A 913,639-nucleotide genomic window follows, 5' to 3' on the forward strand; every position below is an offset into this window, starting at 1 on the left:
TTTTCCCCCCCCCCCTACCCCCAGCAGTCCCCGGTCCTCCGAAACAAAAAAGGGATTAACTTGTACTTACTGAAATTGACCGCTCAGCTGAAAGTCCGCTCCGCACCCCCGTTCTATCAAGGCTGCTCCTCGCAAAAGACAAAGATTTTAAAACTGCCCAACTAAGATAGTTTTTCCCCTACCCAGCAGTCCCCGGTCCTCCGAAACAAAAAAGGGATTAACTTGTAACTTACTGAAATTGACCGCTCAGCTGAAAGTCCGCTCCGCACCCCGTTCTATCAAGGCTGCTCCTCGCAAAAGACAAAGATTTTAAAACTGCCCAACTAAATAGTTTTCCCCTACCCAGCAGTCCCCGGTCCTCCGAAACAAAAAAGGGATTAACTTGTAACTTACTGAAATTGACCGCTCAGCTGAAGTCCGCTCCGCACCCCGTTCTATCAAGGCTGCTCCTCGCAAAAGACAAAGATTTTAAACTGCCCAACTAAATAGTTTTCCCCTACCCAGCAGTCCCCGGTCCTCCGAAACAAAAAAGGGATTAACTTGTAACTTACTGAAATTGACCGCTCAGCTGAAAGTCCGCTCCGCACCCCGTTCTATCAAGGCTGCTCCTCGCAAAAGACAAAGATTTTAAAACTGCCCAACTAAATAGTTTTCCCCTACCCAGCAGTCCCCGGTCCTCCGAAACAAAAAAGGGATTAACTTGTAACTTACTGAAATTGACCGCTCAGCTGAAAGTCCGCTCCGCACCCCGTTCTATCAAGGCTGCTCCTCGCAAAAGACAAAGATTTTAAAACTGCCCAACTAAATAGTTTTCCCCTACCCAGCAGTCCCCGTCCTCCGAAACAAAAAAGGGATAACTTGTAACTTACTCGAAATTGGACCGCTCAGCTGAAAGTCCGCTCCGCACCCCGTTCTATCAAGGCTGCTCCTCGCAAAAGACAAAGATTTTAAAACTGCCCAACTAAATAGTTTTCCCCTACCCAGCAGTCCCCGGTCCTCCGAAACAAAAAAGGGATTAACTTGTAACTACTGAAATTGACCGCTCAGCTGAAAGTCCGCTCCGCACCCCGTTCTATCAAGGCTGCTCCTCGCAAAAAGACAAAGATTTTAAAACTGCCCAACTAAATAGTTTTCCCCCTACCCAGCAGTCACCCGGTCCTCCGAAACAAAAAAGGGATTAACTTGTAACTTACCTGAAATTGACCGCTCAGCTGAAAGTCCGCTCCGCACCCCGTTCTATCAAGGCTGCTCCTCGCAAAAGACAAAGATTTTAAAACTGCCCAACTAAATAGTTTTCCCCTACCCAGCAGTCCCCCGGTCCTCCGAAACAAAAAAGGGATTAACTTGTAACTTACTGAAATTGACCGCTCAGCTGAAAGTCCGCTCCGCACCCCGTTCTATCAAGGCTGCTCCTCGCAAAAGACAAAGATTTTAAAACTGCCCAACTAAATAGTTTTCCCCTACCCAGCAGTCCCCGGTCCTCCGAAACAAAAAAGGGATTAACTTGTAACTTACCGAAATTGACCGCTCAGCTGAAAGTCCGCTCCGCACCCCGTTCTATCAAGGCTGCTCCTCGCAAAAGACAAAGATTTTAAAACTGCCCAACTAAATAGTTTTCCCCTACCCAGCAGTCCCCGGTCCTCCGAAACAAAAAAGGGATTAACTTGTAACTTACTGAAATTGACCGCTCAGCTGAAAGTCCGCTCCGCACCCCCGTTCTATCAAAGGCTGCTCCTCGCAAAAGACAAAGATTTTAAAACTGCCCAACTAAATAGTTTTCCCCTACCCAGCAGTCCCCGGTCCTCCGAAACAAAAAAGGGATTAACTTGTAACTACTGAAATTGACCGCTCAGCTGAAAGTCCGCTCCGCACCCCGTTCTATCAAGGCTGCTCCTCGCAAAAGACAAAGATTTTAAAACTGCCCAACTAAATAGTTTTCCCCTACCCAGCAGTCCCCGGTCCTCCGAAACAAAAAAGGGATTAACTTGTAACTACTGAAATTGACCGCTCAGCTGAAAGTCCGCTCCGCACCCCCGTTCTATCAAGGCTGCTCCTCGCAAAAGACAAAGATTTTAAAACTGCCCAACTAAATAGTTTTCCCCCTACCAGCAGTCCCCCGGTCCTCCGAAACAAAAAAGGGATTAACTTGTAACTTACTGAAATTGACCGCTCAGCTGAAAGTCCGCTCCGCACCCCGTTCTATCAAGGCTGCTCCTCGCAAAAGACAAGATTTTAAAACTGCCCAACTAAATAGTTTTCCCCTACCCAGCAGTCCCGGTCCTCCGAAACAAAAAAGGGATTAACTTGTAACTTACCTGAAATTGACCGCTCAGCTGAAAGTCCGCTCCGCACCCCGTTCTATCAAGGCTGCTCCTCGCAAAAGACAAAGATTTTAAAAACTGCCCAACTAAATAGTTTTCCCCTACCCAGCAGTCCCCGGTCCTCCGAAACAAAAAAGGGATTAACTTGTAACTTACGAAATTGACCGCTCAGCTGAAAGTCCGCTCCGCACCCCGTTCTATCAAGGCTGCTCCTCGCAAAAGACAAAGATTTTAAAACTGCCCAACTAAATAGTTTTCCCCTACCCAGCAGTCCCCGGTCCTCCGAAACAAAAAAGGGATTAACTTGTAACTTACTGAAATTGACCGCTCAGCTGAAAGTCCGCTCCGCACCCCGTTCTATCAAGGCTGCTCCTCGCAAAAGACAAAGATTTTAAAACTGCCCAACTAAATAGTTTTCCCCTACCCAGCAGTCCCCGGTCCTCCGAAACAAAAAAGGGATTAACTTGTAACTTACTGAAATTGACCGCTCAGCTGAAAGTCCGCTCCGCACCCCGTTCTATCAAGGCTGCTCCTCGCAAAAGACAAAGATTTTAAAACTGCCCAACTAAATAGTTTTCCCCTACCCAGCAGTCCCCGGTCCTCCGAAACAAAAAAGGATTAACTTGTAACTTACTGAAATTGACCGCTCAGCTGAAAGTCCGCTCCGCACCCCGTTCTATCAAGGCTGCTCCTCGCAAAAGACAAAGATTTTAAAACTGCCCAACTAAATAGTTTTCCCCTACCCAGCAGTCCCCGGTCCTCCGAAACAAAAAAGGGATTAACTTGTAACTTACCTGAAATTGACCGCTCAGCTGAAAGTCCGCTCCGCACCCCGTTCTATCAAGGCTGCTCCTCGCAAAAGACAAAGATTTTAAAACTGCCCAACTAAATAGTTTTCCCCTACCCAGCAGTCCCCGGTCCTCCGAAACAAAAAAGGGATTAACTTGTAACTTACTGAAATTGACCGCTCAGCTGAAAGTCCGCTCCGCACCCCGTTCTATCAAGGCTGCTCCTCGCAAAAGACAAAGATTTTAAAACTGCCCAACTAAATAGTTTTCCCCTACCCAGCAGTCCCCGGTCCTCCGAAACAAAAAAGGGATTAAACTTGTAACTTACTGAAATTGACCGCTCAGCTGAAAGTCCGCTCCGCACCCCGTTCTATCAAGGCTGCTCCTCGCAAAGACAAAGATTTTAAAACTGCCCAACTAAATAGTTTTCCCCTACCCAGCAGTCCCCGGTCCTCCGAAACAAAAAAGGGATAACTTGTAACTTACCGAAATTGACCGCTCAGCTGAAAGTCCGCTCCGCACCCCGTTCTATCAAGGCTGCTCCTCGCAAAAGACAAAGATTTTAAAACTGCCCAACTAAATAGTTTTCCCCTACCCAGCAGTCCCCGGTCCTCCGAAACAAAAAAGGGATTAACTTGTAACTTACTGAAATGACCGCTCAGCTGAAAGTCCGCTCCGCACCCCGTTCTATCAAGGCTGCTCCTCGCAAAAGACAAAGATTTTAAAACTGCCCAACTAAATAGTTTTCCCCCTACCCCAGCAGTCCCCCGGTCCTCCGAAACAAAAAAGGGATTAACTTGTAACTTACTGAAATTGACCGCTCAGCTGAAAGTCCGCTCCGCACCCCGTTCTATCAAGGCTGCTCCTCGCAAAAGACAAAGATTTTAAAACTGCCCAACTAAATAGTTTTCCCCTACCCAGCAGTCCCGGTCCTCCGAAACAAAAAAGGGATTAACTTGTAACTTACTGAAATTGACCGCTCAGCTGAAAGTCCGCTCCGCACCCCGTTCTATCAAGGCTGCTCCTCGCAAAAGACAAAGATTTTAAAACTGCCCAACTAAATAGTTTTCCCCTACCCAGCAGTCCCCGGTCCTCCGAAACAAAAAAGGGATTAACTTGTAACTTACTGAAATTGACCGCTCAGCTGAAAGTCCGCTCCGCACCCCGTTCTATCAAGGCTGCTCCTCGCAAAAGACAAAGATTTTAAAACTGCCCAACTAAATAGTTTTCCCCTACCCAGCAGTCCCCGGTCCTCCGAAACAAAAAAGGGATTAACTTGTAACTTACTGAAATTGACCGCTCAGCTGAAAGTCCGCTCCGCACCCCGTTCTATCAAGGCTGCTCCTCGCAAAAGACAAAGATTTTAAAACTGCCCAACTAAATAGTTTTCCCCTACCCAGCAGTCCCCGGTCCTCCGAAACAAAAAAGGGATTAACTTGTAACTTACCGAAATTGACCGCTCAGCTGAAAGTCCGCTCCGCACCCCGTTCTATCAAGGCTGCTCCTCGCAAAAGACAAAGATTTTAAAACTGCCCAACTAAATAGTTTTCCCCTACCCAGCAGTCCCCGGTCCTCCGAAACAAAAAAGGGATTAACTTGTAACTTACTGAAATTGACCGCTCAGCTGAAAGTCCGCTCCGCACCCCGTTCTATCAAGGCTGCTCCTCGCAAAAGACAAAGATTTTAAAACTGCCCAACTAAATAGTTTTCCCCTACCCAGCAGTCCCCGGTCCTCCGAAACAAAAAAGGGATTAACTTGTAACTTACCGAAATTGACCGCTCAGCTGAAAGTCCGCTCCGCACCCCGTTCTATCAAGGCTGCTCCTCGCAAAAGACAAAGATTTTAAAACTGCCCAACTAAATAGTTTTCCCCTACCCAGCAGTCCCCGGTCCTCCGAAACAAAAAAGGGATTAACTTGTAACTTACTGAAATTGACCGCTCAGCTGAAAGTCCGCTCCGCACCCCGTTCTATCAAGGCTGCTCCTCGCAAAAGACAAAGATTTTAAAACTGCCCAACTAAATAGTTTTCCCCTACCCAGCAGTCCCCGGTCCTCCGAAACAAAAAAGGGATTAACTTGTAACTTACCGAAATTGACCGCTCAGCTGAAAGTCCGCTCCGCACCCCGTTCTATCAAGGCTGCTCCTCGCAAAAGACAAAGATTTTAAAACTGCCCAACTAAATAGTTTTCCCCTACCCAGCAGTCCCCGGTCCTCCGAAACAAAAAAGGGATTAACTTGTAACTTACTGAAATTGACCGCTCAGCTGAAAGTCCGCTCCGCACCCCGTTCTATCAAGGCTGCTCCTCGCAAAAGACAAAGATTTTAAAACTGCCCAACTAAATAGTTTTCCCCTACCCAGCAGTCCCCGGTCCTCCGAAACAAAAAAGGGATTAACTTGTAACTTACCGAAATTGACCGCTCAGCTGAAAGTCCGCTCCGCACCCCGTTCTATCAAGGCTGCTCCTCGCAAAAGACAAAGATTTTAAAACTGCCCAACTAAATAGTTTTCCCCTACCCAGCAGTCCCCGGTCCTCCGAAACAAAAAAGGGATTAACTTGTAACTTACTGAAATTGACCGCTCAGCTGAAAGTCCGCTCCGCACCCCGTTCTATCAAGGCTGCTCCTCGCAAAAGACAAAGATTTTAAAACTGCCCAACTAAATAGTTTTCCCCTACCCAGCAGTCCCCGGTCCTCCGAAACAAAAAAGGGATTAACTTGTAACTTACCGAAATTGACCGCTCAGCTGAAAGTCCGCTCCGCACCCCGTTCTATCAAGGCTGCTCCTCGCAAAAGACAAAGATTTTAAAACTGCCCAACTAAATAGTTTTCCCCTACCCAGCAGTCCCCGGTCCTCCGAAACAAAAAAGGGATTAACTTGTAACTTACTGAAATTGACCGCTCAGCTGAAAGTCCGCTCCGCACCCCGTTCTATCAAGGCTGCTCCTCGCAAAAGACAAAGATTTTAAAACTGCCCAACTAAATAGTTTTCCCCTACCCAGCAGTCCCCGGTCCTCCGAAACAAAAAAGGGATTAACTTGTAACTTACTGAAATTGACCGCTCAGCTGAAAGTCCGCTCCGCACCCCGTTCTATCAAGGCTGCTCCTCGCAAAAGACAAAGATTTTAAAACTGCCCAACTAAATAGTTTTCCCCTACCCAGCAGTCCCCGGTCCTCCGAAACAAAAAAGGGATTAACTTGTAACTTACTGAAATTGACCGCTCAGCTGAAAGTCCGCTCCGCACCCCGTTCTATCAAGGCTGCTCCTCGCAAAAGACAAAGATTTTAAAACTGCCCAACTAAATAGTTTTCCCCTACCCAGCAGTCCCCGGTCCTCCGAAACAAAAAAGGGATTAACTTGTAACTTACTGAAATTGACCGCTCAGCTGAAAGTCCGCTCCGCACCCCGTTCTATCAAGGCTGCTCCTCGCAAAAGACAAAGATTTTAAAACTGCCCAACTAAATAGTTTTCCCCTACCCAGCAGTCCCCGGTCCTCCGAAACAAAAAAGGGATTAACTTGTAACTTACCGAAATTGACCGCTCAGCTGAAAGTCCGCTCCGCACCCCGTTCTATCAAGGCTGCTCCTCGCAAAAGACAAAGATTTTAAAACTGCCCAACTAAATAGTTTTCCCCTACCCAGCAGTCCCCGGTCCTCCGAAACAAAAAAGGGATTAACTTGTAACTTACTGAAATTGACCGCTCAGCTGAAAGTCCGCTCCGCACCCCGTTCTATCAAGGCTGCTCCTCGCAAAAGACAAAGATTTTAAAACTGCCCAACTAAATAGTTTTCCCCTACCCAGCAGTCCCCGGTCCTCCGAAACAAAAAAGGGATTAACTTGTAACTTACCGAAATTGACCGCTCAGCTGAAAGTCCGCTCCGCACCCCGTTCTATCAAGGCTGCTCCTCGCAAAAGACAAAGATTTTAAAACTGCCCAACTAAATAGTTTTCCCCTACCCAGCAGTCCCCGGTCCTCCGAAACAAAAAAGGGATTAACTTGTAACTTACTGAAATTGACCGCTCAGCTGAAAGTCCGCTCCGCACCCCGTTCTATCAAGGCTGCTCCTCGCAAAAGACAAAGATTTTAAAACTGCCCAACTAAATAGTTTTCCCCTACCCAGCAGTCCCCGGTCCTCCGAAACAAAAAAGGGATTAACTTGTAATTTACCGAAATTGACCGCTCAGCTGAAAGTCCGCTCCGCACCCCGTTCTATCAAGGCTGCTCCTCGCAAAAGACAAAGATTTTAAAACTGCCCAACTAAATAGTTTTCCCCTACCCAGCAGTCCCCGGTCCTCCGAAACAAAAAAGGGATTAACTTGTAACTTACTGAAATTGACCGCTCAGCTGAAAGTCCGCTCCGCACCCCGTTCTATCAAGGCTGCTCCTCGCAAAAGACAAAGATTTTAAAACTGCCCAACTAAATAGTTTTCCCCTACCCAGCAGTCCCCGGTCCTCCGAAACAAAAAAGGGATTAACTTGTAACTTACCGAAATTGACCGCTCAGCTGAAAGTCCGCTCCGCACCCCGTTCTATCAAGGCTGCTCCTCGCAAAAGACAAAGATTTTAAAACTGCCCAACTAAATAGTTTTCCCCTACCCAGCAGTCCCCGGTCCTCCGAAACAAAAAAGGGATTAACTTGTAACTTACTGAAATTGACCGCTCAGCTGAAAGTCCGCTCCGCACCCCGTTCTATCAAGGCTGCTCCTTGCAAAAGACAAAGATTTTAAAACTGCCCAACTAAATAGTTTTCCCCTACCCAGCAGTCCCCGGTCCTCCGAAACAAAAAAGGGATTAACTTGTAACTTACTGAAATTGACCGCTCAGCTGAAAGTCCGCTCCGCACCCCGTTCTATCAAGGCTGCTCCTCGCAAAAGACAAAGATTTTAAAACTGCCCAACTAAATAGTTTTCCCCTACCCAGCAGTCCCCGGTCCTCCGAAACAAAAAAGGGATTAACTTGTAACTTACTGAAATTGACCGCTCAGCTGAAAGTCCGCTCCGCACCCCGTTCTATCAAGGCTGCTCCTCGCAAAAGACAAAGATTTTAAAACTGCCCAACTAAATAGTTTTCCCCTACCCAGCAGTCCCCGGTCCTCCGAAACAAAAAAGGGATTAACTTGTAACTTACTGAAATTGACCGCTCAGCTGAAAGTCCGCTCCGCACCCCGTTCTATCAAGGCTGCTCCTCGCAAAAGACAAAGATTTTAAAACTGCCCAACTAAATAGTTTTCCCCTACCCAGCAGTCCCCGGTCCTCCGAAACAAAAAAGGGATTAACTTGTAACTTACCGAAATTGACCGCTCAGCTGAAAGTCCGCTCCGCACCCCGTTCTATCAAGGCTGCTCCTCGCAAAAGACAAAGATTTTAAAACTGCCCAACTAAATAGTTTTCCCCTACCCAGCAGTCCCCGGTCCTCCGAAACAAAAAAGGGATTAACTTGTAACTTACTGAAATTGACCGCTCAGCTGAAAGTCCGCTCCGCACCCCGTTCTATCAAGGCTGCTCCTCGCAAAAGACAAAGATTTTAAAACTGCCCAACTAAATAGTTTTCCCCTACCCAGCAGTCCCCGGTCCTCCGAAACAAAAAAGGGATTAACTTGTAACTTACCGAAATTGACCGCTCAGCTGAAAGTCCGCTCCGCACCCCGTTCTATCAAGGCTGCTCCTCGCAAAAGACAAAGATTTTAAAACTGCCCAACTAAATAGTTTTCCCCTACCCAGCAGTCCCCGGTCCTCCGAAACAAAAAAGGGATTAACTTGTAACTTACTGAAATTGACCGCTCAGCTGAAAGTCCGCTCCGCACCCCGTTCTATCAAGGCTGCTCCTCGCAAAAGACAAAGATTTTAAAACTGCCCAACTAAATAGTTTTCCCCTACCCAGCAGTCCCCGGTCCTCCGAAACAAAAAAGGGATTAACTTGTAACTTACCGAAATTGACCGCTCAGCTGAAAGTCCGCTCCGCACCCCGTTCTATCAAGGCTGCTCCTCGCAAAAGACAAAGATTTTAAAACTGCCCAACTAAATAGTTTTCCCCTACCCAGCAGTCCCCGGTCCTCCGAAACAAAAAAGGGATTAACTTGTAACTTACTGAAATTGACCGCTCAGCTGAAAGTCCGCTCCGCACCCCGTTCTATCAAGGCTGCTCCTTGCAAAAGACAAAGATTTTAAAACTGCCCAACTAAATAGTTTTCCCCTACCCAGCAGTCCCCGGTCCTCCGAAACAAAAAAGGGATTAACTTGTAACTTACCGAAATTGACCGCTCAGCTGAAAGTCCGCTCCGCACCCCGTTCTATCAAGGCTGCTCCTCGCAAAAGACAAAGATTTTAAAACTGCCCAACTAAATAGTTTTCCCCTACCCAGCAGTCCCCGGTCCTCCGAAACAAAAAAGGGATTAACTTGTAACTTACTGAAATTGACCGCTCAGCTGAAAGTCCGCTCCGCACCCCGTTCTATCAAGGCTGCTCCTCGCAAAAGACAAAGATTTTAAAACTGCCCAACTAAATAGTTTTCCCCTACCCAGCAGTCCCCGGTCCTCCGAAACAAAAAAGGGATTAACTTGTAACTTACTGAAATTGACCGCTCAGCTGAAAGTCCGCTCCGCACCCCGTTCTATCAAGGCTGCTCCTCGCAAAAGACAAAGATTTTAAAACTGCCCAACTAAATAGTTTTCCCCTACCCAGCAGTCCCCGGTCCTCCGAAACAAAAAAGGGATTAACTTGTAACTTACCGAAATTGACCGCTCAGCTGAAAGTCCGCTCCGCACCCCGTTCTATCAAGGCTGCTCCTCGCAAAAGACAAAGATTTTAAAACTGCCCAACTAAATAGTTTTCCCCTACCCAGCAGTCCCCGGTCCTCCGAAACAAAAAAGGGATTAACTTGTAACTTACTGAAATTGACCGCTCAGCTGAAAGTCCGCTCCGCACCCCGTTCTATCAAGGCTGCTCCTCGCAAAAGACAAAGATTTTAAAACTGCCCAACTAAATAGTTTTCCCCTACCCAGCAGTCCCCGGTCCTCCGAAACAAAAAAGGGATTAACTTGTAACTTACCGAAATTGACCGCTCAGCTGAAAGTCCGCTCCGCACCCCGTTCTATCAAGGCTGCTCCTTCTGTCACCTGTCCTAGCATCTCCTCCCTTGGCTTAATGTCAATGTTTGTCTTATTACACTGCTGTGAAGCATCTTGGGATGTTTTCCTATATTAAGGGAGTTATTAGATATGTCTGTTTGTGTTGGTTGAAATCAGTGCTGATTTGAGTTTGTAAAGCAAATATGACCTTATATGCTATTTCAGTGGATGTACTGGATCTAAAGAGAATATAATAACTGAGACCATGTTTATCACCATTCTCCAGGTGAGCTGCCTTTGATTCATACATGCAAAAGTTATTTTGATATTTACTTCTGTCGAGCCAATGTTGGTCACAATGATCCTGCAATTTTGAGAACAGTGTGCCATCATGTGGTTAATGATTGGTATAGCAAACTGGATGTTAGAGACATTTAAGGGCACGAAATTTAATCGCCCCAAATTTTGGGCACATGGCTGGGAGACTTGCTTGTGCCCAAACCCATTGGAAATGGGATAGATAAGACATAAAACTTATCTCCCACCTCATTTCCATGATTGTGGGGTGGAAAGGTGCAGCCCCCATCTACACCTCAGTGCAGGGATCCTCTGCACACTCCAGGGGGCTGAGTATCGCTCTTCAGAAAAAATGTGTTCCAGGCAGCCTTTCCTTTTTAAAGGCACAGTCCATATCAAACAAATGTTGCAGCAATGCACTGCAGCCTGATGGGGAATAGCTTTTGGGTACTGACAAGAAACCACGTCACACCAAGGAAAGGAGAGGGCTCCCAGATTTTATGACACTGCCCTCACTCTGCCAAGAGATTGAAGCCAGGAAGCAAATATGTTATCGGCAGTGAGCAACATGCCCTCCAGAGTGACCTTGAGAAGGGAGTGACAGCATGTGGCAAGGGGAGTGAATGCCCACAGTGTGGCACCAGGAAACTGGCAGTAGTGCGAATAAAAGATTAATGACCTCACGCAGGTGGTCAAGGTGAATGAATGTATCTGCATATCAGTCTGCTGAATTTTCTGGGCCCCCGTAGGACAGGCTAGGAGGCGGTGGGGGGGAGGGGGGTGCCCATAAAATTGCAACAGGAGGCAGGGGACAGAGGGTCCATCGCCTTTCCGTCGCATCATGATTTAGTCGGGGGCAGGATAGGCCAAAGATGACCTTCCTACCCAGATGCCAATTGAAGCCCTTAAGAGACCTATTAACAGCCACTTAAGGGCCTCTTCCTGTTGCCGCTGGCATTAAGCCATCAGTGAGGCCTCCACCATGCAGGGAGGTTGCCCAGTAAAATGAAGCAACTTCCCTGTGGGCTTCGGTGGGGGGGGGTGGGGGGGGGGGTGCCTCCTCCGTGGTCAATCTGTGGCCCAAAGAGGCCCCCGCAAGCAAACAACCCATCTCCCAGGACCCCCTTTCCCCCATACTCAATGGCCACACTCCACCGCCCTCCCCCTCATCACTGGGGCCTGCTAGACTGGCCCTGGCAACCCCGCCTCACTCTCCTGTTGTCACGGTCTCCAGCGCTGGTCCTGGGTCCATTGCCAGGTGCAGTACCAGTTGTGGCCTCTGTTCCCGGTGGTGCTGCCGATACCAACTCTTGGAGGCAGGATCCCCGTCTTTAAAGGGACTGAGATCCCAGTGCCAGGCTGTTAATTTGCCTGGCGCCATAGAATCGCGTTGGAGGAGCTCCAAATGGCCGAGGTGGGAATCCCCCCATATTTTTATCCCCAGTGCCGGGAGCCCCGCTGGTACCACGAAATTCAGCTCCATATCTCACATCAACCACATCACCCACCTCTCACACTGCTCAATGCACCACGTACCCATCGCTCATCCAGGAGCACAGCTTGAGACTCAGGACTCATCCCTCACATCCTTACACTGCACCTCACCCTCACACACTTACATAGTATACCAGCTACTCGCACCTCTCCACATACCTCCACCTATTCAGCTATTACAAGCATCACCCAAACACACTGACACACAGTCACTAGCATTCTGCCCTCTCTCGCTTGCAGGACAAGGTGGTCACAACAGGCAGGAAAGACAGAGGACCAGAGGAGGAACAGGACAAATACATCCTCTCAGCACCCTCGAGGAGGTAGTCTTTTGGATCATGGGCAGCAGTGCTACAAAACTAGTGGCATCCGGTGCAGCGGAGACCATCCTGGATGATGGTAAGTTGTTGCCTTCCGCACCTTCACTCACTCCTCACCCTCATCCTAAAAGGTGCCATGAAATGGAAACTGCAGATGAAGTTTACCAGGGACCTTCTGCTTTCCTCCCCATCCCCCTTCCCTCACCCCAATCCTCCCCCTATACTTTAGTACTTTCAGATAGCCAAGAACTACCGACCGCTCAGCCCCTGCAGAAGCAAGTGGAATCCTAGAATTATTGTAGCACTTAAGGAGGCCACTTGGCCTGTTGAGTCCATGCCAGCTGTCTGTAAGAGCAACTTAGCTATCCCCACTCCCCTACCCTTTCCCTGTAGTTCTGGAAGGTTGAGAGGAGGAAGTTAGCTTTGAAGAAGAAGCACCATCATGCAACCTAACACTGGCAGCCACCCGCTCAGATATTGGCACTGCGCGAATGTTAGAGGCTAGTTTAGAGTCATGATCTGCATGTGGTGAATCACAAGGCATGAGTGGACTGCAGCCAGGGTAGAGAATAGGTCAGCTCAACTGTGCACTTCCCAGAGCATGAAGTCACACCAGTTCTGTTGCAGGGGACTCAGATCAGGACCTTGTTGGGGCGGACTACAGGAAACACTGATGACAATGCACAACAAGATGTTTGATGTATTAGCAGGCCTGCAAAATGCCTCCGGTCACAGGAGCATGGAGGTGTCTGGCTCCACCATGGCAGAGGGCATTGCGCAGAGCTTGGAGCACACCCTTTCTGCCATGGGAGTAATGGCAACCTCCATTGCAGCACTGCCAGATTGATCCATGATGGAGCATTTGCTGGCCACTGTCTCAGTTACTACTGCCGATGTATCAGTGCCACAGTGGAAGCTCAGACAGAGGTCATGAGGTCCCTGGCTGCTGGCATGCAAGCTCAGACTGCTGCCATCGTGGTTGTGGATCTCAGTGCTTGATGGGGCATACAGGATCTCATAGCAGTCCAGAAATATGTGCTCTAGCAGATAACAAGGATTGCTGAGCTGTCACCCAGTGAGAATGGCAGTGGCTCTGTGGAGCATGAACCTGCTGTCCTCTGTCAGGATGACAGCATTTGTGCTCCCATCACAGCCGCTTCACCATTATCCCTACTGTTGCCTCTAGCCAGCCAGACCAGACTGCTGACACCCATGCTGAGGTGGTGCAGTCCAAAGCCAGGCCCTCAAGGCTCAGAGTTGCTTTACAATGTCCTCCAAGGCCATCTGCAGTCTCCCCCAGTGAAATTCAGCAGGCTTTCACCAGCCATGCTGCAGCCATTGGGGTAACACTGTATAGGAACACTCGGATAGGTAAGGAGACCCACAGGTAAAGGCCAGCTACCGACCCGAACCCGACGGGACTCGACATGTGTCGGACTCGGGTCGGGTCAGGTCGGACACGCTCTATCACAGGTAAGTGGCTCCACTGTTAACTTAATTTTTGGACTAAAATGGTTGTTTTGTTACAGCTATTTTAAGCTTATGCAGATCAGCAACAAAGTGAAAAACGGAAGGTAAGTTAACTGATGGTTGGGTTGGGTTGGGTCGGGCACGGGAAAAAATGGAAGGACTCGGGCCGGGTCAGGCTTGGGTCGGATGTGGTTCTGTCGGGCTTGGGTTGGGTTTTTGTTTTTTGCAGACCCGAGCAGGCCTTTACCCTCAGGATAGTGTTATGGTCAAGTGAGGAGGGGTCACAAAGCTCCCCTCTTGTCCTTTCTCTTATTTGACTGCAACAGAGTTTATTCCTTTTTAAACAGTGGATGTGCTTACCACTTCAGTGAGTGTTTAACCTTTTACCTTTCTTGTGATCAGGAAAGAACCAACTGGACAGGTTTTCTTGGGGTTAAAAAAGAAAGTGGTGAGCTTATCATACTTAACAATCTAAACCCGATCTAAAAAAAATCATGCAACACATTCATGCTCACACTTACACAAGAATCACACACACCAATAGATTACAGAGTGATGAGGGGTAGATTTGTGGTTGGATTAGAGTCCAGAACAAATACAAACTGATACACAGTCAGTGGGGTTGGATGATTCCATTGTCTTCCAGCTGAGGTTGTGTTCTTGAAGTCCTTGGCTGGTAAATGTACAGTTTATGGCTGGCCTATCTAGTTCAGGCTTTTCTTATAGGTAGCTTTCTTCCCCTGGTGTCTTTGTCTTGGATCCAGCAACCAGCAGCTAGGCTTCGCATGAGGTTATTTGGAGAGAGAGAGAGAGAGAGAGAGAGAGCTCCTGGTTTCTGCACAGGAAGAGTCATTGGCTTGACTGTTTTTGTCCAAGGGAAATTCCCAGCTTTCACAGAGATGGACAGATTGTCACATGACTGCCTCAATGTATTCTCTGGAACATTCTAATGAGATTAAAGGTTAGGAGTTTCCATCTCCTCAGGCCTCAGGATGCCAATATTTACACTTGGAAGAATTTGCTCTTTCAAAGTCAATGTGTCAGGATGACCTTGAATGTTGTGCTAATGAAAGCCATCTTAGATAATTCAATCACTAGAGCAAGCCATTGTTTTGGGTACAGGCTCATCAGACATGTGCCTCCTGTCGAAAGCCTTGGAATGTGTAACGTGTTCAAATGCAAATTGTGGTTGTCAAATTGTGTTCAAATGCAAATTGTGGTTGTCATCTTGGCCACCGGCTTTTTTTTTAAAAGTTAACTGTAACATTTATTTCCATTAAAAGTTTAATAAAAGTTTCCAAACGCTGAATTAAAATTCCTTGTTTGGCATATCGTGTTTTCTTGACACCTCTGCTCCACACAGAGTAAAATGCGACGATAGGAACATTTCATTCCAGAATTGTGGAGAGAAAAAAAGACAAAGGAAATACACATTCATTCTCAACATTCACTTCTCAAATTCACACATGAATCTTAAAATTGCCCACAACAGCTATGCTGATTTAACTTTTTGGAATTTAGTCTGGGATGGTTCTGTGTTGGGTTAGTCCCTGGACATTGCATCAGCGACTGCATTGCTTTTCCCTGCAAATTGTGTAATAAATTGTTTTTTAGCCCCTCCGAGGTGTCTGAGATTTCCTCCGGCCCATGGTTCTTGCTGAGTTCTAAATTGAAACTGTTGGGTTTGATTAGCTTTGGATTTGGGACCTGATCATTGGGTTCTTCAGTGGGTAGATCCACCCTGACCTCACTTACAGTTTTCTGGTGAGTTTCACAAGTGCTGTTTACTTTAGGGCATTTTTCCTTCCCTTTTCCCTTTACAGTGGGGAGGGTCTTTCACCTAATCTTCCTAAATGTCCTCTGGGACATTACTGCTTGCAACTGTCTGTCCAGCTTTCACTGCATTCCCCTGTGGCACTTCAACTAGGTAAGGCATTTCCCTCGCTGTTGGCTTGCATTTTTGGGAACTTTCCTTGTCCCTGCAGATTTCTGTAAAGGTTGTTAGCAGTCTTGATAGGGCTTCTCTTTGTCCTGCCTTTAAATAGGGGAGTGTGGGGTCTAAGTTACCCAACACTTTGGTGTTGGCTAACTGGGTAGTAGAGGGTTCAATTTGGGAATCCCCCAGGCCTTCCTCTAATTTGTCCTCACTGTCTCTTTTGTCCCCTTCCTTCCTGACTGTCTGACTTGTCTGTCCCCTTCCCGGCTGTGATATTGATTTAATGTGTTAATGTGGCACAGACGTTTTTTTCCTTCAGTCTGGGGTGTCAATCAAATAATTTACCTGGCTAATCCTTTTTGCCACTTGGTATGGGCCATTGAACCAGGCTTTCAGGGGTTCATGCTGTATTGGGAGTAGTACCATACATGGTCTCCAAGCTGAAATGGTCTGGCCTTGGCATGTTTGTCTGCCTGCCTTTTCATAGCTGTCTGGGAGGTTTTTAGGTGCTCCTAAGTCACGTCTGCAAACGCGACATGAAATCGTGTGACATTGATCACAAGTCGTGGGAGTCAGTTGCCAGCATTCGCCAGAGCTGGCGGGCAGCCATAAAGACAGGGCTAAATTGTGGCGAGTCGAAGAGACTTAGTAGTTGGCAGGAAAAAAGACAGAGGCGCAAGGGGAGAGCCAACTGTGCAACAGCCCCAACAAACAAATTTCTCTGCAGCACCTGTGGAAGAGCCTGTCACTCCAGAATTGGCCTTTATAGCCACTCCAGGCGCTGCTTCACAAACCACTGACCACCTCCAGGCGCGTATCCATTGTCTCTCGAGATAAGGAGGCCCAAAAGAATAAGCCACTGCACAGGTTTTCGTGAGCCGCTCCCGGAACATGGAAATGTAGTCTAATATGGAAGACATATCCCTGGGTCCCAAACCTCTCCTTGCTTAGTTTAAGAGGACCTCTCACCTCGGGTCCATAAACTAATTCAAAGGGATTAAAGTCGGTGGACTCATTGGGTGAGGTCCTAGAGGCAAACAGGAAAAATCCCAGCCCTTTGTCCTAGTCATGGGGGTACTCATAGCAGTATGCCCTGATCATTGTCTTTACGGTTGGGTGGTACCAGTCCAAAGCCCCTTGTGACTGTGGGTGGTAGGCTGAGCACTTTAGCTGGGTTATGCCCAGATGACCCATGACTTTTTGAACAACTATAGAGAGCTCCATCTGGTGTATTGCATTCAGTTCTGGGCACCACACCTCAGGAAGGATGCATTAGCCTTGGAGGGGGTGCAGTGCAGATTCACCAGAATGATATCAGGGCTAAAAAGGGTTAATTTGTGAGGACAGATTGCATAGACTAGGCTTATATTCCCTTGATTATAGAAGATTGAGGGGTGATCTAGTTCAAGTGTTTACTATGGTTGAAAGATTTGATAGTTTCTCTCCATTTAGCCTATATCCTCTGGTCGGAGACTCCAAAACAAGGGGATATAATCTTAAATTTAGAGCTAAGCCATTCAGGAGTAATGTCAAACAGTACTTCTTCACACAAGGATAGTGGAAATATGGAACTTTGTCTCCCAAAATGCGAGATAAGACTAGATTAATTGAAGATTTCAAGACTGAGATTGGTAGATTCTTGTTAGATAAGGATATTATGGGTTATGAATCCAGGGCAGGAGTAAAGATACAGATCATCCATGATCTAAATGAATGGTGGAACAGGGTCGTGGGCTGAATGGCCTACTCCTGATTATACGTTTGTTCTCTCAAGATAACTCTACAGGCCAAGGCAGAATGAAAAGTCCTGTAATGCATTCTTAGAAAGTGGTTTGGAGACATTTAAGCAAAATGATGGACTTCTATCCAGGTCAGATGCCATGGTGACCAAAAAAAATTCCATTTAAATATAGAGAATCATGGTTGGAGAGGTTATCTCTATATGATAGCATCCCACAATAAGGACATATCATTGCTAACTCCGCAAAATATGTGCTGCCTGCTGTAAATGTAGAAACACAGAGACAAGCCACTGATGATATATTTTCTGTGAAATATAAACAGCTGCACAGATATTGAGACTGTTATCACATCTAGAATTCATAATTGTTATTTTTGAAACTAATTTGGCATTTGTTAAACTCGTGCTACTTCAAGCTGTTGAAATTTTGCATGAGTTCAGCTGCTGTGCTATTACTTCTAAAAATATACATTGCACATAAGATTTTGTAAAACGCGTTCTCTCCACTTTTAAGAAAACTGAAAAATCTATGGTGAAGAGGATTATGAAGTTATCTATCTCTTTCACACAGTCTATCTCATTGATTGTACGGTGTATTGGTTCACTGATATCATGTCGTTAGCACTGACCAATCAGATTTGCAACCATAAAAGACAAAGTGGCCACATTTGAAACTCCACCAGCCTCTCTGATCCAGTCTGACACCGTAACCATCCATCGCCATCCATTTGCAATCTGCTGCTGAAGGTATTCTCAACGGGCCGGATTTTGTTCTCCTCCTGACGTCGGGTTTTTTGGCAGGGAGGCTGGAGAATCAGAACGGCAGCAGCTGCCACAGAACTCAATGCCAGGATTGCCGGTTCTGATCTTCCCGGGGGCAGTAAGGATCCATGGTAAGCACCTCTTTGCATCCATTTGCATATAATTCTCCATGATCCTACCATCTGTTCCCAATCTTGAGCTTGACGTGAGGCACTCACACGCCTTCACTTTCCTGTCCATGAGAAGCTGGCAGCACTGAGGTAGGGAAGGAGTCAACTCTGCATTATTTAGTGTATGGGGAGGAGAAGGGGTTAACTCTACATTGTGTGTATGGATAAGAGGTGGGGGGGGGGGGAAGGGGGCAACTCTGTATTTGGATACACTGTTTGCAGGGCTGGCAGCCTTTTAAAGATTGCGGCAGCCCCTGCTCCTGCATCAGATAATGCCTGTTCATGGCATCACCAATGCCACCCTGCCACGTGATTTGGGGGGGGGGGGGGAGTGGGGGGATTTGCCATCATTATGGTAAGTGGCCACCTGCCGCATAATCACAGTGGCACGGCCACGTGGGTCACATGCAGGACGGCCACCATGTTCCGCGCCTGCCACTGCTCCTGGTGGCGGGACTACAAATTCCAGCCGATCATTTCCCATTTACACTTTTTGACCACCTGTAGCCTCACTTACCCTGACCCACCACTTCAAAGTATTCCACACCCATACCTAGTACAGGCCCCAACCTACCCTTCTAACCCAACTATACTCCATCTCAGCCTAAGGACAAATCTCAGCCTGACTTCTCCAGACCAATCCAAGATATCTTTCTATCCATCATACCAGATCACCAGGCAAACATCCTAGGCAGTTAGATCGTAATCTAGGATTGTCCTGAGTTTACCCAGCCTACCTCTCAAACCCCAACCTAAGGCATTTTTATTTACACTTAATTTATATTTAAGTCTTGTAAATACCACTTCTTTTGTGCATCACATTTCCAATGTCACACAGAAACATCACCCTGTGTAACTTATACAGATTTTTGTGTTCCATTTGCACTTGAATGGATGATATTTCGCAAACATCAACTCGCAGCATATCACAAATAGGCAGGTATTGAATGTACAACTAAGCAAGCAGGAGCAAAAACAGCAGATCAGTAATTTCAAAAAATGTATGTTGAAGAATCAGCAATCAACAAACAGCTACTCGAAATACACAGAAGTTAAAAATGGAAACAGGTTATTCGGTCCAACCATTCTGTGTCATTATTTATGATCCATGCAGCAAATACTGCTAATCACATTTACCTAACCTGTTTCTGTATCCCTTTATCCTCTTTTCCTCCATCCACCAATCTAATCTCCTTGCTCCTAATAGCAAGCATAAGATCTATGAAATCCCTCCAAACAGATGTAGAGAATTAGTGTAAGCTGAAAAGTGGTAGATTCAGGCAGGACATAACTATGAATCAGTGAAAGGATAAATGATTTTAACTATGGCTCACCAACGGCAGTTATGGGGTAGGTAGTGCAAATCTCTTTAAGTTACTATTAGATGAATATTGCATTGTAAAATACATAATTGGTTCCAAGCTCTAGGACAGGAGGAATATGACAGTGCCCAAAACTAAAAACACTCAATTGCTCACACCTTCAAATATCTAATTCCCCCTTAGGTTCTTTCCTTCCTGGCAGGCCATTCAACATGTTCTCTAACTTCTATGTAAACTAGTTAAATCTAATCTGTCTGTGCACCCTCCCTCTTCCAAGCTTAAGCCCATTTTCCTTGGTGCTAGAATTTGAGCCAATTTTGAACAAAGCTTATAGGCCTGATGCCTTAATCTGATATTGTTTGGTTGTCCATTTCTGCAATGCCTCTAATGCTTGGATATCTTTACAGTACTATAGTGAAATGTTCTCCAGTTCTGTCCATATCAGTGTTTTGTACAGACTTATTACCAGCTCCTAGGATTTGTGCTCTATCCATCTGGCTACACATCTCAAGATCTGGCTAACTTTCCTCCTGGTGCTGCACAATACACTTTTGGTTTCAGTGAGCTTTCCACTTTATTTCTCCATCCTTTTCTTGTGGTGTCCTTTGGCCTAGAGAAAAGGCCATTCAGCCCATCAAGCCTGCTTCATCCTGTGCTCACTTATCAAAGACTTCTCTCCCACATCATCTTTTGATCCCCGACTTTAGGGAACACCAAGTTATTAAATAACAGTGAGAAATAAGCAGTGTTAATAAATATTACTATAGCCTTCAATTCTGCATTTTGCCAGATATTGATTCAGCTCTGTTTCAGAGTTATCAATTGATCCCAAATCAAATTAGCTTTGCTGGTACATTGTTCCACATTCCCATTATTCTGTGGAAAAAAAAGTGTTTTCTAAATCTTGCTTGATGCTTGTGAATTTTGTTCTTGCCAGAGTCAGAAGATTATGATCTCAGATTCCACTACAGACTTGAGCACATATTCTAGGCCAACACTTCAATGCTGTATTGTCAGAGCTGCCAGCTTTTGGATAAGACATGGGTCAGATTCTCCTGTGAGCGGCGAATGAATGGCACCTGGGGTTGTCAGCTCTAGTTGGAGGCATTCCTGAAGGTTTGATCATGTGATATTCTAATCACATAACATTTGACCATTTGATGCTTGATCCTGTGACACCGGATCACGTGATCAAATGTTTATCGCATTCCCTTTGAAATTATGTTTTAGTCTTTACCTCAATAGCCACTTGTGGTGAAGTATCCCATAGTCTAATAGCTTTCAATTCAAGAACAGAAACCAGGGAATAGGGTGGGGGCCTGGAGCCTAGCATTTACCACATTTCCAGGAGAAGCAGCAGTAATGTGGTGAGTGGGAATGACAAAATCCTGGATCCTGGAACTCTCTCCCTAACAGACCTGTAGTTGTACCTACACCACATGGAGTGCAGCATCTTCTCAAGAGCAATTACGGATGGACAACAAATGCTGGTCTTGCCAGCAATGCTCATATCCCATGACTGAATTCTAAAAACTTCCCTCTCTCTTCCCCCTAGTTTCTTCTGGTGAGAATCCTTGGTTTCCATCCCATAATTCCTCATTTGTTTACCAGAAGAAACAATCTTTCGCTGTTTACCCATAGGGTTTCACTGACCTCTCTGCTAACTGTTCTTGTCTCAGTGATTCCCACGAACCACATTGCCACTGCTTCTCCTAGAACTGCGGTAAATGCTAGGCTCCACGCCCCAACCCCATTCCCCAGTTCCCGTCTCTCCCCAAGCCCTCATTTCCCACTTTCCAGCTCTCACCTAGATCCGCCATTCCCTTGAGACCCCATTTACTAGTCTCTCTCTCCATACTCTCGCGAGCCGCCCTAGATTCAGAAATTCCCTGACTTCAACGACCCCACCCCCGATTTCAGAGATCCATCCTGATTTCAGTGATTTTCCCGATTTTCATCTCCGCAATTTCAGAGACTCCCTCCTCAATTGCGCCAGCCAGTCATGGCTCTCTATGGGTGGCGGCACTGAACAGCAGCCAGTGCTGCACTTCATGGAAAAGGCTGAAAATTACTCTTCAAAATTAATGCAGTTTATCTTCCTCCTGCCTCCCCATGCCGGGCTAACTGATAGTAATTAGTTACAGTATCTCACATAAATGTCTTTTGTGCATGTGGATGCACTATAGGGCCAAATTTAAATTAATGATATTGCAGGCTGCTGGAGGCAGCACTAGGGATAGGAACACCAACTTCAGGAAAATCTGAGTCATTCCAGGGGGTTTGGGAAACCTAAAAGCACTAGCACTTGCCCAAAGACTTTCTCTGGAGCGTTGCACAGCAAGTTGCTGTCAGCAAGACCCTCTACCGGGCATCTGGAACTTATGTGAACAAGGCAGGTAACTGTGTATCTCCTTAACCAATCAGGATTGAAGAATTGTTAATGAGCAGCACAGAGTTTGAACAAGTAAGTGTCTGTCAAATGAGGTACAGAAAGCAAAATAAAGAGAGGGAACGAATAATTGGATAGAGAAAGAGATAAAAGACTTAGGAAAAAAATAATATATTAAAGGTATTTAATTTTTTATTTTTTAAATCTCAACAATAATTAAAATCTGAAGGAATGAGACTTTATATTTGTAAAGGTAAATTTTCAGTGTTAGAGAGGTTGGTTGGCAGTAATTAAGACAATTAAAAGGGGGCTTACACTGAAATGGACAAGCCCTAAATTTTTGTGGCTAGTTTAGTCTGAAGCTACGATGTCAGGGCAGCAACATCATGCTGTTCAATACATTTGAATGAGGAACCAGATGGCAAGATGCCATCTTTGCGCAGCTTATGGAGGCGTGCTGCATCTTGGACAGCAACTTCTGCATTAACTGCGTATGCGCTGGCGAGAAATTGCAGTCCAATTTACGCATAAATAATGATGAGCGCCATTAGCCTCACTGTTACATTCACAGAAAAATTTGGCCCATTAAAACCAAAGGCCCATGCCACTGTTTTGAAATAATGCAGGAGAAATGTTACTTCTGCAATTGACAAACATAAATGCTTTAAAATGGGAAAAGCCATTTTCCACAGTTTGTGGGTAGGCGATGGCGTAGTGATATTGTCACTGGACTAGTAACCCAGAGACCCAGGGTATTTCTCTGGTGGAATTTGAATTTAATTAATAAATATGGAATTAAAAAGGAATGATGGCCATGAAACCATTGTCGATTGTTGTAAAAATCCATCCGGTTCACCAATGTTCTTCAGGGAAGGAAATCTGCTGTCCTTACCTGGTCTGGCCTACATGTGACTCCAGGCCCACAGCAATGTGGTTAACTCTTACATGCCCTCTGAAATGGCCTAGCAAGCCACTCATTTGTACCTAACTGCTACCAAGTCAATAAAAAGGAATGAAACCGGATGGACCACCCAGCATCGACCTAGGCACCAGAAACGACAACTGCAAACCAAGCCCTGTCGACCCTGCAAAGTCCTCCTTACTAACATCTGGGGGCTTGTGCCAAAGTTGGGAGAGCTGTCCCACAGACTAGTCAAGCAACAGCCTGACATAGTCATACTCACGGAATCATATCTTACAGACAATGTCCCAGACACTGCCATCACCATCCCCGGGTATGTCCTGTCCCACCGGCAGGACAGACCCACAAGAGGTGGTGGCACAGTGGTATACAGTAGGGAGGGAGTTGCCCTAGAAGTCCTCAACATCGACTCAGGACCCCATGAAGTCTCATGGCATCAGGTCAAACATGGGCAAGGTAACCTCCTACTGTTTACCACCTACCGCCCTCCCTCAGCTGATGACTCAGTACTCTTCCATGTTGAACACCACTTGGAGGGAGCACTAAGGGTGGAAAGGGCACAAAATGTACTCTGGGTAGGGGACTTCAATGTCCATCACCAAGAGTGGCTCGGCAGCACAACTACTGACCGAGTTTGCCGCGTTAAAAGGACATAGCTGCTAGACTGGGTATGCAGCTGGTGGTGGGGGAAACAACACGAAGGGAATACATACTTGACCTCGTCCTCACCAATCTGCCTGCCACAGATGCTTCTGTCCATGACAGTATTGGTAGGAGTGACCACCGCACAGTCCTTGTGGAGACGAAGTCCCGTCTTCACATTGAGGATATCGTCCATCGTGTTGTGTGGCACTATCACCGTGTTAAATGGGATAGTTTTCGAACAGATCTAGCAATGCAAAACTGGGCATCCATGAGGCGATGTGGGCCATCAGCAGCAGCAGAATTGTACTCAACCACAATCTGTAACCTCATGGCCCAGCATATCTCCCACTCTACCATTACCATCAAGCCAAGAGACCAACCCTGGTTCAATGAAGAGTGCAGGAGGGCATGCCAGGAGCAGCACCAGGCATACCTCAAAATGAGGTGTCAACCTGGTGAAGCTACAATCCAGGACTACTTGCATGCCAAACCGCGTAAGCAGCATGTGATAGACAGAGCTAAGTGATCCCATAACCAACGGATCAGATCTGAGCTCTGCAGTCCTGCCACATCCAGCTGTGAATGGTGGTGGACAATTAAACAACTAAGTGGAGGAGGTGGCTCCACAAATATCCCCATCCTCAATGATGGAGGAGCCCAGCACATCAGTGCGAAAGATAAGGCTGAAGCATTTGCAACAATCTTCAGCCAGAAGTGCCGAGTTGATGATCCATCTCCTGAATTCCCCAGCATCATAGATGCCAGACTTCAGCCAATTCGATTCAATTTCTTGATATCAAGAAACGGCTGAAGGTACTGCAAAAGCTATGGGCCCTGACAATATTCCGGCAATAGTACTGAAGACCTGTGCTCCAGAACTTGCCGCGCCAAGGTGTTCCAGTACAGCTACAACACTGGCATCTACTCGGCAATGTGGAAAATTGCCCAGGTATGTCCTGTACACAAAAAGCAGGACAAGTCCAACCCAGCCAATTACCGCCCCATCAGCCTACTGTCAATCATCAGTAAAGTGATGGAAGGTGTCATCAACAGTGCCATCAAGCAGCACTTGCTTAGCAATAACCTGCTCAGTGACGCTCAGTTTGGGCCGCTCAGTTTGGGCCACTCAGCTCCTGACCTCATTACAGCCTTGGTTCAAACATGGACAAAAGAGCTGAACTCAAGAGGTGAGGTGAGAGTGACTGCCCTTGACATCAAGGCAGCATTTGACCGAGTATGACATCAAAGAGCCCGAGCAAAACTGAGGTCAATGGGAATCAAGGGGAAAACACTCCGCTGGCTGGAATCATATCTAGCTCAATGGAAGATGGTTGTGGTTGTTGGAGGTCAATCATCTGAGCTCCAGGCCATCACTGCAGGAGTTCCTCAGGGTAGTGCCCTTGGCCCAACCATCTTCAGCTGCTTCATCAATGACCTTCCTTCAATCATAAGGTCAGAAGTGGGGATGTTTGCTGATGATTACACAATGTTCAGCACTATTCGTGACTCCTCAGATATTGAAACAGTGCATGTAGAAATGCAGCTAGACTTGGACAATATCCAGACTTGGGCTGATACGTGGCAAGTAACATTCGTGCCACACAAGTGCCAGGCAATGACCATCTCCAACAAGAGAGATTCTAACCATCTCCCCTTGACATTCAATGGCATTACCATCGCTGAATCCCCCACTATCAACATCCATGGGGCTACCATTGACCAGAAACTGAACTGGAGTAGCCATATAAATACCGTGGCTACAAGAGCAGGTCAGAGGCTAGGAATCCTGTGGTGAGTAACTCACCTCCTGACTCCCCAAAGCCTGTCCACCATCTACAAGGCACAAGTCAGGAGTGTGATGGAATACTCTCCACTTGCCTGGATGGGTGCAGCTCCAACAACACTCAAGAAGCTCAACACCATCCAGGACAAAGCAGCCCGCTTGATTGGCACCCCATCTACAAACTTTCACTCCCTCCACCACTGACGTACAGTGGCAGCAGTGTGTACCATCTACAAGATGCACTGCAGCAATGCAAATACATGGGAACACCACCACCTGCAAGTTCCCCTCCAAGTCACACACCATCCTGACTTGGAACTATATCGCCGTTCCTTCACTGTCGCTGGGTCAAAATCCTGGAACTCCCTTCCTAACAGCACTGTGGGTGTACCTACCCCAAATGGACTGCAACGGTTTAAGAAGGCAGCTCACCACCACCTTCGTAAGGGCAATTAGGGATGGGCAATAAATGCTGGCCTGGCCAGTGACGCTCACATCCCATGAATGAATTAAAAAAAAGAGAAAAACAATGGAGAACAGGCAGTACAGGATGGCAAAAAGAATAGGAGTGACTGGCTGGTGGACAAAAGCTGTAATAGAGCCAGGCACAGATTTATTTATGTTATTGGAATGCATGAGTGACACACTGTTTAGGTAACTACAGCATACCCTGTTATTTATTTAACTGCAGAGAAAGACACAAATTCATTTATTTATATGCAATGAGTGATCAGCATAACATTTATTTATGTAATGATGCTGATCATTTATGGTAAGGTGTGTACATGTTGTTCTCTCTTTCACCTGTCTTCATGTTGCTGTTTATTTATTTCCCTTCTCCTACATTACAACAGTGACTACCCTGTTATGATCATCTAATTCATGGTTTGTATAAATATTTTAGAAGTCATTTTTAGTTTTGGGGAATTAAATGTGTAGCTGCAAGAATTTCAAAAGGTTGGAGACCACCCAAGATTTAAAGTTCAAAGATCTCTCCATGAGTTCTCACAGAGACAGAGTTAGAGAGGTGACTTGTTTAATTAGGAGTTGAAGCCAGAGAGTCAGAAATCAAAGAGATATTTAGAGTTGGAGGTAATTAGCTTATATTGCTATCTGGGTCATCCTACATGTACCACATTGCTTTGGAGATAGAAAATGCAGGGGTGCCTCTTGCTCAGGTGTTTCTTTTAATCTCTGTGCCTGCTGACACAAACAGTCAATTTTCTTTTGGAAAACAGTTGGCATTTGGAAAGCAGTTGGCTTTGAGAGCTGCTGGACTCAGGAGCAGAGTGACCATCAAGAACCAGGGATGTTTCGGTTTTGAGCAAGGTCCATGCTCAAGCTGGAAATCGAGATTTGTGAGGTGTTGAAAGAGAGTTGGAGGATTGCCTAGCTGGATGCTAGTGGGAGAATCCCCAGGAGATTTCATACTTCGAAAGACAGCTGAGAAATTAAGGAAAATCGAAGTGAATTCCTAAGAGCTGTGGTACACTTTGGATTGGTCCCAAGAGAAGCGAACAAACCATCAAGATCCAGTAAAGTATAGGGGAATTCTTGGGGTGGATGTAAAAGTCAAACAGGGATGCTCTGTTAAGATTTAGAGTTTAAAGTATATGTCTTCAAGTTTTGTTAAGATTTCAATTTTAAAGTATGTGATTTTAATTTGTAAGGTTAAGTTAGTGTTTTGCTTTGTTTAACCCTTGAGCAGTAAAGTTTTTTGATAAAACTTGAAATCTTGTGGCGTAATTCTTTCAGTAATAACTGGGAATTCGACCTATTTTTAAAAGTTAACAGTCGCTTACTGGGATCGTAACAACACTTCAAATGTACTTAATTGGCTGTAAAGCGTGTATGATGTAACTAGGCTGAGATCTGAATATAAACTAATCCGTTGCACATTGTAACTTCTGAGTTGAATGTCTTTTAATTAGAAATCACTTCACTCTGAAAATTGGTCAAAGCTTATTCATATCACTTTACTCCAAACTAATCAGGAGTACAGCTAATGCAAATACTGTTAAAACTTTTAAGTAAAGTTAAAGTAATATTAATATGAACAATCAGGGAAAGCTTACCCTATTTTAATGTAAATTGCCATAATGTAATCTGAGGGAGGGCGGGATTATTTAGATTTATTTTTAAAATCAGATTAATGTAGGTGATGCCACACCATTATTTATTCTGTTTGTTTTTCTAGATGAGTTCGCTTCCTTTCAAAGTGGGCAGAACAAATGCAATACACTGGGCTGGATTTGAAGGAACCCACGACATTGGGATCCGTGGCGGGAGGCCTGAAAATGGCCCCGGATGAGGCCTGCCACGGACCTCAACAGCAGTAGGGCCTGACCCGAGCCTCCTGGTGGTGGCGAGGCACTTTGGTGGCCTCCCACAGTGGGGCGACGGGACCACAATTTGAATATTTAAATCAATTAATTCGGGTCAAATTAATGTCATGGGTGTAGGGGATGGTGGGAAAGGTTGTAGTTTAAAGTTTGCGCAGTTTGGGGGGAAGGTCAGATGGTAAAGGTAAGTGTTTTGGGCGAGGGAAAGGGCAAATAATTAATTTTATTGTTGTGTGGGGTGAAAGAGGGGCAAAATAAATTTATTTATTTAATTTAATTCAATCTCTCTTTAAATATTTAAATAAGCTAGTAGGGCTAACAGCCCTTTAAAAATGGCGTCAGTGCCTGCAAACAGGTAGCTGACGCCATTGCCAGCGACGGACAGCCCGCCCCTCCATGTGATTGGGGGGGCGCGATGCAGCCCAACTATTTAAACGAGCCGCCGCGCTTGAGATCCCAACGGTGAGCTTATATTTTGCACTTATGGTTTTGCACCTGTATTGTTCAATATTCTGTGTAACTCATGTTGCATTATGTTAAACTTTCACTTTCTCACATGTGCATTCCAGGATTAGCGAGCTCCGGGATCAGGAAGTTCTTATCAGGTAGAGAGTGATCAATATTTATAATGGACTAATGGAAAAGTTCTGGAGGCAAAAATCTGGGAATCATGTAACAAAGAATTAGATACAGCAATAGGGCATTCTGGATTTATGAGTTAAGATGGGATGAATGGTCTTTCGCATCCCTAAGTATATAGTGATCACATTGTTGTGGGTTTCAGATTCTAACCATGAAGACAAGAAAACAGCATATTTGCTTCTAATGTTGAAGATACAAAGGTGAGTGAAAGACAAGCTGACAAATATCACTTGGATATATGTTTCTAAGCAATTAGAGAATCTTCCCGCGGCAGTTAACATCATTCAGATGAGTAGAATATAACAAAAACAAAACAATGTCTGTGTATGAAAGTTACTTAGGACTCAATGCACCATTTGTATTTAAATATTTCATTCATCTTCAGCCTTATAAAGTCAATAACATCATCAGACAGCGTCAAAACTCAAAAGGACAATCAGCTAATCAACTGCCCAATGCAGAGCAGCAGGAATGAGCTGGCCAATCAAAGTTTTCAGATCTCTTTTCCTGTTCTTTAATAACTTTGAAGAAAACAAAGGGAAACTTCTAAAATCAAATTACAATATTATTCCCAGTTTCCACAAATCACTACAGTCCTTGTGGTGGCCCCTAGTCACGGTAGGCCTCAAATGTATCAGCAGACACAAAATGCTCCCTCTCCAGGGTCACCCATGTGTGAACAAGACCACTGAAGAGAGACAGGCTGCCAGAGTGACCTTCCTGCTAGGCCGTGCCCATCCTGGACTGAATAATGGCCACTTTGACCAATTCTAGGAGCAGACCCACAAAAAGGTCCTCCAGCTTACCCAGACCCTTCCACACCAGGTAGCCAAAAATTCAGTATGAGACTGAAGTGTAGCTAGAAATTGAGGAGCAGCCCCCTTAAATGATGCCATTGTATTTATCTGCAACAAAATTGAGAGAATTTGAAAATAAAAGGGATTTGTTCACTTTAAAAAGGCATCTGGACTTGGGAACAGTCCTGACAAAGTTGATCTGAAGGACGATTGTAAGACATATATGACCTGGTGTCTTCAGTTATTTTAAAACCTGGCCTCAAAATAAATACATGAACAAATGTTTTTTTGATTTTACCTATTGAAATTTGTTGAGAAACCTGATATATATTTTTAAAAGTATCATCAGCAGAATAAGAAGTTCTTCAAATCTATGGAAACAGCTTGATTATAACTTTCCTTGTTGATTCATCACAGGATGTACAATGCAAATTGCATACTAAGCATAAAATGAAGTTCACAGAAAGAAAATATACCAGCCCATTCTCAAAACTGTGGAAGTCCTGACCTCCCTCTATCTTTCATTTTTGTTCTTGGTTTTCAGTAAGTCTTTTGATACCGTTCCTCCGAAAAAGCCTGTGCTGAAGATAAAGAAAGCAGGATACAGTGGAAATATTTTACAACAGATATATAATTGGCTGAGCAATAGAATGCAAAGGGTGGTTGTACAGGAATTATCATCAGTCTAGGAGAATGTTACTAGTGAAGTCCCAAAGGGGTCTGTTTTGAGTCCTCTTTTGTTTAATATCTTCATAAATAAGTTGAAGCTAGGAGTAACAAGCACAATGGTCAAATGATGAAAAGCGAATGAACGTGGTATATAAATTAAATAGATTTCTTTCAGAAGATAATACAGTAATTTGTAGCATGCTTGGGAGGACCAGATGACTTAAACTCATCTTTCTACCACTGAGGTTTCCTTATCTCATGTCTGGCTCTTTTGTAGGCTATTCAATAGTGATTGGTTGCCATGATTAGTCAGTAATTCCATTATTGTTGCATCATGTGACTACTGGGATGGTAGAAGGCAAACGTGATGGACTTCCTGTTTTTGAGACATTCCTAGGTTCTTCCTGCAGTTTTCAGGTATTTAGACTTGATATCATCTAATAATTACTTTCTGATTTAGCCTAACGTCTCTCCCGCTTCTTTCAAGCTCGTTGGTGTTCTGCACTATTTCCTTGGACCTTCTTATGGTTTATCTATAAAAATGACAGGTATTAAATGATAACAAAAGGTTGAAGCTGAACCAGCTGTGCAAAAGTAAGATTTCTCCAGATTGAATTTAAGTTAAATCTGTATGAATACATAATACGGATTCACAGTGAGCAGGCTGTAATCACTTGAATCAGACCCAAGAATTCAAATTTATTTCTTTCAGGTTCAGGTGAAACTAATGGTTTTCCTTAAAATGAGAAAATAGATGACAGCCCTAGGAATTGATTAATACTGTAATAGATAGCTGGAGCATATTTACATGGCCAACATTTTGCTGGTATAATAGTTGTCTTCACTTCCACCCTCTGGGGTCACAATTTTTCCAATATCACTTTCAATGTCCATCTTTCTTTGACTTTATCTCATTGCGGTGGCTTTGGAGTTTGCCAGTAGCATGAGCCAGTAACTATGAATTGACAGTACATTTCAAATCCCGTCTGATTTTCTTTCCCAATGGCTTCAACGAACACAAAAATTGGGACAGTCTAAACCAGAGCCGATTCAATACCACTTGTTTTGCATTACCATCAAATTTCACACCCATTATTTTTCTCCATGGAACATAACTCTCTGTCTAATTATGCCTTGCTGCACTTGTTAATATAATTAAATGTGGCCTATAATACTGTGATATTTCTGGTGTATATTTGTTCTTTTATTATTAATTTGTTTATTATTAATTATCCTGTAACCACAATTGTTTGTTTAATGGAGACCTTTCCCCTTAAAAGTCTATCAGAAAACAGCAGGAAGGTTTGTAAGTGGCAAACACCATCTCCCATAGGTACCATTTTATTTCCAACTCTCTGCTAATTATTAATTAAGATGGCTGGATAAGGACCATAGGCATCAGAACAAAAAATAATGAAGAGCAAATTTTATTTGATATCTATAGTGATGGTGATGACCATGAAAGCGTTGCGCTAAAATGGTCTGATGATTATGATTTCCATGCAATTGGTCAATATAGTCAATATGATGTGTTTGTTCTGTAGTGACTTCTGGAGTTATTAGTGAGGGTGCTGTCTGGGGTGCTAAAATGTTTAGGCGACTAAACTTGGTTGCCCCCAATAATGGGCATGGGGATCACAATGTAGTATTAACCTGCGCCCATTGCTTCTGATGCAGGCAGCACACCAACTTCGAACTACTAGCTAATTTTCATAATTGCTGCATGCAGCCAGTGCTCAATGCACTGTTGAGAGGTTGCATGCCTGAGCAGCCGGCCCAAGTTCGTGCAAGGCTAATACAAATAAAAACTAGCCTGCGCTACTTATTAGGGGAGGTGCACTCTGGCTGCAACAGGTGCTGAAACTGTTTGTGGATGAGAGTCTGAGCAGGAAAAAAAGTGAATTATGAACAATAAAAGAGTGAGAACATGCTGCAAGGTTCTCTGATACTGATCTGAACACTCTGGTGAAGGGGGTAGAGAGGAGTGAGGTCCTTTTGACACAGGAGACTCACCAGACATACTGTGCAAAGGATCAGGGGAGCAAATAGCCATGGCAGTCAGTGCTAGCAGTCAACTCAAGGACCTGGAAGCAGAGCTGCATAAAGTTCATGTGATTGGTCAAGGTCAGTGAATTCATCTTCAAATGCCATATCCCATGAACCGCACTGCTAGCCTCACATGCTGCTGAATGAATCACACCACTTACACACTGCTCAATGAGTCACACCGATTGTTGTGGAGAAAATAACCACTTTTGCATCTGCGAGATTAAATTAAATAAAGGTTTTATTCAAGCACGGTGCAAGGGAGAAATATCTGGAATTCATCCAAAGGCTTCTCAGTGATATAGAATTTGAAACACATTTATAGGATACAATCACCATTACTCATTTGTTCACACTAGCCCAACACATTCCAGGTCTACAGCTTGATCAATAAACTGGATTGTATTGCCCCACTAACATTCTCCTGCCGTCTCCACCCCAGCTTCCATGGTTTATAGCATCCTGTCCCATCGCAGTCGTACTCTTATCTCTTTGTTTAGTGAAGCAAGTACAGCATGTTTACACAAATGTGGACGCAATTAGGCTTGGGCTTTACAATTTTCCCAGAACCATGGCCACGTATCCCATCATGCCCTGGTTCCTCATAACTACAGTGTTTCCATATTCCCTCTAAGACTGTTAACATATCCTAATGCTAAACAATCTACTAATGTTGCCCTACTGGTCCCACTTCAGTCCCTCCTTTTGGACCTCTGTTCAGGCGCACCACCTGACCTAGGTGGGACATTCCCAACATCCTCCCTCACCAATGACTCGAGAGATCCTACTGGAGTTCAGTGGGCTTCGGATTTCTTAGTCTAACATTCTCTTATGGCTTCACCCAAGTCCTATTGACCTGGAACCTCCTTCCCATTATATAGTGTAATCTTCATAAATGTTCCCAAGTTTCATATTCCCTGGGAGAGGGGCTCAGACCACTGTGGATACTGGGGTGTACCCTTTGCTGGCCAACATTACCATCTGCACCGCTTGGGATACCATCAGCCTTTGGTGACAACAAATACAGAGACCAACTAACAGGACCGCAACAGCTGCAATGATTCTTCCTACTTCCTACCAGTTTTACTGCATTCTTGCCATCTTGGTTTGATTGCTGGCCAAGTCCTCCAATACTCTAGCCACTCCTTTGGCTAGGTTCACCTGCACCTCGTCCCTAGCGATTGCTTGACGGCTTTGCTCCATAAACCACCTAGTGGTGGCTAGGGCCCTTTGCACCACTTCCTGGGCTATTCTTTCCGGGACGTTGTCAACGCTTAGCGAACCATCCATCCATGGGCTGAATACATACATGCGAGGACCCTGCCCGCAAGGTGGAAATCCCACACTGTAAAGAAGTCAGTGATCTGTAAGCAGAAAGTGTGGTTATTATCACACTTCAATCCACTGTAAAAGAACCTTGTCCTGTCCGTCAAAAAGCACCACTGCATAAAGGAGGTTTGGACTGCCTTAAAGGCTTTTCAAGAGGGATGACCGATACCACTATGGCAGAGTCATTACTGATGGGTCTCAGAGTATTACAAGAGTAGATGATGTAATGCTGCAGTCAATACAACATTCTCATGCTGTCATCAAAAGGGTACCATTTAAACCTGGAGCTATATTCCCCCGGGATCCTACTTGATACACCATCCCTCACCACCCCAGGGATATGAATTTATAACCCCCTGAATAAGTACCATTTACATGTTCTTGAGGCATAATCATCAGGAACTTGATTGTGTTCACCACTCCCTCCGTTATAGGTCATTTAACTACAGTTCCTGTCTTTCTTCGTGCAAATAAATAATATCTAACCTTCTTACAGACTGATGTACATGCCGGGGCACCGTACCAAATCTTATATCTTCAAAATCTGAAACAATGTTGTCTACCAGGTCCTGAACCAACATGTCACAGGTCCTTCCCTTTGAGTTCTCAAACAAATGGAGGCAGATTAGTCCATCCCGCCGTGATGTCCACAAGGTGCTCCCTCCTTTCAGTAATTGCGCCTACTGTTCTGGCTGCAGCCATGTGTTTCTATTGATATTTAAAGTGGGCACCTCCCATGTTGCCGCGGTTACCAGGCGGGTGATTGGGCTGCCATTGCTCTAGTGGTTTACCTGAAACAAAATAATTAAGAGATCTGTTGCTCGCCCTCCTGTTGGCAGAAACAGAATGTGAGTCATGTAGTTTGACTAGAGGCCATTAGGCGTGGTGTCAACCATGCGGCATTCCTGGAAAGTAAAATAACAATCCCATCACTTTAAGATTTTTCCTTTTATAATCTAGCTGTGCAGGATATACCTCTACCAAACCGCTGAGCTGACACACAGTGATGTTGTTTTCATATTTAGTCCAATATTTACTGTTGTCCAAACAAAAACCACTGAGACAGTGTGTGTGGTTTTATTGTTTCCTAGAATCTCTTTAAATTTCAGGTTAGAATACCAACTCAAATTAATTTAATTTAATTCATCATCTTCAAATCATTGTAGATATCTGATCAAATTCCTGAAACTGTCAGCAATCTTGATGCAATAAATTTTGAAATATGTATGGTTAGCTTAACCTGCTAGTGGAAAGGGTTAACTTTCTGCTATTCTGAAAGGGGGTGGGGGCAAACGTTTTCAGATGGACTAGTGATGATCTCACCACCCCTTTTCCTATGAAGACAGAACAAACCACGAGCGATGGAATAGTCTAAACATATACTTTTCAAACAAATGAGAAATTTGTATTTCAGAACACTTTCTTCAGACAATGTTTCAAAATTCCAAGCTTTTTAGACCCCTTTGTCAAATGCTCTCCCTTTTAACAATTTGAAATAAAAACACATGGTCTGTTTCAGACCCAAACTATTTTCCAAGTTCCAATTAGCAGCATCCAACATTAAAAATTACCTTGTTCTCAAATGCGTAAATTTATATCTGGATTAAAATTCCCACCTTTATCAAAATGCAGTCGGGTTGTGATTCTTGGCCAGAAATCTCAATTTAAATCTTCTAACTAAAACATTTAGTTTGTTTACATCTTCCTTTTGCTCCAACTCATATTCCTCATTGTGCAATTCCTTTTTTAAAGGTGCTGACACCCATTTTGCGCAACTGTCCTTTAGGGAAGACGGCACATTAAAACTTATACACATACATTATCCACACAATTCTTGCAACACTCATTCAACTCAACAACTTAAGATGAAAGAAAGAAAGCAAAGGAAATAAAGTGCATCAGTGGTCTTGGTCCTTCATTTAAATCTGCCAAACTTCAAACAGCGGCTTCTCACAAGCATGGGGGGAAGGAAAGGGTGGTCTTGGAGTTTTCCATCCACAGGAACAATCGAATTGACAGTGCTGTGTATCATTACCTATCGTTCCCCCCTTCAAAGAACCCTTCTCTCTTTTCCCTTGCCAAAACAAACCGTATACTTTAACAGCTTCTCATTCATTTTATACAGCTATCAAAACTTCAAAACATCATGCAGGACCAGGCCACTAAAGGTTAATTAGTTCAGTGACACAGACAGACAAGGAAATCACAGTACACTAATATAATACACAAACAGAAACTTGTGCACACACAAGTTCTCTTCCTTTTTTTATCTTTTCCAACAGCATTTTAATTTATTGTCGTGCTTCCAACTTAAATCCTCCTAATCCTTCTCTGACTCCTGTCTATGTTTGTTCAGAACAGTTCCCTAAAATGATAAAACAACCCCAAATTATTTGCTGCCAACCTTCTTAGATCATTTATCTTTCCTCATGAGCTACACACCACGCACACACTCTCTTGGCCTTATGTGTCCATGACACAGAGCTATGCTTCCCTTTTCCTTTTTATTCTTCGTCTATTTGTTGTTCTTGATCTTCGATGAAATTTTAGTTTCTTAAAAGTAACTTGCTAAATTACACTGGACTTTTTGCATCTCAACGTTATCCCAATGTCAAATAACAGTGTTGCTGGGGTGACAGGTTTTGTTAATATTCCATTGATTTCTTCCCAAAAGAAACATTTCTCTATATTCATAGAAACCACCTAGAATGTTTGTTTTTTAGTTTGTCTAAATTTGGTTTTCCCCATAAACTTCAAAACATCTCCATCAGGCATTTTAGATTAAACTCCAGACTTTGTTTCCAAACTTTTAACATTTTGTAAGAGGTTCCTAACTCAAGGATTATTTTTTAATACAACAAAGATGATTCCAAATTCCAATTCACCTTTATTTAGTCAGTAAGATAAGTCTTTAATTTAAACTGCAAAAAAGCAATGGTAGATTTTAAACTTCAGCCCAATTAAAGCAAAGTGTTTAAAAACTTCAAACTGGATTTCTGCCAGGTATTTCCAAGCTTTCAAGGCCGAAGCATATCTCTTACAAAATTGTACATTGCCCTTTCAAAGTTTCAATACCAACTTCTAAAATAAAAATAAAACACTACACCACCATTTTTAATTTAAAATGTAATTTAGCTGTTATATCCCATTTCTGGGTGTACAATCTTCAATGGAAATGATCACATTCAGCAATCACATTCTTAATTTCAAACAACTTAGAAATATTGATTCCTGTAATGGGTTATGAATTCAAAGTACCAAAAATCTGCATTAAATTCCCAGTCCCAAGCCCAAAGAACACACACAGGTTCAACTAGTTCACACCCAAAACATGACTCAGGGTTCCCACAGAAATATACATGTGCAAGAATAGAACAAGTAACAGACTCACATGTTCAACATTAAAACCAGACAACAAAGGTTAATGACTGTTAGCTCTCCAGCACTCAAGCTATATAGACAAGGACATAAAGTCGCGCAAGCTTCCAACATTCATACAGACTCGAACAAAGACATAGTAACTTGTTTTTATTCACTTTTAAATTTCACTAAAGTATCTTGTTTAAATTGTCCCTCTTACCTCAACCTGATACCTCTCACTTTCCCACTCTGGCTCTCGGAGCTAATTCAGACTTTCCACACTTCAACATGGTAAGATAGCACTTGCATGATATAATTATTCCCTTTTGTCTGTTCTTTCCACCATTCTTTATACTTATCCGGGGTCCATGAGGGATACCAACCTTCCTGATCATTTCATCGAAAGTTCTTCTTGTTTTTGGCTGCCACAAATTTGGTGAGTGACCATTTGGGTCCTCACTCTTGACTATCATTACTATTTGTGTGGGTATGGACTTCTCCTTACCCTATGATCGTTCCTACGTGGGAAACGGACCTCTCGTTTCCTCCCCGATCATTCTTGCTTTGCATGGTGAACCCCGAGAACGATATTACCTCCTTGTTTATGCAAGGAACCGTGATCCTAACACTGCTCCGTCTTTAGTTATTTTTTAAAAATTAATTCGTGAGCTGTGGGCGTCGCTGGCCAGGCCAGCATTTATTGCCCATCCCTGATTGCCCTTGAGAAGGTGGTGGTGAGCTGCCTTCTTGAACCGCTGCAGTCCATGTGGGGTAGGTACACCAACGGTGCTGTTAGGAAGGGAGTTCCAGGACTTTGACCCAGCGACAGTGAAGGAACGGCGATATAGTTCCAAGTCAGGATGGTGTGTGACTTGGAGGAGAACTTGCAGGTGGTGGTGTTCCCATGTATTTGCTGCCCTTCTAGGTGGTAGAGGTCGTGGGTTTGGAAGGTGCTGTCTAAGGAGCCTTGGTGCATTGCTGCAGTGCACCTTGTAGATGGTACACACTGCTGCCACTGTGCGTCTGTGTTGAAGGGAGTGAATGCTGAAGGTGGTGCAGGGAGTGAATGTTTGTAGATGGGGTGCCAATCAAGTGGGCTGCTTTGTCCTGGATGGTGTTGAGCTTCTTGAGTGTTGTTGGAGCTGCACCCATCCAGGCAAGTGGAGAGTATTCCATCACACTCCGGACTTGTGCCTTGTAGATGGTGGACAGGCATTGGGGAGGCAGGAGGTGAGTTACTCGCCGCAGGATTCCGAGCCTCAGACCTGCTCTTGTAGCCATAGTATTTATATGGCTACTCCAGTTCAATTTCTGGTCAATGGTAGCCCCCAGGATGTTGATAGTGGGGGAATTCAGCAATGGTAATGCATTGAATGTCAAGGGGAGATGGTTAGATTCTCTCTTGTTGGAGATGGTCATTGCCTGGCACGAATGTTACTTGCCACTTATCAGCCCAAGCCTGGATATTGTCCAAGTCTTGCTGCATTTCTACATGGACTGCTTCAGTATCTGAGGAGTCATGAATGGTGCTGAACATTGTGCAATCATCAGCAAACATCCCCACTTCTGACCTTATGATTGAAGGAAGGTCATTGATGAAGCAGCTGAAGATGGTTGGGCCTAGGACACTACCCTGAGGAACTCCTGCAGTGACATCCTGGAGCTCAGATGACTGACCTCCAACAACCACAGCCATCTTCCTTTGCGCTAGGCATGACTCCAACCAGCGGAGGGTTTTCACCCTGATTCCCATTGATCTCAGTTTTGCTCGGGCTCCTTGATGCCATACTCGGTCAAATGCTGCCTTGATGTCAAGGGCAGTCACTCTCACCTCACCTCTTGAGTTCAGCTCTTTTGACCATGTTTGAACCAAGGCTGTAATGAGGTCAGGAGCTGAGTGGCCCTGGCAGAACACAAACTCAGAAGGTTATTTTATTTTACTTTTTAGGAGAGATACAGCACTGAAACAGGCCCTTTGGCCCACTGAGTCTGTGCTGACCAACAACTACCCATTTATATACTAATCCTACATTAATCCCATATTCCCTACCACATCCCCACCGTTCTCCTATCACCTAGCTACACTAGGGGCAATTTACAATGGCCAATTTACCTATCAACCTGCAAGTCTTTGGCTGTGGGAGGAAACCTGAGCACCCGGCAAAAACCCACACAGTCACAGGGAGAACTTGCAAACTCCGCACAAGCAGTACCCAGAACCAAACCCGGGTTGCTGGAGCTGTGAGGCTGCGGTGCTAACCACTGCGCCACTGTGCCACTTGATGGCACTGTTGATGACACCTTCCATCACTTTACTGATGATTGAGAGTAGGCTGATGGGGCGGTAATTGGCCGGGTTGGACATGTCCTGCTTTTTGTGTACAGGACATACCTGGGCAATTTTCCACATTGCAGAGTAGATGTCAGTGTTGTAGCTGTACTGGAACAGATGGCTACAGGCGCAGCAAGTTCTGGAGCACAGGTCTTCAGTACTATTGTCGTGATATTGTCACGGCCCATAGCCTTTGCAGTATCCAATGCCTTCAGTCGTTTCTTGATATCATGTGGAGTGAATCGAATTGGCTGAAGTCTGGCATCTGTGATCCTGGGGACTTCAGTAGGAGGCCGAGATGAATCATCAACTCGGCACTTCTGGCTGAAGATTGTTGCAAATGCATCAGCCTTTTCTTTCACACTGATGTGCTGGGCTCCCCCAGAATGGAGGATGGGGATATTTGTGGAGCCACCTCCTCCAGTTAGTTTTTTAATTGTCCACCACCATTCACGGCTGGATGTGGCAGGACTGCAGAGCTTAGAACTTATCCGTTGGTTATGGGATCGCTTAGCTCTGTCTATCGCATGCTGCTTACACAGTTTGGCATGATAGTCTTGTGTTATAGCTTCACCAGGTTGACACCTCATGTTGAGGTATGCCTGGTGCTGCTCCTGGCATGCCCTCCTGCACTCTTCATTGAACCATTTACTCCACCCATGGACCCATTCTTTGATTCGGATCCTCAAATTGGCCCACCAGCTTCTCATCCCGTACGCTGACCTCCCTATCTAATGGGTTGTAAAGTAAATGTAGTGACCTGCTCTCTGAGGCCAATGTTCGACTGGGCCCCGGCGACTGAGCCTTGAGGATCCTGCCAAAGACGCCAAACTGTTGTGGAGAAACTAACCACTGTCGAGTCCATGGGATTAAAGTAAATAAAGGTTTTATTCAAGCACAGTGCAAGGGAGAAATATCTGGAATTCATCCAGAGGCTTCTCAGTGAAATAGAATTTGAAACATACATTTACAGGATTCAATCACCATTACTCATTTGTTCACACTAGCCCAACACATTCCACGTCTACAGCTTGATCAATAAACTGGATTGTATTACCCCACTAACATTCTCCTGCCGTCTCCTCCCCAGCTTTGAAGCTGGCAGCTTCCATGGTTTATGACATCCTGTCCCATCTGCAGTCGTACCCTTATCTCTTTGATTAGTGAAGCAAGGACAGCATGTTTACACAGATGTGGAGGCAATTAGGCTCTGGGTTGTACAATTTTCTCAGAACCATGGCCACATATCCCGTCATGCTCTTGTTCCCCACAACTAGTTTTTCCATATTTCCTCTAAGACTGTTAATGTATCCTAATGTTAAATAATCTACTAATGTTGCCCTACTGTTCAATAACCTCATGTGATTGGTCAAGGTCAGTGAATTCATCTTCAAATGCCATATCCCATGAACTGCACTACTAGCCTCACACGCTGCTCAACAAATCACACCGATCAACAATCTCTATTAATTACAACTCAAACCTCACATTCAATAGCTTCACTTCACCTCACACACTTAGACCTGCTGCAAATCTCACATGCACATCTCACAGTTTGTACACATTGCCAGAAATTCAACCATGACAGACTCATTGCCCAAACAGTTTTACACAATACTCACTGACAGACTTCCTTCTCTCTTCAGTATAGAAATAGGAGGATAGAGCAAATGAATGTGTGGCTGGAGAGATGGTGCAGGATAGAGGGCTTTAGTTTCCTGGGGCATTGGCAGCCAATCTGCAGGAGATGGGATTAGAGTTAAGAAATAATAGAGGCCACCAACTAATGGGAAAGATATAGGGCTGGATTTTATGGGACCCCGAGGTGAGGTTGAAGGCGGGGTAGCCCATCGAATCGCGATGGGTGGCGGGGGGCAGAGGGCCTGTTGCTGCCCCGTCGCTAAGCAACCTCGCCGAGGGCAGAATAGGCCAATGATAGCCTTCCCAACCAGAGGCTAATTGGGGCACTGAGTGGCCGATTAATGGCCACTTAAGGGCCTGTTCCCGCCGCTGCTAGGATCGAACCAGTGGCGGACTGGTGGGGGATAAAACAGGGCGCCCTCCCTGCGGGCTTGGGGGGTGGGTGTCCTTTCTTGTGGGCAATTTGTGGCCCATGGAGGGCCCCAGCTGGGAAAAAATGCACCTCCCAGGACAACCCTCTTCCTGAGATTTATGACCATCCCCCCAACCCCTCCTTGCTGGGCCCTGGTGACCATGCCTCACTCACCTTGGGTCCAGGGTACCAGCGCTGTGTCTGGATCCAAGGCTCTGCAATACAGGCAGTGGCCATCACTCCTGGTGGCACTGCCGATACTGCTGAGCTGCTGGTTCTGTGATTGGCCGGCAGCTCTTGGAGACAGGATTCCTGTCTTTAAAAGGGACAGGGATCCCAGCGTGGGACACTTGGACAAAAAAAACGAGGATCGCTCCAGGGGGTGGAGGCATGAAAAGGCCAAGGCGGGGCTGCCCCCACCTTTTCGGCCCACACCAGGTGCCCTACCTCCTACAAAAAAATCCAGCCCATAGAGGAGCCAATTTGCAGGGAAATTACAGGGAGTGTTGCAAGAATTATTGAGTAGTGATAATGGGGGAGTTTAATTATCCTCATATAAATTGGGATAGCAATAGGGCAGAGAGGGGGAAGGGTTTCTGAAGTGGGTTCAGGAGAATTTTCTTGATCCGTGCTTTTCTGATCAAGAAGGAGGTATTGCTGAATCTGGTTCTGGGGAATAAGGAAGATCAAGTCGATCAAGTGTCAGTAGGGGAACATTTAGGGAAGAGTGGCCATAGTGTCATAAGGTTTAGATTAGCTATGGAAAAAGACAAGGAGCAATCTAGAGTAAAAATATTTAATTGGAGGAGGGCCAATTTCAGTGGGTTGAGAATGGACCCATCCCAGGTAAATTGGAATCAAAGATTGGCAGGCAAAGCTGTAACAGAACAATGGGCTGCCTTTTATGATGAGATGGTTGAGTACAATCAAGGTACATTCCCACAAAATGAAAAGGTCGGGCAACCAAAGCCAGAGCTCCCTATGTGGCAAAATAGATAAAGAGTAAGATGAAGCAGAAAAATGGAGTGTATGGCAGATGTCAGGTTGATAATACTGTTGAGTAATAGGCTGGCTATTGGAAGTTCAGTGGGGCAGTGAAAAAGGAAATAAGGGACGCAAAGATAGATTACGAGAAATGACTGGCAACTAACATAAAGGGGAATCCAAAAATCTTCTTTAGGCATATAAATAGTAAAAAAGTAGTAAGAAGAGTAGTAAGAAGAAGTAAGAAGTAGTAAGACTGATTAGGGGCCAAAAAAGTGATCTATGCCTGGAGGCAGAGGGCATGCTGCCAAAGTCATAGTGAAGGAGTAGGTAAATGAGATACTGGATGAGCTAAAAATTGATAAAGAGGAGGTAATAGAAAGGCTGGCTGTACTTAAAATTGATAGGTTACCAGGACCGAATTGGATGCCTCCAAGGATGCTGAGGGAATTAAGGGTGGAAATTGCTGAGAAACTGGCCATTATCTTCCAATCCTCCTTAGACTCAGGGATGGTATCAGAGGACTGGAGAATTGCAAGTGTTACACCTTTGTTCAAAAAAGACTGTGAGGATAAACCCAGCAGCTACAGGCCAATCAGTTTAACCTCAAGGTGGGAAAGTTTTTAGAAATAATAACCCGGGACAAAATTAACAGTCACTTGGACAAGGGTGGATTTATTAAGGAAAGCCAGCACCGATTTGTTAAAGGCAAATCATGTTCAACTAACTTTATTGAGTTTATTGATGAGGTAACAAACAGGGTTGATGAGGATAATGTGGTTTATGTGGTGTATATGGACTTCAAAAAGGCATCTGATAACATGCCACATAATAGGCTTGTCAGTAAAGTTGAGGACCATGGAATAAAAGGGAAAGTGTCAGCATGGATACAAAGTTGGCTGAGTGACAGGAAACAAAGAGTAGTGGTAAATGGTTGTTTTTCAGACTGGAGGAATGTATACAATGGTGTTCCCCAGGAATCAGTACTAGGACCACTGCTTTTCTTGGTATATATTAAAAGTATGGGTGTAAAGGGCACAATTTCAAAATTTGCAGAACACAAAACTTGGAAGTATTGTATACTGTGAGGAGGATAGTGATAGACTTCAAGAGGACATAGACAGGCTGGTGGAATGGGCGGACAAGTGTTAGATGAAATTTAATACAGAGAAGTGTGAAGTGATACATTTTGGTAGGAAGAATGAGGAGAGACAATAAAAAATAAAGGGTACAATTTGAAAAGGAGTGCAGGAAAACAGAGATCTGGGGGTATATGGGTACACATATGAGACCAGCAGCAGGGATAAAAGAGCAGCGGCAGAGAGTGAGAGCACAGCAAGACCAGCAGCAGTGATAAGAGAGCAACAGCAGAGGAGAGCACAGCAAAATGCGTGGCAGGGATTAGGGAACAGCGGCAGAGGGTGAGAGCAGAGAGAGACTGGCGGCAGGGATAAAAGAACAATGACAGAGAGTGAGTGCACAGCTAGACGGATGGCAGAGATAACAGAGCCGCGGCAGAGTGCAAGAGCCAGTGAGACCGGCGACAGGGGTAAAAGGACAGAGAGCGACAGCACAAGGAGACCAGCTGTAGGGATACAAGAGCAACGGCAGAGAGTAACAGCACAGCGAAACTGGCAGCAGTGATAAGAGAGCACAATGAGACTGGTGGCAGGGATAAAAGAGCAGCGGCAGAGAGCGAGAGTACAGCGAGAATGGCAGAAGGGATAAGACAGCAGCGGCAGAGAGCGAGAGCACAGCGAGATTGGCGGCAGGAATAAGAAAGCAGCAACAGAGAGCGAGAGCACAGCAAGACCAGTGGCAGGGAGGATAAGCGAGTAGCGACAGAGAGCGAGAGCATAGTAAGACCGGTGGCAAGGATAAGAGAACAGCAACAGAAATCGAGTGCACAGCGTGACTGGTGGCAGGGAGGATAAGAGAGCAGTGGCAGAGAGCGAGAGCACAATGAGACCAGTGGTAAGGATAAGAGAGCAGTGACACAGAGTGAGAGCACGACGAGACCAGCGGCAGGGAGAATAAGAGAGCAGCGACAGAGAGTGACAGCACAACTAGACCAGTGGCAGGGAGGATAAGAGAGCAGCAAAAGAGATTGAGAGCACAACTAGACTAGCGGCAGGGAGGATAAGAGAGCAGCAAAAGAGAGTGAGAGCACAATGAGACCAGCGGCAGAGAGGATAAGAGAGCTCTGCGGAGAGTTCAGAATGAACTGACTGAATTTGAAAAAAAAATCATAGTGTGACATCACAGGAAAGCAGGTCAGTGATTGGTTTGTGAGTATTTCTCTTTTTCTCCTGAAACTCGGGCATTCCTTCAAATTTTGAGCTGGAATTTAACAATTTCAATCGGGCTAAGTATAACAATAAGTGAATTATTAAGAGTATTAGCACAAAACAGGTTGAGAGGCATTAATTAAAATTAATAGTTTAAACAAGGTACTAACTAAATTGCAAAAGAGTGAATAAGGTTTTTTGGATCATGGATGGGCAGCAGCAACCTGACAGAATCAAACAGGGCCACGGTGAAAAATAGTGGGAATGGGATAAGTAATGTTAAAAAGACAAGCCTTAAGGCTTTGTGCCTTAACGTGTGGAGCATTCGTAATAAAGTGGATGAATTAATCGCGCAAATAGATGTAAACAGGTATGATATAGTCGAGATTACGGAGACATGGGTGCAAGGTGACCAGGGACAGGAAATGAACATCCAGGGGTATTCAGTGTTTAGGAAGGACAGACAAAAAGCAAAAGGCGGTGGAGTTGCATTGCTGGTTAAAGAGCAAATTAACGCAATAGTGCGGAAAGATATTAGCTCTGACGATGTGGAATCTTTGTGGGTAGAACTGAGAAACACTAAGGGGCAAAAAACGTTAGTGGGGATTGTATATAGATCCCCACACTGCAGTGGTGATGTTGGGAATGGCATTAAACAGGAAATTAGAGACGCATGCGATAAAGGAACATCTGTAATTATGGGTGACTTTAATCTGCATACAGATTGGGCAAATTAAATTAGTCACAATACCATAGAGGAGGAATTCTTGGAGTATATACGGGATGGTTTTCTGGACCAATACATTGAGGAACCAACTACAGAACAGGCCATCCTAGACTGGGTATTGTGTAATGAGAGAGGAATAATTGACAATCTAGTGGTGCGAGACCCCTTGGGGATGAGCGACCATAATATGATAGAATTCTTCATCAAGATGGAGAGTGATGTAGTTGATTCTGAGACTAGGGTCCTGAATCTTAGTAAAGCAAACTATGAAGGTATGAGGCGCAAGTTGGCTATGACGGTTTGGGAAACGTTACTTAAAAAGATGACGGTGGATAGGCAATGGCAAACATTTAAAGAGCGCATGGATGAACTGCAACAATTGTTTATCCCTGTCTGGCGCAAAAGTAAAATGGGAAAGGTACCCAAATCATGGCTGACAAGGGAAATTAAAGATAGTATTAGATTCAAGGAAGAGGCATATAAATTTGCCAGAAAAAACAACAGACCTGAGGATTGGGAGCAGTTTAGAATTCAGCAAAGGAGGACCAAGGGATTGATTAAGAAGGGGAAAGTAGAGTACGAGAGCAAGCTTGTGGGGAACATAAAAACTGACTGTAAAAGTTTCTATAGGTATGTGAAGAGAAAAAGATTGGTGAAGACAAATGTAGGTCCCTTACAGTCAGAAACAGGGGAATTTATTATGGGGACAAAGAATTGGCTGATCAACTAAATAGTTACTTTGGTAATGTCTTCACAAAGGAGGAGACGAATATCATTCCAGAAATGTTGGGGAACAGAGGGCTAGTGAGAGAGAGGAGCTGAAGGAAATCAGTATTAGTAGAGAAATGGTGTTGGGGAAATTGATGGTATTGAAGGCTGATAAATCCCCAGGGCCTGATGGTATGCATCCCAGAGTACTTAAGGAAGTGCCCCTAGAAATAGTGGATGGTCATCTTCAAAGATTCTATAGACTCTGGAACAGTTCCTACAGATTGGAGGGTAGCTAATGTAACCCCACTATTTAAAAAGGGAGGTAGAAAGAAAGCACGGAATTATAGACCAGTCAGCCTGACGTCGGTAGTGGAGAAAATTCTAGAGTCCATTATCTAAGATTTTATAACAGAGCACTTAGGCAACAGTGGTAGAATTGGGCAGAGTCAGCATGGATTTAGGAAAGGGAAATCATGCTTGACAAATCTACTAGAATTCTTCGAGAATGTAACTAGTAGAGTTGATGAGGGGGAGCCAGTGGATGTGGTTTATTTGGACTTTCAGAAGGCTTTCGACAAAGTCCCACATAACAGATTAGTGTGTAAAATTAAAGCGTATGGGATTGGGGGTAATGTATTGCGATGGATAGAAACGGGGTTGGCAGACATGAAACAAAGAGTAGGGATAAATGGGTCTTTTTCCGAATGGCAGGCAGTGACTAGTGGGGTAGCGCAGGGATCGGTGCTAGGACCCTAGCTATTCACAATATATATTAATGATTTAGATGAGGGAACTAAATGTAATATCTCCAAATTTGCAGATGACACAAAACTGGGTGGGAGGGTGAGTTGTGAGGAGGATGCAGAGAGGCTTCAGGGTGATTTGGACAAGTTGAGTGAGTGGGCTAATGCATGGCAGATGCAGTATAATGTGGATAAATGTGAGGTTATCCACTTTGGTAGCAAAAACAGGAAGGCAGATTATTATGTGAACGGCTATAAACTGAGAGGGGAATATGCAGCGAGACCTGGGTGTTCTCGTACACCAGTCGCTGAAGGTAAGCATGCAGGTGCAACAGGCGGTAAAAAAGGCAAATGGTATGTTGGCCTTCATAGCGAGAGGATTCGAGTACAGGAGCAGGGATGTCTTGCTGCAATTATACAGGGCATTGGTGAGGCCACACCTGGAATATTGTGTGCAGTTTCAGTCTCCTTATCTGAGGAAGGATGTACTTGCTATAGAGGGAGTGCAGCGACGGTTTACCAGACTGATTTTTGGGATGGTGGGACTGACATATGAGGAGGGATTGAGTCAGTTAGGATTATATTCAGTGGAGTTCAGTAGAGTGAGGGGGGATCTCATAGAAACCTATAAAATTCTAACAGGACTTGACAGGGTAGATGCAGGAAGGATGTTCCCGATGGTGGGGGAGTCCAGCACCTGGGGTCATAGTCTAAGGATATGGGGTAAACCTTTCAGGACTGAGATGAGGAGAAATTTCTTCACCCAGAGAGTGGTGAGCCTGTGGAATTCACTACCACAGAAAGCCAAAACATTGTATGTTTTCAAGAAGGAGTATAGCTCTTGGGTTAAAGGGATCAAAGGGTATGGGGCGAAAGCGGGAACAGGCTACTGAGTTGGATGATCAGCCATGATCATAATGAATGGCGGAGCAGGCTGGAAGGGCCAAATGGCCTACTCCTGCTCCTATTTTCTATGTTTCTATGTAACCTATTGCTTGTAATTCCTGTGCCATGTGGGAACTCCAGGGCTCTTCATGTGTGTTGGGCGACCACATGGTTAGGAAGTGCCTCCAGAAGCTTCAGCTTGAGCTCAGGATTTCTGAGTTGAGGGGAGCTGGAATCACTGTGGAGCATCAGAGAGCAGAAGAGTTTCCTGGATCGTATGTTCCAGGAGGTGCTCACCACACAGGCAGTAAGAGTTCAGGATCCTAGGTTGGTGGCCATCCGGAAGACTAGGAAGAGGCAGGAGGTGCAGGAGACTTCAGGGTGTGTGCCATTCTCAAACAGGTACTCAGCATTGGAGACTGCTGGGAGTGACGATACCCTGAAGGAGTGCAGACCAGACCATGAAACCAATGGGCAACGGGCTGTACAGGAGGGAGCAGCAAAGTGCAGAAATGAAGTTGTTATAGAAGATTCCATAGTCAGGGGGACAGACAGGCATTTCTGTAACTGTTATCGTGAGTCCAGTATGGTGTGTTGCCTCCCTGGTGCCAGGGTGAAGGACATCACGAAGAGGGTAAAGCATATTCTGCAGGGGGAAGGGAGTGAGTCAGAAGTTGTGGTACACGTTGGTAACAACAACATAGCAAGGGCAGGTACTGAGGCCCTACAATCAGATTTTCAGGAGCTAGGGAGGAAGTTAAAGAGTAGGACCTCAAAGGTAGTAATCGCTGGATTACTCCCAGTGTCACGCGCTAGCAAAAGCAGAAATAGGGAAGTTCAATGCGTGATTTGAAGCATGGTGTCGGAGGGAGGACTTCATATTCTTATAACATTAGGACCAATACTGGGGCAGAAGGCACCAATTCAAAAGGGACAGGTTGCACCTCAACGGGACTGGGACCAATGTCCTCACAGGGAGGTTCACTCATGTGGTTGGGGAGGGTTTAAACTAAATTGGCAGAGGGATGGGCACCAGCATATAGAAGTAAAAAAGAGGAATAAGGTGCCTAATGTGACAGTGCTGGTAAGTACTAGGGAAGGGATTAGTTCTATAGGGGCCATACCTCTAGCCAAGCTGTTCCAGTACAGCTACAACACTGACATCTCCCTGACAATGTGGAAAATTGCCCAGGTATGTCCTGTACACAAAAAGTAGGACAAATCCAATCCAGCCAATTACCGCCACATAAGTCTACTCTCGATCATCATCAAAGTGATGGAAGGTGTCGTCAACAGTGTTATCAAGTGGCACTTACTCAGCAATAGTCTGCTGACTGACACTCAGTTTGGGTTCCGCCAGGGCCACTCGGCTCCAGACCTCATTACAGCCTTGGTCCAAACATGGACAAAAGAACTGAACTCAAGAGGTTAGGTGAGAGTGACTGCCCTCGACATCAAGGCAGCAATAGACCGAGTGTGGCATCAAGGAGCCTGAGCAAAACTGGAGACAATGGGAATTGGCGGAAAACTCTCCACTGTAGGAGTCACGCCTAGCACAAAGGAAGATGGTTGTTGTTGTTGGAGGTCAATCATCTCAGTCCCAGGACATCACTGCAGGTGTTCCTCAAAGTTGTATCCCAGGCACAACTATCTTCAGCTGCGTCATCAATGACCTCCCTCCATCATAAGGTCAGCAGTGGGGATGTTCGTTGATGATTGCACACTGTTCAGCACCATTTGCGACTCTTCAAATATGGAAGCAATCCATGTCCATATGCAGCAAAACCTGGACAACATTCAGGCTTGAGCTGATAAGTGGGAAGTTACATTTGTGCCATACAAGTGCCAGGCAATGGCCATCTCCAACAACAGAGAATCCAACCATCTCCACTTGACATTCAGTGGTATTACCCTCGCTGACTCCCCCACTATCAACATCCTGGGGGTCACCATTGACCAGAAACTGAACTGTAATAGCCAAAAAAGTACTGTGGCTACAAGAACAGGTCAGAGGCTGAGAATTCTGTGGCGAGTAACTCACCTTCTTAGTCCCCAAAGCCTTTCCTCCATCCATAAGGCATAAGTCAGGGGTGTGATGGAATACCCTTCACTTGCCTGGATGAGTGCAGGTGGAACCACACTCAAGAAGCTCAACACTATCCAGGACAAAGCAACCTGCTTGATTGGCACCCCATCCACCACCTTCAACATTCACTCCCTCCACCACAAACCACAGTGGCAGCAGTGTACCATCTACAAGATGTACTGCAGCAACTCACCAAGCATCCTTCAACAGCACCTTCCAAACCTGCAACCTTTACCACCAAGAAGGACAAGGGCAGCAGATGCATGGGAACACCACCACCTGCAAGTTCCCCTCCAAGCCACACACCATCTTGACTTGGAACTATATCGCCATTCCTTCACTGTCACTGGGTCAAAATCCTGGCACTCCTCCATAACAGCACTGTGGGTATACCTACACCACATGGACTGCAGCAGTTCAAGAAGGCAGCTCACCACCACCTTTTCAAGGACAATTAGGGATAGGAAATAAATGCTGGCCTAGTCAGCGATGCCCACATCCTGTGAAAGAATAAAAAATGGAGCGGACTGAGAATGGCTATGATGAATGCAAAGACACAATTCTCTCTTTGGCCTCCTTGTCTCCAGAGACAATGGATAAGCACCTGAAGGTGGTCAATGGTTTGTGGAGCAGCGCCTGGAGTGGCTATAAAGGCCAATTCTAGAGTGACAGACTCTTCCACAGGTGCTGCAGATAAAATTGGTTGTCAGGGCTGTTACACAGTTGGCTCTCTCCTTGCACTTCTGTCTTTTTTCCTGCCAACTGCTAAGTCTCTTCGACTCGCCACGCTTTAGCCCCGCCTTTATGGTTGTCCACCAGCTCTGGCAATTGCTGGCTTCCCACGACTTGTGATCAATGTCACAGGACTTCATGTCGCGTTTGCAGACGTCTTTAAAGCGGAGACATGGACGGCCGGTGGGTCTGGTACCAGTGACGAGCTCGCTGTACAATGTGTCCTTGGGGATCCTGCCATCTTCCATGCGGCTCACATGGCCAAGCCATCTCAAGCGCCACTGGCTTAGTAGGGTGTATATGCTGGGGATGTTGGCCGCCTCGAGGACTTCTGTGTTGGAGATACGGTCATGCCATCTGATGCCAAGGATTCTCCGGAGGCAGCGAAGATGGAATGAATTGAGACGTCGCTCTTGGCTGACGTACGTTGTCCAGGCCTCGCTGCTGTAGAGCAAGGTACTGAGGACACAGGCTTGATACACTTAGAAGTTTGTGTTCTGTGTCAGTGCGCTATTTTCCCACACTCTCTTGGCCAGTCTGGACATAGCAGAGGAAGCCTTTCCCATGCGCTTGTTTAATTCTGCATCGAGAGACAGGTTACTGGTGATAGTTGAGCCTAGGTAGGTGAACTCTTAAACCACTTCCACAGTGTGATCGCCGCTATTGATAGATAGGGCATTTCTGACGTCCTGTCCCATGATGTTCGTTTTCTTGAGGCTGATGGTTAGGCCAAATTCATTGCAGGCAGCTGCAAACCTGTCGATGAGTCTCTGCAGACACTCTTCAGTGTGAGATGTTAATTACAATACATGTATGTCAAAACACAAACTGTGGTGAATAAGGTTGGTGAGCTACAAGCACAAATATCAGTATGGGAATATGATGTAGTGGCAATAATGGAATTGTGGCTTAAAAATGGTGAGGACTGGGTGCTCAATATACAAGGATATAAAGTGTTCAGAAAAGATAGGGAAGGATAAAGAGAGGTAGGGTGGCGGTACTGATTATGGAAGACATTGTGGTGTTGGAAAGTGGTGATGTCCTTGAGGGGGGCAAGGAGAAAATCCATTTGGTTAGAATTGAGAATTTAAAAGGTGTGATCACTCTTCTAGGGGTATTCTATAAGCCTGCAATAGTGAGAGAGCGATAGAGGAGCAAATCTCTAGGAAAATCACAGAATGTACAAGAACTATAGAGTGGTGATATGTGGGGACTTTAATTACCCAATATCGATTGGGATAATACTAGGGTAAAGGGTAAGGTGGGGGAGGAATTTCAGAAATGTGTTCAGGAGAACTTCCTTGTTCAGTATATTTTCAGCCCAACTAGAAAGGAGGCATTGCTGGATCTAGTGCTGGGAAATGAGGTGGGCCACGTGGACCAAGTTTCTGTGTGGGAGCACTTGGGTATAGGTGCATCACAAGGTTTAGACCAGGGTTGTCCAACCTTTTCGGGCGGAGGGCCACAATACAATTTTTGCTCGGCCTGGGGGGCCAGTGAACAAATTTCGAAAGGTAAAGGCATTAAAAAACAACAAATGTGTACTTTTGTGAAGAAGCTTTAAATGAGAAGACTAATTTATTGACTTACTTTCTCACCATTATGTTGAAAACTGATTTAGTGACATACCTGGCATTGTTTTTGCTTGCATAAGTACTCAATCTCTGCCTGCACACTGTATGCAGTGATGCAGAGTATTCTGGATAGATATTCATCTGTCAGAGGAGACCTTGATCTTTCTCCTCCCTCTCCCTGCACTCTTTGTGTGTGTCTCGTTCTCTCCTCCCCCACCCCCTCTAGGACAAGGGGTCACAAATTAAAATTTTGTGCAAAAGATGCAGCGGGAATATGAGAAAACACTTTTTTACATAGCGGTAATGACCTGGAACTTGCTGCCCACAAGGGTGCTGGAAGTGTAGATGATCAATGACTTTAAAAGGAAGTTGGATGGCCACCTGAGAGAAACAGACTTGCAAGGCTACGGGAATTGAGCCAGGGAGTGGGACTGACTGCATAGCTCCGTGGAGAGCTGGCATGGGCTCAATGGGCCGAATGGCCTCCTTCTGTGCTGTAAGTAAATTACCCTATGACTCTCTCTCCCCCCGTCTCTCTCTCTCTTCTCTCCCGTCTGTCTGTCCCTCTCTCCCCCCTCTCTCTGTCCCTGTCTCCCTGTCTTTCTCTGCCCTCCGTCTGTCTCCAACCCCCCCCCCCCCCATATCATCTGTGTTCCCTGATCCATGTTTCCCACTCCCCGCTCAGTGTTCCCCACTCCCCGTTCAGTGTTCCCCACTCAGTCTTCCCAGTTTCCTGCTCAGTGTTCCCCGCTCAGTGTCCCCCACTCAGTCTTCCCAGTTTCCTGCTCAGTGTTCCCGGTTCCCCACTCAGTGTTCCCCACTCAGTCTTCCCAGTTCCCCGCTCCCTGCTCAGTGTTCCCTGCTTGATGTTCCCTGCTCCGGGCTCAGTGTTCCCCACTCAGTCTTCCTGGTTCCCCACTCAGTGTTCCCTGCTGCAGCCATTCCCACAGCTGGGTACCTACCATGCCTGTTTTATTTAAGTTGGGGAGAGTAGAGGCAGGCACTTGCCCAGTGTGCAGGTTACAGGACATTTACTGAATCACACGAAAGCAACAGGGGAGGCCAATCCCAGGGTGCCTATGCTGCATTCCACCTATCAGCGCAAATGCTGACTGGGCAGCCTCTGTCAATCACAGGGAGTGACCAGTCACAGACAAGGGTCCCGCTGTCTGTCAGACACAGATCCTGCCTACTCCCTCCACCTGACATACATGGGAGTTGTCAATCAGAGCTGTGCCACAGGCAGATTGGCGGGCCAGAAGAAAACCTTTGGCCGGCTGTATTCTGGCCTACAGACCATATGTTGGACAACCCTGGTTAAGATTCATAATACAGAAAAGCAAGGAACAATAAGTCAATGCAATGAGAAGGGTTCGAACCAGAATAAAATGGAACCAAAGTCTGACAGGAAAGCTTGCAACAGAACAATCTTTAAGGAAGGGATGCTTCAGGTACTGGCTAGGTAGATTCCAACAAGGGCAAAAGGTAGGGGAACCAGTAACAGGGCACCTTGGATGACGAGGGAGATAAAGATTATGATGAAACAAAAAAATAGGGTGTATGATGCATGTCAGGGGAAGTGAGAACTAGGTTACATACACTAAGTTGTGGTGAAGAGGAAAATAGAAGAAAATAAAAGGAAGAAAAGAGGCAAGGAGAGTATATGAGATCGTAAAGAAGGAGTCAGTGATTCTGAGGATGCAAATGTGCACGGCAGTTGCTAACAGCTGGACACAATGGAAAGCCCAGGTAGCACTTTTGAAGCCAGTCTTGTAACCCATCAAGGAGGACTATGGGCTGAATTTTATGAGACCTCCAGCGTTGGGGGTCATGGCAGGGCCCGGAAAGTCTGGGAGGGTGAAACCCATTGTTCTTCAGGTGCTATACCCCTGCAGTCTCTGCTTTTCAAAAAAATAGTCTTTGAATTGTGTTCTTTGTTTTCCTGGTAACCAAGACATCTGTCCTGTCTTTCAGCAGAGTTGATGTGAGGTCATGTGACATCTCTGACTCCATCTTCCGGGAGTGGCCTGCCACGACCTTCGACAGCGAGAAGGCTCTGCTGAATTTTACTGGCGGTGGCGAGGCCTTGGTGTGGCCCCGCCCTCCCCCCCCCCACCGCCGCTTGGCAGCAGGGCTTTCATTTTAATATTATAATTAAGTTAAAATCATTCATATCAACATACCTTGTTCTGGCGGCTGTCCCATGCCAATAATACGGCCACCGGCCGCAACTCCCATGTCTTCGGAACTCCATTCAGATTTTGGAGGCGTAACACTGGTGGGGGGGGGGGGGTGGGAGAGGAGTGAAATCCTCAGGTCGGGAGCAGTGTGGGTGCGAGGAAAACTGCTCCAATTGGTTGTGGAGATGGTGGGAAGGAGTTGAGGGTCAAACGTTCTGAAGGTGGGGCGTTAAAGTACGTCATTTTAAAAATTGGTTTTCCGGGGCTATAGGTAATTTTATTTATTGAGAACTTATGAAGCGGGGACGGTGGGAGAGGGCATAAAAACTTTGAATATAATTTTATTTGTAATAATAGTGTGGCGGGACCCTTAAACATTTACATTTACCTGAAGGGCTTGAAGCCCTTTAGAAATGGCGCCGGTGCCTGCGCGGTGGCGCCGGACGCCGTTGCCGGGGATGGAGTGGCCGCCCCCTCTGCGTCATTGTGGGAAGCTGCTCTGCCACCTCCATTTAAATGAGACCCCACACAAAATATCCGTACCTAGAGACCGCCGAGATAACAGCGTGCCGCCGCAATTTGTGGCGCACTCATAAATGTCAGCCCTGTGTGACGTATAAGTGTGGTGTGAGGTTTTCAAGTGTTTTTTTGTCATTTGGGGTATCAGTTACTTACAAAGTATTATTAACATAATGGTGATTTCTTTTAGTTTAATTGTTACAGTGAAAGTTTTAAAACATGAAGCCTTGTCGTGTAATTCTTTAAATTGGTCTGGGGTTCATATCTCGTATTTTAACATTAATGGTCTTATTGAGGTCGTAAAACTGCACTAAACCTATACTGGAATCCACAGCATAATGTTAGGACCAGGTGAGGAAGGTCTAGGGCTCCCCTCTCAGCCTTTTCCTGCTTTGGCCATAACGGGGTTTAACTTTTAAAACAGTGTTTTTAGCTTCCCCTCAGTGAGTCCTTGCTCACTACTCTCTAATTGTAATTGCAAAGAAATCAACCAGACAGGTTTTCTCAGATTTAATCAAGAAAGGTATAAGTTTATTAACCTTAAAACTCTAAATCAGTTAAAACTACTAAAAATAGGCAACGCGACCATGCTGGCATGCATATGCAATAAACACGCAAATAGAGGCAGAGGAAGAGAAAGAATTAAAGGGGAAAGGTTTGAAATAATAGATGGAGTTCAGTTACTGGTTTTGGGTTGGATGTAAAGTCTTTGATTGAAGTTAAAGCTTTCAGTTCTTGTTGGGGCCCAGTGCACACTTTCAAACTGGTTTCGTTGGTCTTTTGTCTTGAGGCTTAAGTTACTTCCATGGGTCCCTGAAACCTTCTAACCTCAGTCATGGGCAAATTATTGGAATCTATTCTGAGAGACAAGATAAACTGTCACTTAGAAAGGTACAGATTTATCAAGGATAGGCAGCATGAATTTGTTAAGGGAAGATCTTGTTTGACCAACTTGATCGAATTTATTGAAGAAGTACCAAGGAAGATAGATGAGGATAGTGCAGTTGAGGTGGTCTACTTGGATTTTATCAACGCTTTTGACAAGGTCTCAGTTGGCAGACTGGTTAAAAAAATAAAATCCTATGGGATCCAGGGAAATGCAGCAAGGTGGGTACACAATTGGATCAGTGGCAGGAAACAAAGGGTAATTGTTGACGGGTGTTTTAGCAACTGGAGGGCTGTTTCCAATGGCGTTCCGCAGGGCTCAGTTCTGGGTGCCCTTTTTGTGCTATATATTAACGATCTGGACATAAATGTAGGGGGCATGATCAAGAAGTTTGCAGACGACACATGATTGGCCATGTGGTAGATAGCGAGGAGAATAGCTGCAGGAAGATATTGATCAGATGGGCAGAAAAGTGGCAAATGGAATTCAACCTGGAGAAGTGTGAGGCGATGCATTTGAGGAGGGTAAACAAGGCAAAGGAATACACGACTAATGGGAAAATACTGAGAAGTGTAGAGGAAGTGAATGTCCACAGATCCCTGAAGGTAGCAGGACAGGTTGATAAGATGGTTCAGAAGGCATATGGAATTCTTTCCTTTATTAGCCAAGGCATAGAATATAAAAGCAGGGAGGTTATGCTGGAACTGTATAACTCATTGGTTAGGCCACAACTTGAGTACTGTGTGCAGTTCTAGTCACCACATTACAGAAAGGATGTAATTGCACTAGAAAGGGTACAGAGGAGGTTTACGCAGATGTTGCCAGGACTGGAAAAATGCAGCTATGAGGAAAGATTGGATAGGCTGGGGTTGTTCTCCTTGGAACAGAGGAGGCTGAGGGGAGATCTGATTGAAATGTACAAAATTTTGAGGGGCCTGGATAGATTGGAGGTGAAGGGTCTATTCACCTGAGCAGAGATCAGTGATGAGGGGGCTTAGATTTAAAGTGATTGGCAGAAAAATTAGAGGGGAGATGAGGAAAAACCTTTTCACCCAGAGGGTGGTGGGGGTCTGGAACTCACTGCCTGAAAGGGTAGTTGAGGCAGAAAGCCTTTTGAGGCAAAAGGAGTCTGGATACGCACCTCAAGTGCCATAATCTGCAGGGCTATGGACCAAATGCTGGAAGGTGGGATTAGAATAGGTAGATCGTTTTTTGGCCGGCACAAACACAATGGGCTAAGTGGCCTCTTTCTGTGGCTTAAACTTTCTATAATTTCTATGAACTTTGTGTGTGAGAGAGAGAGAGAGGGAGACCTTCCTCCTTTAAGTTCAATTGCAGTCTCTTCCTTTCTATGTAGCACAATTCAAAAAACTCCAAGTTGGCCAGTGGGTTAGTCATGTGACTAGCTCCCCATTTGAAACAGCCTCTCCTGCGAAGTTTGTGCATTCCTCCAAGCTTACCAGATACTCTCAGTGGGGGGAGTGGGGAGGTGGTGCTGGCAGGGAATGCTGGCTCTTACACAGTCAATGACTCTCAATGTCTTTTGATCATCACTATTGACAAAACCCAACTGGCTAATTGGATAAGGGAGTACTCCCATTGTCTCTCCATGTAGCTGTCTTTTAGAATGCAGAAGTGCAGCCATGTTTTCAGACACTGTTCTGTGGTCTTTTTCAAACAAGTTATGTTCAATGTCCAGTAAGTGTTCAAATAATGTTCCTTATGAGGAAATTAATATATTTCCATCTGGTAGGTGTGGCTTTCGTCACAATAATATTAACATTCATCAAAGCACTCTGAAAATCTAGATTGTAGTATTGTGCTTAACAATAAAGTTACAGACATTACAAACATCTACTTCTACAGAAAGCACCAGAGGATAACATATTAATGAATATCAAAAGGAAGAAAAGATTGAGATGAGAAAAGCAACGCGAAAGTAACTGCTCAGCTCTAAGTAACCTTAGAATAAAACATCTTTCTGTTTACACAGGAGTGAAATAGATGGAAATACATTTGTGTCTTGAACACTTCAGCACAGTGTTTTGCATGCTAGGAGGGAAAAGTAGGCATGAACTACCAATGATTTGTTGCCCATTTCAGTAAAAGTAAAATTTTACCCCATAAAGAATAAAGTATGAAACCATTTGTTTCTATGTTTTTTGCTTTGATATAGATTGAAAAATATCCAGAAAACCAAAAAAAAAGGCATATGCAAACTTTGAATGGACAGCACATCTTGCAACAATGCATGTAGTTAATATTTGTGTACAGTGATTGTCATGATTTGATTTATATGAACTTACCAGAATCCAAAGGAGTCAACGAATGAAGTCTCTTGCTTTCTCGAGAAGATAAAAATTAGGCAAATCAAGCAACCCTCAGTACTTTGCTTTTGTTGTAGCCATTCTTCTGAGGTCTTTATCAGGTATCACCTTTAAATGTGATACCATTTCAAGGGTGTTGAGTTGTTTTTTGTATTCCTCTGTATCTCGAGTAATTCTGAAACTATGGGCGGGATTTCAATTCTCGGGTCGGAACCCTGATGTTGTGATAACTTCCAGGTCCCTACCCTGCACTGATGCGGAAACATGTGCATGCCACTATTTTGATTTCCAAATTATGCATTTGAGCAAAAGTCGTGTCCATCACCCAAAAGGCAGTTGAACTCTGAGGAAAATGAGAAGGCACGTGTGGTCGGTGGGTTACCACAGCTTGTGATGCTAATGCAATTTGAGGTGCAGGCCCTTGACGTGACCAGAGTGTCCAACCTCAGGAATGCTGGGGACAGTGAAGTGGGAGTCTGCTGCAGACATCCCAACATCTCCAGGTTCAGGGGATGCATGGTAATGCTCCCTGTGCAACCAGTTGTCAATGCATAAGCTATCATCTCAGTATTTTAAGCAGTAGAAGCATCTGTTGACTGTACTGATCTCTCATCACCATCATCTCTTATGTCTCCCACAGGGCCAGCTGTGGAGGGCAGGAGTTCATGCTCGAAGAACAAGGTCCTGAGGACTCAGAGGAGGAAGACACCTCAGAGCCAGCACCATTACGGATTACTAGCGCACCCTCCAACAGCGCAAACGCTCGCAACTTGATGGGTCCTTGCGCATTATTAGAGATAGTGACACGGGGTGACGCACATGTCACTTCAGAGCAGGAGAATACAAGGCAGGCAGAGTCAGCTGTGGCCTGCCCCCCTCGGAGGATGGAAGACAGGCGCAGCCCTGCTCATCAGAGTGGAGCTGCAGTGCCCCAGGAGCCACAATACAGGCAGCACTACCTGGAGAAATTGCGAGAGATGTGTACCTACATGCCAGTTACCTGTGGCAGTGGGGGTCATGGGATGAGAATGGAGGAGTCCATTCATCTCATGTGCTTCACAATAACTCAGTGCTTTGAGCGCATGAGCTCCTCCCTTGAGAGAGTGGCCAACCTCTTGGAGAGTCGTGTGTGGCATCACTCAGAGTGGGTGCAGGAACAGCACATTAACACGCAAAGGATGCATGTCAGAATCAGCAGCATTGACCAGTCAGTGGTACAAATAGCGCAGAGAGACGTGGAGTGGATGCTAGCTGCGGCCCAGCTTGTGGTTCTGTCCAGTGACGAAGGGTGCAATGAAAGGGTTGAGGAGCCGACAGATGGTGATGAGGGGGCCGCCTCTCATGGGGTTCCGTCATCATCATCCACTTCCAGGGCCCGTCTGATGGATGAAATAATTGTGCAGTCATGCCCTTGACTGAAAATGCCCCTGCAGCGTTGCCATTGCGGCAGCCTTTGGCGGTGCCCCGCTGGCACCTCCATGATGGGGATAGCCACCATGGGCACCTCCGGTCCAGACAGGCAGCCTGCCTTCAGCTCACCCTCAGCCATAGGGGGAACACCTAGTAGGAATGGCTGTCCAAAGAGGCCACCGTGTCAGTAATGTCACTTTGTGGGTCTCTTGAGTGTTTATGATGTAAAGAATAGTTATCTATTAAGCCATGAAGCTCTGGCAAAGTTGTTGCACTAAGGCGGAGTTCTATTTCATGTTGGCAAAACACGGGAAAATGGGAAGTGAGGCTTGGTGGAGTGATAGAGTGAGCTGGTGAAGATTGGGTTAGGTTCAGACTCTGAAGCCTTAGCTGCCCCTCGTTTGCCCTTCCTTCAGTGAACTGTGAAGTCTACCTGAACTTCACCTCCACCCACAAAAAAGCAAAGATATGCAGGATATTTCATATCCACAACTTCTTGTCTGTAAATGAGGGCCATCTCTCTTCATGGCTGTCTCTTGCCTCTGTCCTGTCATTGCAGATTGCTATCTGTTATGTCCCCGCCTCCTCCTCCATGTCATGTTTCTGATGATACGCCGAGCCTGACCCTTAAAACTAAAATCAGAGTCGGCCCCTTAAATGAGCTGACGAGCTTGTTAATGGCCTTAAGCGGCCATTAAAGCAGCTTGGCTTGGTTGCCTCTTCCAGCTCCCATTGGTGGCTTTCCAAACCTAAGCATGCCGATCTCACATGGGGAAAGCGGCACGGGGGACAGGTTTAAGCGACAGTCCACCCTCAAACCTGCCCTCTCAAACATCCAAAATCCCTCTCCATTTTGGGGAGACATGAGCATACTTTGAAATTGCAGTTCAATGCCCAACAGTTGCACTTATTTTGTTGGGAAACCCTATAATAACCTCTTTTAATTTTAGAGATTGATTTACCATTTTTTCTACCCTAAATAAAACTTTGAAATAAGCTTGAGTTTGCACTCCATTTCCTGTGTTTTTTTTCTGCCAGTGCAAAATGAGTTACATTTATTGATAAAGATCAGGTTATTAATTTGGGGAGTGGGGGGGTGGCATGGAGTGGTGTTAAGTAGGTTAACATACATAATTCCCTCAGACTCTTCTGGGGATGAATTACATTATCAGCAGTACCTTTCTGCAGAAGGTGGTAGTCTTACAGCTTTCTGTTAACCAAAGCTGTAGTAGGTGTCACTTGGTTCACGAATTCAAGGTGTGTATTCTTTAGGAAATTATAAATGTTAATATATGACATGTATCATTTTGAACTTACATCTACCTGGAAGAAATACATGAATTATATAAGGCCAATGTACTGAGCGGTTTGATGAAAGTTCAACCCCAGGAGCGATTGCACAGCGTGTTTTCCAGTCTTAGTTTGCCATCAGTGGTGCCAAGTATAGGCCGGAGGCTTCTCTATGGGAAAGGAGGATGAGTCACTGTGGGTCACTCAAACACCCACGGACAGCCGGTTTCAGTACTGTACTGGCAGAGAATTAGCAGCAGGTCTCCAGCCCACGCTCTCAGTGTGGAATGAAGACAACAAAAGGGAAGGAAGTGAAAAAAATTGAAATAACTTATAAAACAGCATAATTTACAAGAAGATCTGATTGAAAGAAAGTACAAGATAATTTATTTTAGTATCAGCATACTCATTCAAAGATTAAAAAGTATGTTAAATGTTAACAAAATAAAGTTGATTTACAAATTATAAACACTGTAAAGAAGCAATGCTGCAGTAGTGGTCAGTTTTCACAACAGTCTAAGCTCCGGGAACAGCCAGTTCTGAAAACACTGCAGCAAAAATCACTACATTGGTCAACAGCAAATGACTGTGTTGGACTAAATAGCACAGTGTCCAGCTCAATGGAGTACTGCTTGGACAGAGTACTTAACTAGGAATTTGTTGAGTGAGGGAACTGCGCATAGTAAGGGAGGAGATACTGTCCGGGTATTTTATAAAACAAGCGGCAGTCTGAGTGTTGGAGCAGGAGACCGCGAGATCTGGTGAGTGGCCGATAAGCATTTCTAGATAATAGTATTTTTATTCGTTCCTGGGATGAGGGCGTCACTGGCTACGCCAGCATTTATTGCCCATCCCTAATTGCCCTTGAGAAGGTGGTGGTGAGCTACCTTCAACCGCTGCAGTCCATGTGGCATATGTACACCCACAGTGCTGTTAGGAAGGGAGTTCCAGGATTTTGACCCAGTGTCATTGAAGGAACGATGATATAGTTCCAAGTCAGGATGGTGTGTGCCTTGCAGGTGGTGGTGTTCCCATGCATCTGCAGCCCTTGTACTTCTAGGTGGTAGAGGTCGCAAGTTTGGAAGGTGCTGTCTAAGGAGCCTTGGTGCGTTGCTGTAGTGCATCTTGTAGATGGTGCACACTGCTGCCACTGTGCGTCAGTGGTGGAGGGAGTGAATGTTTGTGGATGGGGTGCCAATCAAGTGGGCTGCTTTGTCCTGGATAGTGACGAGCTTCTTAAGTGTTGTTGGAATTGCACCCATCCAGGCAAGTGGAGAGTATTCCATCACACTCCTGATTTGTGCCTTGTAGATGGTGGACAGGCTTTAGGAGTCAGGAGGTGAGTTACGCTGCAGGATTCCTAGCCTCTGACCTTCTCTTGTAGCCATGGTATTTATATGGCTACTCCAGTTCAGTTTCTAGTTTGGAAAGTAAAGACATGGCAGGAAATCTCAGCCCTGTGGAATGCACATTCTCTGCCATTTGGGAAATCCTGGATGTTTCCCGTGGCCTGGATGACCACAGGTACAGGAAGTGTTGCCAGCTGGTTTCAGAGCTCAAGCGGTGCCTGGAGTCACTACAGAGCATCTGCGAGGCTGAGTGCTTCATGGATAGCACATTTCTGAAGGTGTTCACTCCACAGCTTAAAAATGTGTGGGCAGCAAGGGAATGGGTGACTGCCAGAAGAACAAGGAGGACCAAGCAGGCGGGGTAGGGATCCCATGAATTCATCTCGCTCTCCAACCAGTATTAGGTTCTGAATACTGGTGAGAGTGATGGTTCCCCTGGGGAGTGCAGGCAGAGCCAAGTCCACAGTACCACTGGTGGTTCAGCTGCACAGCGGGGGAGGAAGAAGACTGGAAGAGCAATAGTGCTAGGGAATTCGATAGTGAGTGGAACAGACAGGTGCTTCTGCGGCCACAGATGTGACTCCAGGATGGTATGTTCCCTCCCTGGTCCCAGGGCAAGGATGTCACTGAGCGACTGCAGGGCATTCTGAGAGGGAGGGTGAACAGCCAATGGTCATGTTCCATATTGGCACCAATGATATTGGCAGAAAGTGGCTGATGTCCTGAAGGCAAAGTATAGGGAACTAGGAAAAGGCCTCAAAGGTCTCTGATTACTCCCAATGCCCTGTGCTCGTGAGTACAGAAATAGGAAGATAGAACTGATGAACACATGGCTGGAGAGATGGAGCAGGACGGAGGACTTTAGATTCCTGAGGCATTGCGACTGCTTTTGGGGGAGGTGGGACTGTAGTCGGATGGGATGCACCACTACAGGACTTGGACCAACATCTTTGCAGGGGGGTTTGCTACTGCTGTTGGTGAGGCTTTAAACTAGCCTGGCAGGGGGATGGGAACCTGATAGTCAATTCAGAAGGGAGAGATGAAAAGTTGGAAATAGAAGGCAGAAGATTAGCAAGGATGTTTGGAAGGCAGAGGAAACAAGGGCTAGAAAATAGACAGCAGTGCTAAATGGTATTTACTTCAATGCAAGAAGTCTAGGGAATAGGGCAGATGAGATGAGAGCACAGACTCATACATGGGACTATGATATTATAGCTACTACTGAGACATGGCTGAAATAAGAACAAAAATGGCAGCTCAACATTTGTGGTTACAGGATTTTTAGACAAAATAGAGGGGGAATAAAAAAGGGGAGGTTGCAATATTGATCAAAGAAACATTTATAGCTGTGAGGAGGCATGATATGGTAGAAGGATCATCAAATGAGCCCAAATGGGTTGAAGTGAAGAACAAAAAAGGGTAATCACATTACTGGGAGTGTATTATAGACCCCAAAAGTCAGAGGGAGATAGATGAGCAAATATGTAGGCATATCTCTGAGAAGCACAAAAACAATAGGGCGATAATAGTGAGGGATTTCAACTACCCTAAGATTAACTGGGATAGAATTAATGTGAAAGGCTCAGAGGGAGCAGAATTCTTAAAATGCTTTCAGGAGAATTTTTTCAGCCAGTACATAGCAAGCCCAACAAGAGAGGGGGTGGTTCTTAGTTTTAGGGGATGAAGCTGGACTGGTGGAAGGGGTATCAGTTGGGAAGCACTTTGGTAGAAGTGATCATAATTCAGTTAGACTTAGGGTAGTTATGGAGAAGGACAAAGATAGACCAGGAATAAAAGTTATTAATTGGGGAACAGCTGACTTCACTAAACTGCAGTATGATTTAGCTAAAGTGAACTGGAAACAGGAACTAGGAGGTAAATCAGTGCCAGGTCAGTGGGAGGCAATCAAGGAAGAGATAGTGAGGGTTCAAAGTAAGTATGTTCCCTTAAAGAAAAAGGGTGGAACTAACAAATCCAGAGCCCCCTGGATGTCAAGGTGCTTCGAGGAGAGGATAAAAAAAAAAAAGGAAAGCTTATGACAGATACTGAGGTTTCAATACTGCAGAAAACCTAGAGGAATATAAAAAGTGTAGAAGTGAAATTAAAAAGGAAATTAGGAAAACAAAGAGAGGGCAGGAAAAATATTGTCAAGCAAAAATCAAGGAAAACACAAAGATTTTTTATAAACACAATTTTTTTTATAAATACATAAAGAGCACGAGGATAACTAAAAAAAATGTAGCCTATTAGCGACCATAAAGGTAACCTGTGTGGGGAGGCGGAGGACGTTGGCATGGTTCTTAACGAAGGGATGATACAGACATTGCAAATAGGGAAGAGGAGTGTGAAATATTAGATGAAATTAACAGAGAGAAGTATTAAGGGGTTTAACACCTCTGAAAGTGGATAAATCCCCAGGCCCTGATTAAATGTATCCTAGGCTATTAAGGGAAGCAAGAGAAGAAATAGCCAAGGTTCCGCACATCATTTTCCAATCCTCTCTGGGCTACAGGTGTCGTGCCAGAGGACTGGGGGACTGCTAATGTTGTACCATTATTTAGAAAGGGGAAAATGGATGGACCTAGTAATTACATGCCAGTCAGCTGAACCTTGGTGATGGGAAAATCATTGGAAAAAATTCTGAGGGACAGGATAAATCTTCATTTAGAAAGATTCAGGTTAATCAAAGACAGTAAGCTTGGATTTGTTAAGGGAAGGTCATGTCTGACTAACATGATTTAATTTTTTGAGGAGGTAACAAGGATGGTCAATGAGGGTAGTGCATTCGTTATAGTCTATATGGAGTTTAGCAACGTTTTTGATAAGGTCCCACATGGCAGACTGGTCATGAAAATAAAAACCCATGGGATCCAAGGCAAAGTGGCAAGTTGGATCCAACACTGGCTCAGAGACAGGAAGCACAGGGTAATGATCAAAAGGTGTTTTTGTGCCTGGAAGGCTGTTTCCAGTGGGGTTCTGAAATGCTCAGTACTGGGTCCCTTGCTTTTTGTGGTATACCTTTTTTGAATCTATCAATGATTTGAATTTTAATGTAGGGTGTATGATTAAGAAGTTTGTAGATGACACAAAAATTGGCCGTGTGGTTGATAAGGAAGAAAAAAGTTGTAGATTGCAGAAAGATATCAATTACTGACTAGTCAGGTGGCTGGAACAGTGGCAAATGGAGTTCAATCCAGAGACGTGTGAGGTAATGCATTTGGGGAAGGCTAACAAGGCAAGGGAATACACAATAAATGGTAGGATACTGGGAAGCGTAGAGGAACAGAGGGGCCTTGGAGTGCATGTTCATAGATCCCTGACAGTGGCTGGATTGGTAGATAGGTGGTCAAGAAGGAATACGAGATACTTGCCTTTATTAGCCGAAGCATAGAATATAAGAGCTGGGAGGTTATGCTGGAACTGCAGTTCTGGTCACTCTACTATAAGTAAGATGTGATTGCACTAGAGAAGGTACAGAGGAGATTTATGTGGATGTTGCCTGGATGGAGAATTCTAGTTCTGAGAAATGATTGGATAGGCTAGGGTTGTTTTCTTTGGGGCAACCTAATTGAAGTGTATAAAACTGAGGGGTCTGGATAGAGTGGATAGGAAGGCCCTAATCCCCTTAGTTGAGGGATTCATAACCAGGGAGCATAGATTTAGGGTAAGAGGTAGAAAGTTTAGAGGGGAGTTGTGGGGAATTTTTTTCACCTAGACAATGGTGGGGATCTGGAACACACTGCCTGAAAGAAACCTCTACCAAAAACAAAGTACAAATCTCATTTTGATTTTGCTGTCAAAACCTGATTGGAAATCTTCAATGTTCCGGCAGCTGCAAGATCATCTAATAATTCAAGAGCATCTTATTGTTTGGGAGAAAAAATAATCACAGACTTTTTTACATGTAACACTTGTACATTTTATTTTAATTAAATCAGCCATTTTACACATTGCAGTTGCTATGTATTTGTTAGTGTTTTAAGTTTGCTTCCATTTATCTTTATTCTAATACATGCCCTCATAGATATCATATACAATATTTGTTATCACCATGGGAACAAGATGCTGATTCATCAACTTAAAATGCACTCCTTCTCACAGTTCTGAAGTTCTTTGATTACACAGCAAAAAAGTAAAAGGTATAAATCAAAATGTAATTACAGAGACATTATCTGTGCTGCAAGTAACACCACATGGCATGGCCAAAACAATTACACACTCTCTCTGTAGGTTCTTGTAGTCAGTTAGTGCAGGCCTTGACACTGACAAAACAGGACTGACATTCTGCCTGCACTGATTTGAGGAAGTAAATAAAAGATTTACGTATTTAACTTTCTGAGCACTGAGTGAATATTGTCCTCATATTAACAAGTTTTCTGTACCATAATAACTTAAAAAAATCTACAATAAAATCTTTTGAATACATTAAAGGGTGAACTGAACAATTAAAAATACTATATATTTACCATAATTGATTCCTTTTTTTGTTTCTCTTTTTTGTTGAGGCAGCGAGCTGAAACATTTCCCCAGTGCAAAGATGGTTAAACAACCCTATAGATGATTACAACAGCTATAGATACTACATGCACTTACAAAAAGAAGCCAGTCTTGTTACGTTATGCTGAAATAACCAAAGGATTCTGTCTTTTTTCTTGTAAAGTTCAACCCAATTCCAGTTATCTACAGTGCAGGTGCCAGTAGAAAGTACCAGGCCACAGATACAAGACTATGTGGTTTGATGGAAGCAGTGAAGAAAGTTGCAAATTTCTGAAACATGTATGGCAGCATGAATTACACGACCAAATGTAGCCTGCCACACACCCACTGTTTAATTTCATACTAACGCAATTAATGGAGAAATGTCTGATACGTTAATTACAGGTGCTAGCATATTTATTAAGCTTTGAGAAGTTTTGAGGGACTGTAAGATTCTGAAGTGCTCCCTACTAGGCCTGCACACTCACAATCTGTTACTGTGGCGACATTTAGTCAGACCCAATTCGGCAATGAAGAAAGGATCTTGTGTTTGGTGGTGATTGGTGTAGTCAAGGTAGGCATTATCTTAGTTTCACAAGCCAAAACACTTCTGCTATTTACATATTTGTGTCGTAAAGTCTTTCTGCAACAGAAAATGAGAAGAGGCCTGTGGATGAAGTATTTTCTGAATTTCAGAATAGTTGTTGCAGTTTGGAGGCAGCAACGTTAGCGTGTTCCTAATACAGCCATATGAGGAAGCTCTAGTGTTCAAACAGTATAAGTCATCCAAGATATGGATGCCATCTTTGGTCACAAATTTACTTACGGTAAAGAGAAAAGTCTAATTCAAATCTACCTTTCCGCACAGGTACTCCAGCATCTTCAGATGGAAATAATATACAATTTCTTCATGTGAGCAAACTGTGCAGTAGTGACAGAATAGATATGTGTGATTTGAGCTGTTTATTTTTCCTCCTGTTTCCAGTCCTCACTGCAAAAACGACCAAGAAGTTGTTGTAGGTCGTGTTTCAGATCATCTTTTTGTAGCGCTTCAGGCACGTCCTCCAGCCGTTCCTCGTATATATGCTTCCCCTCCTGATCCTTCACCACAGTCCTCTTCTGTGTGCTAGCTTTACTCATGGTCGCCCTGGGAAAGGGAGAAAACAAGACAGCAGATAGAAAACAGAGAAAGAGGAGAAATCCAGTAAAGGAGGAGAAAGGGAGGAGCCAGGAAAACGAAGTTTAGTATAACATTTATGCATATGATCAATGTTTTCAAACAGCCACTTTGCCAATTATTTGAAAAGTAGTTAATTCCAGGAATACTCCAGCCAAGAACTTTTCCAGTTGTTCAGTGAATTAGTGCAATATTTACCCTCATGCTTTAGCACTTAAAAAAGGAAAACCATTGATAGAAATTGGAAAGAACATCTGGCTTAAATGTCAACGTGTAGACTGGGTTCTTAAATTGTAAATACTTTTTTACTATTCCTGTTGCTTCTACTCTGCTGTGGAAACAGCATGCCTGTGAAAACAGAATCTGTTTCCAGTGTAAAAGAAATAACTAAGGCTTGCACATGTGTCTCTGCCACATTCTGAAGCTGCATGTCTGTGTTTCACTTAGCTATTAGGCACAGCGGAATGCAGTGTGCAGTCCTGACTGGGAGGCAGGTATTTAAATTCTGGAAATCAGGTATTCCCATAGATAGGAGTAAGTATACTAAAAGGAAAAATCCTTATCATTGGATGCATGTTCAGGTGCTGGCTCAATTTTTGTGAGGGGGAGTGAATTTTGCAGATGAATCTGCATCAAGAAAGTCAGTGTGAAGGAATGAAGGGGTAGAAATTGGTATGTGCTGCATCTGTTTTTCTGCTGTGAAATAGTCACAAAGCATACCAGCTTAGCAGTGGAAAAGACTGCATCCAAGCTGAACAGGCATTGTTCTCACTGCTAAATTCACATAGCTTGTTTTTTTTAAAATGTCCCTAACAGATATCTATAACATGCATTGGCCCCTTAACCGTGTACAACCCCATCAAGTTGGAGATCAGCAAGGCAGGTGTTGTGGCATGCCTGGTCACATAACGTGTCCAGATCAAAATCTACCCCAAACTATTTTCCAATTTTTGCACCCAGTTATAGCACCAATCACTCACTGGAACCTTACACCCAGCTGAGAGTTGGGTTCAATCTGATCTGTAGTGTGTATAAGAGATTTGAAATTACACTGTATGGAAATGAAGACTAGGGTGTATCCATACAGCATGGTTAGGCACAGAGTATATCGCATCAATGATGTGCTTTAATCCCAACCTTGGAAAAACATCCCTTACTTTATCAATGTATTCTGTTTCCACACCAGGAGCAGAATATTTGTTCGGGGGGAGGTGGGGGAGGGTGTTAAAAAGGCTAGATGGAGTGCTGGCCCCCTGGTCGGCCACCAGGAGGCTGCCTCCATTCATCGGCTGGAATTCGGCCTCAGTGAGGGGCCCTACTGTCGACTGGAAAATTCCAGTCAGTGTCTGCACAGTGGCCTTAATAATCCCAATAAGGGGCATAATTGGCTACTTGCTGCTTGTGGGCAGGTAATTATTCACCCCCACCCCCACAACCAGCCTCTTTGAAAATGGCCCAGAGACGGGAACATGCCGGCAAACTGGCCAGTGGTGGGAAATTGCGGGCCCGTCCGCCTCCGGTCCCACCTCCACAGCCATTTGAAAATTCAGCCCAGCTGTTATTGTAGCTTTATTGAGTGCAACTATCAATTCAGTGACATCTGTGTTCCACTATGGACAGCTCTGTGCTATGAATTAATGGCACTCAGAACTAGGCAGGAACCTTACAACCAGCAGAAAACTGGATTCACTCAGATCAATAGCAGGTATAAGAGATTTGAGATCACACGGTGTGAAAATGAGGTTTAGAATCTATCGATTTAATTAAAACAATCAACCAGCACACTGAAGAAGTCTGAATTAGTTAACACTAGCGATTGCATCTACAGCTACAAAATAATCTCACTCCTTTCACTAAAGAAAGTGGTGGAAGCAGAAACAAAGATGGAATATTTCAACTGACCATCTAAAAAAAGTGACATGATTGGTTCTTACCAAATTTTACTCCAAAAACTCAACTTTTTTTAAATTGAGTATTGAGCCTGTTGAATAAACCTTTCCCTGTGTGAGACTTGCTATTCATGAATGGTGGATTTCAAAGGGCCACAACACTAAAGGGATCAACTGATTAAATCATTTACTGAGCTTTGGGATAGAGTAACAATAAAGAGAAATGTTTAACATAGTAAGACATTCCACAGTGCTTCATGGCAGCATTATCAAATAAAATTTGACAACGTGCCACATAAGGAGATATCAGAATAGGTAACCAAAAATGTGGTCAAAGAGTCTGGTTTTTAAGGACTGTCTTAAAGGAAAATAGAAATGTAGAGGGGTGGATGGACTTAGGGAGGGAATTCCAGATCTTAGGGCCTAGGCAGCTGAAGGCACATCAGTTGCAATATTGTGTTCAGTTTTGGGCAATCTTTTATTTCATTCATTCACATGATGTGGGTATCGCTCATGAGGCCACTATTTTTTGCTGATCCCTAATTTACCTTGAGTAGATGGTGGTGACTTTTTTGTCATGGTTTTGATACAATTGAGTGGCTTGCTGGGCCATTCCAGAGGGCAATTTCAGAGTCAAACCCATTGGAGTGGTTCTAGAGTCACTTATAGGCTAGACTGAGAAAGGACAGCAGATTTCCATCCCTTTTTTTCACAACAATCCGGTAGTTTCATGGTCACAATTGCTGGTACTAGCTTTTTATTCCAGATTTTATTTAATGAATTAAATTTAAATTCCCCAGCTACTGTGGTGGAATTTGAACTCATGTCTGTGGATCATTAGTGCGGGCCTCTGGGTTATTCAACCAGTAACACAACCACTAACGCTACCGTACCCACTTTTAGGAAGGATAGACTTTCCTTGAGAAAGCCCATTGGTAGTTCACCAGGATCATACCTGGATTGAGGGGGTTAGCTGTGATGAGAGACAAGGTAAACTTAGGTTATATTACCTGGAGATGAGGAACTTAAAGGGTGATCGGATTGAGATGTTTAAATTAATGAAGGAAAATGATGGGGAATCCTCCAGGAGATTCCCCATCATTTTCCTTCATTAATTGTATCCTGTAGTAGAGGATTCCAAAACAATTTGTTAAAATGCAAAATCCGCTGGTTAAAATAAAACTTCTTCGTAACAAAGGGTTGTGAGAATGTGGCATTGTCTCAGAAGGGCATGAATGTAAAATAAATTAAGGGGTTAAAAAGGTAGATCGGTACTACTTGAGAAGTTAGCAGCCATTGAATTTCACCCCATTATAAGTCACTGTCTTCAGGAAAGGAATGGAGAATATTGGACAAATGCCAACCCACTCCCCAAAAAAACAAAGAAAATATACCGTGGAGATTTTGAGGTCCCCCTGACTGTTGATGTAAATAGCAGACATGGTAAATCCCATTTTTGCATTCATACAGAAGAAGAAAGAGTTATGAGCTTGTAGTAAGGAAGTAGCCTATTGCTCTACATGTATGCTTATTACATAATGCTGCATATCAGTTTTCATTCTGACTGAATATTATTTATTGCAGTGTAAGACTGCAATTATTATTTGGTAATGTATCCTAATTACTCATTTAAAATTCACAGAACCGTTACAGTGCAGAAGGAGGCCATTTGGCCCATCGTGTCCGCACTGGCTCTCCGAAAGAGCAATTCCCTCAGTTCCATTCCCCTGCCTTCTCCCCATAATCCTGCACATTCTTTCTTTTCATATAACTGTCTAATTCCCTTTTGAATGCTTCAATTGAACCTGCCTCCACCACATTCTCAGGCAGCACATTCCAGACCCGAACCACTTGCTGCGTGAAATAGTTTTTCCTCGTGTCACTTTTGCTTCTCTTACCAAATACTTTAAATCTGTGCCCTCTCATTCTCGATCCTAGCACGAGTGGGAACAGTTTCTCTCTATCTACTCTGTCCAGACCCCTCATGATTTTGAATATCTCTACCAAATCACCTCTCAGCCTTCTCTTCTCCAAGGAAAACAGTCCTAACTTCTCCAATCTATCTTCATAACTGAAATTCTGCATCCCTGGATTCATTCTCGTGAATCTTTTCCGTACTCTCTCCAATGCCCTCACATTCTTCTAAAGTGCAGCACCCAGAACTGGACACAATACTCCAACTGAGGCCGAACTAGGATCTTATACAAGTTCAACATAACTTCCTTGCTCTTGTACTCTATGATCTTATTAATAAAGCCCAGGATACTGCATGCTTTATTAACAGCTCTCTCAACCTGTCCTCCACCTTCAATGACTTATGCACATATGCACCCAGGTCCCTCTGCTCCTCCACCCCCTTTAGAATTGTACCCTTTATTCTCTATTGTCTCTCCATGTTCTTCCTACCAAAATGAGTCACTTCACATTTCTCTGCATTGGAGCTTCATCTGCCACCTGTCTGCCCATTCGACCAACTTGTCTACGTCCTTTTAAAGTGCAACACTATCCTCCTCACAGTTCACAATGCTGCCATGTTTCATCTCATCAGCAAACTTTGAAATTGTGCCCTGTATGCCAAGGTCTAGGTCATTAATATATATCAGGAAAAGCAAGGGTCCCAACATTGATCCCTGGGGAACTCCACTACAAACCTCCCTCCAGCCCAAAAAACATCCATTAACCACTACCCTTTGTTTCCTGTCACTTAGCCAATTCTTTATCCATATAATAAAAGCAAAATACTGCAGATGCTGGAAATCTGAAATAAAAACAAGAAACGCTGGAAATACTCAGCAGTTCTGGCAGCATCTGTGGAAAGAGAAGCACACTTAACGTTTCAGGTCAGTGACCCTTCTTCAGAACTGGCAGATATAAGAAATGTAAAAGATTTTAAGCAAGTAAAGCGGGGGTGGGGCAAGATAACAAAAGGGAAGGTGTTAATAGGACAAGGTCACAGAATAGCTGATTTAAAGGTCATGGAGCAAAGGCAAACAATATGTTAATGGTGTGCTGAAAGACAAAGCATTAGTACAGATAGGGTGTTAATGGACTGAAAACTGAACAGCCATAAGCACAAACATGAAAAAAACAAACACAGTGGGTAGGCACAATAGAAACAAACTGAACAAACTAAAATAAAATAAGCACAAAAAAGAAAAAAAAGAAAAAAATAACTAAAAATAAAAGGAAAATGGGGGCCTGTCATGCTCTGAAATTATTGACTTCAATGTTCAATCCGGCAGGCTGTAGCTGTTCCTCGAGCTTGCGTGGATGTTCACTGGAACACTGCAGCAATCCCAGGACAGAGATGTGAGAATGAGAGCAGGGGGGAGTGTTGAAATGGCCAACAACCGGAAGCTCGGGATCATGTTTTCGGACTGAGTGGAGGTGTTCCGCAAAGCGGTCACCCAGTCTGCATTTGGTCTCCCCAATGTAGAGGAGACCACATTGTGAGCAGTGAATACAGTATACTACATTGAAAGAAGTACAAGTAAATCGCTGCTTCACCTGAAAGGAGTGTTTGGAACCTTGGATAGTGAGGAGAGAGGAGGTAAATGGGCAGGTATTACACCTCCTGTGAATGCAGGGAAAGGTGCCGTGGGAAGGGGACGAGGTGATGGGGGTAATGGAGGAGTGGGCAAGGGTGTCGCGGAGGGAACGATCCCTTCGGAATGCTGACAGGGAAAGGGAGGGGAAGATGCGTTTGGTAGTGGCATCACACTGGAGGTGGATATGGAGGCTGATGGGGTGCAAAGTGAGGACAAGGGGAACCCTGTCGCGGTTCTGGGAGGGAGGGGAAGGGGTGAGGGTAGAGGTGCGGGAAATGGGCCGGACATGATTGAGGGCCCTTTCAACCACAGTGGGGGGGAATCCTCAGTTGAGGAAAAAGGAAAACATATCAGAAGCGCTGTCATGGAAGGTAGCATCATCAGAGCAGATGCTTCGGAGACGGAGAAACTGGGAGAATGGAATGGAGTCTGGACAGGAATTCTTTATCCGTGTTGCTCCCGTCCCTTATATTCCATGAGCTACAAGTTTTGCACACAAGTCTGTTGTGTGGCACTGTATCAAATACCTTTTGAAAGTCCATGTACACCACATCAACAGCATTGCCCTCATCAACCCTCTCTGTTACCTCCTCAAAAAACTCCAGAAAGTTAGTGAAACATGATTTTCCCTTAAGAAATACATGCTGACTTTCCTTAATTAACTCGCATTTTTCCATGTGACTATTGATATTGTCCCGAATTATTTTTTTCTAGAAATTTTCCCACCACCGAAGATAAACTGACTGGTCTGTAGTTGCTGGGCTTATCCTTACAACCTTTTTTGAACAAGGGTGTAAGGTTTGCAATTCTCCAGTCCTCTGGCACAATTATTTATTTTGTTTTCCACATTTGGGATGTGGACCTTCCATGGTTCCCTACAAAGCTTAGAACCTGGGCAGAAGGAAAACAGTACAAATACATAAAACAGCCACACATATTGCTGCACTAACAATCTGTATAAACCTCTCAAAGAATAAGAAACAAAATTATTTACAACAAAGAGTTGTTTTCTAAACTGCTTGATTAAATGGCTTCTCAATGTACTTTTTAAACTAAACACATAAAATGAGTCTTACTGCAATAGTTTTATCTTATTTTGTGTCTTTTTTTCCTGCCAGAAACTATTGCAGCCAATACCAACTGCTACCACGCTTCATAGACGTTTATAGCTTGGAGCTGCTGTAAAATCACTTCAGAACAACAAAACAACTTCAACACACACCAGCAGGCTTCAGATAACTACATGCAATTCCTCTAGATTAATTGTTAGCATAAACTGATCACATTGTGTTAAATGACACCACTGTTAATACTTTCCAAACACTACCCGTTCACTAGTGGTAAGAGGTGCAGGCAAACCTCCACCATGCTTTAGCTGGTTAGTAATACTACCTACAGAAAAAAACAAAAACACTACAGGGTAACCCAAACCTTTTAACAACTGATCCATCCTCTTTTACAATCTCTCTTTGAGCTACATTTGGGATGTGGACCTTTCCATGGTTCCCTGCAAAGCTTAGAGCCTGGGCAGAAGGAAAACAATACAAATACATCAAACAGCTACACATATTGCTGCACTAACAATCTGTATAAACCTCTCAAAGAATAAGAAACAAAATAAAATGCCACAATGGTCATGCAGTTCCTGAGAAAGGAAAACTTACTGCAACTTCTGTGTCAAAATGACCCAGAAAAGTTCTCGGACTGCATGAGGTGCCTTATTGCTGCTCACTTAATCATTCACTTCATCATTCTCAGGGCTACTCTAAGAAGAATCTTATTACTCCAATATTTAAAACTCAGAATTAAATTTTTATTTGAAAAACATCAGTTTTCAAGGTACAATGAGGTTTACGTGCTGTCATATTGGGGAAATTTTTACTTGCCAATGTACTGAGAGTGTGGGGGTTCAGCAGCACAGGGGAAACCCAGAAGTCTAGATTTCCCCGCACGCTATGTAGTCTTAACTCCACAAGTTCCCAAAGGGGGATCCTCCACTGATCTCGAAGTGGTTGCAATCCCCATCCTGGAAAGGAGGGGATCTAATCTGGGAGATAGGGGTGAGGTGGAGTTTGTATGGCGAGGAGGTTCTGATGCTGGTGGAGCTTGCGGGTGGTGGGGGGTGGGGAGGTGCAGGAGGAAACACTCCTGCTCTTCCTGACCCACAAGGAATGCTGTGAAGGCACTTAGCTTCTCCACAAGGATCTCCTCACCTCATTGCAGGTGCCAGGTTTCCCACCCAGGAAACCCAGTCAACCACAGATAAATCTGCAAAGCAGGTTAAATGCAAGGCCTCCAGCCTCATTAACCAATTTAAATGCCGTCTCAACTCGCCTGAGCAGGCTGGCTGCCCGCCTCTTGTTCTGCCTCAGTAAAACCTGGAAGTCAATGCGTTTGAGCTGGTTTATTCACACATTTGGAATTTTTGCCATTGAACCACCCCAGTCACACCCAATCCTACCAGTTCACCCATCTTAAAATTCCTTCCATTGTATCAGGCTTGTAAATCAGGAAACATCCAGCAGACGATGCTGTACATCATATGAAATGATTCAGGATGAAGCCTGAATCCAGTACTTTCACTTGTTCCAGCATTCTGCATTCATCGTCTTTTTAAGCCATTTCCAGGATGTCATCAGTATTAACATTGCACATGACAAATGAAATCTGAATCTGTAACTGCATTGCCACTGAACAATCAATACAATGAACCCTGATATGTTCCTGGTACACATTTCTGGAAATACTCTGGTACACATTACAAAATACACTCAGCAGTTGCCCTTGCACTGAATTTGTTTTCAAGGGAGCTAAATCAATGTCTGTTATGAGTTATGTACATCAATTTTTTTAAGCAACTTGTATGTCAGCGGCCATTTTAGTGCATCAGAGTACTGTCCCATTAATTGTAGTATACATTGTTGACACATATAAGAGTACAAATTATGATTAAGTGTTTGGGAGCTGAGAGTAGGGCATAGTGTTGTAGCTTACTCTGCAGATCACATTCACCTGCTACTGACCCTGTCCTGCTCTCCTGCTAATTACAGCCTGTCCAACAACACTCACCTCTCTAAGGTTCTCAATGTTCTGTTCTCTTCAGTTGCTATTCCAGTCTCGCCCTCCCTGTCGGTGCACAGCAGTGGCAGCACATGGAATAGTCAATTGCATTAAAATCAGATTTCCTGCTCTCTGGGGAACCATGATGGCAGGGTTTGATGGATGGATCATAGGTTTTTAATCAGAGTTTTTAAAAGCAGAGGAGGCTACTTAACATACAACAGAAGTAGGCTACATGTAGTCACCTCGTACATGAGTACATATGGTAGAAGGGCATTTATTAACAGTTAAGATTCCCCATAAGAGGGAGGAATCAGAGAATCAGTCAATATGGGTTACTCTAACAAACTTCCGAATGGGTAACTTATTTGTCTGCCTGGATATTTTACAGAATTTTTATTCTGAATTATAGTTTGTGGAAAAGCAAAAAGGTTACGTTAACTGAAAAGACACTGGTAAGGATTTGAAAGTATCATACCATATTAAAATCATCTTTGGCTGTTGGAAGGTCAGAAGCTAACTTGGGGTCTCCAAGGTGTTTCTCCATTCTGTCTCCGTGGACAACAGTTGTCTTGATGACCTTACTGACTCTGCGACCCTCAACTTGCTCTGACTGGAATTCAGAGCCAGAGGCCACTTGTGGTTCTGAAAATGTCATCTGTGGGCAGATACAGAGGATTTTAAGTATTCTATACATCTATAAACAAAACAACATTTATGGTAAAGACCAGTGGATCACAAATAGTATGAAAGCAGAAAATGCTGGAAATATACAACATGCCAGTCGGTAAAGAGGTTATTATGAACCCTATTTTGATGGAGGACAGGAGCAGGGACAGTGCACTCAAGCACCAAACTGGGAGGCAAACTGAGATGTTTGGGGATACAGAAGCTGAGCTGTTAATCACCATAAATGTTCCCACCTACCTGCCCAAACCTTACCAGATCCACTGCCTCGCCGGTGGGCGGGTGCAGCAATTCAGCAGTAGGAACCCACAGCTGTGAACTCAAGTAAGTGGTGAGGGGGGGGGGCTCTGGATGTAATCATGGTGACCGGGGGGGGCCCAAGGCCCAAAGTGGATTGCTTATATGAAAGGTGCTAAGGTGTAAATATGTTGAATCAAGCCTGTTCCTATAAACTTCTGTGCAACTATCCCTTGCGGAAAAGTATACTAAATAGGCACATTGTGAGGTCAATTAGAAGCTCATTGCTGTTGCCCGGAAAAGTTTCTCTCTGTTCACAATTGCTCTCCTCGTATAGCTTTGCCTCCTTCCCTTGAAGAAAGGTCATCAAGCCCGGAAAGAAGCAGGAAACAACTGACTCTTTTTAAAAACTTTATTTGAAATTGTTCAATTGTGATTTGTTGCTGTAATATGCTTATGATATGTGAGGTAATTGGATGCAAGTATGGCACTTTCAAGTGCAACATTATGAGATGCAACAGACAAATGTTCAACGCTTTGACACGTGTATTAGCAAATCTGCTGCAGTGCAGCTTACTGTAAAACAAAGGATGCACTATAAGGGCAGCAATGTTATAACATTTAAATTGCAAGGTATTATCCTTCTGCTAAAGTGCAGATTTGTGTCCTGTTGAAGCTACAAAGTCTAACTGGTGTTAAGAAAAAAGAAGATACGTTCACAGAGCTGAATTAAGAGATTGAAGACATTCTGCCACTGATACTTTGTGTACCTGGAGAGCCCCTTCATTTAAACCTTTTTGGAGTGTGACACAGAAAATCTGAATGTGGATGTGACTGACAGAAAATGTGAATAGATGTATAATTTCTATACTATATAGATTAAAAGTGTTGCTTAAAAGCATGCACTAGCACACATTTCCTCTACCACTTTTGTGTATCACTTCCTGAAATCCTTCTCTGTAACATTTCACAGTAACACTTAGTCAAAGTTATTCTAATTTCCCACAAATTAATTTTAATCTAGGCAAGTTTCTTGGCTTACCTCTGATTGGATCTTTCTTGCCACATCACTAACTCCTATAGCTGGTTCCTTGGCGCCAACTCCCAGACTGGAATGGCATCAAAGTCAGCGACAATGCAGCTCTGCTGTTGTTGATGCATCATGAGAGATGCACCCTGAGCATCAGTAAATCATGCAGTATTTGGCAAAGTCGGACCACTGATAAGCAGGTGTACTTTGCACCTGTGTAGCCCATGGATTGCATTATCTTCCCCCATTCCCACAAGTAACCTGTTATCTTTCAGAAGCATCTGGAGTTTAGCAGGTATGTCCTAGTTCTGGTCTTGTCATTCCCTGACAATATTACCAATTCTCTTTTATTTATCTTTTTCTTGCCAAATTTCTGCATCTCCTTTGCTCAAGACATAATTTCCTCACTTTGGTACAGTTCCAGAGGTTGCAATTACTCTCCAGTAACTTTTCCAAGTAACCATTATTTGAGCGAATCAATGAATATCACCTTGGATCTAATGTCAAGCATTTTGTGTACAGTGCAGTGTGGCATTAGCTGCTGTCTTTGTGTCATAGTACAAATAGAGTTAAAAACAAGCCTTACTTGGAAAAAATGGTCCAAAATACAAATATTCGAGAATAGACATTGGCCTGGAAATTCTACGGGGGAGGTGTTCCAGGTCTCCCACCATTACTTTGGCGGAGGATATAGTGGAACCCCCAAAGAAGTGACAGTATTGCTAGCTTCCAGCTATTTATGAGATTTCTCTGGGGTTGTGCCAATCTTCAGCCAAAGTTAGAGAGCAAGAGAGACAGCAAAAGAGAGCAGCTGAACTTCCACATATCTTGGAATTTCCGAGCCATTGGGAAGGATTTTCCCATGGCTTCAGGACCCCAAGGTTGGGACCAAATGCAGGTCTAGGTTCCGCACTTTCCAGGAGCCAGACCGGGACAGACATTTTCCTGGATGTGGCCTTCTATTTTGCCACCTCTGAGCTCACCATCTGATTAAGAATGGCAAGTGTGCTCCTGATGCTGCTGGCCCAGTCACAGGTCGGCAGCTTGAGAGCCTTAGCAGCTCCACTGAGAAAGGTGGGTACTCCTGAGGCAGGTAGGAGATGAGGGCACCTCAAAATGGAGCTGCCCTCGGAGGGATGAAAATAATTTAAAACTTTTTTAGAGGCCCAAGCAGGCAGGCTCCTCCGATCAGAGGGGGAATCCCCTCCAGTGGCAGGATTTGGGCCGCAGGTGCAGTCTTTGCTGCTGGCAGCTCCCGCTTTGGGGGATGGAGCCTCCAGCTCCCATGAGCCCCCGGACTGCCACCTCCATGAATGTGGCAGGCTCTGCACGCCAGTGTGGGAATGGTCCACTCCGCCGCTGGCAAAATGCCAGCGTGCGCTCTAAATGGCCCCTAACTGGGGACTTAAATATGCAGATTGCCTGCCCGACACCTTGCAGTGGGCTGCCGATCCACATGCTGGCCTGCCCCCTGGATACATCCTCGTTGGTGGGAATGCATCGGGGAGCAATTCTGATGCGGCTTCCTGCTATTTTCCTGGTCCCCTGCCTCCATTCCCACCACGCAAGGGCTGAGAAACGTCTGCCCTTTGTGTCTGATCATTTACCTGAGCTATGTAATTCAAAAAGATCATTGTGTGGATTTTGCTTGATTTATCTATTTGCTGTTTAATAAATCTGTTTGGCAACCTGAGCCATCATCTACTTAAATATTTATGGGCTGCATTTTACATGTCCATCGCCAATGGTCTGCCCATGCGGACTGCACATCGCGGAGCCACCATGATATTAAACACGGCGGCTCATTTAAATGGCCAGGGCGGACCGACCCCTTGATGACGCGAAGGGGGCGGGCGTTCAGTCCCTAGCAATGGCGGCAGCAGCCTTTACACAGGCTTTGACGCCATTTTTAAAGGGCTTTGAGCCCTTCCATTTACTTTTAATATTTAAAGATATAATGAATTGAAATTGTTTTTAAAAAAGTTAAATAGATGTTTCTAGCCCCTCTCCCACCCGTCCAATAACCATAGAATTCATTCCTTTCCCTCTCCCCCCACCAAAATACTTTCCTTGTGCATCTGACCCTTCCCCCTCCCGTCCAAAGTTCATAAACTTTTAACTTCACCCCTTCCCACTATCCCCTAAACCAATCAGATTAATTTGACCCCACTCCACCACCTCTTGCACTGAAAACTTACCTGCTCCCTTCTCCCCACCAGTGTTCTGCCTTGGATCCCTGGATGGGGATCCATCGGCGCAGGAGTGCCAGACACCCGCACCAATATTGCACTTGGACAGACGTTGGGGGTCAGTAGGTAATCAATTCATTTATTGTAATAAATTAACTTATTTAAATTTGGTTCTCATTGCTGAGCGGCGGGGAAGGCTGCCATGAGGCCTCGCTGCCACCGGCAATATTGCGCCAGGGGTCGAGGCCCGTGGTAGTCCTCTCCTGGAGGCATTTTCCAGCCCCCCTGCCACAATCCCCGACATTGGGGGGGGTCTGTAAAATTCACCCCTATTTTATTGCACTTCTCAACAAAGTTGAGAAAAATCACCAGAGGGTAAGAGATAGAACCAGAAAACCAAAATACTGAGACTAGCACTTTCTGTTCAACATTAAGGCTGACTACAAATTAACTAGATATTGAGCAGATAAATGAACATACTGGATGATAGGGAGCAGGGGCTCATCTGCGGGAATGAACTGAGATATTGAAGCAGAGAAAAACAACCAAACTTGATCCTGTTGTGAATCAGTATCCACAAATGCATATTTCCAGTAGGAGTTACTTCACAATGAACAGGAGCAGAAAACCTGACCAATTTCCCTTTTCCTGCAGCCAACTACAGTATCAATGCTGCTGCCTCAGCTAAGATCAGCACAGATCAAGGATTACCTTCCAGCAATCTATCTCAGACAGTCCTATAAAGTGGGTCAGCTACATTAATTTTATCAGTTCTGATGAAGCATCGCCATCCAAAATGTTAATCCATTATTTTCCTTTCTTTGATATAAACAAAGTTAATTTAGGTTTCCAACATTTTCTGTTTTTATGCATTAACACTGGTATCTTAAGTTCTGGGAATTGTTGTTCTGGATGCAAGGAAGTATTTTTGGTTACACATTAGACAGTTGTTAGCGCAAAGTTGTTACAAACACCTTCTGACATCAGCTGCTTTCCTCAGTTGGATAAAAACAATATATGAACTATAGAATTGAGAATGATCATTGACCACCACATATCTGCCACATATCCTGGCTAATTTGAACTGAATCAAACTCAGCGTCTATTTTAACATTTGGGAAACGACAAACAATGCAAGAAAATAGAAGACATTTTGTCAGTCGGGAGAAGGGTGTTAAAGCAAACCTCAGTCTGTTCAGTATCACTTTTCAGCACAGTCCGCTTTAAAACTTTTGAATATCCGTCTCCCTCTTCAGTTGTAATTGGTTCTTGCTCTGTTCCTTGCATTATCACTTCCTCCTTTTCAGTGCCATCAGGTGAAACTAAGCGTCTGATAATCTTCCTGGTAACCTTAAGGAAGAAAAACAAAAGAGAAAATAAATGCTTAATAACTCACTCATACACTTCCAATTTATCATTTCTCTTCATTGTTCCTCTGTTAATTTTAGTAATTTAATAGGATGCAATGAAATAATTACTATTTGTCAATGTTCTTTAATCTATATGAGAAAAAGGGTACTCTACATCAAGATTAGTCATCTTTGCTATGGCATTACCTTTTTCACAATGGTATTTCCATGTTCATCTGTGTATTGTTCTTCTGTGACTGACTCTGGTAGAATATCAGGCATGTCATCAGCCTAGGAAATTAATAATGTTTATTAACACCAAATAATGGAGTAGAGTTTCTGCTTTGGGTGCAATCAACAATCCGGGTGCAAATTGAGCTCAAAATTGTGTTAGGCTTTGAAGGTGAATTGATTGTTCAAGTTTCTGTTCATTTGCATATCACTGAACATAACTGCCGGGGTTTTATCTGGGCGACTGGCAAAGGATTCGGCAAGAGCCCTGTGTCACCTCCTTTCGGAAAGGCCCGCCGGATCAAGTGCCAATTTAGCACTTAAGTGGAAAGCGGTGGGCCTTCCCCGGGTTCAAGGACCCCAGCAGTGGAAGTCCTGCCTGCTGAGACCTGCTGGTCAATCAGAGGCCAGCAGCTCTTTAACTGAGCAGCGCCACCGTGACCCACCCAGGGCTCAGGATCATCGAGGGACCCAAACCACAGGTGAGACAGGGCAGGAGCAGTTTCGTGGAGTGGGGGTCATGGGGGAGGGGGCTCAGCAGCAAGGACAAGAGGGTACCTCTCAGCGGCCAACTCGCTTCCCGATGCTGGGGCCCTCGTTCAGGCACTAAGTACCTTTGAACGAGGGACACCCCCCACCCCCACCGGAGTCAGCAAGCAGCCCACACAGCTTTGCATGGTGTACTCCCCGTGCGGCGACAGGCCCACCCGCCGCTTGGCTAATTCCGACAGTGGGATGAGGCCCTTAATTGGGCATTAATTGCCCACTTAAGGGCCTCAATTGGGAGCGGTTCACAGGCCTGCCTGACCCGGACTTAATTTGTGTGGAGTTGGGGGAGAGTATTAAATTCCCCCCCAAATCTTTCACAAGCCAGTCAGCATTTTAGAACACAGAAAGTGCCAGAAATACTCTGCAGAGTTCTTCCCCCCATGCCCCCTTTCACTTGCTCAAAGATTGTTACATTTCTAACCTTACCAGTTCTGATGAAGGGCCACGGACCTGAAACGTTAACTCTGTTTCTCTCTCTACACAGATGCTGCCAGACCTGCTGAGTATTTCCAGCATTTTCTGTTCTCATTTCAGATTTCCAGCATCTGCAGTATTTTGCTCTTATTTTAGCATTTTAGAGCACAATTGTTTTTTTTCTTGCATTCAAAAATATTGCTTGATATATTTAAGAGTGGTAACCTGCTGCAGTTTTATTATTACAGGTGAAAATGGGTTTAATGCAAAAATAAGCATATTTACGAAGAATGTCGATTGTAAGTAATTAAATAATTGAAAATGACTTTACAAAACCATTTACTAGTATCACTGCTGTATAGTAGTCAGTTTCTTAACCGAATTAAATATTTTTTAATATTTAAAAGCTTTTAAAAGGTGCTTACTAGTTGCCGTGCACCTAAAGAAAGCTTAATTAAAGAAGCCTCCTGAAAGACTGGCAAATTGGTGCAGTTAGCAGAAACTCGTCATGATGATTAATTCAATCTGGGGTGTAGCCAGTTTTGTGGGTGGGGCTGGCTTTTAGCGTAACGTTTTTTAAACTGGTGCAGAAGATCACTGAAACTTGATTTGCACTGAATGTAAATTGTGTTTGAAATTTCTCAATCTTTGTGTTGGTTTGGTTGATTTCTGGCAAATTGTGCTGGGTAAACAAGTGCAACCTTGCAGAACTTCGAGGACTTTAATACAATAGATCCTGTTATGATTTTGGGAGAAAATTCATTCGAGCCATTAAAACTTCATAATTCTTTTTGTCATCCAGTGCTCCATAAAACAATCTTCAATAGATGTAGGAATTTTCTAATGGTATTAATAACTCATGGGAATGTCTTCCTTTCTGTGAGAACAGAGTAAATATTCATCCTTTAATTTAACAATACAGTGAAGTAGAATAGTGAGCACCTTCAAATAATGCTTTTACTAAAAAAAAGTATTTCTTTCCCCATTTTTTTTTTAAGACCTTCGCTGCTGCCATTTCTGAAGAATTGGGAGGTAGATTCTACCATTGATATCATCAATGTCATCATTCGGACAACTGGTTTAAAATAAATCAAATTAATTTTTATTCCATGGAATTCTAAGATTTCTCCTGGTGTTTTGGGGATTGCATTCAGTGATTCTGTCTGTCTTTAACTAATTCCATTGGTCTACTGGTGACTGTGTAAGCTAACTTCTGTTTTTATTAAATGCGATTTTCTGGAATTTTACAAGTGTCTTGCAAAATATATTCTATGATTTTGTTCATTTATTCATTATAACTGTAATTCTTGACAATTATCAATGTCACTTTAACACTGCCCAATAGAAAACCAGTGGATTGCTTAGGGTGCAATTTTTAATTCCACATTAAATGGGGATTATCCAATATACTAGACGCACCATCTTGCAACCTACATAGAACTTGGCAAGCACACTCTGAGCATGGTGGAAGGGGTTAAATGTCACTGAGGACTAACTTTCAGACTAAAACTTACCTGTTAAGAGGTCAATTCCTTACCAATGCAGCCATTAGCGTACGTGTAACTTATATGCTAACAACTAATATTAATGTGGTAGAGAATTCCAAGATGCTTTTTGGGAGTGGATGGTAGTGGGGGGAGGGATGTTAGGGCACAATTTGCAGAGGTGGCCAAGGGCATGCTCGAAGAAAGAGGTTTTGAAGAAAATTTTGAAACGTGGGGAGAGATGGAGAAAAGTAGAAGGGGCCAGTAACAGAATTCCTGAATTAAGGAACGTGAAGAGTGAAGGCTCCATCATCATGGTGGAGAAGACAAAGGGTAAAGTATGGCAGACTATAACTATAGGAGTGTGGGATGTGGACTTGGATGTAGGGCTGGAAGACAGTTATAAATAGGATGAGATAAAACTATAGGGATTTGTAGATGAGGATGAGGATTTTAAATCAATGCACTGGGTGATGGAGAGCCAGTGGAGGCTGGCTAGAAGAATTAGCTGACAACGCTTGGAACTCAGTGCGTGATACAATATAAGCAGTGGAGGTTTGGGCAAGTTTGAGTTTGTGCAAGGAGGAGCTCGAGAAGTTGTTAACGAAAGCACTGGTAAAATCAAGCCTGGAGGTGGTGCAGACATGGAGTAAGAGTTTCAATGACAGTGAAGGTGAAATACAGACGATGGTGAGTGAAAGCAAAATAAGCTGCCTTGATTTTAGAGTGGATGCAGAATTGGATGCTCAAGTGATTTTCTTGCTGACTGATGTTTTTACTCCTCCATCCCTAAGCAAAAGGTTTGAAATGGTAGAAACCACAAAAACAAACAACAGAATGATATTCAATGGCATAAGGAATAGTAACAGCTTACAAGGTGACAGAATAAAAGATGTGAACGTAAAATGGTGCTCTGCACTTTATACACTCATATCTACATTTCTTGGTAAAAGTAGAAGAGGAAAATATATCTGGATGAAATTATCTGAAAGGGTTGATGTTATTTTTTTCTAGCTAATCTTTAAAAGGGCTGATTCTGCAGCCAAGCATTCCCAGCATGGATGGGACTCAGATGAAAGTCTTGGGCTCACAGTTTCCCACTTTGCTTTATATCGGGCCAGAATTTGAAGTAAAATAATGACATGTGAACAATGCACAAGCTTATTAATGTGAAAATCAGCCAGCAACTTGTGGTGAGGAAGAGATATGTCATGAATTACCAATTCCAAACAACTTGTGGAGTCTAATTCCTTCAGGTTGTGAATTGTTGTTAGAGATTTAAAAAATGTCAAACAAAAAAAATTACTTCACCCTTTTTCTTTCTCTCTTAATTCCAATCTTTCTTTCTCTCTCTTTGTTTCTCTTCCTGTACCTGATTTGACATTTATTTTATCCACTATAATTAACCCTCTTTCTCAGTCCTTTCTCTGTTTATTTATCAATCCTTTATCTCACTGATTAAGGATATACACTGTTCATTCCGTTGTTCACCAAGGCCTCAGAAGCCCACCGTGCCATTAGCAGCTCGCACTTCCAACAACTTACAGGGGAAAAAACTTTGAGCTGAAAGATGCAGGAACAAATCTAACACATGGGTACACAAATGCCCCGCTCCAGCAAAGTCTGTGCCATTAATTGATTTTGTTAACAAAAATAAAAAGTAGCACCATCAGTAAAGACATTTACCGTGTAAATATTCTAAAAATTGGTACTAGTCAACCTGAATTAAATTGGTGAATGGAGAAGGATCTTCCAACATGACCCTGCCCTCCAACCCTGTCATTCCCTACCATCCACTCCCAGCATGCCAATGAAATATAAGGTGAAATTTTATGATAAAAACGGACCATTACTAATTGGCACAATTAAGGGGAGCCGGTGGAAAAGTGGTAATGTCACTGAGCCCGTAATCCAGAGGCCCAGGCTAAAGCCTTCGGGTCGGGTTCAAATCCCACCACAGCATCTGGTGGGATTTAAATTCAATTAATTAACAAAAACATCTGGAACTGAAAGCTAGGCTCAGCAATGGTGCCATGAAACTATCATCAATAGTCATAAAAACCCAGCTGGTTCACTAATGTCCTTTAGGGAAGGAAATCTGCCGTCCTTACCCAGTCTGGCTTACATGTGTCTCGAGCCTCACAGCAACGTGGTTGACTCATAAGTGCTCTCTGAAAAGGCTAAGCAAGGGTAATTAGGGATGGGTAACAAATGCTGGCCTTGCCAGTGACGCTTTTGTTTAAATAACACAACTCTTGTAAAGCTGTTGATACATATTCAGATTTGATACCAATCCCTGAAAATGCATTGTTCTTCCTTTCTCCTGATCAGTTATGTTTGCAAGACTAACTGGAATCAGTCAATTATAAATCCACAAATAGATGTATTTTTATAGAAACTCATATGATCACAAACACAGCAAATTTCAAATGAAAATAAGAATATTAATAGCAATGAACAATTAAAAGATGCACCATTCAAACAACAGTGAAAAGAAAATACATTACAGGCAAGGCACAGTTCTCTTCCTCTGTCTTAAAAAAGGTAAACTTTATGTAAAAGTTCCATCAAATGCCAACAGCCATAGCTATTAACACCATGCCACGAATCCTAGCATGCATCGGTGCAGAAAAGGGATAACGCTAATTCCGTGCACACAAACAATTTGATCTAAATTGAGAACTAGCAGATTCTATACTTGATCAAAGAAGAGCATTCCAGTGTTGGGTACCTGAATGATCACCCGTCGGCGGATGACCCTGGTGGTTACTGTCTCCTCATCAGAACTGCTTTCCAGAGCCCCCAGTTCCTCTGCTATCTCCTGTTGAAGGCAGTCAAGACAGGATTGCAAAGCTGACAGACTGAAGTCCCACACTATTATTCACCATATAGGTTTATCCTTTTCAAGGCTGCCTTTGCTTTAATTTACTACCTTTTCATAAGGAATTATTTCATTCAATCTATGAGTTAACAACTTAAATATTGGATTCCTGGTTGTAGTATATTTGCTTTCCCTCACCTGACGCCTGTCAGATTATGTTATTGGCACTATGAAGTCCTCTGAGGATATGAAAGTCTTTTTGTAATGCAAGTCCTTTCTTAAGAGCATTATAAGGTTAAAAATTGTTCTTCGTATCTATGGAGTAAAATATGACCTTTTATAAAAACTGAAAAGCACTGTACTGGCTCAAGATTTCTTGCCTTAATAGTTTTTTAAAAATATTTTAAAATGTTTCTTCCCTTTCCAGATTTCCTGCACAACAAGTGTTTACAACAAATGACCAGCTCAAAGGCTTCCACCAATACTATTCTAAATAGGTTAGTCTGAGGTGGACAAGAGTGGAGAAGGGATGATATTTCCACTGATATTCCTTTCATCTATGTGAGTAGGTAGGCAATGTCTCATGTTTCCTCCACAATGATGCAGCTAAGAGAACTGCACAATGCCAGTCGTCACCAATATTTGTGACGCAAATCTACTGCATCAATAAACCACCCAATTTTCAATCATTTTTAATGGAGATTAAATTCAGATTAAACAGGAACCTTTAGGTCTCTGGTTAGTCCGGAGACAGCCTATTTTAAATGAAAATGATTTTGCAGCAGGAACCTCAAAAAGTGAATCTGACCTCAATAAAGGCAAGCTTACCAATTCTTACATTGTAGACTGGTCTGCTAACAGAACTGTTGAGAAAAGTACTTTGGAATAAAGTATCCTATGTCTGAGTCTATTCTGAGCGAATCTTATTACCATCCAAGAAAGCAATTTCTTTCCAGCAAAAACAACTTGCATTTATATAGTGTCCTTATCATAATAAAACATCTTGTGATGCTTCACAGAAGCATAATCAGACAAAAACTGACAATGAACCAAAGAAGCAGATTTTATGACAGGTGAGAAAAAGCTTGTTTGCAGTGGTATGTTTCAATAAGGGTCTTAAAGGAAAATAGAGAGGTGGAGAGGCAGAGAGATTTAGGGAGGGAATTCCAGAGCTTTGAGCTTAGACAGCTGAAGATAGCATCCTCAATGGTGGGGTGAAAGCAGAGGGGGATATAAAGAGGCCGGAGCTGGAGAAACGCAGTGGTTTTGGAGAGAGCCAATGCAAGTCAGTGAGCATAAGGGTGATGGGTGAAAAGGGCTTGGTATGAGTTAGGATTCGGGCAGCAGAGTTTTGGATGAACTCAAGTTTATAGAGGGTGGGAGATAGAAGACTAAACAGGAGAGCACTGGAAGATTTCCGTGAGGTGAAAATCAGAAAGCTAGCATAGTAATAACTACTAAATAAAGTGTAGTTACCAGCAGGTGAAAAATCAAGTTAGCAACAGCAATAAAACTTTGGTATTGCTGAGAGAAAAGTCATGAGCTATGTTTTTTTTTTACTAGAGACTCCTATACTTCTTGTTTGGTTCAGTTCAGATTCTGGATATCCATAGGTGGCTCCTTGTGTTTGTACTTTTGAATTTGTAAATCCTGTATTTCTTGGTTCTATGGCTCTAGGATCAGGGACTGGGATTAAATAGTGTAAATGCACAAAGCCTAGTCACAGACACTGATCTTCTAGAAACTGCAGTAAACAGGTGGCAATATAAAAATGAGTAGTTTCTCTATCATAGTCTTTTTATAAAAAAATTTGTTCAGTACATTAGAATCTCACTGTTACAATCTTACCTTTTTGAGTGATTCCTCCTCAAAGGCTTTTTTAATGTTCTCCGGCTGCTCCTTTGTTGTTTCTACGATAGTAGGGCCGGTTGTCTGGGGAGCTTGCAACCCTTCACAAACTTGAACTTCATCAGGCTCCTGTACAATGGGACTTTGCTCCTCGATCCTCAGCGTTATCATTTCTGCAGGCTGCTCAATTGCCTCTTTCCCCTGGACATCAGACTTTTCTAGTTCCTTGTATTTTCCTCTATCCAAATCAATGGGTTCCTCACCAGGTGCTGCAGTCTCTAGGTTCCTTACTCTGTCCACAAGAATTTTCATGTCATGGAGATATTACAAACATTTGGATATTATTAATTACAGCCAAAGATTAAGTTTGAAACTCTTTTCCTTCCGTCCCCAGTTTGAATTTCTGCAGAATAATTTTACCCAATAACAACAAAGACTGTAAATCTGCAATAATCAATATTCTAATGATCTACTGGTCAATGGTAGGCCCAATTCAAACTTTCAAAATCAACCATCACTGTGGACTCCACATGATTTCCAAAATGATCGTCTGTAAAAGTACAAATGCAATCAAAATCAAATCACTCGCAAACCACCAATTTTCAGTATAATCAGTTTATTTCAAATTTCAGCAACCAATGCTACAAAGAAAATCCTGAAGTCCAGCAACTGGAAGTTTCTTTGAATGGCACTCATTCTGGCATCCAACACATGGGATGAATTTTACCAGCCCTCCGACGGCGGGATGCACGGAATATTCTTCGATGATGTAGAGGAGACAGCCGCAAGAGGGGACAGCTGCTCCATCCCCCGGCAGGCGTCGGCACCATTTTTAAAGGGCTTCAAACCCTAACAGATGATTTAAATTTTTAAAAAGACCATCACATTTTATTTGACTAAAAAGTTACTACAACATCAAAGCCCCTCTTCCACCGTCCCTACCCCAATGATTGAACAATATATTTATTTCCCTCTCGCCCCCGTAAAAAAACATTTTGGTTAATCTTTGCCCTTCAACCCCTTCCCACCATTTCCTCAGCCAACTGAAACAGTTTTCACCGTTCCCTGGCAACTCCCGCCCTGAGCATTTCACTCCTCCCCCCTCCCCACCAGTGTCACGCCTCAGATGGCCGAACGGAGATCCGAAGGCGCAGTACGGGACAAGGTGAGTTTATTTGCATGTGTTTTAATTAATTTTAATATTAAAATGTAGGCTGTACCAAGGCCTCACCGCTGCCGGTAAAATGCGGCAGGGCCTTCTCGGCGTCAGGGGTCATGGCGGGCCTCTCCTGGAAGAATATTCCGGGCTCCCCCACCATGACACCCGATGTCGGAGGGTTGGTAAAATTCAGCCCTACGTGTTAACGTACCTGACATTCATCACAATAGCGTTATTTCACACTAGGGGCTGGATTTTAAGAGCCTCCAGCCACTCTCGGTGGTGGGCATATAAAATGGCAGCCTGTACCACAGAGCCGCTGCAATCTCCAGCACGGCAGCTCATTTAACTAGCCAGAGCATCCCACCCACCCCCATCACGTGGAGGGGTCCGAGCTGTCCAACGCTGGCAATGGTGTCAGCTGCCTGTGTGCAGACGCTGATGCCATTTTTAAAGGACAGCCAGCCCTGCCGGTCAATTTGATTTTTTGAAGTGGTATGCCCCCCAAAATCTACCCGATAAAATTGAAAAGGCTCTTCTCACCCTCCAATAACAATTACATTAACTATTTGCCCTTCCCCCTCCACTAAAATACTTACCTTTGAAATCTGACCTGCCCCCTCAGACTGTTCCAAGTTTGAAGTTCACCCCCTCCCACAATTTCCTCAGCCAACTGAAACAGTTTTCACCGCCCCCTGGCCCTCCCGGCAGGTTCTGCTGGAACGATCTTCCGGCACCCCCCCTCGCCACGGAGTCCAATGTCAGGGGCCTGGTAAAATCCAGCCCTAGACGGGAATGTTTTTGCTGAAGGTCACATTCACTGGAAATGATATTTCTTCCTTTCAGTCAAAGAAGAGGTCAGGCAGTCAAACTGATCCTGGCCACCACATACATCACACTACAATTAGTCAGGAGAAGACTGTTGGCAATACTGCCACAGTTGACCGGCTTGGCGTGTTCCCAGTGTTTCTTTCTCTTCACTAGACAGTCAGTTTGACTTAAAAGCAGAAAATGCTGGAAACACTCAGCAGGTCAGGCAGCATCTGTGAGAGAGAAATATTAACTCTTGCCAGACTTGCTATTTCCAGCATTTTCTGTTTTTATTTCAGTTTTCCAAATTCTGCAGTATTTTGCTTTTGTATTAAGCATTTGAATCCTCTGTTAACCTTTTCAGCTTAGATGAGGCAATGGGTGGAATTTTATGCTCTCCACCGCAGCGGGTTTGGAGGTGGGGAACCCTGCCTCTGCTGAAATTTAGTCCAGGGTGAGAAGGCCTGTGAACGGCCTTCCTGCCCTGCCACCAATTGAGGCCCTTAACCGGGTAATTAACTGCCAATCAAGGGCCTCTTTCCACCGCAGCTGCAATTTCCCATGTAGCAGGCAGCCCTGTGCCACACGGGAAGCACGGCATAAAAAACCGTGCGGACTGCTTACCGGCACCGGTGGGGAGGGAGGGCGCCATCTCTTGTTCAAAGGCATTTAGTGACTGATAGACGGACCCAGCATCAGAAAAGGGGGGGTGGCAGATGAAGGCCAAACTTCTGGCCTTGCTGCCCACCCACCCCTCTCCTCCGCAATCCTCACCCCACGACACCCTTCCCGACCTGACCTACCTGAGGTCTGGCTCTAGTGATGCTTCTCATCCTCCAGTAGGTGCAGCTACAGCAGCAGCCATTGCCTCCGCGGTGGTGCTGCAGCTGCCGGCCTCTTATTGGCTGGCAGCTCTGCAAGGCCGCAATTTCTGGTGATGGGGTCCAAAATCTTATCGAAGGCCCACCTCTGTCCAATTAAGTGCCTGATGGGCACTAAACTGGGCAGGCCTTTTGGAAAAAAGGTGATGCAGAGATCTCGGCATCGGTTTCCCCTGACATCGACACCGTGCTGCTAAGATAAAATTCGTCTACAGCTCCAATTCTAACCCTGTCTGCCCACTGGGCATGATGCAAGCTTGGGGTTAAAATGGAGGTCAGGTGCTACCCATTATGTTCCTGCAGCTTCAGAGGTTTTGAAGGCCAAAAGGCCCCCCACCGCATTGCCCAATAATGTAATTTGAACGCTGCCTCTATTTTAATTTTGAAATGCGTGAGGCACAAACTACCAACAAGAGCTGGCAGTGAGCAGAATCAGAGCCAGAGGATGCCCAGGTAAATTAATTTTTTAAAAGTTTTCTTATGGGCTAGCAGGATCAAGATAGCTCCTACTGGCTGCATAAGGAAATCGTAGGCTCCCTCTGCCCAGGCTTCCCTTTCTCCTCTGAGCTTGATCACTGGGAATCCACCTGCCCCTTTCTCATTTACATTGCCTGGGATGGTTTCCTTGAATCCATGGTAGCATCCCGCTCCCGGCCTCCACATTATCCCTGCCAGCTTCAGGTGGGAGTCAGCCTTGGGACATTTAACTGAGGGCAGGTGTTACCATCAGGTGAGGAGGGGGTCACAGGCACCCTCTTACCCTTCCTCTTATTTGACAGCAACAGGGTTTATTTCTTTTTAAACAGTGGTCGTGCTTACCGCCTCAGAGTGTTTTATCTTTTCCCTTTAATGTGATCGTGAAAGAACCAATCGGACAGATTTTCTTGAGTTTAAACAAGAAAGAGGTGAGTTTATTATACTTAACAATCTAAACCCGATGTAAAAAAAAGAAAAATATACACTATACATTCACGCACACAACCACACGAGAATCACACTCACACACAAGTAGATTACAGAGTCAAATGTAGATTTTGTGGTTGGATTGGAATCCAGAATAAATAAAAATTAAATACACAGTCTGTGAGGTTGGTTGGTGGTCTTCTGGATGAAGTTGTATTCTTGAAGTCTCTGGCTGGTCAAAATGCACTTTGTGGCTGGACTGCCTGACTCAAGGTTTTCTTGGAGGCAGATTTGTAGGTGGCTCTCTTCCCCTGGTCTCTGTCTGTAGCAATCTGTAGGCTTGGAGGGTCCACAGTCGCAACTGGTTTTCAAACTTGTGGTGTTATCTGGAGACAGAGGGAAGGAGGCACACAGCCTTTATGTTCCTCCCAGTCTGAGTTACTGCTTGTCTCTCTTTGTTCAAGGAAACTCCCAGCTTTCACAGAGATGGACAGATGATCACATAACTGCATCAGTGTATGCTCTGGAAGCTTCTAAAAAGATTCAAGGTTCAGAATTGGCTCCCCAGCTCCCAGGATGCCAATATTTACACTTGGAGGGGTTTTCTCTTTCAAAGTCAAGGTGTCAGGATTGCCTTGAATGTCATGCTAATGAAGCAATATTAGGTCATTCAATCACTTAGAGCAAGCCATTGTTCTGGGTCCATGCTCCTCAGACCTCTGCTTCCTGTTGGAGGCCTTGGTATGTAAAAAGGTGTTTCAGATGCAAATTGCAGCGACCATCTTGGGTGCCAGTTTTTTAAAAAGCTAACTGCAGGATTTCTTCCATTAAAAATTGAATGTAAATTTAGAACCAATGACTTAAAAGTCATCATTTTGCATATCGTTTTTCTTGACAGCACGGCATAAAAATTGCTCAGGCACCACGATAGTGTCATCATGGGCATTTCCTTCCCGCTGCAGCCCCCATAAACCACACTCCTGCCTCAGGTTAAAATTGGGGCTTGTGAGTTTGTTCCAAACCTATATCATTACAGCATGTGTTTACATCAATGGACTTCTGCTAAGTGTAAGGCTTTTTTATGCAGATCAGATCCTCTGTACTTTAGGTGTTTTATGAATTGTCAAAAAGAAACTCATGAAAAGACCTAAATGCAATAACTACAATGATAGATCACTTTAGTTTTTGTATTGTACAATTGAGGTTTAAAGAGACTTCCTATTATTACTGTGCATGATCCACTTTTTTTTAAAACAAAAGTTCTATAATGCACATCAAGCAGGCAGAAAAATAACTATTGGCTCAAACTTTCCTTACTGGCTTCAAGCCAACTATTTCTTAAGTGGTTCTGACACTGCCACAGAGAAACACATGATAACAATGTATAAGTAATGTTTCTTGCTGTCTTTTTGAAAATTTTGGACCAGTGAGAAAGAAATGCTGGGAGAAGCCCAATAGATGTCAACCACTCTTACCAAAATGTATGCCTTAAATAAAAAAATATTAAATATCTGAGTCCAGTTCTTACAATATTGTATCAAAATTGAAATATGATGCAGTATCAGCTGTACCCATCTTTAACTTGACTGTTTGTTGTTTTGTACTGAACGACAGGAGGTTAATATAGCACAGCTGAGGGGATATCCAGCTTACTCCCTCCACAATGTGGGCAGCTTCACGCACTGGAAAATACTTAGAAATTCCAAGTCACAACTACTAAAGGATAGAAATTACAATCATGTTGTTACATGAATGTTTAACATGTTCCTACAAATTTTTTCAATGTACTTTCAGCTATCTGATCTATTGGCAAAACAGCACTCATGTAGGCATCCAATGTATAATTGACATAATCTCACCTCATTGCACTAAGAATATTATAAACTCATTTAACAAATAATTTAGTCACATCAGCCTTTTAAGCTTAAGCCAAATGAAACCTTACATGGGTGTTTCCTTTTGAGTGTCACAAAGTGATTTCTGCTTTGCTTCAGCTTCTTTTTCCTTTTGAGCTTGTTTTAAGAGCTTGGAGATGGGCAATTCCTCCCCTGACTCCTCCAACTGATCCTGTAGCTTTGTTCTGCCCTGTGGGCTAGCTTCCTGAGGTTTACAGCAACTGATGGAACTATCTTCCTCTGAGACGAGTGGCGGTTGTGCTTGAAAGCATTCGCCATGGTGTTCATGGGCTACATGAGCTAGATCACCATACAGCTCTCTGGACGTTGGTTGTCCAAATCGCGTGGTCTTTGGACTGTACAGGTCATCTGAAAGTGCAGAGAAACCTGGAAGTAGAAAAAGCAAAGTGTTTACAGTGAGCTGCCACTAAGGACAGTGCTAGGAAATGTGTTCGGTGTGACTATTTACTCCATTTGGCTTTCATGACTACATGATTCAATAAATTTACATATAAAATATTAATAAATACTTCTTCCTCGCTCTTCATCTATGATAATTCTAAAAACTGACAAGTGCTAAGTATGATGAAAAACTATTAGGACCAGTAGTAGACGGTCCCTACATTGCACCTTTTATACACTCTTAATGTACTGCTTCAGGAGTGTTCTTTAAATGGGCACCATTGTGGTGCAGTGTTGAAGAACAAATATGTGATGTCGTGAAATGGGGGGAATCGGGTTCATTACACTATTACACAGGTTGGAGGAGGAAGTCATGGGATAGATTTTTAATTTGTTGTTGGGTGTAAAATTAGCCAATTAGAGAAACTGTCAGCTTCTCATTCCTATTGGAATGAATGGAAATGAAAATTGGGTGATTTCTGTAACACATTGTCAAGCCGCAAAGCTAATTTTACCCAACCTGGGTAACAGGTTGAAAATCTATCTTAAGGTTTCCTATTGGCTGAGGTGAGTCGGTGAGACTATCATCAATGGGAGGGAAACTAGTGGAAAAAATTTTGAGGGACAGGATTAATCTCCACTTGGAGAGGCAGGAATTAATCAGGGATAGTCAGCATGGCTTTGTCAGGGGGAGATCATGTCTAACTAACTTGATTCAATTTTTTGAGATGGTGACTAGATGTGTGGATGAGGGTAAAGCAGTTGATATAGTCTACATGGACTTCAGTAAGGCTTTTGATAAGGTCCCGCATGGGAGATTGGTTAAGAAGGTAAGAGCCCATGGGATCCGGGGCAATTTGGCAAATTGGATCCAATTGGATCGTTTTCCTCAGCTGAGCAGGACCATCATATACTTCATAGAGTCATAGAGTTTTACAGCACAGAAACGGGCCCTTCGGCCCATCGTGTCTGTGCCAGCCATCAAGCACCTAACTATTCTAATCCCGTTTTCCAGCACTTGGCCTGTAGCCTTGTATGCTATGGTGTTTCAAGTGCTCATCTAAATACATCTTAAATGTTGTGAGGGTTCCTGCCTCTACCACCTCTTCAGGCAGTGTGTTCCAGATTCCAACCACCCTCTGAGTAAAAACATTTTTTACTCATGGGATCCGGGGCAATTTGGCAAATTGGATCCAAAATTGGCTTAGTGACAGGAGGCAGAGGGCTATGGTCGAGGGTTGTTTTTACGAGTGTAAGCCCTGTGACCAGTGGTGTACCACAGGGACCCTTGCTGTTTGTAGTGTACATTAATGATTTAGACGTGAATATAGGAGGTATGATCAGTAGGTTCGGAGCTGACACGGAAATTGGTGGTGTCATAAATAGTGAGGGCATTTGAGGATTTGAGGAAAAATGTTTTTACTCAGAGGGTGGTTGGAATCTGGAACACACTGCCTGAAGAGGTGGTAGAGGCAGGAACCCTCACAACATTTAAGATGTATTTAGATGAGCACTTGAAACACCATAGCATACAAGGCTACAGGCCAAGTGCTGGAAAACGGGATTAGAATAGAACAAAAAAAGAACAAAGATAATTACAGCACAGGAACAGGCCCTTCAGCCCTCCAAGCCTGCGCCGATCCAGATCCTCTCTCTAAACATGTCGCCTATTTTCTAAGGTTCTGTATCTCTTTTCTTCCTGCCCATTCATGTATCTGTCTAGATACATCTTAAAAGACTCCATCGTGCCCGCATCTACCACCTCCGCTGGCAATGCGTTCCAGGTGCCCACCACCCTCTGCGTAAAGAACTTTCCACGCATATCCCCCCTAAACTTTTCCCCTTTCACTTTGAACTCGTGTCCTCTAGTAATTGAAACCCCCACTCTGGGAAAAAGCCTCTTGCTATCCACCCTGTCTATACCTCTCATGATTTTGTACACCTCAATCAGGTCCCCCCTCAACCTCCGTCTTTCTAATGAAAATAATCCTAATCTGCTCAACCTCTCTTCATAGCTAGCGCCCTCCATACCAGGCAACATCCTGGTGAACCTCCTCTGCACCCTCTCCAAAGCATCCACATCCTTTTGATAATGTGGCGACCAGAACTGTACGCAGTATTCCAAATGTGGCCGAACCAAAGTCCTATACAACTGTAACATGACCTGCCAACTCTTGTACTCAATGCCCCGTCCGATGAAGGAAAGCATGCCGTATGCCTTCTTGACCACTCTATTTACCTGCGTTGCCACCTTCAGGGAACAGTGGACCTGAACACCCAAATCTCTCTGGACATCAATTTTCCCCAGGACTTTTCCATTTACTGTATAGTTCACTCTTGAATTGGATCTTCCAAAATGCATCACCTCGCATTTGCCCTGATTGAACTCCATCTGCCATTTCTCTGCCCAACTCTCCAATCTATCTATATTCTGCTGTATTCTCTGACAGTCCCCTTCACTATCTGCTACTCCACCAATCTTAGTGTCGTCTGCAAATTTGCTAATCAGTCCACCTATACTTTCCTCCAAATCATTAATGTATATCACAAACAACAGTGGTCCCAGCACGGATCCCTGTGGAACACCACTGGTCACACGTCTCCATTTTGAGAAACTCCCTTCTACTGCTACTCTCTGTCTCCTGTTGCCCAGCCAGTTCTTTATCCATCTAGCTAGTACACCTTGGACCCCAAGCGCCTTCACTTTCTCCATCAGCCTGCTATGGGGAACCTTATCAAACGCCTTACTGAAGTCCATGTATATGACATCGACAGCCCTTCCCTCATCAATCAACTTTGTCACTTCCTCAAAGAATTCTATTAAGTTGGTAAGACATGACCTTCCCTGCACAAAACCATGTTGCCTATCACTGATGAGCCCATTTTCTTCCAAATGGGAATAGATCATATCCCTCAGTATCTTCTCCAGCAGCTTCCCTACCACTGACGTCAGGCTCACCGGTCTATAATTACCTGGATTATCCCTGCTACCCTTCTTAAACAAGGGGACAACATTAGCAATTCTCCAATCCTCCGGGACCTCACCCGTGTTTAAGGATGCTGCAAAGATATCTGTTAAGGCCCCAGCTATTTCCTCTCTCGCTTCCCTCAGTAACCTGGGATAGATCCTATCCGGACCTGGGGACTTGTCCACCTTAATGCCCTTTAGAATACCCAACACTTCCTCCCTCCTTATGCCGACTTGACCTAGAGTAATCAAACATCTGTTCCTAACCTCAACATCCGTCATGTCCCTCTCCTCGGTGAATACCGATGCAAAGTACTCGTTTAGAATCTCACCCATTTTCTCTGAGTCCAAGCATAACATTCCTCCTTTGTCCTTTAGTGGGCCAATCCTTTCTCTAGTTACCCTCTTTCTCCTTATATATGAATAAAAGGCTTTGGGATTTTCCTTAACCCTGTTTGCTAAAGATATTTCATGACCCCTTTTAGCCCTCTTAATTCCTCGTTTCAGATTGGTCCTACATTCCCGATATTCTTTCAAAGCTTCGTCTTTCATCAGCCGCCTAGACCTTATGTATGCTTCCTTTTTCCTCTTAGCTAGTCTCACAATTTCACCTGTCATCCATGGTTCCCTAATCTTGCCATTTCTATCCCTCATTTTCACAGGAACATGTCTCTCCTGCATGCTAATCAACCTCTCTTTAAAAGCCTCCCACATATCACATGTGGATTTACCTTCAAACAGCTGCTCCCAATCTACATTTCCCAGCTCCTGCCGAATTTTGGTATAGTTGGCCTTCCCCCAATTTAGCACTCTTCCTTTGGGACCACTCTCGTCTTTGTCCATGAGTATTTTAAAGCTTACGGAATTGTGATCACTATTCCCAAAGTAGTCCCCTACTGAAACTTCAACAACCTGGCCGGGCTCATTCCCCAACACCAGGTCCAGTATGGCCCCTTCCCGAGTTGGACTATTTACATACTGCTCTAGAAAACCCTCCTGGATGCTCCTTACAAATTCTGCTCCATCTGGACCTCTAACACTAAGCGAATCCCAGTCAATGTTGGGAAAATTAAAATCTCCTATCACCACCACCCTGTTGCTCCTACATCTTTCCATAATCTGTTTACATATTTGTACCTCTATCTCACGCTCGCTGTTGGGAGGCCTGTAGTACAGCCCCAACATTGTTACCGCACCCTTCCTATTTCTGAGTTCTGTCCATATTGCCTCACTGCTCGAGTCCTCCATAGTGCCCTCCTTCAGCACAGCTGTGATATCCTCTTTGACCAGTAATGCAACTCCTCCACCCCTTTTACCTCCCTCTCTATCCCGCCTGAAGCATCGATATCCTGGGATATTTAGTTGCCAATCATGCCCTTCCCTCAACCAAGTCTCAGTAATAGCTATAACATCATACTCCCAGGTACTAATCCAAGCCCTAAGTTCATCTGCCTTACCTACCACACTTCTTGCATTAAAATAAATGCACCTCAGACCACCAGTCCCTTTATATTCATCATCTGCTCCCTGCCTGCTCTTCCCCTTAGTCACACTGACTTCATTATCTAGTTCCTTACAGGCTTTTGTTACTACCTCCTTACTGTCAACTGACCTCAATTGGTTCCCATCCCCCTGCCACATTAGTTTAAACCCTCCCCAACAGCATTAGCAAAAGCACCTCCAAGGACATTGGTTCCAGTCCGGCCCAGGTGTAGACCGTCCAATTTGTAATAGTCCCACCTCCCCCAGAACCGGTCCCAATGTCCCAAAAATCTGAACCCCTCCTTCCTGCACCATCTCTCAAGCCACGCATTCATCCTGACTATTCTTTCATTTTTACTCTGACTATCACGTGGCACTGGTAGTAATCCTGAGATTACTACCTCTGAGGTCCTACTTTTTAACTTAGCTCCTAACTCCCTAAACTCTGCTTGTAGGACCTCATCCCGTTTTTTACCTATATCATTAGTGCCTATGTGCACAATGACAACTGGCTGTTCACCCTCCCCCTTTAGAATGTTCTGCAGCCGATCTGAGACATCCCTGACCCGTGCACCTGGGAGGCAACATACCATTCGGGAGCCTCGTTTTCGACCACAGAACCGCCTATCTACTCCCCTTACAATCGAATCCCCTACGACTATAGCCCTTCCACTCTTTTTCCCGCCCTTCTGAACAGCAGAGCCAGCCACGGTGCCATGGACCTGGCTACTGCTGCCTTCCCCTGGTGAGCCATCTCCCTCAACAGTATCCAAAACGGTATACTTGTTTTGGAGGGAGATGACCGCAGGGGACTCCTGCGCTGCCTTCCTGCTCTTTCTCTGCCTTTTGGTCACCCATTCCCTTTCTCCCTCAGCAATCCTAATCTGCGGTGTGACCAATTCACTAAACGTGTTCACTAAATAGTTAGGTGCTTGATGGCTGGCACAGACACGATGGGCCGAAGGGCCCGTTTCTGTGCTGTAAAACTCTGTGACTCTATGAAGTATATGATGGTCCTGCTCAGCTGAGGAAAACGAGTGGAGGATAGAAATTTTGAAATCTGGTTCAAACCATCCCATGCACACTTTTTTTTGGAATGAAAGATAACAGTGCTCATAAAATCACAGAATCTCTAAAAAGATACGGCTGAAAATCCATAACTCTTTTTATGCAGTCCCGCTGAAACTGGGCTGGAGTGTGTGGAAGGACCGCAGGTACACGGAGCTTCAGCCATCCCTTGGGGCTTCCTGCTCGGCCTTGTTGGTGGTAGTGCTTGTGCCTGCCCTAGACAAGGCCAGTGTCTTGTAACTTCAAGAAGCAAAAAAGTTCTTGAGTTCTCTTTTGGCCCACTTATAAAGGGAGCCAATGAGTGCAACCTTTCGTTGTTTCCAAATAAGACTTCCAGAGCCATTTCACTGTCGCAGTTTGCAACCTACTGCAGCAGAGGGGTGCCCTAGATGTACCCAGTGTACATGGGTGACGTCCGCCTGTATTTAAATTAATTGACCTTTATTTGACCCCAGCAGCTTGGGAAGGTGTATCCTGACATTTATGGCAGGATATGTGACATAGTTTTGGATTTGTACTGAACATAATCTTTGGAAACACACATAGGGAATGATTTGCATTTTCGGCAGTGGTGGAAAACTGGTGGTTGCAGATTGGTCACTCGTTATACACGAGTCAATGGATAGGAAAATTCAGCAGGGTATATAACGGATAGCTAATGTTAACAGCAATTTTCCGTCAATGCTAAAAGTTACCCCTAAGTTGGTTTTTATACAAGTTTCATTTAGTGCTATCTACTATTTTATATTTTGAGAAATGCATTTACCTTCACTATGATCCAGTGCTATTGTCTGTTCAATCTCTGCATAAGTGCGGGAAACATGCTCTCTGCTAGGTGATGTCTGTGTGGTTTCCAGTAAGCTGATAATATCCATTCGATTAATATTGGCCAAGGTCTGCATTAGTTTTTCATCTTGGAATGAAAAGAGCAAGAATGTTGATAGGTAAAATATTTAACAAATCACCAATTTACAGTTAACTGACAAAGACCTGAAAAAATTCTACAATTTGAGAGAATGCATTTCATTTTTCCAATCTAATGTTTCAATTTAATAAGGCTCGAAACAGCATGAAGTTGTTTTTTAAACATTCCCGTATCTCAGGAAGTACTGTGTGTTTTCACAGATATAGTCTCAACCAATCTAGCAGGAACAAAGTTGGCAAGGACAAAAAGCAAAAAAAAAAGGAATTAAAAATTTTGAATAAAATACTGCATATATTTCAGTGTTCAGACAAGTAGACAAAAGAGTTTTTTACGAATATTGTAAAGTGTTTGTGAAGACATTACCTAGTAGACAAACGTAGCTTTCGCAAGCCTGTGCAGTTAATCTTTTCATCATGGCTGAATATAAAAAGTATAGGGGATAACTGAGAAAGGAAATAAGAGGGGCAAAGAGAGTGTATGAAAATAGAAAAGGGGAACATGAAAGGAAACCCAATCTTTTATAAACATACAAATAGTAAAAGGGTAGTCAAAGTAACAGTGGGCCGATTAGGGACGAATAAAGGAGATCTTCCTGTGGAGGAAGAGGGCATAGCTGAGATATTAAGCAAGCACTTTGTATCTGTCTTCACGAAGAAGAGGATACTGCCAATGTCACAGTAAGTGAGGACGTAATAAAAATATTGGATAGAATAAAAATAGATAAAGTGGAGGTACTTAAAAGGTTCGCATGCTCAAAGCAGAAAAGTCCCCGGTCCAGATGAGATGCATCCTAGGTTACTAAACCAAGTAAGGTTGTAAATTGCAGAGACTCAGGGCCACAATCTTTCAATCCTCCTCAGATATGGGAGTTGTGCTAGAGGGCTGGAGGATTGGAAATATTACACCCCTTTACAAAAAGGGGGAGAGGGAAAAACCTAGCAATTGCAGGCGAGTCAGTTTAATGTCGGTGGTGGGGAAACATTTCGAGACATTAATCCAGAGGTAAATTAATTGGCACTTTGAAGAATGTGTTGATAAATGAAAACTGGCATAGATTTGTTAAAGGAAAATCATGTTTGATTAACTTGATCGAGTTCTTTGAAGAAGTAATGGGGCGGGTGGCAAGGGTATTCTAGCCGATGTTGTGTATATGGACTTTCAAAAGGCTTCTAATAAAGTACTACATTTTTCTAGCAAAACTGAAGCCCGTGGGATTAAAGGGCTATTCTGCATGCATAGGGAATCAGCTGAAGGACAGGAAAACCACTCAGAGTGTAGTGGTGAAATGTTGCTTTTCAGACTGGAGGGGAGTGTGCAGTGGTGTCTCTCAGGGGTCCATGTTGGGATCACTATTCTTTTGATATGTATTAATGGGTATACAGGGCATCATTTCAAAATATGTAGATGAAACAAAACTTGTAAATGTAGTCAACAGTGAGGAGGATAGTAACAGACTTCAGGAGGACAAAAAGACTAGTGAAATAGGCAGAGGAAATTTAGTGCAGAGAGGTGTGAACTGATTTAAACTAATTGGCACAATTTTAAAGGGTGTACAGGAACAGAGACACCAGAGATGTTTGTAAACCAGTCTTTGAAGGTGGCAGGACAAGTTAAAAAGTCTTTTAGAAATGCATTTATAAACAAAAGCATCGAGTACAAAAGCAAGCAAGTTATGCTAAGCCTTTGTAAAGCTTGGTTAGGCCTCAGCGGAGTATTGGGTCCAACTCTGCACACTACAGTTCAGGTAGCATGTCAAGGCCTAAATAGAGGGCAGAGGAAATTTACTAGAATAGTACGAGGGATAAGGGACTTCAATTACATGGAGAGACAAGAGAAACAGGGGCTATTCTCCTTACAGCAGAGAAGTTTAAGCAGGGATTTGATAAAGGTGTTCAAAATCATAAACAGCTTCCAGTGGTAGAAGGGTCAGTAACCAGAGGACTAAGATTTAAGGTAATTGGAAGAAGAACCAGAGGTGACATGGGGAAAAAATGCAGCAAGCTATGATGATCTTGAATGCACTGCTTGAAAGAGTGGTGAAAGCAGATTCAACAGTAACTTTCAAAAGGGAAATGGTTAACTATATGAAAAGGAAAAATCTGCTGGGTTATGAGGAAAGATCAGGGCAATGGGACTAATTAGATGGCTCTTTCAATGAGCCAGCACAGGTGCAATGCAACAAATGGCCTCCTTCTGTGCTGTAAGATTCTCTGATTGTGAAATAACTTACTGCTGTTTAACGAGTAATATTTTATTCAAGAAAAATGACAGGCAAACGTACATTGAAGATACACGGTAGAAACTCATGTAAATTTATTTTAAAAAATTTCTGGCATGCTTGTTTTCTTTAAAATGCACTAAAAATTTGTGAGTGTTGTAAACTGTGAGAAAGATAGTGTTACGACCAGGTGTGAAAGGAGTCTAGGGGTTCCCTCTCAGCCTTTGCCTGGTTTAACTGTAACAGGATTTAACTTTAAAAACACAGTGTTTTTAGCTCCCCCCTCAGTGAATCCTTGCTCACTGCTTTCCAATTGCAAGGCAAAGGAATAAAATCAGACAGGTTTTCTTAGATTTAAACAAGAAAAGTGGAAATTTATTAATCTTAAACTCTAATTCGGTTAACTCCTGGCTGGCTCTCTCGCGCTTTCTCACAAACCTCCGGACCCACTGAAGTCACTTAAACCTCGAGAGAAGACTCCTACGTCGAAACAAGTTAAAGCGTGCACTGGGCCCCAACGAACAGCAAGACTTACTGGCAACCAAAGACTCCACATTGAACTCAAAGGACTGTAAATACACCCAGCTATACACGACACGACCACACTAGCTTGCATACGTGATAAACACACATGCTGATAGAGACAGAAAAAGTAGAAAGAATAAAGGGGAAAAGTTTGAAATGGAATGTGAGCTTTCTACACCTTCAATGTCTGGTGATCAAAATCCATTTGGGTTAATTGGACCAGGGAGTAGTTGCTTTATCCCCACAAGCACCGTCTCTTAGTATGCAAATGTCCTCCAGCCAAATGTCTGGTGATCTCTTTAAACATGTCATTTCTTCACTCCAGCAAAAGTTTAAAACTAATGTTCATATGATGAAATGAATATGCTTCATTCTTGGCAGGTGGGGGTCTTCATGACAATAGTAATAAAACTTCAAGAGGACATTGACAGGCTGGTGGAATGGGTGCACACTTGACAGACGAGATTCAGTGCAGAAAAATCAGAGATGATACATTATGGTACGAAGAATGAGGAGAGACAATCCAAGTTAAATGGTACAATTTTCAATAAGGTATAAGAACAGAGAGACCCGGGGTGCTTGTGTAAGAATCTTTGAAGATGGTAGGGCAGGTTAATAAAACAGTTAATAAAACATATGGGATCCGGGGTTTTATAAACAGGGGCATGGGCTGAGATTTTACTGGCAGCAGCAAAGGCCTGATATTGGAAACTAAAGCAGGTGGCGTGGCTGTGTGGGTGGTGTAGGGTTTGGGGTAAAGGAGCGCGATATTGCCGGAGCCGTCCAATTAAAAGCTGGCAATGTGTAGGAGCTGGCCAGTTAGGAGGCGTGGGCAGACATACTGTGTCGGACAAGGCTGGCGCCATCTTTAAAAGGCATTCAGCAGTACTTTTAAAGGCAGCAGCCCCGGAGCAATCGGAGAAGGTGCACTAGTAACTGTAGAGATTGGAGGCAAAGCAAGGGTGGTGCCCAGGTTCTCTGATGTCTCCTTGGATATGCTTCTCCCGGCGGCACGGGCTCAGAGGGAAGTCTTTTGTCCTTGGGATGGGAGAAGGAGACCAGCTCGCCAGAAAAAAGGGCATGGATGGAGATAGCAGAGGAGGTGAGGTGTTAGGTGGGAGCTGCAGTGTCAAAAGAGGATCAATGACCTGATGTGTTCTGGCAAGGTGACTGCAGTGCATAATATTGAGCTTGCAGCCTAAACCTGACTAAAGATGAGTATGACTGTGATGAAAGGGATGCTCACTCAGTCAGTGGCATTGTCCAGGCAGCAGCATTGGCTGCCATATGCATCAGATCATCCCTTTGGAGGACACCAGTCAGTCAGAGTTAACCCCTGCACTGCCAATACTAAATGGCTGCATGTAGGAGGCATCCTTGTGGCACCATGATGGACAGTTAAGGTGCCACCAATGTGGGCATGGTGTACGTCTGTAATGGGAAAATGACAATGTTAATGTATATAGCAGAAGAGAGCTCACAATAACGAGAAAGGTCAAGAACTGGAGGCAGCGTCTCATATATGGTGATCCTCATGCCAATGGTGGAAGAGGCATTGGAGCTGGGAGGCATGGATACAGGGCGGGCTATTACTGATGGTGAGACAGGTGTGGAGCCCCGAGACAGTGAGTGGTCTAATGGATGGGCACAAGGGATTCTTTGGCAAGCACAAAGCAGTGCTCATGTGTCCTTCACTGGTCACACAGAGCTCCAGCTGATTAGGTGTCAGGAGGATGTGTTGGAAGGTGCATTGCCCTCTCATCGCTCTTCACTCTTTTCGCAGGTCATGGACAAGATCAGTCAGCTGCACAGCCTGCGGGACAGCCTTCCATCCCTGGGGAGGAGTAGGAGACCTCAGAGGGTACACAGTCAAATCATTCCCCTGACCCTCCACCTGCGCAGATACTTTCACGTTGGTGGGTAGTGGTACACGAGTAGCAAAAGGGTCACAATCTGGTGAGCACAGCACAGATGCCCCCGAGCAGCCAGAGGCAGAAACAATTGCAGCCACTCACATTCGGAGGACCGTGGATGGTAGGCGATGCTGACCTTCAGGCTGATGACATGCCTCCGGAGTAATCAATAAGGCAGCAGATGCTGGAACTGAAGCGTGAGGTATGTGAACATCTGGTGGAGCCTCCAAAGGTCATGCGGACAAATACGTGAATGATGGAGGAGCCTATCCAGGCCATGAGTGCAGCCATGTCTCTGGCATGTGTGTGCATGGTTTCCTCCGTAGACAGAGTGGCAACCCTCTTGGAGAGCCACATCCAGCATTCCACCCAATTGATGCCAGAGGTGTGCATGGACCTGCATGCCATTGCCTCCACCAAGAACTCTATGGAGCAATGGCTGGGCGAGAGGAGACGAGATGTCTGGAGTTATTGGCAGGTCCTCAAACCCCTCAGGTGAGCAGGGAGGGACAAGTGTGCCCTGAAAGGGTAGAGGTGCAGCTGCCTGAAGTACCTGGGGCCTTCTCTCAGCGCACTCCTGGCACAGATGGTGGGCCCTCTGACCCTCTGATGGTGACACCAAAACCTCATGAAGCCGCAGACAGGTGGCTCCTGCACCTATGCAGGAGGCCCTGAATATGCCTGGGCCCTTAAGGCCTCAGGCAACCAAAGGGTGACCGCCTTGGCCATCGAAAGCCATTGAGCAGAAAGGTCAGGAGCCTGCTTTCACTTCAGCTGATAGTGCAGGGGCAGAACCACATAGGAGCGTCCACAAGCACGAGAGAAAGTCCACCCAGCTGCACTTGGATTTCATGGGGTTGTATGGAGCTCCATGTCAGCTTGCTGTTCATTTGTCTTTAATTAATTTTGATTTTTTGCACCACAGAAGGAATCCTTTATTCATTAATTGCATTACTGGGCCATTAACAGTTCAAAGGCTCTTACAAAGGTGTGGTGGGAAGGACAACACTGCATGAGGTCAGTGCATTTCCTATGAATGGCCTGTTGTGATGATGGGTCCAATGAGATGGTAACAGCATTCAAGGAAAGGGCAACACGGCTACAGAAGGTGGAAGATTTATTTGCTTGAATGGGTATTTAAGGAAGGCTCATAAGAAATGTGTCTGTATTAGTGAGTCGCGAGCCTCCCTTGTGTGTATCCATTGTACCTTGCCTGCAGTCTCTTGGGGTCATCATCATATTGCACCTGGTCATCAGCTCCCTCCAAATCTTCATCCTCAGAGCAGCCATCGTGCTTCAGGATGTCCTCATTGTTCAAAGCTTCTCCCCTCCGTAGTGCTAGGTTGTGCAGAGCACAGCACACCACACCACAATGATGTGTGAGATGCTTGCGGGGGCATACTGAAGGGCTCCACGAAATCTAACTAGGTATCTGAACTGCATCTTCAGAAGCCCTATGGTCTGCTTGATGATTGCTTGGGTTGTCCTGTGGCAGATGTTGTATCTCTCCTCTGCATCTGTGCTGAGGTTCCGCACAGGCATAAGGAGCCATCTCTTCATTGAGAAGCCCTTGTCACCGAGTATCCATCTACGAAGGCCTGTGGGAAGCCTGAAAGATCGGGCACCTGGGACTATCTTAATATGTAGGTGTTGTGACAGCTTCCCGGGAACCGTGCACAGAAGGATCTGTTTGTGGTGATCGCAAACCAGTTCTACATTGAGCAAGTGATAGCCCTTCCTGTTGATGAAGGCTGCTGCCTGGTCTGTGAGAGCCTTGATAGCCACATGTGGGCACTCGATGACCACCTGAACCTGGGGAAATCCAGCGATGACCTGAAAACTACAATCCTCTTAGCCAGACAGACTGGATTGGCTGGCCCTCATGAACATGACATTGATGCAGTGATGAGCTGCAGACTGGGAGATCGCATAGATATCTCCAGAAGATCCCTGGAATGATCCTGAGGCACAGAAATTCAGCACCACAGTGACCTTCACCGCCAAAGGCAATGGGTGCCCATCACTTTCCATTGGGCTCAGCACCTCCTCCATCATGGCGCACAGCTCAGTGACTGCCACCCTGGAGAGGAGCAGTCTTCGGCGACACTGCTGCTCTGACATTTGCAGGAAGCAGAGCCTCTGACGGTAAACCCTATCTGGTGAGTAGCATCGTCTGCGCGCAAGAGGTTGGTTCCGTGCCCCCCTTTTCCCGCCTTGTCTGTGTCCTCTTCCAGCCTCATGTTCCTGGTGCCCCTCTGGGTGCTGCAGCCCTGCTCCCAATGGCTATAGTTCTCTCCCTCTCTGATACTCCTCCTCACTGGAAGTCTCAAAGCCTGAATGAATGAACCCCAGAGCAAATTGCTGCACTCACTTCTCAATGCTGCCCACCTTCCTTAGTCTGTACACACAAGTAGCAAGTCAGAGAGGACACTCAACTCTGCTTGGCCAGTTTCCAAATTACTACTGCTACTTTTTACTGATGATTACCCTCCCGACAATGCCACACTACCTCTCACAACGGCTGCCGACAGCAGCCAAGACCGATCTTCCACTGAGCTACTGCCTCCTTATAACTGGTGAGGCTCTGAAGCTCTGTTGTTCTCGTGGGCCTTTCGCAAAATTCTGGTAAAAGCTGGTAAAATTGCAATAATTGCCTGTTCAACAGTCTTAATTACCTTCCCACTGCCTTCAAGCATGGCCTCCAGCCGCCAGCCTAGCCGCCTCCGGAAATATCCAGTAGCAGCATAAACATGTCGAGCCGCCCTCCCAACACCTTCTACTGCCATTTTGCCACCCTTCCCGCCTCCTAGGCCACCGATAAAATTCTGCCCATGAAGTACAAAAGTCAGGAAGTTATAAAACACTAGTTTTCCCCCAGTTGGAATATTGTGTGCAATTCTGGGAACCACACTTTAGGAAGGATGTGTAGACATTAGAGAGGATACAGAAAATTACTAGAATGGTTCCAGGAATGAGGGATTACAGATATGTAGATGGACTAGAGAAGCTGGTGTTTATCTCCTTCGAGCAGAGACGGTTAAAAGGAAATTTGATAGAGGTATTTAAAATCATGAAGGTTTTAGATAGACTAAACAAACAGAAGGTTGAACTATTGGCTGAAGGGTCGAAAACCAAAGGGCAGAGATCTAAGGTGATTGGCAAAAGAACTAGAGGCAACATAAGGAAAAACTTTTTTTACGGAAGAAATGGTTAAAATTTGGAAGGCACTGCCTGATAGGGTGGTGGATACAGATTCAATGGTAGCCTTCAAAAGGGAATATTTGCATGAGAAAAAAAATTGCATGGATATGGGGAATGAACAGGGGAGTGGAACTAACTGAATTCTTGTCAAATAAGCCAGCTAGGATGTTGAGCTTGTGCACAGTTTGATTTATCCAGACAATGGGGAGGAAGAGGAGGAGGACGAGGGGAGAATTGGTGGCAAGGGTACAGAGTTTGTACCAACAATAAAAGACAATGACTTCAGTATTCCCAACGCTTAGCCAAAACTGGATTTCAGGCAGACGGGTTGATAGCACGAATAGCGGATGGGCTAGGAAAGGTAGTAGAAAGGTAAAGCATGGTGTCATTAGCATACATACAGAAACTGACCCCATGTCTGTGGGTGATGCTGTCAAGTATAGTATGTACATAAGGAAGAGGACATGGATGGATCCTTAAGGGACTCCAAAGATGATGGTATAGAATTGGGAAGATAAGCAATTGCTGTAGATGCTCTGGTTAGGGTTGGAATAGCTTGAGTGGAACCAAGTGGGTATTAGTCCCATTGAGTTGGACAACAGAAGAGTGGTGTTGGAGGAAAATGTTGTGATCAACTGTGTCAAAGGCTGCAAAGAGGTCGAGCAATATGAATTGGAACAATGTGGCAGTGTCACAGCCAGAAAGAATATTACTCTTCACTTTGGTTCGCGCCTATCAGTGCTGTGGCTGGGGCAGAAAACTGACTGAAGGGATGGAAGTAAGGGTCTAAAGGACATCTGGACATGGATCTGGTGCAGTGACAATCTATTTCAGAACCTGTGAGAGGAATAGAAGTAAGCAACAGAGGAGGATGAACAAATATCATTAATATTAATAACACCACAACCCGAGATGGGTGGGAGTAGGAGACGTGGAGTGGAATTAAACCGTCAAATGCCCAAAAGGTGACCATAAACGACTGCACATGTGCCCAATGTGATTTTTACGAGTTTCATGGCAACCGAGTGTCCTGCCATAGAGAGGGGGGACATTTCATTAAAATATTTAAATTAGTCTCCCACAGTGCAATTGAGAGCCTGACTTAAAATTCATTGCTGCTGCGCAGGTTTTCCAAGGCACAGGAAACCTGTAGTGAAAGGGAGTCTGAACTGCTGCTCCCCAAGATAAGTGTTTTATGTAGACTCCTAGTGGGCCAGGAGGGGCAGGAGTCCTCCTCTCAGCCCCTCAAGGAACCTTCAGCCTTACTCCATTCTGATCGCTGACCTTGCCCCCTGCTAACCCAATCTAGTGAACCCATCTGGTTCACTAATGTTCTTTAGGGAAGGAAATCTGCCATCCTTACCTGGTCTGGCTTACATGTGACTCCAGACCCACAGCAATGTGGTTGATTCTTAAATGCTCTTTGAAATGGCCGAGCAAGCCACTCAGTTAAGTGCAATTAGCGATGGGCAATAAATGCTGGCCTAGCCAGAGACACCCACATCCCATGAATGAATAAATAAAAAAAAGAAAAATGCCAGGGTCCATCCCAAAGAGTCCCTGTCTGCAGCCTCCTGCCACTGGTTTACCCTCCCAGTCACTGGCCAGGCAGTCAATTTGACCAGCTGCTGGACAGGAATGCATCAAAAACGATAATAGGGTTGTTAAATTCGGCATGACCTGCATTTCCTCAGCCTGTCTGGATTCTTTGGCTGTTTTTGGTCTCCCCACACCCTCCCTGTAAATAGCAGGGCCAAGGACTCAGTATCAGTGACAAAGAAATCCATAAGCTCCTAGCACTTGCTAGTGTTGATGGTGGGGTGGTGGGTGTTCACGATGAGGGGTTTAAAGGGGCAGTTGGTATTAGCATAAAGGGGTTTCGGGTTAGGGTTGCCATCTGGACTGATCTTAAATTAGTAGATGGTTTTGGTAGTTTCCTGGTGTTGTCAGCCAGACCTGGTGGTGGATGGCTAAGCCAGTTGCATGCCAGAAGTGCTTAAGTTTGCAACCCTTCCACTTGAGGAATTAAAAGGACTGTACCAGGGGAATGACTGGGATGGGAGACTGTTAAATGTGGGGAGAAAGGCTCCAAAGGTGGAGCTGATGGAGTGGTTGAGCAAATCAACAGCTATCATGAGATCAGAGGGCCAAAGATTAGGCAGTTAAAGAGGCCATGGGCGATAGTAAGGTCAAGGAAGTGGCTTTTTTTTTTATTCATTCGTGGGATGTGGGCATCGCTGGCTAGGCCAGCATTTATTGCTCATCCCTAATTGCCCTTGAGAAAGTGATGGTGAGCTGCCTTCTTGAACTGCTGCAGTCCTTGGGGTGTAGGTACACCAACATGCTCTTAGGAAGGGAGTTCCAGGATTTTAACCCAGCGACAGTGAAGGAACGGCAATATAGTTCCAAGTCAGAATGGTGTGCGGCTTGGAGGGGAACTTGCAGGTAATAGTGTTCCCGTGCATCTGCTGCCCTTGTCCTTCTAGTTGCTAGAGGTCGCGGGTTTGGAAGGTGCTGTCGAAGGAGTCTTGGTGAGTTGCTGCAGTGCATTTTGTAGATGGTACACACTACTCCGATCATGTGTCGGTGGTGGAGGGAGTGAATGATGAAGGCGTTGGATGGGGTGCCAATCAAGTGGGCTGCTTGGTTCTGGATGATGTCGAGCTTCTTGAGTGTTGTTGGAGCTGCACTCATCCAGGAAAGTGGAGAATATTCCATCACATTCCTGACTTGTGCCTTGCAGATGGTGGACAGGCTTTGGGGAGATAGGAGGTGAGTTACTCGCCACAGAATTCCCAGCCTCTGTCCTGTTCTTGTAGCCACAGCATTTATATGGTTACTCCAGTACAGTTTATGGTCGATGGTGACCCCCAGGATGCGGATAGTGGGGTATTCAGCAATGGTAATGCCACTGAACGTCAAGGGGAGATGGTTAGATTCTCTCTTGTTGGGATGGTCATTGCCTGGCACTTTGGTGGTGCAAATGTTACTTGCCACATATCGGTCCAAGCCTGGATGTTGTCCAAGTCTTGCTGCATCTGAACACAGGCTGCTTCAGTATCTGAGGAGTCTTGAATGGTGCGGAACATTGTGCAATCTTCAGCAAACACTTCTGACCTAATGATGGAGGGAAGGTCATTGATGAAGCAGCTGAAGATGATTGGGCCTAGGACACTACCCTGAGGAACTCCTGCAGTGATGTCCTGGGACTGAGATGATTGACCTTCAACAACCATAAACATCTTCCTTTGTGCTAGGTATGACTCCAACCAGCGGAGAGTTTTCCCTCTGATTCCCATTGACTCCAGTTTTGCTAGGGCTTCCTGATGCCATACTCAGTCAAATGCTGCATTGATGTCAAGGAAAGTCACTCTCACCTCACCTCTGGAGTTCAGCTCTTTTGACCAAGGCTGTAATGAGGTCAGGAGCTGAGTGGCCCTGGCGGAACACAAACTAAGTGTCAGTGAGCAGGTTATTGCTCAGCAACTGCCGCTTGATAGCACTGTTGACAACCCCTTCCATCACTTTGCTGATGATCGGGAGTAGACTGATGGGGCGGTAATTGGCCGGGTCAGATTTGTCCTGCTTTTTGTGTACAGGACATAACTGGGCAATTTTTCACATTGCAGGGTAGATGCCAGTGTTGTAGCTGTATTGGAACAGCTTGGCTAGTTCTGGAGCACAAGTCTTCAGTACTATTGGCAGAATGTTGTCAGGGCCCATAGCCTTTACCTTCAGCCGGTTCTTGATATCACAGTGAATCGGATTGGCTGAAGACTGGCATCTGTGATGCTGGGGACCTCAGCAGGAGGCCGAGATGGATCATCCACTCGGCACTTCTGGCTGAAAATGGATGCAAATGCTTCAGCCTTGTCTTTTGCACTGATGTGCTGGGCTCCCCCATCGTTGAGGATGGGGATGTTTGTGGAACTTACTCCTCCTGTCAGCTGTTTAATTGTCCACCACCATTTACGACTGGATGTGGCAGGACTGCAGAGCTTAGATCTGATCCGTTGGTTGAGGGATTGCTTAGCCCTGTCTATTGCACGCTGCTTCCGCTGTTTGGCATGCAAATATGGGTAGGAGAGTTTATATTGCCCTCCTGAAGGAGGGAAGTCAATTCATAGCAGTGCACAAGGGGATCTGAGATGGAAGTTTAAGTCACCAAGGATGAAGATCTGTGCAAAGGCTGAGACAAGAAAGAGAAGCTTTCTCAGGAAAAAACCCAGGGTAAAGGTTGGAAGTGGATACTAATGAGGATTTCAAAGGAGAAGTTAAAATGTGGAACATGGTTAGGTGCTTGAATGAAAAGGTGTCAGAGGAGTTTTGGGAAAGGCCAGGGTATGACTTGCTGTTGAGGGCTATTCTGCCATTGCAGCAGTTTCTGTGGTGTGAGTGATGGACAGTATAGCCAAGCTGGGAGGCTTCGGCAAGGAAGAATGAGCCAAGTTTAATCAAAGCTTGTCTGCCAATACGATCATCCACAATAAGGTTGAGGGTGGCATGGGCCTTGCTCATAGGTGGGCTGGCATTCTGGAAGAAAATGCAGAGTGGGGCAGTGATTATTGAGGGTGGTGGTAGGTGTGGCTGTTGGGACCAGAAGCAGGTTGCTGAGGTTAGCTCCCAATGGGTGCATAATGTGGGAAGGTTGGTGACAGAGAAGGATGTTACTACTCTTAACCCAGTGGTGCTTGCCACATTGGATCCATTGGAGGATGCCAGGAGAGGCACCCAGAGTAGCTGTGGGTTTGTTCAAGGGAGATTCAAGCCCTGGGATGATGGCAGAAGTGAATGAAGGCCGAGGAGTAATGAAGAATTGGAGTGGGAATTTGGTGATGAAGTACTTGATAGGGAAGAGATGAGAGGTGGTTTGGCTGGGTGTAAAGGAAAGGACAGCAAAGTGTAAGGTGTGCTGACACCTGAACAATTTACCAGTTTTCTCAGGTAAGCCCTGATAGATTTTTAAAACTATTTTAAATCTATGCTTTCAGGTACAGTGGATTGCAATGTTTTTAACTGACCAATATAGTTAACTAGAAACAGATAATGACACAACACTGCTAGTGGACTGCAGTGTTGCTGGAACTATTATTGACACTGGAGGTATCTTTTGCTGATACAAGATATAAATGAGATTCAAACCTATACATAAGCCAATGATGCAAGGAGTACACATAATTCAGATCTGCACTTTATATATAAATGCTAGTAAACGTGCTTAAATAGTCTTACCTGAAGCACACTTGCCATCTCTTTCCATCCAATATTTTAATAGTGCTTGGCTCTGGTCCACCAATGAATTTGGATTTTCAATTCTGATCTGATGGATCTGTTCCTCACTGAAGTCCAGTTCCCTAGCCAGCTCTGACAATAACAGCAAATGGGTTTACAAATAATATTCACATATTGTACTTTTGGGTTTCTTTTGACTGAATCACAACCAAAGTATTGCAGGCACACAAAAACAAAAAGTGCTGGAAAATCTCAGCAGGTCTGGCAGCATCTGTGGAGAGAGAAGCAAAGTTAACGTTTCAGGTCAGTGACCTTTCATCAAAACTGGCAAAGGTTAGAAAAGAATTAGGTTTTAAGCAAGTGAAGAGGAGGGGAGGGGAAGAGAACAAAGGGGAAAGTGTTTGATAGGGCAGAGGGTGATTAAATAACAAAACTGTCCTGGGACAAAGGCAAAGCGTGTGTTAATCCTTGTGGTGGCAGACAATGCATTAGTCCAGAGAGACTGAGAGACTGTTAATAGCAGAATAATGAGCAGCTACATGATGACATGAAAAGCAGGCACATGGTTAAAAAATAAAATATTAAAAAAAGGTCAGTCATGCTCTGAAGTTATTGAACTCAATGTTCAGTCCGCAATGCTGTAGAGTGCCTAATCAAAAGATCAGGTGCTGCTCCTTGAGCTTGATTTGATGTTCACTGGAACACTGGAGCAGGCCAAAGACACAAACGTTGGCATGGGAGCAGGGGGGAGTGTTGCTATCTCATGTTTTGACGAAAGGTCACTGACCTGAAACGTTAACTTTGCTTCTCTCTCCACAGATGCTGCTAGACCTGCTGAGTTTTTCCAGCACTTTTTGTTTTTGTTTCAGATTTCCAGCATCCGCAGTATTTTTGCTTTTATCAAAGTATTGCAGGAAATTCAGGCATGCCATGATTTCAGACAATGGAAATCCTATGAGGCCTGCTGATCTCCTTACCCATACTCCTGATCATGGACATAATTGTTCTCAATGATGCAAGATTATAACATAATTGTAAGTTTATCAAGATAATATTTCCTGTTGATTCCAGGGACATTCTCTGTCCAGTGCATATCATAAAGGCTCATAGGATATCTAACTTAATTTCTTATTTAGAGATAGTTTTTCAAAAAAAGGAGGAATACAGAGAAAAGGAATCTGCACAAGATAAGGAGGATTATGTACTGTCCTTAAAGAACATTTTGGGAAAATCCTGAGGTAGCATGTGGAACCTATGGTTAGTACAGTGCTAATCAATAAAAGCAGACATATTCAGGGGTTGCTCCAAATTTGACCAAGATTTCACCTCACATTTTCATTTATCACATGACATTTCCAACCTTTCACAACTGAGATATCTTGGATCTTCCTAGGCTGGCAGTGCCGCAGGTCTTATCCATTCTCCAGCACCTCAAGATAGATTTTCTACCCACTGCCAATAAATGGTTGTCAAGCATAGCCCCGTATTTCTAAAATGAATGCCCACAAGACAGCAAAGAAGAATTAATCCAAAGGTTGTCAATGAAAAGCTAACGGCAAGCCATAAAAATTAATGCTCCTGCTTCTAATGGACTAAATGATAAGTGAGAGAAAAACACAGAACAATAATCTGGAAAATGAATCAAATGGAAGCAGAGTTGGGGAATCTGATAAGAGTAACTGACGAATCAATAGCACTGATGATGCATTAAACAAAAAATTATTGGAGCTTGTAACAAAGGCATTGTAATAATTGTGGGGATTTTAATCTTCATATAGAGTGGACCAATCAAATTGACAAAGGTGGTCTGGAAGATGAGTTTGTAGAATGCTTTCATGATATTATGCTGGAACATTATGTTGTGGAACCAACTGGGGATAAAATGATTTTAGATCTAATATTGTGCAATGAGGCAGGGCAAATAGTGATCATAATAAAATTGAATTCCACATTAAGTTTGAAGACAACATACTTCAATCACAAGCAGGAATATTAAGCTTAAACAAAGCCAATTACTTAGGTATGAGGGGAGAGTTGGCTAAGGTTGATTGGGCCATCAGACTAAGAGGCATGGTGGTAAATAAACAGTGGGACACACTTAAAGAAAAAATTCAAAATGATCCAAAAAAAAATACTCCATTGAAAAGCTAAACCTCAGCGAAAAAGATCCATCCATGGCTTACTACGGAGGTTAAGGATAGTATTAGATTAAAAGAAGTGGCTTACAATGTTGCAAAGAATAGCAGTATGTCTGAGGATTGGGAATGTTATAAAAACCAGCAAAGAGTTGATAAAAAGAGAAAGAATAAAATATGAGAGTAAACTAGCCAGGAATTTAAAAAAAGATCGTAAAAACTTTTATAAGTATAGAAAAATGAAGAGAGTCGCTAAAGTAAACGTTGGTCCTTTCGAAGCAGAGACAGGAGAAATTACTGAAGGAAATGAGGAAATGGCAGAGACATTGAACAAATATTTTGTATCTGTCTTCACAGTAGAAGACACAAATTACATACCAGAAATACAGAGTAACCTAGGGACTTGTAAGAGTGAGGAAATTAAGGTAATTACTATCAGCAGGGAAAAAGCACTGGAGAAACTCAAGAAACTAAAATCTTACAAATCCCCTGGAGCTGATGGCCTACATTCTAGGGTTCTGAAAGAGGTAGCTGTCGAGATAGCGGATGCACTGGTTATTATTTTTCAAAATTCCCTAGGTTCTGGAATGGTTCCAGCAGCTTGGAAGTTAGCAAATATAACACTGCCATTCAAGAAAGGAGGGAAGGTGAAAACAGGGAACTATAGGCCAGTTAGCCTGACATCAGTCGCTGGGAATGTGCTAGAATCCATTATTAAGGAAGTCTTAACAACACACTTAGAAAAAACATAGTATGATTAGAACAAGTCAACATGGTTTTATGAAATCCTGTTTGACAAATTTATTCAAGTTTTTTGAGGATGTAACTAATAGTGTATATAAAGGGGAACCAGTAGATGCAGTATACTTGGATTACCAAAAGGCAATCAATAAGGTGTCACGCAAAAGGTTAATATGCAAGATAGTGTTCTAGGCCCAACCATCTTCAGCTGCTTCATCAATGACCTTCCCTCCATCGTAAGGTCAGAAGTGGGGATGTTCGCTGATGATTGCACAATGTTCAGCACCATTCACGACTCCTCAGATACTGAAGCAGTCTGTGTAGCAAGACCTGGACAAAATTCAGGCTTGGGCTGATAAGTGGCAGACAATGACTATCTCAAACAAGAGAGAATCTAATCATCTCCCCTTGACATTCAATGGCATTACGATCACTGAATCCACCACTATCAACATCCTGGGGGTCATCATTGACCAGAAACTGAAGTAACCATATAAATACTGTGGCTACAAGTGCAGGTCAGAGGCTAGGAATTCAGCAGCGAATAACTCGCCTCCTGATTCCCCAATGCCTGTCCACCATCTACAAGGCATAAGTCAGGAGTGTGATGGAACACTCTCCACTTGCCTGGATGGGTGCAGCTCCAACAACACTCAAGAAGCTCGACACCATCCAGGACAAAGAAGCGCACTTGATTGGCATCCCATCTACAAACATTCATTCTCTCTACCACTGACGCACAGTGGCAGCAGTGTGTACCATTTACAAGATGCACTGCAGCAACTCACCAAGGCTCCTTAGACAGCAGCTTCCAAACCCGCAACCTCTACCACACAGAGAGTGGTGGGTGCGTGGAATGCACTGCCAGTGGTGGTAGTAGAAGCAGATACATTAGGGACATTTAAGTGACTCTTGGATAGGTACATGGATGATAGTAGAATGAAGGGTATGTAGATAGTTTGATATTAGAGTAGGTTAAAGGGTCGGCACAACATCGTGGGCCGAAGGGCCTGTACTGTGCTGTACTGTTCTATGTTCTATGTTCTAGAAGGACAAGGGCATCAGATGCATGGGGACATCACCAGCTGCAAGTTCCCCTCCAAGCCACACACCATCCTGACTTGGAACTATATCGCCGTTCCTTCACTGTCGTTGGGTCAAAATCCTGGAACTCCCTTCCTAACAGTACCTACCCCACATGGACTGCAGAGGCTCAAGAAGGCAGCTCACCACCACCTTCTCAAGGGCAATTAGGGATGGGCAATAAAGGCTGTCCTAGCCAGCAATGCCCCCATCCCACAAACAAATATAAAAAAGAAGGATCATGGAGCTGGGGTGGTGTATTAGCAAGAATAGAGGATTGGTTATTGTACAGGCAGTAAAGAACAGTGATAAATGGGGCATTTTCAAGTTTGCAGGTTGTGACTAGTGGAGTTCTACAAAGATCAGTGCTGAAGCCTCAGCTATTTACAATCTATATTAATGACTTAGACGAAGAGTCAGTGAATAATGAATCTAGGTTTACTGACGATACAAAGCTAGGTGGATATGCAAGCTGTGAGGAGGACACAAAGAAGCTGCAAAGAACCATAGAAAAATTACAACACAGAAGGAGACTATTCAGCCCATCATGTCTGTGCCAGCTGAAAAAACTAGCTGCCCAATCTAATCCCACCTTCCAGCACTTGGTCCATAGCCTTGCAGGTTACAGCACTTCAGGTGCATGTTCAGGCACCTTTTGAAAGAATTGAGGGTTTCTGCCTCCACCACCGTTCCTGACAGTGAATTTTAGGCACCCACCACCCTCTGGTTGAAAATGTTTTTCCTCATGTCCCCTCTAACCCTTCTACCAGTCACCTTAAATCTGTGCCTCCTGGTAATTCACCTCTCCACTAGGGGAAACAGGTCCTTCCTGCCTACTCTATCTAGGCCCCTCATAACTTTGTATACCTCAGTTAAGTCACCCCTCACTCTCCTCTATTCTGAGGAAATCTACCCTAGCCTATCCAATCTTTCCTCATAGCTGCAACTTCCACACCCTGGCAACATTCTTGTAAATCTCCTCTGTACTCTCTCCAAAACAATTATGTCCTTCCTGTAATGTGGTAACCAGAACTGTACGCAATACTCCAGCTGTAGCCAAACCAGTGTTTACATTATATTACATCCCTGCTTTTATATTCTATACCTCGGCTATATGCCTTCTTCACCTCTCTATCTACCTGTCCTGCCACCTTCAGGGACCGGTGGACATGCACTCCAAGGTCTCTCACTTCTTCTACCCTTCTCAATATCCTCCCACTTATTGTGTATTCCCTCGCTTTATTCGCCCTCCCCAAATGCATTACCTTATAGTTTTCTGGATTGAATTCCATTTGCCACTTTTCTGCTCACTCAACCAAACCATTGATATAGTTCTGGAGTTTACAGCTATTCCCTTCACTATCAATTACACGGCCAATTTTTGTGTCATCAGCAAATTTCCCAATGACTCCCACATTTAAGTCCAAATCATTAAGTATACCACAAACAGCAAAGGGACCCATCACTGAGCCCTGTGGAACACCACTGGAAACCATTTTCCATTCGCAAAAACATCTGTCGACTACTACATTTTGCTTCCTGTTACAGAGCCAATTTTGGATCCAACCTGCCACATTCCCCTGTATCCCATGGGCTTTCATTTTACTGACCAGTCTGCCATGTGGGACCTTGTCAAATGCCTTACTAAAATCCATGTAGACCGCATCCAATACACTACCCTCATTAATCCTGCTTGCTACATCCTCAAAAAAACTCAACAAAGTTAGTAAGACATGACCTTCCCTTAACAAATCCATGCTGACTATCCTTGATTAATCCATGCCTTTCTAAGTGGCAGTTTATCCTGTCCCTCAGAATTGATTCTAATAATTTACCCACCACTGAGGTCAGACTGACCAGCCTATAATTATTTGGCCTATCCCTCGCACCCTTTTTAAACAATGGTACAATGTTCACAGACTTCCAATCATCTTTCTTATTTCTTATATTCTTATGTTCTTATGAATAATTTATTGTGGCCGGAATCGTAATTAAGCTGATTTTCTAGTATGTGTCGCATTTAATGATTATTTATTAGAGGAGTTAGTAATAAAAGGTAATAATCTGGGATTTCTGTTTAGGGTTCAATTGATTTCCAGCTGTAACTTTGGTAAGAGACCGGCAGAATTCCCAGAGAAATGGATTTAACCGTTGTTTAAACCATTTCACCAGACATTCTGTCAATTTCCCAGTAATTTACAATGTAAGATTGGAAAATTCAGGAACAAATGTTTTTTTTAAAAAAGGTACTCACTAAGAAATACCCTTGGACTAATAGCAGACTTTGGGTCAATTAAGTTGGAGCAACCAGTGGCAACTGGATTAATAAGAGGCATGCAACAAATCTTCAATAAATCTGCCACTGATAGATTTTCAACAATATATAAGTACTACCTTTTCTAATCCTGCCTTTCCTTTGTATGAATAATCCTGTCTTGAATGGGAAGTATTGAGGGCAATGGCATGAGCAATTAATTACTATTTGAAGAGACATAATTGATCAAGGAAATGTTAATGCTCATACCATTGCAACTATATATTTTATTAATTCTCCCACTATGATAGGCTTACTATTTTTTCTCAAGACAGTTCTCCTCCTTCTCCAAGATGTCAAAAGTATTCACTATTTAAATGGAATATTCCAAAATTAAATACTAAAACGGTACAGAGAACAAAGGAATGTGCATCAGAATTCTTTGTAATGGCTACATTGAAAAGGGGTACAGATTATGACGTGCTTTCTTTAAAGAGTTACAGTCTTTAACACAATCTCAGGGCACAAGCCATATACATGTGGTGTAATAGGTACATCAACCTTGCTGCACCCCATTCTCCCTGCTCCACACATCAAATGTATTTAATACCTGTCAAGACACTAGTAACATTCAGCATGAAAATAACGGCTATTGAGCACTGCAAATTTGATACATGTACAATAATTTAAAACCACAGAAGAAAAGTCATAAATTGTGATGTTTGTGTTTGTTTTTGGTAATGCAGTGTGTTGTTGCTCCACTGAACAGTGTCCTGAGTAATGTTGTATAGACTGATACAGTGAACTCTCAATCTCAGCTTTGTCAAAATGCAATGGCACACAGAGGAACCCAGGCTTCTTCACACTGACAAGGGGTAGAACAACCAGCCTAACACATTCTTCTGCATCTCCTAATGAGCATTTACAGAAGACATGGACAGAAGCTGAATATCAAATCAAACAGTCAGCTGCATAATGGTGCAGGATTTTCAAACCTTGCCGAGGAGGGGAATGGAGGTGGCCCAAAAATACAAGACTGGCTGGGTTGCTGGTTCCCTGACCTCATTCCCAATGCTGGCCATTTTTGCTGAGGCAGGTTCGGGGCCGGCACAACTACCCACCCCTACGAGACGGGCAGCCAATTAGGCTCATTAAGAGCCTTATTAAGGGCACTGAAAGGAGGCCAACTGGGATTTTCCATTTGGCCTCCAGTTTACTGGCGTGACGGGGAAAGTTTAACTGCCTGGAGGCAGGCACCTAGTGGCAGACCTGGGGACCAGCATTCCAGGCAGATCCACAGGCACTCCCTGCCTGCCCTGGGTGTGGGTGTGGCCAAAGGCCGCTCTGTAGAAGGAGCTTCACCCACCCGCCGCCTCCCCCCACTTTGAAAAAAGTCGAGGACAGCGCCTCCGTGTTGACACACCCTCTCAGTTACTTGCCCGCCAACGCAGCCTGCTGCTCCCCTCAAGCTGGAAGGCCTCTGATTGGCCCTTCAACTTCGAGAACCTGCCTGCTGCCCTTAATTGGACAGGCAATCTGTCTTCATGCCAATTAAGGGGCACCCTGGTCAAAATCCCAAAAAGGTGACTGCTTGCCCCCCCCCCCCCCCAGGTACTGGTTTGGGACCCAGAAACAGATCCGACTCCTGTTTCCCGCCCTGACGCAAAAATTTAGCCCATGGTGGGTGAAATGGAGAAACTAAAACAACATGAAAGGAAACAAAAATTATTCATCATTTGTTCTCACTTCAACTGCCAGACCAATCTTTTAAATAAAGATTTGGAAATTAAAGCTTAAAGATACTGAGTTATGAATTTTACCTGTCCAGCTGAATCCAAGGTGGTCAGCAATAAGGTAGAGCCTTTGTTCAGCTCTTTCAGAATCCTCCTGAGCATCCACAGCTTAAATTAAAAAAAGAAACAGCAACAGCTTGTGTATTATATTTGTGGCAATGCAGGTACTCTGGCAAAGAAGACAATCTATTAATATTGATAACAAGGTGCACTACCAAATGAAGTCTTTCCCTTTAATACAGTTGGAAACACTGACAAGCCAGTTTGGAGTGAAGGAATACAAAACTTACTCTTGACTGAAATGAAAAATTCAGAGCAACTTCCTTAATTTTGGAAAGTTTGGATGAGAGTTCAGATTAGGTTCCACAATTTGGATTGGAAAATTGCCCTACTCCTGAGACTGTGCCAATCCCACACTTTGGAAGAAATCTTCCAATTTCTAAAAAAAAGGTTTTAATATAACTGACCCTCCTCTTGAGTCTTGCTGTAATTCTGCTGCTCTGTCCTCAGTAGAAAACATATCAAATTCCAGGAGCCTTCAACTAATGTTGGAAACATAAGACGAGAATTTTTTGCTAAAGACATTCGAATTAAGCTTTACTTAAATTTTCTTGTTAAATTAGAAAGAATAGTGGCTCCCACAAAAATAATCTGATAAATTGGATGACAGCAGATACATAGCAGGAACAAAGCACCTAAGTATCATTATGTACACCACTGTATCACAAAGACATGATAAGGCCACCAAACATATGGGGAGAATTTTATTCTGGCGGCAGGGGTCTGGTAAAAGCGGCGCCGAGATCCTTGTGTCCCTCTTCACTGGAAAGCCCGCTGAGTTTAGTGTCAATCAGGCACTTAAGTGGACAGTGTCGGGCCTTCCACAGGATCAAGAATTCTGTCAAGGGAAGTCCACCCTTGGAGAGCTGCCAGCCAATCAGAGGCCAGCAGCTGAAGCATCAACGCAGAGGTGGTGGCAGTTGCTGGAGGTGCACGAATCAGAGGGCGAGGAGCATCCCTGGAACTAAGCCTCAGGTAGGTCAGGGTGAGAGGCATCTCACAGGGTGGGGATCGCGGAGGGGAGTGGGGTTGGCAGCAAAGGCAGGGGGTAGCCCTCAGCAGGCCCCCCTTCCCGGTGCTGGGTCCTTGGTTCAGGCACTAAGTGCCTTTTAATGAAGGACCCACCCCCATAGCAGCTTGGAAGCAGCCCACACGGCTGCATAGCTAATTGCAGCTGCAGCGGGAAGAGGCCCTTTATTGAGTGTTAATTGCCCAGTTAAGGGCCTCAATTGGTGGCAGGATGGGAAGGATATTCACAGAACTAAATTTTGGCTGAGGCGGGAAGGTGGCAGGAAACACCTGCAACCATCCCACCCGATTTTATGCTCTCCCCACCTCCAAACCCACCAAAGGGGACAGCATAAAATTCCTCCCCCGCCCCACTTTGTGTGCATAAAATTCTGATCTAACTATTTTGCTGTGAATTATGTATTAGTGTCTTTAGTAGAAATATTATTTTTCACATAACCTTTCAAAGAAAGGGAACCATTTTTAAATAGATTAAAGCTCCCACAATAAAACAATACATGAAAGATCCTGTAGCAGCAGAGGCAGTGCAGAGAAGAGCTACAAGGCTGATCTCCAGTGCTAAAGGCCTGAATTATGAGGAAAGATTGATGACAATTTAAAAAGAAGCCTCTGAGAAGTGACCTTATAGAGAATAATAATTTTAAAATATGGAAACGTAAATCTAGAAAATTAATTTAAATTCAGCTGTGGGAATAAGGAAAGCGGTAACCAGGTTGAATCTTGTCCAAGAGTCAAGTTCTGCCACTGGGACCCAAAGTATGAGCCGACCCCATTCCGGCGTGCGGCAGGACCCTGGGGCAACATTTTGCTCGTGGTGGCCAATTAACAAGTCATTGCGGGGCACGCTGTCCAACTGGGGATGGTGGTCAATGCCCCAGAGCTGTTGGCTCAATCAGAGGGCCAGCAGCTCAGCAGCGCCACAGTGGCCGGCCACTGCTGAGGCTGCATCACAAAGGAGAGGGCATAACGCTGAGGCACCCTCCAAGACCAGTGAGTTTTTCTTTGGGGATACCAGGCCAGGCAGGTTGGGTGTGTGTGTGTGTGTGTGTTCTGGCAGCAACGCCTTGGACACGGGGGTAGCCATGGTCACCGGGGTGGGGGGCTCTCTGTGGGCCGTGCAGCACTCATCAACAATGTCCCTCCCGGCTCCTCGCCCCAGGAGCTCACTGGGCGGCCACCAGGTTTTACCACATTACTGAAACAGCTCTGATCAAAGTCACAAATGACATCCTATGTGATTGTAACAAAGGTCAACTTACCCTTCTTGTCCTGCCTGACCTGTCTACAGTCTTTGACATGATTGGTCGTACCATCCTCCTACAATGCCTCTCCACTGTCATCCAGCTCGGTGGGACTCCTCTCACCTGGTTCCACTCTTATATATCTAATCATGGCCAGAGAATATCTTGCAATGGCTTCTGTTCCTGCTCCCACAATGTTATCAGTGGTGTCCCCCAAGGATCTATCCTTGGCCCCTTCCTATTTCTCGCCTACATGCTGCCCCTCGGTGACATCATCCAAAAACACAGTGTTAGTTTTCACATGTATGCTTATCATCCTGTTGGGTTTTTTCTGGGAAATATGTGGTGTCTTTAAGACAGCAAAGGATCAGTACTGCTTTAAGACAGCCAGCTTCAGAAGGTTGCCTTGGATACAACCATACAGAGAGGGAGAACAAACAAACTGCAGAAATTAGCAAGGAAAGTGCATCTTGGTTGCCCCGGATACAGCCAGAGACCAAGAACAGGATATACAACATTGCAACTGACTTTTGAAACTAGCTGAAGAACTGGCTTTTGCAGAGACAGTTGAGAAACAGCCACAAACACAGCTGGTCCAGCATGAAGTGAAAAGAGAGCTCTGTTAATTTAAACTGAAAGAAGTGAATTTAGATGATTACTTTTTTACCCCTCAAAATTCTAAAAGTTAAACCAGATTGATCCCTTTGAAAGTGTTTGTGAGTTGTTGATCTTGTCATGCTGGGCTCCCACCTGCCAAGAATGAGGCACATTAATTTTGTCATGAACACTGATTTTAAATTGTTACTGAAGGGAGAGAGTTGAAGCAGCTTGAGTTAACTAGGGGGCGACAGAGTAACCCCAGTGAAAGCATGGCCAATGTGGAGGAGCATAGTTCGGGCTGGGTACAAAATTCTTAAAACTAGCTCAACTAATACCAAAATTCAATGAGGAGGATGTAGAAATATTTGTGTCTCCTTTGAGAAACTGGCAAGGCAGATCCAACGGCCAACTGAGACCTGGTCTCTTTTACTGCAAAGCAAGCTGACTGGAAAAGCCCATGAGATTTATTCCCTGTTGCCAGATGAGAGTTAATCAAATCCTTAACTGACCAAAAATGCTATCCTTGGGGCATATGGATTAGTACCCGAAGCCTATCACCAAAATTTTAGAATCCTCAAGAAGCAAGCTAATCAAACTTATCTGGAGTTTGAAAGAAGTAAGCAGCTCGCTTTTGACCAGTGGCTGAGGGCTCTTAAAGTACAGCTCAACTATGAGAATCTGAGAAGTAATTCTGTTAGAGGAATTTAAACACTCTTTTCCACTCTCCATAAAGACCCATGTAGAGGAGCAGCGGGTCTTGAGAGCCCGACAAGCGGTCGTCCTGGCCAATGCGTTTGCTAATCACCCTCACAAATCCGAAAGAGACAAAGGGTGGGAAGGTGATAGGAGCCCAAGCAGTCCTGGGAGAGAAAGGAAAGCAGGAGACACAAGGGGCCCTCCTCTAGCCAAAATGGAAGGTGCTGTGAACAAGAGTGAGTCCCGGAGACCAGTGACTGTAGGGATTGTCCCTAGTTTGCCTGTGAATGGGGTTGACCTGCTCCTCGGTAATGATCTGGCGGGAATGAAGATGGTAGCCCCCCAGTAGTGAAAGAAAGACCACAGGAAGTCAGAGAGATAGGGCAGTGGCAGGAGACAGTCCCTGCAGTTTCCCTGATTGTGTAGTGGATCAGGCCATGATCAAACAAGCTGCCCCAGCGAAGATTGCATTAGCACTGCAGGCAGATGACCAGGTCTGCCCATCTGAGACTTAGTTTGGAAAGGTAGGAGACCCAGGGAATGCATTAAATGGATTTTCCCTAGGTGAGGCTCAGTGAGCCGACCCAGTATTGCGAGAGTTAGCACAAGCTGCCCAGTCTGAAAGTGAAGCAGAGGAAGTCCCTGATTGCTACTATCTAAAGAATGGGGTACTGATAGACCTGAAATGCTACTATTTAAAGAATGGGGTACTGACAGACCTGAAAGCAAGGAACAGGCAGTAGTTCACCAGTTAGTGGTGTCGCAAAGGTGCCGAAGAGAAATAATAAGGGCCCACGAGACTACAGTGGCTGTACATGTCGGTATAAGAAAGAGCAAAGCCCACAGCAGTTTGACTGGCCAAAACTCGATAAAGATGTGGTGGAGTACTACAGGAATTGCCACATGTGCCAGGTTGAGGGGAAACATCAACCTACAGTGAAACCTGCACCCCTAAGTCATGTACCAGTGTTAGCAGGATCCTCCAGCAGAGGGCTGGTGAACTGTAGGGGATCCCGCCGAGAACAAAAGGGAACAGGCAGGCACGAGGCTGGAAAATGTTTAGAAAGAGATGGGGAAAAAGTGACCAAGAGGGCAGGTTAAAGGAAGTCCTGGAGGAATCCCAGATGAAAACCCCTACTGTCCGGTCAGCCAACCCCAGAAAATGTGAAAAGCTACATCCCACATCCTCCTAGGTAAATTCAGACGCTAGAAGCACCCCACCAGAGTTGCTAACAGCATTTACAAGAACCTGCAGAGACAAAGAAAGACCTCTAGGGGGCACAGAAACCGTGAGGGTGATGAATCACCTAGTCCAAGTGACACAGGGGAGTGCAATAGAATCTGTACAAATACCTGCAGGCAAGAGTGTCCTCTGGGACAAAGGGGAGATTAGCAAAGAATCCTCCCCCACAGTCAGAAAAAGAGAACCACCCATCCCCCAAAGTCAAAAGCCTTTGCATGACTCAGCAAAGCACTGGAATAGAATTCAAGATAGCCCCGCCCACTACTGACTCTCCTGAAAAAAAAGTTACCTCAGACCCGAAGCAGCCATGGAAATGGGCAAACGGAAGAGAAACTTCCCCAAAAAAACCACAGAATCACATGTTTATTGGGATGCCAAAAAGTGGGCAATTAAAGCAGCACTGGCACCAAGAGAAGATGGGCTGTAATACGTTTTAGGATCTAGGAATGAATGGGAATGAATGAGAGAAATGCATGTTTATTTCTGTATCTTACATTTTTCTCAACCCTTTTAATGAAATGAACCTTTTCTCAAGTTGCATTTCATTGCGCTGGGTGTGGGGGTGTCATGCTAGGCCCCCACCTGCCAAGAATGAGGCACATTAATTTTGAAATGAACATTGATTTCAAACTGTTACTGGAGTGAGGGGAGGACTTATTGAACAGATCGGCCATGGCTGGAAGAGATGTTTGCATATTGACAGATGGTGTTTGGAACGAAGCAGCCATTCCCTGACATACACCCCACAATGGAATTTAGATCACCAGACGTTAAAGGTGGGGGAGCTCGCATTCCAGGTTGACTGCTAAGATGGTCGAGTACACAAACGGACATGGTCAAACCAGCTAGTCACATGACTAACCTGCTGGGCAACCTGAGTTTTTTGAATTTGTACAAAGAATTTGGGCAGAAAGCTGTTTGCTCCTGGACTGAGAAGATCTCTCTCCTGTCTACTCCCATCTCTTTCTCACAAGCCTCTGAATCCACTGAAGACACATGAACCCCAAGAGAGAAAAGTCTCCTACGGCGAACAAGGTTTAAGAAGAATACTGGGCCCCAATGAAAAGCAAGATAAATCTACAATCAAGGACTCTACATGAGCTCAAAGAACCGTAACAACAACTCTTCAGATATTGCTTCAAACATTTCCACTTTATTTTTCTTCTGCTCTTTTCTGTCTCTGTTTGCATGTGTGTATCGCGTATGTAAGCTCGCGTGGGCGTGTTGTGTAACCGTAGGCATCAACCGAATTAGAGTTTAAGTTTAAGTTTAATAAATTTCAAACTTTCCTTTATTAAACCTAAGAAAGCCTGTTCGTGCTGGTTTCTTTGCCTTATAATTGGAAAGCGGATTCACCAAGGGAGAGCTAAAAACAGTGTGTTTAAAATAAAAAACCCTGTTACAGTAAGACCAGGTGACGTCTGAAAGGGAACCCTCGACCTCTTTTTCACCTGGTCGTAACAATCTGCTATGGTCATCGTAGGAAAGAAGAGTTTGAAGCTTTGGGTGTTGGACTGGATTTCCTTACCTCATTGCACCCTGGAAGAGTGCAAGTGGACTTTGAATCAGAGGACTTCAAGCAACCTAGGACTGTTCCACATTGGAAGATTCCACTTCGCCAGGAGTTTAAATTTGCAAGGACTTTACTGCTGTGGTTCTATGGTTATTTCTATTTTAAGATATTGGTTTATCTTAGTAGTTATTAAGATTTTTTTTAAAAAATCTAATAAACAGCTAATTTGTTGATATCTAAAGATACCTGGTTTGGTTCGCCTCATTTGGGGATTAAGAGATTGTTCTATTCGGCTGTGCCTTTCTTTAATTTGGAATGTTTAAAGTGATATGTTATGCGATTTGTGAAGTGACGGGACTGAATTGACAGTGCATTGCTCCCACCACAATCAGAATCATATATTTTGTTTGTTGACTTTGTCTTGAGCGGTCGTATCATAACAACATATTAATTGGGGACTCGCTCACAGTTGAATCATATTTTAATTAAGTGGCTTGCGTCTGGGATCAGAATCAGACTAGTTTGGAGGGCTCACATTTGGAATCATATTAATTTCTCGTCTCTGGGATAACATATTTAAATTGGGGTCAATTAGAAACTCGATGGTTGAGATCTAAATCTAACATCAATTACAAAGAAATAAAAAGAACCAGGTTGCTAGTATAATAAGGTACATTCTATACCATAATAATGGCATTAGCCGTTGTAGCAGAGTTTTTGGGAAAGCAGAATGTTTCCCGGAGTGACTTGATAACTTTAACTAAGAATAAATTAAAAGAATTGGCAGCAAAATTGGGGTTAGGATTGAAATCAGGTGCCAAAAAAGCAAATATAATTGACGTAATACCCAAACATCTGGAATTAGTAGAAGAAGATGATGATAATGAAGGGGAATATGAGTAACAAGAAAGTAGTAGGTCAGAGAGTGATGCAGTGGTATTGCCTAGGATTCGGTTAGAAACGAAAAAACAAATTGGAGGAAAGGGAAAAAGAAAAGGCAATAGAATTAAGAAAACTTGAACTTCAAAGAGAAAGTGAAAGAGAAGACAGGGAATTTAAGTTAAAAGAGATGGAACTAAGACAAAGGGGTAGTCTTAAATCCAGGGAAAATTCGGGTCAGGAAGAATTTGAATTTAGATCAGGACCCAGTGAAAAGTTGTATAAATTTATACAGGCTCTTCCTATGTTCTAGGAAAGGGACTTGAGGCATTTTTCATATCTTTTGAAAAAATAGCCAAACAGATGAAATGGCTGAAAGAAAGCTGGACACTGCTTATGCAAAGCAGGTTGGTCAGCAGAGCTCATGAAGTTTATGCCATGCTTCTGTAGATTATGAGATGGCAAAAAAGGCTGTTCTCGCTACATGTGAGTTAGTCCCTGAAGCTTACCGTTAGAAGTTTAGGAACGTCTGGAGATTGGCTGGGCAGACATATTTAGAATTTGAGTGGGTGAAGCAAATTCATTTTGACCGTTGGATAGGGGCATTAAAGATAGGAACCACATATGAGAACCTACGAAAATTGATTCTCTTAGAAGAGTTTAAAAACTCCATTCCTTCAGTAGTGAGAACTCACATAAATAACCTGAAAGTTTTGCAAGTTAGGCAAGCAGCGGAAATTGATGATTTTGAGCTTGTGAATAAGCCAACCTCTTTTGGGCATCACCCGATAAACTCAAGAAGGATAGAAAGTGGGAGAGTGAAAGGAAGGCAAGTAGCCAGGGACAAGGAGGAACAGCTGGGAATGCCCTAGGATCACCTCCTCAGGTCAGAAAGGAAGGTGCTGAAGGTAGAAGTGAGGTTCGCAAGCCAAAATGTTATCATTGCCACAAAACGGGTCATCTTCGTTCAGAGTGCCGGAAATAGCAAGGTAAACCCATAGGACTTGTTGGGGTACGCAAAGCTAGAGCAGAGGAAAAGACTCTGACTGAGAGTATAGCAGACCAGGCTACAGCTTTAACGACAGCTGTGAAACCAGATTAAAACTAAAAGGAGTGTAGAGATTAAGAATAAAATACCCGAGAGTTATAATGAATTTTTGTCAAAGGGGAGAGTAACTCCATCTCCTGTAAGTAAGGCAGGAAAACCTATCATTATACTCAGGCAAATAGGAGAAACCCAAACACTCTTGCTGGAGACAGATATCAGGTTTCCAGCAGATAGCACCTTGAACAATAAAGGTTTAGTTAATGGAATAGGCAGGGAGTATATACCCGTACCTTTGCATAAAGTACTCCTAGAGAGTGACTTCATATGAGATAGTAACTGTAGGTGTTGTCCACAGTTTGTCAGTAAAGGGAATTGATCTACTCCTAGGCAATTATTTGGCTGCATCAAAAGTATCAGTTTCTCCTATAATTACAGAGGAACCAAGTGAAATTAAGGAAACTGAGCAATTACAGGAAAAAGTTCCAGGAATATTTCCTGCGTGTGTAGTTACCTGAGCAATTGCTAAACAGGATTCATTGTCGGAGGTAAAATGGGCACCACAAATAGATAGCCAAGTATCTAATTTAGATAATCCAAATGAGTTGTTTAACAAATCGTTTATCATTGCAGCACAGCAAGCTGATCCAGAGATATACCTAACAGCACAGATGTCTCTGTCAGAAGCTGAGGCGAAAGGAGTTCCAGAAGGCTATCATATGACAAATGGGGTTTTAAGGAGGAAATGGAGACCACCTCATAGACCTGCAGACAAAGACTGGACAGTTGTTGAACAGATAGTGGTGCCACTTAAATATTACCAAGGATTATTAAGGTTAGCACACAACATTCCTTTTGCATGACATAGGGGAATTCGGAAGACCAAATCATGCATAAGCCAACATTATTACTGGCCAGGTCTTACAAACGATGTGAAACAGTTTTGTAGGACATGTCATACCTGTCAAATGGTGGGAAAACCACAACCTATCATAAAACGAGGGAATGAAGTATTAGTGTTGTTACCACTACAGGGAGAACCATTAAAAGCACGGTTCAGTGGCCCATTTAGAGAGATTAAAAGAGTGGGTTCGGTAGATTACTTGATTGACACCCCTGAGCACCGGAAGAAGAACCGGCTATGTCACATCAAACTGCTAAAGCAATATTATCACAGGGACAGAGTGGGCAGCACCATGTGTCTTAAAGAAAGGGATACTGTCAAATTCCTTTGATACCCCAAGATAAGAAAAAGTCAGCTTCTGTTACACCGGACAGGGTTTTCCAGTATCAAGTGACACCACATTAGATAAGGGGTACTCGTGAAACTTCTCAGAGAATAGTGAACGCAGCAGTAGTGGTCAGTGGTCCTAGCTGTGCAGTTCACCTGGCTGAGGTGATGGACAATTGGGACACTTGGAAGGAAAACACGAAACAACTGGGAGGCGCTGTTTGGAAATTTGAAATGGGTTAACTGGAACAACCTTTGAAAATTTAAAGCTGAAATGTTCTGGTGGAACTTATTGCTATAGTCCTAACATTTTAGAAAAGTGTATATCTGTAAATGTGGGAAAAAATGTATTAGCGTTTTTTCAATTTGTATTTTTTACATTGTAATGAAACGCATTTCGGGAATGGCGTTTCATTCTGCAAGGGGTGGAGGTCTTATGATCCTGTTGTTTTTTTTCCGGGAAATATGTGGTGTGTCTTTAAGATAGCAAAGGATCAGTACTGCTTTAAGACAGCCAGCTTCAAAAGGTGCATCTTGGTTGCCTTGGATAAAACCATACAGAGAGGGAGAACAAGCCAGCCTCAGAAGTTAGCAAGGAAATTGCATCTTGGTTGACCCAGATACAGCCAGAGACCGAGAACAGGATATACAATGTTGCAACTGACTTTTGAAGCTAGCTGAAAAACTGGCTTTTGCAGAGACAGTTGAGAAGCAGCTACAAACACAGATGGTCCAGCATGAAGTGAAAAGAGATCTCTGTTAATTTAAATTGAAGGAAGTGAATTACTTTTTTACCCCTCAAAATTCTAAAAGTTAAGACAGATTGATTCCTTTGAAAGTGGTTGAGTTGTTGATCTGCTGTGGTCATCACTGGAAGGAAGAGGAATTTGAAGCATTGGATATTGGACTGGATTTCCTTACCTCATCAGACCCTGGAAGATTGCAAGTGGACCTTGAATCACAGGACTTCAAGCAACCTAGGACATCTCCACATTGGCAGATTATACTTCATCAGGAGTTTAAATCTGCAAGGACTGTACTGCTGTGGTTCTATAGTTATTTCTATTTTTAGATATTGGTTTATCTTAGTAGTTAAGATTTTTTTCAGTTTTTCTAATAAACAATTAATTTGTTGATATCTAAAGATACCTGGTTTGGTTCGCTTCATTGGGGGATTAATAGATTGTTCAATTTGGCTCTGGCTTTCTTTAATTTGGAAAGTTTAAAGTGGTATGTTATGCGATCTGTGGAGTGACGGGACTGAATTGACAGTGCGTTGCTCCCACCACAATCAGAATCATTTTTTTGGTTGGGAGCTTTGTCTTGAGCGGTCGTATCATAACAACATTTATGCTGACAATTCTCAGCTCTATCACATCACTACTTCTCTCAACTCCTCCACTATCAGACTCCTTATCCGACACCCAGTACTGGATAAGCAGAAATTTCCTCCAATTAAATACTGAGAAGACAGAAGCCATTGTTTTCAGTCCCTGCTCCAAACTCCATTCTCTAGCTACCGACTCTATTCCTCTCCCTGGCAACAGTCTGAGATTAAGTCAGTCTGTTCACAACCTTGGTGTCATATTTGACCCCGAGTTGAGCTTCCGACCTCACAGTCACCCCATCGCTAAGACCACCTGTTTCCACCTCTGTAACATCGTCCGACTTCACCCCTGCCTCAGCTCGTCTGCTGCCAAAGCCCTCATTCATACTTTGTTACCTCTACACTTGACTATACAAACCCACTCCTGGTCTCCCACATTCTGCTCTCCCTAAACATAAGATCATCCAAAATTCTGCTGCCCATGTCTTAACTCACACCAATTCCCATTCTCCCTATCATCCCTGTGCTCATCGGACGTACATTAGCTCCCAGTCAAGCAACATCGTGATTTTAAAATTCTCATCCTTGTATTCAAATACCTTCATGGCCCCGCCCCTCCCTATCTCTGTAATCTCCTCCAGCCCCACAGCTCTCTGAGATATCTGTGCACCTCTATATCTGGTCTCTTGTGCATCTCTGATTGAAATCGCTCCACCTTTAGTGGCTCCACCTTTAGTGGCTACACCTTTAGTAGCCTGGGTCCCATGCTTTGGGATACTCTGCCTACACCGTTCCACTTCTCCAATTCACTTTACTCCTTTAAGATACTCCTTAAAACCTACCTCTTTGACCAAGCTTTTGGTCATCTGACCTAATATCTCCTTTTGTTGCTTGGTGTCATACTTTGTTTGATAATGCTCCTGTAAAGCACTGTGGGATGTTTTATTATGTTAAAGATATGTTCTAACCAGGTGAGGGCTGAGAGGGACCCCTAGACACCTTTCTCACCTGGTCAGAGCATATCTTTAACATAATAAAACGTCCCACAGTGCGGTGAACAAGAATTCACCAAGGGGGAAGCGAAAAACAGTGTGTTTAAAATTAAACCCTGTTACGATAAGACCAGGTGAGGGCTGAGGGACCCCTAGACACCTTTCTCACCTGGTCTTATCGTAACAGGGTTTAATTTTAAACACACTGTTTTTAGCTCCCCCTTGGTGAATTCTTGTTCACCGCTTTCCAATTATAAGGCAAAGAAACCAGCACAAAGAGGCTTTCTTAGGTTTAAAGAAGAAAAGTTGAAATGTATTAAACTTAAACTCTAATTTGGTTAACACCTAAGGATAAATGAATCGCCCATGCTAGCATGCATACGCGATACACACATGCAAATAGAGATAGAAAAAAGAAGAAAAATAAAGTGGAAAAGTTTGAGGCAATATCTGAAGAATTGTTGTTACAGTTCTTTGAGCTCACTGTAGACTCCTTGATTGTAGATTTATCTTGCTTTTCGTTGGGGCCCAGTATTCATCTTAAACCTTGTTCACTGTAGGAGACTTTTCTCTCTTGGGGTTCATGTGTCTTCAGTGGACTCAGTGTGAAATTGTGAGTAAGTGATGGGAGCAGACAGGAGAGATTTTCTCAGTCCAGGAGCAAACAGGCTTTCTGCCCAAACTCTCTGTACAAATTCAAAAACTCAGGTTGCCCAGCAGGTTAGTCATATGACTAGCTGGTTTGACCATGTCCGTTTGTGTATTCGGCCATCTTCGCAGTCAACCTGGAATGCGAGCTCCCCTACCTTCAACTTCTAGTGATCAAAAGTTCATTGTGGGTTGAATGTGTCAGGGAATGGCTGCTTTGTCCATCCAAACACTGTCTGTTAATATGCAAATGTCTTTTCCAGCCACGGCTGATTTGCTTAACAAGTCCTTTCTTCACTCCAGTAACAGTTTAAGATCAATGTTCATGACAAAATTAATGTGCCTCATTCTTGGCAGGTGGCACCCAGCATGAGACACTATATAAATATAAGTTGTTGTTATTGCCTGGCAGTCTCACCACGTGGAAACAGCCCCTTCTCATGCCAGTAAAATGCCGGCGGTGGGTGGGAGGTGGCCCTTAATTGGGTAATTAATTGACTCAATTGGCCACCCAATGCGCGGCTGCACCACTGAGGTTCCCGCTGCTAGTAATATGCCGTGGCAGTGGGAAGACATCTGGCTCTCCTCCCGACACCTTCCCCCACCACATTCACAGCCCTCCCGCCTCCAAGCGGCTAGAAAGATTCAGGCCACTGTTATAAGAAAGGTTTTCACCTGAAATGCTAACTTGCCTTCTTTTTCAACAGATGCTGACCTGCTGCATGTTCCCAGCATTTGTTGTTTTTTTCTCAGGTTTCCAGCATCTGCAATATTTTGCTTTTTATTGTTTGCATCTTGCTTGCTTTATTAAGGCTGATGGAAGTTGATGTCATCCCTAAACTGACCAAAACCCAAGCTCTGTTTTTGTTCTGTAAGTCAGCAGACTTCTATCTGCCAACCCGGTGCTGGCAGAGATCAGGCTCATCTGTGGTAAACATTTCATACTAATTCAGGAACATATTAGCAGAATCAGTGGACATGTGAATCCCGTCCTAATTCGTTAGTTTCAGTCAATCCATTTAGAAAACGATATTGCTTGTGTATGCATATGTGTGCATGTAGAAATGAATACAATTAGATGAGATCCAGAAATATAAACAGTGCAGCTTCACTCAGCCCACCTCTGTGGATTTGAGTACACAAGGGGTGAGCCTCCACGAAAGAATTTCCACGCATCTGACATAATTTCTGTGGAAGAGTCACAGAAACCTCAGAACCACTATGTAAATGCCATTCATCCCGTTACTTTGGGATTTCCATGGCTCTCCTGCTGAAGTTACTGCAGATGGTAGGAGAATTCTCATGGCAATTTACCTCCTATGACTGGATTATAGCACTGAATCTCAGCATTAACATGCTAATCAGGTGCTCACAGTTACATGTGCGGCAGAGTTCTAGCTAGATGACTCAGAACACAATGTCAAATTAGAGAACAGGTTACTAAATGTGCTACTTTACTGTGAAATGGAAATTTAAAATATTATAAGCTATTTCATCACTGTGAACAATGGCATGATCTCAATATTTCATTCTTTAGAACATATCTCTCTATATACCCAGGTGCTACAGTTGTTAGTGTGATTAATTGTTTGACAAAAATGTCCATATATATTGCCAGCATAGTGGAAGATATTTTCCTCAGGAACACCTCAGAAAAACTAAAATATCTATATTAAACATCTTGCATTATTTTATACTTATTCATGGGATGTGGGCAACACTGGCAAGACAGTATTTACTGCCTCTCTCTAATTTCCCTGAGGGTATTAATGGTCAAACACATTGTGTGGGACTGGAGTCATGTGCAAAGCAGACTGAGTAGGGATGGCAGGTTCCCTTCCTAATGGACATTAGTGAACCACCTGGGTTTTTTGCAGAAATTCTACATCTTTCATGTTCATTTTCTGGCGCCGGTCCATGATTACTAGATTTATTGAATTCAATTCCACAACTTATCAAGGTGGGATTTGAACTCACAACCACCACGTTGCTAGTCCAATGCTGCACCCTTGTACATAACAGAAGTTACTTGAAAATGTCATACTTACTTCCTACAACAATTTCTCATTACACTTTGCTAATAACAAATCTATTGTTAGAAAATAGCACATCCTTCAACTCACCGTGAGTGATGTCATGGGAGATCTTCTGGTACTTAAATAAAATCATGTTAATTGTAAGGATTTTTGCAACAGGAAGAGAATTTTTGAAGGGAATACTGTTTGGAGTCATTTTACTTAAGCCATGGGAAAATGATCCTGTATCAATCTCAAACATATATCAAGTAAGGTTTATGATTTATCTTCCTCCAAATTCCATTGGCATGACCCTCCAAATCTCCCAGCGCATTTTGTGTTGTTGTAATTTCAATAAAGTTACTATTTTGCCACTGATAAGAAATAATAATCACCCTGGTCTGAGATGGACAATGCACTGAAATTACTATAAATGTTAGCACCTAGTAGTCTAGAAACTTTTCTTAGACAATGTTGAATAAAGAGCTTACTTTTCTATCTTACTCCAAACTGGTAATGTCAGTGTAATTAATGTCTCCCTATCATCGATGAATCTGGATTTGCAGTGGTCTCTCTTTTTGAATTTCAATTTTCCCAGTATAAACAAAGAAGCTTTATGAAGCTTGTTAAATGTTATATAAACAGAAGTTATTGCACTATTAGGTATACTGCAGTTGGATGTTTTGAAATGTGTTTTGCATAAATAAAATCAACCTTACAGTGACTTTTCAAAAATCTAGTATCCAATATTTAAATATTCTGATCAAGGTATATAGATAGACAGGAAAAAAATCCCATATGTTCTTTTATTAAATTAGCAGTCATTTCTTTCACAAACCTCTCGTAAAATCCAAATTTCCACATTTTAAATTTGACACCCTGGGCCCAATTTTACATTACTCAAAACACACACACACACACGCACACACACACAGTTAAAATAGGACTGCTTGATCATTAGTTGCATGGTTTTAGACTAGTTACTCAGTTTCATAATGTTTCTTGCAGAAAGTGGGAAAATCAAATTCAAAATTCAAAGGTTTCCTAATGCTAGTTCCCATTGATAAATTACCATTTTTTTTTCTATGATCTAAATCTGATAGACCCTCTTTCCCTTTCCAGCTTGCCAATCTTGAGATCAGTCTAGTAGTACATCACAAAACATGAAAATCACAAAGCCACAACACAGACTCTCACAGGACCACATGAACAATCACAAAAGCTTTAACTGAATGAACTGCAAAGCTAACTACAAATTCTGGTGTGCTATAGCACAAAGAACCCCAGTAGATGGCTGGTACCTTCAAAGTGATCACGGCCATTTTCTTCAGGAATTCTTTCAATCTGGGTTTCAACAGATTCATCCCAGATAGGCCTCACGTCAAAAAGGTCTTCAGGAAGAGGTTGTATTTCACTGGGCTGCTCAGTTTCAACAATAGAACTATCTACAGCACTGCTATCATCATCTGATAACACCTCACGTTCTCGTTCTTCCTCTGTCAAACGATCTACCAACTTTGAAGCCTCATCACTTATCTCTTCAAAAAATTCAATGGAATGTTTATAAAGTTCAAAAAACTTATCCTTGTTGCCTTTAATAGAACTAGATGCAGCCTGAGAACTTTGGCTCATTTTGGTCTTCACTGGAAGTCTCGATTGGAATATTTTTGGCTTAGTACTTTCAGATGTTTCTGATCCAGCAGTAAAATGGTCAATCGGCTCTTTTGTATCAGGCTCTGTATCAAGGCTCTTCCCTTTATTGGGAAGTTTACATTTCATCTCTGCAGAACTGACAGCATCAGACTCAGACTTGCTTCGTGGTTCCTGTCTTACTGGCAATCTAGATTTAATCTCATGGATTTTGATGGGCTCTGAAGTCTTTTTCGCTTCTGGTATCATAGGTGAAGAATGGTGGTCTATTCTGTGTGCAACAGCCTTAACAGGAATTCTAGATTTTGACTTTACTGAATCATCTGTAGATCCTTCTTGTACACTTGAAGGGGATGCACGAGAAGTTGAAGGAGTCTTGTCCTCAGGTGCAGTTGGTGCTCGAGGTATCGCCGTTACAACTGCAGTATGTCTGACGGGAAGTTTTGATTTTGCCTCTGTCTGATAGGTTTGTTGAACAATTGCAGTAGGAATTTCAATAACTGAACGCTGCTCTTCAGGTGATGAATCTGATGAATCATCATCACTCTTTCCAGCATGCTGTGAACAAATGGTCCTCGTCACTGTAGAAAAGTCTAACTGAACATGAGCCATAGATGACTCAGGAGAGGTAATAGCATCCACTTCATCATCAAAGTTGAAAGGTTTTACTTCCGCCACTTCAGGAACAGCAGAGTCTTTTTTTGAAGGTTTAGTTGATGCAGAAATGCCCATTTTGATTGGAATTCTTGATTTTTGCTCATTTTTTGTAGCTATTTGTTCATCTGTGCAATTTAACTCAATAGGGGATTGAATGCTTGATTCAATATTGGACACTGAATCTGGTGATGAACTGTACTGAAACTCAGCCTGAGACTGGGTCACAAATCTATCTGGCATACATTCGGTTTTAGGAGACTTCATCTCATCTTCAATTCCCTCCATTTTTGATGCTTTTGATAAAGCCTCAGTGGCCTGATTTTCTCCGATTTGGAAAAAATGGAAACTTTCATCACCATAGCTCCTTTTGCTCATATCAATAGCGCCACTTCTGGTCATTTCAAACAATTTTCCCTCTTGAAATAAGAATGGATTTTGTTCATTGGTTGGTGTACCATCCTCAGTGGGGGTTCTTACTGGTGTGGAATCAGGAGTTGCTCCCCGAGACTGTCTGTCAACCATTAGGCCAAATATTTTCTGTTCTTCCTCTTTAAGCCGGGCTGCAAATGCCTCATCATCTTCTCTAATTGTGTTCCATGAGTCAAGCTCAGCCTCTGTTTTAGTTATTATTATTTTGCTTAGCTGCTCTTCAGCTTCTTGCCTTGAGAATATGTCCGGCAATGTAGATTTATCTGTAAAAGCTGCTTCATATTCTTCACGGTCAATTGATGCTGTTGCTTCCACAGCTGCCTCTTGGCCCAGTTGCTTTTTGTCATCTGCTTTTACTTGACATTCTTCAGGTTTGCTATCCACCCACAATTCATCTCTCTTTTCTGCAGCTTGCTCAAGACGTTGAAGATCTTCCTCAGTTAGAAGATCATCCTCTTGTATTTCAGGCATGAAACTTGATGCCTCTGAAGAATTCATTTCTTCAACAGACTCACCAGTAGCTGTAAAAGAACAGACTGCAGAAAAATGATCAATTTCATTACCTCCACAAGTTACGATAACTTTAGGTACTGCTTCACAAAACTGTGAATCAGCTAGAACATTGCAATCTGTGTCCAACCTTCTGTTTTCTATTGTTAAGTCTATGCTAGTAACATCTTCTGCTACTTGTGTACTTGATTTCTTTTCATCATCTATTATCTTAAAAGTATATTTTTTGCCCATAATAGGGTGAAACTCTGCATCTTCAGGACTAGAACCATCAACTCCAAGGGGGAGTGGAGACGGAGGTTCAACTCGAATAACTGGCTCCAAAATCAGTCCACATTCAGCCTCTCTGCTTAGCTGAGTTAGTTCTGGCTCACTTTCTGAAGATGAGGAGCTCTTTCTATGTTCAGCATGAGATATGAATATTACCTCTGCTTCATCTACACTGGTTACAGCAGGAGTTGGAGACATTTCAGATCCTTTTTGTTCCTTTTTACCTTCACGTTTTAATCTAGCATCCTCTTCGAGCTCATCAAATGTTTTAATTTTGGCTGCCATTTTAAACATTTCCTCTTCTGGTGTAAATCTTTTCTTTGATTCACTCTCTGGGGAATCATCATCATCAATTTCCTCTTGGATTTCAGGGATCGCAATTGGCTTTTCAGCAACTGACAAGATGTGTGTGTCAGGTGTTTTGGGCGTAACTTCATAACTGATCTCCTCTGAGCTTGGGGTTTCAGGTGAAAGCGGGCTCTTTCCTGAACTTTCCATCTGTGATATTTGGTCCAAACTATCTTCCTCTGCACTTCCTTCAGGGGACATAAGTTTCCTAGTCTCTCTATTTATGGGTCCTTCTCCCCGCATGTCTCTGAAAACTCTACTCCTGGCAGGTGTAGCATCCAGAGAAATATCCATTCTTTCACTTTTTTTTTCAATTGGCTTCTCATTCTGTTGTGCAATGGAAATTGCTGCACTTAATTTCTGTTCCACTGGGCTACTTTCAAGAGAATCTGGGCATGGCGATTCTTTTATTGGACTTGGCTCAAGTGAATCTGGGGATTTATGTGAAGTTGTGTCAATATCATCCTGTGTGGGACTAGCCTCTAGTGAATCTTTATGACTGACTATGAGTTCATCTGTCATTGGACTGAGACTATCAGTATCAAGTGACACTCCAGTTAAGCATAATTCTAGCATTTGACTCCTTGCTGTGTACTCTGGTGAAATTGAAGGTGACACTACTTTTTGGTCCATTTCTTTCAAAGAAACATTTAGAGCTGCTTTCCCTTCTGGCATGGAAACAGGGAAGTTTGCATCTTTGTCTTCAAATCTACTCCCCAATGAAATATCACACACATCTAGAATGGGCAGAGATTCTGTTTCTTCCTGTAGAAAACCATCTTTTTCACTAGTATCATCTGCAGCTTTAAGGGCAGAGACTGATTCGCTAGTGGTCTGCTCATCCACTTCGTCTAAAAGAGAAGTGGCTTGAGTCACCTCTGTTGATTGCAATTCATCATACTCTACGCAGCCAGAATCTGCAGTTAGTTCAGCATCAGTACCATCAAAAGATTCTTTGGTTACTTTTACTTCAGAAACTGCTTCAGTTGAGACAATATTTTCACATGTATGCATTGTCTCTTGTGAAGAAATGTCATTTACTGCATGCTCCCTAATCATGACAGAAGACTTCATAACAGGATCAGCTTCCTTTTCTGTGGGAGCGGTATAACCAATAGATTCTGTAGAAGTTGTGTTTTTCTGAAAACTTTGGTCCTTACTGTCTACTTTGACAAGATCTCTAACATCGCCTTTCTCTAATGTTTTCTGTTCAGTTTTCTTTGGTGAAAGGGATAGACTTTCAGGGCTTGTTTCAGGAGTCTCAGCAAGACCTTCATGTTTGTAGCTTTCCTCTGAGCTAATCTGAGGTGTACCATCACCTAAGCTAAAACTAGGAGAATCAGCAATACCTTCATGCTTTAGGCTTTCTGAGCTGTCATCAAGGGCACCATTTTGTAATGCTATGTCTGGTGTAAATCCATCCTTCACATATTCTTGTGGGAAACTAATGTTCAGATCATGATGAATTGGACTAGTCACTACTTGTTCAAGGTAAATTTCTGCTTCTGGAGTATCTGAAGTTTTCCTAAATTGTTGATATTTGTCATTATCTTCCAACTCCTCTTTAATGACATCAGTGAAATCCGTGGATGTTTTTCTGTCCGGACTGATCTGTAAGTCAGTAGTCACAGTTATTCTGTTACTGTGCATTTCAGTCTGCTTTTCAAGATCTTCGGCAAAAACAGATTCATAGTTCTCCAATGTTGCAGAACTCACACCATTTCTTTCAACAGATATTGTGATCGCCTGCTTATCTTTGCTTGATGGTGTCCTCTTCTTTTCTGTAACTTCTGTTCTTACTTCTGCTCTGTCATGTGAAATTGGAATAATTGCAACTTTTCCATTGTAGCCTCTGTGTGACATATCCTGCGTGAGCACTTGTGACTGAAATTCTTTTGATGAAAGTTCTAACTCATTTGCTTTAGCTTTTTTACCAAATGTATGAGGGAGTAAATCTGGTTGACTTTCTTTTCTTTCACATACTTGAGAAGATTCTTCAGGATTCTTCAATTCGTTCAAAGTTTGCTTTTCTGGTTGCAAAGTATTAGCTGTGTGTTGGAAGAGTCGAGACATTTTCTTGGATGGATCTTGTCCTGATTGGAATGCTTTCATCAGTTCACGCACTGACATTGTTTCTTCAAGCCTTTCTGTAATAGTAGAAGAAACAGGGGCCTCTTTGTTTATTACTCGCTTAGTCGATGTTGTGGAAATCTCCTCCTTTACTGGAGCCTTAGTTTGTTTCCGTTGTCCTTCCTCTGCTTCCACACGCTTCTGAAGAGCTTTTACCTTCTCCTTTATTGAACCAATGGGCGTTTCTTCCACGATGGGCGAAATAGCATCCGCAACAGCTGGAGGCACTACTGTCATTTCTTCCTTCACTGCCTGAGTAAATCCAGATTCAGTGATAATATTCTGCTGCACTTTTCTAACCTCTGTTCCAGTATTGGTGGTTAGGCCTTGAAATTCAGGATCCTTCAAACACATTGTAGTATTTTCCTCCTTAAATCTCTGAAACACCGGTTTGGTCTTTCCAGGAACTAATTTAGTTTGGTCTAATACTTTGTGCGATCGTTCGTGTTCTTTTCCCCCGCCTGAACATAAAGATTCTGAAATGATCTGATATGTTCCTTTTTTAACATCTTTGGCAACAATAGTTGCATCACATCGTTCTTGAACAATATCTGTTTGGCAAACTGCTGAAGGTATTACTACTTCTTGTGTTAAATATGTACTTAGATCATTTTCTAAATAATCCAGCATTCCACTCATGTCTTTCTCAATCTTTTCTATGGTGCCTCTGTCAATTCTGGTCTCCACAAATGTAGGTTCACAGACTTCTGCTGGTATTTCTCGCTTGACCTCTTCAATTTCTTCATCACTGATAATAACCCAGTCTTCTTCCGTTTCTTCATCTCTTGCAACACTGATGGCTTCATGTATAGGTTCTTCGCCTGTGCATGTTCCACTTCTTAAAATCTCACTCACTTTTTCCAAGTCTTCTTTCACTTTCTCTACAATTTCAAATGGCTCACCTGGTTCTTCTTCAGCTTCTTTTGCTAATTCTTTCACCTCACTAGGACTTCCTTTACTTCCTGCTGTTGAGTCAGTTTTTAAAATTTTTGTCACCTTGATTAAATCTTGTTTCATGTCAGAAACATCTGAAAGCAAGTCTGGGCTTGCTAGTACGGGGACATCATGGACCAGATGTGATTTTATGGCTGAAGAAATCTCAGCAGATTCGGTCTCCTCCTCTTCATCTTCGTTTTTGACAGAAATGTTTCAAATTTTAAAAAAAATGGGATTCAAAAAACAGAGATTGGAAAATGTAAACGGGATGACACAATACAGAGTCTGAAGTGGTGGGTCAAAATAAAAAATGGATTTTTGATGGTAGGCAGGGATCCACAAGGTCTGAGGGTGGGTACAATTGCAAAGCAAAGCCAACTCAAAATTGGAAAGAAACAGGCAGGAAATAACTTGCTTTATTTTCACCAGAACACATCCACACCACGTACAACACGAAAGCAATAACGAATTGAGTTAACCAGGACACCAACAAATCAACAAACTGAAATAAATAGGAGCAGTGGATTTACACAGAGATAGGCATCTCAAGATTGTTTAGATGTAATAGATTCACGTCTAAAGGAAAAGATCAGAAACCACAGAAAGCTGATTTCCTCTTAAAGAAAGCCAGTACTAGCAAACTGTCAGAACAACATTTGTAGCCCTCTATTTCTAAAGATTTTTTTAAAAATAAAAGCTTTTTTTTTAAGGAACTAGAACTAAAAAAATAACTACAATGAATATCATATTATCTGAACCAGCTGCAAACCGGCATTTCAACAAGAAGAATCTCAAACCTTATTGCACATAGTAAAGAAAAAGCTATTTAAATGAAGTAAGATCCTTTCCTTGGAACATCCTAGTTGTTCTGACAACTAAACAAAAAACAAACAGTTTTGCAAATAATCAACCAAATTAATAAGAATGGCCAAACCAAAGAGGATCTACTAATAGAGATCAAAAATGTAACAAGTTGGTGAATTCAGAAAAAAAAAATACTGGATTTAGCAAAATGAAAATTTTGAAACACTCACACAAACACACAGAACGCTTAAGCCAAGTTATTTCCATGCAAAACTAAAGTTCTTACAGCACCAGGCATGCAGCCTTATGTAAGCATTGAATAACAAAGATATTTTTAATGTTAAGTGACATTGTGGTGAAGTACAGTGGTTACTGATGCCAGATGTTTAAAAGCAGGACAGACATTTCAGAGAAATGCATTTTGATTGAAACTTGAAAAAAAATCCAGCATAAAATTGTCTCCACTTTTAAGGCAAAGAAAATTTGAAAAATTGATCAGTTTAAAAGTTAAAATATGATATGTGAATAATCTTATTTTGTGTATATTATGTTTTGTGGAATAAGGCACTTTAGTAGTTCACTGAATTGTAATTCAATATAAACTGATAACTTTATCCTTCTATGGTCAAAATGACTGAGCTACATAGTTCCAAGATCTTACACTGCTTTTTATTTTATGGGCAGTGTATTTCTTTGTGTCAGTATTGCACCATACAAAAAATACCCACCAACACCCACAATATAGCACACTCCTCTGGCTGCATAACTAACCTCAATTTGTATAAATTAATTGTGATATGCACTAAAAGTGATGCTATACGTCTAAAAAAGAATTTTTTGAAAAATGATGTTTGTATACTTATACTATTGATACAATTCAGTGCAACAAAGGAACCTCCACAATAAACAATCAGTATCTCCTACATTGTTGCTGAAGCAAAATCATAAAACTCCCTCCCTTACAGCACTATGGCTGTATCTACACCACATGGACTATGGCGGTCGAAGAAGACGGCTCACCACCACCTTCTCAAGAGCAACTGGAATGGGCAATAAGTGCTGGCTTTGCCAGAAATGCACGCATCAAATGAATGAATTAAAAAAACCTCTTGTTTGTAGAAACGCCTATTTACATTGATATATTGTTTAGATTGGCACTTGCCATTTCTCCATTCAAGAGTCCTAATTAGGTTATCAATGATATCTGGGTCCATACCTTTGCTACATCTGTTGCTACCTACCCTGTCATCTTTTTAATAGCATTTTCCTTTTAATATGCTGGACTGGCATCGTAAAAAAGAACATGTTTAAGAGATCCTCTCTCAAGAGGACCAGTCTTCACCTAGTCACAAGCCACTTGCAACTGGGTTACATTGTGCACATTTTCAGGGATGGCTGGATTTTAACTTCTGGTGGCGGCAGAAAAAAGCCAATAGCAGATCAGCCATTTATAAACCCCACCAACTATCACTAGTTTTCCACCATCACCAAAAGTGAAAATCGGCCCCACTCCCTTTCAAATTTTCTTTTTTTTACACATTTGGGGTAATTTTTTTAAAACTTCAACCCAAAATGGGTGCAAAGTCAGTGGTGCATTCAGAGTATTTGCCCAAAGCAATGGTCAGGACACACAAACCAACTTCAGGCGCGGGCTTCAATTCAATGTAACTGGTGGGGGAAAGGGCTAAATGGGTGCTCCACTGAGCTCACTGGTTTTGAAAGGCCAAAAATCATGTGGCTTCTGCATGGCCATTTAGGTCTGTTGGGAAAGTGGGAACCTCCCTGGGCTGGGGAGGAGAACGAGCTAAAGTACCGGCTCAATACCTGGCACAACTGGGGCTAGCCTGCATGAAAGTGGCCGTCGGGATCCTAAACAGATGTTGGACCATAAATTGCACATTTAAATAGCCTGTTGCCTATTTTTTGCAAAAGAGGTAGGCAGCCATTTAATGCCTGCCTGAAAATTGAATCAAGCACATCTTGTTCGTGGAAGAGGTGTCCAACTGAGTTTCCTCTGCTGGTTGCCCACATTTTGCAGCAGAGAAATAGGTGGGTAACAGTTAAACTACTCACCCTTTATCTACCATGTTGTTCGCTATTAATGAAAGTCGTTAAATGTTGTTTACTTTTACAGTTGTTTACATTTTAGTTTTTTTTCTCCTTTTTAGGCTTTTGCTATCTTTTAGCTTTCTACTACCCCTCAAAGTTAAGATTAAATATGACTTCTGTCCACCTGCTCCAGCTGGGTCTCATAAAAACAAGCCTGTTCCGCCATTCAGTATGATCACGGCTGATCTTTGGCCTCAATTCCACTTACCCAACTGCTCCCCATATCCCTCGATTTCCTGAGAGCCCAAAATCTGTCTATCTCAGCCTTAAATATATTCAATGATGGAGCATCCACTAACCTCTGTGGTAGAGAATTCCAAAGTTTCACAACCCTTTGAGTGAAGAAATTTCTCCTCATCTCAGTCCTAAATGATCAGCCCCCTACCCTGAAACTGTGTCCCCTTGTTCTAGATTCCCCAGCAAGGGGAAACAACGTCTCAGTATCTAGCCTGTCAAGCTTCTTCATAACCTTGAATGTTTCAATGAGTTCACCTTTCGTTCTTCTAAGTTCTAGAGAATATAGGCCCAATTTACTCAGCTTCTCATCATAGGACAACCCTCTCATCCCAGGGACCAATCCAATGAACATTCACTATACCGCCTCCAATGTAAGTGTATCCTTCCTTAAATACGGAGACCAAATTGTACACAATATTCCAGGTGTGGTCTCACCAAAGCCCTGTACAATTGTAGCAAGACCTCTTTATTCTTGTACTCTAATTCCTTTGCAATAAAATCCAAAATGCCATTTTCCTTCCTAACTGCTTGCTGTACCTGCTTGCTAACTTTCTGTGTCCCTCTGAACATCAACATTTGCAAGTTTTACACCTTTGAAAATATATTCCGCTTTTCTTGCAACCAAAGTGAATAACCTCACCGTTCCCCACATCATACTCCATCTTCCATCTTGTTGCCCACTTGCTTAACCTGTCCATATCTCCTTGCAACCTCTTTGTATCCTCCATGCAGCTTACATGCCCATCTAGCTTTGTATCATCAGAAAACTTAGATACATTACTCTCTCTTCATCTAAGTCATAACTATTAGATGACTGAGTAAATAACTGCAGCCCCAGCACTGATCCTTGCTGCACTCCACTTGTTACAGCCTGCCAACTTGAAAATGCCCCATTTATCCCAACTCCTTGTTTCCTGTCTGTTAACCAATCCTCCGTCCATGGTAATATATTAACCCCAACTCCATGAGCCCTAATTTTGTGTATTAACCCTTTGTGTGGCACCTTATGAAATGCCTTTTGGAAATCCAAGTATACTACATCTACTGGTTCTCCTTTATCTACCCTACTAGATACATCCTCAAAAACTCTAATAAATTTATCGAACACAATTTTCCTTCTGTAAAACACTGATAACTTTGTCTGATCATACTATGATTTTCTAAGTGCATTGCTTAGACTTCCTTAAGAATAGATTCTAGCACTTTCCCGATGACTGATATCAGGCTAATTGGCCTGTCAGTTACCTGTTTTCTTTCTCTCTCCTTTCTTGAATAGTGGTGTTATATTTGCTAACTTTCTTTCCACTGGGACTGTTCTAGCATCTAGGGAATTTTGGAAAATCATAACCAACACATCCACTATCTCTGCAGCTACCTCTTTTAAAAGATAGGATGTAGGTCATAAGGTCCTAGAGATTTGTCGGATTTTAGTCCCTTAAGTTTCTCCAGTACTTTTTCCCTTCTGATATCAATTACCTTAATTCCTCACTCTTATGCACCCCTCGCTTCTATTTCTGGTACGTAATTTGTGTCTTCTACTGTGAAGACATAAACTAAACATCTGTTCAATGTCTCTGCCATTTCTTAATTTCCCATGATAATTTCTCCTGTCTCAACCTCTAAGGGACCAACGTTTACTTTAGCTACTCTCCTTTTATACTCGTAAAAACTCTTACGATCTGTTTTTATATTCCTGGCTAGTTTACTCTCATTCGATTTTATCCCTTATCATCAATTTTCTGGTCGCACTTTGCTGTTTTCTAAAACACTCCCAATCCTCAGGCTTACTACTGTTCTTTGCAACATTACAAGTCTTTTCTTTTAATCTATTATCCTTAACTTCCTTAGTAAGTCACGGATGGATCTATCTTGCCGAGTTTTTGTTTTTTTTAATGGAATGTACTTTTGATGAACATTTTGAATTGTTTTTTTAAATGTTTCCCACTCTTTATTTACCGCCATACCTTTTAGTCTATTTACCCAATCAACCTTAGCCAGCTCTCTCCTCATACCTAAATAATTGGCTTTGTTTAAGTTTTAAGATTTGCGTTTGGGACTGAAGTATGTTGCTTTCCAACTTAATACAGAAGTCATAATACAGAAGTATTATGATCACCTTTTTCCCAGCAGATCTTTTACTAAGAGATTACTAATTAACCCTGCCTCATTGCACAATACTAGATCTAAAATAGCTTTATTCCTAGTTGGTTCCACGATGTATTGTTCCAGGAAACTGTCATGAAAGCATTCTACAAACTCATCTTCCAGCCCACCTTTGCCAATTTGATTGGTCCAGTTTATGTGATGATTAAAATCCCCCACCATTATTACCTTGTTACAAGCTCCCGTTATTTCTTGCTTAATGGTCTGTACAACAGTGTAACTACTGTTATGAGACCAATAAACTACTCTTACAAGTGTTTCTGGCCCTTGTTATTCCTAATCTCCACCCAGACTGATTCTGCTTCCTGATCTTCTGAGCCAAGATCCTTTCTCACTATTGTCCTTATGTCATCCTTTACTATCAGGGCTACTCCTCCTCCTTTTCCATGCTATCTGACTTTTCGAAATGTTGTATACCCTGGAATATTTGTTTCCCAATCTTGGTCACCTTGTCACCATGTCTCTATAATCGTGATTAGATCAAAATTCATTTATCTCTATTTGAGCCACGAGTTTATCTTCCTTATTACAGATGCTTCACACATTCAGATAATGAGCCTTTAATTTTTTTTTTTACTACTATTCTTTGCATGGATCTTACTTGCTGATGCACTATTACCGTTAACCTCTGTCCCTTCCAGTCACATGCTGCTTGTCTTTACTCACATTCCTACACTGTCCTATTGCCTTGACCTTTCTCATTGGATTTCTGAATCTACGTTCACCTGAACCCTCTCCCCACTACCTGTGCTAGTTTAAAGCTCTAGCCACGGCCCTATCTATATGATTCACCAGAACACTGATCACAGCCCAATATAAGTGCAGCGCATCCCAACGGAACAGCTCTCTCTTTCCCGAATGCTGGTGCCAGTGCCCCATGAATCAAAACCCCTTCTTCCCACACCACTCTGAGCCATGCGTTTAATTCTATGATCTACTTGACCCTATGCCAATTGGCGCGTGTCTCAGGTAACAATCCAGAGATTATTACCTTTGAGGTTCTGTGTTTTAATTTGGACCCTAACTCCTCAAACTTTATCAGCAGAACATCATTCCTAGTTCTATCTATGTCTTTGGTTCCTATGTGGACTATGACAACTGGATCCTCCCCCACCCACTCCAAGTTTGTCGCCAGCGCGAGGAGATGTCCTTAACCCGGAGCTTCGGTGCTCCCTGTCGCGGCTGCAGAGAACAGTATCTAACCCCCTAACTATACTGTCTCCTATCACTTCCACATTCCTTTTCACTCCCCGCACTTGAATGCCTTCCTGCACTATAGTGCCATGGTCAGTTTGCTCATTCACCCTGCAGTCCTTGTTCTCAACTGCACAGATAGCAAGCACTTCATATCTGTTAGTCAAAGTCAAGGACTGAGGCTCCTCCATCACTACATGCTGGATCCCCATATCTGCCTGCCTCACAGTCACACCCTCCTGTCCCTGACCTGTGACCAACTCTAAAGGTCTACTTCACTGTAACTGTCTCCTGGAACAGTGTCCATGTAACTCTCCCCCTCCCTGATGCTCCTCAATGTCTGCAACTCAGACTCCAGCTCAACAACTCTGAGTCAAAGTTGCTCCAGCTGCAGACACTGACTGCAGCTATGGTTGTTTGGTACCACAATGCACTTGACAGATTCCCACATGTTGCAGACACGGCACATCACCAGCCCTGCCATGTCTGTCTAACATTATTTATTTATTTGATTAGTTAATTAGTTACTAATTTAGCTAGTTAAAGTAACAGCGAGTTACAGTCTCCTAGCTTGGAGACAAAGGAAGAACAATCACCAGCGACTGGAGGTGACATAAAAAGCAGCACCTCCTTCCCCCTTTGCATCAAATTCCCACTTACACCAAATTCCTGACTTTAGCACTCAGTCCACAAAGCCTTCTGTTCCCAGATAACTCTGTGCCATAGCAAACACTGTCTCCTTTTATAGAGAGCTTATGACTCACAACCAAAGTTACAAACTGCTAAGTCAGCTTCCTGCTACAGTAATTAACACTTATTCAGGCAACCACTTTTAGCTGATTGTCAGTTAACCACTACAGTCTCTAGGCACTGTTTCTCCAAAATGACTGCATGATATATATTTTTAAAATGCATTTTTGACAGGGTATCTTGTAACTATTAGCTCTGGCATGAGCCAACACTCCCTCCTGATTACCCCTAGGGGTTTTGCTTTGGATGACCTGCTGGATATTTTACCCCTATCCTTCACTCTCCTGATTCACTGACTAAGGTTAAGTGACCCCCAGCTCCTGCTTTGGTTGTCTTGTTCCATTTTCGCCTTTGTTCGGCTGTATCGTTACCTTGGTCAATATCTGGGCCCCCAACATTCCTTTGTACTGTTCAATGCAGCAGCCATGAACTCAACTCAAAAATTGACTGAGTGGGAGTTGTACTCAAACAAATAGATAAAGTAAATTATGGAAGAGAATAGCTTTTCATTCCATTTCAAGTCTAGACCTCTTCTATATTGTCATGAAGAGGTAATAAATGAGTAAGTGCAAGTTTCAATTATCAAAGTCAGTGGCTTGACTTTTATATTCATTGTAAAATTTGTATATTTAGTTTAATCAAATAGAGAATGCATTGTAATTGCAAACCAGGGTAATCATCACTGTTAATTACATTAGTTAGTTACAGAAACTCAGCTCACAGCCCCTTTACTTGGCTATACTTTGCCCAATCTAACACACCCGTACCAACATTGTGGCGGGATGGCCTTTATTACCAAATCACTCCTAAATCTCTCCCTTTCTCTTATGGTGCTTTCTGTTTCAAGCACCTCATCATGTTCAATCCCTTTTTCCTCTTCTTTAAAATCTTTCTTCTCTATCGGCCTCCAAACCCATTTTGATTTTCTTAATGAGATATCCTTCCTCCTTTCCTCCCTCAGCTTCTGCACTGGGCAAATCCTAATTTTCATTTCCATCTCCATCTCAATTTGCTTTGTCCTCCTATCCTTCAATTTCTCTGCCCTTCTATCCTTCCTAAACCTCTCCCTCCAATAAACTCTCTTACCGTATTCACAGACTAGGTGATCGCCGACCACTTCCCTGTATCCCTCAACACCCATATCTTCCTATCCTTCTCCATCCCCTTCTCATTCTGCATCTACCAGAATAAACTCCATCCCAAGTCACTTGCATCTGCACTCTCTAACTCCTAACTGCCTACCCATTTGCCATCCGTTATCCACGATATTTCTGCAGCTATTGATCTACTCAACCACTCCCTCTGCTCCCCTTTAATACCCTTGCCCACAGTAAAGCCTCCACTCTCTCACACCCTGATAGTTTCCCCTGGTGTGGTCCCCATATTCACTCCCTCAAATCCAAATGCACACTATAGTGTATTTGACATACAACTGGTTTAGCCACCCATCACCAAGTCTGTAGGATGACACTGGTGTTCACTATGCTCTGCCAAAACTGCTCACTACTCCAGGATCATCCTCAAAGGAAAACATAATCCCAGCTTCCTTACTCCACCAAGAAATATCTCCCTAAATGCTTCTCCTCTGCCTTTTACATATAAGAAAGGCTTGCATTTTCTAGTGCTTTTCATGACCGCCAGATGTTTCAACGTGCTTTACAGCTGATGAAGCACATTTTTTTTTTTTTGAAGTGCAGTCACTATAATAATGAAGGAAATGTAGCAGCTAATTCGCACACAACAAACTCCCACAAACAGCAATGCGATAATGACCAGATAATCTCTTTTTGTGATGTTGATTGAGGGATAACTATTGGCTTGGACAGGAGGGACAATTTTCCCCTGCACCTCTTTAAAATAGTGCAATGGGCCCTTTTACATCCACCTGAACAGGCAAATGCAGCCTCAGTTTAACATCTCATCTGAAAGACAGCACCTCCGACAGTGCAGCACTCCCTCAGTATTGCATGGCAGTGTCAGCCTTGATTTTTGTGCTCAATCCCTGGAATGGGACTTGAACCTGGAACCTTGTGTTTCAAAAGTGAGGGTGCTACCAACTGAGCCACAGCTGACACTTCCTCACCTTAGCGATTAAGAGGAACTCATAAACTTCTCTGTTCACCTGCCACTGCTGCTCCATCCTCTTCCCCACCAAGCCAACTTCGACTCAGGTTACACCCCTGCCGTAGCTCAAAAGCTGCATCTTGCTGGAGCTTCTCTCCAATCTCTGTTCATGCCCCTCAAAGGTTGTTTTTGGGCGCCACTTCCTACACCCTTGAGTTTATTCTGACTAAACTGCTGATCACCCAACTTTGCTTCCAGGTCCCTATGCTAGTTGAAATTATAAATGGTTCCCCTCAGAACCGCATTCCTTTAGCTCTGGCCTCTTCTGTATTCCTGCTTCCTTTGGTCCACCATTGACATGCAAGGCTTCTAGGCTCTGTGCTCTGGAATTCCTTCCTTAATCCTAATTACCTTACTGCCTAAGCTTCTACACCTCCCCTTTCTCCTTTGAAAATCAACCCTCTTGTCCAAACTTCTAACATATCTCCTTTTTGGCTTTGTTTTTATTTTTGTCTGATTTTGGCTCTGTGAAGCACCCCATGACATTTTGTTACTTCAAATGTGCTATATAAATGCAAGTTGTAGTTGTAGTTTAAGAAGGATTATTTTCCACAAAGTAATCAATTAGTTAAATTTTCAGTGTTTTGCTTCTTGGGAAACAGGGACAGCAACTTATACCTATATTAATTATAATTCCATGTATTCGTTTGGTGCAATGTCAATCGCCCAGAAAGTTAACTCTTTCACACCAAATTAAATAGTGAATCAATAAAAGTGCTGTCTGTACAAGGTGCCAATACCCACAGGATAACAGCAGGGAATTGGCGCAGGGGGGTGGGGGAAGCTTTGAGGTTTTTAATTTACAATATTTTTCTTAAAACAAATACCCAATGCTTTTATTTTGTTTAATCTTTTGGAACAAGGTGCAGTTCCTCTAACTTCCTGCCAGCACTCTGATGTGATCCACTAGTAGTAACATTAAATATATAAGAAAACTAATTCAGTCCACTGCAAGATTTACAATATTATTTAAACCATGTCATTGCCAAAATTTTTGTAAAAACAATTCTTTTAAATTCAATCTTCTGTTGTGTCTGCACTATTTATTATAGGAGCTGCTTTATAAGCAGCAACTGCGAACAGGATGATTTTGCTTCCAAGCAAGTTAACCCATTACTAAGGGCTTTAAAGGGTTAGATAATACCACTCAGTGAGGCTCGTTGGCGGCTCATCATAAAGTGCTGACTTAGAACAGATTATTGTTTCCAAAGATGAGAATGCGTCCAGGTACTAAGTCTGAGCACTGTCAACACACTATAAAGTTATACACTAAATTTATACTTCTGCAACAATGCTACTGCCAAAGGCATGTCTACCTCAAATGCTAGCTGAGCTTTTAAAATTATCATCCCTGTTTTCAAATCGCGCCATGGCCTCACCCCACATCTATGATGTCCTCCAACCCTCCCTGATTTTCATCGTCCCACCGTTGATGGCCATGCCTTTAGCTGCCTGGGCCCTAAGCTCTGGAAATACTTCCCTAAAACCTTTCTCCCCTCCTTAAAACTTACTTCTTTGACTAAGCTCTTGGTTACCTGTCCTAATATCTCCTTATTTGACTGTGTGTCAGATTTTGTTTGATAATCACACCTATGAAGTGCCTTCGGATGTTTTATTACATTTAAAGGTGTTACATTAACGTATGTTGTTGTGAGATGGTACTACTGTCTTTAGCAGTACAGATAGCTCATAAAATGGCTTTTCCCTACACTACCAAAAGTTTCTTTCTACGTGGCAAATATTAACAGCTGGTGAAGGCACAGGAGACTATTTTTGCAAGCCACAGGTGAGCTAGGCTTTCCAGCTAATGTTCTGTGGTTTTGACGTTGATAGTTTTTCCCTGGCAGTGGAGAGTTTTTACAACCAGAAACTACAATTATAGGTTTAAACAACTGCTTGTGGGCGATCTTACACATGATGATTATTTCATCATTGCTGCTGTTAGTGAAATGTATCCTACTGTGCGACCGGGGCAGGTTCCAGACTTTGGCAGCCTCAGAACATTGTGGAACCTCTTTGCTGGATGTGGCTCTCCATATAGTTGCACTGTTATATTAAAACTATGATCACTTAACTGAACAACCTTCTCTCAAAATGGGGAAAACAGTTTTTTAAAGAAATATTAGAAGTACTACAGCACATAAGTGTGTTAACCTGTACCCTCTCAAATGCCAATAATATATTTAAGTAAACTGAAATGTTACAAAACTAACTCTAGCAATGTCTCAAAGATATAATATTTCAAAAGATAGTGTTGGATATTGTTGTTGCACTTTTGTGTTCAGTTTTTAATATGGAAAACCAAAACTGTACTTCACCACAGCAGCTGCCATCCTGATGTTGGAACACTTACATAAATATAATGGAACTAAATGTCAAGTGAGACATGGAGCAGGCATGTCCCCTGCTCATCCAAGAGCATGAAAGTTAACAAGAGAAACATGAAAAAATGAAAGAATTTCATAATGAGCGCAACAAGCACAGCAGGACTATAAGGGATGTCAAAGGAAAGTGGATGCTTAGATGATACACTGATTAGTTATTAATGCTTTATATAAGAATAGTACAATACTAGTGTTTAATCAATTAAATAGTTGTTAAATAGAATTACTGTTATCTCTACAAGCATTAGTAACAGGTTGTTAAATTATTTTAAAGATTTCATTCTCTCATGCTGATTTTAATACTTTTATTTTCTAGATAGAAAATATCCTTACATTTATCTTGCATTCCAGTCACCTGTAAAACAATAAAGGTACAAAATAAGTACATGATATACTGCATCAATTAGAGCTGGTTAGAAAGTTTAATGGGTGGCTAGGATGACTTACTGGAAACAGTGGAGGACATGAATTCATGCGCACAATCCCCCATACTTTTCAGTTCTCTATTTCAGCCACACTGCTATGGGAAAGCATTGAATGGAGGTCAAATGCTTCCCCACAGGGAGGATCCAAAAATGTTGAGGGGGAGTCATCCTTGGAATAATTTCACATATCATCTAGTGACTCATGGCTACTATCATTGGCTCCCCCAAAAAAGTCACTCATATCACTATTCTTTTTCTATGAACCCGAATGTTTTTAACTGCAGATATTATACCTTAACCTGCACATGTAAAACAACAACTTTAAAATCTAATAGCAACAGCAGAATATAAACACATGTACCTTATTCACAACATGCTTAAAAGTCCAAGCAGCCGGAGACAGTACACAAATTATCATGAAAAGAATATGCAAAAGTCAAATGTTAATACAAGGCCGGGAAATGTATCATTTTGTGGTATCTTGTATCTCAATGTCTAGAAATTGCCTTATTTTATAGTTACTTTTGTGCATAATGAATGGGATTAAGAAGACAATGGGATATTGAAGTACATGGGAATTCTGAATGCAATGTTTGCTTTTGCTTTCTCCTGTTCTACCCCTTCTATCACTGAAACCCTTACCTATTCCTTATTTACCTTAAAGTAGTCCATGGAATCATTTCTGGGCTACTTTGTGCACTTCACCCAGTGGCTCACAGCTACTACTTCCCCAAGGCTCAATTACTCCAATGCAGTATTTGCCTGTATCGCCAGTTCCACCCTACACAAGTTCCAAATGATCTAGAAATCTATAGCTTATTCTTGCACCTTATCCCACACAGGGTCCTGATCACCATCATCCTCGACAACCTCCACTAGGAGTGAGGAATGTTGCCTGTTGAGGACCGACAGTCAGGGTTGAAAAATGGAGATGTGAGGTTTAATGGGTGAAGTAGGGTAAATAAACAGACTAGTTTTTGGAAAATTGTTACTTGCATCCCACTTTGAACTGAGACTCCTTCCAGACTCATGCAACTGGAATTTCTGTGGGGATTTTCCAGATCTCCTGCTGTAAATTCAGCAGAAGATTGGAAGAAATGCCATAAATGACCAACTGTTCAGTTTGTCTGGAGATTCCACCAAAGAAAATTGGAAACTCTCGTGGAAATCCAACCCTTTTATGTCAAGTTAGTCCAATTTGTTTTGAGAACAGTGGGAAGGCATAGCAGCAGGCTTGACTGGCCCCTCTTCTGGCCATCACTGGGAGGTCAACTGAAGAGGACTGTTGACATTAAGATTCAGGCCAATTCCCTTTAAGAAGAAAGTCAGCCCTGAGGAAGAAAAAAGACATTCCAAGAAATGTAGATGTTTTTAGCCCACTAGAAGGGTTAATGTGGTATAGTTTTATTGGGCACATGTTGGGTTGGCAACTGTACTGTGTGCCCCATGTATTCAGTGAGAGGTGCAAGCCATTTTGATAGTATGCACATGAGGCATGGCTTTCGGTGAGCTGAGAGTCCTAAGCTCTCCTTTGGAAGAGGGGAAGCAGGAGATCTGTAGAACCAAGCCCGAAGTTTAGAGTTAAATGGGAGTGAAGGACAAAAAACTGGGAGTGACACAGCTGGGCTACCAGTGGGTGGGAAGAGTTTTGTGAGACCAGCAGGAGCATCCAGGCTCCACTTGATCCCACAAAATCAGTGACACTGGCCTTCTCCTATGTTTTCTGAGGGACCTTCAGCGGTCTGATCAAAGACCCTTGATTAGGTTGCTTTGCAGGGGGGAGATGGTGGCGTAGTGGTAATGTCACTGAACTAGTAATCTAGAGACCGAAACCTCTGGTGGTGGAATTTAACTTCAATTAATTAATAAAAATCTGGAATTGAAAGCTAGTCTCAGTCATGGTGCCATGAAACTATCACCAATTGTCATAAAAACCCATCTGGTTCACTAATGTCCTTTAGGGATGGAAATCTGCCCTCCTTACCTGATCTGGCCTACATGTGACTCCAGACCTGCAGCAATGTGGTTGACTTTTAACTGCCCTCTGAAATGGCCTAGCAAACCACTCAGTTGTCAAGTGCATTTAGGGATGGACAACAAATGCTGGCCTTTCCAGTGACGCCCAAATCCCATGAAAAAATATTTTTAAAAATGACTTGAACATGTATGATGCATGCTCCACCCGTCATTATTTCAAAATTTCATCAGGAGTTTACAAATCGCATAGAACTCTGATTTGCATATTACAAATAGGCTCCCGCCTGAAACAGGTAGGTACTCTGGCCAACTATTTCCACAATGCGTCAGAAATGGCTGAGGTTGGATCAGGATTGGGGCAGTAAGTTCAGCACTACAATTACTGGAGTGCCAGTAAGGTGAAGCAATTTAAGCATTCTACATTTACCATTATAGTAAAAGATGCTTTGTAACTTTTGGATGTGTGTGATTCATTTAATCCATTTAACCTGAAACCCATATCATCATTCAAAGGGTACTGCAATGCAGTAACAAATCCTTTTCAAGTAACATGCTTAGAATTGTGCTCAAACCTGAGCTCAGCTTTCCTTCCCAGATCTGAGACCTGATAATTGACAATCCCTTTGCTGTAATGTTGCCATAATTCTGTTGTGAATGTAGAGCAAGGGTGGGAGATTTGGTTGGGACCTTGTCCCAGCCTCCACGGAGGTTAACTGAGATCTTATAAGGAGCAGAGGATTGTAAAAGAGGTTTGGGGTGAGGCAGGGATATGGGGAAACTCTTTTTAACCCTGTATAAAGGGGACCAAAGGACACTTCTGGCATCTACCTAAAGCAGAAACCACTCCCTTCCAGAACATACACTGTCTGCTATGTTTGCCAGCCTTCTGAAGCAGGTAGGTGCCTGAAATTCATCACTAGTGCTGTGAGCACCTCCCTGAGATATATAATATCCCCCAATCCAGCAGGATCAATGCCAGAAATCATGAGCAGGCTAGCATCAGGATGCTAGAACTATGGATATTTAGCCCCCTGATTAGCATCACTGCTGAAATATCGTCCATCTCTGCCTCTCCCCCTCAGCTGCCAAAATCATATCCATGCCTTTATTACTGCAAGGTTCGATTTCTCCGATGGTCTCCTTGCTGGCATCCCCACTTCCTAATACAAAAACGTATGCAGAATGCCACTGTCCATTTTCAGCCCTGCACCAAGGCTGACAGCACACATGCCCACGCCAAGTTACTAAGGTTCTCTATGCCCAAGAGAATTGACTTTAAGAGCCTCGTGCTCGCTTTCAAATTCTCTCAATGCCCTTGCCTCTAAGTGACTCACTGCTTTCACCAGCTGTACATCTTTGACTGCATCATCCACTCCCTCCACCTTCCTCAGACTCAACTTTCCTTGCTCATTTTTGACCATCAGTATGCATCCTGATCACTCGAACTCTCTCCTTCAATAACTCCACTTTTTCACCTAACTCTGCCTGTAAAAGCCTCTTAAAGACACTTCCCTTCTACAGTGCTTTCGATCCTCAATCCCTCCTTCCCACTTCCTGTCAGTGTCCAGACTTTGTTTATCACCTTGTATGTGAAGAATGCGACAGAACAGTAAGCTGTTGCAGTAAGTCCCCATCAGTGATAGCATATGCAGTGGACTTACTTGTTTCTTTAAGATTGAATGTGTGGGCCAGTCCGATTCTCAACATGTCAATCTAATGATTAGCTGAATTATACAGACTGGGAAAATCCCTGGGTTGGTTTCCACGGCTGTGCTCAGTTAGCTGATTCTAAGCCAAAGCAGCAGTTTGGGCACCATTATTGGCCTCAGTGTCCTTGGCTAGGCAGTAAAAATTTGGCAAGGCTTCCAGATCCTAGTTGCTAATTCAGTTACCCCTTTTGCAAAATCAAGTGTGGGCGACAGCCAAGGACAGGACTGGGGTTTGCTGTGATGTGGCTGAATAGCTTGCAAACAGTCATATGAAGGATTACAATTGAATAATGGCCACTCGATTGAAATATTGAAGGGTGACTGATGCCTGTAGAATTGCACCCCACCAGAAAGCCAATTATTTTAGGACAGATGGAGAGGAGAGAAAAGTGGTGAATAAATTGTTGAGAAAAATAAGACTGAGTAGGTGCTGTGGTGGGGTGAAATATTTACAGCTTCATTTTGCACAGTGTGCTGCTACAAACCCCATGGGAAACTAAATACATTATTTCTTTCTCACTTAAACTTCTTACATCAACTGCAAAAGAACTGATGCTGGAAATTAATGACAATTACCTGGAGATAACATTGCATAATTTTTGGAAACAGCATGGTTTCATTTTGGAATCAATTCCAGGCCTTGTTGGAATATTAGTGATGATATAGTTAGGCAGGAATGGATTACTAGTGTTAAAATTACCTCTTCCTCTTGCTCCTGATCTGAATCTGACTCCTTTCCATCCAAAGTTGATAACAGAAAAAAAAACAGGCAAAGCATGGAATAATCAGAAAAGGATGTGGTAAAACAGAAATAAAAAGAGCATCAAGGAGTCACAGCTCATCAGCATTACAAATTATTCCAGAGAAACCCTGTGCAATACAAAACCAGGCAAGCTTCAGTATAAAGTTCACAGAAAAAAGATAAAAGGATTGAATCCATCCTACATTGATGTTTGTTGTCAATCTATGGTGCAACAGAACATGCAAGGGTTTTAGTTTTAATGAGTTGTTTAGTAATAGCTTAGCTTGTTCTGAATAATGGAAAAACAAAAACAAAAATCAGATCTTCCCAATGAGCTGGCAAAAAGCCTCAGCAATAGTTTGTGGAAAAACACAGAATTTGAATCACTGATTAAGGTTAAATTGGACTTTCAGAATACCACAGAATCATTAGTAATTCCTTTATATGTGAGATGGCACCTTTAAATATTTTGCACATAATCAAGACACATTTCTGCCCTCAGATGAATACCATGGAGAAATAGCTTGGTGTCTGACAAAAGATGGTTAAATATTGCCACATTTAATCTGCCACCACCTACATGTTGTCAAAGATCCTATTTATTTATGCTAGATGCTGTAAGATGTTGGGATTGATGTTTAGCAAGTCATTCTATATCTATATTTCAGCCAGGCAGTTAGTTGTCATTTTCTGCTTCACTTGTTTGGGTAATTACCACCTGCACAGACCAACAATACTTTTTTTCTCTTTAGACTAAAATGCCATCATTATCTTCACCATCAGTGGGAAGTTCAATTTCCTGTGTTATCATGCTATCAGCTTGTCCTTCCTGCTGCACACATTTAAAAAGCTGAGCAGGTTATTGCAAAAGGGAGTGAAATGCAACTAAAGAGAAAAGGGGATTGTTGGGGCTCCGAAGAGCAGGAATGCCCCACCAGTCTCCACAAACCCAGCACAGGCTGTTGTCGCTCTTGCTCGAGCCTCATCCCTGCAGATTGACAGCCCCTGACCCACCACAAACCTTCCCAGGGGCCCATAATTTTCTGGCCCATAGGCCATCTATGCTGCTTGATATCGAGCCTAGGTTTCTGAGTATACCCCGCTGGCCCATATAAAACAGGCTTGGTCCTCAAAATGGGCCAGGTCTCTCAGCAGGATGAGCAATTTGTCGGCTGGCACATTCCGCTGACCAGCCACCCGCAATCTGCTCTGGGGGAAAATCCAACCCACAGTCTCATTCTGAGAAAAGAAAGAAAACTATTAGAAGCAAACAAGTCAGGTGTGATTGAGATTAGGCTACATTCAAAATGAAATAAACAGAAGCCCATCTAATTCTCCACTGCTGTAAGTAGAATCTTTTGCTTTCAACCAGACTTTTCAAACACATCTCGTTGATGCATGACAAACAGTCGACAATAATCTAGATTATGACATTTTTGTGAAATGTAGAACAGGAACAGCCATTCTTTACCTTGCTGTAAAGGGGTAGCATAATATTTAGGTTGCAGATAGCATGTTGTACAAGACCTCTTGTAGATTTTGGCTCTTTTATGAAGGATAATCGTCCGCAAGGTTCCTGAGTTGTATCTCGTACCTGTCATGACAGTCCAGAATTTGAGTTGGTTCATGCAACTAATGTTGAAATGCACCAAAATGTCTTTGGCAAGCCAACACACATCCTTTTAAGTGAATCTCATTGAAATGCATCAATGCATCATTTGTTCACAACTCATCATGCTAAAAAGGACACACAGCACTTTTTCTTCCCAAACAAATGGAAAAGATTTGTCAATCATTTTTTCATGAACACGGTGTCATGTTAAAATAGCAGCATGCAGCTGTAACCATAATAATATATTTAATACTCTTCAGTATTGACAATAATAAGCCAGCACTTTCTTACAACGTGAACAAATTAAAATTCAAAGTTTAGTATAAAAATCATTAATTATGTTTTAGTGCAAATATTTACACATAACACATAGGAATGACCTAATTGGTAAGATATGCATTCCAAGTTCATTAGGGCAGCAGGTTCAGATTTCACGTCTGACCATCTGAGGTATGAAAGCTCTAAAGTCAAGTTGGGTATGTTAAAACCACAGCACGTAAATCAAATTGGGAGATATATTTATTTATGTTCCTAGTCTGTATACAAAAACTCTTGCATATAGCAGGCACTTCCTGTATATTTCACACTTACTGCCTGTAACATTTACCCATCACATTGCTGATAGTACCCTGTCATTATGGGGAGATGGTGGTGTAGTGGTACTATCATTGGACTAGTAATCCAAAAGCCTAGGCTAATGCTCTGGGGACATGGGTTCAAATCCCACCGTGACAGCTGTTTGAATTTAAATTCAACTAATTGAAAGTTAATTTCTCTAATGGTGCCATGGATTTATCATCAATTGTCGTAAAATTCCATCTGGTTCACAAATGTCCTTTCGGGAAAGAAATCCTTACCTGGTCTGGTCTACATATGATTCCAGACCCACAGCAATGTGGTTGACTCTTAACCTCTGTTGCCAACCTCTGAAATGGCCTAATAAAGCCACTCAGTTCAAGGGCAATCAGGGATGGGCAACAAATGCTGGCCTACCAGTGATGCCCACATCCCATGAAAAAGAATTTTAAAAAATTGTGAAATAGTGCATTCCCCAATTCACCAAGAGCAATTATACAGAAGATTTGCTCATATAGATTAGAAGGAGTTTTCACCAGCTCAAAGAATCAGGGATAATAACCATTAACATTTGGACTTGAATGGATACAATACCACCATAAACATTCTACCAAATAATACCAGGAATTGATGAGATTTATCATCACTTCTTATGCTTCCTATTACGCCAACAGGAATTAGGTAGATACTTTGCAACCACTAGTACTTTCCTTGCCCATTATTATTACTAGACTACTAGGAGCGATGTCCAATTAAGGACCGTGGCCTGCCTCTTACCGATAGAGGTGGCCGCTACTAAGGCTGCGAACAGAACAAGAGGGCACGTCTGTGTTGCGGTGCCCTCAAAGGGATGGTAAGAAATTTCTTAATGTGCCGGTGCCAGGGAGGCAGGCAGGTCCTGGTGCCTGGAGGAGTGAACCCTCCAGCAGCAATGTCAGAGCTACAGGGATGGCCATTGCCACGGGGAACCCATCCATGGGACATGGAGCCTCTGGGAAGATCCCCCCACCTCTGACCACATACCCCCCCCCCCCTCACCCCAGAAAGCCCCTGGGAGGCCGCCTTGATGTAGTTGGTGGTCTCCCCATGCAACAGGATGGACGTTACTATTGGTCACCAGCTTCTGGTTGGCAGGCAACCGAGCTGCTGCTGTCACGCCACTGATAATATCCAGTGGTGGCGGAAATGTGTCGGGTTTCCCCCCTGATGGCTTCTACTGCCATTTTACCACCCCATCCACCTCCAGAGGGCTGGTAAAACTCAGCCCCATGGAATTAAAAACTGGTTGCTGCATATCAAGTAGTCAGTGAACCAGAATCAAAATCCTTATGCTGCTATGGATTTCACATGTAATATCAGTCAAGTTAATCAATTATTTTTATGTTTCATTTTCGTAATAGCTAAGTTTAGTTATTTGAAAAATGATAAGGTTATGTGTTAAATCACTGCACAATAAGTGGCAAAGTTTTACAGACTAAAAGGTTCCAGGAGTGATTCTTGGACTCTACAGAATTAGTTAATTTCAGTCAGGGCTGTAAACGTGTTACAATTGAATATTTTACCTCTGGGTTATAAAAGGGAAACCATCTGCCAAGGATCTTGCTTAGATAGGTGTCCAGTGACCTCTGCTACAAATGTATGGATGTTGGGTGAGCAGAGGATCCAGTGGTTAAATAGGCTGCTAACGCTCACTGTCAGGGCCTACACATATCAAATGGTAACTCTAGCAAGATACTGGAGGGCAAATGACTTCCAATCATACACTAACATGATTCAGAACTTTTAAGAAGTTTGGGGGTACTTTGCGGGGTAGGAAAGGAATGAAATGGATAAGCATGAAGTCTAAATATATCTTGACACATTAAAAGTGCCTTATACTTACTAGTACCAACAGTAACTTGATTTACTATACCTTAACAAACAGTGCAAGTCTATTTTCTTTGAAAGCATAGAAACTGAACAGATGATGCTGTCCACTCTTTGTAAGAGGCACAAGATTGCCAAAACAGTCAGCATAAATCGGCTTGCCCTCCAATACCTACAAAAACACAGACGATTTAGATGAAAATATTCACGCCTTCATAAGTAAAATGTTACTAATTCATCCATGCTCTACCCTCTACACTTTTATTACTCTGTTAGGAAGGAAGGGGAAGAGGGGAAGCATAAAAGAGGAAGGAAGGGGGAGGAGACAGAGGGCAAGTGCAAGAAATAATAGAATTGAATGTGTAATGTTAGTTGTGAGTTAAATTAAACAGGAGCTCTGTGTGAACTTAAGAAAAAGTATTTTTGGAGGGGAGTCAGACAGTCTTCATAAAGATATACTGTTACTTTCAACTAAATTTTTAACAACTGTCATGATTCATAATATAGTCAGAATAAATGTAGCATATTATGTATATGTATTGAATTAGAGAGAGTTAATGAAACTTTACAAAAATTGTTGAGCTCAAGCATGTCGGTAATTAAATATGTGCTAAAGTGGAGAAATGTCACAGGTTGTATTTCGTAAAGTGGAGCCTGGGGGGCAGGTCCTCCTGTTACTGTGCTTTGATGTATTCCATTGCCTGGACACAGAGGCCGGAATTTTACAGCCCCCAGACAAATGGGCTGGTGGAGGGGTAGAAAAATTGAGTGGGCGGTGGGGCCGTACCCAACCTCCTCCCACCACCGCTGCAATTTTACGCGGAGCGGAGAGAAACAGCCCACCTGCCCCAGGCTAATCAAGGCCCTTAAGTGGCCAATTAACTGCCATTTTAGGGCCTCCTCCCGCCATCGCGGGTATTTTACCTTCGGTGTCCGGACAGCAAAGGTCCCAAGAACCCCGCCTGACCTGCTTGCGGGCTGATGGGGCGGGGGGGTGGGTCAAACCCTCCTGAAGCACCCTGTGCACCACGTAAGGCTGCTCCAAAACCCCAATCGGCTCCAACACACAACCCTCCCCCCTGCCACGACCAATCCCCCTCGTCTCACTGGGGCCCGGCCGATAGTCCACGGCAAGGCTCCAAAAACCTAACCTGAGTTCCGGGGTGTCCTTCCTCTCGCCTCCAATGGCTGGGTGTAGTCCCGGTAGTGGCCACTGCTCCCACTGGCACTGCTGGAACGAAGAGCTGCTGGCCCGCTGACTGGTCGGCAGCTCCATTTGGTGGGATTTCCTGCCTCAAGGAGGTGGAAGTCCCATCCAAGACCAATTAAGGGCCTGGGGAGCTAAAAAATCCCATCCTGGTTTCCCATGTCCGGTGGAGGGGGGCTCATCACTGACTTTTCGGCCAGTGGGCAGAGCCCCCCCCGCCCAACATAAAATTCTGGCCAGTGAATTGGAAAAAATGCATGGACAGAACTACACATCCATAAGTGCTGACGCCCAATTTTCTCTATTCACTGCACCCAGAATTTTTTTTGAGGGAGAAAGGCACAGATCTGGCCTTCGTGCACTCCTCCAGTACTCTAGAGGACCGCTTAGCCATTTTACTCATTCACTATTTGTTCCAGTACCTCAACATCCCTGCTCCTTGCAACCTCTGTAAAATTTTCCTGCTGTTCCAATGTTTTGTCCACCTTGTCATCTGTCATACAAAAACATCTCAATCGTGCCTCGATTGGATCAAGTGATTTGGCAAATACTACAAATTTGGCCATGTACGGTACACAGATAATCTCTCTGTACACTTGTGTGGAAAAGTTGACAGATTCTTGGATCTGCCGGCAATCTATGAGCCAGAATCTGCAAACAAACAAAACAAGAAACATTTTATTCAGTCTCAGCCAGTCATCATCTATTCATTGGAGTAGAGTACCAAATTGGTTGGGATTGAATACAAGTGATGATTATTTTAAGTTGACTGTTCAGCCCTTCAACCCTGTTGCACCATTCAATTTGATCATGGATGAATTGTACCTCAACTCCATTACCTGCCTTTGTTCCATATCACTTAATACCCATACCTAACAAAAATCGATCTCTCAGTTTTGAATTTTTCAATTGACCTAGCCAATAACAGCTTTTTGAGAGAGTGTGGGGAGGAAAATTATGCTCTCCCCTGTGGTGGGTATGGAGGCGGGGAGAGCATAAAATTGAGTGGGATGGTGGCAGGAATCCCCCACCACATCCCGCCACCATCCCACCTCCACCAAAATTTAGTACAGGGTGGGAAGACTTGTGAATGGCCTTCTCGCCCCCACTGTCATTTGAGGCCCTTGACTGTGTAATTAACCCCCAGATAAGGGCCTCTTCCCGCCGCAGCCGCAAATAGACGTGCAGCGGGTGGCCCCGTCACCGCACAGGAAGCACGGCACAAAAAACCATGTGGGCTGCTTCCCGGCTCTGGGGGTCCCTCTTCAAAGGCACTTAGTACCTGAACAAGAGACCCAGCATCAGGAAGGGGAGCCCGGCTGAGGGCCACACCCCACCGCCCTTGCTGCCGGATCCCCTCCGCAAACTCCCCCAACCCCTGTGGCCCTCACCCCACAAGTCCCCTCCTGCCCTGGCCTACCCGAGGCCTGGCTCCAGCGACACTTCTCGGCCTCTAGGATGATCACCTCCAGCTGCAGCCACTGCCTCCGCTGATTGGCCAGTAGCTCTCCAAGGGCAGACGTCCAGCGATGGGGTCCTAGATCCTATGGAAGGTCTGCTACTGGCCATTTAAGTGCTTGATTGGCACTAAATTCAGCGGGCCTTCTGGAAAAGTAGCGATGCGGGATCTTTTTTTAAAATTCATTCATGGGATGTGGGCGTCACTGGCTATGCCAGCATTTATTGCCCATCCCTAATTGCCCTTGAGAAGGTGGTGGTGAGCTGCCTTCTTGAACCGCTGCAGTCCATGTGGGGTAGGTATACCCACAGTGCTGTTAGGAAGGGAGTTCCAGGATTTTGACCCAACGACAGTGAAGAAACAGCGATATAGTTCCAAGTCAGGATGGTGTGTGACTTGGAGGGGAACTTGCAGGTGGTGGTGTTCCCATGTATGTGCTGCCCTTGTCCTTCTAGTTGGTAGAGATCGCAGGTTTGGAAGGTGCTGTCTAAGGAGCCTTGGTGCATTGCTGCAGTGCATCCTGTAGATGGTACACACTGCAGCCACTGTGCGTCGGTGGTGGAGGGAGTGAATGTTTGTAGATGGGGTACCAATCAAGCGGGCTGCTTTGTCCTGGATGGTGTCGAGCTTCTTGAGTGTTGTTGTAGATGCACCCATCCAGGCAAGTGGAGAGTATTCTATCACACTCCTGACTTGTGCCTTGTAGATGGTGGACAGGCTTTGGGGAGTCAGGAGGTGAGTTACTCGCCTCAGGATTCCTAGCTTCTGACCTACTCTTGTAGCCATGGTATTTATATGGCTACTCCAGTTCAGCTTCTGGTCAATGGTAGCCCCTAGGATGTTGATAGCGGGTGATTCAGCGATAGTAATGCCGTTGAATGTCAAGGGGAGATGGTTAGATTCTCTCTTGTTGGAGATGGTCATTGCCTGGCACATGTGTGGCGCGAATATTACTTGCCACTTATCAGGCCAAGCCTGGATGTTGTCCAGGTCTTGCTGCATTTCTAGACGGACTGCTTCAGTATCTGAGGAGTCACGAATGGTGCTGAACATTGTGCAATCATCCGCGAACATCCCCACTTCTGACCTTATGATTGAAGGAAGGTCTGAAAGTGGAACATCTGTTTCTCCCAACGTCGAGATCCCCGCTGCCAGGATAAAATTCCCCCCCTTGCATTTACACTACCCACAGTTTGAAGGAATGCTTCCTGACATCACCATGAACGGCTCACCTCTAATTTTAAGGTTCGGCCCCCTTGTTCTGGGCTAACCACCAGAGGAAACAGTTTCTCTCTATCTTCAAATTATTTCATGATCATATACATCTCAATTATATCACCTTTTAATCTTTTATACTCAAGGGAAACAATCTTAGTCTATGCAATTTGTCTTGATCATTTGACCCTTTTAACCCCATTATTATTCTGTTAGATCTACACTGTACTCCCTCCAAGGCAAAGATATCCTTCCTGAGATGCGCTTCCCAGAACTGACTGCAGTACTGCAGATGCAGTTTAACCACAGTTTTAGAGAAGTATAGCATAAATATCACCCCTTTGTATTCCGGTTCCCTTGAGAGAAAGACTACCATTCCATTAGCCTTTTAAATTACTTTTTGTACCTCTGTCTCAGGTATACAAATAAGGCATATCAAAGCTATCCTGCAGGATAATGGTTACTCCGAGTAGATCATTGGTCGTTGTATATCGCGCTTCCTCACAAGGGCTGCCACTTTCAAACCTGAAAAGTGCCCCATCTACCTCAAATTACCCTGGAAGGGTAAGATATCTCAAAAATATGAGCAACAGGTGAAGCTAGCCATTTCACATTGCTACTATTGCAGTAGCAACACAAGCCAAAAAGACGTTCTGCCTACCACACAAATGAACAATGTGGTATATGAATTGCAGTGCTGGTGTGATGCCAGGTACGTCGGCCGTACATCCCAATGACTGGCGGATCATATCAAACATCATGTCCCTTCGGCTGTGCCCATTAGGCAGAATACTGATTCTACTCAACCAGCCCGTACTTGCAAAACTCAGAACACAATGTCTAACGTCAGATGTGATTCCACGACTGGACAACACTTACTGAACAATTCCAAGTGTGCTAAGAATTACACTAATAACCAATTTAAGATTATCAGTTGGGCTCGCAATGTGGCTCACTTAAGCTCACTAGAAGCTACATATATTCATACACAGGGACCTGTCCTCTGCAGGCAAAAGGAACATGTTCAGGCATTGCACCTAATTCTGAATTAAACTAAAGCGTGGGCGACAACAGTTCCCTCGTGCATTCTCTATGGCAACACCTTGACCAATCAGAGTTGACTTGCCAACCAATCAGCAACCTTTTCTCATGCAGGATAAATTGTTGCTCCCTTTGAAATTTGACATTTTTGCATCTGTCCTGATGAGTGCAAGATGAAAAGCTTTGACAGCATGTCTCTTTTTTTCAGCAATACTCAAATTATTTTTTTGTACACACCCACTAGCTTTTAATGATTTCTGTACATGGACGCCTAAATCTCTTTGCTCATCCACAATTTTTAACCATCTCACCATTTAGAAAATACTTGATCTTTCTGTCTGAAGTCTAACCTGGATGACCTCTCATTTCCCCAAATTGAACTGCATCTGTCACAATTTTGCCCACTCACTAAATCTATCAATTTCTCTTTGCAACTTTCTGCTCCCGTCCACACTATTTAGCGTGCCACCTATCTTCATGTTGTTGCAACTCCATGTTTGCAAACATTCTGCAATCCAATGTATTGTGGGAAATCACGGGTGTACAGATCCAAAACTCTCCAAAATCCTTACCTGGCTGACACATTTGTTGTGAAGGAAACACACTCATTGACAAATGATAATGGCGTAGTTCCGGTTATATCTTCCCACTGGGCTGGCGTTGTTCCACCTGGAAAGCAAGCCAAAGCCAGAAACTATTACTCCAAATATATAAAATGGGCCTTTCAGTCACAAGAGAACTAAATATATACAACGCAGATTTGCTACGCACTGTATTTACACGTTGTTAGAGTGAGGAAGGAGGATTCTCACAGAACAACACAACATGAAATATAAGTGCAGCCACGCTAAGGGTGGTATATGAAGTTCTCCCCTGTGGTGAGTGAGGAGGCAGGGAGGGCACTTATTTGGGTGGGATAGTGGTGGGTGGGGACTCTGCCACCTTTCTGCCTCCAACCCAATTAAGTCCGTGGTGCGAAGGCCCGTGGATGGCCTTACCGTCTCACCGCCAATTGAGGCCCTTAAGTGGGCGGTTAATGCCCAATTAAGGGCCTCTTTGTGCAGGGTTGCTTGTGGTCCCCCGGGCGGGGATGTGGTGGGGGGGGGACCCTCATTCCAAGGCACTCAGTGCCTGATTGAGGGACCCAGAATTGTGAAGGGGGTGGGCCCCCTGAGACCCACACCCCTACCCTTGCTGCTGACACCCCTACACCCCCCACCCCCATTACCCCTATCCCTCAAAACCCCTGCCTCCATCACTTACCTTTGGCCCGGATTGCTCTACGATCCTGGACCTCCAGTGGGTACCGTTCCAGCAGCAGCCACCACCTCTCCTGTGAGGCTGCCAAGCAAAAGAGCTGCCGGCCTCTGATTGGCTGGCAGCTCTTGGTAGATGGGACTTCCTGTCCCCAAGGTCCATATCCTGGGAAAGGCCTGCCGGAGGCCTCTCAAGTACCTGACTTGTTCGTGACACAGCGGGATTTCCCCAAAGGAGGCAACGAGAATCTCTCGATGGCTCTCCAGCCAACGGCTGATACCCCCAACGCCTCCATAAAATTCCCCCCTAAATGCTTGTAATGCCTTAAGCCAGAATGTAAATGGAATTTATGGAGTTTATAAAACTGCCAAACAACTTGAACTTTAATGTGAAAATAATTATATTTAATAGCACTTCTGTATTAAATATTTTCAAAAAATTGAGTATATATTTAACAAATGCATTAAACAAATTTTCTTACAATTAAATTAATATTGTTGCTATCAGCAATTAAACAAGTAGATTAAATGCTATTAAATAGTAAAACTATCCAATGAACATGTCTGCATTTTGTATCACAAGTCTCATTACAGACCCTTATGAGATTGGGACTGTGGTCACTCCGTGTCTATTTAGAACATGTGAATGCTAATCTGTCTTTTTGCTAACTTTAGCATCAGGGAGTAGCAGAGCAATTCATCCTCAGTCTGAAATTTTATCAATCTAGCTAAGACTCTTGCCCTCCACTGTTAACTTGTTTTCTCCATTTTATTTCAAGAAACCTAACTTTACAAGAAAACTGATTACACACTGAAACAGGAATTCTGGTAATTTTTGAAGAACTAACTCTCAATTTCTAAACAAAAATCAAAGAATAATCTACTGGATTGTACACCAATATACTATTGTACATATTCTCAACAAAAAAATTACAGTTAAATGGTTAATATTTGTACTATTCTTCTTTTTCTTCTTCTTTGGCCTCCTTGTTTCGAGAGACAATGGGTAAGTGCCTAGAGGTGGTCAGTGGTTTGTGGAGCAACACCTGGAGTGGCTATAAAGGCCAATTCTAGAGTGACAGACTCTTCCACAGGCGCTGCAGATAAAATTGGTTGTCGGGGCTGTTACACAGTTGGCTCTCTCTTTGCACTTCTGTCTTTTTTCCTGCCAACTGCTAAGTCTCTTCGACTCGCCACTCTTTAGCCCCACCTTTATGGCTGCCCGCCAGCTCTGGCGATCAGGGGCAACTGACTCCCACGACTTGTGGTCAATGTCACAGGACTTCATGTCGCGTTTGCAGACGTCTTTAAAGCGGAGACATGGACGGCCGGTGGGTCTGATACCAGTGACTAACTCGCTGTACAATGCATCCTTGGGGATCCTGCCATCTTCCATGCGGCTCACATGGCCAAGCCATCTCAAGCACCGCTGGCGCAGTAGGATGTATATGCTGGGGATGCTGGCCGCCTCGAGGACTTCTGTGTTGGAGATACGGTCCTGCCACCTGATGCCAAGGATTCTCCGGAGGCAGCGAAGATGGAATGAGTTGAGACGTCGCTCTTGGCTGACATACGTTGTCCAGGCCTCGCTGCCATACAGCAAGGTACTGAGGACACAGGCTTGAAACACTCGGACTTTTGTGTTCCGTGTCAGTGCGCCATTTTCCCACACCCTCTTGGCCAATCTGGACATAGCAGCGGACGCCTTTCCCATGCGCTTCTTGATTTCTGCATCGAGAGACAGATTACTGGTGATAGTTGAGCCTAGGTAGATGAACTCTTGAACCACATCCAGAGCGTGGTCGCTGATATTGATCGATGGAGCATTTCTGACATCCTGTCCCATGATGTTCATTTTCTTGAGGCTGATGGTTAGGCCAAATTCATTGCAGGCAGCCACAATCCTGTCGATGAGTCTCTGCAGACACTCTTCAGTGTGGGATGTTAATGCAGCATCGTCAGCAAAGAGGAGTTCCCTGATGAGGACTTTCCGTACTTTGGTCATCGCTCTAAGATGGGCAAGGTTGAACAACCTGCCATCTGATCTTGTGTGGAGGAAATTTCCTTCTTCTGAAGACTTGAACGTATGTGAGAGCAGCAGTGAGAAGAAGATCCCAAACAGTGTAGGTGCGAGAACACAGCCCTGTTTCACACAACTCAGGATAGGAAAGGGGTCTGATGAGGCGCCGCTCTGCTGAATTGTGCCTTTCATATTGTCATGGAATGAGGTGATGATACTTAGTAGCTTGGGTGGGCATCCGATTCTTTGCTAGTAGTCAGAAGAAACCACGTCTGCTGACAAGGTCAAAGGCTTTGGTGAGATCTATGAAAGCAACATAGAGCGGCATCTGTTGTTCGCAGCATTTCTCTGTAGCTGGTGAAGGGAGACCAGCATGTCATTGGTGGATCTCTCTGCTCGAAAGCCGCACTGTGCCTCAGGGTAGACACGCTCAGCCAGCTTCTGGAGTCTGTTTAAAACAACTCGAGCGAAAACTTTCCCCACTATGCTGAGCAGGGAGATTCCACGGTAGTTGTTGCAGTCACCACGGTCACCCTTATTCTTATAAAGGGTGATGATATTGGCATTGCGCATATCCTGTGGTACTGCTCCCTCGTCCCAGTACAGGCAAAGCAGTTCATGGAGTGCTGAGAGTATAGTAGGCTTGGCACTCTTGATTATTTCAGGCGTAATGCCATCCGTTCCAGGGGCTTTTCCACTGGCTAGAGAATCGATGGCATTACTGAGTTCCGATTTTGTTGGCTGTTCGTCCAGCTCATCCATGACTGGCAGAGACTGGGCCGCATTGAGGGAGGTATCAGTGAGAACATTTTCCCTGGAGTACAGTTCTAGGTAGTGCTCCACCCAGCGGTCCATTTGCTTGCGTTGGTCAGTGATTGTGTCCCCTGATTTAGATTTGAGGGGGGCGATCTTCTTGATGGTTGGCCCAAAAGCTCTCTTAATGCCATCGTACATTCCTCTGATGTTTCCGGTGTCGGAGGCCAGCTGAATACGACTGCGTAGGTGTTGCTAGTAGTCATTTGCACAGCGCCTGGCTGCTCTTTGTGCAGCGCTTCTGGCTACTTTAAATGCTACGGATGTTAACTCGCTGGGGGCTTTCTGTAGTTCAACAGTGCAGTGCGCTTAGCGGCTATGACAGGTTCCAGCTCTTCAAAGTGAGATTGAAACCAGTCAGCATTCTGCTTCTCATGTTTGCCAAAGGTGGTCACTGCTGACTCATAGATGGCGTCTCTGATGTGGGCCCACTTCGTCTCTGCATCACCTGCAGGAGTGTTTTGAAGGTCTTTTTCAAGTGAATTTAGAAACTTATTTAACAGCTGTGGATAAGAAATTCTGTTCATGTTGATGCGCGGGTGGCCCTTCTGCTTGCAGTGATGTAGCTTCTTTGGTTTGAGTCTATTTTGCTGCACACCAGGGAGTGGTCGGTTTCGCAGTCCACACTGTGGAAGCTGCGTGTGATTTGGACACTGTTTATAGAGGCTCGCCTTGTGACGCTGAGGTCCAGCTGATGCCAACGACGTGATCTTGGGTGTCTCCATGAAACCTGGTGACAGGGTTTAGTATGAAAGAACGAGTTGGTGATGCAGAGGTTGTGATAGGTACACAACTCCAGCAGTCTCTGTCCATTCTCATTCATCCTTCCAATGCCATAGCGCCCAAGGCAGGAGGGCCATGAGTCATGGTCAGCCCCAACCCTGGCATTTGTACTGTTACTACTACAATAATTTGCATTTATATAGCATCTTTAGTGTAGAAAAATAATCCCACATGCTTCACATAGGTGCGATGAAAAACATACATTCTGCCAAAGAAGGGGTGATTAGGAAGGGTGACCAAAAAGCTTGGTCAGAGATCAGAATTTTAATGAAGATCATAAAGGAGGAGAGGGATAGAAAACAGAGAAGTTTCAGAAAGGAATTCCAAAGAAGAGGAGCTAGGTGACAGAAGGCACAGCCACCTGTGATGGGGTGAAGAAGAGGGAAACATTATAGTGCAGAGGAATGGACCATTCGTAGAGAAGGCATGGGAGGTAAGGAGATATTGTAGAGCTGGAGGAGACTTTTATGATAGGGAGAGGTTAAGTACTTAAACCCAAAAATGAAAATTTTAAATGAGCCTTTAAGGGCCAGGAGCCAATTTAGGTCAAGGAAGATGGGGTGAACAGTGAGTAGGACTTGGCATGGTATCGGATATGGGCAGCAGAGTTTTTCCAGCTGAAGTTGATGGAGGGTGGAGAATTGGTGTATTTGAATCTTGAGGTGATAAAAGTATTATGTGGGTCTCAATGGCAGATGGGCAGAGGCAGGTTGTGTTAGGGAGATGGAAGTCAGTGGTGTTTGTGATGGAGAGGATATGGGGTTGGAAGCTCAGCTTGGGGTTGAAGATAGTTTGGTTCAGGCAGAACGGACTGGAGTCCGAGGTAAGGAGAATGAAGACAATTACCTCTATCTTCTTAATGTTTATCTGGGGGAAGTTACAGCCCATTTGGTGCCAATGATGGAGGGATTTTTTACAATTCATTTGTGAGATGTGGCCTTCACTGAGCTTGGCCAGCATTTATTGCCCATCCCTAACTGCCCTTGAACTGCCATTTCAGAGGGTATTTTAAGAGTCAACCACATTACTGTGGGTCTGGAATCACATGTCGGCCAGACCAGGTAAGGACAGCAGATTTCCTTCCCTAATGGATTTTAGTGATCCAGTTGGGTTTTTACAACAATTGACAATGATTTCATGGTCACCATTAGACTAGGTTTTAATTCCAAATTTATTAATTGAATTCAAATTTCACCATCCGCTGTGGTGGGATTCGAACCCATGTCCCCAGAGCATTATCCTGTGCTCTGGATTACTAGTCCAGTGACATTACCACTATGTCACTGCATCCCCTGTGGAGATGATAGTGTGGGGATGTGGAGAAATGATACAGCTAAATATACTGTGGCTTTGACTGGCTCGGTAGGAGAGTCTGGAGAGCCCAAGGTGAGAGTGCAGATCTGAAGGGGTTCAGGGGCGGAGCAGCAGTGCAGCCGAAGCCCAGAGGGAGCATGAGCAGCAGGGAGCAAGATAAACAAAACTAAAGCGACGTCAGCACAAGAGAAGGTGCTGATTGGTGAGCAACTGGTGTTTTTTTAAAGTTTAGTTAGTCCAATAAATAGAGGCATGGCAGGGCACCTCAGTTTCTTGCAATACACATCCGGTCCCATGTGAGAAATCCAGGAAACTTCTAGTCTCCTGAACAACCACATCTGCAGGAAATGTTGACAGGTCGAGGAGCTCGAGCTCCAGGTTTCGAAGTTTGAGCAGCAGCTGTTGTCACTGTGGTGCATCCATGAGGCTGAGAGAAACATGGATAGCAGATTTCTAGAGGCGGTCACGCTGCAGCTTAAGCATGTGCAGGCAGGGAGGAAGAAGGAAGGTCAGAAAAGCAATAATGATCAGAGATTCAATAGTTAGGGGAATCAGACAGACATTTATGTGGCCGCTGACATGATTCCAGGACCCTATGTTGACTCCCTCGTGCCAGTGTCAAGGATGCCGTAATCTGCAAGGCTACGGACCAAATGCTGGAAGGTGGGATTAGAATAGGTGGATCATTTTTCAGCCAGCACTGACACGATGGGCCAAGCGGCCTCTTTCTGTGCCTTAAACTTTCTATGATTCTATGATGTCACTGAGTGGCTGCAGGACATTGAGGGGGGAGGGTGAACAGCTAGAGGTCATGGCCCATATTAATACCAATGACAGTTAGAAAGAGGGATGAGGTCCTGCAGGCAAATCTAAGGACACTAGGAAAAAGTTAAAAAGTAGGACCTCAATGATAGTAATTTCTGGGTTACTCCCAGTGCCAAATGCTAGTGAGTACAGAAGTAGGAGGATAATGTAGCTGAATGTCTGGCTGGAGGGATGGTGCAGGAGGGAGGGCTTTAAATTCCTGGGGTAGTGGAACTAGTTTTGGGGGAGGTGGGACTTTTATAGGCCGGACAGGTTGCACCTCAACAGGGCTAGACCAATATCTTGCTGGGGAGGTTTGTTAGTGCTGTTGGGGAGAGGTTGAACTAGCTTGGCAGGGGGATGAGAACCTAAGAGTAGATTCAGAAGGAAGAGAAGCAAGGCTGGAAATAGAAAATTAGTAAGTGAGTATGGAAGATCAAGGAAACAAAGGGAGAAAGAAAATAGACAACTAAGGAGTTGTTCAGTGATTAGTGCTATATACTTCAATGCAAGGAGTTCAGTGATTAAAAAAGGCTTGTAATTATATCGCACCTTTCATGACTACTGAATGTTTTAAAGTGCTTTACAACCTTTTTAAATTATAGTCACTGTTGTAATGCAGGAAACACAGCAGCCAGCATGTGCACAGCAAACGTCCACAAACAGCAATGTGACAATGACCAGATAATCTGTTTTCGTGATGTTGACTGAGGGACAAATATTGAGCAGGAGATCGGGGACAACACCCCTACTCTTCTTAGAAATAGTGCTATGAGATATTTTACATCCACCCGAGCAAGCAGATGGGGCCTCGTTTTAACCTCTCATCCAAAAGACAGCATTGTCAACAGTGCAGCACTCTCTCAATACTGCACTGGAGTGTCAGCCTTGATTTGTGTGTTCAAGCCCTGGAGTGGGACTTGAACCTGGAATGCTATGATTCAGAGGCAAGAGTACTACCAACTGAGCCACAGCGATAGATATCTGAGGGCACAGATAGACATTTGAAAGTGTGATATTACAGCTATTACTGAAATGCGACTTAAAGAATGGCAGCTCAACATTTCCTGGTTACAGGGTTTTCAGGCGAGATAGAGAGGAGATAGAAAAGGAGTCGGGGGGGGGTGGGGGTCGCAATATTGGTCAAGTAAACAATCACAGAAGAGATGATATGCAAGAAGGAACATCAAATGAGGGCATACGCGTTGAACTGAGGAACAGATAAAGGCGATCACATTGCTGGGGGCGTACTATAGACACCCAAACAGTCAGAGAAAGAAAAATGATCATTTATGTAGTCAAACTGCTGAGAAGTGCAAAAACAATAGGGCAGAAACAGGGAATTTCAACTACCCTAATATTAACTGGGATAAATTCAGTGCAAAAGGTACAGAGGATGCAGAATTCTTAAAATGCATTCAAGAGAACTTTTTTTAGCCAGTACAAAGCAAGCCCAACAAGAAAGGACAGTTGTGGACTTAGTTTTAGGGAATGAAGCTGGGCAGGTGTAAGGGCATCAGTGGGAGGGCATTTTAGTGGTTGTGATCATAATTCAGTTAGATTTAGACTAGGTCTGGAAAAGGACAACGATAGACCAGGAATAAAAGTTTTCATTTGGGGAGAAGCTAATTTTACTAAGCTGAGATGTGATATCGCTAAAGTGGACTGGAAACAGCTATCTGAAGATAAATCAGTGCCAGATCAGTGGGAAGAATTCAAGGAACAGATAGTGAGGGCTCACAGCAAGTATGTTCCCTTAATGTAAAAGGGAGGGACTAACAAATCCAGAAACCTCTTGATGTCAAGCAGCTTAAAAGGAGATCATAAAGAAAAAAAGGGAAGCTTATGACTGATACCGAGGGCTCAATACTGCAGAAAACCTACAGGAGTATAAAAAGAGTAGGGGTGAAATTAAAAAGGAAATTGGGAAAGCAATGAGAGGTCATGAAAAAATATTGTCAAATAAAATAAAGGAAAACCCAAAGGTTTTTTAAATAAATCTAGACCACTCCCCACCACACCCCCCACCCCAGATGTCAAAGAGCATACAGGGAAGGATAAGGCAAAAAAAGAAAGCTTATGTCATATGCCAAAAGTTTGGAATTAAAAAGGAACGGCACATAAAATCAAGGAAAACCTAAAGATGTTTTATAATTACATAAAGAGCAAGAGGATAAACAAGGAAAGAATCAGGCCAATTAAAGACCAAAAGGAAAACTTGTGTATGGAGGCGGAAGACATGGGCATGGTTCTTAAATAATACTTTGCGTCTGTTTTCACAAGAGAGGGATAACACAGACATTGTAGTTAAGGAGGAGGAGTGTGAAATATTTGATAGGATAAACATAGTGAGGGAGGAAATATTAAAAGGTGTCAATCATCCTTGAAAGTGGATAAATCACCAGACCCAGATGAAATTTATCCCAGGCTGCTAAGGAAAGCAAGGGAAGAAATAGCGAAACCTCTGACCATACTTTTCCCATCCTCTCTAGCTACAGTGGTAGTGCCAGAGGACTGCTAATGATGTACTGTTTTTTAAAAAGGGAGGAAGGGATAGCCCGAGTAATTATAGGCCAGTCAACTTAACCTCAGTGATGGGCAAAGTAATGGAAACAATTCTGAGACAGTATAAATTGTCATTTAGAAAAGAACGGATTAAACAAAGACATTCTGCATGGATTTGTTAAAGGAAGGTCTAGTCTGACTAAATGATGGAATTTTTTGAGGGGATAACAAGTAGGGTCGATGAGGGTAGCACATTTGACGTAGTCTACATGAAATTTAGCAAGGCTTTTGATAAGGTTCCACTTGGAAGACTGGTCAGAAAAGTAAAAGCTCATGGGATCCAAGGGAAAGAGGCAAGTTGGATACAAAATGGATACAAATGGTTATGGTCAATGGGTGTTTGACTGGAAGGCTGTTTCCAGTAAGGTTCTGCAGGGCTCAGTACTGCGTACTTTGCTGTTTGTGGTATATATCAACGATTTAGAATTATATTTAGGGGCATGATTAAGTTTGCAGATGATGCGAAAATAAGCCATAGGGTTGACAGCAAGAAAGAAAGCTGTAGACTGCAGGAAGGTATCAATGGACTGGTCAGCTAAGCAGAAAAATAGCAAATGGAATTCAATCCAAAGAAGTGTGAGATAATGCATTTGGGGAGAACAAACAAGGCAAGGGAATATACAACAAATGATAGGATTCTGAGAAGTGTAGAGGAAGAGAAGGACCCTTGAATGCATGCCTACAGATCCCTGAAGGTAGGACAGGTAGATAAGATGGTCAAGAAAGCATACGGGATACATTCCTTTATTGACCGAGGCCTAGAGTACAAGGGCAGGGAGGTTATGCTAGAACAGTATAAAACACGAGTCAGACTGCAGCTAGAATACAGCGTACAGTTCTGATCACCAAATTACACATTAGAGAAGGTACAGAGGAGATTTATGAGGATGTTACCAGAAAGCTATGAGGAAAGAATGGATAGGCTAGGGTTGTTTTCTTTGGAACAGAGGAGGCTGAGGGGGGACTTAATTGAGGTATTTAAAATTATGAGGGGCCTAGATAGAGTGGAGAGGATGGACCTATTTCTATTAGCAGAGAGGTCAATAACCAGGGGGCTTGGATTTAATGTAATTGGTAGAATGATTAGGGGGGAGTTCCAGAATAATTTTTTCATCCAGAGGGTGGTAGGGGTCCAGCAGGAAGGGTCTCGAAGGCAAGGGAAACTGGCGCTGAGATCCCCGTGTCACCTCTTCCACGGAATTTACTGCCAACTGGGCACTCAACTGGACTGCCTGAAAGGGTGACAGAGGCAGAAACCGTCATTACATTTAAAAAAAAGTTTGATATGTACTTGAAATGTCATAACCTACAGGGCTATGGAACAAGAGCTGGAAGATGGGATCAGGCTGGATAGCTCTTTTTCAGCCGCACAGACACGTTGGCCTAAATGGCATCCTTCTGTGCCGTAATACTTTCTATGTATCTAAGAGTGGAACCAGGAATCAACAAAGCTGGACAACAGAAAAGAGGCACGTAAGAAGGATGCTGTGGTTGAATGAATGGAAGGCTGCAAAGATGTTAAGGAAAATGAGATGGATAATGCACCACAGTCATTGAGGGGAATTTTATGCTGGCGGCAAGGGTCTCGAAGGTGAGGGAAACTGGAGCTGAGATCCCTGTGTCACCTCTTCTACGGAATCTAGTGCCAATCGGGCACTCAACTGGACAACGATGGGCCTTCCATAGGATCTAGGACCTCGTCACCAGAAGTCCCAGCCTTGCAGAGTTGCCGGCCAATCAGAGGCTGGCAGCTGCAGTGCCACCATGAAGGCAGTGGCTGCTGATGTAGCTGCACCTACAGGAGGCTGAGGAGCATCGCTGGAGCCAGGCCTCAGGTAGGTCAGGGCGGGAAGGGTCTCGCGGGCTGGGAGTCATGGGGGAGGGGGATGAGGGGTGTTGGCATCAAGGACAGGGGATCACTTTCAACAGGACCGCACCCCCCACCATCCCTTCCCGATGCTGGGTCCCTTGTTCTGGTACTATATGCCTTTGAACGAGGGACACCTCCCACTACCCCACCACCCACCCACGCCCAGAGCCAGGAAGCAGCCAGAACAGTTTCTCGTGCCATGCTTCCAATGCGGCAACAGGGCCATCGGCCGCACGGGTTATTATGGCTGGGGTGGGAAGAGGTCCTCAGTTGAGGGTTAATTACCCAGTTAAGAACCTCAATTGACGGCAGTGTGCGGAGGCCTTTCACAGGCCTTCCCGCCCCGGACTAAATTTCGGCAGAGGCAGGATGGTGGTGGGGCTTTCCCCTCGCCACTATCCCACCTGATTTTATGCTCACTCCGTCTCCAAATCTGCCGTGAGGGTGAACATAAAATTCCACCCATTGTCATGATTATGATTTTTTAAATTCCCTACATTCTAGAATGGGCCCAGTGGATTGGCTATTCAAGAAAGCAGGGAGAGAGAAAACAGGGAACTAGAGGCCAGTTAACCATACATTAATTGTTGGGAAAATGCTGGAATCTACTCTTAAGGAAGTCTTAAATATGCATTTTGATAATCATAGTATGATCAAACAAAATGAACAAGGTTTTATGAAAGGGAAATGTTGCTTGACAAATTTTTCAGAGTTTTTTGAGGATGTACCTAGTAGGATAGATGAAGGGGAACCAGTAAATGTAGTATACTTGGATTTCCAAAAGGCATTCGGTAAGAAGCCACACTAAAGGCTAATATGCAAGATAAGGGTGCATGGAGTCGGGGGTAATATATTAGCATGGATAGAGGATTGGTTAATGGATAAGAAGCAGAGAGTCAGGATAAACGGTGCATTTTCAACTTGGCAGGCTGTAAATAGAGGAGTGCTACAAGGATCAATGCTGAGGCCTCAACTATTGAACATGCGCTTAGAGAGAGCATGAAAGGTGATAGGATAGTTGTAAGGGGAAAGGAATACTAGAGGGGAAGGTGACGGGGCTCTTTTGCTTAGCAGGGGAAGTGGAATGGGAATGAATGGATGGGTATTTATCTTGATTATGAGATCCTCACATTTGTTTAGGATAAAAGGGTGGAAAGGTTTAAGGAGACAATTGGTGATATAGAAAAGGACCCTGGCGTAACTTTTGCCGTCCAGGATTATCCTGGATTAGTGGGTAATTTTGGTAGAGGACATGTCCCTTTGAGCAGTCAAGCCAGTCGAGGAATTTAATACATTTCAAATAGGAGGTAGACACATGGTAAGGCAGCTCAGCGGGACCATTTTTAACATGTTTGATATTTAGGCTAGTGTGCAACATCAGATTACTCCTGTAGGCAAACCTTACATCTCCTCTAATCCAGAGTATGTCATTGTCTGCTAAATATTTCTGTAAATAATAGCAAGAGCCAGGAATCATACAGTTAATCATTGCCATTGTATGCTGACTTACTGGGGCATGTCATGTATGCCACGAGATTTCTTTGATAGTCAAATTGAATGTACACTCTATCAAGCTCTATTATCTAACAGATTAAGGGTAAGACTAGAAACAAATTGATGCGCCCCAATAATAACCAAGAGGCATAAAGGGAACCAGGAAAGGGGTGCGGTGGAATTTGAGGCCGGGAAACCCGAAAGTAATGATTCCCCTTTCAGTAACGGTCTGGATGGCTGTTGAGTGGGAAGGCAGCCAGGCAGCGGAGCAAAGGTAAGTCTGACATGTTGGGCTCGGGGTTTGGGGGGGATGGGGGGATGGTGGGAGGAATCGTCGGCCGATAGCAAGGTTCCAAGCACATAGTAGCAAGCTTGGCAAGCACCCCTGCTCCTCTTGGCCTACAAGCAGTATCGTAAAGCCACTTACCTGTTGGATCCAGCCCTTCACGCCTCCCTTCACTGCCAGGTTTCTCGAGGCCCTGGAAACCAAGCCTCCTGAGAGCAGTTTGAAACTGGAAATGGACAGGTTGGAGGCAGGCTGGGGTGCCCATTTTTAAATTTTTAACCCCTAACCCATCTCTCCGCCCTCCCCATCCTGGAGGTTAAATTTACTGATATGGTTTGCTTAACAAAGAACAGGTAAATAAATAGTACTCACTACAAAAAATTTACAGAAAAGAAAGAACATGCATTTATATAGCACCTTTCACAACTAAAGGAAATCCTAAAATGCTTTACAGCCAATGAAGTACTTCTGAAATGTAGTCAATCTCGTAATGTAGGGAAACAGGGCAGTCAAAATGCACACAGCTTGGTTCCACAAACTGCAATGAAATAAATGACTAGATAACCCGTTTTAGATGGTGTTGGACAAGGGATAAACATGACCAGGACATGGAGACAAAATCCCTTTCTCTTCTTTAAAAAAGTTTGAAAAGTGCCATGAAATCTTTTTACATCCATCTGAGGACAGACAGCACCACAGCCCCTGTGTATCTGTGACAACAATCTTTTAGCTCCACCAAAGAGAACAGACAGTGCCTTACTGTAACATCTAATCCAAAAGACCACACCTGCAACAGTACAGCACTCCTTCAGTAAGGCACTGAAGTACCAGCCTAAATTATCTGTTGAAGACCATGGGTTTGAATCCATTTCCTTTTGACTCAGAGACAAAGCTCAGATAAGTAGGATCCACAGCAAATAATATAAATAGAAGTTTATATTGGCCCAGAAATTGCTGGAAAAATAATGGCAAGTTCATGGCATCCGCTATTATTAGTGCATAAAAAACCTCAGCAACTTATGGTGAGGAAGAAAAACATCATGAGCTGCAATAAGCCTCACAGAAACAGGAGTTCACCATCACGCTCCCAAAGATACCGTTGAATCTTGCCATGGACAATTAGTGCTGGTAATTCATGTCATAAGGGCTCTGTTAACGATGTTACTTATAGTCTTGACATGAAACTACACCTTAGAGGCCCAAAAAGAGAACAATTGAAACTGTGGAGTCTCACACCTGCAGGTAGTAAATTGTTCCTGGAGTTATTTTTAAAAAAAATCTTAAATTGTTTATTTTTAAAAAACTTTTCCTTTGTCTTTTTTTCCTCTCTCTTAATCCAATCTTTCTTTCCTTTTTCTGTTTCTGTAGCTAATGTGACTCTAATTCAGCCTAATTTCCTTCTCCGTCATTTCTCTGTTGCCTCCTCTATTATTTTGTTTCTTGGTTAAGGAGATAGACGATTGGGCCCAATGTTCACAAGGCCCCAGATGCCCTGTTAATAAACTGAGGAGCCAAAATAATTGGGAGCTGAAGGGGGAGGGAAAAAATCCAGATTATGTCTCTCACTGCAAAGATGCACCACTCCAGCAATTTCTGGACCATTACAGTAAATACAAAAATAAAAGAATAATTAAGGATAGGGCAGGACTGCTTAAAGTTTAATTGTACAGGGTGAAAGCATGGCAGAGATATTAAATAAATATTTTACATTGATTTTACAAATAATAGTGGAAGCAAGAATGTACTGGAGGAGGATATGGAATTGATCCTAGAAAGAAAATGGAACTGATGGTGGCTAAGACACAGGGTGCTGATAACATGGACTCTAAGCTTAGAAGTCTTAGGAGTTAGCAAAGGCTCTGATCAAAATTTTTCAATCTTTTCAATGAATCATTGCATGGTAGGAATGAAGAATCGTTAAAGTAAAACCTATGTTCAAGATTGGAGAGGAGAGCAAATTTGGTAACTTCATCAAACATAAGCTGTGGGAAACTCTTAGAATCTATAATTCAAGATAAAATTAGTGAACATTTAAAAATGCATGGTTACCAGTTTGTTGCATATGACAAAATTTAAAAGAGGATTTTGAAAAAATGACTGGTTAAATAAAGGTAAGGTGGTATATATGAATTTTCTGAAGGTGTTCAATAAGGTGTCTCACAATAGATTTGAGAGAAAAATACAGGTATATGGTGCAAGAGAAAATCCAGTAACATGAAAAAAAAGTTGGATGATGGACAGGAAACAAAAAATTAGGATAAATATGTATTGTTCAGATTGGAGAAGGGTTGGAAGTGGTATATCCCTGTGTTCACATTTGTTCTCATTTCAATGGACTGAAAATCAAGCGGATTCTCCAACGGGCCAACAATATGCTCCACCAAATTACAACCCAGGTAGTGAAAACAAAAGTCTAGGCCATTTAAAACTAAGTACTGATATCTTACCTGTTATACTGCAAAGTAACCTGAGAGTTGGAGTGTCTCCACCATAACCATTCATTAGCCCTTCAGTGGAGTATTTAGGAATGGGAATCGTCATCGTAATAGGTTTATGAAATTTCCTTCTTCGAGGCTCCAGAGTGACTATTGGACTAAAGGTAGCTTTGTTGCCCAGAATTTTCTTGACTAGCTCAATGTGCATGGGCTGGGCCTGAACATTAATAAAGAAAAACAATGAATACTCTTTTTATGGCATTGTTTCTATAAAACACAGTGAATTAATATTTTCTATTTAAACACATTTAATAATTGGTACCAGGCATAGACTATTGTTTAAAACTCTGGAAGACCAGTTACCTGAAGGCCAACTCTAATCCTCTTGGTTAAAGCTCCTTCAGGGAAGACAGCCTGAACCTGTGGTACCACAGTACTGCTCAGCACACCCCCCTCTGGCCCAATCAAGTTACTGTCCTGTCTGACCCTGGACACAACTGCAAAGTACTGTGGGAAGTCCCTGGTGATGATGCGGCAAATACGTTTTCTGTCAAGTTCCTCTGGACTGTCAAGCACTGTAAAACAGTAAAGAAAACACCGTTATTGCAAATTTTCAATTTAAATTATGTACCTTAATCATAAATTTACATCCACAGAGCAGTGCGATTAGTTTGATCTTTTTTTTTTAAAAGAAAACAAATGACCAAAAGTCATAGACAGAAATCTGAACTTGAATCAATCATTAAATTGCTAAAATACATTATTTTCAGAACATATTTCTGAGGATTAATTTGGATCCATTAAATTGATGTAAAGTTGTGCTTGCTTAATGGCCTACTGTAGGCCTCTGCTTTTATTGGGAATAGCCAATGTAGTTTGTACATTTTAACAATGCCAATGTTGGTGGTGGAGTTAAAAGGTAAATATACTAGTTCTGAGGAGTAAATGTAATACATGAAAGTAGCTACAGTCTCCATACTTAAACATAGCAGAGTTGATACATTCATTGGAGACAAGGTTAGAGGAAGCATATGAAAAACATCCTGAAATATGCAGAGTTGTTAGCTAAATGCAGAGACACAGCAGCTGAATTTTCGCCACGGAGGTGGAGAACAGGAGCCAAGTTTGTTTTCAGTTCAGTGGTAAACTGATGAAAGTTAAGATTTTCACGTGGGTGAGCCCTTAATTGGTATGGAGACAGTTTTTCTGTCCACTTAGAGCCAGTGAGTGCGGGAACGGCGGTGGGTCCAAGGAAGTGTGGGACTCATTTAGTCACTCCATGGCAGCCATCACTGAGGCTTCTGGATGTTCTAAGGGAGAAATCTTCTGATTGTGCTAAAACCTTCCACAATACCAAAGGGAAGCCAGATGTCACGGGGAACTGAAGGCCTGGTACCCAGGGCAGCGCGGCCCTCTGCTTCACCAGTGCTGGCCTGGATCTAATTCTGGAGGCCATGAGGGAGAGGAGGGACATCTCGGAGGATGGCAGGAGGCCACCTCATCATGCAGCAGGGGCACCTCTCAGTTCAGCGTCATCTCCCTCCGCCTCCTCTTCCTCTCTCACCTCCTGCTCCTCCCCAATAAGCTGTCTCCTTCCAGGGTCTCACCATCCACACCTCTCTGGAGGGCCATGTTATGAAGAGTGCAGCAGACCTCCACAATGACCAAGACTCCTGCAAGAGGGTATTGTGGGTGCCACCCAACCGGCCCAGGCACCAGAATTGGATTTTCAGTAGCCTGATGGCCTGCTCAATGGTTGACCGACTGAGCAGGTGGCATTGGTTGTATTGCCTCTGTCTTTGTGTCTGGGGCTCCTGTTGAGGGGGTGAATAGCCATGTCTTCAAGGGATAATCTCTGTCCCCTAGGATCCATCCACACACTTTGGGGGTTGGAGTGAAGATCTGAGGCAACCTGGACTGGCAGAGGATGAAGCAGTCATGGCAGCTGCCAGGAAAGCGACCACAGACATGAAGGAAGCTCTTGGTGTGGTTGCAGATCAGTTGAATGTTGAAGGGGTGGAAGCCCTTCCTGTTGATAAATCTGAGTGGGCAGTCACTGGGTGCCTTGATGGCCATAAGGGTGTAATCGATGATGCCCTGCACCTGGGGGAATCAAACGATGGGGGCAAAACCCAATGCCCTCTGTCTCTGTGAGGCTGCATCTGTCCTGAAATGAATGTACTGTCCACGCCTGGCAAAGAGTGCATCAGTGATCTGTGAGATGCATTGATGTGCAGGCGCTTGTGAGATGCCACCAAGGTCTGCAGCTGGAATGAGCCAGAAGCGAAGAAGTTCTAGGCTACAGTGACTTTGACTTTTGTTTGTCTCATCCCCAGCTTTCCCTAGAATCACACCATTCATTGTCTCTCAAATCCTTGACAGCCAACCTCCACCACATGCAGCTTATACACTCTGGACTGAATTTTTGGGCCATCCCGAAGTCGGGAACAGAGGTGGTGTTGGAGTGGGGAGGGCCCTGAAAAAACTGACACCGGGCTGCCTGTCAGTTACAGGACTCTCCACCTATTGAGGCCAATTAAATTAGTGAAAAAGCTCATTAAGAGCTTGTTGGAAGGGGAGGGTGGAATATTTAAAGGGATCCACAGGTTTCAGGAGGTGTCAGTTTTTGATTAGCTGATGGGAAGCGGGTACAGAGTGGGGAGACTGTTAAGACTGCCTCAGGGTGCTATCCCAGCCTCATAAAATGATCAGCAGGGCCAAGGGAAACTCAGCACTTGGAAATGAGGTGCTCTTGGCACTGAGCAGGTGGCAGGGAGAGTGGGCACAAAGCCTAGGCAATGAATGAGGTCGGCATTTCAGGAGCAAAAGAGCAAGGGCAAGGTTGCCAATCATAATTGGGCGGCACGGTGGCTAGCACTGCAGCCTCACAGCTCCAGCGACCCGGGTTCAATTCTGGGTACTGCCTGTGTGGAGTTTGCAAGTTCTCCCTGTGTCTGCGTGGGTTTTCTCCGGGTGCTCCGGTTTCCTCCCACAAGCCAAAAGACTTGCAGGTTGGTAGGTAAATTGGCCATTATAAATTGCCACTAGTATAGGTAGGTGGTAGGGAAATATAGGGACAGGTGGGGATGTGGTAGGAATATGGGATTAGTGTAGCATTAGTATAAATGGGTGGTTGATGGTCGGCACAGACTCGGTGGGCCGAAGGGCCTGTTTCAGTGCTGTATCTCTAAACTAAACTAAACTAAACCACATGCCCAGAAGGAAGGCTGCAGCTGGCAATGGGGGCATGACTGTCACATTTTGGGCCCAGTAGCATTGACAGGCAACAGCCTCCGGAGGAAGGGCGGAACCCCAGGCGGCAGGAGGGGATGGCATGGGAGAGGAAAGAGGGGCAGGAAGGTAATGGAGGTCATACCCTCAATATAAAATTAAGGATTTACATGCCACTTTATGCAACTAGGGATTGTTGACTAAATTATGAAATCTCAATTGTATCATTCAAACAGTAGAATTACTACTTTTCCCACAATTCAGGTCATCAGGCATTGCCAGACATTATTGCAATATTAGCTTGCATAATTAGAATTAGAATTAGAATTAGAATATTACAGCGCAGTACAGGCCCTTCGGCCCTCGATGTTGCGCCGATCATCTGACCTACACTATTCCATTTACATCCATATGTCTATCCAATGACCACTTAAATGCCCTTAAAGTTGGCGAGTCTACTACTGTTGCAGGCAGGGCGTTCCACGCCCCTACTACTCTCTGCGTAAAGAAACTACCTCTGACATCTGTCCTATATCTTTCACCCCTCAACTTAAAGCTATGTCCCCTCGTGTTTGCCATCCTCATCCGAGGAAAAAGACTCTCACTATCCACCCTATCTAACCCTCTGATTATCTTGTATGTCTCTATTAAGTCACCTCTCCTCCTCCTTCTCTCTAACGAAAACAACCCCAAGTCCCTCAGCCTTTCCTCATAAGACCTTCCTTCCATACCAGGCAACATCCTAGTAAATCTCCTCTGCACCCTTTCCAAAGCTTCGACATCCTTCCTATAATGCGGTGACCAGAATTGCACGCAATACTCCAGGTGCGGCCTCACCAGAGTTTTGTACAGCTGCATCATGACCCCGTGGCTCCGAAACTCGATCCCCCTACTAATAAAGGCTAACACACCATATGCCTTCTTAACAGCCCTATTAACCTGGGTAGCAACTTTCAGGGATTTATGTACCTGGATACCAAGATCTCTCTGCTCATCTACACTACCAAGAATCTTCCCATTAGCCCAGTACTCTGCATTGCTGTTACTCCTTCCAAAGTGAATCACCTCACACTTCTCCGCATTAAACTCCATTTGCCATCTCTCAGCCCAGCTCTGCAGCCTATCTATGTCCCTCTGTACCCTACAACACCCTTCGACACTATCCACAACTCCACCGACCTTCGTGTCATCCGCAAATTTACTAACCCACCCTTCTACACCCTCATCCAGGTCGTTTATAAAAATGACAAACAGCAGTGGCCCCAAAACAGAACCTTGCGGTACACCACTAGTAACTAAACTCCAGGATGAACATTTGCCATCAACCACCACCCTCTGTCTTCTTTCAGCTAGCCAATTTCTGATCCAAAGCTCTAAATCACCTTCAACCCCATACTTCCGTATTTTCTGCAATAGCCTACCGTGGGGAACCTTATCAAACGCCTTACTGAAATCCATATACACCACATCCACGGCTTTACCCTCATCCACCTGTTTGGTCACCTTCTCGAAAAACTCAATAAGGTTTGTGAGGCACGACCTACCTTTCACAAAACCGTGCTGACTATCGCAAATGAACTTATTCTTTTCAAGATGATTATAAATCCTGTCTCTTATAACCTTTTCCAACATTTTACCCACAACCGAAGTAAGGCTCACAGGTCTATAATTACCAGGGCTGTCTCTACTCCCCTTCTTGAACAAGGGGACAACATTTGCTATCCTCCAGTCCTCCGGCACTACTCCTGTCGACAATGACGACTTAAAGATCAACAACAACGGCTTTGCAATCTCCTCCCTGGCTTCCCAGAGAATCCTAGGATAAATCCCATCTGGCCCAGGGGACTTATCTATTTTCACTCTTTCCAAAATTGCTAACACCTCCTCCTTGTGAATCTCAATCCCATCTAGCCTAGTAGGCTGTATCTCAGTAATCTCCTCGGCAACATTTTCTTTTTCTACTGTAAATACTGACGAAAAATATTCATTTAACGCTTCCCCTATCTCCTCTGATTCCGCACACAACTTCCCACTACTATCCTTGATTGGCCCTGTTCTAACTCTTATCATTCGTTTATTCCTGATATACCTATAGAAAGCCTTAGGGTTTTCTTTGATCCTATCCGCCAATGACTTCTCGTGTCCTCTCCTTGCTCTTCTTAGCCCTCCCTTTAGATCCTTCCTGGCTAGCTTGTAACTCTCAAGCGCCCTAACTGAGCCTTCACGTCTCATCCTAACATAAGCCGCCCTCTTCCTCTTGACAAGCGCTTCAACTTCTTGAGTAAACCACGGCTCCCTCGCTCGACAACTTCCTCCCTGCCTGACAGGTACATACTTATCAAGGACACGCATTAGCTGCTCCTTGAATAAGCTCCACATTTCGTTTGTGCCCATCCCCTGCAGTTTCCTTCCCCATCCTACACATCCTAAATCTTGCCTAATCGCGTCATAATTTCCTTTCCCCCAGCTATAATTCTTGCCCTGCGGTATATACCTGTCCCTGCCCATCGCTAAGGTAAACCTAACCAAATTGTGATCACTATCGCCAAAGTGCTCACCTACATCTAAATCGAACACCTGGCCGGGTTCATTACCCAGTACCAAATCCAATGTGGCATCGCCCCTGGTTGGCCTGTCCACATACTGTGTCAGAAAACCCTCCTGCACACACTGGACAAAAACAGACCCATCTAAAGTACTCGAACTATAGTATTTCCAGTCAATATTTGGAAAGTTAAAGTCCCCCATAACCACTACCCTGTTACTCTCGCTCCGGTCGAGAATCATCTTCGCTATCCTTTCCTCTACATCTCTGGAACTATTCGGAGGTCTATAGAAAACTCCCAACAGGGTGACCTCTCCTCTCCTGTTTCTAACCTCGGCCCATACTACCTCAGTAGACGAGTCCTCAAACGTCCTTTCTGCCGCTGTAATACTTTCCTTGATTAACAATGCCACACCCCCCCCTCTTTTACCCTCTTCTCTGTTCTTTCCGAAACATCTAAATCCCGGAACCTGCAACATCCATTCCTGCCCCTGCTCTACCCATGTCTCTGAAATGGCCACAACATCAGGATCCCAGGTACCAACCCATGCTGCAAGCTCACCCACCTTATTCCGGATGCTCCTGGCGTTGAAGTAGACACACTTTAAACCAAGTTCTTGCTTGCCAGTGCCCTCTTGCGTCCCTGTAACCTTATCCCCTACCTCACTACTCTCAACAGCCTGTACACTGGAACTACAATTTAGGTTCCCATTCCCCTGCTGATTTAGTTTAAACCCCCCCGAAGAGCACTAACAAATCTCCCCCCCAGGATATTGGTACCCCTCTGGTTCAGGTGAAGACCATCCTGTTTGTAGAGGTCCCACCTACCCCAGAAAGAGCCCCAATTATCCAGGAAACCAAAACCCTCCCTCCTACACCATCCCTGCAGCCACGTGTTCAACTCCTCTCTCTCCCTATTCCTCTCTTCGCTAGCACGTGGCACAGGCAACAACCCAGAGATAACAACTCTGGTTGTTCTCGCTCTAAGCTTCCACCCTAGCTCCCTGAATTTCTGCCTTAAATCCCCATCTCTCTTCCTACCTATGTCGTTGGTGCCTATGTGGACCACGACTTGGGGGTGCTCCCCCTCCCCCTTAAGGATCCCAAAAACACGATCGGAGACATCACGTACCCTGGCACCTGGGAGGCAACACACCAACCGTGAGTCTCTCTCGTTCCCACAGAACCTCCTATCTGTTCCCCTAACTATGGAGTCCCCAATGACTAATGCTCTGCTCCTCTTCCCTTTTCCCTTCTGAGCAACAGGGACAGACTCTGTGCCAGAGACCTGCACCCCATTGCTTACCCCTGGTAAGTCGTCCCCCCCAACAGTATCCAAAACGGTATACCTGTTGTTGAGGGAAACGGCCACAGGGGATCCCTGCACTGCCTGCTGGTTCCCTTTCCTTCCCCTGACGGTAACCCATCTACCTACTTCTTTTACCTGAGGTGTGACTGCCTCCCTATAACTCCTGTCAATAATCCCCTCCGCCTCCCGAATGATCCGAAGTTCATCCAGCTCCAGCTCCAGTTCCCTAACGCGGTCTGCGAGGAGCTGGAGTTGGGTGCACTTCCCGCAGATGCAGTCAGCAGGGACACTCTTGGCGACCCCTACCTCCCACATTCTGCAGGAGGAACATACAACTGCCTTTACCTCCATTCCCACTATTCTAGATTCCCAATAAATCTACTGAAAAACCAAATGAAAAAAAAAGTCAAAACTTGTTCGCTTAGCAATCCGACGGACTGAACTTTTTAAATAAAAAGCTTACCTTACCTTATAATACTACTGCTCAACCCAGGGGCCTGCTAGTGTTGATGTCTGTAGACATCTCCACCAACCCATGATCAGTCATTCCTATCCTGAGCTCTTTTTCAGGTAAAGGTTAGCAGACCGCTTGATGCCTTCTCTAAAGTTGCACTCTCAATCATCTTGATCATATCAGCTGCTTTGGTTCAGCCTTCTGTTTCAGCACTCACACTTGCATCAGAAAGTACAAACTACTTCAACTAGTCTCAGTAAAATCAAAGGGTGAGTCCTACACAAGCTCACTAAACAAAACTGACCTTAGATCAATTTAATGGATGCAAATGAATCTTCAAGGTAGGGTGAATGTTGGACCCATCTCTACCTGAATATGTCACGAGATAATTATAATGGCCCTTTATTGTTTCATTCATTGTCTCTTCCCCAACACTCCCCCTCCCCCCCACAACCCCAACAAAGTTTGTACCTTCATCCATTCCATTCAATATTTCATTCAACTCTTCCTCAGTATATTCACACTGATGTTCTTTCCAGGTCTCCCCAGTTTCACTGCGAAGTACCACCAGTTCTCGTTCCTTCCCACGCACAGCCGCAAAGTGTGGAATCTCCACTATTACAGGCCTGAAACACCAGATGTTAGAAATGAGTAAAATGTGGAAACAGACCTAATTCGAGCATGTCGCATGCCACTCTCTACCAATTTTATATAGTCAGTAACAAAGTGAGCTGGCATTCAATTTTCAACATGGATGCAAGATAATCAGTTGGGAACTACTGAATAGATAATACAGGGTTTGTCTCAGTGTCAAATTACTTTGATCTAGCTATATATGAAATCAGTTGTATCATTCAAAATGAAGCACCTAAAATGTATTTTGTTTTTAATTCTGATTTTCTCTCCTTTTTCTCACAGAAACTATCCTACTAGGAGGCAGTATTCATTCATTTTGAGAGTTCTGCCATGACTGCTTTGTGGTCAGGTAATAGAGGTCAGATTTAATGAGGAGACAGTGACCCCGCCCACTATTGGAAAGGTGGGATGAGCCTGCCTCCGCCAGTCCTGGGAGCCATGATGCTATTTTGCATGTTTCAGGCAATTAATTACCTGAGTTTGTAGCTTACGCCTCTCTGAAGTAGGATGTCCCACCTCCAAGAGCAGCCGGCCAAGTCAGAGGGCTGGTGGCTCTTCAGTCCCTGCAGCACCACAGGGAGCAGTGGCCACTGCTGGAACTGCAGCAGGCCCTGGATCCGGCCAAGTGGAGGCCAGAGAATAGGGTAATTGGAGCCGGGGCTTGCAAGAACAATCAGCCAGGCCCTGGTGGGGGAAGGGGGGGGGTCTTCCAGCAGGTGCAGCATGTGCTGCTGCGGGGGGAGGGAGGTGGAGGGGGGCCTCCATGGGGCACAGGGTGCCTGATCAGGAGGGACACCCCACCTAGTCTGCAAGGAAGCCACCAGATTTTAATGGGCGTCCTCCCTAGGTGGTGGTGTCCATCCGTCGCTGGTAAAATACTAGCGGCGATGGAAAGAGGCCTTTAAGTGGCCATCACTTGGCTACTTAAAGCCTCAATTGGCCTGAAGGCAGGCAGGTCACATGCCACCTCCCCTGCCGTGGTAAAATACCAGCAATGGTGAGTAGGCTATGGGCACAACATCCCGCCACCACCCCCCCCCCCCCCCTCCCCACTACCTCTCAACCTGCTCCTGGGGTTGGGGGGCATAAAATTCCAGCCACTGTTTCTCATTATTTAATTGCCTGAACGGGAATGAACTTCAATTGATCGTGCAACTAGTGAGGTGCCCAAAATGTTATAAGTGAGGGTGCTGAAGTTGAAACTCATGCTGGGAATCTGAACTGTTTTCCAACAAATTCAACATCTTACTATAAAAGCAAAATATTGCAGATGCTGGAAATCTGAAATATAAACAGAAAGTGCTGGAAATACTCAGCAGGTCTGGCAGTACCTGTGGAGAGAGAGAAGTAGAGTTAATAGGCTGACATTTACTTGTCTCCCAACATCAGGGGTTGTGGGGGGGGGCCCAGAAAATCCTTCCGGGAGAGGCCCGCCACGGGCCTCAACACCGGGAAGGCCCCGCTCCATTTCACCGGCAGGGACCTCATGGCGGCCTCCCCGCCGCACGGCGGAGATTTAAATGAATTGACTTACCTTGGAGCGACGGCCATCCCACGCTGATATTCCGGCCAGATGCTTTAAGTCCCGTGCCTTCAGATCTCTGTTCAGAAATCCGAGGCGTAACACTGGTGGTGGTGGGGATGGAGGAGTAAAATTTTCAGCTTGGAGGGTGGGGAAATGGCAAAAACTGACGTGATTGGTGGAGGGGATGCTGGGAAGGGGTTGAAGGGTAAAGTGGAGAAAGTTCGGGGTCAGAAAGTAATTTTTAAATTTTTTTGGCTGGATAGGGCTATTTGATATTGATTACTCATTGGGTGGGGGGGGGGTGGTTGGGAGAGGGGATTTAAACTGATAATAAAGTTTCAACTTAAATCTTTCCCACCTGTCACTTTATACATTTAAATTGAACTGCAGGTCTTGAAGCCTTTTGAAAATGGCGCTGGTGCCTGCGTGGTGGCGCCGGACGCTACGAACTTTTTGAAGCTCACCGCAGAGAACGTCGACGAGCTAATAAAATTCAGCCCAATGTTTTAGGTCTATGACAGACCTGAAACATTAACTCTGCTTCTCTCTCCACAGATGCTGCCTGACCTGGAGAGTATTTCCAGCACTTTCTGTGTTTAAATTCAACATCTTACTGCCGAGAAGTTATCTTTCGATACTCTTCAACCAATTCATGATTAACTCATATCCCAAAAGTTAGTAATATAGACTTACTGGTTTCACTCCACATTCCACAAGGATTTGAAGCAGTTCTGAATTTTGGTAAACTAACACAAATTTAAAACTTTCATGAATAAGATCATATCATATACAATATCAAAAATAAATCAATAAATGGATGAAAGTAAAGTGCAAAAATGCAGATTCAAGGTTGAAATACCACACAGTCTTCTTGAACTGAACTTAATTTTCTTATTGCTTTGCAACTCCCCCACCTACTCATTATTGTACATGACTAAACGCTTTATACAATGCAATTTGTTGAAATTTAAAAAAAATATGTAATGTTTTTTCCTGCAGGATGATAACCAACTTTTAAGAGACTTGATTGTTTTTTGTCTTTTGTATCATATTTTCGGAGACATTTTGTCTTAAGCAAGAATATAAATCCAGAATGATGTAACTGAATAAGGGTTGCTTCCGAATTAAGTAATAAAACTGCCAGAATTTATTTTTATTTTAAACAGTGTTGAAATACTAGAATACATTTACACAGTGAAACACCAAATGTAAATAAATCTTCAGTAAATAATTCTTAGAAACATCATTTACCTCTGATTGACACCTAGCTACGTGTACAGCTTGGTGGCCTTTTTTGTAGCAGTGACTGTGTTGTTGCTCGTTCTCTATTACTCCTGTCACTATACTTCCTAGTCAAGAATGTGTTATCCACCAAAGCAAAAGCAGATGAAAGGTCTGATCAGTAAATAATGGCGCAGGTAAAATTTTCCACTGTCTGCTAATCAGAGAGCTCCAACTCCCTCATTTTGTTATTTGCATGGAGACCAACCATATAGAAAGTGGCCTACCCGGCATCAGATGCGGAATGACAGTACAAAGGAACGGAACAGAGCTGAAAACTCAGACACTAAAGATAGTTGGAAAAAGTTAGAAATAAAACAGCAGCATGAGAACAAATGGATAAGAGAATGAGCAGCAACAATAATTAGGAAAACAATTGCAAAGGAAAATGTGACATTTTCCAAATGAATGCATGAATTAGCAACAAGAAAATATTGGGAGATACATCAGGAGATAAAAAAGTAAAAAATGAATAAGGAATAAATGGGCAAAACAATCAAATTGATTGTATTACTCTCAATGCATATATTATTTTATATTCTTCTCCTCCATCCCTACCCCAGCTGTCTCCTCTGAACTAATAATACATGATTTTGAATTCATGTACATAAATGAAGAAAAAGAAGGGAAAATCACAGGACAGAAATGAAGAAGAGCAAAATACAATTCAGACCACTTGATATATAAATAGGCAAGATGCTGAGTTGAACTTAATTTTTGGAATTTAAAAAGTTAGGTCCCATTGAGACCCAGGACTTAACTATTTTAAATTTTAGCAGGATCCTAGTCTATAAATAGGTAACAAGACACAAGAACTTCAACCCACTTGTATTACTTCTTTCTAATAAGAATTCTTTCATTTTCCAATTCACTTTGTTACAGACTACAATTTAATACACAGTTTCGCAAGGATAGGAAAATATGAGTGAACATTTGTAATGTCCACTAACACAACACATGAGGAAATAACAAAAGGAATGGAGGAGGAGGAGGATGACAACAGAGGGAGTTCCTTGTTGTGTTGAGCACATACATTCCCAGCTATGACAACATTCATGACGCAAAGCCACAGAACATCACAACAGTTACTTCTAGAAAATGTGATCTATATATGAAAAATAAATATTTACATACATAACAGACAAAGTTAGAGCGTTAAAAAATTAAAAGATAATGAATGTTGGAAAGGGTTGCAGGGAATATGCATGGAGGCATCCAATGAATTTTTCTCTGAACATTTTGTTTGTCTCTCCTACCCAAGGAATTTGGTTCCTGAAGGCCCAAGCTGCAGGATTCGGCTAACCAAGCTTTCTCCCTCATTTAGAGGGGGAGGAGAGTTAGGAAGATGCAGTTTACTGAGTAAATCCAAAGCAGCAGTGGAAAAGAGAAGATGAAAAGTATAAAACCAACAAACATTCAGATCTTTCCTGATTTTTTTGTTATTCAAGCCTATGTTGTTTGCCAATCTTGAAATCATCAACATGCAAACAATACTTTTTCTTTGAATAAGCCGGGATGCTTGACAAAATATTAAGAATTTTACAAGCATGCAATCAAAACTTTTATTGCTGATATTAATAACTGACCATCAGTTATTACTTATAATGTCTCAATCATTTAGATTTTATACTTTCGGAGTTAAAACAACTGATTGATATTCGATTCAATAATTGCCTGCTGGGCAATCAATGAAAACAATAGTTGTTCATGAAAGGTTTACAGTTCCTCTCTTGTTTTCCTCCCTTGTCTTCTACACCATCCTGAGCTTCTTACAGAACCCTCGGCTTCACTGCAGTAGATGCGGATTTTTCAATAATTACAAACATGACAGTTCAAAAGATATTTCATACTCAGCTATTAAAAGGTCAAACTGCCAAAGTGAAGCCAGAGAGTGGGCATAAAATTGATGGGCAGAAGAATGGGGTGGAGGGAGGAGGGGGGGGGGCAAAGGGGGGTGGAAGTAGCAAGAAGCACACATGTAAGTAATATGCAAATATATATACTGTTTTGTTCCCACCTGGATGCCAGTGCAGATATCTGTATCTGTACAGATCTGTACAAATACATATCTGTAGTGTTAACATTTAATAAGGTGTTGCAGTCATTATGGCCCCTGTATTGTTCCTTCAGCAAGGTATTTCCAATAATGAGTCTACACATTTGCTGACTGGTATTTGATTGACTTGATTGGCCAGAGCTAAATTGATTACTGATCTTGGGATATCAATTCATTAAGTGAAAGTCATAATTTGATCATGCAGATTAATATCAAAAATAAAGTCCACACAGGATATGATAAAAATTCATGTGCAATCCAATCCCATTCATTGCATTGGAGAGAGAAAGGATTAAAGGATATGGTGTGAAGATGGTGAGGTAGGGTTGATTAATCAAAATGAGAAAGGCTAGTGGATCATAATGGCCTCTTCCTGTTCCCTAAATTCTTATGTTCTTATACTGTACATACATAACATCAACTCAACCTTTACTTAAGAAAAGGTTTTAAATTATAATTTGTTGCTGGATAATTTAGCATTGTTCTCTATTTCTCATTCCACAATGGCTTGCTAATGATTAGTAATTATACTCTAATGATGAATGAAGAGAAAGTTTGCTGAGTATCTTTCTGCTGCATTTGATTACTTTGTATTATAAATACACATTTTGCCACACCTCAAGGCAAAATATTAGAAATACATAATTAACACTAAAATAAATCTTGCTTAAAATATTTCTTTGTAATTTATGGTTCGGCACCATCATCTATTACAGTACCACACTGCCCAGGTCTGTAGATTCACAAGTTCTTCAGTGATTGCAAAATAGCAGGCTGGGCTCTTATCTGAAGAAACATATATTGACAAAGTAATCTTTTTGCAAGAATTTACCTTTACGTTTATCAAAATTAGCAAGATGTAATGTTGCTTTTGGATTGAAAATGACAACATTTTAAATAAAGCAAAAGATAAATTTGGTGGTATATAGGATTTGCATATTTAGGAACTTACCCAAGGAACTGAGCACCTGATGGTCCAACTTCAATAAGCCTGCTGGCATGGCCCTCTCCTTCCACCATAGGGGGCATTGTGGCCAGTCTGTGACGTTTAACCAGGCGGCAAGTCACACGTGTTGGGGCTGTGCACTTCCGAGGGGGAATGATAATGCGAAGCCCATTATGACGGCAGCCCCGCATGGATCCACCACGAGCATCAACCATGAAACTAACCAGGAAACTGTAATTAAATACAAAGCTTTTATTATCCACTTCATTCTTGATACTGGAGCTTTTATTTATTTTGATAGTGTAGTGGTGGCTGCTCAATCACGTGAGGCAGGACATAGATGGTGAAAGGGAACAATCACTCAATCTGCGACCATATGGAACATGGGTAGGTTTAGTCTGGTGTAAAGCCTGAGGCTCCAGTGGATTCCTGGACTTCACCTGGATGGTATAGGCTCCTCTAGAGTTGATTTCACCTTTGGGCAGATCAGGTGACATTTCCACTTGTCATTCTTTCTCTGAGGTCTAAATAAGCAGAACTGCTTTTGATTTATGTGATAAACTGAATGAGAGTCTAGTGGTATCATCATTGTGTTAATGTTATTGTAATGATCCTGAGGCACTGGGCTGGGGAAAGAATGAGTTGTGGTTCCTCCCAATTCAGGAGAAAGGGAGGGAGAAGTTGAGTATAGAGTAATGGAGAGCAATTAACAGCCTTTTCCAATTAAATGCAGCTAGATTTGTACCAAATTCACACCCGCTCACCCCTTCTCCAGTGCAAAAACATGTCTTCAATACAAATTCACTTATCCGAATAAATTAAAGACAATTCACACTGTCAGATTTTTAATTCAACAAAGCTGCTTTGGGTACATGCACACCAAAGAGTAGATTTTGAGAGCAAGCAATCTAATCTTTGATCTCCAATGAGCAGCTCCAACAGGACATGTTATAACAAAGAACAAACAGCATCCAACCATGCTCTGGACAGAGACGACAGGAGTGGGTCTGGCGCATCTCATTGTGAGAGTCAACATTCTCAGCAATCACTCCGATGAAGTTGAAGTATCGCTCGTAACTGCTGAACAAAAACCTAAAAGTTGCAATTTGTCTGATAATTTCATGCCAGAAAGAGGAAGTATGTAAATTTTATAATGAATGGAGACAGATGATCATTACGTAAATATACACATTTAATGTACATTTACCTGTATTGTGTGTAATATGTTTTGACTGAAATTGCTACATGTGGCTAAAACGGTGTCACCATAGCCATGCCTGTGGCTAGTCAATGATTTCTATTGGACAACACCATCAAAATAAGGGAGGTATCATTTGTATGCTAGTAAACCAAAGCAAAACTCCATGCTGAAAGTCACTTACTATTTCATAGCCTGTTTCCAGAAGGATTTTATAAACTTAAAATGAAATCAGCAATGGAACAAAAAAGGTTCTTCTCCATTGATGGATATTATCCATTCATTTGAATGAAAGACTATCAGGTTCTTCTAAACTATGGGTTATTTATGCAGTGTTGTAGTGTTTTCAAATTGCAATTGCATTGTGCATTCTGTACACTGGGGGCTGCTGTAGAACACACACGTTAGCAAAGGGGAAGTGAAACTAAAACAGAATAAAGACAACTCCATTATGTTCAGCAGCCTACAGTCTTGCTCTCGCATATCTTGTAGCAAACCCAGCTAAGTCTCACTCCAGTCCCAAGAGACATCACAATTTACTTTACTGTAATAGCTTGTATATCATTTGCTAAATAAAACTATTTGCTGTATGCATAATTGGGTTTCTAATTTGCGTACTATTTAAGAAATGACTAAGGAAAAATAAGGAAAGAAATACAAAAAACAAAATGACGGAATTTTACGCCGCCGCAGGAGTGAGCTGAAGGCAGGGAGATGGGGAGGGGAGGTAAAATTGAGTGGGAGGCAGGGGTTGCCGTTCCTGTCACCTTCCCGCCCCTGCTGCAATTTAATGAGCGGCAGCGGAGGTGACAAGCAGTCCCCCAGCCCCAGGCCAACTAAGGCCAATTAATTGCCACTTAAGGGCCTCCTCCCGCTGCCGCTGGTATATTACCAGCAGCACGCGGGCGGTTCAGTAGCTCAGAAGGCTGCCCAGTAAAATCTGGCAGCCTCTTTGTGGCTGTGGTAGAGGGGGCTCCTGATCGGGCACCCTGTGTCCAATGGAGGATCCCCCCAACCCTGCAGCACAACCCATCCCCTCTTTCAAGCGATCCACCCCCACCTTGCCGGGGCCCAACCGATTGTCCCCAGCAAGGCCCCACACACTTACCTGTATTCCGGGGCCTCAACCACGTTGCCGGTCCTGGCTGGGTATATTCCCAGTAGTGGCCACTACTCCTGGTGGTACGGCAGGGACTTAAGAGCTGCTGGCCCGCTGATTGACCGGCAACTCTTGGAGGTGGGTCTTACTGCCTCAGAGGAGAGGAAGTCCCACCCGAGGCCAATTAAGGGCCTGGGCCACATAAAATCACAGCATGGCTTCCAAGCCCAGCGGAGGTGGGCTTCCCATCGACTTTTTCTGCCAGGGGCAGGGCTTCTGGCCCGACGTAAAATTCCGGCCGATGTCATCAAAGCTGTCATTTTCTCCTCTCCTTCCACCTGACTGCATCTTTTCATACTTTAAGTCTCATTGGGGTAGAAGTTTCTGCTAGGTTGCACTGTTTATTTTAATGCAAATTGCCTGAATTGGCATAACCCATGGAAAGGATTGGGAATTTCAAGCGCAAATTAAGTTTAGTGCAAATTGAGTTTCTGTGACCTTTTGCGCTAGTTTAAAAAGCATTGTGCTAGAAGCTGGCTGTGCCCATAAAACAGGCCATGCCCCAGATGAATTAATCACCATGACAAATGTCCGTTAATTGAGCTCATTTGCAGGTGTTTGAGGAGGCTCTAAAAATTAAGCTGGATCTTTTAGGCACAAGGATACTCATAGGCATGTATTAATAGTTTTTGAATTTTTTTTGCTTATTACAAAACTGACTACTGTACCCCCCTATAACTAGCAAATCGCTCTGTATATTGTTTAAAAGTCACTTTCAGTCATTTAAAATTGTGTCCCTCACAAGTGGTGGGTTAACACCATGGCCAGAATTTTACGTCCCCCAAATGAGCAAGCTGGTGGCAGAGCGGTGGTGGGCGGGGGGAAGCATGAAATTTAGTGGGAGGCGGGGGGAGGGGGGGTGCCATTCCCAATCCCTGCTGCAATTTTACGTGGGCCGGCGGCAGAAAGAAACAGCCTGCCCGCCCCTAGTCAATCAAGGCCCTTAAGTAGCCAACTGAATGGCACTTAAAGGCCTCCGCCCCCCACCCCTGGTCAAACCAGGCAGCCTTCCTGCGGGCTGGTGAGGGGCCCTCCTATCTGGCACCCTATGCATCAAGGAGGGCTGCCCCCGAAGCCCTAACCACCCCCACCATACAAGACTTCCGCAACCTCCCACCCACACCAGAACCAACCCCCCTTGCCTTGCTGGGGCCCGACCGATTGTCCCTGGCGCGGTTACAAAAACTTACCTTCTTTCAAGGGTCATCCTTCCTCTTCCTCCGATGGCGGGATGTAGTCCCAGCAGTGGCCACCGCTCCCGGTGGTGCTGCTGGGACTAACAGCTCTAAGAGCTGCCGCCCGCTGATTGGCCAGCAGCTCCATTAGGCAGGACTTCTTGCCTCAAGGAGGTGGAAGTCCAGCCCAAGACCAATGAAAGGCCTGGGGAGGGAAAAATCCCAGGCTGGCTCCCCAGGCCTGGCGGAGGTGAGCTTGCCACCGACTTTTCGGCTGGTGGATGGGGTCTCCCGCCCAACAAAAATTCCGGCTAATGATTAAAAATGGGCATTTTTTTGTGGAAAATCCATTTTCAGCTGTATTAATCAAATTGCACCAAGTTACCATTCTTAAATATATCAAGGAATCTTTTTCAAAGCAAACGCTATTTTCTTTTAAATTTCTTTCAAACCACTGCCTGATTGTGTTCTTTCAGGGCAAGTTTTGAATTCAACAATATGCAAATTAGTTTGAGCGGAAACTTGAGGAAACAAAAACACTTTTCAAAACATTCACAATTTTGGGTGCAATTTGTGCCTGGATTGCTCATTGTGCTCACAGGTGAAACTCTACCCCATTATGTCAGTCCCAAGCAGACAGGGTGTATATTTTTGCACGTTTTCCTCACAAACAAAAAAAAGTCAAACTTTACAATATAAAGCATTTTTCAGTAAGGTATTTGTTATGTTACTGTTAGTTGTCACACACCTATGGAAAAGTAAGACTCCAAAAGTAAACATGTTAATACAGTTGTTAAGAGGATATTAAAATAACACACAAGAGGGAACTATGAATAATCTTATTTCCTTAAGTAATAACTATAATTCCAATCAAAGAACTGTTCCTTATTATGAAGTTACTTTATACAAGAAGTGCAGAGATGATTCTCCTTCAAATAAAATTATTACTTTTTCCATTTTAATCAAATTGTTATAAATTCAATGTATAAAATAAGTGAGTCTTAGCGCTGGTCTGAATATTTCATTTTATGACTCACGACTAAGAGTTACTACTTTTAATATGCCAAAAACATTTCTGTGCCACTGTTTGGAAAGAATTCTAAATAATGTGATTCTAACCTCAAATTCTCTGCATAAAGCAGGTTTACAGCAGCAAAGGGAGAACTAGTGAAAAAATTCATATTGCACCAATGAGTAATATCAGTAATCCTCTTTTCATTCATCTCAACACCAGTTGAATAAAAAGAAAAACTACATCAGTGCTCTGCATAATTTATGCACTTAACCCTTATACCTGTGGAATAACATTGCCTTTTTAAACACAACAGCTGTGTAAAAAAGACAAATTTAGTACCTTCATACTGGAAAACAGATAACACATTTATTATGGAATTGTCATCTCTTCAGAATGGTCACTTAATAGACAGGCTTGTATTTCATGATTTGTTTTCCTGTTTCTTTCATTATACCATGATGTTTAAAGAGAGAATAAACATTTTGGTGCAAGTTTCCATTGGCCAATAAAAATGAATCCCAGTCTGGAAAACAAGATACGAGTTTAAAAACTGATACCTGCACCTATTTTTGGTGGCCAAGCTAACACGACTATGTAAGGCAAAGCACTGAGGCATTTTGATCCTAAGTTAAGGGGCTACAAAATGCAATAAAGCAAATGGAGCCACACAGAAAGCCAAGATGCAAATCTTCACCTTGATTCACTGTCAGAGACTGGAGAAGAATAGCTGAAACAGAATATGCATGGAAAGCAAGGCATTAGAAAGCTAGCAGAAGGTTAATTACTAGAGAAGTCACATGAGCACAATATCTCAAGATGCTGCCAAGCAATAGGCAGAAAGAAGGCAGACAGCAGCTGCTGCAAAGGAAGATTAGATTGCTCTTGGCCGCTCGCTGGCTTCTACAGAAGTGGCAAGGGCGGGGAGATTCAGAACGGCCCCACAGGAGAAAAGGGAAGAGGTCTAGGGCAGGGGAGGCTGTAAAATTTCCTGTAGATCCAGAGTACTACTGCACCACCTGTCTACAGAAAGGACATTTTCTGACACCTGGAATGCCTCTTCAACATTTCCACTGGCAACAGACCAGTTTAAGCCTAGCAGGAAAGCTGCAGCAACTTCCCCTCTCAGGCCCCAGTCAAAATGCCATCGCACTTGTATTAACATTATTTGCATCAATGCTTTGGGTGAGTGCCTCATCAGCCTGCAAAACTCTTCAGATTAATATTGAGGACAGCGGGATAGAGTCGAGTTCCATGCTGGTAGGTAAGCTTCCTATTGTTTAACTGCCCACCTGCCAGAGTTCTGCCGGGAAGGGAGGGTTAAAATTGATCCTGTTCATGTTCTCGTGACTGGTTGGAAGGCTTTCTATATTACCGATGTGGGGCGGGGTGGGGTTGGGGGGGGGGGGGGGGGGGTGGTGCAGTCAAAGTGCCTTAATCCAGTAAAATATTCTGCTCTTTCTTTCAGTGAAGTAGAAAATCCTCAAAAAAAAATAATCCACATGGACAACAGAACTGCTAATCGAGAAACGGATCATCAGACCAAAACCGAACTTGAACTTTGAATATATAATCCAAATTCTTTCCAGGTATCCATCAGTGGAAGATGATTCTACTTTTAATTAGCTCCAGAAAACAACATCACCAACCCAAACCTTGCCTATTTTTCTTAAATTGTTGTCTTTTCTGCTTTGTAGAGAGTTTGCTTATGGAAAACTCCATGTTCCACAAAAGGCCTTAAATAGATTGATAGGCAAGAGATTCCTCCCTGCAGTAAATATTTTGATCATTTTGAGGTGCCACTTGTAGTGGCAAGGAATCAAAATGGTTTTGCCACTGGGGTTAACATTGAGAAGACTGCCTTACTGTTGTGGGACTAACTGAGGTAAGTGGTGGCAGAGTTACTTACATGGAACTGCTAATTACAAATAGTTGTGATAATGAATGGGAGTATCAGAAAGTTATTTTAGTTCTTGTATTCAAGTCTCCATTTAACATATATGATTTACTTCAGCTACTGACACTAATGCAAAATGTCAAAAGTAATATCCAATCACACATGTTCATTTGAGATATTCAGCATCTTTTATCTACTTAGACAAAATGGCCTTTATCGAAATCATCAAAGATTAGGGTACTGTGTGATGCAGTGGGATAGACTCTAACCTTTTACCGCTAGGACCTGGGAGGAATTTTAACTGTTTTTTCAATGGGCAGCTGCTGGTTTCAGCTAGATTTCCACCTGCCTACAGCCATCTAAGGCCATGGCAACTTTATTTACTATATTACCATGTTGCTGGTCAACTTCCTGCCTAGAACTAGAAGGAAGTAGGTGGGCAGCAGCAGCCAGCATCCAAGGACTCAGTAAAGGGGTTTTTGGAATTGACTTGTGGCAGTGAAATGGAGGGACAGTTTATGGTAGGGGAAGACTAAACATTCCTTATGTATCCTGGAGAAACATTCATGCTTCTCTTGGCCCCACGAAGAAAAATTGGAGGGCCTCTTCAGCTCCCTGATCCTCTTCACCTGCTGGAAAAACCATGGTGGCTTCCCTACTCAGGCCAAGGTTAAAATTGCGATCGGAACCAAGGGCATCATTAGAACCCCATTGTTTTATGGAAATTAGGACCTTGCCAGCTTTCGATGGGTGTCCTAGCTGCCTCTCTAGAAGCATCTTTTACAATCTGGTGGGTAAGTAATCTGGAGCATTTTAACTGCCCACCTCCTTGGTAATCACTGGATGGGCAGGCTTAAAATCCCTTCCCACCCAATCTTGTGTTCAGATCCAATCCAGACAGATAGGATAAAAGTATTCTCACCCTGCTGGCTGTAAGGTTCCTATGTCTTGCACCATCTTGCTCCAGTAGCTGAAGGATAAGATACAAAGGTGGGAGGCAGCAATGGGGGAATTGAAAAAGATGAATAAATGGGGGAGGGGAACAATAAATATATGCTGAAAAATAAATGTAACTGCAGCAACCATGACAATTTCACAGATCATTACTGCATTCACTAAACACATCTAAAAATACAGTAAAAGCCATTTAATTGCCTCAGATACCTCAATGGAAACAAATTTATCTAGAAGAACCAATTGTCACTGACTGTTGTATTTGTGGATTCTCAATTCAGTGGTCTCCCCCAATTACTGCATCTTAGTTAGCCTTTAGATTCTGCTATTCTACTAGTATGCAGAGCAGATTCTTGACAAAACGTGACTTTTTCAGCTGTGCTTGTGAGTTGGTAGAACAACTGAGTTTCACAGCTAACTAATGCAAGTAGGGTGGGATCTAGATCACTGAGTCAGTGAGGCACATTAACAGATTAGTCAGCTATGAGGCTCTGCTCTGTTTGCGTAGCTGTAGAAAAGTTGATTCTCATAGCTAGATGCTCAGTTTGTGCACCTCCCCCACTCAGCAACGTACCCAGCCAATTGGCATTTCAATCAGAGGGTAGTCTCATCAGGTGAGAGATTCAGATGTTCTACTGGTGTGTTGTGTTGAGAACTTTACTTCAACTCAACAGGAATTGTCCTGCTAAAGTGGATGACCTGCTAAGCCAACAGGCCAAGCCATAGTAATGCATTAGGGCAATGAGATTTCTCTTAGTGGACTTCATGCTTAAATGGCTTCTACTTCATTAGATGTTTCAAGATTTATTTTGTATCCTTTTAGAATAAGGATTAAACAGTTTTATACAGATTCATGCAGTCATCAGCTTCTCTGCTGAAAATGCAATTGCTTTGAAGCCATGCTGAGGGATGGTTATAAAAAATCTTATTGAGTAGACATCTACTATTCATGTAAATATTAATAATTTAATGTTGGATTTTAAGCTTTTAGTTTGACTTCCTGAATTGATAACCTTGCTATTAATAATTGGTTTATTTACTGGAAGATTATCTTTGGGGCTGTTTGAACAATGTGGGCAGCTGGAATTTGGTGTATTGTTATTGGGTGCTCTATATCACTTGTTGAAATCTTGGGTAGGAATTCTAAAGCTATCCATTTCAAAGTTAAATCAAGGTATTTTTAATGATTAGCAGTAAAGTTTCAGTTTAAAATGTGTACTTTTTTGATTTCAATTATTAATTTGAGCATAACTTCAAAATATAAGTATATATTTTAGAGAAATGTCTGGTGTCTCAGGTCTTACCAACATCAGTCTTACCAACTTCAGTCTTACCAAACGCTTCCCAAAGAGAGAGAACTTCATTGGTTAAGGTAGTAAATGTTAGAGTACACTAAATGGGGTGGTATGTTGTGTATTAGTAGACAGAGTGAGCTGAACTGTACTGACCTCCTGAAGCACAAATGTGAGCCCAAAGTGGTGCTTTACATCTGCCTGCTCCATGCTAATGAGGAACCCTCCCATTCAGTCTGTCTGATTGTCAGCCCCAAAGTCTATACATCTCTCCCAATAACCTGCTTACCAATTATAGAACAAAATCATTATGAAAAATAATTAGGCATTGAAAATATGCAAAAATAAATGTATTTTAAGGATAAAACATATTTAAAAAGGTCACTTTCTAATTTGAATATGAGAATTGCAAATTAAAATAAATTTTAAAAATCCTTGGACAGAGTGATGTGAATGCAGAATATCGCATGCTATTTTCCCAGCTCCCCCACAAACACATGCGCTACACTTTCTTCTCTGTACTTGCCAGATGTGTTTATATGTCTTACCCTGAATGGATTGGACTGGAAGAAAGAGCCACATTGTCCAAGTTCTCTGCTTCCCAACTTAAGCGATATGAGGAGTCCCTGTCAGGGCCCTTGGCCAGAGCTACCTGTAATTTCAAAGGAACATTTATTTTTAGAGACAATGAAACATCTTCTATGTAACCACTGACTATCTAAATAAAGTTAGAACTGCTGCACATGCTTAAAAATAACAGCATTTAATAATGCAACTCAATTTCAAAAGCTATGAAAATTTAAACTGATGCATATAGTAAATTTTTCATTCTAAGTACATATAAGAATTCTTCCAATGAAAACCACTTAGTACTAAATTTGTGATGCATTTTACAGCAAAGCATAATGCACAAAATGGTACTTTATTCATTATCTTTTCAATTTTAATAGAGGAAAGTAGCAAATATACTGGGGGAAATTTTATGCTCTCCCCATGTCAGGTTTGGAGGTGGGGAGAACATTTAATTGGATGGGAAGGTGGCAGGGAGGGTCCTGGCCTGTGAACAGCCTTCCTGTCCTGCCATCAATTGAGGCCCTTAAGTGCACAATGATTGCCCAATTAAGGGCCTCATCTCACCGCCACCGCAATTAGCACAGTGGTGGGCGGGCCTGTCGCTGCATGGGGAGCACGGCAAGAAAAACCGTGCAGGTTGCTTGCCGGCTCCGGCAGTTGCAGTGGCGGTGGGTGGGTCCCCTCATTAAAAGGCATGAAGGACCCAATATTGGGAAGGGGAGGGGCCCACTGAGAGCCACCCCGTACACACCCCCCCATGACACCCACCCAGCAAGACCCCTCCCATCCTGACCTATCTGTGGACTGGGTCCAGCGCTGCTCGGGTGGGGGCTCCACCGGAAGCAGCCACCGCCTCTGTGGTGGCACTGCTCAGTTAAAGAGTTGCTGGCCTCTGATTGGCTGGCAGCTCTCAAAGGGCGGGACTTCCATCACTGGGGTCCTTGATCCTGTGGAAGTCCCGCCATTGTCCGCCTAAGTGCCGAATTGACACTTGATTCAGCTGGCCTCCCACAGAAGGGGTGGGCTGGAGTTCTCCCTGGTGCTTCTGTTGGATTTTGAGACCCCGTCGCCCGGATAAAATCACGGCCATTATCTAAAAACAATTTTTGACTAAACTGAAAAGGAATAACTCTCATCAGATGCAGAGCAAAGATAGACTTCTTTTTATTGGTGAAAATACTGCATGCAGTTTAGAATTGCCAGGGGCAATGCATTAAAAATTACAATTTTCAGACTGTATCAAAGACACCATGTTGCATACCTGGCTACTTGTAGCTGTGATTAATTCTTCAATCATGGCACTGTCCCTCTGGTATGGGCCATGGCTTGGTGTGTTGGACCTGTCTGAACTGAAGGATCGCAGGCTGATGGGTTGGCCGGTTGCCATGGAAATGCAGCAGCACAGTGATGATATGATGTGATGGGCAGGAGAGTGAAGAAAGCATGCTATTAGCATATTATGCAACTTCCAGGGGACTGGGATTTCACAAAAAGAAAATAAAGTAGGCCCACTGGCAGCATTCATTGTATTCAAGGGACAAGATATTCAATTCCGAACTACTGAGAGCAGCCAAAATAAAAACAGCTCCTACAAAGCAGTTTAATGATAATGGAACATTTAAACTGAGTGAATAATAAATTCTAACCTACTCTGCATTATATGCCATATATCAGAGATTCTTAACACAACTATGGTATGTTTTGCTTTTCTTTTGATCAAGGTAACAAATATATTCTAAAAGTGAGAGGGAAGATGATTGGAGGCCAGAATATTTTCTGTGCTGCATTATCTGACACAAGGAAATCACTGTGCATCAGATAAAAACTGAAGATAGCACCTCTTCTACTTGGAAAAGCTAATACTTTAGTTATTCAAGCTTTGACTGATCTTAGAGAATCAGAAGGCTTGAAAGGAGATATATTTTTAGAAAACAACATGCATTTAAAGAATTGAAAATCAACTCTAAAGAATCTCAATGTGGCATTGAGCAAACTCCCCTCTGGCTTTGTACAAAGCTGTTCAGCAAAGTAAACACTCATCTTTCTGTGGAAACCCCTGGAAGATACATTGAGGCAAGTGGTGGTCAGTCACACAAGTATTACAGTAATCATGTGACTATGCTGTGTTCCAAAAGGCCTGCAGAAGCTGGTGTTAATTATAAGCAGATTTTTATGGGTGCAGGTATAATCATCTTCAACCCTATAAGTTCACACAGGTCTACTTGAGTCACATCAGAAAGAGGTCAAGTAACATCAGCAGGGAACTGACAAAATTGATCAAGCTAAATTGCTCACAATGGCAAAGAGTTCCAATACCAGGTGATGCAAGCTAAAAAAAAAGAAACTCAGACTAAAAAGAGAAGTCAGGTGGGTCAGTTTCAAATAAAAGGTAAAAGGCTTGTGTAATAAGGTGCCAGAGAACACCCCTGAAGCTGGTACTGGGTTCAAGTAACAAATAGTTGTGTTTCTGGGGATAGAAGGAATTGAGTGCTATTGTGAGAAGGCAGGTAGCTGGCTTTGAGATTTACAAAAATGGGCAAACATGTTTGGCCCTAATAACCTTTTTCCCAGTTCTCAATTATTCTTTGTTTCCTATTTTATCCCCCAGTGCCTATGCTCCACTCTCTGAAACTATATCCCTCAGTATCTCTGCCTTGTATTCTCTTGCCTTCAAAAGCCCCTTTTCTTTGGCCATGTTTTGTGCTCTTTTTAATCCATCTCTTCCCTTTTACCTTTCTTCTGTTGCCCACTCTAAGACAGCGCTCTGTACATGAAAAGCCCTATAGCAACGCAAGTAGTTGCTGTTACTTAATCCAGTCAATGGTAACATGATTAGAGTTTTGGTAATAAATTTTACTTCTGCATAACATTACCATATATAAAAACCCCATATACTGAAGAGCCCAATTTATAACCTTTGGCACAAAAACAAGAAATGCTGGATTCACTCGGCAGGTCTGGCAGCATCTGTGGAAAGAGAAGCAGAGTTAACGTTTCGGGTCAGTGACCCTTCTTCGGAACTGCAGTTCCGAAGAAGGGTCACTGACCCGAAACGTTAACTCTGCTTCTCTTTCCACAGATGCTGCCAGACCTGCCGAGTGAATCCAGCATTTCTTGTTTTTGTTTCAGATTTCCAGCATCCGCAGTATTTTGCTTTTATTATAACCTTTGGCCTTGGTTGCATGATCACCTTGCTTTATTTCCTCACTCTGAACTGCTATAAATGTTCACAGTTCCCACTTTGAAGTGCATTTTCAAACACTGAATCACTTACTTTGCAACTATTGGCAAAAGTGTACCCTCTTGCTACATGTTTTTTTCTAATCCAATTTTCTGCCCTTTTTCCCCCCTCACCTTATCAGGGCACTTCATACTTGTTGGAACATGATTCTCTGGGCACTGGCAGACCTCCAGTTCCTCTCCAAGTCAGCATTTTTCATGTGTGAACTGCATGTAAGTGTCAGCAGGCCAATTCTGGAATGCACCATGGTTGAGCCTAGTCCTGTCAGGATATTCAACACATGGTACGGATACCACTGGACATTTAATAGTACAAGCAATAGCTGATCTTTTCCCCCTTCCTTATCCTGTGCACTGGGGCCAATTGAAATACAAGTGCTGCCCCTGATGAGATCACTTAACTCAGCACAGAGTGGAAATCCAACTGGGTCCTTATGTCTGTATGACTTAGTACTACCAGGAATGCTTTCAACCAATAGTACATGAGGGAACTGCGTTTATAAATTGTTCTAAGAAATATATTGAAAATTGCTTTGGAAGCTCTGACAGTTATTAACTGTTCCGTGACGATATTACAAATCAATATTTCAAAGAAGGACACAGAATTTCCGGCACAGAAGCAAACCATATAGCTTAACTGGTCTATGCTGTTTTTTATGCTCCACTTGAGCCACCACCACCCACCCTATTTCATCTAACTCTTATCGACATAACCTCTTATTCCTTTCTCCCTCATATACTTGTCCAGTTTCCCCTTAATTGCATTTTTGCTATTCACCTCAACTACTCCTTATGATAGCAAGTTCCACATTCTTACCACTATCTGACTAAAGCAGTTTCTTCTGAATTCGTACAGGTTTTATTAGTGACTACCTTACATTTATGACCCCTGGTTTTAGATTCCCTAAAGTGGAAATATTTTCCCCATGTCTAACTTATCAAACCCCTTCATAATTTTAAAAATCTCTATCAGGTTGCCCCTCATCCTTCTATTCTGCAGAGAAACGAGCTCCAGCCTATTCAGTCTTTTCTGACAATTATAATCTCTCAGTTCTGGTATTGTCTTTCTAATCTGTTTTGCATCTTATGCAATGCCTCTACATCCTTGTAATAATATTGTACTGTTCTCGAGTGATGCTATGTCTTGGGGGTAATTTTCTTCTTTACTGCCTGGGTAGTGGCTGAAATCAATGGATCGAAAAAGAGGGCACATTCTACAAAAGACGGGCAAATTACACTCCTTTTTTGGACTTATTTTCATTTCAATGGTATGGAGAAGTGTTGCATTTGGCCAGTGGTAATGTATCTGAGGGTTGACAATTTACAGTACTGTTTTAAGTCTTTGCAACAAATGATTCTTTTTTTAATTCGTTCAAGGGATGTGGGAGTCACTGGCTAGGCAAGAATTTATTGCCCATCCCCAAGTGCTCTTGAGAAGGTGGTGGTGAGCTGCCTTCTTGAACTGCTGCAGTCCTTGTGAGGTAGTTGCAGCAACAGTGCTGTAAGGAAGGGAGTTCCGGGATTTTGACCCAGCGACAGTGAAGGAATGGCGATATAGTTCCAAGTCAGGATGATGTGTGACTTGGAGGGGAGCTTGCAAGTGGTGGTGTTCTCAAGCATCTGCTGCCCTTGTCCTTCTTGGTGGTTGAGGTTGCAGGTTTGGAAGGTGCTGTCTAAGAAGCCTTAGTGCATTGCTGAAGTGCATCTTATAGATGGTAAACACTGCTGCCACTGTGTGTCAGTGGTGGAGGAAGTGAATGTTTGTGAATGGGGTGTCAATCAAGCATGCTGCTTTGTCCTGGATGGTGTCAAACTTCTTGAGTGTTGTTGGAGCTGCACCCATCCAGGCAAGGAAGAGTATTACATCACATTCCTGACTTGTGCTTTGTAGATGGTGAACAGGCTTTGGGGAATCAGGAGCTGAGTTACTCACTGCAGGATTCCTAGACTCTGACCTGCTCTTGTAGCCACAGTATTTATATGGCTACTCCAGTTCAGTTTCTGGTCAATGGTAACCCCCAGGATGTTGATAGTGGGGAATTCAGCGATCATAATGCCATGAAATGTCAAGGGGAGATGGTTAGATTTTCTCTTGTTGGAGATGGTCATTGCCTGGCACTTGTGTGGTGCAAATGTTACTTGTCACTTATCAGCCCAAGCCTGGATATTGTCCAGGTCTTGCTGCATTTCTACATGGACTGCTTCAGTATCTGAGGAGTCGCAAATGATGCTGAACATTGTGCAATCAGCAGTGAACATCCCCACTTCTGACTTTATGGTAGCGGGAAGTTCATTGATGAAACAGCTGAAGATGGTTGGGCCTTGGACACTACCCTGAGGAACTCCTGCAGTGATATCCTGGAGCTGAGATGATTGACCTCTGACAACCATCTTCCTTTGCTCGAGGTACAAAACACATTTTCATGATGATGCTAGGCTTTTTGATCAGCGTAGTTAGACTATTCTGGTTGGCAAACAATCAATTTTTGACAGCCATCAATCAGTGTCTGTTCTGGCATATTCAGCCACTTCATCTTGACAGGTTATGCTTCCGATTAATTCTAAGTTTTAATGCACTGGGGAAGAATGTTTTCTCTCCTAATAAACACAAAGAAACTTGACTGTATCTAATAATTTTGAGAATGGGGAAGTTTAAAGAGTATTTCTGATTCAAAGCATGCTTCAATTTGATAGAAACAAATATTAGCGTCAGGAGATTTATACATCGTAGTTTTTTCATAAAAACAAATTTTCTTACGGTCATGGAGACCCTCGAGTTGGATTTCCCTCCCTGCTAGGCTACTCCAGTGAGGGCATTCCCATTTGTCTCACAAGAGTAAACAGCAACTCAGAGTAGCTCCGGAGCCTCCCAACTGCAGGAAACCATACTAGCAATTGGGAATGCAGATTTCCCAGTCAACAGCATGGATTCCTGGGTTTGGGCAGCTGAGTAGCTCTCAAGCCAATTTGAAATCAAATTCCCTGTTGCTTGTTATGAAGCCAAGTTGCATCGGTAAGATCGCTATAACAGACTGTCAGTAAGAAAATTCTTTCAAAAAAACTTCCATCAAAATTCCAAAAAGCTAACAATTTCTTCTCTAAATTTGAGTGGGTTCCAAAAGGATGCTGAGGGCTGAGCCAAGGGAGGCCCAAGGATTCTCCTGCTCTGCCTAACTCCCAAGGAATCCTTGCCCTGCCCTTTTCTGGCCACTGTCCTGCATCCCACCATGTTTTTCTGGTGGGTTTGACACTGTGCTGGGCTCTCCTCAGTCTTTGTTAAAATCACATCGCGAAGCCAATGGCACCCTCCTCCTTACAATATGCATCTGTACCTTGCTACGAATTTTGAACCTAGTATTCAAGATATCAGCTTACACTAGATTCAATAGTCAAAATATACATCACAAGGCAATAGTCAAAAATGTATATAATAATCCAATAGCAATCAATAATTTGTGCCACTAAGCAGCAAGTTTTCCTTTCATTACTCTTTTTGATGCATTTTTTGTTGCTCAACATTCAGGTTGAGAGTCCCTGGGACATTTCCATTTTACATTTACCCTGCATGACTCAAGTACAAATGTGCTCTGAAAGGGTTAAGTGTATGCACCGCTCTTTTGAGTCTAAAGATAGCAAGCTCAGCAATGAAGATGTAAGGGAGAACTGAAGCTGTTCTCCCAGAGTTCTGTAATACCTTAGTTCTGTATTACTTTAATGTGGCAGCTAAGTAAGTCAGTGCAACAAAACCTACATGGTTGGATTCGGTACATGGTCTATGTGACATGACAAAAGGTCATTAAGGAATTCAAAAATCATGATGTAATCATTTTCAAAGGATGTTATTAAAGCCTTCATAAAAATTAAAACAGAAAGTGCCAATGTCTGTAAAATAACATTCATAATTGCTACTAATCACAATATAATGCTTTGTCTAATCCTTAACAGGCAAGCAGTACATCAGAGACAGCAGTAATACTAATCACAAACAGTAAAATAGGTGATCACAGCAAACAGTAAATAGATGTGACTGCTAGCAAAATCCAAAGAAAATCACATTTATAATTTTTACAACAAATACCTGCAAGAGGAAAACAAATTGTGTCTCTGCAGCAAGAATGTATTCCTAAAAATATACACCCAGCAACCCACTGGCTGAGGAAAAAAAATAATAATCAAGCTTCGACTTGCCTCCCCCCTCCCACCCCATTTAGTCAATCGGTGGTAGATTCCAGCTGAATAATCCGGGCTGCTGAATCTCAGGCCAGCAGTCACAAGAAAAAGGAAGGCAGTAATGGCAGCTGTTTCAGCATTATTGCAGTCTCGTAGACCCAGCCTGATGTGAGCAGTTTAGCAGTGAACATAGGAAAATACCAAAGGAAAGCGATGCAGCCATGAAAATAGCTCCAGTGCACAAGGTGAATGCCTCCAACCCCAAGCAGCATTACCATAACGGCAAAAGTGGATTGCAGACACAGCCACAGCACTGTGACATTACTCTTGTATCAAGGACTACCTACCTGTTTACACCACTGTGTGGAAGCATATGAAAAGGAGAGGGAAAACAGCAGCAATGAAGGGAGAATGGCAGAACAATGGTAAAACAATGCTCTCTTTCACTCACACACACACGCATGCACAGATGTACACAGAACAACAATGTTAACAGACAGACAAAAACATTGAATTTAACATCAAAGTTATGCCTTTTTCACAAATACCTAAACGATTAGAAGGACTGGATCTTTTTTAAATAAAGGTCACAGTATCATGCCAGAAAAGAACAATTTTACTGACATTTTGATATAATACATATACATTTAGAAAAGCAGCAACATTTCGGGGAAAATTAAAGACATAGTATTGAAATAATAACATTGTTGCCTCATAATTTTAAAACACAACTTGATTCATTGCCAAATACAAAGCTATGCACCTCCAACAGTCTGATTTAGCTATGTGTTCATTATTCCATTCCCAACAAAAGTTTTAGCAATTAATTATTTTGAGTTTTGTTAAGTATTTTCTGCATCTTGTTGAAAGGTCATGCAGTTGATCACCTCCTAGTACTTATCAACATCACTGTGTAAAATGGGCCAGAATGGCCAAGACTAGCTTTCTCCTCAATTTTTCTCATAGAGTCATAGAGGGATACAGCACTGAAACAGGCTCTTTGGCCCACCGAGTCTATGCCGATCGTCAATCACCCATTTGTACTAATCCTATATTAATCCCATATTCCCTACCACATCCCCACATTCCCTCAATTCTCCTACCACCTACCTACACTCGGGGCAATTTATAAAGGCCAATTTACCTATCAACCTGCAAGTCTTCCAGTGAGAAACGTTTTGACTTCCAATCTGCACTTATGCCCAACAACAGGAAAGGCCAGGATGTCCAAAGTGCTTTATAGTTATCAAATTACTTTTGAAATGTAGTCATTATTGTTTTGTAGATAAATGCAGTAGCCATGTGCACACAGGAAACTCCCACAAAGAACAATCAAATTAGTGAGCAGCTAAACTGTTTTTGGTGTTTGAGAGGTAAATATTGACCAGGACACCATGAGATCTCCCCTAATCTTCAAATCTGCCATGGCCACTTGAGCAGGTAGATTGGACCTCATCCAAAAACAGTACCTCCAACAACAACAACTTGTATTTATAAAACGTCCAAGGCGCTTCACAGGAACATTATAAAGCAAAATTTGACACAGCCGTATAAGGAGATATAAGGGCAGAGAGTCAAAAGCTTGGACAAAAAGGTAGGTTTTAAGGTGCTTCTTAAAAGAAGAAAGAGAGGCAGAGAAGTTTAGGAAGGGAATTCCAGAGTTTAGGGCTGAGGCAACTGAAGGCATGGCCACCAATGGTGGAGCAATTAAAATCAGGGATGCTCAAGAGATCAGAATTAGATGAGTGCAGGTATCTCAGAGAGTTGTGGGGTAGGAGGAGATTATAATGATAGGGAGGGATGGGGCCATAGAGGGATCTGAAAACACAAATGAGAATTTTAAAATCGAGGCTTTGCTTGACTGGGAGCCAATGTAGGTTAACGAGCACGGGGTGGGGGGGGGGGGGGGGGGGGCGGGTGATGAATGGGACTTGGTGCGAGTAAGGACACGAACAGGAGAGTTTGAATGACCTCAGTTTATGGAGGGTAGACATGGGAGGCCAGCCAGGAGTGCATTGGAATAGTCAAGTCTGGAGGTAACAAAGGCACGGTTGAGAGTTTTAGCAGCATATGACTTGGGGCAAGGCTGAGGTCAGATGGTGTTACACAGGTGGAAATAAGCAGTCTTAGTGATAGCATGGATATTTGGTTGGAAGCTCATCTCAAGAGTCAAATATGATCGCAAGGTTGCGAACAATCTGGTTCAGTCATCTGCTTATCCAGTGCTGGATGTCAGATAAACAGTCTGATAATTTAGAAACAGTGGAGGAGTCAAGCGAGATGGTGGTGAGGGAGAGCTGAGTGTCGTCAACATATGAGTGAAAACGAACGCTGTGCTTTCTGATGATGTACCAAGAGGCAGCATATAGATGAAGAATAAAAGGAGACCAAGGATAGATCCTTGGGGGACACCAGAGGTAATAGTGCAGGAGCAGGCAGAGAAGCCATTGCAAGTGATACTCTGGCTACAATTAGATCGATGAGAATGGAGCCAGGCAAAAGCGGTCCCATCCAGCTGGACGACTGTGGCGAGGCTTTGGAGAAGGCTGGTATTGTCAACTGTGTCAAAGGCTGCAGACAGGTTGAGAAGGATGAGGATGGATAATTTACCTTTGTCACAGTCATATAGGATATCATTTGAGTTTGATGAGTGCTGTTACACTTGCCACTTTCCCTTGGATCCAATGGGCTTTTACTTTTCTGACCAGTCTGACATGTGGGATCTTGTCAAAACTCTTGCTAAAATCCACATAGACTAATTAAAATGCATTACCCTCCTTGTTACCTCCTCAAAAAATTCAATCAAGTTAGTCAGACATGACCCTCCCTTAACAAATCCATATTGAATGTCCTTGATTAATCTGTGGCTTTTGAAATGACAATTAATACAGTTCCATAGAATTTTTGCCAATAACTTGCCCATCATCGAGGTTAGGCTGACTGGCCTGTAATTACTCGGTCTATCCTTTTCTCACTTTTTAAACAACACTACAACATTAGCAGTCCTCCGGCACCACACCTGCAGCTAGAAGGATTGGATAATGATGATCAGAGTCCCTGCTATTTCCTCCCTTGCTTCTCATAACAGACTGGGATACATTTCTTCCAGGCTTGGTGATTGATCACCTTTCAAAGATGCTAAACCCCTTAATAGTTTCTCTCTCACTATGCTTATCCCATCCAATATTTCACGCTCCTCCTCCTTAACTACAATGTCTGAATCACACCCACTCTTTTGTGAAGACAGACGCAAAGTATTCATTGAGGACGATACACATGTTTTCTGACTCCACACACAGATTACCTTTTTGGTCACAGGAAGATAAGAAATAGGAGCAGGAGTAGGCCATTCGGCCCATCAAGCCTGTTCCGTCATTCAAACAAATCATGGCTGATCATCTACCTCCACGCCATTTTTCCCCATTTTCCTCATTTCCCTTGATGCCATTAGTATCCAGAAATCTATCAATTTCTGTCTTGAACATTCTTAATGATTGAGCTTCCACAGCCCTCTGGGGTAGAGAGTTCCACAGATTCACCACCCTCTGAGTAAGGAAATTCCTCCTTACTTCAGTCTTAAATGGCCTGCCCTTTATTCTGAGACTGTGTCCCCTGTTTCTAGACTCCAAAGGAAACATCCTATCCACATCTACCCCGTCACACACTGTGAGAATTTTGTAGGTTTCGATGAGATTGCCTCTCATTCTTTGAAACTCTAGAGAATACAGGCCCAGTTTCTGCAATTGCTTCGCATAAGACAATCCCGCCCTCCCAGGGATTAGTCTGGTGAATCTCTGTTGCACTCCCTCTTTGGCAAGTTTGTTTTCCGTCGATAAGGATACACAATACTCCAGGTGTGATCTCACCAAGCTTTATACAATTGCAGCAATTCTTCTTTATTCCTGTACTCAAATCCCTTTGCAATGAAGGCCAACATACCATCTACCTTGTTAATTGCTTGCTGCACCTGCATACTAGCATTTAGTGACTCATGAACAAGGGTACCGAGGCCCCTTTGGACATCAACACTTCCCAACCTCTCACCATTTAAGACATACTCCGCCTTTCTATCTTTTCTACAAAAGTGGATCACTTTACACTTGTTCACATTATATTCCATCTTTCATGTTCTTGCCCATTCACTTAGCCTGTCCAAATCCCCTTGAAGCCTCCTTGCATCCTCCTCATAACTTACATTCCCTCCTAGTTTTGTGTCATCAGCAAATTTGGAAATATTACAATTGGTCCCCATATCGAAGTCATTTATATAGATTGTGCACAGCTATGGCCCAAGCACTGATGCTTGCAGTACCCCACTTGTAACAGCCTGCCATTCTGAGAATGACCCTTTTATTCTTACTCTCTGCTTTCTGTCTGTTAACCAATTCTCAATCCATTGCAGTATATTACCACCAATCCCATGTGCTCTAATTTTGTTTACTTATAGGCCCTACTCTTTCTTTCGGTATCCTCTGTATTTATAAAACATCTTTCCTTGGTTTTACTTTTCACTTTTTTTACGCCTTCTCTTTGCTTTCCTAATTTCCATTTTAATTTCATCCCTGCACTTTCAATACACCATTAGACTTTCTTCAGTTTTGAGCTCTTGGTATCTAATATAAGTCTTCCCTTTTTGCCTTAATCTACCCTGTATGCTTCTTGATATCCAAGGCGCCCTAGATTTGGGAGATCCCTCATTTCTCTTTCCGAGAACTTATTTGTTCTGTGCCCTCACTATCTACTCCTTGAATGCCTCCCACTGCTCTTACACTGGTTTACCTTCAAGCAGCCACTTCCAGTCCACCTTTGCTAAATCACATCTCAGCTTAGCAAGATTGGTCCTTCCCCAATTTAAAACTTTTACTCCTGGTCTATTTTTGTCCTTTTCCATTTCTATGCTAAATCTAACTGAATTATGATCACTACTGTGAAAATGCTCTTCCACTGATACCCCAACTTCATTCCCTAAAACTAAATCCAGAACTGCACCTTATTTTGTTGGGCTTGCAATGTACTGGGGAGGAGTGGAAGAAAGGAAGGGAGGCAAGAGGCAAGGAAGGGAGGAGGGAAGAAGGAAGGGAGGGAGAGGAAGGAAGATGGGAAGCAAGGAAGGGAGGGAAGGAATGAGGTACGGAAAGAAGGAAGAGAGGGAGGGAGGAAGGGAAGGAATAGAGGGAGGGAGGGAAGGAAGCGAGAGAATAAGGATGGAGGGAAGGAAGGAAGGGAGACAATAAGGAGGGAGAGAACAGAGGGAAGGAAGAGAGAGGGAGGGAGGGAAGGAAGAGAGAGAGAGACAAGAGGGAGGGAGGGGGAGAGAGAGAGAGACAGAGAAAGAGAGGGAGGGAGGGAAGGAAGAAAGAGAGGGAGGGAGGAAGGGAGAGGAAGAAGGAGAGGGAGGGAAGTAAGTGAGGGAGGGAGAATCAAGTGTAAGAAATAGAGAAACTAAAGCAGCATTTCTCCTAAGAAGTTTCTAGAAGACTTCCTCGACATCTCCTGAACCAACTACTTCTGAAAAGATTCCAGTCTGCGTGTACTCGGACACCAGACTGTATGCCATCTGGAACATAACATATCTTATCCTTTTTCTTCAAGAATTAACAAGTACGTTTGCCAAAGCATCTTTATTTTTCCTTTATGTATACATATATATGTGTGTGTGTGTTGGGTATTTAGAAGGGAATATATAGATTTGCTGTCATATTTCAAACTGTGTTAAAACTTTGCATCTTTACTGAATAAGTCTTGTTTTATAATAAATTAATAATTTTGTTGTTTATTAAAGAAACTTGGTTGGTGAATTTTATTCTGAAATAAAAATAGAGTATATAATTGGTCATATCAGTAAACCTGTGGAGAAGTGGAACTAGAGAAAGACAGTGCACTCCTCCCGCCTCGGTCGTAACAGCTTGCTGACTCAGTTTGGCTCCCAGTCTGGCAATGCCTTAATTTTAAAATTCTCATCCTTGTTTCCAAATCCTTCATGGCTTCTTTCTTCCCTATCTCTATAACTGCCTGGGGATCTACAACCCATCGAGATCTCTGTGCTCCTCCAAACCTGGCTTCTTGTGCATTCCCGCTTTTAAATACTCTACTATTGTCAGCTGTGCCTTCAGCTTCATAGGCCTAAGATCTAGAATTGCCTCCATAAATCTCTCCTCATTTAAGATGCACCTTAAAACCTACCTTTTTGACCAAGCTTTTGGTCACTGTTCTAATGTCTACTTATGTGATTCAGTGTCACATTTTGTTTACTAATGCTCCTATGAAGTGTCTTGGGACCTTTTACTGTGTTAAAGGTACTATATAAATTCACATTGTTGTTGTATCAGTCAGGATCTGAATGCTGGCTGTCTTTTCCTTTTCCTACCTCCAATGCTGAGGTCAATTGCAACACCAGAACTACTGCCCCAGCTGAGATTGGCCAGCACAGCACAGTCTGGGAATCAAATCTTAGATCTTCTTGGCTATGTGGTTGAGTACCCGCTCCCTGCATCCAGTGCACTTTCCAGTTAAGCCATTGTGGAAGGAAGCATTATAAGCTTATGTTTCTCTGTAAATTGATAAGCAGCATCCTTCTGCTTACAATGCTGAGCTGTTCAGCAAACAAAACTTAGATATGGGCTACATTGGGCTTTCACTTGTTTTAAATAAAATTTATGTAAAATGCAGAAGCAAAGATTATCATTAGATGGGGAAACTTTTAATGAACTGATGGTAGTCTTGATATTATAGCTTTTTGTTCGCAACTAGATATAATAAAAACAGAATAACACAGATACCATAGTAGTTATTCTTCCAGATAGCACAAAAAAATCAACGACTGGCATGAGAACATATGAAAAATATATCTTAAGAGTTTATTACTGTCACCATATTAATGGTCCCTCCTGAGATGCAGCTTTACACAGTTTGGACAGCCTGGCTACTTCTGAAACTTTGCTTGGAATCCTTTGAATCTTATGAGGGAACAGAGGCTTTGGTCCACACACAACTAACATGAACCATTAGCTTCCTGGCGAGCAAAGCACAGTGCACTCTACACATAATTTTTTGAGACTAGAATTTCTCAGCCAAAGAGAATACTGAATTTTAAATATCAGTTACAGCAGCATTTTGATCGAACTTACAAAAACAAAAACAAAGCTACCTGTCTGAGCGCTCTCCAAGGCGTCCTATTCCTCTATACATCATATTGTCCAGGTACCGACTGCTGGGCAAAGAGTCATCTCCAAGTTCTTTCAAATCCTCTGGTCTAAGGTACTCTCCTCCATCACCTGTCATTGTATCATCTCCTTGGAATCAAAAGATAGTTAGTCAGGAGAGGCGTTGAGGTTGCAACGTGATCCAGAATAAAAACGCAGAAGCTGGAAACTAAACACATACAGCCAAGCAGCACCGGAGCAGCAATTGCTTGTTACAAAAGGCTGAAAGAAAATGTACAGAAAGAACCTAGTGCAGTACATTACAACAGAATCGTGCACTGCAACTACAAAACCTTGGTAGAGGTTCTTTTATTATCAAATAGTAGGCTGAAATAAAAGTGACAGCTTGTGAAGGGAACACTGATTTTCTGGATTCGATCAAGCAAAAGCTGGAACCATTTCCTACCTAGGGCATAGATCACCTTGTACAAGAGATAGGTACTTTTGCAGCATTAATCATGACCCTGGGTGGTCCCCTGGAATAGTCTTGATCGACCAAAGGGGGGGGGGGGGTGGGGGGGGGTGAAGCGAACATTTACCAAATTTATTCATTTTAATTGGCCTAAGCTTTTATCTTTTTTTTGCCTCTCCCAGGAGGTTCCATGGCTGTAGGTTGGGAGGGAGTGTATGTATGAGCACTGAGCATGTACTGTTGCATACAAAATTGCAACTGAATGGAAGAGGTCAGATGGACCAGTGGGTCTTCTCCTGTCTGTCATTTTCTATATGTTCTTATATAGCAAGTGACATTCGCGCCAGACAAGTACCAGGCAATGGCCGTCTCCAAAGAGAGAATCTAACTACCACCCTTTGACAGTCAATGGCATTACCAGTGTCTAATCCCATGCCAACAACATTCTGGGAGGTCACCATTGACCAGAAACTTAACTGGACCAGTCACGTAAGTAGCGTGGCGACAAAAGCAGGTCTGAGTCTGGTTATTCTGTGGCGAATGATTCACCCCCTCACTCACCAAAGCCTTTCCACCATCTACAAAGCACAAGTCAGGAGTGTGATGGAATACTCTCCACTTGCCTGGATGAATGCAGCTCCAACAACACTCAAGAAGCTCAACACCATTGAAGACAAAGCAACCCATTTGATTGGCACCAGCAGTTTACACCTTCACTCCCTTCACCACCTGCACACTGTGGCTGCTGTGTGTATCATTTATAAGATGCAGCGCAGCAACTTGCCAAGGCTTTTTCAACAGCACCTGCCAAACCCGTGACTTCTACCACCTAGAAGGACAGGACAGCAGACACTTGGGAACACCATCACCACCAAGTTACACACCACATAGACTTGGAAATATATTGCCATTCCTTCATCATCACTGGGTCAAAATCCTGGAACTCCCTACATAACAGCTCTGTGTCTTCACCACACAGACTGCAGCAGTTTAAGGAGGCGACTCAATACCACTTTCTCAAGGACAATTAGGGATGGGGAATAAATGCTGGCATAGCCAACGATGCCCATATCCCATGAATGAATAAAAGAAAATCCACTCAGGTGGATGGCACAAAGATGTAGGAAAGTAAGCTGTCAAGAGGACATAAAGGGCTGGATTTTACTAGCGCGGCACGCTCTGAAGTCGGCGGTCCGCCTGCGTGCAGCGGCTACCGCTGAGCCCCCGTGATATTTTGCAGGAGGGGCGGAACGGCAGCCTGCAATGATGTAGAGGGAGCGGCCGCTCTGTCCCCAGCAACAGCATCTGGCGCCATTTTTAAAGGTCGACAAGCCCTGCAGTTCAATTTAAATTTTTAAAGGTCCCGCTGGACGAAAATAGTACATAGAATTTTATTGAAATTTTGAAACCCCTTTCACACACCCACACTAAGTTCACCACAAATAAAAAGACCTATCCCCCTGAAAACCACTATCTAGGTGGTAGGGAAATATAGGGACAGGTGGGGATGTGGTAGGAATATGGGATTAGTGTAGGATTAGTATAAAAAATGGGTGGTTGATGGTCGGCACAGACTCGGTGGGCTGAAGGGCCTGTTTCAGTGCTGTATCTCTAAACTAAACTAAACTAATATACCGAGCTTTCACCACCTCCCCCCCAACCTTCAGCACCTTTGACCCTCAATCCCTTCCAACCATCTCTACAACCAATTATAATAGTTCTCCTCTATTGCCCCTCCAGCCCTGAAATTTTCACTCATCCCCACTCACCAGAATTCCGAATGGTCAGCCGGAATATCGGTGTGGGACGGCCGTCGTTACCAGGTAGGTAATTATTCTTTCATTTTAATCTCATTTGCATATTAAAATGAAGGCCCCGCCGCCACCGGTAAAATACGGCAGGGCCTTCGTGGCATCGGAGGTCATGGTCAGCCTCACCCAGAAGAATTTTCCAGGCCTCCGCTGCCATGACCTCCACACACCGGAGGGCTCTTAAAATTCAGCCCAAAGAGTCTACAAAGGGATTCAGATACATTAAGTGAGTGGCCAAAAATTAGGCAAATGGAGTATAATGTGGGAAAATGTAAACTTGTCCACCTTGGCAGGAAGAATAGATAAACAGTATATTATTTGAATGGAGACAGACTGCAGAACTCTATGATCCAGAGGGATCTGGGGTCGTGGTACATGAATCACTAAACGTTGGTATGCAGATAAAGCAACTGGGGGAGGGAGGATACGAGGTTGGGCAGCCATCGCCTCTGGGGGGCTGTCTGGGGGCCCTGGATTGCCCTAAAAGGAGGGACACCCCAGACCCTGCTAGGAGACCGCCAGACTTCACCTGGCAGTGTCTCCCCGTCGCGGCGGACCCCTCCGCCTTCAATAACATTGAAGTGGAGGCAGGAACAGGCCCTTAAGTGGCCATTAATTGGCCACTTAAAGGTCTTAATTAATCAGGAGCAGGAAGGCGATCCTTAGTCTTCCCCGCTCTGGACAAAATGGCAAGGGGCCCAGGCAAGGTTGGGAACAGCACCTCCTGCCATTTTGTTTGCACCCTGCCTCCATTCCTGGCTCCAAGGGCAGAATAAAATCCTGTCCATAATTTCTGCCAGTTTATCAAGTAATAACTTGGTTAATATGTTTTCTATACCTGGCACAGTACATTTTAATAAATCTGACAAAGTATATTTGAGATTTTAAAAAGTCTCTCAAAGATTTTGCTTGGCAAAGAGCAGAACCCTCCTTCGGTGGGCAAATGAAGAGGGACTAAAAAAGTAACTATTATATAGTTACAGCCTTATCATTCAGATATACAGTCACTTGAAATTGAAACTAAATTTGTCCAAGAGTTACGTTATTACCTGTAAAATAAAGCTGCTTTTAAGTTACTCAACACATTGATTTATAGTGTTTGCTTACTGTAATCTGCATGCATTACTCATGTTCATTATACAACATTGCATTATCCTTTCGAATTTATTTGTGCAGATTTTTATCTTGTGGATTTATTCAAGCCACAAAATATCAATTTGTTTCCAAGGGGGAAAGAACCGCTCCTGTCGCACATTATGAAGTCGTAAACACATTCTTTTTGTACATGTTTACAATGTTGCAACACACATGAATCGGACCAATTATTCCTCTACAAGAGAAACTTGTCCTGAAGTATGTTCTCTTGATATTGTTTTTCAAAATATTTTCTATAATTTTACATAAAGTAAATTGAACTGAGAAGAAATTACAACTGTGCAGTGCTATAAAAAGTAGAAGAAATACTTTTGACAAAATTCAGGATACACGAATGAGGAAATGTCCCCCTTCTTTTCAGCTCTTTTAGCTGTCGAAGTACAAGTACTACCAGTAGAACAGCATCTTATCTTTCGATTAGGCACTTTATATCCTTCTGGACTCAACATTGAGTTCAACAATTTCAGACCGTAACCTCGGCCTCCATTTTGTTTCCATTTCTTGGCTGGTGTTGGTTTTACTCTCTCGTTTTCCTCTCTTTTTTGCTTTCGGACGGCAGCTGTTGATCATTCTGCCATTCACATCTCCTCTAAACACATTTGTTGTTTCTTTACTTGTCCCACTAGCATCTCTTTGGTTCTGCACCACCAATCCTTTTTTCATTTAATCTCTCCAGTCTTCCACCCTGTTAGACCTGCCCTTTTGTTCTTTTTCCCACCCTCCCCCTTTCACTTGCTTAAAATCTATTACATCTCTAACTTTTCCCAATTCTAGTGAAAGGTCATCAACCTGAAACATAAATTCTGTTTCTCTCTCCACAGATGCTGCCAAACCTGCTGAGTATTTTCAGCATTTTCTATTTTTATTTCAGATTTCCAGCATCTGCAGTATTTTGCTTTTGTATTAGTGTTTACAGTGTTCTCTGTTAAACTGAAACATTTATTTGTATTGCAGTTGTGCTGTCTGGATAACTTCCATCAGGTAGAATTTTGCTGGCACCAATTCGCCCTTTGAAGTCATTATGATACTTGAAATCACAGCAACTCAATCCACCTTCAACATATTTGAAACTTATTTTGATTTTTCAGCACAGCTTGATGTTTATTGCTCTGATCCAGATAGGAAATGTCCAGTCACCTGCTATGTGTACACTATGGCCAATGTGCTCTTGACATGTATTTTGTACATACTGTCGATACAAATGATGCACCAATGTTAATTAAAAAGAGGTTTTCCATTTGGCAATATATTGTATTAATGAGACTGATTAATTATCTGATTAATTCCCACTCAGATGTTTCATTACTATTTGGCAAATTTCAGTCAGCTGTTGAAATATTTTTGTTACCATTTTAAGGGTGACAAATTTAATGGGAAACAACATTATATATGTATATGATCATATGTCAACATGCTATATACATGCAACCAGCCATAAGGAGATACAATATTGTCAATACTGACCACAAGCAAGTCTTGATTGAACAGTATATTCTTACAACGAACTTCTAAACTTTATAAAATTAATTGAAAAGAAAGATATAAGATATAAAATGGAGGCATGTAACATTATATATTTTACTCTGTCAATTAACCCAACAGCTGGCCTCTGTTCACTGACAACTCATGAGATTGGTACCTCACCATGTGGAGACACTTTATATAAACAGTTTCTAGAAAGCGCACAAGAGTAAATCAGAAGTGTCTCTCTCCACAGATGCTGCCTGACCTGCTGAGTATTTCTAGCATTTTCTGTTTTTCTTTCAGATTTCCAGCATCAACAGTATTTTGCTTTTGTTTTTCCCAGTCTCCCAGTGGAGAAGTATTCAAACATCACTCCCCTCCCCCAGCAATCTGGGCAAAATTGGAAATTACATGTTCAAATCTGCCTTGCATCCCACTACAGCATCGCTGTTTCTATCAGTGTCATTTTTCTTCACCAGAGAGAACACTTTATTTTCACTTCTCTTAGTAACTACTAAGTTCAGGTGCATTTTGTTCAACATATGATGAAAAACTGTTTTGCCCCAAAATATAAATATATTTTTAAGGAACTTACATGTGCTTCCAGTTTGACACAGAATACAGGCTATATTATACAAAACTTGCAGTATATTTGTTAAGAGTCATATATAGTTATCAAGTCAGGAAGGCTGGGGACTCACTGGGGAAGGGGGCGTTAAGGGTATTATAAGACAGTGGGTTGAGGCAGTAATGAGTATGAGTAAGAGCTGGATGGGATGTTGGGTCCTGTCTCTCCAGCTGTTGGACGAGTTGGAGGCAGACCTGCAGGAAAGGGCCCAATTCCACTTGATGCTTTCTTTCCCAGCTCCATTCTCAAACCATGCACTACTTGCTCTGATTGGCAAACACCAACATGTGCTTTGTTCATGTGGTGTTGTCGGTAGTTTGGAGTTGCACCAGAGCAGCAGGATGCATCTTTTTGCTGCCAAGAATGAGAATTCTGTACAAACCTGTAAATGACTGTGGTTCCTCGCCCAGCTGCAGCAAACTGCGGATGCATAAAACTTGGGTCTGGTGAGATGAGGGAGGGGGTGGCAGGGAAATGAGTAAGTCCATCATTCCTTCATTAAGCTGCATGACATCAATTCAGAAGGCTTGAAGGCTAGGGCAGGACCAAAATGTGCAGAGCAGTGTTCAAGGGGCTCTCATCTGCCAGTGTGGATGGAGTTTTCTACATTTGTGCCAAGTGAGGTACATGCAGTAGAGTAGAGGGCAGGACCAAAATGTAGAGTATTTTGAGTTGACCATTCTCATTCTTCCTCAGATGGAGATCATGAGGGTTGGTGTCAGGGCTTCCTTCCAGTCATCCACTAAGATTGGGTGATCCAGATTTTATCTACTGGGCCATGGAAGTTTTCCATGCTACCTGGTGTTGAGCTGGACAATACTGAGTAGTGGACCGAGGTGTACCTGTGCAGCAGCTGTGCACTGCTGACAGACATTTCTAATGTGGTTGGAATACATTAGATTTTATGGATCAGAGCAAGGGAGGTGAGATTCCCTGTGACTTTACATGACATATTCTTAGAATTTATAAAGCTGATCAAACTTTCAATGGTGGCAGGGAAAGGATCGGCTGCCCATTATACATCCCACTCGATTATTGGAACTTGTATGTAACAGTTGGCTGATTCACTACCACCCATTTTCCACCACTGCTTTAAGTTAACATCAATCCTTATGTGTGACATCAGTGAAACTCAGTTCAGGGATTTAAAGTAATTTTTTGTGTCACAGATTAAAAGATCCTATTACTATTCATTAATGCTTAAGATGCTTTTGCAAGAAACCTGATCTCTGATATGATCGTTAGTTTGCAGGGACTTTGTCAATAGTCTCAGTCAATCACTATTAGGCCATCAGCACATCTTAATCTAATGAAAGAGAGGAGAGTAAATTAAAGTAGATTGCGCTGACAGCAGTGGTAAAGCATAGCATAACTAGTGTAACTATTGCTCAAACTATCAATAGACTCCAGATCTAAGAAAGTTATGAAGGGAGCAAATCAAGCAAAAAAAGAAAATCGCAACATACTGTAGAGGCGAATTAATTTCTGAAAAGGTTGTGAGTAAAAGTGTTCTCCTGTAATAGTTGGATAAGAGAAAAAAAAGAGGTTTAATCATGCAGAAACAAACAAAATCAGTTCTTGCAAATACTTTAAAGTGTACTAAAAACAAAGCACAGTGAGTTCAGTTTTATTCTCTAGTCAAATAAATGAAATTGCACCCTAATATATTCGTCCAGATATTTACAACAGTAACAGCAACAACAATTTGCATCTATGTGACACCTTCAACAGATAAAGAAATGTCCCAAAGTGCTTAAATGTGGTCAATGGCAAATGATTTTGCTTTGGTATCCATGAGATAAAACTAGTGCTACATGAATAGAAATGACAGACAGAATTACTAATCTGCCACTGATGTTAAAGGTTTTTTTAATATTATAATGATGAACAAATGGAAGCAGTTTTTATCACCACAGTGCCACTTCAAGCAGCCTCAGCTTACATGACAGTCACAACTGTATGCTTTGAAGAGAGGACTTTAAATTCTTTCATGAAATTTGAGCTAGGAGGAGCCAAATAGGCCTTCTCATCTGTACCTGCCCGGAGAACATGGCTGGAGTCAGCTCCTCTGAAACTAGATAGAAATCCTGCTGTGTACGTTTATGGCAATGAAGGGGAGCAAACCTTAATAGAAATGATTTTGATTTTTTGCATTCAACTTGCACTTAACTGCTAGGATAGACTTTCTCCCCCAACTGTAATTGTTCTCTTTTTCTCTACTGTTACCACTGGTGAAATGTTTAAACTAAGGGTTTAACACTGGTTTAAAAACTACCTTCTGTCACCGAAACAAAATTATTTCCTGGTCATACTATTTGAACATAGGAACAGTGCTTGAGACAGTTGTGCAGTATTTTAGACTTGTGTAGTGCCGATGTGGTTTATCTTGGAGGAGAGAATATCCATGCTGTATGTTGAGATGTCTGGGATACTATTAATTTCACAATCCTTCAATCTAAATAGTTAAGGAGATACACATATGCTTGTCCTGTTCTCTCAGATACCTGGTTTCCCTCATTGTGACTGTTTCAGCTTGCACTCTCAGCAACTTGCCATGCAAAAATTTTAAAAACCTGAACGGGCTAGGACAAGTCTAACTAACAGCAGATGGTGTTAGGTGCCCAGCAACAGCAAATTATGGCTCAATATAACAATGGTACTCAGCTACTTTAGCAACCAGAAACTCCATCTAATAGGACAGTGGAGGCATAATGTTTAATCATAATACATCCTAAAATAGTGACAGCTTTAGATTTACAAACATTCAATAACTGCACAAACTTCCACTTTATTTGTCTCTAGGTAGAAATGGGTTGAACTGGAATTAACAATGCCAGCTTTGACAAAGATATTATTGATAAAAGGCTGCCTATTCAACACATAAGCTTGCATAGCCACTGTTATGGTTACAGATTATATTTTACCTCTTAAGGACTATTGCCAGCTGACAAAGTGCCGAAGCTTTGTTGCAAACAATTGGAAGAAGCAGGGATAAGTAATGAATCATTTTCTAAAATAAATAGATTAATGTCACTGTATAGTCAGTGCAGATAGGGATGGCACACGAGTGCATTAAATATTTGGATATGAATTTTGCCAATCTGAATAGATTCTCAACCAGAATAGTGACAGTTAAGGCATTCAAATTAGATTAGAGCAGATCCCTGATTAAGCATAGAGTTGAATTTGGTTTGAAATATAAAACCTGGTTAGATGAGGTTCTCAGGATACAAAGCTGAATGATTGGAAAAGCAGGATGGGCTGAATGTAGATTTTTTAACAATCAGGAAGCTTATATTACTTCCCGAAGAAGGGTCACTGACCCGAAACGTTAACTCTGCTTCTCTTTTCACAGATGCTGCCAGACCTGCTGAGTGGTTCCAGCATTTCTTGTTTTTATTTCAGATTTCCAGCATCCGCAGTATTTTGCTTTTATATTACTTCCCCGTTCCCCAAAATATATTCTTTAAGTGGGCTAAATTTAGATCACCTGTTATGTGAATTTATTCAAATCCTCATCTGAATATCATCATAAAGGTTGATTCCAAAAAAGTATTGTGATAAAAAGTGGAATATATATACTGAAATTTCAAACACAAACAAATATGGAAGCTTCAATTTAGACAAATAAGAATACATTAGTTAGTTTTTCAACCTCATCTAGAGAAAGGGTAAAGTGAAAAGTTTCTTAATAGGAAGAAACTCATTCAAAAAGAATAAAATGATGTTAGTGTATCACAGCCAAAGCATAAACAGCATAAGATCAGACAAAAATAGAATTTAAAAAGCTGATACAATAAATTCATTATTTTTAAGTCTTATATCTGCTCTTCTATAAACCTTGTCTCATTGCATCTTAAAATGTCAAATGAGCACTTAATACTGATAATGCCTCAAGTTGCAAAAACAACAACTTGTATTTATATAGCAACTTTAATGCAATAAAATGTCCCAAGATGCTTCACAGGAGCATTATAAGGCAAAATCTTTACACTGAGCCACATAAGGAGGTGCAGATGACCAAAAATTGGTCAAAGACGTTATAAGTAGCATCATAAATAGAATCATAGGATAGTTGCAGCACAGAAAGAGGCCCTTTGGCCCATTGTGTCCATGCTGGCTCTCTGCAAGAGCAATTCACCTAGTCCCACTTCCCCACCTTTTCCCCATAGCCCTGCAACTTATTTTTCTTCAGATAATTATCCAATTCTCTTTTGAAGGCCCTGATTGACTCTGCCTCCACCACACACTCAGTCAGAGCATTCCACATTCTAACCACTCCCAGTGTAAACAACTTTTTCCTCATGTCACTGTTGCTTCTTTTGTCAATCACCTTAAATCAGTGTCCTCTGGTTCTGGATCCTTCCACCAATGGGAACAGTTTCTCCCGAACTACTCTGTCCAGACCCCTCATGATTCTGAACATCTCTATCAAATCTCCTCCTAATCTTCTCTTCTCTAACCTATCCAAGTAACTGAAGTTCCTCCTGGAACTATTCTCCTCAATCTTTTCTGCACCCTCTCTAATGCCTTCACATCCTCCCTAACGTGTGGTGCCCAGAACTGGACACAGTTGAGGCCGAACCAGTGTTTTATACAGGTTATAATAACTTTCTTGTTTTTGTACTCTGTGCCCCTATTTATGAAGTACAGGATTTGTATGTTTTATTAACTGCTTTCTCAACCTGCCCTGCAACCTTCAATGATTTGTGCACATGTACCCCCCTGGGTGCCTCTGCTCCTGCACCCCCTTTAGAATTGTACTATTTAATTTATATCACCTCTCCTTGTTCTTCCAACCAAAATGAATCACTTTTCACTTCTCTGCATTAAAATTCATCCACCAATTATCTTCCCATTCCACCAGCCTTTCTATGTCCTCTCGAAGTTTATCATTGTCCTCTTCACAGTTCTCATCTGCTACTTGTCTGCCCATTCCACCAGCCTGTCTATGTCCTGCTGAAATTTATCACTCTCCTCTTCACGGTTCACAATATTTCCAAGGCTTATGTTATCCACAAATGTTGAAATTAAAGGAAGAAAGAGAGGTAGAGAGGCAGAGAGGTTTAGGGAGGGGGTTCCAGAGCTTAGAGCCGAGGCATGGCCACCAATGGTGGTGTGATTAAAATCAGGAATTCTCAAAAGGCCAGAATCAGAGGAGTGAAGATATCTTGGAGGGTTGTAGGGCTGGAGGAGATTACAGAGATCAGGAGGGGCGAGGCCATGGAGAAAGTTGAAAACAAGGATGAGAATTTTAAAATCGAGGAGTTGCTTAACCAATGCCAATGTAGGTCACCGAGCAAAGGTGCTCAGGACTTGGTATGAGTTAGGTCACTTGCATCAATATTTTGGGTGACCTCAGAATTATGGAGGGTAAAACCAGAAAGTTGTGTGTGTAAAGATGTGAAACCAACAACAGTTGGATGTTAAAATTTGTCAGCAAAATATAGGTTGTGTCACATTGAAAAATTATGGGTCTTAGTCTATAAAATTAATTGACAAATATTACTTGTGGAAGGCAGCAGTCATTGCTTCCCTGGCTTCTATATGTTAATGGCCCAGAATTTGCTGTAGCTGGAAAATAAATGAAGCCTGCTGTTCATTAGACTTGCCCTTGTCCATTTAATTTTCATGAAACTTTGCACTGCAGCTTGCTGTTAGTGGGAAATTGAAATGGTGCGGCACCCTCCATAGAGCATCTGGGACCTGTATGAACAGGTTAAGCAATGGTGTGTCTCCTTAAACCAATCAGATTGAAGATTTGAGGATTGAACAGTGCAGAATTTGAACCAGAGAGTGTCAATTAAAACAGTGAACTCAATGTCAAGTCAGGTACAGAGAAATAATGCAATGAACTTTTACAACAGCTAAATCCCAAAAGCTGAATGATAATGAGGCTGAAAGCAGTCACCCACCCATTTTCAGTTAAAGCCAAAAGTGAGCAGGTTGGAGGTGGGTGTGAGTTGGGAATCAGATTTTTAAGACTTTAACCTTCACCAACCACCCCCCTTCACCTGACCTAACCTACCCTTTTTTGGTTAAAACTCCCCCCAAATGAAAAGGAAAAACAGATTTGATTAAGAGAGGGAAGAAAAGGCAGAGAAAAAAACTACACATTTTTAAAAATTCTTGTTTTTTAAATTTCCGATAATTCAAAGCTAAAGGAAAGAGACTCCATACTTGTAAAAGTTAATTTTTTTAATTCATTCTCAAGATGTGGGCGTCACTGACAAGGCATTCATTGCCCTGCCTTAACTTCCTTTGAGAAGATGGTGATGAATCGCTGCAGGTGTAGCAGTTGATACAGTGGTTTGAGTGACTTACAAAGCCATTTCAAGAGATAGTTAAGAGCCAACCAAATTGTGAGTCTGGAGTGACTTATAGGCCAGACAGGATGAGGACAGCAGATCTCCTTACTGAAAGGACGTTAGCGAACCAGATGGGTTTTTACCATAATCCGCTAGTTTCATGGTCACCATTACTGTTACTAGCATTTTTTAATGCCAGATTTATTTAATTAGCTAAATTCAAATTCCCCAGCTGCCATGAACTCATCTCAGTGGATGATTAGTCCAGCCTCTGGATTACCAGTCCAGTAACATCACCACAATGCTACTGTACCTGAATGGTTCCAGAGAGGTTGATAGGTCATAATTATGGCTTATCACGCCTTTAAAAAGGGCTACTTAGACTGAAACAGGGAAGTCCTAACTTTCTGTAGTGAGTTTAGTTCATTACTACTGTGTGTCTGGGAACTTTACACCAAAGCATCTGAATGAAGAGCCTGACAGAGAGATGTCATTTACGGGAAGCTAACAGCAGAGTGGCACAGCTTGGACAGCAATTTCTAAATTTTGTCTCGCCTGCAGTTGCTGTTCAATTTGTGCAGACGTAACGGTGAGCATCATTAGCCCACAATTATTCTGACAGGAAATGCTAGTCCATCATTTTGTAGCTTGTCAACAAGTTTTTATGGATTCAAATCTAGGTGATAAAATATCAGCTGTATTTAATAAGGAAAAGCCATTTCTATTTTATCAATTCAACCCAAGCTAGTTAACACTATAGTAATTGAGATTATCAATGGGCCTTTTTCAGCTAATAGTTTGAGCACTGGCCTAGAAAATACTTAGACAAGGCACATGTATGATTTGTGATTTTCAGATGTGTGCCCTCAGCACCCTAAAGACATAGGTGGTTCACAAAAAAAAATGGAAGTGGTATCGCAGTAATTAGCAGCTGATTTTCTGATCTATAGTGTACAGCACCAAAATGGACAATTAAACATGGCTCATTCAACATGATCCTTAGCCCTGCTCTGCAGTGTTAATTTGCAGGTATGTTCTTACAATTATTCAACTACAATCATCTGCAGTCTTGTCCTCAGTGGCTCAGGGTTCCAATCATACCAAGTAACACAAACCAAGAGTTCACTACTAACTCTATCTCCTCTAAGCAAACCGCTTCTGGACGATGCTTTGTCCCAAGGCAGGCCATCTCTCCATGAACAGGTGTAGGTATGTATTTTTCAGAATTTAAGTACCTAATTACCAAAATACTTACCTCCACCACATGAAAACAAGCTGGCATACAGATCATAGTTTATTTCCACATATAGTCTCATATCTGCCCTGCCAGATTTACAGGATGATTTTGCGATTCTGAGCTCCTGTCAGGGAGCAGATAGTAGGCATCCAGTCCGTGGTGTTCCAGTCATTTATTTTAATGGATAGAAAATCATGGGTTGGGTGCCAAAAATTCACAATCTTCTTGCAATTTGAGAGTGTTGGATCAAAGAATTATCCCTTTCACAAAATATTCCCAATGAAGTCAGTTTGGATTTCCCTGCACCATGATGACAAGGACTGTTCCCACTGGGCAAGAACTGATGGCAGTGAGTCGATGGCCCTTGCAGAGCCTGCCTGATTTATCTCCATTAATAACATAATTGGGTGGGTGTAAAATGGGTAACCGACCGCTTCCACCCGCAACCTGACCAGGCGGCACAATTAAGATTGGCCCTTACATATTCTGGAAAAATGCTGAGGCAGTTATAAAAAAATAAATTATACCAATGATGGAGATACCCTCCTCCCACCCCACTCCCTCCCAAATTATTTTGAGTGCAGCCAACACAGCTTTGGAGGTCCGGCTTTATTTTTATCCCAGGGACTTCTATCACCCATTCACCATTCAGATTCAGCCTACAAGTCTGTGCAGTTCCCGGCTCGGCCTTCTGAGTAAGTGAGTCGGTATTCTCCAATTCCCAGCTCAACCTTCCAACTCGGTGAGTCAGTATTCAGCAGCTCCCAGCTGGGACCTCTTCTTGCCAAGTTGGTCAAATCGTACATTCGATCTATATGCTGCTCAAAAACCTACCTCCACCACTGCTTGAAACCACATAAAATTTACTGCCCTGATCAAATGCAAGATTTACATTTTTAAAGAAACAGCTCATATGGAACTCTGACCAATCCTTTAGCATTTCTAGAGCTTTTACAATTAATCTTTTTTGGTATTTTCAAACAGCAAGCCTGATATTATAAACAGTTAACACCGTTGAATTTTATCTTCAGTACCCGAGTGGTAAACTGTCAGAGTGGAGTGCTCATTTTTATAAAACTTGGCTGATTTTCAATCCATTTAAATCAATGCAATAAAAGTCAGCTGGGTTCTATAACACATGTGTGATCGTTCTGCTAAATTACCATGCCAGTGGTGAAAGTGAACATCGATCCCTATCTCTCCTGTCATCTCATCAATAATAACAAAAGAGCCCAGCATTTCAATATGATTTCCTTTTTCCTGCATACCAGAAAAAAACTATCGAGATGAAATCCTGCTGTGCAACAGTAGCATACAGCGTCAATTCCATCCCAGACATGTGAAGGTAACATGCTGTTTGTTGATTTTGTCACCGTAAAATACTTATATGATTGGACAGAAGTGACAGACTGTCAATGGCTTCAGAGATCCATTTCAGAACTGAAAGAAAATATGTCAGGAGCAGAAATACTGCAAGTACCGTCTTCTTTTCATTCTATGGTTATTGCTTGGTCATTTTCAAACAAAGTGATGAACAGAGACATTATATGAAAAATTCCTTGATTGAAATCTCATTTTATATTTCAATTTGCTGTGATATACTTCTGTGTTTTTATGTTTTACCACAGTGTTTTATATCTCACTGTAGTGAGTTATCTCAGTGTTATGCGTTGGACTGTAGTAATTTACCTCTCTGTTGTGAATCCTCATTCAGTATTTCACTATGTTGATTTAAATCTGTGACTTAAAGATTATAGTAGAGCTGACAGTATTGACAACATTATGGTAACAAATGGAAAGTATCTCTGTTGCCAAGATATATGACATAAGTTCGCTTGAATAAAAAATCAGAATTGAAATGAGTTTGCTCTTCCCATTTATTTAGTGGTATATGTTGACATGGAGATTAAACTTTCTATGTATCACTGTTTATGTAAAGATCCAGGATGGTTCCTGGGTGGTCAGATCCCTAGGGAGCTCCTTCCTGTGCACCTCTACCCCTGGCTACCCGTTGCTATCCTTTGCCTTTTCTTATCCAATCTCTTCTCTTCCACTTTTTACATCCCACTGGCTATAACAGTGGGTGCAATTTAGCCTTAACTGCAAGTTAACTGCTAGGTTAAACCACCACATTAAACCATCCCCTGACATGGCCACCACTGTCCAATCCCTGACCATATCTGCTCTTTGTTTTCCTCAGTTAGCACTGAATCTATTCTCAAATTTGGTTTCCAAATTCCTGGACTTCTCTGGACATTAAGACTATGCATCTGCACTGGACCACAACGTAAGCCTCAGCTGCTGTGTCTCTGATCTGCTGCTCAGTTGCTTAAATTTTAAAGTAACTTTGATCGGCTTACATCGCTTCCTCCATTGCTGTCATTCCCTGCTGATTCTGTGACTGGCCTACTGATTTTTCAGCTTCAGCTACAGTCTGGTTCCTGGCAAGAGTTTCACAATGCTGGGCCAAAGTACATTTTTCCACCACTTCAGGATCTTATGGTGACCTCCAACTTTGCCGCAATTTTTTTTCTGCTCCGCAACCGCTTCTGCACACTTCCTTGATCTTCATTCCCACAGAAATGTCTTCACCAGAGCGTCCTACGATGTTCTACCCTTTAAATAATTTCTTGACTTCACTCGTCCACCTCACCTGTTTCCAAACTAGAACAGCTTGTCGATGCTCCTTGACGACCCCATCCCACATACATCAACATTATCCCTGACTTTAATTCTAGGCTCCCTCCTATAGTCTCCTCCCTATTTCCTACTTTCTACCAGGATATATGTATCCTAATAATTGCCATGTAACCAGGCCTATGTAACTTGAGTTTTTCCTGTGTCCATTCACATGCATGTTTTGGGTGCTGCTCCGCAACCAATCTCATCACTTCTATTTCCAGTTCCATCTCCACCTTATTTATTTCTTTTCTCTTTACCCCTCCCAGACCCTCTCTGCTGTCATCATGCCTCCCTTAATTTTTCCCCTCTTGGGTCCTCTGCCCTTCCAAATCCCTACCCTAACATTCAGTACTCCTTGATCTTCCTATTCTCCTGCCATTGTCAAAGCTTGATTCCCTCTTGGATAAGCCCGCAGCTTTCCCTGTACCTCTCTTGGCATCCTCTGAAGGGCACATCGAAGCACTCATCATTTCCTCCTTATGAGCAGCAACCCCAACTGCCCCATCCTACTCTCTCACAGACCTTCCTGCACAGTGTGCCCACTGGAGGATAATCTTGCCAATCTCTACCCTGTCCAACTCACCCCTCCCAGTGCTGACCCTGTGGACACTGTCAGCAGATTGGCTATTAGGGTTCCCCTCAACATCTCCCTCCAGAATGTCTGTTCACTTGTGAACAAGACCCTTGACATCCATGAGCTTATTGTGAACGACTGCATCAACATCGTGGCCTTGACAGAAACCTGGCTGATGGGTGATGACACCTTTCCTCTAAATGAAGTCTCCTAACCTGGGTATACTTTCCACCACCTGCCCCACCATGACCATCGCAATGGAGCTGTGGCTCTTATCACGAAATCACACATTAGGCTGTCTCCCTACTCTGCTCGCACGTTTCCCTCCTCTCACTTTCTTCCACCCTTCTCACCTGTCATTTAAAATCCTCTTTCTCTACTGCCCACCCAAGTACCAGAAAAATGTTCTCATTCAGATATCTTCACTGTTTTCCTCCCTCAACTTCTGCACCAAGTGAGTTCTCATCCTCAGTGATTTCAACCTCCATCTGAATTTATTATGCTTTGTCCTCTGAGGTCACTGGCCTCCTATCCTCCCTTAATCTATCCCTCCATATAAGCTCCCCAACCCATTTTCATGGCCACCCCCTTGACCTTGCTACTTCCAATGTGTCAATCACAGATAAGATCATCTCTGTTCACTTTTCTCTCCAGCCAACCCTACTTTCATCTGTATCCGCCCCTATAAAAAATTCTCTCCCACTTCACTTATGGAAGGGCAGAGGACCCAAGAGGGGAAAAATTAAAGGAGGCATGATGACAGCAGAGAGGGTCTGGGAGGAGTAAAGAGAAAAGAAATAAATAAGGGGGAGATGGAACTGGAAACAGAAGTGATGGGATTGGTTGCGGAGCAGCACCCAAAACATGCATGTGAATGGACACAGGAAAAACTCAAGTTACATAGGCCTGGTTACATGGCAATTATTAGGATACATATATCCTGGTAGAAAGTGTCACAAGTGTCGAGCCTTTTGCCCTCTATTCACCACGAGATTTCTGCAGCAACCAAAGCTCAAACACACTTTCATCTCCATCTTTCATGCCCTAGTCCCCATTAAAACCATTACTCTCTCTCACCCTGGCAATTCGCCCAGTACAGCCCTCATCTCCACTTCCTTAAGTCCAAGGGATGCAGAATTGAATGGAAATGGTGGACAACTAGTTTTAGCCATTCACTGCTTGATCTGGCTGGATCACATAAAGCACTTCTCTTCTCTGTCTAAACTGCTCACTATTCCATGATCATCCTGGAATGCAAAGATACCCTCGGCTTCTTTTCTCTACTGCAAACCTTCTTAAACCCCTCTTCCTTGTCTCCTTCATGTTCAACTCCAACAAGTGCGAGGAGTTAATTGACTCCTTTGTCACTAAGATTGAGACTATCCAATAGCTACCTCTGCTGCTTCCCTCCTTTTACCTTGCCCACCAGGCCAAGTTTCCTTTAAGGTTCCCCTGCCCTAGCCCTGAACTCGCAACTTTCTCTCTTATCTCATTTCATGCCCTCTCCGAGTTCATTTTGTCTATGAGATGCACCTCCTGCTCCCTCAATGCTATTTCCACAAAACTGCTCACCACCAAACTTTCCTTACTGGCCCCCATGTTAGCTGATATTGTTAACAGTTCTCTCTCCTTACGTACTATCACCTCTAATTTAAATCTGCTGCCATCACCCCCTCTTTAAAAAAAAAATCTACCCTTGACCACTTTGTCCATGCAACCTACCACACCATCTCCAACGTCCTTTTCCTCTCCAATGTCTTTGAACATGCTGGTTCCTACCAAATCAGTAACCAACTTTCGTGAACTCCATGATCGAATCCCTCCAATCTCGTTTCTACCCCTGTCACAAATGTCATCCTGTGTGACTGTGACAAAGGCAAACTACCCCTTTTTGACCTGTCTGCAGTCTTTGACACGGTTGGCCAAACCATCCTCCTCCAATGCCTCTCTATTGTCGTCTCCTCAACTTGCCTGGTACCATTCTTATCTAATTGCAGCCAGAAAATCGCTTGCAATGGCTTCTCTTGCTGCTCCCGAACCGTTGCCTCTGGTGTCCCCCAAGAATCTATCATTAACCCCCTCCTACTTAGCTACATGCTGTCCCTCAGCGACATCATCAGAAAACACAGCATCAGCTTGCAGATGTATGCTGATTACACACCTCTCTACCTCACCATCTCCACTGTCTCTAAATTGTTGGACTGATTGCCAGACATCCATTACCGGATAAGCAGAAACTTCCTCCAACTAAATATTGGGAAGACCAAAGCCATTGGCCGGAATTTTCCCAGAAAGAGTGAAGTCCCACTGCTGGGAGCAAAAGTGGGTGACGTGCCCATGAGGGTGGGCAGCAGGACCCTGGAGGCGATTTTAGCGGCCGCAGCCAATTAAGAGGCCGCCGCCGGAATCTCCATCAACTAAGGATGGCGGTCCACCTCTCAGAGATGCTGGCCCGCTCGGCTGCCTCGGCAGCGCCACCAATAGAGGTTGGCCCTGCTGGGGCTGGAGAAGGAAAGGGCACCTCCATGCTCAGCCACCCTTGAAGGGCGGGTAAAATCTTTTTTAATGTGCCGGGGTTGACTGGAGGGGTGAACCCTCCAGCGGCAGCATTGGAGCCATATGGTTAGCCACTGATGCAGGGGGGCCCTTCCATGGGCCACAGTGTGCCCAGAGAAGAAGACCCCCACCCCTGGAACCTGCTGGGAGGCCATTATGGTTTACCTGGCAGTCTCCTCATGTGGCGGGGGCCCATCCTGACACTGGTAAAATGCCAGCGGGGACGGAAAATGGCCATTAATTGGCAACTGAAATAATTGGCTGTCCACCTCTGCTTAGTGTGCAGCCACGTTGCTGCCGCTCCCACTTCTGGGACTATTCCATGGTGGAAGACAACGTCAGGCTTCCCTCCCACCGCCTTCTGCCTTCATTTTACGAGCCCTCCCACCTCCCAGTCCGTCTCTAGAAGTCTAGTAAAATTCAGCCCATTGCATTCGGTCTCTGCCACAAACTCCATCCCTCTTCCTGGCAGCTGTATGAGGCTAAATCAGATTGTTCACAAACTTGGTGTCATAGTTGACCTTGTGGTGAGCTCCCAATCACAGATCCATCACTAAGACTGCCTATTTCCACCTCCGCAACATTACCTGACTCTGCCCTTACCTCAGCTCACCAGTTGCTGAAACTCTCATTCATACCTTTGTTACCTCCAGACTAGGCGATTCCAGTGCATTCTTGGCTGGCCTCCCACATTCTGCCCTCCTTAAACTTTAGGTCATCCAAAACTCTGCTGCCTACATCGTGACTCGCACCAAGTCTCACTTACCCATCACACCTGTGCTCACTGACCTACGTTGGCTCCTGGTTAAGCAGTGCCTTGATTTGAAAATTCTCATCCTTGTTTTCAAATCCCTCCATGGTCTCACCCCTCCCTGGCTCTATAATCCCTCTAGTTCTACAATCCTCAAGATATCTGCTGTCATCTAATTCTGATCTCTTGAGCATCCCCGAGTTTAATCGCAGCGCCATTCGCACCATACCTCCAGCTGCCAAGGCACTCAAGCTCTAGCATTCCCTCCCTTAACCGCTCCACCTCTCTATCTTTCCTTCTTTAAGATGCTTCTTAAAGCCTATCTCTGTGACCAAACTTTTGGTCATCTGCCTTAATGTCTTCTTATGAGGGTCAGTGTTAAATTTTGTTTGTTAACGCTTCCATGAAGCACCTTGGGATGTTTTACTCTGTTAAAGGTCCTCTATAAGACAAGTTGTTGTTTCTGAATCCATAATCAATTTAACCTCTGACAACAAGCAGGCAGCACCAATAGCTACTGATTTACATTGCTTGCAATGTGCTTTCTCATTCTGATCACTAATTTTCATAAATGTTGTAATATACAGATCATTTGAGAACCAGATGTGTATGTTTCCAAGTAATTTTCCTTCCCAACTTTTTCCTTCTGCTACTCTCCTGAAGGAACTTACTAATGCTGGCATACTGTGTCAATGCCACCAACCACCCTCACATGCCTGCCCAAGTGATCATTCTTTATATGTAAGTCCACACAATGAGTAATGGTAGGATACTTCATATTGGGCAGCATCAGAGGTAAGCTCAAATCCGTCTTCATTTTATATACTTACATTTTGTAGCAGCAATGATCGGGAGATCAAGGTGCCACTGACAACTTAACTGTTGCATCGTAACTGCTGTCCCAGCTGAGATTAGCTAACTCAGTACAAACCAGAGATTGAACCTTGAATCTTATTTGGACCATGTGGCTCAGTACTTTGTTGGATAGTACATTTACCCAGAAGGGTACTTTAGCTCAATTTAGTATATAGTTATTATTCATCCATTTTAATATTTGGTAACAGGGTGATGTACGTATATGTCATAGAAGCCACATACTTTTAATTACATTACAATATCGTGCAAATGAACTTTCCACAAGTTTGTTAACCAATCATCCATCTGAGTAACTTATGCACATAGGTAGCCTGAACTTTACTTTTCCACCAGAATGAAATGTGACTCTGGGAAATTTCTAGTGTTACTACCAATTTATCCTCAGAAAGCTGTTCACTACTTACCACTAGACAATATGCAAGTTATATAGCCTTTAAAATTGACTGAAATGACAGGAGAACTGACTCAGCATGACTTTTTTAGCAAAACATGTTTCACCAAAAAAGCACCACAAGCAAAGATCAACAAAGGACACATTAGCTAGACCAATGAAAGAACTCTAATAATAATTTATACTTTCTCACTTTCACTCTAGAGTATAAAGTACAAAGCATTATAACATTTGTTTATGAACAATACTTTATATTATTTAAAATCCAAGTTGATTTTTTTAAGGGGTGTATTACATTTTAAAAATATAACCATCGAGGAATGAGAATGACAATCATAGTTTTAGTGTTGCAAAAATTCATACCATTGGTGATAGTATTGTATTAAGAAACACATTTCTCACCTTCTTCATCAGAGACATCCAGAATCTCAGTCATTGTCTCAGGTACATTCAGCTTGTGTTTTTCAGTTACAGTCTATAACAAGCAGGAACAGAAAGAAATACAGGAATATGTTAACTGTTTGCAGGAAGAACCACTAGATTTTTTTTTTTATTTCCAAAATATACTTTATTCATAAAAATCTGTAAAAATTACATTGCCAAACAGTTTCCAAACAGCACGAAAAAATACAAACATTGCAAAAGAGATCAGTTTCTTTCAATAATGTCATGAGTTTCTTCCCAACCCTTCCGTTTCACAATTGTCATGTCAATTACAGTTTTACATTTACAGCAATTGAGAATATTAACGATACAGTTCGAGGGGTTTCCCATGGTTCCAGCCCCTCAGTCCAGCTTGGTGGGGGAAACCACTAGATGGCAGCATACTGACCTGGCAGCCTCAGTTTCATTTCTGCTGTATCTCTTTTGAAAAGTTCAGCTGAAGTGCAGCCTGACACTTTTACATCAATCAGGCACTACAACTCAAAATTCAACAAATAATGCCCCCTATTATCAGTATATCCAGAGGATAACTGATTCTTTGTTTATTGACTTCCTTCACCTTTCAAATTTGGCTCAAAACTTGAACCAACCTTTTCCTAATTCCAATAACAATGAAAACCCGATTGCTATGGGGAGTATTAGGAACCCAGGAGAATTATCTCCCCTTGGCCCTGCCCCCACTGCTGTCACAAAACAAACTTAGGGTGGATGGAAGTTCAGCCCCAAACAGGCTCCAATAGAAACTCATGGCCTAGCTGAGAATTAGCCTGAGAAGGCCTGGTCAGTCATGCTGCAGTCTCAGCTGATTTATGCCAACTGACCTATCAGGGTCAGTATGTTTAGCATAACAAATATAATCTTAAAACTACAGTTACTCACTACTTATTCACCCTTTCACTGGGACAAAGCTACAATTAGATTTAAACAAATGTAATATGGATGACATTAACCTGTATCCCTGAGCAGATAATTTCATTATTTTTATTTAACTGAGTTTCACATAAATGTGACATTGTCTGAAAGACAGACAATTATGTGCTACCTAACATTAGAAGAAAAGCATGAAGTAATTATTAGGGAGATTCAACCTCCTTCTGGAATGTGTCTTTGCAAAGCAGGTGTAGAAAGAGATGTAGTGGTTTTTGTTGAGGTTCATCCCAAGCAGCTCTGTAACACAGGAGTCTGTGCTCTATGGGCTGTTCCCAGGGACGCACACCGAGATAAACATCAACTGCTGCTGGAGGACTATCAATTCAGTGAAAGACGCCCTTCGGTCTGCCCAAAACTTGCTGGTCTTCCAGCGCAAAGAGTTGTCCACGACTGAATGTTGCAGACTGGCACATTCCAAGGTCCAGGACTACGTGCTGAGGGACGCAATAAAGCTTGGGGCAGCCGTGGCAAAGGCTCAATGGGGAAAGACCACTGTGTAAGGTCCCGGCACCAAGCTGAACTGAGGGGTTGGATCCATGGAAAACCCCCTCGAACTGTATCTGGAAAATATTTGTTTGCTGTAAAATGTACATGGCTTGTAAAATGAAATGGAAGGGTTGTGAGGCAACTCACTCCTGTATTGAAGGAAACTGATCTCGTTTGCACTCTTTGTATTGTCTGACTTGGTGCTGTTTGGAACTGTTTTGTAATGTATTTTTTTACAGATTTTTATGAATAAAGTATATTTTGGAAATAAAAAAAGAAAAAGCAGCATTCAGTGATAATCTCACACCCACCAGAACATTGTGCCATAGAGACGTTCAGGCCAATATAAATTGAGAAGTAAAAAGGTTAGTGAAGGATTCAGATGAAACCTATTCTGCTCGCTTATTGTGAAGCTACTTATTGTTTATTCTTTTCAGAGAATGTTGTATTCAAAAGTTCCATATCTACTGACAGGTATTTAAGGTTATGCATCTTCAATTATTTACTGCAGTTAAGTGGTCCATCCAATTCTAAATCCATAATCCTTCCTCTTAATTACCATGGAATAAGATCAAATAGCAAGTGTATATCAGCTAGTGTAGAAGATTATAGCAGTCATGCCTCTCTGTGATTCCCTTCTCTCCGTAAGGTTTTGCTCACTATGATGATGTACCACACAGGACTGAAAATGTCATTTTGCAACATTGCTAGATTTCTTTATTTTATTCTTTCATGGGATGTGGGTGTCACCGGCAAGGCCAGCATTTGTTGCCCTTGACAACCGAATTGCTTATTAGGCCATTTTAGATGGTAGTTAAGAGTCAACCACATTGCTGTGGGTCTGGAGTCACATGTGGGCCAGAACAGATAAGGATGGCAGATTTCCTTCCCTAAAGGACATTAGCGAACCAGAGGGGTTTTTACAACCATCGATGATAGTTTCATGACACCATTGCTGAGACTAGCTTTCAATTCCAGATTTGTCTTCAATTAATTGAATTTAAATTCCACCAGCTGCTGTGGTGGGATTTGAACCCATGTCCCCAGGGCATTGGCCTGGGCCGCTGGATTACTAGTTCACTTACATTACCACCACGCCACTGTCTCCCCAGTGGCTAGGATGCAAATTTCTAAAACAGCTGTACTGAATATTGAAGGAGCTGATTATTTTACAGATTGTAGTTACTGATCCAAATCCTGAAATGGATTGCGACATGCACCTTCAATCTTATATTAATGTCAGGTCTGCTGTTCCCTTCTGAAAGCTAATAAAGTTCATTGTAAAAAGTTATATTTAAACTCGACATTATATTTTACATAATTCCAAACAATTATCTCTTAACAGTTGGATTTCATGAAGCTCAAGGTGTGGTCTGACCAGAGCACAATACAGCGTGATCATGATTTTCTCAAACTTGAATTCACTTGCTTTGGCTGCGTAGTTCAAGATTCTATTTGCTTGGTTGATTGGAGCTCTGCATTGCTTGGACATGTTGAGCATCAAGTTTACTAAATCTCTTGGGTCTTTATCAATTTCATCCTTAGTTATTTCAAGGAGCATCTGTGTCAACATTTTTCCTTCCTATATGCAGCACATTATACCCATCCACATAAATATAACCTGCAATTGTTCTGTTGACTTCTATATTTTGTCCAAAGTAATTTTTGCGTTGTCTCCTCCAAACCCACTGACCCTCCTAGTTCGTTATCATAAGCAAATTTGATCATTTTCAGTTTCTGAATCAAAGTCATTAATATAAGGTAGAAACAGTAGTGGCTCCATTACCAGTCCCTGGGACACCCTACCCAACTCAACAAAACTCTTCTAAGCAAGCACCCATTGCATTGTATGCTTCCTCTTTTGAATATATATAGTCATTTGGTAGTACAGAACTTGCGTATTGCTGAAAATAGAGACATGTTGTTGAAGTTTTTCATCTTGCACTCATCAGGACAATCTGCAAGAATACCAATGTAAGGGAAAACAATGACTTTGTACTGTATGAGAAGAGATGGATGATTGGTTGGCAAATGAACTCTGATTGGTAGAGGCATTGCCATGGAGAATGCACCAGTTTATGGTGACTGACAGTTAACTGCCAAGCTTTGTTTGAAATCTGAACCAGGCAGCTTGACTCTGGTCAAGGCATTGCTCTGGGGAATGAACCAGTGAATGGCTGTCACTTATTGTGTTTAGCTGGAACAGGCATAATGTTCTTTCTGTCTGAAAAAAACAGGGCTCTGTGTATTGATATATATGTTTGAGTCTCTTTTGAATATATGTTAACTGCTGTTTATTAGGCTACTGCTGTGCAGTATTTCTTCAAGTTCACATCTGAAAATAAATTCCATGATATTACATGGACTTGAAGTAAGATTAGTGAGTCTGTAGTTACCTGTATCTGCTTTATTTTCCTTTTTGAATAGGCATGTTAGTGTTTTTCCAATAAACTGGTACTTCCCCACTGTCCCGTGACTCCACAATGATTGTCGATGCTTCACAAATCTCCTCTCTAGTCTCTCTTGGTCCTGGGAAATACCATCTGTCCCTGGGAATTTGTTTATGAGCCTTTTTTAGTTTGTCTCAAGCTTCCATCTTACTTATATGGAAGTGATAGCTTTTATTTAGGTTATGTCTGTTTGGGGGGCGGGGGGGAGCATGTTTCTCATGCTTTCTCTTGTGAATACTTGGAGGAAGTAATCATTTACTGTCTTGTACTCATCCTCTGTTTCAAGTCTATTTGTAACTTTTATGGTTCTCACCACATACTGTACTAAAATAATATCTTACTATTATGTTTAATCATGTTTGATAAATTTATTAGAGTTCTTTGAGGAAGTAACAAGCAACGTGGATAAAGGGGAACCTGTGGTTGTGGTGAACTTGGACTTCCAGAAGGCATTTAACAACAAGCTACGTCAAAGGTTACTAAACAAAATCAGAGCTCATGGTGTAGGGGGTAACATATTAGCATGAACAGAGGATTGGTTAACCAACAGGAAACAGAGAGTAGGCATAAATGGGTTGTTTTCAGGTCTGCAAGCTGCAACTAGTGGAATGCCATAGGGATCAGTGCTGGGGCCTCAACTATTTATAATCTATATCAATGACTTGGTTGAAAGGACAGAATGTATGGTTGCTAAATTTGTTGATTACAAAGATAGGTAGGAGAGTAAGTTGTGAAGAGGACATAAGGAGTCAGCAAAGGGATATAGAAAGGTTAAGTGAGTGGGCAAAGATTTAGCAGATGCAGTATAATTTGGGAAAGTGTGAACTTGTCCACTTTGGCCAGAAGAATAGAAAAGCAACATATTATTTAAATGGCGAGAGGCTGCAGAACTCTGAGATGCAGAGGGATCTGGGTGTCCTAGTACACAAAACACAAAAAGTTAGTATGCAGGTACAGCAAGTGATTAAGAAGGCAAATGAAATGTTGTCGTTTATTGCAAGGTGAATAGAATATAAAAGTAGAGATGTTTTGCTACAGTTGTACAGGGCATTGGTGAGACCACATATAGAGTATTGTGTACAGTTTTGGTCTCCTTATTTAAGAAAGGATATAACTGAATTAGAAGCAGTTCAGAGAAGATTCACTTGACTGATTCCTGGGATGAGAGGGTTATCTTATGAGGAAAGGTTGGACAGGTTGGGTCTGTATTCATTGGAGTTTTTAAGGATGAGAGGTGATCTTGTTGAAGCATATAATATCCTGAGGGGACTTGACAGGGTGGATGTTGAAAAGATGTTTACCCTTGTGGAAGGGAGTAAAACTAGGGGGCACAGTTTAAAAATAAGGGGTCTCCGACGTAAGACTGAGATGAAGAGAATTTTTTTTCTCTGAGTGTCAAGAGTCTGTGGAACTCTTCCCCAGAGAGTCATGGAGGCAGGGTCATTGAATGCTTTTAAAGCAGAGGTAGAGAGATTCTTGACAAACAAGGGAGTCAAAGGGTATCAGGCAGGTTAGTGGAGTTGAGTCCACAAACAGATCAGCTATGATCGTATAGAATGACCAGCAGGCATGAGGGACTGAATAGCCTACTCCTGCTTCTAGTTCGTATGTATGTATGTTTTGCCTGTGTAGCCACACTTTTTCTAAGTTTCCCTCTGCCCTACAGATCACTCTATTAATACATTTCTGCATGCTTCTACACTCATCTCAGTGAACAGCATCCCCATTCTCACTGCAGGATTTGTAGAAGTAATTTTTTTCCCTTTTTACTTCACTTTTGATTTGTTTGTAAATCAATTTAGGGTCATGCTTATTTGGTCTGAGATTGTTTAAAATTGTGTATTTATTGTACATCTTCAGTTTATTCCTGTAGAAGTGTTTCACTTGTCTGCTACTGAGGTGTTGTTGAATGACCTCACTCAATCAATTTGTTTAAGTTCGTCCCTCATTCAGCCTGTTTAAAGTTATATATAAACCTGGCTCTCTGTCTTTGTATTCTGGATCCCAGCTCATATTGAACTCGGTCATTGAACTTCAATTTCCTTATGCTGTCAAGGTCATTTAAAAACTCCAGATTAAGATGACTGCTGTGTCTCAAGGGGTTCCTCATACATTGATTTATGATGTATTACATTAGCCAACTCTGACTCTAAACCATTTGGATTTTCACAATGTATGTATGTTTGGTTGCTTGGAGTCACTTATTAAAATAACTTCCATGCTCTCGCAAACCAATCTCTTCTTAGAGCAAACTATCTGCCTTTTACGCTCTCCTAGTGGTCTGTAGCATACCCCTTTATTTTTCAATTAGAGATGTCTATCCAGAGTAATTAATTGTGTAGCTTTCTGCAATGTGGCGGCTACTGTTATTGTTCCACTGCAACTTGTGATCTCTTCAGTGGGCACTCTCGATGTCTCTAGTGGGATGAGTGCCTGATATCAGCATGGAAGCGCCCCCCCCCCACCCCCCCACCCCACCCCCAACAGATTTTCTCCCCATGATCTTTAGTGCCAAGTTGAGTAAAAATTGTGCAATTTCAATACCAAATTGGGTCTGACTACCAATTGATATGTAAATTATTGGTTTTGCTTCAATAAACATGCTATAAATTAACATGATTTTGTATTTGCTCTTCTTTCTTTCCTCATTGCATCAACTTAAACCAAAGTTCTGCTGCACCAGACTGTAAAGCAGTCAGGATAATGTTTTGCTTCATTAATAATACATGCCTCGAACTATATATAAACTTCCATCAAATCAGCTCTGTAAGAGAATTCTAATTTTCTTCACATATGCAAGTTGAATCTCACCACAGATGTCTCATCAGCTATACCAAATATTTATATATCAAAAATAACAAACTTATGTCTCCAATCTAATGTCGCAACTTGTTAAATAATTTAATATTTAAACCTTGTGACAGAACAAAGGTTTATAATATTAGTTTACAACCAATATTGCAAAAAATGCTGCAACATAAAAATCAAATTTATTCTAAAAATGCAGAGAAAGAACAGTTCCTGAAACACTGATGAGCTGTTGTCTTCAGAGACATACTCACAGTTGTAGTGGTGGTGACCTCTTCCGTGACAACCTTCAAGGTATCGACCACAGAGATATATCCAAGACGTTTGGCAATTGCTAAGGCAGTGTTACCATTCTGCAAGGAAAAGAGTTGATTGAGTTTATTAGTTTCACCAGGACTCTGTGTGAGATGATGTCTTGCCAGCAGTGATCACTAAATCCTAAAGGGATGCTGTTTGAAACTTTCCATTCATTATATCTATTTGAATTGTGCAGGCTAGCCTCACTGCCAGCAGCAGACTGGCACTTGATACTTCTCAAAACTTCAGTTCACTTGGAAAGATGGTTATTAGTAACAGCTAAATAACAGTGAAATCATTTATGCACTCCTTTTATTAAAAGAGCTGACCTTATTAGCATGATTCAAAAAAAGATGATGTGAGATGTAATTTTTATAAACACAGCTTACTCAGAAAAGGATGCTGAATCAATAAATTGTGACCTTTTGGGATGACAGCAGCAATTAGCACTAGTATCAGTGATACTTATTGAGGCATGTGCCTTCTGCGCATACAGAATCTTCCAGTATCACTACCATGCAAAGAGATAGACTTACTGCAGTGATGGCATTGGCTCTGGCTCCATGCTGAAGAAGGACATTGATGATGTGGGTGTGACCCTGCTGTGCTGCCTGGTGCAAAGGTGTATATCCATTCTGAATATGCAGACAGGTTCATTCAGGAGCAGTTAGGATGAAAGGAAAGAAATGGCACAAATGAGAAATTCCATTGCCCAATAGTAGCATAGCACTGCAAGAGTGGATCAGGAAGTTCTCTCGATGTTGAGCGTGAACTCCTGAAACTCATTAAGATAAAATAGAACTCTTTTTGTTTAATTCATTCTCAGAACGTGGGTGTCACTAGCAAGGCCAGCATTTATTGCCTATCCATATTTGTCCTTGGAAGTGGTGGTGGACAACTTTCTTCTTGAATTGCAAGGTATTAGCCAATAGTTCTATAATGGATGAGGGACTTAAGGGTTAGAACTCTCAAATTGAAAGAACCATCCTCCAATTAACATTGGAGAATGAAGATGTCTAGAATAGTTTACAAAGAATTACACAGAGTGTGCAATACAGAAACAGGCCTATCGGCCTAACTAATCTGTGCTGGTATTCCTTAGTCACATAAATCTCCTCACATTCTATCTGTTTCATCTCGGTCTTTCAACTTGTCTTTCTATTCCCTTTTCTTCAGGTACTTGTCTAGTTTCCTTTTGAAAACATTTAAGTTATTTGCCTCAACCGCTTAAGCAAAGGAAACTTACCATGGATGTTGGAAATCTGAAATAAAAACAGAAAATTCTGAAAATACTCAGCAGGTTTGGCAGCATCTGTGGAGAGAGAAAGAGAGTTAATGTTTCAGGTTGATGACCCTCAGAACTCACATCATCAACCTGAAACATTAACTCTCTTTCTCTCTCCACAGACGCTGCCAAACATGCTGAGTATTTCCAGCATTTTCTGGTTTTATGCAACAACTTCCTGTGGTAGCAAGTTTCACACTCTAACCACTCTCTGATTAAAGGAATTTCTCTTGATTTCCCTACTGGATTTATAAGTAATTATCTTGTACTTAGAGACTGTGGTTTCGATTCTCCCACAAGTAGAATCATTCTTTCCATATTTACTTTGTAAAATCTATTCATGATTTTAACTCTATCAGGCCACCTCTAGGTCTTCTATAAAAGCCTCAACCTGTTCAATCTTCGTCGACAGCCGCAATCTCTCAGCTCTGGTACCATCTTTGTAAATCATTTTTCACCTTCTCCGGTGCTTCTATGTCCTTTTTATAGTATGGAAAACATTCAAATTGTAACGTTATTGAGTTTTTAAAAAAAAAATTAGATTTAGTCTTTTCCCATTTCTCAGCAGCAACTAGTTAAGCCAGACAGACCAGAAGGGTGCAAGGTTTGATCCCTCGAATGTACTGATTTAGTCCATCTCATCTGGGAAGACAGCAAGTCTGTTTCAAATAATCATTATGTCCTTGGGCTAGGGAGGGGCAAATCAGCCCGAGTTTGTAGTTGATCATTCTGTAACGGCCATGCTGGCATTGTGCAAATCAGGATGGGTTTGATCTCAGCTACAATGCCCCCACGATTGGAGACTGAAGAGTTAGCAAGACTCAACTGGAATTGCACCCAAGCAAAAAGTCAACATTTTCAGGAGAAAATGAGGAAAGGAAAGAAAACTGAAACAGAGGGTGGAAGGGGCAAGATCATACTCAGGAAGTGTGTGTGGGGTGGGGGGTGGCAGCATTAGACAATGTGACACATTGACACATGTCCCTTTACCTTTTGGACCACACTGATCGGTGATAGTTTCTTCTCTTTGCTGAATCTAAGCCTCCTATGTAAATGTTGAAGTTGCAATCCAGTTTCTATTGAGCATCTTTTTACATTGCAGAACTTCTTGATTTAGCAGTAACCAGCAGGAAAATTGTTTATCTCTTTTACTGTGTAAGAATTGTTAGCATGAAAATGTCCCACTGAAGTCATAGGGGCTAAATGCTCTACAAATGGTCTAATGGTACCCAATATGGAAGTTCCATTCCCAAGCACAAAAATCCTTTACCTTGAGGGTATCATAAACTATTCTTTCCATGCTTTCTATTTCTTCTGGACATCTTTCTCACACTTCCCTGCCCACTCAGCATGATATAATCTCACTCATTTTACTTTTAAGCGCTACAGACACAGAAGCTATATCTGTAGCTAGCCTATAAGAAATTCACTGCACTTCTAATAAAGAGCAGTTTACTGCTGCTGTACATATAGCAGCCTCCAGAAATCACACAATGGCTTGAAGCCTCCTACTCCCTTGTTCCCACTTTAGTCCTAAATTATGGTTTTCAATTACTTTTCTTGGTCTCTATTCTTGTTGACCTTGTGAACAGCTTTATTTGCTGAGGCAAATAATTGCTGTCATCACACCACCCCTGCTCAAAAGGTTTTCCTGTGACCCTTCTGTCATCTCCAACCATCACACCATTTCTAATCTCCCTCTGAACTTTGAAGTCCTTAAGTTCATTGTCATCTTTCATCTCCATGACCACCACTCCCTTCAGTCGAATTTCTGCTCTGGTCCTATCACTTAGACCTCCCTGCTCTAAGGTAGAATTATGTGCTCCAAGATTGAACCCATCGATGATTATAGCTTCTTGCTCTCCATGGCATTTAAAATGGTTGGCCATGCCATTCTCTGCTGCATCTGCTCCTTAGACTAGTTCTAGTGGGACTGCTTTTGCTTGGTTTCATTCCTTTCTGTCACAATACAGTCAGTGCATCACTGAAAAAGACTTCTCCTCCCACAGTAAAAAATAACTGAATTAAGGGCTCTGTATCTGAATGCCCACAGCATTTGCAATAAAACAGGTGAATGGTCAGCTCGAACAGAAATTCATATGTATGGCCTGATAGCCATTACAGAGATGTGGCTACAAGGAAACCAAAGCTGGAACCTGAATATCCAAGGGTACGTGACATTCAGGAAGGACAAGAAGCTGGGCAAAGGTGGTGGAGTAGCTCAGTTAATTAACAAGGGCATGAGTGAGAGATGACCTTAGTTCTAAAGATCAAGATGTAGAATTAGTTTGGATGGAACTAAGAAACAGCAAGGGGCAGAAAACATTGGTCCGAGTTGTTTATAGGCCACCAAACAGCAGTGGTAATGTAAATCACAGTATAAATCATGAAATTAAAGGTGCATATAACAAGGGTAATACAGTAACCATGGGGCATTTTAATCTCCATGTAGACTGGGTAAACCTAATTAGTACCAATGTTGTGCAGGATAAATTCTTGGAATGCATGCGAGTTGGTTTTCTAGAGCAGTACATTGAGGAAGCAACTAGGGAATGAGCTATTTTAGATCTAGTATCGTGCAATGTCAAAGGGCTAATTAATAATCTTGTTGTAAAGGCATCTTTAGGAAAGAGTGACCATAATATGATAGAATTTTACATTAAATTTGAAAGTGATGAAAACGAACATCATGGGGCAGGATGTCAGAAATGCTCCATCCATCAATATTGGCGACCACGCTCTGGAAGTGGTTCAAGAGTTCACCTACCTAGGCTCAACTATCACCAGTAACCTGTCTCTAGATGCAGAAATCAACAAGCGCATGGGTAAGGCTTCCACTGCTATGTTCAGACTGGCCAAGAGAGTGTGGGAAAATGGCGCACTGACACGGAACACAAAAGTCCGAGTGTATCAGGCCTGTGTCCTCAGTACCTTGCTCTACGGCAGCGAGGCCTGGACAACGTATGCCAGCCAAGAGCGACGTCTCAATTCATTCCATCTTCGCTGCCTTCGGAGAATACTTGGCATCAGGTGGCAGGACTATATCTCCAACACAGAAGTCCTTGAAGCGGCCAACATCCCCAGCTTATACACACTACTGAGTCAGCGGCGCTTGAGATGGCTTGGCCATGTGAGCCGCATGGAAGATGGCAGGATCCCCAAAGACACATTGTACAGCGAGCTCGCCACTGGTATCAGACCCACCGGCCGTCCATGTCTCCGTTATAAAGACGTCTGCAAACGCGACATGAAATCGTGTGACATTGATCACAAGTCGTGGGAGTCAGTTGCCAGCATTCGCCAGAGCTGGCGGGCAGCCATAAAGACAGGGCTAAATTGTGGCGAGTCGAAGAGACTTAGTAGTTGGCAGGAAAAAAGACAGAGGCGCAAGGGGAGAGCCAACTGTGCAACAGCCCCAACAAACAAATTTCTCTGCAGCACCTGTGGAAGAGCCTGTCACTCCAGAATTGGCCTTTATAGCCACTCCAGGCGCTGCTTCACAAACCACTGACCACCTCCAGGCGCGTATCCATTGTCTCTCGAGATAAGGAGGCCCAAAAGAAGAAAAAAAAAGAGGGTCTTAAATCTAAGCAAAGGAAACTATGAAGATATGAGGGGCAAATTGGCTATGGTGGATTGGGAAACTATGTTAAAAGGTATGACGGTAGACAGGCAATAGCTAACAATTAAAGAATCAATACATAGTTTACAACAAAAATACATTCCTTTATTGCACAAAAACCCAGCAAAGAAAGTGTTACAGCTGTGGCTAACGAATGAAATCAAGGATTGTATTAGATCAAAGGAATAGGCATATGAAGATGCACAAAAAATGGGAGGCCTGAGGATTGGCAGCATTTCAGAATTCTGCAAAGCAGGACCAAGAAAAAGATTAAGAACGGGAAAATAGAATGAGAGTAAACTAGCGAGAAACATAAAAACAGACTGTAAAAGCTTCTATAGGTATGTAAAAAAGAAAAGATTATCAAAAACAAATGTGGGTCCATTGCAAGCACAGTCAGGAGAATTTATAATGGGGAACAAGGAAATGGTAGGGAAACTAAACAAATACTTTGTGTCTGTCTTCACGGAGGAAAATACTAAAAACCTCCCAGAAATAATGGAGAATCAAGGAACTAATGTAAATTAAGGAACTGCAAGATAGTAATATTAGTAAAAAAATAGTACTAGAGAAATTAGAGTAGATAAATCTCCTGGACCTAATGATCTACATCCCAGAGTGTTGAAAGAGGTAGCTGTAGAGATAGTAGATGCATCAGTGGTCATCTTTCAAAATTCTATAGACTCTGGAATGGTTCCTGCAGATTGGAAGATCACAGTTGTAATCCAACTGTTTTAAGAAAGGAGGGAAGAGAGAAAACGGGGAACTACAGACCTGTTAGTCTAACATCAATCGCAGGGAAAATGCTAGAATATACAAAAAAGGGTGTGTTAACAGGACACTTAGAAAATAATGGCGGGATTGGGCTGAGTCAAATATGATTTCCCTTTCATAAATCCATGTTAACAAACCTGTTGGAGTTTTTGAGGATGTAACTAGCAGAATTGATAAGGGCGCACTGGTGGATGTGGTATATTTAGATTTTCAGAAAGCTTTTGATAAGGTCCCACACAAGAGGTTAGTAAACAAAACTGGAGCACATAGGATTGGGGGGAATATACTGGCAAGGATTGAGAATTGGTTAACAAACAGAAAACAGAGAGTAGAAATAAATCGGTCATTTTCAGGTTCAGTGGGATACTGCAAAGATCAGTGCTTGGGTCCCAGCTATTCACAATCTATGAATGTGGGGTTGAATGTAATATTTCCAAGTTTGCGGATGACACAAAACTAGGTGGAAGTGTGAGTTGTGAGGAGGAGGCAAAAACGCTTCAAGGGGATTTGGAGAGGCTAAGCGAGTAGTCAAAAATTTGGCAGATGGAATACAATGTAGAGAAATGTAAGATTATCCACTTTGGTAGGAAAAACAGAAAGACAGAGTATTTCTTAAATGGTGAGAGGCTGGAAAGTGTTGAACTTCAAAGGGACTTGGGTGTCCTTGTTCACGAGTCACTGAAAGCTAACTTGCAGGGACAGCAAGCAATTAAGAAGACAAATGGTATCTTGCCGTTTATTACAAGAGGTCTGTGAAGGCACAGTCAGTGAGTATGTTCAAGACTGAGATTGATGGATTTCTACATATTAAAAACATCAAGGGATATGGGGATAGTGCAGGAAAATGGTGTTGAAGTAGAAGATAAGCCATGATCTTATTGAATGGTGGATCGGGCTCCAAGGGCTGAATGGTCTATTCCTGCTCCTATTTCTTATGTTCACCCTAGAGTCACCTCCACATCTCATCAAGGATCGTTATTGGGCCTTTTCTTTCCCTTCGCTAATTGTTGGCCCTCCATGGCTTAATTCATAAACACAGGTACAAAATGTATCCTGATGAGACCTACCGTGGGTGCAGGAGCAGAGCGATGATATGTGCAGAAGGAGTGAAACTTTCTGCAGATTGGAGCCTAATCCCACGACCACCACTGTGTATTCTGATGGCCTTTCTGACCTAACATTGAGGGTAAGCCAGAATTTTCTACAGTTCAGCATTAGGAAGACCAAAGTAATTGACCGGAATTTTCCCAACCCTGTGGAGGCAGCTTTGGAGGCAGGGAGGAGTACACAATGTGCCTGGTGGCAGCAGGCAGATAGTTAAGCCATTTAGCGAGGTACTTAGCAGGCTGAGTGGACTGTAATCTTGCCAGTGTCACGGGGCCCCCCCGCTGTGTCCGCACCCTGGCAAGTAAGAGGTGGTGGCTGCACAGTGGGAAATGGGGGCTGAGTTACATATAATTGAGATTTAACTGCTACCAACAGAAAATGGCAAAGTGCTGACTTCCCATCTTACAGCTATGCCATCGAGTGTGAAATTTGTGGAGATAAACGTCTCTGATTGCCATGAGCCTCGTGATGTTTCAGCCATTCCCCTGATGCTGAGGTGCTTCCCTGCTTCTTGGGCTTCAGCAGTGCTCATACTGGTCATACAGTGGCGGCTGGTGGCCTCCCTTGCAGTGGGCTGCACTGTCCTGAGCTCCCTCCTCCGGAACCCACTTGATGTCCCTAATTGCACAGGGAACGCTGAAGCGGACGGCTAATTGGCTGCCTCCTGAAAAGTTAGGCTGGTAAACTGCTACTGAAACGGATGAGCTTGGGACTCGGAAATGGTCCCAACGTCAGGTTCCTGATGCTGATGGGAAATTTCAGCCCATTATTTCTAGGCTCCACCAAAAACTTCCTTGCCACTAACACCGTACCAACCCTGGCAACTTGCTCAAGATGAGACAATGTGTATGCAATCTCTCCACCCGTTCAATCCAGAGGCGAACTTCACATCCTATATGCTATCCATCTATAAAACCACTTAGTTTCTCCCCCACCTCATTCAAAGCCACTATTCCCTTTACCTTTTTTGTGGTTTGTGCAGGTGATTTGTTTAAGTGTGTGGCTTCTTTAAAATTTTTTGCGAGGCCATGCCCGCATGGTAATTTAAAGGTGAACATGTGCACAGCCTGCGCTGGGACTTTCAGGTTCCTGTGTGGCCACATGGTTGCGCAGCTTAGAGGGAACATTGATTGAAGCCCTTATCTGAGCCTTTAGACTCTATGGGCAGAATCTTCTGGACATTTCCAGGTCCCAACCCCAATTGTGGCAGAGTTCCAGCCACCTGTGTGATCATCCCAGAGGTGGCCAATTAGACAGTGGGCAGCTGCACAGGTGGGAGAGCCAATCGCAGCGCCCAATGCTATGGACAACCAGCAGCCCCAGCAGGGACGGTGGGCACTGCCGATACAGGTAGGAGAACGCGAGGGCCCCTCAAGATGAAGTTTCAAAAATTAAGTTTGGCTACAGCTGCCAGACTATCATTGTGCAAGGGGAGCCCCTCCACCGGATGGCCTGCGGCCGCAGCTACAACCCTCTGATCCCTGTGGCTCTGGGATGTGGGGGATTTAAAGGATGCACTGATGGCCCCCAAGCCTGTTGTCAGGAAGCCACCTCCAGGCATCTGGCAGGCTTCTGCCTCAGCAGGGGCCTATCCAATGCCAGGAAGATCCCAGCAGTGTTACCAATGCGCTTCCAACTTGGCACTTAATTGCTAATAATTGGCTACCCACCGCTGGAGGAGCTTGTGCAGGGGGTGGGGGGATGAGGGGGGAGGGAACATAGCCGGTCTGAACCCGCATCCAGCGGTGTTAGTGGCATGCTTGGAGGCAGGAATGCATCGGAGAGCTACCCCAATGCAAGATTCTCTAATTTTGTCCCAGTCCCGCCGCAAGACCCATCTCCATGGGACCGGGAAGATTCTGCTCTATGTTTCAGCTTTTTCTGTTCCTGTACTGGGTCATATTGCATCACCTGATATTGGCCGAATAAGGCCTAGCAAAAAGGAGGTCAGTGAGCGGTAGGGGAGACATACCTGACAAATGGGAAGATAGTTGTGGTTTTGGAAGCCAACCGGTGCAGCCTAATCATCTATTACTGTTGCAGTTCCTCAAGGTAGTATCCTTATGCTAAATATTTTAAACTGCTTAACCCTAAGGTCATGCCTGTCCAGCTTCATTCACAACTCCTCTGATTGTGAAGTAGCCCATGCCAGCCTACAAGAGAATCTGGTCCATGCTTGATTCAACATCTACCTCCCACCACCGCCCCCCCCCCCACACCCCGCTCCATCCCAACAACGGAGCACTGCGGCTCCTGTATGTTCTGTAGAGGATGCTCTGCAGTGACTCACCAGGTGTACTTCAACAGCACGTCCCAGCCCTGTAAGCTTGAATATCAAAAAAAGGAAAGAGCAACAAGATCATGGGAACAGCATCATGTCCAAGTCTGTCTCCAAGTCACACACCATCCTGACTTGTATCTATATTACTATTCCTTCACTGTGGCTGTATCAAAATACTGGAATTCCTGATCTAATACCATGATGAGAGGAGCATCATCACAAGAACTGCAGCAATCAAGCAGCAGGTTAACCATCACCTTCCCAGGACAACTAGGGATTGTCAATAAATGGTAATAAATAAATCGGACCTTGCCAGTGTCAACCACAGCTCAAAAACAGATGTCAAGAAAATTATATTCTGTGAACTAAAAATTACTCTTTTTTTTTTTACCTTGGTTTTGGCATTAACGTTGGAACCATGCTGCAGGAGGAAATTGACCATCTTAACGTTTCCATAGTGACAAGCCACAATCAGTGGAGTGTAGCCCACCTGAAAGAAATAAGCTTTGGTCAGAATCTATAAAGCCAATAATATGAATGCAGAAATCCTGAAAAATTATAAAAGTAACAAAAGATTAAAAGCAGAAAAAATGAATAACTTGCTGTCAAAATGCAAGTGATAAATCTTACCATTATTCCCATGTGATGCAATTCAGCCAATAGTCTAATCTATAGTCTAATTTCCAAAACATGCATGGATTTGTGGACATTGGACAAGAATTGGATGGAGCATGGTGATGATGCCCACGTGACACTCACTGCCAAGACTCACACAGGAAGAATGACCATTCAAATGAGCTGCCAGAGAGTGATAGATACAAATGGAACCTTGCCCCCGTATTTAGGGCAGAGAGAAATTGAGAACAAAACAGTCAAAAAATAGCTGTTTGCCTTTTGATATTAGTCTAAATAAAAACATGTTATAAAAGTTCACAAATTCACCATGCACTACAGAAATGTGTATTGTATCTCAGACTAACTTATGAATAGCTGTGATACTGAAAACATTACAAGGATAAAACAATAGTGTCAAGAAGAAAAAAATCAGTGCTGCATTACCTTAGTCTGTGCATCAAGATTTGCGCCTTGTTTTACCAGAATTTCTGCCACATTAACTTTGTCCTCCTGAGCTGCCAGATGCAGTGCTGACAATCCACTCTAAAGACAGATATAGGAGAGAGATGATACATGAACTGGTTATTTAATAAGCATGAAACCACTTATTAATCTCTGATTTTCTTGATTTCTTTTAAGTGTGGTATTTATTATTCCTTTTCTGATCCCTTCATTACATTTCTAAAGTGACAGATGCTATTTTGTTTGCTTTCTGAATATCAGTGTGATGCCTAAAGCTTTTATCATTGCTATATTAGTCAAAACCAATGTTATTCACACCATCTTCCAGTACTGCTGAAAATGTCTTCTTATACCTGCACTTACTGTAGGAATTTTGACCCTTCAAATCAACATACTGCATGCATTACTCTATTGGGAGTTCAGTATACACTAATGAACAGTGGATATGTGATAAAGGAAGAGATATGCAAACAAATTTGAAAAAATACATACCAGGGCCATACTAATGGTTCTGATTTTTACTGGGGTGAGATTGCCAAGCTGGGTGTGGAGTTTGGAGAGGTGGTGAGGAATCCTGATTGGGTCCCCAAATGCCATGGGGTTTTAACTCCGCAGTGTGCGTGTTTTGTTTTAAACAGGTTTCCTGTCGGGTAGGAAACATTGCAGAAGAGGCTGCAGCCCAGAAGTAGGTAAATTTAGTGCAACAGAGGCAGAGACCGCGAGGGGGAGGGTGGGTGCAGCATGGTTTCAAGTGTCGGGGGGGATCGAGGAGAGTTGAAGAGAGATCAAAGACAGAGATGGGGTGTTGGTTGGGAGGGCCAGATAATTTTCAGTTTGGGCCTCATTTAAATTTTACCGGCGTGCCAAACTGGTGCTCTGCTGCAGCTTTCTGTTTGGTGCGTCACACAATCTAACAGCTCTGTTGCCTATCACTCTTGTCCAAAGCCAGTAATTAGAGTCCATTATGTGGTGGGCGGGGAGGTAGCCAAATGCCAGGAGGAGATGACTGAGTCGATGCTACCTGGCCTCCAAAAAATTATAAAACGCAATAGCAGCACAAGCAGGTTTGGCAGGAACCATTGAGTGAACAATGTAAAAATTCTAGCAAAATGAGCTTATTTTTCACTATTGCAAAGTACAGTTGCTAATTTTCTGTTTGTTTTCTATCAGAGCAGGAAGTACCATAACACCAGATGGTTTAATGATCCATTTCTAGATATACTATTCTAATTAGACACATAATCCAGTCATTGTCTTAACTGTCAGACAAACCCCCCACCTGCCAAGACTGAGGCACACATTATTTTGCCACATGAACATTAAAACTTAAAATTGCAAGCCCCTGACTGGAAAGACATTTGCATAGTACCAGACAGTGTTGGAACAAAGGAACCAGTCCCTGCTCCAATACACAGAAGAGACCTGGTCAAACCAGTCGGTCACATGACCACCTGCTGGCCAATTAAGGGAGTTTTAAATTGGAGAAACAGAATTTGAACTTAGAAAGCCGTGTGCTCCCGTTTGGAACAGAACCTCCTCTCCAGTCCTGCCTGCCTCCATTCCTTTCCCATCGAACTGAATCTTGTGAAAACATGTGAACCTCAAAGAGAGAACAATCTCCTACTTGAACAAAGTTTAAGAATAACACTGAGCCCCGACAAACAGCAAGACTACCTACAATTAAGTGAGTTTGAAGCACAGTAAACAAGAAACTCTTCTGATATTTCCTCAAACCCCTCTCTACTATATTTTCCTCTCTTTTCTGTTCCTATTTGCATGTGTGTATCGCATGTGCATGCTAGCGTGGGCACATCATATATCCATAGGCTTTAACCATATTAGAGTTTAAGTTCAAGTTTTAATAAAATTTCACCTTTCTTCTTTAAACCTCAGAAAACCTGTGTGAATTGGTTTCTTTGTCTTATAATTGGACAAGGATTCACAAAGGGGGAGCTCAAAACACAGTGTGTTTAAAATTAAACCCTGTTACAATAAGAACAAGTGAAGACAGTAATAGACCCCTAGACACCTTTCTCACCGGGTCATAACAGACATTTGGATGCTAGTGTCCGGAATTTTACCCACAGATGAACGAGTGAAATTGGAACTGCAAAGCCAAATTGTTCCCAATCAAAAAGAGCAAGTTTACAATACAAGTTTTCTTATGGCTGTGTGTGATTGAATACTAATATGACTGCAACTGAAGCTAGTAGCCCTCAAAGCCAGGGTGAAGTAACTTGGGATAAGTTAAAAGCACTGTCTATGGAGGAGCTGAGAAAAATGGCTGAGCAGTGTGGGATCATTGTATATGGCAAGGCTAGGAAGTCTGAATTCTGAAGGCTAGTGGCCAACCATCTTTCCCTTGAATCTGAAGAGACAGAAACAGGGTGCGAAGCAGACACAGACAGGGTACTGCTAGCAAAGTTACAATTGGAACAAAGGAAACTTGAATTAGAGGAAAAAGAGAGAGAGAGGCAGGAGAGGGAGAGAGAGCCTTCCAAAAGGAATGTGAAGAGAATGAAAGGCAGGAGCGAGAAAGAAAGAATATTCTGGAAAGAATCTGAAGAGAGAGAGCTGAAGCAGCTTGAGTTAGCTAGGGGGTAACAGAGTAACTCTAGTGAAAGCACAGCCAATATGGAAAAGCACAATTCAGGGCTGGGTACAAGATTGCTAAAACTCGCTCAATTAATTCCAAAATTCAATGAAGAAGATGTGGAAGAATTTTTCGTGTCTTTTCAGAAACTGGCAAGGCAGCTAAAATGGCCAGCTGAGACCTGGTCCCGTTTAATACAAAGCAAACTAACAGGAATAGCCCATGAGGTTTATTCCTTGTTGCCAGATGAGAGTTCATCAAATTATGAACTGACCAAAACTGCTATCCTCGGGGCATATGAATTAGTACCCAAAGTCTATTGCCAAAAGTTTAGAACCCTCAAAAAGCAAGCCAGTCAAACTTATCTGGAGTTTGAAAGAAGTAAGCCGCTGGCTTTTAACCAGTGGCTGAGGGATTTAAAAATCCAACTCAGCTAGGAGACTCTCAGAGAAGTAATTCTGTTGGAGGAATTTAAAAACTCTCTCCCATTCTCAATAAAGACCCATGTAGAGGAGCAGTAGGTTCAGAGAGCTCGGCAAGCAGCCGTTCTGGCCGATGAGTTTGCTCTAATCTACAAGTCGGTTTTGCAGGGGAGAACCTTTCCTAATCACCCACACAAATCTGAAAAGGACAAAGGGTGGGAAGGTGATAGAAGCCCAGGCAGTCCTGGAAGAGAAAGGAAAGCAGGAAACACAGGGGACACTCCTTCAGCCAAAAAGGAAGGTGCTGTGAGCCAGAGTGAGACCTGGAGACATGTGTGCTGCAATTGTAATAAGGCAGGGCATTTAAAAGCTGACTGCTGGAAACTAAAGGGAAAACCGGTAAGTTAAACAGGCACACCCACTCAGTGAAGACGAGGCCCTGATGGAAAACACAGAACAAGCTGTGGCTTTAACTGCAGTAAGAGTGCAACCCAGGAAGCTTACTATGCCCAGTGCAGGAAAAGTTAATGTGATTCCTGAAGGTTATCAGGGTTTTGTGTTTGAAGGAAAAGAAACCCCATATCCCTTGAGTGGGGCAAGCAAGCCCATAGTGATTCTCAGGGACACAGGAGCCATTAAAACCTTTTTACTGGGAAAAGGCCTGACCTTTCCCCAAGAGAGTGCAGTGAACACCAAAATGGTGGTGAAAGGTATTGGTGGGCAGTGTATGCCTGTACCTGTACACTGGGTGCACCTGGCGTGCGACCTAGTTTCGCGACCGGACTGTCGGGATTGTCCCTAATTTGCCTGTGGATGGGGTTGACCTGCTCCTAGGTAACAATCTGGCAGGGGTGAAGGTGGTAGCCCCCCCCCCCCCCCCCAGTAGTGAAAGAAAGACCACAGGAGGACAGAGAGACAGGGCATTGGCAGGAGACGGTTCCCTGCAGTTTCCCTAAATGTGTAGTGGATCAGGCCATGATCAAACCAGCTCCCCCAGAGGAGACTAATTAGCACTGCAGGCAAATGATCATGAGGTCTGCCTGTCCGAGACTTTCTTTGGAAAGTTAGGAGACCCAGGGAATGAACTAAATGGCTCAATGAGCCAACCCAGTATTGCGAGAGTTAGCACAGGTTGCCCAGTCTGAAAGTGAAGCAGAGGGAGTCCCTGACTGCTACTATTTAAAGAATGAGGTACTGATGAGGAAATGGAGTCCTCCTCACAGACCTGAGGGCAAGGAGTGGACAGTAGTTCACCAGTTAGTGGTGCCACAGATGTACCGGAGAGAAATATTACGAAGGACCCACGAGACTACAGTGGCTGTACATGCTGGTATGTGAAAGAGCAAAGCCCGCATAAGGCAGCAGTTTGACTGGCCAAAACTCCACAAAGATGTGGTTGTGTACTGCAGGAGTTGCCACATGTGCCCGGTTGAGGAGAAACCCCAACCTACAGTGAAACCTACACCCCTAAGTCCTGTGTTAGGAGGACCCTCCAGCAGACGGCTGGTGAACTGTAAGGGACCCCCGCCGCGAACAAAAGGGGATAGGCAAGCACACGGCTAGCAAAAGTTTCAAAAGAGAAGGGGAAATAGTGACCAAGAGAGCAGGTTAAGGGAAGTGCGGGAGGAATCCCAGATTAAAACCCCTACTGTCTGGTCAACCAACCCTGAAAAATGTGAAAGGTTAGACCCCACATCCTCCTATGTGAATGCAGACTCCAGAAGCACCCCACCAGAGTTGCTAACAGCATTTACAGGAACCTGCAGAGACAAAGAGAGACCTTTAGGGGCACAGAAACTGTGAGGGGATGCCTCACCTAGTCGAAGTGCCACAGGAGAGTGCAGCCAAATCTGCACAAATACCTACAGGTAGGAGTGTCCCAGAGAACAAAGGGGAGAGTACCAAAGACTCCTTCCCCACACTCAGAGGAAAAGGGAACCACCCATCCCCTCTTATGTCATAAGTCTTTGCATGACTCAGAGTTCAGGATAGACCCCCCCCACCCCCCACACTAACTCTCCTGGGGGAAAAAAAAAGAGAAAATTAAAACAGCTCTTGCACCCAGAACAGACCATTTTTAATGAGCTTTAAGATTGGTGAATGAATGGAAATGAATGAGAGAAATGCATGTTTTTTCTTTCTGTATCTTCTATTTCCCTCAAACTCTGTAATGAAATGTGCTGCTTTTCTTCAAATTGCATTGCATTCCCTGGGTGTGGAGGTGTCAGGCAAACCCCCCTCCTACCAAGACTGAGGTACACATTATTTTGCCACATAAAGATTAAAACTTAAAACTGGTCAGACATTTGTATAGTACCAGACAGTGTTGGAACAAAGGAACCAGTCCCTGCCCCAATACACAGAAAAGACCTGATGAAACCAGTTGGACATGTGACCACCTACGAGCCAACTAGGGGAGTTTTAAATTGGAAAAAAACAGAATTTGAACTCAAAGCCATGTGCTCCCGTTTGGAACAGAACCTCCTCTCCAGTCCTGCCTGCCTCCATCTCTTTCCCACGGAACAGATTCTTGTGAAAGCACATGAAGCTCAAAGAGAGAAAGGTCTCCAATGTGAACAAGATTTAAGAAGAACACTAGGCCCTGACGAACAGCAAGACTACCTACAATCAAGTGAGCTCGAAGCACAGTAAACAAGAAACTCTTCTGATATTGTCTCAAACCCCACTCTTCAAGATTTTCCTCTCCTGTTTTCTGTCCCTATTTGCATGTGTGTATTGCATGTGCATGCTAGCATGGGCATGTCGTATATCCGTAGGCATTAACCGTAATAGAGTTTAAGTATTAATAACATTTCATCTTTCTTCTTTAAACTGCAGAAAACCTGTGTGAATTGGTTTCTTTGTCTTATAATTGGAAGGCTGCGTTTGCTGACAATGCCACCACTAGGTGGCGCTGCAATGGCACATGCACAAATGCAGCCTGTGCCACTAAAATGTCACAGTCTGCAACGTCAGGCAGCTGCCAGGATTAAAGATAGCGCTGCTCAAATAATCACACGATGGCAACCTAAACACATGGCAGCACACAATGGCCGGAGGGGAGGGAGGGAGCGGGCTGGGTGTGAGAGGGCCAGGGAGGGGAGGGAGCGCGTGGGCCGGGGAGGGGAGGGGAGGGGAGCAAGCGGGCCGTGGAGGGGAGGGAGGGAGCGAACGGGCGGGCAGGTGAGCCAGCGGTCGGGGGTGTGGCAAGTGGGCGGTGAGCAAGCGGGCCGGGGGCTGTGAGTGAGCAGGTGTGGGGGTGAGCGAGCAGGCGGGCGGCAGGGGGAAGGAGGAGAGCACACCCGCCACCAGCAAGGTCTTCAGCCGCGCTCTCCCCGCACCCCTCTCTACAGACCCCCTCTCCTCCACCCCTGCTCTCTCCAGCCTGGATCCCCCCACCATCTGCCTGCGTTACGCAATGACGTCATCTGCACATGTGCCAACCCCAACTGCCCGCATTACGCGATGACGTCACCTGCGCATGCGCCAACCAGTCCTGGCACAGAAGAACGCAGCACATGCGCAGAGGGTAGGGACCAATCTGCACATGTGCGCATTTTGGCGCAGTCGGATGACGTAAGCTGCCGGCTGCATTGTCAGTAATCACTTTGTAATTGGAAAGCTGTGAACAAGGATTCACAAAGGGGAAGCTCAAAACACAGTGTGTTTAAAATTAAACCCTGTTACAATAAGAACAAGTGAAGACAGTAATAGACCCCTAGACACCTTTCTCACCTGGTCGTAACATAACGTATGATCAGAAGGTTAATCTTCTGACCACAGTACTTCCATTAAGATTTACTAGACATGTCTCCTGAAGAATATGCACTTTGTACTGAATTTGCATTTTAATAAAGTTTTAAACTGACCAGGAAGAGCTGAAAGGTTTTGGTGTCAGAATGGAATCATTTAATCAAGTGCCCAGTGGAGAAAAATTGATTGATTTTATGATTACAACTAACCTTCTTTGCCGGTTATTCATATTCAAAAGCTTTTGAAGAGTGAATTTTAAAACTTAAAGAAGCTAAACATTAGCTTTCACTTCTGGTTTGAAAATCTGACTCTTAAGAGCTTCAAATTTCACTGGATTCTGCACACCAGAAATCTAAGGCAGCCCCCAAGTCAAACTGTTTCATTTATTTTGATTTCTTTCAAGTGAGAGAAATTATACCAATAAACTTGTCAGAAGGCATTCCATTAAATGCCAGCCGTACATCTTCTTAAGACGATTACAGTTTTCATAAATATGTATGATGAAGCAATGTTTTAATTTAAAAAGAACCCAGAGCTATAAATCTGGGATGTTGGAGTCTCAAATGTGAGACATAAGGCTGAATATCTTAGCACGTATTATCTCTTGGGCTTTACTTAATAGACTACTAGTTTCACCTGTTGTCAATGGCCTGGCGATAACAGGGAGAGAAAAATGGCCTTGGGGATGGTGGGAATTGGTCCTGCTCAATCACTTCATCTACAAGGTCAACCAAGGACTCGATGGTAACAGAAATAAGTATAAATATTTACATTTCACGCTATGACATATCTTAAAGTTATAACTCATTGCCACAGGGCTGTCTTTTTACCCTCTTTAGTTTCTGCATCATTCATTATTATGGGGCCAGAAATGCCATCAATGGCCCCGAATGTGCCCAGCTAAGCTAATACACAGTGATGTGAAATCGGCAAACAGGAATATTTCTGTGGCATGCACCATGTTTAATGCAATGGAGGCCAGGACCTAAATGTTGGGTGACAGATGGTGGGAGAATATTCTCCTCCAAAGTCCTTAAACGTGTTGTCACCTCACAAATCCGTGCCCACCTTGCCCAGAAGTCCATGTTTGAATCCTTCCAATCAGGATTCCACCCTTGCCACAGTACCACAGCTGTTCTCATCAAAGTCACAAGTGACATTCTATATGACTGTGACAAAGGAAAATGATCCCTCCTCATCCTTCTCAGCCTGTCTGCAGCCTTTGACATGGGTTGACCGCAGCATCCTCCTCCAACACCTCTTCACTGTTGTCTAGCTGGGTGTTACTGCACTCGTCTGATTCCATTCTCACCTATCCAGTCATAGCCAGAGAATCACCAGCAATGTCTTCTCTTCCCACTCCAGCACCATTAACTCTGATGTCCCCCAAGGATCTATCCTTAGCTCCATTCCATTTCTCACCTACATGCTGCCCCTCAGCAACATTACCCGAAAAAACAGCATCAGTTTCCACACGTAAACTGACAGCACTCACTCTACTTTTCTATCACTTCCCTTGACTCCTCCACAGTTGCGAAATTGTCAGATTGCTTGCCTGACATCCTGTACTGGATGACCAGAAATTTCCTTTAACTAAACAGTGGGAAGATCAAAGCTGTTGTTTACGATCCCTGCCGCAAATTCCATTCCCTAACCGCCAACTCCATATCTCTCTCAGGAAAATGACTGAGGCTGAACCAGTCTGATCGCACCCTTGGTGTCATATTTGACCCCAAGATGAACTTCTGACTACATATCCAAACCCGTCACTAAGACTGCCTATTTCCACCCCTGTAACATTTCCTGACACTGCCCCCGCCTCAGCTCATCTGCTGCTGAAACCCTCATCCATGCTTTTGTTACCTCCAGACTTGACTATTCCAATGCATGCCAGGTGAGCCTCCAAACTAGTAAGTTCCATAAACTTGAAGTCATCCAAAACTCTGCTGCCTGTATCTAAACTCACACCAAATCCCATTCACCTAACACCCCTTTGCTTGCTGACCTACATTTGGCTTCATGTCAAGCATGCCTTGATTTTAAAATTCTCATGCTTGTTTTCAAATCGTTCCATGGCCTTGCCCCTCCCTATCTGTAATCTCCAGCCTCACAAACTTTGAAGATATCTGCACTCATCTAATTCTGGCTTCCTGAGCATGCTTGATTTTAATTGCTCCACCATTGGTACTGTGCCTTCAGTTGTCTAGGTCTAAGCTCTGGAATTCCCTCCGTAAACCTCTCTGGCTCTACCTCTCTTTCTTCATTTAAGACACTCCTTAAAACCCACCTCTTTGACCAAGCTTTTGGTCATTTGCCCTAATATTGCTTTATGTGGCTTGGTGTCGAATTCTTCTTGGTAACACGCCTGTGAAGCACCTTGGGACGTTTTACTACAGTAAAGGTGCTATATAAATGTAAGGTTATGGTTGACAGAAACTGAAGAGTTTCCAACTGTCAGTTGTCATGCCAAAAGGTGATGCTTTCTGTGATTTTTACGTTGACAGGTTTTTTTGCAAGACACTTCATAAACATATTTAAATCTGGCTCTCACAGTGCAATTGCTAGCTGATTTAAAATTCTCTGCTGCCATGTGAATTTCCCAGGGCTCAGAAAACATAGTGGTGAAAAGGAGGTGGAATTTTCCAACTCCACAGGTTAAGTGCCTTTTAAAGCATTCCTTGTGTGCCAGGAGGAGCAGGAGTCCTCAGCCCAGCCTCTGAAGGAAGCCTTTGGCCTTGCCCTGTTGATTGTAATCTTGCTTTCTTTCTCTCCCCCGCACCCCCACCCCCATAAGCCCCAGAGGTCGCTATTAGCAACCTCTCCCCACCACCTATAAGCCCCAGTCTGCAGGCTGCCCACCTCCCGTTTGCTGAGCACCATCCTCAAGGGTGTCTTGCTGTAACCTCCTGCCAATGGTTTTCCTGTCTGGCAACTGGCCAGACTATCTATCTGGCAGGCTGCCAGGTGGGAAGTGGAAGAAAAAAATATATAGTGATGTCCTGTCACTAAATTCGGTAGGACCTCCTTGACCTTGGTCTTGCCAGGTTCTTTGGCTGCTTTTATCCTGTCCCGCTCCCTGCCTATAAATATCAGGGTCTATGGGCAGTATTTGCTTGCAGGCTTCTGACCCTACTGTCAGGCTCAAATGGGAGTCAGAAGCTCTCACTGTGTGGGAAAACAGTCACCCAGCTGTTAATTTCCACAGATCAGCCAATTAATGGCCAGTGGGTGGGCTCGCTGTCTAATTAAGGACGGCAGACAGGCTCTGAAAACTGGAGGTCCAATTAGAGGCCTTTCAGCTTGAAAGCAGCAGCAGGATGCCATAGTAGGTAAATGAGATGGCAGGGATGTGACTCGTGGTGTTCCGCAGGGATCTGTGCTGGGACCTTTGCTCTTTGTAGTATATATAAATGATTTGGAGGAAAATGTAGCTGGTCTGATTAGTAAGTTTGCGGACGACACAAAGTTTGGTGGAGTTGCGGATAGTGATGAGGATTGTCAGAGGATACAGCAGGATATAGATCGGTTGGAGACTTGGGCGGAGAAATGGCAGATGGAGTTTAATCCGGACAAATGTGAGGTAATGCATTTTGAGGATCTAATGCAGGTGGGAAGTATACAGTAAATGGCAGAACCCTTAGGAGTATTGACAGGCAGAGAGATCTGGGTGTACAGGTCCACAGGTCACTGAAAGTGGCAACGCAGGTGGATAAGGTAGTCAAGAAGGCATACGGCATGCTTGTCATCATCGGTCGGGGCATAGAGTATAAAAATTGGCAAGTCATGCTGCAGCTGTACAGAACTTTAGTTTGGCCACACTTAGAATATTGCGTGCAATTCTGGTCGCCACACTACCAGAAAGATGTGGAGGCTTTGGAGAGGGTACAGAAGAAGTTTACCAGGATGTTGCCTGGTCTGGAGGGCATTAGCTATGAGGAGAGGTTGGAGAAACTCGGATTGTTTTCACTGGAACGAAGAAGGTGGAGGGGCGACATGATAGAGGTTTACAAAGTTATAAGCGGCATGGACAGAGTGGATAGTCAGAAGCTTTTTCCCAGGGTGGAAGAGTCAGTTACTAGGGGACATAGGTTTAAGGTGAGAGGGGCAAAGTTTAATGGGGATGTGCGAGGCAAGTTCTTTACACAGAGGGTGGTGAGTGCCTGGAACTTGTTGCCGGGGGAGGTGGTGGAAGCAGGTACCATAGAGACGTTTAAGAGGCATCTTGACGAATACATGAATAGGATGGGAAGAGAGGGATACGGACCCCGGAAGTGCAGAAGGTTTTAGTTTAGGCAGGCACAAAGATCGGCGCAGGCTTGGAGGGCCGAATGGCCTGTTCCTGTGCTGTACTGTTCTTTGTTCTTGGTTTGTTCTTTGAGAGAGAGGGTGCCCTAAAATGAAGGCATTTTCTCTCCAACCTTTTCAAAGTTAAAGTAAAAATAGATTCAGCAGCCTGGCCGCCATTGTTGGGTGGAGCAGGGAGACATGGTGGGGTGTCTCTCCATTGGACGGCCTGCAGCTGCTGCTGCTGAACCCAGACAGGCAGGGATGGCCTCTAAGCCTGCCTGGAGCGCTGACCTCCTGGTCTGCCAATGGGAGGCCACCTCCAGGCAGCTAAACTGTCCCCCGTCGCCTGTGGAGACCTGGAGGTCAACTGCAAAATCCCCATCAGTCTCCAACAATTGGCCTCAAGTTGTCATTAATTGACTGAATTGGCTACTTGCCACTTGCAGGAATGTAGCCCTGCCGCACCTCCACTCCCTGCCATCCCAGCTTCAGGAAAATAGTCCGGGGCAGGATGGGGCCAGGGAACAGGCATGCCGGCTGGCGGCACTATTTTTAGTGCCCACCTGCATCCGTTCTCAGCCCCAGGCATGCCTTAAAATCATGCCCTGAGTGCCTGGACTCTTCAGCCTGCATTATGGGGACCTGCCATCTTTAACTGAAAGGTGAAGCCTTAGTGAGTCTTTTGCACAGCCAGTGTACAAAATTAGAGCAGATGCAACACTTTTTCCTGCATTTCCCTGTGTTCCATAGCTGATAATAGAGAGCAAGCACCTGATGTACATCAGATGTCCGGGCATCTGCCGTTGCATATTGGCCCCTATGAACATAGAACACTAATGTAGTATTACAATCTTCTCATTGCTTTGTCAAACTGTAGGGTGGACAAAAAAATAGGCTGAATTGAGGTGGCATTTCTATAATCAATTCTTGCACCAGATCAATAAACAAGAGGAAGAAATCAACTTGAACTCATTTGCCTCTCTCTGTTAATTAATACTGGACTCCTTACTTTAAATGTTTTAATGCTGTATCATAAAACTAAAACAAAAATGCACAAGTCGCACCAAACACAACAGGTAAATAGATACCCTAAAATTAAAGACACTGAGCATTAAGTAGCTCAGTTACACAACATTCAAACATTGCTTTATTCACAGTAATAAATGATAACACAATGCTAAAAGCCTCTGATGCAATAATGCTTTTCAATTACCTTTGTGGCCACATTAACATTGGCATTTTTATCCATCAGACGTGAAACCATATCCAAATGTCCCTCCTGTGAAGCCAGGTGGAGGGGGGTCACTCCCTGCTTTGTTAGTGCATTAGTCTCAGCTCCATATTCCAACAAGGTGGTAGCAATTTCCATTTGGTTCTTCTTGGCAGCAATGTGTAGAGGTGTATAGCCGTTCTGGAAAAGAATTTTAGACCAGAGACAGTTAGCCTCTACCAGTTTCTGGTCAATGCTCAAATTTACTTTGCAAAATATTAGTTACAGGTAAACCCACCTATTATCTGTTCCTTAACTTACTGATCAAGATTTAACTCAAAATTTATTTGGATTTTGATTTGGATATTAATCCAAACACAGCCCTTTTTTTTAAAACCAGATTTTCTAAGTTAAAATGCCTTGGCCAGCTCCATCTGCAAACATATTTCATTATCTTCATACCTAAAACTGGACAATAAGCAGACATCCAATTACATTACTAAAATATGAGAGTTTGGTGTAGCACCTTCCATGCCACTAATTAAGTCTAAAGTAGTAGTTAATTGTGCAACCGTCTATATCATTGCATTTCTTTGATCCTTTAGAAAGTCTCTTTTGTAGCTATCCATCTTCATTTCATTTGTTTTGCTGTTCAGTTTTATACTTGCTATGATTTGACTCAGTTGAAAATAAATGATCTCATTCTCATTACACCTAATAATCATCCTGGAACATTGTGCACAATTACAGCAGAGATCCATGGCAACGACAAAAAACAAAACATTTTAAAACAAGACTTCAAGTTAAGGCCATGAAAAAAACAGCTTCTGTGTAAATTTAAAAAAAAGAAATCTTATGTATTTTCGACTCTCCTGTTACTTATTCATTTCAGTGCATCAATGGGGCAAAGGGTGACGAGAGCTAAGGCTTAATATACATAAGAAATAGGAGCAGGGGTAGACCATATAGCCCCTCAATGCTGCTGCACCGTTCAATATGGTCATAGCTGATGTTCTGCCTCAACTCTACTTTCCCACCCACTCCCCTTATCCCTTGATTCCTTGAGACACCAAAAATCTGTATACCTCAGCCTTAAATATAATCAACAATAGAGAAGCCACAGCCCTCTGCGTTAGAGAATTCCAAAGATTCACAACCCTCTGAGTGAAAAAATTGTCCTCATCTCAGTCCTAAATGATCAAGCCCCTATCTTGAGGCTGGGCCCATGTCCTAGATTCCCCCAGCAGGGGAAACAACCTCTCATGTGTACCCAGGCCAACTCCTTCAGAATCTTGTATGTTTCAGTGAAATCACCTCTCATTCTTCTAAACTCCAGAGAGTATAGGCCCAATTTACTCAGCCTCTCATCATAGAACCACCCTCTTGTCCCAGGGACTAGTCTAGTGAACCTTCACTAACTGTCTCAAATACAAGTCCTTCCTTAAATATAGAGATCAAAACTGCGCACAGTACTCCAGGTCTGGTCTCACCAAAGCTCTGTACAATTGCAGCAAGACTTCCTACTCTTGTTCTCCAATCCAGTTATAATGAAGGCCAACATGCCATTTGCCTTCCTAATTACTTGCTGTACCTGAATGCTGACTTTCTGTGTTCCTTGTATGAGTACACATACACAAGTAGGAGAACATCAAGATTTAGAAGTTTCACACCTTTTAAAAAATATTCTGCTTTGCTATTCTTCTATCAAATAACTTCACATTTCCCCATATCATACTCCATCTGCCACCTTGTTGCCCACGCATTTAACCTGTCTATGTCTCTTTGCAGTCTTGTTGTGTCCTCCTCACAGCATACATTCCCACCTAACTTTGTTTCATCAGCAAACATAGATAAATTATTCCCAATCTCTGTGTCTAAGTCATTAATATACATTGTAAATAGTTGAGGCCCTAGCATGGTCTTTGCGGCACTCCATTAGCTACCGCCTGCCAACTTGAAAATGCCCTGTTTATCCCTAGTCTCTGCTTCCTGTCTTTTAACCAATCTTCCATTCATGCACATATATTACCCCCAACTCCATGAGCCCTGATCTTGCATATTGATCTTTTGTGTGGCACCTTACTGAATGCCTTTTGGAAAACCAAGTAAACTATATCTACCGAATCCCCTATGTCCACCCTACTAGCTACACCCTCAAAAAACTCTAATAAATTTGTCAAACATGATTTCCCTTTTGTAAAACCATATTGACCTTGTCTGATCATATTCTGATTTTCTAAGTGCACTGTTAAGACTTCCTTAATATTAGATTCCAGCATTTTTCCCAATGACTGATGTTAGGCTAACAGGTCTGTAGTTCTCTGTTTTCTTTTTCCCTTCTTTCTTGAATAGTGGTGTTACATTTACTAACTTCCAAACCACTGGGACCATTCTAGAATCTAGAGAATTTTGGAAAATCATAATCAGTGCATCCTCTATCTCTGCAGCCACCTCTTTTAGAGGCCTTGGAAGTAAGCCATTCAGGTCCTGGAGATTTGCTGGCTTTTAGTCCCTTACGTTAATCCAATACTTTTTCTGTTGCTGATATTAATGGCCTTAAGTTCCTCACTCTTATGTGCCCCTTGGTTACTTTCTATTCTGGTATGTAATTTGTGTCTTCTATTGTGAAGACAGACACAAAATATTTGTTCAACGTCTCTGCCATTTCCTTATTCCCCATAATAATCTCTCCTGTCTCTGCCTCTAAGGAACCAACGTTTACTTTGGTTACTCTCCTTTTTATATACTTGTAAAAGCTATTACAATATTTATTTATATTCCTGGCTAATTTATTCTCAAACAATTTCTTCCCATATCATCAACTTTTTGGTCACACTTTGCTGGTTTCTAAAACACTCTCAATCCTCAGGCTTACTACTATTCTTTGCAACATTATAAGCCTCTCCTTTTAATCTAATACTATCCTTAACCTCCTTAGGAATCCACAGATGTATCTTTCTTGCTGAGTTCTGGTCTTTAAATGGAATGTATTTTTGTTGAACATTGCGAATTGTTTCCTTGTTAAATGTTTCCCACTGTTTATTTATTGCCATTCCTTTTAGTCTGGTTACTCAATCAACCTTAGCCATCTGTCCCCTCATACCTATGTAAATGGCTTTGTTTAAGTTTCAGATTCCTGTCTGGGACTGGAGTATGTTGCTTTCAAACTTTATGTGGAATTCAATTGTGTTATCATCACTTTTTCTCCCAAAGAATCTTATTACTATGAGATGGCCAATTAACCCTGCCTCATTGCACAATACTAGATTGAAAATAGCTTTCTCCCTAGTTGGTTCCACAATGTACTGTTCCAGGAAACTGTCATGAAAGCATTCAAAAAACTCATCATCCAGACTACCTTTGCCAATTTGATTTGTCCAGTATGTGAGAGAGAGATAGAGGTGCAAACTGCAGGGAAATCACAGAGATTAGTTTTAGTTTTAGAGATACAGCACTGAACCAGGCCCTTCGGCCCACCGAGTCTGTGCCGACCATCAACCACCCATTTATACTAATCCTACATTAATCCCATATTCCTACCACATGCCCACCTGTCCCTATATTTCCCTACCACCTACCTATACTAGGGGCAATTTATAATGGCCAATTTACCTACCAACCTGCAAGTCTTTTGGCTGTGGGAGGAAACCGGAGCACCCGGAGAAAACCCACGCAGACACAGGGAGAACTTGCAAACTCCACACAGGCAGTACCCAGAATTGAACACGGGTCGCTGGAGCTGTGAGGCTGCGGTGCTAACCACTGCGCCGCCCACAAATGTGCAAGAACTATAGAGTGATGATGATATTGGGGGACTTTAATTACCTAAATATCGATTGGGATAATTTTATGAGTAAGGAGAGAAAAGAATTTCTGGATTGTGTTCAGGAGAACTTCCTTGATCAGTATGTTCTTGGTCCAACTAGAAAGGAGGCATTGCTGAATCTGCTGCTGGGGAAATGAGGTGGGCCAAGTGGACCAATGTCTGTAGGGGAACACTTGGGCAAGAGTGGTCATTGTATCATAAGGTTTAGACTCGTAATGCAGAAAAGCAAGGAATGATATAAGGTAGAACGGTACAGCGCCAATTTCAATGCCAGGATAAAATGGACCCAAAGGCTGTTGAGAAAAACTGTAACAGAACAATGGGTTATCGTTAAGGAAGAGATGCTTCAGGTACTGGCTAGGTACATTCCAATGAGGGCAAAAGAGAGGGGAACCAAAGTCAGAGCTCCTTGGATGACCAGGAAGATGGAGATGATGATGAAACTAAAAAAAGGGTGTATGGTGCATATCAGGTGAATTCTTCAAGCGAGAACCAGGCCAAATACAATAGTTGAAAGGGGAGTTGAAGAGGAAAAGAAGACTGGCAAAGAGAGAATATGAGAATAGAATGGTAGTAAACATAAAAAGGAACCCAAAAATCTTCTACCGGCATGTAAATAGCAAGCAGGTAGTAAGAGGAGGAGGGCCCACAGCCCTAATTATACGATTCACCAGGATATGATCCCAGCCCAAGTTAAGTGGAGCTCATCCTCATGCAACAGCTCCCTCCTTCCCCATTACTGGTGCCAGTGTCTCATGAATCAAAACCCCTTCTTCCCTCAGCACTCTGAACCATGCGTTTAATTTTCTAATCTGCTTGACCCTATGCCAATTGGCATGTGGCTCAGGTAACAATCCAGAGATTATTATCTTTGAGGTTCTGCATTTTCTAACCCCTCAAACTCTTGCAGTGGAACATCATTCCTAGTTCTACCTTTGCCGTTGGTACCTAGGTGGACCATGACAACTGGATCTTCCCCCTTCCACTTCAAGTACGTCTCCAACCACGACAAAAGGTCTTTATGGGGGCCTACTAGTGACAGAGGATAATATATGCCTAGAGGCACAGGGCAAGGCCATAATACTTAATGAGTACTTTGTATTGGTGTTTATTAAGGAAGGGGAATCTGACAAAATATCAGTAGAAGCTGAGAGAGTAGAGGCCATGGAGAGGGTAAAAATTGAGAGGGAGGAGGTACTGGCAAGGCTGGCGATGCTTAGGGTAGGTATAACACCTGGTCCAGATGGCTTGTATCCCAGGTTGTTAAAGGAAGTGGGATGGAGATAGTACAAAGGTTTGCCATAATCTTCCAATCTTCCTGAGATATGATCTTCCCAGAAGATTAAAGAGTGGTTCCAGGGATGGGGAATTTTAGTTAAAAGATTAGGTTGGAAAATCTGGGGAGCAAAGAAGATTGAGGGAAGATTTGATAGAGGTGTACAAGATAATGACAGGCTTAGATAAGTTAGACAAGGAAAAACTGTTCCCATTAACTGATGGTACTAGGACTAGGGGACACAGATTGAAGGTTTTGGGCAAGAGATGCAGGAGGGAACATGAGGAAGAACATTTTTATGCAGCGGGTGGTAATGACCTGGAACTTGCTGCCCACAAGGGTGGTGGAAGTGGGGACAACCAATGATTTCAAAAGGAAATTGGATAGCCACTTGAAGGAAATAAACTCGCAGGGCTACTGGGATCAAGCGGGGTGTGGGACTGACTGCACTGCTCCGCAGAGAGCCAGCGTGGACTCGATGGGCAGAATGGCCTCCTTCTATGCCATAAATGACTCTCTGACTCCATGTAAGAAGATTAATGTCCCCCACCATTATTACATTGCTGTTATTACAAGCTCCCATTATTTTTTGCTTAATGCTTTGTCCAATGATATAACTACTGTTCGGGAGTCAATAAACTACTCCCATCAGCGTTTTCTGGCCGTTGTTATCCCTAATCTCCACCCATACTGATTCTACTTCCTGATATTCTGAGCCCAGATCCTTTCTCACTACTGTCCTTATATCATCCTTTACTATCAGGGCTACTCCTCTTCCTTTTCTATTCCACCTGTCTTTTCGAAATGTTGTATACCTGTAATCATTATTTCCCGACCTTGGTCACCTTGTAACCATGTCTCTGTAGTGGCGATTAAATCTAAACCACTTATCTCTATTTGTGCCATTAGTTCATCTATCTTATTGCAAATGCTTCATGCATTCAGATGAAGAGCTTTTAATTTTTTTGGACAATATTCTTTGCATGGACCCTATTCACTGATGCAGTATTACTGTTAAACTCTCTGTCCCTTCCTGTCCCACTCTGTCTTTATCCAAATTACTACACTGCTCTAGTGCCTTGACTTTTCTCTTTAGATTCCTAAAATCTTTCTTTTCCTGATCCCTCCCCACACTTGTAGTTTAAAGTCCTTTCCACAGTCCTAGTTATACGATTCACCAGGATATGATCCCAACCCAGGTTAAGTGAAGCCCATCCTCAAGGAACAGCCCCCTCCTTCCCCAGTACTGGTGCCAGTGGCTCATGAATCAAAACCCTTTGTTCCCACAGCACTCTGAGCCATGTGTTTAATACTCTAATCTGCTTGACCTTATGCCAATTGGCATGTGGCTCAAGTAATTGGGGCGGCACAGTGGCGCAGTGGTTAGCACCGCAGCCTCACAGCTCCAGCGACCCAGGTTCAATTCTGGGTACTGCCTGTGTGGAGTTTGCAAGTTCTCCCTGTGTCTGCGTGGGTTTCCTCCGGGTGCTCCGGTTTCCTCCCACAGCCAAAAGACTTGCAGGTTGATAGGTAAATTGGCCATTATAAATTGCCCCCAGTATAGGTAGGTGGTAGGGGAATATAGGGACAGGTGAGGATGTGGTAGGAATAGGGGATTAGTGTAGGATTAGTATAAATGGGTGGTTAATGATCGGCACAGACTCGGTGGGCCGAAGGGCCTGTTTCAGTGCTGTATCTCTAAATCTAAAAAAAAATCTAAAAATATCTAAGAATCCAAAGATTATCTTTGAGGTTCTGCATTTTCGAATCCCTCAAACTCTCTCAGTGGATCATTCCTAGTTCTACCTTTGCCGTTGGTTCCTAGGTGGACCATGAGAACTGGATCTTCCCCCTCCCACTTCAAGTGCATCTCCAACCACGACGGAAGGTCTTTAACCTGGCACTGGGCAGGTAACACAACCTTCAGAAATCCCGGTCGTGGCTGCAAAGAACAGTATCTATCCCCCTGAATATACAGTCCCCTATCACTACCACATTCCTTTTCACTCCCCCCATTTGAATGGCTTCCTGCACCATGATGCGATGGTCAGTTTGCCCATCCACCCTGCAGTCCTTGTTCTCATAGATGTTGGTCAAAATCAAGTGTCGATTGGGCCCATGCAAAGAATATTGTCCAAAAAAATTAAAAGCTCTTTATCTGAATGCATGAAGCATTTGCAATAAGATAGATGAACTAATGGCACAAATAGAGATAAGTGGTTTAGATTTAATCGCCACTACAGAGACATGTCCTCCATCAATACATTCTGGATCCCCATTCCTGCCTGACATGTAGTCATACCCTCCTGTCTCTGCATGATCATTAACCAACTCTAAACTTCTACTTAACCTAAGGGGTGTGACTGCCTCCTGGAACAAAATGTCCAGGTAACTCTCCCCCTCCCTGATGTTCTGCAATGTCTGCATTGAACTCCAGCTCACAACTCTGTGCTGAAATTGTGCAAGCTGCGGACACTATATATATGGTTGTCCGGGATCTTTGCTTAGTTCTGATAACTGTTCCAAAAACCTACAGGTGAAATCTTACAGCTGTGCAAAGACAGTTTTGGAGGCAGGTGAGAGTGAAATTTTAGAAAGGAGCGCATCTGGAAGTCTACTTGAAGCGACCCCCCACCCCCGCCTTTCCCTCCCCTCTCCCCTCCTCCCTCCAAGCGATCTTCCAAAGGCGGGGTCAGACCAGCACTGGCTCCCCGGCCAGCAGTGACGGGTAGCCAATTAGTGGCAATTAAGTGGCCATTTGGTGACAACACCAGGATCTTCCTGACGGTAGACGCCCCTGCTGAGAACAAAACCTGGCAGATTGTTGGAGGTGGCCTCCCAGCACCAGGCCAAGGGGCTAGCGAAGTCGCCTTTAATAACCTCGCACCCCACCACCCCCCCCTCCCTCACCCCACCAACCCTGGAACCACTGGTGCGAGAGAGCCACAGCTATGGCAGCAGACCATCCTATGGAGAATTTCCCCCTCCAAAATGATGGCCCGGCAGCTGTGGCCACTCTTATTTCAACCTTTTCTTGAAATCCTCAGAGGGTGCTTTGCACCCTTACGGTCTCCCTCCTACCAGAAGCTCCCGGAGGCAGTCTGTTAATTGTCCGCCTCTGGGAGGATCGCTCAGCTGGGAGGGACTCTGAATCCATTGGGTTCAGGACCTGCATATGGTCCCAATGCCCAAAATTCTTCTAAGGTGATAAGATTTCGTCCAACGTGTTTCTGGACAGTACACAACAAAGCTGTGCTAACCACGTAGGGTTGAGGATGATGTGTGCAGCTGAGAGTATTCCTTTACAATTTAGGACTGCAATGTTGCAGCAGTGATCTTTATACCCGGCATGTTCCCTGACCTGTGTAGATTTGACTATGAACAGAGGTGGTCAGATGTCACTAAAAAAAAAGTAAAACAGGTATAAAGGAAAGATTCCTATTCTCACCAATGTTGAGATAAGTGAAACATTACACTAATAGTTTGATTTCTATCTGCAATTATATCAAACATTAAATATGCTACTGTAATTCAAGCGCTTAAAGGAACAATGATAGCGAAGTGGGGAAATTTTTCCAGAGGTCAATGGAATGTAGGCCTTCATCTCAAGGGGGCTGGAATACATAGGGGGAGAAGGTATACTTCAATTAAGGGGAGGCGGTGGCATAGTGGTATTGCCACAAGACTAGTCACCCAAAGATCCAGGGTACTCTCTGGGGACATGGGTTCGAATCCCACCACAGCAGAAGATGGAATTTGAATTCAATTAATAAATCTGGAATTAAAAGCTAGTCTAATGATGGCCATGAAACCATTGTCGATTGTTATAAAAACCCATCTGGTTCACTAATGTCCTTTAGGGAAGGAAATCTGCTGTCCTTACCTGGTCTGGCCTACATGTGACTCCAGAGCCACAGCAATGTGTTTGACTCTTACATGCCCTCTGAAATGGCTTAGCAAGCCACTCATTTGCACCTAACTGCTACCAAGTCAATAAAAAGGAATGAAAGCGGACGGACCACCAGGCATTGACCTAGACACCAGAAACGGCAACTGCAAACCCAGTCCTGTCGACTCTGAAAAGTCCTCCTTACTAACACTGGCGGTTTGCGCCAAAGGTGGGAGAGCTGCCCCACAGACTAGTCAAGCAACAGCCTGACATAGTCACACTTATGGAATCATAACTCACAGACAATGTCTCAGACACTGCCATCACTATCCCCAGGTATGTCCTGTCCCAGCAACAGGACAGACCCAGCAGAGGTGGCGGCACAGTGGTATACAGTAGGGAGGGAGTTGCCCTGGGAGTCCTCAACATCAACTCTGGACCCCATGAAGTCTCATGGCATCAGGTCAAAGATGGGCAAGGAAACCTCCTGCTGATTACTACCTACTGCCCTCCCTCAGCTGATGAGTCAGTACTCCTCCATGTTGAACACCACTTGGAGGAAGCACTGAGAGTTGCAAGAGTGCAGAATGTACTCTGGGTGGGGGACTTCAATGCATATCACCAAGAGTGGCTCAGTAGCACCACTACTGACCAAGTTGGCCGAGTCCAAAAGGACATAGCTGCTAGACTGGGTTTGCGGCAGGTGGTGAGGGAAAAACATACTTGACCTCATCCTCACCAATCTACCTGATGCAAATGCATCTGTCCATGACAGTATTGGTAGGAGTGACCGCCACACAGTCCTTGTGGAGACGAATGCCGCCTTCACACTGAGGATACAGTCTATCGTATTGTGTGGCACTATCACCGTGCTAAATGGGATAAATTTCGAACAGATCTAGCAATGCAAACCTGAGCATCCATGAGGTGCTGTGGGCCATCAGCAACATCAGAATTGTAGTCAACCATAATCTATAACCTCATGGCCTGGCATATCCCCCACTCTACCATTACCATCAAGCCAGGAGACCAACCCTGGTTCAATGATGAGTGCAGGAGGGCATGCCAGGAGCAGCACCAAGCATACCTCAAAATGAGGTGTCAACCTGGTGAAGCTACAACACAGGACTATCTGCGTGCCAAACAGCGAAAGCAGCATGCAATAGACAGAGGTAAGCGATCCCATAACCAATGGATCAGATCAAAGTTCTGCAGTCCTGCCACATCCAGCCATGAATGGTGGTGGACAATTAAACAACTAACTGGAGGAGGTGGCTCCACAAATATCCCCATCCTCAATGATGGGGGAGCCCAGCACATCAGTGCAAAAGATAAGGCTGAAGCATTTGCAACAATCTTCAGCCAGAAGTGCCGAGTTGATGATCCATCTCGGCATCCTCCTGAAGTCCCCAGCATCACAGATGCCAGACTTCAGCCAATTCGGTTCACTCCGTGTGATATCAAGAAATGACTGAGAGCACTGGATACTGCAAAGGCTATGGACCCTGACAATATTCCAGCAATTGTACTGAAGACCTGTGCTCCAGAACTTGCCGCGCCTCTAGCCAAACTGTTCCAATGCAGCTACAACACTGACACCTACCTGGCAATGTGGAAAATTGCCCAGGTATGTCCTGCACACAAAAAGCAGGTCAAGTCCAACCCGGCCAATTACCGCCCCATCAGTCTACTCTCAATCATCAGTAAAGTGATGGAAGGTGCCATCAAGCAGCACTTGCTTAGCAATAACCTGCTCAGGGATGCTTAGTTTGGGTTCTGCCAGGGCCACTCAGCTCCTGACCTCATTAGAGCCTTGGTTCAAACATGGACAAAAGAGCTGAACTGCAGAGGTGAGGTGAGAGCGACTGTCCTCGACATCAAGGCAGCATTTGACCGCGTAAGACATCAAGGAGCCTGAGCAAAACTGAAGTCAATGGGAAATGGGGAAAACTCTCTGCCGGTTAGAGTCGTAACTAACGCAAAGGAAGATGGTTGTAGTTGTTGGAGGTCAATCATCTGAGCTCCAGGACATCACTGCAGGAGTTCGCCAGGGTAATGTCCTAGGCTCAACCATCTTCAGCTACTTCATCTATGACCTTCCTTCAATCATAAGGTCAGAAATGGGGATGTTCGCTGATGATTGCACAATGTTCAGCACCATTCGCAACTCCTCAGATACTGAAGCAGTCCGTGTAGAAATGCAGAAAGACCTGGACAATATCCAGGTTTGGGCTGATAAGTGACAAGTAACATTTGTGCCACAGAAGTGCCAGGCAATGACCATCTCCAACAGGAGAGAATCTAACCATCACTATCAACATCCTAGGGGCTACCATTGAACAGAAACTGAACTGGAGGAGCCATATAAATACCATGGCTACAAGAGCAGGTCAGAGGCCAGGAATCTTACGGTGAGTAACTCATCTCTTGACTCCCCCAAACCCTATCCACCATGTACAAGGCACAAGTCAGGAGTGTGATGGAATACTCTCCACTTGCCTGGATGCTCCAACAACACTCAAGAAGCTTGACACCATGCAGGACAAAGCAGCCAGCTTGATTGGCACCCCATCCACAAACATTCACTCCCTCCACCACTGACGCACAGTGGCAGCAGTGTGTACCATCTACAAGATGCACTACAGCAATGCACCAAGGCTCCTTTGACCGCACCTTCCAAACCCGCGACCTCTACCAACTAGAAGGACAAGGGCAGCAAATACATGGTAACACCACCACCTGCAAGTTCCCCTCCAAGTCACACACCATCCTGACTTGGACCCCTATACTGCTGTTCCTTCACTGTCACTGGGTCAAAATCCTGGAACTCCCTTCCAAACAGCACTGTGGGTGTACCTACCTCACATAGACTGCAGCAGTTCAAGAAGGCAGCTCACCACCACCTTCTCAAGGGCACTTAGGGATGGGCAATAAATGCCCACATCCCATGAATGAATAAAAAACAATTATACAGAGCCTTGGTCAGACCCCATCTCGAGTACTGCTTTCAGTCTTCTGGGCACAGAACCTCAGTAAGGATATACTGGCCTTGAAGGGGGTGCAGTACAGGTTTACCAGAAATATACGTGACTTAAAGGGTTAAATTATGATCACAGATTACATAAACCTGGTTTGTATTCCCTGGAGTTTAGAAGATTGAAGGATGATCTACTCCAGGTGTTTAAAATGATGAAGGGATACAATAGGGTAGATACAGAGAATCAATTTCTCCTGGTGGGGAAATCTAGAACAAAGAGGCGCAATATAAAAATTAGAACAAAGTCATTCAGCAGTGTATACATACAAACATCCAAATTAGCAGCAGGAGTAGGCCACTCGGCCCCTCGAGCCTGATCCGCCATTCAACAAGATCATGACTGATCTGATTGTAACCTCAACTCCACATTCCCGCCTACTCCCAATAACCTTTCACTCCCTTGCTTATTAAGAATCTAACTACGTCTGCCTTAAAAATATTCAAAGACTCTGCTTCCGCTGTCTTTTGAGGAAAAGAGTTCCAAAGACTCACAACCCTCTGAGAGAAAAATTTTCTCATCATCTCTGTCTTAAATGGGCGATCCCTTATTTTTAAACAGTGAAATTGGGAGGCATTTTTTGTACACAAAAGGTAGAGGGAATCTAAAATGTTCTCTCACAAAAGGCTGTAGATGATGGGTCAACTGAAACCTTCAAGACTGAGATCTTTTATCTGGTAAGGACATCAGGGGATATGGATCAAAGGTGGGTAAACAGAGTTAAGGCACAGATCAGTGGAACAAGCTAGAGAGGCTGAATGGCCTACTCCTGTTCCGATGGTTTTATTCTTCAATCTTTGCATTTTAATTTAAATAAATTAATATCAAGCTGGTGGATTAATTAATTATTTACAGGCAGTCCATTTTCTGTGCGGCAGAGCTATGATTTTAGTGCAATTTTCCCAGTTTGTATCAATGCAGTAAAACTGGCAGCAAAACTTCAGATCAGAAACAACACAAAAATGTTTTTCCAAATCATATCAAAGTTCTACTGGGGGTTGTAGTATCAAATATTTTAAGGTAATACTTAGCATGTTGATACATAAAGTTGTAACATGGTTGCTCTTACGTTTTGGATTGCCATTCATTTCTACATTATAAGAGCTTACCTTTTGGAACTTACCATATTCCAGTCAAGCATAGTATATGATACTTTCGTTCAACACATGAAAACTTAACAATTGATTCAAGGAATAAAATATCAAGGTATTTATAAATGTATTTCAATAAGCAACTAACTGTGTTTTGTTTTGCAAATTGTTACAGTGAGTAAAATCACATGTTCAAATAAACATGAATTTCAGAACAGCAGTTGCGAAGGGACGCTATTACGGAGTAAAGGTACACTACACTGTTACTTAACAAATATACAGTTTGAATATACAATTCCTGCAAAGCACTTCACATCTTCCCTTATACATGACATCATGATGGTGAAAACGATGCACATCTTCAGTTTTCAAGGAACTTTTCATAAAAGCTTTAATTTGTATGCCAAAGGTTATCCATTCTACAGTATTAGTAAGGGGCTCTGCATTAAAATATAATTGTCAGTTACATTATTGTTAAACATAAAACATCAAACCATCTACAGCATTTTGTGGTTATTGACAGAATTATTATCTTGTAGTAATTAATACCTTGGCAGTGGCATGGGGAGAGGCGCCTTTCTCCAGCAACAACAGCGCCGCCTTCTGGTTGTCATAGTGAGCAGCAACATGGAGTGGGGTTAGGCCGTTCTGTAAGAATTTGTCTTTGTTAATAAGTGCTAGTAAAGAAAGGTATGTTAGCAAACCACAAATACAGAAAATAGCTGCTGTGAACAGTTCTTATCTTTACAAAGACATCAAACATAGAAAGATAGGTGTCAAAGAAAGGAACTAAAGCAGATCAGCCCATGGTTTACTTTCTGAAATAGATTTTGAAATAGATATGATAAAAATTTTCTGTACACAACGACGAACTGCTGAGCTTCCATTGTATTCCGTAAGTCAGGAAATTTTCATAATTTGAATAATGATGCAATAAATTGTAAAAGTATTTTTTACAATCGAGATAAAGCAAGATCAAAATCTTATTGCATAAATTATTGCTAACCCAGATGCTGCCACTAGTGTAGAAACAAAAAATGAGAAAATGTTATTCAGTGATGGAACCTATAACACCAGTTGAATACTTTTGAGGTGCTAATACTAAGCTAGAATGACCATACATGGCACCAAGTACCCATTTCCTAGGCAAGAAAAGGCATCAATGCTGTTCAGGTCCACTTCCTTTCCTCCTCCAAGATCAGATTCAGCAACAAAACAAAACTGTTGCGAGCACTTGCCTTTTAAAAGAATCTTCTTGCCTCACATTCACTTTAAGTAGGATAAGTGTGAAAATTTCATAATACAAGAAGAGAGAGGATGTTGCTGTGGCTCTGCATTGCATGTGCTAAGGTGGAAATAATAAACAGAAATGCAAAGGGTGTATAATTTGGCCCTAAGTATTCTATTTCTAGACACTGTCCATTCTGTTTGTTAGATGATAAATCTTAAAACAGATGTTAGCCATTGTTCATTCTGCTTTTAAGGGGATACATTATAAAAGAGAAGGCCATATTTTCACTCTGGAATCACAAAGTAAATTTACGTTACCTCCTGTAAGTGCAAAGAGAATATGGGCCAACAACTGGGGTGCAGCTGAGGTATTATCACCTCTTCTGCTACCCTGAAGACAGGAAACGAGTGTTTCAGCAATGCAGAGGGGTCAGGGTGGCCAACAACAGGGTCAGATGTCAATTTTTATTCCTACCATGCAACAATCCCTCTCTTTATGGCAGGCATATGAAAACCCCATGTCATCACTGTATAAGCAGAAGGTTTTTGCGATACAAAAAACCTTCTGTGAAACAGCTCCTCAAAATTGCGTGAGGCAGGAATCTTGAAACATTTTTTTTGAATGTTTGGGAACCATACGGAATGGACAGAAACAGAGAAAATATAAGAGGAGCATATTACCAAGAAAGAAACATGAATCAGACCCGCTCTCTCGAGTGAATCATGCAAAAAACCAGGTAGGTGCTGTGAGGACAGAAGTGCTTTAGGTTTGGAAAGCAGCACCCTAACAGTGAGACATGGGTGAGGAAAAAGGGCTATGCAAGTAAAATTTTATCATACAAAAAAGACAGTTTGCTCAAGGTACTGGAAAATTAGACTCAATTGCAATAACATTCAATATTTTCTGTATTTTATGTTGGATATCAAAATTTCATTCAGTGGCTTAGGAGGCCTCAATTTTTGTAAATAGAAACTGCAAATTGATTTTCATCATCCAAAATTTTAGATGGCCAGAATTGTGTTAGTTTCATCTTCGCATTGTGGATAAAATTAATAAAACTCATTAGTAACTTGCCTTGCCAGCAGAGTCTGGAGAAGCAGAGCGTTGCAGAAGGAGTTTTGCCACATCTAGGCTCCCATACTTAGCTGCGACATGGAGTGGGGTAAATCCCTTCTGCAACAGGGGACAGAGGAAACACAACTGCTACTTAGTTAATAGGCATGCTTAGAATACAGTATAAACAAGGAACAGAGATATAATTATACTGTATTACACCAGTGAAAAAATACACAATGGTAAAATACTAGTAGTTTTACCATAAATTATGACTTTTGTCAGCGCAATTTAGGGACAACATGTCTTGGAAAACCTTGGAATACAGAGAATAATTCTTTGAGTGAGGATGGTCTGGTGCTTTAACTACCTGAAACAGAAGAGGTAGTGGATACTACTTCTATATAAGTGTGTGATCTGGCAACTAGGTAGATATTTTTCACTTTGTCCACATGGGTTGCCTTTAAAACCTATGTATTCATTTTAATGCGGCATATTTTTTATATGTAGAAGAAATGGAAAATGTCACAGCCAGCAGCAAGACATGATAAATATTACCACTCAATAGGCTGGCTGTAACTCATACATGATTTTATCCCAATGCACTAGCTGGTCAGCCTCAGTTCTGGAGAGATTTATCATACCTCAGCATTTCTCTATCAGATAAACTATACGACTAAAATTAATGCACAGAAAGTCTGCCAGAAGGACCCTTAATGAATGTTGTAATATCTTTCCAAAGATTCATGACTGTGCAAGTGAGCAGGGTTTGCAGCCTTCATGTGCCTGAGTCACAGTATCACTTGTTTGTGAAGGATGTTCATATTAAAAAGAACTGAACTGAAGCATCTTATTCTGAAATATATAGTAAGGAATGAACGGGTTCATGCTGAAACAAGATAATTTTCAAAACGTCTAGGACCTTTGAGGACGCACTATACAGAATAAATCGAAGAAGAGTGAGTTAACTGAAAGAGACTGTAAAAATAAACTGGCTTAACAATATGTCTGGTTCAATTGCCTTGCTTTTATTGGACAAATTACCAGTTGCTTGTTTCGAATAAAAAGCTATCAATGCTGTGCTTATGAAATATTCAGTACATATAAATCTGTAATGAATACACCTGCTCTCTCTTCGAGCCATTGTTTTTCATTTTCTTTCTGGTTCTTCATTCCCTCCTGTTTCTCTCGGAGTAATTTAGTAAAGCTCTGCTCCTGGCATGGAGCCTCAATGGTGCTGTTTGGAGATAGGGTAGGGATGATTTTGAAACTTGCATTCCTGTATAGTGTGGTTCCACACTGGGAGCAATGGCGTGTAAAATTAGTCTACTGCTTTCTTTATTTGTGTGTGTGGTTTACTTTGTACATAATTTGATGCAGTATAATTTTACTGCTCGCCATAACATGTTTCCATACTGGGAAAAAACAAGATTTATAGATTAATTTACTACTTGATAATTATTAAATATAGATAGCTCATCTGTCCTTGTTGCATATACCTTATTTCTCTGCTTCACTTGGGAGGGTGCCAACATTTATATATGATTTGTAAACATTTGAGAAAATCAATGTTGGCCAGAAAAGATACAACATTAGAGTTCTTTTCACACCAGATTTATCTTCACTTTACCAAGCACAAAACGTTAGGTTTACAACCAAAATACGGGGCCTGAATTTGTCATCAAAATAACACAAGGCTAATGGCATTCATCATTATTTATGAGTAAATGGTACAGCACCTTCAGGTGAGAAGCAGATGTGTGATTAATTGTCAATATATAGAGTCTTAGTGTCTTTATGGCACAGAAGGACACCATTCGGCCCATCGACTTCACGTTGGCTCTCTATAGAGCATTCAAGTGAGTTCCATTCCCCCACTCTATCCCCTTAGCCCTGCAAGTTTATTTCCCTCAAGCACCCATTCAATTTCCTTTTGAAATCGTTCAGCATGTCCACTTCCACCATCCTTGCAGGCGAGTTCCAGGACATTATCATTCGCTGTGTAAAAAAGTTCCTCCTCACATCCCCCTGCATCTCTTGCCCAAAACCTTAGTTCTGTGTCCCCTAGTCCTTGTACCATCCGCTAATGGAACAGCTTTTCTTCATCTACTTTATCTAAAGCTGTCATAATCTGGTACACGTCTATCAAATCTCCCCACAATCTCCTTTGCTCGAAGGAGAACAACCCCAGCTTCTTCAACCGAATCCCTTACCCGGGGAACCATTCTGGTAAATCTCCTTTGTACCCTCTTAAGGATCTTCGCATCCTTCCTAAAGTGTGGTGACCAGAACTGAATACAACACTCCAGTTGTGGCCTAACCAGACCTTTAATAAAGGTTTAGCATAACTTCCCTGCTTTTGTATTCAATACCTCTATTACTGAAGCCCAAGATCCCACATGCTTTGCTAACTACTTTCTCACTGAATGGCTGAATTTTACCAGCCCTCGACGTCAGGGGTTGTGGCGGGGGGCCCATAAAATATTTGCGGGAATGGCCCTCCACGACCCCTGATGCAGAGAAGGCCTGCCACATTTCACTGGCGGTGGCGAGGCCGCAGTGCAGCCTCCCCATTGCCAAGCGGCGGGGCCTTCATTTAAATATTACGATTAATTTTTTAAAATGCAAATCAACTTACCTGGTCCCGGTGGCCGTCCCACACCGATATTACAGTCGCCCGCTGCAACTCGTGTACCTTTGGAACTCCGAATGGAGGCGTGACACTGATCGGGAGCGGGGAGGAGTGAAATTAGCAGGGTGGGAGTGGGGGGTGGAGGGGGTGTGAGCGGGGAAAACATTATTTATTGGCTGTGGGGATAGTGAGAAGGGGTTGAAGGGCAAATGTGACGAGGTTGGGGGGGAAATTCGGGGTGGGATTAAAGTTATTGTTACTGATAAAGGCCAAAATAAAACATTGCTGGGAGGTGGGGGTGGGGAGGGGGGGGGGGGGGAGTGTGGCATGGTGGGAAAGGGTCTCCAGCTTTTAATTATTTTTTCAAACAAAAGGCAAAGTGATGTAACTTTAAAAATGCAAATTTTTGTGAACAGCTTGAAGCCCTTTAAAAATGGCACTGGCGCCTGCGCGGTGGTGCTGGATGCAGGGGAAGGTGCGGCCACCCCCTCTATGTCATCAGGGGGCGGCGCTCAACCCCTCCATTTAAATGAGCCCCCGCGTGAAATATTGTGGGTGCACAGCGGTGGCGCCTCTGTGCCTGAAGGCCGCCGACTTCAAAGCGTGCTGCCGCGATATGTGGCACGCTAATATAATTCAGACCAATATGTCCAGCCACTTTCAAAGATCTATGCACATGAACCCTTTGCACCATCAGCTAATGGGAACAGCTTATCTTTGTCTACCTTATATAAACCTGTCATAACCTTGTATCTCCTCCAATTAAACAATGTGAAAACCAGCATCTTTAGGCACTGCAACTGAGACAGTGGGCTGGATTTTGAGTTGCAGGCAGGGCTCCCGGTATTGGGCTGAAAAGGCGGGGGAAAGCCCACTTCTGTCTTTTCGTGCCCCCACCCCTGGAGTGATCCTCAGGTCTTTTTAAATGTAAGTTATATAAGTTTCAGGAGCTATTATCCCTGTCCCTTTAAAGACGTGGATCCCGCCTCCAAAAGCTGCCGGCCAATCAGAGGGCTGGCAGCTCAGCAGCGCCACCAGGAGCGGTGGCCCAGCGCTGGAACCCCAGACCTCAGGTATGTGAGGCGGGGTCACTGGGGCCAGTTCAGAAGGCACTGGTGAGGGAGCCTGAGGGGGTGGTCATGCAGTCCAGGGAGAGGAGGGCCCATGGGGGTTAAGTGGTTCCCAGCGGGGGTCCTCCATGGCCACAGATTCCCCACAGAAGAGGGAAGCCCCCCCCTTCCAAGTCTGCAGGAAGTGCTTCTCGTGTTATAAGGCACCCTTCCCGCATGGTGGAGTAACCCCCCGCTACTGGTAAGATCCCAGCAGCAGCGGGAAGAGGCCCTTAATTGGCGGTTAATAAGCCACTTAAGGGTCTCAATTGGCCTCTGGGCGGGAAGGCCGTCATAGGTGATGGGGCCTCTGCCCCCCCACCCCCCCCGCCATGATATTCCGTGCCCCCGCCACCCCCACCTCCGACCGCACCTCAGGTGGACACATAAAAACCCTGCATGTATTAAGTTTGTTTTTACATTTTTATTGGAGCACCTATATGTCAGCAATGATCAAAATTACTGTTACAGACACTGAGTTTCGTTGCATCACACTGATGCTTTACAATTCAAGTTGAAGGTGAATTTTTGACGGCAAATTACATCTAAAAGTTGTTGTCCAAGTTCTGCCACTCTGCTATTAGCTTTGTGAAAATGGCATCTTACCCTGGGCCTCCTATTTTTTTGGAAATTTCTGTACTTGCCCATTAATTGCCCATTAAACGTGCCACAGAAAGCTAAGTCTTGTAAGTACCCTCATAAATCATGTTAAGTATTCACTATTGTCAATCAACGGCTCTGGCACCAAAAATTAACTACTACAAATATAAAGTCTCATTCCTTCAAGGAGATTTTAAAAATGTCAAATTTTAAATTTCCTTTCTTACTTTTCCTTTCTGTCTCTTTTTTCTCTCGCTTTCCCTTTATTTCATTCTGTATGTACGTCTGATATTGAATTCAGCCCCTTTAATTAACCCTCCTCTTCAGTCCTTCCTGTGTTTATTTCCCAATCGTTAAATTTGGTTGTTGGTTGTGGGGGAAACAATTGAGCAAAAGGGTGCAGCGACAAGTCTAACTGAGAGCAGATGCCATTAAATGCCCTGCTACTGCAAATTCTGGCCCATTGTGTTGTTTTCTAATTAATATTCTTTTCTATAATATTTTCCTGTGAATCCAATATACATTTATAGTCAAGAGCCGCTCAGTTTGGAAAAGTAAACATCTAGAACAAATAATCACAGTAATGGAAGAACTATCTCTCTATATTATTCTTTCCCTGTGTGGTATTTGATATATTGGTATACATTCTACATCCATCTTCCAAGGACAAGCATCAAGCACACTTCCATATTGAACTGGATCGATTTAATTGTTTGAAATTTTGATGCACCCAACCTTATGAGAAAATTGTCCCTGTTAATTTCCCTTTTTTGTGCTATTTTATGCTATTTTGTTAATAATTTTGCAAGCTTTTACCTTGGAAATTCAGTATCGATTAATGATGAAAAGTCCAATTTTTCCCATAGTGTTGAAATCTCATACATGGAAAAATGTTGGCACTCTCAGTAAAGCTGGACACAGGCCAGCTGTAGAAAGCTACCTTAAAATTGGCAATTGTATTCAGATACTCAGCAAGGAGAAAGGAAAAGTCACACTGGGCTGCAGGTGTTCTTTTGAGACTGAGGAGAGTGTTGCACTTTTTTGTATTTTAAATCACCTAAATTAACATTCAACTTATCATAAAGAGTTCTCTAAGATTAAACTGAAAGACATTTGCTCCAAGATGAAATAAAATAGAATACATGTTGGTTTGAAAGTGGGAAGAAAGCTGCAAAAGACCACAGATGACTGGTAGGAGCAATGAACTGGTAAAAGCAGTTGAGAATCATAGATAGAGAGGTAGACAGACTGCTGTCACTTACAATCTGGTGAGTTTCTTTGCTTTACAGCAAGTAACTGGCAAATCGGTGAGGAGAATTTTCCAACTTTTTTGCAGAAGAAATTTATTATAGGAATGGAGGGGGTGAGGAAGGAGAGAAAGGTGACTACATGCAAAGTGGAAAAATGTTCCATTTATTGGCAGTATCACACCTAATTATGATATCCAGCAAATAAGTACCAAAGAATTTTTGCTATCCTCAAGCTGACAAACCAGGACAATCATCCCACAAAATCTAAGAAACTTAAAGCTGGAAAAAGGACTTAACATATAGGAGTTTGAACATGTTACCAAACAGCTATGGAAGCACTGATTTACCTCTGTGTTGAACAGCCATTATGTCGAAATTCAATATTAGTTCAATATTTCTCCCTCTCCATCAAACAAATGACCTCTTACCTTTGTGGCTAATGAGTGTGAAGCACCTGCCTCAAGCAAAATGGAAGCCACATCTTCCTGCCCTTCTCTGGCAGAAATATGTAGTGGCGTGTAGCCATTAGTGGTGCAGGCATCTGGAAAAGCCATATGCTGCAGCAGCAGCTGCACAATCTCAGTTTTACCCAGCCTTGAGGCAATGTGTAAAGGCGTCTGATCCTCCTGGGGGAATAAAATAGAACAAACACAAAACATTTTTATCCATTGCAGCTTTCTCCACAGAATTCCAAATAGGACCACACCACCTCCAAATTTCTGCATTAAGCAAATTTGGAAAACAGCTTTAAAAGTAAATCATTTTTGTGATCACCAAATCGGATAGTATTTGAAAAAGGCTGGGGTTAGTTTTAAATAGATATGTTCACAAGAGATGCCTAAGTTTGTTACATACAGTAAGCTGTTTTGAATGAACTCCATCTAAGGTCTGTGTTGTTGAATGACAGACTGCTGTTTGCAACCAAAGTTGTGTATAGAAGGATTTAATGCTTAAAACCAACTTCTGGTAACTCCATGGAGATGTGAATTAATCTAGACAGGCTGCTTCATGTAGCCCAGAGGAAAACACCATGCAGAATGCGATCTGGGAAAATGCAGGTCTTCGGTAATATTCAGGGCCCAATTTTAACCCAGAGCAGGAATCGGGTGGGTGGAGGCCGAGGTAAGTGCCAACCCCCCATGACCTCAGCAGTATGAGGCTTGAGTGATCTTAATTTCTGGACTTTATCTGTGTGCCCCACATCAGTTGTCTGCCTGAAACTGGCAGCAAGTGACAACTGGCAGGTAGGTGGGAGTAGATTGGCAGGGATCCAAGGAACATCTTGGTACTCAAGTTTAAGTCACGGGGAGGTAGTGTCAGGAAATGTTTGTGATCGGGAATGGGGTAACATACAGCAGGGAAGGCCTAAACTTTCCTTGTGAGGCTAGAGCAGCGCTCCTGCACCACCTGGCCCCATGAAAATGAAAATAGCTTTAAAAACTTTGGGCCTCTTCTGGCCCAGCTCCTCTTCCTACTGTCTTCAGCTGGCAGGAAAGCGACAATACCTTCCCTGCTTAGGCCACTGGTTAAAATATCAATCTTTGATGTCTTTGGAACCCAATTTTCACATTTAAAGAAGAAGCCTGCCCATTTCAGGCAGGTATCCATGTCATACGCTCGAAAGAGGAGGTGAAAATTCTTGACTGCGGGAATGGAGCGGGACATCGGTTGGAAAACCTTCCGGCTGATTTTAACTGCCATCCGCCTGGCTTCTGTCAGGTGCGCAAAGTTAAAATCTGACGTTCAGTCTTCACTGCTCTACGCAGAAGAATTTTGACAGATCTTGGCCTGGTTCCTGGATAGAGTACTTTAGAGGAATGGAGTACTGTAAATTCAGTTTCCTTTTCCCTTGCCCATTCCCAGAAATATTCTGTTATTGAATCATTATTGAGTAACAGTGACTAGATATGTTCACAGCTCCAAAACTCTTCCAGTTGAAGGGTGAACCAGGGTAAAGGGACAAAAGTCAATAATGGAAACTTAATTGGGAGAAATATGAATTTCAGAAGACTGCTGGTATTGACATCAACCTTTCTCTCTTTCTCTCAGTACGGCAACCCAAAATCCATCCACAAAATAACATGTAATTTGGAGCTGAATGTGGCTAATTACCCTCATTTTCAAGTAATTGTCAGATACCACTAAGTCTATCTTTTGTTCAAAAGATGTCTTCTCCATGTTATCCATTGAATCAGTCATAGTGTGCTTTATTCGTGCCAATTTCATATTGAGCTGTCTATTGAAATTGCACTTAGTTTGGATTGGTTACTTTAGCCTTAATGTCCATTCAACAATCTTTAACTGCTGTCCAGCAGCATATTGACCAGCAAGTAAATTAGTGTATAAGACCGAATTAGAACTATTGCCTTTACTGAATGTAATTTTCATGAATTACAAAAGAAATACTGATCAATAATAGATATACAATTGTTCAAAGGATTTTGTTTTCTCCTTCACTTTGGTTGTGAAATCTCGCACAATAAAAGGCTGGCTTGTTTCAGCAACCTCACTTTTTATAGCGCTAGTCTACCTTTTTTAATTAGAAACTATACAGAATGAATACCACATATATCATAACTTTTGTTATAATATCTGAGAGCTAACTCCTAAGTGTCATTGAAAAACATGGTCCAAAGAAAATTCTGATATTTTCCTTCCCTCATTGTTTAATTCCTGCTGCTGCTTCTTGCTGCCATGGTGCATAAACTGAGATTTTTCCATACCGAGCATCATTGTTACTGATAGGGAAATGAGGGAATAAGAGAAAGATCAGTTTTGATGGTTTAACATCATGGCCCCACCCCCATCCCCCCACTGCCCGCTGCTATGCCATGCTCCAGCTTTTCTAGTGAAAACTGGCAGGATTGAGCTCTGCAATATGAATGTTCAGATATCCGAGTTGGGAATAAATTGTTTTGTTGCAAAAATTCCAGTTTACCTGATAACACGGCTCTTGCATATAAAAGTATGGATTATTAAACTTTTGCTTGATATTTTGCACAACATAGAACTTGAATTTGGTCCAATATCAATATCTGTTCTGGAAGCACCAATAAACAGTATCTTGCACTGTTCTTTCACGACACCTACCCTGGCTTTAGCATCCACTAGGGCCCCATTGCGCAGCAGGCAGCGCACGACTTCCACCTGTCCAGCTCGTGCAGCCATGTGCAGTGCAGTTTCTCCACGCTGAAGAAAGAAAAATAGTTCATAAGCAAGCCAGAGGGAAAAACTTTACATGTGACAGACAGCTCCACTTCTATTGTGCTGTAAAACAAACTATAAAAGACAGAAACATTCAGCAGTTGATGTATTGTAATAACACTTCAAATACCGCGGTATACTTTGCTTATCACTCCCTACACAATAGGGTTAAGAACAACATTTTTATTTGAATCCAACTGGACAAACTGAGATGTTCTTGACATCGAGGCAATTTCAATTCAAATGATCCATATCTTTTGGCCTTGTGATTACAGATTAAGGGGACTAAATTGGATAGCAATGCAAGATTAACCCATGCCCATTGATTGCAATCAAGGCAGTAGGCTAACTTTGTGCTGCCTGCTCATTTGAATGATCTCTGCATCCAATCAACACTAACTGCACTGTTCATTGGTTGGTGCATGAGCAGGGGGCCAATATCATCACTGACAAGCACCACTTAAAGTTAACTTGCACTGCTTAAAGCTAGCCTGCATCTCTTAATGGGGAGGGGCATTGTGGTTGGAGCAGATGCTGGGAAGCTCTCCAGACACAGGGACAAAAGGTAGTGGGAGCAGATAGCGGTGGAGATCAATGCCAGGAGTCAAGCCCCAAGGACCTGGATGCAGTGCCACAAGTAATTCAATGACCTCAGTGAATGCATCTTCAAATATCATATCCTACAAACTGCACCACTAGCCTTACCACTGCTCAACTCACCACACCTCTCAGCTATTCAGCCAAACAGATTGCATGATATTCACTAACAGTGGCAGGGCTGAAAACATCGAAGATGACGGTATGCTCATACCTAATCCTCCTTCTCATATCCCACTTCCCCCTCATCCCACACTCCCATACAAGCTGCAGCTGGTGTAAGCATTAACCTATTACTTTCCCCCATTCCTGTACCATAACGTTATCATTGTGCCTTTATCCTTTCAGATACCCAATGGGTGTAACCTGGTCAGGTAGTGGAGAAACAGCAAGAAGAGAGTGATGATGAAAACACACCATCACTTGATTTCACACTTGCAGCCACCAGTTCAGATACTAATGTTACACATATCTAACAAGCACAAGTGGGCTGCAGCCAGGACAGGATGTGGGGACAAGCATCAGATAGATGCCAGGTCGCTGGAGGTGAGGCTGCACATGAGGACTTCGATGGGGCAGCCTCCAGAAGAAGGCTGATCAGTATGACAAAGAAATGCTTGGTGCATTGGAAAGCATTTCAGAAAGCCTGCAGTCACTGTTAAGGAGCATAGAGGAGTCCAGCACCATTTTGGCACAGGGTTTAATGTAGAGCTTCCAACATGGAAGTGGTGGCCAACACCTGTTGCATACTTGTGCACCCAACCATGATGCAGCATTTGATAGTCAATGTTTCAGCTTCCATGCTGAACAAGCAGCAACCACCCAACATCTGAATGCTGGAGTAGAAGGTCAGATTGCTTTCATGAAACGTCAGCTTATTGTATGCAAGCTCAGACTGCTTCCATCATGGCTCTGGATTAAAGTCTGCAAAGGTGTTTGAAGGGTGTCACAGCTGTCCAGAAATCTGCCCTCCAACAGCTTACTAGGATTGCTGAGCAGCTGGCCCAGGGAGTGGCAGTGGCTCCATGGAGCATCAGCCTCTCTTAGAAAGACAGCTTTCATCCTCCCACCCCTGTCATTCCGTCACTGCCGTTGCTGTTGTTTGTCAACCAGATAGCCCAGACTGCTGTCACCCTCCAAGGCCATCTGCAGTCTCCTTCACTGAAAGTCAGCAGCCTTCCACCAGCCATGCTGCAGCCACTTCAGTCGCACTGCGCACAGTTTATATGTTTATATACAATATGGCATTATTTCATTTATAAATTTGGTTTGGAATGTTTATTTTGTGGTGATTTTTATTTTTGCATTGTGGCCTAGAGGACGTGATGATCAGTGACTTCATCATTTATGTCACAGTATTTCAGCACTGGTGTTGCCGTCACTAGTTGCTTCTTGTTATATGCTCCAATATCACTGCACATCCTTGGCAGTGAGTTAGTGAATGGTTCATGCTCTGAAGACAAATTGGGCAAGAATTTTGCTAAATAGTTGACGAATCCAACAAATCATTTTACTGCTTTTACATCTGTTGGTCGCCGCATCGCTGCTACTGCTGTCACCTTTTCGGGATCCTGGCGAAGACCTTTTGCTGTCAGTATGTGACCTATGTACTTAACTTCGGGCATCTTTAATTGCAATTTTTTATTATTCAGCTTCAGGTTCACCTGGCGAGCTCCGTCCAGCAGTCGCACTAGATTTTGATCGTGGCCAGCAATGGTTTCTTCCATTGTGTCTCCGCATCCATAAACTAGCAGATCATCCACTATAGCTTCCACTCCGGGAAGATCACTATTTCATGCTGTCTGTGTTGATACTTCTCTGGAGCCATGGAAATGCTAAATGGCATGCGCAACGATCTGTTTCTCCCAAATGGCATCCAGAATTTAGTTACGAAGCTGCTGCTTTCATCCAGCTTCACTTGCTAGTAACCATCCTTCACATCTAGGGTAGTGAAGATTTTTGCCTTTACAAGTTGTGCAAAACTGTTTCGAAGGTTGGCATGAGGTAGTGAGATCTCTTCAGAGCTTTATTTAGATCCTTTGGGTCAATGCATACTCTCAGTTTTCCAGGTTGTTACACTGCTACCATGCTGCTCATCCATTCTGTAGGAGTTGTCACTTTGTGCTGCCTTGCACTCCCTTCTTTTCCAGCTCTTCTATCTTGTCTTTCAGGCTGACCCTGAGGGCTGTTGGAACTATCCTCAGCAGATGCTGAATTGGTCTTACCCTCTCATCTACTTCAAGATGATATTCTCCATCCAAAACTTGTAAATACATTGTTGTACTTCTCCAGGATCTGTTCCACAGTCAATAGTTTAGTGTGCTTCGATACGTTGCAAATCTCTTTTTGCATGTTGAGGGTGACCAGTCCAAGCTTTAGACTTGCTCGGCTGAGATGAGTGGCTTTTGCTTGACGTCTATGATCTGGAACTCCAGATCTTCGTTCTTGTCATTGCATTGGGCTCTCAGAATAATTTGTCCTCTCGGCATTAGTATGGCGCCATCATATAGCCTCAACCTTACTTTCGAGGGCTTCATTTTTGGGCCACTTCGCACAGGTCTGTGAAGGTCATAATGTTGCATGACACACTGGTGTCTTTCTGGAACTTTATGCTGATTGATATTCTCCTTCTGCAGTCATCATTCCAACAGTCACAAACCATTTATCACCTATCGACCTGACTGACCCAACCTGTTCTATAATGTATAGTGATTCGTCAGAATCTTTGGCTGATACCTCTCCAGTGGCCATCTGTACCTGCTTGTTATGCTTCCTTCTAGCCAAACACTTGTGTGCAAAATGATTCGGCTTCTTGTAGTGAGAACACTGCTTTCCCCAAGCTGATCACGCTTTCTTTTCCTTTGTGTGATGTCCTCCGCAGTATTTGCGGAGGACATCCTGCCCTTTGTCCATGATCTTTCTGCCCTTTCGTCTGGAAATGTCTATCAACATAATGCATGTTCTGCCATGAATATGCTTTAGTTGCTGATTTACAACCTCAGCGCTTCTGCACATATCGATCGCTTTCCTGAAAGTATGTTTGTCCTCTCTCAGTAGACGTGCTCTCATTGCAGGATCTCTTATGCCTAATACAATCCTGTCTTTAATTAGATCATTTTTTAGTTGCGCAATGTCCCAGGATTCTGCGAGCTGTGTTAATGCAGTCGCATATTGATCAATGGACTCTTTTTCACTTTAGATCCTAATATTGAACACATACCGTTCATAAGTTACATTCACTTGGGGTTAAAAGCATGCCTTCAAGGCTTTCAAAATTTCTGCTGTCCATTGTTTTTGTTCTTCAGAGAGATTTAAGGTAGAATACATTTTGTAACAGTCTCTCCCCAACTGTGATAAAAGTGTAGCTACTCATAGCTGGTTTGTTAATTAAATCTGTAGCAATTTCATAATTTTGCCATTGCGAATGGAAAAGCTGCCAGTTCTGCTTCATATCACCTTTCATTACGACAGGCACCGGGAGAAGATCATTTGCAGCCATTGTGTCTTACCCAGTGCTTTCAGCTGTGGCCTGCTTCTTTGTTTCTTTTCTGTGGCTTCCTGTGACTTTTCGCAGTTTTCATCAGCTCTGAACATTCCTGTGTTCCCCTTTCAGTAGCTGTGCTTCTATACAGCTCTTCAGTGAGTGCCTCATGGTAGAGGTCACATGACTACAGCAAGCCAAAACGCACATTAGTACAGTATTGCATTTCTATCCCAAACAATGGATAGCTTGAGCAGAAAGTGGTTGTCTGAGTTGCCTCCTCCCTTCCTTGTCCTCTGCTCCTTAGTTGCTCACTGTATAACTGGTGCCAAGAGCTGGCCCCTTATAATGGTCAGCTTGCACAACCATAAATCTCGACACCCACTCTGCCGAGTGTGGCAGGGCTTCTCCAGAGTGATCCAGGCAGCAGAAACAATTTTTCAGCATGCCAGGCGGTGAAGGATTTTTTGCTGACTTCAAGGCTTCTTCGCACTCACATTTTGTGTGGCAGCATGGCTTTCATTGTATGCACACTGAGCACCTGTGCATGGGTTGCACAATGAAGTCATCAACCATGCTGTCAATGTTGTCCCTGTCACCCTTGTCACTCAGTAGCCACCCTTTTGTTTGCCGTGGTGGCTCAAATACAGATGGTGTAGTGGATTGCTGCAGAATGAGGGCATCATAACTCCTGCCGGAATAGCTGGCATTGACCTGCATGATTTTCTGTGTATGGTCACACACCAGCTGGACACTGAAGGAGCAGAATCCCTTTCAGTTCCAGTATAGGACAGAGTTGACAGACGGTGCCCACAAAATGATGTGCATGCAGTCAATAGCACCCTGGAATCTGGGGAAAGTCTGCAATCCTAGTGAAGCCAAATGCTTGCTCTGTTGCTTCTCTCTGGCAAAAGAGAATGGCATGTAGTTAACTCTCATTAGATAGAGAACCTGAGTGACCTCCCTTACACAACAGCAGATAGCAAACTACAAAATATCTCCAGCTCAAGCCTGGGAGGAGCCCCAGGTGCATAAAAGCTCATAGCCACGGTCACCTTCACAGCCACTGGCAATGTGGCCCTTGCCATGCTCAGAGGTGGCAGATTTCAGTAAGGACATCTTCATTAAAGCACAGAAGTCTCATACATTGTTCCTTGGTTAGGTTCAGGTAGGACAATTGCTCCCTGAACACCCTGGGTGGATATGGCTTCCTGCTGAAAGCCCTTCCTTCCAGCTTGTCTGCGTGCACTCTGTTCATTCTCCAAGTCACGCTGTACTCCAAGGAGAAAGCTTACTCATGCACCCATGTCTGATTTGTGAAGAAGCCTTGAAGTCAGCAAAATGTCCTTCACTACCTGTCATACAATTCGCTGTAGACTTCTGCAATTTGAAACAACTATAGAAAGCACCATGTATTTGTAGAATCATAGCATAGCCAGATGAAATCAATCAGCAATTAACCTGTAGGTAATTGATGATCCCTTTAAATAGCACTGGTGGGGGGAGTCCTTCATGCTGCTAAATGTTTATTCAACTGTGCAAAGTTAAGAGAGGGATTTAGTTGGAACGTAGAATTCCAAAATGGCACCAATGCCGTCAAATCAGCATTGCACACTGACTGACATCGGGTTCTGCTTGCTGTGCATACTCCCAGTGGACATTCACTGAGCATGCACTAACACATGCATCAATATCTATTCAGTGCGATTCTTCCCATAAATGGGTGCACATTATGCAGGCACCATTCTGGAGCTCTAAGGATACTCGTAGTGCCCAAAGAATGGGCCCAACTTCTCGCTCAAAGTGTCTGCTCTGTAGAATGAGGATGAACGGCTCCGAGTTGGGACTCTGAAGGTCATAGCCAGATTCTCCAAATGAGCTCCAGCTATGAACTATCAGCTCATTTAATTTTTTTACATATAACCTTCACTTAGCTTTATTTAGCACAATTAGAAAATCTGTAATTCATGCTTTGGCCCTAATTACAGTTCTAGTAGAAACTCATAGGCCTGGGATTTCCTTGGAGCTGCTCCCACTCTACTACCATAACTTCACTGGAAGTGTGTTGGAAAGTCCATTTACGCCCGTAACTGGGAATTCTGCCGCACATCCAATGAAGATACGATGATGAAGCAGAAACAGCTCTGATGAAATTTGCAGCCATCACCAGTACATTCTGAATCTGAATATACTTCCAACATGTCTTTGCGTCTTGGCTATAGTTAGGGCAAGTGACTTAATGTGGTATATACTTACTACATGCAGTTGGATTTTTTTTACCCAAGTATTTTTATTTTGTATAAAAACCCCCAGTTCTCTGTGATAATAAATCACTTGCCCTGGCACTCGCACTACTCAACAGCCATAATGGGAATAGAGCCCTGCACATCAACATTCTATTCTCCTCTCCCAATTTACTCAAATCCTTAGCGCTTCTGTGGCAAACAAGCCATCTGCATCTCAGGGTGGCACCATTCATTAATGGGAGTTTCATAAGGTCAACACAATACAGGCCTGGTATGCCTGCACTTCTGCAATAAACACCTTTTCCTGTGTTAATTTCATTTTTCTTCTTGTAAATATGTTCAATATCAACAAAGCGAGAAAACTAATATGGAAACAAATAAACAACTTTTCCCCTTCATAGAGACCCGTCATTTCAAGTTTCTTCTTCCATTTCACAGTTGGAAAGTTGCAGATGGAGCCAATGGTGTGTTTTTCCTTTGTCGTTTCCATTAAATGAATGGAGCCACCAGAAGCCATTGCCAGAAATATCTATTGGTGGATCATTATTGATCAAAATGCTCCAGTAAGTTAGTCCTTGTTAGTTTGATTACAAATCAGTTATGTTTAAAGTCTTCAGATTACACCACATTCAATATTAGCAGAGAGCAATTATACAGGCCGTATTCCATTTCTAACACAGTAGGCTGGATTTTGTGGAGGAGGCGGGGCTCCCAGCATCAGGCTAAAAAGGCGGTGGGGGGAAGCCCAGCTCGGCCGTTTTGTGCTTCCCCGGCACGATCCTCCGTTGTTCCGGAGGCGAAGTTTCCGGCGCCGGGATCTCCATCCCTTTAAATACAGGGATCCCACCTCCAATCACAGGGCTGGCAGCTCAGCAGTACTGGCAGCGCTATTGGGAGCAGTCCAGGGCAGTGGGGTTTCATTAAGTTGTAGGTTTTGCCAGCAGAGTCCTCCGTGGGCCACAGATTGCCTGTGAAGGAGGGAACCCCCACCAAGTCTGCTTTACAAGATGCCCTCCCAGCGTGGTGGAGGCAGCCCTCTGCCACTGGTTAGATTCCAGCAGCGGCAGGAAGATGCCCTCAAGTGGCCGTTAATAGGCCACTTAAGGGCCTCAATTGGCCTCTGGGCAGGAAGGATGTTGTTGACCTATCACACCCCTAGGAAAATCACTTGGCAACAGGCCCTCCGCCCCTCTGCCATCCATCGCGATTCTATGTGCCACCTCCGACCTCATCTCAGGGAACCCATAAAATCCAGCCCAGTGATATAACTTTATTTATCTTTTACAATCCATACTACCTGTCGTGGAATTATAGTGTTGTGCTTGGGGTATGAAACCAGATTAAGGGTTTAGGGTGCAGTGAAGTCTTTCCATAATATCTGCACAGCTCCAAACAGTAATATCCCACTATGCTGAAATAAGCCAAACTATTTTGCCTGGAAAGCAAATCAGTGGTGAGTAGCTTCTGCTTTTTGTATGGGAAGTGAGAAAACCAACGTGTGTGATGCGAAGATAAATCTTCACTGCCCATTTGCACTCTAGTTATTCGTCAATGAGAGCGCACAAAGGAATGTATTTCAGATTGACTTATCAGATGGCACACGTGCTCCCATTGTTTTCAATAGAATATTAAAAATATATTTTTGAATGGAGTATTATAAAGGAATTTAAGCAAACCCAGACCTATTGTAACACACATTCTTTTGGTTAAGACTAACCATACTCACAATGTTAGAAACATCCGGAGACGCTCCATTCTGCAGCAAAAGGAGGACTATATTCAAGTGGCCCATAAAAGCAGCCACATGTATTGGTGTAAGGCCAGACTGTGAAACAAAGCAATAGCATTTTACTCCTCTGCAGGGGCTGCAACTTGTTTTAAATTGATGCAACAGAGGCAGTGACTAGGTATCAAAACTTCCTTCTACCTCCGTTATGGCTTGGATTGAGGCCCCGTATTTCACGAGCAGTTCCATCACTTTAACACGGTTTTTCTTACATGCAATATGCAGTGGAGTAAAGCCATTCTGTACAAAGAAAACAACCAGGTTAGCATTCACATCAAACATGCATAAAAAAGTCACTCCAAGATCATGCATGAAAACCTCATGCTAATTCAGTCAGGGTCCCATGACTGTCATCTAAGGCTGTGTTTAAACTACAGCTACTGGTCTGAGATTGGTAGATACAGAATTGGTTCCAATTAGGCAGTTCATTGTTCATGCTGTCTGGCCCCGAATTGAACTATCCGGGCTAAAAGAAAGGTCGGCACACACCTGCTGGTACATGTGCAGTCAATTTGAAATTTATTGATGGTACAGGCAGAAGCAACCACATTCTTGAAACATGTCAAACCTCTTTTAGCACTTTTTAAACCAGGTTTGACACTGCAATGGAGTTAGACTCCACATGGTATCAATCACAAGCAACATGATACAGTCTCTTCAAGGAGTCTAAAATTGGAATAGTCTGCGACCTGACTCCAGCATAATACAATCACCTTTGTGACACAGTAAAGAGCAACCTGTCATCAACTTTATTCATTTATTTGCCTGTTATGATCATGTTAGGATTGATTTCCCCTCCCAAGGCAAAGTCTGACCTCTAATAAAGTCTCCCGCAGTAACCCCCTTCCAACAGACCTCCTATATTAAGTATGCTGCATGATATTTCATCATAACCACTCTCTATTACAATTGAAAATTGGAGCCTGATCGCTGTTTCTTGAATATAGAACTCCTAGAATCCAATAGTTCATTACTCAGCAACACAATGCATAGCATAAAAACAAATAACATGTTACAACAATATAGTATACTAAATCAAATCCTGAAAAGTAATCTAAAAATTAAGATATTGAAAAAATTCTGGCAGATTGACTCTGTTAAATTGTGGAAAAAATGTAAAAATGTTAACACAAAAGAGCAGATTGCTCATTTTGCAAATCCTTTATTACGTATTTTTTAACCGATCACTTCGTAAAGAAATGTATTGTCTGGTAGATAAATTTAATACCAATGCTTTGAAAAAAATCATCAGAGCAGTTATCACAGGTCACCCTGGTGCATCAAGATCAACAACAACTGGGAATAGTTACTACAGTCTCTTGGAGCCTTGTTTGATTGTCTTAGGTCAGAGAGGAATTTCCCCAAGTTGTTCCTAATTTGGCCTCAGGTTTTTTCCCTCGATTTTTATCCATCTCAGGAGACTGTGCACTTAGGGAATTGGTTGATGGTATATGTGGCTGTACTTTTCCCTTCCATTTTTTAATATGTCTTGTCATATAATGTGAGTTACAAACTGAGTCACCATGTAAATCTGATCTTTAACAGAATGACAAGAGTTTAAAAACACAAAATGCTGGAAATGCTCAGCAGGCCTGGCAGTATCTGTGGAGAGAGAAACAGAGTTAACGTTTCAGGCCTGTGACCTTTCATCAGAGCTGCTCTGATGTTAATGTTAACTCTGTTTCTCTCTTCACAGATGCTGCCAGGCCTGCTGAGTATTTCCAGTATTTTCTGTTTTTTTTTTAAATTTCCAGCATCTGCAGTGTATTGTTTTTGACAGAGATTATATATTGATAGTTTTTGTAACACTAACATGCTATTATGTGATCGCTGAAGAATAAAGTCAGTGCCTGCTATAAATGTAATAATGTTAGCTTAACAAAAGCCACCAGCTTTAATTTCAGATGGGATTAGTGTCCTTCAGGGTGCTTGCTTAATTTTTCTGTTATTTTGATTTGCAATGGTTATGTGTTAAGGAAGGATTGCGTAACTCAGAAATCCACATTATTTGTTGAACATGTTCTTCTTATGCGTGCTCTGTAATTTTGGGCTAGATGTTGCTCCCGGGCTAATTAAATTGTTTACGTTAATTCACCAGCTGAATAATCTTGCTGAATAGTCCAAATAAAAAGAATCTGTTTTCATGGACCTCTCTCATTTCTCCTCTTTACTAGTCACATAATTGCATATATATTCTTTCAAGTTTATTTATTCATTTATGTAGCACCTCTCATGACATCAGGTTGTACGAAAGCACTTTACAGCCAATTAAGTACTTTTGAATGTAGCTAATGTTGTTGGAAACTGCTGTAATCTGTAAAAATGTCACTGTAGTGGTGGTACCATGACACTCATTTCCAAATAACTCTTAAGACCTGCTTCTCGGATACAGGAAAAGCCAGCCCTTTTTTAAACGCCAATTGCTCGCAGTTATAATAAACAATCATACATCCAGACATGGTTGGTGCAGCATTCAGTATACATAAAACAGATAGAGGGTGAGTCATATAGTAACTTGTAGGAGATTGGTACTGGTGAGTGGCATTACTTTTAATGTTGTGGCTGCAATGATAATATCTGTTGGATCATTCTGATTTCATTGCATCTGGCTTTATGAATTTCCAAAAATAGATGGGTTAGTAGATGTGGTGTCTGAGATACTATGCGCTGGTATTATCGATTTAGCCATTGGCAGTTTATCATCCATGATCATAAGGTTCAGGAGAATTTTCTCGGTCCAACCTCAATAAGTGCGTATTTTTTTGAGAATGGGATATTTTCCATAGCATGTTCCACCTTTCACATCTTTATGACATCTTCACAGCCTAAAATACTTTTGATGTCCAACCACTTCTGTTTTGTAGGCAAATGCAGCAGCCAAATTGCACACAGCAATGTCCCACAAACAGTAATGAGACAAATGATTGGTTACTTTGTCTATGGCGGTCTTGTTTGAGGGACTGTTGTTGTCCAGTACACTGGGATAACTGCTTCTTTGAAAAAAGTACCATTGGTCCTTTAACATCCATCTGAACAGGAGCCTGACATTGAGCATATGAAGTCCAATCAACAACGATGTCTGTTCAGCACAACTGCCCAATATATAACTCCATTTATTTGTGAAAGTAGATAATTGCAAAAAAAAACTGAATTCAAACATATATGTATACATATATCTGTAACATAATGCAATGTTGTAGAAAAGACATGAATTTCACACACAATATAACTAATGTCGAGCAGTTAATTGATGCATATATTTACTATCAAAGTCAATCTGTGTGTGGAGCCGGAGGACATAGGTGAAGTTTTGAACGGATACTTTTCATCTGTGTTCACTATGGAGAGGGATGATGTAGGTGTAATGATCAGGGAGGGGGATTGTGATATACTAGATCAAATTAGCATTGAAAAGGAGCAAGTATTAACTGTATTAGCGTGCTTAAAGGTGGATAAATCCCCAGGCCCAGATGAGATGTATCCCAGGCTGCTATGTGAGGCAAGGGAGGAGATAGCGGGGACTCTGACACAAATTTTCAGAACCTCTTTGGCCACAGGAGAGGTGCCAGAGGACTGGAGGACAGCGAATGTGGTACTATTATTCAAGAAAGGTAACAGGGATAAACCAGGTAATTACAGGCCGGTGAGTCTAATGTCAGTGGTAGGGAAATTATTGGAAAAAATTCTGAGAGACAGAATTAATCTCCACTTGGAGAGGCAGGGATTGATCAGGGATAGTCAGCATGGCTTTGTCAGGGGGAGATCGTGTCCAACAAGTTTGATTGAATTTTTCGAGGAGGTGACTTGATGTGTAGATAACGGTAAAGCAGTTGATGTCGTCTACATGGACGTCAGTAACGCTTTTGATAAGGTCCCGCATGGGAGATTGGTTAAGAAAGTAAGAGTCCATGGGATCCAGGGTAATTTGGCAAACTGGATTCAAAATTGGTTTAGTGGAAGGAGGCAGAGGGTGATGGTAGAGGGTTGTTTTTGCGAATGGAGGCCTGTGACCAGTGGGGTACCGCAGGGATCGGTGCTGGGATCCTTACTGTTTGTAGTGAACATTAACGATTTAGACGCAAATATAGGAGGTATGATCAGTAAGTTCGCAGATGACATGAAAATTTGTGGTGTCGTAAATAGTGAGGAGGAAGGCCTTAAATTACAGTACGATACAGATGGGCAGATAAGATGGGCGGAGCTGTGGCAAATGGAGTTTAATCCTGAGAAGTGTGAGGTGATGCACTTTGGGAGGACTAACAAGGCAAGAGAATATACAACAGATGGTAGGACCCTAAGGAGTACAGAAGGTCAGAGGGACCTTGGGGTGCTTGTCCATAGATCACTGAAGGCAGCAGCACAGGTAGATAAGATGGTTAGGAAGGCATACGGGATACTTGCCTTTATTAGCCGAGGCATAGAATATAAGAGCAGGGAGGTTATGATGGAGCTGTATAAAATGCTAGTTTGGCCGCAGCTGGAGTACTGTGTACAGATCTGGTCACCACACAATAAGAAGAATGTGATTGCAATGGAGAGGGTGCAGAGGAGATTCACCAGGATGTTGCCTGGGCTGGAGCGTTTCAGTTATAAAGAGAGACTGGATAGGCTGGGGTTGTTTTCCTTGGAGCGGAGAAGGCTGAGGGGGGACCTGATTGAGGTATACAAAATTATGATGGGCAATGATAGGATAGATAGGAAGAAACTTTTTCCCTTAGCAGAGAGGTCAATAACTAGGGAGCATAGATTTAAGGTAAGGGGCAGGAGATTTAGAGGGGAGTTGAAGAAATATGTTTTCACCCAGAAGGTGGTTGGAATCTGGAACACACTGTCTGAAGGGGTGCTGGAGGCAGGAACACTCATGACATTTAAGACGTATTTGGAAGAGCACTTGAAAGGCTATAGCATACAAGGCTACGGGCCAACTGCGGGGAAGTGGCATTCATTTTGGACGGGTGCTTGATGGTCGGCGCAGGCGCATTGGGCCGAAGGGCCTATTTCTGTGCTGTATAACTCTCTGACTCCATGAAAGTACACTTGCTACAACATTCTTCTTGTTGCACTAATTTTAGAAAAGTATTTGATCTAAATATCTGCTTTGCATTTCCACTGAAATTATCAACAGAAAGCACCTCAACCTTAGTTATAACATAAAAAGATGTATGAAGTGTTAAATGCAAGAAGACTTAAAAGAAGAAAAAGTCCTCAAGTTAAAACTCTTGCTTGATAAAGTAACGTAATGACAGGGTATGTCAGTGCCCTGACGTTCTGTGCTACAAGACCAAAGTTGTGTGTGCAGTAAGTTCTCAATTTGACGTGCAGTCAAAATAGAATGACTAAAGTGGCAGCTATGCACTTCCCTATAAAGTGAGAGGAAAATCAAATGTAATTCACTCTGGGCAGTGCTTCGTCATGGCGATTTATAAGTTAGTACTATAAGAGCCCTGAGGACAGATAGCATGTTTTTCTACAGAGAACTAAAAGAGGGAAAGGGAAGATCAAAACAAAACTCAGCAAAAACAACACTCTCTTCTTGGCACCACAGTTATTTATTCCATTGTGCAATTTTATATTTGATATGGAACTGATAATTTCTGATCAAAATAACTGCATATGCAGCACAAGCGTGCAGCTGAATTAATAAACTGACAAACTTTTTATGTACGATCATTGATAGTTTACTGCGATTACAAATTTAACTTATTCTATAATTGTATTTACCAGTGCCCGAGCATTGGGATTGGCTCTCTTGTCCAGAAGAAGCTTGGTGGCCCTGTAGTGACCACAGTGAGCAGCGACATGCAAAGCAGTGAGATAGTCAAGTGTGACATCATCAACAGGTGCCTTGTGCTGCAGCAGATGCTTGACACATTCCACGTGATCTCCCTGTGCAGCCATATGGAGGGGTGACAGACCATTCTATTTACACAGAAAGGAAGAAGAAATAGGAATCAATCATTCACTCAAACCAGGGGCTGTGTGTGTGTGTGTGTGTGTGTGTGGTAGTGCAGCAGGGGTCCTCGATCATCCACCATAACTTTGCAGAAGAATAGCACAAATTTCACTTTCTCCAGGGTTTCTTCTGATCTTTTGTTTAAGTTACAGAGGTAGATCAGCAGACCCTCACATAAATTACTGAGGCAGATGTATACTCCCTTAGAGGAAAAACAATTTCTGATTTGTTTTCAGAAAAGCATTTATCAATTTAAAGGCTGCTGTTGTGTCAAGATCTTGGAGCACAATTTATGCAAAGATTCCCCTGTCGTCTGCCAGAACTATGGCAGAAGAATGGCAGAAACTCCAGAGAAATGGTGAAAGAAGCTGTTACCTCGAGGGTTTCTGCCGAAGTTGCAGTGGGAGATCAGAAGAACCCCGCAGAACTTATTGATATTCGTTACAAAGAGTGTAGTATTAAAAACTGTAATACAACAAAGTGATTGCAACTGTCAGGAGAAATTATTTTTGACCATTTAAAACAAAATGTCCCAACCTCTTCTAAGGGTGTTGATTTACACTGGAAGTGGCTGGGGTAATTTTGACCCTTCGGTTGCCCAGCAGAGCTGCTGGTCAGTCACCAGACCCTAAGTGCAAATCGACCCCTCTCTCTTTTATGCTCTTAATTATTAAGCAGTGCCAGGCTATTCAACCATTAGTAACATTCCTCAGTTTGCTGAGTCATCCCAAAAAATTGTAAAAGCTAGAAAACTATCGTAACAGTGTATTCAGGCATTGCTGGTTAATTGTTTGTCAGTCTAACTGTATAAATAAATGACATATTTCCTTGCTATCTTAAAGGACTGGTCAATCCTCATACTGACAGTCTCCAGCAAGGATCAATCAAGTGCAAGAAGCTTATTTGATTTTATTCCTCTTTCTATTCCTGAGATGCTGAGGCCAACTGTTCTGCCCATACCCTTGAGATCAGATAATTCAGGTTCGACTTGGGACTGAATGCTGGACATTTCAAGTCTGCATGGTTTAGAACCAGCTCACAAGGTGCTTTTACCCAGTAAGACCCTATTTTATCATTTTTAGCAAAAAGCTAAAGTGAAGCTCAGAAAGCAACATGCAAGTTTGGACTACAAATCTGTGCATTTGCTGTGGCATGAACTCTTTCCCTGCACAAGAACATCGAAATAGCAATGCTGATCCTTTAAAAGCAACTGTGATGGCTATCTTATCATGGGATATGGTATTTCCTGGAGATTGGGACTGGCCACATGAACTGCACTGCTATTCTCCTATTCTCTACATTCCTACGTTCATATGATACACTGAACATAAATGTAAACAAATATATGAAGAGTTGCTGCAAACATATTCTTTCTTTTACAAAGCATGGTTGGCAGGGAGAGGGGCAATTAACAGCATGGTGAGGGACTCCCAGTGCACCTAATCAAGCATTCCCAGGTCAAACACATCATGGTCAAAGCTCCCTTACTTTCTCCCAATCATAAAACATCAGAAATTAAATTTACGCCCAGATTTCATTAAATAAATAATGAATTTATTAGACATTACTCTGAGACACATACTCTTAAATTGAACACTATGCAACACTGAACACTTAACCACCTTTGTCCTAGCAAGCATTGGGGCTCCCCTCTCAAGCAGAATTTCTACAGCTCCATCATGTCCACTCCTTGCTGCACAGTGAAGTGGGGTCAACCCATCCTGATGGAAAAGAACAACACAGTTAAAACACATGTTTCAGGATAATTAGCTCAAGCTGTACATCTTTATAAGGAATTTGCAATTCAGAAAAGCTACTGTGACAAATCAATCAGCAACATTTTTTCATTAAAAATGAAATGCCACCTAAAACTTTAAAGTGACTAGAACAAGAACGCTTATTAGAAATACAAAACTCGCCTTCAAAATTTTGAATAGGCACCTTTAATTTTGCTGTCAATTTTATGCTGCTGCCCTTGCCAATTAACAATCACAACATGGCAATTGTATTAAGGTTCAAATGATGATAGTAACCAGCGGAACAGTTCAAAGTAAAGGGATAATGAATATATTGGCAATCAAAATATAAGCAGATTCAGAATGTTGATCTATCAGATTTTAAATGTGCTTTTAAGTCTTAAGTTTGCTTTTTTTTTAGCTTGGTCTCTATTCCATTATAGCCTCGAATTGTATTTTACCTGCTAATACACATCAAATAAATGAACTTAGTTCTTCTGAAAGGAAATGCCAACAATCTAGGCAAGTTAGGAAGAGACACGTCTTTACTAAAAGTGCTACACTGGAAAAACTAACTTGTGTCTGAAGTTGCACAAGTAAAAGGATGTCAGCTATCGTTCTCTTGCTCCCGAATTGTTTCAAATACAATGCAGCAGCAGTGGCTGGAGTATATTGACTGTTAACATTTAAAGAGGAAGATGTTAGACTGTATTATAATACTATTAGTATTGGTTAAAAGCAGGAATTCATGACACGAGTGAAGTTGATACCTTATTTTTTAATGAAAGGAAGTTCATTGTTTATGTAGAATTTGGTGATCCCATCGAGTCTGTGCCGACCATCAACCACCCATTTATACTAATCCTACACTAATCCCATATTCCTACCACATCCCCACCTGTCCCTATATTTCCCTACCACCTACCTATACTAGGGGCAATTTATAATGGCCAATTAACCACCAACCTGCAAGTCTTTTGGCTGTGGGAGGAAACCGGAGCACCCGGCAAAAACCCATGCAGACACGGAGAACTTGCAAATTCCACACAGGCAGTACCCAGAATTGAACCCGGGTCACTGGAGCTGTGAGGCAGCGGTGCTAACCACTGCGGCGCCCTTATATTTGCAACTTTCTCATTTTGGCCCGATTATGGTAACAGAATGCAACACATTCAGTCCGAATGATATCAAAAAACGACTGAAGGCACGAGATACTGCAAAGGCTACAGGCCCTGACAACACTACATATGTACATGCATAAGAACATACAAATTAGGAGCAGGAGTAAGCCACTGGGCCTGTCAAGCCTGCTCCACCATTCAATATGTTCATGGCTGGACTGATTACTCCACATTTCCACCTACACCCGATAACCTTCCACTCCCTTGCTTATCACGAATCTATCTACTGCTGCCTTAAAAATATTCAATTTCTCTGCATCCACCGCCTTTTGAGGAAGAGAATTCCAAAGACTCATGACCCTCTGAGAGAAAAAATTTCTCCTCATCTCTGTCTTAAATGGGCGACCCCTTATTTTATAAACAATGACTCCTAGTTCTAGATTCTCCCACAAGGGGAAACATCCTTTCCACATCCACCCTGTCAAGACCCCTCAGGATCTTATACGTTTCAATCAAGTTGCCTCTTACTCTTCGAAACTCCAGCGGATACAAGCCTAGCCTGTCCGATCTTTCCTTGTAAGACAGCTCGCCCATTCCATGTATTAGTCTACGAAATCTTCTCTGTACTGCCTCCAACGTATTTACATCCTTCCTTAAATAAGGAGACCAGTACTGTACACAGAACTCCGGATGTAGTCTCACCAATGCCCTGTATAGCTGAAGCATAACCTCCCTACTTTTGTATTCAATTCCCCTCGTGAAAAATGATAACATTCTATTAGCTTTCCTAATTACGTGCTGTACCTGCATACTAACCTTTTGCGATTCATGCACTTGGACACCCAGATCCCTCTGCATCTCAGAACTCTGCAATCTCCCACCATTTAGAGAATATACTTCCTTTTTTATTCTTCCTGCCAAAGTGGACAATTTCCCACTTTCCCACATTATATTCCATTTGCCAGGCATTTGTCCACTCACTTATCCTATCTATATCCCTTTGTAGCCCCCTTATGTCCTGTTCACAAGTTACTTTCCTACCTATCTTTGTATCATCAGCAAATTTAGCAACCATACCTTCGGTCCCTTCATCTAAGTTATTTATATAAATTGTAAAAAGTTGAGGCCCCAGCACAGATCCCTGTCATTACATCTTGCCAACCAGAAAATGACCCATTTATGCCTACTCTCTGTTTCCTGTTAGCTAGCCAATCTTCTATCCATGCCAAAATGTTAGCTCCTACATTATGAGCTTTTATTTTCTGCAATAACCTTTGATGTGGCACCTTATCAAATGCCTTCTGGAAATCTAAGTACAATACATCCACCAGTTCCCCTTTATCCACAGCACATGTAACTCCCTCAAAGAACTCCAATAAATTGGTTAAACATCATTTCCCTTTCACAAAACCATGTTGACTCTGCCTGATTACCTTGAATGTTTCTAAATGCCTTGCTACAACGTCTTTTATAATAGATTCTAACATTTTCCTTATGACAGATGTTAAGCTAACTGGCCTGTAGTTTTCTGCTTTCTGTCTCCCTCCCTTTTTGAAAAAAGGAGTTACATTTGCTATTTTCCAATCTAACGGAACCTTCCACGAATCTAGGGAATTTAAAAAAATTTAAACTAATGCATCAACTATCTCACTAGCCACTTCTTTTAACACCCTGGGATGAAGTCCATCGGGACCTGGGGACTTGTCAGCCCGCAGCTCCAACAATTTTCTCAGTACCACTTCCCTGGTGAATGTAATTTTCTTGAGTTCCTCCCACCCTTCCATTTCCTAACTTACAGCTAATACTAGGATGTTACTTGTATCCTCAATAGTGTGGATTGATGCAAAATATCTATTCAATTCATCTGCCATCTCTTTATTATCCATTATTAATTCCCCAGACTCACTTTCTATAGGACCAACGATCACTTTAACATTTTTATTTTTAAAATATCTATAGAAACTCTTATTATCTGTCTTTATATTTCTAGCTAGCTTTCTCTCGTACTCTAAATTTTACTTCGTCATCAATCTTTTAGTCATTCTTTGCTGTTTTTTATATTCTGTCCAATTTTCTGACCTGCCTCTCATCTTTGTGCAATTATAGGCTTCTTCTTTAAGTTTGATACTATCTTTAACAGTTTTAGTTAACCATGGATGGTGGGTCCCACCCTTGGAATGTTTCTTTCTCATTGAAATGTATCTATTCTATGTATTCTGAAATATCCCCCAAATGTCTGCCACTGCATCTCTATTGATCTATATCTTAACCTGATTGGCCAGTTCACTTTAGCTGGCTCTGCTTTCATGCCCTCATAATGGCCCTTATTTGAGTTTAAAATACTAGTCTTGGATCCATTCTTCTCTCTTTCAAACTGAATGTAAAATTCAATCATATTATGATTGTTGCTACCTAGGGGCGCCTTAACTATGAGGTCATTAATTAATCCTATCTCGTTGCACAGTACCAGGTCTAGTATAGCCTGCTCTCTGGTTGGCTCCAGAATGTATTGTTCCAAGAAATTATCCCGAAAACATTCCATGTACTCCTCATCTAGGCTACCTCTGCCCAACTGATTTTTCCAGTCTATATGTAGGTTAAAATCCACCATAATTAATGCTGTAAGCTTTCTCGTAAGCTGCCATTATCTCTTCCTTTATACCCTGTCCTACAGTGTGGTTAATGTTAGGTGGCCTGTACACCACTCTCACAAGTGACTTCTTGCCCTCATGATTTCTCATCTCTACCCAAACTCTTCTACATCCTGGTCTCCTGAACTTAGGTCATCCCTCTCTATTGCGCTAATACCATTATTAATTAACAGAGCTACCCCTCCACCTTTCCTAGCTTCCTGTACCCATGCCATGTACCCTTCAATATTCAGGTCCCATTCTATGTCGCCCTGCAGCCATGCCTCTGTAATGGCTATCAGATCGTATTTATTTATTTCTATTTGCGCTCTCAGTTCATCTGTTTTGTTTCAAATACTACATGCATTCAGATACAGAGCCTTTAGTTTTGTCCTTTTATTATTTTTGTAACCTCTAGCCTTATCTGTTGATTTACTCTTAGATTTGTACGCTCTGTCCCTTCCTGTCACAGTCTGTTTATCATTTCCCATATTAATACCTTTCTCTCTTGCCTTGTTTCTACCACTTGATTTACAATATCTTCCCAAATTTGATCCCTTGCCCCACTATTCAGTTTAAAACCCTGTTTACTTCCCTAGTTATATGGCTCACTAGAACACCCAGCATGTTTCAGGTGCAGACGTCACAATTCTACAGCCACCACTTTCCCCAGTACTGGTGCCAGTGCCACACGAACCAGAACCCAATTCTACCACACTAGTCTTTGAGCCATGCATTAATTTCTCTAATCTTATTTGCCCTATGCCAATTTTCACGTGGCTCAGGTAATAATCCAGAGGTTGTCACCTTTGAGGTTCTGCTTCTTAATTTGGCACCTAGTTCCTCATACTGACCATGCAGAACCTATTTCCTTGTCCTGCCTATGTCGTTAGTACCTACATGGACCATTACAACTGGATCCTCCCCTTCCCACTGTAAGTTCCTCTCCAGCCCTGAGCAGATGTCCCGAACCCTGGCACCGGGCAGGCAACACAGCCATCTGGACTCTTGCTCTTTGCTGCACAGAACAGTGTCAATACCCCGAACTATACTGTCCCCTACTACCACTACATTTATTTTTTTCTCCCTCCACTTGAATGGCTTCCTGTACTATGGTGCCATGGTCAGGTTGCTCATCTGGCAATAGTACTGAAGACCTGTGCTCCAGAACTTGCTGTGCACCAGCCAAGCTGTTCCAGTACAGCTACAACACTGGCATCTACCCGGCAAAGTGGAAAATTTCCCAGGTATGTCCTGTACATCAAAAGCAGGACAAATTCAACCCAGTCAATTACTGCCCCATCAGTCTACTCTTGATCATCAGTAAAGTGTTGGAAGGAGTCATTGACAGCGCTAGCAAGTGGCACTCGCTTAGCAATAACCTGCTCAGTGACGCTCTGTTTAGGTTCTGCCAGGGCCACTCAGCTCCTGACCTCATCACAGCCTTGGTTCAAACATGGACAAAAGAGCTGAACTCAAGAGGTGAGCTGAGAGTGACTGCCCTTGACATCAAGGCAGCAATTGACCAAGTATGGCATCAAGAAGCCCTAGCAAAACTTGAGTCAATCGGAATCAGGGGGAAATCTCTCCACTGGTTGGAATCGTACCTAGCGCAAAGGAAGATGATTGTGGTTGTTGGAGGTCAATCATCTGAGCTCCAGGACATCACTGCAGGAGTTCCTCAGGGTAGTGTCCTAGGCTCAACCATCTTCAGCTGCTTCATCAATAACTTTCATTCAATCATAAGGTCAGAAGTGGGGATGTTCGCTGATAATTGCACAATGTTCAGCACCATTCGCGATTCCTCAGATACTGAAGCAGTCCATGTAGAAATGCAGCAAGACCTGGACAATATCCAGGCTTGGGCTGATAAGTGGCAAATAACATTCGCACCAAGCAAGTGCCAGGCAATGACCATCTCCAACAAGAGAGAATTGAACCATCTCCCCTTGACATTCAATGACATTACGATCACTGAATCCCCCACTATCAACATTCTGGGGGTTACCATTGACCAGAAACTGAACTGGAGTTGCCGTATAAATACTGTGGCTACAAGAGCAGGTCAGAGGCTAGGAATCCTGCAGCGAGTAACTCCCCAAAGCCTGTCCACCATCTACAAGGCACAAGTCAGGAGTGTGATGGAATACTCTCCACTTGCCTGGATGGGTGCAGCTCCGACAACATTCAAGAAGCTCGACCACCCTCCAGGGCAGCCCGCTTGATTGGCACCCCATCCACAAATATTCATTCCCTCCACCACCAATGCACAGTGACAGCAGTGTGTACCATCTACAAGATGCACTGCAGCAACGCACCAAGGCTACTTGGGCAGCAACTTCCAAACCCGCGACCTCTACCACCTAGAAGGACAAAGACAGCAGATGCGTGGGAACACCATCACCTCCAAGTTCCCCTCCAAGCCACACACCATCCTGACTTGGATCTCTATCGTCGTTCCTTCACTGTCGCTGGGTCAAAATCCTGGAACTCCCTTCCGAATAGCACTGTGGGTGTACCTACCCCACAAGGACTGCAGCGGTGCAAGAAGGCAGATCACCACCATCAATTAGGGAATGCTGGCCTGGCCAGTGACACCCACATCCCATGAAAAACAAATTTAAAAAAAATACCAACTAAGAGGAAAAGATTAGGATCTAATTCTTCGTTATAACTTTTCAAAATAGAAGAGATAGCATACAGACTAACCTTTATTATTACCCATGGAAAACAATGGGGGAAATGTTAACCTAACTCACCCATCAGGAAACCCGAAATCTGGTGGAATGCTGGTATTACATCCCACCCAATTTTTTTCCCTATTGAAGTCAAAGAAAAATAATATTGGATGGGCGTATATAACCTGCGTTTCACTCGATCCCAAGGGTTTCCTACCCAGCAAGTTAGGTTCAAATTATCCCCTATACATTTTCCTAAAATTCTCAGGAACTAAATGGATTAAAACATTTTAGTTTACCTTCAAGGGCATGTCTGACATTTCCATTAAGAAACATGTAGATTAATGGGACTACCTGCCTGCTTGTTTTCTTAGCTCATCTCGCAGACTCTAGCAGCAGTAATGGCTACCAGACCCCTTCAGTGTACTCCTGAGTACTGTCAGTGGCAGAGCACTTTGTAAATAGTTAATAGCACATGAAAGTAACGAGGCTAGTGAACTAACTGGCCAATATGTACAATGGGTGCAGCATAGGGTATGGGTATGAATCAAGTGAAAGCTGACAAACAGTAGGCTTTTTTCCATTTGTCTGTATCACAATTTCACACTGAGTTCTCATTTTCATTTTTAGCCTGTCTCATGGGATAGCTGGCACCTTCGAATATGAGAAATGTGTGAATTTTGAAGGGAGAAGGAAAAGCCAGTTGTCTCCCTTTAAATGCACAGGGCAGGCATGCAACAGTGAAGCTGACTCATCAATACCCTACAAATCCATAGCCATAGCAAACACATGGAATGCAGTTAAAGCAGGAGAAAGAGACACCAATAACATCCAAAAAATCACTTCAGCAACACGCACATGAAGGATACAAGTAAACCACACATCATGTTAAAATATAATAAGGTACAGATAGGTGGAAAATGAATACTGAGGTACCAAAAACATATCAAGGTGATAAAATAAGGAAAGTGCCTTCACATCACATGGTTGTTTATTTTGGGATTCTGTTAAAATTATAATTACATAACTACAGTACCACTACAATTTATTTTTATACACAAAGGTTTCGTTGTGAGATGCTGCTAGTTCTTGTTCTTTTGCTGTGCTGACATGCCAAATGATATGAGTCGCTTCTGAAGTAGAGGAAGTCATTTGCTTATATTCAATGAATGAAAATCAAGGGATCCTACAACAGGTGACTGATCAACTCCGCCGGAATAAAATTAATTATAAGGATGGCGATTGGGCATCCCACGCAGCTTGCTGGATTGAAGGTTGCCAATTGGGGCCAGCTGCACTTCTGCTTTTTCTGGATACACATTCAGGTAAATAAATAAGAAAAATGTACCTCTTCTTTACTGGCCTCCAGTGGGCCTTTTAAGGACAGGTTGCATAGACCGGAAAATCTATTCAGTTTATACCCAGTTTAGCAATGGTGTTCTGAAACAGGCGTTAGACCTTTGATTGGCATAATTAACTGTCTAATGCCCATTTTAAATGGGGGCTCCAGGCACTCAGAGGTCATTGGCTGCCAAATTGGGCAAACTTCCAGCAGGGTTTGGGCACTGGATACTGCTATCCAACAACACTGGTCCTGCCATCCCTCATTTTTCACTTAGAAATTGGACGTGGTTCATACCAATTTCTAGTGCCAAGCATCACTAAACACTCATTGATACATTGGAAGAATAATTCCAATATTGTGCATTATATTTAAATACACTTCAGCTTAATTTTCCCTTAATTTTGTTATGTAAGGGCTTTATCAGAAAGATTTGTTCATTTGCTAAAGCACACCTTGAACAGTTTTTAAAGCAATGATGTGCAGCTTTAATCTGATTTTAATTCCTTTTACCAGTGTTTTTTCACTGTGCACAGAAAACTTCACAACGCATTCAATTGGTTGATATAAAGATGCACTGACCTGTGATTGCATGCTAACGTTGCTCCAGTGAATCTGCTCTTGTGTTGAAAAGACTCTTCCCAAACTCACAATATAGACTATTCTACAACAATGGCAGTGGTATTACCTGAACAAGCAGGATGCATGATGGGATAGCAGTGCAGCATAAAGTAACAAAGACTCACCCTCGTCTTGGCATCTATCTGGGATCCTCGATCCAGCAGCAGTTTCACCATATTGGTATTTCCTCGTTTGGAAGCTACATGTAGTGGAGTGATTCCATTCTGGATTGGGATTGGGGAAGAGTGAAGGGATGCACAATCATACATCAGCAGAATGTTCAAAGCAAACATTGTATGAAAAAGCAATGCTTCAATGCCTTTCATAACATTTGTTAAGGGCTTTATTGGTAGTTGGAGAGTGGAATAAGAATATAGGAAACAGGAAAGAACCATTAGGCTCAACAAACCCAAGATTTTTTGATGAACTTGAGTGTATGACAGAACTGAGCAGCTGTGCTTTAACACAATTGACAGCTTCATCAACAAATTTATTTCAATGTATATAAATAAGTACCTTTTTAATGGAACCTCCTACTTCTCACTGAATTGTTGTGTTGAATTTTTTTAGCCTTCATAATAATCCAACATTGAACTGGATTTCTTCACGTTCTAAAAACTTTGCATTCAGCTGGGGGAATTTTATGCTCTCCCCCGTGGCAGGTTTATAAGCCGGGAGAGCATAAAATCAGACAGGATAGTGGTGGGGTGGGGAGGGGTTCCCACCACCTTTCTACCTCTGCCAAAATTTAGTCCAGGGCGGGAAGGCCTGTGAATGGCCTTCCCATCCCGCCAATTGAGGCCCTTAACTAGGCAATTAATCCCCAATTAAGGGCTTCATCCTGCCACCGCAATTAGCCATGTGACAGGCAGAGGAAGCATGGCATGAAAAACCATGCGGCTGCTTCTCGGCTCCAGGGGGCGTGGGGTGGGAGTCCCTTGTTAAAAGGCACTTCGTGCCTCAACGAGAGATCCGGCATCAGGAAGAGGGGCCTGCTGAGAGCCATCCCCTGCCCTTGCTAGTGAACCCCCTACACCACCCTCTCCCCAATCAACGAGACCTCTCCCGCCCTAACCTAACTGTGGCCTGGGTGCAGTGCTGCTCCTGGGCCTCAGGTAGGAGCTCCTCCGGCAGCAACCACCGCCTCCGCGGTGGCGCTGCTCAGTGGAAAAGCTGCTGGCCTCCAATTGGCCAGCAGCTCCCCGACAGCAGTACTCCCTGCACCGGGGACATTGATCGCATGGAAGGCCCGCCACTGTCCCTGTTCAAGGTCCACCTAAGTGCCCAACTGGCACTAGATTCAGCTGGCCTTCTGGAGAAGAGGCAACATGGGGTTCTCAACATCACTTTTTCTGGACGTCGAGACCCCCATCGCCAGCATAAGATCCCGGCCAACAGATTTTGGCAGTTTACAATCTCCATCTTGTAAACTGTCTGATATATTAAGTTTGGACTTAACTAAGTCTCTAAATTCTCATACTCAAATTGACTTCTTATTGCATAAGAACAAATTATTATTACTGTTAAATTCCTTGAAAACATTAAGAATTTCACTTTTTTCTAACTAAATGTTTCCCTTACTGCTAATTTTCATCCATTTTTAGAGATCTTCTAATATAATATACTTGTCTGCTTATTTCTTGAAGCTAATAATGAAATGCATGTGATTACATTTAAAATTTTAGACTTTTAACATGTAAGTCTTTATCAGTCTTTTAGGATGTCTAATCTCATGAATAGATGTTACTCCAGGAACTTCCCTTTGTTATGGACCTGTGCTTTTATTGTCTCTGCTCCATCACATAATACAGTTGGGTCAGAATCATTAGTTGCTACATCTTCAATTAGTAATTTAAGACTCCATTCTTCATTGGCTTCTCTAATGGCTAAATAACGTATGATGTTATGTTTTCACCACAAACACCTTGGATGCACTTGTCCCTTGCTGGTTGTCATTGTGTATCTATATACATATGGTATAATTTCCAAGACACACTTTATCACTAAATTTCAGACCTGGAAAAACTGGACATTCAATTACCAAAATTACACTTTTGTTTGTTGTTCCTTTCTGTACCTTACCAAATCTTAATTAACAGTAATTCTGCCCTAATCAGTCAATTGGTTCTTATTCTTCTTCCCATGGAGCAGTTCTGCTGATGATATCTGCTCTCTAATAAGTTGATGCATCAAATTCCAAAATTCAAATTCAAATCATTCCTGGTGTCCCACAACTTCTTAAGTTCTTTTACTGTCAGTTCGGATTATCTCATGAGTTCATCCAAATGTACCGAATTAAAATTTGAAGTTGTGTAAATGATATTACATTCACTGGCAAAATATCTGAACACAGTACTTGAAAACTGCAAACCATTGTCACTAAAGACTTCATTAAGTATTTCACGGTCGGAGAAGCTCTCATGTAACTTATCACTTTTTTTGTCTGGGATGTTTTATATTGTGCACACCTCTGAGTAAATATTAAGCAGCCCTTCCCAGGACACATCAAGAAATTAGTACCAACTGTTTACTGCAGTTGAAGTGAAGATTCACTGATTTGATTTGTGTGCATATTTTAAGCAAGATGGACAAGTTATAACTAATTTTCTGATTTATTTTGGGAAAATGTAGGATATTGAATGATCACTGTTCACATTCCTCTACAGCCATATGCCACTTATGAATCTTTTTGCAACATTTACTCAGAATAGTAGGGGCGTGGAACGCCCTGCCTGCAGCAGTAGTAGACTCGCCAACTTTAAGGGCATTTAAGTGGTCATTGGATAGACATATGGATGAAAATGGAATAGTGTAGGTCAGATGGTTTCACAGGTCGGCGCAACATCGAGGGCCGAAGGGCCTGTACTGCGCTGTAATGTTCTAATTCTAATTCTAATTATTGTATCAATGTTTTGGTATTACAGTCTTAATCCCTCTGTATGCTACTCTGTTACTGTTAACTCCTCTTCCAGTGCATTTGAGTTTCAGAACAGCAATATTGATTATTTGTACTCATACCTCCATTATTCTTTCTTTGAGGATCTCAGATGTCTCACCTTTTCTGCCTCTTCTCACATTAGCCTCATCTTCTGCCCAGTTACTGGCAGACTCACAATAAACATGCCAATTTAAGCTTGAATATTCTCATGAGATTTTGCATTTGGCTTTCGCATTCTGATCTACTGCTTGTGTTTTGACTTATGTACATGAAGCCCTCAGGTCATAGTTCTGTAGTCCACCCATCTTTTTTTGTATTCACAAAGAACAATCATTCAAAGGTTTCAAAAATAGTGGTTTGCCGTATTTCTTAACACCAAAGAAACATACATAAATGGATGGCATCTTTTGTAAACCAATATAATGCTTAACAGCATTCTCCCAAGCTGTACAAACCTTGTCAATGCATGATTCGATGAACATGACACTTATGTGACAGTTTGTTACTGATCATCATACTTTTGGAACAATACCATTCCTAATCACAGAGCTGTAATGCATCAGCTGAAGTTTTTCTTGGACTTTCAGTATTGTAGAAGTTCACAATTACTTCATGCAAGAGCTTCCTCTTTCAGTTTTCGTCTATTTGTGATTCTAGCTCCATTCAGTCATCTTAACAGTGACAATTTTTCCAAAGCAACTGTATTAATTAACCCAGATCATTAAACATACCTAGCAGTTGCCATACTCCTTTCTTGTATGATGGATTTGACCCATAGCTAATGGATGAGTGTTCCCCATTTTCTGGCTTAATATCTTCACTACTGGTGATCACCAGTCAGCTCAGTGACTCCAAATAAACAATTGTCATGAAGTTTCAAGTTGAATCATCTAGTAATTTTCGAAGCCTGGTATTGCATTTCTCTTTGAAAAACCCCCCACACTATTATAAAATTCACCAACGTGTTGAGTTGTCAGTGATTTTATTTCATGCAGTTTGTGATATACTTCTGGAGGTGAAATAATAGCAAAGGGAAGCTATAACAATCTGTATTTCCTCTGAGGAATATTGAATGACTTGGATTTTATTTCATTCAGGTTCAGTCACTAGAAACCTGAGGATGCATCTAACATAATAAACATTTTACTTTTGAAAATTGTGCTAACATTTTCTCATGTGTTCAAATCTTGAAATTTTCTCTTTCCAAAAATTTATTTCAGGTCATTGCAGTCCAAGCAAAATTGCAGCTTGCCATTGCTTCTGTCAGAAATTCCCAGTGAATTCACCAACTCTTGTTGGCTCATCTCATTTCTTTCTAAACCTAAGCTTCTATGCCATAAAACTTCACTTTTTTTCTCACAATGGCAACAGTATACTTCTAAATGAGTAGACTGGTGAGGTGGCTTATCAAATATGATTTAGCATTCCTCTGGTAAGCAGCATAATTCTTTGAAATAGATCCTTATATTCCAAATGTCACTTTGAATTTTTTTTAAAAAGAGATTCCATTTTACTGGATTGAGTTTTTCACATCAGATCTAAAATTGGTGGATTAATTTTTGGCAGCTATCCAAATGACTGCATGTACGTGATGTTTTTGTATGTGATGTTTGCAGTATACCTTCATTTTCACTAGCAGGTCTGCCCTTACATATCCTGAAATTTTTTTATCTTAATTTCCTTCCATTTTGGTCTGTGTTGTAATCCCTTCTGATCTCATTCAGATAGAATGTTCAGTTGTGCTTCTTTGTCCATGTTAAATTGTATTACTGTTTTGTTCACTATTAATGGCAGAACCCAATCTGTCATTTGCTTGATTTGCAACAGAGGCCATTTGAGTTTTCCTGTTTTATGATCTACAGCATCTTACATAGTAATTGTTTTTGTCACATTTACGCAATCTTAAACAATGGCTGTGCTACTACAGGGATTATTTTGTGTTCCACATCATTTGACTAATATTCTCTTTTTTCCCCTCTCTTAACTTTGACAGATCACATTTCAGATTTCTCATTTAAATGTTTCTTAATCCTTTGCCTAACAACCCCCTAGAATGGTTTAATTTTCCTTACTGCACATGTTCTTTTATGTAATTTCAGTAGCATACTGATAAATGGTTTCTCCCATTTTCGAGGAACATGCAAAAAGTTGTGTTCTTCATGTCACACTACTATTAATTTAGGACTACAGAAATTATCTGGTGATATTTTAATAATAATGAAATTAGTTTCAATTTGTTGATTGTTTGTGTAACTTAAGTTATGGAATCCAGATCCCAATTGCCCATTATTCATAGCTTAGAATTATAATTGCACAAATCACATTATAGATTGATAGAGATAGAATATTCTTGTGTTGTGCAATGGAGTTACACCTGTAGATGCTTTAGGGAATAATACACCATCCATAAACATGCAAATAACTACCTACCCTTACAGTGCATGTCCACTGGCTTAACCTGTTCTTTTACCATTCAGCCAAACTTGTAAATAGAAATAGTGGACCAAGGGCTATAAATCCATGCTGTCTGGCCAAATTCATTAGAGTGAAATGATAAGCAATGATACTGTATTATCAATAACATGCTGAATTAACATTTTTACCAAATATAAATGAGGTGCAACACACCGATTCAAGTCATCGAAGTTTTACAAAAAAACTTTTGTTTTCGGTACTCAATTATCCTAACTAGCAGTGAATATGTTAAACAGGAATTTCCTTGGAGCTGATCCTGCTCCCAGTTCCATCATCATAACTTCATCGGAATTACAATGGAAACCCTATTTATACACGTATATCACAGTCACACGTCTGGTGAAGTGAGGGTAGCACAGTGAGAGCAGCTCCAAGGAAATTCCTGGCCATGGTTGGAAAAAGTCACTTGCTTGGGAATCAGCAATTGATCAAAATAGTAACTATATTTCAGTGTTGAACCAATTAGGGAAGATAACAGTATTTAAATCAATTCTGTTTACAAAAATGATGTCCAAACACTATTCTTTTACTGGCTTCTAGTTGAGTTATACCGTCAATGTGGACATCTATAAAAAAATGTGAAAGGCATTTACTTATTTGAGACTTTCATTTAGTTTTGCAAACCTGGTCTTTTCTGTTCCAGTTTCACTGCAGGTAATGTGAAGATGAAAGTTTTAACACTTGCCCTTCTCATGGGCATACCCCAGTTGTTATGCTGGTGGATTGGTGGGCTCCCAGGCTGGGAACTGTGCTCAAGTCGATAATATGAAATGCCCTTCAGATATCATTGGCCCACCAGATTGCTGTTCTTGGCAAGCCATGAGATGCCAGAAATTTGCTATTCTGCTTCTCAGGATGGAGAGGTAAAATTATCAGAAAACTCAGTTTCTTCAATAAATGCAGTGCTATATTGATGGAAGCTACATCCAGACTATCCTATGCCCCCTTCATGGCTGGAGAACAATGCGGAAACAGAAAGACCGCAAAGTTAAAAGGAGGAAAGATAACTAAAATCAAAACCAGAAAGTAAAAAACTTACCCGGGCTGTGAAATCCACAGCAGCTCCTCGGTTTAATAGCAGAGTGGCTACATTCACGTTTCCATAGTGGGCAGCAATGTGCAGAGGAGTGAAGCCACTCTGTGAATAGGAGGGAAAGATATTGAAAATGTAAACCTAACCAGTGTATAACAACTTTTAAGGCGTCTGATACCCAGATCTACAATAAGATCCTTGCTCACCCAAAAGCAGAACCTTAAACAATGACCATTTCAATAAATACTGCACTATCCCACAGCAAAAAAGCAACTCGGTTCACAAGACCATTCGCTTGTTTTACTGGTGGAATCAGAACATCATCAGCACACCGGAAAGGATAAGACTTTAATTCCCTGTGTTTTTCTTGCAGAATTATATTTGGGCACCTCTTTCAGTTCATTAGCTGTATCCTGTGGCTGTACTTGAACTAGGTAACAAACCCAGTGAGTTGCAATATGGTGGTGGAATGATTCCAAACCACAAACAGATATACTTTGACTATGTGGCTCCGACCTGTTGGGGAAATCACTTCCAGCACTGTCAGGGTAAACTTTCTGTAAGTTTGTCACTACTACAGTTATTGTAATATTAGGGTAGATTTTCTGTTGCATTTACGTGGCAAGCGAGGTAACTCACAGATAATTTACCCTTTTTTGTCATTGTGCTATTTAATGGTGAGTTTCTGACTAGAAAATTATCCACTGTTTACAAACTGAAAGCACATTTAGTGCCTAAAGGAACAGTACAGCAGACTTTCAACTTGATGTCGGGGCAGGGGGGTGGCAGGTGGTCGGGTGGGTGGAAAGCTGATGTTACGGATTGGATGCCTGTTGATGCAAGATGAAAGCATTATTATATTAAATTGGTGCTCCCCATTCATACTGCATACGCAGGGAGTGCAATAAGTTGGGCAACAGCAGCACTTAAGCAGCTATTGACACCTCTATTTTTACATTTCTGGTTTGTTGAAGGGAAGAAGGCAGAATCCTGGTGCCCAAGGACCAGTGCTTGACATGACAGGATGATCCTAGTGTGAGTTTAGAGAACCCAATGGGAAAAGGATAATCATTTGAGTGTCCTTTGCAGTTCCATTAAGTAACTGCAGCATTGCCCAGGAGCTGGAGTTATTGGGAACAGGCTTAAGCTAAATAAATTATGCAGCCTTAATGAGACTTTTGCGCATTTTGTGCACAGGTTCCTAAAGCATTACATGTTAGCCAGCCACATTGGGCGACACAAAGTGTACTGGGTGCATGGTAGGCCCCAGGCCTCAGTTCCCATTAATACAGGCATCTGATGCCAGCCATTACATTAACTGTATCATTGCTGTGTGATGATGTCTTACCATTGGGTGAACAACTGTGACATAAACAATGCAATTATACTGAGTGATAATCAACAGTCGATTACTGAGAAACAATAGTTAGTAATATAACTAATATGAAAAGTTAATTCAACCAAAAGTAATTTTAGAAACTGTAGATTCTGCAGTAATTTACTCCCAGAAATAAGTAAATGAGTAGATTTTACATTTTGGCAAAGGACACCGGCCAGTCAGTGTAACACAGTTGTAAGGGCTGTAGCCATTTCGAGGGTGAGGCCTCATTTAAATAGAACCGGAGAGCTAAGGGTGCCAAATGGTTGTCTCACTGCAGCTTTCTGGACTCGGGGTGCACAATATCATACAGCTTAGAGGACACTGGACCAGGAGCAAGGCAAGTACTGGGGTTTTTGCGGGGAGTGGGTGTGGGTTTGAGCCCAGGACAGCAATCAGCCAGCTTATTTTTGTGAAGACAGAGGCATGCTCCTGCTCCTCCTGGTCCCACAAAAATAATTTTAAACTTACCTTTTGGGGCTTTTTCAGCCACACTGCCTATAAAACTGGGGAAAGTGTGCATGCTGCATTACCTAGGTGTCTCCCAAAATGGCAGTTGGGGTCCTAAGTGTGTCATATGATTCCAGTTTGCACATTAAAAGGGTCTATGACCCGAAACAGCGGTGGACCACTTTAAAAATGGAAACAGTCAAAGGATCAACCTTAAAGGAGCAGTAAATCTCCCATCCCATTTTGGGACTGTTAACATTAATCTGACCAATTTACATTAAGCGCCAGAGAGTGAAGATATGATACTGTATATTGGAATACCAACACATAGCCCCTCAAGTTCTAATGGGGTTGTCCCGAATTTCTCCCACAACGTCAGCAGGAGAGATCAGTAGAACCTCTGGGGAAAGAAGGTAAACATTAATTTTGGGCCGTTTCTCTGGGAGCTCCATCGATTTGTTGCTGAAGTTATGGCAGGGATCGGGAGAACTCATGGGGCTTTTCAGGCCAGTAGCATCTTAATGTAGGCAGACACACACACATTCCAGCATTCTGATCAACTATTGATCCAAATCATGCCATATGTGGCCACATGGAGTGTAGGCAGGGCATCTCAATGCTGGAAGGGGAAAGAGGGATGGAAAGGAAAATCAAATGTATGAGCTTTATTTATTGTGCTATTGCCATATATGACAACTGGCCAAAGCAAGTCACTGGAGATGGTTTGGAGGCAGGTTACCTGCCTATTTTCTCTGCAACAAAGGTGCAAGGGTTAGAAAAGCTAATAAATACGAAGAAAAAGTATAAACTCTGAGCATGCCTGCCCTTCATAATTAGGTAAATGTGCTCAAAAGAATGATAAAGTATAAACAGAAAAGAATATAAATACTGGAAATTATAAACAGAAAATCCTTTCATTTGAAGGATTGGAAAATATAGTGATATAAATATTAAGGGCAACTTTCAAAATATAAATGAGAAAATATTAGAAGGTCTGGATATATACCTCTGTAGTTCTATTCACCATCATCTGGGCCAGCATTAATAAGAAGCAGAAAAATAATTGTAAGAAGGAAGAAAAATGAAAAATTTAAAATGGAAAGAAGCATTGAAACAAAGGACTGTTTTTATCAGTGAAGACGTACAGAAACCTGCACAGCAAACATATTGTGTACTGAAGAATCAATATAAAGACCACAATGATCATGTATAATCTGTATGAGATGGCAATAACAAAATTTATATTTATAAAGTGCTTTTAACATAGTAAGTAGCATCAAATATTTTCTAAAGGCCATGGAAAATGTGATGGTGTATGTATAATGCAGCTTATCAGCAATGTGTCTCAAGTGTCCAATTCATTATATCAGTAAGATTTTACAAGAGCATAAGAACACAACCCCATACCCTCCACTGACCATGTACAATTTACCTTTTAAATTAATCCAAACAAACTCAATCTCCTAAGGGAGGAACTGATACACAGGTCAGTTTCAAAATGATAAAGTAGTACCAAATATTTTACCAACTTATGAAGATAGCCACAGACAACTCGAGGATATTAATCCGACGGCACAAGCCACAATAAGAGCTTTAAGAGTTGCATCCTACAACTGACTCAGCCACAGTCCTACATAAGACATAAACCATTATGTTCCAGAGTATTTTATAATTTTTACCTACCCTTATAACTTTCAATCCCATTATTAATCATTTATCTAACTCTTTTAAAGGAGGTAGGAGGATAGGAGTTGCAGTTATTAGATACTTGCTTTTGATGATGGTGAAATAAGGGGGTGATCGATAAGATGGATTTGAAGCTGGGATAGGATGAGTTTATAGATTTGTTTTAATTATAGGGAACATTACAATTGTTCATCCTACACCAAAGTGTTTCCCAAAATTTGTAATGTTCAGCAAGTTCATGGAACATAGGAGCAGAAGTATGCCATTCAGTTCCTTGAGTCTGTTCTACCATACAATGAGATCATGACTGATCTCTATCTTAACTCCATTTACCTATTTTGGCTCCATATCCTTTAATACTCTTGGCTAGCAAAAAATCTATTGATCTCAGATTTAGAATTATTAATTGATCTGGCATCCACTATTTTTTGTGGGAGAGTGCTACACTAATACCGACCTTTGCGTGATGAAGCATTTCGTAATTTCCCTCCTGAATGGCCAGGCTCTGATTTTAAGGTACTCCCTTTGTCCTAGGTTCCCATATCAGCAGACAAAAGTTTCTCTCTACCTTCCCTATCAATTCCTTTTAAAATCCTAAAAATCTCAATCAAATCACCCCTTAATCTTCTATATTCCAAGGAATACAAGCCTAGTTTATGTAACCTCTCTTCATAATTTAACCCTTGGAGCACTGGTAATGAATTTCACTCTGAACCATACATAATGGTCTTGAAATTCCATGAGGGATCTCCTGCTGTAACTTTGATAGAAGATTGGAAGATCGCACCCCCCACCCCCCCACCCCCACCCAAGAGAACATCTGTTTCCAGCCTTATATGCCATTTCTAGGGGGAGTTCTGCTGGTCTGTTTCCTAAGATACGGCAGGTGACCAAGAGAAGGCTTGCAGACTTTCAGCCAATATCAGGACTCTGGGTATCAGGTTCTAAATTCAAAATACAGGCATACCACCCACCAGAGGGGATACACATATTTCGCTTAACCACCAGGTAGACTGGTTACATACAAGTTGCTAAAGCACGAGGAAAGTTGACTGAACATACACATATCCTATTAGACTACCAGCTAGATCATACACACATGTTCTTTGAGACCTGGAAGATTGGATGCATGAATATTTTGTTAGACAACCAGGGGAATAAATAGTACACAGGCAACCCTGTTCCCCACTGGTGAGTTGCATGTACATGTCCTGCTAAGACCACCAGGCAGATCAAGTAAATGCATCCTGTGAAGTCAGCAGGGACAGCACATACAAATCTGCTAGAACTGGCAAGATAGAGTGACCAGGCATACACAACATTGGAAATATTGGAAAATATGCGTAAGAAGTATGTCACTCCACTCTTGGTGTGATCATAGGAAGCTCACAGTGTGAAATAAAGGAGTAGAGATGTCTCGCACTTTACTTAGCTACATGGTGTCACATGTGGGCAAAATGGGACAAGTAGCCTCTGCATATACAATGAACAAAAGATGCAGAGGTGCAAGGCACACATGCACATCATTTTAGTGAAACAGAACATCCAAATCTCAATCAGAATCCAAATTGGGATACGTTTGAAGACTTATATTAAAATTAAATCCAATTAAGTTTGACTAAGGCATTTTATTTGATTCATAGCTCATTTCTTTTGATCCCTTTCTGTGTATTTGAGCTTTTAGTTTGTCAATTTATTTCACTACATGGTGAGCACCTTTATGCAGTGAGCAAACATTAAGTGTACTCACAAAAGAAAAAGAGAGGTAATGCATTGTAGATTCCATGGGTACGACTGCCGAGTCTCAAGATATATCGAATGCCTAATCACCTCACACAAGCATACTAATCAATATACATGAGCAATGGATGGAGCAGTGTGCATGAATTCAGCAGTATAAGTAGCAAAAGGTTCAATGTTACATCTATTAGCTGACTAGTATGTAAATTAAGTACTATTACAGGTCAAACGCAATGAAAGTAAACATAGAAGCAGTACAGGGTTTATATAACATGTGGATTTGTACAAACTGGTCCAAACAGATTCCATCATTTGTGTAATTAATGTTACATTTTTACCTTGTCCTTTGTTATCTCTTGCCCCACCCCCGCTTTACTTGCTTAAAATCTTTCACATTTCTAATATCTGGTAGTTCTAAAGAAGGGTCACTGACCTGAAACGTTAACTCTGCTTCTCTCTCCACAGATGCTGTCAGACCTGCTGAGTATTTCCAGCATTTCTTGTTTTTATTTCAGATTTCCAGCATCCGCAGTATTTTGCTTTTATCTTAGTGTTAAATTTTTCATGTTTTACTACATAAAACACATGTTATATAAACGGAATATCCAGTGGAAAACTGAAACACAGAATTTATTCCACTTGCAAGGAAGGCCTTACTAAAAGACTTTATCAGGCCTTTCTCACACAGAATCTTCTTTATTCTGATTCTCGATTGAATATTCTCCATTAACTCCAGCAGTTTACAAGGATGCAAGACAGAAACCCTGGGTAGCATGATGCCAAGGTGCCCCTGACAAGAATACAGCAGATGGCAGTAATGGTAAGAGTTCTGACTATCATGGTGAGTAATGATCGGTCATGTTATGAAGCTGCAGACTTTCCTAGAGAAACATTGTTAACCACATCAACAAATTGTGAACAATATTTTAATATGGTTCGCCTATGGATATTTCAGATGAAAATACCTGCACTATAGCATCCATTTAGGAACTGAAAATGCATGCACTCATGTTCATATTAATGAAAATTAACTAATTAACTATAATTTGTAACAAGTAGAATCACTTGTGTCTGTCGAGTGTAGTGTTATGATTTGCTTCAGATTTATGCATAGTTGCAGACTTCTCGAGCAACACCAGTCCAAATGATTCTCTGGTTGTAAATCTCTGTGGCCTTAGTGCAGTAATTCTTCATAAATAAGTTTACAGTTTCACTGCACTATCACAAAGAGGAAATCTTCTGCCTCCAGTATTGGCTAAGTGTGGAGAGACTAGGTATTACAGAATGTCACTACAATCCTCCACAGGTAGTGATCCCAACTTCCTGCTGCAAACTAGGGAATTGCCAAGCAGAGGGTAGATGTCTTCCATAATTTGAGAGTGAACTTCTTAAAGGCCACTCCCTTTAACAAGTTACTGAAAAGGATTGGTGGAAACCCAGAACAGATCACTTGTCCAACCTGAGCATGTAGGGTATGGTGAGTAGCAAAGGGAGAAAACAACAAAGAATGGGGGACATCAATAAAACAAAATAATTTGTTATGCATCATACAACTTCTGTGTCCATATGCATCATGTAGGACAGAGAACAAATTTTATATCAACATTTTAAATAAACCAAAGATATCAGAATGAATGCACCACAGTGAAATGAAGAAACAAATTACCTGCTGCAAAAAAGGTTTAAAATAGACAATCCCGCTAAAATAGCTTTATAAGTGGGGTGATGCAAATTCATCCTTTGTAGTTTTATAAATAGTCCATTGTAATGCACAGATTGCCCTACCTTAGACTGTACGTCAGCATTGTGATCATTCTGTAGTAGCAGTGCTGCAGACTTGGTATCATCTTTCCTGGCAGCAATGTGCAGGGCCGGTAGCCGCACCTTTCCCTTGGTGTCATTCTCCAGTAAGATGGCAACTACTTGGTTGTGACCCTGTTGCAGTGCAACAGCTAAGGGAGTGAACCCATCCTGACAATGCAGAAATAAGAACTTTACTTCAACAGAACATAGCTTTGTTTTGGTTACTTGAAAGTTTGATGACAGAATTAACAGACAAGGACAACAAGCCAACAGCAAAAGAAAACTAGCAAGTTGCTTTATAAAGCTTATTTAACATATTAAATGCCCCAAAATGTTTCACCAGAAGATTAACACTAAATAGTAGAGTGGTAAGAGAATTGACCAAGAGTTTTGACAAGGCTTTTGAAGGTAAGGAGAGAATTAGCAAGGTGAATAGATTCCAAAGAGTAGGGTGAGGTGTCCTACTGATGGAGAAGTGGAGGGAGGGAGAATGCACAAGATGTAAGCATCAGAAGACTGAATTGAAACATAGGACTGAAGGAGATTGCAGACATAGGGTGATGCACCTCTGGAGAGGCTAGCAAACAAAGATCAGGATTTTGAAGTCAGTGTGTTGGGAAGTGGCTAACCAATGGAGGCTGGCAAGGGCAGGAGTGATGGATGAGTGAAACTTAATTTGGCACAGGATGTGGGCCAGAAATTTCAGACAAGTTGGGGTTTATTTAGAGTGGACATTTTGGAGGCTAGTGAGGAAAGCATTTCAGAAGTCAAGCCTGGAGATAACAAAAACATAGATAAAGGTGTCCACAGTCCAATGGAAAGGATAATTGAATTGGCTGCATATGGGATGGCCAATCCACTACCACTGCTGAAGTTGAAGTTTATCCTGGTTATTTCTACTTATTATATGATACATTATTATATTGCACTACTAATTATATCTACTCTTCATCCCGTAAAAAATCTAAACAATTCTATTAAAACACACATAATCTCCTCTGTTCCAATGAAAACAGCCTCAATTTTTCAAGTATTTCTTCATAATTCCCACTGAATGGGGGGAATTTTATATTCTACCCCCGGCGACTTTGGAGGTGGCCTGTGAGCGGCCTTCCCACCTCACCGCCAATTAAGGCCCTTAAGTGGGCCGCACGGGGAGCATGACAAGCAAACCAGTGCACTAAGTGTCTGATTGTGGGACCAGGCATTGGGAAGGGAGGGTGCCCACTGAGAGCCACCCCCCTGTCCTTGCTGCCGATCCTGCTCCAACCCCCCTCGCCCATGACCTCCAACCTGCAAAACCCCTCCCACCCTGAGTTACCTATGGCCTGGGTCACTCGCCTCTGGTAGTTCCAGTACCGGCAGCAGCTACTGCCTCTGTGATTGCACTGCTCAGTTAAAGTACTGCCAGCCTCTGATTGCCCGACAGCTGTCAGAGGGCAGGACTTCCATTGCCAGTGTCCTTGATCCTGGGGAAGGCCCGCCGCTGTTCACTTAAGTGCCTAATTGCCACTTGGTTTGGCGGGCCTTTCCCAGAAGAGGCAACATGGGGCTCTTGCCAGCGCTTAGCCAGTGGTGAGACACCCGTTGCCCAGATAAAACTCCAGCCAATCGGTGCTGTACCCACTGCACCACTTCAACAGCCTTGCTTAATGTGGAGGCCTGAACTGCACATAATACTCCAGGCTGTGGTCTTACTTAGGCTTTACATAGATTCAACCATTACATCTCAGTTTTTATATTCCTATGTCTTATCATAAAACCAAGAGTACCCATTAGCTTTTTATGGTCTTATTCACTTGGAGTACTGCTTTTAATATCTTGTGAACCTGAACTCCCAAATCTGTCCGTTCATTAGTATCACACAGCCGTTCAAAGTATAATTATTAATTTTGTATTTTTTACCAAAATGTATCATCTCACATTTACTAACATTTTCATAGAATGGTTGCAGCACCGAAGGAGGCCATTCAGTCCATCGTGACTGTGCTGGCTCTCTGAAGGAGCAGTTGACCTAGTGCTACTCTCCTGCCTTCTTCCTGTAGCCCTGCACATTCTTCCTTTTCAGATAATAATCCAATTCCCTTTTGAATGCCTCGATTGAAACTGCCTCCACAACACTCTCAGGCAGTGAATTCCAGATCCAAACCACTTGCTGCATGAAAACACTTTTACTCATGTCGCCATTGCTTCTTTTGCCAATCATCTTAAATCAGTGCCCTCTGGTGCTCGATCCTTCCACCAATCGGAACGGTGTGTCCCTATCTACTCTGTCCAGACCCTCATGATTTTGAATACCCCAATCAAATTTCCTCTCAACTTTCTCTTCTCCAAGGAAAACAGTCCCAACTTCTCCCATCTATCTAGATAACTGAAATTCCTCATCCCTGGAACCATTCTCGTGAATCTTTTCTGTACCCTCTGTAACGCCTTTACATCCTTCCTAAAGTGTGGTGCCCAGAACTGGATGCAGTACTCCAGTTGAGGCTGTATTTTATACAAGTTTAATGTACCTTCCTTGCTTTTGTACTCTATGCCCATATTGATAAAACCCTAGGATGCTGTATGCTCTATTAACCACTCTCGCAACTTGTCTCGCCACCTTCAATGATTCATGCACATATACACCCTGGTCCCTCTGCTCCTGCACCTACTTTTGAATTGTACCCTATATTTTCTCTGTGCATTCTTTCTACCAAAATGAATCACTTCACGCTTCTCTCCATTAAATTTCATCTGCAACTTGTCTGCCTATTCCACCAACTTGTCTACGTCCTTTTGAAGTTATTCACTATCCTCCTCACAGTTCACAACATTTCCAAGTTTTTGTATCGTCCACAAATTTTGAAATTGTGCCCTGTACACCAAGGTCTAAATAAATAATATATATCAGGAAAAGCAAGGTTTCTAACACTGACCCCTGGGGAAACTCCACTATAAACCTTCCCTCATACTCCTGAAAAACTCAGCCAACTTCGCATCCATGTTGCTACTGTCCCTTTTATTCCATGAGCTTTAACTTTGCTCACAAGTCTGCTGTACGGCACCTTATCAAATATCTTTTGAAAGTCCATGTAAACCACATCAACAGCATTACCCTCTTCAACCCTCTCTGTTACCTCATCAAAACACTCAGCAAGTTAGTTAAGCACGCTTTGCCCTTAACAAAGCTGTGCTGGCTTTCCTTAATTAATCCACATTTGTCCAAGTGACTATTAATTTTGTTCCAAATTATCATTTCTAGAAGCTTCCCCGCCACCGAGTGACTGGCCTGTGGTTGCTGGGCTTATCTTTACATCTGTTTCTGAACAAGGGTGTTATATTTGCAATTCTCCAGTCCTCTGGCACCACCCCCGAGTGGCAGCAGCTTTTTCGGGAGCAGAGAGTGCGAGCGAGTGAGCAGCTGGGAAGCAGCTTTTTCGGGAGCAGAGAGTGCGAGCGAGTGAGCAGCTGGGAAGCAGCTTTTTCGGGAGCAGAGAGTGCGAGCGAGTGAGCAGCTGGGAAGGTCAGTTTGAAAGTAAACTTAATTTCCTTTTGTTTTCGGCAGAGGCCAGGGGGCTGCTGGGGAAGTAAAACACTATATATTTGGGCGGTTTCTGAACCCGAGACACCACACTTGTAGTGTCTCCCACCCGCCCTCCTCCTCTAACCAAAAAAAAGGACTCGGTGGGGTGTATATAAGGTAAGGCTTTTTCTATTTCTCTGTTTTTATCGTGATTGGTAAAAACTTTTCGTTCCTTTTTCATTTAACTAAGTTAAGCTTAAGATTAAAAATGACAGGAGATCTCAGACCCGTGTCATGCTCCTCTTGCTCAATGTGGGAGCTCAGGGACATGGCTGATGTCCCTGACTCCTTCACGTGCAGGAAGTGTGCCCAACTGCAGCTCTTGTTAGACCGCATGACGGCTCTCGAGCTGCGGATGGACTCACTTTGGAGCATGCGCGATGCTGAGGAGGTCGTGGATAGCACGTTTAGTGAATTGGTCACACCGCAGATTAGGATTGCTGAGGGAGAAAGGGAATGGGTGACCAAAAGGCAGAGAAAGAGCAGGAAGGCAGCGCAGGAGTCCCCTGCGGTCATCTCCCTCCAAAACAAGTATACCGTTTTGGATACTGTTGAGGGAGATGGCTCACCAGGGGAAGGCAGCAGTTGCCAGGTTCATGGCACCGTGGCTGGCTCTGCTGTTCAGAAGGGCGGGATAAAGAGTGGAAGGGCTATAGTCGTAGGGGATTCGATTGTAAGGGGAGTAGATAGGCGGTTCTGTGGTCGAAAACGAGACTCCCGAATGGTATGTTGCCTCCCAGGTGCACGGGTCAGGGATGTCTCAGATCGGCTGCAGAACATTCTGAAGGGGGAGGGTGAACAGCCAGTTGTCGTTGTGCACATAGGCACCAATGATATAGGTAAAAAACGGGATGAGGTCCGACAAGCAGAGTTTAGGGAGTTAGGAGCCAAGTTAAAAAGTAGGACCTCAGAGGTAGTAATCTCAGGATTGCTACCAGTGCCACGTGATAGTCAGAGTAAAAATGAAAGAATAGTCAGGATGAATGCGTGGCTTGAGAGATGGTGCAGGAAGGAGGGGTTCAGATTTTTGGGACATTGGGACCGGTTCTGGGGGAGGTGGGACTATTACAAATTGGACGGTCTACACCTGGGCCGGACTGGAACCAATGTCCTTGGGGGTGCTTTTGCTAACGCTGTTGGGGAGGGTTTAAACTAATGTGGCAGGGGGATGGGAACCAATTGAGGAGGTCAGTTGACAGTAAGGAGGTAGTAACAAAAGCCTGTAAGGAACTAGATAATGAAGTCAGTGTGACTAAGGGGAAGAGCAGGCAGGGAGCAGATGATGAATGTAAAGGGACTGGTGGTCTGAGGTGCATTTGTTTTAATGCAAGAAGTGTAGTAGGTAAGGCAGATGAACTTAGGGCTTGGATTAGTACCTGGGAGTATGATGTTATTGCTATTACTGAGACTTAGTTGAGGGAAGGGCATGATTGGCAACTAAATATCCCAGGATATCGATGCTTCAGGCGGGATAGAGAGGGAGGTAAAAGGGGTGGAGGAGTTGCATTACTGGTCAAAGAGGATATCACAGCTGTGCTGAAGGAGGGCACTATGGAGGACTCGAGCAGTGAGGCAATATGGATAGAACTCAGAAATAGGAAGGGTGCGGTAACAATGTTGGGGCTATACTACAGGCCTCCCAACAGCGAGCGTGAGATAGAGGTACAAATATGTAAACAGATTATGGAAAGATGTAGGAGCAACAGGGTGGTGGTGATAGGAGGTTTTAATTTTCCCAACATTGACTGGGATTCACTTAGTGTTAGAGGTCTAGATGGAGCAGAATTTGTAAGGAGCATCCAGGAGGGTTTTCCACAGCAGTATGTAAATAGTCCAACTCGGGAAGGGGCCATACTGGACCTGGTGTTGGGGAATGAGCCCGGACAGGTGTTTGAAGTTTCAGTAGGGGACTACTTTGGGAATAGTGATCACAATTCCGTAAGCTTTAAAATACTCATGGACAAAGACGAGAGTGGTCCTAAAGGAAGAGTGCTAAATTGGGGGAAGGCCAACTATACCAAAATTCGGCAGGAGCTGGGGAATGTAGATTGGGAGCAGCTGTTTGAAGGTAAATCCACATGTGATATGTGGGAGGCTTTTAAAGAGAGGTTGATTAGTGTGCAGGAGAGACATGTTCCTGTGAAAATGAGGGATAGAAATGGCAAGATTAGGGAACCATGGATGACAGGTGAAATTGTGAGACTAGCTAAGAGGAAAAAGGAAGCATACATAAGGTCTAGGCGGCTGATGAAAGACGAAGCTTTGAAAGAATATCGGGAATGTAGGACCAATCTGAAACGAGGAATTAAGAGGGCTAAAAGGGGTCATGAAATATCTTTAGCAAACAGGGTTAAAGAAAATCCCAAAGCCTTTTATTCATATATAAGGAGAAAGAGGGTAACTAGAGAAAGGATTGGCCCACTAAAGGACAAAGGAGGAATGTTATGCTTGGAGTCAGAGAAAATGGGTGAGATTCTAAACGAGTACTTTGCATCGGTATTCACCGAGGAGAGGGACATGACGGATGTTGAGGTTAGGAACAGATGTTTGATTACTCTAGGTCAAGTCGGCATAAGGAGGGAGGAAGTGTTGGGTATTCTAAAGGGCATTAAGGTGGACAAGTCCCCAGGTCCGGATGGGATCTATCCCAGGTTACTGAGGGAAGCGAGAGAGGAAATAGCTGGGGCCTTAACAGATATCTTTGCAGCATCCTTAAACACGGGTGAGGTCCCGGAGGACTGGAGAATTGCTAATGTTGTCCCCTTGTTTAAGAAGGGTAGCAGGGATAATCCAGGTAATTATAGACCGGTGAGCCTGACGTCAGTGGTAGGGAAGCTGCTGGAGAAGATACTGCGGGATAGGATCTATTCCCATTTGGAAGAAAATGGGCTTATCAGTGATAGGCAACATGGTTTTGTGCAGGGAAGGTCATGTCTTACCAACTTAATAGAATTCTTTGAGGAAGTGACAAAGTTGATTGATGAGGGAAGGGCTGTCGATGTCATATACATGGACTTCAGTAAGGCGTTTGATAAGGTTCCCCATGGCAGGCTGATGGAGAAAGTGAAGGCGCATGGGGTCCAAGGTGTACTAGCTAGATGGATAAAGAACTGGCTGGGCAACAGGAGACAGAGAGTAGCAGTAGAAGGGAGTTTCTCAAAATGGAGACGTGTGACCAGTGGTGTTCCACAGGGATCCGTGCTGGGACCACAGTTGTTTGTGATATACATAAATGATTTGGAGGAAAGTATAGGTGGACTGATTAGCAAGTTTGCAGACGACACTAAGATTGGTGGAGTAGCAGATAGTGAAGGGGACTGTCAGAGAATACAGCAGAATATAGATAGATTGGAGAGTTGGGCAGAGAAATGGCAGATGGAGTTCAATCAGGGCAAATGCGAGGTGATGCATTTTGGAAGATCCAATTCAAGAGTGAACTATACAGTAAATGGAAAAGTCCTGGGGAAAATTGATGTCCAGAGAGATTTGGGTGTTCAGGTCCACTGTTCCCTGAAGGTGGCAACGCAGGTAAATAGAGTGGTCAAGAAGGCATACGGCATGCTTTCCTTCATCGGACGGGGTATTGAGTACAAGAGTTGGCAGGTCATGTTACAGTTGTATAGGACTTTGGTTCGGCAACATTTGGAATACTGCGTGCAGTTCTGGTCGCCACATTACCAAAAGGATGTGGATGCTTTGGAGAGGGTGCAGAGGAGGTTCACCAGGATGTTGCGTGGTATGGAGGGCGCTAGCTATGAAGAGAGGTTGAGTAGATTAGGATTATTTTCATTAGAAAGACGGAGGTTGAGGGGGGACCTGATTGAGGTGTACAAAATCATGAGAGGTATAGACAGGGTGGATAGCAAGAGGCTTTTTCCCAGAGTGGGGGATTCAATTACTAGAGGACACGAGTTCAAAGTGAAAGGGGAAAAGTTTAGGGGGGATATGCGTGGAAAGTTCTTTACGCAGAGGGTGGTGGGTGCCTGGAACGCGTTGCCAGCGGAGGTGGTAGATGCGGGCACGATGGCGTCTTTTAAGATGTATCTAGACAGATACATGAATGGGCAGGAAGAAAAGAGATACAGACCCTTAGAAAATAGGCGACATGTTTAGATAGAGGATCTGGTACGGCGCAGGCTTGGAGGGCCGAAGGGCCTGTTCCTGTGCTGTAATTTTCTTTTCTTTGTTCTTTGTTCTAAAGAAGATTGGAAAATTATGGCCAGCGCCGCCATCAACTTTAAATACAAACAGCTTGTCCAATACCTCCTCATCAATTTAAACCCTTCAAGTGCCTAAACTACCTCCTCTTTCACCATAACCTGCACAATATCTTCTTCCTTTGTAAAGCCCGATGCAAAGTATTCATTTAATATCTCAGCCATGCCCCCTGCCTCCATGTGTAAATCCCCTTTTTGGTCCCTAAGTGCCCCCACTCTTCCTTTTACTACTTACATACCATAGAAAACTTTTGTATTCCCTTTTATGCTACCTGCCAGTCTTTTCTCATACTCTCTCTTTAATTCTCTTATTCGCCTTTTCAATTCCCCTCTGAAACTTCTATATTTAGCCTGGTTCCCAGTTGTATTATCCACCTGACATCTGTCATAAGCACACTTTTTCTTCTTCATTTTATTCTCTATCTCTTTTGTCATCCAGGGAGCTTTGGATTTGTTTTCCCTACCTTTCCCCGTTATGGGAATATACCTTGACTGTGCCTGAACTAGCTCTTCTTTAAAGGGAGCCCACAGTTCAGTTACAGTTTTGCCTGCCAACATTTGATTCCAATTTATTTGGGTCAGACCCATTCTCAACACACTGAAGTTGGCTTTCCCCCAGTTAATTATTCTTACTTTGGATTGTTCTTTGTCCCTTTCCATAGCCAACCTAAACCTTATGATACAATGATCACTGTCCGCTAAATCATCCCCTACTACACTTGATCCACTTGGCCCACCTCATTTCCAAGAACCAGGTCTAGCAATGCCTCCTTTCTCAGTGGACTAGAAACATACTGCTGTAGAACATTTTCCTGAACACACTCTAGGAACTCAAGCCTCTCTCTGCCCTTTCCATTACTACTATCCCAGCTTATATTCAGATAATTAAAGTCCCCCCTTATAACTGCTCTATAATTCTTGCAGCTGTCTGTAATTTCCTTGAAAATTTGTTGCTTTACATCTTTCCCACTAGGTGGTGTCCTATAGACTACACTGGACAATGTAATTGCACTTTTTTTGTTCCTTATCTCTAGCCAAATAGATTCTGTTCTTGACTCCTCTGGAACATCCTCTCTATCCAGCATAGCAATGTTCTCCTTAATCAATACTGCCACCCCTCCCCCTTTCCTTCCTTTCCTATCTTTCCTGAACATCTTGTATCCAGCAATATTTAACACCCAGTCCTGCCCTTCTTTGAGCCAGGTCTCCATTATAACTAAATCATCATATTTCCAAGTGGTGATCTGTGCCTGCAACTCACCAATCTTATTACCACATTCCACGCATTCACATACATGCACAGTAAGTCTAATTGAGATTTTATTACTTCCCCCTCACCCCCCTTACTCTGAACCCACCTAATAACTTACTATTTCCTACTCCAGTGCTATCTATCTCTCCCAGTATTCCGTGCACCTTGGTATTCCTCTCTAGTTCCCACATCCCTGCCAAGTTAGTTTAAACCCTCCCCAGCAGCACTAGCAAATCATCCCACAAGGAAATTGGTCCTGGATCTGTCATTTTTTTGCCCATTTCACCATCTTATCAAAATGTTTTTTTTTAATTCTCTCTTCATACTCTATTCTTGATTTCCTTATTCCTTTTCTAATTTCATATCTTATATTCTTTCTTATTTTTAACATTTTATTGTACTTATAGGTCCCAGATGCCCTCATCTACAATGTTATTTTGTTTCTAACTTCTTTATTTATTCACAGCATCATTAAACTTGAAGTAGTTTTAATAATATATATTGATTTTGCAAATTTACAACCTCCTTTTTAAAGATATACCATTGTGGATCTTGGTGCCAATTTCTCTTTCCACCTCACCATGACTCATCACTTTTCATCCTTCTAAAACCAAGTTGTTCGTCCTTGTTGTAACATTTTACCCCTTTCTATTTGGACCATATAGAGAGTGCTCTCGTGGTGCTCCGCTTCACATATCTCATCTTCTTGGCAGCTTAGTGGGTAAATGCATCTAATACACAGCCAGGGTTCCTGCTCCTAATTGCCATCAAGTGGCCAGTATAGAATGTGCTCACATGAAAATTAGGTGAGAGCAGCAATAAGCTAGACTGTGATGACCTCAGAACTAATTGTTTTTTGGCACACACTGATTTAGTGTTGAGGTTCACACATGAAAAACAGTCATTTGAGGTAGGTAGTATAGAGAGCAACCAACAACCATGAAACCGTTCCCTAGTGTCAGCCAATGCTTTCAAGAGACAAAATAATGGGGAAAATAATTTAAAAACTCATTCTGTCCCAAGGCTCTTTAAGCTTTGACAGGTTGTTTGCAACAAATAATGATCAACTCAGTTGACCATTTCAAAGAACATCTAAAGACAAATACAGAACTCAATGGATTAAATGCCAGCTCATATGTTTTATGACACAGGTTACAGTCATAAAACATGGTCGGGTTATGCTTCCATTTTATGCAGCACAGGAATCTCTTTTTGTTAACAGCAATATTGGATTGTCATAAAACAGTAATTAAGTCATAGATAATTTAAATTAAAATATAGCTGTGTTGTATTCAACAGCATCATGTCGATGTTTTAAGGGCAGAAATGCATCTGTATTTTCTAAACATTTAAAGGTTTAAAAAGTAATCATTAGGTGTGCTCTGGGCCGCTTTCTAAACCAATGTGACATTGCAGTGAGTTAGATTCCATCTGTCAATCCTAAGAGGTGTGAAGTTGCCTCCTCTATAGGTCCCATCCACAGCACTTTTCAGAGTCATAGAGTTTTACAGCACAGAAACAGGCCATTCAGTCCAACGCGCCTGCGCCGACCATCAAGCACCCATACAATCTAATCCCATTTTCCAGCACTTGGCCCATAGCCTTGTATGCTGTGGCGTTTCAAGTGCTCATCTAAATACTTCTTAAATGTTGTGAGGGTTCCTGCCTCTACCACCCCTCCAGGCAGTGTGTTCCAGATTCCAACCACCCACTGGGTGAAAAAATGTTTCCTCAACTCCCCTCTAACCCTCCTTCCCCTTACCCTAAATCTATGCCCCCTGGTTACTGACCCCTCCGCTAAGGGAAAAAGTTTCTTCTTAACTACCCTACATATGCCCCTCATAATCTTGTATACCTCAATCAGGTCCCCCCTGAGCCTTCGCCGCTCCAAGGAAAACAACCATAGCCTATCAGGTCTCTCTTCATAACTGAAATGCTCCAGCCCAGGCAACATCCTGGTGAATCTCGTCTGCATCCTCTCCAGTACAATCACATCCTTCCTGTAGTGTGGTGACCAGAACTGTACACAGTACTCCAGCTGTGGCCTAACCAGCATTTTATACAGCTCTAACATAACCTCCCTGCTCTTATATTCTATGCCTCGGCTAATAAAGGCAAGTATCCCATATGCCTTCCTAACCAGCTTATCAACCTGTGCTACTGCCTTCAGTGATCTATGGACAAGCATCCCAAGGTCCCTCTGTACTCCCTAGGGTCCTACCATCCATTGTATATTCCCTTGCCTTGTTAGTCCAAAGTGCATCACCTTACACTTCTCAGGATTAAACTCCATCTGCCACTGCTCCGCCCATCTTACCAGCCCATCTATATCGTCCTGTAATCTAAGGCTTTCCTCCTCATTATTTACGACACCACCAATTCTCTTTGGAGTTAGGTCAAACCCCGGTGCAGCTCTCCATTGCAACTTTAGCATTGCTACAAAGTGGAAACCACTTCAGAGATGTTAAAGTGGTAATGTAGAAGGTTACATGATACCACAATACTTGGAAGTTTGATCCACCACTCCTGCTGAGTCCTCACCAACAGCTGAGTTACTGTGGGGAAGTGTTGAAACATTCCTGCCAGAGGGAAAGTACTAGGCACTTTTGTGCATTGTCTTAAATGCTGGTACAGTGGCATAAATCCAGGAGCTCTTTGCTTCTCAGTTGAAGACCAAAATGACTAAAAGAAAAGAAAATGAGGGGGGTGATAGAGAGGAAAAAAATTCCTTTAAAAATGTAATTGAACAAAAATGTAACATGCCAGGACGCCTAACTACTCACCTTCAACATGGTCACATTTTGACCGAATCAATTTAAAGTGTTGAACCATAAGGTACATGGAGTGCTTGTTCTGCACTGATTGGACACTGTACACCTTCTGAGATAAGCCACAAAATAAAGAAAATAATTTATATAGTGACTTTCACAACCGCCAGACATCCCAAAGTGCTTTACAACCAATGGCGTACTTTTGAAATGTAGTAACTGTTATAATGTAGGAAAGACAGCAGGCAATTTGCACACAGCAAGCTCCCACGAACAGCACTGTGTTATTGATCAGATAATCTGTTTCTGTGATGTTGAGTGAGGGATAAATATTGGCCAGGACATCAGGGATAACTCCCTTGCACTTCGAAATAGTGCAATTGGCTCTTTTACATCCACCTGAACGGCCAGATGCAACCTCGGTTTAATGTTTCATCTGAAAAATGACACCTCTGACAGTGCAGCACTGTCTCAGTACTGCACTGGGGTATCAGTTTTGATTTTTTGTGCTCAGGTCCTGTGGCTGGATTTTGTTGGGGCAGAGGTAGCCCCAACGACAGGCCAGAAAGCCGTGGGCAACCCTGCCTCGGCTGTTTGGAGGAGCCCAATCAGAATTTAGGCCCATTGTGCAGTTAATGAGCTGCTGTCAGGGCTCCCATCCCTTTAAGGGATGAAAGGCCGCCTCCAAAAGCTGCCGGCCAATCAGAGGGCCAGCAGTTCTTCAGTCCCAGCAGTGCCTCCAGGAGCAGTGGCCACTGCTGGGACTGCGCCCAGCGGAGAGACACAGCGATGGCCACCCTCACAGCAAAGCAAGTGGGGTCAGGGATCACCGGGACCAGTCAGGCAGGCCCCAGTTAAAGATGTGGGGTGGTGATTGGTGAGGGTTGGGGGGAGGGTGGTTGCCACCGAGTTGGCTATTGCTGCTGGGGGGGTGGTGGGGGGGCGGGGGGGGGGGAGCGGGGGTTGGTCGCTCTCCATGGGTCACAAAGTGCCTGATTAAGAGGGCCGCCCCCACCACCCCAAGCTTGCAGGGAGGCCACCAGGGTTTATCAGGTGGTCTAACCTGAGGCAGAGGACCCACCCACCACTGGCAGAATGCCATGGCAGCAGGAAGGTGATGGGCACTCCACCCCGCCAACGTCCACCCCCCCCCCACTTTCAGTCCTTCAGTACTGTAAAATTCTATGATTCAGTTAAATTAGTAATTACAATGTCATTTTCTGTGTCTCTAATGAGAAATCTATTTTCGTTATGGCTAAAGAAACAACTGAAAACCAAAAGAGCTACCTGTGATGAAAGAAATGCAAGGTTAAGATTCATTGGCAGTCTCAATGCATCTTGCCCTTGGGACAGCTACAATTTGGCTGAAGTGATGTGAGTTAATGAACGTATGCCTCATGTCAGTGCGTCAGGCTGAATTCTGCCCACTCTTTGTGAACTCAGCTGCGTGAATGCTTCATTAATCTTTGGATCAAAAATTTGGCTCTCTCTAAATGCCCTTGAAGATTTCAAATGCAAATTGAGTGCAGTAAGGGAGAATCTGACAGCAGTGCCTTGAGACCAGAATCCAATCATGTCCTTGCCTTGAACATCTCACACCTGCCATTTTATTAAAATTCACTGTGCCATGAACTCGCAGGTTTTTCTCAGACTGAGTACCTGGCTGGAATCCACAAACAGTGAGAACAGCCTGAAAAACCACAATGAATGTGGTAAACCCATATCAAAAGATGGAGAAGATAAAGAAAGGGTGTAACAAGTTCACTGTGACCAATTTTCAAACAAGCCAAGGGGATTTGTGATTCCAAGTTCCTCCATCAGTGCCTTTTACAAAGGAATTTGGACTGTAGCACAGATTATTCTTGAATTTTCTTGCATTTTCTGCATTTCTGTTTTCAGAAAATCTAGAGGAATTTTTATCAAAGTAGCTCCATCTCTTGTGTTTCATACTGGTAAGAAAATTTTAAAAAACTTCCTGGTGATTGTATAAAAAACTTGACTTGTATTCCAAAATTGAGGGGTGATCCAATTGAAGTGTTTAACATGTTAAAAGGATTGTTAAAATGTTGGAATATTGTTAAGGTAGATATGGAGAACCTATTTCCCTTGGTGGGGGAAATCAAGAACAAGGGGTCATGATCTTAAAATTAGAAGTGTAATCAGGGAGAACCTTTTCATATAATGGGTAGTAGAAATCACGAACTCTTTCCTCCCACCCACTACACCCTTCGAAAAAGGCATTGGATGACAGAACAATTGAAGAGTTCAATACTGAGTTCAATAATTTTTTGTCAGATAAGAATATCAAATGATATGGAGCAAAGATAGGTAAATAGAGTTGAGGTGCAGATCGACTTCGTTTTAAATGAATAGTGGAGTAGGTTGGAGGGATTGAATCCCTACTCCTGTGCCTAATGTTCCTATGTATAAAAATAGATTAGAACAATTTTAATATAATCGTTCATCCTCCCTGTTCTTTAGGTTAGATAATTTGGACTGAAAGAGCTAAAAGCTGATGTGCGCCGTTTTACGGGCATGGGGGTCCCAGTGGAAGTAGGCAGCGTGTACATTTTGTGCTGCTTCATGTACATGATAGTGGAGTGCAGTCCAGCGTGACCTGCACTGCTGACTGGCTACACACACAACAGGGGGCCCAAGAGCTTGTGAGGCTAACGTGTGCTAGCTAGCCTCTAGCTCTTCAAGGTAATCCATCCCTCTTAAAGGAAAGCTGCAAATAACTCCTACTGATAGAGGTAAAGTGAAGAAACATGGAACACCAGACCAGGGAAAGGGTTCCAAGATTCTCAGATGCCACACATAATGCACTAATGCTGGAGTTCTGATGAAAAGTCATCGCCCTGAAACATTAACTCTGTTTCTCTCTCCACAGATGCTGCCAGACCTGCTGAGTATTTCCAGCATTTCCTGTTTTTATTTCAGATTCCCAGCATCCACAGTATTTTGCTTTTGTACTAGTTTTGGAAGTGGCCTCAAGGAGAGAGGCCATGTTTCCACGGTGGAGGGGGGGGGGGGGGGGGGTGCCAGGAGGCCCTCACAACATACCCTCCAAGGAGAGTGGAAGCAGGTGGCAAGGGAGGTAAATGCCTGGGATCTGGCCCCAAGAACCTGGTAGCAGTGCGGGAAGACATTTAATGAACACACATGTGCAGTCAAGGTCAGTGAATGCCTCTTCACATGATATCTCATACCCAGCAACCTTCTAGCCTCTCACGCTGTTCAATGCACCACACCCTCCCCCATCACTCATGCATCAAAACCCCCTAACACTCAGGATTCATGCCTAACATTCACATGCTCCACCTCACCCACACACACCTTCGAATGATGTAAGCCTCACACCAATCTCTCAGTCTACACATACTTCAAGTTATTCACCTATGGCAGGCACATCACCCAAACAAAGCACAACACAATCACTGACAATCTCCCCTCTCTCTTGTAGGATAAGGTCACCCATAACAGGAGGGAGAACCAGAGAAGTGGAGCGGGCAAGGGGTGCCGCGACAACTCCATGCACTCAGCCCAAAGGAGGAGACGGTACTCCAAATCATGGGGCCAGATACAACAGAGCCTGTGGCGTCTAGCATTGCCAAGACCATTGAGGATGATGTTAAGTTACTGCCTTATGCTCCTTCTCAACTCCCTCCTCATCCTGAGGTGAAAGCTGTAGATGGTGTGACTATGGACCTCCTGTTTTCCTCCTCTCTGCCCCCTCCCTCAGCCCAACCCTCCGCTGTTGCTTTTATGCTTTCAGATATCTGGTCAGCCTCAACATAGCCAGGAGGAAGAGAGTGAGCAATCCACACCAGAGATGAGGAAGCACTGTCACATGATTCTGACACTCGCAGCCACCAGCTCGGATACTGGTATTGTACATTGCTTAGAGGTTAATACAGAGTTAGGATCTGCACATGGACATAGCAATACAGGCATCTCAGTGCGACTTAGCATGAGTGTGACTTGAACAGAGTGCTGGGAGTTTGGTGAGTTGAGGGATTTGAGGAAGGAGGTGTTCCTTTGCTTTGCTTTTTCTAACTTTTTCACTGTCTAGGATTTGGTTTTTACTCGATGACGGGGGAAGAAGCTAGCTGTTTGGTGAGTATCTGGTAAGTGGTTAAGGTCTATTCTATTCCTAAGGTTTAAAATAGTACAGGAACTGGTGGTGAGGTTAATAAAAATATATAAAAAAGGAAAATAAATAAAAATAAATAATTGAATAAAATAATTAAGTAGTTAGCTAAAAAACATTAAGGATGGCAGGACAGTGATGTGTCATGGCTGCAGCATGTGGGAGCTCCTGGATGCCAGTGAGATCCAGGGCAAACATGTCTGCAGTAAGTGTTTGTGGTTCAAGGAGCTTCAGCTCAGAGTCATTGACCTGGAAGCCGAGCTGCAGACACAGTGACACATCATGGAGGGGGAAAGTTACCTGGATGCTTTGCACCAGGAGGCAGCCACACCACTTAGGATAGGGTCTTCTGATTTGGTCAGTGGTCAGGGATAGGAGAATGTGGCTGCAGCTGAGATGGGTAAGGGGACCCAGAGGGCAGGAGTGCAGGAGCCTCAGCCTTTGCAATTGTTCAACAGGTTTGAGGTTCTTTTAGCTTGTTTGGGTAAGAGCGCAGGTTGCAGGATGAGCTAACTGACCATGGCACCGTGGTACTTTGCCAGTTCACTTTAGCCAGCTCTGCATAATACCCTCATAATTACCCTTAAGTTTAAAATACTAGTCTTAGACCCATTCTTCTCTCCCTCAAACTAATATAAAATTCAATCATATTATGATCACTGCTACGTTGGGGCACCTTCACTATGAGATCATCAATTAATCCTATCTCATTGCACAATACCAGGTCTCATATAGTCTGCTCTCTGGTTGGCTCCTGAACATGCTGTTCTAAGAAACTATCCCAAAAACATTCGATGAACTCCTCATCTAGGCTACCTTTGTCCATCTGATTTTTCCAGTCGATATGTAGATTAAAATCCCCCATGATTATCGCTGTACCTTTCTGATAAGCTCCCATTATTTCTTCCTTTATACCCCGTCCTATCATTCAAAGTGGGGGGAGCAAAAAGGAATGTAGTGGTAGTAGGGGACAGTATGGTGAAGGGGATTGACACTGTTCTCTGCAGCAAAGAGCGAGAGTCCAGAAGGCTGCCAGTGTTCGGAGCATCTGCTCAGGGCTGGAGAGGAACTTACAGTGGGAGGGGGAAGATCCAGTTGTTGTGGTCCATGTAGGTACCAACACATAGGCAGGGCAAGGAAGGAAGTTCTGCATAGTCAGTATGAGGAACTAGGCACCAAATTAAGAAGCAGAACCTCAAAGATAATATTGTCTGGATTATTGCCTGAGCCACGTGCAAATTGGCATAGGCCAAATAAGTTTAGAGAAATTAATGAATGGCTCAAAGACTGGTGTTGGAGAACTGGGTTCTAGTTCATGGGGCACTGGCAGCAGTACTGGAAAAAGTGGGGGTTGTACCATTGGGACGGTCTACACCTGAACCGTGCTAGGGTCGGTGTTCTAGCAAGCGCATAATTAGGGAAGTAGAGAGGGTTTTAAACGAAATAGTGGGGGCAAGGGATCAAATTTGGGAAGATGTGGTAAATCAAAGAGTAGAGACAAGGCAAGAGAGAAAGGTATTAATATGGGAAATGATAAACAGACCTTGACAGGAAGGGATAGAGAGTACAAATCTAAGAGTAAATCAGCAGTCTAGGCTAGACGTTACAAAAATAATAAAAGGACAAAACTAAAGGCTCTGTATTTGAATGCATGTAGCAATCAAAACAAAACAGATGAACTGATAGCACAAATGTAAATAAATAAGTATGATCTGATAGCAATTACAGAGACAAGGCTGCAGAATGACATAGATTGTGATCTGAATATTGAAGGGTACATGATATTTAGGAAGGTCAGGAAGCTAGGAAAAGATGGAGGGGTGGCTCTGTTAATTAATAATGGTATTAACACATTAGAGAGGGATGACCCAAGTTCAGGAAACCAGGGTGTAGAAGCGGTTTGGGAACAGATGAGAAATGATAAAGGGAAGAAGTCACTCGTGGGAGTGGTGTACAGGCCGCCTAACAGTAGCCACATGGTAGGACGGGGTATAAAGGAATAAATAATGGGAGCTTGTCTGAAACTTACGGTGATAATCACGGGGGATTTTAATCTACATATTGACTGGAAAAATCAGATGGGCAAAGGGTGCCTAGATGAGGAGTTCATAGAATGTTTTCGGAATAGTTTCTTAGAACAGCACGTTCTGGAGCCAACCAGAGAGCAGACTATACGATACCTGGTATTGTGCAATGGGACAGGATTAATTGATGACCTCATAGTGAAGCCATAGGTAGCAGCGATCATAATATGATTGAATTTTACATTCTGTTTGAGGGAGAGAAGAGTGGGTCCATGACTCGTATTTTAAACTTAAATAAGGGCAATTATGAGGGTATTAAAGTAGAGCTGGCTAAAGTGAACTGGCAAAGCAGGTTAAGGAGTAGGTCAATAGAGATGCAGTGGCAGACATTTAAGGGGATATTTCAGAATACACAGAATAGATACATTTCAATGAGAAAAAAAACATTCCAAGGGGAGGACCCACTATCCGTGGTTAACTAAAAAAGTTAAAGATAGTATCAAACTTAAAGAAAAAGCATATTATTGTGCAAAGATGGGTGGCAGTTCAGACAATTGGACAGAATATAAAGAACAGCAAAGAATGACGAAATGATTGATAAAGAGGGAAAAACTAGAGTACGAGAGAAAGCTAGCTAGAAATATAATAACAGTAAGAGTTTTGACAGATGTTTGAAAAAGAGTGAACAAAGTGAGTGTTGGTCCGATAGAAAGCGAGTCTGGGGAATTAATAAGCGAAAATAAGGAGATGGCAGATGAATTGAACAGGTATTTTGCATCAGAATTCACTATGGAGGATACAAGTAACATCCCAGAAATAGCTTTAAATCCAGAAATGGAAAGGAGGGAGGAACTCAAGAAAATTACAATCACCAGGGAAGTGGTGCTGAGCAAATAGTTAGAGCTGCGGCTGTCAAGTCCCCAGGTCCTGATGGACGTCATCCTAGGGTCCTAAAAAAACTGGCGATGCGTTGGTTTTAATTTTGCAAAACTCCTTAGATTCGGGGAAAGTTCCGTTAGATTGGAAAATAGCAAATGTAACTCGTTATTCCAAAAGGGAGGGAGACAGAAAGCAGGAAACTACAGGCCAGTTAGCTTAACATCTGTCTTAGGGAAAATGTTAGAATCTATTATTATAGCCGTTATAGCAAGGCATTTAGAAAAATTCAAGGTAAACAGGCAGAGTCAACATGGTTTTGTGAAAGGGAAATCATGTTTAACCAATTTATTGGAGTTCCGAGAGGAAGTTACATGTGCTGTGGATAAAGGGGAACCGGTGGATGTATCGTACTTAGATTTCTGGAAGGCATATGATAACATGCCACATCAAAGGTTATTGCAGAAAATAAAAGCTCATGGTGTAGGAGGTAACATATTGGCATGGATAGAAGATTGGCTATCTAACAGGAAACAGAAAGTAGGCATAAATGGGTCATTTTCTGTTTGGCAAGATGTAACGAGTGATGTGCCGCCGGGATCAGTTCTGGGACCTCACCTTTTTACAATTTATATAAATGACTTGGATGAAGGGACTGAAGTTATGGTTGCTAAATTTGCTGATGACACAAAGATAGATGGGAAACTAAGTTGTGAAGAGGACATAAGCAGGTTACAAAGGGATATGGATAGGTTAAGTGAGTGGGCAAAGATCTAGCAAATGGAGTATAATGTGGGAAAATAAAAAATTGCCCATTTTGGCAGGAAGAATAAAAAAGGAAGCATATTTTTTTTTATTCATTCATGGGATGTGGCGTCACTGGCCAGGCCAGCATTTGTTGCCCATCCTTAATTGCCCTTGAGAAAGTGGTGGTGAGCTGTCTTCTTGAACTGCTGCAGTCCATTTGGGGTAGGTATACCCACAGTGCTGTTAGGAAGGGAGTTCCAGGATTTTGACCCAGTGACAGTGAAGGAACGGCGATATAGTTCCAAGTCAGAATGGTGTGTAACTTGGAGGGGAACCTGCAGGTGGTGGTGTTCCCATGTATTTGCTGCCCTTGTCCTTCTAGTTGGTAGAGGTCGCGGGTTTGGAAGGTGCTGTCTAAGGAGCCTTGGTGCATTGCTGCAGTGCATCTTGTAGATGGTACACACTGCTGCCACTGTCTGTCGGTGGTGGAGGGAGTGAATGTTTGTAGGTGGGGTGCCAATCAAGCGGGCTGCTTTGTCCTGGATGGTGTCGAGCTTCTTGAATGTTGTTGTAGCTGCACCCATCCAGGCAAGTGGAGAGTATTCCATCACATTCCTGACTTGTGCCATGTAGATGGTGGACAGGCTTTGGGGAGTCAGGAGGTGAGTTACTCGCCTCAGGATTCCGAGCCTCTGACCTGTTCTTGTAGCCACGGTATTTATATGGCTACTCCAGTTCAGTTTCTGGTCAATGGTAGCCCCTAGGATGTTGATAGTGGAGGATTCAGCAATGGTAATGCCGTTGAATGTCAAGGGGAGATGGTTAGATTCTCTCTTGTTGGAGATGGTTATTGCCTGGCACTTGTGTGGCGCGAATGTTACTTGCCACTTATCAGCCCAAGCCTGGATATTGTCCAGGTCTTGCTGCATTTCTACATGGACTACTTCAGTATCTGAGGAGTCATGAATGGTGCTGAACATTGTGCAATCATCAGCGAACATCCCCACTTCTGACCTTATGATTGAAGGAAGGTCATTGATGAAGCAGCTGAAGATGGTTGGGCCTAGGACACTACCCTGAGGAACTCCTGCAGTGATGTCCTGGAGCTCAGATGATTGACCTCCAACAACCACAACCATCTTCCTTTGTGCTAGGTATGACTCCAGCCAGCGGAGGGTTTTCCCCCTGATTCCCATTGACCTCAGTTTTATTCAGGCTCCTTGATGCCATACTCGGTCAAATGCTGCCTTGATGTCAAGGGCAATCACTCTCACCTCACCTCTTGAGTTCAGCTCTTTTGTCCATGTTTGAACCAAGGCTGTAATGAGGTCAGGAGCTGAGTGGCCCTGGCGGAACCCAAACTGAGCGTCACTGAGCAAGTTACTGCTAAGCAAGTGCCGCTTGATGGCACTGTTGATGACACCTTCCATCACTTTACTGATGATTGAGATTAGGCTGATGGGGCGGTAATTGGCTGGGTTGGACTTGTCCTGCTTTTTGTGTACAGGACATACCTGGGCAATTTTCCACATTGCAGGGCAGATGCCAGTGTTGAAGCTGTACTGGAACAGCTTGGCTAGGGGCGCGGCAAGTTCTAGAGCACAGGCCTTCAGTACAATTGCCGGAATATTGTCAGGGCCCATAGCTTTTGCAGTATCCAGTGCCTTCATTCGTTTCTTGATATCACGCGGAGGGAATTGAATTGTCTGAAGTCTGGCATCTGTGATGCTGGGGACTTCAGGAGGATGCCGAGATGGATCATCAACTCAGCACTTCTGGCTGAAGATTGTTGCAAATGCTTCTGCCTTATCTTTCGCACTGATGTGCTGGGCTCCCCCATCATTGAGGATGGGGATATTTGTGAAGCCACCTCCTCCAGTTAGTTGTTTAATTGTCCATCACCATTCACGGCTGGATGTGGCAGGACTGCAGAGCTTAGATCTGATCCGTTGGTTATGGGATCGCTTAGCTCTGTCTATCACATGCTGCTTACGCAGTTTGGCACACAGATAGTCCTGAGTTGTAGCTTCACCAGGTTGACAACTCATTTTGAGGTATGCCTGGTGCTGCTCCTGGCATTCCCTCCTGCACTCTTCATTGAACCAGGGTTGGTCTCCTGGCTTGATGGTAATGGTAGAGCGGGGGATATGCCGGGCCATGAGGTTACAGACTGTGGTTGAGTACAATTCTGCTGCTGCTGATGGCCCACAGTGCCTCATGTCTGCCCAGTTTTGCATTGCTAGATCTGTTCAAAATCTATCCCATTTAGCACGGTGATAGTGCCACACAACACGATGGACGGTATCCTCAATGTGAAGGCGGGACTTAGTTTCCACAAGGACTGTGCGGTGGTCACTCCTACCAATACAGTCATGGACAGAAGCATCTGTGGCAGGCAGATTGGTGAGGACGAGGTCAAGTATGTTTTTCCCTTGTGTTCGTTCTCCCACCACCTGCCGCAGACCAAGTCTAGCAGCTATGTCCTTTAGGACTTGGCCAGCTTGGTCAGTAGTGGTGCTACCGAGCCACTCTTGGTGATGGACATTGAAGTTCCCCACCCAGAGTACATTTTGTGCCCTTGCCACCCACTGTGCTTCCTCCAAGTCGTGTTCAACATGGAGGAGTACTGAGTCATCAGCTGAGGGAGGGCAGTAGGTGGTAATCAGCAGGAGGTTACCCTGCCCATGTTTGACCTGATGCCATGAGACTTCATGTGGTCAGGAGTCGATGTTGAGGACTCCCAGGGCAACTCCCTCCCTACTGTATACCACTGTGCCACCACCTCTGGTGGGTTTGTCCTGCCGGTGGGACAGGACATACCCGGGGATGGTGATGGCAGTGTCTGAGACATTGTCTGTAAGGTATGATTCCGTGAGTATGACTATGTCAGGCTGTTGCTTGACTAGTCTGTGGGACAGCTCTCCCAACTTTGGCACAAGCCCCCAGATGTTCGTAAGGAGGACTTTGCAGGGTCGACAGGGCTGGGTTTGCCATTGTCGTTTCCAGTGTCTGGGTCGATGCCGGGTGGTCCGTCCGGTTTCATTCCTTTTTATTGACTTCGTAGCGGTTAGGTACAACTGAGTGGCTTGCTAGGCCATTTCAGAAGGCATGTAAGAGTTAACCACATTGCTGTGGGTCTGGAGTCACATGTCGGCCAGACCAGGTAAGGACAGCAGATTTCCTTCCCTGAAGGACATTTGTGAACCAGATGGGTTTGTACAACAATCGACAATGGTTTCATGGCCATCATTAGACTAGCTTTTAATTCCAGATTTATTAATTAAATTCAAATTCCACCTTCTGCTGTGGTGGGATTCGAACCCATGTCCCCAGAGAAATACCCTGGGTCTCTGGGTTACTAGTGCAGTGATAATACCACTCCGCCACCGCCTACCCTAATTATATAAATGGTGAGAGATTGCAGAACTCTGAGATGCAGAGGGATCTGGGTGTCCTACTGCATGAATTGCAAAAGTTATAATGCAGGTTCAGTGAATAATTAGGGAATCTAATAGAATGTTATCTTTTATTGTGAGGGGAATTGAATACAAAAGTAGGGAGATTATGCTTCAGCTGTTCAAGGCATTGGTGCGACCACATCTGGAGTACTGTGTACAGTATTAGTCTCCTTATTTAAGGACGGCACAGTGGCACAGTGGTTAGCACCGCAGTCTCACAGCTCCAGCGACCCGGGTTCAATTATGGGTACTGCCTGTGTGGAGTTTGCAAGTTCTCCCTGTGTCTGCGTGGGTTTTCGCCGGGTGCTCCGGTTTCCTCCCACCACCAAAAGACTTGCAGGTTGATAGGTAAATTGGCCATTATAAACTGCCCCTAGTATAGGTAGGTGGTAGGAGAATATAGGGACAGGTGGGGATGTGGTAGGAATATGGGATTAGTGTAGGATTAGTATAAATGGGTGGTTAATGGTCAGCACAGACTCGGTGGGCCGAAGGGCCTGTTTCAGTGCTGTATCTCTAAATAAATAAATGCATTGGAAACAGTTCAGAGAAGGAATACCTGAATGGGCGGTCTGTCTTATGAGGAAAGGTTAGACAGGCTAGGCTTGTATCCGTTGGAGTTTAGAAGAGTAATAGGCGACTTGATTGAAACATATAAGATGCTAAGGGGTCTTGACAGGGTGGATGTGGAGAGGATGTTTCCTCTTACAGGAGAATCTAGAACTAGGGGTCACTATTTAAAAATAAGGGTTCACCCATTTAAGACAGAGATGAGGAGAAATTGTTTTCTCTGAGGGTCTTGAGTCTTTGGAATTCTCTTCCTCAAAAGGCAGTAGAAGCAGAGTCTTTGAATATGTTTCAGGCAGAGGTAGATAGATTCTTGATAAGCAAGGGTGTGGAAGGTTATTGGGGGTAGGCAAGAATGTGAAGTTGAGGTTACAATCAGATCAACCATGATCTTGTTGAATGGCAGAACAGGCTCGAGGGGCTGAGTGGCCTACTCCTGCTCCTAATTCGTATGTTTGTACATTCGTATGCTGAGGCTTCAGAATTGCCGGCCCTCTGATTGGACCAACATCAACAGAAAGAACTGTTAATACTATCAGCTAACGTGGGGACTAAGAAATCAGAATATATTATTAACCTTGTGATATATATATCTGTATATCTATAATATATATGAGTGTGTATATATATATATATATATATATATATACATATATTTATAATATATAGGCATCTCAGTATGAAACTCTGGAATACTGTTTTAGTCCCAGTCATGAGGAAGTCCTCATTACTTACAGGTCTCCATCTTTCATTTTTAAGCAGCTTGTGCAACATTTCTTTGCCTGCAATTTTAACAGAGCTGTTGAGCACTTTTAAGTGTTTGCCTGCTATTATTGTAAGCACTTCAATCATTGTATTTCAATTACTTTTCTCACTTTGATAAAAATCTACTTGAAAAATAAACTGATTAAGGAGCACTGTACACTATTTTCCTGTTTGCTAAACTATTGCTTATTCGGGAAGATGGAAGATCCAGATGAGACAAGTATTATTTTATTCGGACAATGCTATGCAGAATGATATAATAATCGTATGCTTCAAAGCAAATTATATTACTGCATTACCTGTTGTAAACAATAAAAGGACTTGTTGGAAAAAGCAACTGTGTTGTCTTGCAAGCATTGTGACAAAGTTGTAGAAGGGCTTTTAATATGAGACCTCATTATTTTGAATAATATTCACCATTAAAAAGCAAGAGGTAAATGTCACTTGGCCAGCTTGCCTTCTGAAAGATTGCTGAACATATCCTTCAGTCCTCAGCAAAGGCCTGAGCTTCATTCCCTTACAACCCTACCACAATGAATTTCAAGCTCTGCACAGTGCTAAGCTCTTCTTCTGTCGCCTCTGCGCCCACATCTTTGGCCAGGAGTCTTCCCCCAGCACAGTTGACCCTTCCTCTCATGATCAGAATTATTGTTGCATCTGGATCGCTCCCTCTGGCCTCTTACCATCTCGAGATCTTTTCACTGTCAAGTGCCGGCATGACATGGGTCATTAATTTTTCCACTCGGCTCACTCATTCAACCTACCCTGCTCTGAACTTGCAGCATTCCTTTCTCTCAGATCCAACCCCAACATTGTCATTAAATCTGCTAACAAGGGTGGTGTTGGTCTTGTTTAGCGAACAGACCTTTATATTCTGGCGTTTGGTAGCCAATTGTCTAACACTCCCTCCTACCTACCCTGGATCATGGCCCCATCAACAAACATCAAGCCATCATTTCCCAGACTGTCATTGACCTCATTTCCTTTGGAGATCTTTTATCCATAGTCTCCAAACCCACACAGCCCACTTCTACCTCCTTCCCCAGATTCACAAACAGGACTGCCTAGTAGATCCATCATTTCAGCCTGTTCTTGCCCCAAGGAACTTATTTCTTCCTATCTCAACACTATTTTTTCTCCTCTTCTCCAGTCTCTTCCCATTTACAGCCACCACCCTTGCAACATCTTCCACTACTTTAACAGTTTCCAGTTTCCTGCCCCTAACCATCTCCTTTTCATCATAGGTGTCCAATCTCTCCACACCTCCATCCCTCACTAGGACTGCCTGAGGGCCCTTGCTTCTTCCTTGAATGGAGATGCCATCAGTCCCCATCCACCACCACCCTCCTCCACCTGGCTGAACATATTCTCACATTGAACAATTTCTTCTTTAACTCCACTCACTTCCTCCTGCCTTTTCATGGGATATGTGGGAGATTCTTTGTTCCAGTCCTACTCATGTCCCTTCCTTCAACACTTTCTCCAATACATTGATGAGTAAATCAATACTGCTTCCTGCTCCCACCTCAGGAACTTTGCTTCCATTTTCAACCCCTCCCTTGCCTGCACATGGTCCATCTTTGACTCGTCCTTTCCTCAACTTCTCCAGCTACATTTCTGGGGATAGGCTGTCAACCAATATCTGCTATAAACCCACTGACTCCCACAACTACCTTGATTATACTTCTTCCCACCCAGTTTCCTGAAAGGACTCGATTCCACTGTCTCAGCTTCTCCATCTCCATTGCATCTAATCTGATGATGCAATCTTCCATACCACATGCCTTCCTTTTTCCTTAACCAAGGAACCCCTCTACAGTGCTTGGCAGGGCCCTTGACCGTGTCCAGTTCACTTCCTACACTTTTGATGTCACCCCTTCCCCTCCTTCCTAGAACCATGGGTAAGGTTTCCCTTGTCCTCAACTTACTCCCCAACAGCCTCCATATTTAAAGGATTATCCTCCACTATTTACACCACCTCCAGTGTGATGCCACCACCAAACACTTCTTCCCTACCTCTTTCAGCATTCTGAAGGGATGTTTCCTCCGCAAAAGGTCCACTCTCCAATCACCCCTAACAGCTGCTCCCCATCCCACAGACACCTTCCCATGCAAGCACAGGAAATGCAACAATTCCCCTTTTACCTCCTTCTTTTCCATTGTCCAGGACCCTAAACATTCCTGCCAGGTGAAATAGTGATTTACTTGTACTTCTTTCAATTTAGTATACTGTTTTCACTGTTCACATTATGGTCTCCTCTTCATTGCAGAGGCCAAATGCAGATTGGATAATTGTTTTGCACAACACTGTTCAATCAGCAAGCATGACCCCGAGCTCCCCGTTGTCATCATTTTAATTCTCTGACCCATTCCTACTGTGCCCTCTCTGTTCTTGGCCTCCTACACTGTTCTAATGAAGCTTAACTGACTGTCAATAACAGCACCTCATCTTTCAATTAGGCATTTTATAGACTTGCAGGACTGGATTTTCAAAACACGTTTGGCGCGAATTGAAGATTGCATTCCTGGAAGGTGTCTCTGTATCCCAATGCCTCCGTAACGTGTTGCAATTATCAGAGAGAGGGCGGAGGAGTTGGGAGCTGGAAACACGCTCACTTCCAATTAACTGCCTGTTAAGATAATGGGCTGGGGAGGGCCAGAAGGGAATTTTCAAAGAAGAGAGCAGGAGGAGTGAACGGTCAGATTCACGTAAGTGATTAGCTGTCGGGAGCATTGTGATTGGACGCTGTTCGATGTTGATAATTATTCAAAGAAATCGAAAAAAAGTGTGACTGAAACATAGTGCTTCACCTGCCTTCCTGCTGACCATTTGGCCACTTGTTTGCACAGTAAGACTACTGGCCCTCTGATCTGCTACTTGCACCATTCTGCAAGGAAACAGCGAGTCCATGGCTGCCAGCTGCCTTTCAACATTGCCATCTGGAGCCACTTCCTGCCTCCATGCTAGTCCCGGCGCTGCTGATTGCCTGCCACACTCGCCCCCAGTCCAATTAGATCATTCACATTTGAAGGCAGCATGCTGATGCAGCATGGGATCGGGCCACGGAAATTATCCGCGGTCCGATCCAGCCCCCACGCTCAAAATTGAGTTCAACAATTTCAGACCACAACCACTGCTTCAATTTTTTCAGACAGCAGTTGCTGGTAATGATTCTGCTTTTATCACTTTCAGCTCCTCTAGACCCATCCTTTGTTTCATTTATTGGGCGGCACAGTGGTTAGCACCGCAGCCTCACAGCTCCAGCGACCCGGGTTCAATTCTGGGTACTGCCTGTGTGGAGTTTGCAAGTTCTCCCTGTGTCTGCATGGGTTTCCTCCGGGTGCTCCAGTTTCCTCCCACATGCCAAAAGACTTGCAGGTTGATAGGTAAATTGGCCATTATAAATTGCCCCTAGTATAGGTAGGTAGTAGGGAAATATAGGGACAGGTGGGGATGTGGTAGGAATATGGAATTAGTGTAGGATTAGTATAAATGGGTGGTTGATGGTCGGCAAAGACTCGGTGGGCCGAAGGGCCTGTTTCAGTGCAGTATCTCTAACTCACTATTGTCTCAGTACCACCCCTATTTGCCTTGCACCATTATCCCTTTTGTCATTTAATCTCTCCTGCCTTCTACCCCATCTCAGATCTTTCCTTCTGTTCTTTCCTCCCTATCCCCCTTTCCTTGCCTCAGTACTTGCTTAAAATCTGTTAGATATCTAACTTCTACCAGTTCTGATGAAAGGTCATTGACCTGAAACGTTAACTCTGTTTCTCTCTCCATCGATGCTGCCTGACCAGCTGAGTATTTCCAGCATTTTCTGGGTGTTTTACATATTTCCAGCAACTGTAGTATTTTGCTTTTGTAGCAGTCTTTATCTTGGTTGGTGTAGTTTCTCCATTTTTAAATATAGAGCAAGTCAGAATGAGAAGGGATGGCCACAGTTAATTTAATTACAGGACAGTACAGTAAATGTTTACATCCATTTGCATTTCATTGTACCTTGTCTGTCAAAAATCAGTGGCTTATTGTCTTCAGGTCAGCAAAAGGGAAGTCTTCTCTTCTTTGGCCTCCTTGTCTCGAGAGACAATGGGTAAGCGCCTGGAGGTGGTTAGTGGTTTGTGGAGCAGCGCCTGGAGTGGCTATAAAGGACAATTCTAGAATGACAAATTCTTCCACAGGCACTGCAGATAAAATTGGTTGTTGGGGTTGTTACACAGTTGGCTCTGTCCTTGCGCTTCTGTCTTTTTTCCTGCCAACAGCTAAGTCTCTTCGACTTGCCACTCTTTAGCGCCGCCTTTATGGCTGTCTGCCAGCTCTGGCGATCACAGGCAACTGACTCCCACGACTTGTGATCAATGTCACAGGACTTCATGTCACGTTTGCAGACGTCTTTAAAGCGGAGACATGGACGTCCGGTGGGTCTGATACCAGTGACGAGCTCGCTGTACAATGCGCCCTTGGGGATCCTGCCATCTTCCATGCGGCTCACATGGCCAAGCCATCTCAAGCGCTGCTGGCGCAATAGGGTGTATATGCTGGGGATGTTTGCCACCTCGAGGACTTCTGCGTTGGAGATTCGGTCCTGCCACCTGATGCAAGGGTTTCGCCAGAGGCAGCGAAGATGGAATGAATTGAGACGTCACTCTTGGCTGACATACGTTGTCCAGGCCTCACTGGCGTCGAGCAAGGTACTGAGGACACAGGCTTGATACACTCGGACTTTTGTGTTCCATGTCAGTGCGCCATTTTCCCACACTCTCTTGGCCAGTCTGGACATAGTAGAGGACGCTTGTTGATTTCTGCATCGAGAGACAGGTTACTGGTGATAGTTGAGCCTAGGTAGGTGAACTCTTGAACCACTTCCAGAGCGTGGTCGCCGATATTGATGGATGGAGCATTTCTGACGTCCTGTCCCATGATGTTCGTTTTCTTGAGGCTGATGGTTAGGCCAAAATTTGTTGCAGGCAGCCGCAGTCCTGATGATGAGTCTCTGCAGACACTCTTCAGTGTGAGATGTTAAAGCAGCATCGTCAGCAAAGAGGAGTTCCCTGATGAGGACTTTCCGGACTTTGGTTTTCGCTCTTAGACGGGCAAGGTTGAACAACCTGCCATCTGATCTTGTGCGGAGGAAAATTCCTTCTTTTGAAGACTTAAACACATGTGAGAGCAGTAGGGAGAAGAAGATCCCAAACAGTGTAGGTGCGAGAACACAGCCCTGTTTCACGCCACTCAGGATAGGAAAGGGGTCTGATGAGGCACCGCTATGCTGAATTGTGCCTTTCATATTGTCATGGAATGAGGTGATGATATTTAGTAGCTTTGGTGGACATCCGATCTTTGTTAGTAGTCTGAAGATACCACGTCTGCTGACGAGGTCAAAGGCTTTGGTGAGATCTATGAAAGCAACGTAGAGGGGCATCTGTTGTTAGTGGCATTTCTCCTGTAACTGGCGAAGGGAGAACAGCATGTCAATGGTGGATCTGTCTGCTCGAAAGCCACACTGTGCCTCAGGGTAGACATGCTCAGCCAGCTTCTGGAGTCTGTTTAAAATGACTCGAGCGAAGACTTTTCCCACTATGCTGAGCAGGGAGATTCCACGGTAGTTGTTGCAGTCACCGCAGTCACCCTTGTTCTTATGGACGGTGATGATATTGGCATCGCGCATGTCCTGTGGTCCTGCTCCCTCATCCCAGCACAGGCAAAGCAATTCATGGAGTGCTGAAAATATAGCAGGCTTGGCACTCTTGATTATTTCAGGGGTAATGCCGTCCTTCCCAGGGGCCTTTCCACTGGCTGGAGAATCAATGGCATCACTGAGTTCCGATTTTGTTGGCTGTTCATCCAGCTCATCCATGACTGGCAGAGACTGGGCTGCATTGAGGGCAGTTTCGGTGAGAACATTTTCCCTGGAGTACAGTTCTAGGTAGTGCTCCACCCAGCGGTCCATTTGCTTGCGTTGGTCAGTGATCGTGTCCCCTGATTTAGACTTGAGAGGGGTGATCTTCTTGATGGTTGGCCCAAAAGCTCTCTTAATGCCATCATACATTCCTCTGATGTTTCCGGTGTCGGAGGCCAGCTGAATATGACTGCATAGGTGTTGCCAGTAGTCATTTGCACAGCGCCTGGCTGTTCTTTGTGCAGCGCCTCTGGCTACTTTAAGTGCTACGGATGTTAACTCGCTGGGGGCTTTCTGGTCGTTCAACAGTGCAATGCGCTTCGCGGCTATGACAGGTTCCAGCTCTTCAAAGTGAGATTGAAACCAGTCTGCATTCTGCTTCTCATGTTTGCCATAGGTGGTCATTGCTGAGTCATAGAGTGTTTTGAAGGGCTTTTTCAAGTGAATTTAGAAACTTATGTAACAGCTGTGGATAAGAAATTCTGTTAGTATTGATGTGTGGGCGGCCTTTCTGCTTGGAGTGATATAGCTTCTTTGGTTTGAGTCTCACTTTGCTGCACATCAGGGAGTGGTCGGTGTTGCAGTCCGCACTGTGGAAGCTGAATGTGATTTGGACACTGTTTATGGAAGCTCGCCTTGTGACGATGAGTTCCAGCTGGTGCCAAGTGGTATACTTATAATGGGAAGTGTTGTAAAGCACTGCCCAAAAGTGCAGATTTTTGAAAAGTTCAAGTGTTAGCTCACCATAAGCTATACTTAATATTATCAAAGTAAACTCACTGAAAGTTTATTACTATTTTGGCTCACTACAAGCTATCTTTAAGTGTTACAGCAAAACTTTCTCAAAATCCTTCTAACTTTTCTCTAGAATTTCAAATTCAAGTAAAGACCAAATGCTCTCAAGGAGCATTGTTGCCGCTGTAAAGTTAATAGAAAAGCTTCTGGTTTCTGTTGACAAATATATAATCTAATGTCACCATCCATGTTGCAAAAACAAACAGCTCTCCTGAGTTATTTCTCTCCATTAATAATGCTGAATCCTTGTAATCTGTGCTACTCACGGGACATGGAACTGTAGAAAAAGTAATTCAAGAAGTAAAAGTTGGGAAGGGGTCACTTCTCACCTTCACCTTTTCATTACAACTGCAACTTAAACTGTGAGTTTTATATATACATAACATTCCTTCAAATGTTCAAAATCTGTATGTTCTTACCCTTCTTAAGAAACAGTCCCCCTGAAATTCCATGGTTCTGCTGGTTCCCACCAAAGTTACAGTGGGAGATGGTGAGAACCCCTGCAGAAATTCAGGTCCAAGGTCTAAGTCTTTAAATTATACTTACTGCAAATGCTCTAATGTGAAAATGTTAGTAACAAACACCAATCACACACAAATCAACAAACTGACTAAAGAAACACAGAAGGCCACCTTTGTGCAAACAAATTTCCCATTACATTACCCAAAACACATAGCTTGACTGAATCAGTTAATGCAAAAAGCTTTTTACCATTTATCTAGCTGATTATTAGGAAGCCTGCAGCATGTTTTGCTATGTTCTGTACGTTATTAAAATTCTAACCCACATTGGTTCACCATAACCTAGGGGCAAGTACAGATGGTGCCTGCAGGTCTCAGTCTCATGGGTTTCTGTAACACAATCAGAATTTTACAGCATAGAAGGAAGCCAATTAGCCAACTGCACCTGCAATGGCTCTCTGAAACAGCGATTCACCTAGTCCCATTTCCCTACCCTTTCCCCATAACCTTTTAAACATACTTTTCCCTCAGAAATATATCGCTTTCCTTTTTTAAGAGCACTGTGAAATTGCATCCACCAAAGTTTCTGCTAGGCATTCCATGTACTAACAGCCTTTTGTCCAAAAAATTCTCTGAATCTTTTCCTTCATTCTGATGGCGATGACTTTAAATTTATGCCCTCGAGCTACCAATTCATTGACCGGAATCATTTTTGTTCTTTTTTTTTTTACCTTATCAGAGCCTTCTGTACTTTTGAACACCTGCATCAGATCTCCACTTAACCTTCCCTGACCAAGTGAAATGGACCCTAGTTTCTCATTCCACAAATCGTTTTAGTAAATCTCTTTCCTAGTTCACCCCTCCCCACCCCCACCCATAACTTTCACATCATACGTAAAGATTGACAGACAAATTAGACACAGGTATCTGGGTATTCCTGGGTCTATGCCCAGGTGTACCGGATCACCTGAGCAGAGCAAATATTAGGAAATCAGATGGGCCAGCCTATAAAGGAACCATTTCCTTCATTTAAGGTGCCACAGCAAAATCTCTGCCCTCCCCCCATCAATGGGTTCAATCAAGCTATGCGTTTTGGGTAATATAAGAGGGGAAATTTGTTTGCACAAAGGAGGCCTTCTGTTTCTTAGTTTGTTGATTAGGATGTGATTGGTGTGTGTTTCTAACATATGCACATTAAAGCAACTGCAGTAAGTATAAGTTAAAGACTTAGACTTTAGTCTACAGAATGCCCAGAACACCGTAAACCCCTCCATCTTGCTCCATGAAAATAAAACCAAATAACTGATTGAGTTCAGTGGTCCATGGGAACTTGCCTCAAGTCACATTCAGGAAAACACTGTCAATTTGTCATATAAATGACCAATACTGCAAACTGAAATTTACATGAAATTATTTGGTTCATTTAACAAGGCTCATTGGATTTCATAGCCCAAGGGTTTACATTTAGGTAAACCCCTTCCTTAACAGGTGAGACTTTAAAAATACCATGTAAGTGAATGACAGGAAAATCAGAAACTGTTCCTATTTTAGTTCCTTTCTTTTGTTTTTCATTACCTTTCAGTACCAAAAAAGAGACAGACGTGAGTTTATCATGCCTCTCAGAAACATCTCAAAGCTCTCCAAACACAAACCCTACTTAGAAGTGCAGTAACAGTGTTATGTAGGTGAAAGAGAGATAATTATTTATAAGATATTTATAAAATAGAATGGGTGTAGAAAAGATTTATGAGTATGGTTCCAGGGATGAGGGATTTCAGTTGTGTGGATTGGAGAAGCTGGGGTTGTTCTCCTTGGAGAAGAAATGGTTGAGAGGACATTTAATAGAGGTGTTCAAAATTCTGAGGGTTCTAGGCAGAGGAGGTAGAGAAAAACTGTTCCCATTGGTAGAAGAGTCGAGAACCAGAGGACATAGATTTAAAGTGGTGGGTAAAAGAACCAAAGGCGACACGAAGAAAAGCTTTTTTTACACAGCAAGTGGTTACAATTATGCTGAAATGGGTGGTGGAGGCAGAATCAATCATGGCTTTCAAAAGGGAATTGGACAAGCACCTGAAGGGGAAAATGTGGCTGGGCTACAGGGAAAGAACAGGAGAGTGGGATTAGCTAAATAGTTCTTGCTGAGTGCCAGCGCAGGCTGGACGGGCCAAATGGTCTCCTTCTGTGCTGCAACCATACTATGATTCCATTCTATAATAATAAAGAATACAAATGACCTCAAGCACTGTATTTTATTTTTAAAGTTTCATCTCCTGCTTCTTAATCAACAGCAAATCTGTCCCTTCTAAATCTGATGTTTGGGCATTTGTTCGGTGTGGAGAGAAAGACAAAATTCCTCAATTTAACTTCAAGTTAATAAAAGATTATTCAGATTGTTAGGACCAGGTGAGAAAGATGTCTGGGGGTCCCTTTCAGCCTTCACCTGGTCTTACCGAAATAGGGTTTAATTTTAAATGCCGTGTTTTTAGCTCCCCCTTGGTGAATCCTTGTTCACCTCTTTCCAACTATAAGGCAAAGACACCAGCACAAAGAGGCTTTCTTAGGTTTAAAGAAGAAAAGTTAAAATTTATTAAACTTAAACTCTAATTTGGTTAATGCCTACGGATACACGACATGCCGATGCTACCATGCATATGCTATACACACATGCAAATAGAGACAGAAAAGGGCAGAAGAAAAATGTGGTAGGGAATATGGGATTCATGTAGGATTTGTTTAAATGGGTGGTTGTTGGCCGACATAGACCCGGTGGGCCAAAGGGCCTGTTTCAGTGCTGTATCTCTAAAAATAAAATAAAAAATAAAAATAAATAAATAAATAAAGTTTAACAAAAATAAGGTGGACATGTTTGAGGCAATATCTGAAGAGTTTTTGTCATGGTTCATTGAGTTCACTGTAGAGTCCTTGATTGTAGATATATCTTGCTTTTCATTGGGGCCCAGTATTCTTCTTAAACTTTTCTCTCTTGGGATTCACGTGTCTTCAGTGGATTCAGAGGCTTGTGAGAAAGAGATGGGAGCAGACAGGAGAGATCTTCTCAATCCAGGAGCAAACAGTCTTTCTGAGTTCAAACTGTTTATACAATTCAGAAAACCCCAGGTTGCCAAGCAGGTTAGTCATGTGACTAACTGGTCTGACCACGTCTTGGATTGTATCACCTTAGTAGTCTCTAGAATGCTCCTCTTACAAACAATACCTGGTGATCAAGGTCCATTGTGGGTTGAATGCATCAGGCAATGGTCCGTTGTCCTTCCAATCACCATCTGTTAATATGCAAATGGCTTTTCCAGCCACGGCTGATCTGTTTAACAAGTCCTTTCTTCACTCCAGTAACAGTTTAAAAACAAGGTTCATGATAAAATTAATGTGCCTCATTCTTGGCAGATGGGGCCTAGCATGACAGGATGAACTGGGATTAAATTAATTATGACATCTGCAAATTAATGATCTTTAACTGGACATTCCTCTTCTATTCAGTCTGCATTAACGCAAGTTAATGGGCCATAATTTTCTATAACAGGGCATCGAACATGTCTGGCATTAGTTAGACTTTCACATTTAGAATTAGAATTAGAACATTACAGCGCAGTACAGGCCCTTCGGCCCTCGATGTTGCGCCGACCTGTGAAACCATCTGACCTACACTATTCCATTTTCATCCATATGTCTATCCAATGACCACTTAAATGCCCTTAAAGTTGGCGAGTTGCAGGCAGGGCGTTCCACGCCCCTCCTACTCTCTGAGTAAAGAAACTACCTCTAACATCTGTCCTATATCTATCACCCCTCAACTTAAAGCTATGTCCCCTCGTGTTTGCCATCACCATCCGAGGAAAAAGACTCTCACTATCCACCCTATCTAACCCTCTGATTATCTTATATGTCTCTATTAAGTCACCTCTCCTCCTCCTTCTCTCCAACGAAAACAACCTCAAGTCCCTCAGCCTTTCCTCGTAAGACCTTCCCTCCATACCAGGCAACATCCTAGTAAATCTCCTCTGCACCCTTTCCAAAGCTTCCACATCCTTCCTATAATGCGGTGACCAGAACTGCACGCAATACTCCAGGTGCGGTCTCACGAGAGTTTTGTACAGCTGCAGCATGACCTCGTGGCTCCGAAACTCGATCCCCCTACTAATAAAAGCTAACACACCATATGCCTTCTTAACAGCCCTATTAACCTGGGTAGCAACTTTCAGGGATTTATGTACCTGGACACCAAGATCTCTCTGTTCATCTACACTACCAAGAATCTTCCCATTAGCCCAGTACTCTGTATTCCTGTTACTCCTTCCAAAGTGAATCACCTCACACTTTTCCGCATTAAACTCCATTTGCCATCTCTCAGCCCAGCTCTGCAGCCTATCTATGTCCCTCTGTACCCTACAACATCCTTCGGCACTATCCACAACTCCACCGACCTTCGTGTCATCCGCAAATTTACTAACCCACCCTTCTACACCCTCTTCCAGGTCATTTAGAAAAATGACAAACAGCAGAGGCCCCAAAACAGATCCTTGCGGTACACCACTAGTAACTAAACTCCAGGATGAACATTTGCCATTTAGCTTTTTAAAGTACAGAAAGAGAAATAAAGGGAGAGAAAGAAAGATTGGGTTATGACAGAGAGAGCGAGAGAGCATGTAAGAAGAGACACAGCAGCAAAATACATTTTATTTTTTAATTTTACATTTTTTAAATCTCCAACAATAATTAACAACTGAGGAATGCGTTTCCACGTATTATAGTTAATTTTCAGTGCCAGAGCGGTTGATTGGCAGGAATTAACCCTTATCACATTGTTAAAAGAGTCAGTTTAGTTTGTATCTACTACGCAAATATAGCAACATCACACCATTCAATACATTTCAATGGTGAGGCAAACAGCGAGATGTCGTCTTCACAAAGTTAGTGGCAAAGTAGTGCAACTTGAACAACAGTTTTGGGATATCTGCATTGAACTGCCCCTCACCTGAAGTTGCTGTACCATTTGTGCATAAATAATAGTGAGCACCATTGGCCTTACCATTATTTTGACAGAAAATTCTGGCCCAATAAGTTTCGAGATTTGGTGAATTGTCACTGATAAAAGCAATGATTAACTGGGAGGAAAAGCTTCCAATATTTCAATGTTAATTTTAGTAACACAGTCTAAAGAAATGGTCGCTTGTTATTCTACAAGTGCTGATTGAATGAATTGTCAGCATAAAGTCACCTACCTCAGTGGCTGTGCTTTGGTTAGCACCAATCTCCAGCAGGTACCTCACAACTTCAATGTGATTTTCCTGGGCAGCCATATAGAGCGGAGTGAAACCATTCTAAAAAAGAATTTAAAAAAAAAAGTTACTTAAGTTAGTACATTTAGAATTAATCACCAGCCCCACAAGAGATAAAAAACTCATGCCAAAAATCGTGCCTAAATGTCTCAGGTTTATTGTTGATTGACACAAACCATGGCAGAAAATGCTGGCATTAACCTGACCTGAAAATCTAGACTAAGTTGTATGGCTGGGCAGGCCACAGTCAATCAATTTCCCAATCTTTTGCCAGTGCTCTAGGAGGAGTGTGGCTGTAGTTCAAAATGATTCTATCGGATCTTTCCTCTTATCTGTAGAAAAGTGTCTCGGAAACATGGACAGAGAGAAATGTATATCCCAGGTGCAGGAACAGAACATAAATCATAACCTCACATGGATACCCTTGTGGAAGTAAAAAAAAAAACTTGAAAGCCACTGAACTCTGAGAGCAAAATATTGGAATGTTAACATTCTTCACTATCATTTTATCCCTTTTATCCTCTTTCTAAAGTCTACTTTGTTAGTTGGCCAATTCTGCAGCTGGTTAGATGGTTTTCCCTCCCAGAAATCAGACAGTTGTGAATTGTACTATTTAAAGAAAATGAGCAGAAGGTAGACAGAGATAATTATTGGAAGGAAAGATCGATGGAAAACGCAGCAGAAGGAAGCAGAGAAGAAAATGGATGACAGATATAATGGACTGGATATAGTTGACCTATGCAGAATGTGTAAGGACAACATAGGACAGACAGAGGTGGAAATCCATGGCTTTCAATCTTCTGGGAAGATGATGACACCAAAGAACGAACAAAAGAAAATGAAATGTTACATTCTACGGAAACAGTTCCTCATAACATAATGCAAAATTTAACTTCTTTGCTCATGGAACCGTCACATCTAATCTGAGGAACTGATCTATTTAATATGTGGTGATACCCAAATTGACTGCATCTCTGTTTGGGAATTAGTTGCTGGAGTTGATAGCTGTTGTCTAACAAGACTGGATTTTATGCACATCAATTCATGATAACTGTGATTATATAGAATGCATCAGACAAATCTTCAAATCCCTTTGGCTTTCTGTGCTGGTTAACTGAGCCTTTAGAACAGTCACAACACTTGAAATACACACTCTAAATTTGACATTAAATATGTCACATATTTTGTTAAAGTTATGCAGCAAAGAACAATTCTTTTGGAGGGAAGGCAATAGCCAGTAACCACTAAAAATGGAAGAGCATATTATTTAACTGAGTTGGCGCTTCACTCAGTACTGAATGAAAACTATAATGACCAATGATGAGAACACCTACAGCTATCCAGGTGAGAGAACCCGTTGGACACAATCATAGTCACATTAGCTCGGCTGACTTCAAAACACTTATTTTTCATATATTTATTAAATGGCAAATTTTGGAGACTTTACCATCTGTTTTGATTGAGTGCAGAATCTCAAGAGAGTTTCTGCATTTTTTTAGGATAATTAAATCAGGCTTTATTACGTTACTCATCATAAAATTAATAGCCTATCAGGATGAGCAATAATATTACATTATCCCATCAGTATATAGTAATAATCAAGAGGTTTTGTATGTGTGTGTACACTCATGCACGCTGAACTAAGGGTTTAAATTTGTCTATTTTGTGTTCCATTTGTAAATACTCAGATTTTGTTGAATTGAAATTATTTTAGGTTTGTGTTGACTTACTTTAAAAATTTCCAGTGCAAATGGACACACAGAAGCATTCTGACGAAAGGTCATCGACCTGAAATGTGAGCTCTATGTTTCTCTCTCCCTAAATGCTGTCTGATCTACTGCATGATTCCAGCACTGGGAATATTTTACTTTTAATCATCTACCAATACAATGAGGCAGCATCCATTCAGTCTGAAGTGGGGATAAGCATCTCTGAGTTGGATGCCTGGAGGTGTAGGTGTAAATGCCAGTGTCCCTTTGGGAATAGTGTGGGGGATGTATTCATAGGCCTGGATTTTACTGGCCCCGGAGTGTTGGGCTGGGAGGCGCGTTGTGACGACACCCCAACACAGTCATGCCACTGGGGAAGTTTCCCAGCAGCCAGCTGAGTGCCAGAACAGCTGTCTGCCAAATGGAGGTGGGTAGCCAATTTGAATATTTAACAGCCCTATTCAGGGCCATTTTTCTGGCCTGCTGGCACTTTGCCAGTGGCAGAGCGGTTCCCTGCCACGTTGAGAGGCCACCAGCTGCATGGAGGCAGCCTCCCAGTATTTCCGGGGTTGGGGGCAGAGGGGCAGGGTCAATGAAACAAAGAGGGAGCCGCGGGGAGAGAAGGCAGTCCCTTAGGCTCCAACGATTTTCCCAGAGGGGTTTGCCTTCCAACACCATGCCCTATGATTTTTAAATCTTTGTTTTGCTTATCTGCTGTAGGCCAGAGGTCAGCAGCCTGCCTCAGCAGCAACCACCTCTCCCGGTATCACTGCTGAGGCTTCAGAGCTGCTAGTCCTCTGGGCTGGCAGCATGGAGAGCCTGCCCTTTGCCCTTAATTGGGCAGCGGGCCCGGCAGCGGCCAATTAGGAGGCTGCCTTCGGGAAAAATGTCGATGCAGTCCCGCTGCCAGCCTATGCAGGCTCAGGACCCGCAATATGGTCCCAACATCAGGACATTCCCACCCTTCCCCCTGACAACTCCGCTGATAAAATTCAGCCCATACTCCCTATGGGCATATGACGAATGACACTCTAGCTGTGGAATTATAATCAGGTTTTTTGAGCTTTGAGTTCTGATTTGCTGAGAAATAACTTAATATTTCCAAAACTCAATCTGGTAGCATGAATTGGTACCTTTAGTATATATAGTGTGCTAGTATTTGTGTGCGTTTTTAACAGCTTGAAGGAAGCACAATTATGAACCGGAAATACTCCAATCCACAACTGGAGCACAGTCTGAACCAGGGCATTGGATGATGACAGCAGAGAACTGAAAGTAAAAGCAATGCTAAACCTCACTCTGAATGGTCATCCTTGGACAGAGAGGAGGGTGGCATAGTGATTACTGGGAATATTACCATTAAGGCACTTAGATTTTGGTCAACTGAGTCAAGGAGGCAAAGAGGGGAGAAATAGGGAGAAAGGCAAGAAGGAATTTCTGGAGGTCTTCTTATGTGTTTCACCTTTAATTTTCTTGGTATGTTACTTGATAACATGATGTCACCTGTGTCTGCTATGAAATGTCAGAGTTGCTGCTATATCAATCACAGTGGTTTTTATGTAATGACATGTTTCCACAGTGCACTGTCCAAGAAGTGCTTAGCCACAAAATATCTGTGTCTAATTCCATGTGTACACTCATAACGAAGGAGACATGCAAATCCTTGCTATTCTGCAAAATAATGTGTTTGTTACATCAACAAAATGGTCCAACTTAACCAAAAAAATGTTTAAAGAAGCAATTTCATATTTATAAAGTATCAACATTGGATAAAATAACCAATAGTACAAATGAGTCTAGTTAACAAATTGTTAATTGGACAAAATGGACTATAAAAAGGGGTGCAATTGCAGTGATATTCCCATCTAGGACCTGCAGTGTTAACCCTGCTGAAGTTCACGAGGTCAGGGGAAGATCCCTAAATTAGAATGGCAGTGGCTAGCACCCATGTCACTAGTGTAATGTTAAGGAAGCCCAGTTTTCACCAGAGGCTTCATTTGTCGTGCAACTTGCTGGTCCAGACCTAGACTACCTCAAGGGTGTGCCAAAACCATCATTAGTGGCTACCAATAATTCACCTTCCAACTGATGGGCAAGCATTGGGAATCCCATGCTCATCCCTGCCCTGTTCTCACACCACTGAGCTTGTTAGGAGTGTGCAGATGCTCCATTTGTTGGCCCTTGAGTGCATTCCCCCTGGGGTTATCCTAAGGTGCACTGGAAGGGTTGTAGATTCTTGGCCATAATAGTAATAAGTAATGAGTAATAAATTTTAACCTCTCTATATTGTAAAGTTCTTAAGATTTTATTTTTAAGAAACCATTCATTAAAATGCATTTACTTTCATAGGAATTACACTGATTATTAGTTTCAGTTAAGGTAGCCCTCAGATATCAGATTGCTGTGGATGAAAATGCATACTCAAACTTATTAAGTAATACCTCCATTTCATAAAATAGGAATAGGTGGCAAAACATTAATTCCAGTATTTAAAAAAGGTTTTTGGTGTTTGGAATATATCTTAAGAAATTTTGGACTGTTCAATCTCAAATTGGTCTATTCTATCCAAAATAAGAATTGCTGGGCAAGGTCCACAAAAATTGCTTTATACCATCCTTTTGGTCGCATTATACAACAATAATTAGTCCACAACAGTCAAGACATGAAGAAGCAGAGACCCCCCCCAGTGGAGAAAACTTTGGGAACTATAAGTCCAAAGTCACCCGTTACACTCAAGCTGCTACATTTACAATGGACAGTATTTTATGCTCTCCCCCATGGCATGTTTGGAGCTGCAGAGGATATTTAATTGGGTGGGATGGTGGTGAGTGGGACCCCACCACATTCCCGCCTCCACCCCGATTAAGTCGATGGTGGGAAGGCCAGTGAACGGCCTTCCTTCCCCCCAGCCAATTGAGGCCCTTAAGTGGGCAATTAATGCCCAATTAAGGGCCTCATCCCACCATTTGGGTATTAACCCAGTGGATGGTGAGCCTGTCGCCATGCGGGGAGCACAACATGCCAAATTGTGCACGGTTGGTTGTGGTCTCCTGGAGGGAATCCCTTGCTCCAAGGCATTCAGTGCCTGATCAAGGGACCCAGCAACGGGAACCAAGGTCCTGCTGAGAGCCAGCCCCCTGCCCTCGCTGCCAACACCCCCTACACCCCCCTCCCCCCATGACCCCATGTCACAAAATCCCTCCTGCCATCACTTACCTCTGGCTTGAATTGTTCCATGATCCTAGGCCTCTGGTTACTGCTATTCTGGCAGCAGCCGCTGCCTCCCCGGTAGCACTACAGAGCAAAAGAGCTGCCGGCCTCAGATTGGCCAGCAGCTCTCGGCAGGCGCAACTTCCTATCCCCGGGGTCCTGATCCCAGGAAAGGCCCGCCAGTAGCCGCTCAAGTGCCTGATTGGCTCATAATACGGCAGGCCTTCCGCAAAGGAGGCAACACAGGTCTCTCACTGGCTCTGAGACCCCATCGCCTCCATAAAACTCCCCCCCATGCATCAAGTCTCAAATTATTCATATGCTGTCTCTCAAAATATTATTTAAATCTATTTAATTTGCATTTAAATATATCAATACTAACTGCTTCCACTGTTTCTCCAGGGAGCCTTGTTCTATAGATTGACCAGTCAATTTGTGAAATATTATTTCTACATATTGGATTTGAATTTACCCCTCTTTAAGCACAGACAGCATCCACTGGTTCTACTATTTTGGGGAAAGTCAAATGGCTTGTCATGGTCGACAATATCTAGTCCCTTTAGAATCCTATAAACAGCAATCATATCAGCTCTCGACCTTCTGTTTTCGAGTGAGAACATGAACAATTTACGCAAACAAATCACTCCACCTCCTCAATCATTCTAGTTGTCCTCTTATGTATCCTTTCAATAGCGTCAATGTTTTTCTTGTACTGTGGTGTCTAGTTTAAGGTTATTAACATTTCCAACCTTGAAGATATGTGAGGTGAATCAAATTTATCAAAATACAAAAGAGAACTGAATGGTTAAAGGGGTACCATCTTTAGATAAAAGTGACTAATCTTTCATTTGAAAACAAACACAACTTAAATTGTATCAAAACCTAATCTCTTCTTTTGTTTGTAATGTAATTGTGACAAAATTACTATTCTCCATCACCCATCAAAAATACACTTGTCAAATATTTTTCATTAAGACGTTGTTGCTTTTCGATGTCCTTTATTAAAAAATAATAGCTAAACAAGCTGGATGCTTGTCTCCTATGGTAAAGCAATGGCAAGAAAACTCAAGAGATGTTTCAATTAAGTAATATAACAGGGCAATCATGGACTAATGTTTTTATTTAAAGGGTAACAGATGGGCAATGCTTTAAAAAAAATTGAAACATCATTTCATGCAAAACTAAAGCCTGAGGGCATAGGATTCATACAAATGATTCCCGTCAGTGACCCACAGCAACATTTAATAAATTACTACTTGCACAATTAAGATAAACATAAAGTAACATTATAGGTTTGCTGTTACAAAATGTCTTTTGTAAATGGCCCTTTTGGACTACTGAAATGTTAAATTATCAAAATAAAAATTAGGTGTCACCAAATAAAGTCCCAGTTCCAAAGGAGAATGTATTTTCCTAATTGAAAGTAACAGTGCTTCACAAGCACTGGAGTACACTGTCAAACACAAAAGCTCTATTCACCCGTGATGTACTTCATAACTGAATAACATCAAATCTACAGGGATAAATATCATGTGAATGATCTTCCAATTTTCATGCACAAAGTCGGCCTAGCAGCCACACTGCTGCCGTTCTTGCTGGCTGAATGCCCAAGATATTTGGAGGCCAGAGACTTATCTGCATGCTGCCAGCAGGTTTAAGGGTGGCGTGTTTTGACAGGCCTCGAGCAGTCCTCATATGGATCACTGGTTAGGCCACTCAATGCCTGGTACAAATGGGCAGAACAAAATTTCGACTGGGATCCCACAATCAGCAAAATGTGCTTATTTAGGTTGTCTATTCCAGGCGGGTGGGCTGCTCGCCATTTACAGACCCAGGGGCACTGGACGTCAATGTAGCAGCTGAGATGCATCTCCCAACTCAAATTTTCAATTGGCAGTTGTCTGATTTTCAGCCATGACCTTGGAAGTCTGCAGTTGAAAATCTCCCCCCATAAGCTATTTTATTAAAAAATAATGGCTTTGAAATCCTTGAACTGATATTGAAGAAGTGATCTAAGGAAATGGATTGCAATAGTACGATTCAGTGTAGCGAGCTGAACAGAAACTAAGGCCGGGATTTTGCAGCCACAATGTTAAGTCCTGACACTGGGACCCATGTGCCTGAGGGCAGCGGGCCCGCGGCAGCAAATTTACCGGCGGCGGCCATTTAACAGATTGCCACCAGGCCGCTGGCTTTCCATGTTGCTGGCCCAATCAGAGGGCCGGCAGCTCGGTAGCGCCTCCAACCTGAGATGCCTTGAAGGGTCAGTAGGAAATATATTGATGTGCTGGAGTGGTGAACTCTGCAGCAGCGGCGCCGCAGGGCGGCCATCACTGCCGGGTTGGCCCTCCTTGGGCCATAGACTCTCCGGAAAGGAAGTCCCACCCTGCCCACCCCCCACTCTTCTGGGAAGCCTGAGAGGCTACAGTGATGCAGCTGGCAGACATCACACACAGAGGGGGCCAGTCGACACCAGTAAAATGCCGGTGGCCGAGTAAAATGACCATTGATAGGGCAAACAATTGCTTAATTGGCCGCTCACCTCCAGTCAGCAGGCAGCTGAGCTGCTGCTGTTCCCACCACTGGGAATATCCCCTGCTGGCGTAAACACATCAGGCTACCCTCCCGATGCTTTTTGCATCCATTTTCCCACCCCTTCCACGTTCCTGCCCATCTCCAATGGGCTGGTAAAATCCTAGTCTAATTTTCAATTTCAAACTAAATCAGACTGAATACCTTGGACTGTTTATAACACTGTAATAATGACAAATTCTATTTTTGCTGTAAATCAGACTGTTTTCTTTCATGAGTAGTATAGTCATTTCTTTTAAGATTCAGCACAAATAAACTTTGGAAGATGGGATATAAATTTCCTCAATGTCCAGAAAACAGGCCACCTGACCAATTGAGGAGGAGGAGAATTTTCAACTTCAGTTCAAAATGGGTACATCATTTACCAGAAGCTGGTACTGAGAAGCCTGAACCATTTTCAGGTTCAGCTGGAAGCTGATTTCAGAGCAGGGAGAGTAAGGGCCGCAGTGGTCCACTCCTGCTCCTTCCAGCCCCCACAAAGGGCTGAATTTTAATAGAGCGCCACTGAGAATTATGGCATCAAAAAGTGCACGGCCACGCACGAGATATGCACCACGGTGTCGCCGCGATATTTCACACGGCGGCTCATTAGCATGGAGGGGACGGGCACTCCGGCAACGGCACCATTTTTAAAGGGCTTCAGGCCCTTAGAAGATATTTAAATTTTTAAAGGGAAATGAAACTGTGTTGTCAATTTGCACAGTAAAACAAGAAGCAAAGCCCCTCTTTCACCCCCCACCCCCCCCCCCCCCCCCCCCCCCACAGTGATCTACCAAGGTTTTAATTTCCGTCTCCCCCCCGAAAACAGTGTTTTGCCAGACCCGGCCTTTCACCCCCAAACATACAGATGTTTGCCCTTCAACCCCTTCCCACCACCCCCGTAGCCAATTGAAATAGTTTTCCCCGCAGCCCCGCCCTCCCTGAAAATTTCACTCCGCACCCCCTCTCCACCAGTGTTACATCTCAGATATCCAAAAGGAGAGTCGAAGGTGTGGGACTTCTGGCCACTGGCCGGAATATCGGCGTGGGACGGCCGTCGTTGAAAGGTAGGTTCATTTGCATTCATTAAGCTTCATTGACGTATGTAAATTACGTTTGTTTTGCCAAGTGGCGGGGGCCAGCCCAAGGCCTCGCTGCCACCAGTAAAATGGGGCAGGGCCTTCCCTGCGTCTAGGCCCAAGGTGAGCCTCTCCGGAATGATTTTCCAGGCACCCTGCCACGACCCCCGACATCGGGGGCTCAGTAAAATTCAGCCCAAAGAGGAGATCTGGGGCCCTTTTGTGGAGTGGCCATCAGCAGTCCCTTTAGGCTGCTCACTGCCTGATGTATCTGAATTACATCACGCAGCCTGGGGTGTCTAAGGGGTGGCCAACGTTCCTGCATGACTTTCTCTGCTGACTGCCTGTTTTATAGGCGAGAAACAGACAGGCGGAGTTGAAAATGATCCCTAATAGCCTTGGTCTGAGTCAGAGTGTTGTGGAAAGGAAAAGAAATAAATTCACCAATCAAACTTATTGTTATGACACACACCAAGCTTGATGTGTGGGAATGTTTGGACTTTTCCATGTGTATTATTCCTTTGTGTGTGCAGCATGATAACAGGGTATTACATTTGATCAGAGGAGTGAAACAGCCTGTATCTGTCACCCTGTGAGATTTTCAATTTAGCAGCAGATTCAGGAACTCACAGCAGCCATTGCAAGCAACACTGCACTCTCACCTTGCCTTTCAGCAAAGAAGGAACAAGAAATATTAAGAATCATACAGAAAAGAAAGAGACTTTTTTCTGCTAGAGGTGGAAATCTATTAAAATAGCGGACAAAGGAATTTCACACAAACATGCTAAGCATTCATACACTAACATCAGGCAGTGACATTCACTATGTAAATTCCCATTGTTTTTGCTCATCTAATAATATCTTTGAGAGTCTTTTACAAGCAATGATTAGCTCAAGATAAAGATGTGTGAGGCTGCTCATAAAGTAGGATATGAGCCACAGGAATGACGACCATGTCAAACTGTCCTGAATTTCAGTAATTTTGAGTTAATTTACTAGCATATTTGCCTTTGCTTAAGGAGCTGCCTGACAAGTGAATGCCTTTATGTACATCTAATGTTATCACCCCATAAACTGAATAACTGCAGTTATTCTCTTGTTAAATAAACATTCCTTTTGTACTGAGATAATGCCTTTCACAGTGTCTGCAGTCAAAATTACACAGTACCTTCAGTACAAGATATTAAATAAGTTATTTATGAAATCTAAAAAGTTGAAACAAAAAAATCATGGTAAATTCTGTTACGAGATTGCTTCTATTTCTTTTGTAAAATGTGTGTTAAGGACTTATATTTGAATTTTGGACACTGATTCATCTGGAATCTTGGAGATGGCTGACCTTTGTGTTTTTTTAAAAAAGAAATTACCAGAAGGTTTGAACTGAGTTTGAACTGCAGTTACAGCAAGTCACCTGTTTTCAAATAACCCAGCAGAGTTTGTTTTCGACTTGGAGAGATGTTTACAAAGAACTGACAAGCCAAGACTTATGGTTGTCAGGAGGCTTGTTTCTGGAAAAAAGTTTTAGGTTCAATTTGAACTGTTAAAAAAAAGCCAGTTTGCTTATTGAGAAGACAGCATATTGTTCTCCTTAAAAAAAACTGTATTTCCAATGTGGCAGATTCTTATTTCCTCCTGTATTTGAAAATAAATCCTGTGAAGAAATCTTGCATCGAATGTGTGGGAACTGAAAACTTTTTTGGTGCATTCCTGTTGTAAGACTTAACTTGCATCTTCTGCAGCTGCACCTCTTGGAAAGCCTACCCAAACCGATTTTCAACATCACCGGGAAAGAACTGTTCTGGGAATATCCTAGTAAAAGCCGCCTATTCACATTTGGAACACCTAACCAACACAAAGGACATCTTTCCTGACCTTCAGATCAGCCTCAGTGTTTTTTTTTATTTCTTTGTAAGAGCTGTAAACAAAAATCCCTTTTATTTTCCCAGTTAACCGGTTGTTTCTGTATGTATGAGGGCTAGGATAAATAAAGGGCTTTAATATTTCAATTTGTGTGTATGTTTTACTTCATTATTGGTTAAAACTTGGTTTATAATAAACTGATAATTGTGCTTTTTATTAAAGAAACCTGGTTGGTGTGCTTTATTCTGGGAAAAATAGAGTATATGATTGACTGTTTCGGTAAGTGGGAAAATTTAAATATCTGTTGTGACCTGTGGAGAAGTATGACTGAATTAACAGTGCACTCCTCCTGCCTCGGTTGTAACAATTTCTAGGAATCAATAAAATATACCACATTTAAAAAGAATGAACTGTGTCCAATTTTGACCTAATTCTGACTTCTTCGGATCCATTTAGGCCTTTGCCATTAAAAGACAAGACCTGTCAGTCCAAAAATACTGATCTCTAGATTTGGAATCATTTGAAAATAATTACATGGAGTCAGGCACAATATAGCAATTATTTTAGGAATTAGATACCAAAAAGAGGTTTGGTTGAGTAAAATAAACAAAATGTCTAATAACTGGGGCCAAGTGGGAATGCTTAGTCTATGTTTTAAAGGGGTGATGGTAATTTTGCGTTGGAAGGTAAAGTTCCTTCAGGGTTTATGAATTAATTTAATGGAAATATAATGGGGTGTGTAAAATTGAAATGAGAGGAAGTGATTGAAGATATAAGATAGAAACAGGACAATTACACCACCAAATGAGAATTTTTCTAAAATCATTTTTATGGTGATAGTAGGTGAATTGGAATCAATTCAAAGAGGTTCGGGAAAGATGTGTGAATGCACCCATGAGTAAAATAAATCACCTGGGCACACTTCACCAAAAGATATCAATCTCGTATTGATGTACATAGGAATATCAGAACAGGTGTAGGCCATTTAGCCCCTCAAGCCTGCTCCATCATTCAATGAGATCACGGCTGACCTATGACCTAACTCCATACACCCAGTTTGCCCGATAATCCCTTAATACCATTTATTAACAAAAATCTATCAATCTCAGTTTTAATATTAACAATTGACCCAGAATCTAGCAACCTTCTAGTGAACGTCAGAAAAGTGTAGGTGAGAATAGTTAATTGATAGCTTTCGCTTGGAAATGTTTGTATCTTTTCATATACTGAACAATGGGAAAACTGCCTTTGATAACCTGGTCACTACCTGAGACATCGAGACAATGCAGTGGGAGATAACCAAAGACTTCCAGACATCCCTGATCTTGTGTAGTTTAAAAACCCTAATACTGAAAGACTGGCATGTCTATGAAACACTGTCATGCTGACAAATGAAAGGGAACATCAGTTAGGCTAATTTTGGAATGGACATGTGAGCATATGGAAAATCCCTATGTAAAATATGAGGACTATGTAAGCAAAGTGCTTTTGCAAGCTTCCATTTTAGAATAAAGCTTCCATTTTAGAGTACGGCTTTCGATATAAGCATTGTAGTTTACTTAGCCAGCTATAGATTGAAACCTTGTCAGTTAAGCTTGTCCTTGGAGCTATGGGAAGGCATTCATTCATTAATGTTATCGTTATATTTATAGATGGTTTTAGGGAGGCTTGGGAAGTCAGATACTAAATGTTATCTCAGAAAAGGTAATAGAACAGATGGCTGCTAGGTAAGAGACAGAACAATTTTGATGTGCAGCCTTCCATGCACAAGGACTATTAGGAACTAGCGTGCTTTTAATGCTTATAAGCCTGGACTTGGAGTATCGATGTTTGAACATTCTCGGGGCGAGACTCGATGCTCAAATGCTACCACAAACCCATTCGAAAACTATCAGCTGGAATCCTGGTAGACACTAACAGGTTGTATCTGTCTTTAACTGACTATGCTAAGTATAAAATTTGTATTTTAACTTCTTGTATGGTAGTTTCTTCTGTAACTTGGAACAAGGCTCCCTCTAGTCTCCGAGTATCAGAGACTGAAGATTTACAGGTACCTTAAAGAATTAATTGATAGGCATTAAAATGTTCCTGCCTACCACACATACTCATTGCCCAAATATACCTCAATGGAGTAATAACATTTTGTGAAGTCGTGGCTCGCAGTATATTGGAGGACCAATACTCCTCTTTTGGTGCTGTCTGGAGACGATGTCAATACAGCACACCACAAACATGCTCCCAGCTGAAATAGTATGCAATTTTCCTGTGGGTCTGATCTGGACAAACTTGGAATTGTAAAGGACATATGGGTAGAACTTTTATTGAAGCAACTTCTGAGGAATTTTTTAATGAATTTGTCTGCCGGATGCTGTGATTTGCATATCAGTTCTTTCACCGCTATTTAAGGGTTCTATACCGTGAGTTTGTGCTGTTGTGCCATGGCCGAGCCCAAGCAGGGGACCAACGCCTCAGCAGTCTGTATTGGACAGAGCTGGTGAAAGGGCAGCACTGCAATGCCAAGCAGCAGATGGAGGAACAGGGTGTGGGTTGAGGAACAATGATGCGAGAGGGGCAGGATGCTGATTTAACTGTGAGGCTTCTGCTTCTGTTCAAGGGGGAATTCCTGCTCTGTGGCAGGAATCAATTTTAATGGCTCAGGAGTGGCCTAGAAAAATAAGTTCAGTGGTTGTCAAGGGAGATTGTGGTTATTTTGCCACGGCTGCCTCCAATTTGGCCATCTGACAAAAGTGGAATTGGTGGGCATGGTACTGAAACGCAGCCTCTATAACTTAAGTTTAACAGACTAACAGCACTTAGCAACACATCCTGAAGCAGCAAAACTATTATTTATTCAAAAGGTCATAAATAAAAAAAATCCTACTTAATGCAGGCAGCAGCTAAATGACAGCTCAGGAAGCAGTAGCACCTGGCTTTATGGGAGCAGTTTACCTCTGATCTACATCCAGCACTTCCGGAGAAATTTTGTTTGCAAAGCCCTCTAATATTCATATGTGTGTAATTTGCATTGCTGCAATCTCTTCTAGCACAGTCAGGTGCAAACACCAGAAAAGGCATAGAAGGTGTTTTGATGCAGGTCTTTTCAGAATCTGAATAGGGAAATGAGATTAGTGCCTTTTTTTGCTGTGCGTGACACCCATTTTCAGGTGTTGATTGGAAGCACTGCAGATGACAATCAGCAGTTGGATATCTTTAAAATTAACAAGTGGATTTATTTGTAGTCATTAGATATTTCTGGATTGACGGTTCATATAAGGGTTTTAAAACATAAAAATGGACTGTAAAAGCTTCTATAGGTAGATAAAAAGGAAAAGATTGGCAAAGACAAATGTGGGCAATTACAGGCAGAGACAGAAGAACTTATAACTGAGAATAAGGAAATGGCAGAGAAACTAAACAAATACTTTGAACTGGATTTTGTTGAGCTCGCAACGTCGGCAGCAGCCCGCCACGGAGCCCGGCGCCGGGAATGTTGGATCTGATCTTCCCAGCGGCAGGGAAGCTCCATGGCAGCACATTCGCCACTCTGCAGCAGGACCCAGATTTCAATATTAAAATCAGCTATTTAAATGGAAGCTGGAGCGATCTCACCGGCAATTCCAGATCTTCTGAGTGGCGTGCAGAGCTCCCCTGCCTTTCACTTCCCATCCAGACAAAGCTGGTGCCACCAAGGTGGGGAGGGCGGCAGTGGAAGGGGTCAACTCTGCATTGTCAGTGTAGTTGGGGGGGGGGGGGGGAAAGAGTTGAACTCTGCACTTAGTTGGGGGGTGAAAGGAGTCAACTCTGCATTTAGTTCATTTGGGATGGAAAAGGGGTAATCAGGGCTTTTCTGGTGTATTTGCGGGGCTGGTGGGTAAAACTTCATTTTTTGTTGCAGTTGGTGGGGGGAACGGGGTCAACTTTCATCTGTCAATGCAGGCCTGGCAGCCCTTTATAAATGGCACCAGTGCCTGCGCAGAAACAGGCGATGCCATTGACGGCGTCGCCGAGGCTGTCCCCGCCACGTGCTTGGGGGGTGGGGGGGTGGGGTGGCCACCCTGCATATTATAATGAGCTGTCACACACTAGATCGCAGCGGCATGGTGGCGCATGGTCCGCACATGCAGGCCACCATTTTTTCACCCGCCACCACTCCTGGAGACAGGAAAATAAAATCCAGCCCTTGTGTCTGTCTTCATGGCGGAAAATACAAAAATCCTCCCAGGAATACAACAGAACCAAGAGACTAGCGAGAATGAAGAACTGAAATAAATTAGTATCAGTAAAAAAGTAGTTCTTGAGAAATTAATGGGACTGAAAGTTGATAAATCCCCTGGACCTGATGATCTACATCCCAGAGTGTTGAAAGAAGTGGCTGTAGAGATAATGGATGCACTGGTGGTCATCTTCCAAAATTCTACAGATTCTGGAAAAGTTCCTGCAGATTGAGCATAGCAAATGTAACCCCATTATTTACGAAAGAAGGGAAAGCAAAAACAGGGAACTACATACCTGTTAGCCTGGCATCAGTAGTAGGAAAAATGCTCGAATTCATTCTAAAGGATGTGATAATTGGACACTTGGAAAATAATGGTAGGATTGGGCAGAGTCAACGTGGATTTATGAAAGGGAAATCATGTTTGACAAACCCTTTGGGAGTTTTTTGAGGATGTAACTCGCAGAATAGATAAGGGGGAACCAGTGAATGTGGTGTATTTGGATTTTCAGAAGGCTTTTGATAAGGTCCCACACAAGAGGTTAGTAAATAAAATTAGAGCACATGGGTTTGGGGGTAATTACTGGCATGGATTGAGAACTGGTTAACAGACAGAAAACAGAGAGTAGGAATAAACATGTCATTCTCAGGTTGGCAGGCTGTGACTAGTGGGATACTGCAAGGATCGGTGCTTTGGTCCCCTGCTACTCACAATCTGGATCGATGATTTGGATTTGAGGACCAAATATAATATTTCCAAGTTTGCTGATGACACAAAACTAGGTGGGAATGTGAGTTGTCAGGAGGATGCAAAAAGGCTTCAAGGGGTTTTAGACAGGCTAAGTGAGTGGGCAAGAACATGGCAGATGGAATATATGTGGAAAAATATGAAGTTATCCACTTTGGTAGGAAAAACAGAAATGCAGAGTATTTCTTAAATGGTAAGTGTTGATGTCCAAAGGGACCTGGGTGTCCTTGTTCATAAGTCACTGAAAACTAGCATGCAGGTGCAGCAAGCAATTAGGAAGGCAAATAGTATATTGGCCTTTATTGCAAGAGGATTTGAGTACAGGAGTAAAGAAGTCTTGCTGCAATTGTATAGAGTCTTGGTGAGACCACACCTTGAGTATTGTATATAGTTTTGATCTCCTCACCTCAGGAAGGATATACTTGCTTTAGACGGAGTGCAATGAAGATTCGCCAGACTCATCCCTGGTACACTGTGATTGTCCTATGAGGAGAGATTGAGGAGACTGGGCTTATATTCTCGAGAGTTTAGAAGAATGAGAGGTGATCTCATTGAAACATACAAAATTCTTACAGGGCTCGACAGGGTAGATGCAAGAAGGATGTTTCCCCTGGCTGGGGTGGGGGGGGGGGGGGGGGGGGGGGGGTGGATTCTAGAACCAGGGGACACAGTCTCAGAATAAGAGATAGGCCATTTACGACTGAGATGAGAAGGAATTCTCTACCCTAGCGGGCTATGGAGGCTCAGTCATTGCGTATATTCAAGACAGAGATCGACAGATTTCTAGATATTAAAGATATCAAAGGATATGGGGATAGTGTGGAATAATGGCCATGAGGTAGAAGATCAGCCAGTTGAATGGCGGAACAGGCACATGGGGCTGAATGGCCTACTCCTGCTCCTATCTCCTATGTTCCGAAAATCTACAAAGATGCAGTAATGCAAGATTGTTGCAGGGTTGAGCAAGCAGAATTTTTGGATTTTTACCAGCAATTTATCAACAAGCATGTAAATCAAACTCAGTCTACAAATAAATTCAGCACTCAGAGATTTATCCTAAATATATAGTCATTCTACTATTCATAACTTGTTTCATTTGTGCAGCACACTCTATCATTATTACTCAAGAGGTTCTTTGGTTTACAGGCAAAACTATACTTGCTGGAGGCCTTCTCTGTAATATTGGTCATGAAAGCTGCAGTTCTGACCCAGCCACTCGCTTCACAGGATTTCCATTCATCACAGTGACAGACCCTTTGCAGGAGCAGGATGCAAAAAGAAACATATTAAAGTACAGCCATTGTTTGGGTAAAAACCTAGCGGCAGCCACATCTTTTCTGAATCTATGGTGGAAGTTAAAAGATAACTACAATAACAGAACTAAACTAAAGATGTGAGATACTGTCTTAACTGAGGTTTATGTTTGGATAATGTCAATTCATATTGATCCAAACTGAGCCAATGTGCTCAGTTCCAACTCCATTTATCCACTTTAATGTGTTCAAGCTCAATGTATTGAATACATCAAAGCTTCAGCACTTAAGTTTGAACCCATTCTCACCACCCTTTCATACAGATCACTGACACTTACATCCAAGCCATTGTGTTCAAGCAGAGCAGCCTGCTTTCGAAAGGCAATATTTATTAAATCTGCATTATAAAGTTCTTTGTGGAATTCTCCACGATTACAGGATCCGCAGTTTTCAAAATCACCCATTGCTGTGGCAATTTAATGAGGTGACTAACATAAGTTACATTAGAAAGATATACTGGATATGCTCAAAAGGCCCAAGATAATGCTCTTTATTGCAGTATTTGGGTAAAAGAAAAAATGCTGCAATGTAACTAGAGCAATAACTTCACAGAAAAAAATCTGAACCAGTGCAACTCCGGTGTTGCTGCTCTCAAAGACTGTACAATATACTAAGACAGAGCGGACGGTTGGCAGTCTGATCCCTCAGGCATGAGGCAAGGTCCATTACAAGGGGTAATAGAAAGGTTAGGGTTGGGGGGGGAGAGGACGTGAGAAAAATGATGCTGGCAAGCAATTAACTGGACAGCCTTTAAAGAAAATTTGATGAGGTGCCCAACTGCCCCCCATTTAACGGAACTGATGTTTTTCATAATGTCAGTTGTGTCCTACTTGCGCCTCTGAGCAGACCTGCATGCCGGATTCATCCAGACATCCCAGTTGCTCAACAGAAGGGAAACCTGGGTTGAGGAGTTTCATTGCTCTCGGGTCAGCCCCCTCTGACACGAGGGCATATGTGGGATAGATGGAAGTTCTGCCTGCCCCAGGCCATACTGTAATATGAGTGGGAAAGATTCTGAGCAAAGATTTGATGTTCCTGAGCACATCAGATATCCCTGTGCTGTCAGGCCTTCTGCACCTGACATTCCCAGATGTACCTTTGGGGCTGCAAAATTTCAACCTGTTGTGCCCCTTACAGAACACATGTCCCAACAGTTCAGTTCAGGTGATAATTTTGGGGCCAAAATTCCTCCTCCCATTCTGCTGACAGAAATATTGCCAGAGTGGGCACTGGTAATGTTTCTTCTAAGGTGGCTGAAAAGAATGTTGTGTTGGCATTTTTAGGGGCATCTTGGCCAGAACCCAGGCTGTAACCCACAGGTGGGCCCCACTTGCAATGCTGAGCACTTGCTAGTTAGCAGTCCCACTCCTTCTATTGGTCACGCTTTGAGCAGAAGAGGTTCTGTCTGCCAAAGGCCTTACAGCTTGGGCTGAGACACACTGGATCCAAATCATGCTGATTTCTGGGAGGCTATGCTGTGCTCCCACCCAAGCTGTGCTGCGAGAGTGTTGCTGGCTTCACCAAAATCTGGGGTCTTGAATAAGTTCCTTTAATTATGGTTTTTTTATATGTAGAAAAGTCTGCTGAAGAAACAGTGATGACACAATAGTACATTCTTCACTACCAAGGTAATACTGCCAGGAAAACTCCATCTTTGAGTTTCCTTTAGTTATTATTTGGGATGCGTGTACAAAAATCTGAAACAAAATTCTAGACTGGGAGATATATAAATTTGTTCAGATCATACATATTTGAAAAGGCCTGTACATCATTTTTTCAGCACATGCAACACCACAGAGACACACATTACTCTTTCTCAAAACCCTGATACATTAAGAGATTGAATTTATGCAAGAGTTCTCCTGATTATCCACAAGAACCTTGATGGAAGATCCACAGAACCCCAGAGAATTGGCATAAATACCCCTGGGGTTTTCAATGAAATATTTCAATAGAAATGAACATAGGAAGGGATGTATAATGGGCAGCTCATTTGATATTGATATCTATACTGTCATCCAAAGTTAAAATTACTCTAACTTTGTTTGGACAAAGATTTTCTTTAAAGGCTATAGGCATGATTTGTGGGATCCATGTATATTCTTCAGAAGCTGTTAAGCAACAGAGAACTCTCATGACTCTAGCTACATTTCTGGATAGTCTCCAAATAGTTTCTGACTTTCAACTGTTTCTTCTAGGTGATTGGAATATGTCAGTTTTGAAACTTTTAAGATAGCACAAATCAATATGACAGTGGCGCACCATGCTTCCTTTCCAATGTTCACCAATTACATGGCATCAGCATGGGCTTGATTGTGCAGTTGTGAATAGCTTGGCACATCCTTTGCTTTCCAATTATATTGTTTGCTGTTAGATTTTGAACCACCAGCTTCTTTATCAAGAGGACAGCTCTTAGCTGTCTTGGGCTAGGTCAAAGGCCCTGATGTCTTTGACAGTCTCCAAGCTATGAATGATTAGAAAAACAGATGAGGTGTACTGCACAGACGAGGTGTACTGCACAGACAGGGAGGCATAATAAACCAGTACAGTGGCATAATATTCTGTGCTTCATGCTATGTTGTCTTGCTAATGGCTTCAGCCCTGAGATATGGACCATACCCCTGAAGATTTTAATTAGTTTTTTTGGTCATTTTCCACCCCATTCTTCTGATGAGCACCTGAGATGCAGCTTTAGCGATGCAGACACATACCAGTGATATTTAGAAACAGAAGCTCTCCTGATTCTGGAAAATCTATTGGAGTCAGTGGCTGAGGTTTTACACAGGGAGCAAAGTACTCTGCACATTTTTAAGGATATTTTGAACCAGCTTACTCAAATAATTGCAAAAGTATATAAACACTTTGACTGGCAATGTGCGCGATATAAGTTCAACCAGAAATCTTTTTAAGTCAAGACAACACATTTGTCTAACCACTTTTCCAAATATTTACATTTATCTGACACATTGAAAGTATTAAAACTTCTGAGGTGCAGTACAATGGTGGTATCAGAGAATTGACCAGGAATAGGGTGGACATTAAAGGAGCTGACTGAAGGTATTGTTTTGAGCAGGCAGATTTTGAGGCAATGTTTGAAGGTGGAGGGAGATATAGCACAGTGAAAGCTTTAGAAACAGAACTGCAAAGAGCAGGGCTCTGATGGCTGAAGGATGTGCCAATGATAATACTGCAGATACATTGAAGAATGTGAAGAGCTGAGAGTGTAAACTGATAAAGAGCTGGGGGATTCCAGAGGTAGCTTGGAGTGACACCATGAAGGAATATATAAATGCAGATGAAGATCAGGAAAACAATGCGCTGAAACTTTGGGGACTGCAAATTTTTTAATGCACGTTAATTGGGGATGTTACACAGTGAGTACCTTAGAGTTTCCAGCAGCCTTCAGTACACCTTGCAATTCATCATCAACAGCTTGTGCACATGTGGGGGCAATATATACAGCAAATGTGCAAACATTATCCCATTTCTGCACAGACAGACAAAATTTTATGAGCCCCTGGGAAACGGGAGGGCCCATAAAATAGCGATGGAAGGTGGCAGGTTGAGTGTCCGTCACCTTCCCATCACCATGCAATTTTGCTGGGGGCAGGAAAGACCAAAGATGGCCTTCCCACCCAGAGGCCAATTGAGGCCCTTAAGTGGCCAATGTTTAGCCGCTTAAGGCCCTCTTCCCACCTTTGCTGGTATTTTACCAGCGGTGGGGCGGGGAGGTGGGGGAGGGGAGGGGTAGGAGTGGGCCTCTGCCACTTGGGGAGGTCACCCAGTAAAACAAGGTAAAACATGGTAATTAAAGATATGGATTTTAAACACACACAGGAAAATCACATCTAAATGCTAAAAGTCAGATGACACTTCAGAAACAGTATAAACATGAGAGGATTTGAACCAATGAATAGAAGTGTCGAATCCTCAAACAATGCTTCTGAACCAAGTGGAATTTAAGGTAAAAAGTTTACTTTACATTTTGATAGATATTCTAAGATATTTTTGCTGTAACATTAGCAAGGTTAAACTTTTGGATTCTGGGTTAGAAATAAGATTATGTGTTACATCTTTTAGTAATATTTGATATTGTGATATACTTATCCACTTAGAAGTGCATTGCATGTTAAATTCTTTAATAAATCTATAAAATTTAATAAATCATCTCATGCAGCATTCTGTATACAACTACAAAGAACCCCCTCTCTGTGTCTCTTCAAGTGGAGAGATACGTATTGAAGAGAGTTCCCAGACCCTTATAATATGAGATATTTATGACTTAGCCATAATTATTCAAAAATAGGCTATCCGAAAGATGGTAATATTCTCTGTTGGTTTTCTTTCTTTGAGGGAAAGCTAGTACAATTATTTGGACACAAATAAGTGTCTATGAGAATTTGTCTGGTTTGAATTTGATTAAAGGAGATTCATAGGGATGTACTCCAGATTTAATTTAGTCCTTATAAGGGGTTAAAGTCATAAATCACTTCACCAAGACTCCACTTAAATGGGACAGTAAGCACCTCTGGCAGGTCTTAGAGGAGATTGGGATAGGAGACTGCAGATGCAGTTTATTGGGGTGGATTTGTGGTGGTATCCTTTAAAAAAAATTATGTTCCTATTACTGCCCCAACAAGGATGGCAACTTAAAAGAGTATTTCCCACACCCGATTAGTACTCCACAGCTTACACTTAAATATACTGGAATATTTCAGCTGTATTACTTTTGCTGCAGCTTTTGCCCTAACAATGCTTAGAATCTCTAACAGCCCAAATGTAACATTTCAGTGAAGAGGATTTAGTATAGTAATAAACACAATCAATTAGATTTTTTTTGCTGTCTATCCACGTACAGTCTGTCTGGATTTGATAATGGAAAATAATTTAAACTGCACTGTAAATCTACAAAAATTTAGACAGCTGTTAACTGCTTGTGTTATTAATAAATGAGATGTGTGACTTGAGTAAAATGTCAGCTGTTATAACATAGTATAATTATTGCAGCAGATCGACCAGGTTCATTTAATTTTTTTTGGCAGGCTCCAAGCTATTTCCACTTCTGTCAGATCACCCACTTCAGATGAAGCAGGAAGAATATGATGGTAACATGACCAGAAGCCTCCAGAACTGTCAAAGACAACACTTAAAAAACATTTTTTTTAAAGAGGCACATCTTGTCAAGTGCAATTAATTATTCTATGATTAATTGTGCTAGGCAAGCAGTTCCATAAATTTTAAAGACACCCCCCACCCCCGACCCACCCACCGCCACTCTGCTTCTTTAGCAACACTGGATGGCAGGAACAGGATGGCATTCGTGTTGTAAGGTATTGCTAAGGAGCTAATGCCAGGAAATATGTTGTGTGATGTATTTCCACCACTAATCTCTGATTTGAGTATGCCTGCCTGTGTATGATCAGGTGTATTAAGTCTGATACCACTTCCAGCAAAATATGATCGAAGAGGCAGCTAATACTGGGAAGCTAGTGGAAATGTTCCTTGTCTCCATTTTGTACCCTTTCCTGCTCCAAAGGTAACTGGAATTGTTCAACAGCAAAAAATAAGAAATATTGACCAGAATGTCTTACCTCCCAATGTCTGAAACATTTAAACTGAACTAAATTTTTTGCACCATTCATAACAAAACTTTGAAATCCAAAATTCCAGCTTGTTTGTGCTGCCCTATTTACAGCAAGATTATACAAATTATTATTGAGTGGAGACAAGCCCTTGAGTACTAACTGTAACAAACATTGAGTTGGAACTGACATTACCAGATCAGTTTCAGGTCTTATTGCAAAAATCAAATTTTAGTTAGTTTAGTCTATATCTATTATATACTTATTAATTGTTGCACTTTGTAGCGTGAAAGTTGTACTAACTTCAGTTCAAGCCTATTGAAGCACAGGTGTCAATTATACGTGTCCCTCCAGACAGCAGTTGTCAGCCTCAGGTTCTAACATTAGTATAAGAAACAAATATTGACAGTTAGATGCTGCACTTTAGGATGATTCCTAAACTTGGTATCCTAAGAGCATAGGAACAGGAGCAGGCATGTAGCCCCTGGAGCCTGTTCCATTATTCAGTGAGATCATGGCTGATTTGCGATCTAACTCCATATGCCTTAGCCTCAGATCCCTGAATACTTTTGATTAATAAAAATATATCAATCTCAGATTTAAAGATAATAATTGATCTAGCATCAATTGCTGCTTGCGAAAGAGAGTTCCAAACTTTTACCACCCTTTGCCTGTAGAAGTGTTTTCTAGGGCTGGATTTTGTGCAGGAGATGGGGCTCTCGGTGCCAGGCTGAAAAGGCAGATGAACCTCGCCTCAGTCTTCACCTGCCACCCCCGCCCACCCCGGAGCAATCTTTTACAATCAAAGTTTCACTAGCTGGGATCCCCGTCACTTTAAAGAAGTGAATCCTGCCTCCATGTGCTGCTGGCCAATCAGAGGGCCGGCAGCTCATCAGTATCAGCAGCGCCACCAGGAACAGTGGCCACTGCCGGTACTGCGGAGGCCTCAGACCCAGGCTCAGCCCTGGAACCCTGGACCAGAAGCAGGTGAGACAGGGTTGCCGGAGCCAGTCCAGAAGGCTCCAGCGAGGAGGGGGTGATTGTGCAGTCCGGCAGGGTGGGCGGGGGGGGGGGGTGGTGAAGTGGTTCCTGGTGGGAGTCCTCCGTGGGCCACAGATTGGCCATGGAGGAGGGATCTTCTCCCCCCCCCAACCAAGCCCACAGGGAATGCACCTTGTGTTACAAGGCGACCTCTCCACGTGGCAGAGGCCTCCCCTGCCAGTGGTAAGATCCCAGGGTGACAGATGACGGGGGTCCACCATAGGCAGGGTGAAAACATCTCCATGTTCAGGGGATGCATGGTAATGCTTCCCATGCAATAAGCCACCAATGCATGAGTTGCCAACTCATTGATTTTAAGCAGTGTGAGCATCTGTCAGCTGTCCAGATTTCTCATAACCATTTTCACTTATGTCTCCCACAAAGGGGCAGGAGACCACACCACAACAAGTTCCATACGAGTCAGAGGAGGAAGACACCTCGAAGCCTGCACCGTCAAATCTTTCCTGCGCACCCTTCACCAGCAGAGATACTCACACCTTGGTGGGTCCTTGTACATTATTAGGAAGGGTTGCGCAGGGTGAAGCACACATCACATCAGAGCAGGAGGATGGGGGGGATGGGGGCGCAGAGTTGACTGTGGTCAGTCCCCCTCAGAGGATGAGGGACAGACACAACCCTGCACAACAGGCGGAGATGCAGAGCCGAAGGAGTCATGAAACAGGTGGCTCTACCAGCGTGAGATGTGGGCCCACATGACAGAATTGCCTGAGGCACTGCTGAGTCATGGATGAGAATGGAGAAGTCCATTCATCTCATGTGCTCCAGAATGTCTCTGTGCTTTGAGAGCATGAGCTCCTCCACTGAGGGAGTGGCTAACCTCACAGAGAACCATATGCGACATCATTCAGAATGGATGCAGGAACAGCGCACTGACATGCATAGAGTGTATGCCGCAGTCTTCAGCATTGACTGGTCAATGACACAAATAGTGCAACGATGCATGGAGTGGATGCCAGCTGCACCCCAGCTGGCGCTTCCCTCCAGCAATCAAGGGCACAATGAAAGGGCTGAGATGGTAACAGATGGTGATGAGGGGGCCACTCCTCACAGGGCTCTGTCATCATCATCATCCACCTCCATAGCCCCTCAGACAAGTGAAGCATCTGTAGAATCATGCCCTGTGACAGAGACTGCCACTTCAGTGAGCGATGCAGCAGCCTTTGGAGGTGACCACCCCACCTCCCCCCCCACCGCCACCAGCACCTGCACGCTGAGGCCAAACGCCATGGGCATCTCAGGCCCAGACAGGCAGTAGTGAGCAGTCGGCCTCCACCTCATCCTCAGTCACAAGGGGAGCACCTCGTAGGAGTGGCTGTGAACACTGGCCACGTCAGTAATGTCACCTTGTCGGTTACTTGGGTGTCTCTGATGTAGATTATTTCACACAGTACTTTGATAAAGCACTGGTTATGTTGTTGCACAAAGGTAGACTTGTGTGTCTTCATTTCAACATGGCGACAGCTGCCGCAAACCCTCGGATGACCTTCAACGAGGGCACACATGTCGTTGATCATCTACCTGGACCATTGCAGCCTTCTGTGGCACTGACGCTTTGACATGTCCTGGTAGCTTCTCTGCTGAGGATACATGTTCTGCTGAAGGTCTTGCCTTCATTGCCTCCATGCCCCTCGTTCCTGACCCTGCGCCGCTGTTGCCCGTGGGGCTGCCTCTGCTCCTGAAGATGCTGCTCTTCATTGCTAGTTGACCCTGTCTCGGAGTAGCTGAATCTCAAGTCCTTTTAAGTCCTTCCTTTCCACTGGAATGTTCAGTCTTCCTGAGCCCCCCTCTCATGATTGCATTAGGCCTGTAAGCAGAGGGACCCATCAAACCACAGCCCCCCCCCACAACCTGTCCAAAGGGACCACCCAACAAAATGCCCTTGCCAACAGTGAGGAGAGATAACAAGTAATGCTCTAGACTCTGTGCAACTGGTTGCCTGTGACTGAGGTTATTTCTAAACCTTCCCTCTTTGGTGGAGCCTCCTGCTGTTGTCCCACCACTCTGAGCAACTTCCCACTTTGTACCTCCTCCTCCCTGTTGTTGTTCGGACTCTGCGTGGATCCTGTGCCTCTGAACAAAAACTGAAATCTGATCCTTAATGAGCTGACAAGCTCGTTAAGTGCTTTAAATGGCCATTTAGTGATGCCGGGGGCTTGACTCTTCCAGATCTCTGCGGAGCCTTTTAAATTTGGAGCGTGCCGGTTCCACATCAGGAAATAGGCACGCCGATGCGAGGGGCAGGTTTAAGTCCCTGCTCGCCCCTGAACCCGCCCTCTCAAACAATTAAAAATCCCACCCCATATAAATAACATGCAGACATTCCCCTGTACACTACTTTAGTCACCTTTTTGAAAAATGCAATGAAGCTCATCAGCCATGACCTACCTTCCACAATTCCATGCTGGCTATCTCTGATCAGCTGAAATTTTTAGTTTAGAGATACAGCACTGAAAGCTGTTTCAAGCTGTTCCAAGCTGTTCAGTTACTCCATCCTTAATTATAGACTCTAGTAATTTCTCCATAACATATGTTGGGCTAACTGGTCTATAATTCCTTGGTTTCCCTCTCTCACCTTTCTTAAAGTGACTTAAGGTTCTTGGAGTGACATGCACAATTTTCCAATCTGAAGCAACTGATTTCAAATCGAGAGAACTTTGGAAGATTATAGTTAGGGCATCTGTAATGTTCTCACCTACTTCCTTAAAAACCCTTGGTTTAAAACCTAGGCCTCAGGATTTGTCACTCTTTAGTGCCATTATTTTCTTCATTACTGTTATTTTGCTTATGTCAATTTGAGACAGTCCCTGACCCTGACACAATATTAGATTCTTAGGAATGTCTGGCATGCTAACCTCTTTTTCTACTGAAAATACTGACATAAAGTAGTTTTCCAACATGTCTGTCATTTCCTTATTTTCATTGGCTATATCACCATTATCAGTTTTCAAGGGTCCCACATTTCTCCTGACCACCCTCTCTCTCTCTTTTAATATAATTGGAAAATCTTTTTGTTTTGATTTTGGTTTCACTTGTAAGTTTCTTTTCATACTCCCATTTTGTAGCTCTTATTAACTTTCTAGTTACCCTTTGCTGCTTTCTGTATCTTTCCTATTTGCCAAAAGCTTAGTCAAAGAGTTGGGTTTTAACGATATTACAAGGAGGAGACAAAGAGATGGAGTGTTTATGTGGGGCAGAGTGTGAAACGGAGGGAACAAAGTAACATTAAAGAAGAGTTTGGAATATTTGTTCTTCAAAGAATTACATCAAATCTCCCCAATCTGTGCTGTGTTAACTGATTGCAACTGGGATAGCAACTACAGCTAGCCTTATCACTGTTGGTTTCGAGAAGGGCAAATCAGCCAAGTTTCCACTCTAGATCGCTATCCTGTAACCCTGCTACAAATGTGGATATCAAGCATGGACAGAACTGGGCTTCTCTGTGATGCCCCCTGTAGTCAAACAGCCTGAAACAAATTACACGCTGAGCTTACATATCAAAAATAGCTATGTGGGTGAGATACCGGTGAGTAGCTGGTACATCTCTGAATCATACCATAGCAAGAATCAGTTCCTGCAGGAAGGAGGGGAGGGGACAAATAGAAAATCAAAGAACTTTTTTTCAATTACGTCTCAACTTACGGGAAATAATATCTTTCTGAATAGATGATTCAAATGACACTTCCCAGTAACATAAAATAACCGATTCAATTAAACAGCAAAGTGTTCAATGCATATAGTATTTGTATTTTGTTGTATTAAAGTGAGTCTTCACTTAATTACAATTTGGTTGGGCATTGTGCACAAATTCCTATGGAATTAACAGATTCCAAAATGCAATAACAACCCTCAGAGTCTCAGTGAGATTTTTTTTGAACGGTTGTCCATTGAAATCACAATTTGGCAATCTGGCTGTAAAAGTGGCCAACCCTTAGGAAGTGACTCCTGTTATTATTTGCTGTTTATAGACACTCATTTACAAAGTAGAATTCAATTCAATCAATCACTCAGGAGTGTCCTGCAAGTAAACTTGGATTTTTTTTATTTTGGTGCAAAAAAATCACTTAATTGAGACCTACTAAGCAATAGACAAATGCGCAAGGAGAGAGCCAACTGTGTAACAACCCCGACAACCAATTTTATCTGCAGCTTCCACTCCTGTGAAAGAGTCTGTCACTCTAGAATTGGCCTTTATAGCCACTCCAGGCGCTGCTTCACAAACCACTGACCACCTCTAGGTGCTTACCTAATGTCTCTCGAGACAAGGAGGCCAGAGAGAGAGAGAGAGAGAGAAGCAATAAAATGCAGCATGATAGCTGGGAACAATCACAATACTGGAGTCTGCTGAGGAGGCTCATATTATGAGGTACCATTCTCTTTCCCCCAAAAAACTGTTTAAGGTTGTCAACAATACTACCCAGTGAAATATGTGTCCTGCTGATAAAATCTAATCATGTGGATTTTACATCTCATTTTGATGTAACAAATTGCAAATGATAATTTCAGTATGTGTCTCACTGTTTAATGGAACATCATTTTATGCAAGGAAAATAAAGTTCTGACCTTTCAGTGATCTTTTACAGCAGAAAAGCAATTTGACTTGTCTGCTAAAATCATGCATAGTTGACACAAATATTAGGGTTAATTCAATGACCTCAGTTCCAAAGGGAAGGCATGCTCAAAGGAGGGGTGAGTTGGTGAATTGGCACACCATTGGGAATGCAAGATCACTTAATTAATGCCATTATATTTTTATCTCATATAGCACTACAATTAGTAGGAATCTAGGTGGTGAAGTAATAGTGAACGTTCTGGATAAGCTTTTGATCTTTCAATGTTTTTGTCTAATTTTAATGCATAATGGAGATTTTTTTTGATTAATTGTTGTTTGAGTCTCTATCTGAAACTCAAACTGATTCCAATCATCTGAGGTTCTGACTCAACTTGACAATTATTTTACATCATATTGAATACTTTGGGCTTTCTTATGTTGGCAAAATTTCTAATAAAAAACTTGGAGATCTCTTATCATGTTGCTCATGTGAGTTGTAGGGTATAATGTTTCCTGTAGGGAATAACATCAGAGCTGTTCACCTACAGTGAATGAATAAATCAAATTAGATTTGTATTATTTTGTATCCTGGGATTTTGACTTGTGCTTTGGGGGATCTAGCTATTATTCTGTGAATAACTTAATGTTTAGCTAAATGTACTCATGTGTTTACATTTCATCCCTTACCATTCTTAAAAACTGAGGAGAAACAGCAAAATGGTATCCAAAATGTATCAGTTGGAAGTAGATGTCGCAGTACTGAGGAGGGATGGGGTTTGGTTGCACTGGTGGGGTGGCCATGGGCTTTGGTAGTACTGGGAGAATGATCTGAGATTTTTGCAGCACTGAGATGGGAATATTAGATTTTGGCATAGTTTGGTATTGGGGTACTAGGACTTTGCAGCATGGCGGTGGCAGGCGGGGAATGGGGGAATTGGAGGCTGTGGTCTGGTAGCACTGCGGAGGTGGAACCTGAGGTTTAGTAGAACTGTGGTATCAAATGTAGGGTTTGGTTCACTGGCGAATTTCTGGGAACTATAATAAGGGGATGGGGATGTGAAGGACATAAGCCTGACACTGATGGAGATGGCGGGGAGGGGGCCAATCTGGCAGCATTGGATTCTAATTTCTAAGAGATCGCTGAAAACATTGAATTCAGTGCTTGTGATTGGTTCCAGGAAGCATGTTTTTCTATTTCTGTTTGTGTTGCTCAGTCTCAAACAGTCTCTCAGAACCATCACTAATTAGAGTATTTACAGGTGATACTAATTAGAGTCTTGTCGCCTGAGGAGCTTTCAACATTTAATTTATTTTTTTTTTAATAAAAGAAAATCAAATTAGGACACTTCTTCTTAGTGCCAATTTTCAGAAGGTGTTATGCATTAAAACAATAAGATGGAACAATATGGCCTACCACCATGATACCATCTCAGAAATTACACGAAAACTTTTCTCCTCAAAATCCACTAATCGACAGTATCAGCTGCACAGAAATCACAATGCCACATGTAAATAGGGACATGTGGGTGTGGCATACATCTCTACTCAACTACCCCAATTACCACCCCAAATGTGATCTCTGAGAACACTATAGAATTGCTGGTATAAGCAGCCAAGTGGTATCTCTAAAATGGATGCTAAATGTATTTCCTGAGTGAAGCTTGTAGAAACTCTGTTTAACAGTGATTTTGGTTGGTTCTTGTTGTGTCATTTTTCTGAAGACTTCTCCTGATCGTTTTGGTGAGTACTCAAGAAAATACATTTCTAAACTGGAGAAATAATGAAAATCCCTCTATTCCTGTAGGGTAGGGTGTATTCCTCTATTCTTGAAGGATATGATAAGACAGAAAAGGAAAGCTTATGCCAAACACCAAGAACTCAATACTACAGAACGCCGAGAGGAGTATAGAAAATGGAGAGGTGAAATCAAAAAGGAAATTAGGAAACCAAAGAAAGGGCATGAAAGAATATTGGCAAGTAAAATCAAAGAGAACTCAAAGATGTTTTATCAATACATTAAGAGTAAGAGGATAATTAAGGAAAGAGTAGGGCCCATAAAAGACCAAAAAGCATAACCTGTGTGTGAAGGTGGAAGATGTGGGTTTGCGTCTGTCTTCACAAAATAAAGGACAATGCAGACACTGTAGTTAAGGAGGAGGAGTGCAAAGTATTGGATGTGATAAACATAGGGAGAGAGGATGTTTTGATGCGATTAGCATCCTTGAAAGTGGATAAATCACCAGGGCCGGATGAAATGTACCCTAGGCTGTTAAAAAAAGCCAGGGAGGAAATAGCGGAAGGTCTGACCATAATTTTCCAATGCTCACAGGTGTGGTGCCAGAGGATTGGAGGTCTGCTAACGTTGTACATTTGTGAAAAAAAGGAGCGAGAGATAAACTGATTAATTATAGGCCAGTCAGTCTAACCTCAGTAGTGGGTAAATTATTGTAATCAATTCTGAGAGACAGGATATAACTGTCACTTAGAAAGGCAGTGATTAATCAAGGATAGTCAGCATAGATTTGTTAAGAGAAGGTTGTGTCTGACTAACCTGATTGAATTTTTTGAGGAAGCAACAGGACGATTGATGAAGGTAGTGCGGTTGATGTGGTCTAAATGGATTTTAGTAAGGCTTTTGACAAGGTCCCACATGGCAGACTGGTTAAAAAATAAAAGCCCATGGGACCCAGGGGAATGTAGCAAGCTGCATACAAAATTGGCTCAGTGGCAGGAAACAAAGGGTAATTGTTGACGGCTGTTTTTGGGACTGGAAGGATGCTTCCAGTGGAGTTCCGCCGGGGTCAGTACTAGGTCCCCTGCTTTTTTGCGGTATATATTAATGATCTGGATGTAAATGTAGGGGGAATGATCAAGAAGTGTGCAGACGACGCAAAAATTGGCCACGTGGCTGATGGCGAGGAGGCTAGCTGTAGACTGCAGGAAGATATCAATGGACTGGTCAGGTGGGCAGAAAAATGGCAAATGGAATTTAACCCAGAGAAGTGTGAGGTGATGCATTTGGGGAGGTCAAACAAGGCAAAGGAATGTACAATAAATGGGAGGATACTGAGAGGTGTAGAGGAAGGGAGGGACCTTGGAGTGTATGTCCACAGATCCCTGAAGGTATCAGGACAGGTCGATAAGGTGGTTAAGAAGGTATATGGAATCCTTTCCTTTATTAGCCGAGGCACAGAGTAAAAGAATAGGTGGTTCTACTGAGGTTATACTGCTTGGAACTATATAAAACATTAGTTAGGCTGAGGGGAGATTTGATTGAGATGTACAAAACTGTGAGGGGCATGGATAGAGTGGATGGGAAGGGACTATGTACCTTAGCAGAGATGTCAGTGACTAGGGGGCATAGATTTAAAATGATTGGTGGAAGGATTAGAGGGGAGATGAGGAAATGTTTTTTCACCCAGAGGGTGATCGCAGTCTGGGACTCACTGCCAGAAAGGGTGGAAGAGACAGAAAACCTCATCTCATTTAAAAGGTGCCTGGATGTGCACCTGAAGTCTTGTTACCTGCAGAGTTAGCTCAGACACACTGGGCCAAGTGGCCTCTTTCTGTGCCTTAAATTTTCTATGATTCTAGGAGAAGAATAAGGATATGGAACATGGGAAAATAGGAAATAGCAGCAGGAGTAGGCCATTCAGCCCCTTGAGCCTGCTCCGCCATTAAACTAGATCATGGCTGATCTTCTCCTCAACACCATTTTCCTGCACTATCCCCCATATCCCTTGATATCTTTAATATCTAGAAATCTATCGATCTCTGTCTTGAACACACTCAATGACTGAGCCTCCACTGCCGTCTGGGGTAGAGAATTCCTAAGATTCACCACACTCTGAGTCAAGAAATTCCTCCTTATTCTGAGACTGTGGCCCCTGGTTCTAGAGCCCCAGCCAGGGGAAACATCCTTCCTGCATCTACTCTGTCAAGCCCTGTAAGAATTTTTCAATGGGATCACCTCTCATTCTTCTAAACTCTAGAGAATACAGGCCCAGCCTCCTCAATCTCTCCTCATTGGTCAATCCTGCATCCCAGGAATGAGTCTGGTGAACCTTCATTGCACTCCATCTATGGAAAGTATATCCTTCCTTAGGTAAGGAGACCAGAACTGTATACAACCATACAAATCATGGTGCAATAAAGGCCAGATGCACCTGTTGTTGGCTTTCAGCGACTCATGAACAAGGACCCCAGGTCCCTTTGGACATCAACACTTTCCAATCTTTTGCCATTTAAGAAATACACTGCATTTCTGTTTTTCCCACCAAATTGGACAACTTCACATTTTTCCACATTATATTCCATCTGCCATGTTCTTGCCCACTCATTTAGCCTGTTTAAATCCCCTTGAAGCCTCTTTGCATCCTCCTCATAACTCACATTCCCACCTGGTTTTGTGTCATCAGCAAACTTGAAAGTGTTACATTTGATTCCCACATCCAAATCATTGATCTAGATTGTGACTAGCTGGGGCCCAAGCACTGATCCTTGCGGTACCCGACTAATCACAAACTGCTAACAAGAGAATGACCCGTTTATTCCTACTCTCTGTTTTCTGTCAATTAACCAATTCTCAATCCATGCCAGTATATTATCCCCAATCCCATATGCTCGAATTTTATTTACCAACCTCTTGTGTGGGGCCTTATCAAAAGCCTTCTGAAAATCCAAATACACCAGATCCACTGGTTTCCCCTTATCTATTCTGCTAGTTACATCCTCAAAAAACTCCCAAAGGGTTTGTCAAACATGATTTCCCTTTCATAAATCCATGTTGACTCTGCCCAATCCTACCATTATTTTCTAAGTGACCATTTATCAGATCTTTTATAATAGATTCTAGCATTTTCCCTACCACTACTACTAGTAGTTGAAGGCTCTTAAAGTGAAGCATCACAGAAGACATTTGTTTCCTACACATTGATACCAACTCCACAAACTTTACAGGCCCATATGTTCTGACTCTTATCTCACTAAAGCTATTTCCCTAAGGCATCCTCTTCCAGTTGCCAAGCTTCTACATTGTCAAGGTGAGCTGGGACCAGGTTTGAACTAAAACTCCCTCAGATGCCACATTGCAGGGGACCTTAAAGAAGTAGGTGCATTGCCATTATCATGAGAGACAGCAACATAAGTTGCCTATTAACTATTTCCATTGAGACTTATAATATCATGACAAAGTTGGTGTGAAAGAGCAAGAGTGGTGAATCTTGATGAACATGCTGTGCAACTGAGATGGCCTCTTCCTTCAAATCATCGCCCATGATTCAGACAAAGAAACTTGTTTAGCTGTGCATGCCCCTTTGAAGAAATAGCAACTAAGTGCACAGACACTGATATATTTTGATGATCCAATTAAAATTGAAATGACCTGTGCTTCCCCTTGTCCTGCCTTTACTAACCTAAACATTCGTATCTCACTTCCTATTTTCCCATCTCCTACAGTCATTCCTGTTCCTCTTCTTGTAACCTGCAAAAGAATTTCCTTGTGTAAACTTAAAAGTTTTCAAGACTGGTGTTCTTCCCCCAGTGGTAGTTCTTTGGCCCTGGTTATGTGTTAGCTTTTCCTTTGCAAAGAGAGAATGCAGTGTTACAGGACCGTGGTGGCTGGCAAGGATACTTCTAACTTTCATTTATCTGCATGCATGCCATTGTTATTAGGCTTACAGGCTTAGGCCTCCCCATCCAATTTTCTCATTATCTGCCTTTTGGGCAGTACAGACAAGTAAACTCAAGACTCTTGTGTGTCAAAGCTGAAAACTTTGACACTCTGTACATGACCACATTCTCTCTAATTGTATTGTTTCTGTCTTGTTGCAGTTTTATCCTTGCCATGTCCTTCAAAACTAGACTTCTGTCAAATACTTTAGACTATGTTTCCATAGTTTTGTAATTTAAGTAATTTGACCAGCAAATAAAGTTCTGGTAATGTTGGGCTTTCTTCATGTGGTAACATTTTGTAATAAAGAGGGAAAAAACAGAGCTGGGTCTCATCATCTTACAAAAATGAAGTATTTGAAGTGTGCATTATTAGCACCATGCGCCTGTTTTCATTTAAAGTGAATCATAAGGTTAATCAAAGCTGCTAGCAGCTGTGGTATTATTTCCACTTGCTGGAATTCTATGGTAAATTAACCAGGCTGTCCCAGAGCAAAACTATGGCATCATCTAATGGCGCAAAGCAATTATGTTATTGGCTAACACAGATGAGGCATTGAAATAGAGGAGAATTTGCACAAGGCATCTAAAAATACTGCAGCTATCACTACATTCGGTATATAGATCTAATGTTGACAATTCAGAATCCAAGCAGCGACTGAAGTTACAAGTGTTTGAGATAGACTTTGAGAAGTGATACAGATATGGGAATGTGCACACAATGCAATATTGCAGTGGGTGCTGTTCCTGTTTTTAAGGGTTGTTCCTAAAATAAAACTCAAGAGTTTGCTAATCAGGTGCATCTTAATTTTTTACAGATTTGAAACAGATTCTTGTTTGCAACACAACAGAAAAACAATGCTTTGGTTTGTTCATTGATATCATTGGTCAACTGTGATACTTACACTGTTGTTGATTCATGCAGTGAACAATGCAGCAAAGATACAATTTCTGAATGGATTTACCATTATCATTTAAAAATCTATACAACAGCTGGCTCACATGAATGAGATCAATTCAACAAAAAGACTTGCATACACCATGTTATCATGTCTTCAGTAAAAGTCTCAATCAAATTGCTTTGTAATTGAAATAGTACAGATGTTCAAAATGTGGAAGCCATTTGTCACACAGTAAGATCCCAAAACACCAATGAGATGATTCACAGGTTATTTTGTTTCTCGTGATTGGTTTGTGAAGCAATGTTGGCCAAGACACTAGAAGTCTCCCTGCTCACCTGTAACTAATTCCCATAACCGAAGAGGAAGATGTGAAAGTACTGTACTGGAGTATCACTTCACATTACAATCTCACAACTGAATGAATCTGGCAAAAATGTTATTAATTGAATCACAGAGGCCCATTTTCATCTCCCTACCATCCTATTTTTCAGTGTGAACGGGGTAGCAGCGGGACAACAATCACCGAAGAAATAAATTGGCAGCTTACTGTTGGAGACCTGCCCACTGTGGTTTACAGGCCTCAATTTAGGCAGATAGTTCTCCTACTGTAACAGGTGGAACCCAATTAATACATCAACTTTATTGGGACCTAAACGTCATGTTGTGTCGATCAGTGCTGCCACTCCTGCTTCCTCAGCCTGCCCACATCGTACTGCCAATATAAGTCAAGAGGTAGCTACTTGTAGCACTACTTAAAGAGATTATAAAGTCGGGAAAAGCTGGAAGCAGCTCTGGCAATCACTTTCTCTTTAATATTTTTGTAAATTTTAAACCTTGAAAGAAGGCTCCCAGCAGCTAGGTGTGCTGTTTATATTTCCCTGCCAGTTCAACCTTCTCCTCTATTGACTACTGCCCCCATCCCACCCTATTTTCTAGCTCTCCCCTTTAAGGGCCTGTCACAGGCTCATTTCTGCCCTGCTAGAATATGTGTCCTCCAAAATGGTGAGCTTCCCAAAAGCAGCACACTCAGTACCAGCAGCTCTTCTCCTGTACTTGATTGAGGTCTAACATGAGGTCCCATTGAATGAATGCCAGAAACTAAAATCAAGCCAACAGACTCAAAATGTTGAAGTGTAGGAACAAGCCATTCGACAAAACAAATCCATACTAGTACTTTTCTCCACTCAATTTCTTACTCCCCATACTCTTTAATCTTCCTATTTATCAAACAACCATCCAATTGACTTTTAAAATAATTTATGGACTTGACCTTAACAACAGTTTGTGACACAGAATTTCACTTTCTAACTATCCTTACTGCCAGGAGGTTTTTTCTAAACTTCCCTTTAATTCTATTTATGATCATTTTATCTTTATGCCCACTTATTACCATCTCATTTACCTGTGCAAGCAGGCTATCACTACTTAACTTATTGTTACCTTTCTTAATCTTGAATATATGATCACCTCTTATCTATCTCAGCTCTAGCTTAAAAAAAACTTATCAAATCTCTCTTTATAACTTTAACCTCTCATCCTGGGAAACATCCAAGTGAATCTAGGCTGCAACTTTCTCTTTGCCTTTATATCCTTCCTATAACGAGGTGCCCAAAACTGTACACAATACTACAGCTGTGGTCTAAGGTGTTGTACAAATTCAAATTGGCACCCTGTGGACTGCATTTTGTGCCGCTGATGGGGCTCCCGACGCCGGGTTAAAAAGGCGGGGTGATCCCTGCCTCAGCCTTTTTGAGCTCTCCCCGGCACAATCCTATATGCCAGCACCAGGATCTCCCTCTAAAGACGGGAATCCCGCCTCCAAGAGCTGCCAGCCAATCATAGGGCCGGCAGCTCAGCAGTACGGCAGCACCACCGGGAGTGATGGCCACTGCCAATACTGCAAAGGCCTTGGACCCAGGCCCAGCAATCAAAGCCCAGACCTCAGGTAATTGAGCCTGAGTCGCCGGAGCCAGTCTAGAAGGCCCCGGTGAGGGATGGGGGCGTTGGGAGGGTGGTCGTGAAGTGCAGGGGGATGGGCATCCAGGGAGATGGTGTTTTTCCCAGTGGGCGTCCTCCATGGGCCAGAGCTTGCCCATGGAGGAGGGACCCTCTCACCAAGCCCGCAGGGAGGGCGCCTCATATTTAGAGATGACCTCCCCGTGTGGCTGAGGCAATCCCCGCCACTGGTTAAATCCCAGCCGCAGGGGGAAAGAGGCCCTTAAGTGGCTATTAATAGGCCACTTAAGGGTCTCAATTGCCCTCTGGCGGGAAGGCTGCCGTCTGCCTACCCCGCCCCCGACAAAATCGCTTGGAGACGGGGAGGTGACAGGGCCTCCGTCCCCCCGCCACGATTTTATGGGACCCCCGCCTCTGACCCCCATCTCATGGGGGGGCGGGCCCCGTAAAATCCAGTCCTTTTAATCTATAGTATTTGTAAAGCGATTGTTATTTTACACCCTTACAAAATTGAAAGAAATGTTTATAGCAACTGTAATAAGTACAGATAGAGTATTGTATACAGTTCTGATCGTCACATGATAGGAAGGATGTGATCGCACTGGAGAGGGTACAGAGGAGAGTTACGAGGATGTTGCCAGGAATGGAGAATTTTAGCTATGAGGAAAGATTGGATAGGCTGGGTTTGTTTCCTTTGGAAAACAGGAGGCTGGGGGAAAATTTAATCGAGGTGCACAAAATGATGAAGGGCCTAGATAGAGTGGATGGGAAGGATTTATTCCCCTTAGCAGAGTGATCAATAATCAGGGGCCATAAATTTAAAGTAATTGGCAGAATGTTTCAAGGGCAGTTGAGAAATTGGGCTGAATTTTATCAAAAGGTGACTCGTCCTGCCTCTGGGACGGTAAGCTGGCCCAACCCCATATGGGCTCGCAGTGGGACCCTCGGCAGCATTTAACCAGCAGCGGCCAACCACTGTCCAACTGAGGATGGCAGCCCACCTCCCAGCCCAACCAGAGGGTCAGCAGCTTAGCAGCCTCGGCAATGCCACTGATAGTGCAGGCTGCTGCTGAGGCTGCAGCAAGAAGAGTGTGCCTCAGCAAGGAGACACCTTCGGAGACAAGGTAAGTTTTTTAAATTACTGTGTTGGGGTCAGGCAGGCAGGCAGGCCCTGGCGATCGGAGGAGGCATCGTAGCCGTGGGGGCAGCTATTGGTGTCACAGGGCCCCTCCATAGGCCATGCAGTGGCCGTTAACAAAGGCCCGCACTCCCACCACCAATCGCCACCCCCTCCACCCCCAGAACCCGCTGGCAGGCCACCAGGGTTTACTTGGCGATCTCCCCACAAAAAGGCAGCCCCTCCTGATACTGATAAAATGCCAGCCGGAGCGAGAAGTGGCCCTTAATTGGGTACTAAATTGGAATAATTGGCCACCCGGTGGGTGGCCGTGCTGCTGAGGTCCCTGGTGCTGGGAATATACCATGGCAGTGGGGAGGGGTCAGGCTCCCCTCCCAATGCTTTCTGTTGACTTTTTACGAGGCCTCCCACCTTCCAGCCCTTCTCCAGAGGGCTGGTAAAATCCAACCCATTTTTCAACTAGAGAGTGGTGGGGGTCAGGAACTCACTGCCTGAAAGAGTGGTAGAGGTGGAAACCTCCATTGCACTGAAAAAATACTTGGACATGCACTTGAAGTGCTGTAATCTACAGGGCTACGGACCAAGAGCTGGAAAGTGAGATTAAGCTGGATCGCTCTTTTTTGACTGGCACAGTCACGATCGATCAAGTGGCCTCTTTCTGTACCATATATTTTCCATGTTTCTAATGTAAATGCAGCATATTTAATACTCAGAAGTTAAGTTGCAGTGTTATTATCATGGGGAGAATTTTATCCCCAACCAACAGAACTGGACAAGGAGTTGGTTAAAATGGAGTGGGAGTCGTACCCGCCAGCCTCCTGTCTCAACCTTGGCAGAAAGGCACTTTTCTGAAAGCTGCAATTTATGACTTTTTTTCTGGTTGCCAACTTTCCCCAAAGACTCAGAAAAATACATACAGGGCACAGAAGCAAAGATAGCACATCTTTGACCTGTGCAGATGGCCAGAAAACAGAACAGCCTACGCCTCTGGAGATGATTTTACTTTGCTGATGGAGCTGTTACTGCTTTCAGAAAAGTGTCAGCAAAAAAATAATGCCTCTATAAGTATGTCTTGTATATTCATAGGCATTTTACCTTACAACACTCCTGCTTAAGTTAGGGCTAATCCCAGCAGCAGTACTACAGTAAGGTAAGTGCAGCAAGAGATACTCAAGTTTCCATTTATTTTACTAAAGGAAAAGCACAAAGTCCACTGCTAGCTCTAGTAAGCTGCAACACACATTCCAAGAAGGTGTCAATGATATGCCTTGGCACAGACTGTTTTATTCATTGCAGCTCTGACACTCTCTCCTATTTGACTTCTCTGGGCTTGATCCCAATACTAATTAACAACACTTATGTTCACAGTAAAGCAATGTCAGACTATCGAATCATCCAACAAATATTTTAAAACACAATCTTATTTAAGCAGCCAGTAACAGTCAATAGATTATTTTCTGCACTGATCGATGACATTTGTGACAGAAAGCTTGGAATACATGGACAGATGCCAAAATTCCAATCATATGCTGAATGTCTGGATCCGTCTGATCTGGTCCAGCACTGAAAACTTTTGAACAGCTTGGTGTAATAACTCAACAAACATATAATGCAGCAGTGGCAACAAAAAGGGTAAACAATTAAAGGCCATAATGATGATAAGTGACAGCTTGGCTCTGTGGTAGCACTCTCACCTCCAAGTCATGAAGGTTGTGGGCTCAAACCTCATTCCAAAAATTAAGCATAGTAGCTAGGTTAACAATCTGGAGCAGTCGGAGGGACTCCCGACCTGCATTGGCAAAAATATATCTTTCAGATGGGATGTTAAACCGAGGGCCAATCTGCTTGTTTTGGTGGATGTAGACGATCCCATAACACTATTTGAATAACAGGGACTTCTCCTGGTGTTTTGCAGTGCTCTTCCCTGACATAACACCAAAGACAGGTTAACTGGTCACTCATCATATTGCTGGTTGTGTGATCTCCCTGTATGCAAATTGTTTGACATGTTTGTCAATGTAAAAATGACTGCACTTAAAAGAAAAAGTAAATTAATTGGCTATGAAGCATTTTGAAACTTTCTAAAAACATAAAAGGCACTAAGTAAATGTAAGGGGGGGGGGGGGGTGATTTTCACTGGATACTTTAGGGGCTCAAGAATCTCCAAGGTGGCGAAGATGGTGTCTTCAGCTGCAGTGCTGGTTTAGCCTGCATTTCATGCAAGACACCATCTTGGTAGAGGAGTTGAAACTAGCGCCAAGGAACAGCTGCCCGGAGACTAGGTAAACAAATGACTGAGACGTAAAATGCCTTCTCACCAATGCTCCCTGTAAGCCACGCAACCACATAGCAACCCAAAAGTCCCACGCAGGCCACACACAAGTCGGCTCCTTTAAGTTACCGCGTGTGCGACTGCGCAAAGAATCTTAAATAAATTACCCACGCACTCCAAAAAGAAATTAGAGGGTATGTTGCTGCTCATGCTCATTAAAGAAGCTGCATGGATTTTGACTAGCTAGCACTTCACTAACGCGGTCTCCTAACATTGACCGGCTATTGGAAGTAAATAGGGCATTGCTGTCGATTTCAAGTGATACTTAAAGGGATACTCACCATTTCATGTTTATTGCTGCTGGAGCTGTGAAGAAAACCTCTGAAATGCATCAGCAGACTTTCTAGGACACTTTCTCAAGGCTTCACCAACATTCAAGCCACAGTTATTCCAGAAATTCTCTAAGGATTTCAAAAGAGTTAGCGCTGTGCTACCCCACCTTATTGGACACCACATAGGAGTCACTAAGAGAAATGGAGTGCTTGGTCATGAGTGACTTGCTAGGATCACCCTTGCTCTGGATGAGGACATGAGGCTAGGCAGAGCAGAACCAGCTTCTGTAGGAGAGTGAGGTGGTGTCCGTCCTCCTTGCAGGTACAGGACATCCCTCATCCTCTGGACTTCCTCCACTAGGACCTCCAGCGCTGCATCCAAGAACCCCACTTATACTGCTCCATGGAAATTGTGTCTATTCAGCACTCAACCTGCAGGTTTCTGGTTTAGCACTTCCAGGATAGCTCAAATTAAGGTAATCAGCTATTAGAATCAAAAACGTGTGCTAAATCCATACTTACAGACATGTCTTGTTAACATAGCACCCATTTAGTGCCTGTTTTCACTCTTCGACCAAAATAATGACCCAGTTCTTTCTTTTCTTAACTTGTGTAAAATTTACTGGTACCAAAATCAAGTTAATTAATGTCTCAACAGCATATCCTACATAAAATTAAATTAAACTTTCCCCCCTAAATATTCTCCTCTTCTAAAGCTGCTGGTTTGTATGGGTCCACAGCAGCTAGTTATTCTTTAATGCTTCATGTGTAAACCCTGGCAGTGAGTGACAGCAGACTATTATACCTGGGAGCCATCACACCTCAGCCCACACCCACTTTCACTCAACCATTACACACATGCAACTGTATGGAAGAGACAAGAAAAATATAAATTCATCCACATGAACAAAACATTCATAAATATGTAGGCAAATTTTTGAGTGCAAAGACAAAAGGGCAATAATAGTTGGCGCAGGGGCGGCACAGTGGCGTAGTGGTTAGCACCACAGCCTCACAGCTCCAGGGCCCCGGGTTCAATTCTGGGTACTGACTGTGCGGAGTTTGCAAGTTCTCCTTGTGTCTGCGTGTGTTTCCTCCGGGTGCTCCGGTTTCCTCCCACCGCCAAAAGACTTGCAGGTGATAGGTAAATTGGCCATTGTAAATTGCCCCTAGTGTAGGTAGGTGATAGAGAATATGGGATTACTGTAGGGTTAGTATAAATGGGTGCAGACTTGGTGGGCCGAAGGGCCTGTTTCAGTGCTGTATCTCTAAATAAATAAATAAATAAATCTACTCTGTTTTGTTAATGTGGTACTAACTGCAGGATCAAGTGTTGTTCTGAGTGCTTTATTTCTTGCCAGAGGTAATCCCATACATTCTGAGGTTCCTGTAAATAATCCATTTTTTTGCTGGTGTCCACAGCTATTGCTGCTGTAAAATAATTGATCCAAACAAACAACTGCCTTGCAATGACAGCAACCCTTGTGATGGAATCTGCTCAAGATGAATCTGCTGTGCTGATCATTACCCAGTTTGGCCAACAGCAGCTGCAGTAATGTCGATCTGTCAACGAGTGTGCATATGTCTCTTTGGAATTTAGGCTGAGTTACAGTGATCCTGAAACAACAGCAGGAGAGCAACAGAACCCCAGGGAAAGGACAGAAACAGCTGAAAATAGCTGTTAATGCTGCTTCTCTTAAATTCCAACAGTTACAGCTGAAGGCTGGGAGAACTCCCAAAAAATTTCAGGGCCTGTGTGTCTGAATATAATGATATGAGAGACTGCTATATTGCAATAGCAACAGCAGCTTGCATGTATATAGTGCCTTTAAACTTAGTAAAATGTCCCAAGACATTGTACAGAAGCATTATCAGAAAAAATTGACACTGAGCCACTAAAATTGATTTTAGGACAGGAGACCAAAACCTAGGTCAAGGAGGTAAATTGTAAGCAGCATCTTAAAGGAGGAGAAAGGTAGAGAGGCAAACAGCTTTAGGGAGGGAATTCCAGAACTTAGGGCCTAAACTGCTGAGGGCACAGCTGCCAATGGTAGGGCAAAGGAAATCCAGGGTACTCAAGAGACCAGAATTGGAATAGCAGATCGTTTTAGAACTGGAGGATGTTATAGAGGTAGGGAGGGATGAGGTCATGGAGAGTCTTGAACACAAGAATGAGAATTTTAAAATAGTGGCGTTGCAGGGTTGGGATCCAATCTAGGTCGACAAGCACAGGGGTGATGGTTGAATTGGATTTGGTGTGAGTTAGGATATGGACAGCAGTTTTGGATGAGCTCAAGTTTATGAAGGAGATAAGATGGGGCCAGGAAAACATTGGAGTAGTCAAATCTGGAGCTAATAACAGCACGGGTGAGGGTTTCAACAACTGATGGGCCAGGGCAGGGTAAAGAACTATAATACTATGGAGGTGGAACAGGCAGTCTTAGTGATGGAGAGGTTATAAGATCGGACACTCTGCTCAGGGTCAAATATCACATACTGAATGAGAATCACCCTGCACTGCATAACACCACTATAGTTTGGGAGATGAGGCATAGGGGCCTGCCACTGCAGGGAGATGCTGCTAGATAAAGCCTGGCGGCTTCCTAGGGGGCAGAGAAGATTCCCCCACACCAACCGTCACCAACCACTCACTTCCACCCTGTCGCCGGGACATGCCTGAATGGCCCCAGCGACCAGGATCCCACTTACCTCTCCCAGGGTCTCCTTCATTCCTCAGTACTGCAGCATCCACCATCCCAGTGACGCCGCTGGTACTGTAGACTGGTCAGCCTTCTGATTGGTCGGCAGTTCTAGAGGTAGGAGATTGTCCCTAAAAGGGATGGTGTCCCTGACCAAATATTTAATTGGCTGCCTGCCGGTAAATAGCAAAGGGGGGCTGACGGAGGGCTAAGGCAGGGTCATCCCCACCGCCTTCCAGCCCACCACTGGGACCCCGTGGCCAGAATAAAATCCAACCCATTAACTCTTAATGAATCCGAAACTGTACTGAAAACATTAATTAACTTTTTAATTACATTGAGAAATCCACTTATACTCCAGCTAGATAAATGGTACCAAATTACTGGAGACTGTGAATAGCAAATTCATTGTAATTGATTACAATGAACCCTTGAAGGCATCAGAAAAAGGCCAAACTAAAACAAAAAGAACTACCATTTTAAATGCTTAAAATCAATGTGGTCGATTTTGACTTTTGGGCAATTGACTGATCAGCCAAATGGGCATCCCAATGTAGTTCACTGCATTAAGGATAGCCTATATCAGGCTGCCCTGGCTGACAGTTAAGTAACTGGCTTCACAAAAATAATTCCAAACTTATCTTTGTTGGGCCCCTTCGGCTCCATCACCAATGGAATTGGCCAGAGCATGCAGAGCCCATGCTCCGACCAGTTCCAACCTGAAATGACAATCGTGATCCTAGGACCATGATTTACATATTAAAAGGGACTTTGGACTTCCAGCAGTCGGCGCCTCTCAGAATGGCAGTCAGTTAAAGGGATCACTGGAAGCCATTCAGGAAAGGTAAGACTTTGGATTTTTTAAAAATAAAATAAGATTGACATGGGGCCAAGAGGACCAATCATTTTCCTCCTAGAACCACAAAAATCATCCGGCTAGCTGCTGTGTAGTGTTTGATTGATCTGGGTTTGATTGTATTAGTCTGTCCATTGATCTGTGTTCACTGTGTTTGATTGCTTAAGCCTATAGGTGGAGCTTAAGAGTTAAAACTGAAACTAAAAGACAACTAGAATCTTCTACAGAAACACACTGACTGCTCTGAGAAGACATTGTACTGGGATCTTGTAAGAACTGAAATATTTTGAAGTTCTGTAAATAAATCAGTTAGTGATTTAACACAAGTGTGATACCTGCATTGCTCTGAAATAAATCAGAGATACTTAATATAACCTACAACCCGGCATAAACATAACATGCTGGCCTGTTCTCACCCTCCTTCCTCCACAGCCAGATGGCTGCTTGGAGAAGATGGCTAATTTTCCACTGCACCAAACCGACAAGCTACACAATAATCTCTGTTTGGTCCCCACAGCTTGCTGGTAACATTTAAGTGAGTCCCAGACCTGAAAATAGTTCAGAACACCCGACTATAACATTGTGCAGGTGCTATGGGCAATATCACGGCCAGTTTGGGCCCCACTTGAAAATTTCCCCCACTGTGTCAATCTTCCATTGGAAGAAGGATTGTTTTCTTTGCTTTTGGCCTTTGTGCTGACAACAGTTGGTTTTGGTGATGCCAACTGTCAGTTCATTGCAAATCCATGATGCACAATAATATTCAAACAAGACGATTAACAACCTCGTATTATTAGCGCCTTCCATCAAGAAAGAAAGATCTGTAACTCACTACTGGAACATTCTACATCCAATTTGTAAGAAACAACAGATACCTGGGAGAGACTTTAAGGCAACAACCACACTGAATGGTTCAACGTGATTCCGAGAAAGGGAAGGTCAAGTGGTTCATAATCATCATCTAAATCTCAATGAAAGGATGCCGCCTTCTTAATCAAACTCATAATCATTAATAAAATGCATACAGTATAAGATGGTGGGAGGATTTCTTTCAGGAAGGAAAGGGATTAATGGATATGACGGCGGATACCAAGGAAGGGATGTAGATTTGAACTTCTATGGCCAACCAGAAAGCTGGTGGTAGCAGATAGTCTGCCCAACAAACACCCCACTCAATTTTCCTTTCAAGTTAGTAAACATAAGAAATAGAAGCAGAAGTAGGCCATAAGGCCCCTCGAGCTTGCTCCACCATTCAATGACATCATGGTTGATCTAATCTTGGCCTCAACACCACTCTCCTGCCTGTTCCTCATAACCCTTGGCACCCCTATAGTTCAAGAATCTGTCTATCTCAGCCTTGAATATATTCAATGAACCAGCCTCTACAGTCCTCTGGGGTAGAGAATTCCAAAGATTCATGATCCTCTGAGAGAAGAAATTCCTCCTCATCTCTATCTTAAATGTGTAACCCCTTATTCTGAAACTATGCCCCCTACTTCTAGATTTCCCCACGAAGAGAAACTTCCTCTAAGCATTCATCCTGTCAAGGCCCCTCAGAATATTATATGTTTCAATAACATCACTTCTCATTATTCTAAACATCAATGAGCCCAACCTGCTCAACCTTTCCTCATGAGACAACATACGAACATACAATTTAGCAGGAGTAGGCCATTTGACCCCTTGAACCTTCTCCGCCATTAAATAAGATCATGGCTGATCTGATTGTAACCTCAACTCCACATTCCCACCTACGCTCGATAACCTTTCACCCCCTTGCTTATCAAGAATCTATCTACCTCTGCCTTAAAAACATTCAAAGACTCTGCTTCCACTGTCTTTTGAGGAAAAGAGTTCTGAAGACTCATGACCCTCAGAGAGAAAAAATTTCTTCTCATCTCTGTCTTAAATGGGCGACCCCTTATTTTTAAATAATGATCCCTAGTTGGAGATTCTCCCACAAGGGGAAACATCCTTTCCACATCCACCCGGTCAAGACCCCTCAGAATCTTATATGTTTCAAACAAGTCACCTATTACTCTTCTAAACTCCAGCAGAGACAAGTCTAGCCTGTCCAACCTTTCCTCATAAGACAACCCGCCCATTCCAGGTATTAGTCTGTTAAACCTTCTCTGCTTCCAATGCATTTACATCCTTCCTTAAATAAGGAGATCAATAATGTACACAGTACTCCAGATGTGATCTCACAAATGCCCTGTATAACTAAAGCATAGCCTCCCTACTTTTGTCTTCAATTCCCCTCACAATATACAATAATATTCTATTTGCTTTCCTAATTACCTGTTGTACTGGCATGCTAACCTTTTGCAATTCATGCACTAGGACACTCAGATCCCTCTGCAGCTCAGAGCTCTGCAATCTCTCAACATTTAGATAATATTCTTCTTTTTTATTCTTGCTGCCAAAGTGGACAATTTCACATTTTCCCACATTATACTTCATTTGCCAGATCTTTTCCCACTCACTTAACCTATCTATATCCCTTTGTAGCCCCCTTATGTCCTCTTCACAAGTTACTTTCCTACCTATCTTTGTGTCATCAGCAAATTTAGCAAACTTACCTTCGGCCTCTTCATCCAAATCATTTATATAAATTGTAAAAAGTTGAGGCCCAGCACTGATCCCTGTGGCACACCACTCGTTGCATCTTGCCAACCAGAAAATGACCTGTTTTTGCCTACTCGCTGTTTCTCATTAGCTAGCCAATCTTCTATCCATGCCATTATGTTACCCCCTACACCATGAGTTTTTATTTTCCGCAATAACCTTTGGCGTGGCACCTTATCAAATACCTTCTGGAAATCTCAGTACATCCACCGGTTCCCCTTTATCCACAGCACTTCTTCAAAGACCTCCAATAAATTGGTTAAACATGATTTCTCTTCATCTCAGCAATCAACCTAATGAATTTTGCCTCCAATGCAAGTATATCCCTCCTTAAAGAAGGAGACCAAAATTGTACACAGTACTCTAGATATATTAGCACCAACACCCAGAGTTGTAGCAAGACTTCCCTACTTTTATACTCCATCCCCTTGCCATAAAGGACAACATTCCATTTGCCTTCCTAATTAATTGCTGTACCTGAATCCGACTTTTCCTGTTTCATGTATGAGGACACCCAGATCCCTCTATACCACTGCATTCTAGAGTCTCCCTCTATTTAAGTAATATTTTGCTTTTCTATTCTTCCTACCAAAGTGGATAACCTCACATTTTCCCACATTCTTCTGCATCTGCCAAATTTTTGCTCGCTCACTTTATCTATCTATATCCCTTTGTAGACTCTTTGGGCTTTATTTTTGCTTTGGAGGTGGGAAGTAGGATCCAGAACTGTTTCCTGGTCCTGAACCCAACATCGGAGGGGGAAACAGACACTCAATCGAACTTTGACTGGGACACCCCTTAATAGGTATGGAGACCAGTTTCCTGTCCAATTAAGGGTTGTAGGCAGGCTCTCGAAGCTGGAGGGCCAATCAGAGATTTTTCGGCTTCTGAGGAGGAGCTGCTGCAATAACTGCAAAGTAACTGAGAGGGTGCTTCAACAGGAAGGTGCTCTCTCATTTTTAAAAGGTTAATTAGTAAATAGAGAAAGCAGCCAGGCCACTACTTTAGTGAAGCAGATTGGGAGTGAGCCCTTCTGTAGGGTGGCCTCTGGCTGTACCCTCATCCAGACAGGCAGGGAGGGCCTGTAGGCCTGCCTGGAGCACTGACATCACAAGCTGCTGTTGGGTGCCCGCTTCCAGGCAGTTGAGCTGCCCCCATTGCATCAAGAAACTGGAGGCCGACTGAAAAATCCCATCCAACTTCCTTAATCCCTAGTTAACAAAGCTCTTAACAACCCTAATTGCCTGCCTGCCTCATGGGGTCAGGCGGCCTTGCCGGGCCCCAAACCCGCTTTAGCCAAAATGGCTGACATCAGGAATGAGGTCAGGAAACCACCACACTGGGTGGCCTCGTAATATTTGGGCCCAGTCCGCCTGAGTTCCTGATCGGGAACTGAAAATTTATCCCGTTGTGTCCTCCTCACAACTCGCTTTCCCACCAATCTTAGCATCATCAACAAATTTGGCTACAATACACTTGGTCCTCTCTCTCTTTCTCTCTTCCCCTGTCTCTCTCTCTCCCTTCACTCGCTCTCTCCCTTCCCCCCGCTCTCTCTCTCCCCCCATTTCTCTCTCCCGTCTCTCTCTCTCTCCCTCTCCCCCACCTCTCTCTTTCTCCTCTCTCCTCCCTCTCTCTCTCTGTCCCCTTGTTTCTCTCTTTCAGTCCCCTTGTATCTGTCCCCCTCTTTCAGTGTGTCCCTTCACTAACTCTGTCCCCACTCGCTCGCTCATCCTGCCCTCCCACCGCTCGCTCACTCAGCAGTCCCCCCGTGCCCACCCTGTACCCACTCGCTTGCTTATCATGTCCCCCCTTGCTCGCCCACTTGTTCACCCTGTGCCCCCTTGCTCGCTCGCCCACCCTGTGCCCACTTGTTCACCTGCCCGTCCTGTGCCCCCTCACTCGCCCGCCCACCCTGTGTCCGCTCGCCCACCCTGTGCTTCCTCACCCGCCCACCCTGTGCCCCTTCGCTCGTTCACTGACAGTTGAGGGAGCGGAAGTGCTCAGCAGAGCAGCTTTGTGGTTGGTCAGTTTTTTTTTTAAACTCGCAAGTCAGTTTCCAGTTAACAGGTGCTGACATCGGAAACAACGGTTTCTGAACTTCAGACAGATTCAGGGTTTACCGGCGGCCTTTTAAAAAAAAAGGTCGGAACCCATCGGAAAATCCAGAATCTGTCTGAAGTTGGGAAACCTCTGTTCCCGATGTCAGCACCTGTCAGCTGTGAAACTGACTTGCGATTTTTTTAAAAGCCCATCTGGAAGAAAAATTTCTTATCTCTGAAATACAGCCGCGGGCTGGATAGAAACCATTGGTGGGCCGGATCCTGGCCCGTGGACCATATGCTGGACAACCCTGATTTATAATGACACTCTGTTTTCTGTTAGTTAGCCAATCCTCTATTCATGATAATATATTTCCCTCAACACCATGCGTTCTTAACGTGTGCAGTAACCTTTTATGTGGCACATTATTGAATGCCTTTTGGAAATCCAAATATGCCACACCTACTGGTTCCCTTTATCTATCCTGCTTATTACATCCTCAAAGAATTCTAATAAATTTATCAAGCATGATTTTCCTTTCATAAAACCATGTTGACTCTGCTTGATTGTATTATGATTTTCTAAATATCCTGCGACTACTTCCTTAATAATGGATTCCAGCATTTTCCCAATGACAGATGTTAAGCTAACTGGCCTATAGTTTCCTGCTTTTTGCTTCCCTCCTTTCTTAAATGGGGGCGTGGCATTTGTGGTTTTCCAATCGTCTGGGACCTGTCCAGAATCCAGGGAATTGTGGAAGATTTCAACCATGCATCCACTATCTCTGCAGCCGCTTCTTATAAGATCCTAGGATGCAGGCCATCAGGCCCAGGGGACTTGTCAATCTTTAACCCCATTAGTTTGCCTAGTACTTTTTCTCTAGGGATAATGATTGTTTTAAGCTCCTCCCTCCCTTTTGTCCCCTGATTTTCTACTAATATTGTGATGCTTTTAGTATCTTCTACCTTGAAGACAGATACAAAATATTCGTTCAAAGTCTCTGCCATTTCTTTGTTTCCCATTATTAATTCTGCAGTTTCACCCTGTTCCTTTTTATATACTTGTAGAAGCTCTTACTGTCTATTTTTATATTTCTTGTTAGTTGACACTCATAATTTATTTTCTCCCTCATTTTCTTTTTAGTCATCCTTTGCTGGTTCCTAAAATTTTTCCAATCCTTTGGCTTACCTCTAATCATCACGACATTGTATGCCTTTTCTTTCAATTTGATACCATCCTTTACTTTCTTTGTTAGCCAAGGATAGTTCAGTCTTCTCGCAGGTCTTTCTTTCTTTATATCTATGTTGAGAATTCTCAGATATCTTCTTAAATGTTTGCCACCCCTTCCCCACCATCTTACCTTTTAATTTATTTTCCTAGTCCATTTCAGCCAATTCTGTCTTCATAACTTGGTAATTGACTTTTTTAAACTTAAAACACTAGTTTCAGACCTACATTTTTCACCTCAAACTGAATGTGAAATTCTGTCATGTTATGATCATGCTGCCTGCAAGGATCCTTTACTATGAGATCATCAATTCTGCCTCATTACACATTACCAGGTCTAAAATAGACTGTTCCCTGGTTAGTTCCATAACGGATTGTTCTAAGAAACTGTTCTGGAATAGAGTCTATGAACTTGTCCTCAAGGTTATCTTTGCCAATTTAGTTTGTCCAATCTATATGAAGATTAAAGACACCCATGATTACTGCAGTACCTTTATTACAATGGAAAGGAAAATTGGGCAGGGTCCATAAAGGTGGCTAATCTACTACTGCCAGTTATCTGCCAGGTGGTGAAAGTTAAAATCTACCCTTAGGAAAAATTATATATAAAGAGTGGCAAATGTGACACCCTTATTTCAGAAAGGGTGTAAGGACATTCCTCATAACTACAGGCCGGTCACTTTAACATCAGTATAATAAAAGCAAAATACTGCAGATGCTGGAAATCTGAAATAAAAACAAGAAATGCTGGAAATACTCAGCAGGTCTGGCAGCACCTGTGGAGAGGGAAGCAGAGTTAACGTTTCAGGTCAGTGACCGTTCATCAGAAGGGTCATTGTTTAACATCAGTGCTGGGTAAGGTTTTAGAAACAATAATCAGGAGGAAAAAAATCACCAGGCACATTGAGAGGTTTGTGTTAATTATGGAGACCAGTACAATTTGTAAAAGGCAGACTGTGCTAGACTAATATAATTGAATTTTTTGATGAAGTAACAGAGCAGCTTAATGAGAGGAAAGCAATGGATGTTGTCCAGAAAGAGTTGAAGAAAGAGTTTGACAAGGTACCACATTTGAGGCTCATGGAATAGGAGGTCAGCTTGAATAAACATTTGGCTTAAGGACAGAAAACAGAGTCCTGGTAAATGGTTGTTTTTCAGTCTGGAGGATGGTAGACAATGGTGCTCCCCAGGGGTCAGTGTTGAGACCACTGCTTTTTTGATACACATAGATGATTTAGATATTGAAATGCAGAGTAAAATTTCAAAATTTGCTGATGATACCAAACTTGGAGGAGTGGCAAACAGTAAGGATGATACCATTCAACTGTGACAGGACATATATAGGCTAGCAGAATGAGCAGACTTAAGTTACATGAGTAGATGTAAGTTAATACAGAGATGTGTGAGGAGCTGCATTTTGGAAGAAGGGAATAGGAAGAGACAATATAGACTAATTGGGACAGAGAGACCTGGGGAATCACATGCATAGATCTTTGAAGGTGGCAGGCTGTATTGAGAAAACAGTTAGTGATTTTAGACTTCACAAATGGAGGTATTGAGTACAAAAGCAGGGAAGTTATGCTGAACCTTTATAAAGCTCTAATATATAGCTCTAGTTAGGCCCCAACTAGAGAACTGTGTCCAGTTCTAGTCACCACACTTTAGGAAGGATGTGAGGGTCCTTGAGAGGGTGCAGAGGAAATTTAGCAGAATGGTTCCAGGAATGAGGGATCTTAGCTACAAGATAAGGTTGGAGAAGCTGGGGTTGTTCTCCTTGGAGCAAAGGAGTTTGAGAGAATATTTGATAGAGGTGTACAATATTATGGCAGATTTAGATAAGATAGACAAAGAAAAGGTGTTCCCATTAGCTGATGGTACAAGGGGACACAAATTTAAGGTGTTGGGCAAGAATACAGGGTGGATGTGAGGAAGAACTTTTTTTATGCTGCGAGTGGAAATGACCTGCAACTCACTGCCCTCGAGGGTAGTGGAAGCAGAGATGATGAATGATTTCAAAAGGAAACTGGATAGGCACTTGAGGGAAATAAACTCACAGTGCTATGGGATAGAATGGGGAATGGGACTTATTAGATTGCTCTACAGAGAGCCGGCATGGACTCGATTGGCCAAATGGCCTCCTTCTGTGCTGTTATGACTCTATAAATTAACAAGAAACAGATCAACACAGCTCATGAAATGTGACAAAAAAAGCTGTGAAATTTAAAATAGTATGGAGGAGTTGGACAGCAATAATGCTGACAAACAGCCTTGAAAAGATAAATGACGTATAGTTGAAAGAATATAAATCACACACCTAACGGGTAATCAAGATTGCATGACAGGTTAGTTCATTATTAATATTTCATTTTTACCACAGGTTATATGCCTCCAAAAATGTATGTTTTATGGATAAATGTGTGTGACATGCACTGCGATTTGAAAGCTGTAAGTCACACACCAAGCTCTGGGGCTTCATAAACAATTTGATCATCAAAATGAAAGCAAATATAACTTTTCTGGTAAACCAGTTAATTTCCATCTGAAGGAATATAGCAAGGTCAAAGAATTTGTACTTCAGAAAATATTAAATACAATATAAGCACAGTACATTCTACATGAATATTTGAAAATCATTTTTTTGCAAATTCTGAAAATCTTTTTGAATGTTGAATTAGTGTAATAATTAAATTGCTTAATGTTATGAACCCAAGTTAATCAACGTATACACAGGCTAATGAACTTATAAACCAGTTTTGAATCTGATGCATTGATTAAAGGCAAAGTGATGTTCATTTTATGAGAGGCAGAGCCAGTATCAGAAAGTATGATGATGCTGGACTGACAACAATTTTTGTGTTGCCATTATATTTCAAGTGTAGAGTTGTGTCTGTATTCTGATGTGTTGCAGTTACTTGCCTGGGACTGTGAATTGATGTTGGCTCCCTGCTTCACTAGAGTTCTGACCACATCAGTTTGTCCAGCCAGAGATGCAATGTGCAGGGCTGAATTTCCTTTCTGTAAAGAGGAAAAAACAACTATCAAGAAAAACACAAAACCCAGAACAAGCCACCACCTTCAGGAGAAAAGAGGCAAAGAGAGAATAGCAAAGAAACCTGCAACAAAAAAGATTTTTTTGTTTCAAGAAAGGGAAGCAAAACATTCAGGAAAGCTCCTATTAATGTTCAGGATCAATAGCTTCCTGTATAATAGACAAAACCATAAAATTATGGATCATATGCAATGCATCCACTATCTCTGTAGCCATCAGGTCCAGGAGATTTGTTCCCTTTTAGTCCCATTCATTTCTCCAGTACTATATCTTTACTTTATCCTTAAGTTCCTCATTTTCACTAAACTCTTCATTCCCCACCAGCTCTGAAATGTTTTTTTATATCTTCTACCACGAAGTACATGTTTAATTTCTCTGCCATTTTCTTATTCCCCATTATAATTTCTCCTGTCTCTGCATCTAAGGGACCCACGTTTAACTTCTGCTTAACATTTTTTGGTTAGCTACTGTTGGACCACCTTTACTCTTGCTAATCTCTTCCCTTTTACATACTTATAGAAGCTTTTACAATCTGTTTTTATATCTCTAGCTAGTTTACTCTCATATCCTATTTTCTCTTTATCAATTTCTTGGTCAATCTTTGCTGAATTTTAAAATCCTCCCAATCCTCAGGCTTATTACTCTTTATGGCAACATGATAAGCCTCTTCCTTTAATCTAATACTATCTTTAGCTTTACTTGTTAGCCATTGTTGGACCACATTTGCTGTTGAGTTTTTATTCCTTAGGGGAATGTATAATTGTCATGAATTATAAATTAATTCTTTAAATGTTTGCCATTGCCTATCCACCGTGATATCTATTAATCTAGTTTTTGAATCTACTTTAGCCAACTTGCCTGTAATACCTATGCAGTTTGCTTTGTTCACATTTAAGGTCCTAGCTTTGGATTTGACCAAATCACTCTCACCATCATTGTTACGACCATGATGGAAGGAATGCACTGTCTTTTCTAGTCCCGCTTCTTTGCAGGTCACAACACATATTTCAAAAAATGTTTACCCAGTTACAGATACAGTCAATCATATACATTTTTTTAATCCCAGAATAAAATACACCAACAAGGTTTCTTTAATAAACAACAAAATTATCAGTATATTATCAAACAAGATTTATCCAGTAATGAAGCAAAGCATTAACACACGCATTGAAATATGAAAGTTCCCTTTTTAAATTCCCCACACTCACACACACTGAAAAAATACAGAAATTCTCTATGCATATGTCTGTTACAAAAAAGACCCAAAAAAAAGCAAAATACTGCAGATGCTGGAAATCTGAAACACAAACAAGAAATGCTGGAAATACTCAGCAGATCTGGCAGCATTTGTGGAGAGAGAAGCAAAGTTAATGTTTCAAGTCAGTGACTGTTCACCAAAAAAAACTTTCTCCAAATATTTGCTAATTCTATAAGAAAAAAAAGAAGATATGGAAGGAAGTCAGTTGTCCCTTTTGGTCTGGCGTCCAGGTATATGGAGATGGGTCACTGGGATCTTTTCTAAAGCAGTTCTTTTCAGGCGGCGTTGAGAATTAATCTGGTAGGTTTTTCCAGCTTCACAGGAGAGATGCAGCACCAGGGATTTTAATCCTCCCACACTGGATCCTTTCAGGGTTACTTCAAAGAGGTACAGAAAGAGGTGAACTGCGTAGTTTCTTTTTCCTTGGCAGGCAAAACACCAAGTGTTTTCAAAACAGTTCACACCCAACTGAACTGAAAACAATCCAAACCCCAAAACAAAAATTCAATCTCTTGACCTCCATAAACCTTGACATATGGCTTCTCTGTAAACATCTTCCCCAGGTCCACAAGGTTTCTGTTGTTTATTGAGCTTAAAGCACATGATTTCCAGCACAGGTTGTTTTCAAACACCATCTCAAGTGTTCTTTCAGTGAACTTGGTAAAAAATAAAAGCACATCAATGGAATCTTTTCAGTTTTAACACAAGTCCTCAAAAAATAAAATTTTAAAAAATGGAAGCACTTTCGGAACAATATTATGATCATTCTTATGATTTAGCAATAACCTGCTCAGTGACGCTCAGTTTGGGTTCCGCCAGGGCCACTCAGCTCCTGACCTCATCACAGCCTTGGTTCAAACATGGACAAACGAGCTGAACTCAAGAGGTGAGGTGAGAGTGACTGCCCCTGACATCAAGGCAGCATTTGAACGAGTATGGCATCAAGGAGCCCAAGCAAAACTGAGGTCAATGGGAATCAGGGGGAAATCTCTCCACTGGTTGGAATTGTACCTAGCACAAAGGAAGATGGTTGTGGTTGTTGGAGGTCAATCATCTGAGCTCCAGGACATCACTGCAGGAGTTCCTTAGGGTAGTGTCCTAGGCCCAACCATCTTCAGCTGCTTCATCAATGACCTTCCTTCAATCATAAGGTCAGAAGTGGGGATGTTCGCTAATGATTGCACAATGTTCAGCACCATTCGTGACTCCTCAGATACTGAAGCAGTCCGTGTAGAAATGCAGCAAGACCTGGACAATATCCAGGCTTGGGCTGATAAGTGGCAAGTAACATTCGCAACACACAAGTGCCAGGCAATGACCATCTGCAACAATAGAGAATCTAACCATCTCCCCTTGACATTCAACGGCATTACCATCGCTGAATCCCCCACTATCTACATCCTAGGGGCTACCATTGACCAGAAACTGAACTGGAGTAGCCATATAAATACCGTGGCTACAAGTAACTCACCTCCTGACTCCCCAAAGCCTGTCCACCATCTACAAGGCACAAGTCAGGAGTGTGATGGAATATTCTCCACTTGCCTGGATGGGTGCAGTTCCAACAACACTCAAGAAGCTCGACACCATCCAGAGCAAAGCAGCCCGCTTGATTGGCACCCCATCTACAAACATTCACTCCCTTCACCACCGACGCACAGTGGCAGCAGTGTGTACCATCTACAAGATGCACTGCAGCAATGCACCAAGGCTCCTTAGACAGCACCTGCCAAACCCGTGACCTCTACCAACTAGAAGGACAAGGGCAGCAAATACATGGGAACACCACCACCTGCAAGTTTCCCTCCAAGTCACACACCATCCTGACTTGGAACTGTATCGCCGTTCCTTCACTGTCGCTGGGTCAAAATCCTGGAACTCCCTTCCTAACAGCATTGTGGGCATACCTACCCCAAATGGACTGCAACGGTTCAAGGCGGCAGCTCACCACCACCTTCTCAAGGGCAATTAGGGATGGGCAATAAATGCTGGCCTGGCCAGTGACGCCCACATCCCATGAATAAATTTTTAAAAATTGTTCCCCACAGCCTCCTTTACTGTAAGATTATTAATTAACCCTTCCTCATTGCATAAAACTAGATCAAAAATAACCTATAATAAAAACAGGAAGTGCTGGAAATAATGAGCAGGGCTGGCAGCATCTGTGGAGAGAGAAGCAGAGTTAAAGTGTCAGGTAGGTGACCTTACATCAGAACTGGCAAAAGTTAGAAATGTAATAGGTTTTAAGCAAGTAAAGCAGGGGTGGGGGGGAGAAGAGAAAAAAAGAGGTGTGTGATAGGACAGTGGGCTAGAGAGATTAACTGACAAGGAGGTCATGGGGCAAAGGCAAAGTGAGTGTGCTAATGGAGTGGTGAAAGACAAAGCATTAGTGCAGAGACAGTGTTAATGGCAAAATAATGAACAGCCCTAGCCAAAAGCACAAACATGAAAAACCCAGTAGGCAGGTAGATGGTAAAAAAAAAATGAAGAAACAGAATAAAATAAAATAAAAATAAAGAGCCAGTCATACTCTGAAATTATTGAGCTCAATGTTCAGTCTGGAAGGCTGTAGAGTGCCTAATGGGAAAATGAGGTGCTGTTCCTCGAGCTTGCATTAATGTTCACTGGAACACTGCAGCAGGCCCAGGACAGAAATGCAGGCATGAGAGGGTGTTGGGGGGGCGGGGGGGTGCTGTTGAAATGGCAAGCAATCGGGATCATGGCCACCCCCTTCTCAAACAGATATATCACTTTGAATACTGTTGGGGGAGATGACCTCCCAGGGGAAAGCAGCAACAGCTAAATTCGTGGCACCATGGATGGTTCTGCTGCACAGCAGGGGCGGAAAAAGACTGGGACAGCCATAGTGATAGGAGATCCAATTGTAAGGGGAACAGACAGGCATTTCTGTGGCAGCAAACGAGACTCCAGGACGGTATGTTGCCTCCCTGGTGCTAGGGTCAAGGATGTCTCGGAGCGGCTGCAGACATTCTGAAGGGGGAGGGTGAACAGCCAGTGGTCGTGGCACATGTCGGTACCAACGACATAGGTAGAAAAAGGGATGAGGTCCTGCAAGATGGATTTAAGGAGTTAGGAGCTAAATTACAAAGCAGGACCTCAAAGGTAGTAATCGCAGGATTACTTACTGTGCCACGTGTTAGTGAGTATAGGAACAGGAAAATAGACCAGATGAATGCGTGGCTGGAGAAATGGTGCAGGAGGGAGGGATTTAGATTCTTGGGACATCGGGACCGGTTTTGGGGAAGGTGGGACCTGTACAAGTGGGACGGGTTACACCCAGGCAGGACCGTAACCAACGTCTTCGCAGGGGCATTTGCTAATGCTGTTGGGGAGAATTTAAACTAGAATGGCAGGGGGATGGGAACCTGAGGGAGACTGAGGAGGAGGAAACAAGGATAGAAACGAAAGACAGGAAACAAAATGGCAAAAGCGGAAGGCATAGAAATCAAGGGCAAGAAACAAATAGGGCCATAATGCGAAATAATGCTAAGATGACTAAGAATGTTAAAAAGACAAGCCTAAAGGCATTGTGTCTCAATGCGTGGAGTATTGGCAATAAGGTCGGCAAATTAACCACGCAAACAGATGTAAATGGATACGATATAATTGCGATTATGGATACATGGCTGCAGGGTGACCAAGGATGGGAACTGAACATCCAGGGGTATTCAATATTTAGGAAGGACAGGCAAAAAGGGAAAGGAGGTGAAGTAGCATTGTTAGTAAAAGAGGAAATCAATACAATAGTGAGGAAGGATATTAACTCAGAGAATCCTGATGTGGAATCTGTATTGGTGGAACTAAGAAACACCAAGGGGCAGAAAACGTTGGTGGGGGTTGTATATAGACCCCCAAACAGCAGTGGTGATGTACAGGATGGCATTAAACAGGAAATTAGAGACGCATGCAATAACGGTGCAACTGTAATTATGGATGTCTTTAATCTACATATAGATTGGGCAAACCAAATTAGCAATAATACTGTAGAGGAGGAATTCCTGGAGTGCGTACGTGATGGTTTTTTGAACCAATACGTTGAGGAACCAACGAGAGAGCAGGCCATCCTAGACTGGGTATTGTGTAATGAGAAAGGATTAGTTAACAATCTTGTTGTGCGGGGTCCCTTGGGGAAGAGCGACCATAACATTATAGAATTCTTCATTAAGATGGAGAGTGAGAGAGTTGATTCTGAGACTAGGGTCCTGAATTTAAATAAAGGAAACTTTGAAGGTATGAGGCGCGAGTTGGCTATGATAGATTGGGGAACGTTACTTAAAGGGTTGAGAGTGGATAGGCAATTGCTAGCATTTAAAGAGCGCATGGATGAATTACAACAATTGTTCATTACTGTCTGGCGCAAAAATAAAACAGGAAGGGTGGCTCAACCGTGGCTTACAAAAGAAATTGGAGATAGTATTATATCCAAGGAGGAGAAATATAAAATGGCCAGAACAAGTAGCAAACCTGAGGATTGGAAGCAGTTCAGAATTCAGCAAAAGGAGGACAAAAAGACTGATTAAGAAGAGGAAAATAGAGTATGAGAGTAAGCTTGCAATGAACGTGAAGATACATGAAGAGAAAAAGATTAGTGAAGACAAATGTGGGTCCCTTACAGTCAGAAACAGGGGAATTTATAATGGGAACAAAGAAATGGCAGACCAATTAAATGCATACTTTGGTTCTATCTTCACAAAGGAGGACACAAATTATCTTCCAGAAATGTGGGGGAACATAGGGTCTAGTGAGAAGGAGGAACTGTATGAAATAAGTATTAGTCGGGAAATGATGTTAGGGAAATTGAGGGGATTGAAGGCAGATAAGTCCCCAGGGCCTGATAGTCTACATCCCAGAGTACTTAAGGAAGTGGCCCTAGAAATAGTGGATGCATTGCTGGTCATTTTTCAAAATTCTATAGACTCTGGAACAGTTCCAGCAGATTGGAGGGTAGCTAATGTAACCCCACTATTTAAAAAAGGAGGTAGAGAGAAAACAGGGAATTATAGACTGGTTAGCCTGACATCAGTAGTGGGGAAAATGCTAGAGTCCATTATAAAAGATGTAATAGCAGAGCACTTGGAAAACAATGACAGGATCGGACAAAGTCAACATGGATTTATGAAAGGGAAATCATGCTTGAAAGATCTACTGGAATTTTTTGAGGATGTAACTAGTAGAATAGATAAGGGAGAACCAGTGGATGTGGTGCATTTGGACTTTCAGAAGGCTTTCAATAAGGTCCCACATAAGAGATTAGCATGCAAAATTAAAGCACATGGGATTGGGGGTAAGTAACTGACATGGATAGAGAACTGGTTGGCAGACAGGAAACAAAGAGTAGGAATAAATTGATCTTTTTCCAAGTGGCAGGCAGTGACTTGGGGGAGTGGGGGGTGGGGGTACCTCAGAGATCAGTGCTAGGACCCCAGCTATTCACAATATATATTAATGATGCAGATGAGGGAATTAAATGTAATATATCCAAGTTTGCAGATGACACAAAGCTGGGTAGGAGTGTGAGCTGTGAGGAGGATGCACAGAAGCTCCAGTGTGATTTGGACAGATTGAGTAAGTGGGCAAATACATGGCAGATGCAGTATAAAGTGGATAAATGTGAGGTTATCCATTTTGGTGGCAAAAACAGAAAGGCAGATTATTATCTGAACAGCGATAGATTGGGAAAGGGGGAGGTGCAGCGAGACCTGGGTGTCCTTGTGCACCAGTCGCTGAAAGTAAGCATGCAGGTGCAGCAGGCTGTTAAGAAGGCAAATGGTATGTTGGCCTTCATAGCGAGAGGATTCGAGTACAGGAGCAAGGATGTCTTGCTGCAATTATACAAGGCCTTGGTGAGACCACATCTGGAGTATTGTGTGCAGCTTTGGTTTCCTTATCTGAGGAAGCATGTTCTTGCTATGGAGGGAGTGCAGCAAAGGTTCAAGAGACTGATTCTTGGGATGGCAGGACTGACGTATGAAGAGAGATTGAGTCGATTAGGCTTGTATTTGCTAGAGTCTAGAAGAATGAGAGGGGATCTCATAGAAACCTACAAAATTCTAACAGGACTGGACAGACTAGATGCAGGAAGGATGTTCCCGATGGCGGGGGAGTCCAGGACCAGGGGTCACATTCTAAGAAGAAGGGGTAAGCCATTTAGGACTGAGATGAGGAGGGATTTCTTCACCCAGAGAGTGGTAAACCTATGGAATTTTCTACCACAGAAAGCAGTTGAGGCCAAATCATTAAATATATTCAGGAAAGAGTTAGATATAGTTCTTAGGGCTAAAGGGATCACGGGATATGGGGAGAAAGCGGGAACAGGGTACTGAGTTTGGATGATCAGCCATGATCGTATTGAATGGCGGTGCAGGCTCGAAGGGCCGAATGGCCTACTCCTGCTCCTATTTTTCTATGTTTCTATGTTTTCGGACTGAGTGGAAGTGATCCACAAAGCAGTCACCCAATCTGCGTTTGGTCTCCCCAATGTAGAGGAGACCACATTGTGAGCAGCGAAAACATTATACTAAATTAAAAGAAGTACAAGTAAATTGCTGCTTCACCTGGAAGGAGTGTTTGGGGCTTTGGATGGTAAGGAGGGAGAACATAAAAAGGCAGGTATTACACCTCCTGCAGTTGCATGGGAAGGTGCTGTGGGAAGGGAATGAGGTGTCGGGGGTAATGGAGGAGTGCACCAGGGTGACACGGAGGGAGCGATTCCTTCGGAATGTTGACAGGGGAGGGGAGAGGCAGATGCGTCTGGTGGTGGCATCACGCTGAAGGTGGTGGAAATGGTGAAGGATGATCCTTTGGATGTGTAGGTTGGTGGGGTGGAAAGTGAGGACAAGGGGAACCCTGTCGCGGTTTTGAAAGGGAGGACAAAGGGTGAGGGCAGAAGTGCGGGAAATGGGTTGGACACGGTTGAGGGCCCTGTCAACCACAATGCGGGGGAATCCTCAATTGAGGGAAAAGGAAGACATATCAGAAGCGCTATTGTGGAAGGTTGCATCATCAGAACAGATGCATCGAAGATGGCGAAATTGGGAGAATGGAACGGAGTCCTTACAGGAAGCAGGGTATGAGGAAGTGTATTTGAGGTAGCTGTGGGAGTCCATGGGCTTATAATGAATATTAATGGACAGTCTATTCCCAGAGATGGAGACACGGAGGTTGAGTTAGGGAAGGGAAGTATTGGAGATGGATCGTGTAAAGGTGAGAGAAGGGTGGAAATTGGAAGTAAAGTGGATAGCTTTCCAGTTTAGGGCAAGAGCAGGAAATAGCACCGATACAGTCATCAATGTACTGGAAAAAGAGCTGGGGGAGGGGCTTGAGTAGGACTGGAACAAGGAATGTTCGACATACCCCATAAAAAATCAGGACCCATGTGGGTACCCAAAGCAACACCTTTTCTTTGAAGGAAGTGAGTGGAGTTGAAGGAGAAGTTACTCAATGTGAGGAGGGAGGGCTTTAGTTTCCCGGATCACTGGGTCTGTTTCTGGCGAAGGTGGGATCTATACAAGTTAGACAGGTTGCACCTGAACCGGAACAGGACCAACATCCTTGTTGGGAGGTTTGCTAGTGCTGTTGGGAGGGGTTTAAACTAATTTGGCAGGGGGTGGGATACAGAGTGGAAGTACAGTTGGGGGTGATGCACAATCAAATATAGAAGAGAAAATAAGTCAGTCTGGAAGGCAGAGAAAATATAGACCTGTTAAGGCACAAGCGAATACCGCAAGGCTGGATGGTATCTATTTTAACGCAAGGAGCTTACGAGTAAGGCAGATGAATTGAGGGCATTGATTAACACACGGGAATATGATATTATTGCTATCACAGAGACATGGTTGAGGGAACGGCAGGACTGGCAGCTCAATATCCCAGGGTATAGAATCTTCAGGCATGATAGGGGAGGGTGTAAAAGAGGAGGTGGTATTGTACTGTTGATCAAGGAGTCAATTACTGCAGTAAGGAGGGATGATATCTTAGAAGGTTCCTCAAATGAGGCCATATGGGTAGAACTTAACAACAAAAAGGGGCCAATCACTTGGCTGGGAGTGTACTACAGGCCACCAAACATTTAGGGAGAGATAGAGGAGCAGATATGTATGCAAATCTCAGAGAGGTGTAAAAATAATAGGGTAATAATAGCAGGGGATTTTGACTTCCCCAATATTAGAGGGGATAGTATTAGTGCAAAAGGCTTAAAGGGGGCGGAATTCTTAAAGTGCATTCAGGAGAGCTTTTTGAGCCAGTACGTAGAAAGTCCTACAAGGGGAGGGGTGGTACTGGACTTAATCCTAGGGAATGAAGCTGGACAAGTGGTAGAAGTGGCAGTAGGGGAACATTTCGGGGATAGTGACCTCTGTAAGATTTTAAAATCTCTGTAAAATTTAAGGTAGTTATGGAAAAGGACAAAGAGGGAGCGGAAAGAAAGGAACTGAATTGGGGGAAGGAAGATTTCAATATGATAAAACAGGATCTGGCCAAAGTGGACTGGGAGCAGCTTCTTGTAGGAAAGTCTACAGCAGACCAGTGAGAGTCATTCAAAAGGTCCAACATGTACCCGTAAAGGAGAGCGAAGAGGGGGCATGAAAAAACACTGGTAGACAAGATAAAGGAAAATCCTAAGGCGTTTAATAAGTAAATTAAGGGCAAGAGGATAACCAGGGAAAGAGTAGGGCCCATTAACGACCAAAGTGGCAATCTGTGTGTGGAGCCGGAGGACATAGGTGAGGTTTTAAATGATTACTTTTCATCTGTGTTCACTGTGGAGAAGGACGATGCAGGTGTAGAGATCAGGGAGGCGAACTGAGATATACTTGAACAAATTAGCATTGAAAGGGAGGAAGTATGAGCTGTTTTAGCGGGATTAAAGGTGGATAAATTCCCAGGCCTAGATGAGATGTAACCCAGGCTGCTATGTGAGGCAAGGAAGGAGATAGCAGGGGCTCTGATACAAATTTTCAAATCCTCTCTGGCCACAGGGGAGGTACCAGAGGACTGGAGGACCGCGAATGTGGTACCATTATTCAAGAAGGGTAGCAGGGATAATTACAGGCCAGTGATTCTAATGTCAGTGGTAGGGAAACTATTGGAATAAATTCTGAGACAGGATTAATCTCCACTTGGAGAGGCAGGGATTAATTAGGGATAGTCAGCATGGCTTTGTCAGGAGGAGATCGTGATTGAATTTTTCGAGGCGGTGACTAGATGTGTAGATGAGGGTAAAGCAGCTGATGTGGACTTCATTAAGGCTTTTGATAAGGTCCCGCATGGGAGATTGGTTAAGAAGGTAAGAGCCCATGGGATCCAGGGCAATTTGGCAAATTGGATCCAAAACTGTGGAAGGAGGCAGAGGGTGATGGTCGAGGGTTGTTTTTGCAAATGGAGGCCTGTGACCAGTTGTGTACCGCAGGGATCGGTGCTGGGAGCCTTACTGTTTGCAGTGTACATTAATGATTTACACAAGAGTATAGGAGGTATGATCAGTCAGTCCGCAGATGACACGAAAATTGGTGGTGTCATAAATAGTGAGGAGAAAAGCCTTAAATTACAGGACGATATAGTTGGGCTGGTAAGATGGGCAGAGCAGTGGCAGATGGAATTTAATCCTGAGAAGTGTGAGGTGATGCATTTTGGGAGGACTAACAAGGCAAGGGAATATACAATAAATGGTAGCACCCTAGGAAGTACAGAGGGTCAGAGGGACCTTGGTGTACTTGTCCATCAATCACTGAAGGCAGTATCACAGATAGATAAGGTGGTTAGGAAGGCATATGGGATACTTCTGAAGAAGGGTCACTGACCTGAAACGTTAACTCTGCTTCTCTCTCCACAGATGCTACCAGACCTGCTGAGTATTTCCAGCATTTCTTGTTTTTATTTTATATTACATGGGATACTTGCCTTTATTAGCCGAGGTATAGAATATAACAGCAAGGAGGTTATGATGGAGCTGTATAAAATGCTAGTTAGGCCATAGCTGGAGTACTGCGTACAGTTCTGGTCACCACATTATAGGAAGGATGTGATTGCACTGGACAGGGTGCAGAGGAGATTCACCAGGATGTTGCCTGGGCTGGAGCATTTCAGCTATGAAGAAAGACTGGATAGGCTAGGGTTGTTTTCCTTGGAGCAGAGAAGGCTGAGGGGGGACCTGATTGAGGTATAAAAAATTATGAGGGGCATTGATAGGATAGATAGGAAGAAATGTTTTCCCTTAGCAGAGGGGTCAATAACCAGGGGGCATAGATTTAAGGTAAGGGGAAGGAGGTTTAGAGGATATTTGAGGAAAATTATTTTCACCCAGAGGGTGGTTGGAATCTGTAACATACTGCCTAAAGGGCTGGTAGAGGCAGGAACCCTCATAACATTTAAGTAGTATTTAGATGAGCACTTGAAACGCCATAGCATACAATGCTATGGGCCAAGTGCAGGAAAATGGGATTACATTGGATGGGTGCTTGACGTTCGGCGCAGACGCGTTGGGCCAAAGGGCCCGTTTCTGTGCTGTATAACTCTACGACTCCAAGTTCAGCAGATGGAGTAGGGTGGTGGTGAATGGGGACTGATTGGGCCTCAGTTCAAGGAAGAAGTGGAGAGCTGTCAAACCGTCCTGGTGGTGGATGGAGATGTAGAATTGGATGTCCATAGTGAAGAGGAGGACTGAAAACTGGAAATTGTCAAAATGACGTAGGGCACCAGAAGAGTCACGGATGTAGGCGGGAAGAGACTGGACCAGGGGAGAAAGGATAGAGCCAAGACAGGAAGGAGTAAGTTCAGCAGGGCATGATGGGTCTCCCAGGCCAGTCCTGTTTATTGAATATAGGAAGGAGGTAGAAGTGGGCTGTCCGGGGTTGCGGGACTATGAGGTTGGAAGCTGAAGAGGGAAAAATAGCCTAAAATAGCCCTTTCCCTTGTTGGTTCCTTGGCACACTGGTCTAGAAAACTATTTTGAATGCATACTATGAACTCATCCACATGCTACTCGGGTGAATTTGGTTTGCCAGGTTTATATAAAGATTGACGTCCCCCATAATTTCTGCATTACTCTTGTTACATGCAACTCTAATTTTCTGATTTATAGTCTGCCAGACACTACAACTACTGTTAGCGGGTGGGGCGGGGGGGTGGTGGTCTATAAACAACTCCCATCAATGTTTTATGCCCTTTGTTGTTTCTTCGCTCTCCCCAAACTGTTTCAACATCGAGACGACCCGAGCTAAGATCCTGGGCTGAACTTTTGCCTCAGAAGTGGGAAACGGAAGCTGGGTCAGAAACCCACCTCCAGTGGGAAACTGATTAAAGTTAAGAATTTTGTGTGGGAAAGCTCTTCATTGCTATGGAGACGGTTTTCCTTCCCACTTCGAGCCATTGGGTGTGGGAACGGAATCGAGTCAGATGAAGTGAGGTACTTATTTAGACACTCACGGCGCCATGGCTGAGGCTCCTGTTATCCTAAGAGAGAGATCTGTGGATTGTGCCAAAGCCTTCCCCAGCACCAGAGCGAAACGAGATGTCACAGGGAAGCTGAAGGCCTGGCACCTGGGGGAGGGCAGCCCTTCACTTCATCCATAATGACTTGAATCTATTGCTGGAGGCCATGAGGTAGAGGAAGGAGGTCCTCTCCCTGGAGGTTGGCAGAAGGAGGCCACCTCGTCATGCACCAGGGGCACCTCCCTGTTCAACGTTATCTCCCTCCACATCATCTTGCTCTCTCACCTCCTGCTCCTCCCCAGATGAACTTTCTCCTTCCAGGGCCTCACCGTCGTCAAGGTCCACACCTCTCTGGAGGGTCATGTTATGGAGAGTGAAGCAGAGCACCACAATGACCGAGACCTATGCAGGAGAGTATTGGAGGATACTACACAACTGGTCCAGGCAGCGGAATCACTTCTTCAGAAGCCCAATGGCCTGCTCAATGGTTTTCCAGCTGAGCAGGTGCCAATGGCCGTATCACCTCTTGTGCCTCTTTAAGATTGTTTTCCTGTTCTGTGTTACAAAGAACAAAGAACAGTACAGCACAGGAACAGGCTATTCGGCCCTCCAAGCCTGCGCCGATCTTGAAGCCTGTCTAAACTAAAACCTTCTGCACTTCCAGGGACCGTATCCCTCTATTCCCATCCTATTCATGTATTTGTCAAGATGCTTCTTAAACGTCGCTATCGTACCTGCTTCCACCACCTCCCCCGGCAGCAAGTTCCAGGCACTCACCACCCTCTGTGTAAAGAACTTGCCTCGCACATCCCCTCTAAACTTCTCCCCTCTCACCTTAAACCTATGTCCCCTAGTAACTGACTCTTCCACCCTGGGAAAAAGTTTCTGACTATTCACTCTGTCCATGCCACTCATAACTTTGTAAACCTCTATAATGTTGCCCCTCCGCCTCCGTCGTTCCAGTGAAAACAATCCGAGTTTATCCAACCTCTCCTCATAGCTAATGCCCTCCAGACCAGGCAACATCCTGGTAAACCTCTTCTGTACCCTCTCCAAAGCCTCCACATCCTTTTGGTAGTGTGGCGACCAGAATTGCACGCAATATTCTAAGTGTGGCCTAACTAAAGTTCTGTACAGCTGCAGCATGACTTGCCAATTTTTATACTCTATGCCCTGACCGATGAAGGAAAGCATGCCGTATGCCTTCTTGACTACCTTATCCACCTGCGTTGCCACTTTCAGTGACCTGTGGACCTGTACACCCAGATCTCTCTGCCTGTCAATACTCCTAAGGGTTCTGCCATTTACTGTATACTTCCCACCTGCATTAGACTTTCCAAAATGCATTACCTCACATTTGACCGGATTAAACTCCATCTGCCATTTCTCCGCCCAAGTCTCCAACCGATCTATATCCTGCTGTATCCTCTGACAATCCTCATCACTATCAGCAACTCCTCCAACCTTTGTGTCGTTCGCAAACTTACTAATCAGACCAGCTACATTTTCCTCCAAATCATTAATATATACTACAAACAGCAAAGGTCCCAGCACAGATCCCTGCGGAACACCACTAGTCACATCCCTCCATTCAGAAAAGCACCCTTCCACTGCTACCCTCTGTCTTCTATGACTGAGCCAGTTCTGTATCCATCTTGCCAGATCACCTCTGATCCTGTGTGACTTCACCTTTTGTACCAGTCTGCCATGAGGGACCTTGTCAAAGGCTTTACTGAAGTCCATATAGATAACATCCACTGCCCTTCCTTCATCAATCATCTTTGTCACTTCCTCAAAAAACTCAATCAAATTAGTGAGACACGACCTCCCCTTCACAAAACCATGCTGCCTCTCGCTAATAAGCTCTGTCTGGAGCTCCCATAAAGGGATCAGTAGCTATCTGTTCAAGGGATATCCCTTGACCCTTAGGATCCATCCATGCACTTTGGAGGTTAGAGTGAAGATCTGAAGCAACTTGGACTGGCAGAGGATGAAGCAGTAATGGCAGCTGCCAGGAAAGCAAGTGCACATATAGAGGAAACTCATGTTGGGGTTGCAGACCAGTTGGACATTAAGGGAGCAGAAGCCCTTCCTCTTGATGGATTTCACTGCCCTCTTTCGCTGCGAGGCCATGTCTGTCATTAAATGAATGTGCTGTCCGGCTCTGACAAAGAGGGCACTGGTGTCCAATGAGATGCAGTGGTGTGCAGCCATTTGCGAGGTGAAACTAAGATTCATAGTTGATATTAGGAATGCCTTCCTGCACTTCTTTCCTCTCCCGTGCCCTCCTGATGCCTGGGGTTCTGCCCTTCTTGTGGAGGGTGTTGCCCCTCTTTGTCACATATGAAGTAGGAGCAGGAGTAGGCCACTCAGCCCCTTGAGCCTGCTCTGCCATTCAATAAGATCATGGCTGATCTGATTGCACCCTCGATTCCATGGGGTTACTGGGCCCAAAATCTGAGAGCTGTGTCCTGATTACCAGGTGGAGCCTCCCTTCTGGGCAGGTGGCTGCCCAATTGTCCTTGGCAGCTTTTCCTGCTGCTCTCCTGCCCCCGCAAAATCAGAGGTGTGCCAACTCCGTTCAAAGCCCAGGTGCTGAGTGCTCACTCTCCATGACATCTTTGTAGCACCAAGAGCACCCCCATACCAACTTCCCCGTCCCGTTTTGCCCCACTGACCCTCTTATGAGGCTGGGGTGATGCCCTGGGGCAGTGATGGCTAGTTCCCCACTCTTTACCCATCTCCCTTCTGCTGGTTAGTTTCTGAAGGCACGGTTAGCCTGTGCACCACTTTAAAAATTTATACCTAAACCCCTGACAAGCTCTTAACAAGCTTTTAAACATCTTTAATTGACCTCAATTGGAGGAGAGCAGGATTCCTGTCCCACCCTCCCTGCACCCTGGTGATTATTGCCAGCACCTTCATCATTGCTGGGTCAAAATCGTGGAATTCCCCATTGAACACTCTCATGGGAGCACCATCACAAGGAATGCAGGACTTTCTGAAGAAGATAACTTCTCACCTTGTTTTACTGGGTGACCTCCCTGCATGGTGGAGGCCCCCCACGTTGCTGGTTAAATCCCAGCAGCAGCAGCAAGAAGCCCCTAAGTGGCTGTTAATATGCCACATATGGGCCTCGATCGGCCTCTGGGCAGGAAGGCCATCTTCCACAATTCTATGGGCCTTCCAGTCTCTAAATCTGTCTCAGGGGGTCCATAAACTTCAGTCTGTGTTGTGCCATTATGAATGATGTTAACTGGAAGCCTAATCATACCCTCTACGCAGGCATGGGAAAAATTCTGTGATGAGTTACTCTAGGCTACCGTTGGGTGCCAACTATCAGTTGACTTGCAAACAGTTTTAGCAGAGGTGTCAAAGCATGTATCTTGAGCCAGAGACAGGTACATGCCGTGTGAAGGGGAAATTGGGAGGAAAATAAATCAAACAACAAATATTAGTTATCACAATCCATCCAAAAGAATATGCAGTGACACTTCATACCAGAGTGAAACAATAAAAATACATTTTGATTTGAAGGGTAGCTGAAGACCTTGAAAAAGTAGAAATAATTACCCCTCATTTTTCTCCCAATTGTTGTTTTGATCTGCATCTAGGCCTCTGCTGCCCTAACCAAGCTGCCAGAGGCAGATGAGTAAACACAAAGATTGCAGCTTCTCCTCTATCTCTTCCTCTCTAGGTTTCTATTCTGTATCTCCCCAGATCAATGCAGCTCAGATTGTGTGCCTAGTGGCAGAAAAGGTGGAGGTGCATTCTATGTTCTGTTGTGTCAGTTCTCCAAAACAATGCATGGCTGCTGTGTACAATTTTTAAATTTTTAAGAAGCAGCATTTAATGCCAGGATACAAAAATATTCAACAAAGTATAGGAAATTCCAATTCCATTATCTTATTCTTGATGGTTTTATTAATGCGGCATTATTAGCCAACATTTCGTTCTCAATGGTAATGTGCTCATGTCTGCCAACCTCTAAGAAGATTAATCCTTCTTACCATTCAACCGACTGGTCTGTTGTGTTTAGATAAGTACTTTCCATAGGTATGGAAGTTGCTATTAACTCTTAAATTTGTCCACACTTTAAAAGTGCCGGCCTAATCTATGATTGATAACATAAATTTGGCTTGACTGTTCTATTGATAGCCTTGTTGTTTATTTTATGCATTTCTAGAAATCCACTCTTTGGGCATCTCTGAACTATTTGACAAGGTTTGGTACAGTGCTCTTTTAAACAAGTTATGATTGCATCACATCTCTTTGTAGCTATGTCTGTGCCTGTTTAGGGTCCTTTCAAATTCTTCTGTTTAGGTTGCAGTTGACGGGTCATCCTCTTTTTCACTCAGGAAATCTTCAATGGGATTTTAATATTTCTTTCTGCACATCAAAGACATTCTCCACTCATCAACAAACTTGACCTGCTCATTTGCTGATAATTCAACCCCATATTCATCAACTGCTTTCAGATTAAAAACTCTGAATGCATACAAACCCCTAATTACCTTGTTGTGTAATGGTTAAACCATACTATGTTGATTGCTCTGCCCTTGGAAGGGCCAATTAATATTTTGCTTCTTTCAATTTTTAAAAGTCACAAGCTTTGAAAATCTTTTGCATTTGTCTGAGAAACAGTATAAAGTTATTTCTGCTCAGCTTCACTGAAACTTCAATGGGACCTTGGGAGAACCTCTCTGGAAGTTCCAGCCAACAACTACAACACATTACTTTTCATCAGCCCACCCTTACTGTACTGTTCTTCTTTCAATATTGCCACTAAGAAAAAGAGGCTCTCTCTTTTATGCCACTTTTTTATCCCCACAACATCTCTTAATTCTGTACACAAACTAAGCCTATCCCAGATTTGAATATTTAGAGTCATAGAGTCATTTATGGCATAGAAGGAGGCCATTCTTCCCATCGAGTCCGTGCTGGCTCTCCATGGAGCAATCCAGTTAGTCCCACTCCCCCGCTCAATCCCTGTTGCCCTGCAAGTTTATTTCCTTCAAGTGCTCATCAAATTTCTTTTTGAAATCATTGATTGTCTCCACTTTCATTGTTTGAGAGTTCCAGGTCATTACCAGCTGCTGTGTAAAAAAGTTCTTCCTCTTATTCCCCCTGCATCTCTTGCCCAAAACCTTCAATCTATGTCCCCTAGTCCTTGTACCATCAGTTAGAAACAGTTTTTCCTTGTCTAACTTATCTAAGCCAGTCATATTCATGTACATCTTTATCAAATCTCCCCCCAGTCTCCAGGGAAAACAACCCCAGCTTTTCCAACCTAAACTTGTAACTAAAATCCTCCATCCCTGGAACCATTCTGATAAATCTCTTCTGCAACCTCTCAAAGACCCTCACATCCTTCCTAACATGTGGTGACCAGAACTGGATGCAATAATTTAGTTGGTGCCTAACCAAAACTTTATAAAGGTTCAGCATAACTTCCCCATTCTTGTACTCTATGCCTCTATTTATGAAGCCCAAGATCCCATATGCTTTGCTAACCGCTCTCTCAATATGTCCTGCCACCTTCAAAGATCAATGCACATGCACCACCAGGTCCCTCTGTTCCTGCACACTCTTTTGAACTGCGCCATTAAGTCTATCTTGCCTCACCCTATCCCTTCTGCCAAAATGCATCACCTCACACTTGTCTGTATTAAATTCCATCTGCCACTTGTCTGCCTACTCTGCCATCATGTCCAGTTGCAGGCAGTTCACATCATCCTCACTCTTTGCCACACCTCTACGTTTGGTATCATCAGCAAATTTTGAGATTCTACTCTGTATTCCAAGTTCCAAGTCATTTATATATAGCAAAAAAGCAGTGGTCCTAGCACTGACCCATGGGGAACACCACTACCATCCTCCAGTCTGAAAAACAAATGCAACTTGCTGGTTTCTGTCCTTGAGCCAATTTTTTTATCCAATTGGACACTGACCCTTCTATTCCATGAGCCTCAATTTTGTTAACCAGTCTTTTATGTGGTACTTTGTCAAAGGCTTTCTTAAAATCCATATGGACAACATCGACTGCATTCCCCCTTCATTAACTTTCTCTGTTACCTCATCAAAAAATTCAATTAGATTAGTCAAGCATGAGCTGCCTTTTACAAATCCGTGCTGGCTATCCATAATTAAATCAAATCTCTCCAAGTGCCTGTTGATTTTTTCCCTGATTATTGTTTCTAAAACCTTACCCACCACTGATGTTAAATTAACAGACCTGTAGTTGCTGGAACTGTCCTTACACCCTTTCTTGAATAAGGATGTTACATTTGCCACTCTCCATTCCTCTGGCACCTCCCCATATCTAGGGAAGATTGGAAGATTATGGCAAGTCCTTCCGCTATCCGCACCTCCACTTCCTGAAGCAACCTGGGATGCAAGCCATCTGGACCAGGTGACTTATCTAGCCTAAGCATATCCAGCCTTTCCAGTACCTCCTCCCACTCAATTTTTACCATACTCATTGCCTTGAAATCTCTTCGCTTCTACTGATATTTTGTCAGATTCCTCTTCCTTAATAAACACCGATACAAATTACTCATTAAGTAATCTAGCCTTGCCCTGTGTCTCTAAACATGTATTACCATCTTTGTGCCTAATATGCCCCACTCCATATCTTACTATCCACTTATTATTTACATGCTGGTAGAGATTTTTGGTTTCTCTTTTATGTTGAATGTCATTCTATTCTCATATTCTCTCTTTGCCAGTCTTATTTTCCTCTTCACCTCCCCTCTCAATTTATTGGTTCTCACTTGAAGAATTCACCTGACATGCATCATACATCCTCTTTCTTTGTTTCATCATAATCTCCATCTCCCTCGTCAACCAAGGAGTCTTGTTTTTATTTCCCCTCCCTTTCACTCTTGTTGGAATGTTCCTAGCCTGTACCTGATGCATCTCTTCCTTAAAGATGGCCCATTGTTCCATTACAGTTTTTCCTGTCAGTCTTTGATTCCATTTTACTCTGGCTAGATCCCTTCTCATTGCATTGAAATTAGCCCTCTTCCAATCAAGCCTTTCTACCTTATATCATTCCTTGCTTTTCTGCATTATGAGTCTAAACCTTATGATACGATGATCACTTTACCCAAGTGCTCCCACACACACACTTGGTCCACTTGGCCCACTTCATTTCCCAGCACCAGATCCAGCAAAGCCGCCTTTCTTGTTGGGCCGATAACATACTGATCAAGGAAATTCTCCTGAATACAAAAATTCCTCCCCCTCCTTTCCCTTTACTCTAAAATTATCCCAATCGCTATTAAGTAAAGACCCCAATATCACCACTCCATAGTTCTTGCACATCTCTGTGATTTCCATGCAGATTTGCTGCTCTATCTCTCTCTCACTATTTAGAAGCCAATAGAATACCCCTAGTAGCTTGATCGTACACCTTTTGCTTCTGAACTCTAACCAAATGCCTCTCAACGACATTCCTCTTTCCAACACTGCAATGTCAGAGAGTCATAGAGTTATACAGCACAGAAACAGGCCCTTCGGCCCATTGTGTTTGTGCCGGCCATCAAGCCTATCTATTCTAATCCCATTTTCCAGCACTTGGCCCGTAGCCTTGTATGCTATGATGTTTCAAGTGCTCATTTAAAGACTTCTTAAATGTTGTGAGGGTTCATGCCTCTACCACCCCTTCAGGCAGTGTGTTCCAGATTCCAACCATCCTCTGGGTGAAAAACTTTTTCCTCAAATCCCCTCTGAACCTCCTGCCCCTTACCTTAAATCTATGCCCCCGGTTATTGACCCCACCGCTAAGGGAAAACATTTCTTCATAACTACCCTATCTATGGCCCTCATAATTTTGTATACTTCAATCAGGTCCCCCCTCAGCCTTCTCTGCTCTAAGGAAAACAACCCTAGCCTATCCAGTCTCTCTTCATACCTGAAATGCTCCAGCCCAGGCAACATCTTGGTGAATCTCCTCTGCACCCTCTCCAGTGCAATCACATCCTTCCTATAGTGTGGTGCCCAGAACTGTACACAGTACTCCAGCTGTGGCCTAACTCGCGTTTTATACAGCTCCATCATAACCTCCCTGCTCTTATATTCGATGCCTCAGCTAATAAAGGCATGTATCCCAATATGCCCTCCTAACCACCTTATCTATCTGTGATAAAAACACGAAATGCTGGAACCACTCAGCAGGTCTGGCAGCATCTGTGAAAAGAGAAGCAGAGTTAACGTTTCGGGTCAGTGACCCTTCTTCGGAACTGACAAATATTAGAAAAGTCACAGGTTATAAGCAAGTGAGGTGGGGGTGGGGCAAGAGATAACAAAGGAGGTGTAGATTGGACCAAACCACATAGCTGACCAAAAGGTCATGGAGCAAAGGCAAACAATATGTTAATGGTGTGTTGAAAGACAAAGCATTAGTACAGATTAGGTATTAATGCACTGAATATTGAACAGCAGCAAGTGAAAACCTGAAAAAAAAAACAGTGGGTAAGCAAACTGAACAAACTAAGATGAAATGAAATAAATGCAAAAAAAAGATTGTAAAAAATGTAAAAAAGAATGAAAAAAAAAAAGAAGAAAAAATACTAAAAATGAAAGTAAAATGGGGGGGCTGTCATACTCTGAAATTATTGAACTCAAATGTTCAGTCCGGCAGGCTGTAGTGTGCCTAATCGGTAGATGAGACGCTGTTCCTCGAGCTTGCATTGATGTTCACTGGAACACTGCAGCAATCCCAGGACAGAGATGTGAGCATGAGAGCAGGGGGGTGTGTTGAAATGGCAAGCAACCGGAAGCTCAGGGTCCTGCTTGCGGACTGAACGGAGATGTTCCGCAAAGCGATCACCCAGTCTGCGCTTGGTCTCCCCAATGTAGAGGAGACCACACTGTGAGCAGCGAATACAGTACACTACATTGAAAGAAGTACAAGTAAATCGCTGCTTCACCTGAAAGGAGTGTTTGGGGCCTGTTCAGTTTGCTTACCCACTGTTTTTGTTCAGGTTTGCACTTGCTGCTGTTCAATATTCAGTGCATTAACACCGAATCTGTACTAATGCTTTGTCTTTCAACACACCATTAACATATTGTTTGCCTTTGCTCCATGACCTTTCGGTCAGCTATGTGGCCTGGTCCAATCTAGATCTCCTTTGTTATCTCTTGCCCCACCCCCACCTCACTTGCTTATAACCTGTGACTTTTCTAATAATTGTCAGTTCCGAAGAAGGGCCACTGACCCGAAACGTTAACTCTGCTTCTCTTTCCACAGATGCTGCCAGACCTGTTGAGTGGTTCCAGCATTTCTTGTTTTTATTTCAGATTTCCAGCATCCGCAGTATTTTGCTTTTATTATCTATCTGTGCTACTGCCTTCAGTGATCAATGGACAAGTACGCCATGGTCCCTCTGACCCTCTGTACTTCCTAGTGTCCTACCATCCATTATATATTTCCTTGCCTTGTTAGTCTTCCCAAAATGCATCACCTCACACTTCTCAGGATTAAATTCCATTTGCCACTGCTCCACCCATCTTACCAGCCCATCTATATCATCCTGTAATCTAAGGCTTTTCTCCTCACTATTTATGACACCACCAATTTTCATGTCACACCTCCCTTTTTCCTTCTCTCTCTTTTCTGAACACTTTATTTCCTTGCATATTGAGCACCCAGTTCTCACCATTTTTAAGCCATGTTTCTCTTATTGGCACTATATCATATTCCCATAATCCTATATGTGCTTGTATCTCAGCAACCTTATTCACCACACTTTGTGTATTTACATACATGCATTGTAATCCTGTCGTTACATTCCTCGTAGCCTATCTCAGTCTACTCCTATCTAATATGGAACTACTCCCTTCTCTAGTACTGTCCAACACTCTCACATTATGCAACTTATTCCTCATTTCTACTTTTATATGCTGGTGCCCATCCCCTGCCAATTTAGTTTAACCTCCACAGCCACACTAGTGAACCTCCAATTTCCCAAATATCTGGAACCACTTTTTAATTTTTCTCTTGAACTCCAAGAAAGAATACAAGAAAAAGCTCATCAACTGATGGGCAATCCCTCTCTCACCTCTAATCTTCTCATTTTATTGATACTGGTCAGTCTTTTAAACTATGCTGCTTTATTCCCTCTAAACTCTTAATGACTGGCCCAAATGCTCCTTTTCCTCGGGAGAGTTGAAATCAAGACTCATTACTCACTCTTTTACTCTTTGCCAGGAGCTCAAAATTTCTTACCTCCCTCCTCAGCCTTTCCCCATTACCTTCAGTCTAAGCTTATTATTTCATGACTGGTTCTTGATTGTTCTTATCTTTCCTTTCACCCTTTTAAATTTGCATTACGGGGCTTGTTCATGCATCTTGGTTTGTCTAAAAGTTGGCAGAGAGAAGGATTCTGATTGATTAATCCTTTCAATACTTTGTTTATATTAATAATCAGCCTCAAGCAAAAACTCTACCTTTAGAAGCTATGCTGTGATATAACTGGAATGATGCACAAGGCCCCAGAAGCAGGCAAGACCACTTCATAAGATGGAGTCAAAGTGCCACTGAGGCCAAATATAAATGCTGTTGCCTGGTGTTGGTTGATCTTAGGATCTCGACTTTCTTCTCGCTACAGGTGCGTCGAGCTCATATAGCAGCACTCTTCAAATATAATGGCGCCACATAAGGAAGTAATTTATTCAGTAAATTTGATATCAGATATTACCTTTGTCGATGAATCAACGACTGCTCCTCTCTCCAGTAATTCCTGCACAAGTTCCACATGTCCTTCCTTTGCTGCCAGATGCAATGCATTGAGGCCATTCTACAACAGTAAAGTACATATACTATTGTACAGCTGCATATCAATAGCACAACATGCATAAATATGAACACATATTCTGGTTGACTAATGCAAGGAATCACATACACACTGAAACCTTCAGTTAAAGTGACATGTTTATCCAAGTTGAATTTTTATTTGTTTACTAAAATGTTTCATGGCAACCAATGTCACACTGAACTACATCATTGCAACAGTTGAGCGTATTATCATCATGATTGAAAATACACAGTTTTTCTGACTCATCTGCACTCCAAACGAAAACAATTGGCAAATGTTTTTCATCAAATCTCTCATCTTGCAAATTTAAAACTGTGGCTATTAAGACAGATGACAGGATAATTATATTAAATCCTATTAGGCCTAAAATAAAATTATTCATAAATCATGTCAATGCTGGTTTCAAGGATGAATGATAAACTAAAACACAAAAAGCTCGTTCTTGCTGGAATGGGGTTTCTCAGAGTGTACGCTGTTACAGAGACTCTTTCCTGCACCTTCCCCTCTAAAGTTTTTCTGCCAATACTTGCTGGAAGAGCCAGCTGATCACAGTGTGATGAGGTCCCAGTTTAAATTTCACTCTGTGGTTGGTTAGCCATGGTGACAGCTGGGGACTACAATTAGCCTCAGCAATGCTGGGCAAGGGAGTAAAATAATGAAGTGTAGTTCTTGTACCCAGTTGTTGCAAGGTGATTTCTATTTCAAAGCATGTTTGTGTGTGTAGATACCAGGTGAGGATAGAGTTGGGTGAAGGTGTGAAGCCCACCCACTATGTTAGTTTAGTGGTTACAATATAGGACTTGCAGTCCTGAAACTTTGAATTCAAACTGCACAAAGACACATTGTGAAATTGAATTTAATAAATCTGATAATCCTGTGGACTTACGTAAAGAAAAGAACTATCAAAGCTTCTGGATTTCTCTTTCAGGGAAAACTTCATTAACTACTCACCAGTCTCGATGCAGCTTGAGAGAGACTGGGGACACGAGAGAGTGTTGCACGTAACCTTCACTTTAATGTGTCACTTTTTCACTAAACATTTTTTTTTCTCCTACCTAAATGCCAACCCTGTATCCCTCTGCCTTTTCAATCAAAAATTTAGCTGCTCTCTTATGTATACCTCCGACTTTTCTTCTGAGTCGATATTCGTTAAATCTGATACCAATTTGTTCAAAAAGATAAATAATACTCCAAGAATAATAACAGCCTTAAATATCCATCAATGTTCTGACTTCATCCTGCTGTAATGCTGTTGAGGTTCTGCTGGAATAAGCAACAATTAGGCTGGGAGCCAGATACAATGGATCCTGGCCTTATGCCAAAGGATTAGCGATGGCCTGATTGGGGTGGGGCTCTTGCCACCCCAAATAAGGCTATTATTGTAAAGGGGCATTGTTGGGGCAGGGTCTCTCCAGATCAGTAGTTTCCATGCCCCTGGCATTCACTGGGACTTAACATATGATCATCAGAAGCACATCTGGTGCAACCCCTGATCGCCAACAATTGTGGAGCCTACTACCTAAACTGGGACTATGGCCAGAATACCCAAAGACCTGGCACTCAGCAATCTCTTACCCACCTTTGCTTCCCCCTACCCATTACCCCCCACAACTGACTTACCCACTAGTAGTAGCTATGCTGGATTTTGCAGCAGAGTCCACTTCGATGGAGTATGTGTCTACAGAGTATTTACCTCAGGAATTTGGTGAGTGAGAGAATTCGGTGCCGTGGAGAGAAGAAGTGCTGTTCTGGTTTTTTTAAAAGACAAGGAGAGGTCCAAGACAGGGAGTGAGAGACAATGAGACCTGAGAGCTGAGGTCTAGACGCATTAGTAGGCAATTGGTTGGTGAGTTTTACATTTTCTTCTATAAACTCGGGCTGTAGTTTAAACTAGAACTGAGAAGATAAAAGTACTGTATTAAATTTATAGATTAACTAGTTAAACTAGTTAACAAAGCAACAAATAATCGTTGAGTGATATTTCAAAACTTGAAAACCTAATTTGTTAAATAAAATACAATAGAAATGGCAGGACAGGTAATGTGCTGCAGCTGTAGCATGTGTGAGTTGATGGACACCGGTGTGATCCACAGCAACCACAACTGAAGTAAGTGGCTGCTACACGAGGAACTTCGGCTCAGAGTTGCTGCGCTGGAGTCTGTGCTTCGGACACTGTGATGCATCAGGGAGGGAGAAAGTTACCTGAGCACATCCTTTAGGTTAAGTACTTCAGATTTCATCCATGGTGAGGCACTGGACAGTGTGACTACGAGTGAGACAGGTATGGGGATCCAAAAGGTAGTACTGAAGGAGCCTTGGCCCTTGCACTTGTCCAACAGATATGAGGTTCCTGTAGCCTGTGTGGATGACAGCAGGGACTGCAGGGAGGATGAGCAAATTGTCAACAGCACTGTGGTTCAGGGGGCCATTCAAGTTGGGGGAGTAAAAAGGAATGTAGTAGTAGGGAACAATATAGTTAGGGGGAAAGATACTGTTCTCTGCAGTCGAGAGCATGAGTCCCGAAGGCTGTGTTGCCTGCCTGGTGCTGGGGTAAGGACATCTACTCAGGGGGGGGAGGACCTTAGAGTGGGAGGAGAAGGATCCAGTTGTTGGGGTCCACGTAGGTACCAATGACACAGGTAGGGCTAAGAAAGAGGTTCTGCTAAGGGAGTATCAGCAGATAGGGGCTAAATTAAAAAGCAGAACCACAAAGGTAATAATCTCTAGATTACTACCTGAGCCATGAGCAAATTGGTATAGGGTAAATAAAATCAGAGAGTTGATTGCGTGGCTCAAAGATTGGTGTGGGAAAAATGGATTTCAATCCATGGGGCACTGGCACCAGTACTGGGGAAAGAGGGAGCTGTTCCTTTTGGGATGGGCTTCACTTGAACCATGCTGGGACCAGTGTCCAGGTGAATGTACAGAGGGCTTTAAACTAAATAGTGGGGGGAGTGGGGGAGGTTCAGGTGAGGGTAAATTTAGGAAGTTTAAGAGAAAGGACCAGGTGCGGGGTCGTGATATGGTAATGCTAACCAGTGTGTGACAGGAAAGGACAAAGCATACGAACATAAAAGTGCACCAGCAAATAGGGCCCGAGTAGGAAAAAATAGTAAAAAGACAGAATTAAAGGCTCTTGATCTGAATGCTCTCAGCATTCATAACTAGATGCATTGATGGCACAAATTGAAATAAATTGGTGTGATATGATAGCCATTACAGAGACTTGGTTGCAAGATGATCAAAGCTGGGAACTTAATATTCATGAGTATTTGACATTTTGAAAGGATAGGAAGAAAGGAAAAGGAGGTGGGGTAGCTCTGCTAATAAAGGATGAGATCAGTATATTAGTGAGACATGATCTTGGTTCAGAAGATCAAGGTATAAAATTATTTTGGGTGGAGATAAGAAATAGCAAGGGAAAGAAGTCACTGGTTGGAGTAGTTAATAGGCCCACTAACAGTGGCTACATTATAGGACAGAGTATAAATCAAGAAATAATGGGGGCTTATAAGAAAGGTACTGCAATAGTTGTGGGTGGTTTTAATCTTCATATTGATTGGATAAATTAAATTGGCAAAGGTAGCCTGACGGGAGAGTTTATAGTGTATTCCTGACAGTTTCTTAGAACAATTTGTTCTGGAACCAACCAGGGAACGGGCTACTTTAGAATTGGGAATGTGTGATGAGACAGAATTAATTCATGATTGCATAGTAAAGAATCCTCTAGGCAAGAGTGATCATAACATGATAGAAGTTCACATTCAATTTGAAGGTGAGAAACTTGGATCTGAAACGAGTGTCTTAAACCTAAATAAAGACAATCACAGGGTATGAAAATAGAGTTGGCTAAAGTGGACTGAGAAAATGGATTAAAAGGTAAGATTGTAGGTAAGCACTGGCAGACATTTAAGGAGATATTGTGAAAGAATCCATCCATAATAAGGGGCTATAATATTAAAATATTTTTGTATGAATTAGGGATCAAAAAATTAAAAGCATAACTTCATCTGCTTGGAAGTGTAGAAGGGGTTCATAGGCATGCTAGGACATATTCAAGGACACCAACATCCTGTGGCATGTTAACTTTGCCTCCTAACACAAAGGCAGTTCTGAAAAATGGGAACTTGCTTCTGAAAAGCATAAACATATTTACTTTAGTAAAGTACTGACAATACAAATCTTATAAATAATCACTGTAACTTACCACAACCTAACAATGGATGACATTCTTTTCTATGGATGCAACTAACTCACCTGTCAACTGAGTCTGGGAAACTGAGTTATAATCTTAAAACATTGTTGTGTAGCTCGAACTTATACGAACAAGTGCAACCTTCACTATCCATCTCGCTCTAGAGAAATTGAACAACATCTGTGCTCAATTTTCCGACTAACTCAGCCTTTCCTTAGAAATTAAATAATGTGAATTTCAACTAGAAATTGACAGTTATACAACCTTTTTGGGGAAATAGGAGGGGACAAACCTACTTGCAAGGAGGTAACACCCCCATACATAAAAAACTAGTTATGCAGCATGGAAACAGTATAAAAATTGGAACCACACAGCGCATCTTTAGAATTGTTGGATTCATTTCAGCAGCCGTGGTGCGGCAACAATAGTCCTCTCCTTAATCGGGACAGAGGAATCTTGCTAAACTCTGTAGCTTTCTACTCGGGAATTTAAGGTAAATTCTACTTAAATATTGATGGATATCTTAAATATTTTATTGTAACAATAATTAAACTTAAAATTTGGATTCTCTACTGGGAATCAGATTATATTTTCTTTCGTTTCCTAGAACTATTAACACTGTGATTGTTTTACACATCAAAGTGTGAATTGCATGTTTTCTTTAATAAACTTTTAGATAATTTAGAAAATATATTGTCTCATATACTCTTCTGTACTTCAACTCAAGAACGCATCTCTGTACATTCTTTGGTGGGGAAGTACATTATTGAGGAGAGATGCCCGGGCCCTTATAATATCTGGGTTGTCATAATCTGGCTAAAACTTGTTAAAAAGTATTACCATCTGGAGGATGGTAATATCCTCAGCTGCTTCCTTTCCTTTTGGGAGAGTTAGATCAGTTCTTCAGACCCATTCAAGTGTATGTGAGATCTGTCTTTCTCATCCTTAAGTGAGAGTGATCATCTGGGGAGTATGCCTGATCCAGGGTGGTCCCAAAAAGGGGCTAGGATCAATATTCACTTCAATATTTCATAACTCTGAACAAAGATATATTCCATTGAGAAAGTCTCTATGAGAAGCATGAACCATCCATGGCTAAGGAAGTTAAGGATCGTATCAATTTGAAACAAAAGGCATACAATTCTGCAAAGATTAGTGGTAGGCCAGAAGATTGGGAAAAGTTTAGAAATCAGCAGATTCTCCCTTAAAAAAGGGAGAAATTAGAATATGAGAGTAAACTAGCAAGAAATATAAAAACAGATAGTAAGAACTTCTACAAGTATGCAAAAAGGAAGAGAGTAGTTAAAGTTAACATTGGTCCCTTAGAGGATGAGAATGGGGAATTAATAATGGGAAACAAGGAAATGGCAGAGACTTTGAACAAATATTGTGTATCATGGTCGAAGACACTAAAAGCATCCCAGTAACAGGAGAAAATGAAGGGACAAAAGGGAGGGAGGAACTTGAAACAATCACTATAAATAAATAGAGAAAAAGTACTAGGAAAACTAATGGGACTAAAGGCTGACAGGTACCCTGGACCTGATGGCCTGTATCCTAGGGTCTTGAAAGAAATGGCTGCAGAGATGACAGATGCATTGGTTGTAATCTTCGAAAATTCCCTAGGTTCTGGAGAGGTCCCAGTGGATTGGAAGCCACAAATGTAACACCTCTATTCAAGAAAAGGGGGAGCCAGAAAGCAGGAAACTATAGGCCAGTTAGCCTAATATCTGTCATTGGGATAACGGTAAAATCCATTATTAAGGAAGTAGTAGCAGGACATTTAGAAAATCATAATACAATCAAGCAGAGCCAACATGGTTTTATGAAAGGGAAATCGTATTTGACAAATTTTAAAGAGTTCTTTGAGGATGTAACAAGCAGGGTGGATCAAGGGGAATCAGTAGATGTAGTGTATTTGGATTTCCAAAAGGCATTCGATAAGGTGCCACAAAAAAGGTTACTCTCGGAGATAAGAGCTCGTGGTGTACGGGATATTACATTAGCATGGATAGAGGATTGGCTAACTAACAGGAAACAAAGAGTCAGGATAAATGAGTAATTTTCAGATTGGCAAACTGTAACAATGGGATGCTAATGACTTGGATGAAGGGACAGAGTGTATCGTAGCCAAACTTACTGAGGATACAAAGATATGTGGGAAAGCAAGTTGTGAGGAAGACACAGAGAGTCTGCAAAGGGATATAGATAGGTTAAATGAGTAGACAAAAATTTGGCAGATGGAGTACTATGTGGGAAGATATGAAGTTATCCACTTTGGTAGGAAGAATAGAAAAGCAAAATATTATTTAAATGGAGAGAGACTGCAGAATACAGAGGGAATTGGGTGTCCTTGAACATGAATCACAAAAAGTTAGCATGCAGGTACAGCAAGTAATTAGGAAGACAATTGGAATGTTGACCTTTATTGCAAGGGGGATGGAGTATAAAAGAAAATCTTGCTACAACTGTGCAGAGCGTTGGTGTAAACAAACCACAGATTTTTGAGGCCAATACATAAGAACATAAGAATCTAAGAAATAGGAGCAGGAGTAGACCATACAGCCCCTCAAGTCTGCTTCACCATTCAACATGATCGTGGCTGATCTTCTGCCTCAATTCCGCATGCTCCCCATATCCCTCGATTCCCTGAAAGACCAAAATCTATCTAACTCAGACTTAAATATACTCAACAGTGGAGCATCCACAACCCTCTGGAGTAGAGAATTTCAAAGATTCACAACCCTCTGAATGAAAAAAAATTCTCTTTATCTCAGTCCTAAATGATTGACCACCTATTCTAAGACTGTGCCCCTGTGTTCTAGCTTCCCCAGCCAGGGAAACAACCTCTCAGTATCTATCCTGTCAAGCCCCTTCATAATCTTGAATGCTTCAATGCGATCACCTCTCATTCTTCTAAACTCCAAGTAATATATGCCCAATTTACTCAGCTTCTCATTGCAGGGGAACCCTCTCAACCCAGGAACCAAGCTAGTAAACTTTTGCTGTACCACCTCCTATGCAAGTATATCCTTCCTTAAATATGGAGACTAAAACTGTACACAGTACTCCATGTGTGATCTCACCAAAGCTCTATGCAATTGTAGCAAAACTTCCTTATTCTTGTACTCCAATCCCCTCGTGACAAAGGCCAACACGCCATTTGCCTTCCTAATTGCTTGCTGTACCTGCATGCTAACTTTCTGTGTTCATTTTACAAGCACACCCAAGTCTCTCTGAACATCAACATTTAGAAGTTTCACGCCCTTTAAAAAATATTCTGCTTTTCTATTCACCAAAGAGAATAACCTCACACTTTCCCACATTATACTCCATCATGTTGTCCATTCAATTAACATGCCTACATCTCTTTACAGCCTCTTTGTGGTCTTCTCACAGCTTATATTCCCACCTAACTTTGTATCACCAGCAAACTTGGATAAATTACTCTGGGTTTCTTCGTCTAAATCATTAATATAAATTGTAAATAGCTGAGGCCCCAGCAATGATCCTTGTGGCACTCCACTAGTTACAGCCTGCAACTTGAAAATGCAACTTGAAAATGCTCCATTTATCCCTACTCTCTGCTTCCTGTCCATTAATCAATCCTCCATCCATGCTAATATATTAGTCCCAACTCCATGAGCCCTTATTTTGCATATTAACCTTTTGTGTGGCAACTTATTGAATGCCTTTGGGGAAATCCAAATATACTACATCAACCCAACTAGTTACATCCTCAAAAAACTCTTAATAAATTTGTCAAAATAATTTCCCTTCCGTAAAACCATGTTGATTCTGACTGACCACACTTTGATTTTCTAAGTGCATTGTTAAGACTTCCTTAATATAGATTCCAGCATTTTCCCCAATGACTGATGTCAAGCTAACTGGTCCATAGTTCCCTGTTTTCTCTCTCCCTCCTTTCTTGAATAGACTTACAGTGAGGGATCAGTATTCTGGGACATCTTTAAAAATAACATTGGGAATACCTCTTTCCTGCACCAAGAGGATTTCTGTTATTCTAATTAGAAAAATGGCAGCCTGCTGCAGATTTTACCAGTTAGGTCAACTGACCACTACTGAACTCAGGCCGTGGCCAGTGCCAAACTTATTATTATTAATTGCACTGCTGTGCTAGGAGGTTGCAAATCCTATTTAATATAATGGCAACTGGTGAAAGGTGAATCTACTAGATGCATCATTCAAATGAATTTTTTTTCTGGCCAAGATACTTGATGTGTTTCTTACCCTTGGAAAAATAACTCCTCTCAGGGAAGAGGCATTCTCAATAAGTTCTATCTACAATTTGATTAGTAAATGCATCTGTAATAAGCATTATCAATTATCTATCGAAAGGATTATCCTGGAGTATCCCTCAAAGAAATCTGTTCAAAAAAATTACTTCTTAAATTATATTTTGTTGGTTGTTTACACTCATGCTCTTACATTCTTTTCTCTCAGGTTTACACAGATCATTTCTCCATAACTACCCTGTTAATTCATTTCATGATCTTAAAAGTTTGAATCTTATTCAGTCAGTGTCTCGATGACTTGGATTAGTTTCCGTAATTAAAGTGAGACATAGGGCTGAACTTAATTTCAGCAGTGGGGATCCCGGTGATGGGCTGGAGAGCAGGGGGATGCGAACCCACCTCAGCCATTTTTTTTAATTCATTCATGGGATGTGGGCATCGCTGGCCAGGCCAGCATTTATTGCCCATCCCTAATTGCCCTTGAGAAGGTGGTGGTGAGCTGCCTTCTTGAACCGCTGTAGTCCATGTGGGATAGGTACCCCCACAGTGCTGTTAGGAAGGGAGTTCCAGGATTTTGACCCAGCGACAGTGATGGAACGGCGATATAGTTTCAAGTCAGGATGGTGTGTGACTTGGAGGGGAACTTGCAGATGGTGGTGTTCCCATGTATGTGCTGCCCTTGTCCTTCTAGTTGGTAGAGGTTGCGGGTTTGGCAGGTGCTGTCTAAGGAGCCTGGCCGAATTTAATGGCAGGCAGGCAATTAACTGCCCACCATCGGGGCAGCCACCCCCTTTAAGGGACAAGATGCCACCTCAAGAGTTGCCAGCCAATCGGAGGGCTAACAGCTCAGTAGTCCCAGCAGCACCACCAGGGGCGGTGGTCACTGCTGCGACTAAACCTGGCCCGGAGCAGCATCGTGGATACCACCCTGGGACGAAGGTAAATGGATTCGAGGTCGCCTGGGCCAGTCAGGCATGCCCCAATGAGGGGGTGGGGTGGTGGTTGGTGAGGGAAGGGGGTGGTCTTGCCACGAGGGCAGCCATCGCCATTGGAAGTCCCCCTACATAGGCCATGGTTTGCCCCAAAAGGAGGGACCCTGCCCTGAGTCCACTTGGAAGTCACCAGGTTTCACCTGGTGTCTCCATGCAGTGTCAGGCCACTCTGACGTTAGTTAAATGGGAGGGGAGGCGGGAACCTGCCCTTAAGTGGTTCAACTGGCCACGGGCAGGAGGGCCATCCTCCACCTTCCCTGTCATGGACAAAATGGCATGTTGGCAGGAGAATGTTGGGCACACCACCCAATGCTTCCCCTTGCCATTTTGTCTGTTTCCCCACCTCCCATTCTTAAATCCCTCCTTAAATTTCTCCACTTCTTTACCTCCCTCTCCTCTTTTAAGACCCTCCCTAAAAACTACCACTTCGGCCAAGTTTGTAGTCACCCCTTCTAATATCTCCATCTTTGACTCGTCAATTTTTGTCTAATTATGACATTTTCCCATGTTAAAGGGGTCACAGAAATGCAAATTGCTGTTGCAGTGTCATCTTCAAACTTAGGCATTGTAATATATTTTAAAAACATAATATGAACGTAATGAACATCAAGACTGAGCCCGGATGTTTTTTTCTGGTTACAGCTCCCTGAATAGAACGACTAAAATTGGCAACTTCTTCTTCTTCTTTGGCCTCCTTGTCTCGAGAGACAATGGGTAAGCACCTAGAGGTGGTCAGTGGTTTGTGGAGCAGAGCCTGGAGTGGCTATAAAGGCCAATTCCAGAGTGACAGACTCTTCCACAGGTGCTGCAGATAAAATTGGTTGTTGGGGCTGTTACACAGTTGGCTCTCCCCTTGCGCTTCTGTCTTTTTTCCTGCCAACTGCTAAGTCTCTGTGACTCGCCACACTTTAGCCCCGCCTTTATGGCTGTCCGCCAACTCTGGCGATCACTGGCAATTGAGTCCCACGACTTGTGATCAATGTCACAGGACTTTGATTTGATTTAGAGATACAGCACTGAAACAGGCCCTTCGGCCCACTGAGTCTGTGCCGACCATTAACCACCCATTTATACTAATCCTACACTAATCCCATATTCCTACCACATCCCCACCTCTCCCTATATTCCCCTACCACCTACCTATACTAGGGGCAATTTATAATGGCCAATTTACCTATCAACCTGCAAGTCTTTTTGGTTGCGGGAGGAAACCGGAGCACCCGGAGGAAACCGACGCAGGCACAGGGAGAACTTGCAAACTCCACACAGGCAGTACCCAGAATTGAACCCGGGTCGCTGGAGCTGTGAGGCTGCGGTGTTAACCACTGCGCCGCCCTTCATGTCGCGTTTGCAGACGTCTTTAAAGCGGAGACATGGACAGCTGGTGGGTCTGATACCAGTGACGAGCTCACTGTACAATGTGTTCTTAGGGATCCTGCCATCTTCCATGCGGCTCACATGGCCAGGCCATCTCAAGCGCCGCTGGCTCAGTAGGGTGTTTATGCTGGGGATGTTGGCCGCCTCGAGGACTGTGTTGGAGATACGGTCCTGCCACCTGATGCCAAGAATTCTCCGGAGGCATCGAAGATGGAATGAATTGAGACGTCGCTCTTGGCTGCCATACTTTGTCCAGGCCTCGCTGCCATAGAGCAAGGTACTGAGGACACAGGCTTGAAACACTCGGACTTTTGTGTTCCGTGTCAGTGCGCCATTTTCCCACCTTCTCTTGGCCAGTCTGGTTTGTTGATTTCTGCATCAAGAGACAGGTTACTGGTGATAGTTGAGCCTAGGTAGGTGAACTATTGAACCACTTCCAGAGCATGGTCACCGATATTGATGGATGGAGCATTTCTGACGTCCTGTCCCATGTTGTTTATTTTCTTGAGGCTGATGGTTAGGCCAAATTCGTTGCAGGCAGCCGCAATCCTGTCGATGAGTCTCTGCAGACACTCTTCAGTGTGAGATGTTAAAGCAGCATCGTCAACAAAGAGGAGTTCCCTGATGAGGACTTTCTGTACTTTGGTCTTCGCTCTTAGACGGGCAAGGTTGAACAACCTGCCACCTGATCTTGTGTGGAGGAAAATTCCTTCTTCTAAAGACTTGAACGCATGTGAGAGTAGTAGGGAGAAGAAGATCCCAAACAGTGTAGGTGCGAGAACACAACCCCGTTTCACGCCACTCAGGATAGGAAAGTGGTCTGATGAGGCGCCGCTATGCTGAATTGTGCCTTTCATATTGTCATGGAATGAGGTGATGACACTTATTAGCTTTGGTGGGAATCCGATCTTTGTTAGTAGTCTGAAGAGACCATGTCTGCTGACGAGGTCAAAGGCTTTGGTGAGATTAATGAAAGCAACGTAGAGGGGCATTAGTTGTTCGCAGCATTTCTCCTGTAGCTGGTGAAGGGAGAACAGCATGTCAATGGTGGATCTCTCTGCTCGAAAGCCACACTGTGCCTCAGGGTAGGCATGCTCAGCCAGCTTCTGGAACCTGTTTAAAATGACTCGAGCGAAGACTTTCCCCACTATGCTGAGCAGGGAGATTCCACGGTAGTTGTTGCAGTCACTGCGGTCATCCTTGTTCTTATATTGGCATCGCGCATGTCCTGTGGTACTGCTCCTTCATCCCAGCACAGGCAAAGCAGTTCATAGAGTGCTGAAAGTATAGCAGGCTTGGAACTCTTGATTATTTCGGGGCAATGCTGCCCTTCCCAGGGGCTTTTCCACTGGCTAGAGAATAAATGGCATCACGGAATTCCGATTTTGTTGCCTGTTCATCCAGCTCGTCCATGACTGGCAGAAACTGGGCTGCATTGAGGGCAGTCTCAGTGACAACATTTTCCCTGGAGTACAGTTCTAGGTAGTGCTCCACCCAGCGGTTCATTTGCTTGTGTTGGTCAGTGATTGTGTCCCCTGATTTGGACTTGAGGGGGGAGGGGGGGGGGTCCATCTTCCTGATGGTTGGCCCAAAAGCTCTCTTAATGCCATCATACATTCCTCTGATGTTTCCAGTGTCGGAGGCCAGCTGAGTATGACTGCATAGGTGTTGCTCGTAGTCATTTGCGCAGCGCCTGGCTGTTCTTTGTGCAGCGCATCTGGTTGCTTTAAGTGCTACGGATGTTAACTGGCTGGGGGCTTTCTTGTAGTTCAACAGTGCAATGCACTTAGCGGCTATGACAGGTTCCAACTCTTCAAAGTGAGATTGAAACCAGTCTGCATTCTGCTTCACACGTTTGCCATAGGTGGTCATTGCTGAGTCATAGATGGCGCCTCTGATGTGGGCCCACTTGGTCTCTGCATCTCCTGTGGGAGTGTTTTGAAGGGCTTTTTCAAGTGAGTTTAGAAACTTATGTAACAGCTGTGGATAAGAAATTCTGCTAGTATTGCTGCGGGCGGCCCTTCTGCTTGGAGTGATGCAGCTTCTTTGGTTTGAGTCTAACTTTGCTGCACACCAGGGAGTGGTCTGTGTCGCAGTCTGCACTGTGGAAGCTGCATGTGATTTGAACGCTGTTTAAAGAGGCTCGCCTTGTGACGATGAGGTCCAGCTGGTGCCAATGACATGATCTTGGGTGCCTCCAAGAAACCAGGTGACAAGGTTTAGTATGACAGAATGAGTTGGTGATGCAGAGGTTGTGATGGTACACAACTCAAGCAGTCTCTGTCCATTCTCATTCATCCTTCCAATGCCATAGCACCCAAGGCAGGAGGGCCATGAGTCATGGTCGGCCCCAACCCTGGCATTAAAGTCCCCCAGCAGGAACAGATGTTCGGTATTGGGGATGCTACTGATGATATTATGGAGTTCCTCGTAGAACTGGTCTTTAACTTCCATGCAAAGTGTTGGAGCATAGATGCTGAGTAGGTGTACTGGACCAGAGGCGGTGAGCAGTCGGATGGACAGTATGCGTTCCGAGCCATTTGAAGGTGGCTCTATCATGCTGAGCAAGGAGTTTCTGATGGCGAAGCTCACTCCATGCTGTCTTGGTTCTTTAAGTTCCCTACCCTGCCAGTAGAAGGTGTAGTCTTGCTTTCTTAGAGATCCGCTTGCAGGGAGGCGTGTCTCCTGAAGTGCTGCAATGTCCACATTGAGTCTACTGAGCTCGTTGTTAATGATGGCGGTCTTCCGAGAATCGTTGATTTGTGTAAGGTCTTCCAACAGGCCAGGACACATAGTTCTGACGTTCCAGCTTGCAAAACGAAGGGCTGGTACCTTCTTTCCTTTTTTTGTCGTGCTGTTTGGTGTGGTGTTACAGTCCACTTGTCGGGCAATGACCCTGAGCTCCAAGCACCCATTGAAGCAGGTGGACTGTGGCGGGACAGAACCTTACTGACCGGGGGTTGCCCGGTTTGAGGCGGGCGGTAGCTGTCAGTGAGGTGCGATGACCTCTCCCACCTACAAAGGCAACCTGTGGCGTCCAATCTCGATGCCATTTGAGCTGAACTGATAACCCGTAACTGCTGCCTTCCGTGTTGTTTTGGTCACTGTGAGGCAACTATGGAGTGACCTCTCCATGGCGCAAGCCTGGGCGTATGTATGGAGGTTGTGAGTTGCCCAAGCGTCAAAACCCCCTTCTCGGCCTTCCTGGTGGGGTCCAAAGGAGTGCAGAGCACGACGTTTGGCACCAGTATGGCTGCAGGAACTGCTGGAAACATACCGTCTTCGGAGTTCCGCTCCTGATTTTCTGTTAGGGTTTACTCCGTTAGCCTTGGTCTCTCCCGAGACACCCACAAGGCAGTGGGGTTGTTAGGGCCCCTGCTCAGGGATAGGTGGATGCCAGTGGGAGTAGGTGGGGGGGGGGGGGAAGAGGTTGCGGGACGGGGGGGGGGGGGAGGAGGAGGAGGGATGCGGGGGGAGGGGGTGGAGGGAAGGGGTTGTGAGGGGGAGCTGGGAAGAGGGCTGCATGGGGATAGGGGAGGAGGTGCAGGGGAAGGGGGTGTGAGGGGAAGGGGGTGCGAGGGTGTGGGGGGAAGGAGGCGCGAGGTGGGTAAGCTGGGAGGGGGGCGCGATGGGGGAGCTGGGAAGAGGGTGGGGGGGGGGGGAGGGGATGGCGAAAGGGGGTGCAGGTAATAAAACATTTCATCAGCTCCCACACAATGCGGTCCCCATGTAAAGTTGGGGTTGCTTTGTGTAGTTTCAACCTCGACACAAAAGTTTGCCGGTCTAATTGAAAATTTTTTTTTAACTACCGTGATTTATTCGCGATATTTTCTTCTTGGATTCTTGGGATGAAATCGATCCTGCCAGGTCTACCCCTCACTCGCTGCACCAAGAATTTTGAGGAGCAGGGGCTTTAATGCCTTTTACTCTCCATAGAGAGGGGTGTGGGGTGTGAGGGGTGAGCTGGGAAGGGGATGCTAGGGGTGAAGGGGGGAGGCGTCTAGCGGGGGTCACGAGCGGGCCAGCCCACAGCATGTATGGCCTCTTCGATATCAGCGTCCTCCAGGCTGACACTGCGCTTGTGGTCGCCATCCAGCTGACGGCAGAACTTCTTTCCCGGCTCCCAGCAGTGACGGCGGAAGGACGACCGAGGTCGGATTGGCAACTACCATTTGTTTTCTATTACCTAGTCAGTTCGTCATTCGATCTTTAACTTCGTCTTAGAACAACAACAACAAATTGCCTTTATATGGCACCTTTAACATAGTATAAACATCCCAAGGCACCTTACAGGAGCTTTATCAGACAAAATTTGATAAATTTTAGTAGAAGTTACAGCCTTTTCTTTAGCCTCAAATATTTTGAGTTGGGCTGCCAACTTTGGTTGAATTTATTCCTGGAGGTTTGATCATGTGACAGTAGATCACAACATCTGACCACATGACATGTGCTTACAATTTGCAACGATTATTGCATTTATCTAATAAAGTTAGGTCACACCCGAGTGGATATCCTTACACTCTGTTTCTCCATATCTGGAGCATTTCTGAGCTGCTTGTCACTTTTATCAGAAATACTGTCCAGTGTCAGCCAGTGAGCTTTACTTGCAGAGCTGTATTAAAAAATTCTTGGTACCTTGAGCACCAAGAACATTCAGGGCTCCTCCCCACTTTTCACACAACCCTCCACCCAACCACAATCCATTAAGATATTCCTTTTTAACTCTAGTGTATTCTATTTGGAGTTTTACTCAGGTCCCTTAAGGGATTTGAAAGCAGGACTCTTTAAAATAACCTGTAAACTATGTTAATATATCCAATGAAGCATTAAACTTCTCAGTATTTTTGTCTAAACAGTCACGTCAATTGGAAAACATATCAATCAAAATAATTTCCGATTGGGACTATCTGACAGCACTATCACGAGTATTTCTAGATTTCAAGATGCAACGTGGATGAAATTTTTATTTTCCCATATCTTTGTAAACAGTTGTGTAAAAGGACTTTGCTCCTTTAAAACAAAACTTTCTAAAAGCAATGGAATTTGTCTGGACCTCCTCAATGACTGGGTGATGGGCTATTGATCCATTTCAAATCTATTAAACCAGTTGGCAAGTAAAAACAGGCAAAATTATGCTTTTTTAATCTATAAATTGAGATTCAAAACAGGTCAAGGCAGCCAATGCGCATATCTCCATGGAAATAAAATCCTCTTTCTGCATATAAAGAACTCCAGCTGCATTTGTAACTACAACCTGTCTAGTCCAGTTGCAGCAGTAACGGATAGCCAATTAAAAAAAAAAATCATTCTTGGGATTTGGGTGTGCCGGCATGGCCATCATTTATTGCCCATCCCTAATTGGCTTTGAGAAGGTGGTAATGAGTCACTTTCTTGAACTGCTGCAGTCAGTGTGGTTAAGGTAGTCCCACAGTGCTGTTAGGTATGGTGATATATGTCTAAATAAGGATGGTGTGTGACATGGAGGGGAAGTTGAAGGTGGCTAGCTTTCCTTGCGCTTGCTATCTTGGTCCTTCTCAGTGCTAGAAATCATAGGTTTGGAGGTGTTATCGGAGAAGCCTTGTCAAGTTGCTGCAGTGCATCCTCTCGATAATACACACTGCAGCGATGGTGCGCCAGTGGTGCTGCAATGGATGGGTTACCAGTCAAGCAGACTGCTTTATCCTGAATCCTATCAAGCTTCCTGAGTGTTATTTCAGCTATACCCATCTAGTCAAGTGGAGAGTATTCCATCACACTTGTGCCTTGCAGGTGCTGGAGAGGATTTGGAAAGTCACGAGGTGAGGCACTCGCCACAGAATATCCATCCTCTGATCGGCTCTTGTTTTTACAACATTTAAGTGGCTGGTTCAGTTGCATTTCTAGTTAATGTTGACTCCCAGGAAATTGATGGTGGGGAATTCAGTGATGGTAATGTCATTTTAGGGCTGTATCTTCCAGACTTCGAAAATTTTCGGCTGTCGGGTCCCAACCCCGTTCACAGCAGCTGCTTGAATTCAGGTGCGATCTTATGCGAGCCAGTCAATTAAGAACCCACCTCTGGGGTCACCATCCAATGAGGGACAGCGGGCAGTTTCCGGAAGTGGGAGGTGGAAACAGTGTGGTCCATTGCTAGGGTGGCTGGCAGCCCGCACAATGACACTAGTGAGAATGCTATTGAGGGGCGAGCAGCAGGAGCGGCAGGGACACAATAGAGGATTATCATCTGGGGAATGACCGGTACTGCATCATTATCGGAGACATCAGTTTCCAGGGGTTCCACACGCTGTGGCAAGTCTCCAACATGGGAATGCGTCAGCTCACCTTTTTTTGCCAGTAAACATTAAAAAGCCTTGAAATCACACACAGTTCCCAACTCCTACTGTGCAGCGTCCTCCTCTGAGTTGCCGGGTTGCTGACACAGACTGGGCCCATGTTATGCTGGTAAAACTGCCTTGTGCTGGGAAAATCACTGAAAATTGATCCCTTAACTACCTTAATTGGCTTCCTGCTATTTATGCGCAGGTTGCCGCCATCGGACCCAACACTTCCAGGGAAAAGCGGCTGGAGGTGGGAACTTGTCACCAAACCAGCCCAACGCATTCTTGCCTAAATTTGCTTGCCTGTCCCCAACCTTCAATCCTGGGCTGAATTTTACCAGCCCCTCGACGGTGCGGGTCGCGGCGGGGGGGCCGGTATGTTGCAGGGAAAGGCCCACCTTGACCCGCAACGTTGAGAAGGGCCCGCTGCATATTACCGGCAGCGAGGGGACCTTGGTGCGGCCCACCACTTGGCGGTGGGCCCTACATCTGCATATTTAAATTGACATTAATTATATTCAAATTAACTTACCTGCGGTCCCACACCGATTTTATGGCCTCCGTTTGGCCTTTGCGCACCTTCGGAACTCTGCAGGGAATTCCAAGGCGAGAACCTAGTGCGGAGGGGGAGTAATAAAAATTTCAGGGCAGGAGGGGTGGAGGAGCGGGGAAATCAATTTTTATTGCATGTGGGGATGATGGGAAGGAGCTCTAGGCCAAATGTTAGAAGTTTAGGGGGTAAAGTTCGGGTAGGGAAAAAGGCACTGCCTGACGAGGTGGTTGAGGCAAGGAACCATCACAGCATTTAAGAAGTATTTAGATGAGCACTTGAAACACCATAGCACACATGGCTATGGGCCAAGTGCTGGAAAATGGTATTAGAATAGGTAGGTGCTTGATGGCAGGCACAGACACGATGGGCCGAAGGGCCTGTTTCTGTGCTGTATGACTCTATGTCCGGAATTTTACAGTGGACGGATGGGAGCCGGACTCCGACGTAAATGTCGGTGACGAACTCGCTCCCTCCCAGCCTGGGGATCCGTCCCGTATTTTACAGATTCACAGGCTTTAATTGGCCCGAGGCGGGACTTGCACCCACTTGAGGAAGGAGGTCCCACCTCAGTGAGCTGCCGGCCAATCAGCGGGCCGGCAGCTCTTAGTCTCAGCAGCACCACCGGGAGCGGTCGCCACTGCTGGGACTGCAGCCCAGCCGACGCCATGGACCCAAGAGAGTGGGTAAGTTTGGGTTGCCTCACCAGGAGGATTGGTTGTGCCCTGGTGAGGCCAGGGAGATCGTTCGCAGGGAGGGGGGCGTTTTGGATCCCGGGGTGGGTTGGGAGGCGGGGACAGCCCTCAATCGGGCACCCTGTCCCCAACTGCCATGCCCCTCCCACCCCGGGGCGCCTTTCACATCCCCAGCACACCCGCTTGCCACGGGTAAAATACCTGTGGAGGCAGCGAGGGCCCGTAAGTGGCCACTTAAGGGTCTTGATTGGCCTCGGGCGGGCAGGCCGTTTCCCACCCCACTACCTGACCTCCGTAAACTTGTCCGGAGGAGGAATCAGGTCAGGTAGGCCTCCCGGAGTCGCTCAATTTTACGCTGCCCCCAGGCCACCATCCGACCGGCTGGGGCGGTGTAAAATTCCAGTCTTTGACTCTATGACATATGTTGGTCATTTCGGGCATTGAAATGGTCATTGGGGGGTTTGAGGAAGGGCCATCCACATCTTTCTTATTTTTTAATAAAAATGTAATATTGTTGGACCTTTAAAAATTAACAGTAATTCTAAGGGCTTAAAGCCCTTTAGAAATGGCGCCAGCACCTGCGCGGTGGCACCGGACACCGTTGCCGGGGATGCAGAGTCAACCCCTACAAGTCATCAGGGGTGGCCGCTCCGCCCCCACTACTTAAATGAGCCCCGCGCGAAATATCGTGTGGGCTCCTCGGCGGTCCATCCGTGTCAGCGGGCCAGCACGCCGCCGAGGACCACGGCACGCAATTAAAATTCAGCCCCATGTCTCCAAGGGCCAGGGAAAATTCTCCCCTTGTTGTTGGAGATGGTCCAAGTGCGAATGCCACTTGTCACTCATCAGCCCAGGTCCAGACATTGTCTATGTCTTGCTGCAGGAAGCCCCCAATAGGATGTAGTTGATGAGGTATATTGGCATTTTTTCTGTGCTTTCTAGAAGCTAGTTTAAATGTTCAGATAGCTGATTTTCTTCAATATCCACGAGATAAATTCCCTACTAATTTTGCTTTCTGCAAATTCAAATTTTGATAGCAAGAAATTTTAATGTTAAAGCATAACACATTTCTTTGCATTCATACAGGAACATGTAGAATGAGTTACTAAGTTCGTCAACTGATATACAAAGAGGTTCTTTTGCAGTTTCCACTAAAATAGATAGGGCATTTTCCAGGACATCGTTTATTCTAAGTCATTTGTCATTAACCCTCAAAATGACGGATCAGGTCCTATTAAGATTGGGGCCAGGGATAACCATGCTTGAAGAGAATGGTTCCAGACATGGGGAATTTTAGTTACAAGCTTAGGTTGGAAAAACTAGTCTTGTTCTCCTTAGAATAAAGGAGATTGAGGTTAGATTTAATAGAAATGTACAAGATTATGACAGGCTTAAATAAGTTAGACAAGGAAAAACAGTTCCCATTAACTAATGGTACTAGGTCTAGGGGACACTGATTGAAGGTTTTGGGCAAGAGATGCATTGGGAATATGAGGATGATCTTTTTTACGCAGCGGATGGTAATGACCTGGAACGTGCTGCCCACAAGGGCGGTGGCAGAGGAGAAAATCAATGACTTCAAGAGGAAATCGGATGGCCACATGAAGGAAATTGACTTGCTGGGCCACGGGGATCGAGCGTGGGAGTGGGACTGACTGAATTGTTCTGGGTGAGACGGCATGGACTCGATGGCCCGAACAGCCTCCCTCTGCTCCGTAAATTACTATATGAGAATGCGGGCTGGGGTCCGCAACACAGAAACATGATAGCTCAGCATCACTGGTACTTACAACCCATGTACAACTTTACAACTATCAACCGCCCTGTTCCTACTTTAGTAAATGAGAGGATGTTTTTAAATTGAAATAGTTTTATTTGTGCCACTAAATATGGAAGTACATGAGATGTGTTTTTACATGAAGCTTTTTCACACCAATTTACTGGTTGATATAATCTGTAAAAATAATTGTTCTGTATTTATGCAACTGTGTAATGGTGCATTAACTGCCCTGATCTGATATGAATATGGTGACTTCAACCTTCTTGACTGCTGCTGAACCTCATAAAATTTATGGTTAACTGCAGCACCAGTAATAAAATACAAAATATCCAACTTAATAGAAAAGAGATGTATACCACAGAATTCATTTATATTTTACGATCTCTGCTTTACAAATAAATTGCATCACTTCTATGATTTTAATAGCAGTTACCATCCATTTCCCCAGTGAAATTTCTCAAGCTGTTTAATGATTAGATAAACTAGAATGTGACACAATGGTGGGGATTTTGTGCAGGAGGCTGCTGGCCCTGTGATGGGGCGGAACCCCCATCCCTAGTAAGTGTTTAAAGGGACAGGGAACCCTGCCTCTGCATTTTTTCTGACCCCCGGAACGATCCTCCGGTTTTTTGGGGTCAATGCTTAAAGAGTCGGGATCCCTGTCCCTTTAAACGCTTATTAGGGATGGGAATCCCGCCCCATCACAGGGCCAGCAGCTCAGCAGCATCAGCAATGCCACCAGAAGCGGCCACCGGTAATACTGCAGAGGCCTCAGACCCAGGCCCAGTGCTGGAACCCTGGACAAAAGGTAACTGAAGCAGGGTCACTGGGGCCAATCTGGAAGACCCCTGCGAGGGGGTTGGGGGCGGGTGTTCGGTCCAGGGGACGGGGTCCCAGGGGGTATATTTGTTCCCGGTGAGGGTCCACAGTGGGCCACAAATTGCCCATGGAGGAAGGACCCCCCCCACCAAGCCAGCCTCGTTTTTCAAGGCATCTTCCCCGCGTGGCAGAGACCACCACCACCCCCCCGCCCCCCCCCCCTCCCCTCACGCCACTCATCAGATACCAAAGTTGGCAGGAAGAGGCCCTTATCTAGCCTCTGGGCAAGAAGGCCGTCGTCAGCCTATCCCGCCCCCAGGAGTATCAGAACTGGGATTCCCAGCGTCGGGTTCCTTGGTGGGCGATTCTGCCCCGATTCTCTGGCCATGAAACCCGCCGTCGGATTGAGCACAAAATCTGGCTTTATAGGTGTAACAGCACAGTGGGGTTGGGGGCTGTTGACAGCAAAATGTTGGCATTCACTCTCATTACCCCCTGAACGCAACTTCAGCATGTCAGGCATGCGCAGATTAGCGAGGAAATCCTGAAGTTGCAGTCTGCCACCCAGAGGTTAGACATAAGCTGTGTTATGTGACCTCCCCCCTCCCACTGCTCCCCCTCTCCGCCCCCCAACCCTGGAACCAGCAATCACTGAAATCAGCGAGAATTTCAACTCTCCAGCTCCTACATCGCCGTTTGAAATCCCTTAAAAAGTTACACCTTGTTCAAACAGGTTTTTAAATGGTGATGTCATTAATAAAGCTTGATGAACAGAACAACTGACCCTGAAAAAATAATTTTATAATCATGGAATGCTGTTAAACAATTAATTATTATATTTTTTAAGCTAAAATTTGTTAGTAATTTTTTATTAATAATTTTTTTCAGAATATTTTAGTTTCTACCTTCACCCCATATGTATGTCCCAATCTGTAATTTGCTGTCTGTTAAAATTTTTTAAGTGATTTTATTTTGCTGATTTTAATTTCCTGTTTGAGTGTCTGTGAAATTCCTTTCATATGATTGGCTGCTTGACCATCCTGATGACATCACTCCAGCTCCATGCTGTGAATGCCCAGTAAAGAACGCTGTAATTAGTTGTAGTACCACTGCATGGCAACAGAGGGGAGAGTTCACTAGATCTCTCAGCAAGATTTGCTTTGTTGTCACTGGCGAGCACACTTACTTCATTGCCGACCATAAAATCTGACCCAATAGACATGGACAAGTCAAAGGGGCTGATGATGAGCTATTTATTATAAAGATGATCATGGCTGTAAATTTCCTCGGAAACGCTCCTAGCTCACTGCCCTAACTTTATCAGAACACAGTAGAAACCCCATTTATGCAAATGTAAAATTGGATTTCTGTCACACATCCAGCAAGATTCTGACTGCAGAACCGAAGTAGCTCCAAGCAAATTCCTCTACCATGTTTTTAACCAAAGCCACAGGAATTTTCAAGAAGGAATTATTCCATAATGCTACAAACTGTACATACCTGATTTGATGTGTTGATATCTATACCTCCTTTGAGGTACTCGAGCACTTTATCCAGATTTCCTGCTCTGGCAGCACGGAGGAAGCTTGCATTGCTGTCAGACTGCAAAAGAGAAATAACATCAGTTAGTGATGCACTTTGCTCCACTAACAGAACATGAACAGTAAATGGGAATTCTAGACAGTGAGCTGCTGCTACTGGAACTATAAGAGTAAGAAATCTTCATGCAAATCAAGGCAAGTCCATATTACTGCTGGCCTGAAGCAGTGCTGACCTGTTTTTTTAATTAATTGAAATTTTAAAGCAGCACATTATTTTCCCGGATAGATCAATGGAATACTTCATTCACATTATATGCATTTGGCCATTCCAACCAGAACTATTCGGCATCTTGAACTGGAAAAAGTGCTGTAAAGTGTGATCACTCCAGTCTGACTATAATAAGGCCTGCCCAAACTATGTGCCCTTCATTTACAGTACAGCAGAAATTATCTGATAAGCAGAGAATGAACTGGAAAGGGAGGAGTAAATATGAAGAATACTTAAACTAGTGACTTTATTGAATAACTTCTTGGCAACCCAGAATAATCAAATTCTTTTACCACAGACTGTTTTTTAAACAAAGCCATTTTCTCTAAGCCGCTATAAAACTCACAAGGAAACCATCAGTAGTTGCCTGGCTCCATTTACACAAATCGTGATTCTATGGGAAGCAGAGACAAATAAGATCATAAGAAATGGGAGCAGGAGTAGGCCACTCAGCCCCTCGAGCCTGCTCCGCCATTCAATAAGATCATGGCTGATCTGATTGTGGCCTTAAATCCACTTTCCTGCCTGCCATCAATAACCCTTGACTCACTTGTAGATAAAAATCTAACTCAGCCTTGAATATATTCAATGACCCAGCCTCCAATGCTCTCTGGGGAAGAGCAGTCTAAACATTAACCCTCTGAGAGAAGAAATTCCTCCTCATCTCCATCTTAAAATGGAGACCCCTTATTTTGAAACTGTGCCCCCTAGTTCTAGATTCCCCTGTGATGTCCTCTGGACTCGAGTAAGGTTCAGCGGACCTTAGTATAAGGTATGAGGAAAGACAGACAGAGCATTTGCTGAACACAAAGGCTACTTTTATTCTGTTTTATTAGTTTCACTTTCCCTTTGCCAGCGTGTGTGTTTTACAGCAGCCCCAAGTGTACAGAATGCACAATGCAATTGCAATTTCAAAACACTACAACACTACATCCCTCACAAGGAGAAACATCCTCACAGTATCTACCCTGCCAAGCCCCATCAGAATCTTATATGTTTCAATGAGATCACCTCTCATTTTTCTAAACTCCGATGGGTATAGGCCCAACCTCCCAACCTTTCTTCATAAGACAACTCCTTCATCACAGGAATCAGCTGAGTGAATCTTCTCTGAACTGCTTCCAATGCCAGTATATCCCTCTCTTAAGTAAGGAGACCAAAACTGTAAGCAGTACTCTAGGTGCAGTCCTATAGTTGGTGTGGCAATAAATATGAAACATACCATCCCCTCAGGACCACACCTCTATCAAAGATTCAGTTAAAAATAAAAACAGCTCATTTGTCTCAGTGAAACTCAGTGCTCAGAGATGATATAAATATCTATACGTTACAACACTCAATGCAGTTATTTAGCTTTTAAATTAGTAATTGTTTTGAACCCCAGCACCAGGCACATCAGTAAAAAATAACTACAGTTTTGATTTAAATTGTATTACGTTTTTAAAAAACTGAACATCAAAGATCTTGCATCTTAAATTCTACCAATGAAACAGCTCAAGGAAATGCTGCACTGCAGTGACACACTTTACTACATTTTTTTCACATCCTCAAGCATACCGCCTACAAAAAAATGTAAAAATGACATTAAAACAGATGTGTATGTAGAGACGTTTCCCCAGGCTGATGCCACTATCTGCCGTTTCTCCTTCAGCTGCTTTTGTTTAATTGAGCTCCAAAAGAGAAGCAAGTCCAGCAATGCTGCAGTGCACTGAAATAAAACATGGCAGTCTGCATTAACACATAATGCCAGATGCCCTGCAGCTCCTGTTAGTCAATCCTGCTCCAACATTACATATGATGCAGTGGCACAGCGACACACTCCACAATCTGCAATGACAGAGGTGTGGTCACATTCATAGCAAGGACATCAGAAAGTTTCTGCTTCTGTTGGATTTCTGTACATTATCTAACCATGTTCAGTCAGTCAGTCTAATAAGAAAGTAAAATGCAGGTTGCTTTTTCTTTTTAAACCTGGCCTTGGTATGGAATAGTTACATTTGCCTACATCTCCATTACTGGTATCCCACCAGGCTAACTGAGCTCACACTGTTGTAACAGCATTGCATATGCAGCATTCATGGGCAGAAATTTCCCAGCCCATTGGAGATGGGCAGGGAGGCGGGAGAGCTGGCAATGTGGCGAGGTAAGGTGTTGGGAGGGGAGCCCAACATCTTCCTGCTGCCATGGCATGTTGCGGGCAGCCAATTGAGCTGCTTAAGTGGACAACTAAGGGCCACTTCCCACCCTGTGGGGAGATCGCTAGGTAAACCCTAGCGGCCTGCCAGTGAGTTCCGGGGGGCCAGACTTGATGGGTGATCCATGGCTCACCATGGCAACAGTGCGCCAGTGCACCACAACCTTCCCCCCACCGATTGCCGGGGCCTGCCTGCATGGCCCTGGCTTCCCTCAACTAAACTCACCTCCCTTCGTGGGCGCACCAGCATTGAAGCTCTCTCTCCTGGTGATGCAGCCTCAGCACTGGCCAATGCCAACAGTGGTGAAGTTGCTGAGCTGCCAGCCGAATCGGGGGCGGGTAGCCGTCTTTAATTAGACAATGACCCCAGCAGTGGCCTCTTAATTGGCTAGCAGCAGCAATATGCTGTCCCAGGGTCCCGCTGCCCACCAAAGCGGGTTGGTTCCCACTTTTGGCCCCATCGTCGCGATTTCACTGTCACCGAGAAAATTCAGTCACATGTGATTCTACCAGCTCATAAAGTCTGCACCAATGAAAAGTCTGATTTTACTAATCCAATAGACTGTGACCACTGCAGTCTCAAGATTCTCTTCAATGGAATCTCCTCAACTGAATTAACTTGAATATTCAAAATATTACTGCATATTATTTTGAAAATTCATTGTATAATCTACATTTATTTGTATAGTTTCCTCGCTTGCCAGATGACAAATACATAAAATATACTATCTATATTTATATACACAATCAAACCTAAAATTGTGAGATTTCCTGCTTCTACAGGAAAGATTATTATCACTTCAGACATTGCATTGACTTTGGGGAGAAGAATCCAAGACTGGAATCAGCCATGGGTGTATTGACTTTATTAATCACTAGAATCACTCCCATTCAATCATGAGAGCTGAAGCCCTGCATAAGAATACTCTTATAATATTGCTGTTATTCTGTAGAAAGCCATGAACAGCAGTTTACAGCCAACACTGGAGAGTTACTCTGCTGGCTCTACATCCCTCTCTAATCAGGGAAATAGAGTGTTAATATGCTTGCACAGAGCTATACTCATTTCCATCAACCATCTTTTACATTTTTGATGATAGTGAAGAGATAACATGGCAGTTTCTTCTTTGCTGACACTACCAAATTGAAAATCAACAAGTTCCAAATGGGCCAACAGACAGCCTGGGAATTTCTCAAAGCTCGCTTTCCATGGGTTGCAAAAGTCCCGTTCCCTGTTTGAAACGCGCACGCAAACACACAAGTTCAAGCATAGGGAGGACAAGCCAATGCCGATATCAACAAAACTAGATATTATAATACTATCATTGAGTAATAGCCAGTAAACAATGCATATTTTTAAATTACAACATTAATGCTTTGAGCTCTTCATTTTCCATTTTCTTTAATAGTACTGGAGAATTAATTGACCCTGGAAATCCAGTGGCTTTTTGACAGCAGAAAGACTGATTTTCTACAACAATGTTGATTATCTGCCAGAGTGAGAAATGCTCATTTCCTTCTGCAGGTGTCAACCTTGGCTCCTGTCTTTGAGTCAGAAGATTGTAAGGTCAACTCCCACTCCAGAGACTTTAAAGGCACAAGACACCACAGGGCAGAGTCAGTAGACAAGTTAGACTTTCCTCTACATCATTTTCTTAATCTTTGTGTACTCAAACAAATAAATGGCAGATATTTAGAACATTGAAGAACGGTGGATTAATCTAGGTGGTTCTGGGCTGCATGGTGTAGCACTATAGAGTTACCACCTAGTTCCCTGGTGTCGTACTACCGCATACAGACCAAAGGTTCATAGTTTCAATTCTTGTTCTGTGCCCATTTCATTGATTTCATCTAGGGCAGTAGGTGTGGTTCTACAGCATCCGTGGATGAGGGAAAGAAAAATCAGCCATGGTTCCTACTTCTCATTAAAAGCAAAATACTGCAGATGCTGGAAATCTGAAATAAAAACAAGAAATGCTGGAAACACTCAGCAGGTCTGGCAGCATCTGTGAGAGAGAAGCAGAGCCAACGCTTCAGGTCAGTGACCCTTCTTCAGAAGTTATGAGGAAGGGTCACTGACCTGAAGTGTTGGCTCTGCTTCTCTCTCCACAGATGCTGCCAGACTTGCTGAGTGTTTCCAGCATTTCTTGTTTTTATTCCTACTTCTCATTGCTATCTGTGTCTCCCTCAGACATTGGGTGAGAGCAGGATCAGCCTTGGCTAAGATGCTCACTACAGTGGAATAAACCACTGATGCTCATCATCTAGTGATCATAAGAAACAGGAGCAGGAGTAGGCCAGTCAGCCCCTCAAACCTGCTCCGCCATTCAATAAGATCATGACTGATCTGATTGTGGTCTTAACTCCGCTTTCCTGCCTACCCCCATAACCCTAGATTCCCTTGTAGATCAAAAGATCTGTCTATCACAGCCTTGAACATACTCATTGATCCAGCTTCCACTGCTCTCTGGGGTAGAAAATTCCAAAGATTAACAACACTGAGAGAAGAAATTCCTCTACATCTCCATCTTAAAAGGGCGATCACTTATTTTGAAACTGTGCCCCCATTTCTAGATTCCCTCATAAGCAGTAATATCCTCTCAGCATCTACCCTGTCAAGCCCCTTCACAATCTTATATGTTTCAATAAGATCATTTCTCATTCTTCTAAACTCCAATGAGTATAGGCCCAACCTGCTCAACATTTCTTCATAAGACAATTCCTTTATCCCAGGAATCAGCCTCGTAAATATTCTCTGAACTGCTTCCAATGCTGGTGTATCCCTCCTTAAATATGGAGATCAAAACTGTACGCAGTACTCTATGTGCAGTCTCACCAATGCCCTGTACAGTTTGTGTAAGAAGATGGGCCATCTTCAAAAGGGCTCCTGGTGCCTGTGCAACCACACATCAGGAAGATTCTTCACCTTCAGGAGAGAAGGAGGAAACATTTGAAAAATAAATTAAGAATTTGTTCATCAACTAGTTTCCAATATGAGTTAGCAAAAGTCTCCAATATTGCTGACTTGACTGCAAATAAACCAAGTCTTGCTATCCAGTGAACTAGTTTATAAAAGCTTGTGCAACACAAAACAATTTCACATAAGCAGGGTCAATGTGACCTTTCCAACTAAAATGTCATAGGATTTTATGTCACAATGAATTGTCACAAAAGTCTAATCTGCACAATACAGCTAGTCACATTTCATGACAGTTCAAAATATCACGATATGATAATTAGTCACAGTATCCCTCCTTTATTTGGTTCATTAATCTGATTGTGTCTGCTTATTGAGTGGCAGATGTCTGAAAGATCTATAAATCTTCTTTCAATCTGCAAAAATTAATTTGTCAACATGTAAAAAAAGCATTCAAAATGGTTAGTACTGAATGACACTGCTACGGCAAAAAATCCATAAAATTCCCAGATATCCAAGCATAGAAAAGCAGTCATCTATGGACCGATATTGTGCAAGGTCCCAGAGAACCACACTTGCTCTTTATTGAAAGCTGGGTGGAGGCTGGTATTTGTTCTTGAATTGTCTGCTTAAAACTTGTTTTAGTTTCATCTGATGATAACCCAGTGCCAGTCGCTTCAATATTGTAAATGTGCATCTACGTTTGAACAAATTATTTTTGGGTACTATGTACATCCTACTCTTTGCAGTTTGAGGCAATAAATTGAATTTCAGTATTCTGGAAATAAAGAGCATGAGAAACAGAAAGAATTTGGGATTATTTATCAAAGTTTGGAGACAGCTTCAATGTAAAGTGAATCAATCAATCAAACATTTCCACGCAGCTTAATACAAGATTTATGGCAGGTATATGATTACAGATCTGTAATTACCAAATCATATAGTCAAAATTTGTGGGTGTAGTGTGACTCTTTTTCACAAAATGAAGTACATGTTTCTGTGTTTTTCTAAATGATTTGCTTTCCTGAAAAACATATCTGCTTGGTTAGCTCAGTGTGGTGCAGACTAACACTAACAGTGTGGGTTCAATCTCTGTACAGGCTGAGGTAGTTCTTGGGGCTTGCCACATGGCATGAGTCATGATTAGCAGCCCTTAGATTCTAGAGAGAAAAATATACTTTCAGAGCAACAGGTAAAAATTTCCTTTTCAATGATAACTGTTCCTCGAAATTGAACCATACAGGGAAAGATTTACTCTGTGATCTTGTTCACAAAGAATGGATTTATGATGTTGCTGCACATTGTACACACTGGTTATATTTCCCATAGTCTGCTAATATTTACATCAATTTAAATTTCAAGCTGAATCTGCAATGTAAAATTTGGATATTTATATTAAGAATTCGTGGGGAGGGGCTTTATTTTTCAGATAAATTCCCACAGTGCCAAACATCTTAATAAGGATTTAAAAGTTATTTTGTACTCAAACTGGAAGCTAATTTGTGTCTTAATTTATGAAAAGGATTTCCTTGGTCTTCAATCAAGGCACTGGATCATGTGGGCGCTTTGGAAAATCACACTGTGTCAGTATGTCAGTAAAGGAACCAACTAGATTGTCCTCCATTAACTTAATGCATGGAATACTCACCTGATTTTCCAAGATTTGTTGCATCAAGATGACCTAGTGCAGCTGGATGCAAACCAAGGAAAATCTTCCCCAGTGTATTCTTTGCCTGACTTTTTTAATTAATTCTCAAAGACGTAGACGTCACCAACACACTGGCATTTATTAGTCATCCCTAGTTGCCCTGATGGTGGTGGACTTTCTGCTTCAACTGCTGGCAGTTTGACACAACTGAATGGCTTGTTAGGCGACATCAAAGGGAAGTATCAGGTAAGGATGGCTTCCCTAAATTGAACTAGCTGGGTTTTTATGGCAATTGACAACTTCATGGCCATTTTTACTGATTTAGTTCCTTTTTAAAAAAAAACATTTGAATTCAAATTCTATAATGGTGGGATTTGAACACATGTTCTTTGGATTATTAGACCAGTTACATAACATCCATGCTGCTGTAGCCTATATACAGTATTAAGGATACACCAACACTGCTCTCGTTCTCCTTTCTGTGCATCTACTATTGAAAAAATGGCTACACTCATCTAGTTAGCTTGCTATCTACTTATCTCTCTGTGATGAATTAACAATCCTATGTCTGTATACACTTCCTCTTTACAAAATCTTATTTCCCGTCATTGTGCTTGATGAAGGCTTTTTCCATCATGAATTCCTATATCTGCATTTATAATGGAAACTGATTTATGTAAACTTTCCACAATGTAAACCAATAGTGGTGCTGCAATGCCTCAGTTTTGCACCTCCCAGTTCCTTAGCCTGTACGGCAGAGAAACTTCAACGCTTCAACCAGCTCTACATACCAATATGTCTTAAGTTTTGCTGCTTAGCTATAAGTCATAATAGAAAATGAAAGTGTTATTTCATAATAAGGACAGAATATGTGACTTTAAAATAAAGACCGAATTATGTCTGCATGCCCCGGTCCAATGATCCCTTACCCTGTAACCTAAAAACTCCACTAGGATTGACATCTCATGAGCAAGTCCATATGCTGTGAATTCGTAAACATTAAAATCCTTAGTCTAGGTTTTTTGTTTTAGTCAAAACTACATACACATTCTTTGGACAGGCATTAGAATTGACTCTGGATAATTGTCTGGGGTCAGTCTTAGTAGCAAATTTTCAGCAGGCTCCCAGTGAGTTTCCCAACACTCCCTGTGAGTCTGCCATCGGGTAAGAAGTAAATTACTGCAGCCTCGGGCATCTGCCATAATGTAAGAGGACCAGCTGCCTCTAGGATAACCAAATTAAATAAAAACATAAATACTTAAACTTATTGTGGATGAGGGGGGACTGGTGATGACAGAGGACTGTCGAGTTGAACCAATTACTACAATTCAACTCTATATGAGAAGTTTAATCCCTCCCCTCCAGATATCACAGCAACAATGGATGCCAGGAATGCCCCAAATTCTGTCTTGCACCTCCATCAGCAGCCAGATGAACTAATTATAAATGATTTCTAATCCTTCAAATTCATTAAATTATTAATTAATTTCTGTACGACCTTTTGTTTCCTCCCCAATCTTATTCCCCTGCTGTGCCACTGGCTGTCTTCCTCTTGGCTCTAACCATCCATCCCACTTGGGCCTTGGCCTTTTTGACACTCTTGTTTGCTTGCTCATCTGGGCCCAGTTCTGCTGCTGCTCCTGTTGGCCATTCCTCTAACACTTGCCCAAAGCCTTTCTGTACCACCCAGACACTACCAGCTCCAAGAAATAGACAATTTATTTTAAAGTTATATGGTCTATTATTAGCACTGTAAGGAGTTCAGAAAAAATGCTGGTTTCATTGCGAAGAGTACAAGTGGATGAAATTGAGACAAGCAAAGGGCAGGCTGAGGATTGTTGTGGGAAGGAGAACAAAAGGAGGCAGGACTGGCACCAGAATGGGCAACAGAATAAATGAATGATAGGTACGCAAGGGATTAATAGGACGAATAGTAGGGAAAGTCATGAGGGATTTTGGAGGTGATGTGGCATGCGGAAGGGGTGTTGGGAAAGCATATAGGCAGTTAGGAAAGGTAGGGAAGGGGATGGGGAGGATAAGATGCAACAGGGGATGAGAATAGCAGGTCGGAGGATAATGGTAAGTTAGGATAGATGCAGAGGTAAGGAAGATGGGAAGCAGTAGCGAAACAAGGGAGACAGGAGGATATGGAGGTTGAGCACTTCATTTAAAATGAGGCTAGTAAGGAGAGGGGGTGATTGACAGTTAAAGGATAATGAACACAATGGGAGTGAGGGACAGTGGGGAAGCAAGAGAGTTAAGGAATGGAAACCATACTGGGCACATTTTCTACCACTACATGGAGGAAAGAGGAAAGAGATCAATAGGATAATGGGAACAGACTGGGTGAATGCAATTACAACTATTTGTTCGGATGGAGTTTAAATGCCGACATGGACTGGTTGCGTCAAATGGCCTGTTTTTGTGTTCTAACTTCTGATGTATTTCTGTGTACTTTTATAATGCCCTTCCATGTAAAGATGCACCATTGACCACTACCTACCTGAAAGGAAAGAAGAGATCAAGGAAAGAAGAGATCAAAGAAAGAAGCAAAAGGGATTGGAGCCAGAAGCAAACAGCAAGAGCTAGAAAGACAGAATCATATGAGAGGTCTGCAAACTATCTCTCAGATGGTGGCTTATCGGCTGTCTGCTTAAACTGTCCAGTTCTAACCAAGCCTAGGCCTGAGATTTTTTTGTTGCATTGTATATAGCATACCAATAATGGAATAGGATCAACAGGATGAATGGGCTTCACTTGCTTCATGCTTTCTTATGTTCTTGCACATCTACAAAAATGTTTTTCAGGAGTTGTACAGATGTGTTACAGTTTGCTTGTAGAATGTGGAGGAGCATGTCTATTTGTCTGGTACTCTTGGGAAGAGGGATACCCATCTAGAGCCCATCTGTTTTACTTTCAATTGGAAAGATCCTCCCCATGAACTTCACGTGGCTATTTTGTGGGCGGGAGGGTGGTTTGGATTACCACTCAGGCCATCTAATGTTTGAGTATTTCAAATGGTTCCAAATACTCATCATTATTCATCCAGAGTTGATTATTTTGCTGTATGACAGTCACACAAAGTCAGTGCCTGGAGAATCTCATATCATTACAGCAGAGTACCCTGCACTAGCAAATGTTGACATCATTCAACATATCTAGAATTCCCTTAGTGGCGTCAGTTTGCAAGTATATTCACGTAGCCAATTAAAAGTCCATGGGTGAGATCTTACTATAACTTCAAGACATTACTCAGATGATGGAAATTTTGACATCAGTATGCCATTACCAAATAAGACAATGGTTACCACAGCACTGATACAGGAATTGTTGATGAGTACATTTCCTGACTTGCTTTGTCACTAATGTTAAGATAAGACCTTGCTAATTTACAATTGGCATATCTGCTCTTGGTGACTTGGGGATACAATGGTTTGAAATAGAGTAGTACAAAGTAGGAAGTCTCAGTGACACTCAGTCCCCATTTTGGAAAAGAACTGCCAGTAGGAACTAGCAATCAATTGTCTGCTGCACATTGCTCAGCGGCTCATGTTTGGGTATTTGGTTGAAGGGAGAGTGGTCTCTGGTTTGGATTCAGACATTTAAAGAAACTCTTAATACAACAGTATTACATCGCACAGACACACACTCACAAGACTTGAATTAGCAAATAGCCTGTGGCAATACTCACTGAAAATCAAATGATACACTACTGTATGTTATATAACTGTTGCATTTTCAGGATTTTTGACCATTGGAAAGGATTTGAATTATATTAAAGGGATGCTCTTAAGTTAAACCAAGTACAGAAAGGATTACCATCCACTCTACTGTCACATGCTGCAGCCATGGTACAATGAGCAGATTGACATTTTAATAATCTCACTCAAAAGGTAATGAACAACCATTGAACATTATTATCCTTAATAATCCAGGATATAGTGGGTGGTAGAGGGGACCTGTTATCTTATTTCAGATGCTTGCAGTAGCCCTTCACATGTGATCATGGGAGAAACTGGTTTAAGATGCATGGGGCTGTCCATCAAAAATAAACTCTTGGGACAACAGTAGCTGGTTTAAATGGCAGCTGTTCTGGTCAACACAAGAGGTGCTGTTGGTATGGGAAGAGCTCTATTGGGTAAAGGTCAGTCAAGATAGAAAGATTGACCTGGGTTTTGCAGCTGTAATGACGACAAAACTGTCAGCATTCACCATAGTTACAGCTGTGAAACTGATAGCAACTTCTGGCATCTGCACATGCACAGTTAAACACTGAAATCCAGAAGTTGCTGTCAGTGATTCCCTGCTCCTCCACAGGGTATGCTGTTGAAGTCCCTGCAAAGAAAATCTTTAGAAATTACTTGAATTAGCGTGAACTTCCACTTTTTACGCTCTAATCTCACTGTAAAAACCTCCACAAAAGTTATACCTTGCTGAAGGAGGTGTAACTAGGATTTTAACAGCATACTGTCATAATTGTTGCTGAACAACTTCTCTGGCCTTGAAAAAGTAATTTCATTTTGTGATATGTTAAATTTCTCAAGAATGATTGCCACACTTACAAGAAGTGCGGCGATGAAAAATTACAGACTGAAACTGAAGAGTTATAGAAATTGACTTTGACTTTTCCAGAAAATGGACAATGCTGTAAAAGATGGCTGCATATGTATTTGAACATTGTCACACTGTTTAGAACAAAGAATACTTTCAACGCTAAGAGGTGTCAATTGCAATCATCCTAAACCCATCCTGAAACATTCCTGAATTGAATTGGTTCTACTGAAACAAAGGAGGCATGAAGTGAAAACATCATAACTGGATTATTCTCATCCTGGGCCATGTATGATCACCATGGGGAAGAGACCAGAGCATCTCCTACCAGAAGATGATGTGGCAAACTTTTACCTTAAAAAGGCAGCCCTAGACAGCGGAGGAGAATCACCCAGAAAGAAGCATCACCAAACAGCTTGTCCAGCTAAGGGCTGGGAGAAGATCCAGAAAGCCATGAAGAAAGCGACCTGTTGTAAAATTCAACATTTTTTAACTTATGCATCAGTGAAATCGGAAGTGATCCACTGTCTTCAAACGCAACTTTCAACTAAGAGAGAAATCTACAAACACCTCAAGCCTGCAAGCAATGAGAACTTGGCTTCTGAGAGAATTCAACAGGCTTACCGTGAACCCCGAAACCCTAACTCACCTGAAAATCACCTACCCTTTTTCCTCTCTATCTGTTTCTTCTTGTGTGTGTGTGTATGTGCGTGTGTGTGCGCGCGTGCACAAGTTAATGCTGTCTGTTTATTTGACAAATAAAACACCAAGGGGTTAAATCCTAATAACAAAAAACACTTGCTGCGGTCTGTTGGGAGTTGAATAGTGGGAATCACCCACACCCCTCACCACCAGGCTGCAATACAATAAAAATTCCATAGGTATTTAATATAATAAAATTTAACTTTTTAAAGTTTGTTTATGATATTTAAGTTTCTACCTTAATCCCATGTGTTCATCCCAATCTTTATTTCACTCAATGCAAAATGATTAAAAAGTGAAGGATAATCAGTGCATTTTACTTCCTGATTTGCTGTCTATGAGAATTCTTTAATGTGATTGGCTGCTTAACTAGCTTGATGACATCACTGTTGCTGGACACCAGGAGCTGCATTTTCATTGCAGGGATGGAAACCTGATGCCTGGAGCATTTCAGGGTCGCGACCCCACACTTCAGCAGCATCACTTTCATGACACAATCTTGAAAAGCAAATGCCTTAATTGGGCAGGAGGCGAGCTTGGTGCCAAATCAGAGGCGCTTGAGAGCAAAGTGAACTTTAAAGGCAGCAGCACAATTAAAGACGCCAGGAGACCAAAACCTCATGAGTCATCCAAATTTTCATTTTTATTTAATAAAGGTAATTGTGCAAGATTCATATAGTGCCAATTTCCAATGACTTCTGAAATGGGAACTATAAAATCTAAAAGCTATAAAAATCCTTCCTAATTTTTATGGTGCCAAGTTCTGATCCTGGAAATTTTTAAATATAATTTACCTGTGCCAGAAGCAGGGGTTTGTATGCTAATTTAAAGGTTTGGATTTCCCATAAATGAGTTTGTGCTGCTGTGCCATGGTTGCATCCCAAGCAGCAGTCTGAACACCACAGCAGTCTGCCTTGAATAAAGATAAGTAACTTTGTGCCAAACAGCAGACAGAGGAATATGGAAAACAAGTGTGTTTCTGAAGAATGGTGATGCAGTTTTGGTGCTGGTTTGACTGTGAATCTTCTTGCTCTACAGTAGGCAGCACGGAGCAAGTCAGGGAGAGGAGGGTTCCTTTTCTGTGATGGGGAAACCAGCTATTGCAGCCAGGGGAGACCCAGCCAAATACTTCAGCAGCTGTCTAGAGGGCTGGCATTGTTTCCTTTAAATAAACCACATTACAGGGAGTGTGGATGTGGGTATTACATAGCCTCTATCAGTAAGTGTTAAGGAATGACAAAAATACTGCAACACAATGTAGATTTCAAAATCTAAACATTTCATCCTGTCTTTTAAGACAGATAACACCAAAACGGCAAGGCTGGAACCACATACAGACAAAATTTGGATCCATCTAAATAAATATGAATGTTTTGATATTGGAATATTATTTGGATATTCTCTCTACAATTTATCACACCCATAGAGACAAAATCTATGAGTTATACAGTCGGGCCCATAAATCTCAACTAGAAACAGAAAGTGCTGGAAATACTCAGCAGCTCTGGCAGCATCTGTGGAGAGAGAAATAGAGTTAACCTTTGCCAGTGCTGATTAAACGTCACAGACCTGAAACGTTAGTTCTATTTCTCTCTCCGCAGATGCTGCCAGACTTGCTGAGTATTTCCAGCACTTTCTGTTTTTATTTCAGATTTCCAGCATCCGCAGTATTTTGCTTTTATTTTAGTCATAAATCTCAACCATGCTTATAAAGTTCTTTCTTGAGGTGATTGTCTGCTCTAGAAGCTACGTGATGACCCTGGAAAACTTAACTGCTTTTGTAGGTTGCAGATATGCTTTCTGCACAGTCTGTGGCAAAGCATGACCAAGTGGAACAATAACCCTTTAAGTTACACAGCCAGAACTTCCAATTAAAATTCCTGAGACCTCATTTGTGGTGTCCTCGTACTCTCTGAATAACTAAAATTGTATTACCCATTATAAAGTTCTGTCCCTTAAAATTAATTATTTGTGAGCTGCAGCTAGAAGTACACCAGTACTTCCAGCAAGAAAAATTTAATTGAGCACATAGCCAAGACAATGCATGCCTGAACTTTGTTATTTCTTTCATTTCTCTGAGAAATTCAGTTTAGGCCCCAGAGACTGCCTTTTTTCTTACCTGTATCAGATTTGCACTGTGGCAAATCGACAAATTGTGGTAAATGGGTTGTTTGCAAGGCTCTCGAATAATTAATACTACATACAATACTTTCTTATGTAACTGCAGTCTCACACCAACATGGTTGACTCTTAACCGCTCTTTGAAGTGTCAAGACAGTCAGTTGAATCAAACTAGGGATGAGCAATAAACGCTGGCCTTGCCTGTGATATCTAGATTCCAAGAATTAATTTTTAAATGGCTGCTGTACCCGCATACACATACAAGTTGATGCATTTCAATTTTCAACACATTGTATATTTGTAAAAAAAAACTTTAGAAAGATTTTCCAAAGAGTTCTTTTTTGAACAATGTGCACCATTAAAAGAACTCTGTTTTAGGATTATGGCAGCAATACTTTAGTAAATGAACCTACTGTTTTATGGGTTTCTGTTTTGAAATGTTTATGAGGGAGACAGTACTTAAAAAGCATGGGTGCATTTTTCTTCCAATCATACCAAGAAGGGTTGTTACAGCTGAGGTTGACTCAAGTTTACAACCTTGTTGTAACTAGTTAACAGAAAATAGATTTGGAAAAAAAAGGTCAAAGGGTGTACTGATGAAGTGAATCTACACAAAACGCTAAAGTTTCTACTTTCTTGTCAGATGCTGACAGGCCCACTGGGAATTTCCAGACCTATCCACTTTTCTAAAGATTGACTTGTCCCAGTTCCCAAGTATTGGCAGAAAAGAACAATGCCTGAGGGCATCTGGAACCATTACTATCATTATCTGGTTTTATTGCTACAATAATTTTCATTTTTTGATGCTTTTATTACTTGTTTTCATAACTAAAGTAATTTTCATAAGCTGAATTGAATGGTAGAAAAGGAAAATATTAGATGAACTGAAGTAATGTACTAGATAAAACTACCAGGGAGTAAAGGTATTGAAGAAAATTGAACTAGAATATAGGAGTATTGATTGTTTTATATCCAGGAGGTTGACAAAGGGTATTAATGAAATTAACACATTAATTTTTTTTGCATGAAAAATTGACTGTTCAAGTAGGTTACTTTAACGATAGTAAAGGTTAAACTATAAAACAACTGAAGTTTTAAGCAAAGCAAAGCTTCGATGCATAGCAAGTGAGAGCAACACATTTTGAAAAGTGGTTAATATAGGCACTGTTGAACAGGGTTCATGCAAAGATGGGTGATTTGTTTTAAATTTGTTTTAATACTGCATAGCAATTTGTGCAGATACTGATGTAAAAGACAGTTTAGAGACCATTAAAAATTGTAATCTTCAAATTCCATCGGTGTAGGATCAGATGATAAAATTCCCATCAAATTTCTTTGATAATACAAACCCCACCGCTTAAAATGCCCACATTTAAAAATGACAGTTGCTTATACCAGCTAAAAATGACAACCGTTTGCTATTTGCACTAATGTCAATTTCAAAGGCGAGAGTTACAGTGTCTTATTTCAAGCAGATAAACTCAACTCAAGGCTGAACAATTTCAGATGCAAGATGCAGTGATGATTTTCCTACTGAAAATAGGAAACACAAGAAGAAACTCTACAAACCAGAACTTACATTGGTAGGAAGTAGTTCCCATTGCATGAAGGCTGTTGATGATAAATCGATCAGACTCCCTAATAATTTCCACAGGCATCAGAAATTAGATACACATTTCCATTACACTCTTTTAGACAGGAAAGCCCTAACCAGAAAAGGTTTAGTGACAGTACTGTTATCTGTTTGTCTATTAAAGATATAATCAAATATAATAGAAGAATCAGATCTTATTTATGTTTATTAAATGGTGCACTGTGCAAATTATCTTTCACAACCCTTAAATATCGGTTACTAACAGTTTTTCAGTTTTTTTTATTCCATGCATCTTACGCAGTTCCATTCTGACACCAAAATATGGTTCACAACGCACTATGTTTATTGTATTCGACCAAACCCAGACATTCACTAAAGTGTAGATATACTGTTACGAACAAGGCAGGAAGAGTGCACTGTCTTTCTATCGTTCCACTTCTCCACAGATCACAACATGTATTTAAATGTTTACCCAGTCACCAATACAGCCAATTAGATACTCTATTTTTATTTCAGAACAAAATTCACCAAGAAGATTTATTTAATAAATAACAAAATTATCAATTTATTATAAAACAAGACATATTCAGTAAAGATGCAAAGCATTAATACACAGATTAAAAAATAAAAGTTCCCTTCTAACTTAGCCCAACATCGACACATATATACACACACACACACACACGGTTAAAAAAAAAATAAAGAAGTTTTCTCTGCAGAGATCACTTTACAAAAAAAACTTTCAGCCAAATACTTGTTAATCCTTGAAGGAAAAGGATGAGATATGGAATGTAAATACGCGTATAGAGCTGTCACTGAGATGTTTTTGAAGCAGTTCTCTTCTGGCGATGCCAAGGATTAGTCTGGCAGACTTTCCAGGAGAAATGCAGCATCAGGAGTTTCAGCTATCACACGCTGGGGGCTGAATTTTACTAGTCCATTGATGCCATGGGTTGCGTCATGGGGGCAGGTAAAATTCTGTGGGGAGTGCCCGCCTCGACCCACGACGTCGCGAAGGATCTGCTGCATATTACTGTTGGCGGGGAGGCCTTCATCTAAATATGTAGATTAACATTAATTAGATGCAAATAAACTTACCTGCAGGCAGTGGCCATCCCACTCCATTTACGGGCACCATTCGTGCTTTGCGCGCCTTTGGAACTCTGTACAGAGTTCTGAAGCAAGAACCTGGTGGGAAGGGGGGGAGGAATAAAATTTTCAAGGCGGGAGAGGTGGGGAAGCAGGGAAATCAATTTTTATTGGTTGTGTGAATGGTGGGAAGGGGTTGAAGGGCAAATGATTGAAGGTGGGAAGGAAAGTTCGGTAGGGAATAAAGTGCTTTTTGTCAATGAAGGCCAATTAAAAGACCATTGTGGAGGGTTGGGGATGGGCCTCCATAACATCAGTGTTTATTTAATAAAAATCAGCACGAATGTGCCTTTATAAATTGAAATCTGTGTTAAGGGCTTAAAGCCCTTTAAAAATGGTGCCATGCCTGCGCAGTGGCGCCAGATGCCATTGTCAGGGACACGAAAACCACCCCCTCTACGTCATTGGGGGCAGCCGCTCCGCTCTCTCTATTTAAACGAGGCCCCATGCATAATATCACGGGGGTCTTAGGGACAGTGCATCTGCGTGGGATGCACACTGCCAGCAGAGTGCACCACCGCGAAGTGCAGCACTATGGTAAAATTCAGCCCTGGATTCTCAGGGTTTCTCAGAGATGTGGAGAAAGGATGAGCTGGGTGCTTCTCTCAGCAGGCTGCCAACCGAACTGAATCAAAACAAAACGAACTCTTGACCACCATAAGTCTTGACATGTCACTTCTCTGTTATCAACTCCCATACTCAGAAGGCACCTGCTGTTTACGTAGCTGAAGACATGTGACTTCCAGTAAGTATGTTTTTAAACAAAGTCCCGAAGTCTTTCCAGTGGCCTTTTAAAAAAAAAAGTCCAACATCTATTGAATCTCTTCAGTCCTCCAAATGCATCCATTTCCACAATTCTAAAACATGAGTCCTCAAAAAATATTTTAAAATAGAAGCACTTTCATAACACCTCCTGGAACTCCCTTCCTAACAGCACTGTGGGTGTTCCGACACCCCAAGGACTGCAGCAGTTCAAGAAGCAGCTCACCACCAAGGGCAATTAGGAATGGGCAATAAATGTTAGCCTAGCCATGATGCCCAAATATATTGCTGAAAACAGCGACATTTTGTTGAAGCTTTTTGTCTTGCACTCATCAGGACAATTCATAAGAATACCAATGTAAGAGAAGCAACAAATTTATATTATATGAGAAGAGAGTGCTGATTGGTTGGCAAGTGGACTCTGATTGGTAAAGGTATTGCCATGGTGAATGCACCAGCTTATGGTGACTGACAGTTAACTGCCAAGCTTTGTTTGAAATTTAAACCAGGCAGCTTGACTCTAATTGGTCAAGGCATTGCCCTGAGGAATGAACCAGCTAATGGCTGTCACATATAATGTATCGCTGAAACAGGCACAATGTGTGTAGATGTTCTTTCTGTCTGCAAAAAAATACTGGGATACAGTAGTCAAGTTTCTTAATAAATTAAAAAGAATTATAATCAAAAGCTTTAAAAGTGTTCCCATTCATGTCCTTACATCCAAAAGAACCAGATTCATTTGAAGAGACTCCATGAAGGCCACGAACAAACATAATTTGCAGAAACTTGCAATGGTGATTATTTCAATCTGGGGGCATGACCAGTTTTGTGATTGGGGCCAGCTAATGCAATTTCTTTTTTAAACTAGTGCAAAAGATCCCGAAAAGTCAATTCGTACCGAACGTAACTTCCACTTAAAATTCTGTGATCTTTTGCACAGGTTTTGTCCCTTATTGTGCTGGAAAAAACAGCGTAACTAAGCAGAAACTCCTGGCTGTATTCTCCACAAATGGTATGCCCCGAGATATGCCAAAGTATATTGCTGCCATCTTTTATCTCAGAGAATATAAAAGCCTTCCTATGACAAAATGAAATAAAATTAAATGAATTTTACTCCTCTACTTCAGTACACAATATCCTCAAGAACATAATTGAGGAGACCCAATAACTAGTTATGGTCATTACAGAACAGGTTTCTGGTGACAGCTATGGCTCGGTGGGTAGTGCACTTGTGTCTAAGTGAAAATCTTGTGATTCAAGCCCCATTCCAGGATTTGATCACAAAACATCAAGGCCAGCACGCCAGTACAGTAGGGGGAGTGCTGTATTGTCAGAGGTGCTGCCTTTTGGATGAGACATAAACGGAGACCCGCCTGCCCTCTCAGGTGGACATAAAAGACCCCAAGGCATTATTTCAAAGAAGAGCAGGAGAATTAGACCCCATCATCCTGGCCAATATTTATACCTGAATCAACATCACAAAAACAGATTATTTGATCATTATCACCTTGCTGTTTGTGGGAGTTTGCTGTGTGCAAATTGGCTGTTATGTTTCCGACATTACAGCAGTGATTACACTTCGAAAGTACTTCATTGTCTGTAAAGCACTTTGAGACTTTGTCATGGAAGGGCTTTTATATTTTCTGAGATAAAAGATGGCAGCAATATATTGCAGTATATATTGGGCATACCATTTGTGCAGATTACGGTCATGAAAGGCACTATACAAATCAAGTCTTTTGTATACAGTCTGCAGTGTGTAACAAGGCAAGTGAACACATTAAGAGCTCGAATAGAAAAAAAATCACAAGACTGAAGCTTGAGCAGCCTGTCAATGTCATTTCAATCTCAGGATCTGTTACTGCCTCAGAATCTGCTGCAGACTGGAAGGAATCCTTTATTATATAACGTAAGGACTCATCTTTTTTTGATTTACTGCTTTTGCCACTTAATTGTCTTCCACTTTCAAATTTATATCTGCATGAATGCAGTGGGAGAGTGTGGAAGATGCCAGACTACCAAGGCTGACTGAAATGAATTGTTTTATTTGACTGGATAATACAGTGGTATACTCTGTAATATACTCAGAAGGATTTCAGGTTGTTTGAATGGCACTTTGAAACCACAACAGTGGAGGTTAGTAATAAATAACAAATGCATACTTTGAAAAAAAAACTTAATTCACGATTAAGAAAAGAGTAATCAGCAAATAATGATCAGTGTCACTGCAATGTAACATAGACAGAGAGATTAGATATTAATCTATGCTGTTCACAAATAATTATATCTGTGACTGTGACCATGCTGCATTATTCCTTCTTGTCTTCCTCAAATTCTCAATCATAGCCAAAGCATTTCTAGCATTGGCTCTGCTTTCCATCTCAGTATCACATTAGGAGTCCCAAAGATCCATCCTTGGCTCCCACCTCTTTCTCATCTACATGTTGTTCCTTGGCAACATCATCTGCAGCTTCTACATGTATGCTGACAACATTGAGCTCTTCAGCTCCTCATCTCCACCACCTCTCTCGAATGGCTATTGAACATAGAGTATCGGATGAGCCACAATTTTCATACAGCTAAATATTGGGAAGGCTGAAGCTGTCATCTTCCAGTCCACCACAAACTCTGTATCCTCACTACCAATTTCATCCCCTGCCCAGCCACTAGCTCAATTTGAAACAAATTATTCAGAACCTCAACATCCTAGCCAACCCTCTGCTGAGTCTGTGACCCCATATCCTCTCCATCAGAAATAATGGCTACTTCCAGCTTGTAATATTCCATCTGCCACTGAAAGTCTTTGTCACCTCCAGACTTGACTATCCTAAGATCCTAACGCTCTCGCAGCCAATCACCCATGCTATGCCTTCCATAAATTTTAACTCATCCAAAACTCTGTTGCCCGTGGTTCAAAGGGGAAAATGAATATGGGTTCTGAGTGGTCATTTAGGATTAGGGTTGATGCTCATAAACATTAAAAGACTGATTTTGCTGAGTGTCCTGTTTCTGTGTGCAACTTAGATGTAATTCTATGTGCTTGGTAATGGTATTTTATAAACAGGTTCCTATTGCAGGGTACAAATATAAAAGATTCAGCTATGATATCAAGGTTTGTAATAGAGCTCATCAAAGTTTTTTAGTGCAAAGCAACAGTAAACAGCAACTGTCTATGAAACAGATTTCTTTACAAATCTGTCACAATTCAGAATTGCTTACCAGAAACTCCCAAAATGAGCAAACACAAATAGGTTAATTGCCTTGACAGTAGATATTTTCTGCCCATCTTTCTAAATGTCAGCATTACCTTATTTCCTCTTTTATAATCATAAGACTCTTTTAAGCATATCACTTGGATGAGTATCACACATGAACATCTCAAGCCTGGTCATCAAATTGTAGATATCTCTGCATAGGAATCCAGTTCTTTCTGCTTTTTATGTTTTATTTATAAAACAACGCAATGTGCACAGTGAAAATAATGTTCTGTATCATTGCTGATTTGATTCAAAGCAAGATTGCGACCTGTATGGAAAGATGTTTCAGAATAGCTGCTAGCTTTCTTCAGGATTGTCATCTTAATTCTCATGCAACAACAACTTCCAGTTATATAATGCTTTTAACGTAGTAAAATGCCCCAATGCGTTTCACAGGAATGTTATCAAAAGAAATGTTGCCACCGAGCCACATAATGAACTCACTTAGTCAAAGAGCTAGGTTTTAAGGAGCCTCTTAAAGGAAGAGAGAGGCAAAGAGAGGAGAAAATGTTTAGGGAAGGGATTCCAGAGTTTAGGGCCTAGGCAGCTAAAAGCACTGCTGCTATTGGGATTAAAATCAGCAATGCACAAGAAGCCAGAATTGAAGGAAGGCAGAGATCTCAACAACAACAACTTATACTTGGATAGTGCCTTTAACATAATAAAACGTTCCAAGGCACTTCACAGGAGCATTGGTTGGCATCTTTCCATCCACAAAAGATAATGGAAACACAGCAAACAATCCATTTAGGTGGGGTGTCTTCTCTTGGTTTACCTTTGCTGATGGCTGTGGAGACCAATCCTTGAGAGGCAAGTTTTGCCACAAATGCTGAACATGAAGCTACGAAGTGACGCTGTGAGTTGTTGTTTTTGATGTTGGCGCTTGTTGCCAAGCTGCTATAACAACTGGTCGTCGTGGTAATGCACACCAGTTCACAAGATGTGTCGACTTTTCCCTCTTTCTCCAGCTAGTGACTCCCAGGTGCAACAGTCGAAATTTAGGGCCTTCATGTCACGCTTGCAAGCCATCCTTGAAGCGGAGCTTTGGGTGCCCCACTGGTCGTCTGGCCCCGGCTACTTCAACATACAGAAGGTCCTTGGTTATGCGACCATCTTGCATCCCGCAGATGTGTCTGATCCACTGAAGCCACCTCTGTTTGATTAGTGCCAATACACTTGAGAGCTCTGCCTTTGAAAGGACTGCCACATTTGTGATTTTGTCCTGTCAGGATATACCCATAATGCGCTGCAGACAGTGAAGATAGAAATTATTGAGCTTCTTTTCCTGCTGGCTGTAAGTCGCCCATTTTTCACTACCATGCAGCAAGGTGCTGAGAACACAGGCCTTATAAAGCATCAGCTTGGTCCTGAGGGTCAGCTTGGTGTTTGTTATCCCATGTGCGCTTCAGCAAAGGTGGTAGCTGTTTTCCCTATGCATGTATCGAGCTCTGCATCAAGGGACAGATTGTCTGTCATCGTGGAACCAAGGTAGCAAAATTTGCTAACCACTTCCAGTGGGGTGTTTTTTAATGTGATCGGGGCAGAGACTTTGTCCCATGACCACTGTTTTCTTGACACTTATAGTCAAGGAGAACAAGTCACAGGCATGGGAGAGACAGTCACTGTAGCTGAGTTTCCATGTCAGCAACTAGCACAGCATCATCAGTGTAGAGGAATTCTCTGATTAGGACGTGTTGTGTTTCTGTCTTCGCTTTCAGCCTTGATAGATTGTACAGCTTGTCGTCTGACCTAATGTGCAAGTAGACTCCTTCCATATCTGCAGGGAAGGCAAAGTTTTATAGGAGCATTATAAAACAAAATTTGACACTGAGCCACATAAGGAGATATTAGGTAAAATGACCAAAAGCTTGGCCAAAGAGGTAGGTTTTAAGCAGTGTCTTGAAGGAGGAAAGGAAGGCAGAGAGGCAGAGAGCTGTAGGGAGGAAATTTCAGAGCTTAGGTACTAGGCAACCGAAGGTGTGGCCACCAATGGTGGAGTGATTAAAACAGGGAATGCTCAAGAAGCCAGAATTAGATGAGCCCAGATATCTCAGAGGGTTGTGGGGCTGGAGGAGAATACATGGCGGGCTTTGAAAACAACAATGCAAATTTTAAAGATCAACGAGCTCAGGGGTGATAGGCGAAAGAAAGAAAAAAGACTTGCATTTATATTGCACTTTTCACAACCACCAGATGTCTCAAAGTGTTTTACAGCCAATGCAGTACTTTTGAAGTGTTGTAATATAGGAGATGCAACAGCCAATTTGCTCACAGCAAACTCCCACAAACAGCAATGTGATAATCTGTTTTTGTGATGTTGATTTTGTGATGTTGATGAACCGGACTTGGTGCAAGTGAAGTCACAGGCAGCAGAGTTTTGGATGACCTCAGGTTTATGGAGGGCAGAATGTGGCAGACCAGCCAGGAGTGCGCTGGAATAGTCAAGTCTAGAGGTAAAAAGGCATGAATGAGGGTTTCAGCAGAAGATGAGTTGAGACAAGAGTGAAGTTGGGCGATGTTACGGAGGTTGAAATAGGTAATCTTAGTGATGGTGCAAATATGTGGTCATGAGCTCATAGTACAAGCAGACTGGTTTAGACTTAGACTGTTGCCAGGGAAAGGGATGGAGCTGGTAGCTAGGGAACGGAATTGGAATGAGGATCGAAAACAATGGCTTCAGTCTTCGCAACATTTAATTGGAGCAAATTTCTGCTCATCTAGTACTGAATGTTGGATAAGCAGTCTGATAATTTGGCAATAGTAGAGGAGTCGAGAGAGGTGGTGGTGAGGTAGAGCTGGGTGTTGTCGGTGTACATGTGAAAACTAACTCTGTGCTTTCGGATGATGTCACCAAGGAACAGCATGTAGAGGGAAAGAGGAGGGGCCAAAGATAGATTCTTGGTGGACACCAGAGATAACAGTCTGGGAGCAGGAAGAGAAGCCATTGCTGGAGATACGCTGGCTACGATAAGATAGATAAGAATGGAACCAGGTGAGAGTAGTCCCACCCAGCTGATGACAGTGGAGAGGTTTTGGAGGAGGATGGTGTGGTGAACTATGTCAAAGGCTGCAGACAAGTCGAAAAGGATAAGAAGGTATAGTTTACCTTTGTCATTGTCACATAGAATGTCATTTGTGATTTTGATAAGAGCAGCTTCAGTACTGTGACAAGGGCAGAAACCTGTGGAGGGATTCAAAAAGATGGGCAGGGTTTTGGGAGGTGACAACACGTTCAAGGACTTTGGAGAGGAAAGGAAAGTTGGATATGGGGTGGTAATTTGCAAGAATAGGGCGGAGGGTTGTTTTTTTGAGGTGAGAGGAAGAACACCTGAATCTCCAACAATTGTAAGTTGGAGGACGTTACAGAGATATGGAGGGGGCGAGGCCCTGGTGGGATATAATTGAGGGGTTGCTGGACCAGAAGCCAGTGCAGATCAACAAGCACAGGGATGTTGGGTAAACAGGACTTGGTGAGAGTTAGGATATGGGCAGCAGAGTTTTGGCTGAACTCAAGTTTACGAAGTGTGGCAGATGGGAGACCAGCCAGGAAAGCATTGGAATAGTCATGTCTAAAAAGAAACAAAAAAGACGCATTTATATAGCGCCTTTCATGACCACTGGACATCTCAAAGTGCTTTACAGCCAATGAATTACTTTTGAAGTCTAATCACTATTGTAATGTAGGAAACATGGCAGCCAATTTGTGTACAGCAAGCTCCTACAAACATCAATGAGAAAATGGCCAGATAATCTGTTTTTGTGATGTTGATTGAGGGATACATATTGAGCAGGACACCAGGGATAACTCTCATGCTCTTCTTCAAAATAGTGCCATGGGATCTTTTGCATCCATCTGAGAAGGCAGTCAGGGCCTCAGTTTAATGTCTCATCTGAAAGATGGCATCTCCAACAATGCTGCATTCCCTCAGTACTGCACTAATGTCAGTCTAGAGTTAACAAAGGCATGAATAACAGCAACTCCGACATTACAGCACTCTCTCAGCACTACAGAGGATGTCAGCCTAGAAGTAACAAAGGCTTGAATTGGGATTTCAGCAGCAGATGAGTTGAGGCAGGACGAAGATGGGTGCTGTTACAGAGGTGGAAGTAGGCGGTCTTGGTGATAGAGCAGATATGCAGTCGGAAACTCATCTCAGGAATAAATGTGGCACCAGGGTTGTGAACAGTCTGGTTCAGCCTCAGATATATGAATATAAATAATAAGAGCAAGAGTAGGCCATTCAGCCCTTCAAGCCTGCTCTACCATTTAATAAGATCATGATTGATTTTCTACCTCAAAGCTACCTTCCCGCACCATCCAAAGATCCCTTGACTCCCTTAGTATCCAAAAATCTATCAATCTCAGTCTTGAATATACAACTGAGCATCCCCCTGGGGTAGCGAATTCCAAAGATTCACAATCCTTTGAATGAAGAAGTTTCTCCTCATCTCAGTCTTCAAGATAGGGAGGGGGCCAAGGATAGATCCTTAGGGGATTCTTGAGGGGCAGGAGCGGGAAGAGAAGCCACGTCATATAACAAAAGTCAAAGCTATTGGTAATGACAGTTTTTCTAATTTTGCCTAGAATATCTCCATTTCCTACAAGTCAATAATATTAGCCTAGAAATTAATTTTGCTGATATTAGAGGACTCACATACCTTTGTTCACTATTTTAGCAGGGGGTTTACCCATTTAACATAAACAAGTTAGTACCTGCATTAAAATAGTGAACAAAATAATGACATATGAAAACTTTAATCATTTTCACACCAGCATCACCATCATTAATATAAGAACATAGGAACAGGAGAAGGCCATTCAGCCTGTTGAAACTGTTCCACCATTCAATCCTGGTTCGGGAACCCTTAATACCCTAGGCTAACAAAAATGTATCAATCTCAGTTCAATTTATCTAGCTTTAACAGTTTTGTGGTGGAGTGTTTCAGATTTTCACTGCCCTTGTGTGAAGAAGCGTTTCTTGACATCACTCCTGACTGCTCTAATCTTAAGATTATATCCCTTTGTTCTGGATAACGCCCCACAGGAAATAGTTTCTCCCTAACTTCTCTTTCGACGTCGTTAATCATTTTAGATCACCTCTTCATCTTCTGTATTCAAGGGAATACAAGCCAAGTCTATGCAACCTATCCTCAAAATGTAATTTTTTTTAACCCCGTCATAATCTGTGTGGCATCTCTTCCAAGGCCAATATATCCTTCCTGTGGTGTGGTGTCCAGAACAGAACACGGTAATCTAATTTGGGTCTAACCAGAGCTTTATATAACTAACATAATTCCAGCCCCCTTGAGACAGGACAGGAATTATTTTCTATCTTAAAACTGAAGGCCCCCCACCCCCCAAAAAAAATTTGACCCTTGGAAATAGCAGAATCTGTCCTCTGCTAATTTTTAAAGTTTGCAGGGTCAAGGAAAGGTTACATAATTGAAATAATGGTTGTGAGTTTCTGCACTACTTGGAGAACAACCCAAACTTTATAAGGGAGCTGATAATAGACCAAAGATTTTTAACATCTTTGGGTATTTGTTTCATGAGCCAGGCCTGGAGCTCCTGGGTTGACCCCATTTCTGCTAGCCAGGGGAATGGTACACCTGCTGAAATGAGTCCCTGTGGAAACTGGTGGGGAAAACTGGATACCAGAGATGCCGGGTTCCTGAAGGAATCTACAAAATGCAGTCAGATTGCTATTCTTAGCACTTCTACAAGGAAGTTTAAGGAGAATGCAATGTGTTGTAAACTTCTCATGACTATAAATAAAAAAAATCATCTAACGTTACTTCAAAGCATTTATAGCAAGGATAGGTGCATTTAAAGCATGGTACATGACATTACTTTTTTTTAAAATCACCTTTCTCCTTATTTGTTTTGACAGGAATCCCTATTGCTGTCTCCTGGCACCATGTTTTGTCGATCAGCCAGGACAGCAATATAGACTTTACCTTCTCCAAGGATGCTGTCATTGTCAGTTGTGATTGACCAGTAAGCTCGATGCTTCTATGTGGACAGAATAGTCCTGGCAAGTTTTTCTCATCCACTCTTAGAAGGAGCATTCTGTCACAGGACTGTGAACCATTAAACAATCTAGTCAAATTGCCACAACTGGTCCAATGAGACCAAGGTAGTTACTATGACTGTAGCTGATCTGCTGCAGGACACTGGCTATTGAATAATATTACTTATTTAAATAAAAGAAACAACAGAGATTATCCTTCCCTCAATGCATCAAACGTGCAGGGAGTGAGTGGAATGCACATTTAACAGGTTTTGATCCCACTGAATAATGAAGATATTGGGTCCATTTCATTTAGAAGTTTAAATTTGGAAACTCACATGCTCACATAATGGCATAAAGGGAAACAATGTGTTTTACATCTCGAATCACTCTGATTTACAATCTTTGCAACAGTTCTCTGTAGTTTAGAAATAAGAAACAATTTTACAGAACTTATTGAGCGCTTTCTATTTAGATTGTTGGATTTCAAGTTTGGATTTGTGAATTCTCAGCAGACTACAAGCAAACCCTGGGTGGTGGGGCGGGGCAGGGGGTGGGGTGCAAGTTTAGGGGGTGTTATCTGATTCCCATCTGTCTGGGACCAGTTGTATCTCATGGTCCTATAATTCTGAATTCTACTTTTTTCTGTATTTGTTGACTTATTAGCACTTTATTTCTTTTTTTTCTGTATACTAATACAAGATATTTTCTGCTACAAAAATGCTTTCTTCCTTTAAGTAATTGATATTGTGGGGTTGTCTGGAACCTAGCCTGCCATGTTGGAAACTCACTGGATCAGATCTGCTTTCTGTTTTACATTCTGCCTGGTTTTATTTTCCATTGAAGTCAATAATTTGCAAGTTAGTACAGTAGGCTCCTGGGAGCTTGTTAATATTTACAAACGCCCCCCAAAAGTGTATCTCAATGTGCTGTAGGTACCTGGGACTGCACATTCAGGATACGCAATATTTTGCAGAGGTCCCTAGAAATGTGTTGGCAGCTACAAGCATAAAGTATTGTTCACACAAGGACCATCTTCCTGACCTTGTTTCTACCACATCTATTGAAGCTTCATGCCACTCACATCACCAACACACTTCACCCCCAGGTTAAGGCATGAGGTATAAAATGATGCAGATCATCTATAATTAGGTAGCATGTGAGTTGTAAAATGTCACTGCACATTCAACAAGGTGAATGTATATCGTAATGCCAGGACAGTTTGTCCCCCTAATGATCTTCTTTTGTGTACTTAAGTAGAACACTTTGGAACTTAAAGCTGCAAGAGTTCCCAATTTATGGGAAACTGTTAGCTTATTAACATGTCCTTCCCGTATATTCATCCTCATTAACTCAAATAATGTTGCTTAAATATTAATATATAAATAGTGGATAGAGGAAAGGTTGTTGTGAAATAGTATGGGTTAAAAATGTATTTGATAGTTAATCACTGAATATCCTTTATTATGCTCTGATTATGCTTGGCTGTCCTTTTTTATGTAAAATAGTAAATAGCTTTGCACTTTTAAATATTTGTAAATATGTAAAGGGAAACACTGATTAACAAAAATGTATGGAAATGATTTACTTTTAGTGAGACAAGTTTCAAAGTTTATTGTTCTCATTACTGAAATTTATATCTGTACAGTACGTAAACCAACCATGCGATCTAGTTTCATCCAGTAGCAAACATCAATATTTGAGAAATCATTGACTAAAATTGAGGTTGCAAACTTATTACCACTTTACTGTAGAGAAGGGCCTGCCACATATTACCGGTGGCGGGGGGACCTCGGTGCAGCCCCCCAGCCGCCTAGCGGCGGGCCCTTCATCTCCATATGCAAATTAATGTTAATAAGATGTAAATGTACTTACCTGCAGGCAGCGGCCATCCCACGCCGATTTTACGGCCGCCATTCGTGCTCCACGCGCCTTCAGAACTCTGCACAGAGTTCCAAGGCGAGAACTTGGTGGGGAGGGGAGAGGAATAAAATTTTCGGGGGGGGCGGGGGGGTGAGGTGCGGGGAAAACAATTTTTATTGGATATGGGGATGGTGGGAAGGAGTTGAAGGGCAAATGTAAAGAAGTTGGGGGTGAAAGTGCAGGTTGGTAATAAAGGGCTGAATTTTATCTGGGCATCGCCGCAGACTCAGCAGGGTGCCCACATTTAGCGACCACCAAGGAGCCCCCGCCTCCGCGTCCCCAGCAACAGCGCCTGGCGCCACCACGCAGGCGCCGGTGCCATTTTTAAAGGGTTTTAAGACCTTACAATTCAATTTAGTGTTTAAAGGCAAAACATAAGTGACTGTTACTAAATAGAAAGATAAGTAATGGAAGCCCTTCCCCAACACCACACCCCTCCTCCACACACAATGGTCATTTCATTGCACGAAATGATCATGAATTGATTTCTCGAATACCCGTACTTACCCCCCAAACTTCTAACATCTGGCCTCTAACCCCTTTGCACCATTCACATAACCAATTAAATCTGTGTTCCCCGCTTCCCCACCCCTCCCACCCTGAAATTTTTATTACTCCTCCCTCCCCACCAGGTTCTCATCTCGGAACTCCATGCGGAGTTCCGAAGGCGCGTGAAGGCCAAACGGAGGCCGTAAAATCAGCGTGGGAGAGCAGGTAAGTTATTTTGCATATATTTAGTGGCCATCTGCATATGGAGATGAAGGGCCCGCTGCCAAGCGATGGAGGGGCCCGGCCAAGGTCCGCGCTGTGACCCGCGGTGTCAAGGGGCTGGTAAAATTCAGCCCAAAGTTTCTTTTTCTGCTAATGTCCTGTAAAAAAACATTGGGGGGATGGGAAAGGGCCTCCATTATGTATTGAATTTTTATTAAATAATCCTTTACAATATTCCTTTAAAAATTAAAATTTCTCCTAAGGGTTTACAGCCCTTTAAAAATGGCGCTGGAGCGTGCGCAGTGGCACCGTTGCCGGGGATGCAGACCCATCTATGTCATCGGGGGCAGCCGCTCTGCCCCCTCCGTGTTGGAAACGCAGTGCCGTGGAGCACGACGTGCTGATATAATTCAGGCCTATGTCAGTGTTACAGCAGAGTGTGGAGGAATTTGCAACAATTTCATGCAAGTAGATCAAAGTGCTCCTGCTTTTCACACTAAACTTTGGAGGAAATTGTTGCCTGATTACAATCCCATTCAATCTGAAAGTCAGGGCCATCAGCACATGAATCTTTTCTTAAGTCTCCACTCATTGGCCACCCAAATCCTGATCAACTCAATTTTCAAGTGAGCGTTGAAATGGGTGGTCAGAATCCTCTTTGAACAAAGTGAGAGCATTATTTCAATATTTAAAATTGGAATCCTAGGTAGTTGTAGGATCCTGACACCATTATTGTATATGACAGAGTGTGCACTATACAGTGGTAATGAGCTAACCGGCGGTCCTTAAAGAGACCAGTCCTGAAGCAGTTGGATACATTTTCTTTTCGAAAAAGATTTTTGTGGGGCCACGAATGCTCCTTCTAGCCCTACATAAGCCTTTTGGCACACTGCTGCCTCTCAATCCACCCCATGCTCTCACCCCATCCTGGTTCCCACCCTTTCGTTTAATTCTTGGATCCACAGAGAATTCGCCAGGTTCCAACCCCCTTATTCGTGTGCTGTTGCTTCAGTGCTCGTAGTTCACCTAAATCTTGCAGATTAGACCCAGCTATGGAATTGGTTTGGACCTCCTGCTAGTGTGAGCACGTAGGTGGCGCAATAGCTCTGTGCACTGCCTGCCTAATCTACGCTCTAGATGAAAATTGGCCCCTTTGTTTAAAAAAGGAATGAAATGTCTCAAGGCATTGTGTAAAGAAGTTATTCATTAAGTTAGCTAGACTCAAAATTCAAGATCAGGCATTTATGGCAGGATAGTGTCCATTAATGCCCTCCTGTGTTTGTGGTATTAAGAGGAGGGCACCTAATTTGCATCGGCATGATTGGCATCCATGACCGTAATATTGCATCTTAGACATCTGCCATCCCACACAGACTGCTTACACTGGGGCCAGGTCCTCCGATTGTGGAAAGCCAACTGGTTGGGCCACTCAGTCCTGTTCAAGAGACTGGTAAACCTTATATAATTGTAATACTGGCCACTTACACCAAATCTTATTGAGGAAGGAAGTAAGAACTCCCATCATTGTGATCCTTATAATATACCCTGCCTCCTCTGATGTGAAGACCATGTTTGGGCAAAACAAGTCCTAACAGATCTGGGCCCTTGACTGAATTTCCACAGGAGTTATGGCACACATTTACAAGAAGTTCAAAGTATTTTGGGGGCCTTAATGCTCATACAATGTTATTTCTCTTTGAAGATGCAGTCAAAAAATAGTTTACCTCCCTCTGTGACTCTGTGGGTAAATGTGCCACCTAGTTCCAAATTCTATTCCTGATTTGTGGTTGTATGAACCTGTAGTGGGGAGTTACAAATGGCCTTTGTACCTGTGCAGTGGAAGAAAGAAGGGAATTAGGTGAAGATGGGATCTGCCAACCAGCATATTATCAACCCAGGCCTATAGAATGGCCTCTTAGCAAAGCTGTTGGAGGTCTACTATGGAACATTACTCCAATATTAGTCAGCACCTTCAGGAAAGCAGCGATAAGGGAGAAAACTGCAGTAAAATTAGTATAGACATGTACCTTTGAGACGTGTGGAATTCCAAAGTCATAAGTAAAGTACAAATGGTGAGATATTAGCTTAGAATAATGCAATACACTGGCCTGAGGTAATTTGCAAAACAGTGCATAGCAAAACAAAAAGGAGCTTGTTAACTCTTTCCATCTGAAATGCAAGATAAAAATCACCTCAAACAAGCCTTACTTCATTCAGAGATTCATTGCTATGCTAAATTATTCAATTAGGAACATGAAACTGGAATATTTAACACATGTTGAATATGACTTGCAACCCACAAACTGTAGTAAAACAAAGCAAACAAGCTGATCTCAAATGTGGTATGCTGCTGTTAGATTTTCACCAAAGTGAAACAAATACTTTTATTCAGAAGTTGCTGGAAGCACTTGACATCAACAAAAATGTGATAATATAATGTATGAGTAGTATAATTATTGTAGTTTTGGATAAGATTAGATTTGGTTATGATGCTCAAGCCCTTGAATAGTCTGACTCCCTTGTCCAAAGTCAAACATTTAAGTAAAAATAAAACTTTTTGTTCCTGCCCTAGCACTTTACCTTTCACCTAATCATGACAAGATTTCCTTTTTGCATTATGTGTAATTCTATTTGCAATTTTTTGGACATGACACCCAGAAGAAATCTTCATTATGGCGAGCAAGCGTTTTTGCTCGTGAAAAAAAAACTTATCAGCTTCTTCAGCTTCAGTTAGCACAAAAGATCATTCCACAATTGTACATTTACATTATCATTTTATGTTGACACGAGGCGGTTTCAGATGCACATTAGTACGAAAGTACAGTACAGCTCGGAAATCAAGCCAATTATCTACTGAATGCACTAAAGTTAAAGAAACTCTCCTCACAGTTTATGTTACATCACTTTGGCTTCACACTGGCTCCTGTATCCATCAAACATCTTGCAACCATTTTAAACTTTCTTTTCAATGTTTTTTAATGTTAGGAGAGAAGCAATACTCCCACTGGCGCTTTTCTTACATGAAAATTTAAACTGTCGCTAAGCACATGCATGTGAGCATCCATGTATAGAGTTATTTTGTCCTTGGGCACTGCTTTGGAGCATATTCTATAGACACCAATCTGTAGCATAACGACACTCCTGGACAGTCATTATCCCAATTTCATATATGATTTTTGTTGCATAATACAGGATGTAAAATATACTGCAAATGTCAAAACGGGTCACGTCTCAAATACTTAGGGGTTTCGAACAGGCACGCCTAAAAAGTATTTCATTTAAGTCTGTTTCCTTATTCATTCATCCTATAATCAGATTAGGGCCCAAATACTTCTTGTAACGATGTGATGAATTCTGTTCTATTCTTGGTTGTGTGGTATTTGCACAAACAGAATTAGATTTGTAAAAGGGAGAGTACTTTACCATTTCATAGATACTGGTGAATGCTAGACTGTCAATAGCATGATATTTCATTATCCCCTCCCTTATATATGGCTAATAGCTAAAGCAGAGATATGTGTGCAGCAATTTGAGATTTTCGCCAATAGCCACCATCAGATTTATTATCGACTGGTCTAAAAATTTGGTCTCAGCCAAAAATTCCACAGGATCTATAATTCTAATAAGTTTATGACTTGGAGTTGAGCAGCAGCCCCTAACCCTACTGTTGTAACAGAGGCTCTTCTTCTAGCAGATGTTCGACAATAAGAATAAATTATGATATTATGTGATCCCTTAGACCTCACCATCATCACTGTGACTCAACTGATCCGACTGAAATGTGGCTTTTGGTGCAACCTCAATGGTCCTTGAGGACCATTGCTTCAGACTGTAAAGTGACAGTCTGCACATGGATTCACAATTCTGATTCCACAAGCATGAAGCAACAATTCTATTCCGAGGTTAAATATCAATCGTGCCAAGAGTACAAATGAATATTACATTCGATAAGGAGCTTAAGCTAGAAAGGGAGAGTGGGCTTTTATTACTTTGGAGTTAGTGCAGAAGATGCTAAGTCTGATAATAGTGCTGCACTCTTACATCAAAAGGTTTGCATTTAATCAAAGCCATGCTCTGCAGAGAGCAGACATGAAAATGTCACACAAAGAAGTTTCACAAAGTGCACTCATAATAATGTGTTAAAAATATTAGTGTCATGGTTAAAAATGTTAAGTTTTAAACAAAATAAACTTTGAGATAAAAAAAAATCCAACCAAGCTGATACACCATTCACCCCTGCCTCCGTTGGTCATCCCAATCAATATTTTTATTTTTAGCAAGTGACATTCAGTTCACAAGATCCAGCTGTCACAACAGCTTAAAGTCAATGGGACTGGTTGCCCTTGCCTTGTGCACTTGCTTTTCTCCACTAATTTAATAAACGAGTACAACGCTCTCCCAAAATTACAATGTAACAGTCTATGTTGTGAATAAGATTTTTTAAGATTTGTTTGAAAACGTTTACAATATAACATTTCTGCAATTCACCAACCATCAAGCAACACCTCTGCCGAGCAAGCTGATCCAAAACCACTGTCAGTGACACAAAGCTGGGCAGCATCCAAAACTAATTAAGTTAGTATTATAGGAAGTTTCCATTTTTAATAATCATGGTTGTTCACAGTGCCTGATGTTTACCGAATACCAGCAATAACATTTAATTACAGAATGTGCACTTTTCATTACATCTACAAAATCAGAAACCAGACAACTCTATAATCACAGGAGATGTCACAACAAAATGAGGTGAGTTTCTAGCTTCCTATGAGCACAGATATAGTGCAATTCCTGTTATAGAGGATTATAGTATCAGTCTCTAAGAGTCATGTGTCATTTATTTAATTCAAACTCATATTCTATAGCAGGGTCATTCTTTAAATATGACTCTTCAGATTTCATTCACTCAAGACTCACCAGTGCCTCGGGTTCTTTGCTTAAATCAGAGTAATAGTCAGGGTATGTGTCTATGTTCCGCCACTCCGTACGCCTCTGAATACCCTTGTCTGTATGACAAGAATGGCAAAGTGATGCATTGCCCATAGCAATCCCCTGTCAACAGTTACCCGTGTGAAGGACTCCAGCCACCAGGCTCTCCAAACAAGCACAAGTAATCCAGATGGTCACTGCTGCTCTGCTGCCCTCAACCACTCCTCACACACGCTGCTGGCCACCCAACTCTGAAAGAGCTAGAAACGCCACACAGTTGGCAGCAAACTCCAACCATTCCCAATTCAGGCACTGCCTGGCTATTTTTACACTCACCAGACAAACTAGGTATGTAAATGGTGGCCTAGAGTGCAAAATACAGTGCTAGTACTGAAGTTTCTGTGGAACACTAAATGGTATTTCTCCTGAGTTTCTTAAGAGAAAGTAAAACTTTGTCACAGATTTCCTCCTCTTGTTCTATCAAATTCTTCCAGTATCCTAATTAATATACAGCAGACCTTACATAGCACTGACGTGTCTGAATAGCTTTCAGTGTTGTGCTTCCAAATACTTTGTTAACCCACTGAGTACTTTGAGGAATTTTATGCCACTTGAAAAGTTATGTATAGTGTCATCTTACAGACATTTTGAAAGTAATATTTTTTAAATAAAATCATCTATTGGAGTCCCTTTATCTTATTTGAGATCAATTATGTCATGATATGGATTTCTGCCCTATCCCTGTAGTGTAGAATTAGAAAGCATTGCACCCACATGCACTTTCTAAATTAATTCCATTTGTTTCTTAATGGACTCTCACTATTGACCGAGTAAAATGACAATGAAATCATTTTACCAGGCTTGCAAATAAATGAAGTGTAGCTACTGATTTTTTTTTTGAATTAATACTTAAAGATTTAAAACAATTCCTACAAAAAGCACAGCACAGTTGTTGACAAAAATTGCACCTGGTGCAGCTCAGACTTTCCTGGCATTAAGTTATGGTAACACAATTTTCAGGTCACGTCTGTAAACACCTTGAAAGGGTAACAGCACCACTTTAAATAAAGCATTTCAAAAATTGAAAAATAGCTTAATGCTAAAGTGAGGCAAAAAAGTTTTCTCTGTCGCGACAAAGGAATTACAATTTTAGAAAAGCTTTCTGCAGCTGTTAGAACTCTGCTTGTGTGAATTATCAATGGTAAAATACAGCAGATTTTATGGGCTGAGCTATCACTGCCAATTGCTTAGGAATTATGTCATGTTTCATAAACCCCTGTGTAATAATTAACAGTATCATGTGTCCGCAAGTGTACTTTTCAGTCTTTACCATTGCTGGCTTTATAAGTGAAAGAAAGATTTGTATTTACATACTACATTTATTAATGTCTCAGAAATATCTTGTAGTGCTTCACGTACAATGGCCTGAATTTAGTGGAGCTGGCAGGGATCCTGACAATAGGCCGAAAAGGCGACGGGAACCCTACCTCAACCCTTCGGAGCAACCCCCCCCCTAACCCCCACCCCCACCCCCGCATGCCCGATGCAATTCAATGCTGCTCAGGCAATTAACTACCCAGCACCATGGTCCCCGTCCCTTTAAGGATGGGGACCCCGCCTCCCAGAGCTGCTGGCCAATCAGCGGGCTAGCAACTTAGTTGCATCGGCAGCATCACCGGGAGCGGTAGCCACTGCAGGTACTACACCAGGCCTGGGACCAGGCCCAGCGCTGGAGCCCCCGACCCCAACTAAGCAAGGTGGGATCGTTGGGGCCAGTCCAGCAAGCTCTGGCCGGTGGCGAGGGGTTGAGGGTGGGTGATTTGCTGCCGGGGGCCACAGATTGCCCATAGAGGAGGCTCCCCCACCCCAAACCCACAGGCAGGCCGCCTTGTTTTACTGGGTGACCTCCCCGCAAGGCGGAAGCCCTCAGCGTCGGCAAAAAGAAGCTCTTAAGTGGCTAGTGATTGGCCACTTAAGGGCCTCAATTGGCCTCTGGGCGGGAAGTACAGTGTCCATTTTGCAATAGCGAAACCCATTTTACGCACAACAGGATCCCCAAACATCAGTGAGGATGGATGATCAGTTAATCTATTTTTCTTGATGTTGGTTGAGGGAAGAATGCTTGCCAACAACCAGGGGACCTCCCTATTTTCTGTTTCAAACAGTGCTATGGGGTTGTTAAAATCCACCTGAATTACAACAACAGGCCTCAGTTTTATATCTTAATTGAAGGACAGCAACTCTGATAATGCAGCATTTCCTTAGCTGTCAGTTTGTATTATATGCTCAGTCTCAGAGTGGAGCTTGAACCCCCAGCATTGTTATTTTCATATGAAAAATTTTTTTTTTCTTTGGCCTCCTTATCTCGAGAGACAATGGATACGCGCCTGGAGGTGGTCAGTGGTGCGTGGAGCAGTGCCTGGAGTGGCTATACAGGCCAATTCTAGAGTGACAGACTCTTCCACAGGTGCTGCAGAAAAATTTGTTTGTCGGGGCTGTTACACAGTTGGCTCTCCCCTTGCGCCTCTGTCTTTTTTCCTGCCAACTGCTAAGTCTCTTCGACTCGCCACACTTTAGCCCCGCCTTTATGGCTGTCCGCCAGCTCCGGCGAACGCTGGCAACTGACTCCCACAACTTGTGATCAATGTCACAGGACTTCATGTCGCATTTGCAGATGTCTTTAAAGCGGAGACATGGACGGCCGGTGGGTCTGATACCAGTGACAAGCTCGCTGTACAACGTGTCTTTGGGGATCCTGCCAACTTCCATGCGGCTCACATGGCCAAGCCATCTCAAGCGCCGCTGACTCAGTAGTGTGTACAAGCTGGGGACGTTGGCCGCCTCGAGGACTTCTGTGTTGGAGATATGGTCCTGCCACCTGATGCCAAGTATTCTCCGGAGGCAGCGAAGATGGAATGAATTGAGACGTCGCTCTTGGCTGACATACGTTGTCCAGGCCTCGCTGCCATAGAGCAAGGTACTGAGGACACAGGCTTGATACACTCAGACTTTTGTGTTCCGTGTCAGTGCGCCATTTTCCCACACTTTCTTGGCCAGTCTGGACATAGCAGTGGAAGCCTTTCCCATGCGCTTGTTGATTTCTGCATCTAGAGACAGGTTACTGGTGATAGTTGAGCCTAGGTAGGTGAACTCTTGAACCACTTCCAGAGCGTGGTCGATAAACCTGGATAATACCTCGTGACATTCATAGTCCCTGCCTCATGCTCTACTCTCCAGGTGCTACTGCCAGTAAATGTGCTATACAAATGATTCACTTCATAAACCTGAGCATTTATTAGCACAACAATACCACAAGAGCACAATGTCAAAATGAAGACAGATCCGCATCAGCGTAAGGACAATCACCAATCATGATTTCAGATGAACAATGTTGCTTAATTGAAGGTATTGCATTGAAAAAGAGTTAAATTGCTACTGCAGTGGTGCATCGTTCCAATTTGTGTAATTCCTCCAGAAATTTCATGATAAATAAAAGATTACACTGAAAATATCGAGGGAATCCTGGACTCAGGAGATTGGCGTATTAAATTTAAATTCATGTGTGTCATCTGTAAAACCATCCATCAACTCTAATACTCAAGGTCCTCTGCTCAAAGCTTATGTAACTGATTTGAGATTTGTCAATGCATGTGAAACTCTCAAATAGTACAACATGATCATTAAAAGTGACAGGACCCTTCAACAACATGGACAGTTTTTGAAAATCAGAATTATTACATTATCTTCACTTCTAAAGCAGTGTTAAAACAAGATAACTGGCTTCTTCTGTTCTTCATATGTCTGTGGTTGCTTGGTAACTATGTGCTTTGTGTGGTCATGGCTGGGGTGTTGCCAGATGACAAAATTCATTTGAATGGAAGTGGTCTCAGGATCTTGAAACTGCAGGTTCCAAGCAAACAAGTTCATCTTGTTGCAATTGGAAATGCTTCTCCTGACAGCTCAGGTGTGATCCGATTCAACAATAATGGGTTGTAACTTGTAAATTACTGGAGGAGTGGGGACTGCTATCCTCAGTTCACAAGGCCAGAGTTAAAGGAACACAAGTTTTCAGAAGGTTCAAAGGCTGGAGGTTGTTACAGAAATAAGGAGGGGGAAAGCCATGAACAGAAGGAGTACATTTCTCGATTTACCAATACTTTCTGCCACTGCTGACACCACTCTGGGTGGATTTTTACTTGCATAGTGGACAGTGCACATGCCTGATATGTAGGGTTTCCAACCTTCCTGCTTTTAGCGGGAGTCTACCACAACGGGCATTTGATTTTCCGAGTGCTGTTGTGGGTGACTTGGGAGAAACATTGCTTGCATCCATGGCTTGCAGCATGCTCAGCACCCTGACTGTAGGGGTTTGCAATCAAACTGCATTGCCTGAGTCTTGCAGATTGGCCAGTGACTCGGTAACACACTGCTTCCTTACCAGTTGTGAGGATGATGGCATTGGGGCTAAAGAAAATTGTCTGGAAACTCCCCGAGTCCTGGCAAAGCAACTTGTGAGGATGGGGAGGGGGAAGTGGTTAGACAGAAACACAAACTGGGGAGGGAGAGAGACAGAACAACAAAAATTGTAGGGAGGGAGAGCTCATGTTGGCCTGTGAGGTGCGGTGTTGTATAATGTGTTTTGTTCTGGGAGTCAGGCAGCTTTGGTGCTTCTCTTTGAGGATTGAGCTTCAGTGGTGGGGTGTGGGAGTCAGTGAATTGAAAAGGGGTTTGCTTTGGTTTTATTTATTATTTTTATAACATGGTGTATGTCGTAGAAGTTATAAAACTGTACAGAAACTTGGGTTACAAGTTACTTATATCGATGATGTTTTTGTTGAATCATTGGTGTTTCTCATTATGATCAATACTGTAGAAACATCAAAGAAATAGTTTATATATAAACTACTTGGTGATACTAAGACACTCAACTGAAATAAATACAATAACATTTTCAAACAGTGGGCAAATGTCATGCGATCAGAAGTCATGCAAGTAAGCATCACATGAGCAGTGGCACATGATCGAATGCCATGTGATTGAATATCATGTGATCAAATCTCCAGGAATATATCAAACCAGAGCTGGTATCCCTACCAATATGCATGTAGCCATTCCTGCACTAACTGTGATTTCTTGCCTCATTCATCCTGACAGGAAAACCGCCAGTAACTGGGAGTCGCTGCTTGCGAGTGCTTTCTCTGATGTTACTGCAGCTTGTTTTTGTCTTCAAAAGCTGCAGTAATCTTTGAAAGGAAAATGTGTTACAGTCAGTCTAAAACAAAAACAACAAACATTTTTATAGTGCCTTCAATGTAGAAAAGAATCATCCAAGGCATTTCACAGAGGTATGAGGGAAAATTGAATATGAGCCAACAAAGCATTATTAGGAGAGGTGACCAAAAGCTTGGCTAAAGAGATGGGTTTTATGATGGGTCTTAAAGGAGGAGAGGAAGACAGAGAAACAATGATGTTTAAGGAGGGATCTCCAGACTTAAGGGCATAGATGACCAAAGGCATAGCTGTCAATGGTGGGCTGAAGGGAGTGAGGGATGCATGGCCAGAGTTAGAGAAGCACTAGGTTTTCAGAAGGTTAAAGGGCTGGTGGAGATTACAGAAATAAGGAGGGAGAAAGCTATAAAGCAAACACCAGGAACCAATCTTGGTCAGCGAGCACAGGGGTTATACGTGAGCAGGAATTGGTGAGGGTTATTATTAGAACATTACAGCGCAGTACAGGCCCTTCGGCCCTCGATGTTGCGCCGACCTGTGAAACCATCTGACCTACACTATTCCATTTTCATCCATATGTCTATCCAATGACCATTTAAATGCCCTTATGGAGAACAGAGTTTTGGATGAGCTCAAGCTAATGGTGGATGGAAGGCTGGCCAATAGAACATTGGAATAGTTCAGTCTTGAGTCAAAGGCATGAATGCACGTTTCAACAACAAATGGATTGAAACAGGGGCTGAACTGGATGATGTGATGAAGATGGAAGTAGGCAGCCTTTCAGAGGAGAGGATGTGGGGTAGGAAACTCATCTCAGGGTTAAATAGGGAACCAAGGTTGCGAATAGTCTGGTTCAGCCTCTGATGGTGGCCAGGAAAGGGAATATGAAGGCGCACTATTAAGCCATTCTCTCATTCAGTCAAGCATAACACGATGACACAAAGAATATTTGAATTGGTGCCATTGGCCATGATTGCAGAAAGTAGCTTTGTTTTCTAGAAGTTATCTTCCTCCTTCTCATAAACCTCATACAGAGGATTGCCTTAAAATAAGACAGTCATAACTGCCTTGGAAGCAGGCCTTTACCTGCGTAATCATATGCAGCTGCTTTCTCCACAGCTGGAAATTGAAAGATAAAGCTTTTGCAGTTCAGGAATGTTCTGGCAGTGTGTCAATTGCCCATGTGGCCATTTGGGTTGCATCAATTACCCCTAGATGGTGATGAGTTCAGCCACTCAGAAGAAGCCCTCGCTGGCTGAATGCTGTTTGATATCAATACACAGTGCACTGTTAAGCAAGGACACAGCTCAAAGACAGCAGAAGCAATACCCCAGGATGCGGTAAAATCAGCTGCAGAAAATAAAAATAACAGAGCTAACAAAAGCTAAGAAGTCAGTGTTTCACAATTCGGAAAGGCCCTTTAAACAGTACCGAACTGAGCCAGCTTTTGAAGACCAGAAAATATTTGGAATATCACAGTACATGAAAGACAATACTTTTAATACAAGTGATGGATAGCTTAGACAGTGGTCAGAGCATTATGAATCTGCATTTCAAATGTGAATACTACAAGCATCTTATTAGAAGAGGCAATTTTACCTTTTGGCTTGCCCATTTCACCAATATACCTTGCCTTATTATTAGAATTAATTTATGCATTGATAATAACAGAAGTTTATTGCTTAATTTCAGCACTGTGCAACTTTTAGTAGGATTTAATAAAGTTTTCAGTAAATATTCAGCAAAAAGAAATCAGTGAGGAAAAGTATGTAACATTGAAATATCAAATGTGATGCTTTATAAAATGACATATGGCCTCTTTTTGTCTGCACTGAATATGATTCTTAAAAAGTAAATATGTTTCAGTCAAATGGTGTAGGCCTTTAGATGTACTGATTTAGCTGAGGAAGAATGAGCACTCATCTGCATGATGAATTGGGATGGGCTTTGGTTCTGACATTGATTTCCAGAATCCATCCTATGGTAATTGTGCTCGGTTCATTTGCTGCTTATATGCATTCTCCTGATGGACAATCCAGCAGCCAGGCAATTGACTGCTTTCCATTGCCTAAAGTGCCATTAACAAATAGAGTAGATATTGAATGATAGTCACCTACCTACTTTCAAAAATGTCTTGTCATTTTTTTTCCTGAAGTGGTAATTGTAGAATTTATGTGTGGCTTCAGTGAAAGTTTATAGATTTTTGCAGAAATGTTTGAACTCTCTCCCTGCTGTGCAAGTAGAATTAACGGTCCATGTAACTGGCAATACAACAATGATCTTTTTTGAACTGGGGTCATTCTGACCAGTTGATGCTTAAGTGACTTAAGCAAGTGGAGAGGGGCTCAGAGGTTTTTTTGAGGAAAACAATAAAATCAAATGGAAGTCAATGGTAGCCACCTTCTCCTCCCTCACCCCCAACACCCAGCAACCCATCACCAGTCAAAGTGACTGGAAACATCAATCTTTTAGGAAAGAAAGTGAGTTTCTTTTAAAGGGCCTTGGTGATCCAACCTATTCAACCCAACATGCCTGTACCAATTCTAGCTCTTCAACCAAAGCTATCTAATCCTATTTCCTCCATCCTTTCACCGTATCCTTTCTCAATATCTTTTTATAGAATTATTGCAGCAACAATACATGATGAACACACAGTAATAGGACACTAATTTCTGTCCAGGATCGCAATACCCCATTGCTCATCTCAGCCAATCAAAGGACTGACACTTCATTTCCCTGGGCCCATTTTTGTGTATGTCCTAGCAGCTAAGTCAGACCAACACTGAGACAGGTGAGAGAGGTTTGAGAGCCAGGGGTCTATATGCTTTCTTGGCTAATGTTAATGCATGACCTGAAAGAAAATAACTTGTTAAATTGCAATTCACAAAAACAATCGCTCATCTGCTGATTTGTTTTCTGAAACATCTACACGTCAGTGGGTGAAAGTGATTTTCTTTCATTGTGTCTCTTAATCTGTCACCCTATCAAAAACACGAAAAAAAATTGCCATTGCAGACAATGAAACTTTCACCCTGGATGCACCCCTGTATGGTTTAACATGTTGAGAGTATTAAAAGAACCCCAAAACACAATATTAAAGACTACTACGCCATGTGCCTTGCACTTTTTTCAATATCTTGTGTGGAATGAACAGAGTAGTTGTGATATGTTCTGGCAAATTCAGAACTTGGATTTGGAATGTGAATCGTGGAACTGAAAACTAAACTGAGCATATATAAGCCTTTACCAGTGACATGAAGACAATCTACCTTATTGTTAAGCTTCAGCCCAGCCTGCCCTATTGTCCAAGTTCTTCATCACAGGTGAAATCAGTCGTGTTCGCTAGACTAGAATAATTTAGCCTACACAAAGGAGCATGGAAAATAACATTCACTATTTGGATTTGCATACCCCACATATCAGCACATTGGTGGAAATTTGCCTCGTCTAATAGATAACAGCATCCACCATTTGCAATGCTATTTATACAAAATGCCTGCAAATTGCAATTGAGCCAAATCTCTATTTTTAAAACAAAACAATCCAACTGAGATCAATGAAATGTGTACTTTTATTTATATTTAGTATTCATCCCAAAACAATTAGTGTGTACTGTTCCATGCTTTCCTTTAGGTGTCCTTTAACTCTTATCATTCCCGATATGGACTGACACAGTTCACATTTTACAGCTTTATTTTATTCTGGATTCAAACACGCTTATGTTGAGCTCTGAAGCTGAAACCCAGAGATGATATTTGTTTATTTTGCACAGGCAGTGTTCCATTCACTAAGCAAAGTTCACTGCAAATGATCCAGTTATATAATTATTTCAATAGAGGGGATTGGTACAGTACCATAGAATTACAAATGTTGAAACATTTGAATATCAAAATGTGCTGACAAAATGACATTCATACTATAAACATCTAAAATTGTGCACGCTGATTCAGACACTGTCAGCTGTACAGTGTTTTTTTTATGCAGTTCCTTTAATTGCTTTTAAACAAACACAACCTTCATGAAAACCTGTTTGGCAAAATGTTTTCTTCATTTGAGAAGGGAGAGGAACCAGTTGGGGTCATTTTAATCTCCACCACTTGGGCAGTTAACCAATGGAATTGAAAATCAGATAATCTGCCTCTGTTTGCTGCCCAAGAAGTAAAGACTAAAAAAACCCAGACAGTCATACACAGTTTTCATGAACATAACGTTACACACCAATGTTGTGCTACTTTTTAACATCAATTACGTTTCTGCACTTTGTGCTTTCAAACAAATAAACATGTTTCCCAAGCACTTTATGAAAATGGTAACCTTTTAAATACACAATATTCAGTGAAGATTCAAATGCAACAGTATTTTCTTGTTTTATTAAAACTTTACCAGTTGTAACCCTGTATTCCTTTTTATTATGCTATGCAAATGGATGTAGGTATCAAGAAAAACCTCCCTATGATCACACCTTAAACAAGCTTTCAAGCTCTGCCAGGTTTATCAGCATGAAATGCATTCTTATATTCAGTTGCGATAAAAAGTGAAAGGACAATGAAAGAAATGATTGTGATTCAGTTTTACAGGCATAGAACATCATCCAGTACTTAGCGCAAGTGACTACTTTCAAGTGTGAATAACTACTTTCAAGACTACTTTCAAGAATAAATATCAGCTGATTATTCCCTCATGACAGTATCAGAGCCAAAACCAATGTCCATACACCACACCTCCAGAAAGAGCTGCTTAATAGAATTGCGTAGCAGAAACATTAGTTTTCCTCTCCCTAATCCAGGAGAATGAAACCAGTTGTAGCACCTCTACTTCATCCCACCCACTCCCTACAGGTGATCAGCAATTCTGCACAGAGCAAGAGTTTAAACAGACTTAGGCAGCAATTTTACATTCAGGCAGAGGCCCCACCACTGGCTGAAAAGTCAGCGGAGAACATATCTCCGCTGGGCCTGGAAGCCACGCTACTATTTTGCGTGGCCCATGTCCTTAATTAGCCTTGGGTGGGACTTCCGCCCCTCTGAGGCGGGAAGTCCCTCCTCTAAGTGCTGCCGGCCAATCAGTGGGCTGGCAGCTCTTCAGTCCCAGCAGCACCGGGAGCGGTGGTCACTGCTGAGACTGCACCCAGCCAGGACCAGCAAGATGGAGCAAGCCTCGAAATCGAGGTGTGGGTTCTCACCGGGGACAATCGGCTGGGCCCTGGCGAGGTGAGCTGGAGTCAATCAAGAGGGTGGGGGGAGTTGTTGAGTGGGGGGCAGTTTCACGAGGGCCCCCCCTTAGCCCGCAAGGAGGCTGCCCAGTATTACCCAGCAAAGTGCCCAGTCACTGCTGTTAAGATACCAGCGGCAGCAGGAGGAGGACCTTACGTGGCAATTAATTGGCCACGAAAGGGCCTCTATTGGCCTGGGTTAGGCTGGTCGTTTCCCACCTTCACCACCGCTGGTAAAATGGCAGCTGGGGCAGGTAAGCGATAGGAACGGCACCCCCGCCTCCCACTCGATTTTACACGCTCTTCCTTCCAGCTCCAGCCTGCTCCTGGGGGGTAGGGTGGTGTAACATTCGGCCTTAGTTACTCACTGAATAAAACTGTTCACCCACTGGGAGTCCTGACTGTGATTGAGGAGTAAACTGTGTAGTTTTTCTGGCTTTTTTCATTTCCTCGTTGCTGCTACATTTCCAGCAATCCAGCAAAAAAAGCCATTAAATTTACCATTGCAGTTTTATCCTCTATCACTTCCTGGATTTGCCTGCATTAGGTTTAGAATAATGTGTACTGTGGTTATAATGACCAGCAACTATACTCAGGTCATGAAATTCAACATGGTGCTGTAATTCTTTGCACTATCTAAATCTCTCAAAATATGGCTCAACATATTTACAGCCACCAAACATGAACATCACACAAAGCTGTTACCTGGAACAACACAGCTGTCAGGCTGGATCTAAATCTGAAAATAGTCCTCCTGCTATTTCCAATAACTGGAACGACTGACATCTCAGAAACGCCCCGGTTAATTTGGGAATAGAGGTTATAGATTGGCATTTCACTTATTGTGGTATGTGGATTTTTATCATTCTATGGGTCTTAAAACAGCTGCCAGGATAGCCAAGTTGGCTACCACATTTTAACAAAAATCCTATAAACTTTGACCAAGAATCCTTCCCATATGTCACTGAGCTTGAAAATATACTTCAAATATAATTTGTGTGGAACAAACATAGATTAGTTCCAATGAACAAAACCTATCATTTATTAGTAGATTCTGATGTTAGTTACTGGGATAAATTTGGTCTTTGTTACCAATAGTTATCATCAAAAGCAGGTCCCAAGTGTTTAAAACCATCAATATAAGAGCTTTCAAGATTCAAATACAATTGCTGGCATCTTGTCCAGGAATGTATTGTGTAAATTTGGCTACAAAGGCCTGTGGGCCTCAAAGCACTTCTGTCCACAGGAAAATCGGCACGGCCTATAAACCTGAATTCCCAATATGGGTTCCCGTGCCAGAAGTCTAATTCTTAAAATCTACTCTTAAATGTTAATTTTCTGAAGAGTTTTATCTTTCACACATATATTTCAATCACTTATTTTGCTTACTCCATTTTTTTCAGTTACACACTGAAGCAAATAAGCTAACCTTACCTCTTAACAATCCTTAGCTAATTAAGGTATTCACTCCAATTATGCAAATGAATTTCAATCCTGTCTTTCGGTCCCAATTTCACAGCAGCATTCCTGAATTTTAAAATTAATCCGTGTAAAACTGTTTATTCTGTGACTTCAAGGATGTATCTGATATGCAATCCCAATTAATGAGGTACTATACATAAATCATAAATGTGTAAAATGACCTCTATAGTTTAAAGCTGAGGGTGTGTACCACTAGCAAAGTATTAATCCTTCTGATTAAATTTATCCCTCCAGATTTATTAAATATTAGAACACAATGGGCTAAGAGAGGACTCTTAGACATTGCTCCTGCTGGCTCCACACAAAAATAAGTTAAAAAAACCAAAACCTCACCATTTGATTGGCAGCCTCCAGCGGTCTGGTTAGGAGATAGAGCCAAGGGTGACAGTACATTTCCCACCTGAATACGGCTTCTTTTATGTGCCCATGGAGGGGGAGAAAGCACCATGAAATTGGTGCTTTTTGCCCCCCAATAAATGGTCCAGCAGGCTCTAGGTTTCTGTATCTAAAATATTGTATAATTGCAATATCCTTTCTGTCACCTCTTCAGCTGTGAGTGGCTACAGCACTCCTTCACTAACCTTTGCCCTTGACAGTTATTAAAAGCAGGGATCCATTTACTATCTTATTCAAAACAAATAGAAGTTATTTCCCAATTCTGCTAATGCAGTATTGATAATGAGACTTCCATACAAAGTAAGAAAAGTAAGAAATAATCCAGTTGGCATCATATATATTTGGAAGAAGGCCATTACTCATCAAGGTACCACTTGGAAAACAAAATTGAGATTCGCTGGAATGTGAATAAGAAGAATTCAGTCCCAACAGTTAATTAACTCCTTGAAATGAATTATACATCAGTAATTCCATAACACATGCTGGGTACCAATGTAACTATCCTTTCTGGACAACTCATAGCTGGCAGTTGAGAACAGTCCCACTCTGTCCATTTTATTGGGCTCAAAAATGTTGGAAACAGAATTGAAAATTACATTTCAACATAATTTATTCTTTATTTCTACTAATATGTTTTGCTAAACCTAATTAGACTCTCATTATTATTTTCCATTAAAAGTCAGAGTCCTTGTTTACAACATAAAAACTGAAATATTACCTCAGAAAAATTACAAAGAACGCTGCATTCACAAGATAATCCTTGCTCAAGCATAGGCATGGCAAACAGCACGGCAAAACTGAGTGTACTCCAGTCTTTCTAATGATAATGTTCAAATATAATTTATCCCAAAGGTGTGCTAATACTAAAGTTGTTTACTAACTTCATTAGTTTACGTAAAAGTGCATCCGTGCTTAGAGCTGTTCTGTTTCAGTAGGATATAGCTTCATACCTATCGTTCTCCACTTCAGTTTATGATCTCAGCTGTGCCACTCTTGGCAGGTACTGAGCAAAGGGCAGACACTTCCCAGAGCGCTCATATGTCCCTGCGAGTGCTGGTCACCCAGCTACCTGGGCTGACCATCTATGGGCCTCTTCTCAGCTGGCATGTCAAGTGGTTCAGTGATGCCAACAGAAGGAAAAAGGAAAAGTAATACAATAAGAATATATTGAAAGTCAATGAGCTGAATATTGCACTGCCACCCAAGGTCCCACCACCGGGACTGGAAGCAGGAGGCGCTGCCATTTGGGAAGCGTGGAGGTGACTTGTTGGCATGGGGGGGGCAAGAACATGGGCTCGGATGCACTATTCTGTGATGGCTGGCCAATTAACTGCTGGCAGGCAGAGGAAGCATCCAGTGAGGTGCCAGTGGCAGCGTGAGGTCATGCTACTGGGAGCGCTGGCGCCATATTTAAAGGGCTGTTAGCATTACTTTAAACACATGCAACGATAAAGAAGCCTGAGAGGAACAGCAGAAAAAGGCGGCCTACTCAAGAATAGCAGAATCCAGATCCTAGGTGGCCCCACCGTTTAGCAATGCCTCCCTGCAGGTTCTCCTCCAGGCTGCTCAAGCAAGGCAACGGGTCCTCTTCCTCGGGGACGGGAGGAGGAGACCTGTCCGCCAGACCAAGCAAGTCTGAACGGAGATCGCAAAGGTCAGCAGCTATGCGGCTATCCCTCGAATCTGGCTGCAGTGCTGCAAGCGGGTGACCTCATGTGATCCGCCAAGGTAAGTGTGCCACACTTTGCTCTTCTTAGGGGTATTAATGTGACAATGTGTAAGGGTGAGCTAGCTTATAAAGGAATGCCAACCCAGTCCCTGACAATGGGGCCAGGCAATATCATTGCCTGTTGCAGGCATGGCAGCATCTCGGCGAATGGCCCTGACCCATCACAGTTGACTCCTGCATTACCACTTCTGAGTGGCCGCACACAGGAAGCATTGCTGCGACACCATCATGGACAGTCAGGCAGCCACCAGCATAAGCTTTGAGCGTGTCTTTGTCAGGCGACTGGCAATGGTCACCTATGTGCCTGCAGGAGAAGATTACCCACAATGCAAAGGAAAGGGAGAAGATAGGCAGTGGCATCCCGTTCCTTGCAATCCTGACCCCCAGCGAGAAGGAGGCACTGGAACTTACAGGGGAGGGGAGATACGAGAGACTGAGTGGCCTAATGGAAGGGCATAACAGAACCATTATAAACACAAGGCTTAGTGCTCATGTGTCCACCAAGGTTATGTGGAGGGAGTGATGGAATGTGCATTATCCTTGAATTCATCTTCTCTCTCACGCAGGTCAAAAGCAGGAGCAGACAGCTCAAGAGATCAGGCATCAGCCGTCTACCTCGAGAAGGAGGAGCCTATACGGGGTTGCTGATGGATGGAACAAAGTTTGATTTTTCCTGGCACCAAACTAAGCCATTTAAATTTAAAATTGGTCGAAATTAGGTTATCAAGAGCTGGGAAGAAGGATTAATTCAGATGAGTGTTGGGCAGAGAGCAAAACTGACCTGCACCTCCGATAATGCTTACGGAGCTGCTGGCCTCCCTGGCGTCATTCCAACTAACGCTACTTTGATTTTTGATGTAGTGGTCTTGAGACTCAAGTGAAAGCATTATTTGGTTTGTCTCCTGCTTTTGGCACATAAACAAGGGGCGAGCTTGAAGATTGTGCATTGAATTTGCAGGGTTTGGCTATAATCACACTACATTTACCTTCTCCATCTACAACCTGTTGTATGTCAGCAACAAATTTGCTTCTCATGTTCCTTTTGGTCTGTAACTTAAAATCTGATGATCTTAATCCTGAGCTTTATTTTTAAATTTTTTTTTTAAATCATGCTTTGCTTTCTGATACTTTTAAGTTGCACATGATCAAGTAATATCAACAGGTGCCTGTCAAGTATAAAGGGAAGCAGATCATTTTGACATACTATTTAACATTCACAGTCACACCATTCCCCCGCACCATCCACCTGTGCAGATACTCTGACGTCAATGAGCATCCATTCACAAGCAGAAATGGGATCACAATCTGGTGAGCACAGCAAATACTTGGCTGAGCAGCTGATGCAGGCTGTGACAGCTGAGACCACTAACACTCGGAGGAGTGTTGGCGGGCCTGGCGATGCTGGGCTTCAAGCTGATGACGTACCTCTGGAGTCATCTGCAAGGTGACAGATGCTGGAGCTGCAGCTTAAGGTCAGGGAACATCTGGTGGAGCTTCCAGAGACTATGCGCACCCTGGCATGGACGATGGAGGAGTCCATCCAGGCTGTGAGTACCACCATGTCTCTGGCGGGTGCAAGCTTGGCATCCTCCATCGAGAGATTGGCCACCCTCATGGATGGCCATATCCACAAACCACCCAGTGGATTCCGTGAGATGTGCGTGCATCTGCATGCCATCGTCATGTCCATGAGCTTTGTGCAGTAATGGCTGGGTGAGGGGGTGGGTGGGGGGAGATGAGGCACCTGGGCTCACCACCAGGTCCTCGCACTCCTCAGGTGAGCAGGGAGGTACAGGTGTGCCTTGAAAGGGCAGAGAAGAGGCAGCCTGTTGCATCTGGAGGCTCTTCTCAGGGCGCTCCTGGCATGGAGAGATGCCCGTTGGCCCCTGTGTCAGTGACACCAATGCCTCACCCAGCCACAATGACAGAGGAGGCTCCTGCAGGAGGCCCTCAGTATACCAGGGCCCTCCAGGCCTCAGGATGACAGCCAAGGTCATCGCAGGCCAACCGGCGGCAAGGTCAGCAGCTTGCCTCCATCACAGCTGACAGCGCAGGGGGAGCACCACATAGGAGCACACGAAAGAGATTTAAGAAGAGCACCTAGCTGCAGTTGGGGTTCACGGTTTACTTTTTTTTGGAAGCATGCAACCTTGCAATTATTTGTTTTGCCATTAAATGTCTCATATGGCTTGAGGTTTTCTTGCATTTCTTGTGGGTAGCTGGGACTTCAGGAGTACCCTGACTCCCTTAAAGGGTTTGATAGGTGGGAGCACACTGTGTGAGGTCCAGGCACTCCCAATGCCACAGTGCGATGTCTCACTAGATGCAGGTAAATAGCAAGGTCAATGAAGGAGGCGGCTACATGGCTGCAGAGTGCTGAAGTTTTATTGAATTGTGTGGATCTGTCACTAAGGATCGTGTGAATCATGCCTATATTAAAATGTTATAAGCCTCCCTTGCACGCATCTCATGGTGCCTTGCCTGTGGTTCCTGAGGCTCTCCATTTTTCATCGTTGGAGGAGGCATTGTGCTCAATGATATCCTCATTGTTCAAATGCTGTCCTCTCTGCAGTATCAGGTTATGCAGAGCATAGCACACCATACGCAAGACGCTTGCTGGGACATACTGAAGGGCTCCAGCAGATCCATCTAAGCATCTGAACTGCAGCTTCAGAAACCCTACGGCCTGCTTAATGGTCTCTCGAGTTGTGCCATGGCAGATGTTGTACCACTCCTCTGCATCAGTGCTTGGGCTCCACACAGGTGTCAGTAGCCAGGTCTTCAATAGGTAGCAATTGTCACCCAGTATTGATCCTTGAAGGCACACAAGGGGCCCGAAAAGGTCTGGCACCTGGGAATGTCTTAGTACGTAAGCGTCGTGGCTGCTTCCCGGGAACTGTGCACACACCAGCAAAAAGCGTTGGCGGTGTTCGCAGACCAGTTGTACATTGAAGAAGCCCTTCCTGTTGATGAAGACTGCAGGCTGGTCCGGTGGAGCCTTGATGGTCACGAGTGCAGTCAATGACACCCTGCACCTGGGGGAATCCAGCGATGGCCCCAAACACTCTCAGCCTGACTGTATGGATCAGTAAGAAAACACACATACTGGTTGGTCCTCTTGAAGATGGCACTGGTGACCATCTTGATGCAGCAATAAGCATCATATATCCAGTGGATCCCTGGAATGATCCTGAGGTGTGGAAATTCATCACCTCGGTGACATCCAGCGCCACTGGCATTGGGTGCCGACCATTTCCCCTGAGGCTCAGCTCATTCACCATCATAGCACACAGCTCTGTGACAGCCTCCCTAGAGAGGTGGAGTCTTCAGTGACACTGCTGTTCCAACATCTGAAGGTAGCTGAGCCTCGGTCTGTAGACCCTCTGTAGCGGGTAATCTCTTCTTCGCACAGGAGGCTGGTTATGTGCCCCTCTGCACCCTTCTCCTCTGTTTCCCCCTCCCCGAAAAGGCTGCTGCTGCCCTCTGGTTACTGCCTATGGCTGCAGCTGTCTCCCTCTCTGCTGCTCCTCCTCACTTGAGGAATGAAACCTGAGCGAATGAGGCCCATGACCTATAGATTCACTCCGTCTCCGGGGCCTCTTTCCACCCCTCCTTTACCCACACAAGTCTCAGCTCCGATATGCCACTCTGGTGCTATTCTCCTGCAGCCCCAGCACCTTTTCCCCTTCATCCGACTGACCATATCGATGCCTGCACTGTTCCACCCTCCCTGCCAAGGCACGCTAGGACTCACAATGGCTGCCGTTTGGAGCCAGAACTGACTTCCTGCTAGTTCACTGTCTCCTTATACCTGGCAAGTCTCTGAAGCCCCCTAGTTCCCATGCACTGTTAGAAAAATCAGAAAACCCTGGTAAAATTCAAGTAAATTGCCTTTTTAACAGGCTTAATTACCTGCCTGCCACGTGCAAACACAAAGTCCTCCTGCCATACCGACCACACTTCGGAATATCCAGTTCCGGGCTTCTGGTCCAATATTCCGACCCTCCCTGCCTCCCGGCCCGCCTCAATTGGGCCAGTAAAATTCAGCCCAATGTCATTAAAAATATTGCAGCAGACTCACATTTATCTGCCATCATTGTTAAATCTCTGAACTGACTACTGTTAGGAGACTGGAATTTCTGGCAAGCAAGCCAGATATCCCTGATAGCATTAATCATTTATGCATGGCTTGAAATTCACAGACTGGCACTCCTCCTTTCCTCAGCAAATTTCTAGCATGAATTATTTCTATTTGTTCTGCTATTGATAAGGCTGGCTGATCAAAAAGCAATTTTCAATTTTTGTTGTCGGATGACTTAATACAGCTTAATTAAACAGCAACACTGAAAGCAAAAGTATTGCTTGGTGCTCCAGTGTTCTGTTCCACACAGTTACCTAACAGTTAGTGCAGATCACAGCTGTTCAACAGTGTTAGTTATATTTGGATGCATACTATTCATTGCTCACCATCTTCCCTCTTAGCTTGTAAACTACATATTTTTCCTAATTCATTTTATTTAATTTATCACAATTTGAGCAAGGTGCCAGAAATCCTGTGTCAGAACTGGCTCCTAGCTGCATTTGAGGTGAAGTTTGTCCATGTTGCACCCATTTCTCACGTACAGCATAGGGGCAAACAGTTCAAGTTCATAGGGATCTGTCCTGCGCCCAAATGGCACCAGTAGAACTCACCAGAATGACGATATTTAGGCATTTTTGGCAGACGCCCAAAACAGGAGTTAGGTCCCTTGCACATGTTACTCACTGGCCTAATGCTCGTTTCACGACCCAGCTCAGAAATTCAGCAGCACGAAGCAAAGTAGACGCACTCAGCTTAATTTGAAAGTAGAATAGTTTGAGATATTAGAATGCGATGAAAAGCATTTAATGAAAATTATACTACATGTGGTGTGATAACAAGCTAATTTTATAAAAGGTGAAAGATCATACATGATAATTTGCTGGTCGTGAGTATAGTGTTAGTGGGGGAAAAATTTGATAATTCCAGAGAACAGGTTCGGGGATCGCCTTTCTCTTTAATGAACGATATTCAAGGATGGAGAAAGAAATTGGAATGATGGTGAAGGGTAAATTGCAGTCAAATTAGGTTCAGAACAGAATAGAGTTGTTGCAATTTGGCATGCACTGCCTGAAAGGGTAGTGGCCACAGATTCAATAGAACATTAAAAGAGAATTGGATAAATATTTGAATGAAAAATATTACAGAGCTATAGGGAAAGAGCAGAGGAGTGGGATTAATTGGATTGCATTACCAAAGAGGTGACAAAGGCACAATTGGCCTCCTTCGGTATTCTATCATTCTATGATCACTCTGCCCAATCTTCGAATCTATGTCCTCCTGAAGTCACTAATAATCCTCCTTACAGGTGACCACATTCCCCATTTTTATGTTTTCTGCCAATTTGGATATTCTACTCCAAATTTGCAAGTTCAGATCTTTTATACATACTGGGCTGGATTTTAAGAGCCCGCCGCCGATCTCGGCGGCGAGCTCAAAAATTGGCAGCCCGCAAAGAGCCACCATGATCTCCCACACAGCAGCTCATTTAAATAGCTAGGGCGGCCCACCCCCTCAATCACGTGGAGGGGGCGGGCTGTCCATGCCCGGCAATGGCGTCAGCTGCCTGTGTGCAGGCGCTGACGCCATTTTTAAAGGGCATCCAGCCCTGCCGGTCAATTTGAATTTTTAAAGCAGTACCCCTCCGCAAAATTTATACAGTAAATTTCTAATGCCCCTTTCCCACACCCCAATAACAATTACATTAACTCTTTACCCATTCCCTCACCCCCCCCAAAAACACTTACCTTTTAAATCTGACTTTCCGCCCCCGCCCCCCCAAGACTGCATAAAGTTTAAAATTCACCCCTTCCCACCATCCCCTACACCCATTACTTTTGTTTGACCACCTCCCACCCCTGCAATGAAAGTCTTAAATCCTCCCCCCTCCCCACCAGTGTCATGCCAGCTTTCCCCATTAAAGGAATTGAAGGTGCGTGAGTACTGGCCGCTGTGCCAAAGATTGCGGAGGGCCCAGAAGATTTAAGGTAAGTTGATTTAAATTTATGTATGTCAATAATTTAAATATTTAAATCCAGGTCCCATCACCCAGCAGCAGAGCTGGGGGTGGGGGGGGGGGGGCGCCACCACGGAGCCTCACTGCTGCTGGGAGGATCAGGCCAGGCCTTCCTGGCGTTGACCTCCGTGGCGAGTCTCTGCCGGAACAACCTTTTGCCCCCTCCTCCTCCATCCCCTCCGCCATGGAGCCTGACATAGTGAGCTTGGTAAAATCCAGCCCATTGAGTGGAACAATTGTCCTATCCCTGACTCCTGGGGCATCATTGTTCACATCCTTCCAGTACCAAAAATATCCGCTATGCATGACATTCTGTCTTCTGTCTTTTAGCCAGCTTCCTATCCATGACTTCTATGTGGCAACTTATCAAATGCCTTTTGAAAATCAAATGAATAATATCCACAATATTTCTTTCATCAATGTACTCTGTTATTTTCTCAAAGAATTCTGTTATATTTGTCATACATGACTAGCCTTTTACAAATACATGCTAGCTGTCTTTATTAATCTATGTCTTTCGAAGCAAATATAAATTTTACCACATTTTATGGCCTCTAGAAGCTTACCTATCACAGATGTTAGGCTGACTGATTATACCCAGTTTATCCCTTTCTTCCTTCTTGACTGGGCTGTTAAATTAGCAAACCTCCAATCCTCAGACATAACATTTCCATATCGAAGGATTTCTGAAAGATTGTAGTTAGAACCTCTGCTATCTCCTCTTTGACTTCCCAGAGCATTCTAGGAGGTTCCCATCAGGGCTTTTTCCACTTTTGAGTTCAATAATTTTCAGTACTGCTTCCTTATTTATAGTTATCCTATCTAATTGTGCTACCGACAAATGAAATACTCTTTCAATCTCACTACCATATTTTTTAGGCAAACCAAACTACTAACTCAGTGTCTCTGTCATTTCCTCATCCTCCATGAGATGACTGATTTTGTTTTACATCTGTTATTAGACCCAAGTTTATTTTTTGCGTCAAAAAATCATTTACAATTTCTCTTGATGTTTTCAGACAGTCTTTTTCATCCTCTCCATTATGAGCCACCCATTTGTTTTGCTTCCCCTCTACATTCTGCATACTTTGCTTAAGTTTCTTTTGTATTATTAGCCCTAAATTTGTCATAACATTTTTGAAGTTTTATTTTAGATTTAATTGCTCCTTGCATATGAGAAATTCCAGCTTTTGCTACACTTCTTTGTTTCTTGTGGGAATAATGAGTTGAAATTTAGAGTCTCATCGCCGAAAACAATGGCGGTCTGCCGCGGGGACCGCACATTGCACTACCACCCCAATATTAAGAGCAGCGGCTCATTTAAATAGCCAGGGTGGACCGCCCTCCTCCACTCCCCTCAGAAGATGTGGAGGGGGTGGACTGTCCATCCCTGGCAAAGAACATCAGCTGCCTATGCGCAGGTGCTGAAGCGATTTTTAAAGAACTTGGAGCCCTAACTTTCAATTACATATTTAAAGAAAGATTTAAGAGAAAAAAATACATGTTTTCTCCCCCCACCCAAGTCCCCCAATAACAATTAAATTACTTGCCCTCTCCCTTGCCCTCCTGACCTTCCCCCACCTCCTTCAAAGTGCATAAACTTTAATATATCCAAGTTTGCAGACGACACAAAGCTGGGTGGGAGTGAGCTGTGATGCAGAGAAGCTCCAGTGTGATTTGGAGAGGTTGAGTGAGTGGGTAAATACATGGCAGATGCAGTATAATGTGGATAAATGTGAGATTATCCACTTTGGTGGCAAAAACAGAAAGGCAGATTATTATCTGAACAGCGATAGATTGGGAAAGGGGGAGGTGCAGCGAGACCTGGGTGTCCTTATGCACCAGTCACTGAAAGTAAGCATGCAGGTCCAGCAGGCAGTTAAGAAGGAAAATGGTATGTTGGCCTTCATAGCAAGAGGATTCGAGTACAGGAGCAAGGATGTCTTGCTGCAATTATACAAGGCCTCGGTGAGACCACATCTGGAATATTGTGTGCAATTTTGGTCTCCTTATCTCCTTATCTGAGGAGGGAGGGAGTGCAGCAAAGGTTCACTAGACTAATTCCTGGGAAGGCAGGACTGACATATGAAGAGAGATTGGGTCGATTAGGCTTGTATTCGCTAGAGTTTAGAAGAATGGGAGGGGATCTCATAGAAACCTACAAAATTCTAACAAGACTGGACAGACTAGATGCAGGAAGGATGTTCCCGATGGCGGAGGAGTCCAGGACCAGGGGTCACAGTCTAAGGATAAGAGGTAAGCAATTTAGGACTGAGATGTGGAGGGATTTCTTCACCCAGAGAGTGGCGAACCTGCGGAATTCTCTACCACAGAAAGAGTGGAGGCCAAATCATTAAATATATTCATGAAAGAGTTAGATATAGTTCTTATGTAAACAATTTATATCACTGAATTAATTACCTTTCACCAGTGCAGACACACTCACCTCGGTTGGGCCTCAGTCAAGATTAGAACAGGGAGCACTGGGTGAGTCGCACATTGTGAGTGAGCAGGAGGAGGAGAGTGAGGCAGAGCTGGCTGTGGGCAGTCCCCCTTGGAGGACGGAGGACAGACACAGCCATGCTTTACTGGGCGAAGATGCTGCACCTCAGGTGTCATAATCAAGGAGGGTTTTGCTGGAGCATCAGAAGTAGATGAGTTCCCGTATGCCCGAGATCCCTGAGGCATTTCAGAGCCATGGGCATACGATGAAGGAGTCCATGCAGTGTTTGTGGTCTGTCATGATTCAGGCTTTTGAGGGCATGAGCTTCTCCATTGAGAGAGTGGCCAACCTTTTCAAGAGCCATATGCAGCACCACTCTGAGTGGGTGCAGGAACAGCACAATGATATGCACAGAAGGAGTGAGACTCTTTAACATGGAATGCTCAGTGTTGCTGATGGCGAAGAGATGCTTGGAGTGGATGCCAGCTGTGCCCCAGTCAGTGGCCTCATCCAGCGTGCAAAGGCACCATGAAAGGGCTGAGGAAGTCAAAGAGGCTAATGAGGTGGCCACCCCTCAAGGGGCACTGGTGTCATCCCTCTGCCTCTTTGGCCACTGACTCAGGAACCATCCATGCCATAGGTCCCTGTGACAGCGGTTGCCCCTGCAAGGATACAGGCGCAACAGCCTATGGAGAAGGCCCCACGGGCACTTTGAAGACAAGGACAGAAGCCACGGGCATCTCAGCCAGATGCAGAGACAAGAGATCAGGCTGCCCCAAACTCTTCCTCAGCCACAGGGGGAGCACCCCATAGAAGTGGGGAACACAAGGTGTCACAGCATTAGTTGCACTTTACAGATCACCTGGGTGATGTTTTCTCAATTTGTTTGTTCATTGACTTTTCCTGTAATAATAACTGCTTATGCTTTCAATCAGACTTGTTATTTATTGCTTGATGTCGAAAGGGAAATGGAGGTTGGGGAGGGCGGGGCCAAAGGTGGCTTAAGTTGCTACAGTACCATGGTCTGTGATATGGGAGAATGTTGGCGGTGGAGAACCCATTCTCAATGGTTTTTAGGTGGCATTGGGATTCTTCAGATGTGTGTGCTTGCTGGATGATTTCTCTCTCTGATGGAAGGTGAGTTACATTCATCTGTCATAAGGGCTGAGAGGCACTCAACTGAAATGTTACTGAATTAGTGTGGCTCTTGTGGCCAAGCCAGCCTGCCGAACATTGAGAGGCCTAGGATTGTGGTCATCCTTCATTGCCTGGGCACCTCTGGAGAGCACCCCTTCATCCTCTTCTTCCTTTTCTTCTTCCTCCTCTCCGTCCTCCTCCGAGGAAGAGTGCTGTTCCAAGTCCTCCTCTTCATCCAGCTCCAGGCCTTTTTGTATAGTCATGTTGTGCAGCGCACAGCAAGTGACCATTATAAGAGACACCCTGGCTGGCTGGTACTGGAGGGCACCACTTGACCAGTCAAGGTCACCCAATAGCCTAAACATCCAGCCCCTCCACCACCGGTGAACCGTGGTTGCATGTGTATTAACTACAGGGTGCACTGCAGCAACTCACCAAGACTTCCTTTGCAACACGTCCCAACCTGGACACAAGCAGCAATTGCAATGGGAACACCGTCACCTCCAATTTCCCCTCCAAGTCACACCCATTCTGCCACAAACATATCAAAATCCTGGAACACTATCGAACACATTGTAAGATTATCTTCACCATATGGACTGCAGTGGTTCCAGAAGAAGGTCCACCACTGCCTTCCCTATGGGTGGGAATAAATACCAGCCATGCCAATGACATCCACCTCTCAAGAAAGAATAAAAAGAAACACATATGTATTACAAAAGATTGGATGTTAGCAGAAGATGCCCAAAACAGCATGCCAGGGATAAAATAAACAACTTGCATTTATCTGGCACCTTCAATGTAAGAAAACATCTCCAGGCGCTTCACAGAAATGTAATCAAACAAGAACTGACACCAAGGTAGAGAAGGAGATATTAAGAGATACTAAAGGCTTGGAAGAGAAATATTGCAAATGAAAAATACTTTGCAAAAGCCTTTTTTAAATAAACCCTGGTTAGCCTCCACAACACAACATTGAAAAATATATAAGTGCAAACAGCAACACCCAAGGAACCTGATGGTTGTACTCACTTTTCTGAAAATCTTCTTGGTAAATAATGGCATTATCATCCACTAAACTGTAGCCATTGGTTAGCATGGGCAGCAAGAAGCTTGATTTGCATACATTACATTTCTTCAGTTCCAGGACTGAGACCAGTTTATGCAGATTAGGAACAGAATAGGGTCTGTATGCAATTGTGTTAATCCTTAGATATCCTTTATTGGGATGGTGCTACTGCTGCATTTGCCACTGCTGCTTGCTACCATGACTCAAAGCTATCCAGCCTCGAAAGTCCACAAAAAGGATGGAGAACAGTGGATGAAAGAACATACTGAAACACTGTCAATTTGTGCTTAAAATACGAATGGATTTTTTAAAATTGTTTTTTCTTGTTTGAACCACATGTGGAAAGCATTAGGACTTACACTGCAGTATGCCTCATCAAAGGAAGGGGCTAATAACAAAACTCAGAACAGAACCACTGATGAGGAATGTGCTCCATTCAGCTGCAGAGAACTTCAGTTCTGGTGTTACTCTGGCGCCAAACTCACTCTGAAGTGGAACATACTGCCACATGTTGTATACATCTGTATTCACCTAGTTTTCAAAGAGAGACTATTTACAGTGTAATACTATATAATCCATATCAACAAAATGTGTTACTATCAGATACAAGTGGTACTAATTTACCAATTTTCTTTAAGCCTTTGAGGAGGACATTGCTTGGAAGTCCAGAAATTGCTAGAATTTAAGTAATATTTGGGAGTTTTAAACATTTCTATGTCATAGAGTCGTACAGCATAGAAACAGGCCCTTCGGCCCACCGCGTCCATGCTGACCATAATGCCTATCTGTACTAATCCCACCTGCCTGTATTAATTCCAAATCCCTCTATGCCTTGCTCATTCAAGTACCTGTCCAGATGGCTCTTAAATGTCGCTACTGTTCCTGCCTCCACCACCTCCTCAGGCAGCTCATTCCAGATAACCACTATTCTTTGTGAGAAAAATGTACCCCTTTGATTCCCTTTAAACCGCCTCCCTCTCACCTTACATCTGTGCCCTCTAGTTTTAGTCACCTCTACCATGGGAAACAGACTCTGGCTGTCTACCCTATCTATGCCTCTCATAATTTTATATACCATTATCATGTCCCCTCTCAGCCTCCTGCGCTCCAGGGAAAACAGACCCAGCCTATCCAATCTCTCTTTATAACTCAAGCCCTCCAAACCAGGCAACATCCTTGTGATTCTTTTCTGCACCTTCTCTAGCTTAATCACATCTTTCCTGTAGTGCGGCGACCAGCACTGCACACAGTAGTCCAAATGCGGCCTAACCAACGTTGTGTACAACTGTAACATGACGTCCCAACTCTTGTACTCAATGCCTCGGCCGATGAAGGCAAGCATACCATACACCTTCTTCACCATCCTGTCTACCTGCGTTGCCATTTTCAGGGAACTATGTACTTGCCCCACAAGGTCTCTCTGCTCAAGAACACTCCCTAGGGCCCTGCCATTCACTGTGTATGTCCTGCCCTGGTTTAACTTCCCAAAATGCATCACTTCACACTTGTCTTTGTTAAATTCCATTTGCCACTCCCTTGCCCACTTTCCAAATTGATCTATATCCTGTTGTAATCTTAGACAACCTTCTTCACTGTCCACTATACCATCAATTTTGGTGTTATCTGCAAACTTACTAATCATGCCCCTTACAGTCACATCCAAGTCATTAATATATATGACAAACAACAGAGGGCCCAGCACCGATCCCTGCGGCACACCACTGGTAACCGGCCTCCAATCTGAAAAACAACCCTCCACTACCACCCTCTGCCTCCTATCACCAAGCCAATTTTGTATCCAATTTGCTAGCTTACCCTGGATCCGAAGTGTTCGAACCTTCTGGATCAGCCTACCATGCGGGACCTTGTCAAAGGCCTTGCTAAAGTCCATGTAGACAATGTCCATCGCCCTGCCCTCGTCAATCCTCTTAGTCACCTCCTCGAAAAACTCAATCAAATTCTTGACACATGATTTCCCACGCACAAAGCCATGCTGACTATCCCTAATCAGACCATGCCTTTCCAGATGCATATAAATCCTGTCTGTCAGAATCCCTTCCAATAACTTTCCCACCACTGATGTAAGGCTCACCGGCCTGTAGTTCCCTGGCTTATCCCTGCTGCCCTTCTTAAATTAGCTATCCTCCAGTCTTCCGGTACCTCACCTGTGGCTAATGATGATACAAAAATCTCTGCCAAATCTATGGTTCTAGTGAAAATTATTTTATAAAATATAAATTGAAATGTGTACATGGGCTTGAAGCTGCAGAACACACCACTACGCATAAAATTGATGATCAATGAGTTTGCCTGGTAGACAGCATACAATAATACTCAATGACTGGGATTTTGTGTGGCCCCCTGAGATAGGGTCGGAGGTGGGTGGGGGGGGGGGCGCACAGAGTATCATAACAGGTGTGGGCAGAGGGCCCATCCATCGCCTCCCCGTCGCCAAGTGATCTTCCCAGGGGCAGGAAAGACTGACGATGGCCTTCCCACCCAGAGGCCAATTGAGGTCCCTAAGTGGCTTATTAATGGCAAGTTAAGGACCTGTTCCTGTCGTTGTTGGGATCTTACCAGTGGCGGGGGAGCCTCTGCCATGCGGAGAGGTCGCCTTGGAACACGAGGCAATCCCCCGTGGAAAATTTGTGGGCCATGGATGACCCCCACCGGGGACAGCTTTACCCCCAGGACTGCCCTCCCCCTGGACTGTACAACCACCCCCCTTGCTCGGGCCTTCCGGACTGGCCCCAGCAGCCCCGCCTCATCTACCTCTGGTCCTGGGTCCCAGCGCTGGAGCCGGGTCGAAGGCCGCTCCCGGTGGTCCTGCCAATGCCGCTGAGCTGTCGACCCTCTGATTGGCCAGCATTTCTTGGAGGAGGGATCCCTGTCTTTAAATGGATGGGGATTCCGGCTCCTGAAACTTTGATTTAGAAATGCCGGATGATTGCTCCGGGCGGCACAAAAAGTCAGAGGTGGGGTACCCCCTGCCTATTTGGCCTGGTGCCAGGAACCCCTCCTCCAGCACAAAATCCAGCCCACTGTGTCAGGCCCCCAAACTCAAAACATAAATTCAATTGGCATCCAGATACATTTATCAGATTTTAGACTGCTAATCTATTGGGTCTAAGTGCAGGAAACAATCTTTATCATTTTATACTATATGCTGTGATGAATTTGCTGAGTAATGTATTTGTTGAGTCCCTTGGTTAATGAGCTATTTCTTCTATTGACCTATCAAAATTTGAACTTCTTTGAATGTTCTCGGTTCTTTTCCATAATGGTTCGGCAAATCTTTCAATGTTAAGACATTTATGTAGGATTTGTGAACTATGCAAAATAACTTATAATTTCTAAATTAAATTAAAGCTGTTCTTCCTCTGCAGCCATTGATCAGAAACTGAACTGGACCAGCCATATAAATACCTTGGCTACAAGAGCAGGTCAGAGGCTCAGAATCCTGCAGCAAGTAACTCACTTCCTGTCTCCCCAAAGCCTCTCCACCATCTACAAGGCACAAGTCAGGAGTGTGATGGAATACTCTCCACTTGTCTGGATGAGTGCAGCTCCAACAACCCTCAAGAAGCTCGACACCATCCAGGATAAAGCAGCCTGCTTGATTGGCACCCCATCCAGCAACTTCACCATGCACTTCCTTTACCACATACACAATGGCAGCAGTGTGTACCATCTACAAGATGTACTGCAGCAACTCACCAAGGCTCCTTCGACAGAATCTTCCAAAACTGCAACCTCTACCACCTAGAAGCACAAGGCCAACAAATACATGGGAACACCACCACCTGCAAGTTCCCCACCAAGCCACACACCATCCTGACTTGGAACTATATCGCCATTCCTTCACTGTCGCTGGGTCAAAATCCTGGAACTCCCTTCCTAACAACACTGTGGGTGTACCTACACCCCAAGGACTACAGCGGTTCAAGAAGGCAGCTCACCATCACCTTCTCCATAGGTAATTAGGGATGGGCAACAAATGCTGGCCTAGTCAGTGACACCCACATCCCAACAACTGCTGCAATTGAGGTGTTGAAGATGATTATATCACCTCTTAATCTTCTGTACTCAAGGGAATACAAGCCTTGTCTATACAACCTGTCCTCAGAGTTTAACCTTCAGCATCATTCTGGTAAATCTGCACTACATCCTCTCTAAGGCCGATATATTGTTCCTGAAGTCTGGTGCTCAGGACTAAATGTAATACTCCAGCTCTATACAACTGTAGAACAACTTTAATCCCTTGTGTTTCAGCCCACTTGAGATAAAGACGAACATTCCATTAGCCATTTTAATTATTGTTTATTTCTGTCCACTAGCTTTCAGTGATGTCTGTACATGGCCTCCTAAATAGCTGCTCATCTGCAGTACCTAGCTTCTCCCCACTTAGAAAATACCTGATCTTATCTATGACTTAATATATCAATACACTATTTACTATCGTCATCAGCAAACTTTGATATACAGCTTTCTTTATTCCTTCATCTAAGTTACTGATAAATACAGTGAAAAGTTAAGGCCCCAGTACAGATCCCTGAAGGGCACCACTGGTCACATCCTGACAATTGGAGTATATCCCTATTAACCCTACTCTCTTGTCTACGACAATCAAAACAATTTCTAACCATGTCAAAAGGTTTCCTCCAATTCCATGTGCTTTGATCTTTCCTGACAGTCTCTTGGGTGGAACCTTATCGAATGCCTTCTGAAAGCTCATATAAATGACATCCATAACTTGCTTATCCACCACATTAGTGACCTCCTCAAAAACTTACCTATTACACCAATGTTGGCTCTGTTTGACCAGTTCATATTTGTCCATGTGCTCTGTTACTCTGTCCCTAATGATAGATTCCAGTAACTTCCCCTCAGCAGACATTAGACTAACAAGGTCTATAATTTCCTGGTTTATCTTTCCCACCATTCTTAAATAATAGTGACATTGACAATTTTCCGATCCTCAGAAACAACTCCTGAATCAAGAGAGATTTGGCCGGATCATGTCTAAAATACCTATAATTACCTCACCTATTTCTTTTAATATCCTGGGGTGGAACCCATCAGGACCTGGAGATTTGTTAATTTTCATTCTCGTTATTTTCTCCATTCCCTTTTTTTTTTACTTATATTAAATTTATTTTTTGTTTTTATCATATCTCTGGTAGTTTGGAGGAGATAACATAGTGGTAATGTTACTGGCCTAGTGATCTAGAGGTCTGCACTAACATTCCAGAAGCTCTGGTTAGGCCACAACTAGAGTATTGCATCCAGTTCAGGAAGGATGTGAGGGTCCTAGAAAGGGTGCAGAGGAGATTTACCAGAATGATTCCAGGGATGAGAGATTTTAACTATAAGTTTAGGTTGGAGGATCTGGGCGTGTTCTCCTTGGAGCAAAGGAGATTGAGGGAAGACTTGATAGAGGTGTACAATATTATGACAGGTTTAGATAAGGTAGACAAAGAAAAGCTTTCCCATTAGCTGATGGTACAAGGACAAGGGGACACAGATTTAAAGTTTTGGGCAAGAAATGCAGGGGGGAATGTGAGGAAGAACTTTTTATGCAGCGAGTGGTAATGACCTGGAACTGACTGCCTATGAGGGTGGTGGAAACTGAGATGATGAATGAGTTTAAAAGGAAATTTGTTGGAAACTTGGGAAAATAAACTTGCAGGGGTATGGAGATACAGTGGGAGAATGGGACTGATTGGATTGCTCTGCAGAGAGTTCGCCTGGACTCGATGTTCCGAATAGCCTCCTTCTGTGCAATAATAACCCTATGACTCTTTGAAGTTAAATTCGGCCAATTACCGCCCCATCAGTCTACTCTCAATCATCAGCAAAGTGATGGAAGGCAGCATTGACAGAGCTAAGCGGCACTTGCTCAGCAATAACATGCGTACGTTCGGTTCCGCCAGGCCACTTGGCTCCAGACCTCATTATAGCCTTGATCCAAATATGGGCAAAATAGCTGAATTCCAGAGGTGAGGTGAGAGTGACTGCCATTGACAACAAGGCAGCATTTGACTGACTATGGCACCAAGGAGCCTTAGCAAAATTGAAGTCAATGGGCATCAGGGGGAAAACTCTCCAGTGGTTGGAGTCATGCCAAGCCAAAAGGAAGATGGTTATGGCTGTTGGAGGCCAATCATCTTATAAAGAACAAAGAACAGTACAGCACAGGAAAAGGCCATTCGGCCCTCCAAGCCTGCGCTGATCTTGATTCCCACCTAAACTAAAACCTTCTGCACTTCCGGGGACCGTATCCCTCTATTCCCATCCTATTCATGTATTTGTCAAGATGCCTCTTAAACGTCGCTATCGTACCTGCTTCCACCACCTCCTCCAGCAGCAAGTTCCAGACACACTCTGTGTAAAGAACTTGCCTCGCACATCCCCTCTAAACTTTTCCCCTCACACCTTAAACCTATGTCCCCTAGTAACTGACTCTTCCACCCTGGGAAAAAGAATCTGACTATCCACACTGTCCATGCCACTCATAACTTTGTAAACCTCTATCATGTCGCCCCTCCACCTCCGTCGTTCCAGTGAAAACTATCCGTTTATCTAACCTCTCCTCATAGCTAATGCCCTCCAGACCAGGCAACATCCTGGTAAACCTCTTCTGTACCCTCTCCAAAGCCTCCACGTCCTTCTGGTAGTGTGGACACCAGAATTGCACGCAATATTCTAAATGTGGCCTAACTAAGGTTCTGTCCAGCTGCAGCATGACTTGCCAATTTTTATACTCTATGCCCCAACCGATGAAGGCAAGCTTGCCGTTTGCCTTCTTGACTACCTTATCCACATTTGTTGCCACTTTCAGTGACCTGTGGACCTGTACGCCCAGATCTCTCTGCCTGTCAATATTCCTAAGGGTTCTGCCATTTACTGTATACTTCCCACCTGTATTAGACTTTCCAAAATGCATTACCTCACATTTGTCCGGATTAAACTCCATCTGCCATTTCTCCGCCCAAGTCTCCAACCGATCTATATCCTGCTGTATCCTCTGACAAACCTTATCACTATCCGCAACTCCACCAACCTTTGTGTCGTCCGCAAACTTACTAATCAGACCAGCTACATTTTCCTCCAAATCATTTATATATACTACAAAGAGCAAAGGTCCCAGCACTGATCCCTGCAGAACACCACTAGTCACAGCCCTCCATTCAGAAAAGCACCCTTCCACTGTTACCCTCTGTCTTCTATGACCAAGCCAGTTCTGTATCCATCTTGCCAGCTCACCTCTGATCCCGTGTGGTTTCACCTTTTGTACCAGTCTGCCATGAGGCACCTTGTCAAAGGCTTTACTGAAGTCCATATAGACAACATCCACTGCCCTTCCTTCATCAATCAATCTTCGTCACTTACTCAAAAAACTCAATCAAGTTAGTGAGACACGACCTCCCCTTCACAAAACCATGCTGCCTTTCGCTAATAAGTTCATTTGTTTCCAAGTGGGAGTAAATCCTGTCCCGAAGAATCCTCTCTAATAATTTCCCTACCACTGACGTAAGGCTCACTGGCCTATAATTTCCTGGATTATCCTTGCTACCCTTCTTAAACAACATTGGCTATTCTCCAGTCCTCTGGAACCTCACCTGTAGCCAATGAGGATATAAAGATTTCTGTCAAGGCCCCAGCAATTTCTTCCCTTGCCTCCCTCGGTATTCTGGGGTAGATCCCATCAGGCCCTGGGGTCTTGTCTACCTTAATGCTTTGCAAGATGCCCAACACCTCCTCCTTTTTGATAACGACATGACCCAGACTATCTACACTCCCTTCCCTAGACTCATCATCCACCAAGTCCTTCTCTTAGCCCAGGATATCACTTCAGGAGTTCCTCAGGATCGTGTTCTAGGCCCAACCATCGTCTGCTGCTTCAACAATGACATTCCTCCAACATAAAGTCAGAAGTGAGGATATTTGCGATGATTGCACAGTGTTCAGTACCATTCACAGCTCCTCAGATACTGAAGCAGTCCATGCCTTCATGCAGCAATATGTGGACAATATTTAGGCCTGGGATGTTAAGTGGCAAGTATCATTCACCACACAAGTGCCAGGCAATGACCATCTGCAACAAGAAAGAATCTAATTATCTCCCCATGACATTCAATAGCATTACCATCACTGAATCTCCCACCATCAACATCCTGCGGGTCACCATTAACCAGAAAATTAACTGGATCAGCAATATAAATACAATGGCTGCAAGAGAAAGTCAGAGGCTGGAAATTCTGTGGCGAGTAACTCATCTCCTGACTCCACAAAGTCTGTCTACATCTGCAAGGCACAAGTCAGGAGTGTGATGGTATACTCCCCACTTGCCTGGATGGGTGCAGCTCAGGAAGCTCAACACCATCAAGGACAAAGCAGCCCTCCTAACCGGCACCCCACCCACCATCGTAAGCATGGACTGCTTCAGTATCCGAGGAGTTGTGAATGGTACTGAACGCTGTGCAATCAGCAAACATCCTCACTTCTGACTTTATGTTGGAGGGAAGGTCATTGTTGAAGCAGCAGACGATGGTTGGGCCTAGAACACGACCCTTCACCACCACTACACAGTGACAGCAGTGTGCGCCATCTATCAGATGCACTGCAGTAACTCGCCAAGGCTCCTTTGACTGTACCATTCAAACCAGCGAACTCTAGCACCTAGAAGAACAAACGCAGGCGATGGTTGGGAGCACCACCATCTGCCAAGTTCCCTTCCAAATCTCACACTATCCTGTCTTGGAACTATATCACCATTCCTTCATTGTCACTGGGTCAAAGACTGCAGCGGTTCAAGAAGGTGGCTCACCACCACCTTCTCAAGGTGGGTAATTAGGGCAATAAATGCTGGCCTTGCCAGTGACACCCAAATCCCACAAATGAATAAAAAAAATTCCCTTTACTGTGAAGACTGGTACAAAATAATTATTTAGCAAGCCTGCTGTTTCCTTATTCTCTACTACAATATCACCTGTGTCTGGCTTTAAGGGCCCACATTATCCTTGGCCACCCACTTTCTGTTAATATACTTCAAAGTCAGCATTACTAAAACTGAAACTTTTTTTTCATACTCAGTCCTCTCCCTTTCAAACCTATTATTGAATTCGGTTTTATTATGGTCACTCTTAGTTAGGTGATCCCTTACCATTAGACCTTGCTGTGGAAAATTTGGTTGCTGCATTCCCTATTTCACTACACTTCGAAAGTACTTAGCTGGGATGTCCAGAGGTTGTGAAACAACAAATGCAACTTCTATCTTTTCTTTTCATCCTCAGAGCAGGGATCCTCGTCCTCCTCCACCAAAAAGAACATCAACCTCCTTTGTAAAAGGAAGGGGCATGATGTCATAACTATTTTTTAAATTGACTTTCCTCTTTGGGGTTCCAGCCCAGGGTTGTGGCCTGAACCAAAGGCAACACAGGATCTCCCAGGATGGGGACAGCGGTTCACAACTTTGCCTTCTCTTAATCGGTGGCTTTGTTTGAGGTGGACAGAGACTGCATCCCTGCGAGGCCATCCCAGACACTCAGATGTAAGGCCACAATGTGACACTTCATTCTGGCATACTGCCACCAAAGTTACAGTGGCAGCAGATTTTCGGGATGCACCTATTAAAAAACCCACCTACTGAACTACAGTGTCTTTTATGCTTATGTCAGAAGCAACATTTTTGTACAATGAAATCACGCTAGTAGCTCCCAAGTCAAATGCACATGGCAGTAGGTGTAATGCTTTCTGAAGGCTATTATAATGGACCATTTTTAATTGGTTTTCTCTAGTCGTGGCTGGAAAAGACATTTGCATATTGACAGGCGGTGACTGGAAGGACAAAGGACCATTCTCTGACACATTCAATCAAGGGCTCTACATGAATTTGAAGAACCGTAACAAAAATTCTTCAGATATTGCCTCAAACTTTTCCACTTTATTTTTCTTCTGCTCTTTTTTGTCTCTGTTTGCATGTATAGCATACGCATACTAGCGTGGGCGCGTCGTAGGTGTTAACCGAATTGAAGTTTAAGTTTAATAAATTTCAACTTTTCTTTAAACCTAAGAAAGCCTTTTTGTGCTGGTTTCTTTGCCTTATAATTGAAAAGCAGTGAACAAGGATTCACCAAGGGTGAGCTAAAAACACGGGGCTGAATTTTACCAGCCCCTTGACGACGTGGGTCGCTGCGCAGGGGCCGGTAAAATGCTGTGGGGAGAGGCCCGCCTCGACGCATGACGTCAAGAAGGGCCCGCCACATATTACCGGCGGCGATGGGACCTCGGTGCAGACCTCCCACCGCATGGTCGCGGGCCCGTCATCTAAATGTGCAAATGAACATTTAAAATATTTAAATAAACTTACCCTGGAGGCGGCGGCCATCACACTCCAATATTGCAACGCCGTTTGTGCTCTGTGCACCTTCGGAACTGCATATGGAGTTCCGGGCGAGAACTGGGTGGGGAGGGGGGAGTAATAAAATGTTCAGGGTGGGAGGGTGAAGGTGCGGGGAAATCAATTTTAAGTGGAGGCGGGGATGGTGGGAAGGGGTTGAAGGGCAAATGTAAAGAGGTTGGTGGGGGTGGGGAGTGCAGGTTGGTAATAAAGTTTCATTTTGTGCCAATGTCCCTTAAAAAAACATTGGGGGGGGGGGGGTGGAATGGGAAAGGGTCTCCATTATATCTGTAATTTTTATGCAATAATTCTTCATAATTTACCTTTAAAATTTTTAATTTCTCCTAAGGGCTTACTGCTCTTTAAAAATGGCGCCTGCGAGTGGCACCGGATGCCCTTGCCGGAGACGCAGCGGCCACCCCCTCTATGTCATCAGGGGCAGCCGCTCTGCCCCCACTATTTAAATGAGCCCCCCCCTGGGGGCTCCTCGGCGGCCGCTGAATGCAGGTGCCACGCTGAGTTTAAAGGGCGCCGCCGCAGAGTGCGGCGCTGGAATAAAATTCAACCCACAGTGTGTTTAAAATTAAACCCTGTTAGGGTAAGACCAGATGAAGGCTGAGAGGGATCCCTAGATACCTTACTCACCTGGTCGTAACAAGTCTCATTGCTTTTAAGTTCATTAACAGCTTGCCCTTTTTTAAACAGGCAGTTACAGCCTTGTGATAAAATGTAAATGAAACATGGCACTTCTTCTCAAGGCTATTTTCTCCCCAGCTCCCAGGTGTGGCCAATACCATAGGCTGGCAATCTGCCAATATTACTTCAAGCTGGCTGCTAAGAGATGCCTGAGACCAACCTGCAAATAACTCATGATTTTCCCTCACATCTTCCCATCAGCCTGGCTGAGATGAGCAACCAATATTAATGTGGTAGTTTGTATAATGCACCATACAACACAAACATCACAGGTCTTAAATTTAAACAAAGGCAATTACAGAGTATGAGGTGCAAGTTGGGAGAGATGGAGAGGAAACCAGATTAATGATAGTGACTGTAGATAAGCAATTGCAAACATTTTAATAAATAATTCCTAATTCTCCACAGATACACAATCCCTTGTGGAATAAAAACTCAAGTGGAAAGTGGTACAGTCATGGCAAACTACAGCAGCTAAGGACAGTATTAGATTAAAAGAAGAGGCTTACAATGTTTCCAAAAGGAGTAGTAAGCCTGAAGATTGGGAAGGTTTTAAAAATCAGCAAAGGGTGACCAAGAATTTGAAGAAGAGGGAGAAAATAGAATATGAAATTAATCTAGCGAGAAATATAAAAACAGGCTGTAAGAGCTTTTACAAGTATGTAAGAGGGAAGAGATTAGCAAATATAAACGTGGGTCCCTTAGAGGCAGTGACAAGAGAAATTATAATGGGGAATAAGGAAACGGCAGAGACGTTAAACAAATATTTTGCGTCTGTCTTCACTCTCGAAGACACAAAGAATACACCAGAAATTGTCTAATAAGAGTGAGAAATTTAAAGTAATTAATATTAATAAAGAAAAAGTATTGGAGAAATTAATGGGATTAAAAGCCAACAAATCCCCTGGACCTGATGGTCCACACCCTAAGGTTTTAAAAGAAGTGCCTGCAGAGTTGGACGTATTGGTTTTGATCTTCCAGAATTCTCTAGATTCTAGAATGATCCCTGTGGATTGGAAGAAAGCAAATATACACTGTTCAAGAATGGAAGGAAGAGAAAACAGGGAACAGGGCCAGTTAGCCTGACATCAGTAGTAGGGAAAATGCTAGAATCTATTATTAAAGATATGGTAACAGGGCACTTAGAAAATTACATATTATTAAGCAGAGTCAACATGGTTTTATGAAAGGGAAAATCATGCTAAATAATCTATATGAGTTTTTTGAGGGTGTAATTAGCACAGAATGGGGGAGCAGGCTCGATGAGCCATATGGTCTACTCCTGTTCCTATTTCTTGTGTTCGTGAGTAGATAGGGCACACCAGTAGATGTAGTATATTTGGATTTTCAGATGGCATTCAATAAGGTGCCATACAAAACGTTGTTACACAAGATTAGGATTCATGGGATTGGGAGGGGATTAACATGGAATAAGGATTGCTTAACAGACAGAAACAGTGAGTAAGAATAAATAAGTCATTTTCGGGATGGCAGGGTGTAACTAGTGGAGTGCCACAAGGATCAGTGCTTGGGCCTCAGATAGCTATAATCTATTCAATGACTTAGATAAGGGAACTGAGTGTAATGTATCCAAGTTTGCTGATGATACAAAGAAGTGGGAAAGTAAGCTGTTTGAAAAACACAAAGAGACTGCAAAGGGCTATACACATTGATTGGACAAGAAGGTGGCAGATGGAGTATAATGTGGGGAAGTGTGAAATTATACACTTTGGTAGGAAGAATGGAAAAGCAGAATATTTTTGAAAAGGTGAGAGATTATTAAATGCTGGTATGCAGAGGGATTTGGGTGTCCTTGTATGTGAATCAAAGAAAGTTAATATTCAGGTAAAGTAAGCAATTAGGAAGGCAATTGTTAATTTAGCCTTTATTGCAAGAGGGTTGCAGTATAAGAGTAAGTAAGTCTTGCTGCAATTATACAGGGCTTTGGTGAGACCACACCTGGTTTTGGTTTCCTTGCCGAAGAAAGGATATACTTGCTTTCAAGAGGGATACAACAAAAGTTTACTAGATTGATTGCTGGGATGAGAGGCCTGTTTTTTGGGGAAAGATTGAGTAGAATGGGCTTATATTCTATAGAATTTAGAAGAATGAGAGGTAATCTCATTGAAAGATAAAATTTGACAGGGTAGATGCTGACAGGCTGTTTCCCTTGCTGGACTGTCAAGAACTAGGAGACATAGCTACAGGATAAGGGGTTGACTATTTAGTACTGAGGTGAGAAATTTCTTCACTCAGAGGGTTGCGAGTCTTTGGAATTCTCTACCCTTGAGGAATCTGGATTCTCAGTCAGTGAGTATATTCAAGACTGAGATCGATAAGGTTTTGGGTACTGAGGGAATCAAGGGATATGGGGATAGGCTGGGAAAATGGACCTGATATAGAACTTCAGCCATGATCTTATTGAATGGTGGAGCAGGCAAGAGGGGCCATATGGACTAGTCCTGCTTTTATTTCTTATCTACATTTCAGATTTTTCTTTTTTTGTTGGGGAGGTATGCAAACATTCAGGTATTTTGATATGTTCATCTCCTCTTCGTGACAGTGCTTATTGTTCAGCAATGCCAGCTCATCCTGACATGTGCACTGTTTTCACAACAAAATGTGTGAGATGCAGAATAGGGTAACGATTGAGATTCTCAAAAAAGGAAAGCAATACTGTAGGTTTCTATTTATGGACACAGAATGGATACTATGGAACTATAAGTAATAAAGCACACTAAATCTATTAAAAGTGAGGCAGATGGCAGAATTTCAATTAAAAATTGATGCCCCAATAACCCTATTCTGCTTTTTAAAGAATGCAGTGATGTGACAAGATGAGCACAGAGCCATGAAGGGAAGGTTTCCAGTGGGAATTTTGGAATTTGTCTTGAAACTTCTTTAAAGCCCTCTTATTGCCCTTGGAGACTGTCCTAGACTGAGCAGTGTTTATGCACCAGTCTGCCAGCCATGTTTAGCATACTGATGAAAGGCATGCTTAGGCAGTGCTGAATATTAATAAATCTCTGGTGATATTATCAGGTTCGCAGTATTTTGAGGCTTGGCATAAACTGTCTCATGTTGCAGCTCGTGTTTGTTTTATTTAATTTTTAAAAATACATTAATCAGGAAGGCATTTGATACTGAATTGTCACCAAAAGAAAGCATTAAAATGTATGTATCTGTATATAAACTATATTTGAGGTCTGCATTATTATTTAAAATGATTTGATTTAACTATGAACAGTCATTATTTCAGATTTAAAATTGCACCAAATTTAAATGAGGTACTGTATTTATAGGTATTTACCAATATAATAAAATAAGAATATTTTAATGTAAAAAATGTAGCTTTTGTGAAATGCCAGAAAAATTCATTGTCAAATGGAAGGCCACAATAGCTCAGTGACAAGACAACAAAATCCTATTGTACAGTTTCTGCCACAGTTTATAATAAATACAATTGATTTTTTAAAAATTAAACAGCAGTTTCTAACAGTTATATATTTTGAAATTGCAATATATTGCTGGACGCCTAAACAGATATGTCTCTTGTACACTTGTGAGTGGATTCCATTAGTCTATTTTTAACAACATAAGCTTTTAAATATAGATTTTAAACTAGCAAAAACATGTCATCAGTAAATTGATTTAAAGAATGGTATTCATTATGGTAAAGAAAAATTGAGGACAACCCTAATATGAAGATTGGATTGAATTCTGCAGTGCACGGTAGCACACTCTGATGGTGGCATGCATCCCACGTGGATGCGCCGTCCCTAAGCCCCCGCGATATTAAGCGTGGGGACTCATTTAAATGGAGGAGGCGGAGCGGCCGCCCCTGATCACATAGAGGGGGCGGCCACCACGTCCCTGGCAACGGCATCCGGCGCCACTGCGCAGCACCGGTGCCATTTTTCAATTTTTTTTCCCCCTAATAACCCTATTCTGCTTTTTAAAGAATGCAGTGATGTGACAAGATGAGCATAGAACCATGAGGGGAGGGTTTCCAGTAGGAATCTTGAAAAGCTTTCTTAGAATTTTCTTAATTTTTAAAGGTACATTATTGTGAACTTTTTTAATAACTAATAATAAAGATATGGAGGCCCTTTTCCAACTGCCCCTCCCCCCCACAATGGTCATTTCAATGCCCGAAATGAACAACACTTGCCTTTTTCCCGAACTTCCCCCCCACCGCCCTGAACCTTCCCTACAACCCCTCCCCACCATTCACACAACCAATAAAAATTGATTTCCCCATTCCCCCACCCCTCCCACCCTGAAAATGTTATTCCTCCCCCCTCGGAACTCCGTATGGAGTTCCAAAGGTGTGCGAAGCGCGAATGGCGGCCATAAAATCGACGTTGGACGGCCACCGCCTGCAGGTAAGTTTATTTACATATTTTAATGTTAAATTAAACATGCAGATGAAGGGCCTGCCACCAGGCAGCCAGGGAGGGTGCGGTCACACCAAGGTCCCCCCGCCGCTGGTACTATACGGCAGGCCCTTCTTTACGTCATGGGATGAGGCGGGCCTCTCCCTGCAGAGTTTTACCGGCCCCCGCGCCCCAACCTGCGCTGTCGATGGGCTGGTAAAATTCAGCCCATTATGTCGGAAATGCACGAGTAATACTAGGCATGTGTTTTTTTTATTTCACCTTTTTACTTTCTATCCCACCCCTATCTTTCAATTGCTAGTCACAACCTATTCCCAGACTTCTGCTCTGCCTTACTTGAACTCACAGGAGCAAACTTCTGAAATTCTTGGCCTCTAATAAGTTCCTGACAGCTGGAATCAGGGCCAAGGTGTGTGAGGAAAGTTATGGAAATGAATCAATGCACACCACAGCCAAGCAAGTTTCATGCCAAATGGCTTGGGTCCTATCCTTCCCCTTCAGATAATAAGTAGCAGAATTGGCAGTGGAGACAGCAGATCCTTCAGCCAAACACGTTCATGAACTAAAGCCTAGTGAGACACCCCAGTCCAATATCACACCTTTCCTTCCACTGCCTGATATAACAGCCAAGCTGGCAAAGATCTGGGAGCAAGTAAGCTCCCAGTCCTTAGTCTGACCTCATGGAGAAGAAATAACCAAAATAATGTCCAAACTGACTAAAAATCAATTTATTTTGGAAAATACTTCCATCACAACTAATGAAACATTTCATTCATGTCATACAAAACCAGATTCTTTGGGGAATCAGCAGTGAAAGGACAATAGAAAGGAATTTTGGCGGAGTATTTTGGGGATACAACTGGTCTATGCCCACTTTGTACTATTGTGCTACTGGTGTAGAACTTAACTCTTTGACCAGGTTTTTGGTCATTTGTCCTAACATCTTCTTAGGTGGCCTGGTGCTAAATTGTGTTTCGTACTCCTCCTGTGAGCAGCTTGGCATGACAGAAATGCAAGATACCATTGTTGGTGCAGGCCAAGTTCACCCTGTGTTTCTTTTTCTTAAAGCATTCTCCAATATTCCATCCTGCTTCCAAATCTATGCCAATGCCATCAAATAATTAAAGAATTGCTGAGAAAAAATACATGCTGTTGAAACTTTTTGTCTTGTACTCATCAGGACGGATGCAAGAATGCCAATTTTCAAAGGGAGTAACAATTTCTACTGCATGATGAAAGGGTGCTGATTGGTTGAGGCATTGCCATGGAGCATGTACCAGGGAACTATTGTCCCACACGCTTTTGTTTAATTCAAAAAAGGCGCAATACCTGGATATATTCCTTTTGCTGCAGAGGTCAGGTCTCTGCATATGAATATATGTAGCTTCTTGCAAGTGTAAGTGAGCCACATTGTGAGCCCGACTGATGATCTTAAATTGATTCTTAGCACACTTGGGACTGTTCAGTAGGTGCTGTCCAATCACGGAATCACATCTAATGTTAGACATTGTTTTGAATTTTGCAAGTACGGGCTGGTTAAGTACGGTCAGTACTCTGCCTATTGTGAACAGCTGAGGAACATGGTGTTTGCTACGATCTGCCAGTCTTTGGGATGTACAATCTACATTGACTTGCCAACCAATCAGCACCCTTTTCTCATGCAGTATAAATTGATGCTCCCTTTGGAACTGGGCATTATTTTGTCTGTCCTAATGAGTGCAAGATGACAACATGTCTTTTTTTCAGCAATACTCAAGTTCTATATGACTGAGCGACTATATTTAAAATATTATTAAATTGTATTAAATTAAATGAAGGCTGCTAGTGATAATTTTATTTTTTATTTTAGAGATACAGCACTGAAACAGGCCCTTCTGCCCACCAAGTCTGTGCCGACCATCAACCACCCATTTATACTAATCCTACACTAATCCCATATTCCTACCACATCCCCACCTGTCCCTATATTCCCCTACCACCTACCTATACTCGGGGCAATTTATAATGGCCAATTTACCTGTCAACCTGCAAGTCTTTTGGTGGTGGGAGGAAACCGGAGCACCCGGCAAAAACCCAAGCAGACACAGGGAGAACTTGCAAACTCCACACAGGCAGTGCCCAGAATTGAACCCGGGTCGCTGGAGCTGTGAGGCTGCGGTGCTAACCACTGCACCACTGTGCCGCCCGTGGAGCCTGATCTGATTCTTACTTACATGGGCACATTTTCAAAGTCTGCCATCCCAGAATACAGCTTCCCTCAAATGGAAAAGTGGAGTGATGAATTGGTTGCGGAGGTCAGTGCGTTTGATTTTTGATGCTCCCAAATTCCCAGTGACTAATTGTAATCACCAGCAAATGAGCAGAAACCTAAATCTTTTTAAGTGAAAACTGGATGAATCTTTGGAGCAGAAGAAGAAACAGGGCCATGGAAAAGAAAAGGCTGGAGGGATTATTTTTAGTATGCTGCAAACATGCAGCATATACAAGATGGGCAAAATGTCCTCTTTTTGTGCTAGAGTGGAAGCTTGAAGTGGACCCTGAAGTAATCAGACAGGCTGGTCTTCATTCCCTGTTCTCCAATCTGTACTCCAATCAAGCACTTTAGCAGCTGAATTGTATGGGCCCCCCTGAGACGGGTTTGGAGGCGGGGGGGCCATAAAATTGCAACAGGAGGTGGAGGATCTGTAGACTCCCCGTTGCAATGTGATTTTGTCAGGGGTAGCATAGGCCAATGGAAACCTTCACACCTAGAGCTAACTAAGGCCCTTAAGTGGCCTATTCACGGCCACATAAGGGCCTCTTTCTCCCGCCGGTGGGATTTAACCTATGGCAGGGTGACCTCCACCATGTTGGGAGGTTGCCCAGTAAAATGAGGTGACCTTCCTGCAGACTTGGGGGAGGGTGTGTTCTCCGTGGGCAATCTGTGGCCTACATAGGGCCCCCGCCCAGAGAAAGTCTACCCCGTAAACTGCCCTCCCCTGCACTAAATGCCCACCCTCTCCTCTATCCTTGCCAGGGCCCACCAGTCTGGCCTCGGCAGCCCCTCCTTACCTACCTTGGGCTGAATTTTGTTCAGCTCCCGACATCGGGCTCCTTGGCGGGGTGCAGGGGGGGGGGGGACCAGAAGATCACAGCAGCAACAGCCCGCCATGGAGCCCGACACCAGGATTGCCAGGCCTGATCTTCCCAACAGTGACAAGACTCTGTGGTGGCATCCACCCCTTCCCTCTACTGCTGCTTGGCGATGGGACCCAACTTTCAATATTTAAATAAACTCTATGCGTACATGTAAATCCAATTCTCCGCGATCTTACCTTTGGTTCCGGATCTTCAGTGCGATGGGCAGCACTCACGCGCTTTCACTTTACTGATCAGGGAAAGCTGGCACCACCGAGGTGGGGAAGGGGGGATCAGAGCATTTTTAGTGTAGTGGGAGGGGATAGGGTCACAGCTGCATTTTTGGTGTGGGTGGGGGGGGGGGAAGAAGGTGTCAACGCTGCAATTTCAGTGTATTAAGGGGGACTGATGGGCCAAACTTTTATTTTTCGTGTAGTTTGGTGGGGGGGGGGGGAGCGGGGGGGGGGGGGGGTCAACTGTCATAGCAAGCCTGGCAGCCCTTTAAAAATGGCTGCCCTCACCACATGATTAGGGGTGGATGACCTGCATATTATAATGAGCTGCTGCGCGCTAGATCGTGGTGGCATGATGGCGTGGGCCACCATTTTTTTCGCCTGCCACCGCTCCTGGCAGTGGAAAAGTAAAATCCAGCCCCTTGGATCAGAGCTCCAGCGCTAGGCCTTATGCAGTACCGGCAGTGGCCACCGCACCCAGCGGCACTGCCGATACTACTGAGCTGTCAGCCCTCTGATTCCATTGAATCAATCTGGTGGGGGGCTCCAGCTGACCAAGGCGGGATTACCCCCGCCTTTTCGGTTAGTGCCAGGAGCCCTGCCATGCGCACAAAATTCAGCACAGTGCCGGTTACACAAAATTTTCAGTTTAATGCTGGTGGAGCATAAAGCTTTCAAATTTGCATAATGAAGCATCACAAGTTAATTGTTCTGCCCAGTCTGTAGCTCGATTGATGCTATTCTTCCACAAGCCTATTCATTTACCAGCAATATAAACCTACATCAGAATATCTGAACTAGCATTAATGCTGTGCAAAGTACCTTTAATGCCTGAACAGATGCTTAAATAAAGGCAATTACAAAGGTATGAAGACAGAGTTGGCTTAAGCAGACTGGGGAAAATAGGTTAAAAGATAAGAAGGTAGATAAGCAGTGACATAACTCTCAACAAAGATATATTTCACTGAGAAAGAAAGACTCTACAAAAAAGATGAACCATCCATGGCTAACTAAGGAAATGAAGGATGGTATCAAATTGAAAGAAAAGGCTACAATTCTGCAAAGATTAGTAGTAGGTCAGAAGATTGGAAAAACTTTAGAAACCACAAGAGGATGACTAAAAAAAATGAAGAGGGACAAATTAAAATGAGAGATTAAACTAGCAAGAAATATAAAAACAGACTGTAAGAATTTCTACAAGTATATAAAAAGGAAGAGAGTAGCTAAAGTTAATGTTGGTCCCATAGACGAGACCCTGGAATGAAGGCCTGCATCCTTGGGTCTTAAAAGAAGTGGCTGCAGAAATGGTGGATGCATTGGTTGTAATCTTCTAAAATTCCCTACATTCTGGAAAGGTCCCAGCGGGTTATAAAACTGCAAAAGTAACGCCCCGATTCGAGAAAGGAGGGAGACAGAAAGCAGGAAACTATAGGCCAGTTGGCCTAATGTCTGTCATTGGAAAAATGCTGGAATCCATTACTAAGGAAGTAGTAGCAGGACATTTAGAAAATCATAATACAATCAAGCAGAGCCAACATATTTTTATGGAAGGGAAATAATGTTTGACAAATTCATTCGAGTTTTTTGAGGAAGCAACAAGCTGGGTGGATAAAGGGGAACCAGTAGATGCAATGTATTTGGATTTCCAAAAGATACTCAATAAGGTGCCACATAAAAGGTTACTGCGAAAGATAAGAGCTCATGATGTTGGGGGGGGAATATATTAGTGTGGATTAAGGATTGGCTAACTAACATAAATCAGAGTCAAGATAAATGGGTCACTTTCAGGTTGGCAAACTCTAACTAGTAGGGTTCCACAGAGGTCAGTGCAATCTATATTCACGACTTGGATGACGAGACAGAGTGTATTGTACCCAAATTTGCTGACAACATAAAGTTAGGTGGAAAAGCAAGTTGTGAAGAGGGTACAATCTGCAAAGCGACATATATAGGTTAAGTGAGTGGGCAAAAATTTGGGAGACGGAGTATAACGTGGGAAAATGTGAGGTTATCCACTTTGATAGGAAGAACAGAAAAGCAGAATATTATTTTCATGGCGAGAGACTACAGAATGCTGCAGTACAGAGGGATCTTGGTGTACTTGTAGATGAATCACAGAAAGTTAATATGCAGGTACAGCAAGTAATTAGGAAGGCAAATGAAATGTTGGCCTTTATTGCAAAAGGAATCAAGCATAAAAGTAGGAATAAAACCAAGAACTACTGGAAATACTCAGCAGGTCTAGCAGCAGCTGTGGAGAGAGAAGCAGAGTTAATGGTTCAGACTTAAAACGTTAACTCTGCTTCTCTCTCCACAGACACTGCCAGACCTGCTGAGTATTTCTGGCATTTCTTGGTTTTATTTCAGATTTCCAGCATCCGCAGTATTTTGCTTTTATAAAAGTAGGGAAGTCTTGCTACAACAGTACAGGGCGTTGGCGAGACCACACCTTGAATACTGTGTACAATTTAAGAAGGGATATACTTGCATTGAAATCAGTTCAGAGAAGATTCACTAGGTTGATTCCTGGGATGAAGGGATTGTCTTTTGAGGAAAGATTGAGTAGATTGGGTCTATATTCATTGGAGTTTAGAAGAATGAGAGGTGATTTTATTGATGATTGAGAATTAGGTTTTTAATTCTTATCTACTTCCATTTAAAATCACAGAATCACAGAATTGTTACAGTGCAGAAGGAGGCCATTTGGGCCATCGTGTCCATACCGGCTCTCTGAAAGAGCAATTCACTCAGTTCCATCCCCCGCCTTTCCAGTAACCCTGCACATTCCTCCTTTTCATATAACAGTCTAATTCCCTTTTCAATGCTTCAATTGAACCTGCCCTGACAACACTCTCTGGAAGTGCATTCCAGACCTTAACCACTCTCTGCGTGAAAAAGTTTTTCCTCGTGTCACTTTTGCTTCCCTGAGTATCACATACAACCTATAAACAATTACAAATTGATGTTATTAGACAAAAGAACATAGGAAATAGGAGCAGGAATCGGCCATTTGACCCTTCGAACCTGTTCCACTATTCAACAAGATCACAGCTGATCTGCCTTAATTCCAACTATCCCCATATCCTTTAATTTCCTTAGTATCCAAAAATCTATCAACATCTGCATTGAATATACTGAACAACTGAGCACCCACAGTTCTCTGTGGTAGAGGGGATTGTCCTATGAGGAAAGATTGAATAGACTAGGCCTATATTCCTGGAATTCAGAAGAATGAGAGGTGCTCTAATTGAAACCAAGGATTCAATTCCCTTTCAAGGAAAAAATTTCTCCTCATCTTTGTCCTAAACAACCGATGCCTTATTCTAAGACTGTGAGCGTGTGTTCTAGATTTTTCTCAGCATTTACTCTGTCAAGCCCCTTAAGAATTTTAAATGCTTCAATTGGAGCACCTCTCATTCTTCTGAACTCCAGAAAATATAGCCTAGTCTACACAATCTCTCCTCAGGTTGGCAAACTCTAACTAGTAGGGTTCCACAGAGATCAGTGCAATCTATATTCATGATTTGGATGAAGGTACAGAGTGTATTGTAGCCAAATTTGCAGACAACACAAAGATAGGTGGAAAAGTAAGTTGTGAGGAGGGTACAATCTGCAAAGTGATACGGACAGGTTAAGTGAGTGGGCAGAAATTTGGCAGATGGAATATAATGTGGGAAAATGTGAGGTTATCCACTTTGATGGGAAGAACCGAAAAGCAGAATAATCCCCTCATCCCAGGAACCAGTTTAGTGAACATTTGTTGCGCTCCATCTATGGCAAGTATGTTTTTTTTAATTCGTTCACGGAGGTGAGCATGACTGGCAAGGGCAGCATTTATTTCAATCATTAATTGCCCTTGAAAAGGTAGTGGTGAGTCATCTTCTGAAACTGCTGCAGACCATGTGGTGTAGGTACACCCACAGTGCTGTTGGAAAGGGAGTTCCAGGTTTTTGAGTCAGACCGAGTGGACCTGTGAGGAGACAGGCACCAGCGAGCGGGAGTTGCAGCAGCTTAAAAGAGGCATACTTTCACAGACTCTCACAAGGACAGTGAGAGTGTTTCAGGACTGACGCCACAGTTCAGAAAGTGACGCGTTGCAAGGGGAGGCAGCTGATTGGTGAGTAGGAACAGGTAAGTATTTCTACCCTTTTTTACTACTTTCAATAGCTGAAGTAAAAGTAAAGGGAGGGAATTTAGATATAGGTAGAGTTTGGAGTAGAATAAGGTCCCTATGTAATTAGTACTCTAAATTAAAGGGAGCAACTAAACAGCTTAATCTAAGGCTAAGTCATGGCAGGAGAGCTCAGCCCCGCGGCATGCTCCTCCTGCGCTATGTGGTAAATCAGATACACTTCCAGTTTCCCTGGCGACCATGTGTGCAGGAAGTATGTCCAGCTCCAGCTACTAGCTGACCGCATTGCGCAGCTGGAGCTGTGAATGGACTCACTGTGGAGCATCCGCGATGCTGAGGATATCGTGGATAGCATGTTTAGCGAGGTGGGCACACCGCAGAAAATGGCTGCAGAGGCAGAAAAGGGTTGGGTGACCACCAGGTGGAGTAGTAGGCGCAGGCAGGTAGTGCAGGTGTCCCCTGTGGCCATCCCCCTCTCAAACAGATATACCACTTTGGATACTGTTGGGGGGGATGACCTCCCAGGGGAAAGCAGCAACAGCCAAGTTCATGGCACCACAGATGGCTCTGCTGCTCAGGAGGGGATGAAAAAGACTGGGAGAGCAATACTGCTAGGGGATTCAATCATAAGGGGAACAGACAGGCGTTTCTGTGCCCACAAATGAGACTCCAGGATGGTATGTTGCCTCCCTCGTGCTAGGGTCAATGATGTCTCGGAGTGGCTGCAGGACATTCTGAAAGCAGAGGGTGAACAGTCAGAGGTCGTGGTATACATTGGTACCAACGACATAGGTAGAAAGAGAGATGAGGTCCTGCAACAAGAATTTAGGGAGCTAGATAGCAGATTAAAAAGCAGGACATCAAAGGTTGTAATCTCTGGATTACTCCCGGTGCCACATGCTGGTGAGTATAGGAATAGGATGATAGAGCAGATGAATGTGTGGCTGAGGAGGTGCAGCAGGAGGGAAGGCTTTAGTTTCCTGGATCACTGGGTCTGTTTCTGGAAAAAGTGGGACCTGTACAAGTTGGACGGGTTGCACCTGAACCGGAATGGGACCAACATGGTAGGGAAATATAGGGACAGGTGGGGATGTGGTAGGAATATGGGATCAGTGTAGGATTAATATAAATGGGTGGTTGATGGTCGGCACAGACTCGGTGGGCCTAAGGGCCTGTTTCGGTGCTGTATCTCTAAACTAAACTAAACTAAACATCCTTTCTGGGAGGTTTGCTAGTGCTGTTGGGGGGGGTGGGGGTTTAAACTAATTTGGCAGGGGGATGGTATACAGAGTGGAGTTACAGTAGGGGGTGATGCACAGTCAAATATAGAAGAGAAACTGAGTCAGTCTGGAAGGCTGAGCAAATATAGACCTGTTAAGGCACAAGGAAAAAATGCAAGGCTGGATCGCATCTACTTTAATGCAAGGAGTCTTACTAGTAAGGCAGGTGAATTGAGGGCATTGATTAGCACATGGCATTATGATATTATTGCTATCACAGAGACATGGCTGAGGGAGGAGCAGGACTGGCAGCTCAATATTCCAGGGTATAGAATCTTCAGGCATGACAGGGGAGGGGGTAAAAGAGGAGGTGGCATTGCACTGTTGATCAAGGAGTCAACAACTGCAGTAAAAGGATGATATCTTAGAAGGTTCCTCAAATGAGGCCATAAGGGTCGAACTTAAAAACAAAAAGGGGGTAATCACTTGGCTGGGAGTGTACTACAGATCGCCAAACAGTCACGGAGAGACGGAGGAGTAGATATTTTGGCAAATCTCAGAGAAGTGTAAAAATAATAGGGTAATAATAGTAGGGGATTTCAACTTTCCCAATATCAACTGGGATAGTCTTAGTGCAAAAGACTTTAAGGGGGCGATATTCTTAAAATGCATACAGGAGAGCTTTTTGAGCCAGTACGTAGAAAGTCCTATAAGAGAAGGGGCGGTACTGGACCGAATCCTAGGGAATGAAGCCGGACAAGTGGTAGAAGTGTCAGTGGGGGAACATTTCGGGGATAGTGACCATAACTCTTTAAAATTTAAGGTAGTTATGGAAAAGGAGAAAGATGGACCGAAAGTAAAGGTACGGAATTGTGGGAAGGCCGATTTTAAGGTGATAAAACAGCATCTGGTCAAAGTGCACTGGGAGCAGCAACTTATAGGAAAGACGACATCAGATCAGTGGGAGTCATTCAAAGAGGAAATAGTGAGAGTTCAGAGCCAACATGTACCCATTCAGCTGAAGGGGAGGACCAACAAGTCCAGGGAACCCTGGATGTTAAGGGATATAGAGGATTGGATGAGTAAAAAAAAGGAGGCTTATGGCAGATTCAGAGTGCTGAAAACAGTGGAAGCACTGGAGGAGTATAGAAAGTGTAGGGGAGTACTTAAAAATGTAGTTAGGAGAGCGAAGAGGGGACATGAAAAAACACTGGTGGGCAAGATAAAGGAAAATCCTAAGGCCTTATATAAGCATATTAAGGGCAAGAGGATAACCAGGGAAAGAGTAGGGCCTATTAGGGACCAAAGTGGCAATGTGTGTGTGGAGCCGGAGGACATAGGTGAGGTTTTAAATGATTACATTTCATCTGTGTTCATTATGGAGAAGGATGATGTCGGTGTAGAGATCAGGGAGGGGGATTGTGATATACTTGAACATATTAGCATTGAAAGGGAGGAAGTATTAGCTGTTTTAGCGGGCTTAAAAGTGGATAATTCCCAGACCCAAATGAGATGTATCCCAGGCTGTTATGTGAGGCAAGGGAGGAGATTGCAGGGGCTCTGACACAAATTTTCAAATCCTCTCTGGCCACAGGAGAGGTACCAGAGGACTGGAGGACAGCGAATGTGCTACCATTATTTAAGAAGGGTAGCAGGGATAAACCAGGTAATTACAGGCCGGTAAGTCTAACATCAGTGGCAGCGAAAATATTGGAAAAAATTCTGAGGGACAGGATTAATCTCCACGGAGAGGCAGGGATTAATCAGGGATAGTCAGCATGGCTTTGTCAGGGGGAGATCGTGTCTGACTAACTTGATTGAATTTTTTGAGGCGGTGAAGAAATGTGTAGATGTGGGTAAAGCAGTTGATGTAGTCTACATGGACTTCAGTAAGGCTTTTGATAAGGTCCTGCATGGGAGATTGGTTAAGAAGGTAAGAGCCCATGGGATCCAGAGCAATTTGGCAAATTGGAACCAAAATTGGCTTAGTGACAGGAGGCAGAGGGTAATGGTCGAGGGTTGTTTTTGTGAGTGGAAGCCTGTGACCAGTGGTGTACCACAGGGATCGGTGCTGGGACCCTTGCTGTTTGTAGTGTACATTGATGATTTAGACGTGAATATAGGAAATATGATCAGTAAGGTCACAGATGAAATGAAAATTGGTGGTGTTGTAAACAGTGAGGAGGAAAGCCTTAGATTAAAGGACGATATAGATGGGCTGGTAAGATGGGCGGAGCAGTGGCATTTGGAATTTAATCCTGAGAAGTGTGATGTGATGCATTTTGGGAGGACGAACAAGGCAAGGGAATACAAATGGATGGTAGGACCCTAGGAAGTACAGAGGGACCTTGGTGTACTTGTCGATAGATCACTGAAGGCAGCAGCACAGGTAGATAAGGTGGTTAGGAAGGCATATGGGATGCTTGCCTTTATTAGCTGAGGCATAGAATATAAGAGCAGGGAGGTTATGATGGAGCTGTATAAAATGCTAGTTTGGCCACAGCTGGAGTACTGTGTACAGTTTTGGACACCACACTATAGGAAAGATGTGATTGCCCTGGAGAGGGTGCAGAGGATATTTACCAGGATGTTGCCTGGGCTGGAGCATTTCAGCTATGAAGAGAGACTGAAAAGGCTCGGGTTGTTTTCCTTAGAGCAGAGAAGGCTGAGGGGAGATATGATTGAGGTATACAAAATTATGAGGGGCATTAATAGGTTAGATAGGAAGAAATTTTTTCCCTTAGCGGAAGGGTCAAGAACCAGGGGGCATAGATTTCAGGTAAGGTGCAGGAGGTTTAGAGGGGATCTGAGGAAATATTTTTTCACCCAGAGCGTGGTTGGAATCTGGAATGCACAGCCTGAAGAGATGGTGGAGGCAGGAACCCTCACAACATTTAAGAAGTATTTAGATGAGCACCTGAAACGCCATAGCATACAAGGCTACGGGCCAAGTTCAGGAATATGGGATTAGAATAGTTGGATGCTGGATGGCCAGCACAAACACGATGGGCCGAAGGGCCTGTTTCTGTGCTGTATAACTCTACGACTTTAAGATCCAGTGACAGTGAAGGAATGGTGATATAGTTCCAAGTCAGGATGGTGTGTGACTTGGAGGGGAACTTGCATGGTACTTTTGCCATGCAGCTGCTGCCCTTGTCCTTCTAGGTGGTAGAGGTCGCAGGTTTGGAAGGTGCTGTCAAAGGAGGCTTGGCAAGTTGCTACAGTACATTTTGTAGATGGTACACACTGCTGCCAATGTGCACCAGTGGTGGAGGCACTGAATGTTTAAGATGGTGGATGAGGTTCCATTCAAGCGGACTGCTTTGTGTTGGATGGTGTCGAGCTCCTTGAGAGCTCTTGGAGCTGCACCCATCCAGGCAAGCGGAGTCTATTCCACCACACTCCTGAATTGTGCCTTGTGGAGAGTGGACAGGCTTTGCAGAGTCTGGAGCTTGATTACTCAACACAGAAATCCCAGCGTCTGACCTGCTCTTGTAGCCACTATTTTCAAATAGTTCAATTTCTGGTCAATGGTAATCCCCAGGATGTTGATGGTTGAGGATTCAGTGATGATAATGCCATTGAATGCCAAGGGGAGATGTTTAGATTCACTCTTGTTGGTCATTGCCTGGCACTTGTGTGGCAGAAATATTACTTGCCACTTAACAGCCTAAGCCTGAATGTTGTCCAAGGCTTGTTGCAGGCGGCAAGGACTGTTTCAGTATCTGAGGAGTTGCAAATGGTACTGAACCTTGGGCAATCATCATCAATTATTTCCAATTCTGAAGTTATGTTGGAGGGAAGGTCATTGATAAAGCAGCAGAAGATAGTTGGGCCTCGGGTTTGCCCTGAGGAACTCCTGCAGCAATGTTCTGGGGATGTGATAATTGGGCTCCAACAACCACAACTATCTTTTTTTCTGCTAGGTATGACTCCAACCACTGGAGAATTTTCGACAACTAATGAGCCGGAATTTTATGTTGCAGTGTAAACCCCTCCCACCGGCTTAAATTAATTGGTCACTTAAGGCCTCAACTGACCTGGGGTGGGCAGGCTATTTGCCACCTCCCACATGACTTTATGCACCCTCTCCCCCCGCCTCCAGCCCACTCCAAGTGGGCGGAAGTGAGGGATGATGGGCATAAAATTCCGTCCATGGAACCAGTGGAAAGTTAAGCTAGTGGCATAAAATGACTGAAATCTTCTGGCAGCAAATTGTCTCGTACTTACACCCACAATTACATAGGTCAATAGAAATCTTAGGAGAGTTAATGTACTTTGTATTAAAACATACATAAGAGACCTGATTATGTTGTGGAATCACACTTGAATGAACATGGCAGCTGTTACCTACATTTGTAAACACACAAAATGTTGAATGACTCCCAGAACAAGCCTGAGTTTAAATATTGATAGAAGAAATGTTATAAGTGACCAAATTTTATGGTAGAAGTAAAGGTGAGGCTAACAGCACTCTCTGTTATTTACGTGGAAGTCGGACAGCAATTTTTGGTGGCCGCACATGCACAGGTAAATGCGGAAATTCGGAAGTTGCTGTCTGAGATGCCCTGCTCCTCCAAAAGCTGCGTGGTAACGGTACCTCGTCATCTGACTCATTATTTAAATGCATTGAACAGCGTGAAGCTCTTGTACTTAGCCCATACATAAGGACAAAACTCACCAGAAAAAATTTGGGCTTGTTCATTCCAGTCTAGAATGGCAAGTCTTAATTACTGCCAAACACCCTCCCTGGCTCTGAAAATTACCTTTTACAAATGCAGAGTTTTATTCCTTCAGAGTTTAATTATTTTGGAAATTTAAAGAAGCAAAAATAAATTTTGTTTTACTCTTTCTTCTCTTTTTTGTCTCTCTTAATCCAATCTTTCTTTCCCTCTCTTTATTTTGCTTTCTGTATGTGATCTGACATTGAATTTACTATTCTAACAGACAGTTCCTGGTTCAGACTCTGCGCAGCTTATTAATGATTATTCAGTCTGATTGATTAAGGAGATCACAGTTTCTTGGATTGTTCACACAGGTCCTAGATGTGGGTACTTTGCAGGTGGATAGATGGCTGACAGCAACTTCCAGTGCAAAAGCCTATAGAAAATCTATGAGAAAGTGCAGGTGTAACAAAAGCTAGTGTTGTTCGTTCGGCGTGACCGCAAAATCTGGTCCAAGGTGTTTCTACTTTTGCTTCACTTATTAATTGGTGAATAATCCAGTATTGTTAATAAGTTATTTAACTGATTCAGAAGCAGAACATCATTACAACACAAATTGTTTCCGTATTTCAACTCATTGACCTAGATTTTCTTATTAGCGTTATTTTAATGCCAGTGGTAATCTATTTATTTTAAATGGGTTACTGCCAGTGTTAAAATAACACTGATTGGAAAATTTAGGCTGCTAAACCTAAGGTTTGAAATTAGAAAACAGAACCTGAAAGTCTGAATGGACCTACATTCAGTATGTAGGTGTTTAGCAGTGCTGAAGAGGAAGATCTTTGTAAATTATATTAGATATTCCTTTGTTCTATCATAGCACTTCAACTCAACCCTGTGAATAAACCTTCGGATTCCTGAAGCAGTGAATCTAACAAAAGTGGAAAATTCATGCAGGAGATCTTGGCCAGGATTTTATCCGGGCGATGAGGGTCTTGACCTTCGACAAAAGCACCGCCGAGAACCCTGCATCTCTCCTTCTGTGGAAGGCTCACCGAATCAAATGCCAATTAGGCACTTCATTGAACAGCAGCGAGCCTTCCACAGGATCAAGACCCCAGCAACAGATGTCCCGCCCTCTGAGAGCTGCCAGCCAATCAGAGGTTGGCAACTCTTTAACTGAGCAGCACCACTGTGCAGTTGTGACTGTTGCTGGTGGAGCACCCACCTGAGCTCCAAGAGCAGCGGTTGGCCCTAGCCACAGGTAGGTCAAGGAGGGAGGGGTCTTGGAGGGAGGGGTCTTGTAGGGTGGGGTCACGGCGAATGGGGATGTAGGGGGTGTCAGCAGCAAGGGCACGGGGTGGCTCTCAGCTGGGCCCCTCCCTTCCCGATGCCGGGTCCCCTGTTCAGGCACTAAGTGCCTTTTAACGAGGGACCCGCCCCCCCTGCCCCGCCCACCACCAGATCCGGCAAGCAACCCACATGGGTTTTCTTGCTGTCCTCCCCCTGTGGTGACAGGCTCACCAGAAACTCGCCTAATTGCAGCAGCATCAGGATGAGGCCCTTAATTGGGCATTATTGCCTACTTAAGGGTCTCAATTGGCAGTGGGGCGGAAAGGCCATTCACAGGTCTTCCCGTCCCGGACAATTTTAGCGGAGGCAGGAAGGTGGCAGGATCCACCTCCCGCCACCATCCCACCCGATTACATGCTCTCCCCGCCTCCAAACCCGCCGTGAGGGAGAGAATAAAATTCCCCTCCTTGATTTCAACACTATCCAACAGTATGCTGGTGACCAGCTGGCTTGAGCTGACAATCCAGGCAATAATACAAGAAACAGTAGAGTGGAATTTCATCTTCATCTCCAGTGCAGTGATCTAATGGAGAGAATCACTCATCAATTATAGAACCTGTCCAATTTTCATTCCATTGATTTCATCCAAATGAAACTTGGATGGGCAACTTTCCACACTTTGGGTTTGGAGGTGGACGGAAGTTTCATCCCTCACAGGACAATAAAGAGATTGGCAGAAAATGGGTCTCTTCCATTTCCTTGGGAGTTCCAGTTTATGGCAGGGGAACCAAGCGAAACCTTCTGTGGAATCTGGGGCAATAAAGTTTTAAAAGTTCCTAAGAAGTTCATTTTTGTTAGCCCAAAGTTGGCTATCTTACCCACTTTCCAGTAACATAAAAAAAAATACCACTTTGATGCAAATGACTGCAGCATGCATGCAAAGAACTCAGTCCTCCCTTACCAGACACAACACAGAACGACAATTATAACTCGGGTCTGTCAACTTATATCATACTGCATAGGTACTAGTTGAATATCTATAATGTAACTGGTCCCTTATTTTAAGTGTTCATAGTCATAAAACCAACTAGCTCCAGCTTCAATGGACTTCTACCCAAAGTGCTAATGGATGGGGAATCAACTATTGACTTTTCTACTCCAAACCTAGGGAACATAATGGACACCCCATCAAGGAATATTCTCTTTTCATATTGGTTTTTAGACAGTTCGTGTAAAGTCATTCAATGCTGAAAGATACCTGTAAACAGAATGACCCTGCATTTCAGTAGCAGTCATCCTGATCTCCTGCTGTAACTTCAGCAAGAGTTATAGAATCAAATTACATAAACACATTTTACATTCTAGGACCTGGTATGCAAGCAGTGGATCTGAAAGGTCAGGCACAGAGAAAGAATATTCTGATATTTTAACTTGGATGCAGTCACAATGTCATGTTCACAATGATGTCCTCCTAAAACCACAGGCCTCAACCTGAAAAGTGGCTGTATCGATCTCAAGCCAGCATGTGCCATAACAAGGATCCTCTGACTGTGCATCTCAGCCAGCAGAAATGAGTCAGGTTGTTAGCTGCAAGTGAACTGCAGCATTGGACAGATACAGAAACTGAATTATTAATGAGAGCAACTAGAAATGTAAACATGGAATCAGAATAAAAACAGCCTATAAGATAAATCAAATGAACATCAAACTGAACCAGAAATTACCAAATTTAAAATCAACTGGACTAGGTCATCTCTGCTACAGTCCCCAGAAAGCCAGTTGGTGAAGGTTGATACTGGAACCAATCTTTACTCGGTCTAAGATTTATTTACAGTGAAACATTACAAGCATATACTTTCTATCTCAACCCCCACACAGTTTCAGTAAGCACCTTTTTATATGTGCTGAAATACGAATCCAATTAATGCCCTCTACCTGCATATAATTAAAAACAATTGATATACAATTAACAAGATATGAAGTCAGATTGGTTATGAAACAACGGACTGGACTATGCCGGTGATTGGGGTCCCGGCAGCAGAAAGAGGCCCTGCCTCAGCTCTCCGTCAGACCCCCATTGCAATTTCATGCTGGATAGCCAATTAACTGCCTCCAGAACTGCCAGCCAATCAGAGGACCAGCAGCTCTGCAGTACTGGCAGTGCACCCAGGAGCAATGGCCTGCAGTACCAAAGATGGAGGAGACCCCAGGACACAGATAAGTGGGTTGTGGTTTCCAGAGCCCGTCAAGCAGGCCCTGGCGTCGTTGTGGGATCCGGGTGGATTGGCAAGGGTGGAGAGATTCATGCCGGGAAAGTGGCCATTACCACTGTGGGGTGGGGGGAACTCTCCGGGGGGACTCTGAGTCCACTAGGAGGTCGCAAGTTCTTACCTGGCGGCACCTCCACGCAGCTACAGGCCCCTTTATCTTCAATAAAATTGAAGCGGAGGTGGGAAGAGGACCTTAAGTGGCCATTAATTGGCCATATCAGGGCCTCAATTGGCCTGGGGCAGAAAGGCTGTCCTTGACCTTCCCCTCCCTGGACAATATGGCATGGGGCAAGACAATGTCGGGCATTCACCCCTTGGCATTTTGTGTCTCCCATCTTCCATCCCATCGCCAAGGGCCGGATAAAATTCAGCCCAATGTCAATAGTTGAAAACACAATATAAAATAAATCCTGAACAGGATCAATTCATAAACTATTATATTTGGGGAAATGATTTATCTAAAACACAAGAAGTGAGCCATGATCAACTCTGAGATAGATTATTCAGTCTCAAACAAAATCAGTTCACTTTCAAGAGTGCTCATACACAAACTGTTTTTACTAAACTCAGGGGTAAAGCTATTGTTTTATCTCAAAACATTGTTCAAACAGCAACTTATTTAAACTGGCCCATTCTGAACCTCCTTCCAACTCAGAGATTATATTACTGCACTGAAATCACTCCAAGGTATATGTTATTTGTATAATATTAAAATATTGACCGTACGCATTTGGCAGTAGTTTGATTGAGGCCTTAGTCAATTTTTTGTGCAATAGGTTTTGCATACCGTCTATCCGTGGGCTTCTGTGTTACATATGTGTAATTAAATTCACACTGAAAAATTAATGATTATGATGTCTTCATTGCAAGTTATTCAAATATGGTATATTAGAGTGAAATAATTTGCAGCTGCAAAAACTAGAGTATATTTTAAAAGACAAGTTAATAACTTGATTGTATTTATTTTTCTTCTTTTGTTCTACCTTCCTCATTATTGCCTCCAGCAATAGGGAAGCAGACACAAATTATGCATTTCTTCCTGTTAAATTTATTATTTTGCTGGATGATTAGCTAACAGAAGACATGCTGATAATGTCAATGCCATTTGGAGTACATGACTGTCATAAGTGCTCCACAGCCCTGAACGTAATCTAACTGTGAAGTGTAAGGGTGTAACCAGCATGTGGCAACACAGGCACATCCCTATACTTCTCCTCAGAGTTCAGTTCACCCTGGGATAGATCCAAGTGACAGTTAGCACCCTGGGATTCTAACCCTGTGACCATCTGCTTTGGGAACTGGTGCTGTCACCATTAAACAGCAGGGATGCCGGAGCTAAATCTCATTTTGAGTTTTATTATGAAAAAAACAGTAATATTCACAGAATATAAGTGGGCACCACAATACAGCATGGTCAAATAACATCTGAAACAATATTTGAATCATGAGAAATCTCAGTGCAGTATTATATGTGTCATGCATTGCAAACATAAAAGAGAAACTCGATGGATTTTAATGATGTTTTAATGAATAATTAATAACAGCAGCAAATGACAATATACACCACTGAATAAAAAATGGATCTTTCTCATTTTGGAAGTTCTTTTCTGAGGACCAGAATAGATATCTCATCCAAAAGACAGAACAGCACTCACTTAGTAGTGCACTAGAGTAACAGGCTCGAATTCTGGAGCAAGATTTAAACCCACAGCCTTCTGATTCAAATGCAAGAGTGCAACTGAGCCATAGCTGTTACAGCCAAATAGAACAGTTTTGTCCCATACATGTGACACAGCTGGGGTGTGTTAATCACACACAGCATGACTTCAACTCTCAAGAGACTAGTAAGCTAGACTGACTTCATTGGACCCGTGCATCAATTAGCACTCGGCAAACTAGCTCTTCAGAAAAAAGTGCTTAAATTATTAATATGATCAATGTAATATTTCAAGTACTGTAAAAAATATACAGCCACCGGTAAACAAGTATTGAATTTTTTAAAAACTGTTTTCTATGGTTACCAGTCATTTCTTTGCCCCATCAAGCAGAAAAAGACAGGCAGAAATCAATTTCTACTGACAAGCAGGTGCCTCAGAGGTAATGGAAAATCGCAGAGTTCAGCCAATTTAGTTTTGGGGACAGAAGGTGGATATTTATGCCTTATTTAATGGTTTTGCCTTCTTTGCATTTTACAATACAACTTAAATTAACTCAACATGCAGGAAACGTTTTGCTGTGGAAGGTAACTTGATCTCCTAGTTCAAACAGCACAAAAGAGTGACAGATAAACAAAAGACAAAACCGAAGACAGAAAACAAAAGTGTCACAGGAGTAAAAAGGGGAAAAAACAATAGCCAGAGACACACACAAGAAAATGACAGTGTGACAGCTCTAGCAACTAGCTATTGTTTCTCATTTTAGGGACAAACTTTCATTTTAGTTTTAAATGATCCGTTTTGATGTATGTATCACAAAAACTATTCCACAGATTTAAATGGAATTATTATCTGTACCACTGTCACTGTTCATAAATATCACTCCTACCATTTTCCTGAATTTGTTAACTCAGAGACAGAAATGACAGGGTACCTGGATATAGCTTTTGTGCTTTCCAGCTATGTTTTAAATTCAATATTGTTTACTAGCATTATAAATACAAGCAATTACTTTTATTTTTTACACATTTTTGGGGGGGCAATTTGAGAAGCACATTGGGTAATTGGCGGGCAGAGTTGTCAACTCTGGTTGAATGGCAATCCTGGGGATTTTATCACATGACCTCCAGTCTGCACACTCTCCAGCCATTGGTCGCCTGACACGTCCATCCTTGTGATGCACCATCTTCCCACATCAGAACAGGATACTCCAGGGGAATCCTGGGATGGCAGTGAGAATGTAGTTTTTCTGTGGACCCAGGAGGAGTTCTCCTGCACAGTCCATCCATTTGTATTTCAAAAGTGCAATCGGGCCCAGTATACATCATAAGACCACAATTTGCATATTACAAGTGATCTGCACCTGAAACAACTGGTTACTTGGGCTGCCCATCTCAGGACCCCTACTCAAGATGGCAATTGATGCTGGATCAATTGTTAATTTTAAAACTGAGATTGATAGATTTTAAGGATATTAAGGAATATGAGACAAAGGCGGTTATATGAAGCTAGGTCGCAGATCAGCCATGCAACAGACTCAAGGGACTAAATGGCCTAATCCTGTTTCTATGTTCCTAAAATGATGACAGCCAGAATGTCAGCATTGAAAGGGCAGGTTAGGTGGCCCAAGCCATTTTCAGACCACCATGTTTAACATCAGCCTGCTTAAAATTTCTGTCTAAAAAGCTAAATGGTTTTATAAAGTATCAACCAAGATTTCTTTGCCTTTAGTCATAGAAAAGTTTTAAACACATATAGAAATAGCACGTCAGTTATTTCACTACAAATAGAAAACTGAGGGAACATTTTCCCTACGTATCTTACTGTAAATTTTTTTTTTTTAAAGATCGATGGCTGTGGTTAAAGGGGTAATGTAGTATGCATCAACACAGTGTATTGGGAGATAAATGCTGAGAGAAGGCTACCTGCCCAATCCTCTTTGCAAGAAGCCCGAGTGAGGGATAGGCTAGTAAAAGAGTTCAAAAACAGCGAAGATTGTGAAATCAAGCTCATTAAAGTTATTTGCTGAATGGTACAGAAGTTTGAGTATGTTGGCAACACTAAGCTCTTACGCCAGGAATTTCTCCTAATTGGCTAATGTAACCTTTGTGGAAGATCGAAGAAAAGCCCATTTACATGTGCATCTGCGTGACCACCAATCTTAGGCTGAAGCTATAATGACCAATTGAGAGCACCCCCAAGGAAATTCCAAGCATAAGATTCTGCTCCACCCAGCTAATGATAACATATGTAAGTGAAACTGCAATGGGAAACTGAGCATGACAATTTTTTCATCAGTTATATATGTAACAGCCACATAACACCAATTAACCCAAATAATGTTACTCTGCAGGGTAGGTAATCATGGGATATCACCCTGTGTTTCTCTTGGTTTCCATGTGAAGGTGAAGGAGGTGAGTAAGCCTTCAAGGCACGTTTTCAGTACTAATTCTACATCAACAACTCAATGTAATTTATTACCCCATCTCACTTTGCCTGATTGAGTGATTCCTTAATATCCTTACCCTCCAGCACTGTGTGAAAACAGTCTTTGATATTGAGCAAAATGGTCATCTTAGATTCATTACTCCTGCATGGAACAACACCATATAAGACTTATATATTACATAGGCCTTTCAAAAGAATTCAGATAGTACATTGTCTTCTTGCCAGATCAGTGGTGACATTCACTGTATTCAGATTCTTGATCACAGATACCAGACACCCACCAGCATACCATAGTGTGTGCTAGTGACATTTGACTATGAGAACACAGTCATCTGGATAGCCTAATTATATTCCAATCCAGATGTAACATCATTACTAGATTTGAAAAACAATGAACTAATGAAACTTAATGAAATCTAGCCTACTGACCTTTGCCATACTTTAGAAGTGCGATCAAAACATGGCATTATAAGAAAGTTTACAACTAAGAGAAGCACAGTGATGAGCCTGGTGATGTGAGAAAATCACTCAGCTGCAAGTTACATTGGGGTGGGAAAATGATCAGCTGCCCATTTTACACCCTGCTGATCCAACCCCATCACTTTCCTAATGGGCAGGTTTGGTTAAAATTGCCTCATTATGTTTACTAAAAGTAAAAATAGTAAAATTGCATTGTAAAGGTCTGCAATATGCTTAAAATATTTTATAGCATTTCATAAAATGCACAAGTGAAATTATTTTTCTGGCTCTTGCTCATCTTTCCTTTTTCATAACCAACAGGCCTTCAAAATTAAATCTTGGCATTACCCATTTACTACTTCTTGTTCACCTGTTCTCTCCTACTCTCTTTAAACTTTGTAATATCCTATGCTATGGGCTTTGTTCCTTTACTAAGGTTTCTCAATTTTTAAAAAATGCAATTAAAAGCCCAAATTGCAGGAGCCTCTCTATGAAAATCATCAAAATCTTACAATATTGTCCAAATACATAACATCATACACATTTCTTCAAACACTACAATTTTGTTTCAGTTGCATTTATCCTGCAACATATTGTTTTCTGAAGGTGTTTTTCCACTACAGGAACATAGCCAGAGCAGATATCCAATCCTGTCCGTTCACCCATCACCCCTGTGCTAGCTGCTACATTGGCTCAAGGTTAAGCAATGCCTCATTCTTAAAACTCTCATCTTGCCTCTTTGACCAAACTTTTGGTCATCTTCCCTAATATCTCCTTATGTGGCTCAGTGTCAGATTTTGTTTTATAATGCCTCTGTAAAGTGCCTTGGGACATTTTATTATGTTAAAGTTGCTATATAAATACAAGTTGTTGTTGTTCCCCAGTATTAAGTAATTAGTATTCTGAGAGCCAAGAGAAACATGGGTCTTTAAATGTTCACTTGGATTAAGAGAACTGGCTTCTGTGAAGTAAACATGGGCATCCAATGCTTGCATTTCTACATATGATTTCACATTACACAGTGGTGAGCAGCTACCAACTTACAGACTAAATATGGGACAGCTGCCCATAGAAGTCACATTCCCAAAATAGGATGCCATAACAAGCATAAAAGTAAAAGCACCTTAACATAATATGGCAGATTGCACATGCTATAACTCTCTTTATTAAACAAAGGGACCGTATGCATAGTGTCTACAATCCTTCCAACAGCCACAGCATGCTCCCAAGGAGACTCTGACTGGACTTCCATTACCCACCATAACCTGATTAATGAGTGTCAGACTCAACAGCAGTAGAGTCTCCTAATGGAATACAAATGAGTTTAAGACAGACAGTGAGTTATAATATCTGTGAGAGACGCATCTGTTACCTCCGTCAAACAAGCTGCTGCATTACTTACCGGGGGGAAAATCCAAACACAAAGTAATGCAAATTGATTTTTTTTAAATTTCAAAAGCAGGTTCCGAGACACATATGACACGAGAAGTATATTTACACTAGAAATTCAAAAAAAAACCAAAGTGGCATTTTTAAACTCAATAATGTTTCAAATTAAGGCCCGTTCTGTGGTTTGTATCTAGCTGTCATTCTCCATCATAATCTAAATTTTAAACTACAGAAAGAGGTTTATTTGCTTTGTACCTCATATTCACACCAACATCAAACAACGCAAAGAGGAGCAGTGTGTTGGCGTTCCCAGTGCAAACAAGGGCTGGGCTATGGGCCTTCATTGTGGTTCTCCACATGATGACTAGTTAACGAAATAAAAGACTTGCATTTATACAGCGCATTTCATGACCACCAGATGTTCCAAAGTACTTTACAGCCAATGAAGTACTTTTGAAATGTAGTCATTGTTGTAATGTAAGAAACATGGCAGCTTATTTGTCCACAGCAAACTCCCACAAACAGCTATGTGATAATGACCAGATAATCTGTTTTTGTGATGTTGATTGAGGGAAAATTATTGGTCAGAAGACCGGGGATAACTCCTCTACTCTTCTTGGAAATAGTGCCATGGGATCTTTTACGCCCACCTGAGAGGCAGACTGGGCCTCACTTTAATGTCTCATCCAAAAAATGGCACTTCTGTCAGTGCAGCACTCCCTCAGTACAGCACTGGAATGTCAGCCTAGACTGTTGTGCTCAAGTCTTAACTCAAACCCACAAACTTTTGACTCAGAAGCAAGAGTGCTACCAACAGTGCCATGGCTGGCACGGCACTACCTAAACATTGCTGCACAATCAGTAAGGGCTGTTAGGTTCTCAGGAACAGCATAGATATAGACTAGTGACCAAGGGCAGATTCTTTGGTCATGAATGGTGAGCAGTACAAGGTATCCAAATAGGAGATAATTTGATTATGTATTTTATATTTCTTGCTAAAACCTGTAGTTGGCTAGTATCCAGGGTTTAAAAATAGACTTCAACCAATGACTCATTTGAGGAAACTATTGTTTCTGTAGTGTGAAAGGTGTAGCCAGGGAGTCTGGTTTGAAGCCCCAAAAGTCTTTTGAACAATAACAAATCAAATATCATTGGAAAGGACAATTTGATTTTTTTGCCTCTGATGATTTTACTTCTATTTGACGAAATGTGGGCGAGTGTGAACATGCTTTGGTTCATAGGAAGTACAGGCTTGCTATGGAAGCTGACTTTTATAGAGAGCATAAATAAAGAGAACGGGAAGTAGCCCCAATGGTAAAGTCTGTTAATTGGCATGACCTATTGGAAATGAACGTGTCCCCTTTATCACTCAGTTTTCATAAGGTAAACTATCACAGTAAGATTTTTTAATGAGAAACCTAGGTAAAGGACTAGACCATTGTGCATAAGAGCAGCTAAAGAAAGGGCAGGACAGAAAATTAGATAAGAAATAGTTGTTAAGTAACACTAATCTTAGAATTTAAAGGCTGTAGGAGGAAGGAAATATTGAGGTCATCAATTTCATTTTGAGGGCCTGAGAAAGAATGAGATAAAGCAAGAGACTGTGAAGTGAGTCTTGATTGTAAACACAGAATGGGTGGAGCTTAAGGGAACAAGGGAGGAAAGGGGAATTTTAACCTAAGCTGCCTGGCAGGGAGCTGACTTGATCGGGTTGGCCAACTGTTTTACATCCTGACCGAGTTTACTGTCCACTCACTTATGAACCGCCCCTTTCCAACCAGGCACATTAGGTTAAAATTATCCTTGAGGTTTCACAGGAATAATGGCCATATTTTTACCAATAAAATAAAAACAGGAAAGGTTTCTCTTCTTTACAATATACTGCTGGCACAGGCAGCAGTTTCTGTCGAAGAATATTAATGATCCACTAATGTTTGAAGCCAAGGTAATAGGGCTGAACTTTCGCAGCCCCGTGGAGGCAGTTTTGGAGCAGAGGAGAGCGCAGAAAAGTGATCGACTGATGTTGGACGAGCTCTACATGTTCCCACCTCCACATGCTTTTCCAAGAGGCAGGATCCCAGCAGCAGTGGGGAAATTAGTTCCCATCGTGGATTAGATTGCAATCTTTCTGATGGTGCATGGGATCCCCGCTGTGTCAGGAGCCTGGTAATTGAGTGGAGGGGGCTTCACATTGGGAAGTCTGAACCGTAAACCATGTGAGGCTTTTTATTAAGTTGCGGGCATTGAATCGCAGTGCTCAGGTCTCCCCAAGCTAAAGGCATGCCATTGCAGCCCCTTCATGGGGCCCTGGATTGCTCCCAAAGGAGAGACCCCTCCGGTCCCGCTAGGAGGCCACCAGGCTTTACCTGAGGCATTTCCACACGATGGCGGGCCCCTCCGTCCTCCATGGAATTGGAGTGGAGGTGGGAAGAAGCCCTTAAGTGGTCATTAATTGGCCACTCAGGAGCCTCAATTGACCTGGGGCTGAAAAGCAGTCCTCAGCCTTGCCTGCCTGGACAAAATGGCAGAGGCCCAGGCAATATCAGAATTGGCACCCCTCGCCATTTTGTTTGCCCCCCACTGCCTCTGTTCCCGTTTCCAAGGGCAGTCTAAAATCCTGCCCTCTGTTGGGAGCTCTCGAGGAGAAAATGTACTCTCTTGTCTTCATTTTGATTGCAACAGAAATTAACCTTAGTGCAGTTAAAAAAGCATAAGATCAGCTTGAGACAAACCAGATCTGCCCTCAAGATGCCTCCCTATAGTACCATTAACAATTACTCGTATCACCAAGTCAAACCATTCTGATAAAGAAGCACATCACTTTAAAGTTACATTTCTAATCATTAGCACTTGGTATAATTGTTCAACCTCAACAGAAGAAATGATGAACAGATGTGGCTTTTTACAAAATGGTGGATCTTTGATAGATTCCACCATTGTACTGCTGTTGGCCACAGAGATGATAACTGGAGGTCGGGTGTTTCCCCACAGGCGGAGTGAGAATCAGTGAAGTGAACTTCCTAGCACCCCTCCACAGCAGTGCATTGGTGAAGGCTTGAAAACAGCTTGCCCTTTCAGCAAGAGCAAAAACTGTGGAGTGGAGGAGATGGTAGAAGAAGGAGGAGAGGGTAAAGGAAATCAAAGGGTTTCCATATCCTCTGAAGAAGCAAAAAAGGTAACTGTGTCATACTGAACAAATAACACAGATCATTCTTCTAAAATATGTACCAAGGTTTCGGAAATTTTTAACAAAAAATCTTATACAGTGATTGCAGATTGTAAAATGAATTTAAAAAGGCCTGACAATTAAATGTCTGTAGTTACATAAACTTGGATAATTTTCTTCAAAAATCTATTTCAATATTGCACTTGTCTCCATTCCCTAATCTCTAATCTCTGCATCAGCTGAGCTGTACAGAAATCACTGGTCACTGAGCTGAAATTGACATCTGCTGTAGATTGCTGGGAAAGGAATGTATTAAGCAAGTGATTATACTTGAAAGTAGTTTAAAGTACAGATGCTCCGATTGTAGCAGATCCAACTGAGACTGAAGCCAACGATATTTGTCATGTTCCAACCAAATACTGATTTGCATTCTACAAAGCCTCACAGTAGACCACCAAATCATAGGAGTTACAAAAATATGTTTGAAAATTATCTTAAGGCTTGGCCTTGATGTTGAGCAAAGACAATGAATGTTGTATCTGTATGACATAATGGCGGTAACTGCCCAGTTTCCATCTCCCATAATTTTCATTTCCATTGTTGGGTAGCAAAGTTGTATTTGCCATTTAAAGCAGGTTGGTATGCTTCTTCTGATTGCAGGAAGGTTAAAGGTTTGGCTAAAGTTTGTGTGTGTCCATGTCTCCGCTTTAAAGACGTCTGCAAACGCGACATGAAGTCCTGTGACATTGATCACAAGTCATGGGAGTCAGTTGCCAGCGATCGCCAGAGGTGGCGGGCAGCCATAAAGGCGGGGCTAAAGTGTAGTGAGTCGAAGAGACTTAGCAGTTGGCAGGAAAAAAGACAGAAGCGCAAGGGGAGAGCCAACTGTGTAACAGCCCCGACAAACAATTTTTTCTGCAGCACCTGTGGAAGAGTCTGTCACTCTAATATTGGCCTTTATAGCCACTCCAGGCGCTGCTCCACAAACCACTGACCACCTCTAGGCACTTACCCATTGTCTTTCAAGACAGGGAGGCCAAGGAAGAAGGGTGAGTTACTACATTACATGGCATTAATTGCTAATGTGTACAACTTGGAAAGTTAGTCCTTTGTACAATATAGAAGGTGGCAATAGTGATTTATGTAGTCAATGGATTGACTTACGATATTTGCTCCCAGTACCTTACTAGATTTAGGGCTGAATTTTACAAACCCCCCGACGTCGGGGTTCGTGGTGGTGCGGGGCCAGAAAATGCCTCCAGGAGGGCCCGGCCTGATATTGCCAGCGGCAGCAACAGCAAGGCCTCGTGGCGGCCCCTCGCCGTTCAGCAACCGGACTGCCATTTGCATAGTTAAATAAATGTAAATGAGTGCATTAATTAGACTGAAATTCCCACCATCTATCCCGGTGCGATCTTCCTGCTGCTGGCCGGCACTCCCGCATCTTCAGATCCTCGTCCGGGCAAACGAGATGGTACACTGGTGGGGAGGGGGGGAGGAGGTAGGTTTCTCAGTGTGGGGTGGGAAGGGAAATAGGGGTCAAAGTGACATCATTGGTGTTGGGAATGGTGGGAAGGGTTTTAGGTTAACGTTTATGCACTTGAGGGGGTGAGGTCACGTGCACAAGGTAAGTGTTTTGGGAGGGGGAAATGGCAAGTAATTAATTTTAAAGTTATTGAGGAGGTAGGAGAGCAGCAAAATAAATTAATTTTTTTACTCACTGTTTCTTTAAATATTTAAATGCAATGGTAGGGCTCAAAGCCCTTTAAAAATGGCATCAGCGCCTGCACACAGATAGCTGACGTCATTGCCGGGGTCGGCCAGCCTGTCCCCTATATTTTACTAGGTATACAGAGGTAAAGAAAGGTTGCTTAATTACAATTTTGTTGGTTTATTATTTCAATTTAAAGAAATAACTTGTTTCGTAAAATAATTATTCTTTAATTTTACACCCTGAAGAAAATATATTCCTTGGATAACCTCACCTCAGTTTATGAATAGAATTAGATGAGATAGACACCTCTTTGAATTATCTTTTAGTTAAGGAAAGCACTGTTTTCATGCAAAAAGGATCAAAGAACCCCATTCCTAGTACAAGACCTTAACAAGGTTTCTTATTTAATTCTTGTGCCATAGTTCACATGTCAGAACTTATGAGCATGAAGAAATCACCTTTGAATGATAATAAAAAGTTTTCAGGGAATTTACAGGTTTATGCACTGCACCTTTTCTGCAAAGATTGACACCATGAGAAAAATGGTATTGGTATCGCTTCGCCCATGGTCAATAAAGATCATCTTTCTCCGTGATACCAATGGACAATTGGTGAGGGAGAAGATTCAGAATTTTAGGCGAACATAATTTTCGGAGGATGCCAGGCCTTCAAGTGTTAAATGCAGTCTGATGATGAACACAAATGGGGAAGATTTGTATTTGCACCATCTGCTTCCATTTTATTTGCCAATAATTTTGTAACCGAGATGAAATTCCTTTCAGCTGTATTTTACTTCAAAGTGCTGACCTCCCATAGCTAATTTTGCAAAACCACCAGCACTGCATCCACAAAGTACCTGAGGCCGCTGACTAATGGAGATATGAGCCAATGCATTATGATCTTGGCTGTTAAAAATAAACCCTTTACCAATGAAACTCATGAGCTACCTAATAAAAAGAGACCTCTATTTATGTAACCAAGTCTAGCGGAGCTATTTCTTTGTCAGTAAAAGTACTCTGATTGATCTGTGTTTACGGCAGACAAAGGCCTACCTATTTCCCCTACTACATGCCATTAGTTAGAACTAGAATTCAAACCCTCTTTGGAGATACAAAGCATTCGATGAGCTAAAGGTTGTTTGTCACTATATGAACTACAACTGGGAAGTTACTTCAGCAAGTATTAACATAATTTTACAAAATTTCTGCGCTGTAAAGAGTTTATAAGAGCATTGCAACTCAACACATAACTGAAAGCTTGCAATTTGATTAAGACTGAATAGAACAGACGGCATAAAAAGTGATAATAGACCAATTGCATTTTATATTGCAATGAACAGATTTCAGTGCAATATAACAGATGCAACATGGAACTCAAGAAGCATGTGATGTGTGATTAAAAAGACACAAAGAAATCTGGCTTTTAAGAGATTACAATGAGACTGGTGACTGAAAACCCCAATTGCGCACCATGGCAATAAAGAATTGGTACAAAATCAAAATACAGTGGATGCTGGAATTCTGAAATAAAAACAGAAAATGTTGGAAATACTCAGTCGGTCTAGCAGCATTTGTGGAGAGAAAAACAGAGTTAATGTTTTAGGTCAGTGACCTTTCATCTGAACTCAGTAACGACAACCTCCCTGCAATATCTTCAGATTGAAAGATGCATGGGCAGCTGCCTACTTTATAGTAATGAGAAAAACACTTTAATGATTCTGTTTTAATCTCTAAGGTATACTGAACTGGGTACTAAACTGTGGAACACGTTGCAACTACCTTGCTTGTACCCAGTCCTAGAATTGGTCTGCTTGTGTTATAACATTAGGAAACCCTGGCAATTTTGGTCTCCATATTTAAGGAAGGATATTCTTGCATTGGAGGCAGTACAGCTAAATGGTTCCTGGGATGAGAAGGTTGTCCTATGATGAGAGGCTGAGTAAATTGGGCCTATATTCTCTGGAATTCAGAAGAATGAGAGATGATCTCATTGAAACTTACAAGATTCTGAAGGGGCTTGACAGGGTGGTCACTGACAGGTTTTTGCCCCTGGCTGGGGAATCTAGAACATGGGGGCACAATCTCAGGATATGTATTTAATCATTTAGGACTGAGATAAGGAGAAATTTCTTCACTCAAAGGGATGTGAATCTTCAGAATTCTCTACCCCAGAGGATAGTGAATGCTCCATTGTTGAATATATTTAAGGCTGGGATAAACAGATTTTTCATCTCTCAGGGAATCAAGGGATATGGGGAGCGGGTGAGAAAATGGAGTTGAAAACCAAGATCAGCCATGATTGTACTGAATGGCAGAGCAGGCTTCACAGGCCGTATGGTTTACTTCGGCTCCTATTTCTTTTGTTCTTATGTTCTTAACATTTTTCTTCATTTACTTGCCATGACTATAGCAATAAAATGTTTCATGACCCAAGATTATGGAAGAACAGATTTTTTTCTCTTAGGAAATTACAAGGTAAACCTGGTATTTAGATCTGGAACTTAAATAGGAAAAAGTCTGCACTAAACCATAATGGGCTTGGACAGGCACCTATCCCTAGAGCTCTATGGATTCAGACACACACCAACCATTACAGATTGTAGGACCCAGACACATCAACCATTGTTTCATTGATGTAAATGTTCAAGTACCACTGACCATTAGATCATGGACACAAGTACACCAATAGGTCATTATACATTCAGCCACATACCTCTAGGGCACTAAGGCCTGTTTCAATCAGCAATATCAAAACCTTTAACAACAAGTATGGAATAAGATGAGGTTAGGTGGTTCATTTCTTATGTAGACAATGTATCAATATGGACTTAGTTCCATTTCTTTATCTCCAGGACACACACACCAATCACATACACACACACACACACACACACACAACTGAACCACTATACTGATAAACTATTACAAAGCAATAGATTAAAAATACCAGATCACTACTGAAAATATAAAATTAACTTGTAGTCATTCCCTGCCACTAACTTCTGCTATAATGGAGTCACAAAACACTAAGGACAAGCAAAAGCTTCATCCTACTCACATGTAATACCAGGTCTTTTTGATTGAGACAGGTAATTTGAAAAGATTACTATCTCAATTTTTCCAAATAAATCAGAATTGTTCCAAGTTTGCTAAATTAAGACTATTGTTTTAATTTACCAACCATTTTCACCACAGATGAAGTGTTCCAAAAACATAAGCTGAAATAAATTGTCAGGATCTGCATGGTCAGACAGATCATCAGCTCCCAATGAAGCAAATAGGTTGCTTTGGGAAGGCATCGATTCTGGCTTTCTTTAATAAATTTTGGAGCCTTTTTAATAAGCCTATATGGGACTCATAAGTTCTGCTGAGACCTAGTGATGGCTTATAAAGGCAAAATTTTCTGGGTAAGCCTGGGATCTCTCCTAGACATGTCCCTTTGACATGGTGGCCAGAAGATCCACGCGTTGCTGAAATTTAAAGGGACAGCCTAAACTGCACAAAATTCCTTCTCCGGTTCCAGGAATCAAAAACAGAGTAATTTATGCCCAATAGAGTGGAGCCTGAACTACATTTATGTACAATTTTTCTCCATGTCCTACTCTGACTGAACAGCAAGACCTAAATGGAAGAATGATAGGGGTAGACAGACATGAGAATTAGCAGAAAAGTATGATGCTGAGGTCTTATGTCATCTATGACAACTGCCTGAATTGAAACAACAATCTGACTTGATAAGGCCTTATTCTGAGAGTTCTTTTACATATGCACCTATCTTAATAAAATTTATAAAACTGAACCCTTTCTTTCACTTGTGGGCCTAGAATGCATAGTAATAGAATATAGAACTTATTTTAATTCAAGAAGATGCCTGCAGCATTCATCAAAATGGAACGGCTTGCAGTTTTAGAAAGCTTCTCCTTTAGAATGAATTCCATTACTAGCAAGCACTGGGTGCTTTACATGCAGTTCCACTATTTGGGGACAAACCCAAATACTGGAAGGAACCACTGGATGCACCAAACGGACTTCGAGCTTCTTGTAAGATCTAACGTACAAAACCAGTGAAAATTTATAATTTGTTGATCAGACTGAACCAATCAAATTTTGCAAATTAAATGAAACCTTATCTTGAGCACTGAAATTGTAATATTTTATGTCTTTTCCAGGCCTGAATTTGAATCCATGTTATAAATAGATAAAAATGTACGTGTTTCACTAAAAACTATTTTGGCATTATTAAATGGGATGTTTGAAAAGTACCAGACGCATTTTTAATCCACCCTTCATCAAAATGTTTTTTAAAAATGCCCATAAATAAACATTCCCTGTGGCTGGAATAGATGTTGCATAAAACCCAAGCAATTTGTTACTGAGCCTGTTATTGGCCACGTTTATACTGTTGCTGAATCTTCCCCAAACCTCATTACATTTTTCACTGCAGTTAATTTACTACACTCCCAAATCCTGTAATCTTTGGCTATCAGAAAGGGAAACTGCTTCCAATTGTAGCAGTGCCTTATAATAAATCTAAGTGCTCCTAAAACAGCAATTGATCCCTGCTGCAGAAGAGCCTTCGAATTGCCCTGTTAAACCACACCACCTCAGTCAATTCTAACTGCATTCTGGATGGTTCAATATAGCTTTGCTGAAACAAAGATAGCAACTGGAATCAACAAAAAACAAATCTACTTCTGAAAAATGCAGTTAGTTTGGATGTCACAATATGAAAATGAAATAATTTCAGTTTTTTTTATATCCATCAGCACCTTGTGTGCACTGCAACGCATGAAGGCAGTCTCTCAGCACAGCACCAGCAGATGGGCAGTTTTTTGCAGGTGCTGTTTGCTGCAAAGGGCATTGCTAGCAAGTATCACTGTGCATGCTGGTGATGGAGGATTCTCACACACACACTCACGAATGCACACACAAACAAACAGCACTGGAAGATACAGCATAAGCACTGCATGAAAACAAACCATTGCTGCAGTCTGCATCAAAGTGAACAGTAAAAAGGCATCTTTTAATCCAGTTAATTAAATCCGGTTGGCTATCCTACAATAGAATGCCTATTGATAGATCCTCAACTTAGCATATGTTTGTAAATTTAATGGTATTCTGACAGGGCTGTCAGGGCACCACAATGCAGTGAATCTATAATCATTGCTGAGTAGAGTCACGTATAGCAGGTGTCTTTAAACAGTCAGTGCTATTATATTTTTGGTAAGGTGGCGTACCTTGCGCTTACGACTTAACCGTTCACTGCTTCTCCTCGATTGCCTCTTCCTCTCTTTTTCTCTTTCCTTTTCCTTCTCCTTCTCCTTCTCTTCATGATCAAGGTCCCGGGCTTTTTTAAGGTGAGCTGCAGCATGAGCCATACCAGAAGGGAAATACCAAAACCCGGTTTAAGAACTTAAGTCACCCCCAACCACAAATTTGAATGACTTGTTAGCAAGGACAGTGCAAAGGAGGCAGGGATCAAGAACTGCAATCCCACTGGAAAGGTCACCTCTCAAATAAAATACTTGCAGTGTCCTTAATTCAAAATGCAATTCAGTTCCACAGACGCAATCCTCCCGAAGAATGTGAAGCAAGTTTGAGATCAGCTCTCTTCAGAGCTGCAATAGGTAATAAGCAGACAGACTTAGAGCATATCCTTGAGCACATAACGTCAGAACAAGGCCTTCTGGAGCCCTGGGACTGGCTGTGTCCCCCAACTAGAGCAGGCAGGATCCATATTAATGGAAACTGAGGGGGGAGATGGGGAAAATCCTTCCAGCTTAAGCTGCACCTCACTACGTGCTGAGAAATGGTGCAGTCTGCTTTAATGACTGGTGCTGCTGCCTCTGCTGAAGCATTGGATATTTATCTTTCCATTTAAAGCAGGTCTTTTCATGAAGATGGGTTTCTGCAATTTTGTCAGTAATAAATAATTATGTTTATATCTAAAGGTGTGTGTGTGGAGGAGGGGGCTCTGACTTTTGTAATGCCATTGCTCTTGACGATTTGTCTTTTTACCTCGCATGTGATTTTGCATTCAAAAATCTGAAATAAGCACTTAATCAAAGATGATTTCAGGGTTTGTTTGTGTAATATAGCGCTTTGCTCAATCCTTGGGTTGCCCAGATAGCAACGTAAGTAATTATGAATGTCTCAGCAGGAAAAAAGTTCCAGCACCAGGTATTTCTTTCCAATAACAGCCAAATACTGAAATTCATATAAACAAGATTTTAACTGAAAAGTTTTAGAAATTCAGAGAGCGTGCTGTTCATTCAAGCTTTGTTCAATAAAGCCAGCAACCACAGACCATCAATAATAGCCTTTATGTCTGGAGAAAACAGATCAGCAAATGATCAGTGTAGGTGCTCACCACAAACACAGAGTATCAAACATTGTGGTATACCAGTGAAAGCCCACAAAGCTGGTTAAAAACCACTGAGATTTCCCACGCTTGCTCCTTTGACTTTCCTCCTTGGAGGATATAAATAAAACAGCAATCTTTAACCTCATGCAAACTTAATTTTTTATGTCTGCTTGGATTTTATGTATGACAAAGTGCACAATGGGTTAAATACTCTGTAGGATTAACAACGCCTCCTTCACAAAATCACTGTCAGACGCCTGCTGCACATCTGGGTCCACCCCATCATGTTGAGGACTGACCTCTCAAATTCCTTCGTCCCTGGCCTCCCCTCCTCCACAAACTCCAATTATTCCAAAACTCTACAATGGCCCTTTTTCTCTTGAGCATTGGATCACACCCTTCTGATACGCCCAACCTTGCTAAGTCTCATTAGCTTCCATTTATCTACAATAGTGCCTTTTGCTACTCACCAGCCCACCTTTCCAAGCTATCCAGTCCTTTGTATTTACTTTTTGTGTTTTCTACTGCTTGAAAGAGCAGGTCAGAAGCTGGGAATTCTGCAGTGAGTAACTCTCCTGACTCCCAAAGCCTGTCCACCATCTACAAGACACAAGTCAGGAGTGTGATGGAATACTCTCCACTTGCCTGGATGAGTGCAGCTCCAACAACACTTAAGAAGCTCAACACCATCCAGAACAAAGCTGCCCACTTGATCGGCACCCCATTTACCACCTTAACCATTCACTCCCTCCATCACCAGCACACAGTGGCAGCAGTGTTTACTATCTATAAGATGCACTGCAGCAACTCACCAAGGTTCCTTCAACAACAGCTTCCAATTCCACGACCTCTACCATCTAGAAGGTCAGGTAGTGGACGCATGGAAGTACCACCACCTGCAAGTTCCCCTCCAAGCCACCCACCATCCTGACTTAGAATGATATTGCCGTTCCTTCACTGTTGCTGTGTCAAAAATCTGGAACTCTCTTTCGAACAGCATTGTGGGTGTACCTACACCACATGGACTTCAGCAGTTCAAGAAGGCAACTCACCACATTCTCAAAGGCAGTTGGAGATGGGCAACAAATCCTGGCCTTGCCAGTGATACTCACATCCCATGAAAGAATTAAAAAACCTCCTGTCCCAATTTGGTATAATTTACAAAGACAGTTTTGTTTCTGTCTCCATCTCCAAGGATCCAATTTTAACTAGGGACCACTTTTCGGCAGGTGAGTTTGATGTCAGTTCAAAAATAGGCTCTGCAGTACATTAACTGCCAGACTTCATTTAATTGTCGCTGGCCAACTTCCTACCTATTCAGGCCAGGATGATGGTGAGAGATGGTTCAAAATTACACATCCTGAAGATCATCTGCCCAGAGCAGTTACATCCACCAGACCAAAGTTCACCAAGCTTTTTAAAACTTCTGCTTTCCATTACATAGCTCTTGGTCTAGTCTCTCCTCCTAAATGGATGGTATAGATAGAACAAAGAACAGTACAGCACAGGAACAGGCCACTTGGCCCTCCAAGCCTGCGCCGATCTTGTGCCTGCCTAAACTAACACCTTCTGCACTTCCGGGGCCCATATCCCTCTATTCCCTTCCTATTCATGTATTTGTCAAGATGTCTCTTAAACGTCGCTATCGTATCTGCTTCCACCACCTCCCCTGGCAGCAAGTTCCAGACACTCACCATCCTCTGTGTAAAAAAACTTGCCTCGCACATCCCCTCTAAACTTTGCCCCTCGCACCTTAAACCTATGTCCCCTAGCAACTGACTCTTCCACCCTGGGAAAAAGCTTCTGACTATCCACTCTGTCCATGCCGCTCATAACTTTGTAAACCTCTATCATGTCGCCCCTCCACTTCCATCATTCCAGAGAAAACAATCCGAGTTTATCCAACCTCTCCTCATAGCTAATGCCCTCCAGACCAGGCAACATCCTGGTAAACCTCTTCTGTACCCTCTCCAAAGCCTCCAAATCCTTCTGGTAGCGTGGACACCAGAATTGCACACAGTATTCTAAGTGTGGCCTAACTAAGGTTCTGTACAGCTGCAACATGACTTGCCAATTTTTATACTCTATGCCCCGACCGATGAAGGCAAGCATGCCGTATGCCTTATTGACTACCTTATCCACCTGCGTTGCCACTTTCAGTGACCTGTGGACCTGTACACCCAGATCTCTCTGCCTGTCAGTACTCCTTAGGGTTCTGCCATTTACTGTATACTTCCCACCTGTATTAGACTTTCCAAAATGCATTACCGCACATTTGTCCGGATTAAACTCCATCTGCCATTTCTCCGCCCAAGTCTCCAACCAATCTATATTCTGCTGTATCTTCTGACAATCCTCATCACTATGCGCAACTCCACCAACCTTTGTGTCATCCGCAAAATTACTAATCAGGCCAGCTACATTTTCCTCCAAATCATTTATATATAATACAAAGAGCAAAGGTCCTAGCACTGATCCCTGTGGAACACCACTAGTCATAGCCCTCCATTCAGAAAAGCACCCTTCCACTGCTACCCTCTGTCTTCTATGACCAAGCCAGTTCTGTATCCATCTTGCCAGCTCACCTCTGAACCCGTGTGACTTCACCTTTTGTACCAGTCTGCCATGAGCGACCTTGTCAAAGGCTTTACTGAAGTCCATATAGACAACATCCACTGCCCTTCCTTCATCAATCATCTTCGTCACTTCCTCAAAAAACTCAATCAAGTTAGTGAGACACGACCTCCCCTTCACAAAACCATGCTGCCTCTCGCTAATAAGTTCATTTGTTTCCAAATGGGATTAAATCCTGTCCCGAAGAATCCTCTCTAATAATTTCCCTACCACTGACGTAAGGCTCACCGGCCTATAATTTCCTGGATTATCCTTGCCACCCTTCTTAAACAAAGGAACAACACTGGCTATTCTCCAGTCCTCTGGGACCTCACCTGTAGCCAATGAGGATACACAGATTTCTGTCAAGGCCCCAGCAATTTCTTCCCTTGCCTCCCTCAGTATTCTGGGGTAGATCCCATCAGACCCTGGGGACTTATCTATCTTAATGCTTTGCAAGGTGCCCAACACCTCCTCCTTTTTGATAACGACATGACCCAGACTATCTACACTCCCTTCCCTAGACTCATCATCCACCAAGTCCTTCTCTTTGGTGAATACTGATGCAAAGTACTCATTTAGTACCTTGCCCATTTCCTCTGGCTCCACACATAGATTCCCTCCTCTGTCCTTGAGGGGGCCAACTCTTTCCCTGGTTACCCTCTTGCTCTTTATATATGTATAAAAAGCCTTGGGATTCTCCTTAATCCTGTTTGTCAATGACTTTTCATGACCCCTCTTAGCCTTCCTGACTCCTTACTTAAGTTCCTTCCTACTTTCTTCATATTCCTCAAGGGTTTCGTCTGTTCCCAGCCTTCTGGCCCTTACGAATGCTTCCTTTTTCTTTTTGACTCGGCTCACAATATCCCTCGTTATCCAATGTTCCCGAAACTTGCCAAACTTATCCTTCTTCCTCACAGGAACATGCCGGTCCTGGATTCTAATCAGCTGACGTTTGAAAGCCTCCCACATGTCAGATGTTGATTTACCCTCAAACAGCCGCCCCTAATCTAAACTCTCCAGTTCCTGCCTAATATTGTTATAATTAGTCTTCCCCCAATTTAGCACCTTCACCCGAGGACTACTCTTATCCTTATCCACAAGTACCTTAAAACTTACGGAATTATGGTCACTGTTCCCGAAATGCTCCCCTACTGAGACTTCGACCACTTGGCCGGGTTCATTCCCCAATACCAGGTCCAGTACGGCCCCTTCCCTAGTTGGACTATCTACATATTGTTTCAAGAAGCTCTCCTGGATGCTCCTTACAAATTCTGCCCCTTCCAAGCCCCTAGCACTAAGTGAGTCCCAGTCAATATCGGGGAAGTTAAAATCATCCACCACTACAACCCTGTTAACTTTACATCTTTCCAAAATCTGTCTACATATCTGCTCCTCTACCTCCCACTGGCTGTTGGGAGGCCTGTAGTAAACCCCCAACGTCGTGACTGCACCCTTCCTATTCCTGAGCTCCACCCATATTGCCTCGCTGCATGACCCCTCCGAGGTGTCCTCCCGCAGTACAGCTGTGATATTCTCCTTCACCAGTAATGCAACTCCCCCACCTTTTTTACATCCCCCTCTATCCCGCCTGAAGCTTCTAAATCCTGGAACATTTAGCTGCCAATCCTGTCCTTCCCTCAACCAAGTCTCTGTAATAGCAACAACATCATAGTTCCAAGTAGTAATCCAAGCTCTAAGTTCGTCTGCCTTACCTGTTATACTTCTTGCAATGAAACAAGAAGACAACAATAATTAATTTCCTTAATTCATTAATTTTCTTACCCTAATGCTTTTATCCCTACTGTCTTGTAATCTATCTGCCCATTTAATTCCCTGAGGAAGTGACCAAGCACTCTTTAACCTCCAAGGTATAGCTCTAAATCTTTTTTCCCCAGCCTTAAAAAATAAATCAAATGTTCACTTCATTATGAATTAACTTGTCCCAGCAAGCCTGATAAGATGCCATTCCCATTTGCAAGCACTCAAGAAGATAGACTTTTGCTATAGTGGTGCAACATTTTTCTGGAAAATAAATCTTGGTTTCATACTGATTTTCATGCACTGATGGGTTCAGAATTCCTATTACAGGGTGGGTAGGATTGCTTGCTCATTTAAATTAATGGCCCGGATGATATTTGATGGTCAATTATCAGGTTTGACCTGCCAGTGAGGAGCCTGTTCTGTTGGCCACACAGTTCAGAAGCCTACAGGTGGGCATTCCACTGGACAGAAAATCACAGGCATTGTGCCTGCAATTTCTTCACATGCATAGCTAATGGCAAAACTCCTCATTGGCAGTGCTAACTCAACAATTCATTCTTTATGGTACTGAAATAATTTTGGTATAGCTGTTATTTTTATAGAGTAATCTATAAAATTGTTGTATTATTCTCCCTTCATTTTGGGTCCCTTTTGTTTACTGGGAGTAACTATTGTGGTATATATTGAGGGAAGTATGGTCTAAGCAATACGTTGAATCCATACAATATATTACACTTTGATGTTTGTGTTCTGAATTAACAATTCATGCTTTCCGTAACAATTCAAGCAATTCACCAAGCTACAGTTTCTTGGTTTAAAATATTTTTCAGTGAATCTCTGTGATTGTCAAGGTGGCAGTTATAAAGCAAGGGAATGGAATACTTTCTCACTCAGCATCATTATCTAGTACTTGCAGGTACAGATATGCAGAGCTCACTCTACTCTGTGCCAAAAGCATACTTTGGAAACAACTTCCAAAGTGCACTCCCCAGTTTATTGTAGGCTGTCCAACCTTTTCAGGCGAAGGCCGCATTGCAAATTTTGCTTGGCCAAGGGGGCCGGTGAGCAAATTTCAAAAGATAAAGGCATTAAAAATTTACCTTACTAATAAAATCAACAAAAAATGTGCATTTTTGTGAAGAAGCTTTAAATGAGAAGATTAATTTATTGACTTACTTACTTGTCAATATATTGAAAACTAATTTAGTGACATACCTGGCATTGTTTTTGCTTTAATAAGTAGTCAGTCTTTGCCCGCACTCTTGAAGTAATGATGCAGAGTGTTCTGGACAGATGTCCACCTTTCAGGAGAGAACTTGATCTCTCTTCCCCCCTCCCTGCGCTGTGTGTGTGTGTGTGTGTGTGTCTCAGTCTCGTTTCCCTCCCCTCTAGGATTAGGAGACATAGATTGAAAGTTTTGTGCAAAAGATGCAAAGGGAATATGAGCACGCACTTTTTTACGCAGCAATTGGTAATGACCTGGAACTCACTGCCCACAAGGGTGTTGGAAGTGGAGATGATCAATGACTTCAAGAGGAAGTTGGATGGCCACTTGAGAGAAATAGACTTGCAGGGCTACGGGGATTGAGCCAGGGAGTGGGACTGACGGCATAGTTCTGTGGAGAGCCGGCATGAGCTAGATGGACAGAATGGCCTCCTTCTGTGCCATAAGTAAATGACTCTGACTCTCTTCCCCTTGCTGTCTCTCTCTCCCTCTCTCTGTCTCCCTCTGCCCCCTCTCTCTGTCTCCCTCTCCCCCCCTCTATGTCTCCCTCTCCACGCCCCTTCTCTCTGTATCTCTCCCCCACTCTCTCCACCGCCCCCCGTGTCTCCAGTGTTCCCCGCTCAATGTCCCCTACTCTCTCTGTCCCACCTGTTTGTTGGTCACCCCGCTCTCTGTTCTCCCTCTCTCTCTCCCACACCGTTTCACACAGTTGCAGAGAGTTGAATGCTCTTTTAAAGGTCTTTTCAAAGTCAGCTCTTTTAAAAAAGATCGGTCAGTTTCAGAGCTGACAGCTGCTGACATCGGAAACAGCCATTTCCCAGCAGACTCAGGTTTTCCAGCCAGCTTTTTTTTTGGAAAAAAAGTCGGAACCCGCCGGAAAACCTAGAGTCTGTTGGAAAACGGCTGTTCCCGATGTCAGCGACTGTCTGCTCTGAAACTGACAACGCTTTTTTTAAAAAAAAGAACGGACTTTTAAAAGAGAATTCCACTCTGCAACTTTGAGAGTCAGCAGCTGTCAACGGTGAAACTGACAACGCAATAGTTTAAAAGCCGGACTGACAAAGGGAAATTTCTCATCTCCAGTCACGGTGACAATGAGGAACGGCTTCAGGAACAGTTTACGCCCATGGACAGGAGGGAAATGTATGGCGGGCCGGATTCTGGCCCGCAAGCCATATGTTGGACAACTCTGGTGTAGAGTGTTAACCCAATATATTAATCACTGGCACTTTAGTCTGGAGCCAAGCTGGAATTCCAATGCTGGAAATACTAAGGCCACCACATGGTTTATTCCCAGTTTGCTCACAAATTAATACATTTATATCAGTGATATTTAGCATTTCCTACATTACAACAGTGACTACAATTCAGAAGTACTTCAGTGGCTTTAAACTCTTTGAGACATCTGAAGGTCACAAAAGTTGCTATATAAATGCAAATCTTTCTTTTTCTTTTAGATCACCTGTGCAGTGAGTACAACCTTCACTTGTTTGAATGATATCATCAGCTGCAAGAAACTTGAAATGCCTCTCATGGTTCCAAATAATATTTTTATGGTCATATAAGGAACAAAACACACCCTGGTTAGTCTCAAAAATGCTTTGAGACACTCCTTCCTGGTACTGAGACATCCTAGCTGCATAAATCTGAAACTACAGCCTGGAGAAACCCTTTGAAGATGTTTATCATAGTGAAGTCATTGCTGAAATATTCCAGATGAATAACTCTGCAATAACATTGCTAAAATATGTTACCTTTGTAGTGCCTACTGCCACAATTTTACAAACAAAAAAAGATTTGAATTCCAGTGTGTTGCAGTATGAATTAACAGCGAAATTAGGACAAGCTATTGCCTGACAAAGAGTTATTTGCGTATCATCCTCAGAGCTTGTGCAGCCGGAGCCAACGCATCCTCCCTCATTTGTTTAGTTTTTTTGTTTTAGTTTTAGAGATACAGCACTGAAACAGGCCCTTCGGCCCACCGAGTCTGTGCCAACCATCAACCACCCATTTATACTAATCCTACACTAATTCCATATTCCTACCACATCCCCACCTGTCCCTACATTTCCCTACCACCTACCTATACTAGGGTCAATTTATAATGACCAATTAACCTATCAACCTGCAAGTCTTTGGCATGTGGGAGGAAACCGGAGCACCCGGAGGAAACCCACGCAGACACAGGGAGAACTTGCAAACACCACACAGGCAGTACCCAGAATTGAACCCGGGTCGCTGGAGCTGTGAGGCTGCGGTGCTAACCACTGCGCCACTGTGCCACCCAGAACTCAACAACTACCAGCTCTGAATAAACAGAATTATCGTTTAACTTAATTATTTATAACAAAGAATTCAGAAAGCTAGCATCAACCTATAATGAGGCCTCTTTATCTCTTTGTTCATTCCTTAAAATAGTAGTTCCCTGTTCACAGTTTTTGTGTAATGCTATTGGTGTTCTACCACTGGCCAAAATAAACTCTGTTTTATCCGTTGTCAGAGCCAGGGATCTCAGTAGGGCTTTAGAGAGCTAAACCTACACAATGGTTCAGTGGGTGATCGTACCACTTGAATCACGCAGAACAGAATAGTCCTAGTTTCATTGCTGGGGTGAGTGTTTGCTGGGTGGTTCTGGAATACTATAACTGATCACAACATCTTGATTTATATTGTACTGTTTTATCTATGTATTTCACTATCCAATTGGCTTTGTTGATTGCTTCTCTGCACTGGTTGGACATGCTCAGCATTAAATCTACAAAGATTTCAACTTCATCGTTTGTCATTTCAACACCATTGATAGAGTGCACATGGTGCCCATTTTTCCTTTCTAAGGGAATACTTTACATTGCTTGTATTACATTTCATTTATCATTATTTTGGTCACATTCCAGTTTTATTCTACACATTCTACAGGCCCTGACAACATCCTGGTTGCAGTTCTAAAGATCTGTGCTCCAGAACTAGCGTTGACCCTAGCCAAGCTGTTCTAGTACTGCTGCAACACTGGCATCTACCCGACAATATGGAAAATTGCCCAAGTATGTCCTGTCCACAAAAAGCAGGACAAAGCCAATCTAGCCAATGACTGCCCCGTCAGCCTACTCTCAATCATCAGCAAGGTTATGGAAGGTGTCGCTGCCTCTGCTATCAAGCAGCACTTACGTTTCTGTGCTGTATAACTCTATGACTCTAATAACCTGCTCACTGATGCTTAGTTTGGGTTCCACCAGGGCCACTCTGCTCCAGACCTCATTACAGCCTTGCTCCAAACATGGATAAAAGAGCTGAATTTCAGAGGTGAGTTGAGAATGACTTCCATTATCAATGCAGCATTTGACTGAGTGTGTAATCAAGAAGCTTTAGCAAAATTGAAGTCAATGGGAATCGGTGGGTGAATGTTCCAATAATTGGAGTCATACGTAGCACAAAGGAAGATGGCTGTGGTTGTTGGAGGCCAATCATCTCTGTTCCAGGACATCGCTGCAAGAGATCTTCAGCATAGTGTCATAGGCCCAACCATATTCAGCCGCTTCATCAATGACCTTCCCTCCATCATAAGGTCAGAAGTGGGGATATTAGCTGATGATTGCACAGTGTTCAATACCATTTGCAACTTCTCAGATACTGAAGCTGTCCGTGCCCACATTCAGAAAGACCTGGACAACATTCAGGGTTCAGCTGTTAAGTGGCAAGTAATATTCGTGCCACACAAGTGCCAGGCAATGACCATCTCGAACAAGAGAGAATCTAACCATCTTCCATTGACATTCAACGGCATTACCATTATAGAATACCCCACCATGAACATCCTGAATGTTGCCATTGACCATAAACTAACTGGACGAGCCATATAAATACTGTGGTTACAATAGTAGGTCAGAGGCTAGGAATTCTACTGCGTGACACTGGGAATGATCCAGACATTACTACCTTTGAGATCCTACTTTTTAACTTCCTCCCTAGCTCCTGAAAATCTGACCATAAAACCTCAATACCTGCCCTTGCCATGTCATTCGTAACAATGTGTACCACAACTTCTGGCTCACTCCCTTTCGCCTACAGAATATCTTTCGCCCTCTCTGTGATGTCATTTACCCGAGCACCAGGGAGGCAACATACTACGCAGGACTCACGATAACAGTTACAGAAATGCCTGTCTGTCCCCTGACTATGGAATCTCCTATAATAACTGAATTTCTGCACTTTGCTGCTCCCTCCAGTACAGTCCCTTGCCCATTGGAGCCATGATCTGGACTGCACTACTTCAAGGTGTTGTCACTCCCAGCAGTCTCCAAAGCTGAGTACGTGTTTGAGAGTAGCACACATCCCAAAGACTCCTACGCTTCCTGCCCCTTCCTACTCTTCCAGATGGCCACCCACCTACTATCCTGAACTCCTATTGCCTGTGGGGTGACCACCTCCTGGAACTCTCCTGCTCCCTGATGCTCCACAGCGACTCCAGCTGTCCCTCAAGTTCGGAAACCCTGAGCTCGAGCTAAAGCAGCTGGAGACGCTTCCTACACATGTGGTCCCCAAGACATATGAAGTGTCCTGAAGTTCCCACATGGCACAGGAAATGCAAGCAACAGGTCGCATCTGCCCATCCATGATCTAAAAACTCTGTCAGGCAAGCCCCCCCATCTGCCAAGACTGAGGCACGCATTATTTCGCCACATGAACATTAAATCTTAAAATTGTAAGCCCCTGACTGGAAAGACATTTGCATCGTAACAGATAGTGTTGGAACAAGGGACCCAAGTCTTTGCTTCCTCAATACACAAAAGAAGTGGTCAGACCAGTTTTAATCACATGACTAGCTGGCTTTTGGTTTTTTGAACTTGCCACAGATTTGAACTCAGAAAGCATTTTTCTCCTGGACTGAGTAGACCTCTCTCCTGTCTGCTCTCATCTCGCTCTCACCAGTTTCGGAAACCATTTAAGACATATGAACCCCAAGAGAGAAGTCTCCGACAATGAATAAGGTTTAAGAAGAATACTGAGCCCCAACGAAAAGTAAGAGCTGTCTACAATCAAGGACTCTATGGCGAGCTGGAAACATAGAAACAGTAACAAGAAACCCCCTATAGAGGCTGCCATTTTATTTTTCTTCAGCTCTTTTCAGTCTCTATTTGAATGTATCGCGTGTGCATGCCAGCACGGGCACATTATATATCCGTTGGCGTTAACCATATTAGAGTTTAAGTTTAAGGTTTGATAAATTTCATTTTTCTTCTTTAAACCGAAAGAAAACCTGGTGTGCTCATTCCTTTGCCTTATAATTGGAAAGCGGTGAACAAGGATTCACCAAAGGGGGAGCTCAAAACACAGTGTGTTTAAAATTAAATCCTATTACAACAAGACCAGGTGAAGACAGTAACAAACCCCTAGACACCTTTCTCACCTGGTCGTAACAACCCACTTTTTTAACAATCTATTTAATACCCTGTTTAAACTATCACTTTAAATGAATATCTCCAAATCTTCTCTGTGCTTATAATCTTATTACAACACTCAAGATCCTGAGGGGTCACTGTTTAAAAATAAGGGGACGCCCATTTAAGACAGAGATGAGGAGATTTTTTTTCTCAAAGGGTGGTGAGTCTTTGGAATTCTCTTCCTCAAAAGGCAATGGAAGCAGAGTCTTTGAATATTATTAACACAGAGGTAGATAGATTCTTGATAAGCAAGGGGGTGAAAGGTTATCGGGGGTAGGTGGAAATGTGGAGTAATCAGTTCAGCCATGAACTTATTGAACAGCTGAGCAGGCTTGAAGGGTCGAGTAGCCGACTCCTGCTCCTAATTCGTATGCTCCTATAGTCGTAACACTTGCTGTTATAATACCCGGATTGAATATTTTTAATTTCCCAGTTCCTGATTTGAACCAATACCTTGGTTAAAGAGAGAAATGAAAAAAATACTTACCGAACAATCACTTACCTTTGTCACACTTTGATTTACTTTAGAATGCAGTCGGTCGGCACCTCCCTCTCAGGACCACTCATTTATACTGCCGCCAGTCTCGCTTTGCTCCCTCTCACGACCACTCATTTATACTGCCGCCAGTCTCGCTGTGCTCCCTCTCACGACCACTCATTTATACTGCCGCCAGTCTCGCTGTGCTCCCTCTCAGGACCACTCATTTATACTGCCACCAGTCTCGCTGTGCTCCCTCTCAGGACCACTCATTTATACTGCCACAAGTCTCGCTGTGCTCCCTCTCAGGACCGTTCATTTATACTGCCGCCAGTCTCGCTGTGCTCCCTCTCAGGACCACTCATTTATACTGCCGCCAGTCTCGCTGTGCTCCCTCTCACGACCACTCATTTATACTGCCGCCAGTCTCGCTGTGCTCCCTCTCAGGCCCTCTCATTTATACTGCCGCCTGTCTCGCTGTGCTCCCTCTCAGGACCACTCATTTATACTGCCACCAGTCTCGCTGTGCTCCCTCTCAGGACCACTCATTTATACTGCCGCCAGTCTCGCTGTGCTCCCTCTCAGGCACGCTCATTTATACTGCCGCCAGTCTCGCTGTGCTCCCTACCAGGACCACTCATTTATACTGCCGCCAGTCTCGCTGTGCTCCCTCCCAGGACCACTCATTTATACTGCCGCCAGTCTCGCTGTGCTCCCTCTCAGGACCACTCATTTATACTGCCACCAGTCTCGCTGTGCTCCCTCTCAGGTCCACTCATTTATACTGCCACCAGTCTCGCTGTGCTCCTTCTCAGGAGCATTCATTCATACTGCCGCCAGTCTCACTGTGCTCCTTCTCAGGACCACTCATTTATACTGCCGCCAGTCTCGCTGTGCTCCTTCTCAGGACCACTCATTTATACTGCCGCCAGTCTCGCTGTGCTCCCTCTCAGGACCACTCATTTATACTGCCGCCAGTCTCGCTGTGCTCCCTCTCAGGCACGCTCATTTATACTGCCGCCAGTCTCGCTGTGCTCCTTCTCAGGACCTCTCATTTATACTGCCACCAGTCTCGCTGTGCTCCCTCTCAGGACCACTCATTTATACTGCCGCCAGTCTCGCTGTGCTCCCTCTCAGGCACGCTCATTTATACTGCCGCCAGTCTCGCTGTGCTCCCTCTCAGGACCACTCATTTATACTGCCGCCAGTCTCGCTGTGCTCCCTCTCAGGACCACTCATTTATACTGCCGCCAGTCTCGCTGTGCTCCCGCTCAGGCACGCTCATTTATACTGCCACCAGTCTCGCTGTGCTCCCTCTCAGGCCCTCTCATTTATACTGCCACCAGTCTCGCTGTGCTCCCTCTCAGGACCACTCATTTATACTGCCGCCAGTCTCGCTGTGCTCCCTCTCAGGCACGCTCATTTATACTGCCACCAGTCTCGCTGTGCTCCCTCTCAGGCCCTCTCATTTATACTGCCACCAGTCTCGCTGTGCTCCCTCTCAGGCACGCTCATTTATACTGCCACCAGTCTCGCTGTGCTCCCTCTCAGGCCCTCTCATTTATACTGCCACCAGTCTCGCTATGCTCCCTCTCAGGCCCTCTCATTTATACTGCCACCAGTCTCGCTGTGCTCCCTCTCAGGACCACTCATTTATACTGCCACCAGTCTCGCTATGCTCCCTCTCAGGCCCTCTCATTTATACTGCCACCAGTCTCGCTATGCTCCCTCTCAGGCCCTCTCATTTATACTGCCACCAGTCTCGCTATGCTCCCTCTCAGGCCCTCTCATTTATACTGCCAACAGTCTCGCTATGCTCCCTCTCAGGCCCTCTCATTTATACTGCCACCAGTCTCGCTATGCTCCCTCTCAGGCCCTCTCATTTATACTGCCACCAGTCTCGCTATGCTCCCTCTCAGGCCCTCTCATTTAAACTGCCACCAGTCTCGCTATGCTCCCTCTCAGGCCCTCTCATTTATACTGCCGCCAGTCTCGCTGTGCTCCCTCTCGACCACTCATTTATACTGCCACCAGTCTCGCTGTGCTCCCTCTCAGGCCCTCTCATTTATACTGCCGCCAGTCTCGCTGTGCTCCCTCTCAGGCACGCTCATTTATACTGCCACCAGTCTCGCTGTGCTCCCTCTCGACCACTCATTTATACTGCCACCAGTCTCGTTGTGCTCCCTCTCAGGACCACTCATTTATACTGCCGCCAGTCTCGCTGTGCTCCCTCTCAGGCCACTCATTTATACTGCCACCAGTCTCGCTATGCTCCCTCTCAGGCCCTCTCATTTATACTGCCACCAGTCTCGCTATGCTCCCTCTCAGGCCCTCTCATTTATACTGCCACCAGTCTCGCTGTGCTCCCTCTCAGGACCTCTCATTTATACTGCCGCCAGTCTCGCTGTGCTCCCTCTCAGGACCACTCATTTATACTGCCGCCAGTCTCGCTGTGCTCCCTCTCAGGACCACTCATTTATACTGCCGCCAGTCTCGCTGTGCTCCCTCTCAGGACCATTCATTTATACTGCCGCCAGTCTCGCTGTGCTCCCTCTCAGGACCACTCATTTATACTGCCGCCAGTCTCACTGTGCTCCCTTTCAAGACCACCCATTTATACTGCCGCCAGTCTCGCTGTGCTCCCTCTCGACCACTCATTTATACTGCCGCCAGTCTCGCTGTGCTCTCTCTCGACCACTCATTTAAACTGCCACCAGTCTCGCTGTGCTCCCTCTCAGGCCCTCTCATTTATACCGCCGCCAGTCTCGCTGTGTTCCCTCTCAGGACCACTCATTTATACTGCCGCCAGTCTCGCTGTGCTCCCTCTCAGGACCACTCATTTATACTGCCACCAGTCTCGCTGTGCTTCCTCTCAGGACCACTCATTTATACTGCCGCCAGTCTCGCTGTGCTTCCTCTCAGGACCATTCATTTATACGGCCACCAGTCTCGCTGTGCTTCCTCTCAGGACCATTCATTTATACTGCCGCCAGTCTCGCTGTGCTTCCTCTCAGGACCATTCATTTATACGGCCACCAGTCTCGCTGTGCTCCCTCTCAGGACCACTCATTTATACTGCCGCCAGTCTCGCTGTGCTTCCTCTCAGGACCATTCATTTATACTGCCGCCAGTCTCGCTGTGCTCCCTCCCAGGACCACTCATTTATACTGCCGCCAGTCTCGCTGTGCTCCCTCTCAGGACCACTCATTTATACTGCCGCCAGTCTCGCTTTGCTCCCTCTCAGGACCACTCATTTATACTGCCGCCAGTCTCGCTGTGCTCCCTCTCAGGACCACTCATTTATACTGCCGCCAGTCTCGCTGTGCTCCCTCTCAGGACCACTCATTTATACTGCCGCCAGTCTCGCTTTGCTCCCTCTCAGGACCACTCATTTATACTGCCGCCAGTCTCGCTGTGCTCCCTCTCAGGACCACTCATTTATACTGCCGCCAGTCTCGCTGTGCTTCCTCTCAGGACCATTCATTTATTCTGCCGCCAGTCTCGCTGTGCTCCCTCTCAGGCCCTCTCATTTATACTGCCACCAGTCTCGCTGTGCTCCCTCTCAGGACAATTCATTTATACTGCCGCCAGTCCCACTGTGCTCCTTCTCAGGACCACTCATTTATACTGCCGCCAGTCTCGCTGTGCTCCCTCTCAGGCACGCTCATTTATACTGCCGCCAGTCTCGCTGTGCTCCTTCTCAGGACCACTCATTTATACTGCCGCCAGTCTCGCTGTGCTCCCTCTCAGGACCACTCATTTATACTGCCGCCAGTCTCGCTGTGCTCCCTCTCGGGCACGCTCATTTATACTGCCGCCAGTCTCGCTGTGCTCCCTCTCAGGACCACTCATTTATACTGCCGCCAGTCTCGCTGTGCTCCCTCGCAGGACCACTCATTTATACTGCCGCCAGTCTCGCTGTGCTCCCGCTCAGGCACGCTCGTTTATACTGCCACCAGTCTCGCTGTGCTCCCTCTCAGGCCCTCTCATTTATACTGCCACCAGTCTCGCTGTGCTCCCTCTCAGGACCACTCATTTATACTGCCACCAGTCTCGCTGTGCTCCCTCTCAGGACCACTCATTTATACTGCCACCAGTCTCGCTGTGCTCCCTCTCAGGCACGCTCATTTATACTGCCACCAGTCTCGCTGTGCTCCCTCTCAGGCCCTCTCATATATACTGCCACCAGTCTCGCTGTGCTCCCTCTCAGGCACGCTCATGTATACTGCCACCAGTCTCGCTGTGCTCCCTCTCAGGCCCTCTCATTTATACTGCCACCAGTCTCGCTATGCTCCCTCTCAGGCCCTCTCATTTATACTGCCACCGGTCTCGCTGTGCTCCCTCTCAGGACCACTCATTTATACTGCCACCAGTCTCGCTATGCTCCCTCTCAGGCCCTCTCATTTATACTGCCACCAGTCTCGCTATGCTCCCTCTCAGGCCCTCTCATTTATACTGCCACCAGTCTCGCTATGCTCCCTCTCAGGCCCTCTCATTTATACTGCCACCAGTCTCGCTGTGCTCTCTCTCAGGACCATTCATTAATACTGCCGCCAGTCTCGCTGTGCTCCCTCTCGACCACTCATTTATACTGCCACCAGTCTCGCTGTGCTCCCTCTCAGGCACGCTCATTTATACTGCCGCCAGTCTCGCTGTGCTCCCTCTCAGGCACGCTCATTTATACTGCCGCCAGTCTCGCTGTGCTCCCTCTCAGGACCATTCATTTATACTGCCGCCAGTCTCGCTGTGCTCCCTCTCAGGCCCTCTCATTTATACTGCCACTCGTCTCGCTGTGCACCCTCTCAGGACCACTCATTTATACTGCCACCAGTCTCGCTATGCTCCCTCTCAGGCCCTCTCATTTATACTGCCGCCAGTCTCGCTGTGCTCTCTCTCAGGACCATTCATTAATACTGCCGCCAGTCTCGCTGTGCTCCCTCTCGACCACTCATTTATACTGCCACCAGTCTCGCTGTGCTCCCTCTCAGGCACGCTCATTTATACTGCCGCCAGTCTCGCTGTGCTCCCTACCAGGACCACTCATTTATACTGCCGCCAGTCTCGCTGTGCTCCCTCCCAGGACCACTCATTTATACTGCCGCCAGTCTCGCTGTGCTCCCTCTCAGGACCACTCATTTATACTGCCACCAGTCTCGCTGTGCTCCCTCTCAGGTCCACTCATTTATACTGCCACCAGTCTCGCTGTGCTCCCGCTCGACCACTCATTTATACTGCCACCAGTCTCGCTGTGCTCCTTCTCAGGAGCATTCATTCATACTGCCGCCAGTCTCGCTGTGCTCCTTCTCAGGACCACTCATTTATACTGCCGCCAGTCTCGCTGTGCTCCCTCTCAGGACCACTCATTTATACTGCCGCCAGTCTCGCTGTGCTCCCTCTCAGGCACGCTCATTTATACTGCCGCCAGTCTCGCTGTGCTCCTTCTCAGGACCTCTCATTTATACTGCCACCAGTCTCGTTGTGCTCCCTCTCAGGACCACTCATTTCTACTGCCGCCAGTCTCGCTGTGCTCCCTCTCAGGCACGCTCATTTATACTGCCGCCAGTCTCGCTGTGCTCCCTCTCAGGACCACTCATTTATACTGCCGCCAGTCTCGCTGTGCTCCCTCTCAGGACCACTCATTTATACTGCCGCCAGTCTCGCTGTGCTCCCGCTCAGGCACGCTCATTTATACTGCCACCAGTCTCGCTGTGCTCCCTCTCAGGCCCTCTCATTTATACTGCCACCAGTCTCGCTGTGCTCCCTCTCAGGACCACTCATTTATACTGCCGCCAGTCTCGCTGTGCTCCCTCTCAGGCACGCTCATTTATACTGCCACCAGTCTCGCTGTGCTCCCTCTCAGGCCCTCTCATTTATACTGCCACCAGTCTCGCTGTGCTCCCTCTCAGGCACGCTCATTTATACTGCCACCAGTCTCGCTGTGCTCCCTCTCAGGCCCTCTCATTTATACTGCCACCAGTCTCGCTATGCTCCCTCTCAGGTCCTCTCATTTATACTGCCAGCAGTCTCGCTGTGCTCCCTCTCAGGCACGCTCATTTATACTGCCACCAGTCTCGCTGTGCTCCCTCTCAGGCCCTCTCATTTATACTGCCGCCAGTCTCGCTGTGCTCCCTCCCAGGACCACTCATTTATACTGCCGCCAGTCTCGCTGTGCTCCCTCTCAGGACCACTCATTTATACTGCCACCAGTCTCGCTGTGCTCCCTCTCAGGTCCACTCATTTATACTGCCACCAGTCTCGCTGTGCTCCCGCTCGACCACTCATTTATACTGCCACCAGTCTCGCTGTGCTCCCTCTCAGGCACGCTCATTTATACTGCCGCCAGTCTCGCTGTGCTCCCTCTCAGGCACGCTCATTTATACTGCCACCAGTCTCGCTGTGCTCCCTCTCAGGACCATTCATTTATACTGCCGCCAGTCTCGCTGTGCTCCCTCTCAGGCCCTCTCATTTATACTGCCACTAGTCTCGCTGTGCACCCTCTCAGGACCACTCATTTATACTGCCACCAGTCTCGCTGTGCTCCCTCTCGACCACTCATTTATACTGCCACCAGTCTCGCTGTGCTCCTTCTCAGGACCACTCATTTATACTGCCGCCAGTCTCGCTGTGCTCCTTCTCAGGAGCATTCATTCATACTGCCGCCAGTCTCACTGTGCTCCTTCTCAGGACCACTCATTTATACTGCCGCCAGTCTCGCTGTGCTCCTTCTCAGGACCACTCATTTATACTGCCGCCAGTCTCGCTGTGCTCCCTCTCAGGACCACTCATTTATACTGCCGCCAGTCTCGCTGTGCTCCCTCTCAGGCACGCTCATTTATACTGCCGCCAGTCTCGCTGTGCTCCTTCTCAGGACCTCTCATTTATACTGCCACCAGTCTCGCTGTGCTCCCTCTCAGGACCACTCATTTCTACTGCCGCCAGTCTCGCTGTGCTCCCTCTCAGGCACGCTCATTTATACTGCCGCCAGTCTCGCTGTGCTCCCTCTCAGGACCACTCATTTATACTGCCGCCAGTCTCGCTGTGCTCCCTCTCAGGACCACTCATTTATACTGCCGCCAGTCTCGCTGTGCTCCCGCTCAGGCACGCTCATTTATACTGCCACCAGTCTCGCTGTGCTCCCTCTCAGGCCCTCTCATTTATACTGCCACCAGTCTCGCTGTGCTCCCTCTCAGGACCACTCATTTATACTGCCGCCAGTCTCGCTGTGCTCCCTCTCAGGCACGCTCATTTATACTGCCACCAGTCTCGCTGTGCTCCCTCTCAGGCCCTCTCATTTATACTGCCACCAGTCTCGCTGTGCTCCCTCTCAGGCACGCTCATTTATACTGCCACCAGTCTCGCTGTGCTCCCTCTCAGGCCCTCTCATTTATACTGCCACCAGTCTCGCTATGCTCCCTCTCAGGTCCTCTCATTTATACTGCCAGCAGTCTCGCTGTGCTCCCTCTCAGGCACGCTCATTTATACTGCCACCAGTCTCGCTGTGCTCCCTCTCAGGCCCTCTCATTTATACTGCCACCAGTCTCGCTGTGCTCCCTCTCAGGCACGCTCATTTATACTGCCACCAGTCTCGCTGTGCTCCCTCTCAGGCCCTCTCATTTATACTGCCACCAGTCTCGCTATGCTCCCTCTCAGGCCCTCTCATTTATACTGCCACCAGTCTCGCTGTGCTCCCTCTCAGGACCACTCATTTATACTGCCACCAGTCTCGCTATGCTCCCTCTCAGGCCCTCTCATTTATACTGCCACCAGTCTCGCTATGCTCCCTCTCAGGCCCTCTCATTTATACTGCCACCAGTCTCGCTATGCTCCCTCTCAGGCCCTCTCATTTATACTGCCAACAGTCTCGCTATGCTCCCTCTCAGGCCCTCTCATTTATACTGCCACCAGTCTCGCTATGCTCCCTCTCAGGCCCTCTCATTTATACTGCCACCAGTCTCGCTATGCTCCCTCTCAGGCCCTCTCATTTATACTGCCGCCAGTCTCGCTGTGCTCTCTCTCAGGACCATTCATTAATACTGCCACCAGTCTCGCTGTGCTCCCTCTCAGGACCATTCATTAATACTGCCGCCAGTCTCGCTGTGCTCCCTCTCGACCACTCATTTATACTGCCACCAGTCTCGCTGTGCTCCCTCTCAGGACCATTCATTAATACTGCCACCAGTCTCGCTGTGCTCCCTCTCGACCACTCATTTATACTGCCACCAGTCTCGCTGTGCTCCCTCTCAGGCCCTCTCATTTATACTGCCGCCAGTCTCGCTGTGCTCCCTCTCAGGCACGCTCATTTATACTGCCACCAGTCTCGCTATGCTCCCTCTCAGGCCCTCTCATTTATACTGCCGCCAGTCTCGCTGTGCTCCCTCTCAGGACCACTCATTTATACTGCCGCCAGTCTCGCTGTGCTCCCTCTCAGGACCACTCATTTATACTGCCGCCAGTCTCGCTGTGCTCCCTCTCAGGACCATTCATTTATACTGCCGCCAGTCTCGCTGTGCTCCCTCTCAGGACCACTCATTTATACTGCCGCCAGTCTCGCTGTGCTCCCTCTCAGGACCATTCATTTATACTGCCACCAGTCTCGCTGTGCTCTCTCTCGACCACTCATTTAAACTGCCACCAGTCTCGCTGTGCTCCCTCTCAGGCCCTCTCATTTATACCGCCGCCAGTCTCGCTGTGTTCCCTCTCAGGACCACTCATTTATACTGCCGCCAGTCTCGCTGTGCTCCCTCTCAGGACCATTCATTTATACTGCCACCAGTCTCGCTGTGCTTCCTCTCAGGACCACTCAATTATACTGCCGCCAGTCTCGCTGTGCTTCCTCTCAGGACCATTCATTTATACGGCCACCAGTCTCGCTGTGCTTCCTCTCAGGACCATTCATTTATACTGCCGCCAGTCTCGCTGTGCTTCCTCTCAGGACCATTCATTTATACGGCCACCAGTCTCGCTGTGCTCCCTCTCAGGACCACTCATTTATACTGCCGCCAGTCTCGCTGTGCTTCCTCTCAGGACCATTCATTTATACTGCCGCCAGTCTCGCTGTGCTCCCTCTCAGGACCATTCATTTATACTGCCGCCAGTCTCGCTGTGCTCCCTCTCAGGCCCTCTCATTTATACTGCCACTCGTCTCGCTGTGCACCCTCTCAGGACCACTCATTTATACTGCCACCAGTCTCGCTATGCTCCCTCTCAGGCCCTCTCATTTATACTGCCGCCAGTCTCGCTGTGCTCTCTCTCAGGACCATTCATTAATACTGCCGCCAGTCTCGCTGTGCTCCCTCTCGACCACTCATTTATACTGCCACCAGTCTCGCTGTGCTCCCTCTCAGGCACGCTCATTTATACTGCCGCCAGTCTCGCTGTGCTCCCTACCAGGACCACTCATTTATACTGCCGCCAGTCTCGCTGTGCTCCCTCCCAGGACCACTCATTTATACTGCCGCCAGTCTCGCTGTGCTCCCTCTCAGGACCACTCATTTATACTGCCACCAGTCTCGCTGTGCTCCCTCTCAGGTCCACTCATTTATACTGCCACCAGTCTCGCTGTGCTCCCGCTCGACCACTCATTTATACTGCCACCAGTCTCGCTGTGCTCCTTCTCAGGAGCATTCATTCATACTGCCGCCAGTCTCACTGTGCTCCTTCTCAGGACCACTCATTTATACTGCCGCCAGTCTCGCTGTGCTCCTTCTCAGGACCACTCATTTATACTGCCGCCAGTCTCGCTGTGCTCCCTCTCAGGACCACTCATTTATACTGCCGCCAGTCTCGCTGTGCTCCCTCTCAGGCACGCTCATTTATACTGCCGCCAGTCTCGCTGTGCTCCTTCTCAGGACCTCTCATTTATACTGCCACCAGTCTCGCTGTGCTCCCTCTCAGGACCACTCATTTCTACTGCCGCCAGTCTCGCTGTGCTCCCTCTCAGGCACGCTCATTTATACTGCCGCCAGTCTCGCTGTGCTCCCTCTCAGGACCACTCATTTATACTGCCGCCAGTCTCGCTGTGCTCCCTCTCAGGACCTCTCATTTATACTGCCGCCAGTCTCGCTGTGCTCCCGCTCAGGCACGCTCATTTATACTGCCACCAGTCTCGCTGTGCTCCCTCTCAGGCCCTCTCATTTATACTGCCACCAGTCTCGCTGTGCTCCCTCTCAGGACCACTCATTTATACTGCCGCCAGTCTCGCTGTGCTCCCTCTCAGGCACGCTCATTTATACTGCCACCAGTCTCGCTGTGCTCCCTCTCAGGCCCTCTCATTTATACTGCCACCAGTCTCGCTGTGCTCCCTCTCAGGCACGCTCATTTATACTGCCACCAGTCTCGCTGTGCTCCCTCTCAGGCCCTCTCATTTATACTGCCACCAGTCTCGCTATGCTCCCTCTCAGGTCCTCTCATTTATACTGCCAGCAGTCTCGCTGTGCTCCCTCTCAGGCACGCTCATTTATACTGCCACCAGTCTCGCTGTGCTCCCTCTCAGGCCCTCTCATTTATACTGCCACCAGTCTCGCTGTGCTCCCTCTCAGGCACGCTCATTTATACTGCCACCAGTCTCGCTGTGCTCCCTCTCAGGCCCTCTCATTTATACTGCCACCAGTCTCGCTATGCTCCCTCTCAGGCCCTCTCATTTATACTGCCACCAGTCTCGCTGTGCTCCCTCTCAGGACCACTCATTTATACTGCCACCAGTCTCGCTATGCTCCCTCTCAGGCCCTCTCATTTATACTGCCACCAGTCTCGCTATGCTCCCTCTCAGGCCCTCTCATTTATACTGCCACCAGTCTCGCTATGCTCCCTCTCAGGCCCTCTCATTTATACTGCCAACAGTCTCGCTATGCTCCCTCTCAGGCCCTCTCATTTATACTGCCACCAGTCTCGCTATGCTCCCTCTCAGGCCCTCTCATTTATACTGCCACCAGTCTCGCTATGCTCCCTCTCAGGCCCTCTCATTTATACTGCCGCCAGTCTCGCTGTGCTCTCTCTCAGGACCATTCATTAATACTGCCACCAGTCTCGCTGTGCTCCCTCTCAGGACCATTCATTAATACTGCCGCCAGTCTCGCTGTGCTCCCTCTCGACCACTCATTTATACTGCCACCAGTCTCGCTGTGCTCCCTCTCAGGACCATTCATTAATACTGCCACCAGTCTCGCTGTGCTCCCTCTCGACCACTCATTTATACTGCCACCAGTCTCGCTGTGCTCCCTCTCAGGCCCTCTCATTTATACTGCCGCCAGTCTCGCTGTGCTCCCTCTCAGGCACGCTCATTTATACTGCCACCAGTCTCGCTATGCTCCCTCTCAGGCCCTCTCATTTATACTGCCGCCAGTCTCGCTGTGCTCCCTCTCAGGACCACTCATTTATACTGCCGCCAGTCTCGCTGTGCTCCCTCTCAGGACCACTCATTTATACTGCCGCCAGTCTCGCTGTGCTCCCTCTCAGGACCATTCATTTATACTGCCGCCAGTCTCGCTGTGCTCCCTCTCAGGACCACTCATTTATACTGCCGCCAGTCTCGCTGTGCTCCCTCCCAGGCACGCTCATTTATACTGCCACCAGTCTCGCTATGCTCCCTCTCAGGCCCTCTCATTTATACTGCCGCCAGTCTCGCTGTGCTCCCTCTCAGGCACGCTCATTTATACTGCCACCAGTCTCGCTATGCTCCCTCTCAGGCCCTCTCATTTATACTGCCGCCAGTCTCGCTGTGCTCCCTCTCAGGACCACTCATTTATACTGCCGCCAGTCTCGCTGTGCTCCCTCTCAGGACCACTCATTTATACTGCCGCCAGTCTCGCTGTGCTCCCTCTCAGGACCATTCATTTATACTGCCACCAGTCTCGCTGTGCTCTCTCTCGACCACTCATTTAAACTGCCACCAGTCTCGCTGTGCTCCCTCTCAGGCCCTCTCATTTATACCGCCGCCAGTCTCGCTGTGTTCCCTCTCAGGACCACTCATTTATACTGCCGCCAGTCTCGCTGTGCTCCCTCTCAGGACCATTCATTTATACTGCCACCAGTCTCGCTGTGCTTCCTCTCAGGACCACTCAATTATACTGCCGCCAGTCTCGCTGTGCTTCCTCTCAGGACCATTCATTTATACGGCCACCAGTCTCGCTGTGCTTCCTCTCAGGACCATTCATTTATACTGCCGCCAGTCTCGCTGTGCTTCCTCTCAGGACCATTCATTTATACGGCCACCAGTCTCGCTGTGCTCCCTCTCAGGACCACTCATTTATACTGCCGCCAGTCTCGCTGTGCTTCCTCTCAGGACCATTCATTTATACTGCCGCCAGTCTCGCTGTGCTCCCTCCCAGGACCACTCATTTATACTGCCGCCAGTCTCGCTGTGCTCCCTCTCAGGACCACTCATTTATACTGCCGCCAGTCTCGCTTTGCTCCCTCTCAGGACCACTCATTTATACTGCCGCCAGTCTCGCTGTGCTCCCTCTCAGGACCACTCATTTATACTGCCGCCAGTCTCGCTGTGCTCCCTCTCAGGACCACTCATTTATACTGCCGCCAGTCTCGCTTTGCTCCCTCTCAGGACCACTCATTTATACTGCCGCCAGTCTCGCTGTGCTCCCTCTCAGGACCACTCATTTATACTGCCGCCAGTCTCGCTGTGCTTCCTCTCAGGACCATTCATTTATTCTGCCGCCAGTCTCGCTGTGCTCCCTCTCAGGCCCTCTCATTTATACTGCCACCAGTCTCGCTGTGGTCCCTCTCAGGCACGCTCATTTATACTGCCGCCAGTCTCGCTGTGCTCCCTCTCGACCACTCATTTATACTGCCACCAGTCTCGCTGTGCTCCCTCTCAGGACCACTCATTTATACTGCCGCCAGTCTCGCTGTGCTCCCTCTCGGGCACGCTCATTTATACTGCCACCAGTCTCGCTGTGCTCCCGCTCAGGACCACTCATTTATACTGCCGCCAGTCTCGCTGTGCTCCCTCTCAGGACCACTCATTTATACTGCCGCCAGTCTCGCTGTGCTCCCTCTCAGGACCACTCATTTATACTGCCGCCAGTCTCGCTGTGCTCCCTCTCAGGACCATTCATTTATACTGCCGCCAGTCCCACTGTGCTCCTTCTCAGGACCACTCATTTATACTGCCGCCAGTCTCGCTGTGCTCCCTCTCAGGACCACTCATTTATACTGCCGCCAGTCTCGCTGTGCTCCCTCTCGGGCACGCTCATTTATACTGCCACCAGTCTCGCTGTGCTCCCGCTCAGGACCACTCATTTATACTGCCGCCAGTCTCGCTGTGCTCCCTCTCAGGACCACTCATTTATACTGCCGCCAGTCTCGCTGTGCTCCCTCTCAGGACCACTCATTTATACTGCCGCCAGTCTCGCTGTGCTCCCTCTCAGGACCATTCATTTATACTGCCGCCAGTCCCACTGTGCTCCTTCTCAGGACCACTCATTTATACTGCCGCCAGTCTCGCTGTGCTCCCTCTCAGGCACGCTCATTTATACTGCCGCCAGTCTCGCTGTGCTCCTTCTCAGGACCACTCATTTATACTGCCGCCAGTCTCGCTGTGCTCCCTCTCAGGACCACTCATTTATACTGCCGCCAGTCTCGCTGTGCTCCCTCTCAGGCCCTCTCATTTATACTGCCACCAGTCTCGCTGTGCTCCCTCTCAGGACCACTCATTTATACTGCCACCAGTCTCGCTATGCTCCCTCTCAGGCCCTCTCATTTATACTGCCACCAGTCTCGCTATGCTCCCTCTCAGGCCCTCTCATTTATACTGCCAACAGTCTCGCTATGCTCCCTCTCAGGCCCTCTCATTTATACTGCCACCAGTCTCGCTATGCTCCCTCTCAGGCCCTCTCATTTATACTGCCACCAGTCTCGCTATGCTCCCTCTCAGGCCCTCTCATTTATACTGCCGCCAGTCTCGCTGTGCTCTCTCTCAGGACCATTCATTAATACTGCCACCAGTCTCGCTGTGCTCCCTCTCAGGACCATTCATTAATACTGCCACCAGTCTCGCTGTGCTCCCTCTCGACCACTCATTTATACTGCCACCAGTCTCGCTGTGCTCCCTCTCAGGACCATTCATTAATACTGCCACCAGTCTCGCTGTGCTCCCTCTCGACCACTCATTTATACTGCCACCAGTCTCGCTGTGCTCCCTCTCAGGCCCTCTCATTTATACTGCCGCCAGTCTCGCTGTGCTCCCTCTCAGGCACGCTCATTTATACTGCCACCAGTCTCGCTATGCTCCCTCTCAGGCCCTCTCATTTATACTGCCGCCAGTCTCGCTGTGCTCCCTCTCAGGACCACTCATTTATACTGCCGCCAGTCTCGCTGTGCTCCCTCTCAGGACCACTCATTTATACTGCCGCCAGTCTCGCTGTGCTCCCTCTCAGGACCATTCATTTATACTGCCGCCAGTCTCGCTGTGCTCCCTCTCAGGACCACTCATTTATACTGCCGCCAGTCTCGCTGTGCTCCCTCTCAGGACCATTCATTTATACTGCCACCAGTCTCGCTGTGCTCTCTCTCGACCACTCATTTAAACTGCCACCAGTCTCGCTGTGCTCCCTCTCAGGCCCTCTCATTTATACCGCCGCCAGTCTCGCTGTGTTCCCTCTCAGGACCACTCATTTATACTGCCGCCAGTCTCGCTGTGCTCCCTCTCAGGACCATTCATTTATACTGCCACCAGTCTCGCTGTGCTTCCTCTCAGGACCACTCAATTATACTGCCGCCAGTCTCGCTGTGCTTCCTCTCAGGACCATTCATTTATACGGCCACCAGTCTCGCTGTGCTTCCTCTCAGGACCATTCATTTATACTGCCGCCAGTCTCGCTGTGCTTCCTCTCAGGACCATTCATTTATACGGCCACCAGTCTCGCTGTGCTCCCTCTCAGGACCACTCATTTATACTGCCGCCAGTCTCGCTGTGCTTCCTCTCAGGACCATTCATTTATACTGCCGCCAGTCTCGCTGTGCTCCCTCCCAGGACCACTCATTTATACTGCCGCCAGTCTCGCTGTGCTCCCTCTCAGGACCACTCATTTATACTGCCGCCAGTCTCGCTTTGCTCCCTCTCAGGACCACTCATTTATACTGCCGCCAGTCTCGCTGTGCTCCCTCTCAGGACCACTCATTTATACTGCCGCCAGTCTCGCTGTGCTCCCTCTCAGGACCACTCATTTATACTGCCGCCAGTCTCGCTTTGCTCCCTCTCAGGACCACTCATTTATACTGCCGCCAGTCTCGCTGTGCTCCCTCTCAGGACCACTCATTTATACTGCCGCCAGTCTCGCTGTGCTTCCTCTCAGGACCATTCATTTATTCTGCCGCCAGTCTCGCTGTGCTCCCTCTCAGGCCCTCTCATTTATACTGCCACCAGTCTCGCTGTGCTCCCTCTCAGGCACGCTCATTTATACTGCCGCCAGTCTCGCTGTGCTCCCTCTCGACCACTCATTTATACTGCCACCAGTCTCGCTGTGCTCCCTCTCAGGACCACTCATTTATACTGCCGCCAGTCTCGCTGTGCTCCCTCTCGGGCACGCTCATTTATACTGCCACCAGTCTCGCTGTGCTCCCGCTCAGGACCACTCATTTATACTGCCGCCAGTCTCGCTGTGCTCCCTCTCAGGACCACTCATTTATACTGCCGCCAGTCTCGCTGTGCTCCCTCTCAGGACCATTCATTTATACTGCCGCCAGTCCCACTGTGCTCCTTCTCAGGACCACTCATTTATACTGCCGCCAGTCTCGCTGTGCTCCCTCTCAGGCACGCTCATTTATACTGCCGCCAGTCTCGCTGTGCTCCTTCTCAGGACCACTCATTTATACTGCCGCCAGTCTCGCTGTGCTCCCTCTCAGGACCACTCATTTATACTGCCGCCAGTCTCGCTGTGCTCCCTCTCGGGCACGCTCATTTATACTGCCGCCAGTCTCGCTGTGCTCCCTCTCAGGACCACTCATTTATACTGCCGCCAGTCTCGCTGTGCTCCCTCGCAGGACCACTCATTTATACTGCCGCCAGTCTCGCTGTGCTCCCGCTCAGGCACGCTCGTTTATACTGCCACCAGTCTCGCTGTGCTCCCTCTCAGGCCCTCTCATTTATACTGCCACCAGTCTCGCTGTGCTCCCTCTCAGGACCACTCATTTATACTGCCACCAGTCTCGCTGTGCTCCCTCTCAGGACCACTCATTTATACTGCCACCAGTCTCGCTGTGCTCCCTCTCAGGCACGCTCATTTATACTGCCACCAGTCTCGCTGTGCTCCCTCTCAGGCCCTCTCATATATACTGCCACCAGTCTCGCTGTGCTCCCTCTCAGGCACGCTCATGTATACTGCCACCAGTCTCGCTGTGCTCCCTCTCAGGCCCTCTCATTTATACTGCCACCAGTCTCGCTATGCTCCCTCTCAGGCCCTCTCATTTATACTGCCACCGGTCTCGCTGTGCTCCCTCTCAGGACCACTCATTTATACTGCCACCAGTCTCGCTATGCTCCCTCTCAGGCCCTCTCATTTATACTGCCACCAGTCTCGCTATGCTCCCTCTCAGGCCCTCTCATTTATACTGCCACCAGTCTCGCTATGCTCCCTCTCAGGCCCTCTCATTTATACTGCCACCAGTCTCGCTATGCTCCCTCTCAGGCCCTCTCATTTATACTGCCACCAGTCTCGCTGTGCTCTCTCTCAGGACCATTCATTAATACTGCCGCCAGTCTCGCTGTGCTCCCTCTCGACCACTCATTTATACTGCCACCAGTCTCGCTGTGCTCCCTCTCAGGCACGCTCATTTATACTGCCGCCAGTCTCGCTGTGCTCCCTCTCAGGCACGCTCATTTATACTGCCACCAGTCTCGCTGTGCTCCCTCTCAGGACCATTCATTTATACTGCCGCCAGTCTCGCTGTGCTCCCTCTCAGGCCCTCTCATTTATACTGCCACTAGTCTCGCTGTGCACCCTCTCAGGACCACTCATTTATACTGCCACCAGTCTCGCTGTGCTCCCTCTCGACCACTCATTTATACTGCCACCAGTCTCGCTGTGCTCCCTCTCAGGACCATTCATTTATACTGCCGCCAGTCTCGCTGTGCTCCCTCTCAGGACCACTCATTTATATTGCCGCCAGTCGCGCTGTGCTCCCTCTCAGGACCACTCATTTATCCTGCCACCAGTCTCGCTGTGCTCCCTCTCAGGACCATTTATTTATACTGCCGCCAGTCTCGCTGTGCTCCCTCTCAGGTCCACTCATTTATACTGCCACCAGTCTCGCTGTGCTCCCTCTCAGGACCACTCATTTATACTGCCACCAGTCTCGCTGTGCTCCCTCTCAGGCACGCTCATTTATACTGCCACCAGTCTCGCTGTGCTCCCTCTCAGGACCACTCATTTATACTGCCGCCAGTCTCGCTGTGCTCCCTCTCAGGACCACTCATTTATACTGCCGCCAGTCTCGCTGTGCTCCCTCTCAGGACCACTCATTTATACTACTGCCAGTCTCACTGTGCTCCCTCTCAGTACCACTCATTTATACTGCCACCAGTCTCGCTGTGCTCCCTCTCAGGACCACTCGTTTATACTGCCACCAGTCTCGCTGTGCTCCCTCTCAGGACCACTTATTTATACTGCCGCCAGTCTCGCTGTGCTTCCTCTCAGGCACGCTCATTTATACTGCCACCAGTCTCGCTGTGCTCCCTCTCAGGACCACTCATTTATACTGCCGCCAGTCTCGCTGTGCTCCCTCTCAGGACCACTCATTTATACTGCCGCCAGTCTCGCTGTGCTCCCTCTCAGGACCACTCATTTATACTGCCGCCAGTCTCGCTGTGCTCCCTCTCAGGACCACTCATTTATACTACCGCCAGTCTCGCTGTGCTCCCTCTTAGGACCACTCATTTATACTGCCGCCAGTCTCGCTGTGCTCCCTCTCAGGACCACTCATTTATACTGCCGCCAGTCTTGCTGTGCTCCCTCTCAGGACCACTCATTTATACTGCCGCCAGTCTCGCTGTGCTCCCTCTCAGGACCACTCATTTATACTGCCGCCAGTCTCGCTGTGCTCCCTCTCAGGACCACTCATTTATACTACTGCCAGTCTCACTGTGCTCCCTCTCAGTACCACTCATTTATACTGCCACCAGTCTCGCTGTGCTCCCTCTCAGGACCACTCGTTTATACTGCCACCAGTCTCGCTGTGCTCCCTCTCAGGACCACTCATTTATACTACCGCCAGTCTCGCTGTGCTCCCTCTCAGGCACGCTCATTTATACTGCCACCAGTCTCGCTGTGCTCCCTCTCAGGACCACTCATTTATACTGCCGCCAGTCTCGCTGTGCTCCCTCTCAGGACCACTCATTTATACTGCCGCCAGTCTCGCTGTGCTCCCTCTCAGGACCACTCATTTATACTGCCGCCAGTCTCGCTGTGCTCCCTCTCAGGACCACTCATTTATACTACCGCCAGTCTCGCTGTGCTCCCTCTTAGGACCACTCATTTATACTGCCGCCAGTCTCGCTGTGCTCCCTCTCAGGACCACTCATTTATACTGCCGCCAGTCTCGCTGTGCTCCCTCTCAGGACCACTCATTTATACTGCCACCAGTCTCGCTGTGCTCCCTCTCAGGCACGCTCATTTATACTGCCACCAGTCTCGCTGTGCTCCCTCTCAGGCCCTCTCATATATACTGCCACCAGTCTCGCTGTGCTCCCTCTCAGGCACGCTCATGTATACTGCCACCAGTCTCGCTGTGCTCCCTCTCAGGCCCTCTCATTTATACTGCCACCAGTCTCGCTATGCTCCCTCTCAGGCCCTCTCATTTATACTGCCACCGGTCTCGCTGTGCTCCCTCTCAGGACCACTCATTTATACTGCCACCAGTCTCGCTATGCTCCCTCTCAGGCCCTCTCATTTATACTGCCACCAGTCTCGCTATGCTCCCTCTCAGGCCCTCTCATTTATACTGCCACCAGTCTCGCTATGCTCCCTCTCAGGCCCTCTCATTTATACTGCCACCAGTCTCGCTATGCTCCCTCTCAGGCCCTCTCATTTATACTGCCACCAGTCTCGCTGTGCTCTCTCTCAGGACCATTCATTAATACTGCCGCCAGTCTCGCTGTGCTCCCTCTCGACCACTCATTTATACTGCCACCAGTCTCGCTGTGCTCCCTCTCAGGCACGCTCATTTATACTGCCGCCAGTCTCGCTGTGCTCCCTCTCAGGCACGCTCATTTATACTGCCACCAGTCTCGCTGTGCTCCCTCTCAGGACCATTCATTTATACTGCCGCCAGTCTCGCTGTGCTCCCTCTCAGGCCCTCTCATTTATACTGCCACTAGTCTCGCTGTGCACCCTCTCAGGACCACTCATTTATACTGCCACCAGTCTCGCTGTGCTCCCTCTCGACCACTCATTTATACTGCCACCAGTCTCGCTGTGCTCCCTCTCAGGACCACTCATTTATATTGCCGCCAGTCGCGCTGTGCTCCCTCTCAGGACCACTCATTTATCCTGCCACCAGTCTCGCTGTGCTCCCTCTCAGGACCATTTATTTATACTGCCGCCAGTCTCGCTGTGCTCCCTCTCAGGTCCACTCATTTATACTGCCACCAGTCTCGCTGTGCTCCCTCTCAGGACCACTCATTTATACTGCCACCAGTCTCGCTGTGCTCCCTCTCAGGCACGCTCATTTATACTGCCACCAGTCTCGCTGTGCTCCCTCTCAGGACCACTCATTTATACTGCCGCCAGTCTCGCTGTGCTCCCTCTCAGGACCACTCATTTATACTGCCGCCAGTCTCGCTGTGCTCCCTCTCAGGACCACTCATTTATACTGCCGCCAGTCTCGCTGTGCTCCCTCTCAGTACCACTCATTTATACTGCCGCCAGTCTCGCTGTGCTCCCTCTCAGGACCACTCATTTATACTGCCGCCAGTCTCGCTGTGCTCCCTCTCAGGACCACTCATTTATACTGCCGCCAGTCTCGCTGTGCTCCCTCTCAGGACCACTCATTTATACTGCCGCCAGTCTCGCTGTGCTCCCTCTCAGGACCACTCATTTATACTACTGCCAGTCTCACTGTGCTCCCTCTCAGTACCACTCATTTATACTGCCACCAGTCTCGCTGTGCTCCCTCTCAGGACCACTCGTTTATACTGCCACCAGTCTCGCTGTGCTCCCTCTCAGGACCACTCATTTATACTACCGCCAGTCTCGCTGTGCTCCCTCTCAGGCACGCTCATTTATACTGCCACCAGTCTCGCTGTGCTCCCTCTCAGGACCACTCATTTATACTGCCGCCAGTCTCGCTGTGCTCCCTCTCAGGACCACTCATTTATACTGCCGCCAGTCTCGCTGTGCTCCCTCTCAGGACCACTCATTTATACTGCCGCCAGTCTCGCTGTGCTCCCTCTCAGGACCACTCATTTATACTACCGCCAGTCTCGCTGTGCTCCCTCTTAGGACCACTCATTTATACTGCCGCCAGTCTCGCTGTGCTCCCTCTCAGGACCACTCATTTATACTGCCGCCAGTCTCGCTGTGCTCCCTCTCAGGACCACTCATTTATACTGCTGCCAGTCTCGCTGTGCTCCCTCTCAGGACCACTCATTTATACTGCCGCCAGTCTCGCTGTGCTCCCTCTCAGGACCACTCATTTATACTGCCGACAGTCTCGCTGTGCTCCCTCTCAGGACCACTCATTTATACTACCGCCAGTCTCGCTGTGCTCCCTCTCAGTACCACTCATTTATACTGCCACCAGTCTCGCTGTGCTCCCTCTCAGGACCACTCGTTTATACTGCCACCAGTCTCGCTGTGCTCCCTCTCAGGACCACTCATTTATACTGCCGCCAGTCTCGCTGTGCTCCCTCTCAGGCACGCTCATTTATACTGCCACCAGTCTCGCTGTGCTCCCTCTCAGGACCACTCATTTATACTGCCGCCAGTCTCGCTGTGCTCCCTCTCAGGACCACTCATTTATACTGCCGCCAGTCTCGCTGTGCTCCCTCTCAGGACCACTCATTTATACTACCGCCAGTCTCGCTGTGCTCCCTCTCAGGACCACTCATTTATACTGCCGCCAGTCTCGCTGTGCTCCCTCTCAGGACCACTCATTTATACTACCGCCAGTCTCGCTGTGCTCCCTCTTAGGACCACTCATTTATACTGCCGCCAGTCTCGCTGTGCTCCCTCTCAGGACCACTCATTTATACTGCCACCAGTCTCGCTGTGCTCTCTCTCAGGCCCATTTCTTTATCCTACTGCCATTTCCGCTGTGCTCCCTCTTGAGTCCACTCCTCCTACGGCAGTGCCATTTTGAATCTCAACGTTCCATGTAAGACTCTCTCTAAACCTTGCACAGCTGAATATGCATTTTAAATGGGGTTCCCACCCACAGACAATGTGGTTAACAGGGTGCAGTCCTTTCAGGTGGGGAGCCTGCTTCATGGGACTGAAGCCTATGAGAACAGGTAAGTGTGTTTGGGAAGTGAGAGAGATTGTGGGAGGGACAGGGGGTTGTCTGGATCATGTGGGATGATTGTAGCATCGCACAAAATTTGCATTTGCTTCTTCCACCTGCCAATATTACTTTTAATGACATCTGTGTGATTGTGCCTGCGGAACACTATCCTGGATCCTTGATCACGCACTATGCTGCACTGACAATCAAGATGGCGATGGCTATGCCCAATTCACCTGTCACATTTTGATGTGAACTCCGAGCCCTCATCTGTGTTCCCTTGCTGGCAGAAGTGGCTGCGATGACTCAAGGGAGCAATGGTGGACTTTGAAAAAACCGATAAGAGAAAAAGGCCTTACTTCTCCACTTTTGGAGGTGAAGGATTGGATAATACTTTTGAGACACTTACGTCTGCACAAAACGACGACATGCAAAAAATGCACAAACTTAGTATACACCCAAGAAGAATATACAAAACAATTATTTTCCGACGAACCAAGCAAGAAGCAAATGAGACAACTGATCAATTTTGCACATGATTGAAACAACTGGCAACCAAATGTGACTGGTGAGATTGAACATGTCGAATGAGAAATCAAAACACAAATAATTGAAGGTTGCCTCTCTAATCAAATACACAGAAAAGCACTTGAGAAAGACAGAAAGCTATCAGAGCTTGTGGAATTAGCAAGATCTCTATCCCTTTCAGAGTCCAGAGTGGCTGAAGTTGAGACGGCCAACAGCAAGTGCCACACCTCAAGCTCAATTCCTGTGAACAGTGCTCACCGCTCATGTGCCAAGAAACAACCTGCAAAGCAATGACAGCAATCTCACAAACATGATCCCTATCTTGTCCAAGTAATGCTTCCACTGTGGCAGTCCGTATCCACACCAGACTGTATGCCCTGCTGCTGGCAAGCAGTGTAAAACTCAACCATTTTGCTCGCATTTGCCACTCATCAGCAATATCAACTGTTAAGCCCAATACTCTCAGGAGGGTTCCACATGTGCCTACCACACCAAAAGGGTGCGAGAATGTTGCCAATGTAGAGACAGATGGGCCTGAATATACTCTTGTGCTCTCTTCCAGACACAGCAACCAGCCGTGTATGACACTGACCACTGGCTGCTCAAAAGTAGATGCTCTAATAGATACAGGACCAGCATGGTAGATAAAATGTTCAACAAAGCTCAGGACTGCCCCATCCTTTGCAAATCAGGGAATACAAAAATTTTCCCCTACTACAGTAACAAACCACTGAAGGTTCTTGGGACTTTTGAAATGCCAGTCACATTCAAAGAATACAGCATTCGTTCTGATGTCTATGTCATATCTGGAGAAATTGACACACTCATAAGTTTCCACACAGCAACAGATCTGCATATGTAGTTCCTACGCATACCAACAATGTTCTTGAACTGTATGCTGACTGATTCATGGGAATCAGCAAACTGAAGGCTGCTACATGTAGATCCCAAGGTGTGTCCAGTCATGCATCAACATAGACAAATTCCATTCTATGTCAGAAAGTAGAGAAGGAACTTCAACACTTGCTTGACCTCAACATCATTGAGAATATTAGAGATGAACCCAGCCCTTGAGTCTCACCCATACAAGCTGTCAAGAAACCCAAAAGTGAGAACAAGATCAGAATTTGCATTGACATGCGGTCATCAAACCGAGTAATACAATGAGAAAGACATTTGACACCGACAATTGATGATATCATAGAGAAAGTGAAAGGTACCAAATGTTTTGCTAAGCTTGACCGTATTGCAGGCTACCATCAAATCAAGCTTGCAGAAGAATTGAGGTATCTTACAGTGTTCTTCACTCACAACAGGCTCTTTCGATACAAGAGGCTCAACTTTGGAGTCAATTCAGCAGCTGAGATATTTCAGCACATGATTCAGTCTGCACTGCAAGGACATTCGCATCTACGGCCACACTGAAATTGAACTCAAGACATGCCTACATGCATGCCTACAAAGTCTTAAAGAATGCAACCTCACCCTGAACATAGACAAGTGCCTGTTCAATGAAAGCGGAATCGCATTCTTCGGTCCTGCCTTCTGCGATGAAGGAGTATCACCTGATTCACGGAAAGTTGAAGCCATTGCAAACACTGTAGATCCCGTGTATGTGCATGTAGTCATGAGTCTACTTAAGCTCATCGTATACTGTAGTCATTTCATTCCTGACCTCACTATGCTGTCTGCCCCCCTACGCAATCTGGAAAAAGAGACAATCAAATGGGAGTGCACTAAATTGGACAAACAGACTATACACCAGATCAAACAATGGTTGTCAGCAAATTGTACAAACGCCAACTTCAATCCCAAGAAAACCACCCAGCTAGTCATGGATGTGAGCCCGGTTGGCTTAGATGCCGTTCTCGTGCAGAAAGACAAAGCAGGCCACTCATCAATCGTCACAATGACAAGCAGATCATTAACGCCCATAGGACAACAATCTTTGTTAAGAGAGAGAGAAACACTCTCAATCACATGAAGCTTCCTGCACTTGTATCTCTACTTGTATGGAAGCGGGTTTGAAATGATAACTGATCACAGGCCACCAGTAAGCCTGTTCAACAATCCGCATAGTAACATAGCGTTGGATACTCAAACTGCAAGAGTACTAGTTCCATGTTAAGTATCAACCAGGCCAGCTTAACCAGTGGACTACCTTTCATGCCATCTTTTGCCAATAATCAGTCCTACCAGTCACGAAGAACAGACTGCAAGACAACATCTTAACTACTTGACTGTAAACATGGTGCCAAAATCACATACGAACATACGAATTAGGAACAGGTGTAGGCCACTCAGCCCTTCAAGCCTGCTCGCCATTCAATATGTTCATGGTTGAACTGATTACTCCACATTTCCACCTACCCCCGATAACCTTCCACCCCCTTGCTTATCAAGAATCTATCTACCTTTGTGTTAAAAATATTCAAAGACTCTACTTCCACTGCCTTTTGAGGAAGAGAATTCCAAAGACTCACGACCCTCTGAGAGAAAAAATTTCTCCTCATCTCTGTCCCAAATGGGCAACCCCTTATTTTTAAACAGTGACCCCTAGTTCTAGATTCTCTCACAAGGGGAAACATCCTTTCCACATCCACCCTGTCAAGACCCCTCAGGATCTTATACGTTTCAATCAAGTCGCCTCTTACTCTTCTAAATTCCAGTGGATACAAGCCTTGTACCTTTAATCTTTCCTCGGAAGACAGCCCGCCCATTCCAGATATTAGTTTAGTAAACCTTCTCTGCCTCCAATGCATTTACATCCTTCCTTAAATAAGGAGACCAGTACTGTACCAGTACTCCAGATGTGGTCTCACCTACTTTTGTATTTAATTCCCCTCGCAATAAACGATAACATTCTATTAGCTTTCCTAATTACGTGCTGTACCTGCATTCTAACCTTTGCGATTCATGCACTGGGACACCCAGATCCCTCTGCATCTCAGAGCTCGATAATCTCTCACCATTTAGAATATATGCTTCTTTTTTATTCTTCCTGTCAAAGTGGACAATTTTCCACATTCCCACATTACACTCCATTTGCCAGGCCTTTGTCCACTCACTTAACCTATCTATATCCCTTTGTAGCCCCCTTATGTCTTCTTCACAAGTTACTTTCCTACCTATATTTATATCATCAGCAAATTTAGCAACCATACCTTCGGTCCCTTCATCTAAGTCATTTATATAAATTGTAAAAAGTTGAGGCCCCAGCACAAATCCCTGTGGCACACCACTCGTTACATCTTGCCAACCAGAAAATGACCCATTTATGCCGATTCTCCATTTCCTGTTAGCTAGCCAATCTTCTATCCATGCCAATATGTTACTCCCTACACCATGAGCTTTTATTTTCTGCAATAACCTTTGATGTGGCACCTTATCAAATGCCTTCTGGAAATCTAAGTACAATACATTCACTGGTTCCCTTTATCCACAGCACATGTAACTCCCTCAAAGAACTCCAATAAATTGGTTAAACCTGATTTCCCTTTCACAAAACCATGTTGACTCTGGCTGATTACCTTGAATTTTTCTAAATGTCCTGCTATAACGTCTTTAATAATAGATTCCAATATTTTCCCTAAGACAGATGTTAAACTAACTGGCCTGTAGTTTCCTGCTTTCTGTCTCCCTCCCTTTTTGAATAAAGGAGTTACATTCGCTATTTTCCAATCTAATGGAACCTTCCCCGAATCTAGGGAATTTTGGAAAATTAAAACTAACGCATCAACTATCTCACTAGCCACTTTTTTTTAACATCCTAGGATCAAGTCTATCAGGACTCGGGGACTTGTCAGCCCGCAGCTTCAACAATTTGTTCAGTACCACTTCCCTGGTGATTGTAATTTCCTTGAGTTCCTCCCTCCCTTCCATTTCCTGACTTACAGCTAATACTGGGATGTTACTTGTATCCTCAATAGTGAAGACTGATGCAAAATATCTGTTCAATTCATCTGACATCTCCTTATTATCCATTATTAATTCCCCAGACTCACTTTCTATAGGACCAACACTCACTTTATTGACACTTTTAAAAAAAAATATCTATAGAAACTCGTACTACCTGTCTTTATATTTCTAGCTAGCTTTCTCTTGTACTCTAATTTTACCTTCCTTATCAATCTTTTAGTCATTCTTTGCTGTTTTTTATATTTTGTCCAATCTTCTGACCTGCCTCCCATCTTTGCACAATTATAGGCTTTTTCGTTAAGTTTGATACTATCTTAAACTGTTTTAGTTAACCATGGATGGCGGGTCCCACCCTTGGAATTTTTCTTTCTTGCTGAAATGTATCTATTCTGTGTATTCTGAAATATCCTCTTAAAGGTCTTCCACTGCATCTCTATTGACCTATCCCTTTTCCTGATTTGCCAGTTCACTTTAGCTAGCTCTGCTTTTATGCCCTCATAATTGCCCTTATTTAAGTTTAAATACTAATCTTGGACCCACTCTTTACTCCCTCAAACTGAATGTAAAATTCAATCATATTATGATTGCTGCTACCTAGGGCGCCTTAACTATGAGGTCATTAATTAATCCTATCTCGTTGCACAATACCAGGTCTAGTATAGCCTGCTCTCTGATTGGCTCCAGAACGTATTGTTCCAAGAAATTATCCCGAAAACATTCTATGTAATCCTCATCTAGGCTACCTCTGCCCATTTGATTTTTCAAGTCTATATGTAGGTTAAAATCCCCGATAATTATCGCTGTACCTTTCTGACAAGGTTCCATTCTTCCTTTATACCCTGTCCTACAGCGAGGTTAATGTTAGGTGGCCTGTACACCACTCCCATTAAAATTATCTCACTGAAATTATCTGACATCAAAGTGGCAACAAAACAAGATGAAGCGCTGCAGCTAAATATGACAGCTACGGAATTACAAAACTGGAAAGACGTCATTGAGAGAGCTTTACAAACGAAGTCGCTCACACCCTATAAGGTCTTCACAATGTTCGAAATAAGCTCACAGTTGCAACCACTTTTGATCTTGTGTTAAGCGGCAACTGCATTATCATTCTGCAGTCTTTGAGAGAATGTATGGTAGAAATGGCACATGAGGGTCACTAGGGAATTGTCAAAATCAAGTAACTTCTTTGAGTAAAGGTTTGGTTCCCGGGAATTTACTGCATGGTGTAGCATAAAATCAATTAGTGTTTGGCATGTCAAGCAACCATAATGTTAAATCATCATGAGCCGCTCAACATGTCTGAGCTACCTACAGGCCCATGGACTGAAGTTAGTGTAGAGTTCGCAGACTTGCCCACTAATGAGAACTTGCTTGTTGTCACTGATGACTACAGCAGATACTCAGTTGTAGAAATAGTTATGTCTACCTCAGCGAAAGCCGTCATACCAAAGCTTGACCAGATTTTTGCTTTGTTTGGAGTCCCTCAAACAGTGAGAAGCGACAATGGACCCCGATTCAACAGCGATGAGTTGAATAAATTCACGAACTACCTGGGCTTCACTCACCGAAAAATCACATCCTGTTGGTCCAGAGCTAATGGAGAAGTTGAGAGATTCATGCATACCTTGAAAAAAGTGATCCGTACAGCTGCTGCTTAGAATAAGCACTGGAAGCAGGAGTTGTATCGTTTTCTTCGCAATTCCAGAGCAACTCCTCACTGGACCACTGGAAAGCCTCCAGCTACGCTCATCTTCACATACCCGATGCGCACCCCTCTTCCTGAGCTACCCACAAAGCTAATGATCAATACATATGCGAGCGTGATCGACAACAGAAAGATCACATGAAAGCAAATGCAGAGCAAAAAATGAAATTCAGAACTACACCACTAAACCCAGAGTCAAAGTGCTTGTAAAATGAGATTGTTATGTTGGAAAGCAAACAACCCCCTATGACATCCAGGCAATTGTGACCAACACAAAAGGATCAATGATCATTGCCAAGCATGGTTCACAAATCATCACACGGAACACGTCATTCTTCAAAGTGTTGCAAACACCATCCGCCATCCGCAAGCATTGCATCTGATCCAGACATCGACAGTTCACATGAAACACGAGTTAAATGAGACAACACCTGATGCCATACGTCGATATCCTATTCGTGAGCAGAAACATCCACCATACTTAGGTGATTATGTTAAAAACTGAAATAATGCCCAAACAGAACAATGTAAGCCAACCACTGAAACTCATTTACCATGAAGGGGAGGAATGTTGTGTATTGTTCAGATATTGTTCATTTGATATGTAGTGTATTGTTCATTTGAGGCCACTGTACATGCTTGGTGTAGCATACACAGTGTGCCACGAGAGGGAGTAGATAATAAATTTTCAGTTCACAACAGCAATCCAGAAGGTAGTGCTGTGTGTTTCTTCCAGAGATATACAATAGCAGATCTGTAATGTGAGATCTTACAGACCATACTCAGCTCATCATGATTATCAATACTTTGTTTCCTGGCAGCAGCCATAATGCCTTCATTCTACACCAGTCCACTGTACCATTAGCATTTGAGCCACGATGAGAGACCAGAGGGTAGCTACTGGCATTAGGTTGGCTATACACTTTATAGACAGATTAAATGCTCCCATGTTCATGGCTGAGTCAATAATTTTGTCAAATGTCCGTGGTGCAACACATTGGTGCCTATCCCTGGCATGGCTCTCCTCAAAGGGTGGCGACTGGGCAACAAGCACTATCCACTTACCAGCTGGTTTATGACGACAGTGTGCAACCCAGCCTCATGTCGGTAGCATCCATATGAGGAGAGCCATGCTAGGGATAGGCACCAACATGTTGTAGCACAGACATTTGACAACATTATTGACTCAACCACAAACATGGGAGCATGTAATCTGTACATAAAGTGTATAGCCAACCTAATCTCATCAAAACACAGTCCGATTTAAAACACATTTCTCCCTATTTAGTGAGATATTTGGCATTGTTTGCTTGCACAAGTAGTCAATGTCTGCCCGCATACTTGATGCAGCGATGCAGAGAATCTGGATGGATGTTCATCTGTCAGAGTGATCTTGACCTCTCTCTCTCCCCCTCTCGCTCTGTCTCTCTCTCTGTCAATCCCTATCCCCTCTGTGTCCATCTCTCTCCCATCCCTCTCTTCCCATCTCTCTCTTCCCTCTGTGTCCATCCCTCTCCCTCCCCCCCTGCCTCTCTCTCTCACCCCTCCCTCTCTCTATAGTATTGCTGGACTGCTGTGAGACCCTGCAAGCCCCTTTACAAATTGGCATTCACAGCCATGATGGCAGGAGTCTGAGCGTGCATGCCAGCAAGCTGCAAGACTTCTCATCTGAGCTTCCACTGCAACATTCAGACATCGAATGGTTGCTGGTTGTGCTGCAATGTAAGCTAAGACATCAACCATCTGATGCTGCATTATGGTTGGGTCCATGCTGGAAAGGATGGGCTCTAAACTCTGCATAAACCCCTGTGCAAGGTCAGTGCTGGACTCCTTCATGGTTCTTCTTAACAGTGACCTCAGGCTTTCTGGCAGTCGGCCAATGCACCAAACATTTCTGTGATCATACCCATCAGCCTTTTTCTGTAGGCCACCCCATCGAAGTTCTCATCCGAACCCGCTGAAGTAGAACTTGTGTGCGCTTTGCCCACCTCTAAGTTGGCACTTGCGCTACCCTTTCCCCTGCCCTGGCTGCAGGGCACTCATGTCCAGTGCCTCATCATGTGCAGACTCTGCCTCTAAGCTACTCTCTCAAGAATGTGCAGTCTCAGTCTCTGAGCTGGTGATTGCGAGTAGGAGAGAGAGTGACGTTGTTTCCTCATTATCTGTCTCTTGTTACTCAACCACTTCTTGCTCCTGCTCCACTATCTGACCAGTTTGCAGTTCTTGGATATCTGCAAAGGGAAAGGCACAAGGGTAGGGTTGTGGTGAGGGGTGTAGGGCTCGGGGAATGCAAGATGTGCATGCTTACACCTCCTGACCCAAGGACTCCAGTGCTGCAACTGAGAACCCTACAGCATGACCTCTCCCTGTTGCGCCATTAGTTGCTCTTCTTCCAGATCAGACTCTCTTCCCTAGCCACTTTCAGCACCTGCTCCATGCCAGAAGGCAGCTCCCCTTTAAGAGGGTGGTTTTAATTAGTGCAGTCTAGCTGTAAGTGGTACTAACCTCGCACAAACTCAGGTCTCCTGCTGAGGCATACAGTCACTCAACAGCATGTTTAGCACAGGGCTCCCTGCAGTTATCATGTAAACAAGCAGGAAACACATAGTTGGCATGCTGCCTGCATTACAAGGAATGGGCACGGGTCAATCACACATCGCGATCCCTGTACCTGTTTTCAGGGGTTATCCAAATTTTCCCCCCACTATCTTTAAAGCTTCCTCATCCCTGGTACCTGCTTGTGAGAGAGTTGGATACAAGTGGTTTTTGAATGTATATAAATAAAAGCAAACCTTATTTGGATTTCTGCCACATGCTAAGAATTGCCTCCTAGGCAAAGTACTTCAGGTTGCTCATGCATCGGAGCTATATCTCAGCATGAATTACTACCTTCAGGACAGATCAGAGGAAAATCGGAAAAAATTACCAAGAATTATCATTAATATTTTTTTTCCTATTTCTATTGATTGCTATGTACAATATTTCTGTTTGAACAGTGAGCGCCAGTAACATCACTGAGACTATTGACTTCATGGAGCCGAATACTGCTTTGGTATCACGATGGCAACATGCTGAAACTTAACGCCTCATTTCACAACGAGGGGGAGGAAAAGAAGTTATGATTATTTAAATGTGGCCAGTCCGGCCAACTAAAGCCTTGCAGTGAATTTGCTTCACTATAATTACAACAAGTTTAAAGAAAAGACATGAATATGTTTGGAGTGAAAAGCTTTCAACAATGTGTTCAAGCTTTGTTTTGTAAGAAAGGGAATTTGTATATAGCACATACCATGTTGCAAACAAGTTCTAGACAGTAACAGTTAGTATCGAGGTGTTGCTTGTGCCTTTTTATTTTTCAGAGAATTGATATCCAGTGACTGCAGAAATATTACTGAAAAAACATTGTTTTCAACAGAAAAATTGTTGTCCTAAGGAGTCTGTGCAATTATGATTACAATGAAATTTGAAAGCCAGTTAGATGAGAAAACTTGTGTTAAAATGACTTTCGAAAGGGACCATACATGTATAAGCTTGTTTTACTGAATGTGCTCAGCAGCTCACTTTGATTATTCAAGAAACTTAGCAAATCTAGTTGACTGCTGGGTTTCATCTCCAATCACTTCTTGATAGCTCATCTTAGATCAGGAACTTGTTATATGGACATCAGGGGCCCAAACCCACGGGTTGCACTAGTTACCAATCTACGGCATTACTGAACTACCCACTTACCAGGAACATTTTTTTTTGATGGCAATAATTTTTTTTCTATTTTGATATGTAGTTTTTTTTAATTCTTTCATGGGATGTGGGCGTCACTGGTAAGGTCAGCATTTATTGACCATCCCTAATTGACAACTGAGTCGTGGTTAAGAGTCAACCACATCACTGTGGGTCTGGAGTAACATGAAGGCCAGACCAGGTAAAGTTGGCAGATTTCTTTCCCTAAAGGACATTGACACAATGATAGTTGCATGGCACTAGCTGTTAATTCCAGATTTTGTTTTGATTAAATAATTGAATTTAAATTCCACCAGCTGCCATGGTGGGATTTGAGCCCATGTCTCTGGGCCTCTGGATTACTAGTCCATTGACATTAGTGCTATGCCACCATCCCCTTCTTTCTTGAATCTGCCCTTGCCACATACCATTCCTTCCTGAGACAATGCAAGTGAAATGCTCACTGGCCTCCACTAACATGCGCAGTGACTCTTCTAATTCCTCCACTGGCCCTGTGGAGAAATCCTTCTCCTCCACACTGTCACTGACCCGAAACGTTAACTCTGCTTCTCTTTCCACAGATGCTGCCAGACCTGCTGAGTGATTCCAGCATTTCTTGTTTTTGTTTCAGATTTCCAGCATCCGCAGTATTTTGCTTTTATATAAATTCCTTGCTGTTGTACTCTATGCCCCTATTAATAAAGCCCTTGATACTGTATGCTTTATTAACCGCTCTCTCAACCTGTCCTGCCACCTTCAATGACTTATACACATATACACCTAGGTCCCTCTTCTCCTGCACCCCCCTTAGAATTGGACCTTTTATTTTATATTGTCTCTCCACGTTCTTCCTACCAAAATGAATCACTTCACATTTCTCTGCATTGAACTTCATCTACCACCTGTCTGCCCATTCCACCAACTTGTCTATGTCCTTTTGAAGTTCTACACAATTCTCCTCACAGTTCACAATGCTTCCAAGTTTTGTATCATCTGCAAACATTGAAATTGGGCCCTGTACGCCAAGATCTAGGTCATTAATATATATCAGGAAAAGCAAGGGTCCCAACACTGATCGCTGGGGAACTCCATTACAAACCTTCCTCCAGCCTGAAAAACATTCATTAACCACTAATCTTTGTTTCCTGTGTTGCTACAGTCCCTTTTATTCCATGAGCTACAAGTTTGCTCACAAGTCTGTTGTGTGGCACTGTATCAAACGCCTTTTGAAAGTCCATGTACACCACCTCAACAGCATTGTCTTCATCAACCCTCTCTGTTACTTCCTCAAAAAACTATAGCAAGTTAAACATGATTTTCCCTCAAGAAATCCATGCTGGCTTTCCTTAATTAACTCGCATTTGTCCATGTGACTATTGATTTTGTCCTGAATTATTTTTTCTAGAAGTTTTCCCACCACCGAAGTTAAACTGACTGGCCTGTAGTTGCTGGACTTATCCTTACATCCTTTTTTGAACAAATGTGTAACGTTTGCAATTCTACAGTCCTCTGGCACCACCCCCGAGTCGAAGGAAGACTGAAAAATTATGGCCATGTCTCTGCGATTTCCACTCTCACTTTCCTCAGTATCCTTGGATGCATCTCCTCTGGTCCTGGTGCTTTATTCACTTTAAATACAGACAGCCTAGCTAATACTTCCTCTTTATCAATTTTAAACCCCTCTAGTGTCTGACTTACCTCCTTTCAACATTGCCTGTGTTGCATCTTCTTCCTTGGTAAAGACAGATGCATAGTATTCATCTAATACCTCAGCTATGCCCTCTGCCACCATGTGTAAATCCTCTTTCTGGTCCCTAATCAGCCCCACTCCTCCTTTTACCACCCTTTTACTATTTATATATCTATGCAAAACTTTGGGATTTCCTTTAATGCTGCCAGTCTTTTTTCATGCTCACTCTTTGATTCTCTTATTTGCTTTTTGCTTCGTGCACAATCCTCGTGCAGCCATGTGCTAACTCTACCTGCTTCTCTCTAGCCAGAAAATGAGATACATTTAACTCTCTTTGCATACACAGCTTCTGTAACCTCCTTTATGCAACAATGGATGGCGAATTAGAAGATGTTACAAATGCCACCTGCTGCAGCCTGGAAAGAACCTGATATATAAAGGTTCATGGCCACAGTCACATGGCCACTGGCAATGCAGTCCTTACCCTGCACTGAGGCTGCAGGTCAGCCTGCAATAGGTGGCAGCTGTCAGTGAGGTCATCCTTAGTTAAGTGGAGGCATCTGAAACACTGTTCCTCATTGAGGTTGAAGTAGGAGAAATGCTTCCTGAACACCCCAAATGGATTTGGCCTCCTGTTGACAGCTCTTCTCCCCCCACTTCTTGTAGCTTGTTCTGTTCTGTGTTGCTTTTGCTCACTGGTCCTGGCATGCTGCAGGCCAAGGAGAAATGTACATGACTGCACTCATGTCTGGAAGCAAGTGGTTTTGTGCACATTCCTTGAAGCTAGGACAAAGTCCTATAGCATGTGCTACACCACTTGCTGCAGACTTCAGCAACTTTAAATGACAATATCAACTTTCAAACACTTCCACAAAGTCAACAACACCCAGTATAAATCGATTAGCAAATAACTTAAAAGTAATTGATAATCCCCTTAAATAGCACTGCTGGGGGGGGGGGGGGGGGGGGAGGAGGGGGAAGAGTGGGTGGGGGTCCATCCTGCTGTTAAAAGCATGTTCACCTGTGCAAACTTAAGCAAGGGCGTTAGCTTGAGTGCTGAGCTCCAAAATGGCACCACTGGCATCAAAAGACTGGCACCTGCTGATTGACGTTACAATCTGCCTACTCTGCATACTTTCAGCGCCTGCTCCCTGCGTCCATGCTAACCTCCCAGCCAAGATGGCGTCCAGCGCGACCTGCACCAGAAGTATGCATGTGTGGCGCGGATGCCATATTAGAATAAGAACAGCACCCATAATGCCAAAAAGCTGGGTGCTACACAACTAAATATTGTAGCCTATGTCTGTTTTCCTGATGTGTATATCTCAGCCTGTCTTTCCATCCAGTCAAAGCACATTTCATGGTTAGCTGAGGCACTTTAACAAAACCGAACATTAGACTTTAGGTGCTGTGTCGTTTTAATCACCTTATAGTTTAATTTAAATTCATAACTGAAAATGTATATTTTATACAAATTTTGGAAAGCACACTGACAAACTGTAATTTTCAGCACTAAGCTACCAAGTCTACATGCTGACCATCAATGTTTCAAACAACAGTGGCGCAGTGGTTAGCACCGCAGCCTCACAGCTCCAGCGACCCGGGTTCAATTCTGGGTACTGCCTGTGTGGAGTTTGCAAGTTCTCCCTGTGTCTGCGTGGGTTTCCTCTGGGTGCTCCGGTTTCCTCCCACAGCCAAAAAGACTTGCAGGTGGATAGGTAAATTGGCCATTATAAATTGTCCCTAGTATAGGTAGGTGGTAGGGGAATATAAGGATAGGTGAGGATGTGGTAGGAATATGGGATTAGTGTAGGATTAGTATAAATGGGTGGTTAATGGTCGGCACAGACTCGGTGGGCCGAAGGGCCTGTTTCAGTGCTGTATATCTAAAAAATCTAAACTCTTGTGTCAATTTGTTAGTGTTTTACAAGAGAGTTTGTTTTCGCGAGGATTGCAGGCTACGTACAGTCATAGAATTTTACAGCACAGAGGCAAATCAGCCCTTTGTGCCTGAACCATGTCTCCCCTGCCCCCTGACCCATAACCTTTTACATTTTTCTTTTTCAAATATTTATCCTCTTTCCTTTTGACAGCTATTAGGGATTCTACTTCTATTACTGTTAGTAAAAGACAGTTCATGGAGTAAAAACTGCCTGCAAAAAAAAGTACTGAACCACTTCCTTCTTTAAGGTGATGGCTTTAAATTTAAGCCTTCTCGTCATCAATTTACTGACTGGTGAAAATAATTTTCTCAATTTATTATATCAATACTCCTCATAATTCTGAACACTTCTGAGATCTCCTCTTAACCTTCTCTTTTCTAGTGAAAACAGCACTAACTGCACTTCACAACTAATGCCAATCATCCCTGAGATCATCTTAGTCAAGCTCTTGTAAATCTGTCTCGATAACTCTTGAAGCCTAAAGAAAGGCACCCAGAACTGAACACAGTATTATAACTGCTGTTTAAGGAATGATTTGTATAGGTTTAGCTTTACCTCTTTGCTTTGTACTCAATTTCCCCATTTATAGTTCGTGGATTCCATAGGTTGAATCTTAACTTCCAACAATGGCTGGGTTGGGGTCTTGTCAGAGGTTAAAATACAAAAAATCTGAAATAGGAATGAAACCCTCCTCGAATACAACCAAATTTGGTTTTAACGGAGATGGGGTGCAAAGCTGACAAATAGCCCATTCCCAGGAGGCTAGTTGGTCATTTAAATATTATGATGAGGCTGTGGCCTTCATTTTAACAGTCATTCTATTTTTAACCACAGACGGCCGGGTTTCCCTGGCCACAGGAACCTCGGCAGCTTAAAGAAGGCAGGAGGGCTGAGTCCATGAGGCAAGTGTTTTCACCTGGCCCAACAAGCTACCCAGTCAACACCACTCCCCACGATCTGTCTGCTTCCCCCTACCCTGACAGCCATTGGACACCCAGACCACTATTGGAAGCCCCCCCGCCCATCACAATCCAGATGCTCCTGAACCATCACTGGACCACTGCCCTGTGACCTGGATCCCCCGGACAACTGCCCTGTGACCTGGATCCCCCGGACCACCATCAGACCCCGCCCCATGATTTGGACATGACTCCATGATCCAGACAGCCCCCCTGCCCCTACCACACTCTCTCTCACTTCCCCATTACACCTACCTGCTTTCGTAGGCTTCAGGCCTGTGAAGCAGACACCCCACCTGAAAGGCCTCCACCCTGTTACCACTCTGTCTGTGGGCGGGAACCCCACCTAAGGGAGCCCTGCAGTTCAATTCTGTACAACACTCAGATAAGCCGCAACAGCCACACCACTTATCGACCGCCCCCACCACCCCACCCCTCCCCCCACCCACCGCCCCACCCCCGCACAGAACTCGTTCCTAAGGCTAAAATCCAGGTCCACATCTTTTAAGAAATAACTTTACTTTTAAAAATTTATATATCTGAAACTCTACAGGGGTAAAGTTCAACATTGGTGGGGTCACAAAATAAGCGGTAGTGGGTTGACTACCCATTATAAGCCCCATCCAATTTTCCCTTCCATTGACTTTTGTTTTGACCACACATTTTGATATTTTGCCTGTAATATCTGAGTTCAGATTTTTACATATAGTAAGAAGAGCAACTGTCTCAAAGCTGACCCTGGAACACACCACTATTTACATCGCTCCAGTCTGGAAAACACCTAACCACTATTTTGTTTTCTGTCCGTCAGCCAACTTCTTAACTAACACATTCCTTTTAATACATCTTATCAAACAGTTTTTGAAAATCCACATACATGACATTCACTGCATTTTTTGATCAATGTGTCCTCTTATTTTCTCAAATATCAGTGTAAACCAGACTAGATGAAGTCTGTCAGAACCAAATGATCAGACTTTACTTTCTCTCACTATTGGTTACAAATGAACTGGAGGCAGTAGAGTTTTAAGATAAGCTGATGACTACTGAGAGTACAAGTCACAGGTATATTTATTCAGTGCTCGTCTCCATGTAACACACTGATAAATTATATCTTTTTAAAACTTGTTATCTTCCTCAAAGGAACCTTCTCAACCAGCAATTACTTTGAATGATGATTTCTCTTCCAGTACAAGAAAAAAAATCTTTTCAACAAGGTCAAAAGAGCACCGAAGACTCAAAATTACTATTAACGATAAAAGTGGGTTAATGCTGCCATTAACACAGCAAACAGGGGATGCCTTATAAGTACTGTAAGTATTCATCTGCTTTTATAGTTTACAGTACTTTCTAGCCTTTCATTGTTTTGAGGTTTGAAATGAACAGCAAATTGAACATCTAAAAGAGGAAACAATAAGCTAATAATGTATGGCTGTAACCCTGCATCAAAAATCTGTCTGAAAATTTTGCTTCAACAATATTTTCTCATCCTTAATTTTCCAAAGGTTATTTCAAAAAACAAATTCTTTATTTAAAATAATTAAATCCATTTACCTTCAATCTAGGTAACTTCCCTGCCTACCTCTATGCTGCCATGCAAAACACAACAGGGACAGATGTGAAGGTAAGCCAATTTTGTGTTATGAACATAGATGTTAGCTATGCCTCAGTTGGTAGCATCTCAACTCTGAATCAGAAAGTTGTGGGTTCAAGCCCCAGAGATTTGAGCAATATCATCCAGGTTGACACTCCAGTTCAGTACTTAGGGAATGCTGTACTGTCAGTGGTTCCATCTTTCAAACGAGACTTTGAACCTTCTTGGGTGGATGTAAAATAGCTGAGGAGTTCTCCCCAGTTTCCTGACCAATATTTTACCCCTCAACCAAAGCAATAAAACAGATTATCAGGTCATTATCACATTGCTGTTTGTGGGAACTTGCTGTGTGCCAATTGGTTGCCGCAGTTTGTACATTATAATAGTGACTGCACTTCAGAAGTATTTCATTGGCTGTAAAATGCTTTGGGACATCCTGTGATCATGAAAGGTGCTATACAAATTCACTTTCTTTTCTTTCTTAGAATGCACTGTTGGTTGGAATTATTGTAGGTTTGTGAAATATTTCGGTTCACAAATTGGCATGGTGATCAAGGATTTTCCCTTCTGCGACTGCCAGCATGCCGCATGCCATTTTGTCCCCATTTTGGGTAGAAAAAAGCAAGCTGAAGCAGGAAGCTCTAACTGGTGCTTTTGGGGTTAGATTTGGAAAGAAAATATTTGGATCCTGCAAAGGTGTATTTAAAACCCCATAATTTTATTTTTGGTTTGAAGGATAGAATTACAACGGACTTTGAAATAATGGATAATTCACCAAATGTACTAAAAAAAACATTTTTTCGGGGTGGAGGCCAAGTCCTCATACCCCCATGAGAAAAGAAATCTCATGGATAAATACTTGAAAAGGAAAGAAATGCAGGACTTTGGGTAAAGAGCAGTGGAGTCGGATTAATTGAACAGCTGTTTCAGAGGGCCGGCACAGAAAAGATGGGGCCAGTGGCCTCCTTCTGTGCTGTATTATTCTATAATTCTATGATGCTTTCAGCACTCACATTTAAAAATTGACCAGTGCTACAAAAAGCATTTTTGGTTCATTTTTTTTCTTCAGTTTTGTTTGATGCTGTTGTTCAACGTTACCTAGGTTCCAGATTGGCATGTATGTAAAATTCTGACTGTTTTTCTTTTAGACCTTTGTAGGGCTATCACTGTACATAAAATCAATATTTCAGCAATACCCTTCTAAAAGCAGTTTAACACTGGCAATTATGCGTGCAATTTGTCACCAATGTTCCCTTGAAGCTGCAAGGTTGCGCTGAAAGTTCCTGTGCATGCTGGGCATAAGTTGGCCCCTCTAAGTTGGTCCCCTTGGGCGGCACAGTGGCGCAGTGGTTAGCATCGCAGCCTCACAGCTCCAGCGACCCGGGTTCAATTCTGGGTACTGCCTGTGCGGAGTTTGCAAGTTCTCCCTGTGTCTGCGTGGGTTTTTGCCGGGTGCTCCGGTTTCCTCCCACAGCCAAAGACTTGCAGGTTGATAGGTAAATTGGCCATTATAAATTGCCTCTAGTGTAGGTAGGTGGTAGGGGAATATAGGGACAGGTGGGGATGTGGTAGGGATATGGGATTAGTGTAGGATTAGTATAAATGGGTGGTTGATGGTCGGCACAGACTCGGTGGGCCGAAGGGCCTGTTTCAGTACTGTATCTCTAAATAAATAAATAAAATTAATTTAGGTTTCTGTGGCTGAGCAAAATAATTTAAAGGAACTGCGCACTTTGGCTGCACACAAAAAAAAGGGAATGTTGCTTTTCACCCACATCTCTCCCAATATGACAGACCATCATCTTGAAAATATAAAATTACAGGACAATTTCAACTTCAAATAGTTGTCTTGGAACTTTAAAGGTTCAATGTGTATAATAATGGTGTGGTTCTGTGGCATAAACCAGGAACATGTCACTTTCACTTTCCATGCTGGGCCTAGTTACCTCATTGCAAACAGGGTTACTACAATTGATGTCAGAATTCCCAGGTTAGGGAGGGAAATGATCGGCCTGTGAAAAAGCCTGAGAATTGGAAGAATCTGAGAGAAGGCAAAGTAAATATTTTACAGGAACGCAGGAACTAATGAAGTAAAAGTCCAATCATAATCATAAGGGTCTACTTAGTGGATCAAAGCATCTTGGCCTAGACATTAGTCTGGATCCATTTTCAGGCCCAGACTTGGCATTGCCGAGATGCTGGAGGATCAATGGAAATTGGCCCTTGGGCCTCATCAACATACTCGAGCGTGAGCTGCCCACATGAACTAGCCACCTGATTTACATCCCACCTGGGTGGACAGCTCAGTACCACGCATTTCTCACCCAGCAGAAAGTTAAAAATTACCCCTAGAGCTGCACATTCCCTTGTATCAGCAATCTGACCCCTCACAGGCAGCACATAATGGTGACAGATCCAGGAATATCGATGTCAGTTAATTAACTTATTTAGAGAGATGTGATCAGTTTTGGGTTGCCAACTCTAACTCGAGGTATAACTGGAAGTGTTATTACTTGGCCACCTGCCTCCAACCTCCCCACCCCACACCCCTGCCATATGCACCGACTCATCCATCCTGTGTCGCATGCCCATCTCAATTAGAAAGTGATCAAGCTCTTCATTACCCAATTGGATGATTCTTGACCATCAGTCAAACAGTCTTTTTCCCATGTCCAGTGTTTTTGTAACTGAGAAACGAAAGATTTCAAAGAAAATGTAAAAAAAGGCTGCGTTTGCTGACAACACAACCACTAGGTGGTGCAGTACTTGCACAAATGCAGCCTCATGCACTGAAAGGTCACTGTCTGCAATGTTTTTAGCAGCTGCCAGTAGTAAAGATGGCGCTACTCAATTTATCACAAGAACAAATGAAACTTAAATCCCCAGTGGCTGTGAACGCCGCCTCCATCCCACCTTCAACAGTACCCCGCCTCCCCACTTCTCTTCGCCACAGCCTTCCCGCACACGTCTGCTCGCAACTCACTCCCCTCCCCCCCTTGGCCACTCACCACTTTTCCACCATTCGCCTTGCCACTTCCTCCCCTCTGCTCCCCGCACCCTCCCGCTTCTGCTCCCCTCTCCCTCCCGCTCGCATTCTCCCTCCCCTCCCTATCTTGTCACTCTCTCTCTCTCTGCTTCCTCCATGCGGGGAAGAGAGACGGCGATCGTGGGAGGGAGCGGGGAGCAGAGGCGGAGCAGAGGGGGGAGAAGTGGCAAGGCGGGAGTGAGTGGACGACAGATTGGGGTGGGGGGGTGAAGCAGGAAGTGAGTGGCCCACAGATCACGGGGGGTGGGGGATGCAGTGAAGCAGGGAGCAAGTGGCCGAGGGAGGAGAAGTGGCGAGGCAGGGAGCGAGTGGTGAGCAGACGTTGCAGTACAGGATGACGTTTGCGCATGCATGCGCAAATTAGTGCTGGCACGCAGTGTGCTGACGTAGGCTGCGCATGCACAGCACCATACTGACAGCAAGAGTCCGTTCTGCACATTTGCAAAGCTGGGAGCATTCTGATGATGTCGGCACTGGGCTACGTTGTCAGGAGTCACTTCAAAAAAATATACATTTCTTTTAACGCTCCTGTGATTTTTCTCCCAGGTTGCTCGCAGCAGTGTCCTGGCTAGAAATTCATGTGCCCTGTCTTTTGAGTACTGGGGTCACAACTCGTGACCTTCCCACATCAGTTTAGATCGAGATGAGCAGCAAGCAAAGTTACTGCACCCACCTCATTTACATGATTGTAGCATCTGGCCAAGCAGGTCCCACAGTGATGTTTTCTTCGTAACACTGCCAACTGCCTCTGCATTCAGCAGGGAGCTGAGTAGCATTGTTCAGAAACCACGTAGTACAGCCAGCCTGCTCTTCTTAAAGGCCAGCTGTCCCTCTTAAAGGGAAGCTGCATTCAAGAATACTGCTGCAATTTCAATGATGGCAAAGTGAAAACCAGGTGAGGGAGAAGATTCCAGAGTGATGGATGCAGCACTGGAGGCATTAGTGGTGGTGGGCAGGAGGAGAGACACCATGGTTTCAAAGGGGGCCAGGAGGTCCTCAAGGGAGTGTGAGCAGGAGACCAGGGAGGTCAATTCCTGGCATCTGGCCCCAAGGACCTGGCAGCAATGTCACAAGAAGTCTAATGACCTCATGCAGATGGTCAACGTCAGTGAATGAATCTTCACAGGCACCTTCTACTGCATCAGCCTCTCATGCTGCTCAAACCCCCATCACTCACCCAGCAGCACTCCCTGGCACTCAGGCCTCACGTCTAACATCCAGATACTTCAAATAAAAATAGAAAATGCTGAAAATACTCAGCAGGTCTGGTAACATCTGTGGAGGGAGGAACAGAGTTTGGAGCTGGAATTTTACAGTCCCCCTGCAAGAGCAGGATGGTGGTGGGGGGGGTTGGTAAAATTGAGTGGGAGCCGGGGGGCCGTTCCTGAGGCCTTCTTGCCCCCACTGCAATTTTATGAGAGGCGGCAGCAGCAAGAAACAGTCCGCCCACCCCAGGCCAATCAAGGCTCTTAAGTGGCCAATTAACTGCCTCTTAAGGGCCTCCTCCCCCGCCACTGTAGTCTACCAGCGGCCAGTGGGCGGCTGAAGTCTCCCAGGAGGCCGCCCAGTAAAACCTGGAGGTCTCCTTGCGGGCTGGGTGGGGCGGCCCTCCTGATCGGGCACCCACTACACAACACTCCTCCCCCCTCCTCCCAACCAATCCCCACTTGCCTTGCCGGGGCCTGGCCAATTGTCCCCAGCTAGGCCCTAGAAACTTACCTTGTTTCCCGGCCGACATTCCTCTTGCTGCTGTGGCTACGTGCAGTCCCAGCAGTGGCTACCACTCCCGGCGGCGCTGCTGGGACTGAGAGCTGCCAGCCTGCTGATTGGCCAGCAGCTCTTGGAGGCAGTACTTCCTGCCTCAGAGGGGCAGAAGTCCTGTCCAAAACCAAGCATAAAATCCTGCCGTGGCTCCCAGGCCCGGTGGAGGCAGGCCTACCCCTGACATTTGGCCAGTGGGCAGGGCCGCCCGCCCAATGTAAAATTCTGGCCCACATTTCTGGTCATTGACCCTTCATCAGATGAATGTGGTGAGTCATCTGGGTATGACTGGACTGCAGCCAGGCCATGGGTAAACAATGGTTTGTGTGCCTCTCTGGAGGGTGAAGTCTCAGATGAGTTTTGCTGCAAGGACTCAGATGAGGACATCAATGGAGCTGTACACTGGAGAATACTGATAAAGATACACACCAAGATGCTGGGTGCATTGGCTGGCCTGCCAGACAGCCGCCTGCCATATTTGAGGAGTATGACGGAGTCCTGTTCCAAGCTGGTAGAGGGCATGATGCAGAACTAACCCTCTCCACAGCCTCTGCTCCATCTCCCCTGCCATGCTGCAGACCCAGAGGCACTGGCACTGCTGCCTCCATAACTGTTGCAGCTTTTGTGTGCACAGGTCACCTATTCCACTACACTCCCTGTGAGGAAGCAGCAACACTTTCCAGCAAATCCAAGAACTCAACATAAAAGACCTCCAGAAACACTCCAGAGTACTTCCTGACACTTTGCAGAAGCAAAATTTGTAAAAGAAATTAACTTACTTTGCAATATGGGAGCCTGCCCCTTTAAGGAGAGCTTGTGCAGGGCCCACCTTGCAGCCGGACACCTGATTTTTGCAGAGTGATGTGTAAATTCATTGCAAGAACTAACATTGCCCAAATTCAGATCTTGACAGCTCATCAGCCAGTTAGGCTGTGTGATGTCAGGATAGCGTGCTGCTTCACATGTTTTCAGCACATGCTGAGGACACCTGTGCATGTGTCATTTTGAACAGGTCTCGCTGTGTTGGAAGCCCCTTGAAAGCAGCGCTATGCCTCCATAATGCCACACACAACTGAATTTCGCACCCCTAGAGAACACAAAAGTCCGAGTGTATCAAGCCTGTGTCCTCAGTACCTTGTTCTACGGCAGTGAGGCCTGGACAACGTATGTCAGCCAAGAGCGACGTCTCAATTCATTCCATCTTCGCTGCCTCTGGAGAATCCTTAACATCAGGTGGCAGGACCATATCTCCGACACAGAAGTCCTCGAGGCGGCCAACATCCCCAGCATATACACCCTACTGAGCCAGCAGCGCTTGAGATGGCTTGGCCATGTGAGCAGCATGGAAGATGGCAGGATCCCCAAGGACACATTGTACAGCGAGTTCATCACTGGTATCAGACCCACCGGCCATCCATGTCTCCGCTTTAAAAAGTCTGCAAACGCGACATGAAATCCTGTGACATTGATCACAAGTCGTGGGAGTCAGTTGCCAGTGATCGCCAGAGCTGGCGGGCAACCATAAAGGCGGGGCTAAAGTGTGGCAAGTTGAAGAGACTTAGCAGTTGGCAGGAAAAAAGACAGAAGCGCAAGGGGAGAGCCAACTGTGAAACAACCCCGACAACCAATTTTATCTGCAGCACCTGTGGAAGAGTCTGACACTCTAGAATTGGCCTTTATAGCCACTCCAGGCGCTGCTCCACAAACCACTGACCACCTCTAGGCACTTACCCATTGTCTCTCGAGACAAGGAGGCCAAAGAAGAAGAGTTTAATCATTAATTCCAGGAGACTCCAGGACAATTCTGGATGGTTAGCAACCCTAGCTCAATTAGCAACTCTTAGCAAAAAAAAACCCTCCAGTGAGAAAGTAAAAAATGTTTTGATCTAAAAGAAAGTAAATAGAGAACAAAAGGATAATTCTGAACAGGAACTGATCATAACCAGTAAACAGTTGTAGTATTCAGCCAGCAGATGTCACCTCTGAGCCTCAGACAAATCACGCCACACCTGCCTTTGTTCATCTTCCACAAAGATATTACACAAGACATTTCCTCAGAGTTATGTGAAGGGCATCAGCTGTAAACTTATTGGCTATCCAACTAATATTGACTTTGCAAATACTAGAAAGTAAGTTCACAAATCTCTAAATAAGGGGCTTACACTGTGTAGCAGATGAATGTTACAAGGACATTATAAAATTAAATATGAAAATTATGATGTCTTACCATGGAACTGCTGGAGTTAATCACTTCCCAATTAATGTAATCAACTCTTTAGTTCTCTCTGTGCCATTCAATACTCCCTACGAAACAAAGATACCCTAAGATCTTTCCTAATATTCCAGTCCCCCATCACGGCTGTCACTGGGAGGTACTTCCACTGTCATCTTCTGTATCACAAAAAACACCTACAGCTACCACTGTAACATCACTTTCATCCAGCCCTACTTCTAGTCTCAATTACTCCAAAGTGCTCCTGACCAGCATACAATCCTCCAGACTCTATAAACACCAGCTGAGATAATATTCTGCAGCCCGTATCCTATCCCATAGTATGTCACACTCTCCCATCACACACCTGATCCTCCAATATTTCAACTTCAGAATTTTCATTCTTGGGTTTAAATCCCTCCATAACTTTGTTATTTCCTCCAATCCTACCATCCCCCACATAATCGCTGTCCCTCCATCTTGGGACTCTCGAACATCTGCTTCTCCCTTTGCCCCATTATTGGCAACCTTTCCTTCAGCCTCCTTGGTTCTACCCTCTGAAACCTCCCACCCTCCCCATTCAGAAATCCTCCACCTCCCTACCTCCTTCTCTTCCTTTAAAACCTACTTTAGATTCCACTTCTTTGACCAAGCTTTTGGTCACGCCTCCTAATATCGCCTTCCTTGGCTCAATGTCCATTTTCCGAATGCCTTTTATTCATGGCCGTTGGGGGATTTTCTATATTAAAGATGCTATATAAACCCAAATTGTTGTAGCAGCAGTATTTTATTTTCCAATGCCTTGATTTGCACACTATCCAGCAGAAGTCACTGGAGAATGGCCAGAAGCAGGAATCCTGGCTGATTGTTCACGTTCTTGCCCAGATGAAACTCCTACAACTCTCTGGGCTGAGATCAACTAATTCAGCAGAGACAAGGCAGAGTGCTGCAGCACTGAAATAAGAACCATCCACTGCAGGGCCCACCACACATGTTGTTTGCGCATCTCTTTCTTAGTTCTGAAGCTTGATATTACAGGTGTCCAGCAAGCAAATAATGAAGGGAAGAATATGTCTCCGGTTAATTCCTAATTGTTTTCTCATATCTATTCCAATAGTTAAGATGCACAAAAAAGAATGGAATAAAGAGATTGCTGTAATATTGCTTTAAATCGTTTTCTTTTTTAAATCTGCTGTTTCTTAAAAAAAATCATCAGTTTGTAATTAATTTCTGTGGCGCAAACAGCTTGCAGCACTATTTCAAATTCTATAAACAAAAGACAGCACTTTGGAATCTGGCAGAAAACAATTGAGTCTAAAACCTAGCTGTTTTCAAGTGTTTTAACAAATTTTGACACATTCAACTCAGACATATTTTGCCGCATTGAAATCCCTGTGTGTGCGAAGGTATTATATAATTCAGTGAGTTGTATTATGTGTGCCTCTTTTCTCCAGTGTAATCTGAACCATGGCTGCTAGGGGGCAGACTTGACCATATGGCAATCACAGACAGGCGTGGCCCTGTCACTGACACAACACCGAAGCTTCAGAAACCATGAACAATTGGCTACACTAAAATGTAGTATTTTTTAAAAACCTCAGTATTCACTTATTTCTTTATTAATTTGAAAATATTTGTTAGAGTATAATTCCTTTAATTTTATCATTTGCCTAAGAGAGTGAGTGGGTGATCAGCTCCCATAGACTCTCCACTATTTATTCGCTACTTGCCAGTAGGTCTGTGTGAGCACCATGAGGATGACTATCAACCTTGGAGATATATCTGTTTCAAACTCAATGACTTCCCACAGTGGTACATCAGATTAAACCTGCCCTTCCCCCGATGCCCTTCTTGCTGGTTTCATTTCCTAATTTGCCAATATAAGCGTTACTCAACATATGGAATGACACTAAATAGAATAGACAAGTTAAGGAAGAAAGATGCAACAAATTAATTGGGAAAGACAGGCCAAATAAGAAACAAAAGAACATTTCAAAGGAAGCAATATCTAATAGGCCAAAGGAATCAAAATCTTTAAAAATAAACACTGTTTATATTTAAATGAAGCATTGGCATTGTGCCTGTGCTGTTATTAATTCTACAAATGGAATTATTTACCCTAAAGCACTTCCCCATACTCTTTTATAATTTTCTTTAAAAGTATGTAAATTGCTTTTTAAAAATGTGGAAAACCTGGAAATCCCACAATCCAGTTTGAATGGGAGGAAGTTCAGCAGACCATGACTTCCACTGCCACTGTAGACCACAGCTAACCCTGTCCTAAATCACAGGGATGAGGTCATTTGAATATCAAGGGCAGGCATGTAGGTGCAAGAGGTACACGTTTAGGTGAAGACACTCCAAAAGGGGAGCCCAAGGCCCAAATTGGTCTGAAGAAAACTGTCCAAATAACTTTTTCAATCCTCCTCAGGTAACAGAGGGGTAACTTCTACTGAGATCAATTACCACATGGTTCTCCTTTGGTGGGGTCTCCTTGAGGCCTGAAACAGAACCTATGCCAGCAGTCAGCAGACAAAGGACCTCTAGGGTCTACTGGAGCACTGTGAGCAGAATCTCCAGAGAAGACTGGAAATGCCCCCCAATTCAGCTCCTAACTGACTCCTTTGTTCTTCTAATAATTGTGATAATCCTGAGTCGATAACACATTGTTACCAGTTCACAATCAATCTTTCACTACTTGTGCTCTCAAAACCTTTCAGGGCATCACATTTGACCTCAATGTCCCCAGGCTAAGAAGGAAATAAGATCAATTCTGCTGGAAAGCATGTATGCGTGCTGGTACTCAATGAGGTGAGGATGAGACACAGCTGTGAAGTACAACCACAGTTGAATAGCTAGCTCATGCAAAGAATGTCTACTTGAGTGAGATTCTACCAAGATGCCATCGTCTGTGGTACCTTTCCCTTAGCATGAGCCACCACTTCAGTGAGAGGTAAAAAAATAAAGAAAAATCCTGTCACTTTAAATTAAATGAATGATTCCCACACAGAACGCAAATGGTCCACTTTTAGTGTGACTCGGGCTTTCCTCTCAAATTCAAACAGTCCATATACATTACTTGAACTTTCTTTGTTAAAAGGTCCAAATATACCTGCAAATATTTACCCCAAAGCACTGCCCAATACTCCTTTCTCTGTAAATAAGTGTCCTGAAGATTCTGCAATGCAGCAGTAACTGAAGCCAAGCACAAACTCTGCAGTGAATCCCAGCTGTTAGCATAGCCCTATATCTCCTCCTTACTTTGTTTAAAGTAAATTATTTTACTAGTGTAAAGCACTGCATTGCAGCGAGCCCCTGCACTCTTGAATCTTCCTAACTTGGATCACAGTGTAACAGCATAACAATAATAATCAGCTTCTATTGGGTACTTAATCCTCTGTACACCTATAATGAACTACTGCAGCAGCATAAATAGCAGTTTATACAAAATGATTTTGCTACTGTGGGAAAAAAATCCAGAAGTTCAGAAAAATTCAGTTAGATGATCTCATGCAGCTGCGGGGGAGGGTGGGGGGGGGGGGGGTGCATAAAAATGCTAGAGTTGGGAGGAAACCCTCAGAAGCAAAATAGCAGAGAATGTGAATATTGTTGTCCAAGCCCTGCCACACCTGGGAGAATATATGAAAGATTTTTCTTGATCTGAAGTAAAGGATCAGGGTAAAGAACTGAGGAACTGGTAAATTTTCCAGCACCAAAATGGGAATCTAGACATGGAACAATTCTCAGTCATTTACTTGCGAGCATGTGACATAACAAATGACATCATCACTAATGATGCCAAAACTACTATGGTTACAGCACATCAGCAATGTTTCTATTCCTTACATTATACAATACAAATGTGGTTATTAGAAGTGTACTCCATCGAAAATGCTGCAACTATTAACAACAACTTCTATTTATATAGTGTATTTAACAAAATAAAACATTCCAAGGCACTTAAAGGAGCATTATAAAACAAAATATGACACCAAGTCACAAAAGGAAATTTTAGGTCAGATGAGCAAAAAGCTTACTTAAAGAGGTAGGTTTTAAGGAGTGTCCTTAAGGAGGAAAGCGAGGTAGAGAGGCAGAGAGGTGTAGGGAGGGAATTCCAGAGATTAGGGCCTAGGCAACTGAAGGCACGTCCACCAATGGTGCAGCCAAGATGCCAGAATTCGAGCAGCACAGGTATCTTAGAGGGTTCAGGTATCTTAGAGGGTTGTGGGGCTGGCAGAGATTACAGAGCCCAGGGAGGGATTTGAAATTAAGGATGAGAATTTGAAAATGCGAATGTAGATCAGCGAACACAGGGGTGATAGGTAAACGGGACTTGGTGTTTGTTAGGACACCAGCAGCAGACTTTTGGATGACCTCAAGTTGACAGAGGGTAGAATGTGGGAAACATGCCAGGATTGCGTTGGAATAGTCAAGTCTAGAGGTAACAAAGGCATGAATGAGTGTTTCAGCAGCAGATGACCTGAGGCAGGGGCAAGTTGGGCAATGCTACATAAGTTGAAGTAGGGAGTCTTAGTGATGGAATGGATATGTCATCAGAAGCTCATCTCAGGGTCAAGTGTGACATCAAGGTTGCAAACAGTTTGGTTCAGCCTCAGATATTTGACAGGGAGAGGGACAGAGTCGGTGGCTAGGGAGCAGAGTTGGTGGCGGGGACGGAAGACAATGGGATAAATTTAGTCAGCCCGTCGCAGGTCTGAGCAGCGAACCCAGAAGTGGGCACCATCCCCGCTAGTCACCTGTGTGGCTGGCCCACCGCAATCACGCAGGGGGCGGTCAATTATTGTGATGGAGGCACGGGGCCTGGCCAATTACTCCACAAGGGCAGAGTTCAAGACAATGAATACGGCATGAGATGACACTGCAGCAGGTGCTGGTGCCATTTGTAAAGGCCTGCTAGCCCTGCATTCACTCCTGCCTGGTTTAAAAGAGTGCCTTCCTGAGTGCCCTCTGCTTTCCCAAGACCCCTTCTGCTGCCCCAGGACCCCTTCTGCTGCCTCACTGCCTGATGGGCAAGGAGCTGAACGCGAGTCTGCAGCAGCCACGGCTGAAGGAAGACACTGGGTGGCCCCACGGTTTAGCGCTGCCTCCCTCGAGGTTCTCCTCCAGGCTGCAAGGAAAAGGCAGGAGGTTCTCTTCCCCAGCAATGGCAAGTAGAGGTCCTCCCACCTGACAAAGCAAGCCTGGATGGAGATCGCAGAGGAGGTCAGCAGTTGTGGGGTCACTGCCCGAACATGGGCCCAGTGCAGAAAAAGAATTAATGACCTCCTTCATTCTGCCGAGTGACTGCTCCATACTTCTCTCCTTTTTAGGGTTTACATGTTGCTGCACAGGAGGAAGCGGAGCATGATGAGGGAGGCACTACAAAGGCGCTGGCAAAGTGGGTTGGGCATCACCTCTTCCTGGCAGATGCATGGCTGCATCTCAGCCGCAGGCCATTTTCTTTCACAGCTCACCCCTATTACCTCCCCTGAAACCAGACGGGAGAATGAGCTGGAAAATCCAGTAGGGAAGGAGGGGCAGCTACCAGCAGAACTATCATGTTGATCTCTCTGCAAAGTATGACTATCTCCCTCTTTCCACTTGCAGGGAAAGAGGGCCCATAGCAGCAGGGAGATATCGCGGACTGGTGGAGGCATCCCACGGCTGAGGAAGGGGCACTTGAACTAGCAGGGACCCAGGGCGGCTGCTCAATAGTGGATGGAGAGACTGGAATCTCTGCGCAAGAGAGTGTCTTCCACTGACATACAGATCACTTCTGGAGACCCCCATTACTCATAGTTGGCATGACGAGATCTGCACAGCCTAAGCCACACATGTTTGTGTTCTCTTATGCAGGTCGGCATCTGCAGGAGATTCAAGCAGAAGGCGGACCTAATTCCACCTCTGAGGAGGATCAGGAGTCAATAGATGCACCGTCCCATGACTCTCCTGTACCCTCCACCAGCGCAGATACTTTCATCTCAGTGGGTTTCTGCTTGGCTGTAGAATCAGGGTTATAGGCTGGTGATAGCACCACACGTGCGCCCGATCAGTTGGCTGAGGCTGAGACAGCCAAGGCCTCTGACAGTGGGAGGACTGTGGGTGGCCTGGCCCATGCTGAGCCCCAGGCTAATAACGAGCCTCTGTCAACAGCACAGGGCATGCTGGAGTTGCAGAGAGAGGTAAGGCAACATCTTGCGGAGATGCCAGTGGCTATGCACAGCCATGGGTGGACAATGAAGGAGTCCATCCATACCATGATAGCTGCCATGTCTCAGATGTGTGAGTCCATGGCTTCCTCCATCGAGAGGTTGGCGACCCTCATCGAAAGCCAGATCCCACAATTGTGCACAGACCTGCACACCATCGCTTTGGCCATAAGCTCGATACAGCAGTGGCAAAGGTGCTTGAAGTCTTTCCCAGATCCTCATCCTTCTCTGGTCAGCAGGGAAGTTCAAGTGAGACTTGAAAGGGTGGAGGAGAGGCCGACCTCGTCAGCTAGGGGCTCCCCTCAGGGTGCTCTGAATCTCAACAGCGGTCCTCAGCCCCTCCACCAGTGAGCCCAGCTCCAGTCGCAGTGATGCCTGAGGCGGGTCCTGCACCTTTGTAGGAATCTTTCAGGCAGCCAGGGTCTTCCAGGCCTCAGGCAGCCAGAGGACAGCTGCCAAAGTCATCACAGGGCTAAGGGGTAGCCTGATCAGCAGTCTGCCTCCAGCCCAGCTGCTGTGGCAGGGGTCACCACTCCTAGAAGCACTCACAAGCGTACAAAGAAAACCACCTAGAGACATTTGGGGTTTCACGGGTGTTTGACATTTGACATTTGTTTTCTCTTATAAAGTTCTTTCGTTTTTGAAATTAACTTACTTTATGGAAAACAATTATTCTATCATACATTTATTATGAGCTGCTGACTTCCCCCTTCCCCCTTAGTAGATGCCAATGTAGGCACAGCCCTCATTTGATTAGTGTCTCCCATGGGCCACAGCATGTGGTTCAGCTGGGTGCTAGGCACGGAAGGCAAATACAAAGGAGGCGACAGAATGCATGCATTGAAGTGAGTCTTCATTGTTATTACTCTGAGACCATCACGGTGGCTGGAGATTGTCTATTGCATCCTTGGCCTGTCGTTCAATCTGCCTGACCTCTGGTGCAAGGGCTTCAAGATCCAGTGCTGCTTGCTCATCTCCCTCCTCCGCATATTCCTAATCAGTGGAGGAGTATCATACAATCATGTCATCATCATGCAAGGCCTCCTCCGCTCTGCAGTGCTAGATTGTGCACAGCACAGCAAACCACCATGATACACGAGAACCTCGCTGGGGCATACTGCAGGGCTCCACTGGATCAATCCAGGCAACAGAATCTGGTCTTCAGCAGCCCAATGGCCTAGTCAATGGTTGCTCAGGTGGAGCTGTGGCAGGTGTTGTACCTCTCCTTTGCTGTAGTGCGAGGGTTCGTCGCAAGCATCAGTAGCCATGTCTTCAATGGGTAGCCTTTGTCCCGGAGAATCCATCCCTGAAGGTGAGCGGTGGGGCCTGAAGAGCTGCGGCACCTGGGACTGCCGAAGTATGTAGGCTGCTTCCCGGAAAATGGGCACACACATGCAGGAAATGCTTTTGATGGTCGCAGACTGGTTGAATGTTGATTGAATGGAAGCCCCTGTTGATGAAGGCGGCTGGCTGGCCTGTTGGAGCCTTGATGGCCACATGCACATGCATATCATCCATCACACCTTGTATTCGAGGAAATCCAGCGAAGGTCCTGAATCCAGTGGTCCTCTCAGCCTGACTGTTAGGGTCGGTCCAGTTGTGCACATAGTCGCCAGCCCTCTTGAACAGGGCATTGGTCATCTCCTTGATGCAGCGGTGTACTGCTGCCTGGGAAATGCCACACATGTCTCCGGTGGATACTGGTATTATCCAGACACATAAAAATTAAGTTCCATGGTGATTTTTAATGCTGTGGCCATATGGTGCCCAACAAATCCCATAGGTCATAACTCGTCCCAAAAGTTGGTGACGGCTTCCCTGGACCGTAGTCTTCACTGACAGTGGTGCTCGGACATTTGGAGGTAGCTGATCTGAGTTCGGTACACTCTCTAGCGCAGGTGGGCCCTTCTTGGCATGGCTGGTGCTGCTGCTGCTCCTCTCATTGTGGAGTTTGATGGGCCCACCTCAATTGGAGGTGCTGCATCATGCCACTGGGGTCCAAAAAGACAGGGTGTGTGAGACACAGGAAGGTGATCAGGAGGCCTCCTGAGTGCTGTCTTTGCAAAGGTGAACCTGCATTGGCAATTTTCCCTTTCCTACTTCTCCCAGCAGGCTCCCCTAATGGCTCTCAGTGGCCACCCTTGTAGAGAGCTGACATTCTCACCCAACAGTTTGGGCACCCGATACTGCCACCCAAAACCAAGCCCCGATCATTGCAGACCACCCGACACCCAGCATCCCCTTACACAACACCCGACACCCCCTTTCACAACACCCGACACCCAGCACCCTCTTTCACAACACCCGACACCCAGCACCCCCTTACACAACGCCCGACACCCAGCACCCCCTTACACAAAGCCCGACACCCAGCACCCCCTTACACAAAGCCCGACACCCAGCACCCCCTTACACAACACCCGACACCCAGCACCCCCTTACACAACACCCGACACCCAGCACCCCCTTTCACAACACCCGACACCCAGCACCCCCTTTCACAACACCCGACACCCAGCACCCCCTTACACAACACCCGACACCCAGCACCCCCTTTCACAACACCCGACACCCAGCACCCCCTTTCACAACACCAGACACCCAGCACCCCCTTTCACAACACCCGACTCCCAGCACCCCCTTTCGCAACACCCAACACCCCCTTTCACAACCCCCGACACCCAGCACCCTCTTGCACAATACTCTAGACCAGCACAATACTCTAGACCGAGGCTCTGAGCCATGTGAGGGCTGCTCATCGTCCATTTAATTCCAAGCCTCCCATTGAATCGCTTACAATGACATGTATAATGCATTAAAACTAACTGTTCTACAATTTAAATTACACTCTTATTGTGTCAGGGCGGCAATGCCACCTTGGTGCTTTCCTGCCACTGACTAAATCCAGAAGTGACGTAATGACGTTAGATTTCTGGGTGGGCTTTTTTTTTTTTAGATTAGATTAGAGATACAGCACTGAAACAGGCCCTTCGGCCCACCGAGTCTGTGCCGAACATCAACCACCCATTTATACTAATCCTACACCAATCCCATATTCCTACCAAACATCCCCACCTGTCCCTATATTTCACTACCACCTACCTATACTGGTGACAATTTATAATGGCCAATTTACCTACCAACCTGCAAGTCTTTGGCATGTGGGAGGAAACCAGAGCACCCGGAGAAAACCCACGCAGACACAGGGAGAACTTGCAAACTCCACACAGGCAGTACCCGGAATCGAACCCGGGTCCCTGGAGCTGTGAGGCTGCGGTGCTAACCACTGCGCCACTGTGCCGGCTTGGCTGATGCTTTTCTCCGACCCCCCCACGCCTCCATTCCCACTCCAAACTGCCGCACTAAATCCAGTCCAATGGCTTCTAACTGTTCCTTCAATATTGTTTAGAGCACAACTGGTGGTGCCAGATAGCAGAAAGTTTTCACACCCTATTAGGAATTTGTTGAGAACATCGATGACATTTAATCTGTTGAGAAAATGGGGCAGAAGTTGATGGTACTGCCCATGATACTGGTTTAATCTCATTATGGAAATATACAGAATCCTTTGAAGATCTGCATACAAGATTATCATAAAATAAATTCAATCACAGTCCATATCTTCATTACGTGACACATTATTTCCAACTAACGAAAAAGTGCCTTACAATGAAATTACATTCATTCTGTACTTATCATTACAGAATGAGATTAAGACCATCAGAGGCCTTTGCTCATCGCCTGTTAAAGCCAATTTTCTATCTGAACAATAAATTTAAACACAACTATCTTATTCAGAAGTTCTCAAACTTTTCTAGGCCCCTACATAAACTCTCACATCCCCCTGACTAAGGGTACCTGTAGTGTCAGATCTGCAAAAGATGTTTCTCTTTCCTCCTTCACTGTTTCACTCTTCTCCACTTCTGTCTCACTTTCTCTTCCAGCAGACAGGAACCTGCTATTCAGCAGTATCATGTGTCACCATCCTTCAGCTACGCAAACAGCAGTCCAGGGGCACATGGAAGACATCTAGATAGTGATGATCAGGAGGCATTGTGGAGTAGTAACAATCACTGGCCAGAACAATTTGGACCAACTCTTAGAGGGAGCCAGCTTGCCAATTTGCCTTTCCACACTGTTTTGGAAATCTAGCTCCTTTTTGAGCCCCACTCCATCTTCTCCTTTTAAAACCCACTCCCTCTGCTCTTTTTAAATTTTTGATCCCTATGCTGTTGTGAAAGTCCTCTTTTCAAAGTCCCACTCCTCTTGCTCTATTTAATGTCTCATTCCCTGGCTGATTGAAAGGCCTGTCTAGCTCCTTCATCTTTCCAATCTGGCTCCACGTATGGCAGCTCCAAAGTTGCAGGAAGTAAAATGGAAAGAAATAAAATCTTGAAAAGGCAACAAGGAGAAAAAGAGAAAGTAAAAAGTTAGAGTAGAATTGGAGTAAAAGTGAGGGAGGGAAAGATGAAAGTGAGGGGCATGTGAGAACCAAAAGATCAAAAGCGAGACCAAGGCAGACCTACGAGGAGACAAGCACCAGCAAGTGGGAATTCCAGTGGCTTAAAAGAGACATACTCTCACACACTCTCACAGGGACAGTGAGAGAGTTCCATGACTGACGTCACAGTTCAGAAAGTGACATGTTGCAAGGGGAGGCAGCTGATTGGTACGTAGGAACAGGTGGGTATTTATACCCTTTTTTACTACTTTCAATAGCCAAAGTAAAAGTAAAGGTAGGGAATTTAGATTGCAGGAGGTAGTGTTTGGAGTGGAATAAGGTCCCTAGCTTAATTAGTACTCTAAATTAAAGGGAGTAACTAAGGAGCTTAATCTAAGGCTAATTCATGGCAGGAGAGCTCAGCCCCGTGGCACGCTCCTCCTTCGCAATGTGGGAAATCAGGGACACTTCCAGTGTCCCTGGCAACCATGTGTGCAGAAAGTGTGTCCAGATGCAGCTACTGGCTGACCACATTGCGCAGCTGGAGCTGCGGATGGACTCACTGTGGATGGACTCACTGTGGAGCATCCGCGATGCTGAGGATGTCGTGGATAGCACGTTTAGCGAGGTGGTCACACCGCAGGTAATGGCTGCAGAGGCAGAAAAGGGATGGGTGACCACCAGGAGGAGTAGTAGGTGCAGGCAGGTAGTGCAGGACTTCCCTGTGGCCATCCCCCTCTCAAACAGATATATCACTTTGAATACTGTTGGAGGGGGTGTGGGGGGGGGGTGGATGGCCTCCCAGGGGAAAGCAGTAACAGCCAAGTTCGTGGCACCACGGATGGCTCTGCTGCACAGGAGGAGGTGAAAAAGACTGGGAGAGCCATGCTGATAGGAGATTCAATTATAAGGGGAACAGACAGGCATTTCTGTGGCTGCAAACAAGACTCCAGGATGGTATGTTGCCTCCCTGGTGCTAGGGTCAAGGATGTCTCAGGGTGGCTGCGGGACATTCTGAAGGGGGAAGATGAACAGTCAGAGATTGTGGTACACATTGGTACCAACGACATAGGTAGAAAGAGGTCCTGCAACAAGAATTTAGGGAGCTAGGTAGCAGATTAAAAAGCAGGACCTCAAAGGTTGTAATCTCTGGATTACTCCCAGTGCCACATGCTAGTGAGCATAGGAATAGGAGATAGAGCAGATGAATGTGTGGCTGAGGTGGTGGTGCAGGAGGGAGGGCTTTTTTATTCTGGATCACTGGGTCTGTTTCTGGCAAAGGTTGGACCTGTACAAGTTGGACGGGTTGCACCTGAACCAGAATGGGACCAACATCCTTGCTGGGAGGTTTGCTAGTGCTGTTTGGGGGGGGGGGGGGAGCGGGGGTTAAACTAATTTGGCAGGGGGATGGGATACAGAGTGCAGGTACAGTAGGGGGTGATGTACAGTCAAATATAGAAGAGAAACTGAGTCAGTCTGGAAGGCTGAGCAAATATAGATCTGTTAAGGCACAAGGAAAAAATGCAAGGCTGGATCGCATCTATTTTAATGCAAGGAGTCTTACTAGTAAGGCAGATGATTTGATGGCATTGATTAGCACATGGCATTATGATATTATTGCTGTCACAGAGACATGGTTGAGGGAAGGGCAGGACTGGCAGCTCAATATTCCAGGGTATAGAATATTCAGGTGTGACAGGGGAGGGGGTGCAAGAGGAGGTGGCATTGCACTGTCGATCGAGGAGTCAGCTACTGCAGTAAAGAGGGATGATATCTGAGAAGGTTCCTCAAATGAGGCCATATGGGTAGAATTTAAAAACAAAAAGGGGGCAATCACTTGGCCGGGAGTGTACAATAGACCTCCAAACAGTCACAGAGAGATAGAGGAGCAGATATGTAAGCAAATCTCAGAGAGGTGTAAAAATAATAGGGTAATAATAGTAGGGGATTTCAACTTTCCCAATATCAACTGGGATAGTCTTAGTGCAAAAGGCTTAAAGGGAGAAAAATTCTTAAAATGCATACAGGAGAGTTTTTTGAGCCAGTATGTAGAAAGTCCTACAAGAGAAGGGGCAGTACTGGACTTAATCCTAGGGAATAAAGCCAGACAAGTGGTAGAAGTGTCAGTGGGGGAGCATTTTGGGGATAGTGACCATAACTCTGTAAGATTTAAGGTAGTTATGGAAAAGGACAAAGATGGATCGGAATTAAAGGTACTGAAAGGGGTAAGGCCGATTTCAATATGATAAAACAGGATCTGGCAAAAGTGGAAATATTGAGAGTTCAGAGCCAACATGTACCCGTTAAGGTGAAGGGTAGGACCAACAAGTCCAGTGAACCCTGGATGTCAAGGGATATAGAGGATTGGATAAGGAAAGAAAAGGAGGCTTATGGCAGATTCAGAGCGCTGAAAACAGCGGAGGCACTGGAGGAGTATAGAAAGTGTCGGGGAGGTACCTAAAAAAGTAATTAAGAGAGCGAAGAGGGGACATGAAAAAACACTGGTGGGCAAGATAAAGGAAAATCCTAAGGCATTTTGTAAGTATATTAAGGGCAAGACAATAACCAGGGAAAGAGTAGGGCCCACTAGGGACCAAAGTGGCAATCTGTATTTGGAGCCAGAGGACATAGGTGAGGTTTTAAATGATTACTTTTCATTTGTGTTCACTATGGAGAAGGACGATGTATGTGTAGAGATCAGGGAGAGGGATTGTGATATACTTGAACATATTAGCATTGAAAGGAAGGAAGTATTAGCTGTTTTAGCGGGCTTAAAAGTGGATAAATCCCCAGGCCCAGATGAGATGTATCCCAGGTTGTTATGTGAGGCAAGGGAGGAGATTGCAGGGGCTCTGACACAAATTTTCAAATCCTCTCTGGCCACAGAAGAGGTACCAGAGGATTGGAGGACAGCGAATGTGGTACCATTATTCAAGAAGGGTATCAGGGATAAACCAGGTAATTACAGGCCGGTGAGTCTAACATCACTGGTAGAGAAACTATTGGAAAAAATTCTGGAGGACAGGATTAATCTCCACTTGGAGAGACAGGGATTAATCAGGGATAGCCAGCATGGCTTTGTCAAGGGGAGAACGTGTCTAACTAACTTGACTGAATTTTTCAAGGCGGTGACTAGATGTGTAGATGAGGGTAAAGTAGTTGATGTAGTCTACATGGACTTCAGTAAGGCTTTTGATAACCAATCTCCCATGCGGGACCTTAAGAAGGTAAGAGCCCATGGGATCCAGGGCAATTTGGCAAATTGGATCCAAAATTAGCTTAGTGGCAGGAGGCAGAGGGTAATGGTCGAGGGTTGTTTTTGCAAGTGGAAGCCTGTGGCCAGTGGTGTACCACAGGGATCGGTGCTGGTTCCCTAGCTGTTTGTAGTGTGCATTAATGATTTAGACCTGAATACAGGAGGTATGGTCAGTATGTTCGCAGATGACACGAAAATTGGTGGTGTCGTAAATAGTGAGCAGGAAAGCCTTAGATTACAGGATGATATAGATGGGCTGGTAAGATGGGCAGAGCTGTGGCAAATGGAAGGGAGAGGTGATGTATTTTGGGAGGACTAACAAGGCAAGGGAATATACAAAGGATGGTAGGACCCTAGGAAGTACAGAGGGCCAGACAGGGACCTTGGTGTACTTGTTCATGGATCACTGAAGGCAGCAGCACAGGTAGATAAGGTGGTTAGGAAGGCATATGGGATACTTGCCTTTATTAGCCGAGGCATAGAATATAACAGCAGGGAGGTTATGATGGAGCTATATAAAACACTAGTTAGGCCACAGCTGGTGTACTGTGTACAGTTCTGGGCACCACACTATAGGAAGGAGGTGACTGCACTGGAGAGGGTGCAAAGGAGATTCACCAGGATGTTGCCTGGGCTGGAGCATTTCAGCTATGACGAGAGACTGGATAGGCTAGGGTTGCTTTCCTTACAGCAGAGAAGGCTGAGGGGAGATATGATTGAGGTATACAAAATTATGAGGGGAAGAAGAAACCTTTTCCCTTAGCGGAGGGGTCAATAACCAGGGGGCATAGATTTAAGGCAAGGGGCAGGAGGTTTAGAGGAGATTTGAGGAAAAATGTTTTCACCCAGAGGGTGGTTGGAATATGGAACACACTGCCTGACTGGGTGGCTGATGCAGGAACCCTCACAACATTTAAGAAGTATTTAGATGAGCACTTGAAATGCCATAGCATACAAGGCTACGGGCCAAGTGCTGGAAAATGAGATTAGAATATTAAGGTGCTTGATGGCCGGCACAGACACGATGGGCTGAAGGGCCCATTTCTGTGCTGTATAACTCTATAACTCTAAAAGCAGAGAGATAAAAGTAAGAGGCAAGAGTTGGAAATGACAAAATAAATGAGGAAGAAGTGGAGGGGGGAAAAGAGAGAGAGTGTGCTAAACAGTAACAATCTAGTTTCCTAAGATGCCAGCCTTAGTGTATTCAGCAGATTTGCATTAAGGTTACCACCACCTGTGCGAGATTCACAATTTGGGATTGGGTGGCAAAACATCTGACTGATAGTTATATAAAGGCTGCATATTCAACTATACCAGCAGCCTACATTCTAATATAAAATGAGTATGAGCTGAAGTACTTCTCTGCTAATGACTGTTAGTAGAATTTAGTATGGAACCATGCTTTACACACCCAGCCTAAAAGTGAATGTCACTCATTTTACAAATAGCATATTAAGATTGTAAAGAAACCAACCTCTCCTCTCATTAGTTCCAGTGTTTCTGCTGCCCTCTTTTACTTCACTTTAAATTCTGATGGAAAATGAGATGACCAGCTGTACTGTTTCTATTTTATAATCTTGACTGCCTTTTTTAAGTTATTTTAAATCTCTCCCTTATTGACTTTCGTAGTGATATCAGGCATTGCCCAGACAAAAAAGCAGACTTGCAATCTGTCTGGAAAGTGATTATTGGCAGGCTATTCAACTTGTCACCATCTGACACCTACAAATGTCACTATACAGCAATCAGGAGTGAGATTCCTGGCTTTACCCCTTTAGTCTTTTTTTTTCATTTTTTTATTTTTTTTATTTCATGGGATGTGGGCTTTGCTGGCAAGGCCAGCATTTGTTGCCCATCCTTAATTACCCTCGAGAAGGTGGTAGTGAGCTGCCTTCTTCAACTGCTGTAGTCCATCTGGTGCGGCTACACTCACAGTGCTGCTAGGAAGGGAGTTCCAGGATTTTGATCCAGCGATAGTGAAGGAACAGCGATATATTTCCAAGTCAGGATGGTGCGTGGCTTGGAGGGGAACTTTCAGGTGGTGGTGGTCCCATGCATCTGCTGCCTTCTAAGTGGGTTTGGAAGGTGCTGTTGAAGGAGCAGTGGTGAGTTGCTGCAGTGCTTCTTGTACATGGTACACACTGCTGCTACTGTATGTCGGTCGTAGAGGGAGTGAATGTCTAAGGTGGTGGATGGGTTGCCAATCAAACAGGCTGCTTTGTCTTGGATGGTGGACACGCTTTGGGGAGTCAGGAGCTTGGTTACTCGCCACAGAATTCCCTGCCTCGGACCTGCTCCTGTAGTCACAGTATTTATGTGGTTGCTCCAGTTCAGTTTCTGGTCAATAGTAACCACCAGGATGTTGATAGTGTGGGATTCAGTGATGGTAATGCTGTTGAATGTCAATGGGAGATGGTTAGATTCTCTCTTGTTGGAGATCGTCATTGCCTGGTACTTGTTTTAGCATGAATGTTACTTGCCACTTAACAGCTCATGCCTGAATGTTGTTCAGGTCTTGCTGCATGTGGGTATGGACTGCTTCAGTATCTGTGGAGTTGCAAATGGTACTGAACACTGCAATCATCAGCTAACATCCTCAATTCTGCCCTTATGTTGGAGGGAAGGTCATTGATGAAGCAGCTGAAGATGTTTGGGCCTAGGACACTACCCTGAGGAACTCCTGCAGCGATGTCCTGGGGCTGAGATGATTGGCCTCCAACAACCACAACCAACTTCCTTTATGCTAGGTATGAGAATATTGAAGCCAACTAGAATGATCCGATCACTGCTCCAGGTGAGGGAAGTTAATTCAGCATAGATCAAAAATTGAACCTGAAACCTCTACCAATTGCAATTTGCCACTAACTGCTGGGAGCTCAAACTCATTGCTTACGCCTCACATGTCTCCCCAAAATGCTCTGCTGCTATATGTGATACTGAATCAATTAGCTTCCAGGTTCAATCCCTGCTCTCGACTAAGTTAGCTGATTTCATTCAGTATGGCAATTTAGTTTAGTTTAGAGATACAGCACTGAAACAGGCCCTTCGGCCCACCAAGTCTGTGCCGACCATCAACCACCCATTTATACTAATCCTACACTAATTCCATATTCCTACCACATCCCCACCTGTCCCTATATTTCCCTACCACCTACCTATACTAGGGGCAATTTATAATGGCCAATTAACCTATCAACCTGCAAGTCTTTGGCATGTTGGAGGAAACCGGAGCACCTGGAGGAAACCCACGCAGACACAGGGAGAACTTGCAAACTCCACACAGGCAGTACCCAGAATTGAACCCGGGTCGCTGGAGCTGTGAGGCTGCGGTGCTACCCACTGCGCCACTGTGCCGCCCCACTCCAATTGGGAGTGTTACAGTTGTCCTCAATGTTGCTGGCATCGGGAGAAGAATAGTCAGCCAGGGTTCTTACACCTGATGATTATCTAGTAACCTGCTGCAAAGCTCACATGTGTGGGCATCAGATGAAGACTGTGTTTGGCTGTGATGCCCACATGATGAAATAACACGTTAATGCTCACTTTCTAGGTTCAGTCATCAAGCGTGGCTACTTGAATGATATACCAGTGGACAGCCAGTGTCCCTGGAACATACTCCAGTGAGTCAGTACCTCCAGGAGAGGATGGAGAAAAAAGGGTTAAGAACTTATTCATGTTCCTTGTGTAAGCACTGGTCACAGGGTTCGCTATACTAACCCTCTATAAGCAGAAGGGTAAATGTTGGCCCTTGGTTTAATTTGAAAAGCATAACAACTTGCATATATTTAGTGCCTTTAGCATAGCAAATACTCCGAGGCACAAAGAAAGAAGACAGGCTATAGGTGATTAATTATGTGAAATAAAAGCAAAATACTGCGGAAGCTGGAAATCTACAACTCCATCCCCCACCAGGACGGGCTGAGGGTTCTCCACTTCTTCCTTGAGCAGAGGCCCAACCAGCCCCCATCCAGCGCCACCCTCCTCTGCCTGGCTGAACTTCTCCTTCAACTCCACTCACTTCCTTCAAGTAAAAGGTGTTGCTATGGGCCCGAGTTATGCCTGTCTTTTTGTGGGCTATGTCGAACATTCCTTGTTCCAGTCCTACTCAGACCCCCTCCCCCAAGTCTTTTTCCGTTACATTGATGACTGTATCGGTGCCATTTCCTGCTCCTGCCCCGAAATGGAAAACTTTATCAACTTTGCCTCCAATTTCCACCCTTCTCTCACCTTTACATGGGACATCTCCAACACTTCCCTTCCCTTCCTCGACTTCTCTGTCTCCATCTCTGGTGATAGGCTGTCTACTAATATTCATTATAAGCCCACCGACTCCCACAGCTACCTCGACTACACTTCTTCACACCCTACCTCCTGTAAGGACTCCATTCCATTCTCCCAGTTTCTCCGTCTCTGACGCATCTGCTCTGATGATGCTACCTTCCATGACAGTGCTTCTGATATGTCTTCCTTTTTCATCAACCGAGGATTCCCCCCCACTATGGTTGACAGGGCCCTCAACCGTGTCCGGCCCATTTCCCGCACCTCTACCCTCACCCCTTCCCCTCCCTCCCAGAACCATAACAGGGTTCCCCTTGTCCTCACTTTCCACCCCATCAGCCTCCATATCCAAAGGATCATCCTCCGCCATTTCTGCCACCTCCAGCGTGATGCCACTACCAAACGCATCTTCCCCTCCCTTCCCCTGTCAGCATTCCGAAAGGATCGTTCCCTCTGCAACACCCTGGTCTCTCCTCCATTACCCCCACCACCTCATCCCCTTCCCACGGCACCTTCCCCTGCAAGGAGGTGTAATACCTGCCCATTTACCTCCTCTCTCCTCACTATCCAAGGACCCAAACACTCCTTTCAAGTGAGGCAGCGATTTACTTGTATTTCTTTCAATGCAGTATACTGTATTCGCTGCTCACAATGTGGTCTCCTCTACATTGGGGAGACCAAACGCAGACTGGGTGACCACTTTGCAGAACACCTCCGCTCAAGCCGAAAGCATGACTCCGAGCTTCCGGTTGCTGGCCATTTCAAGGGTCACTGACCTGAAACGTTAAAGCTGCTTCTCTCTCCACAGATGCTGCCAGACCTACTAAGTTTTTCCAGCACTTTGTTTTTATTTCAGATTTCCAGCATCTGCAGTATTTTGCTTTTATTGTACAGCTTGTTAAGACCCTGACAGCTATAATGTGGATCGATAATACCTCGTCTGCAGAAATCACAGCAAGGAGGAAGAACAAACAATAATAGCATAAGAAAACACGAAGAGTCTATTTTAAATTATTCTTAAGGTGTTAAAGGATAAAGATTCTCTGCCCTGTATTTTTGACCCCATCTGAAAATGACTGCACTTTTAAATAGGCCCAGTTTTTGTCAAAATCTAGCTACCCATCATTTTATTCACTGTATCATTTCTGTTATGCAACATGAGAGTAGGAAGATTGGCCATCCGGAGCTGGAATTTGAGGCAGAACCCAGTTCATCTGGAATTCCACTCCTTTATTTTTGATCCTTGCAGCGTGTTCCAGTGGCAGGATCTATACCAGTCCCCTAGCTGAGATTTCTACCCTTTATAACATTAAAAGTTTCAGCAAAACTCACTTCAACTGACACAAGTCCCTTTTCTCTAGCTTAATGACCATGGGCTGCTCCACCTTTGCAAGTAGGATTGGGGACAGGTGCCACTGAAGCACCCTTGCAGATGCCACTGATTGCCACAATCATGCAAATTACCCCATCCTTACAATTAGGGACTGGGTCTATGGCCAACTGCAAAGGCAGATGTGGATTCTGCTCTGCCAACGCTGTGGAATTTCAGACCTAGTATGTACTTCTCCGAATTATCACCCAAATCTTACAAAGCAACTAAAAAACTAACATTTCTATAATGTTTAAAATACATAGAAAGATATCTCAGAGCTCTTTCCAGGGTGACAGATAGTAAGTGGGTTATGTTTAAATGTATACAGGACACATTCCCTGGTAATCTGCTTTTTCTTGATAAACATACAGTTAGAACAGCACAATAATGTACACTGACATATCAATGTCATATTGCAGAAACCTATGGCATATACTGATACACCCACAAGGACAGCTGCTGCAAACAGAAAACTGACCAGAATATTCCTCACCCCACCATGTACACAGAACTGAGAAATAAAATAAGCAACAACATCAAGGAGTGATTATAAGGCCTTAATACAATCTTCAGGTTCATGTAAAGTTTACCAACTACTTGAGCTTTGCTTTCACATTTGATGTTATCTAAATCCCTCTAGCCCCTTGCCATCACTCTCAATTACCCTCATTTCTCCTCAGGATGAATCCAAGCATTTGAAGATCAATAACTTGTTGCTGCAGTAAAAGGGAGAGGATAAAATATGCTTTTGCATAGAATCTGTGGGGCATCTAGCTTTAAATGAGTGACAAAATCTGGTGACAAACAAACTAAGTTTTTAAAAATGTAAATGGTACTAAAAAAACATTGTCACCTGGGTTAAAATCCTAATGACATAAATTTGGATAATTTGAATATGCTTCATAATTACATTTGTAAGTGTAACATACACATGTTTCCACAAGAGGTTCATGTTATTTTCTTCAATATGTGTTAAAATAGTGTAAGGTCATACAGTCATAGAGTCATACGCACAGAAACAGGCCTTTCGGCCCATCATGTCTGTGCCGGCCATCAAGCACCTAACTATTCTAGTCCCATTTTCCAGCATTTGGCCTGTAGCCTTGTATGCTATGGCATTTCAAGTGCTCATCTAAATACTTCTTAAATGCTATGAGGGTTCCTGCCTCTGCCACGTCTTCTGGAAGTGTATTCCAGATTCCAACCACCCTCTGGGTGAAAACATTTTTCCTCAAATCCCCTCTAAACCTCCTGCCCCTTACCTTAAATCTATGCCCCCTGGTTATTGACCCCTCCACTAAGGGAAAAAGTCTCTTCCTATCTAGCCTATCAACGCCCCTCATAATTTTGTACACCTCAGTCAGGTCCCCCCCCTTATCCTTCTCAGTTCTAAGGAAAACAACCCTAGCCTTTTCAGTCTCTCTTCATAGCTGAAATGCTCCAGCCCAGGCAACATCCTGGTGAATCTCCTCTGCACCCTCTCCAGTGCAATCACATCCTTCCTATCTGAAACAGTAATTGATTGGCTAATAATGTTCTATTTCACTGGGAGACATTTTGTGAAAATCGGGGATGTTTCAGTTAGGATAACAAATTGGGCTGAATTTTATAAGCCTGCCACCAGCAAATAAAATGGCGGCCTGCCTGTGCAGGCCGCATGCCAAAGAGACGGGGCGGGCCGAACCCCCCACCAATCACATGGAGGGGGCAGGATGTCCGTCCCCAGCAACGGCGTCAGCTGCTTGTGCGCAGGTGTGATGCCATTTTCAAAGGGCTGAAAGCCCTACCGGCAAATTTAAATATTTACAGAAACGTTAAATGAACTTACATAAATACATCTCTTTTGCCCCTCTCCCACCCACCCAATAACAATTAAATTAATTATTTGCCCTTTCCCCAACCAAAACACTTAGCTTTACCATCTGACCTCCCCCGCGCCCCCACCACCACCAACTGCACAAACTTTAAACTATAACCGTTCCCACCATCCACTACACCCATGAGGCTAATTTGACCCCGTTTCTCCCCCCCCCCACTCGCACTGAGAAACTGACCTCCCTCCCCCTCCCCACCAGTATTCCCTGGATGGGAATCCGAAGGTGCTGCAATGCCGCCCGCCGAGGTGAAGATCGCGGCAGGACATGGGTAGGCGATGGGAGAGTAATTAATTCAGGTATTTTAATTTATTTAAATATTTAAATTGCTGTCCAGTCGCTAAGTGGCCCGGTGGGGGCGGGGGGGGGGGGGGGTGGTGGCTGGTGGGGAAACGCCACCACAAGGCCTCCCCACCACTGGCTATATGGGGCCAGGCCGGTAGTGGGCCTTATCCGGGGCCGGGGCCGTCTTCAGGTCACCCCCCCCACCCCCCGCTACACAGATCCCAACATCGAGGGCTGCCTAAAATCCAGCCCATTATGTCACCTTCAACCTCTCCAAAACCAGTTCATGTAAATAAACATATAGCTATAAAACCAGAAACTGCGATCACATCTCTGAAGGTTAACTGCCAGAATCAGCTTTGCTACTCCTTTTCTTGCTTGGACATTGTCTCAGTGCCCTTCTGAAAAAACAGTCTGCAAAATTTCATAATATTGCAAAAACTGGTCTGTGCAATTTCAATGTATAACTTTGAGATCCAGCTTTGCACTTGATCAGCCTTTACAAGGTGGGATATTTTTGGTATTGGTTGATAATTATGTACTATATTCAGATACCTTCTAAATGTTATCAATTGCTATTAGCTATGACTCACATCACTATGTACACTGTCAAAATTTATATTACTAGATTACTTTCATATTATTGATAAACAATGTGTATAACAGGAAACTCAGAACAGATCCCTCCAGCACTGTACTAAGTATTGCCCAACAAACAACCTTATCTATTTTTTGCCATCCATGCTTTTTACTGCACAGCCAATTTTCAATCTCATATAGCTTATTTGTCATCAGTCACCAGTAGGGCCTCAGACTTAGCGAGTAGCTTATTGAAAAATTACGGTTATATTGCTCGTTAATGTACATCATGGACATGATGGATAAAACCTGACAGGCAGTACATCAACAAATTTATGATAAGCCACCCACTGTATGCAAGGCCCTACCGATAGTGCAGGGCTTTGAAAAATACTGTACTTTTTTTTGTAACACAGGCTTTACTGATCCTCACATTTGATTTTTTTTTCTCCACAGTGTTGTCACAAGAGATTACAAATTGAGTTCAATGCTAAGTGAGAAAACATCATCATTGCCAATGAAAATATGTGTTTAAAAAACTGAACATAGAACATAGAATTAAAAAGTAGACAACTAAATGCCCATCAGTTACTGGAACAGTAACATCAAAGTTAACCCCATTCACAAAACATTCTTCTGAATACAGCTGACCTGTTTTATTCCTACAGGGATGCGCAGTATTTTTTTCCATATCATTTGAAGTCATCTTAATAAAATTTCCAGTTTTCTGCTAATGTTTTATCTTGTAATCAATTTGATTCTCTCTATTCTCATAAGTTCTGTATTGTTCTAGTATTTTCTCCGATATTACTGGAAATTCACTTTGGCATGAATCAACATCTCCAAGAGAAGAGGGGAAAAATAGCTTGTTTAAATGCTGGTCATTCTATAAAAGATCAATTAATTTCTATAAATGTGAAGGTGGGCAGAACAGGAGTGTCAGACTGGAGGTCAATTTACTGTTGGAATCTAAGGGAACGCATGATGATTTGAGTCTCAGAGGATCCAAATCAGAAACTAGATTCCAGGCTAGTGGGTACCAAGGACCTGTCTACATAAAATTCATGGTGAAGGGTGATGCAAGATGACAGCCGCTGTGTGGAGGATCAGAGGGGAAGTGAGCTAAAAATTCCTCTGTATAATTCATAATCATGTTATAAAATAAATCACAGATCAGTCCATACAAAATGAAGCAATGCAAACCAAAGACTGGTATGACTGGTGTTGGGATTGTGACGGAAACCACTCCTTCCAAATGGAAACATATTAATTTTGTCATCTGGAACACTATTTTAACTATTACTGGACATTGAACAAAACTTGTTTAAAAAGGCCACAAAGCAGTGGCTGAAAACATGGTTGCACATTTGTATTCTGAGAGACAGTTGCCAAGAGAATCAATGGGAGCGCTCCCTGATTCAATTAGCCAGATGGGTTTTGTCAATAGTGATGATCAAAAGACATTAAGAGTCATTGTCTGTGTAGGAGCCAGCATTCCACCCCAACAACACCACCCACCCCCCAACACTCAATGTTGTCTGGTAAGCTTTGAAGAATCAACAAACCTCGCAAGCGATGCTGTTTCAAACAAAGAGCTAGTCACATGACTAACAGCTGGCCAATGTGGGAATTGATTGAATTGTGCATCGCAGTAAAATTTTGAGACAGACTTATATTTTGAAGACCAAAGAGAAACAAGGTTTCTCTCTCTCTCACGCAAAATTCCAGAGGCCCACAGAAGTAACTTAAGCCTCAAGACAGAAGACCCCTGCTGCCTTCAGGCACCAGCAAAACAAGTTTGAAAGTGTGCACTGGGCCCCAACAAGAACTGCAAGACTTAACTTCAATCAAAGACTTCACAGCGAAACTAAGTGACAGTAACTGAATTCCATCTATACTTCAAACCTTCCCACCTTTAATTCTTTCTCCTCCTCTTTATCTATTTGTGTGTGTGTTTATCGTATATGCTTGATAGCGTGGTTGTATCACGTATTCTTAGTAGTTTTAACTGAGTTAGAGTTTTAAGGTTAATAAACTTACACCTTTCTTGTTTAAACCTCAGAAAATCTGTCTGGTTGATTCCTTTACAATTACAATTAGAGAGCAGTGAGCAAGGACTCACTAAGGGGAAGCTAAAAACATTGTTTTAAGAAGTTAAACCCTGTTACAGCCAACCAGGAAAGGGCCGAGAGGGGAGCCTGAGATCCCTTCCTCACCTGGTCATAACAGGAGAAAGGTTGTCAGTTGATGTTTGTAGTTTTTGGGAACTGAAGTCCGAACATAATCTGTGTGAAGTACAGAGAAACCAAGTCAGTGCCTTGCGTGGGGGAAGGACATTAAGGACTGGATTTTCCTCTGATTAACTGGTTAGCAGTGGGGTTGCACTTTTACCTGTCCATGGGACTCTGATACTAACATGCTGTTTATCATCAAGTGCCAAAGCAGTGGAGGTCACACTGTTGGGGTGGTTCCTGGGTCGAAGGTCAGCATGGGCATGAGGCACGACTTCGCCTGCAATATTGCCAGGAAAAGGCAATTAAGAGCCGGCAGGTGAGGGAGGCAGCCTATTAAGGATGGCTTTTAGAGAGGTGCCACTTAGAGAGGTGGCTGCTTTTCAGGCAGCTAGGAGAATGTGAGGGTGCTTCAAATGGAAGCTCCCTCGGAGGGTGAGCATAACTTTATTTTTTTGATGGGCGAAGCAGGCAGGCCCCAGCAAATTGAAGGGAAACTCCTCCTGCACTGTTGGAAGGGGAGCTTTTGCTGCTAGTGCCTTCTCCCTGGGCCAAGGAACCTCCCATTCCAATGGCCCCCCCAGGAAGCCACAAGGAGGCCGCCTCCATGCAGCTGGCAGCCTCCCCATGTGGCGGGGTGGGGGGGCGCTCTGCCACTGGCAAAATGCCAGCATCTAGGGAAAATCACCTTTAATTGGGCCTTTAATTATTAAACTTGGCTGCATGCCTCCAAGCCGCAGCCAGTCCTACAGCTGGGAAACATCCCCAGCAGCGGGACTGAGTCTGGGAGCCTTTCCGCAACGGCTCCCTGCTATTTTCCTGGCTCCCCTGTCTCCCAGCCCATTGCCCCAGGGCTGGTAAAATTACACCCAGTATCTCAGAATCAACTATTCCAAGCCAATTTTTCTTCTGATTAAGTGAAAGAATGCCTCAAACATGGCATTGTGTATTTGCTTGATGAAAACTGAGTGCTATACACAGATGCTTTTGTCAAATGTACTTTTTCCTTCAGTAAGGACTTTGGTTGCTGCCAAAAGAAGCCTTTCACCAGATCCGATGGAATGTTAATGCGTAAGATTCTTTGGAATTGTACTCTCTGTCCAGCAGTGCTGCAATATTGGACTGGAAACAGATTTCTCCTCTTGCTGTTCTTTCTACAAGTGGCAATGCCCTTTTATTCACCAAGCCCATTTTTTGACTCTGAAACATCAAAGCCCACCTTCAGTGACAGAGAAATGATTCTTTTCAAACTAAGTTGAAGAAAGCAGTTTATTTACTAGGGTTGAGCACACCTTCTGTAAAAGGCACATGAATTTGCACATACAAAACAGCTTTGCTTAGAGCAGCACTAACATACTTCATATTAAAACAGCTGCCTATTATTATGGTGCAAAACAAATTACTTAACATCAGCAAGTGGAGAAAAAATTGCTCTCCAGATTATTCAGCTGCATTATTAGATAATAAACAGCTCTCCTTTTGTACACCATTAGATTTATAGGATGATGTGATGCAAAAGTTTATTCAAATCCTTTATTGGCAATAAAAAAGCATAACTGAAAATACTAAGATTGGATCCTCCTGATGGTTTAGTGGGTATTTGGTTCAGTGGGTGGGTGGTACTCAGACATACAGACCCAGAAGCTAACAGATTCAATATCCAGTCTGCACTGATCTCAGTCAAGGAGACACAACAACAGCCCTCAGAGTCCATGGAACTGTATACTAGCATAAGCTTATACCTTAAATGGAGGAGAGAAGTGGGGGAATTGAAAAAAATAAAATGAAAACTAACAAAATTGCTGCTTAGTCCTTTACAATCTTTAGTTAATCTTAAAAATCCTACAGTATTTGTTTGATAAAAATCTAGCAATTCTAGAAGCTTCGATAGATAATTGGTGAGTAGGGTACATTAGATCACTGCATTTCAATAATGTATAAACATTATATTAACCTTATGACTGCATCATAATCTTCAATTCCACATGAATATCTCTTATTCTATTAATGCAAAACAAAGTTATTTGCAGGAAATAAGAGTAAACTTAAAGGAACAGACTAGCCGTGCCAATCTTGTTTTTTTTTTCACTGTCCCGCTTTTGTCAAAATACAGCCACAATTGGAAAGTGGAGCTGGCTACTTAATGTTGGTTTTCGGAACAGTCCAGTTTTCTGGGGCGGAGACAATTGCACACGTACAAAGAACTCCCCTCTAAAGCTTGCAGAAGCTTCATTAACCATGCAGAAGATGCAGGGGTGGGCACCAAGCCAATATCTGGTCTGGCCTGGGTGTGCTGAATGTTGACCCAGCACACCCATGGAAACCTAGCAGGTAGACAGCCTTTCAAAGGCTCACTGATTTTTCAGGCCCCTCTTGTCATTTTATTTCACTGTTGGCACTTGGCCTTTGAGCCAGTTATTTATTTACTTTTGCCCAAGCTCACTTCATTAGCATCAGAGAATTCTCCAAAAGGCATCCTCTGAGCCAAAATATTTGGAGCTCAAATAGGAGCTCCAGAGGGATGTCAGACTCAGGTATGGACTCCGACCTGCATCCATCACCGCACATCTACAGAGAGGGATAAAATGTCTCACTTTGGCAGAAATTGTTTTGTTGGGCTACTCTTCACAAAGGAGATTGCACAGTGAACCACCTGGTGGTATCTCCTTGAGCCTCACTAACCTTGAAGTTGGAAGGTTCTTCAGAACCAATCACACCAAGTCATGCTTTACATGGTTCTGTAGGAAAGAAGGCATGGCAGGGTGATCAGGACACAACATTTCCGGCTTGATTGCACATACAAGCCCTGACAAACCTACCTGGAATGACTATGGGAAACCATTACCACAGGGTCTGGGGTTGTGGGGGCAGTGAGGGGTGGGGGAGGGGGTGGGAGAAGCAGATACCAACCTGTAAAATCTGCTGCAAGGGCCCCAGCTGCTTCCATGCAGCCTGGAGTTTGCTCACATGCAGGGGCAGTAATGGTCAATTGTGGGCTGAAACTTGTCTGTACCATTTCGTGGACATGCTGCATTAGAGGCTTTTAGAATGGTGTTGTGGAGTAGCACAGAAAGCAACCCTTCTTGCAAGCATTATTCACAGCATTACTTCAACTTCAGCAACCAAACAAGATGTCAAGTGCTGTACTGCTTTGACACTTGTCAGTAGCTCATACTGGCACCAAGGAGTCCCTGTTCCTTCATCTTGGCCTGTGACTTCTTAATCTCCTGTCCCTTCAGCCTTGATAAAGGGTACTGACAGATTGAGTCCATCTTTAAAGCTCTGCAGAAGTTTTGTGAACATTTATCTCCCTACTTGTTTTTTAGAATTAGAATTAGAACATTACAGCGCAGTACAGGCCCTTCGGCCCTCGATGTTGCGCCGACCTGTGAAACCATCTGACCTACACTATTCCATTTTCATCCATATGTCTATCCAATGACCACTTAAATGTCCTTAAAGTTGGCGAGTCTACTACTGCTGCAGGCAGGGCGTTCCCACGCCCCTACTACTCTCTGAGTAAAGAAACTACCTCTGACATCTGTCCTATATCTATCACCCCTCAACTTAAAGCTATGTCCCCTCGTGTTTGCCATCACCATCCGAGGAAAAAGACTCTCACTATCCACCCTATCTAACCCTCTGATTATCTTATATGTCTCTATTAAGTCACCTCTTCTCCTCCTGCTCTCCAACGAAAACAACTTCAAGTCCCTCAGCCTTTCCTCGTAAGACCTTCCCTCCATACCAGGCAACATCCTAGTAAATCTCCTCTGCACCCTTTCCATAGCTTCCACATCCTTCCTATAATGCGGTGACCAGAACTGCACGCAATACTCCAGGTGCGGACTCACCAGAGTTTTGTACAGCTGCAGCATGACCTCGTGGCTCCGAAACTCGATCCCCCTACTAATAAAAGCTAACACACCATATGCCTTCTTAACAGCCCTATTAACCTGGGTAGCAACCTTCAGGGATTTATGCACCTGGACACCAAGATCTCTCTGTTCATCTACACTACCAAGAATCTTCCCATTAGCCCAGTACTCTGCATTCCTGTTACTCCTTCCAAAGTGAATCACCTCGCACTTTTCCGCATTAAACTCCATTTGCCATCTCTCAGCCCAGCTCTGCAGCCTATCTATGTCCCTCTGTACCCTACAACATCCTTCGGCACTATCCACAACTCCACCGACCTTAGTGTCATCCGCAAATTTACTAACCCACCCTTCTACACCCTCTTCCAGGTCATTTATAAAAATGACAAACAGCAGTGGCCCCAAAACAGATCCTTGCGGTACACCACTAGTAACTAAACTCCTGGATGAACATTTGCCATCAACCACCACCCTCTGTCTTCTTTCAGCTAGCCAATTTCTGATCCAAAGCTCTAAATCACCTTCAACCCCATACTTCCGTATTTTCTGCAATAGCTTACCGTGGGGAACCTTATCAAACGCCTTACTGAAGTCCATATACACCACATCCACTGCTGTACCCTCATCCACCTGTTTGGTCACCTTCTCGAAAAACTCAATAAGGTTTGTGAGGCACGACCTACCCGTCACAAAACCGTGCTGACTATCGCTAATGAACTTATTTTTTTCAAGATGATTATAAATCCTGTCTCTTATAACCTTTTCCAACATTTTACCCACAACCGAAGTAAGGCTCACAGGTCTATAATTACCAGGGCTGTCTCTACTCCCCTTCTTGAACAAGGGGACAACATTTGCTATCCTCCAGTCTTCCGGCACTATTCCTGTCGACAATGACGACATAAAGATCAAGGACAAAGGCTCTGCAATCTCCTCCCTAGCTTCCCAGAGAATCCTAGGATAAATCCCATCTGGCCCAGGGGACTTATCTATTTTCACACTTTCCAAAATTGATAACACCTCCTCCTTGTGAACCTCAATCCCATCTAGCCTAGTAGCCTGAATCTCAGTATTCTCCTCGACAGCATTTTCTTTCTCTACTGTAAATACTGACGCAAAATATTCATTTAACACTTCCCCTATCTCCTCTGATTCCACACACAACTTCCCACTACTATCCTTGATTGGCCCTAATCTAACTCTAGTCATTCTTTTATTCCTGATATACCTATAGAAAGCCTTAGGGTTTTCCCTGATCCTATCCGCCAATGACTTCTCGTGTCCTCTCCTTGCTCTTCTTAGCTCTCCCTTTAGATCCTTCCTGGCTAGCTTGTAACTCTCATGCGCCCTAACTGAGCCTTCACGTCTCATCCTAACATAAGCCTTCTTCTTCCTCTTGACAAGCGCTTCAACTTCTTTAGTAAACCATGGCTCCCTCGCTCGAAAACATCCTCCCTGCCTCACAGGTACATACTTATCAAGGACACGCAGTAGCTGCTCCTTGAATAAGCTCCACATTTCGATTGTTCCCATCCCCTGCAGTTTCCTTCCCCATCCTACGCATTCTAAACCTTGCCTAATCGCATCATAATTTCCTTTCCCCCAGCTATAATTTTTGCCCTGCGGTATATACCTGTCCCTGCCCATCACTAAGGTAAACCTAACCGAATTGTGATCGCTATCACCAAAGTGCTCACCTGCATCTAAATCTAACACCTGGCCGGGTTAATTAAACATTTTTAATTATCACCATCTTCTTTAATTTGATTCACACATAATTTTGCCTCCTTCATCTCAATTGACTTTGCACTTTGATGTGAATAATTATGCAAATAAGCTTAGTTTAGAAAACTGAACACTATTTGCACTTGAGCTTCAGGCAGGTCATAAAGCAGCAGAAACCAAATTAGAACTGACAGCTGAAGACAAAGTTTGGCTACTCAGCAGTCTCCATGCTCAATGAGTCCATTACTAAATACTGTATTGACAATCCTGAATGACACCAATAACAGCGCAGTACGAAAAGATAAGTGCGCGATTATATGATCATATGACTGGTGGAAGAGTATTACAAGTTTATTTTTTCAGCGCAATAATGTAGCATGCTACGTTATGGACAAACAAATAAGCTGGGGACACACAAGGGTGAATCATAATGCCCATCAGTTATTCATTTTATTAAAATCTACCATCTGTTTATAACAGTAACAACTGGCATTAATATAGCACCTTTAGCATAGTAAAACCTCCCACAGCACTCACTTCACAGGAGCATTATCAAACAAAATTTGACACCAAGCCACATAAGGGGACATTAGGATAGATGACCAAAAGCTTGGTCTTCTTCTTTCTTCTTTTGGGCCTCCTTATCTCGAGAGACAATGGATACGCGCCTGGAGGTGGTCAGTGGTTTGTGAAGCAGCGCCTGGAGTGGCTATAAAGGCCAATTCTAGAGTGACAGGCTTTTCCACAGGTGCTGCAGAGAAATTTGTTTGTCGGGGCTGTTGCACAGTTGGCTCTCCCCTTGCGCCTCTGTCTTTTTTCCTGCCAACTACTAAGTCTCTTCGACTCGCCACATTTTAGCCCCGTCTTTATGGCTGCCCGCCAGCTCTGGCGAACGCTGGCAACTGACTCCCACGACTTGTGATCAATGTCACAGGATTTCATGTCGCATTTGCAGACGTCTTTATAGCGGAGACATGGACGGCCGGTGGGTCTGATACCAGTGGCGAGCTCGCTGTACAATGTGTCTTTGGGGATCCTGCCATCTTCCATGCGGCTCACATGGCCAAGCCATCTCAAGCGCCGCTGACTCAGTAGTGTGTACAAGCTGGGGATGTTGGCCGCCTCGAGGACTTCTGTGTTGGAGATACGGTCCTGCCAACTGATGCCAAGTATTCTCCGGAGGCAGCGAAGATGGAATGAATTGGGACGTCGCGCTTGGCTGACATACGTTGTCCAGGCCTCGCTGCCATAGAGCAAGGTACTGAGGTCGGTTTTAAAGAGCATCTAAAAGGAGGAGAATGAGGTAGAGAAAGAGAGGTTTATGGAGCTTAGCGCTGAGGCAGCTGAAGGCACGGCCACCAATGGTCGAGTAAGAGGTCAGAATTGGCAGACAATGGCCAGAATCTTCCCGGCCTCTGGATGTGCCTTTGGAGGCGAGGTGAGGTGTGGTGAAATTGAGATAAATGCATGTTGCATCAGCTCCCTGATGCATTCCCAACTCTGTGCACTTTTGCTGGAGGCGGGCTCCCAGCAGCAGCACCTATCCACCCAGCAGCAGTGAGTAGCTAATTGGGGTGATGACAAGGGCAATTAGCCCAGATCTATCCATTGCAAAGAGATCTTACGAATGGTGCACAGGCTCCCCGCTGTGTCCACTCCCAGCAAGTGAGAGGAGGCAGCTTCACAGCAGGAAGTAGGAGCCTCGTAACCTCTAAGACTTTTGAAGAACTTACTGGCAGCTAATGGCAAGGCTGCTGTCTGCCATATCGCAGTCTTGTTGTTGAGTGATAAAATCATGGAAACGGATGTGTCCAATGGCCATATGCAATGAATATTTCATCTGCTCCACGGATTCTAATGGCAGCTGCAGTCCTGCCATGCCATTTGCCTGGCCTTCAACAGCATTCCTACTGGTCATACAAGTAGATGAGAAATAGGAGGGGCCTAGGATAGATCCTTGGGGCACACCAGAGATAAGATTGAGAGAGCTGGAGGAGAAGCCACTGCAGGTGATTATCTGGCTATGACTGCATAGATAAGAATGGAATCAGGCGAGGGCAGTTCCACCCAGCTAGATGGCAGAGAGGCGTTGGCGGAGGATGGTGTAGTTAACCGTGTCCAAGGCAGCAGACAGGTTGAAAAGGATGAGGAGGGATAGTTTAGCAAGGACACAAACACATAGGATGTCATCTGTGACTTTGATAAGGCCGGTTTCTGTGCTGATGCAGGGCAGAAATCTGATTGGAGGGAAAAAAAACAAGTCCCAATAGCTAGAGCTATGCATTTTCCTACGCAATTATGCATAGAAGCAAGGAACATATGTTTCAAGGGTTTACATTCACAATAAGTAGCTTGTTCATCCTAAATTGCCAAAACAATAAGCAGATTCCTAAGTTTTGATTCCTTCTTTTTGTGCAATGAAATCTTTTGAGGCAACACAAATAGAACAAGAAACTGAGGCTAACACTGATGAAAGGACAACTTAGGACAAATGTCAAGAAGCACTGCTTTTTGCAAAGAGTTATCAATGCTCGGAATGATCTTCTGAATAGAGTTGAGATGAAAACATTACATTCACTGAAGATACAATTGGATAATGAAATGATTGGGCCAGGGTGGGGGAGTGGGAGTAGTGGTAGAGGGGGAAACAAAGATAGGTGGGACTATTTTTTTTCCTAAATAAATGAGCAAAGATGGGCCAAAAGACCTCCCAGGCCTGTATTTATCATATGATTTTATAAATTGGAGACTACTCCATTATTAGCCTCATAAAAATATGTTCAAATTTCAAACTTTGCGTCACGGCAATCAATGTGGGATTTTATTACCATTGTAAGGACCATGTAAAAATTTATTGGGTACTTTCAGTCAGTGAAGACTGAGTTTAGAAACCCAGACCTTCAGAGTGCAAAGATAGTGGGGCAGAATTCCTGTGGAGATTTCCCAATCTCCCACCATAGCTTCAGCAAAACCTCAGTGGAAACCTTGGAGAAATGACGCAAATTAATGTTTCTGCCTTTGCCTTTGCTTTTTTTAGTTTCTACTGATCATCCCATGAAGTTAGGGTGAGAAATCGGAAGACCGGGTGAAAATTGTATCCCAATAGTTAATGAGTTTCAAAACATTTGCATAGTCAACGTGATGTTAGTAAAATGTTCAAACTGCATTGTTCTAACTGCATTGCATAGATCTCCTCGCTTGTATCATTGTGACCATTTGCAACCATCTGTTAATACTGTTACACCAATGTGTTTTGTTGAATGATAATTTTCTTTGGCCCACAGGCTGGAAATCTGAATTTGTATTTTTTTAAAAAGACATTTAAAATAGGGCGACTGCTAGCAGATAAAGATGATTACTTAATTTGAAACACGGTAAACTACACAACAATGCCTGTGAGGAGGGAGACAAAATGTCTACTAATTTCCAAGCAGAAACCCTCAACTCATTTAAAAAGTGCTGTAACCTGCAAGGCTATGGACCAGGTTCTGGAACGTGGGATTAGATTGGGTGGCTAGTTTGTTCAGCCGGTGCAGACAGGATGGGCTGAATGGTCTCCTTTTGTGCCGTAACTTTTCTGTGGTTCTATGGTTTTCTCTGCAGCAGAGGAGAAGCAACTGGACTCTGTCATAAGCAGACCCTAAGTGTGGATCCCTCTCTTTATCTCTACCAATGGCACTGATTACTGAAAGATTAATGCAGTGACCAGAGCTGATTCCATCCTAATTCCACGCCTGGAAGACTGTATGGATAGAGTTGGAAAAGCCACCTACATAACAAAAATAGACTTGTTAAAAGGGTACTGGCAGGTTCCCTTAACCACCCAAGCTAAAGAGATCTCGGCTTTTGTCACCCCAGACAGCTTATTCCAGTGCCGGGTGATGCCCTTTGGATTAAGAAATCCCCCAGCCACCTTCCAAAGGCTGATGTACCAGGTAGTGGCTGGCCTTCCCAACTGTGTAGTGTACCTGGATTATCTGTTGATGTAGTGACACCTGGGGGGGGACCACCTAGATTAGTTAGAAGCCCTCTTTTGAAGGTTACAATCGGCTGATCTCGTGGTAAATCTCGCCAACAGCGAGTTCCCTAAAGCTCAAGTAACCTACCTAGGGCATATTGTGGGTCAAGGGAGAGTGTTGCTCAGAGAAACAAAAGGTTCAGGCACTGATAGATTTTCCTGTCCCCACAACCAAACGGGAAATAATGCAGTTTTTGGGGATGTATGGGTTTTACCATAAGTTTGTTGCAAACTTCAGCACTATAGCCGCTCCACCAAATGACATATTACAGAAAGAAGCAAAGGTTCTGTGGTCAGGGAGGTGCTAAACAGCTTTCGAGAGGCTGAAAGCCATCTTAACCAATGAACTGGTGCTGGCAGCTCCAAACTTTAATAAACCATTTAAAGTGGCAGTGGATGCTAGTGACCTCGGAGTAGGTGCCATCCTGCTCCAAGATGATGAGTTAGGCATTGAGAAACCAGTTGGGTATTTCTCCAAAAAAATTAAACAAACATAAAAGGAAATACTCTACTGTGGAGAAAGAAGCCCTGGGACTGTTGCTGGCTCTCAAAAATTGAGGTATATGGATATGGAGAGACCGTAGCTTATACCGACCACAATCCTTTGACCTTTATAGAAAAATTCAAAACACATAATGCTTTTTTGTTGGAGCCTGCTTCTGCAACCTTACCACCTGAAGATTATCCACATTGCAGGGGAAAACAATCTGATAGCTGACACTTTATCTTGGGTTTAGCTCAGCACAGAATCATCCCAGATTTTAAAAAACTAGAGTATGGGCTATGACAGTGAGACTGATGAGTCTGTGTGTACAGTTTCTTTTTCATTTGTGGCCGCATACTGAAATGTTCCTGTTGTCACATTTCATTTCACGTGGTGGGAAGGTTTGCGCCAATGTGTTATGTTGAATGATAATTTTCTTTGGCCACTGGCTGGAGATCTGAATTCGTATTTTTTTTTAAAAGACATTTTTAAAAGACATTTAAAACAGGTTAACTGCTAGCAGCTTAAGCAGATTACCTAATTTGCTACACTGTAACCCACACTGCAATGCCTATGAGGAGGGTGATAAAATGTCTGCTAATTTCCCAGCAAGAACCAAGACCCAGGAAGTTTAAAGGAACCACTTGTTCTTTCAGCAAGCAGAGAAATACTGCTAACCGCTATGTTTGAATGACTGAGTGACTGCCATGTGAAAAGCCCCTCCCCATCTGTGGTTTTAAGCTGGTGTTTTTTTCTGCAGCAGACTAGAAGCAACTGGACTCTGACATGAGAAAACCTTAAGTGGGGGTCCCTCTCTCTGTCTCCATTCCAGCTTGAAGGCTTTCAAATCTTGCCTGCTGACTGACCATCTTTGTATACTCCAGCTACAATCAGAAACCTCGTTGGAGGAAATCATTGCAGTCCCCAAAGAGACCAACCAAACCAGTCATCTACCTCTTCAAACTAAACGCCTCAGGACCACTGAATTTGGCTAGAAGCCAGCCGAATCACCAAACCCCAGAGACTGTATACCTTTTTTTATGGACTCTAACTCAACCAATCTACCTTTCCCCACTCTGTAACCTATTTGTGTGCACATATACCTCTACTGTGTGTGTCAGAGTGAAAGTTGGTGCGTTGTTATTATTTTATTAGCTTGGTTTAGGTTAACTCAAGAAAACCTGTCCAATTGGTTCTTGTTGTGATCATAGCAAGTAAGTAATCAAACATCTACTGAATTTGCCAGTACATCCACTTAAGAATTAAACCTGTTGTAGTCAATAAAGGAAAGGGAAAAGATGGAAGCTCTTCGACCTCTCCTCACCAGACCTTAATACATACTTAATGCTGATCAAATCATTGCAGCACTGTGACACAGCAGCAACCTCCCTCATTCAAGATGAATGAGAGTGTGTGACACTGACTTAGTCAAAGTAACTGGTATCAATATTAATTCTTTACCAGTAGGTCTTTCCAAATTGGCTGATGACAGCTATTGGAAATCCATCTTGTAAGTGCAATGGTTTTGGCGTAATCCTGGGATTAGAACTGCAGATCCACTGTCTCTAAACTGCTTTAAATAGGTAATTGTTCCAGAGCTTTAAAGGCACAAGGCTGTTGTTAGAAATGCCATATGTTGTAGAACTGACAGCTGGGATTTAAATTCTCTGTAGTGTATTAGTTAACACATTTGCTTACAATTTCTTTGTGCTCTTTTTGTAATACAGACATTAATCTATTTTATATTGGTATCAGGGCTCTGTTGAGATAATGTCCAAAATGGTTCACAAGGGGTGAAGGGCAGGTGGGGGTTGAGACACTGAACAAGAGTTCAGGGAGATGGCGGAATGTCTGATTAAAGAGATTCATTTTAAGGAGGCTTTTGAAAGTGGAGAGCGATGTGGGCAACTGAAGTGGTTTAGGAAGAAAATTCTAGACTGCCATACCATGATGCCTTAAGGTTCTGCCACGCGTGATCAAGTGGGCCAGATCCAACATCTATCTCAGCAGGCTGGAATTAAAATGGGGAAGTCCACAAGATGAGGCATAAAGCTGGAGGAGATTGCAGAGAAACAAGAGTCCACAGAGGGATTTGTAAAACAGGATGATCAACAAGCTGTAGGATGGGGAGCCAATAGAGCTTTGTGAGGACCAAGGCAATAAGTGTGCTTAGTACAGATAAGGATGTTGGCAGCAAAATGTTGGAAAATTTAAGTTTATGTAGGGTGGAACTCAGGACACCAGCAAAGTAAGGGTAGAGGTAGTCAAGCCAGGAATTAGAAAAGGGTGTGGATGAGAGTTTCAGCAGTGGTGCCATTTGTGGAATTGCTTCCATTCAAAGTATTTCCACAACATGACTCAGTATTACCATCTAAGCTCACCCTATTTATACTGCAGACTACTGGCACAAGATCTGGACTTAAGAATCTATCAGTTGAATTTTATGTTGCCGCCGCCATAATCTGCGGTGGTCGTAAAATATGGCAGCTCGCACACGCCGGCTTTACTCCACGGAGCTGCTGCGATATTAAACGCAGCGGCTCATTTACTTGGCCAGGGCGGACCACCCCCTCCTCCCTGATGACGTGGAGGGGGCGGGTGCTCTGTCCTCGGCAACGACATCCGGTGCCATTGTACAGGCACCGACACCATTTTTATTAGGGTTCAAGCCCTTATATATAATTTGAATTTTTAAAGGAATAGAGATGCAGACTTTATTGAAAAAAATTAATAAAAGTTTCAAGTGCCTCTCCCACGCCCACAATGATCAAACAATCCATTCCTTGCCCTCTCCCCCCAAAATACTTACCTTTTGCACCTGACCTTCCCCCCCCCAAAGGTCACAAACTTTAGTCTTTACCCCTTCCCACCGCCCCCTACAGAGATGAAAATGGCTTGACCCTGCTCCACCCACCCCTGCACTGAGCAACTTACCTTCTCCCCTCTCCCCACCAGTGTTCCACCTTACATCACTGGTCAGAGATCTGATGGCACAGGACTGCCAGCCACCAACCGCAATATCAGAGCAGGACTGCTGTCGGGACCAGGTAATTCATTAATTCGTTCATTTACATTTATTAACTTATTTATATGGCAGTCTCGTTGCCATGCAGCCGGGTGGGGGCTGCCACAAGGTGTCACCGCCACCTGCAATACGGGGCCGGGCCTTCCCAGCGTCCGGAGGCATTTTCTGCTCCTCCTCCACCCCCCCCACCACAAAAAACGCTGATGTTGGGGGGGGGGGGGTCAGTAAAATTCAGCCCTATAACAAAATTGAATTTTCAACTTTCACATTGGTCCTGATATTTATGGGGAGACGTGGAGGGAGTGTGACAATTTGGGGATGGTGTGGGGGTGGTGAGGGGAGCCTGTAGCCGTTAGGAAACCTGGAAGTACAGGGAGTATCCTGATAAATTTAACCGCAGGACCTCATTTGATTTTTATTCTTCGTTTCCCAGCCAACAGACGGCCAGATTAAGGGGTTGGCTGATTGTCAGGAAAGTAGGCCTGCACTGGAAGACTACTACTGAGACCAGAGAGGAAGGAGGGAGAATTCCTGGTGTGTGTGTGTGTGTGGGGGTTGAAATCAAGGGTCGGCTTGGCGATCAGGGTGGCGGGGGTGGGAGGGTCGGGGTGCTGGACATCAGATCGCAGGGGAGTTGCTGAATCTCAGGGAGGGAGGCCAGTTACAGAGGTTTAGCTTGAGGGGTCAGGTTGAGCACTCCTGCTCCTCCTGGTCCACAAGCAGTGAGGGAAAAACACTTACTTGTTGGATCTGGCAGTTTTTGCCTTCTTTCTGTTGGCTTGCAGCAGTTAAATTTAAATGGCTGCTCAAAAAGGGGCGTCACAGTGGCGCAGTGGTTAGCACCGCAGCCTCACAGCTCCAGCGACCCGGGTTCAATTCTGGGTACTGCCTGTGTGGAGTTTGCAAGTTCTCCCTGTGTCTGCATGGGTTTCCTTCGGGTGCTCCGGTTTCCTCCCACATGCCAAAGACTTGCAGGTTGATAGGTAAATTGGCCAATATAAATTGCCCCTAGTAGAAATGTGGTAGGAATATGGGATTAGTGTAGGATTAGTATATATGGGTGGTTGATGGTCGGCACAGACTCGGTGGGCCGAAGGGCCTGTTTCAGTGTTGTATCTCTAAACTAAACTAAAATGAGAAGCACACCCTCCTCATTAACATATTTAAGTGATTGACCCGCCTCTCGAGAGCAGGTTACTTACCCGAACTCAACCCACCCGGTTACCAGAAGTAGGTATGTTTGTGGCAATTTTAAGATTCTTAAGAATTTAACCCCACCCATCCTGGGGTGTTAAAATTCCTCCACACTATATGTTTTCCACCTCTGCCTAATGTCATGGGAAGGTTTGCACAGTTTGTGCTTTAACTCCAGAAGTATATAGAGGTCCTCATTTTCAGTAGAGCACTACCTAAGAAGGCAGGCCTGCCTCTGTATATATTGTTGGAAAATGAATAGATTAAAAGGTGCCAACTGGATTCCAGGAATAAAGGCAATTGTAGTCTTGGAAAATTCTGTCTATAAATGGTTAGAGTGATGACATGACCTACTCGTGGTGATGTAATTTCCACTGCAGATGATTTTACTTTGAGAATCAATAACAAAAATGATACTCAGCTTTGTTACAGCAGCCAATTTTCTCCAGGCAACTCTGCCTCACATAACAGGATAGAATCATTTTACACTGCTACAGAACAACAACAACAACTTATATTTATATAACACCTTTAACATAACAAAATATCCCAAGGCCAGAGCTTTACAGGACCATTATAAAACAAAGTATGACCAAGCCACAAAAGGAGATATTTGGTCAGATGAACAAAATCTTGGTCAAAGGGGTAGGTTTTAAAGAGTATCTTAAAGGAGGAAAGTAAGGTAGAGAGGCAGAGAAGTGTGGGGAGGGTATTCCAGAGCTTGCAGCCTAGGCAACTGAAGGTGTGGCCACCAATGGTGGAGTGATTAGAAGACTACAATCAATTGACAAAGAGAGAAATATTGCCCCACTATACAAAGTGTTACACTCGATTATTTGGTAGTTCTCAAACAGAATTTTAGCGAGTTATACCTATAAATCAAAACTAACAGTATGTAATGCAAATACTTTGATTACTGCCAATCAAACTCTTTACTGTACCCAACAATTTGTATTTATATGGTGTCTTTAACGTAACAAAACATTCCAAGATGCTTTACAGGAGCATTATAAAACAAAATTTGACACGGAGACACAAACAGATATCAAGGCAGGTGAGGGAGGTTTTAACGAGTTATTTCAGGATGAAAGGGAGGTAGAGAGGTGGAGAGTTTAGGGAGAGAATTCCACAACTTAGGACCTTGGAAGCTGAAGGCATGGCCACCAATGGTAGATAGATTAACATCAGGGTGCCCAAGAGGCCGGAATTAGATGGGTGCAGATACTTTATAGGGTTGTGGGGCTGGAGGAAGTTACAGAGATCGGGAGGGGAAAGACCATGGAAGGATGTGAAAACAAGGTTGAAAACAAGGTTTATAATGGTCCTGCTTAACCAGGAGCCAGTATAGGTCAGTAAGCACAGGGAAAATGGGTGAACAAGACTTGATGCAAGTTAGGACATGAACAGCAGAGTTGTGGATGACCTCAAGTTTCTGCTCATCCAGTACCGGATGTCTAACAAGCAACTGACAAATCAGAGATAATGTAGGGGTCCAGTGTGGTGGTGATCACATCGAATGTCATTTGTGACTTTGGTAAGAGTCATTTCAGTACTGTGGCAGGAGTGGAAACCTAATTGGAAGGATTCAAACTTAGAGTCATGGGAAGATGGTCTTGGATATGGGAGGCAACAACATGACCAAAGACTTGGAGAGGAAAATGAGGTTGGAGATAGGGTGATAGTTTGCAAGGATGGAGGGGTCAAGAGTTGTTTTTTGAGGAGAGGAATGACGTTGGCAGATTGAAGGAGATGGGGACAGTACCTGAGAAGAGTGAACTGTTAACAATATCAGCGAACACAGAAACCAGAAGGGGAAATTGGATGGTCAGCAGTTTAGTGGGAATAGGGTCGAGGAAGCAGGAGATGGGTCTCATGGAGAAGGTGAACTTGGAAAGGACATGAGAGGAGATAGGAGTGAAAATTAAAAAAATGCAAGTTCAAGGTTAGAGCAGGGAGTGGGGGCAGGGGAACCTTAGAGGAAGTTTGGCCTGGTGGACTAGGGGAAAGGAGGGAAGTGGCAAAGGCAGCTGAGCAGATGGTCGCAATCTTAGTGACAAAGAAGTGCATGAGCACCCAACAACAAAAGTGTTCAAATAATTGATAAATACTACTTGAGACTAAAAGCAGGAAGTGAGCTCCAGCCCTGTATGCTATCCCATTAACACATAACTTTATTACAGATCCAATACTTTCACAGTGGATTATTAAAGGGGAGACACAATTAACCATTCTGTGACAATACTTACTGAGAGAGAAGTGATTAACCCAGATTGCAATGCATCAGATTTTTTACACGGACTTCAAGGTTTAATGAAATCCTCCTTCATGACAATCTCAGAACCACCCAAGTCCATTTTCTGAACAAAACAAGGTAGGGATAAACGTGCTGAAAAAATACCTACTTGTCCAACATTCAGTCTTGGAAGAACTGCAATTTCCTCCAGTTAGAAACTGGGGAAATTGAATCCATGGTCTTCAACTTCACCCAGAAACTTTGCCACCAATTCCATTGTTATAGTTCATTATATTAACAATGGTCAATAAGACCTGGTACCAGAGGGAATCTGCCACCTGTGTAACCAAAACCACAAAGGCGTCAATACCTTTTAAGGGGATAGGAAAGAAAAACTGGCAGGAAATCATTGAGAGAAAAATAAAACAAATAAACGTACGAACATACGAATTTGGAGCAGAAGTAGGCCATTCAACCCCTCCAAAGTCGCACAACCCTCTGAGAGAAAAAAATTCTCATCTCTGTCCAAAAATGGCGATCCCTAATTTTAAAACAGTGGCCCTTAGTTCTGGACTCCCCCACAAAAGGAAAGATCTTTTCCACATCCACCTTGTCAAAACTGTTCAGGATCTTTTATACTTCAATTAAGTCTCCCCTCACTCTTCTAAACTCCAGTGAAAACAGTCCAGTCTGTCCAACCTTTCCTCATAAGACAACCCGCTCAATCCAGTATCAATCTAGTAAACCTTCACTGAACCGCCTCCAATGTATTTACATCCTTCCTTAAATAAGGAGACCAAAACTGCATACAGTATTCGCGATGTGGTCTCACCAATGCCCTGTATAATTGAAACATAACATCTTTACTTTTATTTTCAATTCCTCTTATAATAAAGGATAGCATCCATTAGCCTTCTTTATTATTTGCTGTACCTGTATACTAACATTTTGTGACTCATGCACTAGAACACCTAGATCCCTCTACACCTCAGAATTTTACAGTCATTCACCCTTTAAGTAATACTCTGCTTTTTTATTCTTCCTGCCAAAGTGAACAACTTCACATTTTCCCACATTATACTCCATCTGCCAGATTTTTGCACACTCACTTAACCTATCTATATTGGTCTGCAAACTCCTTATGTCCTCTTCACAACATACCTTTCCTGCCTATCTTTGTGTCATCTGCAAATTTAGCTACCAAGCCATTGCTCCCCTCATCTAAGTCATTGATATAAATTTTAAAATGTTGAGGCCCCAGCACAGACCCCTGTGGGACTTCACTTGTCACATCCTGCCAATCAGAAATGGACCCATTTATGCATACTCTCTGTTTTCTGCCAGCCAGCCAATCTTCTATCCATGCTAATATGTTACCCCCTACACCATGAGCTACTACTTTGCGCAATAACCTTTTATGTGACATCTTGACAAATGCTTTCTGGAAATCCAAGTACAATACATCAATGGGCTCCCCTTTATCCACGACACATATCACTCCTCCAAAGAACTCCAATAAATTGGTTAAACATGATTTCCCTTTCACAAAGCTATGCTGACTATTCCTAAATACCTTGAGTTTTTGTAAGTCCCCAGCTATAGCCTCCTTAATGATCGATTCTAACATCTTCCCCATGACAGACGTCAAGCTAACTGGCCTGTAGTTACCCGTTTTCTGCCTCCCCTGCTTCTTGAATAGAGGGGCTATCGTTGCTATTTTCCAGTCTGATGGAACCTTTCCAGAATCTAGAGAATTTAAAAAAATTATCAGCGACACATCTACTACCTCATTAGCCACCTCTTATAAAACCCAAGGTTGAAGTCCATCAGGACCCGGAGACTTGTCAGCCTGCAGCTCCAGCAGTTTGGTCAGTACCGCTTCCCTGGTGATGGTAATTTCACCAAGTTCCTATCTTCCTTCCACCTCCTGTTTTACAGCTATTACTGGAATGTTTTTTGAAGACACTATAATGAAGACAGAAGCAAAATATTTGTTCATTTCATCTGCCATTTCCTTATTATTTAATATTAACTCCCCATTCTCACTCTCCAGATGACCAACACTCACTTTACTTACTCTTTTCCTTTTTAAATACCTGTAGATACTCTTGCTATCCATTTTTACATTTCTTGCTAGCTTCCTCTCATTCTGTCCCTGATTAACCTTTTAGTCATTCTCTGCCGTTCTTTATATTCTGACCAATCATCTGACCTGCCACTCATCTTTGCACAATTATATGCCTTTCCCTTAATTTTGATGCTTTCTTCAACTTCTTCAGTTAACCACAGATGGTGGGTCCTCCCCTTAGAATTTTTCTTTATAGTAGGAATATACTTATCCCGAGTATTCTGAAATATCCCCTTGAATGTCTGCAACTGCTTCTCTATTGATCTGTCTCCTAGCCTAGTAACCAAGTTCACTTCAGCTAGCTCAGCTTTCATGCCCACATAGCTGCCCTTATTTAAGTTTAAAATACTAGTCTTAGATTCACTTTTCTCTCTTTCAAACTGGATGTAAAATTTAATCATATTGTGGTCGCTACTACTGAGAGGTGCCTTTACTCTGAGGTCATTAATTGATCCTGTCACATTGCACAATACCAAGTCTAATATAACCTGCTCTCTGGTTGGTTCCAGAACATACTTCTCTAAGACACTATCTCGAAAGCATTCTATGAACTCCTCATCCAGGCTCCTCTTGCCAATCCTATTTTTCCAGTTTATCTGTAGATTAAAATCATCCATGTTTACTGCCATCCCTTTATCACAAGCACCCAATATTTCTTCTTGTATACTTCGTCCTACACTATGGTTACTGTTAGGGGGCCTGTAGACCACTCCCACTAGTGACCTCTTTCCCCTACTATTCCTCATCTCCATCCAAACTGATTCTACATCCTGATCTCCTGAACCAAGGTCGTCTCTAACCATTGCAACAATGCCTTCTGTAATTAAGCGTGCTACCCCCTCGACCTTTACCTAGCTTCCTATTCTTCTTAAACATCATATACCCCTCAACATTCAGGACCCAATCCTGGTCATCCTGCAGCCATGTCTCCGTAATGGCCATCACATCATATTTATTTACTTCAATGTGTGCTATCAGTTTGTCTACTTTGTTATGAATGCTACATGCATTCAGATACAGAGCCTTTAGTTTTGTCTTTTTTGTCTGTCTTTGTAACATCTCATCTTGACTGTTGGTGTGTTATTAGGTTTTTTCTCTCTGTCCCTTCCTGCCATTCTCTGACCTTCATTTCCCATATTTTGCTTGCCTGCCTTTACTCTACCCCTTGGTTTGCTACGTCTACCCAGGCTTGATCCCTAACCCCACCCCCTTTGTTTAGTTTAAAGCCCTGTCTACTTCCCTAGTTATACCGTTTGCTAGAATACTGGTCCCAGCACAGTTCAGGTGCAGACCGTCCCAACAGTATAGCCCCCACTTTCCCAGTACTGGTGCCAGTGCCCCATGAACTGAAACCCACTTCTCCCACACCAGTCTTTGAGCCATGTATTTATTTCACTAATCTTATGTGCCCTCTGTCAATTGGCATGTGGCTCAGATAATAATCCAGAGATTATTACCCTTGAGGTTCTGCTCTTCAATTTGGTGCCTAGCTCAGAGACCTGCTACCCGACCTGAACCCAATGGGACCCGACGACATGTGTTGGGCTCGGGTCAGGTCGGGCTGAGTCCAGGTCGAGTCAGCCCGGACACACACGGTACGTGCTCTGAACAAAGAACAAAGAAAATTACAGCACAGGAACAGGCCCTTCGGCCCTCCAAGCCTGCGCCGATCCAGATCCTCTATCTAAACCTGTCGCCTATTTTCTAAGGGTCTGTATCTCTTTGCTTCCTGCCCATTCATGTATCTGTCTAGATACATCTTAAAAGACGCTATCGTGCCCGCGTCTACCACCTCCGCTGGCAACGCGTTCCAGGCACCCACCACCCTCTGCATAAAGAACTTTCCACGCTGGTAAGTATTGGTATTAAAATAACTTACCTGAGCTGGGAGTCCGGGACGAAACTGAGTCTGCGTAGTGAGTGACTGAGGTCACTATGACGTCATTGCGCATGCGCTGCAGCTTCCGGCAGGTTCGGTGTCAGGAAGGTAAGTAAAGGGATGGTCAGGTCGGGCTCGGGTTGGGTCAAATAGTGGTGGGTTCGGGTCGGCTCGGGTCGGGCTCGGGGCAAAATTGGAGGGACTTGGGCCAGGTTGGGCTTGGGTCCGCTGTAGATTGGTCGGGTTCGGGTAAGGTTCTTCTTCCCGACCTAAAGCAGGCTTCTAGCCTAGCTCCTCATACTGTCTAAGTAGAACCTCTTTCCTAGTCCTACCTATGTTGTTGGTACCTACATGGACCACGACAACTGGATCCTCCCCCTCCCACTCCAAGGTCCTGTCCAGTCCTGAGCAGATGTCCCGAACCCTGGCACTGGGTAGCAAAACAGCCTTCTGGACTCATGCTCTCAGCTGCACAGAACAGTGTCAATCCCCTTCACTATACTATCCCCTACTACCACTACATTCCTTTTTGCTCCCCCCATTTGAATGGCTTCCTGTACCATAGTGCCATGGCCAGTCTTCTCATCCACCTTGCAGACCTCACTTTCATCCACACAGGTTGAGAGCACCTCAAACCTGTTTGGCAATTGCAAAGTCTGAGGCTCCTCCACTACTGTCTGCTTGGTCCCATTAGCTGCCTCAGTCATGGTCACATCCTGCTGTCCCTCACTGCTGACCAAAACAGATGACCCTGTTCAAGAGGTGTGACCATCTTCTGGAACAAAATGTCCAGATATTTCTCCCCCTCCCTTAAGTTGCGCAGTGTTTGCAGTTCTGCTTCCAGATCAATAATCCAGATCCCGAATTCCTCCAGCTGCTTACACTTTCTGCAGACGTGTTTGCCCATGATCGCCTTGGCATCCAAAAGCTCCCAGATACCACAGCTGCAACATAACACCTGTCCTGCCATTGTTACTTATGCTAATAGTTAATTAACTTAAATGACTTCATGACTTTAATTAACGCTCACTGTTTCCCATTCTACTAAGCTTAACAAGTGTTACCAAATAAAAACCTTACAATTTCTAAAATTATCTGAATTTTGAAAGATAAATGAGAAAACACTCAACAACCAATCACCTAGTTTGGAATCAAAGGAAGAAGACTCACCAGATGCTGGAGGCTAAAAAAAAGAAAGGAAAAGGAGCCCCTCTTTCCCCCTCTGCACCAAGTTACCATGTGCACCAAATTCCAGCTTCACGCTGGCAATGTCTCACTCAGGCAAATGTCTCTTCTCATTGCGCCCCTCACTGCCAGGTACATTTTAATTTAATTTTAATTCAACAGCACCAGTTGTAACGAAGCATACATCTTTGTGTGCTAATGCCTTAGAATTATTTTTTAATCTGTCCTTCCAATCTTCTCCACTGAAGACATTCATTCTGACACTTCCATAGGCACTCTCAGTATTCCAGTATACAGCAAAGAGTCTACTCTTAATGCTCTAGCCCCAACATCAAATGTTGGAATTCTAGTTGATCACAGAGTACACCACAGCCAAATCCAACCCTGTTCTTACCCGATATGCATACATGCAGATTCTGGACAGGGATCTTCACCATAACCCAGGAGTGCTGAAGCCAATTTCAATGCTCCCTACTTCATGCTGGCTGAAATTAATTCACAACCAAGAGCCAATTAAATGCCATGTAGAGAAGCTGCATATTTTTTCCTTCTGCACAGATCATCTTAGATGGGATGAATAGCTTTCTGTGTCTATATAGATCTTGGAATAGAGCCTGGTATCGTCAGTGTTTATGCGTGTCTCCATTCAATATTGGGGAGCAAACGTACCAACTGAATCATGAAAGAAAATTGAAGCAAAAGGTAGTTTATTTAACTGCAAGAAGCACCACTTTCATACAGTTGAATTAATACAAATGTGATTACTAGAATAATTTTACAACATGCAAACATTTCTCAAAGTGCTTTTCAGGAAATGGCCTCCTGTGAAGCACAGAAGAAAAAGGCCATTTCTCATTTTTTGGAAACACGGCATTAAAAAGTGGAAAAAGACAACACTTATCTGTAAATTTTTAAAATGTGGTCATGGTCAACTCATTGCCCATGTGACAAGGATCAGACAGGGCCACTGCACCTGATCACTATCCAGTGACCCCTGCTAAAAGGAATGGGTGGGCAGCAGGACATGTCTTGGCTCTACTTCCCCTGCCAATATGAATAGTTGAATGTTGCTGGCTCTCAGTGGCACCCAGCATTTCAATAGTGACAGCACAGTCAGACTGGTCAGCCAAATGATGGCAATGGGCTCCACCCGAAGATCCAGGCCAAAACTGTGGCTTAAATCCCCAAAGAGGAAGTAATTTTTAAAAAATTATTCAAATGCATCCCCTGACAAAGGAGGTTGCTGGGAGCATCCATGATGGAAACTTGACAGGATCAGCAGCACAGGTCCTGAACATTCTAGTCTGCGACAAATTTCAGCTCCCACTTAATTTAGTGCAGACCAAACCTGGGACTATAGGGTTTACATCGCTATTATGTTTACTAAGTAACTTTGGTGAAAAATAATGGTTTTGTTCTCTCTCCCTGTTTTGATCTTCTTCTTATATCAACCACTGGCCCTCTCTCAATAAAGCAACTGCATAACCTGCTCTCATCCCTCAGATAGCATTGTATCTAACTAGGTCACTTGGAGCAGTGAGAAGATGAGATTGATATGCTTGTTTTCCTTCCAATCTTATGTAACATACTACTTGTAAAAACACTTCTTTCAAATGATGGAGTGAGATGAAGCAGAGTGGGAGGAGCTTGCGTGCAGTATAACTGTTAACACAGACCAGTTAAGACAAATGGCCTGTTTCTGTGCTGTAGTTCTATGAAAATACGACAATGTTCCACTTATTCTTTAGCTTACACACCCAGTTTTTAACTTTTACATTAAATGTGTGTGCTCACTCTCCTGATGGTTCAATGAATGAATGCATTATGTGGTTTGGTACTGAGGCACCCAGCCTAGGAAGGTCCCACATCTCAAATTAGCTGATCTCAGTTGAAGAAGTGGAGGTGCTATAGTGATTTCAGTGCCCTTCAGTTGGGAAGCTGAAATTCCTGTCCCTGGTTATTGTTCAGTGATCCATTGTGTTAGGAGGAGTTTGGCTTCAGCTGTAATGCTCCCCATAGTTGAATTGCCTGTCAAAGCTCACAAATGAAGAATGATTTTGGATGACTGGTATCCATAGAACCATAACTCAGCATGATCCAGTGCCTTTCAGAGAGGAAGAGAGAAAATTAAGAACAAATGTCTTCCTGACACATTTAATAAACAGATTTCAGAGCAGGTGCTACATCTCACAAATGAAAAGGCTGACTGTGTAAAATTGACTTCCCGTCACTTCTCTTTAAGACTGGATCTCATTGAACACTGTATTCACACCAAAGTGCCTATTCCTCACGTTCACTCTCTCACATAATCTTCCTCAGTAGCTTTCAACAACTATACTGTCACAACCCCAAGAATCAATTTCATTTTTCAACTGTTATTACTGCAATGCATCGAGAACTTTTTCTGCCAATTAGAGGGTCATTAAACGGAGGGAGATGGATTCAGACAAATTTAGGAGTATTATAATTTTTCAAGTAAACACAAAGCCACTTTTACATAAACTCTTTTGAAAATCAGAGTTTATGGAAAGAATTGCAGAAATAATAGGATGTCAAACTATAATAATGAAAAAGGTGAATAGAAGCAACTGTCCTGAAAAATTGGGAATTGAATGTATCTAATAAAGGTTTTTTCTTTCACCTTTATTAGAATAGATGTTAAAAGGAAAAATAAAAACAACTAATGAACATCCACACAAATAATAATAATAAAGGGCTCAACATGATACACTCATTCACCTACAAACTAAACACACAAATTGCACTCCTTCAATTAGTGTTTTCCATAGAAATGTTTGACAGCAAAGGAACAAGCACTAATTTGAAGTAATTATTTTTTTTTTTACTTTTTCTCTTGGCTCTTATCTACTATATGAACTGTTGGAAGCTGTTACTAGTACTGTACAATGTAATACTTGGTCACTTTTTGTTCCCACTGTCAGCATCAAACATTCCCAATGGGATATTTCCCCTTTTCTATGCAAGCCATTGTTGCCACCTTTTACTACAAATTTATGTAGAATCACGCCCAAGTCTTAAAAATAAGAGACTTTCAATCCATCAGTATAGATTTCGTTTTCACCCCAGTTCTGCTGTTGAAGATAATAGCAACAGTTTTAATGGATGAAAAATCTTGGGAGTGTACACAAATTTCCAATATGCGCTGCTGGTGGGCAAGTCTCTGCACTGGGAGCATACATTTGTAAAATTTACCTAGCATGTTAATTGTATGTTAATCGTGTTTAATTGTATGCAGATGGTGGGCATTAACTGGGGGTTCACTTGTGCTCCTATAAATAGGAACAGACTGAAACTGGGGTTGTTGGATTAGGAGGTGCATGTTTTGTAATTTGTATATCTGTAAATAAAAGCTCATAAAAGTGTGTAAAAAATCACTCCAGTTCTACCCTTCACTGCTGGGTTTTCAGCAGTAGAACCCACAAGAGAGTTAGCACACAGGTACAGCAAGAAATTCGGAAGGCAGATCGCATGTTGGCCTTTCTTGGAAGGGGACTGGAGTACAAGAATAAGTAAGTCTTGCTACAATTGCATTGGGCTTTGCTGAGACCACACCTAAAGTACTGTGCACAAGTTTGGTCTGCCAGGAAGGATATGCTTGCTTTTGAGGCGGCACAGAAAAGGTTCACTAGATTGTTTCCTGGGATGAGAGAGCTGTCTTGTAATGAGATGCTGAGTAATTGGTCCTATACTCTCTGGGGTTTAGAAGAATGAGAGGTGATCTCATTGAAACATACAAGATTCTGAAGGAGTTTGACAGGGTAGACAATGAGAGGTTGCTTCCCCTGGCTGGGATCAAGAACACAAGGGCACAGCCTCATTTAGGACTGAGATGAGGAGAAACTTCTTCAATCAGAAGGTTGTGAATCTTTGGAATTCTCTGCCCCGAGGGTTGTCAATGCTTCATCTTTGAGTATATTTGGGCGGCGCAGTGGTTAGCACCGCAGCCTCACAGCTCCAGCGACCCGGGTTCGATTCTGGGTACTGCCGGTGCGGAGTTTGCAAGTTCTCCCTGTGACCACGTGGGTTTTCGCCGGGTGCTCCAGTTTCCTCCCACAGCCAAAGACTTGCAGGTGATAGGTAAATTGGCCATTATAAATTGCCCCTAGTATAGGTAGGTGGGAGGGGAATTGAGGGAAGGTGGGGATGTGGTAGAAATATGGGATTAATGTAGGATTAGTATAAATGTGTGGTTGATGGTCGGCACAGACTCGGTGGGCCGAAGGGCCTGTTTCAGTGCTGTATCTCTAAATAAATATACGTACTAATCCAATGCACTCCCAGTCACTTAATTAACAAAGCCATAAGAAGGAGTTTATAATTATGAATCACAGAATCATACAGTGCAGAAAAGGCCCTTCGGCCCATTGAGTCTGCATCGATGCATTAAAACACTTGACCTGTCTATCTAATCCCATTTGCCAGCACTTGGCCCATAGCCTTGAATGTTATCATCCTCCACATAAATTGAAATTTTTAAAAGCCAGTTAGTCTCAACAATTGTTTTATTTTTAATTTTTAAATCATAAGCTGATGTACAATCCATCACAGCCTCAAACTCCTGTATTGATAATGAGACATTCATTATAAAGTGGATAAGATCATTGCTACAGTACTTCCCTCCAAGTTCATCCTAAAGGACAGAATTCATGCTGGGGTACAGATCTGTGGGGGTAGGGACAGTAACCTCACATACTTTACACACGTGGCCATTCTTAAGGCGAGAGCCAGTCGGGTGAGTGTTACAGGCTATTTCCCCGATGGCGGTAGCAGAGCTGAGCCAAATCCTGCCCTCACGTGGCATCTACACATTCAACAGAGGTCACTGAATAATATCAGGGCAGCAGGAACCCTGTCTAACTTCTGTCCTCCACAATGCTGAGACTCAACAACTAGCATTTATAAAGTATCTTTAACTTAGAAAAATATCACAGGGCATTTCACAGAAATGTAATTAGAAACAAATGAACATCAAGCCAAGAAGGATATTAGAAGGCGACCAAAAGTTTGGTCAAAGAGGTGGTTAAGGAAGATCTTAAAAGGGGCAGAGGGAGGTGGAGAGGTTTCAGGAGGAGATTCCAGAATGTTGGACCTGGATGGCTACCAATGATGGGGCAAAGGGAAATACTCATGAGCCTCTTCAACACTCATACTGACAGTAATATGAACAACATTCCCATGAGACTTAAGTAGCTTCTATTTCATAATTCCAATTGAAAAGAAAACACGTCATATTCACTTCCATTATGTCACCATCATTTCAGACAAAACATACAAGCATTGCATGAATTGAAATCAAACTGCTTAATATAATGCACATCTTTTGATATTGATCCCACGGATTTGCAGACAAGCCGACGAATACAACTAGCACCACAAAAAAATTGCACTGCTGATGCCAAATTGAGATATGTTCAATCATTGGAGGGTTCTGTTTGCAGAATCACTGATGAGTTTGAACAGCTTTATGGGATGTTAATGGCTTTTCAAAAGAATATGTTCCTGTCTAGTTTTCAGATTTTCCATTCAACATTGAATTGCTCCAAGTTTACACAGCTAGTTACAACAAAACTTAGCATGGACTTAATCTATTAAAAATCAAGTGGGCTCCCTTAAGGTTATGTACTCCTTCCTGACCAATAGTCCTTTCAACTCACTGACCGAGGTACAAGCTCAGGAAAATCTACTGCTAAAGAAATCTTTATGAAGACATAGTCAAAGCTTATGAAGAATATTCAGAGATTGAAATATTTGATGCTTTTCCAATGCTAAATAAATTTGAGATTTGAAATAAGTGGTACTTTTGACTAATGGCAAAACTCTTCTGCTTTCAAAAGGTGACCGAGCATTCTTTGTCACTTAGAAGTGAAGATGGTTTTCTATCTGTCAATGTGAAGCTGTTTTTAACAGCTGTAAACATTGTATTGGGCAGTAGTTAACATGTGAGTAGGTTCCATTTAAAAAATAAACAATGATGAAATGTAGGACTGCATGGGATACCAATTAATCCAGCGTTATTCTAAATCAAAATATATTACAAAAATAATTTGACCATGATATTAAACAGAAACCATCAATTAAATATTCCGAGCTGTGCAGATCACTACCCTCTGCTTGTAAGCCCCTAGCTGATAATCACAGGAAATGTGACAGCAGAAAAGCACCAAGCATCTGACTCAGTTAAGCAATTCAGTAGTATACATGAAATTCGGTGGATCTGAAGTTGTCAAAAGGAGGACTTTATTATGCAGGTGAGCAGGTGAATGAACCCCCAGGAAAGGTAACCCCCATTATATATAAATGAAGGTTTTTACTGACAGCCATAATACATATAAAAACATTGTCAAGTACACCGAACGTGCGATGATACAATAATCAAGGGTTGGAATTAAAAGAAAGGACCTCTAGGGTTGTAATTGAAAGACAGGACCTCAGGGTTGTAATCTCGGGATTACTCCCTGTGCCATGTGCCAGTGAGGCTAGAAATAGGAAGATAGAGCAGCTAAACACGTGGCAGAACAGCTGGTGTAGAAGGGAGGGTTTCAGATATCTGGACCATTGGGATCTCTTCAGGGACAGATTGGACCTGTACAAGAAGGATGGGTTTCATCTAAACTGGAGGGGCACAAATATCCTGGCTGCGAGGTTTGCTAGCGTCACTCAGGAGGGTTTAAACTAGTGTTGCGGGGGGTGGGAACCAGAGCAGTAGGACAGCAAGTGAAATAAATGAGGGGGAACTAGTAAATAAGGCCAGTAAGACTAAGAGGAAGAGCAGGCAGGGAGATGTTGCGGAGCACAGTGGGACTGGTGGTCTGAAGTGCATTTGTTTCAATGCGAGTATAACAGGTAAGACAGATGAACTTAGAGCTTGGATTAGTACTTGGAACTATGATGTTGTTGCTATTACAGAGACCTGGTTGAGGGAAGGACAGGATTGGCAGCTAAATGTTCCAGGATTTAGAAGCTTCAGGCGGGATAGAGGGGGATGTAAAAGGGGTGGGGGAGTTGCATTACTTGTTAAGGAGAATATCACAGCTGTACTGCGGAAGGACACCTCGGAGGGGTTGTGCAGTGAGTCAATATGGGTGGAGCTCAGGAATAGGAAGGGTGCAATCATGATGTTGGGGGTTTTCTACAGACCTCCCAACAGCCAGCGGGAGGTAGAGGAGCAGATACGTAGAAAGATTTTGGAAAGATGTAAAAGTAACAGGGTTGTAGTGGTGGGGGATTTTAACTTCCCCTATATTGACTGGGACTCACTTAGTGCTAGGGGCTTGGATGGGGCAGAGTTTGTAAGGAGCATCCAGGAGGGCTTCTTGAAACAATATGTAGATAGTCCAACTAGGGATGGGGCTGTACTGGACCTGGTATTGGGGAATGAGCCCAGCCAGGTGGTCGAAGTTTCAGTAGGGGAGGATTTCAGAAACAGTGACCATAATTCCATAAGTTTTAAAGTACTTATGGATAAGGATAAGAGTAGTCCTCGGGTGAAGGTGCTAAATTGGGGGAAGGCTAATTATAACAATATTAGGCAGGAGCTGAAGAATATAGATTGGGGGCGGCTGTTTGAGGGTAAATCAACATCTGACATGTGGGAGTCTTTCAAACATCAGTTGATTAGAATCCAGGACCAGCATGTTCCTGTGAGGAAGAAGGATAAGTTTGGCAAGTTTCAGGAACCTCGGAAACGCGGGATATTGTGAGCCTGGTCAAAAAGAAAAAGGAAGCATTCGTAACGGCTGGAAGGCTAGGAACAGATGAATCCCTTGAGAAATATAAAGACAGTAGAAAGGACCTTAAGCAAGGAGTCAGGAGGGCTAAAAGGGGTCATGAAAAGTCATTGGCAAACAGGATTAAGGATAATCCCAAGGCTTTTTATACTTATGTAAAGAGCGAGAGGATAACTAGGGAAAGGGTTGGCCCGCTCAAGGACAGAGAAGGGAATCTATGTGCGGAGCCAGAGGAAATGGGCGAGGTACTAAATGAGTACTTTGCATCAGTATTCACCAAAGAGAAGGACTTGGTGGATGATGAGCCTAGGGAAGGGAGTGTACATAGTCTCAGTCATCTCATTATCAAAAAGGAGGAGGTGTTGGGTGTCTTGCAAAGCATTAAGGTAGATAAGTCCCCAGGGCCTGATGGGATCTACCCCAGAATACTGAGGGAGGCAAGGGAAGAAATTGCTGGGGCCTTGACAGAAATCTTTGCATCCTCATTGGATACAGGTGAGGTCCCAGAGGACTGGAGATTAGCCAATGTTGTTCCTTTGTTTAAGAAGGGTAACAAGGATAATCCAGGAAATTATAGGCCGGTGAGCCTTACGTCAGTGGTCGGGAAATTATTAGAGAGGATTCTTCGGGACAGGATTTACTCCCATTTGGAAACAAAAAAAACTTATTAGCGAGAGGCAGCATGGTTTTGTGAAGGGGAGGTCGTGTCTCACTAATTTGATTGAGTTTTTTGAGGAAGTGACAAAGATGATTGATGAAGGAAGGGCAGTGGATGTTATCTATATGGACTTCAGTAAAGCCTTTGACAAGGTCCCTCATGGCAGACTGGTACAAAAGGTGAAGTCACACGGGATCTGAGGTGAGCTGGCAAGATGGATACAGAACTGGCTCAGTCATAGAAGACAGAGGGTAGCAGTGGAAGGGTGCTTTTCTGAATGGAGGGATGTGACTAGTGGTGTTCCGCAGGGATCAGTGCTGGGACCTTTGCTGTTTGTAGTATATATAAATGATTTGGAGGAAAATGTAGCTGGTCTGATTAGTAAGTTTGCGGACGACACAAAGTTTGGTGGAGTTGCGGATAGTGATGAGGATTGTCAGAGGATACAGCAGGATATAGATCGGTTGGAGACTTGGGCGGAGAAATGGCAAATGGAGTTTAATCCGGACAAATGTGAGGTAATGCATTTTGGAAGGTCTAATACAGTTGGGAAGTATACAGTAAATGGCAGAACCCTTAGGAGTATTGACAGGCAGAGAGATCTGGGTGTACAGGTCCACAGGTCACTGAAAGTGGCAATGCAGGTGGATAAGGTAGTCAAGAAGGCATACGGCATGCTTGCCATCATCGCTCGGGGCATAGAGTATAAAAATTGGCACGTCATGCTGCAGCTGTACAGAACTTTAGTTTGGCCACACTTAGAATATTGCGTGCAATTCTGGTCGCCACACTACCAGACAGATGTGGAGGCTTTGGAGAGGGTGCAGAAGAAGTTTACCAGGATGTTACCTGGTCTGGAGGGCATTAGCTATGAGGAGAGGTTGGAGAAACTCGGATTGTTTTCACTGGAACGACGAAGGTGGAGGGGCGACATGATAGAGGTTTACAAAGTTCTGAGTAGCATGGACAGAGTGGATAGTCAGAAGCTTTTTCCCAAGGTGGAACAGTCAGTTACTAGGGGACATAGGTTTAAGGTGAGAGGGGCAAAGTTTAGAGGGGATGTGCGAGGCAAGTTCTTTACACAGAGGGTGGTGAGTGCCTGGAACTTGCTGCCAGTGGAGGTGGTGGAAGCAGGTACGATAGCAAAGTTTAAGAGGCATCTTGTCAAATACATGAATAGGATGGGAATAGAGGGATACGGTCCCCAGAAGTGCAGAAGGTTTTAGTTTAGGCAGGCATCAAGATCGGCGCAGGCTTGGAGGGCCAAATGGCCTGTTCCTGTGCTGTACTGTTCTTTGTTTGTTCTTTGTCAAACTATGAAGATTTTGAAAAACAGACTTTATCTTTTTAAAAAAAATGAACCGTTATTTTAAAGAGTGAACAATGGTCCAAAATGGCCGCTGAAGAAAAGGGGATTGACCTTTTGTGTATTCAAACTGTCTGACAAAGACAAAGGACAAATCTTTAAAGCTAAAAGATGTCAATTGAATCTATCCTACACCTATCCTAAAACATTCCAGAATTGAATGTCTTCTTCTGAAACAAAGAAGGTGTGAACTAGCTACGTCCTGGGCCATTATGCGATCACCATGGCGAAGGGAACAACGTGTCTCCTAACAGGAGGTTAGAGATAAAAGCTTTGCCTTAAAAAAAAGACAGCCAGAGAGAGACAGACAGATAGCAAGAAGCAACATCCTGACAGCTTGTGTTCCAGCCAAGCCAGAAAGCACATGCCCTGCTGCAGCAACTGACATCTACAGTATACAGCAGGGAGAGCTAGAAGTAACCCACCATCTTCAATGGAACCTTCAATCAAGAGAGAAATGTACAATCATCTCAGGCCTGCATCCATCAAGAACTTGATTTTCCAAGAGAATTCAACAGGTTTATCGTAACCTTTCCCCCAATAAGTGTCACCTTCCTTTTTCCCTTCTCTATCTGGATCTTCTTGTGTGTGTGTGTGGTGGGGGGCATTGTGGGTGTGTGTGGCTGCGAGCGAATGAGTGAGTGGATGCGGTTGCGACATTTTCTGGATAAGGCATATTAATCAATAAACAATTGACTTTCTGTTTTTGAAACCTATAAGAAAACCTGTCGCTGTCTGTTTATTTGAAAAGTAAAACACAAAGGAGCTAAACTCTAATACGAATACACTTGCTGTAGTCAGGTGGGAGTTGAACAATGGGGACCACCCACATCACACCATGTGGTCATAACAATATACATATAAAGTATGTACTGTATTTCTTTAAAGTGTCATGGAATATGTTACGTCCTCCTGAGAGGGCAGACATCATGGGTTAACATCTTACCTGAAAGGTAGCACATCTAACAGTGCATTACTTCCACAGTATGGCACTGAAGCATCAGCCTAGTTATTGTGCCCCAATCTTGAGTTGGACTTGAAACCCCCAAACCTCTGACTTAAGTGAGTGCGCTAGTACGAAGTCAACGTCAATACCAGAGATTAATCAGGTGCTAATATAATACAAGATTAAATGATTCTATTGTATTTTTGAAAGGAGCAAGATTTGAGAGACTATTGAAATATCCGATCAAGATATCTACAATAGGATGACTAATTCCAACCGATTTGATTGAAAGGGACTGTTGTTATCTAAATAGGGAACATTCAATATGCTCCATTCTTGGAAAAGTGAACTCCGCTGTAACATTGCCATCTTGCTAACCAGATGGATGTCTCTGCTACACTTAATACTATATTTGCAACAATGTCAACATTTTCTTTTATTCATTCTTGGGATGTGGGCATCGCTGGCTAGGCCAGCATTTATTGCCCATCCCTAATTGCCCTTGAGAAGGTGGTGGTGAGCTGCCTTCTTGAACCGCTGCAGTCCATTTGGGGTAGGTATATCCACAGTGCTGTTCGGAAGGGAGTTCCAGGATTTTGACCCAGCAACAGTGAAGGAACGGCAATATAGTTCCAAGTCAGGATTGTGTGTGACTTGGAGGGGAACTTGCAGGTGGCGGTGTTCCCATGCATTTGCTGCCCTTGTCCATCTAGGTGGTAGAGGTCACGGGTTTGGAAGGTGCTGTCTAAGGAGCCTTGGTGCATTGCTGCAGTGCATCTTGTAGATGGTACACACTGCTGCCACTGTGCGTCGGTGGTGGAAGGAGTGAATGTTTCTAGATGGGGTGCCAATCAAGCGGGCTGCTTTGTTCTGGATGGTGTCGGGCTTCTTGAGTGTTGTTGGAGCTGCACCCATCCAGGCAAGTGGAGAGTATTCCATCACACTCCTGACTTGTGCCTTGTAGATGGTGGACAGGCTTTGGGGAGTCAGGTGGTGAGTTACTCGCCTCAGGATTCCTAGCCTCTGACCTGCTGTTGTAGCCACGGTATTTATATGGCTACTCCAGTTCCGTTTCTGGTCAATGGTAGCCCCTAGGATGTTGATAGTGGGGGATTCAGCGATGGTAATGCCATTGAATGTCAAGGGGAGATGGTTAGACTCTCTCTTGTTGGAGATGGTCAGATTCTCTCTTGTTGGAGATGGTCATTGCCTGGCACTTGTGTGGCGTGACTGTTCTCCAGTTTTCTTGTTTATGTTTCAATTTCATTGTTTTCTTTTACAAGAAAAAACAAACTGATGTGATCAGGATTACACATATTGTGTGATAACAATATTGTGTCATGGTGCACCATTTAAGTTTTTAAGGCAATTCACCAGACAGCTGACCTTAAAACATATCACGTTGGATTAACTCAGAGAAGGTATTGATTCTGTCATAAATATTGATACAGAGAGGCAGGTGGAACTTAAATACTAACAAGTAAGCATGAAACAAAGTAACTGGTTTAAGATTTAGAATCTATATTGTGAATCTGTCGAATTCAAACTGCTTTACATTAAAATGTATTAATCAGTTGTTACAAGTGTTTCCATTTTTTATTAAATTTTGAGAATTTGTGTTCTAAAACTGAAAAGGATTCCATAGATGCTGGAACTTTGGGTATTTTTTTTAAAAAAGGTCACCAGAAGGCTTGGACTGAGTTTGAACTGTAAACCGTTACTGAAAGGCACCTGTTTTCAAATAAAAATCCAGTAGGGGTTGTTTTCGACTTGGAGAGATGTTTACAAAGGAGTGACAGGCCATGATTTATGGATGTCAGGAGACTTGACTTCTGGAAAGATTTGGTTTCAATTTGAAATGTTGAAAAAGCCAGTTGCTTCTTGTCTGCCAGGAGAAGACAGCTCATCTCTCTCTCTTGAAAAGAAACCCTGTATTTCCAATGTGTCAGATTCTTATTTCCTCCTGTATTTGAAGAAACCCTGCCTGCTTGAAGAATCCTTTGCACATCGAATGTGTGGGAACTGAAATCTTGTTGCCGCCTTTCTGCTATAGGACCTATTTGGAGCCTCCTTAGCTGCATCTCTTGGAAAGCCTACCCAAACTGATCAGCAACATCACCTGGAAAGAGCTGTTCTAGGACGATCCCATTGACAGCCATCGAAGCATTTGGGATACCTAACCAAAACAAATGACATCTTTCCATACCTTCTTTTCAGCCTAAATGTGTGTTTTTTTTTCTCTTCTGTTTTCTTTGTAACAGCTTTAATCAAAAATCACTTTTTTTCCCTGGTTAACTGGTGTGTATGAGGGTTAGGATAAAGAAGGGGCTTTAATATTTCAATTTGTATGTATATTTTACTTCATTATTGGTTAAGACTTGGTTTATAATAAACTAATAATTTTGTTGTTTATTGAAGAAACCTGGGGTTGGTGTGTTTTATTCTGGGAAAAATAGAGTATATGACTGACTGTATCAATAAGTGGGAAAATTTAAATATATGTTGTGGCCTGTGGCGATGTGGGACTAGAATAAACAGTGCACTTCTCCCCCCTTGGTCGCAACAGTGAAATTTGTCTTTATATATAATTTAAAAATAGGATTCTGCACCATTACTGACAATACTGTTAAGTGTTCAAGTTTGACCTGAAAACATATAAAAACAATGTTATGTGAAATAAAAAAAAAGTGCTGAAAATTCTCAGCAGGTCTGGCAGGATCACTGGAGAGAGAAACTGAGTTAATGTTTCAAGTTGGATAATACTCTTAAGAGTATGCAGGGAGAGAGGGAATGGGTGATCACCAGACAGTCAAGAAGAAACAGGCAGGTAGTGCAGGAAATCCCTGAATGAATCTCACTCTCCAACAGGTATTCAGCTCTGAATAATAAGGAAAGTGATGGTTCAGCTGGGGAGTGCAGCCAGAGCCAAGCACCACAGGTGGCTCAGCTGCACAGGGGGGCGCAAGGAAGACTGGAAGAGTGATAATGATAGGAAATGTGATAGTCAGGGGAACAGACAGATGTTTCTGTGGCTGCAGATGTGAATCCAGGATGGTATGTTGCTTCCTTGGTGCTACGGTCATGGATAAAACTTACTGGAGTTCTTTGAGTAGGTAACAGAAAGGGTTGATGAGGGCAATGCAGTTGGTGTGGTGTACACAGACTTTCAAAAGGCATTTGATACAGTGCCACACAACAGACCTGTGAGCAAAGTTACAGCTCATGGAATAAAAGGGATGGTAGCAGCAGGATACGGAATTGGCTGAGTGACAGGAAACAAACATAAACTAGGGTAGTAGTAGTGTAAAGGGCAGTGAGGGGCAAGAGTTCCTCGCATGTGTTCAGGAAATTTTTCTACTACAGTGTGTTTCTAGTCCAATAAGAAAGGACCTGGTTCTTGGAAATGAGGTGCATCAAATGGATCAAGTATCAGTAAGCGATCATTTAGGGGACAGTGATCATTGTATCATAAGGTTTAGGCTGACTATGGAAAAGGACAAAGGACAATCCAGAGTAAGAAAAATTAACTGGGGGAAAGCCAACTTCAATGGGTTAAGAACAGAGCTGAGGTGAATAAATTGGAGTTAAATGTTGGGAGGAGAAATGGTAGCTGAACAATGGGCTACCTTCAAAGGGCACAGTCAAGGTATGTTCCCTTGAAGGGGAAAGGTAGGGTAAACAAATCCAGAGGTCCCTGGATGACAAAAGAGGTAGAGATTAAGATAAAGAAGAAAAAGTGTGCTTATGACTGATGCCAGGTAGAAAATACTATTGAGAACCCAGGCTGATTATAGAAGTTCCAGAGGAAAGTGAAAAAGCAAATAAGCGAAGCAAACAGAGAGCATGAAAAGAGACTGGCAGCTACTATTACAGGGGATCCCAAAGTTTTCTATAGATATATAAATAGCAAAAGTGTGGTAAAAGGAGGAGTTGGGCCAATTAGGGACCATAAAAAGGATTTACATAGAGGCAGAGGGCATCGCTGAGGTATTAAATTAATACTTTGCATCTGTCTTTACCAAGGAAGATGAAACCTAGGCAATGGTGAAAGAGGAGGTAATTCAGACACTAGAAGGGTTTAAAATTGATAAGGAGGACGTATTGGATAGACTGTCAGTAAAGCACCAGGACCAGATGAGATGCATCCAAGGATACGGAAAGAAGTGAGGGCGGAAATTGCAGAGGCACTGGCCATAATTTTTCAGTCTTCCTTAGACACGGGTGATGCCAGAGGACTGGAGAATTGCAAACGTTACACCCCTGTTCAAAAAAGGGTGTAAAGATAAGCCCAGCAACTACAGGCCAGTCAGTTCAACTTCGGTGGTAGAAAAACTTTTAAAAAATAATTTGGGACAAAATTAATAGTCCCATGGAGAAATGCGAGTTAATTAAAGAAAGCCAGCATGGATTTCTTAATGGAAAATCATGTTTGACTAACTTGCTGGAGTTTTTTGAGGAGGTAACAGAGAGGGTTGATGAGGGCAATGCTGTTGATGTGATGTACATGGACTTTCAAAAGGTGTTTGATACAGTGCCACACAACAGACTTATGAGAAAAGTTTTAGCTCATGTAATATAAGGGACGGTAGCAACATGGATACGAAATTGAGGAAGTGACAGGAAACAGAGAGTTGTGGTTAATCGATATTTTTTTGGACTGGACGAAGCTTTGTAGTGGAGTTCGCCAGGGGTCAATGTTAGGACCCTTGCTTTTCCTGATATATATTAAGGACCTGGACCTTGGTGTATCGGGCACAATTGTGAACTGTGAGGAGGATGGTGTAGAACTGCAAAAGGACATAGACAGATTGGTGGAATGGGCGGATAGGTAACAGATGAAGTTCAATGCAGAGAAATGTGAAGTGGTTCATTTTGGTAGGAAGAACATGGAGAGACAATATAAAATAAAAGGTACAATTCTAAATGGGGTGCAGCAGCAGAGGGACCTGGATGTATATGTGCATAAATTATTGAAGGTGGCAGGACAGATTGAGAGAGTGGTTAATAAAGCATACAGTATCCTGGGCTTTATTAATAGGGGCATATAGTACAAAAGCAAGGAAGTTATGTTGAACTTATATAAGGCACTAGTTCAGCCTCAGCTGGAGTATTGCATCCAGTTCTGGGTGCCACACTTTAAGAAAGATGTGAGGGCATTGGAGAGAGTGCAGCAAAGATTCACATGAATGGTTCCATGGATGAGGAATTTCAGTTATCAAGATAGATTGGAGAAGTTGGGACTGTTTTCCTTGAAGAGAAGGCTGAGAGGTGATTTGATAGAGGTTTTCAAAATCATGAGGGGTCTGGACAGAGTAGATAGAGAGAAACTGTTCCAACTCGTGAAAGGATCGAGAACGAGAGGGCACAGATTTAAAGTAAAGGTTAAGAGAAGTAAAAGCAACATGAGGAAAAACTTTTTCACACAGCGAGTGGTTAAGGTGTGGAATGCACTGCCTGGAGTCAGGTTCAACTGAAGCATTCAAAAGGGAATTAGACTGTTATATGAAAAGGAAGAATGTGCAGGGGAATGGCACGAAGTGAACTGCTCTTTCGGAGAGCCAGTGCAAACACAATGAGCCGAATGGCCTCCTTCTGTGCTGCAACAATTCTGTGATTCTTCAGAACCTCATTAGTGTCCAAGCAATTAACACCATGCTGGGATGTTAACAGTCAAACAGTTTGGCAATTATCAGTATAACTATATATTTTGGTGTAACGCGTCAGAGGAATGTTCCAACTGCTTCTAAAAGTAGCGTGTTCTCTTGCATTAAAAAAGTTTATTCCCGGCCACTCTATGTTAATACTTTCTTATATTCTAAAGGGCTGGATTTTGTTTTTTTCAGTGTAATGTTATCCTCAGTTAATGCACCTTTTGAAGCTGAGGTATGCAAACATGGCCTTCAGGTGACTCTCCCTCTAATTTATACCCCATTTATATTACTGAGAAATCTGTTTTATTGATATACGAAGGCAGAGTCAGCCACAACTACGCAATTGCAAGAGTGATCCATGCAGACTTGATCTGGAGTGAAAAACGAGTTTATAACTTTTGCGGTCTGGCCAGAAATGTCCTGACACTGGGTAAAGTCTGTACAGTCCTGCAATGCCTAAAACGTAGAACAGGCCAGGGCTGAGGAACTGAGAAATGAGCCTGTCCAGGGCCAGATCCAAAATGGTGGCCTTGATTCTTCCATGACATCGCTTTGATATGTCACCGTAATTGAGGATGAGGAAAGTCATTCAGTCCATCTTAATTCATCCATCCTGAAGCACCCTACAGTCCTACTGCTGCAGCATCCAATTGCTTCTTGAATGCTTCTGTGGTTTTTGCCTCCACTACTATATCCAAGAGTATGTTCCATGTGTTGATCACTCCTTGTGTGAAGAATAATTTCCTGATATCAGTCCCAAATTTGCCTTTTACTAGTTTGAACTTGTGTCCTCTTTGTTCTACTCTTATAATTTAAAGTAACTTTTTGGTTTTACTTTGTCCATATTCTTAGCTAACCTCCATACCTTATGATTATCTCTCAGTTGCTACCATTCCAGACTGAAAAGCCCAAATTTCTCTAGTCTTTTTCATATGGTTGCTTATTGGTTATGGTACTGAACTAGCGACCCAGAGAGCATGGATGGAATTTTAAAAACTTAATCCCTGCCCAAAAGGCAGGACCTGTATTGGGTCAGGAACTTTGCCATGGCTCTCTAACTCAGCATTCTGGATTCCCCGATCAATTAGGGAGGGCAGGCAGGATCACATGCTGGATCTCTCAAAGGAAGGATTTCTAATTAAAGGGACCACAATATGGGTTAAAATGGCTCATCTGCACAAAGATTTTGAGGCAGCTGCGACCACAGAAATGAAGAGATGACCTGGGAAGGCTGCTCCTTGGCTCCCTCACTCTTAGCTGGAAGTCCTGCCATGGGATTTGAGGGGCTGCAGTGAGGTGAGCTCTCTCAAGGATGGAGAAAGAGGACAACCTCTCCAACCAAGCAAGTGTGTACAGAAGTGACCAAGGAAGTCAGCAGCCGAAATGTGGTCCCTCCAACCTGGAGACAGTGCACCAAGAGAATCCAGGACCTCAGGAGGGTGGGAAAGGTGAGTGGCATTGCAATTTCAACTGCCAAACACCACATTCTGACTTTCCCAGCATTCGCCTGCACAGCACTCCTCAGAACACCACACTTTACAGCTACACTCATTCCTTTCTCCTCAGGCACCTCACATGCTCTTCTCTACAGCCAACACACACTCACCCTCATCCTATTGCCCTCTTGGACACCCTCCATAAATGTTATCCTTCCTTGCTATCCCCACAAGCCATTACGAACACTCATAACTCTCTGTTTTCCCTTCTTACAGGGGAAAGAGCACACAACCTCAAGGAGAGGCAGACAGTGGGGGGGGGGGAGGGGTTCCTCCAGTGACAGGCACCTTGATGATCCCTGGTAATACATGCCCACGTGGCCCACTGGGAAGGAAGTCTTGTTCTTGCAGGCTGGAGATGTCAATAAAGACCTGGCATGAAAGCCTGAGCCTTTTGAGACACTGATGCTCACACATTGAGAGAGCTGATCCTCTGGCTGTAGACCCTGTGCTGGAGGTCTCGCCGCCTTGGAACTGGATCTCTGTGGCCATTCCCTCTGCCCTGTGGAGTAGCAATAGCTGAGAAGAAGGCATCTGCTGCTGCTGGCGATCCTCTTCACAGGTGCAAGGTGGAGCTGCATAAACTGCTCCCATGTCATGGTGAAGGCTGGCAGCAGGGTGAAGCTAAAGGTGAGTGAAGTACAAGACAGGTGAAGTTACTTCCAAGAAGTTGCAATCACCTGTCAAACAGTGAAAGCACTCTCTTAGAAGGAGTTCTGTGAGCAGCAGCCTCTCACCTGGCCATGGCTGGAGCTCTTCAGTTCACTGATCAAAGCCTTCCCAGCCTCTCAGTTTCACTGAAGAAGCACTCACTGCTGTGCACTTGCCTTGGTGGCCCTGCCAAATTCCACACAGTCTGGAAATGCCTGTTAAATCCAGAATCCTTGGTTAAAATGGAACTTAATCGAATATTAGAATATTTAAAGCATTACCCATCAGCTGCACAGAGGTTCCCTACTTCAAACCCATCCAGGTGAAACCCAGAAGAATGTGGAATGATGTCAGGATCCCAAACCGACATCAATTTTAGGGGATTTAACTCCCTGTATGCACCCAAAACTGCCACCCCTTGTCTGTAAAAATTCCGCCCCATGAGTTTAAAATCCTCCATGGCAAATTGTGAAATTAAATACAATAAGTCTGGTCATTTGTGGATTAGTGCCAGATAAAGTGACCATGAAAGCTGTTGATTATTGTAAAAGCCTGTAATTTTCAGGGAAAAGACAGGTTACACCTCCTTGATCTGGGCTACATTCGATGCCAGACCCACAATATGTGATTGACTGTTAATGTCAATTGGGCAATGAGAGATGCTCAATAAATACTGCCTTGCCCAAATCCAATGAACCAATTTACAAAAGACTCAATCTTTAGGGTTCAGCTTTGTGGTTCTTCTCTGCACTGCTTCCAGCACTTGAAAGCCTCCTATCTGTCTCAATGCCCGGAGCCAGGCAAAGTATTCAAGGTGCAGTCTGATCAGCTGACTGTGCAGTTTGATCATGACCTTATCTGACCATGTTCTTCAATATTCTAGTGGTTTTGCTAATTGTTGCTCTGCTCTGCATTGATTCGACATGATGAACATAGAGTCTACTAAGATTGCTGAGTTGCTTTCAACCTCAGTCTTAGCAATTTCAACACCATTCATGGAGTATGTGTGTTGCTTGTTTTCCTTTCTATGTGCAGTACTTTACGTTTTTTGTGTTAACATCTGCATACTTACAGATTATGTGACACTGCTGGAAAGCATGCATTTGTCTGGTCATTGGCCACAGTCATTTGAGTTAAGGTATAAAAGTGGGGCTGGGAACCATTGAATCAAAGTCCAGCAAGGATTAGAAAATTCAAGGATCCTTTTCGGAAATGCTCGCCTGACAAAATGTCCAGGTCCAACTGAGTGGATCTGGCTGGCTAATTGGTCTCTGTGGTGAAAGCACATATACAATCTGGTGAAGTAAAAGCACCGGAGCAAATGCAAGTTACATTTCCTAATTTGAACTCTTAACATGGTAATGCCCTGGATCATACATAGAGGCAGACTAGACAGATTTCCATAATTCCACTGAAAGCATCAACCTCTCTCAATACATCAGAGTGATACTATGCTTACATTGAATTTACACGCTTGATCCGAAGGATGGAGAATTTTCTTAATTTGGCATCATAGAACCACAGAAAACTTAAGGCACAGAAGGAGGCCATTCAGCCCATTGTGTCTGCGCCGGCCAAAAAAACTAGCCGCCCAATCTAATCCCACCTTCCAGCACTTGGTCCCATAGCCTTGCAGGTTACAGCACTTCAGGTGCATGTCCAGGTACCTTTTAAAAGAATTGAGAGTTTCTGCCTCCACCACCATTCCTGGCAGTGAATTCCAGACATCCACCACCCTCTGACTGAAAAGGTTTTCCCTTATATCCCCTCTAATCCTTCTACCAATCACCTTAAATCTTAGATTGCGTCTAGCACCACGGGAAGAAGAGGAAAGAGAGAGACTAAGGAGGCTCTTTTCCCTAAACTCATGATGTCTAAGTGCCAGCAACAGGTCGAACAGGAAGGTGAGGATGCTCCAAATGATAACATCCAGGAATGGCCTTATTGAAGATGGGCACTGCATCGCATCCTCAGGACAAGGCCAAATTACCATTTAGAAGTGCAAACTCCTTTCTAAGGAAAACAACTCTAGCCTATCCAATCTTTCCTCATAGCTGCAACTTTCATGCCCTGGTAACATTCTTGTAAATCACACCTCTGTACTCTCTCCAGAGCAATTATGTCCTTCCTGTAATGTAGTGACCAGAACTGTATGCACTACTCCAGCTGTGGCCTAACCAGTGTTTTATACAGTTCCAGCATTACATCCCTGCTTTTGTATTCTATACCTCAGCCAATAAATGAAAGTATTCCATATATCTTCTTAACCACTCTATCTACCTGTCCCTGCTACCTTCAGGGACCTGTGGACATGAACTCCAAGGTTTCTCACTTCTACTACCCCTCTCAATATCTTCCCATTTACTGTGTATTCCCTCATTTTGTTTGCCCTCCCCAAATGCATTACCTCACACTTTTCTGGATTGAATTCCATTTGCCACTTTTCCACCCACTCAACCAAACCATTGAAATCATTCTGGAGTCTACAGCTATCCTCTTCACTATCAACCACAAGGCCAATTTTTGAGCCATCAGCAAATTTCCCAACCTTGCCTCCCACATTTAAATCCAAATCAATAAAATATACCACAAACAGCAAGGGACCAACGCTGAGCCCTGTGGAACACCACTGGAAACTGCTTTCCATTCGCAAAAACAAAAAAAACAAAAGCATCAGAGCAAATTAATCCTTCACTATAATCATAACATGAGGTAGATGCCAATTTCCTTCTCTAAATTCATAGCTAGAATTTGCAATAACATTTTAAGTAATACCTATCCTACAGTCAAGTTCCACATTCCACCTCTTCAACAAAACAATACTGTGCATTTATTGAAGCATTTAACAGCATGTTACTCTTCAGTGCTGCAAGCAGTCAGAAAGAAAACTAAAGCTAAAAACAATCCTATTTGATGAGAGAAAAAAGCCTGCACTCACCCTGGAAACCTGTGCTTATAGTCTTGTCTTACATAAGACTACCACTGCTAATTATCCAAATTTGTATCACTTTTACAGAAGATTGGATATACACAGCCTCTGTACAATGCAGTGTCATGTCTCTGGTCAAATTTTTAAAATTAAATACAATATATTAAAAATATATTATTTTTTCTGCTCAGATCCATATGGTATGCAACATAACAATTCAGATCAAAACCATCTGGAATGTGTTCCACTGCAGTTAAATGTAAGTGACTTTCCTCAGAGTTTCTCCTGCTGCAACACTGTAAACTTCAGTGAAACTCCGGTGGAAACTCATTTAAGTACGGAATGGCAGAAACAATGTACACAATTCGGCATGTACTTTAAAAGTGAAATTATTTGAAACAGTTGCAGACAATGTGATAAAATCATTATTTATGTTCTATATTGGTGAGATTGCTTCATGATCGGCACGGAACATGAACATAGAAACATATGCAGTGATATTCCTGAGAATTTATGTGAGAATTACATAATGACCATTTCATAATGGCCTGGAATTTACTGAGTTTTTGACAGCAAACTGCCAGCATTCACCATCATAACCCTCTGAATCTGACTGCAACTTCAGGATTTAGCGCAAGTGCCACTCCACCACTGACTTCACTGTGAGCCATCACCTGCCACCCTCCCCCCACCCCCCCCCCCCCCAACCCCAGAACTGGCAATCAGTGAAATCAACTGATTTGGAGAGAACTTCCCCTTTTCCATCTTCATAGCGTTATTAGGAATCCTATAAAAATTTAAGGCTTGTCAATCAGGTATAACTGAGTTTTTAACAGCCATCTGAGTAATAACTACTGCGGAACAACTGATCTGGCCCTGAAAAAATAACTTTATGAGTGGAATGTTGTCAAATTTCTCCACAATTATTAATTTCTAGATTTTAAAGTTTGTGCATGATATTTCAGCTGCTACTTTTAACCCGCGTGTCTATCCCAATCTTTATTTTGTTCTCTAAATTTTTTTAAGTGATTTGATTATTAGTGCTTTTCATTTCCTGGTTGGCTGCAAGAATTCTTTAATGTAATTGTTTGCTTGGAAGCTTGATGACATCACTGCAGCTCGACACTGGGAGTCCTCATTAAACAACAATTCACTCAATTGCATGTTGAGAGTTAAATTCCTCTACACAGAGATTACAAGATCTCTCAGCTTCGCTGCTGACCACAAAATCTGGGTCAATAATCCAGGGAGGTCAGCATAAAATCATCACTTGAAGCTTAGTCGGCTAGAAGAGGGGTAATGAGGAGTGTGGGTGGAGGGGTGAATAGAACATTATTTTTATACATTATCACTTGTATTTCCACAGAACCATTTCAATTAAAAGAAGTTCTTTGAATATTGACTGCTGGTGCCCTGAAATCTGCACCATTTACTTTGAAAGCTTCCAGTGGTAACTGCAAAACAGTAGCAATGTTTAAAGAATGTGATTCCTGTTTTCTGGTCACTTGCCATTGTGACAGCTTTTTGATATACAACAATGTAAGATAAATATTGCTAGCCAGGTCAGCACAATTTTATCTGACAGCCCTGCCACAAGCTCATTTACTTCTGCAAAGGAAAGTTGTAACTAATTTAGGCGGTGTTTTTATTGATTGAAATCACCAGTCCCCTTGCATTTACAGCATATGAGCTCACAGGTGACTAGAAGATAGACCTCACTCTAACCACATCCTGTTCAATAAAAAATCTAATTGCCCACAAGAACATTCATTTTAATCATAATTCAGAAGCACAGCTGTATGGAATCTAGATCTCATGAAGAGTAAACAATGTTTAAGTAGTAACAACACAGTAACTACATGAAAGGGGGTGGTTGTGTCACATGATATTGTAAACATCAACATCAAGAGTTTATGAAAGGTCACAGACCTGAAACATTAACTCAGTTTCTCTCTCCACTGATGCTGCCAAACCTGTTGAGTATTTCCAGCATTTTCTGTTTTTATTTCAGATTTCCAGCATCCACAGTACTTTGTTTTTGTGTTTATGCAGTTCAATTTGACACAAGTCAAGGGGATGCCCAGGTGTCCAGCAACAGTAATGTCATCAAGCAAGTAAGCAATAATATTGAAGTATTCTCACAAACGGCAAGTCAGGAAGTAAAATGCACTGAATTTTTCACTTTTAATTAAAAAATTTTACAAGGAAGTGAAAAAAATGATTAGGACATATGCATGGGATAAAGGTAGAAGCTGAAATATCATCAACTTCAAAACAAAACATATAAAACTGATTTTGTTATCATGATGGAGAAATTTGACATGCAACAAATATAAAATTAGTTTTTCATGGCCAACGAGGCTGTGCAGCAGTAATTATGAATTAGTATGTTATTAAAAACCTAATTACACCTTATTCAACAAGAAGTAACTTTTTCAAGGGTCTTTACAGCGAGCCTAATAGCGTAAAAGGGAGAGTTACCATCATGCTCTGGGGACATGGGTTCAAATCCCACCACAGCAGAAGGTGGAATTTGAATTCAATTAATAAAATCAGGACTTTAAAAAAAAGCTAATCTAATGATGGCCATGAAACCATTGTCGATTGTTGTTAAAAACCCATCTGATTCACAAATGTCCTTCAGGGAAGGAAATCTGCTGTCCTTACCTGGTCTGGCCGACTTGTGACTCCAGACCCACAGCAATGTGGTTAACTCTTACATGCCCTCTGAAATGGCCTAGCAAGCCACTCAGTTGTACCTAACCGCTACGAAGTCAATAAAAAGGAATGAAACCAGACGGACCACCCGGCATCGACCTAGGCACCAGAAACGACAACGGCAAACCCAGCCCTGTCAACCCTGCAAAGTCCTCCTTACTAACATCTGGGGGCTTGTGCCAAAGTTGGGAGAGCTGTCCCACAGACTAGTCAAGCAACAGCCTGACATAGTTCTATTCATGGAATCATACCTTACAGACAATGTCAAAGACACTGCCATCACCATCACTGGCAGGACAGACCCAGCAGAGGTGGCGATACAGTGGTATGCAGCAGGGAGGGAGTTGCCCTGGGAGTCCTCAACATCAACTCTGGACCCCATGAAGTCTCATGGCATCAGGTCAAACATGGACAAGGAAACCTCCTGCTGATTACCACCTACGGCCCTCCCTCAGCTGATGAGTCAGTACTCTTCCATGTTGAACAGCACTTGGAGAAGGCACTGAGGGTGGCAAGGGCACAGAATGTACCCAGCGTGGGGGACTTCAATGTCCATCAACAAGAGTGGCTCGGCAGCACCACTACTGACCGAGCTGTCTGAGTTCTAAAGGACACAGCTGCTAGACTGGGTATGCGGCAGGTGGCGAGGGAACCAACAAGAGGGAAAAACATACTTGACCTTGTCCTCACTAATCTGCCTGCCGCAGATGCATCTGTCCATGACAGTATTGGTAGGAGTGACCACCGCACAGTCCTTCTGGAGACAAAGTCCCGCCTTCACATTGAGGATACCCTCCATTGTGTTGTGTGGCACTACCACCGTGCTGAATGGGATAGATTTCGAACAGATCAAGCAATGCAAAACTGGGCATCCATGAGGTGCTGTGAGCCATCAGCAGCAGCAGAATTGTACTCAACCACAAACTGTAACCTCATGGCCTGGCGTACACCCCACTCTACTATTACCATCAAGCCAGGAGACCAAGCCTGCTTCAATGAAGAATGCAGGAGGGCATGCCAGGAGCAGCACCAGGCATACCTCAAAATGAGGTGTCAACCTGGTGAAGCTACAACACAGGGCTATCTGCATACCAAACTGCGTAAGCAGCATGCGACAGACAGAGCTAAGCGATCCCATAACCAATGGATCAGATCTAACCTCTGCAGTCCTGCCACTTCCAGCCATGAATGTTGGTGGACAATTAAACAACTAACTGGAGGAGGTGGCTCCACAAATATCCCCATCCTCAAATGATGGGGGAGCCCAGCATATCAGTGCGAAAGATAAGGCAGAAGCATTTGCAACAATCTTCAGCCAGAAGTGCCGAGCTGATGATCCATCTCGGCCTCCTCCTGAAGTCCCCAGCATCACAGATGCCAGACTTCAGCCAATTCGATTCACTCCACATGATATCAAAAAATGACTGAAGGCACTGGATACTGCAAAGGCTATGGGCCCTGACAATATTTTGGCAATAGTACTGAAGACCTGTGCTCCAGAACTTGCCGTGCCCCTAGCCAAGCTGTTCCAGTACAGCTACAACACAGGCATCTACCCTGCAATGTGAAAAATTGCCCAGGTATGTCCTGTACACAAGTCCAACCCGGCCAATTACCGTCCCATCAGCCTGCTCTCAATCATCAGTAAAGTGATGGAAAGTGTCATCAACAATGCCATCAAGCAGTACTTGCTTAGTTTGGGTTCCGCCAGGGCCACTCAGCTCCTGACCTCATTACAGCTGTGGTTCAAACATGGACAAAAGAGCTGAACTCAAGAGGTGAGGTGAGAGTGACTGCCCTTGACATCAAGGCAGCATTTCACCAAGTATGGCATCAAAGAGCCCTAGCAAAACTGAAGTCAATGGGAATCAGGGGGAAAACTCTCCACTGGTTGGAGTCATACCAAGCACAAAGGAAGATGGTTGTGGTTGTTGGAGGTCTATCATCTGAGCTCCAGGACATCACTGCAGGAGTTCCTCAGGGTAGTGTCCTAGTCCCAACTATCTTCAGTTGCTTCATCAATGACCTTCCTTCAATCATAAGGTCAGAAGTGGGGATGTTCGCTGAAGATTGCACAATGTTCAGCACCATTCGCGACTCCTCAGATACTGAAGCAGTCCGTGTAGAAATGCAGCAAGACTTGGACAATATCCAGGTTTGGGCTGATAAATGACAAGTAACATTCACGTCACACAAGTGCCAGACAATGACCATCTCCAACAAGAGAGAATCTAACCGTCTCCCCTTGACATTCAATGGCATTACCATCGCTGAATCACCCACTATCAATATCCTAGGGGCTACCATTGACCAGAACCTGAACTGGAGTAGCCATATAAATACCATGGCTACAAGAGCAGGTCAGAGGCTCGGAATCCTGAGATGAATAACTCACCTCCTGACTCCCCAAAGCCTGTCGACCATCTACAAGGCACAAGTCAGCAGTGTGATGGAATACTCTCCACTTGCCTGGATGGGTGCAGCTCCAACAACAATCAAGAAGCTCGACACCATCCAGGACAAAGCAGCCCACTTGAATGACACCCCATACACGAACACCACCACCGACGCACAGTGGCAGCAGTTTATACCATCTACAAGATGCACTGCAGCAATGCACCAAGGCTCCTTCGATAGCACCTTCCAAACCCACGACCTCTGCCAACTAGAAGGACAAGGGCAGCAAATGCATGGGTACACCACCACCTCCAAGTTCCCCTCCAAGTCACACACCATCCTGACTTGGAACTATATCGCCGTTCCTTCACTGTTGCTGGGTCAAACTCCTGGAACTCCCTTCCTAACAGCACTGTGGGTGTACCTACCCCGCATGGACTGCAGCAGTTCAATAAGGCAGCTCACCATCATCTTCTCAAGGGCAATTCGGGATGGGCAGTAAATGCTGGCCTGGGCAGTAAATGCTGGCCTGGCCAGCGACGTCCACATCCCTTGAATGAATAAAAAAAAATTCAGTGATTTTTAATTGATCTCATTCTGGGATGTAAAGGTCTGCCAACTGACCCAAACCCAATGGGACCCAACGACATGTGTCGGGTTTTGGTCAGGTCGGGCCTGGCTTTCGGGCTTGGGTCGGGCCGAGTCCGGGTCGGGCCAGACACACATGGTAAGTGCTCTGCTGGTAAGTATTAAAACTTTTTTAAAAACTTACTTTTGCTGGGAGTCCAGGACGAAACTGAGTCTTCGCAGTGAGCGAGTAACATCACTATGACATCATCACGCATGCGCTGCAGCTTTGTGGAGCTTCCCAGTCAGAAGGAAAGTAAAGGGATGGTCGGGTCAGGCTCGGGTCGGATCAAGTTGGGGCGGCTCGGGTCAGGTCAGGCTCGGGACGAAACTGGAGAGATTAGGGCCAGGTCAGGCTCTGGTCCGCTGTGGATAGGTCGGGTTCGGGTCGGGTTCTTTTTCCCAACCTAAGCAGGCCTTTACTGGGGCGACTTCAACTGCCCATCCAATGGGGAAGGGTAAAATCACTGACAGCAATTTCTGTATTTCTGCATTTAACCACACATGGTGAACTCCAGAAGTTGCTTTCCATTTCAGAGGAGCTCGCTGACAGTTTTACCCTCATGATGACTGCAAAATCTGGGCCATTGAAATTACAGCGTAGAGTAAGACCACTATGCCTGAGCCAATACTAGCTCTTGCACTGGAGGTGTCAACTCTAATCCTATTTCTATATCCTTTCACTGTCTCCTTTATTATATACTGCTTCAAACCCAGTAATTTAAGTCCAGTTTTTAAAATACCACACAAGTCATACATATTGCATTATATGGGAGCTTGGTGTAGAGATCTCAAATTATGTTGCTTTACCATGGACATCATTGTAAAACCACAGCTCATTACTGAGTTGAAGATTTGTTGTTGGTGGTGAGTAAAAAAAGTATTATATATGTAACAAAAACAGATGGTAATAACTGGTCAATTACTGAAACTACTTCATTATCTCTAGGTCACTAGTTGATTTCTGGATTCTGAAATAGTTTCATAGAACTGTTGGCTCTTTCTAGCGCTAACACTTCACTAGCATTCAGTATGTTATTAAGGTAAATTCAAGTAACCTTTTGGCTCAACATTTTTAAGTATAAGAAACAGAGGGAAAGAAGCAGTGCATATTTCTCGACTTTCATTAGTAACTCTAAGACTAAGATGCTCACTGATACAAAATGTGGAGGCTATGTTTATTATGCTAAGTGAGATAGTAATTATAATTATAAATTACACCAATTGGACTTAATTGATCTGTACAGATTAGATTTAATTAGGTTAATTAGAAAATGGATATTTGCCAATAATTAAAAAGCCATAAATCATCTCTTCGTAAAAGTTATTAGTTATACAAAATAGAACTTGACATTATCTATATTTATACCTATTCTACATTTATAAATTGGGTGAATTACAGAATAAGTTTCCTGTGTAATTCAATCACTACAAATGCCTGATAGGTAGAGAAAGTACACTGCGAATAGTGTCTTTACAACATTCTACTTCAGATTGACACATGCTTGATCTAAACACAATATTCCAATGTACTAAAGCACTTTCTGTGCACTTATTAAACAGAATTCCTAACCCAACTATAAAGTGGTCCTCAATTATATGATTTTAAAGGAATAGTATATTTGATTGAAATTCTCTCAATCTCAAAATGTTGTGAAGGGAGATACAGTATCTATATTGTTATGATAATCTCTCAATGGTCCCTCATTAGAGTGACTAATACTTCCAACGTGCTAGTTAGGGGTCAGCTGGAAGCAGCCATTTTGTACAGAACATCCCTTGGTGACATAATGATATTCCATTCCAGTGAGATCATGGATAGGAACAATGAAATAAAAACAAGAAATGCTGGAAATACTCAGCAGGTCTGGCAGCATCTGTGGAGAGAGAAGCAGAGTTAACGTTTCAGGTCAGTGACCTTTCATAGGAACAATGGACTATTCATGATCTCACAGAACTGGAACTTCATGACGGCTATAACGGGTGAATTATATACAAATTGGCTTCTTGCTCACTGCCTCAAACTAGTATCTCAATATGGGATTGAACATGTGATATAAATTAATAACATGAGTGGTTATGAAACAATTTAGTAGAATATGCTTTCCCTTTGATAATTAGTGCATGAAAAAGAGAAAGCCCATTTCTAAAGTGCAGGTGGAGATAGCACATTTTAGAAGTTTAATTATTTTTGTGAAAGTGTTAGACAGCTTTTTGCTGCTTCAGAATTTTCTGCCATTCTGGTTCAGATTGAATTACTAACTGTGACGCATAAACTGGCAATCTGTAGCTTCATTTTATATGAACTATGATCAAAGCATGAAATGTCTTGACTTTTAGACAATTAACAGGATATCTCCAATTCAAGGGTATAATTTGCCTTTTTGGGAATGTGTGTATGGTTTACTTCTTTCTAGATGCACTAATGGAAACCATCATTAATAATTTAAGGTGACTTTATCTCTGTTTATGACTTGCTTACATGAATCAATTTTATTGGGGTTGCATCCTGCTTTCAGGCTAAAAATCTAATGCATACCTTTTCCAATACATATGTAAACTTTAAATACATTTATCTGCATCTTCATTAATCCAAATAGATCTACTACATGTTCAGCTTGATTGTAAAAGCTCTAGACAGAAATTTTATTCATTAGGCAAATGCAGTTCCCATTCTGTGTAACAGCAACGCGCCGAGAAGATCAGAGAATCCAGTTTAATCTTTGATGCCACGGAACTTAGAATATAACATCATTCAGCCTTTCATTGAGCAAGTTCTGTTTACAATACAAATAGGTATTCTAAAGATTAGATGCAATTTTTACACCAATGTAGTTTACAATTTGATATAGAGATGAACAATTTGTACAGTCAACCCAAATAGGAATGAAGATTTTTATTTAATTGAGAAGCCGAGATGAAGGTCAAGCCAGCAATGAGTAAAGGCAACCAATTAGATTGTGCTGTAAATGATGGAACTCTGACCTTGCCTTTGTGTTAAATGAATATTCACATTAAAGAAAATATAAGCAGTAATGATAACCAAATTCAAATTTACAGATTGATACAGCACAGAAGGAAGCCATTGTGCCCATGCCAGCTCTTTGAAAGAACTATCCAATCTTTTAAAAATTATTTGTGTACTGCATCCTACATTTGTGGCAAGGTTGCTTGTTATTGAAATGCCATACTCCAATGTGCAGCCTCCCAACACTTTGTAAAGTGAGAATGAAGGTTCATTATTGTCATATAGCAAACCACAGGAAACCAAAGTTTACCTTGCTGGCTCTGAAAATGAGTTTCTGCTTTATACTAGGGATACACTGAATATAAATCGATCATATGTCAGGCGCACTAAATGAAATGTTACCAAATCATTGTGTACAATTTGGCATTTTTATGCCAATGTGATATTTTCAAAATTATGTGATTAAAAACAATTTTGCCATGGCATTTGGGAAAATGTTGAAACCAAACTTTTCCGCTCCTGTAGCAATGTTTGCTGGGCAACCTATCCTTTAAGCTGGACAAGTTAGATGCTTGTAGCCCCTTAAAGAGGTAGACAGAATTGCAAATTTAAGCTATATTGCTGACACCAACAATACCACATAGAAATACCAATCTTCAAGTTTTCATTTCATTGATGGCCCTTCGATCAATGCAATTGACTATTCTGGCTGTTTAAAATTTTTGATGTGTAATATATCATCATGCGAGGTATGTTCTGATGTTCCTAGCAACCAGTGCTACTGAGGCAATAATGACGGAAAATGCAAAGTATGGCTACACTGTCATTATCCCTTTCTTTGAATCTGCTTGCCCATATCTGTGCTTTTGGCGTTCAGTAGATGTGCCGGAAAACTGGAAGTAACGATTATTGGGTAAGGATTCAGCATGTTAGGGCCCGAGTGCAATTTCCGGTCCTTATTTCTACATCACCACACCCCCACTCCCACTACACCCCATCCCCGCCATCCCCCAGTACTGCCACTAAATCAGCAGAGGTGGAGGAGAATCCTTCCTTAGTTCTCTGCTATCTGGAAAAACAGCTTTATGCTAAATAATCTACCAACCAATACAGATAGAAAAAAGGATTATTTTAAAATTAAATTAGAGGACTGATTGAGGAGTTAATGTACTAGAGGGAAGAACTTCAATAAGCAATAAATGGCCTTTTCTCATCCCTGACTTTTTTCAGAAAATAAATAAGCCAACCTATACAACTGCAAATGTCAACATTTTTTTTCTTCATCAATAATATAGTTTGAGGATAGGAAATTTCCTGTGTGCTCTGGCAAACACTCTGGTGACAATGTTATCACATTTCAGATCTCTCTGGAGAAGTAACAAGAAATCTAAACTTCCAGCCATTTGTCATTGATCAATAGAATCTCAATGCTTAAGTACTCAAATTTCAAGTTTCATTTCTATACCTGAAATATGAGACAAAAAGACTTCTGTATGCTGGGTTGGATGCATGATTTGTATCAATTAGCACATACAGAATCCTCTGTATCTAGATGGTAGTACCATATTGCCAAGTTAAGTTCTTGTCATAAAAGCAAAATACTGCAGATGCTGGAAATCCTTAACACAAACAAGAAATGCTGGAAATACTCAGTAGGTCTGACAGCATCTGTGGAGAGAGAAGCAGAGTTAATGTTTCAGGTCAGTGACCTTTCATCAGAACTGGGAGATATTAGAAATGTAAAAGATTTTAAGCAAGTAAAGCGGGGGCGGAGCAAGAGAGAACAGAAGAGAAGGTCAACGGACAAGGTCACAGAGAATAACTTACCAGAAGGTCATGGAGCAAAGTCAAACGGTATGTTAATGGTGTGGTGAAAAACAAAGCATTAGTACAGATAGGGTGTTAATGGACTGAAAACTGAACAGCCACAAGCACAAACATGAAAAACAAGTGGGTAGGCACAGTAGAAACAAACTAAACAAACTGAAATAAAATAAACACATAAAAAAGAAAAAAGAAAAAAATAACTAAAAATAAAAATAAAAAGTGGGGCCTGTCATGCTCTGAAATTATTGAACTCAGTGTTCAGTCCGACAGGCTGCAGTGTGCCTAATCGGTAAATGAGGTGCTGTTCCTCGAGCTTGCATTGATGTTCACTGGAACACTGCAGCAATCCCGAGACAGAGATGTGAGCATGAGAGCAAGCATGAGTATACTATAATAACCACTATAATAGCCACTACCAAACGCATCTTCCCCTCCCTTCTCCTGTCAGCATTCCAAAGAGATCGTTCCCTCCGCGACACCCTGGTCCACTCCTCCATTACCCCCACCACCTCGTCCCCATCCCATGGCACCTTCCCCTGCAATCGCAGGAGGTGTAGTACCTATCCATTTACCTCCTCTCTCCTCAGTATCCCAGGCACCAAACACTCCTTTCAGGTGAAGCAGCGATTTACTTGTACTTCTTTCAATGTAGTATACTGTATTCGCTACTCACAATGTGGTCTCCTCTACATTGGGGAGACCAAATGCAGACTGTGTGACCGCTTTGCGGAACACCTCCGCTTAGTCCACAAGCAGGACACTGTGCTTCCGGTTGCTTGTCATTTCAACACTCCCCCCTGCTCTCATGCTCACATCTCTGTCCTGGGCTTGCTGCAGTGTTCCAGTGAACATCAACACAAGCTCGAGGAACAGCATCTCATTTATCGATTAGGCACACTGCAGCCTGCCGGACTGAACATTGCGTTCAATAATTTCAGAGCATGACGGGCCCCCCATTTTACTTTTATTTTTAGTTATTTTTTCTTTTTTTACATTTTTTTTTGTTTATTTCATTTCATCTTAGTTTGTTCAGTTTGCTTACCCACTGTTTTTTTTCATGTTTGTACTTTCTGCTGTTCAATCTTCAGTCCGTTAACACCTTATCTAAACTAATGCTTTGTCTTTCAACACACCATTAACATATTGTTTGCCTTTGCTCCATGACCTTTTGGTCAGCTATGTGGCCTTGTCCAATCTACACCTTCTCCTTTGTTATCTCTTGCCCCACCCCTGCTTTACTTGCTTAAAACCTTTCACATTTCTAATATTTGCCAGTTCTGAAGAAGGGTCACTGACCTGAAACGTTAACTCTGCTTCTCTTTCCACAGATGCTGCCAGACCTGCTGAGTGGTTCCAGCATTTCTTGTTTTTAAAACAATTCCCATGTCAATCTGAGTAAAAAAAGAAAAAGTAAATGCAAATCCAGTACAAAATTTATGAATAATTTGGATAATTGAATACGTAAGCACAAAATGTGGTTGTTTTTCCCCTCATTAAAAAAAAACTTACATTTATATAGTGCCTTCACAACCTTAGGACATCTCAAAACACGTTACAGCCAATGATGAGCTTGTGAAGTGTGTTCACTGTCGTAACGTTGGCGACAATTTTACACACAGCAAGCTCCCGCAAACAGCAAGGTGATAATGACCTGAAAATCTGCTTTTTTAAATGATTGAGGGATAAATATTGACCAGGACACCAGGGATAACTCCCCTGCTCTTCTTCAACATAACACCATAAGATCTTTCATATGAGCCTGAGAGCTGGCAGGGCCTCAGTTTTAATGTCACTTTGAAATAATGGCACCCCTGACGGTGCCACACTCTCTCAGTAGTGCAACTGAGTGTCAGCCTAGATTTCTATACTCAAGCCTCTGAAGTAGGACTGGAAGCCACAAATCTTCTAACTCAGAAGCAAGAGTGCTACGCAGTAAGCCACGGCTGACATATATCCCCTGATGATGCTTACTTGTGCTATAGAATGGTTCCACAGATGTCAGGAGTCCTATGGTGCCTCACACCTGTAATCATTTTATATATGCAACCACAATAGTAATTGAATGTTGGTTGGCTACTCAACCAGGGAGGGCACTATAGCTGACTCCAATCCTGTTCTCTTCTAACCTTCACACAGGCCCATTATCTAGCAGGAATTAATTACAGCAGACAGAATTGGGAAACCCAGTTGATTTATCCTCTCCTTAACTGACTCTTAAGTCAGTTGCTGCAGCAACTCGCCAAGGCTCCTTCGACAGCACCTTCCAAACCCGCGACCTTTACCCTCCAGAAGGACAAGGCCAGCAGCTGAATGGAACACCACCACTTGCAAATTCCCCTCTAGTCACACACCATTGCAACTTGGAACCATATCGCCATTCCTTCACTGGCCTGGAACTCCCTCCGTCACAGCACTGATGGTGTACCTACACCACATGGACATCAGCAGTTCAAGAAGATGGCTCACCACCACTTTTTCAAAGGCAATTGGGGATAGGCAATAAATGCTGGCCTTGCCAGCGATGTTCACATCCCAAGAATGAACGAAAAAAACCCCAGTAATGTCCCACCGGTGTTCATGCTGAGATGAACTAGCTCAACATTGATTGACAAATCAAACCTGAGGCCTTCTGTTTCTCTTAGCTTAATATTACAAACTAGTGACTAACCCAACTGCCAACAGAGGAGCTAAACTACACTGAAATCTTTACAGTACAAAAAAGCTGCTGAAGAAGGTAAAAAACTGAATGTGATGCTGTGATATTATACCAAAGCTGAACATGTTTACAGCAAATTTCTTTGACCATAATGAAGAAATATTCGCCTGTTTAAAGTAAAATAGACTAATATCGCCATTTAAATCGCAAGCAAAGTTCAGTGTAATTTCCAGTCATATACTCCTACACCCATTACCAGTTTGATCTCAATCAACCATTATTCAACTAATATTTTAGGATCAAAAGTTGCATTTGTATTCTTGATAAATCTTTGTGTTCATAAAGATGAGAAATAAAGGCCGGCTCGGGTCTGCAAACGAAACCCAACCCGAGCCCAACAGAATCACATCTGACCCGAGTCCTTTCATTATTTCCCCGGGCCTGACACGACCCGACCCAACTATCAGTTAACCTACCTTCCGTTTTTCACTTTGTTGCTTCTCTGCACAAGTTTATAAAAGTGTTAATAAACAACTTTCTAGTGCAAAAAGTACATTAACATTGGAGCCACTTACCGGAGGTGGTGAGAGAGTGTGTCTGACCCGGCCTGACCCGACCCAAGCCCGAATGCCAGACCCGAAAGTGTGACCCGACCTGACCGGAACCCGACATGTCGTTTGGTCCCGTTGGGTTCAGGTCAGGTAGGTCAGGAAACCATGCTCTAATGAGAAATATTTGTGCTGGGGAACACTTTTGACACAGATCTCAATTTTAACTCAGTCAAAATCAGGGCTAGATTTTGTGCTCGAGACAAGGTTCCCAGCACTGGGCTGAAAAGGCAGGGTGAACCCCGCCTCTGACTTTTCGAATGGAGTTCCGAAGGCACGTGAGGTGCAGCTGGCAGCCGTAAAATTGGTGTGGGATGGCTGCCGGGACCAGGTAAGTTAATTGAAAAATGTAAATGAAGGCCCCATCACCCCACCGAGGCCTCGCCTTCACCGGTAAAATGCGGCGGGGCCTTCTCGGCGTCAGGGGTTGCGGTGAGTCGCTCCCGCAAGTATTTTATGACCCCCCCCACCCCCCGCCACAATCCCTGATGTTGAAGGGCTGGTAAAATGCAGCACACAGGGTCTATAGATATAGATTTAGATTTAGAGATACAGCACTGAAACAGGCCCTTCGGCCCACCGAGTCTGTGCCGACCATTAACCACCCATTTATACTAATCCTACACAAATCCCATATTCCTACCACATCCTCACCTGTCCCTATATTCCCCTACCACCTACCTATACTAGGGGCAATTTATAATGGCCAATTTACGTATCAACCTGCAAGTCTTTTGGCTGTGGGAGGAAACCGGAGCACCTGGAGGAAACCCACGCAGACACAGGGAGAACTTGCAAACTCCACACAGGCAGTACCCAGAATTGAACCCAGGTCGCTGGAGCTGTGAGGCTGCGGTGCTAGCCACTGCGCCAATGAAGAATCTATCCTATGTTGCTGGATGTTGATATAGCCACATCTCCTTGGTGTTCTCTTGCTTTTTCTGAGTCTCCAAAATCACAAACCAACAGAAATAATGGGAGAAAAAGTGCAGTCAAAGCAGGCAGCGGATAACAATCTCCTTTATGTCTATCTCCAGCTAAAGTTGGGGAGTTGACAGACATGACAAATAAGCAGACAACTCAATTAAGCCTTCTAACTGCCTGAACAACCAAATATATGCAGTTGGAAAAACCAGCAAGACACCAATTTCTTTACGTTGTTATCAGCAGTCCTAAACCATATTACTACATCTAACTTTAGATATAAACACAAGTCCCTGATGAAAGGTCACAGACCTGAAACGTTAACTCTGTTTCTCTCTCCACAGATGCTGCCAGACCTCCTGAGAATTTCCAGCACTTTTCTTTTTATTTCAGATTTCCAGCATCCACAGTATTTTGCTTTTATTCCCTTAAAATTAGATTGCCCTTCTAAGGTGATAGCAACCGAGGAACACCTTGCTCTATTTATTAATTAGTAAATGAGGAGTTTACAATTGTATTCCTTTACTGACTGATTTTATACTATTAGCAAGGGAGTGAGGGAACACTCCACTATCAGACTTTGGCTGCCTCACCAGTCAGCTTCAGTTTTTAGAACTTATAATTGAATGGTGCATTCCAAATCCATAAATTTAGCATTGATGTAAACCTGAAAGCACTTTGCACCAATGCTAAATTTGGGAACGTGAATCAGGTGTGAAGGCCTGAACTGATTGCAAAACAAAGCATAATGAAATTCCCTCCTCCAGAAGTCTCACTGCTAAATTCTGGGGCTGAATATAATGACAGCACTATTGCTAGGCAGAATGGAGATGTTTGGGTCATTCCCCTGTCAACCATGTCTGTAAATTGCATTGCTACAAGTGACTGGGATGGATTTCTTACACATAATTTGCATTATCTAATAATCCTCTACTCACTGTATTTTTCTGGAGAAATAATCAATTTGTATTATGTAACTATCCTCCACTAAGTGCATTTTACTGGAGAAATCACCCTGTTTCTATCGGGACAAGTTGCTATAGTTTCAGTCATGAGTTCTGTTTTTAAATAGACTCTGTAAATAAACTTTATTTGCTTTGCTGTTTGCTGAATAATTGGACTCTGCTGTAAAATAGATTGTTTTCTGTAAGTCCTGCCATAAGTCTTGCCCACCTGCAATTCATTTGACACAGAGGTGTCAACAGACAGTCAGATATTCTGTTGTCAGGTTGGACCCGATGCTTGATCAGGCTACATTTACACTTCCACTCAGTGCTAGTACTGAGTGGAACTATCTCCCATGGATGCTGTACTTATATATAAATAAGCCTTCACATGAAAAGATACCTGACCTTTGGTTATTTAGACATCTTCACCTGTATTAGTTCTGTTTTCTTTTCATATTAACCTGCTCAACACCGTGCATGCATGGATAAATATATCTCATAACCATACCCATTTCTTTTGCACGTTTATAGAAATTAAATGTTAAAATAATTCCAAAATTACAGATTTTACGCTCCTGTTGAAGGAAGGATCATTGGCAGAGGAGGCCGGAGAATTGCCATGAAACCAACTGCCATGGAACCCGGCGTCATAATGCTCGATTCCAATTTTGTTGGAGACGGTGAAGTACCGTGGCAACACTGCCGCCCCGGCATCATCATTTAAACGTTTTACATACATTTTAATTCATTCACCGTGATTCAATGAGCGTTTGACGTGTGGCACTCATGTGCCTTCAGTTTCACGTCTTTCAAAAGCTGGCACCATCAAGGCGGGAGTACTTGGTGCCTTGAGAGGGAAGGTAACTTCACCGGAGTGATGGAGGGGAAGTGGGGTTTACAGCAGACATTGCTGCGATGCTAACTCTGTAACTCTGCAAGGGGATTGTTTGTCAAGGTGGTAGTGGAACTCTGCAAGTGCACTGTGTTTGAAGATGGCGGGGGGTTGTGGTTGGAACACTGCAGGTGGATTGTGTGTGTGTGGGGGAAACCTCTGCAAGGGGATTGTGTTTGAAGATGGGGAACTCTGAGAATGTATAGGTTGTGTTGGTCGGAGGGGAAGGGCATTAAAGGTAGTTTAAATGGTGTTGGTATGGTAATGATCTCTTGCACTATTGAAAAGTTGTCAGACCATCATTAATCTGTACTATGGAGCTGCCGCAGGCATCCTGCAGAACCAAAATTTACGTCTTCGCCCAGGTTTACTTTAGCTTTTGAAGGAAGCCGATGGTCCAAGGAGAATAGGGATGGCATATGCAGGGCTAGCAGCCTTTTAAATATGGCGCCAGCACCTGCTCCAACATCAGGTGAACGGCGTCGCCACTTGTACCTCTGCCACGTGATTGCGGGGAGGGGAGGCAGCTGTCTCCGCTATGCTAAATGGCTGCCCACCACGTAATCGCGGTGGTGCAGCTTCTGATGTCATAGGCAGGACCACTGCCATTTTGTGTACTTGCCGCCACTCCCAGCAGTGGGATGATAAAATTCAGCCCATATAGTCTAATTCCTTTTTATACCTCAAAACAGCACTTTCTTTACTTAAATTATTTAATGTGCAATCCTCTTGAGTTTATTAACTTTCTTTTAATCTAATGTCAAATTTTTTTTGATGTTCATAAAGAAGTATTCTGTAGCAGCTTTTTTTTTTCTCATTAATCGATTCAGTGATAGGATTGCCTGGGTAGTCAGTGTAAAACTTTGCCCATATTGCAAACCTATGAAAATGTGCATTGCTCTTTGAGAAACATAATGACAATTTTAGCAGCATATTGACACTGGAACACAATTCCTCACCCAGCACCAATGTAAATCTACTATATGGCAGAAACAAAACAACATACCCCCGCTTACTCTGCTTCTGCTACCATCGCTGCTATATTATTCATTGTATAGAACATTGCCTTCTCCAAAACAACCCAGAGCTGTTCTAATAACAGAAACATTTTGTCACCTGAAAGCTTTAGTCAGAACCCAGAAGATTATTCTGGAAGATTATATGCAATCTCACAAAGTGAAAGCCACACCCAAATCCCATTACTTGCACTTACAAGAAATACAATTTGAAAATGAACAATATTACCATCTTCTAAAGCAAACTGTCTTTACTTATCAGCAAGTTTTGATTGTGATCATCTTTCTTTTTTACAATGTATAACATTGCTATTTTTACATGCATACATTTCTGTATTTGCTGAAGTATATTCATATTTTGTCTTTTATATAGGTTAGGAGAGATTCAGATTTCCAAAATTGTGGAAAATCACATAACATTAAAGGCATCAATAAAACATGGCAAAGAAATACAGGCCAGTCCCTGAAACAGTTGGATTATGTGTAACCTAACAATTTTACCCTTGCAAGATTTACTCCAATCTACCATGTTCAATAAATAGAAAACCCATGCAGTTAACAAAAAAAACCAACACGTGACATTGCACCTTAAGGCTTAAAATTTGACGTAACGTTTTGCACATGAATAAACGGTTATATTTGAAACACTCCAGAGGGCTCCCAATCTCTCATTGTCTTAACCTGATCCAAATCACATTTTAAATTCTCTTTTCAAAAGTAAGGGATAAACAGTATATGTTGTTGAATAAAAAGAAAAAAACTAAACCTTTTTATTAAGTTAATATTTTATAAATATCTAAAATATAAATAAATAAATGGCCTGTGTCTTTGCCTAATTTTGGGTTAAGCCATGATTCTGCATTGCAAGACAATAATTCTACAATCTGGAAATCCTTTGGGTTAACCAGTAATTGTCATTGAATATTATATGCTGCTAGGAATCTTCAATTCATGATTTTCCAGTTGGATTTGTCATGCATATTTTCTGAAATATGAAACAACAACTCCTTTCCATCAGTCTTTACTTCTCCATGGTGACCAGCAGGTCAGAAGAGTGGATGTGCAGCAGTGTACATTTTCTCTGTTCTGAAATCAGCACTGTTTGATTTCATTATCTGTTGGAAGTCTGTCTCTTCACAATAATTTTACACATGTGCCCCAGAGTTACAAGGATGAGCCAGACTTCTATTGATGTTCCCTGGGCGGGGCTGTCCTCATTAACAACATGGTGAAAATTAATGAGGACCCATCACACATAATGGGAGAACAGTTATATCAGTTGGGAGTTAAACATATCACCACTAACTTGGAAAAAAAACATTTTACTGTTTTGCCACCAAGAAGCTCTGGATTGCTGAGTGTTCATATAGGGAAATAAAAAAACACACGGTCAGGGAGAATTCTGAAGATGGTATAACAGTAAAAATAAAATCCCCGTCAATACAACCCGAAAAAGTAATTTGAATACCAATAAACAATAGAAGTCTCTATTTCTCTCACACGATAATCTATCAGAATAAAAGCAAGTGAACCTCTAGTCTGGCTTTAACAAAGCTATGCTAAAATTCTTATTATGCTTGTTGCCACAGATAAAAATTACGGTGCTTAAAGGGTTATCATACAGACACAGTACTGATGTATTGTAGAGATAATGCCACCTTCTGTCTTTTAATCATGCCATGCCTGTGTGTGTCTTTCTGAAATAGCATAAAAGATATTGACTGAGACATATTTTATAGATAAATTCTGCTCAGGCTCAACTGGCAGCCTGCAATGAAAGGTACCTTCCTGAAATCTATCAATGCCACATTTTATTGTTGGCTGCCATGGAGACTACGCAAAGTGAGAAAACAGAGTTTTAAAGGTACAGTTTTGAGAAGAGTGTACGACCTGAAAAATAACTGAATTAAGTACAAACATGAACTGTGCGTAAGATAAATTTTGCTAACTTATTAGGATTTGTTTCTGCCATTTTTCGGGTACAACAATTGAATGAATGGTAAAGAGCTTTGGAATCTCTGCCTAATAAACAAGTTTATTTGGTGCCTCCCTTGATTTGCATCAGACCCACCATTCATTCAATTTGATTTTTCTTTAAGGTGTCAGAATACTACCGCTGATCCATTGTTTTATTTCCTTGATTTACAAAAACAAATGTCTTCTTTATAGAAAAAATAGAAAAAAATCTTTCCTCTCTCCTTTATGAAGATACCATTTTAATCTCTTATTTATTCAGACAAAAATATAAATTTTATTAATTGATCCTCCTCAGGAGCATTTTATAGCTCATACAATATACAACAACACACCTAAATAACAGTTCTATTCACCACATATAAAACCAAACTAAAAATTGTTATCACCATCCTGTCACTCTTTTTCCTGAGCTATTTTATCTTAAGTACAGTGATTTAAGTCAAATTTTCAACGGCAATTTTGCGATCATTATCAGCTCAATTACCTTATCAACACTTATTTCTAGTAGCTTCTCCGCTCACAGAATGAGAGACACTCACACAGAGATATATAATGATGAGCTGAGGCGCCTGCCTGCTCTCTAAGGGAGCAGCTCTCCAGCATCCCTCTCCAAACACTGCTCTCAACAGTAAATCCCACTCTTACCTTCTTGGGTCTCTTTCGCTTCTGACTATTGCCATTGTATTTATCTCCACCATCACTTTTCTGTGCTTCATCGCTCATTGTTTTCTACTTGTATTTTTTTTGGAAAGAACACTGCTCTCCCATCAAAATCTCTCGACTGCACACACCAGACTGACTCTGTTGTCACTTGCTGGAAGGAGGGGAGGAAGGAGGAGGAGTTGGGTGGGCAAGCATGATGACGTCTCCTTGGAAGCTGTAGTAACAAAGGTTAGCTGAATGTGCTGCTGAACTTTATTTCACCAATTACAATCAGTCTGGTGATTTAAGCAGAAAGAGAACTGAGGAAAGAGAACGTTTAGGCTACTACATTGCATGTGTCTCTTCCTGCCTGTCAAATGCACCTGAAATAATTCCAATGTTTTTTATACTTAGTGTAGAATATAAAATCAGCACGATGCTTTAAAGGATCAGTGTTGTTGACTTTTACCCCCCAAATTTCTTTCTTCCCTCCTCTGCTAAAGGCACTGACTCTCGCTGGAGTCCCATTCCGTGGGTCCCATTAGTTCTCCAGGATTTGCTAAAATGACCACTCTTCATGAGAGCTTACACAACATTCATAGGCTATTGGATCACTGGTGCGATCACAGCCAAGTCCAAACCAGTGCACATCTGATGTCCCACTCAGTATATTTTCCAGCAGGTGTCACCACGAGATGGTCAGGAGTAGACTTCCTGGTTGATTTTCCCTTTCCTTATCTGGGGACACTAAAAAAATTATTCAACTCAATTAAGGAGCTGGCTACGATCATCCGACTTGGCACAGGTAAGGGATCAAAAGTGGTGCCTCCTTCGTCCATATGATTCAGTGCCACACCAGGTAATCCATTTACCTATTCAGCCATTGGGAAAGCTCATCATGAGGCTGCTAATAACACAACAGTGTAATTGCACATCAATCACATTTACCTCTGCAACTGTTATTTTTACATTAAGACTTAAAATAATTCTGCAGAAAGCATTGTTCACAAAAAAGGAGTAAACCAAGAGAAAGAAATACCAAAAATATAATCACAGCCCCAACGTAGAGAGGAAGCTCCCTTGCATACCTACTCTTGATCACTAGTCAGTGAGTCCAGCCAGAAGGTCTGCCTATGTGGGTGGGGAGGAACTGATGTGATGTCCCCAAAGTCAAACAGCCTGCACTATACATGCGTGCACCAGTGAGTGAAATTCCACTTGGATGAGGTTCTGTGGAGCTGCTGGCACCTGTGGATCAGTTCCAAGCGCAAGTTATCATGTTCAGGAGAGGGTAGGTAAAAGGGAAAAAGGCGACAAAAATAAAAGGAGCCACCTGAGCATACCCAAGCAACTGGACTGGCTGAATCCAAGTGAAATAATGCTATTCAGAGAAAGAAATCCCTTATACTTAAGTCTTAATAGGTGAAGTTCTCTAATACTTTGCTGAATGATTGGCATAGAAATTAGTGTGTGACCGAAAAGCCCATCAAACCAACTGGCCCAAGTATTGATAGAAATTGGTCCTTGGGTCTCATCAGTGCATTTGCACTGATCATTCTTCATTGGCAGCTTGCCCGAGTGAAATCATTCATGTCTGGCCACCTGGCTCACTGGCAGTGGCCCTCAGGTAACATAATCAAGGGCCAAATGCCAATTTCAGGTGTCTGCTTGGGATGCCTAAAAGGTGGGCCCCATAGATTTGGCAGTGGAACCAACGCCTGCACTGATTGGGCACAGGCTGTCCCACTGCTAAGTTGGTGTCCTTAGTGACTTTTTTTTTACCCATTTCTATCGCATTATTTAAGCTCAGAAATTTCATTTTCTGATTTGACTAGGTTTATTGTTTTTCTGGACCTGATAAAATGACTAACACTCCTTGTCCCTTCTAACAACACAGCTGCTGCTGGTAACTCAAATCATTCACGTTGAAATCTTTATTTAAATCTGAGCAGACCAAAAGTACGGATTTCTTTAGTTCAGTTTCAATAATGATTTGGATTTAAGCTACTTAATGACAGATGGCACTCTGTCATTTTTATTGTCTTTCTTCCGTATGGATGGTTTGTTGATTGGTATAAAAGTCGCCAATGAGACTGCAGTGAGGGTCTACTGAGATTTCCCTTATTTTTCCTAATGAGATGTTTCAATCGTTACCCGGGCCTCCACCGTGCTGATGCAGCTGGCTGGCTTCAGCTAGACTAGAATAATTCGAAACCAGTCGACGTAAACAATGACTTGACAGAGATGTTACAAAGTGGTAATGGTACACGTACACACATGGCTCCCAGGTACCTTGTAATTACAGTGTCATGTCAGATGCTGCATGGCTGTTACTATGGCAACTGGATTCCCTGCTGGAGTCAGTCTGACTGAACAGAATCCTCTGGGATTCCAAGAGTGCTCGTAGAAGAATCACTGCTTACAAAGAAAGGGGAGTATCTGATGAACAGATGCAAGAACACATAAAAATCATCAGTTTGTTTAATACAATTATTTTTAAACAGAATTTTTCAGGATGTTAATATTGCCTGGCATCAAATTCAGAAATTCTTGGTTAACAAAACCTATCCCAAATTTCCATAAGGCCCATTGGTTAGGCAGCTGTAGATCCAGATCAACGAGTCGAATCTTGGACAGCATAAACCCTGACGGGTCTTGACGAATTTCACAAATGAGTCCCAAAACATACGCAGAACCCTCATTTCAATATTGTACAGCACAGGTCCTGAACAGTTCTGACCTAATATGACAATCTATTTAGATCATAAGACCCTGATTTCCATATTTAAGAAAGGTTATCGCCTGAAACAGGCAGATGCTTTGGACATGTGGAGGTAGGCCCCATTCAGAATGGAGCCGCCACATCTCCGTTGTAAACGTCAGCAAACCAGTCAGATATTTACATAAATCTGACAGATTTTATGGTCATTTTTCTCTATTGTTAGCCAAAATTTCCAATTTCAAAACTTGTCATGGTGGCATTAGAACTCATAAGCTCTGGATTGTTAGTCCCCAAGTATCATTTCTAGTGTATTAGAGCATGTTTTGATTTGTAATATTAATTTCACAATTTTAGAGTGAAATAGGATAGATATTATAGTGTTTTCTTCAGTATTCCAGCTATTCACAATATACATTAATGATTTAGATGAGGGAACTAAATGTAATATCTCCAAATTTGCAGATGACACAAAACTGGGTGGGAGGGTGTTGTGAGGAGGATGCAGAGAGGCTTCAGGGTGATTTGGACAAGTTGAGTGAGTGGGCTAATGCACGGCAGATGCAGTATAATGTGGATAAATGTGAAGGTTATCCACTTTGGTAGTAAAAACAGGAAGGCAGATTATTATCTGAATGGCTATAAACTGAGAGAGGGGAAGATGCAGCAAGACCTGGGTGTTCTCGTACACCAGTCGCTGAAGGTAAGCATGCAGGTCCAACAGGCGGTAAAAAAGGCAAATGGTATGTTGGCTTTCATGGAGAGAGGATTCGAGTACAGAAGCAGGGATGGCTTGCTGCAATTATACAGGGCCTTGGTGAGGCCACACCTGGAATATTGTGTGCAGTTTTGGTCTCCTTATCTAGGAAGGATGTTTTTGCTATAGAGGGAGTGCAGCGAAGGTTTACCAGACTGATTCCTGGGTTGGCGGGACTGACGTATGAGGAGAGATTGAGTCAGTTAGGATTATATTCGCTGGAGTTCAGAAGAGTGAGGGGTGGATCTCATAGAAACCTATAAAATTCGAACAGGACATGACAGGCTAGATGCAGGAAGGATGTTCCCGATGGTGGGGGAGTCCAGAACCAGGGGTCATAGTCTAAGGATACAGGGTAAACCTTTCAGGATCATGATGAGGAGAAGTTTCTTCACCCAGTGAGTGGTGAGCCTGTGGAATTCGCTACCACAGAAAGCAGTTGAGGCCAAAACATTGTATGTTTTCAAGAAGGAGTTAGATATAGCTCTTGGGTCTAAAGGGATCAAAGGGTACGGGGCGAAAGCAGGAACAGGTTACCGAGTTGGATGATCAGCCATGATCATAATGAATGGCGGAGCAGGCTTGAAGGGCCGAATGGCCTACTCCTGCTCCTATATTTCTATGTTTCTAGTAGTTATTTTAAAGACCTCGACAGCCACTTCACCCCATACATTTTCAACCAGATTATCCATTCCATTTTCTAACTCATTTGGGCGAAATATACATATCAATTTAGAGAAATTGCCAAAGCTGATCAACAGGTTTAAAACTGCTTACAAAGCAACAAAAAAGCTGACGATTCAAAATCATCCCTGAATATAACGACTCGTGAAGGCAAGTAATTATGTAGAAAGTGCAATTGGACATGGGCTTGTTACTTAAGCTGCAGGTATACCCAACTTACCTTTGTACTGGAAGGATAGCCTGAAGGGGAGTTAAAGGCAGTTTAAGAGTTAAAGGCATAACATTTATTTTCTGGGAGGGATAGGAGGGTGGCTACTCCAAACAAACTTAGATTTTTAATACTTTCTGATACAAATCTACAATGAACATGGGCACTGATATTTTATTTTCTTAAATATTAAAAAGGGGCATTTGTTCAATTCCATTTAAAACATGGGAATTCATTATTTTTATTTATAATTCCACACTGGTTTATTTCCAGTGACATCAAGCAGTTTATTACTGGCAGAAAAAAGCTATTCTTTAAATTTTAAAAGAATTGCTTAACATTCAGTCAATTATTCAAACTCAGTCTTATTGACCACAAGGGATTCGAGTCCACTCCTGCCACTAAGGGACTTCTTTGAGCTTAAAAATAGTTTTTTTTAAAAACCTCTGCAAGCTAAAATTACTTCACAACTGCCTGATTTGATTCCTCTTGTGGGGAAGACTAGAACTAGGGGACACAGTTTAAGAATAAGAGGTCTCCCTTTTAAGACAGAAATGAACAGCATTTTTTTCTCAAAGGGCCGTTAGTCTATGGAATTCTCTTCCCCAGAAAGCAGGGGAGGCTGGGTCACTGAATTTATTCAAGGCTGAGTTAGATAGATTTTTGATAGAAAAGGGAGTCAAGGGTTATGGGACGCAGACAGAAAAGTGGATTTGAGACCACAACCAGATCAGCAATGATCTTATTGAATGGCGGAGCAGGCTCGAAGGGCTGAATGGCCTACTCCTGCTCCTAAGTCCTATGTTCCCATGATGCCTTTTAAAGATTATCAGTTGACATGTGGGCCACATATCCTAGCTTGTCTCAGTGTTCCTCTAATTCTTTAGTTTAAACTCAGACTCTTCTTGCTCTCCATTTTCCACTTTCTGCTTTCGTACTGCGGAGCCACACAACAACATGAAGTTGTATTTATATAGCACCTTTAACGTAACAAAACGTCCCAAGGTGCTTCACAGGAGTGTTATAAAACTGTGACACTAAGCCACATAAGGAGATATTAGAACAGATTGCCAAAACCCTGATCAAAGAAGTAGGTTTTAAGGAATATAGGAACATAGGAGGAGAAGTAGGCAATTCAGCCCATTGAGCCTGCTCCGCCATTCAATTAGATCATAGCTGATCATCTACCTCAACACCACTTTCCCACGAACATCTTAAAGGAAGAGAGGTAGAAAAGCAGAGAGATTTAGGGAGGGAATTCCAAAACTTAAGAGCCTCAGCAATTGAAGTCATGACCACCAATAATGGAACGATTAAAATCAGGGATGCTCAAAAGGCCAAAATTAGATGAGCGCAGATATCTTGGAGGTTTGTGAGGCTGGAGGAGATTACAGCGATAGGGAGGGTTGAGGCCATGGAGAATTTGAAAACAAGGATGAGAATTTTAAAATCAAGGCGTCACTTGACTGAAAGCCAATGTACGTCAATGAGCACAGGGATGATTGGTGAACGGGACTTGGTACGAGTGAGGAGACCGACAGCAGAGTTTTGAATGACATGAAGTTTACTGACAGTAGAATGTGGGAGGTTAAAATAGTCAAGTCTAGAGGTTACAAAGGCATCGATGAGAGTTTCAGCAGCAGCTGAGCTGAGGCAGGAGCAAAGTCAGGCCATGGTATGGAATTGGAAATAGGTGGTCTTAGTTATGGTGCGACTATGTGGTTGGAAGCTCATCTAGGGATCAAATATGACACCAAGGTTACAAACAGTGAACACGGTATCAGGCCAAAAACCCGACCTGCCAAGACTGAGGTACACATTATTTCGCCACATGAACAAAAACTTAAAATTGCAAGCCCTGACTGGAAGGACATTTGCATAGTACCAGACAATGTTGAAACAATGGGGACCCAGCAGTTGCTTCCCCAATACACAGAAGTGGTCAGACCAGTTTTAGTCACATGACTAACTGGCTGTTGCAGAGAATTTGAACTTCCAACAAAGGATTTGAAGAGAGAAAGCCGTATGCTCTTGGAGTGAAGAAGGCTGTGCTACTGGAACTGAAGCAGAACCCTCTCTGCCTGCCTCCATCTCTTCCCACAGTACTGAACCTTGTGAAAACACGTGAAACTCAAAGAAAGAAAGGTCTCCTACGTGAACAAGGTTTTAAGATGACTACTGGGCCCCAATGAAACACAAGACCATATCTTCAATCAAGGACTACAGCGAGCTCGAGAAACAGTAACAAGATTTGCCTCAAACTGTTCTACTTATCTTTTCTTCTCCTCTTTTCTGACACTATCTGCATGTTTTTATCGTGTGTGCATGCTAGCGTGGGCGCTTCGTATAATCATAGGTGTGAACCGTGTTAGATTTTAAGTTTATGGTTTAATAAATTTCATCTTTCTTCTTTAAACCAAAGAAAGCCGATTTGTGCTCATTTCTTTGCTTTATAATTGGAAAGTTCTGAACCCAAGTGAGTAACCCTAGTGAAAGCATGGCCAATATGGAGGAGCAGAATTCAGGACTGGGTACGAGATTGCTAAAACTCCCTCAACTGATTCCAATATTCAATGAAGAAGATGTGGAAGCGTTTTTTGTGTCTTTTGAGAAACTGGCAACAGACCTGGTCTCTTTTAATGCAAAGCAAACAAACAGGAAATGCCCATGAGGTTTATTCCTTGTTGCCAGATGAGAGTTCATCAAATTATGAACTGACCAAAAATGCTATGCTCGGGGCATATGAATCAGTACCCGAAGCCTATCGCCAAAAGTTTAGAACCCTCAAAAAAACAAGCCAGTCAAACTTATCTGGAGTTAGAAAGAAGTAAGCAGCTGACTTTTGACCAGTGACTGAGGGCTTTAAAAATACAACTCAACTATGAGACTCTCAGAGAAAAAAATCCTGTTAGAGGAATTTAAAAACTCTCTCCCATTCTCAATAAAAAGTCATGTTGAGGAGCAGCGGGTTCAGGGAGCCCGGCAAGCAGTCTTTCTGGCCAATGAACTTGCTTTAATTTATAAGTCGGTTTCCCGGGGAGAACCTTTCCTAATCACCCCCACAAATCCGAAAAGGACAAAGGGTGGGAAGGTGATAGGAGCCCAGGCAGTCCTGGAAGAGAAAGGAAAGCAGGAGATACAGGGGGCCTTCCTCTAGCCAAAAAGGAAGGTACTGTGAGCAAGAGTGAGACCCAGAGACCTGTTGCTTCTATTGTAATAAGGCAGTGCATTTAAAAGCTGACTGCTGGAAACTAAAGGGGAAACCGGTAGGGTTAATCAGGGCACACCCGCTCAGTGAAGATGAGGGCCTGATAGAAAACACGGAACGGGCTGCAGTAAGGGTGCAACCCAGGAAGCTTACTACTGCCAGTGCAGGAAAAGTTAATAGGATTCCTGAAGGTTATCAGGGTTTTGTATCTGAAGGGAAAGTAACCCTATATCCCTCGAGTTGGGCAAGAAAGTCCATAGTGATTCTCAAGGACACAGGGGCCACCAGATCCCTTTTACTGGGAAAAGGCCTGACCTTTTCCCCAGAGAGTGCAGTGAACACCAAAATGGTGGTGAATGACGTTGGAGGGCAGTGTATGCCTGTACCTGTACACCGGATGCACCTGGAGTGCGACCTAATGTCGGGACCGGTGACGGCAGGGATTGTCCATAGTTTGCCTGTGGACGGGGCTGACCTGCTCCTAGGTAATGATCTGGTAGCAGTGAAGGTGGTAGCCCCCCCCAGTAGTGAAAGAAAAGCCGCAGGAGGTCAGAGAGACAAGGTGGTGGCAGGAGACAGTCTCCTGCAGTTTCCCTGAATGTGTAGTGGGTCAGGCCACGATGAAACCAGCTCACCCAGAGGAGACTGAATTGGCACCGCAGGCAAATGACCATGAGGTCTGCCTGTCCGAGACTTTCTCTGGAAAGTTAGGAGACCCAGCGAATGAATTAAATGGATTTTCCCTAGCTGAGGCTCAGCGAGCCGATCCAGTATTGCGAGAGCTAGCATAGGCTGCCCAATCTGAAAGTGAAGCAGAGGGAGTCCCTGACTTCTATTTTTTAAAAGAATGAGGTACTGATGAGGAAATGGAGCCCTCCTCACAGACCTAAGGGCCAGGAGTGGACAGTAGTTCACCAGTTAGTGGTGCCACAGAGGTACCGGGGAGAAATATTAAGAAGGACCCACGAGATTACAGTAGCTGGACATGCCAGTATACGAAAGACCAAAGCTCACATAAGACAGCGGTTTGACTGGTCAAGACGCCACAAAGATGTGGTGGAATACTACAGGAATTGCCACATGTGCCAGGTTGAGGGAAAACCCCAACGTACCGTGAAACCTGCACCCCTAAATCCTGTACCAGTGTTAGGAGGAACCTCCAGCAGAGGGCTGGTGAACTGTAAGGGACCCCCGCCGAGAACAAAAGGGGACAGGCAGGCACAGGACTGGCAAAAGTTTAGAAAGTAGGGGGTAGAAAGTGACCAAGAGGGCAGGTTAAAGGAAGTCTGGGAAGAATCCCGGATGAAAATCCCTACTGTCTGGTCAGCCAACCCCGAAAAATGTGAAAAGTTAGACCCCACATCCTCCTATGTGAATGCAGACTCTAGAAGCAACCCACCAGAGTTGCTAACAGCATTTACAGGAACCTGCAGAGACAAAGAGAGACTTCTAGGGGGCAGAGAAACCATGAGGGTGAGGCCGCACCTCGTCAAAGTGTCACAGGAGAATGCATTTAAGTCTGCAGACATACCTGCAGGTAGGAGTGTCCCAGAGAATAAAGGGCAGAGTACCAAAGACTCCTCCCCCACAGTCAGAGGTAAAGGGAACCACCGATCCCCTGAAGCGAAAAGTCTTTGCATGAATCAGGGAGTTCAGGATAGATCTGCCCCCCTACTTTCCAGAGAAAAAAAGAGAGAAAATTAAAGCAGCCCTGGCACCCAGACCAGACCATTTTTAATGAGCTTTAAGATTGGTGAATGAATGGAAATGAATGAGAGAAATGCATGGTTTTCTTTCTGTATCTTACATTTCTCTCCAACTCTGTATTGAAATGCACCATTTTTCTTCAAATCGCATTTCATTCCCCTGGGTGTGGAGGTGTCAGGCAAACAGCCCACCTGCCAAGACTGAGGCACACATTATTTGCCACATGAACAAAAACTTAAAATTGCAAGCCCTGACTGGAAGGACATTTGCATAGTACCAGACAATGTTGAAACAATGGGGACCCAGCAGTTGCTTCCCCAATACACAAGAAGTGGTCAGACCAGTTTTAATCACATGACTAACTGGCTGTTGCAGAGAATTTGAACTTCCAACAAAGGATTTGAAGAGAGAAAGCCGTATGCTCATGAAGTGAAGAAGGCTGTGCTATTGGAACTGAAGCAGAACCCTCTCTGCCTGCCTCCATCTCTTCCCATAGAACTGAATCTTGTGAAAACATGTGAAACTCAAAGAGAGAAAGGTCTCCTACATGAGCAAGGTTTTAAGAAGACTACTGGGCCCCAATGAAATGCAAGACCATATCTTCAATCAAGGACTACAGCGAACACGAGAAACAGTAACAAGATATTGCCTCAAACTGTTCTACTTATCTTTTCTTCTCCTCTTTTCTGTCCCTATCTGCATGTTTATCTCGCGTGTGCATGCTAGCGTGGGCGCATCGTATATCCGTAGGCGTGAACCTTATTAGATTTTAAGTTTATGGTTTAATAAATTTCATCTTTCTTCTTTAAACCAAAGAAAGCCTGTTTGTGCTCATTTCTTTGCCTTATGCTTGGAAAGTTGTGAACAAGGATTCACAAATGGGGAGCTCAAAAAACAGTGTGTTTAAAATTAAACCCTGTTACGATAAGACCAGGTGAAGATAGTAACAGACCCCTAGACACCTTTCACACCTGGTCATAACAATTGCAAGTTTTCATTTCCAAAGTTATTCCTTTATATCTTAATCATTTGTTTAGGGAGTTCACTACTTGTCAACATTGCTGCAAGACTAAGATGTTTCCCATAGGTAATGAAGGAAACACACTTGTTCATTAATGTGTTAAAGTCACTTCAAAGGGGCTTGTCTGGCTCTGATGAGATGGATTGTATAATCGGTATCATAGACAACTGCCATTAACGGAGCAGGACAATCCACTAAAGCAACAACAGGAACATTTTCAGGAATTTCTGTGCATCTAAATGCTGTTCTGATTGCCAGTGTTATGTAATTGGGAGAAGTTATCTGTATTTTCAGCCTTTGGTCTGTTTGTTCTCTTTTTTATTCATTCACCTGATGTGGGGTGTCGTTGAAGGGCTAGCATTATTTATTGCCCATCCCTAATTACACTTGAAAGTGGTGGTGAGTGGTCTTCTTGAATCGCTGCAGTCCATGTGAAGGTATTTCCACGGTGCTGTTAGGTAGAAAGCTCCAAGATTTTGATCAAGCGACAATGAAGGAACAACAATATTAATTCCACAGGATGCTGTATAACTTGGAGGTGGCGGTGCTCCCATGTGCCTTCTGCCCCTGTCCTTCTAGGTGGTAGAGGGCGCAGGTTTTGTAGTTACCTTGGTGAGTTGTTGCAATGCATCTTGGAGATGGTACACAATGCAGCCACAGCCACCAGGTGGTGGAGGGAATGAAAATTTAAGGGGGAGGATGGTGTGCAAGTAGGTTGCTTTGACCTGGATGGTGACCAGCTTCTTGAGTGTGTTGAAACTGCACTCATCCAGGCAAGTGGAGAGTATTCTGTGCTGTTGCTACCCTCAATGCTTCTTCCAAGTGGTGTTCAGCATTGAGGAGTACTGATTCATCAGCTGAGGGAGGGCAATCGGTGGTAACCAGCAGGAGGTTTCCAAGCCCATGTTTGCCCGATGCCATTAGATTTCATGGGGTCCAAAGTCAATGTTGAAGGCTCCAGGCCACTCTCTCCCAACTATGTACCACTGTGTCAACACCTCTTGTAGGTCTGTCCTGCCTGTCGGACAGGACATATGCAGGGATGGTGATGGAGAAGGAGTCTGGGACATTGGCTGTAATGCATGATTCTGAGAGTGCGACTATGTCAGGCTGTTGCTTGACTGGGACAGCTCTCCCAATTTTGGCATAATTCCCCAGATATTAGTGAGGAGGACTTCGCAGGGTTGACTGGGTTGGGTGTGTCTTTGTCGTATCAAAGTGGTCTTCAAAGTGAAGAGGAGATACAACTGGAGCTCATTAAAGGGTACTTCAGTGAATCACTACTTCATTGGAAAGCTAACAAGATGGATCAATTGAATGTCTGATTTCACATACAAACTTCACACCATGGATATTGTTCCAAAGTAGGAGTATTACATCAAGATACATGAAAGCATTGACATTTTTATCATTTTGAAACAGTGACAACCTCAGCAGTGACAAATGGGCAGTAGCATATCAGCCGGCCATGATACACCCCACCTAATTTGAGTGGGGTGTATAAAGGAAGACCGATCTGCTGCTGCCTGTTTACCCCTTGCCAAAGTTTAAAGTTACTCCCTATGTGTTGAGTAAAGCCTCGTAATTTCGAAAAATCGACTATGTTCGCTCTTATTTCTGTTTCATTTTACTTCTCAATAAACCGGATTCATAATCAGCAGCCTGAAATATACACTCTGTCAGAGTGGAGGAACCAGGAGTGTATGGTAAGATCCCATACTATTTGTCATGCATTCCTTGACAGTAAAAAAAGTTGTTTGCCCTGTGGCCTGATTTCCAGAACGTTTGTGGATAAAGGGATGTTTTGTTCCCTAGCATGGGATTATCTTTCATGCTGGAAACAAGATGGGATTTTCCTCAGAGTCTCTCCCATTCTGTTGATGTAACTTTGATAGAAATCTCAGATAAACCATATAAATAGGGTTTCAATCAATCTTCCACCAAAGTTATGGGAGCTGATGGGGAGAACATCTGAGGAAATTCCCGAAGAAGGTATCTGTAGAGTGCCCAAATCATAACAGGTGCTTAGGAAATTACAGATGAGAATGTACACCAGTGTACACCAATGAATTATCAGTGTGCCTTTACGACAATGCTGCTATTCACTCTGTAACCTTAGCAGTGGATGATTCATTACTTCCTCTCCCAATCTTCTGCATTTGCAGTCAATCCTTTACTATTGTCCTAAACAGGGAATTAGAGAGACATGTCCGGTCTCTGAGAAAGCTTGAAGACACAGGATAGATTTTAATATTTGATACAAAATTGGCAGGCAGCATGCAGAATTCAGCCACATTCTGCATTGAGCTGGCTAACAGCTTAGGCCTGAGGTGGTAGACGATCCTGGGGCGGGCTGCACATTGCCCGGCAGTGGGTTGCAGTATTTTTGTATCCATTCCTGCTCCTCCTGGCCCCACAAAAATAAGATATGAAAATGGTTTTTCACTGCTTTTTTGGTTAGGCAACTCTATGCAATGAATGTGCAGCATGCACAGTGTATCCCATTTGCACCTTAAAGTTGATATCAGTGCCCATTTAAAGGCACAACCAAGTTGGTAGGGGCCAGAGAACCAGCATAAATAGGAAAGTAAGTGACCCAAGATAATTTTCATGTGACCACCCTGTTAACAGACAGTTAACATCAGCCCAATTTTCCTAAAGAATACCATCTGGTGTGTTTTTTTTTGTAACCCATTAAATGAAAAAGACAGAGAAAAATAAAATTGTACCTTTAAAAAATGAAACAGCATGGTTGCGATTTTCACGGCCTCCATCCAGCGGGTACCAGAAAGTAGTTGGCTGAAAAAGGCTGTGCGCTACTTACCGCCCTATTCCTACTCCGGATAGTTACCATCATTTCCAAGTTGTGAAAGTGAGTGTGCCTCCACTTGTAATATTCCCATCATGATCCTACAGCAGTTGTTTGAGGTGCAATGGGCAGAGTGTGCACTGCGCATGACACCTCCATTGGTAGCAGGTGTTAAGTGGGCCAACCACTTTCCTTAAATGGGCCACAAGAAGTCATTCCTGAAACATTTAAGTCATTGTTTCTTTTAAGAGTTACCTGGAGCCAAGAGGAGCATGAATGCTTAATGGATTTTTGACTTCACCATTTAACTGCTGGGTTCTTGTCAGCATCAGGTCCATCTGCCATATAAGGCAGAGGCCTCGTTAACATTTAAGTGTCAGAGCCCGATGTTGCCATTTGGATGCTGATGTGATTTTAACTTCTAATCATGGCAGAGATGCCTCGTGCCTCAACCATCACTGAAAGCCGGAAGAAAGCAATGGCCACACGAGACCCAGATAGTCTTAATTTTTAATTTTCTAAAGGTTTCCTTGTGGGAAAAGAAGAGGGCTACTCTAGACCCCGCAAGGATACTTTGGGCTTTCCCAATAGAATCATTATTAGGAACATAGTGACAGGGCACTTAGAAAATCATAACAAGATTGGGCAAAATCAATAAGTATTTATGAGAGGAAAATAGTGTTTGAAAAATCTGTTAGTTTTTTGTGATTGTAACTGGGAGATAGATAAGGGGAACCAGTGGAAGTAGTTTATCTGGATTTTCAAAAAGCATTCGATAAGGTGCCACACAAGAAGTTATTACACAAAATTATGGCTCATTGGATTTGGAGTAACATATCAGCATTGATTCAGGATTAGTTCATGGGCAGAAAGCAGTAGGAATAAGCAGGTCATTTTCAATTTGGCTGGGTATAACGAGTGGGGTGACACAAGGTTCAATGCCAGGGCTTCAGCTTTTTACAATCTATATCGTATGATTGGTTAAAAATTTACTTTCTTTTTTTACTTACTTTTTTTGATTTATCTATTAATTGGTTATTTGAAAAAGACCATAGCAGAGAAGTATCAGAAAGTATTTAACTCATAACTTTATATAAAGTAATTAACTAAGCAGAGATGGCTGGGCAGGTGATGTGCTGTAGCTGGATGATGTGGGAGCTGGCTGGCCCCATTGTGAACGGCAGGAACCACATCTGCAGCAAGTGTTGGTTGCTGGAAGAACTCCGGCTCAGAGTTGATGATCTGGAATCTGAGCTTCAAACACTGCGGCACATCCGGGAGGGGGAGAATTACCTGGACGTTTTGTTTCAGGAGGCAGTCACACCTGGTAGATTAAGTAATTCAAATTCAGTTAGTGATCAGGGACAACAGGGTGTGATTGCAAGTGAGGCAGGGAGGGGGATCCTGAGTTCAGGAGTGGAGGAGCCTCAGCCTTTGACCTTATCCAACAGGTACGAGATACTTGCTCCCTGTGTGGATGAGGAAAAGGGCTGCGGGGAGGATGAGCCAACTGACCATGGCACCATGGTGCAGAAGGCCATTCAAGAGGGGGGAGCAAAAAGACAAGTGGTAGTTATAGGGGATTCTATAATTAGAGGGATAGATAGTATCCTTTGCAAGCCGGATCAGGAGTCCCGCATGGTGTGTTGCCTGCCCGGTGCCAGGGTGCAGGACATCTCTGACCGGCTTGAAAGGATATTGGAGCGGGAGGGGGAGGATCCAGTTGTTGTGGTCCACGTTGGGACTAACAACATAGGCAAGGCTAGGATGGAGGACCTGTTTGGGGATTGTAAAGCACTAGGAACGAAATTAAGGAACAGGTCCTCGAGGGTCATAATCTCCAGATTGCTGCCCGAGCCACGTGCAAATTGGCTTAGGGATAAGAATATTAGGGAAGTAAACATGTGGCTAAGGGAGTGGTGTGGGAAAGAGGGGTTCCATTTCATGGGGCATTGGCATCAGTTTTGGAACCGGGTGGATCTGTACCGATGGGACGGTCTCCACCTGAACCGATCTGGACCCAGTGTTCTAGCGAAACGGATAAATAGGGTGGTCTCCAGGACTTTAAACTAGTGACTCGTGGGGAAGGGAAAGGGAAAACGACAGGGAGTATGATGATAAATAAAAAGGTAAGCAGCAGGCTAACATGTGTGCAGGAGGGTTTAAGTTCAAGGCAGACTATGAAAGAAGCAGAAAGGAAGGATAACTCAGGAGTTATTATTAGAGATGTTGGGAATCATGAGGGTAAGAAAGCTAGCATAAAGGCACTTTACTTGAATGCTCGTAGCATTCGTAACAAGGTTGATGAGTTAACGGCACAAATCATCGCGAATAAATATGATTTGGTAGCCATTACGGAGACATGGTTACAGGTTGGTCACGACTGGGAGTTAAATATCCAGGGGTACCAGACTATTCGGAAGGACAGACAGGAAGGTAAGGGAGGTGGTGTAGCTCTGATACTCAAGGACGACATCAGGGCGGTGCTGAGAGACGATATAGGTTCCATGGAGAATGAGGTTGAATCCATTTGGGTGGAAATTAGAAACTCTAAGAAGAAAAAGTCATTGATAGGTGTAGTCTATAGGCCACCAAATAATAACATCACATTGGGGCGGGCAATAAACAAAGAAATAACTAATGCCTGTAAAAATGGTACGGCAATTATCATGGGGGATTTTAATCTACATGTAGATTGGTCGAACCAGCTCAGTCAGGGTAGCCTTGAGGAGGAATTCGTTGAGTGTATCCGTGATAGTTTTCTTGAACAGTATGTAATGGAACCGACGAGGGAGCAAGCTATCCTAGATCTAGTCCTGTGTAATGAGACAGGAATAATTAATGACCTCATAGTTAGGGATCCTCTTGGAAGGACTGATCACAGTATGGTTGAATTCAGAATACAGATGGAGAGTGTGAAGATAAAATCCAATACCAGGGTCCTGTGCTTGAACAAGGGGGACTACAATAGAATGAGGGAGGACTTGGCTAAAGTGGACTGGAAACAAAGATTTTACGGTGGGACAGTTGATGAGCAGTGGAGGACTTTCAAAGCAATTTTTCAAAGTGTTCAGCAAAAGTATATTCCAGTGAAAAGGAAGGACTGGAAGAAAAAGGGTAATCTGCCATGGGTGTCTAAGGAAATAAGGGAGGCTATCAAATTGAAAGAGAAGGCATACAAAGTGGCCAAAAGCAGCATGAAACTAGAAGATTGGGAAAACTTTAAAGGTCAACAGAAAGCTACAAAAAGAGCTATAAAGAAAAGTAAGATAGAACATGAGAAAAAACTAGCACAGAATATAAAGACAGATAGCAAAAGTTTCTATAAATATATAAAACGAAAAAGAGTGGCTAAAGTAAACGTTGGTCTTTTAGAGGATGAGAAGGGGAATTTAGTTATGGGATGTGATGAAATGGCCGAGGCATTGAACAGGTATTTTGTATCGGTCTTCACAGTGGAGGACATTAATAAGATGCCAGTAATTGACAAAGAGACGAACGTAGGTGAGGACCTGGGAACAATCATTATTGCGGAAGAGGTAGTGTTGGGCAAGCTAATGGAGCTAAGGATTGATATGTCTCCTGGCCCTGATGGAATGCATCCCAGGGTACTAAAAGAGATGGCGGGAGAAATAGCAGGTGCACTGACGGTAATTTTCCAAAATTCGCTGGACTCTGGGGTAGTCCCAGCTGATTGGAAAACAGCAGATGTGACGCCACTGTTTAAAAAGGGAGGTAGACAAAAGATGGGGAATTATAGACCGGTTAGCTTAACCTCTGTAGTGGGGAAGATGCTTGAGTCTATTATCAAGGAAGAAATAGCAGGGCATCTCGATAGAAATTTTCCCGTTGGGCAGACGCAGCATGGGTTCATGAAGGGCAGGTCATGCTTGACAAATCTTTTGGAATTCTATGATGACATTACAAGCAAGGTGGACAATGGGGACCCAGTGGATGTGGTGTACCTAGATTTCCAAAAGACCTTCGACAAGGTGCCGCACGAGAGGCTGCTGCATAAGATAATGATGCATGGCGTTAGGGGTAAAGTATTAGCATGAATAGAGGATTGGTTGACTAACAGGAAGCAGAGTGGGGGGATAAATGAGTGCTATTCTGGTTGGCAATCAGTCACTAGTGGTGTGCCTCAGGGATCGGTGTATGGACCGCAATTATTTACAATTTATATTGATGATTTGGAGTTGGGGACCACGTGTAGGTTGTCAAAGTTTGCAGATGACACTAAGATGAGTGGCAGAGCAAAGTGTGCAGATGACTGTGAAACTTTGCAGAGGAACATAGATACATTGAGTGAGTGGGCAAAGGTCTGGCAGATGGAATACAATGTTAATAAATGTGAAGTCATTCATTTCGGTAGGAGTAACAGTAAAAAGTTGCAGCATGCTGCTACGCAGAGGGACCTAGGTGTCCTTGTGCATGAATTGCAGAAGGTTGGTCTGCAGGTACAGCAAGTAATTAGGAAGGCAAATGGAATTTTGTCCTTCATTGCTAAAGGGATTGAGTTTAAAAGCAGAGAGGTTATGTTGCAGCTGTATAAGGTACTGGTGAGGCCGCACCTGGAGTACTGTGTGCAGTTTTGGTCTCCTTACTTGAGAAAGGATATACTGGCACTGGAGAGGGTGCAGAGGAGGTTCACTAGGTTGATTCCGGAGTTGAGGGGGTTGGCTTATGAGGAGAGACTGAGTAGATTGGGATTATATTCATTGGAGTTCAGAAGAATGAGGGGGGATCTTATAGAAACATATAAAATCATGAAGGGAATAGATAAGATACAAGTAGAGAGGATGTTTCCACTGGCAGGTGAAGCTAGGACAAGAGGGCATAGCCTCAAGATTAGAGGGAGCAGATTTAGGACTGAATTAAGAAGGAACTTCTTCACCCAGAGGGTTGTTAATCTATGGAATTCCTTGCCCAGTGAAGTAGTTGACGCTTCTTCAGTAAACGTCTTTAAAGCTAAGGTAGATATCTTTTTGAACAATAAAGGAATTAAGGGATACGATGGGAGCGCGGGTAAGTGTATCTGTGTCCACGAAAAGATCAGCCATGATCTTATTGAATGGCGGAGCAGGCTCGAGGGGCCGGACGGCCTACTCCTGCTCCTAGTTCTTATGATCTTATATCAATGACTTAGATGAGGGGACTGAACATAATGTATCCAAGTTTGCAAATGATACAAAATAGTAGGAAAGTAAGCTGAGGAGAATGCAAAGAGGACTTAAAGGGATATAGACAAATTGAGTTGGAAAGAACATGGTAGATGTGGAGAAATGTGCAGTTAGCCACTTTGGTAGAAAAAAATAGAAAAACAAATTTTTTTTTAAATGGTGAGAAACTATTAAACATTGGCAGTCAATGGGACTTGGGTGTCCTTGTACATGAATCACAGAAAGTTAACATGTAGCTACAGCAAGCAATTAGGAAAGTAAATAGTACGTTAGCTTTTATTCCAAAGGATTTAGAGTATATGAGTAAAGAAGTCTACTGTAATTGTATAGGAACTTGATGAGACCACACCTGGAGTGCTGTGCGCAGTTTTGGTCTCCTTACCGAAGGAAACAAATACTTGCCTTAGAGGGAGTGCAACAAATGTTCACTAGACTGGTTCCTGGGATGAGGAGAATGTCCTATGAGGAGAGATTGAGTAGAATAGGGCTATATTTTCTGGAGTTTAGAAGAATGAGGATTGTTGAAGGTAGTGCAGTTGAATAGTCTACATGGATTTTAGCAAAACTTTTGACAAGGTCTCACATGGCAGACTGCTTAAAAAAATAAAAGCTCAAGGGATCCAGGGGAATGTAGCAAGCTGGATACAAAATTGGTTTCGTGGCAGGAAACAAACAGTAATTGTTGACGGGTGTTTGTTGCAACTGGAAGGCTGTTTCCAGTGGGGTTCCATAGGGCTCAGTACTAGGTCCCCTGCTTTTTGTGGTATATATTAAAGATTTGGATGTAAATGTAGGGGGAACGATCAAGAAGTTTGCAGACCACACAAAAACTGGCCGTGGAGAATAGCTGTAGACTGCAGGAAGATATCAATAGACTGGTCAGGAGGGCAGAAAAATGGCAAATGGAATTTAACCCAGAGAAGTGTGAGGTGATGCATTTGGGGAGGTCAAACAAGGCAAAGAAATACACAATAAATGGGAGGATACTGAGAGGTGTAGAGGAAGTGAGGGTCCTTGGAGTGAATGTCCACAGATCCCTGAACGTAGCAGGACAGGTCAATAAGGTGGTTAAGAAGGCATATGGAATCCAGCTAGTAAAGACAAAGCATTAACATACTATTTGCCTTTGCTCCATGACCTTCTAGTCAGTTATTCTCTGTGACCCTGGCTCATCAACACCTTTACTTTTGTTATCACTTGCTCCACCCCCGCTTTATTTGCTTAAAACCTATTACATTTCTAACCTTTGGGCCAGTTATGATGAAGGGTCACTGACCTGAAATGTCAACTCTGCTTCTCTCTCCACAGATGCTGCCAGACCTTCTGAGTATTTCCAGCATTTCATGTTTTTATTTCAGATTTCCAGCATCTGCAGTATTTTGCTCTTACCTGAAATGTTAACTCGGTTTCTCCACAGATACTGCCTAACCCGCTGAGTATTTGCAGCATTTTCTGTTTTTAATTTGGAGTCCCAGCATCTTTAGAATTTTGCTTTTGCTCATTATACACTAGCTTTGATGAATTTGTGTATATCAGTTACTGCTGCTGAGTGCAGAAGATGGATTTAGACATTTCCCACGTCAACAAATTTCTGTTAACTGAACCAGATTTAGGGCCAAGCTTGCCTTAGGCTGTCCATGCCAGAACCTGAAACATGGCAGAAGAGCGGCCCTGGTCCCCGATGTGAAGCCATTGTTTTCAGTCCCTGCTCCAAATTCCGTTCCCTAGCAATCAACTCCATCCCTCTCCCTGGCAAAGGTCTGAGAGTAAACCAGTCTGTTCACAACCTTAGTGTCATAGTTGACACCGAGATGAGCTTCCGACCACATAGTCGCACCATCACTAAGACCGCATATTCCCATCTCCGAACCATTGACCGACTTCGCCCCATCTCAGCTCATCTGCTGCTGAAACCCTCATTCATGCATTTATTACCTCTAGACTTGACTATTGCAATACACTCCCACATTCTACTCTCTGTAAATTTGAGGTGTTCCAAAACTCTGCTGCCCACGTCTGAACTCGCAACAAGTGCCATTCCCCTATCACCCCTGTGCTCACTGACTTACATTGGCTCCTGGTCAAGCTATATCTTGATTTTAAAATTCTCATCCTTGTTTTCAAATCCCTCCATGCTTCGCCCCCTCCCTATCTCTGTAATCTCCTCCAGCCCCACAACCCTCCGAGATATCTGCACTCATTTAATTCTGGACTATTAAGCATCCCTGATTTTAATCGCTCCACTACTGGTGGCCGTGCCTTCAGTTGCATAGGCCCTAAGCTCTGGAATTCCCTCTGTACACTTCTCTGCCTCTCTAACTCACTTTCCTCCTTTAAGAAACTGCTTACAACCTGGTAGGAATATGGGATTAGTGTAGGATTAGTATAAATGGGTGGTTGATGTTCGGCACAGACTCGGTGGGCCGAAGGGCCTGTTTCAGTGCTGTATCTCTAATCTAATCTAATCTATATAAAGGCCAGCATTCCATTAGCTTTTTTGATTATTTTCTGTACCTGTTCATGACATTTTAATGATCTGTCTACCTAGATACCCAAGTCTCTTTGCACCTCCGCTGTTTCTAGTTTTTCACGATTTACCAAGTTTTGTCCTTTTTCAGGTCCAAAGTGGATGATCTCACATTTGCCCATATTGAAATCCACTTACCGCAGTTTTGCCAATTCATTTAGTTTATCAATGTTTCTTTGTAATTTTACACTTCCATCTACACTGCTTCCAATACCACCTTCCTTTGTGACATATTAAAGTAGAAGTGTTCTGCTAAAGCTGTTGTGCACAGCAACTATATCTAGGGTTTTGTCCCACAAGGTGGTAACAGAAGAGGAGGCAGTCAACTCTTCATTTGGTTATCTGCTGATTAGTCACCATTTTGCCTTCGAGCCTTACAGCATAAGTGACAAATAACTGCTAAAAATAATATGGATAATTGCAAATACTGTGAATACACAGCATATCCACCAGCATCTAAACGAGAAAAGATAGGTTAACATTTCAGCTTTACAACCTTTATCAGAACTCAAAATGGAAGAAAAGTGAGGCTCTCTATAGGACTGAACTACATGGGGGGAGGGGGGGGAAGAACAAAAGGTAGAATCAAGAGTCAGGTATGCTGACTCCTGTCACAAAGAGGCAATTAATAGTCTGCAAATAGAATAACCGTTGAGACTGCTTGGATTGTTCTGCGCAAGCAACAAAGCTTTATCAGTATTTATATCATGGAAATTACATTCTAGTTAGGTAGCATGTGGTGGCAGATAGAATTACAGGACAACTGCTTTTGATACAAGGGATGCCTGTTCATTTTTGGCATCCAGCGTCGGCAATGTGTGGTGCAGGGAGTATTTAAAATGTAAAGAATTGAGAGCCTACACAATCAAGGACAAGAGTGGGTAAAATTGTTTAAAATTGTACATTTAAAAAAATCAGTCTACAGCTGGTTGACCACACTGAACTGTGGCAAGCTTCTTCCATGTGGACTCTTCAAGGTCAAGGAGCTCACCAAAATTATTTAAATTGCCCCAAGGCTGGCAAATAATCCAGAGTAAGGGGCGCCTTGTTGGGATGGGCAAAAGTCCTGTCACACAGGAATTCAACACCAGCGAAATATCTAGATCCCTATCCTAAACTACTATGATGAGACACTTGATTCAAATGGAAAAGAACCTTTAGCTGGTAAAAAATTAACCAACACCATGGAACAAGCTTGTGCTTTGCATGGCGTCCGAGCAGGAGACCACATGTAATATCGTCTATTAGCAGTGGCATAAGAACTAGCTCAGCGGGTAGTTTTGCCAGAACCTATCATGGTGGACTGCATTCCCACTGTATATAAAGGATGCATAATGAAGAGGAAAGGTAATTTAGGGCTCAGCAACACTTGTCTGACCAACACCATATTATGAAGTCTTGTGTTTATTGAAGAACTGCATTCTGTGAAAACACTGCAGCAAAGTAGAACATGAGACCGAGTGAATAATCGAACGTCACAAAAATCAGGTTTGTGGAAAAACCTTTGAGAAGTTCTGGAAAAATGAACTGTGATGGTATATGATATGCTTTGTGATTCAAACCAGGGGGGTTAATTTTTATCCTGTGCATACCCAGCAGGCAGTGGGTGGGGCAGCACTCTGCCAGCTCATAGAAGTTACATAGAAACATAGAAAATAGGAGCAGGAGTAGGCCATTCGACCCTTCAGGCCTGCTCTGCCATTCAAAAAAGATCATGACTGATCGTCTAATTCAGTACCCTGTTCTTGCTTTCTCCCCATATCCCTTGATCCCTTTGGCATTAAGAAATATATCTATCTCCTTTTTGAATATATTTAATGACTTGGCCTCCACTGCCTTCTGTGGTAGCGAATTCCACAGGTTCACCACCCTCTGAGTGAAAAAATGTCTCCTCATCTTGGTTCTAAATGGCATACCCCGTATCCTGAAACTGTGACTCCTGGTTCTGGGCTCCCCAGCCATCGGGAACATCCTCCCTGCATCTAGCCAGTCGAGTCCTGTTAGAATTTTATAGGTTTCTATGAGATCCCCTCTCATCTTCTAAACTCTAGTGAATATAGGCCTAGTTGACCCAATCTCTCCTCATATGTCAATCCTGCCATCCCAGGAATCAGCCTGGCAAATCTTCTTTGCACTCCCTCCATGGCAAGAACATCTTTCCTCAGATAAGGAGACCAAAATTGCACACAATACTCCAGATGTGGTCTCACCAAGGCCCTGTATAACTGCAGTAAGACATCCTTGCTCCTATACTCAAATCCTCTTGCAATGAAGGCCAACATACTATTCGCCTTCCTAACTGCTTGCTGCACCTGAATGCTTGCTTTCAGCAACTGGTGTACAAGGACACCCAGGTCTCGTTGCACATCCCCCTTTGCCAATCTATCACCATTCAGATAATAATCTACCTTTCTGTTTTTACAACCAAAGTGGATAACCTCACATTTATCCATGCTATACTGCATTTGCCATGCATTTGCCCACTCACCCAACTTGTCCAAATCACACTGGAGCCTCTTTGCATCCTCCTCACAGGTCACATTCCACCACCCTCCGCGCCCCCCACCCACCCCCGCTTTGTGTCGTCTGCAAACTTGGAAATGTTACATTTATTTCCCTCACCCAAGTCATTAATATATATTGTGAATAGCTGGGGCCCAAGCACTGATCCCTGTGGTACCCCACTGGTCACTGCCTGCCACCTGGAAAAAGACCCGTTTATTCCTGCTCTCTGTTTCCTGTCTGTCAACCAATTCTCAATCCATGCCAGTATTTTACCCCCAATCCCATGTGCTTTAATTTTGCACACTAACCTCTTATGTGGTGTGGGGCCTGTAACATTTTAGTGGCCAGGCTCATTTATCTTAAATTCACAGAGTTACCAGTGGGAAACATGCTCCCTATAGGCAGCCCATTGATCTGGGGAGTGGGAAAGCAAGTGGGGCATACAATTTTAAAGGGCCTGCAGAAGTACCTTAATGGTAAGTGGTAGAAGAACTGTGTTAAAGGAAGTACCAGTTTTAAGCAGCAGCCAAAATTTTGGCAGCATCTGCAGCTACAAGGACATTAATTAAGGAAGCCTTTAAATGTCAAAAACCACATGCTGATGGCATGAGAAAGTGAAACATATCTGCTTGTAGCTTTTCCTGACTGCAGCTGAGGATCCCTTTAATTATGCTTAAAATGCCCTCCTTCTAACTGCTACTGCCCCTGATTGGTGGTCAAAATCAGTAACTGACGATATGCCACTGGTCAGAGATGCAAATGGTATCGGGGGTTGTTACAATGTCATCTGATCAAAATAATAACTTGCATTTATATAGTGCTTATAACGGAAGAAAACATCTCAAGGTGCTTCAAAGGAGCAATTAGCAAACATTTGACACTAAAGCACATAAGGAGATATTAGGACAGGTGACCAAAAGCTTTGTTAAAAAGGTAGGTTTTAAGGAGCGCCTTAAAGGAGGACAGAGAGATAGAGAGCCCGAGAGGTTTGCCGAGGCAGCTGAAGGCACTGCGGCCAATGGTGCAGCAATGAAAAACATGGATATGCAAGAGGCCAAAATTGGGGGAAATGCAGAGATCTTGGAGCATTGTAGGACTGGAGGAGGTTACAGTGATAGGGAGGGGCAAGGCTCTGGAGGGATTTGAAAATACTGATGAGAATTTTAAAATCGAGGCATTGTCAGATCACAAGCCACTGTAGGTCAGTGAGCATGGGGTAATCATGTTTATGGAGGGTGCAAGGTGGGAAGCCAGCCAGTTGAACACTGGAATAGTCGAGTTCAGACATAACAAAGGCATGAATGAGGGTTTCAACGGCAGATGATCTAAGGCAGGGTGGAGACAATGTTACACAAATGGAAGTAGGTGATATTGGTGATAGCGTGGATAGGGGGTTGGAAGCTCAGCTCAGATCCAAATAGGACACCAGGATTGCAAATAATCTGATTCAGCTTTAGAGGCAAGGGAGAGGAATGGAGTCAGTTTTTGTGGTGAGCTCCAGCAGTCTAGGTCTGTAAATGTGATAGCTGTAATAGTTGGAACCAAGTGCTAAGTCAGCATTGGCATATAGGAACAGGAATATGCTATTTGTCCCTCGAGCCTGTTCTGCCGCTCAATTATACAATGGTTGAGCTGTGACCTAACAAAAATCTATCAATCTCAGATTTAAAATTAACAATTCATCTGTTATCAATTGCTGTTTCAGGAAGAGTTCCAAACCTCTACAATCCTTTGTGTGAAGAAGTGTTTCCTAATTTCATTCCTGAAAGATCTGCCTCTAATTTTTAGACCATGCCCCCAGGTTCCAGACTCCCTAACCAGCGGGAATAGTTTCTCTCTATCTACCCTATCTGTTCCCCTTGAAACCTTAAAAACTTTGATCAAATCCCCCCTTAACCTTCCAAATGCCAAGGAATACAATCCTAGTTTGCATAATCTCACCTCGTAATTTAACCCTTGGAGTCCAGGTATCATTCTAGTAAAACCGCAAAAGCAAAATACTGCAGATGCTGGAAATCTGAACCAAAAACAGAAAATGCTGGAAATACTCAGCAGGTCTGGTAGCATCTGAGGAGAGAGAAACAGAGTTAATGTTTCTGGTCAATGACCTTTCATCAGAACTGGGAAACATGAGAAATGTAATAGGTTTTAAACACGTGAAAGGGGGCAGGTTGGAAAAAGAACAAAAGGGAAGGTCTATGATTGGATGGAAGACAGGAGAGATTAAATGACAAAACAGTTGGCAGTGCAGGGCCAAAGGGAGTGGTAATGGGACAAGTAATGAAACAAAATATGTGTCTAGAGGAGGTGTGACTGGCAGAATAATCAATAGTTGCTGTCAAAAGCAAAAACAAGGGAAAAGCCACACTAGAACCAAAAGCTGCAAAATAGGGGAACAAAATGGAAGCAGAGATTACAGTCTAAAATTGTTGAACTCAATGTTGAGTCTGGAAGGCTAAAGAGCTGCTAATCGAAAGATGAGGTGCCATTCCTCAAGCTTACGTTGAACTGCTGCAGTTCCAGCAGTGGCCATCACTCTTATTGGAACTGGGAGGACTACTGAGCTGCTGGCCCTCTAAATGGCCAGCAGCTCTTTGAGGTGGAAAACCCATCCTTAAGGGGACGGGACTCTGGTGCTGGGAAGTTATTTTCCCGAGTACCGTAAAATGCAGCTGGGGGATCCCCCAAATGACTGAGGCGGGGTTTCCCTTGCCTTTTTGGTCTGGCGTTGGGATTCTGCCAGCTGCATAAAATTCAGCCCATCATTCCAGCCTGTTCCTGCCCCACTGAACTAATTTTATCCTATCTCAATTATATTTTTTTCTCCCCTTGTCCAGCCTCTTCTACTTTCATTGCATCTGATCTGATGATGCAACCTTCTTTACCAGCACTTCGGATATGTCTTTCTTTTTCCTCAACTCCCCTTCACTGTGGTTGACAGGGCCTTTGACTGTGTCCATCTCATTTCCTGCACTTCTGCCCTCACCCCTTCCCCTCCCTCCCACAGCCATGATAAGGTACGCCTTGTCGTCACTTTTCACCCCACTAGCCTCCATATTCAAGGGATCATCCTCTGCCATTTCCTCCACCTCCAGCGTGATGCCACCTCCAAACATCTTCCCCTCTCCTCCCAGCATTCCAAGGGTACAATTCCCTCTGCAACACCGTGTTCTAGTCCTCACACCCCAACCCACCCTCCCCTTCCCATGGCACTTTCCCATCAAAGAGCAGGAGATGCAAAACCTACCCTTTAACCTATTCTATCCTCACTGTCCAAGGCCCCAAACAATCCTTCCAGATGAAACAGCAATTTATCTGTACTTCTTTCAATTTAGTATACAATATTCTCTGTTCATAGTGCAGTCTGCTCTACACCGGGGAGGCCAAACACAGATTAGGTGGTCACTTTGCAGAACACCTCCTTTCAGTCCATAAGCATGAGCCCGAGCTTCTGGTCACCTGTCATTTTAATTCTCCATCTTGCTCTCACGCTGACCTTTCTGTCCTCATCCGCCTGCAGTGTTCCAATGAAACTCAACATAAGCTTGAGGAACCGCACCTTATCTTTTGATTAGCAACTCTACAGCCTTCCAGAGTCAACACTGAGTTCAACAATTTTAGACCATAATTTCTACCCCCATTTTGTTTCCTTTCTCTTTGTAGGTTTTGGTTTTAGTCTGGCTTTTCCCTTGTTTTTGCTTTCAGGTGGCAGCTGATAATCATTTTGACATTCACACCTCCTCTAGACACATCTTTTGTTTCTTAACTTGTCCCATTACCACTCTCTTTGGCCTTGCACCGCCAACTCTTTTGTCATTTAATCTTTCCTGTCTTCCAACCTATCACAGATCTTGCCTTTTGTTCTTTTCCCACCCTTCCCCCTTTCACTTGCTTAAAACCTATTACATTTCTAACTTTTTCCAGTTCTGATGAAAGGTCATTGACCTGAAATTTTAACTCTGTTTCTCTCTCCACAAATGCTGCCTGACCTGTTGAGTATTTCCAGCATTTTCTGTTTTTATTACACATGACAAACTGCTTTTTGGATGAAGTATTACCAAATCACTAATGCTCGAGACACTGCCATCAGAAGAGAAGTAAGGAGAGAAATTCAGAAAAAAACTGAAGGGGGAGAGAAGAAAATTAATTCTCCAATGGTTCAGTGGATAAATACACCATCATAGCGAGTTACCAAGCCATAAATAATAAAGATAATCCTAAATTCAATTCCTAATTTGGGGTGGTTGTGGGGTGCAGGACTTGGCCTCAGCTTCTGTAGGCTTGGAAGGGAAAGAAAGCAAAAAAATCAGCCAGAGCTCACATGTTAATGGCTGTCCAGTGATGCTTACTGGAAAGTGCACAAGTGTGAATGGCAGCTGAGAAAATAATTAGACTTAGTCAGGATCCTATCCTTTCGATTGAATTGTTTGCCAATACTGTCATTCCACTTGAATAATGGAAAATTGGTTGAGGGATTAGAGGCCATCTATGTAGTACAGTCCAACATGAATCACTGCATTCAAGGAGAAGACGAGGAACAAATTAGAGGGAGAGAGAGAAAAAAATAAACATTAGAATAGATTTCCTATGGAATATATAGCAACAAAATTTGATAACTGCCCATTCAGTATTATGAAAGCAACCTTTAACAGAACCTACAGCTCAACGCACGAGTTTGAAACACAAAACAAAAATCATGAGATGCCAGGTGCATTATACTATGTTCATAAAACTGTTCATGCTATGAAAAATTTCTTCCAGTTTCTATGTGAACTGCATTCAAAGCTTTAACTCGACATTCTTTTTTATGCTTTGCCTCTCTGCCATTGCTTCTATCCCTATCAAAATACTAAGACGTTATGGATGTTTAACACCAAATATAGGATAGGTAAAAGAATATTAACAGAATCTCAAATTCCAATTCAATATGCTTCCCTGTAGATCTCAAGCAAAATCTGTGCAAGTTTCCCTCCAACCTAATTTTCCTTCTTTTCTTCTTCCTGAAGAATAGAGAACCACATAACCAAGTTTGCTGATGGCAGCAAGTTAGGTGACACAGTAAGTAGTGTAGCTAGGAGGAGAATGCTGCAAATGTACATTACGAGATTAAGTGAGTTAGCAAAACTGTGACAGACAGAATTCGATATGGGGAAGTGTGAGGTCATCCCCAGTTAAATTCTTCTACTAGTGTGTCAGTTTAAACTCAGCTGCTTTAATATAATTAAAGATCCTCTCAAAAACTTGTTCATAAACAGCCAAAATAATTTAAGGTGGTAAAATTAATTAATGTGAACAAAGTAATATTAATTTCAATAAAGAAAATTACATTTTGAAATAAAGGATCTTTATATGCCTTCAATTATTTATTTATGGACTTACTTGACCAATCTATCGCTTATAGAATTTTTAAAAATTTTAAAAAGATTATTGTCTGGTTTCTTCACTAATGTTTCCAAAACTACATCTTAGAACCAGAACTCTCATAAACTTCTACATTGTGGCTTATGAGTTTATTATAATTCTGCAGCAATCTATATATTTTACGACATATTGTTTAAAGAAGGATCTTGTTGCTGAAAAATGCTGAAGGTAAGCATTCTAGTAATTCCAAACTCTTTCAACCTCATTTACGGCATATGGATCCTTTGAATAAATCTATAAATATTAACAGAACTGTTCAATGCATAGAACTTTTATAACCTTTGCTTTACTGAGTAGATGCCCATACCATGTGGAAGAGAACAAATCTATATCAATTACTCGATAATAGAACTTTTTCAGAACTCGAAATACTGGAATTAATTTTTAATGATTTAGGGCTGCTAGTTAAATGACTGTCTGAAATCTGGGGCATTTACAGATATTCTTAATGAATTTATGATTATCAGCATTCATAGTAATGTGGCATAATGCGCATGTACATGAAAACAGAGAAATATGAAACAATAGAACTGAATGGTTATCTCAAATCAGCTGTGGTGTAAACATGTAATTACAAAATATAGTCAACAAGAAAAAGAAAATTGTTTTTCTAATTTTGGAATATGCTGTGATTGCCTTGGATGAATTTGTCTCTATAAAATTCATTCAACCACATCTTGGCTCCGACCCCAGGCTATCAAGTTGTGCATGTATATTGCCTACAATTGCACCAATTCAAAATCAGTATAAAATTCAGCCCAGAATTTTAGGTACGGGGCAAATATTTTTCTGGTGTTTTATTGTGATTTTATTATTTTTTTTTTTATTAGAACATTACAGCGCAGTACAGGCCCTTCGGCCCTCGATGTTGCGCCGACCTGTGAAACCATCTGACCTACACTATTCCATTTTCATCCATATGTCTATCCAATGACCATTTAAATGCCCTTAAAGTTGGAGAGTCTACTACTGTTGCAGGCAGGGCGTTCCACGCCCCTACTACTCTCTGAGTAAAGAAACTACCTCTGACATCTGTCCTATATCTATCACCCCTCAACTTAAAGCTATGTCCCAAGGGCTGTAAATCTCACCCATTTTCTCTGACTCCACGCATAATTTTCCTCCTTTGTCCTTGAGTGGGCCAATCCTTTCTCTAGTTACCGTCTTGCTCCTTATATATGAATAAAAGGCTTTGGGATTTTCCTTTACCCTGTTTGCTAAAGATATTTCATGACCCTAATACATTTTTACAGCATCAGTATAAGTCATATTAAAAACTGAAAATTTTCCAGATTGTATGTTCTTAAATGTACTGTGGCTAATATGCACCAATGAGAGTTAAAAGATTTGAAATGTTAATTTTCATACTTAAATGAAGGAATATATGATGTGAGTTCAATGCTTTCCTTAGATCCCAATTCCTTACATTTATTTCTGCTTTTTATGCTTATTTTTACATTGTAGTGTATGCCAATGAGATTGGCAGGAAATTTGGGTGTAAATAGTCATCGGCAAAACAGGCACATGATTGGATGTAATTTCCAGTGCAACTTCCCAATTATGTCCCAAAAGAAATTTCACCTCTAGAAGAGCATTACTGCCTGCCTTTGGAAATATTTGATGTTTTAAATTCTTTAATATTTTTTCATATAATTTATTTGGTACAACAAAAGAAATTCAAGTCAAACCTATGGTCTGTTTGTTGCTTCCAAAAGAAAAGATTTTCCATTTATATAGTGCCTTTCAGGACTTCTGAATGGCTTAAAGTGTTTTATAGCCAATTAAATACTTCTTAAAGTGCAGTCACTTCTGTATTGCAGGAAATGCAGCAGCTAATTTGCACATAGCAAGCTCCTCCCACAAACAGCAATATGACAATAACTAGATAATCTGTTTTTGTGACGTTGATTGAGGGATAAATATTGGCCACGACACCAGGGATAATTCCCCTGCTCTTCTTCAAAATAGTGCTGAGGGATCTTTTGCATCCACCCGAGAGGGCAGACAGGGCCTTGGTTTAATATCTCATCTGAAAGACAGCATCTCCAACAGTGCAGCACTCCGTCAAAACTACACTGGAGTCATCAATCTAAATTTTTGCATTCAAGTCTCTGGCAAAGGACTTGAACTCACAACTTTCTAAATCAGAGGCAAGAGTGCTACCAACTGAGCCATAGATGACAGTTGAAAAGGGGGTACAGTGATAATGATAACTGACTTTCTTCAGTCTCTAGAAATTCTACTTTTTCCATATACTTCCCGAGATACTGTTAACTACAGAAGGATGAGTTCCACTTTATTCTCAGTGTGCTCCTATATGACCCTTTCTTCCTCATGGGCTGAATTTTACCGGCCCCTCGATGCCACAGGTCGCGGCGCGGCCCCTCATCATTAGGGCGGCACAGTGGCGCAGTGGTTAGCACCGCAGCCTCACAGCTCCAGGGACCCGGGTTCGATTCTGGGTACTGCCTGTGTGGAGTTTGCAAGTTCTCCCTGTGTCTGCGTGGGTTTTCTCCGAGTGCTCCGGTTTCCTCCCACAAGCCAAAAGACTTGCAGGTTGGTAGGTAAATTGGTCATTATAAATTGTCACTAGAATAGGTAGGTGGTAGGGAAATACAGGGGCAGGTGGGGATGTTTGGTAGGAATATGGGATTAGTGTAGGATTAGTGTAAATGGGTGGTTGATGGTCGGCACAGACTCGGTGGGCTGAAGGGCCTGTTTCAGTGCTGTATCTCTAATCTAATCTCCATATGTAGATTGACATTAAATATATTCAAATTAACTTACCTGCCGTCCCACTCCAATTTTACGGCTTCCGTTCGGCCTTCGTCACCTTCAGAACTCCTGAGGCGAGAACCTGGCGGGGAGGGGGAGTAATAAAAATTTCCAGGCAGGAGGGGTGGAGGAGCGGGGAAATCAATTTTTATTTGCTGTTGGGATGGTGGGAAGGGGTTGAAGGGCAAAGCATTGAAGCTTGTGGGGGAATGTTCGGGTATTTGAAAAATCAATTGATGGTCATTTGGGGCAATGAAATTACCATTGCAAGGGGTGGGGAAGGGCCTCCATCACTTAGTTTTAAATTTAATAAAAATCACTAATGATTTCCCTTTAAAATTAATTGTAAGGGCTTAAAGCCCTTTAAAGATGGCGCCGGCGCCTGCGCGGTGGCACTGGACACCATTGCCGGGGATGCGGCGGCCTCCCCCAGTGACATAGAGGAGGCAGCCACACCGTCAATAATTATGTCAATAATTTGCCCTCAACTCCATGGTCTTCTACTTTAGTTAACAGTCTTTTATGTGGGACTTTATCAAATGCCTTCTGGAAGTCCATATAAATAACATCCATAGACATTCCTCTGTCCACTACCTTAGTCACCTCTTCAAAGAATTCAATTTTTCAACAGGTAGGAGTGCAGGTTAGTGGTGAGGCTGATTGTTACCAAACTGCAAGAAGTATACTGGTTAAACCAGAACAGAGAAATAATAAACAGGAGAATAAAGCATCAGTGCTGAGGGACAGGTTAGGGAGTATAGCCCAAATAAGAGTTCTATATACAAATGCATGGAGTGTAAGGAATAAACTAGATGAGCTTCAGGCGCAAATTCAAATGGAAGATTATGATTTGGTGGCCATTGCGGAGACGTGGCTGCAGGATGGTCGGGACTGGGAACTAAATATACCTGGTTATAAAGTTTACAGGAGGGACAGGGAAAATGGCAGAGGTGGTGGAGTAGCCTTACAGATTAGAAATAATATCACCTCATTGGTGAGGGAGGATATAATGAAGGGAAAGCATCCAGTGGAGACCTTATGGGTGGAATTGAGGAACAGAAAAGAATCTAAAACTGTAATAGGTGTTGTGTATAGGGGAGGGGCAATATTAGATTTAGTTATGAGTAATGAGCCAAATTTAATTAGTAGCCTAACTGTGCATGAACATTTATCAAATAGTGATCACAACATGATCGAATTCAAGACAGCATTTGAAAGTGAAAAGCACGAATCAGCTACTCGAATTTTAGACTTGGGTAAGGCTGACTTTACTAAGATGAGACAGAGACTGTCCATGGTAAACTGGGTAGATGGGTCAAATGACTGAAGAACATTCTCCTGTTTATTTAAAGAAACATTTAACCAAATACAGAGCGAGTATATACCCCTGAGAGGAAAAAGCTCCACTTCACAGAAAAAACAGCCATGGACAACTAAAGAGATTAGGGATAGCATAAAACAAAAAGAAAGGGTTTACAAAAATACAAAACGCAGCACAGATCCAGCCGAATGGGATCGATACAAAGACCAGCAAAGGGTCACAAAGCAGCTGATAAGAGCGACTAAAAGAGATTATGAAAGGAAACTTGCAAGGAACATCAAAATCAATAAGAAGAAATGTTATAGTTACATAAAGGGAAAACGGGTGGTCAAGAGCAATGTAGGCCCACTAAAAGCTGAAAATGGAGATATTGTCATTGATAATGGGAAAATGGCAGACATGTTGAACAATTACTTTGCCTCAGTATTTACAGTTGAAAAGGAGGAAAACTTGCTGCAAGTCCCGAAAAAAATAATAGCCGATAGGGGACAGGGACTTAATACAATTAAGGTGTAAAACATCAGTAACAAGGAAATTAATGGAACTAAAGAGTGAGAAATCCCCAGGACCGGAGGGTTTCCATCCGAGGGTGTTAAAGGAAGTAGGGGAGCACATTGTAGATGCCCTAACTATAGTCTTTCAGAGTTCCCTAGATTCAGGAGTGGTCCCTCTGGATTGGAAATTTGCACATGTCACTCCACTTTTTAAGAAGGGTGAAAGGGAGAACCAAGGAAATTACAGACCAGTTAGCCTGACATCTGTGGTGGGAAAATTGCTGGAGTCTATAATCAAGGATAGGGTGACTGAACACCTAGAAAAATTTCAGTTAATCAGGGACAGCCAGCATGGATTCATGACGGGAAGGTCATGCCTGACAAATTTCACTGAATTTTTTGAAGAGGTGACTAAGGTAGTGGACAGGGGAATGTCCATGAATGTTATTTATATGGACTTCCAGAGGCATTTGATAAAGTTTCCACATAAAAGACTGTTAACTAAAGTAGAAGACCATGGAGTTGAGGGAAAACTATTGACATGGTTCGGAAGTTGGTTGAGTGGTAGGCGACAGAGAGTGGGGATAATGGGTAAGTACTCCGATTGGCAGGATGTGACGAGTGGTGTCCCACAGGGATCTGTGTTGGGGCCTCAATTATTCACATTATTTATTAACGACTTGGATGATGGCGTAGTAAGTCATATATCCAAATTTGCTGATGATACAAAGTTAGGTGGCATTGTAGACAGTCTAGATGAGAGCATAAAATTGCAAAGAGATATTTACAGACTAGGTGAGTGGGCAAAACTGTGGCAGATGGATTTCAATGTGGGCAAGTGTGAGGTTATCCATTTTGGACCGAAAAAGGATAGAGCAGGGTACTTTCTAAATGGGAACAGGTTAAGTACAGTGGATGTCCAAAGAGACTTGGGGGTTCAGGTGCATAGATCTTTAAAATGCCACGAGCAAGTGCAGAAAATAATCAAAAAGGCTAATGGAATGCTAGCCTTTATATCTAGAGGATTGAAGTATAAAGACACAGAGGTTATGCTGCAGCTGTACAAAACCCTGGTTAGACCCCACTTGGAGTACAGTGAGCAGTTCTGGGCACCACACCTTAGGAAGGATATATTGGCCTTAGAGGGAGTGCAATGTAGATTTACAAGAATGATACCTGGACTACAGGGGTTATGTTACGAGGAGAGATTACACAAATTAGAATTTAGAAGGTTAAGGGGTGATCTGATCGAAGCCTTCAAGATATTAACAGGAAAAAACAGGCTAGAGAAAGATAAACTATTTCCACTGGTTGGAGATTCTAAAACTCGGGGGCAGAGTCTAAAAATTAGGACCAGACCGTTCAGGAGAGATGTTAGGAAGCACTTCTTCACGCAAAGGGTGGTAGAGATTTGGAACTCGCTCCCACAAACAGCAGTTGAAGCTGGAACAGTTGTTAATTTTAAATCTGAGATAGATAGATTTTTGTTAAGCAAAGATATTAAGAGATATGGGCCAAAGGCAGGTATATGGAGTTAGGCCGCGGATCAGCAATGATCTCATTGAATGGCGGGACAGGCTCGAGAGGCTGAATGGCCTACTCCTGTTCCTATCTTCCTATGTTCCTATGGGGAGAAGGCTCTGGAGTCAGCTTAAGCCTTGTCTGTGGATTTACACTACAAATTTAGCATCAGTTGAAGTGCAAATAAAGTCTTACACTGCATTGTATGACAAGTAACACTTAACATATTTTAAAAAGGAAAAGATACTCACAAGGGGTACTTAGCAATCTTTGTTCTTTAAATAAAAGCCTCATCTGCATGCCATGTGTTCAGTCCTAAAGTCAGTGCTCCAGAAGACATACATCTGGCCATTTAAGAGTATATTGAAATGTCCCAAGCCATTCTCAGAACACTGCATGTTTTTTTTCCCCTGATATAGTGCTTACATAGCATACTCATGAGTTGTATGTCATTCTTAAGTAGATTTACTTTGGAGTCATCTTTGATAGGGACAGGGTAATGATGGACTCCTGCCCTAACTTTAAAAATCTAGAAGCAATGGTAGATGGCTAGAAGAGAAATCGTTCACCACTCTCCCCAGGTGAGATTATACCGCTAATGCCACTGTCATCCATCACTGGCCCAAGTCGGGGCTCCTTTTATTTATGTGATATCTGATCTTACATCATATTTCAGTGAAGCCCAAATGGGTTACATGACATGGAAACAGGAAATAGTTGCCAATTCTATCTTTCTGAGCCTCAAGTCATCTTCATGACCTACAAAACAGAAGAATACTGATAACAAAGACATCAAAGGCTTCCTCCCAGCAGTGCTGATCTTGACTATTATGTCATGTAAGGCTGCCAAAATCACCTGGAGAGTCAGTAAGAGTCATGTTTCCTTCCTGACGTTTTGAAAGTATGCTGGAATTAAAGTGAATGGTAAATACGAATCCTTTGACAATGGGCTGGATTTTACCAAGCCCACGACGTCGGGCTCCATGGCGGGGGGGGGCTGGAAGATGGTTCTGGCAGTGGGCCGCCACGGAGGCCGACGTCGGGAGGGCCCAACCTGATCCTCCTGGCAGTGGTGAGGTTCCGTGGCGGCCCCACCCCGCCGCTGGGTGATGGGACCTGGATTTAAATGTTTAAATTACTGACATGCATCAATTTAAATCAACATACCTTAAATCTTCCGGCACTCCCACGCTTTCAATTCCCCGTCTGGGGAAAGCCGGCATGACACGGGTGGGGAGGAGGGAGGAGTTAATATTTTCAGTGCAGAGGTTGGGTGAGGGGGGGGGGGGATTAATAGGTCAAGTAAACGTAATGGGTAGAGGGGATGGTGGGAAGGGGTGAACTTTAAACTTTGTGCAGTCTTGTGGGGGGGGGGGGGAGTTCAGATTTAAAAGGTAAGTGTTTTTGGGGGGACAAATAGTTAAGGTGATGGTTATTGGGGGGTGGGAAAGGAGCGTTCAAAATTTATTTGATAACTTTTGAGTGGTGTAGCTTTAAAAATTTAAATATAATGGCAGGGCTGGCTGCCCTTTTAAAAAGGTGCCAGCGCCTGCTCACAGGCAACTGACGCCATTGCCAGGGATAGACAGCCCGCCCCTCCAGGTGATGGGATGGGGGCAGATCGCCCAGCTATTTAAATGAGCTGCCATGCCAGAGACTGTAGTGGCTCTTTGGCGTGCGGCCCGCACCTTTTTTTGAGCTCGTTGCCGATTTGTTTTAAAATCGAGCCCGAATAACACTGATGCGCATTCCTGAGTCTTCAAGACATATTATACCTTTCAACTTTTCTCTTTCTCACATTAATTCAACACACAAATGGAAGCTTATTTTTGGGAACATTCAGTGGCTGGACTCATTTATTCTTTCCACACACACACCTCTAATTTTGAGTTCTTCTGTTTATGCTTGAGGACTATATTTAGGTGTCACTCTGCATAAGATGTGTGCTCAGAGAAACATCTCCTGGATCATTTTAAGTACATTGCACTTCTAAAACCACATCTGCATGGAAGGAGTCATATCAGGATTATCGGGGAAAGGTGTTAGTGGTTTAATCCTTTTATCACATTGAACAACAAAGGCCACTACAAAAATCCTCTGAATGAAGCATGATTAAGTGAGAGGCAGAAAATTCTTGATAAACTGCTATACCAGCTAGCTGTGTTAAATTGAATGCACAAAAATAGGAGCATAAAGGACCATTAACATTTCATTGCTCGTCATCCCATGGTACTTAGATACAACATGGCAAGAGGGAGCTGCCAACTGGGCTTTATCATAGGTCCAGCAAGTGTGCTAGCCTCAATACTGTAGTTGTTTTACTCTGTCTTGGGAGCACATACTGTAACAAGCTGACCATTTAAGTAATAATGCAGATGGTGCATCTGGAGATCAGGGTAGACAGACACATGGTACAGACTGCCAGAACTCAATCTCAGGTATTAGTTATGGCGCAAAGAAATCTTCTTTGCCCCATCTTATAAGAATATGGGAGTTTGTGTCTTTTGGATCTGGTGCACTGTCAATCCTTTGAGTCCATTCTCCGAATGTCTATAGACAATAAGGTTCATTTGAATTTTGTTTATTTTGATAATTGCTCAGCACTACTGAGACCTAAACTAAGTTCCATGCATAATTCTTTCAAGTAGGAAAAATATCAGGGTAAAAGCTCTTAAAGTCTTTGTTGGTAAACTGGCTTTGTGGCCTTTGATCTTAGTAAGACTTCTACCTCAAGATTCGAGAGGAACTGTATTCATGCAGCAAATGCTCTTCAGTGTCAATATAACAGAGATGATTGGAGAATAATAGAGTGCAAAATAGATGCAGCGTCTATCTGTGACAAAGAAGTATCTACCTGAGAAAGGCTGAGTAAGGGCAAGTTATTTGGGGTAACTCAAGGATGGCAAAGTATGTTCCAGCAAAAACTCTTCAAAGAAATGTGGATATTACATTTTGCATTTCGAGCATTGTGGCTGGGGCTATACTCGTGGCATGTGAAAGAAACCTGAAACTGAAGGAGAATTCACAAATGCAATTAAATCCTATTGACAATGGCAACAAGATTGAAATAGTAAATCTTTTTCAACAGGAATGATAGTCCTTTATTAGGAATTTTTTACGTAACAAGGACAAAATCTGCTTATTGATTTTTGACACCATGGTTCTTAATCTCAAAATATGTTTCTTCACTTAATTATTTGACTTCATAAAAATAATAGGGCCTGGGTAAGTTCTGATAAAATACAAGATATTGCCTTGTTTTCATTAGTACAGAAATTCAATGACACTGAACTTTGATGAATTTTTAGTCTTATCATAATATCAAACATTGTTGGTACTGCCTCACAGAAACACAGAAAATAGGAGCAGGAGTAGGTTGTTCGGCCCTTCGAGCCTGCTCCGCCATTCATTATGATCATGGCTGATCATCCAACTCAGTAACCTGTTCCGGCTTTCGCCCCATACCCTTCAATCCCTTTAGACCCAAGAGCTATATCTAACTCCTTCTTGAAAACATACAATGTTTTGGCCTCAACTGCTTTCTGTGGTAGCAAATTCCACAGGTTCACCACTCTCTGTCTGAAGAAATTTCTCCTCATCTCAGTCCTGAAAGGTTTACCCCTTTTCCTTAGACTATGACCCCTGGTTCTGGACTCCCCCACCATCGGGAACATCCTTCCTGCATCTATCCTGGATAACCTCACGTTTATCCACATTATACTGCATCTGCCATGCATTTTCCCACTCAGCCAACTTGTCCAAATCACCCTGAATCCTCTCTGCATCCTCCTCACAACTCACCCTCCCACCCAGTTTTGTCTCATCTGCAAATTTGGAGATATTACATTTAGTTCCCTCATCTAAATCATTAATGTATATTATGAATCGCTTGGGTCCAAGCATAGATCCCTGCGGTACCCCACTAGTCACTGCCTGCCATTCGGAAAAAGACCCATTTATCCCTACTCTTTGTTTCCTGTCCGCCATCAATTTTCTATCCATTGCAATACACTACCCCTAATCCTATGCGCTTTAATTTTACACGCTAATCTCTTACGTGGGACTTTGTCGAAAGCATTCTGAAAGTCCAAATAAACCACATCCATTGGCTCCCCCTCATCAACTCTACTAGTTACATCCTCGAAGAATTCTAGTAGATTTGTCAAGCATGATTTCCCTTTCCTAAATCCATGCTGACTCTGCCCGATTCTACCACTGTTCTCTAAGTGCTCTGATATAAAATCTTTGATAATGGACTCTAGAATTTTCCCCACTACCGACATCAGGCTGACTGGTCTATAATTCCCTGCTTTCTCTCTACCTCCCTTTTTAAATAGTGGGGTTACATTAGCTACCCTCCAATCTATAGGAACAGTTCCAGAGTCTATAGGATCTTGGAAGATGACCACCAATGCATCCACTATTTCAAGGGCCACTTCCTTAAGCACTCTGGGATGCATACCATCAGGCTCTGGGGATTTATCGGCCTTCAATCCCATCAATTTTCCCAACACCATTTCTCTACTCATACTGATTTCTTTCAGTTCCTCTCTCTCACTAAACCCTGTGTTCCCCAACATTTCTGGTATGCTATTTGTGTCCTCCTTTGTGAAGACAGAACCAAAGTATGCATTTAGTTGGTCAGCCATTTCTTTATTCCCATAATAAATTCCCGTTTCTGACTGTAAGGGACCTACATTTGTCTTCACCAATCTTTTTCTCTTCACATACCTATAGAAACTTTTACAGTCAGTTTTTATGTACCCCGCAATCTTGCTCTCATACTCTATTTTCCCCTTCTCAATCAATCCCTTGGTCCTCCTTTGCTGCATTCTAAATTGCTCCCAATCCTCAGGTCTATTGTTTTTCCTGGCAAATTTATATGCCTCTTCCTTGGATCTAATATTTGCTTCAGGTAAATAAGCTATAATCACAAAACCACCAACCAGACATTGTCAGATAATAAATTCCACTGAACACTAAAATGTTATCTAATTTGGCTTTAAAGGCATAGACAGGTTAAGATCATACAATAAGAGACAGGCCCCAATTTTATCCTGGATACAGGGAGGGAAGAGGCAGCAGGGATGGGAGCAGTTTTGTGCTTACCCTCATGTTCTGTTGAATCTAACAACAGGACCTGATTAGCATTTTTTATCTCTGTTTCCTGACCACAACCAGCCAGACTGAGAGGCTGGCTGGCCATCAAGCAGGTAGGCTTTCAGCACCAGGCTGCAGCCAGGGTGCGGAAAGGGAGAAAGGGATTGAAAGGCCGGATGGAGGCCAGATGGGTAATCGGAAACTGGGGTTGGGGGAAAGATCAGGGTCCAGAGCAGAAGGGAGATCAGAAAGGTCATGGGGGAGACTGAAGTGGGGGTTGGCAGGGGGCAGCGAGTCCGATAATGGATGTGGATGTAGCAGGCAAACTGGATCTTGCAGTTAAGTGAAAGGCACTTACCTCCTGGAACCAGCAGTCCTCACCTCCCTTTAGCTGCCAGGTTTCCTGAAGCCTGGGTTTATTTTAAAAGGGCAGTTAATTTAAATGACAAGCCCGCCTCCTGCGAGCAAGTTGGTTGTCCATTCCGCCTCTGTTAAAATCGAAAGTGGGTGGGCGGAAGGTAGGTTTCAGATTTTAACACTTTTACATCCCACCCAAACCAAACCCACCTGTTTCTGGGATTTAAAATTCCCCTCAGAGAAACAGGAAACTGAAGGAAAATGACTAAACGCCATATGCCAAAAATTCTGTTGAACTGTTGCACTGTTAGAATTATGGAGGCATGGAACTTCGGCCCAACACGCTGCCCTGGTGGTGACTGCAGCCAGACTCCTGGGGATGGGGACATTTGAACAATAAGGGCGGGTGTCTGTGCCTGTAGCAGCAAGGGGACTTGACCCATGGAGCTAGTGTGATCTTGGAACAGCTTGCTGCTTCTACGGTCATTCAATGTTGGGGTCTTCACCCTACCCAGAACTCGATCTATACTTGCTCTCAGCAGATATCGCTGTCATTGGGCCTATTAGGAATGCATATGGTGGGATTCTCTGAATAGCCTGGGAATGCCCACAGAAACAGACCCAAACTGCACCGCACTTAACTAGGGTAGTACACTCACAATGGCATGGGAATTTAAGAAGTAGGTGGAAAACCAAACATTTCTGGTTGCCCCCTATTTTCTGGCTTCCTTTCCTGTGAGAAAAGCTCCCAAATCACGCTGGGAACATCCTGTAATTTGTAGACTCAAGTTTCTCTGCATAGCCGCAAAAAAACAGTGATACCTGCGAATGGAAAGCCAGACAGCTCATGATTAACTCAATTTATGAAAAAAGACTTTTTTAAAGCACATTTTGGGAAACTGGACATGTACATCCATAATTTATCAATTAAAATGAAACCTACACAGTGAATTTTTCACCTGACTACTCAAGGATAAGGTCTTTGGAGAGCCTTGTCCCGATGCATTCCTTTAATTTTTCTCAACAAAATAATGTACCTCATAAAAAAATCTCTTCAATGCAAGGCAGTTTCAGTTTGGTAATACAATCATATTTGTTGTCATACGAGTTTTAGAAGAGAACTTTATATATGGAAGTTGTTAATTCACTAACATTATGCATTTTCCAGCAATTTACTACAGTTTCATTTTTATTGCAAGATTACTTTATACCACAAGACATTTTACAAAACAATCTGTTTTGCTGAAATGCAATATTTAGGGACATGATCAATTACATGCAAATGACACTTCTGCAGGGATTTCAAGCCACAAAATGCACTCGTTTCACTAAAAATTGGCCAATTTGTTATTGCTGGGGAAAAGCCAGTTAATAATGCTGATGTGACTTTTACATGGACAGGCAAAGCATGACTTCTTGTAATTCAGGTCTCAAGATTCCTTTCGAGCTTATGACAGAAGTCCAGCACCACAAGTACGTGCTTATTAAGCCTTTACCTCCTGACGACTTGGGACCATCTGATCCTGGAAAGTTACCCTGTGACGTAACAACCTCTCCCGGGGAGTGGGGGTGATTTCACTCCCACCTTGCTGTCATGTGGGAATTAAGAAAAGAAGAGTCATGGTGTAAGAAATGAAATCATTGGCAATGCAGTGTGGTATTATACTGTTTGCAAGCAAATAACAGGAGCTTTCAATTCCTGTAATTCAAACTGCTGCGAAGTGAAACCTTACTGATAAGCAACCTTCTGTGAATGATAGGGATGAGCGCTCAACCAAACTGAAAACCCAAAGCAGTCAGAATTTAATATTTGAATTTATTCACAAAGGCATGATTTTTCCAGGTCTTGTTCCTTTTAAATTTGGTAGTTGCGGTCCAAATAATAGCACTAAATGTACTTAAGTCAATTGAAGACTTTTTTTGAAGACTTGTTTCCTGGTCGACTCGTTGAGGAACAGGTGATAGTTCTATATTCCTTAATGAAGAGTACAGCTCTAATCTTTAGTGACCTCACAAGGACTGTCTGATTCTTGATGGTCCTGTAATCAATATATTTGTTTGCATTTGAGGTGGTTTTTGGGGGGAGCGGGTTGGTTACCAGCACACGTTAGATTTAGAATGATCTCACAGATAAGTATGTATTTCAATTTTCCCAGTAGTTTTGGGAGGGGGGGGGGGGGGGGGGAAACAAGAGGGAGGTCAACAGGGACACATTTAGTTTTCTATAGTCCTGTGGTGGTTATGGGCTAAATTCTGATGAGTTCCTGATGTCATGCTCCGTGGCGTGAGGGGCTGGAAGATCATAGCAGCAGCTGCAAGCCACGGAGCCAGATGCTGGGATTGCCAGGCCAAAACTTCCCGGCGGCGGTGAGGCTCCGTGGCGGCCCAACTGCCGCTCGGCGATGGTACCTAACTTTAAATATTGTAATAAAGGACATGAATAAATTAACATACCATTCCCTGCGATCTTAACGGCTGCCCATGACACCTGGCACTCATGCGCCTTCACTTTCCCGATCGGGAAAGCTGGTGCTACTGAGGTAGGGAAGGGGGGAACTTAGGATTTTTAGTGTAGTGGGGAGGGGGATGGGGTCAACTCTGCATTTGCAGTGTGGAGAGGGAGCAAAGGGGACACACATTTATGTACAGTGTAGTGTGGGGGGTGGGGGGGGGGGGTGTCCGGGGTTGTACTTTGTACTCACTGTGCAGGTCTGGCAGCCCTTTAAAAATGGCGCTAGCGGCTGCGCAGCGGCAGCTGATGGTGTTGCCGGCGTTGCAGAGCCCACCCCCACCACAGGATTGGTGGGGGGCGAGGGCTGGACCGCCCTGCATATGTAAATGAGTCGCCGTGCGCTAGATCGCAGTGGCATGGCAGTGCGCGGGCCATGCATGTGGGCTGCCATTTTTTTCGCCCCTCGCCGCTCCCAGCGACAAGAGAATAAAATTCAGCCCTATCTATCTATATTTGATAGCAATCTTGAGTATTAGTGTGGTGTGGAAGTTGAAGCAATATGCACAGGCCTGGTCTCTGTTGGTCTTGTTATGGGTTTATGTGCATATTCCTTGCCAGTCTAGTGATACATATGCATGTGATGAGTAGAGGTTTAATGAGGGAATGTGCTTCTGTTCTTTGGTTTATCAACAGAAGGTGGCACACTGTTCTGGGCTGTCAGGATTGTTCTTTGACTTTGCCTTTATGAACAGGCAAACTTTCATCTTCCAAAGTCAAAGCCAAAATTCAAACGCTCATCCCCAGTGAATAGTGCAGGAACATTATTGGATTAACATGGGGGGGTTCACATTGAATTTCAATATTTAATTTAACTTTTCAGCATAATTTAAACAATTGGATACCACCTCCACAATAAATGCAGTTCATAAATATCCTGCACTTTCACAAAATTTTGCAAGCAGCGTTCATTTAAAATATTACTTAAGTATACATTTCACAAATCCGTTAAGTGAATAACGAATTAAGTGAATCGATATGAAACATATAGATAGGTAGTAGAAATTGAACAAGAAATAAAATATTAAAAAGAAATTAAGCTTTTAAAGACATAGTCAGGCTCCTTTTAGTTAAACAGATTTCTTAACAGTTCCAAGAGCACATGCAGTGCAGCATATGTAAAGCCATTCTGACCCCTCCCCTGAGTTTGGAGGGAGGTAAAGCTATTTTTTTTAAATGAGTAGCTAAGATTGCACAAGCAAAATGAGAAGAAAGGCATAGATGCTGCAAAGGGGTAAAAAAGGAGTGAAGTTTCTAAAAGCAAAATGTAGCAATCCGGGTCAGGAGGAATTAAAGCATTATCACAAAGGTCAGTGTTATTCACTTGCTGAAGTTTTCATGGACATGTTTGAATATGAAACCTTACTAATTTCATGTCACTTGTGACTACTTGAGGTAGTCATACCTGGAATTATCAGTGACACTGTATGGGCCAAATAATAAAGAGATGATCATAGGTTTGTTGCTTTAGAATTTTTTTAGCTTTTAGAACACAATGAGATGATTTTGATTCCTCTAACTTTTTCCTTTGATTTTCTTTTTTCCTTTATCTACCTCTCCTGAACATAACTTATGCAGACTTTTGGTTCCACAGACAGTGGTGGCCATTTCTCATGCGTAGGTAGTATGTGCCAGTTGGTTATTTGACTGCGGAGGCCATAACCTGTTTTCACCCAACAGAATTGATGCTGAATAATTGGGATTGGGAACCCAGCTTCTTCCTTCCCCAACAGGGCATGCTGAAGCCAATTTCGGTTGAACCCAGAATTACCCTGCGTAAGATCAGCTAATGAACTCCCACCAGTGATCAACCCTGATCCTTTCTGGTCTGTACTGTTTTCATGTCACATCGCTACGAAGCTTCTTTTGACCATTTTAATAGCTTATACCAGATGTGGTGTGCAGAGTTCTGTCATTATAACAGAAATATAGCATTAGCATGACAATAAAACAGAATGGTGGTCAAAAGAGCCCTCAATGAGAGAGATCTGGCTAAGTGCTGAGTTCCACCTACTAATCACTGCGAGCAGATGCCATTATTTGATGGTGATCCATCATGGTTGTCAACATTCAACTATCGCATTTTGGGCCATTTCAAGATAGAGATCACAACAATGAGTTTTACTGATTTTCCTGGGATGGGATTGAATTTCACTGCATTTCTATTTTTTACTAAACTGATCTATATTTGAGCCAAAATGGAAAAAACAAGCTCACTGAAATCTATTTAATTAATTAGTTACTGTGTAAAGCTTTTTTAAAAATCAAGCACAGATACAGAAAAAATCAAATTAATTAAGCTCATTTTCATTCTGCTCTGTTGATTGATTCATCAGCCTATTTATTTTAATTGCATCTGTTTTTGTCTACTCAGTGTTGACCAGAATGCATGATAGACAGACTTTCTCTTTAATTCTGATTCAATCTAAAAAATTAAGGTGACATATTGGCCAGAATTTTATGCCACCCCAACAAGCCGGATGATGGCGGGGGTGGGGGGCGGGTGACATAAAATGGAGCGGGAGGCTCCGGGAGGCCTTCCCGACCCACTCCCGCCTCTGCCCCACTTTACGTTGGGTGGGGGTGGCAGCGAAAAACAGGCCACCTGCCCCAGACCAATCAAGGACCTTAAGTCGCCAATTAACGGCCACTTAAGGGCCTTCGCCCGCCACCACGCAGATTTTGCGCGTGGCAAGCGAGTCTCCTGGAGCCGGGAAAGGCCACCGGGAAAAGCTGTAGGCCTCTCTGCGCTGTGGGGGTGGGCCCTGACAATCGAGCACAGAGTGCCCGATTGAGGGCCGCTCCCACTTCTCCAACCACCCCAAGACCCAAGACGCCCTCTTCCCCCCCAAACAACCACCCTTGCCTTGCCGGGGCCTGACCAATTACCCCCAGTGAGGCAACCCAAACTTACCTGGACTCCTGGCTCCATGTCCTCGGCTGGGTTGCAGTCCCAGCAGTGGCCATCGCTCCCGGTGGTGCAGCTGGGACTAACAGCTGCCAGCCTGCTGATTGGTCAGCAGCTCAAAGAGGCGGGACATCCTCCCTCAAGTGGGTGGAAGTCCCGCCTCAGAACACTTAAAGCCTGGGGACCCGTAAAATGCGTGGATCCCCAGGCTAGCCGGAAGCAGGTTCGCCATGGACTTTTACATTGGTGGCCAGCTGCCATCCGCCCACCGTAAAATCCAGCCCATTCAATCACTGGACAGTTAACCTGTTCTGAAGTAATAACATATGAAGGCGTGAGCACAGAGTTTCTGACTCAACTGAAAGCTATATTTTCTCAAAAGGATTTAAACTTTCTGACATGGCTTTGATCTACCAAATGTAGATTGCAAACGGTATCATCCTAAGCCTTTTTGACTTCAATGGAAAAGAAAATCGAACAGGGTTTATAACAGGCGACTGATCCACTAACAGCAGCTTTCAGCCCGTCAAAAGTGAAAATTACTCCTTACCTTTTACTTCAAGTCATTTTCAAACCTTTATCAATATTGAATAGCTATGACCTTTTACAGTAAAACTGAAACAATATTGTTGCAGCAGTGGGCTCCTTAAAAACAACAGTGAATAAAATCTTTCCATTACTTTAGAATCACAGAATTTTTACAGTATAGAAGGAGGCCATTCGGCCCATTGCGTTTGCACCAGCTCTCCGAGTGAGCAATTCACTTAGTGCCATTCCCCCGCCTTTTCCCCATAACCCTGTATATTCTTCCTTTTCAGGTAACTAACTAATTCCCTTTCAAATGCCTTGATTGAACCTGCATCCACCTCATTCTCAGGGAGTGCATTCCAGACCTTAACCACTCGCTGCATGAAAAAGATTTTCCTCATGTCACCATTGCTTCGTTTGCCAATTACCTTAAATCTGTGTCCTCTCATTCTTGATCTTTCCATGAGTGGGAACAGTTTTTCCCTATCTACTCTGTCCAGACCCCTCATGAATTTTAATACCTCTATTAAATCTCCACACAACCTTCTCTTCTCCAAGGAAAACAGTCACAACTTCTCCAATCTATCTTCAGAAATGAAGTTCCTCATCCCTGGAACCATTCTCATGAATCTTTTCTGCATTCTTTCCAATGCTTTCACATCTTTCCTTAAATGCAGCACCGAGAACTGGACGCCATACTCCAACTGAGACTGAATTAGTGCCTTATACAAGTTCAACATAATCTCCTTGCTCTTGTACTCTATGCCCCTATTGATAAAGCCTAGGATACTGTATGCTTTATTGACCACTCTCTCAACCTGTCCTGCCACCTTCAATGACTTATGCACATATACATCCAGATCCCTCTGTTCCTGCACCCTCTTTAGAATTGTACCCTTTACTTTATATTGTCTCTCCATGTACTTCCTACCAAAATGAATCACTTCACACTTGCATTTAACTTCATCTACCACTTGTCTGCCCATTCCAATAGCTTGTCTATGTCCTCCTCACAGTTCACCATGCTTCCAAGTTTCGGATCATCCTCAAATTTTGAAATTGTGTCCTGGACACAAAAGGTCTAGGTCATTAATATATACCAGGAAGAGCGAGGGTCCCAACACTGACCCCTGGGAAACTTCACTACAAATCTTCCTCCAGCCTGAAAAACATCCATTAACCACTACTCTGTTTCCTGTCACTCAGCCCATTTCATATCAAATTTCTACTGTCACTTTTATTCCATGAGCTATAACTTTGCTCACAAGTCTGTTGAGTGACACAGTATCAAATTAGCTATCACTAAACTCTACCAACAAGGAAATCTGTCTTCCAAACAGAAATTTCTGATTATGCACAAGAGGTAATTTCATAAATTGCATTCCCAGGACAAAGCTTCGCTCATTAGGACTGCATGTGGGGAATTCCGGCTTCAAATAATGACAACAAATAAGCTTTATGCGATCATGCAATACCTTTAAATCTTGCTGATACACATCAATCATTATTGTCCAGTTGAATAAAAGCAAAAAAAAGCAGGACTGTTAAATGAACTGTGCAACGTGCACTGTGTCGTAATTTGGGAAGAGACTGTTCTGAAGAAAAGATGCAGCTGTCCTTTGCATTTTCGAACAATGACAAAGCATATTCAGAAATATGTGCTATTTTTATTTGCAACTGGAACAAACCATTTTACAAAGTTGGGGCGGCACAGTGGCGCAGTGGTTAGCACCGCAGCCTCACAGTTCCAGGGACCTGGGTCCAATTCTGGGTACTGCCTGTGCGGAGTTTGCAAGTTCTCCCTGTGACCGCGTGGGTTTTCGCCGGGTGCTCTGGTTTCCTCCCACAGTCAAAGACTTGCAGGTGATAGATAAATTGGCCATTGTAAATTGCCCCGAGTGTAGGTAGGTGGTAGGGAACATGGGATTACTGTAGGGGTAGTATAAATGGGTGGTTGTTGGTCTGCACAGACTCGGTGGGCCGAAGGGCCTGTTTCAGTGCTGTATCTCTAAATAAAGTGTTTCTAAACTGAAGTATTATAGCTTATGACACCCAATTTTACTGATCAAGGTGATTGTACAAGCCACTAAAATTATGGAAAGTACATCTGACTTTTATACGAGTTATTAGTTGCAGACTTGAAACCCAGTTAGATGCAACTGATCTAACTTTCTTGGCTTTTCAACAGGATATATTCTGGTATCTACCCTGAATTCCGAATATGCAGTCCCATTGCTCAAAGTTCTGTGTCAGAAGTGTTAATTCATAAAATGTACCTTCCCCCCATGCCCCTGTCCCATCTCATAGAGTCAGAGTTATACAGCACAGAAACAGGCCCTTCGGCCCATCCTCTCTGTGCCGACCATCAAGCACCTATCTATTCTAATCCCATTTTCCAGCACTTGGCCCGTAGCCTTGTATGCTATGGTGTTTCAAGTGCTCATCTAAATACTTCTTAAATGTTGTGAGGGTTCCTGCCTCTACCACCTCTTCAGGCAGTGCGTTCCAGATTCCAACCACCCTCTGGGTGAAAAATCTTTTCCTCAAATCCCCTTGAAACCTCCTGCCCCTTTTACCTTAAATCTATGCCCCTGGTCACTGACCCCTCCACTAAGGGAAAAAGTCTCTTCTTATGTAACCAATCAATGCCCCTCATAATTTTGTATACCTCAATCAGGTCCCCCCTCAGCCTTCTCTGCTCCAAGGAAAACAACCCTAGCCTTTTCAGTCTCTCTTCATAGCTGAAATGCTCCAGCCCAGGCAACATCCTGGTGAATCTCCTCTGCACCCTCTCCAGTGCAATCACATCCTTCCTATAGTGTGGTGACCAGAACTGTACACAGTACTCCAGCTGTGGCCTAACTAGCATTTTATACAGCTCCATCATAACCTCCCTGCTCCAAGATGCTATGCCTCGGCTAATAAAGGCAAGTATCCCATATGCCTTTCTAACCACCTTGTCCACCTGTGTTGCTGCCTTCAGTGATCTATCGACAAGTACACCAAGGTCTACTGACCCTCTGTACTTCCTAGGATCCTACCATCCATTGTATATTCCCTTGCTTTGTTAGTCCTCCCAAAATGCATCACCTCACACGTCTCAGGATTAAATTCCATTTGCCACTGCTCCGTCCATCTTACCAGCCCATCTATATCGTCCTGTAATCTAAGGCTTTCCTCCTCACTATTTACGACACCACCCAGTTTCGTGTCACTTGCGAACTTACTTATCATGCCTCCTATTTTACGTCTAAATCATTAATGTACACAGCAAACAGTAAGGGTCCCAGCACCGATTCCTGCAGTACACCACTGGTCACAGGATTCCACTTGCAAAAACAACCCTCGACCATCACTCTCTACCTCCTGCTACTAAGCCAATTTTGGATCCAATTTGCCAAATTGCCCTGGATCCCATGGGCTCTTAGCTTCTTAACCAATCTCCCACACGGGACCTTATCAAAAGCCTTACTGAAGTCCATGTAGACTACATCAATTGCTTTACCCTCATTTACACATCTAGTCACCTCCTCGAAAAATTCAATCATGATCTCCCCCTGACAAAGCCAAGCTGACTATCCCTGATTAATCCCTGCCTCTCCAAGTGGAGATTAAACCTATCCCACAGAATTTTTCCCAATAGTTTCCCTAGCACTGATGTTAGACTCACCGGCCTGTAATTATTTGGTTTATCCCTGCTACCCTTCTTGAATGATGGTACCACATTCGCTGTCCTCCAGTCCTATGGTACCTCTCCTGTGGCCAGAGAGGATTTGAAAATTTGTGTCAGAGTCCCTGCTATCTCCTTCCTTGCCTCACATAACAGACTGGGATACATCTCATCTGGGCCTGGGGATTTATCCACTTTTAAGCCCACAAAAACAGCTAATACTTCCTCCCTTTCAATGCTAATATGTTCAAAGTATATCACAATCCCCTTCCCTGATCTCTACACCTACATCGTCCTACTCCATAGTGAACACAGATGAAAAGTAATCATTTAAAACCTCACCTATGTCCTCAGGCTCCACACACAGATTGCCACTTTGGTCCCTACTCTTTCCCTGGTTATCCACTTGCCCTTAATATACTTATAAAACACCTTGGGATATTCCTCTATCTTGCCCGCCAGTGTTTTTTCATGTCCCCTCTTCGCTCTCCTAATTACTTTTTTAAGTACCCCCCCGACACTTTCTATACTCCTCTCGTGCCTCTGCTGTTTTCAACCCTCTGAATCTGCCATAAGCCTCCTTTTTTTTTCCTTGTCCAATCCTCTATATCCCTTGACATCCAAGGTTCCCTGGACTTGCTGGTCCTTCCCTTCACCTTAACGGGAACGTGTTGGCTCTAAACTCTCACTGTTTCCTCTTTGAATGACTCCCGCTGCTCTGATGTAGACTTTCCTACAAGTAGCTGCTTCCAGTCCACTTTGGCCAGATCCTGTTTTATCATATTGAAATCGGCCTTCCCCCAATTCAGTACCTTTATTTCCGGTCCAGCTTTGTTCTTTTCCATAACTACCTTAAATCTTACAGAGTTATGGTCACTATCCCCGAAATGCTCCCTCACTGACACTTCTACCACTTGTCTGGCTTCATTCCCTAGGATTAGGTCTAGCACTGCCCCTTCTCTTGTAGGACTTTCTACGTGCTGGCTCAAAAAGCTCTCCTGTATGCATTTTAAAGAATTCTGCCACCTTTAAGCCTTTTGCACTAAGACTATCCCAGTTGATATTGGGAAAGTTGAAATCCCCTACTATTATTACCCTATTATTTTTACACCTCTCTGAGATTTGCCTACATATCTGCTCCTCTATCTCTCTGACTGTTTGGAGGTCTATTGTACACTCCCGGCCAAGTGATTGCCCCCTTTTTGTTTTTAAATTCTACCCATATGGCCTCATCTGAGGAACCTTCTAAGACATTATCCCTCGCAGTAATTGACTCCTTGATCAACAGTGCAATGCTGCCTCCTCTTTTACACCCTCCCCTCTCACACCTGAAGATTCTATACCCTGGAATATTGAGCTGCCAGTTCTGCCCCTCCCTCAACCATGTCTCTGTGATAGCAATAATATCATATTCTCATGTGTTAATCAACACCCTCAATTCATCTGCCTTACTAGGAAGACTCCTTGCATTAAAATAGATGCAATCCAGCCTTGCATTATTCAGTTGTGCCTTAACAGATCTATGTTTGCTCTGCCTTCCAGACTGACTCAGTTTCTCTTCTATATTTGACTGTGCATCACCCCCTACTGTACCTCCACTCTGTATCCCATCCGCCTGCTAAATTAGTTGAACCCCTCCCCCTCAACAGCACTAGCAAACCTCCCAGCAAGGATGTTGGTCCTATTCCGGGTCAGGTGCAACCCATTCAACTTGTACAGGTCCCACCTTTGCCAGAAACAGACCCAGTGATCCAGGAAACTAAAGCCCTCCCTCCTGCTCCATCTCCTTAGCTATGCATTCATCTGTTCTATCCTCCGATTCCTATACTCACTGGCACATGGCACCGGGAGTAATCCAGAGATTACAACCTTTCAGGTCCTGCTTTTTAATCTGCTACCTAGCTCCCTAAATTCTTGTTGCAGGGCTTTATCCCTCTTTCTACCTATGTCGTTGGTACCACTGTGTACCATGACCTCTGACTGTTCACCCTCCAACTTCAATAGTCCTGCAGCCACTCTGTGACATCCTTGACCCTAGCACCAGGGAGGCAACATACCATCCTTGAGTCACGTTTGTGGCCACAGAAACGCCTATCTGTATCCCTTACGATAGAAACCCCTATCACTATAGCTCTCCCAGTCCTTTTCCTCCCCTCCTGTGCAGCTGAGCCACCCGTGGTGTCACAGACTTGGCTCTTGCTGCATTCCCCTGAGAAGCTAATTACCTCAACAGTTTCCAAAGTGGAAAATCTGTTGGATAGGGAGATGGACCCAGGGGACTCCTGCACTACCTGCCTAGTTTTTCTACTCTTCCTGGCGGTCAGCCATTCCCTTTCTGCCTGAGCAGTCTTTACCTATGGTGTGACCACCTCCCTGTATGCGCTATCCACGATGATCTCAGCCTGGCGGATGCTCCACAGTGTCTCTAGCTGCTGCTCCAGATCCGAAGTGGATTTCGAGTAGCTGCAGCTGGAGACACTGTCTTCATCTTTTTTTTAATTCATTCATGGGATGTAAGCATCACTGGCAAGGTCAGCATTTATTGCCCATCTCTAATTGCCCTCGAGAAGGTGGTGGTAAGCTGCCTTTTTGAACCGCTGCAGTCCCTCTGGTGTGGGTATGCCCACAGTGCTGTTAAGGAGGGAGTTCCAGGACTTTGATTCAGCGAAAGTGAAGAAATGATGATATAGTTCCAAGTCAGGATGATGTGTGACTTGGAGGGGAACCTGCAGGTAGTGGTGTTCCCATGCATCCTCTGCCCTTCTCCTTCTAGGTGGTAGAAGTCGCGGGTTTGGAAGGTGCTGTAGACGGAAGCTTGGCGAGTTGCTGCAGTGCAACTTGTAGATCATGGTTGTCCAACATATGGCCCGCGGGCCAGCGTCCAGACCTCCAAAGGTTTCCATCTGGCTGCGGATGTAAACTGACGGAATATCAGGCACCCCGGTGGGCAGTTATAGGTTTGTTAGGACCCCACCCCCACACATGGTTCCACCCAGCGGAAAGGCGGCATTTACAGTCTGTTGCTATTATCCACATTTACCGTGAGTGCACAGACGGGGAGCAGGAAGTGGGGAGCGGAGCGAAGGGAGCAAGATGTTGGGAGGGAGAGAGAGAGACAGAGAGTAGGGAAAGAGACAGCGGGGAGAAAGACAGACAGAGAGAGCAGGGAGAGAGACGGAGACGGAGAGAACAGGGAGAGAGAGAGACAGAGAGAGAGAGATGAAGAGGGGGAGGGAGAGAGACGGAGAGAGACGGAGAGGTGGAGAGAGACAAACAGAGAGGGGGAGAGAGACAGACAGAGAGGGGGAGAGAGACAGACGGAGAGGGGGAGAGAGACAGATGGAGAGGGGGAGAGAGACAGATGGAGAGGGGGAGAGAGACAGAGAGAGAGAGCGGGGGGCGAGAGGGAGACTGAGAGGGAGATGGGGCTGAGAGGGAGAGAGAGGAGAAAGGGAGACAGAGGAGAGAGAGACAGAGAGGGGGAGGGGCAGAGAGAGAGAGAGACAGAAAGAAAGGAGGAAAGAGAGAGAGACTGAGACAGATGAACATCTATCTGGAATACTCTGCATCGTTACATCAAGGGTGCAGACAGAGACTGACTATATATGCAAGCAAAAACAATGCCAGGTATGCCACTAAATCAGTGTTCAACACAGTGAAGAGAAAGTAAGTCAATACATTAGTCTCATTTCTTCACAAAAATGCAAGTTTGTTGTTTTTTTGATTAATAGTAAGATAATTTTTTAATGCCTTTATCTTTCTGAAATTTTCTCACTAGCCCCCTGGGACTAAAATTGTAATGTGGCTCCCCCATGTGAAAAGGTTGGACACCCCTGTTGTGGATGGTACACATTGCTAACACTGTGCACCGATGGTGGAGAAAGTGAATGTTTAAGGTAGTGGATCAGGTGCCAATCAAGTGGGCTGCTTTATCCTGGATAGTGGCAAGCTTCTCGAGTGTTGTTGGAGCTGCACTCATCCACGCAAATGGGGATCATTCCATTGCATTCCTGACTTGTGGCTTGTACATGGTGAACAGGCTTTGGAAAATCAGGAGGTGAGTTACTTGCTGCAGAGTTCCCAGTCTTGACCTGCTCTTGTAGCCATGGTATTTATATGGCTACTCCAGTTCAGTTTCTGATCAATGGCAACCCCCAGGATGTTGATGGTCGGGGATTCAGTTATGGTAATACCGTTGAATATCAAGGGGAGATGGTTAGATTCTCTCTTGTTGGAGATGGTCATTGCCTGGCACTTGTGTGGCATGAATATTACTTGCCACTTATCAGACAAAGCCTAAATGTTGTCCAGGTTTTGCTGCATGTGGGCACGGACTGCTTCAGTATCTGAGGAGTCGCGAATGGTGCTGAACATTGTGAAATCATCAGCGACCATCCCCACTTCTGACCGGATGGTGGAGGGAATGTCATTGATGAATAAGTTGAAGATGGTTGGGCCTAGGACACTACCCTGAGGAACTCTTGCAGCAGCATCCTGGGTCTGAAATGATTGGCCTTCAACAATCGCAAGCATCTTTCTTTGTGTTAGGTATGACTCCAACCAGTGGAAAGTTCTCCCCCAATTTCCACTAACTTCAATTTTGCTAGGGCTCCTTGATGCCACACTTGGTCAAATGCTGCCTTGATGTCAAGGGCAATTACTCCCACCTCACTTCCAGAATTCAGCTCTTTTCTCCATGTTTGGACCAAGGCTGTAATGAGGTCTGGAGCCGAGTGGCCCTGTCGGAACCCAACTGAACATCAGTGAACAGGTTATTGCTGAGTAAGTGCCACTTGATAGCATTATTGATGACACCTTCCATCACTTTGCCGATGATTGACAGTAGACTGATGGGGTGGTAATTGGCTAGATTGGATTTGTCCAGCTTTTTGTGTATAGGGCATACCCGGGCAATTTTCCACATTGTCAGGAAGATGCCAGTGTGGCTAGCTCAGCAACACAAGTCCTCAGTACTACATCTGGGATGTTGTCAGAACGCATAGCCTTTGCTGTATCCAATGTCTTCCATCATTTCTTGATATCACATGGAATGAATCGAATTGGCTGAAGATGAGCATCTATGATGCTAGGGATCTCAGAAGGAGGCTGAGATGGATCAACTTGGCATTTCTGGCTGAAGATAATTGCAAGCACTTCAGCCTTATCTTTCGCACTAACATCCTGGACTCCCTGTCACTGAGGATGGGGATGTTTGTGGAACCTCCTCCTCTCGTTAGTTGTTTAACTGTCCAGCACCATCCATGACTGGATATGGCAGGACTGCAGAGCTTTGATCCGTTGGTTGTGGGACCGCATTGTTCTGTCTATCACATGCTGTTTCTGCCTTTTAGCATCCATGTAGACCAGTGTTTTAGCTTCACCAGGTTGGCACCTCATTTTTAGATATGCTTGGTGCTGCTCCTGGCATGCTCTCCTGAACATTGAACCAGGGTTAATCCCCTGTTGATGGTAATGGTAGAGTGAGGGATATGCTAGGCCATGAGTTTACAGATTATGGTTGAATACAATTCTGCTGCTGCTGATGGCCTATAGCGCCTCATTAATGGCCAGTTTTGAGCTACTAAATCAATTCTGAATCCACCACATTTAGCACAGTGGTAGCACCACATAACAGGATGCAGGGTATCCTCAGAGTGAAGATGGGACTTTGTCTCCACAAGGACTGTGATCACTCCTACTGATACTGTCAAGGACAGATGCATCTGTGACAGAAGGGTGAGGTCAAATAGGTTTTCCCTCTTTGATGAGGGTTCTCTCACCACCTACTACAGGCCCAGTCTGGCAGATATATCCTTCAGGATTAGGCCAGCTCAGTCAGTAGTGATGTTACCAAGCCACTGTTGGTGACAGACATTGAGGTTCCCTACCCACAGTACATTCTGTGCCCTTGCTACCTCAGTGCTTCTTCCAAGTAGTGTTCAACATGGAAGAGCACTGATTCATCAGCTAAGGGATGGCGGTCGGTGGTAATTAGCAGGAAGTTTCCTTGCCCATGTTTGACCTGATGCCATGAGAATTCATGGGGTTGCAGTCAATGTTCAGAACTCCCAGGGCAACTCCCTCTAACTGTATTTTTAAAATTCTTTCAATGGGATGTGTGTGTCACTGGCAAGGCCAGCATTTGTTGCCCATCCATAATTGCCCTCGACAACTGAGTGGCTTGCTAGGCTATTGCAGAGGGCAGTAAACAGTCAACCACAGTGCTATGGGTCTGGAGTCACATGTAGACCCGACCGGGTAAAGATGGCAGATTTCCTTCCCTAAAAGGACATTAGTGAACCAGATGAGTTTTTACGTAGTTTCATAGTCACCATTACAGATATTAGCTAAATATATTAATTAATTGGATTTAAATTCCACCAGCTGCCATGGTGGGAACTTAACACTAACACCACCACCCCTGCACCCCGGAAGGGGCCGTAAAATCATGTGGCAGATGAGGGGGTGCCATGCCCCTTGCCTACACACCTCCGCTGCTATTTTATCAGCAAGGAAGAGGTGGCAAACAGCCCACCCGCCCCAGACCAACTGAGACCCTTAAGTGGCCAATTAATTACTACTGAAGGGCCTCTTCCTGCCACCGCTGGGTTTTTTACGAACATACAACATACGAATTCGGAGCTGGAGTAGGCCACTCGGCCTCTCGAGCCTGCTCTGCCATTCAATAAGTTCATGGCTGAACTGATTACACCACATTTCCACCTACCCCCGATAACCTTCCACCTCCTTGCTTATCAAGAATCTACCTACCACTGCCTTAAAAATATTCAAAGACCCTGCTTCCAGTGCCTTTTCAGGAAGAGAATTCCAAAGACTTACGACCCTCTGAGAGAAAAAATTCTCCTCATCTCTGTTTTAAATGGGTGACCCCTTATTTTTAAATAGTGATACCTAGTTTGAGATTCTCCCACAAGGGGAAACATCCTTTCCACATCCACCATGTCAAGACCCCTCAGGATCTTATATGTTTCAAATCAAGTCACCTCTTATTCTTCTAAATTCCAGCAGATACAAGCCTAGGCTGTTCAATTTTTCCTCGTAAGACAGGCCACACATTCCAGGTATTAGTCTAGTAAACCTTCTCTGTACTGCCTCCAGTGCATTTACATCCTTTCTTAAGTAAGGAGACCAGTACTGTACACAGTATTCCAGATGCAGTTTCACCAAAGCCCCATATAGCTGAAGCATAACCTCCCTACTTTTGTATTCAATTCCCCCTCATGATAAACGATAACATTCTATTAGCTTTCCTAATTATGTGCTGTACCTGCAGACTAACCTTTTGCAATTCATGCAGTAGGACACCCAGATCCCTCTGCATCTCAGAGCTCTGTAATCTCTCACCATTTCGATAATATTATTCTTCCAGCTAAAGTGGACAATTTCACACTTTCCCACATTATACTCCATTTGCCAGGTCTTTGCCCACTCACTTAACCTATCTTTATCCCTTTGTAGCCTCCTCATGTCCTCTTCACAAGTTACTTTCCTATCAATCTTTGTGTCACCAGCAAATTTAGCAACCATATCTTCGGTCTCTTCATCTAAATCATTTATATAAATTGTAAAAAGTTGAGGTCCCAGCACTGATCCCTGTGGTACACCAAGCATTACATCTTGCCAACCAGAAAATGACCCATTTATGCCTACTCTCTGTTTCCTGGTAGCTCGCCAATCTTCTATCCATGCCGATATGTTACCACCTACACAATGAGCTTTTATTTTCTGCAATAACCTTTGATGTGGTACCTTATCAAATGTCTTATGGAAATCTAAGTACAATACATCCGCCAGTCTCCTTTATCCACAGCACATGTAACTCCCTCAAAGAACTCCAATAAATTGCTTAAACATGATTTCCCTTTCACAAAACCATGTTGACTCTGCCTGATTATCTTGAATTTTTCTAAATGCCCTGCTGTAACATCTTCAATAATAGCTTCTAACATTTTCCCTAAGACAGATGTTAAGCTAACTGGCCTGTAGTTTCCTGCTTTCTGTCTTCTTCCCTTTTTGAATAAAGGAATTCCATTTGCTATTTTCCAATCTAAAGGAACCTTCCCCGAATCTAGGGAATTTTGAAAAATTAAAACTAACTCTCTCACTATCCACTTCTTTTAACACCCTAGGATCAAGTCCATCAGGACTCGGGGACTTGTCAGCTCGCAGCTCCAACAATTTGTTCATTACCACTTACCTGGTGATTGTAATTTTCTTGAGTTCCCCCCTCCCTTCCATTTCCTGACTTACAGGCAATGCTGGGATGTTACTTGTATCCTCAATAGTGAAGATAGATGCAAAATATCTGTTCAATTCATCTGCCATCTCCTTATTATCCATTATTAATTCCCCAGACTCACTTTTTATAGGACCAACGCTCACTTTGTTAACTTTTCTTTTTTAAATAGCTATAGAAACTCTTTCTATCTGTCTTGATATTTCTAGCTAGCTTTCGCTCATACTCTAATTTTACCTTCCTTATCAATCTTTTAGTCCTTCCCCACTGTTTTTTCACCAGTGGCAGATGGGCACCAACATCTGAGGAGACTGCCAAATAATAGCAGGTTGTCTCCTTGTGGGCTGGGGGTGGGGTGCCTTCCTCATTGAGCACCCTGTGCCCCAAGGAGGATGCCTTCAGCAGCACGGGCCACTCCCCCCCACCCCCAAAACAACCCCCTCACCCTTCTCTGGAGCCTAGCCGATCGCCCCTGGCGAGGCCCGACTCCCTTTTGGAAGCTATTGCATCCATCAACCTCTTCTTGCTGGATGCAGTCCCAGCAGTGGCCATCGCTCCCAGTGGTGCTGCTGGGACTGAAGAGCTGCCAGCTCTTGGAAGTGGGATATCCTGCCTCAGAGGGGTGGAAACCCCAACTGAAGTCAAATAAGGGCCTAGGCCGTGCAAAAATGCAGCGTGGCTTCCAGACCCACTGGAGGTTGTCTCTCTCTTGGCATTTTAGCTGGTGGGCAGGGCCACTGCCTCACTGTTAAAATTCTCTGAAGCATTAGTCTGGGTCTCTGGATTACTGGTCCAGTAACATTACCACTATGCCGTTTGGATGCAAGGTTTCATGACTTCTTTTAAATAATCCAAGACTCACAGCATAAATTGTGACCAAACATAAAATATTCACAACCAGAGTTTACTTCATCCAAAGAGACTGAAATTGGAGTGAGCATGCAGTGAAGTCTATTCAATCAATTATTTAGCAGAAGATGCAAATCTTATGTAGCAATTTTCTGTGTTATATTCAACACTTCTAGATAAAATGAAAAATGTCTATAGTAAATTTGACTATAGTTGCAGTTTACGTGTTGCCACAAAATCCAATAATTTATATTACAACACTTTAGAAATCAATGAATCAAAGAATGATACAGCACAGAAGGACGACATTCGGCCCATTGTTCCTGTGCCGGCTCTTTGAAAAGAGCCATTCAATTAGTTCCACTCCCCTGCCCTTCCCCCATAGCCCTGTATTTGATTTCCCCTTTCAAGTATTTATCCAATTCCCTATTGAATGTCACTATTGAATCTGCTTCCACCATCCTTTCAGGCAGCGCATTCCAGATCACAACAACTCGCTGTGTAAAAATAATTCTCCTCATCTGCTCTTTGCCAATTGCCTTAAATCTGTGTCCCCTCTGTATTAAATCTCTGTAATAGCCTGAGCTCAGAACGAAAATACCTCCACTAATTTTTCATTGAAATATTAGTAAATTTGAGACATGATGGGATTGTTTGCTACAGACATTCACTGTGGAGTGAAGAAAGGATTTAGCCATTAACATTTTGGGTTTTAAAAATATTGACATCAAATACAAAAGTAAAGAGGTAATGACAAATGAGTACAAGGACTCAGTTACAGCATTGTGTGCAGTTTGACTGTCCTAGAGGGTATACAATTTAGATTTACCAGGACGATGCTAGAGATGTGAAACTATAGTTAAGAGGAGTGACTTGAGATACTAGTACTATTTCCACCCAAGCAGCAGAAGCTAAGAGAAGATTTATCATTAACTTTATCATAGAATCTCTTGTATTAAAAAACACGTTTACCTCATGTCTTTCACAGTATACACCATAAATGGAAGTTGCCAAACACCACAGTATGTAAAGAGGGAATTTTCTTGGGTCTTCACAAGGCAATCATGTGTACCTGGATGCTGACCAAGAAAAATCTCCCCTTAGGTGCTCCCTATAGCTAGAAATGTTTAAACACCAACTTATGTGGAATATCGGTAACACCGCTGATTTTAAGAATACCTGCAGAAAAGGATACTTTTTATTTATCATTGGGTTTTCTTCAGACAACATTCACTTTCTCTTTTTTTACCCACATGTTCTGCCCGAGGTGGACCCAGTGGTTAAAATAACATTTCATCACCAGTGCATCTTCTAGGATTATTGAATGTACTATGCTATCGCAGTGACTCATTGCTTACATCTGAGATATTTCAGTGAGATAAATTCACTTCTTAGGTAAGGTTTTTGGAAGAAAGTTTTTTATCATTGGTACAATGCAGAGAAATATTACAATACTAGTTTTTCAAGCACAACTAACTTTGACCAATGTTGTGTTTATTTTTGAGGAATGTTCCCCACATAAAACAGATAATAATTCTTACAGTTCAAATTGCACAAATAAACTGGTCCAGCACCTTGTGGTAACTTGACTTTAGTTATTTAATTGTGTGCAATGCCATAGGCAACAACAAGCATAAAATAATTTCCTATCCATGTCTAAATTTCCATCTCTTTGTCTAGAAAGTGGCAGCAAGCTGTAGATCAGAAATACAAAGGTTACTTTTCGAAAAATACAAACATCCAATCTTTAAAAAGCCACAGCCATGCACCAGCAAAACCAGTAAGAGTGATAAACTACTGCAGAAAAACAACTAACAGTCTTTGCTTATGTGTTTCTTCCATTTTCTTGTTCATCTGCCTTCTGTGAAATTTCCAATAGCACAATGAGCAAGTCATGTTACTACAGCAATACAATCTAGTCAGATTTCCATAGCAACCTTGTGACTCATTAGTTACAAATTCCAGATATTTTTAACATGACCTTTCGAAAGTAAGATGACTGTCAATAAATGTAGTCAAGATACAATTAGGTCTTTGCTATAAATTCACATTGGCACAGCTCGACCAAGATGTGATCTGTACTGTTAAATATTTGTATGATTCCTTGGCTGAAACTAGAATGTTACACGTGCTGAATTCGGCTGGCTCAGGTGTAAGTAAAAAAATTTATAATTCCTACATTGAAGTGTCCATAAGCTAATCAATCTGACTTTCTCATTGTTGGATATGTCCAGAGATCATAGTTTGAACATTTAAGTGATACAATGAGGACAATTTTACCCTAAGCGGCCTAGTGGGAAACTGACGGGATTGAATTGGCCGTCCGTTCTACACCCCACCTGATTTTATAATGGGCAGCCGTTGAGCTAAATTTTATCAGCCCCTTGACACTGTGGGTTGTAGTGGGGAGGCCCGTAAAATGCTAGCAGGAGCGACCTGCCATGACCCACAATGCCAAGAAGGCCCCACCGAACAATAAGTAGTGGCGGCGGCGAGGCCTCGGTGCGGCCCCCCGCCACCACGTGGCGCAACCTTCATTACAATATTGAAATTAGATACATTAACATTCAAATGAATTTACCGGCCACCGCCGGCTGTCCCACATCAATTTTACAGCCAACCGGCCGCAACTCGCACGCGTTTGGAACTCCGTTGGAGATCCGCAGTGAGACACTGCTGGGGAGGGGAGAGGAATAAAATTATCAGGGCAGGGAGGGGGGAAAACTATTCCTATTGATTGTGGGGATGGTGGGAAGGGGTTGAGGGTCAAAGATACTGAAGTTCGTGGGGGGGTAGTTCAGAGATAGGTCAATTTATGTGTTTAGGACTCAGTGGGTGAGTGGGAGAGGGGATTCAATGTTAAATTAAACATATATTAAATTTTTTAATCACACCAGCACCTTTAAATATGTTAATATATCCTGAATGGCTTAAAGTCCTTTAAAAATGGTGCCGGTGCCTGTGCAATGGCGCCAGACACCGTTGCCGGGGACTCGGCAGCCGCCCCCTCTACGTCATCGGGGGCGGCCACTCTGCCCCTCCATTTAAATGAGCCCATGTGCATAATATCGCCGGGCTCTGCAGCGCACTGCTAAAAGTCAGCCCAATCTGTTCCAGTCAGATTCCTGTTCGTTAGATAAGGTTAAATTTACCTCCTCTACTATGATGTAGTCATAGGTGACACAAGTGGATATCAATAAGATGTGATTAATACAGAGGTTATTCAGTTCTTTTGCCCATCTGAACAGCTGCAAGAGTGATTCAATACTAGTCTTACAACGTACACACCAAACTCATTTGGTGGTTAAACCAGCGTTTGATGGGCTATGATATATGTCCATTTCATGATCAAGAAGATGGTGGCAATGCACTTGTATCATTTTGTGGTGAGTTGTGCTGCTGATCATGTCTCTCTGGAAAAATTCCTGGTACTTCTTTCTATCAGCATGTACATAGAGATTGCTGATAGCTTTCTTCACAAATAAGATTCTCGCTTTCATCAGCTGTCAAATGGCCAACTGGTTACTATTCTTCTTGGGTGGAGAGAGAGGCAAGCAGAATGTCTGGGATTGAAAGTAAATCCTTTGTAGCATTTATGGTAATCAAATACCTGAGTAAGGGAGACCAACAGGATCGTTTTGTTGACTAACAAGCCAGCCTCCTCATTAATAAGACCTGGAGAGACAGACCTATCTCTGAATGATGCACCCACACCAGCCTTGCAAAGTTAGCATACCCAAATTGAGCCGGTTCAGGGTTGGGGGCAACCCTACTGCAACTGCACCAATGGAGGGTATCGCCAAGAAGATTGGGATTCTTGGGCAGTATTTTATGTAGGTGACAGGGGTTTCGGCCACTGGCTGAAAACCCAGCAAGAGCCCTGCGTCACCTCTTTTAAGGAAGGCCCACAACGCCTGCCAATCAGAGACTTAACTGGGCAGCAGCAGGCCTTACCCGGCTTTGAGGACCCCGGCAACAGATGTCCCGCCTGCTGAGAGCTGATGGCCAATCAGAGGTTGGCAGCTCTTTTACTCAGCAGCGCCATCGGGGGGTCATGGGGGGGGGGGGGGCGGGGGGGGGGAAGTCAGCAGTAAGCTCAGGGGGGGGGGGTGGCTCTCAGAGGCCCCACCCCCTTCCTGATGCTGGGTCCCTTGATTAGACAGTAAGTGCCTTTGAACGAAGGATCTCCCCAGGAGCCAGCAAGCAACAAACATAGGTTTACTTGGAGTGCTCCCTGTGCAGCGACAGGCCCGCTTGCTGATGGGCTAATACCAGCGGTGGCAGGATGAGACACCTTTATAGCATTGATGAGACAATTAATTGGGCATTAATTGCCCACTTAAGGGCCTCAATTGATGGCGGTGCAAGATGGCCACCACCATCCTACCCAATTAAATGCTCTCCCTGCTTTCAAACTCACCGCAAGGAAGAGCATAAAATCCAAGTAACTACAATTCTTGATTTAATTAATCCCGAACAGGTAAATTGCCAATATAATGTCAGTTTTGTTAAATTCATTAAATTAGCATCAAGTGTGAAATTCATGACAATTGGCAGTGGAATTTAAATCCACCAACAAGGAGCGCCCCTATACAATGGCATATCAACAGAAAGTTTGATTTCCAATTCCTTATAAACAGCAGGTATCGTTGTGAATATTAAGCTTTCTCCTCAAATTACTGCTAACCCATACCCAATCAACCACGGGCATCCCCAAAATGGTTCTGGGGTAGAATTTTGCCTTTTGCACCTGGGTGCAAGGTACCGCCTGGGCACAAGATAGAGAGTAAAATTGTGCATGGAGGATCACAGTCCTGTAATGAAGCCTGCTCAAGTTTTCTTTTTATTTAAATTAATGGAAGAGCATATGTATGTTCCTCTTTGCCCAACTTTCCACTCTGCTCTGTTCCTAGGTAATAATTTACAGCCTGGTGCTAAAGGCAAAATTCTACCCTTTTGCACCCATTTCTTGAATGCAATGTGCATGTAGAAATTCAGTCTTATTTTTAATAAACAATAATATTCAAATGCTGGGATGTACCACATAATAAATAATATCTGACTAGGGCATAATGGGACAAGAATTGCCTCGTCATTATGTATACAATGCTATAAAGGTTCCCAAAAAGAAAATTTTTATGATGTAGCTACATAACAGCACCAGAACAATTCGTCGCCCTTTATCTTCGATTTGTACCCACAACCTACTGATGTGATGAAAATAAAAACTTGCCTAATAACTACACTGCCTTACACAACTACATAAATCCATTTATTTTTTAAGTTGATTATGAAAAATGCTTTTCAACTTCATTGTACAGGTTGTACTACTTAGGTGTCTAAAGTCAAATGACTATGTAGTGCTTTTCATAAATTAAGTAACTATTTCAGTGCTGGTGCTTTTGGCTGCACCTGTATTTCACTGTCTTGGTATATTCATAGCCTACTCTGAATTTGTTGCTGTCATTGTTTTCCAAAAACTTTGTGGGTTATCAGATATTTAAAAATCTCAAACAAGTTTCTCGGTGAGCATCATTCTTGTTGCCTCCTCTTGGATAATATTACGTTTTTTTTCTGCTGAAGGTCTCCATATTGTCCAAGTTTGCTCCTCCTCAACAATTTCCAGTTCATTGCCCATTAGCCTCATCTTGATATGGTTATTCATTGAATTTATCCATCTCTTTTTGCACTTTAAAAGAACAACTGGCTGGTGGTCATTTCATTCCTGCTCAGCTTTTCATACTGTTTAATCACTAATCTAGCTGCCTTTAACATCTTCTTTCAACGGCTGCTACCAAACAGGTGCATTTTTTCTACCAGCTTACAGTTACTATGGTGATATAATGCCAGTTAAGACTAATAGATTATGGTTACTTTTGCGTAGTTCCCTCCTGAAACTATTTCCAGTTTCTCCTTATGAATTTGTAGCACTCTCAAAGAGCTAACATGAATGGAATCTGTGCAGCAATATAAGTCAAATCAATAAGGGAAAAGAGTAAGGTAATTAATATTACATAAAGGCTGCAATAAGATTTATTAATGGCTAATATTGATAATATACTAATATCTGATTTCTTGCATTTTTCATTTTAGATGATGGTGTGATACAAACAATTGTATGCAAATAAATTACATCATAACATGCCCATTTAATAGCAATTAATACAAGTATATTTAAATGCAAACAATTCACTATTTTGTTGTAAGGTTTCAACCAAAACTGTACAGTTATATAACAACTGATACAGGCTTTATATTAAACAGTTTGTTTTACGCATATAATACAATTCATAAATTACCACCCAGTGCAATGCAGGAGTGCACAGAGCATGAACAACATTGCCAGAATGTTGTTCTGTGCGTTCACACTAGGGTAGAGATTAGACTTTGTGCACCTGTTTTACTTGCATAAAATGAACCAATTGTAGGAAGCAATGTCCTCCAACCGAAGGACAACTAACTAAAAGACACTTCTTTGATCAGGCCACTTTTTAGGCATCTGGGGAGGCTGCTTAAAACAGACATTAGGTCCCTGCATATGCTAAAGTGAGGCCTAACACCTGTTCAAGGGCCTGTTCTGGAGCCCAGGCCAGCTCTAGTCAGATATTTTGGATGGATGGGTCCTAACCAGCAAACATCACCAAAAAGGTAAGTGAAGTTATTTATGTTTTGTTTTTACTTGATGTGGAGCAGGAGTACTCCTCTCAACTCGACAGTACTATGTGCTAGCTGCAATTGGTCACCCTCCCACTGTCCTACTCCCTTGGAATTAGCTGAGGCAAGGCAGGTGGCTCTTCTGTCAGGTGAGTTAACTGTGGAGGTGCGACAAGTGCTGGTAGCTCACCTTATTCTTGCACCTTTATTGGCTGTTGGCTTCAGAGCAACATTGGCAGAAGCTAGGAAACAAGTCACTATGTCTGTCCTTTTGACTTTAGATGCTGCACAGTAGGATACTGAGCAACAGAAAACAGAAGAAAAGAAATAAAAGGGAGAGAATTTTATACTCTTCCCCCGTGGCAGGTTTGGAGGTAGGGAGTGCATAAAATCAGGTGGGATTGTGGTGGGCAGGGGGGACCCAGCCACCTTCCCGCCTCTGCCAAAATTAAGTCTGGGGCAGGAAGGCCTGTGAATGGCCTTCCTGCCCCACTACCAATTGAGGCCCTTAATTGGGCAATTAATGCCACCGTCGCAATTTGCCGTGTGACAAGTGGCCCTGTCGCTGCAAGGGAAGCACGGCATGAAAAACTATGTAGGATACCTCCTGGCTTCGGGAGATAGGGTGCGGGGGTGGGAGGTGGGCCTCGTTAAAAGGCACAGTGCCTGAACGGGGGACCAAGCATCGGGAAGGGGGGCCCCGCTGAGAGCCACCCCCCTGCCCTTGCTACCGAACCCCCTCGCAACCACCCCCGCCCACGACCCCCATCCCGCGAGACCCCTCCCGCCCTGACCTACCTATGGTTGGGTTTAGCGCCACTCCTGGGCCTCTGATAAGTGCTCCTCCAGCAGTAGACACCGCCTCCGCAGTGGCGCTGCTCAGTGGAAGAGCTGTTAGCCTATTGGAAGGCGGCAGCTCTCTGAAGGCTGGACTTCCGGCGATAGGGTCCTTGACCCTATGGACAGCCCGCTGCTGTCCACTTAAGGGAAGGATCAACGTGAGGTTCTCAGCGTCACTCTTTCCGGACGTCGAGACCCCTGGTGAAAGAGTAATGTGTTATTCTTTACCTGGAAGGTGATATTGAACTTCGACAGGGGTGCAAAACTGGTGGTTACAGATCTACCCATTGCACATCCTGCCTAATTTTCCTTCCCATTAAAAAACAAACCAAGGGTGGCCAAAGATGAATTCCACTCCTGTAATCTCAGGAAGGGTAACGGTAGGGGTATTGATACTGGTCCCTACTGCTTTAGACTAAGGAAGAGAAAAATCAGCCAAAATCTGATTCCCAATTGTTACCACATGACCCTCCCTACTGAATACAACACATGCAGAGGTCAGGTACCAGCCAGATTAGACTTGGCTCCTAATGGCAAATAACCCACAGGTTGCCTATGAATTAGTACTCATATAACAACACCTTCTAAAGAGGAGGTGCAATGTATTCCTACGTTATGCGCTTGCCCACTGCGTGATAACATGATAAATATGTCACCTGGCCATCTTGGTGTCTGTCTTTCTTTATAAGTTCCTCAATCGCAATATGTAACAGATTTTGCTGACGAAATGGGATTAAAGTGCAAAACATTTTCCAGCAAATGGCAGTAGAGACCATGATGAATAAAATAAGCTAGCTCCCAGTGATCTAACAGCTAGGATGGTGAAGATTTTCAACTAGTTTGTGTTGAGCCTTATTGTTTCTGAAAATGTGCGGCTGCACTCAGTTGAATGGATTCTGCGGGGTCCTAATGTCCATCTCCTTCAACTACCGATGACACTGGCTTTGATGAGTTTGTTCTGATTAGGCTGGCTTAGCTTCTGTATCAGTCACAGTAAAGTGTTTACTGGGTCACTGTTACATTTGAAAACAGGAGAAAATGGTTGCGTCCATGAGATACATCGGAAGGCTAGGAATATATACTAATTCTCGAGCTCTTTCAATTCATACATTTAAAGAATGGAGATGCTCTTCAGAGCTAATATATTAGAACTTGAAGGTGAAAATGAGGAGGCGAAGACTCAGAATAAGGCAATTCTTGAGTGTAAGAAAGCAATTTTGCTAACGGAGGTTGGCCCGGAAGTGTATGGTGTGCTAGCAAACCTTCTTGCTCCCAACAAAGCAAAAGATGTATCATTCAAATTAATTACCAAATTGGAGGAACATTTTAATCCTAAATCACTAGAGATAGCTGAAAGCTACAAATTTGGAACCAGAAACCAGAGAAGTAACAAAACAGTTGGCGAGTACACTGTGGCACTGAAGAATTTATCACTATATTGCAACTTCGTTACATTCTTAGACCGTGCATTGTGACAGATTCATGTGTGGATTGGTGTATAAAAGAATGTAGTTGAAGTTACTTAGCACACAAAATCTTAAATTAGAGCTAGCATGTAAGATTGGTTCAACCATGGAGATGACTTTAAAGAATGCTCAGAATTTCGTCCTATGCAAGTGACTAGTACAGCTTCTGTTCACTGTCAGAAGGCTTCTGCCAAGTCTAAAGTGGGGAGATCTGATCAGAAGAGTACTGTTGATAAATGTTCAGTGACTAGTCAGTGCTGTAATGGCAACCACAAGGAACAGGCCCGTCAGTACAGAAATGCCAAATGCTTTAATTGCCAAAAGATAGACCACATTGCAATTGCTTGCCAAACAAAGGCCAAAGCCTTTCTACTAGTAATGGAAAGCAGCGGCATAACACGAGTGGAGTGCACAATCTTGAAGTACCTAAGTAAAGAGGGGCTAGGGCAGCACCACATTTATGCCACTAGCAATCACTGAAATGAAAGAGACTTTTGTACAAAGCTGTTGGTAAACCTACAGTACATCAACATGTGGATTGATATGGCTGCAGATTGCTCCATCATGAGTAGAGACATGTAAGAGAGCACATTCAGTGTCATACCTCTAACTGAGAGCACATTTCAGTTGAAAATCTACTCTGGTGAGGTGTTGGAAATGTGGGGACAAATGGAGTGCAATGTCCAATATAAGGGCAAGTCCCTCATGTTACCCATTATTGTAGTGAGTTATGTCAACAAATCAATGTTAATGGGCAAAGATTGGCTTCGTAATCTGAAGTTAGACTGGAAACATGTTTTCCAAGTTGAGATGACCAAGAAACTTGATTAGCTATTGAATATTTACAGGAACATTCTCAAGGATAGTAATGAAGGCATAATAAGTGTGAAAGCGCACATCTGAATCAGGCCTGATGCAAAGCTAATATACTGGAAGGCTAGGTCAGTTCCTTATGCTCTCAAAACCCAGGTTGATGAGGAGCTAAAGAAGCTAGAGGTGTGCTAGTGAAAACTGATCACAGTAATTGGGCCACCTTAATTGTAGTAGTGCCCAAGGCAGACAAAATTGTGAGACTATGTGGGGATACAAAGTCACAATAAACCAAACAGTGGATGATAAGCAGTATCCACTACCAGCTTCTCGAGATTTGTATGCAGAGTTAGCGGATCCAAGCTATTCACAAAGTTGGATTTGTCCCATGCTTATGCACAGATCAATGTGGATTGAGAGAGTCAACAGTATCTCACATGGGGTTATACTCTTACATGAAACTGCCCTATGGTGTGAGGTCTGCTCCAAAAATCTTCCAAGCTACAATGGATAAGATTTTGCAAGGAGTGCCACATTGCTTGTGTAATCAGGATGATGTGATGATTTAGACTGCAACAGAGGGAGAGAATCTTCAAGTGTTTGATTATGTGTTCAAAAGGCTCAACAATCACAATGTGAAGTTGAAAAGGAGCAAGTGTGCTTTCATGCAATCTGTGGTAGTGTGTTTGGCTTGAAAATCAATGAAAAAGAACAACAGCTACTGAACGATTAGATAGAGCCAATAGTCGATGCCCCAAAGCCAAAAGATGTGCCTGAGCTTATATTGTTTTCTAGGCATTATCCAATACTACTCACGATTTCTGACTGAGCTTACAATGGTGTTAGCTCCACCACATGAGTGTTGAAGAAAGATGTGAAATGGGAATGGTCTAAAGCACAACAAGATGCTTATAATACATGCAAGAGAATCTTGACCAGTGGTGCACTATTCGTTCATTACGACGCAAACCATGATCTGAAGCTAACATGTGATGCTTCAAACTATGGAGTTGGAGCAGTGATCAGTCATATCCTGGATGATGGTCAAGCGGAGCCTATTAGCATCCGCATTGTGTACCCTGACCAAGAGTGAACGTAACCAAGCGCAGATAGAAAAGGAAGTGCTTGGAATCATCTTCGGAAACAAAATGTTTCACCAGTTTTTGTTGAGTAGAAACTTTACACTAGTTACAGATCATAAACCCAGAGTAACTATTCTAGGTCCAAAATTTGCAATACCGATGATGGTAGCATCAAGGATGCAGCAGTGGGCTGTACTACTCTCACAATACGACTATCACATTTAATATGGCAGTTCAAAGGAGAATTCCATCGCTGACACACTGTTGCGTTTGACACATGAAATCTCAAAAATAGGCTGTGAAGATGTAATCTTCACAATAGCAGTTGTGGACGAGGACTTTCCAATCACTGCAACTGAAATTCTAGCTGAAACTCAGGAAGACCCAGTTTTAAAAAGAGTCTATGAACAGACTTTGAATGATTGGACAGAATTTGACAATTGTACAGATGAGGAACTGAATCCATTCCACAATCAATGTAACGAGTTGTCATATGAAAAGGGATGCATTAAATGGGGTCACAGAGTGGTTGTACCGAGTTCTTTAAGAGACAAGATTCTGAGAGAACTTCATACTGAACACATGGGTATACTTAGCATGAAATCCATAGCCAGAAGTTTTGTTTATTGGCCTGATCTAGAATCATTGGTTAGCAAATATACCATTTGTCAAAACTGCAGGAATAAGCTGTCAAAAATTCCTTTATAACCATGGTCATGGATGACTCGTCAATTTCAATGAGGCCGTGTAGATCACATGATCCCAGGAACTGATGATCCAAAACTTGAGCATGACCTATTTGAAAGTGAACTTTTGCCAAAGTGTGAGCCAGTTTAGACTTCAGTGTCTGAAGTATCAGTTTCAGAAAAAGAAATAAGATCTTCTGTAAATCCTGAACTGAAACCAGACAATCCAAAACCTGACTCTACACCAAAAGCTGAGAGATCAGGAAGACTTTGTAAATGAGTTTTTAGACTTGATTTATAGATATCATTTGAAGAAAAAGTCAGTTTTGCAAGTGTGCATATTCTCAAAGATATGTTTGTTTTTGAAGTTGTATAGCTAGTGTACCTGCAAATAGTTTAAGAAAAAATATTTGAAAAGGGGGAAGTAGTATATTCCTGTGCTCTGTGCATGCCAAGTCCGTGATGACGTTATTAAACATGTGATCTGGCCATCTTTGTGTCTGTTTCTCTTTACAAGTTCTTTCCCAATATATAACAGGAGGGAGGAAAATTGAAAAAAGTAATATGCTAACATGGGGGGATAAAAAGACCTTTTAAAATAACTATGTGTTAATGTAGCATTTTCTCTCATTTGGTTTCAATTAAAATTATTTATTTACCTACAGATCCACAGGCAGAAAAGGATAATGACCCCAACAAACAGGGCTGTTAGTAAACAAGGCCAGTTTATTCTCTGACTCGGCTGAGCCCCAGACAACACAAGGAAATAGCTTCAACTCTTGAACTGGCAAAGCTTGTCATGCAGGCGCAGCCATGTCAAGAAACCTCAATGCACCAACATACTTCTCCTGCAAGCATTGTATAACCAAAATGTACGATGGTTTAATAAAATGTGTATGCAAGTGTGAACTTTTGAAAAATTATCAAAATTTGCCTTTAGTATCAGCCTTACTCTTTGTGTAACAACTGGAATTAATAGCAACTGGAACATATCAAAGAGCTGCTCAACGTTTCACAGATGTTTTCTCTTTACTATTTGAAGTCTAATTTTGTGCTTTGAAGCATGTGACATTTTGAAACAACACACTGAGAAACCTAGCATTAAGATGCATTATGTTTGCCTGTAAGTGTTAAGACAGAAGACAGAAGCGCAAGGGGAGAGCCAACTGTGTAACAGCCCCGACAACCAATTTTATCTGTAGCACCTGTGGAAGAGTCTGTCACTCTAGAATTGGCTTTTATAGCCACTCCAGGTGCTGCTCCACAAACTACTGACCACCTCCAAGTGCTTACCCATTGTCTCTTGAGATAAGGAGGCCAAAGGAAAGAAAAGTGGAAAAAGGAATAAATAACCTCGACAACATGCAGTTTTAAGGGATGCTCTTGAATGTGAAACTGGAGACAAGAATAATGCAAGCAAGATTAGCTAAATTCTAGCAATTTACCAATATTATCTACAGTTTGTCTTTATGAAGACAAAATTGAACCCCCTCAGTACTGAAAGACATTCTTCAGCTTTTAAAATCTTTCGCTATCTTCTCTCAAATAATCTCGTAAAAGCAATTTTTTGCACATTACTAACGTAGAATGTCATGAGTGGAATTAGTGTACTGAATTTAATAACTTTTTGGAAAAAATGTAGAAAATGAAATCATAGCGGTGTTCTATTTTGGTGCTGAAATTATATTCTTCGCAGGGTTATTGCATAATATAGCAAAAGTCACCAGTTCTTCTCGTGTTTCTGTACTGCGTGAAAATTCAGCAATGAGGAAAGGCATACTGACACATGGGGCTGGATTTTACCTTAGGCGGACGGGAATGCACCACTGACGTAAAAGTCGGTGGCGAACTCTGCCTAGCCCGGGGATCCGCCCCGCATTTTATGGGTCCCCGGCTCTAATTGTTCCGAGGCGGGATTTCCACCCACTTGAGGGAGGAAGTCCCGCCTCAGTGAGCTGCCGGCCAATCAGTGGGCTGGTAGCTCTTAGTCCTAGCAGCGACACTGGGATCGGTGGCCACACTGGGACTGTAGCCCAGCCAACACCATGGAGCCAGGACCTCAGGTAAGTTGGGCTTGCCTCAACAGGAAGATTGGTCCTTCCCTGGTGAGGCTGGAGTGGTCGTTTGGGGGGAGGGGAGTGTCTTGGGTCCAGGGGGTGGGTTGGGAGGTCGGGGCGGCCCTCAATTGGGCACCCTGTGCCCGACTGCCACGGCCCCCTCCCAACCCCTGGGCGCTGAAAGGCCGGCAGCTATCGCTGGGCGGCCTTTCACGTCCCCAGCACACCCGTTTGACACGGGTAAAATATCCGTGGAGGCGGGCGAGGGCCGTTAAGTGGCCACTTAATGGCCTTGATTGGCCTCGGGCGGGCTGGTCCTTCCCCCCCAACCACCGCCCTGCCCCCCCCCCCCCCCACCACCCGTCCACTGTAAAGTTGACTGGAGGTGGGAGCAGGGCAGGTAGGCCTTCCGGATCCTCCCGCTCAATTTTATGCCGCCCCCACGCCACCATCGACCCACTGGGGCAGCGTAAAATTCAGCCCATGGTAAATAATTTGCAGTTGCTATGCTGTTCCTTATAGAGGCAATGAGTTTTGGAAGTATCCAAAATAATCGTCTATAAAATTTTGAGGAGAGGAAACATGCCTATTTAGTTCCTTGTGAAGAAGTAGCCATTCATGGCCTGCAGTAAAACTGACAGTTGAACTCAGCAAAACCTCAGTGAACAAGCAAGCCCTCTCATTGACAGCAGTCCTACTCTGATATGAATTTAGCTTAAATACTCTATATACAATGCCAGCAGTGCAACAGCATCTTACATTATAATTCCAATCTTAATAGTTTGTATCTGGTGAGATAATTGTTGCACCTAAGTTACATTCCTGGAAGGATACAAGATAAAGCTTCTTGTTTGATTAGTCCATACAACATCTGTAGTTTCCAATCTCTTTCTCTCCATTACAATCTTTTGTATCTCGATCTGTTCCATTAATACTTATATGGTGTGTGCTGTTTTGAATATTCCTCTCATTCTTATTAAGCTCCAAATTGCCATCCTGTGCATTCCTTTATACTTCCAACTATGTTGAAATTAGGAATTATTGCACATTCTCTTATTCTCACTCAGCCTTTCTCAACAAGAGACTGAATTTTCTATCACCTTTCGCATAGAAAAACAGCCAAAGGCATTTGACAGAGGAAGAGAGAAACAGAAGAATTATGTGTTGTTTAAGAGAGGAGGCTAAAAGAATTGGTTCATGAGATGAGTTTTAAGGAGACTTTTAAAGTTGGAGAGAGTTCTTGTGGTAGTTGAAGGCCTGGTGACATATCACTGTTACTTGGTTGTATAGGAAAAGCTATGCACTACTCTTGTAATCTCCTGGCAAATGTTGTCCTTTGCCACATTCCGGCTCTATGACACCTCCCCATGCCTGCTGCATGTCACACACATTCACACATCTCCCGCACAATTCACAAACCTTAGTTAGAGCTACACACAAAGAAGTTCCCCTTCTTCAGAACAAATTGGTACACAGTACCCAGGAGTGGGTGTGAGCAGGAAGAGGGACAGCTTCCAACCAGGTCCCAAGACCCATGGAGCAGCAAGCTCTATAGATTGTGGACAAAGGACTCCCTCAGATCATCAGGGATGGACAGTCAGGAGAATTAGAGCAACAGGTCCCTGCCTTTTAATCTGATCTTCTATTGCTCATTGATATGCAGATCTTTCATGGAGCTGGACAGCTGGTAATGCCTCTTCATTCCTCATATCTGAGGATCCATAACCTCTCCAGTATGTGCTATTCATTGTTCCTTTCTTCTATCTGCAAGTTCAGATTCAGCTCCACCGGAGGAAGAAGGTGAGCAAAGCCAACCTCACCAATCTGTTCTGTCATCCATTCCCTTTTCAACAAGAATCAGCACAGAGATCAACATCCTGTGTAGAATAGATAGTGAGTGGAGGAGTCTGCACAGGATGAAGTTCACATTACAAGTGAGCAGCAGCTGGCATTAATGGAAAGGACAGTGCAGGACACAGCTAGCTGGAAGGCAAACACTACTGAAGAGCGTAAAGGTGAAGACTTTGCTGCCTCTGCATTTAAAAGAAAGGTCTTGGAAATGCAATTGTAAATAGTAGGTGCATTGAATGACCTGCAGTAGAGCGACCCCTGACGGTTTGAAGGAGCCCAGCTCTAGCATGTGCAGCATTCTAGTGGAAGGCATGACTTTTCTACAGTCGACCATGGAGCATATGGAGCATAAGCCAACTGGGCCAGACTGCTCTGCCCAGGCCGAGATGTGTTAGTCTGTAGCCAGTCCCTCACAGGGCCATGCTGCTCAGAGCCAGCCACCACAAATATTCCCACTGCCCTCATTAGAACAAGACCAGCCATTCTGAAGTCACCACCGAGGCAACACAGCAGCCGAGCATTGGCTAGTATCTTGGTGAATATATCATTTTGTGGCATTTGCTGAATTCACTGAAGAAAAGCAAACCTTTTGCATCTATGTTTCTGCGGAAACTGGCTCAACATCAGCTGCTCTTCGTCTGTCCTATAAGGCTTCCTGCTGCTCCAGCATCATGATAAGAACTCTATTAAAATAGTGCTGCCACCTGAGGGAAGTAGCCACCTGGACCACCTGGGGTCGTAACAGGAGGGAAAATGGTAGCAGGCACCGTGCATGAACAAGTAGGAAGGTAAGTACTGCATTGCCATTTTAACATTCTTTAGGCCCAGTTTGCACCACTTGGATTGGGTTAAATATTGACCAGTTCTGGCAAAGTTATAGTGCTGGAGCAAGAACAGGTCTGAGGAAATTCATGGACAAATGTAATTTTAAATAACACAACATAACAAATCGAATATTTTTATTTTTCAGTATGAAAATCTCACAGATAATTAGATAGAAAACTCTAGTTTTGTGCAGTCTCTTTTGTCTCTTTTTCTCCCTTTAATTTTAATTAGACATCATTTTTCTCAGGAAAACAGTAGAATTTTCTGGAAGCCCCTTTTCCAATGGTGATCTTGTCGTTTGCCTGGAGCAAACATTTTTTGACGTGGTTTTATTCAGTTAAATGAGGTGGATAAGTGGTGTAAGCGCATATAGAAACAAAGAGCAACTTAAAAAATAAATGGGATATCAGAGGTGAAAAATTATTTATTTAAATATTGTACATTGTCCTGAACATTAGATTTAATAAATACAGATTATAGCAATACATGTTTAAATTTAAATTAAAATCTGAAAGAACATCCCTGTCAAAGAATTTTATTCAAGATGTAAATACTAGATGTACACCCCCACTGATGTACTCATGATACTGTGGTTTGATGAATAAATTGTGATCTATGCAAAATAGATAAGTCAATTAGAAGAATTGGGTATTTGCATCTGCATTTGGTGACGTAAATATCAACCGACGTTACTGCCAAAAACAAAAAGATCTACTGGCTACTGTTATTAAATGCTGCTATACCATGGGGTAATAGATGAGAGCACATGTCTGCTAGGCTTGATGGAAAAATTCAATGTTTGTCAATTGTAGATTTAGAAATTGTAGACATCTGAAAGTCAGCTGGGTCCCATGGGTATTACTCAAATTATTTGTGACCCAGAGATAGCTTTTTGGAAATTGGTCTGCTGGAAGTCTTAGATAATGGAACCATAGCAAAAAGCAAAGCAGCAAAAAAAAAGGAAAGTACCAAGGCCAAGATCAAGTGCCATGTGTCCTGCCTTTTCTGGCGATGAGAATGCATTTACGTGATAGTTTATGCATTGCCCAAAGGACATCTTTGGCAAATCTATTGTTTTTGAAATGAGAACTAATCAGTTTTGCCAAAGAACCCTGCCCTCTCGCATTCTTAAAACTGAAGCCGTATAAAGAAATGTTACAGTGAATTAGACAGGGTATTATCTAACAAGGGCCTTAATAGTTACTATTTACACTAGATTATTCATAAGTATAGAAACTAAGCATGTAAAAAACCCTCATGCACAGAGTGGCCTAGAGTTGAAAGTTAAATTCACTATTTGGATTGTGGGGGATATGTATTCAGCCACAAAAAGAAGAAATTCGAAGCATTTTCATTTATATTCAACCTGGGAGTATGTTGTCCTACTTCAAATAATTCCCTTAGATATCAAGAAAATAGTTCATTGTAACTGACTACACATATGCAGTGGGAATAAACACTACCTGAGTCTGCAAAGAGGGTAAGGCAAAGTAGCTGCAGGGCAGAATAGAGAACGGAGAATAATAAGGTGATGTTTATCATAGTTCAACAATCAGAGATAGAGTAACAATAATATCATAACAATTCCAAGAAGCTATCATATAAGGCTATTTTGGCACTGGAAAAATATTGTGCTTTACTGGCGAGTACTTCAAAATAACCAAAATATTACAAATAGTGGTTAGTATTTGGTAAGATATAAAAACAGTACATGTACATAAAAGGTGAAGGCTCCACTTGTACAGTTAACTCATCATTGTCAACAAATGAGGTGAAAAACAGTATCAAGCTCAAACAAAAGGCTTACACAAAAGGAAGGAAAAGTAAAAATTTAACAAAGACATAAAAGCAACAAAGAGTTACAAAGAAAAAGTTTTTATAAATATATGAACAGAAAAAGAGTGGTAAAGGGGGATGTGGCCCCATTAAAGATGGATGCAGACAAGACTATAACAAGGAAACGGCAAACTTGTTAAATGAGTACTTTGTATCTGTTGTCATACTGGAGGAAGAGGACAAAATACCAGCAGTACAACGGAACCTAAAAATAAGTCAAGGGAGGAACAGTGAATAAGTTTTTCACAAATGAGATTGGAGAAAATAAATGGACTCAGATGGTTTCCACCCCTAGGTTCTTAAAAGAAATAAGTATGGACATTACAAATGTGTTAGTCATAATTTTGCAAAGCCCTCTAGATTGAAGAATTGCGTCTTTGGATTCGAAAATTGAAAATGTCATTCCATTATTTAAGAAGGGAGGGGGAAACCAGTAACAATAGATCTATCATTTTAACATCAAATGAAGGAAAATTACTCATCATTACCGAGTGGCTGAGTGCTTATCTATCTATCAGTTGTTCAAAGACTGGTATTGTGGATTTGTGAAAGGTAGGTCATTTCTGACCAGTCTGCTTGATTTTTTTGAAGAGGTCATGATGGATAGGGGAGTGTCAATAGGTGTTGGTTATATGGGTTTCTAAAAAGGCTTTTTATAATGTTCTGTATGATAACAACTTACATTTATGTAACATTTTTTACATCTTTAATAAAACCTTCCACGGTGCATCATTGGAGCAGTATAAAGCAAAATTTGACCTGAGCCACTTAAGGCGATATTTGGGTAGATGGCTAAAAGCTTGGTCAAAGAGTTAGGTTTTAAGGTGTGTCTGAAAGAAACAGAGATAGAGAGGCGTAAAGGTTTAGGGAGGGAATTCCAGAGCTTAGGCCTGGGCAGCTGAAGGCATGGCCACCAATGATGGAGGAATTTTTTTTTATTATTTGTTTCATGGGTTGTGGGTATCGCTGGTAAGGCCAGCAATTGTTGCCCATCCTTAGGGGGAGACGGTGGCGTAGTTGTAATGTCACTGAGCTAGTAATCCAGATGGCCAGGCTAATGCATTGGGGACAGAGGTTCAAATCCCACCATGGCAGCTGGTGGAGTTTAAATTCAACTAATTAATAAAAATCTGGAATTGAAAGCTAGTCTGAGTAATGGTGCCATGAAACTATCACCGATTGTTGTAAAAACCCATCTGGTTCACTAATGTCCTTTAGGGAAAGAAATCTGCCGTCCTTACCTGGTCTGACCTACAGGTGACTCCAGACCAACAGCAATGTGCTGACTCTTAACTGCCCTCTGAAACGGCCAAGCAAGCCACTCAGTTGTTAAGGGCAATTAGGGATGGGCAACAAATGCTGGTCTTGCCAGCAATGCCCACACACATGAAAGAATAAGAAAAAAAATTACCCTTGAGAAGGTGGTGGTGAGCTGCCCTCTTTAATGGCTGCAGTCCATCTGGTGCAGGTACCCCCACAGTGCTGTTAGGGAGGGAATTCCAGGATTTTGATCCAGCGACAGTGAAGGAACGGCGATATAGTTCCAAGTCAGGGTGTGTGGCTTGGAGGGGAATCTACAGATGGGGGTGTTCCCACGTGTCTGCTGCTCTTGTCCTTCTCAGTGGAAGAAGTTGTGGGTTTGGAAGGTGCTGTCGAGGAGGCATGGTGAGTTGCTGTAGTGCATCCTGTAGTTGGTACACATTGCTGCCACTGTGCGCACCGGTGGTAGAGGGAGTGAATGTTTAAGGTGGTGGATGGGGTGCTGAACTGCTCTTGTAGCCACAGTATTTATGTCGTATTTATGTCGTTGCTCCAGTTCAGCTTCTGGTCAATGCTAACCCCTAGGATGTTTATGGTGGGAGATTCAACGATGGTAATGCCATTGAATGGGGGGATGGTTAGATTCTCTCTTGTTGGAAATCGTCATTGCCTGGCACTCATGTGGCACGAATGTTACTTGCCATTTATCAGCCCAAGCCTGAATGTTGTCTAGGTCTTGCTGCATATGGACACGGACTGCTTCAGTATCTGAGGAGCTGCGAATGGTACTGAACATTGTACAATCATCAGTGAACATCCCCACTTCTGACCATCTGATGGAGGGAAGGTCATTGACGAAGCAGTTGAAGATGGTTGGGCCTAGGACACTACCCTGAGGAATTAAAATCAGGGATCCTCAAGAGGCCTGAAATTGATGAGCACAGATATGACGGAGAGTTGTGGGGCTGGAGCAAAGTACAGAAATAGGGAGAGGCGAGGACATGGAGGGATTTGAATACAAAGATGAGAATTTTAAAGTGGAGGCATTGCTTGACTAGGAACCAATGTAAGTCAGCAAGCACAGTGGTGATAGGCGAACAGGATTTGATATAAGGTACATGGGCAGCACAGTTTCGGATGACTTCAAATTTACAAAGGGTAGAATGTAGGAAGCCAGCCAGGAGTGCAGTGGACTAGTCAAGTCTGGAGGTAACAGAGGCATGAATGAGGGTTTCTGCAGCAGATAATCTGAGGCATGGGCAACGTCGGGTGGTGTTACGGAAGTGGAAATAGGCAGTCGTAGTGATAATGTGGATAAGTGGTCAGAAGCTCCTCTCGGGGTCAAATAAGACACTAAGGTTGTGAACAGTCTGGTTCAGCCTCAGACAGTTGCCAGGGAGAGGAATGGAGTTGGTAGCTAGGAAATGGAGTTGAGAGTGGGGACCGAAGACAATGGCTTCAATCCTCCCAATATTTAATTGGAGGCCATTTCTGCTCATCCAGTGCTAGATGTCAGATACGCAGTCTGATAATTTAGCAACAATGCAGGAGTTGAGAGAGGTACAGCTGGGTGTTGTCAGCGTACATGTGAAAACTAACACTGTGTTTTCGGATGATGTCGCCGAGGGGGCAGCACGTAGATAAGAAATAGGAGGGGACATAGGAATGGTGTTCCCCAGAGATCTGTCCTGCAGCTTCAGCCTTTCAACATATATATCAATGACTTGAAGGAAGGAATAGAGTTGTATATCCAAGTTTGCAGAGGAAAACAAAGTTAGAGGGCACAGTAAATTCTGTAGATGGGAGCAGGAAGTTACAATGGGACAAAGACAGACCAAATGAACAGGCAGATAAAGTTCAATGCGAGGAACTGAGTTTATCCACTTTTGGCCTAAGACAGACAAATCAAAATATTTTCTTAATAGTGAGAGATTAGGAGCGATAGAGAAGCAAAGGGAAGAAGGTGTCTAATTATTTATAATAGAATGCAATTCAGGGAATCCGCTCAAACTCTCTCTGACACTGATTTCTTGTGTTTACACCTCTCCCTTTGCCCCTCCATTGGTGGCAGTACCTTTAGCCACTTAGGACTCATGCTGTATAATTTCCCCCCTATAAGCCTCCATCTCTCTTTTATCCTTTTAAAACCCTTTGGAAAACCCACTTCTTTGACCAGGACTTTTGTTATCCCCTCAATATCCCCTCCTTTGGCTTATTGTCCATTTTTGTCTGATTATGATTCTGAAGCACCATGCAACATTTTCTAAGATTAAAGGAACTATATAAATGCAAATTGTTGTTCATGTTGTGGCACGTAAGTCATTAGCTCTCCAGTACTCCAACTGCCCGTTCTGCATGTGTAAGCTTGAAGAATAAATTGACAGGCTATTGTCTCTAGGGTAGGGGCATCACAGTATGTATTCATGCAACATCAACACATACAAGAAGTCACTGGCTGAGTGTTCTTTGCGCTAGTTCAAGACACTGAGGCCAATTGAAACATCCCATGGTTGGGGATGCAGCAGATTTGAAGAGACAAACTGAAGTCCTGCCCCATCGGTATCCTTCTCAAGATATCTAAATTCAACAGCTGTAACTATTACAAGAGATTGAAGTTTATAATGATTATAAATGGGTAATTTATATATACCCTTGCTAGTCATCATCTGTCATTAAACCACACAGCAGTAAGCAATCAATTTGTGCTGGTGACCAAATTGGTGGGCCCAAATCTTAGCCAAACCATCTGGAGGAGGCCCAGGCAGATGGGAAGCATAACCCTAACGGTAAACAAGAAAAACTAAAGTCAGCTCTCATGCACATCCTATCATGGGATGAGAGTAGCACTGCCACAAAGCCCATGCATGACCTCTCAACCAAAGAAAACAGCTTGATCAGTTAAAGAACACTATTCAGAATAAGATTCTACCTAACATGATCATTTATAAAATCTGCATTAAGAATTGATTTAAAAATCACATATGTGTTTGAGAATCCATGGGCTAGATTTTTAAAGCCCGCTGGGGCGGGAGCGGTTGCACGCACGATTTAAAGATCGCGTTCTCAGAGGCCAGGACTGGGTCCCGCTGCCTCCGGAATGTAAAGTCATTTCTAAAAAGATGCAGGGAGGAAGGGAACTGCAACCCCACACACCTCCAGGTAAATGCCTGTTGAGCTCATTGAGGAGTTTATTAACAGGCTTGTCAGCAGCAGTTTACAATTTTCAAAGGAAGAGGATGGGGAAAAAACGACATATCTGGAACACAGAGGATCTCCTTCCTGTCCCTCACAGCCACCAGCATTAGATCCAGGTCGATGAAGCAAGGGGCTTCCCAGCACCAAGTGCCAGGACTTCAGCTTCCCTGTGACATCTCAACGTCTGTTGCAGCGAAAGGTTTTGGCATAAAACACAGATCTCTCCCTCAGGACATCCAGCAGCCTCAGTGATGGCTGCCATGGGGTGTCTACATGAGCCCCACACGTTATTTATTTAGAGATACAGAACTGAAACAGGCCCTTCGGCCCACCAGTCTGTGCCGACCATCAACCACTCATTTATACTAATCTTACATTAATCCCATATTCCTACCACATCCCCACAATTCCCCTACCACTTACTTATACTAGGGGCAATTTATAATGGCCAATTTGCCTATCAACCTGTAAGTCTCTGGCTGTGGGAGGAAACCGGAGCACCCAGTGAAAACCCACGCGGTCACAGGGAGAACTTGCAAACTCCGCACAGGCAGTACCCAGAATCGAACCCGGGTCGCTGGAGCTGTGAGGCTGCGGTGCTAGCCACTGCACCCTGTGCCGCCCACTTCATCTGACCCACCTCCATTCCCGGCCCCACTGGCTCTAAGTGGACAGGAAACCCGTCTCCATACCAATTAAGGGCTTACCCATTTGAAATTCTGAATCTGAATCAGTTTCTCACCGGAGGCGGGTTTCTGACCCAAAACCAGACCTAGCTCCTGTTCCTCACCTCTGTAACGAAAATCCAGCCCCACGGCTATATAGAAGACTACAAAGGATAGAACGCAGTCTTAGGGATTGTTATTGTAAAAAGCAAGGCAAGAGAATGCTGACTTAAACAGCTGTTCTTTTTGTGCTTTGCATTCCTTCCCTCACACTTTCACATCATGGATGTGCAGTTACTGACCATAAAAGCATGTGGAATGTCTATTGGGTATTCATTCTCCTCACTCACGAGTCAGAAACAAGGCAGACTCCTGATAATTAAAGGAGGTATTCTGAGAACTTGTTGTATTCCTACTGCACACTTTTGTTGTATTCTCAAAAACAGGAGATGAATTCACAAAATATACCACACATAAAGACTTGTCTTCTGAACACTACAGAATGGAAAGTATACAAACATCAATACTGAATTTCACTCTGTCCTTGATTATAACTATTTAGCTTGCACTGACGTACAAATCCAACTTAGATAATCAATCCCCTTTATTACCTCTTTCTCTGAACTATGTGTGTTCCATTGATAATTAATATCTATTTTTAGCTACCTTCAGCAGGAGAGAGTTTTATAGAGTGCTTGTTCCACTTCAGTTTTCATCACTCCTCTACTCTCCTCTTTTGAAAGAGCTGACTTTTGTGGTATGACTTCATAGGCATTGGCAGCCTTCTAGTGCCTTGCCTAAGTGGTCTTCGTGTAAGACAGTGAGGGGTAAACTTTAGTCTTCATGACCTGGACAGTAATCTGGCAGAGTGAATTATCCACCATGTGTAGATCCCATTCAAATTTCATTCCATCGAATGAAAATTGGACAGGTTCTACAATGGGTAGGTGGTCCCCCACCACAGTTTACGGCCTTGTCGGAGAAGACAAAGATTTAACTGCAAGTCAGCAGGCCATTTTTCCTATGTGGACATTACAACCAATCCAGATTCAGTCCACACTCTTTCATATGTTAATATGGACAAGGGCAGCAAATGCATGGGAACACCACCACCTGCAAGTTCCCCTCCAAGTCACACACCATCCTGACTTGGAACTATATCGCCGTTCCTTCACTGTTGCTGGGTCAAAATCCTGGAACTCCCTTCCTAACAGCACTGTGGGTGCACCTACCTCACATGGACTGCAGTTCACCACCACCTTCTCAAGAGCAATTAGGGATGGGCAATAAATGCTGGCCTGGCCCACATCCCTTGAATGAATAAAAAAAACCAGTACTTTACATACATCGAGGCGGTGACTAGATGTGTAGATGAGGGTAAAGCAGTTGATGTAGTCTACATGGACTTCAGTAAGGCTTTTGATAAGGTCCCACATGGGAGATTGGTTAAGAAGGTAAGAGCCCATGGGATCCAGGGCAATTTGGCAAAGTGGATCCAAAATCGGCTTAGTAATGGGAGGCAGAGGGTGATGGTCAAGGGTTGTTTTTGCGAGTGGAAGCCTGTGACCAGCGGTGTACCACAGGGATTGGTGCTGGGACCCTTGCTGTTTGTCATGTACATTAACGATTTAGACGTGAATATAGGAGGCATGATAAGTAAGTTCACAGATGACACGAAAATTGGTGGTGTTGTAAACAGTGAGGAGGAAAGCCTTAAATTACAGGACGATATAGATGGGCTGGTAAGATGGGCAGAACAGTGGTAAATGGAATTTAATCCTGAGAAGTGTGAGATGATGTATTTTGGGAGGACTAACAAGGCAAGGGAATATACAATGGATGGTAGGATCCCAGGAAGTACAGAAGGTCCTTGGTGTACTTGTCCATAGATCACTGAAAGCAGCAGCAGGTAGTTATTTATTTTATTTATTTAGAGATACAGGACTGAAACAGGCCCTTCAGCCCACCAAGTCTGTGCCGACCATCAACCACCCATTTATACTATTCCTACACTAATCCCATATTCCTACCACATCCCCACCTTCCCTATATTCCCCTACCACCTACCTATACTAGGGGCAATTTTTATAATGGCCAATTTACCTATCAACCTGCAGGTCTTTGGCTGTGGGAGAAAACCGGAGCACCCAGCGAAAACCCACGCGGTCACAGGGAGAACTTGCAAACTCCGCACAGGCAGTACCCAGAATTGAACGCGGGTCGCTGGAGCTGCAAGGCTGCGGTGCTAACCACTGCGCCGCCACTGTGTTAAGAAGGCATATGGGATACTTGCCTTTATCAGCCAAGGCATAGTATATAAGAGCAGGGAGGTTATGATGGAGCTGTATAAAACACTAGTTAGGCCACAGCTGGAGTCCTGTGTACAGTTCTGGTCACCACACTATAGGAAGGATGTGATTGCACTGGAGAGGGTGCAGAGGAGATTCACCAGGATGTTGCCTGGGCTGGAGCATTTCAGCTATGAAGAGAAACTGAAAAGGCTAAGGTTGTTTTCCTTGGAGCAGACAAGGCTGAGGGGGGACATGATCAAGGTATACAAAATTATGAGGGGCATTGATAGGTTAGATAGGAAGAAACTTTTTCCCTTAGCGGAGGGGTCAGTAACCAGGGAGCATAGATTTAAGGTAAGGGGCAGGAGGTTTAGAGGGGATTTGAGGAAAAAACTTTCACCCAGAGGGTGGTTGGAATCTGGAACGCACTGCCTGAAGAGGTGGTAGAGGCAGGAATCCTCACAACATTTAAGAAGTATTTAGATGAGCACTTGAAATGCCATAGCAAACAAGGCTACAGGCCAAGTGCTGGAAAATGGGATTAGAATAGTTAGGTGCTTGATGGCCGGCACGGACACGATGGGCCAAAGGGCCTGTTTCTGTGCTGTATAACTCTATGACTCTATACTGTGGTGCTGCACTGTAGATCAGTTATTAAAATGTACCTGTTTGTTGCAGAACAGTATTATAAAATTAACCAATAATGAAATACAAGAAGATTGGGCATTGCTGCAGTAGTAAAACACCAATGTATGCACACTATGGGGTTTATTGTCAAAAGGCCAAGCATTTATGAAAAATCAGAGGAGGTTTCAGTCAAGCTATTCTTTGAGCCCCTCCTAGTGGATAAGTCATGAAGAGCAGATTAGGTGTTGTGGAGGCAACCCCAACCTCAGGTTAATGAATTATTTGGTGAGAAGTAATCAAAAAGAGGCAATAATTTTTAAAGTAAGCTGGGAAGATATAAATAATTTATTCAAAAAACATTGTTATGAAAGAAATATTCCAAGGAACTGCAGTTTCCCAAAATGCACTCCTTCACCATAACAAATCTAGAGAAAATCATCCCTGCAACACAGGATTAATGCCTTTATTTATTTGTTTTTTTTAGATGTAAGCTATTAGTGAATTATGGTAACATGTTTGATGTGTTGTCCTGGATTTTGTGTTGGTAATGACAGCAAAACTGTCAGTGTTCGCCGTCATTACAACTGTGAAACTGACAGCAACTTCTGGCATCCACACACGGACAGTCAAATACAGAAATCCAGAAGTTGCTATCAGTGATTCCCTGCTCCTTCACAGGAAGTACTGTTGAAGTCCCCACAAATGTCAATCTTTAGAAATCACTTGAACTGATGTGAACTTCCTCTTTTGTATTCTGTAGTACTGCTGTAAAATAAACCCTGAAAATGATACGCCTTTTTGAATGGATGCAACTGGGATTTTAAACGGCATACTAAGACATAATTACTGCTGAACAACCTATCTGGCATCTGAAAAATTAATCGTATATTTGTGGAATGCCAAAATGTTACATGATAAAAGTTCCATAGATCTTGTTTATTTCACTGTCTGTAAAATTTATAAAAAGTCAATGATAAATCAGTGCATTTTACTTCCTGGTTTGCTCTCTGCGAATTCTTCAATTTGTTCAGTTTAGTTTAGAGATACAGCACTGAAACAGGCCCTTCGGCCCACCAAGTCTGTGCCGACCATCAACCACCCATTTATACTAATCCTACACTAATTCCATATTCCTACCACATCCCCACCTGTCCCTATATTCCCCTACCACCTACCTATACTAGGGGCAATTGCTAATGGCCAATTTACCTTATCAACCTGCAAGTCTTTGATTAACTGCTTACCCTACTTGATGACATAACCAGTTGCAGTAGGCCTGGAGATCCCCTGGACTTGACGTCTGGATCAAACTACCATTGGGAAAGGGGAAATCCATGCCAGAGATTGCTAGATTTTTGTGTGCAGCGTTCTTTGAGGTCAGTGGCAAGCACTTCACCACTGACTGTGAAATCCAGGCTGTAATTTTCTGGGCTGTAACCTCCAGAAAACATTTGATAAGGTTTCTGACAACAGTCTTGTAGCTGAACTGAAGGTTCTCTGAATAAAGGAGGAAATATAACTTGGATAATCAATTGTTAAGTAATAATAGACAAAAGTTTATGATCAGCAGTAATTTTAATTGGACAGCTCTGACAGTGGTGTACCTCAGAGATTAGTCTAGAGATCTCATTTCAAAATATTTATAAATAATGCAGGTATTAAAATTAAAGGAGCTGAAAATCCATAGCTTTTCTGGTGCATTCCTATGATAAGTCTGATGTGAGCTTGTGGAAGGACAGGGAATGGATTCACCAGGTTGCGGGCTTCCACATGAGTATCCATGGGGCCTTTCTTGGAGGTCAAGCCTTTTTCCATTGCAAAAAAGGTTACTTGTGTTGGAGAGAACATGGTTGAGAAGACACCCAAGCCCGCAGTATCCTCATCACTGCCTTGATGAGAAAGACAGTGGGTGGTATGCCCCATGAAAGGAAGTGCATTGGCCACTGCAGAGGTGCAAATTAGGCCCCGGGCTTTTGGGGGAGGGAGGGGGTGGAGGTGGTCAATACCTGGGTCATGGCGTAAAATGTTATTTTACTTGTTATTTTTTTATTAGAGAATGATCAGGTGTATTGATCAGGAGTGTTTCCAGGAAGGGTACTACAATAATACAAATGTGAACTCATGAAAATAAACATAGAAATGGCAGTGCTCAGCCAGAATGCACCTGAACCAAAAGGCCCAAGTATTGATGGAAGTTGGTCCTCGGTCTTCATTGGCATACTCTGTCGGCTCTGGTCTTGTTTCCACAGGCAGCTCACCAAGCACAAAAACCAAAGTTGGGTTGCCTGCCTCTCTGACAGTGGCCCAGAGGTGAGTTGCAGGATGAAGGGGGTTGGAGAAGATTATGGAGATGGTGAACACGATTACTGTGAAGTCAGATGAACATTTCTATACCCGTGGTTCCACAGGGTGGGCTTTTTTAAAAAAATGAAGTATATTCTTTTTTAGAAATTTACCTGGAGTTGGCGGCCGCAGCGACATCTGAAGAATTCTAAACAGGCCAGACCCAACCTACCCTAATCATCAACTAATTTCTTAAGGGAGCCCATCAACGGGCACTGGGCCTCTAATTTACATATCTAAGCAGCCGGTTCACCAGTGATGGTTAGAAAAAAAGGGCCTCATGAATTTAGCTGAAGGGCCAACACCTGTGCAGAATGAACACACTGTTGTCCCAATGCTAAACTGGTATGTTTTTTCCTATTTTATGCCCAAAAACAAGTGCAACGTTTGCCAATTTCTAATCCATACAGACAGCGGAAGAAATTCAGAGAAGGGAATCAAAGATAAATCCAGTTTTTAGATCACTGAGCTGTGAAGCCATGTGAAGGACATTAATTGATTCTCTGTGGAAAAAATAAAGGATTACTGGAAGACTTCATCCAATCTTTTTAAATACTTATGATTATCGATTCGATAGTTAGGGGAACAGACAGGCATTTCTGTGGCCGTAGACGTGACTCCAGGATAGTATGTTCCCTCCCTAATGCCAGGGCCCAGGATGTCACGGAACGGCTGCAGGACATTCTTTTGGGGGATGGTGAACAGCCAGAAGTCGTGATCCACATTGGCATCAATTACAAAGGTAGAAAGCGGGATGAAAGCAGAATTTAGGGAGCTGGAAAGGAGATTGAAAAGCGGGACATCTAAGGCAGTAATCTCAGGATTACTCCCAGTACCGTGTGCTAGTGAGCATAGAAATAGGAAGATTGAGCGAATAAACATGTGGCTGGAAAAATGGTGTAGGAGAGAGGGCTTTAGATTCCTGGGGCATTGGGACGGTTCTAGGGCAGGTGGGACCTGTACAAGATGGACGGGTTACACCTTAACAGGACCGGGACTAATGTCCTCGCGGGGAGAATTGCTGGTGCTGTTGGGGAAGGTTTAAACTAGCTTGTCAGGGGGTTGGAAATCTGTGAAGAGATTCAGATAGGAGAAAAACAAAGCTGGTTATGGGAAGTAGAAAAGCTGTGAATGTGAGGTAATGCATTTTGGAAGGTCTAATGCAGGTGGGAGATATACAGTAAATGGCAGAACCCTTAGGAGTATTGACAGGCAGAGAGATCTGGGCGTACAGGTCCACAGGTCACTGAAAGTGGCAACGCAGGTGGATAAGGTAGTTAAGAAGGCATACGGCATGCTTGCCTTCATCGGTCGCGGCATAGAGTATAAAAATTGGCAAGTCATGTTGCAGCTGTACAGAACTTTAGTTAGGCCACACTTAGAATATTGCGTGCAATTCTGGTCGCCACACTACCTGAAGGACGTGGAGGCTTTGGAGAGGGTACAGAGGAGGTTTACCAGGATGCTGCCTGGTCTGGAGGGCATTAGCTATGAGGAGAGGTTGGAAAAACTCGGATTGTTTTCACTGGAACGACGGAGGTGGAGGGGCGACATGATAGAGGTTTACAAAGTTATGAGCGGCATGGACAGAGTGGATAGTCAGAAGCTTTTTCCCAGGGTGGAAGAGTCAGTTACTCGGGGACATAGGTTTAAGGTGCGAGGGGCAAAGTTTAGAGGGGATGTGCGAGGCAAGTCTTTTTACACAGAGGGTGGTAAGTGCCTGGAACTTGCTGCCAGGGGAGGTGGTGGAAGCAGATACGATAGCGACGTTTAAGAGACATCTTGACAAATATATGAATAGGAAGGGAATAGAGGGATATGGGCCCCGGAAGTGCAGAAGGTGTTAGTTTAGGCAGGCATCAAGATCGGCGCAGGCTTGGAGGGCCGAATGGCCTGTTCCTGTGCTGTACTGTTCTTTGTTCTTGTTCTTTGAAAATGGAAAGCAGCAGAAACAAATGCTAGAACCAACCAGGGTCAAAATACAGAATTATCTGAATACATGCAGCATTCACAACAAGGTAGGTGAGTTGATGGTGCAAGTAGAAGTAAACGGGTATGATTTAAATGCCAATACAGAGACGTGGCTGCAGGGTGACCAAGACTGGGAACTGAATATTGAAGGATACTCGACATTTCGGAAGGACAGGCAAAAAGGGAAAGGAGTTGGAGTAGTGCTGATAATAAGGGATAGGATCAGGGCATTAGGAAGAGAGGATCTTCGACTGGAAGAAGAGGATGTAGAATCTGTTTAGGTGGACCTAAGAAACAGCAAGGGGCAACAATTATTGGTAGGAGTGGTTTACAGTCCGCCAAACAGTAGTGGTAATGTAGGGCATGGTATAAATCAGGAAATTAAAAGCGCATGTAGCAAAGACAATGCAGTAATCATGGATGACTTCAGTCTATATATAGATTGGGTAAATCTAATGAGCACCAATGCTGTGGAAGAAGAATTCCTGGAATGTGTCCGAGATGGTTTACTGGAGTAATATGTCGAGGAACCAACGAGGGAACAGGCTATTTTGGATCTAGTATTATGCAATAAGAAAGGGCTAATTAATAATCTGGTGCTCAAAGAACCTTTAGGGAAAAGTGACCATAGCATGATGGAATTTTCCATGAAGTTTGAAAAAGACGTAGTTCAATCCAAAACTAGGTCTTAAATCTAAACAAGGGCAATTATGAAGCTATGAGGAGCAAGTTGGCCGTGGTGGATTGGAAAAATACATTGAAAGATTTGATGGTGGATAGGCAATGGCTAGTACTTTAAGAATTAATGCATGGTTATCAAAAAACCATACATTCCTTTAAGGCAAAAGAACCCAGTAGGGAAAGCGAGCCAACTGGGCCTGTATTCTCTGTATTTTAGAAGAATGAGAGGCGATCTCATAGAAACTTACAAAATTCTTATATGGATAGACAGGGTAGATGCAGAAAGGATGTTTCCCCTGGCTGTGGGGTCCAGAACCAGTGGACACAATCTCAGAATAAAGGGCAAGCGACTTATGACTGAGATGAGGAGCCATGATCTAGAATGGCAGAGCAGGCTTGAAGGGCTGAATGGCCTACTCCTACTCTTATGTTCCTATGTTCCCATACTGAAGGGGATGTCGTGTGTTTTATGCAAATACCAGAATAGGAGAAACAAGATATGTGATTATAATACAAAGTCACAAACTGGATCAATACAATTAAAAGTCTTATAACTCCATAGGAAAAATATCCATCACATTTGAAAATATCATGTGCATAGCTTTGTCAAATTTGTACCGGATAGCTTCAAATATTCAAAAAAAGCAAAAAGTCATTGTTGATTAAATGATGATTGCTTCAAGTATTATTAGTGCCCTAGTACTATCGATGTGAAAGGACAAAGGCACAACAAAAAACTCACAGGTACAGTAACCAAATGTGGATTTACGGCCTGGAATGAGAAGGGTATCACCAGGATTATCAGAATTTATCACAAGGGCAAGATCTTTGAGATGACAATCCACTAGTCTTTGAATTTGTGATGTGTCAGATGAAAAGCTCAGGTCTGTATTTTCTCCTGATGGTGCAGTGGCGCGGAAGCGGGTACCATTTACGTTTGGGCATTAGGCGGCTGGCCGCACACAATCTCACGATGACCGGCCAATTAAGGAGAGCCAGGCGCAAGGGCCATTACATCCTGGGCCCGAGGCAGCAACACAGGGGGCAATATCAGGGTCAGCTGACACCATGGCAGGGTCTGTCGTCATATTTAAAGGGCTGCCAGCTCTGCTTTCATTGCTGCCTGAACAAAGGATTTCTTCCTGCTACTGCTGCTTTGACTGGCTGTGTTCCTGCTGCCTTGAGTTCTCTTGCTACTGCTGTCTTGAGACATTCTGCTACTGCTGCTGCTCCCCTTATTAAAGACTCAAAGCAACCATGGAGCTCACCAGAAGGCAACACACACGCTGGCAGGAGGAAGATCTCAGGTGACCCCACGGATCATCAATGTCTCCCTCCAGGTTCTCCTCTAGGCTGCAAGGGCAAGACGGGAGGTCCTCTTCCCAATGGATGGAAGGAGGAGTGGGTCCCACTAGACCACCCAAGTCCGGAGGGGTTGGCAGCGGAGGTTAGCAGCCGTGGGGTCACTCCCCAAACCTGGATCCAGTGCTGCAAGCGCACAAGTGACCTCATTCAATCCGCCAAGGTGAGTCCTGCATACATGTTTTCCCTTTGGGGCTTGTATGTAGTAACACAAGAGGGTTCACTTGGTGCCAAGAGAGTGACCACTCAGTCAGTAGCAAGGGGTGACGCAGCAGCATATCCTGTCTGAGGCATGACTGCCTTTCAATGTCATTGCCAACCCCCAACAAGGCCCTAGAGAGTGGCTGTATGCAGGTGGCATTCATGTGCCGCCATCATGGACTGTTGGGCCCCCACCAGCATAGACGTTGTTGTTGTCTCCCTAGGGAAACTAACAGTTTTCCTTTTTGTGCTTGCAGTAAAAGACGGCAGCAACATTAAAGAGAGGGCCAAGACCTGGGACTTGGAGTTATCAGGCCATCAGGGCGACCATGCAATTGCTGATGGAGAGACAGGAGTGCCAAGCCATGAGGGTGAGTTCACGAGTGCGGGTGCATAAGGGTGCATCTGGCACACAAGGCATAGTGCCCATGTGACCAACGCTGGATACATGGATTTTCACAGCAAGCATAGTTGGGAAAAGGAAATGGGAAGCCTTAACCATTACATGCTTATTTTCTCCATGCAGGTCAGGGAGAAGCCAAGGCAAGAAGATGTTGAGAGACCAGGGGCCAGTCAGCCAATTCTGAGGAGGAGGAGGAGGGATCCTCAGAGGGTGCATGGTCACATCATTCCCCGCACCTTCCACCAGCACTGATACTCTCACGTCGGTGGGTAGACATTTGCGATTAGATTCAGGGTCACAAGTTAGTGAGAATATCACAGATATGCCCAAGAAGCTGACAAAGACAGTGACAGCTGAGGCCACTGACAGTCAAAGGACTGTTGGAGGCCCAGTCCATGCTGAGCCCCAGGCTGATGATGATGTTCCTTTGGAGTTGGACCCAACACGGCAATTGTTGCAGCTACAATGAGAGGTGATGGAACATCTGGCAGAGCTGCCAGAGGCTATGAGCACCCATCCACGGACAATGAAGGAGTCCATCCAGGCCATGTGTGCTGCCATGTCTCTGATGTGTGTGTGTTTGGCTTCCTCCATCGAGAGATTAGTGACCCTCATGGAGAGCCAGCTCCAGCAGACCATTCAGTGGAGATGCGCACAAACCAGCATATCATTGCCTAGACCATGATCTCAATGCAGCAGTGCCAAAAGGGGACTGAGGCACCTGGATTCTCCACCAGGTCCTCGTCCTGCTTAGGTCAGCAGGGAAGTACAAGTGTGCCTTGCAAGGAAGGATGAGCGGCTGCCTTCCACTTCTGGGGTCTCCTCTCAGGGCACTCCTGGTGTGGACAGTGGCTCCACAAGCCCCTCTGCCAGTGGCACTATCCCCTCAAAGAGCCACAATGGCAGAGAAAGGTCCTGCACCTGTGCAGGAGCCCCTCAGCATGCTGGGGCCCTCTAGGCCTCAGGGAGCCAGAGGACGGCCGCCAAGTTCATCCCAAGCCACAGGCACAATCAGCAGCATGTCTCCACCTCAGCTGCAAGTGCAGGGTTTGCAACTCGTAGGAGTACCCATAAGAGAGTTAGGAAGAGCACCTAGATGCACTAGGGGTTCACGGGTGATTACAATATCTAGATGTTAAGTTTCGTCTCTGGTGTGCCCCTCAATGAATCTTTCAATCTTCCTGCTTCTCATTCTAATTTTTGGTGCCCTGTGAGATTGTATCTATATCCATCCTCCCTCAATGGGTTTGAAGCAGTGAAGTAAGGCACTCAGCTCCTCAGCCTTGCTACTGTAACCTGGGCATTAGGTGATGGAGTGCAAAATGAGGGGGGGGGGGGGGCGGCGACAGCAGGACTGATTAAAGGTAAGGCTTTATTGGAACCTTTCTGAAAGGGCATAAGGAATTATTATTATTGTATTAGGAGGTCCCAAGCCTCCCTTGTGCATATTTCATTGCGCCTTGCCTGTGGTCCAAGGGTTTCCTCATCTTGCATCGCCTGCTCATCAGCCTCCTCCACAACCTCATCACCAAAGGGGCATCGCAGTTAGTGATGTACTCATTGTTTAATACCTTCCCCTCTGCAGTTCTGGGTTGTGCAGTGCACAGCAGACCACCATGATATACGAGACCCTCACTGGGGCATACTGTCGGGCGCCACCTGATCAGTCTAGACACCTGAATTACAACGTCAGATGGCCAATGGCCTGTTCAATGGATGCTCGAGTTGACCCATGGCAGGTGTTGTACTTCTCCTCTCAATCCGTGTGTGGGCTCCTCAGAGGCGTGACTAACCATGTCTTTAGTGGGTAGCCCTTCTGTCCAAGTATCTATCCCTGAAGGCAAAGGTGGTGCGGTTGTGGGGGGGTGGGGTGGGGGGGGGGGGGGGGGTGTGTGCTGGAAAAGCAGTGCAACCTGGGACTCCACGCAGAAGTGCGTGTGCATCGTGGCTGCTTCCTGGGACAGTGCACGCAACTGAAGGATCCACTTTCAGTGGTCGCAGATTAGTTGGACATTGATGGAATGAAAGCCCTTCCAGTTGATGAAGGCTGCTGGCTGATCCATGGCAGCCTTGATGGCCACATGTGTGTAGTCGATGACACCCTGCACCTGGCCGAATCCAGCAATGGCTCTGAACCCAATGGACCTCTCCAGCTGACTATCCAGACTGTGCAGTAGCACACATAGTCACCAGCTCTCTTGAACATGGCATGGTAACCCCTTGATGCATTGATGGGCTGCAGAAGGGGAGATCCCACACATGTTCCCAGTGGATCTCTGGAAAGAGCCAGAGGGGTAGAAGTTGAAACCACAGTGATCTTCAGGGTCACTGGCATTGAGTGTCCACCAAACCCCATGGGTCTCAGCTCATCCTGCAGCATGGTGCAGAGATCAATGACTGCCTGCCTGGAGAGGTGCAATCTTCACTAACACTGACCCTCAGACATTTACTAAAGTGCAGCCTTAGGTGGTAGACTCTCTCCTGAAGATCGGCTATTCTGCACGCTTGTGGCTGTTGGTGTGCCCCTCTGTGCCATGCTCACCCTGAGGCTCGGGCTCTTGCTGGTCGTGAGGTTGGTGATGTGCCCCCCGCCCCACCCCCTGTGCCTGGACCTCCCTCCCTCTGATCTGCCCCTCCTTCTCAATAGGGTCCACAAGGCCTGGGTAAATGATGCCCATTGCAGATGTCCTCTCTCTGATTCCTAGGCCTTCTACCAGGATGGACAGCCCTGAAACCTGCTCCTGAGTCCACTCCTTGGGACAAGTGCCACTGCCCCTATGTGATCTTGCATGACAGCAGTCTGAGCTTCCACTGCAGCATTCATACATCTGCTGCCTGTGTTGCAATGGGAAGCTGTGACATCAGCCATCAGACGCTATGACAGGGTCGAGTCCACATGTGTGTGAACAGAGTTGACCGCCACTTCCACGTTGGAAAGAATGGGCACCAAGTTCTGTGCAAAGCCCTGTGCCGAGTGCTGAACTCCTTCATGTTCCTTGATCACAGGCTTTCTGGCAGGATTCCCAATGCACCAAGCAGTTTGTTGCACATGTCTACTTCTGTCGGCTGCTTCATTGGAGTGCTCACCTGAGTCTTCTGCAGCAGAACTTATGTGCGGCCTTGCCCTCCTGACATCTTCACTATCCTTTCCCCCTGCCCTGGCTGCAGGCCACCTGCTCAGTGGGTCATCATGTGCAGATTCGGCCTCTATGCTATCCTCTAAATTACACTGAGTGTCAGTATCTCAGCTGGTAACTGAAAGTGTGACAGTGTGACTTCATTATCACTGTGTTCTTGATGTTCCTCCACTGCCTGGCCAGGTTGTACTTCTGAATGGAGAAAGGCACAAGGGTAAGTTTGTGGTGTGGGAGGGGAAGAAGTAAAAGGCACTTACTGACACCATCTGTGGCTTGTAAATCAATAGAGAATGAGGGGTAGTAGGATGTGAGAAGGAGGATTAGGCATGAGTATACTGTCATCTTCGGTGGTTTCAGGCCCATTGCTGTGCCATGAGTGTCATGCAATCTATTTGGGTGATGTGGTTGTCACGGTTGAATGGCTGGCAGTGCGTGCAATCTGTGAGTTGTTGGTGTGAGGCTTGCAGCAGTGCTAAGTATGAGGGGTGCAGTATGAGTCCTGATTAATAGAGATTGTCGATAGGTGAGTGATGGTGGTGTGGTGCACTGAGCAATGTCGGAGGCTAGTGTTACAGTTGGTGGGATGTCTGAGGATGCATTCACTGACCTTGACCACTCAGGTGAGGTCATTGAACTTATTACGCCACTGTATCCAGAACTTCGGCGCTTGAATCCTGGCATTGAGCTGCATGGCTATCTGCTCCTACTGCCTTCTGAGCAAGTGTCTGGAGGGCTTCCTGGCCCCTTGCAGATACAGGACATCTCTCCTTCTTTCGTCTCCTCCACGAAGGCCTCCAGTGCAGTGTCTGAAAACCTTGGAGCCAGTTCTGTCCCATGTTATGCCATTCTTCAACGTTTCCCAGGCCAGAGTCACTTCCTGAATGACAGCCAACACCTTCACCAACCACAATACACCTCCCCTTTAAGAGGTGCAGGCTAGCTTCAAGTATTACAGGCTAGTTTAATTGGTGCTAGCTACTCGTGATATTGGTCCCCTGCTAATGTGTCCAGCCAAACAGCACAGTTAGCGCTGGCTGGGTGCCGATAACACTGAAATGAGTAGGTAGCACAAAGTTGGTGTGCTGCATGCATCACAATCAACAGGCACAGGTTAATTGTGCATCATGAACCCTGCCTCCATTTTCAGGTGCTATCGAATTTAGCCCCCATGTTTTTTAATAAAAAAATTAACTTACATTTTTTATTAACCTGGAATATAGTTAAATGTGTTGTTTCAACTATTAATTTGCTTGTTTGTAATGTTTAGCTTCCTGAAATAAAATATGGAAAAAAAACAAGGCCGATTTTAATTTTAGGTGCATAATGTGTGTCGGAGAATGAAGCATGCTTGCCAACTACCTGTTGCTACCACAGTGAGGCCTGAACCATTTTGAGGCCCAGGCCACACTTGCATACAGCCAGTAAGCTGTGGGCACTAAACCGGCACGCTCAGGCAGTTCGCTGGTTGGGGACGACAGGAAATCAGCTGACTCCAGTATGAGGCTGGGGGAGGAGGGAAGGCGATTCCAAGGACAGGGGTTCTTATTCCTGCTGCTCCTTGCTAAAGGCCTGCTACCTGACCCAAACCCGACAGGACCAGACGACATTTGTCGGGTTCGGGTCGGGTCGGGTCGGGTCGGGTCACACTTCCAGGACCGGCATTCGGGCTCGGGTCGGGCCAGGTCAGACACACTATCATCACCTCAGGTAAGTGACTTTAAGGTTAATTTACTTTTTGGACTTTAAAGGTGGTTTTGTTACAGTTATTTTAAGCTTGTGCAGGTAAGGAACAAAGTGAAAAACGGAAGGTAAGTGTACTTATGGTCAGGTCGGGTCGGACACGGGAAAAAAATGGAAGGACTCTGGCCGGGTCGGGCTCGGGCTCAGATGGGGTTCTGTCAGGCTCGGGTCGGGTCTCATTCGCAGACCCGAGTAGGCCTTTACTCCTTGCGCCACACATGTACAAAAGTGTCACTGATATGTACTACAGTGTAAATGGGCATTGTACTTCCCTACTGTGGAAATGTCTATTTATTTAAAATGTCAACATTTTGGAGGATAACAGGCATTAAATCCAAATGGCGTTCTAACTGCAAAAAAAAAATACTGCTAATGATTACAGAAAAATAAAAAGGTGTATATTAGTGACTGATACAACAGTAGAGTTAGAACAATTCCTTTACATGATAAATAAATTATGAGGACTATGTATAAAAGTAAGGTTTTTCTGGCAGCTTCTCTGGGTCAGTGAACTTCTACTTTATGGTGGTAATTACACTAGACTTGTAATCCAGGGGATCAAGCTAGTATCCTTGGTACATGGGTTCAAATCCACCATGACAGTTGCTGGAACTTAAAAATTCAATTAATTAATAAAAATCTGGAATTGAAAGCTGCTCTCGGTTATGGTGCCATGAAACTATCATTGATTGTTGTTTAAAACCCCTCTTTTTATCCTGTCGGGAAGGAAATCTGCTGTCCTTATCTGATCTGGCCTACATGTGACTCCTGACCCACAACAATGTGTTGACTCTTAACTGCCCTCTGAAATGGTCTAGCAAGCCACTCAGTTCAAAGCAATTAGGGATCGGCAACAAATGCTGGCTTTGCCAGCAATGCCCACATCCCATCACCCTGTCCCTCCAAAATAAGTCAAGCTTTATAAACTTCCATGTAGGCCATAAACCTTTACCTCATCCAATGTGCAATGATCTTTTTGAAAGAAAGAACTGCCTTGAGGTACTTCCCTCAAATCCATGCCCTCTCATAACTGTAACTGTTCTGGCTAGTTTTGTGCACTACTTTGTGAGTTATGCATTTTACATTACAATAACTAAACAGATTTTCAATTAAGTCCAGCTTGCAACATTCCAATAATGCTCCTTAATCAGCTTCCTAATCCTGTGTAAGGTTAGACTTCATTATGTTCAGCTACTTTCTAACCTTGAGTATCGATAAAAATGGTTGCTGTCAGTGGCAGGTTTGTAATTTTTTTCCCCCTGTTTCAGATTTCCAGTATTATGTAGCCACTTGTAGGGCTTAGGAAAAAGAATGTGCTAGGTTACAAGAGGTTTTGTTGTGGCAGGGAAAATAACCAAAATGAATTTGCCTAATCTATACTAGCAGCCACAAACTTTTCAGACATCAACCTTAGCTGTCACTTATTTAGAGTCTTGTCTTCACAGAAGAAGTTGCACAGGTGTTTATTATTTACCTAGTTTTTTTTAAAATGGTAAGTTTGCCATTTTGAACAGATTTACTTCGTTTGGCTTCCTGGGGTCCTTTCAGTAGAAATGATCATCACAGAATTTCAGCTCAGCAACCAAATTTACATGGATCCTATCACAGTGTAACAAAGAAAATAAGGTTGCTGACCAACAGAAATCCAGCAACAAATCCACTACCACCCACCCAGGAGAAAGTTTGCTCATGTGGCACAGTGGTGCAGTGGTTAGCACCGCAGCCTCACAGCTCCAGTGACCTGCGTTTGGTTCTGGGTACTGCCTGTGTGGAGTTTGCAAGTTCTCCCTGTGACTGTGTGGGTTTCTGCCGGGTGCTCTGGTTTCCTCCCAGAGTCAAAGACTTGCAGGTTGATAGGTAAATTGGCCATTGTAAATTGCTCCTAGTGTAGGTAGGTGGGTGGGGATGTGGTAGGGAATATGGGATTAATGTAGGATTAATATATAAATGGGCAGTTGTTAGTTGGCACAGACTTGGTGGGCTGAAGGGCCTGTTTCAGTGCTGTATCTCTCTATGAGTCTACTTTCCAAGTTACTTTAGGAACTTTGTGGTCAGTGGTTTGATGCCTGGGAAATATGAGGGCAACTGTGGTAACAATCTAACAAATCTCCTTAAGTATAGCTTTACAAAGAAACCAGGCCATTGCCAAAAAGATTAAGGGAAACAGCAAGTCAATCTCTCATCATTTCTCAATGGGAATGATTTCAACCTTTGACTCTGCATAGGGATAGAATCTTTGAAGTTTTTTTTTTCCGATGCATCAACTGCTTATTTTGTACAATAGTTCTACTGTGATCATTTAGTACTTCACAAATGTGATCTTCAAATCTTTTATGGGCTGAATTTCACAGCAGGACATCAGGCGGTGACATGAGCTTCATTAAATCATTCAATTTAATTTAATTAAATATTCAAATTGGGGTCCCATTGCCAAGCGACGGGGGGGGGGGGGGGGGGGGGGGCACCACAAGGCCTCGCCACTACTGGTAATATTAGGCCAGGCCCTCCCGGCGTCGGGGTACATGGTGGCTCTCTCCCAGAGACAACTTCAGGCCCCCCTTGCCACAGAACCCAACGCCTGGGGGAGAACAAAATCTAGCCCTATGTGTGGGAGCTCCTCTAAACATGGATAATCTCCTACGGATCCCCTGTAAATATTAGCATTTTCTAGGGGGTCATGTGCCCACTGAAAGACAGCATGAGCTACCCATAGTAAAACAGTGCATAGACTGCAGAAAACAGTCTTAACTAATCCACCTAATATCACTGGAAACACAGTGTCAGTAATTGAACACAAGAAGAAAAATCCTAACTAAGGTCTGGTTACTTCAGGGATCCATTGTACATCCCCAGGGATCCTATATGAAAAGCTGTAACAGGAATAAGAATTCTGCTCTAGTTTTGTCTAACGGTTCATACAATATAAACTGAAGGCATCTGAGCTGATATGAGATGTAATTTTCTGACTTTGGGCTACTGCTGGAGAGCCTCATCCACTGAGATCACGCGGCCAAAATTTAGGTGCTGCTGCACACGACCTTTCAACCATTATTTTAAAAGGCAAAAAAATCATAGCCAGTGCACATCTATGTTTCCAATAAGCATCTCAGTGGATAAAGTTCCCCACCTGATGCATGGTCACAACATTACCCCCGTGATAACGGGAGAAAGCCGTGATTGTGATGGCCTAAACATTCCTGCTCGAGAAGTGTATGATGTCAAAAAGCTACTGCATGGGCCAGCTGGTAAATGCATTGAGTGGTGTGGAACTGAACATTATAAACTAATAAGGTTCAATTTCTGGTGTGTGTTGAATTCACTTATGGCAGCTGGGGCTACAAATAGAGAGAGAGAGAGAGAGAGAGAAAGAGAGAGAGAGAAAGAGAGAGAGAGAAAGAGAAAGAGAGAGAGAGAGAAAGAGAGAGAGAGAGAAAGAGAGAGAGAGAGAGAGAGAGAGAGAGAGAAAGAGAGAGAGAGAGAGAGAGAGTAACATTCACTCACGTATCAACAGCCAGGAAGCAGAGAATTGTTCTTGGCTGTGATACACACACCACCCATCTCAGCCATCATGACTGGTGACACTTAAGGCTAGTTTTGCCAGTTCAGTGCAAACCCAACTGGAAGTTGAGCAAGTACAATTTGTGCCCACCCTATATAATTAACACTGATCTGACTGTAATTTTCAGTCTTAGTTCAATAATTTTATTGAGCTTCAGGTATAAAAAAAGCACGTTGGCGGAGATGGGGAGGTAAGCGAGAGACAGCCATTCAAAGACCAACCATCATCCTAGCAGTTTTTGCTGCAGCAAGGGACTTTCTTATTCCAAAAATGTCTGCAAGATCTGCTGAAAGGCAGCCAAACTCTGCTTTTCGATTCTGTTCCAGAAGAGCTGCTGCAAGAGTTTAAGCAGAAGATGGAGGCCCTCTCTGCAACACAGACATACAGGTTACCAGAAATATCTGCTCAGACTCAGTGTAAAAAGGCAGTCAAAATAGCGAATTAGCGAATACCATTCCAACACCTACACTCAGCCACTCAATGCTGGAAAAAGTTTAATGACCTTAATAGGCCACACAAGGTAAGAGGAGTCATCTACACTTTCAAAGACTGTACTGTAAAAAGCATGTATGCTGCTAATGACCCATCTCCTGTGTTAAAATATGTGAATTGCTTACCATCAATGCCAATGAAGTAGCACAGCGCATTTTACACCCCAAGCCTTCACCTTGATGTTGCTATTCACTTAAGTCCCTTCATACATTCATCCCACAAATGCCTCCACATCAAATGTAATTGCTTGTTGTATCAACAATCATCGCATCTATTAGGCATTTGCATGCAAACACCTGTGTTTTACTTTACACCATAGGAACAAAAAGTATGTCTCACCTGTGCATTCTTTTTCAGAGAAGGCAGCCATACAGTGGAGAAGATTGATCATAACATACCGCTTTTTTCTCTTTTATTCCTACTAAATGCAGCACTAATCAGCAAACCATATCACAAAAGTCTTACTTCCCTTCTTACAACGAAGTGATATGCGAGCTCTGCTCCTCTGAAAAGGAGTCTTACATCCTTCCCACTTTTAATCCGCCACAGACCGAGGAAGACATAGGCTCCTCAACCTCTATTGATGCCAGCAGTTCACGCCATGCACTGTCACTGACTTTATCCCCGTCAAGTCAGTTCCAAAAGATCCATCCTGGGGAGTTGGAAAATCAGCCGGAATGGAGTGCAGTGGGTAACAAACACAGTCTGAGTGGGCAGGTGTAGCTGGTGGCAACGCATGAGGAGGGAGACATTGCTGCAGATCCACAATGCAGCCCGTTCTCCCTCGAACAGCCAGAGGACTTGGAGCTCACAGAACTGTTTTGAAAAGAATGATACTGACAAAGTTTCAAGCTGCGATGCAAGCAACAGGGGCTATATCAGATAGTGTGCTGCAGATGGCTGTTCAGATGGAGAAGCCCTCTAGCAGCAGTAGGACTGTTTAAACACACTGCAGGTTACCAAGGATTTTGTGAGAACTCCAAGAACATCTACAAGGAAAGACCACATGACAGAGACCCCAAGGGTACTTTTCAGGTACCCAGATATTACTTCAAACTTAACTGCAGGAATAGGACAACAGGACATGGGCTAAAACTAATGAAAGATAACCTGAGGTCTGATATCAAGAAATTCTTTCTTAACACAAAGAACATGTTGAATAAACTTCCAGATAGAGTTCTGAAGGCAAAAATCCCAGTATCATTAAACAAACAACTGAATAACCCAGTTGGGAGGTTGGGACATTGGGATCTTTCTCGATGAATGTACTAAGAAGGGCAAAATAGCCTACCTCATCCATACATATTTTCTGATCTTGTGCTAAAGTGTCTGGAGTTCCAGTAGAACCAAACTCTCACCCATTTTCTACTTCCAGCAATCAATTTGTGCTAGTGTGAGCAAGTGACTGGATATTTAAATTCCAGGCTTCAATATCCAAGTTCAATAATGCTGCAAAAATCAAATGACTAGAGTTCTTGTGATATGAGCCATGAGCCATTACTTTCTGGAGGAGAAACAAGGTGGAAAATTAAGTGTTTCATGAAAATGATACCATTACCTGTGATTACTAAAAATACTGCAGATTCTTTTCCTCATAAATTAAGTACAATTTCGACACACCCTTAAAATGTAAAAATAAAGTTTTAAAAATAAAAACTATTGTACTCATTCATGTCAGCCACAAGAGGGAGTAGTTGCTTATCTAGCATCCCTCATCATATTGCCTTCAGTATTCATCTCAAAAGAAATGGTTTCTGATGCACAAATATTTGAACATTCTCAATTGTTTCTAACAATATCATATAAAATAATGCTTTTATTTACAACCCACCCTGATGTAACACCCCAATAGATTAGTAACCCACAAATGAAGTTGCTGGAAATGGAACAAATTACGTCGTGTCTTTGTTATATTAATAGTATGAATGATGCAACCTCCACCGAATTAATGGCATTCCAGTTTCCCCCTAACCTGGTTGCACAAAAACAACTTATACAGCACCTATAATGGAGTAAAACATCTCAAAGCATGTCATAGGAACGTAATCAGAATTAAACTGACACTCAGATAAGGAAAGAGACATAGGAACAGGTGACGAAAAGCATGGTCAAAGAACAAGGTTTGAGGAGGGTCTTAAAGGATGAGAGAGAAGTGGAGATGCTGAGACATTTGGGAGGCAATTTCAGAGCTTTAGGCCTGGTCACTAATGGTGGGGCAAAGGAACAGCATAAGAAATAGGAGCAGGAGTAGGCCATTCAGCCCTTCGAGCCTGCTCCGTCATTCAATACGATCATGGCTGATCTGATCGTGGCCTCAACTCCAATTTCCTGCCTGCCCCCCGTAACCCTCGACTCCCTTGGAGATCAAAAATCTGTCTAACTTAGCCTTGAATATATTCAATAAGCCAGCCTCCACTGGTCTCTGGGGTAGAGAATTTCAAACATTAACAACCCTCTGAGAGCCTAGGAAGTCAGAGATAGACAAAAGGCCAAAGATGAAGGAACACAGAGTTCTATGGGGCTGTCCCAGACCCTGAGGAAATTCAGGGCTCAATTTATGAGGGAACTGTGCAGGGTGAACTCACTCGGAGTTCAAATGCTCTTCAGGCTGCTTGTATTAATCCAAAGTGAAATGTATGGCTTTCTTTCTCTTTTTCTCCAGTGATTATGTAGGTTATTTTTAAGTGAGAGGCTACAGACATTCCAGGGTAATTTTCAACCCATGGATGGTAATCTAGTCGAATCGATTGCCCATTGTAGCACCCGCCTGAATTTCATCCCATTGTAGGTGACTCCTTTATCAATATTTTCTGTTGGGAGATGCAGCTGTATATTCCAAATCACTGACTTATATTCTCTGTTTTAAAAGGATTGTTGAACAAAATATGCCCATGAGCCGATCAGCAGCAAGAAATTTGCCTGGAAATAATTTGCCTATATTAATGTGACGGAAAACAGTGATACAGAAAGGGTAGCTTGATGGAAATATACACATGTATCACTTTTATTATATTAATATATAGATGGGCAGCTGAATATCTTGGTTAAATATTAAAACTATTCCATGTGAACATGTTGTCTCATCTGTTAGTTTTTAATATAACACAGCTTCAACTCCATAGATAAAGAAAACAGATAGAAAATATTGAAAATATTTTATTTTTTGATTATATATGGTTATTCAGTAAAAGGCAAAGTGGAAAAATAGAAATCATGAATAAAACTCTACAGCACTAACCTATAGTAGCAAGCTTAAAGAGAAAATAATCGCATACCCTCTGAGAATTAGTGACAGTATCTCTCAAGGAAAGTTGTAGCCTATGCAATCACTCCTTCCATATGAACATATTTCCCATGGTTTGGTCTTGAAATATATTAGATGTTAATTTCCATTTAGCAAGATTATGAAGAGAAACAGCACAAGCCCCAAGACAGCAAGTATGTGCATCAGCTGTATTAGGGACGCATGCCCGTCCTATGTAAATATAGCATTCGATTTACTTGCCTTAAGTCTACACCACTACACAGAACCCTAATTTTTCTATAATATGTTCTGGATATAAATAAAGTTACTTTACAAAATCTACAGCATTAGCCAGTATTCTTTAATGCAAAACAAGTTGTTTCACTTAATTTATCCCTATTATATTCAAAAGGATATTGGGATCCCATGTTGATCTCAGTTTCACTCAAACGTTTCACCCAGAGTAACAACCCAACTAATAGCTGGGGAAGGCTCTCATAATTGTAGATTCGTAAGGTAGTGAGCTCCCAAAAACCTAACAGCTGCAAGGTAAAATAAACATAATGTCCTCAGGATTCTGCAGCTAGCCATCCTATTTTAACACAGACACGGGGGACTGCCATTCTCTTTTCAGTTTAGACAGCAGTCAAAAAGTTCAGCCAAATAATATGAGATGTCATTAAGTCAGAAAAGAAAAGACATTCCTTTTTTGCTTTCTCAAAAAAAACAGTGATTGTTCTCAAAATCAACTCCCGATCCAAGAAAACATTCCAATCCAAGTACAGAATTCCAATGTACCAAATCACTTCCTAGTCACTCCTATTAAATGAAATCTTGATCCACACAGCAGATGGTACTGACTTTTCCCTGTTTTAGCCTCTGATCAGCACCCAAAGCAGTCCCAAATGCTGATTTCCAAGTTTCCTCATCAAAATAAGAAATGCTTTTCGCCTGATTTTCTTTTGCATTAAAGTCAATGTGAAAGCCCAGGAGCAGGGGTTGGGGATGTGGTTTTCACCAAAACTGCAAATCGCAGATTGCAATTTGAACATATCCTTCTGCAGTTATGGTTCAAAAATCTATAGTGAAGGGTTTGCATGCCTGCAGCTTTGCCAGAATGGTGGGTAAAATGGGAAATTAAAAGAAAAAAAATTAAAGAGGAAATTCATATAACTTTCCCATTTTCATACATTCTCTTCATAACGGATTCTTTCCTCCTTATGGTGTTCAAAAATACTATCAGATGATGGACCAGATTTTATTCTGGTGATGGGGTTCCTGGCGCCAGGCCGGAAGGTGGGGCGGGGGGCGGTGGAGAAACCGTCTCGGCCCTCTGTCGGACCCCCGTTGCTATTTATTTTGCGGGCAGCCAATTAACTACCCACTGTCAGGACACTGTCCCTTTGAGGGAGGAGCTCCCGCCTCCACAGCTGCCAGCTAATTGGAGGGCCAGCAGCTCTGCAGTACCAGCAGCGCCATTGTGGGGGAGTGGGGGGGGGGGGGGGGAGCCTTGGATTGCCCCCAGAGGAGGGACACCCATTGACCCTGCTAGGAAGCCACCAGGTCTCACCTCCTGCTAGGAAGTCACTAGGTCTCACCTAGCAGCGACTCCACATGGCACCGGACCCCTCTATACTCCACAAAATTTGAATGGAGATAGGAAGAGGCCCGTAAGTGGTCATTTTGGCCATCCTCGGCTTTCCACACCCTGGACAAAATGGCAGGGGACCTAGGTAATGTCAGGAACGGTGCCAGTTGAAATTTTGTTTGCCCCCCCCCCCCCCACCCCGTCTCCATGGCCATCTCCAAGGGCAGAATAAAATCCTGCTGAATGAATGTTAATATTTTTCATTGTTGGTAAATGTTTCCCTGTGTGTGCATAGACTCCAAATGCTGTGACATTATCACATATATGCAATGATGCAACAACACCAACAGACTTCAGACCAAGTTTAAAACCAGGAAGCAAAATAGAATTTTGGAGATCCAATATAAATTGGTTCTCCAAATGCAAAGCAAACTACGGAGCGAATCACAGTCAGCTTGCTTGGGTGCAGTATATGTGCACCCTTAATCGTGCTGTAGCCACCATCACTCAAAGTTGTCATTTCCTGTATGCTATTGGGGTCATTTTACCATTAATCAAACTAAGAATTGCTCTGACTGAATTTTTTGACACACCAGGTCATCAAGCTATTATTTACCAATTTTGACTCACTTGGACAATTTCAATTTATGTGTGATTGGTTGCAATATCCCATTAAAATACCATTCCTGTTTTTATATATTCTCTTTATCTTTCGTAAACTGTCCTTATTTTCAAAAGTACAACCACACAAGTAACAGCTGGTAATATTTAACACCGTAATGAAAGCCAGAAAAAAAATCTACAAAACATCATTTATGTTCAAAATCTCAGCTATTGCAGTTGTATTTTGCTTCCTGTCATCAGGATAACTTACTGCAACTCATGCAACACAATGATGCTGAAGCTCACAATTTACACCAGCAAAAAACTACAGCAACCATTAAACTTTGCAGCATTTCCACTGTGCAGACTTCAACAATATAGGAGGGATAAGTCCAAGCTGGGAAGCACAACCATTGCAAAGTAAAGGAGCACAGCTGTGACACAACAAAGATTTAATATTGAATGAAGCATTAACTGGACCGATAATATGACAATTTATTTTTCAGGAAACGTGTAATCTTGATAAGTGTTAATAGTTTATAGCATCAATAATGGTAGTGTTGTGTAGTTGATGGAACTGATATTGAAGTGATTAATACAAGTGTGATGATGATTCAGATGCTTGAGGCAATAGAAAATTTTCAAGAACATTTTCTACAGAAAGTGTAAAAATTAGATACTGATCTATTTCAGAGACATCAAATCTGGTGGACTTGAAATTAGTCATGCATCAAATTGCAATTACAATCAATAAATAATTAAGATCTATTCCATTTTTGCAGCTGCTATATTAGCCTGTGAGAAGAGTTAAGAGACGTCAGGGCGGAATCAGGGAATTGGAAGGGCATAATTTCAGTTATAGTTGTCTTATGGAGCAGGTCTATAAGGCAATTCCATCAATATCACTTTTCTGTCTGGGGAATCGAACCCATTTAAAGAAAACAGGGGAAAGGCATGCTCTAATATCACCCATGAGTTGCATCTATGATCTGGCATGGCAAATTAGCAGTACTCTTCGTTAGTATTCTGAAAACTGCAAATTGGCTCAAAGACATATTTGGGGGAAATCAGTCTTAATGCAGCAAAAGTAGCACTTAAATGTCAGACTGTTTTCCTTTTGGGTAGTTGACCTATTGTTCGGAAGTTAGGAAAAGGCGGCCCCAGAGTGTCAAATCTTTGCTGTGGCTCCCCATTTTGATACATTGACCTAGATCCTATTTCAAAATGTATTTTAATCATTTATCATCTTGTCAAGCCCTAAAATTAAATCCTTCTACTCGCTGTGAATACATATAATTTCCTTTTTTGAGTCCTTTGGTTGGTATTTTCCATGCTAACTGGCAATCTGTTTCAATACTGAACAATTTCAAACATGAATTAGTTGTTCCAGTAACCAAATTTAACTCATAGCTTCTTTAGCTTAAACTCATATCCTCTGGTTCTTTTATTCCAATTTTATACAAAATAGATTTTTACACCTAAGACAATGTCATGCTGCTAGTAATATGCAAATAACCTGCTTATTATGTACAGGGTGACGAGGAAATATTTCAGTACCTGTAATTTGTCATATGGATGGAAAGTGAATGTGTTATAGTTCTAGGTTTTCAAAGTACTCTTTTACCAACTGTTTCACAGCACATTCACGAGTGGGACATATCTGCCATGAATGTGCAGTCTATCTTTTTCACATAATTTGCCGGTCTGCTGTTGCAGAGATTTCAGTACCCCATCCTCTAACAGTTAATACAACTGCAATAAACCACTTACTGGAACATATGCTCAATTCATTCTTATATGCTGGGAATATTAAACTGAAGTGCAGAGATATACAAGTTAAAATAACTCTAACATAGATTTACAAATTATACAAGCCTTAAGTATAAAGCAATTATTTCAGAAATCAGATTAGTCCAGTACTCAGAGGAGATAACAATTGTAAATGTTCTTTAAGGAGTCTGGAGGTTGTTGGTCTTCAAAGTATCCTGCTCCCATAGAACTTGGGAGACTATTTCTTCCCTCATCTAAAGACTACTCAACAAACTGCTACAGCAATATATTTTGGGTTTGTGAGGTTTCTCCTGATTGTGCTTATGAGGAAGGCTAGTTTATTATGCTTTGGAATTCTCCCTTCTTTTGGCTGCTTAGGATTGAGAATAAATTGCATGTCACAGTTCTATTTTAAATTCAATTCCTCTTTGAAGGTCTTTTTGAATTATATTTTTTGCAGCCAGCTTTTTTATGTATTCATTAAAGAAAAAACATTTCCATTACACACTGTCAATCATAATTCCATCTACAACGTTGACACCTACATCTAGGTGATTACTTCCACATCTTCAGGAAGGTAAACCCCCTAAAAACCATTTAACTACCTTATTCTCCAAATGGTGCTGATAGTTGCTGAACATATACATAAATGTTTCTAACTCCTGAGCTTAACTGAACCTGGTTTAAAGGATGAGCTGATGTTTTACCAGAGAAAATCAGTGCATATCTGACATTTCATTATTAAAAGTAGACTCATTTTTAAACTTGACTTACATACATACATCATCCTAACAGGTTAAAACATATATGTTTGCCACACATCACTACAGTACAATAAACCAGAAATCCAGTAACTGGTAGTGGTTTTGGATAACCATTCAACAAAATGGCTTAAATTTCATAGGCTTAAGATAGCCTGCTTGAGAACAGATCAAATGTGTAGGAGCTACAAAATGTACCAACAACAGTACAAATATGAAACAAACTAGATGCTTTGTTGTTTTGCAACATTTTAAAGGGACTGAATAAATCACAAAATGCTGCAATTAAGAAGCATGCTTTGGCTACTCTCAATAAAGGGTACTGTAGCATAGTAGTTATGTTACTGGACGAGGTGTCGACTACTGATCCAGAGACATAAGTTCAAATCTCACAATGGCAGCTGGAAAATTTAAATTCAGTATTGCTGAAAAAAAGAGATATGCTGTCGAAGCTTTTCGTCTTGCACGCATCAGGACAGACGCAAGAATGCCAAATTTAAAAGGAAGCAACAATTTATATTGCATGAGAAGAGATTGCTGATTGGTTGGCAAGTCAACTGTGATTGGGCGGGGCATTACCATGGAGAATGCAACAGGGAACTATTGTCTCCCATGCTTCTATCAAAAAAAGGTGCGCGGACATATTCCTTTTGCCTGCAGAGGACAAGTCCCTGCGTATGAATATATGTAGCTTCTAGCAAGTGTAGGTAAGCCACAGTGCAAGCCCGACTGATAATCTTAAATTGGTAGTTAGTGTAATTCTTAGCACACTCAGGATTGTTCAGAAAGTGCTGCCTAATCGCGGAATCACATATAACATTCGACATTGTGTTCTGAGTCTTGCAAGTATGGGCTGGTTGAGTACAGTCAGTACTCTGCCTATTGCGCACAGCTGACTGTGGTTCTGCCGACAAGCCAAAAAGATATTCTGCCTACCACACAAATGAGTAACGTATATGAATTCCAGTGCCGGTGCGATGTCAGGGTCGTAGGCCATACATCCAAATGACTGGCGGATCGCATCAAACAGCACATCCCTTTGGCTGTTCACAATAGGCAGAGTACTAACTACTCAACCAGTCCGGACTTGCAAAACTCAGAAAACAATGTCCAATGTTAGATGTGATCCGACAATTGGAGAGCACTTACTGAACAATTCCGAGTGTGCTATGAATTAAACGAGAAACCAATTTAACATCATCAGTCGGGCTTGCAATGTGGCTCACTTACTCTTGCTAGAAACTACATATATTCATATGCAGGGACCTGTCATAGAGTCATACAGCACAGAAACAGGCCCCTCGGTCCATCGTGTCTGTGCCGGCCATCAAGCACCTATCTATTCTAATCCCATTTTCCAGCACTTGTCCCGTAGCCTTGTATGCTATGGCATTTCAAGTGCTCATCTAAATACTTCTTAAATGTTGTGAGGGTTCCTGCCTCTACCACCCCTTCAGGCAGTGTGTTCCAGATTCCAATCACCCTCTGGCTGAAAAATTTTTTCCTCAAATCCCTCTAAATCTCGTGCCCCTTACCTTAACTCTATGCCCCCTAGTTATTGACCCCACTGCAAAGAGAAAAAGTTTCTTCCTATCTACTCTATCTACCTATCTATGCCCCACATAATTTTGTATGTTTCGATCAAGTACCTCCTCTGCCTTCTCTGCTCCAAGGAAAGCACCCCTAGCCTATCCAGTCTCTCCATACCTGAAATGCTCCAGCCCAGGCAACATCCTGGTGAATCTCCTCTGCACTCTCTCCAATGCAATCACATCCTTCCTATAGTGTGGTGCCCAGAACTGTACACAGTACTCCAGCTGTGGCCTAAATAGTGTTTTATACAGCTCCATCATAACCTCCCTGCTCTTATATTCGATGCCTCGGCTAATAAAGGCATGTATCACATATGACTTCCTAACCACCTTATCCATCTGTGCTACTGCCTTCAGTGATCAATGGACAAGTACACCAACGTCCCTCTGACCGTCTGTACTTCCTAGTGTCCTACCATCCATTGTATATTTCCTTGCCTTGTTAGTCCTCCCAAAATACATCACCTCACACTTCTCAGGATTAAATTCCATTTGCCACTGCTCTGCCCATCTTACCAACCCATCTATATCGTCCTGTAATCTCAGGCTTTCCTCCTCACTATTTACGACACCACCAATTTTCGTGTCATCGGCAAACTTACTGATCATACCTCCTATATTCACGTCTAAATCATTAATGCACACTACAAACAGCAAGGGTCCCAGCACCGATCCCTGGGGCCGACTGCTGGTCACAGGCTTCCACTCGCAAAAACAAACCTCAACCATCACCCTCTGACGCCTGCCACTAAGCCAATTTTGGATCCAATTTGCCAAATTGCCCTAGATCCCATGGGCTCTTACCTTCTTATCCAATCTCCCATGCGGGACCTTATCAAAAGCCTTACTGAAGTCCATGTAGACTACATCAACTGCTTTACCCTCATCTACACATCCAGTCACAGCCTTGAAAAATTCAATCAAGTTTGTTAGACATGATCTCCCCTGGGAAAGCCATGCTGACTATCCCTGATTAATCCCTGCCTCTCCAAGTGGAGATTAATCCTGTGCCTCAGAATTTTTCCCAATAGTTTCCCTACCACTGATGTTAGACTTCCTGGCCTGCCATTACCAGGTTTATCCCTACTACTCTTCTTGAATAATGGCACCACATTCGCTGTCCTCTGGTACCTCTCCTGTGGCCAGAGAGGAGTTAAACATTTGTGTCAGAGCCCTCATCTCCTCCCTTGCCTCACATAACAGCCTGGGATACATCTCATCTGGGCCTGGGGATTTATCCACTTTTAAGCCCGCTAAAACAGCTAATAATGCTTTCAATGCTAATGTGTTCAAGTATATCACAATCCTCCTCCCTAATCTCTACACCTACATCATCCTTCTCCATAGTGAACACAGATGAAAAGTAATCATTTAAAACATCACCTATGTCCTCAGGCTCCACACACAGATTGCCCCTTTGGTCCCGAATGGACCCTACTCTTTCCCTGGTTTTCCTCTTGCCCTTAATATACTTATAAAACGCCTTAGGATTTTCCATTATCTTGCCCACCAGTGTTTTTTCATGTCCCCTCTTCGTTCTCCTAACTACTTTTTTAAGTACCTCCCCCCCCCCCCTACACTTTCTATACTCCTCTAGGGCCTCCGCTGTTTTCAGCCCTCTGAATCTGCCATAAGCCTCCTTTTTTTCCCTTATCCAATCCTCTATATCCCTTGACATCCAGGGTTCCCTGGACTTGTTGGTCCTACCCTTCACTTTTATGGGAACATGTTGGCCCTGAACTCTCACTATTTCCTCCCACTGGTCTGATGTAAACTTTCCTACAAGTAGTTGCTCCCAGTCCACTTTGGCCATATCCTGTTTTATCATATTGAAATCGACCTTCCCCCAATTCAGTAATTTTATTTCCGATCCCTCTTTGCCCCTTTCCATAACTACCTTAAATCTTAGACAGTTATAGATTTAGATTTAAGATTTAGAGATACAGCACTGAAACAGGCCCTTCGGCCCACCGAGTCTGTGCCGACCATTAACCACCCATTTATACTAATCCTACACTAATCCCATATTCCTACCACATCCTCACCTGTCCCTATATTTCCCTACCACCTACCTATATTAGGGGCAATTTATAATGGCCAATTTACCTGTCAACCTGCAAGTCTTTTGGCTGTGGGAGGAAACCGGAGCACCCGGAGGAAACACACGCAGACACAGGGAGAACTTGCAAACTCCACACAGGCAGTACCCAGAATTGAACCTGGGTCGCTGGAGCTGTGAGGCTGCGGTGCTAACCACTGCATCACTATCCCTGAAATGCTTCTCCACTGACACTTCTACCACTTGTCTGGCTTGATTCCCTAAGATTAGGTCCAGTACTGCCCTTCTCTTGTAAGACTTTCTACGTGCTGGCTCAAAAGGCTCTCCTGTATGCATTTTAAGAATTCTGCTCCCTTTAAGCCTTTTGCACTAAGACTATCCCAGCTATTATTACCCTATTATTTTTACACCTCTCTGAGATTTGCCTAGATATCTGCTCCTCTATCTCTCCCTGACAGTTTGGAGGCCTGTAGTACACTCCCAGCCAACTGATTGCCCCCTTTTTGTTTTTGACTTCTACCCATATGGCCTCATTTGAGGAACCTTCTAAGATATCATCCCTCCTTACTGCAGTAATTGACTCCTTGATTAACAGTGCAATGCCACCTCCTCTTTTACACCCTCCCCTGTCACGCCTGAAGATTCTATACCCTGGAATATTAAGCTGCCAGTCCTGCCCTTCCCTCAACCATGTCTCTGTGATCGCAATAATATCATATTCCCATGTGTTAATCAATGCCCTCAATTCACCTGCCTTACTAGTAAGACTCTTTGTGTTAACATAGATGCAATCTAACCTCGCATTATTCGATTGTGCCTTAACAGGTCTATATTTGCTCTGCCTTCCACAGTGACTTAGCTTCTCTTCTATATTTGACTGTGCATCACCCTCTACTGTACCTCCACTCTGTATCCCATTCCCCATACCAAATTAGTTTAAACGCACCCCCCCCCCCACCCCCAACCAACAGCACTAGCAAAACTCCCAGCAAGGATGTTGGTCCCGTTCCGGTTCAGGTGCAAACCCTTCAACTTGTACAGGTCCCAACTTCGCCAGAAACAGACCCAGTGATCCAGGAATCTAAAGCCCTCCCTCCTGCACCATCTCTTCAGCCACGCATTCATCTGCTCTATCCTCCTATTCCTATACTCACTGGGAGTAATCCAGAGATTACGACCTTTGAGATCCTACTTTTAATCTGCTACCTAGCTCCCTAAATTCTTATTGCAGGACCTCATCCCTCTTTCCACCTATGTCGTTGGTACCAATGTGAACCACGACCTCTGACTTTTCACCCTCCACCTTCAGAATGTCTTGCAGCCGCTCCGTGACATCCTTAACCCAGCATAAGCGAGGCAACATACCATCCTGGAGTCACGTTTGCAGCCACAGAAACACCTATCTGTACCCCTTACGATAGAATCCTCTATCAACCACTCCCACTCTTTTTCCTCCCCTCCTGTGCAGCTGAGCCACCTGTTGTGCCACAGACTTGGTTCTTGCTGCATTCCCCTGAGAAGCTATCGCCCCAACAGTATCCAAAGCGAAAAATCTGTTAGATAGGGAGATGGACTCAGGGGACTCCTGCTCTGCTGCCTAGTACTTCTACTCTGCCTGGCAGTCACCCATTCCCTTTCTGCCTGAGCAGTCTTTACCTGCGGTGTGACCACCTCCCTGTACATGCTATCGACGATCATCGCAGCCTGGCAGATGTTCCACAATGTCCCCAGCTGCTGCTCCAGATCTGAAACGCAGATTTCGAGTAGCTGCAGCTGGAGACACTTCCTGTACACGTGTTCGCCATGGACACTGGAAGTGTCCCTGACTTCCCACATTACACAGGAGGAGCACTCCATGCTACTGAGCTGCCCTGCCATGACTTACTCTTAATTTACTCCTTTAAAATACTCAAAAATTAGATTATTTACACTAGGGTCCTTGATTCCCTAAAAAAAACTACCTGTTATATTTTTAAAAACTGCAGACCTTTCTCTTTACTTTGGTTACTTACCCAGATATTTAGAGTTATTCCCTCACAGCAGTTACTCACCAATCAATTACCTTGCAGCTTTCCTGTGATGTCACTGTTGACTTTTTATTCTTTTTTCAAAACTCCGGAGCTCCTGGACTCCTCTCTGCTCCGCTCCTGGAAGGGAAGTGTCTAGGCCGCGATCCTCGGGTTGCATTTATCGGCTCCTCGCTCGGCGTTCTCCCCGTAGGTCCGCTCATCCTGTCATCTACAGGCAAAAGGAATATGTCCAGGCCATTGCACCTCTTCTGAATTTACAAAAACATGGGGGACAATAGTTCCCTGGTGCATTCTCCATGGCAACATCTCAACCAATCACAATTGACTTGCCAACCAATCAGCATCTTTTTCTCTAGCAATATAAATTGTTGCTCCCTTTTCAATTTGGCATTCTTGCCTTTGTCCTGATGAGTGCAAGACTAAAAGCTTTGGCAGCATGTCTCTTTTCTCAGCAATACTCAAGTTCTGTACTACCAAGGGACAACTTAAATTCAATTAATTAAATAAATCTGGAATAAAAAGCTAGTCTCAGTAATGGTGACCATGAAACTATTGGATTGTCATAAAAACACATCTGGTTCACTAACGTCCTTCAGGGAACGAAATCTGCTATCCTTATATGGTTGGGTCTATCTGTCAATCCAGACCCACAGCAATGTGGTTGACTCTTAACTTCCCTCTCAAAAGGCCTATCAAGAAACTCGGTTGTTTCAAACCACTACTAAAAAGTCTGATGAGAATAAAACCAGATGAACCACCTGGCATCGACCTCAGCACCAGATCTGAAAAAGGCACACACCGCCTAGTAGAGTGCAGCGAAGGTTTACCAGACTGATTCCTGGGATGGCGGGACTGACGTATGAGGAGAGATTGAGTCAATTAGGATTATATTCGCTGGAGTTCAGAAGAGTGAGGGGGATCTCACAGAAACCTATAAAGTTCTAACAGGACTTGACAGGGTAGATTCAGGAAGGATGTTCCCGATGGTAGGGGAGTCCAGAACCAGGGGGTGATAGTCTAAGGATACGGGGTAAACCATTCAGGACTGAGATGAGGAGAAATTTCTTCAGAGAGTGGTGAACCTGTGGAATTCGCTACCACAGAAAGCAGTTGAGGCCAAAACATTGTATGTTTTTAAGAAGGAGTTAGATATAGCTCTTGGGTTTAAAGGGATCAAAGGATATGGGGTGAAAGCGGGAACAGGTTACTGAGTTGGATGATCAGCCATGATCATAATGAATGGCGGAGCAGGCTCGAAGGGCCGAATGGCCTACTCCTGCTCCTATTTTCTATGTTTCTATGTTTCAAAGTCCCCTTCACTAACATCTGGGGACACATGCCAAAATTGGGAGAGCTGTCCCACAGACTAGTCAAGCAACAGCCTGATGTAGTTATACTCACTGAATCAAAGCTTCTAGCTTCATGTCCCAGACTCCTCCATTATAATTCCTGGGCATGTCCTATCACACCAGCAGAAAAGACCCACCAGAGATGGCGGCACAGTGTATACAGTCAGGGGTGGGGGGGGGGGGGGGGGGGTGGTGGCCCTGGACCCTGGATGTCCTCAATATCAACTTTGGACCCAATGATGTCTCATGGCCCAGGTCAACAATGGGCAAGAAAAGCTCCAGTTGATTACCATCTACTGCCTTCCTTCAATTGATGAATCAGTACTCCTCCACTTGGAAGAAGCACTGAGGAAGCAAGGGCACAGAATGTACTCTTGATGACAAGCTTCAATATCTATCACCAAAAGCAGCTTGGTAGTACCACTACTGAAAGAGCTGGCCATATCCTGAAGGTATTATTTGCCAGACTGGGTTTGCAGCAGGTGGTGAGAGAATCATAGAATCATCGAATGTTTAAGGCACAGAAAGAGGCCACTTGGTCCATTGTGTCTGTGCCAGCCGAAAAACGGTCCACCTGTTCTAATCCCACCTTCCAGCATTTGGTCCGTAGCCCTGCAGATTATGGCACTTGAGGTGCATATCCAGACTCCTTTTGAATGAGTTGAGAGCTTCTGTCTCAACTGCCCTTTCAGGCAGTGAGTTCCAGACCCCCACCACCCACTGGGTGGCAACGTTTTTCCTCATCTCACCTCTAATTTTTCTACCAGTCACTTTAAATCTATGCCCCCTCGTGACTGACCTCTCTGCTGAGGTGAATAGACCCTTCACCTCCAATCTATCCAGGCCCCTCACAAATTTTTACATCTCAATAAAATCTCCCCCAACCTTCTCTGTTCCAAGGGTAACAACTCCAGCCTCTCCAATCTTTCCTCATAGCTGCATTTTTCCAGTCCTGGCAACATCCTCGTAAATCTCCTCTGCACCCTCTCTAGTGCAATTACATCCTTTCTATAATGAGGTGACCAGAACTGCACACAGTACTCAAGTTGTGGCCTAACCAATGAGGTATACAGTTCCAGCATAACCTCCCTGCTCTTATATTCTATACCTCGGCTAATAAAGGAAAGAATTCCATATGCCTTCTTAACACCTTATCGACCTGTCCTGCTACCATCAGGGATCTGTGGACATTCACTCTAAAGTCCCTCACCTCCTCTATACTTCTCAGTATTTTCCCATTTATCATGTATTCCTTTGCCTTGTTTGACCTCCCCAAATACATCACTTCACATTTTTCCAGGTTGAATTCCATTTGCCACTTTTCTGCCCATCTGACCAGACCATCAATATCTTCCTGCAGCTATCCTCCTCGCTATCTACCACACAGCCAATCTTTGTGTCATCTGCAAACTTCTTGATCATGCCACCTACATTTACGTCCAAATTTACGTATTAATATATACCAACATAGGGCAAAAAATCTACCTGATCTTGTTCTCACCAATCCACCTGTCACAGATGCATCTATCCATGACAGTTCTGGTCTGAGTGACCACCACATAATCCTCATGGAAACAAAGTCCCATCTTCACAGTGAGGACATCCTCTATTATGTTGTGTGACACCACTACCATGCTAAATGGGACAGATTCAGAACAGATTCTGTGGCTCTAAACTGGGCATTCATTAGGCACTGTGAGCCATAAGCAGCAGCAGAATTGTATTCTACTATAATCTGTAGGCTCATGGCCCGGCATATCCCTCACTCTACCATTACCATCAAGCCAGGAGGCCAAACCTGGTTCAATAGGGACTGCAGGAGAGCATGCCAGGAGCAGCACCAGGCATACCTAAAAATGAAGTACCAACCTGGTGAAGCTACAACACAGGACGACATGCATGCTAAACAACAGAAGTATATACTATTGACAGAGCTAATAGCCTACACAATCAATGGATCAGATCAAAGCTCTGCAGTCCTGCCACATTCAGTGGTGAATGGTGGTGGACAAATAAACTAGTGAAAGAGGAGGAGGATCCATGAATAACCTGTTCCTCAATGATGGCTGAGCCTGGCACCTGAGTGTAATAGTCAAGTCTGAACGGTTTGCAACCATATTCAGCCTATAGTGCCAACTCCTGAACTCCCTATTATCATAGATGCTAGTCTTAAACCAATTAGATTCATTCAACGTTCGAAAGAATCAGCTGAGTGCACTGGATGCAGCAAAGGCACTGGGTCCTGAAAACATCCCGGCTGTATTACTGAATACTTGGAACTAGCTGCATCCCTTGCCAAGCTATTCCCGTACAGCTATAACACGGACATCTACCCAACAATTTGGAACATTGCCCAGATATGTCCTGCCAACAAAAAGCAGGACAAATCCAATCCAGCAAATTACTGCTCCATCAGTCTACTCTTTATCATCGTCAAAGTAATGGAGGATGTTGTTGGCAGTGCTACAAAGTGGCACTTACTCAGCGAAAACCTGCCCACCAATGCTCAGTTTGGGTTCTGCCAGGGCCACTCGGCTCCAGACCTCATTACAGCCTTGGTCCAAGCACGGACAAAAGAACTGAATTCCTGAACTGAGGCGATTAACATCAAAGCAGCATTTGACCAAGTGTGGCATCAAGGAGCCCTAGAAAAATTAAAGTTAATGGGAATCGGGGGAAAACTTTGCTGGCTGGAGTCATACCCAACACAAAGGAAGATGGTTTTGTTGGAGGCCAATCATCTCAGCAGGAGCTCCTCAGGGCAGTGCCCTCGGCCCAGCCATCTTCAGCTGCTTCATCAATGATCTTCCCCTCATCATAAGGTCAGAAGTGGGGATGTTTGTTAATAATTGCACAGTATTTAGTTCCATTCACAACTTCTCAGATAATGAAGTAGTCTGAGCCCACATGCAGCAAGGCATGGACAACATTCAAGTTTGGGCTGGTAAGTGGCCAGTAACATTTGTGCCACACAAGTGTCAGGTAATGACCATCTCCAACAAGAGAGATTCTAAGCACCTCCCCTTGACATTCAATGGGATTACCATTGCTGAATCACAATCAACATCTTGGTGGTCACTATCGACCAGAAACTTAACTGGGTGAGCCACATAAATACTGTGGCTACAAGAGCAGGTCAGAGCCTGAGTATTTTATAGAGAGTAACACATCTCTAGACTCCGCAATGCCAGTCCACCATCAAAAGCTACAAGTCAGGAATGCAATAGAATACTCTCCACTTGTCTGGATGGGTGCAGCTACAAAAACACAAGAAGCTCGATGCCATCCAGGACACAGCAGCCTGCTTGGTTGGCACCCCATCCACCACCTTAAACATACGCTGCCTCCACCATTGGCGTACCATGCTGCAGCGTGCACCATCTACAGGACTGCCAGAAACGCCAAGGCTTCTTCAAATACACCTTCCAAACCTGCGACCTCTACCACCTAGAACAACAAGGGCAGCAGGCATGTGGGAACACCACCATCTGCAAGTTCCCCTCCAAGTCACACACCATCCTGACTTGGAACTATATCACTGTTCCTTCATCGTCTGTCAAAATTCTGGAGCTTCCTCCCTAACAGCACTGTGGGTGTGCCTACACAACACGGACTGTAGTGGTTCCAGAGGCAGCTCACCACCACCTTCTCAAGGGCAACTAGGGATGGGGAATAAATGCTGGCCTCGCCAGCAATGCCCACATCCCATGAATGAACTAAAGTCATGGAAGTCAGCACATCTAGGATTCAGCAGAGCAACACTTCATGAGAAGATTTAATACAGGTATATAATAATTTTGTTTGGGTATTTTAAATATAAAGCAACAATGGTGACTGATACAGCATTCAATCTAGAATATTAAATAAAAGTGAATGTCAGCATTCGTGAGTATCTGTTTGTCATGAGAACACTGGTGTGACTGCAATATGAAGAAGCAGACCACTGACATTAGTCACTGCTCCCTGATAACAACTCTTTCATCACGACTGTAGCTGTTCCCAACATCCACCAATCACGTTTGATTTTGCGCTCAGCTGTGGCCATTCCTGGACCAACCAAGCACCCAACCTTTCTACCACAGCCTTCACAGCTAGCCCCACGAGATCTCAACCCAGAGCCTAGTTACACCCATTCCCAGACTTTCCATTCCATATCTACACACACTCTTTCTTCTTCCTTATATCTCATTCAGGATCTGCACCAAAACTGAACCTTGGTATGGGCTGCACTTTTCCTCCTGGACCCACAGCCTCACCCTAAGCTGCAACTCTAGGCAGTACCCTCCTCCAAAACTCACCATGCCCCAACTCTGCCTGCATCCCAGTGTCAGTCCTAGCTTGCAACCTCTTCCTGTACTTGTACCCCATCCAACCATGTTGGCCAAACAATCCACACCCAATCTGTCTCCATCCTCAAGATGGGATATCAAGCAGTTGTAAATTTAATTGATCGAAAGAGGAACAATGGTATGACTTTTTTACACCTTGGAACATAAAAGTCCCATTACAATATTGCATGGTTCAGTTTGTAATGCGAATACCCACTTAAATAAATTGTCTGTAATTTGGAGATAAATTCAATAGCATTTGATTTCCAGATAATACACTTCTCAATCACTGCAAAAACTATTATTACATAAATGCAATGAACCTGACCTTTAACTTTACTGGTGAATAGCACAAGAAGCTACAAGAATCGCTGTAGATTGGCAGAGCTGCAATATCTAATTAGATAGTACTGCCCTTGTGTTGTATGACTGCTCAAAGATGTTGAATAATGGATAGCTCAAGGCATTTGTCTTTATGTGACGCTACTTTATTTTGCACTTGACTACTTTGAAAGTGAAAGATTCTCCAGTAATTTCTATAATCTAATTTTTATAGTAGTTGAATCACTGAAATGTTTTCCAATATTTTATGGACGAGGCCAATTTTCATTGCAGGCGAACACTGGACACATGTTGGGCATAGTAGTTGCCATGCCAGTCTGCTGTCACCGGTGAGGAGTGCAAACCATTTCTATAATGGGGTTCATTTTAAGTTGATAGGAAAGCTGGTGCTTCTTTCCAGTGTGGACAGGGACACACCGATCGGAGTTTGGGAGGAAGTGGGGGGGGGGTGGGGGGCGGGGGGAGAGTCGGTGGGTGATGAGGAAAATCCAGTGGCTCCTGCACAGAACAAAGCCAGCAGGAACACATTCCCGGGGGTGGGATAGTGATAGACCGGGGTTGCAACTGGACCCACAGCAAGCAGGATGATATTTGAGGGGCCAAGAAGACCATTCATACTTCTCCTGACCCCACAAAAATCACTGCAGCAACTTAACTGCAGCATTTTAAGGCCTGCTGATTAGATTACTTACATACGATTCTTTTAGATGGAGTTGCACTGTGTGCAGTCTGCCCACTGGAAGTTGAAATTGCACCAGGGCCTTATGTATATCACAGGATCCCAGCTTGCTTATTAATTTGACTCACGTCTTTTTGAAACAGGACACTTCTTGCTTATTTCTCAGCCTATTCCAAAGACTGGGCGTCTGCATAAATGGGCCAATAAGTACTGCGGGCTGATTTTCATCATATTGCTGCCCTATTGCCACCCAGAGTAGGGGGGGATGAAAACGAATGTTGAGATGATGTAAGCATCAGGGTCTGCATTGTTATCTTCTCCCACCTACCAGTTATATTCCAGAAAGCCAGCTGATGAAGGATAGAACTAAAGCCAATCTTCACACACTTATTTATTTACAGAGTTACAAATTACAAGTATATAACTCCTCACCCAACCACCAACGATTCAGTCTGTGTCTCTTTATAGGGGGAACAAGTGAATCCCCAGTTAATGCCCTAATGGCCCTCCAGCACTGAAGGAACTGCAGCCTGTCAATGCAGGTAAGGGAGAGAGAGAGCGCCTCAAGCACTTTTGCAAACCTTAAAAAAGAAATGGCCACAACTGCCAGACCACCATTGTAGAGGCGGAGTCTCTGCACAGGGCAGCCTGCAGCCTCAGCTGTGGACATGCAGGTATGGCAATCTGCGGGGTAGGCTCTAAATTGATCCTGGAGTCCTGGTCTCCCAACCTGCCGCCAGGAGGCCACCTTCAGGCATCTATCGGCTCTGGGAGCTGCAGGCCGACTGGAAGATTCCAGTCAGCCTCTGATCATTGGCCTTAATTATGTGAACCAGCTACCTGCTGCTTGCTGTCAGGTAGCCATCACCCTGCCCAACCTGCCTCCCTAAAAAATAGCCCAGAGGCGGGAAGATGTCTGCAACCAGCACGCTGGCTGGCACTGGGAAATTCTGGCCTGTCTGCCTCCGTTACCGCCACTGGCGGGCTTCCAAAATCCAGTCTCTTGTGTTTCTTATGCTTAACAATATGTATTGGAGGTGTATTTGCCTCAAATTTTAAACATAGAGGGAGATTTCCTTTCCAGCGATTTCAATGGAAATCAAATAGGTTCTTCATTGGATGAAGAAAAGTCTCTGCCAAATTACTCCCCACACATCAAAAACAAAAATCAATCCCTTAGAGGCTTGCCCAGAAGATTCTGAAGTTGCTAATCCATTAGTTTTGGAGAGGCCGCTCCAGCAACTCAATGGATATATTACAGGACTCTTAGCCCTCAATAGTTCTCATAAAAATGAACATAAAACAATTTTCAAATATTATGTTAAAATAATGTTGAAAGTGTAGGAGAAAGACATGTAAAGAGTAGCAGTAAAACTTGATAAATAACTTGTGAAATTAGCAATAATTTATGTGCTATTACATCTCGATGCTGGCCATTACATGTCAGCCACAAATTTCATTTTTTTGATATAGTTTTGTCACTTAATATGAAAATGTTTCAATGTCAAGGCAAAATTAATATTTAACCAATTAGTAACCATTGGAAACTATTATCTTATATCAGGTATATGTAATTGAAAATAAATACATCAAAAGAAAAGTGGTTTTGAATAAATCTGTTGCGATGTTGTTTTACTCTTTAATCCAAGTACAGTTCTGGTATTGCCATGAACTCACAGCAGATGGCAAGGGAAAGACTAGCAAGAGAAGAGGAGATTAATCTGTATACAACTCAAAAATGTTTGTTTTGTAGGTATTAAGTTTCCGATTGTTATAAGGGCCTTTCATTTATTTAGCTATTTAAATAGTAATTGAGCCGTAATGTTACCCTCATACCATATGTGGCAGGATACAATCTTTACATCAAATCACTCTGGCAGTGAAGGGTACAAAAAGGTGGGCGGCTGGGTATGTTAAAGCCCAAGAGCACTGTGCCACAAAGCAGTAAGACACAGTCACAATTTCTGATCTCGAATGTATGGGGAGGCACAGATCAAAGGTCAGGCATAGGGAGAGAAACTCTTGCAATCCACCTAACAATTAGCTAAAGAGCAACCCTCTCAGAGGGCTGAATCTTCAGTTGTTCGTGGGAGCGAGGTCGGGTATTCGCGCGGTTACAAAACAGTGCTCTTGGATAGCATCTCAATCTCCCAATGCCTCCATAACACACTGCAATTTGCAAAGGGAGGGCAGGGGAGGGGGAGCCGGCAACCTGCTCATTGGAGAGCTGGAGAGGGAGAGAATGACATTTTCAAAGATAAGAATGGGAACAGCGAACTGACTGGGGCACGTTAGAGCACAGCTGTCAGGAGCACAGCGAAGAGTCATTATTTATTGTTGCTGCTGATATAAAGTCTTGAAACAAAAGGGAAAGTCAAACTGAAATGCTAAGGCGGTGATGAATCAGCGTTTGTGCATTTGTTTGTAACGGGAAGTTGTTGGCCCTCTGCTCTGCTGCCTCCTCCATTCCGCTGGACAACAGCAGGTCCAGTCATGATTGCCATCTGCCTTTGAGAATCGTCCTTGCCAGAGACAGAACCCTCCTCCAGGCAGCACCCAGAGCCACTTTTTGAGCACGGAACTCGCCTCCCGTCCAATCAGACCGTGGCATATCAAAATAGCATTGCGTCAGTGAGACTGAGGCGGCACAGGATCGGGACCGGGAAATGATCTGGATGATCCCAGATTGAAAATCCAACCCTCAGAAACAGATCTCTAGCTCTCTTGACTGCAGGGAGAGAGCAGGATAATGTAAAAAAGAAACTAGCGCTTTGACTCTCACCAGTGCATAGCCAACCCTTCTAGTGCTCCAGTAAGCCAATAGTAATTATATTTGAATGGAAATAAAGAGTAAGATGGATAGCTAACAGCTCATAATGCAAATTCCATCAGAAACAGTTTTACTTTGCATGACAACCTGTCTCAAGTTAGTCAAGCATCAGTATTAGCAACTACATAAGCCATATCAATAAAATCTTGCCTTATTAACAAAATGCTCCTTACTCAAGGGCAGATTAATTAGTGATCATCAGTGACAATTGTCAATATGTCATACTATGCCACATCAAGAAAAAAATTACATTAAATGTAAAACTTTATATTAACTATGCATTAAGAACCACATACGTGCCCAACATCCACACACAAACACTGTCCAGCAGAGTTCACTAAGTAGTATTTACCATCAGTAACCCTGTTTTTTTCCCCCTCTCACCAGCCCAAGACATTAAGAGCTGCTTGTAGCACTCATCGCATTGGCCTGGCTGAGATTAACTTTATGCACCCAGGCCCTCATCAAACAATGAAGTCATTTACACAATAATGTATTAGGGGTGCAACATAGCAGCCCTTAAAGAAGCATTTACTAATCAGTTGACTTATTTTTGAAACTCAAAGGGCTGAATTTAATGTTCCTGTCATGGGTCCCAGCAACAGACGCAGAAGTGAGCGCCACCACCGCTCATTAAGTGCAGCCAGTCAACCGCAATCACGCCGGCCCATTTGAATGCAGGAGGGACGGGTCCCATCCCATTGGAGGACGGGGGGCGCATAGCGAGATGCCAATGGTGTCAGCAATGGAGTGGAATGCAGGTGCTGCGCCATATTTAAAGTGCTGCCAGCCCTGCTTAAATTAAGGACTTAGAGCAGGATATAAAGAGAGCTTGCTGGGACATGGGGGTGGGGGTGGAGAAAGCAGAAGGCAGAAACATATAATGCTGCATTCTGTAACTAAACTGACTGTCAAGAAAAAGATCTATGTCCAGCTTCATTCTTCACCACTTGGCTTGGATCCGATTAACATACTGAATTACTTTGTTGCTGCTGATCCCCTCATGGAGTTCCTCTGCTGCTGACTCCCGCTGCCTGGAGACCCTCTGCTGCTATACTGCTGACCAAGGCCTCGAAGGGCCAGGAACGCTCTGGAAGCCAAGAGGGAACATGTCAGGCACAAACACCAGGTGACACCACGGATCAATATGCCTCACTGGAGATTCTCCTTCAGATTGCAAGGGAAAGACGGGAGGTCCTCTTTCCAAGGGATAGCAAGAATAGGTCCTCCATCTGACCAAGCATGCCTGGATGGAGATTGCAGAGGAGGTCAGGAGCCATGGGGTCACCCAACACAATTGGGTCCAGTGCAGGAAGAGAGTCAATGACCTGCTGTGTTCTGTCAAGCTGAGAGCTCCATACCTCTCCCCTGGTTGGTGCTTGCATGTGGCTATGCGGGAGACAGCGTGGCATGGGGAGGAAACCACCACAAAGACGATGGCAAGAGGGTGAGGCATCACCACATCCTGGCAGATGCATGGATAGATCTCAGTGACAGGCCACCTTCTTTCGCAGCTCAGGGCGGACATGGGGAGGAGCCATGTAGGAAACCCCAGCAGCGACGATGGCCTGCCACCAGCGGAATGGTTCTGTTGCTCTTCCTGTGACATCTTAATGTGTCCCTCTTTCCACTTGTGGAACAAACGAGTCTATAAAGCCAGGGAGACCTCACGGACTGGTGGAAGAATAGCTGATATACAGCCTCTTTCCTCATCTGAGGAGAAGGCACTGGAGCTAGTGGGGACCCAGAGCGGCCGTTCAATAGAGGATGGTGAGACCGGAGGCTCCACACAAGAGAGTGAGGATTGGCTTCATTTGACATCCACCACGCTTCTGGAGACCCACATTACACTTAGTTGGCATGACAAGATCTGCACAGCCTAAACCACACGTGTTTGTGTTCTCTCATGCAGGTCGAGGTCCACGGGAGGGTCCAGCTGAAGGGGGGCAGCAATCAACCTCAGAGCAGGAGGAGCACTCAGCGGATGCACCGTCACATGACTCTACTGCACCTTCCACCAGCACAGATACTTTCACCTCGGTAGGTTTGCGCTCGGCTGTAGAATCAGGGTCACAAGCTGGTGAAAGCAACACACGTGCGCCCAAGCAACTGGCTGAGGCTGAGACAGCCGAGGCCTCTGTCGGTTGGAGGACTGTGGGTGGCCAGGCCCAGGCTGATGACGAACCTCTGGTGTCAACAGCACAGGGCATGCTGGAGATGCAGAGAAAGGTAAGGCAACATCTGGCCGAGCTGCCGGAGGCCATGCACAACCATGGGCAGAGGATGGAGGAATCCATTCATGCCATGAGTGCTGCCATGTCTCAGGTGTATGAGCACAGGGCTTCCTCCATTGAGAGGTTGGCAACCCTCATGGAGAGCCAGATCCCATAAATGCGTACAGATCTGCACACCATTGCCTTGGTCATAAGCTCAACGCCGCAGTGGCAAGGTGAGAGAAGGACAAGGCACCTGGAGTCTTCCCCAGGTCCTTGTCCTTCTCTGGTCAGCAGGGAAGTTCAAGTGAGCCTTGAAAGGAATAAGGAGAGGCTGACCTCCACAGCTGTGGGCTCCCGTCAGGGCGCTCAAAGCACAACTGGCTCCTCAGCCCCTCTGCCAGTGAGCCCAGCTCCAGTAGCCGCGACGCCTGAGGAGAGTCCTGCACCTGTCCAGTAAACCCTCAGGCAGCCGGGGCCCTTCAGGCCTCAGGCAGCCAGAGGACAGCTGCCAAAGTTATCCCAAGCCATGGGGCAGCCTGATCAGCAGCCTACCTCCAGCCCAGGTGCTATCACAGGGGTCACACCTCATAGATGCACTCAAACATATTAAGAGAAGCAACTAGGCACACTTGAGGTTTCACGGGGTTTGACATTTGCCATTTGTATTGTGTTATTAAGTTCTATCGTTATTACAGTTCACAATTGTTGAAAAATGCTTATTCTTTCATGCCTTAATTGTAAGACGCTGCCTTCACCCTTGCTCCCTCATTGGGCTACCAGTGTAGGCACAGGCCGCCTTTGGTCAGCATCTCAGATGTGCCACAGCAAATGGTTAAACTGGGCATTAGGCACAGAATCCAGATAGAAAGGAGGCGACAGACTGAATCCATTGAGGTGAGTCTTTATTGAGTTCACTTTGAGAGGCCATCCTGCTGGCTGGAAGCGGGTAAATATGAGATTGTCTCTTGTCTGCCTGGCCCGTCGCTCAGTGTGCCTGACCTCCAGTGCAAGGGGTTCAACATCCTGTGCTGGCTGCTCATCATCCTTCTCCACGTCCTCCTTGTTGGTTCAGGACTGTCAATCAATCATGTCCTCTTCATGCAAGGCCTCCTCCCTGCAATGCTAGATTGTGCAGAGCACAGCAGACCACCACAATATGCGAGACCCTCACCGGGACATACTGCAGAGCTCCACCGGACTGATCCAGGCACCGGAATCTCATCTTCAGCAACCAAATGGCCTGCTCGATGGTCGTTCAAGTGGAGCCTTGGCAAGTGTTGTACTTCTCCTCTGCTGCAGTGCGAGAGTTCCTCACAGATGCCAGTAGTCATGTCTTCAATGGGTAGCCCTTGTGCACAAGAATCCATCCCTGAATGCGAGCCGGGGCCTGAAAAGCTGTGGCACCTGGGACTGTCGAAGTATGTAGGCGTCGTGGCTGCTTCCCGGGAAGCGGGCACACGCCTGCAGGAAACCCTTCAGTGGCTGCAGACCAGTTGCACGTTAATGGAATGAAAGCCCTTCCGGTTGATGACGGCAGCTGCTTGTTCCGTGGAAGCCTTGATGGCCACATGCATACAATCTATCACACTGTGCACCCAGGGGAATCCAGCGATGGTCTCGAACCCGATGGCCCTCTCAGCCTGACTGTCAGGGTTAGTCCGGTAGCGCGCATAGTCGCCGGCCCTCTTGAACAGGGCATTGGTCACCTCCTTGATACAGCAGTTGGCTGCTGCCTGTCAGACCCCAAACATGTACCCGGTGGATCCCTGGAAAGATCCAGATGCATAAAAATTCAGTGCCACGGTGATCTTCAGGGCCACCACTGGCTTAGGGTGACCACGGAATCCTACAACTCATCCAGCAGCATGACACATAAGTTGGTGACGGCTGCACTGGCGAGCCATAGTCTTCACTGGCAATGTCGCTTGGACACTTGAAGGTAACTGAGTTAAGTCTGGTATACTTTATGGCGCAGATGGGCCCTTCTTGGCATAGCCAGCTGCTGTCACTCTCGCCGTTCAGTTTTACGGGCAGGCGCAGTTCCCTCCTGGCCCTCCCTTCTGTTCGAGGCGCTGCATCACGCCACAGGAATCCACAAAGAGAGGGTGCATGAAACCCAAGCCAGCTGATCAGTAGGCCTCCAGAGAACTGTCCTGCAGAGACAAACTTGCATTGCCTTATGTGCTAATGACCCTCAGTGTCCACCTTTGCTGACAGCCAGTCTAACACCCAGTAGTATGGCCACCCACTACTGCTGCCAGCGACGAAGCCCACTCAGTACTGCCACCCGAGACCAAGCCCACCCATGCGGCGTGCACAGCATTGCAGGCCGACAATGGCCTCCGTTTCAGTGCTCGGCATGGCTGCCTTCCCATCATGGTACTGAGGCCTCACCTTGGTGCTGCCATCTTTCAACAGCTGGGGATTCGAAGGCACGTGAGGGCTGCTCACCATTCACTTAATTCCAAGCCCTCCATTGAATCACGATCAACTGCATGTTCATGTATTACAACAACCTGCTCAGCAATTCAAATAGCAGTCCCGTTGCATCGGGACAATGATGCCACCTGAGAGCTTTCCCACCACTGACTAAATCCGGAACCAACCTCACAACATCGGATTTCTGGGCAGGCACATCCATTGCAATTCTCCAGCCCCCCCATACCTGCATTCCCACTCCAAATGGCCTCACAAAATTCCGTCCTAAGTCCGTGAGGGTTTTGGAGGATGCATAAGGTGCGGTAGTAGAATTTGATTGTCAGCTGAACTTCTAAGCCTCAAAATACATAATGGCGGGTCTGGAGAGGGAAGACCTGACATAGTGGATTTTCCTGATGCAACAATTCAATGGTATTTAAAATTAAGTTTCAGGAATTCATGCTCCCAGTATGGAACTTCACCTGGGAATTCAGGCAGGGATGACAGCAGGGGTTGGAATAACCTAAACAGATGGAAACTACCAAGAGGCTGAATGATTTCTGTGCCTGAATTCCCAAAGTGCATTCCCAACAGATGAAGCTAAACGACAAGAGTATTAATTGAAAAATTTACCATTAAAATTTAGTCCCAGTATTATTTTTCTATTGAAATGGAAAGAGTTATTTGAACAGAAATACTCCACTTACAATTTGCATTTATTTTTATAAATGCTATGTTAAATCACAATTATTGCACACTGGGCTGAATTTTCTAGCCCTCCAGGACTGGGAGGCGGGGAGGGCCATGAAATGGCGAAGGAAAGCGGAGGAGTAGAGTGCCCATCGCCTTCCTGACACCATGGAATTTTATCAGTGGTGGGGAAGGTGGAGGACGGCCTTCCCACCCAGAGACCAATGAGGCCCTTAAGTGGAAAATTCCTTCTGTTGCTGGCATTTTACCAGCGGCTGGTGGGCCCCCTGTCGCATGAGGAGACAGCCCAGTCGAGCCTGGGGACATCGCTGTGGCCTGAGGTGTTGTGGGGCGGGGGAGGGGGGGTCCTCCTGATCGGGCACTCTGTGGTCCACGGAGGGGGCCACCCCTGTGGAAACAACCCCCATGCCCTCACTAACCCCACACCACTTCACCCCTCTCCAGGGCCTGCATGATTGTCCCTGGAGACTCCTGACCCCACTTACTTTCTGGGGAGCCTGGTTTTGTGTTGGTAGGCTGTGACTCGTGGGTATCGCAGGGATCAGTGCTTCCGGGGAGTCCAATTTTTACAGCTGCATCCCAGCAATGGCTACCACTCCTGGTGGCAATACTGAGACTGAAGATCTGTCAGCCCTCCAATTGGCCAGCAGCTCTTGGAGGCGGGCTCCAGTCTTATGAAAGGACCAGAGCCCAGGCGCCAGCAGTTAATTGCCTGAATGCTGAAATATGCGTCCGGGGATCCCCCAAACAGCCAAGGCGGGCTTGTCCCCAGCTTTCCAGCCCAGCATCAGGACCCCACCTCACCAACAAAATTCAGCTCTGTGTTGTTATTCCAAATTTATTTGAAAAAGACTACAAATTTTAAGGACGGCACAGTGACGCAGTGGTTAGCACCGCAGCCTTACAGCTCCAGCGACCCGGGTTCAATTCTGGGTACTGCCTGTGCGGAGTTTGCAAGTTCTCCCTGTGTCTGCGTGGGTTTCCTCCGGGTGCTCCGGTTTCCTCCCACAGCCAAAAGACTTGCAGGTTGATAGGTAAATTGGCCATTATAAATTGCCCCGAGTATAGATAGGTGGTAGGGGAATATAGGGACAGGTAGGTTTCAGTGCTGTATCTCTAAATAAAAGATAAGCAGATGAGAATTAACTATTTTTTAAATTACACTCTTGCTAAACGATAAACTTTTATTGCTTGTTATATTGGCCAGAAATTTTCTCAGACTTGTGCCAATGTGTTAGAATTGTGTGAAATGACAGTTGGCTACATCTTCACATCAATTTATCCTATATGAAAGTTTTTTTTAAAATTATAAATGCCTTAAATTTCAAGTCAATACTGCACGTTCTTCTAAGCATGACACATATTACTTTTAGGAACATAGGAGCAGGAGTAGGCCATTCAGCCCATCGAGCCTGCCCCGCCATTCAATATGATCATGGCTGATCATCCACTTCAATGCCTTTTTCCCACACTATCCCCATATCCCCTTATATCGTTTGTATTTAGAAATCTGTCAATCTCTGCTTTAAACAAACTCAATGACTGAGCATCCACAGCCCTCTGGGGTAGAGAGTTCCAAAGTATCACAACCCTCTGAGTAAAGAAATTTCTCCTCATCTCTGTCCTAAGTGGCTTCCCCCTTATTTTGAAATTGTGTCCCCTAGTTCTAGTCTCTCCAACAAGGGGAAACATCTTAGCTGCATCTACCCTGTCTATCCCTTTAAATATTTTGTAGGTTTCAATGAGACCATCTCTCAGTCTTCAAAACTCTAGAGAATACAGGCCCAGTTTCCCCAATCTCTCTTCATAGGACAGTCCCACCATCCCTGGAACTAGTCTGGTGAATCTTCGTTGCACTCCCTCTATGGCAATAATATCCTTCCTAAGGTAAGGGGACCAAAACTGCACACAATACTTCATTAGCGGTCTATGCAAAGTTCTATACAACTGAAGTAAGACTTCACTACTTCTGTACTCAAATCCTCTTGCGATAAAGGGTAACATACCATTAGCCTTCCTTATTGCTTGCTGCACATGCATATTAGCTTTCAGTGACTTATTGACAAGGACACCCAAGTCCCTTTGTCCATCTACACCTTCTAATCACTTACCATTTAAGAAATACTCTGCACATCTATTCTTCCTACCAAAGTGGATAATCTCACATTTTTCCACATTATATTCCATCTGCCACATTCTTGTCCACTCACCAAGTCTATCCAAATCCCTTTGAAGCTGCGTTGCATCTTCCACACAACACACATTCCCACCTGGTTCTGTGTCATCTGCGAACTTGCAAATATTACATATGGTCCCCACATCCAAATCATTGATATATATTGTGAACAGCTGGGGCCCAAGCACTGATCCCTGCGGTACCCACGAGTCACAGCCTACCAACACAAGAATGATCCATTTATTCCTACTCTCTGCTTTCTGCCTGTTAACCAATCCTTAATCAATGGATACAATGGATACGCGCCTGGAGGTGGTCAGTGGTTTGTGAAGCAGCACCTGTGGAAGAGCCTGTCACTCCAGAATTGGCCTTTATAGCCACTCCAGGCGCTGCTTCACAAACCACTGACCACCTCCAGGCGCGTATCCATTGTCTCTCGAGATAAGGAGGCCCAAAAGAAAAAGAAAAAAGAAACTATGCCAGTACATTACCTCCTATCGCATGTGCTTTAATTTTGCTAACCAATCTCCTGTAGGGGACTTTATCAAAAGCCTTCTGAAAATCCAAGTAGGACCAGGTTCACCAACTCCCCTTTATCAATTCTGTTAGTAACATCCTCAAAAAACTCCAACAGGTTCGTCAAACATGATTTCCCATTCATGTTGACTATGCCCAATCATATCATTATTATCCAAGTGTCCATTTATCACATCCTTCAGAACAGATTCTAGCATTTTCCCAACGACTGATATAAGGCTAACAAGTCTGTAATTCCCTGTTTTCTTTTTCCCTCCCTTCTTAAATAGTGGGGTGACATTTGCGACATTCCAATCTACAGGAACCGCTCCTAATCGATAGAATTTTTGAAGATGATCACCAATGCATCCACGTCTCCATAGCTACCTCTTTCAACACTCTTGGATGTAGAATATCAGGTCCTGGGGATTTATCAACCTTCAGCCCCATTAATTTTTCCGATAAAACCTTCTTACTAATACTAATTTCCTTCAATTCCTCATTCCCCCGAGAAAAATAATCAGAACTGTATCAGTCAACTAAATATTATACTACCCACCAAAAAAGTATTAACTTAAAAGCACAGTTTCACCAAATTAATTATGCAAATCAAGTTAGTCACAAACTGCCTTGTTCTTAAGAGTATTACAAATGGGGCTTGACTTTGATTATGAAGTTTAATTTTTCAATGAAATAGTATGAGGTAGAACTATGTGGGTACTATAAATAAAACAAACGATATGAATAAATGGATTCAAGTCATGTATTAAAAACCATGAACAAGAAGCATATTTACCTCAATAAAAACAGGTCCAAACTAATGTGCTGCCTAGGCCCCACATTCAAACTCCTTCCCTCTCCTCATTTAAGACCGTTTTTAAAAATAATTTCTTTGACCAATATTTTGGTCACCCCTCCTTGTATCATCTTTTAGCAAACATCCATTTTTAAAATTACACTTCTATAAACCACATTGAGGTGTTTTCCTCTTTGTTAAAGGTGCCATATAAATGCAAGTTGTTATTGTTAAGGCATCTACCTAATTATAGCTGAGTTGGCCAGTCTGAACTAGGATGCTACAATTAGGGTAGGAATCTCTTCACTAGATTAGAGAGGAGGAAAATCTGCTAGGTATCTTTTGCCTCCTTGTCTCGAGAGACAATGGGTAAGCACCTGGAGGTGGTCAGTGGTTTGTGAAGCAGTGCCTGGAGTGGCGATAAAGGCCAATTCTAGAGTGACAGACTCTTCCACAGGTGCTGCAGATAAAATTGGTTGTCGGGGCTGTTACACAGCTGGCTCTGTCCTTGCGCTTCTGTCTTTTTTCCTGCCAACTGCTAAATCTCTTCGACTCGCCACGCTTTAGCCCCACCTTTATGGGTGCCCACCAGCTCTGGCGATCGCTGGCAACTGACTCCCATGACTTGTAATCAAAGTCAATGACTTCATGTCGCGTTTGCAGACGTCTTTAAAGCGGAGACATGCACGGCCGGTGGGTCTGGTACCAGTGACGAGCTCGCTGTACAATGTGTCCTTGGGGATCCTGCCATCTTCCATGCAGCTCACATGGCCAAGCCATCTCAGGCACCGCTGGCTCAGTAGGGTGTATATGCTGGGGATGTTGGCTGCCTCGAGGACTTCTGTGTTGGAGATACGGTCCTGCCACCTGATGCCAAGGATTCTCCGGAGGCAGTGAAGATGGAATGAATTGAGATGTCGCTCTTGGCTCGTACGTTGTCCAGGCCTCGCTGCCGTAGAGCAAGGTACTGAGGACACAGTCTTGATACACTTGGACTTTTGTGTTCGGTGTCAGTGCGCCATTTTCCCACACTCTATTGGCCAGTTTGGACATAGCAGAGGAAGCCTTTCGCATGCGCTTGTTTAATTCTGCATCGAGAGACAGGTTACTGGTGATAGTTGAGCCTAGGTAGGTGAACTCTTGAACCACTTCCAGAGCGTGGTCGCCGATTTGATGGATGGGGCATTTCTGATGGCCTGTCCCACGATGTTCGTTTTCTTGAGGCTGATGGTTAGGCCAAATTCATTGCAGGCAGCCGCAAACCTGTCGATGAGTCTCTGCAGACACTCTTCAGTGTGAGATGTTAATGCAGCAACATCAGCAAAGGGGAGTTCCCTGATGAGGACTTTCCGTACTTTGGACTTCGTTTTTAGATGGGCAAGGTTAAACAACCTGCCATCTGATGTTGTGTGGAGGAAAATTCCTTCTTCTTAAGACTTGAACGCATGTGAGAGCAGCAGGGAGAAGATGATCCCAAACAGTTTAGGTGCCAGAACACAGCCCTGTTTCACGCCACTCAGGATTGGAAAGGGGTCTGATGAGGTGCCGCTATGCTGAATTGTGCCTTTCATATTGTCATGGAATGAGGTGATGATACTTAGTAGCTTTGGTGGGCATCCAATCTTTTCTAGTAGTCTGAAGAGACCACGTCTGCTGACAAGGTCAAAGGCTTTGGTGAGATCAATGAAAGCAACGAAGAGGGGCATCTGTTGTTCACGGCATTTCTCCTGTAGCTGGCGAAGGGAGAACAGCATGGATCTCTTTGCTCGAAAGCCACACTGTGCCTCAGGATAGACACGCTCAGCCAGCTTCCGGAGCCTGTTTAAGGCGACACGAGCGAAGACTTTCCCCACTATGCTGAGCAGGGAGATTCCATGGTACTTGTTGCAGTCACCGCGGTCACCTTTGTTCTTATAGAGGGTGATGATATTGGCATCGCGCATGTCCTGCGGTACTGCACCCTCGTCCCAGCACAGGCAAAGCAGTTCGTGCAGTGCTGAAAGTATAGCAGGCTTGGCACTCTTGATTATTTCAGAGGTATTGCCGTTCTTCCCAGGGGCTTTTCTGCTGGCTAGAGAATCAGTGGTATCACTGAGTTCCGATTTTGTTGGCTGTCCGTCCAGCTCATCCATGACTGGCAGAGGCAGGGCTGCATTGAGGGCGGTCTCAGTGAAAACATTCTCCCTGGAGTACAGTTCTAGGTGGTGTTCCACCCAGCAGTCCATTTGCTTGCGTTGGTCAGTGATTGTGTCCCCTGATTTAGATTTGAGGGGGGGAATCTTCTTTGATGGTTGGCCCAAAAGCTCTCTACATGCCATCATACATTCCTCTGATATTTCCTGTGTCAGAGGCCAGCTGAATATGACTGCATAGGTGTTGCCAGTAGTCATTTGCTATCTGCTAGGTATACAGGTACAAAAGGTACCATTCACTGTCGACTTCTCAACTCACTTTTAAAGGGACATATCTTCTTCATTAAAAGTGTTTGGCAATTTTACAGGGTCTTGCTGCAATTCTACACAGTTTTGGTGAGATCACATCTGGAGTACTGCTCAGGATTTTATGGGTCCCCTTTAGGTGGGGGAGAAGGCGGGTGCACAGTGTATCACAACAGGTGGTGTGGCAGAGGGCCCATTGCCTTGCGATCTTCCCAGGGGCGGGAGAGGCCGACGATGACCTTCCCGCCCAGAGGCCAAGTGAGGCCCTTAAGTGGCCTACTAATTGCCAATTAAGGGCCTCTTTCCACCACCATTTGGATCTTACCAGCAGCAGGGTGGTGGGGGGGCCTCTGCTGTGCGGGGAGGACACTTGCAACCTGGGGCGCCCTCCTTGTGGGCTTGAGAGAGGGGGCCTCCTCTGTCGGCAATTGGCAGCCCATGGAAGACCCTCACTGGGAACAACTTTACCCCCCCGGAACCCCCCTCCCACTGGACTGCATGACGAACCCCACACCCCACCTCGCCGGGGTCTTCCAGATTGGCCCTCGCGACTCCACCTCACCTACCTCTTGTCCGGGGTTCCAGTGCTGGGTCTGGGTCCGAGGCCTCAGCAGTACTGGCAGTGGCCATCGTTCCCAGTGGTGCTGCCAATACTGCTGAGCTGCCGGCCCTCTGATTGGCTGGTAGCTTTTGGACGCGGGATCCCTGTCTTTAAAGGGATGGGGATCCTGGCTCATGAATCTTTAACTGAAAAACACTGGAGGATTGCTCCAGGAGGCTGCAAAAATGCAGAGGCGGGGTTACCCCACCTTTTCGGCCCAGTGCCGGGAGCCCTGCCCTGACACAAAATCAAGCCCACTGTGTGCAGTTTTGGTCTCCACATTTAAGAAAGGATATACTTGCATTGGAGGTGGTAGAGTGAAGGTTCACTAAATTGGTCCCTGGGATGTCCTATGATGAGAGGCTAAGTAAATTGGGCCTGTATTCTCTGGAGTTTAGAAGAATGAGAGGCAAGCTCATTGAAACATAAAAGATTCTGAAGGGGCTGGATAGGGTAGACACAGAGATTGTTTCCGCTGGTCGAGGAATCTAAAACACGGGGGCACAGTCTCAGGATAACGGGCAATCATTTTGGACTGAAATAAGGAGAAATTACTTCACTCAAAGGGATGTGAATCTTTGGAATTCGCTATCCCAGAGGGTTGTGGATATTCCATTGTTGAATACATGTAAGGCTGGGATAGGCAGATTTTTGGTCTCTGAGGAAATCAAGGGATATGGCAAGCGGGCGGAAAAGTGGAGTTTAAGCCTAAGATCAGCCATGATCGTATTGAATGGCGGAGCAAGCTCGATGGGCCATATGGTCTACTCTTGCTCCTATTTCTTGTGTTCTTGTGGCAAATCTTTTTTTTTGATTTGGAGTGAAGAAATGCCCTTACCAGAGAAGTCACTTTGCCTTAGCATGCATCAGTAACAAATAGACTCATTTCAAATCTAATTTGTGACATACTTTTCTATCTTTTTTTTTCAAATGCTTGACACTTTCCTGTGAAGATGGTGCTCCTTGGTTCCCCGAATGGAGTATGGCTCAATTAGCAAAAACAAGGTTTCATTGAGCCATGCAGAGCAGGAACACCCCAGTCTCCATTGAGTTAGCTAACACAAGTCAAGCAGCAGTAGAGCTGTTAAAATTGGCCTCAACACCCTTGCATTAGTTAGTGAAAAATTATCCAGAGATTTTCCTCTTAAGTACTACTCTTAATGATCCTGCTGGCAAATCCATTCGGATGGACATTTCGTGAGGATAGAAATCAGGCCCTTTGTCAAATCGTTTCCTCATAGAGTCACAGAGTTATACAGCACAGAAACAGGCCCTTCGGCCCACCATGTCCATGCCGGTGATCAAGCCTATCTATTCTAATCCCATTTTCCAGCACTTGGCCCATAGCCTTGTATGCTATGGCATTTCAAGAGCTCATCTAAATATTTCTTAAATGTTGTGAGAGTTCCTGCCTCTACCACCCCTTCAGGCAGTGTGTTCCAGATTCCAACCACCCTGTGGGTGAAACATTTTTTTCCTCAACACCCCTCTAAACCTCCTGCCCCTTACCCTAAATCAATGCCTCCTGGTTACTGACGCCTCCACTAAGGGAAAAAGTTTCTTCCTATCTACCCTATTTATGCCCCTCATAATTTTATATACCTCAATCAGGTCCCCCCAAGCTTTCTCTGCTCTAATGAAAATAACCCTAGCCTCTCCAATCTCTCTTCATAGCTGAAATACTCCAGCCCAGGCAACATCCTGGTGAATCTCCTCTGCAATCACATCCTTCCTATAGTGTGATGACCAAATCTGTACACAATACACCAGCTGTGGCCTAAATAGCATTTTATACAGCTCCATCAAAACCCCGCTGCTCTTATATTCTATGCCTCGGCTAATAAAGGCAAGAATCCCATATGCCTTCCGAACCACCTTATCTGCCTGTGTTGCTGCCTTCAGTGATCTATGGACAAGTACACCAAGGTCCCTCTGACCCTCTGTACTTCCTAGGGTCCTAAAATCCATTGTATATTCCCTTGCCTTGTTAGTCCTCCCAAAATGCATCACCTCACACTTCTCAGGATTAAATTCCATTTGCTGCTGCTCTGCCCATCTTACCAGCCCATCTTAAAAGTAAATGAAAAATTGCTGCTTTGGCCAGCGCAAGAAGTCAATGGCTTCAGAAGAGGGGGTAAATAAAAATAACTTGCAGCTATGCCAAGGTAGTGACATGACCTTCAAGTCTATTCATAGCTATTAACAAACTATAGTGAGAAACTAGATCCAAAGGAACGTAGAACAAGAAGACAAACCTTAAAATTAAAGCCAGACCATGCAGGAGTGAAGTCAGGAAGCATTTCTTAACACAAAGAGTAGTGAAAATTTGGAACTCAATCTCTCCTACAATCAGCTGTTGAGGCGAGGTCAATGGAAAATTTCAAAACTGAAATTTTTGTGCGGTAAAGGTATTTAAGAATATAGAGCCAAGGCAGGAAAATTGTTAAAATGCAGCAACTCGCCAAGGCTCCTTAGACAACCCCTTCCAAATCCACGACCTCTACCACCTAGAAGGACAAGAGCATCAGGAGCACGGGAACACCACCACCTGCAAGTTTTCCTCTAAGTTACACACCATCCTGACTTGAAAATATATCGCTGTTCCTTTTTCATCACTGGGTCAAAATCCTGGAACTCACTACCTGGCAGCACCCTGAGAGTACACAAGAACACAAGAAATAGGAGCAGAAGTAGACCATATGGCCCAGTGAGCCTGCTCCGCCATTCAATATGATCATGGCTGATCTTGGGCTTCAATTCCACTTTCCTGCCTGCTCCCCATATCCTTTGATTCCCTGCGAGACGAACAAGCCTTAAGTGTATTCAACAACGGAACCTCCACTACCCTCTGGGGGTAGAGAATTCCAAAGATTCACAACCATTTGAGTGTAGTAATTTCTCCTCATCTCAGTCCTGAATGATCAGCCCCTTATCCTGAGACTGTGTCCCATGTTCTAGATTCCCTGACCAGTGGGAACAATCTCTCAGCTTCTACGCTACCAAGCCCTTTCAGAATCTTGTACGTCTCAATTAGATCACCTATCATTCTTCTAAACTCCAGAGAATATAGACTCAATTTACTCAGCCTCTCATCATAGGACAACCCCCTCATCCCAGGGACCAATTTAATAAATCTTCGCTGCACTGCCTCCAGTGCAAGTATATCCTTTCATAAATGTGGAGACCAAAACTGCACACAGTATTCCAGCTGCGGTCTCACCAGAATCCCGTACAATTTTAGTAAGACTTCTTTATTCCTGTACTCCAATCCCTTTGCAATAAAGGCCAACATGCCATTTGCCTTCAAAATAGCCTGCTGCACTTGCATGTTAACTTTGTGCGTTTCTTGTATGAGTACCCCCATGTATCTCTGAAAATCAACACTTACCAGTTTCACACCTTTTAAAAATATTCTGCTTTTCTATTTATACTCCATTTGCTATCTTGTTACCCACTCACTTAACCTGTCTCTATCTCTTTGCAGCCTCTCTACATCCTCCCCGCAGCTTACCATTCCACCGAGCATTGTATCATCAGCAAACTTAGATACATTACTCTCTGTCTCTTCATCCAAGTCATTAATATAGAGTGAGGCCCCAGCACTAATCCTTGCAGCACTCCACTATTCACTGCCAGCCAACTTGAAAATGCCCCATTTATGCCCATTCTCTGCTTCCTGTCTGTTAACCAATCCTCTATCCATACTAATATATTACCCCCAACACCATGAGCTCTTATCTTGCCTATTAATTTTTTATGTGGCACCTTATCAAATGCCTTTTGAAAATCCAGGTATACAACATCCACTGGTTTCCCTTTCTCTACCTTATTAGTTACATCCTCTAAATTTGTCAAACAGGATCGGCCTTTAGTAAAACCATGCTGACTTGTTCTAATCATACTGTGCTTTTCCAAGTACAATGTTAAGACTTCTTTAATGCAGCATCTTCCCAATGACTGAAGTTAGGCTAACTGGCCTGTAGTTCCCTGTTTTCTCTTTACCTCCTTTCTTGCGTGAAATGCAGAAAGACGCCAACAGCGCGGGTTCAATCCCCCTACCGGCTGTGGTAGTTCATGGAAGCCTGCCTCCTCACCTGGCCGCATGCTTGAGGAGTGGTGACCCTCAAGCTATACATCACCAAAGGTCTCTCTCTAATATGGAGGGATGCCTATGGTCCTTTGGGACTATGGCTACAGCAATTAAAAATGCCTACTTTTTGTGTCATATCATGGGAAATGTCAATGTATCATGCAAATTTGTATCCATAATAAATTAAATTCAAAAAATGCATAAAATTCTCATTATAAAGCACAAAATTCTTTAAAGCAACAAACACAACACTTCACATCACAGCTGCATTTAGCCTCAAGGTTATCACTGCCTCCAGAACACTTCAAAGGGGATTTTTACTTTATTTCGTGAGCAAACTGTTGATGTTATTTAGTTTAAAAATTGGGTATTGATTCCCTTTAACATCCACATCAGCTGCTGGCATTCCTGCTTTTTGGACTCTTGGTCATTGTCCTATTCTCAGAATACATGAAGCATCTGAAACTCTTAATTTATACTTGTTAACTTGGCTGTCAGTCACATAAACTATGGGCCACATCTCACCCTCCAGGGAGTAACTACAATTATCATAGTAATAGCATTTGGTTCTGTACAAATATCACAATCTTAACAATCTTTTTGGAAAATTTCATAGGTCTAATCTTCAGACAAAGCTTTCTTTGAAGTGTTGTTGTACCAGAGCATTGTGTCCAGGGATAGCAGGATAAGAGTTCCTGCTGTCAGGGAATGAAAGAATATTTAAGGGCAAGCCAATCCTGACAACCTTCACACATCTCCTGAGAGCCAACTACAAAGCAGCACTGACAGACTCTGGTACAGGCTGGCTGTCTGCTTAGCTACAGAATGATGCACAGCATGGTGGTGATGGAAGTAAAAACTGAGAGGTAAAGATAACAAACTGGAGGGGAGAGGGTGGGGGGAGAGGGAAATACTGGTTCAAACTGAATATCAAACTAGCTCCAACAACATGCAAATTCATCAGTTTATTTTATGATTAGCACTGTCACCTCTGTAAGTCATAAAATTTCACTGTTGCAGTTTTTATTTAAAATAATCCTGCCAATTTCTCTCTTCCCTTCCTAAAGAGATATCAGGGTAGGCAGTGATCTTGGGTGGCAACACAATACGAGCGATATCTCATGATCTGCCCAGCATTCAGTTCCCAGGCAAGGTGTGTAACAGGCAGTCTTGGCGATACAGCCTGTTTGTGCTGCAATCCAAGATGGATTTCTACCAGAATACAATTCCATGGGTTGGTCGACACTCTGGCATCCCACCCAATTGACCATTGTTCATATGCAAATCTTGACAGTAGGCGTTGGGAGACTATTTGACCACTGAGTTAAATCATATCTGCACCCAACATTAATACATGCACTACCATCTGGACAGTAATCAGGAACAACTTCCCCTCTCAACAATGGGGCACTGAGGCCAGCTGCAGTTGCAGCTTAGATCAACGAACTCGGCACAGACTGACAGCATCAGCTTTCAGATTTATCTGAGGAGCTTGATACAAGTCTTTTTAAAAAGTAGTGTGCTATCTTAAATCCAATTTATGCCATTCATATCCATTCCTCATTTGCTACTGTTTGTGATCTTATTGCAATATAATGGGGAGCAGGAAATGGCATATGCATGTGCTAAGCTGAGGTAGAAACCCCCACATCAGAATACTATTTTTAAATGGTTTTAAAGTAAATGGCCCCAAAAATCCTCGGGGATTCCACAGGTCTCCGGTTGGTAATCCTGGTAAGGCATTAGAAAAACCTACCGGAAAGCAGCAGACACCTGGCTGTGATGGGTCTTGACTGTTTCTGGAATTTTTCCACCTACTCTGTAAGGAGCCAGATATTCACTCACTGCTTACAAGGTAAATGTCACTGGGGGTTGGAGCCCCAGATGGGCACTTCCCACCCCAGGTGTTTTCACTTCCCCAGTTCCGGGGGTGCATGACAACAGGTGGTGAACAGAGACATACCAGTCTGCAGGTGGTGTGTAAATAAGTAGCCTGATTCTCTGAAGAATGGCGGAATTTTCTTTTGAAATTTACCCGGATTGTCCCCTTTACTCAAGGAACCAAGGGGGATATGGCTGGTTTCTGGGAAGGAGGGCAGGGCAACTCTCCCTCGACGATACCCACTAGGCCCAATCATATGAGGTGCCCTCTGGTTATCCTAGTTGGGTAACATTAGGTAGCATTGATAGGTGGGATTCTGGCATAACCACCAGGATCACACCAGAAGATTTTCAGGGCCAATGAATTCTAATCATTCTGATGTATAGTCTGCCTCAAGTCCCTACTCATTTCACGGTCTGCCAAAGTATACATTGGGTAATAAATCTGATACTGTCCAAGTCCAGCCAATGTCCTGCTTCAAGGAATGGGTAGAAGGAAAGAATGAATTTAGTCTAGATCATCAGAAGTGAACTATGCTCAGCCCCCACTGTAAATAACATAGTATACATATCTTTAATGTAATCAGCTCTTGAATTGCTTATTAAAGTGCTTCATGGCCATAACAGCATCATGAGTATCACCCCAAAATGAAGAAATGAAAGCAGCAGACGTGTACACAGAGATCTATCTGACTGAAGATTACCTCATTTTTCCATCTGTAACACTGAAGTCAACATGTTCAGGAGTGAGCGTAGAGCTAGGTCAAAAAGTTAACCCCATCCAAGCGGAGTCGCTTCAACCATGCTGTGGCCTGGTTTCAATTGGCTTGGTTCAGATTCCTTGTTAAAATCTCTGTTCATCAAGACTATTTTGCAGTACAAGTTGGAAAAACGGAAAGCTAAGACAGGTTTCCACCTACATAATGTAGTTTGGATCTGGGTTCAAGTTGAATAGCTTGGGGTCAGTTCAGGTTGAACTTCAGATATCCTATATATAGCCAGAGGGCAAACATATGCTGCAATGACCTGTCATCAAGAAGTTACCCCAGTACCCCATGATCCCATAGGCCAGAGTGCCCATTTGTGCTGTAGCCCATCACAGTCCTGAATTTAAAAGATTTAAAAACATTAGAGATTGGAGAATTAATTTATTATATGACATGATACAACAATGAGGTTAGACTTATTAAAACAAACAATTTTAAACTCCGCTATTACAAATCCTCCCGTTAACATTCCTATTGGATCCATTTTCTGTTCTCTGATACAAACCGTTTTTCCAATGTTTGAGTCTTGCAACACCAGAGGAGTGGCCTTATTTATTGCTGTGTACATTGGCACATGGTAACGTGACCAACAAATAATGTAAGAGAAGCATCATATATTGAACCGCTAACCTTATTAAAAGGGACTCCGGGTCAAATTACCCAAATTCAGGGTAAGCCCAGCAACCTAAAAGCGGTAATTACTCAGACCAGAACTCAATATACTAGAAAAGCAGAACAGGTACCTTCTGTAACATGGTGCTCATCTTTCCATGTCAGTCCCTCATAATAATGTTCATTTACTTACCTGCAAAAAAAAGGAAAAAGGTTAGGTAAGCATTTTTAAGATACATTCTTGTGGGTTTTTCTTCATGATGGTTACTTGGTTAAAATAATTCAAACAATACAGATAAACTAGCATGATATTGTAATAGAATTACTAGTCTAGTTAGGCTTGAATATTTTACTTTTTGCAATATTGACTGATAGTCATTTATAAAGTCATGCACATAACTTGTCCATATTATTAACATTGTACACTTTTTAAAGAGGATGGATGGATTATATATTGTATCTTGTCCCCTCCAGTTATCTGCCTCCTCATTTCTTGAAAGTGCTGTCTCAAGCAGGGGCATTCTTCCATAGATACAGACTGAGCTCTTGACACTTTATCCAAGCGTGCATTCCTCATGTGTAAGCCTGGACAGGAAGCATCAGCAGGCTATCGAACTATGTAGGCCATCACAAGCATACCTAATTCAGTCATTACTCAGCGTCCATACATGTGCACATTCCATCAAGGGTCATGAGATATCAAGAAGCAGCAGGACGTTTTGTCGGTTTTTGCTCTACTTCATTCACAGGTGTGATGAACTCAACTGTATTCCCTTGCTGCTACTTGGGCTACAATCAGGCAACTCAATTAATTGAAAGTCAAACCGAGGACCTTCCTCAGCTATGTTAGTCAGTTTCATATTAGGCAATGCAAGTATCAACTGAGCCATCTAGAGATTTGGAGTATGATTTTGAAAGTGCCATGGGGTTGGAAGTCGTTGCAGATGTAATTTAAAAGTCACGGTCCAGGAGGTCGTCTCAGAGCCCGCTGCCTCCGGCGCAATCTGCAATGGGTGAGGGTGGTGGGAACGGGGAAGCTACTTGCCTCCAATTAAGGGGCTATTAAGCTCCTTTAGGAGCTTGTCAAGTGGGTGGTGGGGGGCGGGGGGGGGGGGGGGGGGTGGAATCCGGGGAGCCCGACTAGCCTGGTGCATGATAGTGCACAGTTGTCAGGCTCGCAGCGGGAAGGAGGCTAACTTTGTTGTTTGAGGAAGAAAGGTTTTTCACCCATAGAGATCTTGCGCTGAGCCCAGCGCAGGATTTTTTTTCATTGTGTAACCGCTGCCTCACCTATTTATTCTGCTGGCCCTCTGATGAGCTGCCTGCTCTTCTCAACAAACCAGCGGCAGGTCACATCATGGCTGCCACATGCCTTTGCCTCCGGCACCAAGTAGGCAGCTCCCGCCTCCTGCTGACGCTTGACAACATGAATTGGGCACTGAGCTCGCCTCCTGCCCAATTAGGGCATTACCATTTGAAGATTGTGTCGTGTTTGCAAAGCAGCTGAGGTGTGGGATCTGGACCCAGAAATCATCCAGGCGTCAGGTTCCTGAATCCGTTTTGAAAATCCAGCCCCTGAGCAGAGTATGCCATTGTTAAGAATGACCTACAATTGATCTCAGTCATATTATCACAGAGACAGAAATGTCCTATATTATTGTTGAACTGCTGGTATACGCTTATCTATGGTAAGCATTAGCTCCACTTTTAAGTCAGTTCACTTTCACTACATAGCATTAAATGATCTTATTCTTCAAGAAATTGACTGATGGGAGCAAACCACACCGAGTCGTAAAATATACACACTCGCACACTGAAGCTCCTCTATCCAAATATGGCAAAATGTTTACGTGACCAGAACTGTGACTAATAATTTGACCTTACATCAACAATATGTAGTAATACATCCTTAGGAAAGGTCAATGTGAGGTTGACTTAATGTAGAAAAGATACAACAAATTACACTGTAAACATATTCTGTAGCCCCAAAAAAAGCATTACTACACTGGTTTTCCAGTGTAGTCACTGGAAGGCAAAAATCCCTGTGCGCTGCATTTCCAGTAACATTTTAAGTACTATATTGTGAAAAATACAAAAATAAAGCTCCTGGGTTAAAGGATTAGTCATGGGTAGTTAAACTATTATCTGGATCTACTCTCTATTTGCTTTTCACTTTTTAGTAAGTGATTCTTGTGTTCCCATTTCCTGCTGTGCAAAATCTCTCTGCCAAGGCAAGATCATTAAAAGTCATTTGGCTCCAGTAACTTCACAGAACCAAACACCCATAGTAATAGAGCCCTTACAAAGCAAGGATTACTGTAAACCATTTACCCTGTAACATATATATGTATTTATGCATGTAACTGACAGAAATGTAAGGAGGAATCATCATGGTTTATCCTTTCTGTATGAAGTTATTAAATGATTGCTTAAGAGTTTATATTTTCATTACTTGGTAAAATTCAGTCCATCACATCCATCCTGATGACTCATAAGTAACGTTGCGGTTTCTAAACTATCTTTAATGGAAAGGTTCCTAGTTCAATCCCCAATGAGCAGTTGATATCAGCCAGTTGGCCCCAGTGACTCTGGACTAGGGAAGAGAAGACTAGCCAGAATTCCCACACCTGATCTCAGTACAGTGTCCCCTTACCGGATGTATAAATGTGTGGCTGGCAGGATAGGAAAGGATCGGGCTCAAATGTATGAGCTGCACAGACAGGCTGCCTGCTGGATCACAAGTAAATAATGGTCACTCACGGAGTTAGCGGAGGGCACCTAGTACCTGTGGAACCATACCCCATGAAGAAGTTCATAAGAGGAAAAAAATGGAAAGAAAACAAAAACTTCAGTTTCTTACAGATTTTCATTGTGATTTTACTGATTATTTGGAGTGTTTCACACCACTGGGTTATATGACAATATAAACAATGGCTGTAATTGCTGATGCCAATCTCAAAAATCATTCACTAACACACAACACAATGAAATTAATTGTATCAAAACACTGTGGGAACAACATTTACCTTGCACCAGAAATGGGCAGGAAGTCAGCATTAATTTGAGCCGACCTGGCGTCGAGCCAAATTCAACATCGGCCTCACTTGAATAGATACAGGGTGTGGCTTGATGAATTCTGGCTGGTTCCAATGCTAAGTTGGGGGTGGGTTGAGGTGGTAAGGGGAGACAAAGCTGTGCACAATTGGAATCCAAATTGACACCAGTCTACAGTCCTTCTATGGATCCAGGAAGAGCACCCCTGTTCCTTCTGAACAAAAATGTACTAATTTTTTTGACTGGCCTCCAGCAGTCCCTCTGAGAATGTGGAGATCTGGTATAACTAGGTGAAACTTACATGATGCAGCCTCTGCCCATTTGAACCTGAACTTTGCATTGGGGAGTAGGTCCCCAATTTGCATAGAAAAGCAGCTCTGTGCTGGTTTCATGTCCATTTACAGGGCCATCTGAATTTTGTACCAGGAGGGACTTGGGCATCAATCAAGTGACCAACATGCCTCTGCCACGCCCTGTGTTTCAACTCCTGACTGCCTAATTTCCATGCGATGGATGGCTGTGAGTTAAATTTCTCCCCCTTTATTGCAGTACTTGAACATGATGATGATCACAATGGTAAAAGTAAAACGCAACTCTTCCTCATCCTTGAACAATAATGTTGGCAAATTGTTTTCATAATTCCCACATGTTTGTTTAAAGAATATTGCTAAGCACACAACTTCCAGTGCCCAGACTGTATCCCTACCCCAAGGTGAAAGGCAGTGTCACAAGAATTTTTCAATCTGTAATTTGGAGTGAGTGTCATTTAGCAGGACAAGCAAGATGATGAGCCAGCCTCAAATTATTTCAAGGAAGACACTTAAGAATAGATTTAAAAGCCTGACCTTCCTAAAGGTGAATGTTTACTCAAGGAAATGGAAAGGCCCAAGCATGTCCTCTGCACAGATCGAAAAGACAGCGTGCAAATTGCACAGCCTTTTCTTGTTCCATCCTGCCAAGATTCTTATAGCAAAATAAACTTGCATTTATATAACACCTTATTGTGTTTCCCAGGACATGCCCAGGTGTTCTGCATCCAATTATTATTTTTTTGAAATGCAGTCAAAACACAATAGCCAACATGCGCACAAAAGGATCCCGTATCAGCAAATGAGATGAACAACCAGTTCCAAAGATTACATAGAGTCCACTCTTCATTCAAAATAATCTTGTGAAAAATTGTGATCAATTCACATAGCTGCAATATTTTCTAAGCTAACTGCTCTACTTTACAATAACTAAAAATTACTAATGACAATGGCCAACAGAATCTTGAGCTTTGTGCAGACTAAAATCATTTTCCATATTAACGCCTTTCTAGATAACTCATATAATGCACTCAGGTTTCTAGCAGATATGTGCCAGATCTTGCCCTACTGAAATATTTATCCACTCAGAAAACCAATGTGTAGAGTTCTCTGCTTTGACACCATCAACAACGTTCCTTACTTCCCCTGCTACTGCTGAAACATACCACTAGGGTGAGCAAAGGGGCCAAATATGGCAAATATATAACATCACAACAAAATGTATTTGTTACAAAATGCAAGCGCATGTTTTACTGCCATGGACTTGCAAACAAAATGTATCTACATTTAGATCTAGCTCTAATTTCTCTGCAACGTCAACCTGATCAGATGTTTTGAGACATAAAGATTACATATCACTATTTAAAGTACAGTTCTCTGGTGTCCTGGGCAACATTTTTCCTCCAACCATCACCATAAAAAACAAATGAATGAACTGGTCATTCATCTCATTGTATTTATGATACATTGTAATGTGCACAAAGACTCCCACATTCACCTACTCAAAAGCAATCACTGCATTTCAAAAGTGATTAATTGAGCAGCCATTTATGTTCCATTCTGGTAAGATTCTTATAGAAAAACAAACTTGCACTTTACAGCAGATTATGATGTTTCCCTCAAAATACCTCTCCTCTCCTCACTAAAACCAACCCTTGACCCAACCATGCTTGCAAACTACCACCGCATCTCCAACCTCCCTTTCCTCTCCGAAGTCCTTGAACGTGTTGTCACCTCCCAAATCCGTGCCCACCTTTCCCGGAACTCCCTGTTTGAAGCTCTCCAATCAGGTTTCCGCCCTGCCTCAGTACTGAAACAGCTTTCATCAAAGTCATAATTGACATCTGATGTGACTATGTGACAAAGATAAACTACCCCGCCTCATCCTTCTCAAACTGTCTGCAGCCTTTGACACGATTGACCACATCATCCTCCTCCAATGACTCTCCACTGTCGTTCCAGCTATGTGGGACTGCAGTTGCCTGGTTCCATTCTTATCTATCTAATCGTAGCCAGAGTAGCACTTGCAATGGCTTCTCTTCCTGCTCCCGCACCATTAACTTGGGTGTCCCCGCAAGATCTATCCTTGGCCCTCTCCCATTTCTCATCTACATGCTGCCTCTCAGCAACATCATCTGTAAGCACAGCATCAGTTTTCCACATGTATGCTGATGACACCCACCTCTACCTTACCACCATCTCTCTCCACCCCTCCACTGTTGCTAAATTATCAGACTGTTTATCTAACATTCAGTAGCAGATGAGCAGAAATTTCCTCCGATTAAATATTGGGAAGACTGAAGCCATTGTTTTCATTCTCTGCTCCAATCTCTATTCCCTAGCTACTGACTCCATTCCTCTTTCTGGTAACAGTCTGAGACTAAGCTAGTCTGTTCGCAACCTTGGTGGCATATTTGACTGCAAGAGGAGCTACCAACCACATATTCGTGCCATCACTAAGATTGCCTACTTCCACCTCTGTAACATCATCTGACTTCTCTCCCTCTCAGCTCATCTGCTGCTGAAACCATCTTTCATTCCTGTTACCTCTAGATATGACTTTTCCAACGCATTCCCAGCTGGTCTTCCACATTCTACCCTCTGTAAACTGAGGTCATCCAAAACTCTGCTTAATTCACACCAAGTCCCATTCACGTATCCCCCCTGTGCTCACTGACCTACATTGGCACCCAGTCAAGCAAAGTCTTGGTTTTAAAATTCTCATCCTTGTTTCAAAACCCTCCTTGGCCTTGACCCCTGGCCCCCCGCTCCCCCATTTCTGTAATTTCCACCAGCCACACAATCCTCCATGATATCTGTGCTCATCCAATTCCAGCCTCTTGAGCACCCCTATTTTAATCGCTACACAATTGATGGCCATGCCTTCAGTAGACTGTGCCCCAAGCTCTGGAATATCCTCCCTACACCTCTCCGCCTCTCTTGCTCGCTTTCCTCCTTTAAGACATTCCTTAAAACCGAATATCTCGTTGACATATTTTGTTTTATAATGCTCCTGTGAAGTGCTGTTGTATATTTTATTATATAAAGGCATCATATAAATATAAGTTGTTGTTGTTTGTCAAGTGCTTTAGGACACTCCAAGCGATGTGGTGACATATATTCACACAAGTTTTTTTCTTCCAACTCAGTTAAATATACATTTACCAAATAATACATATACAAACCAAACAGAGTGTTTGATGAATCTTTTCACAAATTACTTGGTACTGTGCTTAAAATAAACTGCACTGGGAAAGTCTAACTGGATTTTTCAAAAAATTCGGGTATTTAGAGGGAGCTCCAGTGGGTAGGTAACTGGTAGATGGTTAAGGAACAGATTCAGATGCCAGACAGTCAAACGTAAACTACACTCAAGTTTTATCAAGGCTATAATATTCGATGGGGTGGGTTTTCAAAGCAGGAGGGAAAGAGTTATGGTCGGGATCCCGAATTCTGTGGGAGGTGTTTATTTTTCCAAAACAGATTCTCCGTCAAGAAGCCAGCCTGATTGACAGGGGTTGATCAGGGAGAGTCAGACATCACTCCTGCTCCTCCTGGCCCCCAAGCAGTGTTGCAAAGGAGCTTACATGATGGATCCAGTCCTTCTTATCTCCTTTTACCTGCTGGCTTTCACAAGCCCTGGGAAACTGGCCAACATGGGTTACAAATAGAAATCCTGTAAAAATGGAGGCATGCAGCCTCCTGAAGAGGTTTCAATGACTATCTGTCAACTGAAACCGGATTGGTCAACTGCTCCTCACCCCATCTTCATTAAAGCTGGAAGTGGTGGGTCTGAGGGGAGCGGTGTTCCTGGTTCAGATTTTTTACATATTAACCTCCAATGTGAACAAAATCCATCTATTTTTGAGGCTGAAAATTACCCCTACCCCCTTCCAAGTCTCAATCAAATCAATAGATTGCAGAATCTAACACCAACAGAGTGCTCAACTGGCAAGAAGATCTACCCTGGATAACTGACTGAGATCTTGTCATCTTTTTCATTCTTTCATGGGATGTGAAACGATCAATTAGGGATGGAAATAAATGCTGGCCTTGCCAATGACGCTCACATACCATGAAAGAATAAAAATAAAACTCCCAAAGTTATTTAAAAAAAATTAAGCATGGTGCTGTGCGGAATGTTATGTAATTATGTAGTGTTTATTTAACGATAAAAGTTGCAAGATTGCTCACATATTTACGTTGATTTTGTTCGAAGAGAAAAGACAAAGTATGTAATGGGAGTACTTCATTCACAAATGAGCACAAAATGATTTGGAAGAAACAGTCCCTAATTTCAGTTTGTAAATGTATTTCAGTGTAAATAAAGGCACATAATACACGTAGCATTACCTGGAGCAGGATTTTCACTGCGGGATTCTGAACCATGCTGTCAGGCTCACCTAGGGCTCAGAAGCCTGCATTGTGTGGGAAACAGTCAATCATTGTGATTTTCCCTGATTTGGCCAATTAGTGGGCACGCGATCCAATAAAGGATGGCAGGCAGGATCTCAGAGCTGGAGGGCCAATCAGAGGCCTTCCATCTTGAAAGCAACAACAGGATGCTATGCAAGGTGAGTGAGGGAGAGGACGCCCCAAAAAGGAGGCGCCCTCTCTCCAACCTTTTAAAATTTAAAACAAAAAATGGCCTTTGCAGTCAGGCCACCACTATGGGAAAATCAGGCTCCGTTAACAGGTCTTAATAGGCCTTTTAATTGGCTTAATAATAGGCTACTCCCACCTCTCCAATCCTGCCTCTGGTAAAATGGCCCAGGGGTGGGATGGAGACAAGGGATCCAGCGCACAGGCTGGCAGCTTGAAATTCCACGCTCGCCCACCTCCATTCTCGCCCTAGTGGGGGTTAAGAATTCTGCCCCTGATCTCAGTTGGGATTGGAATACTACAAATGGCCTTAGTAGCCTGGGGAGGGAGAAGGAACGTCATCTGGAGATCCTACTCCTGTTTTTTTTAAATCAATGACCCGAGCATTCAAAGGATGAATGACCACTTGGGCAAAGGACCATATGCATGGCCCTTCCAGTACACATCCACTGGAATTACAGCACTAGTGCACCAGAAACAGGACAGATTTCCAGCCCCATCAACCCTCAAACATCAGGTACACTGGCTTCGTAAAAGCTGTAATATGATAAATTCAATTCGAATAGCAACAGGATACTGAAGCATGGAAAAAAGTACTGTTTACCTGGTGTACCTTTAGAACTCAACATTCACTAGTAAAGATACATGAGTATTAACTGAGCTTACTTCTAAAATACCAATGTAACAAAGCTTTGCACATCTTGGTTCCTGAAGATAATGAAATGTCAAAAGAGCAGAAGTAGTGCACTGGTTATTACTGGAATGTCAGGGACTCTCACAAAGAGTGTACCAGTTGTGAGACAGGCATTCAGCCACTATTGAGGAGATTCCAGATTGCCAGTAAATTGCAGGGTGTGGAACACAGGTAATCAATCATTATATAGGTTAAAGGTTTCCTTTATGAATGTAAAAAATGCAGTTCAGAATATTTTTCCAAAAGGCTGAGAATAGTTTTGTGCTTAGAAAATAAGAAATACCTCCACGAGTCCTTGTACAACCCACTAATAATGAAATAAGGGGTAAAAGAACACACAAAAAAATCCATCTGCTGGTTCAAATTTTCAGAATATTTTGGTGCAAATGCTTGTGTAGGATTTTCATTTTTTTTCTTATTAAAAAGAGACAAACTGCAGTTATCAGGCTGTATATTGTTTGTATTGTGGTTTGGCAGAAAATTACTTTCTTTTCATGTCAGAAAGTGATGCAGAAGCAAACAAAGTGGGACCTCAACACAACCTCAAATGAAAGAACACTTGCTTTACAAGAGACAAAGAGGAGACCAAAGAAATGTTGGAAGTCAGAAATTAAAACGGAAAAATTCTGGAAATGCAAAGCACAACAGTCAGCTTGTGAAAGAGAAAGACAAGTTACTGATTGGGTGCAACTCTTCATCCGAAATTATGAGCTTCAGCGGAGTGGTGGGGGAGGTGCACATGTGTGTATGTTTGAGTGTATATTTGGGGAAGCTGTGGCGGGAGGGGTGCGGGGGGTGCTCCTGAAACATTAATCTGTCTATGTATTTTACATGCTGACTATCCTGCTGTGTATCTCCTGATTTTACTTCACTCATTTTATAGTGTAAGTCAGCAAAAAGAGTGGTGATAGCTGAGAGGACTGATTGATGACGAGGAAAGGATCAAGGTGGCAGAGTTTTGAATGAGTTTGCTGGGTAGAGCTCAGGAACTGACGAAGGAATGCCTGGAGATGACAAAGGTGTAGATGAGTTTCCGTGGTGATGAGGTGAAATAGAGATAGAAGATGGCGATGTTACAATGGTAGAAACTGAGATTCTTGGCAATGAATAGGAGATGGTGTTTGAAGTTTGGCTCAAGATCAAACAGGACACCTAGGTTCGACCTATTGGGGATGGAATCAGAAACTATAGTGTCAAACATGATGTTGTTAGGTTGGATTTGATATTGGACATGCAGCAAGATAGCGCAGTAACAGTTGTAGAGTCTAGGGTGATGGCACAAAGGTAGAGCTGGCTGTCAACTAAATACAAAGGAAAGCTGTGCCCAATGTCATCAAGGAGCAAGATATCGATGCGGAAGAATAATGTCAGTATAACATATTCTGACTTGGGAGTCCAAAGCACTCCAGATGTACCCCAACACCAGATTTGCCCCATTGATCCCTGATCGGATGCTTTTAGGTAAAATCAATCCCTAAGTAAGTTTTCAATCAGCCTCTGCTGCTGGTAATTTTGCTTCTGGGCCTTGCCAAATCTGCCATCTGTAGGTCCAAGAAGCCATGATAACCAGGCTCTGGCTGCTCATGTACATTCCAAGCTAAAGCCATAGTTTGTGCCCAGGTGACCTTTGAGCAACAGCATGCAGCTTCTGCTAGCTTACGGATGTCTTCATCATTTGATAGGCATTGAATAGAAATGTTGCTTTGATTCAGCTGATTTTAGTCTTTTGAATTCCTGTTGTAATTTTAATGACCTTTTGTTTATATCTAGTTTTATATACCCTTTCCTATCCTGAGTGGTGTGAAACAGGGCTGTGTTCTCGCACCCACACTTTTTGGGATTTTCTTCTCCCTGCTGCTTTCACATGCGTTCAAATCCTCTGAAGAAGGAATTTTCCTCCACACAAGATCAGGGGGCAGGTTGTTCAACCTTGCCCGTCTAAGAGCGAAGTCCAAAGTACGGAAAGTCCTCATCAGAGAACTCCTCTTTGCTGACGATGCTGCTTTAACATCTCACACTGAAGAATGCCTGCAGAGTCTCATCAACAGGTTTGCGTCTGCCTGCAATGAATTTGGCCTAACCATCAGCCTCAAGAAAACGAACATCATGGGGCAGGATGTCAGAAATGCTCCATCCATCAATACTGGCGACCACGCTCTGGAAGTGGTTCAAGAGTTCACCTACCTAGGCTCAACTATCACCAGTAACCTGTCTCTAGATGCAGAAATCAACAAGCGCATGGGTAAGGCTTCCACTGCTATGTTCAGACTGGCCAAGAGAGTGTGGGAAAATGGCGCACTGACACGGAACACAAAAGTCCGAGTGTATCAGGCCTGTGTCCTCAGTACCTTGCTCTACGGCAGCGAGGCCTGGACAACGTATGCCAGCCAAGAGCGACGTCTCAATTCATTCCATCTTCGCTGCCTTCGGAGAATACTTGGCATCAGGTGGCAGGACTATATCTCCAACACAGAAGTCCTTGAAGCGGCCAACACCCCCAGCTTATACACACTACTGAGTCAGAGGCGCTTGAGATGGCTTGGCCATGTGAGCCGCATGGAAGATGGCAGGATCCCCAAAGACACATTGTACAGCGAGCTCGCCACTGGTATCAGACCCACCGGCCGTCCATGTCTCCGTTATAAAGACGTCTGCAAACGCGACATGAAATCGTGTGACATTGATCACAAGTCGTGGGAGTCAGTTGCCAGCATTCGCCAGAGCTGGCGGGCAGCCATAAAGACAGGGCTAAATTGTGGCGAGTCGAAGAGACTTAGTAGTTGGCAGGAAAAAAGACAGAGGCGCAAGGGGAGAGCCAACTGTGCAACAGCCCCAACAAACAAATTTCTCTGCAGCACCTGTGGAAGAGCCTGTCACTCCAGAATTGGCCTTTATAGCCACTCCAGGCGCTGCTTCACAAACCACTGACCACCTCCAGGCGCGTATCCATTGTCTCTCGAGATAAGGAGGCCCAAAAGAAAAAAGAAAGAAGTTTGGTTGACTCCCTCCTCCTTAAAATTCTAGTGGTGTTGCCCTATATGAGAAGGCGCACCTGGACTCCCGGTGGGACTAGGGTTGGAGAAGCCAATTCTCAACCGATCTAGATAATTTATCAATCATTTCATGATTAACTTTCCTTACCAGGAACACATAAGTTTAGTTTAGTTTAGAGATACAGCACTGAAACAGGCCCTTCGGCCCACCGAGTCTGTGCCGACCATCAACCACCCATTTATACTAATGCTACACTAATCCCATATTCCTACCACATCCCCACCTGTCCCTATATTTCCCTACCACCTACCTATACTAGTGGCAATTTATAATGGCCAATTTACCTACCAACCTGCAAGTCTTTTGGCTTGTGGGAGGAAACCGGAGCACCCGGAGAAAACCCACGCAGACACAGGGAGAACTTGCAAACTCCACACAGGCAGTACCCAGAATTGAACCCGGGTCGCTGGAGCTGTGAGGCTGCAGTGCTAACCACTGCACCACCGTGCCGCCCACAGAAAGGAACTCCTTTCAAAATGTTTTGAAAATCCAATTAAACTGCATTACAGGATTATCCTCATTCAATGTCTTAGCTACCTCTTCTAAGAATCCTAGTAACTAATGACTTATTACTGCTAAAACTATCCTGACTATTGTCAGTGACAATTGTGCCATTAAATGTTCACTTAAAGCATCCTATTGATGCCCTCAAGCATTTTCCCCACAATTGACTTTAGGCTAACCAGCCTGTAATTACAAGATCTTGTTCCTTATTTCGATATTGGAGCTGCATTTTGGTATCCTCCAATCCTCAAATATGTAGAACTTGGAAAAATATCCAAGCATCACCTCCTTTTGGTTTTACAATTAATAAAAATAAAAAAGATAGCTTCCTCCCAATTGACTACTGTACAAAGGTATAATATTAGGCTGTATAGACCAGAAGATTTCAAGACCATTTCCTGGTCTGAGCTAGGTCAGCAGTTGAGGCACTATAATGAGCCTCAGCTCTCCAAGCCGAGAATGGGAAAAATAAAAATCAGCCAGAATCGTGATCCTGATTGCTTTCCAGTGATTCCTCCTGGGAAATGCACATACGGATGTTAGCTGAGAATATGGTTTGGGTAAAGTCATGATGTCCTACACATAGAATAGCCTGCCAACACGCATGCTAAAGGATAGGCATTTGAGAAGAAGGATGGATGATGCAGTGAATTGGGCTTTTGCCTCTCGCACTTGAGTTTTTCACCACCAACTCCAGGGTTTAAATTCAAACCAGGCTCTGCTGGTTTAAGCATCCATTTTTTAGTGGGCAGAGGTTACACAGCACTAAACATCTGCTAACGTACTTGTGAGGCTATGGGATGGTCTTGTGCAAAGTTGAGAAATGTCACATTGCTGCAGTAGGGAAGATAGGTGCACTTGGTGTTGGAACCATTACTAGAGCATTGTGGAAAGAGCTCTACTCTGCATCTAAAACCACCTATATATGATCTGGAAGTATTCGATGCTGACTCTGCCAACTTAAAATGGAATATATTCTATTTGTTCACATTTGCCTAACGTCTACAGATTTTTATATATCAAAAAGTCAGACTCTTTTTCTGAACAAGAGCACTTCATATACAGAAGCCTTTTCTGGTTTGAGCACTGATCCCAGCTCTCACGATAACTGGTACTGTAAACATATAGGAAACACGTATCTTGTTCACTAAATGGTGCTGCTCTGGGAATTTCCAGTTAAATCAGTTGTTAGCTTCTTTACCACAGCAATTTGCCCTGTTGAGCACAAAATTCACCAGAAAAAGAAGTTGGAGGGAAAAGAATAGCCATTTGGCCAAAGTACCCAGGAGCCAATTGTGTCTAGTGAACTTCATGTACACTGGTAAAAGTCAGCTTTTGCCACAGAGGAGAAGAAAAACAATAGTGCTGCATTTGTCCCAAAAAATAGGGGCAGAATTTCCGCACAGCATTTCCCACTTGTTCCCTTCAGTTTGAGAGCTGCAGAAATCCTGGAAAAACACTAATGTTTTGCAGCTATTTTGTTTAAATTGTGGTGGACGCATTGAAGAGCCCCCACAGTAATTTGTCTCCTTAGTATTGAAGAGCCAGGTAAGGCATGGTTAGCAGCTATCAAAATCATTTTAGATTACACTGGCTTTAACTACCATAATGCACATTATTGTGCTTCTGAATGGAGCAGAGTGCTGAATAGCCAGAAAATGGAGCACTTTTCCTTTATCTACACATATGGCCCAACCAGCCAGCAAGTCATCATTTTGAGATCAGTTTGCACTTGCAAACAAAAATCAGTGCTCCTGCTGACACCATTCCTCAGTGTCACTCCTGGCTCCTATCGATTAGTACTGCTGCTATTGCTTCAAAGCAGACATGCTGTTGTGGACGTGAATTCTTACAACAGTTTTGCAAGATCAGGAATTCTCACCCACAGCAGAGTCCCATTCCCTGGAGTAGCAGCACCATCAGATAACAGGACAGAGTAGGAATGATTTTAATAGTGCAAGTGAAAAGTGGATGGGGTTCTCTCAAAAGGAAAGTGAGCCTCCCCACCAGTTGACCTCCCAAGTGAAGGTGAAGATAGTCCTGATGGGTTTTGGCAGGCCTTTCAATATCACAACTGAGCCTAATCCTGTTGTCACTTGATGCAGTTTCCAGCAGAAATTACTGATAAGCAAGGGGAAACCCTATGTGATTCGTTTCCTCCCTAGTATAAGGCCAAACCTCATTGTACCCAACTGCAGCCCTGGCTGAAATTAACCAACAGCTCAGTCTGGGAATCATTCTTTCAGCTCATTATAACTTAATGTTGCATTGGGTGGTGCCTTTCTCAGTTAGATGATGGGGAGGTGGCTATATTCAAATGAAATTATGCTTAATCACAGATATGTTTTAGTCAAAAACCAGAAGATTAACGGCTAGTTCCAAGATGCAAATTATTGTACAGCATCTCATGTTGTGCATTAGAAAATGCCACCCATTTTATTTACTAGGCTTTAACTCAGATCTTTTGTCTGACCTTTCCTCAGCCTCCCTTTGATTGAATAACATGCTCTGAATTGAATCACTGGGACACCAGCATCAGAATAAATGCATCCTTTGTACTGTTTGCCTGGAAGGGAGCAAGAGTTCAACTGACAAGCACAATACAATTAGAGCCAGTGTAGAATGTATTAAAGAAATGATACAGGATAGTTCCACAGAGTCTGTTCTGTCAATTTATCACAGCACACAAGTCAAACAAAAATCCTTTTTTTTCACCCTTAAGGTTTGACTATGAAAATTAGTTGTAAAAATGATCTTGCTACTAATTTTATACCTTGACCAGCATAGTTATATCTAAAAACCTAGAATGAGGAGAATGGCTAATTCAATAGGCCGTGTCCTTCCACCTCTGGAGCTGGGGTTCAAAACTAACCCGGAGTAATGGAATGAAAGTCTCTGTGACTACTTTAAGATATTTAACTGAAATAAATTTGCAGCAACTGCAATAAAATATCCATTGGGTGTAAATTCACAGCACAAAACTGCTCATAATTGTGCACAAATTGTCAATAATCTGGCAGTATCACTCAGAGAGGCCAGAAAAGGGATTTGGTGTAGGAAATGGAAAAAGTTACATTGATGCAGTGGAGGTTGCTTTTCTGAAGTTGAGTTAGGGCACATTATTAGACCAATGTGGGGAAAAGCGTCAACTTGACTCAACAGTAGCACTTTCAGCTCCAAGTCAGGAGGTCATGGGTCAAGCCCCACTTCAGAGATTGATGCACATAATCCAGGCCAACACTTCAGCACAGTACTGTCAAAGCTGCTGTCTTTCAAATGAGACACTAAACCACAGCCTCTCACACAACAGTTTCACTGTTCATCCCCATAGTGCAGGGTGTTCAACATTACATCAGAAACACACTAACCTTTATTTAGCATAAAGAATTCCAGCTAAAATGGCAGAAAGAACAAAAGAATCTACAAGAAGCACTGTAAAACAGAAAAATAAAAACAGATTGTGATAGTAGCAGGTTACTGAAGTGTCTGTAACACTTATGAATCAGACTATATAATTGACTTGTGACTTCATTCCTCAGGAATTAATTGGCATTTACTATTGCCTCAGGCTGCTACCAATGTTCCTTTCAGAAATCCCATACCACTCTGAAAAATTCTAACTGAGGAAGAAAAGTTGAAACAAATTTGTATCTCAGCAAAGTTTAGTTTCCTTGTAATGTTTAATCTATATGCATTTGCGTTTTATAATCCTGATCCCAAATATGGATGCTATTTCCTTCTGTCTAAGGCTAAGTTAGTAACAGAATATTTTTGGTTGAACTTATTCTTTAATGAATCAAGATATTGCTCACAAGCGAAGTGCAGCAGAGGTAACTATACTAGATCCAGAGCAGATGAGAATTATATGCCTCCCAGGTTAGAATTTCAGGAACCACTTAAAGTAAATGATCAACAATTGTTTCGCTGATTTACAGTGACATCTCTCACACTAAAACTAACTGATCAAATGTTCCCCCTTTAAAATAAGCATATATGGTAAGAGAGGGTTGTTCATATTTGCTGCTCTTGTTGTTTCCTCGTTATATACACACCAAGGCTCCTTAGACCTAACACATTCCAAACCCGTGACCTCTACCACCTCGAAGGACAAGAGCAGCAGATGCATGGGAACATCACCACCTGCAAGTTCCCGTCCAAGTCACACACCATCCTGACTTGGAACTATATCGCCGTTCCTTCACTGTCGCTGGGTCAAAATCTTGGAACTCCCTTCCTAACAGCACTGTGGGTGTACCTACCTCACATGGACTGCAGTGGTTCAAGAAGGCAGCTCACCACCACCTTCTGAAGGGCAATTAGGGATGGGCAATAAATGCTGGCATAGCCAGTGATGCCCACATCCATGAATGAATAAAAAAAAAAATTTACTTGGGATAGGTAGTCTTAGGGTGACTGAAAGAGTTCCAAATATGCCACTGTTCAACAGCAGTATATGTAGCAAATATATCTTCAATCAGGGTCTCAGCTAATTTTATTATGTTTTTAAATCTAACAGAGTTCACCTCAGCATCTTCATTTCATTTTGTTTTCAAGGGGAGAAATTTTATTCTGGCAGCCTTGGTCTCAACGTCCCGAGATCCCCACATCGCCTCTTCTATGGAAGGCCCGCCAAAATTAATGCCAATCAGGCACTTAAGAAGACAGGGGCGGGCCTTCCATGGGATGAAGGACCCTATCGTCAGAAGTCCCACCCTTGCAGCGCTGTCAGCCAATCAGAGGCTAGCAGCTGCAGCACCACCACAGAGGCAGTGGTTGCTGCTGCACATGCAACTACCGGAGGTCCTGGAGCATCGCTGGAGCCAAGCCTCAGGTAGGTCAGGGCGGGAGGGGTCTCGCAGGGTGGGGATTGCGGGGAGTCGGCAGGAAGGGCAAGGGGGTGGCCATCAGTACGGCGCCCCCCGCCCCCCTCCCCTTCCCAATGCTGGGTCCCTTGTTCAGGCAGTAAGTGCCTTTTAACGAAGAACACCCCCACCCCTGGAGCCAGGAAACAGCCTGCACAGTTTCCAATGCCATGCTGCCCGTGCAGCAACAGGGCTGTCCGCCGCATGGCAAATTGCAACTGTGGCGGGAAGAGGCCCTTAATTGGTGAGTAATTGCCCAGTTAAGGGCCTCAATTAGCGGCGGGACTGGAAAGCCATTCACAGGCTTTCCAGCCCCAGACTAAATTTTGGTGGAGGCAGGATGGTGGCGGGAACTCCCTCACCCCGCCACCATACCACTCGATTTTATGCTCTCCCCACTTTCCAACTCGCCGCAGGGGACAGCATAAAGTTCTCCCCTACATTTGTGGTGAAATATGTTATGTATGTTAAGCTGTAGATTGATAACAGGTTATAATTTTCAGAATGCACATAGGGCACTAAGCAGTCAGAGAACACAGACAGACTGATCAAATAAGCTTCTGTTGAAATGATAAGGATCAATACCTGGTCTGTATTTTTTACCTTAGGCAATAAATGAAGCTGTAATGTTTCTGTTTAAAGTTGATAAGCTGTCTTAGAAATTTTTTAAACAGCATTTTGATGTTATTTTCTTGTATGTGTATTATAGTCTTAAAAGAGAAGAGGAACATGTTCAGTGTTGTTTGTTGGAACTGAAAACTTTTACAGCTTGAGTAATTTTAACCAAACTCACAGGCAGGAAACCCATGGAATCAGTTGGAATGTCAGTTTTACAATGGGCCAATATCACATTCTTATTGACTTCAATGGAGAGCAAAATCGAGCAGAGTGTAAATTCAGCTTTGCACCCAATCTCATCAATTTCCCAAGCAGGATGAGTTGAAGTTGATTCTGTCATGTCTACCAGTAAGGCATACTAAAGGTGAGCAAGTAGGAAAAAAATGCTGTAATTTTTCTACATGATTCAAAAAATAAAATGTTTCTGCAATACCTGCCTAGAGTTCCAATATTATGCAATGATCTTGGAAGCATAGGTTGGTGAGAGATCTTTAACTTTCAATTAGCCCATTTGGAGAAAGCCAACAAAAGTTCCCTTAAGGGCAACTTGAAATATAATGGGCAGAATTTAACTGCCAAGGGGAGGCGGGCTCAGGTGTGGTGAAGGGTTAAATCCCCAGAAAGTGGCATCGGGTTGGGAACTCGGCATTTTTCCACCACTTCTGGGTGTGACCCAGACAGGTTTGCAGGTGAGCAGGGAACACCCATGCAGATGTCAGGAAAGTAATTAAAATATGCAAACAGGCATACTTTGAATTTAACCCTGCATTCTGGCTTTAACACCCAAGCGCACAGGTTCCCCGAACTCTCTGCATCTTACCAGGGTCAACGAGGCGAGTGCAAGTGGGGAGAGCTTCGACAGCGAAACTGGGCCTGGAATTTAACATTGCGGCAGTGACCTCGCCCACCAGCTGAAAAATCAGGGGTGAGCCTGCCTCCTCCGGGCCTGCTGCAAATTTTGTGGCCCAGGCCCTTAATTGGAAGAAGTCAGGACATCTGCCCCTCTGAGGCAGGAAGTCCCATCTCCGAGCTGCCAGCCAGGAGCAATGGCCACTACTGGGACTGCACCCAGCAAGAAGAGGAACAATGGACGTTGACCTTCAAAAAGTTAAGAGGGGGTTGGGCTTTGCTGGAGACAATCGGCTGAGCCTCGTCAAGGGGGGTTGGAGTCAGAGAGCAGGGCAGGGGGGGCAGCCCATGCTGCAAGGGGAGCTCTCCATGGGGCAAAGGGTGCCCAATCAGGTGTACAATCTGTCTCTTTCAGTCACTTACAGGACCAACCCAACTGCATGTAATACACAGGTGGCTGCTTCTTGGGTGAACTTGTTGTTTTGAATATTTCTGTATGTGAAAGCCTTTACTTGCATCAGTGGTCCTAATGGTCCTGCTCCACAGTTTTGTTAGCTGTGGAAGCTATATCTTTTTAATCCCAATTCCCTGCCTTTTTCATCATATCTCTCAATATCCCGATTTCCTAAGTAAGTATCTAGCTTCCTTTTAAAGACTTCAATTAATGTTGCAACTATGGTCTTCTGAGGTAGTGTGTTTCATATTCTCTCCACCCATATGCGTGAAAAGATTTCCTGCATTCATTTTTAATAACCTTAGCTTAATTTTTAAGATTACCCCTTCTGTTCTGGAATCTCCTGCTGGAGGGAAGTTCTCACTCCCCCACCATCTGTATGGATAAATACTTTGGTATACTTTGGCATGCCATAAATATTTGACCTCTGATATCATGTTATATAAATAAAGGCTTTTGGCAGTAGCCATTTTATACAGCATAAGAAACATGGTATCAGAAGAGAGCAGCTGGGATTTGAGAGGATTTTGATGGCTGTAAGACAGTCAGCAGATATGCAAAACATCAGAGTTTAAAACAGCTCCTGTCTACAACTTTGCACAGGACATCAACAGCTGGGTAAATCATTGTGGCTTCATGCAAGCCATCAAGGAATCGAGTCTAGTCTGAGGAAGGCAAGAGAAGTGCTCTACTGGCCAAACATGAGCCATGAAATTAAGGGCCAAATCAGCTGGTGTGGTGCTTGCAATGAATATCAAGCTGAGCAAGCTAAAGAGTTCTCAGGACTCATTATATCCCAGACAGACCATGGATGAAGCTTGGAGTAGACCTCTTCACTCTCACTGGAACTGATTATCTCGTCACAGTCGACTATTATTTGGATTACTGGGAGTTAAGCCAACTGATGTCAACAACTACCAGTGAGATTGTAGAATGCCTGAAAGCACAGTTCAGTCATCATGGCATTCCTGACACTGTGCTGAGCACAATGGCCCTTAGTTCACGGGTGAAGAATTCAGATGCTTCATGAACGATTGGGATATTCAGCACTACACATTATCGCCACACTATCCCCAGTCAAATGGAAATGCTGAGGTCACGGCGAAAATTGCCAAAGGATCATAAAGTATTCTCCTAGATCCGGCACAAATGTGTACAAAGCAATCTTCGAGTGGAGAAACACACCTACTGAAGGCATGGAAAGTAGTCCAGTCAGCCGCTAATGTCACACCACACCCAGATAACTCTTCCAACAGCTAAGAAACTACTCAAGCCAGAAGTAGTAACAGATGTGAGGGGCAAGATCATACTGAAACGACAGAAAATCAAATGTCACTTTGATAAAACTGCCAAATCGTTGCCAGAGCGGAGAGTCAGAGTGCAAACGTTTGACGCACTCAAGAAACATGAGACCACTTGGCAACTTGTGACATGAATGAAGAAGTTGTCACCTCAATCATAGCTTGTTCAACCATAAAGGTGAACGACGAGATCTATCATTGCAACCGCAGACATCTACACTCAACTGGAGAAGCTGCTCCTTCATAGCAAACAGCTGATGAGACAGATCTGAGTTCACCAACTGAACAAGAAAGTAAAGGACCATCAGTCCCAGAGGTCAACCACAAACAGCACAACAGATGGGCAGCAACAATCACCACAGCAGCAACACTCACCACAGCAGCAACAATCCCTAGAGAAGGAACACCAGCAACATCACCCAAGGAACCAGCACCAGACAAACAGACAACATCAACTTGCATAAAACGACCTGAATGCTTTAAAAATTGTGTGTGAAACACGTGTGTTGGGACAGACAAATTTGAAAGGACAAGCGAGAACAGACTTTTTTTTTAAGTGAAAAGGGGGCTGTTTGGATCAATACTTCTGTGCACTATGGCTTGCCATACACGTGACCTCTGATGTCACGATACATGATATGTAAATGAAGGCTTTCAGCAGTTGTCATTTTATGCACCACATGGAACACTATCAATCCCTGTTCATTCCTTTAATTATTTTAAATAGCTTGTCGGTTCATTTCCATGTGGATTCACTAACCCGTCTAGTGTAACAAGACCTGGACAACATTCAGGCTTGGGCTGCTAAATGGCAAGTTACATCCGTACCACGTAAGTGCCAGGCAATGACCATCTCCAACAAGGGAGATTCCAACCAACCCCCCTTGACATTCAATGGTATTACCATCGTTGAATGCCCTATTATCAACATCCTGGGGATAACATTGACCAGAAACTGAACTGGACCAGCCATATAAGTACTGTGGCTACAAAAGCAGGTCAGAGGCTAAGAATTCTGCAGCGAGTAACTCACATCCTGACTCCTCAAAGCCTCACCACCATCGACAAAGCACAAGTCAGGAATGTGATGGAATACTCTCCACTTGCCTGGATGGGTGCAGCTCCAACAACACTCAAGAAGCAGCCTGCTTGATTTGCATCTCATCCACCACCTTCAACATTCACTTCCTCCACCACCGATGCACAGTGACAGCAGTGTGTACCATACACAAGATGCTTTGCAACAACTTACCAAGCCTCATTCGACAGCAACTTCCAAATCCACGACCTCTACCATCTAGAAGGACAAGGGCAGCAGATGCATGGGAACACCACCACCAACAAGTTCCCCTCCAAGCCACACAGCATCCTGACTTGGAACTACCTTGCCGTTCCTTCACTGGGTCAAAATCCTGGAACCCCCTTCCCAACAGCACTTACACCACATGGACTGCAGTGGTTCAAGAAGGCAGCTCACCACCACATTCTCAAGGGCAGTTAGGGATGGGCAATAATTTCAGGCCTGGACAGCAATGCCCACATTCTGTGAAAGTATAAAAAAAACTTCAACTGAAGAGCCAGGGAAACATGGGAAAAAGATCTGTAAAAGCTGGTAGAGCAGATGAGTGGGGGAACCACTGCTGAAATTCATGCCCTTGATCTCAAATGTTGATGCTGCTGAAACCCTCATCCATACTGTGGTGGGGTGGGGGGAGGTGTGATGCTCGGCTGCCGGCAAAATGTCGGCAAGCCCAAAGAATTGACTCGAACAGGCTCCTTAAATGTTTCAATTGGCTGCCCGGTCCCACACCTGGTCCTGCTGCTAAGAGACTTCCTGGATGGCAGAACCACATAGGGGAGCTCTGCCAATGCAGCTCCCCGCTATTTTCCCAGCTCCCCGCCTCCAAGCTCACCACCACATGACCAGGAAAATCCTTCCCATTGTGGCAAATGACTCTGGTTCTGTAAACGTACATGCAAAATTAAAGCAGTTTTCCATAGTTTTTTCTGGTCTTTTAAATATTATGGGATTTAATTTACGCAGGAGTCCTCCCAATCATCTGCTGTAACTTTTGTGAAAGATGTGCGGAAACCCCAGAGACAAAGTGTTCCTCAGGGGCTTTGTGTATCTTCTGCTGAAGTTACAATGGAAAATTGGCATAACGCCTGTGCAACAAAAATGGTTTCTATATTCAGTTCTGATCGAAGGTCAGCGACCTGAAATGTTAACTTTGTTTCTCACTCCACAGATGCTGCCAGACCGGGTGAGAGTTTCTAGCCCTTTGTTTTTCTTTCAGATTTCCAGGGTCGACAGCATTTTGATTTTAGTTAACTGGTTTCTATGTTGTGAGTCATGACTGTGCCATGATAACACCATCAGTCAAAGACAAGGTAAATAGGATTGATGACCTGACTTAAGTGGTAATAACTGACCCACTGTATGATGCATAAGCAATGTACAAAGACAATGTACAAAAAAAGCCAAAAAAATTCATTTAGATTGTACAAAGTCCCCAAGCAACTGCAACTACATTAAATGACACAGGAGCCAGATTGTCTGTCACCCTTGACTGACTTTACCAACCACATTTAAAAAAGTGAAAACCAGGATTTCTATATAAAGCCTAAAAAGCAATTAAACTCTGACCTTACCTAATGTTTATTTAATAAGACTTAGTAGGTTCACTAAGCAATAGAAAATCACTATTAATTGCATGATCTTTATAAAATAACATATACAATTTATCATGAACATTGCCATGCGAGGTCTGTTAATAATTTTAACAAGGCAGCAGCCTTGTGTTGGAGCCATTGTTCATTAATAATTAAGTTTATCATGATAATGCATTCTGTAAGTTGTTCCACACTTTTGAAAATAGCAGATGGGTGTAATGACTTGATTTATCGCCTTTATTTATTTGATTTACTTTCCTTTCCCCCTCGATAAAGCTCCTGAGAATATTTCTTCTATATTAAAGGTGCTATACAAGTTATTTTGATTCAGAGTTCACGGGGGTTATCTTCAACTCCAGTGCTGAGGTGATAATCTGGCAGAGTAGGTCGCCTGTCCATTGTAGAACCTGCTGGAGGAAATTCCGGGCCAAGATTTTTAAAAATTAGAAATGGTCATGCTTCTAACAATTTCTAAATATTTCTGTAGTATAAAAATTTCTGCAGTTCAAATGTTGATTCTACCATTTGTACATAAAAGATAAATTATAGTTCAATTTGCTTAAATGACCCCCCGAAGGAGGGTCACTGACCCGAAACGTTAACTCTGCTTCTCTTTCCACAGATGCTGCCAGACCTGCTGAGTGGTTCCAGCATTTCTTGTTTTTATTTCAGATTTCCAGCATCCGCAGTATTTTGCTTTTGCAAATATTTTTGTATTGTATTTGTATGCATGATACAGTGGATACCTGGGATGGGCATTGAACAAATGTGTTTAATAGCTGCAGAGGACAATGTAAGTCAAACTCCACATATCATATACTGAAGACTTGTAATTGATTCCATGTACCCACTACTGGTTATATTACATGTATTTTTATGTAGAGTTTTCTTCCATGTTTTGTTCGTAGCCACGTGATGCAGACATCTGTCAGTTTATTTCATATGTTTAGTGCACAATGACATTTGTAGCAGAGGATTAATGAAGAACATTAATGTAGGATTAGAGAAATAATCTGCAGTTGTTTACCAGAAAATTCCAAAGCTAGTGTATATTACGAATGTAGTAACTAGCATTGTTAAATTTAACAAAAATGTTTCCTTTGCACTGGATAAACTAGGAGCAACTTATCAAGTACACAGAGCTGCTGAGTCAACACCAGAGAAAACACAAAGAAACCAAAAGTTAAGACAGCAAATAATCAAGTTTATATTGACAGAATGTACTAATGGATTTTTTGTTGAGCAGACTATTTTTGTTCTAATTAATTGTTCCCTGCTCAGAACACAAGAAGTTAATGCTGTTCCTTCAGTGATGTCATTCAGATTAACTAAATTTTACTAAAGCACTCCAGTCAAACTGCATGTATATCATTTTCAGTATGTTAAGCTTTTAGTCTAATGTGCCACAGTTTTCTAAGCTCATAAGATAACTAAGGATGAGTAAGTTTATTCAGCCTATCTATAGTTCCATAGACCTCTTAACATTTCCCCTTATGTAGAATCCAATCACTTCTTCAACTATTCCAGAGTTTTTGCTTCCACGACTCTATCTGAAAGTTTATTCCACATGATCACTTCAAGTTAAGAAGAATTTCCCGATGAGTCCTACAATTATGTTTGATTAGCTTGAAGCTATGTTCCCTAGTTCTACTCCTGAAGTAATATTCCAGATCAATTTTTTTCTCTACCCTTAATAAGCTTATATAGATCTATAAGATCAGGTGTTTCCCTTCTAGGCTGAAAAGCCTGAGTTTCTTAAATCTTTTCTCATAACTCAGACTTGTGATACTAGAACCGAGAATTTCCTCAGGGCTTCTCCCACTCATCTACCATAACTTGTCCCATAGTTCAGGGAAACCCCATTCTGTCTCACTTCTGACAAAGTTGTAGCAGCCCAAGAGGAGTGTCTCTGATGAAATCCATGGCCTAGTGAACATCTTCATGGCTGTTCTCTGCACTGCCTCCAGCACTTGAATATCTCTAGAAATGACATTTGGCCACTCCTTCCACTTAACTACATTCTATCATTTTGGCCATGTTAACTGCTGATTGGCACTGATTCCTGGATCTCTTTACGCTTAACCTTTGGCTATTTCACCGCCACTATGACATTTGTGTCCTCCATGGACCACCATCTTAACATGGTGGAGAGGCTTGTACGGTCTGACAATCCCTTGAGCGATGCTGTCAGGAGCTCCTTGCTCCTGGTAGGGCCACCCATGGTGGCGAGGTCAGGGGGTGGTGCCAGACAAAGTACCATCCAAAAAGTCCTCAACGGCGGAAGAGGCTAAGAAAAACTGTGTGCCTCACAGGCTACAAAAGCGGAAAAAAGCTGCAGTGGCAAGGTGATCCCGGTCATCGTGGTTTGACACATCACTGACATCTGACCACCAATCCGTCAAGATCATGTGGACAATGATGGCACCCGAAGGTCCCCAAATTAAACAAAGTCACGTGCAGGCTTCTACCAATGTCCATTTGACAAGTCCTGTGGTGATGGAGAATTGGTGACGGGGACAGCACTGTGAACCTGGGAGCCCCTAGTCAAGAATCTGCACACAGGCAACAGATGCATGAAGGTCGTAGGACACCTGTGTTGGGTCAGAGGTGTCTTTGGGCAGAAGCATCTGCGAGTGAGCAGTCCTCTTCAGGATCCCCTCTGCTCATCCCAATGGGGAGTGGGCTAGAAAAGGCACCCTAAAAATAGGCTGTCCCACTTTCTCCGGGCTGGGGAACCACACCCTGCGGGATCAACATCTTTGTGGTCATCTTTGTCGCCACCCTCAGCGAGACCTGCCTTCCTGGGGAGGGACAGCTGAAGGAACAAGCAGGAGAATACACCTTCTACTGGAAAGGAAAGACTGACAGCAACCCTCGTGTCCACAGAGTTGGGTTTGCCATCCAGAATAGGATCTTGGACGCACTGCCAGAACTCCCGGACTGCATAAATGAAAGACTCATGACACTTCACCTACAGCTCAGCAGTAATCAATATGCCACTGTCATCAGCGCTTACGCCCTGACCCTTGACTCCCGTGAAGATGTTAAGGAAAAGTTCTATTCTGACCTTGATGAAGTCCTCACTGCCATCCTAAAAGAAGAAAAGATCATCCTTCTGGGGGACTTTAATGTCAGGGCTGGCCGTGACTTTGATGTCTGAAGAGGAACCACTGGGAAAAATGGGGTGGGAAAAGCTAATGCAAATGTTGTCTTCCTGCTGACAAAGTGTGCTCAGCATGGCCTCATTATAACAAACACCCTCTTCCACCTGAAGGACAAATACAAAACCACATAGAGTCAGGCTAGATCAAAGCACTGGCACTTCCTGGATTATATTATTGTTCGAGTCAAAGATCTAAATGATGTCTGTATCACTCGATCCATGTGGGGAACTGATGTCTGCTGGACAGATCATCGACTTGTTCGATCGGTGATGAACATCCACCTTGCACCAAGACATCGCAAGACCCAAAAGTCCAAGAGGAAGAAGATCAATGTCTCAGCCCTAAAGCAGCCCGACCAAAGAGAGGAATTCCAAGTACATCTTACAACCAATCTGGAAAATCTTCATGCATCCAACTCAATTTCAGAACTGTGGGAACAAATGAAGTCAGCTGTACTACACCTGTACTGTTCAGACCACTGGGTTTGAGCATCGCCGTCACCAGGACTGATAAGCCGAAAACAACACTGAAATATGTGACCTCTTGGAACAAAAATGAGCAGCCTTCATTGCCTGGCACAACAACCCATGGTTGTAAGTCAAGAAGGCAGCATTCTAACAGCTCAAGGTTGACACCCAAAGACAAATCCGGAAGAGAAAAGACAAGTGGTGGGAAGAGAAAGCCCGAGAGATCCAACAATATGCTGACCATCATCACATGCAAAGCCTTTTTGAAGCCACCAACGTCATCTATAAACCAAGGTCAAATAGACAAAATTCCCTTCACTCACAGGATGGTATCTCTTCTTAAGGATGACAATGCCATCCGTCAACTCTGGACAGAACATTTTCAACAACTCCTCAATCATGAATGCACAGTGGCAGCTGGTACTCTCTAGGCTATCCCCCGGTACCCTGTGGTAGAATCTACAGGTGAACCACCATTGATGGGAAAGCTGCAACAAACAATCAAACAGATGAAAAACAACAAAGCCTGCAGCCCCAATTGTACTCCAGCTGAGGTCTTCAAAGCCAGTGGCCTTTTGCTCACATCAAGACTCCATGCACTTATCCTACAGATTTAAGAGGATAAAAAACATTTCCCCCTGCCCCCCAACCCCAGACTTCAGGAATGCGACAATTGTAATTATCTTCAAGAAGAAAGATAAATCATGCTGTGGAAACTAGCGAAGTATTTCCTTCTTGTCCATAGCAGGGAAAATCCTGGCACACGTTCTCCTGAATCGCCTACTTTCTGTGGCTGAGGAAATCCTCCCAGAGGCACAGTGTGGCTTTAGACCTTCCAGATCAACCTCCGATATGGTCTTTGTTGCCCGACAAATCCAAGAAAAATTTCGAAAACAACACCAGGAACTCTTCATTACATTCATCAACCTGACTAAAGCATTTGACTCAGTTAATCGCAAGGCTCTGTGGATTGTGCTCCAAAGATCTGGATGTCCAAGAAACTTCATCACAATCCTGCAATTGCTCCAGGATGATAAGACTGCAATTATCTTGTTTGGGAGATCTGAAAAAGACACCTTCATAATCCAGACCGGGATCAAGCAATGCTGTGTGATAGCTCCCATACTATTCACAACCTACCTGACAATGGCTATTCACCTCATGAAAGATCAGCTGCCCTCTGGTGTGAGTATTAAATACCACCTAGATGGAAAACTCTTTAACCTCAGTTGCCTCTATGCCAAAATTAAATCATCTACCACAGACATACATGATCTACAATTTGCAGATAACTGTGGTGTCGTTGCCCACTGTGCACCAGATTTGCAAGCTGCTCTCAATCTCTTCAATTCTGCATACAAGAGACTTGGTCTGTCCTTGAATGTTGCCAAAACAAAATTCATATATCAACCCACACCTGGTCAGCCAAATATTCCATCTCCCATATATGTTGAAGGAGAGACTTTGGAATATGTTGAGCACTTCCCATACCTTGGCAGCCACCTTTCCCAAAAAGCCACCATTGATGAGAAGATCCAACACCGGATCCGCTGCGCCAGCTCAGCCTTCTACAAACTATGGCAGCAAGTTATTGACAACAAAGACATCCACAAAGTCAACAAAAGTCCGAGTGTACACAGCAGTTGTTGTCACCATACTCCTGTACTGCAGTGAGACCTGGACTGCAACACATAAGAGCACGAGAGAAATTTCATCAGCAATGCCTCCGCTACGTCCTCTGGATTCAATGGGATGACCGTTGAACAAATGCTAGTGTCCTTCTTGAATCCAGCTCCATAAGCATTCAGGTGAAACTCCTGTAAAACCAATTTCAATAGACTGGACACTGTGTTCGGATGGCTGAAAATTGTCTCCCACACCAGGTCCTGTTATTTCAACTCTCAAATGGCCAGAGTTCCAGGGGAGGACAAAGAAAATGTTTCAAAGACACTCTGAAACTCTATTTGAAGTGTGGCAGCATTGACATTGATGACTGGGAGGTGTTTGCTACCAATCGTCCAAAATGGTGACAACTTTTCCATCAAGCTGCATCATGCTTTCAGTCCAAACGCCTTAATGATGAGGCAGAGTGGTGGCAGTGAAGGAAAGAAAAGAAGCAAATCGTGCACTCCAGATCCCACTACCCTGCCCCATCTGCCCAAAGATCGGCAGGTTGAGAATAGGCCTGTTCAGTCAACTGGATGATTAATGATTGGGAAGACTGAAGACATAATCTTCGGTCCCTACTCCAAACTGAGTCCATAAATATGGATTATTCTAAGGATTATTCTCCTTAGAGCAAAGATTAAAGGGAGATTTAGCAGAGGTTTTTAAATTATGAGAGGTTTCAATAGTGTAAATATGGAGTAACTGTTTCCACTCGCAGGAGGGTCAGTAACCAGACAACACTGATCTAAGGTAATTGGCAAAAATTTCAGGGGGAGATAAGGAGATTCTTTTCCCACAGAGAGGTGAAATCTGGAATGCGCTGCCTGCAAAGGTAGTGGAAGTAGATTCAATAATAACTTTCAAAAGGAAGTGGATATATACTTAAAAAGGAAAAATTTGCAGGGCTACAGGGAAAAGCAGGGGAGTGGGATTTCTTGGATAGCTCTTTTAAAGAGCAGGCAAAGGCATGGTGGGTCAAATGGCCCTCTTCTGTGCTGTATAATTCTATATTAGCCTGTTTCCAATCTACGAGGGCAGTGACTTACTCAGACTGATTGGTGTCTTACAAATCTCCTCCATGGTCTCTCTCACCACTGTGGAGATTTATTTCTTTTGATTCTATTTAGACCGACTTGAATTTCAACCTCAATTATAACAAAGTCATTAGGCTGAATTTTACCCTAGGCAGACGGAAGCCTCCACTGAAAAGTCGGTGCCAAACCCGCCTCCGCCTGGCCTGGCCTAGGGATCTGGACCGCACTTTGCAGTTCCCCAAATCCCGACAAATGGAGCTGCTGGCCAATCAGCAGGCCAGCAGGAGCAGTGGCCACTGTTGGGACTGCAACTTAGATTAGAGAACAAGAGGAAGAATGGCCCCGGGAAAAGGTAAGTTTTTGGGGCCTCGCAAGGGCGATTGGTCAGGCCCCAGCCAGGCAAGATCGATTGGGGGGGGACCAGGGGGATGTGTTGGGAGTGGTTGGGGCATCGGGGGTGGCCCGCCGTCGGGTGCCTGATCATGAGGACCCCCCACAGGCCGCCAAAATGCCGCCTGCTTTTGTCAGGCGACTTTTCTCAGGCCTGGGCCGCCCGACTGGCTAAGGGTAAAATCCCCGTGGCGGTGGGCGGAGGCCCTTAAGCGACCGTTAACTGGCCACTTAAGGGCCTTGATTGGCCTGGGAGGGGCAGGCCAGTTTTCACCGCCACTGCCCCGCATAAAATTGCGGCGAAGGCGCCCCAAGCTTCTCACTCCATTTTACACCACCACCCGCCACCAACCCGCTCTTTGGGGGCAGGTTAACTTGCAATATTTTGTTTGCATAGGACATCTTTCTCATGCCTTCCCATCTGAATTGGAAGAAGTCGTCATTCTGAATATTTTCTTTTCAGTGCTCATCCTCCGTTTCAATCTTTTGCATCTATTATGGTTTTCACCTCTTCCCTGGCAGCCCTCTTGTTGTTGTGCTACTGAAAGCATTGTTTTATTGTTATGCTCAACCTTAGTTGTTTTAATTATTGTCAGGTCTCTCTTTCCCTCTGAACATCTTTTAAATTTTTTTTTGAAAATTTTTGTATTCGTCCGCATTAGCCCTTCTCCGTTCTCACTCCAGGATTTCTACAAGCCTCATTGTGCCTCTTTATCTCACTTTTAATTTGCTTGTTAATCCATTTAGGATCACTTTTGTTTAGCCTGAGCTTGTTGATTTTGGGAATGTATTTTTCTTGCATGCTTGGCAGGCTAGAATACATATTTCAAATATTTGTTCACATCCTCAGAACATCCCAAGGTGCTTGAAGCATAGTCACTGTTGTCAAGTAGCCAAATTCAGTGGACAATTTGCACAGCACAATGATTTATTAATCCGTTTTAGTGGTGTTGGTGAATGTTTAAATGTTGGTCAGTGCACAAAAAGAACTAGCCTGCTCTCCCGCAAATAGTGTTATAGACTGAAGGTTTAATATCTCATTTGATAGATGGCACAACACACAATGTCGAAATCCTTCCGTACTGTACAGGAAGTGTCAGCCTACATAGAGTCATACAGTCATTTATGGCGTAAAAAGAGGCCATTTGGCCCATCAAGTCCATGCCAGCTCTCTGCGGAGCAATCCAGTCAGTCCCATTTCCCTGCTCAATCTTGGTAGCACTGCAAGTTTATTTCTTTCAAGTGCTCATCCAATTTCCTTTTGAAATCATTGATTGTCTCTGCCTCCACCAGCCTCGTGGGCAGCGAGTTCCAGATCATTACCACTCTCTGCGTAAAAAAATTATTTCTTGCATTCCCCCTGCATCTCTTGCCCAAAACTTTAAATCTGTATTCCCTCGTCCTTGTACATGTTCAAGGACTCTGGAGAGGAAAGAGAGATTGGAGATGGGGCAGTCGTTTTCAAAGGCAGTAGGGTCAAGGGTTGGTCTTTTGAGGAGAGGGGTGATGACAGCATATTTAAAAGGAGAGAGAGACAGCACCTGAAGGGAGAGAACCATTAACAATATCAGTTGCATGAGGACTAGGAAGGGGAGTTGGGTGGTCGGCATTTTACTGGGAATAGGGTCAAGGGAGCAGGAGGTGCGTCTCATGCATAAGATGAGCTCGCAGAGGGCACAAAGGGAGAGAGGAAAAAAGCTAGAGAAAGATGAGAGTTCAGGGCAGGGGCATCCTTTAATGGAAATTTGGTCCAGTGGGCTCGTGGAAGGGAGGCAAGTGGCAGAGGCAGCTGATCAGATGGTCTTGATCTTAGTTACAAAGAAGTTCATGAGCTCTTCGCACTTATTGTTGGAGGTGAGGAGGCAGGGAAGAGCAGTTTATGATGATGATTTGCAGTGAAGAAAAGAAGCCAGGGGTTATCTTTGCATTCCAAGTTGATCCTGGCAGACGACAGCAGGACCTGATAGTGCTTTATGCCATCCAGCCAGTTCTGTCAATGAATAGCTAAACCAGTTATCGTCATATCCTTTCAAGTCTGTGCCTGTGGACTTCAGGGAGCGAAAATGAGGGCTATGCCAGAGAAATGGCCAGGGTGAGAGAGAGTAATGGTTTTATTGGGGACTAGGGCGTCAAAGGTGGAGGTGAGGTTGAGCAAAACAGTATCTGCAGAAATATGGTGAACGGAGGGCCAAAGGCTCGACAGTTGGGATTTTGAAAGTGCAGTTGTGGCGAATACAGAAGGTTGGTGTGTGAAAGGAGGACGTGACTGCAGAGTGATACTAATGATTAAAAATAACATTTATATATATCTATATATGATTGATTGAGAGAGCTGACATCTATAAACTCATCTTGGAGTTCAGAGATGAGTTAACTGCTAAGTGAGATGATTTTTGTGTAATCATGCTAATCTACCTAGTATTTTCTATTCATTTCATAGAACAATTTTTACTTAATTTTTAAACTGTCATATGGATTTTCAAAACGGTAGGATATAATAAATGCAGTCTAAGTATTCTTGCTAGACACTCCAAAAATATCCAAAAACGTCATTGCCAATTTGTAATCTGTTACTGCTGAGGAATGCTTAATTATCCACCCAGCCCTATGTATTACTTGTCAATTGAAACATGTCTTGACTGATTAATACTTAGTATATACTCCAGCTCTGGGCACATCCAACTGTCTATGTGTACGTGAGATATGTTTTTGCTTTGCAGCAGAGTAACATTTGTTTTCTCACGAACGTTTGTTAATGTGATTCTACTTGTGGCAGCTGCAGATTTGCATCTCACATAAATTTGAAGCCTCAGTATTAGTAGGTTAAGACAGACACCTCTCACCATCTAGTGACAGAGCTAACAGCACAAACACATATCCTCACCAACAGTATTACCAGAAAACATTGCATTCTGTCTTCCCCATCCCCATAGCTGGCAGAATAATTGACCTACATCCTCAAACCTGGTCTTGAGAATGGCAGAGAATTGCTGTCTTTCAAAACCACCAAATTTAAGGATATTTCCGGTGACAAATGAGCCAGCTGCTGATGACAACTCCGGATTCCGAACCAATCAACTGTTTATTCTAACAGACGAGCAGCTGATTTGCCAAATTTAAGCCATTGTATAATGTCACAAGCATTTGCTGGTGCAGCAACAATCATGTTGCCGTAGAACCAGCAGATGGTTACTCTACACCAGAAAAGGGTTCAAATCTACCAGCAAGTAATCAGTCATCTGTTGGCAATATTCATTAGGAGAAACAACAAAGCCAGAGTTAGACTTTGGACTCTTTCTGAGCTTTTTGTGTGACTCTAGGTAAGAGAAGCTGTTAAAAATAGAATGAAATTTTCTCCCCCAATCATAGACAATAATCAAAGAAAACGTTTTGATTGTTGCTCTTACATTTTTATGTGTGAACATATATACCTTTTTATGATTGCCTTTTTGTTCTCCTTTGGCAATCTTTAATTTATGGGTAATTTTTGCTTCAAATAAATTCACCTAAAAATTACTTAACAATAGGCGCAGTATTAAAAGGCTTATCTTTATCATCCAATATAACAAATAAACAAACAGTTATATTGCCTCCCAATACGAGGGCATCTTGTCCATGAATTATTTACTGTTCTTGCTAGCTCAATGCTAGAGCACTAGTAATGAAGCATCGATATATAAGCTAATACAGTGAGATGGGTGGCCCAGCCTCTTCTATTCATACACTCCTAGACTTCTCTGGAGAAAATGGTGCAATAATCAATGTGCACATTAGTGCTCAGGATACATATGTGTTGGTGTTATTACAGTGCAAGGCCCAACTTCTGACCTTAGCATCACGGGACTCCTACAAATCAATCTATTCTATTACAAATGATATATTGAACAAGGACAGCATATTGTCTCCAGACCCCATGAAGTCTCATGGCATCAGATTGAACAGGGCCAAGGAAGCTTCTTGCTGATTACATAGGAACAGGATTAGGCCACTTAGCCCCTTGAGTCTGTTCCTCTATTCAATGAGATCATGGCTGATCTGCGACCTAACTCCATATGCCCACTTTTGCCCCATATCCCTGAATATAGGAACATAGGAACATTTAAATTCCCCAACTGCTATGGTGGGATTTGAGCTAGTCATACCTCGAGGCAAGCTGTTCCAGTTCAGCTAAAACACTAGACAAAGTGGAATATTGTCCAGGTATGCTCTTTCAACACAAAGCAGGACAAATTCAATCTGGCCAATTACCACATCAACCTACTCTGTCATAAGCAAAGTATTGGAAGGTGTTAGTGACACTGATATCAAGCAAGACTTACTTGCCATTAACCTGCTCACTGATGCTCAGTCTGGGTTCCACCAGGACCACTCAGCCTCAAGCATATTGCAGCCTTGCTGCAAACACTGACACAAAAGCTGAATTCCAAAGTCGGAGTGAGAATGACTGACCTTGACATCAAAGCAGCATTTGACAGAGTGTGACATCAAGGAGACCTAGTAAAATTATAGTCAATGGGGTTCAGGAGAAAAGGTCTCTACTGGCTGGAGTCATAACTAGCACAAAGGAAGATGGTTATGGTTGTTTGAGGCCAATAATCTCAGACCCAGGACATAACAGCTGGAATTCCTCGGAGCTGTGTCCTAGGCCTAACCACCTTCAGCTGCTTCATCAATGGCCTTGCCTCCATCATATCAGAAGTGAGGATGTTTGCTGATGATTGCACAATGTTTGATTACATTTGTAATTCCTCAGATAATGAAGCAGTGCAAGCCCACATGCAGCTAACCCCGGACAACATTCAGGCATGGGCTGATAAGTGGCAAGTAACATTCGTGGCACACAAGTGTCAGGCAACAGCCACCACCAACAAAAGATAGTTTAAACAAATCCCTATGACATTCGATGGCTTTACCATCATCGAATCCCTCACCATCAATATCCTGGCGGTCACCATTGATCACAAACTTAACTGGACCAGCACATAAATACTGTGGCTACAAGATCAGGCCAGAGGCTGGCTATTGTGCGGTGACTGACTTACCTCCTGACTCCTCAAACCCTTTCCACAATCTACAACACTCAAGTCAGGAGTATGATGGAATACTCTCAACTTGCCCAGATGAGTTCAGCTCCACCAACACTAAAGAAGCTCGACACTATCCAGGGCAAAGTAGCCCACATAATAGACACCCCATTCATCAGCTTAAACACTCACTCCCTCCACCACTAGCGCAATGTGAATGCAGTGTGTACCATCTACAAGATACACTACAGCAGCTCACCAAGGCTTCCTCGACGACACCTTCCAAACCCTCAACTTCTATCAACTAAAAGAACAAGGGCAGCATGACATAGGAACACCACCAACTCCAAATCATACACCATCCTGTCTTTGAAATATATCGTCACCCTTTCATCATTGATGGGTCAAAATCCTACAACTCCCTAATTAACAGCCCTGTAAGAATACTTTTACCACACAGACAGCAGTGATTCAAGGCAGCAGCTCGCTGCCACCTTCTCTAGAGAAATTAGGGATGGGCAATAAAAGCTGGCCTTGCCAGCGACATCCACGTTCTGTGAATGAATAAATAAAATTAAATGTGCGATGGTATAGTATGTTAGAACACAAAATTCAAGGATCGCTAAGAGAAAAGAGAGGAATTTATTCCCTCTCACATATATAAACCATAGAATTTAGGAACATAAGAATGTATGTAAAAGCATATACGGGAATTCTTCCTGCATCTTGTAGCTGACAACCCATTTCCTCTGTGCCAGACTCAGAAATGGCTACTGGCATAAAACAATGTATTTAAATCTTTGCATGGTGATGTCAGGATCTTTAATAATGCTTTGTGCAATTCTCTCCATAGCGCCCATTCCTATCTCTGTAACCTCCTCCGGCCCTATAACTCTCCGAGAACTCTGTATTCTCTCATTCTGGCCTTGTGCAAACCCAATTTCCTTCATCCCACTGTGCCTTGAACTATCTAAGACTAAAGCTCTGAAATTCCCTCCCTACACTTCTCCACCCTTCAAACTAAAGCCAAATACTGCAGATACTAGAAATCTGAAATAAAAACAAAAATGCCAGCAACACTCAGCAGGTCTGACAGTATCTGTAGAGAGAGAGAGAAAGAGAGAGAAACAGAGTTAACTGGCAGGGTTTTACCACGGGCTTTGGGACCCCGACATTGGGAGCAAATGGGGGTCCCGACCCTGCAGCTGCTGGCTGTGGGGCCAGCGCAGCAATTTTCCTGGAGGCAGCTTCCTAATTGGCCACCTCCAGGCTTGCAGTCCAATTAAGGATGGCAAGCAGGATTTAGATGCCACTGGCCCAGAGAACCGCCAGCTCTGAAGCCTCAGCAGCTCTACTGGGAGAGTTGGGCACTGCTGAGACAGGTCAGGATCAATAAGCAGCCGTGGATAGATAAGTTAAAAATTAAAAACCAGAGCAGCCAGGCAGCCCAATGGGGCTGTGGTGGTGATCTTTCCTACCCGGAGCACCCTCTTTGGGACATCGAGCCTCCAGCTCCAATGGTCTCCTGTACAGCCACAGGGAGGCTGCCTTCATGAAGCTGGCGGACTCCCCATGCAGCTAGGGGGCCACTCTGCCGCTGGCCTTTGAAAATCACCTTACTAGGGCCTGCAATTATTAAAATTGGCTGCATGCCTCTGTGTAGCCAATCTGCTTCACACCCGCTGCTGGGAAACTAACCCGCCAGACGGACTGTCGTGGCACACCCATCCCTTTCCTAAGGCACTTTTCCATAAAAGTGTAGGAGATGCAACACCTGTCCTTTTACCTCAACCATTCAAGGCCCCAAACACTCCTTCCAGGTAAAATAGTGATTTACTTGTACTTCTTTCAATTTAGTATACTGTACTCGCTGCTCATGATGTGGTCTGTTCTACACTGGGGAGACCAAACGCAGACAGGGTTACCATTTTGTGAACACTTTTTTCAGTTCAGTCCTCAAGCGTGACCCCGAGCTTCCCGTTGCCTGTCATTTTAATTCTCCACCTTGCTCCAATTCTGACCTTTCTAACCTTGGCCTGCTGAAGTGTTCCAATGAAGCTCAACGCAAGCTCGGGGAACAACACTTCATCCTTCAACTGAGCACTTTACAACCCTCTGAACTCAACACTGAGTTCAACAATTTTACATTGTAACCTCTGCCCACATTTAAAATGTACTTACACTGGTATAGACAAGCCCTGATGTTTTTCTGGTGAGTTTATTGTGTGTTTACACTTCAAATAAGAACAGTAACTTTGCACCGATCCATGTATTGCAATAACATGCCTTATGACTAGTTGGAATTCAGCCAGCCCATTAGGATGAAAGTCTCTTCTAAGTGTAAATTCAGTTTCCTATTCCCCAGGAATCTATGCCACAGAACAGTTCAGAATGTTAATATCTTACTCAGAAAAGCCAGAAGGATGCATAGATACTCTTCCTAAAGTTAGACAATAGCATATTTTGCAGCCGAGTTTATTCTGCATCCAATTCATGCGGCACCTAACCAGTAACTGGTTGATGGGAAAGTATGTTCCATTACCCAATGTTGACAATCCTCACATTCCAGAACACAATATTAAAAGAAAATGCTGTTGCCATAAACAACAGATTAATGGAAAAAAGATGATTTTAACATCTTTTATCGAGGGTGTCCAAAGTACATCAACGGGCTATTTGCAACCCGTGACTGCTGTAAATCCAGCCCTTAAAGTTCAGACAACTTAGTTTGAATTGTACTCTGTTTATCCTGTTTGAATTTTGTGGGTCTGGACATTTTGAAAGGGCTAATTTGGTGCTGTTGCGTCATTGATATAGTCCTAAATCGGAACATGAGGATTGCTGGTATCTTCAGCTCAAGATATATGCATTGTTACGACCAAGTGAGAAAGAGGTCCAGGGTTCCCTTTCAGCCTTCACCTGGTCTTACCATAACAGGGTTTAATTTTTAAAACACTGTGTTTTTAGCTCCCCCTTGGTGAATCCTTGTTCACCGCTTTCCAATTACAAGACAAAGAAACCAGCACAAACAAGTTTTCTTAGGTTTAAAGAAAAAAAGTTTCAATTTATTAAACTTAAACTCTAATTCGGTTGACGCCTACGGATACATGACACGCCCACGCTAGCATGCATTGGCGATACACACATGCAAATAGAGACAGAAAAGAGCAGAAGAAAAATAAAGTGGATAGGTTTGAGGCATATCTGATGAGTTTTTGTTACGGTTCTTCGAGCTCACTGTAGACTCCTTGATTGTAGGTAGTTCTTGCTTTTCATTGGGGCCCAGTATTCCTCTTAAACCTTGTTTGCTGTAGGAGACGTTTCTCTCTTGGGGTTCATGTGTCTTCAGTGGATTCAGAGGCTTGTGAGAAAGAGATGGGAGCCGACAGGAGAGATCTTGAGTCCATTAACTCTCTAAGGTCAAACTGTTTGTACAACTCAGAAAAACCCATGTTGCCAAGCAGGTTAGTCATGTGACTAACTGGTCTGACCACATCTTGGATTGTATCACCTGAACAGTCTCTGGAATGCTCCTCTTACATGCAATACCTGGTGATCAAGGTCCACTGTGGGTTGAATGTGTCAGGGAATGGTCCTTTGTCCTTCCAAGCACTCTGTCTGTTAATATGCAAATGTCTTTTCCAGCCACGGCTGATCTGTTTAACAAGTCCTTTCTTCACTCCAGTAACAGTTTAAAATCAATGTTTATGACAAAATTGGCAGGTGGGGCCTAGCATGACGGCATATTAAGTGGAATACTCATTTAAACTTTTCTGTGACTCACAGGGTGAATTGTATGCTCTCCCCCACAGCAGGTTTGGAGTGGGGGAGAGCATATAATCAGCTGGGATGGTGACATGTTTGTTACGATGTTTCCTGACTGCTATTTTAATGGAACTTGAAAAGGTTAATGTCCATCTAAATATAGCAGACAGAAGTCTGCAGATACAACCAGTTACATAACTCAATCCGTGCATGTACTGTAACCTTTACAGGAAAAAAGTGACACTATTGTAAATATAAGAACTTAAAAATGTGCATACAATATATATACAGTGAAATATCACAAAAGTGGACTATTTTAAAATTCATTCTCAAGAAATGAGCATCGCGAGCAAGGGCAGCATTTATTGCCCATTCAGTGTTGACCTTGAAAAGATCGTGGTGGATCAAAGGTGGTGGTAGTTTTGTACACTTTGGTGCAGAAGATCTATTATGTACATGATCATTAATGTAAAATAAATGCTCTACATTTTGGTTTCTCCGGCTTTCATGTCCTAATTATGGATATTTATGTGCACTAAGTTTTAATACAAAACTCTGGTCAGAATTTAAATTTATTAAATTTGAAATGAAGCTGTGCCATTATGATACATTTACGTATAACTTGAGTGAGGATACAAACTCGAATATAATGGCCTCTCATTTGCATAATTTATTTAGCTGTTGACTCGGCCTACTTTTCCACTGTACCAAACTCTTTCAGTCAATGCTCGGAAAACAATTTGTTACAGGAGTATTCTCAATTTCTATGTCTGTGACTCATTAGTACTTTAAAAGTACTTGAAAATTGGCAGGCCAAGGAAAGAATCCTAGAAAGTACATATTTCTTTCAGCAGCACTTAAGAGCGATATGCCAGCTCTGAAGCAATTCCAATTTTTAAGTAGGACTTTTATCATCCAAAAACACTTGATTAAAGTAACATGCAAATGGCAAAGTCTACCAAGACTGTGTTGCACAGAAGTGAAACAATGGTGGTGCTGAGCCACCTTCTGAACCACTGCAGTCTGGGTGGTGTAGGTATACCCACAGTGCCTTTTTCTGTAGTGGTTTGATACAAATGAGTTGCTGTGGGTCTGGAGTTACAGGTAGGCCAGATCAGGTAAGGATGGCAGACTTCCTCCCCTGATGGGCATTAGATTGGTTTTTATGACAATCCAGTAGTTTCATAATCATAACTAATGAGACGAGCATTTTATTCCAGATTTATTAATTAGTTGAATTTAAATTTTCCCCAACTGTTGTGGTGAGATTTGAACTCCTTTCCAGAGCATTAGTTCAGACTTCTAGATTGCTAGTCCAGTAACATTACCACTATGCTACCATATTGCATCACTGAATTCTGTTATAGATGATATCTTAAACATTCCAAAGTGTTAAGCCCCACTTGTGATATAGGACAAATAATTAAGCTACTAACAACATCCTGGGGGCTACCATTGACCAAAAACTTAACTGGACCAGTCACATAAATACTGTGGCTACAAGAGCAAGTCAAAGACTGGGAATTCTGAGGCGAATAACTCACCTCCTGACTCCTCAAAGCCTGGTCACCATCTACAAAGCACAAGTCAGGAGTGTGATGGAATACTCTCACTTACCTGGATGAGTGCAGCTCCAACACTCAAGAAGCTCGACACCATCCAGGACAAAGCAGCCTGCTTGAATGGCATACCATCCACCAACTTAAACATTCACTCCCTCCACCACTGATGCACAGTGCAACTCACCAAGGCTCCTTCGACAGCACCTTCCAAATCAGCAACCTCTACCACCTAGAAGGACAAGGGCAGCAGAGACACGGGTACACTACCACCTGCAAATTCCCCTCCAAGCCACACACTATCCTGACTCGGAAGTAGATTGCCATTTCTTTACTGTCGCCAGATCAAAATCCTGGAACTCCCTCCCCAACAGCACTGTGGGAGTACCCGGACCAGATGGACTGCAGCAGTTCAATAAGACGCCTCACCACAACCTTCTCAAGGGCAATTTGGGATGGGCAACAAATGCTGGCTGTGGACCGCAATGCCCATATCCTGTGAAATAAAACAATTGTTCCATTTTTTTTTAAATCAACTAAGAGATCAATTTTCAAATGCCAGTCACTTGTTTATCATCTGAGAATAGGTGACCGGGAGAGAAAAATCAAATGGACATGTCAAACATTCGTTTTGATACCCTATTATCAGGGAGTAAATCAGACAGTCAATTCCTGACCATGCAAAGTTAAATGCAGAAATCAGGAAGTTGCTGAACAAGATGCCCTGGTTCTCCAGAAGCTTCAGTCTAACAGGATCTTGCCAACAGACTCTGCAATCACAAGTATGCAATGGTGTGAATTTATTGTACTTACTGACTAGATACGCATCAAACACACAAGCAAATGGACAGCTGGGTGGAGCACTACCTCGAACTGTACTCCAGGGAAAATGTTCTCACTGAGACCGCCCTCAAGGCAGCCCAGTCTCTGCCAATCATGGATGAGCTGGAGGAACAGCCAACAAAATCGGAACTCAGTGATGTTATTGATTCTCTAGCCAGTGGAAAAGCCCCTGGAAAAGATGGCGTTACCCCTGAAATAATCAAGAGTGCTAAACCTGCTATACTCTCAGCACTCCATGAACTGCTTTGCCTGTGCTGGGATGAGGGAGCAGTACCACAGGACATGCACGATGCCAATATCATCACCCTCTATACAAGGTGACCGCGGTGACTGCAACAACTACCATGGAATCTCCCTGCTCAGCATAGTGGGGAAAGTCTTCACTCAAGTCGTTTTAAACAGACTCCAGAAGCTTGCTGAGCATGTATACCCAGAGGCACAGTGCGGCTTTCGAGCAGAGAGATCCGCCATTGACATGCTGTTCTCCCTTCGCCAGCTACAGGAGAAGTGCCACGAACAACAGATGCCCCTCTACGTTGCTTTCATTGATCTCACCAAAGCCTTTGACCTCGTCAGCAGACGTGGTCTCTTCAGACTACTAGAAAAGATCGGATGTCCACCAAAGCTACTAAGTATCATCACCTCATTCCACAACAAAATGAAAGGCACAATTCAGCATAGCAGTGCCTCATCAGATCCTTTCCTATCCTTAGTGGCGTGAAACAGGGCTGTGTTCTCGCACCTACACTGTTTGGGATCTTCTTCTCACTGCTGCCCTCTCATGCGTTCAAGTCTTCAGAAGAAGGAATTTTCCTCCACACAAGATCAGATGGCAGGTTGTTCAACCTTGCCCGTCTTAGAGTGAAGACCAAAGTTCGGAAAGTCCTCATCAGGGAACTCCTCTTTGCTGACGATATTGCATTAACATCCCACACAGAAGAGTGTCTGCAGAGACTCATCAACAGGATTGTGGCTGCCTGCAACAAATTTGGCCTAACCATCAGCCTCAAGAAAACGAATATCATGGGACAGGACGTCAGAAATGCTCCATCCATCAATATCAGTGACCACACTCTGGAAGTGGTTCAAGAGTTCACCTACCTAGGCTCAACTATCACCAGTAACCTGTCTCGAGATGCAGAAATCAATAAGCGCATGGGAAAGGCGTCCACTGCTATGTCCAGACTGGCCAAGAGGATGTGGGAAAATGGCGCACTGATACTGAACACTAAAGTCCGAGTGTTTCAAACCTGTGTCCTCAGTACCTTGCTCTATGGCAGTGAGGCCTGGATAACGTATGTCAGCCAAGAGTGACGTCTCAACTCATTCCGTCTTCGCTGCCTCCGGAGAATCCTTGGCATCAGGTGGCAGGACCGTATCTCCAACACAGAAGTCCTTGAGGCGGCCAACATCCCCAGCAAATACACCCTACTGAGCCAGTGGCACTTGAGATGGCTTGGCCATGTGAGCCGCATGGAAGATGGCAGGTTCCCCAAGGACGCATTGTACAGCGAGCTCGTCACTGGTATCAAACTTATCGGCCGTCCATGTCTCCACTTTAAAGATGTCTGCAAACGCGACATGAAATCCTGTGACATTGACCACAAGTCATGGAAGTCAGCTGCCAGTGATCGCCAGAGCTGGCGGACAGCCATAAAGGCGGGGCTACAGAGTGGCGCATCGAAGAGACTTAGCAGTTGGCAGGAAAAAAGACAGAAGTGCAAGGAGAGAGCCAACTGTGTAACAGCCCCGACAACCAATTTTATCTGCAGCGCCAGTGGAAGAGTCTGTCACTTTGGAATTTGTCTTTATAGCCACTCCAGGTGCTGCTCCACAAACCACTGACCACCTCTAGGCACTTACCCATTGTCTCTTGAGAAAAGGAGGGCAAAGACAAGACCGACTAGATACCCACCAAACACACTAGAAAACGTCTGGATTTGTCCATTCAAGTGTACGGGAATTTTTAACAATGTGCTAAGTTTGAATTACTGCTAACAGCATGTGAGGATACAATTTGTCAGTTCTGATATACCAACATTTATTGTATGAGACCATTGAAGCACATAGAACATTATACCATGTACAAAGCAAGAGCTGATTAGAAATAATTCATTTTTCCCTGTGGTGAGTTTCTTTAGTGGTACATCATTTGCAAAGCTTCAAGGGGCTTCACCAGATTTGATGCATTGACAGGAAAGAACAGAGAAATATTTCATTGAAGTGCACTCATTTAGGAGAGTGTACATTAAGGATGGAATTCAAGACGAGAGAATCTTGTGAACTTTTATTAAAAATCACTAATTGGTTATAAACAATCACTTTCATAATTCAATTATAAAACTTTTTGGCACGAATAAGAATATAAACCACATCACCTGAATTTCATGGGAACGCACTTCAATTACCAGCTTGGTGATATTTTTGGAGTACGCTGCTCCAAAATTCAAGGCATGTAGAAATTATTTTATATCAGCCAGAAATGACTGGAAAATTGGAGATCGATACCCGAGTGACTTTTTTTTTCCAAAATGAAATTTTCACTGAGATAAAATTATGCAGATTTTTATCACTTTTTAAATTGGTAGAAACATAGAATAAAATAAATAAAATAGAATATGAATGGGGGATTTCAGTTACTAGGTTAGGTTGGCAAAGCTGGGTTGTTCTCCTTAGAACAAAGGAGATTGAGGGGAGATTTAATGTACAAGATCATGACAGGCTTAGATAAGTTAGACAAGGAAAATCTGTTCACATTAACTAATGGTACAAAGACTAAGGGACACTGATTGAAGGTTTTGGGCAAGAGTTGCGGGGGAATATGAGAAAGTACCTTTTTACGCAGCGAGTGGCGATGACCTGGAACTCGCTATCCACAAGGGTAGTAAAAGTGGAGATAATCAATAACTTCAAAAGGAATTTGGATTGCCACTTGAAGGAAATAAACTTGCAGGGCTGCAGTGATCGAGTGGGGAAATGGGACTGGATAGATCCATGAAGAACTACCATGGACTCAATGGGCTGAATGGCCTTCTTCTGTGCCATAAATAAATGACTCCAGAAAAGGACAATATGGATAAAGCAATAACTAGGGAATCCTTTGGCTAGTCCATTATAGATCTATTTCCTGAAGCACTCCTTTACAGAGTTGTAAATAATGCACAATGGCTTCAAACAAATCCCATTCAATCAAATCCCAACACAAATGGTGAGTAGTCAACCATGACATGTTCACCCATCTGCTTCAGCACCATACTTGTATATGCACAAATTCCTTGAAGATGATTGTCACAAATTTTGTTGCATAGTGATAAATTAGAACAGTATAGGGACAGAGCATACAAATCAAACACAAGGAAAATGGATAGGGAAACATCCAAGAAAAAACTACTAAGGATGTAAGAAAGTAATGAGGGCAATTTTCCACTTTTAGCCTGGTGATGATCTTGCAAAGCAGATTACCTGCCCATTATACAACTGTCTCATCATAGTCCATGAAATCAAAAGTTGAAAATTAGCCCCAATGAATCAAATATGAGCAAAGTGACACAATTCAAAAAAAAAAGGTGAAACAATCAAATTGCTTAAGGATTTTTTGAAAATCCTTTCATCCTCGAGTTCTCCACAGATCTGAATGCTTACTACTGGAAATAAAGTTTATAACATTATGAAGACATAAAAACAGAAAATGATACAACTTACCTATAAACGTAACAGTTGATAGAAAAAATATTACTGACATTGTTAACCTATGAGAAGTCAATGGCTATGTAAGACCTGAGTTCATGCAGTTTCCTACATACATCACTGCTGGTTGAAGAGATTTAACAACACTGCAATTTATAATTTCAGCACACACCTCTTCATACAACTTCTAGAATGTTTGAAGATTGACAACCTGACTAACCATTTACACAGTGTGCCAGGATTTGCAGTTTCTAAGTCCCACCTCTTCCCCCAATCAATTGCCTAGCAATACAGAATCACCAACAGGACTAATAATAAAAGAAGCAATTCATAGAACAGTTACTTTTTGTATAAAACAACAAAACAAGTTAAAGTATGGGCTGTTCAACATTTTGTGATTCTTTTTCTGCAAATAATTCTATTATTTTCAAGGGCTTGTTTATAGTATGTTATATATGTGACAAATGAAACTTTGCATCATGATGTTCAGCAATATTAAGTATTTACATTTTGTCACATATTCATGTTTATTTCAGAATTCAAAGCAAACATCAAAAACCAAATGATTAATAGGTTAGCAGCAGAAATTCCAAAAGGACTGTATCACTATCTAAATATGGAAGATAATTTTGAATAGAAGTACTAAACTTAATCATGATTAAAGAATATCTATTTACCAACAATAAATACTGTGCTACAGATGTTTGGTAAATTAGATTAATCCTGAGGTTTAATATAATTTTTGGTTTTTGCTATAAAAACTGCTTCCCCACATTACATGCAGAGGTTTAGTTTTGCAGTTATGATTTTGTTCATTTAGGTGTATTTCTACCTGCAGTGAATAGGAAAACAGTATTGAGTGAATTTCCACAGAGGGTTTTCCAGCCATAACTTTGGTGGACGTGCCATATAAACTTTGGAAAAACAATGCAAACGGTGCTTAAGCCATTTTTCCAGGGATTTTGAAGCACATTTGCTGATGTTATGCTGGTCAAGCTGGAGAACCCTCACGGAAGTGCATCCCTATAATCACAGAAGTTTGGATCCTTCTTAGGGTGGAGTTCTGGTGTAGTAGAGGCAAAAGTACAAGTCTTTGGGGTGGAATCCAAAACTGCCAGGTTCCAGATCCATTCATAAAACCATCACAAATTACAATTGAGCATGATAGGGGACCGAGATTTTACCAGCCCTTGGCTGGCATGCTAGGAGGCGAGGGGGCATGGTTAAAATGCCAGGGAGTTGGGTCAGGAAGGCTCCCACACCATCCGGTTGTCGAGGAAGTTTCCCAGCGGTGGGAACGGCAGAAGCTCAACCGCCCATCAAATGGAGGCGGGCAGCCAATTAAAGTCCCAATTGAGGGCCACCTTCGCAGGCTGCTGGCATTTTGCAGGTGCATGAAGGCGGCCTCCCTACAGCTGCTGGTGGTGGGGGGGGGGGCACTGGAGGCTCATGGCCCAAGGAGGGGGCCCCCAGCAGCAAATGCTGGCCCCATGGCCCAACACCACCGCTGAAGGGGTGGCTGCTTGATCGCGGGGCCTGCCAGAGACAAAAATTCGGACTCCCCTGTGAGGGTGC

General features: G+C 43.5%; 1 protein-coding gene and 1 long non-coding RNA gene across 11 annotated transcripts in view; one reads left to right on the forward strand and one right to left on the reverse strand.

The window, feature by feature from the left end:
- Nucleotides 1-65,616: 65,616 nt before the first annotated feature.
- Nucleotides 65,617-867,683, reverse strand: ank2b (ankyrin 2b, neuronal). 10 transcript variants are annotated; one of them, XM_068039631.1, is made up of 48 exons: nt 867,622-867,683; nt 765,835-765,927; nt 470,875-470,976; nt 448,277-448,375; nt 424,735-424,833; nt 372,146-372,244; nt 335,346-335,531; nt 328,313-328,411; nt 321,986-322,084; nt 313,355-313,453; nt 311,501-311,698; nt 305,921-306,019; nt 305,720-305,818; nt 297,556-297,654; nt 294,894-295,091; nt 288,896-288,994; nt 287,140-287,238; nt 273,477-273,674; nt 261,191-261,289; nt 260,523-260,621; nt 251,599-251,697; nt 251,020-251,118; nt 244,050-244,122; nt 222,748-222,892; nt 209,452-209,554; nt 208,166-208,269; nt 206,294-206,341; nt 198,937-199,161; nt 192,958-193,112; nt 185,311-185,522; nt 184,960-185,164; nt 169,880-169,976; nt 166,015-166,243; nt 164,432-164,557; nt 161,803-161,925; nt 160,290-160,322; nt 155,812-155,833; nt 122,292-122,372; nt 114,259-114,390; nt 101,011-101,157; nt 94,375-94,711; nt 88,677-88,968; nt 86,739-86,828; nt 81,537-81,620; nt 81,166-81,330; nt 76,316-76,495; nt 74,209-74,300; nt 65,617-67,310 (listed from the first exon to the last, which is right to left on the reverse strand). In XM_068039631.1, exons 1-48 carry the CDS (start codon nt 867,640-867,642, stop codon nt 67,127-67,129), a joined length of 6,165 nt encoding a protein of 2,054 aa, XP_067895732.1. In that variant the 5' UTR covers nt 867,643-867,683; the 3' UTR covers nt 65,617-67,126. The 10 variants fall into 10 exon arrangements, with proteins under 10 accessions (XP_067895732.1, XP_067895778.1, XP_067895726.1 ...); XM_068039677.1 differs by lacking the exon at nt 765,835-765,927 and having other exon boundaries at nt 867,622-867,680; XM_068039625.1 differs by lacking the exons at nt 765,835-765,927; nt 867,622-867,683 and adding an exon at nt 505,638-505,819 and having other exon boundaries at nt 222,748-222,889.
- Nucleotides 867,684-899,259: 31,576 nt separating this feature from the next.
- Nucleotides 899,260-913,639, forward strand: part of LOC137352571 (uncharacterized) — an 87,707-nt gene continuing 73,327 nt past the window's right edge. The window contains exon 1 of the long non-coding RNA XR_010969739.1: nt 899,260-899,427. This is a non-coding gene — a long non-coding RNA (uncharacterized lncRNA). The remainder of the gene's footprint in view (nt 899,428-913,639) is intronic.

Source organism: Heterodontus francisci, chromosome 1 (assembly GCF_036365525.1).
Source record: "Heterodontus francisci isolate sHetFra1 chromosome 1, sHetFra1.hap1, whole genome shotgun sequence".
In the NCBI taxonomy this organism is placed as follows: domain Eukaryota; kingdom Metazoa; phylum Chordata; class Chondrichthyes; order Heterodontiformes; family Heterodontidae; genus Heterodontus; species Heterodontus francisci.

What these genes read in the sequence shown, in the direction of transcription:
- ank2b (XM_068039617.1), bottom strand. Translation starts at nt 505,763, where the DNA reads ATGGGCAATGCATCACTTTGCCATTCTTGTCATACAGACAAGGGTATT. An exon ending in ACCAAAGCACAGCCACTGAG is followed by an intron (nt 335,532 to 372,145) that starts GTAGGTGACTTT and finishes CTGCATTGTCAG; the next exon opens with GATGGGTTCACTCCCTTAGC. An exon ending in ATCAGGAGCAAGAGGAAGAG is followed by an intron (nt 155,834 to 160,289) that starts GTAATTTTAACA and finishes ATTGTTTTACAG; the next exon opens with GTGACTGGAATGCAAGATAA.